Source organism: Cryphonectria parasitica, assembly GCF_011745365.1.
Source record: "Cryphonectria parasitica EP155 unplaced genomic scaffold M406scaffold_7, whole genome shotgun sequence".
Taxonomy (NCBI): domain Eukaryota; kingdom Fungi; phylum Ascomycota; class Sordariomycetes; order Diaporthales; family Cryphonectriaceae; genus Cryphonectria; species Cryphonectria parasitica.
The window spans coordinates 422,196-1,270,116 of NW_024468915.1; the positions used below are offsets into that span (position 1 = coordinate 422,196).

At 53.8% G+C, this 847,921-nt stretch overlaps 250 protein-coding genes and 5 non-coding genes across 255 annotated transcripts; 119 read left to right on the forward strand and 136 right to left on the reverse strand.

Annotated features, from left to right (window-relative positions):
• Positions 1–2,721: 2,721 nt before the first annotated feature.
• M406DRAFT_357360 (thioredoxin-like protein) lies at positions 2,722–3,930 on the reverse strand. Its single transcript, XM_040923660.1, has 3 exons — positions 3,796–3,930; positions 3,296–3,619; positions 2,722–3,162 (listed from the first exon to the last, which is right to left on the reverse strand). The coding sequence occupies exons 1-3, from the start codon at positions 3,816–3,818 to the stop codon at positions 2,820–2,822; spliced, it is 690 nt and encodes a 229-aa protein (XP_040773155.1). The 5' UTR covers positions 3,819–3,930; the 3' UTR covers positions 2,722–2,819.
• Positions 3,931–5,139: 1,209 nt separating this feature from the next.
• M406DRAFT_341449 (acetyl-CoA synthetase-like protein) lies at positions 5,140–7,310 on the reverse strand (the record flags this gene model as incomplete). Its single annotated transcript, XM_040921663.1, has 3 exons — positions 5,140–6,291; positions 6,434–7,188; positions 7,295–7,310. The coding sequence occupies 3 exons, from the start codon at positions 7,308–7,310 to the stop codon at positions 5,140–5,142; spliced, it is 1,923 nt and encodes a 640-aa protein (XP_040773156.1).
• A 2,184-nt stretch (positions 7,311–9,494) lies between these two features.
• On the forward strand, positions 9,495–11,288 carry M406DRAFT_293816 (uncharacterized protein; the record flags this gene model as incomplete). The annotated part of the gene is made up of 2 exons (XM_040919101.1): positions 9,495–9,761; positions 9,867–11,288. The coding sequence occupies 2 exons, from the start codon at positions 9,495–9,497 to the stop codon at positions 11,286–11,288; spliced, it is 1,689 nt and encodes a 562-aa protein (XP_040773157.1).
• A 225-nt stretch (positions 11,289–11,513) lies between these two features.
• M406DRAFT_332565 (uncharacterized protein) lies at positions 11,514–12,307 on the reverse strand (the record flags this gene model as incomplete). The annotated part of the gene is made up of 3 exons (XM_040920758.1): positions 11,514–11,682; positions 11,772–11,821; positions 11,993–12,307. 3 exons carry the CDS (start codon positions 12,305–12,307, stop codon positions 11,514–11,516), a joined length of 534 nt encoding a protein of 177 aa, XP_040773158.1.
• Positions 12,308–12,964: 657 nt separating this feature from the next.
• M406DRAFT_46298 (uncharacterized protein) lies at positions 12,965–13,875 on the forward strand (the record flags this gene model as incomplete). The annotated part of the gene is made up of 3 exons (XM_040924298.1): positions 12,965–13,207; positions 13,348–13,456; positions 13,559–13,875. The coding sequence occupies 3 exons, from the start codon at positions 12,965–12,967 to the stop codon at positions 13,873–13,875; spliced, it is 669 nt and encodes a 222-aa protein (XP_040773159.1).
• A 5,686-nt stretch (positions 13,876–19,561) lies between these two features.
• Positions 19,562–20,895, forward strand: M406DRAFT_332568 (uncharacterized protein; the record flags this gene model as incomplete). The annotated part of the gene is made up of 5 exons (XM_040920759.1): positions 19,562–19,709; positions 19,778–19,829; positions 19,967–20,583; positions 20,620–20,695; positions 20,856–20,895. The coding sequence occupies 5 exons, from the start codon at positions 19,562–19,564 to the stop codon at positions 20,893–20,895; spliced, it is 933 nt and encodes a 310-aa protein (XP_040773160.1).
• A 5,743-nt stretch (positions 20,896–26,638) lies between these two features.
• Positions 26,639–30,498, forward strand: M406DRAFT_293821 (26S proteasome regulatory complex, non-ATPase subcomplex, Rpn2/Psmd1 subunit; the record flags this gene model as incomplete). Its single annotated transcript, XM_040919102.1, has 3 exons — positions 26,639–26,778; positions 26,876–29,819; positions 29,896–30,498. The coding sequence occupies 3 exons, from the start codon at positions 26,639–26,641 to the stop codon at positions 30,337–30,339; spliced, it is 3,528 nt and encodes a 1,175-aa protein (XP_040773161.1). The 3' UTR covers positions 30,340–30,498.
• A 4,474-nt stretch (positions 30,499–34,972) lies between these two features.
• M406DRAFT_357363 (uncharacterized protein) lies at positions 34,973–35,802 on the forward strand. The gene has a single exon (XM_040923661.1). The coding sequence runs from the start codon at positions 35,084–35,086 to the stop codon at positions 35,405–35,407; it is 324 nt and encodes a 107-aa protein (XP_040773162.1). The 5' UTR covers positions 34,973–35,083; the 3' UTR covers positions 35,408–35,802.
• A 1,755-nt stretch (positions 35,803–37,557) lies between these two features.
• M406DRAFT_352638 (uncharacterized protein) lies at positions 37,558–39,474 on the forward strand (the record flags this gene model as incomplete). The annotated part of the gene is made up of 3 exons (XM_040922704.1): positions 37,558–37,562; positions 37,822–38,258; positions 38,325–39,474. The coding sequence occupies 3 exons, from the start codon at positions 37,558–37,560 to the stop codon at positions 39,287–39,289; spliced, it is 1,407 nt and encodes a 468-aa protein (XP_040773163.1). The 3' UTR covers positions 39,290–39,474.
• Positions 39,475–41,685: 2,211 nt separating this feature from the next.
• Positions 41,686–43,056, reverse strand: M406DRAFT_332573 (uncharacterized protein; the record flags this gene model as incomplete). Its single annotated transcript, XM_040920760.1, has 1 exon — positions 41,686–43,056. One exon carries the CDS (start codon positions 43,054–43,056, stop codon positions 41,686–41,688), a length of 1,371 nt encoding a protein of 456 aa, XP_040773164.1.
• A 2,001-nt stretch (positions 43,057–45,057) lies between these two features.
• M406DRAFT_347400 (general substrate transporter) lies at positions 45,058–47,498 on the reverse strand (the record flags this gene model as incomplete). Its single annotated transcript, XM_040922286.1, has 8 exons — positions 45,058–45,243; positions 45,409–45,559; positions 45,661–45,731; positions 45,805–45,948; positions 46,039–46,043; positions 46,119–46,195; positions 46,282–47,188; positions 47,294–47,498. 8 exons carry the CDS (start codon positions 47,496–47,498, stop codon positions 45,058–45,060), a joined length of 1,746 nt encoding a protein of 581 aa, XP_040773165.1.
• Positions 47,499–51,059: 3,561 nt separating this feature from the next.
• M406DRAFT_357364 (uncharacterized protein) lies at positions 51,060–51,758 on the reverse strand. Its single transcript, XM_040923662.1, has one exon. It carries the CDS (start codon positions 51,355–51,357, stop codon positions 51,076–51,078), a length of 282 nt encoding a protein of 93 aa, XP_040773166.1. The 5' UTR covers positions 51,358–51,758; the 3' UTR covers positions 51,060–51,075.
• Positions 51,759–54,007: 2,249 nt separating this feature from the next.
• On the forward strand, positions 54,008–54,792 carry M406DRAFT_103060 (uncharacterized protein). Its single transcript, XM_040915041.1, has one exon. The coding sequence runs from the start codon at positions 54,359–54,361 to the stop codon at positions 54,674–54,676; it is 318 nt and encodes a 105-aa protein (XP_040773167.1). The 5' UTR covers positions 54,008–54,358; the 3' UTR covers positions 54,677–54,792.
• Positions 54,793–55,086: 294 nt separating this feature from the next.
• Positions 55,087–57,009, forward strand: M406DRAFT_347402 (uncharacterized protein; the record flags this gene model as incomplete). Its single annotated transcript, XM_040922287.1, has 4 exons — positions 55,087–55,242; positions 55,387–55,671; positions 55,763–56,168; positions 57,002–57,009. The coding sequence occupies 4 exons, from the start codon at positions 55,087–55,089 to the stop codon at positions 57,007–57,009; spliced, it is 855 nt and encodes a 284-aa protein (XP_040773168.1).
• Positions 57,010–57,563: 554 nt separating this feature from the next.
• M406DRAFT_230440 (mitochondria protoheme IX farnesyltransferase) lies at positions 57,564–58,703 on the reverse strand (the record flags this gene model as incomplete). Its single annotated transcript, XM_040915839.1, has 1 exon — positions 57,564–58,703. A coding segment is annotated over one exon (1,140 nt), but the record flags the coding sequence as incomplete, so codon positions are not given.
• Positions 58,704–60,024: 1,321 nt separating this feature from the next.
• Positions 60,025–61,394, reverse strand: M406DRAFT_263318 (Aldo/keto reductase; the record flags this gene model as incomplete). Its single annotated transcript, XM_040917584.1, has 3 exons — positions 60,025–60,584; positions 60,653–61,093; positions 61,208–61,394. The coding sequence occupies 3 exons, from the start codon at positions 61,392–61,394 to the stop codon at positions 60,025–60,027; spliced, it is 1,188 nt and encodes a 395-aa protein (XP_040773170.1).
• A 710-nt stretch (positions 61,395–62,104) lies between these two features.
• M406DRAFT_341461 (alpha/beta-hydrolase) lies at positions 62,105–62,938 on the reverse strand (the record flags this gene model as incomplete). The annotated part of the gene is made up of 2 exons (XM_040921664.1): positions 62,105–62,388; positions 62,422–62,938. The coding sequence occupies 2 exons, from the start codon at positions 62,936–62,938 to the stop codon at positions 62,105–62,107; spliced, it is 801 nt and encodes a 266-aa protein (XP_040773171.1).
• A 3,043-nt stretch (positions 62,939–65,981) lies between these two features.
• Positions 65,982–66,703, forward strand: M406DRAFT_332579 (uncharacterized protein; the record flags this gene model as incomplete). The annotated part of the gene is made up of 2 exons (XM_040920761.1): positions 65,982–66,215; positions 66,419–66,703. The coding sequence occupies 2 exons, from the start codon at positions 65,982–65,984 to the stop codon at positions 66,701–66,703; spliced, it is 519 nt and encodes a 172-aa protein (XP_040773172.1).
• A 1,171-nt stretch (positions 66,704–67,874) lies between these two features.
• Positions 67,875–70,298, forward strand: M406DRAFT_341462 (uncharacterized protein; the record flags this gene model as incomplete). Its single annotated transcript, XM_040921665.1, has 8 exons — positions 67,875–67,925; positions 68,025–68,233; positions 68,314–68,386; positions 68,440–68,545; positions 68,663–68,847; positions 68,914–69,045; positions 69,162–70,058; positions 70,263–70,298. 8 exons carry the CDS (start codon positions 67,875–67,877, stop codon positions 70,296–70,298), a joined length of 1,689 nt encoding a protein of 562 aa, XP_040773173.1.
• A 2,372-nt stretch (positions 70,299–72,670) lies between these two features.
• M406DRAFT_72215 (uncharacterized protein) lies at positions 72,671–74,617 on the reverse strand (the record flags this gene model as incomplete). Its single annotated transcript, XM_040925530.1, has 8 exons — positions 72,671–72,956; positions 73,043–73,263; positions 73,336–73,415; positions 73,499–73,896; positions 73,969–74,082; positions 74,169–74,187; positions 74,278–74,499; positions 74,551–74,617. The coding sequence occupies 8 exons, from the start codon at positions 74,615–74,617 to the stop codon at positions 72,671–72,673; spliced, it is 1,407 nt and encodes a 468-aa protein (XP_040773174.1).
• Positions 74,618–75,596: 979 nt separating this feature from the next.
• M406DRAFT_332582 (FAD/NAD(P)-binding domain-containing protein) lies at positions 75,597–77,625 on the reverse strand (the record flags this gene model as incomplete). The annotated part of the gene is made up of 3 exons (XM_040920762.1): positions 75,597–77,098; positions 77,167–77,197; positions 77,275–77,625. 3 exons carry the CDS (start codon positions 77,623–77,625, stop codon positions 75,597–75,599), a joined length of 1,884 nt encoding a protein of 627 aa, XP_040773175.1.
• Positions 77,626–78,576: 951 nt separating this feature from the next.
• Positions 78,577–80,017, reverse strand: M406DRAFT_45552 (uncharacterized protein; the record flags this gene model as incomplete). The annotated part of the gene is made up of 4 exons (XM_040924278.1): positions 78,577–79,178; positions 79,243–79,573; positions 79,652–79,760; positions 79,848–80,017. The coding sequence occupies 4 exons, from the start codon at positions 80,015–80,017 to the stop codon at positions 78,577–78,579; spliced, it is 1,212 nt and encodes a 403-aa protein (XP_040773176.1).
• A 942-nt stretch (positions 80,018–80,959) lies between these two features.
• M406DRAFT_63189 (uncharacterized protein) lies at positions 80,960–82,944 on the forward strand (the record flags this gene model as incomplete). Its single annotated transcript, XM_040924819.1, has 8 exons — positions 80,960–81,023; positions 81,097–81,294; positions 81,369–81,516; positions 81,613–81,625; positions 81,685–82,011; positions 82,093–82,382; positions 82,475–82,652; positions 82,723–82,944. The coding sequence occupies 8 exons, from the start codon at positions 80,960–80,962 to the stop codon at positions 82,942–82,944; spliced, it is 1,440 nt and encodes a 479-aa protein (XP_040773177.1).
• Positions 82,945–84,913: 1,969 nt separating this feature from the next.
• On the reverse strand, positions 84,914–85,010 carry M406DRAFT_t105. The gene has a single exon. It is a non-coding gene; the product is annotated as a tRNA-Leu (tRNA).
• A 1,488-nt stretch (positions 85,011–86,498) lies between these two features.
• Positions 86,499–87,229, forward strand: M406DRAFT_341467 (uncharacterized protein; the record flags this gene model as incomplete). Its single annotated transcript, XM_040921666.1, has 3 exons — positions 86,499–86,576; positions 86,685–86,813; positions 86,891–87,229. 3 exons carry the CDS (start codon positions 86,499–86,501, stop codon positions 87,227–87,229), a joined length of 546 nt encoding a protein of 181 aa, XP_040773178.1.
• Positions 87,230–87,875: 646 nt separating this feature from the next.
• On the reverse strand, positions 87,876–88,461 carry M406DRAFT_242662 (uncharacterized protein; the record flags this gene model as incomplete). The annotated part of the gene is made up of 2 exons (XM_040916181.1): positions 87,876–88,285; positions 88,386–88,461. Coding segments are annotated over 2 exons (486 nt in total), but the record flags the coding sequence as incomplete, so codon positions are not given.
• Positions 88,462–89,496: 1,035 nt separating this feature from the next.
• M406DRAFT_107789 (uncharacterized protein) lies at positions 89,497–92,804 on the forward strand (the record flags this gene model as incomplete). Its single annotated transcript, XM_040915267.1, has 3 exons — positions 89,497–89,575; positions 89,724–92,344; positions 92,429–92,804. 3 exons carry the CDS (start codon positions 89,497–89,499, stop codon positions 92,612–92,614), a joined length of 2,886 nt encoding a protein of 961 aa, XP_040773180.1. The 3' UTR covers positions 92,615–92,804.
• Positions 92,805–92,823: 19 nt separating this feature from the next.
• M406DRAFT_347407 (DUF185-domain-containing protein) lies at positions 92,824–94,834 on the reverse strand. Its single transcript, XM_040922288.1, has 4 exons — positions 94,478–94,834; positions 93,598–94,372; positions 93,354–93,549; positions 92,824–93,258 (listed from the first exon to the last, which is right to left on the reverse strand). Exons 1-4 carry the CDS (start codon positions 94,806–94,808, stop codon positions 93,034–93,036), a joined length of 1,527 nt encoding a protein of 508 aa, XP_040773181.1. The 5' UTR covers positions 94,809–94,834; the 3' UTR covers positions 92,824–93,033.
• A 335-nt stretch (positions 94,835–95,169) lies between these two features.
• M406DRAFT_293843 (PALP-domain-containing protein) lies at positions 95,170–97,272 on the forward strand. The gene is made up of 2 exons (XM_040919103.1): positions 95,170–95,561; positions 95,595–97,272. The coding sequence occupies exons 1-2, from the start codon at positions 95,378–95,380 to the stop codon at positions 96,803–96,805; spliced, it is 1,395 nt and encodes a 464-aa protein (XP_040773182.1). The 5' UTR covers positions 95,170–95,377; the 3' UTR covers positions 96,806–97,272.
• A 5-nt stretch (positions 97,273–97,277) lies between these two features.
• Positions 97,278–98,470, reverse strand: M406DRAFT_332590 (transcription elongation factor; the record flags this gene model as incomplete). The annotated part of the gene is made up of 3 exons (XM_040920763.1): positions 97,278–97,286; positions 97,377–98,132; positions 98,336–98,470. 3 exons carry the CDS (start codon positions 98,468–98,470, stop codon positions 97,278–97,280), a joined length of 900 nt encoding a protein of 299 aa, XP_040773183.1.
• Positions 98,471–100,275: 1,805 nt separating this feature from the next.
• On the forward strand, positions 100,276–102,423 carry M406DRAFT_63194 (uncharacterized protein; the record flags this gene model as incomplete). The annotated part of the gene is made up of 5 exons (XM_040924820.1): positions 100,276–100,531; positions 100,597–100,664; positions 100,723–101,298; positions 101,374–102,235; positions 102,317–102,423. The coding sequence occupies 5 exons, from the start codon at positions 100,276–100,278 to the stop codon at positions 102,421–102,423; spliced, it is 1,869 nt and encodes a 622-aa protein (XP_040773184.1).
• A 488-nt stretch (positions 102,424–102,911) lies between these two features.
• On the reverse strand, positions 102,912–104,629 carry M406DRAFT_347409 (uncharacterized protein; the record flags this gene model as incomplete). Its single annotated transcript, XM_040922289.1, has 3 exons — positions 104,100–104,629; positions 103,029–103,689; positions 102,912–102,946 (listed from the first exon to the last, which is right to left on the reverse strand). The coding sequence occupies exons 1-3, from the start codon at positions 104,220–104,222 to the stop codon at positions 102,912–102,914; spliced, it is 819 nt and encodes a 272-aa protein (XP_040773185.1). The 5' UTR covers positions 104,223–104,629.
• Positions 104,630–111,472: 6,843 nt separating this feature from the next.
• Positions 111,473–113,874, forward strand: M406DRAFT_341474 (uncharacterized protein; the record flags this gene model as incomplete). The annotated part of the gene is made up of 2 exons (XM_040921667.1): positions 111,473–112,228; positions 112,345–113,874. 2 exons carry the CDS (start codon positions 111,473–111,475, stop codon positions 113,872–113,874), a joined length of 2,286 nt encoding a protein of 761 aa, XP_040773186.1.
• A 277-nt stretch (positions 113,875–114,151) lies between these two features.
• On the forward strand, positions 114,152–114,740 carry M406DRAFT_103065 (uncharacterized protein; the record flags this gene model as incomplete). Its single annotated transcript, XM_040915042.1, has 1 exon — positions 114,152–114,740. A coding segment is annotated over one exon (284 nt), but the record flags the coding sequence as incomplete, so codon positions are not given.
• A 377-nt stretch (positions 114,741–115,117) lies between these two features.
• M406DRAFT_341475 (uncharacterized protein) lies at positions 115,118–117,492 on the reverse strand (the record flags this gene model as incomplete). The annotated part of the gene is made up of 5 exons (XM_040921668.1): positions 115,118–116,092; positions 116,166–116,468; positions 116,568–117,289; positions 117,350–117,354; positions 117,473–117,492. The coding sequence occupies 5 exons, from the start codon at positions 117,490–117,492 to the stop codon at positions 115,118–115,120; spliced, it is 2,025 nt and encodes a 674-aa protein (XP_040773188.1).
• A 2,260-nt stretch (positions 117,493–119,752) lies between these two features.
• On the forward strand, positions 119,753–121,872 carry M406DRAFT_263361 (ANTH-domain-containing protein; the record flags this gene model as incomplete). The annotated part of the gene is made up of 5 exons (XM_040917586.1): positions 119,753–119,800; positions 119,870–120,107; positions 120,164–120,354; positions 120,419–120,530; positions 120,596–121,872. The coding sequence occupies 5 exons, from the start codon at positions 119,753–119,755 to the stop codon at positions 121,870–121,872; spliced, it is 1,866 nt and encodes a 621-aa protein (XP_040773189.1).
• Positions 121,873–123,127: 1,255 nt separating this feature from the next.
• On the reverse strand, positions 123,128–124,180 carry M406DRAFT_231344 (CDK-activating kinase assembly factor; the record flags this gene model as incomplete). Its single annotated transcript, XM_040915872.1, has 1 exon — positions 123,128–124,180. A coding segment is annotated over one exon (1,053 nt), but the record flags the coding sequence as incomplete, so codon positions are not given.
• A 631-nt stretch (positions 124,181–124,811) lies between these two features.
• On the forward strand, positions 124,812–125,639 carry M406DRAFT_63198 (uncharacterized protein; the record flags this gene model as incomplete). Its single annotated transcript, XM_040924821.1, has 3 exons — positions 124,812–124,824; positions 124,978–125,183; positions 125,289–125,639. The coding sequence occupies 3 exons, from the start codon at positions 124,812–124,814 to the stop codon at positions 125,637–125,639; spliced, it is 570 nt and encodes a 189-aa protein (XP_040773191.1).
• Positions 125,640–126,158: 519 nt separating this feature from the next.
• On the reverse strand, positions 126,159–128,065 carry M406DRAFT_347411 (uncharacterized protein; the record flags this gene model as incomplete). The annotated part of the gene is made up of 2 exons (XM_040922290.1): positions 126,159–127,414; positions 127,478–128,065. 2 exons carry the CDS (start codon positions 128,063–128,065, stop codon positions 126,209–126,211), a joined length of 1,794 nt encoding a protein of 597 aa, XP_040773192.1. The 3' UTR covers positions 126,159–126,208.
• Positions 128,066–132,411: 4,346 nt separating this feature from the next.
• Positions 132,412–134,513, reverse strand: M406DRAFT_293856 (uncharacterized protein; the record flags this gene model as incomplete). The annotated part of the gene is made up of 3 exons (XM_040919104.1): positions 132,412–133,986; positions 134,076–134,229; positions 134,301–134,513. The coding sequence occupies 3 exons, from the start codon at positions 134,511–134,513 to the stop codon at positions 133,193–133,195; spliced, it is 1,161 nt and encodes a 386-aa protein (XP_040773193.1). The 3' UTR covers positions 132,412–133,192.
• Positions 134,514–135,730: 1,217 nt separating this feature from the next.
• On the forward strand, positions 135,731–137,017 carry M406DRAFT_46087 (uncharacterized protein; the record flags this gene model as incomplete). Its single annotated transcript, XM_040924291.1, has 2 exons — positions 135,731–136,711; positions 136,769–137,017. The coding sequence occupies 2 exons, from the start codon at positions 135,731–135,733 to the stop codon at positions 137,015–137,017; spliced, it is 1,230 nt and encodes a 409-aa protein (XP_040773194.1).
• Positions 137,018–138,759: 1,742 nt separating this feature from the next.
• On the forward strand, positions 138,760–141,455 carry M406DRAFT_332601 (patatin-domain-containing protein; the record flags this gene model as incomplete). Its single annotated transcript, XM_040920764.1, has 2 exons — positions 138,760–139,032; positions 139,107–141,455. The coding sequence occupies 2 exons, from the start codon at positions 138,760–138,762 to the stop codon at positions 141,453–141,455; spliced, it is 2,622 nt and encodes an 873-aa protein (XP_040773195.1).
• A 1,196-nt stretch (positions 141,456–142,651) lies between these two features.
• M406DRAFT_72236 (uncharacterized protein) lies at positions 142,652–144,064 on the forward strand (the record flags this gene model as incomplete). Its single annotated transcript, XM_040925531.1, has 2 exons — positions 142,652–143,180; positions 143,358–144,064. The coding sequence occupies 2 exons, from the start codon at positions 142,652–142,654 to the stop codon at positions 144,062–144,064; spliced, it is 1,236 nt and encodes a 411-aa protein (XP_040773196.1).
• Positions 144,065–145,315: 1,251 nt separating this feature from the next.
• On the forward strand, positions 145,316–146,782 carry M406DRAFT_352652 (FMN-linked oxidoreductase; the record flags this gene model as incomplete). The annotated part of the gene is made up of 4 exons (XM_040922705.1): positions 145,316–145,713; positions 145,791–145,820; positions 145,901–146,372; positions 146,438–146,782. 4 exons carry the CDS (start codon positions 145,316–145,318, stop codon positions 146,573–146,575), a joined length of 1,038 nt encoding a protein of 345 aa, XP_040773197.1. The 3' UTR covers positions 146,576–146,782.
• Positions 146,783–147,442: 660 nt separating this feature from the next.
• M406DRAFT_264699 (Arylsulphatase) lies at positions 147,443–149,511 on the forward strand (the record flags this gene model as incomplete). Its single annotated transcript, XM_040917683.1, has 4 exons — positions 147,443–147,720; positions 147,832–147,896; positions 147,972–149,083; positions 149,155–149,511. 4 exons carry the CDS (start codon positions 147,443–147,445, stop codon positions 149,509–149,511), a joined length of 1,812 nt encoding a protein of 603 aa, XP_040773198.1.
• Positions 149,512–150,279: 768 nt separating this feature from the next.
• M406DRAFT_341483 (MFS general substrate transporter) lies at positions 150,280–152,589 on the forward strand (the record flags this gene model as incomplete). Its single annotated transcript, XM_040921669.1, has 8 exons — positions 150,280–150,540; positions 150,635–150,855; positions 150,999–151,217; positions 151,292–151,670; positions 151,730–151,860; positions 151,942–152,064; positions 152,132–152,354; positions 152,416–152,589. 8 exons carry the CDS (start codon positions 150,280–150,282, stop codon positions 152,587–152,589), a joined length of 1,731 nt encoding a protein of 576 aa, XP_040773199.1.
• A 382-nt stretch (positions 152,590–152,971) lies between these two features.
• M406DRAFT_332606 (uncharacterized protein) lies at positions 152,972–153,469 on the reverse strand (the record flags this gene model as incomplete). Its single annotated transcript, XM_040920765.1, has 3 exons — positions 152,972–153,096; positions 153,181–153,238; positions 153,305–153,469. The coding sequence occupies 3 exons, from the start codon at positions 153,467–153,469 to the stop codon at positions 152,972–152,974; spliced, it is 348 nt and encodes a 115-aa protein (XP_040773200.1).
• A 2,474-nt stretch (positions 153,470–155,943) lies between these two features.
• M406DRAFT_220062 (uncharacterized protein) lies at positions 155,944–157,038 on the reverse strand (the record flags this gene model as incomplete). Its single annotated transcript, XM_040915558.1, has 5 exons — positions 155,944–156,106; positions 156,232–156,605; positions 156,670–156,737; positions 156,800–156,832; positions 156,894–157,038. Coding segments are annotated over 5 exons (783 nt in total), but the record flags the coding sequence as incomplete, so codon positions are not given.
• A 4,030-nt stretch (positions 157,039–161,068) lies between these two features.
• Positions 161,069–161,485, forward strand: M406DRAFT_263605 (uncharacterized protein; the record flags this gene model as incomplete). Its single annotated transcript, XM_040917601.1, has 1 exon — positions 161,069–161,485. A coding segment is annotated over one exon (417 nt), but the record flags the coding sequence as incomplete, so codon positions are not given.
• Positions 161,486–161,820: 335 nt separating this feature from the next.
• On the reverse strand, positions 161,821–163,251 carry M406DRAFT_98965 (uncharacterized protein). The gene is made up of 3 exons (XM_040926434.1): positions 163,177–163,251; positions 162,264–162,731; positions 161,821–162,150 (listed from the first exon to the last, which is right to left on the reverse strand). Exons 1-3 carry the CDS (start codon positions 163,233–163,235, stop codon positions 161,853–161,855), a joined length of 825 nt encoding a protein of 274 aa, XP_040773203.1. The 5' UTR covers positions 163,236–163,251; the 3' UTR covers positions 161,821–161,852.
• Positions 163,252–164,623: 1,372 nt separating this feature from the next.
• M406DRAFT_263683 (family 43 glycoside hydrolase) lies at positions 164,624–167,008 on the reverse strand (the record flags this gene model as incomplete). Its single annotated transcript, XM_040917607.1, has 6 exons — positions 164,624–164,874; positions 165,038–165,379; positions 165,499–165,701; positions 165,807–166,279; positions 166,352–166,456; positions 166,667–167,008. 6 exons carry the CDS (start codon positions 167,006–167,008, stop codon positions 164,624–164,626), a joined length of 1,716 nt encoding a protein of 571 aa, XP_040773204.1.
• Positions 167,009–169,590: 2,582 nt separating this feature from the next.
• M406DRAFT_341487 (MFS general substrate transporter) lies at positions 169,591–171,047 on the reverse strand (the record flags this gene model as incomplete). The annotated part of the gene is made up of 4 exons (XM_040921670.1): positions 169,591–170,103; positions 170,192–170,395; positions 170,498–170,599; positions 170,694–171,047. 4 exons carry the CDS (start codon positions 171,045–171,047, stop codon positions 169,591–169,593), a joined length of 1,173 nt encoding a protein of 390 aa, XP_040773205.1.
• Positions 171,048–172,601: 1,554 nt separating this feature from the next.
• M406DRAFT_92610 (uncharacterized protein) lies at positions 172,602–173,484 on the forward strand (the record flags this gene model as incomplete). Its single annotated transcript, XM_040926230.1, has 2 exons — positions 172,602–172,742; positions 172,803–173,484. Exons 1-2 carry the CDS (start codon positions 172,660–172,662, stop codon positions 173,482–173,484), a joined length of 765 nt encoding a protein of 254 aa, XP_040773206.1. The 5' UTR covers positions 172,602–172,659.
• Positions 173,485–174,224: 740 nt separating this feature from the next.
• Positions 174,225–176,153, reverse strand: M406DRAFT_347415 (putative MFS allantoate transporter; the record flags this gene model as incomplete). The annotated part of the gene is made up of 3 exons (XM_040922291.1): positions 174,225–174,835; positions 174,924–175,894; positions 176,129–176,153. The coding sequence occupies 3 exons, from the start codon at positions 176,151–176,153 to the stop codon at positions 174,320–174,322; spliced, it is 1,512 nt and encodes a 503-aa protein (XP_040773207.1). The 3' UTR covers positions 174,225–174,319.
• Positions 176,154–176,886: 733 nt separating this feature from the next.
• Positions 176,887–180,914, reverse strand: M406DRAFT_332614 (uncharacterized protein; the record flags this gene model as incomplete). The annotated part of the gene is made up of 5 exons (XM_040920766.1): positions 176,887–176,910; positions 177,061–177,335; positions 177,453–180,312; positions 180,422–180,686; positions 180,748–180,914. The coding sequence occupies 5 exons, from the start codon at positions 180,912–180,914 to the stop codon at positions 176,887–176,889; spliced, it is 3,591 nt and encodes a 1,196-aa protein (XP_040773208.1).
• Positions 180,915–181,775: 861 nt separating this feature from the next.
• Positions 181,776–183,893, forward strand: M406DRAFT_72249 (uncharacterized protein; the record flags this gene model as incomplete). Its single annotated transcript, XM_040925532.1, has 1 exon — positions 181,776–183,893. The coding sequence occupies one exon, from the start codon at positions 181,776–181,778 to the stop codon at positions 183,891–183,893; it is 2,118 nt and encodes a 705-aa protein (XP_040773209.1).
• Positions 183,894–187,372: 3,479 nt separating this feature from the next.
• M406DRAFT_264412 (uncharacterized protein) lies at positions 187,373–188,688 on the reverse strand (the record flags this gene model as incomplete). The annotated part of the gene is made up of 2 exons (XM_040917661.1): positions 187,373–188,404; positions 188,494–188,688. 2 exons carry the CDS (start codon positions 188,686–188,688, stop codon positions 187,373–187,375), a joined length of 1,227 nt encoding a protein of 408 aa, XP_040773210.1.
• A 10,772-nt stretch (positions 188,689–199,460) lies between these two features.
• Positions 199,461–200,799, reverse strand: M406DRAFT_332617 (uncharacterized protein; the record flags this gene model as incomplete). The annotated part of the gene is made up of 5 exons (XM_040920767.1): positions 199,461–199,499; positions 199,695–199,776; positions 200,248–200,322; positions 200,355–200,556; positions 200,664–200,799. The coding sequence occupies 5 exons, from the start codon at positions 200,797–200,799 to the stop codon at positions 199,461–199,463; spliced, it is 534 nt and encodes a 177-aa protein (XP_040773211.1).
• A 7,078-nt stretch (positions 200,800–207,877) lies between these two features.
• On the reverse strand, positions 207,878–209,427 carry M406DRAFT_341491 (nicotinate phosphoribosyltransferase; the record flags this gene model as incomplete). The annotated part of the gene is made up of 3 exons (XM_040921671.1): positions 207,878–208,019; positions 208,090–209,152; positions 209,232–209,427. The coding sequence occupies 3 exons, from the start codon at positions 209,425–209,427 to the stop codon at positions 207,878–207,880; spliced, it is 1,401 nt and encodes a 466-aa protein (XP_040773212.1).
• Positions 209,428–210,239: 812 nt separating this feature from the next.
• M406DRAFT_46751 (uncharacterized protein) lies at positions 210,240–213,084 on the forward strand (the record flags this gene model as incomplete). The annotated part of the gene is made up of 4 exons (XM_040924313.1): positions 210,240–210,607; positions 210,680–211,251; positions 211,322–212,898; positions 212,989–213,084. The coding sequence occupies 4 exons, from the start codon at positions 210,240–210,242 to the stop codon at positions 213,082–213,084; spliced, it is 2,613 nt and encodes an 870-aa protein (XP_040773213.1).
• A 784-nt stretch (positions 213,085–213,868) lies between these two features.
• Positions 213,869–214,971, forward strand: M406DRAFT_72253 (uncharacterized protein; the record flags this gene model as incomplete). Its single annotated transcript, XM_040925533.1, has 5 exons — positions 213,869–213,960; positions 214,000–214,067; positions 214,468–214,613; positions 214,828–214,864; positions 214,904–214,971. The coding sequence occupies 5 exons, from the start codon at positions 213,869–213,871 to the stop codon at positions 214,969–214,971; spliced, it is 411 nt and encodes a 136-aa protein (XP_040773214.1).
• A 6,588-nt stretch (positions 214,972–221,559) lies between these two features.
• Positions 221,560–223,090, forward strand: M406DRAFT_332620 (uncharacterized protein; the record flags this gene model as incomplete). The annotated part of the gene is made up of 2 exons (XM_040920768.1): positions 221,560–222,083; positions 222,205–223,090. The coding sequence occupies 2 exons, from the start codon at positions 221,560–221,562 to the stop codon at positions 223,088–223,090; spliced, it is 1,410 nt and encodes a 469-aa protein (XP_040773215.1).
• Positions 223,091–226,028: 2,938 nt separating this feature from the next.
• M406DRAFT_263315 (amino acid transporter) lies at positions 226,029–228,266 on the reverse strand (the record flags this gene model as incomplete). Its single annotated transcript, XM_040917583.1, has 6 exons — positions 226,029–226,234; positions 226,351–226,587; positions 226,731–226,842; positions 226,984–227,766; positions 227,872–227,954; positions 228,041–228,266. The coding sequence occupies 6 exons, from the start codon at positions 228,264–228,266 to the stop codon at positions 226,029–226,031; spliced, it is 1,647 nt and encodes a 548-aa protein (XP_040773216.1).
• Positions 228,267–230,542: 2,276 nt separating this feature from the next.
• On the reverse strand, positions 230,543–231,111 carry M406DRAFT_264650 (uncharacterized protein; the record flags this gene model as incomplete). Its single annotated transcript, XM_040917675.1, has 2 exons — positions 230,543–230,826; positions 230,940–231,111. The coding sequence occupies 2 exons, from the start codon at positions 231,109–231,111 to the stop codon at positions 230,543–230,545; spliced, it is 456 nt and encodes a 151-aa protein (XP_040773217.1).
• A 1,495-nt stretch (positions 231,112–232,606) lies between these two features.
• M406DRAFT_352659 (uncharacterized protein) lies at positions 232,607–233,839 on the forward strand (the record flags this gene model as incomplete). Its single annotated transcript, XM_040922706.1, has 2 exons — positions 232,607–233,180; positions 233,232–233,839. The coding sequence occupies 2 exons, from the start codon at positions 232,607–232,609 to the stop codon at positions 233,759–233,761; spliced, it is 1,104 nt and encodes a 367-aa protein (XP_040773218.1). The 3' UTR covers positions 233,762–233,839.
• A 796-nt stretch (positions 233,840–234,635) lies between these two features.
• Positions 234,636–236,052, forward strand: M406DRAFT_341496 (NAD(P)-binding protein; the record flags this gene model as incomplete). The annotated part of the gene is made up of 5 exons (XM_040921672.1): positions 234,636–234,672; positions 234,751–234,942; positions 235,027–235,151; positions 235,263–235,716; positions 235,805–236,052. The coding sequence occupies 5 exons, from the start codon at positions 234,636–234,638 to the stop codon at positions 236,050–236,052; spliced, it is 1,056 nt and encodes a 351-aa protein (XP_040773219.1).
• Positions 236,053–236,268: 216 nt separating this feature from the next.
• On the reverse strand, positions 236,269–239,161 carry M406DRAFT_263413 (family 36 glycoside hydrolase; the record flags this gene model as incomplete). Its single annotated transcript, XM_040917589.1, has 4 exons — positions 236,269–237,726; positions 237,791–237,960; positions 238,037–238,449; positions 238,599–239,161. 4 exons carry the CDS (start codon positions 239,159–239,161, stop codon positions 236,269–236,271), a joined length of 2,604 nt encoding a protein of 867 aa, XP_040773220.1.
• An 823-nt stretch (positions 239,162–239,984) lies between these two features.
• M406DRAFT_293880 (mitochondrial processing peptidase subunit beta) lies at positions 239,985–242,098 on the forward strand. Its single transcript, XM_040919105.1, has 4 exons — positions 239,985–240,380; positions 240,470–240,547; positions 240,603–241,288; positions 241,396–242,098. The coding sequence occupies exons 1-4, from the start codon at positions 240,111–240,113 to the stop codon at positions 241,784–241,786; spliced, it is 1,425 nt and encodes a 474-aa protein (XP_040773221.1). The 5' UTR covers positions 239,985–240,110; the 3' UTR covers positions 241,787–242,098.
• A 400-nt stretch (positions 242,099–242,498) lies between these two features.
• Positions 242,499–245,132, reverse strand: M406DRAFT_46690 (uncharacterized protein; the record flags this gene model as incomplete). Its single annotated transcript, XM_040924309.1, has 2 exons — positions 242,499–242,824; positions 242,993–245,132. 2 exons carry the CDS (start codon positions 245,130–245,132, stop codon positions 242,499–242,501), a joined length of 2,466 nt encoding a protein of 821 aa, XP_040773222.1.
• Positions 245,133–249,343: 4,211 nt separating this feature from the next.
• M406DRAFT_63216 (uncharacterized protein) lies at positions 249,344–251,049 on the forward strand (the record flags this gene model as incomplete). The annotated part of the gene is made up of 5 exons (XM_040924822.1): positions 249,344–249,386; positions 249,496–250,193; positions 250,341–250,436; positions 250,514–250,663; positions 250,738–251,049. The coding sequence occupies 5 exons, from the start codon at positions 249,344–249,346 to the stop codon at positions 251,047–251,049; spliced, it is 1,299 nt and encodes a 432-aa protein (XP_040773223.1).
• A 2,123-nt stretch (positions 251,050–253,172) lies between these two features.
• Positions 253,173–254,507, forward strand: M406DRAFT_357373 (Pre protein translocase Sec Sec61-beta subunit). Its single transcript, XM_040923663.1, has 4 exons — positions 253,173–253,291; positions 253,533–253,740; positions 253,983–254,078; positions 254,146–254,507. The coding sequence occupies exons 1-4, from the start codon at positions 253,289–253,291 to the stop codon at positions 254,178–254,180; spliced, it is 342 nt and encodes a 113-aa protein (XP_040773224.1). The 5' UTR covers positions 253,173–253,288; the 3' UTR covers positions 254,181–254,507.
• An 892-nt stretch (positions 254,508–255,399) lies between these two features.
• On the forward strand, positions 255,400–259,436 carry M406DRAFT_10996 (family 1 glycosyltransferase; the record flags this gene model as incomplete). The annotated part of the gene is made up of 4 exons (XM_040915361.1): positions 255,400–255,478; positions 255,573–257,262; positions 257,359–258,107; positions 258,271–259,436. Coding segments are annotated over 4 exons (3,684 nt in total), but the record flags the coding sequence as incomplete, so codon positions are not given.
• Positions 259,437–259,887: 451 nt separating this feature from the next.
• Positions 259,888–260,705, reverse strand: M406DRAFT_72265 (uncharacterized protein; the record flags this gene model as incomplete). Its single annotated transcript, XM_040925534.1, has 5 exons — positions 259,888–259,895; positions 259,967–259,985; positions 260,072–260,201; positions 260,370–260,548; positions 260,634–260,705. 5 exons carry the CDS (start codon positions 260,703–260,705, stop codon positions 259,888–259,890), a joined length of 408 nt encoding a protein of 135 aa, XP_040773226.1.
• Positions 260,706–261,362: 657 nt separating this feature from the next.
• Positions 261,363–262,158, reverse strand: M406DRAFT_332632 (uncharacterized protein; the record flags this gene model as incomplete). The annotated part of the gene is made up of 2 exons (XM_040920769.1): positions 261,363–261,490; positions 261,564–262,158. 2 exons carry the CDS (start codon positions 262,156–262,158, stop codon positions 261,363–261,365), a joined length of 723 nt encoding a protein of 240 aa, XP_040773227.1.
• Positions 262,159–263,164: 1,006 nt separating this feature from the next.
• On the forward strand, positions 263,165–264,313 carry M406DRAFT_341503 (NAD(P)-binding protein; the record flags this gene model as incomplete). Its single annotated transcript, XM_040921673.1, has 4 exons — positions 263,165–263,174; positions 263,246–263,341; positions 263,447–264,217; positions 264,279–264,313. The coding sequence occupies 4 exons, from the start codon at positions 263,165–263,167 to the stop codon at positions 264,311–264,313; spliced, it is 912 nt and encodes a 303-aa protein (XP_040773228.1).
• A 593-nt stretch (positions 264,314–264,906) lies between these two features.
• On the forward strand, positions 264,907–266,410 carry M406DRAFT_263472 (uncharacterized protein; the record flags this gene model as incomplete). Its single annotated transcript, XM_040917593.1, has 3 exons — positions 264,907–265,192; positions 265,592–266,154; positions 266,225–266,410. The coding sequence occupies 3 exons, from the start codon at positions 264,907–264,909 to the stop codon at positions 266,408–266,410; spliced, it is 1,035 nt and encodes a 344-aa protein (XP_040773229.1).
• A 1,099-nt stretch (positions 266,411–267,509) lies between these two features.
• M406DRAFT_263261 (NAD(P)-binding protein) lies at positions 267,510–268,698 on the forward strand (the record flags this gene model as incomplete). Its single annotated transcript, XM_040917578.1, has 3 exons — positions 267,510–267,975; positions 268,151–268,351; positions 268,397–268,698. The coding sequence occupies 3 exons, from the start codon at positions 267,510–267,512 to the stop codon at positions 268,696–268,698; spliced, it is 969 nt and encodes a 322-aa protein (XP_040773230.1).
• A 1,679-nt stretch (positions 268,699–270,377) lies between these two features.
• M406DRAFT_293886 (MFS general substrate transporter) lies at positions 270,378–272,546 on the forward strand (the record flags this gene model as incomplete). Its single annotated transcript, XM_040919106.1, has 4 exons — positions 270,378–270,761; positions 270,842–271,114; positions 271,210–271,585; positions 271,698–272,546. 4 exons carry the CDS (start codon positions 270,378–270,380, stop codon positions 272,402–272,404), a joined length of 1,740 nt encoding a protein of 579 aa, XP_040773231.1. The 3' UTR covers positions 272,405–272,546.
• A 2,245-nt stretch (positions 272,547–274,791) lies between these two features.
• Positions 274,792–275,400, reverse strand: M406DRAFT_332637 (uncharacterized protein; the record flags this gene model as incomplete). The annotated part of the gene is made up of 1 exon (XM_040920770.1): positions 274,792–275,400. One exon carries the CDS (start codon positions 275,398–275,400, stop codon positions 274,792–274,794), a length of 609 nt encoding a protein of 202 aa, XP_040773232.1.
• A 13,885-nt stretch (positions 275,401–289,285) lies between these two features.
• Positions 289,286–290,932, reverse strand: M406DRAFT_217998 (uncharacterized protein; the record flags this gene model as incomplete). The annotated part of the gene is made up of 1 exon (XM_040915516.1): positions 289,286–290,932. A coding segment is annotated over one exon (1,647 nt), but the record flags the coding sequence as incomplete, so codon positions are not given.
• A 2,680-nt stretch (positions 290,933–293,612) lies between these two features.
• Positions 293,613–295,383, forward strand: M406DRAFT_323470 (Aldo/keto reductase). The gene is made up of 3 exons (XM_040919774.1): positions 293,613–293,795; positions 294,315–295,105; positions 295,186–295,383. Exons 1-3 carry the CDS (start codon positions 293,654–293,656, stop codon positions 295,219–295,221), a joined length of 969 nt encoding a protein of 322 aa, XP_040773234.1. The 5' UTR covers positions 293,613–293,653; the 3' UTR covers positions 295,222–295,383.
• Positions 295,384–295,642: 259 nt separating this feature from the next.
• M406DRAFT_332641 (L domain-like protein) lies at positions 295,643–296,956 on the reverse strand (the record flags this gene model as incomplete). The annotated part of the gene is made up of 3 exons (XM_040920771.1): positions 295,643–295,659; positions 295,722–296,600; positions 296,707–296,956. The coding sequence occupies 3 exons, from the start codon at positions 296,954–296,956 to the stop codon at positions 295,643–295,645; spliced, it is 1,146 nt and encodes a 381-aa protein (XP_040773235.1).
• Positions 296,957–297,929: 973 nt separating this feature from the next.
• M406DRAFT_239794 (uncharacterized protein) lies at positions 297,930–299,040 on the reverse strand (the record flags this gene model as incomplete). The annotated part of the gene is made up of 2 exons (XM_040916100.1): positions 297,930–298,657; positions 298,719–299,040. Coding segments are annotated over 2 exons (1,050 nt in total), but the record flags the coding sequence as incomplete, so codon positions are not given.
• A 787-nt stretch (positions 299,041–299,827) lies between these two features.
• On the reverse strand, positions 299,828–300,955 carry M406DRAFT_264255 (uncharacterized protein; the record flags this gene model as incomplete). The annotated part of the gene is made up of 1 exon (XM_040917648.1): positions 299,828–300,955. One exon carries the CDS (start codon positions 300,953–300,955, stop codon positions 299,828–299,830), a length of 1,128 nt encoding a protein of 375 aa, XP_040773237.1.
• A 576-nt stretch (positions 300,956–301,531) lies between these two features.
• Positions 301,532–303,019, forward strand: M406DRAFT_357376 (uncharacterized protein). The gene is made up of 4 exons (XM_040923664.1): positions 301,532–301,698; positions 301,767–301,965; positions 302,044–302,331; positions 302,411–303,019. The coding sequence occupies exons 1-4, from the start codon at positions 301,565–301,567 to the stop codon at positions 302,648–302,650; spliced, it is 861 nt and encodes a 286-aa protein (XP_040773238.1). The 5' UTR covers positions 301,532–301,564; the 3' UTR covers positions 302,651–303,019.
• On the reverse strand, positions 303,015–303,849 carry M406DRAFT_107810 (uncharacterized protein; the record flags this gene model as incomplete). Its single annotated transcript, XM_040915268.1, has 1 exon — positions 303,015–303,849. The coding sequence occupies one exon, from the start codon at positions 303,847–303,849 to the stop codon at positions 303,202–303,204; it is 648 nt and encodes a 215-aa protein (XP_040773239.1). The 3' UTR covers positions 303,015–303,201.
• Positions 303,850–305,127: 1,278 nt separating this feature from the next.
• On the forward strand, positions 305,128–306,816 carry M406DRAFT_332645 (uncharacterized protein; the record flags this gene model as incomplete). Its single annotated transcript, XM_040920772.1, has 2 exons — positions 305,128–305,328; positions 305,695–306,816. The coding sequence occupies 2 exons, from the start codon at positions 305,128–305,130 to the stop codon at positions 306,814–306,816; spliced, it is 1,323 nt and encodes a 440-aa protein (XP_040773240.1).
• A 545-nt stretch (positions 306,817–307,361) lies between these two features.
• On the reverse strand, positions 307,362–308,478 carry M406DRAFT_293898 (Creatinase/aminopeptidase). The gene is made up of 2 exons (XM_040919107.1): positions 307,957–308,478; positions 307,362–307,768 (listed from the first exon to the last, which is right to left on the reverse strand). Exons 1-2 carry the CDS (start codon positions 308,421–308,423, stop codon positions 307,528–307,530), a joined length of 708 nt encoding a protein of 235 aa, XP_040773241.1. The 5' UTR covers positions 308,424–308,478; the 3' UTR covers positions 307,362–307,527.
• Positions 308,479–309,114: 636 nt separating this feature from the next.
• On the reverse strand, positions 309,115–310,650 carry M406DRAFT_45677 (uncharacterized protein; the record flags this gene model as incomplete). The annotated part of the gene is made up of 3 exons (XM_040924283.1): positions 309,115–309,635; positions 309,678–309,891; positions 309,952–310,650. 3 exons carry the CDS (start codon positions 310,648–310,650, stop codon positions 309,115–309,117), a joined length of 1,434 nt encoding a protein of 477 aa, XP_040773242.1.
• Positions 310,651–313,857: 3,207 nt separating this feature from the next.
• Positions 313,858–314,070, forward strand: M406DRAFT_234704 (HAT dimerization; the record flags this gene model as incomplete). The annotated part of the gene is made up of 1 exon (XM_040915991.1): positions 313,858–314,070. A coding segment is annotated over one exon (213 nt), but the record flags the coding sequence as incomplete, so codon positions are not given.
• Positions 314,071–315,400: 1,330 nt separating this feature from the next.
• Positions 315,401–316,561, forward strand: M406DRAFT_72282 (uncharacterized protein; the record flags this gene model as incomplete). Its single annotated transcript, XM_040925535.1, has 2 exons — positions 315,401–315,665; positions 315,783–316,561. 2 exons carry the CDS (start codon positions 315,401–315,403, stop codon positions 316,559–316,561), a joined length of 1,044 nt encoding a protein of 347 aa, XP_040773244.1.
• A 2,793-nt stretch (positions 316,562–319,354) lies between these two features.
• On the reverse strand, positions 319,355–320,134 carry M406DRAFT_231805 (uncharacterized protein; the record flags this gene model as incomplete). The annotated part of the gene is made up of 1 exon (XM_040915886.1): positions 319,355–320,134. A coding segment is annotated over one exon (780 nt), but the record flags the coding sequence as incomplete, so codon positions are not given.
• Positions 320,135–323,927: 3,793 nt separating this feature from the next.
• On the reverse strand, positions 323,928–324,965 carry M406DRAFT_332650 (uncharacterized protein; the record flags this gene model as incomplete). The annotated part of the gene is made up of 7 exons (XM_040920773.1): positions 323,928–323,956; positions 324,000–324,015; positions 324,066–324,226; positions 324,314–324,360; positions 324,554–324,566; positions 324,674–324,688; positions 324,935–324,965. The coding sequence occupies 7 exons, from the start codon at positions 324,963–324,965 to the stop codon at positions 323,928–323,930; spliced, it is 312 nt and encodes a 103-aa protein (XP_040773246.1).
• Positions 324,966–325,330: 365 nt separating this feature from the next.
• M406DRAFT_347425 (uncharacterized protein) lies at positions 325,331–328,477 on the reverse strand (the record flags this gene model as incomplete). Its single annotated transcript, XM_040922292.1, has 5 exons — positions 325,331–326,523; positions 326,554–327,408; positions 327,511–327,598; positions 327,707–327,817; positions 328,463–328,477. 5 exons carry the CDS (start codon positions 328,475–328,477, stop codon positions 325,820–325,822), a joined length of 1,773 nt encoding a protein of 590 aa, XP_040773247.1. The 3' UTR covers positions 325,331–325,819.
• Positions 328,478–329,000: 523 nt separating this feature from the next.
• Positions 329,001–329,563, reverse strand: M406DRAFT_264070 (DUF1772-domain-containing protein; the record flags this gene model as incomplete). Its single annotated transcript, XM_040917634.1, has 2 exons — positions 329,001–329,440; positions 329,494–329,563. The coding sequence occupies 2 exons, from the start codon at positions 329,561–329,563 to the stop codon at positions 329,001–329,003; spliced, it is 510 nt and encodes a 169-aa protein (XP_040773248.1).
• Positions 329,564–330,166: 603 nt separating this feature from the next.
• On the reverse strand, positions 330,167–330,808 carry M406DRAFT_233859 (acyl-CoA N-acyltransferase; the record flags this gene model as incomplete). Its single annotated transcript, XM_040915953.1, has 2 exons — positions 330,167–330,451; positions 330,518–330,808. Coding segments are annotated over 2 exons (576 nt in total), but the record flags the coding sequence as incomplete, so codon positions are not given.
• Positions 330,809–331,358: 550 nt separating this feature from the next.
• M406DRAFT_280316 (uncharacterized protein) lies at positions 331,359–333,843 on the forward strand (the record flags this gene model as incomplete). Its single annotated transcript, XM_040918405.1, has 4 exons — positions 331,359–332,248; positions 332,294–332,705; positions 332,788–333,090; positions 333,184–333,843. Coding segments are annotated over exons 1-4 (1,968 nt in total), but the record flags the coding sequence as incomplete, so codon positions are not given.
• A 200-nt stretch (positions 333,844–334,043) lies between these two features.
• On the reverse strand, positions 334,044–336,663 carry M406DRAFT_347427 (uncharacterized protein; the record flags this gene model as incomplete). Its single annotated transcript, XM_040922293.1, has 4 exons — positions 334,044–335,228; positions 335,352–335,528; positions 335,678–335,862; positions 336,660–336,663. 4 exons carry the CDS (start codon positions 336,661–336,663, stop codon positions 335,070–335,072), a joined length of 525 nt encoding a protein of 174 aa, XP_040773251.1. The 3' UTR covers positions 334,044–335,069.
• A 194-nt stretch (positions 336,664–336,857) lies between these two features.
• M406DRAFT_293911 (protein CSN12) lies at positions 336,858–338,831 on the forward strand (the record flags this gene model as incomplete). The annotated part of the gene is made up of 4 exons (XM_040919108.1): positions 336,858–337,106; positions 337,166–337,782; positions 337,845–338,262; positions 338,397–338,831. The coding sequence occupies 4 exons, from the start codon at positions 336,858–336,860 to the stop codon at positions 338,478–338,480; spliced, it is 1,368 nt and encodes a 455-aa protein (XP_040773252.1). The 3' UTR covers positions 338,481–338,831.
• Positions 338,832–340,802: 1,971 nt separating this feature from the next.
• Positions 340,803–342,278, reverse strand: M406DRAFT_347429 (uncharacterized protein; the record flags this gene model as incomplete). The annotated part of the gene is made up of 3 exons (XM_040922294.1): positions 341,669–342,278; positions 341,189–341,592; positions 340,803–341,062 (listed from the first exon to the last, which is right to left on the reverse strand). Exons 1-3 carry the CDS (start codon positions 341,839–341,841, stop codon positions 340,803–340,805), a joined length of 837 nt encoding a protein of 278 aa, XP_040773253.1. The 5' UTR covers positions 341,842–342,278.
• A 1,165-nt stretch (positions 342,279–343,443) lies between these two features.
• M406DRAFT_263875 (Metallo-dependent phosphatase) lies at positions 343,444–344,433 on the forward strand (the record flags this gene model as incomplete). Its single annotated transcript, XM_040917620.1, has 1 exon — positions 343,444–344,433. The coding sequence occupies one exon, from the start codon at positions 343,444–343,446 to the stop codon at positions 344,431–344,433; it is 990 nt and encodes a 329-aa protein (XP_040773254.1).
• Positions 344,434–345,441: 1,008 nt separating this feature from the next.
• On the forward strand, positions 345,442–346,929 carry M406DRAFT_264737 (uncharacterized protein; the record flags this gene model as incomplete). The annotated part of the gene is made up of 1 exon (XM_040917687.1): positions 345,442–346,929. The coding sequence occupies one exon, from the start codon at positions 345,442–345,444 to the stop codon at positions 346,927–346,929; it is 1,488 nt and encodes a 495-aa protein (XP_040773255.1).
• Positions 346,930–347,035: 106 nt separating this feature from the next.
• M406DRAFT_347430 (uncharacterized protein) lies at positions 347,036–347,930 on the reverse strand (the record flags this gene model as incomplete). The annotated part of the gene is made up of 2 exons (XM_040922295.1): positions 347,285–347,930; positions 347,036–347,195 (listed from the first exon to the last, which is right to left on the reverse strand). The coding sequence occupies exons 1-2, from the start codon at positions 347,812–347,814 to the stop codon at positions 347,036–347,038; spliced, it is 690 nt and encodes a 229-aa protein (XP_040773256.1). The 5' UTR covers positions 347,815–347,930.
• Positions 347,931–348,796: 866 nt separating this feature from the next.
• On the forward strand, positions 348,797–349,918 carry M406DRAFT_264836 (Extradiol aromatic ring-opening dioxygenase; the record flags this gene model as incomplete). The annotated part of the gene is made up of 3 exons (XM_040917698.1): positions 348,797–349,214; positions 349,342–349,543; positions 349,672–349,918. 3 exons carry the CDS (start codon positions 348,797–348,799, stop codon positions 349,916–349,918), a joined length of 867 nt encoding a protein of 288 aa, XP_040773257.1.
• A 665-nt stretch (positions 349,919–350,583) lies between these two features.
• Positions 350,584–350,678, reverse strand: M406DRAFT_t104. The gene has a single exon. It is a non-coding gene; the product is annotated as a tRNA-Asp (tRNA).
• A 405-nt stretch (positions 350,679–351,083) lies between these two features.
• On the reverse strand, positions 351,084–352,436 carry M406DRAFT_46697 (uncharacterized protein; the record flags this gene model as incomplete). The annotated part of the gene is made up of 2 exons (XM_040924310.1): positions 351,084–351,570; positions 351,643–352,436. Coding segments are annotated over 2 exons (1,281 nt in total), but the record flags the coding sequence as incomplete, so codon positions are not given.
• A 2,925-nt stretch (positions 352,437–355,361) lies between these two features.
• Positions 355,362–357,614, forward strand: M406DRAFT_264894 (SET domain-containing protein; the record flags this gene model as incomplete). The annotated part of the gene is made up of 3 exons (XM_040917702.1): positions 355,362–355,544; positions 355,603–356,009; positions 356,129–357,614. The coding sequence occupies 3 exons, from the start codon at positions 355,362–355,364 to the stop codon at positions 357,612–357,614; spliced, it is 2,076 nt and encodes a 691-aa protein (XP_040773259.1).
• Positions 357,615–358,812: 1,198 nt separating this feature from the next.
• Positions 358,813–360,945, forward strand: M406DRAFT_72297 (uncharacterized protein; the record flags this gene model as incomplete). Its single annotated transcript, XM_040925536.1, has 3 exons — positions 358,813–359,291; positions 359,359–359,645; positions 359,711–360,945. The coding sequence occupies 3 exons, from the start codon at positions 358,813–358,815 to the stop codon at positions 360,943–360,945; spliced, it is 2,001 nt and encodes a 666-aa protein (XP_040773260.1).
• Positions 360,946–362,532: 1,587 nt separating this feature from the next.
• M406DRAFT_332664 (uncharacterized protein) lies at positions 362,533–363,304 on the forward strand (the record flags this gene model as incomplete). Its single annotated transcript, XM_040920775.1, has 3 exons — positions 362,533–362,943; positions 363,067–363,146; positions 363,226–363,304. 3 exons carry the CDS (start codon positions 362,533–362,535, stop codon positions 363,302–363,304), a joined length of 570 nt encoding a protein of 189 aa, XP_040773261.1.
• An 870-nt stretch (positions 363,305–364,174) lies between these two features.
• On the reverse strand, positions 364,175–366,823 carry M406DRAFT_46827 (uncharacterized protein; the record flags this gene model as incomplete). The annotated part of the gene is made up of 5 exons (XM_040924314.1): positions 364,175–364,339; positions 364,436–364,699; positions 364,982–366,139; positions 366,191–366,643; positions 366,677–366,823. Coding segments are annotated over 5 exons (2,187 nt in total), but the record flags the coding sequence as incomplete, so codon positions are not given.
• A 1,380-nt stretch (positions 366,824–368,203) lies between these two features.
• On the forward strand, positions 368,204–369,684 carry M406DRAFT_264336 (kinase-like protein; the record flags this gene model as incomplete). The annotated part of the gene is made up of 2 exons (XM_040917655.1): positions 368,204–369,046; positions 369,133–369,684. 2 exons carry the CDS (start codon positions 368,204–368,206, stop codon positions 369,682–369,684), a joined length of 1,395 nt encoding a protein of 464 aa, XP_040773263.1.
• A 2,786-nt stretch (positions 369,685–372,470) lies between these two features.
• On the reverse strand, positions 372,471–372,824 carry M406DRAFT_357382 (uncharacterized protein). The gene has a single exon (XM_040923665.1). It carries the CDS (start codon positions 372,744–372,746, stop codon positions 372,525–372,527), a length of 222 nt encoding a protein of 73 aa, XP_040773264.1. The 5' UTR covers positions 372,747–372,824; the 3' UTR covers positions 372,471–372,524.
• Positions 372,825–380,049: 7,225 nt separating this feature from the next.
• M406DRAFT_235664 (uncharacterized protein) lies at positions 380,050–384,087 on the forward strand (the record flags this gene model as incomplete). Its single annotated transcript, XM_040916023.1, has 6 exons — positions 380,050–380,212; positions 380,380–380,475; positions 380,577–381,232; positions 381,288–381,440; positions 381,523–383,599; positions 383,702–384,087. Coding segments are annotated over 6 exons (3,531 nt in total), but the record flags the coding sequence as incomplete, so codon positions are not given.
• A 2,119-nt stretch (positions 384,088–386,206) lies between these two features.
• On the reverse strand, positions 386,207–387,920 carry M406DRAFT_237963 (uncharacterized protein; the record flags this gene model as incomplete). The annotated part of the gene is made up of 2 exons (XM_040916071.1): positions 386,207–387,655; positions 387,747–387,920. Coding segments are annotated over 2 exons (1,623 nt in total), but the record flags the coding sequence as incomplete, so codon positions are not given.
• A 3,328-nt stretch (positions 387,921–391,248) lies between these two features.
• On the forward strand, positions 391,249–392,025 carry M406DRAFT_264732 (carbohydrate kinase; the record flags this gene model as incomplete). The annotated part of the gene is made up of 2 exons (XM_040917686.1): positions 391,249–391,527; positions 391,591–392,025. The coding sequence occupies 2 exons, from the start codon at positions 391,249–391,251 to the stop codon at positions 392,023–392,025; spliced, it is 714 nt and encodes a 237-aa protein (XP_040773267.1).
• Positions 392,026–393,406: 1,381 nt separating this feature from the next.
• On the forward strand, positions 393,407–394,506 carry M406DRAFT_103079 (uncharacterized protein). The gene has a single exon (XM_040915043.1). The coding sequence runs from the start codon at positions 393,428–393,430 to the stop codon at positions 394,133–394,135; it is 708 nt and encodes a 235-aa protein (XP_040773268.1). The 5' UTR covers positions 393,407–393,427; the 3' UTR covers positions 394,136–394,506.
• Positions 394,507–394,773: 267 nt separating this feature from the next.
• Positions 394,774–396,574, reverse strand: M406DRAFT_98980 (uncharacterized protein; the record flags this gene model as incomplete). Its single annotated transcript, XM_040926435.1, has 3 exons — positions 396,266–396,574; positions 395,842–396,167; positions 394,774–395,793 (listed from the first exon to the last, which is right to left on the reverse strand). The coding sequence occupies exons 1-3, from the start codon at positions 396,492–396,494 to the stop codon at positions 394,774–394,776; spliced, it is 1,575 nt and encodes a 524-aa protein (XP_040773269.1). The 5' UTR covers positions 396,495–396,574.
• Positions 396,575–397,128: 554 nt separating this feature from the next.
• On the forward strand, positions 397,129–398,313 carry M406DRAFT_264458 (uncharacterized protein; the record flags this gene model as incomplete). The annotated part of the gene is made up of 3 exons (XM_040917666.1): positions 397,129–397,240; positions 397,331–397,568; positions 397,677–398,313. 3 exons carry the CDS (start codon positions 397,129–397,131, stop codon positions 398,311–398,313), a joined length of 987 nt encoding a protein of 328 aa, XP_040773270.1.
• A 142-nt stretch (positions 398,314–398,455) lies between these two features.
• Positions 398,456–399,383, reverse strand: M406DRAFT_293929 (V-snare-domain-containing protein; the record flags this gene model as incomplete). Its single annotated transcript, XM_040919109.1, has 2 exons — positions 398,456–399,130; positions 399,201–399,383. 2 exons carry the CDS (start codon positions 399,381–399,383, stop codon positions 398,627–398,629), a joined length of 687 nt encoding a protein of 228 aa, XP_040773271.1. The 3' UTR covers positions 398,456–398,626.
• Positions 399,384–400,075: 692 nt separating this feature from the next.
• On the forward strand, positions 400,076–401,296 carry M406DRAFT_357387 (uncharacterized protein). Its single transcript, XM_040923666.1, has 4 exons — positions 400,076–400,125; positions 400,331–400,470; positions 400,649–400,874; positions 400,955–401,296. The coding sequence occupies exons 1-4, from the start codon at positions 400,123–400,125 to the stop codon at positions 400,964–400,966; spliced, it is 381 nt and encodes a 126-aa protein (XP_040773272.1). The 5' UTR covers positions 400,076–400,122; the 3' UTR covers positions 400,967–401,296.
• A 1,168-nt stretch (positions 401,297–402,464) lies between these two features.
• Positions 402,465–402,829, reverse strand: M406DRAFT_32061 (uncharacterized protein; the record flags this gene model as incomplete). Its single annotated transcript, XM_040919413.1, has 2 exons — positions 402,465–402,616; positions 402,697–402,829. Coding segments are annotated over 2 exons (285 nt in total), but the record flags the coding sequence as incomplete, so codon positions are not given.
• An 82-nt stretch (positions 402,830–402,911) lies between these two features.
• On the reverse strand, positions 402,912–405,053 carry M406DRAFT_107822 (uncharacterized protein; the record flags this gene model as incomplete). Its single annotated transcript, XM_040915269.1, has 3 exons — positions 404,316–405,053; positions 403,963–404,118; positions 402,912–403,900 (listed from the first exon to the last, which is right to left on the reverse strand). The coding sequence occupies exons 1-3, from the start codon at positions 404,890–404,892 to the stop codon at positions 402,912–402,914; spliced, it is 1,722 nt and encodes a 573-aa protein (XP_040773274.1). The 5' UTR covers positions 404,893–405,053.
• A 1,212-nt stretch (positions 405,054–406,265) lies between these two features.
• M406DRAFT_92664 (uncharacterized protein) lies at positions 406,266–408,181 on the reverse strand. Its single transcript, XM_040926231.1, has 3 exons — positions 407,716–408,181; positions 406,810–407,627; positions 406,266–406,750 (listed from the first exon to the last, which is right to left on the reverse strand). The coding sequence occupies exons 1-3, from the start codon at positions 407,931–407,933 to the stop codon at positions 406,584–406,586; spliced, it is 1,203 nt and encodes a 400-aa protein (XP_040773275.1). The 5' UTR covers positions 407,934–408,181; the 3' UTR covers positions 406,266–406,583.
• Positions 408,182–408,779: 598 nt separating this feature from the next.
• M406DRAFT_264881 (FMN-linked oxidoreductase) lies at positions 408,780–410,117 on the reverse strand (the record flags this gene model as incomplete). Its single annotated transcript, XM_040917700.1, has 2 exons — positions 408,780–409,885; positions 409,973–410,117. The coding sequence occupies 2 exons, from the start codon at positions 410,115–410,117 to the stop codon at positions 408,780–408,782; spliced, it is 1,251 nt and encodes a 416-aa protein (XP_040773276.1).
• Positions 410,118–410,406: 289 nt separating this feature from the next.
• M406DRAFT_t103 lies at positions 410,407–410,478 on the reverse strand. The gene has a single exon. It is a non-coding gene; the product is annotated as a tRNA-Ala (tRNA).
• Positions 410,479–410,792: 314 nt separating this feature from the next.
• Positions 410,793–412,240, reverse strand: M406DRAFT_352685 (uncharacterized protein; the record flags this gene model as incomplete). The annotated part of the gene is made up of 3 exons (XM_040922707.1): positions 410,793–411,491; positions 411,611–412,136; positions 412,192–412,240. 3 exons carry the CDS (start codon positions 412,238–412,240, stop codon positions 411,065–411,067), a joined length of 1,002 nt encoding a protein of 333 aa, XP_040773277.1. The 3' UTR covers positions 410,793–411,064.
• Positions 412,241–412,784: 544 nt separating this feature from the next.
• On the reverse strand, positions 412,785–413,989 carry M406DRAFT_293944 (regulated by circadian rhythms/ protein binding protein). Its single transcript, XM_040919110.1, has one exon. It carries the CDS (start codon positions 413,821–413,823, stop codon positions 413,056–413,058), a length of 768 nt encoding a protein of 255 aa, XP_040773959.1. The 5' UTR covers positions 413,824–413,989; the 3' UTR covers positions 412,785–413,055.
• A 2,138-nt stretch (positions 413,990–416,127) lies between these two features.
• M406DRAFT_352687 (uncharacterized protein) lies at positions 416,128–418,376 on the reverse strand (the record flags this gene model as incomplete). The annotated part of the gene is made up of 4 exons (XM_040922708.1): positions 416,128–417,051; positions 417,110–417,648; positions 417,702–417,761; positions 417,944–418,376. 4 exons carry the CDS (start codon positions 418,374–418,376, stop codon positions 416,434–416,436), a joined length of 1,650 nt encoding a protein of 549 aa, XP_040773278.1. The 3' UTR covers positions 416,128–416,433.
• A 1,815-nt stretch (positions 418,377–420,191) lies between these two features.
• M406DRAFT_332680 (uncharacterized protein) lies at positions 420,192–420,961 on the reverse strand (the record flags this gene model as incomplete). Its single annotated transcript, XM_040920776.1, has 3 exons — positions 420,192–420,437; positions 420,712–420,732; positions 420,881–420,961. 3 exons carry the CDS (start codon positions 420,959–420,961, stop codon positions 420,192–420,194), a joined length of 348 nt encoding a protein of 115 aa, XP_040773279.1.
• A 4,513-nt stretch (positions 420,962–425,474) lies between these two features.
• On the reverse strand, positions 425,475–426,539 carry M406DRAFT_323492 (proteasome component C5). Its single transcript, XM_040919775.1, has 2 exons — positions 426,356–426,539; positions 425,475–426,277 (listed from the first exon to the last, which is right to left on the reverse strand). The coding sequence occupies exons 1-2, from the start codon at positions 426,460–426,462 to the stop codon at positions 425,590–425,592; spliced, it is 795 nt and encodes a 264-aa protein (XP_040773280.1). The 5' UTR covers positions 426,463–426,539; the 3' UTR covers positions 425,475–425,589.
• Positions 426,540–427,080: 541 nt separating this feature from the next.
• Positions 427,081–433,173, forward strand: M406DRAFT_264654 (uncharacterized protein; the record flags this gene model as incomplete). Its single annotated transcript, XM_040917676.1, has 7 exons — positions 427,081–427,275; positions 427,329–428,930; positions 428,985–431,191; positions 431,282–431,321; positions 431,379–431,585; positions 431,636–431,923; positions 431,980–433,173. 7 exons carry the CDS (start codon positions 427,081–427,083, stop codon positions 433,171–433,173), a joined length of 5,733 nt encoding a protein of 1,910 aa, XP_040773281.1.
• A 514-nt stretch (positions 433,174–433,687) lies between these two features.
• On the reverse strand, positions 433,688–437,931 carry M406DRAFT_293954 (uncharacterized protein; the record flags this gene model as incomplete). The annotated part of the gene is made up of 3 exons (XM_040919111.1): positions 433,688–436,903; positions 437,015–437,098; positions 437,480–437,931. The coding sequence occupies 3 exons, from the start codon at positions 437,929–437,931 to the stop codon at positions 434,083–434,085; spliced, it is 3,357 nt and encodes a 1,118-aa protein (XP_040773282.1). The 3' UTR covers positions 433,688–434,082.
• A 21-nt stretch (positions 437,932–437,952) lies between these two features.
• On the forward strand, positions 437,953–438,348 carry M406DRAFT_357396 (uncharacterized protein). Its single transcript, XM_040923667.1, has one exon. It carries the CDS (start codon positions 438,074–438,076, stop codon positions 438,293–438,295), a length of 222 nt encoding a protein of 73 aa, XP_040773283.1. The 5' UTR covers positions 437,953–438,073; the 3' UTR covers positions 438,296–438,348.
• A 4,618-nt stretch (positions 438,349–442,966) lies between these two features.
• Positions 442,967–444,061, reverse strand: M406DRAFT_239737 (uncharacterized protein; the record flags this gene model as incomplete). The annotated part of the gene is made up of 1 exon (XM_040916098.1): positions 442,967–444,061. A coding segment is annotated over one exon (1,095 nt), but the record flags the coding sequence as incomplete, so codon positions are not given.
• A 597-nt stretch (positions 444,062–444,658) lies between these two features.
• Positions 444,659–446,540, reverse strand: M406DRAFT_293956 (uncharacterized protein; the record flags this gene model as incomplete). The annotated part of the gene is made up of 5 exons (XM_040919112.1): positions 444,659–444,770; positions 444,836–445,182; positions 445,287–445,868; positions 445,920–446,331; positions 446,368–446,540. The coding sequence occupies 5 exons, from the start codon at positions 446,538–446,540 to the stop codon at positions 444,659–444,661; spliced, it is 1,626 nt and encodes a 541-aa protein (XP_040773285.1).
• A 1,842-nt stretch (positions 446,541–448,382) lies between these two features.
• On the reverse strand, positions 448,383–449,146 carry AD-9 (phosphoribosylglycinamide formyltransferase activity protein; the record flags this gene model as incomplete). The annotated part of the gene is made up of 2 exons (XM_040924823.1): positions 448,383–448,651; positions 448,720–449,146. 2 exons carry the CDS (start codon positions 449,144–449,146, stop codon positions 448,383–448,385), a joined length of 696 nt encoding a protein of 231 aa, XP_040773286.1.
• A 6,349-nt stretch (positions 449,147–455,495) lies between these two features.
• On the forward strand, positions 455,496–458,456 carry M406DRAFT_341546 (uncharacterized protein; the record flags this gene model as incomplete). Its single annotated transcript, XM_040921676.1, has 3 exons — positions 455,496–455,725; positions 455,861–456,738; positions 456,784–458,456. 3 exons carry the CDS (start codon positions 455,496–455,498, stop codon positions 458,454–458,456), a joined length of 2,781 nt encoding a protein of 926 aa, XP_040773287.1.
• Positions 458,457–459,106: 650 nt separating this feature from the next.
• Positions 459,107–460,004, reverse strand: M406DRAFT_323494 (Lumazine synthase). The gene is made up of 2 exons (XM_040919776.1): positions 459,722–460,004; positions 459,107–459,526 (listed from the first exon to the last, which is right to left on the reverse strand). Exons 1-2 carry the CDS (start codon positions 459,916–459,918, stop codon positions 459,124–459,126), a joined length of 600 nt encoding a protein of 199 aa, XP_040773288.1. The 5' UTR covers positions 459,919–460,004; the 3' UTR covers positions 459,107–459,123.
• Positions 460,005–460,811: 807 nt separating this feature from the next.
• On the forward strand, positions 460,812–461,549 carry M406DRAFT_72322 (uncharacterized protein; the record flags this gene model as incomplete). The annotated part of the gene is made up of 1 exon (XM_040925537.1): positions 460,812–461,549. The coding sequence occupies one exon, from the start codon at positions 460,812–460,814 to the stop codon at positions 461,547–461,549; it is 738 nt and encodes a 245-aa protein (XP_040773289.1).
• Positions 461,550–462,370: 821 nt separating this feature from the next.
• M406DRAFT_263436 (uncharacterized protein) lies at positions 462,371–463,609 on the forward strand (the record flags this gene model as incomplete). Its single annotated transcript, XM_040917591.1, has 1 exon — positions 462,371–463,609. One exon carries the CDS (start codon positions 462,371–462,373, stop codon positions 463,607–463,609), a length of 1,239 nt encoding a protein of 412 aa, XP_040773290.1.
• Positions 463,610–464,011: 402 nt separating this feature from the next.
• Positions 464,012–466,441, reverse strand: M406DRAFT_63249 (uncharacterized protein; the record flags this gene model as incomplete). Its single annotated transcript, XM_040924824.1, has 4 exons — positions 464,012–465,277; positions 465,406–465,448; positions 465,522–465,950; positions 466,008–466,441. 4 exons carry the CDS (start codon positions 466,439–466,441, stop codon positions 464,012–464,014), a joined length of 2,172 nt encoding a protein of 723 aa, XP_040773291.1.
• A 547-nt stretch (positions 466,442–466,988) lies between these two features.
• M406DRAFT_t102 lies at positions 466,989–467,059 on the reverse strand. Its single transcript has one exon. It is a non-coding gene; the product is annotated as a tRNA-Asp (tRNA).
• A 289-nt stretch (positions 467,060–467,348) lies between these two features.
• On the reverse strand, positions 467,349–469,313 carry M406DRAFT_347447 (uncharacterized protein; the record flags this gene model as incomplete). Its single annotated transcript, XM_040922296.1, has 5 exons — positions 468,982–469,313; positions 468,534–468,913; positions 467,993–468,491; positions 467,627–467,815; positions 467,349–467,395 (listed from the first exon to the last, which is right to left on the reverse strand). Exons 2-5 carry the CDS (start codon positions 468,900–468,902, stop codon positions 467,349–467,351), a joined length of 1,104 nt encoding a protein of 367 aa, XP_040773292.1. The 5' UTR covers positions 468,903–468,913; positions 468,982–469,313.
• A 1,558-nt stretch (positions 469,314–470,871) lies between these two features.
• M406DRAFT_347448 (uncharacterized protein) lies at positions 470,872–473,296 on the reverse strand. Its single transcript, XM_040922297.1, has 6 exons — positions 473,158–473,296; positions 472,939–472,993; positions 472,785–472,864; positions 472,461–472,720; positions 472,086–472,374; positions 470,872–471,914 (listed from the first exon to the last, which is right to left on the reverse strand). Exons 2-6 carry the CDS (start codon positions 472,957–472,959, stop codon positions 471,665–471,667), a joined length of 900 nt encoding a protein of 299 aa, XP_040773293.1. The 5' UTR covers positions 472,960–472,993; positions 473,158–473,296; the 3' UTR covers positions 470,872–471,664.
• A 4,582-nt stretch (positions 473,297–477,878) lies between these two features.
• M406DRAFT_357398 (uncharacterized protein) lies at positions 477,879–478,807 on the reverse strand. The gene has a single exon (XM_040923668.1). It carries the CDS (start codon positions 478,338–478,340, stop codon positions 478,077–478,079), a length of 264 nt encoding a protein of 87 aa, XP_040773294.1. The 5' UTR covers positions 478,341–478,807; the 3' UTR covers positions 477,879–478,076.
• Positions 478,808–488,373: 9,566 nt separating this feature from the next.
• M406DRAFT_332695 (uncharacterized protein) lies at positions 488,374–490,064 on the forward strand (the record flags this gene model as incomplete). Its single annotated transcript, XM_040920777.1, has 6 exons — positions 488,374–488,892; positions 488,964–489,270; positions 489,389–489,511; positions 489,607–489,692; positions 489,734–489,979; positions 490,050–490,064. The coding sequence occupies 6 exons, from the start codon at positions 488,374–488,376 to the stop codon at positions 490,062–490,064; spliced, it is 1,296 nt and encodes a 431-aa protein (XP_040773295.1).
• A 2,894-nt stretch (positions 490,065–492,958) lies between these two features.
• M406DRAFT_263598 (uncharacterized protein) lies at positions 492,959–494,866 on the reverse strand (the record flags this gene model as incomplete). Its single annotated transcript, XM_040917599.1, has 3 exons — positions 492,959–494,022; positions 494,101–494,269; positions 494,408–494,866. 3 exons carry the CDS (start codon positions 494,864–494,866, stop codon positions 492,959–492,961), a joined length of 1,692 nt encoding a protein of 563 aa, XP_040773296.1.
• A 764-nt stretch (positions 494,867–495,630) lies between these two features.
• Positions 495,631–504,048, reverse strand: M406DRAFT_347451 (uncharacterized protein; the record flags this gene model as incomplete). The annotated part of the gene is made up of 5 exons (XM_040922298.1): positions 495,631–496,746; positions 496,822–502,170; positions 502,515–503,005; positions 503,204–503,342; positions 503,803–504,048. 5 exons carry the CDS (start codon positions 504,046–504,048, stop codon positions 496,540–496,542), a joined length of 6,432 nt encoding a protein of 2,143 aa, XP_040773297.1. The 3' UTR covers positions 495,631–496,539.
• A 4,325-nt stretch (positions 504,049–508,373) lies between these two features.
• M406DRAFT_72331 (uncharacterized protein) lies at positions 508,374–510,209 on the reverse strand (the record flags this gene model as incomplete). Its single annotated transcript, XM_040925538.1, has 1 exon — positions 508,374–510,209. The coding sequence occupies one exon, from the start codon at positions 510,207–510,209 to the stop codon at positions 508,374–508,376; it is 1,836 nt and encodes a 611-aa protein (XP_040773298.1).
• A 742-nt stretch (positions 510,210–510,951) lies between these two features.
• M406DRAFT_46523 (uncharacterized protein) lies at positions 510,952–512,398 on the reverse strand (the record flags this gene model as incomplete). The annotated part of the gene is made up of 3 exons (XM_040924304.1): positions 510,952–512,163; positions 512,240–512,299; positions 512,360–512,398. The coding sequence occupies 3 exons, from the start codon at positions 512,396–512,398 to the stop codon at positions 510,952–510,954; spliced, it is 1,311 nt and encodes a 436-aa protein (XP_040773299.1).
• A 537-nt stretch (positions 512,399–512,935) lies between these two features.
• On the forward strand, positions 512,936–513,238 carry M406DRAFT_264141 (uncharacterized protein; the record flags this gene model as incomplete). The annotated part of the gene is made up of 1 exon (XM_040917638.1): positions 512,936–513,238. The coding sequence occupies one exon, from the start codon at positions 512,936–512,938 to the stop codon at positions 513,236–513,238; it is 303 nt and encodes a 100-aa protein (XP_040773300.1).
• A 1,038-nt stretch (positions 513,239–514,276) lies between these two features.
• On the reverse strand, positions 514,277–517,115 carry M406DRAFT_347452 (COG4-domain-containing protein; the record flags this gene model as incomplete). Its single annotated transcript, XM_040922299.1, has 3 exons — positions 514,277–515,676; positions 515,748–516,896; positions 517,044–517,115. The coding sequence occupies 3 exons, from the start codon at positions 517,113–517,115 to the stop codon at positions 514,480–514,482; spliced, it is 2,418 nt and encodes an 805-aa protein (XP_040773301.1). The 3' UTR covers positions 514,277–514,479.
• A 1,177-nt stretch (positions 517,116–518,292) lies between these two features.
• On the reverse strand, positions 518,293–521,754 carry M406DRAFT_293980 (uncharacterized protein; the record flags this gene model as incomplete). The annotated part of the gene is made up of 3 exons (XM_040919113.1): positions 518,293–518,941; positions 519,004–521,542; positions 521,617–521,754. 3 exons carry the CDS (start codon positions 521,752–521,754, stop codon positions 518,403–518,405), a joined length of 3,216 nt encoding a protein of 1,071 aa, XP_040773302.1. The 3' UTR covers positions 518,293–518,402.
• Positions 521,755–522,780: 1,026 nt separating this feature from the next.
• On the reverse strand, positions 522,781–523,500 carry M406DRAFT_264227 (uncharacterized protein; the record flags this gene model as incomplete). Its single annotated transcript, XM_040917645.1, has 1 exon — positions 522,781–523,500. A coding segment is annotated over one exon (720 nt), but the record flags the coding sequence as incomplete, so codon positions are not given.
• A 1,654-nt stretch (positions 523,501–525,154) lies between these two features.
• On the forward strand, positions 525,155–527,849 carry M406DRAFT_352700 (uncharacterized protein). The gene is made up of 2 exons (XM_040922709.1): positions 525,155–525,662; positions 525,731–527,849. The coding sequence occupies exons 1-2, from the start codon at positions 525,399–525,401 to the stop codon at positions 527,381–527,383; spliced, it is 1,917 nt and encodes a 638-aa protein (XP_040773304.1). The 5' UTR covers positions 525,155–525,398; the 3' UTR covers positions 527,384–527,849.
• Positions 527,850–530,758: 2,909 nt separating this feature from the next.
• On the forward strand, positions 530,759–532,015 carry M406DRAFT_240082 (uncharacterized protein; the record flags this gene model as incomplete). Its single annotated transcript, XM_040916111.1, has 1 exon — positions 530,759–532,015. A coding segment is annotated over one exon (1,257 nt), but the record flags the coding sequence as incomplete, so codon positions are not given.
• A 1,343-nt stretch (positions 532,016–533,358) lies between these two features.
• Positions 533,359–533,967, reverse strand: M406DRAFT_242577 (uncharacterized protein; the record flags this gene model as incomplete). The annotated part of the gene is made up of 2 exons (XM_040916174.1): positions 533,359–533,444; positions 533,502–533,967. Coding segments are annotated over 2 exons (552 nt in total), but the record flags the coding sequence as incomplete, so codon positions are not given.
• Positions 533,968–534,608: 641 nt separating this feature from the next.
• On the forward strand, positions 534,609–537,142 carry M406DRAFT_352701 (GMP synthase; the record flags this gene model as incomplete). The annotated part of the gene is made up of 9 exons (XM_040922710.1): positions 534,609–534,676; positions 534,752–534,769; positions 534,929–535,407; positions 535,517–535,797; positions 535,881–536,012; positions 536,054–536,175; positions 536,241–536,310; positions 536,380–536,526; positions 536,619–537,142. 9 exons carry the CDS (start codon positions 534,609–534,611, stop codon positions 536,976–536,978), a joined length of 1,677 nt encoding a protein of 558 aa, XP_040773307.1. The 3' UTR covers positions 536,979–537,142.
• A 375-nt stretch (positions 537,143–537,517) lies between these two features.
• M406DRAFT_72338 (uncharacterized protein) lies at positions 537,518–539,305 on the forward strand (the record flags this gene model as incomplete). The annotated part of the gene is made up of 1 exon (XM_040925539.1): positions 537,518–539,305. One exon carries the CDS (start codon positions 537,518–537,520, stop codon positions 539,303–539,305), a length of 1,788 nt encoding a protein of 595 aa, XP_040773308.1.
• Positions 539,306–541,250: 1,945 nt separating this feature from the next.
• On the reverse strand, positions 541,251–542,774 carry M406DRAFT_341564 (uncharacterized protein; the record flags this gene model as incomplete). Its single annotated transcript, XM_040921677.1, has 2 exons — positions 541,251–542,536; positions 542,621–542,774. The coding sequence occupies 2 exons, from the start codon at positions 542,772–542,774 to the stop codon at positions 541,251–541,253; spliced, it is 1,440 nt and encodes a 479-aa protein (XP_040773309.1).
• Positions 542,775–547,579: 4,805 nt separating this feature from the next.
• Positions 547,580–548,284, forward strand: M406DRAFT_357407 (uncharacterized protein). Its single transcript, XM_040923669.1, has 2 exons — positions 547,580–547,897; positions 548,012–548,284. The coding sequence occupies exons 1-2, from the start codon at positions 547,672–547,674 to the stop codon at positions 548,092–548,094; spliced, it is 309 nt and encodes a 102-aa protein (XP_040773310.1). The 5' UTR covers positions 547,580–547,671; the 3' UTR covers positions 548,095–548,284.
• Positions 548,285–548,539: 255 nt separating this feature from the next.
• Positions 548,540–549,496, forward strand: M406DRAFT_323505 (uncharacterized protein). The gene is made up of 2 exons (XM_040919777.1): positions 548,540–548,926; positions 549,029–549,496. The coding sequence occupies exons 1-2, from the start codon at positions 548,587–548,589 to the stop codon at positions 549,283–549,285; spliced, it is 597 nt and encodes a 198-aa protein (XP_040773311.1). The 5' UTR covers positions 548,540–548,586; the 3' UTR covers positions 549,286–549,496.
• Positions 549,497–551,966: 2,470 nt separating this feature from the next.
• M406DRAFT_347461 (uncharacterized protein) lies at positions 551,967–553,660 on the forward strand. The gene is made up of 3 exons (XM_040922300.1): positions 551,967–552,553; positions 552,628–552,960; positions 553,110–553,660. The coding sequence occupies exons 1-2, from the start codon at positions 552,142–552,144 to the stop codon at positions 552,876–552,878; spliced, it is 663 nt and encodes a 220-aa protein (XP_040773312.1). The 5' UTR covers positions 551,967–552,141; the 3' UTR covers positions 552,879–552,960; positions 553,110–553,660.
• A 33-nt stretch (positions 553,661–553,693) lies between these two features.
• M406DRAFT_103102 (family 15 glycoside hydrolase) lies at positions 553,694–556,556 on the reverse strand (the record flags this gene model as incomplete). The annotated part of the gene is made up of 8 exons (XM_040915044.1): positions 553,694–553,945; positions 554,073–554,310; positions 554,395–554,607; positions 554,699–554,881; positions 554,950–554,973; positions 555,035–556,058; positions 556,143–556,332; positions 556,414–556,556. 8 exons carry the CDS (start codon positions 556,554–556,556, stop codon positions 553,918–553,920), a joined length of 2,043 nt encoding a protein of 680 aa, XP_040773960.1. The 3' UTR covers positions 553,694–553,917.
• A 4,110-nt stretch (positions 556,557–560,666) lies between these two features.
• M406DRAFT_12734 (uncharacterized protein) lies at positions 560,667–562,276 on the forward strand (the record flags this gene model as incomplete). The annotated part of the gene is made up of 3 exons (XM_040915378.1): positions 560,667–561,116; positions 561,208–561,517; positions 561,588–562,276. Coding segments are annotated over 3 exons (1,449 nt in total), but the record flags the coding sequence as incomplete, so codon positions are not given.
• A 1,415-nt stretch (positions 562,277–563,691) lies between these two features.
• Positions 563,692–564,822, reverse strand: M406DRAFT_323507 (uncharacterized protein). The gene is made up of 2 exons (XM_040919778.1): positions 564,672–564,822; positions 563,692–564,591 (listed from the first exon to the last, which is right to left on the reverse strand). Exons 1-2 carry the CDS (start codon positions 564,713–564,715, stop codon positions 564,102–564,104), a joined length of 534 nt encoding a protein of 177 aa, XP_040773314.1. The 5' UTR covers positions 564,716–564,822; the 3' UTR covers positions 563,692–564,101.
• A 1,168-nt stretch (positions 564,823–565,990) lies between these two features.
• M406DRAFT_72348 (uncharacterized protein) lies at positions 565,991–566,755 on the reverse strand (the record flags this gene model as incomplete). Its single annotated transcript, XM_040925540.1, has 2 exons — positions 565,991–566,533; positions 566,657–566,755. 2 exons carry the CDS (start codon positions 566,753–566,755, stop codon positions 565,991–565,993), a joined length of 642 nt encoding a protein of 213 aa, XP_040773315.1.
• Positions 566,756–567,848: 1,093 nt separating this feature from the next.
• On the reverse strand, positions 567,849–568,952 carry M406DRAFT_72349 (uncharacterized protein; the record flags this gene model as incomplete). Its single annotated transcript, XM_040925541.1, has 3 exons — positions 567,849–568,306; positions 568,393–568,492; positions 568,563–568,952. 3 exons carry the CDS (start codon positions 568,950–568,952, stop codon positions 567,849–567,851), a joined length of 948 nt encoding a protein of 315 aa, XP_040773316.1.
• Positions 568,953–573,891: 4,939 nt separating this feature from the next.
• M406DRAFT_280414 (uncharacterized protein) lies at positions 573,892–574,698 on the forward strand (the record flags this gene model as incomplete). Its single annotated transcript, XM_040918406.1, has 1 exon — positions 573,892–574,698. A coding segment is annotated over exon 1 (783 nt), but the record flags the coding sequence as incomplete, so codon positions are not given.
• A 1,004-nt stretch (positions 574,699–575,702) lies between these two features.
• On the reverse strand, positions 575,703–577,907 carry M406DRAFT_63267 (uncharacterized protein; the record flags this gene model as incomplete). The annotated part of the gene is made up of 2 exons (XM_040924825.1): positions 575,703–577,572; positions 577,609–577,907. 2 exons carry the CDS (start codon positions 577,905–577,907, stop codon positions 575,703–575,705), a joined length of 2,169 nt encoding a protein of 722 aa, XP_040773318.1.
• A 777-nt stretch (positions 577,908–578,684) lies between these two features.
• M406DRAFT_46168 (uncharacterized protein) lies at positions 578,685–580,313 on the reverse strand (the record flags this gene model as incomplete). The annotated part of the gene is made up of 2 exons (XM_040924294.1): positions 578,685–579,734; positions 579,804–580,313. 2 exons carry the CDS (start codon positions 580,311–580,313, stop codon positions 578,685–578,687), a joined length of 1,560 nt encoding a protein of 519 aa, XP_040773319.1.
• Positions 580,314–584,139: 3,826 nt separating this feature from the next.
• M406DRAFT_294009 (uncharacterized protein) lies at positions 584,140–587,433 on the forward strand (the record flags this gene model as incomplete). Its single annotated transcript, XM_040919114.1, has 1 exon — positions 584,140–587,433. The coding sequence occupies one exon, from the start codon at positions 584,140–584,142 to the stop codon at positions 586,753–586,755; it is 2,616 nt and encodes an 871-aa protein (XP_040773320.1). The 3' UTR covers positions 586,756–587,433.
• Positions 587,434–587,575: 142 nt separating this feature from the next.
• On the reverse strand, positions 587,576–588,787 carry M406DRAFT_357411 (RWD-domain-containing protein). Its single transcript, XM_040923670.1, has 2 exons — positions 588,613–588,787; positions 587,576–588,525 (listed from the first exon to the last, which is right to left on the reverse strand). The coding sequence occupies exons 1-2, from the start codon at positions 588,677–588,679 to the stop codon at positions 587,897–587,899; spliced, it is 696 nt and encodes a 231-aa protein (XP_040773321.1). The 5' UTR covers positions 588,680–588,787; the 3' UTR covers positions 587,576–587,896.
• A 266-nt stretch (positions 588,788–589,053) lies between these two features.
• On the forward strand, positions 589,054–591,228 carry M406DRAFT_63271 (uncharacterized protein; the record flags this gene model as incomplete). Its single annotated transcript, XM_040924826.1, has 3 exons — positions 589,054–589,274; positions 589,311–589,327; positions 589,409–591,228. 3 exons carry the CDS (start codon positions 589,054–589,056, stop codon positions 591,226–591,228), a joined length of 2,058 nt encoding a protein of 685 aa, XP_040773322.1.
• Positions 591,229–592,031: 803 nt separating this feature from the next.
• M406DRAFT_72357 (uncharacterized protein) lies at positions 592,032–593,628 on the forward strand (the record flags this gene model as incomplete). Its single annotated transcript, XM_040925542.1, has 2 exons — positions 592,032–592,062; positions 592,940–593,628. The coding sequence occupies 2 exons, from the start codon at positions 592,032–592,034 to the stop codon at positions 593,626–593,628; spliced, it is 720 nt and encodes a 239-aa protein (XP_040773323.1).
• A 1,037-nt stretch (positions 593,629–594,665) lies between these two features.
• Positions 594,666–595,480, reverse strand: M406DRAFT_323509 (uncharacterized protein). The gene is made up of 2 exons (XM_040919779.1): positions 594,969–595,480; positions 594,666–594,815 (listed from the first exon to the last, which is right to left on the reverse strand). The coding sequence occupies exons 1-2, from the start codon at positions 595,321–595,323 to the stop codon at positions 594,697–594,699; spliced, it is 474 nt and encodes a 157-aa protein (XP_040773324.1). The 5' UTR covers positions 595,324–595,480; the 3' UTR covers positions 594,666–594,696.
• Positions 595,481–596,118: 638 nt separating this feature from the next.
• On the forward strand, positions 596,119–596,659 carry M406DRAFT_341580 (Sybindin-like protein; the record flags this gene model as incomplete). Its single annotated transcript, XM_040921678.1, has 2 exons — positions 596,119–596,252; positions 596,323–596,659. 2 exons carry the CDS (start codon positions 596,119–596,121, stop codon positions 596,657–596,659), a joined length of 471 nt encoding a protein of 156 aa, XP_040773325.1.
• Positions 596,660–597,083: 424 nt separating this feature from the next.
• M406DRAFT_63274 (regulated by circadian rhythms/ cholesterol metabolic process) lies at positions 597,084–598,061 on the reverse strand (the record flags this gene model as incomplete). The annotated part of the gene is made up of 2 exons (XM_040924827.1): positions 597,084–597,670; positions 597,771–598,061. Coding segments are annotated over 2 exons (878 nt in total), but the record flags the coding sequence as incomplete, so codon positions are not given.
• A 610-nt stretch (positions 598,062–598,671) lies between these two features.
• On the forward strand, positions 598,672–599,601 carry M406DRAFT_242190 (uncharacterized protein; the record flags this gene model as incomplete). Its single annotated transcript, XM_040916168.1, has 3 exons — positions 598,672–598,867; positions 598,940–599,270; positions 599,322–599,601. Coding segments are annotated over 3 exons (807 nt in total), but the record flags the coding sequence as incomplete, so codon positions are not given.
• Positions 599,602–600,336: 735 nt separating this feature from the next.
• M406DRAFT_29485 (uncharacterized protein) lies at positions 600,337–601,165 on the reverse strand (the record flags this gene model as incomplete). Its single annotated transcript, XM_040919159.1, has 4 exons — positions 600,337–600,743; positions 600,841–600,928; positions 601,012–601,031; positions 601,102–601,165. Coding segments are annotated over 4 exons (579 nt in total), but the record flags the coding sequence as incomplete, so codon positions are not given.
• Positions 601,166–603,548: 2,383 nt separating this feature from the next.
• Positions 603,549–606,994, forward strand: M406DRAFT_280428 (uncharacterized protein). Its single transcript, XM_040918407.1, has one exon. It carries the CDS (start codon positions 603,651–603,653, stop codon positions 606,756–606,758), a length of 3,108 nt encoding a protein of 1,035 aa, XP_040773329.1. The 5' UTR covers positions 603,549–603,650; the 3' UTR covers positions 606,759–606,994.
• Positions 606,995–607,343: 349 nt separating this feature from the next.
• M406DRAFT_341585 (MED14-domain-containing protein) lies at positions 607,344–610,624 on the reverse strand (the record flags this gene model as incomplete). The annotated part of the gene is made up of 3 exons (XM_040921679.1): positions 607,344–608,736; positions 608,799–610,024; positions 610,082–610,624. The coding sequence occupies 3 exons, from the start codon at positions 610,622–610,624 to the stop codon at positions 607,344–607,346; spliced, it is 3,162 nt and encodes a 1,053-aa protein (XP_040773330.1).
• Positions 610,625–612,062: 1,438 nt separating this feature from the next.
• M406DRAFT_357414 (glucose-6-phosphate 1-dehydrogenase) lies at positions 612,063–614,345 on the reverse strand. The gene is made up of 7 exons (XM_040923671.1): positions 614,306–614,345; positions 614,023–614,095; positions 613,949–613,969; positions 613,542–613,886; positions 612,533–613,472; positions 612,360–612,474; positions 612,063–612,273 (listed from the first exon to the last, which is right to left on the reverse strand). The coding sequence occupies exons 1-7, from the start codon at positions 614,329–614,331 to the stop codon at positions 612,270–612,272; spliced, it is 1,524 nt and encodes a 507-aa protein (XP_040773331.1). The 5' UTR covers positions 614,332–614,345; the 3' UTR covers positions 612,063–612,269.
• Positions 614,346–615,922: 1,577 nt separating this feature from the next.
• Positions 615,923–617,173, forward strand: M406DRAFT_357416 (60S ribosomal protein L33). The gene is made up of 5 exons (XM_040923672.1): positions 615,923–616,044; positions 616,180–616,189; positions 616,427–616,522; positions 616,582–616,682; positions 616,749–617,173. Exons 1-5 carry the CDS (start codon positions 616,020–616,022, stop codon positions 616,844–616,846), a joined length of 330 nt encoding a protein of 109 aa, XP_040773332.1. The 5' UTR covers positions 615,923–616,019; the 3' UTR covers positions 616,847–617,173.
• A 6,574-nt stretch (positions 617,174–623,747) lies between these two features.
• Positions 623,748–624,977, forward strand: M406DRAFT_323518 (uncharacterized protein; the record flags this gene model as incomplete). The annotated part of the gene is made up of 1 exon (XM_040919780.1): positions 623,748–624,977. A coding segment is annotated over one exon (380 nt), but the record flags the coding sequence as incomplete, so codon positions are not given.
• Positions 624,978–625,932: 955 nt separating this feature from the next.
• M406DRAFT_263252 (uncharacterized protein) lies at positions 625,933–626,487 on the reverse strand (the record flags this gene model as incomplete). Its single annotated transcript, XM_040917576.1, has 3 exons — positions 625,933–626,057; positions 626,191–626,282; positions 626,375–626,487. The coding sequence occupies 3 exons, from the start codon at positions 626,485–626,487 to the stop codon at positions 625,933–625,935; spliced, it is 330 nt and encodes a 109-aa protein (XP_040773334.1).
• A 1,244-nt stretch (positions 626,488–627,731) lies between these two features.
• On the forward strand, positions 627,732–630,986 carry M406DRAFT_236094 (uncharacterized protein; the record flags this gene model as incomplete). Its single annotated transcript, XM_040916029.1, has 4 exons — positions 627,732–627,839; positions 628,023–628,223; positions 628,305–628,481; positions 628,575–630,986. Coding segments are annotated over 4 exons (2,898 nt in total), but the record flags the coding sequence as incomplete, so codon positions are not given.
• A 760-nt stretch (positions 630,987–631,746) lies between these two features.
• M406DRAFT_357423 (uncharacterized protein) lies at positions 631,747–633,367 on the forward strand. Its single transcript, XM_040923673.1, has 2 exons — positions 631,747–632,223; positions 632,604–633,367. The coding sequence occupies exons 1-2, from the start codon at positions 632,094–632,096 to the stop codon at positions 632,867–632,869; spliced, it is 396 nt and encodes a 131-aa protein (XP_040773336.1). The 5' UTR covers positions 631,747–632,093; the 3' UTR covers positions 632,870–633,367.
• Positions 633,368–633,591: 224 nt separating this feature from the next.
• M406DRAFT_341592 (MFS general substrate transporter) lies at positions 633,592–636,490 on the forward strand (the record flags this gene model as incomplete). The annotated part of the gene is made up of 5 exons (XM_040921680.1): positions 633,592–633,656; positions 634,195–634,445; positions 634,532–634,600; positions 634,755–636,348; positions 636,475–636,490. 5 exons carry the CDS (start codon positions 633,592–633,594, stop codon positions 636,488–636,490), a joined length of 1,995 nt encoding a protein of 664 aa, XP_040773337.1.
• A 1,378-nt stretch (positions 636,491–637,868) lies between these two features.
• M406DRAFT_294033 (uncharacterized protein) lies at positions 637,869–639,785 on the forward strand (the record flags this gene model as incomplete). The annotated part of the gene is made up of 4 exons (XM_040919115.1): positions 637,869–638,148; positions 638,224–638,517; positions 638,589–638,719; positions 638,794–639,785. The coding sequence occupies 4 exons, from the start codon at positions 637,869–637,871 to the stop codon at positions 639,394–639,396; spliced, it is 1,308 nt and encodes a 435-aa protein (XP_040773338.1). The 3' UTR covers positions 639,397–639,785.
• A 1,990-nt stretch (positions 639,786–641,775) lies between these two features.
• M406DRAFT_294036 (uncharacterized protein) lies at positions 641,776–643,451 on the reverse strand (the record flags this gene model as incomplete). Its single annotated transcript, XM_040919116.1, has 2 exons — positions 641,776–642,958; positions 643,054–643,451. 2 exons carry the CDS (start codon positions 643,449–643,451, stop codon positions 641,776–641,778), a joined length of 1,581 nt encoding a protein of 526 aa, XP_040773339.1.
• Positions 643,452–645,192: 1,741 nt separating this feature from the next.
• Positions 645,193–648,832, forward strand: M406DRAFT_103120 (family 20 glycoside hydrolase). Its single transcript, XM_040915045.1, has 3 exons — positions 645,193–646,631; positions 646,707–647,873; positions 648,005–648,832. The coding sequence occupies exons 1-3, from the start codon at positions 646,470–646,472 to the stop codon at positions 648,428–648,430; spliced, it is 1,755 nt and encodes a 584-aa protein (XP_040773961.1). The 5' UTR covers positions 645,193–646,469; the 3' UTR covers positions 648,431–648,832.
• On the reverse strand, positions 648,810–653,418 carry M406DRAFT_294043 (uncharacterized protein; the record flags this gene model as incomplete). The annotated part of the gene is made up of 8 exons (XM_040919117.1): positions 648,810–650,451; positions 650,515–650,659; positions 650,719–650,833; positions 650,946–650,965; positions 651,058–651,818; positions 652,156–652,455; positions 652,504–652,796; positions 652,906–653,418. The coding sequence occupies 8 exons, from the start codon at positions 653,416–653,418 to the stop codon at positions 649,335–649,337; spliced, it is 3,264 nt and encodes a 1,087-aa protein (XP_040773340.1). The 3' UTR covers positions 648,810–649,334.
• Positions 653,419–658,965: 5,547 nt separating this feature from the next.
• On the forward strand, positions 658,966–661,067 carry M406DRAFT_332746 (MFS general substrate transporter; the record flags this gene model as incomplete). Its single annotated transcript, XM_040920778.1, has 5 exons — positions 658,966–659,135; positions 659,233–660,506; positions 660,541–660,543; positions 660,591–660,695; positions 660,853–661,067. 5 exons carry the CDS (start codon positions 658,966–658,968, stop codon positions 661,065–661,067), a joined length of 1,767 nt encoding a protein of 588 aa, XP_040773341.1.
• A 1,027-nt stretch (positions 661,068–662,094) lies between these two features.
• M406DRAFT_341598 (NAD(P)-binding protein) lies at positions 662,095–663,258 on the reverse strand (the record flags this gene model as incomplete). The annotated part of the gene is made up of 3 exons (XM_040921681.1): positions 662,095–662,184; positions 662,524–662,878; positions 662,963–663,258. The coding sequence occupies 3 exons, from the start codon at positions 663,256–663,258 to the stop codon at positions 662,095–662,097; spliced, it is 741 nt and encodes a 246-aa protein (XP_040773342.1).
• Positions 663,259–665,099: 1,841 nt separating this feature from the next.
• M406DRAFT_46178 (uncharacterized protein) lies at positions 665,100–667,793 on the forward strand (the record flags this gene model as incomplete). Its single annotated transcript, XM_040924295.1, has 7 exons — positions 665,100–665,333; positions 665,450–665,851; positions 665,958–666,207; positions 666,282–666,476; positions 666,557–666,754; positions 666,820–667,580; positions 667,623–667,793. The coding sequence occupies 7 exons, from the start codon at positions 665,100–665,102 to the stop codon at positions 667,791–667,793; spliced, it is 2,211 nt and encodes a 736-aa protein (XP_040773343.1).
• A 1,298-nt stretch (positions 667,794–669,091) lies between these two features.
• On the forward strand, positions 669,092–669,670 carry M406DRAFT_263341 (cupin domain-containing protein; the record flags this gene model as incomplete). Its single annotated transcript, XM_040917585.1, has 1 exon — positions 669,092–669,670. One exon carries the CDS (start codon positions 669,092–669,094, stop codon positions 669,668–669,670), a length of 579 nt encoding a protein of 192 aa, XP_040773344.1.
• A 1,924-nt stretch (positions 669,671–671,594) lies between these two features.
• M406DRAFT_341601 (FYVE-domain-containing protein) lies at positions 671,595–673,742 on the forward strand (the record flags this gene model as incomplete). Its single annotated transcript, XM_040921682.1, has 3 exons — positions 671,595–672,511; positions 672,614–672,982; positions 673,190–673,742. The coding sequence occupies 3 exons, from the start codon at positions 671,595–671,597 to the stop codon at positions 673,740–673,742; spliced, it is 1,839 nt and encodes a 612-aa protein (XP_040773345.1).
• A 1,313-nt stretch (positions 673,743–675,055) lies between these two features.
• Positions 675,056–676,924, forward strand: M406DRAFT_46703 (uncharacterized protein; the record flags this gene model as incomplete). Its single annotated transcript, XM_040924311.1, has 4 exons — positions 675,056–675,169; positions 675,280–675,313; positions 675,387–676,579; positions 676,670–676,924. 4 exons carry the CDS (start codon positions 675,056–675,058, stop codon positions 676,922–676,924), a joined length of 1,596 nt encoding a protein of 531 aa, XP_040773346.1.
• A 1,597-nt stretch (positions 676,925–678,521) lies between these two features.
• M406DRAFT_294047 (P-loop containing nucleoside triphosphate hydrolase protein) lies at positions 678,522–683,560 on the forward strand (the record flags this gene model as incomplete). Its single annotated transcript, XM_040919118.1, has 9 exons — positions 678,522–678,700; positions 678,817–678,892; positions 679,037–679,114; positions 679,211–679,253; positions 679,322–680,793; positions 680,866–680,966; positions 681,108–682,504; positions 682,562–683,337; positions 683,458–683,560. The coding sequence occupies 9 exons, from the start codon at positions 678,522–678,524 to the stop codon at positions 683,482–683,484; spliced, it is 4,149 nt and encodes a 1,382-aa protein (XP_040773347.1). The 3' UTR covers positions 683,485–683,560.
• Positions 683,561–684,252: 692 nt separating this feature from the next.
• Positions 684,253–686,382, reverse strand: M406DRAFT_352725 (cytochrome P450; the record flags this gene model as incomplete). The annotated part of the gene is made up of 2 exons (XM_040922711.1): positions 685,274–686,382; positions 684,253–685,180 (listed from the first exon to the last, which is right to left on the reverse strand). The coding sequence occupies exons 1-2, from the start codon at positions 685,978–685,980 to the stop codon at positions 684,253–684,255; spliced, it is 1,635 nt and encodes a 544-aa protein (XP_040773348.1). The 5' UTR covers positions 685,981–686,382.
• Positions 686,383–688,961: 2,579 nt separating this feature from the next.
• M406DRAFT_263730 (tubulin binding cofactor A) lies at positions 688,962–689,429 on the forward strand (the record flags this gene model as incomplete). The annotated part of the gene is made up of 2 exons (XM_040917610.1): positions 688,962–689,147; positions 689,244–689,429. 2 exons carry the CDS (start codon positions 688,962–688,964, stop codon positions 689,427–689,429), a joined length of 372 nt encoding a protein of 123 aa, XP_040773349.1.
• A 494-nt stretch (positions 689,430–689,923) lies between these two features.
• On the reverse strand, positions 689,924–690,928 carry M406DRAFT_240368 (uncharacterized protein; the record flags this gene model as incomplete). Its single annotated transcript, XM_040916120.1, has 1 exon — positions 689,924–690,928. A coding segment is annotated over one exon (1,005 nt), but the record flags the coding sequence as incomplete, so codon positions are not given.
• A 2,858-nt stretch (positions 690,929–693,786) lies between these two features.
• On the reverse strand, positions 693,787–694,311 carry M406DRAFT_264908 (ubiquitin; the record flags this gene model as incomplete). Its single annotated transcript, XM_040917703.1, has 3 exons — positions 693,787–693,874; positions 694,027–694,109; positions 694,255–694,311. Coding segments are annotated over 3 exons (228 nt in total), but the record flags the coding sequence as incomplete, so codon positions are not given.
• A 685-nt stretch (positions 694,312–694,996) lies between these two features.
• M406DRAFT_63295 (uncharacterized protein) lies at positions 694,997–696,116 on the reverse strand (the record flags this gene model as incomplete). Its single annotated transcript, XM_040924828.1, has 4 exons — positions 694,997–695,323; positions 695,420–695,775; positions 695,873–696,026; positions 696,069–696,116. 4 exons carry the CDS (start codon positions 696,114–696,116, stop codon positions 694,997–694,999), a joined length of 885 nt encoding a protein of 294 aa, XP_040773352.1.
• A 2,583-nt stretch (positions 696,117–698,699) lies between these two features.
• On the reverse strand, positions 698,700–700,211 carry M406DRAFT_323524 (Mg2+ transporter protein). The gene is made up of 2 exons (XM_040919781.1): positions 699,388–700,211; positions 698,700–699,327 (listed from the first exon to the last, which is right to left on the reverse strand). Exons 1-2 carry the CDS (start codon positions 700,086–700,088, stop codon positions 699,051–699,053), a joined length of 978 nt encoding a protein of 325 aa, XP_040773353.1. The 5' UTR covers positions 700,089–700,211; the 3' UTR covers positions 698,700–699,050.
• A 2,697-nt stretch (positions 700,212–702,908) lies between these two features.
• Positions 702,909–704,846, reverse strand: M406DRAFT_45585 (uncharacterized protein; the record flags this gene model as incomplete). Its single annotated transcript, XM_040924280.1, has 3 exons — positions 702,909–703,631; positions 703,710–704,271; positions 704,425–704,846. 3 exons carry the CDS (start codon positions 704,844–704,846, stop codon positions 702,909–702,911), a joined length of 1,707 nt encoding a protein of 568 aa, XP_040773354.1.
• A 964-nt stretch (positions 704,847–705,810) lies between these two features.
• M406DRAFT_323525 (uncharacterized protein) lies at positions 705,811–706,065 on the reverse strand (the record flags this gene model as incomplete). The annotated part of the gene is made up of 1 exon (XM_040919782.1): positions 705,811–706,065. A coding segment is annotated over one exon (255 nt), but the record flags the coding sequence as incomplete, so codon positions are not given.
• A 1,643-nt stretch (positions 706,066–707,708) lies between these two features.
• On the forward strand, positions 707,709–709,468 carry M406DRAFT_341613 (Mob1/phocein; the record flags this gene model as incomplete). Its single annotated transcript, XM_040921683.1, has 5 exons — positions 707,709–707,728; positions 708,245–708,615; positions 708,673–708,784; positions 708,847–708,921; positions 708,997–709,468. 5 exons carry the CDS (start codon positions 707,709–707,711, stop codon positions 709,466–709,468), a joined length of 1,050 nt encoding a protein of 349 aa, XP_040773356.1.
• Positions 709,469–710,583: 1,115 nt separating this feature from the next.
• M406DRAFT_103124 (uncharacterized protein) lies at positions 710,584–711,220 on the reverse strand. Its single transcript, XM_040915046.1, has one exon. The coding sequence runs from the start codon at positions 711,168–711,170 to the stop codon at positions 710,859–710,861; it is 312 nt and encodes a 103-aa protein (XP_040773357.1). The 5' UTR covers positions 711,171–711,220; the 3' UTR covers positions 710,584–710,858.
• Positions 711,218–713,044, reverse strand: M406DRAFT_323526 (uncharacterized protein). The gene is made up of 4 exons (XM_040919783.1): positions 712,615–713,044; positions 712,212–712,322; positions 712,029–712,156; positions 711,218–711,945 (listed from the first exon to the last, which is right to left on the reverse strand). Exons 1-4 carry the CDS (start codon positions 712,772–712,774, stop codon positions 711,733–711,735), a joined length of 612 nt encoding a protein of 203 aa, XP_040773358.1. The 5' UTR covers positions 712,775–713,044; the 3' UTR covers positions 711,218–711,732.
• A 4,247-nt stretch (positions 713,045–717,291) lies between these two features.
• Positions 717,292–717,942, reverse strand: M406DRAFT_63302 (uncharacterized protein; the record flags this gene model as incomplete). Its single annotated transcript, XM_040924829.1, has 4 exons — positions 717,292–717,321; positions 717,403–717,595; positions 717,759–717,849; positions 717,906–717,942. The coding sequence occupies 4 exons, from the start codon at positions 717,940–717,942 to the stop codon at positions 717,292–717,294; spliced, it is 351 nt and encodes a 116-aa protein (XP_040773359.1).
• A 289-nt stretch (positions 717,943–718,231) lies between these two features.
• On the forward strand, positions 718,232–718,542 carry M406DRAFT_263254 (UPF0287-domain-containing protein; the record flags this gene model as incomplete). Its single annotated transcript, XM_040917577.1, has 2 exons — positions 718,232–718,265; positions 718,334–718,542. 2 exons carry the CDS (start codon positions 718,232–718,234, stop codon positions 718,540–718,542), a joined length of 243 nt encoding a protein of 80 aa, XP_040773360.1.
• On the reverse strand, positions 718,534–719,526 carry M406DRAFT_357430 (uncharacterized protein). The gene is made up of 4 exons (XM_040923674.1): positions 719,427–719,526; positions 719,333–719,371; positions 719,119–719,197; positions 718,534–719,056 (listed from the first exon to the last, which is right to left on the reverse strand). The coding sequence occupies exons 1-4, from the start codon at positions 719,427–719,429 to the stop codon at positions 718,860–718,862; spliced, it is 318 nt and encodes a 105-aa protein (XP_040773361.1). The 5' UTR covers positions 719,430–719,526; the 3' UTR covers positions 718,534–718,859.
• A 1,486-nt stretch (positions 719,527–721,012) lies between these two features.
• Positions 721,013–725,107, forward strand: M406DRAFT_294066 (uncharacterized protein; the record flags this gene model as incomplete). The annotated part of the gene is made up of 3 exons (XM_040919119.1): positions 721,013–724,045; positions 724,124–724,534; positions 724,961–725,107. Exons 1-3 carry the CDS (start codon positions 721,505–721,507, stop codon positions 725,105–725,107), a joined length of 3,099 nt encoding a protein of 1,032 aa, XP_040773362.1. The 5' UTR covers positions 721,013–721,504.
• Positions 725,108–729,678: 4,571 nt separating this feature from the next.
• On the forward strand, positions 729,679–732,009 carry Flc2 (putative Flc2 FAD transporter; the record flags this gene model as incomplete). Its single annotated transcript, XM_040926029.1, has 3 exons — positions 729,679–730,146; positions 730,215–731,783; positions 731,891–732,009. Coding segments are annotated over exons 1-3 (1,836 nt in total), but the record flags the coding sequence as incomplete, so codon positions are not given.
• A 1,311-nt stretch (positions 732,010–733,320) lies between these two features.
• M406DRAFT_107869 (uncharacterized protein) lies at positions 733,321–736,320 on the reverse strand (the record flags this gene model as incomplete). Its single annotated transcript, XM_040915270.1, has 2 exons — positions 733,321–735,992; positions 736,071–736,320. 2 exons carry the CDS (start codon positions 736,318–736,320, stop codon positions 733,321–733,323), a joined length of 2,922 nt encoding a protein of 973 aa, XP_040773364.1.
• A 1,394-nt stretch (positions 736,321–737,714) lies between these two features.
• Positions 737,715–739,491, forward strand: M406DRAFT_357433 (uncharacterized protein). The gene is made up of 2 exons (XM_040923675.1): positions 737,715–738,580; positions 738,658–739,491. The coding sequence occupies exons 1-2, from the start codon at positions 738,041–738,043 to the stop codon at positions 739,027–739,029; spliced, it is 912 nt and encodes a 303-aa protein (XP_040773365.1). The 5' UTR covers positions 737,715–738,040; the 3' UTR covers positions 739,030–739,491.
• M406DRAFT_352734 (uncharacterized protein) lies at positions 739,480–741,106 on the reverse strand. Its single transcript, XM_040922712.1, has one exon. It carries the CDS (start codon positions 741,042–741,044, stop codon positions 739,623–739,625), a length of 1,422 nt encoding a protein of 473 aa, XP_040773366.1. The 5' UTR covers positions 741,045–741,106; the 3' UTR covers positions 739,480–739,622.
• A 418-nt stretch (positions 741,107–741,524) lies between these two features.
• M406DRAFT_263398 (uncharacterized protein) lies at positions 741,525–742,749 on the forward strand (the record flags this gene model as incomplete). Its single annotated transcript, XM_040917588.1, has 2 exons — positions 741,525–742,010; positions 742,120–742,749. The coding sequence occupies 2 exons, from the start codon at positions 741,525–741,527 to the stop codon at positions 742,747–742,749; spliced, it is 1,116 nt and encodes a 371-aa protein (XP_040773367.1).
• A 430-nt stretch (positions 742,750–743,179) lies between these two features.
• Positions 743,180–743,960, reverse strand: M406DRAFT_103130 (uncharacterized protein). Its single transcript, XM_040915047.1, has one exon. It carries the CDS (start codon positions 743,766–743,768, stop codon positions 743,490–743,492), a length of 279 nt encoding a protein of 92 aa, XP_040773368.1. The 5' UTR covers positions 743,769–743,960; the 3' UTR covers positions 743,180–743,489.
• A 143-nt stretch (positions 743,961–744,103) lies between these two features.
• Positions 744,104–747,779, reverse strand: M406DRAFT_341624 (RhoGAP-domain-containing protein; the record flags this gene model as incomplete). Its single annotated transcript, XM_040921684.1, has 5 exons — positions 744,104–744,496; positions 744,562–746,573; positions 746,634–747,330; positions 747,399–747,558; positions 747,658–747,779. The coding sequence occupies 5 exons, from the start codon at positions 747,777–747,779 to the stop codon at positions 744,104–744,106; spliced, it is 3,384 nt and encodes a 1,127-aa protein (XP_040773369.1).
• A 1,888-nt stretch (positions 747,780–749,667) lies between these two features.
• Positions 749,668–751,647, reverse strand: M406DRAFT_294077 (uncharacterized protein; the record flags this gene model as incomplete). Its single annotated transcript, XM_040919120.1, has 2 exons — positions 749,668–750,647; positions 750,712–751,647. 2 exons carry the CDS (start codon positions 751,645–751,647, stop codon positions 750,006–750,008), a joined length of 1,578 nt encoding a protein of 525 aa, XP_040773370.1. The 3' UTR covers positions 749,668–750,005.
• Positions 751,648–752,704: 1,057 nt separating this feature from the next.
• On the reverse strand, positions 752,705–753,050 carry M406DRAFT_19936 (uncharacterized protein; the record flags this gene model as incomplete). Its single annotated transcript, XM_040915451.1, has 2 exons — positions 752,705–752,795; positions 752,890–753,050. Coding segments are annotated over 2 exons (252 nt in total), but the record flags the coding sequence as incomplete, so codon positions are not given.
• Positions 753,051–756,216: 3,166 nt separating this feature from the next.
• On the forward strand, positions 756,217–756,875 carry M406DRAFT_323533 (uncharacterized protein). The gene has a single exon (XM_040919784.1). The coding sequence runs from the start codon at positions 756,223–756,225 to the stop codon at positions 756,619–756,621; it is 399 nt and encodes a 132-aa protein (XP_040773372.1). The 5' UTR covers positions 756,217–756,222; the 3' UTR covers positions 756,622–756,875.
• A 481-nt stretch (positions 756,876–757,356) lies between these two features.
• M406DRAFT_341627 (UBC-like protein) lies at positions 757,357–759,166 on the reverse strand (the record flags this gene model as incomplete). The annotated part of the gene is made up of 7 exons (XM_040921685.1): positions 757,357–758,229; positions 758,291–758,459; positions 758,595–758,691; positions 758,750–758,771; positions 758,830–758,924; positions 758,986–759,019; positions 759,134–759,166. The coding sequence occupies 7 exons, from the start codon at positions 759,164–759,166 to the stop codon at positions 757,357–757,359; spliced, it is 1,323 nt and encodes a 440-aa protein (XP_040773373.1).
• Positions 759,167–760,040: 874 nt separating this feature from the next.
• Positions 760,041–761,345, forward strand: M406DRAFT_280489 (activator 1 41 kDa subunit; the record flags this gene model as incomplete). The annotated part of the gene is made up of 3 exons (XM_040918408.1): positions 760,041–760,153; positions 760,225–760,303; positions 760,375–761,345. The coding sequence occupies 3 exons, from the start codon at positions 760,041–760,043 to the stop codon at positions 761,320–761,322; spliced, it is 1,140 nt and encodes a 379-aa protein (XP_040773374.1). The 3' UTR covers positions 761,323–761,345.
• A 161-nt stretch (positions 761,346–761,506) lies between these two features.
• Positions 761,507–763,060, reverse strand: M406DRAFT_332778 (uncharacterized protein; the record flags this gene model as incomplete). The annotated part of the gene is made up of 1 exon (XM_040920779.1): positions 761,507–763,060. One exon carries the CDS (start codon positions 763,058–763,060, stop codon positions 761,507–761,509), a length of 1,554 nt encoding a protein of 517 aa, XP_040773375.1.
• A 594-nt stretch (positions 763,061–763,654) lies between these two features.
• On the forward strand, positions 763,655–770,272 carry M406DRAFT_63315 (uncharacterized protein; the record flags this gene model as incomplete). Its single annotated transcript, XM_040924830.1, has 2 exons — positions 763,655–764,369; positions 764,457–770,272. 2 exons carry the CDS (start codon positions 763,655–763,657, stop codon positions 770,270–770,272), a joined length of 6,531 nt encoding a protein of 2,176 aa, XP_040773376.1.
• Positions 770,273–771,849: 1,577 nt separating this feature from the next.
• M406DRAFT_264694 (uncharacterized protein) lies at positions 771,850–773,507 on the forward strand (the record flags this gene model as incomplete). Its single annotated transcript, XM_040917682.1, has 2 exons — positions 771,850–772,295; positions 772,403–773,507. The coding sequence occupies 2 exons, from the start codon at positions 771,850–771,852 to the stop codon at positions 773,505–773,507; spliced, it is 1,551 nt and encodes a 516-aa protein (XP_040773377.1).
• A 1,129-nt stretch (positions 773,508–774,636) lies between these two features.
• On the forward strand, positions 774,637–779,117 carry M406DRAFT_341632 (uncharacterized protein; the record flags this gene model as incomplete). Its single annotated transcript, XM_040921686.1, has 9 exons — positions 774,637–774,678; positions 774,735–774,965; positions 775,048–775,356; positions 775,472–775,611; positions 775,677–775,950; positions 776,008–777,182; positions 777,363–777,366; positions 778,587–778,886; positions 779,001–779,117. The coding sequence occupies 9 exons, from the start codon at positions 774,637–774,639 to the stop codon at positions 779,115–779,117; spliced, it is 2,592 nt and encodes an 863-aa protein (XP_040773378.1).
• A 577-nt stretch (positions 779,118–779,694) lies between these two features.
• On the reverse strand, positions 779,695–780,781 carry M406DRAFT_347494 (uncharacterized protein; the record flags this gene model as incomplete). Its single annotated transcript, XM_040922301.1, has 4 exons — positions 780,509–780,781; positions 780,122–780,423; positions 779,805–779,988; positions 779,695–779,765 (listed from the first exon to the last, which is right to left on the reverse strand). Exons 1-4 carry the CDS (start codon positions 780,612–780,614, stop codon positions 779,695–779,697), a joined length of 663 nt encoding a protein of 220 aa, XP_040773379.1. The 5' UTR covers positions 780,615–780,781.
• Positions 780,782–781,410: 629 nt separating this feature from the next.
• On the forward strand, positions 781,411–783,717 carry M406DRAFT_294090 (nuclear protein localization protein 4; the record flags this gene model as incomplete). Its single annotated transcript, XM_040919121.1, has 2 exons — positions 781,411–783,120; positions 783,181–783,717. 2 exons carry the CDS (start codon positions 781,411–781,413, stop codon positions 783,454–783,456), a joined length of 1,986 nt encoding a protein of 661 aa, XP_040773380.1. The 3' UTR covers positions 783,457–783,717.
• Positions 783,718–784,265: 548 nt separating this feature from the next.
• Positions 784,266–785,828, reverse strand: M406DRAFT_237071 (uncharacterized protein; the record flags this gene model as incomplete). Its single annotated transcript, XM_040916052.1, has 2 exons — positions 784,266–785,523; positions 785,698–785,828. Coding segments are annotated over 2 exons (1,389 nt in total), but the record flags the coding sequence as incomplete, so codon positions are not given.
• A 940-nt stretch (positions 785,829–786,768) lies between these two features.
• On the forward strand, positions 786,769–788,139 carry M406DRAFT_357437 (18S rRNA biogenesis protein). Its single transcript, XM_040923676.1, has one exon. The coding sequence runs from the start codon at positions 786,886–786,888 to the stop codon at positions 788,107–788,109; it is 1,224 nt and encodes a 407-aa protein (XP_040773382.1). The 5' UTR covers positions 786,769–786,885; the 3' UTR covers positions 788,110–788,139.
• Positions 788,123–789,470, reverse strand: M406DRAFT_357439 (DUF1746-domain-containing protein). The gene is made up of 2 exons (XM_040923677.1): positions 789,140–789,470; positions 788,123–789,035 (listed from the first exon to the last, which is right to left on the reverse strand). The coding sequence occupies exons 1-2, from the start codon at positions 789,427–789,429 to the stop codon at positions 788,153–788,155; spliced, it is 1,173 nt and encodes a 390-aa protein (XP_040773383.1). The 5' UTR covers positions 789,430–789,470; the 3' UTR covers positions 788,123–788,152.
• A 496-nt stretch (positions 789,471–789,966) lies between these two features.
• M406DRAFT_332787 (uncharacterized protein) lies at positions 789,967–791,567 on the forward strand (the record flags this gene model as incomplete). The annotated part of the gene is made up of 2 exons (XM_040920780.1): positions 789,967–790,347; positions 790,416–791,567. The coding sequence occupies 2 exons, from the start codon at positions 789,967–789,969 to the stop codon at positions 791,565–791,567; spliced, it is 1,533 nt and encodes a 510-aa protein (XP_040773384.1).
• A 500-nt stretch (positions 791,568–792,067) lies between these two features.
• On the reverse strand, positions 792,068–792,217 carry M406DRAFT_46866 (uncharacterized protein; the record flags this gene model as incomplete). The annotated part of the gene is made up of 1 exon (XM_040924316.1): positions 792,068–792,217. A coding segment is annotated over one exon (150 nt), but the record flags the coding sequence as incomplete, so codon positions are not given.
• A 1,061-nt stretch (positions 792,218–793,278) lies between these two features.
• On the forward strand, positions 793,279–797,320 carry M406DRAFT_63323 (uncharacterized protein; the record flags this gene model as incomplete). Its single annotated transcript, XM_040924831.1, has 6 exons — positions 793,279–793,612; positions 793,750–793,860; positions 794,016–795,586; positions 795,674–795,693; positions 795,763–797,119; positions 797,213–797,320. The coding sequence occupies 6 exons, from the start codon at positions 793,279–793,281 to the stop codon at positions 797,318–797,320; spliced, it is 3,501 nt and encodes a 1,166-aa protein (XP_040773386.1).
• Positions 797,321–798,076: 756 nt separating this feature from the next.
• M406DRAFT_107877 (family 38 glycoside hydrolase) lies at positions 798,077–802,245 on the reverse strand. The gene is made up of 3 exons (XM_040915271.1): positions 801,720–802,245; positions 799,907–801,638; positions 798,077–799,825 (listed from the first exon to the last, which is right to left on the reverse strand). Exons 1-3 carry the CDS (start codon positions 801,875–801,877, stop codon positions 798,458–798,460), a joined length of 3,258 nt encoding a protein of 1,085 aa, XP_040773387.1. The 5' UTR covers positions 801,878–802,245; the 3' UTR covers positions 798,077–798,457.
• Positions 802,246–802,853: 608 nt separating this feature from the next.
• Positions 802,854–803,384, reverse strand: M406DRAFT_103137 (uncharacterized protein; the record flags this gene model as incomplete). Its single annotated transcript, XM_040915048.1, has 1 exon — positions 802,854–803,384. A coding segment is annotated over one exon (435 nt), but the record flags the coding sequence as incomplete, so codon positions are not given.
• A 660-nt stretch (positions 803,385–804,044) lies between these two features.
• M406DRAFT_264793 (Nop14-like protein) lies at positions 804,045–806,822 on the reverse strand (the record flags this gene model as incomplete). Its single annotated transcript, XM_040917694.1, has 1 exon — positions 804,045–806,822. The coding sequence occupies one exon, from the start codon at positions 806,820–806,822 to the stop codon at positions 804,045–804,047; it is 2,778 nt and encodes a 925-aa protein (XP_040773389.1).
• Positions 806,823–807,189: 367 nt separating this feature from the next.
• M406DRAFT_263652 (uncharacterized protein) lies at positions 807,190–808,245 on the forward strand (the record flags this gene model as incomplete). Its single annotated transcript, XM_040917605.1, has 2 exons — positions 807,190–807,556; positions 807,644–808,245. 2 exons carry the CDS (start codon positions 807,190–807,192, stop codon positions 808,243–808,245), a joined length of 969 nt encoding a protein of 322 aa, XP_040773390.1.
• A 2,800-nt stretch (positions 808,246–811,045) lies between these two features.
• M406DRAFT_341643 (uncharacterized protein) lies at positions 811,046–813,636 on the forward strand (the record flags this gene model as incomplete). The annotated part of the gene is made up of 3 exons (XM_040921687.1): positions 811,046–811,581; positions 811,663–812,764; positions 812,845–813,636. The coding sequence occupies 3 exons, from the start codon at positions 811,046–811,048 to the stop codon at positions 813,634–813,636; spliced, it is 2,430 nt and encodes an 809-aa protein (XP_040773391.1).
• Positions 813,637–814,380: 744 nt separating this feature from the next.
• Positions 814,381–816,331, forward strand: M406DRAFT_92794 (uncharacterized protein; the record flags this gene model as incomplete). Its single annotated transcript, XM_040926232.1, has 4 exons — positions 814,381–814,737; positions 814,843–815,437; positions 815,657–816,158; positions 816,268–816,331. Exons 1-4 carry the CDS (start codon positions 814,618–814,620, stop codon positions 816,329–816,331), a joined length of 1,281 nt encoding a protein of 426 aa, XP_040773392.1. The 5' UTR covers positions 814,381–814,617.
• Positions 816,332–817,193: 862 nt separating this feature from the next.
• On the forward strand, positions 817,194–818,312 carry M406DRAFT_220993 (uncharacterized protein; the record flags this gene model as incomplete). The annotated part of the gene is made up of 2 exons (XM_040915581.1): positions 817,194–817,381; positions 817,457–818,312. Coding segments are annotated over 2 exons (1,044 nt in total), but the record flags the coding sequence as incomplete, so codon positions are not given.
• A 2,668-nt stretch (positions 818,313–820,980) lies between these two features.
• M406DRAFT_103138 (uncharacterized protein) lies at positions 820,981–821,702 on the reverse strand. The gene has a single exon (XM_040915049.1). The coding sequence runs from the start codon at positions 821,542–821,544 to the stop codon at positions 821,251–821,253; it is 294 nt and encodes a 97-aa protein (XP_040773394.1). The 5' UTR covers positions 821,545–821,702; the 3' UTR covers positions 820,981–821,250.
• A 1,639-nt stretch (positions 821,703–823,341) lies between these two features.
• On the reverse strand, positions 823,342–823,413 carry M406DRAFT_t101. Its single transcript has one exon. It is a non-coding gene; the product is annotated as a tRNA-Thr (tRNA).
• A 282-nt stretch (positions 823,414–823,695) lies between these two features.
• Positions 823,696–827,172, forward strand: M406DRAFT_294105 (uncharacterized protein; the record flags this gene model as incomplete). The annotated part of the gene is made up of 3 exons (XM_040919122.1): positions 823,696–824,181; positions 824,323–826,289; positions 826,341–827,172. 3 exons carry the CDS (start codon positions 823,696–823,698, stop codon positions 827,023–827,025), a joined length of 3,138 nt encoding a protein of 1,045 aa, XP_040773395.1. The 3' UTR covers positions 827,026–827,172.
• Positions 827,173–827,337: 165 nt separating this feature from the next.
• On the reverse strand, positions 827,338–828,794 carry M406DRAFT_357441 (60S acidic ribosomal protein P0). Its single transcript, XM_040923678.1, has 2 exons — positions 828,509–828,794; positions 827,338–828,392 (listed from the first exon to the last, which is right to left on the reverse strand). The coding sequence occupies exons 1-2, from the start codon at positions 828,680–828,682 to the stop codon at positions 827,625–827,627; spliced, it is 942 nt and encodes a 313-aa protein (XP_040773396.1). The 5' UTR covers positions 828,683–828,794; the 3' UTR covers positions 827,338–827,624.
• Positions 828,795–829,089: 295 nt separating this feature from the next.
• Positions 829,090–830,905, forward strand: M406DRAFT_265134 (uncharacterized protein; the record flags this gene model as incomplete). Its single annotated transcript, XM_040917713.1, has 3 exons — positions 829,090–829,601; positions 829,745–830,464; positions 830,542–830,905. 3 exons carry the CDS (start codon positions 829,090–829,092, stop codon positions 830,903–830,905), a joined length of 1,596 nt encoding a protein of 531 aa, XP_040773397.1.
• A 51-nt stretch (positions 830,906–830,956) lies between these two features.
• Positions 830,957–833,335, reverse strand: M406DRAFT_280519 (uncharacterized protein). The gene is made up of 6 exons (XM_040918409.1): positions 833,281–833,335; positions 833,067–833,187; positions 832,797–832,940; positions 832,656–832,725; positions 831,759–832,586; positions 830,957–831,687 (listed from the first exon to the last, which is right to left on the reverse strand). The coding sequence occupies exons 3-6, from the start codon at positions 832,830–832,832 to the stop codon at positions 831,368–831,370; spliced, it is 1,254 nt and encodes a 417-aa protein (XP_040773398.1). The 5' UTR covers positions 832,833–832,940; positions 833,067–833,187; positions 833,281–833,335; the 3' UTR covers positions 830,957–831,367.
• Positions 833,336–834,412: 1,077 nt separating this feature from the next.
• M406DRAFT_72427 (uncharacterized protein) lies at positions 834,413–836,098 on the reverse strand (the record flags this gene model as incomplete). The annotated part of the gene is made up of 1 exon (XM_040925543.1): positions 834,413–836,098. One exon carries the CDS (start codon positions 836,096–836,098, stop codon positions 834,413–834,415), a length of 1,686 nt encoding a protein of 561 aa, XP_040773399.1.
• A 1,590-nt stretch (positions 836,099–837,688) lies between these two features.
• On the forward strand, positions 837,689–838,355 carry M406DRAFT_357444 (uncharacterized protein). Its single transcript, XM_040923679.1, has one exon. It carries the CDS (start codon positions 837,787–837,789, stop codon positions 838,174–838,176), a length of 390 nt encoding a protein of 129 aa, XP_040773400.1. The 5' UTR covers positions 837,689–837,786; the 3' UTR covers positions 838,177–838,355.
• Positions 838,356–840,097: 1,742 nt separating this feature from the next.
• On the forward strand, positions 840,098–840,950 carry M406DRAFT_341651 (cytidine deaminase-like protein; the record flags this gene model as incomplete). The annotated part of the gene is made up of 4 exons (XM_040921688.1): positions 840,098–840,169; positions 840,325–840,505; positions 840,636–840,807; positions 840,887–840,950. 4 exons carry the CDS (start codon positions 840,098–840,100, stop codon positions 840,948–840,950), a joined length of 489 nt encoding a protein of 162 aa, XP_040773401.1.
• Positions 840,951–847,921: the final 6,971 nt, after the last annotated feature.

An 847,921-nucleotide genomic window follows, 5' to 3' on the forward strand; every position in this document is an offset into this window, starting at 1 on the left:
TTGGAACAGAGGCCGAGCCGTAGACCTTTCTTCTCAGCCAGGTGGGTTGGGAACAGGACTGATGTAGCAACAGAGACAGGCTATGCAAAAAGATAGAGATACACACAGACACAAGAGACAGAGAGGGAGGGTCGTGCTAAGACCAGGGGCCTGCTGCACATGTGCACGACTTTGCGGGCGCTGTGAGCAAGGTGCAGCGGTTGTGGGGAGGGGAAACCGAGCGAAGGAAGAGGATTGGGTGGTTGATATCGTCCAAGGGAGGAGCCTGTGCGGTGTTTTTTTTCCCGTGTCGTGCGCTTGCTTGGGGCTTGCGTTGCAGTTAGGTCTAAAGTCTATAGTGGCAGTCGCAAGTCGCGCGAGTTCCCAGTTGTAGCTGCAAGCTAGCTACATAGTGTGGTGGTACTACTTGATACGTGCTACTACTGCAGCAGGTGCAATTGCCCCTCGTGGAGACAGTCGAGAGGATCCTCTCTCCAAAGGACCCTGTCGACCCCTCCTTACGATATGCCCTCGCAGTTCGGGCGCGTAGGATCTGCCCAGTGAGAGATAGAGTGCCCGAGGCACCTGTTTTGAGAATAGGTGTACAGCTTATGGGATTGGCTCTTCAGGGTTTCTGCGACGGGACTGGCGCCCTTGGGAGAGGGAGGGAGGGGGTATGTTTGGTGCACTGCACGTGTGGTCTGGACAGCCAATGCTACCTGCTTAAGTACTTATGGACGTGGTACTACCAGTACTATGCATGGTGCTATAGTACATATACCACAGACAAGTATGTACTAGATGGCGTTTTTGTGAATCTGCCTATGCCAAGAGTACTGCGTAGTACTACCATGGGTATCATCATTGTAGCTCTAGCAGCTCTTTTTTTACCCCTCCAACCTCCAGGTCTGCTTCCCCACCCTCCCTGGCCCCCTTTCAGGCTTACGCTGTACTGTACCAAGCAAAGGCACTAAGTATCCTTAGCACTTTAGTTTACCCCTCCCCCCCTTCGGCCTCCCCCACTTGCGACCCAGGGGGTACCATCGAAACGGGGACGACTTTGACTATGTTTGTACTATGGAACGTACGACGTGCTGGTGGTACAAGATAGATGAACCTCGGGTGGGATCCACGGAAGAATCATGGGTTACTCTAAATACTCCGGTCTTTCTATAGGTACTTGATTTAAGGTCAGGTCAAAAGATGGTTGGATGAAGGGTAATGTACCCCCGTACACAAGCTCACAATCCATTATTCCCAAGAGGAAGAGAGGAAAGAAGCAGAGGGAAAAGGAAGAAAGAATGACACTGCAAACAGACAGATGGGCAGAGCGAGCACAGCATTCCTTCTGCGACCTGCACGTCCTTCCGTCGCGTCACTCTCAAACTGATGAATTTGGACGAAAGAGCCCATGTCCGTCCCTGCAGCTCCACGCAGCGCTCGGGCGCGGGTTTTGCCCGCCCTTACCCACAGTTCATAGTACATGGATGGAGGGGTTGGTAGGCATGGACTATGTAATAGTATGTATGTTCAGATCTGTCCTGTCCACATCATTTGCGACTCTGCAAGATGTTCAGGCCCCGGCCCCTTTCTTCCAAAATCACGATAGAGATATTATAAGCTTTGGGCATCGTTGTCGAGCCGTTTGTTCAAGTACCACGGGTTCTCGGGTGCCTATTCATGAAGGCCGGGAATTCTCCGAACCCTCTCCAAGGTCGCTGAGCGGGAGTGTCAGACGAGCGGCGTCAAACCGAAGGGGGAAAAAGGAGGGAAATGAAGAACTGGAACGTAGAGTGTACTTTTTATTTGTTTCTTGATTCAATAACCCGTTTCTCGAGAAGAAAAATTAGATGGACACGGCAAGAAAATTTTTGCACCAAGGAACGCCATACTTTTCCCTGTGGCTTACGGTGGTACATCGGAGTGATCCGATCTCATCACACTGGGAGGAATAAGGAGATATAAGCACGACACCAGATTGGGACATGCTCTCTCCCTCCCTCCCTTCATGCTAGGGGAGAGGGCAGAAGGAGAGACTGGCGAGCCACCCGTCCAACGAACCCCCCCTTTTCTCGTCCTACCTCAACTCGTATTTTGGGCTGGCTGACGGCCCGATCTGGATTTGGGCTTACTCGTCCTCTATCATGGCAGGAAAGCAATAGTCCAAAACTGGTGGGAGATCAGAGAGAAAGAGAAAGCTGTATGGGCTTTTGTCGGCCCTGGCTTACAGCCATCAGCAGACGTAATTCCCTCGTGGAGGTGCGGACGAATGATAGATGGGAATTAGTTATGGCTGGACAGTAACACGGACAAATTTGTCAATTTTGTCTCCCTGAGAACACACGCACACATACGCGTACACGGACACACACTACGCACATCGTCGATGCAGGCCGTAAATCATCGAATGAGGTCGACAGGTTTACAGCCTCGCCATGACGCAGGAAGAGGGATGGATGCACGGACGGCCTACTGGTTTGCTGTTTTATTCCTTCGACAACTTGGAAAAGGAGAAGGAGAGGGGGGGGGGGGGGGCCGGGGCCGACACCCCGGATGACTAATCATGACCCTGCAATGAACTGCGGTCGGGATATTCGGCATGTGCGCGATCAAAGAGAGCTTTTCCTGGGACCATTGACGACTTGAATCAGTGGTGACACCGCGCCCTGACGGAAAGGGTGCATCACAAGGCTGTCACGACGGTACTTTCTTTGTGCACGCACAGCCGAAATATCCTTTTATCCCTTTTGATTTTTATTTTATTTTATTCGATTAATTTTATGACTTTTTCAAGAGAACCCTCATCTCCACATCTTGTCTTTTACCGCAGCGCCCGTCATCTATTTGCCAGCAGTAGCCTTCTCCTTAGGCAGCGGGGTGAAACGCAGGTAAGGCTTGACGATGCGGAAGTCAGGGAACAGCTCCTTGGCCTGCTCGTTCTTGACGGACGGGTGGACGATGACATCGTCACCGGGAACCCAGTTGACGGGGGTGGTGATCTTGTTCTTGTCGCCGGTCTGCAGAGAGTCGACGATGCGCAGGATTTCAGCCGAGTTGCGGCCGGTGGAGGCAGGGTAGGACAGGATGGTGCGGATGGTCTTCTTAGGGTCGATGACGAAGACGGAGCGAATAGTGAAGGCGATGCCCTTCTCGTCGACGTTGGTGGTATCCTGGTAGTCGAGCCTGTCGTAATGGTGTTAATATAAAAACCAGGTCGGCGGCAGCAAGTACAAGCATGCAGATGCAGGCTCGAGACTAGCAGATCGGAAGGGCTGAGAGGTTCTTATCCCCTTCTTTCCCTCAAACGTATACGTACATGTCATAGAGGTAGGCGACCTTCCTTCCCTTGTCAGCCACAATGGGGAAGTTGAGGGTGTTGCCGCTGATCTCCTTGATGTCGCTGGCCCAGCCCTCGTGGCTGTCGACGGTGTTGGCGCTCAGGCCCAGCAGCTTGACGCCGCGCTTGTTGAACTCGGGCTCGAGGCGGGCCATCTCGCCGAGCTCGGTCGTGCACACGGGAGTGTAGTCCTCCGGGTGGGAGAAGAAGACGACCCAGTTGTCACCAATGTACTCGTGCAGGTCGATGGGACCCTTGGTGGTGTCGGCCTGGAAGTTGGGGGCGACGGTGCCCAGGCGGAGACTGTTATCATGGCAGGAGGAGATCTTGGTCAGCATTGCCTGCTCTTGTTCAAGGGATATGGAGGCTTGAGGTATGACTGGCTATCAAGAGACAGCAAGGCAAGGTGGAGGAGAGCCTGTGGAGGACAAGTGACATTGTGGGGTGACATGGTGTGTATGGTAGGATAGCACACTTACGGAGCAGCTCTTTGTTCAGCCATCGTGTCTTCGGAAAAAAAAGGATTGTATGTTATGGTAGCAAGAGTCTCAAGGCAATGTATGTGTTACCGTGCGTATATCGTGGCTGATTGTACGTAGGGAGAGAATTTGGAGGGGAAGGAGAAGTTGTCTTGGTATTATTGCAGATGGCGGGGGAGGGGCTATGACGAGCTAAATAAGTTCAAGGAGACGGCTCGGCGGCTTGCCCTTCTCCTCTCTATAGTCTTGCAACATGAGCTGTCAACCCTTCCCACCCACCCCTCCCCATCTTTTGATATGTCATTGACTGCTCAAACTTTTACAAGTCGCATTAGTCAAGTCAGGGTCAGGCACCATGCGAGACGGGTTTCCCAGCTGCCGAGCTCCTCCTCCCACGCTCGTCACATGCCTTCGACTGCAGATCATCCTCCTGTGTCGGTCATTGCCCTTTATTGCCTTCAGTTGTATTGGATACATATGGCTCTCGTTTCTTCTCCCTCTTTTCTTCTCGAGGCTCTCAGCAGGACAAATAGCAGAAGAGGACCCCCCCTCCACCCCTTCTATCTTCAGGCCAGGCAGACAAAGCTCTGTTGAGATCATCTTGGCGCAAAAGGCGCAAGCCCGTCTCCTGATGATGGAATTACATCCTCCCCAGCGATGCTTCGATTTCGTCAGCACAAGGAAAAGGTAGGGGACCCAAAAAGAGCAGGGGGAGCAAGGGTGGAGGGGTTGCCACGAGATGTCGCCATCACGGAGCTCAATGATTCGCTAGATTGTGCAACCTAGGGCTGTTTTGTGGGGGTAGGAAGCTTTCTGCTCTCCGCTTCCGGAGCTTTTTTATTTTATTTGGACATCGAACTAAACAGCAGTCGTGCGAATTGTAGTAGCGCAGTACTTGGGACTATGGTACAATGGTCACCCTCTCCTTTCTTCATCTGGCATTGTTCAAGGGTCCTTGAGTGCCAAGAACCTTGCGTGCCTTGATAAAGTGAGTGTGCGCCATCACACCAGGCCAATAGCTCATCAGCCCTTTCCTTGCTCCCGGCGATCTGTTACGGTGTGTGGCCTGGCGAGATTGCCACGTGCTGCGCTATTGATTGATTGATTTTAAGATTTCTTATGTAATCATTTCCTTTTAATAGTGGGGGGCACTTTGGGTTCGAGAGGTTTCGTGGTGAGAATTCCTTATGCAGCCGACATTTTAAGAGGAATGAGTGCATAGCTAATGTCTTTCTAGCCATCTATTTATATACTTATATACTTATATATATATGTGTATACATATATAAGAGAATGTCATAAACACATGGATATGTACTCTGGCACGCACATGTACACGTACTCTCACAGTTTCACCCTCCCGCCCTCCACGGCTTCCCACTCCCTCTTTGTGAAGGGCACATACTTTCCACCTTGAAGCCAGTACAACTCATCTCCATCCGCCTTGTCTGGGTCTACTCCTCCCGCCCGCAGGTCCTGCTTCTGCTGCTTGTTTGTCCCCGTGGTCTGCATCTTGCCCGGCTGTGTGATGCGCAGAAAGACGGGCGCCGCGTATTTGGGCAGTGCTTTTCGGATGTGCTCGCCCAGGCTCGACAGCACCTCGGGCATGGCATTTGCCGTCTTCGTCAACACCCCCTCGTTCAGGACGATCGCTGCACACCCAGCCCGCCCGTCGTGGTGCGGCACCTGCACGCCGTACACGTTGGCCTCGTGGATGGCCGGGTGGTGGCCCAGCGCCTGGCTGACCTCGGCCGTCGACACGTTCTCGCTCTTCCAGCGGAACGTGTCGCCGATGCGGTCGTGGAAGAAGATGCGGCCCTCGTCGTCCCAGCGCATGACGTCGCCCGTGCGGAACCACGCATCGCCCTTCTTGAAGACGTCCCGCAGGATCTTCTTGTTCGTCGCCGCCCTGTCGCCGTAGTAGCCCTGGAACCTCTTCTCGAGCTCCTTCTCGGGCAGCTTGAACAGGAACTCGCCCGGCTGTCCTGGTTTCGTCACCTTGCAGAAGCCCGTTTTGGGGTCCCGCCGCGGCAGGTCCGTTGTGAAGTCAACCTCGACCAGCACGGTACCGGACCCGACGAAAACCGAGTAGATCCAGCCCGACCGCCCGACCGCGCCCATGCTGAAGTCGTTCCTGCTCAGGTTCCACGTCGCGAAGCTGCCCTCGGTCGCCCCGTAGAACTCGGCAATGTACTCGACCCCGAACCGCTGCTTGAACTTGTTCCACACGTCGGGCCGCAGCCCGTTGCCCAGCGCCACTCGCACCCGGTGCCTCTTGTCTAGATTCTCGCCCGTCACCGGATCCTTGTCTACGGGCGCCGTGAGCAGGTACCGCAGCGTCTCCCCGACGTACTGGATCATGGTCGCGTCGTGGCGGCGGACCTCGCTCCAGAACGTGTGGGTCGAGAATTTGGAACCCAGCGCGACGGTGGCGCCGCTCAGGAGCACGTTGGCGATGCACAGGATCGCGCCCGAAGAGTGGTAGAGGGGCATGCACTGCAGATATGATGTCAGTTTCACATACATGGGCGCACACATACACGAGATCCTGTAGAAAGAAGGGAGAGGAGGAGGAGGAGGAGGAGAGGAATATCAAGGTTGTCATATGGGCTTGTTCATCCTTTCTCCCATCACTGACCGTGTAGAAGATCTCACCAGGCCGCGAGCCGATGAGCCTCGCAGAAAACCCTCCGGCGGCATGCATCTTGCCCCAGCTCACGACGGCCGCCTTGGGCAGCCCAGTGGTCCCGCTCGTGTAGATGAGGTTCGCCATACTGTAGACGCCCTCGTCCGCCCTCTGCTCGTCCGGCAGCCTGACGGGTGTGGTAGCCGCCACCTGCTGCCTGTGCTCGGCAGAGAAAACCTCCAGCCTCACGCCGGCCAGCTCCCTGCGCACAAAGTCATCCACGTTGTGCGCCACAGCCGGGTCGACCAGCATGATGGCCGCGCCTGCGGCCCTGGCGCAGTGGATGAGCGCAGGGCCGGCCAGGTTGTAGTTAATAAAGGCCGGCTTTGCGCCCACGGCCCAGAGGCCCAGCCAGACGAAGACAAAGGTGTCGCTGTTGGTGAAGTCCATGGCGACGATGTCGTCCTTCTTGATGCCGAATGTCTCCCGCAGCCAGGTGCCGTGCTTGAGCGCCTGCTCGAGGGCCTGGCGGTACGTCCATGAGCGGTCCTCGAACAGCAAGAACGGCGTGTCTGCCGTCTTGGAGTTGTGGGCCCAGTACTCCAGGTCGTAGAACAGGCTCAGCTTGCCGGTCCGCTCTCGCCACATCATCTGGATGGCCATGGGCGCCGCGCACTTGAGCATTTTGAGATCGTACCACACGTGCGCCTTGGCATTGATGTAAGCGGCGGCGGCTGTCGCTGCTGGGACAGCGACGGCGAGTGGGACTACGCGTTGGATAAGGAGTAGGTTGTTAGCAGCAGCCATCGAAGGGGTTCTGTGTTCTTTTTCTTCTTCTTTCCTCTTCCTGTCTTTTTCTGCTGGGATCGGTGCTGCTCAGACTGGTCATGAAGGAACGAGGCTGCGGATAAATGCTGCTGCAGCAGGGAGATGCGTGCGTCTTTGTGTTTGTATGTATTGTGGGAGAAAGAGAGGGGGGGGGGGGGGCACTCGAGGCGCGGAAGAGGCTTACCGGGCATCTTATTTTTATTTTACTTTATTTCTTTTCTTTTATGTAGACTTATACGTGTGCTGGTGTGACCTGGACGAAGTGCCAAGATACACATGAGAAGGGAGACACAAGCACAAAAGAAGAGAGGTACAGTGGGGGTGGAGAGCCGAGAGTTGAGTCGCAGGAATATAAGAGACGGGCAAATCTCGATTAGAGGGGAACACAAGAGCGGGAGATTATTGAGACACGGGAAAATATATATATGTATGCGGCGTGGTTGAATGTGGTTCAATGGGCCTGGCCTCGACTGAGAATGCCACGCAGAGACGAGCAATGGGGTTCGAGCAAGCCGGTAAGGTGTAAAAGGTAGCGCACGTGGTCCTCAAGAAGGGGGTTTGGTCCAGCACGGCGATATGTGTAGCGGAAGAGGGAGAAGGAGGAGGAAGAGGAGGAGAATAAGTGACTCTAAGAAACGTCTTTCCGTCTGTATATAATAATGCTTATGCAGAGATGGGTAGCGAAAATTGCTAACCAGAGGAGTATGAGGGGGAGAGAATCTATTCTCTCCTCAGCCGGGGGAAAATTATATAAAATAGTAGTGGGTGGGCCGATGTGAAGAGGCGACGAGAAGGTGAGGTGATGTGAGGTGATGTGGCGGACCAGCCTCTGGCCCAGGGCAGAAAGAAAAGAAAATTAAAGAATGGGGTTCACTGCGCAGGCGGCAAAGACGCAACAACATAAGCACGAGAGGGATTCAAGATGAGGACCAATGATAAGGATATTCCGAGGACCAGGAGGTTGTCTCTTATCCTCCAAACAACACTTGCAGTTCAGGCCCAACCCTCTCAAGGACAAAGACAGCGTGGTATCAAAAAGTGAAGGAAAGGGAGGCAGATGAGCAGAACTTCAGATGTTGCGGCTTGGGTTTGCGCCTCGGCTCACAAGCCTCGGCCGGGGCAAGAGATTCAAGCTTCTGGAACTTCCCGTTTGAAGAGCGTGGGGTTAGTGTCGCGCAGTTGTTGTTGTAAGTACTTTAAACAGCTAGGGGTTCATAACCAAGTACGGTACATGCTACGTGAAAAGTGGTGTTGGGGGTTCTGGGGTTGTACCAGAGTATACTCCTGTATGGGCACTATACAAGGGCAGCGGGGTTGACCCTGGGCCGTGGAACCCGAGACGGCCCAGCACGTTGGGGTGCGGACACCGCGCCCGCACAAACAACCCTGACCGCCTAAACATCATAGCACGCTGCGAGACAAATACTGTGTGTCGAGTGGAGGGCAAGCGAGGATGGCCTCAGCCAGGTCAGGTAGGAATCGATCCTGTTTCATTCTCTTCCATTTTCTCCCTTCCTCTCTCACACGCATTCTCACATCCTTCTTCCATGCCAGTGGCTCCTCTATTAGGCAAAACTACTGTCATCAGCCTGCATCTATTGTCTTTCACGAAGGTTTGTTGCGGAAATGATGAGCACGGATGTGGTAGTCTGTTCTACTACCACCGTAGTATGCTTGAGAAGTGTCATGTGAACTCTGCATGCCCGATTCGGCATGTCATGCGTGGTGGAGCCTTCCTCAAAAAGAGGAAAAGGGAGGATGAGGATATGAGAGGGCAAAGAGATTGCCCGCCAGTTATCTATACAGTACTATGGTACTTTGTCAGTGCTAGGCGCAATTGTTCGCATGTGAAGCCGACAGAAAGTCTTTGAGGGAGACACACTACCGTGATTAGGTGGTAACGATACCATAATGGCGGTATTATAGCGATGCTGACTGGTCACGCTAGAGTACCCCCTTATCTTATCGGCGTACTTACAGCCAGCTGTTCCTTACCACACCTGGTACAGCTAGGTTGGTAGCTTGTGCGCAGTAGGCTACTACGGGCCCGCTGAACTACGGGAGCTGGCTTATGGACAGGGGGCTGGCTCTACCTGGCTTGACCACTTATTTGCCTGCCCTTTGGACAGCACCATCAACACCACGACGCGATGTAGCAAGGGGGCCCCGATCTGCCATGTCTGCAATACCGGTCCATGATGTTGACATGGCCAATCTCGTTCCAACGGCTGCCTCCAGCAGGCTAATGGATCCTGCTCCTGGTCCTGGTCCCGAGGCTGAGCCCAACCACACCAGTGACGCCTTGCCCCGAGATGCCTCGAGTCGCGATGCCACCAGCCGCCGCAAGGAGCCTCCACCTGAGAAGCCCTCAGACATTCGAAGGCGGTCCCAGGTGATCTTCTCCTTCTGGCTCATCGTGTTATGTGTCGGCCTGCCTATATGGTGGAATACTACCGCAATTTCAAGGGCGAACTTGCCACTAGATGACATGATGGACTGGGCGGATGGTAAGGTAGGTCATCGCTCCACCCCTTCCCCCTTATGCCAACTCTCCCTCCGCAAGCATGAGACCTGGCCCCGAGCTATCAACCACTGACAGCAATGTTGGCTCCCCTAGGCCTGTCGCCCAGTCTTCCCTCTGCGCATCTCCATCCAGGCCAATCAGCTGCAGGAGCAAGAGGCCCAGAACCTCCTGCGCCTGACGCAGCACGCCCTCGACGACCTGAACGACTTTCCTGGTCACCATCTTCGGCTGCAGCTGGATCCTCGCGCCAGCACCGTAAATGGCACTGCCAGCCCTGACGAGGTCGCTCTCGTCATAAGGCTCCAGCCAGGAGAGTCGACGACAGCCTCGCTCCACCCATACGAGTCCATCCTTGACATCACCTACACCCCGAACTCGATCCCCTCGCCGAGTTCCTCTTCCTCCTCCCTGGCGACGTATGTCGCGAGCGAGCTGCGATCCACCTTTGCCGAAGAGCAGGCCGTCATATCCTACCTGCTCTCTACGTCTTCGGCCAAGCCAGAACACCGGCTGCAGGGCCTGGCGCCAGACACTGCCGACACCATCGCGAAGCGGCCGACACGTTCTCTCAAATATGCCCCGACCTATCACCTCACCTTCTCGCTCTTCACCGATGGGCCTACACCGAGCAGTTGGGATATCGAAAAGGCCATCGACGAATACATGCAGCCGGTGCTGGACGTCCTAAGACCCATCCACAACTTCACCATCGATACCCAGGTCCAGCTGTACGCGACTCCTGGCGTCCAGTCCCAAGCGTTGAGCAAGGACGACCTATCCTCTTTCATCAATGCCGCCGAGTGGCCTCTGTCACCGTCCATTGGCGGCGCGCCTACTGTCAACTTTATCGTCTTCGTGGGCAGGCAGACCATCCAGCTGTCGCCTACTCTGAACGATGTGCAGGCCAGCGAGGCAGCGGTCTCGGAGACCTCACACTCCTGGCTGATCCCCCAGTGGGGAACCGTGTATCTTCTCAACCTTGCAGGCGGTGACGACAAAGCAGCGCATGTGCAGTACGAAGATCTCAAGCAGCCCCTGCTCACCTTCACCACGCACCTGCTTTCGCTGCTTGGCACACCCACCTCGGGCTCGCTGCCACTCCGCCTCTCCACCCTCTCCCGGGTCCGCTCTGCCGACCTGCTGCTCCGTGCGTCGAGTACACTTGGCTCACTGGCTCGCCTCTCTCGGGCCCTCCCGTCCATCCCCATCCCCCAGTCCGTCGCTGACGGCGTGAGCACCTCGATCCGCCACCTTCGCCTGGCGTGCGAATCACTGGGCACACCAGACGGGCTCATTCACGCCCAGATTGCAGAGGCGGCCGCCGAGCGGGCCTTCTTTGAGAAGAGTATGGTCGGGCAGCTGTACTTCCCTGATGAGCACAAGATCGCAGTATACCTGCCTCTCCTGGGGCCTGTTGGAGTGCCGCTAGTCATGGGGCTACTGAACGAGTTCGCGGCATGGCGCGCTAGGAAAAGGAAGAAGGCTGAAGTTGGGAAGGTGAAGAAGGCTACATAAGACACGAGACCAAGGGACTTTTGTTTTGTATGAGCGGGCGTGGCAATGTTTAGATAGAAACATTCTAATAGAGGTCTTGAGCCTTGACTATATCCATTTCATTTCTTTCCATTGATTCTAGAATGAACTAGGATTGGGCCGCCTAAACAACCATAGCGAGACGGTTTGGCTCACTTGGACTTATACCAGTACTGTCTAGGTGCATGTCTGCCCACGAGGGTATGGCTACATCTTCCCACCCTGGCTCTCCCCCGTCGTAATGAATTCCTCAACCAGTTTCAACGCCAACGTCGCAAAGGCCACCATATTCCCGGCTCGCTCGCCTCCAAGACCCGTGTTCAGGTCTCTGCTCAGGGTCTTTTTCTCACTTACCACAGCCAGGGCAACATAGCCACTGCAATAGAGAGAGCATCAGCAACCCGCGCCCGCCAGATGGGGAAGAGGGAGAGATGTAGGGGTGATGATCCCAAGAGCTTCACTTACGGCTGTCCATTTGCGGCTTTTCTCGAGGCGGTCGGTCCAGCTGTGCCGCTCTGCAGGAGGGAAGCGCTGTGAGCCACTGGGACGTCACGTCTTTTCTCACTTGCCTTGGCCTCCCAAGTCACATGCATATATAATCATGGTTGGGATCCAGTATCATCATTCTCATCGTCACCATCGTCGTTATTGTCATCATCATCATCATCACTATCGTGGCAACGTACCTCACCCACAGTATACGTCGACCCTAGCGTGGCCCTCACATTCCTCGCAAGCCCAGCCACCAGATCCGGGTTGGGCCCGTCGTAGCTGTCGATATCAGCCTGCGTCCAGCCCGCAAACGCAATGCGTGACTCCAAGGTGTAGAGAGTCGCGCCGCCCTTGTAGATTCTGGATGCTCCCGGCGTGGTCAGCAGTGCCGCTGATATGAGCCCGCCGGCGGCGGTCTCGGCGACGGAGAGGGTCTCGCCGCGGTCACGGAGGAGCTTGGCCACGGATTCTGCGGCTTCTCTGAGGCCGTGTGGTGGGAATTCTGCCATGATCAGGAAAGGGGCGAAATCTTGTTGGGTGGTTGTGAGTTTTGACGGTTGTGACGCGCCTTGGCAGATCAAGTCAAATGCAAAGACAAAAGAAGAGGCTTAGAAACTATCCAGGGCAAGAAGAGGCTCTATAAACAGGTACTGTAAACCGTCCCAGCTTCCGTGGGTTAGATTAGGTAAGGAATTACTTCTGTACCCCGATTCTTCTTAGCTCCCGCTACTGTAATATAAATATTTCGCGATCTGATTGGGGCTACTTAAACGCCGCCTAAATCTTCAGACTAATTAGCACATATTACGACCTCTCCTCCTTCCTTGTTTTGTGTGCAAACATACGTTGTCACGGTCCTCCGAGAAGAAGGTGCTTGCTTGGCCCAGCAATAACGAGCGGCGTTTCCAAATAGAGTCAAAGAGCAATCTTGTTTCTTTTCTTTTCTTCTTTTCCTTATTCCTTTCTTCCGAGCCTACGAAACTGCGCTGGGCAAAATGCACCATCAGGATGAGGAAGAATCCGGCCGGACATCGCCTGGCAGCAAGTTGGGCTCGTTCTTGTAAGCTAACTCGCGATCCCCCCCCCCCCCTTCTCTACCTTTGATCGAGCTGAGTGGGACTGACTGACAGGCTTGCAGAAAGGATAATTTGCTCAAGGGCAAACTCATGGTCCAACATGAGCTCGGGCTCGGCAAGACGCCCAACGTCATCCCTCCAGGGGAGGTCAAAATCGACGGCGAGCCCCGCACCGTCGAGATCGGCTGGCATCCCGTCGCAGGACCTGCCGGGAAGTGGTTTGCCGAACAGACCAGGCTGGGCAAGTTGATCACCGAGGAGATTCACAAGTCACCGGACCCGACCCAGCACTGGGCTGTGCTTGTTGGTGATTACGTTCATGAGTTGTGGATGGTTCGTAATTGAAAGCAATTTGAAGCAGAATGAGATTGAATCGATTGGTCCATTCGCACGCGCGGGACCTCAAGGGAGGAAGAGGGCATGGACCGGGGCGTGGCGGTGATGATAGGGCTGACTGATGTGGATGAACACAGGACGAGCATCTCGATGTGGTGTATATCAACGAGAAAATCAACCGGGACGAGTGGCATACGTATGAAGTGGGCAAGACGAGGTTCAACGACGAGGCTCTCAGACAGGCTGGTAGGTCCCTCCCCTCCCTCTTCTGGCTGATCCTCCCACGGCCTAGCTGCTCGAGCGAGCAGATAGAGATGTGCATCGAAGTACTGACAGAGTCGGGTCAAGGCGAGATGGTTATCTTCAATATGAGGGAGAAGCGACCCGCCTACAATCTCATCAACAACAACTGCCAGAATTTCGCCCTCAACCTTCTCGACAAGATCCGCATCGGGCAGCACCGAGAATTTGCCACGAGCTTCGCTGTGTATCAGCGAGCCATTGGCGCAGGCACCATCAAGGACCTGTTCATTGAACAGCATCCTGACGAGCAAGGGGGCGAGACAAGACCCGAACTTCAGCACCATGATACCCTCCAGGTCGCACACCAGGTCATGGATGAGAACACTACCAAACTTGACAACCATCACTCGTTCTTCCAGTGATCCCACAGCTGCCATTATGACTACAACCATGTTCTGCAATCGTATCGACTCTGTTTTATCCTCTTGATACGAGGTGCTCATGGCCTCGGCCACCTCTCATCGGGCCTCTGACGTATAACGAGCGTCCAAACACTTTGCGATTTTTAGCAATCTAATGAACCTTCACTTAAATGTTATTGTTTTCTGACATAATACTACTTCGGTTTCAATTTTTCACTTTCACTTCTACTCGTCAGTCCTTGAATGAATAGAAAACAATCAGGTAGCCCCCCCCCCCCTTTTTTTCTTTCTCTTCTTGAATTCAAACAAAAAGATGATCATGGGAAAAGGATACAAAGTCTCTAACTGATCAGAACACTTAATGAATATTTAGATCAAACGGCCCAGAGTACAATCCCCTCAGCCTACCAGAAAGTGAAAAATCAAGGGATGCATTAGTGGCCAAGGGGCCGGCCATTACCTGTTCCTTGCCTATCGAGACAAACACCACGACGTCTCACTACGATTTTCTCATGATGAATGCTGTGGACCGTGGGTGATTAATTCCTTTCTTCTACATCTCCTGACATCACAGTACCCAAATGATTGCAAGAAAAGTCATTGAATAAGACCCAAGTACCCTAAAAAATTTGCAAAGAAAAGATGCTAGCAAGCAGGCCAAGTCTCGAAACCGACCGTGAGCCTCAACATTCTGAAGAAACCAGGCTTTCGCAACATATCCATCTCTCGATCCCAAATGCGACGTCGCACAGTCACACAAAACCATCATACAAGTCGCCACAAAAGAATAGAAGAAAAAAAGACCCCAAGTCTTCCGCCGCTACTGGCAAACCACGTGTCTTGAGAATGAACTCTTTGTTAGCTGAACACATCCTTCTTTTCCTAGGCAGCCGACCTGGCAGGACTGTTCGTACCTAGATATTGATTCCCAAGATAGCCAGAATCTCTTTGAAGAGTCCTGTGAGAACACCCTCGGCAGTCTCTGGAATGTTGGTCGGAGAAGGCTGGGCCGGCGAGGGCGCCGGGACAATAATGGTCGGGAGTGGAACGGTAGGGACGGCGACTGTCGAGAATGTCAGGATTTCAGGAATGGTTACTGGCAGCGGAACCCCGAGGCTAGGAACGCCAACGGTAGGGAGAGAGAGCGGTAGGCCGGTCAGTCCCGGAACGCGTGGGACCGTGAGGGTCCCAGGGAGCCCGATGGGAATGGTGGGAACAGGGACGGGCGGCAAGTTTGTGAGGCCTGGCACGCCCGGGACAGAGAGGCCAGTGGGGAGTCCGATGGGAACGGTGGGAAGAGTAGGGAGCGAGAGAGGCAGACCTGTCAGGCCAGGAACACCAGGGATAGAGAGGCCGGTGGGGAGTCCAACAGGGATAGTGGGAAGCGTGGGCAGCGAGAGAGGTAGGCCAGAGAGACCCGGAACACCGAGGCTGGTAGGAAGACCAAGGGGAATTGTGGGAAGAGTAGGAAGCGAGAGAGGCAGACCTGTCAGACCTGGCACGCCTGGGACCGAGACGCCGGTGGGGAGTCCAAGGGGAATGGAGGGAAGAGTAGGAAGCGAGAGCGGCAGACCTGTCAGGCCTGGGACGCCTACGATAGAGAGGCTCGGAAGGCCGGCGGGGATCGTAGGCACAGACAAAGGCAGGCCGGTCAAGCCCGGGACGCCTGGAAGCGACGTAGGAATAGGCAGTGCTGACAGTATCGAGACGACCGGGATTGACGGCAGTCCAATGGAGATAGGAAGCGGGGGTATAGGGAGAGGGATCGGGATCGGCAGGCCGGGTATGCCGATCTTTTCCTCGGGCGCTGCGCTTTCGAGGCTCGTGGGCAACGCCGGGATGACAGAGGTCAACAGTGTCGTCGGCACCCCCAGGGAGACATTCGCGGTGGGCACCCCCAGGGAGACATTCACGGGGGCGCCGGGGAGCGAAGGCTCTGGCGGAGCAGTGACCTTGAGACAAACAACGATGCGTCAGAAAGTAGCCCTATGATGAAGACCCGAGGAATCGTTCCCAGGTTTTTCTTTTCTTTTTCATGTTCTCTTCCTTTCTCCTTCTCTTCTTCTGTTCCCACTTGAAGTAGTCTAGAAACCTTCTCACGTTGCGGGAGGGACTCACTATAGTAGTAGGGAGAGGGATAGGGGGAAAATCCGAGAATGGAGGATCTAGAGAAAGCAAGAATGTTAGTAAAAATGAAAATAATACTTCACACTACCATGGTGTACTTGTCCATCAGAAAACTTACTATCATCTCCCGGAAGCAGTTGGCCTGATGCCACTGCAGCCAACACAGCCAGCGCGAGTTGAAGCTTCATGGTTGCGGTAGTGATTGTATCACGACGATGATGACCAGAGAGAGAAATCAGATGAGTTGAAAGATAGACATGCGCTCGAAAGCCAAAGTTAGATCTAAAGGAGTGTGTGTGTGTGTGAGGAGCTTGCAGCAACTTCAAAAGACATCAACTCATCTCCAAAGGAACAGAGGTATAATTTATATGAAAATCATTCTCTCCATGCGAAGGGAGGACAGCCGAAATCCTCACCGGCTGAGTGGACCTCGCCATTTGGGTCGCCGACTGGACGAGAAGGAGTTATTCGAGCCTGGTCTTCCCAGACAGTAAATTCCAGCGTGAAGGCCATATGTGATGATCCTTTTTTATTAACTGACTCAGCTGTTGGTCACTTGAGTTTAGGTGCCCCAAACGTCGAAAACAGCCTTCCCAGCAGACGACAGGCGCCCCCGGGAGGGGGGGGGGGTTGTCGACTTTTCATCCCTCGACGACCTCTTTTGTCTCACCGGAAAAGCGTCCGAGACCATAACCTTCCAACACTCCCTTCACCACAACGAATGTGTCGTATTTTTCAGGAATCAGATATGTGCAGTGTTCCGCCCCCGTGCCATATCAGGAATCGAGTTCTCCCCTATGATCGGCCTCCGTGGCCAGCCGCGTAAAGTTGCTTCTCTCCAAGTACGGGAATGTGTAGAACAAGGGCAGGCAGATCATGTTCACAAATTTCAGGACAGAAGTTTTGCCTGCCATGTTAATGCTTCAAATTTGCCACAAGCCCCCCTTGTTGCAGAGTCTTGACGGCGAGGCTCAGAGGGGTCTACAACATGACATGATCGAAGCCACAGTGGTGTAATTACCGTGGGCTCATCATGCTCAATGCCATTCCATTCTTTTCATTTTCCTGCCTGCCGGGCCCTTTTTCGGATCCCCTCTCCCTTTTTCTCGACTCTGCCCTCCTGACCCCCCCCCCCCTTCCCCTCCATTGCATCCATCTCTCAGCAAACTACGAGTCTCGCCAGAACCATCAGACTGCTCACCAGACCGAAATCCTCCTACGCTAAGCCAAGACTTGCGGCGTAACCCCCCGGAGCTTTTATTCTGCTGTGTGACAGTAGGGCTGATCTTGCAGCATGTGTGAGACAATGGCCAGGTGCCGCACAGTAAACTATGATTGTCCTGTCATGTGTTAGCCTGATGTGTTCAATATCGAGTTCGTTCTGAAGAGTTTCAGCTAGTGCATCCGAACAGCGATGGAAGAAGCCACCGCAAGTTTTCATGTGTTGGCAACGATGTAATGCATCTGGTGTGATTTCAGCCAGTGAGTACTGAGCTGCAGCTCAGCAGACCAAGTTCGATATTACTCCAGTACGTACGTAAGGATGGGGTCTCTTGTGCATTTGGATAGAAGTACTTTTGTAAGATGGGGTGCAGATGAACTGTGCAGACGAAATCTGAAATTGTGCAGAAGATTTTGCAAGCCAATTAGTAGGCATTGGGCACTGGCGTAGGTGAATTGCCGTATAGAGAAATCATCCATATCTTTCGCGATGTGATCGTATGGGACTTTTGAAGCGATCAATTCCAAGTACTAAATCGGATTGATTTCAATTTCGATTCTCCAATTCCAGATCATTGCTTACCATGACTGCCAGCCTCTTGGGTGTCCAGTTTGACAAATGACCCCGCCTGACAAATTAAGAGCTAGTAGCATAACAAAAGTTTCATTGCTGAAAGAAAAACAATAATATCGCGTGGGAATTTACCCAAATCACGGAAAATACTTTGTGGGACAAAGAAAGATACCTGAGCGGCCGGCAACACTTATACCGTAGCCTTCTCCCATCGGCGGGCGTCTCGAAAACACAGCATACTACATTCGGCCTCACTAAGACAACCACATCATCACTTTATACATCATGAAGCTGCCTTTGCTATCAATCATCCCAATCTCCTCGCACAGGCGCGAGTCAGCATCGTCGCCACGAACCCCAATGACCAGCTGGAGACGGCGGCGGCGGTCAAGCGCAGTCTCAGCTTCTTCCCCAGAGAGGCTATCTGGCCTCGACACCATGTCAAGACCCGAGGCTTCACTACAACTCCAGGAGTGCGTCTGCAGTGACATAATACACTCGTGCCTCTGCAGAGAGCTCACACAGACGAGACATGGGGTCTGCGATATGTGTCTCTATGGCATACATACTCAAGGGAGCCCTAGAGGAGAATGTGAGCCTGCGCTGTGATTTTCTTTTTCCTTCTTATCATCTCTCTCATGGCCTACACTCTTTTTCAACAACAGATTTTGAATGTTTGCTGATTTGTCAGCCTGATGTCAAGTATCTGGCGATGGTTATTGTGCAGACCTACTGCCGTGTCCCAGGATGACGAGGCCATATAGCCCACCTGCAGGCTCCTACATAAAGGATGAGGATACCGAGAGAAGAGGAAATCTCACCACAGTCCTGAGCCACGGCCAGAAGGACGAATACATGAGGAAATCATCAAGTCCACCGCCGAGGCCGCCACCAGCAAGAGAGATTTACATCGCACAGTCCACCAGGGTGATTCTGTCGCAAGGAGCACCTGGGGATTTTGATGAACACGGCATGATCTGAGCCTTCAAATCTGACTATTGCAAGGCAGGCGGACAGACCTTGGATGCAGGTGTCATGGGCAGGTTCCTCAGATATCATCTCCATCCGTTTCGTTTTTATGTTCCATCCAACTCATGGGCAGTCACATGAATATCGATTATTAGTAGTTAATTGTCGCATACTCGCACAATGTCATATCTTCTCCAGTCGTTTAAAATACTGATGCAAGCTTGGTATCCACAGCGGCACAACACGCAGATGATCTTGGCAATTATAATCTTTCTTTGACAACTTGTCTCTACTATGGCCAATAAGGGGAAGAATCCCCAAGGAGAAGAAAGAAAGAAAATCCAGACATTCTCGTGGGACATTTCCCAGCGTATTCTCATTAGTGGGAGGCCCAAGCATCAATACCCACAGCTTATCTCGACCCATGCTGCAGTGGTGGCTGGAGAGGCGGTAGTCTCTTTTGATAAAATGTCAATAGAACCGGCCTGTCCGATTCAACTCCAGCCAATCGCCTCATAATTATATGGCCCGCATTCGTCTTTTACGCAGCTGAATCGGTGCTGTATCGAGCATTATCAGCAAGTAGTCATTGATAATTAGCTTGCGTCTCTATTAGTGATCGACCGACATAGGCGAAGCCTCGGTCCGTTCGACGACTAATGAATTGCCGACCCTAATATTTATACTGTTTGAGTAAGCACTTGACGGGGGACGAGTGATAATATCTTATATGCTCCCTGACCCAAAGTGGTTCAAGAAGTACTACAAACGAGATCCTCAAGAAGATTAGCCACAATGCTCGCCCGACATCACTCACTATTCTCGATTCTGGCCTCGGCCGCAACGGGCGCTCTCGCGAAGCCATTTCATACGGGCCGGTCAACGGACAGCGGGTCCACCTTCTCCTCGATTGTTGTATTTGGGGATTCATTCAGTGATAATGGTGACCTATAATCTTTCTGAAGCTACGCACGATCACAATGAGATGCCATGGCTGACCTCAAGGCATAGGTAATGGCTCATACCGAATTTCCAACGGGACATGGCCGCTCGTACCTCCATAGTAAGTATTTCATATGCCAGCTGGTCCTATGGGAGACGTTCAGCATGCCATGATGAATCCACATAATTCCGTGAGCTCAAAATTAAAAGAAGAAGAGAACAAAGACATCTAACATGGGAACATAATCATCGCTCAAGCTACCAAGGGCACTTCTCCAACGGTCCAGTCTGGCCTCAATACCTAGCCTCCAACCTCTCCATCCCCCTCTACGACTACGCCACCGGCGGCGCCACGACATCCAACAGCCTCATTCAGGGCTACACAGGCCCCGAGTCCACCATCCCCGTGCCCGCCGTGACGGACCAGCTCTCCTCGTTCCTGTCCGGCGTGTCCCCCCAGGGCACCTCCCTCAACGCCTCCTCCTCGTCCTCCTCCTCGTCATCGTCACCCGGCGGCGACTTCACCACCCCTTTATTCGTAGTCTGGGCCGGCGCCAACGACATCTTCTTCAACCCCAACATCAGCGCCGCCCAGTCCTACCTAGAAATCGCCGCCGCGACAGCCAGCCTGCTCGCCGCCTACCCAGCCGGCCACGTCCTCACCGTCGCCTCGCCCGACCTGTCCCGCCTGCCGTACGGCTTCTACGCCGACGAGCTGACCAGGTCGCAGCTGACGTCCTTTACGGACCTCCTCGCCGCCCTGCTGGCCGACGGGGCGCGCCTGAGCGCCGGCGTGGACCACGTCGACCTCAGGGCCCTGTTTGCCTCGTTTGAGTACTATGGGCAGCCGCAGTCCTATGGGTTCGCCCCGCTGGGTAAGTATGGGAGCTGTCTGGTGGGCATCTATGGAGAGGGCGCCCCTGGGGCCAACGGGACGTACACGCAGTGTGATCATGTGCAGGATATGGTGTACTGGGACGAGTATCAGTAAGTGTTCCGAGAAGACTCCGAAATGTTGTGCGAATGCTGCCTTGTCGTGCATGTTTTGAGCTGACTCTTGGGGCACACCATCAAGCCCGACGACGCATACCCACTCCTGGATCGCAAAGGAAATCCTGGACGCTTTGAGCTAGACGCGAGGCTGCAGAAAGCAGGGAGACAGCTCCAAGCTCAAGTGCACAAAGTAGTGGACCTCCTGCATGCGATCGAGGACGTCGTTCGAATAACGTTATTGAATTCAGATAAGGATATTTGCATATCTTGGGTCCCATGTAATTATCCTATCCTGCGTGTCGTGCCGATGTCCTGAACACACCAGACTGGGCTCACACTATGCGGACCATCAGCCTTGCGGCAGGTCCTTTTCCTTCCGATTCCGCTTCCGCTCCATTTCTGAGCGCGAGCCTGCGTTCCCTGCGCCGTCTTCTACATGCCGAGGCAATCAAAAAACAAGCTTCAAGACTCCTGGTATCAACCCGATCCTGGATAGAGATGCCAAAGTGAGAGAACCCGTAGCAATTTTGAAGGTGAGGGAAGAAAAGTGAAAATGAAATCATTGATCGTTCTTGAGAAATAAAAAATATTCAGTGGGAAAAAAAAAAAAAGGTGCTGGTATTCTGTGTGATGATATTCCAGGCCAAATGTGGCGTCTCTGAGTTGTATCACTGACAGCCTGAGAATTATATCGTCCAATTTTCCTTTTCTTTTCACTGCGCAGGTTGGAAGTCTCGAGATTTCCTTGCAAGCAGGCGTATGTTGTTTACAAAGCCTTCGATCAGGAAGTCGTAGTTGTGTGGCTGCGATTGCATGGCCCGACGCCCTTGGTCGATGACAGCATCGGCATTCAATTCGATCTCCAGCTCGTGAATCTTCCTTGCAGTCGACTAGAGGACAGTGTCAGCAGTTTGAATGCAATGTGGGGGGAAGAGGGGGGGGGGGGGGGGTTGAGAGAAGAAGATGGCTTGACATACCTGACCGCCTGCATCTGGCTGGGTGACCTGCGTGAGATCAACCTTGTACAGGCCGTGAGTGTAGCTCAGCCGATCCTTGTGTCGGTCTACCCTGTCATTGGCACGATACCCTGGCCTCTCCTGTGCGGACTGTTCCAACGCCTCGAGAGAACCATCGTAGTCTGCCTCGACATTAACGCTGATGCGGCAGTCCAGCTCCACCTGCGGGAAATAGATGTGCAGATCCGCGACCTTGACCTTGATGATCTTGGCGACGACCGTTCCTCCATTTTTCATATCCGTAGTCACCCGCACCGAGGGAGCCCTGGACCCTCGGGCGTCGATCAGATTCTGTAATATGGGATGGAGAGCCTGTCTGGCGTCTCTAGGTGTGTAATGTCTGTCCATTTCTCGGATGTGGATATAATTGATCGGGACGCGTGGGTCGGGAGAGTTCTTGTTCTTGGGATTTTGCAGGCTAGTCTCGGTCGTCAAGTAGTTGAGATATTCGTTGTATTTCATGTGTTGCAACTGTTTTTTGGGAGAAAGAGGGGAGGAAAGATTTTGTCAGCCAATTGCTTTGTTACACTCCAGTCATGCTTCAAGCTTGGGGGAACAACAGCTACTCTTGAGCAGAAACTCACCTCGGTCATGCTGCTTGAAAAGTTGTAAGGAGGATTCGGCGTAACCACCAATGCTACCTCAGACTGGACGGGCAGGTGAAACCTCTCGCCTGCCGAGTCCCTCTCGATGAGGGTGCCCAGCTTGGCCTCGATCTCGAAGTTGATGCCAGGACGGCCATGCAGATCCCTCAGTTCGATCGGGTTGACCACGTTGAGGAACAGGAAATCTGCAACGGTCTTGCACAGCTCATCAAAGGGTTCCTGGTTGGCCAGTGTGGGCTCCCATGGTCCCAGCAGCCTCGGCTTGGAGGGGTTCGCGGTCGCGGGCGGTGCTGGAGACGCCCTGTTCACGGGCGGACCAGCGGCGCTGGCGCGAGATGCCTCTGGGGAGACATGGCGACTGTTGGGCCGGCCCGGGCGGGCGGCAGCACCATGCGAGGAAGGTTCAGCGGTGCCGTTCACGTGGGCGTTGTGGGCAGCTGGCTTCCGCAGGTGGTGATTGGGGTGCCTGAGCTGCTGTCTTTCCAGAGGCACCGCCCAGGGGGGAGGAGCGGCATGTCTCGGCCTGCGCCGTGCCAGCATTGGAGCGTCGGATTGGTGCGCGGCGGTCGTACGCGAGGAACTGCCAGGCCTATATCCGCCGTTGGCTTGGAACGGTGGTGGTCGTGGCTCTTGTCGGTCAAAATCCTCTGGCTTGAGACCCCTGTCATCCATCTTTCGCTTGGCAGGGGTCGTGGCGCGCTCGGGTTTGATAGCGGACGACAGAGGTGGAGCCTCGCGCTCGAGCTTCCCAGGCGCGTCCCTCATCGGCGCAGCAGCACCGGGAGGCAATTGGCGGGGATCGCGAGTTTCGAAATCCGCTGGCTGACCAGAGGAGGGCCCAGAACAAGAGGTTTGAGAGTGGCGCCCAGCGCTGGAAGGCAGACTGGGAACGCGGGTCTTGGGACTGACACTGACGCTCCGCTCGCGGTCGCTCTGAGACAGCGAGCTTCTCTGTGGGTCCACCGAATGACGATGGACCGGAGCTTGGTCGTATGCACTGGGCGGTCTCTGAACCGCAGGGTGGGGAGAAGGCTGCGGGCGAGAAGGCACGTTGGGCGAGAGCTGTTGCTGTTGCTGTTGCTGTTGCTGTTGCTGTTGCTGTTGCTGTTGCTGCTGCTGCTGCTGCTGCTGCTGCTGCTGAGGCGGCGGCGGCGGTGGTGGTGGCGGCGGTAGTTGCTGCTGCTGCTGCTGTTGTGGCGACTGCTGTAGATGCTGAGGATACTGTGCCCAGTGTCCTCCAGAGGAGGAAGAAGACATACGCTGCTGGTATGGACTTGGTGGTTGCGCAAAGGGTCCTGGGGGAACAGATTGTCTTGGTCCTGCCGACAAAGGCGGGCCGTGAGGCGTCGGCGGCTGTGACGGCTGGCGCATATGGTCGGGGTGGGGCTGAGGGTGGTTCGTGTTGATGGGACTCACAAAGGAATGAGGGGGGTATGGAGGGTGACTTTGCGCCGAGCCGGACCGTGAATGCTGTTGGGCTGCATATGGATGAGTGCCGCCTGGTGTGCTGGCCGGGGGTGTCTGTGGTATGGGGTGCTGTTGTTGCTGCTGCTGCTGCTGCGCTCCAAAATAGCCTTGAGGCGGAGGATGAGCTATCTGCCTTGGGCTGGCGACGGGACCATGCTGCTGTTGCTGCTGCTGCTGGTGGTGCTGGTGCTGGGAGAAGCCGTCCCTTGGCGGATGGGCGCCGGAGGGAGGGTATCGGTGCTGCTGGACAGGGCTAGCAGAGTCTGGATGCGGGTGACCTGGGCTAGGAAAGGGATAGCCGGCGCTGTCTGCTCTCATGGAGATAGCAGAGTAAGGGGACGGTATGGAGCCTGGGCCGACGCTGGGCGAACGCATGTCTACGCTACCAGACAGGTGCTGCAGAGGGGGTGGCTGCGGACGGGCAGGAGCTGCAAAAGACGTCGGACCGCCGTACGTCGGAGGTGGAGGCGGAGGAGAGGCGAATGTAGCCTGGGGGCCGGCGTGGTATTCGCGCGACGCGGTCCGTGGAGGAGGAGGCCCAGGCTGCCCCGGTTGTGGCTGGTCGTGGAACGAACGAGGCGGGACGGTCTGGACGGGTGTCGACGGCAGAGAATGCTGCTGCTGTGCTTGCGGATGAGGGTGCTGATGTTGTGAACCTGGTCGTTGTGGTGGATGAGGTGTGTGTTGCGACGGATGTGGTGGGAGTGGCGGAGGAGGAGGCTGCTGGGCTTTTCCGGGGGCGGAGCCCTCGTTCAACATCATTCTCAGATCCATGGTCGCAAGAATAATATAGACCGAACTTGTTCCAATTCCTCCCCCCTTGTACCTGCGCGCTGGCTTGGATCAGGCGAAGGCAAACGTTGCGCGTGGGTCGTGCAGACGCAGGGGCAACAAAGGGCGCGCAAGCTGTCGCGCGTCGCAGACTGCAGCAGCAGAGTATCTTTTCCCTCGAACCTCCAGTTGCGATCTCGAGTCAGGCCCCCTGTTTTGTCTCTTGGTTGAGATCCTCTATCATATATGTTCCATGCTTCAAATCTTATTGGATCGAGAGATGCGCGTGCGATGCTGGTGGGTGGAGTGGAAAAAGAGGGGAGGTTGGCCTTTGTCAGGTTGGCTGGTTGGGCAAGCGGCGGATGTACGAAAGGAAAGGTTAAGAGTCCCTCCCTCCCTCTCCCTCTTTCTCTTTACAGCTGCTGCGACGACTTCGACAGCGGAAGCGACAGTCGCATCGTCGGCCTCAATGTGCCTGCAGCTCCAGCAGTCCAGTGCGTATGTCTGACCTCGTGTGTGTCTCGACGTGCCGACGTGGACGGTTGACTCGCGTGTTTGGAGTTCACTTTATGAAGCTTCAGCTGGATACGCGAAACAAGAGGAGGAGGACGACCAGGACGAGTAAGAGGCTGGGACTGGATTGGGTGTTGCGACCTGGCCCGCGCGAGCGGGGAGACGAGGACCAGACGGCTGGATGCGAGGGAAAAGTAATGATTAAAAAGTAAAATAACAAAAAAGAAGAGTCAGAGCACTGATCTAATGCAGCGCAGTGGGGGGTTTGGATAGATTGGTCTGGTTACACATCCATCAGTTCTAGGATGTGAAAAATCCACTGGGTTGTGATGCAAGCTGAGGCCTGATGACGACAATGATGCTGCCAGAGCCAGAGCCAGAGCCAATGTAGAGAGGTCGAGACCGGCGTCAATGGCCAATTAATACCCTGAGACGAGACGGACACGAGGTTGGTCGTTCAAGGCGCGGGCGTTGGGCGTGGACGTGGACGTGAAGGGAGCCAAGTGTGGGCGTGTGTGGGTGCAGCAAGTACCATACTTTCTTGGTCTAAGGTGCATCTTTCTTCACTTGGCACACGCGACGCAAATTGAGTGACTACTCTCTCTGTGTGTGTGGTGCTCCCTTCTGAAAGCGCCAGGCGGCAGATGTTAAGCGAACTGCAGCGGCCATCATACAACTCACTAACATCAGCCAAAAGAACCCGCCTTCCAAAGACAAGAGAAAAAACGAAAAAGGCAAAAAGACGCCTCCTACTGCTGCGTGCAGCAGTTCAATATTACATGAGGGCTGGGCTAGGAATTTTACTTCTTCTGATCATAATGACCATTTACTAGAGACTCAAGTAAGAAGGGAGAGAGAGAGAGAGAGAAAAGAAGAGGTAAAAAACATAACGACATGTATACCATTAAATATGGTCAGTCAGAGTTACTTTGACATCTGCATTCAGCTGGCTGCATGTCAGTCGTCAGTCAAATAAGCTTCAATGGGTAGAGGAAGCAAAGTATCACAGTACCAAAATATGCATGGAGGCTACATACTTATTTTTGCCTCTGAACAGAGAGGGGGAAGGAGATACCAGAGTAGTACATGTAGTGGCCCAAGCTCCTTACCACACTCACTACCACGGGAGCATGCAACTGGTAAAGTATGTGTCATAGTACTACGGTACAGCTGAGCGCGTACTCTGGTACCATCATAGATTCATGGTAGGTGATGCTTACGTAACACACCGCACACCACAGAGAAGGCCAGGCAGAGGTACTGACGTGGTGCTTGGATGCCCAGTGCCTGCCATTGCCCCCCGGCCACCTCAAGGCAAAGACCTAAGCTCTCGGTTGAGACAGCATCGCCGCAGCTGGAAACGTCCCGTGTTCCCTCAGGTACATTCTCATAATCAACCACACACACGAGTCTCGATCGCCCCCAACTGCTTTCCCCATCAACATCGATTCGGGGCTTTCTCTTCTCTTTATTCTTCGTTGACACAACTTCTCTTCTCACCTCCTCTTCATCGACCTACCCTTCTCTCAAAGGATCAACTTCTGTTCTCCTCCAACACCCGAACGATGCCCGGCTTGGTCACGGCAACCGGAGTGCTGGGTTTCCTATCTGATGAGGAGCCTGAGCTCAAGGTCTTTGCTCTGCAGACCCTCAACGATGACATCGACACCGTTTGGACTGAGGTCGCTGGTGCATTGAGCCAGATGTACGTCTCTTTTGTTTGCTGTCTGCTACTTTTATAAACCCTCCTGTCCCTTTCTGCCCGAGTGACTGGCTGACGACCTGCCTTCCTAAATCAACAGTGAGGCTCTCTACGAGGAAGAATCCTTCCCCGAGCGCCAGCTGGCGGCTCTGGTTCTCGCCAAGGTCTACTACCACCTCCAGGCCTACAACGAGAGCATGACCTTTGCCCTGGCCGCCGGTGACCTGTTCAAGCTCGATGCGCCCGGCGAGTTCGAGGAGACCATCATCTCCAAGTGTATCGACCAGTACATTGCCATCTCCTCCTCTGCCCACACCCCGTCCAAGCATTCCAGGAACGACTCTCTTCCCGCCCTCGAGACCACTTTCGGCGCAGCCCTTCCCGACGGGCCATCCATCGTCTCCCCGACCACCCCCTTCTCCCAGTCGGTCCTGCCTTCCAAGTCTCTGCTCTCGCGCGATTCCATCGACAACACCATTCTCGACCCCACCTTCCAGCAGGCGGGCAAGGAGGCGAGGTCAAGCTCCATCGCGTCCCTGCCTGACAAGAGCTCCGAGTTGGCCCTCCAGCGCGTCATCGAGCGCCTGTTTGAGGCTTGTCTCAATGATGGTCGCTACCGACAGGTCGTGGGCATTGCCGTCGAGGCTAAGAACCTCTCCGTTCTGAGGAGGGTCATCAAGCGCGCCAGCGAAGATGAGAAGCGTTCCAAGGGCAAGTCACAGGACGCAGGTCAGGGGCCTGCCGAGGAGCTCATGGACTACGCCCTGAGCATCTGCATGGACATCGTTCAGGAGCGCAGCCTGCGCACCGAGATACTGGGTCTCATCCTCGAACTGCTCAACGACATACCAAATCCGGATTACTTTGCCATTGCCAAGTGCGCAGTCTATCTGGACTCGGACGAGGAGGTGTCCAAGATGCTGCGCCAGCTCGTGGACAAGGACGACTCGACATCCACCGCCAACGCGTACCAGATTGCGTTCGACCTCTACGACAACGGCACGCAGGAGTTTCTGGGCAAGGTCGTTGCCGCGCTGCCATCTGGCGAGCCTGTGAAGAAGACCGAGCAGCAGGGGGAGGGGGAACCGGCGGCCGCTGAGAGCGAGCCTCTCCTCAAGGAGGAGGAGCAGCCCCAGGAGGAGATACCCGAGAAACTGGCCAAGGTCTACAAGAATATTCGCTCTATTCTGGATGGCAGCAAGGGCATCCAGCTCAATTTGGAGTTTCTGTACCGAAACAACCATACCGATCTCAGCATATTGAACAAGGTCCGAGACAGCCTGGAGGCCCGCAACTCTATCTTCCATACCGCTGTCACGTTCTGTAATGCCTTCATGAACGCAGGAACAACACACGACAAGTTCTTCCGTGACAACCTGGAGTGGCTCGGCAAGGCTGTCAACTGGTCCAAGTTCACTGCCACCGCTGCGCTGGGCGTCATACATCGTGGCAACCTCACGCAGTCTCGGAAGCTTCTTGAGCCTTACCTCCCGCGTGGTAGCGGCATCAACAGTGGCTCCATCTACAGCCAAGGAGGAGCTCTCTATGCGTACGGTCTCATTCACGCCAACCACGGTGCGGATGCATTGGAATACCTCCGTCATCAGTTCACAGGCGCCGAGCAGGAGGTGATCCAGCACGGCGGTGCCCTTGGTCTCGGTATCGCGGGGATGGCGACCGGCTCCGAGCCCATCTTCGACAACCTCAAAGACGTCCTCTTTGCTGACTCTGCCCTCAACGGCGAGGCCGTCGGTCTGGCCATGGGTCTTATCATGCTGGGCACCGGCAACGCCAACGCCCTGCAGGTCATGTACACCTATGCCCACGACACGACGCACGAGAAGATTGTCCGCGGCTGTGCGCTCGGCATGGCCTTGATCATGTTCGGCCGCCAAGAAGGTGCCGACGTCATGATCGAGGGGCTTCTCCACGATCCTGATCCTGCCCTCCGCTACGGCGGTATCCTGACCATCGCCATGGCGTACTGCGGCACCGGCAGCAACAAGGCGATCCGCAAGCTGCTGCATACCGCCGTCAGTGACGTTAACGATGACGTCCGCCGTATTGCTGTCATGTCCCTCGGCTTCATCCTGTTCAGAAAGCCTGCCAGTGTGCCACGGATGGTTGAGCTGCTCTCCGAGTCGTACAACCCCCATGTTCGTTACGGCTCTGCCATGGCTCTTGGTATCTCTTGCGCTGGTACCGGGCTGGATGAGGCCATCGACCTCCTCGAGCCGATGATGAAGGACCCGACCGACTTTGTCCGCCAGGGTGCCCTCATCTCGCTCGCCATGATCCTGGTGCAGCAGAACGAGGTGATGAACCCTCAGGTGGGGGCCATCCGCAAGACGCTGAAGAAGGTAGTCGGCGATCGCCATGAGGATGCCATGACCAAGTTTGGCGCGTCTCTTGCCCTGGGTATCATTGACGCTGGTGGCCGCAACTGCACGATTGGTCTGCAGACGCAGACGGGCAACCTGAACATGCCAGCTATTGTGGGCATGGCTGTCTTCACGCAGTACTGGTACTGGTTCCCCTTCACCCACTTCTTGTCTCTGGCTTTTGTTCCCACCTCCGTCATCGGTTTGGATCATGAGCTGGAGATTCCTAGCTTCAAGTTCCACTGTGCGACGAGGCCGAGCCTCTTCGAATACCCCCCAGAACAAGAGGTCAAGGCCGAGGAGGGCCCAACTCTGGTCACTGCGGCGGTTCTGTCCACTACGGCCCAGGCCAAGAGGCGTGCCCAAAAGAAGGAAAAGGCAGCCAGGCGCGAGAGCATGGACATTGACACCCCCACAGCCACCAAGACCCTGGCTTCTTCAGACAAGATGGACATCGATGAGGACAAGAACAAGAAGACAGCCGAAGAGTCCCAGGAGAAGAAGGAAGGTGAAGGCGGAAAGGAGGCCTCGGCAACGCCCGACCCCAAGAAGAAGACCGAGAAGGAGAAGGTCGGCTTCGAGATTGAGAACATGTCGCGTGTCCTCCCTGGCCAGCTGAAGTACATCAGCTTCCCGGCAGGACGGTACAAGCCCGTCAAAAAGGTGCGTTGTAGCTTGCTGAAGTTGATGATGCAATGTGTCTTCAGTTGATTTGTACTGACTTTGATGTTGTTTACAGCCTACTGGTGGACCACTCTTGCTTCAGGACACTCAGCCGCAGGAGCCCAAGGCCTTGATCGAGGAGAAGTTGAAGAAGGTCACGACGGAGAAGGCACCCCTTGCCAACCAGGCGACTGGTGGTGCTGGCAGTGCCAGCCGGCTGGGTCTTCGCCAACCACTCACAGCGCCAGAGGTTGGCGATGACGCTCTTGCCGATGCCCTTCGCGCAGCCATGCGTGATGGTGCAGGCGGCGGGGTGGCGCTGAACGAGATGCTGCGGCAGTCTGTCCAAGCCCGTGGCATTGGCATTTTGCCTGGCGGCGGCGACAGCGGTATTGGTGCGCGAGCCGCGGCAGGCGTGCTGACGGCCCTGGATGAGGACGAGGAGGGTGCCGAGGAGGCGCAAGTTCCGGGTGAATTTGAATATTTCACCGATAATGATGAGGAGGAGGAGGAGCTGTAAGATCTGGTCTGCCGAGCCCTTGTACAATATTACTATAGAAGATGGTAGGGCGGGCGGCATCAACGTCAACATAGACCTTGAGCTGTATCAAAAGAGGGACTGTATTTATGCGCTCAGGAATCCGACACGTAAAACTAGTCTATTGATGCTTACTCAAGTAATGAGAGGCGCAAAATTCTCAACCCTCGAGAAATCCGCACTCAGCGGCCAAAACTGGCTCAGGTATAATTGCTTGGCTTGTCTGCTCGAATGCGCCTAACTGATTCATGCTTTATAGTTACATCTTTATGATCCAAAATATCCGCTTCATTCGACGAAAAGTTGCAGGCTAGCAAAATTATATACTTAAGTACTTATGCGTGTTTCGGGTCTTTTTTCTTCTTTTCTTCTGGCGTTGCATCATTCTTGTGATGTATGAACTGGCCTGTCAGGAATGAGGAACCTCTTAATGCAGTTGGGGATTACTAGGCCTTGATTCGTCATAGCATCGGATCAAGACACCCTTTATCTACTGAATTACACACACAAGCACCAGCAATACATAGTGGTATGTTACCGTACGATACCCAAGTCGACCATCAAGCTCTGTCATCCCTAGTCTTATGTAGGTCTTCCTCGGTTACCTTGAGGAGCTGGCAGTCATGTGAAGGTGGTCTTTTGGAGACAATGCATTCGCCCTTCTAATCACGGAGTCCGCTGTTTTGGAAAGTAATGATTGTGCAACGCTGTCCGGATGCGGGGACCTGTTGATAAAGTTCAGACTGAAGACGCATTTCTAACGCCTATTACTGTGTTCCATAAAGGATATTTTTTCTCATATAGAAAAAGAGTCGATCCGAGGTCTTTGTGGACAAAAGTTTCGGTCGGTCTGCCCGCTTCAGCCCATTGTCTCCCTGTTGGCCGGTCGGCTGCCGGAAATGGATAGCATTTTTATTGTAGCTTTTTTGCTTTTATCAAAGGGGACTTTTGTGTTCACCAGCTTCTTGTTTGTGATCGTTTTCGGGTGGAGGACTTTACCTCTGCGGACAAACTGGTTTGTCTTTTCAAAGCATGGCCCGGCTTCTCTTCCATCTGTTCGTTTCAGTTTGCTTCTTTACCTCCCTCCGCAGTTCTCCTACTGGCCTCCCCAACCTCAAAATTGCTACCATATCATACTTATAGCCGTCACGCATCACGTTGTCAGGATGAGTGGCCTATTCAGAGACGGTAATCCTGCTCGACAGGACGGTTCAATACCCGACATTGTCCAGGACAGCAATGGCCGCACCTCCAGACCCCCTCTAATTAAATCAAAGCCAAGGTCTTCGGAACCTGTCACCGACCGGCAGAAGTGGGAACGATCCATGAACCGCTGGAACCTCACCATCACGCCCACAGATCCAGACTTCAAGGCTCAGCTCCAGAGATTCCGAGACGAGCTGCACGCGCCGGGCAAGAGCCCCCACGACGTCCTGGCGGCCAACTTCTCCAAGTACGAGGTCGACAAGTTCGAGCTGGGCTATGTCGACAAGAAGACCAAGACGGCGCTCTATGAGATACAAAAAGCCCACGCGGCTGCTTTCGCGGCCAGGCTGGCCACGGAGCCTTGGCGCAGCAGCTTTGATGCGCATGTCAAGGCTTCGCTCGAGTTCAAGCTGGCTATGATGTACTTTGGTCTTCCCGTCGAGCCGGCGCGGTTCACGGACCTGCTGCTATCCGACGGGGGCGGGCTGAACGGCTTGAGCTTCATGTCGGCCTTCCGGGATGACGGCGATGATCAGGCGGGTGAAGAACTGACTCTCATTCCTGAGGAGCTGCGCCCGCTTCGGTTTCTCAACTACTACGAGAGGCGAGGGTATGGACAAGACAATGCTCACAGTGAGTAGTAGTATTTACTCCCGCTCTTGTTTTTCTTTCTTTTTTTCTTTTGCAACCTCAGACGACTGATGTAAACCATGTTAGTGAGCCCTGACCAGACCTATGAGCTATACTATGGTATTCCAATGGTTGTGCCTAGCGACCAAGTCGAGAGTAGGCTGGGTATCCGCGGTGGTGGCGAGGCCAATTCGTCGGATGAAGAAGACGACATACCCATGGCAGACATTGCTGGCGACAAGAACCTCTTTATGTCCACGGGTTTGAAATCGAGTCGTGTCACCGACCGTCTTGGGCTACGTGGAGGCAGCGGCTCTACCGACGAAGACGACGACGCGGTCTGCCTTTGGAGCCTTTCAGGCAGGGTTTTCTTTTCATACTCGGATCCCAAATCCTTCTTTACAGCCATCGATCGCGTTCTCGGCCTCTGCACACGCAGCACGGAGACAGCCTGTGTTGGCATCACAGTCTCCCTCCTCTCCCACCCCAAGGGTCAGCGCTCGCCGTGCACTCTCCTCGCGAGCGATCAGTGCTATCTGGGCCGCTCCGAGCATGAAGAGCTTAACTTCTACAAAACGTGGCTCGAGACCCTCGAGTACTACGACGACAAGCTCGACAGTGACCAGACGTTCGACATCTGCGTCAGCCAGATCTCCCAGGACGTGCGCTTCTCGGAAGTACAGGACGGCCTTAGCTACAGGCCGTCTTTGGAGAAGGAAACACAGCTGGTACAGTTTTCGTTGGCTGGGGAGGAGGACGGCAATCTCGCCTACTTGCTCATGCCGAAGTATGGCATGGACGCAAAGGCGGCGGTGACGGTATTTCGATATCAAGACAAGTTCAGATCTCTGTGGCGCACCCTTTCCCACCCTGACACCGACGAGCAGGAGAAGTGGTCTTTAGGATCCAGGGGTACTCTGCCCCCACCATCCTGCCTCCTATCGATCGCTCTTCCCGGAGACAACGCCAAGAAAAATGGAGTGGACTGGTTTCATTCAGACGTAGGACCCACGCCTGAGATCTGGCAATGGTTCGTTGATGCCTACCACAGACAAGGCCACAGGATGTTCGTGATGCACGCAGGTCCAGCAGCGGAACCTCTGGGGATTGGAGCGAGAGTTGAGGAGTCAGCTAGTACGAGTCCTCGTGCCTTGCCAGACGAGACGCAGGACCAGTTCTACTGGGGCCGTCACGATCTTGCTGAAGATGTGGTCGTCTTTATGGAGCAGGATATTGCTCCTGTAGCTGGTCTCTCGCATACGTCCAAACAGAGGCAGGAGGTGTATCGGTCCCTTGTCGAAGAAGACCCTATGGACTTCTCGGGTGGCGACACAGCGCAGCGACAACCTCTTGAATTCAACAGCCGCCGGCTACCAGACCGTGGAGAACGCCTCGACGACTTTGCCAAGGGCAAGGCGCTCCGCGAATGGTCTTACAGCCGACCTCTGTCCATCATCATGGAAGGGCAACACCCCTCGATTCCCATTAACGCGCCGCCTTTGGATCAGATCCTCAAGACACCCAACGCGGCCGGCCTTCCTGTCGATACCGTGCCCATCGTGAGCACATGTGTGATGACCCCCTCGGAGCAACGTCGCCTGCAGGAGGCGTTCTTTGAGATGCGTACCTTTGCACTGAACCGTGCCCAGCCATGTCCCTACGAGGGCTGCAGGGAATATTTCGAGGTGGACCAGGAGGGCATGCAGTCCTTCCGGCGCCATCTCAAGCACAGACACGTCGGGACCAACTGTCCGTTCTGCACCGAGACACTCTTCGCTCACTGGAGTGACCGCCAGAGGAAGGCTCACTTCCTTGACAATCATGCAGACCTCTTCAGCAGGCGGGGCGATGTCCTCCAGGACAACTCTGTTCACATCAAGAACAACGGCCTCACGCACAAGAGGGAGGAGGCGTGGAACTTCTGCGCCCGCTGCGGCCGCGATCACACCATCCTGATCAATAAGGCCGACCGTGCCCAGCACGACAACATCTGCTATCCCCAGGCAAGGTCCACCGCGATCGCCGATGAGTTCTGTATCAAGTGCGGCGAGAACATACGCGATCGGGGTAATACCAATCAGCTGTACCAACCGCCAGAGCACAAATGTACAGTCTCGAGCAATTTCGTGGAGGCTGATCAGAGGATCGTATACTGTATCTGCTGCGCGCTGCCCACGCACAAGTTCTCCAAGGTGTACGCGCAGAAGCACCTATTCCACTGCAAAGGTGTCAATGGTGGGGACAGGGTAAAGTGGTGTCCGTGGTGCGGCATCGATCTGCAGCTAAAATCCTATAGAAAGCGGCACACCCATCTCGAGGTGTGCGGTCAGAAGCCTCGCACCGGCGAGAACCCGACCGACATGTCGACTGGTGGTTCTATGGACAGTCCTCTTGATACCGAGGCAGTGCAGAACAAGCTCAGAGCCCGCGATGTAGATGATGAGGCGACATTGCATGAGCTCATAGAAGGCCTCAAGGCGCGGAATGAAAGCAAACAGGATCGGATCGTTTCCCTGAACCACACGGTCAACAAGCTCAACCAACAAGTCAAGGCCCTGCAGAGACGGTTGAGTACGTAGTTAGGAACACTTGAGCCGAGTTCATCAGCTGACGATTCACAGAGGCAGGAGGCAAAGGCAGTGTACTAGAAGCACAGGACACAGGCTCAACCAGCGTAGGTGGATCGACCCAACAGGAATCCGGTACCTCAGCCGCGTCGACGACGGAACCGTCAGCAACTAGGCCATTGTCAAAGTCCGTTAGGCACGAGACCAACAGCCCACAGCCAGAGGAAGATGAGAAAAAGGATGCTCTCAGTGACAATCAGTCTAAGGGCAAGCGCCGACAATCGCCCACTGGGGCCAGCCGCCATGTCAAGAGACCCAAGCAGATGACCTCGGCGGCCAGCTCGAGCAGTGCGGTTCGCCCTCGTCCCGCCACGGTGAAGAACGCGCCCGAGAGGAGCCCAGCAGATCAAAGCCTTCCAGGGGGTGAGATGACGGAGGTGCCCCTGTTTGAGATCGGCATGGCGCCTCGCAAAGGAGGGGAGAGGGCGCAGTCTGGCAGTCCGAGGCGGCGTGGTGGTGCAGGCGGTGGTGGTGGTCGTCAACAAGCCCACAGTAGTCCAATCATGCAGACGAGGTCGAGGGCCAGGGCTCGGAGGGGCCACTCGTCAGATGATAATGATGAAAACGACATTGACGTCGAGGTGTGAAGTGATAGCCCAAGGGAGTTGTCATGGAGGCGTCGTTCTGAAACGGACCTTGCAAAGGTCTTTTCTATGAGTTCCAATGGTGGCTGGTTTCTGGCTGCCTTCATGTTGGGGGCCGGGCAGGGACCGGCAATTTGCGTTGTCATGTCGCTTCCTTATTGATTTCTGATGTCTCCTTGGGGGCCATCCTCAGTTGATGCAAACGAGAAACATGTATGATTTTTGCCCTTCTCCATGTGTGTCAGTCATTGCATGTCATCGATATTAGCATCTATTTGGATGATCTAGCAAGGACGGGGCGATGAAGATTCATACATGATCAGACATCCCTTCCCTGGCATATTGATCATGCTGTCCATTAGTCTAGATCATATTTATCATATAGCCCGACTTTGCATAAATCTTTTCATGCTTTGGTGTGCATGGTCTAGCAAAGGAAACTGAGAATGTGACCTTGGGGTAAATCTTAGCAACGTGGATGAGAGGGCGCGAGTCTGACTGATTGTAAGTTTGATAGGTAAAAGTCAATGCCCCCCTCCCCCTCCGGGTGGTCACGAAAAGTATCGAGTAGTTGAGATTGTGGTTGCAAAGACACATTCGGACTTGTGAGGAGGAAGTGTACGTAAAGATGTCTGGCTGTCTGGTTGCATATTGGTGGGTCTCTCATATGCTGGCAAGGAAGCAAGGACACCGTGCACCCGGCTGTTGACGATATTTACTGACGGTTGGCCTGCCTGTCAGCCCTAAATCCCTCTTTCCTTCTTACCCTACGGTAGTGCGTTCTCGCACCATTGATCTTTGGCAGGAACGAAGGGTGAGAAAAGAAGAGGAATAAAAAGGATGGGGGAAAAAAGGGCAGGCGTCGAGAGAAGGGAAGGAGCCCAACCGGGAATAAAAGTACGGAATAGCAGGTACGAGGTGACTTCCTTCCTTCAAACACTTATACTACCGTAGTACAGCAAGAACGGTTCCTGCGTGGTTGCCAAGTCAAATCAGTGGAGCTCCCTCCGCGGATGGGTCCGAACTAACCACTTTGGTACTGAGGTACTTACTAGTAAGGCTCGCGAACCACACTCCACAGTTTAGCATCTGAGCTTTCTACGGAAACATATCCTCTTTCACTGTTTCACACAGACATCAGGGCAGAGAGAAGGCCCGAGAGATCTTGTTTATTGCCCGAGATCCACCTCTTACAAAACTACCCACCACCTCGCTACCACCAGAAGATGGTGTATCGGGGCATGCACGGGAACACCAAGCCAGGCAGGCAATTAATCAAATCAGTCAACCAGGCTACAGGCTGGACGAGCTGAGAGGGCAGTGCAAAATGCCAAACATCCAACGAGCTCGAAACGAACAACAAGCTCTACATCGTACTATGGTACGACCTCATCTGCGGCAAATGCAACCCACCCTTCTCCCTCATGTTTTGCACTTTCTCTCTCGCTCCCTCTCCCCTCTCCTCTGTATGCACTGCGAACGCAGCCGAGGAAGGGGATGTGAGTGAGTGAGTGAGTGAGAGTGTGTGTGTGTGTGTGTGTGTGTGTGTACGCGTCTTGTATGAGCGTTTCGATTGGCGCTCCTGATTCCTCCGCAGCGCAGAAGGCATGTATGCACATATGACAAAAGAATGAGCCACGAGAGACGGAAACAACACGGCTGGCTACTGCAGATAAGATGCAAGTGTGACGCATCGGAAATTCGCAGTCTCTTCCCGCCTTACCAATGGCTGCCTGGACCAGGCTAGCGCTGTGGCATGATATAGGATGCACATAGAATGGCGGTGGGTACTCGGTCAGAGCTTGTCTTTTCCGGGGCGGCAATGCGACCTCATGCAGGGGCAACCGTTATACCACCCCCCCCCCCCACCTCGTCCTCCTCGTCGCAATAGGGAACCAATCCGTCCAATGGCTCGTCGTTCATGGGCCCTTGTCTTCGAAAAACGTGATCCTTCATCCTGAAGCCCCGGGACTCAAACAGCCACAGCTAGTCTGGGATTGGATTCCCCCTCCACGCCTGTCTATCTCTCATTTCCCTTTTGTCTCTTGACTGTTTCTATCTGGGTGCTCACTCACGCTTTGATTATTGTCCCTCTGGCAATTATCCATCTATCTATCGAAGACATCGGAACCATAGAGGAACTAGTAACGAACATGTTGTGAGTGGGCTACGGCCTGAGAGAGTTCTGGAACTCAAAAGAATCCGCAGCTGGAGATACTTATGAGGTGTGGTGGAGCTGGCCAAGATGCATGGCATGCTCTACCACAAGGCACGCCTGGCGCTGAGGGGAAGCGGAGGACGGCCTGGCCAGCACGAAGGTAGAGATACAGATAATCATCACCGCGGACAAGGGGGCAATGGCGGTCATCACAATCACACTCCCACATCTTCAACCTCAGAAACGACAACGCCTGCAGAATCCTCAGAGACTACGGTGGCAGCAGCAACAACAACGACACCAACAACGACAGAAGTAGCAGCGACGACGGAAATAGAGACTTCAACAAATACCTCGGACACGGCCCAGACGACTTCGGCAGCCTCCTCGAACGACAACACCTCGTCAGCCCAAACTGCCGGCGATGGGGCCTCCTCGACAACGTCCAATGGATCGGCAGAGTCAGCAGGAGGGTCGACAGGCACGGCGGTCTCACCGTCGTCACAGACCACCGCAGTGGATCTCACAGGCACAGGCACAGCAAGTGCAACTACGGCGACAGCCTTGGCTTCAGAGACTACGTCCAGCGGCAGTTCTTCGTCGGCGACATCATCTGCATCTGCCTCCCTCTCTTCAAGCACCAGCGATGCGACCAAGTCCAGCTCACACTCCAACGCTGGAGTCATCGCTGGCGTTGTGGGTAAGCCAGACATTCCATCTATCTCCTAGCATCAACCTGACCTGCTAATGCCTGCATTCTAGTTGCCGTGGCCCTGCTGGCCATCATCGGCTTCCTTGTCTACAGATTCAGGAGGTCGCCTTTCATGCAACGCGCCCTCGCTCCCTTCAGAAAGGGCAGTAGGGACAGCAGCAGCCATATCGGGCCTTATTACCACATGGAGAAGGACGACGGTACCGCGCCCAACATGACAGGCGAGACGCTGATTGGTACCAGCAATATGCGCGCCATGGGACCGGTAGGAGCAGCAACCACGAGCGCAAATCCCAACAACCTTACCGTCGATACCAATCATCTCCAGGGCCGCTCGGTCTGGCCAGTCTCACCCATCTCACCTCAGAGTCGCAGCGCAGCGTCGGACGTGTCTCCCGTCTCGCCTGATCCGACGATGTTTCCCCTTCAACAGCCATCACCAATCTCGAATCCCGAGCCGGGAACGGCGATCAGCGTCGCCGGCTCGGAGGCCCGTATCGTCAGCATACCAGCTCGGCAGTCAAGGGTCTTAGGCGACGGTGGTAGTGGTGTGGGTGGTGACGCTGTCCCAGCGGCAGAGTGGCGGCCACCACCCATGCGAGGGCCTCCCTCTACCAGAGCGGCGGTAGTGCCTAGCAGTACGAGGGGTCCAAGCCGGCGGAACCCCGCGCGAAGGCCATCTAGATCATCGGCTGGCGGCAGAGGAGGAGGATCTTACCGGCATCCTGCTCAGTGGACTGACGGGTCAGAAGACCTCAGGCCGCCCCCTCTGTCGATCAACAAATATCCCACCATGATGGCTTCGCATGCGCCGGTCGCCGAGCTGAACGGAGGTTATAAGGCATATCGACCCATGCTGGGAAGTGGAAATGCGGCAGCCGCGCGCAGTTTGACGCAGAACAGAGTGAGCCATGCAAGCACAGGCGCTTCCAGCATCGCCAGCAGCGATGCTTTCTCTCCAGAGGCGTGGCCTATGCCGCCCGGCACGCCGAGGACGAGTCCTGGTCGCCACTAAAGTGGTGCATATTAATGACGAACCATGTCGAACGAAAGCTCCTGCTCATTGCACATGTACGTACAGGGGAGTGAGGGGGGATATTGCACGTGTATCGCATGAGATGATCATACGTGCTGCAAATAAATGTACAAAGACGAGCCAACGCTCCCTACTGTATGTAAATTTACATGTATTACATCAATTCTTCTGATGGAACAGTGACACCCTCTTTCTCTTTCTCTCACTCGCAGAAAGATGTCGCTTTCTCAACACTGAAGCATCGAGTTCACTTGATGTCCTGATCCCCGCGCAAGAACAGAGCTCTGCACCTTCATCTCGTCGTTTCGAATAGAAGACCTCGAGCTGAAAGCAGGGAGGGCTACGGGCCAACTGTTATATAACCCAGCGGGTAACTTATAAGCCATGTCTCACAACACACATGCAACTGCCCGTCCAATGCTCCTTTAAAAGGATAGCAACACCAAGTTGGTGGGTCTCCAACCAGCCACGTGTGTTGGGCAGTGTACCCAGTATATATGTATGTGTGTGTAACGTGTCTCACCGAGAGAAGATCTGCTGTTTTGCATTCTCTGCTTCCATCTATACAAGCATGGTGCCGCGGTACGTGTCAAAACCTCAGGCAGATGGTAGTCGCCGTGCAGGCAAGGAGTAATTATAAAAGTAGCCTCCAACATTATCTGTTTCTTCTTGTCCTTCTTTCTTCTTCACTTTTCAACAAGTTCACTCACTCGCTGCCTTTCGCTCACCCAGACCAACCACCGTACCAAGTCGCCAATAGCACAGGTGCATTCTCATGCATCAACTGTCAGCAGGGTTACCACGCCATCCCGCCTACAAAAGTACATGTGGCACCGGGACTACAAATGATGTATCCAGGCATGGGTCAAGTGGTGGGTCAGCCGCACATAGGAGGGTCGTACGATGGAGAAGGTCTGGTTGTGACCGGAATGTACAACCGCATGGCCAGGCTGTAGGATTTCTGAACTCTTTACAGTCTAGGCAGCCTATCGGATTTGTTGCATCTGAAAAGCCCCCAAGGCCTGTAGAGCTCCACGCTGCCCAGTATCAGCTGGTCCTTCTCAAGGCCATGGTCTTGGCCGAGATCTATTGCTGGGAGGTAATCACGTCCAAACCATCCTTCTTTTTCACCCCCACCAGCAGAGCGACAACATTAGTACTTCCATTTTATTTTGAATATTTAAACAAGACTTCTTCAACAAGGTCATGGACACGCCTTGGTCCAAGGCGAGGTGCTCCTCAACCGCGACGCCATACCCATCGAGATGATCGAGCTCGTGTTATGTACACCAAGTGCCCAGCCACCTCCCCGGTCCACAAGACCATTCTGGATATGATCGACCTCGAGTTCGTCGAGGGTGTGTCTGACGCCCACCGCCGTGCAGAGCTGGCCAACCTGTCCGAGGATCTCGTCGTCGAGTTCTTCCACCGCATGTGATAGGACCTCAGAGGCGTCCTATTTATCTTACATACTTAAGCAACCAGGGACTACTATTAGGGCCTTACACATATAGCCACCGCTAGCTAGCCTCCTCTCCTCTCCTCCACTCTCTCTCTCTCTCTCTCTTCTTCTCTCTTCATCTTTCCTCTTTCATATACCTCCCGAATAGACTGGCCTTCTATGCAGCTGTTGCGATTCGAGAGCTAGTGATTCGCAGACCTCCTTGTTCCCAATAGCATGACCCTGCTGCTTAACTACTCCAACCAGGCGCGGTAGCTCTGGCCCGGGACACTGGCCGAGCAGTTTCGCGACGACAAGCTGGGTGAATAACATCTTGCCCTCCTCCGAGGCGAGGAGAGGCGGGAGGAGCTCTATCTCGCAGCGCCAGGGTCAGGGCGATGTGCATGGCCTGGCCCCGGTTGCGCGTGACGGGGTGGGTGCATAGCATCCTGTGTAACGGGGAAGGTATGTTGGGGATTCGATCGAGGATGACATCAAGATAGACAGCGACGAGGAGGGCGAGCAGGCGGGGTTGGATGATGTGATAGATTTATCATGGTGCAGCCAGTGTTGGGACAAGCCATCATTGTAATAATTATTTTCTGGCTATTTCTCTGGTCTTTTGTTTTCTACAGGAGACAGGAGTACGTTCTCAAGGCACTGTGGTTAAGACCGAGGGGAGGAAGAAAACATTTCATACTTATGATTTGTTTGGAATGGAGATCGAATTTGCGAATACTAAACGTTCCAAGTCCTTATTATGGATAACGAATCATGGGCTTTGAGACCATTCTCATGTAAATAATGATATGGCCATGCTGTTACCATGTGTCTTGACAACTTGACCAAATCTCAACACACCTAGTCCTCTTCATTGCTCCCCCCTTCCCGTATATCTCTGCCACTCGTTATGTACTTGCTCGGTCACCTCTTCCTAACTCCAAGATAGAGCTCGGAACTGGACCTCCTCTGCCGCCTCCAGAGCCAACACCCCAGACTGACCTTCCCGCTCCGGCCTCTCGTTCACATACCACCAATGAAACGTATCCACCACCGTCGCCAGCCTGCGGGACACGGTCTCCTCTCTGGGCTCCCTGAGCACACCTCCAGGGCACCAGAATGTCCTCCTTCCCCTGCCCAGGTCCTTCTTGACGATCCGCCAGGAGGACTTGAGCTTGGGCCGAGGGACCGCCGGTGCCTCAGGCTGAGGGGCGACCTCGACCTGCGGCGGAGAGAATTGGCGCTCTCTCCACTCCGAGACAGTCCGCGCCACAGGCCCTTTGGCGCTGTAGAACTTCTTGTCGGCGCTCTTCTGGTGGTGGTGTCCCTCCGTCTGGCTCTGCTGCTCCTCGTCATCGTCGTTGTCAACGTCACCGGGGACCACGAGGAACACCTCCTTCAGGTTTGGGAAGGCGTGTAAGAAATTTGCGAAACGCTGGAGGTACCAGTCCTCGGAACCGTGCTCGACTGGAGACTCATCGCAAAATGCGCAGGTGTATCCCCGGCCAGATGCGAGAGAATCGTGCTCGAGGAAGGGCCGAGGGACGATGCACCGGCTTGCATTGCTGTGGTATCCACCAAAGGTATCGCAAATTTTAGAATGAACTTCCTCCGTGGTGGCGAAAAGAAAGTCCACCTCGACGGCGATCTTCGTGATGCGGTTAAAGCTGTGCTCGTTGGCACGTCGCTCTTTGTCCAGATCGAGCAGGAACGTGGGCAATTTGGACCACGAGTTCTCGTCGTCGCGGGCTGAGAACTTGAGGTAGACGACGTCGTTCGCCCCATCCATCGTGATGGTCTTGTTGTGCTTGTTGTACTTGTTGTTGTAGAGGTCGTCGCCGAGGTCGATGTCGGTTGGCTTCTTAAGAAGGCCACGCAGTTCTTTCACAGGTAAGCCCGACATCTTCGAGGCATTCTCAAAGGTGTAGAAGGAGGAAGAACAGCCGGCGGACGAGCTGGTGGAGGGAGGCTGGTAATCGATCAGACATAGGCGACTGGGCGTGTCCCATGTATGCATAGGAACCCAAGCCTTTTCGCGGAACTCGCTGCCTGGAGGATTCCAGTACCAAGATGGTTGACCGGGTCGACTCCTCATGACGCTCTCCCAATCGGCGGTGTATGCTCCTGGGTCTGAGCTGAGACCGCGAGGATCTTCCTTCCTGGGCCGCTTCAGTGTCACGCCGAGGAAGTGGATGCCGGGCTTGTCGATGGCATTTTTCCAGATCATGACCTGTATCTCGCGTGGGAGCAGAGGGAAGTATGGGAAGCCTTGAGGCTGGCTGACCGCATCCTGAGAGGCTATCATTGGCGGTTGTACGGTCTGTATGGGAGGGTGAGAGTGAGAGAGGAGAGGGAGATGAAAGAAAAGAGACGTTTCAAAGGGAGTGAAACTGATTCTTAGAAGTAGAATGTGTGTTACTTTGCGTGCTCAGCAAGCAAGAAACAGATTGCGTCAGTCTGACAGATATGGTTTGCCAAATGCCAAATGTTTCGAGGTCAGAAGCAGGAGAAATAATGGCAGGTGCAGGTGAGGGCAGACTTGTTATATAGAAAGTAGGGCAGACCACTACAGTTTCCATTCACGTCTTTAGCTTTCTGCCCAAACGGAAAAAAACTCCACTTATTGGATCAACAATAGAATCAAACAGCCATTGTTTAGTCAGTTCTAGAATATGAATTATTACGTTTGATGAATTTTAGTCCATAGCAAAGACTCGAAAAAATCGAGCAAAAAGGGATTTTTCAACCAACACTGATTCATCATTCCCTCTGCTAATGAATCTTTTTCATTATCATCATGTTTAAACATCTAACGACTGAAGGCTTTTCTTTGTCTGCTCATCTTGAGGCATTTCATGTGGATCTCACACAACATTTGAATATCAAGCATGCAATATGAATTATTGCCTGCCAGGCTGGTGCTTCCAGACAGACTTGATTAGTACTGATTATCACTACTGCTATCCCTTATGGTAGCACACATATAAGTAGCAGCATAGTGAAGTGTTTTGGAGCTTAGGGAATAGCTTGAGCTGGAAATAACTATAGGGCTTAGTTTGGAGCTCAGTAGAAGCTGATCTCATTTAGTCAGTCTTCGCTTTGGCTGAGAAAAATCTGAAATTTGCATGGGCAGAAAAGGCCCATAGTGCTGGGCACTGCGGAACGAAGAAGAAAGGAAAGACAAGCCATAGACCTGAAATATCTGAGGCTACCTACAAGTCTAGTTGTTAGTTGGCTGGCAAGTTCTGCACGGCCCTGAGCCAGTGACTCACTGACTATCTCACATATACTATACTAAATCATCTTGGGCTGTTTGATATGAAGGCATACTCGCATAAGCGTGCACCAGCTGGACCAATGATATTTAGATCAATCTAGTACCACACTATATTGCCAGAATGCACCAGAAGAGTGGTGTGGACAAGAATAGCCAGCTTCTATCGTACTAATCTTCCGTGCCTTTTCCCCAAGCAACTAGGGATATATGCTGAGCACTGAAGAGAATGCTGATTGCAGAGATGTTCAAGGAACAAACTTATGGTAAAATCATTGATAAATCTCAAGAACTATGAATACAATGTTGTCATAGCCCATAGATTACAAGTACTAGTGTAGGCCTACTTTGGCATGCAGAATTGCCATTGATTGCATGGATGGACATGCGCTTGATATGCCACTGTCAAAGTCATGAATGAGAATCTCCGCCCAAAAAAGCACCTACAGTGACAACGCTTTAAGACGTGCAAAGTGATGCAAGAATCCTTTGATGCTAATTCATAACAGAAAAAAGACTGGTCAGATATATACAGAGAGACATATGTGCTTGGCAGCGTCCAAGTCAATGGTTTCTTGAGGTGGCTTGGGGGACAGGGGGCGGTTGTCAAGGGTGTGGCCACAAGACCCTTGCGCCTTAGGCTGGCATGTGATCAAAGGAAGCTTGCAAGTATTTTATCCTCGCACATGATATGTGCAGATGCGTACTTGAGCAAAAAGAAATGCAATGAAGAATAATTAGTTTTGTTCACACTACCTTGACAAGCCCTATTACTTTAGTAGTTTCGGCTGATTACCCGACTATTTTACTTTGCATTCACCAGTTGCTGATCAAGCACAATGTTCAGGAGCTTCAGTGAAAACTTCAGCATTTATGTATTGACGTTTTCCTGAGCGAGAGAGAGGCAATGAATCCTATAATCTTCATGCTCCCAAATACACACAGCTTAAGCCACTACCATGACTTATCACAAACGGCCATCTCTCTTTGAGACCGCCCTTTTCACCCCAGCCAAGACGTCTTTGACGGTCCTTAGTTGAGCTTTTCCTCCGTATGCTCGCCAAGCTTGACCTTTTCGCCGTCCCCAAGATCGCTGCCGCTACCAGGCACACCGTGAGGCGACCCACGCAGCATCTGGTTGAGTCCGATCTCCTGGTTGATCTCCTCCATGCGCTCGTAGTCTGCCTGGGCCGTACCTTCTGATCCGAAGATGACGTCCTACAAGAATAGGGGTGGTTAGTAGACAGTTCTTTTTCTTTCCTTCTGGTGGTAGACAGCTTTCTTGGTGACCACACCAGACCCTTGTGAGGGGAAAGGGTTTGGGATGCCAAGTTGGAAGAAGAAAGAGGGAAAGAGGGCAATGATAGCTATATGACCACTCACCATCTCCTCAAGAGTCAATCTCTTGGTCTCAGGGACGAAGAACCAGATGAATCCAGCGCCGATGAAGGTGAGCACGCCGAACAGGATATACGTCCCATACGGCATCGCTTCGAGCATATCAGGCGTGACTTGGCCGACAATGAAATTGTTCCTGTTGTGACGATTAATAAGAGATCTCAAGTCTCTCAGACAGTCTCGAAATTGCCTTCAATGACGCGAGTACGCAGACGGAAATTAGAAGAAAACCCTTACATCCAGTTGCTGGAAGCACCCAGAGAGACACCATAAGGTCGCGTGCTGAGGGGCCAGATCTCGGCAACGAGCTATTGAATACAACACATCTGTCAGAATATTTCGACATAATTCGGAAAGGGGAAGAGGGATGGGTAGACTGACAATCCAAGCGCAGGGTCCGAAGGAGAACCCGAAGAACACGACGAAGAGCCAGACCATGGCAGCTGCAGCCCATCCAGCAGCTGGCTGGGAGGCCCATTGGTCCATGTTCTTTGCGACAATGATGGCGATGATGATATGGCAGGTCTGGCCGAGCAAGATCAGTCATATACGTAACAGAGTTTTTAATAGTTTTAACACAATGTGATCAAGGGTCTCCCTCTGGGACAGACTTACAGCCACTAAAGAGAAACAAGTTAGTTACTGGCATATATTCTCATAATAAGGATTAGTAGAGATAAGAGGGTCTAACTTACTGCCAATAGCACCAACAGTGAGGACGGGTCGTCGACCGACACGGTCAACCCAAAGAACAGCCGGAATCGTTGCGATGCTGTATTAAAAAGAAAGAAAGAAGAACCGAGTCAGCCCAGAACACACCAACAAAGCAGAAACATCCACTGCTTGGAATAAACTCACAACATCACAATGCCAACCACGCCGGTAGCCAACAAACTTGTCTCGGTGCTCCCCAGCCCCAGATCACTAAAGATAGTAGGGGCATAGTACAGCACGGCATTGATACCCGTCCACTGCTGGAAGAACATGGTGACAGTAGCCACAATGACCCTCCTGAACATGGGCCTCGTCTTGAAAAGCGCGCCGATGGCCACAAACTGCAGCTTGAACGTGTTCCACGCCGTCTGTTCGCGCAGGTGCGGAAAGTGCTCGGCGACAGTCCTCTTCTCGAACAGGCTCTGAGCCTTGATCTCGAGGAACTCGAGCTCCACCAGCTCGTGGTCCTGCGGCAGGCCGCGGAGGGTGGCGAGGACCTTGCGGGCCTCGGCCTCGCGGTCGTGGTGGACGAGCCATCTTGGAGAAAAGGGCATGAATAGCATGCCGAAGAAGAGGACCAGCGCGGGGGCAATTTGCAGACAGATGGGGACCAGCCACGCGGCGTCGCTCTGCGTGGCCAGCGAGGTGCCGCCAATGTAGTTTGTGCCGTAGTCGATCCAGAACGAGATCATGATGCCGAAGCAGATGGCAAGCTGCTGCAGCGCCACGAGCGCGCCACGGACTTCAGGCGGCGCGACCTCGGAGTTGTAGATGGGCACGATCATGGCCATAGAACCAACGCCCATACCGGTGATAAAGCGGCCCGCAAGGATCGAGTTGTGGCCTGCCGAGGTGATGGCGGTCGCCTGGATAATGACACCAACGACAAAGACCGTGACAGCGACGAGGATTCCGTACTTGCGAGAAATGGACTCGGCGAGGAAGCCGGACAGGAGGGTGCCCAGCCAAGCGCCCAGTTCGAGAATCGACGTCAGCCAGCCCTTGAGGGTTTGGGGAGCATTGTCGTCCAGTGGGTCATAGGCGCCCATATCTATCGAGTCCAAAAATATTGTGTCAGCAGGTCGTTGAATTGATCAAGCAGAACACACACGCTTGAAGAGGAAGGAAAAGGAAAAAAGGATAGTGAGTAACCCACGCTCTTTGAAGGAGGGCATGGCGAGAACACCCGAGAACATTCCCTGATTGTAACCGTAGAGAACACCTCCGATGCAAGCAAATGCAGTGATGGCAAAGACACGTCCATTCTTCACCAAAGCCCTGGGCCCAGAGGCGCCCATAAGGGCCTGACGCCGCGACAGAGCCGCATCGTAAACGGCGGCGGTGTCACCACCAGCTACCATCTTGATACACAAGGGATGTTCTATGGTAAGTGAGTGGTTGGAAGCCGTGTAGACTTGCTCGACTCAGAATCGCGGGGGACAAGACAGCGCGCACAATGATATGCGTTGACGAGAAGGGCCGACAAGAGGAGGAGCCAGCAGAGCAGCGATGATCTCTTTCTCCAAAAAAGAAAGGCCGTGTGTCTGATTTTATGTCACTCAGTAGCTGTGCCCTCGTCGTATATCCGGATCTTCTACCGAGGATGGTAGCATATACTCGACGCAATAATGATATCGGGGGTAATAATTAGACCGGCGTCACGACTGACTCCTCTACAGACAGAGCTTGAGTGCCACCCGCACAGGCCATGGAAGCTCTTGATGGAGAGGTGAGCCCCTCGCCATCCTCGGCGCCTTTCCACATCATCCCCTGCTATTCAGAGGCCAGACCGTCAAGTGCCATCCAGTCGTACGATCACACGCTGACGAGGCAGGCTTGTCTCGGTCCCTACAAGGGTGAGGGGTAAAGTGCGAAGCGTATCCGATGCTATTCTCCCGGACCCACTGACAGGAGTCCTGGCTGGCGTTTCTTGAGATCTGCATGCATGTTTCCCGCTTGGCCTGAATGCAACCCAAAGGCTTACTACACAACAGCACACGAGCCAAGAGATCAACACTTTTTGTTGAGGTTCGACTTCGAGAAGAAGAGAGAGACAGAGAGACAGAGAGGACAAATAGCAATCAGCTCTTCCTCGCTGCCCAGATAGGACTCTCATGTCCTCCCTCTCTAGGGATCACTGGTCCTCAGGAGTCCAGCAAGATATCGGTCAATGCCAACTGTCGAGTCTTCGCCAAAGAGCCTCCGCCAAGGACCTGTGGTGGGGCATACTGACTGGGTGCGGAGCATTTTCGTGGCACATGGAAGCTCTTAGCCGGGCTCAATATGTCTGGGGCAGCATTTAGCCTAAATTTCCCCAGGCTGACCCCATAATGATCTCGGCGCACACAGCGCGCTTGCGGTTAATCAACTCATTACATAGACGCGGGTCCTGAGAGTGTTGCCGTTGTCCTGGGTTCGGGTGCCTCGAGATAATGCGTTAGAACCCTACGGTGAGCTCGGAAGAGCACATAGCAAGTGGCGGGACGCGTGACACCATCTCTTTCGGCCCTTTTGTTCTGTATCGGCGCTAGGTGGATAATATCAAGTGATACTATCAAGGTGTTCCATTGGGAGATTGGCAGGTTGCTATGGCTGCGTCTGGCAGCTAAAGCCCTGGATCTCTTGATGGATCGCTTTGTTCTCCGGGTAGAACTGTCTGGTGGCTTGAGATGTCGACTGAGACCTCGGCCGGTGCTCAAGACATGTTTCTTTTTTAGCCGGTATCGCCGTCGTGCTGCGGCTTTCTGGGGCTGACTACTTACTAGCCTTGACCATCTATCAGTTTTTGATCATATTGAAACACCAGAGCAACGAGTATCTTATTTGTCGCAGCTATTTCTGGTCCAGCAAAATAAGCAGCAAACAGCGATGCGCTGCTGAGTAGCCGAGGTCATTCTCTCGTGACACTGTTACACACCTGCAGAGTGATTGGCCGTACAATCCAACTGGGGCTGAGCTCCCGTAGCGCGGTGATTACCCCCCCCCCCCCAAAGAACAGTCTCATGCAGAAGCTGAACAGACGCATCTGACCCCAATCTTCAGATTTCGATGGCGAGTTCTCTCGTATAAAAGGAACTGCGCTTCTGGGTATAAAAAGAAAACGCAATTTCGGTCGCTCTGTGCCCTTGGGCGTGACGTTCTCTACCAACCAAGCTTCTGCCCTGAAACCCTCGGGGCTTGGGTGCGGCTGGCGGCGCCAATGTCGGGGGCGTGAGACTCATACTTGCAGCAGGATTCTGGTGTTCTTGCATTGGGAATCATGTGGTCTAGCCTTTTGCTGAACGTTGCAGTGATACGACGTCGCAGTGACAGCGTTATTCAGCACCACTCGATCAATGCAGCAGCAAAAGGCGAATCCAGACTGGTTTCCTACCGTGTGGTTCATGCTTGGGCGACAGCCAGCTTTATATCGCAACCATGCTCGATCCAAGCTCCAAGGCGGGCCTACAAGCCATGGCCTCTGATGGTCGTTCGCGATGGACAACAAAGGCCTTGGGCAAGCCAGCTTTGACCAAAGTGATGACAACCGAGATAGGAGACTCCGGGACGATGTAGCCAGGCGGTCCGCACGGGTGCCCACGACCAAACCATCCAGCCTCGTCTGCCAGGACCAACTTGGGCCCATAGCTCTCCAGACGTACTCCAGCTCGCGGGACTGGCGACCAAGGGAGACCCATAACATCAAAGAAAGGCAGATGCGCTTGAAAGCTAGCCATTGTTGAGAATTGCATACAAAAGCAATGTGAAAGGGGGGGGGGAGGAAAGCGAGGGAAGAGAGGTGAGTGAGGTAGGATGAGATCACTTACTAGGCGGAGGATTACGCCAATTTCCGATGGACGCAGGCTGTCGCCCTTCTCCTGGCGCTCCAGCGTCGCCCGCCATCTAACACTCGACTCGAATGATGGCCTCCAGAGAGAGGAGGCTCACAAGTGGCCTTTACGATGTTGTGTGTGCGCCGCCTGCTGAGACCAAAAAAGCATCAGAGATTTGCACTTGTAGACAACCACTGTGGGTCTCTTTACCTGGGATTTTGACCAATCCTTGTTCAGCCCAGGCCATAGTAATAGGACGTTGTGGATGCTGGCGAAGCCTTGAATAGAAGTGGTCACCTAAAAGGTCGTTTCCAGGCGAATAGAATGCGGGATCAGACGAGACAGTCCCAGAGAGGCGGCCACCATGATTAGGTTGTTGAAGGGGTGGGTGGGCAGGCAGGATGCAGCCGATCATCATATTCTGGGTCCCGGCCGAAACCACAACCTGCCTTGCCGTGAAGTTGCAGAAACAGATGAAGGGAAAACAAACAAACAAACATTTGTGTCGTGTTTGTTGCTAAAGAAAGCCGGAGGATGAGCGGGTCTCCCGGCCGAGACAAAGAGGGTCGAGATCTGTAGGCCATGACCGTGCAGTGGGGCCTTTCCGAGCAAGATCTGCTGCCCACGTCATCCATGCGAACGTCCAGAACCTCTTCAGACAAATCCCACAACATCAGCCTCCGGAACAGGTTTCTGGATGCAGTCTGAGACGTCGCGCTTCTGTTGCCCAATTCGGTGACTAACCAGGACCGAGCGTTGGTGTGTAGGATGAGGAACACCAAGCAACAAGCATGAAGCCGTCATCAAAATTGTCCCGATGCAGATCGCAGATTGTAGGATGTCCCTAGGCCCAAGTAAACGGTCTAGAGTGTGGCACCTGAGATCTGGTGCGACAGCGGGAACGCTGATGAGCATGAAAGGATGAGCCATGGACATGGACATGCGTATGAGCGTGTCTATACGCAGTAGTGGGTGTCGTAGTGGAGGGAGACAGGGGTTTCATCAGCTCATGCAGCTTGTCATCCTCCCTCCAAAGAACCTTGTTTCCAGATCGGGTCCTAGTTGATCTGAGGTTACGATCCAGAGATGAGAGAACGGGTGCCTAGAAATGGAAATAGAGTCCAAATTACGCAATTGCACAGAACTGTCGTGAATAGACAGAGAGCCCGTCTAGCCCACTGGCCGGGCTCCATGGTGTGCTGTATAGAGTATACCTGTGGGGTGGAGAGGAGGGACATCGAGCCCATCGCTGTCGAGAAGACTCTCTCGGGGAACGGCTCTTGGTTGCCATGTTGCTAGACATCTGGCCAGGCCGAGCCACACGGTGCATGGGCCTGGACGAGAAAGATGGCGGGCCTTTCCGGCAGCCATTGCTTCCCACCTCGACGTTTTTCCCTTCTGTCTTCATAATCCGCCAAGATATCGTGTCACTCTATATGGCTTGTTTCTTTCTCGTGTTTGCATGGTGCAGCATGTAATCTGGGGTTTCTGACCAACATGCAGCCACCCGCATGAACTTTTCTGCTCCTGCTGTCAGTCGCGGTGACGATGATGTCTGTAGTGGTGAGGGTGTTGTTGGGCTAGGCATGGGTAAAGGGTTGTGTGGGCGGAGGAGGGATTGCAGACGATGGATTTCACCAGGCAAGCCACAGAAGCTAAGGAAAAGAGAAAGAAACAAAAGAGGTAATTAAAAAAAACAACAAATAAACAGTGTTGGTAAGCATGGATGAGAGGAAGGAGGAGATACCAGGTATCCTCGCCCCAATACTGGGTAAGATGGTGCTTGCCATACTTTTCGGGAGTTTTTTCTTAGTAATTCGGCCTGGAGAAGGCATAATAGAAGGAAGGCATTAATCTGATGTGGATTCATCTACCACTGCCCAACGCTGCTGCCGTCATAAAAATATGACTGCACTAAGCTGTGGCTAGCCTAGCGCAGACTGTACCGGCAATTTATAGACGCGCGCCTGCCATTTGTACAGCGATGCCTGTACCAAACAGACCCCTGCTGGAACCGGGGTAGCTTAGTAGCTTTCTAAGCTTGTTTTCCCCTGGAGCGATGGATGGGAAGGAGGTGAGATGATGTTACTGTCGTAAGCTCACACAGTTGCTGCCATCAACAAAATTGCACACCGTACAAGACCAAAAAATGGACACGAGGTCCAAAAGTGCAGATTGGTTTACCTAATCCAAGATCCATCATCCACGTTATTTGTTGTCTTTTTTTGTTGTTGTTTCAAAATTGAATCGAGGCTGTGTAGCTCCAGACCTGCTCTTCTCTCTGTGCACCGTTTTGCTACCGTTTTGCCAAGCCGACAACGAAAGGGACCTGTAGCATGGATCGACCGTCCCACATCTCACTACGACATAGCCTGTCCTGTTCAGCGGTTATTCGAACCACACAGCATGGCACTGGCTGCAGCAGACGCATACTTGCCCCACTCAGCAAGTTCCCCGAGGTCGTTCTCGGTACCACGGCGGCTCCAAGGTCCAGCTTCAGGTCCAGGTTCTTGACCCAGGTCCACTTGGCCCCAGGCAACTGTCTCCCCCCCCCCCATCCGTGCGCTGTGCGCGCATCCACCACAATGTCAAAGTTCGCGCTTCTCTAGAAGACGCGAAAGAGTGAGGCAGAGAAAGAGGAGGGTCGACAGAGGTTCGACTGATATGTCCTGAAGAGAGTTGGATCCGGCGCCTCCGCTCTGGCGCAGATCCTGAGATTCCTCGCCCGATCCATAGTGTCGAAAACACCACAGGCATGCAATTAAAGCTTTGATCCGCATCTCATCTCGCCATGCATCATTCTGGCACAGCTTCGCGATACGCCTCAGGGCGTCAGGGTCAACGGGTGTAACGGAGCTTAGAGCCCTGCCCACTCAAGCGCCGTTTTTGTCTCGACTCCCCTCGATCGGACCTCGCAGTCCATCCGATAGGTGCTGGTCCTGCCCCACCAGCTGAGCACCGTCTCACGCGATGTGATGGCATGCTACTGCTGCTACTGCTGCTGCTGCTGCGGTACGATACTACAGTGGGTACGATGGTACTCGTTCCGTGCATCCGTCCCACGGGTCGGTCTCATGGGTTCCTCCCATGAATGATGGGTCAAGGCCATCGACGCACACCTCGACCACCTTCGGACCATCAGTGAAACAATGTTTCCCAAGGGCGGCCACTCAGGAGGCCATGCATGTCGACTGACCCCTCCCCCCCATCTGCTGTTCACCCCTCGCTGCTGTTTAGCCGCGGGTCGATGCCGCCACAACACTGCAATATCTCGGGGCTCTCTTCACCCGCCTATCGCCTGCAATCTCAATAGACGCCCGGCGGCTGTTACACTTGACGCTCCGCCCCACGGTTTCTACAACGTCGTTGGGTCTTCGTCTTAAAGTTTCTTCTACTGCAACAGTGAGTGTGTGCACATTTTGTGTGCTATCCATGGAGGAGGGGGCCGTGGCGGGGCGGTTACAAAATGCTCATTTCCCTGCTCTCTCATACTCGGTGAGCTTATCTCTCTCTCTCAGATCAGATCTGTCTGCTATTTTTGATCCAATCCGGTTCCTCTCAAAGCCCCCAGCCTCGCCTGCCGCTGTCCTTTTGCAGTAGCAGCCTCACCTGATCTAAACCAAGTTGGGGCATGACAGGGCCCACCCAGACTAAGTCACCAAAAACAAAAGATCCTCCCAGTCATCTCAATCTCCCCGGACCCATCTTTGGCGAAGGATGCTTCCAGGAAGGTCTCTCTCTCTCTCTCTGTGTGTGTGCGTGTTTCTCTGTACTACGCACAGGCCGCAAGCTTACGGGCAGCGAGGGTGTGGAGTTACTGGGTACTGCACGCCATGGACTCCCCTTTGGGATGCTCAAAATGTCTATTCCCATCTCGGCTGTTCATGCTCAGTCATCGGTGTCGCATCCTACCGTTTCCTACTGCCCTGGGCTTGCCAGTGGCTCCAGGCTCGAGCTCCACAATGACACAATACAACAGGCGGCCGCGCAGAGAGTTGTGCACTTAATTTTTCTGTTCTTACCAAGTTGGGCCGACTTTGACTCTATTCCTGCCGTTTTGCCCTTTTTGTTACTTGTGTTGCTGTGGCATCCGATGACACCCAACACAAACATAGCACAACAGGGAAGTACAGCACGGACGGGGGACCCCCTGGACGACGCTGAACCTGGTGGGTGGGCAATGTAGCATCCACATTCTCGCGCCTCCGCCGTGTACCTGCATACGCTGAGCCTTTAGCCGCCCCCCTCCGCGGCTCGACAGCTCGTTCAACCGCGAGACATGCATACAGCACTTTGTACCGCCTCTTCATGCGAGGACCCTTGCGGTAGCAGTCTTGGCCCATTCTAGCCGCCCGATATCAGACAGACGCCGTATTCGAAACCTGCCAGCCAATGTTGGCGGCCCTCTGATGCTCCACAGCTGCCAGCAGATACACCATCACCGTTTCATGACCGCAGCCGCCGCCAACATCAACCCTGGTTTCATGTGGACTACAATGTACCAATTCCGTCGTGGACCGACAAGAGGCCCCCCTCCTTCTCGCCGCCTACACCTCGACCCATCCTCCTGTCTGCCGCTTGGTCCTTTGCAAGGGATTCCGTTGCTGGGCCCCCCAGTAACCTCTCTGTGCTCCACCACCAAGGGCCCCCCGTTCCCCAGATCAGGTCTTGTCATCTCACCTGGTCTCGACTCGATGCCAATTCTGGCCTGTCATCCTGTCAACTGATCCTATGTATATATTTTTATAAGTAAGGACAGCCATCCCGATATCTGTCTCGTGTCTTGGCTTCTCTTTTTCTTCTTTTCATTGAGTCCAAGCATCTCTGCCTTGAACAGCATCACACTATTTCGTATCTCTTTCCTTTTTTTTTCTTTTTTTTTCCTTTTTTTCCTTCTTCTCTTTCCTAGGTCTCTTTCCTTTTCCTACTATTTCTCTTTTCGTTCTCTTGGTCCGTCTGCTCAGAACAAATCGTGAATCTCCTCGGGTTTTTTTTCTTCCTTGCTGGCTCTTCCTTTCGTTACGATATCACGACAAGTCTCATCGTTTAATTTTTCGACACTCTCGATCGATTCTGGACAATCAGCGTTTGAGTGAGCCGAGTATCAACTACAAGAGATAATTCAAAGGAAAACGAAATGCCTCAGATGCCATCTATTCTCCCTACAGCCCCGCGCGTGGCCTACTACAGCCCCCGGCAGATGCCGACCACCAGCGACTACTATGGGAGTTTGACCACTACCGCAGGCCCCATGGCCACGTCCTTGGCAACAGCACCTTATGAGCCCTATGCCGTGGCTCCTCTCACCATGCAGCCACCCATCGGCTCGTCCTCTCATCACCCACACCACAGCCACCACAGTTCTATCTCGTCTGGCTACCACCACCTGACGCCCGACCCAACGACCCGTATCCCTGCCTCGGCCCTGCCGGCCCAGCACCGCGCGTCCTCGGGCGCATGGAACCCGACCGACGACCAGACCCTCCTGGGAGCCCGTGCCGGCGGCCAGAACTGGGCCCAGATCCAGCAGAACTACTTCCCGTCTAAGACGCCCAACGCATGCCGCAAGCGCCACGAGCGCCTGATGGAGCGTAAGGGGGCCGACGACTGGGACAACAGGAAGTTGGAGATCATGGCCAAGGAGTACATGGCTCTGCGCAAGGAGATTTGGGCCCCACTGGCCCAGAGGACCGGTGAGAAGTGGAACGTTGTTGAGCAGAAGGTAAGGAAGAAAAGAACAAAAACGGAATCACACACCCGTTGCTTCATTCAATGAAATAAATATTTGCTGACACGAGGTCTCACATTCATAGTGCATGGCAAATGGTCTGAAGAACCTTCAGGGCCACGCCCGCGCCGCCGCCCGCCGGGAGCGCATGGAACAGGGCCTCCCACCAACGGACCACTACAACGACGACAGCGGAATCAGCATGGACCTGACGCCCGTCGACGAGTTCGGCCCTGAGGATCCCTACGGCTCGCCCGACCGCCGATCCACCTCGGTCGGCTCTCAGTCCTACCCTACACACTCCTATGGTCTGCACCCTCAGGGATACCCTTCACACGGCGGCCACAGCTACTCGAGCAGCGTGAGCAGCTCCACGGCAGGGTACGGACATGACGGCCAGGCCCACAGCCAGTCCTCCAGCCCATACATGGAGCCTGTGCCGCGGATGGCCAATGTGGATATGGGGATCGACTCCATCATAAATCGCCCTGGTGCGCAGGGCGGTCCCGTGCAATGAGTTTGTTGGTCGATCGGTACGACGGGCATCGGACTGGTGTAATATCCTGCTTGATTATTGGCTTCTCTGCTCGGTTCGGGCGTCGTCCTGTTTTCTTTCTGCCTCCGCTCCCCTCCATTCCGCATCATCGTGCTTCTACCTTCTTTTCTTTCCTTCTTTCCCCCCCCCCCCCCACAATATAATAGCCAGCGCGCCTCCATAACATACGATCACGGTCATCCACCGTTGTTCCTATCGTTTTATCATTTTTCTTTTGTCGATCATCATTATCATCATCATCATCATCATTAAGCGATGTTCACATGATTGGAAGGCTTGCGGAGGCCCAAAGAACCAGCACTATCCCGACACACAAACGGCGTTCACGGCAAAGGGAAGGAGAGAAACAAGCCCACCCTTCAAGGGGCCGAGGCACAAAAGGCGTTCAAATTTTTAAATTTTTTTTTTTGGGGCGGAACGGGGGCTCAAGCATGGCATTTGTTTACGAAGGAGATTCTAGATGCGTTCTTGTTCCATGACGGGCAAAAAAAGAGGACCAACACGAAAAGAAGGAATGAGTATGGATGACCTCCCTGTCATTGGGGAGTGTATTGTTTCTTTCTTCAAACGATAATTGGGAGGGGGGAGGGTGGTTGTTTGGTTGGCTTGTGTTGGTACTTTTTTAAGGGGGTTGGTTTGGCTTGGCTTATTCTGTCTACTGAGTAAATGAAATGTTATCTGGCTTTCAACAAGACATTCTTTCCACACACAAACGGTACCCGTGTCGTCTGTGCTACTGTTTACTTGCGATTTGAGTATTCACATGAGGCGTCTAGCACAGTTGTGCGTTTTGTTTGTTTGTTTCTTCTAATATCACCTCAGCGCTACTCGTACTGATTCCGACCCCAGGTCGCCCCCACCAGCAAGAGTCTATATATATATGAAGCACCCAAAGATGAAGTAAATCTGGGTAGGAGGGCAACGTGGACGGACAGCCACACAGCACTGTTTTATGCGTCAAATTCTCATGACTACAGCAGAACGGAAAAGTAAATTGGGTAGTAACTGAGCCTTGGCGTTCAGAAGATGGACCGACTAGTAAACACGGTTGAATCTTCTACTAGTTGGAGTTAAAAGAGTCCTTAAGCAACATGTAGTAAGTAGTATACAAGATCTAGAAACGGCTTGCAATCCCAAGATGCTGCCGCCGCCGTCGTGGTGAAACTTTCTTTTTTGAGATATAAATGGCCTGGCATGGAGCCTCTGTCACGTCTTCGCCTTCTTAACGGAGCCCTTTTAATCACGGGCCCGACTGAGGCCTGACAGCTACTGGCATGGGGACTGACACAAGGTCAACATCGTCCTCAACATCCTCCCACTCGTCCTCATCCTCGGACGGTCCAAACAGACTCCTCCAGACCCTCTGCCACATACCCTTCTTCTGCAGCAGCGCCAGGCCCATGACGGCGGGCAGGTGCCACACGCTCGCCCAGAACAACACCCTCGCGGTGCCCTTGTGGCCCTGGTGCTTGTAGAACTTCCATGCCCCCCTAACCAGCCAGAGGTTCGCAGGCAGGCTTGTGACGGCGAAACTCCACTCGGTCACGCCCACGGCGCACAGCCCTATGCAGATCGGCACAAACACCAGGCTGTACCGGAGCGCGACCCTCGCGTTCCGCGCAGGGTCCACCCAGCTCAGCATCCGCAGGCCGGCTTGCTTGTATTCCTCGCGTATGGTCCAGCTCAGCGCCATGAAGTGCGGGAACTGCCAGGCGAACAACAGGGCCGCCATCAGCCAGCCGCCTACGCTCGAGCCATCGCTGGCAAACAGCAGCTCGCGGAACGTCCCGTCGCCCGTCGCAGACTCCCCAGCCGCGGCAGCCCAGCCCATCAGGGGTGGAATGGCGCCCACCAGCGCGCCGACCCAGGTGTTCAGCCAGTGGAGCCGCTTCATCGGCGTGTATACACCGGCGTAGAGCGCGATATTAGCGGCGCCTAAGAAGGCGACGGTAGGGTTGACACCCCAGTATAGCGCCGCAATGCCGATAGCCCCACAGCCGAGGGCGAAGAGGACGGCGGCGCGGGTCGACAGGAGGTTGCGGACCAGAGGTCTGTTGCGCGTCCGCGACATCTTTGCGTCTGTGGAGAGCTCGTAGAGCATGTTGAGGGCGTTGGCGGAGGCCGAGCACAGGGTCGTGCCCGTGGTGAGGAAGAGGAGGGTAAGGGGCGAGAGGGAGGGCGTCTCGACGAGCGGGGAGAGGAAGGCGGGGACCGGGTACGCGGCGTAGGGTACCATGGCTGTGAGGACGACGAGGACGGTCAGGCGCGGCTTGGCGAGAGAGAGGAAGGCGGAGAGGTGCCGGCGTAAGGAGTGGGCGGGCTGGGAGGCGGCGACGCTGGTGAGAATGTCGGAGGCATTCTGAGGGAGGGCGGCCGTTGGGTCGTTGGGTGGTGTGGCTGTTGTTGTTGTTGTTGAAGAGGTAGCGGAGGCGGCGGCGGCCCTCCGTGCTGCTTGTCGCCGACGATGCGGGAGGTGTGAGTGAGCAGCTGCTAGGCCGGATGAGGCTGTGGGTGTCGTCGAGGTATTGGAGGCTGCCGCCTCTGACACGGCAGCTCTTCTCTTGTGGGCGACATCGAGCTGGTCGGACAGGGTATTGGAGCTGAAGTAGCCAGCTTTGAGGGCAGGTGAAGATGTGATCGGGATGCTCGCACGCGGCAGAGACGTTCTAGAGAAGCATCGCCCGGATCGCACGAGCGGCTGCTGAGGTCGAAATAACGGAGGCCAAGGTCGGGAGGAGGGCTCGACGGCGGCGAGGCTGCCAAGACGACGACTGCACTGCCAACAAAGGTTCCCAGGTGTCGTCGAGAGGGAAGTAGGAAGCCCAATTGGTCGCATGGTCGATTCGCCAAAAAGGTCCCACCTACAACATCATTGCCGTTGTTCTCCTTCCTCTCTCTTCGTCGTCACCACCACCAAGAAGATAAGATGATATAAAGCTGTCCTATCCTGGTACGGAGAGGTCAGGTGGGCCGAACACGGCTTGCATCGAGGAGACGAGGAGGGGTGGGCTGATGTCCTGTATTTGAGTAGTTACTAATGTTACAGCAGTACTAGAGCATAAGCTACCCAGCTAATATTCTTGGAGTTTTTTTGGGGGGTGTTCCTTCCCCTCGGTTGGCGCGGAATGCACGGACCATCACGCGGTGCAGCACCCGACCCCACAACATCCCCAGTCAACCTGCACCCCCCAAGTATTATATAATCAGCTCTCAGTGCTGTCACAGGTAGTGATGGCGGGTACGATGGTACATAGTGCTGAGTACGTAACTTGACCCACCCACTCGCCTTTCAGCTCAGCTCATGCTCTTCAGGTCTTGGTCGATCCTTTCCTTGATGCAAGACGTTATTTCGGGCGGTCGGCTGAGTAATCCTCTCTACTTCATGATCCTTATACTCTCCCCCTCTGTGGGTTCTCTGGGGTCACTCTGGGGTCATATTTGGCTTTACTCATGGGGCCTTGGTTGCATGTTAGGTACTTTGGGAACGAGGATGCCTCTGGGATTTCTGGATCGGACTCCTCAAAGTCTTCTTCTGTTTTATAATCTCACAGACCCATATTTGACTTCTCTCCCTCTGTGATCTTGCCAACATAGCAAGAGAATCGAAATTTGACCAGCTCTACGCTCTCGTGTTCCACATGCACGCTCATCATAGTCAAGGCTTTGGTCAATCTCTGGCCAATAATCCCAATATCTTCTCAACAAGTGCGAACGGCGGGAAAGAAGAGCGAGTCGACCCTCGGAGTGATGAGAATTCCCAATCTCGGAATTTACTAGCAAGAAGTTCCCGCTCAGGCTGGCTTGATTGGTTTGGGCCTGTCGACAAAGTCAACATACCCACAGGTCATTTTGGTCAGCACCACTTGGTCTGATCCAAAAGCACCTTTGGCCGGCACATCGCTCCCCTGGAAAATGCCTCCGCTGAGGAAAGTATGCGGGAACCCGGCATTGAAAGGATATGCCGACTCGATCTCGTCTATGTCGGCTTCTGTGAGCGCGACCTGCAAACCTGGGATGCTCTTTTCGATATACTCCAGCTTCCTTGCCCCGAGCAGTGGGACCACGTAGGGAAACTTCTGCATCACATACGCTATAGCGACGTGGTGCAGCGTTGTCTTCTCGCCCTTTGCTCTAGCGATCTTCTCCAGCGCGGCAGACACGTTTCGGTCCTGTTGCGAGATGGGCATACCTATGGTCCTTCCTTCGCCCACCTCTTCGCGCTGCTTGTAAACGTCTGCCGATTGGAAACGCCCCTGTCCCAAGACGCCATACGGACAGATGCCCATCTTCTCATCAAGGCACATGGGGATGATATCTCTTTCCATGTCACGCAGTGCTGCGCTCCAGTGGCCTGATGATGTTGTCAGCTTGCACAATCTTCTCGGAGGGAGTTGCACGATAAAAGAGTGACAAACTCACCTTGATAAACGGAAAATTGTCTCAGCCCCGCCATACGAGCATACTGATTTGCCTTTGACACCACCCATGCCGGCGTGTCCGAGATGCCCAGATACAGGACTTTCCCCGCGACGACCAGATCATTCAGGCTGTGCATGAGCTCCTCGACTGTGGTCGTATAATCCCACCAGTGGACGTAGAACACGTCTATGTAGGTCGTCCTCAGCCTCTTCAGCGAGTACTCAAGCGACAATTTCATCGACTTGGTGGAATTTCCTCCCAGGTTGCTCTTGATGATGCCCTTCTTGTTGACCTGTGGGCCAACAAACGGGCCCGTGAATTTGGTGGCAATCACCATCTCATCGCGGTTGTCGCGCGCGGTCATCCACTCGCCGAGCCACTCTTCGGACTCCCCATCCTGGTACGCGTTGGCGGTGTCGATAAAATTGCCGCCCTGAGAGTCTGTGTCGTTCCGCATCGTTAATAACAGGTATGGGTAGGTCTGGCTCGTGACACTTCGAGCCAGTACTACATCATCCATCCCGGGAGATAGGTTGGGGATGGTGGAGAACATACAGAAATAGTCCAGGATGCTGAAAGCTGTTTCCTTTGTGCACTCCCCCATGGCCTCCTTGCTAACTTCGCCAAAGTTCATTGCTCCTAGGCAAATTGGTGATACCCGGATGGCCGCAGAGGGCGACAGCTGACGATGCCGACCGAGCGGCGAATCAGGTGCGACGGCGATAGGAGGTAGACGAGACATGGCCACGACCTAAGAAAGAGGAAGAACGAGCCACGAAGTCTCAGTCATAGGAGAGAGAAACACGCTGCTGGATATAACGATTGCCGATGTGCACAATAGCATAAGTTGATTTTCGTCCGTCTGCAGGTGGTAGCTGTCGATGTCAATGTCGTCCTTGTCGTTCGACACATAAAAATGAGCTGTAGGTCCACAAGGCTCTGCATCAATCCAGCGCCGGGCCATTGCGTCGGTTTATAAAATCCATGAAGCAAGGTGTGGGGTCTCCACTAAGTCCGCAGCCAAACGCCGGTGGTTCACATCAGCCATGGCTGATACGATATCTCGGTTGGATGTCCTTGTATCCATTATCCATGGGCTCCAAAGTTTGACGGCCAATCTTCCTTCCTTGGTAAGGACCCTGGATGGGTGTCCAGTTGGACCTATACCCGTCTTCCCTTCGCGTGTCTCCAAGCGACAATTGATCGTGGACCTGGAATAAGACAGGGGCAGGGTGCTCTGTTCGATCTCTCTGGGTACCAGTGATTTTGGCGAGGCAAAAAAGAAAGAGAAAATAAGTGAAATAAGTGAAATAAGAAGCATGTCTTTCTCGTCAACCGACAAAGGTGGGATCATTGGGCGAATAGACGTCAGAGAGATGGGTCTCTCACCATATGGACGGAGAGACGGTAGTGCGGTGGCTGTGGCTACTGCAAGCCTCAGCACAGGTCTTCTTAAATGGGTATCCTTTCGAACTCATCCGGCATTTGCTGGTATCGGAGCCATGCCTGGATACCGCCGGCAAAAGTTTTTGGCAGGGAGAGATTCCAGGCGTGGATGGCGTCACGAACCAGAAAGACGCGACATTCAGAACCGGGACCGCCCTTGCTGTGTGCCCTCAGCGTGTTGGCCGCCTGTATTGCCTCCCCCATATGATCATGGCCCTTCCCGCCCACAACGAGACATATTCGTTTATCGGCCCTGGCGACCTCGATCAGTCTCTGCTCGTCCCAGATACCTGTGTTGCAACCCTTGATGAGCCGTGAGCTGCCGTTCTTCTTGATCTCGGTCAACAACTCCTCGTTTTGGTACTCGCTCTTGAACCCAGAGGCCCTGAAGAAGAGGTATCCTGGTGAGTGCAGCAATGCCCATACGGCCGAGTACGTCAGGCGGGGCGTTTTTGCGACTGCGGCGCGAACGCCTGTGAAGGGCCATGCTCCGGATATGAAGACGGAATTGACGAGATCCGGATACTTCCTGATCAGTTCCAGCGACACGAATCCGCCCGTGGATAGCCCAACGAGGTGGGCCCGGCCATCGTGCGCTTTCTGCCGGATCATATTCGCCACGTGGTCCGCAGCAAGCTCCAGGGAAAAGTCATCCTTCCGGCAGGTGTCCTTGCTGGCCGAGTGGCAGGGCAGATCCGGGATGAGGAGGTGATACTCGGTCAGCTTGGGAGCCACCTGCTTCCACTCGAGCGAGCAGCTGAAGAGGACGTGGAGCAAGACAATCGTCTCGGGCGCGTAAGGATTGATCTCGTGGAAGAACATGGGCGGCCTGCCTCCCATGATTGTTGATTGGCTTGAACCGGCAGATGTCACGGCGGTTCTGACGCTGTCTGCGTCAGAGAAGCCGCACCCTACGGACCTAGAGACTGAAAGTGACCTCGTACTGGGCCTCCTCTGGTTTCCCGGATCCTGCATTTCGAGGTTTTTGGTTATCCTTTTGTTTCTGGACCGGCACGACCTAGTCCAGAGTGCCTGTATGAACCACACTCTCTTCTGCCACTCTCTGTGGGTGGGGTGATGGTGATGGCGATGTTGTCGTTGGTGTTCTTGTTTTTGTGTGAAGACTTGTGATGTCAGATATTTACATACCCAAACTTTACAAAGTAAGTAGCAGTAACCTTATGAGGAGCCAGCAGGGCAAGGCCAGGTCGGCCCTCGGGACGAATCTTCCGTGCAGAATGAATTCTTGACGCTCCAGCCTCCCTCCCGCTCCTCCTCCCAGTGAAAAGGAGCTTTTCATCTCGCTGATATTGTATCGAAACGTACTAGCTAGGTCATACCTGCCCGCACTTGTGGGTAACGAAATTTTGGGGTGGGGAAGGAGCATTCTTGCTATGGCATCCATCCCAGTCCAGATTGCCGGGGTCGCTAACATGTTTTGTTAATTCTCATCGCCAAAAAGGTTTTGGTCGTGCCCGGGTCTGCAGTTGACGTCTCCTTGGTTTCCACCAACTTTAGGTCTTGACAGCACAGAATATTTTCGAGGCGTGCTCCAGACCCTGTTCTGAGGGGGGCGCTTTAGTTCTTCGGGTCAAGTCTCCGGTGGTGGATGGATCCGTTCGGTTAGCCTAGATGATCAGATGATGCTGAAGAGGGGGCCAAAGCTAGTGACCACGCAGCATTCTATGGAACACGATAAGAACCAGGAACATGCCATGTAAAGTCAGATAAGAGGAAGAAATATATGCCTTAGTTTGTAGCTAAACACCGAGGTGCATTGAGTTCAGTAGTGATCACGATGTTTATTGGCTCAATAAGACGAGACTCGCGCACGGTGACATGAGCACTAATCAGGACAGACAACGATGCGTACTTGAGCAGTTGATCACTTGGCAGGCCTAGATACTATAGCTACTAGCTACTCTGTACAACTAATAATAACGTGTCAAGTACGTATCAGGGGCCAATGCATAAATCTGCTGCTGAATCTGTGACAAGGTGGGGATTTGTTGCCACTTGCCCTATGTAAGTACTTAGGTAATGTGAACACTGTAGAATCGCGTAGTATTGGGAAAGCTCACGCTGCACCTGCAAAACCGTGGCTCAAGTTTTGCCCCGCCGCTTTCCATCGTTTCGGGGGAGTTTTTCCGTTTGGAAAGTGTACTATGGCAGAGCTTCAGAAGAGAAAAACTCAAAAACAAGTCACTAACTATACTGTATATCGCCAAGTTGTTTTTCGGCCAATGGTTTGCTTCGTCCATAATGCATGTAATCTACCCAGAAAGGACACCCGAAGTTGGCTTAATAAGACCGTCCTACGGAGTTTTCCGCGTTCACTATGTGAAAGTCATCAATGAAATAACTAATCAGCTCATAGGCGGGTGTCCCATTCGAGCTTGTTTCATCAGAAATTGACTATGCCCCTGGCAATGATAGCCTGTCATCTTATTTGGACTTTATTTAACCCCTGCTGGGTAATTGATGTGATCACGACAATGTTGTTCTCCTCAAGATTTTGGCCAAAGAAGCTTTTTACGAGGGCTAGTTGCACGGCCCTGCCCGCTAGCCAACGGCTAGGGCCTTAGATGGTCTCACCAAGTTCGTCTACCTGGCTGGTCGTTCTTTCTTTCTCTCTTCTTTATTGGGGCTCTTGCAATATGCGCCCTTTCTGCCTCGCTTCCTTATTGGCTGGCTGGCTGGCTGGCTTATTTTCTGTCCTTCCTTTTTTTGCTGTAGCGTACGCTTCAATAGAATCAATTCCATATCGTTGATCCCTTTGAATTAGAAGATCGTCTCTTCCGTGGCATGACCGTCGCCCACGGTGGGTCTGTTCTTGGATGATCTTGACCGGCCGACAGTCAGGCTGCTCGAAAGGGGCCGCCTCGAACAGCTGCCATTGGGTCTGTACTTGAATGGCCGCCAGCTCGCGGAGGCGTGGCGCAATATGTAGGCGAGCACGATCAACCTCATCTTCTCCGGTCTTCTCCCTCCCGCTGGCTCAGGGCCACCATGTCATTGGTGAATTCCTGGTTCTTGACGGCTCCTCTGATGAGGACGCTCAGCCCCCAGTTCAGATCCAGGTCGCCTGTCTCCTCTGCTGGAACCGTCATGCGGACTCTGGCGAGTTCAATTGTCAACAGGGCCGCAGCGAGTCCTGCCTGCGCTGCCATCAGTCTCACTCTCGCTGTGAGTAGCTATCACACGAATTTACCAGTTCCAAAGTCCCGCGCCGTGCTGGAGCCGCCCTGCGCCCAAAGTATCGAAAGTCATGCCGCTGGCCTTGATCTTCTCGTAAAAGGCAATCCACGTGACCTCACCCTCCTCTTCCTTGTTGAACGCCTAGAAAAGATAGTGCTTGTACACAGTCCCGTGGTCATGGTGTGCAAATTTCAAAAGTTTCTAACCAGCTCATGACCGGCCGGTGTTGTCCAAGCCGATAGCCTTGCCCTTGCTAGTCCTGTGAAATCTGGTGTTGATTAGCCCCAGACGAACAACTGCTTTTGGGATGAGTTGTTCTAGGTGCTTCATCTATCTTGATGAAGTGTTTGTCCTTTTGGGCCTGGGATTTTGTTGGTGTTAGTTGCAGAGTATATCAAAACGCGAAACTTTTGTGTTTGTAGAAGAGGGCATCTGAGTTGCAAATGCGAGGCAGAATGATGCGGTGGGGCTGGATAACTCATTCCCCAATCACAGGAAAAGTTTTGGGTCCGTAATACTTTCACGGCCTCCTTTGGTGGGGCGTGATTACACAGGGCTGTCACCTTCTCAACTAAACAGCGATCTACTAATACCCCACCGTGTGTAAGTTAAAGCGAGCCAACTAAACGAATGCACGTCACCATTGACAAATACCCATCTCTTACATCTCACGAAACTATCCAAGATGTCATCCCACCAAGCCTCCGGCCAAGTCACGCTCGCCGCCAGCGGTGTGTGGCTACACAAGGTGCCATCTGCGATGAGGAGGTCACCTACATTCACCACGACGTACTTCACAATGCGCAGTAGCAAGATCTTCATGACATACTGTACCGACGGCAGTCTTCGCGAGGGGCTCAAAAGCGACCGCGATCTGGAGAACTTTCGCTATACATCTTTCCGTTGTACAGTGCTGTATGTCAGGATCAAGAGAAGCAAGCACTGTCCCTCCAAGTGGCCCAGACCGGGTGTCGGTGCATTGTTTCGGCCACCGTTGCAAAGGCGTCCGTGATAGTTGACGGAATTGTCTGCGAGGTTGGTACATAATTGGCATTTTTGCAAAACTCACGTCCTGTTCTCGTGATCTTTGTTAACGTGGGCTGCCTCTAACACTTATTCTAGGATTCGGGACTCGCCAAAGTGAAGTCTTGCAACCCTCGCCTTCGGGCACACAGGCTCGAAACGGTTCCTACCACCAAGGCCAACGCCACTCAAAGGGCTGCGCGTGCGGGACGCACGAAACCTGGTCTCTACGTTCGACTGTATACAGAGGACTCATTCGAGATTCTGAAAGAGATGCCGCCGCTCCAGGTGTCTCCCGGAGACGCGACGCGGACTATTGTGGACCTGTTGGTGCTGGGACAGCACGTTCGCAAGTTCGATATCATCGACCCTCCCGGCGATTAGATCATGTTTGTAGTTACTCTCGTCGCTCGAGCCGCACATACACTAGTTAACAATTCGTCAGGTTGTGCCCTTAAGTGGGGTTCGATGATCTCGAGTGCACGTGGCCGTGCTTCAGCCACAACGACATTTCCTTGACTGGGCCAAGAATGTTCTTTTCCACAAGCAGATGTTCAGGTGTGGTGAGCAGGTTACTTTCCCCTTGCGAGTCCATGAGCGCATTTCTTACTTCTCATTAGATCTCAATCCTCACTGGATTAGGAAGGTGACCATGCAGGATATCAGCTGGCTGCATGAAATTATTACGCTGCACGAAAGGATGCGTGGCTGCTTCAGGCCAAGCCAACCAAGGCAGTAGACCAGTAGAGGAATGAGAAAGGTTCATGAGGAGTTGTCATCGGCAGTTTTCCTGGGACGAGATTTCTGGGCTCTGACATGCCTGCAGTCTTGTCGTATGGGTCACGTATGACAATCATTGGGCCGGTCCACCCACTACTATCTGTGCTGGCTATTCCAATTGTTATCACTACTCGCTTGGAATTAGAGATGTCAGCAAGTCGGCGCAAAGATGAAAACCGATCTGCCCAAAGGGTCCAAGTGAAAAAGAGAACGAAAAAGAAAGAGGCGCTGGTCCGAACAAGGGGTGGTAATTATGCCAAGCTTGAGAGATGATTATGGTCATAGTACTACATAGTATATATATACTGTAAGTCTTAACAGGCGATGGGTAACTGGATGGTTCGTCGTGATAAGCAGATAACCATGAAAGACATCATTGGTAAGGCATAGAGCATGGGGTGAACGTAAATTTAGGTGAACGCAGCCACAGACCCACAATCTGACATGCAAGCAGACAGGCTCACTATCTGTCTATCACGCCGCAGAAGATAGGAGGACAACAGAGTTCGGAGAGCATGTATTGAAGGCTTATCTCAGTTCATATTAACCGGCGGTTTTATCTTATCGTTGGAGACGGCTGACCATTTCCTCGCCTCATATTTGGTCAGGTCCCTTCGTCGCGACTGCTTGTCAGCTTTTGTCAAATTTCGACTTCGACTGCGGTTGACAGCTCGGGATCATTATTACGAGACGCTTTGTTAATTACTCACGATCTGGCATCCCAAACAAGTAGTCAGGCTTTGCACATTCCTCGCAGGAGAGGATATCTAGCATGATGGCCGTGAAGAAGGAGGCGGTGAAGGGAAAACTGACCACGTTGCATGCCGTAAGTGATGGGGGCGTTCGGGTTTTTTCATTCTATTGTTTAGGTCTCTCAGCGGTTAAGGCTCAACTTATTTCGATGTACGCTGACTTGGAACTGCAGTGGGAGCTGCCGAGGGAGGGCTCAGCAATCGCACCTAGCTATGTCTGGGTTAACCGCGATATGCAGCCTACGCCGGATGTTGATCAGACATGGTCAATCTATACAATCGCGGCGATGTGGGGGAGTGACATGATAAACCTCGGAACGTTTGAGACGGCATCTTCGATCCTAGCTGTCGGATTGTCCTGGAGAGAGGCTATTCCGTGCATGTACGTGAGCTGTGCGGGCCCCTGTATGCTGTTCAGATGACGCTCCTTGGCTGACCAATACCCCTCTCTTGCAATCACAGGGTTGTTGGGACGCTCTGTGTCTCAATCGCCATGGTACTGAATGGCGCGGCTGGAGCGAAACTGCACGTGCCGGTATAGTGATCCCATTCCACAGCCTTTCGAGCCGAGTTTAACAACGACAACAGTTCAGCGTCATCGCCACATCGAGTTTCGGATATTATTTCCGCTATTTCTGCATTGTTTCACGATGCATACTGGCAATGTTCTGGCTTGGAATTCAAGGCGCAAATGGTATGTGCCTTTTCATGTAGAACGTCCAAGATATGGCCAACATCATACCTCATATTTTAAGACCCGGGATAATTTCGGGAGGGCAAGGGCAAGTATTGACTCTATCATGTGGAACAGGCGCTCAGTGTATCACTGTCATGCTACGTGCATTGGCTCCAAGCTATAACAACATTCCAAATCGACTGCCCGCAAATGCCGGTATCACAACGCAGGGGATGTGCTCATATTTTCTCTTCTGGATTATTCAGCTTCCTATCCTACTGATCCACCCTACAAAACTGCGGTGGATGTTTATTGTCAAGGTTTGCTATGATATCCACGCTTTTCGAAAGAAGAGAGGAAAGAAAGTGGTGCTAATACAAAATCAGCTTACTCTTGCGCCTGCCACTGCCATTGCTACTATGGCATGGTGTTTACACAAGGCTCATGGCGGCGGCGAGATTTGGAGTCTCAGAGCTGAAGTTTCTGGAAGCCAGTACGCTTGGCTTTGGTTGAGCTGCGTAAGTCAAAGAATGGCCACTACAATCAGTATATGCATTGTAGTAGCCGTGGAGCGCTCGCCTGACGACGACTGTCCTCGCCTTCTTGAATTGCTTACTAATCTCTCGCGGAATAGATGACATCGGTCACAGGATCGTGGGCGACTTTGGCCTGTAACATCCCAGACTTCACCAGATACGCAAAATCAGCCAAAGGTCAATATGTCCAGGTCGCGATCATTCCAATCTTCTTCACTGCATGTGGGGTCTTGGGAATAGTCACCACTTCTTGCACCAAGACGATCTATGGGACTTACATCTGGAACCCGCTGGATATCATCTCCATCTGGCTAGACTACGGTTCTGGAGGAAGATGCGCTGCCTTCTTCGCCGCTTTTGGGTGGCTGGCAGCTCAGATTGGTACAAACGTAACCGCGAACTCGATCTCTGCGGCGAACGACCTGACGGTGCTCTTCCCACGATGGATCAATATCAAGCGAGGCTGTATGGTTGCAGCCGTTATTGCGGGCTGGGTCTTGGTTCCCTGGAAGATCCTGGCTAGCGCGTCCACGTTCCTTTCCTTCATGTCCGGCTACTCGGTCTTCCTCGCACCAATTGCAGGAATACTCGCGGCGGACTACTGGCTGGTCAAGAAATCTCACTACGACATTCCGGCCCTCTACGACCCTCACGGCCGTTACCGTTACTCCGGAGCACTACCGGGGTTCAACTGGCGCGCCTTTATCGCCTTTATCACCCCTGTCACGCCATTACTTCCGGGTCTTGCCCTTTCTATCGTCAGCGGTGGCTCAACTGCCGCCCCCTCGCCCAAGGCCATGACCGACGCTGGGATCAGGAACTTGTACAGCTTCAACTGGCTGTTCGGCTTCGTAACGTCCATCTTTCTGTATACAGCTCTAAGCTGGGCATTTCCTGACAAGCAGACGTTGCTGACGGAGACGATCTGGACTCTCGACGGTGTGGAGCAGCCCATCGAAGGGCAGACGAGCGACGAGGAACAGGCCCGTGGGCAGGTAGGGCTCGGGGGCAGCGAGAAAGCGCAAATGATGGGAAGCAGTGATACTAAAGTTTTGTAATTCGCATATTGCAAACGGTAAGGCGTTGTCAAGAGATGGCCGGCCAAGTTGGCAATGGGATGGCTGTTATGAAACCCCAAGGCCGCTTTCCAGATGAATTCCCACTGAATGCCAAAATATGTACATGTATATATCAACTAGCTACAGTCATTCTCCCTTCTAAAGAAACGGAATTGAAGTTAAGCCATGCTTCTTATCTTTCCATATGTTACAAATTGGCTTTCGTTTTTAAACTTTGGAACTCCATAACTCTTCCTGCATCCTTGGTCTACTTGGACACTGGTCACATCAAACCCCAGAGAAATGCTTTGTAAGCAACATATCCGGGTTTATCATGATCATCTGTGAAAGCTAATATACCATGTATATATAAATAGTATGAGCCATGATATTGTAGCTTGTGAAGAGTATGGGAAACAGACGCTCTTGCAATGGCGTTGAAGAGGGGCAAGAAAGAAAGAAGAAGAACAAGCAAGCAGGGCAGGAGGGAAGGAGGAAAAGAAAGGGGAAAGGACTGGAGGCAGTCTGGAGCACTGCCTGGGTCAGCAATTCTGCACCCTGGGCTAGTAACTCATTGGCTTTTGCTTAAAGGGTGACTCTCAGCCAAATATCTCAATAAGGCTGCCAAAGAAAAAAATTGCAATGCCTTAGTTCCCCTTATCCCTTCGCAAAAGTACTTGACCACCGCAACTCCGTAGAGCATTTTAAGAGCTTCACAGAACTTCCACCTTAGGCCTAGGCTTGAAAAAAAAAAATTTGACATGTCTGATCATTCTTTGTTCTTCTTAAACTATTTCAGATGTTTGATGAAAGCACATGGCTGATAGCTGGTTATTGTGATATTCGTGACACCGCTCTTACAATTTCCTTACATTTTCCGTATATTGCGACTAGGGACATAACAGGCTGAACATGATGCTGACAAACTTGGCATTAATATCCATTTGAATTGACGGATAGTCATAGCACTCGACTTTTCGCCCTTTTATCAATACGAGGTACCATTTATTGAGCGTAAAAGTGAGAGTACTCATTCAGGTCTGTGTGTCCCGTTGATTGGCATTTGGATTCTTAAGAGTCTTCATATTAGGCTATGTAAATTGCTCCTGGGTTTTAGATACGTTGAGGAAGAAAAGAACAAGAACAAGAACAAGGGAAAGAGAACGAGGGAACGAGGGAAAGAGGGAAAGAGGGAGAAAAAAAAAATTGATAAATTAAAACTTTTCTTTATTGTCTCAAGTACAACATGAAACATTTTCCCTTGGAAACGGAAACTTTTGCTTCCAACTTCTTACCAAAGCAAGAGTCAAAGAAGGAGGGAACTACAAAAGATTGACAGCGATGGTCTTATTCAAAGCTACTTTGGTATTCGGGTAATTTTTGTATTAGGAAGTTTTCGCAGTCCAAAAGTTTCTTCTTTCTTTCCAAGACTGAGGGCTCCATCTCGTCTGCCTTATCTATGTCATCAGCTAAAACCTCGTCCTCCCGACCCACAACATTACAGTCGTCCTCGCTGTCTGGCACGGTGCTGGCTCTAGATCCACGAGGTTAAGAGGCCGAGGCTACTGGACTTGGGCCATCTTGAGAGGAGGAAGGGTTCCAGTCATCTTCACTGTCGGATACATGGCGAATTCAGTCTAGGATTGTCAGAGGACGGTTCAGCACGAACGTGAAAGTACAGACACACAAGGTCACATGAAAGTGAGACGCTTTGTGAAGCTTGAGATATCTGATCAAAGCGGGATGGAATGAATGCACTTGAGTGATCATTTGCCCAGAGATGCATGCGAAGAGTGGACATTTCCATACCAGAGACAGCCTGGTATGGGGACTGATTGCTCGCCATGACGATATTCTTGTAGATTGAAGGAGATGAAGCTGTGCAGGATGTCTGGATTAGCGAGGATGACCATGCATTCTGAATGAGATTAGTTGTTTTACTGACAGTAGGAACAGAGAATAGTGTTTAAGTTCTCGTAGATGCCGAGTAGATGGTCGAGTAGGTGTGCTTTCTTCGTGCGAAATTACCTGCAGTCACATTTGTAAGATGAAAGAATTTAATTATGACAGAGCTCCAGCCTCTCTCGAATCTTTTATCTAGCTTCAGACAAATCTTCATATTGTAGGAAGGAGCGTTGTTGTCGAGGGAAGGCACGATGGGTATAGGACCGGGGGGGGGGGTGCACTAGTCCTCCAGAAAATCGGTATTCTGGAATCTCGAGCGCAAAGCATCTCGGAATCGAAATTGAAATACTCAGTTGGAGATCGTCAACGCCCTAAAATTCCTGTGTTTCAATACGTCGATACGGAAGCACCTGAGGAGAGATCTCTTCAAGGCTAATATAACCTGTGAGGAGGGGGTGAGGATAGCCAACGCTGGCTGATATCTCTAGTACTAAACATATCTATTTGATTCAGTAGTCTATGAGCAGGAAAATTCAAGAACTTGTCTATGGGAGATAGAGCCTCTACTAATCAGAGTCGGCTCAAAGTAGGTTTCTGAATCCTTTATCCGCCTTCACCTTGGCCTACGCGACGATACCACCATCTCAGTTGCTCTTCTCCGAGTCTTCCGATACAGGCTCAGCGGGGGGCAACGCAGTGCTCGTCGATGCCTCATCGACTCCAAAGTGTCGGATCACGAGCCACGCTGGAGCAATAGCAATAGCCCACAAGCCGAAGTTCATGTACACGCCTCCCGTCTCGCTGAAGACCGTGAGGGCCTCCAGACCATAACTCAGGGCCTGCCAAGCACTTTCTGTACCACGCAGCAATGCCGCATAGCGGATCACCAGGGCCTCGTCGTGGCCGGCGAGATTCTGAATCACAAAGTAACTGAAGAGAAATAGACGTTAGAATCCATGTGGGTCACTCTCTTCACGGCAAAAGTTCCCCGTCTGCAGAGACGGCGGTTGACTTACAGGTAGAGATAGTTCAACTGAAATCCTAGTGAGAGGAAGACAAAAACAGCAAAGCCCTTGCCGAAACCTGCATCCGACCAATCGTAGGTCGGTTGGGTCCTCTTGAAGATCGTGACGATGATCGTGGCCCAAAGCCAGAATGCGCCCTGTAGAGTGAGGATGACTGCAAAAGTGAGACGTGCTCGCCGCTTCAGGGGCACATTGACTCTATCCAGCCAGTACTGTGAGTGGAGATAAATTAGATTGTTGGTCAAAGATACAAAGTCTACAAGATGGGGGTTGTTTGAACTCACTCCAAGGATATTTCCTCCCGTCACTGCTGCTATTCCACCCAGGAAAGAGCCCAGGGCACGAGCTCTTACACTAAACCAGACTGTGGGGAAGAAAGAAGAAAGTTGTCAGCCGGGCGACTGCACTCGAAATCCATCAAACTCGAGGATCTGGGGAGATACGTACGGGACAGATAAGTGAAGAATACGGCTTCTGCGAAGACTGCCTGCCCAATCAGGGGTATGATGAGGAGGAATTTCTTGGTGCAAAACAGTCTTGCAGTCTTCTTCATCTCGTACCAGGGATGTTGAAGAATCTCCAGGACGACTTTCTTTCCGTCCTTCCGTTGGACCTTGCTCGGCCGGTTCAGCAGGAGTGCCACGAAGGGCCCAGCTGCCTGCAGGGCGATGAAGAGAATGTAGACGTTGTATGAGACCGAGCCTGCCTCGTTCCTGTTTGAGTTGAGGCCGATGTTGACGGCACCGCCGATGATCTGGCCTGAAAGCCTGTACGTAAGCCAATAACCCAAGGCTTTTCCCTTATTCCAAGGCTCGGGATAAGCGATGCAGAGTGCTGCTTCAGCCCTAGATTTTAGAAAAGAGTCAGATGAGTTCAAAGAGACACCATCGAATGTGACACTCCGAAGGGTTTCTTACATCCAGAAGACACCAGCCGAGATTCCGCAAAGTGCTGCTCCAAAAAGCTCGAGCCATTCGAGGCCGTATCTGCTGTTCGTGTATAGACCCGCTGCATACGGCGCATATCCAATACTAGAGAAGTCCAAACAATATCACGTCAGCCCCTGAAACATGCGGCTCTGGTGCGGGATCGAGGGGAACGAGGCAACAATACTCACGTTCCGAAAATCAGAGCTCCTATGTTGTAATAATGATTTAGTACTCTGAACTAAACAAAGAACAAGCCAACACCATCCCCACGGCCTTCTTCTGGAGATCCCAACATACCTTTGATACCAATATAATGGACAAGCGCGCTCGAGAAGAAGCACGAAAGGACCATGAGACAGAAAGTCAGGGCATTGGCCGTATTGGTCAGTGTCGGACTCGCAGTGCCTCCGGCGCCCAAAGAATTCATGGCCGTCCAAATTCCGGGGGCGGCGAAATTGCAGAGACCAAGAATGGTGATGTTGTAAAAGGTCGATCTGTACCACTTTACTTCTGGCACAACTGCTTCTTCGTTAGTATCCGGACCCGGTTATGCCTGCGAACGATGCGTACCTGGACGTTCGCCATTGTCGTCGACGCTGGAAACCTGTGGTTCCGCATCCTTGGATGTAGTAGTCATCCTGGCAGGGACGTAATACTGAACAAAGATGGGAAGCTTGCGTTGTCTTGTCAGTCCTCTGATGCTCAGCTAGCGCTTTGAAATAGTCTACGCGAGAGCGAAGAGCAGCCTTGACTGTTTCGACAACAAGAGTCAGAAGACAAGAGGCACCGATTCAATTGAACCAGGGCGACGGCGAAGGCGTGTAGGATGCAGATTATAGATGTTATAAACTCCTGACCAGCATTTGAAGGCGGTCAGGTAATAGCCAGAAATTGAAAATGGATCCATATAGCCCTATCTCGACGCCCGAGGTTACACCAGATACCCAGAATTTTTTGCGGCCTAGCCCAAAGTCAAGACTTTGATCCGTACCGGCATGCAGTCAAATCAGCTCGCGCAGCCACTGATGAGGCAATCTTCAAGCATATGACAACACTGCCGTAATGTGAGCACGCCATCCGCAGGGGCGAGCAGGGGATAGAGTTGATCAGTGGTCGCAAACTCTAGCACGCACGACCTGGTACCCACAATATAACGAGTTCCAGGGGTGCAGATTTACGTGTATAGGAGAAACGATCAGCCATCAAAAGCTGGGCCGAGTAATGCAGCAGGGCGTTTGAGACTCGTCGGGAGCACTGCTAACGGCTGAGGCCAAGAGCCGAGGATCTGATCTGTTCAAATATGCACAGCATCTACGCCAGGGTACATAAACCTTGTCGACTTGAGTATCCAGGTGTCTAGCCTTTTGGGTACGCATGTTTCCCATGGTTCTAGACCCAGGCAACCTGCCACAGCATTACTATATCACGTGCCATCCACGTGCGATCCTTGGTGATTTGAGACATCCAAGTACTAATCACTAGCTACCCAAGATATGACAGGAACGGCGGTTTCGAAATCCATGCTTTGACTACCTCCCTGTCAGACATACAGGAACTACTGCCACGGGCCGTCTACCCAGTCGAGGATCCCGAATTTTTAGAGAAATGACGGATTTCTATGGCACAAGCCACCACGATTCATGAACGTCTCGCAGGTCGATCCGCTCTGGTAAGTCGAGATAGCTCGTCATGTCCGACTTTTCATCTTGTTCCTTCTTCGTGCCACCATTACCAAAGTAAAAGGCAAACCTGTTTCCCTTGGCAACGTCTAAATGCTCGTAGTCCCAGTCCTCCCATCTGGGCTCCCGTCTCACTATCGCGCAGTGTAGCGCACTGCCAGGCCATATGCCATGAATTCTGCCCCCAGGAACGGACCCATTATACCAGCTAGAGCAGTTGGTCAGGACGGTTGTGGAAAAGAAAGCATCGCAGTACTCGACAAAGTCGTCCGCGGCAGCTTTCTTGGGGGTCATGGACTTGATGCCCTCGCGGGAGACCTTGCGGAGGACCTTGGCATAGTGGGTCAGTTGTGCCTCGACGCTATGCGGCACCGTACCGCTGGGACCTGTTCCGTGAGGGCCATGGACGAAGAGCAGGTTGGGAAAGCCCGGGGTGGCTGCTCCGAGGTATGTGTAGGGGAAACCGTATTCTCCGTCTTGGGCCCAGACGTTGGACAGCTCTTTGCCAAGCGCACGTATAGGGAAAGGCGGGATCATGTCGCCATTGGCGCCAGTCGCACAAAATATCGCATCAACCTCCCGATGCGTCCCGTCCACAGTCTCGATGCCCGTCTGGGTGAACCGCTTGATTCCTTGGCGGATGAAGTCGACATTGTCTTCCTGCAGCGCCTCCAGATATCCAGGACCAGGTGTCAGGCGGCGACAGTTTGGGGAGAAGTCTGGCACCAGGTCATCCAGAAGCTCTGGCTTTTTGGACAGGCGTGCCTTCATGGTGTCGGCAAAGAACTGTCGAATTTTGTCGTTGGCCTCGCCCTTCAGGAAAGTGTTGAATTTCCTCCAGTACTTGTCCTCCATGCCTTTTCTGAAGGCCAGATAGGTTTCTGGGTCCTTGAAAGAGTCCTTCTGCTCCTCTGGAATGGGTTGAGGACCGAGCGTCCTTTCGTCCCCCGCCCAGGAGGCTGCGATCCAGGTCTTGTTCCTGGCATAATGATCCAGCCTTGCCACGCTGCGCTGCAAATTAGACACGAGCTGAATGCCACTGGCACCGTTGCCAATGACTGCTACTTTCTTCCCACTGGGATCAAAGTCGGCATTCCAGTGAGAAGCGTGGCGCAAGATCCCCTTGTACTCCGACATGCCGGGATAACTCGGCAGTTTCCAGGCGTTGAATCGCCCAATACACGTGAGCACGAAATCTGCCTTGTCGTGAACGACCTCTCCAGTCTCAAGGTTGGTGACTGCCAGGCGCCAGTTTTCGCCGTCCCAGCTGGCCTCGTCGACCCGGTGCTGGAATTTGGCGTACTGGTAGACATTATACTTCTTGGCCACGGACTGCCAATAGTCGCGAATTTCGGCTCCAGGCGCAAATTCATCGCTCCAGTCAGTTTTCGGAGAGAATGTAGACTGGTAGACGTGTGACGGAATATCACAGCGTACGCCTGGAGAATCGTCAGCGACTGTTCCGCAAGAAACACACTTGACACCCCAAAGATATAATTGGGCTCACCTGGATATATGTTCTCAAACCACGTCCCGCCCTGCATCGTGAATATTTACTCAGCAAGCGTTCACCAACAATAAGTGTCAGCCTTCTCTCTGCTTCATTGTTACTCACAAAATCCGGATTCTTCTCGTAGATAACAAGCTCAATGCCCGGTACCTTGGCGGGTAGCAGACAGCCGCTCAGAATTCCTGCGAGACCTCCACCGACAATGACGACGCGTAGTTTTCGAGGCTCGTCCACGAACCGGTTGATGAGATCGAACCGAGCTTTGGGGTATGGGACTGGCTTTGTCGAACCGCTCGTCAATAGTGTGGCATCATCAGAGCTGGCGAGGGATCTGGCTTTTTTGACGTGGTTGGTCACCTCGTAGGCCAAGATGCTCTCCTCCCCATTGCCTAAAACGGGAGCATCGCCTGTGGTGGCAGGCTGTGCTGCTTCATGGCCATTCACTTTCGCCGCCATAATTGTGAAGCAACAGGGATGGTAAAAGATAATCTAGAATAGACAAAAGCCAAATAGCCGTTGTTCTTTTCTCTTTCTTCCAAAAATTGGTGAGTAATGCGGCCGGTCTCAATCGTCACGGCCCAAATTTTGATTAATCTGTATCATTACTACGACGCCACTTATTCATATTATCCCCATGTTTATACAGAAATTCCACCCATCCAAGCATGAGGTTCACATTACCGAGCACGACACATCTAGCCTATGAAGTGGCACATCTTTCAGAGAGGTCGGAACACTTGTGCAGACGACCCCACGTGCGGCTTCCGAGCACGTCAGAGCACGTCGAAAACGCTTATCGTGACACCATCTCCCGAGCCGCTCATCGGAGACTTCCTATCTGATGCGGTTCTTTACGTTTAGCCAAAATGTGCATGATCTACTTTTTACAATTTGCTGCCGATCACTTGAATTCTGCGCCAACAAAATGTTATCTTCCATGTAGTGAGAGGTTTTGATTTCAATTCAATATATGTATGTATGTAGAAAAGTAGGAGACAGGTCTTCCGATCGACTTGAGACAGACACCTTTTACCTAGATACCAGTTTATGTGAACAGAAAGTCGATCTATTGTCTATCTTTTTCCCTTCTCTGCTCTTTCGTTCTTACAAAAAATGTATGAAAATCAACAGCATGGGATGAAAAAAAAAATGAAAAAAATAAACATGCTGTCCGCTTTGGCATGATCCTGACAGCAAGAACTTGTCCACAGCCCATCGTAAGGATATTTCCCTTCTTTTGATAGAAATTTTGTAATCTTGGTTCCCCCCATCTCCTAAAAATTATCTCGCTATGATATGTTCTCAGAGGAATCTAGTATGAAATCATCTACACATACTGGGCGGGCGTAACTTCTATCTCTTTTGTATGCGCTGCCCTGAGGTCTCGCTCTTCACAAGAAACGCCCATCACTCCTCGCTTATCCTGACAACCAGCTTCCCGCCGCTAATCTCTCCTTTTCGCATCCTATCCAGTCCAGTGTTCACATTCTCGAGGCCTTCCTCGATATCTATAATCTCCGGCGGGGACACAAGCCCTTGCTCAAGCAGCCGCTCCAGCCATGTGACCATAGCGTGGCCCACGGCCGGCACCTCATGGAACAATTTGATGGGCACTGCGTGCAGCGCAATCCCGTCGGCTGCGACTCCCTTGGGCAGCCCAGTCAGCCCGATGAGGTGGGCCGAGAACGAGGGGCTGGTGCGCGGCGTAGCTGGAGGAGAAGGCGGCTCCGCGTTGATGGTTCCCGACCGACTCTTGGTCAGGCCCTCGAGGAGCATGGCGGCGGTGTCCTTGCCTCTTGTGTCGATGCCGAACCGGATCTCATCCCCAACGTTGCGCTGGAGGACCTGGATGGCCCGCTGAGGATCATGGCTGTCAATGAGCAGGTCAGGCCGGATGAACTTGTGGTTAGATATACGCAGGCCGTGCTTGGCACTGTCCACGATCGTGGCGACTTTGAGCCCTGCTAGCCGTGCAAGCTGGACCGTCAGGTTTGCCGACGTGGCAGAACCTTTTATTGCGTTCGTCAGCAGCGTTCATAATCACCCGTTCAAGAATTGGTCCACGCCACTCACCTCCCCAGACCGCAAGCCAGTCCCCAGGTCTTGCGCGCTCGTGCTCAGGGATACCGTTCAGAGACTCGGCTCGAATATCCTCAGGGATTGATTCAGGGGCAACTTCCTTGACGATCTTCAACAGGTCCGGCCCGTCCGCGATCTCGCTGAAATCGACGCCCATACATATCCCTAGTGCGAGTGCAGCGGCCACAAAGGCGACACCCAGTGTCGAGCCCTCTTCATAAGATAGTTGAGGAGGTAGGCGGACTGCGTTGAAGTCGAAAGTAACTACATATTCCTGATATGCTGCCTTGCGAGGGTCCCGGTAGTCGGTGGAAATAGCAATGACCTAATCGGATGATGAGAACTCGGGCCTTTCAAAAGGAAGAATGAATACGATTCAGGTAAGAGGTGGGAGGAAACGCACTCTGTCTCCCACTTTGAACCTCGACGAGTCACTGGAAAGTTGACATACGTCGCCAGAGAGTTCCCTTCCAGAAAGATAGGGAAGCTCTGGTATGGCAAAATTGAAGTCGCTTTATTCCCAGGAAAAGTGAATGATCAGCATGGCTCCAGAAACTAATGCACTCAAGGCTTCCATCAATGCAAGGACGACAACTCACGGTGCTTTCCAATCTATAGGGTTGAGGCCGATGGTATTTGTTTTCACTAGGATCTCGGCATCTCCTTGGAGTCTTGGAACCGGATAATCTTGGACAACTTTGTAGGGCTGTCTCGGACCGTAAAGCAGCAGAACACGTTGTGTCTCGGGGACGGTAGCTGGTGATGACATTGTGGCTGACGGCGGCGGCGTGATGGCATCAATCACGCCTGGGTTGGTGGTGGTGGCGGCGCCGGCGACGGGGTCCTTGGTAAATTGTTTGCTTCTGACTTTACTTGACAGCTTGCGAAGTAACGTCCATTTGCGCATGATAGAAATGTCGTTGTCCACAAAAAGTATTTTTGACTTTACAGGTCGTGATCGCTTGTATTGCTACTGGGATGACGTGCCGCTTGTTTAAGTTGTAGCCTTAAGAAGTTCCCTTGGCCTTGCGCCACGACTCAGACCCTGAATAATGAACGCACGCAGGAAGTGCTAAGTAATACGGGTGGACTGTATGTTTCTTTTACAAATCAGCAGCATCCTAGATAACGACATTGCACCGACGGGGTGGGCGGGGTGTCGCAGATAGGAAAGAGGGCGACACCCGATGCCCAGCAGCGAGGTATGGCGCAAGCAGCTCTGCATACTTCATCATCTCAGCAAGGTTTCCAAGGCCCCACGCCTCGCCGCAAACCCACCCGGACCTGCTAAACATACGCGCTCCTCTGATTGAACTTGGCGAGGATTCCCGAAACAAATGGCAGCCAGGTGGAGAAGTTCTGACAGCAATTTTCGTCGTTCACTCTGTGTAGGTCTGCAGTATACGGCGTGTCGGTGGCACACCATCGACGCTCGTATGGCGCAATATCGATCCCCCCGCTAGGAAGCACGCCTTCCAAGACGTCCCAAACGGTAGCTACCCTTGGCGACTTGCCGGAGACACGGAGAATGATGATCATCGGGCCGGTAGGATATTCGATTTTCGGGTGTGCTAAAATATAGTTAGGAGGAGTTGTTTGATGCTTTCGAGTCTTTGTGAAAGGTTGAACACAAATCTCAACCTACAGCCCTGGTAGGAAAACACACACACACAACGCGTGCGGCAAGGCTACCTGAATCCTTTCCAGCAAGATGGCTACCCAGAATGGCGAGAAAAAGCAAAAGCGTCTCATCGTGAACGCTTTTGTGGAGATGTGTAAGTACCTATCGACATGCTTACCTGTCGTCTTCCGAGTGGAGGTAATCCGCCATACTGACAAGGGCTTCAGGCAGTGGACATCAGTCTCCAGGCCTCTGGAGACATCCAGAGGACCAGTCCTGGAAGTTCACAGACGTCGATCACTGGGTCGAATTGGCCAAGCTGCTCGAGCAGGCCAAGTTCCATGGCATCTTCATAGCCGACGTCTTGGGAGGATACGATGTGTATAAGGGATCCCTTGATCCAGCAGTTATCACCGGCGCTCAGTGTAAGTTTTATGTCCCATTCAAGAGGTCTAGAAGGTGTCTAGCGATCGAGAGAGGCTGAATTATGAGGATGCAGGGCCTGTCAATGAGCCGCTGTCCGTTGTGTCGGCAATGGCTGCTGCAACAAGCAACATCGGCTTCGGCGTGACTGTTTCCACAACTTATGAGCAGCCTTATCATCTTGCTCGGCGACTGAGCACGGTGGACCACTTGACAAAGGGCCGGTGAGTATGATCGGGAATTCCCCCCGTGTTTCCTTTCTTCTTCCTATCCTCCTCATTTTGAGAATCATGTAGGACTGAAATATTTCTTTAACCCAGACTCGGCTGGAATGTAAGCTGATCTATTTGAGATAACCACTTGGGGAATTATTGGCTGATTGATGAGAAAAGATTGTCACGAGCTATCTGGACTCGGCTGCTCGGAACATGGGCCGCGCAGAGCAGCCACAGCACGATGATCGATATGCGCAGGCCGAGGAGTACATGACCGTGATGTACAAGCTATTCCAGTCCTCCTGGCGGGATGATGCCGTGGTCCTTGACCGTGAGAAGGGTGTTTACACCTCACCAGACCGCGTACGGCCCATCGATCACAATGGCAAGTTCTTCACTGTGCCTGGCCCGCATATCGTCCAGCCGAGCCCTCAACGCACCCCCCTCCTACTCCAGGCAGGGACTTCGAAGCAAGGCAAGATTTTTGCCGCGCAACATGCCGAGGTCAGTCCCCTCACACCGAGATGCTCATTTGCCAGTACGATGAAGCCTTGATGCTAAAATAGAAAACGAAAATGACCGCAGGCCATTTTTACTTCCGCACACAGCCCTCAAGTGTGCGCAAAGAGCATCGCCGAGGTGCGAAAGATGGCGCAGGAGGAATATGGCCGGAACCCGGACAACATTAAAGTCCTCGCTCTTGTGACGCCCATTCTTGGGAGGACGGAAGAAGAGGCTCAGGCCAAGCTGAAGGACTACAGGCAATACGCATCCACTGAAGGTGCCCTGGCTCTCTTCGCTGGCTGGACTGGGATCGATTTGAGCAAGTACGGTGACGATGAGGAACTTCGGCAGGTGGAAAGCAACGCCGTTCGGTAAGTGATACAACAACTTGCAACTCATCACACATCGCAACCACTCGATAGCGATGCGGAACTCGCACACTGACAGACAAAACCCTTCTCAGGTCCACCGTCGAGGGATACGCCAAGTTTGCTCCCGAAAACTCCAAATGGACCAAGCACACGGTAGCGGAGCATGTCGCCTTAGGAGGAAACGGCCCGATCATGGTCGGAACCCCTGCCCAGGTGGCCGACAATCTGCAGAAATGGGTCGACGAGGCAGATGTTGATGGATTCAACTTTGTGAGTGAAACATTTCCGGCCAGACTCATGGCGACTGTTGCTCGAGGCAGTTTTATTAACAGATGTCAAGGCCTATGCGCTGTTTCCTGGCTCGTTCAAGGACATCATCGAGCTCTTGCTGCCGGAGCTTAAGGCTAGGGGACTGTTCTGGGACGGGTATGTCGAGGGTGGGACATACCGGGAGAACTTTTATGGTATCAAGGGCCAGAAGGTGCCTCTGGACGAGCACGTGGCATCAAAGTACCATTGGAAGGCTGGAGTCCCTGCTAGCGAGGCAGTGATCCCTGAGTGAAGCAGATGGAAGCATGGTCTCAAAGAGGATAAGGCCGTGCCGTTTTCCTCACCTGTAGTGATAGGATAGGATAAAATTACGAGACTCAGCTACTCAAGGATGCTAGCACACAACTGGTGAATTACACACTCTCGAGTGCTTACTTTTTTCACTGCTATTGCTCCCCATGGTCCTCGATGAATTATACTGACCGTATAGGCCTAGATTTGCGTAGCCCAGTTCGATTTGATTTCATGGAGATGCTTAAATTGCTTACTTGCTCGACACGAGGGCCGTCTCGAGCTTTCGAAAGACGTTGACGATTTTAAAGAGTGAGAGATTTGCCAAATGAGACCTTTGTTGGGTCGGACCACGCTCATCCGTGCTGTATCTGTATAAACGAAGCAGTAGATGTGCTATTTTGACCGAGCTGCTGGGGAGCCATTGTCATCATCGCCATTTCGTAGCATAATTATAGCCACGAGGCAGTTCGAGTACTCATCGGCAACTGGTCGTATGACTACGCACAAGACATTGTTCTAGAAGATTGATTCGATTCAAAGTGAGAGAAAGCATGAGATCGGGTTAGCGCCTCTGAACCATTTGGCCGTGCCCTTGCTCAGGGATTGGACGAAGATGGCCGTTTATCTCTTCCTGTGTCATCACAATGCTCGCGTCAGAGGTCTTGATCCGTTTCAGTCCTACCATGGCAGCGCCAATAACGTGGCGGCGAGGTGGGAGTGTGCGGAAACGGTGGCGGTCAGAACAAGAAGGGAAGAAAAGAAAAGAAAATAAAAAATACAAGGTGACATTTTCACTGGCGAGCCATGAGACTCACCTTGAAGCATGACAATTAGTAATCGGAATCACAACCAATAAGCCGTTGGAAGGCGAGAATCTGACCACGCATGCATCATCATGGCCCCCAACCCGCTTCCGTTGTTCCGTAACAGCAGCTTATTATTGACTTGGATATGCAGAGTGTCGGAAACCTGGGGCGGTGAATCAAGGAGCAACAGTTCCAGGACAACTAGGTAGCTGAAGGATTCAACTATTACTACTACTGTGCGAGGATTCCCAGAAGACATTTGTCACAGGTCTGCGAATTCATCCGGCTTATTGGCCTTGCAAGTCGTGACCTGATTCCCTGGCGAGTAAATTGCAATAATCTACTTTGGCCTTTTTCCTTCATATGGGATCGTTAGTGCAGAATGAATGAGAGGTGACGTTTACGCTCATTACAAATAAACTAGAGAGGATGTGGGTTGAGGCATCCTGCATAGAATTGAAGAACACCCACTGAGTGAATCTGTCAGCAGTCTAGACCTATAATAATCATCTCGTCAATGAGAAACTGGCCCTTGCTTCATACAATGAGTTCGAACTACTAATGACCACTACTGCAGTGCCGAGCATTAGGTCCTGCATGGGTTCGAGGATGGAAATTGCTCCCAGGTCTTGTTCCTTTGATCAATCGTCCTGAGCCGTAAGGAATGGCTGCTGATTAGTATATTTTCCGGTTGTAACGGATATGCCGACACGGGTACTGCTCACTAAGATGTACGTATGCGTTTAACGATACTACAATCAGCGCAGATTACGCTATGCAGAGGGTCGGAGGTGCTGGCCGCTGTGCATGAAATTCCTTAGCAATTTAGGCTGGCTCAGACATTGAAATACTCAGACTGTTATCTGCCCAAATAGTCGATGGCATCCATCTTCAGTACAGGCAGCGAGTATCCTGCAGAAACCTTAACATTACTAAATCCCGGAATTTGAATTTTATTTGCCACCACATGCAGCGTCCGGTGCCGATTTTGTACCGGCGTAATTGAAGATAGGTTGGGAATGACGGAACGTCCCTGGATTATGATTTGCAGTAATAATAAAGTAGTTCTTTAAATAAAAAGGGTCGATAAGAGAAAACAATGCCCTTGTCAAATAAACAAAATAAAAATAAACTTTCGCAAATTAACAAAAGAAAATGTTTTGATCAGACTGGGACTCGAACCCAGGAGGATTGCTCCATCAGGAAGTTGTGTTAAGCTGACCTTAACCTGACGCCATAACCGCTCGGCCATCTGACCATGCTTCGATTTGCAAAAATGTCATTCATGTAGTTCGTGCCTTTGGTGTGGGGCATCTGGACCTGTGTGGTCGGCCGGATGAGAGCAGAGAAGCGGGATGTGTGCCCAGATGGCAGCGTGGTTTCACCTACACGTCGGAGATTGCGCGAACGGACTCACTTGATCGGCCATGACAAAGATTTAATTTCTCTATGAGAATCAAATGCAAGTCTTGCTCCTGGCACCTTTTGTACGGAAACGCGCATGGAAATTTACATGCCGAAATTTAATTAATGGCCGCGTGGCTGAATGTTATGATCTTGGCATGGGGTCCCAAGCCCAGGGTTAGGAGCTTGTATAAGTCTAGGTGTACCAAATGATCATGCTGGGAGAGTTTTGACCAATTTCAGGCCGAATTGATGTCAGCAGACTATCGCAAGTGATACATGGTGCGCTGCTGTATTGAGGACTCATTAACAACGGTAGACAGGGCTACTGGCAGAATGTCTTACTTAAGGTACATCTGAAGGGATGTGAGTTGAAACACCTGTACGGGCGAGACAACCCTGAAGGCGTCGCGATAGGATGACCGTAAGCCTGTAATTGTCCACTGCTCGATACAGCTGCGCTCACGTAACCTATCTCACATGCCGAATCATCTTCGAGGTGATTTATACTCGTGCCAGTGGAATGCTGGGAGGCTAGACAAGGCCACAAAGCCAGTCTTTCCTCCCGTCAGCCACAAGAACACGGCTGGCGACTGGCACGAACAATCTGAAGACTGGCACGAAAAACCCGTAACAAAAGCGTCAATCAAAAATCTCAGGTGGAGAGATCATTGAGGCTGAGCAGTAAGAAAATAGTCAAAGAAGAAGGGGATATCCAACACGACAGAGAATACCGAGACAGAGCGCTTGTTCAGTGACCGGCGGTGCAGCAAGCCGTTGTGGGTGTTACCGGATCACTGTCGCAGCACGGTTTCATATCCGTTCGAGACATGAACGATTGGGCAAGGTTCCGTCATTGGGGGTCGTCCAAATGGGTGACGAGTCGCCCGGTGCACAGCCCAGCCAGCACCCGCTCCCCCCCTGTGTTGGCCTCCCAATTATCGTATTATTCGCTGGTGAACACGGCGTTAGACAGCCACCCTGTCCCTTCGTCGCCTGGGCTGGTCGAAGAAGGGACGACATCGTAAATTGTGGCCGTCCGTCTCATGCTTTCCCAATAAAGTGGACGGCTTGGCATTTTGCTTCCCTTTCCTCCTTTTTCTGCTTCAATTTTTCTTGACGGTTGAATCAACGAACTGCCTGTTGTCTCTCTTTTACATCTTCTTTTCATTCGTGTCGACCACGAACATATCCATCGTTGCTTTGCAAACCTTTGACCCTGGAACCCGCTTGTGGCCCTTGAGCTGAACGCCACACACGCACACACACACACGTAATCCACCAGAGTCGTGTGCACTGGACACATTCATTATTCAAAATGGACGCACCAACTTTGGTACAGATGCAGGTCAGAGCGACAGATGTTCCTGAAGGCTTTGTGGAGGAGAATGGACGTTTAGTTCCCTTTTGGTATTCGAGGGCAAGTGACCCAGCCCTTTTTATTTGTGAAGAGCGCACTCTCAACGAGGCTTGGCTCGGACTACCGAGAGCAAAAAAAGAAATGAAAAGCTGACCATGTCATACACAGACGGGCCTCATCATCAAATGGTCAGTCTTTCTTGGCCTCATCGTCATCCTAGCGGTGTACTCGACGGTCGGCTATATGCACGCCAAGAGGAGGATAAGAAAGGGCCTCCCACCATTGGCATACCATAGGGTACGTGGCTCCGAAGCCTCACCAACGCCTCTCTCTCTCCTCCTCTGTCTGCCTCGTCGTATTGACCATTCCTCTAGTGGCTCATCTCTCGCGCCGAACTGGCACGCGTCGATCCGCGCTACGCCTACCCGCAGTCCTCCTACACAACCTACCGGCCTGATTACCAGGGGCAGTATTACAACATGCAGCCTAACATGCCGCCGCCACCGCCCATGTACGATCCTGCCGGCCGTCCGCCCATCTATGATGGTCCTGTAGGAGGCACTAAGACGGCCCCCTCGCAGTGGACGCAAGGACCGACGCCCCGCCCCGCGGACGAGGAGTACGGCTCTCCCGAGGGGCCCCCGCCTGCGCATACCGCAGCCTCGCCTGTTGCGCCGCAGGGCACAGGGTCTTCGAATCCTTACCGGCTGTAAAAGGGGAGGGGCGGGAGGAGTTGGTGGCTGACAAAGAGCATCTAGATGCATGCACCTATGTGGCCCCAAGATGGATGAGGCTTACTGAGCTGGCCGTGACGAGCATAAGGCTGAGGGGGTCTGACAAATAGACCCAAAGTATTGCACACTGATTTTGAGCGGATCGAAAGTCGATCAATCACCAAGCACAAGCTTCTTTTTTCCCTGGAGGAATTGTAGAGCAGTCTGTACTATTAGCCAGACAACATAACTTGAATTAATGCTCGAAGAAAAAGAAAAGAAAAAAAGAAGAAAAAAACTGATCATATCTCTCGCTTCTGCGCCTTTGCCTCCTAAGTATGTATTTCAGAAAATCATCGCTTATACGTTGCTAGTCATGTAAGTCCTGTAAGCTTTCAATCGGGTATCATAAACATCTAGAGAATCGCCTCGCGTCCTTTGATCAATCAATGTCCATCGCGTCCGCATCATAGTCGGGAAGCATTGCATCCTGTGCAGGACCCGCCTCCGTGCTCGGCTGGGCCATTGGCTGGACCATCGCCTGGGCCGAAGGCCTGACTACCACAGGCGTCGCGAATGACTTCTTGGTGGGCAACGTCGTCGTGGTTGTCGTTGTGGTTGTCGGGCTCTGTCCCCGCTGCTCGGCCTGCTTCTGCCTCACCCTTGCACGTGCCTCGAGAACCGCCTTGCGAACGCTGTCCTGGTCCTCTGGCACGGTGATGGAGCTGGGGCCGTCCGAGTACAGGACCAGCTGCATGCCGGCTAGCTCCCCGTCCTTGTTCGGAAGGATGGGCCTGGGCACGGGGATGCGGTTTGCGCGCAGGTGCTTCTCGATATCGGGCAGGAAGACGAGGCGACCCTGTTCGGGCTCGGACTCGTTGTCAGAGGAGATCTCGTCATCCAGGTTATAAATGTAGACCTTGTGTTTCGTGTCGTCGAGCTGCATGTGCTCCTCCTCTAGAGAGGGAAGACCAGCGGCTGCGGCATCGCTGGCAGCCAGAGAGGGTCCTGGCGGTGGCTGCTCGACGGGAACATAGAGTCTGGAGCCATTTTGTTCTGCGATGATGTCAGAGAGCCGACAAGAACGAGACGCGACTAGGATTCGCAAGGATGAAGGAAAGGGAGAAAGGATCAAAAGGGAAAAAGGAGGCCATACCTATGTTCAACAAACTCATGCGCTTGGTCAGCCTCTCGTTGTTGGCATCCTGACTGTCTGCCTTTCTTTTTCGGCGCATACGTGGTGGCGGATGCTGCTGCGGCTGCAAGTGCTGATGCTGTTGTTGGTTTTCTAACGAGCTGCCGGTAGTGGGTGCAGTCGCTAGGGTTGGATAATACCCCTCCATGTTCTGGTATGGGGTGGAGATGTAGGTGGCAGGCATGTGTGTTTGGGGCTGACCAAGCATCATCTTCCCACAGTGATCCCTTCAACAAATCTGATTTGCTTTTTTCCCCTTTCCTTTCTTCTTCTCCCTTCCTCTCTTACTGCATATGCAGTCAGCGGGTTACGGTTACCCCTTCCAATCGGACAGACCATCAATTAGTCGAGGGGAGAAAAAAAGGGGGGGTCAGCAGAAACCTTTGAGTCAAGCAAGACACACAAGGTTCTGCCTCCTCTTCGGCGTGGGATTCTGTTCGGATTGGTGGTCAAGCGTGTCTGTTCCGTGCTCCGTGGCCAGGGCTTCTGTGGATCGAGACTGAGGGACCTGCGTTTATTTGTGGTTTTTTTTTTTTTGTTTCAAGGGTCTCTGGAGGAGGGATCGATGCAATTGATGCAGAAGCGAATTCGTGGTCTGAGGCTCAGTGGTGGAGGTGCTCCTGCTGCTACTGTTTCCTGGCCAGGGTCGAATTTGGGGAGTGCCGAGCTGAGGCTGACGGAGAGGAACTGGGTGCCTTTTGTAGGGTCCTTGACTCATCCCAGCAGCAATTCCAGAAAGCTCTACAGGGCTATAGAATCCGCCCCAGGGACCGATCTCGACACCCCGCGTCCACCCTCGAGCTACCCTTTGTCACTGCCCAGCCGAGCAATCTGCCCCACCAACAACATCTCTATCAGCAGCCATAATACTCCTCGTCCTTCTCCTCCTGCCGGCACTACTAATACCACCATCGCCGCCACCACTACTATCAGCGCCAGCAAAGTCGCACCATTGCTGCTACCATCGTCGAGAATTGGATTGCTGGCCAGATCGAGAGCGATCTTGCCAACTAGATACTCCATTCGAAACTTCTCGCAACGACGGTCAACCCCGCCAACCCCTCTGCCCAACATGTACGAGGGCAAGTGGACCGCCCTCACGGTCCGCAAGACCTTTCTTGAGTACTTTGCCGAGAGAGGACACACAATAGGTACGATAACATCCAGAACATGATTGCAAATTTCTCTCTCGTCAGGGAATTCTTTGCAAACACAGAGTGCTTCAATGGAGTGCCATGTGTATGTGTGTGCGCGTGTGTAGAACTGAGTCATCGAGTTGACGGCTTGTCCATCTTACAGTGCCCTCCTCCTCCGTCGTCCCTCACAATGACCCGACCCTCCTCTTCACAAATGCCGGGATGAACCAGTTCAAGCCCATTTTCCTCGGCACGGTCAACAAGTCCGACGACATGGCCTCTCTCAAGCGCGCTACCGATACGCAGAAGTGTATCCGCGCGGGCGGGAAGCATAACGACCTCGACGATGTCGGCAAGGACTCCTACCACCACACTTTTTTCGAGATGCTGGGCAATTGGTCCTTTGGAGACTACTTCAAGAAGGAGGCCATCAGCATGTCGTGGGAGCTGCTGACAAAGGTCTACGGACTGGATCCCTCCAGACTCTATGTCACATATTTCGAGGGCAACCCCGCCATGGGTCTGGACCCCGATCTGGAGGCCAAGGAGCTGTGGCAGTCTGTGGGCGTGGCGGACGACCACATCCTGCCAGGCAACATGAAGGACAACTTCTGGGAGATGGGCGACCAGGGCCCATGCGGTCCTTGTAGTGAGGTGCACTACGATAAGGTCGGCGGCCGCAATGCCGCGCACCTTGTCAACCAGGACGATCCCTTGGTGGTGGAGATCTGGAACAACGTGTTCATCCAGTTCGACAGGCAAAAGGACAAGTCCCTGAAGTCGCTCCCTGCCAAGCACATCGATACCGGCATGGGCTACGAGCGTCTCGTCTCCGCGCTGCAGGACAAGGAATCCAACTACGCCACCGACGTGTTCACCCCGCTGTTCAACAAGATACAAGAGGTCACCAATGCTCGTCCATACACCGACAAGTATGGTAAAGACGATGCTGACGGTGTAGACACGGCGTACCGTGTGGTGGCCGATCACATCAGGCTGCTTACCTTTTCCATGGCAGACGGGGCGGTCCCGAACAATGAAGGAAGAGGCTACGTGGTGCGCAGAGTGCTCCGGAGAGGTTCGCGGTATGCTCGCAAGTACTTCAACGTGGAGATCGGGTCCTTCTTCTCCAAGATCCTGCCTGCGCTCGTCGAGCAGATGGGCGAGCAGTTCCCCGAGATCGTCAAGAAGCAGAAGGATATCGCTGAGATTCTTGACGAGGAGGAGGAGGCCTTCGCGAAGACCCTCGATCGCGGCGAGAAGCAGTTCGAAAAGTTCGTTGCGGATGTGCAAAAGAAGGGCGAGAAGAAGTTGTCTGGCCTGCAGGTCTGGAGATTATACGACACGTATGGTTTCCCTGAGGACTTGACCAAGCTGATGAGCGAGGAGCGCGGCATGGAACCTACGGATGAGGATGATATTTCCAAGGCGAGGGAAGAGGCGCGCGAGGCTAGTAAGAAGGTCAAGGATAAGGCTCAGGAGTTCCCCAAGTTGAACGTGCACCAGATTGCGGAGCTGGAGAACCAACACAAGATACCAAGACCAGACTCGGAGCCAAAATACGGAAAGGGCGATATCACCGCGAACATTCAGCTGATCTTCACGGGCGAGAAGTTTGTCGAATCGTCTAAGGATATACCGGTGGAGACCCCTCTCGGCCTCATACTCGACAAGACCAACTTCTACGCTGAGTCTGGTGGCCAGATCGCGGACAAGGGTCGGATCCTTGTGGACGACGACGTTGCCGAGTTCAAGGTCGAGGACGTGCAGGAGTATGGAGGCTACGTCGTGCATATTGGTTACTTTGCCCATGGCTCGTTGAGCTCGGGCGATAAGGTGATCTGCGAATACGACGAGCTGCGACGGCAGCCCATTCGCAACAACCACACCGGCACGCACATCCTCAACCACTCTCTGCGCGAGGTGCTGGGTGACGACGTCAACCAGAAGGGCTCGCTCGTCGATGAAGACAAGCTGCGCTTCGACTTCTCGCACAAGACAGGCGTGACGAACGAGGAGCTGAAGAAGATCGAGGACCTGTCCAACGCGTACATCAAGCAGAATGCCCAGGTCTATTACAAGGACGTGGAGCTCGACGCCGCCCGAGAGATTGAGGGTGTGCGTGCCGTGTTCGGTGAGACATATCCCAACCCTGTGCGTGTGGTCTCGGTCGGCATCGACGTGGACATGCTCCTCGAGAACCCCAAGAACCCCGAATGGCGCAAGGTGAGCGTCGAGTTTTGCGGCGGTACTCACGTCGACCAGACTGGCATCATCAAGGACATGGTGGTCGTGGAGGAGAGCGGTATTGCCAAGGGCATCAGGCGAATGGTCGCATACACGGGCGACGCCGCACATGAGGTACAGCGGCTCGCCAAGGAGTTTGCCAACAGGCTGCAGGAGCTCGAGAAGCTGCCCTTTGGCCCCGAGAAGGAAGAGCAGGTCAAGCGGACGGGCGTCGAGCTGGGCCAGCTGACGCTCTCGGTGCTGGAGAAGGAAGACCTGAGGCAGACGTTCGCCAAGATCCAAAAGACAGTCGTGGACGAGCAGAAGAAGCGCCAGAAGGCGGAGAGCAAGACGGCGCTGGACACGGTGACGAGCCACTTCTCCAAGCCGGAGAACAAGAACAGCAAGTGGTTTGTCGGCCAGCTGCCCATCAGCGCCAACATGAAGGCCATCTCGGATGTCATGGCGCACTTCAAGAGCAAGGACAAGACCAAGAGCGTCTATGTCTTTGGAGGCAGCAAGGAGGGCGGTGTTGTGCATGGCGTTTATGTCGGCACTGTAAGTCATTTTCGTCACTGTTTTTTCAAATACACACAAACAAAGAGAAAGACCCCATCCGTACTAATCGACCTGTGATGACAGGACCTCGCCTCCAAGGGCATCACCGCCGAGAAGTGGTCCACCACCGTCTCGGAGGTCATCGGCGGCAAGGCGGGCGGTAAGGAGCCGACGCGCCAGGGCTCGGGCACCCAGCCCGAGAGGATCGAGGAGGCGGTCGCGACGGCGGAGAAGTGGCTGACCGAGGAGATGGAGAAGCTGAAGATCTGATTTTTTTTTTCTTTCTCTTCGGTTATTCCATAAAAAAAAAGGAAGGGAAAAAAAGGGGGAGGGGGGGGGGGTTGCAATTGAAACCAGGAGAGAAAAGAATGAAAGGAGGACACATCAAATGTATGGCATGGTGGGAAATTGGTGGTATCATAGGGAGCTCTATAGATGTTGCGCTTATCGGTTCACAACGTATCATATATGAATATCTTGGATGTGTAATTTTGTGAAATTTTTCTAGGCCATGCGTGGTATGCATCACCTGGTCTATCCAAACAGCGTCTACGATGCGAGGCAAAGAAAAAAAAGCGTCATAAGGGGTATCATGTTCCTCTCTTTCCCTGTCTCTTTTACCATGAGTTCCGAAAGAAAACCAGCGTTGCACACGTCTCCCTCCTATCCACACGTCTTGTGGTTTTTATTTACATCTTCCTATAATTCCACGTCATCATGACGCTGGCATTCTTGTACCAGCTGAGCAGCGGGTTCTCGCCGTTCCGGGTCTCGCAGTCCTCGACAAAGGCCCAGCTGCGCATAAAATCCTCGTGCGACCAGACGCGACTCAGTTTGCCCGTGATGGAGCGGTACACGGCTTCCATGGTGGTGAAGTCGGTAGGAAACATGATGTCGAAGTAGCCTTGATGGACCTAATCCCGCCACCACGCTCCAGTTAGTTTCTTTCGTTGTAGGGCCATCAAGCCTCAGGGGGGACAGAAGGGGAAGAAAGGAAAACAAGACTTACCAGAGGTGTGCTGACCGGCACAGGGGTCCGCTGGTACCTGGTCTGCACAATGGGAGCATTCAGCCCCTTGATGGCATCCGGCAGGGAGTGAAAGTCGCTGGTGACCAGCTGGTGGTTTGGGAAGTACTGGTCCAGCACCTCGAAGAATGCCATCAGACGGGTGGGAATGTACTCGGGTTCCGACAGGTCGTCGCCACTCCTGCGCCTCAGGCCCTCTCGCGCCCTCCGCAGGCCACTCGCCCACAACGGCTCCTGTTTGGGAATGCCGCGGCCGGAGCGGCTGTGATAAGGGAGGGGATAGATGCCCTCTGTGGCGATGTGACGGAGGCGCAGGAAGCGTGCGATGGTGGGGTCGGTCACGGGCGAGAAGAACTCGTAAAAGTCGCCCTCTTCGTCGATGAGTACTGTGCCCTGCAGAGGCTCCTCGGTAGCAAGGTCATAGCGAAGCACGTCGTGAGCAAAGTTGTCGAAGACCTCAAAGGCCAGGAAGAAGCAGGGCTCGGGCACACGATCGCGCCAGTCGAAGATGGACCTGTTGATGATGTCGACCTTGCCCCTGTGGCCTCTGGACTCGGCGGTAGCAGCCAGGGAGGCCTGCTGGACGCCGGCGAGGTTGCTCGAGATCTCGATAATCCTGTACCGCGTTCGCTCGTAGACCTCGGGCTCGACATCGCGGATGTAGTCCAAGATGTTCAGCATCAACGTGCCCCTGCCCGCGCCCATCTCGTATATGATCAGATCGTGGTAGGGGAAGCTGGTGTGCTTATAGTTCTCGCAGAGGTAGCGGGCGATGGCCTCGCCATAGTAAGGGCGGAACAGCTCGGTGGGCGTGTACCAGAGCTGGCGGGTTTCGGAGGGGTTGTCGACGTCAAGGGCGTCCTCGAACTCAGTGTAGCGCCGCGAGAGGAGGGAGTGGAACTCGAGCTCGTCACGTATGAGGGGGAAGTCGAAAGGCTCGCCTGGTGTAAAGATGACGACCTGTTTGGAGAAGTAGCCGTAGTGGGGGTTGTAGAGGCTGTCTGTTGACGTCTCTCTCCTGTCAGCAAAGAGACACTGGCATGTATCGAGCCACACGAGGACGTGATGGGTGACTGGGCGAGTAAGTAACTGAGTGACTGACTAACCTTCGATGAAATCTCGCATCAACATCTTGACCCTCCTCGGCCTTTCAGTGGACCTTCTCAGCTCCCTCGAGGTGACGAGGGGATACCGCTGCGCCTCCTCTGACCTGTCCTTGGGGAGCACATGGTTCCTCTGCTGCCACCCGCGCTCCTTCTCTGCCGTCGAGATGGGGGGACCTCTGCCACTCCCAGAAGACAAGGCACGCGACTGTTGGAGCTGGCGGCCGTGATGAAGGGCGGCTGCGAGATTGGAGAGGTTTCGACGGGCGTGGCAGGCAGGGTGACGGTGACGAAAGAGCTGTCTGAACAGCTGGGTCACTATGGGCGAGTCCATATGTGGCGGTGAGGGTGAGGGTGGTGAGGGGAAGGTGAGAAGGAGAAGAAGGGAGAGGAGGAGGACAGTATATGAGAGGTCGGTTGGTGGTTGTAGTACTTTGGTTCTAAAGCAGTTGGAGCTCTCCCACAAGAACGGTACAGTAGAGGGTCCACTGAGACAAAAGATGGTGGGGAGGGGCACATCATTGGTCAGAGCTCTGAGACCCGACCCCTCCAACCGGGATCAGCATGTACCACTGAGTGACTCGTACTACACTACGTAGTTAGTAGCTGCACAAGTATTTCAGACTCGAGGCTTGAAGCTTTTTCCTGTGCATGACATCAATGCTCAGTAGATGAGATCTTACAAGGTCAATACAATTATTTTCTCCATCGCTTCTTTTTGAATTTTCCCAAATTGTGTACTTATTTTCTTTAAGACGGATTCTGGAAATAAAAAGAATAAAGTCTGGCTGATATAGAAAGAAGAACAGCGAGGAGAAGGAAAAGAGGAAAAGAAAGGAAGAAAAGCACAACACCACCACGATGTTATGAAGAGATTGTTGAAGGCATATTAGCAAACCTACCATGACTCTCAGCAGCCACCTAAGCGACCACTCCAGGGTCTATGGCACCGCCGCCCTCACCATCACCTTTCTCGCTGGCATCCTCGTCACCCTCGGCTTCAAGGACCTGTACCCAGACCTTGAGAGGCGGTACAGATCCTCCACCAAGAAAGGCAGCGCAGCTCACACCAGGGCCAGCACCAACCGTCGTTACTCCGTCGGGTCGATACTCACCTCAGACCCGCGTCGCAGCAGCCTCTTCTTTGGCCCACCGCTCCAGCTCGAAGACCACGAGTCCGACGATGGCCTCGTAGGCGATCCCGCCAGCGCAGGCGCCCCCGTCGTCTCAGAAGGCATCGAGTCCACCATCGGCCACACGCCCCTCATCCGCCTCAAAGCCCTATCCCGGCTCACAGGACGCACGATCCTCGCCAAGGCCGAGTTCCTCAATGGCTGCGGCGGCTCCCCCAAGGACCGCGTCGCCCTGTCCATGATCCTCGCCGCCGAGAAACAAGGCCTGCTGGTCCCAGGCCGCGGCGACACCATCTACGAGGGCACCGTCGGCAGCACGGGCATCTCGCTGGCCACCCTGGCCCGTGCCCGCGGCTACCGCTGCCACATCTGCATGCCCGCCGATGTGGCCATCGAGAAGTCTGACTTGCTGCGCCAGCTCGGCGCCGAGGTCGAGCGTGTCGAGCTCGCACCCATCACCAGCCCGGCTCACTTTGTCAACCTGGCGCGGAGGCGCGCGCGCGAGCACGCCACCCTGCACCGCGACGACGGCAGCGTCGGCTTCTTTGCTGATCAGTTCGAGAGCCCTGCGAACTGGGGCGCCCACCTGCACTCCACGGGACCTGAGATCTTCGCCCAGACCGGTGGGGACATTGCTGCCTTCGTTGCCGGCGCCGGCACGGGGGGTACCATCTCCGGCATCGCGCGGTATCTCAAGGAGGTCGCAGGGCTTGGTGATGATGTCAAGGTGGTCCTCGCCGACCCTCAGGGCAGCGGGTTATATAACAAGGTCAAGTACGGCGTCATGTACTCGCCCACAGAGAAGGAGGGCACGAGGCGGCGGCAGCAGGTCGACACCATCGTCGAGGGGATCGGCATCACGCGCATCACGGAGAACTTCGAGGCGGGCCGGGAGCTGATCGACGATGCGGTCAAGGTGACGGATGACCAGGCGTGCAGGATGGCGCGGTGGTTGGTGGAGAACGAGGGTGTGTTTGCTGGGAGCAGCAGTGCTGTCAACCTGGTGGCCGCCGTGGTCACGGCCATGAAGCTGCCCGAGGGCAGCCAGGTGGTCACCATCCTGTGCGATTCCGGCCAGAGGCACCTGAGCAAGTTCTACAAGCGGATCGCGGACATGGGACTGGAGGAACAGCACGAGTCTCTAGATTTGTTTGCCCTGCTCGGTATCGAGAAGACGGGTACGTCCATGACCAAATAGGACCTCCTCGTCGAGGGGTCTAACTCTCTCCCTCAATCGCATAACCTCTCTTCAGAAATGAAGATCGCAGAAAGTTGAAATAAAAAAATCTATGAAGAGAAAAGTGCATAAGTGCATAACCCTCCAGGCTCATGACAAACCTCGTGGCTACCCTCCCGAGTGGACGTGAGAGGACGACGTTACATGGTCGCGCAATCACAGAAAAAGTGAACAATTTCACTCGTGCAGAAGTCAAATACCCCCCCCCCCCCCCTGCTGGATGTCCCAGCTATCCTGCTCCCTCCCTTTGTCCATTACGCCGCCAACACCTTCTTTTTGATTGAATTTTCTCGACGAGGCGAATATCAGAAATGTCCGACAGAGAGATGTGGGGGAGAGCTGAATCAGGGCCAGGGCCCAGAACAATGTTCTCGCAACCACAACCAGCTCTGTGGAAGCAGCAATTTCGCACACAAAAGCTTGCCTGCGCTTCTCAGGAGAACTGAATCCGGGTGGGAAAGAAAAAAGAAAACCCAAATAGTTAGCACGATAAGCATTCAACGGACGCTCCAAGTTCGGTTAGATGACATACCTTCCAGCGGTTACCGCAATTCAGACACTCGCAGAACGTGGTCATGGGCTCATCAGCGCTGCGGGTCTGGGCCTGCGTGTAGCTGACCTTCTTCTGGCCGCACTTGCCGCACGTGAGGGCATCGCTGATACTCTTCTCGGGCTGGGCCACCTGCGCATTGTTAAGATTCTCCTTCTCCAAGGCCTTGTCGCGCTCCTTGTGCTCCTGGCTCTTGAGCTCGTCCTGGGTCATCTTGATGAAGTCGGTAGCGGCAATCTCGCCCAGCCGCACCTTGCGGCGCAGCTCCGTATTGCTCTTGACCTTGAGGTTCTGGAACAGAGACCTCATCTTGGCCCGGTACTCGGCGTTCTCGCCGCCAAAGTGCTTGAAGGCGGCGGCCTCGACTTCGACCGCCTTGGCCAACACCGTCTCGACAGAGTCAGGATTCTGATAGCAGATGCCATTGTACATGACGATGATGCAGTTGTTGCGGACAAGGGAATCGGTCACGTCGGTCTTGGGGTTGTCGACCCTGTGGTTGCGCTTCTCGGCATCACCCTGGTATGGTTTGCTCGCAGAGGGAGTGGGAGGAGGAGCGGGCGAGGCGGTAGTAGACGGGGTGCTGGTGCGAGTAGGAACCGAGGGTATGCCCTTGTGCTTCTTGCTCTGAACGGCCTGCTTCCACTTGTCGACAACCCGCTTGGCGGCGCCCCGGATCTCCTCGGCCACGCTCGGATCATGGCGGAGCTTCCCGATGTGCTGACCTGCCTTGGTAGACTGTTGTCGTCAAGAGAGACGCACAGAGAGAGAAAGTCAGCAGCTGCATCCAAGTACAGTGCAGGGATTCGGGGTGGGCAATGCGAGGTGAGGGCGATGTGAGGGCCTGGAAGAAAATGGGATGCGCCGCGATTTTGAGGGGGATTGGTTGGCGATCCTCTCTGGGGATTCGCTCTCGAGGTTCATAAGTAGCCCAGGCTTACCCGGAGGACATCCTCGCTAGGGGAATCTGCCTTCTCGAGGCCCTTAAGGATCGCGACGATGGTGGAGGGAGGCTCTTTCTTCTGGAGGGCTAGCTTCAGATTGTCGATCTGATCCTTGAGCTTCTTCTGATCCATCTTGACGGCTTCTCGAGAGTGACGTGGTGGTATTGGGATTATGGATGCGACAGCTGCGCGGCGCAAGAGATAGCTGAAGCGGGGTGTGGTGACGAATTGGGGACCGCTCGGCGCAGATCGAGATGGGCCTCAAGGAGGGGACAGTTGCGGGGTGAGCTGGTTCGCGAGTGGAGCCGGCGAAACGCAAAGGAACGTCTCTAGAGGAGACTGTCGACGCTACTGTGCGATGTAGAGACGTCGAGAGGAGGGCGTCGAGGCGTGGTGGTAGGGTGAATTGGTGAGGAGGGGGAGGGAACAAACAGATCTGGAGAAAGTTGGATGGCTTGGCTCTAGAAGCCCGATCAGATATGATGCGGATCTATAAGAAAGGGAGACAGGGATGTATCGCAGCTGGCACGTGCGTTGGACAAGGAACATACATGGACAGGGAACGATGCACCCCAGAAAGAGTGCTAGCGCGCCTTGCCCACCTATTGTAGATCTCTCCTTAGGGTATCAGTACATTGCAGAAAGAAGAAACAACAAAAATCAGGCCAAAACTATTGTTTCTATTTGTCTTCTTTTTTTCTTTCCCAATTCTGTTCTTTCGTTCTTAGAATAAAATTTTCCCCCTCTTTCCTTCTCCTTCTCACTTTCTCTACTTACCTTTCCTGCTATTTCTTGCCTCGATTGACCATGAATAGGGTTTTACACGTAGCAAACATGCAGAGGCCATCATTTTCAATTTTGAACAAGCTTACTCAATTCATTTTGCATACAGACGCAACACAAACTCGAGTGTGATGTCATTCTGATGAATGGTGTAGTTTATGTTGAGATATACCATCGCACCAGCAAACTGCTGTCCTCTCCGACATCAAAGCAGAAGTTCAACCTCCTACTGATTCGAAGAGGATCCACAAACAGAGAGACTCATTCCATTTTATAGGAAACACTCAAATAACCCGTTCTGGGGAGAACGAATTACCTCATACATATTCCCTACTCGAAGATATGCACGACATGACCTGCACATGGATGGCATTAAAATACTTGGTAGGGGAGCTAAGATCCTTGAGAGATCGGGCCACCTTGAGGCTCGGACGCTGCTAGGAGACATGCAACCCAGTAGCGAAAGTCTTTCTAGAAGAGCAGCTCAACCCGTCAGCCTACCCTCAACACGGCACCGAGACTAAACCCGCCCAGAAACAGAACTCCAGGAGGTGTCCAAAAGTAGGTGACTGGCCACGGAGTAGAGAGGCGCATGAGGATGTCGTCATTACCAGCTCGGGACTCAAAATGGTTTGCGAGATGCGGATGCCACATCCTATGGGCACACTGATGGGCTCAAGGTAGACTGCCATACTATTGTGTAGTGACAGGTACCAATTGCTATGGTGTTGATGTGGTTCAAAGCTGCAAGGCCTAAAGTTTCATTAGTGGGTCAGGCGTAGGACCCTGACAAACCTTCCAATCAGGATAGGCCAATTCCAGACCTGGCGTGTTCTGGAAATAGGGGCAGCCACTGTACTAGTAGCTGCATACCGTGGTAGTACTGGCAGCTGACGCCTAACCACCCCTGTGGCCCCTGGACCTGCCGCCAAGCCGCATACAGCCGCATTTCGCTACTGCTGCCAGGGACTGTTGTACTGCTAAACTTCGTATCCTGTCTTCACTTACGACGACCATGATCCACACCTCCCTCACTATGGCACAGGTATAAGAACTACACCTAGATCTCTCAGGACCTTCACGATCGCCACGATCGCCAGCCATGACCTGAGTTATCTGTGCTTGTGTCTTCCCAAATCCGCCGCCACTCCGCCATGAGCCCACTCTCCTTTCTCCGGAGTGTCTACACTCTCGACACCCTCGACACCCGGTTCACCACGTCCTCCACCTCCTCGTATCGGACCGTCATAGACTCACGCGGCGACTCAGGAGCGAGGGGTGCACAAAAGGAGAAGGTTTCCAGCAGGGCGTCTCCAGCAAGATGGAAAACGCCAGAGTTCTACCTCTATTACCTCGTCTTCGCCATTTGCGTGCCCTTGATGATCTGGATTCCATATACCGTGTCAAGACGTATGCGATCCCACCTCAGCTTGGACTTTCTTTTTTCTTCGGGACCGCTAACAGGCTGGCGAAAGCTTCCGACCCGAGATACCATAAATATGAACCTTGGCTGACTCAGGGATGGATACTTGGCCGGAAGATTGTAAGCTGCTGTTCTTCTTTACACCCTCGAGGCTAGGGCTGACAGTCTGTCACATCAGGACAATACCGATGCGCAGTATTATAACTTTCGAAAGAACATCCCGTACATGACGCTCCTCCTCATTTTCCATCCTCTCTGCAGAAAAGCATGGAACAAGTTCTACCGCCCCCTGCCTCCGGGCAAGACGCCGCTCGACACAGCAGAAGCCAGGCTCGAGCAGCGCGCTTCCTTCGACTACGCCTTTGCTTTGGTCTTCCTGGCCGCTCTCCATGGATTCTCCATGTTCAAGGTGCTGGCGATTCTATATCTCAATTATAACATGGCGACGAACCTACCGAGGAGCTGGGTCCCCACCGCGACGTGGGTGTTCAATATTGGTGTATTGTTCGCCAACGAGTTGTGCGACGGCTACAGCTATAGAGACGCTGCGGCCCTGCTGTCGGGCACCTCGCCATATCTAGTGAGGACATCGCCCGTGGAGGGCACGCTGATGGCCTGGGGCGCCTGGATGGACAGCTGGGGCGGCATCATGTCGCGGTGGGAGATCTTGTTCAACATCACGGTTCTCCGGCTGATCAGCTTCAATATGGATTACTATTGGAGTCTGAATTACCGGAGCGCAAGCCCCATCGAGGTACGTGCCCTCCCAAACAACGCCTTTTCGGCGGCTGCCGAGAATACTGAGACACAAAAAACTGACAAGCCTAAGAAGAAACAACTCGACCCCACGGCCCTCTCGGAGCGTGACCGGGTCAACATACCGGCGGCTGCTCGCGATTTCACGTTTCGAAACTACCTCGCCTACGCCGTATACGCACCGCTCTACCTTACAGGGCCCATTCTCACCTTCAACGACTACATCTCTCAGCTGCGGTTCCGGCCGCTCAGTATCGAAACACCACGCACGGCACGGTATGCTGTGCGCTTCCTCCTCTGTCTGCTCTGCATGGAAGCTCTACTGCACACCGTCTACGTCGGGGCCATCACCAAGGCCGGCCCAGACTGGGCGTCGTACACCCCTGCGCAGCTGAGCCTGCTTAGCTATCACAACCTCATCATCATCTGGCTGAAGCTGCTCATCCCGTGGCGGCTCTTCCGGCTGTGGTCGCTCCTGGACGGGATCGACCCGCCCGAGAACATGGTGCGCTGCGTGAGCGACAACTTCAGTGTCCTGTCCTTCTGGCGAGGGTGGCACCGCAGTTACAACAAGTGGCTGGTGCGATACCTCTGGATCCCGCTGGGCGGCGCCGACTTCCGAACGGCCGCCTCGGCTGTGAAGTCCGCGATCAAGTATCTCATGATCTTCACATTTGTCGCACTATGGCACGATATCAAGCTCAGGCTGCTGCTGTGGGCGTGGCTGATCGTGCTGTTCATCCTCCCCGAGGTCCTCGCGAACCTGGCGTTCCCCAGGCGGAATTTTGAGGGGAGGGAGACGCAGTACCGGATGCTATGCTGTGTGGGCGCCGTGGGGAACATCCTCATGCTGATGGCTGGTAACCTTGTGGGCTTCGCGTTTGGGCTCGATGGGTTACAAAGCATTGTGAGGGGGATCTTCCAAGACTTTTCCGGTATGCAAACCTATCCAATCCCACCACTCCTTGCCCTGCTCCTACATGGGTCGTATGTATGGTCGGCTAACTCGCCTCTAGGTGTCATGTTCTTCATCACGGCATGTGCAACGCTTTTTGTAGGTGTTCAGGTCATGTTTGAGATTAGAGAATCGGAGCGGAGGAAGGGTGTGAACCTGAAATGTTGAAGACGGCACCCATCTATAGGCAGCAGTCACCGGCGATATGATATGGTTATTTTAAAAGAAAAAATAAGAAGAGGGGAAAAAAAACAAAAAGCTAACTTGGTCGTACGTCTTTGTGATTATCGTTCTACATATCGAGAGAACCCTATTCGCCATACCATGCTATGCCATGCCTGATGCAAACTTTCATGATGATATAGCCGTTGTGACATGAACCCGGGGTATATAATCAAGAACGGGTTTGAGAGAAAGGGAACAGATGCGCAAGAATTAAGACACGCGCGAGCCACTCCAAGATCGGCCCAAGATACCACATACTACATCATGCATCCATCATCCACTCTTTCCGTGCTCTCTCCATCTTCCCAGAGATGAAAATTATAAAATAAAAGAAATAAAAGAAATTCCTCTCGTCTTCCTCTAACTTTCTCTCTCCCTCTCTCCCTCCCTCATTCTTTTATTTTATCATAAATGATGCGGGCTCACACCGCTCACAGGGCTCTCGCTCTTCTGAGACACCTGTACCCTGGCCATCTCCACATCCGTATCACCATCCGCCTGCACAACCCTTCCCGTGCCGTCGTGACCGCGGCTGCCGAGGGGCTCACCAGCGAAGCGACCGTCCATACCAGCTTTATGCTCGGTAAGCCACAGCCTGAGGTGAATCAGGCCCTTGACGATGGCGAAGAGGACGACAGCGCCGACGGCGATGCAGATGATGTAGACGGCAGTGCGGGCGCTGCCCTGTGTCTGGATGTCGAGGAAGCTGTAGGTGTAGAAGTGCTTGGTGTAGTAGGTGACGTAGGCGAGGGAGAGGTACAGGGCGAGGACGAAGACGAGCCACCAGGCGTGGATCCAGGGCGGGGCCGGGGTGCGCGGCACGACGATCTCGAACAGGGCAAAGACGGAGTTGAGGGCGTGCTGGCTCAGGTTGCTGAAGGCGTCGAACTCGCGGGGGAACCAGTAGCCCGGGTAGATGATGGCCCAGTAGACGGCGGTGACGATGAACGGGTAGACGGTGATGGTGGTGTAGTAGAAGGCGTGGAGGGCCTGCAGGGGGCGGGGGAAACGGTCGAGGAGGGGACGTCCCGTGCGCGCGTAGGTGAGGGTGTGCACGGCGGCCGTGAGGTTGTAGAAGGCGAGACCCCAGTAGGTCAGGACGGTGAAGTAGGAGAACTCGTCGCCTGACACGGCGCACCCGCCCCAGGTGGCCTTGTGGGTGCAGTACCAGCCGACCTGGATGAGGTTGACGAGGATACCGTAGAAGCCCTGTGTGTTGTGCGTGAGAACAGAGTCAGCCCAATTCTGCCCCTCCTTAAGGCGCGTCGCGACGACGTCTCTTGACGACTCCTATCTGTCCATCATTATGCTCATGTGCCATCCATTGCCCCTGCTTCCCTGCCTCCCCGAGGCCATGCGCGGCTGGAGCGTGGAATGGAGAAGTAAGACTCCAAAGCGTTCGTGGCAAGCGGCCTGGAACGAAGTGCGGGATGGGTACTGTTTTCTTTTCTTTTTTCTTTTTTTCTGTCTTTGCCCACGGGCCACTTGTCGTTGGTGATGATCGACGTGATCCTCGTCGGGTCTGGTCTGGCCGGGCAAGACAACTCCATTCCTCCATCTGGGCAGAGACGCGGCAAGACATAGAAAAGAGACAAGGAATAGATGTAGTTCAAACTTACGAGAGTGGCGCGTATTGCGCACAGAGCATAAGGCGGCAGAAGCCAAGATGTCTCATAACGATGCGAAGGATCCCAAAGGTCCTTGCCGAACTTGAGGGGATTTTCTAATCGAAACTGCACCATCTTGAAACTTGCTTTTCCTTCTTCTGTTCTTGATCCTTCCTTTACTTGCTTTCTTTTTCTTTTTCTTCAAACACACCCCCTCAGACGCGCCGTTGGTGATTTAGGTGTGTCGTCGACCCTCCAAAAAATTCGTCCGCCCGTCGGACGCGGAGAGAGTGAGGCCAAAAGGCGGGCGCGGGAGTGGGGGGGGGGGGGCGAAAGGTTTGCGTCAACTGGGTGTTCTCAATTTCGTCCCAGATGCAGGTAGCCAAATGAGCGACTAGAAAAAAAAAATGTTGGATTAAAGAGAGAATTCTGGGGAAAGGTGCTTGAAGGGAAGGACGACGATCGAGATAAGTTGCCGTTCTACCCCTTGATGAGATGGACGATAAACTTTGGTAAATGATCCAAGGGTCCCTCTCACGAAGACTTGAGACGAAAATGCCAAGCCCCTGAGACGGTGCCTGGTTACGGCTGAGGGTGGGTGGGTGGAGGTGTTTTTGTGTGCAGAGCCGCTGCACGTAGGAGAGAGATAAAGAGAGCAAAGTGAGAAAAGAGAGAGAATGACGGCGTAAAGCCGAAGCAGGGGGACGAGTCAAGGCAGGAAAAGCGAAGGGGAAAACTGGGAAGAGAGGCAGAAAGAGGAAAAATTATGGATTTGGGTGACATGCAATATGCAGAGCGCTGGAGAAGAGTCGCAACATAAGAACAAGAACCCATGGGCATAATGACCAACGGAGATGGAGAATACGAAAACATGGCCTATTTTTCTTCTTCGGCGTTTTTCTTCTCTTTCCATCCCCTCTTAATTGAGTTTTCTTCTTCTTCAGCCTGTCGTGACCTAAACACCAAAGTTATCGCCCACTTTCCGAGACCTTGACTGATGAGGATAATGGCATCCACCTGGCGTCTGCTACATCCTAGTGTAAATGTAGTGTAGCGCACTAGATATCTACATGGATGCCACGCATTCGAGTGGTCGCGTGTGCGTGGCTACCAGAGCGGCAAGATCATCGAACCACGAGGGCAGCCAGACCAGATCAGGTCAGGCTCAGTTCCAACAGGACGGGACACGGGCCCTAAGAATGGGCCATTAAAAAGAAAATGAGGCAAGAGAAGTAAGAGGAACAAAGAAACAAGAGGGGAGAAGGGAAAAGGGACGGGACAGGGATCAAGACACGCGGCATGCCTTATCCGCCGATGTGCAGCATCTGCAGCAGCGGAACCACGCAACCAACGTAGGTCGGAGGGTGGGACAGGGCCACCAAGAAGCCTAAAGGGGCCCACACAAAACGGACAAGGCCGTCTTGACTATGCCGTGCCCTGCGCCTGCCATGTTCATGGCCCATGACCCATGCCCAACTCTTTGGAGAAGGTGCCAGTGGGAACAGACGAGCTCCTCTCCGCTCGGGGGTTTTTCTTTCTCCCCCCCTTCCTTCTGCCACGCGACGATGAGCCTGGGGCTAGCACCAAAACGAACAAGGCGTACAGAAGGGAACTGCAGGTCAGCAACAGGGCGGGGGCAGATGCACACACACAAACACACAGACATCCACCACCACCACCATCACCAACACCATCATCGCCTATCTTCCACTATGTATGTCATATACAGTATGTCGGCTTACACCCAGGTCCACACACCCACGCCTCTCTCTTGTGCCCCGCCCCATTCGCGTGGCACGAGCAGGGAGGGGGCGTCCCTTGACTGCAACCTCACCACGCCTTTCTTACTGGCGATCGAGGAAGGGCAGGTCGTGCGTACTTAAACATGGTGCAGATGAGGTCGAGAATGGCGCGACATGTTGGTGGTCATCAATGACCCCGCCAAAACGAGTCCACTCACCCCTCTTGCGACTTGCGACTTGCGGTGCAAAGCCGTCAGAGGGTCTTACGGGTCTGCCTTTCTTCTGGGCACTGTTCTGCTGCTGTCCTTGGCACTCGAGAACGAGAACAGCGTCGGTGGGAGTTAGTGCCGACCCCGTCCATGCGAGGGATTTGCGTATACATGGCGTATATCATACATGACACATATGTACGTGATGAGGAAATGATGAAGCGGCTGCTTACATATATGCCATGATAGTGTTGTTGTATCTCGGCTAGTAAGCAATCATCGGTACCGGAGCCGTGCTTTGCATCTCGTCAGGACGGCAGTCTGCTGGTCTGGACTAGCTAAGGCTGGGTGGGCAATGGCGGCACGGCTAGGGCGCACGAGAAGTCAACCCTCCTGACTTAGACAGGATGCCAGCCACTCCAAGCCTTGCCCAAGGGACGTGGGACGTCCAGTGTTGATGGCGGTCCTTGGCAGAAAGAGGAAGGCCAGTGCACATAGCCTGGGACCTGGCTGCACGCCCCGTTCTCCTCTGGCCATTCTCGGCTTCATCCTCTTTCCTGTCCTGCCAACAAGAGGTGAATATGTATTGCATTCAATCATTTGTTCATCTGCCTCTTTTTTCTAGGAGATATACAAGAAAACTGTGCGGGTCGTGTGTCTCGGAGGATTGACCAAGACATGCTCTATCTATGTCTCTCTACTGCATTGGCGGCAGCTCGGTGAGAGGGGTATAGAGAAAGAGAGAGCGCTGTCAAGGTCCTGCAGGCAGCGAGGCCTATAGGAAGATGGGATGGAGGGGTAAGAATGAGTATGATCCCTTTCGTAAGAGGACCCGCACACGATCAGAGACCATTACGAATTTTGGGTTGCCACCTTCATGCAGTCAGCCTTCAGGAGAGTTAGAGGCGCTGGGTGACTGAGCCTCCCCTTCCCCGTCCATTCCTCTCGAGGGATCTTGGCGAACTTTGCCAGGCGAGCCCTTTGGGCGATGCGAAGCACACGAGAGATCTGACTTGAACTGAACTGCACCCTTTTACCTGACGAGGCTGTGTGTGTGAGTGTGTGTGTGTGTGTGGCTTAATGATGACCGCCCAATATTGTTCAGCACTGCACGAGCCCGAATCATCTATTGACATGCTTACATACATACTTAGTACAGCAATTACATACCCCGGCCCAGCGTTCCCGCTTGGTGTGAACCGGCCTCGAGGAAGGGAGAGAAAAGAGAGGGAGAGAAGGAGGGGAAAACACAACCGCTATTGTCGTCGCCGGGCAGGGTGGCGCCGTCTAGCCTCGGCCGAATCGCACCTTTTCCGTCAAGCGCTGGTGTGCGTGCGTGGCCCACCTGGTTCAGTCATCATCATCATCATCATCCGAGGAGGACGACCGGACCTGAGATGGATGGGATGGAATGCGATGGATCATGCGATGGGCCAACCAGTGCGCAAGTCCGAGGCTGGCTGAGATCAGTACTCCCTCCAACCAATATTTTAGGGTGGACCAATTTGAAGAGCACGTTATGCAGAACAGGCAGACCAGACAGACAGCAATTCTCCACGCCGATATCCGGGCCTTGATGGAGCTCCGGAGCTCATGTCTCGGTCCCGTCGAAAAGGGCCCAGGCCAGAGCAAGGGGGATGTTCATTATGATGCGCAACATCACAGCAGAGAGAGAAAAAATTACTACATATATAGTACTACGGCCCCAGTTCCTGGGCAAGGGTCTTGGGATACGCTCGAGACCCGCCAATGCTTGTCTGGGTCTCTTGATTTTCTATTTTCTTCTTTTTCTATAAGCTCAACCTGCCGAGGTCGAATCGAAAAAGGGTCCTACTCTTTGAGGCGCTGCGAGGATGAACCCGGGTTGACTACCCAAGAGGCCTCTGGGTGGAAGGGTTGAATCTGTTTTTTTCCTTCGCTTTTCTTCTTCTTCCTCACAACGAGGCGTCGCACTTATCAGCCCGACAAGCTTAGCTGGTCTCATGAGTAAGCTGGCTTGGAACCGTCGCTCTTTCACCCTTTAAACCCCTCCCAACACGAGGAGGGTGAAACCTGTATCTAATCTGCATGATATCAACGTCGTAATGTTGAAGGTTTTTTCCACCAAAAAGCGTTTTGTGCTTTTCTTCTTCCCCCTTCCCCTCCAGTTTCTGCCAGCGCCCCCTCCCCCCTTGCCCTGAGGGCCTGGATGAAAGGATCGACAGGCCCGCGAGATCTCCACTTAGGGATCCAACGGGTCCCCTTTTGCTCCCCTGGTTCCAGCCTCAATCCCATGTCCTACCGGGCGGAGATTCTGTGGGGGAAAAAAGTCACAGGGAATTCCAAGTACGGAAGACCTTTAGCGAGATCGATGGATTCGAACGCTTACTACTGCTATGTATTATAGTACTACGGTACAATTTTTGAGGTGGTTAGGGGGGGGGGAGGGAGAAGGTAGAAGTGGGTTTTTAGAATGAAGAGTGTGCAGGCGAGTTGTCGTGCATCTCAGATTTGGTTATTTTTCCTTATTCATTCATTCATTTCTTCCAAGTTCCTCGGGTCGTCGTCAAGAAATCAAATTCTGGCCTGTTTCCTGGCCCAGCGTTTACGCAATCCTGCTGTGGCTGCTGCCCTTTTAGAGGAGCTACCTTTGGAGCTGCCCTTCTTGGGTACACGTGGGAAAGGGGGGGGGGGGAGCCCGAAGGGGAAGCGCCTTTTGAGAAACTTGTCCTCTTCTAGGTCCCTGGGGTAATTACTGTCAGAACCATCTCAACGGCTTGGATGAGATTTTTACCTTGAACGGTAGCCAAGACCCAGGCCGCGGCCGCCCTGTGCAACCCAGCTCTGTGCAGTGTGTTTGCAGACAGAGAGCAAACGTGTGTGTGGTGGAGTATGTGCTGCATTGCCAAAAGACGGGGCAGTGTAGAGCAAGTGGGCAGGATCAGGGCACGAGGATTATGGAATCTAAGTCTCCCTGGCCTCTTGTCTCCTTGTACTTTTTAGGTAGGGATTGACACGGCAGTCACCCAAAGATGTGTTTCTCTGGTTCCAGCGCTAGAACACTCTAGACATGGCAGAGGCCTAGGCCAGGCACCGGGCGAGTTATCAGACAGTTCACCCTGCAGAGACTGCGAAAGAAGGCGGAAAAGGAAAAAAGAAAAAGAGAAGGAAAAAAGAGAGAGAGAAAATAGAGGCTATAGTAGCAGAATGTAACCGAGAAAGCACACAGACACCAAACCCATGCACGCCCTTCAACTTCAGCCCTCCACATCCTTGATTCGATCTGGCTCGGGCTCCATACTCTATCACTCACCACAATGGTTACACTACATCGTAATTTGATACACAGGCTGGCAGGCAGTCTGTCTTTTTACTGAATTACCAAGCCAACTCGCACTCCATAGAGTGTAGGATCTTGTATGCGCACATTTACTTGAATCTTGCTCGTATCATATCGGTGAAAAAGGGGGAAAGGAAGGAAAAAAGAGAGGGAGGAAGAGAGAAATGGCGAGGCACACAGAAAACGGCGTTGCGTCCGTGTGCAGCTTGCATCCGGGCTATTGAATTATCTGCATCTGCAGGATAAGACCATCCATCCACCCATCCATCCACCCATTGTGTTCATCCGCCCAAGCAAACTATGGTACACGTCCCATGACACTGCAACTATACGGCGCGGACCAGCCCCCCCTCCATGTCCCTCTCTCCCTCTCTATGGCCTTGTTTCCCGTCAGGCGACCTCCTATCTCCCATACTACTATACTACTACTATTACTACTACTCTGCGGAGTGGATGAATTGATTTATTGCCTGATTGATTGATCACTTTACCCTTTACTTGCTGGTCTTTCTCTCCTGTCTCCCCTCATTCTCTGTCCCACCCCCTTCTTTCACCACCGCCTACTATTCTTTCCAATACCGGACCTGTCCCCTTCTGAGCTCTCCTCCACCTCATCCTCCGCCGTCATCAATTACCGTCGTTATATCATTCTTCTCGCTTCGCGCTCTTCAGTGCCGTCCACGGAAGCAAAGACCGGGCACTTCAATTTGGTTCCTCGTTCTCCCCTCTTAGCGGCCCCGGTCCAATACAAACTTTAATCTCCTCAGCCTCCCCTTAGCCTCCTCGCCGCCGCACTATCGGTTCTGAACCCACCTCTGGTCATCAAACCCTCACTCACACCCCCGTCGTCGTCCCTGTCACATTCTCTTATTCTCTGACTGCTCGAAGAAAAAAAAACTGCCAATTCAATTGTTGTTGTTGTTTTTTGGTTTCCTTTTTTTTTTTTCTTCCCCTCCTCCTTCGTCAGGAGAAAATCAGACAGAGTGAGAGAGCTGTGGATACCGAGAAGCCGTCCACGTGTGCTTAGGCAATCAGGAGGTCGGCTTCCCGTTGTCCATGTTGACGACGACAAACTTAATTCACCATCGACGAACTTTCTTCCATCTTCATCGGAGCTATAGTCAGACACAGAGAATGTCTCCCGTGGTCTTTTTGGACGCCAACGCTTGACCCGTTCCTCATACCACTCTCTCTACTCCTCAATCTCTCTCGGCCCCCAGCCCAGCCCAGCCCAGCCCGACGCAGTGCGATTCACATGCTCATGCGCCGTTGGTGCCGCAAGGGAGGACAAGCCCGGATCAGTACAGCGCACAGCTGAGCCTGGACACTCTCGATTTGTGCGACAAACCTTCCGACTTGTCACTGGTCTTGTCTTACTGCCACCATACCCAGGCCGACCATCGCTACTGCTGTTTCCTAACACTACTACTGCCACCACCACTTGCTCCTTCCTCCTAGTCATTGTCCTCCTCCTCCAACCTTTTCGTCCTCGACGGGACCCTGTACCGGCGGCTGGCTGCGTGGGCTCTTGTCTTTTTTTTCCCTCCTCCTCTTTCCCCGCCTCTTCTCGTTTCTTTGGCTTGAGCCCTGGGGCTGCTGCTGTGCTGCTGTGCCCACTCCAAGACACGACAACCAACCTACCAAGCCCGGCTACCACCTTATACGACCCCGACGATCACCGCCTGCCGATCACTTCTCAACCCCCCCCCCTTCCTCCCGAAAAAAAAGTACCAAGTCAAAGGGCCCAGCGCCTCTTTTCTTTTTTTGCCGATGGTCACAGACACAAGCTGGTCTAGGCTGCCATAGAAGCGAGTCATCCTTCCCTGCTGTGCAACCATGGCCATGGCCACGACCGGCGCCGTCCTGCGCCCCATGGACCCCGAGGAACGACTCGCGATTCACCTGTCTCCGGGGACCGCCCGAGAGCTGGCCGACAGGAGAGGGGCACGAACCACCCTCAGCCACTTTGACGACTCTGACGAGGGCGACGAGGATGAAGAAGATGACGACAGCTACAGCACCATTCTGTTCGACGACGAGCGGGAGCTGCAGACCCCGACCACCACCTCGGGGGCTGGTGGCCACTCGCACATCCCCCTGCACCCCATCTCGTCCATGCAGGAGGCCTTTGCCGAGTCTCTCGAAGAGGCCACCAGGGCAGGCTTGAGCCAGAAGCCAAAGCTGAGGGAGCAGGACGCCAAAGCAAGGCGGGAGAAGCTGCTCGACGAGGACAAGTCCAGAGGCCCCCCCAACCGGCTATGGCGGTTTCGGTCCGGGCAGAAATGTCACGAGCTGCGGAAGCTGATCGCCCAGATCTCGTTTGGCATTGAGCTGCTCATCAAGGGCATGGCCAACAACAACGCCCAGGTCCTTACCATCCTGCAGGGCCACATCGACGAGGTGGACGAGTTTCTCGAGACGGCCATGGAGGATGTCAGGATGGCGACCACGGACCTGAAAGACCGCCTGGACTTTCTAAAGGTGCCTATGACGAACATGGAAGTCTTTGAACAGATGCTGGAGAACAGGAAGTTCCGGCTGCAGATCGTTGAGGGCAACATCAAGATCGAACATATCCTTTCGCGCACCTCGACCGCCCACACCCAGACGATTCGCGACGTAGCCGAGGGCCTGCGGGCCGTCAAACAATTCTCCGAGTACCTGAGGGACAATGACAGGGGAACATGGCGGCAGAACCGGCCTGACGTGGTGGACGTCTTCGACGCGATGAAGGGCAACACAGAGGGCTGGATGAAGGAGTTTACCACTCTCGAGTCCAGCAGCACCATGCTCAGCGGGCTCCTCGTCCAGCTCAGTTCTGTGGTTGTCGATATAGACAAAAAGGCGGGCGAAGTGAGCCGTCGGACAAGGGTAAGTCATAAGTACAGTCCAGCCCAACCTGAAGTCTCGGGAAACGCCAGTCTTGTAAAATGGAGATTTGTCTTTGTCTGTCCATATTGACGTGCGAGGGGTGGGGGAAATCATAGTTCACGCTCGAACCGTACTCTGAACCAGATAGTCGTTCAGGACCTCGTTCCGAAGACAGCACCTCGCACGCCACGCCGCCGCCATCACCGCCCACATCGGTTTCATCCGCCACACCTCGCATCCGGACTCTGGACTTTGGCCATTCCTTGGGTTCGTTCCTCGCTGCGCCTGAAAGTCCCGGCCTCGACATCCCAGACATCCCTGTGAGAGCCAGACAACGCATTACAAAAGACTCGGATACCCTGCGGAACACCATGCTCCCCAACCACACATACACCCCTCCCGAGAGCTCGAAAAAGATACCCGAGGTCGTTGTTGATGACGGTTCTCAGACAGACGGGGAAGCCGAAGAATCTGGATCGGTCGCCGAGTCCCAGACAAGCGAGTCGACAGCATCGTCCAAGGAAGAAGAAGAGGATGACGACGACGATATCGTCAATGAGCAGAACGAGGACGAGAACGTTCTATTCCTCCTCCAGCCGAGAACATACACGCCTGTTCCTCCAGCACCAATACCATCCCCCAGGGCCTCCCCGAAAGTAGAGCAGCCTCCAAAGACATTAGCTGAGCCGCCGAGATTGAGGGTCGAACCACGCGGGGCGAACAGGGGCACGCCGGATGAGCTCAGCATTCACATCGAGGCCGAGGAGGACATGCCACAATCACCAGACGACGACGTGTGCGAGACCGTCCTGACCATCCCACACCAAGCTGAGAGGAGACGGACAGCCGTACCCACCAGCATGCGCGCACAGCCCAAGATCCTGCAGATACAACCCGTGCATAGACAGTCACGGTCGTCTGACAAGGAGGTGGTCCTCGGGCACAAGACGTCCCTGAGGGAACGGGTCTCCCTCAAGGGCGAGCTCCCCACGGCCATCCACGTCCCGCCGGTCCATGCGTACGAGATCCAGCGACCTCGGTATCCAACACCGCAGCAGTCACCACGGGCGGCCCAGCGCGCGCCGTCCTCCTCCCACGGCACCGAATCGGACCGCTCCCGGAATTACACCACCAGCAACAACCACACACACCATAGCCAACATCACCACCACCACAACACCAACAACATGGCCAAGCACCACACCACAAACCTCGAATTCTCCCGCCCGCAGTTTCCCAACCTCATCTCGTCCCCAGCCTCGGAGCGCCAGCACTTCCGCCCCGTTCAAGCCAGCCCGCACTCGCCACTGCAGCAGCGCCCACATACAGCAGGCACCGTGGTCGGTGGCAGCAGCAGCAATAACCACCGTCCTGGCCATCGCGGCGCCCCTTCGCAGATGGCTATGAGCATGCTGAGCAACGTGACGACGATGCAGGAGGGCGCGAGCACCAAGGCGGGAAGTACGCGCACTGTCAAGAAGAAGCGCAGCGCGTTCGGCTGGCTTAAGAAGGCCTTCTCGCTCGACGAGGAGGAGCGCGCTGCCTTTGAGGCCAGGCGGCGTGCGCAGCCAGCTAATTATTACCAGTATCAGATGCCCGGGCAAGGGCATAGCCCGAGGTATCTGGATGGCAAGCGAATTGCTTGACAGGAAATAATCAGATGGCAGGGGGGAGATGAAACGTCAAAAAAACGGATCTGGGGCAGCCGATGGACGGCCTTCCTGATGACCGTTGAACGTCACGCCTTTACACACACACACACACACACACACATGTCACCTCGCATATGCCTTGTCTGCTTACACCTGTCTCACGACGAAATACGACCTCTCAGCATATATATCACTATATATCAATTCTTTTTAAAGACGCAAATCGAGCAGACGGCCGGGTTGTTAGGCTGATTACCACCAAGCCAGCGTGGTGCGAACAACGTCGAGGTTTTTATCAGTCCCTTTTTGGAAGTTTGGAGGAAGACATTAAGTGCAGTATCATCCAGCGAGGCATCATATATTGTTACCTGCACTATATTATTTTTCAGGTCCCCCCCCCCCCCCATTTCTTGCTCAGGGAGAGACAAATGGATCTGTTGGCTTCTATTCTGTGGTTTGGGGGAAATTTGCTTTCTGATTCTTGTATTTTTGTTGGATCATTTATTTGTTGGTCATTTCAGCACAGAAAAACAGCGAAGGGCGTTTGGGAGTTAGCTGGCAAGTCAATCCCGCTTGGCAAGGTGGACGGACGAATTTCGAGAGACCTTGGTCTATTAGGCAGAAAGGGAGGGCCAAATGGCTAGATTTGTCCGATGAGTGGAAACCGAAGCTGGCTTAAGTCTAGTAGTGCATAACGTGTCATTCTACACGATCATGTCTTTTTATGTGTAGTGTAATTGGAGGTTGCCTACGGGGAAGATTGGAGGAAGTAGATAAAGGGAAGAGAGGGGCTGATGGAGAGAATACAGCTTTCACGTTTCCTCCCTCGGGGAAGAAAAGAAGCTTCTTTCGTTCTGGCGTACTGTGTTGTGTGTCTTGATGCTGCTTTTGTGTGCTAGTGACTATGTATACACCTCACGGGCAGTGCAATAACACATGGCTGGGCTCATCATGCTATATATATATATATATATATATTTGAACCGCTCGAAGCTGTGCACCAGCTGGCTTGGAGATGATGAGTGGAAGTTGTCTCCTTCAACCAACTTCTATTCTATCGCCTACAGTACAATTTTAGAAAGTCGCTAAAAGCCACTGGATGGGACACGGATCGTCTAGTCTAATACATTTTGAAGTCACCCTGTTGAGTGGAGATGTATGAGCGTGTCGCACACACACACACACACACCTACACACACACACAAGCATAAGCACAACCTCTCTTTTGCTTTTTTTTTCATCCTTCCACATCCTTCTTCTCCCTAGGCTGCAGATGATACACCTCCCACTCCTCCCTGCCCACCTTCCCAGGACACCTAGCAACAGGCTCGTCGCCCTGCTTACTCTTGGGGAAAGCAATGACATCCCGTACACTCCCCGTATAGCTCAGCGTAGCCACCAGCCTGTCCCAGCCGATGGCAAACCCGGCGTGCGGCGGACACCCGGCCCGCAGGGCCTCGAGCAGGTGGCTAAAGTGCTCGATCCCGGCGCCGTCCATCTGGAGCACCTCGCGGAACACGTACTCCTGCACGGCGGCGACGTGGATCCGCCTGCTGCCGCCGCCGAGCTCGACGCCGTTGACGACGAGGTCGTAGTGGTCGGCTCTGGCCCGCAGCGGGTTGGTGTGGAGGAGGTCGAAGTCTTCGGGGTGGAGGGGCGCGGTGAAGGGGTGATGGGTGGAGGAGAAGCCGGCGGCGCCGCCCTGGCCTGGGTCCGAGGTGGTCGCCGGGTCTGTGGGCGTGAAGAGGGGGAAGTCGGTGACCCAGAGGAATTGGAAGGTAGGGTCGAAGGGGAGGAGGTGTTTTTGGACGGCGAGCTGGTAGATGTGGTTGCGCAGCGTGCCGAGGGCGGTCGAGCCGCCGGAGAAGGGCTTGTTGGGCCGGGCTTGGATGACGAGGACGTCGCCTTCTTGGAGGGGCCCTCCGAGAGGGGGCGGGAGGTCTGACGCGAGGAGCTCTGCTGCTGCTTCGTGGCCGAGGGAGGAGAGTCCTGAGAGGGGCCTGCGCGAGTCGATGATGATGGGCACGGGTTGGCCGTCTGGGTTCTTGCCTAGGGGTTTGGGCAACTTGTCCCACACGGATGTGACGAAGTCGGGGATCGTCACGTCGGGAGTGTCTTGGAAGCGGAAGACGCAGGCTTCCACTATGGGGTCCTCTAGATCTGAGATCATGGAGACGAAGGCGGGCGAGAGGAGGTGATCGACTCGTTGAATCTGTGACTTATTAGTCTTTTTCTGTTCTTTGCGTCTGGTCTATATCAAGCTATGTTTAACAGAGTCGACCTACCTTGTTGGGTATCCTGAGATCCGGCTTGTCGGAGCCGTAAAGGGACATGGCCTCATGATATGTAATTCGAGGGAAGGGTTTTCCCCCTTCATACCCGTCCTCTGAGCTCAGGGACGGGAACTGGCCTATAATAATGTCTGAGGAGCTGTCAACAGCATCGGGCATCCTCGAGGTGACCCCCATCTGTCCGTTGACCTCAAATGTGCGCCAGTTGCGCCTTATGAATGCATATAAGCTTTTGACTAGGCTCTCTATGAGCTGCATCACATCTTTGCCAGTCGCAAATGACATTTCCAAATCCAACTGGCATTTTTTCGTTAGTTGCGGATTATATAAGGGGGTGGTAGTAACAGGGACAAAGGTGCTTCTGAGAGGAAGGAAGAAGAGCTGAGCTGAGCTGACCTGTGTGAACTCGGGTTGTCGATCGGCGCGAAGATCCTCGTCGCGAAAGCATCTTGCAAGCTGGAAATACCTGCGGACACCTGACGCCATAAGCATCTGCTTGTACTGTTGTGGGCTTTGTGGTAGCGCATATGCATAGCCCGGTCTTCGAGTAGGCACCAGGAATTCTCTGGCGCCCTCGGGGGTGGATTTGAAGAGGATCGGAGTCTCTACGTGGAGGAAGCCAGCTTGTCTGAGAAAGTCCTGGGCTTCCGACACCAATTGATCACGAAACTTGAGCCGATCCTGCAGGACCTTGTCGAATCTCAGCTGAAGATGTCGAGACTGTGGCGGGAAGAGAGCACCCTCGGATATGATGATGTTCTGAGGGAAGTGGTTGAGAAGGCGGGGTTGGCCTTGGAGAGTGAGCTCATATTTGTCGCGGCCTGCCGGGAAGTCTGGACTGAACATGCCCGAGGAAACTGTCCTGTACTTGTCTATCCTCCCGGTCAAAGCGACAGGACTCCAGGCAGAGAAGGACCTGAGGGTCTTGTGTGCCTCGTGCTCAGGAGATTCCTTCTCCTCCCATGCTGATTTGAACTGGAACGACGGGCCTGCATCCACGAGCAGATCCACAAAGGTCATCTTTTTAGAGAGATCCCTCCGTTTGGACAAGAAGCCATGAACAGTGATAAGCTGTCCTTCTTCGAAATCCTTGGCGGGTGACTGAGGCGGGAAGTCGACTGCGCAACAGGATCAATACATAGTCCAAATAGAAACACCTGAATGGCGTGTGTACGTACAGAAGCTTTTGAGTCCATTCACTTTTGCCGAGAGCTCGTTGCTAATAGTTTGGTTTGGTGAAAGCTGCCTTTGGTTTCCCGCATCGTCGTTGTGCAGGAATCGCCTCTGGCATAAAATGAGACCTGACGTTGGTCGAGTCCATGGTTGTTGAGTGACAAGACCAGCAAGAGCGGGCTCACCAGACCTGCCTCGTCTAGATGACACTGCATTCATGACATATTGCCTCTTCAGAGACCTGCCAGACAGCAGCAGGCCTCTATTCAAAGGCAATATCATGACAGAGAGTGTGGCATCGATCGCACTAGAGAGCGGCGATGGAGCAGCTCGAAACAAAATATGTCATGAGACTCTACACAACTGACGGGTGAGTTTGATAGAGAGAAAGGTACATCGCCCTTGTACCTTGAGGCTGCTGGGCGGCCGGGCCTAAGGTGGTGCCGATCCGCCTAAGCGAGAGATTTTGATTGGGCCTGTCACGCTTTGGAGTGGGTCCGCCGCGATCTGCAGGAACCATCAATATCTTTTCAGTGCGCGTTCGAGGGGCGCCTTTTCGAATTTTCTCTTTTTTTCCTCTCCATCCTTCCATTCAAAACAATGTATGTCACCACACTCTGCAAAACCCTATCCAACTTGAGATTACAGTTTCTCTAACAATGTCCAACAGATGATGAAAGCCAGCGTGTTCCTATGATTAATTCCCCTCCTCCGTCGTAGCCAGGCTCTCCCCTCGTGGGCTCAAGCGGCGTTGGTTATGACGAGGAGATCCGGAATTATGAAATAAGCGTTCGACACAACTCGACCTTGTTTACTATCGGACGCTGTACGGCATCTCTGACCCACTTTTGAAGTTCGGAAGGAATTCCCCCTCTGTTTTTTTCTTCTTTCTTTTTTCGTGTGTGCGTGTGCAGCCGTCTCCGTCATTCCGCCACAGCGCTTTTGGCAGTCCTGTGCGTGTGTTTGTTGCTTGGTATGGTTGCACTGGCTTGCTGGCTTGGTACCAGAAGCAGTTGTCAGTCCTTTGTGGTTTCACCAACAGCTGCAGCAGAACATAGGGCGAAACCTCGGTTCAGCAGGGCCCCTAATACGACCTCCTCCGTAGTTCTGAGAGTCGGTACTATTGTCTGTCTGTGTGGGGTTCCAGGTTCTCCAGGAGGAGGCATATGGCCTTGGTCTCTTGCTATGCAATTTTCCTGCCAAAGCAGATGGTTCATCATCTGGAATGGATTATCCCTCCCTCTTTGCGGTACAAGGGTACAGAAGAACTCCTGTTTCGTTTCAAGAAACATTGCCTAGGGAAGCTCTGCTTGATCCATTAGTTTGTAGCATAGTCACAATGACATGATGAATCACAAAAAGATGTTTCAAAAATACTTTGGTGACAAAAAGGTGACGAGAAAGTGCCCCCTTTGCAACTTTGCTTTGATCTGGCCTCTTGGGTGATGACAGTACTCTGAAGTTGTCGTGCAGTCCACTGTAGCAGTACCACAGTCCTCTCTATAGTGTAGTGCTTAGGCTGTATGTCTGCCGGGGGCTCCTTCTGTAACAGCGGTGCTTGCCTCACCTGAAGTCAAGCAAGTGGCCCCTCACCGGAGCGGGAGGAGCTAAGCTAGTGTGCTGCTCGGTGCTTACTTGCACCACAGAAGCTGGTTACCCAAGAGAGAGGATCTGAAGGCCCCCACCCCCCAAACCCCCAGCCCCCAGGCTCTACTCACCCTGCTGCAATCTCAAGCACCATCACACACCGTCTCGATCGTCGTCCTTCTTGCTACCCACCAAAGGATACCCGTGCAACAATAGGTCAACGCAGGTTTGTTTGCCTCGTCTGCCCGTCTGGTGCGCATACGAACGAGGCGTAGGACAAGCCTCAGATATCATTATCCCATTTGAGAAATTATTACCCATCTCCCGTTCAATTACCGCGCAGCGCCAGGGCCAACATTTGCCCTCAGCCACTTACCCAACGTCGATCCCTGGACACCCGAACCCCCCAGGAAGCCCGTTCGACTCGTCGTCATTGTGATGGCTGCCCGATGAACCTGCCGCTTGATTCCCCCTGCCCCTCGCCAGACAATTGATCAATTTGTCCTGGGACCACCCGTATCCTCTATTTGCGCCTGGTGATTTCCCCTCAGAACCCTACCGGACTTCCCGGGTCGACCGCCAGCCCGCCTCGTCATCGCCGACTGGGCGAGTCGCTGAAAAAGAGGTCCTTGCAGACCCGCAGCCAGGGCCGCGCACCCGCGACGAGCCCAAGCCCCATTAATCTCCGCCGAGAAACTCACCAGCACGGCCGTGTGTCTCGTCGCATCGAGGCTCGCAAACCCGTCGCACGCGAAATATCTTGATTTACAAATCAACCCGTCGACTCCTTCGCGGCCCTTGGGACCAACAGGCTTATTACGATGGCCAGCTCCTTCGAGAAGTCCGTCAAGGGCGCCACCAAGATCAAGGTCCGTCTCGGCCGAGGCGTGTCGCTATCGAGGTTGGGCAGCACTGCTAACATGACCACTCGCTGCTAGGCCGCGCCTCCCAAGACGAAGTACATCGAACACATCCTCATCGCGACACACTCTGGAGAGGCGGGAGTAGGAGAGGTCTTCAGGGCGCTGCAGCACCGGCTCAGGGACTCAACATGGACCGTCGTCTTCAAGAGCTTGATCACCGTCCACCTGATGATCAGGGAGGGCTCCCCTGATGTCACGCTGGGGTATCTGGCAAAACACCGAAACATGCTTGCCGTGAGCATGTTCTCTGACGGTCAGTCCAGTCCTCGTCCTGGCGGGGTGGAAAGATGCTGACTCCCAACGAAACAGCCCAGACACAGGGACGGAACATACGACATTACGCCAACTACCTCTCCGAGCGAGCACGAGCGTATCGCGATACAAAGATCGACTGGGTGCGCGGTAGAGACAACAGGCTGGAGAAACTGACTGTGGAAAAGGGGCTGCTAAGGGAGACGGAGTCTGTACAGCACCAACTGACAGCCCTCCTGAAATGTGACGTCCGTGCCCCCTCCCCCGGTACTGCCTCATGAAGACAAGTTGCTGAGCTGACGGGAATACTAGGTCATGGACAATGAACCGGAGAATGAGATCACCATCACCGTCTTCCGGTTACTGGTTCTGGACCTGTTGGCGCTGTTCCAGGTGCTCAACCATGCATTGATCAACATCCTGGGTACGTACTATTGATCGCCAAGGCCGGATATCCTCTGCTGGTGCTTTGTTAACAGTGGTGAACAGGTCATTTCTTCGAGATGTCCAAGGTCGACGCGGAGAGAGCTATGGAGGTCTATCGCGGGTTCATCAGGCAGACAGACATGGTGGTTCAGTATCTGAGCATGGCCCGCCAGTACGAACACCACACGAGAGTTGAGGTCCCAAAGTTGAAGCACGCTCCTGTCAACCTTGGAAGGCAGCTGGAGGACTACCTCAACGACCCGGACTTTGAGATTCACAGGCGACAATATCTGGCCGAGCTGGAGGCCAAGAAGAGCAAGGGCGGCTCGGGAGCCAACCCGCTACCACCAGTCTTCAAGAGCGAGGCGGCGAGCAAGTCGGCGGCGGCGGCGAGCAGCTCGTTTCCCAATGTTAATGGCGCTGCGAGCTCGTCCGCATCGGAGTCCAAGCCGGCCAAGGGCCCGGATGCGGATCTGATCGACTTCTTCGATTCGATAGAGCAGAACCAGACCACGCTGGGCGCACCCCCGTCCGCACAGCCGCAAGTGGGAGCATCGCCCTGGGGAAACCCAGGCTTCCAGGCTCAACCTACCGAGCAGTTCCAGAACGGGTTCGTGCCGCAGCAGACTGGGTTCCAGGGAACGAACCCCTTCCAGCAACAGATGACAGGTTTCCCACAACAGCAGCAGCAGCAGCAGCAGCAGCAGCAGCAGGTTCCTCAACAGCAGCTCCAGCCGCCCTACGCAGGCGCAGGATTTGGTGGATTCATGTCGCAGGCCGGCTTCCAGAGCTCGTTGGCTCCGATACCGCAGGACTCAGTCGCATCGTTCCAGCAGGGCAACGTATCCATGCCCAACCTCCAAGCGCAACAGCAGACTACCAACCCATTCCGAGTGTCCATGATGGCGACGGGTCAGAACCCCATGCCCACCGGCATGACAACGCACTCGGCCCCAACGAGCCCGCCTACGGCCCTACAACCGCAGCAGACATCTACGAATCCCTTCGCCCGGCCGGCGTCGCAGTCTAATCCACCCACGTTCCAGCCAACACCACCACAACAGGCAGGGCCACTGCAGCCCATGCAGACTGGGACGAACCCATTTGCCAAGAACTTTGGTACTCCTCAACCGCAGCAGCAGCAGCGGCCAGCCACAAGCGCCGGTCTGCTTCCTCAGCCTACGGGGACGACAAATCCCTTCCGCCAGTCGCAGTTTGTCAACCATAATACGGGCATGGGCTGGCAACATAACCAGCAGCCTATGGGCGGCGGGCTTGACTCCCTGCAGACGGTCTCTGTCTTCCCTCGACCGGCACAACAAAGCCCTTGGCAGCAATAAAATTATTTTTTTATTGATAACGCACCAACAAGTCATCAAGAAGAGAGAACACAAAAACAAGACGAAAAAGAAATCCAGGAAAAAAAGCATCGCCGCCCTCTCATTGATACTTGGCTTGTTGTGTGTGCAAACATGCTTTTTTATCATTTAGTCTTTAATCCCTGGTTCTGTGTTTTACAGAGCGTGGCGTTGGGTACCGGCGTGCGTTATCACATATTGGACGGGCATTTTTTCTACTTGCGTGTGGATGAGAAACGGAGTGCGGTGGATCTGGTGGGCGGAGGGAACCTTAGATGAGTAGGACCAGACGGCGCCCTTGGTCTCTTGCCCATGTATCGCACATGAAAGTTGAGCTTGACGATGCTTTATCAGGCAAGGGTGAAGAAAGGGGGGCTGAGAAGGAGTGAAGGAAAAGGCCGGCACAATTGAAGTCTGTAGCTGTAGGCGGTAGGCTTAATGGACCAAAGTGGCAAATGCAAGACTGAACGTGTGAAAAGTAATTGAGTAGAATTATTATTGATCCCGTAATGATCATGCTGGTCTGTCTGCCTTGGCCTGGGGCAGATCAACACGCCTCTTGTCCGGGTGCAAAACGACGCGACGGGTGGGCTCTGAATCTCTTTTTCCCTGCGTCCGCAGTTCGGTTTTCATATGACCCGTTTCTGTAATACCTGTAACGCCTCAGAAAGATCAATCGTGATCATTAAAAACGCACCCTTCCCCGCGCCCGGCCCTTCTTTACCCAAGTGAGTCTAACAGAGTGAGCCACTCTCAGCGCCATAATTTAGTCCATGAAACAAAACGCCTTGCTATGCATGCATGCAGTCCCATCCACATCGTCCGAACCCCCCCCCCCCCCCCTTACCTCTCATCAGTCCAGATCCATGTAGAAGCGCCGTTTGAGACACGCCTCACACCGTCCACACCCGCTACATTTCAACCATCGCGCGCCTGCCAGCCGGTGAGGTGAATCCTTCCGCTAGAAGTTGTCCACCTCCATCTTAACCACGGGGGGCGACGGCTCGGGCTTTACGTAGTCGCGCATCTGCACATCTCCGTCCTCGCTCGTGACTCCGGCGGGTAGTGGCGGGGTGCCATCGAACCCACCCAGACCACCAGAAACAGCTCGCCTCGTGGCGTCCGCGCCGCGTCTCTGGCTGCTGCTGTTGCTGCTGCTCTTCTTGATTACGTCGCCAGAGTTGTTCTGCTGCCGCCGAGACCCGGCAAAGGAGGCGATGGTCCCGGGTTCGCTGTTGGCAGCCATGCTGGCCCCCTGCGTGGCCACACCGCGATGGTCCATCCCTACGCCGCCCGTCTCCTTCTCGTCGCTCACAAACACCGCCAAGCCGGCAAAGGCCTCAAACAGGGCGCGGGAGTAGTACTCCTGCACATTGTAGCCGCCCGCCTGGAGCTTGGGGTCCTGCAGCAGGGTGTCGAGAAACTCGTTCTTGTACGTCGGCTGGAGCACGTAGCGCGAGGGCCGCAGGTCCAGCTTGCCAAGGGGATCGTAGGGCCCCGTGTCCTCGGCGGCGGCAGACGCGGCCGCGTTGGGCTTCCTCTTCAGGCCCTTGATCGCAAGACCCCCGTTGGCAGCGGCGTGCTGGGCCGCCCGCATGGCCGCGGCCTCGCTCTCCGCCACGGCCTCCCTGCGGTTCTGCCCGCGCTTCTTGAGCATGATCTTGCTCGCGGCGCCGGTGGGCGCGCTGGCGAGCATGTCCAGGTCCTCCTCGCGCTGGCGGGCCTTGCGCAGGCGCTCCTCCTCCTCCTGGCGCGCGGCGTCGGCTCGGCGCTGGGCGGCGGCCTTTTGCTCGGCGGCGAACTGCTTGCGGGTCTGCTCGCGGAGCCTTTCGCCGTGCTTGCGGTTCTTCTCGATCTCGAGGCGGTGCTCGTACTCCCACGCCAGGAGCCGCTGGCTGGCAGCGTCTTGCTCCTTCTCGGAACCGTAGACCAGGTCCATGGTCAGCGTCTCGACCATGTCGAGGTAGTCGTTGTAGGCCTTGAGGTCTTCAAAGTCCTCCTCGCCCTTGTTGAAGATGGCGGCGACGCGCTTGCGGATGTCGACCTCGCGCTCGACGTTGAGGTCGCCAAACTTGGGCTCGCGGAAGCCCTTCTTCCGTAGCGTCTTGTGGCAGCCAATGTAGGGGCACTGGTTGGGCCCGTTCTCGAAGAGGCGGTCGACGCAGTTGTTGCAGAGCGGGTGGTAGCACTCGGGGTTGATGAGGAAGATGAGGTTGCGGTTCATGTATCGTAGGGTCTTGCAGATCGGGCACTGCTCCTCTCCGTCGGCGTTGGTCATCGTCGTCACGGGCGCTGCCGTGGGACCGCCACCTCCGCTGCGGGAGGTTGAGGGTCTCGACATGGTGGAGCGGGGGGTAAACTCTCAAAGCTGTTCCCACGGGAAATGGAAGTCTAGGGCTTTCCCACACAGGGGAGAAGGCTGGGTTGCTGAGAAGTTACCGTAAAGAGCGTCGCATCGAAGACGTGGGGGTTGAAGATGATTTCGAGGGAGGCATGAGTGGTGTGTTTTTTCTTCGTTTCCTTTCGTATTCTTCTTTCTTGCTCTCAAAGAATTTTGGCGGTTGAGAGTGTACACAAAGCCAGGCCGGCAGGCACCCAAACTGTTGGCTTTGGAGAGTTGATGAAGTGGACAAGGCTGACAAAAAGGGAGGACCTCGAACTCTGGCCCGAAGTGACGTGGGGGTGTCGGTTTTACAAAGCACAGGCACCCTGAACCACTACCACAAAGCCACTAGAACACGATTGGTTGGTACTAGGGCGGGCCTAGATTAGTACTCGAGCTGCTGTGGGGTAGCAGTAAGCTCCACTGAGACGATGCCCCGCCATGGCACTATGGATTTCTATTCAGCCTTCCTCGCCTTCCATGACCTTCTGCAAGTACTTGTACACTGTCTGGCAAGCTTCACAAACACCAGAGGAAAATGACTGACAAAGGTATGTCTGATCCAGCCCTTTCATTTCAGTACTCAAAAGCACTTTCAAAGCAAAAGGCCTCCATGGAACAGGGCTTTCTTTTCAACTTTACACAATCGCATTATCAATAAAATATCTTACCAGTGACTAACAAAACGTTCCCCCTCCTGTTAGAACCCACCGCAGCTGAAGAGGCGGCCGCCCGCCAAAAGGAGAAGGCCGAGCAGGATGCCCTCCCATACGGCTGGACGCAGACAATTGGAGATGTGGACATCACCATCACTGGCATACCGGGCAACTTCAAGGGCAGAGACCTGGTCGTGGACATCAAGAAGCAGAAGCTGGCGGCCGGCGTGAAGGGCAAGGACCCTGTGATCCAGGTGAGGACCCTACGACGCCACACCTTTGCTCTTCCCGCAAAGAGATCGAAAGGTTTCCCAGGCTTCTTTAGAACACAGGGCTGACTTGCTTGCTGCTTGCTACAGGGCGACCTCCCCCACCCCATCCACGTCGACGATTCCACCTGGACGCTGGTCACCGCGCCCGACGGCACCAAGACCATCGAGATCCACCTGGACAAGGTGAACAAGATGGAATGGTGGCCCCACGTGGTCACGGACGCGCCCAAGATCGACGTGACCAAGATCACGCCCGAGAACAGCAAGCTGTCCGACCTGGATGGGGAAACGCGCGGCATGGTCGAGAAGATGATGTACGACCAGCGCCAGAAGGAGGCAGGGCTGCCCTCCAGCGACGAGCAGAAGAAGTTGGATATCCTCAAGAAGTTCCAGGAGCAGCACCCCGAGATGGACTTTAGCAATGCCAAGATGAATTGAAGAGAGAGAAGGAGAGAGCGTTTGTGGCTAGGTGGAGTATTTGTTGAGAGAGAGGGCAAAAAATTACTTTAGATTGGAGTTTACAGGCGTACAATCATGATATCGCTTTGCGAAGCATCACTTCCGCAAGACAGAGGAGATAACTGCTCGTAGATATGTAATGGGTGAAACGAAACGCCTAGACCACAAGGCAGAGTGTATGTGCATACATGTATACACACTCCGCAGGTCAGGGGTCAGATAAGCCCAACAAAGTGATTGATCTTGGAATTGCCCTTGAAAAGTAAGCAGGTAGAGGTCTCTGTTACTTTACATTGTCCGAAGACGATGAGGGTTCCGTAACATGTCACAGATACCACCAGATAATTATTCCCAGAAAGGTTGGTGTGGTGGAACCCACCGTTGTATGTCGTAGGAAGTGGTTTTGTTGACCAGAAATTCGAAGCAATTCGCTAGAGCTCCTTGACGACCATGGACACGGCAACATATCACAGCAAGGACGCAATCAGAATCTTTCGTGCCGTGAATATGGCCTCGTCTTCCTTCCAGATCAATTTTGCTGCAAGGAATCACTGCCTCGCCAGTCTGGCGGCTTTGAACCGGCTGACACGCTTCCCGCTCTCTTCCTCTTCTGGGTATTCGATCGGCGCTTCCTTGTCCTTCATGAAGCCGCCGTCTTTCAGAATCATGCGATTCCGCATGCGGTGGTACTCGGTCGCAGCCTCCTGGTGCAGCAATGCAGCATCGAACTCGTCTGGCTCTCTCACCTCGGCCGGAGTATCTCGCTCTAGGACGGTTCCAGCAAGTGTCTTACCCTCCGGTCCGGTGGGGGCTGTCCGCACATCTTCCTGGCCGAGAAACCATGTTGGTGCCTCCGCTGGGCCCTTGGGAGCGATGGGGGCTTGTCTGATGGGCAGTGCGTTGGTACCGCGGGCGGTCTTGGCTTTCTTGAATCGAGAGAGCTTCTTGGGCTCAGTTGACACTGGGGCGGCCGGCTGCGGTGCTGGGCTCCGCTCCACAATCATGGCCTTCATAGGGTCAACAAAAGGCTGCTCGGGTTCTGGAACAGTCGCGGGAGGGTCATTCATCGAGTCAGACTCGGCGACATCCAGGGCGCTGGCGAATCTGACCTCCTTCTTGGCGGGTTTGGCGTCCGCAGCCTGGTTCTCCGATTTCATAGCAGATTGAGCTTGAGGCGGTGGTTGGACTGCAATCCGGGCGATGCCCTCGTCGGGTACTCTGCCCTCGGCTCTCTCCTCCTCCTCATTATGCTGTAGTTCATCCCCAGTTTCAAGCTCTCGGGTCGTCTTGAAACCCAGCTTCTTCTGGAGCTCCTCCATCCTGGCCCGATAATCGTCTCCAACAACACGGTACTTGTATCGCCCGTGTTCATCCTCGTCCTCTTCATCATAATCGTCGTCGTCGTCCTCGTCCTCGTATGCGTCGTCAAAGTCCGACTCCCCTTCCTCGTCGATTTCAAGCTCGGCGACAATCGGCGCAATTTCCTCCATGCCATATCTCAACATCTCCCGGCGTAGCGCCGCGTCTTCTGCCGACTCGTTCTGGGGTATCACTGGATTGTCTAAAGGCGCTGCTTGCTGTTGAGCCTGTTCCATAATCTCCTCCAAGCGCTGCGCGGTTCTCGTTTTGGGCTGCTCCTCGCTTGTGGCGGGGTCATGACCCGCTTTCGTGTCTTCCGTAAAGGAGACGCCTTTTTTAACGGCCGGTGACGGGGGCGACTGATGAAGTACCTCAGATTCTGGTTGCGACTTCCCCTCGTCCTCTGCACGCTGTTTGCCCTTTATTTTGGAGATTTCATGTTCATCGCCTTCAATAGCGTCCACAGGCGCATTCTCCTCATCTCTCGACTCGGTTTTTTCGCCTCCTTCGGGTAATTCCTTGATCCCAGCCTTGGCAAGGGCTTCTTGTATCTGCGGTTGCAGATCTCCAGGCCGTTGAAGTCGGTACGTTGTAACATTATCGTCATCATCAAGCTGCTCAATGATATCCGTAATCGGCAGGCCTTCTTCATCCCGCACGTCAGGGTTGACGACAATGGTTGCGGCCGCGAGTTTCTCCTCCGCAGCCTCGACCTGCTTCTCCAATGTTTCTATATTTTTCGAGACGTAGTCGATTCTCCTCGAGAGAAGATTGATGATCTGTGCCGGTGGCTTCTCGTTTGACTTGCCAAACAGTTCCTCAACCTCCTTGTCCGTTACGACCTCGCCATCAAATTCCTCCCTGATCCTCTCCAGATCATCACGACTTGCAGGTTCAGGTATCGCTTCGACCTCATCCTTGAGCTGTTCATACTCTGCATCGCTCATCCGCCAGTGCTGTAGGGCTGTCTGTAGCTTTGTGACATTGTCTTCTAGCTGGCGGCGATGACGTTCCAGGTCTATGAAGTGGTCCTTGATGGCTGTCATATTGCTGGTGTGTCGTGTTGGGTAGAATACTGAGAGAAGGTGATGCGGTTGGTGGCGACTACGCTATTTGGGCACAATCATTTCAGGATCGAAGAATAGGAAAAAGAAAAGAAAGAAAAATCGAAAGTCAGAGAGGCAAATTCACAACAGCTTTGATGCAGCAGTGTTAAAGAGTGGAAAGATCAATTTTGAGGCTGAGATGACTAAGGACTTTTTAGCTTTTAGGAACCCTAGTCGACAGATTCTGCGTCCCCATCCCTGACCCCTGCACATGCTTCGGCTTCACCAACAACACCAAAGAAAAGCCTTCAGACAATTCTCCCAACATGATTCAACATAGAATCCATTGCAATCCAGTTCCTCAAACCCCCAACCGAGATCCACATCGCACTGTTGTCATTTGCTTCCCCTTTACCAGTACTGAGCACTCAACAAGTATGAGCACCTCATCATTGCTGGTCAACAGCAAGCTTACCAAGTCCAAACAGGAACACAGGGCCATCGTGTAAGTTCCACGCTTTCTGACAAAAAGCCTTCACCACCACTCAACAGCACAATCGGTATGGGGGTTTCCGTTGTAATCTATTGTCCCCGAATTCCCATGCCGAAGCCAAGTGTCACCCACGGCATCGTCATTAGCGAACTGGGGAAAAGAGTATGTCGCGCCTTCGCCGCTTGAGGCTGGCTCATGGCCTGTGAAACTCGACAGGCCTTCAGCCCGAGCTATCGACTGTGGGGAAATGCCAGGAGTGCCAAATGTAGTTGCTACACTTTCCACGGTATCGTATGTGTTGACTTCAAAAGCATCTTCATCGCGGCTAGAAAGCGTCCCGTTCGCTGCCTGTCTCCGAGACTCTGGGGATGTGTCGGACTCGGCGGCTTGATCTTGCTGGTCGGTGGAGGTCGTCATAATACCTTGGACTGGACTTAAGGCTGAGGCTGGCATTGAGGAGCCAACATTGCCCGACATCATCCATTCGCGACAAAGCCTCTCCTGGGCCGTTTGAAAGGCTGATAGCAGAGCTTGGACATCTTGTTGCGGTACTGTGCCATTTCGCATTATGATCACAGAGAGTTCTTGGAGGCTTTGCGTTTCCATAAAACTCCAGAACTCAGGGACATTCTCTAGAAGAGCCACATCGTTATACGGTGACAAGGGCCGTGGCTGGTCTGGACACACGATGGCGAACATTGTGTACCATTGTTCCTCACTGGTGCCTGGTGATCTCTTGTTCAGCTGCGCTCTCATTGTAGAGGTAATTCCGTCAGGCTCGACGCGTGGAATACGTGGTGTACAGTGGAAGTCAGACAGAGTATGATCATCAAAGGCCTCCCGGTTGCGGAATATACCACTACATCGTGGACAGAAGTATTCCGCAGGCTCATGTCTGCGATAGAGATGCTGTTTGACGTCGCGGATTCTGGAGAGCTCACGAGTGTGGCATTTCCATCTAGGACCAGTGTACTTGACGGGGTCCTTTTTCAGGTATGGGCAGGCAAATTGTAGCGAATCGCTCTCGGTGCGTCGATGCTTCTTAGAGGGGCCCTCGTCATTATCGGACTGCTCATCATCGCTGTCCTCACCCGGTGGCTTGGAGGCTTTAGAGCTGCGAAGTCGCTTCTTGGAGCCGGTACTCTTTTGTGTCCGCTTGTCCTGCCTTTGCGGGGCAGAATTGGATCGAGTGTCGCTGCTTCCGTTGCATCCGATATACTGGCCAACGATGCCGTGTCGTATGAAATCCAGGATGGGAAACAGAGCCATCAAAGTGAGATCTTTGATGCGCAGCCTTGACCATCTCTGCAGCCGTCTTTCACCTTGTTCTGGAAACCCCGCCGGGTCTTGGACACGATTGGAAAGCAAGCAATTGCCGTGGAGGTTGTCAGACGAGTGCTCCTCAACGTCCGCCGGGTCTCCAAGCGAAAGAGACTTAGTGCATATTGACAATCGGCTTTGGTCAGGGTCATGTGGCTCGACAGGGCGGACATTGCCCGGCGTCGTTGAAATTGCAGGTTCTTGCTTGTTCTGTCGTCTTGCGTTCTCATGAATGCCGTTCGAAAAGGTCTTGTATTCGACAGCCACGGGTGATAGCGAGGGTTTGCGATTATCCAGAAGGGTACTGTCACCGGCCATATAGGCGGGAGCCTGGCGCTGTCGTGATTGATCTGTTCGAGATTGGATAGTATCGATGGCCTCGGAGGGTCCAGTTTGGCCATATTCTTTTGTGCGCTCAACACGAGGCTTAGATTCAGGAATAAAGGATGTTGATTGATCCATATTGATGTTCTCCGCCACTGAGTGACAGCTTTTGAGGGCCTCGGATTGTCGCGTCATCGCAGCGTCATGGTCAGCAAGTGCTTTTGAGGTCAAGTGGAGAAATTCCTTCCCGGAAGAGAGCCGTATCTGTAGCTCTCTTATTTCTCTCTGGCGATCCGTATTGTGGTGCTGCTGCTGCTCTGTTGCTGTGGAGAAGGTCAGAGAGCAGGACGTCAACGAGGGATGTTGGAATCTTCATACATAGATCTGGTAATACAAAACTGCTTTGGAAACTATTATATCCAGAGTCTTGAGTGTTTTCAAGTTTCGCATTACCCTGAACCAGCTTTCCCACTGATGGCGAAGGCGCTGCTGATGACGCAGCCTGCATTGTTGTACCATGAGGATGACTGAAAGCCATCCTCGTTTCCAATTGTGTTGTTGGTCCACGATTCCGGCTCTCAAAGCGGCCCTTTTCTAGTTGAGAGTGTTGTGGATGGTTCATCATACTTTGAATGAACAGTTGATAATTCTCAGATAGTCTCTGATAGAGTGCTGCAGTATATAGGGAGGAGGAGGATGAGAGAAACAAAAAAGACAAACAAAAAGGAAGAGAGAGTGTGTGTGTAAAGTTCGAGTAAATAATATAGTAGAGGAGAGCTTTGCAACAGAGTTATTGGACTCTTATAATCAGGAGGTTGAAGTATCAATTGGTAGTCGAAAATCTTCGTGAAGCACCGTACAAGCCTACGAATGCCTGCATATACCTAGGTAATCCAGTCTGAGTGGGTGCCCTCTTCAGCCTCTTAAATAAGAAGTCATCATATACTATAATGCCACTGCAGTGAGAATAAAATGAGCATCCACCCATTGTAGTAATCGGCACCTGGTAGTGATGTCTACAGCTGCGTTCATTATCAAAGCGCACCTGTGCTCTCCAGATAGCGCAACGGCCCGGGGAATGACATGCAGAAGCGATGGGATATGGACAGCCTGTAAAAAACAGCACTTTTGGTCTCAGCCCGGGTTTCTTGCAGGATACATATGCATGCTGTAGGTCTGAAAGAGAGAAAGACCCGAAATGTCTAAGCCAAGTATCGTCAGGCAACCAGATTTTCGGCTACGTGGTGAGCTGTAAATGCCTGATGCGATCAAGGGCCTCTCCAATTCATGCACGGCATATGCAGGAGCAGTTTCACTTTGCATACAGATCCCCAAAATCACACCATACATCAGGACAACCATGCACATATCATGAGCTTCTCCGAAGCTTCTTCATCAATAGTAGTTATCATGCGTTGCATGTCTGAGGGAATGAACAGTAATTCATGGAAGATTTTGAATACAGTCTAGAGTTTACCCAAACGCCAGGAAATTACACCCGATTCTGTAATTCCTATGTCTTGAGAAACTGGTATTAATTAAATCACTTATCTTTCCCGTCATACTTGAGAACATCAACGAGCGGTGAAAGAATACTTGGTACTTGTCAGGGGCCCCCGGTCAGCCGATGCTCCCCGGGCCGCTGGTGCTCCGCCCCCACCATTGTCCCTCTCACATACCAACTCTTTTATATCTTTACTTTTACTTTTCATTTCATTAGCCGCCCTTGAGATGGAACCCCGTATTGAGTTTCCTCGATGTGTCTGGGAGAACGCGTCACAACCTCCTAAGCGCTACTTCTGTCTCCACAGAGATCCTTTTTGCTCATTCAGGCAACAGCCGAACACAGGACGCCCCAGAGACTCAGAAATGCGTACTCTGCTTGCGGCGGCTGTGTTGTAACAGCTCGAGCGACGAGATCTCTACCTCAGGTCCTTGTCCTCTATCCGGACTTCCATAGTCTTTTGAGGTTCTTCATCTGTGCTGTCTAATACGACAAGTGAGGAATCAATTGAATAGAAGCTGAGCCTGTATTAAGATTGTCCGGAATACCAGATTTCTTTAGAATGAAGCCCATTTCCTGTTTTGTATGTCCAGCCACGCAATACATTTATGCAATTCCAACGCACTTGTCGAGATATCCAAGGTAAGGATTCCTTGCGAATCATACAACACAAGGACAGGCAATTAATCACCTAGTGGCGGCCGCTGCTCGATTCAACCCGTGCGTCAACTACATGAGGCCGTATTGTATTGTCAGATGCCTTCCTCATTCGCCGATTGGTCCCTACACATGGTAGCCATGAGGTTTCAGTCCCTTATAAAAATCCTCACATGTTACCCAATAGCCACTATACAGAGGCAGAAACTCAACAAACATTGCTCCACTGAAGACAGTCTGTATGCCTAACGCTATACTGCCCGGTTGACCATAAGTCCGTTATATTCAGTAAATTCAGTCTCCCCGCTAGCCTCGGCCAGGGCGATGTCAACTTGGCTGCATGTAAAAACCAGTGAACCAACCAAGACACCCGCCATACTGGCGAGGACGCATATCGTGTCGCAGGAAATCAGCGGGAACGAAGGTCTCCGCAGCACGAAATCCGAACGTTGTTCTGGTAGTACCGTCACCCCGACGCCCGAGACTTGTGACTTCCGGCGCGACATACTTTAATGCTTTGGCTTCAAGGCCCGTAGCAAAACACATGGCATGAGGCGTTTGGGAGGACCGTCAAAGTGGCGGTAAGCGGATGGTCGAGGGTAGGATGAAAGAATCAGAAGCTGCAAGTGTAGGAGGAAAGCCAGGTTGGGCAGACTTGCACGTTTGTTGTGGTTGAAATATTGGAGTGTAAATGCCATTGTGTCACAGGAGGAAACCCTGAGGACTGGGAAATTGCTCCCCCTTTCTGGCGGCGGTAGTCGACTTTCTGAGATACTGGAAATTATCTCAAAATCCTTGGCACAACTTTGCAGTTGTCCGATACTTACTACTACGTGGTCGTAGGACTGCTGTCCTCCCCATCCGTCCCGGGCCTATGTGCCCCAAGCAACGCCGTCTCCTCGTCCACCACCGCCTTCCTCGCCGCCTCTCTGGGCGACACAGGTGGCGTCTTCTGCAGCGCAGACCACAGCGTGCTAGCCACGACGATCGCCCCGCCGACCCAGCTCCAGCCGCTCGGCAGCACACCCCAGATGGCCCAGTCGAAGACGAGAGCAAAGAGGATCTGTGTGTACAGCATCGACGTCGCCTTGGGGCTCCTGTCCAGCTGCAAGCCCGTCGTCAGGAGGAACTGCAGCGCGAAGCCCAGCAGGCCCATGGCGCCGAGCAGGAGCCACTCCTTGGCAGAGCGCGGCATGATGAAGCCGACGCCGGGCAGGGCGAGGAGGGCGGCGGCAGAGCCTACGGTGGAGATGAAGGCGAAGTAGTTGACTGATACGAGGGCGTGTGCGCGGTTGCCGATGACGCGGATCACGGTGTAGGCACCTGAGCCTCCGAAGATGCCGATGAGGGACACGCCGATGGCGAGGAGGCGCTGGGAGGAGGTGACGGTGTCGAGGTCACCGGAGGCGGTGGCGGTGGTGTTCTCGACGATGTCGTCGACCTTGCCGAACAGGGCTTCTGGGTGTGCGATGATCACCACGCCGACCAGGGCGATGAGGCCGGCGGTGAGCTGATTGCTGGTGAAGGACTGGCCGAGGAAGATGTGGCAGGCCCAGGCGGTGACGAGAGGGATGAGGAAGCGCAGGACAGTGGCCTCAGCGAGGGGGAGATAGTGAAGGGAATCTTAGAGGGTGTGTGAGTACGTGCGTCTTCTTCTCTTTTCATCTTCTTTCTTTTCTTCTTCTTATTGCAGAGGAGGGTCGTCGACGTACAATAGAGTGTGAATAGACCCACAAATCCAAAGAGGGCCCGGAGGACAAGCCAGCCTCTCACCTCAGGATCTCCTAGTGGAAAATGAGGGACTCGAGTCCACCACATATACGTTGAGCTCAGTATGCATGTTATGCCCATGCGGAAGACGACGATCTGGAGGGAGAGACCGATTAATTAAAAGCAAACTTCAGAGTCAACAGGTGACTTGATGGCTGGAAATATACCTGGAGAAGGTGAAAACCCGGTCCGCCTTGTTGTTGCTGTAGGTACCGTACGGTGGCGTCCATGGATGATCCAAAGACTTCGGCTAGTAAAATGAGGAGGGCGCCCTTATTGTCCTCCCATATCGCTCGCCAGACACTTCGCTCATGATATTCGAGATCGGTATCGTCCTCAGCTCGAGGTGAGCCAGTCCGGTTTTCCTGACTAGATGCCATATTCCAAGGTGGCTTGGGACGAGAGACAGACCGACTTTTGGTGGGGCTGGAGATACACAAAAAGGTATAATAGCAATCAGGGAAAGTCGCAGTCAAATTTGAGACAACAGTGACAACTTCACGCCCAACACAAGCGAAAAAGAGTATGAGCACGAAGGAGACGATTAAAAATCAAAGCAAGACTGACGAATCAAGACCTGCGCAATAAAAAGCAGAAGAAAATAAAATAAAATAAAAATAGGCAGAGGGGTCATCAGACCCCCTCTTCGCGGGCGATGACTCTTCCTCGTGACAAAATCTGACGGGCAAAGGCTTGCAACGCCCACTTGTAGCCTGCTCCACTTGTTCTGCATAAACGAGCGCCGACGGGACACAGCGCCATGAAAATTGCGCCATAGAATGAGGAATGGGGAAAAATTATTTCGTTGACAGGTCGGAAAGGAGCACAATGAAAACAAATATATTTTCCCAAAATCAATATACTTGCACAGCAAAACGGGCACTTTATACGGTGCATAATTCCCATTCGATCAGAATGGCTCGCTTTCAGCCCTCACGTCTCTCTGCTTGGATGTTGACTGATTCATTGTTTTTCCCTATGAAAGGATCAATTCTGAAAAGTTGCATGTTGTCAAGTTCTTGGCCTCAACTGACTTACACTTACTTCTAAAGGGGCATTTGAATTCACAAATGAGGATTTGGAACTCAAAAACGAAGACACTGTCGAGGTTAGTTAAGTTCTTAAGTAGATTAGATTCTGTTCAGGGATGCAAGGACTAAGTGAGGGTTGCTATACACCACTATCAATTAGTGTTGTATACTGCATGTTAGTGTACTCGATCCAGGGTCCAGACCTTGACGTCAAGGGCGAATTGCTAGAGAGCTTTGAGACCCTCTCTCTCTCTCTCTCCCTTTTCGACAACAAATCCTTCTCATGCTCTACCACCTTCTTACTCCTCGTGATTCCCATCTTTTCCTTCCCATCACAACCTTTTCTTCTTTTTTTGTTACTGTTTGGGGTGCCCCATAAACCCTCTCATGCATGCATCCTAGCCTCATCATGTGCCAGCCCTGACCGAATTCCAACCACCGCAATCCAGCCCCGCGCTGACGATGAGGGGCAGTGAACCTCCACCCGCCATCTCCTCCCAATGCCTCGCCAGAACCCCAAATCCAGCTTCCACCACCACGTCTCCTCTTCTTCTTCAGGTGGAACAATGCTTCCTGAGCCAGCCTTATCCTTCACGATTCCTAGCATTCATGACGGTTCGACAACGCTCGAATGCCGCATCTACCATCCCCACTCCCTGACGCCCAACCCCCGCGCCCCGCCGTGGCGCAAGCACGCCGCCGTCGTCGCACATCCTTATGCGCCTCTAGGTGGGTGCTATGACGATGCGGTCGTCGAGACGGTGGCAGCAGTCCTGTTGAGACAGGGATTCGTAGTGGGCACATTCAACTTCCGCGGGGCGGGGAAGTCCACTGGCAGGACCTCGTGGACTTCCAAGGCCGAGAGGAGCGATTACATGTCTTTTGCCGCATTTGTGTACTACTATGTGCATTACTTGGACCCGTTCAAGCCACAGGGTGAGCTCACAGACGTCCCGGTCTTTCTCTTGTGTGGGTATTCCTACGGCGCCATGATCACCAAGCTCCTCCCAACTCTCGATGCCACCCTCGAGCCCTTTATCGCCCCAAAAGTAGCCTCCGCGGCAGCAGACATACGGCTGCGGGCCCAGCACCTTGCAGAGAAACAGAACCTCATTCTGGGCAGTGCGCGTGTAGTGCTCACAGAGGGCCCCATGTCGCCCAGAAAGGCAGCGTTTGGGATGCGGGTGGGCGGGGACGAGGACCAGCGCCGGAGCCAGGAGCACAGTCGCCGTAGCTTTTCCGCCGACACCGAAGAAAAGATACGCAAGGGCGTGGCGGACCTTATGCAGAAGGCAAAGAGTCACCAGCTCCATCATCACAAAAAGAAGAATGCGGAGCAAAAGAGTGACGGCACGCCAGCGGCTTCCAAGGATGCAGGAGCCGAGGAGCACAAGGTAGCAGACAGTCTGCCACCAGTCAATGGGTTGATCACGCCGCGGGTGGCCTACCTGTTGGTGTCTCCGCCTGTCGGGTGGGCTACCAGCCTGATGACTATGAACCTTGGTGGCCTCTTTGGGAAGCACACGAAGCCATCCAAGACTAAAGATGTGACGACGGCAGACGTGGGCGACCTAGACACTGGGGACTCGACTGCTCGCCCGGAGCAACAGAAGCTGATAGAAAACCCCACTCTCGCTGTGTACGGCGACGCTGACGTCTTCGTCGCCGTAAAGAAGTTTCGAGAGTGGACATCAAAGCTGCAGTCTGCCCCTGGATCCATGTTCAGAGCACACGAGGTGTCGACGGCAGGTCACTTTTATATCGAAGAGGGCACGATGCAGAGGCTTGCAGATGCGGTGAGAGAATTTTCGGGGGAGTTACTAGGCAGCGCCACCCAACGGCTTGATGGATGATTCTTTAGACTTGATACCCTACTTGTGCGGATAACTACGCAAATACCACTTTCTTGTTTCGCAACTATACACTGCTGATCTGCCAAGTTATTAACTGACAAGAACATATCTTCGCGGCGTCAGAAAAACCCTGGAAGCGAACATGTCCTGCTTCCCATTTGCTATCGATAAAACAAGGAGCAACTGATGTTCGAACCCAAAGTAAGAACAGCAGGTGGCCACGAAAGTAGATCTTAAACGGCCGGGGTTTTGGCCGACCTTCACATGTCAGGATCGAACAGCGATTTACCTACACAGTAATCAGCCAAGGTCCCTAGCCATCCCATCCCGCTGGAGAGGGGGGAGGCAGCCTCTAGAGCGTGGTTCCTTGCTTGTGACCCTGGCAGGCTAGGTCACTGGGCCCACCAACGGCGAGTCCACGACGGTTGAGAATGCAAAGTCTAGTCGAACGGGTTGTTCTGAGGTTGGGTAATACAGGTGGTCCTGTGAGGCATAACAAAAAAAATAAAAAATAAAAGCTGAGCTCAATTTTTTGTCCCAGGTCGTGTAGGATTCATAGAGGAACGAGCCTTGGAAGTGCATTGTGGTGATGGATGAACACGGTGGAGTACGCGAAACGAACATAGAGACGCCTTGCTGAAAAGATAACAGCTGAGCCATGTCCTAACCTTAAAAGCTCCCTCCCTCCCTCCTTCTGTCGATGGATCAGATTCAAGGCGTACTTAGTACATAGTCATGAGACCCCACAAGAAGCTGTTCGAAGACATGATACCGCGATTATTGGTTGACAGCCCGATGTCAGAGGGCCACTCGTTGGGGACGTGACTGACGCCCTCTCGGACGGAATTGCTTTCGCTTACCGTTACCGACAGACGCGTCTGACTCGCCTGTTGTGCTGAGAGTGGTGGTTGGTGGTGCAATGCATAGTTTCGGGGATCGCCTTGTACACATCTCCAGCTGACCTCGAAAGGGTCACAATGCTCAGATCGATGCGGGAATAGGTACCTGCTGTGTCCTGGAGAAGCAGGTAGAAAGTAAAAGTACGGGGTAGCATGCTATTTAGAGCGCTGTAGCAGTAGATCTTGAGGGGATGGGGAATATGGGGTATTCTTTTCCGCGACTTCCGTTTACAGGGGCCACGCTGCAGGTGACGTTGTACACCCCACACAGCAGTGCTTCTCCCCTGGCAGGGCCCCCTCCCTCCCTGCCCCAGCGGCCAATGACAGTCATGGGGTTGGGCTTTTTAAGCATATGTACCCCAGAGATGTCATGTCAATACCGACTTCTTGTCTGGTCCCTCCGCCGAAGTTATTCGCTACGAAACCTCACGCCATACGTTCTTACTCTTTTCCCTTGCGAGGTATCAAGTCGTTTTCCATGTTGCTGGTTTTTATATGATTCCCACTCCTATTTAATAAATATTTTCCTACCGCCTACACCTTCTCCTCTTGCCTAAAGAATACCTACCTTGAAACCTACGGACTGCCCTCGATCCTTGCGAACCATCCGCCTCACGAGCAACAAAACGACCGCCCCTTGACACTCCAAGTCTTAACGCTAGATCTATACATCGAGTCCCTGATTGATCGAGAACACGAGAAGCAGAGAAAGGAACCTCCTTCAGACCCCTTCAGAGAGACCCTGTTCAGAGCTCTCGAGAACCTCACAACCACACACACCGCTCAAGCCTGTGTCAATGTCGTGTCCATGCCTATTTCTCTCCTGAAACGCACCCCGTCGCCATGACCGATTGTTTACAAATCTTACCATCTCTCAATCTCGGCCAAACAACTCCAGCTGCGCCTCCTTCCGCCGAGTTGAACGACGATCCTAAGAAGACTGCTTCTAAAGAGAGCCGCGCGACAGGCTCACTGCCTGTGCAGACACTGTCAAGGCTCGTCCGAGAGGCCAATAGACTTCTCTCGCCGCGCAAGAATGGCCAGGCCGGGTCGAAACATGAGGAGGCGCGTGGGCTTGAGGAGCGCAAGCAGATCCTAGGCCTGCGCATGAAAAATGTAGGTCCGCACTGGAAGAAGATAGACTCCCTATGCGATCGTGTGGGACAATTCCTGATTGAATTCACTCACAGGCTACCTCGGCGTCACAATGGTCCGCGGCTGCCCAAGAACTCGATCTTCTCGAGGGTAACAACATCTGGAAGTCGGAGCTGGGGGGCGTCGATGGCATCTACCGGCCGGACTTCATTCGCGCCCGCATGCGTGACCTCGACGACGCTCGAACGAGCTGCGACATCCACCGCATGTTACATCTGGTCAGGACTGCTCTCTCGCGTGATCTGGGCGGCATGGGCAACATCGATTTGTACAGGCATTCATACGTTGGGACAAAAGACCTGATTGAGCAGTATGTCCAATCTGCAGTGAAGACGATCGAGGATCTGGTAGAAAAGAGCGGATACCCTGGCGTACTACCAGACGATTTGGACCACAAGGATATCCTCGGGGCATTGGTCCAGGCCCGGCAGAGTTTCGGCCGGTCCGCCCTGCTGCTCAGTGGGGGAGGTACTTTCGGGATGATGCACGCAGGGGTCTTGAAGGCTATGTTCGAGGCGGATGTGCTTCCTCGCATCATCTCTGGGGCCTCGGCTGGCTCCATCGTCTGTGCCGTCTTCTGTACCAGGACACGCGATGAGGTCCCCGGTGTCATCGAAGCCTTTCCATATGGCGACCTGGCGGTGTTTGGCGAAGAGGGCAAGCAGGAGTCTGTCCTTGACCACGTGAAGAGACTCTTCACCGAGGGCTCCTGGTCAGATATCAAGCATCTCAAGCGGGTGATGCGTGGTATGCTCGGCGACATGACCTTTCAGGAAGCCTACAATCGGACGAGGAAGATCTGCAACATCTCCGTCTCCACCGAGTCCATCTACGAGCTACCGCGGCTGTTGAACTACATCACTGCGCCCAACGTTATGATCTGGTCGGCGGTGGCTGCATCATGCTCTGTACCCTTCATCTTTAGCGGTGCACACCTGCTTGTCAAGGACCCACAGACGGGCGAGCACATGCCCTGGAATCCAACCCCTCAGAAATGGGTCGACGGGTCCGTGGACAATGACCTGCCCATGACGCGGCTGGCCGAGATGTTCAACGTCAACCACTTCATCGTCTCACAGGTCAATCCTCATGTTGTCCCGTTCCTGGCCAAGGACGACAGGCTCTTCTCGGAACATGACGGCTCTCGAGCCGAGTTCTTTGGCACATCACACAATGCAAGCTTTACGGCCACACTCACCAGGCTGGCCAAGGATGAAGCTCTGCACCGGCTTCACTTCCTAGCTGAGTTGGGCATCATACCGACAGCTGTCACCAAGCTGCGCAGCGTGCTGAGCCAAAAGTACTCTGGAGACATTACCATCCTTCCCGAGCACAACGTGAACGATTTACCTCGGATCCTCAAAAATCCCACTGTTGATTTCATGGAACGGGCGACGCTTTCCGGCGAGCGAGCTACCTGGCCAAAACTCAGCCGGATAAGAGATAGATGTGCAGTGGAGCTGGCGATCGATCGGTCCATCCAGACTCTGCGGGCCAGATGTCTCTTCAGCCAGAGCCAAGTCAACCTGCGCCGGCTCGTTACAGACGCAAAGAACCTTGGACCTAGGACGACTTTTGCTCACGGCCTGTACATGCATGGTCTCCCTCAATCTGCTCATGCCCAGACACAGTCCCTTGCAGACCATGCTAGGCTGCAGAAGCGGTCTCGCAGAGCATCCGGAAGCAGCCTTCAACTGCTCTCCAAGCATCCAAAGCAGCTGCTTGACATGGAGGACGACATCACAGACGATGATACCGAAGTAGAGGAACGTCTTGAGCTGGGCCTGCGGAGAAGTGGCACCAATACATCGCTGCCCAGCCGAAGCAGCTTGTCCAACAGGCCAAGATTTAGGAAAGGCTCTCTCAAGGGGTTACAGCCAGTCGTGCTGAGTAACATCGGTCCTCTGACAAATCCATTTCCGGCGGGTACCAGCGGCGACGACCACAGCGAGTTTGATTTTTCAAAGCCCTTGAAACCGCCGTCTAAACCGACTATTCACTCGGCTACAGCTGCAGCCCGGGCGTCGACCGAGGAGTTTCATTTAAAGGAGTCGCCAGTCGTCTTCTCTCGATCTTCCCCGCAGCCGAATTCAACGCCTCCATCACGGCTTGAGTTTACCTCGCCGACGACAGGCGATCTAGACACATCGGACCTTCATACCAGCGACTCCCACACCGACGATAGCATCTCTGACCTGGACCCGTACTCGCAACTATCTCTCGTGGATGAGGGTGCCGCACCTTCCAAGGCGAATCAGTCAGACGGGCTCCCTTATGATGTTGCCGTGGCGGACGGCCGCAGTCGGGCCAATTCACCATCCGCGGCCGCGCTTGCAGATGATGAGCAAGATACCACGGATCCAGGGGAGGGCATGTCGGATTAATCCGTGTGCTAGGAGGATGAGCTTCGAGGGATGATGACATGGCCACCACAATAGAATTGCGCAACAGTCCGCCACCACTGGCTCTTAACTCTTGACTGTATCACAAGGTGACACTCAGTCAGACCGGTGGATACTTCATGGCGGATCAACTATCAAAGAACTCAAATTATACCCTGAGCACGAACAGTTGTTATCTCAGTCAAAGCACAGGCCTTTAGAACTGGAATGGATGTGAGAAAGGAAGATTCTCATACATAGATCAGGGACGTGAAGATTTGACAACAAGATCTGGGCGCAAGTCCTGACATCCGCATGTATACGGAGAAATCGGCTGAACATGCTTCATGTGGCAAGCATGGGTTCACTACAGCATACTTACTGTACTACATGGAGAAACACCACGGGCACATATCCATTGCGGCAGAGTGGATGGAGGGATCATTCATTTTAAAACCTGGTAAGGTGCTCAAGCTGGGAAACACGTGGCTCGAATGGGCAGAAATTATTAATACAGATAAATATATAAGCATATCTACGCTGGAATTTCCACCAATAAATGGAGATACAGGTTTCTGGCATGGCAGTGGTTTTGATTATGGCCCGCGCCATTATTTATTTCGGCGGTCCGCCGTCTGCACCAACTTGCGCTCAAAGGGCCGTGTATGATCAACAGACTCTTTGACATCATTATATGACCTCTTTGTTGCCAACTGTCACGGCGGCCCTTAATGACCTCTCCCTACTGTTAAGAAGAACAACGGTTCCGAATATGGAAGACTCAAAAGAACGAAGCAAACCGCCGGACGGGGCTTAGTTCCCGCGACGGACTTCCCTATTGTCTTTATTTCCTACTCATAAACAATACAATTTGGTGGTTGAATGGCTCGACGGCCTTGTGATCAAGAGTTGTTTCTCGCACCGCTTTCGAATTTCCCTGCATTGTGCTGTCTACTGACCAGGTCTACGTTGACGACCTTTCCAGACCCAGGGTCCTCAAGGGCTCACTGGTAATTATTCTCTCTTTTTGTTTTGGCACCGAATGTAGCAACTCTTCCGTATTCGTTTCTAGATTCTCTCTTTTTCTATATTCACAAGGGAGAGGCTTAGAGTTGGCTGTCTCTGTCGTCCTATCATCACAAATCTTATCACCATTCTTTTTCTTTTCTACCAACACGACAAATTACACAATTGGATAGATGGTTGTCGATCTTTCACGCACCATCGACCAGCAGCTCTACCTCACCACCCAGCAGTGCCTGATCCAGATACAAAACGGGCACGGTGAGAGCACAGCCGGGAGCCGGGGGAGAAGCCTTCTTCTCTCGGCCTTGAGCGCGCCGTCGATACCTGCTGCCGAGGAGTCGGTGCTGGTCGATGTGTTTGACGCTCTGGACGTGCGAGATGACGGGGCCGGGAGAACTGACAGACGCCGTGGGCCTGGGGGATCGTCTGGACTGGAGAGAGAGGCGCGAAGCCCGGTGGCTCGTGAGCAATGGGAGGAAGAGGCAAGGTACTTTGAGGATGTGGAGGGACGCAACTACTTGCAGTTGGGCAAATCAGGTCGGCCTCTGCACTGGGCTAGGGCTACGGTCGAAGATGGGAAGGAGACAGGGCTGAGGAGTGGAGGTTCAGGCCTGGGCACCGCAAGCGATTCCTCGAGTGAGGAGAGTATCATCGCGACTCCGATGGGACCGGTAGCAACGAGAAGCGAGAGAGAAGCGCGGAGTGAGCAAAGAACAGTCTGCCCCAGTACACCGCCCACTGCGATGCCTGGACTTGAAAAAGTAACCTCGATATCAACGTTGTCTCCTTCTGCTTCTCTGAAAGCGTCGGTGTTGGGTCTGACAAGGTGGTTTCTGGCCCCCAAAGCAGAGTCTTCTAAAAGTGCCTTTCATCCTCCAGGCACAGAAGACGCTGCTGCGTCAGGACCACAATCTAAAGCGGATATTACCCATGGGCCCAAACCACCATCAGCACTCCAAGACCACCCGCGCCCACCACCAGTGATAGTTGCACCAGTAGAGATGATCAACATACCACCCATCTCACCACCCCCAGCAGCCACCAGCCCCAACCAAGCTCGCCCCCTCCTCCCATCTGCCCTCCTACCACGGTCCCTCCGCCACCGCCGCGGCCCTGACAACGACGACGACAACCCCTTGCCCCAGATCACCACCATCACCCTCCTCACCGAGGACCTCCACGGCACAATCGAGTTCTACGACCAAGTCTTCACGATGTCCGCGCTCGTGCACGAGGATGCCGTGTCAGCCACGTACGAGTTCAACGGCGGGCAGCTGCTGGTTGTACTCCTCGACGGCCACGAGGCGCGCGAGAAGAGTGCGTTTGGGCCTGGCGTGGACGTGGGTCGCGGAAAGGTAGAAGGCCTAGCAGGCACGGGCACGAGTAGGAGTAATGGCAAGAGGGTTATGCTGAGCGTGCTGGTGGGCAGTGTGGATGACGTGTGGCGACGGCTTCAGGCCAAAGGGGCAATCAGGGGGATGGAGGGGCTTAGTAGGCCGACGAAGACGGGGCTGGGGAGAAGGGCGGTTACGTTTATTGATCCGGGAGGGCATACTTGGGAGGTGTGGGAGAAGATTGGGAGGTGAAGGTTTTCTGGACGTAGAGCTGCTGCTGTGGGAAAGAGTATCTGAATCAGTTAGGTGGCGAGGAAGAACATATCTATAGGGTCTGTGACCAAAGATTACAGGAGCAGGATGTACAGTACAGTCTTGATTGCTTTCGGTATTCGGAATGGACAGGATGAAAGCTTATAAGTACTTGGACAACAGTTTCGAGAAGCCATCTACTCCAGTCGCACTTTTGTTTCTACCAGCTTAAGACGAATACAACAGACCAACCTTGCCGTTCGAGTGAATGTTTAGTGTAGCTAATATTCTAGAAGATAGACTACTTAAGTAGAGAAACAAAGTAGGAAGACCTTAAATAATGGGTATTACCGCTCAAAGAAAAAAAAAGAAAGAGAAAGAAATCCATCTTCTTTTCGATGCGAATGAAAGTATACCGGTTGGGAAACTTGTGAGTCTTGTGTCCTTAAGTGATTAATTGATTAACACGGTATAATATTGTCACAAGGTAGTCGAAAGTTATTTTGGGGAAATTAGTCATTCTTCCAATCAACATAGTCCCGAAGACATGGAGCAAGCCACATGAAGGATGGCATTGAATTCCAACTTGGCTTGCATATGTGGGCCTGTTATTCCTGCAAAATGTGCATCTTTCTCCGGCAATGTCCCGGCGTCTTCCACGAGGCCGAATCTCTCCGGCATCAAGGAAGGGGTCAGGACCTCATGCAGATTGCCAATATCCAGACCCATGGTCCTGATTTATCAGGGGCGGTCTGACATTGCTCCGAGGTCCTCGACCGCATGAGGCTGGCAGTCAGGCTACCCACCAGACCTGAATTGAAAAGCAGTGTATTCAACAAGTAGGACTGTCTCGGCACGCGGACCAAACTCAAAGCAGTGCCACTCTTTTGACCTGTGGTTGATGATCAATTCGCAATGAAACACCTCTCTTGTCCGAGACTTTCAAGATAGATCGTGACTATGAGCCTGCAAAATTCTAGGAGTCATTAGCAATGCACTCACATGTACGGCACCGGATGTCCTCTGGTCCACCCAAGTTGCTTGCGAGAATGCACAAAATAAATAGAGACTTTGTTGTCCGTTGTGAGATTCCGGCCGGTCTCATGGTCATGTAGATGCACTGCAATCAACTGATACACAATCAAACGCTCATTCACCAACCACTTTTACCACCACCCAGTAAAAATGGAAAAATTACTTCTTGAACCCATCAAGATCGGAGACGATCTTCAGCTTCGCAACCGAGTCGTGATGGCTTCAATGACGCGATGTCGCTGCGTGGAAGACGGTAAACCTGGTGCAGCCGTCATCGAACACTACGCCATGCGCGCCAGAGACGGCGTCGGCCTGATCATCGCAGAGGGGACCTTTCTAGGGCCCAACACGACCGCCTTCACACATGCCCCTGTCATGTTCCGCGAGGATCACGCGGAAGCGTGGCGGAAGGTAACGGATGCCGTGCACCGCGAGGGGGGCAAGATCTTCTTCCAGCCGTGGCATGTCGGCCCCTCCGGCAGCCCTGGAAACGCGCCTAGCACTGGGAATGTGGCTGAGTTCGAGCGGCTTGACGACATTATCGGAGAGTACACAAATGCGGTGAGCTTGGCTAAGCGGGCAGGCTTTGATGGTGTAGAGCTGCTGGCAGGCGGGTAAGTGACCAAGAGCCTAGTTTTCTGGGGTGACCAATGAAGACAAAATAAATATTCAACTGACATTACGTGACCAGAGCATATTTGATCCATCAGTTCATGATCAAGTGAGTATTATACAACAACAAAAGGCTGAAACTAGTATGTGATAGTGCTTTACTAATTGTTCGACCTTGCCGGGCAACAGCTTTTACAACAGCCGCAGTGACAACTACTCCTACCACCCTGTCCAGAACCGTTGTCGTCTCGGACTTGAGGTCATAGATGCCATTATCAAAGCCTGGGGAACCTCGCGACGTGTTGGGATCAAATTCAGCCCGAGTGACGACTGGGCCAACGCAACACAGTCTTATACCGAGTTGTCCGAGACCTACGAGTACTTCATCCATGAGCTGATGGCTCGGGACCTCGCTTACATCCACGTCAACCGCCGCGGAAGTGACAAGGAGATACTCAGGCCCCGGGACCCTCGTCCAGCAAACATGTTGCTCCCACCAGATTGGGAGCCACTGCATCAGTTCGGCCCCATGATCAAGAAACCTGAGAGCCGCACCGCGCTCACGGTATCGTGCGAGTACGAGATCGAGGAGGCCGCTGGACTGGTGCGGGATGGGAAACTCGATCTTGTGCAGCTTGGCCGGCCTTTCATCTTTAACCCGGTGAGAGACATTACACGCCAAGAACTTAACAATAAAGGGGTTGTTGCTAATACGTGATTTGTCAGGATCTCATCACTCGTATTCGACACGGTCTACCGTTCGCCACCAACAATCGCGGTCCCGCAGTCTACTACACTCCGAATCTGGAGAACATTGATGAAGGGTATAATGACTGGCCGTTCGCGGAGGATTTGAAGAATTGATGATGCTATAACTTCGTCTCCCGGAGGATTGTACTTAGGGATATTTGCTTTCGTAAATACCAAGTAAGACGGGTCGATGGAGCTGGTCTGAACTCTGCACTTCCTCTCTTCTTTTTCTTCTTTTTTCTTCTTCTGTCGCAGCTTCTATGGTAGTAATAATAAAGAATCGATATAGCCTCTTTACGATATAGAACTTCTATTGATCTCATGATTGTTTGAAGCAGTATAGAAATTCTGAGTTGCGGGTGTTATACTGCAAAGTATAATTATATGCAGAGGCTGGCTGTAATAGTGATGACCGGTGAATGACAAATGTCCGGTATTTGATTCGTCTCAGCTTATTGTACAATTAGACTTGCCTATTGACGGTTAAGTTCTTCAACCGCCTCAACATGAAGAGAGGAAAAGGGTGGTTCTTCTTTTCGTCGTTATTGGGAAGGGTACGGGCGGATAATCATTACTTTTCCCCATACGATCGTAGGGGCCTTGTCATTCAAGTCTTTCAAGATTCCGAAGGTGGATAATACTGTAGACTCATGCCTTTGTATGCGATATTCTGTTCATTGTGGAGTCCAAAGCAGGGTCACCGTCTGTCTTCAACTTGGGTTGAGCCTCCGCAGGTGTTGCCACGATCCCATAGATGGCGCCATCGCCGCCACCGGCTATCGCTGGGCTACCGAATGGGGATCTCATCACTATGACTATTATAGATCGATGCTATGATCTGAATTATTTTTTCCATATCTCGCATTTTCGAGGGGAATACTAGCAAGAACACGTCGAAGCATGTTTTGCCATTGACCGTTCAACTTGATGGACGTAAAGTTCTTGGAATACACCCTTTTATATCAACATCAGCACGGCAAAATGTACTCTCGAGCTGGGATCGTTGCCTCTCTGCTTTTTGGTTCATTTGCTGCCGCCGATTACGATGCGGACTCGCACGGTCAACATGTTCTCATAGGGCCATCTGCCGAACCGACGGGCAGCAGTACGCAGCCCAACATCATATTCATTCTCACCGACGACCAGGATCTTCACATGGACTCGCTCAATTATATGCCGTATCTCCAAGAGCACCTCATCCACAAAGGCACGTCCTTCAAAAGACACTTTTGTACTACGGCAATCTGCTGCCCCTCTCGGTACGTCTTCGTAGATATTTCTCCTCATTGTTCCAAACCAATTGTCTTTGTTGGCCCGGGGGAGGGTGATCCAAATGAAGCGCCGGCATGTTGACGACAGGGTCATATCAGTGTATCACTCTGGACCGGAATGCTTGCTCACAATACGAATGTCACCGATGTCAACCCTCCGTACGGTACGTGATTCCTCGTTCGTACTACATCGGACAATCATTTATATATATTGATCCCATAAACATTTGGTCGAACAGGGGGGTACCCGAAATTCCTCTCTCAAGGCTTGAATGAGAATTACCTGCCGCTCTGGCTACAGGAAGCTGGATACAACACTTACTATACCGGCAAGCTCTTCAATGCACACAACGTAGAGAACTACAACAGCCCCTACGCAGCTGGCTGGAACCAGTCTGACTTCTTACTGGACCCACACACGTACGACTACCTCAATGCCACCTACCAGCGGAACCGAGATGCGCCAGTCAGCCATGAAGGGCAACACACCATCGACGTATTGACGGCCAAGTCGTACGGACTGTTGGATGACGCCGTGAAACAAGACAAGCCGTTCTTCCTTGGTATCGCTCCGGTGGCTCCCCACAGCAACCTCCATCTGAAAGATGGCAAAGGCGATCTGAACAACAATACAGACGTGGGCCTGCTCGAGATCACGCCTCCTATCCCAGCAGAGCGTCACAGACATCTTTTCAAGGATGCTCAAGTCCCTCGCACCCCCAATTTCAACCCTGACCAGCCCTCCGGTGCCAACTGGATCAGGCAGCGAGAGCAGCTGACACAAGAGAATGTGGATTTCATTGATCACTTCTACCGCGAGCGTCTTCGAGCCCTGCAGTCTGTGGACGAGCTCGTCGATGGTCTCTTCCAGAAACTGGCGGCGTACGACCTCTTGGACAACACTTATATCTTCTATACCACGGACAACGGGTTTCATCTTAGCCAACACCGTCTTCAGCCTGGGAAGGAGTGCAGTTTCGAAGAGGATATCAACGTTCCGCTCATCGTTCGGGGTCCAAACGTCCCACAGGGCGAGGTCAGCGAAATCGTCACCACACACATTGATCTAGCCCCTACCATTCTGGGCCTTGCCGGCGCTCCACTGAGGAGCACTTTCGACGGAGAAGCTGTCCCGCTGACCTCGGAGGGCCTGAAAGACGCCGAGACCACCCGCCACGAGCACGTCACTGTCGAGTTCTGGGGCATCGCCGTGTTCGAAGGCGTCAAAAATTTCACGGATGATATTTTGATTGTCAACAATACTTATAAAGCCGTTCGCATCATTAGCGATTCGTACAACTTGCTTTACACCGTTTGGTGCACAAACGAGCACGAGCTCTACGACCTCACGGTAAGTTGGCGGCCTTGGTCCTCTCAATTCATGATGACAATATCTGACGCTAAAGCGTGCCACCTGGGCAGACTGATCCATATCAAATGCATAACCTCCTACATGAGGACGAGCAGGCGTTCGCACCCACGCAACTTCTCGGCGTGCCAATGGGGAAGGTTGTTGACAGGCTCGACTCGCTCTTGTTTGTGCTCAAATCATGCAAGGGACAGACCTGTGTGAAGCCGTGGCACGCTCTTCACCCCCAAGGCAATGTTGGGAATCTCAAGGATGCGCTCTCGTCCAAATTCGACCAGTTCTACATCCAGCAGCGACGGATCGAGTATGACCACTGTGCTATGGGGTACATTGTGGGCTCTGAAGGGCCGCAATTTGAGAAGGACGGCTATGTGTACCGACAGGGCATACCGTGGCACGAGTGGGTGTAGAATGCGGTTGTCAAAGTTCCTGCCAGTTCTCAGCTTCTTTTTGCGCAAGTCTTTGGGCCGTATAGAAACAGCAGCACCGGCGTTGTGGAAACAAAAAGGAACCATGCATGTGGAGCATGAATCTTGTACGGTAGTAGCTTGTGCGTTTTTTCCTTCTCCATTTTCCACCGAGGTGTAGATGCATTTCCATGATGGGAAAGGCTGGGGCTAACACCAAGCAGTATTCCAATTCAATGTAAATCGATCTATTGATCCAATCATGCATAAATCTTATCAAATTTTCTGCATGATCAGACGAACTGCGCCGGATGTAACGCTTTCAAGTTCTAGTTCGCCTCCGAACGCCAAGCTGAAGTACAGCTCTTTTTTGACTGACTGGCCCATATCTTTCGCTGTGGGTGATTCCCGTCCGGTATGGCGCAATCGTCGCCTCAGCGATAACCGGCCACCGGCCAAGCCAGCGGTGTATGTGGGATGGATGGTATTCAGCCAGACACTTGAGAGGCCGAGCGTTACGAGGATTAGACAAACAAGACTTGCCCCACAGAGCTAGAATAGAGATGCAGAGGCGCATTGATCCTGGGTCTTGACTTTTAAAGCCGCCGCAGAAGGATTTGCGGAAAATTCTCCAAACCTAGAACTAGTACCCGATTCTACGTTTTGAACATAATTATCAAAAATCTGACAAGACCATCGTCATTTTTCTTTTCCAAAATTGATCACATGTAACGCAAAGTCTTGTCTTGTTATTCCAGCGTATCCTCCAGCATGACGGATCCAACAATCGAGAGAAGGACAAGTGCTGATCCCGAGCGCGATCCGGATGTCTCGGAGCGGTCTGCACTGACGAAGCATTCCGACTCCGTTGTCTCATACGGAGTCAAGTCCCCTTCTCCAAGCACAAGTGACGAAGCCAGCGATGATGGATCTTCGAGTTCAAGAGCCCAGGATGAAGAGGCGCTCATCGCCTCGCCTACTTCTACGGACCCTGCCAGGCCGACCTTGAGTAACAAGACCATACTATGGATTGTCTTGCCGTTGCTTTTAGGTTGGTCTTTTTCCTTTCGTTCTTTTTTTGAGCTTACTCAGCAAGTTTTCATTGCAAAACGACTCGTCTAACAAGTTGCACTCAGCGGTGTTTATCAGCAATGCTGATGCCACAATTGTGATGGCAACTCATGCAATCATCTCTTCTGAGTTCATGGCACTCGAGTCTTCGAGCTGGCTGTTTACTGGCTTCATGCTCGCATCTACTGTGACTCAAACATCCTTTGGCCAGCTTAGTGAGATATATGGACGCAAGCCGTTGATCATGGTAGCTTACTTGGTTTTTGCTCTGGGTTGGTAAGTGGCTACTGAGCTCGCCCTTCAAAAGGTCTGACCGAACATCAACTTGCTAATATGAATATGTTATGACAGCCTCATTGTGTGAGTTCGCCTCAAGACGACTCAAACATATGCGGTCTTCTGACGAAAGTGAACTCTAGTGGCGTCGCTGGCTCGATGACGACGGCAATCCTTGGAAGGGTCCTCTCGGGCTCTGTCAGTGCTGGGACCAGCGTTCTGGTCTCTCTGGTCATCACAGACATCCTCCCAATGCGAGAGGTTGCGACCTGGAGGTCATATGTCAGTGTCATAGGAGTATTGGGGCGATGCGTCGGTGGGCCTCTAGGAGGCTGGCTCGCCGATGTGATCGGCTGGCGTTTGTGAGCTCTCACAGTTTCCTCGTCTCCAACTCACACATCGCACCTGTGAGCGTTGCAGTCCTAACTGTCTCCAGGTCTTTCATTGGGCAAGCACCGTTGTTCCTGATCGCAATCGTTCTCGCCTGGATGTCCTTGCCGAATACTCATCCGAACCAGCGACTCGGCGAGTCCAAGTCCAGCAACCTTCGGAGAGTAGACTTTCTGGGTTCTTTCCTCCTCGCAGCCTTCCTGCTTCTCTTGCTCCTTCCCTTGGAGCTCGGAGGAAGCAAGCTTGAGTGGACAGATCCGATGATATTTATCTCTCTCGCTGGAGCTGCGGTTTCACTCGGCCTCTTCATTCTGGCCGAGAAGTCTTGGGTTGTCAACCCGCTTGTGCCTCTCGATATGTTCTACAACAGGCACACAGTCGCGTCGTTCATCATAATGGCCCTGCAGTGCGCAGCTCAGCTTGGAGTAAGGTTTACAGGAGCGTCCGCTGTCATTACTGTATTGACTGACCGTCTTGTGATCAGATGATGTTCTCTGTCCCGCTTTACTTTCAAGTCACTCAGATGATGAGCAATACTGCAGCTGGTACTCGCCTGCTTCCAGCAGTCATTGGCAATGCTATTGGCGGCATCATTACCGGATACTTGATACGGAAGTGAGTCATATCAATTGTCCACCCACCTTAAAGGTAGAGACTCGCACTAACAGAGCCTCCACCTCATTTTGTTTTATTTAGCACTGGCAAATATCGGTGGTTGATTTCCCTGGCCTCTTTATTGTCAGCTTGTTCCTATACGCTACTCCTACTAAGATGGCACGGCAACACAAGCTGGTGGGAGACCCTGTACATTGCCCCAGGGTAAGTCTTTGCATGATTGGACATCTTAAGGATGAGACGACTTGTTCTAACCCCTCAATTCATACAGTGGCTTCTCGATTGGGATGGCCTACAGCGCTGTGTTCATTGCCGTGCAAGTCTCTGTGGATAAAGCGCATGTTGCGCCAGCCGTCTCAACTCTTTACCTGTTCAATGGATTGGGTTGCGTCCTGGGCCTGGCTGCTGCTAGTGCTGCAACCCAAGCTGGCCTGAGGGCCACCTTGGAAAGCCGTTTGTTGCAGATGCATCTTGATGCTGACCTGCGGAGCGAGGTAAGTCTCTCACCAGTAGCGGGTATAAAAAGGGCTTTTCTCCTCTGACCTGTTTCCCCAGATCATCGAAAAAGCTGTTGCGAATATCGAGTATGTCTACAAGGCCAAGGGAGATATCGCGAATGCCATCGTCGCGTCGTATGTCGATGGGCTGTGGTACAGCCACGTTGTGTCATTGGTAGCATCCTTGACAGCTTTCATATTGTCAGGCTTGCTGCGGGATTACAAGATGTAGAGACTCAAATTCCGAGGTTTTTCCCGCATCAGATGGTCTTTGTGCAATGCTTGTATGAGATCATATAATCGTTTTGATCTGCTTCAGGCAAGACGTTTCCTCGATATCAGACGGAAAAATGTTTGCCTGTGTTTCGAGATAGAAGAATGTAGAATCTGTGTTCAAAGGCTATTGAATTAAAAAAAAAACCCCCCCCCAAAAGAAAAACCCACTGCTATCTCCCTGAGGAAAATTGCATCTACACGTGGAATCACACTCAAAATGCAGGTAAGCCACATGGTCTCACGCAACAGCAATGCACAGCGGAGAAAGGTGTCACCCAGTCCATTATCACTTCATCTAATCATTGACTTCCTATCCTGATTAAAAATGGAATACTAGTTTAGTTTCCCGCGGCGTTGACATCAATACCAGCACCTGTCAAAACATCGATCTCATCCTGGTTACCAGAGTTCTTGATTGCCTGCACAGCAGCATCAAATGCCGCACCTGACGATGCAGCACCGGCTAGAGGAATCTGATGTTAGCATGATATAGAGTCATGGAATTGTATGAGCAATCTACGTTGTGACTGAGGGAACGTAGACATACCATCACCGTTGTCATTGAGGAGGATAGCAGCCTCAGCCGTATCAGCAGCCTTGACACCCTATGACACAGCATGTCAGTCACAATTTCTAAGGCCTCTAGCAGGATGACACGGTGTGAACCATACGGTTGAGCCGTCGTTGGCAGCAACATTCACGTTGCTGTTGGCCTTGTTGCCGGCCGCAGTGGTGGCGTCAGAAGCATCCTGAGAGGAGCTCAGCTGGCCATTGCCCGCCGGCGCGCCAACAGCAAGGCCGACCAAAAGGACGATAGTAGCGAGGGTGAACTTCATTTTGATTATTGGTATCAGAGTCGTCTCCGGGACAAGAATTGTAGATGAAGTGAATGTGATGAGCACAGCTGCATGATGGCTTGAATTAGTATGAGCACTTGACGAATGAGAAAGTGGAAACAGAGTAGCCAAGTGTGTAGCTCTCACCTCGGAACAGTAAAGAACGAATTTAGTTTGGTTGAAGGTGAAGGATAGAATGCCAAGACTGACAGGACGATCGTGTCTCCTTTTAAATAATTTCATGTGGCTGCGCTTGAGTTGAGGTCTCATTGCGTGTCTTCGTATGTGATTAACACGGATAGTCTTGCCGCCCTTGTATGATGGACCCTGCGCAGATCAATCAGCCCCGTGAAGTTGTGCAAGCGTGTCCGGCCGGTAGGAACAGCTAGATCGTAAGGCGCCATCGGTCATGCTTGAGTTTAAACCCCGGTTTGAAAGTGAGAAGGGGGTTCGGCTCAGGCAATGCTGCTGCGATGCCTGGCCTCGATTATATTCATTCATCCACGATGTCTGTTCGTAGCATGATTGAATGCTGCCAAGCACCAAAGCAACGCCAAGGCAAACATTACCATTAGAAGCCTGCAATCCTGGTGTTCATCCTAAGTTGCCTATCACTCCATTGATGTTCATGTCCCCTCTCAAAATCCCCACACAAATTGGATGAATGCCCCTATGAGGGTTGAGGACGTTGTGAATTCCAGATGAAGACACTGGGGGGTTTTTCGGGTTTCGGCTAATGTCACTTCAGCGCTGCCACGTTTGATCTGCGGCGCCAGGATGACTGAGCCAGTTATGCGGCGACAATAAGTGACGTCTCGAACACAACAGGGGCGCGCTAAAGTTACAGGGCTTCTTTATGAGCCGCCAACGGGATCGCTGCGCTAAGCCTGACGAAGCATCTCATCCTGTAACCCTGGTCCGAGGGGCTCATATGGCATCAGACTGGTGCCCTGAGGTTGGCAAGTTGCATGTTTTGGGGGGGCAAAGCAGCGAGTGTTCTGGGGCATTCAATTGTTTCAGTCCCCAGAGGAGCACTCCAGGTAAAATTTTCCAAGTCCCCTTCCCACACCATGGCCTCAACCACGCAAGATGGAGTAAGACACAATTTCCTACAACAAAATTCAAGTAGGGAGGCTACTCTGCCTCTGAATATACCCTGTACGGAGAACCCTGAAGATAATCCGTCCGGCATGCCTGGACACTGTGAGATATACGGGATAGACAACCTCGAATGCTTTCGTTGTGATTTCCAACCATGCACTGATAATGACCCTCTCCACAACTTAGCGACGTTACATGCTTTACAAATCTCAACCTACAAAGAGTGCTCATTTCTGTTACGTTCGCTCCTCGTTATCTCATCATGTGGTCGAGGCTCCGAGGTTGAGTGTTTTCGTCTCCCTAAATCATTCTCACATCGACTGCCTTCGTTAAGATCAATGAATTAATTTTCAGAATTACATTCAGAATTGTAAAATCTTCAGGTCGGTACGCAGAAGAGAAGCAGAGTATTACTCAGCTATTTCTCATGCCCTTCAACTTCTCTGTCTTGGGTATTTTCTAGAGATCGATATCCGCAAGTATTCTCATGAATGAGTTACTGAGTATAGCATCTACTTACTATCCAGAAGGGCAATCGGCCGTGGCCGTATATATAACGAGCGCACATATGTTGATGGCAGCTCATTCGCTAGTACTTGGTCAGCATATACTTACCAGTATTTATTCACAAACCTAATCAAAGCATTGAAACCGCAAAAGTGATTTACATAATATCCATGCCAGTGGATCTTTGTATTACATATTGAAGTATCTAAAAGACGCATTACACGTCGCCGGGGTATCTTGTGGCGCAAACAAGGAAAAGAAAACCAAAAAAACCAGTACCTCACTGCGCCAAGGCAATATCTCTGTAACCAACCCAACCCAAACCGTGTCCCTTATAATCGCGATGCTAGTGGCTCCCCCGAACCCCCTAGCTACCCTTCAGTCGTTGTGACAATCACTTGACGCTTCACCTCGATACCCGATAGCGATTCGTTCAGCTTATGTGTTGCCGAGTAGGACGTCCGACTCCCGCCAACAACATGCGCAGTCACGCCCATCCCAGTCATGCCCAACCCCAGAACCTCTTGCGCCTTTGCATTCTGCCTGGCCTTTGATGAGAGGTTCTGCAGCTGGAGGCCGTCATCCCCAGAGCCGTTCATAAACGTCTCCGCTGCGTTGTTAGACGAGGTTGTGTCGCCTCGCTTCCCACCGGACCCATATGCCTGGCTCAGGGGAGCCGGTTCCCCCATGGCTATCTCGATCTCTTCATCCGTCAGTCTGCTGTAGTTCTTGTTCAGCGTCGAGAGGGTGTGAATATTGTTGCTGTGCGTGCCGCGTGCACCTTTGGTGTCGATCGCATTGCCAGATGTGCCGTTCCCATAGCCTCCTTGTCGCGCACGTCGGTTCGTGGAGCCTGTCATCCATGACGGCTTGATCTTTGACATCAACGGTCGGAGTGTCGGTAGGCATGCGCACGTGATACCGCAGGCCAGCTCGGCCATGGACCAACATGACGTAGGGATGTTGTCGAAGGTGAAGTCGGAACCCTGCTTGAGGTATGCTAGACGGATAAGAGACATGGCGCAGGTGCTAAAGTCAGAGAGACAGTGTCAGCAGCATCCAATATTATTGCATGGTTGGATTCCAGCGGTAGAAGAGTGAGGCTCATGAGGCCCTGAGCCGCAGCAGGATTCGGGTTTGTCTCTGATACGTACAAGAATCCAAGGCTGAAAATGCCCAATAAAAAGTACTTTTGCTTCTTGTGTAGGTGCAAATTGTGTAGCACCGGTAGTGGCAATATGAAGATCGCAACATCTGTAATTATGTTGCCGGCCGCGTTGATGTACCAGAACGGCAGGTCAGGCATACAACGGCCTGGCAGATCTGTCTCCCAGAACTTCTGCAACGGAAAGCAGGTGAAGATCGAGACAAGTAGCTGTGACAGCGCCCACAACATGATCACAGTTCCGAGTGCCCAAATGATCATCTTCATCTTGTGAACTGATAGCACTCGATAGTATTGAATCATAAAAGTGAGTTTGATGAGGCTCAGGGTGAGGTTATAGAGGACGATAGAAAAATAGAAATTCTGCCAGGGAATTAGCTGGCTTTGAACAAAGTAAGGCCGTCTTCCACAAAAGAGAGAAGCTCACTCTTAGGTACGATGGGAGCAAAGACTGGTCGAGTGTTGCCGTATGCCTCCCAAGGCCGTAGGGAACAGCTAGGTTCTGTCAGTTCTCTTTGTCCAACAAATGTCTTGATAATGGCGTCTGATGAACATACTTGACGAGATGGTCGCACCGTCTGCTAAAGCAACTATCTGTGTTCAATGTCAGCGGATTATTGAGACAGGCCGCCCAGTGACATTGAGGTCAACCTACCCATGTTAGGATCACGCAGTAATCATCCCAACCGAGCTTCTTGATTATAGCAAGTCTTGTATATATCCGAAGACCAACGACGATAGACGTCAATGACATGAGGAGGATAACGACGAGGAGAGCGATCCAGGCATCGTTTTCGGTTGAAGTCGAAGCCATGATGAAGTGAGTAAGACCGACCTGCTCTTGCAGGACCGAGCAGAAAGGAGACTTCCTCGAGACAATAAGAGTGGTGATGGAAGTTGAACTTATTTAAAAAAGGACAAAAGGTGAGTGCACAATGTCGACGAGATGGGAACTTTGTAGATTGAAGGAGGTGGTCTGATCTGGAGACCTGCGCGTGAAACTCTACTGTAAGTCGCTATATGACCGAACCCTGGTTCTTCTTGGTATCAGGTACTGTGGAGTAACTCGTGTGCATGACATGTGTATCGAGAAAAGAGGGATTTTTTCTGGTAGAAGCAAGACGCTTATGAATTGCTAGCCATATCAAGTCTGTAGAAAAGGGGTTAGCTGAGCTTCTCGCATGGCCATGCGCAATGGTTTGATCTTGTCAACAATTGGCAAGCAACATGGCCATTCTTGTCCGTCTCATTCAATTTTTGAAAGGCAATTACATCGTCGACCGTGACTAACATATACAAGATATGGTTCGCATCGAACGAATAATAGCATGTGATTATATGGTTGTCTATATGCAAGACACAGGACATGGAAAAGTGGGAGATGTTGGCTGATCAGAGCCAGTTTCGAGTCCATGTCTCCAGTGCTATATCTAAATATAGGCTCTTTCACCGACAGCAACAGGGCAGATTGCAATGAAGTTTGATCAGGTGTTCTGGGTATGCGCGTCTCATAGTCAAGGGGCATGTCAATAGGGGAATATCCATGGATCAAGTCCGTAAGGGGCCTGTGCGAACAAGTTTGGGGTCTAGGCATGCCCTGTCATCAACTTCAAACCAGGGACCAGGACGCAGGGGTTCATGAATCAGCCAGTCTCATTTCTACGATTTACTTAGTCCACAGCTCTGCTCTGTTCTGGGGAGTGACTATCAAAAGAATAGTTTCAGTCCTGTATGTTAGCTCCGAGCTGTGTAATATTGACCGCAGAGCTGCTTGATCAGCAAGCAATACGGAGGCTGGCGAAGAAGGAAAAGAAATTTTCGAAGGGGATAGTCATGTGTTGCTCATAATACGAAAACGAATGCCATGCCGTCAGTCTCCAGACTTGAACGCAACAGTGCAACAAGGCAAAAGATCCGGTCTCACATCTCTGTGCGCCGGGCTGATGGGTTCCACATGAGATGGCACCAGTACCGGGGCACCTTCTAGAAAGCAGAAGGATCTCCATCATCGGACGGTGGTTTCCATGCACGAGTAATCATGAATTGAACCATTCCAAACTGAACAGCCCATGGCGCTGAGAAAGGACTAAGTAGCGAAGCTCAGGTGCCGAGTGTTTCGCGGCATCATATCGGCATGCTTCAGCCAAGACGAGACCGGATGTTATTCGACTGATGCACCGCCTTAGACGCAGAGAAGCATGGACGGTTTAATAGATCGCATCCGCTTGTCCAAGTACTGGGTGTGGAGAAGATGGTGTGCTCATCTCTCCGGGATTCAAACTCTAATTTGTGGTTCGGAGATCTCTCAAGATTCACTTTCTTCCGACCTCTTCGGCCGCAACAATGTCTGGGGGGAAGGGGGGGAGGGGGGGAGGGGGGGAGGGTTTCCATGATTCTGCCTCGTAACCTTTGCTTCCCGGCTCGCCGTTTGGTCTCATACCAGGCATGTACACAGCATATTAGAGCCGGTCGGTCTGGCCCTGGGTATTGGATAACTAACTTTGACTCGCCGACAGGAGTCATAAGATTGCTGTGTAGAAACTTGTTCTTACTATTGTAGTCTAGGTAAATCGCAACTCGTCTCGAAGCTGGCAGGAAACCTCGTCACGTCGAGATTATTTTGCTGCCCCACAAACCCCCTGTAAGGTCATGTCGTTCATGTGGCGTTGACCTTTTCTTCCCATTCTTGGCTACCAATTTTCTTTTGACCAACTTTCTGAAGGTTGGAACAGAAAACAAAAACAAGTCTCTTCCAAACGTATCCAAGATTACAACGGTAGCTCGTGGCAAGGGCCAGCACGTCTGTGTTAGATCCGATGATGGCTGGCGATAACCGAGTGAGTGGGCCACGGGGATCACGGAACCATCGCAATGACTCGCGATGCAACTACACATGTTACAACTTTAGTCGGACAAGCCGAGCTATCCAATCGTGAGGCTCAATTCATCGAGACCACATTCTCCCGCGGGCGAAAAATTCCGGGCAGGACAGCCCAAGGTCGTGGTCTGTCTTCTCCTGCTCGCCCAAGCACATGAGTTGTTGCAACAAGCCAGTGGGCGCTCTGAAGATATGTCTGGCTCTGGTAAATGGTGGCTTATGTCCACATCACTTCAGCTTGTCAATAGCTGCACCGAGCTGTATCATAGTATACGCGTTAATTCCCTCTCCAGATACCATCATTTCCCTGCGTTGGCCCACAGATCCAGGCTTCAAGGAGGCGCATGCCTCGTAAACCCAAACATGCAACTCTGTGAAAACATTGTCCCCCTCCCCCTCCCCCAATCACAACATAACCAGTAGTAAGAGTCGCAACCTATGCCCGATCCGATGATTACATACAGTGGCAACCGGTGTTCACGTCGGACACATCGCCGAAGTAGGGTTGTCAAGGAAATGCTACAGCCTCTCTCTATAGCTCATCATGCGAAGTCCCAAACCGTCCCAGAAGGATGAGCGAAACGAGCTCATTTGTGTAACCAGTTGATCGGATTTTCCAATGGTATATCGTCGTCTTGCAGTAAAGCATTTCGGGATGGGTGAGCAATGACAATCCCAGTACCACGATTTCAAGATATGCAATATTCAGTATTAGGCTGACACAAGGAAGACTCTTTGTGAATGAAGTTGGCACGACCTATATTGTGCTCTATATATCATAGTCTCAGATGATCATCACCTGGGTTTGCTAAGTAAGCTTTCGATTGTGTTGATCACTGGCTGGGATCCGAGATAGAGTTATGGCCCCGGCTCACGATCTGGAACTTGTTGATCATCACGCAACCGATCTCTGATAGATAATAATAGTGTGAAGGCGAGTGGATCTACAGAGGATGAAATATTGATATATAAACAGATTCATAATGATTGCTTCCCAATTTGGTGCTTTGTAGACTCTGACACATCTCTTGGATTTTAGAAAGACGCAGAATGCCACTGAGAGTCTCACTCATTTGAGCACACCCTGTCCCCATATACTGGAGTCTTTTTCACACAGGCCTATGTTGTGAGTCTCGCAAATACAAGGAATTCATCATATGTATAATATTGCACTTATTCTTGGTCAAGATAAGAATAATAACAAAGACTTCTAAGTTGATAAACAATCCGACCACAAAAACTTTATTCAAAGTGATATCTTCCAGGACCTGTGGCACCTAGCAATACGCCCAGGGTTAGGGCTACGGACAATGCAGCAGGGATGGTAGCTCGAGCTCGAGGTAAATGTTCGTCATCACACAGCCGTTCATTCGCTACAAGAAATTCTTCCCCAGATCGATGATGCACTGCTCACAGACGCCGAACGCTGTGGTCTTCCCAGACGTTTTCAACTTATAATAAACTTCCCTTCCATTCGCCGTGCTTCAACAGTCTTTCCTCAGACAATCCACACTCGCAATGGGATCCGGCGCATCCAAAACAGCTGCGCAAAGCAGCGTCCGCAAGTTCCCCAGTCGAGCTACCGGATCAGCCTTGCCACCACAAGCACCTGCACCTGGCGCCCCTGCCAGAGCGGCAGCGCAAAAGATGGCTGCAGAGAAGACGGCTGCAGAGAAGCTGGCTGCAGAGAGAGCGGCAAATCAGAGGGCGGCTGCAATTTCGGAACAGCTCTCGTGGAGCGAGAGAGGCGCGCCCGCGGCGAGTTTCTCCAAGAGCGACTGTGTGTTACTCCGAAGCCCTCCGCCCCCCCCCCCCTTTTTTTTCTTCTTTTTCTTTCTCCTTCTTCTCCCCAACAAATAGTCTGGGGCAGATTGCGCGGAAAAGGTGGACTGACTCTGATTTCCCGACCCCAGCAATACGCGAAGACGGTTCCGATCCACAGACGGCCCCTCCAGACGCCACGATTCAACCGGATCTCGCGGAGCGCCTCCGAGAGATAGGCGTAGTCCAGCCAAACCCCACCTACTCCCCTTCCTCCAAAGCATCACTAGTGTCCTCGCCTCTGCAAGAGACGCGACATAGCGGCCCTATATTCCCTGCGGCATCCAACAATGCTGTACTGTCCGCCTTGGAGGCCAGGAGACGACTGGCGGAGGAAGCCGAGGAAGAATTCGAGAACCTGGGCATAGCAGGCGGGCAGGGCAGGCGGTTCCTCTATGCTGGCATGATCCGCGATGTCCTCGTCATGAAGGAGAGGGGCGCCAGCGATGAGCAGATCGAGCACAGACTCAACCTGAAGAAAGGGGTGGTCAGTCGGCTGGGGCCGAAGGGGCTTTACCGGCCAGCTGGAGGCGCCGTCCCCTGAACGTGTTTGAGAAAGATTGCCCAACCACGGTTCGATGTCTACATTTTATTCCAGGGGAAATTCGACGAGACTTCCCAAGGGACTCGCCTAAAGGGGGTGTTATGCCTGAGATCGGACCTGGACGTAGTCAGGGGTTACCTACCACGGGCTATCGCGAAACACACATGGCAGAAAAATGGTCGACCGTCGGGAAACTGATCTCGACTGCCGTTATCGACATTTTACATGAACCACAATATCTCTTTCTCCAAGTCGTTGATGTTCAGAAGCCGAACTAGATTTGATTCTACCTACGAGTCTTATCAAAAGCTGAGCCATCCTACGCCTATCCAAAAGAACGAGCAAAACAGGAATATAGCAACACAAATCACCAGGCGCAGTGCCCTCCATCCATCCGCAAGTCAGATCCCGTCATAAAGCTCGAGGCATCGCTCAAGAGAAAAACAGCTGCACCCCGGTACTCTTCAGGGTAACTCAGCCTTCCCAGCATGTTCTGCTTGGGCCAATTCTCTTTCCGGTCAGGATATTGCTTAAAGAGAGGGGCTGTCATTGCAGTGACAATATAACCTGGCGATATGGTATTCACGCGAATACCGTGCAATCCCCATTCTGCAGCTAGGTTTCTTCCCAGCTGGAGCACACCGGCCTTGGATGCATTGTATGCACTGTCTCGAGTCAGTCCGATGCACAAAAAACAAAAACAAAAAAAAAAAAAAAAAAAAAAAAGGCAGAGGAAGCACGGCGTAGCCAGAGATGATAGGAGGAGGTTTCAACTTACGGGCAGATGAGCCCTTTGTTCGCAACATGGCCGCTCATACTCGCAATGAGCACCATACTGCCGGGCCGGTCCAGCCTTCGCATCTGCCTAGCCACAGCTTGTGCAGTCATGAAGACACCGGTGATGTTAACACCAAACATCTTATCAGCATCCTCCATCGTGTACTCCAGGGCGGACGTCTCCTGCTGGATACCCGCGCATGCCAGCAGCCCGTCGATGCGGCCATTGTCGTCAGCAATCTTCTGGACCGTGGCGTTGAGCGATATGTTGTCCCGGACGTCGAGACGCTGGAACGTAAGGCTCGTGCCAAGCTCCTCGGCGCGCGCCTGCACCCTGGCGAAGTCCGGGTCCGGCTTCTCGAGGCGGTCGATGGCATAGACCTTGGCACCGGCTTCCAGGAGGGCCTCGCTTTGTACGAGGCCGAGACCTCTCCCTGCGCCGGATACGATGATGACTTTGTCCTTGAGGCTGAACTCAGGAAGGCGGCCGGTATTGTCCTTGAGGGTGAAGCCATCAAGCCGTGCAGGTGTACTGTGGAATTTCCTAGCCTGGGGGGCCAGTGTGCTCCGAGTAGCCCGGCCAATACTGGGTGCCATGAAGCGACCCATCAATGGAATCCTTGTGAGGAGCCGCGAGGAGTTGGTGGTGGTGGTGGCGGTGGTGATGATCCTCAGGGTTGAGGTGCTAGCTGCCACTCGTGCCATTGTAACGGTGTTCTGGCCTGGACTTTTCTGTTTCTACGTGTGTAAAACACGATGAGAGCAAAGGCAAGTTTTGGGATTGGAAGATATTCTGCTCTCGAGTCAGATTTTTGGCAACTACGAGGAGGAAGGGGACAGGACAGACGCGAGCGACGGAAATAACAAGAAAATGTCAGACTCTGACGTATAAAACAAAAGCTAGCTAGCTACACGATCGCTCCTTCTGGGCGGGAACAAGTCTTTGTAGCGCTTGCCCTGAATGAACGGGCATTTCCCCTTTCACGAAGATCCGTCGTCACTGCCGGAGCAATCTCGCCCTGGCTCGTTCCTGCTAGCTCACATTCTCCTCTTTCTCCTTGTCCTTTTCCTTCTTCTGCTCCTTATCCTTGGCCCAGAATGGTGAGGTCCTTGCGATGGTCCCCCTCCCCTCCACCCCGCCGCCACCTCATAGCCAGTAGTAGACCGAAGATATCGGTGTCGACTCCGAGACTCTAGGTCAGCGTTCTGGGCGCCGTTGGGGCGGATGTTCCAATGCACTGCAACATCGGCGAGAACCATAAGCTGTGGGTGTGGTGGCGCTCGCTTGACCTGTCATATCTAGCCCTTTCTTGTCATTGGCCTTCCCTCTGGTGCAGGGTCCATGACCTCCGGTTTCCTTTGCCTTTTCCAAGGTTCGCTTGACAAACTTCACTCAGATGCCGGTCATGCATCATCCACACGAGACCATGGGCACCCACCACACCAACCCATTCCCGGGTGGCCGTCACCTTTTCTTGGACCCTTTTCGAAGGTGGTGTTGTAAGTATGTGGGGAAAGGCGAACGCATGCGTGCAGAATCCGGGGGCGGGGCAGTGGGTCCCTCGGGATGCTCAAAAGGGCAATCCGAGTGTTGGCCTGGATGGAATAGGGAATGAGACAAACAAGACGGATTGCTATGAATGGATGGGTGTGCATACAAAGAACAAAAAAGGGTACTACAACAATGTAGATCTTTGAGGGGAGAGTCTGGATAATCCACAATCGGAAAGGTCTCGACCTTTTCTTTTTGTTGCTGATTATCCGTATGAGATAGTACAAGACGCCACCGCTGGACAGCCGAGATCTTATACCAGATCCCAATCTGTTCGTTCTGTTTACGACAGATGACTATAATAATACTACGGTATCATTTTACTGCTCCTACTATAATTTCAATATTCACCACAGTTGCAATGCATGCCGCTGCAAGCCTCATGCGAGTCGGATAAGAGAAGTGGGCAAGGGGCCTTCTCACCCTGCAGAGTTGGGGTCCGGGGAAATCAAGTCATCTGTATGGTCTGGCCTCTTGGGTGATACCCGTTTCTCGCCAATGTTCCAATTCGTGTCTGCTCAGAAGCCTGTGAGTAGCAGATGGGCTCATCATCTGAATTATCTATTCATAGGTGAAAGTCGCATTTGTCAGAGTGGTAGTTTAGCAAACAAAGTCCATGATACAGTGTACACTTGGTTGTTTGTCTCTTCTTCTTTGCTTTTCTTTCAGATCGGAACCACCTACATATGTAGTACAGTCAGACTCAAAACACGACAGGGCGAGATGCATCCGTCCGTCATCGTCCTCCTGTTCCACGTTATCAAAAATACCGACCCACCACTACTGCCAACACACAATCCTTTCCAAGACTACTCTCTCGCGTGCTCCGAGACACGGATTTCAGCAAAGTCAGCAGGATCCAGAACAGGTTCCCCCCTCCCAAACGAATAGAGGCCAAACAGGACCCCCGTAAAAGCGCCGCCGACAGGCGGCATGACGGTCAGCGCATCAGCCCGACAAGTACCATAATCCTCTTCTGGGCCCTGGCGGATCCCTAGCGTGTACTTTTCATGCTCACAGCACACGCTGAGCGTAAAGGTCTCTTGGGAGAGCAGTTTTTCTACCCGCTTCGGTACATTTTGTGGTGATAAAAATGGGTACGAGACCTGCGTTTTGGGTTCTCTCACGTAAGTAAGCTTGAAAGAATGATTGTGCTTTTTCTCCCCATTGTTCCCTCTTCTTTTTTTTTTTTTTTTTTTTTTTTTTGCCCTGTTTCTCCCCACTTCCGCTCTCATCAGACACGAGACTACTCACATGAATCACACCTGCTCGCCCCCCTGGGCTCCGCCGCACAATCGTCTGCACCTTTTCGCCATCAGGCAGCTCGACCAGCGTCACACCGACGGTGGCGTACGAGAACTGGCTCCACCAGAGCACGACGCCGGCCTCATAGCCAAGTTTGGAAGGGCTGAAGCCCATCGTCGCCTGAAAGGTCTGAGTGTAGGCAGTTTGTTTTCGCAGGAGCATCGTAGGGGCCTCGGGGCTGGAGAGGTCGTGGCAGTTTCCGTGGAGGCGGAGGTGGCCTGGCCGGTCGTTGAGGGAGTAGGATTGTTTGAGGGGTGTGTCTGTGGGTGGACGAATATGTTCAGCGTGTTTGTGGTGAGATTAAAAGACCAAAAATGAATAAATAAAACGAAAATATAAACGAAAACAAAAAGGGTCATGAACTGGACATTCAACTCACTCTTCTGGTACCAGCCAAGTTCCAGCTCTGGCTTGCTCAGATCAGCTGTCCACACCGGGTTCTCTTCCTTCTGCTCGGACAAGACTTCATCGATCTTGGGCTTGGCGACATTCTCTCGTCCCCGTGTCAGGAGCGTGATGTTCTTGCCCTCATTGAAGACAGGCCAGTCATCGACCCAATCAACCTTGACTAAGAATGTCTCCCTTCCTATCCTCCTCCAGATCAGCAAATGCTTTTTTTTTTATCTTTTTCTCTATCTCCCACAGGAAAAAAAAGAGACATGCACACACACATCAAAGGTTCGAGACTTACCAAGCTGCGGCTCCAACCACCTCCCCCCTCCCTCATCATCCTCCACCCGGAGCGGCCTCACTCCAAGCAAAACAGCCCACCACCTCCCCTCCCCATCCTCAAACACATCCGCATGTCCGGTCCTCTGCACTACCTCATCCGGCCCATTATACCACAGCGGCCTTCCTTGCTCCTCCCAGGGGCCATACACCCCATCTTTGCTCCGAAACACCCACTCCTGATGCCCAGCTTCCGTGCCGCCCTCGGCTGTGAAAAGATAGTACCACCCGCCGCGCCTGATGATGTGCGAGCCCTCCGCTATGCCGTGCGGGGAGCTGCGGATCACGGCGGGAGCGGTGAGGGTGCGGCCTGTGGGGAGATGGATTTCGGAAATATGGATTGCGAAGTCCTTTTGGGTAGAGTTGGGGGGACGGCGGGCTAGGCGCATGGTGGTGGAGAGGTAGACCTTGCCGTCGTCATCCCAGAAGAGCTGGGAAGAAAAGACATCATGAGAGTTTATTATAAAGCCGAGTGAGTAGTGTGATGGGGGAAGTTCACATACGTCTTGGTCAAAGCCTGGGTTGTCGAAATATACTGGATCCGACCAGGCTTTCTCATCCCAGATGTTGTCTGTGTAGACGTAGAAGCCGCGAGGAAATATGCGTTCCTGGAAAAGAGAAAAGAAGAAAAGAAAATGGTAAGATTATATGGAATGTATAACATTGTAATTTTCTTACACGCTCTCCAAAGCCTTGCTCAGCATGGCCGCACAGTAGCAGCAGCACCAGCTGATACTCAAGTGCCACCTCCATCTGTCATTTCACCCTCATGTTCCGATGAGAAAGAAAGGAGAAGGAAAACAAAGTAATGTACTCACATCACTACCAGGCCGATACCTCTGAAACAAACAATTCGCCAGATACCACCGCCCCTCCTCAGCCCGATACCTCAGCGTGCTCGCCCAGCTCCCCGCCCCAGGCTCGACCGTCCGCATCTCGACCTGGCTCCGCCTGGTCAGGGCATGGCCGATGAGCCGCCAGCGCAGCAGGTCTGTGGACGTGTAGATGGCGCAGCCTGGGAAGTACTCAAAGGTCGAGGTGCTGAGGAAATAGGTGGTCGGGTGGCGGCCGTCGGGTGTGGCGGGCACGACGCAGATGGTTGGGTCTGGGTTGAAGCCTTTTAGGATGGGGTTATGGAAGACGAGTGGGTCGGCGGACATTTTGAGGGTTCAATGCGTTTGGGGAGGGAGAGTCGAAGGTGTTTGGTCCTCGAAGGGAAAGGAAAGGAAAGGAAAGGAAAAAGAGAAGGATGAGTGAAGATACAGTCTCACAGGGCTCTTTCTGTGCAAGGCTGACATGTACGCGTGAAGTAATAAAAGTCATTCGAATCTTATGTTGTGCTTAAACTGAGTGCGGATGAATCAGAAGCCTCTCATGCCTCTATCCCAGTGGCTCCATCTCGGCCTAATTTGTCCCCCAATCATGCGTGCTAGATGTAGCGACGGCGGGGGTGAACTCTGAAAATCGACAGGATGGCCAGTCTTTGACACGTGAACAAGTTTGCAGAGGTCCATAGCAGAGGGGTCATTTATTAATTGAATATCTAAAGGCTGATTTATATTGTTGGGTCTGATATTTATGGTAGTGTCTGTGAAATATAGCTCAGCTGTCACAGTGACTGTGTTTTGTACAAAAAGCTTCCGTGACTTGACTGATGCCAAGAGAAGACGGCGCCGAATCATAGAAACAACACGGCCTCATATGTTTGTCCAAGAAAAGGGTCGTCGTCCCCTTTTTCATGTCAACAACGCTTGCCACACGTTGTCTCGGTTTGTCTATTTTTTTTTCTTTCTTTTTTCATTTCACTTTTACAACGCAGCCAGCAGCCCCTCGGAGCTCTGCCCAACCTCCCAGAACGCAATGCCGGCACCCCCAAACGAGCCAATGAGATCATCCTCCGTCACATCCTTGATGGTGTCCAGCACATGGCCTATGCTCTCCTTGGTCGGCAAAAAGACCCGAAAGAACCCTGCGCCGACCTTCTCCTCATAGTCAAAATAATACTCCCCTTCGGGCTCCAGCCTGACTGCCTCAGGCTTGTTATCCCTGATGATGTTGACAATCTCCTGCGCGGTGATGGCCTCGCCTCCACGGCTGAGAATCGCCATCGCGCCCTCTGGGACCTTCTTGCGGACTTTTGGCGCGGCCGCACCCGTGATGAGGGGCCTGTCCGGCATGGGATCGACGGGGGTGGGCTCGACAAACCGGCCCGAGGTCCTGTCGGCATACATGACGGGGTATCTGTACCCGTAGAGGGGCGCGCCCATGAGGAACTTGCGAGACGCCTGCTGGGCCTCGAGACTAGCCTGGAACCCCTGCTGGCTGTTGACGTCTGCGCCGCTGGCGGCATGCGCGGCGGTGACCTCGATGAACGTGATCAGGTTCTCGCGCACCCACTGAGCGCTCGTGTTCGGGCCAGGCTCGCGCACGTTCCCCTTGGCAGCCGCCTGCGCCAGCTTGCCCTCCCCACCGATGGCGTCCCTGCTGATCTCGCGCCCGCCCGGCCCTGTCATGTCGTAGGTCATGATGCTGAAGTAGTCGGCCACGAGCGCCAGCTGCGGCAGGTTCTCGAGGATCATGCTGTTGGTGGCCTCGATCAGCTCGGCCCTTTTGCCCGAGAGCTCGTCAGACCTGTCCCCGAGCGGGCGGAGAGGCTGCATGACCACGACGAGGATCTTGCCGTCGGCGCGCAGGGCCTCGGAGAGCCTGGTGAGCGACTGTGGCAAGGCGTGCGTGGCGCCTGACTCGAACACCACGCCGTCAAAGGCCATCTCGCGCACCACGGTCATGACCGTGTCCGCCAGCATCTGCCACCGCGTCTCGTTGAAGATGAACTGCCGGTAGTCGCCGTCGCCCCAGCCGTCCACGATGAACCTCGGTGCGACCTGCAGCGGCTTTGCGTCTGTCCCGTCTGACGTGGCGGCGGGTTTTTGCAGCCTTCTGTACCACTCGTCATCTTCAGGGCCTGGCGGGGCGCCCTGGATCTCGTAGCCATCTCCGACCGCGTGGATGGTGTACCAGACAGGGCTGACTATGTCGAATTTCTGGCGGTGGTCTTCCACCAGCTGCTTCCCACGCGGGTTCCACGGCGTTACGTATCCCAGCACCGGCAGCGAGGGAAACTGGCGGGTGGCTGTGGCTGCTGCTGCTGCTGCTGCTGCTGCTGCGTCGTCATTGTCTTGATCAGATACGATGGGTTTTTGTCCATTATCGCCAGCACTATCCAGCTCAGCCTGTGCGATGACAGCCAGGAAGGCGAGCACAAGGACAAGAACTGAGGAGAGACTCGACAGGCCGCCAAGGCCTCCTCGAGGCCGCCAAGTGACAGCCATACAAAAATTGATACTGTAATGAAAGAAAAGAAGGAAGAAGAAAGGGAGGCTGTGTGCGTCCAACGAATTTTGGTGAGTCAACGTGCGACTACCTGCCCATGTCTCGCCTGCATTGGATGAGAATGGGCTTATGGTAGGCTCTCCTGGTTCAGGAGGTTTTGAAGATGTTGGGTGACGTCCAGGGGGGGTTACGTGGTCTCGTTCCCACTTTACACTCAAAACCCTAACCCTGCTGTTGTTGTAGTGCAGTAAAAATACTTAAGTTCTAGAAGGTCATGGACCAGAATTTTGATCAACATCAAGTCGGCACAATATTGCCAGTCATCAAGTGTTATGTCCATCGTCGACGTCGTTGCAATTATGTTCACCCGCCCTCAAATCCACAAGCCCTCGATGTAAAAACAGACCAATCAACACTTGAATTTAGGATCAAACCCTCCAGCCCTATACCATCGAGCAACAAAACACAAAAAACACCCAACTAGTGTCACACTCGCCGCCCAGGCCTGCGCCCCGGTATAACCACCTCCATCCGCCGTCTGCAGTGCGCCCCCGACTGGGGGGCCTGTCATTGAAGAGAACGCAACGAGAAAGAATGCAATCCCCATCCTCGTGCCCACCTTGTCCAGCCGAGGTGTGATGCTCGCCACCGTGGTGGGGAGAAGGCACTGGAAGGAAGCGGAGACGGCGCCGTAAAAAGCGGTCCAGACGTAATAGCCCGGTACGCTGGATACAGCCAGCCAGCAAAAGGCAATAATGGCCCAGATGGAGGTGACGGGGAGTAAGACATTGAGAGGACCGAAGCGGTCGGAGAACAAGGGCACAAGAACCCGGAAGGGGAGGCCTGCGCCGTTCACAACGATAATGAGGATGGAGGCCGAAGAGTAGGATAGGCCGAGGACATCAGCCCCATAGGAGGCGATCTAAGTTTGTAAGTACCCACCACGCCCCTTTTCAAGAATGCACGGATCGCCCTTCTGGTCTAACAAAGGGGAAGAAGAGCAGACGTACGTAGTAGAATGTGTAGTAGTTTGCCCACATGATCAGCCACCAGCCCGCGATAAACGTGTTCCAAACCGGGTCTCGGAAAGCCGACCAGTCGATCATGGGGCCTGATTTTCTGGGTGGCAGACGTGGGCGCATGAGAGCCACACAGACTGTGAGGGCGCCGAGGTTGATGAATCCGAGCACTCTTGTCGTCCAGGCGAATCCGAGCTTTGATTGAAGAGGTAGTCAGGTCAGCTTTCATGACGTGGACGCGCGGAGTTCTCTCGAATCAAGAGCAAGTCAAGACAAATGGATGGCAAATAGACTTACTTTGGGAAGCAGCTGTCTGACAACGATAGGATAGATCATGCCACCAGCCGAGTTTCCAGTAGTGACGAGTCCCATGGCGAGTCCGCGTCTCTTTTCAAAGTACTGTGTTTGGGGGAGGTTGTTTTCCATCAGCCAACCACTCAGTCCCGTCCCCCAACTAATCAGAGAGCAACTGCGTTGTTGTATGATTACTTACAGTTGCCACCAGTGCCAAGGCCGGTGTGAAGAAAATGCCGCCTCCCACGCCGGTGAGGATGCCCTGCGTCAGCATAAGCTGCCAGTATTTCGTGCAGATGCTTATGAGGAATAAGCCCAGCACCTGAAGGACCGCACCGACAAAAAAGGTAGGAACAAAATACCCAGCGTCCAGCAGACGTCCTGTGAAGATGCCGCCGACCATGGTGAACCAGATCTGCAGGGAGCCAATCCAGGAGATGGTAGATGGGGCCAAGTCGGGCATCGAAGTTTCGTAATAAGTTTGAAAGCTGCCAAATGAGTTTAAATATCCCCAAGTCGATGCTATAGCCAACCTGAAAGAAATCAAGTACATCGTGTGTCAGTAGAACGATCAAAGAGATCAGCGTAGAGAGCATGTGCTGCGAAAATGTTGCACGAGATGGTGGTTGTATCAAGGCCGAGGCCACATTTAGAAGAGAGGCAATCATCGTCATCTTGTGAAAAGGACAGGAAGGCACGGGCTGGGGGAAGGGAAGGGCTCTTTTTGATGGGTGGGATTTCCTCACCATCCCTATTTATAACATTAGCATGAGATGAACTTCTCGAATAGATCAATTGGCATCTATATTGTGTCTAACAACGAAGTATACGCACACAAGCTACCTGTGTCCAAGCCTTTAATCCACCATCGGGGGGAGGAGGAGGCTCCGGCCACCCTCGGGTTGTTACACGAGAGACAACAGCAGTCAGAACATTGCTTGCAGACCTTCTAGAAGCTCTTGTTCCCTGGTGGGTGATTGGCTGCGTCAGGCGTATAGGATCCTCAATGTTGTCATCATGATGGTCTTCCCTTGCGTGCGAAGAGCCATCGTCGTGGTCGGAGTGCTCCTCAGCAGAAGACTCGTCGTGATCTAAGCCAGAAGTGTCATGATGTTGATTCTTTTCTAGATCACCAGTTTCAAGCGAATGATGGGAGATCTGGCGCCCAGCCATGGTCAGTGAATTGGGACCAGAATAAAGGGAAACAAAAAGGGGGAAGTTAGTTTTGGTATGAGAGAGTTCAATGTTGGTTGAAATCGAAAAAGGGATTCTAGTACCACTGCAGCAGTGTCTTCTTCTGACCGCTATTACGGAACGGGGGAGATGAAGAAGGAGAAAGAAAAAGGAGACAGAAAGAAGAAACGAGTCAGGATCCAGGAATTTCGCATCATCCAACGCTCGAGCAGGTGCCCATTGTTTTATTTCCGGCTCCAAAAAACTTTGACGAGACCTTCAGTGGCACACATTGGCATGACTTGGCTCCGTCTTCGGCCCCTCTGGGATCCACAATACCGTCACCGCCAGGCGCGACCACCGGCCCGGAGCGGGTTGTCTCCACTCTTCCGCCTTTACAAAACCCCGCCCCGGACGACCCGGTGCCGGGCCTTAGGGGTCACTGGGCGTTAAGGGGTAATATTCGCGTGAATAGTCCGGTTGCGATCTTGCCACGAGTGTGCCTTTGGGCCAAGTCCGACCGGAGGCTTTCTAGGTTCTGCGCAGCCTCGAACGTTGATAAAACGGCCAAGCAGCCCACGCAGACGACATACCCGAACTGACCTCGACGTGCAGTGAAATATTTTGAATGCAAATCGACAACATTGTTCAGAGCCTCACTGCGATGTCTTGGAAATCTTTTGCTCAGTTATTTGAGGCTGAGAATACCAGAATCATTACACGAAATATGGTCTGACTATGGACGGAGAGACAAAAGCTCATCATGAGTCATTCTGAGTGAAACCAGAGCAACTATGATCTACTAGTAGTACATTCATTCTACTGTAGAGGCGTGTATGCGTGTAGTTTATCTTCGTCCAGCTCTATTTAAGACACGCACCCGAACAGACATTCTCAAACATATCAATCTCCCACTACATCTCCAACTCCGTGACTATCAACACTGGAAGGAACGAAACATTCATACACATATATAGATTTTAAAAAACAAAATGTCGACACCTTCGCTCACCTTTTACGATATCGCGTCAGGCCCGCCTACGCGCACCTATGCCCCAAACCCATGGAAAACAAGGTACACCCTAGCCGAGCATCCAAGGCAAAATGAACAATTAGCTCAATAATCACTCGCCAGATACGCCTTGAACTTCAAGCACCGTCACAATGGCGTCGAGTACAAGACGGAATGGGTCGACCTCCCCGAGGTGACCGAGGTCCGCAAGAGCCTGGGCGCCGCTCCCGTGCGCAAGCACTGGATCGACGACGGCGACTTCTACACACTGCCCGTGGTCGTGGACCACGCCACTGACAAGACGGTGGGGGACTCGTTTGACATTGCCGTCTACCTCGACAGACAATACCCCAGCAGGGACGGCGAGCCCGTCCTCTTCCCGCCGTCCACCGTCGCCCTCCAACGGGCCTTCAACACATACATCGACAAGGTCTTTACAGACCACGTGGTGCTCGGCTCGCAGAGCATGCCGTTCAACCCTGAGACGGCTGCGATATCCAAGGCAGAGTTCTGCAGGCGCGCTGGGAGGACGAGCTGGGACGAGCTGTGCGTCGAGGGCGAGGCCCGAGCGGCGGTCCTCAAGAGCTTCGAGACCACCATGCGCGAGGTGGCTAAGCTGTACGTCAGGCGGGACGAAGGGCCGTTTCTCGAGGGCGCGGTGCCCATGTATGCGGATTTCATCGTGGGCGGGTGGCTTGCGATGTTTAAGGAGGTGTTGCCGGAGTGGCAGGAGCTGAAAGGTTGGCATGATGGGCTCTGGGGAGCGGTCCACGATGCATTGAATGAGTATGCGGAGATACATTGAGGACAGTTGCGTTCACGGGACTATCAAAGTGAATCTTGGAAGAGAATGGGACCAAATAACTCAAGAAGAATGTATTCTGTGTTATTTTGTAATACTTCTATTTGATGACCAGGTAATAGAGGCGAGGCAGGCCGCAAGCCTGTTCTAGCGAGCCAACTCTATAATCAGTGTCGAAACACCGATTAAAATGCAGCCGCTCACACAGCTGCCCTGTATGCAAAGATTGGTCGCAGTAAGTAAATGAATGACCTCTAGGAAGAAACCTTAAACGTTTCGGGCTCTCCTTACTGGCGTCGAAAACACCACAGAAATGATAGGCCCAAAGCTTATTGCGGCAGAACAACCGAACGGAAGCTTGACTATTCAGGATAATCAAATTGAAAGAAAGAAAGAAAGGAGGAGAAGGAGGAGAAGGTAAAAGAGAAAGAAACAAAGAAAGAGAGAGAATAAAAAAGAGGAGAAAGCACTACTGAGGCTATTCACAAAGACTGGGGGCATGTGTAGCGCTGTGGGGGGGGGGGGCTCAAGGAGGGGGAAGAGCAGGTCATTGTGAGCTAGATACAGACTTTGGGAAACCTTTTAACCTGCTTTGCCTAGCTAAATTTTCATTCATTGCTTTGCTAAGCAAATCTTTTGTTCGTTGCTTTGCTTAGCAGAACTTTTATTTATTACTTTGCTTAGCCAAACTTTTATTTATTGCTTCGCCTAGCAAAACTTCACAGCTTCGCAGAGATATGCTTCACAAGGGGAAGAGAAGTGAATAGTACTGCAAGTTCCGATTTTGCCTGGTTACATCGCAGCCCATCTGCATTAATATATGTTTGCATCCCCCAGCCTACAGGCTATAGATGAACTCAGGGTTCTCCTTATCCGTCAGATCAAAGAACTCCTGCCCCTCCAGCTTCACATAGCCAGGCTGCGCCCGAGCCTCGGCCTTCTTCTTGTTCTGGCGCCGGCACCAAAAGTAGATGAACAGGATATCCAGCAGGGCAAGCACCCAGCACACCACAATGGTGATCTCGGCCGGCCTGTACTCGGGCGCATCCTTGGCCTGGAAGACCTGGGGCCCGATGATGTTGCCCACGCAGTAGCCGATGAGGTACATGGCGGCCACTGTGGTCTTCTTGGTCCAGCCTGCGACGTTGGTCGAGATGAGAGAGAGCAGGGCCACAAAGGGTGTCGCTGAGGCCTGCGTCAGGTAGTAGCCGATGAGCTTGCCGACGCTGTGGTTGTCGTCGAGGCAGGCAATCAGGAGCATGCCGATGATGGCTAGTATCAGACCTCCCGAAGAGACCAGGAGGCGGTTGCCCCATCTGTCGCCAATGATACCCGCTGCAACCAGCGTGATGACCTTTTTTCGAGGACAAATGTCAGCACATGCATTGAAGCATCGTAGTAAACTTTTTATCGCCGGAAGAAGAAAGAGAAGCAAAGCATACCTCAACAGCCCCGCCGGGGGTTCCCAACAGCAGAGATTGTTCGTTGGAGAAGCCAAAAGACACAATCAACTGGCTAAAGAAGTTGGAGATGCCGCCGTTGGGAATATCAGCGACAAAGCTGTAAAAGACAAAGGCCCAGATCATAGGGTCGGTGAGGGCCTCCTTGAACTGATAGGATTTGAAGTGCTTGTTTCCGACGCCCTGCTGGTTGATCCGGATGCGTTCCACGGCGAGGATCCTCTCCCTCGGCGTCAGAAACCGAGCGTTCATCTGGTTATCGGGCATGACGAAGAAGAAAATGCAGCCGATGAAAGAGGTGAACAGACCGATGACCAGAAATAGGAGCTGCCAGGACTCGATGGCGACGGGGTGCTTGGTCGTGCCTACGGCGATGCCATAAGCCACGAATCCGCCGAGAATCTGGCCCCAGCCGTTGAAGCTAAACCATATACCCGTCCTGGCGCCCTGCTCCTTGATGGTGTACCACTGAGAGGTGAAGAGGGCAAACCCAGGTGTGACGGCGGACTCAAATACGCCCAAGAAGAAGCGCACCGTCATGGCTCCAGCAAAGTTTTTGGTGGCAGCCATGCATGCGAGGATTAAGCCCCAGGCAATAACGTTCAGGCTCGAATATTTGCCCAGGGGAAGCCGCTGCAGGAGGCGGTTGGTTGGATATTCCCAGAAGAGGTAACCAAAGTAGAACATGCTGCCGATCCAGCTGTACTGTTGACCCACGAGTCCAATGTCCGTTTTAAATCCCATAATACTGCTGTACGATACAGTCGTTTTGTCCAGGTAGTTGAGGCCGTAGACCAGACACAGGAGTGGCATGAGGTGGAGGTCGATCTTGCGGAGGAGCTTGCGCTCCTCCTCGGGCGTCAGCTCGATGACCTCGCCGTTTTCTGCCTCCAGCACCTTAAGCGCCTCGTCTGCATCGTTGCGATCAGCGTGTTTAAGGACCACATGGCCGACTTTTTCGTCAGTGGCGCCGGCCGAGGTGCTGGCCTTCTCGGGGTCGCTGGCGGGGGGAGGCGGTGCCTCGACGGACTTTTCAATATCAGACATGACGGATGAATGATTGGTTGATGACGGCGATGATATTAATGAACAGCCACGCACGACGAGTTTCTGAGAGCTGACGACACCATTGCAGTACTGACGCGAAAGGACAAAAAGTGTCGAAGGTAGGAGGGGTGTGGTTGAACGTAACGTTGGAGAAGGTCGATACATTGGGTTAACCCCCACCCAGACTTTAAGCCGATTTGATCCTCCGTTGGGGAATCTTATCTGCTGCCCATTGCATGCAGATCACATCATTTCCTCTTTTTGATTGATGCATGGCATGATGGCGACTCGCTCCCTAAGACCAGGTTGTGGATTAGGGGACCCCCCCCCCCCTTTCCGGCACCAAGTGATATCGCCGATCCGGCGTTTGGCTGGTTATCTATCTTCTATAGCATAAGATAATAGTACTACTGTGGATTTCTTCTACTGTGACAGAAACCTTGTGACACAGATATTATAATCCCAGTTTATCATCCATCCGTATTATCCGTCCATAGAAGTTTTTGATGACCCCGCACAATTTACTACATTTACAATGTAATATCGTATGAGCGTGCCATGGCAATCAATCCCCGTCCATTCTTTCCCCTGTGGGCTATCAAATGGTAAATCACCATCTACTGCATCATCGCTGCGGAAACGTGTCGGCAGTGTTACTTTGAGAGTGAGATCAATATAGATAGATTTCAGTTACTTCCCAGTATGATCAACCGAACTCAAGATACAGTCTAATGAGAATTCGACTAATCTACAGATGTGAACAAATTCACACATGCTGGCCATAGTTCATGCCTCCTAGGAAGCCACACAATATCCTCACAATACATACTCTAATCAACTCAGCAGGCTTCAACGAAGCCAGAGATATAATGGAGTTTTCTTAGACTATACTGGATTATCATTGACCATTAGCGCAGACCATCTACCGTATGTAATTAACGTAACAACAAAGGCAATTAGCAAATCACGCCACAAGCACACTAGCTTCTCTACTCTCCGACTCAAACAACGAAACCCCTCCCAGTCCCCCCGACTGCGCCCTCCATGATGGATTTTCCGTGGCCTCACCCACGTTTGCGTCGGGCGAGACTGCCTCATCTTGACCAACCGGATCACCATAACTCTTGGGGACCAAAGCCCGGTCCACGCGCGGCAGCTTGGGCACGGGGGCAATGTCCTCTTCCTCATCCTCGTCAGACCTTCGTCGCTTGAGGCCGAGGAAGCTGGTGAGCCTGGAGAACAGACTCGGCCGAGGAGGGCGTGCATCATCGTCATCTTGATCATCATTGTCTCCACCATCCTCGCCATCTTCACCAGGTATAGTACCGTCAGGCTGCATGCCCATGGCTGTTGGTCAAAACGTCAGTATCCAGAGTATTCCTCATTAATGATCGATAACATCATGCGAAGGAGTGAGAATGGAAAGAAGAAGAAGAAAAATGAAGAGAAGATCCCATGATTTACCTTGCGCCATCACGCCCATAATATGATTCTTCACCACCTCCCTCTGCCTAGCCGTATCACCAATAGGAAAGATCCTATGGCCCGACCTCACCTTGACCCTCTCCTCCCCAAACGGCCTCGCCTTGGGCCGATAATACGTCCAGGGCGTAGGATCCTCCAATATCGGATCCCAGATCTGCTGCGGGTCGACATCCACATCACGCCGGATCCGGGCCTGCCTCTCTGCGCTCTGCAGCTGCACAGGCCAGCGGTCCAGACCAAAGAACCTCTTGACCTTGCCGCGCACCGCAGGCCTGGCCCAGTCCCAGAGCGGCTCGCGCGTCCTGGGGGCTCGGGGGTTGGTGTAGTCTGTCGTGCGGCCTGGGTACAGCATGCTGTTGTTCTGGACGCACTCGTCGATGATGCCCCTGCGGATGGCATCGAGGGCGGCGGTCTGGGTGATGGCTACCTCGTCGCCCTTGTTCAGGGTGCTTCGCCAGAGGTCGTTGAGGGGGCTGTCGCTCTCGACAAAGTCGTCCCCTGTCTGGCTGCGGAATTCCTCGCCAAACTCGGTCAGGGTGAGCTGCATGTCGGCCATGGTGGGCTCCGCTTGGTTGCTGTTGTTGTTGTTGGAGGGCCAGCCGTTGTCCTCTTCTGCCTGTAGGGTGCGGACGGCACAGCCCCATCTGTAGGCGAGGCAGTGGAAGTAGTTGGCGACGTTGCGATCGAGCAGCATACCGGCGTCGTCCTCTTGTTGTTGCCGGATGAGATCTTGCCATGTGCGACGGTCCGTGAAGCGAGGTGCCAACGCCACGTCCTCGGGAAACTGCTCAAAGTCCAGCTCGTCTTCGCTCCGCTGCCTCCAGATGATGAGCTGCTCTGGAAAATACTCCAGTCTCGGTCGAGAGACTCTCCCATACGTGCGCCAGTCCTCGATATAGGTGCACCGGCCCTGCGCAGCGAGCCGTTCCAGCCACATCTTGACGTCGTATGGATAGAACTTGGTCTTGTTCACGGGCCCGTCCATCTTAGCCATGTGGTCGATGAGCGCCTCAATGCTGACAGATGTTGCCCTGTCTGGAAACAGAGGGTCAGCCGGGTCCTCGAAGATCCGGTTCAGCCTCTCGGCAAAGACAACAAACAGAGCCGTGCGAGGCTGCAGGTCGTGCAGCATCTCAGCATTCATGGACTGGTTGAGGAGGAAACGGATCCATTCCATCTCGACCTGATCCAGACAGCGCTCTGTCCGCTCCTCCAAATTTTGACCAGTAGAAACCACAGCGCTGTTTCTTTCCAGGTCTCTGTGCCGGTGCAGACGAGGACGGTTCTGGGTGTCTCGAAGACCCTGCTGGTACCAATTCTCCATCTCTGCAAGCAACCTTCGAGGCGCAATGTGCTGCTCGCGGTCAAAGAGTGCCTTCAATCCCTTCATCTGCCTCAATGTGTCCTGCTGGATCTGTTTGTTGGCCTCGACCCCTCTCCAGACATATGGACCCCAGAGAGAATGAGGAGGCAGCACGAATGGTGTCGTCCCTGGCTGTCGTCTTCTTCTTGTCTGTTGCTGTTGTTGAATCCCCCCAGTATCAGCAAAAGACCCTCTTCTCATGTGTCTGGCGATGACAGCAGCACGTGCCGACTCCATGTGGCCTCGATACCACGCCCAGAACTGGTTCATGTTGGCAATAAACCCCTGCGGATCCGCCTTGCCATCCGTCCTTCCCATCTGTCCAGCCTGCAACTGGGCCAGTTTCAGAGGACGTCCTCTGCCGATGCCCGCCTTTTTCCTAACCTCTTCCAGGTCCAGAGGCTCAGGTGGCAGCGTGACCATCCTGTCCTCGTCTTGCTCGGCAACTCGCTGGTTCTCATCACTAGAAAATTGTCTCAACGCAGCCTGGAGGCCAGCACGACGAGATCCTCTCTCCGCAGCAAACCGAGCCGGGTCGTCCAGAGGTATGTCCCCATTCCAGAGAACCCTGCGCTCCTCGTCGTCTTCGCCATTCTGGTCATCATCATTATTCTTCCAGTGCACCCAACCCTGAAACCCGACACCATCCTGCGCGATGCATTGTTCGTAGTACCAATTCTCCATCATGGAGGCGTTGTTGAGCCTGGTCTGCTGCTCTTCTCCTGACGACGTCAACGCAGCATCCCACCAGGCGTCCTCGGCGGCTGCGAGGGATCTGATGGCATCGTGGCGCGCATCAGGCAGGGCCGGATCAAAGGGCAGCGCAGCCTCGCGGTCCGTCCGCCACATCTCGTTGACCGGTCTGGCTGGAAATTCTCTATCGGTGACAACGACGCGAGGAAGCAACCTCGAGGCTCTAGTCGCAGGCGTCGAGTAGCCCAGCTGCAGAGGATGATCATACGAGTACCGAAGCCTCTCCTTATACTTGGGCAAACTCCCCACGTCCAAACCACGTCGAAAGAAAAAACTTCCCTCATGAAACCGCTGGAAGAGTCTATGGACCAAGATCGCCTCCTTGGCCCTCCTCAACAAAGCAACCGTGTTCGCGCCCAGATTCCGCTCCCCTCTCCTCCGCAGCTGCTCGTCCACCCACGCCTCGCCCTCGTCCAGCTCGCGCTGGAAATCACGACGGCGGTCGATGTCCTCGTCGCGCGCCCAGTTGAGGAGCTGCAGGGCACGCGTGGCGATGGGAGGTTGGCGCTGGGTCCGGAAGCTGTGAGAATTTCGCATGTCTTGTGTGTCTGGGCCGGGAGGAGGGCGGGTAGAGCCTTGTGAGGAGGGTGGAAATGGTGGGAGGGCAGATTCCACCTGGGTGTCGCTTAGGTCCTCGTCCGTGTCTGGTCTTTCGTCGTAGCGGGTTGTTCCTGGGGTGGTTCCGGGCGTGGGAAGATCGGGAGGGCTGGTGCTTTCCACGTGCTGCAATAGTTAATCACATTAGTGTTGATTCTTTTGTTACAAGAGCTAAATAAACAAATATGAAGTGTGATCAACCGTACTAGACCATGTGTCGGTGTCTGCGGGCTACTAATAGGAGGTGACCGGCCACGTCGACGAAGAGTCTCAGGAGTAGGAAGACCAGTGTCCCCCTCCTCTTGGTCCTCATCTTCTGATTCTTGTCGACCCTGTGCAGCTGTTGAAGGCCCAGCCTCACCAAGGATCTCCTCCTCTTCTTCTTCTTCTTCTTCTTCTTCTTCTTCTTCTTCTTCATCATCACCACGACGAGAAGATCTAATCCGAGGTGTGCGCGGAGGCACGTCCACACTCCTCGTCCGATCATACCCTTCAAAAACCTCCCGAATTACCGGGTCAGTCACCTGCCACGTCTCATCATCCCACACGCCGGTGGCGAACCTGTTCGCGAGCGCTGCGGCTCGTTCTTCCGGGGTGAGGCCTGGAGTAGCTGCGAAGAAATCTTCCCAGTAGATCCTGGCGCGGTTCGAGGCCCGCGGGTAGGATTCTCTCAGATGCTGGATGAACGCCGCGTCCAGCGGTCTGAGGTCTTGTTCTTGCTGGGACATGGTGGTTGCAGAGTATTGCGCACGGCGAATTGCCGCGCCTGGAGCAAGTGAGAATGCTTCCAGTTGTCGGCGTCTAATCACTCCGAGAGAGAACTCAATATTATAGTGAGGAGACTTGCCAAATCTAGATCGTGAGGAAGAAGCAGAGTGTGGGAGCTAAAAGGAGGCGAGAAGAATTCATGAGCAAAAACAGAAGGGTGCAAAGAAGAATAAGGGGGGGTGGTCCTCAAAATACAAGGTCAATCATTTGTTGTCTAAGTCTATCAGGACAATGGCCCTGTCTTTCTGTCTCACATGCGTCAAATAGAAAGGAAAAAGCGAAAAGGAAAATCAAGTCAACCAGCCAGGTGCATTTCTTGACTAGGTTCTGTAAACATCTTTACCCAGCAAAAAGTACATCCATTTTCGGAGAAATCATATTAATCCTATCTGCATTGCTGTGATCAATAACAAAGAACGAGTCAACAATGAAGAGGATTGGAACAAAGTGCGCGCCGGTTTGACGCTTCCGGGAAAGGCGCTGAACAAACCACAAAGGACTTCGGAATACACGCGGGCCTTCAACGCCTGCACCGACCAGCAAGAAACCTGAAAGAAAAAGAGCGTCATCTCGGGCGAGAAGAGGGAGAAAGCTATCGTTGCCTTTGTCTTGAAAGGGGGGGCAGGGATGTTCGCTCACGAGATTTTGTGCAATCATGATGAATGCAGTTTAGATGGGATCCCACGGGAAACCTAGTCGGTCAGTCGCGATCTCTGTCGATTTTTGTTTTCCTATACGTGCCTCTACTACACGACACCTGCTTGATGTAAGTCCTGCCGTAATCAAACCTCTTCTTTGCCTGGTCTAGGTGACAGTCAATCATGTCAAGCCCTCAAGACCAACCCCGTGATGGTGCACACGGAATAAGACCGTTGGCCTCAAGCCTTCAGTCAAGTACGCCTGCAGGACTTGGACAGCGCAACACGGAACCGCCAGGTAGTGATATTTGGCAGGAAGAAGCAGACGGCATTCTTCCTTCTTCTTCTTCTTCTTCTTCAGCGGCAGCAGCAGCAGGTGTTGGGCAAGGTGCACGATCCGATCAATTTCCCGCCCTGACAGATGCCAATCAACAGCAAGAGGCAGCGCGAGCTGCCTTTTCAGCAAATTCCGAGGTGATGGCCACGACACCGCGCAGAAGCGCATGGACGAGAAGTGTACATCCTTTGTCTGGACCGGCCGAGGAAGAAGACTCGCCATCACTGGCCACAAACTCACCCGACGGATCACCAACACCAGAAGGAGCAGCAGGGCCCTCGTCTCTTGAAACAGCACAAGCACAAGAACCAGAACAACCAGAAGACCCCGAATGGAGACCGTCCCTGGCTATAGGATCCATCGACGCAAGCAATCTAAGCCCCAAGGAAGCAGCCCGGCGCCACATGCTACAATGGCAACACATCCACGAGTACCACCGCCTCCACAGCCCGCACGCCTTGCCCACGGTTGAGAGGAGCCTGGCAGAGGCCAGGAGGGCCTACGAGGAGCTGTGCATGCGTGATCGCCAGGAGGACATGGTTCCGCGGGGCCAACTGGCGTCATACCAGAGGGAGTGTATCGAGGCCCGCACTGCACTGCTGCGCACGACGTTGGCTGAGGTAGAAGCAGGAGCTAGAGTAGGAGGAGGGCGCGAACCTATGCGGGTTAATATCATGGCTGCCTTGTCTGGGTATGGTACGGGAGAGATTGGGTTCTCAGAAAGGTACACTCTCATATACGCTGGGCGGATTGTGGACACAACGTGCAGAAGCTATGCCGAGTTTACAGCGGATAGGCAGGAGAGATTGGATATGTATTTGGCGCATTACGGTCCAGGATATCTGTGGTGGGAGCCACCGCTTGCCAGAGGGGCCGGGCAGGTGTTGGCCAAGAGGGGCACGATTCTCAAGCTGGATAGAGGCGAGAGCAGCTTCAGAAGTGTGGAAGACAGTAGTGTCAAGTATCGTGACGATGCCTGCCACTACAAGATCCCCATGGGCTTTCGAAGGGATGATCGACTCAGATGTCGGTTGCGGAAGGCACAGGTGGAAGCACCTGTTGGTACAGGAGTAAAGAGGAAGCGAGAGCACATGGACGAAAACCATGTGGTGGTTGAAGAATCGGACAGGCGAGACAACCAGACGTCAACTTCTCCTTCAACCAAAGCCGACGACAATCAAAGCAACAGCAACAGCAACAGCAACAGCAACACGGAGGAGCAGGACGCAGGTCACCACGCCGAAGGCGACCATCCCATCATCGTGTTCGACACATTACTAGACAGCGGTGCCGAGCTGCCCGTCCTGCTCCACGACGACTTCAAACTCCTCGGCTTCAACGAGGACGAAATGATCGCCGCCACCGTTGTCGACATCTGCTCCGTGGCAGCCAAGACCAGCACAGGATACTGCTTCGAGCTCCTCGGCGGCCTGGATCTCCACGCCTCATCCCCTTCTTCCTTCACCACCACCACGAAGCCTCCTGCGCCTTGGTCCGCGGCCGCCCACTTCCATCCCACGCGCGTCCTCAAGCTCCCCTCGGACATCAAGCCCCCTCCCTACGGCGCCTTCACCTCGGAGAGGTTGTCTGGCATGCTTCCCTTCCTGGCATACTACCTCGCCTCCGCCCCCGGGACCGGCCAGATGGCGCTGGGCCAGGAGAGACATGACGTGCTGGGCAGTCGGAACATGCCTGGGGCCATGCGGTACGACCCAGTCGATCACCCTCTGACGATGGAGCAAAAGCTCAGACGGAAGCAGAGAAGGACAATCTCCAAGTTCGGCGGGGCGGTCTTGGGCCTGCGGAGGGTGACGTTTGAGTCAGAGATGGAGGAAGGCAGGATGTTGATTGATGAGGATATCGTGAGCAGGGACGGGCGGGATATCAAAACGAATCTGATATTGGCTGAGGAAGACGGCAGCGTGATTGGAGAGTTTCCCTCACGGAAGGAATATAGAGATTGACATTCGCTTGGGCGAGGATTGTTTGATAGATTTTGTCATTAAAGTAGTATCAAAGTGATATGTAGACAATTTTCCTGGCTATTCTGTCAAGTCACACAAATGTGTATATTGCATGACATGATCCTGATTCTGAGACATCAGTGATTTGTAGTTGGATCATCGCGAGCAAGCATCTCAACTAAGGAATGAGACGACTTTTGAAGTTGAAAGGGCTACTAGGCAATGAAGGAAGGGAGGAATGACAAAGAAAAAGCCAGCAAAGTATACAAAGGATGATATGAGACAATGTTGAACAACCCGTGAATCATTCCAGACCAGGCACTGGACATTGACATACCTCAGACCTTTAAACTTATGCCATAACTCACCAAGCAGCCATCGTCTCTCTGCCGAGGTAGCTGAAGAAACTTTCCAATCGGACCCATCAAGCTATCCTCTGCATAAATACATACATGCATATATGTATGGTTATACACACATATAGGTAAGCGGGCACAGAAAGAACATACACAGAGTCACAATCCACGCATAGTCCAAACCCCATCAAAACGACACCTGAACGCCACCAGCTGCCGCACCTCCGCTGATGAGGCATCCTCACCCTGTTCCGCAGTTTCTCCTGAATAGCATCAAATTCAGATCCAGACTCAGTCTCCAAAGAAGGGGGAGGGGGGGGGGGGCGAAGGAAGGTCTCGGAGAGCTGGAGGCGAGGGGGTAAGGGGTTCCAATGTGGCCCCCTTCCGCCGCATCATCTCGCCAGAATATAGAAAACAAGAAGAGAGAATTGCCGAGTTACAGCAATATCGTCTAAGCTATTCTCGTCTGCGACAACAACCCTCGCTAGCCAGCCCCTTACGGAGAAAACAAGAAAGACAAGAAAGAAAAGGAAAAAGAAGAAGAGAGAAAAACCTCACGATGGTTGCAAGAGGGCGACAACACCTCCATGCTACCTACAATACACACAAAACGCAAGAACCTTCCGCCGACGATCTAAGCCAAGGGGGGGGGGGGGGGAAAGCTCCCAACGGCCGATTCTGTGTGTCAACGGTTCCGGAATGAAAGGGCTGCACTGGAGAGGGAGCCACCCGCCAAACCATGGCGCGTCTCCAGAAAAATCTCTCCGGGAGGGCCGCCCAGCCACCGTTTGTTCAGTTCAGGGGGGGCCCGAAACCCCGTGCGGTCTCCAAGCCTCATCTCATCTCTCTTGATCAACTTTCTCCGCCTTTTCCTTCTGTGCTCTTTCCACCTCTGTCTTCGTTTTCAACGGTGGCGACGAAGGGGGTCGGCACAGGAAAGTTCTCGGTTGAAGTGAACCTTGCCATGGGAGAGACAGTGAATGGGTTTGTGAATTCGAGGGGAAGAGACAAAACATAAAGCATGAACTGACTAGCCTGTACTGTACAGTAAAAAAAAAATTGACAATCATGAAATTGATTTATTAAACTAAAATTCCCAACCAGCTGGGCCATAACGCTACTATGCATGGCCCACCCCCCGCTCATCCCTCCAAGGCAACCAATCAAACGGCCAAAAACCAACCAGGTCTGTCCCGATCGGGAAGGTAAAGGATCTCGGGGAAGGCGGAATCCCCAAAAGCAAAAAAGAAGACGAACCCAGCAACTCGGGAATGAGAAATGGATGATAACCCACCCACCCACCCTTAGCCCCTTTCAGCCCTGGCCTGCTACCTTACCTCCCCCTGACTCTCACTTCTCTCTCTCTCTCTCTCTCTCTCTCTCTCCCCCTCCCTTCCCTTCCAGAACAAAACAAGGAGGGCAAGGGGTGGGGAGACAGAATGATGACAAGGGCTTCTTTTCTGTTTCCTTGCATATTCATCTGCAGCTCAAACCCACGTGCTTGATCCCTGCAAAAAGAAGAGAGAAGGGGGGGGGGGGGGAGAGAGAGAGGGAAAACAGAGAAGAGAAATGCAGAATTGTATGGCATGGTCAAAGACTTGCACGCAATCCACCGCCGTCCCAGCCCAGACGTCGCGAGCGGGTCCAGTCAATCAATCGCACTCGGGAAGTACAGACAAGGCAGGGAAAGCTATAATTGGGATGTGCTACGCCATCTCGACTCCATGAGATCCGTGCCAAATCTCCGTATCCCAGGACACCAAGATTGAGCAAACACAGAAGGAGAAAGGACCGGGGGGAGAGAGAAATCACCCGGCAGTCGAGTGAAACCTGATGAGAAGAGTACAGACCGAGGCAGTAAGGCAAGCACGAGCACCCTCGGTTTCTTCACACACGCACGCACACACAACCTCTCTCTGGTTACGCAGACACACAGACACAATGATAAATGTACACAAAGAAACACAATTCTGTCGATCCACTTTTGTTCAATTTTTTTTTTCTTTTCTATTTAGTGGTTGAATATGGCGATCACAGGCAATCCTTCCGCTGTTCATACGAGGGAAGAATCCCCATCATCCAGCCATATTTGCGATGGTGGACCCGTTTCGAAGGGTCCGGGGAGCTCTGGTACGGTGTTTTGGTTTTAATGGCTGCCAAGTGATCCAAGAACATCGCGCCTTTGTTTCGATGTCCCCCTTCCAAAATGTTCCTTCTCGCGCCCCTTTTTACACAGGAAATAAGATAGAAAAAATAAAAGGAAAAAGGAAAAATATTTGCTTCTCCAGGACCAGTTGCAGCAATCTGTTCCTGTGTCCGCACTGGGCCATCCGACCCACCAGGGCCCAAGACACCGAAGACGTGTTCAGAGCCATGTTTGTGTGTGGCTTCTCTGATCCTCGCGTGACTCGTCGTGCCGGGTCGGAACAAACGGAGCAAAATCTGGATATGAAGAATATGATTGTTGACCGCCGCGCCGACCAAGCTGCCCCTGTTCTCTCTCCTGATAAATGCCACCCGTAATATTAACTTCCACATTTGCAATCCGATCTGCGCGCAGCGTGTGCTGGGTTGGAGAGGTCCTCGTACCCTCTTCGAGGTCCCTCAAAAAAGTTGTCCTCCACAAAGATAATCATGTGACATTTCGTCCACAATGTTCAGAAGTCTCGTTCTTTTTGTACGGGTAACAAGGCCATTTTTTTTTTTTTTTGGGTTGACGATTTGATCTTTTTTGTGTGAAATGGTTCGGGGGGTTTGGGTATAACAGCCTGCCTGACAAGAACCCCGAGTGTGAGGCAGGCCGAGTGTAGTGTCAAAATATTTCTGGACATGCCGAATCGAAGCGAAATTCTTTTAAACACGGAAAAGTAGAAATGTGCAAGGAGGCCAAACCAAAACTCGCTAAATGCCATGATCGCTGATAACCAGATGCAATCTTTTTTGTGTGGGTCCGTCTCCGATAGAATGATACACTCGAAATGTCTCGTCGTTGTTTGAAGTTGGTTGGTTGTGGGAAAGAAGATGCAACAACACCCGTTGTCCGTCGGTCGACGTGGGACGAGGGGAAATGGTACAATGAAGAGAAGAAAATCCATCCTGAAGCCGGTGCCGCCGGCGAGTCTATTATGGGTGACTTGCCACGGCGCTGCTGTGCTGGCCCTCGAAGTAGCTCACAAACTGTGATACGCCTTGTTGGGGTCTGGAGAAGCCGGCTTGCGGGGGTGTGGGCGTCACTGGACATCTAGACGGCAGCTGAGCGTACGAGTCGCCGCTCTGGCCGTTGACGCCGAAGGAGGCACCGTCGGGTGTGATAGGTGGTGTCATGTATCCATCGGCAGCACCTGGGGCGGAGCCGTGGCCCTTGTGAGGGGTGCTGTAGATGTTCGCAGTCGGGTTCGAGGGGCTGTACTCGGCAGGAGGCGTGGCTGGGCCCTTGACCTGAGGCTTGGCGATGCTGGCCTGCTTGGCCAGGAACTCGGCGAGCTTGGTGGAGACGCGCGAGAAGTGGTTCGACGAGTACTTGCGCGACAGCGTAACTGATGGCTGGTGCAGATGTTGCGACAGCGTCAGCAGCGTGTCCCGAGCATCACGGTCCCACTCGCCATCATTGACCTCGGGCCGGGACAGGATCGCCCGTGCCAGGGCGTGGGAGGCCCGAGCCATGGTCGAGGGCTTGGTGGACACGAAGTCACGGTGGTACAGGGCAATCTCGCAGATGTAGGCCGTCATGTCGCGAACCTCGCGGTCGTCCTGCTCGTCAGCCCAGATGATGGACTGAAAGAAGTCGACCGTAGGGTGGCCGATGTTCCACTCGAGGGTGTTGAGAACGTGCATCTCCATCTGAGTGAACATGCCGGCGTCGTAGAGACCACAGCACATATTGTTCAGCTCGTTGATCTGAGGCACCCGGTCCTTCTTGTCGCCATACTTGGCAGCGATCAACAGCGCTGCACAGCCGACCAGCTGGTAGTGCTGCTTGTAGACGACACGCTTTGAGCAGTATCGGTCGAGCAGGTTGATGGTCAGGAACAGCGTCTCCCGCAGGAGCGAAAAGGCGGCATGTGCCTCGATCAGGAAGTCGATCAGGTAGGGCCGCATGAACCACTGGATCTCGCGCTGCATGTCGATGAGGTTGGCATCGGGTAATGTCTCATCCTGCCAAGGCCATTGTTCATCAGTCATGTTTCTCGATATACGAGAAGAAGGGCGATCTGGGGAAGGGGGGTTGGAAGGTGGAGACTCACCTCCATGGCACGGGCGTGCTGCATGATATCTTCAAGATACTCATCGCTGACTAGCCTCGAAAGCTCATTGGCGATTGTGATCTGCCTGTCGACCTTTGCATCCCATCTCCTGGCGTGGACAGCGTTTCTGGCGCTCTCGGCCGAGAACGGGTTAGGCCTCTGGTAGTCGGACTCGAAGACCTCCTCAACCTGCATTGATTGGGATGCCATTTTGTCGTTCGTTTTGTGAGGGAATCGAGAGGTCGGGAAAAAGATGTTGACGAGAGATGTCCGTGTGCAAGTTTCCCCAGGAAGCTTCGCTCTGGTTGTTGTTATCGTCGGCTAGAGAGTGTGAAATTAAGTACGGCGGAACCGCAAGGTGAAGAAACAATAGGCAGTAAAAGTGAGTGGTGTCTTGTTGAGCCGGACAATCTAAACGAAGGTCGACTGTTATTAGTATTAATTAAAGAAAGTGTTGGTGATCAACAAATAATGTTGCTGTATAACAAGAGAGAATGAACGTCTTGAGTTGGATTGGGGGGGTTTAATGAGTGACGATGGCGGATGCCAAAAAAAAAGAGTGTGATGGAAAAGATGAGAAAACGGGATGAAGGAGTTGGAGAGAGGAGCCACGGTGAACAGTGGTTGAGACGGGTAAATGAATGGGAATTGAATGGGTGGCCGGGAGCACAGGCCGCTTTTAAAAGTGGATAATTGTCTGTCGCTTGGCAAAGGTGGACTGTGCCTGCAAGCTGCAAACTGCAACGGCTCTAATTGAACCGACATGGGTCTGATCAGCCTCGAGTTCTCTCAAGTTCTCATCTTTCAGGGGTGAATCAAGACAAGATCTCTCAATCAAGAATCGCTCAAGACGGCTCAAGCATGCCTCCCACGATTGTTCGAAGGGAAGCAGAGCAAAGGGAAGGGAGCGTGTTCTTTTCTCATTTCTCGGCCTCGGCCAAATCTTTTTTTCATGATTCGTTCGCTCTTCGAGGCGTGCCAGTGTGCCAGGTGTAGTCAGTGGCCAGGCTGCCAACACGCGGGGAACGAAGTTCCCACACATAATTTGAACAGTAATGCCTCCATCGAAAGACACACATACACAATGTTGGCATTGGGGGGCTGCTGTAGAAGCTTTCCTGGTCTGGGCAATTGGTGACTTGACTGAACGGGAGGGGCCCGGGGCCTCACTCAAGGCGCCCTGGAGCAGGCTACTTTCGATGCTCTTCCCCCTATCTGTCTCTGTAACCAGAGCCAGGCCCGGCGACGCGGTCACAACGAGATGTAATTTGTTCCCTCTTCCCTTTCAGGAAGTGGAATTCGAACTGTGACGAGGGGATGAGAGTGGGGAGGAGAGGAGATTCCTTACCGCCACAGGGGATTGTCTTGGCACGGCAGACAAGATTGTACAATTCCTGAGGATCGAGGCGGGAGCGACGAGTTAACGTTTCCCACTAGACGCGAAGCCTCAAGTCGAAGATGGAATGGGCTTGATCAGGTCGATGATGATAAGGTAGCCCTCAGGCATGTACCTGTAAATTGAATTACGCCACCAGTCAGAATAAGGGTTCTAGATGAATGATTGTCATCAAGCGCCCGTAGCGCCCTGCGCGTCTGGCATGAGCTGGAAGCTCCTCTGGAGAAGGGAGGTGCACGAGCATGTAGACCATCATCGTGTCTGATGAGCCTACAAGTCATGCAATTGAACAATGCCAGGGCTAGGGACAGACGGCAAGGCACGTTGCCTCTGACTTGGCCATGTGGGTCGTTCAGACATCCAACGGATGACGTGGTGACATACCTTCTTCCTCTCTCAACACCTGGAAAAGCTCCAATGCCTCACCACGATCGTAATCATGTGAAGCATCAAAATCCTTTACGTCCTCAAGCTGATCGTGTGTGGTGACCTTCTCGTTCTGTTGGTCCTGCCTCCTGGTATAGGACGAGTGTACAGACACAGGAGGGTTGGTCGGTAGGGAAGCTTCGATGTCGTCGAGGCGGCACGAAGGGATCGGAAAGGGGGGAGGGGGCGGTTGGAAGAGATTAAGGAGATTCCTCGTCGTCGAGCCGAAGAATTCCAGTGTGGGAAATGGTTGGTGTGGAATCGAGGTCGCCAAGTTTGCACTTAAGCAGAGTTTGGAATGTGGAAAAGATGGAGTCACGGAATTGAAATCTCGGGAAGGGGTTTATAAGAGAGGGGGGTTCAATTCCTCTTTTATGCCACTTGTGGTTTCCCAAGATTGCCAACTATGTGGGCTCGATCGATCCGCTTTCTGCAATGCAAGGACTCTTGGACCTTGTTCGCTGTGGCTGTCCTGGTCCTGTGATGTGGACGTGGAACTGCAGCAGCTGCTGGGGGTCTGGGTCGTGTGTGGGGGGGGGGGGGGAGGACTGTCGACGTTGCCCAGCTGGGGTGTGGTATGTTCCTCTTTTCCTTCCCTTCTATTCTCCTTGGTAAGAAGAAAAAGAAGATGGCGGGTTAGAAGGAATTAAGTGTGTGAGAGAGAGGAGTGGAGGGGATGGAATGAATGGCGGATGACGAAGGGGAAAGGAGAGAGGGGAGGAGAGAGAGTAGTGGAGGACGGGGTGAGAGAGAAGATATTTGCAGCTGCAACCTGCACAGTAGACAGAAGGTGTAGGTGTAGGAGGTGGGACGTCGACCGGCAGAGGGATTGGACAGGAGGTCCAATCTTGCACCTCTCACTGCAGGGAATGTCCCCATACAGCTCGAGTCGCCGCTGGGCTGCTCTGCCCAGACGGTGCGGTGTCCCTTGCCCTGGCGGCGCATGGCACAGTGCCCAGCAGGCGGGACTGGCGTGCCCATTTTACCACAGTACAGTGGTAACTATAGCACTATGGGTACGTAGTGGACAGGGGGGGGAAGGGTGGTTAGGTTCAGGAGCGGGTTGAGGTGCCAGGGACCAGGGACCAGGATGGTTTCTGGGCTTGCAGGTGAGGGGGGGGACGGGGACGGGGGGGAAGGAGGTACCCTCCCCGTGGCGGCATCAGCCAAGAGATACCTTCAAACGCGAAAAAGCAGCGTCGCGCACGAACAGGGCGTGCAGGCCACTACTGCTACATAGTACAGTACTACTGTAGTATGTATGTACGAGAAGCTTGCCCAGCCAAGCAGAAGACAGGATAATTACCCCTGTAGACTGAGGCAACCCCAGTCTCTTTCTCTCTTTGCTTCCCTCTCTCACCTCTCTTACTACCATTTAGTACCATAGTACCTTCCTTGTACCCCGGCGACACGGGATGGGAGGGAAAGGGAAAGGGGACGCGTTCTACGAAGATAGAGTAAGGTACTATGGTACATGCACAAGGACCAGTCATCTATCGAGACCCAGCAGGAAAAAGATTCAATTTTGATGCTCGTGCACGCGGCAGAGCGGGACATGAGAAGGGAAGGGAGAGAAAGAAGGAAAAAGGGTGCCTGAGAATGTGTTGCATGCATGCACGTCTTTGACCTCGTCCCAACTTTCTATCTGCTCCGCCTTGAACGCTCAGGACGGAGAGCCGTCGTAGCGTGAAGGGAAAAAAGGAACACAAGGATGTGGTGGTGGAGGAGGAAGAGGAGGAAACCAGGAACATACAAATCGCATACAGAATACAGGAACAGTGTCAGGAGACTGGTTAGTCTGCAAGGGAACACCATTGACGTGCGTACTGACCGCATCGTGTACCCTGCCCGTCCCTTTTCCTCTTCTATTTTTGATCCTTTTTTTTTTTTTACTTGTCTTCTTCGTGTTACTCTTTGCGGTCAAGACGCGATGGATGGATCAATTGGCGGTAAAACCGTGTGCATGCAGATTTGCTGCACTGCACTGGCTCGTTCAGCCCACACAGTCTCCATACCAAGGGTCAGGTCCGAACCACTTACGTCTTCCGTGGTTTGTATGGTAACCTATGTTACCCACTGTGTACAGCGACCATGGTGGTTTCCCCCTCCTGCTACAGGCGAGAGCGAGAGTAGGACAGTAGTACTATTAGAGTACAGTAAATCTTATGGCATGTCGCCCACACCCAGGCCCACGCCCAGGTTGCGCGTTGCCCGTGGAGTATGCTGAGCATACAAAAAAAAATTAAAAAAAAATACAAGACCATATTTTCCCTCTCTTTTTTCCTCTTCAGCCAAAAGAAGGTGGTTGGGTATCATGTCCTATACAAGCAGATACGGAGCGCCATGATGGGCCGACCAGAAGCGGTGGCCAGTTCTGAACCTCGCTTGACCAGATTCTTGGGGCCCTTTGGCTCCGCAACACAGGCCACCCCTTTAACTGTTAGGGAAGGCTTGATCGAGTGAGCCAGCCAGAGAGGAGCTTCCAAACGGTGAGGCTCGCGCGCCTGGCCGGCCCGCCGAGACCCGGCCCGCTAAAGCAGAACGAGCCCAGGGCCAGGAAGGGGGGGAAGGAGCATGGCAGCCTGGGAAGCATCAGGTCTGCGCACTTCGAGTGGACCAGAAGAGACCGCATTTCGCGCCCAGCCTCCACGATATATTTTATCTTACTAGTAAACCGAAAAAAAGTCACGAGATGGACCGACATGGCGAGAGAACAACACCCAAAAAATATGCCGATGTATGCGATGTTTTTCTTCGGGGCCATTCCTCTCCCCTCTTTCTCGCATCGTCACCACTTCAGACTTTTCACAGTGAGTCAAGAGACGAGAGACAGGAGATGCAAGAGACAACTCAGACCAGGATCTTTCTTCCGGTCCATGTCCAGGACAGCCCTCGTTGCAGGTGTGATTGCGTCAGCGACAAATAAAGCTTAGCACCACGTTGGTTGGACCTTGGAAGCAATCGAAAAAGCCCAATAGCACATATTCAGCCATGCCAGCGAGGATTGTATGTGTGCGTGTTGTGTGTGTGTTACACTTTTTCTGGGTAGTGGAGCGAGGTGGCGCCAAACTTTCCTTAAGGTCGGCAGATTCACATCATTTCCCATTCTCGCCATGCCTTCCCTCCTCCCTGCTGGAAAAAAAGGGTGCATCCCGAAACCCACGGCTCATGGACGCCGTTGTGTCCGACCACCAGAGATGTTTGCGGTTCGTGTCGCGGTGATCATTTTAGACCACCCAAACTTAAGAGAACCAGAGACAGACACGGGGGAGAGAACCCCTTCTCCCTCCCCACATTATCTGATTCCGTTTAGCTGTGCTGGGAGGATCAACTGCGACGGTGCCAGGACCACTGGTCCGCCACAAGTCAGGTTTGACGGTGGTGGGTGACAAGCCACAGGCTGACGCCTTACGTGGAGACCTGCCCCCTCTCCCATCGCAAGAGAAGAGGGGAAGAAGAGAAAGAGAGATCTTATTTCCGCTGTGTTACGTATTTTCTATTCCAGGAGAGTTTCGGTGAATATACACGACAATGAAAATTATGATATTCTCCTTACCCCTTCTCCCTGGTGACCGGTCGGCCTGTTCCTAGACATGGTAGGTTGGCCCCGAGTCTATGGTTTCGAACATGATACGTATAGGTGCCCAGTTGGGCAAACACGTCCTACCCATTTTGTCTCCCGTTATTTGCCGTCTCATACGATCTTCAGACCTCGGTCTGCGCTGCTGAACGGAGCGCCGCTGGAGCATTCTCTGTCACAGCTGAAGAAGGAAGCGTGAACCCCCATATGCACTGGCAAATCTCGTCTTCGTCCATTGGTATCTCTCTCTCTGCGGCATGCTGCAGTCCTGTAAAGCCAACAGCGAGTTGAGTACAACCTGCTGCTGCATCGCCTATTGGCACACAATTTGTCATGCGCGCCGAGGCACGGCAGTGTGCTGCACCCGTCATCCCGTCCAATACGCGAGATAGTACGTGGTTGGTGGATCAGCTCACTTGACTAAACTGCAGGGCGGTGATGACCGACTCTAGAGGGCAAAAAACCCGGTTGGAAGGACCGGGGGGAAGGGGCAGTGGTGGAGGGGGTGATGGCCGCCAGCAGTAGTGATGAGCTTGCTAAGACAGACAGACACACACTAATCAAAAGTCCAGCTTCTCAGCTAATCAAAAACGTTTCGTGGTAGCCAACTGCATGCAATACAGGGCAACCCGTGCCAGCCCAGCCTGCTGGTGTGGAAGCTGTGAATGAAATGAGAAGAATTACCGCCGTCTTCACTCTCTGTTTGAGATTGATCCCGAAATTCCAAGTTGCAACGACGGACAGACGCCCCATGAGCTTTCTTCGCCGTTGAGGAGCCCACGCGCCGGGTCAGGCATATACCCAGCTTACAGCGTTGGGGGCTTGCATCAATCTCGAGGAAATTGGACAATGACTTGTCAAGTCAGGACAGCCCCGTCGTTGGAAAGGCCCCCTCCCCCTCCTGCTATAGTAGGATGATTTATAACTGAGAATTGATAGAGCCTGTTTTGTTCGTATCCTCCTCTACCTCCTCTATTACTATCAGCCTTGTACTACCCACGTGCACCATCGGCATATGGGACAGGAAATGGGCAAATGTACTTTCCCGTGGCTCGAAAAATTGGATCTTTGTGCCCTGAGCTCAACCGCCCCAAATTTGACATGCACTTTTCCGAGGACTACTCCACCACTAATGCGCGCCTCATTACGCCTGTCAGCGACTCCTACTCGTGTACCCAAAGGAAAGAAGATGAACTGAGGTAAGCAATATTACCACATCACCATGCACGGGGATGAAGTTTGTTTCATTTGCATCTGGCCGGAAAGCTACCTCCAGATCCGTGGGACAGTTCCAAGTAATTAGTTAGTAATAGTGCTTGTTATTATAATTATCGTTGTTGTCGCTGTGTCCTCTAAAGCCAAGAACTATTACTGTACGGTAAATATAGCACCAGGGCTCCGTGTCCCCGATACCCGCGCTCTCTCTTGATCTCTCACCCGCGCCGCCACGCGTAAAGTGGCGTTCTGAACTTCCAAGCTTTCTCCCACTCACTCACGACCGCGACCTGTCTAGGCCAAGCTTGGTCTAAAAAGCTGTAGCCTCTCCCTATACCCAAGACATTCCCAACAGTGGGGCCCCCCCACACGCCCGCCTTAGGTAGCGTGCTGCCAGTTCCAGAGAGCTGAGGAGTGAGTAAGTAGATGCAGGTTTGGATCAGGCTCTAAGTAGAGAGACGAGGCCTTGTTCAGCATTCAGCCCCCATGGCAAGGAACACACTCGTACTTTAAGTCGGGATGACGCTGCACGCTGCGAGCCCAATCAACGCCTCCAGACGCGAGACTGCGCGAGATCAGGTCTTCGGCTACCCACTCCACCTTTTGAATTTTGATGCGTGTCATTCTCCAGGTTTAGACATTTCATGTGAGAGAAAGAGAGCAGACCAAAGAAGGAAGAAAACACACAACAAGCAGGTTTTGACGGTTCGCGATCTAACATACATACAAAACAACTATTGTGGCAACACACAAACCATTGCACCGGTCGCTTCTCATTTCTTTTCTTTCTCTGTGGTTCAACTCATATCCCAGCGAGACATTTTGGTCCCCGAACAGGATATTGGCCTACGTACGTGCATGTGTACATACTATAGTACATACTTAAACTACCTGGAAGGGGCCAAAGTGATTGCATGTAAGGGCTTGCAGATGGCCCGTTCATGGAGGCCCGCGCTGCATTACGATTCGATCATCCTTTTCGGAGATCAATGAAACCCTCCTTTTTTCTTTCTCTTTCCAGGGGTCAATACTCATAGGGCCAAGACGATGGCGATGATACCATAGTACATACAAATACGACCTTTCCCATCCCGCGCGTCCCTCTTCGTTCTAAGTTTAATGTGAGCCCTTGCCATGCCGCGCGCCGGGGGGTCAGACCAACCAGGCGGCCTTGCGCGTTGTGGTAACGGGTTCCCTGCCAGGCGGGACGAGCTCCTATCTCTGCAGGCTCATCTCCCTATGCGAGGAAGAAGAGGTGCCAATTTGACCATTTAAGGATATATTGGCAAAACCAAAAAAAAAAAAAAAAAATTCAATCAATAACGCATTTCATTCATCCATCCATCCATCCATCTATCTATCGAATTCCCCCCCCCCCCCCCCAAGGTTGGGTTGGCTCGGTTGGCCTTGAGCATTCCCCCGGCCCATGCGTTGATTGATTTGCCGCCCGCCAAAATGCCGTTGAGGCTGTTGTTTGGACATGTTGCTCATCTCGCGTGAGACGACGACATACATACGGCACGAAGTAAACAGGGCATAGGTTGCTGGAGTGTGGCAAGACGCCCGAAATAACATCATTGTTGACTCATCCCCCCCTTTTCTTGTTTCTCTTTTATTCCTTCTTCTCCTCTTTGCCGAATTTGTAGATATCCTCCGGAAGGGGTTCCTGTCTTGAACCTGCAGGTCTCACAATAGAAAAAAAGAAAGAAATAGAAGAAAAAGAATGATGGGGGGCCGGGATGATCGGTGTCCAATAGGAAACGATTGACAGGATGATCGAATCTTACTTACTACTGTAGGTACAATGTATTGTGCCTTGTGTCACCAGTGGCCGCGCAAGCGAGGCGTGTGTCGCACAGATCCCTGGGGTTGCAGTGGCTGCCGCAGAGCCCCGGGGGGGGGGGGGGGGGGCAAGGTGGGTAAACGGCGTCTTCAGCCTCACAAGTTGTCGTAGTTATAGTATTGTCTGATTGTGTTGTCTTTAATGGAATGCAGTAATGCGATATCACGAAGGCTTTTCCAGATGGATGATCTAGGCTACAATCTGGTCTATAAGTTTCACAACATCCCACACAGGAAGGTTTAACAACAATATACCACCCACCGGAACAGGAAAAGGAAGAGTCTTGGAAAGAATTCCATGTTCCGCTCTGGTTTGGCCTTGCATCACGCACACACAACCTTATCAAACTCAGCAAACAAACCATGACAGGTAGGCTCTGCTCTTTAAGCGTCATCGCACATGGAAATAATAGGCGACCGGCGGCGCAGGTCGACCTTTTTTTTTTGTCTCCCCCGCGGATGGAACCTTGTAAGCTGTCGCGCGGCTCGATGATCTACACACTACTGCCACGACTACTGCTACTATTCCTAAAGGTGACACTACATAGTATTGTCCGCCCTCTAACAATTTGGGCCTTAATTCAGCCCTTGCATCCAGAGCACCCATCCCAACCCCCATTGCCGTTGTCGAAACACGTACCAGATATTGATAGCCACGGAACCAGAGAGAAAAAGCTGAGATATCAGCTTGAGATCTGTCACACCAACAACCGCGTCGATCGCTCGGTGATTCCCCAGGGTCGCCGAGGCTACTGAGACGGTGAAAGCGAAAAAGCAAAGGCCAGGCGACCCTGCTGAAACCAGCCCAGCTTGCCCTACCTTACCTACTTGACACTACAGCCACCTTACCACTCGCGTCTGCCAGCGCGTCTTCACAGTTCCGTAGGGAGCCACGGAGGGCGGAGGAAGGACCAGCGGCTGGGAGACGGACGGGCTGTGAGATCCTGATGCCGATCTAGGAAGCGCGCTACTCAAAGGTAACTTACAGTACATAGCATGTGAGCATGTACAGGATGTACCTTAATGCTTGGTTCCTCCAACCCCCAAAGAGAATCGACACGGTGTCGTAGAGCAACAAGCAAGTACCTCACAGTGCAATTGAATGCCCTAATTCTTTCCCCCCCCCCAATCCTTGGACCGACGATGATGGTGCCATGTGCCATCCCATCCGGCCATGTGGCGGGAGTTTGATGGCTGGTGGAACCCTTGTTGCTGTCAATAGTTTTCTCCTCTCCCCCAGTTCTTTTGGCCCTTCAGCCCCAAACCAGGTTTGAGCATCTCCCAGTGGCTCGAGCGGAACTTTTCAACAACCCACCAAAGGGGGGGTGGCAAAGCCCGCATCCTCTGTCCTCCTGTCAGGAGTGCGGAATCCACAATCCTGTCCCGCTTCGTCGGTGTTGTCTTTTGTCTCTTCCAAGTTTTCTCCCACATTCAGCAAGAAGCGGTGACGATCGGTTGGCGGGCGATGCATCTGCTGGGGAAGGGGCACGACAGAGAAAGCGGGCAGAATGGATGGATACCAACTAGCTACTGTACACCAGCACGGACTGGCTTCGCCTTGGAGAGATCTGGTTCTCGTGCAGCAGCTGCTAAAAAAAAAAAAAAAGACTCTATTCTTGGAAAACAAAAAGATACTCCATCGTGTACTACGTGGTCCATGCCCCCCCTTCTCAGGTGCCTGCCCCAAAACCGAAATCGACATTGTGCAGACCGATCACGGCTTTTTCCCCAAGTCCAGCCCAGTACCCCGTCGCGGAAGGGTGTGGCTGCAGAGAATCCACTGGCGACCGTTGTCCCAGTCAGTTCTTGGAAAAAGGGCCTTTTGCCAGCACATCTTTTGTTCCCTCTCTTGGAGCGGTTGGCCGCTTTACCTTTACTATTACAACTTACCAAGTGCATACTATGTCTGCTATGAAACCCCCCCCCCCCCCAAACAAAGGCCTGTGTGGGGTTTTTGCGCTAGTCCCCTTCCACGCCATGCCCGGGGGACGCCTGTCCCGGTGCCTCGGGAACCACGAACCGTTTTCTGCTTGTGCAAGGTCGCAAGGAAAGGCAGGGGAGAGAAGAAAAGAGAAAGAAAGAAAATGGAAAAAAAAAAAAGGCTTGTGGGTCCCCCTTTTCGGGAGATTTGTTTACTGGATGGTTCATGCAGGTGGAAATCCGGGTGGCTGGGAGAGAAGAACAACGACGGAAACAATGCGTTTTTGTCAACAGCTAGCCGCGTGTGGGTCACATTCTGGCGCGATGCATGGCATTGTTATTGATGTTGGTTGGTTGGTTGGTTGAGACGAAGGGACGGAAGAAGAGCAGGAGTCGAGAGGATAGAAGGGTTCCAGGGTAACCGCGGTAGTGAGCTGGCGCGGTTGCCGGCGGTGAGGGAACCAGGGTCAGTCAGCCAGGCGAGCCAAGATCAAGAAGTAGTTTGTTATCAGCCCTGGAATAAAAAAGACAGTGCAGAAACAGAAGGACAGTGAGAGACAAAGAGGATGCGATGTCAACCTGTCAGATCTACATCTTGTTTTTGGAGTTCATGCCTGATCCGGTACCCTAGAAGGAAGGAAAAGTAATCATGTGTTGTGCTGAGGTTCTTTTGTGAGGTCTGCGTACGTCGACTAGCATAGCAGTGATGTAGCAATATCAATTGGGTCTTATTCTTCCATCCCTTGTGCCCAGCATATTCCTCGGTACCGCCGTACAATAGTGAGGTGAGATATAGCATTCAGGTTTCGATATCGTACTAACGACCTCGACCTTGGTCATTGGCTCTCTCTGCTTCATACGGCCAACGCCAGGACCCATGGGAAACAAGTCGCGTCCTTGCATCCTGTTTTTGTTTGTTCCAAGGTTTCCTTGTCAGCCACCTCAACCGTGGGTCAAACCAGGGACTTTTCCCTCTCATCACCAATCCCACCCACTTCCAAGACGATGAAGATCGAGATCAACAGAGATCCGACAGGACCAGTCGGCACATTTCACTGACTAGATTGGGCCAAAACCACATCAACTTGAGGCCGACGATCAATAGTTTAAAATTATCCATATGACTCAGACATGGGAAAGTGACCTTGGTACATGGATTTGAAACTGCTTTTTCATCGTTCTATTTCCTCAGCCTCATTGTGGCGCTTTTTCAGCCTCTCTCTCACTCTCTCTGTGCCTGCTGACAAAGCATTCCTTCATTTGATAACACCTCACAGAGTACATACACCTTGGTTCGAGGGCTCGTTCTTTCCTTTCCTGTCACGCACAGGCCATTCATTATACAGCAAAGAATCACGATGACGACGATGCATACTTTTCCACTTCATGCTCGTCGACGTCAGAGGAAGCATCGACGTGTCTCACCTTTCCGACGTGTTCGTGGGGACACCTGCTTGACTACTCACTAAAACGACAGCTCACGATGGAGATAGCGCCCCGTCCGTTCCTGCAAGGCATTGGCGTGCGTTCTGCGTCTGCCCCGTTTTCGTCGACGTGGGTTTTTTTTGGCTCTTTTTCCCATTCGGAGTCTTGTCTTTCCTGGCTGGCCTAACCACGACGACGACGCCAGTTTGCAAGAACAGCAACCAGTTCCTGTCGATCTCCTCCACCCTCTTGGCCCTCACTGGACGGGACGGTAGGACGTGGGAACTACGACTCGAACTACCCGAAAGGCCCAGCTGCTGCATGGGCGAGATGGGCCTCGCACGAACCGCGGGATGCTGCACGCACGCCGGCATTGCCCTGCAAGATATCGACGGGCCTTGCGGGTACGCAGCGAACCCAAGCAAGCATCAAGCAACCAAGCAGTGGCCAGCGACCAGCCAGAGTCCAGCGTGGAAAGCTCGCTGAGACCGAACGGACCCATCTTTTTGGCTTGTTTGGTGTGCTAGCTATCAACCCGGGGCCGGCATCTGGGGCCCACGCGCTGATTGCCCAATCGAGCTCTCCGGGGGAGGAGAAAAGCTCTTCCACCTTTGAGGCATGAAGCAGACAAGAAACGTACTGTAGTACTATCGTTACCTCTTTGACCTCGACTGGCATCAGAAGAAAATTCCACGATCCTTGACTCAAAAGGTCGTTATTGAGTGGAGTCTCGTCAGACGCTCAAGTACATGCTCATCACAGTTCACACCGCCCCCATACAAACCCCCCCCCCCATGTCCTTCATGAGATTCTAACCAACCCCTCGGCTCTTGTCCTGGAGTCGACAGCCTCACCAAGCGCTGTGGATCCTCCATACGCGTACAGTGCCTACGAAATAAAAAAGATACCGCCCAATTCATCCCATCAGATCGTCCAATCCCTGGAGAGCCCCTCCCTGCTGCATATTCTCAACGTGTTCTGGGGCACACTGTGAATCTTGTGGTCTACTGTGTAGCGCCATAGTGTGAAAGCGGTGGGTCCTTCTTTCTTTCTTTCTTTCGAAGATTTCTCGAAACAAGCGAAATCGAACCACGCCGGCCGTTTTGGAGTTTTGGTTGCCCGTATATCCGCCGGCACCACCATTTTTCGGCCGCTTAGCACACCCAACCAGCCAAATACCAAATCGTGATGGAGTGATTCCAAGGGTTGTACTGCTCACTTTGGAATCTGTTGCAGGAAATGAAACTGAAAAGAACAAACAGAAGAGAGAAGAAAAGAATGCCCAAATGATTCCTCCTAAGTTGTTTTATTCGCGGTGTAGATGCATATGCTTACCGCCTCTTCCTCTTCTCGCCCATTGGATCGCCACGGTCAGGTACAGAGCAATAAAGCGCAGCTTCCGTACGCTGATGATTGGGGTGCAATGTGCCTCATGCGAAACATCGGCCACCGACCAGAACGAGGCGGGTAATTCCGAACTTTTTTTCCTTCTTACTTTTTTCTTTTGTCGGCCAACTTCCTTTGAAAGCATCGTCATCGTCATCGACCTCGGCTCGCCTCTGTGGCTTGCCAAAGCTTTCGTGTAAAGAAAAGAAAGAAAAAAAAACATCGTCCCCACCTGGTAGAAGTTTTTGGGACCCAAAGACGTTGCAATGCAAATGCACTGTCAAGTCGGCACCGTCCAATTACACAATACCCCGCGTCCTTGTCCTCGTCGATGACTACAACTCACCCCGCTCGCAGAGAGAAGAGAATTCTCTGGTTATTCCCTCGTTTTTGAGGCTCGCATGGCGCGCTTCTTTTTGCTGTGGGCTGTTGTCTGTCCCAGCCTGTATGACTAGTATTATTCAGATGCATCGTCATTCCTTGGGGCCTTAATGCACTCTCGTCTGCACTGTAACAATGTAATAGCAAGGGCAAGAGGAGGCAAAAAGAAGAGAGTTAGAAGAGGGGGGCGGATTGGCAACCGATCATCACACACTGCAGCTTTTACTGGTGCCGAGATGTGCGGGCGGCGTTGCACTGCCGTCAGACGCAGGCGCGGGCACCAGGGACGACACGTCTCCTCCTTACGTCGCCGGCCCGCTCTCCCTAGCATTTCATAGTACACGGTACTCACTGTATTGTACAGTATGATGTTCACCATGCATTGCACCGTCAACCAGCTCGGCGATATGCAGAGGGGCACGAGGGGATCTGCCACAGACGAACGGGGACCCCTTCGTCATTTTGGGCCCGTGCGGTGGTGCTACAGTTGCAAGAAATATTGGCTGATGATCATCATTGAGACAAAGCAGAGGGAAGGGAGCCGTCTCCCAAATAAAACTTGGCGCCACCTCATCCGTGCTTCATTCTCGACTGATTGCTTGTAGGGGAAGGAGGAAGATCTGTGCCTGCTGGGGAAACCGGAACGCAACGGCGCGTCATGCCCCCATCGGCGTCCCTAGCGAAGGAGTTTTCCCGGCTTCAGACTATCCGGTGCTGCTCCTCCGATGCACCCCTTCCTCCGCCTTGAAACTGGGCTCTCGGCGTTGTTTCTCTTAAAAAAGTGAACGCATCCCCTTGAGGATCTATCTCTATTCATCCACCGCCTGTGGGGGGGGGGGGGGGATTCTGTTGATCATCTTATGTTGGATCAGTCAATCAATTCCTTGCAAACAAGGTCACGCAGTGCTGCATCATCCTATATAACAAGGGGGGGGAAAGAGGGTACGTCTTTTTTGCCACAATCCTCCTTCCGCAAATCAATACGTCAAACGAGGGTAACACCACTTTTTCTGGGGGGTCGGTGGGATCAGGCGAAGCATCCGTGCTTGCGTTTCCCAAGGGCATTTTCCCCCCAAAACCGAAACGGTGTCGCAGGTTTTTTTTCTTCTTTCTTCCTTCGTGCATCCGGACCAGAGCATTTCTAGTCTTGGCGAGTCGTGCAGTGGGACTAGAGATGGCAACTTCTCTTACTGAGGAAAGAAAGTCCCTGGGTACCGGGATGACGCGTTGAGGCGCGTAAAATGGTAAGAAGCTCTTTAAAAAGGGAGGAGCTCCTTCTCCCTTTGCACGAAACGCGTCCCCCGCGCGTGCGACCCTACCTTACCCTTTCGGCCTTACACACGCCCACTCACACCCACACAATCTTTGTTCCTTTCTTCCTCAAAAGTGCTCTAGCGCTGCAGCAGATCTGGCGCAAGGCCAAGGATTGCTACAGTAGAGTTGCAACCTTGGCCTGCAACAACCTCTGCAAGGACAGGAAGAAAAATTCCTGGCATGACACAGCGCCACGCCCGGGTTGGAGCTGATTTGCCCCCTCCCCCCGGAGCCCTAGGAATGCGGACGCCGGATGCTTTTTTCTTTCTTCCCCCTTCTTCAAAAGGCTTCCACGGACTGGGTCGCGTTGGGAATAAAGGGGAGGCTCCGGAGCTTTGGACCGTGGCGTGCTTTTGAGCGTGCCCGACAACGCGACATCATCACGAACGAGGCGCGAACTTCACCCCACTCCGCCGCCGCCCCCTTGGCTCGTCATCATGGTTTCGCAATCTCACTACGGAACTTCTCTCTCGGGGCTTTTCTTGCAAACTTGTCTGATGGTTGGATACCCCTGCGTCCTCCAACTCAGCTGAGGCACCATTGAGCAAAAGTCTCCTATCTATCCCTTGTTGCCGTCCTTCCGAAGAGGCCGATGACAGTCCATTTTCTTCCCCTCTTGGCTGGTTTCGGAAAGACCATCTTTGTATGGCAAGATGCACTCAGCCCTGGATGGATGTCGATCGGGCCCGACATGTGACCTCATGGAGGAATAAGGGCAACCATGGGCCTGCCCTTTATGGACACATGCAGGCCCAACGGGCTCTGCCTGGCCATGGTTGTGACAAAGTTGTCATGCGTCGCGCATCAGGTGTGCTCAGAGACGACGGCCTCGTGCATTGTGAATTTATTGGACGCCCGTTGGTCATAATCTATTTTCAACCTCGTCCGAAAAATGGTCTATTATGTGTACTTTTCTTCAAGGTGAAGAGAAGACAATGGAGAGGTCGACCATAGAAAGAGGCTTGGTGGGCGGTCCTGGGTACAGGGAACAAGTTGGACTGACAAGTCACACTCGTCACCTTGGAGTCACAATTACGATTTTGCCAGTTAAATCTTTTTGGGAGAGGCGGAGGAGGAAGAGGAGAGCAACTCTGGGACCACCATTGGTCGACCTAACCGCTGCTCAGATACGCCTGTATGCTTGAATCCCTCAAGGTGAGGTACGTCAAGCTCCTCAAACGTCATCCTCCGTGTTGGAAACCACGGGAAGAAGATCATTGGGGGCGACGAATCCAATGGCTCGACGAGATCCTTTCCACACTCCGACTGTTCTGTAATGATGATGTCGACTGCCTCCTCCTCTCTCTCCCTCCCCCCTCAATGTACACAATTTACATCATCAACTTCATCAAAGAGCACCACGCAGCCCTGTGAACCCATCCCCCTGCCGATGTAACCCTAGCTGTCCTCCCGGGCCCTGGTTGCGGCGGCCGCCTCGGCTTCCCAATACGAGAGTCTGGCGGACGAGTTTTCTTGCCCAACCTTCCCAAGGGTGGAAAATGCGAGGGCCTGTGAACCGGTTCCTCGGGACCCAGGAAGCTTGCGAAGTGGCTTGTGTGTGGGGGGGGGGGAGGGAGGGACAAGGAGATGCAAAAGACGCCAATATTGCTTGTGTGCCACGAGCTCAAGAAGTTTGGATCAGAGGAGTTTTGTTCCTTTCGCGCCAAACTTGCTGCACTGCTATATACGCGCATGAGGATAAGGAAACAGGAAAGGAGGGAAATATGAACGAATAAAGAGAAGGGAAAAAGAAAGGATGAAACACGCGTACATGCGCGAATGCACGTCCGATCAGCTGCATGTGATCTGCACATTGAATAAATAGCAGGTTGCCATGCAGGCTGCCATGCAGGCTGCAGCCTCGGCAGGAAATGTGTGGGTGACAAGGCTGGCCGACAGCACGTGTTTCTCTCGGGAGTTTAGTGAGTGAGAGAGAGCAGTACTCGGGCTGGTGTCTTGCTTTTGTTTTTTCCCTTTTCTTGATGCCGCCGCCACACGTCTCTTCTCGCACCCTTGGTCTTGCAAGTGATTAACACCTAACACCAATTTATGCCCCTGACGACAGATGCATGTCCTCGGCCATCCTCGGCGTTGCAGTAGAAGGAGCTGGAGGAGGCGCACCCAACCCACACGAGGTTTTAACTCGTCCTCTCTCTCCAGGGACAAACCATCCATCCATGAGCATCCATGTTAATTGGCTGGGCGTTCCCATTTACCGCCCGGGCTTACGGCCAACAAGCCCTTCAGCTCCTTCACAAAACACGATTAATTGGTTCCTTGGCTTGCAAGTTTTTTACCTTGTCTGGGCCGGACATAATACGACATGAAAAGACCAGTTTTTAGGCTCTGGGCTATGTCTGCCCTGTCCGATCTCGTTTTTTAAGGTCTTGGACTGTATGAGAAGGTTGGTAGTACCTCTTCGAGTTGGGCAGCGATGCCTCGCCCCCCCCCCCCCCCCCAAAAAAAAACCCACTGGAGCTTGAGTCTAGTTCCCGCCTGAGAATTACAAGTTGGCCAGCCCCCCCAATCCCAAAGACCTTTTTATCACATCAGAAGCGGTGCAAATAAAAAAACTAAAACGTTGTGCAGGGGAGGGGAAACCCAAGCACCTGGAACCTGGCAGCCACATATAAGTACAGTAAACCCCCCCCCCCCCGGGTGCGTCGGCCCTTCTTTTTGCTGATCTTGGCCGTGCCAGGTAAAGGGAGCAAAGAGCCCCTCTGCGGCATGGCTAATCTTTAAACGAAAGGCACACACATCCTCTAGAGAAAGTTGCGTAACGGGAGATCCACCACGCCTCCTCCTCTTTTTACCACATCCTGGCCATGGATTGTCGCAGGGTGGGGTGGGTATGTGTGTGGCAGGGCTGATGGCATGTTGCGTCGTCTCATTGCGCACAGCTAGCCCTAGGGCCAAATCTCCTCGCCTGGCTGTCAGTGGTTGGGCTCCTGGGGACGAGTAATCTCCTCAGACCTCCCACACACACACACACACACACACGATCGTGAGCTGGAGGCGGAGCAAAGATGTGCAAGTGCATAGCCTATTGGGACCTGACCTGTAGCCACTATAATCCGGGACCCCCCTTCTTTGATCAGAGCCAGGCTGTGCTAATTGAGTCGAAGGGCCTGCACCAGCGCACCGGGAACAAGGACCCTTCACCGAGGCCTTCTTTCTTGGAAGCATCGATCTCTTCGTTGAGGTCGTCGGTCGGTTGATTTGGTGAGGGAGCTGCTCGTGTGGATGCTATCTGTATTGAGAGGACATCTTGCTGGCTCGAATGATCGTGGATGGTCCCAGGGGGTTGATATTGTTTGTGCTGTGCTGCGAGCCAACGTGGGCTCGAGAATCTGCTGTAGCTTTTGGGATGGCTGGCTGAAGGATGTTGAGATTCGGGCCTTTATACAGGCAATGGGAGGTCACATTGCCGCTGGCATCACTGGCATGAAGGAATTGTCCTTTCTTGGCCAGGAAGTCTACATCATTTCTTGTGGACAGCGGTCAGTGGGCGAGCCCTCTAGTAATGGTCTCCTCCCTAGATTGGAAATCTCATCAGATGAGCTGCTGTCCAACCTGTCCTCATGACCAAAGTTCACGAGTCGGGACACTTGAGTGAAAGGGTCCCAGAAGACAAGCAGCCCCAGCTTGACGATATCAAGTCAGTAAGCAGGCAGGCAGATAGGCAGGCAGGCAGGCATCTCTCGTGATCCAGCATGCCATTGCCTACCATCACCGCTCTGAGCTGGGTCTCACTTGTCCGTCCTCCCCATGCCATGATGATCTGACGCAGGGCTGAAAGGCTTATCATCGCCTGTCACTCATTGTCTCAAGTTGATGCGAGATCTACAAGTGCATCTGCGGAAGTGCTGTGCCTTGATGATGAAGGAGGAGAGGGTCGAGGGTCAATGGGACCTATCCAAATAGCGCAGACATGTTCTTTGCTTGCCAGCCAGGTAGAAGAAGAAAGGGGGGAAACTAAGGAAGAGCCGACCTGCCCTCTGCTCAGCATTGTGGATGACTATGTGAAAGGACATTCAGAAGCCTCATGAGGAAGTTCGGACATCACCACAAACCCATGGCCTCCCCACCAGCATTCTCCTCCTCTTGGTGACACTGTGAACGTTGTCATAACAACCAGACAGCTGCCGAGACAAATGTGACTCATCATATGCATACATGTAAGTAACAACACAGGGAGACAAGACTGGCTGAGACAGAGAAGCAGACAGACCAACCTCATGCGAAGATAGAAGAAAAGAAGCAAGACAAGACTGCCAGACTTGGAGGTACATGATGCTTGTAGAGAAAAGTGACACAAGCACCGCTTTGAATTGGTAAATGGTGTCATGATCAGACGCCTCTAGCATCTCCGTGTTATTCGGTTGCCGTCTAATCCAATCTATCAAGTGGTATCCCCGGAATGAAATTCATCAATTGTGCTCTCGCCGCCGCATGTAAGCCCACCCGATCCTCAAACCAGACTCCAATAGTACAAGGCCTCAGTTCGCCTTTGCTTGGTTGCCGTCAACGCCCCATCTCTTGCTCTCGTCACCCTCCTTCCAATCCTTCTCAACGTACCCAAGCTCGCGCTTGACCCTCTCCACCGTTTCCTTGTCGCCTGTGTTCTTGCCAATATTGTCACTAGACAGGATGCTCGATTAGTTCAAAGACCCGATCCTTCGTACTGCGGTTGCGGTCATGGAGGGCATACCTGATCTTGACGGCCGCATTATTGCCTGCTGAGCTTAGTTTGATGACGATATTCATCGGCGTAGAGTTGCTGCCATCAGAGAGACGAGTAAAGTCGTTTGTCAGGAATGTGCCAACGCCAAAGGTAGGCTGGAAGCCGGCCTCTTCTGCAATCTTCTTGTACTCGAGGCACTTTTCGATGTTCAACGAGTCCGAGAACACAATGACCTTCTTGTCCTTGATGCCAACGCTGCCATAGAACTTTTGCATGGTCTTGACAAACTCCGCCGGGTCGCCCGAGTCCTGTCTGACGCCAGTGAACACCTCCGCATATGTCTTGGACTGCTGGACGTTGTCGGTGCCAGTGGTAGCCGGTGCGTCCGGGAGCTTCTCGACGGGTTGGTTGAAGGCCTTCAGGAACTCGGGCGTACCGAACGTATCCGTGAGCGCAATACCCAACACGCCCTCGCCGAAGCAGCTGACCCAGTGCCGCAGTGCCTCTGCTGTCGCACGCGCGTAATCGTTCTTGATCGCCGCAATGCCCATGAACCACTCGTGGGCGACGGTGCCGACGGGAGGGATGCCAAAGCGCATAGCAAGGTGGACATTCGAGGTTCCGGACAGCTTGCCGGGCAGGCCACGCTGGCTGCCTTGCTCGCTAGCCTGGACGAGGCCTCTGAAGACGAGCGCCTGGGTATGGTAGTCTCTGCGCCGGCGGGTGCCGAACTCGGAGAAGATGCAGCCTGCCTCGAGGAGCTTCAAGCCCTTATCAAATGCCTTCTCCTGTTGGCCATCGTAGTTCCAATCCTTGTCCATGAACTTGAAGTAGGCCTCTGAGGTGAGGGCCAAGATGGGGATCTCATAGAGGATTGTGTCGACCCATCTTCCCTTGATGGCCATGTAGACATCGCCCAGATCTGTGGCGGCGCCCGTGTCTTCTCCAAACGGCACAAACTTGATGACGACCTGGTCGCGCGGGTGTAGACGAAACTCCTGTAGGAATTCGAGGTACTCGGCGTTGAGGTACTTGCAGTGTTCTTTGAGGAAATCCAGCTCTTCAGGGAGGAGGGAGATGTTACCGAGCTCTAAAGACACAGAAAACAAGCTGACGTCAGCAAACTTTGTGAAGGTCATGTAGACAGGAAGACAAAAACAGTAACGAACTGGTAATCTGCTCCTCCAGCCACTTGTAGGCTTCTCTCGACAGCCTCTTGTCCGGGGTACGATTGGTGAAAGCGTAGGTAACAGGGACATCTCTGAAGTACTTGTAGACAGCGCATTGCATAGTCAGTTTGTACAGATCAGTATCCAGAAAGGATATGACGCCCTCTGGGTAGGGCGAAGAGCTATTGAAGTCCATGGTGCTGGCGAATATCAACCCAGGGGATTGTACCAAGAGGGGTTTGGCAGAGATTCGTAAGCTCTTTACGATTGTCAAGCCTGGGCAAGCAGCGGCGCAAGAAAGAGAGAGCCGGTTTCGTATGATCCGGAAGGCACGGCAGCGCAACTACTAAGGACCTTGACAGCTCGTGTTGTCGTTTGGACTGAACAGAAAGGAGGACCTGACTGCTGAGGAGGAACAAAAGTCAGCTACAAAAAGCCAGTGCCATGTTTAGATCGAGCCTCTCGACAACATCCAAGAAGAGGGAAGGGACATCGAGACCTGCTCTTAACCAGTTTCAAACGACTTGCGTAAGTATTGCCCCTCCTTTCTGCACCAGCATCCCACCTTCTGGAACTCCAAAGCGCGACTGCGGACTTACTGCTGGGTTATCAAGAAACGTCAGTGGGGCTAGGGAGCATGGTGGGGTTGGTGGGACCCCTAAAGCTGTTGCTGCTGGCTGCTGTGGTGGTGGTGGTACGTACTCAGTCACTGGTAGTGTGCCTAGCCAGGTAATGCTCTTCCCTGTCCCCACTAAATTTTTAAGCCTTGCCTGCCGCAGCAATCACTGCAACAAAAAAGTTTTTGGGATAGTATTTTCAATGAAGGCGCCTATGCAGCCTGTGCCAGTGACATCTCCAGACTGCACCACACTGCAACAATTTCTTGTCGCGTGTGCTCTCTCTCACAGCCCCCCCCCCTGGGTCCACGCTGACCTCAAGAACAAAGCAGGGGAAGAGGAGTAAGAGACAAGTCACAGTTCACAGTCACGACAGCTGAATTTCTTCACCATGGACATCCACCGCTGCCGCTTCGTTCCGTTCCCTGCCTCGCCAATCAACACCATCGCCTTTTCCCACCCTTTCCTGTCCTCCAAGAGGCCTGCCCGACTTGCGATTGGAAGAGCGAATGGCGATATTGAGATATGGAACCCCCTGAATGGCAATTGGTTTCAAGAAACCATAATACATGGCGGAAGTGATAGGAGTGTGGACTCTCTTGTCTGGGTGACCGGCGAAGACGAACATCTGCCAGGAGGAAACGTCATTGCAGGGAGGTCAAGGCTGTTCAGCATCGGCTACACCACGACCGTGACAGAATGGGACCTTGAACAGGGCAGGGCAAAAAGGCATGCGAGTGGGCAACACGGAGATATCTGGTGCCTTGGCGCACAGCCTGCGCCGCCGCAGGGACAGGCGAACGGAGCTGCGGCTGCAAGTCAACCACAGAGGCTTGTCGCGGGCACGATCGACGGTAGTATTGTTCTCTACTCTATCGACGATGACGATCTTCAGTTCCAGAGAGTGCTGGTCAAAACCGCAAAGCGCAACATCAAGATGGTTAGCATCGCCTTCCAGTCACGGCAAGTCGCTGTTGTCGGGTGCTCGGATAGCTCGATAAGAGTTTACGATCTGAGGAGAGGAGAGCTCCTGCGCAAGATGACATTGGGAAAAGATCTCATTGGCGGATCGAAGGACATCATTGTCTGGTCCGTCAAGTGTCTCAAGAATGGCGACATTGTGTCTGGCGACTCTACCGGCCAGGTGGTAATCTGGGATGGCAAGACCTATACGCAGGCGCAGCGGATACAAGGGCACAAGTCAGATGTATTGAGTCTTGCGACGAGTGCAGATGGCTCCTCAATCATTAGCGGAGGCATGGACCGCCGGACAGCACTGTACCGCCCTATGGCGCGTGATCCTTCTCGTTGGCAGAGAGTCTGGCACAGGAAATACCACGACCACGACGTGAAAGCCATGGCATCTTTTGAAGGCCAAGGCATGAGTGTCGTCGTGACCGGAGGTGAGACTACCCAGCTCTATCATGTGGCGCCGTATGCGACTTCTTTACTAATTGTGATTCTCGTTTCTAGGACCTGATGCCACACCCGTCGTCACCCCTCTGCGCCAAGCTGGTGTCGAAAATCACCGCACCCTCTCTCATCTTCCACACACCATCCCGCTTCAAAGTGCCCCCCAGGGGCGTCTGATCGTTAGTTGGTGGGACAGAGAGATACATATCTGGACACTACGTCGGCCGATGAAAGACCTTCTCGAGAGCGATGATGTGGAACAAAGTATTGAAACGAATCGCAAGTTGCTGGGGCGGATACTCATCAAGGGCGAATCAAACATCACCTCGGCTTCGATCAGCAGAGATGGCTCAGTCCTAGTCGTCTCGACTGTCTCTGCCATCAAGGCGTTCCACCTGACGCCGAGCGCTGATGCCAGGGAAGAAGTGCGCATTCGCAAGATCGAGGTCCCTGCTGCAATCGAAAGCTCCGGCTCCACGCTGGTGCAAATCTCTCCTGACGGCCAGTGGCTCTGCTGGATTCAGGAGGGCACTAAGGTCCTCACGACAAGAATAATACGGGACGATTCCTCGGACGAATCTTTGGTATCCATATCTCCGCGGCCTGCAAAGCTGACCCGACTGAGACGAGACATTCCCAAGCACGTACGCCTTGGCGGTCTGGGCAGCTACGATAGGCGTGTCACACATGTTGCTTTCTCCCCCGATAGTGGCATGCTCGCTACCGCGGACTTGGCCGGCTACATTGACACATGGATCATGCAGGACGGCGGCCTACAGAATGGCGCCAGTCCTAGAAGCGAAGACGATGACGCGGCATCAGCATCAGGCGACTCGACTGATTCTGACAGCGATGAGGGCCAAGGCCCTGGGCAGGCCTCTGGGCCAAGGTGGATTCGGAACCCCAAGGCACCACTGTTTCCCAAGCTGTCGCAGTCGCCCGTGGTGCTATCCTTTTCGGAGGAGGCGCTCGGCTCGTCCCTCTATGGCGAAGGTGACCATGGTTCGGATGACTACGTCTTACTGGCCATCACTACCGCCTCGCGCATCTACACATTCCACGCGCTTGAGGGATCGTTGACAAAATGGTCCCGGCGCAACGCCGCGTGGAAGCTCCCCGACGAGGTCCGTGCTACGCGCGACCTGATCAAGGGCGCTCTGTGGCAGGGATCCCGCATCTGGATGTACGGGACAAGCTTCCTCTTTATGCTTGATATCTCACTCGACTTTGGCGAGGACGGAGATGAGTCTGCCAAGCAGAAGAGGAGCAGGAAGCGCAAGAGGGGCACGGACACCGGCGCGGGTAGCAAGATGGAGAGCTCTCAAGCCTTGGCTCCGCAGCATGTTCGTGTTGCGCTTGCCGAGAATGGGAAGAGCGGCGAGTGGGTGGATGTCGAGATGGGAGATGCTGATGCCGATAGCTCACAGGTCAGCAAGGGTGATTTGGAGGGCAATCACGACGATGACGACGACAGTGAGGAGGAGGAGGAAGAAGAAGGCGGTGAGCTGCAGAGGCTGCGGGACCGCGAGCAGTCACAGCAGAAGGAGGTGGGAGGCAGCGGCGCCGCGGAGGACGACGGTGTTGCCAAGCGCAGGAACTGGTGGCACACGTACAAGTACCGGCCGATATTGGGCATCGTGCCGCTGTCGTCCGAGTCTATTGGGGAGCCACAGGTCAATGGGTCTGATGTCAACGGCAGCAAGGGCAAGGGCAAGGGCAAGAAGAAGGCGGCGACAGCTGGCGCTCACCCACCGCTGGAGATCGCGCTGATGGAAAGGCCGAAGTGGGATCTCGACGCGCCAGCGAGATACGTGGAGGACTAGACCAGTAGGAAGTGCTCAGATGTCCTGGATGGACACGCAACGGAGTGTAAGACGCGGTCTAATGGGGGCCCGACCTGTTTGGAACTCTGATGGGCCCGTTCAAGCAGGCAGGTTACCGGAGAGGTTGGGGAAATCTCGTCTTCCCTCATGATGGTTGAATGTCAGTGTGTCAGCCGCGGAAGGGTGTTATCTGTACCCTCCAACGTCCTGTATACCCTCACCTAGAAAGTACAACAGGCCTTTACAATACCAGACTAGAGTCTTCAAAAACATGTAGACTTTGCAGTTCTTCTCAAGATCATGATCACTTTACTCGAGGATCACTCCTTGCTTCTTTGGTCTTTCAGGTTATCATAACATACGGTCTCGCTGTGTCTTGGCAGTAGTCAGGATATACGCAGCCTCGACAAACACCTTCCAAGTCGAATCTTTGGCAGTGACTATATGGTATATTTTACTATAGTATATCCATATACGTAGATAGATATATGTATATAAAAATATATCTTCCAACTCCACAGCTTCGTCACGCCGTCGCCCTGGCAAGCCTGCCCAATACAACAGACACCCCTGTCCTTACTGGTTCCTGTTTGTCGTGTCCTCACCTTACTCTCCAAGGCATGTCCATTGCCTAGGCGGACTAAGTAGACACGTCACGGTATGGCTCACGATAAACAGATGACAAGAAAGATTCTTCTCCTAAAAAGGAAGCATACTTAACAAAGAGAGAAACACAAAAGAGAAACAAGACGACAGAAAAAAGACTGACAAACCAAGTTACGCAATGCTCTCTAGCTCTCACCCCCCCCCCCGGCTCGTCTCCATCTCGTCCCATCTTTTCTGCTTCTCACCAACCCATGAATGGAAGAAGATAAGGTAAGAATAAGGTAGAGGCCTACGCAAGCACCACTACAGGACCCTCCCCTCCCCCTGGTCCGGTCGGATCAGTTCGGTCCCAGGTCACGAGGAGGGGTGTGTGATTAGTAGGTTACGGCAGCGAGAGACGGATCGTGTCCGCCACATACCGGGTGGGCAAGGCAAAGGCAGGGTGACGAGGCCTGACTTGGCTTGACTTTTGTGGTTCTTGAATTTCTTTTTAAGGTTACCAGGGGTATGTTAGCATCAAGTAAGCATGCTAATCATGTGAGGAGAAAAAGAATAAAGAAGGAAGGAAAAAAAGAAAACCATGAATAAGAGAGATGTTTTAGTTCAGGAGACGGGGGGGATCATCTTACCCAGCCATCCACTACCGCACCTAAGCTACCTATACGAGCAGTGCCAAGTGGTGGTAACCAAACAAAACAAGGGCGACGACGACAACAACGGGCCTGCGGAAGTGAGCTTCCCGCGTCCGTGGCCGAAGCTATTGCCAATAACTACCAGCACCCGTACCCAAAATTCTCCCCCACCGGGCCGTGATATTTGGAATCAAGTCGTACCCGTATAGACGGGCGGGGCGCGCGCGGCTACTATCACCAACTACTGACTTTCTATGGGTTACAACCAGCTTACTTGCAGAAGCAAACATCGTACGTGATGGGGCAAGAGGGTCAAAGGATCGGACCCGGCCGGGCTCGTACGAGGAGGTTGGCTACGGAGAGATTCCGATACAGTCTCTTGCCCGGCTCGTCTAGCAACCCAAACCACGGCTGCAGAAAAGTAGGGAACAAAAGGAATGGTTGGAGTGAGGTTTGACCAACACCCTGTTCAGAAAGGAGTAACAATACTACTATGTTTCAATAGAGTTGTTCCGTGTTTGAGGACATTTTGCCTATTAGATGTATGTATTGAATTCGGTACCGCTCCGTGAGGAGCACAGACGCTGAGGCCGGCTCCGGCTCGTACGAGATGCGAGTGGGAATATCATACCCTGACCCCATGGATTGAAGAATAATAATCAACTCACGACGACAACAACGTCGACGATGACGCCTCTCGGGTACTCTATCTCCAGCTCGATATGACAACAAAGTCGGTGCTTACCGGCCCCTCCCCCCCCCCCCTCCCCCTCTTCCCTCCTTTATGCTCTTGCAGAGCCTCATCGAGCGGAGCTCGGCTCGGAGGTTCGGTAAGGTCTACCTGGGTGTTCGTCCCAATATCCATTCCTGCCCCTTCCCAATTAAACCACGCCAAAAGCAAGGGCCTGCAACTCTGGTAATACTCACAGTAATATATATCAAATGGGCCAGATTCGAACCCTTGGCCCAGTCCAAGTGAGAAAAGGGCTCACATGGTCAATACAAGAATTTCACCCTTCCTCTCCCCAGGATTGCCCCCCCGCACACAAAAGGGTCAAAGCGCCTTGTTGCTTTTTCGTACATACTTTTTGCATAATAGCTGTAATACGGAAAAGAGGAGATCTGTGTCTTGGCGTATGGGGTAGGAAACTACTTTTTCGTTGCTCACATCAGAACGGAGCTTATTTGCCAAACTCGTAGTTGTCAATCGACGTTACAACTAGACGCGCGTCTAGAGCAGTCCAGGGATCGAGGACTGGTGGGCTACGTTTTCTTGGTGTCATGTGAATCTGACTGACTCTTTCCATTTAAATTTTGCCCACGACATGTGGCCATGGGGGCCGCGCCAGCTTGGACCCTCCCTAAGGACGTGGCTTGATTGTACGAATATGCTGTGGCGTCTCGTATTACGGATCGAGAATAAATGAATTGCCGACCACAGAGCTTGGAATTGCCGGAGCACCACACTCGTGCTTTATCGGAACTGGGAAAGGGGAGGTCGCGCAGCAGCATGAACAATTTAAAGAGGATGTTTGACAGTGTCAAGCGCTTGGACCTTGAAAAGATGAGAGGGGCAAAGGCTATGGTTGGTCCAAGCCACACATGGGAGAACGAAAGATCATGGGTAAAAAGCAAGGGCGGGGCGGACGATCTCGGACCCGGAGAATACCCAAATAGATCTTATCTCGGCCGGGGTATAAATCATTGGCTTATCAAGGCTTTTCTACTACGAACGGAGTTTCCTTTGCTCGGTAGCCGGCAAGCAATGCATGGGGGGGGGGAAGGGTACGGTGAGACTGGCTATGATGATGTATGCTCTGAATTTCCCACGTTGGACTTGCTTTGTTTGGCTGCGATCGTCTCAAAGCATATTGGATCAATGTGAAATCACCCTTTTTAAAGAGAAAAGTAGAGAGAGAGAGAGAGAGAGAGAGAGAGAGAGAGAGAGAGAGAGAGAAGAAATAATGGGGAGGGGAAGACCTCTCTCCCGAGCGGCTTGATCCGAGTAGACGAGGTTCGTGGATCCGCCAGAAGGCCACGAGGAAAGAAAGCAATCATTCTCGAACAACGAGCAGGGGTTGCGTTCCAGTCGGAAGATGGTCAAACGAGATCTCGCCGACCTCGTGGCAAGTTTCTGTGCTGCTGCTTCAAGCGATGCCCTTTTCTTTCAATACCGTGAGTCGTCCGTCCAGTTGGGAAGGTCCCCTCGCCCTCGCGAATGGTACTGCGGCACGTTACCAGCTGTCCATCCCGACCCGGTTCCCCCCCCCCCTTCCTTTCTTCTCCCTCCTCCTTCAGAGGAATAAGTTAATGGTCACGCAACACATAATTTTTTTTCTTTTATTTTCCTCCTACATGGAGATATTCCCCATACCCGTTGTGGAAGCTGGCCGCGGCGTAACCCAGCATTGAATAGCCGCGATGTCCAGCTAGATGGAGTCCTCCCTCGAGACAACCTGCCGACGTAACCCATGTGGACTGGGAGCCACAGTGGCTTTGCTTCTGGCGTTACAAACCTGTCGACGACGATGCGGATGCCAGTGACCTGCTCGTTGAGGAGAATTTCATACATCTTCCATCTCCCTAGGGAATCTGCGCTGTGCCGCTCGGGGTGGATATTCCAGGCCTCTTGTGGGCAGGAGAAGACTATCGACATCTGGACCTATCCTCAGCTATTTGTGTTTCTTTCCAGTCACCCTGGACTTATTCTGCAAACAGAATAGTCAATGATTTTTTTGTCATGCAAAGATGAACATCATTAGTCGACGGTTACTTGGGGTTCCGGCGCAGATCCGAAGCCGCGCCTCCGATGTCACTATGGCGTACCATAGTTGAATACAAGAACCGAAAGCATATGAGAGAAGAACATATGGGACCCTTTGAACAACAAACAGGTGCACGGGCCAATGATCCCTTCGACAAGCCTGGTGTTGGTTGTGGGGCCCGTACTGGAACAGCCAAGCCTGGGGACGCGCAAGCCTCTCTCCCCCCCGGCGGGTGTCAACTTTCCAGAGAGACACTGTGCCGCCCGGTTCCTCCATGGCCCGTTGTGTGTGTGTGTGTGTGTGTGTGTCCACAGTACTGCTCCATACTAGCCAATACACTAGCAGAGACCGTCTCTTTGGTCGTTGAGGCTGAACGCCAGGAGCGCCACCAGGTCTGTGAGGAGGCGGATTTCCTTTGTTTTGCATTCCACGTAGAGCAGCAAAACCAACCTCGCATAGTACAGTAGTACTTAGTTCCACCCTCGTGTGTACTGTATCAGCAGTCTGCCCAGATTGTTTGCCGAAGTACCGAGATCTGGACTATGCCCATGATGGCTGGCTGTTTCTCTGCACTGTATCATCTATCCCACACCTTCTTTGGTATCCGGCAGCAGCTGCCGACGGGGGATGGTTCGTAGGCACGCCAAGCATGCGTGTCGACTTGGCCACCTCCCCTTTCAACGGGGTTTGCGGAGCCGTCTTACTGGGCACTCACGCCGACAATGAAAATGAGCCGCAAGGTGGTGCAGAGGAGGTGGGTAACTTCAGATGTTGGGGTCCAGAGGACAAGGCCTGGAGTCGTCACCCTTCTTCTCCTTTGGCCTGCGAATAGACTGTTTTGGCAGAGAGTGTCACTGCTCAAAGCTTAAAAGGGGACACACATGACAAGAGGGGACTCGTGCAAGGTCGGTCAAAGACCGCTTCGCTCCTCCGGTGTTCCCATCAAGCCGGCCTGTCCGACTATCAAGTAGCCCACGTCAACTGCTGACGGAGGCGGGGATCGAGAGGAGATGTGAGTGAGCTGGAAGAGGAAATGCATGCATGCATGCGAGTCCTGCATCTATTGAGATCTTCGACGACCAGCCGAAAATGTCTGACGACGGATGGCGAGCTGGCGCAATGTTGTCTGTTTCGGATGGTACCAAGTAAGAGATCTTCATAAATATGAGGCCAACCAAAAAAGCGATCACCTCCCCCCATGTCCGTTCCATCTTCAATGCAGTCTGATTGGCAGCGACGGACAACGAAGAGGGGACGAAAGATACTTGGGTACATATGTGAGCTTGTTGAGGACAGTGCTCAACGACTGTGAATTTAAGCATCTTTTCAGACCTGAAGCAGATGGAAGCCGGTCGCGCGGTGAGCCGAACAAAAACACGCACCCAGAAACAGCAAGGTTTAATCATCTCATCATCGCACACAGTCCGGATTCGAACTTAAAAACCCCAAGCAGCACTGTGGTGGATCCTCCCTGAACAAGTTCATGTTTTGGATTCCAGGGGGTGGAGAGAAGAGGGAGAGAAAAGAAGGCTGAGTCGACTATGCTTACTTAATGCAGGGCCTCTGCGTTTCAACCATCGGATCTTCTCAGATTTTCATGGTCGTTGGTTCTGCAGAACAGATTGGTTCGGCGTGGTACGCAGTGGTGTTACGGCGAATCAGAAAAGGAGGGAGAGACAGGAAAGAAAGAGAAAAGGGCGTGGTGATACTTTGCTACCAAATTTTGGGCTTACGAGTACAAAAAGTATGGTACGTGGTTAAAGTAGTGCCCGACATCCTAAGCCATGAGGCCTGCGTTGGGAAGGTGTGAGCCAGAACTGAGGCTTATCACAAAAACGAAGGCCCACTTCTGGCTGTGGTGGTTTGTGAGTGGTGGAATTGGTGTGTGTCAAACAGTAGAATGAGGAATGCAGGGCAGGGTACTATAGTATACCGGGGGGAGGGGCCCAAGCTACGTACTATGACCGCACCGGGTTGTCATCATCAGCCACGATCCAGGTTGAAAAAGGAAAAGGGAAAAGGGAAGAAAGAAAGAAAAAAGAAAAACAAAGCCACATTGCAAATGACAGGTTGATAGACCACCAGGGGGGAAGGGGCACTGGGCATTTTTGGGCCTGCAGGCAGTGCCAAGACTAAGCCTCGTCATTCTATGGGGAATTTCAAAAACCAGAAAGGAAGGGAAAAGGAAGAAAGAAAAAAAAGAGGCCATGGAGAAGACGAGGCCACCATTTTCCCTTCATAGAAGTCATCTCGGAGATTAAAAGGTGCCTCTTTCTGCTGGAATGAGGTCTAGGCAGGATGGATTGATGATTAGTTGCAGTATGGAACCTCTCCTTTCTTTCTCCCCTCCCTTCTCTTTCAATTTTCTCTTCGTGTCACAGTCAGCTTCTTTCGTGTTACACATGTATGTAATCTTTGCGACCCTCATCAGGACAAAGAAAGAAAGCTTATGAGGCCCATACGAGTGCGGGGAGAGTGACAAAGCAGAAAGGAAAAAACAGAAAGAGAGACAGGAAAGGTACGTACTCTACTATGGTAGCACACAGAAAAGTAATATCGGCGTTAAATATAGACCGTGTCAGGGTAACCTGGTCTGAAATTACTATAGTATGATACTGCACTGCGTAGACCCCTGCCCCTTGTTTGCCCTTCCTGGGCTCATGGCTTGCCATATACCGACCCGCCCCACCCCAAGCTTGCAATTGATAGGTCATGATTGGCAGGGACGCCTCAGAGTACGCGCGTCACTCCCCTACCGAGGAAATCTTCAAGCTGGACAAGGGGGGAGGGAACCTGGCGACTGGCACCACGCCAACAAAACACACCCGCCAAGCACAGCAAAGAAGACACAGCTAGAAGTCGGGGCCAACTCACTGCGGCGCCCATGATCGACCCGCGGGAGCCCACTAAACAGACAATCCCATGGGTCTCATGGCGTCTCATGGAGGGCCCATCCCCACGTGTATTACGTGCACCTGGCGTCCTGGCGGGCGAGGGTCTTTTCTGAAGTTGTAGAAGCGCAACGCAGGACACGCAATTACGAGACTAGTCTGCTCTCGGTCCGGGGTCATACGTACGACTTTTTGCCATGGCCCTACCATGTACAGTGCAGCAGCAGCACAATCTCTTTTTTTCCTCTCTTGTGACAGAGAGATGGTGGTTGTTGGGGTTTGGTGCTGGGAGGGGAGGCCGGGGGGGGGGGAGGTGGTTAAGGTGTGTGGCTACACCATTACTGTGTGTGCCGGTGTACGCAAGCATCTGGGCAGCCAAGCCGTCAGGCCCTCGCAAGGGCCTAGCAGCGAGGCCTACGACCCTGCCACCCTGCCACGCAACGCTTCATTCTTCCCACACACCACACCCACAGCACCCACACACCCAGACCAAGCCTCCTCCTCCTCCCCCCCTCCCCTGCTCCATCTCTGCTCTGGACTGTCCGCCTGTGTACCAAAGTAGCTTCTCCCGCCTTCCGCCGTTTTACCCTCCTCTCCCCACTGTCTGTCCTCGAACCCCAGTGCCACTAGACAAGACATTGTACTGTCCTTTCTGGTCTGGCACCTGGAACCCACTCCCAGGCACACACAGGGGTCCGCTTGCCTTGGTGGCTTGTCCCCATCTTTGCTCGACTCGTCGGTTGCCTTCCGTCTTCCATCATCACTTTACTCTCCCTCCCACCTGCGCCGCACCGTACTGCGCTGCACACACTATTCAACAACTAATACCACTTTCCTATCCTCTTTTCTTCTCTCTCTCTCTCTCTCCTTGTCTCTCGCCTTGCGTCGCCTCGCCTGGCCTCTTGACAATTTCTCCACAACCCACCCTGTTGTCCATCCATCTTTTCTTACCCTCTCCCATTTCAACAGGCCCTGCGCGCGCTTTCTCTTCCGTTTCGCCGCATCCATTTCTTCCCCCTCCCCCCCGTTCCCGCCTCCCCCATATACGTTCTTTTCCTCTACACACGCTACTACTGCTGTGTGGGTGTGCGTGTGTGCGCAGTTAATTCGACTGCAGTCCTACCTAGACTTCTCATCGATTTGTCTTCGTCATACAACGATCGATGGTTGTGATATAGTCATAGAGAAGGGAAAAGGCGATCGTCCTCGTCACTCACGACCAAAGCCGAGACGACCAGGCAACAATTGTCTATCCGACAACACACACACACACACACACACACACACAGACACGACGCCTTCGTGCCATTGAGAGAACAGCGACGGCCTCGAGGCATAAACCGACCATCGTGGCCCTGATCCACCTGCCTACGAATTAAGGGTGGCGACTCGTCGGCCGAGACCCGTTGCGTAGACGCTTACGCTTACGACAACACCTCAAGGAACCTATTTAGTATCCTCATCGCCGGCCTGCTCTTCAGCGGCAGCACCACCACCACCCTCCTCCTCCTCCTCCTTCCCCTCCCGTCGTCTGCCTCTCGCTTCCCAAGCAGGGCAGTCGGCTCTCCCATCGACGCCAGGATGGACCCAAGCAGAGGCAACGTGCCTCAGGAGGGCCAATACGATGAGGCTTGGGCACATGATCTGAGAATACAATTCGAGCAGCTGCTGAGGGACAGGAGGCTCACCGAGCTCACCAACCGATCACGGCAGGGCACACCACAGCCCCGTGAGACTGCCTCGTCTGCCGACCTCCGCGCTGCCGCCGCATCTCCAACACGGCCCTCGACCTCTCACGCCAGCAGCGTTCACACTCCGCCTACCTATGCATCACTGCGCAATCTCCCTTTGATACCGACGCCGCCCGCACAAAACGACCGCGATTCACAAAAGTTCAGGAACCTCATGGTTACGCTCTCACAAACACCTACCAAGTACGAAAACCCCGGCCTTCTCGACGAGGCCCTCCAGGTGATTCCTCTGGATCGGATCTATGGAGAGGCTGAGGAGGAGTGCCAGGTGCTCCAGGCACAGGCCGAAAGCATGGGTGATGGCCGCAAGCCTGAATGGGGCTACCAAGATTGTGTCGTCCGGGCACTGCTCAGGTTCGTTTCTTTTAGCTCATTTTCCGTCAGCCAGCCAGCCACTCATCCTACCCCACCCCCATCCTGCAAATTGTCTTTTGGGACGGGCCGTTTCCTGACTTGTTTCGACTACTCTCTGCAGGTGGTTCAAGCGTACATTCTTCACATGGGTGAACAACCCACCATGTCCCGCATGCATGTCCCCGACGATAGCACAGGGCAAGACAGCACCCACGCCCGACGAGAATGCCCGTGGCGCTCTCCTCGTTGAGCTCTACCGATGCTCAAACTCCGCGTGCGGCGCCTACGAGCGATTTCCCCGATATAGTGACGTCTGGCAACTCTTACAAACCCGGAGAGGCCGGGTTGGAGAGTGGGCAAACTGCTTCAGCATGCTCTGCCGTGCTGTCGGGGCCCGTGTGCGGTGGGTGTGGAACGCCGAGGACCACGTCTGGACCGAAATCTATTCGGAACACCAGAAGCGATGGGTTCATGTCGACGCCTGCGAGGAGGCATGGGACAATCCACGTCTCTACTCGGAAGGATGGGGCAAGAAGATGTCTTACTGCGTAGCATTCTCCATCGATGGTGCCACCGACGTGACCCGAAGGTACGTGCGCAAGAGCGACTATGCGCTGGAGCGCACCCGGTGCCCGGAAGAGGTCATGTTGTATATCATGCAGGAGATCAGGAACATCCGGCGGGCCAACATGAACAAGGACTCGCGTTTCCGCCTCGAGAAGGAGGATGCGCGAGAGGATCGCGAGCTCCGCTCCTTTGTCATCTCGTCCATCACACAGGCCGTCACCGAGCTTGTCCCTGGCTCGGTACACACCACCTCCGCCATCGTTCCTCAGCCGCCTCGACGGACCCCAGCGCCATCATCCTCCGACGACACCAAGCACCCCGCCGAGCTTCCTGGTCGACAGAGCGGAAATGCCGAGTGGGTAGCCGCACGTGGCGAGAACGGAAGGAGGATGCAACAGCAGCCGCCTCAGGACCCCTCTGGCCGACCTCCATTTCCTTGAATGAAAACTCGACACTCTTACGACAATACAAATCATACCAACCGCAATCTCAACCTAGCCTCCTGGCTTCATCTCTAACATCGTCCTTGGGGCCCAAGGGAAGAGCCATCCCAAAGACTACATTCTCTCGGACCCAGACGAATGATGAGGCTACGCCGCAAGGAGAGAGCTCGTCGACCTTTTCGACCTAATGCCACCCGCGCGCCGCCCTTTAGTGGACGATCTACGCACTCGAGCGAAACTCAACATACAACTATACAACGCCACCTACCTACCCATTCTCTTCTAATACTTTTTTGCTCCTTCATTCGACCACCCGCGATGGGCATATTTGACACGGTCAATCTTGGCTCACATAGCCAATTCTTTTCGCCCGCTTTTCCATCTGTATCTACTATTACTACCGACCGACATACTACTGCTCCACTTTCTTTTGTAACAAATCAATCGTCAAACGAGGGTTGGCGCAATGGGATCATATCCATGCTTTGGTGTACTGGGGTTTTCAAAGGACGCTGGCAAGCTACGACTACCGTGTCCAGGCGTTCAGGAAGGAAAGATTCTTGATTTTAGCCCGATTTTTATTTATTTATATTGTGTTGGAAGGGGGCGATAGTGGCTGCATGAGCGTCAGGCATTTTTTCTTTTCTTTGGCCGAGGTACTCTGGTCGTTGGAGAGAAAGACACAAAGAAAGCATTCCATGTATAAAATAAACAACACAGAGATCGCACGCGGTTTTAACGACGACTCCCTTGGGGTACCTGGGGGCTTCAGTCGAGATTGGGGCAACATGGTTGCGGAGGCATTTCATTTTCTGGAAATCATTTTCTAGACGGGCGCACCAAGCCCCGCATCTAGAAAACATGTGTCGCCTTGCGGAGGCATGGATTGTCCTATTTTTTTTTATTTATTTTTTTTTTTTTTTTATATGGAGCTAGAGGCTTCAAAAGTCTGATACCACATTCAAATTGACACGGAATCCCTTTGAGGGGGTTTCTTCCGAAAGCATGCATTCAATCTGTTCCAATCATCTTCAACTTAAGTCTGTTGTGTCTTTTGCAAACAGTTTCACGGTGATCTTTCAATCTATCACCCCCCCTTTCCCCCTTCACCCCTCCCAACTCATATCAACTAGTCTGCCTCGGAGTTTTTCTTTCACGATCTCAGTTATAGCCAAGGGGTTGCTATCAATCAAAACCCTCAAAGTGGGTGTATAGCCGGGGCCAGATGCAGAAAGCCGAAGCCCACCTCACTCTAGTCCAAGTGGTCTAGTGAAGAAGACGAAAAACCCTGCATGAGGTTCAATCCATGCAGCATCCAAACCGGATACATGGGTGAGACCGACCAGACTACTGTCTCGGTAACGTCTGGTTTATTGAAATGCTATTGATTTTTTTTCTTTTTCAGACCTCTTCTTTCGTTCCTTCTTTTGTGTCATTACTTTTCCGATCTAATTACGGCTCAGTAACAGTCAGTGTGTCAGGCGTGGTGGTTTTTTGGTTTTTTTTTTTCTTTCTTTTTCTTTTTACGAATATGAAAAAGAGAGGAACAGCCTCAAACTATCAATTCAGACCTGCATAGTGAATGTGAGGAAGAAGGAGGAGAGAGAGGGATAGACCAAAACAACACGGATGTCCCCGTCTCTCCTTGTCGTCGTCGTTCGCTCACAGTCTTCTTTCTGGGAGAAGAAAGGAAGTCTGGGGAGAGGGAGAGGGGGGGGGGGGGGAAGAGACAAGGAAGAATATCAGAAGGGGGCCGAAAGGCCGGTGAGGTGGCCGGGCGAACGGACAGGGATGGGAGGTAGGTATGTATATACGACATACTATACACATACACATATGTAACATGTGCATGTACACACGAAGATGAAGGGGGGCCAGAGTTGGGGTCTGCACGAGGTTGGAAGGGGGGGGGGGGGAGCATTGTCTTGCCTTGTGATCCGACGTTGCGGGACTATTATGCGGTGGAATGGTCAAGATCCGAGGCTTTCGAGCGAGGGAGAGGGTGGGTAGCAGTAGACAGTAAGTAGTTCTGTTGTGTGGCTTTTCCTTTTCTGTTGTGTTACCTCGCCAAAGGAAGGAGGGGACATGAAGGAGGGTTGGTGCAGGTGGCGGTCTGTGCAGACAGACCAGACCCGGGCCCTGGAGTGCCACCTCCACGGAAGAAGAGAAGTGAGTTACTTCACTTGATGTTATGGCTGTGCAGGAGGGAATACGGGCCGGGCTGGGGGGGGGGAGGGGAGAGGGGGTGTTGCTGGAAGGATACAGATGGACAGGCTATCATCTTCCCGGGTAAGAAGATACTTGGGAAACAACCAGTGGGGGAAATCAGACAGGGAAAAGGCGAGATTGTTCTCCAGCTCGGAGATAGAAGAGGTCGGCGACAGCGATGATTTTGACTTTGAAGTTCCCTCCTGCTGGGTGGATGAACGGATGGTCAATGCTTTTTGTTTGGCAGGGGAAGGGAGAGGCGTGTTTTTGTGGAGTCATCTTGTACTTGATGAGGAAAAGAGAGGAGAAGGGGATAGTATGAATGGGTCCATGCCATCCCTGGAGCACAAAGCTGGAAGGTTCATTTACGTGTGTGTCTTCTGTCTAGAAGTCTGATGGACCTGGTTCAGAAGACAATTATTCGATTGTGGGTGGTCACATGTTCACTCCATGTGGGAAGGATTTTATACTTGATCAATTTATTGAGAACACTGAAGAAGGGGGGGTATCTTTGTTATTGCAGCACGTCTAATAACTGCAGTCTGTCTACTCTCTATATCATTTTTTTCATGTTCCTCCTTTCCTATGCACATTACATAAAGGAGAACAACAACAACAACAACCAGAAGCAACACTCTTCTCCATCATCATTTTTTTCTTTTCTCTTCTTCTTTTCCCCCCTTCTCAAACAGGACCAAGAGCTCTCAAAAGTCACAGTCCATCCTAACTACTTCTCCTTCGCCGTGTTGAGACCGCCAGCCTCCAGCGGCGTTTCTACAACCTGTCCCTCATGAATATACATGGTCATGACCTTGGGGCCGGGGTAGTTTGTCCTCGCGTGGATGAACCACCACGCAGCTGTGATGAACATCACGCCGACGAGGATGACGGAGTTATAGTTCATAGACTCTGCTGTCGTGGGGAGGGCGTATGCTGATAATAGTAGATGACACAAGACTCGGTCAGCCACTATCAAATTCCTCTTTCTTTGCATCTCTCCGGCAGTAAAATGAAATCCTCGCAGGAGGGGAATGCAAATGGGAACTTACGGAAACAATAGAAAATGTTAAAGAACATAATCAGCACTACGGCGATGATGTTGACGGCATCTCCCCACTTCCCGAGGTGGAAGGGCCCTGGAGGGAAGTTTTGCCGTCTCGTCATGACGTTGCCGATGAAAGGAATCGCGTACGAGACGGTCGTGAGGATGATGAAGGATCCAGTAAGATCGAGAAAGGCGGTCGAGGAGCCGATGGGGATGGCGCCCAGGCCCGTTGCGATCACGGCTGTGTTTGGAAGCATTGTTAATTTTGAGTTACGTGCAGCCTTCTCCTCTTTTTCATGGTTGAAGTATTGTGGGGGAGAAGTCAAAGCAAAGAAATAGGAGAAGATGAACGAGCTCGACACGGTTTTGCGCGTGAGGACTTACCAACGAAAAGGGTCGCTGGGACAGGACATGACAGCCTCTCGCTGACCTTGGAAAAGAACCCTGAGAAGGGCACGGCGTTGTCGCGCGCGAGAGCCCAGTAGATGCGAGAGTTCTAAAAGTGTTTCAAGCAAGAATTGTCAGTGTCAAGTTTTCAGACCTCTCGACAACCACCTCTGCTTTTTTTTCTTCTTCTCTATCACTTCGCCCTCTTCTCTTTTCTCTACCTCCCAACGGGAGGAGGGGCCTCACGTACCGTGACAGTCGTGCCGATGCAGCACAGCATGCTCGAGCACCAGATGATGAACAGCAGACCAAACTGCGCACCAAGGTTCTGGGTGCCGTCGCTCCTCGTGGCGGCCTGCTGGTAGATATTGGCCAGAGGATACGTGTTGACGCCGGCCGTCAGCGCGCTCAGGTCGGTCACGGCATACATGATGGCAATGGCAAAGACGAAAGCGTACAGGAACCCGAGGCCGATCTGCAGGGCGATGGCGCGCGGCAAGTCGCGCTTGGGGTGAGGCAGCTCCTCGGCCATGTGGGTGATGGCATCAGGGGTGCCGATGGTGAAGGCGCCGTTCAGCACGCCGCACAGGAACGCCACGCCGCCGGGCCAGCCCGTCACGTTATTCTCGACGAAGCTACCCCAGACGAACTCGTTGCTGGCGTGCTTGGACGGCAGGGCGGCGACGACGATGATGGAGACGAGGCCGCCCGCGATGACGAAGAACATGCCCAGGGTCTGCGTGTGGGGGACCACGCGGTTGGCGAAGACGACGATGAGCACGCAGATCCAGGTGATGAGGATGTAGGCGACGTAGACCTGCCAGGCGGCGTAGACGTAGGTCGACTGGTGGTAGACGACGTAGAGGTTGACGCTGATGTTGGCGGTGATCTGGATGAGCGAGGCGAGGTCGAACATCCAGCCGTAGAAGTTGATCCAGCCTGTGAAGAAGCCCAGCATCCGTCCCCATCTTGGTCCGGCGGCTATGGTTGCCCAGTGGTAGACGCCTCCGGCTGTGGGCACCGAAGATGAGAACTGGAGCAGTATGCACATCAGCTTTCTTGATGCTAAGGAAGATCCCAGTCACAGGACGGTAAAATTATGTCAATGACTACATAAGCCAGCACTTTTAAAACGTACCTCGGCCAGGCCCAGGCCAATAAAGGAGTAATAGAACGCGGCGACAATCAGGCCAAAGATGACACCTGGTGGACCACCGTTGGCTATAATTGAAGAAAGTAGATATCAGTATACGTGCTCTCTCTATCGTTATTGAAGAAGACCCGTGGACAGCATGAGACATGCGTACCTATCGAAACAGATATCGACGACCCCAGAGCAATCCAGGCATTATCGACCGTCAAGGCTATTCCGGCCAAGCCAACCAGACCGTACTGTCTCTTCAGCTGGTCCTTGTAACCAGAGGCATTGACGACCATCCCGTCCTGGGTCGCGGCCACTGTCTCATCTTCAGTCTGACCGCCTGATTCCGGACTCCTCCTCCCCAGCTTCTGTCCTTCGTTGCCTTCGCCCATGCTGTCGAGGGTTTGCCTCCAGGCTGTCCAAACGATAGGGTAGTTGTATGGGCAGTGGAGCGAGTACCGCAGAGATGACTGTAAAACATGCAAGTTCCAGCAAATGGGGAACTCAGTCACAGCGGTAACACAAGGAACGAGAGATTGGCAAACGAGCGAGAGGATGATGATGATGGAAGTAAGAAAAATTACAACGGTACTGCTATCCACGTGGTAGGCACTATGTAATACCTCAGCCCACTGACATGCATATCAGCTTTAAAAAGGGGAGGGGGGTGGGTTGCATCAATTAGCGATTCGCATCTTTGCCTGGGTGTATCGCTACGGCAATCTCTCCGCGATCGATCCCCATTAGCGAATACAGTAGTAATACATTTTCTATGACCTGGGCATGCCAGGGCAAGGGAGGACCAAGCCATAGCTGCTGATAAGCATAAAGATTGGCATTGGTACCCTGGGCCAGAAGAGGCGTCGCAACGGGGCTTCTCTTGGTTCCTGGTTAGTAGACGCGCCGTTTCGTTTTGGAGCTAATGAACATATTACCATGGCAGTATTAGTAGATGCACATACGCCGAGCCAGCGTATCAAGATCTAAAGGGCTGACAAGGGAAGTCCGAAGCGATGGGCTTGGGGGGGGGGGGGGGGGTGGCTTCCCGCTGCCTATAATGCTTGCTTATCTTGGGGCTGGGATAGTGGCAGAGAGAGTAAGAGACTGGAGATCTCGGCAGTTTGGGTAGGGGGTTCTTCTCTTCCGGCCTTCAGCTACTCGATGTAGATGATGCGGTTCGATTGCCCACTGCAACGTCAGGCAGGAAATCTATCTCAAAGAAGAAAAGCGAGTTCAGACAATTACTTGAAGATAAAATAGATGTTGAGCAATTACATGTACACGTATGAAGTACAAGGGAGAGAAGGTGTTTCCGTCTATCCTCAATTGGGTTCCTGGTGGCGCATCTCATCCGGTGGAAGAAAAGAAATCCTCCATGAGGAATACTTAATTTTTGTACATAGTAGTAAGCAGGCAAGCGTGATGGTCCATGGAATCATTATCTCCCCAGGCTGGAGAGCGGCAAAATGTATGACGCACTGACGTGGAGACAATGCTGGAAAAGAGCCGGGCATTGCTTATCAGTTGGATGTTTCGTCGATGAGTGAGGTTAAAGTTTTAGCAAACAATTCTTGGGACCCATGCGCACGAGTTTTTAATTTCAGCCTCTCCTACATACAGTAAACTTTCCCCTGTTCTTGAAAACCACTTGTTTCCCTTGGGCTTAGTACTTCAGTTTTGGATAGGCTAAACCTGAGGCCGAATAAGTAGCACAGTTCACATCGTCAGGTTTTGGCCACGCATCTGGTCTAAGTATCCATCTAAACTGATAACCATCACCCAGGATCTCAACATTACATTTCCTTTGACTGTCATTATTACTTTAATATTCACTCCCCACCCCCCTCCAAGAGAAAAAAAAAAGAAGAAAAAAAAAAAGCAAAAAAGGGGGAACCCCAGCAATTGCAGATACGCTGAAAGTGACGTATAAGTGCTCATACTTATAAGCCCGTATTAATTTGTTTCGAAGACCGCCCTTTCCATTGATATTAAAAGGGGTGGACACAGATCGAAATCAAAAGTCCTTGTCCTGTTCATGAAGAGAAACCTCATCGTACAACCTCACTAAGATTATCATGATATTCTCTTTTGCGTAATGGGTTTGGTCCGGACAAAACGATGAACTCTCCCAGGGTACGAAGACTCTGCTTCGTGAGAGGTTTCAAACAATGACGATACGACTTCCAGTCCACGATCCTTTGTTTCGATTCACTGTCCATATGTTGGAAGCAAGTGATTTTATGCAGTAATCACTGGCGTTTTATATTCGGGATCAGTTGCATTGAAATTGCCCGTCGACTTGACAAGATTCTTTATGGAATATTTGAAGTGACAAGGCCGCATCAAGGTGTAATTACATCTCACATGTAAGACCATGCTGTTAGGATAAGAAAAGTGAACAATGAAGAAATAGACCACGAGGAAAACGGATTCGACATCTACCTGCGCATCGACATCTACCTGCGCATATGGGATTTTGTTCGCAGGCCGCATATGCAGAGCGAATACAATTTGACAACCTTTCGATGCGGCATCTCAAGATCACATTCATTCTACGCGTGTTCGAGCTATGACTCCGTCAAGCAAAGCCACTTGGAACTCTATCAAGTTACCCAGTGCATTCCTGTTTCTTTCTTCTTTCTTTCTCCCCCGTCCCCCTCGCAACACCCTACGCTATAGGGCTCTCAAGCTGCCACCCATCAATGCTCACCCAGCCATCCCTAGCAGTTAAGATGCCGACTGACACTATATTGTTCAGCCAGTAGTAATCAGGGTGACCAGTCTCGAAGATCTGGCGGAGGTGCAAATGCCCGTCTGGTTGCTGCGGCCCGGACGTCTGGACGTAGATGTTGGCCCCGTCGTTGGTGACCAAGTTGTATCTTGTGTCAGCCGAGAAGACACCGGTCTTGTTGTCTGTGGTGCCCCAGTCTGCGCCCAGATCCGATATATTCCCTGGAGAAGTAAGAGGGAGAATAAGCAACCATGCTTCCAGAGGCCGCTAAATCTCTCTCTCTCTCTCTCTCTCTCTCTCTCTCTCTCTCTCTCGCATATATGAATCTACATACCCGACATCCTCGGGCCATTGAAATAGCCTCCCGTGATGGGTATGGCCACGCGATGTCCCTTGGGGCCATAGCCGATGTCTATCGTCGTACCGAGGGTGCAGTTCAGCGAGTACAGGAACGTGAGGCCAGGGGCACTAGGTGTTGTTGCATTCTGGGCGAATGTGCTGGGCATGATAGCTGACGACAACAACGCCAAGTGGGAGAGAGTACGTGAAGTCATGATGTGTGATGGTCAAGCCTGGCATCATCCGAGTGTGCTTGACCAGCAGAACAGGGCCTCCTTGCTGGATTCATGGCCGAGGCTTTTTATATATGAAGCAAGGTACTACTTGATCAGGGGACATAATACCTCATGACCAGGCACCGAGGTCCTCATGCCGTCTACAGTACCGGTCGTGGTGTACGCGGGGAAGCGCCCAGGGATGTTGAAGCAGTGTTGTTGAGTTCCAGCCACAATGCCACCATCTGAGTATTTAGTTCGTGAGGGGAACCGGAAAGTCCGAGATGGATCTAGCTGTTCTTTCACTAATCAACATAATACACATCATATATGGCTAGAAATTTCTCCATCATTGTCCTCAGTCGTGGAATGATTGGAGAAGAGAGCCGAGCATGTTTGTGCTACAGTAATCCTTTCTGACAGTTGCCGTCACTGGTGCCAAAAGGCAGGATAGGCTAAACCAAGCGTTAAAAGGTGGGCTGGGCCGTTGAATAGCAGCAGTGAAGGGTGCAATAGTGGCCATGCACAGCGCCTAACAGATACTAACAAATGTGCTGTAGATTGGAGTGGAGTCATGTTAGGGCGGGGTCCAGGATCATTCACTTTGAGTGATCATTCACTTCAGCAGGTCCGTGCACCACCCAGGGGCTTTACTACATTGTACATAATTGGGTCTGGCACCCAAGGCCAACGAGTTCGTTTGTCAGACCTCACTCACCACCTCATCCCGTCATGCTTTCCTGCTGGCCCCCCGTCCTCGAGCCACACCCCATTCTTCTCTCTCTCTCTCTCTCACACTCACTCACATCCTCATGCGATCTGTCGCATCTCGCTCCTTTTCTCCTCCTCGACCTCCTCGCTGCTTTTAGCCACAACACCGAAATACTGCACTGCACCCCCGCAGTACGCTGCCAGGGCGATCCGGTTAGCCACACCCATCTTTGACCAAGCTACAGGTCCGTCGCTCTCCTTGTCGAGAGCCTCCGATTCTGGGTGGTGGGGGTCAGGTGGTTGTTTTCTTCGACCACCTCGCCTTGTGGAAACCCGCGCCTCTTGCAGCACTGGTGATTGGGCTCTAGAGCAGCGAGGAGGCAGGAATTCTCCTCGTCGTCGTCGACGTCGTCATCGCCATCACGCTTCGCTGGCGAAGTTCGGCTGTCTGCACTTCAGTGCTGTTCATAGTCTGGGAGTCAAGGCTGCTCCTCTTGCTACATTATCAAAGCCTGGGTGGGTGGGCATTCTGTGTGTCAATTCTCACGCAGGGGACAGCTTTTTCTCCATCTCCGTTCCAGCCCTTGTCGTTCTTGCTCTGCCCTGGGGAAGGAAGTTTTCCGCTGACCTGTTGTAGACGTGTGCATCACCACCAGCAGAGCTAGCCTATGCAGCAGCAGCAGCAGCAGCAGCAGCAGCACCACCCCCAGGAATTATCACTAGGGACCCCGACGCCATGGTTTCTGCATCCTCGACCTCACCGCGCAATGCTGTTGACCTCCGTGCCACCCGGGTCGTGGTGGAGGGTCCTACGACCGAGGAATCGCCCCGCGTCGTGACGTACATATCTTGCCATCTCTACCTCTACTTCGACACTGCGTCAAAGGCCGCCTTCTTCAAGCTGCGTCTCCCGCTCGCTCCTGAAGACAATCTACTCGTATATATCTTTATCGATCCCGATCAGGTCGACTCTCTGTCACTCGATCGGGCGACCAGCAAGAACGCCGATCTTGCCAGGCTGTGTGGGAGCTCTGCTCCAGGCACTGTCTGCTTGCGGTTCTCCTTGCGCAGGCCCGCGTCGATCGTTGGGCCTACACAATGTCGTCCACAAGCCGGCCACGTGGATGCCTCTGTGTTGGGCCACATACAATTTCTTGCGGCGCAGACAACTATAGCCGTCCACATTCCCCAGGGCGATGTCTCTACAGCACAGCTGCAGGCCTTGTCCAGTGCCGCATCTGTTGGATTGTTGACCTCGAGCGCCCCGCATGCTAGCCTCAGCCGCATGTACGGCGGGCGAAGCGGAGGTGGTATGTTCATTGAAGACTTGGATGCATTCACACGTGATGACGGCGAGCCAGCTCTTCCGTCTTACGACGAGGTTGCCGGGCCGTCGAAGCCATCATCAGAAGGCTCAAGACAGGGTCATTCTCCCATCCCTTCTAAGAAACGTCGGCTGGAAAGCCCGACTCCAGAGCCAGGGGCGGAGGCGGGCGCAGACGAGAAGGCCGCGTTGGCGCAGCAGAGAAGTGAGCAGCTCCGTGGACAGATGCGAGACCTGATCCGTGATGTCTTCAGAGAAGACATGGTAGAGGATGTGCGCAAAGTAGTCTGCGCAGAGCTCGAGAAGACGGAGGCTCGCATCATGTCCCACGTGGCCGAGCAGATCGACCAGCTTAGAGACGAGGTAACAGAGCGGATTGATGAAGCCATGGCCGAAGCGGTGAGTAGAAATGACCTGGAAGATGTCGTCGACGACCGCGCAGCGGGCATGAAGATCGAGATGGAGGATTTTGTCAAAGACGAGATGCGTGGAGTGGAAGACAAGATATTAGATCATTTTGAGAACGGCACATGGTACGGGTCATTTCGGCGGCCGGAGGATCTCTAGGCCGGGCAGTTCGGTCGCCAGCAGGTGTCCTCAAGTGCTACATTGTGTAGAAATAATAGACTCTAGTCCATCATCCGCAATACTGACACAGACGATTGAAGAAGTCGGGGGGGGGGGGGGTTTGTGCATGACCATGCCGGTAGATCGTATCTTCTGGAAAGATTTGGAACAATCGCCTGAGGATGAGCCAACAACATCAATCATCCTCTCTTTACCTTCACTTCCCTTCACCTTCCCATCTCAGCAAGATCACTCATCACTTGTGGATGCGCTCACTAATGTGACTGTCCGACTAGACCATAGCAATTGGCCTTCTTGAATGTAGATAGATCATTGATGCAGCATGTCATGTTCGTGTTTCTCTCCCCCCCGGTCCCAGCATTAGGGCGCTGGGTAGTGTGTGGCTGCTATTCGCTGCGACTGTAATAGTGCTTATGAATCCTCCATGGCGGTTAAACTGTCTTGCCGCTACCACAAACCAGGCCGATGATGTGACGGTGCTTACTACTTCGCAAAAGGATACTTCTGATTCCTAAGCTAACTTAGTAAGTCGTTGTATCTTGCCTTGGGCCGGACACCGATTCGGTCGAATTGTATGGCATCATATATTTTGATGAAGTATATATATTGTGTATATAATGATGAGATTCGGTAATTTGATTTTGTCTTGAGCATTGCATCTTCATTAATTCTTAGTGAAAACAACGAACCTCTATAACTCACCAATTCGAGAACTCACACGGACAAGAATACAATACATTTTCACACCCCATCTATCCAACATGCCTACCAAGATCTTCCTGTAAGTCAAAACATCCCCTCCTCCCTACCACCACTTCACTAACGCAAGAACAGAACTGGCGTTACTGGTGAGATGAACCCCACCCCCTTCTCTCAGAAACTCGACAATAGTTTCTTCTGTATCACAATAAAATCATTATAATAGTAACATGTAACATATACTGACCGTAAACCTGTTGCATCAAAAGGCTACGTCGGCGGCGATATCGCTCACGCTCTCCAGCAGAAACATCCCGACTACGACTACACCTACCTCGTCCGCAGCGAAGAGCGGGCGAAGCTGGTCAAGTCCAAATATCCCGAGGCCAAGATCGTCTACGGGAGTTTGGATGACTCGGCTGTCATTGAGAAGGCGGCCTCAGAGGCGGATATTGTGATTCGTAAGTTTTCTGCGTGGTCACCTAGACCTGTGTAAATCAACTGGCTCTGAAGAAGAAAAGAAAACTAACCATCCGCACTGACAGACACGGCCAATTCAGCAGACGATGCCCCTTCGGTCCAAGCCATCACCAAGGGCCTTGAGGCAGGCCACACGGCCGAGAAGCCTGGCTATTGGCTTCACACCAGCGGCACAGGCGAGCTGCTCTTTGTATGCCAAACCTCTCTCACCATCTCTTTTTTTTTTTTTTTTTTGTCTTTCTTTCTTCCCCCTTCCTCTCTTTCCTTCCAAGGACTAACACCGCCTCACCACTCCTCACAGCGCGACATCGCCGAGAACCGCTACGGCCAACCCCCCTACCCAGACGAGAAATACGACGACCTAGCCGACATCCAAAAGATCCTCAACCTCTCCGACGAAGCCTTTCACCGCACCATCGACAAGGCCGTCCAGGCCGCCAACAGCTCGCCCGCCATCCGCACCGCCATCGTCTGCCCGCCCACCATCTACGGCACGGGCAGGGGCACGGGCAACACGCGGTCGATCCAGGTGCCGGACCTGATCAAGTTCGCGCTGCAGAACGGCCTCGTGCCTGTAGTGGGCACCGGGCTGACGGAGTGGGACCATGTGCACGTGCATGACCTGGCGGATCTGTTTGTGAGGCTTGTCGAGGCGGCGCAGGATCCCGCCACCGCGGGGGATGCCGAGGTGTTTGGCGAGCAGGCGTATTACTTTGCTGAGGCGGGCGTGCATAAGTGGGGGGATGTGGCCAAGTGTGAGTCGTCCTTCTTTTCCCTTCTTTTGGGGAGCTTTTTTCTATATTACATATATGGTAGCAAAATTTGCTGACGTGCAGAGATCAGGGGTCGCCGACGAGCTTGTCAAGCAGGGCTTCATGGCCGAGCCCAAGGTCGAGACCACCACCATTGAGTTCTTGAACGACCAGGTCGGCTTTGTCGCCGCGACCTGGGCCCTGAACTCCAAGAGCTTTGCAAGCAGGGCGCGGAAGCACCTTGGCTGGAAGCCGACCCGGGAGCACCTGAAGGACTCCATCGCCGAGGCCATATCGGTCGAGGCCAAGAAGCTGGGCATCGAGCCGCAGGCTGCTTGATTTGATTCTACCGGTAGGGTGATTGTTTCACACCAAGAGATATTTCAGGATTGGCGGAGTAATAATGTCTAGTAGCAGTGGTAGAAACGGTAGAACAACCCGAATGAGCACATGGCCTTTTGTGACCGATTGGGAGCATGTCGATGTCCATTACTAGCGGGAAGGACTTGGAGCTGAGCCTACCCTCATATCATCATCCAGACAACCAAGGTCTGGTTACGATGTCTCTTTGTCAATGCTGAAGTACACCTTGACCTCAACCTCGTTGCCCCAGCCTGACTTGAGCCCCATCTCATTCCAGGCCTTCTCGATATCAATCTCCAAGACTTCCTTCGAGACCTTGCTCACAGAGACTGTGTGCGGAGGGATGACTTGCCCCTGGATAGTCGCCATGAAGTCACCGTCGATGCTCAGCTGGGGTAGTTTCGAGATGTAGATTCCAAGAACGCCCAAGGCCTTGATGCTCGTGTCGACGAGGACCTTTCCGTTCTCCAGCCAATCAAATTCATTGCTGACAATGGCAGCCGCGCCCGTCATCTTCCCCAGCAGGCCTAGGTTGGCAACGAATACGCGACCAAGGCTCTCGCTGTCGAAAGGAGAGAGCGGGTAGGCCGTGAAGATCTCGTAGCCTCGCACGTCGAGCGAGACAGTGAACTTGGAGCCAGGGCTATCTATCCGGACCGGCGGGGTGATTAACCCTGTGTTGTGCGCGCGGATTATGTAGTGCAGGGAGTCCAGGATACCCGAGAAGCGTCCGAGCGGGATGATATCTGTCAACGCGCGGGCAGAGACATTAAAGACGCCCATGATGGGTGTTCCTGTCACAGCTCTCCCGTTATAGCAGCCGATCTTGAGCAGCGCTTCGTCATGATAGTCAACATACTGGTCAATGCTGCGGCCCAAGACGCTCGGCCGGAAGATGACTGTCTTTCCACGGGTCGTGATGCCGGTCATCTGGTTGATGAGATCCATATTATGAGATCCAGGGGCATCCGTGATGTAGATGGGTCCTCCGCTGACGCAACGGGCAGCCGCGTGAAAGCCCGAGTAGTCATGAACGGTCTGGAACATGTCCCAGTCGGGCAAGATGTTCAGGTGCTGTGTAAACAGGCTGTTGTGAGCATTGGCCCAGATGTGCCAGGGATGCGACGAGGGGACCTCTGGGAAGAAGTCGTCCGAGTTCCTGCACAGGATGGTGGGCCTATTGCGCGGCAGCTGCGAGTAGAAGAGGATAGTCGGGGTTTGCGACATACAGCTGATGGCCTTGATGCTGAAATGACGAAGTGATGAGATCGTCCAAGCGTCCAGGTACTCTGTGATGAGCTCCCGTCGTGCTTTGGCGGATACCCAAGTGTCTGTCATGAATTGGGCATCCGTCTTCACCCCGTCGATGCCACACGACGACAGGAAGCGGTAGAAGTCGTCGTAGAATTTCTGCACGTCCTCCTTTGCCACAACGGTCATCTTGCCACCCAATGGAAGCCAACGGCGATTCTGGTCCTCTCGCACCACCACTTCGGTCTTATACTTCTTGGCCAGACTGCCATCGGGAGACAATCCTGCCCAATATCCCAACAGAGCATGCCACACAGCAACATGTTGAATGTGGGGGTGTCGATCCCTAATCTTTGTAACGACGTCCTTGAGGCCATTTGGAAAAGCTTTCGGTTCAGCCTGGGAATTCCTCGTCAGTGATATTTTCTGCAAACGCTGCCTGGGAGAAGGGAGATCCGTATACCTCAAAATCGTTCCACCCGTACTGAAACTGACCCTCACCCCGGTAGTCAATATTTTGCCAGTTGTCATCGATAATCAGACTGGTGACTTTGATGTTGTGTTTAGCCAGCTCGTCAACAGCGGTGAGAACTTTCTCATCTGTGAGCCTCTGGCCAAGAGCATTCCATGTGCCTTTTGCCGTGTCAGTAGTGTTACATGATGGCCAGATGCCCTTAGCCGAGACCGAGGCGATGGGATCGATACTCACAAAAGCCCAAGCCGTCATACCAATTCTCCATCCACTCCGGCTTCACGCCTTCCCGGAGAGCCTTGATTTCCTCGTCGAATTCGCCCGTCGACTTCTTGCTCGAGAGTACCAACGCGCGAGCTTGATACATGACGGCCGCATTTGCGCTCTCGAAGCTATGGCCGACGGCAGCCAGCACAGCACCAGGCTCTGAACTCTCACTGTCGTTTCTCAGGTGGAGCTGCACATTGCCAGAGTCGTCACTGCGAAAGGTCGCCATCACGTCATTGACACCACTGATAGCGAGAAGAACAAGATGTTGACCTTTCGAGTTGATGAATGCAGAGAGAACAGCCTCCTTGTCCAGCGAGAAGTGGGTTTTGCCATGTCTCGGTGCAATCCAAGGGGCCCAGATGCGAATCAGAGAGAACCACCTGGAGAAATGTCAGCCAAGACCTTCCAGACCCTTGTAGAACAGCGACTGATGCAGGTTTAGACATAGCGTTGCCCAACCGTTTGACAAAGAACGCGAGAATGGAGGTCAGAGAGTCTAGATGACATCTGAAGTGGAAGGCAAGCTTACCCGAGAAAGCCTCCCCAAGGCAGACCCAGGTTCACATCCGTGAATGTAGAGTCCTCGCCTTTCGCAGCATCTGCAGTGGCCGTCAACTCCCAGAGGCGTGTCCCTGGACACTGAGACGAGCGGGACTCGACGTTGATCCTGCCATCGTAGCCCTTGAGAATGCTAGTAAAGTCATCCGGCAGGGCACCGACTGTCAAGTCGCTGGTGACGATGATAGTTCCATCAGCCACGCCCTGTTCATCCCGAATCCATTTCCAGGGCTGGTCCGACCCGTGTCGAAATTTGACTGTGAAGTTCAGTCGTGGCTGCACGGAAATCTTGCCCTCGAACCAGAGACGGGCCACAGAGTCGTCGATGCTCTGCAAGGTGGATGGCGTCTTGTCAGTTGGGGACAATGCGGTCTCTACCCAGACATCGTCACCGGCTGCGTGCCACACAGCCACCTCCCAGGGCTGCTTGGCCTGGTCCGAGGGGACCTCGAGGAGAGCTGTGACCTGGACATCTTCCTTTTGCACCTGTGTTACCTGACCCAGAGGCGGGTAAACTGAGAGAGAAGCCCCCATGTCCTTGATGATGCGCTTCCTCTGTTTTGGGATGTGGTAGATGGACTCGTCATAATCTTCCTCAGGGGCAGTCATGATGGAGGATGAAAGTCTGAATAGTGGGATCTTATTCGAACTATGAAGAAGAAGGAAGAACAGAATGGGGAGCAGAGGAGTGTTGATTGTCCCTCTTGCCAGGTCGAGAAAGAGGGAGGAGAATCAGACTTTTGTAAGAACATGAACCATGCAGGCTATCCTGCAGCTGTTTGGATGCAGCACGTCTCCTCATGACATCGTGTTCAATGTTAGGTAAGAGAGCAGCAGTGTGACCTACTACGATCTTAGTATGTAGTACTTGCCTCCTCCTGCAGGCTACAACGGCACTGCGGGCAGTCTTCCGTCAAGAGAGAGAGGGGTTCAATTGTGCTAGCTTGCCTATCCCATCCAAGTACTACATGTACATAGTGCCACAGAGCGTGCAACCCGTAGCCACTCACATCGCTGAACCTCATATTACCTAATCGCTCTCCGTTCTTCAGGTACTCCCGTATCCCCTACCGTAAGGTCTAAGCTGGCAAACCTGACTAAGCATACGGCCGCCACGACCAATCAACAGCTTCATGATTCGGGTGTAATCGGGGCAGGGGTCAGGCTCTGCCTCAGGCCAGAGGCGACCCATTTCTTGCTGTGGCAGATTTTGGAGGAGCTCAGCCGACAAGTGTGGCCAGCAACCAGCCAACCAGACCAAGCTCAAGTGGGCGCGGCTTGCCGGAAGAGTAAACGTCGAGTTCGATTTTCTTGACGACGATTAAACGCCTCAATTCCCGACCTCCACACTCACCCAACCAACCCTCCCCTCCCACCACCACCATCAAGCCCGGTCTCCAGGTGTTCCCCGACCGCAGCCAGGTCAAGGACAAAGAACTCGACCTGAACCTTTTCACCTGATCCCCATCGACTCCCCTCCAAGATGGCATCCCGGAGACTCGCTCTCAACCTTTCCAAGGGCCTCACCCGGAGGGCATACCCTTCAGCCCCATTGAGGCGCACCTTTGCGACCCCCGTCTCTGCGCCCATCAGGACCCAGACGACCACACTCAAGAATGGCCTCACCGTCGCTACCCAACATTCACCGTACGCCCAGACCTCTACCGTGGGCATGTGGATCGATGCGGGCTCGCGAGCCGAGACAGCGGAGAACAATGGCACTGCGCACTTCCTCGAGCACCTGGCCTTCAAGGTATGGATCAATTGAGCCTGCTGGGCGCGTCTGAAAGAATGTGAAGGAAGGACTGCTTGCTGATTTTTTGCTTGTTTGACAAAAAAAAGGGTACCTCCAACCGGACACAACAGCAGCTCGAGCTCGAGATTGAGAACATGGGCGCCCACCTCAACGCCTACACCTCGGTATGTCGTCACATCATACGATACCTTCATGTAGTAGTCTCTGACAGCAGCGCAGCGCGAGAACACCGTCTACTTCGCCAAGGCCCTCAACGAGGACGTGCCACAATGCGTCGACATCCTCGCCGATATCCTCCAGAACTCCAAGCTCGAGGAGGCTGCCATTGAGCGCGAGCGTGATGTGATCCTGCGTGAGTCGGAGGAGGTCGAGAAGCAGATTGAGGAGGTCGTCTTTGACCACCTGCACGCCACCGCCTTCCAGCACCAGCCTCTCGGCCGCACCATCCTGGGCCCCAAGGAGAACATCCGCGACATCACCAGGACCGAGCTCTCCAACTACATCAAGCACAACTACACTGCCGACCGCATGGTCCTCGTTGGTGCTGGTGGCATCCCCCACGAGAAGCTTGTCGAGATGGCCGACAAGTACTTTACCAAGCTGCCCTCCAAGTCCCCCGAGACCCACGCCTACCTGCAGTCCAAGAAGAAGCCCGATTTCATTGGCTCTGACGTCCGGATACGTGACGACACCATCCCCACTGCCAACATTGCCATTGCTGTCGAGGGTGTCAGCTGGAACGACGATGACTACTTCACTGCTCTGGTCGCCCAGGCGATCGTTGGAAACTACGACAAGGCCATGGGCAACGCTTCTCACCAGGGAAGCAAGCTGAGCGGTTTTGTCCACAAGAACGACCTGGCCAACAGCTTCATGAGCTTCTCCACCAGCTACAGCGATACCGGGTAAGCCCCTTCCCATCTCTCCGCTTTTAGCATTATACACAACTCAAGACCAAAAGAAAAAGAAAATTGCTGACTCGTGTGGTTGTGTGTGTGTGTGTGTGTGACAGTCTCTGGGGCATCTACCTCGTCACCGACAAGAAGGAGCGTATCGACGACCTCGTCCACTTCGCCCTCCGGGAGTGGACCCGCCTGTGCCAGTCCGTGACTGAGGCCGAGACCGAGCGTGCCAAGGCTCAGCTCAAGGCCTCCATCCTCCTGTCTCTGGATGGCACTACTGCCCTGGCCGAGGACATTGGCCGCCAGATCGTCACCACCGGCCGACGGACGAGCCCCGGCGAGATCGAGCGGATCATCGATGCCGTGACCGCCGAGGATGTCATGGCCTTTGCGCAGAAGAAGATCTGGGACCAGGATATCGCCATCTCCGCCGTCGGCAGCATCGAGGATTTGTTTGACTACCAGAGAATCAGGGGCAGCATGAGCAGGATGTTCTCTTGAAACAACAGAAACAGAGAATCGGAAGCCGGTTGGCAGAACAGGCAAGCAAGCATGATAAATGAAAGAGAGCGAGAGAGCGGGCGAGAAGTAGCAGGCCGGGGGTGGGAGAACGAAGGGAGGAAGCTGGTCACGTTGCTTGTATAATATCTTTGTGAAAGACTACGGGTCGGGTTGTACTGTAGTATGGAGGGGGTAGACATAGAATCGAAGGGGTTTGGTCTTCGTACCAAAGAACGAAAAGGAGACCGCCGAAGAAGAAGAAGAAGAAGAAGAAGAAGAAAAAATAAGCAAGATCCTCTATTCTCTTTGTCCAAACCAAAACAATTGCAAGGTTCAAGATATGGCTTGTATTTATTCATCTATGACTGGTTTGGAGGAGGAGGAGAAGGATGATGGGATGTAGTAGCCTGAAAGAGAGGAAGAGGAGGTTACAAAGGGCAATGGAACATATACTCTCATGTCATGACCATTCATGTCCACAAAAATGCCCCTCAAGTGGGAAGGTGAAGAGGAAGACGAGATGGTTTCCCCTGTGGGAGCTGACTGCGTGATATCTCCTGTATGCATTGTACAATAGTACAGAGGGAAAGCACACATACGAAGAGATGAAACAACTCGGTCTCTGAAATTACATGGCAAAATATACATACAGCCTCCGCTAGACATATTCCAACAACACCAACACCACCAGACACACAGACACACACACACCTTATGCCTCCTGAGCCACCTCCCCTCCCCCCTTTACCTCACCCCCCTTTTCCTCCGCCTCTGTATACGCAGGCGGAGGCAACCCTTCCCCCCCTTCCACCCAGACCTGCGCCAGCTCCTTCTCAATCTCATCCCGCCGCCTCTTCCACTCCTCGACCTTGGCCAGCCTCTCGCGCAGCTCCTGCAGCTCTCTCTCGACGTGCATCTTCTCGCGCTCCGTGCCGATTCTCTCAAACTCCCACTGGTCGCCGGCCTCGCCCAGGCCGAGCACGAGGTTGAAGGTGTGGTATTTCTTAAGAGAGGCGCGGGTGGAGATGGTGATGAGTGCTGTTTTGTTTTTTTTTGGTTTGCGTGGTTAGCCAGAGAGAAAACGTTGTGCTTCAACCACTACTATCTTGGTGTATTCATCAACAGACAGGGCAGGCAAAAACAAATCTCCAAAAAAAAAAAAAAAAAAAAAAAAAAAAAAAAAAAAAAAAAACTTAAAAAACTTACTTATTCCCTTCTCCTTGCATGTCTCATAAAGCAAGCCCTCCACATCAGAACTGACGGCGCTCGTGCCCTCGTCGATAAAGGCGTACTGCGGCTCATGATACAGCAGGCGCGCGATGGCCATGCGCTGCTTCTCGCCGCCGCTCAGCACGTCCTTCCACTCCTTCTTGGTGTCCCAGCCGCCCTCGCGGTCGGGCAGGTAGCCGAGGCGCGCGGCCTCGAGGATGTTCTTGAGCTCGTACTCGTTCCTCCGCTTGGCGCGCATGTCGGCCTCGCCGTCTGGGTAGATGACCTGGTCGCGCAGCGTGCCGACGCTGAGGTAGGGCCGCTGGGGGAGGAACATGATGCCGTCCTCGCCGTTGGCCTTGGGGCGGGACACCAGGCCGCGGTAGACGGGCCACAGGCCGGCCAGGATGCGGGCGACGGCGCTCTTGCCGACGCCGTTGGAGCCCGAGATGAGCAGGTGCTCGCCGCGGCGGACAATGAGGCTGAGCGAGTCCACGAGCTCGTCGCCGCCCTGGGGCCACAGCGCGGGCGCGACGACGGGCACATGCTCGAGGCGCACGCCGTCGAACCCGCGCTGAATGGTACCCTGCACGTCGGACAGGGCGTACAGCTCGCCGCCCGAGGCGCGGGCCGGGTAGGCGCCGGCGTGAACGCGGTGCAGGGTGGCGATGAGGGTGTAGACGCGCGAGGTGTAGCCCGCCAGCTCGGACAGGTCCTTGATGCTGTACATCATGCGCCCGCCCGCGTCGGCGAGCGAGAGCATCAGGCGCTTGTTGGTGATGAAGTTGCCCATGCGCGAGCGCTCGCGGCCGCCCTTCTCGGACGGCTCCAGCAGCTCCGAGGCGCCGCCCAGGCCGCCCCAGGCGGGCAGGAAGACGGGCAGGGACGCCAGCAGGTAGCCGTAGGCGGACCAGCTGTACTTGAGGATGAAGTCCTCGAGGATGTTGTAGCGGATCTTGAGCATGTAGATGCCCTCCATCCAGGTCTTGAGCGACCGGAACTCGCGGTTCAAAAAGTGCTTCTCCATGTCGGCGCCGCCGTAGAAGGCCACCTCCTCGGCATTGGCTATCAGCCTCGCGTGCAGAGAGCGGAAGTCCCCTTCCTTGGCGCCCTCGACCGCCTTGAGCTTGCCGAATGGAGGGGAGAGCCGGCGCAGGATGGAGGCTGTGAAGAAGTAGTTGCTCAGGAGACCGGTCAGGGCGAGGGGCCCGAGGGACCGGTAGAGCTGGTAGTTGAAGACGCAGATGTCCACGAACGGCTTGCCTAGGGACGAGTAGAGGTTGGCCGCCGAGGCGCAGAAGAGGGTCAGGTCTTGGGTGATGTACTGGTCGGCGCCCTGGCCCACGCCGCCGTCCAGGTTGGAGAGCTTGTAGTAGTTGAGGTTGTCGTTCAGGTACAGGTCGTGGATGTACCGGGTGAGCCTGGTGCGGAAGGCGATGGACACCTTGGACTCGAGGAACTTGATCATGGCGTTCACATACGAGGCAAAGCCGCCCAGGCCGCACCACTTCACGATGCCCCAGAGAAACAGCCTGCCGTTGCCAGCGACGAGGTCGCGCACAATCTCGCCGTCCAGCCGCGCGACCACGAGGGACAGGTACGTCCGCAGCATGAGGAACACGCCGTGGCTCACCAGAAGCCCTGCCTCCTTGCTGGTCCACCTGGGGAGCATGATGCTCATCAGGCTCAGGAACTGGTGCAGGAAGGCCAGGTTCAAACCTGGCTTCGTCTGGGCACCGGGAACCGTGCCGTCGGCGAGGCCAGACACCCTGGGCGGATTCAGGAACAGGCGGCGGTGGGCCTCAAAGGTCAAGGGCTTGGTGGTGTTGATGATGACCTTGGAGGTGCCGTCTCTGTAGGGCACGTAGATGGTGCGCGAGCCGTCCTTGTTGTGCACCCACGAGTTGGTGCGCACCAGCTTGACGCCCTGCTCCCTCTCGAAACGCCGCCTCCTCCATCGCCTGCGCGAGCCCTCAGCGCCGAGCACGATGGACGACAGGAGCGCGAGAGTTGCGAGGAGCCTCGTCGTGCGCGATGTCTGGCGCAGGCGCGTGCGGAGCAGGGTGGTATATTTGTCGACGAACCCGAGGATGGCCGCCTCGGCGGCGGAATGCCGCAGTGTTGACTGCGTGGCCATTGGTACGGGGCGCAGGAAGCGAGTCAAAACAACAGAAAACAGCGAGCGCTATCGTGCCATCGGAGGGGGTTGGAGGAGTTGGAGCACCTTGCGACAGGATCCGTTCACGAGCCTCGGTGGTCACAGTGTCGCGACGAGGATCGGGTCACAGCCGAAGGAGGCCGGACCGAGTGCGTAATTTGGGGACGATGTACTGGTATGGCACAAGCTCTCAGGTGTAACTGTGTTGGGTGATGTATCCAACCATGAAGCTGATGAGGGAATTGGAATCTCGAGCTCGAGAAAGGACGACTTGTTGTGTTGTCGACGGCAATGAAGAATTTCCGAAGTCACGAACCATCATTATCCGGTAGAGGTTCTAGAGTTGACGAGGTTTCTGGCATGTGATTCATCCCACTAGCTAACCAAACCAACCACCCCCACCCCTCTCTCCCGCCTTCCTTCCCTTCTGAAAGCTACCTACCATACATGCTAAAATACCACTATAGGGCAGCGCTATAGTGGCCGTGGCCTTTCCCCAGAAAACGCTTCGCCTCACCTCGGGTATGCAAAGTCCGGGGAAGACCAGGGTGTCTTTATGTCTTGTAATCTTTTGGTTACAAGGAAGAAAGTAAAAAGAGTCTTCCGAGGTTCAACGCACGACGGATAGAACATATCCCCAGCAAAGTTTCAGAGTGAAGTTTTGCTTATTTTGCTTTGATTTCTTTCTTGTTTCTCCTGATTTGAGAGACATTCATTCGTAATCCCAGGGCCCTGCTCATCATACCTCCTCTGGCACACCTAAGTTAGGCTGTGGCCGTCAGGAATAAGCAAAAGATCAGGACAGAGAAAGTTCAAGCTTGAAACAACCTTGTCTCCTATTTTCCTGTGTGTCTTGTTTCTGTTTGTCTCCATGAGAGACCAAAGTTTGAGATGCCACAGTACAGCAAACAGACAGACAGAACAAGTAGATGGACGGAGAAGAGAAGAGACGGGCGTTATATTCCTGATGTGGCCTTGTTCCCCGTTGGCAGGGCGAGAGCTGTCTTGACTCGTGGGCACATACACACCGGTTGGGACACCCTGCCTAGGCTGCCCTATTTGGTTCGACCGCCACTGTCACTTGTCCATGTCGCAGTCACACAGCGATTACTCGAGTATGTCCTCATCCTGGTTGAGAACTTGGGAACACACATCTGAACACACACTTGGGGGAACTGGCGAGGATATGTGCAAGGAGGGCTCCATTGATCGACCACCTGGGGCTGTTCCCGCCCATGCGTGTGAACGAGAGATGGATCGGGGGGTGTTGCCCGGATTGCCACTCTTTTCCCGGGCGCCAACAGGGCCAATCAATCCCACCCATCCATACTTGTTGGTGTGTGTCTGCTGCGGGAACGGGACGGCCATGTCCCATCCACCCTGCCACCCAAGTCGTTGCACGCGGGCTTGGGGCAGCTTGTCAGGATGTGTACCGGAATCCTGGTTGGAATTCACGCGAGTGGCTGCATCGTCTGACGGCATTACCTAGTTAAGAGCTCAGAACCAGGACCTCCCTCCCCTGCCTGGACCCAAAAAAGAGGGACGAGGCAACTGGTCAGCCTGGGGTGGGAGTGGCTGCAGAGCCTCCTCTCCCTCTTTTCCCTCCCTCATCCACTTTTCCCACACACCTCCTCTCGAGACTACCAGGGAGGGCACCCAATGAAACCTACGTTACTATACCACGGTAGTATGTACTAGGTCCCACTGGAAGAGGACGAGGTAGAAGAGGAAGAGAACAAGAAGAAGAGCAGATCACGGTTGTGTAGCTCCAAGCCTTGGTGTGTGTGTGTGTGTGTGTGTGTGTGTGTGTGTGTGTGTGTCTCTCTCTCTCTCTCCCCGGCTGTGCCGTCGTCTCCGCTGTGCGTGGAACCTCGTGTGTGGAATCGTGCATACGCCGTCCCGGGCTCTCTCTCTCTCTCTCTCTGACGAAGCTGACAAGCCGCCTGTCTGCTGATTGCCATCTACCGCCATCGTGCTACGGTACCACTCCTGCCCCTTTCTCTCTGTCCTCCAGGCTTGTGTTTATGTCTGTAGAACATTCAAATGAGTCAACCATACCACGGTGAATTCTGTTGTTTTAGAATCTACATAAAAGAGATGACCGATCCTGACCTCGTCCTTGGGTCGCGTCCCGTTCCAAGGAAGAGGAAGAAGAAGAAAGAGAGGAAGGGGGTGAGGACATCATCTCACAGAAAGAATGGCCGGCTTTCCTTTCCCAGGACAGGAATTAAATCACTCTCGAAGCTAATCAGCGATCTGGTATAGCGTGGTCTGTCGATGAAGCGGACAATACTTTTGTTGACAGGGACTAACAGCTTGTGCGCGGAAATATCGTGGTAGCACTGGGCCGTCGTCATTTCCCAACACCCATCCGAGCTGTTCCTTCACGCCTGGGCGCTGTACCTTTTCCACTCCTCTCTTTCTCTCTTTTTCCTTCCCCATCGCGCAGGGACTCTGTCAAATCTCCTTTGCTGGGTACCGTTACTGTGCTGATGATATTATATCATATCTTTTTGGGTCTGTGGTTTTGTGGCGTGGCTCCCTTGTCATTGTCAGATCTCGTCTCTTGACCCGGCATACTTGATTCGCTCAATCTCTTCTTGCCTGTCCTCTCCTATTTCTTTTCTGCGTTGCCTTTTCCAAGGTTTCTTCTTCCCTATTCTAGTTCGTTTTGACTTCATTCTTTTCTCATGTGAAATTTGTCCCGAATACGGATCGGTCAGACCAGTGGATCGAGGGATCAACAGCGCTGAAGGAGAAAACCAATCCACATCCTTAGAAGCTACTTATCGCACTATGGTCCTATGGCACAGCACCAGAAGCCCCTCGGGCCAGGGTAGAGTATCATCGAACCTGAAATAACCCAATCTGAAGGAGTTCATTAGCGGCCCCACTAAATGTAGAAGCGCCAATCCTCATTGGGCAGCCCAGGACCATGGACCTCCCAAGGGCCTTACAGGGGGGGTCCTTCGATCAGTTGGGGGGGGGTGAGGAGAATACGCTGGCGGCGCGACCTTGGGAAGCGAAATTGCAGACGCCCGCTCTTCAGCCTCCAGTGCCCCATTCTGGCACTCCATTGCACACGCCCTGATCCGGCCCTGCTGTAGACGCTGCCCTGTACCGCACCGTACCCATACTGCCACTGCTCTCTCTGCCTGTACACGCTGCACGACACACAGCACGGCATATCACTACACCGCACTGCGCTGCAGCAGAAGCCCTGCACTTCCCAGCACTGCACTGCTCGGCATCGCACTGCACCCTACCCACACCTATACCCTGCCTTGCCTTGCCTCACCCCTTCTTGACCCGACCGACCTACGATCTACTACCCTCTACCCTTCCTCCCCCCCCCCAAAAAGCTCCTTTCTCTTCCTGCAACCCAACCCAAACCCAACCCAAATTACAACCTTTCTTCCCACCCCTCCGGCCTCGATCCTGGCAGACCAAGCCGGCGCCGTGCGATTTATTCCTTTCTTGCCCAAGGTCAATTCTGCGGCCAGCCTTGCCCTGCCCTTGAACCGACCTGCGCTGCGATCGGCCGTTCACTCATTCCTCGTCCCGTCGAGAATTGCTTTCTGGTATCTTACGATACGATATAACGACAACTTCACCGACGACCTTTGAGGGTTTTCCGCCTCTCACCTCCTATTTTCTGGGCGCTCGATCGCCGTGGCTGGCCTTTCCGACCGAGAACGTCTCCTGATCAGTCCAGCGACCTCCTCAAGTGTGCTCTCAACCATCTACGTTGGCTCTTGTCCGCTGAGTTGCCATCCTGCTCTGCATACGGCCGTCACGAACGCCCACGACGTCGCCGATACGCCGATTGGCCTGTACGGGCCATTTGCCGCCGGAACCACTCAGGAGGATCTTATAGAGGAGGGCAAGAGGCTTCAGCTGAATCTGACTTCAAGCAGACGTGCGTCACACACTCTCTCTTCCTTCTAGTCATCCCCCATCCAACACCTGCTGGCGAAAGACGGGCCCTCCGTTTGTCGGCTTGCTGGCTCGCCTCCCCATGCGAACTCCAGTTCACCGCGAATGTCCGTGATCTGCGCCACTGCCGACCGACTGTCCTCGTGAAGCTGACAACTTGGGGCGGTCGGGGCCATATTTCCCCCATCCTCCTTGTCGCGCGGAACTACGTTCTCTCTTGTCTCTCTCTTACATTGTCCCTCTCATTCCCCTGGATGCTGACCAACCCGAACCCCAGGCCGAATCCCACCTGCCCGCGTCGATCCTACCCACCCGCAGAGCCCAAAACTCAGCGACATGTCCCGAGACCTGCTCGAGAAAACCCAGAACCAGGAAAACTCGAGAGATATCGACACTTCGTCCGCAGAGGAGGGTCCAACCGCCACCAAGAGGAGTAGGGGTCTGTTGCACGTGCCGTCGAGGTCCTCGTCCCAGAAGAACCAGCCGTCGCCCACTGCGAGCGGGCTGAGCGGCGTTACTGCGAGCGAGTCCAGGGAGAGCTTCGGCGACCGCTCCAAGGGGTCCAAGGCGAGCATCATGGGTCGCCATAGGAATGGGAGCGCCTCCAGCAATCGGTCGGCTGTCGAGACCGCTCAGACCGCCACCTCGGCTACCGCGAACGCGCCTGTACAACAGAAGAAGAAGAAGGGGGGTCTGCTCTCGCTATTTTGCTGCGGTGTCCCCGACGATGCGAACGCCCTTGACAACGAACCCGCTGATGTCCCTGGCCACAAGGTCGACAAGCTGCCGCACCGGCCGCGGACGGCCAGCCGGAGACAAACGCCGTCAGAGCACGGCGGTAGCAAGGCGCAGCTGACAGAGAAGGATGCGCTGGCGGCTCAGACCGGTGCCGACTCCTCCAAAGCGAATCGGGCGTCGTTGGGTCCCACCGTTCAGGACCCGCCAGCGCCGGCTGAGGAGCCAACGCAGGTAGCGCCCACATCTCCGGCGGGCCCAACCGTGACCGTCCAACCCCCTCCACAGGAGGCCGTCGTGCCCGGTCCAGCGGGGCGCCAGGTCCACGATAAGGATGACGACGGCGATATCCCGATGGCGGACGCGGCAGTGATCTCGCCGACAGAGCCTGTGGTCCAGCCTATGGACGTGGACGACTCGCAAGGCCTGCCCCCCGCACCACCCATGCCAGCGGCGCCCAGCCCGCCTCAGGATGCCGATGAGAGCCTCGTCGCTGTAGCGCCCGACCTGCCCCAGCAGGAATGGCTGCTGCCTCCAATACAATCCCACCTGAAAGGCAGGAAGTGTCTGGTTCTCGATCTGGATGAGACCTTAGTGCACAGCTCGTTTAAGGTAAAGAATCCTCAACCGCCCCCTGGGTTTCCTTCTTGGCACTTGCTGGACCCGTCTTGAGACTGACTTGCTCGCAGATACTTCACCAGGCCGACTTCACCATACCAGTAGAGATTGAGGGCAACTACCACAATGTCTACGTCATCAAGCGGCCGGGAGTCGATCAGTTCATGAAGAGGGTTGGAGAATTGTATGAGGTCGTCGTCTTCACGGCGTCAGTGTCGAAAGTACGTCTGCTTCGGTCGTGATAACTAGTCCCCCCCCCATACTAGAAGGGCTACGCTAATGTTGAACCTCACAGTACGGTGACCCCCTACTGGACCAGCTTGACATTCACGGCGTCGTCCACCACCGACTGTTCCGGGAAAGCTGTCATAACCACGGCGGCAACTACGTCAAAGACCTTTCCAAGGTTGGCCGGGATCTGAAAGACACCATCATCATCGACAACTCACCCACATCCTACATTTTCCATCCTCAGCATGCTGTGCCCATCAGCAGCTGGTTCTCGGATGCGCATGACAACGAGCTTCTAGATTTGATACCCGTCCTCGAAGATCTTGCCGGAGCGAATGTCCAAGATGTGAGCCTTGTCCTCGACGTGACTCTTTGAGAGAGTCTACCTCAAGCCTTCTTTTTTACAATTTTCTTTTTTTATGTCTATAATACCGCCACCAACACCTACCTGCACAACGTTCAAAACAAAACAAACACGAAATGCACACCTCTCTTCCATCAGTTCGACAGCAGTGCACAGCGCAAACTCATTACGCCAAATGTCAGACTTTTTTTTCGGCTTGGCTCAATCATAGCGGACGGCGTTGGGAGACTGCATCACCGGCCGAGGTCGGTGTAGACCTACTGTTTAATACTCATAAATAGTAAGGCTCTCGCAGTGAAGATCTGCCAGCCTGAAGCAACAACGGAGAGAGGTGGGTGGGCGGCGGGTTGGTTCGCGATGGGAGCGGGAGCGAAAGCCAATGCGCCTGAGGTCGACGCTTCTGGGGATGAAAGGAAGAGCTTGAAGCGAGCGAAGAGAAGGGACTTTCGGGAGATAGACGTCATGGATGACTCGAGAGACCCGAGAAAGGGAAGGAGGGAGGAGAGTAAGAGACACTGACCACGGCTGGTCATGATCTTATTCGAGCGAAATTCTTCTCAAATGGCGATTCAGGATGACGAAAATCTGAAGGGAATCCGGCCAGGCTCTGCCCGCTCTTCACCTCGCCAGCAGTGGAAGCACTCTATTATTTCGAGGAAAAGGAGGAGTCAGCAACCAGGCGGCTTATGGCTTTCGTTGTTTCTGTTGCGACTTTTAGGGGCTTTTCTTATCTTTTTCTTCTTATTTTTCTTCTTTCTTCTTGCAAGCCGAAGAAACCACCCCAGCCACCCATCACCACCACTACTACTACTACCACCACCACCAACACTTTTCTGATTCTGTTTCATTTGTCGCACCACCTCTTCTACCTAAACACATTGTCCGGGCACCACCAGAACCATAGCTGCTGTTTTGATTTTCCAGCTTTTTACATATATATCGGAGCATGAGGAAAGAAAGGGGAGGAAATTAAGAGATTGGGGAGGAGAGAGGAAAGAGGAGGTACAAAATAGCTGTCTGCGAGCAGACAGCTAGGCAGACAGACAAATATGGAGTTGGAGAAATTGATAGCGTTTCTGCTGAATTGCTTCTTGATGCCATGTGCTACATTTCTGTTCTTCCTTTGTTGTTAATATTCATTCTTATATTACTTTCTATCTTCTGAAAAGAGAAACAATAAGGGTGTATGAATGTTGTCGTTGGTGGGCTGGGCTGTTAACTCATAAACAGGGATACAAGCATCACGAATGAGGCCATGATTGTAAGGCTAAGGAGGATCGTGTGCGTGGAGAGATAGGAATCACAATCAGTCCTCCTCTGGAGAAGGTCTGCCTTTGATGAATTCTATCATTGATCATGGCAGTACGTGGGGTGGATTCCAGGACATGCGAAACCGGACTTGAGGTCCTGACTACTTCACATCTATGAAGAGGAAGCAGCATCAGCAGCACCTCCCTACAAGCCTTAATGTCTCATGACTGGATCTCAACCAAGAGACACAGGCCGCCCCCCTCCCCCCCCCCCACCCTTTCTCCTAGGTAGTAAAAAAAAAAGATTCCAGTCTGATTTCCCTTATGTCAAATTGGAAAAAAGGGACCCATTCATCCAGGTACTAACTCACTTTATGAGTGTCTCCATACTGGAACTCAGATTTAGGACTTGCAGGGGGGACCTGGGGAGGAGGAGAAGTTGTAGTTTATTAGACGCGGCCAGATCGGACGAACGAAGCTCGGCTGAGGAAAGGACAATCAATGTACGATTGATTTGATTACCTGCATTTGCTTGGGTGTGTCTTGCAGCAGCTAGGTTTAGTAGTACATGGGTAGGCCTGTGCAGCTGGGTACAGTAGGTGGTCCCAGCGCTCTCTTTTTGTCCTGTTTCCCTTGAGGCTTCCCTTCCCCTGTAGCGTCTACACTCAAGCTGGCGTGGCCTGCCTGCCGCCGGCAAAGCACCTTACCCCAGTCCCTGTGGGTGGTGGTATTAGCAGTGTATTAGCTAGCTACAACCAGACAGGCCGGGGCTCCAATTGAACACCTGTTTTCAGGGACTGCCACTGGATTTCAATTGAGGTTTCGTGAGAGAGGAGAGCCATCAACTATCCACACGACACACACACTCAGCACAACATCCTATCCTAGGATTATTTTCTCTCTCTCTGCGCCACTCCTTCTTTCTTCTGTATCTAACGGATTGATTGACATACTACTTCTTTTTACGTCCTTTTTTAATTCTCACATTACCGCTGGTCAAAATGGTATGCTTGCGCGCCTCTGATTTCCTTGCCCCGAGAGGGAGAGAGAGAGAGAGAGAGAGAGAACAACTTGGATCGCCGCACAGCATCTCAAGCTCGAGAAGTCATCATCGACGGTTCTCTCTCCTCTCCTCATCTTCCTCAACCTCCCATCACCCGTTCCCCTCGCCCTAGAGCATCCCTTCCCCAACTCAGAGCTCCAAAACCTCGTCAAATCGCTAACGCGTCCATCGAAACATAACAGTCTTCTCCCCGCCCAACCTCCCCACTGAACTCCCCACCCGCATCGGGTGCCGCCACGGGAGCTCGCCCAGAATCGCCTCCCCCGCCGGGTGGTGCGCGCGCCGTGATCCGCCGCCGGGCTGCGGCCGACCAGAAGGAGAAGGTGGCGAGCGCGAGACCGAACAGCACGCGGGCGGCGGGAGCTGGTGGGAGCAGCAGCACTATGTTGAGTATGTCCTGTCATCTTTGGGCCCCTGGAGCAGAGAGGAGGAGGAGGAGACAAGGGAGGGGACGAGAGGCGTTGTGAAGAGAGAATGCTGTGCTGCGGAGAGGCTCCTTGGGAGGACACACAGCCTTGTCTTGGCGGACTGGAGTGAGCTCTGATCGCCAACTTGCGCTGGAGGCGAGACGGGGGTGTTGTTGATATCTACGATGTGTGAGCTCGGTTGGCTAACATTGCTGCGTGCTATAGGACTCTACACCGACGAGTCTCCCGGTCTGAAGGTCGATCCCGTGGTCGTCCTCGTTCTGTCCCTGGTCTTCATCTTCAGCGTGGTCGCTCTGCACAGTATGTCGATAGAGGCCTCCTTTCGAGACGATTTAGTATAGGGGCTCAGCTAACGGTCTTGAAACAGTCATTGCCAAGATCACCCGCAAGTTCTCCAGCTAGACGAAAAGCCGATCGATATGGAAATGGGAACGCCGAGGATGGGGATATTGCTATGGAGAATCGAGAAGAGAGAAAATATGATGCTACTGTTGTCAAGGTAGTGGGGCTGCTTGGGAAAACGCGGCCGGCCTGGACGGTACGATACGATTCGGGACAAGGCGAGAATCGCTTGTAATGTCGCTCTGCAGCAGCGATTATACGGCGAGACTGTCTATTTTTGGCCCTGGCTTGCTATCCTACGAAGAAAGAAAAACCATCTTGCTCCTTTGCGGCGTCGGGGCTACTTAAGGGGGGTGATTGATCAATCGGACTTGCATTCGGATTATCAAATGCTGTGTGTTTGTCCGCTGATTCTCCTGCATCATGCAAAACTAATATTGTATGCGATGCCTGACGTTCAAACTGTCCACCCACTGACCACTGCCACATAATAGCCGCTATGCGGTGCGCGCCTTTTGCCTCGTGTAAGTTTTATGCTCGAATGTCTTTGCCGCCACCAGGGGCTGTGAACCCCCAAGATCCGCTTTATCGAGGAGTTGGGTGGGTTGCTTGATTGGCTTGGCTCGTCTTGCGGCAGCGGCCAAGGATACAGGGACTGGTACTTCCCCCCCGCGCCACCAGAAACGTCGTCATCGGGTGTGCCCTTTAAGTCTAGAGCTCGGATTGTAGCAGCAGCAACTGACTGTTTGAACTTCAAGATACTCATCTGAGAAATTCAATCAAATTATTACAAACAGATATTTTTAAACTTGTTTATTCTCTCTTGACTGGGTGAATGTCTCCTTTGTGGACTTGACTCGTACAGTTGTTACAGTATTGAACCTCGTTCACGCATCTTAACCTCATCTTTTCTTCCTTCCCTCTCCTCACTTCCCGGGCAATCGACACTATTGAAGCTTCTTTTTATTTTTATTTTCTCTTATCGACATCACAACCTGGGTAGCCTTGCTTATTCTTCTTTCACACATGGAGACGGCACCAGTCTAATACAGACAACCTGTCTATTACCATCAATCGTCCCAGTCTCTCTCGCTCAAGTCTCTCATCACCTTTGACTTGACGTGACCTACCAACGACGACCTCGATCACCACCGCCACCATGGATAAGAGAACAGCACCTACATCTGGCTCGTCTGCCGTAAAAACATCGACCACTGATGGCCCAAACCTGGCTGAACTTGCTGGCAGCAGCCCTCTGGACCTTGGAGCCAACGAAGATGCGCCTCCAGCATACGGCGAGCTTCATAACCAGTTGAACCTCTCACAGGCGGGGTTCAATGCCAACGCCTCCATTACAGGTATGTTTCTTTTCTTGGGCAATCACTTGGCGAAGAGAGGTAACCGACATCAGAGACGGTGTCTTGCTAACAATGTCTCTCTGCACTCACACAGACGATGGCCGTATTCGCATCAATATCAACCAGACCGATGGCACGCTGGCTGATCTCCTGGCTCCGGCCCTTATACGAAGCCAGGCTCTTCCCTCTGAGAAGTCTTCAGAGCCGCTCCCGCCAGCATACATCCCGCCCAGCCTCGGTGGCCGGCCTGGACAGGAGCCCCCTCCGAAGCTGAACGTGGTGATTCAGATCGTTGGCTCGCGCGGTGATGTCCAACCCTTTGTGGCCTTGGGCAAGGTGTTGAAGGACACATATGGCCACCGCGTTCGCGTCGCCACCCATCCTGTGTTCCGGACCTTTGTGGAGGAGAACGGCCTCGAGTTCTTCTCCATCGGCGGGGACCCGGCCGAGCTCATGGCCTTCATGGTGAAGCACCCAGGGCTCATGCCGGGCTTTGACGCGGTCAAGAGCGGCGAGATCGCCAAGCGGCGGAGGGGCATAGAGCAGATCGTGCTGGGCTGCTGGCGGAGCTGCGTTGAGGCGGGCGACGGCCTGGGTCCGCCACCAGAGCCGCACCAGAGCGGCGAGCCCCTGAGCTCCTTCACGAATGGCGACTATACCTTGCCTGGCGACACTGGCAGCAAGCCCTTTGTGGCCGACGCCATCATCGCGAATCCGCCCAGCTTCGCACACATCCACATCGCCGAGAAGATGGGCATTCCCCTTCACATGATGTTCACCATGCCTTGGACGGCTACCAAGGCGTTCCCTCACCCGCTGGCCAACATCGAGAGCTCCAACGCCGAGGTAGTCATGACCAACTGCGTCTCGTACGCCATGGTTGAGATGATGACCTGGCAGGGGCTGGGCGATGTCATCAACCGCTTCAGGACCAAAGTGCTGGACCTGGAGCCGCTGAGCCTGATCTGGGCGCCGGGCCTGCTGACCAGGCTTCAGATTCCCACCACGTACTGCTGGAGCCCGGCCCTGATCCCCAAGCCCACCGACTGGGGCCGGGAGATCAGCATCTCGGGCTTTTACTTCCTCGATCTGGCCACCTCGTACACGCCCGCCCCAGACCTGGCTGCCTTCCTTGATGCCGGCCCGCCCCCCATCTACATCGGCTTTGGATCCATCGTCGTCGACGACCCCAACAAGCTCACGCGCATGATCTTCGATGCCGTCACCATCGCGGGTGTGCGCGCCCTCGTGTCCCAAGGGTGGGGCGGGCTGGGCGCCGACTCGGTGGGCATCCCAGACGGCGTCTTCATGCTCGGTAACTGCCCTCACGACTGGCTCTTCAAGAAGGTCTCGTGCGTGGTGCACCACGGAGGCGCAGGCACCACAGCTGCGGGAATCAAAACGGGCACACCCACCGTCGTTGTGCCATTCTTTGGTGACCAGCCCTTCTGGGGCAGCATGATCGCCCAGGCTGGCGCAGGGCCCAAGCCCGTCCGGTACAAAGACCTGACCGCCGAGATCCTGGCCGAGATGATCACCTCTGCACTGCAGCCCGAGACGCAGGCGCGAGCCAAAGAGCTGGGTGAGAGGATCAGGGCCGAAAAGGGAGCCGACGTCGGGGCCAAGAGTTTCCACGACTTTCTGGACTATGACAAGCTGCGGTGTTCTGTCGCCCCGAGCCGCATCGCCGTGTGGAGGGTCAGGAGGACACAGGTGCGGCTGAGCGGGCTGGCCGCTGCAGTGCTGGTGAAGGAGGGGTTGTTGCAATATACGGACCTCAAATTGTAAGTCTGTTTGCCTAAACCCTCTCCTTCTTACTTTGAAACCCCCATACATATGTGTGTGTATACTAACATGTAGAATGTGCTTTACTTTTAAAGGTATCGCCCTAATGAGTACAGCACGGAACAACAGCCCTGGGACCCCATCACGGCCGTCACAAGCGCCCTCGTCGGTGATGTGGGCACCATGGCGCTGGCTATCCAGGACATACCGGGGCCTTGGATGAAGATGGCCAAGAAATCACAGTCTGGGACGCCACCGCCTACCACCACCAGCGGCGGCGGCAAGAGCGAAGAGGCGGCGACCTCGAGTACGTCACACGACGGCGCGTCGACCACCACCCTGACGCAGACAACCGACGTTTCTAGCCAGCTGCTGACCCCCTCCACCTCAGGCCGAGACGGTAGCAGCACGCCAGAAATCCTCCAGCCCAGCACGTCGGCGACGGGCTCCTCCAACTCTCGCTCCGGATCCAAACCGCTCCCTCGTCAAAAGTCCAACTTCGATGTCGAGGGCGCGCTGGACGCCTCGATCGAGACGGGCAAGGGCGTGCAGCGCCTTGTGGAGACGGGCATGAAGACGCCCATGAACTTTTGCCTGGGGTTGGCCAAGGGTTTCCGGAATGCGCCCCGGCTTTACAACGACGATACCGTGCGGAAGCAAGAGAAGGTGACGGGCCTGGCCAGCGGGGTCATGGTCGCTGGGAAAGAGTTTGGGCTGGGCCTGTTTGACGGCATCACGGGGCTGGTGACGCAGCCTCTACGCGGGGCGGAGAAGGATGGGGCGAAAGGTCTGATCTCAGGCTTTGGGAAGGGGATTGGGGGAATTGTCTTTAAGCCGGCTGCTGGTAAGTGTTTGAATCATCTACAATTTCTTCTTCCTCTCGTCACCATTATTGTCATCATCATCATCATCATCATCATCTGCTTGTTCTTCTTATTCTTTCTTCCTTCCCTCCCCTCCCCAAATTGATGACCAACATCAACTGACCACTCACTTACCACCTACAGGCGTCTGGGCCGTTCCCGCCTACTTGATGAAGGGTGTGCACGCCGAATTCCGCGCCAAATTCCACAAGAGCGTCGAGAACTACATCATTGTCTCGCGCATCCTGCAGGGACAGGACGACCAACGCCACGCCAATCCACAGGAGCAAAACGACATCGTGCTGCGATTCAACAGCCTCAAGGACGAGATGAAGGGCTTTCAATTGCTCAAGTCCAAGGGAAAGCAGGCCGCATCATCGTCAGCACCAACACAAGCACAAGACAGGGACAGCCACAGGGAAGACAACGACAGCACTGTCCCGGACGCTCCACCTAAGACGGGCTTCCTGGCCACACGACACCTACCCATCGAGGAGCGGAGGAGGCTTCACGCGCTCAAGGATGCCTGGAAAAAGAATAAGGACAAGGCCGACGCCTCTTCCTCCTCCTCCGTTGCGCCTCCACCAGCAGGCAGCCCCGAATCCGAAGACGAGGAAATAGAGCGCGCCATTCGCGAGTCCATCGCCCAGACGTCCCGTGGCGACCATGCCGAGGACTTGGCTGTCGAGTCGCAAATGCGTGCGAGTCTCAGGGAGATGAAGCGCATCGCAGGAGGAAAGCAGGGGCAGGGTGGTCAGGAGAAGGGGGCGGCGACGGGGCAGCAGCCGCCCGCCTTCCCGGAGAGGGTGGCGCAGAAGGCGGCGGAGGCAGGGATGAATGAGGACATTTCGGAGGAGGAGTTTCAGGCGCTCATTGCTGAGGCTGTGCGGCAGAGCGTCACGGCTGAACAGCAGCGTGGGACTGCTGGTGATAACGGCGATGTCGAGGACGAAGAGGACGAGGAATTCCGTAGAGCGCTAGAGGAGTCACGACGGGGCAACAGCGCGGGTGTGGGACATGGAGGCGGCGACGACGACGAAGAGCTAAAGAGGGCGGTGGAGGAGTCGGAGCGGGCGCATAGGGAGCACCTCGCGCGCAATTCGACGGAGCGGAGCGAGGAGGAGATTGTTATGGAGTATGTCAAGAAGCAGAGCCTCGCCGAGGAGGCGCTCCGCCAGAAGGCGGCCAGGGGCAAGGACAATGCCGCGGCCACATCTCGTGGTGGAGAGGATGAAGACGATGATGAGGATTTAAAGAGGGCTATGGAGGAGAGCTTGCGCATGAGTGGTAGGACGGGTGGTCCCTCTGGCTCAGCATCGTAGGAGGTGTTTTTCTCTCTTTATTTTCCTGCATTCGAAACCAACAAACGCAGGACGCGTTGGTCTTCTTTTGCTTTCATGGATCTTTCCGATTGCATTGGTTTTGTTCAATTGGGTGGATGTGAGACAATATACCCTGGATAGAGAGAAGATAAACGAGAAATGCATGTACAGCAAATTATTCTCCTTTTTTCACTTTCACACAAAGCAATTGAGCCAGATGAGCATCAATCCTCACCTCTCACCTCTGTTCGACCTAGAGATGCAACCCTCCCTCCAGCTTTTTTCAAGACTGCATCCCATCCATCACACCCTGATTCCCACTCCGCCACGCTGGAATCACCGTCATCGCACTGATTCGCCATGGGTTGACGACGCCGCCGTCGAGGTGGGGGAGGCGGGTGACCTCGATGATGGAGCGGCCCTAGATTGTTGATTCCCCTCACCATTCTGTTTAGTTCATTGACAGAGCATATGATTTGGAATGAAAGTTTGCTGCAGCGCAAAACTCTGCTGCTTACTGAGGGCGGAGAGGCAACACTGGAAAGGGGAAAGAGAGAGGGAAAGAAAGAAAGAAAAAAAAAAAAAAAAAAAAAAAAAGGAGGGGGGGGGGGGGCTGGACTTACTCCGTTTTGAAGAAGTGGTCCCCCTTCTGCAGCGGCGCGGACCATGGACGCTCCGGCTTGGGATACCAGGACTTTGGCTTTGTCGGGGTGGTTTGGGGTGTTGGGCTGGGGGAGCTCGATGATGAGGTTTCTGGGCAGGTGGGCACGTGTTGTCAGTTTTTCTTCTTCTTTTTATTATTATCATCATTCTTTTCAAACCCTCCTCGTTTTCCCCCTTTTCTTCTCCTCCCCTCCTCCTCTGCCCTATGATGTAGGTATCTTCATTTTTTAAAGATTCATGTGAGTCTCGTCTACATACCCATATATATGCTGCGAAGAGTCAAAGTGCTCACACATCCTGACGACCTGTGGCGCCCACTCGGTCGCGGCGACGGTGGAAGGCTCGCTGCCTAGGATCCTGGTGTAGTCTATGTGGACCTCTGGGGCGAAGACTTCGCTCAGGAGGCCGGCTTCCGAGCGGGTGTCGTAGTACCAGGGCTGTGGGGAGAATGTTAATCATGATGGAAATGTGTCTTGAGTAGGGAAGGAGGTGGAAGGAGAGCGGGGAGGGGTTGTGGCTTACCAGCTTAGTTACGGTGTCGTGGATGTTGGCCCTGTCGAGAAGGTAGTCTGTGACGGTATAGGTGGAAGACATGTTGGATTCTTGGTGTATTCAATTGGTATCACAAAAATCTACTTATTGGGTAGTCTGAGTATTGGGTCTCGCTGTCGTTGTGCTGGATTCTCACGGACCTTGAGTTCACTTAGATATATTCATATGCGCCTAGTGCTTATATGTAATGAAACTACTTCAAGTACCACAGCAGGTATAGCCTCAAGTTCCTGATCCTAGATCCCCACATCTCACGGATGAGACTGGAACAAAACCCGTAAACCCCGACAACACGGCTCCATGGATGTTCCGTGGATGCATAATCAGGACATCAGCAGCTCACATGCCAGCCTCGAATGGCTGTATTTTCATTTTATTGAGTGTCTGCATTGATGGAGCGAAATCCGTTTCCCGGGACTGAAGCTGGATCTGAGTCTGTTTGGGTAAGACCAGAAAGGGGCAAACTGTGACTCCTTTCCCGGATGCGTCTTTGTTATCCATGAAAGAAAGGGTTACAAATTTTGAATAATATATTGGTTTCTGGCTGTAGTTGTCAATGGGGTTTTGGCTGGGCATGATTAGGTTGAAGATGAGAGGAAACGAGTTATCCGTCAAGGGGACCTTGATAGAGAAGGAAAACACTGGAATAGCAAGACTCCGTGAGGAAAAAATGGTCAGGTCAGATAACGAGGCAGACGATCAATTTCTTATCGACATTAGAGTCCGGATCTTGCCTTTCTTCAACAAGTCCTTGAATTTCTGCTTCCTTCGAGGCTTGAGACCCTCGTCACTCTCTTCTCCCCCCTCATAATCCAAGTAGATCTCATCTATGGCACTCGGCCCATCATTCTCTCGCTCTTTCCCATTCCCTCTCCAACCTCACTCGCTCAACCCTCTCACACTCGTCCTTCTCCTTGTCCCTCTCCAGCATCTCCCTCCTCACCCTCTCCCTCCTTTCCTCCTCCTCCCTCTCCTCCTTCACTTCCAGCCCCCTCTCAATCCTCCACGCCTCCTGCTCATCAAATCCAATCAGCTGATCAAGATTCTCCCACTCCTTCTTCAACCTCCTCAACCGTCCCCGGACCTCTTCCCTCTTCCTCTTCAGCTCCCGCCGCGTGGTCGTCGCCCGCTCGTCCACCAACACCTGGCATCCACCGCACATGTCGTGCACGCGATACAGCCGGAACCCCTTCTCGGAGATGCCGCACGACGGGTCGATGCATCGGAAGCTGTTCATCACATCGGCGGCCTCGGCGCGGTACTGCTGGCGTTTGGTGCACTGGCAGCAGGTCCACTGGAGAGGGCGGAGGTGGTTTTGGCGGATGTGGGTGGCGATGGTCGTGAGCTGGAGCTCGATGGAGGCGCGGCAGCGTTCTCTTGAGGACGAGGAGGAGGAGGAAGTGTGTTGCTCCTGGTGATTATCGTGGTTGATGGAGGCTGAGACTGTATGGGAGACAGAGCCTGCCCCGTGATTCTCGGTTTCGTAATGTGTCATGGCTGTGGTCTGGCCGTTCAGAATCAGGCATAAGATTTAGAATGGATCTTTTCGGCCCATGAGTGAGGTTTCTTTCCAAAGGTAAACACTATACTAAAGAGGCCAACTTGTAGTCCAGTGGCTGGCGGAGATTGGGAAGCGAAACGACAACGTGCTGTCCGTTGTTCAATGAGAATGGGAGACGATACTGTAATTATGATGAGGTTCTACAGTATGCTCCGAAAGTACTCTTAAAGTAATCGTGTCTTTAGAAACACGCTGATTACCGATTCAGCGAATAGGGTCCTACAGAGTCACCGACCACTATGACTTGAGTGATCAAGCCTTGTCATAGACTAGGAGATTAATTACTCACTCGCTTTCCGGCCACTTCAAGCCGTTAAGATTAAAGGCTACATTTACCGTGGTCTTGTGAAGACTGATGCATTAATTTCAGCAAACCACAAGACCTCTGAAGGTATCTGTGATAGACGTGACTTGCTTGAGGCCCTCATCCATACTTGGGTATCGATTTAGTTGGATTCTCAACCTCCGTTCTCCATGCTCTTATTTTTCACATGAATAATACATTGATGTATTGCTAGGAGGGGAAATTACGCGTAACGTATCATGAAACCCCCCTATTCCCAAGAGGAGGGCGAAAATAATGATCATATCAAGTGAATGTGAAGGTGAGGGTGTGATTAACCAGTCCATCACCGTTCTCGGTGGCCATTTAGCGGCGGGGATTGCCTCTAGCGGCCGGTCAATTACGTCGTGGTTGAACTTGGGTGCAGCCGTTTTCCTGTCGTCATTGAATATGCATGTCCTCCCCCTCAATCTGCAGCTGGCTACATGATCCAAAGCATGATGACACGACATAAAATGTGAGTCGATTCTTTCATCACCAATATACCGATCCTTTAGCACCATGTTTCATCGTCTACCAACATCCACAGCATCGACTTTATTTCGCAGTTCATTCAGACCGACTCATACAAGCTGGACAACAGTATCTCGAGCGACCATGGCTACCGGTAGGTTTTCATACCATCTTATCCAGATATCATTTGGCATTCCCGATATACAACTGATCACCAAGCTACAGGCAAGTCTGAGAATTACGAGTTGCAAGCAAATGCGTTGTTCGATGTATCCCACATCACAGCGGTCGTGACTGGAGGCGGTACAGGCATTGGTCTAAGTGAGTGATCAAGCACTAAATCATTGGCCTATCTGCCCTTCCAACCTGCCTCAATATAAATACATAAGGTCATCACACTAAACAACATCAAAACCACCATAAAAGTGATCATCCAAGCCTTGCAGTCCAACGGGGCCAAAGTCTACATCACGGGTCGGCGCGAGGATGTCCTCCAGCAGACGGCCAAGACTTACAGCACCGGCCCTGGCAGCGTCCACCCGCTGGCCGGAGACATCAGCTCCAAGGATGAGACCATCCGCCTCGCAAGGGAGATGGAGGACCGGGAGCCCGGTGGGATCAACCTGCTGGTCAACAACGCCGGGATCGCACGCGACGACGAGACCAAGTTTTCAAAGAATGGCGAGCCGGACATGAAGGATGCGAAGGCCATCTCGGAGCACTTTCTCCAAACCAAAGAGCAGCAGTGGACCGACACGATGCGGACGAACGTGGCTGCGCAGTATTACATGTCCATGGCCTTCCTGCCTCTGCTGGCCAAGAGGAATGGCAGCGGCTCCGACAAGGGCTCCTCGTCGCAGATCGTCAACGTGTCGTCCATCTCTGGGGCGATGAAGGGGTCCAGCGGCGGGCAGCCCATCTATGCAAGCTCCAAGGCAGCGTACACGCACCTGAGCCGCATGCTGGCGACCCTGTTCAAGGACGTGCACGTGCGTGTAAATGTCATTGGGCCTGGGCTTTTCCCCAGTGAGATGACCGCTGGGTCGTCGGGCGAGGATAATAAGAGTACGCTCGACCACAAGTCAACTAACCCAGCAGGTCGGACTGGGCATGATTCAGATATGGCGGCGACGATTCTTTTCCTTGCCGGGAAGGGTGGATCGTTCTATAACGGACAGATTTTGTATCCTGATGGTGGTGAGTACTTGGTTAGATTCTTCTTATGGTTGAGATTGGTCACTGATTTCTGGAATCACAGGCTCGACTTTGACCAATCCGGCTGTGAACAACTGAATGATATGGATAATTTAATGTCACGTATACACCCCAGTCATAGCTACTATCCATTAATTTCACGACTCTTCACCAGTGGATTTGTCATTAAGTATTGTACTTTAGTGTCTCATGACGCAGCGTTTGACAAGACTTTTCAGTTTGCATGGCAGTAACACCCGTCAAACATAGGTAGATGAATAATCAGGACTAATACCATGCGATGACTTGTGTAAGTAATGGTGAGGCAGGTCTTATGGCTTTGTCGTAAGTTGTTTTGCGTCCATCTTGTTGTCTATACCTGAGGTGGTCAATGAATCGCTCCAAGGCCTGCAAGTCATCCACACTGAGTTCTGTGCCCAATTTTCTTTCCACCAAGTCACTTTGCAACGATGAGTCTCAACTTCAACAACGTCACTCGTTAAACATAGTCACACATTGGTTGTACAATCACGGGAAAGCGCTCATCACTTTGTTTGCGCCAACAATCAGATGTGCTGCACACAAAAAATCTGTTCTTATTCCAACAACCCCCTCGTTTCAGATAGCCTGATCTTTATCAATGAACTTGGACAGAATCAGCTATCCCCACAATGCACATCTCCTCCACCCCCATGCTCCAGACAGCTTCACGCCACTCCGGCAGCTGCAATCCTGAGGTCTCTATAGAACCCAGCTGGCCCAGATCTCCAGATGGCTCAGGATGGGACGGCAAGAATTTGCTCCCGATGGTCCTCAGAGGCGCCAGCCCGTTCCGCAAAACCTGGGATGTCAACGTGCTCCTAAAGGAAGTCGAAAGCATCCTCGGCGCCCAGGTGGTCGATATCCCTCAAGCATCAGCCGGCGCACACAACTACGGCCTCGCCATGGAACTCTCAGACGGCCGCCAAATTTTGGCACGTCTGGCAAAGACCGACGTCAACAGGTGGACTTCCTGCAGTGCTTCATCTCTGGAGTCGAGGTGCAGGGAGCTCAACTTTGAGGTGGCCACATATCGGATTCTGGAGTTCAGCATGGACATTCCCACTTCTCGTCTTCTTTACCACCGTCCGTGCCGTCGCCGCTGTCTAGGCCCTGGTCACCAGGTGGCGAATGATACGAATGACATCAGTGGTCGAAGCCTTGTGATATTCGAGCTGACCAAGGGGAAAAACTTTATGTGGGATGAGCTGAACGAAGGCCAAAAGGTAAGTTGGTTTAAAACATTGAGCCCCTCTTGTACAGGTTCCCACCTACTCATACGCAAGACTCTATGCTCTTAGATTCAATTAATCAACAAAGCCGCTGCTGTTCGTGCAGAATTGTTACATTTCCAACTGCCACCCAGCTTTTCTGAAGACTGGCTGCTGCCGAGGATCATGTTTGTACCCGCGGCATTGGACTTCCCACACACAGTCACACCAACACGAGACTTCTGCATAGCGCTTCTCCAAAGTGCGGTCGAGGCAGTGTTCAAGAACAAAGTCATCTGCAAAACACCGGGGAAAGATACTATCGACCCAAAGCTGCTCGCAGCCAAGCAGTCCATCCTGCGGTTTATCCCATCGATCCTGCCTGCGCAGAGGCACGACGAGGAGAATCTTGATTATTACCGTTTTGTCCTCCAGCACGACGATTACGGTATCCACAACATGTCCATCTGGTTGGACGAAGAGGGTCGCGTCGGCATCACTTCGGTGTACGACTGGGAGACGGGATGTATCGTCCCGCTTATCTTGTCCGAGATTGACTTCTTGATCTTTGGTCGCTACCTGACTGTCGACGGGAATGGCGAGCCATCCTGGCGCCTGTGGGATCCGGCGACTAAGGTGGAGCCAGAATGGCCTGCTATGTTCCAGACACATGCTCGTCACTACGTCCAGGTATGTCTTGTTGTGAGCGACTCCATCTATATGTGAAAAAGGATATCGGGTCTAAGTCAAATGAACCTAGGCACTCAAGCAACGCGCACCTGTTTTGGACAGTGCGATCCGTGAGGGAAAGGATGCGCGCCACTTGTGGCTTGCATTGAAGCGGTGGCGAGGAGATGATCCGCTCCAGTTCTTTTGCGAGCTCGGCACCTGGGCTGAGGCCAGAATGAGAGAGAAAGAGGGAGGTTGGATGGAATATAGAGCTTGACGGGAGGGGGAATCGATGCCAGAGGCAAGGAGGTCATCGTATGTGTAGTCAATTACGAGATAATCACAGTGAATCATCTGGGGCAGATTCAGGCATAGGATGCGGAAAGGACTTGATACGAGTAGTTTCAGAAAGTTTCCGCTGTATCGGGGTTCCCAAGTTGGGATCCATCCGAGACCCGTGGGCATCAGTGGTTATGATTTTGTGCAGGAGCTGTGAGTATAGGGCTCATCTATGCTACTATGGGGTTGAACTAGGAGCAACGTTGACATTGACAGTACATCAACAGTGACTATGATGAGTATTTACCTCCATGTACCGGGACCAGATTGGCTATTAACGAACACCTGCATGGCAAGGTTCTGAACATCTCGAAAGAGCAGATATTTTTCCTCAGCCGCACTGCTATTGTAAGTAGCGACGCCATGCCACCGCACTGTCTTCAGGCTCAGCAACCCTGGATCCGCGCGTGTCGTGCGCCCATACCAGCCGCCCGCCAAGTACGTTCCCACATCCGTGGCACTTCGGTGTTTGTGGCGCTACTCCCACCCTTACCGCCGGACCCGTTTTCTGGGGCAATGATTTCCAAGAATGCTTGAAAATTGTACCTTGATGGAGAGAATTGGATCGTAAGATTGTCTCTCTACTACTATACGCGGAGACTTTCCAACCGATACTTACTGGGTGGAGGGGCCTGTTTTTCGTTTCGCAAAAACCAAGACAGATCCTAAATAAAGCGGGTTTCGGATGTATGCGCCCTCCAAACCCCGGTATACATGTCCTAATTTGGAAGACTGCCCCCTTGTGATTGGCTCGAGTGCGTGCCTTATAGGTGTTCGCGGGCAGAAGTTGTGCCGCCGAGGTTTAATTCTCCTTGTTTGGGGTGTGAGGAGAAGGCTTGTGTGATGTCGAGGGGCGTCTATAAATGTTGAGATATGCTGTCAATTCCCAAAACCGACACACTTCATTCGAAACTAAGATTCCCTCTCTCTTTGTCAAGACTCACAAAGGACTCTTCTGGCCCTGTTTTTCTGCGACTTGGCAGATCATTATAACGACCTTCTCTTCCATCAAAACATCACGCAACATTGTTCCGACAATGGCTTCTTCCAAGCAAAGCACCATCATCGTCACAGGAGGCACCGGGAAAACCGGTTCCTGCGTCACCGACCTCCTCGTCGCCAGTGGCGTCCCCCACATCGTCGCGACCCGGTCCAGCGGCTCGGCAGACCAACTCAACAGCGCAGAGTTCGACTGGATGGACGAGACGACGTGGGACAATCCGTTCGCCGCCGCCGCCGCCGCCGCCGGCACAGACACGAGCAGCCCGCCACCCGCAACGACGGTGTTCCTGGTGGCGCCGCCTGTGTTTCACAGCAGCCTCATCATGAACGCCTTCATCGACCGGGTGCGCAGCAGGCATGGCGTCAAGAGGTTTGTGCTGCTGGCGTCGACGGCTGTGGAGGCGGGCGGTCCTGCGTTTGGGGGCACGATGGCGCGTCTTGCTGAGCTGGGCGGCAAGGGGGAGATTGAGTTTGCTGTGCTGCGGCCTTCTTGGTTTCAGGGTAGGTCACCATTCTTTTTCCTCTATTCCACATCGAAAAGTGAAGAGAGAAAAGGAACACTTGTGAGAAAGGGAAGAAAGAAAAAGAGGAAGAAGAAAGGAGACAAGCGTCGAAAGATAATATCCCTTCCTCATACCAAGTGAGACTGACATTTGGCATCTGACCTCTCGAAAAGACAACTGGTCTGAGCAGAATAACCTGCGCAAGCCCATCAAAGAAGAGGGAAAATCATACTCCGCCACCGGCGACGGCAAGATCCCTTGGGTGTCCAAGTATGACATCGCAGGGTGCGCATTCCATGCACTGACGGATGAGAAGCCTGTCAATGGAGATGTGATCATCCTGGGGCCCGAGTTGCTATCATATGCGGACGTGAGTTTTCCTGTCAAGTCCCCTTGACTCTACACTCTGGTATAGTGAGTCACGGTGGAGATGAATGTGGCTTTGCTGATCAATAGCCCTGATGGACAGTGCGCCAACATCATTGCCGATGTCACGGGCAAGAAGGTCGTCCATGTCGACCTGACGGGTGACGAGCTTGTGGCGCGACACGTGCAGAACCTCGGACTGCCAGAGGAATACGCCAGGATCATGGCCGGGATGGATGAGGCCATCAAGCATGGCTCCGAGGAGAAGCTGAATGATGTCGTGCAGAGCATGACGGGGAAGAAGCCAAGGACTTTTAGGGAATTCGCCGAGGCCAACAAGGCTGTCTGGCTGTGAGGCAGAGGAGAAGGCATTTGACCAACGAACAATGGTATTCCTCGGATGGGGATACTGTCTGGTCGTGGTCTATGCCACGAGACTGAACGTGTAGGGATTTTAGTAAGCCTCGAGGTGAAGAATGAAACAGAAAGGGGGGCTTTTCACGCATGTTTGTATCTACTTTAGCTATTTATCGACAAGTAAATACCAAGTGGTTTGTTGATCTGAAAGGATTGAGAGAGGACTTTGAGGGAAGAAAGATGGTTGACTTAATTAGTGATTGCATCAGCTTGGAGGAAGATGTCGGGGAGGTGGACATCTGATCTTCTTTACCCACTCGTAGCAGTGTGCAGACAGCCAGTGATGCGGTCCTTTGGGTCGACTCAGTTGCTCTCCTTATTATTCAAGACTGAAATCCTTGCCATTGTCTGAAAGAGGTAATAATTCCTTCACTTCAGACCCTATTTCACTCCCGAGCACGACTCGTGTTTACTCTGTTGGTGATTTTTGATCAATAATCAGCCCGATCAGCGATACCTGCTTTGCTGCTGAAAGAATGTGTATAGTCTGAGAAATCCCTCTTCTACATTAAATAGCTTCTATTACTGAAGAGCAATGACAAAGTTGCCGAGTTCTTGATTATGAAGGCCAGCGCTGACATAAGCTGGACCTCAACTCAAGGACAGCTGCGGTCTTCTAATCCGCCAACGGAGACGGAGAACAAGAGTCGACTGATTGCTTCTTTGACACGTTTCCCACTACACAAACTGGCACACAAACTTTAAAGCAGAGAATTCCTCCGCGTACTGTTACATGACTTCCAACATGTTCGCCCAGAGAAAGTAATTGACCATAATCAAGCCGTCCACGTGCTGAATTCAGGTTGGTCCACCCCAAATAGCAGGATACGGATTGCTCTTGGATAAAAGAACAGAAGATAAAAGAAACAAGAGGAAAACAAGAGACAGAAAAAAAAGAAGAAGAGGAAAAGGATGATGCTTCTAGATTCTCGGGTGGTCTTCGGAACGGGTAGTCTTCGGAATTTTTTCGCTTCTGACGAAATCGGTAGGATCGTCAGCTCTGCAAAACCAGACTTTGGGGGCTCCAGCGGAGGTGGTTGGGCTGAGGCGTGTTCGACCACCAATCAATAGCCTATTGGCCCCGTTTGACTACTTCGGATCCTTTACAGGTGCTAGACCATCATGTCGAAGGGCCGAGACTGCACAGGGTCCGTGGTGCCTGAAGATCTTACAGTAGACCTTTGAAAAGAGTGCTGTCCGAATGCGAGAGTACTCAAGGCATCGACCAAGTACATGTAAGCCAGAGATTCTATTAGTAACCCTTAATCCGAGCCTTCCTGTCGTGTCATTCGTGGTTCGAGTCATAACTACAGGACTGGGCCACGAATCCTTTGGAAAAGTTTTGGATCTCTTCAACAATTTTGACATGATCAAAGGAGCGGAGTCGGCTTGAACAGTGGGCCCGGCCTGCTTTCGGATATCTTGCTGCTTATTGAATCTGTTTGTATGGAAGAAAGTTCATGATATTAATTACCAAATGTCCCAATTACTTGATATGAAGCTTCAAAATGTTGGTGATGTTCTCTCATCGCTACACACCACCGAATACGTAGCCTTTGCCTTGAACCTCTATTTCTTACAATGTCACTTAACAATGCAGAGGGCAAGCCACCGCCCATGTCGACAACCATCGACCAAGACACAGGACCATCTACAACCTCAGAGCCCGAAGAAGACAATCAAAACAACCACCCAGCCCCAGACAATGTAATATTAGAAAAAGTTCCCACTGCCTACAGCACAGCAAAGGTCGAGGTGGTTGGCGACAAGATTGTGTTCCGGCCGACATGGCAGTTCCGGCTCGCCTTTCTGGCGCTCAGCACGCTCTGCCTGGCCGTTGCCTTCGACGCGACCACACTGCCTGTGGCCCTTCCGACGGTCAGTACAGACCTGGGCGGTACGGCGCTGCAGGCATTCTGGTCGGGAACGAGCTTTTTGCTTGCCTCGACCTCGCTGCAGCCGACGGTGGCATCTCTCAGTAATATCTTTGGTCGGAAATATGTAAGTCTGTCTTTTGTCCCTTCTCGCAAGGAAAAATAATTATGGCGCTGGTTGACTCACCTTTTACACTCTTTCAAAAGCTCATCTACATCTCCTCCGTGTTCTTCCTCGCCGGCTGCATCATCGGCGGTCTGGCGGGAAACTTCACCGTCCTCATCGTGGGCCGAACCATCCAGGGCATCGGCGGAGGCGGCATCATGAGCCTCACCGAGATGGTCATCGCGGACCTTGTTCCACTGCAGTTCAGAGGAGAGTGGATGGCCCTGGTTTCTATGTCATGGGCCGTGGGGACTGTGTTTGGTCCCCTGATAGGCGCCGGCTTCACGCAGAACGTAACGTGGCGCTGGATCTTTGTAAGTCTATTCGTGGAAGTACTATTTCCTCCATTCATTCATCACTGCATCATGCTGACGCATAACTTTGTTCTCATCATTGCAACTTTTTAAAGTACGTCAATATACCCATCATAGCCATCGGCATGGCCCTCATCTACTTCTTCCTCAACCAGAGCCCCATCCCGGGAGGCGTGCCCCAGAAACTAAAGCGCTTCGACTGGATCGGAAGCCTCTGGTTCATGACCAGCTCGACGCTGTTCCTCTTCGGCCTCACGGCGGGCGGCACAATGTACGCCTGGAAGTCGGCAGCCGTGCTGGTGCCTCTTCTCGTGGGGCCCCTTTCACTAGTCGGCTTTGCCTGGTACGAGGCGCGCATCGCCGGGGTGCCCATCATCAAGAAGGCCATTTTCAGTAACTGGGACATGATCGTCTCGTATATCATGACCATAGTGCACGGCATGATTACCTGGTCGCTCGTCTACTTTATAAGTGCGCACAAGATTCCATCCCCCTCCCAAGCCAAAGGGAATAAGACAACGTTACAAGAAATGATCCCACTAATAGGAAAAAACTGATCTAATGATTCTTTCCCCCCAATTAGTTCTCTACTACCAAGGCGTAAAGCTCTACACCCCGCTCATCTCCGGCGTGGCAGGCCTCCCCGAATCCCTCTGCGTAGCCCCCGGTGCCGGCGTCGTCGGCGTCGTCGTCGCCCGAACAGGCCACTACCGCTGGTCCCTCTGGTCCGGCTGGGCCCTGACGACCCTCGGCGCAGGCCTCCTCGTCCTTCTCGGCCCCGACACCACCATCCCCCAGTGGATCTTCCTCAACATCCCCATCAGCCTCGGGATAGGCATGCTGTTCCCGTCCATGGGCCTGTCGATGCAGGCCGCGTGTGCGCCGGCGCACAACGCCGATGCCATGGCCTTCTTCAGCTTCTCGCGGAACCTGGGGCAGGCGATCGGTGTGGCTGCCAGCGGGGTTCTCTTTCAGAATGCCTTTCGGACCCAACTGCTGGGGTTGCCTGACTGGCGTGCTGAGGCGGACGTGCTGAGCCGGGATGCCACGGCTGTGGTTGACATGGTGAAGGCGATGGCGCCGGGGGCGGCGAGGAGGGACTTGATTGGGGCGTATAGTGGTGGGTTGCGGGATGTCTGGATCTTTTTGACGGCGCTGGCTGCGGTTTGTTTTCTTTTGAGTTTCACTGTGAAGGGGTTTAGTCTTAAGCAGGAGCATGTCACGGAGCAGGGCTATCAGGTGAGGGAGAAGGAGGGAAAGGAGAAGGGGATGGAGGATGTTGAGAGGTGAGATTGTATGGAAAGGAAGAAATGGCTGCGTTTTCTCCCCTCCCCCGTCTTTTCTGTTTCCGAAGCCTGCTTTGTTTACTTTTAGATCAAACAATCACATAGATTTGATAGACAGACACGAATAATGATACCAGCGTATAGACAGTCGCCATCTAGCAGGTTGTAGAACACACTTGAACCGGTCAATCAATCACAAGCCTCACTCAGATCATCAGAGGAACATCTCAGCTGACTCCAAATCAGAAGAGGTCCCTCCCTCCATCCCCTTCCTCCTCTTCTTCCTCCCTCTCCCACCACTTCTGTACTCATATCACTAAAAGGGGCCACGAGGCCCGAGGGCAGTGTGACATCAGTCAGGCCACAGCATCCGCGAGGATCGGCCCTCCGAAGAGTTGCAAAAACTAGTGAAACCCTCGTATGCTCGTATGCCCGCTCGTCAGCATGGGAAGTCCGAAAGTACCATGTACTATTCTTCCTCCTTCTCCTCCTTCTCTTCTTGATCTCCTTCCTCGTCTCCCGATTGGACCCTTCGATATCCAATAAACCCAAACAGCGCGCGCGCACACACACACACTCTCCCAAAACAATCACCCGCTCCGCGTCTATTATAAAAACGAGAAGAAGACCAACCAAAATAGGACCCCCTGCCGCCAACACGGCATACATACACTCACGTGTTTTTATCCTTTCCATTTACGTGTCAAGAAAAGACATGAAATGCGCCACAATGAGCACAATGAAAGAGAAGGTAAGGGGGGCGGGGGGAAGAGAAGAGAGAAGAGAAACAAGTGAGACATGAAAAGCGGCACGAGGGAAAGCTGGACATGGAGTCGAAGTTCCCAGGGTTACACCGCAGCTTACTACTGTATGCAAGCCCCAGTAGTAGCGGCGCCGAGAGAGCGAAAAACAAAAGCAAGGAACCAGTAAAAGGCTCTCTCTCTCTCTCTCTCTCTCTCTCTCTCTCTCTCTCTCTCTCTTTTACCTGGGAGAGGGGGCGTTCATTAGGTTGCTTCCGTGGCTTCATCCTTGGGAAACGCCACGTTTTCTCCTTTCCTTCCTTTTTCCTTCACCGCGGGCGGGAAAAAAAGCGGCGCTTGTCTTGTCTCGGAAAGGTAGGTATGAAAATGTAAGATGTTGTGCAGATGATGATGCTTGCTTGCTGCCGCTGCCGCTGCCGCTGATGATGATGTGCATGCATATATCCAAATGAAAGTGTAAATGTATAGTGAAACCCTCCTCGTGGGTTTGGGGGAAGAAAAAAAAAAAACCAATGCAGGTTTAGGCGTCCTTGTTTTTCTGTTTCTATTGTTTCAGTCGGTCGTGTTACTTCTTCTCTTGCATGAGTTCCCACCTGGAGAGTAACAGTAACATGCATTGCGTGCATGCATGCATGTGATTTAAGGTAATCACGGTCCTTTCCCCCCCCCCCCCCCCCAAATTCTCAAAACCTCGTGCTGTTCGACCTCTTCCGACTGGGCCACGCAGTTACCCACCCACCCTCCTACTTTTGGCCGTTTACATACGGCGAAGAGCGTAGACCGTGACAAGTACCTCCCCTCCCCCTGCCCCCACCTACACGATGGAGGTCCCCGACTTTCAGCTCCAGCACAACTCAGCCCTGGATCTACACAAGTGTTGATTACACAGTAAGGCTGTCTGCTGGTGCTTATTTTTATTTTCTTCCTTTCCCCCTTGTATCCCTCCTTTGATTGGACTTCTTTCCATCTTCAGGACTTCCGACCCGGCTTTCCTGTTTATCCGCCTTCTTTTTCTTATTTAGGAGCAGGGGCAAAGCCGGCAACCAAAACGTCTTCGTAATGGTGGCTGTGGCTGTGGTAAGTCTTCTTTTCTCGCCTTGGTCCTGTGGCGGCGCCTGGTCTCAGTATAGTCATGTAAATCAATGTTCAACCTCGCAACATCTTCACCGCTGTTGTGTACACGCACACACATATGCCATGAAAATTGCCACTCTTGAAGCAAGATCTCGGAGTGGGTTTGTGGCTGTTATCGTATGCATGAGTCGTCCGGTTGTGGTGAAGAGTTGTTGATCGCTTGCATCAGTGGGAAACGGTAGCAAAGAGCAATTATGTTCTTTTGTAGATGGATATTCATATGTGTTTGTATGTGTATGTACACAATAATTGCGAGGCACTGGTTCTATCGAAGGCATGAAGCTCTCGCGAACCAAGACCCTGAGAATATATAATTCTAGGCTGCTGTAATTAATGATAACTTTTCCAAGGCCTTTGGAAGCAGAGTAGGCCATCAAAACACCGTGACTATGTTTGTTTTTTTAGCAGTGTGAAAACAAGAGACAGAGGGAAAGAGAGAAAAGAAAGATGTCGTAAAATCGTCGTCGTCCAAACCAACCACCAAGCCCTCCTCTTCTCATGATTGCAACCCAAAGGCCAAACCAACAGCAAAGCCAGTAACAATCAAGATAACAAGCACCACCAGAATCACCCGCCTCCATCGCTTCCACCAAGACTTATTGTTCCTCCTCCTTCTATCGTCAAGCCCCTTCTCAACATCGCCCCAGCCCACGCTCCCCTTCTCGTTGTCTGTCGGCGCCCCACTACTACTGCTCCCGCTCCCGCCACCGCCATATCCCGCACTCTCCCGCGCCGTGTTGCCCGCTGCGCTGCCTGCCCCACTTCTACTCCCTTCTCCCAAGCCTCCATCCTCGCCTTCCTCGTCTCCTTCTTCCAACCCAGAGCAGCAAACGGGAACCGTCGAAGGCCCAGAGCAGCACAGAGACGACCGCGCCGACCGCGCACTCCGCACACTATGCATGCTCGTCCTGCTGTTGGGCCTCATTGGGCCGGGCGGCGCCACCAACCCGACCCTGTCGTAGGCAGTGATGTAGTCCTCGCCGTACTGGTAGAAGCTGTTGGTGCCGGCGATGGAGCGAGGCCGCTGCTGCTGGCGGAGGGAGCCTGCGGTGGCGCGGGAGAGGTCGGTAAAGATGCTATCGGCGTCTTCGCGGATGGGGGGCATGCGGGAGATGGTGCTTTGGAAGGAGGTGTGGCGGCTGTGGATGGTTGCTGCCGAGGGGCGAGTTGGTGTTGGTGTTGGTGTTGGTTGGGGAGAGAGAGACCTGGCTGTGGAGGGGAATGTGGCCGAGCGTGGTGAGGCTCGAGGGGAGGAGGACGGTGATGAGTTTTGTTGTTGTTGTTGTTGTTGTTGTTGTTGTGAGGGTATGGCCAGGGAGGCTGTTGACTTGAGAGTCTCTGTTGGCTCGCATGCTGAGGACGACGAGCCTGGCCTCGAACGTGGTGAAGAAGGTGGTATCGGTGATGAAGGCCGCACCGACGATGACGATGACGACGACGTTCCTGGGCGTAGTGGCATCTCGCCCACAGCTGATGTCTCCCCTTGTTCGTCCATCTGCAGTATATATATATATCTATATATATATATATATATATATATATATATGTGTGTGTGTGTGTGTGTGTGTGTGTGTGTGTACGTGTGGGTGTGGGTGTGGGTGTATGTGTGTGTGTAAACTCGTTCGTCTCAACAACAACAAATACTGTCGTGAACGTCGAAGAAGAAATATGTCAAGGTTGCTCTCACACAATGACGAACCCAAGAAGCTTCCTCAGAAGCAGTAAAACAGAAACGGAGAAAAAAGAGAGAGAGAGAGACAAAGAGACACTATGCCCAGTAACCCAATGTTCCGAGGCAAACACTTCCCCAAGACAAGGCTGGAACAATAATGGGGGCCACCAAGCCGTCGACGAATGACAAACTAGCCTCTCGACGAGTTTGTCCCGGATGCGGACTCTCGGGGTCGTCGATCTTGTCGTCGAGCCCCAACTAGCTTGGATTTTTTCTTCCTCTCTCCTTCTCCCCCTCTCGGTCTCTGTCCCGTAGATCTGCCTAGAAATTCCTACTAAAATATTAATTCCCACATGCCTTTGCCACTAAGAGAGAACCAAAAGAAGAAGCCCAAAGGAAAAAGAAAAAAAATCTGGGAGGCGGGGGGAGGGGGGAAGAAGAAACTCACTCGCTAAATACCGACGATCTCTTGCCAAGGTACCAAGGACGCGAGCACGAGGGTGGAGAACCCATATATATGGCCCCTCTCGTAAAGCTGAAGTTTCGAGAATAGTGGTCCTCTTTTGCTGACTGACTGAGTGACGTGCTCAGTCGGCTTTTGGTCCAAGAATGGGGTAAAGTGTGACGATTGGAAAGAAATGAAGAGGGAGAAACAACCCTGAGAATGTGGGGAGCGAGTAAAGTTGTAACAGTAATAGTAGAAAAGAACAAGACCCCTCTCTTGTTCTTATTACTCCTCCTTCTCCTTCTCCTCCTCCTCTTCTTCCCCCTCCGCGGTTAGGTTCCCTGCTTGTTCCCGGCGATCCTCGAGGAGAACCCGCCCAGTTCGAACAAAGAAAAGATAAAACCAAGGTAGGATAGGGCAATGTCTCAGCCTCGACGGTCCGAGCAGTGGAACTTCCCAACGGCTTGTGGTGTGAATGTTGTGTATGTCTCTCTCTTGTGCGCGTGTCGTTTCGTCTTCAGCACAAGAAGACGCGGGATGGGAGTGGCTAGCCCTGCCGTGCACACCATCACAACTACCCCCTTCGCGTGGACGGGCTGGGGAGGAGAAGATAACACAAGATGTCTCACACAAACACATGTACATACACAGAGTGGGAAAACGAGGAGCGGGGGGAAATGTTTTCGGGAGGCAAAAGTAAATTATTGGGTGGTGGGTTCACCCATGCCATGTGGCAGTCGTCGTCGCTCTCGCCCGGTCTCCTACCCATCGGACGCCCCACGAGGAGAGAGGAGCGGCGGCGGAAACGAGCCGCATCATTGTGTGCAGCTTGCATGTTTGGGAAGTATAGCCCCGAGCTGAGAATAGATGACGGGCCCCTTAACCTGCGGGGGAGACGAGTAAGAGAAAGATAGAGAGGGAGCACTGACAGGCAGCTAGCCAGGCACCCAGGCAGACAGACGGTACAAACAGGACAGGCTGAAAAGACAAAAAAAAAAAGGCGTGATCCCCAGAACAGGATAGTAAGATGATCCGCTTCATGGGTCTAGACAATGGGGCCCAACCTCTCGGGCAGCAGATCCAAGGCGAGAGGGCACACTGCATATGAGGATTTACATGAGTGGCTGAGGGGAAGAACCGGCCGGGACGGAGATGAGAGTAAGAGTAAGAGGGGGGAGAGGTACAAGAGAGACACAGAAATAGTAAGAGGGGAGACAAATACGACGAGGGAACAACAACAAACCGCAATAGCCAGCTAATATGCATCATGTGCAGTGCAGCAGATAGTCAGCAGGTAAGTGTGTTGACTAGCATCATGGGGAAAGTACTATGTAGTACAGCAGAGTACTACAGTATTTCCTGATGCACAACATGAAGAGAAGGTCCACACGGCCGTGACAGCATCATCTCGGTATGTAGCAGCAGCAGCAGAGAATGAAGAGAAGAGAAAAAAAGTCCCCACTTGGGATTGGTGATCGTCGACATACGAAAGCTGACGTGTTCACGCGTGTGAGGTGAAGTCAGTAGCAGCAGCTGTCGTAGTAGCTAGCCTAGTCGTAAGCTTAGTGCAGAGAGTGCTGAGGATTGAGGGGAAGACAAAATCAAACAAAGCAAGGGATCCGAGTCCAAAATGCCAGCGCTCCTGACGATCTCCCGTTTGCGTCCTTCCCACAATCTGCTAGAGTAGTTAGTACTTAGCTAGGTTGTTAGTGCATCAGACCAAAGGCCTCGGGTGACCTCATTTTTCTTTCTTTCGCTCTTTCCCCTCTGGCTCTCCTGCTCTTTTCCCTCCTATTCACCGCTGAAGGTACCATTGTATTTCTCCACCATAAAAAAAAAATTACCCAGAGTCCCCTCATCTGACCCAGTAAGGTTTGGCGTCTGCCCCTTCCGGCCGTGTTCCCAGCTGAAAACGCCTCAGTTGCTGCCGCAGCTAGAGAAGAAATAGGCAGAGGAGGAGCAGACATGAACCCATATTAATCTACATACTACAGTTGGAACGGAGCTGAAGGGCCTGCGGCAGTGGCTTGCCGGCGCCCCGGCACTCGTCCGTAGTAGCATTCAGAAGGAGGAAGGAAAGGAGAAGGGGAAAAAATAGGTGCCGGCTGGCGGCTCGTTCGTGGGGCGGTTTGACACTATCGAAAATTCTCCTTCCACGCCCTCCGCTGTGGGGGGCCAAGGTACTTGGGTCTTCGGCGTGGTTTGTATCCGGGACGGGAAGAGAAAGAGAGCTGCGTCTGGGGGGCCCCTTCTAGAATGTAAGGCTCCACCCACCCGGCCCTTTTACTCCCCTTCCTACTTCCCACTCAGTTTGAATCCTTTCCTATGTCAAGGCTCCAATCCAACAACGAATGACAGGACCGTGTTGATGGTCGTGGGCACGAACAACGCATATGCAAGTCTCGGGGAAAAAAAAAGGCCCGCGTCCGAAGGAGGGGAGAGGAAGAAAAACATACCTAAAAGCCTTGGCCATGCTGACATGACCTGACCACCTCTCCCCCTCCTCTCATCCCGTCCCGTTCTGCCGCCAGCGCGCGCCCTCCCCTTCTCGGCCTTGACGCAAGGGGAACCAAAGGAAAGACTACCGCCAAGGGAAAGAAAAGAAGAAGAGGAACAAGATTTCCCTGCATTGCCCAGTGTGCCTGTCCCCTTTGCCTCCATCGTCATATTCATCATCAACATCAATATCAATATCATCATCATGTGAGTAGCGGCCCGGGAGAGCAAGAAAAAGAGAAAATGAGAGGAAATTCGACCGGGTCAGCCGCAGCTCGCCAAAGGACGAATGAAACTTTGTTTTACCCCCTGGGATGTCTACCCAGTACTTCACCTTCAGCTCCTCCCCTCCCTGCAGGAACACTTGCAGGCAGCAATTCTTTTCTTGTTTTGTGTGGTTGCGTGTATTCTGATGCGTTGGCAAAACATAGAAAGGGACGAGACTAGACCCTTCCAGCTGGCTGCGGATTCCGGGCGTCTGGCCGGGCCTCTTCTTGATTAGGCCGAGGCTCTGCTTTGCCACGTTCCAGAGAAACTGCTGCTGCCAAGAAGAGGATGAGGATGAGGAGAATGATGATGATGATGATGATGATGATGATGCCAAACTAGTCTGGTATGGCTTGAGGGTTTGGAAAGCGGTCAATGCGAAACCTTGCGGGTCCGTCGTTCGTCCGTCCCTGCAATGGTAAACCTCGTGGCATTCTAGACTAAGCCAGGTCTGTCTTCGTACCAGACTTTGGGAATATCCACTCCAGCCATTTTGCTCAGGTACAAGAAGACAAGAGAAAAAGAGAGAGAAAAAAGTGGAAGATAAAATATTCATTCATGCTCCGAGTATCATCATGTACAGTACTATGATATTCATTCATCCATCCGTGGAATCACCTATTAAAGAGGTAGGTAGCTTTCCGGACCTACATCTCATTCATCCACCGAACCTACTCAGTAGACATGATGAATGTCGTATTTTGTTTTTTTTTATAATCCCCAACCCATGCATGCATTTAGAGATAGAGAAATGAAAGAAAAAGCCACCCTTTGCCCAGGTGGATGCCAGATATGCTGCTTGATGATGCGCAATTAAAAGAGAGGAGGAAAATGGAAGAAGGAAAAGAAGCTTTCACCTCTGTCCACCCTAGGACCATCCCCTCCTTTGCCTCTGCCCCCTAGATTAAACACCGTGTTCTCCAATTACCCAAATGCCATGCATGCGTACGTACCATCGTAAAAGAAAATACCAAGAGCTCTCTAGATGCTTTCGTCGTGGAGAATCAAAGAAAGAAAAGTTAAAAAGAAAAGAAAAAAAATCCCCTTTGGGGGGGGGGGGGGGGCGGGCGATGAAAGAATTAGCGGAGCATCTAGGCCGATCTCCCCCAACCTTGGGCGAGCCCTCGTTCTATCCACTTTTTTCCCCTTGCCATACTTGTACAAAAAAGTTCCGCACCCTTCAGCTGGCCTTCGAGTTCATAAGAGGAGGACGAAGTCCAAGGCCGATCGTATCATTTCAATCTCTGAATGCCGATTCGCACTCGGTCCGAGGAAGGGAGGCAAAACCATACCACCCCGTAATCCGTGCGCCTACCTCTTTTCTCCTTGTTTTCTTTCTCTTCTCTTGCATATCTCCTGTTACCCAGGCCACGTGCAAAGGCCCTCTCATCCATAACCACCCAACCAATCATTCTCTCTCACTCAAGGCCCGTGCAGCTTTTCCCGCAGATAAACCACAGCCGCATACCCGGCACAACAAACCGTGCTCATGTTGTGACTACACCAAGGACACTTGACGCACGTGGTCACCTGCCCGGACACGCCAAGTTTCTTATCCTTGACGATGTCGTCGGGTCGCGCCATGGCCTCATACACCCGCGACGGCATGTCCTGGTAGAACTTGCAGTGGCAGCACTCGACCAGCATCTTGGCGATGGGTCTGTTGAGGAGGTTGCTGTCCTTGGTTTGATTGTTGTTATTGTTGTTGCTGCTGACCATGGCTGCCGCCGCCTCGTCGTGGTGGTGGTGGTGCTGGTGCTGGAGCGGCGAGGAGGAGGGCACCATGGGTACGCTGGGCGGCGCCACAGCAGTAGCAGCCGCAGCCGCCGCCGCCGCCGCCGTCATCTTGGGCCCAGAGAGTGCAAATGCCCGCGAGCCCGAGAGGAGAGAGGACGCAGAAGCGGTGGTTGTGGCGGGAGGAAGCGAGAGGTTACTGCTGCCGCTGCCTGCCTTGGATGACGGCGCCCGTGGCGATGAGGGTGCAGCCCTGCGCGCTTCCTTAAGGTAGGCGGACGAGGTCTTGGCGGACGGCTGCTGCGCGAAAGAGTCTGGGCTGTCAGTCCGCGTGTGCAATGATGAGAAGGACCGCTTGTCGAGATCGTCGTTCAGAATCAGCCGCTGGCCTGTGTGGTGTTGGTGGTGGACAGGCCGCACGGCAGGCATGGACTGGTGGTGAGGCATGCTCGACAGCAAGGACGAGTTGGACACCCTGGACGCGAAGTCCTGACCCTGGCGAGTAGAGTTTCTGAAGCCTGTCGTCGGTGTCGTCGGTGGGACCTGTTTCACCTCAATCTCTACCTTTTGCACAGTGATTTTCGATCCGCCCATGAGATCATTCTGCTGTTGATACTGCTGTTCATCTCGGTCAAGTGACAGCGGCGTCACATCTCCGTTGGGCGACCGCAGGGATGACGGGTTGATGATGATGGCTGCATTTAGGTCTTTGAAGGACCTTTTGACGTCGATACTCGTGAGCGCACTGGTGAAGGAGAGTTGGTCTGGGTCCAGCTGCCTCTTGCTCCGCATCCACAGATCTTCCGTCAGGAGCTGCTGCTGCTGCTGCTGCTGGCTGGGCGGCTTCTCTTCCAGGAGAAAGTCGTTCTGCTGGCTGACGTTGGGTATGTCAACATTGATCCAGGGCGATCCCATGCCCTTGGAGGACGATGCTGCAGCTGCGGCTGCAGCAAAATACCCAGATGGTGGCTCCCCTGAGGCGACGCCAATGTTTCGCACGAGGGCATTGCTCCCCTGCAGCGACGTCTTTCGCTGATCCTCCAAGCGGGTGGTCTGGTTGTCCTTGGAGGAACTCTGCGGCCTCGAGGTATCGGGGGTCGTTACAGGCGAGGGCGGCTGAGACTCCGAGTCGGGATGTGAAGATGAAGAAGAAGCACCTGAACCCTTCGGATCCGCTTGCGACTGGTGATGGCGAGACTCCTGGCCCTCCTTGGCCACTGTCCGGCCACCAGCTGTGCCCTGGCTGCTCTGTGCAGCGCCAGGCAGAGGAATCTCCACCTCAGCGCTGCCACCCACAAGCGTGTCCAGCGTGGCAGACCGAGCGCGCTGCACAGGTGTGAGATCAGGCATTGTAACTGACGACCTGAAGCCCGTCTTGATTGCATCTTTCAGCTTCTTCTTCCCAGCCTTGCGAGGAGGAGCAGTAGGAGAAGCCGTGGTCGCAGCCAACTGCGGGCTCATCTTGGCCTTCATGGACGCCGAGAGGCTCGCAGGCGGTGACAGTGGGCTGTCGACAGGCGGCGAAAAGGGCCGCTCGAGAAAGCCAAAGTTGTCCTCGGCGAGTGCGGGGCTGCGATTGGGCGAGAAAGATCCATCGCGGGCGGAATCTGGCGGCACGGCGATCATGGATGTCGTGCGGTTCTTCTTCTGGTTTTTCCACGACACGGGCGGGAGGCTAAGCTTCCCCCTCCTACCTTCCTTTCGCGACGTAAACCGCTCGTGGCTATCGTAGCTCGACCCTCTGGCATGTGTAGGGGCCTCACCGTCCACCTGCCGGCCCCTGTCCTGCGAGAAGAACAAGGTCTGCACCGTCTGGACCGACTCCTGTGACTCATTCCTCTTGGCGGCGAAACCGAGCTCGTTCTTGGAGTCCTTGTCCTTGGAGCCGAACAGTTTCCCAGCCGCCGAGATGATGCCACTGCTAAAAGACCCACGCCGCGACCTGGAGCCGCTACTGCTGTCCGACGGTTGTTGCTGATGCTGCGGTTGTTGCTGCTTCTGCTGTTGTTTCAAGAAGGGGGTCTTGGTGGATGTGGGAGGGTACGACACGGCGGGTGCCGTCTCTCGCTTCTTGGACACGTCTGTCATGGTCGTCGTGGTGGTACTGGATGTGGGCGTTGTTGGGCTCGGCAGCACTTCGGACGCAGGTCGTTCTGCTGAGGGAGCCCTGGCATTTAGCAGCCTCTTCATGGCAGCCTCCCGCTCCCGCTCCAGCCGCACGCCACCAATGAAAGCTGGACTTCTCGCGACCGTCTCGACAGACTCGACGCCGCTCGGCTGGGATGAGTGCGCCCGCGGCAGCGGGGGCGGCGCAGGGGTGGGGTTGTTATTATTCTTGTCGACCTGTGCGCCATTCAGCTGGCCTGGCTGCTGCTGCTGCTGCTGCTGCTGCTGTGTGCTGCTTTCTAAGCTCTGTCGGAGGGGGTGGGTGCTCAGCACGGTGTCAGACATGGTCCGCGAGCTGAGTGGCGGTGGCATCACGGGTTTGTTGTTGAGGCTATTCTCCATGGTTGCAGGGGGTGGCTGTTTCGATAACCTCTTCCTCTTCTCCTCGGCGGGCTTCCTCTTCTTCTTGCTAAACTCGTCCCAGGTCGGCGAGTGACATATCGACGAGCCGTCCGACTGGTTTCCGTCATCTGTCGCGAACGAAACCACCTTCAGGTGCGAGGGCTCGTGGGTGGCCGTCGTCGTCGTCGCTGCCGCCCTCACTACAGAGGGCAGTCCGTCTCGGTCAGGTCTTTTGGGCCCCTTGGGTGTCAAGTCCTTGTTCTTTTCCTTCTCCCTGCCCTTATCCTTGTCCTTCTTCTCCTTGGCCTCGGCTGCGGGCTTGTTGGGCCTCCTCTCTTGCGAGGTGGTACTGTTGATACTGCTGGTGCTGCTGCGCGGGCCGGGCGAATGCTGTGTGTCGATGATGAGCGGCGGTAGGGCGAAGGTATTGGACGTCGGGGTCATGCGACCGTCCTGTTGTCGCGGTACGGAGGACTCTCGGCGACGGTGCAGCAGGCCTGGCCTGGAGTTGGAGGAGGAGGACGAGTTGGATGCAGGCGACACGCCTCGGCGGCCGGGCACATTCGCACCTGCAGCAGCAGAAGGGGATTGTTGCTGCAGTCTTTCCATCTGCACAAGCCCATTCTATACATCAGATACTCGCATTCTCTGGCGGCACACACAGAAGGCTTGAATACAACCAGAAAAAGAGTAAAACTTACCTTCTGCTTCCTCTCCATCTCTAGCATGCGCTGGAGACTTGCTGCCCGTGGAGGCAGTTTGCGCTCCTTGGTTTTTTCTGGTGGGTTCGCCATTGTGGTTGCCATCTTGAGGGGGATGTGGACGTTGCGCCACCCCAAAGAAAGGGCTGACTAGCTCACGGGTATAAACGAATGATTACTTGTAGTGGTTGTGGGGTGACGATGGCGAGAATGATCATGGAGGATGAGGGCAGCCAAGGGTGGAGTCAGGTCAAGTAAAGTCAAGAATACTTGGCAGACAAACCCTGCGAAAGAGAAACCGTCCGTCTACCAAAAAGAGAGAGAGGAGGGAGAATGGCAGACACGGCGGAAAGGGACAGATGGAAATGGATGGATTATCGAGGGTTAATAGTCGAGGGTATATGTGACGGAGGGTGATAGTTCAATTTGTGGTCGACGACCGACCGGGGGTGGGGGCGTTCGGCGGGCGGTGCGGTGGATGGGCAGTTACTCTGGGGCGGCTGACCGTGGCGATCCCAAGCAAGGGACCAACCAAGATATGTGGGTGTCGGAGAAGTTGGTCGACTAGGAAGAATGGCAAAGAGGGGAGAAGGGAAGGGGGTTTGGATCTGTTTTTTTCCTCTTTCTCTCTTTCTCTTTTCTCTTGGTAAGATGACTGATGACGATGTAACGCGATTTGGGAGGCCCCGCGTGCCAAAAAGTCGCCAACGGTATTAAGGTTTCTGGTGTGCCAGTTTCCCCCAATGAAAAGAATGTATGTCTCAAACCAAGTTATTCAGTGGGACAGGTAGGATCCCGAAGGGTAAGGGAGAGGGGCGAGAAAAAAAAAGATGAAAAAAAGTTGGCAGCGAAAGAACAGTAAGAGGATTGGCCAGGTGCCGTGGTCTGGTGTTTGGTCTCCGATCTGATGTTTGTGCTTGTGTGTATGTGCGTGTGATTCGTAAGTCGGTCGGCACTATGAGCGAACTGCTGCTGTGTGTTGGATCGAAACAAGCTGACTGTGATTTGATGGTCGTGATTGATGTGTCATGTGGTGTAAACCTCTCGTGCTGGCTGAATGGCAAAATACAATAAAAATTAAGCTGTACGTGGTAGAACGGCGGCCGATGGCTCTCTCTTGCAAAGCAATAGCGGCAGGTAGAAAATAATTCAAACTCCAACAGAAGATACGAGAGGACAGTAGGCTCTTTCCGAATAAAAAAAAAAGAATAAAAAGAAGAAGACAATGGTAGCGACTGATGAAATATAGCTGCAGGTAGAGTGATGACTGCGTTCCAGAGGAGACTGTGACGGCGGGGGAAAACCAACGAGTGAATATGGGAGGGTAAGAGAGGAACGAGAAACAAGAGAGAGAAAAAGGCCCAAGCTTAATAATGACTACAAAGACACAGATTTAATGCAACACTGGGGAGTGGGTGGTAGTAAGTAAGGCAGGCCGCGTGAGGCTGAAAGTCGGATCAACGCAGGACAAGCGGTCAGTCATCAGTACGAATGTGTCGAATGAATATGCCCAAGTGACAAAGCAAAGCGGCATATGGAATGGAGAGAAGGGGGGCAGAAAGAAGCTAGTTTCCAATAAAATTGTCTCTGTGAGACCAACATGAAGAGCGGAGCAAGAAAAGACAGAGAGTGTGTGTAGGAAGTAGGAGAGGGATATGATCTTCAGGCAGGTCTCAGCCTGTTTAGCTTGTGCATGGTTGGATGCCGCCGTTAGACAACAGCGAAGAGAGGAGGAGGTGCGTGAGCTGGCAAGACAAAATCCACACGATACTGTAAGGTAGGGGGTGGGGTTTTGTTTCTAAACATGACCCCCCTGTAGTGATGTACACTGTAGCACCAAGAGTACTGCTCTACTTGTCTAAGGTACAGATATCAGTGCGCACATACTATAAAGGTACATGCAGTACATGCAGTATAGCACCACCACCAGTGAGGTCCGGGCGTACTACCTCGAACCACCCACCAGCCCGCAGCACATGCTTGCCTTGGACGGCAATACTTCGTCACACCTTCTTTTTTTGTTTCCCTCGCCTTTCTCGCTGCAGGACTCGGCAATAGTTGCTCTACAGAAACACGCAAGGTATTCTATTCTCCCTGATCAAAACCTGAGAGAGAAAAAGAAAAAGTAAAGAAGAAGGGAAAAAGAAAGAGCTGAGAGAGAGATGATGATGATGATAGTAGTAATAATAATAATAATAAGAAAAATCAGAAAACAGCCCCTAGTACCAGGTACTTTGACCTACGAGACAAAACCCGTTCAAGAAACGGCCCCGTATCCAAAGCAAAGCCCCGTTGCCTGTTGTGGTTACTCCTTCTCTCCCTCCTTCGCCCTAGGTATCCGATCGACGTCCAACTGAGAATGGGGAATGGCGGCGTTACGAGTCTAAGCCAGAAAGAAGACAAAAAAAAAAAAAAAAAAGGTCAAGCTGTTTTCCCCCTTTTCTTCTCATTTTTTGCTCTTTCCTTCCCCTTCTCAGCTGACTCGGGGTGCAATAATTTGGTTTTGTTGGCCACATCAACAACAAAAAGGTTGGTTTTGCAAGAAGCGACCTTGCGTCGTCAGCGGTTAATTGAGGAGACGCCGCTAGAATTCGAAACCCGGAAAGACCCAGAGTGAACCAGCTTCAGGTATGTCTGGGTGGAGTCAAAAGAAAGAGAGAAGGAAAGAAAGAAAAAAAGAATGAGGTCCACTCCTCTCTCGCTCTCTAACGAGGATTGCGCTGTTGGTACACGAGGCAGACACACATGTCCATCCTTTTTTCTCTTTTCTCCATTTTCTGCTCCCCTTTTTTCTTCTTCATATCACATCCAAACCTCTCGAGAACCACTAGAAAAACAACGTACCCGTTAGTTGGGGTCGGCGATCTCCAGGGCCGGGGATTGCTGGCGGTCGAGAAAAAAAAGAATGGTCCCGAGCTGAGCCACCCTCGGCGGAAGACAAGTTGCTTGGCCCTGACTAAACCTCTACAACAAGGTTTGACGCCTGAGATGGAGGCGTGGAGCCCTGAGCACCGTTGGGGTCTTGTCGATCTCCTCTTCTCGTCCCGACATGACGGAATGTTCACCTTTCCTTGCCCCTGCAAAAAAAATGGACCGGGGGGAGGGGAGAAGCAAAGCACCCCCAGGAAAAGAGGAGGAGGAATACGAAAGTCACTGTTCGTCCACACCTTTGACCCATCCTACTACTTCATGCTACCTACCTGTTACATAGTATGGGTGGGTTTTGGATGTACCTGCATGAACCAAGATCGCATGACATTGCTTCTTTCACTGGATTTTTATTTTATTTTAAGATTCCTCCGTTGTAGACGAACCCTTTTTCAGGCAAAAGTCCTATGGTATTTTGATTCTAGTTGGTCCTTTTATTGAGAAGGAGAAGGGGGGGGGGGGTTAGGTTAAAATTCCCAAAGGAGGATTTCTCGTGGCCCTTCGGAAGGAAGCCCAAAAAAGTGCGGGACCAATTTTATTCTGTTTCTCTTTTCAACTGACCCGGGATTATTTGTTCCAAGAGAGAGGAGTGAGAGCCTGCTGCAGCGGCACTAGAGATTTCTTGATTTTTTGTATCGATACGCATACAGACACACACACGCACACAAACAAGCACGCACACCTGTCTCAGAAATCACCGGCCAAGTATTGTCGGTCAAGATGAGATGGTCGGTGAAGGCAAGACAAGACAAAGACATTTTGGGAGCCCCCTTCTCTTCCTTTGCCCAGACCAGTCTGAACGAGAGTCAACAATGCCCCCTCACAGAAACGCCCACATACAACAGGACGCCACCGGCACTGGAGTAGGAAAAGAGAGGAAAAGAGAAGGAAAACAGGAAGAAGAAAAGGGTTTTCCAAGCTACACAACAACGAAAGTTCCACAACAGCCACGCTACCGTTTCCTCAGACCACCAAACCCAGCCGGCCCCACGAGCTTGCTGCGCTGACTGTCGGGAGCTACCGTCTCAAGATACGAACATCTCCTCGGTCGCTCGGCACGGACTCACCCCATCCATCCCAAGCATACTACCATCCATCTCCCATCACCCCCCAGCGCACCCCCTCCGCCAGCTTGCTTCTTTTTCTTTTTCTCTACTCTCCAACGTCCTTGTCTCAAATTGATTATGATTATTACTATACCAAACAATACCCCATCCTCTTTGCGCTTGTGGACACGTGCCTGGTTCTTCGCAACATAGTATAGAATACAATATCCACGACCCACTCTCTCCCTCCTCTCCCCTCCTTCCCCCTCCTTTTATGGTATAGAAGCTTTTCCCGCTCGAAAGATGAAAAAAAAGAAGAAAAAAGAAAGATATATGAAAAAAAGTGGCGTCCTAACCAATAGGCGGGGCCGTCTACCATTCTAAAACCTACGGCCCGCGTCGCTCTGGGTGGGGTGAGGGCACAGGGCACAAGGGCACATGGATGCCACGAGCACCTAGATCCGCAGATTCAGCCCAGATGTGCCCGAGATAAACAATGAGAAGAAACGAAGGGGGTGGTTTGTGCGTGTGTGTGTAAGAGAGAGGGGGGGGGGGTGGGGAGATGTGCACCCACCCAATGATGGTCTGACCTCCGTGCTGAATCATGTTTGGGGATTCGAGTAATCCTTTTCCTACCACGATTCCCAAAGCGTCCAGCTTTGTGCATTGGTCAACCAACACCGCGAGGTAGATGGATGGGTGCTCAATAGTAGCAGAGTGTGTCTCATTGAAATGTGTGTGTGCCGATCAAAGAGGAATATCTATCTGCTTTGTAACTTGTAAGGTATAGGTTTCTACATGCCTCTATGTGTTTGTTACCTCTCTTCTTAAAGTGAACCGGCTCGATTGCAAATCTACTCTATGCGAGGGTATCGGGCGCTTGTCATAATACACAATGCAGAGCCCATCGAAAAATGCCATTATCTTCGATGCCCAACTGAATCCCGTCGTCACGAGGATGTCGAAAGCCTCATGATCCTTGACGGCCTCATGGTTCCTCCCATCACCACCACCACCTCCTCCTCCTCCTCCCCATCCCTCGAAACCCTCTCGATATTCACCTTGGATGGACGCTGGTGCACCCAGATCTCCTCCCCCATCTCCCACGTCTTGAGCCCAAACAGCGGCCTCCCCTCTTTATCCCTCGGCACGCCCTCCGGGACCTTGGCAGCAGCATGTCCCTTTGCCCTGCCCCGCCACTTCATGTTCCACCACCTCTGCAGCCGCAGCCTGAACTCGTGCCGGACCTTAAGCCGTGCAGCGATCCACCTCTCGTCGGGCTTGTGCTCCAGCGAGATCTCGTCCACGGGCCGTGTCCCATGCAGCAGGCCGCCGACATCATTGTCGTTGTCGTCGTCGTCGTCGTCATACGTGCTAGTCTGCTCCGGCGGGAGAACGATCTTGAGGAACTCGAGGGACGGTGCGACGGTGAGGTAGATGCCGCGGAGTGGGTTGATCAGCGTCTTCATCAGGAAAGATACCCACCGTGGGTACAGCACAGAAAAGTCTGTCTGCGAGAGGTGTGTCGATCCTCGCACGGTCAGCATCCAGCACAGGGCGCCGCCCGACCGCGCCTCGGTGCAGATCTCGGTGACCTTGTCGTAGTTGTCCTTCCAGTGCATGAAGGCCTCCGAGCCGATGGACAGGAGCGGCTTCGTGATGGTCTGCTCTGACCCTGGCTCCGCCTCTGGGGTCGCGGGCCCCCACGCGTCCAGGAGGATGCCCTGCCCGATCCAGGGAAAGCGGTCGTTGAGGCGGAGGATCTGTACCGTCGTAGCACCGCCAAAGGAATGCCCCATGGCCGTGACATTCTGAAGCGACAGGCGGCCCTTCCAGTCTGTCCAGTCGATGCCATCGAGTCCCTTGGAGCTGGAGCCGCGGTTGGGCTTCTTCCGCAGGTTGGCTCTCTTAATTCTATCATCGGGGTCACCCTCACTGATGACCTCCAGCGCCTTGAAAGCCTCTTCCAACTCAGCCAGGCGCATCTCGATCTGTGCACCGCGCAACTCGCGATCCACCCCTTTGGCATTGTGGGGAGCCGTGTCCTGCGCGTTGTCCTTGGGAAAGATATAGTCCACGACGTAGTTTCTCGCCCGCCTCGGCTCCTCACCTGCTTGCGATGCTGCCGACTTGCCCGGCTCAGCCTTGTCGACACTACGACTCCTCTCCTCCTGACTAAGCTCGGGCGAGTCCCGGTCCGGAGGCACATTGACATACGACCTCGCCCCCGACCCATCACGGTGTTCCACAGCCACAACAACAAGGCCGTACGAGGCGAGATCCCCGCAGACCGTCGAGTACATGGTTCTCGATCCTCCCAGCCCGTGGCTGAACATGACGACAGGGAATGTCGGCCTCCCGTCTCCTTCTCCATCTGACCCTTCCGCTCCCACCATTCTGTCTGCCTCCTCCTTTTTCGGTAGGCTCGAGCCTGACGGTTGGGCCTGCGCCAGTCTCGCGTTCCTCATCGCTGGCAGTTTCGTGAACATGCACGTGGCAGCCATGTATGCCGTTACTGGAAGGTTAGGAATACTGAGAAACTTTGCATATCCATGACAGGTTGGCACCCGTGGTCGGGGAAGCCACAGGACTCTGGCGCCCGAGCTCGGGTCTACATTGGTAGGGTAGTAGATGCTGAACAGAACCGTGTCCAGCTGCAAGGCATGACGACTGTCACGCTTGATGCGCGAGAACGTCCTTGGTCGCTCGGCTGGGAGCTCGAGTTCCAAGTAGCCCACGCTATAGGGACCCGTGTAATAGGGCAGGCTGTGAAATATACGCTCCCTCCATGTCACTGGTGGCCGTGAGGACAGATCGAGCGGTTGTGCGTCCGTCGATGGGGCCTGTCTTTCCTCTTCCTCCATTCTTATGCCTGTGCTAGGTTGATAGTGACGGTGATGATTTCATGTGCGACAATATCAAAAGAGATCCGTGTTCCCCACCATTCAAGACCAAGTGTGACCGAGAAGAAAAGAAAAGCAGAAGGAAGAAAGAATTGCCTGAGAAAACAAATGTTTGTCAAAAATTATCTGGTCAGTAGCATCTTCGCCGTGAAACCTCCTATTAGGCCCAGACCCTGTCGAGTGATAGGGCGTTCCTGAGCAACTGACGTCACCTATTTCAGGGGTGACTACACACCCGGTTAGCGCCCGCCGGAGCAGAAGCCCCTGATGGCGTCGTGAGTCGGTGACAATGAGTGACCCGTCACTACGTAGTAGCTTTTATTGCGTTTTCTTTTGGTCAAAACATACAAGTCACCAGAATGGCCAAGTACTCTTGTCCATGTCTTCTTTTTTTTCTTTTTTTTCTGACACCGCATGGAGGGAATGCGCATATGCAGATCGGGAAGATGCTCCGTCAGGCATTTCGGCTGCGCACCTATCGCCCATGCCCTCATCAGCGCCGACACTTGCTTCGGCCCGCGGCTGCTTGCATATGAGTCCTTGTCTCTCGCGTGTGTGACGTCCGGCGCAGACAACGACATGTGCGGTCCTGGAACCTCAATAGTTGAGTCATCCTTCATGTCCTGTGAGACGATGATGGTAATCTCTCTTGCTGCTTGTCCGGAATTTTTCTCGTATCCTGGATGGCAACACAGCTGACCTTGTCGCTGGGCATCTGAGAAATACGGCTGCTGTAGAACTCGAGTTGTAGGAATAACGAGGTTAGGGAGGACAAATTGGTGATCGTCCGCCCAGGCGTCCACTTGGACTCGAACATCGCGCAGCAGCCACCAGTCTCCGCGGTTGGGCGGACACTTGTGAGGAAAGCCCCAATATCATCCCGGACATGCCTAGATTTCAAGTCCATCATCGAGGCTGGCGTATTGTCAAAGATGGATCGGGGTGTGCATTCAGCATGCATTACCCAGTGATTCGACGAAAGAGTGGCCGTCAAAGAAGCGTGTCTTAAAGCCAAGGGGGTTGGAAGAAGAGTGCCGTCTCCGTCCAGGACTTTGTCGTGCTGTGTTGTGCTAGTTAAGGCACTGTATGGTTGCTTTCCGACCTTCCGCCACTCCGATCCAGTCGCCATATTGGAAAGACCGCCTCGTTTTAATTCGTGACTTTGTCTCACAGTCACTGGCGTTGAGCATATCGACGATCGTACTGGTGTGAGGAGGGCCGGAGGGCTATGGCAACTGCCACAAAATCCCTTCAAGCATATCGGGGTTTCCCGACCAAGATCATCTATGTGGTCGCCATTGTCAGCCCTGCAAGGTGATATGGATAATGAGATCGATGGCCTGTAGATCAACAAAATCAATAAAGTGTAGTCCGCGTGACTATCAGCACTTGGAGCGGACAAAAGACAGTATCGAGCTACAACGGCGGAGGAGTATAATGTGGACGGCACTGATATACCCATCTGATCCTCCTCCCAGCCACAAGGCGAGTGACTTCTTCGACACGAGGCAACAAGACCATCTTGTCTGGTCTTCGGGATTTAGCTGGGGTGATTACACTACCGGCAGGCCGCTCGTGGGGCACCGTTTGAAGTGGTCTCGTTGAGGCTCAAATCCGCCGTGTGTCCAAAGATATCCTGAGCCTAGCCGTAGCTAGCAAGGTACACACACGGCTGGACCCCACGCCTACAGGGAGATCAAGTCATGGTCTGCTCCCTCTTGAGCCGCATCATTGATCCTCTGATGTTCCTGGTTGAGGTGTTTTCGATTTTAGCCGCACGGCAGGTTGATGCAGCGGGTACAGTGGCAGAGTGGGTTGTCTTCTAAATAGGCTAAATACAGCGTCCCACTGTTCAGCCGACGGATCGTTCGAATGTGGATCCTGTCGCCGAGGAAGCTCCTTTGGGTCTTCACATGAGAGACTGTCGAGAGTTGCCAGATCTGGAGGCCACATATCTGTGTCGTTGATTTTGCTTTGAGGTTGCTTCTCGGTTTTTGTCCGAAGTTGAGCCAGATCACGCTGTATATGAGGTGTTTTGCCACGCGGGGTAGCATCACGGACCAGAACAATCCTGTGCTTCTTGTCAGCACCGTTTCACCCCTCTGTTGATCCCACGAAAAAAAACATCCAGAGAATTCGAGTAATCTATAGATAAGTCCTTAAGAAAGGCAGTCAGAAATGGTGCCGACGTCTAGGTCGGAGGCAAGCAAGCCTTATAGGCACTGCCAAGAGAATAACGCATGGCGTGTGCCTGGCATAAAAGAGCCACACTATAGACGCAGTGCCAGCGAGCAGGTGTGTGATGTCCTGGCCGCGCAAAGCCAAGGATCGCCTGGTTGTGAGGTGCCCACATCGTGCTGCCAGAAGCCTCGTGGACCTTCGGGTAAATGATGGCGCGTAGCATCTCGTCCGTCCGTTTGCAAGTGATAGTCACCAGACAGGTCCACCAGGAGGGGTAGGAAAACAATGGAATGCGGATTGTCTTTCATCTGAGCGGTACGTGGTATGGTATAAGTAGCAGTCTATGGCCCTCCCTGCTCGTGCAAGTTGTCTGTCTTCGATCTGGTCCCCGAAAAGTTCTTCTGTCGAAACCGCCTCCTTTCCTCTCCGAAACAACCACATCGCGAACGCACTTTTGTCGAGATTTGACCACACAAGATGGCGCCCACAGTCAAGCTGAACTCGGGCCACGAGATGCCCCTCGTTGGTTTCGGCCTGTGGAAGGTCGACAACGCGACGTGTGCTGACACCGTCTACAACGCCATTAAAGTCGGATACCGGCTGTTTGATGGTGCTTGCGGTAAGTGAGAGTCCTGCGAATTACCTCTGTCTATCATCGTACGCACTGGATCCGTTGAAGCGTGTGTGTAAGCTGTCTTCATGACGAGCACACGATGTCATGGTGGGGGTGGGGCAAGCTGAGGTCTGGAGCTGGAGCTCTGCCCCACGCTCTTGTTAATTAAGTGAGCGCAGGGTCCTTCCACCCCACCATGATGACACTGCCAGCAGGGACCTCAACCACTTCGAGGCTCCAAGCAATGGACGAGGAATTCGGGGAAAAGAGAAAGAAGAAAGAAAGAAAAACAAGAGAGGAAGAGAAAATAGAGGACAGAAAAAAGACAAGACAAGAATTAAGAGAGAAACAAAGAGAACATGAGAAAGAAGGCGTGAAAATCCTGAGAAACCGTGCGGTAGCGAGGTTGCAGCCCGTCCTCATTTCCACACACGCGCCTCGGGAGAACCTTCATCCACCTACAACTCGTCTTTCTAGAATTCAAGCATATCCAACATGCTAACGACTAAATCTCCCCCACCACAGACTACGGCAACGAGGTCGAGTGCGGGCAGGGCGTAGCCCGCGCCATCAAGGACGGCCTCGTCAAGCGCGAGGACCTCTTCATCGTCTCCAAGCTCTGGAACACCTTCCACGACAAGGAGCGCGTCGAGCCCATCTGCAAGAAGCAGCTGGCCGACTGGGGCCTCGACTACTTCGACCTGTACCTGATCCACTTCCCCGTCGCCCTCGAGTACGTCGACCCGTCGGTGCGGTACCCTCCCGGCTGGTTCTACGACGGCGAGAAGGACATCCGCCCCAGCAAGGCGACCATCCAGGACACCTGGACCGCCATGGAGGGTCTCGTGGACGCAGGGCTGGCGCGGTCCATCGGCGTGTCCAACTTCCAGAACCAGCTCGTCTACGACCTGCTGCGGTACGCCCGCATCCGGCCCGCCACCCTGCAGATCGAGCACCACCCGTACCTCGTGCAGGAGCAGCTGCTCAAGGCCGCCGAGGCCGAGGGCATCACCATCACCGCCTACTCGTCCTTCGGCCCCGCCGGCTTCGTGGAGCTCGACATGGCCCGCGCCAAGAACGTCACCCCGCTGATGGAGGAGCCCACCGTGAAGAAGATCGCAGACAAGCTGGGCAAGACGCCTGCGCAGGTGTTACTGCGGTGGGCGACACAGCGGGGTGTGGCCGTGATTCCCAAGAGCAGCTCCGAGGGCAGGATGAAGCAGAACCTGGAGAGCAGTGACTTCAAGATCGACGAGGCCGATATTGAGGCTATCAGCGGGTTGGATCAGGGCTTGCGGTTTAACCAGCCAACAAACGTAAGTACTATCATCAGCCATCGTCCTTCTCTCAGCCAACCCATCCCTCAGAATAAAATAGCTGACACGGCTTGTCGCAGTACTTCCCAACCGAGAAGCTTTGGATTTTCAGCTAAACTCCAAATCATGGACAAACCGACCCCGGTAGCTTGCTTATGATGATCGACCGGGCATGTTATGAAATGAATTATCTGGTACGCTGATAGAGTGAATGGGAGGAATTATGGATCAAGTTCTGCTTCCACAGCTTTCTCTGGGTATAAACATACAAACCCGATAAAAAGTCCTCAGTCTCTCTCAAGCTGGATACCCCACGGTATCATGCCACTTAAAATAGTAGCCTACCATCGTAAAAGTATACAGCCATCCGGTCGTAGGGTGGTTTCGTCGCGAAAGCCCAGTTCGTCCATTCATTCATTGCCGCTTGAAAGTATACGGCCTGACTATGCGCATTACCAAGGTGGCAGTCCTCGCCTTCTGTCAAAAAAGACTCTATTCCTACTGTCTCTCCTTCCATCTTTTGAGTGTGTTCTCTCTCTAAGTTCTCACGAAGGCTGTTGAAGCAGTCAGAGTCAGTGACCATTCGTCTTTTACAATATCGGAATCAAGAACTTACTGGCGTCGATCTGGCGAATCTCGGGTAGCGCCAGCCGGACCTTGTTCCTATACAACGCCTCAGCCCGTGTCTGAAGCGGATTGCCCTCAAAATAGACCGTCTCGAGCTTCTTCTTGTCCCCCAGGGCCTTCTCGATGTCGTTGAAATCCGCAAGCTTGTTGTAGCTCGCCCAGACCTCTTCCAGCTCCTTCAACGGTTCAAGACCCACCAAGCTGGCGATCTGGTTGTTGGATATCTCGAGGATCCGCAGGTTTGTGTTGTCCTCGAGTCCAGTGACATTTTCGAGGAGGTTGTGCGATATGTAAAGCTCCTCTAGTGTCGGCACCTCCTTGAGGGGTGAGAGGTCGCTGATGCGGTTCGACTGGATGCTGAGCAGCTTCAGCTTGGGTAGCTCGCTCAGCCCCTGGAGCGTGGTGATCTTGTTCTTGGCTAGCCAGAGTTCTTCTAAGTTCTTCAGCGTGTCCAGGTTCTGTATCTCGCGGATCCTGTTGGAGCCAAGCTCCAACATACGGAGCTTGTCCAGTCCCTCCAGGTTCTCGATAGTGCTGATCTTATTGGCAACGAAGAAGATGTCCGTCAACTCCGTCAGGTGGTTCACGTGCTTGATGTGCTTGATCTTGTTGAAGCTCAGGTCGAGGTTCGTCAGCTTAGTCAGATGATCGAGGCCGCGGACGTGGCCGATGAGGTTGTCGTAGAGGTCAAGGTCTACTAATGTCTCTGCCAGAGGCTCCAGGCCCTCGATACGTGTGATGCCGTTCTGTCTCAGGCATAGCCGCGCGACCTGCTTGAAGCGCTCGATTCGTAGGCTGGGAATGGACTGTATGCGGGAGTTTATGGAGATGAGCTCGTCTGTATCTGAATCCTCGTCATCGAAAAGGTCTGTGGGTTGTCACATGTCAGCGATTAATGTCGTTTCCCCGCCGCTGGTGAGAAGGCTAGACAGGACAGAATCATGAGAGATCCCGATGAGCACCGGAGCTCGTACCTTCATCGGCCTGTATCTCCTCTCCCTCGACGACATGCTCTTCGTCAGAGTACTCGGGATCTGACAGGGCCTCTGGGTTGGCAAGGCTGGCTCTACCCGGGACGCGCAGCTTGCCGTCCCAGCCCTTGCCATTCGTCAAGACGGGACTGCCGCCATCCTCAGCATCTTTGAGTCGCTCTGTTGTGGCTTCAGCGGCAAGCTCAATGTGGCGAGGCTTAGGAGCGTCGTTGTTCCCGTTTTCTCCGCTCATGATAGCAGCAGTCGCTGTGTCACGCCCAAGGGCTCAGGGCTGAGAGGGGAGCGATCGTGCCACTTTTTTTTAGGATCGGAGCTGATCGATTCTCTGTTGAAGATCAGATGATCCAATTGAAGAAGCTCTCAAAATCGCAATCAGAAGATAAAGGTTGATCGGTGCAAGACTCGCGAGGTAGCGTGGCTCGACAGATATGTGTTGTGGTGAGAGAATGTTTGTCAGTTGGTAATCCTCCGTCGTTAAATCGGAGCAGTATGTCATCTGTAGTGGGTCCCGCGAGCCCTGTCTGTGCCTGACAGCAAAGCCTAGGCTGTCAATTATAAGGGGAACATGGCCATGTCATAGGCGAGGCAGATCCGGCAGCGGGGTCCAGGGTTGAAGGGGAGGGGAGGGGCAGGTTCCGGGGCCCTGGGACTAGTGTTTGAGTGCCCTAGCGTTCGCAAGGAAAACGAATCGAAAGCTGCCACACTTCCTGCAACGAACCTCTTCTACCTTTTTCAAGGAGATGCACATTGCTGCCTGACGAAGTGGCTGCAGGCGATCATCAGTTCACCATGCCGGTCGACGGCCCGGATCGAGATGTTTGCCGACGACTGGTATAGTAGTCTCCTTGTCCGCCGGAACGGAAATTGATATTTTGCCTGCCCAACAAGTCTGCCACGTCTATCTCGACCCCATCTTCGTCAGGCCGTCACCAAGTCCTTATTTGCCAGGAACAGAGGGGGCCAATCTTTAAAGACCGTACGAGAACCGACCCGGAGACCTTCTTTCTTTGTGTGTGTGTGGGGGGGGGGGGGGGAGACATGGACCAACATTGTGCACCATAGAAGTCGTTTTTTTCCCGCGGGGGAGGCACAGCTGGCCTGTCCTATGTTATAAGCATATGGCGGAGACTTCCATTGGGCAATAGAGCTTCCGCAGCCAGCCTGAGCTTTCACATTAAATTTTTTGCAATTCAGCTCTCTACCTTCATGGCCTTAGCCGTTTCCTCTATGATAAACTCAGCTACGTGTGCTCTCCCGCCTGTCATCATCACGTCGTTGTGAAACGCCCGTGGAACGACCTTGGTCTCTTGTGGTATCCCCAACTCGGCACACCGTCTTCGCAGCTCTTCCGGATGACGCTCGGGTACAATCTCGTCTCTTCCTGCCTGTAGGATCAGCACCTGAGGAAGTCCAAGATTTCTCTCCTTTCGATTTTCTGCGATGATCGCCAGGTTGCGGTAGCTGTCAAGGTGGTTGCGCAAAAATGGGTAAAGGTACTTGTAGGGCAGCCATTTCTCAGGGTATAGGACCTCGAGCATCTCTTTGATGGAGAGGAAAGGTGTCTCTAAGATTAAAGCGGTCGGTTCAAGGTGCGCTGGGATGGCTCCAGATGCAACGAGGTTCGTGGCGAATCCAGACCCGATACTCTGTCCCCAGACGAACAAGATTGGCTTTGTCTTGTGGTTCCCGGTCTGAGCTCTCTCGTACGTGTTGTCGTGCAGTTGGGAGATCCACTCGACGGCAGCTCTCGTATCATAGTTGATCCCAGGCTCGGAGGGGCGGCCAGCAGATGTCCAGTATCCTCGGTAGCTCAGGCCAACCTCTGTGAAGCGCACCTTCCCAAGCTGAGGGTATCTCTCCCCGAAGCTCATCTTGATCTTCTTCAAGATCCATGAGTGGTCCGGAAGCCGTGGCGGCAAGGACGAAGCGTTCCCTGAATCCCTACTTTGAGTCAAAGTATTTTAGGAATGGCAAATAGTGTTGAGACGACGTACCTTGACAGTAGAGTATGTAAACATGATAGGCAACGCCATCGTCCCGGGGCGAGTGACCATGTGACGACACACTGGCAACAGCCAATGCCAAGTCGGTCCTATCGATTGACCTCATCCGGAGCTCTTTCCACTCGATCCCGTAGAGATATTTCTGAAAGTCCGAGATTTTGTCATGCCGAGCACTGGGAGGCAGATACGGATTGTAGATGATCTTGTTCTGTAGGGAGACCATGACGAAACTCTTCCAGGTGTATAGGGCCAGGACCAAACCAGCGAAGATCACAGGCGGCAGAAGGAGGGCAGGAATATGTATCTGTCTACGCAGACCAGCGTCTGCTTTCAGAAGCCCATAGCTGAGTCTATTCACAGCCCTGCGATACCCTGTCCGACCTGATGAACTGTGGAAGGTCGACCCAGTCAAAGTGAAGGTTGTTGCCACGGCTATTGTCGCCGGGCGAGGGCGGAGTAGCATACTGCTACCGGTACGTCATCTGAGGTAGAAAGGGAAAAAATTAATAGGAGAAAGAATGTATCGCATTAAGTGATGTAGCCAACAAGTGATTTTTGGAGACAGTGTGAAATGATCTAACTACTTCGCATACGAGTAGCAAAGTCGTCACCCCCAAGTTGAGGAATACCAGGAAAGCACGACCACGAACCAGAAGGCAAGTCAGGACCCCACCCTAACCCTGATGCCCCCTTAGTGGAAGAGACCTACTTAGTACTTTATGTAAAGTGTGCACATAAATCCTTCGATAGCATTATACTAACAATATGAGAATAACGTTGTTCTAGAAATCATGTGTTTAGGCTGTTACCAAGTCTGAAGTGGGCATTAAGTAGAAGAGTTTACTTTCGATTCCTTCCGCATGGGAAAAGAACGGCGACTTACACTTTCACCGCCCTTAGATTCTTTATTAGGTAAGAATGGAATCCCCCTAATGTTTTGACCTTTTCAAGAGGATTGCTGCTCTCACTTAATATGGAAGTCAAGGCTTTGCCCGTCGCTTGACTTTGCAATAGACTCATGGTCCAGTGTGGAAGGGTGTGTAAGAGTATGACTCTGCTTGCGAATCTATGGTCTATTGCAAAGCAAGATGCACCGCTATCTATAGCTCTGTCTTCTCATAGGGGTCTGATGCTGCCTTATCTTGAAGCTTTGGTATGTGTCCCTCGAGATCCATCCACTCAGCCACGAAGGCCGTGATGAGCTTTGACCAGTCCTGCATCGTAGGCCCGTCAAGATGCGCAGCATCATCCTCCATCTTGTGCCAGAACCAAGGGAACGGGGTCGGTATGATATGGAGGACATCAACGCCTCGCTGCATGAACGGGACGTGATCGTCAGAGATAAACCCTGGATGGAACTGAGAGGCGTGTTTATCCGTCTCCGGGAGGAAGTGGCCCTGCGGGTTCGATTCGAAGAGCTTCAGCTTGCGCATCCGTTCCTCGATCTTGGCCAGGTTCTGGTATGCCCAGTGGGTCGTCTGAAAATACGACGGAATCCTGGGATTCTCGGCGCCCAAAAGATCGAGCAACAGAAACAGGCTGATGGCGTCGATGTGGTTCTTAAACGTCGACGGCGCCGGGTGCGCCTCGGCCTCCCATGCCTCCGCGAGCGCCCTGGACCCGTACGTGCTGTCCGTGTCTGTCCACGACACCCATGCCTCCTCGCCGTCCAGTAGCAGGATCTGCACGCCCTTCTCCTCGCCCAGCCCGTCTGCCTCGCCCGCAGCCTCCATGGCAGCCCAATGCCTCGTCAGCGCCTCGTCCACGCTGCGCGCGACATGCAGCAACATCGCGCACGGCGCCGCCGAGTCAGTGGCCCCGATGAAGTTCTCGGGTCGGTACAGAGTGTCATAATGCGCGGCGAGTGTGAGACGCGAGACGTCGCCCGCGCTCGCCCATGGCGGGTCGCGTCGCAGGATGACGTTGCGGAAGGTCACCAGCTTGTCTCCCGTCGCGGGCGTCTTGGAGGTCGTGTTGTGTAGCGAGATGGTCCACGCCGGCAAGTGTGTCGCGAAGAAGCTGACAAAGTGCTCGAACACCTTTTCGGAGCCGGGCGTGTCAGGCACGCGAGGGATCAGGATGGGCGCGAGGAGGCCCGCGGCATTGTGAATGTCGAAGTCGGTGCCTGCGGAGGGGATTTGGCGGAGGCTACCGTCGGACAGGCTGGTGTAGGCCGAGGCTGGGGCAAGAAGACATGTCACAAGCAGGACGATGGCCAATCGTTTCATGTTGTGCACTCGTGAAGAAGGGTATCGTGTCCTACATCAAACCCTGGTTCAGCCACAGTTCGAAGAATAATTCCATATGGTTGGTCTTGGACGAATTGGGCTACTTACATCTTTGACCAGATCTGATAACTCTTGGCCTGATTCGAGTCATCATCGCCAACTATGGATGACCTTGCACCCATTGTGACCCACAGCATGGCATTGGAGCACAGTACTACACCTTGAGAGCATATCGAGAGAAGAAGGAACAACAGCTACACCTGTAAAAGAAGGAGCAAAATGACAGGCTGACAACTGCTGAGCTCGTTGCCTTGATGTACCGCGGCTCAGCTCAGCTCAGGGGTCTTCACAGGGTATTAAGGGATCAAACCCTAACCCGACCAGCTGGTGGTCCTGTCACCAGAGCACAAGGGGTGATGTCAGGGGTGGCCTGTGCCCTTGTACACCTGTGCCTGTGCCTGCTTCACGCCACGTAATGAGCTTGCTCTCAGTGAGCTGGGGTCCAACTGCAACAGCTCTTGGCAACAAGTGTCCATTGGGAATTTTGGATCTTCAGCCTCGTCCACTTGCCAACCTCACCAAACACCCCTCCTCAACCAGCCAGACAACATGCACGTTGCTGGTATCTCCTCCCTTCTGCTCCTGGCAGCTGGTGCTGTCCAGGCTGCCAGCTCCTGGAGCTTTGACGATGCCAGCATCTCCATCAGCAACAAGAAGACTGCTGGCGAAGCTGCCAAAGAATCGTGAGTTCTGGATGGTGGTGCTGCATGCACCCTTCTGATTTCTCTTCCAGCTGACAATGTGCATGTAGTTTTGGTGTCCAGTCCCCCCTCAAGACCCCAGTGTCCCTCAGCGCACAAGATACCCTCACCGTTAGCCTGACGGCCAAGGACAATGGCAAGGCGAAGCGACCACACCAGGCATTTCTCCTCCTGACCGATCAGTCGACGGGCCTGGAGGCGCCTTTCCCTCTGAGTGTCCGGGACAACGGCAAGGGCAAGGTGCAAATTGTACGTCACAATGATTGCGGCCGTATCGCCGTCGCCTGATAGTGTGTATCGGATTCTAACGAGTTTCCTACGGCGCAGACCCAGAAAGACATCCCCGCCCAGTTCTTCGTGTCGTCCGAGCCTCTCCACGCGAGCGTGGTCATCGGCTCCTTTGGCTCTTCTCAGGGTGTCATCTCTGACGCCTTTAACATTGAGATCAAGCCAGATTCCACTACTCCTCCTGCCGCCGCGTCACCTCCCCTTCGCTACGGCAAGCAGCCTCAGATCCACCACATCTTCCGAGAGCCTACCAAGTATGGGTACAAGATCATCTCTATCGCCGTCTCACTGGTTATTGCGGCTACACTGCCGGTCGTCGTGGGTGTTGTAAGTTATTTTCACACTTGGTCCTAGCTCAAGATTGTGGTTGCGCCGGCATAGGCTCTAACATCGTGGTGTCTCATAGTGGCTCTTGCACGGCGCCAACGTTAGTCAACTCCCCAAGGCCGTGGGCGCGGCTCCGGTATCCTACGCTACCTTCTTGGGCTCGATCGTGGCCATGGAATTTGTTTACTTCCTCTACCACCGCGGATTATCCCTGGGCCACATTCTCGTTCCCGTGGCTGTTCTGAGCACCACCACTGTTCTCTCCGGTATGAGGGCCCTTGGTGAGGTGCAAAGCCGGCGACTGGCTGGAGAGCGATAGGTTGTTGTCTAGCGGAAGATTTGGAGCGGCGGCCATTTCCTCAAGAGAGGTCCGCATCCAAGAGGCCGGCCTGGTCACGATTCATCATACCATATGGCTGATTGTTCCTGGAGGGCATTCTATATCCACATCCTGGTCAGCCTCTCTCTCTGCTCCCATGCGAGAGCATGACCAGTTCGTCCTGGAGGGTCACAATCCATATCTGAGGGCGGATAGCCGGAAGTTTCACAGGTAGTGGAAATGTACATTAGAGCTGAAAGCATATCGGCCCGAGAACGGCTCAGGAAAAGGAATGGAAAAGCATCATGACATGAGACTCACGAGCATGATGTGCGCAAGTTGAGCACGAAGACACCTCTTGTGACAGAGAAAACAAAAAATCATAATCATTGCGCCCATGTGGGTGTACAGATCGAAGACGAAAGGTTTGTCTACCAATTCTCCCCAACGCCGTTGCTGGTCTATCGGATATCCGAACTCGTAACAAAACAAAAAGGGCAGGAAATTGCCCGGCCACAACTCCACTCGTCCTTTGCACTACAGCATTCTTTCTACTTCCCCTCCGTTGTCAAGACCTCGGCGGACCTCCTCATCTGGGGCTGCCAATTCCCACGCTCATACTGCGGAGGGAGATCCTCCTCGTCCTTGTCCTCCTCTAAATCAGAGCGCCGCAAGTGGCCCGCGTCAAAGCTAGCCCTCCGGCCCCGCTGCTCCGGCCCCGGCCTCACCGCCCGCAACGACGGTCCCGCCATGGCCTCCTCACCATCATATCGCCGATCCCTAGCATAGCCAAACCCGTTTCCGCCTACAGGCGCCCCAGCAGCACCTGCGTAGCCGCCAGCCCCGACCGGCACCGTAACAGGATACCCATACCCCCTCCTCGCCGCCTTTCGCGTGGCCTTCAAGGCGCGTCGCTCCTGGCGGTACTCGCGGCGGACGTCGCGGCGGGACAGGTACGGGTGATGGTAGTCGCCGTAGCCGTAGTCATCAGCATAAGGATAGTTGTACGCGACGGCGGGTTCGTAGGCGCACTGGGCGCAGGAGCGGCGGCCGCGGCAGGTGCAGTAGGGGGCGGCGGCCGTGGTGGGCTGGGTGCGTTGGGGGTTGTTTGCTTGGGCGAGGGCGAAGCGGTTCTGGTCGCGCTGGGACTGGCCGGTTACTTCGTTGACGATGCGTCCTACCAGACCGAGGATGAACATTTTTGAAGTGTGCGGGTGTTGGTATAGCTGGGAATGGAGATTTTGGTTTGGGATGGATGGGGAGTTCTTGATTCTCTTTTGCAGGTGAGTTGGAGGATCAAAACTGAGGCTCTTGCTGAAGAGGGTGGATATAAATGCGGTGTATGTATTGCTGTTGCTTTGAATAGCCTCAGCTTTCTTTTGTGAAGATGTGTTGGTGATGCGAGTCTAGACAAGAGTAAAAGGGTCAAGATGGGGATCCTGCCTGCCTTCTTATAATTCGATATAATTTCATTGTCATCTACCATCTTATTATCATGAAGTCACTAGGAGGGGCTGAGTTTTGCGAACCCGAGATCAACAATCGGCAGCCGACGAGGAGGTCTGCTCAGCCGCCACAATGCTCGACGCGATTTACTGTCCCTTGAGACTAAGTTGGAGGCGCAGCCTTCATTACATTCCCATTCGTTTGTCGATGCGAGAGGATTGGGGGGTTGGATAGGGGTGGGGGCGTCGCTCTCTACCGAGAGGAGGGCTCGCTTTGTTGCCGATTGGTCGACTGTACGATACCGAGCAATGCTGACCAGCTACAGGACTTCAACGTCTGTATGGCCCGTCTCAGGCGGTGGTTAGCACTTGCACTGCACCTTCTAAGCCACTGTTAGGCGTGCAACGGCGCCAGTCGCACTTAGTGAGGCCTGTAAGGTTCTGGGATCGAACGGCTTGCCCAGGCCTGCCTGGCCCCTGTCACGTTCCGACACGACGCCTATAAGTGTATTGTTCACCAACCACTTTCGAGACACTACTCTGAACATCGTCAAGCGCATCATCGCCTAAGTTCTGTCCGGCCCTCTTTGGCCTCGGGCATTAACCTGAAAACACTTTATGATCTTCGTGTCGCGCTGGGTAAGATAATAGAACGCGTGCGCCGCGTGATTCTTTGCTAAGGAAGATGGGAAAACTTGCTCGCTATCGCGGCTCTGTTGGCACTCCCACCCGCTTTTTCTTTGCTTCTCATCAATGCGAAAGCAATCAACCGCCATAGCCAGGATTCACAATCTTCATATCTCTGTTTTGTTCCTTTTCTTTATCTTTTGACACATCTCACGTTTGCAATTCTTGGCTGCCCTCGACTTAGCACGTTAAACGAGAGTCGAAAGCTGGAAGAAAAACACCCAACCGCTTGATAAATCACTTTCCGGTTCAAATTATGGTGCTATACTATAGCTTCAGCTTCTCTTTGACTTACGTTCAAATATCATTCTCACATCGATCTCCTCTGCACAACTCTTGATAAGAATGTCTCAATTCACAGTCCAGCGTGAGAACAGCCGTCGTGGCTATTCGCCTCCTGCTGGCGCTCGACCTAGCGTCATGGCCTCTCTTGACGAACCACCAGAGTTCGCCTTTGACTATCTCGACAAGAACAATAGGTTGCTCTATGAGAAACAAGCATGCGCTATCTCATGGCTGGCAGACATCACCAACCACGAGAACAAGGTCGTCTCTGAGAAGAAGAAAACCTACCCGTCGAAAAGAAGCCAAGGACCCTTGGCTGTCGACGATATCACCTAGCAGAGTGTGTCCGTTGATGAAACAGTCCAAGAGGGCTTCGAGACTCCTAGCTTTTCCTTTCGCCCTCCTTTGGATGAGCAGGTCCGGACCCTTATTTCGCAGAAGAAAGGGCGCGTTCAGCCTAGCAGCCCTGCTTCCAACCTCGTCTCGAGCCACACTCACGCAACCACCCGACCGAAGAGGCAGGCTGTTGACCAGCCTGGCACACCTACCAAGACTCACTCTTCCCGTCGTTGTTGGACAGCAGTTCAGCCAGATGGACCGCTTATACGATCAACTACGCCTACCCAGACTATCGCCAGCTCCTTGTGTCCGCCAAAATACGACCATTCGCCTGCTTCGTCTCACCAGCCACCATCGCCCATCATCCTCAAGGCCACTCAGAGACGCCGTCTTCAGGAGCGCTTCCAGGCCCGCGTGGACTCTCCCAGCTGTTCATCCTCCGAAGAGACCCTGCAGCGTCTTCTCCGGGGCTACTCGGATTCGTCTTCAGCACATGATATCGAGGAGATCTACGTGACGCCTCGTCCTCTTTCCAAGACGCCTACCACCGTCACTTCTCACGAGGATCCTGTGCAGATCAGTCGTCCACGGGCTCCTGAGCCCATATCGTTCTCTAGTTATCTCCCTCACCATCACGACCAGGAGATCAAACAGAGCTTCGTCACGCCCTCGTCTCATCCTCGTCCTTCTCCACAACATTCTAAGGCTCTTGCCACCTCAACCCCTTGCAAAACGAACCCTGCTGAGAGTCACCGTCCTGCATCAGCCTCAGGACCTGCTCCTCCACCTCTCCCTCGTCTCCGCCATCTGCGGGACTTCATCTCCGGCGTCCTCAGGTTCACCAAGCTGGACCACAACGGCGACCTGCTCTTCACCTCCAAGCAAGACAAGTGCGGCGCCGTGGTCACGAGCGACACCCTCCGTCGCGAGGCACAGGAGCTAGTAGAACACGACGCCCACCTGGAGCGAGAGAACGACCGACTACACGCCGAGGTCTCGACTCTACAGCTCCAGCTAGACGCTGCGCGGAGACTCGCCTCTCTCTCCTCCCCATCCACGACCAGCACCACCGACCCGTCCTCGGACCCACCCCCATTCTCTCAGGAGAATGCAGATCTAGACAGGCGCGCCCAGGATGCCCGCATCACCAGGATGCAGTGGCGTCTCGACCGCGCTGACCAGTTCGTCAACAGGTGCGAGATGGCCGTGTACCGCCTCCGCCTCGAGCGGGACGCTGCCGTGCGGGACGTCGAGGCCGCGCGGCGGGAGGCGGAGGTGTTGCGGGCGCAGAACGATGTGGTTCGGCTGGCGCGGAATCGGTATGCGGATCGGGTGGAGGATCTGTATGCTGCCTTGGAGGATGTCTATGCGCGGGTGCGAGGAGGTTCGCAGTCGGAGAGGGGCTTCTGAGAGTGGGCTGAAGAGTTAAGAGGGGTATGGAGAGTTGGGTAGCAGTCTTGTACAAGATTGATGGGTCATGGCAGATCATTAACTATACTTTCTTGGTCCCTGGGCATCGTTTATTGATTAGTTTGGTTTGTTCGAGACGTATTGTTCGCGTAGAATGAGGGTTTATAGGTTTATTCTCTTCTTCTTTTCCACTTTCTTTCACGGACAGGATTAAGTCACACTTGGTGTAGCAGCAGGTCGTGGAATGACAGTCCAACAGAAAAAATGATTTAATAACTATTAGTTATGAGCTCAAGTCAGTCGTGTTTAGTTGTGATAATTTGTTGTGACTGAAATAGTTTATAATGGTTGCTTCAAGCATATTGGGAACTGCAGCGGAATCCGGGATTTGTGTTGGTTAGCAATAGTGACTGAAGTAGAATAGGGATTCCCTCATTACTTTGTCTACAGCCAGGGACTTTCCTCAGAAGGATTGAGTTTTATCACTGGACTTCTTTCAAGTCACTCGTCAACCATAATGACTGCACGTATGCATGTATGAACAGGGCTGTTTCCCAGAGAAGCCAAGGTTTTTAGCAAGGCCTGTGATGAAGTAAACTGGCCAATGGAAACACCATAATAAGTACATTTACATTCAAAAGCTCCCAGCACCAAGAGACATGATACATTTTGATGTTGGTGTTCCCACCACAAGCGTCAACAAGGGGAGCTTCAACCCACAGTGAGCAGCTGCTCAAAGAAGCCACCAATCTGCCTCTCCCGGTCGACAAGGTGCATCTCGAGGATCCAGTGATACTTCCTGCCGTTGGCATCGAGCCTGCTCATGGGCTGATCGCTGCCGTCGGTGATGTAGAGCGTCACCTTGTCCCTGGGGATCCGCTGGTGGGGGAAATGGCCGACCAGGTGACCGGCAATGGGGCCGCCGAATTCATAACCAGCCTTTTGCGCCTCTCTTTTAATATGAGTGTTGGTTGTCAGTTTTATATACTCAATGTATTATATTGGGACTCTCTCTCTCTCTCTCTGACTGTGTCTCATTCTCCTCTATCCAGAGTGTCTACTCTGACCCATACTCTCTTTTGAACACAATCACATGGTAAGGGGAGTAATGAAGGAGAAAGGGCAGTGATCAAAACTTACTCCTTGGCAATATCAAACAGTTGATTTCCCGTCATATCCGGATCCGCCAGATACCGGGCCTTGGTCTTCTCCCAAGCCGGCTCCAGCGTATCCCTCAGCTTACACTTGAACTCATCCGCCCCCTCCAAGCAATAGGTGCGGCCGAAATCGGCCTCCCAGGCCTCAAACACAGGGCCCAGGTCGACAAAGAGGATGTCACCGGCCTCCAGGGTACGGTCGGGCGGGTTCTCGTCGTAAGGGTGGAGGGTGTGGGGCCCGCTGCGGACGACCCGCTTGTGCCAGTGCGTCTTGACGCCGTAGCGCTCGGCGGCGAGGCTGAAGATCTCCTTGCTGAGACCGGCCTCGGTGGCGCCCGGCCGGAGGAGGGTGCGCTGGATCTCGTCGAAGAGGGCGAGGGCTTTGTCCTGGGCGTCGAGGAGGTAGGCGGCGCGCTGCTGCTCCGTGAGGTCGGAGGGTTCGGCTGGCATTTTGTTCTCTTCTTCTTTTTCTTCTTGAATCCTTTTTGCCGAAAGTTCTTTCAAATATACAATAAGTTGCGAGTGAATGAAGTATGCTTTTGTATGTAATTTCAGGTGAGAAATGGTAACAATACTAATAACAATGATAATGATAATGCGATGCAACTCAATTGCATACAAACGAGGAGGTGGGTGGGAATCCAGCTAGTATAGTACACCACCCTCTCTCTCCCTCTCTCTTCTTTATGTAAAGCAGTAACTTATCACTGAAGAGGGGAAAGGCGCCCTTGGAGGGGTGATCCGAGTACCGAAAACCGGCACCCAATGAACTAGCTTGCATTGGTCAAACCATCTCGTACTGTATACTCCATACTTTTGTTTTCAGGGCTCCGGCTAAACTTGTACTTTATCTTTTTGTACATCACACAGTGTGCTGCCGGTCGTTGATCGCAAAATCCTGCAACATCATCAATCTATCAATCCTTCGTCCTGCCTCGCAACGGCGCAGGCACATGTGACTCAAACCTTTCTGGGGGGGAGTACGCCGTTGAAGTGTCAATCCTGTCTTGTGTGTATTTCTTGTACTTGCGACTTACGTACTTGATTCGCGATTCCTATTTCCTTATCATGACTGTCGTCACCAGATGGACACAGCTACGAGTCTCTATCTGCCTTGCTATAAGCTATCTATCGCTCTCACTCAGTCAATCCACCTTGCAAAACTCGCAATCCTCGCACTCCCCTTCAGCCTTTCCATATCCTCTTCCCTCAGACAAACCCCCACCACCATCTCCCCATCCATGCCTCTCGGCATAAAGTAAACCAGACCCTCCCTAGCACCCCTCTCGAACCTTGGCCTGCGCACCGCCCCTGGTTTTCCGAGAAACACCCCAAAGTCCACCTCATACAGCCTCTCCTTGGCCCACGAGCTCAGCCTGACATCCAGATCCGGGCGGGCCCGCTGTGCTGTAGCCTTTCTGGCCGCCGCCTCGGGGTCCTGCACGATGGAGGCTGCTTGGTCTCGTAGGTTCTGCCGCAGGCTCTCGGTGTCCAGTGCGGCGCGGAGCTCTAGGGCGACTGAGCTCAGCGACCGCGAGTGCACCAGTTCGCTGATGGGCGCGGTGTGGGATGTAAACGTGACAAAGAGGCCTGGGTAGGTCGGCGGTAGGCCAAAGTGCTTTCTCACGTCGACGTTGCGGGTGAGTGTTGTTGTTGTTGTTGCTGTCGTCGTCGTCGCCATCCTCGCCTCGGCATCATTGCCACCGCCGCCTTCTTCTTGTTGTTGTTGATGTTGTCGCTGCAGCCGCGGCTCGCGGGCCCTGCTGATGGCCTGCCAGAAGAAAGCAGTAAGTGCATCATCTTTAGACACAAACGTCGTCCAGGTCGTCTCCTTCAAGGCGGGTCTCTTCACCCGTTCCAAGAGTTCGCTCTTCTCGAAGGCGATGTATGCCCACGTCAGCGGTGGCGTCTGTTGCGTCTTGTCCTCGGCACTTCCATCACCACTGCTGCGCTTCTGTGCCGTCCGATCCTCGTGCACTTCGCCTCCTGTGTCTGGCCCAGTTGTGTACTCATCCTCTTCCTCCTTCTCTTCAGGAAGCGGGATGTGTCCTCTCCTGATCATATTGCCATCCTGTATCTCCTGCCGGCTGAACACCTCCCCCCGCATCGCCTTGGCTAGCAACGCAATCACCTGCGCCTGGCCCGCAACGTCCATCGCTCCATGCTGCCCGCAGACCGTCAGGAGCAGCCCGCCCCTGATGAAGTTGGCCTGAAGGCGCAGGACCGGCCTTTCTACCGCCCCGTCGTCGTCCTCCACCATCGTCTTGCACGGCGCAATCACGTCCTCGTCCAGCATGCTGAAGGGGAACCCGGCCTGCTGCAGCTCATCCCACGAGGGCAGCACCGAAGCGACATTGTTGTCATCGTCGTCATTGTTGTCACCGCTGAAGTCCTTGATTACCAAAGGTGGGACAGTCCAAGGCGAGGACCTGGCCCTGATCTTGAACTTGCCAGACTCACATGCGACCACCTCGCCTGCCGTCCATGGGAATGCTCGCGCCAGACGGGAGAGGCCGTCTTCCAGCGTCTCGATGATTTCGGCGCGTGTGCTCTCTGTTTCGTCGGGGAGCGGGAAGCAGAAGGTGATGGGAGTGTAGAGACGATTGATGCGCTCTTGTTGGCCGAGGAGGTCGAGGGGGAAATCGTCTAGTAGCTGGGATGCTGAAGTATTCGACATTATTTGGGGAGGAGATGGGGAGGGATGAGATTGGCTGGAGTTTTGACAATCGTCTGTATATTCTCTAAATGGCTTTTGTGCCAAAAGAATTGAGTGGCAGAAGAATGATTGTCAGTAGAATAAGAAGAGGAGGAAGAGGAAACCTTTGACTTGAAGGGCTGTCACTCAATATGTAATATCAAGCAAGGTAAGCCCGCCGAGACTGGCCCTCTACAATGTACTACAGCGTTCCACACAAGTCAAGCGGAATCAAGCGGCTTGACAAGCGAAGTTGACGGTTTGGCGATGGTCTTCAAGACAAGTAAGCGGCCTTTTTGACCAAGCGGCTTGCAAGCGAACAAGCGAATTGCCTCAGTCCTATTGTGGGTCCTTATAGGCTCAGTTGAAGCTATCGCGGCCCACTCTGGATGCAACCTTGCTGGGGTTTTTGGTGTTTTGGCCTAGGCTTTTGCCCTGGCCCTTGGCTATTCGGCCTATATATCCGTATTAAGTCTTTTCCTCCGCTGGCAGGCAAGCTCTTCTGTACCTCTTCTACCCTTGTACTTGGCATCCTCGCGTTTACTTCCTCGCGTCTCGCACCTGGGTGTCCTCGCGTTTATCTATCATCGCTTTCCTTTCACTATCATGGCTAATAGCAATGCTTTCAACCAGCTTAGCCACGCGAGATATACCTCTATCCAGAAGCAGATCGATGCCCACGATGCCACAGCACAGTTCTCTCTTGGTACCCTCAAAGACCTCCCACGCATTAAGGTTCCAGGACGATCCCATGCCTTTGTCCCAGCTCGCTGGATGCCAACATCATCGGCCAAGAGGAAGCGCCACGGGTCTGATATCTGGCATTTCGGCGAGAAGCTCTTCGAGGTCATCGTACAGGCTGACGGCACATGCAAAGTTGCAGCGGATTGGTGGTTCTGTCGCCTCTGCGATCAAAATAATCGACAGACCTTATATACCACGCGTAACAGTATCTCGACAAGCACATCAGCAGCTCTAAAGCATCTCGAAGGTCGCGATAACGAGGGCCATAACCTTGGCAAGCTGAAAGAGCTTGTTGCAGAGGCAGAGAAAGAGGAGGTTAGCCCAGAGGAGCTTGGCCGGCGAAAGCGGCGAAGAATAAACCATCGTGGCCTTTTCAACAACAGCAGTCTATATACAGCGCCTGATGCCTTGAAAGACGCTGCCAACGCTCCAACTCGTGCAGTTGTTAGTCTCGCGAAGAAGGCTATAACAGAGCTGGTTGCTTGTTGCGATATACCTCTTTCAACTCTCGAGGCGCCTCAGTTCCGCCAGCTGTTGATGGTCTGGAATAGCACCCTGACGGAGCACTTTTTCCCTCGAAGTGATGGCACAGTGATGAGATGGCTGTTTGAGGCGTTTCACGAGAACCTAGCTGGTCTTCAGCTCCAGCTCCAGCGCGAGGCTATCTCGAAGATTCATCTATCTGCTGATCTCTGGACCTCGCCTAACCACAAAGGCATTCTAGCAGTGGTTGCGCATTTTGTTGATAGCGATGCAAAGCTGCGAAATCGCCTTATAGCAGTGAGGATGATCAACGGCCAGCATACTGGCGAGAACCTCCAGTGGCATCTCCATCAGGTTATTATGGCTTTTCAGCTTGAGGAGCGGCTCGGCTGGCTTACTTTTGATAACGACAGCACGAACGACAAGGCAACAAGGCTTCTTTTTCGCAAGATGTACGGCTTCAATCATCGTGAAGCTGAGAAGCTGCGGATTGAACGGCGATGCCGCTGCTGGGGCCATATTATTAACCTTATTGTCAAAGGCTTCCTCTCTGGTAACGCTAAACAGATACTCGAGGCTGAAGACAGCGATGCTGATGAGGTAAGTCGAGCTGTTTTGTATCTTCCTGGCTTATTGCTAATATTTAAGCAGGGACTCGAGCAACAGAGGAATCAGTGGGATCAGTGGCAGCGAGAAGGACCTATACGCCGCGCTCATCTTATTGTAGTCTTCCTCAAGGCAAGTGTACAGCGGGTCCAGGACTTCGAGAAGATTGTTCAGAACTCTTTGTTTTCTCCAGAGGACCAAGATCTCGAGGACACTACAGCCTTTTTGGCAGAGGCCCTTCCTCAGCCAACAGCACAAGACCTCACGATGCCACCACCACCGCTTCCTACAGACCCTACAGATGAGCAAACTGGCGATATATCTACCTTGCGGCCAGTGGTAGCTCAGGAGACGCGATGGAACTCAACAGAGGCTGAGATATCGCGGCTGCTGAGGCTGAAAAGACCTATTGATTTCTGGGTTAAAGAGCAAGTTCGAAGCGGTGCTAAAATACAACCTTTGAGTGAGCAGGACTGGCGAGTGCTTGAGGCAACTCGAGATCTTTTGCAGCCATTCCTATGGCATACAAAACACCACGAGGGGAACGCTGTAGCTGTTCATGATGTCCTCAGTTCTTTGTGGGATCTCGAGAAGCATTTGCGGTCCTTTCAGGAGAGATTTGGAGGCAGAAAAACGTATGCTGAAGAAGAAATCCTTGAGGAGATTATTGTCTCGCCAAATGCAGAGAAACCAGCCCTCCAGCGGCCCTCATCGCGATATCAGGCCCCTTCAAGACCTTCCTCTCGGCCCTCGCCTCGACCCTCCCCTCGACCCTCCTCTCGACTTTACTCTCGGCCCTCCTCTCAGCGTTCCTCTCGGCCCTCCCCTCGACCCTCCCCTCGATCCTCCCCTCGCCGTCGAGCTTCACAGTCTTCAGATATATTTCCCAGCACTCCAGTACGGGAATGGCCAGATGTTGGTTCTCAACAAGAGGCTGAGATATACCCCGAGGAATGTGGGCTTGAAGGTGCTGAGTTTCTGAGAGAATCAGTAGCCCACGCGTTGGCAATTCTCAAGCGATATAAGAGCAAGCTTCGCGAATGCCCTATATATTTTGCTGCTGCTGTTTTGCATCCGAAATATCGCCTGGTTGGTATTCGTACAGCAGCGCCAGCTATTGCTGACGATGTTGAACAAGAGTTTAAGGCTTTTTACGAGAAATATTGGGCATATAAAGATCCAGCCTTATCATCAGCATCAACACCCAGCTTGCAGGAAGATCAAGAACATAACAAGCCAAAGAAGCAGTGGAGGACCGCCTTCAGGGCACAACCAAGGCCAAAGCATCAACGGCCACAGTCAGAGCTGGAGAAATATCTCCAGCTAGAAGAGGACGACGAGGACGACGATGGTTTTGAGCCCCTCGTCTGGTGGGCAGCGCGTAAGGCCGAGTTTCCAGCCCTCTCACAGATGGCCTTCGACGTCCTATCTATCCCCGCGATGTCGTCCGAATGCGAGAGAGTCTTCAGCCAAGGGAAGCTTACGATGTCCTCGCAGAGGAGGAGAATGAAGAGCAGCACTCTCGAGCTCCTTTTGTGCCTCAAGGACTGGCTGAAAAATGGAACGCTGGCAGGACCAGCAGCAGAGATGAGGAGGAAAGGCATTGCCTAGCAGCTTTTTGCCAAAAAAAGGCATTCGAGGGGGTCAGAAATGTTTCTTTCAGCACTTGAGCGAGGGACCTCGCGCGGATCAGAGCGTAACAAGGAAAACTATCATCATATGCCTCTGTACCGGTTGAACCACGTGCGTAGCTCATTTGTTACTCTCACCACCTTTCGTTTCGTATATCTATCGTACATTCCTAATCCGGTATAGTGACCAAGTCACCAAGCGAATCAAGCGGCCAGGTACTAGAAGACAAGCAAGCGGCCAAAATAGTTAGCAAGTCAAGTGGAGGGCTACCGCTTGCCTTGACTTGACTTGTGTGGAACGCTGATGTACTATCGGTACCGACACCGGCACAGATGCACCTATGCATCCATTGCCACCCCCACCAAGAGAATTATTGGTCAATGAGGGCGGGAGGAGCACACGTGTGGCTTAGAACATCATCTAAACAAATAGGGACTAAATGAATCACCACCAAGCTTCATTATAAGCGTAGTAGTAATTACTATACTTTGCAAGAATGTTGTAGAGTCCATCTTGCTCCGCCTCCAGGTCCGCAGGCCAGCAGTGCCCTGCATTCACCTTGTGATGTGTCCCAATCTTGCTCAGCTTGAGAATGGATCGTGCTGGCATTGATCCAAAACCGAACTATACGCATATAAAGACAGGAACTCAATCCTGTGGCCTGGTTACTTCAGAACTAAACATCCCATTTCCGCCACTGCTTTAGAAGATACATGATTCATTTCGATCTCTCAGATGTACACAAACTTGGCAGTGCCATTCATTCATCTATGCATAGCAAATTGAAGGAGGAAAAGGAGGCGAAAAGAAGAGAGGAGAAAAGACGACAGTAGACGGGCAGACAACCCACCCCAATGATTCAGGGCTTCCGATGAAAACATCAATAAGTGTGAGCGAGATGAGATATCTGACGATTGCCTGCATCCTGATTTCAACCTGTTGTCACTGTGGTTTGCGAAGATAGTACCATCAGCAATCACAGAAGACAATAGAATGGCAATGAAGTATAGGATCATTATCGACTCTCCCTCGTGCACATAGCCATTCACACAATCATGTCTGTCACTGTCCATGGTCGCAATATATATAACCCCATATCCTTGCTTCCATCGAGTTTATTTCTCCCCCATCAATCTTCTCTCAACATTCTTCCTCAACTGACTACAGCGCACGTACAAGACTAATCCAGAAAAACGTCTCCCACACTCTCTCCCGTCTTGCCTCAAAACCATTTAACATTGAACAAACCAAAACTTCTTAGGTCAAAATGACTTCCATCATAACAGGGACAGGCACTTCAAACTCTTCTGCTGCCACCAAATCTCAAACCTGCGTGTCCTGGGGCACTATCATTCCAGACCCCTCTAATTTCACATCCGCCAGGCTCATCACCATCACCGCCCGGGCCGACGTCAATTGCAGCAACCCCAAGAACGCAGAGTATCAGTTTGCCATCTTGCTGTGCGAGTCTAATGTCCCTGGCAGCACCATGGCCGACCCTGGTAATCATTCCAGCTTTGATTTTGGGACAGGTAAGTCTACAATATATATCTCCCTTTTCCCCGTCCGTTCCCCTGGTAATCGTACTATACACTTCCACACGATAAGAAGAAAGGAAGAGAGAAAAAGGCTAACAATACCAAATCCAGTAACCATGAACCTAACCACCCCAGGCAAAGTTGAGTTGACCGAGAATCTATCCCTCCCACCAGCTAACTCCCAACTCCTGAACCTGAGCTACACCTACCAAGTCCTCTTCACAGACCCAGCCGCCCACACCAACACCTCCTCCTCCTCCTCCTCCTCCTCCTCCTCCACCCTTCTCGCAGAGTCCCCAGCCTTCTTCTTAACCCAACAACAACCGCCACCACCACCACCACCTCTACCACCCACCCCTTCAAACTCTACCTGGACCACAGTCACAGTAAGCTCAACCCACTGGACCACAGCCACCTCCCTCAAATCCACACTCAACCTAACCATCACCCCAATCCCAACCAAGCCCCCCTCCTCCTCCCTCCCGCAGACAACAGCCTCCAGCCAGCAAGACCAACACCAACACCCACCAGCCCTCAGCACAGGCGCCATAGCCGGAATAACAGTAGGCTCTCTAACTCTCCTCACCCTCCTCCTCCTCCTCCTCCTCGTCTCGTGCCTCTGGTGTCTGCGCCGCCGCCATTACCTGACGAGTCGCAGAGCGGCCCGGGGCAAGAGGCTGGAGGAACAGCAACAGCAACAGCAGCAGCAGCACAACCATGGGGACGAGACAGGCTGCACCAGCACAGATGAGGATGCGGAGAGTGGATTCGAGTTGCAGGACCTTGGTCGTGCTGCTGGTGCTCCTGGGGGCGAGGTGGCCGTGGGACCGGTTTCTGGCCCGGAGGTGCCAGCACCGCAGTCGAGGACTGTGAAGACGGACCCAAGCTGAGTAGAGTTCTTGGATTTTTTTTATTTTTTTTTTGGGCGTAGCTGATTAACTTGGTATAACGGCGACAGGTTCGTAAGATGTGGGATCTGGTCTGTAGAATACTTTGGCCAGGGAGGAAGGTTAGGAAGGGGGAAGAGAGAGAAAAAAAAAAAGAGGAAGAGGGGGGGGGGGAGGGGGAGGAGAAAGAAAGAAAGAAAGAGGAGATCGGGCTGTAATCAGTTGGCTGGTTTCGTCTGACAATGAATACATTAATCACATAATATTTGAAGCTCCTGTTTTCATTCCTTCTTTGTGAACTACATACTATTCAGTTTATACAAGAAACGTTCTCCATCTTTCCACCTTCTCTATGTTCCACCACTTCAGTCCACATCGACCACGCTCAACCTTCTTAAAAAGGGGGATAGGGGACTGCGTTTGGACGCTGGGTACACCAGTCTCTTCAGCCTCCGAGAGACCGACTAGAAGCCAAGTCGAAACATTAGAAATCTACTGTACCAAAGAGCAGTCCGCATTCTGCCTCGAGAATTCCCCTTGGGCTTCTCTAGACTGCATACTTGGGAGTTGACAAGCAAAACGGAGCCCGGCCGAATCCACATGCATTAAGGCTAAGAACAACTTCACAAGCACAAATAAGAGCAGAGATAACATCACGGTAGGTTCTCAGGAGTACGAGGTAAATCTCATTCACGCTATCAGTCCAACTCGCTGCAACTACTTCCAAGGAAGATACGAACACGTGGAGGAGCTGGCTCGTCCAGGCTTTCAGAGAATTTGTCGAAGAGAGAAGAACCCCAACCGAGACTTCCCTCATCCTGCTCAGATGATCCTCCTACTTTCCATGTGGTAAGACCAAGAGAAATAAAGTTCCAGCAGAAGCAATCTCCGCAGGAAAAAAAAATAAAAAAAATAAATAGTAATATTGGGCCTCGCTGAGGTGATAAAGCTGGTGTGCAAGAAATGCACCTGAAAAGATTATGCTGCCTCCTACCTTTGGCCGCTCTCATCCATCCCATGCCATGCTTTGAAGGCCCCTAAGGCCACGCCCTGGGTTCAAGACTGTCCGTCCCGAGTTCATACAGAAGATCCACGTTGCTGAACTTTCGCATAGGGCTCAGGATCAGAATGAGCCTTCCGCCTTACACTAGAAATGGGCCAGAAGAGCTTGCTTGTTGGGGTGGTCGAAGTGGAACGGTCCTCACAAGGAGGCTTTTCGAGGTCATCCTCGTCGGCGACAAGACTAGAGCCCTTGCTATCGAGTTGTGGATGGCCACCCGCTCCAATGACCTCGGGATCAGGACTTGATCGACGTGGACTCTGTTGAAACGGATGAGTCTCCTGTTCCGATGGCTCGTTGGCCATCCATCGGGAGACAGAGGTTGAAACCTCTTCTTGGGCAACAGAGGGAGACTCGTTGTCTTCGTCTTCTTCCATGATAGTGCTGAGACTGCTGTCGTCAGACTGCTGTCCCTCTCCAGCCGGCTCGCGCCCAAAACTATGTTGACCACCCCCTCCTCGAAAGCCTCGGCATCTTGACGAAGCCTCCCAGGAGCCCTCCACCCCCCTCTGCGTCCCCATGTCTTGTTCGGGGGTATTGGGCCTCGGCCAAGAACCCCAGCGGCCCTGCATTTGCATCTGCATATAGAATGCGTTCACCTCTTGCCTGATGCGACCGAATCTCAACCAAGCCTCCTAGCGACCGAGCATCTCCATCTGCGTATCAAACTCTTGGGTATCTTGTGCAGGACCATCGTCCTCGTCAGGTTCCTCCGCCTCGGGCAAAACCCGTTTCGCCCTGGGATCCTCGCCCTCTTCACGCTCGGCATCCATTGCAACATTAGACACCCCAGGGGCATCGTACACAACCATAACTGCCGAGCGAGACAGCTTTTGATCTCTGCATCTCTGCCGGTCATCGGTGGCGTCCCCATCGGCCGTCTCTAGTGTCCCCACAGTCTGTGCTACGGTGCCCGTATGCCTTGAATCGACTGTCTGCAAGCAGAATTGACAGGGTACACGTGCAAGCCGCGTTGCGTCGTAGCCAGACGACTGCCAGTCAGGGACAGTCTTCGCGACCGGTAATTGTTTGCATTCTGAGAAGTCCTCGACGTCGAAGTTTTCATCGACCTCCAGGGTCATGCTCCGCCAGTTCTGCGGCATCGAGCGCCACACTCGATATTGCGGCCGCTTCCTGTCGAATGATTCATCGACCTCGAAGCGCGGATACGTGCAATTCTTGAGATCCGGGCGTCTCAAACGCGGGGCCGTAATTATGACAGGTTTGTCCTGACCCTCACCGATCTTTCCAGCTGCATCTTCACCTTCTTCATCTCCTCCTCCTCCGCCGCCCCTTAGCTGCGGTTCCTCATCGTCGCTCGAAAACGTCACATTCGCAGGAGAAGGAGGCGACGAAGGACAATCAGGCTGCACGCTCTCAGAATTAGTGACTTCCAATGGGTGTAGTGAGGTCCGCCGTGAGAGCACATGCGCAGGCCGAGGAGCCAAGATCAGGACGGCCGGCGTATCCGGGCGTGTCCACTAGGCATCTGTGCGCTGCGGACGCGAGCTGCTGCCGCCGTCATCCATAGGCTCGAACGCATCTGGTAATCCGAGGCCAGTGAACGAGCTTCGAGGGGGCGGCACACGGGTGCCGTGAGAAACAGCAGGCAGAGGGGCAGCTAGGACAGCCACCTGTGTAGGGGATGCTGGGGAGGCTGGCGAGGAGGAAGAGGAGGCGGCGGCGGCGGCGGCGCGACCCCTCATTCCTCTCTCCCTTTGCTCGAGGACGAGGGCTCTCTGGTCAGCCATGATCATGGCACGGAGCATGGGCCGCAGGGACTCGGGAACGCTGTCCCAGTTCCCAGCGCGTACGCTGTCGACCATGCGCTGCCTCTCGCGCAGGGCAGAGATCTCGCCCGACTCAACGGCGTTCTTAAACCACTGCTCCCAGGCCTCATCCAGGGGCACGGAGAAGTCACCACCACTCCTGGCGGCCACGCGTTCCCGCAGCTGCTGGTTGAGGGCCACGCCCACGCTCTCCAGCTCGCCTTCGCTGTCCTCGCCTTCAGCCCCGGCCATGGAGTTGTCATCGTCGTCATCGTTATGGTCGTTGGCGGCGGAGGCCAGGGAACGGTCGCGAGTGACGGCAGAGCTGCTCTGGTGGGCACGCCTGGGCTGGGGCTCGCCGGTCCAGACGGGCAAGCCATCCATAGCGGTGTCGCGGATGTTGCAGTTTTGTTCGCGCTCGTACCTCTCCTTTGCCCACCTAGTTCCCTCCCACTTGGTCAGGCCCGAGATCTCGTTGGGGGTCAGGCGCAGGGCGTCGAAGGCCCTAAAGAGGCGGCGGTGCCATTGCCATCTGCTGAGTCGGGTGCGGTGTGTAGGGTTGTTGTAGTCAAGCCCTGGGTACTTGGCTTCGTGGGTATCGAGGTGGCCATAGAAGGCGTGGACCTCCTGGCGAACCTCGAGGATCAGGTATCGCTGCAGGAGGGCGTGGAAGTTCTGAGGGTCCTGCGAGCGTGCCTTGGGAAACATTTGCTCGAAGACGAGCGCGTCTACCGGACGGCCCTTCATGGTGGGATGTGGATGTGTGTGTGTAGAGGTGTGTCGTATGTGTCCAGATGTGATTTGTGTGGTGTAAGAACAAAAATATGCTTTGTTGTATCTGTGGTGTGTTTTGTAGGTTGTCTTTGGGATGCGAGGAGGATCGTGAACGTTGCCGATCTCGCTCGAGTCCTGGTAAGACGAGTAATTGATAGTGTAAATTTCTTGTAGTGGAGATTCAAACGGTTGCCGTCAGGGGGAGAAATTGAGAGAGAGAGAGAGAGGGAGGGAGTGAGGAGAGAGACGAGAGGAGTCGACAGGAGGCGGTTTGGATGTAAGTGGTGTTTGTTTCGGGTGAGAGGAAGAGAGACGAGGAATGTTGCCTAGGCGTGAGACGGTCACGATATGTGGTCAGCAGTGGCTACGGAAGCTGTTGTCCAAGGAGGGATTCAGTAGTCACGAGGACGGGAGAGAGGAGGAGAAGGAGGAAGAAGGGAAAGGGCCGTCAACAGTAGAAGAAGGAGGAGGACAGACGGGGCGGGCAAAGGGGAGGAGGAGCGGTCGGGCCAAGATGAGGACCGTTGCGACGCTCAACTGGGGCTGGCACGAGGCGAGCCAGGACCAAAAGCACAAGGGCCCTTAACTAGTAAAAGGTCCAGTGTAGGCCCAGGGCCAAGACCAAGGCCCAGGCCCTGCGAACCAGTCCCAGACAGCATGTGCAACTGCACCTGCACTGCATGGTGCAGGTCACGCCCCTGTGTGGAGCCCAGATGTCTAGGTGTTAGTGTTAGTGTTAGTGTGTGGGTGCTATGGTACATAGTACAGCAGGTACAGTAAAGGTGGCCCCCGGTCCGGGTGTGGACACCCTTAGACACCACCCCCTAGACTTCCGAAGGGGGGGGGGGGGTGGGGGCAAGGGACACCTGCAGCCGCCAGTATTCAAAGTGCCTGCAGGGACCAGGCCAGGTATCGCATCACCAAGTCCACTGACCACAGACAAACTCTCAATGCACCTGAACATCTGATGTGATTTTGATCACTGTACCTGCACACCTGCACTGCAGGTCATGAACCCTTAGATCCAATGCAAGGACTATCTTTTCCTGGTTGTGTTAAAAGCATAAAGTGACAAGAAAAGCATGGTCAGGCTATAAGGATGGAACTATAACTTTGATCCATACTGACAAGTTATTACATGTACATGATATGCTTCTATTGACTTCTCTTGACATGACATAACATGACATTCTCATGACAAGCCATGAACCTCTCCTCATTTTATTCCAGGGCTAGAGTCAGGAAGGTCCAGGTCCCCTCCCACCCCTCTCTCGTGTTCAGGCATGCCTTTCAAAGCCCTAACCCCCTGGATCAGATCCCATCATCAGAAAAATGGACCCCTTTTCCTTTTTCCTTCTTCTTTTTCTTTATTGATCACCCCAGTGTTTCGTCATCCTTTTGGTGGCTGCCGACATAGACCATGGCCAGGTCAGGGCTCTGACAAGCCAGCCCGACACGGCGTTACAGCCTCAAATCCTCCAAGCAGCCCTCCTGACCTCCTCGTTCTCGCTTTATTCAATTCCCTTGCCTTACAAATAATTTACCCTGACATTAAGATCATCACAAAAAGACTGATCCATCCAGATACCCATATTCATTTTACTTTGTATTTTTCCCCCCTCCTGTTGTGCTTGTCTCTCGCCTCTTTCTTTCTTCTTTTTTTTTCTTCTTTTTTTCGTGTCCCTCCCCATTCAGAACAAGGGGGCTTTACTTGTGCATACAAGTACAACGTTTGCCATGTCACCCTTGCTTTGAATATTTCATCTGCACAACCCACCATCCCCCCCACCTGCCTTTGTAATAATCTTACTTTTGAGACAGTCGTGTGTGCTTGTTGTTCATGCAAACTTCCTTTCTCTCCCCACAGCACCCAAGTACGAGATAGATGGACACACCCACACCCGCAGCATAACACAAAGACCAAGAAAGAGGAGAAAAGATTCTAGACCACATGCCACGACATGGGATGGTGGGATGAGGCAAGAGACGGTGGACTGTTCTAAGCCAACCAACGACTCCTTCGGTGGCCGGCCGGCCTTTGCCTTGACATGGCCGCTTCTCCAGGCCGCCCACACACGCCATCTGCTTCTTGTTATTCGCCTGGCTGGTCTGCCTGATCGATGCTCGCCCCGGTGGACAACTAACCAAGCCGACTATGGCTATTATGCGCTGGACAAGGCATCGTCGCGCGCCCGGCCTGTCCATTCCCAACCAAGCCTCGACTCTAGTATCTACCGCAACCGCTCGCCCGCCCTGTTTGTTTTGTTGCTTTAGACTTTGTCTCGCTCGTCGGCGTCTGAACCAGGGTATCATCGTTAATTCTGGTTTTTTTTCTTTTGTTCTCTCCTCTTCTCTCTTGTCTTGTAAGAAGGTCTCGGAAGAAGAGTGGTTCTGGTTTCAAATCCTCATTCTCGTGGCCTATTCTTTGGTCTGGGCTTGTCAGGCAAAAGAGGATGCAGATACCATCGTTTCCCCGCCCACCGCCTTTTCTTTTTCCTTCGTCTATTGCTTCCCTTCTGACTCCTCCTCCTCCACATGGTCACTTGGGACCTGTCCAATCACAGCACGCCACAGGCCTATCTGGCTTTGCTGGCGTGCACCTTCGCTCCCCACGGCCGCCGCTCCCACGGCCGCCCTCCCCTCCAAGTGCTTCCCGGAGCGCCGAATGGGAGCTCAGCGCCGGGGTTATTCCTGCCAGAGCATCCTCCCGGCCAGACCGGCAGACCCGTTCGCCTCCTTGCTTTGCTTGTGTGCTCCTCTTGCTGCTTCTTTCCCCCTCTTTTTTCTCCTTCCTCCTCCACACGCTCTCTTACGCACACACACGCACACGAACGACATCATATTGGTCGCCCCCCCTTTTGTGAATCCTCCGGCCTGTTCACAAGACCACCCACCACCCAACCAACCTCCTTTCCTCTTTGTCGTTGTCATTCTCTTGACGCTGATTAGTTATTACCTTGCAGCGCCCGTCCGATGTGTACGTATGTAGTCATCACCACCTGCAGCAACAACCTGATTTTTTCCCTTTCTTTCCTTTTTGAACACCGTTGTAGATGACGCCAATAGTGCATCTTTGATCTGCATGTCACCCACCGCCCCCGGAAGGGAAGAAAATTAAGAAGAAAAGCCAAAGAAAAAGGTGGTGTAGGCGGCCCGTTTCGGGGACCTTTTCTTCCTTTTTCTTCCTCCTTTTGTTCGTCCGGGCTTCCGCTCTCTTCCTGGCAGAGCTGGACCAAAACCAAAAGACGACATGCACCACCGCACCAGCCGGGTTACAATCTCACACCTCGCCCCTCCTTGAATACGCCGTCTAACCGATAACGCCATTGCATGTCCTGAGTGCATACGCCTCCTCTTTTTTTTCTTTTTCTTTCTTCTTCTTGGTCATTCTCCCTCATTTGAAACCTGCTCGTGCTTTTTTGGCCAAAATGAGACTGATCATCAGCAAGCCGCGAAGAAGAAGAAAAAAAAAAGGCAGGGATGAGACTTTTAGAGACATGAGACAAGGTAAAACGGCAGGCAGGAAGGCGGAAGAGGGCCCGTCCCGCAGGCCAAAGTAAGCCTGTTGTAGCTAAAGCTGAGTTACCGGCGTTGTGGGATGCTGCACGAACACACACCCAGACACACAGTACACACCAAGCCATGCCCACAATGGAAGCAATAATCTGGCCCTGTTTTCCACCTCTTCCACACAATTTACTTTCTCTCCCCCTCTCTTTCCACGAACGAAAGCCGAGCATGTGGCGCTGGGTTGCAGCGAGATCGTTCAGCAGCCGTCTTTTGTCCAGCAGCAGCCTTCATGTGATCGATCAGTAACATGTCCCAGCCATGCACATACCCACATCATAGCCAGCCTAGTTAGTCTTACATCACTCCATTCATCATACATGACTGCCTTACCAACCTCCTGCTCCTCCCCCCCGGCCCGGCCGCCGGAACCGGCCAGCGCGTGGCGAGAATGGGTGGATCCTTCCGAGGAGACGGGCGTCGAGTTGAGTTGCTTTTGCTTGCCACCCTTCCCCGGCCACTCTTTGTCACCCGGCCGTCCAAGGACTGGGAGAGGGGCTGGAAGGTCATCATATCATCATCGTTGTCATCATCATCATCATCATCACTTCGCTGCCTGTATGCTGATGGCATGACTCTTCTCACTTCTGTTTGGTTCGACTTTGGTCGCCTTGGTCGGGACTTGGGGAGGGCTTTTTGTAGGTAGCTGCAGTGTGTGGCTGGATAGATTTGACCATCAGAGTGTAAAACAAATAAACCAAGAAGCAAAGAGAGAGAGAGAGAGAGAGAGAGAGAGAGAGAGAGAGAGAGAGAGAAGAAAGGGTTGTACCGCCAGCAACTCGCTGGATTTTGTCATAGAACGCACATAGCCGTCACTATACTCACGCCAAAATGCTATCTACCGTGTCCAATCACCTATGCTAATCCTCATAAAACGCCCAAGACAAAGAACCCTCGTACAAGAACTTTCATCCTCCAGCTGCCCTTCCCTGCCTCCATACTTACAAACACCGTACTGCACTGGACAAAAAAACCATCATCCTCAAGCCCAGTCCACCACACCCAACATCACACAACGACCAAGCAAACCCCCCCCCCCCCCCTTCCCCCTTTCTACCCTCATCCTCAACACCACCAAACCCCCGCCCCCAGCCCCAGCCAACATACAAGGACCGTCCATCAACTCAAGTCTTCTCGGGATCAAAATTTTTTTCAGTTTATCTGTCGGGCAATCGGCTTTACACCCCACCACAGCCGTGCCCTCACCCGGCCCGGAGCCGAAGCCCCATTTCCCCATCTCTGTTTAGAAATCTTTCTGGCGGCCTGCTTGCCTGCCTGTTCATATCTTTCTTTGTTTCTTTCTTTCTTTCTTTCTTTCTGGCTGGCTGGCTGGGAGAGCATGCAGCATAAGCGATGCATGGTGATTGACATCTTGTGGCTGTTACATGCTTCTCGATTCAGTGGATAGACTGGAAAATAGTGTTGACAGCGTAGAATAACCATTTTCTTTTATTGTCCCTGCACAGGTCACGGCTTCATCGCTCATGAGAAGAGGCGAAAGGTAAACATGTGTCGAATCCTCTAGTATTGATCGCACCTCTTTGACATGAATGTTATGACAACAATTATCATCAGTGGACACAAGAGACAGCAAGTTCAAGTCTTGAAGCAGCCTCATGCAGGCGCCCGTTCATTTATGCAATAGTAGACCAGAAATCAATATCAGCAGCAGTAAGCTAGCCCGTTTGTCCTCCATATCCCAAAGACATCTCTACAAAGGTATCGTTTCTCGTAAGAAGGTAACAACAACAAAAAGTCATGACCCATTCCATCAAGCCATCGCAAACATTTTCCATCCCAGACGCTATATCGAATCGCTCCGCTAAATCGCTCCGCTACTAGGGAAAGGAAGAAATAAAAAAGAAAAAGAACAAATAGAACCCCAGTTGCAGTGCGATTTCATGTTCAGTTCCTTGCGTCGTGGTCGTCCTGCATCTCATATGTCTATCTCGTCATGCTTCCCGTAAGCATATAAAAATCACCTAACCTCTTCCCGCTTGTTTCTCCAGAGTAGAGATGTAAAAGACCAGGACAAGAAGTAGGATCGAAAATGTGAAGAAGGGGGAGAAAAAATAGATCGTAATAGCATCATCACAACGGCGGGCTGTCCTGCGTCCAGGGTGTTTCGGCAGGATATCTCCTTCCCCCAACGCCCTTGATGCCGGGACTCGCCGTCCTGTCTGACGGCCTCTCATCCAGCGGCCCGCCGCGTCGCCTCCTCTCATCAGGATACCGGTCTCGCGGGTCCATCTCGTACCGCTGCCTATCCCTGTCGAGCCTGTCCACATCGGCGTGGCTGCTCGTCCGCCGCGGGTTGATGTCCGGCCGGTGCGGGTACCTGGCCTCCTGCTTGCCGTCCCGCCTGCTTCGTGGTCTGTCTCGGACCGCGTCCTCCCAGTCCGGCAGGTCATCCCTTCCCCGCCGCGCCGCACGTGGTTGTTGGTGTTGTTGCTCCCTGTCTCGGTCCCGATCCCGCTCGTACTCCCGCTCGCGCCGCCTTCGGTCCCTCGCTCGGCGGTGGCGCTGCTCTCGCTCCTGTCCCGAGTCCGTCTCGCCCTCATCTTCGTCGTGCGACCTACGGCCCAGGCGTAGACTGTCCCGTGAGCTCGCCCCGCCGGCCGCCACATTGCCGCTGCTGGAGCCGGGGCTCTTGCGCGACGGCCGCTCCATGGGCGAGGCGAGGGGAAAGATCCCAGAGAGCTTCTCGCTCGCCCAGTCTTTGGCCCTGTCGAAGCCCGCGCTCTTTCTGCGTGCCCCAAGATTGTAGTCCCCGGTTCGTAGCTTGGCGCCGCCGTCTGCGTTCGGCACAGCCAGAGGCGTGCCACCCGGCGGGCCTGTGGCGGGCACAGCGACGTATCGAGGGATGATCTTGGGGCTGCGGTGAGGTAGCGTCCTGTGCTGCTCAGAGCTCCGCCTGCCAGTGCGCGGGCTGATGTCGTCGTCCAGGTCGGAGTCGTCGGTGCTCGGCCTGCGCGGGTGGGAGTGCCACCGGGCTGCTGAGGGTCTCGGAGGGTTCAGGTGCGCTGAGGAATGTGGTTCGTGGGGAGAGGGATAGTCAGAGAAGGAACGTCGGCGGGCCCTCTCATCCGGCGACAGGCCGCCATGCCGCATCCGCTCCGGTATGTCGGGGTCAATACGCACCCGGGCGCCGCCGCCGCCTCTGGGATATCGTCCAGTGTCGCCTGGGCTTACATGACTGAAGGGGACACTGCGGTGGCTGAAGTAGTCCGTCGCGCCTCTCGAGCCGGCGGGGACGTGTGAGAAGCCGGCGTTGACCCGATCGGCCGCAGGTGCGAAGGCAGGTCTGGGTGACGACGTCGACGACTGCTCCTCCTTGGGCGTGGCCATCTCCCTCAGCTTTTCGCCGCAAGCCGCATGCCAGGCAGTGATGTCCGGGTCGGGCTCGGAGGGGAAGGACAAGGCGGAGAGGTCCTTGGGGAAGGGCTCGCCGGTGTCGGGGTTCTTGAGATCCCACTTCCTCACGGCGGCGAGGATCAAGGGCACATCCTCGTCGGGGGTGAGCAGAATCTGGATCGACTCCCAGCGCACGAAGCCCTTGAGGGTCAGGGCAGGGACGGAGGGCTGTTCGTAGTCATTCTCGGTGGGCTCGAGGGTGTGACGGCAGCCAAAGACCTGCCATATGTACGAGATAGATTCGTGGGGGGCGTTGAGAAAGAGTTCTGTTTGTGCGACAAGGCAGTCGACTGTGTCAGCAGGCCTCTTTCTTGCGGTGTGTATATGGACATAATTCATGCAAAGCTTCTGTCGACCATCTCACTCACTGTCGTAGTCTCCTCCCACGGCCTTGTAGAAGGCGGCGAGCTTGCTAGGCTTCAGCACACGGTCGTTCTCCTCGCCAACATGATCGATCTAGAGGTGCGAAAGGGACGAGAGCCATGATGTCAGCCTACGTTGACCCAGCACCAGTTGGTAAAGGGGAGGAGGGGTAGTGGGGCTAAGGAGTGAGGGCGCGCTCACGATATACTGTCCGATGGCCCGCAGCAGGGCGTCGAGAACCTTGGTTGGCGTCTTGTTGGGCTCGAAGAGGTAGCCATAGTAGTTGCTGCTGCTGCTGCTGCCACCGCCGCCCTGCGGAGTGGGAATGTCGGATGGTGCTGGTGGCTGCTGCTGGGGCGGTGATTGAGCTGACGCTGCTGCCGCTGCCGCCGCCGCCGCTGCTGGTGGTGGTGGTGGTGCAGGGGGTTTCTTGGGAATGGACTCGGCGGCGGTAGTGGCCATTGTGATGCGCTCCTCGGCGACGGGTTGATCATGAGGGCGGGCGTGCTCGAGCTCGGGCGGTCAGCGACAACAGCGGCGGCGGGGCTCCACTGGGGACTGGCAGCGTCATCGGGCAGCTTCGACCAACTGACGGTGGATTCGAGATGCAGTTAATAATGAGTTATCGATTTCGAGAAAGTGGGAAAATTGGGGACTGGGCCAAAAGCTGTGTACGGTATGGCAAGAGAGCAGAGAGTGCTGCCTGTGCTTGTGCGCGATGAGTATCGAAGGTGCAGCAGAATGAGAAGAAGAGGAGGAGGAAGAATAAGAAAAAAGAAGAAGAAGAAGAAGAAGAAGAGAGCAGTAAGAATAGGCAAAAGAGGGAAGAAGAGTGTTTTGTTGTCTTACTGCTGAACCTCAGCTGCAGCAGCAGGCGTTTCTAAACTGGGACATTGGGCTCCAGGTGAGAGAGCAGGTGCTTGCTGCCTTGCGGCTTGTGACTTGCGGCGTGCAGGCGCGAGGCGGAGGCATGGCATGCCCCACTGCTGTGGGTGTAAGCGGTTGCAGGCGGTTAGCAGTTGTGCAGGTGCTGCTGGACCCTAGGCTGTTAGTACTGTGCAACACTGACTGAACGGTCCAGGTCAGTATCACCCACTAACAACGGCCTTGATCAGGGTATGGTATTTCGATCACCAGCTGCACATGTCAATTTGGACTTTACTTAGGCAACACCCTGGTTCTCCCCGATTACTCAAGTCCGTCAGGTGTCTCGACAGGCAGCAAATCGGGCCATGATGAATAGATGAATTGCATTTTTATGTATTTGTGTGGGCGTGTGCCAATTCCTGGAGGGTCACTGTTTGGCCACTCATCCATCTACAAGGCGAGTAGTTTTTCTTTCTCTTGCTCGACGACACGATTATGCAAGAGCAAAGTTATACACGATTTACTTCCTTTCCCCACGTGTTCTTACACTTTGCAATCTATTTCACATGCTCTCTCACCTCATGTTCCACTACATAGAGCCACAATGTCCCCCAAATCACACACAGCCTCACCCCAACAAGCCCCAGAGTCCAACCACTGCACCAGCCAGCGGGAAGAACGACCTCACCAAGTTCAGGTCCTTCCACCGCAACAATAACCCCTCAAGTGCCTCACTTCCCACCGTGGCCGCACCACTGGCGACCTCAAGCAGCACCTGGTTCGTCGCATCCATAAAGACCAAGGTGAACGGCACGATACCCACGGTGAGCGCCGCCGCGCCCACGAACAGCTGCCAGCCGCTGCCGCGTGACCTGTGCTGCGCGTAGGCGAGGTAGCCGTAGCCTAGCAGCGAGAGCGCGGCGGCTTGGGGGCCGAGGACTTTGCCTCTGTTGTAGATGCCTGCCCACTGCTGTGCAAGGGCCTGTGTGCTGATGGGGCTGGTGGTAGAGGAGGTGGAGAACGATAGGAGGCCAGGGACGGCGAGGATAGAGAGCATGGCTTGGCCGCCTGGGAAGAGGAGATCAGCTGGTGCAAGGCTGTGTGTAAGAGTGTGAGCGTACCTGAGTTCCATGCTGCTCCTAGAATGCCCACCGTGGCAGCGATGGTGGTTGCTGTAGGGAGGCCAGACATTTTCGATGGCGAGACGTGAGTTTTGTTTGAGGACAATGTGTCGGTTTAAAGGAAGAACAATATATATAAATATGTATATATAACAGATATAGATATATATGTGTGTATGATGAATAAAACAATGATGGGCACGACCACACTACTTGACAGCAAGTAATAGATTGCGAGGACTTGGCAAATTCCTGCTCTTTTATATTCCAAAGGTTCTCCACATGGGTTTTCTTCACACAAGTCTAAGATCATCCTATTCTTGGAGGTATCCGCCGGTCCCCCCCCCCCGGATAGTATGGCGGCGCCCCAAACGTCAATATTACGGATCGGTGCAATGCGGCCTCAACGGCCCTCCAAATGTCCGAAAGGGGGCACCTCCGTGCACACCGATGCCACAAGGCTCAGATTACTCATTCGGGCCAAATCGGGCCCAGCTTGGTAGTATTGTCGGGTCTCTCTCTCTCTCTTTCTTTTTATTTGGTGTCTATCCTACCCACGTCATATCTGCTCCTTTTTCTGCTCTGCCCCTCGGGTCTTAGGGAAATACCGAAATGCAGCCAACTCGATTACCTTTTCTGGATCCTCTTTATGTTTCTCTTTCAGCACAGCAAATTTCTCAAAACCAAGCTTCTCTACTATGCGATAGCTCGCCGCGTTGCTCGAGTCGACGATGGCAACCAGCTGTTCCCGGCTCACCATGCCGGACCCGTCCTCGTCCACCACCTCGCCTGCTAGGGTCTTCGCATTCACAGACAACTCGATGGGCATCCTGTCGAGATCCTCCCACATTGACAGGAACGCACGCACAAACTCCGTCGCCAGGCCTGTACCCCAGTACTCTTTCCTGAGCAGGTACCCGAGCTCCGGCCACCCGTACGAACCCTCCTCGTTCTTCACCTCCGAACACACATCACCGTTGGCAGCAGTAGTGTTGGTGGTGTTGATAGTGTTCATCTTGTGCACGCCGCCAATGCCAATGAGTGTGCCGCCGCCATCCTCGTCCCCCGCCAGGCAGATGGCGCAGTTGAAGGTCTCGATGTCGTGCGGTGGCAGGAACTGTGCCAGCTTGGCCGCCGTCTCGTCCTTGTGGGCGACTGGGCGTCCGGCTGCGGTCCACCTCATGACCTCGGGCTGAAGCTGCAGCTCGTAGAGGGCATCGAGGTCGGAGGGGGCGAGCGGTCGCAGGTAGAGGCGAGACGTGGAGACGGGGTGGCGGGCTGCGGAAGAGGGCAGGCGAGGGAGGGTGGTGCGGACGTTGGTCCAGGAAGAGGCAGTATTGGATGCCATTTTGGTGAGTTTGAATATTTGGCTGAAATGAGTGGTGTGCAAGTCTTTTTGTAAGTAAGCGAGTGAGTGACTTGGAGTGCAAAGGCTCAAGAAAAAGAAAGGTGAGCAAATCATGTACGGTAAGTATTTTCTTTTTTTTTTATTCTGACCCAACTACAACAAAGGCACACCATTTATGATTATCTACTGACTCTCTCTTTCTTTTTGTAATCTTGTCCTCACCAATTCTCAGTGGAATGAGTCAAACTTTCGCTCATTTTCCCCCTCCATTTTGCGTTTCTTTTATCCAACACTTCAAATCCACTATAAACCAGGATTACACTTCGAGGGTGGACTTATCGTCGTTGATATCTTAGCGTGAAATCCTCCCATTGTGCCCACCTTTTTTAGTCCCTCCTTCCCTCCATCGCTACTGCCTACACCCGGAGCGGTGGTAGTGGGCCCGCTGGACGGGATCTCGGACCCGAGAAGGAACTATCATCATCATCATCAACGGCCGCCTTGGGTGAACACAGAACTCACTTTGCTTTTGCACACAAGGCTCGATGCAAACGCACTGACGCCCTGCACTCTCTCAAGCCAACGCACACACAAGACAAGGTGTAGAGACCTCAAGAAGAGTCATCACATGTTGACTTTGACACATACACGACCTCCTTGACCTAATCGATCCTCTTCTTTTTTGTTATAATTTCCTTGCCCATCACCACTCTCATCGTCACCATTCTCTCTCACACCATCCTCCTCCTTCTCATGCTCACTTCTTTCATCCACCCCCATCGGTGACAAGGCTGCTGCCCCTTGTCCCTTCGAGATGACCCCTACCGCCAGCAGCAGCACCGTCCCTCCTGAATCCAGCGCGGGCCAGCAGGAAGCCCACGCCCTCTCCTGCATCAACTGCCGCCAACGCAAGGTGAAATGTGCAAAGGTCTACCCGTGCCCCCACTGCGTGCGCGGTGGCCTCGAGTGTATCTTCCCCTCCCGCAAGAAGGACCGCGCCCCACGCCGCAACAGGAACCATGAGCTGCTCAACCGCCTGGCCAAGCTCGAGGCCATTGTCGGGCAGGCCGACTCCTCTTCAACCGCCTCCTTAGGCCAGCAGCAGCAGTCCGACGGGGCTGGGCCAGCAGTGGCAACGATGACGACCGCCGCCACGACTGCCAACTCGACAGGTCTTACGGCGGCACGCCTCAGGGAGATGGAGCTCAGGAACCCGCAGAAGCGCTGTCCCATTGTTGAGCCCGCCTCTAGGGACGACCCAGCTGCCAAGTATGTGAGCGGTGAATTCTGGGCCAACCTGTCCACGGAGGTGGAGGGTATCAAGGCCGCGCTGGAGATGCCCAGCGACACTGACGAGGAGGACAACGATGAGGGCGGTGGTGAGGGGGACGACTCGCTCTCGCCAGAGTCTGGCACCGCTGCGCAGAATCCTCAGCAATCGCAGCAGCACAGCACCCATGCCGACTTCGCCGTCTCGGCCGCCATGTTTGGCAACCCGCACGCCGCCAGCAACCGGCCGCGGCACCCACCACCTGAGAGGATCAAGAAGCTGCGTGAGCACTACTTTCACACCGTGGACCCGCTGCTCAAGATCTTGCACAGGCCGACGGTCGAGAGGCAGCTCGACGTGTTCATCGTCAACCCGGAGGACAACCCGCCATCCCCGCAGGTCGAGGCCCTGTGGTTTGCCATCTACTTCGCTGCCGTCACGAGCCTATCGCCGGCGCGATGCGTGGAGACGCTGGGCGAGGAACGTGCCTTGCTGGTGGCCGAATACAGGCAGGGTGTCGAGGTGGCCTTGGCGAGGGCCGACTTTCTGAATAGTACATCACTTGAGACCCTGCAGGCGCTGACAATATACGATGTGAGTCTTTTTATTTCATCTGTTCTCTCTCAGACAAGTGAGATTCTTTCTTCTTGCTGACTGGTTTCCCCCCTCTCCAAAGGCGTGCCTCCGCAGCCACACCAGGTCCCGCGCCTCCTGGGCTCTCCTCGCTCTCGTCTGCCGCCTCTCACAGGCGAGTGGTCTCCAGCGCGACGGAAACGGCTCCGCTTTCCCCCCCTACGAGGCCGAGATGCGCCGCCGCCTCTGGGCCCAAGTCATCGTCCTCGACGTTCGCGCCTCCCAGGACCGCGGTACCGAGCCTATGATTCTGGAGGAGACCTTTAACACCATTCCGCCCTCTAACATTGACGACGCCGACTTTGGCCCTGACACCACCGTGCCAGTCCCTCAGCTCGCCCGCGGCGTTGCCGCCACCGATATCACCTTCAGCTTGTGCACCTACCACTGCTCGTGCCTCTACCTGCACATCCACGGCCCGCGGAGCAAATTCTTCAAGCCTGCTGCCGGTGCCGACGATCCCTCCTCCTCTGCAGGTGCCACTGCTGCTGGTGGCCATGGCGCACAAACAAACCTCACCTCTTTCCCCCCGCAGCAGGGCTACATCGCCGCCCAGGCCTCCGAGGAGGACGTACTTGAGCGCATCAAGGCGCTAGAGGCCCAGTTTGTGGCGCCGGCCCTCTCGCGGCCCGACCACTTTCCCGCAGTCATGGCCGCCGCCGTCGTCCGCCTGACAACGCTCATCATCTGGCTGACCATCCAGTACCCCTTCAGCATGCGACAGCCCACCATCAAACCCCGCGTCTCCCGCGAGCACATGCTCCAAACCGCCGTCTCTATCCTCGACCTCGCTGCCAGCGGACCCGCAACCGCTGGCACCGGTATTAGCGAGGCTGAGTGGCGCGACCGCTTCGCTTGGTGGCAGGACGGCTACGTTCAGTGGCACGCCATCGCCGTCGCCCTCGCCGAGCTCTGCGTTCAGACCGCCGGGCCCCTCGTCGACCGCTCCTGGATCACCGTCGAGAAGGCTCTGGCCGTGTGGAGCGAGAAGGTCGCCGACAGCAAGCGCGGCGCCTTATGGCGGCCTATCCGCAAGCTGCTGCGCAAGGCGAGGGAGAAGAGGGCCGAGGCTCAGCTGAGGAGACTGCGGCTCCACGGCGGTGGGGCGGCAGCAACAGCAGCGGCGACAAGACCACCACCGGCAGCAGCATCAGAACCGCCAAAAGCAAGGGAAAAGCAGCGGGTGCAGACAGGTTACTATAGAGATCCAGAGCAGTCGCATATTCCCATCCCGAGGTCACCCAGGGAGGTACTGGCAAAGATACGATCGCGAGTGTCCACAGAGGGGCACGGCTCTCCAATGTATGCAGATTGGGAGACGCCAGCGCCCGTCGAGGGGACGCAAGCACAGCCGCAACAGGCGACGGCAGCCGTTCCTCCTAGGGCATCGCCAGCGCGCATCGCAGCGACAGAGGTAGGTCCCACAGGAATACCCTTCACCGTAGATTTTGGCAATACCGATACGTCCATGGCGGACAGCGCCACGATCCCGACCACGACAGCGACCCTCGGATCCAGTTCTGGTCCCCGCACGCAAGACTCTCAGTTTGCCGCCACCCCTTCTGCCATGATTCTGGAGAACGCACACAACACACAATGGACTATCGACTTTAGCGGTATGGACGACGCCGCCGCCGCCGCCGCCATGACCAACATCGACCCTGCGCTACAGATGCAGCAGCACGAACAGAACCAGCAGCTGCAGCTGGACATGATGGACTGGTCGGCCTGGAATGATTTTGTCGTGGATGCGAATGTGAGTTTGGAGGATGGGACAAGTCCTAGCAGCGAGGGTAGGGCGTTGTGATGCAACTGTGAGGTGAATATTTTGGATAACGTACAAGAGATACCACTGCATTTCGGCAGAGGGAGGGAAGAACTTGTCAGGAGGCACAGCACATAGAAAGGTATTGCACGCAATTGGCCTTTTTAGGGGAAAAGATACCACACAGCTCAGCTCGAATCGAATAGACCGCTCTCTAGATCCACATGATCTTTGTGCACACTCACGCCATCTGGAGGGATGCTCTCGTTCGTTCTCTAGTCTTTGGATTTTGTTCCATTCCTTTTTTGCTCATAAAACTCTTTGTTTTTTTTATCTCTTTTGAGAGCAAATGCAATGACACGCCGTGATCCCTAATGAACACCAGAGGAAACCATCATCCGGACCAACGATTCCTTATTTTGCTGCTCCTTTTTCTTTTGTGGTGTTCAAAAAAAAGAAGCGCCCAAGGCCGTCGCCAACCCCCCAGAAGCCTCCCCGAAAATCCCTAGCGCATCAAACCAACCACCTTCCACACCAATACCAGCAGACGAGCCACAGACTTAGGCAAAAGTCGAAGGACGGGTGGCGGAGAAGACCTTCTTGTTGCTGATCTTGGGGACGCGGTGGGGCAGAGGGAAGGTCAGGTTCTTGGAGAGCAGCTGCTTGATGTAAGGACGCTTGACATCGTCGGACTTCTCGAGCTCGACAACGCGGAGGATCTAAGATGATAAAAATTCTTTCGTTAGCACCGCCTGGTTCTATCTCCTCTCTCTCTCCCCGCTACTCCTTGTGTTCTTTTCTTTCACGAGGGGCGATTCATGGGTCTTCGGTTGTGAACGTACGTGGATGGACCTGAAGCGAGCACGGTGGCGGGCAGCCATGTCCTGGTAAAGAGCCTCGACGGCCTCAGTGCGGGACATCTCGCGGTACTCCTTGTACATGTTGTGGGTACCGGAGCGGGAGTCGTAGCGGATCCAGATGCCGAAGTTCTTGACCTTCAGGGGGTGCTTCTCGTGGATCTGTCACAGGCGTTCTCTTGTCAGCTTCCATCGTCATCACCTTGATTGTCCGCAGCACGCCTCCATTTTCCAACTTCCGTCATTGATTCCTCCTTCTTGTCATTCTCTTCCTCCTGCTTCTCATCGCTCGGGTGTAGGATGCCACGTACCACGTTCAGGCTGACGATCTCACCAGTGGCCTTCTTGACCTTCTTCAGACCCCGCATGAAGTACCAGTACCGGGACTTGGCAACAACGGAGTTGGGAGCGAAGATACGCATGCGGTACAGGGCCGGGGTGGGGTTGGCCTCTGTAGGCAGATGTCTGCCAATGACCTGGTACTCCTGAAGACGACCTGTCCGCAACTATGTTAGCCGGCTGTACCACGATCCTGGGCCATGTATCTGTGGGGTAATCCTAGGAGCGACAATCGAAGGCGTGAAGGGTTCGTTCCGGGGGGATCGGTCGCGCAAGAGAAGATTTTGCTCTGCATCGTCGGCGGTGCGGCAGTGCATGTGGTACGTGATTGTGGCTGCAAGAATTTTCGTATCCATTCTGCATCACGCGCGTGCTCTTTCTTGATCGTCAATCCGTTCCAAATGTGCGGTTCAAGTGAGAAGTGTCTCCGTTCTTCCGACCATCGCCTCAATTGATACTGCTTGTGTCGTAGTCGATACCGTCCGGCGTCTTCCTCTTTTTTCTAGCATCTCGGGTTCCGATAAAAATCGCGGATCGTCGTGGTTCTCGCCGTCGATGTCGATGTCGCTCCCAGCTCTCGATGCAAGAATGAGGAAATACTGCTTACCCATCTGGAAGAATAATGTCAGTAGGTTAACAAGTATAGTTGTTCTCGGTTGTTGAGGCTCACTTTGACTGTGTTTGCCGTCTTGTCGAGGGTTGATGGTTGACTGCAAGTTAGTGGTTGTTGCAACAACTCGGCCAAGTCGAGAGGGTCGGTTGGATTTTTTGCGTTGGCGGTGGATTGTGTGCTCGCGGTGGCGCTGGCGGCTGATTGGTGGTCCAAGACCCACCTTCTGACGGCCTTTGGAGCGGGAAGCGCAAAACTTTCTCCGCTTCCTGATTGAGCTTGCAGCTGGCCACAGCTGCGACTCAGCTGTCAAATTGGATGCCCCGTGCTAGCCAACAGCTGACTCATCTCATCTGGGTGACAGGGGGCGCAGGGTAGGCGCCTCTTCAATAGTACTGCCCAGACATACAGTCCTTTGATGTAGCAGATTATGTCACCTTCGATTCAAAAGTATCTTTGTGTTTGACATATTCTCGAACCTCGCATTTCTGAGCAGCTTCTTTACCATCCTCTGATGCAAGGTATCCTCGAATCAGCTCACTATGGACTTCATCTTCCAGGACTTTGGTTCTGCTTTTGGAACGGGCAACGGGTACGAGCTGTCCCGCGCTCTCACACCAGAGCAGGGCACAGATCTGCTCAAGATCATATGGAAAGCCACCAACCATCACCAGGCCAAGGACTACTTGCGACGTAACCTTAAGAGGGAGACCAACATCTCGAAGCAGGAGCTTGACGCGTGGACTGATGTTTTCTACCAATACTGGCTGACCGCTGGCGCCATCCTTGCAGTGCAGGGCGACATCATTGCGCCTGGAACGGTGAGCCCCCACCCCCCTTTGCCACACAGCCAGCCATACATATCTCAGAATACGCTAACAGTCCTGGGCAGCCATCATGGAGCAAAGTCTATGAAGCGTGGCGGGATTTCACTCTGGCACTCACGAGGGGCTACCGGAGTGCAGGGTTTGGAGCTTGGACGATACCGTGCCTCTACATTGCCGGAAAATACCTGAGGGTCTTTGCCCTCAATGCAGACAAGGAACGCAGTTCGAAACCTACCGATGAGGGAGCCATGACTCTTCAGGATGATTTCGACCCGGAGGCAGAGGCACACCAGAGCCTCGAGGACTGTGCACGACAGCTTAATGCCATATTCGGTCTCTGCCTGATGGATAGGAATCCTCTCGAGGAGTCCAAGAAATGGGCCATCTATTACATCATCAACCTCCTCTTCAAGACGTATTTCAAGCTCAACCAGGCAAGCTTGTCTCGGAACATCCTGAAAAATCTACGTGCCAACGAACGCGACATGCCATCCCTCGATCAGTTTCCAAAATCCCAGCAGGTCACTTTCAAATACTACGAGGGCGTCCTCTTCTTCCTTGAGGAGAATTACGTGGAGGCTGAACGTTGTCTGGGAGAGGCTCTGGGTCTCTGTCACAAGGATGCCATAAAAAACAAGGAGTCAGTTAAATTCAAACCTCCTTAGACACGCTACGGTTACAGGTACACTGACATTCGCACAGACTCATTCTTACCTATCTCATCCCCTGCCATCTTCTCACCAGCCACACCCTCCCAACGCCAGCCCTCTTGGAGCCGTACCCACACCTCCAGGAGCTGTTTCTACCGCTAGCACAGTGCATCAAGAAGGGCGACCTCAATGCCTTCGAGCAAGCTCTAAAGGATGGCGAGGACGAATTCGTGAAACGACGTATTTATCTACCCCTCGAACGAGCCCACGATACTTGTTTGCGTAATCTACTGCGCAAGGTCTTTCTCGCAGGCGGTTTCGAGGAGCCCAAGCCTGACACACCGGGTGCCTCACCAGTCCGTCGTACAAGAATTCCCGTTGCTGACTTCACGGCCGCCATCAGCCTCGGCAGCAAGCAGCAGGTTGATTCGGATGAAGTGGAGTGTCAGCTGGCCAATATGATCTACAAGGTAAGTCCTACCATCGATTAGCTTCTGCAACCATCTGGCAAGGCCCAGACTTGTATCTGGACAAAGCCCGTACCTACACTCTCCCGGGGGTGCCTCATAAGTAGCCCGGTAGACTGACCATGCGACTCAAACAGGGCCTCATGAAGGGCTACATAGCACGTGAGAGGCAGATCGTGGTGCTGAGCAAATCTGGAGCTTTCCCAGGCACCGGTGTTTGACAGGGCGGTGCCAAATCTCACCACCGACATATTTAAGTGCCTGAAGCTTGTGTCTTCACATACTTCCAAACAGCGGCAAGCTGCTGCAGAGGTAGGATGATTCGCCCCTGGCTGTATCAGGTACGACCGCCTTACATTAGAAAGGCAGAGAGGAGACCATGAGAGCATCTCGGCTAGGACGTGGCCTCTGAAGGATGGCTTACGTACTTCGTAATATGGTGACTTAGCATAAGGGAAACCAACGGCTGTGGCTTATTTGGTTGGGTTTTTCAAGGCAGATAGATACCCTGGGGACGCATTGGACTCACGAACGCCTTCTTTACCTCATAATAGATACCCTATCACAATGTCAACCTTGAGCTATTATAGAACCGAGCATTTGCAATCTGTTGCTCTAGCCAACTCTTACTTAAGTCAGAGCAAGGAAATAGAAAACTCAAAAACACCGTCAAAGCACGAGAACACTCATCCCTATCTTGCATGACGGCCTTGGTCCTATGTGTCAATGAAAAGGGCAAGGACAAGGGGGGGGGGGGGCCTCAACACAGCCGGCCCGGGGTTCCATGTTTCTATAGCAATGAATAGATACTAAAGGGCAGCATGTATGAAAGTTTGGCATGCGGATTCCCATTAGAAAAGTAAATCGGCAAGGATACACTCGCATACCAGCGGCAACGGCAAAAAGTGGTATGCAGAGAAATTAGTAAGAAAGAAAACACAAAATGATGCTGGCCGCAGCACCGCAACTGAGGACGGCGGGAATGAACTCTGTTTCGAAGTGACTCCAGAGGCTCAATTATGCCACAGAGTCTAGGCAGATTTTGAATAGAACAATCAATTTATCCCCCTTGTTCCTCGTCAGAAATCGGATGTTGACAGCACCTGAGACAAAATGCCGAACCTCCTAATCCTAACAGAAAAATCATTCACGCTCGCAAACCTCTTCATCCAGACCATTTATCCCCTTCTGGAAAGTCACGCAACAAGCCCAAACTTTCTTTTCTCTCAATCATCCTATAATCCATGTCTCAACCCCCCCCCCCTCCTTCCTCCCAACACCCTTTTCCTCGGCCCCTGCTTTTCCTCTTCGCCCCCACGTCTCACAACAGCCTTCCTCCGTCCTTCACGGCTCGCGTCCACCCATTCACGCCAACCGTGAACGGCTGTGAATGGAGCGCCCAAGAAAAACGAGTCGACAAGGCGTTTTGAGTTAATTACTTATTGATGCATCCCAACATAAAATTCTTTTGATTCCTTTTTCTACTTTTTCTTCTTCTTCGCGCTGCTCTGCCTCATTTGGACGAGGTGAGTTACATTGCAGCCAATAGTCAGGTCGCAGAAGAGGCGTGTGGTGAGATAGATAGGATGCGTGATGGAGATGTGTGCATTGCACATATTAGTGAATCAATGATAGTTTCTGGGATGCTACCTGGTAGGTTGACGGATCTCTCTCCAATTCGTATCAGGTTAAAGGGCCATAATTGAGCCACCCAAGGGGAAAGGGGGGGGGGGTTGGATTTCTGCGTGCACCCCATTTCACATCTTCGTTCGGCACCTCATCTCGGAACTGTGAAGGCCAGATGAAAATTGAGAATCAAAGTCAATTCGTAGAACCCCGACTGCCCTTGCTCTAAAGGATACTTAGATTGTTGATTGATGGCAGCACTTCAGGGAGCAAATCGTTCTAAAGGAAAGACAAGAAATGTAATAGCACAAGTGTTTTTCAGGCTGGCTGGCTGGCTGCCATCCATGTTATCATTCTTCTGCCCGAGAAAACCCAGTTCTGGTTCAACCGAAGACCCCACCGTTGACCGTTGTCATGAGATTGCTGGTGCTTGAGATGGCTAACGGCCGGGTATAAAAGCGTCCTCCAAGAATTTTAAAAGGGAAAATGACCTCATATCCCAATCTTTTGCCCATCGTGAAACTTTCTGTCGTAAGAGGTGATGATAATAATACAGTGAAGGGATGAAATGAAAACCTAGAAGATCATGATGTATCAGAAGAATCTTTGATACGGTGTGAGCGACACGCCTTCGTACACCCGTCAACTTCGGGTCTTGCCCACAAAATTTTCAAGAAAAATCAAGCTGGAGCGGCTAACTGACATAGAACAAGATCAGGAAAGAAGAAATCATTAATCATTAAATTCAAGAACAAAAACAGCAAAAGGATGAGGGGTATTCTTTTTGTAAATTTCCAGGCTGAGAAGGGTGGTGTGAAAATCATGTAGGACAGAGAGAGAGAAGGAAAGAGAAAGGAAAAATAAGGAGAGAAAGAAGAAAAGAAGAAAATTAAAGTGCATGAAAAGTGCAGACATGTTCACATGTAACGGTTGGTGCGAGGCGAAGTCTGGGCGCCAACATCGTCGACGTGGTTACAGAGCGCGACGAACAAATCAAAGAATAGCTGAGTGCCGCCATTAAACATCTCAAGCTGCATCGTGCCGCTGCGCTTGAAGGTGGAGCGACTACGAATGATGAGGGCGAGAAAGTGAGCACGGAGCTTGGAGTCGGTCTCGGGTGTGTGAGCGTAAGCATAGCGGGCGGAGGATAAAATGGTGCTACATTGGACACCACATTCTGTGGAGAGAATGGTCAGTCATGTGCCATGGGATGGAGACGGAGGATGATGGGAAAAGAAGAGCATGGAGAAAGAAGATAGGAAAATCAGACATGAGAGCACAGAAGAATGCAGATCCTACTTACGAAGACCCTGTTTCCGGAGGGCAAGGCGCTTCAACTCCTCCAGTCCATACTTTTCCGCGGCACAGTAGATGACCGTGTCCTTCAGCAGCGGTCCCTCGGAACTGTGGTGATAGATGGTAGACTCGCTCTTAGACCCACGCACATCCTCGGATGGCTCCATCTCCCAAGTATTTCGCTTCTTGTTGTGCACAAGGCGCGGAAAGTAGTCACCCTTGTAGAGATATTCAAGGACGGACGAGAAGATCTCGGGGGACTCTTCAGGCAGTGCAATGCGCTTGGTAGATGACTCGGCGCTGTACTTCAAGACGTTGACGAAGTAGGGAGCACGGGTGAGGACATCATCGTGTGCAGCGAAGATGCGTTGCTCGGGGCCGATGACAAGCGTGACGATGGGGCTGATGCCGCTGCAAATATTAGAATGTGCGCGGTATGTTTGGGCAGTACACTGCAGATGGAAAAATTGATGCGGGGATGGCTTACCTTGCTGCTGTTGGCGACGACGCAGTTGACACGTTCGTCACGCTCTGCGTCCTACGTCGATGCTCGTGACGGCGTTTCGAAACGCCTGACTCTTTGGTGAATGACGAGCTCGACTTGCCGTGCTTTGAGCCCTTGGAGAAGCTCTGCTTGGTCGAAGTCGACTTGGTGAACATTTTGACCCGCCTCCCCTTCCAGCCTCATTTGAAAATCAAAGTGCAGAGGCTGTTTCTGGATTGATGTGGGATGACGCAAATGCTGCGTGGATGAGACCTTTTCTGCTGCAGCCTGATCTCGAGTGTGACAGGGTAAAAAGATGGGAATAGACAGGGAGAAGACAGGGCGAGAGAGAGGAAATAAAATCATGGAAAGACGAAAAAGCGACGAAAAGAGGACGGGATTATATGCCGGAGCGGAAGAATCTACCTCAGGCAGAAACCTGACGCTGGCCAGTCGAAAGGAGGAGAGGCGAAATCTTGGGAAAGAGTAGGGCGGACAGACGGGAACTCACCTGCCATTTATATGCAGATTGGGATGACCGAGCCGGCCAAGACACCCGCTTGGATGCATCAAAGCGTTGATCATTGCAGCAAAAGGACCGGTTGCCTCAGGGTCAGCCCAGCACGGGTGAACCAGGCGAAGAGATAACGCGTGGACGTTGGACCAACCGCGTCGCAGGCTCCCGCCAGGTAGATTGGTACACGGCAGGAAATCGCCTGTTCACGTGATTTTAATATGGGTCTTGATGGTATCTGTAGGGTCTGATTCGCCACGTTCTCGGTCAAGCAAGACTCATCTGTCCAAGTGTGTGACACAGCTGAGATTTGAGGTTGAGCAACAGGGGGGGCGTAAGCAAGGGAGGCAAGGCCATAGCTGGAGGAGGGAGTCAGTCAACCTGCAGGGGGCAGGCCGTGCTAGCGGGCAAAACAGCCCTGTACGGAGGCCCCGGACTTGGCTGGCTGCTTTGGTTCAGTGTACTATGGTACAGAGCATCCTAACTCATCATTAGCACGCCATTTGACAATTTTCTTATGACAACGCTCGTAAAGGAGCCACATCCTGCTTGATCCTTGTGTAAGATCTTTTCAGAACAATTGAAAATTGCAAAACAACGACGTTGCTGATGTCACGACGTGGAATTGAAAAGAAAAAAGGAAAAAGCAAGGGCGAAAAAGAAAGGGAAAAAAAGAGCATCATTGGGAGTGAGTTTTGCGGGTTCAAAACATTTGATCTTGAAAAACAATTTGATTTATTACAGTGAAGAACATGACAAAACTGAATAATAGATGTCTTGAACATCCACGAGCGGCTGAAGGTCTTTGACAAATATAGTGCAGCACAGTCTCTAGTATACCCCAATATGGACAATAGTGTTTATAGTTTCAGGCTTCCTATGCTAGAGCCTCCCCAAAGGGAATGACTGGGTTTGCCAAACGAGTATGTTCTAGTCACCATCAGAACTGGTCATTTGGACAACATGATTTTGATTTCGAGCCACTGACGTCTTCTTACCGCGATATATTATCTATAAATTTGTCTATCCTTGCACTTGAAATAGGAAAACATGCCCTCCCCATCACTACTAATGTCTTGCAGATTTTTGCGTCTTGAAATCTTCTCGCAACACTGACTGTTTCCCAACACACCTGCTGAAGCCCATGCTCAAACGCCAAGCAGGCAAGCAAACTTGACTTCAAACTTTCTCAAGCTCCCCCCGTCTTTGTGGCCTTTCATTTTCACCCAACATCTTAGCTTTGCTAGGAGTCAGTATGGAGTCCATGATCAAGACTAGAATTCTCATCCTGTCTGACACGCGTGGGATGACCATGGATGGGAAGTTACCTCATCAGTCTGCAGATGTCGCCATCCACTGCGGCGACCTCACGACAGAATCCAAGTTGGACGAGTTTCGCGCTACTCTCCAGCTCTTACGAAAGATCAAAGCCCCCTTAAAGCTCGTCATCGCCGGCAACCACGACTTCACCCTTGATGAGCCCATCTTTCGATCGAAAGCCGAAGAAGCCATTGCCCACTCCGATCGAAAGCTCATAGTAAGGACATATGGAGATTATGGTCAAGCCAGACAGCTTTTTACAGACGCTCGGGAAAACGGAATACACTTCCTCGATGAAGGCATTCACCATATCTCGCTCGCAAACGGATCAAAACTGACTGTTTATGCGAGCCCGTACACCCCCTCTCTGGGCGACTGGGAGTTTCAGTACCACCCAGACCAGGGACACCATTTCGATATCCCGGATGGCGTAGACATCGCCATCACGCATGGGCCACCTCGAGGCATCCTAGATAGGACAGACGGCCGTGAGAGGGCAGGATGTCCGGATTTATCCGCCTCTGTTGCCCGCTCGAAGCCACGCATACACTGCTTCGGACACATCCACGAGGGTTGGGGCGCCAAGGTGGTTGCTTGGAGAGAGAAGCTGAGCGAGAACCCTTCGCATCTGACCGACATAGACAACGACAAGTCTCATGTGGTGGAGCTTCTCAGCACGCTGAAACGAGGCAGGTTCGATGACGATGAGACTGCCCGGGAGAAGGGAGAGAAGGCCCGGTTGTATGCCAGGCAAAATTATTGTGGTGTAAGTCTGGGCCATGATGGCGAAGGCCAACAAACACTGTTTGTGAACGCGGCTATTGAGGGCAGAGACATGGAAGGTTCCCTTCAGTTACCATGGCTGGTCGATTTGGGTTTGAGCAAGGACCCGGGCGCCGAAGAACTAATGTCGAATAATGAAATGGACAATTAAATAATTATTTTGTCAGCTGTAACAGTCGTAAGTGTAAAGATATCCGGATATACTTACGTACCAGGGCTTATCTAAATACATGAAGCAACATGTCCATCGTGTACGGTGCCCTTACTTAAGTAACCACGGAGGGACCCCCCACCTAGTATTGCATTTCATCCCAATTGGAAGTATAAGCCAAGAGCACCTTCCTTTATCAGAACTTATCCGAATTGCTTCGTGATTTTGGGGTTGGTGGCCGTGACCAAGGCCCTGGAAGGGTGGCCTTGGGTGTTGTGGGCGCCGAAAGAAGCAATAACCAGGGTCTTCAGTGCTCACAACAGATTTCCCCCGAGTCAGGTTGCATTAGAGGACTTTCCCTCATCAACATCACTATCAACGGCAGCTATCCCATACTTTGCTTAGGGTGGTAATTCCATCTTCACTATCGAACACCACAGCAAATATTTACGGATAGGACGGCGGATGGTCCAACTGCAGGTTTGCTGATAAATCAACGCTGCGCGCGCGCGCTGTATAACTACGGGCAGGGACCCCGCGCGCGCCTTCCGTGCAGACCACTTCGCTTTGGGCTAGTTTGTTTTTCAGGCGCGCGCGGGTTATTCTTTCCCTCCCAAACCTCCCAACCCAACTTGACAGCAGCCACAGGTTACGTCTTCGACCTGTCATCCCGCTCAGATGGATCTGGACCATGAACCACCTCGTCAGACGGTACCCAGAAGGTCCAATGGCTGCTGGACCTGCCGCCTCCGGCGTAAAAAATGTGATGAGAAGCACCCTGCGTGTGACGCCTGCGCTGCGCTGCAGATCACCTGCTACTATGGCCAGGAGAAGCCGGATTGGATGGATGGCGGCGCGAGACAAGAGGAGATGGCCGAGCAGCTCAAGCGCGACATCAAAGAACTTCGTCGCCGCGGCGGGGAACACGTGTCGATAAGCAGAGCCACTGCTGCTGACGCTGAGGAGCCGGCCCTCGTCACTCGGATAATTAATCCTCCCTCCCAGGCGATGCCGGATCGTCCACATGGCGAGACGGCGCCGTCACCGTGCCCCGAGGCATCCGTACCTCCTCCTACTCACCAGCTCCAGCGTGGTGCGGCCTGCACGCTGCTTGCTGGCAGGCAAGCTGGCCACAGCATAGGCTTCGAACGCTCGAACACAATCCTCCTCATGTTCTACCTGGAATACCTGCTCACCTTCCTGTTCCCGTTCTACCGCCCTTCTATCCTCCAGGGCGGACGGGCATGGGTTCTGGAAATGATGATCAGCAGCCCGGTTGTGCGGCAAGCTACCCTATGCCAGAGCTCCTACTTCTTTTCTCTTGCGCAAAAAACAGGACATGGCGATGAGATATGGGATACAGTCATGACAAAGACCGGGGACGCTTTTCGAGTATTAGAGCGGTCGCTACAGGTGATCACAGACTCCAGCATCACGGAGCATCTGCACGGTGCCGTACGGATTCTGGCGAGCATCATGCAGCTCCAGCGCTTCGAGATCGCAGTGCTGAGCTTTCATAACTGCCAGTCACACTTCCACGCCGCCCTGGCCCTTTTCAAACAGCTCCTTGACAGCTCCACCGCTGCCGAGCCACCGGCCGGGCCTGCTGCTGGCTTTGACTCCCTCCTATGCCGTCTGGGGCCGCCGTCGTGGATGGAGCACGGGCAACTGCCCATCCCGAGCGCGGAACAAGCTGCCTTCCGCTTCTCGTCCACCCTCTTGATATTAGATGACATAATCGCCAGTACGGTGCTCCAGGAACAGCCTCAACTTTACGAGTACCATCATGACCTTTTGTGCAGCATCGATGATGGTGTTGCCAAACCCCGGATCGACCTGGAGGCCGTCGTGGGTTGTCAAAACTGGGTGTTGCTCCACATCGGCGAGATTGCTAAGCTGGACGCCTGGAAGCAGCAATGTAAGCAGGCTCGGGACTTTGACGTCCTAGAGTTTGTGCGCCGCGCCACGGCGATCAAGGACTCGCTCGAGGCTTGCCTCACACGGCTCGATGCTGACCAGGTCATGCTTCCGATTGAGAACGGCGAAAGCCTGCTGGACGTCCTCAACCCGGGCTACTGCCAGCAGCAGCCAAATACACCGACGACCAGCGAGAAATCATCCCTAGCTACCCGCGTCTGGGCCCACGCGGCACATATTTACCTCCTTGTTGTCATGTCAGGGTGGCAACCCGCTAGCAGTGCCGTGCGCTATCATGTCGGGCGGATCATCGAGCTGTTGACGCACCAGGTCTCGCCGCCCGCGCTGCTGCGCACAATGGTGTGGCCTTTCTGCGTGGCGGGCTGCCTCGCGGAGCCGGCCCAAGAAGTCCACCTGCGCGGGATAGCAGAAGCGCTACAGCCCCCAAGCGTATTTGGTACAGTCCGCAAGGCACTCGAAATTATGGAAGGCGTGTGGCGCAATAGGGATGGAGACGTCGCGAACCGCGACCTCGCCACGTGCTTCAGAAGCCAAGGCGATCTGGTGTTACTTGTCTAAGAGGAACAAATCATGTTGAATAAGTAACTCATACCAGCCTCGGATATGGCCATCTGAAAGCCCAGACGTATCCTTCCCGGGTTACACATGCTGGCCAAAGACACCCCTAGATCTTAACATAGCCCTTGCCCTTGACGAAGGTGGCCTGCCATGGCACATTCTCCTGGTGGTTCGCCAACTGAATATAGAACTCGCCATGTGCGGGCCCGTCCAGTTGCTGACCCTTGATCTTGCCGTCGGCAGTGCGCTCGTCTGCATAGAAGAATCTGGTCGATCCGGGAACATCAGCAAAAAGGACTTTTTCAGGAGCGATGCCTCGAACAATCTTCCCCCACTCCCTTTGCGAGATACATACCGGTACCCCTTGGCTGCAGACGTCGCGTCGGCAACACCGAGCCAGTACGCCGACGCGGACTTGCCCACGCCCAGGTCCACCAGTAAAGGCACAGGCAAGATGGCGACGTTCTGTATGTTACCGGTATAGATGAATGTCTTCTTGATATCCTTGGATAGTGTCTCCCAGCCGATCACAGCCTGCTGCGCCGCGACGTAAGCGCTGACGGTGTTTACCTTCAGGTCCGACTCGAATCTCGCGGCCGGGATCGAGAAGATGGAGTTGCTGTCAGGAGGGGGCGTGAGCGCGGGCGCGTTGTAGACGACGACACTGGGGGCCGCAGAGAATGCAGCCTTGACGGTGTCGAACACGGCCGGAATGGACTCTGGGTTCGTGAAGTCGGCCTGGATGGAGAGGTAGCCCTCGGCTGTCTTGGCGCCGGTCCCCTTTCTGGATGCGATGGCGACCTTGTAGCCGTTGCTGGCGAAGGTCTCAGCGACGGAGGCACCAATTCTGGGCCCGGCTCCGAGGATGAGCACTACTAGAGACATGGTGTTAAGATGATCGTTCTTGGTGGTGGTGGTGGTGGTGGCAGCAGAGTTGGGTCTCGAACGTCTCGGGATACAGCTCGTAAAGTAATTTATGATAATCCAGAGAATGACTAGATAAAAGTTGCTGTGGAGGGTTGCAATGCCTTTCTACTTATACCACAGCCAAAGTCTGCGTTTGTCCCCAAGACCTTCTTTGTAAGAGGCTTATAATATGAATCCAAGGCCAGCCCCTAAGAGGCTGCCCTCGCTAGTATCCGAACAAGACAGATGTAGGGAGATCGATTCTTTGCCGTGTCCAATCCAATTTGCCCACAATGGTATCATCATGCAGTCATATTAGGGCCCAACAGGCCGCGCGCGATCAAACAAAACGCAGCTTCGCGCACCCGCACTCCTCCTGAGCCCAGAAAACCTCAGACCCGAGTAGGGACCACCTCAACACGCCCGCGCGCGGCCCAGCTTGTAGCTTCCATAAACCCACTCCTCCTTGAATTTCCTGTCTCTTTTCTTCCTCTTTCTTCTTCGTTTTAGCGCGCGCGGGGCTTGTCGGCGAGGTGCTGCGAGGTGGTGTGGTGTGTGGTGGCACGTCGCGCGCGGGTGGGGTCTAGCCTAGAGCTAAAGACGGCCCGAAAACTTCATACAAAGTGCTTAGAATTTATGGTCATCCACTGCTCGCGCGCGGGAAAGGGAATACTCGCATCACTTTGTAGGAAATAGAAAGCCAAGGCTGGAATGGGATGCAGCCATTAATAATGCTGGCGAGTCGTTTGGCTCTCTTTTCCGGCCAGGTATCGGAGGATGTATTCAAGCAAAAACCCTGGGCATGGCGCCATCAAGACCATTTTTTATTCCAGCTCTTCTGGTCGGCGTGTTGTGCCTGTCTGTCCCCTTCTTCCTCCTGCGCACTACCCAGCTGCACACCAGCGATTTGAATTTTTGGCAAGCGGCCTTGGGAGAAAACAATCCAACAGACGCGCTGACCATGACTGCTTCTACCTACTCGGACCATAGTCCCTCCCGGCGGATGCCCGTCTATTTCCTAGGCATTGGCGGGCCGAACTTCATGGAAAACAAAAACCACCCTGCCTTCAAGCAACTGGGCATCGTCGGGCGCGAGATCACGACAAAGGTCAGGCCCAGAGCAGTGGTCGTCTTTTCTGCTCACTGGCAGGACGGCGGCGCAAGCAACAGGATCAGTATCAACACCGCTGAGACGACGGATCTGATTTATGATTTTTACGGGTTTCCGCAGCATTACTACGAGTACCAGTATCCGAACAAGGGAAGCCCAGAGATTGCCGAGAAGGTGATTGCGAAGCTGGAGGAGAGTAATTCCGGCATCGAGGTAGAGAGAGTGACACGGGGCCTTGACCATGGCGTCTGGGTAGGATTTCTCGCAGGTACGTCCATTAACTAACGTCATTTATGCCGAAAGCTTCTTCTGTTTTCTTTTATATGTCGCCAGTGCTTCGCTGCCTTTTTCAATATGACAGCTAATTGAAATATCTTTTTTCTCTGTATCGGCAGCGTTCGACCCGGAAAAGAATCCATTAAACGTGCCCATCGTGCAAGTCTCACTCATGGGCAACAACGACGCGATGCAACATTACCAGCTCGGCCAAGCCTTGGAGAGCCTGCGAGATGAAGGGATCTTGATCGTCGGCGCAGGCATGGCTGTCCATAATTTGCACGACTTTCGAGCTTCAAGAGGGACCGGGGCGACTATGCCGTAAGTACAAATCATCTTCCACGCAGCCTACGTACTGGCCCGAAGAAAAAAAGAAAGAAAGAACGTCCTCGAGCTCAATTCAATTGCATTCGTCTTGGGCTCATTAATGACCAAACACGCGTTTCCAGTTACTCCTACAGCTTTGACGAGGCGCTCAAGGAAGCCGTCGGCTCGAGGCCAGAGGAACGCCAGGCGGCCATGTCGGCTCTGCTGCAGCGCAGTGACGCCAGAAATGCCCATCCGACTGTTGAGCACATTCTTCCGATCTATGTTGCTGCAGGTGCAGCAGGCTCGGAGGTCGGCGAGCAGCTGTGGACTCTGCCCGAGGGAAGTTTGAGTTGGGCGCAGTATCGATTTGGTGGAGTTGCAGAGTGAGGTTGGGTCAATGAATAGCTGGAGCCGCCAACTGTCTGCCGGGGCTGGGCCATCGGGCCTTGTCGCCGGTTCAAGCTACTCGGATTATATTGTTGCTTTGCATTCTACCAAGAAGGTCAATGAACATGTGTAGTTTGCAGATTCGAATTGTAAATGACAAGATCTCGTCATCCAGGGTCGGGACTCACTTTTCAAATATAGGATCTAGTCACGATACATAAGAGGGTTGCGCTTGTTTTCAGTTGTACAGTAGTACAACAGTGGGTATTCCGTCTCGTCAACATAATCTACCATAGTACAATGGTGTATAAAAGGCATGGGAGATTTGAACGCATTGATTGGATTGGAGGTTTCAAATGTTTACTACTAAGATCACTGCTATCTTAGTTATACTGCCCTCAACTCATTTACAAAGTTGTTCATCAATCCATATACTACCAGAGATGAAAATTGACAAGCTTGTATGTCAAATGCTATATACTACGGTAGACCATCACAGGGGTTCCGAGTAGCCACCTCTGCTGAGTCATCCCGCCAAATTTGCTTACGTACATGGCCAAAACACCCCTGAACACACCAAAAAAAACCAATCCAAAGCAGGACCAAAGTTTCGAAGCAATCATCAAAATTCTCGATGGCTTCAGCTAACACAACGCAAAAAGGATCTCTCTCGCCGGGAATTGAACCCGGGTCTCAAGCGAGTGCTGTTCTATGTTTAGAACGTGACAAGCTTGCATACTGACCACTATACTACGAAAGACGTGTTTTGATGAATTCCTTGTTGAGGAAACGCTCGACGTTGTGCGCCGAGTGTAGTGGGTCTGCTCCATTGTTGAAATTTTCTGTTTTCTCGGTCTTGATATAGCAATTTGGCTAAATCAATTCCGAAATGGACTTGGTATAATGCAATGGGAGACGCTATGTATAGTAGAGGCCCATTTTTAAGCGCCATTTACCGTCCAACCCTACTACGGGGGGCGGTCTTGGTGCTGGTATGTTTTCAAGGCCCTAGGCTCCCACGGTTGCATCGGGCATGTAAGTACTTGTAGCTCAGAATCAAGCATACGTTTCAAATGACTCTTCTTTATTCTTCACCTGAGTACTCTCATATTGTTGTCTACGCTCATGTACCGCCTGCCTTTGCTCCTTACACCATGCTACCCAGTCATGACTCCTGCTTCAATAACTTCTCATAAACCCACCTGCCAAGACGCACACAGTTCTCATCCACAAACCGAGCAGTAAGATCCGCCGCATAGATCGCAATCGGCCACCACAAACACGCAGCCAGAAAAATACCAAAGCCATACTGCCAGTCGCCCTCTTTCCCCGTGAGGTCGAGCGTCGTGTGCGCAAAGCTCAGCCCCAGCGACCACAGCAGAGGGCCGTGGACCAGGTAGAGCGCGTACGAGATGCGCCCCATGTACTGCGCAAAGGAATTGGTAAAGAGGATCTGGAGGAAGGGGAACTGGTCCACGACGAGCACGAGCAGAGCTGCGCCTGTCGGCACCAGCGCCTGGTCCCGTAGCGTCTCCGGCACCCACGACACGAGCGTGACGAAGCCCCAGGACTGTTTGGACCCGAGGAACGCATCCGGTGTGCTGAGGAGCCAGAGGCTTCCGAGGAACGCGGCCAGGCCGAACACCACCCCGCTGACGCCAGCACAGGCCCGTGCCGTCTTGGTGACAAACTGTGCTGCGAAGCCCTGCCGGACCCGGGCCCACATGGGCAGGACAGACGTGTCGGCAGAGTCGGGCCCTGCGGCGTATTTCGCCCTGATCTCGTCCATCTCGAAGTGGATGTCGCAGATGAGCATGCCGCACAGAAAAGGGTAGAGGGCCCAGTAGCCAAAGTTGTACTGGAAGTAGACGATAACCCCGAGCGCGAAAAACATCCTGACCCGGTTGCGTATCCTGGCAAATGCCGTCAGGAACAAAAAGACGACAAAGGAGCTGCTGAACTCCATGGGCAGCGTCCACAGGTTTGGGTCGTATGGGTTCAGGTACACCCTGGACTCGCCTCCCTGCGCAAGGCCCTGGGAGATGGGATTTGTCGCTTGTATCTCGGCATCCTTGAAATGCCACAGCTGGTCGAGGAGGTTGTTGGCGTGCGGCACTGTTCTGGTCGGTACGGCAACGCCTTCCAGGCCTTCTGAACCGAACCAGCCCGGGTCCAGTTGTATTATGAGGGCGCTAAGCAGCGTGATGCAGGCCGCTGGTAGGAAGAGTCGCGAGTGTCGGCGGAAGACGGACGAGGACAGCGTCGCGCCGATCTCAGCGTAGCGGCCTTGACGGGCCAGCTTGATCGGCTTGTGGGAAATCGCATAGCCCGATACGACAAAAAATATTCGCACCTGGGGGGCCCCCGAGATGAAGAATCGGATGATGGGTAGTCGCACGAACCATGCTGTCTGGTCCGAGTTTGGGTTCCAGCCCCCGTGGATCTTCCAGGAGAACCAGACCAGGCTGGAGTGGTGGAGAACCACAAAGAAAGCAGCAAGACCGCGAAGACCGTCTAAATCATGATGAATGAGAATGGTTTCAGGTTAGCCACCGCATCTGTCAAACAAAAGTTCACGGCTCGCCCCGAGTGGGTTTGAATTCATAATAACACAACACAAATACATACCTAGCCAGGCTGTCGGATGTACTTTTCTCGGTCGGTGGGGTGTTTGATCCAGGAAACTCGGCAGCAGGCAATGCAACGGCCCAATATGTAAATGTCTCCCCACACTGCTTTTCAAGCGATGCAACAAGCCTCTCGCAAGGATCTTGCAATCTGTCGGTTCTGCGTAGATTTCCACATCCTCGAGATTAATATCATTCACCTCCTTTCCTTCCACGCTCTCGAGAGGGACATATGGAGTGTTGTCAGAAATATCACTGGACCCCTCTGCGTGCTTTGATGCCCAGGAAGGTAACATGTTGGCGGCACGATCCGCTTGGACAGGACCATTGAATGGCGGGAAAGCTGCTCTGAGAAAGAGTCATAAAGCACCAAAGAAAAGTTCGGGAAATTCCGTCCAAGGGGCAAGTAGGAAAAGGAAAGATAGATAAGTTGGTGAGAAAGTGCTTTTCAGTTACTTGGCCCATTCATTCGCGTACTGTCAAAAACCCCCTTGGCAACACCCCTTGGGGCACTTGTTTCCGGGCTCACTCTGTTTTCAGCCAGAAGCCATAGCGCCCATTCCTCAGGGACGAACCAGAGCACATCTCCCTTTGGGCAAGGCATCTCTCCACGCAAGCGCGGCAGTTTGCGCTGACGATCTCATTTACTGCACATTCCATGTCTCAGATTTAGACGTTCTGACGGTGTACTAGTAACCTGGCCTTGACAGGGGTGGGGGTTCGCCTCCCTACCACCTCGAGATCCCGTTTGCGGTTCGTTTATGGGAAGTGGTTTATCGAAAGCAGCTTTAGGGTATGACACACCAAGTTGTCTGTGACAGCCTCGATGGCGTATCATGACATGGCTTATGAACAACATAGATAGTCTCATTGAAACATGATCTCGGATGCTAAGTAAGAACACATAGGAGAATATGGCTGGATTCCCTCATGTGAAGTAAGGAGAAAGCATGCGACATGGAATTCGGTAGGATCAAAGACCTTTCCTTGTATCGCAAGACGTCAGAAGGCAAGTTCTGGAACCAGTATAACAAGGTCAACGACAATGACTGTCACAACATGGTGTTAGGAACCTATGTTAAGCGACCGGCCCAGACTCGTCCGTAATCTTCTTGGTCCGCTTTTGCCTTCGCTTAGGTTGAAAACATGACGCAGTCTATGCTTCCCCACGCGCTGTTTCCACGACCTTGGGAGTCAGAGACATACGCGTGAACTCGAGCCTTCGCGTGTGACACTCCGAACAACGTGGAGCGGCCAGGTCATCCCAGTGTCCTTGATTTGTCTCAGTAGCTGAAGCTTCTTTTTAGGGAGGGGTGTGCACGCCAAGCACGTGCCAGGTGATTGTGTAAAATGACTTGGAATTCCAGACAGGGAAAGGGATGTACAAAGTATGGCACCACCCTTTTTTCTTCTCTCTCTTTCTTTGGGAAAATGCATTGCATGAATTCATGCGTCTGAGATGGATTATGGGTATCTTGCTCGAGACCAAAACTAAGTACTTAGATCAGAATCATTGACTTGTATTGTTGTTTTTCCTCTCCAACCTTCATGTTGTGAGACAGGCATGATGGTTGTAATACAGCCCTATAGTGATGATGAGGGTGTGAGAGGTCGAAAAGTCGACCCTATCGGGCTGTACACAACGGCCCGTGCTACAGGCTACAGTAGAACGAAGAGCAGAAAATATAATAAGACATTACACTACTTTTTATTTACTTTGTCTGAATTGATAAGACCACCCCTACTTTGGAGGATAAACTTGCATAGCTCATACAATAACAGCAAGGCGAGGTTTTGCCACAACCGGTTTCGGCTGTTTTTTATTTCTTTCTTTCGACGATTTCCTGACGCACGACAAGGCAATGTTCGAGTCGACTTCAAGAGGGAAGACTTCAGAGCTTAGTAACAACAAAAGCAATGTCGAGATTAAGAAATGTCAGGGTAATAAAAGGAAGATTTTCTGAGTTGCTATGATCTCAGGCTCATGTATGATCTGTATGGCAGGAAAATGTGAGTGTTGAAGCAATTAGTAATTGACCCGCCTTCCCACTGAGCTGCTCTTTGTAAGAGGTGACTGAAGAAGGGCAACGCAAGACAGAGACAGCGACATGTGTCTACGACGTCGTATGTGTGCCTAAGAGGAGACAATCGTGAAAGCGGATTCCATAAACAAAGGAAAGCTCGTTTCAGGGTTAAACTTCTTTGTGTTTGAGGACAGATATGGAATGAAACCATTCCACAAGCACTCAACATGCTGCACTTCTTGTTATAAGCATGTAGCTTTCCGATATCTCCGAAGGTCGGTCAAGCATGACTGATGAGAGACTGAAATAAATGCTGGTGACGCCTGGCAAAGTGCCACAATATTGAAGCAAAAAGCAGGAGACTAAGCAGTACTAAATCGTTTATGCTGTTGAGAGGGGCTGTCATTTTTTGCATCTTGCTAGTGGACGATTAAGCAACAACGGAATGGAAAGGGGAAGAAACACGGCGAAATAAGAAGAAGAAGACGAAGAAGAAGGAGTGTGACCGAATTTACACGATACTTTGTATGAAACGAGAGCGAGATGGCATGGCGGGCCCGAAGTGGATTGCATGTGGCTAATATGCGCCCACAGCATGTCCTCAAAAGTAAGCTGCAGGCTAATTCCACCCAATTTAGATGCGGTTCGATATGCTCCGAGTAGCCAGCCATATGGATACAGGCCAGCCTGGCCACTCAATGTCGATGTTGTAAATAATAATGTGACCAACATGTATCATCTTCTTCGTGGCTAGAATAGTTGCTACATCAAAATCTATCGCGCACACACGAAATGGACGAGACTTTGAAGGGCCAACTGCCGACGCGGCGAAAGGACAGAGCACAGCTCATTGAAACACACAACGCATATCTGAAAAAGCAGGATCAGAACCGCGGCGCAGTACGAGCTGTCAAGCAGCCCGTCGCCTCTGAAGCATACCCGCCCTGCATTAAAGCCCTCAACGAACTTAAGATTGTACGTCTTCGTGAGCTGATGTCTCTACATGGGGAAGACTTTATTAAAGGGCCTCTAGATCGCATTGAGTGAGCTTCGTATTGAGTCTCACCACCGTGAAGAAGCGGTGATCATCAAGACAATCAGCAATGCATATCGCGGGGCGGCCTCGGTGTCGCTCGTGGAGGACGAGCATGGAACTGTCGAAAAGCTGGCAATGTACAACCAGAGCGACGCGTCTATACTATCTGCCCTACCGGAAGGCTGTGTGCTCGCTGTCAAGGAGCCGTACTACCAAATCGACGGCATCGAAAAGGACCAGTATATAATCTGCGTGGACCATCCATCTGATGTCGTGCTGCTGAGGCTCAGTGACCCGATCATTCCTCGCTCCTTGAGGGTCGGATTGGACAGGACGGCCGAGGATTGGAAGAAAGCGGGAGACGACGCCTTTCTGGTGAAAGACTTTCCATTCGCGGTATTTTGGTAAGGATTTCAATTTTCCCCCTTTCTTTCTTAAGCTCGCGACCGTTCCTCGGTATTTATGTCATTGCCTAGCCAGTCGGGTTTAGCAAACCCACATGCTAATGAAAGTTGGTCATCAGCTACACCCAAGGCATTGATATCAGCAGTAATGAATCATCTTTACAGCAAAACCTCATGGCTAAAAGAGCCGGTATCAATCTTGCCCTCGCAAGATATGATCATGCCAAGCACGACGCGCTTGCATCTCTAACCGGCGCTTCCAGTGACTGGAAAGCTTACCTCATCGCCGGTCGCGCAGCGTACGGTCTTCGAGATTATCAGACCAGTCATGAGAATCTCAAGCGAGCCCTGGAGCTCAACCCAGACGGTGTCGGGGTGAAACGTGAGGTCGACCGGTGTCTATCGCGTCTTTCAGAGCAAAGCCGCGGTTCTTTCGATTTCAGACAGATGTCCGAGTCAATTCATGCCCAGAGTGTCCATCTGGACAGCGCCACTTTCACTGCTCGCACCAAGATTGCGGCTTCGTCGTTGCACGGCCAGGGCATCTTTGCCAAGGAAGACATCAAAGCTGGCGAGGTGGTGTTTGTCGAAAAAGCCATGACCATGCCTCATCAGTACGAGACGTCCCTGGCAGCTGCTGCGCTTTACGCCATCATGGTCCGGCAGCTGTGTGACAACCCCCCGCTAGCCAAGGACTTCTTCAGCTTGTACGGAGGCGACTATACACGATCAGGGCTCGAGGGCAAGATCATCGACGGTACGCCTGTTATAGATGTCTGGTTGGTGGAGGCTATCCGACGGAACAACTGCTTCAGCGCGCCGCGGTCGACTCGCGACGAGACCAGGCCCGATGTGAAGGGCGTATCTCAGACGAAAGGGTTCTGGGCATACGCAGCTCATATGAACCATTCCTGCGTGCCAAACACGGCCCGCAGCTTCATCGGGGACATGCTCATCTCGCGCGCCAAACGGGACATCGCAGCGGGCGAGGAGCTGCTGCAGAACTACACTAATATCAAGGCCCATTACGGACGGAGGCAAGGCGACTTTGGAATCTGGGGGTTCCAGTGCACATGTGAACTATGCCAGGACGAGTCACGGTCGACGGACGAAAATAGTGCGAGAAGGGAACGGCTACTTGCACAGATTGAGAAGTTGGCCAACAAAAAGCCTCCCAGGGGGGTTGTCCCGGACGCTACCATCCGCTCGATGGAGCGCTTGACGAGGGAGCTCGAAGAGGCGCATGAAGCGGATGTGTATGATGAGCTGCCGCGGCTGATGCTGATCTACCCGACACAGTGGCTATTGGAGGCGTACAAGGGGCGTAAGAACCGTGCAAAATGCGTTGCATCAGCACTCCGAGTGCTGCGAAATTTCGGGTTCCCAGTCAGTGACGGCGAGGATCCCATGACACTGTTCCAAGAGCACGGGAATAGGCCATCTGTCCTGACGATTCATGTGGTCACCGCTTTGAGGGACGCTGCGAGGGATCTCAGTTCCATTGGAAGAAAGGATGCAGGAAAGCAGTTCGAAAAGGCTGCAAAATTTGCCTATATGTTACTGACAGGCTTCGAGGAGGACTTGGATTTGCTGAATGAGCCTTAGGTATGTCATGCAGGTGGTCAAACTTGGCCGCAACGCATCGATCAGCTGGACTTGTACTCACTCAAGGCAGATAGATGGGAGGAGAAATGATATAAAATGATCCATAGGACTTGATAAGACTTGACACAGAATCCTCAGAATCAAAAGAGCAAAGTCAGGCAATGGAACATGCAAGATTAGAATTAACTTGCGAGATGATATTTGACTTAGTTATGGATCAAAGGGTATTCGGGTAAGCGGCATGAACCGCTTATGTAAGAGGGTCAGGCTGTTCCATAGCGCCGTAAGCCAGGCTCAGGCTGCCGTATTTATATACGGCGGAGATTTCGGCCATCCCATTAAACTCCGCTTATCCCTTCTATGACTGTCAAACCTCCCCATCGTCACCCACCTTGAGAGTCTCTGAAAGTCCGGCCCAAGTTCGTCCTGCCAGCAAGTTTCCCACAGAACTGATCTAATGGATATAAGCACTCAAAATGGACCAAAGGCGTTGAGATATGAGCAGGGCAAGTGGGGAAGCGCCTGCGCCGTCTGCTCGTCGGCCAAAGTGCGTGCCAAAACTTGACCCTCCTCCGTCCTACCTGAACACTTCATGAACACATCACACACTCACACTCAGTAGGCTAAATGCATCAGAAGCGATAACTCAGCCGGTGCCCCTTGTGATAGGTAAAAATCAGCTGCACTGAATGCCTAATCTGAAGAACCAAATGTCTAACTCTTTTAGGTGCAAGCGGCTGTCTAAGGAATGCACAGATCAGGTCCATCTCCCGAGAAAAAAGCGGACGACGAAGAATACGTGAGTCTGCGTCCCTTGAAGCTTATAGATATCCATCACTTTAACGTGTCTACCCTACTTGCTGACCTGCACTGGCCTGACTATAGACGGACAGCCCAGTTGGAGGAGCGTCTCAACGGCCTCGTCGACCTCATCAGAGCGTCAGGGGAGTTTGCGACGACCGCGCCCGCGAGACAAACCCCCTCCCAATCCGAGGATATCCGAAGTGCGTCAAGATTTGTGAGAGATTGACCACGATTGCTTCACAAAAGGCTAACTTTGAAGAATATAGGCACACCAACAGACCCATCACCAAGCAATTCCGGCGGGGGTAGCCATGATATCATTCACGTCCCGCCGGCCTGGAATTCTTCTTGTCCGCCGCGATGTGTCTGCTGCTCTGTACATGGCGAGGTCAACATGCCCAAGGTCTCAGACGAAGATCTCCTTGCCTTTTACCAGATGCGACTCACGCCGCAGTTCCCATTCGTCATCATACCGCGGGGAACCAAGGCTGATCAACTGAAAGCTGATCGACCATTCTTGTTTGCAGCCATCAAAATGGCAGCGTCACTTTACGACGTCAGGTCGATTCGTGGCCAGATGTATCAGCTCGTGGACCGGGTTACTAAAGAGCTGCTCATCTCGTCGACAAGATCTTTGGACCTACTTCAGGCCATACTGGTCATGCTCGCCTGGTTTCATAACCACTGTGTCATGCACGGCCAGCTTTCCAGTCTGATTCATCTGGCCCAGGCGCTCGTGGCAGACATGTGCTTAAACCAGGAACCTGTGGTTCAGGAGCGGACGAGTGTCATGGTCCTGGCTCCGCTCGTGCCACCGCCAAGAAACGCCGATGATAAACGAGCAGTGTTGGGTGTCTGGTTTCTCACCTCATAGTAAGTCGTCACTTTCCAAGAATCAGACTATACAAATTACGATGAATATTAATTCAAGGGCTTAAAGCCTACACACTTCACTACAGAAACTCCTTCCGATGAAGTTCTCCAAATACCTGAAAAAGTGTCTGAGGGAGTTGGAGGAAGCGCCAGAGGCTGCTTTCGATCAACTTCTTGTTCATCTCGTCAAGATCCAACACCTCACGGAGCAGGTTCACAACTTTCTCTCCAATGAGGACGAAGATGAAGATGTCCTTAGCGCGTATCGCACACCAACCTTGGCAGGTCAGAGCGCCTTTGAACAGGAGCTACGAAGACTGCAGCAGTCCCTGCCTTCGACCTTGAAAGATAATAGTGAGTTTTCTTCGAAGGAGGTCTTACATCCTGTACTATTAGTACTAACGCATCATCTCCCGCAGAATTACTGAAAGTGCATTACGCATCAGCAGTCCTCCGCATCTATCAACCACCGCCGGTCGAGCTTCCACTTCTTCAGAATCTGGCCGACTCATTCGCCACTATAAGTAATGGCAGATTCTCTACCCTTGATGTGTTTTATCGTGCTCGAGCCGCCCTCCAAGGATTTTTTGACACATTTCTTTCTCTGCCCACAGAGTTCTACACCTTGATGCCGATTTACACCATGCTTCACATACTCTCGGGTGTTACGATGCTTGCTAGATGGGCCAAGGTGATGGGGCCCGGACGGACTCGTTCCTCCAGAGCTCCACCCGACATCCTCACTCCGCAGAAGGTAATATGGGACCCCTCGGCGCGGAGACCAAATCCTGCTACTCTCTTTGGGGCTGGCTTCCCTGCCCCGCCCTCCTTCGAGGAAAGAAGCACCACTTGTGCTACTTCGAAATCACCTGCAGGAGAGAGAACGGCAGCTCCAACATGCACAGACTCACCCTCGGCCAGCAGCGGCCTGCCCTCCCCAGCCGCTCCCGCCAATGCCACGAATCCTGTGGCAGTCAGGTGCCGCCAAGTACCACCACTCATCACAGACCCGGCACAGATCCCCGCCTGTCACATACGCGAGACCTCGGACCCGAATATCCCACGCGCCGTGGCGACACTGAAAGCCAAACTCCACTCGCAGCCTGGGCTGAATCTCGACATTGTGGGCCTCTTGACAACCTTGGCCCAACGCTGTGAAGAGGCACACAATGAGCTTGAACGGTATAACGGCGGCGTGTGGCAAAACGACATCTGGTGTGTTTGTGCCAAAAAGGTCTTGATTGCCCGTGCCAAGCTGGAGAAATTCTCCGAAATCATGGCTGCCGGCGGTGTCTCTGAGATGCTGCAGAAGTGCAGCAACAACGAGAGCGGCCACGATGTGCAGGCAGGTGATGGTGCAGCTCCTCCTCCTCCTCCTCCTCCTCCTCCTACTACTACTACTACCACAAATGCAAGCAGAGGCCCCAAGGCGCCGGTGGTGGACACTTGTGGTGCTCCTGAGCCGGTGGTTGAGGAGGCTGCCCAGAGCGCCGTGGAACATCAGGCCATGTATGATGAAGCTATGATGAACGATTTTTGGATGGACAATGCCTTTGACTCGCTGGATCCAAACCTGTGGCCTATCGACGACGGTGACTGGGGACTATCGCTGCCCCCTGAAGCCACTCAGGACCCAGGCTATCTTTTCTCGTGATGAATGCACTAGTGGAGGAGGCAAGGAGTTGGTGGTGACTTGCTGTGTATGGATAGCCCTGGCCCTGTACGGCCCGCAATATGGATTACATATCAACGTCCGAAGTTGGGCAGCCCTGGGCTCATGATTTTCATTCTTCACAGCGGGGCTCGATACTATTCACCCTCGGCGCTCCGGGTTGTCGGGTATCTGGAACTCGTCCATATCTTGCCCAACCATCAAGCTTGTGCTTGATCTCGGCCCTTTTGTCCAGACTCAGTTGACTGACGTACGGTGAGTGATGTGTCTGGTCGCTCGCTTAGATGCACGTTAAAATGCTGCCTGATTTCGGAGACAATATTATCCTAAACCTGTTGTTCTTTTCTCTCGCCTTATCTGATTGAATTATGCTGCAGATGAATTGATAACTTCTGAATTGGTCTCGGACTTGTTTGGACCTATCTACAAGTTGTTTGTTCCGAAGAGACCAATGACCTCGTGTCCATTCTTCCACAACCTTCACTCCACCTTGAGGTTGTCAACTTTTAAAAGGCTGCCTAATGGATGAGTTGATAACTTGTTCCGCATTGGGACGTTGCAGAATACACTAGCCCGTCCGTTCAAAGCACCGACTTTGCTGAGCCGCTGCTATGCTCATTTTGGTACAGCCGGTGCGGTAATAACGGATAGATGTCTCCCCCAGAGGACCGGCCTGGGGTCTCACTGCAAGTGACGTTCGGCACCCTATATCCACACAAAGCTTGATTCTAATAAGCTTACGGGGCGGCTGCGGCGTTCTTGGCACGTCACTTGTAACGACAAACGTACCATTGCTATGTACTTTAAGTCTCACTATATAGTTCAATAGCAGAACACCAACTCAAGGAAGGATGAATGAAAGAAAAATTAATTAAAAAAAAACCCCCCGGGCACTTTGCAGATGGAATATGTATTTGGACGAGGCACAGCAACCAACATGTAAAACACAAACCCATGTGTCCATCGCGTCTCACTCACTTCCATCCAACGAAGGTAGTTTAGTGGACGCCACGGCGGGATATTCTTACATTCCTGATTGGGGATGATGCACACCGCATTGTTTAGTTTCTAAACTGCTGCCTGCTGGTCGGTATCTTATCCGGGGAGGAGCTGACCAATTTGTCGTATGCAGGCCGTTGGGGGAGGGAGGGGCAAGCAGAGGAGAAGGAGAAAGAGGAGGGTGACAGCACTTGAGGCTGTTGGGACAAGGGGGGTTCGTTCAACCCAGCCTTTCTGCGACACCCATATCGTCATGGGTGCCGAATTTGCCACGAGACCAATGGAACGATCGATGATGATCAGGTGTTCTAGAAAATTCCCAGGTCCTTTGTGGAGGTTGGTTGAGTGAGGTGATTTTTCTTCTTTGTCTCCCTTATCTAAAACCTAAAGTTTTCGTCAATCAATTGATCTCAACTTATATAAACACTCAAGCTTCCTTCAATGCATTCATACGCCGTGCCAATTCTTTTGTGAGTCAAGACTGTTCAGGTCAAAGGAGTCGAAGAGCAACCTCTCAAAGTTTAGTTGCCCGAGAATCCAGGATCGCATTAGTCTGGAATCGCTGTGACCATGAACGAAAAGCACAGCAGCGATGATACAGCCAACCACGGCTCGATGGAGCTGCACGATCGTGCGGCTGGCATCAAGCCGCAGATGCGCAGGCTCCACGACCCGGCCGTGACATTCGAGGAGTACATGTTCTACGCCGAGCGGGCGCGCCTCGAGGAAGACGCGGGCGCGCTCCACAACACCCCCGGCGTCACCTTCAAGTCCATCTTCCTCCCCTCGGCGAACAACAAGAGAAGCATCGGCGCAGGGGCCGACGGGGCCTGGTCAGCAGCTACGGAGCTGAATCTGTCGGACCCCAAGGTGCGGGCTGCCATTAGCGACCAGGAGTGGGCGAATGCCAGCCGGGCGCTGCGGACGGCGTCGGCTGCGGCGTGCTTTTACTTGATCACGACGGATATCCTGGGACCTTTTGTGAGTCAAGACTATTCCCGTTTGACGATAGAAGAAAAGAGAAGGGGGGAACAAAGCGACAATGATAATGTTGTCGTCTGATACCAATCCTTTACTAATCATAAATCTTGAAAATGGTAACAGGGCGTCGGATTCGCCTTGGGAACCATGGGGTGGGGAGAAGGGTTTGGCTTTTATACTCTCTTTGGCATCATGACCGGATTGTAAGTGCAGACGCAAGACATTCATTTATTGCGATTCACCGAGTCGCAGCCCGCTGATTGCATTCATATACTACCACAGCTCCGGTTATCTCCTTTGGAAAGTCTTCATGAACCGTGCCAGTTTCGATGAGGAGGACGAGTTCATGGAGATGTCTTGAGCCTCTCTCCTCTTTGGCCCTGGCAGCAGGCCTTGCCGCGTCCCATCTTTCGCATTTCACCCAACGCCTCGTCATCGGGCTCGGAGTTAATGGATCGGTATAGACTCCGTTGTCTGATCCTGAGCAAGTTTTTTTTCGTCCTACCCTTTTTTTTGGGGGGGGGGGGGATTAATCGTCATGCATGGTGGTTTTTTGCTGGTTGTCACATTATTATTGTCGACTTTGACCACCTTTACTTGCATACTTCGGTAGGCGGGTCTTAAGGGCTGTGTGCGAGGTAACACAGCGGCGTTCTGTACCTTTCCTCTCCCCTTTTGTTCGACTTCGCGAGAGATACCTCGTCTCCTCTGCTCGAGGGGGCCTATGATCTTACAATACACGATTAGGAGTCGGCTTCTGGAGTCGCAGGTTTTGATTTTGATTTTTATTACACCCGAGCTTTCGTCTCTGTTCTTTTTTTCTCTTCGTCCTTCTTTTCCTTTATAGTACTATATTCGGGCCGGAGGTTATTCTGTTATTTGTTTTACTTCCTCCCCCCCCCCCCCAACACAGCATTAGTTAGGTCTCTTATCGTTTCCCCTGCTTTATTTGTTTCCTGGTCTTGCACAATGATACCTGAGTGGATTTCGAGATCGGAGGATAGGTTTCCCTGTTCCTTTCCACAGGATGCGCGCCCAGTTCCTGGGGTGTCGAGAGTTGGAATCAGTCGCATTCGTTACATCTGTTTATCAAATATATACCACTACTACCACCATCAATCATTGTTCCCCAAATAGTCTTTCTTGCCTCTGCCGTCCGTCTATTCCGTAGACTCCGACTAACCTGGCATTCTGATCTATCTGTCCAGAGGAGACTACTATTCCTTTATATTCACCAATGTCTCACGCAGAGAAGGTACTCGCTCATAGCCGTCAGCAGATTCCACACCTCCTTCCTCTTCATCTCCTCCTGCAGCGCGATGCGCTCCAGCGCCGACCGCCCGTTGAAGTACTTCCAGAACACAGGCCAGTGGTTTGCCACCTTCTCGTCCCAGTCCTCCCCCCTCGCGGCGGCAGTAGCGGCGGTACCGCCGGCCTTTCCCTCCTTGCCACCCGCGCCGGCCTTCTTGCCAGCGTCCTTTCTCGACCCTACAGACGGCTCTGTCCGCCTCTCCCTGAGCCGGCGGCCGATCGCACTCAGGTACAGGCTCTCTTTGCCTGTTGTCTTCTTGGCATCGAGGATGATGTACGGGCTCAGGCCAGCAAGGTGGGCGGCGCCGTTGACGCTGGGGTGTTCCGTGGCACGGGGAGAGGCCTTGCGTGCGTGCGCTGTGGCCTTCTCAGCGAGTTCCCGCGCCGCCTTGTCAGCGATGCGCTCGAGGCGGGCCTTCTCGGCGACCTGCTCGGCGAGTGTGGGCTGTGAGTGTGGGCGCGACGCACTGGGGGAGCTGGGCGTGGGCGTGGGCGGCTCTGGGGTGTCGGTGCCACGAGGATCGACCTCGCGGAGCAAAAAGGCTGGCGGGGATGACGGCGGGGAGAGGTCGGGCTGCGGGGAGTCGGCGGCACCCGCTCCCAGGCCGCGTGCCGACATGTCGGCGATGGAGAGCGCAGAGAGGTCCGAAATGCTCCGGTCGAGGCCGCCCGCGTAGCTCGCCGTCCTCTGCAGAGTCGAGGTCGAGCTTGCCAGGTCGGTGCCGACCGCGCTTCCCGCCATGCCCGAGTTGGTGCTCCCGCGCCTCTTGCGCTCCCCGGGCGCGTGAGCCAGCTCGTCGGTGGCGGCAGCCTGGGCCTTCTTGGCGCGGGCGACCTCTTCGGCCTCGAGCGCATAGTCCACCTCGTAGATGATCTCGGGCCAGACAATGACGTATGTAAACGTGCAGAGCTGCATCACCCAGCCGCCACGCATAAGCCAGGCCAGCATGTGGAGATAGTTTGGGCGGAAGGACTTGGACGGGCAGAACCACTTGTAGGGCTTGGGCGCGGCGGAGAGGTCGGAAAGGAAGTTGGGAAGAGCAGGCGCAAAAGGGAACTGACGTGCCCATGCGGCGGACGCGCGTGGGAGTGTCTTCATGTCTGCGTTGGGCGACAGGACATAGACGTCCCGTGCGTGCAGGGGCGGGATGGCAATGGCGCGCCGCCAGAAGATAAAGTGCTGGGCATATTTGCGGACTTGACCGAGAGTGAGGATGTTGTTGGTCTGTTGGGAGACCTGATGGAAGGAGATGATGGGCTTGGAGTGTCGGACGAACTCGATCATGGAGAGGGTCGTCTCATCAGGGTCGGCCGAGAGCTCAGAGATGATCTTCTTGTCATCGCCCATGAGAAGCAACGCAAAATTCCTATCTAGGTACTGAGACTCGTCGAGGGCGTCATTATTATGGTCGCCTACAAAAGAATTGGCTGTTGTGATCCACAGGCCGCGGCTATCCTCCTCACGGTCGACGGGTGGGAGATCAGCGATGTGGAAGGGCACCGGGATCTGTACCGAATGTGTGATGGTCCCCTCGCCCGTCTCGAGCTGGAGAGCGGCGATCTTGTTGTGCGAGATGGCCTCGTACAGGTCCTGCATCGATGCGGCCAGCGAGGAGCTCTGCAGGATCTCCTCCCACAGCTGGCTCATCTTCCTCCTCTCCTCGCGAGCCTTGTCCTTGAGCAGCAGGATCTTTTTGGATTCCTTCCAGACGAAGTCGCTACGCTGCTGGACGTATTTGTAGGCCTTGTTGACCTTGCGGATGATGTTGGTGTACATGGTGTCGATCAGGTCCCTGGCCTCATGCTTCTTTGGGTTGAGGATGAAGACCAGGTTGAACATGGTCATGTTGCTGATCTTGTCTTCTGTCTCTTCACCGGCGGTCGTCTTCTCTGTCATGTCCCTGGTCGTATCGATAGTCTCGGTCACGGAAGCCACATCATGGGCGGCGTCGCCTTCTTCTTTGTCATTGGCCTCGCCGCCGCCGCCGCCGCCCTCGCCCTCATCGTTTGGCGAGATCTGCTCGTCATCCTTGCGGGGGTTGGCATCCGCATCCTCGTGCTTGGACTTCTCCTGTTTCTTCTTACTCTTCTTCTTCTTCCATATGCCATTCTCGGGCTTGTGTATAGGATATGACACAAAATACAGCGGGTCGAGCGATATCTGGAAGAGCGTCTTGTGGTAGGCTCTTGCCGGGGTCAATATGCTCTCGAGGTCCTTGGTGGGGAATCCAGCAACATGCTCCCAGGGAACGATCTGGGTGCCACCATCGGTGATGATATGGTCATCCTGGTTCCATGATATGAGATCGGAGATATTCAGATTGTAGGGCGTCAGGCCATCGGTGGCTGCTGCGACCTTGTCGAGCAGGATGTCATCCTCATCGGCGCCCTCGTCATGGCCATCCTCGTCCTCGTCCTCTACCTCCTCACTGCGTCGCTCCGCAACAGGTACAATGTGAGGAGGGTAGTGAAACACGAACCTGGGGCCGTCACGGTTCCTGTTTATGACGAGGGCCACGCCCAGGAAGTTTGAAGAGTTTGGGAGGACCGGAAGAGCCATGGTCGATGTGATGAATCACAGCCGCGTGTTGATGGTCAGCCAGCTGTCCTGGTCCCCTTGGAAACAAAGAGACACAGTCTTTGGTCGATCACATACAAGGCTGCTAGGCCTCAGATGGATGGTTCGTATGCCTGTTGACCTGTTGAGAGAGCTTGGCTTTCCATGTTGCGACACATGATGACGACGACCCTGAGCTTGAATGCTTGGTGAAAGCGGCTCGTGGCAAGGCCGTCGCGCCTCAAGCAGGGGCAGAAGAGAGGGCGCAATAATGAGAAACAATTTCTCGAATATCAAATTGACGCCATCCTTTAGTTGAGTCTGTGGCTCAACTTTCCCGATGTGATCTTCTACCAGGGAAGGGGCGGGGCGGGGCGGGACCCTCTCTTTCCTACTATTACTCCTCTGCTCCTCTCCTTCTGTTGTTGAGCTGCTAAGCTACCAAGGTACCTAAATCGATTACGAGAAACCAATCACATGCCTGCCAGAAACAACCCCCACAAACGGCCCTAGCATTTCTGAATAGCGGACCCGTCTTGCTGGGAAACCCCTTATTTACCTACAATTTAGTACGGTACGACATGCTGTACTAATACTACAAGTACACCAACGGCCACGACACATCTGAAAAGTACCGCAGTACGTAGCGTCGTACCTTTACGCAAAAGTATCTCCTCATTTTTTTTTTTTGTTCTCTCTCTTTTTTTTCTTCCTGCCTTTTTCTGGGAATCCGTCGCGTGCCTCGCCTGTGCAATTTCGAGAAGAAGGGAAAAAAAGCATACGCAGTTTTCCGATGTGAAGAGGACAAGGTAATTACTTTTTCTTCTTCCCCTCCTCCCTGCTTTTTTTCTTCTTTCTTTTTCCCTTCTTCTTCTTCTCTTCACTGTTTACTTGTTGGCTTCTCCCAATATAAACGGTACGAGGTCTCTACCTCTTCAGATGTCACGAAGGATTGTTCCCCCATGCTCATACTTTACTACTGATCCAGGCTCGGGAGTGACCCCTCTTCAACGTATTGCGTATGTACCCCATCAGAACCCCCCTCCGTCACAGGTACCTTATGACGTGCCTCTCGTTTGTGACCGCCGTTCCAGCCTAGAATTTTTGTGGTTTTCTGGGCCGTCTGTGGTTGTAGACAAATCGAACGAAATGAATCTTTTTTATTCTAACAATGACCTTTCTTGCACTCAAGAGACACATAAACTGAATCGCAACGACCACGACGACGACCACGACGACCACGACAAACTGTGTACATATTCCCCAGGTACCTGTCAACAATCCTCGTGCTCCTCGCCCTCCTTGTCCTCGCGGCAACCAGCCACGCCGGCTCCTTCACCCCTCCTTTTCTCCAAACTTGGTCCCCCTTCTACCGACCCGACCCGGCCGACCATGATACATCAAGACCAACCAAACGGCGCCGTCGCAGCCGCAACCACTACCAATGGCACCAGCGCGACGGCTCCTAGCACTACCGCTACTACGACAACCCCTTCCTCCTCACACCATCCTGTCCCCTTCATTCCCCAGACCTTCACGAACAACGACTCGGACGCGTCGGCAAGAAGCCTCATCCTCGCCCTCCGTCCCGACTGGTCCTCCCCCGACTCGTCGATCGAATTCGTCCGCTTCACCGACGGCATCACCAACACCCTCCTCAAGGCCGTCCACCGGCGCCCAGGCCTATCCAAGGACGATGTCGACCGCGAGGCCATCCTGCTCCGGGCCTACGGCAACGGCACCGACCTGATCATCGACCGTGCCCGCGAGACCCAGAACCACGAGCTCCTGATGCAGCACGGCCTGGCCCCCGAGCTGCTGGCCCGCTTCGAGAACGGCATGATGTACAGGTTTATCCGCGGCACCGTCACCCACCCCGAGGGCCTGCGCCGGAGGGACGTCTATCTTGCCGTGGCCAGGCGCCTGGCCCAGTGGCACGCCACCGTGCCCTGCCTGCCCGGCAAGACCCACCTGAGCGAGAAGATGAACGGCCACGCCGCCGACGTCCTCAAGTGTGTTGACGCCGGCTCCAGAACTTTTGAGACCCTGCAGGAGGCTGTCGACGGCGCCTGCCCTGGGAAACGGGCTCCCAACATCTGGACCGTCATGCAGAAGTGGATCTTTGCGTTGCCCACCGATACCCAGGCCCAGAAGGAGAGGCAGGCCCTGCTGCAGCGCGAACTGGCCAGGCTGGTGGCCGAGCTGAGCCCTCGTCCGGGCTTGGGCAGTGACGGTGTGAGTACAACCTTTTCCCCTTTTTTTTCAGGTGGCTAAGACGCAGCTGAGGACCGACCTATAACTAAATAATCTGGCCATAACAGCTCGTATTTGCCCATTGCGATCTCCTGTGCGGGAACGTCATCGTCCTCCCCAAAGGTGAGGCCACCTCACTGCCCGACATACCGGCACCAGTTTCCACCACCAGCAATGCCGACGACGAGTCAGTATCAGTCACCTTCATCGACTACGAGTATGCAGTGCCCTCGCCTGCCGCCTTCGACCTGGCCAACCACTTCGCCGAGTGGGGCGGCTTCGACTGCGACTTCAGCGTGCTCCCCACAAGATCCCAGAGGCGCGAGTTCGTCGCCGAGTACGTGCGGTCCTACTTTGCCCTGGCTGGGGGCGCGTACGACCACGACGCCGAGGTCCAGAGGCTCACGGCCGAGGTCGACGTCTACCGCGGCGTGCCGGGCTTCTACTGGGGCATCTGGTCCCTGATCCAGGCCACCATCTCCCAGATCGACTTCGACTACGCCTCATACGCTGAGGTCCGGCTCGGCGAGTACTGGGCCTGGCGGGCCGAGGTCGACGGGACCAGGCTGGCCAAGGGCGAGAACATGCCGCTGAGGGAGATGCGGTGGGCCGAGGAGTAGAAAAGAAAGAAGGAGAAAAAGAGAAAGAAAGAAAACAGAGAAAGAGGGGGCTATAGTTGGCACGTCTTGATTTACAACGTCTGCGAAGCGTGATTGTTGGTTCTATTGTGTCTTTGCATGGCGTGTGCTCTTATTTTGTGTGTGTATGAGAGAGAAAGAGAGAGTAAGAAAAGGAGACAGTAAAACGCAAAATGTTTCAGGTGCGGAAATACCCAACCTGTCCTCCTCACCAGAGAGACGGGTAGAAAGAGAGAAAGTCTCAAGGTATTCAACATGCTCTTCTTCTTTTCTTTCTTTTTGGTTTTTTCTTCTTCTTGAGATAGCGAGAAAGAGGCAAAAGAAACCCCTTGAGGGATGCAGCATATTTTGGCGCTGGGTTATTATATAGGTGATAATATCTATTTTCGGAAACAAAACTTACTCCCTATGAATTTGCTGTATTTTGAGTGTCGCACACTTTGTGAGTACAACGCTATGCCAAAGTCTAAATGTGAACTAGAAAAGAGAGATAGAAGAAAAGAAAGAAACTGAGAGCATTGGGGTTCCCTTGTGTGATCATAGTCTTACATTCGTCCTATGTACACTGAGGACCAGTCAGTGAATGAGATGATATATCGAGGAAGGTGGTCTAGCCAAAGTGATTGCACCATGCTTGATGGAAGCAATACCAATTACACTTCATAAACTTCAAGAAGCACCACTGTCCATCGTATAAGCTGTGTGCCACAAAACTCTGAGTCTGACAAGAATCGTTGTGTAGATCCTCCTCACTGCATCAACGTATACACAAAAAGTTTAAAGCAGATAACCACATCCCCCCCCCCCCCTCTTCTCCTTCTTTCACCTCCTGGTAGAAGGCTTACTTACCCCTCAGCACGCAACCAACAACTCTCTCGCTCACCATGGCGTATACGGCTGAGTGATGCAGTGACGCACATGAGACACAAGATACAACTCGCAGATCGACACCGTCACCCGCTTGCTGCCGAGACTCTCAAGTCTGGGCGTCAAGCCTAACATGGCCCCGGGCATCACTACATCCTCCGACCCAAGTTTGCTGATCATAGCCTCCCATTGGTGATTGCCACCCAAAGCAAAGAGTAGCGGAAAAAAGAAGAGAAAGGGCGGAAAGGAGGGAGGGGGGGGGGGAGCCAGAGCAGTCGAGAGCCCACTTGGACCAAGTGTAGCGCCGCCATCAACCAGTCACACTGATGCTATATGATATGCACGTTGTCACCGCGCATGAGGAGGGGGGAGGGGGTCAGCCCTCCCTGCATCAAGCTCGGCCTTGTCGCATCGGCCCAGACGCACATCATAAGCCTGATCCCCTTCCAACAAGCCCCCCTCCTTTCCTCCCCTGCGAAGGTGCTTGACACAATCCAATGAGGAGTTGAGATGAGGCCTGGACCTGGTCTTTAGCAGGTGGCTGGTATGCCGAAGGGCAGGTTCCTCTCCTCCCCCCTTCCCATCTCTCTCCCCTCCTCTCTTTTGCGATGCTTAATGCCTCCCTGCTCGAAACGAATGTGGCAACTTGCCGCGGGATATCACGCACCACACTGAACCTAGGGTCCCTTCGCACATTCCATCGGGAAGAGGAGCAGCCGATGGCCAGAACTCGGGTCGAGTGCCAGCCTCCGTGGGCGCCCAAGGAAGCGCCGGAGAGTAGAAATGCTTTTCTGCCGATTGTGCACGAAATATTTTCGTGGGCCAGACGGGCGAGATACCGCCGAGAGGAATCGTTATCTTTCGACCGCGCTCATAGGCTCATCCCTCCCTCACCTCCAGGAATGCGGAATAGATGCTACCCCTCTCGGAGACAGGACCGTGGTAGCTCGTGTGGCCCACTAGTCACAGCAAAGGGTTGAGCTCCCCTCCCCTCCCCACCCTCCCATGTCGTGCATATGTCCAGCACGATCAACAGGTACTCCTCCTCGGCCTCATGCCGGCATCATAGCTGGATGGCAAGGCGATCGGTGCAAGTAGCAGAACACAGCTGAGCCAGCCAACCAGAGCTATGCCGTCATCCCACGCCGGTAATCGCCGTTGTCAATGAAGATCTGTAACACGAGTCAAGAATTCTGTATCTCATGCGAGGGCACCATGGCCAGACGGAAACGTTCCATTGTGACGCAAGGGCTTTTCCGTACCTGTGGTTGACCTGTGGTAGACCTTTGACAGGTTATGAGCGCACTGCAGGAAGAGCGCACGACAGCCGGCTGTGGAGTCGATGGCAGGTCACGCGGTGTTGCCGTCCCCCAAATCCTAACCGCTCGAGCTGTCACAAAGGAGGGGGGAGGAAGGGGAGGGGGTGTTCAGATGGTGAGGCTAGCTGCGACGGCAGGTTCGGCAGCTCACGGGAGTAACTCCCCCCTCCCTCCCTCCCTCATTGCGAGAAGACCAACAGAGAGCAAAAGAAGAGACAAAGGCTCCAAGATGCCGTCGAAAGGCACAGGCAAGGAGCTAGAAAGAGGACAGTCTCCTCATAATTACGCGTCGTCGGGAATGGGGTGTGCTGCCCGTTGTGACGAAACCCTTGGGTGCGTACATCTTTGGCCTCGTTCTGTGCCTACGTCAAGTAGTCCTTGGCGTCTGTCCGAACAGCTGAGGAGACATCGTGATCCAGAGGCCCCACGTTGCATGCATCAGCAACCGTCAAGCGGCTCCGACGAGACTCGTACGAGAGATAAGCTTGAAATGGAGGGCCAATGTACCATGATAGGTTACTTCCGACGATGTGTGAGGCTTCTTGAACTACCATACCGCAAACAACAAAGCTGTAGGTTGGGTTGATCGTGTCTGAATATCACCTTCCCCCTAGGTATAGCACCAGGGTGCTCAGGTCATCCCGTGTTCGTCACGGAGCTCGAGCAGCTGCGATGGCAAAGCAGACTGCGTAGCTTGAACCTGTCCAAGCTCTCTGTAATGCTTCCAGCAACGGCCACCACCATCACCTCCTCCTCCTCCTCCTCCTCCTCCTCCTCCTCCTCCTCCCTCCCCTTCCTACCATCCTGCGTGGGCCCCATCATAGTGGCTAGTGGAAGTGGAAACTGAAGAGAGATCATGCTTTGTAGTCTCTTAACGGCTCTTCAATAAGCTCCTCAGAGACATGGAACCTCCATGGCGGGGGGGAGGGGAGGGTCTGGACTCCCCTTACCCAAGCTCCCTTGCCCAAGCTCTGACGACAGCAAGTGCAGTGTAGCATTGGCCGGATTCGAGCCGAGTCTTTCAACCCAGGCCCTCAAATGCTATGGAAGTCAAGTTAGCTAGAGAAAAGACTGGGGTCCGCCCCGACTGTGCCGAGCTGTCACAAGGGCTGGCAGCATCCTCGGCGAGAGTTTGTCTGTTCCGCGTCGGGATGCGATTTGTGTCTTGAGAAAGTGACTGATGCAAGGTGACGGTTCTCATTGCGTACGCAGGGACCTTGGGCTTCCGAGGTGAGCATAGATGATGACGCCTCTTTTCTCTCCCCTCCGCGTGTAGCTTCCCCGTCCGTGATCCCGTGAACGTTCGGGCGAGCATCGCAAGCGTGAGCTCAGAGCTCCTTTCCGAGACTAGCCGCATGGCGAGGTAGGGCATATTCCCTCCCCTTGGCGACAGTTCCCATGCCTCGGGACCGACCCCAGAAACTTGAGTATGTTCTCTTCACAAAATAATCAGCAGCAGGGCTGGACATCATCGGCGGTCGTTCGTGGAAGTGCCGGTCTCCACTGACTGACGCGCGTTTAGAGGCTCCTCAAAACTTTGTCGGCAATGTAACGATGGTTCCCCCTGCTCGGGAGATAGGACCCAGACACAAGCGACGTTCAGTGTTTCCTGTCCCGCCGGGACGGGACATGTTGCGAAGAGACGATGACGACCGGTATCCTCGAAGAAGAAGGTCAATATGCCAGCTGAGGAGTTGAGGCGGGCGAAAAGGGTAAGGCAAAATGTACGCTAAGCCAGAAATGCATGCGCCCTCGCTGAATAAAGCCTTGGCCAAAACCCCAGAGCTGACAAACTTGGAAACAAGCTTGAGATAATGCATGCAGACAAAGCGGGGCTCAAGTCGTCGGCGGTCGGCATCGGACATTGGTCTGTATACGGGTACCACGACAAGAACACACGGACGAGTGATTAAACGACTATTCCCTCGATCTTTGTCTTTGGAGAAGGAGGGGGAGAAGAAGAAGGGAAAGAGAGAGAGAGGAGGGGGGGGGGGCGTTCACCTCTCGCATGGACATAACACTATGCGTACTGTTGTTTGTTGTAGTTGCTGTCGTTTGTTGGTTCAAACTGCAAAACTCCAACTAGCCACAGCATCTTCGGGACGGGCCTCGGTAATCATCAAACGAAGACAGCAGCAGGCTCTGCCGGGGACGAGCATTTGGGCTGCACAAGAGGTTTGCGCTGAAAATCTTAGGAGACCCTGCATTGCAGGCCAGCACTCTGTTCCCCACGGCGATACGACTGATTATGCCGATCTCTCGTCGCTCTAGGAAAGCTTATATTCAAGCCTTGCACACACACACACTGAGACCTAGGGTTACAGTCTGCGTTATCGCCTGTCGCTCCAACCAGTGGAATGTGCAGCTCCGTCAGGCTGGGCGAGCTGGTTGACAAGCATGACAGGGTCGTCGTCGACTAATCCCAAGTCCCACTGCATTGGGCTCTGGGATCACTCTCGGCTCGCAGGTCGCTAGGACATGATCTTTTCCCGTGGCGAGGTAAATTGCCATGGTGACATAGAAGAATACCAGCTGTAAGGCAATTTGGCACAATTCCGGATGTATTTCGGTTGTGTGGGAGACCTGTCCATAGCTGCGGTCGTGGACATTGCTCCGTTGGGATTGTTTCAGCTTTGAAAATACTCCCCGACCATCGAGATGATGATACTCTCTGCTGTGCTGGTGATTCAATGTTAATTCTCCTCACAGGTGCATCTAGAGCCTTGCCAGGTTGATTTTTCTCTGGAATCATACCTAGTTGGTCATAATGACACGAACTGCATTATTGCAAATTGACATTGTAGCGACGCTGTACCAGATCCAGATCCGTATGTGCAGATGACGACCTGAATCCTGTTTGATGAGACACAAATCTCTGCGCCATGACGAGCGAGCAGGTGTGTGGATACCCTTGCTCCAAAACAATGAGCGTCTTGTGTCATTGTACAGTGAGGCAACAGGTAGAATGGCCTGAACGACGCTTTCTTTCTTTCTCGGCGTCGTTATTTGAGTCGCATGAGACTACGCGTCGCTCGGAGGTCAAGCCTTGTTGAGACTGGTGCCCTCTCTATTCTTGATGTACTTTTAGGACTTGGGAAGTTAACCCATTGTGGTAACCATTGAGTCGCACCATACCATCGGGTGAGGACCAAAGCTGATGTGGTACACAAAGTAGTTATCATCAGCACTGCTCTTACCGGCTAGATTCTGAAGATTGACAGCCGTTGTGGGATCGAACTCCGGCAGATCGAAACGGCGATATCATCCTGGCACTGCACCATGTATAAGCTGTGAGCTCTTCTCCACCTGACACAGCAGTGCAAGAACAAGAAAGGAAGACTGTGGTGGGGGCGGGGGCAAGAAATGCAAGAATGGGCAGATAATAATAGGTGACGTCGTCTTGGTGCGCTGCGCCAACGGGCCCTGGAAAGGTCTGGATTCTGGAGACTGGACCCCCAAAGCCCAGGTGGCATCTTGCGGAGCCCCCCACCACTGAAGCGGCGTGCCTTGTTCGGCCTACCTATCTGAAGCAAGAGAACCACACGGACACCGCATCGGGTACCCTGAAAAAGTAGCGCTGGCCGGTCCAGTCCAGGGTTCAGACACGGCTGTGGTATTCTATTCGCGGGAAGACGTGGCCCGTGTTCCGACATGGAACTGCGTATACGCGCGCGCACTGCTCTCTTTCTTTCCCTCTCTCTGCTACCGAAACTGTCCTCGTAGATTACCATAGTGATAGTACATGGATTATCGGCGATCTCAGGGATGAGAGCTCGGCCGTACGCAAAAAAACCGAGGCAAGACTTGGACCCGAGACCAGTTGTGTTTTGGCCTGACCTGATCGGAAGTCGGGGAAGAGGGTAACATTCTCTGCCAGAAAAAGACCAGCAAGCTCACGAGCTGCGATGGCTCACTGCCCTTAAGTCTGTTCAAGCACCCAGACGAGACTTCGGGGCTGGCGCAGATAACAAGGCACAGGAGCCGGCCGGTAGCTCTGTGTTATTGAGGTTCCCAGGCGGGAAGGATATGGTTGTTGGGGAGTGACTTGGTGATCAAGTTGGCGCACAGAAAGGCGGTGGGTTTAGTAAGAGTCAAGAGGGGCGTTGCGTGGGATCGCTGCGTGCTACATACTGTAGTACTTTCACACCAGCAGCTGCGCTACAAATGCCGGCAGAAGTGTCCGAGTTGTAGCATTTAGCGGGCCCTACCCACAACAGCAGGATTAAGCAGCAGGATTAAGCATCACGCTGCATGGGTTGGTGGCCCAGGATAAGGTGGCATTCCGCAGTGTTATGTGTCCCTGCCGCCAGACTGTCCTTTTCCGCCTGCCTAATGTCCTCGTCAGGTTCGGTCTGTGTGTGTATTTGCATACGTCAGCGCTGTTCTGCCATCATCGTAATGCAGCATAAACCTGTCGTTGCTTTAAGGTTGATTGCAGTTGGTGAACTCAGAGGGAAACGTTGGGATCGACACCGAGGATAGGCCACAGTCGCATTCGGGCCATCATCCTATCCAGGGTTTGTGATAAAGGCGTCGGAAGGCGGATGGAGCGGAAACCGGCAGATAGACTGAAGAGAAGGACACAAAGCCAGCCGGGATGAGTGAAGCCACCAGACACTAAGGGTCTCACAGGTCCCAATGGCACCATTAGCCAGCGTAACCAAACACATTGGTATCATGATTGGTACCGATTGACGTGCACGAGCGGCGATATAGGTCCGCACTGCCTCGATATAGTGTGGCAAGACCCTTGGCGGCGCCCTGTCTTGACGAGGATATACTGTAGCAGGTAATCAGGAGGAGCATTGGCCATGCGTGCAACCAGGACCCATATCGAAAAGAAGGGATATGCCCTGCCAGCCTGTACCGAGGGATATATGGATGGACTCGAGATGTTGGAGTCTCGTCCCCTTGGCAATTAGGCGGTCGTGTACACCATGGGTTCCGTGCCGGTTATTGTTGAGGAGGCTGGGGGGTTCAGTTCATGTATGAAGCGAGATCCGGGGGGTACAAGGTCCGAGTCCCAGCAGTGTGAGATGGCCAGCTTGTGATCAATCATATCTTCTTGTTGGTTATAGTCTCCTGTGTCTGGCAGGTCAATACGACAACAACCTTCTCTAGACAATAGACAATCAGTCTGGTCGTTTGAAGAAGGGGTGGGGAGAGAGGGGCAGCGAGAGGAAAGATCAGGTCAGGTCGGGGAGCTTGAGACAGGCGAGGAGCTCCACTGGGTACAGGGCTCATGCTCAGCCCTCCTCAGCTGTGATGGGCGATTTATCCGGAAACTGAGATGAGAGGGTGTTGTGATGATGGATGGTGGTGTGGCGCCCTCTTCACTTCAGGTCATGTGTTTGGGTGAGCGCCGTCTCGCAACCCATCTTCTCATCATCACCGTCACCACCATCAGCAAGCATCATGCAGGCAGATGATTGACGGCAGTGAACGAGAGACGGTGCGAGTGCACTACACCCACAATGCCAGGAGGTGGAGGTGGAGAGAAAGAGAATGCATGGTGGCTGAGGAGTCGTACTGCAGGAGGGAGGAGGAAGGGCAAGGAAGAGGAGGGGGAAAGCAGGGGGTTTGTGTGCCACATACTGACTGAGTAGTAGCTGCTAGTCACTCGCTCTTGCCCCTTCGCCCGGCAGGAAGGACAACCCCTTTCGAGCGTTTTTAGGGTACCTGGGTACTTACCTAGTGCCTAGGTGCCTAGGCACGCTAGGTACGTACTTGGTCAATCTGATGTTGCTAGCCCTCCCGCTCTAAACCTTAAGTGACTGTCACACTATCCGCACTACCAAAGGTGTACTATGGGTAGTGCCATACAACGTAGTAAGAAGGAGCAACCTTCTTCAACTGTTCCCCACTGCTCTCGACTATTTTATTTGGTTCTTGCAATCATGAGGCCTCATACTACTACCACCATGTACTTTCCCCCCCCGCCCCTCCCCTCTCCCCTGCTTCCACCGCAAGAACCGGTTTTAGTTGGTGTTTTTTTTTCTTTTCTTTTCTTTTCATCTCTCTCTTTCTTCTTTACTTTTCTGAATCTGCACTTCTTTCTCGTACAATTGATTCCTTTCCTCTGTTACCAGAGCAGCGCAATACGGGTACGGTATCAGATTACAGGCAGTAGGTATGGGCCCGAAGGTGCTACTTGATACAGAGGAAAGCTGTACTACAGGGAGGACAGTACTCACTACTCAGTAGTACCATGTATGTCAACCTGTGTGATCCTGGAAAGGAAAAGCAAAGGAAAAAGCTGAGATAATGATGCAGAATCAACTCATCTGCTCAACGTCGCCCCACCTGCAGCAGAAATCCTTGCAGCTCTTCAAGGGTGGTGGAAACGAACTGCAGTCTCGGTCCCAGCTTGCTGCAGCTCAACAGCACCACACAGGCTAGTCACTCCGTACTGGATGTGGGATCACTCCCTGACATGGCTGCTGCACCTGCATCGCTGCAGGTAGGCGTACTACTAGCATGGTACAAGAGTACCCTGACAGGCTGCGGATGCCCAGCCTGGGTGCTGTACAGATGGACGCCCCCCTGTCGCGAACGATTCCTCCTCCTCCTCCACCTCCTCCTCCTCCTCCTCCTCCTCCTCCTCCTCTTACCAGTCTCCCTCCTCATTGCTTGGCTTTTCTTGCCTTGCCTTACCCTATCCTGCCCTGCCTTGCCCTGCCTGCTCGCCTTGCCTGTCCCTTGCCGACCAACCATCCCCTCTTCCTCCTCCTCCTACTCTGCTTGCGCTCGTTTGTTTCCCTGCCCAGGGTGACCAGCAAACCCTTCTTCTCCCTTCTAAGTTCTCCGCCATCAACCAGCCTACAGTTTAAGCATTTATCCAGTCACGGCGTACGTAGGTAGGTACGTAGTTATGTCGTTCGAGACCGTTGAAGGAAGCCCTCACCTCCTCTTTCTGGGTCACACCCCCCCCCCCCTCCTCCTATCAGCTACACCTCCGAAAGCCCACGAGCACGTTTTCGGTACTGTGGGATACAGTCTCTCTCACCTTGAGGCTTGGGAGGCTTTTTGAACCTTGAGGTTCTTTTTTTCTCTCTCTTTCATTTCCTCTTCTTGGCTTCTTAGGTGCTCTGCTTGCCTCTTGTTCTCTGCTCTCCACTACCCACTACTATTACCACCGTATTATGGATCCCGCCTTAGCTGTCAACCCTTGTCTATAGCTGCTGTGTCTGCGTTGCGTTGATTTTCTCCCATTCCACATCTGGTACAGCTTCGTCGCGCGTGCATCTCTCCTCCTGTGCCATCTCGTCTCATCTTATCTGTGTCCATTATTTATCTCGACCCTGTCTCGCTCTACATCATCTGTTCTGACGATTGCGCACTTCACGCCAATAGAGGAATTGTAACTCCAGCCTCGAACGGACCTTGGCGCCGCTGTTTTGTGCTTCCTCCTCTTGTTCGGGCTACCCTCTTGCTTTATCTTCTTCTCTCCTCCCGCCGTGGCCTGTGGTGTACTTGGTCTCGTATGTACAGCATGCAGCTCCCGCACGCACAGTGACCATTCTCTCTCATTAACCCTGATGGAATTGATCCGGATGACGCCATACAGTTCTCTGTGAAGACTATGGAGATAGACTATACGCATTGTCCTCTTGAGATGGAGAGTTGATGAACCCCCAGACAACGCCTTGAACATAGCCGCACTGCTCGTACGACGACAGAAATAAAAAGTGTGGCTACGACACCACCACCCCAAGGGACGGAAAGTGGGAGCTGCGAAGTGGCAGACGGGGCGCGTTGGCTGTCAACTGTGTGTCTCTGTGCCTGAAATTGCTTGAGCCAAGGCATGTGGTGGGAGCAGGTTGTCAAGGCGCAACTTCACCCCCCATATATCCTCGCCTGCACTGGTGCATCGCCCACACCTGTCACCCTGCCGGCTTTACCACCAGGACAGACGTCTCCTCTGGAGAGAGGGGACACAACGGCGGTCTCGAAGCGCAGCGCCCCGTCTCGGAGCGCCGACCCTTTCTGGGTCCCCATGGCGGCCGAAAATCCCGGCTCGATCTTCGCAAATCCAACGCATCCCGTCTACACCGGCGCAGCGACGTCGGGCCTCGAACCCGAATCTCGGCGCACTGCTTCATCAGCTACCTACCATGATCCTGCAACTGGTCACAGCCACAGTACTAGTCTTGCCTCCGCTCCTACTCTCGACTCCGCTATCCGAGCCCTGCTCGACCAGCAGGCCGAGATCGAGGCCAGGCTTGCAGTCTTGCTACCTCAGAAGTATGGTCCCAATGTCAAGGTCGAGTTTGACATGTTGCGTCACAAGCTCAGGACACTACGCGCCTTTGCTGAGGACAATCGTAAGTGACTTGACCACACATTTTTGTTTCGGTTGCGGGGTTCCCTTGCTCTTCATATTGCTGTCGGTCATGCTGGAATCTTTGGGCAGATTGTCTGGGTTGTTGAGATTCTCATGACATGCTACCTGGGTACCTCGTCACTTGATCTGATTTCCGTCACTACACAGATATATCCGACAAGATTCACGTCCTCTCAGAGATCGAGGATGCTAGGGCACTCCAGTATCAGTGCGAATGTATTGAGATGGCCTGTCTAGATCAAGGTACGTCTCAGCCCTGATGAAGCATGGACAACTTTTTTTTTGGGGGGGGGGGGGTTGGCGGAAACTCGGAGCCGTGGGCTCACCTTTTTCTGTACCATCAGGTCTGGATATCAACGACCCAAGACACAATGAGAATCTCAAGCTATATTTCCGGGAGGGCGCACCAGACGGATACGACGCGTGGCTGGATCGAAACCTATCGCAACATGACCCGGTCGCCCGAGCTTGGAGGTCGAGAGACAGCCTCCGGTCGAATTACAGAAACTCGCACTTCTTCAAGTGCTGGGATGACCAGTGCCTACACTATATTTATGGCTTCTCGAGCCAGGAGGAGCGGGACAACCATGTGAAGGAGCACGCCGTATTGCTGAAAAGAGACTCTGGCTTGTCGATCAGCGACACGCCGACGCTGGTCACTCAAGAGCAACCCCCCCACCGTCGCGATTACAGCAATGATTATTCGAAACGATCGCCTCCGTTGTACTTGCCGCGGCCCACTGGCAGTGCGCAACTGACCAATTCTCATGCGCAAGGCTTGTCTCGCGACCACAGGGATTCCCTCAAGTCCTACTCTCTGGCTGCTGAGCCTTCGCCTCCCAAGAGGAACCTTCGAGGCTCAGTGGACTCAGAGGTCGATCCTCTCTTGCCACCACTCAAGCGCAGCCGTGTGGGACAGTCAAGATTGGAGTCCATCGGCGAACTTCGATTGCTACGTGAAGCTGGCTCGTGCCTCCGATGCAGGATATCGAAGCAAGTGGTAGGCAATATGTTCCCGAAACGTTTGAGGCAAGGCACATACTGATATTCTGCAGTGTGACTCAAACGATCCGTGTTCTTCCTGCTGTGACGCAAATCCTCCTGCTCCGGATGATTTCTGGAATCATCTTGGCTGCTACAGAGGCCCACTTGCTTCTCTCGCCGAGGCATTGTTGCTCCCAGGTCCGTCCACCCCGGGTCACACATGCGTCTTTTACGCCTTCCCTTCTTCCCTTCCTCTCTTCCCCCAGCTGACATGAGATAGCTTCACACACAACGCGACAAGTCCAGACGCCACTTGCCTCCCCTCTCGCCCCACGAAGGAACATGAACGAGTATCTCGAGCATAATTACCGATTGAACTTGGAAACCTCGCGAATGGTGAAGAGACAACTTGATTTCGACGATGGTTTCTGGGTGACCGAAGACCTCCCCAGCTTCCCGCCGTATAGTTCGTCCATGTCCTCGTTCCAACGAGAACCTGTCGAGTGGGGTCCGCCGCTGCTATCGGTATTGGCTGGGAGCTGGAACATGAGTGGGACGGCGTATGATTTCTGGCAGCTCCTTCGGCTGAGTGGATTCATCTCACCGCACCGGCATGCCGAGACAGCAACGTATCCTGTCCTGCATCATGCAAAGGTCCTGCTGAGGGAAGTTCTATTCTACGACTTGCAACAACCCGAGCCGTCGATACATGCGCAGAGAAGTGCATCTCAGCCACAGCTCCCCCCAGACGAGTCAATGAGCTACGGACGCTATCGACTATTGTACAGCTGCATGACGGAATTCTTGGGGTCATTCGAGAATGCCACACTAAGAGATGATCAACTGAGCCCACGAAGCTGGCTTGCCGTCTTCATTGCGCTCTGCATCTTCAGCGTCGTCAAGACAGTCCTGGTCGACCTCGCACACTCCAGCCCAGGAGCAAGCCCGCCGAGCATCTCTCAGGTGAACTCAGCCGTAACGACCATGTCGAGTGTCTACAGCGCCTTAGTTGATGCGCTCGCCGCCTCTTCGCCCATGATCCTGGATGATCCTCGCCTCGAGTTACAGGAAGATGAAAGAGATCTCTTCCGTTCCTTGGCGGTCCTCACTAGAAGGGATTCTTGGGCAGAGCAAGGCATCACCTCTACGAGAGACTATCTCATGCTTCTCGGACGAGGAAACATGACTGGGCCTTTTGCCAATGGTTTCATCCGGCAGAGGACTGCGAACGATCGGCACGGCTTGGTGGCGGCATCCTCCTCATCCAGACCAGCGGAGGAGAGTAGAAAACCCCTAACCGACAGGAAGCCCATAAGCGACGCATGGGCTCTAGCGGGGCTGTCTGAAAGAGACCCGTTCGCCGCCAGGCTTGCAGCCACAGACCGGCTGGTCCTATCTCCACAAGACATGAGCCCAGGCCGTAGGCATACCGTTGCTGAGACCCCGTTCTTCCGAGCGATAGGACGAGGTCCGACATCTCCCATCCCGGCACCGAGGATTCGACTGGCTTACCAACGACCGCCTATGCGCCGAGTACACTGCGGAAAGTGCAACGAATACCCTGAAGGCTTCAGGGGCGAGCACGAGCTCAGGCGACATCATGATGCCAAACACGCAACTCTCGTAAAGAGATGGGTATGCTGCGAGCCGCAAAGCCATAGCCCTACCTCACCTCACCCCGTTGTCCCGCTCTCGAAATGCAAGGCTTGTATCACTCAGAAGCGATATGGCGCCTATTACAATGCGGCAGCTCATCTGCGGAGGGCTCATTTTAATCCTCATAGGAGTGGCAAGGCCAGCGGTGACTGGCCACCTATGACAATCCTGAAGGACTGGATGAGGGAAGTGAGGCAGTCTGTGGACCTCCAAGATCAGGATTCAGACAGCGGCGAGGACGAAGCAGACTTCAGACCGCCATCCGATCTTGTCTCTCCGCAGAGCAGCCGCCGTTCACCACCACCACCACTTTTCGACGTACCAAGACTTGCGCCTGCCCCACCACCGCTTTCTCGTGGCCTCCACCCACATCCGCTGGCTACACAAGTATCTCCCTCCGTCCACAGTGCGGCGCCTCCCGAGGTCCATCCCCTCTCGACGCCGACCCAAATCACCTTTCAGACTAGCCCTGGTCCTCACTTGGTATCAGCCTACGCCAGCGTGGCGAGCAGCACCAGGTCAGATGAGTCGCCTGCTGCGTCCAATCGAAATCGATGCCCACACCCACAATGTGGCCGCGTCTTCAAAGACCTTGCCGCACACATGCTTACGCACATGGAGGAGAGGCCTGAGAAATGCCCGATCGAGACGTGCGAGTACCACACCAAAGGGTTCGCGAGGAAGTATGACAAGAACCGTCATGCTCTGACCCATTACAAGGGAACCAGTGAGTATTTTCCTTTTTCTCGTCTCTCCTCTTCGAGAAGTTGCCGCAATGCTACAATTGCAGACTTGGCGATATGGATTTTTCTAACAAGCTCTATGCCAGTGGTCTGCCCCTTTTGCCCTGGATCAGGGACGGCCTTTGAGAAAGCCTTCAATCGTGCCGACGTGTTCAAGCGGCACCTCACCGCAGTGCACAACGTCGAGCAGACGCCGCCGAATAGTCGCAAGCAGACCAGCATGAGCAGCTCTGCACCTTCGTCGGCAAGGGAAGGCGGTGGTGTCGCCTCCCACGGCGCAGCAAACGCGAGGTGCTCCATCTGCCAAAGTCAATTCTCGACTGCGCAGGAGTTCTACGAGCATCTGGACGACTGCGTCTTGAACGTCATCGTCCCTTCTACGACGCCCCGGTCGGCCGTGTCTGCATCCGGAGGTGGAGGGACTGCTACGACTAGTGGTGGCTCCGGAGGGACCAACACGACAACCAGCAGTACCTCTACCAGTATCGGCATGGACTCGGGGGGTCTGCTGGCCTCTCCACTCACGTCCGGCTCTGATAGACAGTCTGGAGGCTCCTCCTTTCGGGAACCCGATGTACACTTTACCGCCCATCTCAAACAACAAGTGGATCACGTAACCTTCCCTAGGGATAGTACAGCGACTCACGATAGGACTCCGTCAGGAGCAGCAGAAGCCGGAGCCGGATCCGGCGATGCGTCGATACGCCAACCTTCCACAACACCACAAGCAGCCCCTGAGAAAACGCAGGAATTCCCCAACCACAACAGCAGCAGCAACAGCAGCAGCACCAGTACCAGACCTGAGAAAATAGAGGAATCGCACACTCCACCTGCAGAGACACCCCAGCCCCGCACGCGCGAGGGAAGCAGATCTTTGAGACCTCTGCTGGAGCCAAACCACAGTGGTCCTGTTGTCGAGGTCAAGCTCGGCTCCCCCTTCGAGCAAGGGGTCCCAGGAAAGGAAGCGTACTAAACACAAGAGTATCTCTTTTTCATTTCTATCGTTTTTTCGCTATCATTTCTCATATACCCATCTATACATATTTCCAGTCATCATCCAGTTTGGGTCTTTTCTTCTTCTTTCCCCCCTTGACCAGCTTTCTGGGATCGCTGTCCCCAGCCTGCAGGCTACGCAGGCGCAGAGTTTTGGTACAGATCATTGTCATATATCCCATGACGTTCGCCCCTCTTGGCCCGTCAGTTCTTGTTCTTTCTACTATGTAGATATCTGGAGAAGAAAAGGGGAAATGAAGAAAAAATAAAGGGGGAGAGGCTGAACAAAAGCGTCACCTGCGACTGTATTAGACGTAGTGAAGTAAATACCACAGGACTCCAAGCCTTTTTTTTCTTCTTCCTTCTCTCTTTCTTTCCAACGTGCTTCCTCAATGAAAGGAAAAAGGTGTCCAGTGACTTTCACTATTTCTAAAGCGAGACACCGTATCTCAGCCCCGCGTGGCCGTGCTCCTCCTGAACCCCTCCCCCCCTCACAAACCAGCCTGTGATTGGGCACAAACCGCCCACAGGTTCCTAATCAGGAAGTTGACGGACCCCCCCCCTCTCCTCCCCCACCAATACCACCGCACCTGGAGGATCGAGCAGGATAGTCTAATGCTCCCAAGCACAGTCTCTTCAGGTGGATAGGGGCAACTATGTACCGGCAAGATGAAACTCTTTGCAATGGGACCAGAATTTGGTGGGCTGGAAGAGATTGTCCATTGCGCATTCTTCTTGATATTGCTGGCCCCTCGAGGAAAATGAGTCACGTTGCCATCACCCGAGAATGGTGTTGATTCGCGTCAGCCGTCGGCCCATGGAGTGAAGTTTTGCTGAACTACCCTGCATCGAGCAATGTCGGAGCATTCGCGACGGCAAGTCCCGCCGCTGATCACGATGAGGGCACATCAAAGTCTTTGGGCACTATTCCCTGCCCCGTCCGTCTACAATATAATGATGTTGTGCAGGAGCCTCGCTTTGGCAGACACTTTGAAGTGGTAGAGGCAGGTCGCGTCACTATTTGCAGGGACGAAGAGCAGATAGGTTTCAGGCCTTCGGCAACCCACTATGATCCCTTGCAAACATAGTGTCCATTGGACGCTGTCTCTGTACTGCCCAAGGGACCCACTCATTCTGATATAGACGGACGTCAGAGAATTTCAGGAGCTATGCTTAGGAGGCATTGCACAGGCCGTTGCGAAGAGTGGGCCTAATCCTTTTCTGCGTACACGTCATAACAATCCCTGACACTCGAGTCGGTTTGTCGCGCAAGCGAGTACGGGTTCTGCGCCCGTCCATCCCGTAGCAACGAGTCGGCTCCCTCACGTACCTCGCATGGCCATGCAAATAGCAAGGCATTTTGGACCAGGGTGCCCACGTCTCCTTTCCTCATGTGGTGGTCCCAGGGGAGAGTTGGGACCTCACGTGCGGGAATTTTGGAGCACATGTGTGGACTCCAGTGGCAGTGCTAGTAGGCGCAAGCTGGCCATTATTACTGTGTTGTCCTATATCTTCATGTTGAACAACCTCTTGGAACTCCCATCCCTGAACGGGAGCATCTGGTGAGGCAGGAGCCGGAACGTCTCATTCTTGCCGTGGAAGCGACCCAGCCCCGTCTCGCCAACGTGTGTCATGTAGGACTCCATACCTCTCTCTCCGGTCTTGTATCCTTGACCCGCGACCTTGAGCGCCATGTCCCGCGCCGCCTTGAGGTTGGGCAGCACACCCGGCGACGTGTACGAGCTACCTACCACGGCTAGGGTGCCACGGAAGGACTCGTACAGCTCGGTGTGTGCCTGAGCCATGCGCGCCCGGTGGCCCACGAGGTGCTGGGGAATACATTCGCGGCAGGCCTTGGTGTTTACATATGCAGGCTCAGAAGGTGAGATACCAAGTTGATGGCTGACGGTGTGGATGGCCATGTTAGCGGCCTCCTGTGCGTCGGGCCAGGACTCTGGTGGTAGATAGTCCCAGTAATGACCGCCGAGCATGACAGTCAGCTTAGTGCCGCCCACGGATGCGTACTCGGGGGTACTAGCTGCTGATTCGCGGTCCGAGTCAAAGATGACGCCGAGCGCTCCGTGCGGATTGTCCTGTACAGGGACAGATTGCGGGATGAGATAGCCAAACCCTCGGTGAGGGCTGTTGAGGAGCGACCTGGGATACCAGAGGTTGACGACCTGTATGGTGACGGCAGTGCTCTTCTTCAGGGCAGGGAGAGTATCCCCTGACAGACTGGCAAGAGTGCCGCTGTACAGACTCGATATGACCTTGTCGTACTTGTGCTCCTCGGTCGGTGATAAGCCTACCACTGCCTTTCCCTCATCCTTCTCGTATTGGATTTTTGTGACAGGAGTGCCCGTCTTGATGGTGACATTTTCATTGTGGCGCAGGACGTCGGCTATCGCGTTGGTCAAGGTGCTGAACCCGCCGTGAAAGCCAAGGAAACCAGCTGGAGAACCAAAGGAGCGCCAGACCTCTGGGATCTTGGGGTTTCTTGCAAGGAGGTCTCTTCCGGAGTCGTAGTCATGATCCTTGACAACGCTCACGCCTAAGCCGGAATGTTGGAGCTGAAAAAATAAGTTCTGCATGGTCGTCTCAGCGGCACTCAGCTTCCATATATCTCCGCCCCAGATACCATGGTACAATGCTGACAGCATATTGTTGACAACATCTGGACGACCAAAAGCCTTCTCAAGAAACGCCCCGGTGGACATGTCCTGATGGTCGGCGATTGCGATCCGTGGGGGTAGGCCTTTCGGCCTGTCCTGTTGCCATTTCCATTTCGCCTCCGCATCCTGACGATAGAGGCTCTTGGCCGAGGACAAGGCGCCTTCGAAGAGGGGTTCCGTCAGGACCTGCTTTAAGGTCCCGAAGAACCAAGACAACCCCGAGAGTAAATTTTTGGCCTCTGGAGCTCCTGGAAGCTGTACCAGGTGATCTGGATAATACATGTAGCGCTGGCTGAGAATTGAACCACGTCTCGTGGTCTTGGAAGGGGCGTCGGGATGGTCGTCAGGCAGCTCGTAAAGACCTAATTGCTCCATCTATGAACAAAGAAAAAAGAAGAAGAAACCATAAAGAGTCAGCTGTGCATCTGGGGTCTTCCTGCCGATACAGATAACGCAATCATCATACCATATCAAACAGCACGAAATCCTCCCATCTGCCCAAGCCATGCTGGGGCGAGACAGCACGAGCGCCACGCTCGAAGGTGACAGTGGCCTCGTTGCCCTCTTCAGTCATGACCTGAGTGCGGTGTGTGTCTATCCAACCTCCCAGCCTATCAGATGCCTCGTAAATGGTGATCTTGGCGTCGGGATGGAAGCGTGTCAGGTAGTATGCGGTGGTGAGGCCAGTCAGGCCACCGCCAAGGACGGCGATATCCTTGGGCACCGATGATGCGGCAGCATAGCTCCGTGTGCCTGGCCTGCACCTTGACCGACTGAGATTCCCCGACCATGGCCTATGACGGATCGATTGGGAGACAGCACAGCTGGAATAGGGACTGCTCTGCTGGCGGGTCCATGTTGAGCGCAGGCGAAGGTCGAGTTGACGGAGGCGTCGTCTGCAGCAACGTGAGGATGAGGACGATGATGATGACAACGACGAGGCAGAGATGATATGGGCTCGTGAAGTCAATGAAGCTCGCAGAGCCGCATTGGCCAAGTGCGAGACCATATCGCCTGCAAGGGGTCGTTCTGCAGGGGATGTTCAGGTCGAAAGTCGAAAGAGGTGATGACTTAAAAGGTGTCATAGCACAATGTGGTGCAACTGGGACTGACGTCGCCGATGAGAGCTCGCCCACCGCGGCAGGGATTAGCTCGACTCAGGCCAGTGCAGCGCCTGCCAGGCACACACGCAGCACGCAGCACGCACGTACTATGTATGTACTACGGCACTCGCAGCGGGCAGGCGCTATAGGGCTGATCAATCGGGTACTTCCCCTGTAGCGGGGCACCCAACCCAAAAGCACAAACCCTCCTCAACTCTCCTTGCAACCACCGCATTTTTGGACGACACGATTGTATCAATTTCCACACACCACGTCTATTTGATCTCTGAAACATAACTTGATCAGCGAGCAAGGCAGACTTTCTAGTATGGGGGCCGTGGCAGACCTCGCAACAATCGAGTGTGAGGGCACAAAAACCAACAGATATACTCTGATATGCACAGTGGCTGGCTCGGCGAGCTGACAGTAGCTCTGCCTGGAATCGACGATCGATCGTAGAGTTCCTTGGACCCCACGTCCGTCCTCTTCCGCGTCGAAGGATGGACGGTTGAGGATCGCCAATGCCCGCATATGTGGACACACTTGCTTCAGACTGCTCGAGCTCACAAACCTGTCAGGACTCAATCTATGGAAGCTTGGTCGGCATGCGAACCGCTTTCAGACTCGACTCGGGTTTCGAATTCGGATCACACCAGCCTCTGGCCTTCCACCTTCGCCGAATTTCACCATATTCAGAGTCAGCGCTCAGGGCCCTGGTCCCGCTTTTACTAGCCAACGCCGGGTCCGAGGTCACTGCCATGATTGACCCTGCCTGCTACCTTGCCCGCCTGCCCGCCTGCAGATTGTCTCATCTTGGCACCTCTTATGTGGGGGTGGGGTTGAACACGAGTAATCCTCCTCCGTATCCGCCGGAGTCGGCGCACCTATAGGATCAACCACATATCACCCCGTGAGCCCCAGACCACTGCAGCATCATTTGGTCAGGTAGCCATCAACCAAGACCTATTCTGGCATCACTCTCGTGCAGCCAGCAGCACCGTCACAGCATAAGGCTCGCTCTCTCGTATTGATCTACAAAGCCTGAGAGCGAGGAGTGGAAACCTTGGTCTCTGACATTGTACAGGCAGCCCTGCTGACCTGCTGACCTTGACACAGGCGCGGCCCCGCCTTCCGGAGACCATACCGAGCCGAACGCTGCCGTCCCGCTTGGCCTTGCAATCCGGCAGCCAGTCAACCTGCTGTTTACCCCCTTGGCTGTCATGCACCTCTTCTCTTGTGTTCTCCATGCCAGTCCAGGGGAAGGAGATCGTCTTGCTGCCGACGATGCGTGACCAGGAATCTATGTCTCTTGAATTGTGGGCGTTGGCGGGTTACTTGTCATGCGACTGCCTTGGAGAGCTTTCAGATGAACAAAGGAGCTCTTTTGGGTCGGGATTCTCGCAGGTTCTCCTCCCCCCCCCCCCGGTCCTTTCAATTACTCGTCTCGCTGTCACCGAGAATTTGGATCTGCTGTTGGCCCGCGCTGGGAGGCTGCGCCGCCCCTAAATTTCAGCCTAAGAAGGACTATAGAAGCTTTGGAACCCAAGTGTGGCCGGCCGAACCGGCGGACCCCCACGCGACTGAAGGCCCACCAGCAAATTCCCGCAGTCGCCCTGATCCCAGCATCGAAAAATTTCGTCGGCTTGGGGGTGAGGAGAGGGGGTTTTCTGACACAGAATCATTGTGTGCGCATACTAGGATCTCTTGAGGACGTCTCGAGCGACAGTATGGTCACGGCAGCCGTGTGCGACCAGTAGAATGGTACCGCACTTTCGATGCTACCAGGACTGATGTCGCCTTGGGCAAGATGAGACCCGGCACGGCAATGGTACTTGGGGGTCACGCTTTGGGGCCTTGGAAGGAAACGCGGCCCACACTACACCTCTCATCCCACGCTTCTCCAGATCCAAAATTGCGTCAGGGCAGCCTTAGCGGCTCCTCGCCGGAACATGTACTGTGGTACCTGAACTCGGGGGCAACCCTGGACCAAGGCTGAGAGCGAATACAGTCGGAGAGCCACCTGACCAAGAGATTTCAACAATGGGTAAACAAACATCCTGATCGACGACTTGCCTCTTCTCTGGGCTTCTGTTTGCATATGAAGGAAATCACAGTGCTCTCGTCGTGTGACTGGCCAGCCGACTTGTTTCCAGATTCCCTACCTAAAACTGCTGGGACTGACGGATTCTGCAAGTTCCTGGTCGGTTCTTCCTCTCGAAATTGACTATGCACTACTGGATTCGCCAGCGCTTCCTTGACCGGTCGATGGTACATGCGGGAACCTCTACCATTCCCCGACCCCTGCTGGTGCACCCCGAACTCACCCAGGAACGAGCCGGGGTCTTACATCAAAAGTAATGGGCCCGCTGACGGCAGTGACCAAGCGGTCGAACAGGGACGGGCTCGTCTCTTGGACCTGATGTCGTGGATTATAATAACCCCCAGGCAGCCCGTTTAGCCACACCTTGTGATGTCCATCTTCAAGTCTGATCTTCTCCAGATCCAGTTTTTACCCTACCAGCCGCCAACCCATACTCTCTCTGGTCACCAAACGCCCTCCCACCCAAATCCCCAACCAAGTTCTCCCTTGACTTGTTACGGCATATAACCATATACCTCGTTTGCGTGTGCCCTTTCTGTGCCATTGTTGCCTTGTTCTACCCCTAATACGAATTCCCCCAAAGGACTCACCACCGGAGAATGCTACAACAACGTCACTCTGAGTCAACAATATTCTTGTGATCCCACCAATCGCCACACAAAACGTCTGGCGATCCTAGTTTTGGCACACGCCTGCTTGTGTCCCATACACACAAGAAAGAAAGAAAAGAAGAGGAAGAAAGGAAGGAAAGAATATCAGCAACTATGCTCTCCTACGATACCCCCGTGTCCATGAACGGACAGTCTCCAACGTCAACAACCAATATCACGGCAACTCGACAGGCCATGGCCCCCAATACTCCTCTGAAGGTGTCCATGCCTGCGGATAAGAACATGAACAGCAACACCACGGCCTTTGGTCTTGATGTCCACCCTGCACACCATCATATCTGGCTTGTCACTGGACCGGCTGGCTGTGGCAAGACCACGGTGGCAACCCATCTGGCCAAGGCGCTGGGCATACCTTATGTAGAGGGGGATGAGGTATGGCTTCTGAACAATCTTTTCTTGATGCCGCGTGGGGCACGTTCACTGACGGACCTCTAGTTCCACACTGCAGAGAGCATCACCAAGATGAGCCTGGGCCAGCCACTCACTGACGAGGACCGGTGGGACTGGCTCACCCGCCTTCGGGAGGAGGCACTGAAGCAGCTTGCTCTGGGCCATGATGGTGTGGTTGTCACCTGCTCAGCCCTTAAGCGCAAGTACAGGGATGTCATCCGTGTGGCGCCCTACTTCTCGCCAGGACTCCAAGTACACTTTATCTACCTCGACGCCCCGGAGGAGGTACTACAGCAGAGGGTTGCAAAGCGTCAGGGCCACTATATGGGTGCTGGGATGGTGCACAGCCAGATTGCCATCTTACAGCCACCCATGCGAGATGAGGTTGACTGTGTCACTATCGATGTCAGCAGGTCTGGAGACGAGGTCTGTATGGATGCGCTCAACCAGGTCGTCACGAAGCTGGCAGAGGATCAATGACATTGAAGCCCAGTTCAGTCATCATACCCTCTTTCATTCTTCTTTCATCCTTTCTTTTTGGTTATCTTCAATTGCTGTTTTATTTCTTTTTCTTTTGGTCTACTCGGGTCATGAGCAGCCTACAGGATGGCTCAGGGATTATCATGTCTGCATTTGATTTTGGTCTACACCCACATACATAAACACGGCGTAACGTCTGGACCGGCGAATTTCGACAGGGAAACATGAGTCTCGTTTTCTTTTTTTCCTTTTCAGATACCAAAGAAGAGAGAGAGCATTCAAGGAACTACTGGTGTGGCTGCAAAGCCTTGACACCTCGCGAGATCAAAGGCGTTCATCAAGATTAGGTGCGTGCGACCATGGGCGCAACGTATCACTGGGGGGAAAAAAAGGGGGGGGGAGGAAGAAGCAGAAACAGACACTGCATGGACATGGATTTATTCAGCCTATAGGAAGGCTCTGGATGCACAGCCGTCAGAGGCCGGGGGGGGGGGGAAGTTACGGCTTTGGGCAGCAGGGAGGAGCAGCGCTAAGACTCGAAAAAGCAAAGGGGATCACGAGCCTACTTGCCTGCTCATCTAGAAGAAAAGCCATCAGCCCCAATACAACATGATGATTTAGGCAATTGCTTGTTACGTGGCACCCCTCCTGCGCCCTTGTTCTTTCCTGGCCGAGTACGAGATGCCCACACCCAGCGTATAATAAGTAAGCCGTGGTATTATAACCGGAAGCAACCAAGCTGGTAAATACAGTAGTTGTTTAGCTGCGGGCCGCCAAGCCTAGCATAAAGTGATTTGTCTCACTCTCACGCTCTTTCTTGTTTTGGTGAAGAATTCCCCCATCGATACCGCGATGCAACCATCAACCACTTGGAAAGGCGCTGATCTGCAACGAACCTCTGTACTGCATGTTGACTGGGTTGGTGTTTGCTGGTTTCCCAAAGGAAAAGGAGAAGGAGAAGAAGAAAGAAAAAAGAAAAGTCCAAGCAAAACAAAACTCCGCACAGAATCTTCTATGCAGGTAAACGATTGATATGTGTCACAACAGCAGCAGGATTTCTCCTCTTGCCCAATCAAGGTAAATAAAATACAACCAGATTGTTAGGCGCCCCCCCCCCCCCTTCCCAATGGGGCTCTGCTAAGTCGTTGCTTCCTTCCCCCTCCTCGCGTGCGCGCCTTCTTCCACACCCCACCAAGACAAGAGAGCTTTCTTGACCGGTCAGCGCAACTCGCATGACTAGCTCCATGACCGACGTTGTCGAGCGGGTCACCTGAGTGGCATGGCACTAGCCATATGCTACTTCTTCCCTACTCTTTCCTTTTCCTTTTTTGTCTCTTTTTCTCTCTCTCCCTCTCCCTCTTTCTTGTTTTCCTCAGCACATCCCGAGATGATGAGATGAGAAATGACGCACCCATGCAGGGCAAGCCGCAGCAATTCAGAACCCCCCCCCCAGACCATTGATGTTACCCAGAGAATTCTGATTCGACCACGTATGTTTGCTGACGACCCCCTTGGCATCCTACCACGAATGATGAGATGTGATCGAAATCACGACGAGTACAAGCCATCTTCAGAGAATCGGAGAGAGAAGAGGAAGATGGGAAAGGAATCGGGGGAAAATGTAATTCTCCCATTGGCAGCCCTACTTTTTACCTTAACCTTACCTTTTCACCGGGAATTCTTTCCCATGCCCATCTCGTTTTGCTGCAACGCTCCCCCCCCCCTCCATCTCTGGTTAAGCAAGAATGTTCTATTGACGTCGCTTTTGTTATTCTTGCCCCTCCTTCGTGAAACCACCTGCAGTCAGGTACGTACAGGAACCGGGATGTTTCCCAAAAAGATGGGGAAAAAGGAATGGGAAGAAGAGGAAGGTAATGGAGGGAGGGGAAAAGAACCCACCCCCCCCCCCTTTCTCTCTCCGAGTTTTTCCCTTGCACCCAAACTCCTCTCTTTTTTCGGTCCTTTCTTCCCTGATGCTACCTGCTGCGCCGTGGTGCTACTATGGTGGGGTGTTGTCTGTCCCTCAGCACGGGGGAACACACGCAAGACGACTAGAGCCAGATGGATCAGGCCACGCCAGCCCAGATCAAACCCCTCAAACTTGTCGTAAAGTCCCGCATTTCTACACTGCCATCCCATTGTTCCGGATCCCCGGAACGTGGAAAGTTTCCCTGCGCTGGGAGGGCATGTGAAGGCGGGGGAGGGGGGTCAAAGAAAGAGAGAGAAGAGGAAGCTGATTCAGGCACATACGTATGGATAGCAGGAGAATACTGACGGGATGCCCATGCTGCGCAGAACGAAGTAAAAGAGGGACAAGCTCATGGAATATCAATCTGGAGGGGGAGAGTACGGGGAGGGAAGACAGCTCGCTCTGTGCGTTCTCCGCTGAGGAATGTCTGAGAGACCCGAATCGCCGTCCACGGGAAGCCTCTTCAAGTGTTCCAAGGACGATGGAGATGGATGAATAGAATTGAACTGATCAAAAGTCAACAGCCAGTCCTACCCTGTGAGATAAAGCATGCATGCCTTATTGCTGTCTGTAGCAGAGACAGTATTGCCTCTAGCTGTCGTTTGTTTACATCCACATGCCTTGTCAATAGATAAATACAGCCGTCAGTTGATTACATGTACGACTTGTTGCAGCGCCATGGAGTATACTTTTAGGGATCGATATAGATTGGTGTCAATTTTCTATCTTCCTTTTCTCTTCAGTTCTAACCATAAAGTCCCCTCCACATATCTATTTTCTCATCTCAAATGCATAACCATAGCATCCGGCTCCTCCACCAACGCCCTCACCACCCCCGCCGCCCTTGCCATGGTCGCCCCGTCCACGACCCTGTGATCCGCCGACCAGCTAAAGTTACACACCTTGCGCACACCCTTGACCCTCCACCCACCGCCCACGGCACCCGCGTCTTCTTCGACGTCCGGCACGTCGCGCATGCGGCCGACGCCGAGGATGGCGAGCTGCCCTTCCACGATGACAGGGCTGCAGTAGGTCCCGCCGATGCTGCCGATGTTGCTGACGGAGATGGTCCCGCCGGCCATGTCCTGGGGCCCGAGGCGCCCTGCCACGGCGAGCCCCTGCAGCCTTGCGAGCTCGGCGGCGAGGGTGAGGATGCTGTGCGATGCGACATCCCTGACGACCGGCACGAGCAGGCCCGAGGGGGTATCCATCGCCACGCCTATGTTGTGCTGCGCCCGGTAGACGAGGGAGGGTTTTGGGGTGGACGCGTCGGGGCCCCCGCCGGCGGTGGTGTCGACGCGCGCGTTGAGGATGGGGTATTGCTGCAGGGCGATGGAGACGGCTTTGATGATGAAGGGCAGGTAGGAGAGCTTCGACACGCCCTCCGCGTTGGGTACGACGTGGATTGCCGAGGAAGAGGGCTTTGTCGCGAGGACCTTGTTCAGCCGGCTGCGCAGGGCTGTCAGCTCGGTGAAGTCGATCTCGTCGGCATACAGGAAGTGGGGGATGTTGAGTGAGCGGGTCATGGCCTTGAACATGCCCTCCTGCGTCTTTGTCAGGGCCTGCCTGGATTCTACCTGTGCACCGGGCGATGATGGTGGTGACGACGATGATAATGGAGACGGGGTTCCTGCTGCGGGGCTACCTCCGCCGTCTCTCGACTCGATGAACCGGTATATGTCCTCTTTGAGCACACGCCCGTCCCTACCCGTCCCGTCAATCTCGAGGAGATCCAATTTAAGCTCCTTGCAGAGATGCCTCACAGCCGGCGTCGCAAGCGCAGCATGCTTGCCCTTTGGCTTTGGCGACGGCGGAGGTGGTGTCGCCGCCGTCGACTGAGCCGTCACCTGTCCCTGTGAGGGCTCCGAGAAGGTCTGTTGCGGGCCGGATGCAGAAGACGCCTCCCCAGCCGCCGTATTATCTGCTGTCCCGGAGGACGTCAGCTCGTCCAGCGCCTCCTGGCTCACATCGCCCTGGATGTCAATGTCGACAAAAGGCTTGCCGACCTTGGCCATCTCGCCGGCATCGTAGTAGAGCTTCTTGACAACACCCTCGAAGCGGGAGGTGATCTCGACCGAGGCCTTGTCACTCTGGACCTCACAGAGCTTCGAGAACTCCTCGACGCGGGCGCCGGGCTCAACAAACCACTGGATGATCTCGCACTCGACGATGCCTGTGTCGGAAGAAGAAAAGAGGTTAGCTTGCGCTCTCCCAGTGAGGAGATAAGGGGAAGGTTTGGCGAAAGGAAGAGAGAGATCTGATGGATAGTACCTTCGCCTATATCTGCCAGCAGGACGGGTTTCACTGCCTCCAGCCTCGGGCTCGAGTGGAAGCTTCTTACGAGCTGAAACGGAGCACATGTCCTCCTCGGTTCAGACGGGAGTGTTCTCGAGGTTGGGCCGGTGGCTATTGTCCCGTATGCTGCTGGGGAGAGTCGACTTATACGCCGAGCCAGCTGCCATTGTAACCGCACCGCACGAGGCGTCCGTCGCACCAACATATTTGTGTATGCGTATGTGAAGGTATTGGGGAAGACAGGGCAAAAGAAAGGCAAAGAGAGGAAGAGAGGCCAGTCACTGCGAGACTACATCGTGAAGGACGAAAACAGAGACAGAGGGCGCGCGCAGAGCAGCAGAGAGGGTTTATCGGTCTGCTTTCTTTTCTCCGCAAAGCCGCACTCCCGCGGCATTGTGAATCCAACGATTACGGGCGAACGTGGTTGTCGACGGCTCTTTGGACAGGACATGACGTTCAGGTCCTTCCCCAAAAACACCCGTCGATAGCCGAGCGTTGGCATCTCCCATGTCTTGCTAGGCAGGCCAGGGCTTCCCCACAAACCCAACCCTGGAAGAGAGGATCGGAGAAGTTGGGGTTGGCGTTGGGAAAGTCGGGCACGGGTGGATTGGGTCGTCCAACAGGGGGCCCTTTGGGGGTGGCAGCACTTGGCATTCCCCGTAGCGGCGGCTCTGAGACCCCTTGCAGTTCTTGTGAAGCTCAGTGCCAAAATATTTCCCCCCAGACACAAGACTCGGCGAAGAACCAGAATAGTCACTGGACTTTTGAGTGTTCTAGCAACAACCAACCCTGGCTTGACGCCATTCATTCCGAGGGCAATGGAGTCGGCAAGCACTGCAATGCTCGGCAGAACAATAGCAAGGTCCCTTTGGACATCGTCAAGCCGACAGCAGCCAGCAGCGACAACATGTCTCCTGTGTCAGTGGAGGAGCTTCAGCACGACGTACCCTCGTCTGGCCGACCCTCCCAAGCCCAGAGATAGGTTCAAGGCCCCGTCAGGCGGCCCCAGACCGGTCGAGGTGTCCCAGGCTGAACCCGCAGCTTCTACAGAGAGACCAGCAGCAGCAGCTCTTGGGCCGGGTCCCGGTCCGCTGTCCCACGCGCCGCGGTCCTACGGGAGGCGTGTCGAAAACTTCACTCCGACCGTCCTGCCCCGGCCGATAGGCATGATACGGCCACCGAAACCCGGCGAGAACACTGGTCTGGATACACGGTCCATCAAGGAGCGGCGGGATGACTTTGTCAACTGGGAGAAGCACCTCAAGAGGCGCGAGGAGCTGTGAGTCTATTTCTTCTTCTTTCGTCTTTCCTCCCCTACCTTACACCTTCTGCCAACGACGCCGTGTGCTGGACTGATGTTCGTGGCCTTTTCTCTTGCATCTTTCAGGAAATCCCAGATGGCTCGTCCCTACTTCCGCGACTGGTCGAACCTCGGTCTCCACAAGGGCAAGACCTTCATTGCGCCACCGCGGCTCTTCAAGCACGACCGCTCCCTCTATTTCCCCAACCTTTTTGGCCACACCCTCCTCAAGAGCACCTCTCTCCCGCGCAACACCACCCCGGTCCTCCAGGGCAAGGCCTCCGTCATCGCCGTCTTCAGCACTGGCTGGGCCGAGAGGCAGACCCTCTCGTTCACGTCGGAGACGAGCAACCCGGAACTGCACAAGATCTTGAAGGAGTACAAGGGCCGTGCCCAGCTGGTGCGGGTCAACATCGAGGACCAGTCGCGGCTGCGGTACTGGATCTTGAGGGCCATGGCGCCGTTTGTGCGGCGGAATTTTAGGGAGGAAAATTGGGACAAGTACTTCATGGTGAGGAACGGCATCTCGGATGACATCAGAGAGTCGATTGGGTATCTAAATAGCAAGGTCGGGTATGTGTACCTGGTCGATGGGGACTGCAAGCTGCGCTGGGCTGGAAGCGGACCTGCCCAGCCGGACGAGGTGCAGAGCTTGACAAAGGGCCTGGCGAAGCTCCTGGATGAGATGAAGAAGGGCGTCTGGTCTGGAGCGAACCTCAGGTGAAGAGCCTCCCGCGAGCCAGGCATTGCAATCCAAAAAGAAGAGAGAGGAGAGAGAAAGAAGAAGAAAAAAGAGAGAGAAAAAGCGAGCAGGCAAGGCACATAGATTATCACCACTTCAAGATACCCAAACAGTTGTACGAATTCCATGCCAACCAACCAGTGGGGTTCCTACAAAACCTAAACGCCGTGCCGTGAGATATCAGATGCTCTGTAGAAGTCGTCATTCAAAAAGAAAGCAAGAAAAAAGCCCACTCCAATATGCTCTCTTCACTCGACGCTGCTTCCGGTCAAAAAAAGAGCCACTTCTTCATTGCTCACAGGAAAAACCAGAACAGCAAGAAGCACACCGCCACAAAGCTCCCCATAATGATGCCATCCCTCTGCTTCCTCGCCGATATCCTGCCGATCAGCGTGTTGATCCCAGGCACCTGACTCGCGGCCAGCGTGATCCTGCGGTTGATGTTGGCGAGCGTCTCCCGCTGCAGCACGAAGCTCTCTTGCACCGCGTACGCCTGCGACAGCACCGAGTCCGCCACGCTGTTGCTGTTGTCAATGTGCCGCCGCTCGTCCAACATGTACTCGGCCTCGGCACGCTCCGGGTTCTGCTGGCGAAACGACTGGATGTCCTCCCGCACATTGGACAGCAAGTTCGCCCGGCCGCGCGCGTCCGCCAGGTTCGACCGGAGCCGGACCAGATCCCTCTTGTGCGAGGCCAGCTTCTCGCGGAGGAGGGCAAGGTTGTTCTGCTTGAGCGCGGAGGAGGTCAAGGAGGCGTCGGAGTCGAGGAGGCGGGCGAGCTGGTTGATGACGTTCTCGCGCTAGACGTGTGCGCGTGAGCATCTCGAGTCTGAACTGGGGCTTTTCTTGTTACACGCGAAGGAACCCTACCTTTTCCAGTATCTCTTGTAGCTTGGCCTCCGTGTTTATCTCCTCCTCTGAGGGCTTCGGTGGTATGGCCGCTGCCGTTGAGAATTGGGAGTATGTGTGGAATAAGGCCTCCGTCTGCGACTCCAATGTGCGAGCCTGCTGCCGCATTTGCGCCCACCCGCCATTGCCGGTGGATGAGGCCATGATCGTTGTGTGGCACCGGGAGGTAGGCTCAGTTCGGACAGACTCTAAATGATGAAGTCTTGAAGGCTGGGAGTCGAATATTCTCTGGTTTACTCGCCCAACGCAGTGATGCGACGTCACGAAAGACTAGTCTCCTTCGATGCAAATAGGCTTAGGTGAATTCGTGATATGACGGTTGTCGTTCGTGAAGAATCGCCTTGGAACTGAGGGCGAAGGGTAGCTTTAGGTCGTGAATTTTTCAAAGAAGAGCCAGGACACTTCTCTTCTGAACTCAAAATGCAGAATTGGTCGACGTCGTAATGTGCAGGATCTGGGACCTCTCTCTACCTGGTTGAAACTGTCAGAGGTTGTGGTAGGACGAGGTCGAGGAAAGCTGGCGTCACACCAGGCCTGACCATCCATTGCCTGCGACCTGCGGGACCGGGGGCCATCTCAGGTCCGTCACACAGTGGCTGGTACTAGGGTTAGGGTCGTGTAGGAGCTGACTCAGCCAAAATTTCTTCCCAGTCTAAATGCAAGAAACAGCAATTGCAACCAGACGCAGTCTGCCGCCCATTGCCCCTTCCCTTCCGATCTTTAGCCTCTGAGTCCACGTGATCAAAATTTTTACAGCCCACACCCTCTCTCTGGCTCTGCAAACTCCACCACCTCCGAAAAGAGAGCTCGCTGCTGTCTCGCGAACTAACCACCACGAACCTTCGACCCAGCAGACAATTTCGATCGACACATTCTCGCGACCATGGTGCGTTACGAATTCCCTACCGATTGATTTCCTTTCGAATTCCCCGGGGAGGAGGTTCGGACCTGTCGAGGTGCACAACACTTCACGGCCCAAAACCCTGCCTTCCCCTCGGCCGCCACAGCCAGACGAGAAACTCTGATGATCTGCCAACACACACGACTTGCCAAGTCAATTCGGAGGAACGTTATCGCTGACAATGTTACAGTCTACCAGCAAGATCAAGGCCGGCCAGCTGTGGTCGAAGAACCGCGAGGATCTCACCAAGACCCTCGGCGAGCTCAAGACGGAGCTGGGCCAGCTGCGCATCCAGAAGATCGCCTCCTCTGGCACCAAGCTGAACAAGATGTAAGCAACAGTACAAAAATTACGCGTGCACTATACCGTCGTCGAAACAGATCCTTTTCGAAAAAGAATTCACGCCTACAGCGTCACACATAAAGTCTTTTGGACGGCAGGAGTGGGGTGCAAACCGGGAATGATGGAGTGCATGAAGCTAATTTGGGAAATTTTCTTCTACCAACAGCCACGACCTCCGCAAGTCTATCGCTCGCGTCCTGACCATCATCAACGCCAAGCAACGACACCACATGCGCCTGTTCTACAAGAACAAGAAGTACCTGCCCCTCGACCTCCGCCCCAAGCAGACCCGTGCCATCCGCCGCCGCCTGTCCGCTGAGGACGCCTCGAGAAAGCTGGAGAAGACCAAGAAGCGCAGCCAGCACTTCCCTCAGCGCAAATACGCCATCAAGGTGAGTGCACAATAAGGCCAGGGGAGGCTCCTATGAGTGAATTACGAGAAAGAGACATGCTGACAGGGTTGTGTTCTTAGGCCTCCGCATAAAGTGGACAACGGTGTTGGCGCGGTTGAAGATTTCTGGTAATTCTTGAAGCAAGGCAAAAGGCAAAACGGGCTACAGGATCGTTGGCGTTGTTTTTTCCCGAGAATCCCAACAACAAAAAAGAAGAAGAGAAAGAGCATCGAGAGATCCTTCCCATCACGCGAGTCTCGAATTGGCATCCACGTTCCATCCATCATAGGGGCAATTCTGTTTTCCGCTACTTCGGGTCATCGGTGTTATGAGGATTAAACGACAGCAGAGCCCGGGGGAATACTCTAGTCAGCAGATAGCTCCAGAAAGAGAGCTCAAGTTGACAAACTACAACATTCTCGAAACCCTTGCCTCCTGTGCTGAACGATCGTTCTCGAACTTGGAAAGTAGATCTGGGAGAAACTGTGTCTAGGACGATGATATATCTGAGCGCCGGCGATGTTACACGAGGATGGCCGGGTGCACGATCAGGATGAGAGTGGAGGTGTACCAATGACCACCCCTACCTTGGGCACTAAACATGAGAAACTCTGCGACGTCGACGCTCATGGGAGGGTGCATTGCACTTCTAGAATCTGCTCTGCTGAACCCGCTACAAGCCACAGTCACCCCGTCCTTCTCCGCGGATGCCCGGCACTGCCTTCACAAGTAGGGTTTGTAGTTACTCTTTGGTGCGCATGCCGCACCTGGCTTCCTCGGGCTTCTCGAACAAGCCTAGACCTTTTGCCAGGAGTAACACTCGTACATTTGTAGCCTCCGTGTAACAGGCCAGCCACCCTAAGCCTTCTACTCTCGACATGTAGTTGACGTTTCTCACCGGTCAACGATACTGGGGCTGCAGTCACCTTGGCTAATTTCAGTCCAAGAAGGTCGTTCTTGCCTTGATTGAATTGAGCATGTGGTCACATTAGATGGTTCGCAGGCCTTCGAACTCGCTGCTTAGAGACCTTGACTTGCCGCTCCAAAAGAACACCCTGCATCATTGCCTTCAACATAATTGAAAGGGAGTTCCAATTCACTTGGGTATATAGTCCCTAGTCCCTGCTGATCCGTCATGTCTCAACGCTTTCCCAGAACGCCAGGCTGCACACTTCCATCACGAGCCTTTTTTCCCCTTTCCATACCCGGCCGGCGCCTAGGAGGATAACACCAAAGAAACCAAAAAACCAAAAAAAAAAAAACGGTAAAGAACAAAGTGCAAATAGAGATAGAAAGGAAAAATACACTTTTGATATCACAATGGTCATTTGAAGGTGCCAAAAATGGGGCCGAGTGGGGGGGGGGGGGCGCAAAATAAAGATGATCCAAAAAGTACTGTAGAAATTAAAAACTTCCGGCTTGAGCTCGACTGCCTCGGGTACCAGGAGGGTCTATGGCTTGTCAGCAGCTGGAAACTTGGCTCTCCGCGAGTGAATATCAATGTATTGTTCACTCACATAGTTTCTCCAATGCATCCTTGGACAATGCATGGTTGCTCATGGCGTGCCGAATCAATCCATCACGGCGACAAAAGGGTTTATCACAGGTCCGGCATACCCAGCGCTTCCGCTTCTCGTGGGTCCGCTTGTGCTTGCTAAAATTCGAAGAGTCCTTGAATTTTCGATGGCAGATGGGACATTCGAAAGGCTTTTCTTCGCTATGCGCGCTGCGCATGTGCATGGCTTGGAGTAATAGTGTTAGTAGCTACAACCACATGAGAGTAGACTGGAGAAAACAGGACAGGCGGCGGGCCTATACTTACTGATATCGTACGCCCTTTTAAAGGAATCACCGCATATTTCGCATTTATACGGTCTCTCGTCACTGTGCGTCCGCAGATGCATTTTCAATGCATGTTTGTTGGGAAATGCCTTGCCACATTCTTCGCATTTGTGCGCTTCGACTGGACATATGGTCAGCTTTGCAATAATCATAGCAGAGACAACCTGAGTGCAACAAAGGAAAACACAAAAGATCTCAAAACGTACTGGGCCCAGTGTGGGTTTCAATGTGTCGACGAAGCTTCGACTTTGTGTCAAACCCTCGTTTGTCGGCATACTTGTCATTGGTAAGACGATCGCAGCCATCCCACAAGCACACGAGACCGTGTTCACTGGTAGGCTTCAGGGCGTGGAAATGCGTGTCGTCGACGTGATCATGGAGCAGGCTGTGGGAGCTGAACTGCTGCCCACAGATTCGGTTGTCAGCGAGTCGCCACTGACACACGTGAGCCTCAATCTCCCGGGACATGCTCTCGGAGCCGACCGAAATACCCTTCATAGAGTAATCTGAAACGGGTGATATCGTGCGTGCCACGCTTCCGAGACTCTTGGATGGCGAAGATTGGTCGCGGCTTGTGGGTGAGAAGTCGTCACTCATGGTAGTAACACTCTCCTGTGTGCCGGTCGGGAGGTTACTTGACGAGCCCTGTTCTTGGCTTATTCCAAGCAAGTTTTCATCCAGGGGTTCGCTGAATTGAAAATTCTGCGTCGAGCCTGGAAGCCATTGAGAATGGTTTGTGTCTGAAAGGCCTGGATCAAGGGCCGTGGAGGTATTCTCCCGCAATGCCTGCTGGTCATAGACTTGCTCAACAGCATTGACGAAGGCGCCTTGAGTGTCGTAAAGAGGAGCCCAACTGAAAACATTGGTATTGGAATCCAATTGCTGCGCCAGGCTCATGGTCTGCGAATTGTCAAGTGCATTGGCGTACTGAACCTGGGAACTGGCTAGAGACGGGGGCAGCTCGTGAAATTGGTGGAAATTCTGGGGGAAGTTTCCAGAAAACTCTTGACCGCCAACGACATTGCCCTCACTATGTCTAGCAGTGTTACCTTGGAGAGTGTGTGAAGAAGCAGCGGGAAACCCGGCCTGGAAATGAAATGGGAATTGATACGACTGCCCGAAGGACTGAGACTGAGCAGTGTGGATGTGATTCGTCGTCGAATCCACCATCGTTTGTTGGAATGCTTATCATCAAATCATGTCAGAAAGGGTAGGGTATGTATGATCTTCATATGTCAATGCTTACTGTTGCGATTGAGTTGCGGGTTCTCTGCTTGTTGTTGCATTGCTCCGCTGATCCCTTGCAGGATGAAAGCGCTATGGGCAACATCGGGTTCAACGATAGGCTTCTGGCAGTTCTCATCTCTACATGCAGTTTCCTCGTCTTCAAAGAGTATGTCAGCTTTTGAACCAACATGGAAAAGTAGCAGATAAATACACGAAAAACAATAGCCATAGGGATATAGAACAGTTTTGATCTCCCGAATAGAAAAGAGAAAGAAAGGAGAAGAAAAATATATGCATATGGAGGTACAACATCGATTTCAAGAACGTCTTCTAATCAAGTGACAAAGATGGAGGAAGAGTGCAATAGCTTACCACAGGTACCTGCACTGCATGCGCCTCCGCTTCCAAGGCAGTGGCTATCACAAGAGCCCAGACTGTCCGCATCGGAGTCTGCATCCTCCTCGGAAATGTGATGCAGATGATCTTCCGGTGATCTCGAAACCTGTGATAGAGGTGATATCGAAGCCGCGCCCAACAGCGTCGGATCTGGCGTGTGGACCCGAGGAGGCAAGGTAGTGTTGAAGTCACCTAGCGAGGCGGAGAAAGCCTGGTAGGGCATCGAGGATTGCGCCAAAACGTCGAAGCTAGGCGGCGGCGGCTGCTGCTGTGGCATGACAGCAGCGAGGTCTTCTTTGTCGTTCACGCCTGGGTCGAGTCCAAGTCTCGGACAGCCACTGCCGTCAAGACAGCTGGTATCGTGGCTGGCATACTCGCCGTGGTAATGGGCCATGGGCGCCGCGCCGGTGCCGTAGAACTGGCCAAAATCCAGATCCAGCCATTCCGGCTGGACGTTCTTAGCCGGGACACAACCTTCATCGTGGGCATAGCCTTTGTGTCCGTGGTCCACAGGCTGGCCTGCCACGGGGTACGAAAGCCACAGTTCGTCCATATGGATGGGCCAGACCCTTGCTAATGGCCTGCAAGCGAGGAGGGGGTTTTTGCTCGCGAGTGGGTGGAAGAGGTGGTTACCGGCAAGGTGCGAGAGGTGAAGCTCGAAACATGATGGAAAGAAAGCACCAAGACTATGTTGTCCAGAAGACGAACTTTGGAAAAAGAGAGAAGTGTGCGTCTAGAGTCCGGAATTCGCCTTGAGCGCGGGGTCGAGAAATCTTGTTCACGTTTTGGTAATGAGAGCGGGTGGATGGTGATGGGTGAGGACCTTGATGGTCGCGCGATGTCGTCGAAGGGAGCTTTTTGCCTGCAGGGGTATGAAGTACTCAGTTGTACAGTACTCTGCTCCATAGACTGCCTAAAGATTACTCATTTGCACACTACAATCGTTATCCGCAGCCTACCAAAGTCACTTACTTAAGCAGCCAGGGGGATAAGCACCCTGACCACTCAGGCCCACTCTGAACTATGACAGTCGCAGATTCCAGTGCATTCATTCATCTTTGATCGTGTACATCGTGACTTTCCTCATCTATTAGCAAAAAGAGTGAGAAAAGTGATTTGAGACGGCCACAACCTTTTAATCAGATCTGATCCCGAACCTACCCACACACACACAGCAGAGAGAAATCTCCTCCATATACGGTTTGGTCCTGCCGCCCTGAAAGCGGGGCCGGTCATCAACAGCCACTCTGGGGGAAGACGCCGAGGACGCCCTTGAGGATCTGGCACCGACGCAGTGACACACGCAAGGACAACAGCCCTCAAACCAGCATCACACGGACCACTTTTGCGGCTGATCGCATATGATTGCCTAGTGTACACCTTAATTGGACGTCAAGTCGCAAGAAAAAGCCTCCTTCGTCTTATCAGTGGGATACCAAAAGAAAAAGTGAAATAGAACAAACCCCGCCCCCCTTTTCGTGGCACCCGCTCAGACCGTATATCTTCCGATCATGGGCGCCCTCTGCGGCAAAGAGTCCAAGACAGACGCCTTTGCTGGCCAGGGCAGGACCCTCGGCGCCACGCCTGAGCAGAGAACTTCAGCACCGCTTCCTGCCAACAAGCGCGTGGTCGGTGGGCCGCCGCGGACGCTCGGGGGAGGCCAGACTGGCGACGGAGGCTCGTCCAGTGCAGTGAGCCCGGCGGAAGCAGCGCGCCGGGCTGCTGAGGTAAGGGACAAGCCCCCCAGACAGGTCTAAAGATAGGGAGCTGTGACTGACACTGAGCGAGCAGGCGAGAGAACAGGCTGCCAAAGACAAGTCTGGAAAGCTGGGGCAGCAACTGCGGCAGCAGAAGGGCATGACAGATAATGAAGTTAACAAGCAGGCCAACGCGGATAACGAGAGGGACAGGCTGATAAGGGAGAATCAGGAGCATATGAGTTATAATTAAGTTTCTACATTTGGAGGTCTAAATCCCAGTATTTCCTGCCGCACTGCTTGAGTTTCAAGATGGACGCAGTGTATTGGAATGGGCTTCATGCATCATTGGTGTACTGAATGTGTTTCTTCTGAGAGTCCCAATGTGTGTGCGCGTGTGTGCATGTATCACACTCCTCCTCTTATCTACCAAATTGAGGACCTCTTAAAACCTCTCTCGACGTAGCCCCTCTGGGTCATTATACACACACACACACACACACACACACTCTCTCTCTCTCTCTCTCTCTCTCTTTGTATGAGTGCATCAGACTCTCTTCCCCTGCGCCAGCAACTCGGACACTTTTGGTGGTAGCACTAGTGCGCTTCTGTCATTGCGCCTATAGAAGTCGACGAGCACCACGGCTGTGTCCTCAGGTCTATCCTCATGGAGGAAATGGCCTGCCTCTGGGAAGATGTGTAACGAGTATTTGCCTATCACCCTTGTCAGCTGTCAAGTTTCCCAAATGGCATTGGGTATAGAAAATCGTTACCCTGCATCTGTCCAATAGTAAGGGCTGTATCCAGCCTGTCTGTTCCAGCAAGGACGAGCATCTTCCCGCCCTTGGCCTCGAGGAACTTCTTGCTCAGTCCAACGAACCAGTCCGCCCAGAACGGCTCCGTGGCAGCGAGGTCGGTCCTCCACTTCCAAGGCCTGCTACCGCCTGGAACCTCACACAACAGTCCGGGCACGCTGGTTCGTGCGGATATGGGGCTTCGGATGGTTCTTGAGCGCATGTGCCAGTCGATCCCGGCCTGGATAGATGCAAAGCCTGTCGGACGCGTCGATAGATACGTAGTCATGCTCTGAAGCGCGTCCATGGCCGATCCCTCGACGACGTCCAACACCGTGTAGCCAAGCAGGGAGTTGCCCAGTGCATATGATTTGGCGAGATCAGTGACGACCGCCCCGCCAAGTGAGTGGCCCACGAGCACGATGGCCGGCAGTTCTTTCCAGCCCATCTGTAGCTGCGTCTGCTGGATGACGGACAGCAGATCGGTCCTCAGCGTCTCCAGGCTGTAGTCAAGGGGAGCCGAGGCGACAGTCGAGCCATGGCCGCGCGCATCGAGTGACAGGATGCCTGCGTTGGGCAGTTTCTTCCTGATTTCTGCTCCCACGACCGCGAACGAGAGGCCTGACGACCCACCTCCGTGATGCATCACAAAGAGTGGGCCTTTGTCAACGGGTGACGTCAGGTAGGCATGGTGGGTGATGCGCGGGTTGCCGGCTTCGTCTGGCTGGCTGGGCAGGAAAAGCTCCCTCTCGAAATACGTCGTCCATGGGATCGGGTCAAGAGTCCTGCCGCCACCTCTTGGAGGGCTGCTTCCGTCTGGTTAACTCCCAGTCCCTCTTGTGGCTAACGACGCAGAACCCCTGATCTTGAGTGGTTTTCACATACCCTAGAGGCCTTGCAAATAGGTTCCTGCTGGGTGTTGGGACAATGGTGCCCGTCGACGATGCTGATGAGGCGGACGAGGAGGAATCGTCATCAACGACCTCGGGAAGCTCAGGGAGGTAATCTGACTCCTCCTCTTCTTCCTCGTCGAGCTCGTTAAACGCCTCCGCACCATTCAGCTCCATCTTCTTCCTCGCCCAAGCTTTCTGCAGGTCACTCATGTTGAGCGAGATGATGTGGTCAACTTCAGGGTCATCTGGTGCGCGCTCTGCCGACAAGCTAGAGCCTATTATTAACCAGAGGGGCGAGACTTCCAACTGGGCAACGGGTGGGATTCGCTTGAACACGGCAGATGTGACCGAGGCTCTTGAGCACAAGGGAAAAAAGAAGAAGGAATAGGCGGAGTGCTGAAAAATCAATCAAATAAAAAATGGCTGTTTTGGACTTCTGCAGTCCCAGCCGAACCTCAAGTGCAGATTGTGTGTAAAGACAGGAACATCAAAAGCCTCGGCCCATTGCTTTGAAAGTCAGTGACATCCAACAGGACAGTATTCAAAGAACTTGGTATACTGTACAGTATCTCCCCGCGCGGTAGCCATCAGGCTGCTGACTCATTGGTTGTGAGCAACAGTAGACCACAGTGCGAATACATCTCGAATTATCAAGCAGCTTCAGCGCCTTTCATCCAGAAATTTGCCAATATTGAGGGTATCTGGGTGAAAACCAGACCTCGATTCGAGCTGGGTCTTCTCATGGGCATCTCACAGCCAAGTTCGGCGCAGAGAAAGTCATCAATGTCAATGACGGGCGGGATCTTCCCATTTCTCACATACTTGGAATGTTCTTCGTAAGGTGACTTCAACCACGAGACATGACTGAGTTAACATGAAACTCCCCCTCCCCCACCTTTATAAAGGTCAAGAACCGCCTGCGCCTTCAGCAGGATTGTTCATGGATATCTGTCTAGAGCCGAAAACGCCAGCAATGCAAATGCTCCGGGCAGGTGATCCTCTGCCCGCTCCTGTGCCGCCCCCCTTATTTTCTTCTCCGTAGGACATACACATCTTTTACGCCGACAGCGCAACTGCAGTAGCAGGTTGAGATGATTCTGACATTGCTTTCTCCGTCGTCGACGCATCCGTTGTCCTCTGACGCTTAGCAGAGCTGTCCTCGTCCTTTGAATCATCGGTCCTGCGCTTCTCACTGCCATGAGCAGCAATCTTTGGTATGGCCTTGGGATCCTTCGTAAGTTCAACTGCCACATCGACCGCCTTGGCTCTCTCGACAAGGTGCGTCAGCCCCAGCGCCTCACAAAGGGCGGTATAAGTCTTGCAGGACTGCACCAGCCTGTACGCAGGCTGCTTCCCCGGTATAATCTGGTTGAGCAGGTATTTTGTGTTCCCAAACCTGTTCTCCACGTCCAGCGCAAACTCCACGTACTTTGCTGTGACCTCGTCCCATGGTGCCATGCCGCCCTCGTCTTTAGCCCTGAAGCAGCTCGAGTTCTTCTCAGCCGCCGTCGCGATCATGGCGCCATCGACGCCGTACTCGTCAATCAGCTTCGCCGCAGACTCCCGGTCCTCGACGTCTCCATTCATCAGGCACGCCACGCCCGCTTCGTGACAGATCTCCCGGACCATCCGCAGCTGGCCCCGAATCGCCCTCTCGCGTGGCCTCATCGGCGTCGTCCGGCAGTGCACCGTCAGTGCTGTGATGCCCGTGGCAACGAGCTTCCTCACCAGCGCCTCCGTCTCGGCCGGCGTCTCCAGAATGCGTATCTTTACACTGACGCCGATCTGGAACTCGGGAACGATGGCCTTCACCAGTGCTCTTAATATACCAGCCAGCTTGTCCGGGGTCCGCAGCAGTGCCGCGCCCATGCCGTCGTGTGTGCTGAAGGGTTTCGGGCACCCGGCATTCACGTCGATGCCCGCGACATCGGGTGCGACCAGCCGGGCGGCGGCCACCGCGCGGTCTGGGTCTGAAGTGCCGATCTGGAAGATGTGCTTGCTGCCCTCGCGCTCGGGGTGTAGACGGTAGATGATAGATTCTCTGGCATGGGGCGGCGGCTGCTTCTGCCCGTAGGAGGGGACGCGAACGAAGTCGATGGTCTTGAGGGTCGGATTTGGCCGTCGTACTGCGCCTATCATGGAGTAGTCAACGGTCTCGGGGCCTACAAATACAGAGAGAAGAACGTGTCAGTTCACGGGTATGTTTCCTCCCCAAAAGCGAGGTGACGAGCGACCATAGAGAGACTGACCCCATACCAAGTCGGCGCCATAGTGCAGCGCAAGGAGCCGCGACGGTAACTCGCCCGACCGCACCATGGGCGCTAGGACAAGCTTGCCCCGGTAATCTACGCCCCTTGGAGGAATGGGCACCTTCTTGGGAGTCGCCTCAGACATGATAAGAGATCTGAGGAAACGGAGAAGCATCACTGCACCCTGGGTGTTGATGTTGAAAAGGGCCAGGATACAAAATCGAAGGAAGAAAAAAAGTCCATTAGCGGATAGTGGCGGTTCTGCCTCACATTGGAGAACCGTCTATCCTAGTGCCCTTCTGCTCTTTCTTTGGTTGCCAACTACAGTCTAGACTGATTCTAACCCGTGCCTATTCTTGGCAAGGAATGCCACACTGAAAAAGAAAAAAAGAACAAAAGAGCAAAAGGAAACGTCCTCTGAATGAGGACTTTTCTGGAGGCAACAAGGTTCGAACTCGTGACCTTTCGCATGCAAAGCGAACGCGCTACCGCTGCGCCATGCCCCCGACGATGTATCGCCGAATTCAGTTATTTTAGGCGAGAATGTTGTGAACTATATTGTTACGCTTTTAATTGGCTCAGGACGAAGGAAAATTTTCATTGCAAATATCAATTTGATGAATGTTGAATATCCAAAGTGTCACTTATTATAATTTTACTAATGAAACATGTGAGAAATCTTTTCTTTGCGACCACAAATGTCATAAATATTCGAAAGACTTTCCATGTACACGAGGCAAATTAACAGGCTGAGATGCCTGCATAGTAAATTCGGTGCCCAAGATCTTCACAGTCAGGAAAATGTGAAAGATCTTCTATGCGAGGGCAAAAAAGCTCGTATTGCAGTGCGCTAAAGAGAAGAGAAAAGAAGAGAAAAGCCACGAGGGCAACTAACTGAGGCTATCAACAGGTCTGGCTGTTGGCTGGCTGGCTGGGCCGTGCACGGCCTAGGGCCAGTGACTCACTGGCCCTCGCACATCTTCTGTAGTCTATAAGGCCTTGAAAGAAAGAGAATTAAATCAAGTAAGATCCGATTGAACATGATGTGGTGATGTGGTGGTTTCTTTTGAGAAGAGACGCCTTCAACCACCATCACCCTGGCCTTTTCGCCTCGTCCCTCTGCTTCACCAGATCCGTTTCAAAATCTAGCCCAGCCTGTCTTCGCAATACGCCATACATGGAAGATGAGTCCATCGCCCTGCCCTTCTCATCTGAGAACGCCTTGGCCTCCTGCAGATGCGCAAGTGCCAGCTCCCCCACGGGTAGCCTCGCCCCGGCGTCCTTCGCACAACCGATCCCGTGCCCGACATCCTTCAGCGCAAGGTTCAGGTCCGACCAGGGCCTCTCGTCCTTGGCCGGCATGTATGCGCCGGTAGTGAGCCTCTTGGACATGGATAGTGCCAGCGGGCCATATTGCTGCTCGATGAGGGACTCCATTGCCTCGCTTCCCACACCGGTCTTCTCGGCGAAAACGTGGGCCTCGGCGACGACTTCCATCATAGCTGCCGTCATGAAGTTCCTGAGGTTTTCAAACATTAGCCAATGTCACTCCAACTTTATTCCTCCCGTGACACTTTTAAAGAAAGGGGGAAAAAAAGGAAGAATGACAGCTACGAAGCTGAGAGGGGAAACACGCACCCTGCCGTCTTGAGCATGCTCGACTGACTCACATCCTCACCGAGCCGAATCACGCCTCTCCCCATGACACCCACCAGGTACGGACTGATGGCCTGCACCGCCTCATCCGGCCCGGCCAGGATAAACAGCAGTTTTCCCTGCGCAGCGACAGGGCTGGCCCCAAAGACGGGCGCCGCAACCATCTTGACTCCTTCCTGTGCCAGCCGAGCCTGCGCTCTCGTGGACGATGTAGGGTGGACCGTCGACGTGTCCACGATGAGCTTGCCCGAGAGCCCGCTGCTGGCCTTTGCCGCCTCGATAATGGCATCCAGCGTCGAGGACAGCGCCGCGTCGTCGCTGAGAGACAGGAAGATGACGTCTGACCTAGAGACGAGGTCTCCCACGTGGACACAGGGCACACCGCCGATGGCCTTGAGCGGCTCGCCCCTGGCCATCGTCCGGTTGTAGTAGTGCAGGTTTGTATTGCGGGAGGCCGACAGGTGTTTTTGTAAATTCACGGCCATGCCGATGCCCATGGACCCGAGTCCTTGCACTGCAGTCAGTACTCTTGCAGCATTGCTGCCGGACTGGCCTTGACCTACCTATCCATCCTAGCCGGGCAGTGGGCGTTGTTGTCGCCGCGTCTTCCATTTCTTCGTGCGATGGTGAATCGGCCAAGGAAAATTGGTGGTCTCGAGCCAGACCCCAGGTGCCTCATAAAAAAAGATGATGTTCATTTTCTCTAACTCACCTGCCATAAGCCGTGGACCGGAGGAGTTTGGAATACAGTGGAAGGAGAAAGGAGGGGTGAGGGGTGAGGGGTGGGGGCATCTGGACGCGGGCGCCGGCCTAGTACAGGATTGGCCTTGGTCAATTCCAGACACATAAACAGTATAAGTTTTACAACACCATGGGCTACGAGCAACGGATAAATGAGACAAGAGACTTCACAGAATGACGCCTCAATATCGTTTTCTTGATTCCTATAGATTCTAGATTTAGTAGCGAAACTACATTGAACTGCTTTATCTGTTGAATGTAACAGCAATTTCGATTCACTGCTAGTAATTATTACCTGGGAGGATGGTAGTAATGACCTCGGATAGGCTTGATAAAGCAGATGGTGTTCGGTCTTCACAGTCAATGCATGGCAATCATGTTTATACTAGTGAACAGGTAATGCTTGATGTTTTAGAAGACTTTTGAAATTATATTTGTGTTTTAAGCTGAGATTAGACACAATCGTTCCGCAGCAGTCTGGCCAAGCTCATGATCCCAATGCTACCACAAACACCATGCGATGCCATGTTCCAAAGAGAGACAAAAAGCACAAGAGAAGGAAAGAAAGGGAAAAATAGCAGAACTTGATGCGAAGCCTGTCGTGAAAGTCATACTAATCCAATTTTCCAACATTTTATTTCGATGTTTCTCTCAAAAAAATCGGCCGTGATGGCTGCAATTGAGGTTTAGTTGACAGCGATGCGCCGGCTCTCGTGCTTCTTGGCCTTGGGAACCACGACGCTCAAGATGCCATTGTTGAGGTTCGCGGCAACGGCCTCCTGGTCCACCGGGGTGGGGAAGCTGAACGTCCTGGAGAACTCGCCGACGGACCTTTCCGACACCCAGAATTTTTCCTTGGGCTTCTGTTGCTGCGGCTCAGCCTTGGTGATCTGGGTGCCTTGCTGTTCCTTGGCTGTCTCGGCCGCCTCGTCTTCCACTGTGGCCTTGTGGGAGACGCTGGCAGTGTCCTTGTCGCTGCCCTCGGTGATGGCGCCGCTCATAGCATCGCTGCCACCGCTCTCGACGAGCCCGGCTGGCGGCGTGCCAGAGGTGTAGGTGCGCTCGCTGCGGCCAGAGATGACTAGCGTCTGAGGCTCCGAGAACTCAATGGAAACGTTCTCCTTGTCGACGCCAGGGAGTTCACCGTGAAGCTCGTAGCCCGCCTCGGTTTCCTTGACATCGAAACGCGGGGAGAAGGTCGGAAGGGCGCGGCGCGAGCCAGCCTTGGTGTTGCCCTGGGCGGAGACCTCGCGGGAGTAGTTGTCAAAGTCGTCAAGGAGGCGGAACAGAGGCGTGAAGGAGGCCTCGGGAGCAAAGTAGGAGCGTGGGAAGAAAGACATTTTGTTTGTGGTGGTTGTGAGTGGTCGCGTTGTGGTCTTGACAGTTGTTTTGTGGCGTGGGCAAGTGCGAAGCGTTCGAGGGACTCGTTTGTAAATTGGGTGCGTTCGTTGCATAAGATGTTTTTGTGAACTTTTTGCTCTTTGGTGTTTTCGCTGTTGTTGAGGATGAAGACGAAATGGGATCGTCGAGGAGCAGGAGAGTCACGACATTTTTATACCTGAGAAATCTTTGACGAAGATATCACCAAGAGACTTCGCGAACCTCGTCGAAACGACGAGGCTGCAAAACTACGTAATCATCGCGAGATGTCTAGAAGCTCGTCGTCGCGCGTAGAGAGTTCCACGGCTGACGAGAATGTGGCGACTGGTCCTGCGTTTGGGTGTGGGAGGCTGTTCCCGTACCGGGTGGTACGTACTGATTGATTCCATCACGCAATGGGCGGCCCGTCTAGAAGCTTCCAGCACCTTCACCGGCTGCAATCTTCACTTTCACTTTCATTTACTCTTACTGACTGCGGCTGCCAGCGTACGCGAGAGAAAAAAAAAGAAGAAAAAAAGATGGGAGAAGATAAGACTCCTAAATATTCGCCATGGCATCTGGACCATTGAAAACGGTACTGAACAACCATCAGGCATTACATTTTGTCGGTTTGTTATGATGGTCCTCAGCCTTGGGGGAATGGGCTCGTCCGTTTGACAGCGTGACGTAGTGGCGAAACCCCGACCAGGCTGCCAGGGTTGCCAAGTTGCACAGCAAGCCGCAAGGACAAAAAGTGCAGTGGCACCCCCTAGGGTTGGGGTTCACCCAGAGAAGGGTGTGTCCCCCCCCAGCGCACACACCTCAAACCGACGCACTACGTCAACCTAAGAGGGTGGTCTCCAAATTAGTCGTCCCAGGCCACATGCAACTTACACTAGTGCAAGAAACGACGGCATCTTTCAATGCGCAGGTTCTTCTGCTTTCCAGGAAGTGATCGACTATTCAGCCACGGCATTCCCAGTCTCAAGCCACAAGGGATACGTTGGCTCACCATCTTCTCTCTTTTCTTTTTCTCCATGGTCGGGTACTACCACATATTCGCCACCAGAGCTTGCAAGGGGAAGGGAAAAGTCCCGAGTTCACCAGAATCATGTTTGGTACCGCTGTTTGTATTGCCTTTTTTCTTCTACTTTTTTTTTTGTTTTCTAAACGGACCTTGGGGGGTGTCTATATTTTTCTTGCTGTTGCTGTGTCTATTTTCCGCCGTAGATACGACCATTTGACGTAGCTGCATATGCGGACTTCAGCTCTCTCTGCCTGACCTGCAGATCGATCCGGCCCAATGTCTCTCCCTTCAAGTAGATAACAAGGCTGCCACCCCCTGGTGACATTATTGCCACAATAGATCTCCCATATGGTTGCCGGATGAGGGTACTTATTGCCCATGTTCAAATTTCTAACAATACTGAAGAGTGACGATGAGTAAAAGTACCAGAAGAGTACACTTGAACCTCACACCCTGCAGACTTCGTAAGGTAGACAACATTCCGAACAAGTGGATACCACAATTGCTCCTTCTTTTTCTTTTGCAAACAACTCACATTAATGATATAATGAAACAAGAAGCAGAGGAGATGTCTCAGCAATTTAAGAATAGACTCGTCGAGACCTCTCGAGAACTACGCTGGCCTATCTCTCTGTCTCACCCTTTTCATTGGGGAACAAAAAACATATACTGGGAGACACCTGTCGATACGCGAGGGCGGAAGATGTCATTTACTCCGGAAGGCCAGGATCTCCTCGTATAGTAGATCTGGATGGTGGTGTACATTGGTGACTTCTCCCCACCTTCCAAGCCAGCCCCCTGGCGATCGACGAGGTCATAGAGCATACAATAAGTATTGTCTCCCGCCTTGGAGGCGGCTACTACGGCAGGCCCCCGGCCCTCCTGCGCTGAGATCGGTGCCAACACAGGGATCTGCTAGAGCTTGGCTCCTGGAGTATATTGCCTGTACTGTACATGGAATGTGAGATGCGCCCTCCAGTAGTTGCTTCTACGCATTATGTACTGCAGTATAATTGTCCTTACATGATTACTTTCCAATGACATACTGACTCCCTTCCAGCTTCCCCATGTCATCTCGATGCAACCCAGATGAAGAGCAAGATGGGGAACGGATTAAAGTTCAAGCTATGTTTTGCCTCGGGGCCCAGCAAAGACGGATAAGCTTCGCCAGCGTATGACGGCGATAATTGACAGCCGCAAACTTGGCATTTAGTATGACTCCGATGGCATTGGAATTGTTGTGTACGAAGGCGAGGGGCGAAATCTGGTGGGTGTCCTTTGGTATGTTCCATAGCAGCAGTTCCATTAGCATTGGAACTCGTTCATGTGAATCACTGTCACTTGCATGACTTGGTTGGAACCCTTCGCAAGTGTAGTAGATCCAGGTAAAAAGAACTTTTGAATTTATCGGGAAGAGAACCCTGGCCGTCGCACTCAATACTCCGTCGAGATAGGTACTCAATTAACCATCCACAATCATTCCATAGCTCTTTTGTGATTCTCGATAGCTCCGGCCAGATTAGAATATGTAACGCTTGAAGCCCCAGGCTGTCCCAGCTTTTCAAGGAGATAACTGTATAGACAATTAGGACTAAAAAGCTTCCTCGTCCTCCCAAACCGCATAATCCAGAACTTTGAAATCAAATATCGTCTTCCGAATTGACCACGTATTACTGTCCTAGGAATATGGAGGAGGATATCCCATCGGCATCTGCTGCTGCGATGGGGACATCATCTGGCCCATGCCCATCATCGGTCCCCTTGGTCCCGGGCTGTTGTGGCTGCGGTTGAATAACCCAATAAGTCGGCGGCCGACGGATGGCTCCAATTCAGTGCCATCACGAGCAATCTTGACCTCTCTGTTCGAGTTCCACGGGTTGCGCAAACCTCTACATCTGTAGAAAGGCAGTCTGGTCGTGCTCAACCACTCTAACTTGAATGGTTTGCCCCATGTCTTATTCTCGGAGTTGCCATCAAGCCCACCAGTCGTATCATCTTGCTCCGCGACGGCTGGTGCGGGTTCTTCCTGTGTTACTCCTTCGCTGGAGTCCTCTCGGGCAATCTCCCAGAAAATCGTGCCCCTTGCAGAGTCATCGATGATCCGTCCTTTGGGTGTGAATTTGGTCGGCTCCGTTGGTATTTCTCTCGGCAGGTCGACTTCATTGACGGATTGGGCTTTGGGAGCGAACTCGATAGCAGCAGCTGGATCCTCGTTGATAGTAGAAACCATTCGTGCATAGCCGAAATACTCTCCAGATTTGTTGGCCGAAAACACAAGGTAGACATTCTCTGCATTCTGTAGTTGCGTCAGCAAAGTGAAAATAGGCATATCTCTTCAATCAGTGGGTAGTCACCTTGAAGGCACTGTTTAGTGCCTCCTCATTGTGTGACTGAGTTGCCCAGATCCCAGTTCGAACACTAAGATCCAGGTCCTCAACCGTCAGACTCTTGAGAACAAAGAACCTGTCCTTCTGCGCTGCATCGACTACCGCAGGGCCCTTCGCATCCGGAGTGCCCACAGCGGTAGGGGTATCGGTATCGGCGTTGTCTGACTGAGTTTCAGTCGAGTCTATCTGCTCTATTTCCTTGACCTCCGGCGCTACGGCCTGCTGCGGAGTGGTTGCGGACGGGCCGGTTGGCGCTGTAATTCCCGATGCTCCCTCGACTGTATTTTTCCTCAAGCGACTGACAAGTCTGACAGACTGAAACTTGGATTCGTGTAGCTTCTGTTGGGCAGTGAGACAGCTGGCCTCGTCTCTGAAATTGGCAAACGCGCAATTTGATTTGGAGATTAAGAACAGGGACTCAAGGCCCTGAGCCTCCCTGCAAACATGGTGAACCAAGCTCATCAAGTCTGTCTGGGACGGCAAGTTTCCGATCCAAATTGCATGACCTGATCACATATCAACAATTGGACCGATGTATAAAGGGAGTTTCAATGCTCACCGCTTTGTCGAGGCTTTCTCGGCGGACCACGGACAACGTTGGATTGGCTATCAACTGGGGCTGCACAATCATTAGTAAATATCCTCGAAATACTCTTTGGGCTGGCATACATTGCCTCAGTTCTTGCTGAACAGGGGAAAAGGGGACGACGTTTTCCCCTGTGTCGCCTGATTGAGTTGATCCGAGCCTTGGATCTGGCTGGACTCCCACTCCAGCAAGCATGTTATAAGACCCTGGCACACCTTGATGGGGAGGATGTCCCTGTAGCGCATACGCGGGCACCTGAGCGTAGTAATACCCCATAGACGGATGGGCTTGATGATTTGACATGACTTGATTGCCGTAAAATGGGACATTGGGTCTGGAAGACATATTCGGCTGGGGTTGCGAGGGAGACATTGGGCCCCCGTAATATTGTGGCATCTGCTGCTGCTGCTGCTGCTGCTGCGGCATGTAGTAACCTTGGTTGGGCATGGAACCCATTCCAGGCTGTCCGTTGTACTGAGGCGAGGATTGCGTCTGGCCAACGACGTTTGGTGAAGCACCTGCCGGATTGTATCGCATCTGTGAACCGTTGTTCCAGGGAGCCTGTCGGTAGTTGGCCTGCGGGAGCGCATTTGCCAAGGCTGTCATGTTATAGTGGCCTGCTCGAGAAGGGACCTGTGATTGCGACATGTCGAATTGCGGAATGAACATCTGTTGCTGTGGGTTGTTGTACACCTGTTGCGGATATGTCGTTAAGCTGTCGCCCCCTCTAGCTTGAGCCGAGCTCTCACCGGCGTCTGGACCTGCCTCCGGATAGGAACTTGAAGCGGTTGACAAGTCACACCCAGACGCTGTTGGGTCCTCTCCCATTGGGACCTGCACTGAATCTTCCGTGCCCTGTAATTCAGTCAGCCCAAAACGCGTGCCGGGGACGAACACTGCCGAGATCCAAGGAATCTCAACGATAGAAAGAAGAAAAGAACGAAAGATATATCAATATACCTGCAGCGATGCGGGACGGAAGGGAAGTGAGGAGCGGAGGATGAAGCTCACTGAAATGAGCTTTGAGAAGCAAGCAGAGCAGGAGGGAAAAAAAAACTAAAACTTGAGAGAGGACTCACAGTAGTGGAGACGAGCACGTATTAGAAGGGGGAGGGAGATCCAATGTCTCGAACTAGGCAGACTTCGGTAAGAAACAGCCCGGGGGGAGGGGGGAGGCAAAAATAACGGTCGTTATTGCTTCGGCTGCCCGCGCTGTGGTTATGGTGTCCTCTAGCTCCGTCGTAGCACAGAGATTCGGTGAGCTGGTTGTCTCTCTGCAGTGGTAAGGCTTAGGCGCAAGCTCGTACCCCAGTGGCAGCTCGACGCAAGCTGTAAAAGAAGAATGTCCAGCTGCAGGGATGGGTAGCGCCCAGGGGAGGGCAGAGATGGGTCGCGAGGGGCCTGTCTACAGGGAAGGAAGCCAAGAGATGGGCTCGAGGACCACGAAAGGGGAGTCCCTGGAGTCGAAATCTTCGCCACAGCTTCCAGTCGCCTTCTGTGTGGGGAGTTTGTGGGCCGTCTGATATGCTTGTCCCGGTAGATGGGGACGGTCACGTCTGTACCTGGACCAGAATGGTGCTGAGATGAGAATGCCCCCTAGCTTTGGCTCCTCACTGGGCCGTTTCGAAGAGACTATGGACAGTTAAGGTCAAGGGGACCAAGGCTGCCCGAGTGACCAGAGGCGAGGTGGGGGGACGATAGTGGTGTAGGAGCTGGTCTGGTGGGAAGAATATGCCCTGCGAACACCCGTAGCTTTGTGTTAGAGTGAGTGTCCTGGGGGAACACCTGTTCAGTGAGGAAGTGACCAAGGACTAGGTCAGTCCTGCAGGCTGGAACAAGGCTAGTCCCAAAAGCTGGTAGACTGGTAGGAGGGAACGCACAAATGATGATCAAGTGACGATGACCATTCCTGCCGATGAAAAGCGATGGTGTAGCAGACGTTGTCTGGGATCATCCTATAACAGTGGAGTAAAATGTTTATATTGGGAACAGAGATAGTTGAAAACCTTCAAGCTCGGTGGCCAAAAAAATAGAACCTCCGGGCGAGGTTGCTGTCACTGAAGGATCCCGAGTGCCAGCGTAAGTCATGACATGGAACGAGGGTTGTGGAGATGGGGCAAGTGGACAAGAAGGGAAAGGGAAGGAAGAAGAAACCAAATAGAATACAAATAAAATTTCCTTTAAGTAACAAAGAAGGAAAAAAAAACCCCCCCGAACAAGGACGAGAGGATGTTCGAAGTGCTAGCGGTAGCACCCTGGAAGAGTGGCCAAAAGTATACGCCATGGGGATGGGTGGATAAGAATGCAGGTGTTGGTAAAGAATGGGAGGAGGGGTGTTGCTATAGAGAGATGGCGTACGTCGAAGAGGGCCCGCAGGGACGACGGCGATTGGCATATGAGCAGATGGGAAATGAGGGGCTATGGATGGGTAATTTCCATTCCTGGATGATTTTTCGATCGGTATCAGTTCCCATGCAGACGGGATGGTCCCTCCAAGGTCCGGGTTGGCTTGGGTACTTGGATGGGGATCCCCTGACCAACGCTTTCGCCACCCGCTCCGCCGTACTGCTGTACCATCCTCGAAGTCGAGGACTTGAGCCACATTTGTTCTAGGCTCTTCTCCAAGCCCCTAGTAGCCCCTTGTTGGAAGGCATTTTGTTCGCTGTTCATAGGCGTGATAAGGCGGTCACTGCAAAAGCAGATGCTGTGCTATAGCACAGTACAGTAGTACGGCCACACCATGCCTCTGATTTTGGGCTCTGTCAGAAGAACCCTGGTGATCAGTCTTTTGTTTCTCCCCCTACAGCACCCATCTTGGCTCGTCCGCCTCCTGAGGCCATTCTCCAGGTGAGGACCCACGGTATCATTATGTACCGGATGGATCCTGTCTCATGGCGTTTTTTGGTACTATTTAGCTTCTTTAGCCCCGGTGATGAGAGCGTGGCCCTGAAAAGCAAGGAATATGCATTGAAAATGAACTTACCGGCCGTCTGGGGCCTAGAATCTTGCCGGTTACAGCAATGCCGTGGTGCTCTGTTCACAAGGACTCCGTGTATAGCGCAACCTTTCTCTTCTTCTCTTTTTCCTCCTTCCTTTTTTCTTCTTTCCTTTTCGTCGTGTTTTTACTAGACTTCCAGTTGTCACCCCCCTACCTCGTGGGGAAGTATCGTCTCGGCAGTGGACTCCAGCGTACTGCTACTGTCTGACATCGGCGCGTGCCATGGTGGCACCATTTCTTCCCGCTCATCACTACGACCCCTGACAAACGTCAACCTTGGGTTTTTCATGACATCACGACGAGATAAACCGAAAAGGAAGAAAAAACGAAGAGAAAGAAGAAGAACAAGTACTCCGCCGTGTGCTTCTCTGTATCAGCCTAATCAGGTGCGAATGACGGAATAAAAGTGTATCTTGCCTTGGCTACACGAGCTGGGTACATATGTACATATTAGGAGGGGCGAACGGGGTCACTGGTGACGGAAACATGAATCCACCGGATCATGAGGACCCCTTGGGTCCATCAGGATGGGCAAGCACTGCGGGAAGACTGCTGTAGGGCGCTGATCGCCCTGGGCAAGGAGGGTCCCGGGATTATCTCTATACGTCGTGTTTGTCTCCTGGCCAAAGCAGCCGACTAAAAAGACCAATCGAACCCTCCCCCCCCCCCCCCAAAAAAAAAAACCACGTTGAGCCCTTGCATTGCAAGATGCCAGTGCATACCTCGAGGCGAGGCAGTATGTTGTGAAACGGTAACAGCAGGCTTGAGGTGGGAGCTGAAGAGTGGTTGCTCCAAGTAGGTACTTCACAGGAGCCAGCCAGGGATAAAAATTTTCATACTACCACAGTACCACTACGTACAAAAATACGATATTGTCGGCAGGAGCCGCACCAACGGGGTCGCACCCCACTGCCCGATGGGAGAGGCTGAGACTTCATGAGTCGTGTTAAAGTTACTACAGTGTAGAAGTTTTGCGGGAGCGGCGTGGGGACGATGACGACAGAAGCGTCCAAGAAGCGTGAGAGTGACGAGAGGGATGATCTGCCTGACTCTCTCAAAAACATTAGCTCAGCTCGTCAGGATGTTTAAAGCTGTCCTCGTTGTACATTCCACAACAAAGGTCCATACCCAGACTTTTCCAAGGTGCTATGAGATCGAGGTCTTCGTCATCCTGGGCCGGGGTGAGGCACGCCCGGCTGGTACTACCAAAGAGCAGTGGGTAGGATTCTGATCGTACTGTGCTCAGCAGAAACGGTGCCCCAACTCGGACTCTGCTTGGAAGGGTATCGTGCATGAGAATTCTGCTCATTTAGAGGTCGTCTCTGGCCCCAAGGGTGTGCCCCAAGGGTGTGCCCCAAGGGTGTGCTGCATTGCTACACTGACAGTCTGCTGTGTTAGGCGTCCTGTCAAGTTGGGCTTCGGTTGGAATGGACGCAGCCACATCAGATCTCGATAGCTTTTCATTAATTCGCTGTATCCCTAATTCGGGTTTCAGATCATGCTAAAGTGATAATATTCCATCAGGTCCCCGCCCGATAAGTTTTGCCTTTCCCTCTTCAGCCTGCCACTGGTGGACCGAGATATCCCTCTGGACTGGACTCGACCTGGACTACTACTGGGGTGTGTCTCACCTGTTTTCTTCTTCTTCTTCTTCTTCTTTCCTCTTTCCTGTCTCTCATATGCCTTGGCAAGGGTCCAGAAGTCTCACAACAGCAAGCATCGAAGATCCCCATTGCCCCCACATGCGATGCAGCATGCAGAAGGAAAGGAGGAGGGGGGGCATCATCAAGAACTGGAGATATTGCGTCATGGTTCCTGCCGTCGTCCGCAGGGGTGGTTTGTGATTGATCGCCGGATGAGCATTATCCCTGAACACACCTGTGGCTGGAGCGTGGGGAAGCGGCCAGGGTCCTTATTCAGGGTCCTTCTCCACCTGCCCGTCTTTCTAGACCAATCGACAGGCGCAATTGAAACCTGTCAACTTATGACGTCATTTCTACGACGGAGCGCCTCTTCCGATGCTCAACATTTTCCAAGATCCCAAAGGCACGATAGCGGGACGCAGCAAGACGCAACAAAAGACGCCTCGCAGACCACCTAGTCATCATTCTGCTTGGGAGAGACAATTTGTAGCAGTGGGCCTGGAAGGCAAGACGTCTTTTGGTCAGCGCTGATAGCGCCGACTTGCAGCAGGACCGCCTGCACGGTCGCGACAATCCCCGGAAGTTTATTTCGGGAGAAATGGGGTCATCATCAACGTCGGCCGCCGTCGACAACCCCCCTAATGAGGCAATGATAGACTCCAGGAGGCTGACCCTGTTCTTGCGCCCGCAACAGAATACTCAGATCGTTACCTATGACACTATTCCATACTTGGGCACCACGGCATAAGGGCCTCAGATTGCAGGGCACCCATGCCTCCCATGAACACTATCAGGCGCTGATGCTTCGATAGCATCATACATACTCGGTTCCTGGCGTGCCCTGTTCCTATCAAATAAGGTGCAGACGCCGTCACCTCACTGCGAGGCCTCCTCAAGGGATCCAGGCCAGGCCTTTTGCTGTTCCCCCCAGGTGCCGGCTCCCGGTTGGTCCGCTACCGAGGACACTCAACCTGCCGATCCGCTTCACAAAAGCCAAGAGACTGTGCTACATGGATACCGTACCAGTCAGTTTCTAGAAACGCCCCTAAGGTGCTGTACAGAGTGGCAAATACGTGGGTGGAAACCGCTTTATCATGGTATGCCAGCCGCATAGACCTGCCCAAAAGACCACAAGGCCTTGTGCTGCGGGGCCCATGTCTTGTCATGCTGTCTTCCCCGATACAACTGTGGACCGACTTGTTGGTGACAAGCCCACTTCTACATCCAACATCTTATGGTATTCCCTGTCTAGGTGCGGACAGACGAAAGCCCGAGAGGCAGCCTAGGCGGTACTCCAATGAGGTGGGTTGAGGCCATTCTTGACCCTTGACGGCCCGTGTTGAGAGTGTAACTCTTCTCCGCCAAATTTTTTTTCTTACTATAGTAGATTGGGTAGCCGACTAAGCCTCGCCGTTGCCACTCTCTTAAGTTGTTATTGACTATGTGCTTCATCTCACCTTTTTTTCTCTCTTTGTTGAACATGCCACCTATGATATGATACCAAGTGTGGCCGTACCCTTCGAGTCTATTCGATGACTTCCGAATCCTCGTATTCAGTGGCAGAGACCCGGCATGCCAACATCCCTGGGTGAGCTGAAGGGAGCTATCACTACTATAAATACCTCGTTGTGGCATGATTTGCGCTCTACGCTGAAGCTCCTCGCGTGGTCAAACCACCCTACCGGCAAGGGACCATCCCCGTACCATGACTACTTATGACAGTTTCTCCATCTGGGGATTGAAACAATCGATCTATAACCCCTGTAGTAATTATCTAATGTCATCTTTTTGATCTCATTTGTCATACGGCCCATGCAGGCTGATACTCAGGGGTATCTGTAAACGACCCTCTGGATCATAGAGGGCCTGATGTTCATAGGCTGGTCCAAGTATAGACAATCTCCCATGATGGTGGGTATAGTACAATTTTTCCGATGTTGTATTAGATCTCTTGTTTTCGTTGGTATGTGAGGAAGCCGTGTAATTTCAGCTGCAGACAAGACATTTCAGATTGTTGGTCGACGCCGTGATACGCTGTTCCTTCTGCAATGATTTGTCCAGTCAAGATCTCGATACACATTCATCTGTTGACACTACTGTATAGCAAGCGCTGTGTGTGAGGTCTCGACTTGTTCCTAAACCTCGTGCAGAATCTAGCGCCTCCAATCTCAACCGTAGAAAGTGTGCCAGCTTTTCTTCATAGAGACACCGACAGGCTGCTCTCGAATATCTATCCCCACACACACAGACAGCACAAAGCTTTCGTAGACTATCCACAGGCAGAAGTGAGTTGATGGTCGATATAGCCTAAACAAAAATCTTTCCTCGATCTCCTGCATAAAGTAGCCTTTGGTTGAGTGTCATTCTCAAATACTACCCTACACCTGAGCGCCTACTTTCCGAGACAATTGACGGGTCAGAACGTAGCGCGAGGGCCATCTCTTTCGTCAAGGCCCCTGCTCAGCAGGATATCTTGACCAGCCCGTTCGCGTGATCCAAAGATGTGAAGAGAAGGCTTCCAGACCGCTTTCATGACGTTGACATGCAGGGTCAGGAAGGGGATTGAGAAAAGAAGAAAGAAATACTGCAGCCCGAGAGGGGCCCGTTGTACGAATGGGTATAAGCACAATCCATTGAATTGAACTTCATAGAATGACTTGTGACTTTCACCAAGTAGGCCTGGGAAGCCAAAGTAGCAGTGCGTCGGGCAGAAATGCATGCATATTGCACTGCAAACTCGGCAAAGGAAGGCGAATTGTATCTATTATTGTCCGTTGGCAAACAGCATTTGTGGACACTTCACGCCCAAAGAGTGGGGTTGAGGGGGGCTATCGATCACTGATCGTTGACTGCAACACCCCGATAGAAGATAAAGATTGCTTCTGATGATATTGTTCTCAGACCACAGCCTATGCACCGAGGCCAGGGTGGCAACCTTCAGGCCAACGTCATGCTGCATATGATCTTGCAGTTGATTCTCCGACATAGCCGGGCGACGCAGTTTAGGCGGTGGACAGGTCCGGCATTCAACATGGCAGAGCACAATGTGCGATGTCACAGTGAAAGGTCAGTGCGAGCTGCAGCGAATGAGACCATGCACGCTTTGGTTCAGACTGATATTCTAATTACGTAGCCTCATAGTCGAATGACCCTCATGTCGTATCGTACAAGCCAAGTGATTGACCTTGCTAGAGGAAACTCTTGTTCCCAACTTGCTGGTTTAATCTTTCTTCAGAGGCAGAAGGACCTCCTCAATACCATTTGCAGTGATGATCATCATCTGCAGACCATCACCAACCTCAATGTGTCTCTCCACTGCACCGTCAAACGCATCCTTCACCAAGATCTCCACCTCTCTCCTGGGGAGTGGGTTCTTTGGGCGCTCCTGCAGCGCATGTCCCTCGCCGCTGCCCGGTACATACTGGTTCTTGAAGTTGACCTGGTTATCTAGGAAGGGCATGATCAGACTGGCAGCGGCGCCGCCCGCGCGGCACATCTCGCGTTCGTAGCTGCCAACCGGGTCGTAACTGTAGACGGCTCCCTTGCCGTCCTCGTCCAGGCCTCCGAGGATGGCGTAGGCGTAGTATGGGAAAAAGCGCTTCTGGTAGAGGATGGTCGACAGCCGCTTGGCGCAGGCGTTGACGCTCATCGGCTTGCCATGACGATACCGGTACATCTTGCAGATGGTGTCGAGGCGCTCCTTTAGGGCCTCGCCGTCCGCCGCGAACCCACACACCGACAGCACCAGCGTCGCGTCGTGCTGGTCTGCGGTGCTGCCGCCCACCTTGAACACCTTTGGATAGTGCCGCGTGTTGATGCTGTAGCCTGCCGTGTGCCGCGTGTCGCCGGCCATGATGGTGAAGTCGGCGCCTGCGATAGCCAGGATCGAGCCGCCGTTGTCGGTGTAGCTGAGGTATTGATGATGAGCCGGGGAGCAATCATAGATATGGAATCATGGGGACGTAGAGACCTGGGGAGTTACTTACGGGTCAAAGCGGTGCTGTCGGAAGCCATCGTTATGGGCTGTGGGTGCGTCGTTGAGGGCGTAGTTGGGCCCGTTCATGAGGGGATTCTGGCTGAACATGGCAGCCATTTTTGCGGTGTGAACGTGCGCGAGAGGCTGAATGATTTCTCAATGTGGCAAAAGGTTGGTTTGGTGATGCTAGAGCGTGTTTGTTTGTTTGTGGTAGCAGGAGTTGGGCTGTTGGTAATAAGATCAAGGCTGGAAGCGCTGTTGAAGCCCACCGAGTGAGGTCCGTCGTCGCGTCAGCCTTGCCTGCCTGGCTGACAGGGGTAGCTCCTGACTAAGCAGGCCTGGGCGGGCTGGAGGTCTGTTTTTTTCGGTGGAGCGCTGCAATCTGTTCTCGAAGCTCTGTCTGTGGCGGGCCCTGGGCAATCTCCGGGGGTATGGCAACAACAGGGAACGGCACAGCCGCCAGGGGGAGGATTTAGGCCGTCACCGCGCTGCTTATTTGGGGACCGCGACATCAACTACAACTGCACTCACTCTGGCTGGGCGAGCCAATGTATTTTTGTTTGGTTTTTTGTTTTTGAAGAGTCACTCATTCACCTGGCAGGCTGTTGGCGCTGATGATAGCTTGGTCTGTTTGTTGCCGTTCCCTACCGCTGTCTGCCGCGCTGCTTCAGCTTTCAATCGCCATCCCACGTACACGGCCTAACCCGCGGAGCCCCTCCCCCCTTTCCCACGATCATGGCTCGCGACATTCGCTCCAAGGCTTTGGAGAAGATCGCTGCGCTCTCAGCCTCGAAATCAACAGCCCTCTTCGAGAAGTCTGACCTCGATCGTCTATGCAGAGCTTGTGCTAGCCATGCGCACGTCAAAAGCAAGAGTATCTCCAATGGCTCTGCCTCCGTCAAGTCACAGTCCCTGGGGCGGGTGCCCATGGTGAGCTCAGCTTGCATCACTGGCATACGGCGCGCGCATGCTGACTTCTACAGACCATCCGTGAATACGAGGTCCTGCTGGCTCTCTGCAAGGCTGCTCCGTTGGTTCAGAATGGCCAGAATGCCCAGAGGCTTACCCGCCAGCTGACTCCTTACTTACTCGATGCCCACGCACAGGAGTTCGCATCCTCGCCCTTTTTTCGCAAAATCGAGCCGTCGCCCACTGAGGCCCTTACGTTCCATGTCACGTCTGCGCTACTCTGCCTGGGGAACCATGATGAAGATGTTTACGAGACTGTCGCGGCTACAATCTCGGCGTTCTTGAGCTCCTGTGCCCACGCGACCGAAGATGCCGCACAGGGTAGGATGGAAGAGGACGACGAAGGAGATATTGAGGAGGCGATCCACGTTGCGACCATTTCCGTGTCCCTGTTGGGATTCCTCGAGGCTGCAGCCGCCCAAGCCGACTTCTGGAGAGCAGGCAGCCGCCTGTCTCTTGTCCAACGACTCCAGAGACTGCTAGGTGAGAATACTCTGGTAACCGTGGAACAGGCCTTTTCGACCATTCGGAACTCGCACTCCCAGGATCGTGCCGTGAAAGACTGGAAGAGACATGTGCGTCGCTACGCCGACAACGGCCGCCCTCTAGGATCAATATCACTTCAACAGGGGTTCATGACGTTTGTGGCATCTTCGACCTCGTTGCTGGTCGCTGAAACAAGCGCCCTGAAAAAGAGCCATGTTCTCGACCTGTTGATTTCCGGCGAAGGCCTCCTCAGGCCTGTGACTGCTAGGAGCGGAGATGGAGACACTGGCTCCGTGACCACCTACGCGAGGATCGTTGGAGAACAGTTGAGCTACCTGGATGCCGATGCGGACTTCATCCAGATGGGTTCGAGGTCGCAACAGAAGATTGCTTGCGCGATCAAATCTGCAGGCATCATCAGTTATCTCAATTGCGCCAGGCTCAACGAAGCTGCGGCGGAGCTCGAAACCCTGATGGGCTGGCTAGAGGACACAATTACCGACTTTGACCAGATGGCTGATGAGGATCTCGCATCGGTTGTTCTCCGCTCCATGGCGCTTGTCTGCAGAATGTCTCCCACGTACAGCGCTCTGGCCAGTCGACTCATGTCCCGATTCATCGTGAAAGGAGGTGCACAGAGCCACATCATCGTGACGGCTTCTCAGTGTTTGGCCTTTGTCCTTGGTATGCTATCGACCGATGCTGTCATCACCACTCTCTACACGCTGGGCAATGTGCTCAGCTCGACTACCGAGCAGAATGGTGCTGCCAAACATGATTTTGGCATCGAGAGCGACTCAGAGATATACCAGGGAAGACAGTCTACCGGAAGCTCTATATCGTTGCAGCTCAATGGCGAGGAAGAGAAGAACAAAGTTTACATGAATGTCATCGACGCGATTTGCGGAATAGCAACATTCTGCAAAGATGAGAAGATCTCTGCTCTGGCCCAGTCCATCTTGCTGCAGAAGTACGATAGGATCAACCCCTTGGTCGATGCCAAAATTATCACTGGAGCAGCGGTACTGTCGTTGAGCATCGGTCAACTCGAATTCCGTTCCCTTCTCAGAAGCTTTGCGCGCATGAGTCAATTCTCCGTCACTGAGAACAGGACCCAGATTCTTGATGCGGTATGTGCCTTCTCTAATCATTATTGTCCACTTCTCTTACTGACAGCCCTCAAGTTGATTACAGCTAGAAACCACATCTCAGCCAATCTTCGTCCAGATTCTCAGCTGTATGATATATACTGGGATCATATGCTGGACAGCATTGTGTCAAAAGGGGATGTTACCCAAACCGGTCATACGAAGGATTCCGATATCGAACTTGCAGCCAAGGAGATCGAGCAATTGCTCCAACCTCTGGCTGTCTTCATGTCTGCAAATGACCTTGCATCCAACGACTGGTCCGATGACGACTCGCACGCCATGCTTCGCGATGCCTGGTTTAACATCGTAGTCCACGGTTTCACTCCGACCACGGACCGTGGTAAGAAGTATGCAGACGACCTGCGTGTCATCGCCATACATTCACCTCCTTTGGTCGCAGAGCAACGTGGCGAACAGGTGGAGAGCGATGTGGAGCTGAACACAGTTCTTCGCCGCGGCATGAGCTCTGACAGAGAATCACTGCAGAAGAAGCACCTGGCCGAGCTGGTGCCTTCCAAGGCGTCAGAAATCAAGGGCCTTAGCTACCGCAGGGTCATCTTTCTGAGCGCTGCATATCTTGTGGAGAGCTTACGAGCCGAGTCTGGTGACTGTACCAAGGTTCTTTCGTACTTCCTCGAGCCGAGTATGCGGAGAAACGATGTGAATAATGTCATGGAGGGCATCACGGCTGTTGTGGTGGAAAAGTATCTGACCAAGACTTTGCGAGGCGTCAGCAACACGTTCTCCTCACAGTATGCGGCATCACAGCTGGCGACCATTTTTTGCACTTGCTGCCACCGGATAGAGCGCGTTCAACAGGCTGCTTATGCCTGTGCTGATCGCATAGTCCGCGAAGTACCCTCGGCATTGTGCCGCCGCTCTTCCCTATTCGCGTTGCTGGAGTTGCTATCTCTGATGTGGGCAAGTTGTCTTGAGGCAGAAACCGACTTGTACGATCCAAGGTCCACGTTTACTTCGAAGCGTGTCAACATCACGGTCGAACTATCAGACGACTATCACTTCAGGAAGTACACCCTGAATCGTCTGTATAAAGCCGCAAGAAGCTGGGTCGTGTCCGCGATGAACATTGCCCCAGCCGATGTGAAGGGCTTGTTGCAGACGCACTTGTCTGAGTTTGATGATGAGGGCGCGTATGGCCACATTTCCCTCGGACGGTCCTTTGCCATGGAAATGGGCTCCTCGATTCCAGGCACAGACCAGAGACTGATCTCGATCGATCCCGTCGGAGAATGCAGCATCAATACAGCCTCGGATTTCGTAGCGCAATACACCACGCGACAAGAATATCGCTACGCAGAGGCCTTGCCGGATCATAGCTTAGAATGGCTCACATTCATGCGCATCGACAGGAGGGCCTCTTACCTGCCTGGCTCAGAGACCGAAAGCGCCGACGCTGTAACAGCTCTTGCTCACATCGAAGGTCGCATCCTTTCGAAGAAGACCACGCCAATGGGCGATATCCGAGACATCCTGCGTCGAGCCGCCGCTATGCTCTGCCGCAGTGAGATGGGTAACGAGTGCTCTGTGGCACATTATCTCGTCAGCATCCCATTTGCCTTGTTCACGAAGCAGTCTATCAAGCTTGGCGTCTCGTTGTGGCTGGGAGTTATGAACGAGAATCCAATCTGGGAGCCCCGAATCCTCAACGAGATAGCTCAGCAGTGGGAGCTCAGCATCCATAAGAAACAGGGGCTGTTTAATACGGCCATCACATCTCCCAATCCATTCTTCTTGAAAGAGGAGTTTGCACCCAGTGATCAAGAGGGTCTCACCAAGCGCAGGCAATTGGTCCATAACCTCCTGGCTCCCCACACCCGCCTGCTACAATTCCTCAGCAGTCACTACAATGCAACTCGCTTGGGTAGTCCCGATACGCAGACGGTCTTTGTAAGACTGCTTGACATCACATTAGAGGAGTTGAAGAAATCTACGCCTCACCCGATGGCGAGAGAGCTCAGGCTGCAGATTGTCTTGTTTGGTCTCAAGGTCTTGCGGACTTCTACAACGATCGGTCCCGTGTCTCAATGGCGTCTGAAGGATAAGTTGCTGTCCGCAGCACTGAGCTGGTTTCACAACGCGCCGAAGTGGTCCTTTGGCAGCAATATGCTCCAAATCAAGACGGAAATACGCCTCATCACAGATGTCATTGCCGCGATCAAGGCCGTGGCATACATTGGAGCTCACTCTGTCGGCACTTTCCGCTCCCTACAGGCTCTTCAGTCCAAAGAGCAACTGTTGCTGTTGCTTCTTGAGAGCGAGCAGTCGAGGTTGACTGTCTGGGTCTATCCGCTCAGCGAACCACCACAGAGACCATCTACCCTCGTGCATACCGGGAGAGGCTCACTTGAGGTACTTCGTTCCAAGATACTGGTGAGGAAAGGGAAAAAATATACTGACCAGTCTCAGGCTGCAATACTTCCATTGATTCATACGGCTTGGAGCGAAGGACCTTCGCTCGCCATAGAGCTTTGTGCGAGAATTCAGTCTGTACGGATACATAAGGAAGTCCGGTCTTTGCTCCTGGCCCATCCCGAACAAGCCGTCAATGAGCCAGAGGCTCTGCCTATCCTTATAGGAAGCTCACTGCCTGCTGACCTTCCATTCCAGTTGAAGGTATGCTATATCCAATGACGCAAGAGTGTTCCTTGGGCTGACAAGTGTAGTATCTCTTGTTTTGGGCCCCGGCCAATCCAATTACTGCCGTTACATACTTCTTGCCGGCATATCGCAATCATCCGTTCCTCATTCAATACGCGATGAGGGCACTAGAAAGTCATTCTGTGGATGTGACATTCTTTTACGTGCCTCAGATCGTACAGACCCTCAGATACGATGCTCTAGGCTATGTTGAGCGATATATCATCGAGACGGCACAGTTCTCACAACTGTTCGCTCATCAGATCATCTGGAATATGAAGGCCAACTCGTACAAAGATGACGACGCTCAAATCGTAGGTTGCCAACCCATTGTTGTTGACGCTTGTTACGCAATGCTGACCCTTAGTAGCCTGACGAGATCAAACCTACGTTGGACAAAGTCATGGAACGCATGATCAACGCTTTCGACCCTGTGGATCGGGAATTCTACGAGCGGGAATTTACATTCTTCGACGAGGTGACTGGCATTTCAGGCAAACTCAAGCCGCTGATCAAGAAGTCGAAGCCTGAGAAAGCTCAGAAGATCGAAGAGGAGCTTCGCAATATCAAGGTCGAAGTCGGCGTCTACTTGCCCAGTAACCCTGACGGTGTCGTCATCGGTATTGATCGGAAGTCCGGCAAGCCTCTGCAGAGTCATGCCAAGGCACCTTTCATGGCGACGTTCCGAATCAAGAAGGAGAAGGGAGGCGTCGAACAGACGGGCGACCTAATCGAGGAGACGGTGGAGACTGGTGCACCCCCCAAAGACAACAGCTACGAGGTCTGGCAATCTGCCATCTTCAAGGTCGGCGACGACTGTCGACAAGACGTGCTGGCCCTGCAGATGATTGCGGCCTTCCGTGGCATCTTTCACAGCGTTGGTCTGGACGTATACGTCTTTCCTTACCGCGTGACAGCCACCGCTCCTGGCTGTGGTGTCATCGACGTCCTGCCCAATTCCGTCTCCCGAGATATGCTGGGACGTGAGGCAGTCAACGGTCTTTACGACTACTTCATCTCAAAGTACGGCAACGAGGACTCGCTTCGCTTCCAACAGGCCCGCAACAACTTTGTCAAGTCCATGGCTGCATACTCGCTCGTCTCCTTCCTCCTGCAGTTCAAGGATCGTCACAACGGCAACATCATGATCGACGACGCTGGTCACATCCTGCACATCGACTTCGGCTTCTGCTTTGATATCGCGCCTGGCGGCATCAAGTTCGAGCGCGCGCCGTTCAAGCTCACGTCCGAGATGGTCGCCGTCATGGGCGGCAACACGAACCACCAGAGCTTCAAGTGGTTCGAGGAGCTGAGCGTCAAGGCGTTCCTGGCCAGCCGCATGCACGTCGACAAGCTCTCTCAAATCGTCCTGCTCATGATGGACAGCGGGCTCCCGTGCTTCAAGCCCGAATCCGTCGAGCACTTTCGCCAGCGCTTCGTGCTCGACAAGAGTGAGAGGGAGGCCGCGGACTTTATGAAGGAGTTGATCAGGAAGAGCTACTCGAGTTACTCGACGGGTATCTATGATCAGTTCCAGCTGATGACAAACGGTATTCCCTACTAGGGGGGAGGGTGTATATATCAGGTGCGGCTTGTAGCACAACCAAGTCCCTTTCCGTTCTGTCCGGGTAAACCACAAGATATCTGTAGCTTGCTTGGTTTGGTACCCAAGAGTCAGTCTATTTTGCGATGTAGCTTGTCTTTAATAACATAACCAACTAGAGTCTTCTGTGGGACCTCAAGTACCAATTCACGTGTCACGTCTGTCTGTCGACTAGGCGGTTCAAGCAACCTGTGCCAAATTCATATGCCTCTACTAGTACCAGAACATGCAGGTTTCCAACCACCTCAAGACTGCTGGATTGGACAGAACAAAGTACGAGGAAGAGGAGAGGTGTGTATGTGTTGGGGGGGGGGGGGGAACGGCATCACGGGCTTACATCTGTCAAGGCTCAAGGCCCAAGAGCACTAGGGAAAGGTGAACGCGGATGCGCGGCGGTAAGCGAGTGGCTCGTACTTACAGGTGAAAGCTGAAAAAGAGGAAAGGTCGTGCACTCTTGGGAGGTCATGGACCATAACGCATTCATATGTGTATCATTTCATTTAGTTGATTACTAGTACACAACAATATGATATACGATCGCCAGGGTACAGGAAAGAAAGCCTGCTCATGCCCGAGAGACACAAGAGAGAGAAAGAACCCCGATCCACCTGAATAGACTCGCTTGCCCACACAAAGTATTTTATGCGCCATCGCTAGCAAAACACCAATAGAAGAATAACCGAGAGAAAGGTAATCTATACTGCCATATATTATGAACGACGGCCAACGCCCCCCCCCCCCCCCCACCGGCTAGTCCGTTGCTCCATGTTAATTCATTCCTGAAACCTTGGTGATGATTATGAGAGCAATGCGTCTCTTTGTAATTGTTGATATTGTTGTTCTTTTTTGGTGTGTCCGTACTCATCCTCGTCACTCGTCCACGAATTCCGCCTCTCTCCCCTGAACTTTTCCCCTGTGATCAGAGGGAAAACGACTGATGTTCCCATGGTGCACATGCACGGTCCCTATACTCGTCGGGCGGTGTTCACTCGACACGCGATGTATATCCATACCGCTTGACTCCTCTGTGTCGCCCATTGACGAGACTGATGGCGTATGATTTGATAAGGATCTGCGACGCTCAAATGGAAGGCGAGATGATCCGGATGCGGACTGCTGTTGCTCGTCCATCCTTGGGCTTGGCTGGTGATTAGGCCGATTGCCCACCGGGGTGTCAAGGTCTAGCGTCAAGCCCGGTATCAGATCCGACTTGCGCTTCGAGCTTTTTCTGGGCACTTCGGGAATTTCCTCGTTGCGGATTGTCGCCACGCGGCTGGCCTTCGACACCTTCCTGCTAGGGACGTGGAAGCTGCTGCCCGTGTCCACGTCCGGTAGGGTCGGTGCAAGACCGCGCTGGCCAGCACGGGGCACGACAGCCTCATCGCCAGAATCGTCTAGGCTGACTCTGTCGCCGTCCAAGAGTGGCTCGGTGGGAGCAGGAGCTTCGGGGCCCACCGTCGTCGGGTTGGGTTTGCCGCGGCCGTCATCCGAGTCCGAATCGATCGGCCCACTCCTCAGCACACCCATAGCGACGGGTGTTCCTTCTGGCGGGTCGGTGTCGTCGTAGTCGCCTCCTCCTGCTCGCATTGCTGGGGGCATTCTGGCGCTCCTCACGACTTCGAAACCCTTGCCCTTTTCTTTCCTCTTGCCACCAAATACATTCCTGAACCAGCCCGTAGCCGTCGCTACAGGTCCCGTCGGATCTGCAGGGCCTGTACCCAGCCTTCTCTGCGGGGCGCCTGAGTTTAACTTGGAGCCACGCTGCACGCCATAGTAAAAGTCCACCTCTCGCGTTGCGTAATCGTTCCTTGTGGGGAAGTTCAGGGAAGAGTACGCGGCAGGCGCCGTGACGCCGCGGTCGTTGGCTTCGACATCCACCGGCTCTAGAGGGGGTCCAACCTGACTTCGCCGCCTCTCAGAGAAGTCACCACTCGTTGCCCATGACGCGCGAGCTCTTGAGTTTGTTGACTGGTTTTCTAGTGTCGGCCTTCGTCTCCTGGGCGGCCTGTAGAAAGTATCACCAGGCGCATCCGCCATCAGAGCAGAGGCAGGCATCGCATGGCGGTTTTGTCCCACAGCAGGAGATGGCAGGAAGGAGTAGGTGCTGGCCTCGCCAGGGGTCGTCGGTGTAAAGGCACTCCCGTTGTCGAGCCGTGATGGGGGCGCATCAAAGCTCATGCCGTCGAAAGCAGACGAACTTCTTTGATGCCGTTGGTTCATCATGACACGCACGCTACCGGCGGACTCGCTTCTGACACGCCCAGAAGGTGCAATGTATCCGCCTTTCCCAGCCTCACCAGCAGCGAGCATTGCCGTGCTCGACAGCTGGCTCTGCCTCGACTGTGCTCCACGCCGCGATGTCCGTCTGGAAAGCTGTCGTGCGCCAAAGATCCTCGACAGCGGGCCCTGAGACAAGCCCTTGTTGTCTTCTCCGCCGGCCCCCATCAACCTCGCGATGACCTCGATGACAGTCTGCAAGGCATTCAGCATGAAGCACAGAACCAACACGCCGCCATGTATCAACAAGATGACGTATCCCACCCAGCCCTTTGGCCCATCGCCGACTTCCAGCTGTGGCACGAAAGCGGTCATGAGGATGATGGTGGCGAAACGCAGGACTGAGAAGAGCGTGTGGTATGCATTCATCGAAGTCGGGGACGAGAAAGGCTTGAACGCATGCAGAGTGATGACCTGTACGACCTCGCAAATCGCCAAGATGATGATTTGCGCGATACCGGCAGGCTGCACCGCACCGATGCCAATGCCGCGGATAAAAGTCAGGAGGACGGGAATCAGAGCAAAGGCAGCAGCTTCGTCCGAGTACGTGTTATACAGCGGACCATAGAGCAGAACCGTCCACAAATCGTCGAAAAGTACCGACCGTGGCTTTGTCGTCGTGATCAGGCGCAGAAGCCATCCGGCGAAGACGAGAAGTAGCAAGATGGTGACTGCGGCCAAGCCGACCGTGTAAGCGGGAGAGCTGGTGAACACCACCAGTTGGAACATCGACAGCGCCACCAATGGCAGGAGGAAGTAATTGAACACGATCCGGATCACGTTCCCCACAGTAAACGGCAGGTTTTTGTTGCGCAAATCCTCCTCCTGAACATTTCTCACATACCGATAGACCCACTGGATCGCAACAACCACTTGGGTGATGACGGTGATGCTGGCTATGAGCACCATGAGCCAGACCATCATCCCGGCCCAGATGTCTTCGACTTTGCCCATTCCAACCAGCTGCGCATACTCTTGCAGTCCATAGGTTCCATTCGTGTGGTATATGCCATCCACCAGACCCTGCCATCCAGGATCCTTGCTGACGAAGCTCTCGTTGAACATGAGCGCGGACCACGACACCCGACTGACGACAGGCTGGTAAAATCCGGGATAGTTCAGTGTGAGGCCGCCAGTCAAGGCAATAAACTGGATGTACTGAAGACAGTCGCTGAATCCAGGTGTCACCAAGCGAAGCAAGTCGTTGTGCCGCCCGAAGTTCGAACTCCAGTGATAAATGTCTGTCGTGCCCCAAGGGCTATAGATGCTGGCAAAAATGGTGGCTACCCCGACAAAGACGAGAATGGCCATGGGTAAGAGACTCAACATCCAAGCCAGGTCCCCGAGATCAGGGGTGACTGTGACCGAGACACACCCAATCTTGGACTTTTGGGCGTCACCATAGATGATTTCACTGCGGGTGGACGTCAGTTTCTCGCATGCATCCTCGTGATGAGACAGAGCAAGGCTGCGGAAAATCTGGGGATCAAGCGAAACTTGCTTGGAAAATATGTTTTTGACTCACAAAGTTGGCGAAAACGAAGTAAATGCATAGCTGGTGTAGAAGGTCTTATCCATGGTCATTGCTGGTAGACCATACGGGATTTCTCTGTTTAAGAAGAAGAAGAAAATGTCAGTCCTGCTTCAAGCCTCCACAATTACATGCCACTTTGGCGTGAGTAATGGCCAGCCTTGATTGAGAAAGGAGAGCGTCATCGCGGCAGATCAGACGAATACACAACGTCCTGGATGTAAGCCTCCCAGCATCGCAACCTCGAGAATTCCAGCAAGGCCTTTTCGGGAACGCCAGCATCTTTAAAACTCTCAACAGCAATGCTAGAAGGCTGACAACGCCTTCATGCTGTCCTGCCACGAGCGCAGACGAGGCGAATGTCTCTCTTCTCCTGTCTCATCCAGAAGCCGGCCGTTCTCCATCTGTCGTCGAGGATATGCACGCAGCGCGCATGCGAAAAGAAGGATGGATACATACATGTTCGTCGTGTCGAACACGGGTCCCAGCGGGCAGACCCCGTTGAACAGAGCAGAGGCGCAGAAGTCGAAGTCAGCCGCGTATGGCTCGTAGGTCAAGACGTCTATCGTATCGTGCAGCGTCGTGATCTTGGCGGCAGTTGTGGGAAACGGGTTGCGCAGAATCTTGCCGTCGGTGAAGTTGGGATTGTTCCAATCATCGCTGGTCGAGGGAGGAAGTGACACGCCGCCGTAGGATCCGGTTACATTTCCGTAGACGGTGACCTTGAGGTTGTGGCTCGAGTCGTTGTGTTCAAATCCAGCTTCGACGTAGAGAGGTACCCATTGTAGCTGTAGGGGTTCGCTCTGCGTGACGGAGGCACCAAGACAATTTGTCCATTGCTGGATGAGGACGGCGACCGTTGGTTGAACAAGGAGGCTCAAGATCGTGAGAAGTCCTGTGATGTGATGCATCGAGAGGTCGGTCTTTCGACTGCCTCGATACCTCACTGTGGTGGTGAAGGCTTGGTCATGGTCCAAGGCGCTGGTATCGTATTGTCTCGCAGACTCGGCATGGCCTCCTAAGCCCACGGCTCTTGTTGCTTGTTTCCAGGCCATGTTGTCCCAGCTGGGGTGGCGTTCGACAGCCTCTGTCGGCCTCGAGATCATCGTCCTGGCATCATCTTCGAGGCGAGCCCAAGCGGTAGCAAACTTTGTCTCGGGAGGGATCGCACCGACCAGGCGCATGGTCGAACGAACAAGGGGCGATTGGCAGAAGCGAGAAAGACGGATCTTCCGTGATCGACGAAGGAAGTGGGCAGGTCCTCCTGTCAGATGATGGGCATCTTGTGGGAGTTCGCTCGGCTGAGGCTGCAATTGCGATGATTAGAGGTTGCAGGCTTGGTTTGGGAACCGGTGGAGGATGATGCCTCTGTCGTCGAAAACGGCGGTTGCTAACGACCTAGTCGCCAGCGAGCGTCCTACCGCCTGTGGTCGAAGTTCTTGGAGGGCGGGAGGGGCGACAGCCCAGGAGCAGCGTCGCGACTGCTTTGGCCGACTGTTATCAAGAGGGGTCGAAAGTGCTACCCACGGAATGTGAGACGGCACACTTGATTGGACAGGGTCTCAAGTTTCTATACGCTGGTGTAGGTAGGTACACCGTGGTGCTGTGCTGTGCTATGCTAGCCAGATCTCCTTTGGGTTTTGGGGGGGGGGGGAAGAATAGAATGACGTGACTCTCGGTTTCGCGATCGAGCGTGGTGTGTGGTGCAGTATGGTGTAGTGTGTGCGTCCTTGCGTATGTGTGTGTGTGCGTGCGTGTGCGTGTCTGTGTTATTTGGGAGGGATTGGTTTGGTAAGGGATGAATCAAGAAGGTTGGGATGGGCATTCAATTTCGAGAATAACTTCCATGTTCCCGGGATCAGCGGCCAGGCAGTGGAGCTGCAGGCCCTGTGTTGCCCAGCGCAGCGGGTTCAAAACTGCTCGTTTCTATGCTATGTACACTCCTTTCTGCCAGGGCAGGATGGGGTGCCTGTTTGCTTTGGGCGCGCCGCAACAGGGGGGGCCACAGTGTGCTGCAGCGTCTCCACCTACCCGCCATGCCCCGCTGTGACCCTGTAAGGTGGGGACTTGGGTTACTGAAACAAGAGAGTTGGCGGGACGCTGCCAACACACCCTTTCCCAACGCGACAAGCGCTGACAGGGCTCACAGACCCAATCCGTCGTCGACACAATAGGCGATGCTAAAGCTGAGGGATGCCCCCAAGATGAAACAAAACAGACAACACAACACCAAAAACAAATACGAGATGTGATCAGAACCTCTCAGCCACCTACCCATACCAGGCCAGGCACGGACAAGAGGTTCAAGCAAGCAGGCCTGGTGTTCGGATCCCATCAAAGGGCCAGCCACATGGCAGAACACTCGCACCGGTACGACAGCAGCCAGTCTGGTCTGGTCTGGATAAGTTCTGTCGACTCTTTTTCTCTCTTCTTGCCTTTCTTCCCCTCCCTGGGAACGACACGAATCCTCGTTCGACCATCTTCCCAATCTTAAGGCGAAACTTGTTCTCTTGCACAAAGCCTGGTCCTTATCGTTAACGAAACCCATTACACGTCACACATCACGAGAGGATTCTGGTTCGACCATCATCAACCAAAAACACCGTTTAACCTAAAGTACAACAATGCCGTCCCATCCATCCAACGGACGAGTAATGTTTCTGGTGGATGGCTCCCTACTCACTGCATCCACCGCATTACATCACATCAAACTGGTGACGAGGATGAGAACCAGCACCCCCCCCCCCCCAAAAAAAAAGTACGTGCATGTCACGGGAGGGATCAACTCGGTAAAATACTCTGCAGGACCTCCCACGACCGAGCAATAGTCATGAGGCTGTGCTTGTGAGCACGGTGCTCTAGAGTATCATCCCACACGGCTCTGGTGGTCCTCGACAAATAATCACCATGTGGTAAGAAAGAATCGCACTATCGGCCAACGCAAGATGCTGGTCAAACACACCTGCTGCCGTGCTACGACATCAGCATGACATCTCCCGTCCCTGTCCCCTCCACCTGCACAATTTCGAACTCACTGATGATCTCTCGATTGTCTGTACGACCTCGCAGGCCAAGGCACGACAAGGAGCCAGGACAAATCACAGAGGCCCAGTTTACAAGTTTTCGGGACGTTCCACTACATCGCCTGCAGATCTCTTTCTTCCCATGTCCATTGGGAACGTTCAAGCGGCTTTATTGATGGCCCGGACTCCCTTGCAGTTGCATTTCTATTTTCAGAAGAACCTCTTTATTATCATCCTTTTTATCCCTTTTGGCCCGCAGTCCACGCTTTGCCAAGACAACTTGTTCATTCACTAGGGCAACCTGCGATCATCACACTGCCACAAGAGACCGTCTAAAGAAAAGAAAACCAACACACATGCTCAAAAAACTGAGGTCAATTGATAGTCATAGTAGTCGTGATATGCGGATCGCATAACGGTTATAAACTGGACACGAGTGGCAAATGTAACGTCGATGGACCGTTATCCGGGACTGTCGTCACCTGGTCCCGGACCGAGTCACCACCTTCCCATGGCCTATCAATGAAGGAACGGAAAGGAAGAAAGAGAAGCAAAGGAGGGATTAAGGGGGAGAAAAAAAAGGAGGGGCGCAAAAAAAATATCGTCTGCCGATCTCCGAGTCCCCCAAACCATCAAGCTCCGGAGCTCCTTGTTTTCTGGTCGAGGGATGCGGTGGCCTCTTACTGGTCTGTTAAAAGGCCTTCTTCTCCTCGCTACCGTCCTTGCAGGGACAATACGAGATTTCTGTCGCTCCCATTAGCTGGTCGCCATCTGGGCCTGACGCCGCGTCTCCTATGCCCAATGTGGGAGTAGGACGGATTCAGCGCTTACGGTGAGCTCGTCATGGTGCCTTGTCTGCTTCACGGTGTGTACACCAACGATATCTTTAAAATCGCCCAGGTATCATTTTCGATCCTGCAGATCCCCGTCAAAGACACTCGCTCATGTCTGAATCTAGTTAGATGCCCGATGATCCGACCGTTAAGTGCAGAAGAAAGCCACCCAAAAAAGAGCCCATTGCAGAAATCAGCAAGTATTTCCTCAAATTCCCACAAGGCCTTTACATGCAGGTAGGCGAGTGCACCGCCGTGGTGGCGTTCCCTGCATAAGCACATGCATTCTCCGGAGGTCAACTCCTGTGAAGCTCGCTGGGCTTCGATAGTTTGTACCGTCAACGGGCAACGGATTTGCCTTTCACCCAGCTGCGAAGACAAAGCTCTATTTCCGTCTCCTTCCCCATGACCTTCTTGGTCCAGCCAGAGAGAATCCTTTTGAGCCTCGTCTCAATATCGTTCACGTCTTCTGAATTCATATTATCACCCAATCTGGTCTGCATGCGGCTGCCCGTGTCGAACCTGTCGTCTGCGGCCGTACGGCTGAAAGCTCCTTTGGTTAAATCTTTCAAGTCTGGTTTGATCGTCAGCACAAGGTGTTGTATCTCCTGTTTTCTGGGAACTGTTTCAAATGGAAGCGTATCGGTCTTGATTCTCTTGCGTGGTTGGTCGCCTGCTCTTCCGTGGTCCGCCTCTGAGCGCTGCCTCCTCATCAGATGCGTGCGCGTATCTCCGTCGGACCAATTCTTGTTTTCCTGGGACGGACCTGGTTGTGACGTGGCTGCCCGCTCCGCTATATGAGTTTGCACCATGTTAAGGACATGGCCGGGCGAGTGGGGGGTCTGCCGTAGACTTTGCCTTTCCCCCAACCCATCCCCGGTGAGATCGTCGTTGTCGACCTGGCTCACCACATATTTATCGATTTTCTCGCGGTCCATGGCTGTCAAGTTTCCCTTCTCGGCGTTTGCCCTTCTTGGTTCCCGGTATGGTGGGTTAGACCTGGTGAAAATGTCATCGGTCTTCAGCTGCTTTTGGTTCTTGCGCTTCTGTGAAGCTCTTGGCGCCCCTGGGGCCAATCGTTTGGGCAAAGGTTTATCTCGGTCCATTCCCTTGACGGCGTCGTTGCTATTGGATCTTAGATCGGGCAATGTGCCGGCATGAAGATATGCGGGGAACGTTTGTGGCGTGTCATCGAACGGGAGTCTCGAATTAGCAGCAGGCCCAACTGGACTGGGATGCGAGAATCCGGACAGCGGGTGTTCTAGGTGATCTTTGGGCCTGACGCCCAGGAGTGCAGTGCGATGGTGATCTAAATCTCCCGGTAACCCGCCATATGGTCGCAAGATGGGGAGGTCGCCTTCCAGTATCTCTCGAGACATACAGGTGGTCTTCGTCTGCTGGACCGGATCTGAGGCCTGGGAAGCGCCCACCGCGAGCGCGCTTTGATCTACCGGCTGCCGAACCGAAGCTGTCATCTGGGCAATGGTCCACGGATTCAGTCCCTCATTTGAATCTAAGCCCCCTTCGCCTGTCAGCAAGCTCCCTCCTTGCTGTTCCCGGAGTCGAGCGGCTATGATCTCGGCTTCATCATCAGATGAGATGTCATTAGGGTCTGCCAACATGTTAACGATACTCCGTCGCTCTTGTGTTTGAGGCCTTGCGGCCGGCCGGTGTCGTAGAACTAGTGCGTATGCTTGCGCACGCATTGCATCCTGAGGCGTAGCTAGTAAGTCTTCTTGTTTGTCACCAAATTCGGAGATTTTGTAGCCTGTGACCTTCTTTTGTCCCGACATTGGTATCACTGGTGACTGACTTGAATGATCGTATCGTATTGGAATTGCGTGTGCTCGTGGGAGTGATGTGTCATCAGGTGCATTTGATGAAGGCAGATTTCCTTTCGTCTGCTGGCGCATAGGGCTATAGCTGCTCTGCAGAGGCATCTGTCCTGGTCCTGAAGCCTCACTCTGACGCTCTCCAATACGTGGTAGGGAAATATATTCGGGTTCCTCAGGTCTGTCGCTGCTTGGTGGTGGCGTGCGAGTCTGTGTTCGACAGAGTTCTCTCTTGCCGATAGTCATCAGTGGATCCAACGACACTTCTTCCTGATACACATCAGAGCAGAGGCATCCAAACAAGTCTATCAACTCAGACTCATTTGCGAACAGGGCTTCATTCTTCGATGGTTCAATGTTGGCATCATAGCTTCCAGAAGAGCACTTGATGTTGACACAGATGAACGGGTTTCTCAGCGGCTTGTGGACGTGGGCCCTGTCCATGGAATTCGAGAAATGGCTTGTGAACACTGCAAGCAGCTTCTTCATGGTGCCTCGCTCAGTCGACAAGGGGCGAGAGTCGACAGAAAAAAAAGACCCTTTCGAGATCTTGGAATAATCTGAGCCTAGCCTCGGCAATACAGCCTCGATCGCCAACTTGTCCTTCCCGTGTCCAGGCGTATCGTCTTTGCCATCTGGGTTACTGCAGGCTGTGTGGATAAGGCACCGAGACATGAGTTCCGCGCCGAATATCTGAATGACGGCTTCTTTGACCGTGGCCTGCGGGCGTGGAGAGTAGGTCCATGACTGCCGATTTTCCTCCCCCAGGATCTTGAAAGATAAACGAAGCTGCGGTCTGGCTAGTGCATATGTGAAGAGCAGCTGCTTAATCCTCGCGATGTTCTTCGAAGCTTCCTTGATGGTTATCTGCTCACGAACAGGAAGGCAGTTGAAGAGGCCCCTGACGCTCACAGTTGTGCCCACTGGAGCAGAAGCACACTGCTGGCTCTCCACGCCACCTGTACCGAAGAAAAGCTTCAACAACATCGCGGTCGAGTCCTCAGCGGTCCTCGTGATGACATTGACCTTCCCGAGCATATTTGCACTTGCCAGAGCCTGACCCCGGAAGCCGAGTGTGTTGCCTCCGAGGTTCCGAAGGTCCTCGAGTGAGGCAATCTTGCTGGTATGGGCCGGACGTCCGAGGGAATTCCAGTCGTCCTGGCAAATACCGGTGCCGTTATCTCGTACGTCAATCCTGTCGACGGTGTTTGGCGAAACACGAATCTCGACCGACGTGGCATCGGCATCGATTGCATTCTCTAGGAGCTCCTTGACCAGGTCTACAGCTGTGGTGATGGCTGTCGGAGAACCCAGTTGGCGAACCGTCTCGTCTGCCAACGCGGATATGGTCATCTCTGGGTAGCGAGATATAGACTAAAGAGAAGGGTGTTGGAATAAGGAAGGCAGGTAGATTGGGAAGGTATGAAAAGACACAGTGAACTTGCTCCGAGGAGCGTAAATGAAGTGTCTTTCGGAATAAGAAGTGTAGCGCTATGGAGGAGACCATAAACGCAAAATTGGCAGGACAGATTGTAGCAGTATGTGAAAGACCTCGATTCATGCCATCAGGGAACTTGCGGCGGCGCTGCCTAGAGCCAGGTGTGTAGGATCTGATCTGAGGGCAAGGAAGGAAGGCACGACATATGCCGCCCACCTAATCACGAAACAGCGCCTGCCGTGATGGAGATGGAATATGGATAGCCAGGCACCTTCCCTAGATGCACATTTCACACTCTTCACCAGCAGGTGTTGGCAAGAGGCAGAACTTGACAAGAGCCATACTGTCCAGCGCCTGGGTGAAAAACATCGATGCAGTTGAGAATAGAACCTTTTCAAGAGGTGGCCCTTATCTTCTGGACCCTTAGATCCTCATGGTGACTCGCTTGTTTGGTGCCGTCACGGACTCCTCTAGTCTACAGGCGGCTGTTATTCGCGCGCGGTGATCCCTGATTAGCGGGACTGCTGTTCCATGTGTGTCGGGAGATTGTAACTGGCGTAGTCAACATGGACGAATGCCCTGTCCACGACAGGCACAGACTCGAGGACATATTGCAGACTCTCGCTGTTACGTATAGTCAGCATCAGCTAGATGTAGAGAAAGACAGTGTGACCGTCATCCAAGCTCACCTAAGGTCATGGCTGTCTTTGAGAGAAGTGCTCGCATCCAGCACAATATCCACCTCAACGTTCAGCTTGTCACCAGCATGATACGCCTGCAGCCCCTGGATCTGCCTGATGGTCTTGGCGAAGCGCATAGTCAGGTACAGCAAAATATTCCTCTGGTCGGCGCTCGCACTAAAGCCACACAAGTTCTTGATGTGTTCGCTCGCACTGCGCGACCAGTTGAAGATGACGACCATCGACAGCAGCAGACCACCTAATGGGTCCAGCCACCATATTCGCGCGTAGAAGCCGACAATGGGAAATGCTATTGAGCCGGCATTGAAGATCATATCCGTCATAGCATCGTCGGCCTAGGTGATCTGTTAGATAGGCACCTTACTTCCAACAAAGGAGGGTAACCTAGGGAGGAGAGGGCCCTAGGTGTATATATACATCGAGAGATAGTAAGACTCACCAGTGCCTGCACGCTAGAGTTCTTGATCAGCCGGCACCAAAACCAGCACAGACCCTTGATAACAATAGTTGACAGCATGATGCCTATCGCGGACGCTGTAAGCTGAATCACATCGTGATCGCTAGATGCGAGCTTTGAGATGGCCTCAATGGCCACCTGGACAAAGGAGGTAATCATGATGGTCGAGAAGACAAGCACACCGACGGGCTCCAGCCGTCTCCGGCCCACGGGATAGCGGTACTGATCCTGGCGCGCGATGAGCGTGGTTGTTGTCCAGACGATGACCGTCGAGAGAAAGTCTAGCGCGGCATCCACCAAGCTCGCCAGCACCGAGACGCTGGGAACCGAGATGATCACGGCGATCTTTCCCAGCAGGAGGATCGCATTGGCCACGAAGTTGACGTAGATGGCTACCGTGACGACCTTGGCACCACTATCAACATCGTCGTCTTCGAACAGGGGGATCTCGGGTTTTGCCTCCTCGTCGTCCTCATCGACTTCTCCATCCTGTGAGGTTTCGGCAGAGATGAGAGGGGACGAGTGAGTTGGTCGGTAGATGTCCTTGGGCGTCCGTTTCACCTTCTTGGCCATAGTTCCGTAGCCAGAAGCAGAGTTTGAGCCGGAACCAGGGACAGAGCCACTGGCAGAGCTCGAAATGGGTTGGCCTTTGGACGACGGCCTCGAGGGCTCCTCTGAGATGGTCTGGGGGACCTCCACGCCGCGGCGAAACGCAGAGGCAGGCATGTTGTTGTACTCATTGAGGAGATCGTGGGGGAGAGATGAGTCCAGGAGCTTGTCGATGAAGACATACTGCTGGATGAGGTAGTTTGTCCTCTCGTAGTACTCGCGGAGGCCTTTCGGCTTGATAGCCTTGAGCTGCTCGTCCGTCTTCCAGTATCTCGCCCACTGATAGCGGTTGTTGGGATATCCGATCAGGCGCATAGACCGCATATGAGGCTCGTGAAGAAGCTCGACGAGGCGACGCTCCTCGGCGGCGGACCGTCGCTCCGTGTAGTCACCATCTTCGAGGGCCCCCTGCTGCAGGCTGTTCCTCCGTCGGAAGGCGGTCCAGTCGTGGTACGAGGGAGACCCCAACGCGTCCTCCTCGTCAGAGGGGTGCCTCCAAGACAGGCTATTCACGGATGCATTGGACCGCGTCCTGATCAAGTTCGACAGCGCGCCATGGCCTTTGGATGTTATGAGGTTGGGCTCTTGGTCCAGCAGAAGCGGCCGCGAGTGTGATGGCGATGTCATTTTCAACGAGCGGGCTGCTAGCGCGTCGTCTGTGTGACCCACTCGACAGATTGGAGACAGGCGTGGTGAGCAGTGATAAAGGTTTTGAGAGTTGATGAGTCGTGAAGAAAAGTTGATGTTTTTTTCTTGTCTCTTCCCAGGGGGAGTTTCAGGGAACGGCGGATTGTTCTGTGAACGGCCCCACCAAGGAAGGTGTTGTTGTTAACATATAGTCGGGTGTTTGCCCAGATCTCCTTTGCGTCCCGGTCTCACGGGGAGAGGAGATCAATTGGTGCCGAGCCAAGGCCAAGCTCGTAGTGTCGTTTGTCTGGGCGTGAGTATTTTACGTACTACTTCTCATAGAGTTCAGTAATGTAGTGGAGGATTCTGCCACCACAATACAACGCACCTGGACAGCCTCGCCAACAACGCACTAGTGTTCCGCAAGAGGGACTAGACAAGGGCTAGTTAGTGTTCATAATAAAAGTAAATGTTGGGTTGGTTGACGGGTCTCTTATACCTTCAATTTTCATTCTTGTTTTAAATTTGTTCAAACTTCTTTTCCTTCTGCCAAGACCTATTCAGCGGTTTGCAAATTGTCAAGTCATCTGAAGTTCGACCAAATACAAGATTCCCAGAGCTCCTCAGATCTAAGGGGTCATCCAATGTTCCCGCGGCAGTATGAGGATGCCTTGCTTGGCAACAGACCAGTAGCCGCCAAGGCCACAACAGGAGAGGTTAGGAGAGGTGACGTGCAGTTGAACCCTGAAGCGAACAGGTCGCTCCACAGAACCTCGGCAGGTGAGACTCTTATACAGGAGCAAATGTGCCCTGTCGCACATGAGATGATGCCCTTTATGCTTCACTGCAACTTGACTGTGCGTTCGGCACCAGCCTCCCAAAGGAACCGTGCGGCAGCAGAGCGCAGAGCGGTGAAGTGATGAGAAGGGCTTGCCAGCGCCTGAGGTAGTGAGAGATATGTCGATCTGCCTGAATCGTCCAGCTCCCAGTTCCTTACACAGGATGCATGCTCTGGCTAGCAAGAAGCCGGAAATTAATTCCCTCGACCAGATCTGCGCTCTAAAACGGACCCGCCCTGTGGGCTTGGGCCTTCGTGTGTCGAGCATTCCTGCGTTCTGTATGATGTCGACTCGGCTCCGACTCACAGCTGGGGAAGAGTCTTACCGTCCGCGAATGAGGCTACGGTGCTACTATAGTTGAGATCTCTCCTGCGAGCACGAGACGTGTTGACACTGTCAATGCGGCAATGGAACAAAGAGACCTACGTGGATGCTCCTGGTCTATAAGAGCATTTCCCGATTGCGAGCAACTCTGTTCGGCTGAGAGGCAGGGCTGAGCATATTTGAAATTGTATCTCTGCTGCCAGAATCCAGATTCAAGTTGACTTTGACAATACCGAGGGAGCCTCTGCTGTCTGAAATGTCGTTCTTTGTGCAGATGATGATGAACGAACGGCTAGATGACCTTCAGAGCCTTTGACCCGTGCTCAACCCTGCTGCGGCAGTAGCTTGACGGCTGTTGGGAGCGTCATCCAGCTCGACCAGATGGGGATCATCCTCGCCCCACTGATAGCAAGATCGCCCGCAGTCCAAGCCTCCTGCCCCTCGAGGACCACTGTCTGTGAGCGAGATTCGCCAAGCCTGAAGTGCGAGTGCGCATGCATCAAAGGCGATACATACAGCGAGAGTGGTCCCATTGCGATCGAATGTCTATCCTCGGCTCATCCTGGTCCCGAGCGCCGCCAGCTGTGTTTCAACAGACATCACGGGGAAGGTGGCTGCCATAGGAGAGGCGGTTTGGAGGGGCTGTATGCGATACTGTGCCTAAGGGGGCACCACAGGTTCACCTCGCCGTCCTCTCCGCCAATATCCCACCCACAACCTTGGCGGTCGCTGCCACGATGAGCTCGTGCTCGCGAGAATGTATTCTCTGCTCGAGGTCCTGCAGCGTCTCGCCCTCCCTGCACTCGATCTCTCTTGTCATTATGGGCTCGCCCCTATCGACCTCGGCGATCACGTAATGAATCATGATTCCGGTCTTGTTGTTCTCGAGGGTGCCGGCCTGGAAGTCCTGGTATGCGCGCTCGATGGCGCCGGCCCCGTCATATCTGCCTGCAGCGCGAGTAGGCATGTTAGTGACACATCATGGCCGGGGAGGGGAGGGGGAGGGATGGACTCACCTGGCAGAGCAGGGTGCAGGTTGATGACCCGTACGCCTTTGTCGGCGACAGGCTTCAGGAACCCCTCGGTAAAGACATGCATCCAGCCTGCGAGCACCACCAGGTCGGGCTGTTCGGCCAGTACCTTTTCAGCCAGCGCGGCGTCGTACTTCGTCCGAGCCTCTCTAAGCCTCTCGGGGTCTTTCTCCCCCTTGGCCTGGAACCCGCCCGCGACCATGTTGAAGTATTCCGACGGCACGCCAGCCTTTTCGGCGCGGGTGACGGCGTAGGCTGTCTTTCGGTTGACAAAGAGGCGGACGATCTGCGCGTCGCGGATGGTCCGTGATGACAGACCGTCGAGAAGCGCCTGGAAGTTGCTCCCGCTCCCACTGGCCATGACAACGATGCGGCAAGGGGCCGCGGGGGAGGACGAGGAGGAGGACGCCATGGCGAGGATTGGGTGGACGTGGCTGGAAATTATCAACGAGCCCGACGGTGTACTGGGGGAAGCTCGAGAAAGCTCTTTCAAAACAAAAGATGAAAAGGTCAAGAACGTGTAGTCGGCGACAAGAACAGAAACGCGGGTGGTAAGCACGTCTTGGAATGTGCCCCTCCAAGAACTGAAGGCAGAAAGTTTTAGCTGCCCCGCGCGGGTTCACCACTGAAAGCGGGGTCCACCACCACGACACAGAAAACAAAAGAAATACGTCTTGAATTGCCGGCAGTAGAGGCGGATATTCATAGATTTCCATCCATCATTGGTTCCACGTGTTAGTCCCTCAAGAATATTCTCTTGCGGCATGTGGTGTTTTACTCTTTCAAAGCACTTCTCTGCACTCACATTTTCAACACAAGCACGTATGAGCATTTGCTGAGCTCATTTGCGACCGAGTTACTTTCAGACTTCCTTGCCCCTCATTGATCGCCCAGAGAGACTGACCACGCTTTCCTCGGGATGGCTCCGACTACAAGCGAGCAAAAGGAACTACTCAACCGGCCGAGCAGCTGATATGGCCCTCCAAGGGTTGCCATATGATTATGTGGCAGGTTTGTGGAAGAGGAGCTGGAATTAGCATCACCCCTCAGCAGCCAGCGTTTCCAGCATCCAATCACCCTCGATACCGTTTGCAAATACTATAGGTGAACGCAACATGCATGCTTAAGACGGTAAAGTGTTGTATAATTCAGTAGGGATAATGAAATTGGAGTCTCGACTACTTGATGTAGAATATGCAGTATGGGGTTCCTAAGCAAGCAAGAGTCAGCTAATGATGCGAAGGGAAATCTGTCTCCAATATTGTCACACTGCTGTCAAGGCGCACTATGAGACCCCGCAGCTAACAAGCTCAAGCAGCTCAGGTTGTATCATACGTAGTGACAATAACACAATAATGTTAGCTCTAGGGAACAAGACAACCAGGATCATGTAATTAGTTACCAGTAGACCGGAAACTGAGTCAGTTATTACATACCATCTCTAAAGTGCACAGTAATATGGGCACGCATGTGATTCTCGGGTGTCAAGACGCCCGCCCCGTCACGAGCTTAAATTTCTTTAGGGCCTGTCTCAGGTGGAGCCGCCAAAATTTTTGCCATATTGAGCCCAACTTCGGGAAGAGGTTAATTGTTTCGAGAAGAATTTTGGCGAGAGCGAAAAGAAGAAGACAAGTAAAGAAAGAAAGAAAAAAAATGGATATTGATCATCCTGTTGGTCGCCACCCACTGCAGACCAACAACCCGGAGCTGCCGAGTCGGAATCTTATTGGGAAGAGAAAGAAAAAAACACCTTTTTTCTTTTTCGTGCCTTCCAGTACACGCCTTACGCGCCCCCCAGCAAATATACCGTGACCCACACAAAGACCTGCTGTTCAAGTCGGACCTCGTATTCCCGGAATGGCGACGGTCAGCGCCGGCGGGTACGAGGCCAGATCCAGATTTGGGCACCGGGTACTCCTTTTGCACGCGTCTTCATGTCAGCACCCACCCCGTAACGAAATATCGTCTCTTGCTGTGTACAGGAGCAAAATGCTTCTTCTTCAATCAAACCCCGCTAGAGGGGGACCTGTTGATGAAAAGACAAAGTTGCAAACTTTTTTCCAACTATCGTGGTATATCTCTCCTCTGGACATGAAACGCAGAAACAGCTTGTCGTCCTCCGCTGCAGTACTATTTTGTAGCCTAGCTTCAATATTTGGTTGGGATTTACCTCGTGAGACTGCAATTGGTACGTTGGGGAAGGGTCGGACATGGCAAGCACCCCGAGATTTGACATCTCTTCGTAGGAACTTCCTCTAGGAGAGGAGGAATGTTACTTTTGTGTGTGTGCTTCCCTGTTTCAAGCACTTAATAAGGAACCTGGGATACAGCTCAATTTGCGGTACAGCAGAAATGGGTGGTAATTTTGGAAATTGCATCCCGATCCTGTTTGTGCCAGAATTAGGGATAAGAGAAAAACAGGCCGGCCGTCGATGCACGAGCAGGGGTCAGACATGCACATCGATGATGCATCAGATCGCCCTCCGCACTCCGTATTCCGAAGGGGATAATGCCTGGCTCGGTCTCTGCGCTTTTTCGTCAGCTGCTGGTGGTATATTGATCGTCACACAGCGTCGACCTTTTTCCTGCGGTGAACCCAGCGAGGCTGCTCGGCGGTGTCCAAAAATGATCACGGACACGGTCAGCCCCCCAATTTACGGCCTGCCGGGAACTCGGCTTATGTACAATTCAACCTCGTTTACACATCACAAGGGCAACAAAAGAGCAGAGGCAAATCGATTTGCAAAGCGTTGTGCGTAGCAGAGACATGCGACGTGTGTGTGTGTGTGTGTGTGTGTGTGTGTGTGTGTGTGTGTTTGTGTGTGTGTTTGTGTGTGTGTGTGGCTCTAGGCGCCGAGCAGATGTTTCTGTCCCAAGGCCCACACTATATTATATTTTTGGCCCCTAACTCGAAACACGCCCACGCGTCTGCAGCTTCCGACTGCGTTATTTCTGGCGAGACAGGTCGACTGTGTCATAACCTTTCTCATCCCCCAAAGTTGATCGATTTTGGTTGATAACACGGGCCAAAGGTTGGGGGGGAGGGTTATTGTCAGGGGGAGACTGGGGAAGCGTGATGATCTGCCTGCCATCATGTCATACCCAACTCAAACTCCTCCATCTGGGGGGGCTGCGGCGGCATGCTCCACAGGGGGCGACGATCTTTAGGGCTGGTGTGTCCAGGTCGGCAGGACCTGCGGTATGACGACCTACGTGGATCCTAGGCGCGTCGACTTTCCTTCACCGTAGTGTGTCTCGCGGCATAAGCAACTACGGGCTTTGGGGCTGAACGCGGCCACATCATGTAATGTATCTGGGTGTGGTATGCTGTACTTCGAACTTCGGGAGGGCATGATGAAAGAGAAAGTCGAGTCCTTTTACCCAGCCTGGCCCAACGTTGCGGATCTCGACGGCATCTGCCAGGGAGGGTGGGCGGTGGGTCGAAAACAACGCGGGGGGTTCTTTCAACTCGGCATACATCCTAGTACATCGTACATATCTTTTCGCCATCTTGCAAGAAGACAGCCTCGTCCTGTGCGATGGCTGCTCTTAGGACATGGCTGAGACCTGGTGGCTGTTAAAAAGCCCGGAGAGGGGGGGGGGGACGTCCTCCCAACATGCAGGTTACTATCATCCTTTATGTACTTAGTTAAAACCCAAGACAACGTTAGGTGGGAACGGTCTGCCGATTGATTTATCTCGAGGCTGGTTGGTTGGTGATGCATGTCGGCAATGATATCTGGGGGCGCGCACTCGGTCTTGCATGCAATAGAGACCTGCCATGACGACTCTCTTGCCACTGCATGCCCGGAGCTGTGTTCGTTTTGAGACAGACAGCGGTGAGGGTGTTCTTGGGTTTTCGGACGGCCCCACAAGCGAATGCATAACAGCTGTGCTGATATTGCCCATGATTCTTGGGTGATGTTTATGATTACCTTGCTTGGTTAACGTCCCCGTGCAATCTGAGCGGCCGGGGGCTGGGATATCCTCCCGTTTTTAAATCGCAGCTTGCGAAGAAGGGAAAAGAAAAACCTGTCCCGATCCTCCTACACAAGCACTAAAAAAGAAAAACTAAAACAACCCTTGGAAACGACTACCAGGGGTTGGCCAGGTTGGCCAGAGTAAATGGGCGATGGGTGCATGAACCCACGAAAAAGACTAGCAGAATGTGGCTGTAGGTAAGACCCGGATGTGGTGGCTGTAGGGGGTAGTGGCTAGCATCGACGCCGACGAGCTGCCGCATCCTTTCGGAGAAAAAGTCAGAAGAAGAAAGAAAAAGCCCAGCCCGCTCTTTTCATTCGGCTGGAGGCGAGCCTCAGCAGCAGTAGGCGTCTTCTAGGAAAGAGGGGAGAGGATTCGATGATCTTGTTCTCCAATGCAAGACTCGTCGTGTGCTGAAGAAACAAGAAATCGACCAATCCCCTTTTTTCCTTCGTCTGTCTTCATGTTTCTCCCCTCCTCCCTTCTTTTCTTTCGATGGCTTGCGTTCTGTAGGGGGTAGCTGCTAATTTTAAATCTTTAAGCTTAGGCCAGAGTGTGTTATAGCAAGACATGGAGGACCCTCCAGGCTACTACGGGGTACGGGAACAGTGGGCAGACGCGGCTAGCAGTACGTACTATGTGCTGGTAGTGCCCTAGACCCAGGTACTATGCAGTAGTCACTAATACAAACAGCACCAAATACCTGAGGTTGCACCAGGGCGGCTGGGCAGGGCCACCACTTTTTCTGCCAAGCTGCCCACCACTCGCCACTGCACGTTGCCTTCGTTTCGCCTTTCTGACGAGCACTGCAACACATAGCTCGGGTTTCCCTCTCTGCTACCCAATCTCGAGAGGAGGGTAGGCTTATATGGCCGGGTTGGTTCAGTGGCATTTCTTCGCCACGGGCTGTCGGCTCTTATTACCACGTAGCTCTCAGAACATGTGCCTCTTGCAGGCGGCCGGGCCAAAAGGATTGCCATGCGGATGCAATGGAAGCCAGGGCTACCGCAACGGGCCTAGGGTGTTGAATACGGGACGGGTAAAAGGCACCAGGCCAGGAGGAGCCCAGTAACCGACTAGGGGTTCAGCAGGCCACAGCAGGACATTTTTTGCGGACCGAGCAGGTTGGCGTCACCCTCCATCCCAATCAGAGCTTGCATGCGTCCCCAAGCAGATCCCTGAGATCCCTTGGCCCCGCCCATCCTCTTCTGCCAGAACCCTACAACAGCGAACCGCCTGTGCACGCGGCCACAGGCTCTCCCCATCCATATTTCCAAGCTGCTGTGGCCTGTTTTTGGCTCTCGCTCTGCCTTCTCCTCCTGCGCCCAGTACCTCCTTTTACCGTTGCCGACCCAACCGTACCCTCACTCCCCATCCTCCTCCTCTTTCGTTCACACAGCACGTCCTTTTTCTTCCTCTTCGTTCTTTTCTTCTTTCCTCCTATTCAGTACGTCAAGCAACAAGCAGACGACTGTTTTGTTCCACCCCCCCTCCCCTCCTCCTCCAATCCCCTTTCTTAATTAATCCATCTTGTAGGGAGGTTGTCTTTACCAACGGACTCGCCCAGAGTCCCGCCCCATCGTTTCGATATTTCTCTTGTACTTGTATTGTGCTACGCTTCCCCACGCGCGAACCACCGTGCGCCGCGACCTGTCCCGAGCATATTGGATTCTAGTCCTTCATTTGAAAAGGGTCAGCACTGCACAAGGGCGTGGCCTTCTTAGTCTCTACGCCATTCGGGCGCCCGACCAAGGCCAGGCTACGACACCAAAAGGAGCTGTTGCTGCACAGCTGTCACCAAACTGTATTCACCACTTCGATCGTTAGGACTTAGATCCCTTCTCTCTTAGCCTCTACCCTCTGGCACTCGCCTTGTCTCAGCATCGTCTCTCGGTCCCTGGGTCTCGTTCGTCACCCGCCCTCGCTTTGAATCAATCAATCGAGCCTGCATTCCGGAGTCGTCATTGGATCCCATCCCCGTCGCCTAGCAATTTGTGAACAGTCTAGACTATCTGTTTACGTTGCTCCGCCTCGCACCCGATATTCAGCGTGTAAGTTGGAATGTCTCTTTACATGGCTGGGCCCAACCTGAGGTGGCCATTCCTCTCCATCTGTTTCTTTTCTCCCGCCGAGATGCCTTGCTGCTGTCGTGGCCCGTTGGTGCACCCCTCTTGTCTGTCCTTGTGTGTCGAGGAGTGTGCTCTGGCGGCAGTCCCAAAATCACAGTGCACATCGCAGAACCACAGCAGATGATGTCCTCCGGCCGTCCCCGGCTTCAGGTTCATCAGAGCTGCGGGGGCAGAAACGACAGTTTTCAGCACTCGATCGGATTCGTGGCCCGTTGCGTTCGTCTCGGCGGAATTCTATTTTGCTACCAACCAGACCTGACGCAGACGTACGATCGTCTTTGTACAAAAGAAACTTCGTCAAAGGCGGGCGGGCGGCGGCATATTAAAGTTGATTTGAGGATACAGCTGACTTTGGATTTTCCTCATCATGCAGTTGGCCGACTACGACGTTCTTCACCCCCTGCGAAGTCTGGCTGTCACCTATACGCCACTCCGCCTCTTCACCTCGCCTTGTCTCGTATTTTCTGAGCCTGCCCTGGCCAGTCTACACCGCTCAACAGGATCAAGGCCCTCCCCAGAACTTTCCTCTCCAAGCAGCATCACCGACTTGCTGTGCTCCCGACAAGTCGATCCGCTGTCTGCGTTTCCAGCATCTCTGGGCCGTGGTTGATCCTGCCGGAATCAACTACGCCAGTCTCTTGTTGAGTACACATGCCTAGATTCGCATTTGGGAAGCGAAGATCAACCGCAGAAGGCGACAATGAGGTCCCACCTCCCTCCTTTCGCGTACTAGACCGTTCAGAGGTGGCCGAAGGGAACGGCAAGTCTTTTGACGGCGGTGTGAGGCTCTCGGCCAAGACGCACGTCCTGCCCAGGACGACGGTTTCGGACATTTCGTATGAGGACAATATCTTTGCCGATTTGAAGCCCAATACAAACCGGTAAGTTCAAATTTCAGTGGGTCGACGAGGCTGTGGTGCTAGGGGGGCTGTCCCAATTTCCCACAGGGGTGGCCAATTTTAGTCACCCTGGCATCTCGTGTCTCGAACTGAGTTCCATGGCGCACCAAATACCAGGGGAGATAAAGCAACGTGTGGATATCGGGCTGACTCGTCCGCTAGCGGCAGTGGATCGACCAACACCACAAAGACCAACTCGACCGACAACTCCTCCCGTCACAGCAATGCTTCGACCACTCCCTCTTCAGCAGATCTGAGCGGGCAGGAGGACTGGAGACTGGCCAACAACAAAAAGTCCCTCACAGAGAACCTCATCCAGTCGACACCCAAACCGACGTCGTTTCTGAAATCAGGCCGGTCGTGGTCATTTGGCGGCTCCAAAAAACACCTGCCTCCTTTGCCTGCTGAGGAGGCGCAGGTTCCGGACACCCCTCCGGTGCCTGAGCAATACAAGACGACGGGCAGAGCGAGGGCAACGACATCATCCACCGACGCCACTATCACGCCGCAGCTGAACCAGGACATTGGGCTTGACCTTGGCGGTAGTTTCAGCAAGATGTTTTCGGGGTTCGACAAGCGAGCCAGCACCATGACATTGCGCGACGAAAACGGGCGACAAGTCTTACAGCCCTCCGCTATGACAGGGGGGCGAGTTAATGCCCCTTCGCCTATTCAGGTCGACAGATCTTCCAAGATCGAAGCGCCGCAGCATTCGTGGGCCAGTCATCGATCCAACGACAACCTGCTGTCTGCAAACGAGAATGCACCGCCCCCGGTGCCGAAACATGGTGAGACCATGCCGAGCCGTCCCGAGCAGTTGACTCAGTCATCATCAGACAATCTTCTCAAGAGGACGAGTGCCATCTTCAGCGGACGAAGAAAGCCCACTTCGCCAGAGACCAGCGAGAGCGACGATCTGGACAGCTCCCTCTTGGCAGTCAACCGGTTCATGTCCGACGGCAACAGCCGGAGCCCGACGCCGATCGAGGCGATCGGTGGGCGACAAAGGACAAATGATGGTGCGGGGCCAGGCTACACAGTTGTACCCCCGAAATCACCGGCGGCTAAATTCGACCTGGTTGATGAGGACGACAATCTGTTCGATAACGTCCCCCTCACCACCTCGAGGCTCAACACGCCGCGTCAGCCACCGCGGAAGCCGGAGGCTGAGGCACCATCTACACAGACCAAGGTCATGACTCCATCCGAGTTTGAGAGGTACCGCAAGGACAAAGAGGTGGAATCCCGACGAGTAGAGTTTGAAAAAGCTCGTGAGAACATCCCAGCTGATGACGATGACGAGGATCACTACGAGGACGAAGAGGATGAGATCGAGAAGTCGCGGCAGGTGGCGAAACAACGGAGGAAGCAGGAGGCGCACATGTCTGTCTACCGACAGCAGATGATGAAAGTCACGGGCGAGTCGGCGGATGCGGCCCCCTCGCGCCCCAGCATGTCCATATCCTTCAGCACGCCCAACCTCACCGTTCCCGAGTTCTCCTCGAGAAACCCGTCCGATGCTTCCGAGGAGGATGAGGAGGTACCCTTGGCGATTTTGGCAGCCCACGGATTCCCGAACAAGAACAGGCCCCCGGCCCGGCTCAGCACCATGATGTCGAACCCCAATCTGCGACAAGCTTCTCAGCCCAGCTACCAGAGGCCTGGGTCCGCAGCGGGTCATGGCGCGCCGGGTGGTGCGCCACTGCCGCCTTTCGCTCGGGGCTTGCCTCAGGATCCATACGGTCTGGTCAACCCTACAGTTCGCGAGAGCTTCGCTCTTGGAGGTGGCGTGCCTGCCGGACAGAATCCGTCTGTGCCACCTGGCGGGCTCGTAGGTGTGATTGCCAGTGAGGAGCGGGCACGGTCTATGCGGCGCGGAAGCCCTCAGGTCCCTCCGATGGAGGGTTACCACGGCTCGCCAGCAATGGGTCCAGGTGGATTTGACCCTGTCCAGGGCATTCCTCCTCAGATGATGTACCCGGGGACGATGCCGATGATGATGACGCCTGGAGAGCAGGCCCAGGTGCAGCTGAGCCAGCAGATGTCACAATTCATGCAGATGCAGATGCAGTTCATGCAGATGATGGCCAGCAACAACTCGTCGGCTATGGAGCCGCCCCGGTCCGCGGGCCACGTGAACAGTCAGTCGCTCAACCAAGTTCCGACGATGAGCGGAGGGGGGCTGACTGGATTAGGCATGGGGATGGACATGAACCCCGGAGTTCGTGGGTCTTACTTGGAAACGCCGATGTTGGACGCAGGGAGGCCGGACATGCATGGGCGTACTATGAGCATGGTCCAGCCCAGCTCTGCATCATGGCTTCAGCCCGTCCCTACGCCAGGGGCAGGCTATGCAGGCTCAATCCGAGGTCAAGGATACGCCCCATCTATTGCTCCTTCGGAGCGCAGCAACATTGGGCTCCCTGGCCGTTACCGGCCAGTGTCACACATGCCGGCCGCCTCCACGACGACGCCCGACCTGAACCGCAAGTCTTATATGTCTGGGGCGATGAATTCTCTGGGCGAGAACAAGATGCCAAACACAGATGACAAGAGGTCCAGCAAGAGGTCACTCAAGAAGGAAGAGGCGGATGATGACGACGATGAAGGCTGGGCGGCCATGCAGGCCAAGAGGGATCAGAAGAAGTCCACATGGAGGTTGAGAAAGACACTGGCTCCTGGCGACCTCGACATTGGCTCGCTCATCACGTGAGAGAAGACTGCAATACAACAAATTCAGCGCACTGTGGCTCGGCAAGAGGGCCCTTTTTGAAAGGTTGGAAATTCAGCGACACATACAGCAGCATTATGGGCAGCATTTCTTACCATGGCATGGAGAATCTCACAGCAGCAGCAGCGGCAGCATTTCACGGTCATTTGATGGCGGAACAGGCAGATAAGCGGAGGTAAATTGTTTCTTGTGTACATTGTGCAATATAAGGGGTCTTGTTATATATGTTTCGAAAAAAAGGCGTTGCGAAATCACGGGTTCAGAGATGTCGAGCATTTGGGAACATTTTTAGTTTTTCTCTTTTTTCCTTCAGGTATGAGGCTTTATGATAGACTTCCCCTCCACGGGGAGTAATGTTAATTCTCGGCATAACCTGAAAGGAATTGTGCCCTTGATCATAACCTGCCACATGGGTTTTATCCTATCTGGCCAAATGTCCATTCCTGGATTTTTTTTTTTTGGGGGGGGGGGTGTGTTTTCTTTCTTTATTCATATCCTCTTTGGCACTCCATATCCCTGACCATACAATCTCCCACGGACTCTGGTTAAAGATCCCTTGGGGGGGAAATCAGGCACTACTCTGTCCGGTTGGAACTCGGCCCAGTTCCCAACGTTTATAAGCTCATCATGCCATGGCAACGCAAACTGGCTAGGACGAAGCCACCTTCCCCGAGGCCCAGCCCTTCCTCTTCTGGCCCATCTCGACGGCAGCAAGGCCCCAGTCCTCGCCGTGGTTGTGGCTCCCGCTGGTGACGCCGGCACGGGCCTTGGCCTGCGCCTCGTCCAGCACGGTCAGCACGCCAAAGACGACGGGCACGCCCGTGTCGAGCTGCACACGCATCAGGCCGTGCGAGACGGAGTCGGCGATGTACTCAAAGTGCATGGTCTCGCCCTTGATGAGGACGCCGATGGCGATCAGGGCGTCAAAGGCCGCGGTCGAGGTCTGCGACTTGGCGGGGAGGGAGGTCAGGTCTGTGGTCGAGCCGCCGAGGAGGTCGCCGGCCGAGGAGGTCGACGAGGTCGAGGACTGGATCTGGGAGGCGGCGAAGAGGCTGGATGGGGGAAGGGAGGGGGGAGGGAGACTTTTGTCAGCACACAAGAAGGAAGAAGAAGAAGAAGAAGAAGAAGAAGAGGAAAAAATAGACTTTGGGGGTGGCCTGAGGTGCATCGTAGGCCGAATGGCCTAAGGATGGTTCCCAAGCAGAAAGGGAGAAGAGGGACAAGGGAAGGAGGGGGGGTAAACATACCGTTGAACACCAATGGGCAGCTCCCACGAGCCGGGCACCGACTCGACGACGATGTTGCCCTCCTTGACACCACATGCCAGCAACTTGGCCTTGACGCCTTCCAGCAGCGGGTCGATGATCTCAGCGTTCCACCGCGCGTGGACGATGCCAATGCGCAGGCTGGTGCCGTCGTGCTGCTCGGGGGTAGGGCCCTTCATGTTGAACGATTGTGTATATGTGTTTTGTGTATAAAGGTCAGGTAGGTTGGGGCCCTGGCGGTGTTTACTTTTCTTTTTCCTTGCTCTCTCTCTCTAGTGAGGTTTCGATGTGCCAGGAAAGGGAGCTAGATCTGGTAGCTTGGGTGTTTGGGGAGAAGAGTGTGACGGTAGGAGCTGAGGTCAGGTCTAGGGGGTCCAGAACTGGTGGCTCTTGGAGGGGCAGCACCTGTCATCTGCCGTCTTTGGAGTTATGGGTGGGCGGGCACCTGCGGGGTATCACTGTAGCTAGGAGTAGAGTGAGATTATGTAATACTAGGCAACACTGGGCTGTAAACCTCCAACCACCCTTAGGTTTTGCACATGCAAGTTTGGGTACTTTGTGTATACTATTTGGCATGTGAATAATTCACAGCTACTCTGACAATTCAGATTCAATCTTATCCTGAGAATTTTCAAACTCTCTTTCTCTCACACAGACACAATCTGATCCAGCTGTGAGCCCAAATTGAGCAAAGTGATGATGGGTCTGGTCTTCCTCTGTTCAACACCCAGATGTGTTGAGAGTCTTCCACCCCCCTCCCGTCTTCTCTCCTTTGGCAGTTGCTTGTTCCTTGACGATATTGGACTAGAACTAACCCCTCTTTGAAAGCTTCAAGTTAGTCTTGGGTAGTGGCAGAAACGGTGCAACAGGTGACAAGGTTCCAAGTGGATGATCCGTCCAGACAAAATTGACACAGCAAGGTATAAAAGGCATTAGAGAACTCCCCTGTGATGCCGCTGAGTATTCTTCTCTTCTCTTCTTCTTCTTTCATGCGTCAGGAATTCTCCTTGTATCTATACACTTGCTCTTTATACAAGAAATTCCCCACTTCTCTAGTCTACACCTCTTCAAGATGGCCCCTTACCAACATGGTGGAGATGGCTCCTCGGAGACGCTCAACAATGGCGCACAGGATGAGAAGATCACCAATGGCACCATTTTCACTTCCATCCTTGACAAGAAGAGAGACAGCAAGACTGTGGCCTCTTCCACCTCAGAGAAGGAAGGCAGCATCGTTGAGGTTCCCTCCCCAGAGCGCAGCTTCCGGGGCATTTCTCTGCTGCCCCCCTGCTTGAAACGCTGGCTCCTCGCCCGCCCGGCTGCCCGAGCTCAGCAGATTGAGGAGTTGCGCTCCAAGGTCGTCAAACGCCGCGAGAACTATGCGGATTTACTCTCGGAGTGGAAGAGGGCGGCCCGCGAGGCCCGCCACCGACGCAAGGCATGGCTCGAGGACAAGGAGGTCGAAGGGTGGCAGAAGTACAAATACTTCAGTTTCAACACGAAGGTCCGGTACGCGGTTGAGGGCGAAGAGGCCAGGGCCGTGACCCGGGCGCCGTTGGCCTTGGACTTCCGCACGCTGGAGGGCAAGCGTCAGGCGGCCTTTTTGTTTGAGAACTACTATAAACAACAGAAGGAATCGTGGACGAAGCTCATAGCCCAGTGTGATGGATGGGAGCAGAATTATCAAAAGTGGGTGCACAGCTCGGCTTGCCGGTCTGTGCGGGAGAGGCAGGCCAAGGTACTGCTCGAGTGTGTCGAGATACCAGACTGCAAGAGGTGCAAGATTTGGTTCGTCGTCCTGCCCGACTGACCGAACTGTTGACGACACAACGGCTACACTGGTCCATTTCAAAAGGATTTGAAGAATAAATAGGATAAGAAAAGAAAAGGATTGTGGCAGCAAGGTAGCAAGACTGGCAGTGGTCATTTGTACGCATCATCAGAGCTGCTCATCCATCAACTTTCATTTTCCTTCACATGATGAGATGGATTTCACATGCAATACATAATGAGCCCCAGCACTTGGTTTTGCTGCCTTGATGCAACCGCTCATATAATCCAGCAGCTAGTTTGGAGCTACTGAACACCAGTCTTTCAGCCTGCGCACTTGAGGCTATGTCTTGGTCCATTAAGCGCGATACTTTACTGGCAAGCTGAAGGGACCAGCTGTAGGACGTAATTACGTAGGAGCAAAGGTTCCAAAAAAAAAAAAAAAAAAAAAAAAAAAAAAGAAAAAAGAAAGAAAAAGAAAAAAAAAAAGGCTTCACAGGCATAGCATTCTGATGAAGTTCATCAAAATATAAACATTCCTTCACAAACAAGTCCAATAACAGGTTTTTCGAGGAGAATCATCGAACTTGATGAGAATTTCCTGAACAAAGTAATTAATTACACACTCTGAGCATTCGCCTTGTATAGAAAGCAGGGGCTTAGTAATCACATGCAACGTCTTTAACTTAAGTCTTCTGCAGTGGTTGCTATCGCGATAAGAAATTTCATGGTCACTCCCAAAAAAATGCAATAACCACTGCAGCACCCGACCTATCGACTTCCTCCTCGCCAAACCCAACTCAGCTCCTATTCTCGTTGCCAATTCCACATATCCCCACCACCCCTCTTCAACCTCAGAAAATGGCGCCCACACGACCCTCCAGAAAGGCAAAAGCCAAAGCCCGCTCACAAGCAAAGAAATCCTCCGCCCCCTCCAGACCACCCAAACAGCTCCTCGCCGAGGCGACCGCGCACCTCGAACAAGGCGACGCACCCGGCGCCGTCACCCTCGCGCGCCAGGCCCTCGACAGCGCCCTCGAGTCCGACGACGCCCGCGCATGCGCCGCGTACAACCTGCTCGGCGAGATCCACATCGAGCTGGGCGAGATCGACGACGCGCGGGCCCTGTTCCTCAAGGCGGCGGGGCTGGACGCCGAGGGCGCGCTGGCCGAGGACCTCGGCGGCGGGCCGGACAAGTTCAACTGGCTCGCGCAGCTGTCCGAGGAGGGCGGCGCCGACTCGGTGCGGTGGTACGAGAAGGCGGCGGCGTGCCTCCGCACCCAGATCCAGGCGCTCACCGAGGCCGCGGGCGAGGCGCGGGGAAAGGGCAGCGCGCACGGTGCGCTAGAGGAGGAGCTGGAGGCCAGGGCGGACGAGAAGAAGCGGAAGCTGGCCGAGACGCTGTGCGCGGTCGCCGAGGTGTACATGACGGACCTGTCGTGGGAGGAGGACGCCGAGGCGCGGTGCGAGACCCTGGTCACGGAGGCGACCATGCTCGCGCCCGAGCTGCCGGATGCGTGGCAGACGGTGGCCAACGTGCGGGTCAGCCAGAGCAGGCGGGATGACGCCGTCGCCGCGCTCGAGAGGAGCCTGTCGCTGTGGTCGGACCTGGATCCGGAGGACCCCAGGGTGCCGCCCTTCCCCAGCAGGGTGGCCCTTGCGAGGCTGTTGATGGAGTGCGAGCTGGAGGGCAAGGCCGTGGACGTGTGTGAGAGGTTGGTCCTGGAAGACGACACGAGTGTTGAGGCCTGGTACCTGGGCGGGCTTGCGCATTTCACACTGGGCGAGAAGATAAAAAATCCCCCAAAGGACGAGAAGAACAAAAAGGCAAGGGATGATGATGATGATGATGATGATGATGATGGCTGGAAGAAGCACTGGGTGCGGGCCAGGCAGTGGTTATCACAGTGCCAGCTGCTATTCGAGGCGCAAGAATACGAGGATGAGAGGCTGGGCGAGCATGCAGCCGAGCTGCTGGCCACCATCACCGCTGAGGCCGGCGATTTACCTGACGAGGAGGAAGAAGATGGTGATGGCTGGGAGGACGTCCAAGACAACGGCGCAAATGGCGCGAATGACCAAGAGATGGATGATTCATGAGCGAGTGACACCAACGTCCAACCCTCCTCGATTCAGCTTCGCCCCTCGCCCCTCGACCATGACGAGAATACATGCATATGACTTCTGCAGTCTCGAAGGCAACAAATTTTCCTTTTCTTTCTTCAAAAAATAATGTCCATGGTTGCATTGGATGGAGTTTCTGGCCTCAAAAAACATGATTGCTGGAAGAGGAGAGGCATTTGCAGGTGGAGGCCGCGTCAAATGCCTCCAGTATCCAGGACAGAGCGTTATAAGAGGATGTGTAGATAGCATGATACCAATACCAACGCAGTATTATTTAAACTGCATATGAAAAGGGAAGACATGCAATTTTGGAAGCCAAAAAGGGTATCAATGTCCGTCTCGCCTCTATGCAATTGTCCTATATGCAATCCAAGCCTCTCAACACCATCTCTCATGCGGCTCCCGCCACTTTACGCCGAGAAGCTGGAAGATTCTTTTCTCGTCCCGTCCCTCGAGCAGGTCCCCATCGGAGATCTTCTGCCTGTTCTGGTCCCTCAGCACATCCTTATACAGCCCACGCTGGTTCAGTCTCATCTTCTTTTTCGACGCCAACAACCGGATACTGCGATTGAAGATGTCGTTGCCCGTGAAGTAGATCAGCGCCGCGCCGTACTCCGTCTCTGGCACGAGAAGCAGATCGATTCTCCGCCACACAGGACGATAATTGTCATTATCCTTGTCGTCAGTGGCTCGTGGCAATACACAGCAGCCGTGCCATTTGCTGCCACTGCCCTCTCTGGTGGAGCTGTGGGCAGCAAGCTCTGCTGTCAGAAAACCCCGTCTGCTCAGGTTGCCGACGAGCTTGTCGAGGAACGGGGTCAAGTCCCTGCTGGAGGTCGTGCCCTTCTTGGTGATGATAAAATCAATATCACCACTGCTGGTCGCGCCCCGACGATAGCTGCCTCCGATGAGAAGTTCCACCTCCTTGTCGATGTTAACTGCCTCGGCCTTCACATACTCACCAAGCTTCGTAACTTCAGCACGCGGTATGCGGGAGTTGATATCTTCATAATGCTCAATGCCAATTCTTTGGCTGTACGAGAGATCGGCGCTCCGTAGTAAATCATCGAGTGTTCGGAAGCCCTGCGCGATCCATTTGTCGGCGGTCGTCGGACCCGCGCCGTAAACCCCTAGGAACAACGCCTTGACTTGACTTATGGGATCGTTCAGCGCAAATTGTAACCGCTGGAGGGTTTGGGTCTTGACAATCTCCTCAAGCTTGGCGGACAGCCTCTCTCCAAAGAACGGCAGCTTTTTGGCCTCCTCAGCCGTAGTGATGGTGCGGTCTTTGACCATTGAAAGAGTGGTGATGATTCTGCGGTACGCGAGTACCCGCCAATGGTCATTTGTGTTGGTGTAATAATCGAGCATTTTTCGGAAAACGCTAATGGTAAAGGCGTTTGGATTGTCCTTATTCTCGGCCTGCTCCTTGGTGCCTCCCCGATTGCAGGCGTAATACTCGTCGTACTTCTTCGGGATGCTTTTGCCTCCCCCCTTCTTCTTGAACCTCTTCCTTTCTCGCTCTTTCTCTGCTCCCGAGTCGTCTTCCCCACCATCTTCACTTGGATTGAGGTTCGCGTCCTCATCCCCGATGCGTGGGACATCCTTAAACTCCTCACGAGCCTCATTAATGATTTGTGAGAGCTCGTCACAGAATTCAGAGTTTTCTCTATGGACATCGACAGGCCCATTCAACTCCTCTGCATCTTTAGAAACCCCTCCGTCGGTATCTTCCAATGTCGGGATAGCTTGATGATTGTCAGCCGCCTCACGACTCGAAGGCCGAGTTGTGCCTGCTGCGTCGGTATTCCCAAGCTGTCTCAGGTCCAAAAACGGGAGCGGAGATGCCGTGCTCTGCGAAGGGGTCACGTCAGGGACATAGTCCCACCTCTTCGGATTCTTGTGAGGTGTTTTCAATTCTAAAGAACTGTCGGGTCTTCGAGTGGCGTCTCGTTGCTCTGTCTCTTTTCCTGTAGACCCTGACTGCCCAGAGGGAGTCCCTTTGACCCGATACTTCAGGTAGGGTGGGAGGACGCGTCCTTGCTGTATACAATCCAAAGGCCACTCTTCCGTAACAAGTGTGCTGCCGACACTCCCAGAGACGGTCGAAACAGTGGCCTTGATATCTTCGTATCCAAGGTTTTTGTCAACGACAATATGCGTAGCGTCAGCAAGCTGGTCGGTTACCGTCGCGCCGTATTTTTCTGCATGTTCGATTCGATGTTTGCGAAGAGAAATGCGATCTGGAGGGATGTAGAACAGTCTGAGATTCTTCAATATCCGTTTCGCCTCTGGCACGTCGTTCTTGCCCTTGTCTCTGGTAGGCCGTTTTCGACGACCGCCGCGGCTACTTGCCACGACTGAATTTGGCGACCTTTGGGTTTCCTTAGACACGGTGCCTGCAGACGTATGTTTCGTCATGCGGCAGTCTAGTCCAGGCTCTTGAAGGGGTGTGTCTTGCACAATTGATGTGCTGCTAGGAATCTGTTGTCGACTTGCTGGGGGGTGAGAATCAGGGACAAAAGGCGTGGCCTGTATGGTGGTATTTGGTGTGGCAGCAGTCATTGAGACGCTTTTGGTAGGCTTGGGATCTGGTATCGACACTCTGCCCGCAGCAGATGCAGTGGCCACCTTGCCCTGACTTGGCTTTGTGTGTTGTCTGCCTGGCTTCGCTTTCTCCAAGAAGGCCCGACTCCTTTGCCGGTGATCATCTTGAAGATTTTCATGTTCATCATCAAAAGAAGTATCCAAGGCATCCAGCTGCTTGTAGAAGGCTTCTTTGGTTTTGAGAGGCATCTCCAGAGACATGATGCTGACAATGCATTTGGTTGTGAATTAGAAGGATTGGATGGCTGTGGTTTTCTAGTATCTAGAAAGAAAGGAGAAAAGAAAGAAGAGGAAAGAAACCCTGAAGGAAAAAGGAAATGAAATGAGTTGGAAGAGTAAGCAGTGGGTAAGTCACAAAGGAAAAGAATGAAATCCAAGCAGTCGATGGACAGAGCTATTAATCATTGTGAAAAAGTATTGAGAACTCACAGGCCGATTGCAGTCAATGTTAACATTCACAGCCTTGTGAATGTACATAGTAGACAGGAGTGGCAGCCTGCACCCACTGAAATACTACCGAGGAGACGGTACTGTAGGTGCATATGACCCCTGTAAATACCTGTATTACGTGCATAAGCCTCTGAAGATGGTTAGTGTACTGGAGAGTGGGTACCGGGCCCCCCCTGTCTCTTAGCAGCTGCCTGCTCTCCAAACATTGCGCCGGCGCAGGAGTCACAAACGGCAGGAACACACAACAACAACATGTCGACACACCAAAAAAAACAGCAGTAACAGCCAAAAAGTAAGTCTCCTGCGCTGGGAGTTGAACCCAGGATCCCGGCGTGACAAGCCGATGTGTTACCGTTACACCACGCAGGATGTTTGGTTTGTGTTGTTGTTGAAAACGACTGCACCTCGTTTGCTTATATTGACAACCACTTCGGACTCAGGTTTAAGTGAGCCTCCCTTCTTCCCCTTCTGCCATGCCACCTCCCGTTCTGTTTCATTTCGCACACAGCTGAAATTGCGACAGCAGATCTACAAGGGGAAAATTGAATCATCTCATGTTTCTGTAAGGGCAACTTTGAGCCTCAAGCCAAACTTCAAACAGGTTAGATACTCTAGCTTGCAGTCTTGCCACTATTGATCAATCACACAGCAGATTATCCTAGAGTCTGTGATACTCGTACCACACCATGCCCATCACAAGAGGTCCTGCAGATGTCCCCAAGGCAGACTAGCTCCCCAGAGTATAGCAGTCCATATACGATATCTTCTGCGGGTCGTGGCCATGCTCTCTCTATCTCTCTACACTCAAAGCTCGCAGCCTCGCGCCCAGCCAAGCCTCATACCCAGCCCACGCGCCGACTTGCTTCCACCTCGCACAGAACCTCATCATGGCCTCACACGCCCCCTTTTCATATCTCTGCCCGTCAAAACCCGAACCGTGGGCCTCCCCGGCGGCCACGGAGAGTTTCTCCGCGCAGACAGGACACAGGTACGGCGGCTGCCTGCAGTCCTCAGCCACCCCCGCCGTGCTCTGCATGACGCACGCATAGTACATGCAGTGGGCCATGCCGAAGCAGTGACCCAGCTCGTGGGAGGCCGTACGCGCCAGGCAGAAGAGCCACAGGCCTTGTGTGAGATCGCGTCTGGTAGCTGCGGTCGTGCTCCCACCGCTGGAAGTAGTAGTGCCAGTAGCCCTGAAGGCTGTCACGGCCTGGTGGAGAGCGCTGTCGGGCTCACCGTTGTCTTCTTTTCCTCCTCCTCCTTCTTGGTCATATCTTGGTGGTGAAAGATTAGATAATTCACACTGGGATGCCACGTACGCCGCGCAGTGCGACGCGGGCCAGATGTGTGATGTGTCCACACCCTCGTGGGCGTGGCAGAGGGGGCTATAGCGTGCCGAGGAGACTACAGCCACACGGCTGCCGCCGTAGGCCCTGCCGCAGCAGAAATCGTCGTCCTCGTCCTCATAAAGGTCGTGGTCCACGAGGAGGAGGAGGGCGTACGCATCTCGAGGGAGGATCCTGATGGCACAGTCCAGCATGTCATTGAGGTTGAGCTGGTGGGAAAAGACACCGTCCAGGCTGGGTCTCGCTCGGATGCGCGTGAGGCTATCGGCCGGTCCTTCTTTCAGAGCCACAAAGGATGTTGGGTTGCCCTTGCTCGCATTGTCTTCCCAGGGCTCGAACCGGAGTGTAGGATTGTACTCCCTCACTTCGAAGCCGTGGTAGAAAGCGCCGAGATACGCCAGGATATCATCCGCTTTGGGTGGCTGCACTGCTGCTGCTGCTGCTGCTGCTGCTGCCTGGGCGGCTCCTTTTTTCTTCCCCTTCTTCCCCAGCCCTACTGCTGGTTCGATCCACTTGCTCATGACCGACAATGACTCTGGAATAGCTGGCGGCCTCGCCACGTACACTGTCTTTCTGTTGCAGGTGGCATGATTCCTCTCGGGCATGTTGTGCCACGACCGCAGGCTCTGCGGGGGTTGGCCGGGGTCCTGCGCGAGGTCATCGTCAGGGAGGACGAGTGGCGCTGGGAATGTGAAGAGGTGAGAAGCAGGCTCTTCTTTGGGGCCGTCCCATGGAAAGCGGCCGGAAGAAGTTGTAGCTGCGGCCCTGCGCTTCCAGTCTGGCCGCTTGTATCCTGCCTCGGCACCATGGGGGGATACGTCCACCGTCAGCGACGGATGAATGCACTTCTTCTGTCTTGGGGCCATTGTATCGAGGACTTGCGAAGTGGAGGAACAAAGTCAGCATGATATTTCAGAAATCTCATGGCTGATGGGGGGTTGCTACATGTATACTTGTTGATATCTGATCCCAAGGCGGCATAGCTTCTTCTGGTGTTTAGGCAGCAACACCTTCCTATCTGCTTAGTTTAAACGAATTGAATATTGCCCGACCAGAGTGCAAAAAAGTCCTACACTATCGTGATGAGGTTCTTTTGAAAGTATCTTTTGCAAGGGTGATTTATACTGCAGTCATGTGCCACAATCATAGCACATCATACTGGGCCGTGCAGCCATCCTGATATCTCGAGTTGAGTCTGGCCACCAAAGAAATATCGAATGCAAATTAACACACCAGATATTGATTTACACCAAGAGCAGGTGATTGATCACTGAAACTAGGACAACAAAAATAGCCAGGTTGTGAGAATAGTGATGAGCCGAATTGACTCTATGACGTGGTGTATATGTCGAAACGAGCTTGAGGCTGAGATTTGGAAGTGACCAACCCAACACCCCCCCCCCCCTCTTCCCTGACTAATACAAATCTTTACCCAAAGACTAACTGGCAGGGTCATATTCTCCTCCTCCCAGCGTCAGACGCAACTCAAACAAGTCATCCGCACAGCGCATCGAGTTTCTCTGGACGATGGCAACCTCCCTCTATTTCTCTCTTTTCCATCTCCTCAAAGTCTCTTGTCTCAGATCTCTGAGATCGGCAATGGGCCCGTCCATGTTCGCCAATCTTATCACATGTACAGTACTCTCATTATCTACTAAAAAGATACCCTTCACAGGGGGTGGGAGGATCCGAATAATCGGTAACGGCATCTGGTCCCGTCCTGTAGCTAACAATTCCTCCTAGCTTGCACGTCCGTGCAGGAAGGGGGAACCACGAAATTCTCCGATGAGATGGGTGAGACAGGTCGAGTGGGGTCAGGACTGAAAATATGGAAGGGGGGGGGGGGGCGGAAGGTGGAGAGTTTTCCCGTCCAATGCCCTTCTAAGTTTTTGTTTCCATGGCGGTGTGAGATGTCTCAGAGACGCGGGCAGGGGAGGCAAGGACGAGAAGTAGCTACTATAGTACACCCAGGGGGGGGGGGGGCAATTCATGATGATTGACGATATGGAATGAAGAGAAGTACGGTACACTACATCAATAGTGAGATGCAGAGACTTGATCTGGATCAAATCTTGCTTCTCTTTCTCTAGCTCTTGCATCGACCACCCCGGGACAATACATAGTATTCATTTGTATGCAAGGGTTGTTACTTTTTCCTTTTTTTTTCCTCTTCTTTTCACCCCAATCTTTTGATCACCAGCATGTCCAATCACGCACTTTCCTTTATCTCCCCGGTAAACTCTGCCCACCGATCTACTATTTAGTCATGAATATGCATGCATGTCTCGCCCATCCCATACCCTATCCTTCCCCCTTGGCCGGGATGTCCTCTATAACATGACATGCCTGTACAAACCATCCCTAGAATGGGCATGTTCTACGTTATGCGCATAATATACATGTACATATATGTATGTAAAGTGCCTACATGTCTCTCCCGGCTCCGACACCTCGGATCCATCCAAGCAAAGAAAGAAGGGGTGGGGGGGGGGGCGACGAACGAAAATAATTGACCAGGTAAAATGACTGTCTCGTTTCACTTCCGGTCTTACTTTTTTTTCGGCCCCCTCCCTGAAGCCGCTCCCTCGGGTTGCTTCCCGATTTGGTTCCGTATCCAGACTGTCGGGAACGCCACTCACTCACTCACTTACTGCCTGCCTGCGTCTGTCCACCTGAGAGATTTGACTTCCCTTTTTGACTGCCATGTAAACTTTTACTTTGTCCTGTCATCTGTTGGAGTGGGGTGTACTACTTTGCTGCGGCTCGCTCGGTCATGGTCTCTCGTCCGGACTGCACAGTCCTACCAGGGTGCCATTGGCTTCCGAGAGAAAGAATAATTTCATGCTCACTGCATTGATTACCTCAGAACGCTAGGTTGCTTGCCGTGGGGTAATAGGACAGGCCGACCATGTCTCCCCAACCGTCGCTGATATTTTTTCTGAGCACACCGACCTCTCCAGACATATGAATGGGGAGTTTCTCTTACTCCTTCGCCTGTTTTGCTGCTCGCTATTTCGTCGGCGCCGGCGAGCCACACCTGACGACACCCAGCTTTACTGGTGCCAACCCTTCTTGCAATATCAGAACAAAAGAACCACTCGGTGCTGTCCCATCACAGTACACGCACAATCGAATTTCAGAATATCAGAACCCAAACAGGGAGGAAAAGCAGAAGGGCAAGAAAAATCAAACGAAAAAGAAGAGAAAAACCACACCATGTGAACAGACCATATCTATCTAATAGCCAAACCAAGCCCCCCGAGCCGATGTAGTAGCCAATGCATGTCCTAGCAGACCTTCTTGTATCCTCTTAAACCGAGACGCAGATGAGTGATGGATCTTTCTCCAAGGCGGACAAGGAAGATCCAATCAAGTCGAACAACGTGCAGAAGCCGAGTCTGGACGTTGAAGGCGGAGATCACAGAGCCGACAAGCACTTTGAATCTTTGCAATAGTTCTTGCCTTCTTGTTGGAGTCTAGAGCTGCAACTGCTCCCTCGCTGACAAAAGTCATTCCGGGCATGTCTGCATGGTTTGGTCTGTCGGTGACTGTGAAGACGCCCGGACACTGTCTTGGGTTGTTGCTTGTGTCCCGCCCCATGCCGCTGCAACGTGATGGACGAAATTTTCTAGTCATCGTCATCGTCGTCATCCCCGCCACCCTTACCACCTTCCTTCCTGATCGGAATCTTGATGCCCTGGGTCGCAAAGCATTTGCTGAGCTCGGTGCTGTCACAGACGCCAGGGAACTTCTTGGCCGAGTAGACCTGGAATTTGTCGCTGAACACAGATGCGAGGATCGGGGATTTGCCAATCTTGACAGGCGCATCACCCTTCTGGTCCGCGGTGGGCTTGACGTCGACGAAGGAAAATCGGAGTCTACAAGGTTGTTCGATATTGAGTCAGTATGCCTCTGTCTTTCCTTCTGTTCCCCTCCCTCCCTCCCGCCCTTCTTCTAGACACTGGGCGGCTTTTTTTTGGGGGGGGGGGGGGGCGGGGGAGGGGCGAACAGGATCTCGTGCCCTCGGGGCATCACATCTTTCGACTTACCTAAAGTTTCCTTCTGTCCTTACACTGAGATCCTGCATGACAAACCAGATACCGATCTTGTCCTTGGTATCCTGCAGCCGAAAAGCACTCCCAGCGCAATTCCCGATAAGATTCCTGGTGAACATGCCTTGGACGCCGGCACCGGAAGGCCCAGACATGGAAATCCTCTGCGGCCCGTTCATAGAACCTGCCTCATATACCTGTGGTGGCCTGTACAGAGGCGCAAAGTCATTGGGATACCCGTATGCCGTCTGACCGTACCCGTTGGGGGCTGGTGGGTAGCTCGGAACTTTAGATCGTCAGTTCAAACCTTGCAAGTTGACGTGAGAGCATTGGAAGAAGAGAGGTGACAAGATAGACAAAGAGGCTACTGACCTTGACCGTACTGACCACCGCCGTATGGGGCGACGGGAGGCTGAGGCTGGCCATACAGCGACACTTGGCCAGAATGGGATGATGGGTAGGGTGCGATGTTCGTAGCACGATACGGCATCGACTCGAGATTGTTGAAAGACTCGTGGATGGTTGAAGATATCGCCGGCGTGGCCGTGGTGCTGCGCACGACATTTACTTCCTTGGAACCAAGGTCGTCCCAGAGATCTACCGTCACAACGTACTGCGCGAAGTCGATGGTGCTGTCGCCCAAGGTCAGTTTTACCGCGACCTGCGCTGCCCGAGACGAATCGATTCGATACTCACTTTACGTCAACTTCTTCGCCGGTGTGGACGTCTGTCACGAGAAGCCTGATTGCCGGTGGTGGAGTAAGCGGTCTGCGGTCCTGCTCTCGCCGTTAGATGATTGTTGTTTGCTGGCAGGGGAGGGTTGCCACAAGCACTAGGACGGAAGACCTACTTTGTCACCGAAGCCGCACATTCTGGCACGGATTGGTTGCTGCTCAACGATCAAACTGGTTTGAGAAAATCAGGAGCAAAGGTCAGCATCTCCTCATCGAACGAAGCAAGAAGGTCCACAACAGTCTCTGCACAGGTCCTGTCCAATAGTCCAGGACTGGAATCAAGGCTAGCAAGTGACGAAGAAGAAGGCGAGGGAAAAGGAGCGGTCATGACATACGCATATCGGCGGCCGTTGAGGACAGTAGACACGGCCTCCAGCTTGGTGACAGCCTCGTCGCCTCCTGGTGGAGATGACTGCTGGGGCGGCACGCTCGCATTTGGGCTTGCCTGGGAGTGCGGCGGACCGAGTGATGATGTTTGGTGGTAAAGGGACTGTCCTGGCTGTTGGGGATGGCCCTGCTGGCCCGGAAACGATGGCTGATGGTGCTGGTACGTCTGTGACTGGGCATAGCCCGTCGTGCTGCTGTAGGCATTGCCGTTCGGTGGGGACGCCATGGAGGGCAGTGTCTGCGAAGATGCATAGCTGCTGTGCGCCAGTGGAGGAGGCGGCAATTGGTGGGGGTAGACGGAAGGCATCGTGCCGTTGGGCCCTCGCGGGCTCGAGTACGAGGTCATTGAATGTTCCCCTCGTGGTGATCTTTTTTCCTGGTTGTCGTGCTATCAAAGACCCAAGCTTTTGTCTCTTCTTTTCTCTTCAAAGCAAACGTGAGTAAGAACCTCGCGATATCGATATTGACTCGATGGTGCGCGATGATAAGCGACGCTCCAGAGAAATTGGTGTGTATGTCGTCCCTGCTGCTGGCCTGAGGGGGGATTGGACAGCGGGATTGCTTATATCGTCCGCCTCTGAGTCCACAACCACACTCTCGAGTTTGTCTGGTCGGGTTGGCACCAGTGGCTCTCCAGTGCAAAAGAGTGTCGTGAGGCCCTTTCGCTAGGCACCACTAAAGGCAGAGGACCACGTTGACGAGATGAAAGTGTTGCACCACCTGGACGGAACGACACTCGAGCAGTGGGGACTTTTTTGATCTGCGCATGCCAGGGGGGTTCGATGGCTATGGGCCGGACCGTGTTGCCGTCGTGAGAGAGACTGAATGCATGGGCTGGCTGAATGTAAACGGCGGGCTGATTGAAATTGGAGGCAATGCGAAGCCGAGGCACACACCAAACGCTCTCACACACACACCAACAGAACAGAACAGCACAATAGCCTGGTGAGAATAAGGTGGGGCCCTAGACCATGACGCAAAAAGGCTATGCAGGAGGCCGTCTGTACTCTCTCTGCTTAGAATGTCTGCTTCTTATGTGTGTGATTGTGTGAAAGGGAATAAAATGGTTGTGAACGAGAAGAAAAGATACGATGGGGGATGGAAGGAAAAAGGGTCGGACAGGAACAGGTTCAAGGCCAAATGGTGGCAGCAGCAGTACTGTGGTAGAGCATGCAAGGTTTAGAGAGGTTCAGGTTGGGGGGGCAAGGTGGTGGCAGCATTTGACAGGCGCCCCAGTTGCAGCAGCACGTCGTCGACCCAGAACCACCCATGCTGACCTAGCCCAGCACTACGGGCCAGACAGTTGTGGTTATCCAATGGTAGTGATGGTGACCCTGGTCCACCAGGGGGGTGGGAAGGGGGGGGGGGGGAATAGTACTGCGGTACGTGCAGCGGCGCGCGTTGACAGCGGGGTAATCAGGTACCCAAGTACCATAGTACCATAGCATTATTGTATGGGCCGGGAAGTAGTGTTCCACACTATTACTGCTGTGTTAATGCATACCCTACACTATAGTAGGTGACTGACTATAGTATGGTACGGCGGCGGATACTATAGCACCACCAGACGGGAGCACACTTGCGTTATGCACGTAGCCTTGTGTGTTTTTCTTTCTTTCTTTTTTGGTTTGGAAAGAGGGGTATGATAAAGGGGGTTGGAGGAGAGAGAACCCACGCACTGCTGCATACTACCTGTCACCTTTAAGGTTGCCTTTCTCTCTCTCTTTTTTTCTTCTCTTTCGTGCTGAATGTAAGAGAAGAGGGAAGGGGGCAAGAGGGATGGATTGAGAAGGGAGGGGGAAAACGACTGATGGCCTGGGTGCTAGGTGGAGGTGCTGCTGCTGCTGCTGCCGCCGCCGCCGCTGCTGGGACCAGTAATTACTGCGTACTATGGTACACTGGCTGACAGGCCTTGCCAGATGCAGGGTTTGATCTGGCCAAATAACCTCAGACAGGCTAGGTTAGGCCCATTTCAAGTAAGTCTAGCACTCTCAATCCAGTAAGTCAGTGCATACCAAGATTAATACATTGACCCCCAGTAAAGCACCGTACCATACCACGTAGACCGTAGCACCATAGTGTACCACAGTTAAGGGTGTGTCCAGTCCAACTTGATAGAACTTATCACAGTCGTAACTGCCAGACTTGATAGTCAGTGAATGCTCAGGTAGGCTCACCTCATGACTCCTTTAGCCCCCCTCCCCCCTTTCCTTCCTCTCCAGTTTTTTTTTTTTTCCCTTCCCTTTTCCCCTCCCTCTGCCCTCTCTTTTCTTTCCTCAGAAGTCGCACAATGATTATCTTCTTCCTCACTCCCCCTTCACCCCTTCATATTTCTGCCGGATCCTTCCCGCAGGTGCCCACCCTCTCTGGTCTCCCCTCTATTTAACCCACCCCCCCTCCCTTTCTCTCCTCTTTCTTTCCCTTCTGATGTGTGTGTGCCCCTGTGGGTACCCCTCCTGTGAACAGCCCCACCGTCCCGCCGCGGCCCCACCATACCAGGGAATGGGCAGACGGGAATTGCTTCCTTGCTTTCCTTGCTGCCTTGTACATACTGAAAACTGGCACTGGAACCCTGAAAATGCTTGGGTGCTTGGATGGTCTGGGCAGGAAGCCAGATCAGTGGGCCCCCTCTGAGTGCGATAATTTCCATGCTTGCGTCCATGCACAACTGCCATCCGGACCCGATGCTTCACCGGGCAGTAGTAATCTCGGGGACGACCAGCCGGCCTAAAAAGCCGATGCTATGTGTGGAATTTATATGCACAATAGGGCCGTTACATGCTATCTGTCATTTACTGATGGTTCATATTAATAAGCCTATATACGCTTGTATGTTTGGAGCTTAATCGCTCGCGTGATGACAATCAGACGGCGCTGACACAGCCCCAGCACAGGCATAGACGCGGCTGCAGAGATCAGCATATCGTATTGCGCGCTCTCTTTTCTCGCATTTTCTACTGTGCCCATGCGTCGACCAGCAGCCAAGGCTTAGAGACGGAACTGTGGCTACTCGGAATACACTCATGGTGGACTCGTTCGAAAAGAGGCAGAGACAAGGAGGCCCGAGCATCACCATCCCATCTGATGTCGCACGCTCAGAGACGCCACCATTGCTGCCAGGCCAAGCCGTTCCTTTCACACCGGTCGAGCCTCGAGTAACGCAGAGAGGCTCGACTGCAGTCAGGTGCCACTGCGCCGGAACCAGGTGGGTCTATCTGGATACCTGTCCCTGGCCCAACCTGCTCTGTGGCGCCCGCGCCAATGGTACGAGGATGCCACGAACTGGCAGTTTCGACCATCACAGGCAGCAATGTCGTACGACCTAAGGCAACCTTTTCTTTTCCTATTCCCTCCCTTCGTACTTCCCTCTCTGGATGAATGAGTCCTCGTCATTTGTCGCATTTACTTTTTGCGGTTATGCCGATCTCCAAGCCACCTGTTCCTGACGTCGCACCATGCTGGTCAAGCTGCACGCGAGCCCACCCAGGTGGACTGAACTTGTCTCCGGTCTTGGCCACTCGGAGCCCAGTCCGCGACTGCACACAGGGCTTTTGAGACTGCTTGCTATACTCTGTGTAGCCTCGGAGGTCCCAACTCTGCTACGGCTGCAATCGGTTCGGGCAGTAGGTTGAGACTGAAAAGCCAGCGGCCTCTCGTGCGCCACAACCCCTATAGACACACGCCTTTTCATGGCTGACAATGGGGCATGTGGGTGTCACCGCCACCACCACTAGGCACGCACGATTTCTTCCGCCTCTCATCTGCAGAGACGTGCCGCAACAAGCCGCGAACAGCTTACTCAGCTGTGGCACATATACACACACTGCTTTGGTATCCAAGCAGGTCTGACGTAGCCTTGCCGAGCGACGTGTCTCAATGCTCCAGCCTTGTGGTCTCGACCATGGATACTACTGACGTCTCTTGCTGCCGATCTGAACTGAACACGCCCCCTCCCTCTCTATCCTCTACACATACAAGTCAAACTAGCGGACTGTCTAATAGGGTGTTATCATTGCCTCGTTCAACATGTAGAAGCGGCACAACCCCCCAGTAGATGAATAGGCTGGCTATTACAGAGATAACCACGCTGGTGATGGCTCACAAAGAAGCTTTTGGGTTGATTATGACTATGCGATCTGCCTAGCCCGCCAGGCAGAACAGATCCAAATAAGTCTATCATGGGACTACTACCGAGACAAGAGTAGATCGAGGTTTTCATTCCCGCCGATGTATCTCCTGTGTATGGTTAACATATATGTATTGTATACACACCCTCTACCTTCCCCACCAGAACGCCCTGCCATACCCGCCAACCAGAAGCCGGTTTGCAACTTGGATGATTGATAATAATCATGGAAAGGCTCAGTCGATCTGTAGACTGGATGGAGTACAAAACCCCTCAGCACGGTATTTGAAGGTGGAAGAGGGCTAAGAGACATATCTCTTCAAAGTAGTTGGCCAGGTGCCCTCCCGTGCTCACCTACAGACTACAGCATACCCCTACGCTGTTTTGTGGCTTTTCATTACACGCCCATCTCTGTTGAAGCATTTGTTCAGGAAGACAAGCAGGTCATTTTTGTATTTATTGCTGCCTACAGAAGCACACGTTAGAAGGACCGAGGGAGAGGAGAGAAAGAAAAAAAAATAGACTACAATATTGCATCGCATTGAATATTGAATATTGATCCATTTGCCTATGCTCTTGCCTAGTAGTAGTAGTACTCTTTTTATCTGGACAGCTCCTCGAGACTGCTACAAAAGGGGCCTGTCCATCCAACACATGGTGTTGATGAAATACCCCGAAAGCCAACACTCAAACTCACTCCCGTACCTCCCACCCCCAGTCCGCCACCATCTCTTGTCCATATCAAAAGTAGCAATGGTAGGCGTCCTCCCTTCCTCCGAAGCTCCTGACTCCGGGTTCTGGACAGCCTCGACAATAAGAGGATTTCTTTGGAGAGATAAAGAAAAGAAGAGAACTAGGCTTGATGCTGAAGATTAAAGGCAAGGCACTGCCTGACCCAAAGCCAGCAAAAGCTAGCAGAGATTTTGGTGTTTTTTGTTCTTTTGGTATGATCCCCTTGCAGTTCCGTTTCACCCTGCTGTGAAATAAATTGGTCCTCATTTCCATGGTGAGAAGGCCAAACAAATGAAAACAAGTCGTGATGGTAGCTGCGCCAGGATCCCCTCCTCTCTTCACAACCGACACACTTTCTCTTTTTTTTTCTTGTTCGTGCTGTGTGTGTGTGTGCGGCACAGGCTTATACGAATTGAAATGATGTGAACGCCCGCCCGCGGATTTCTGGTATCTTCTAACAGGCCGATTTCCCCTTGATGAACTCCTCCTGAAGGAAAATTAAAGATCAAAAAATATGCATGCTTGCTCCCTCCTTGCTTGTCGTAATGTGTAATACACATGAGATTCTCATGAAGTTGAGTTGATAGACAATCCCCACGTTCAGCTCGCGAAGAATAGAAAGTCCGTCATCGAGGACGCCACACACCGAGCGGCCACGCTGTGCTGGCATGTCCGCCAAGTCAGTTGTCATCCATGTCGTTCGCATTCATTACGAATCGGCTAGTTTGGCGAAATGTTTGGACCAGATCCAGCCGACAAGATTGTTTGGGTCGTCTTGGTTTTTGGCGAGCCACAGTTCACCCTTTTCAGCGACGACATCGAAGATCTGCCGATAGACATGGTTAGTAAGATGGCTAATTGTACAAAAGATCTCAACGATCAAGAAGATACGAACCTCTCCGGCTGTGTATGTCAGATAAGGATAGCCAGCCTCGTGCTTCGTTGTCTCAATATTAAACTCGAAGAGGGATGCAGCAAGCCACAACACGTTGTAGCCATTGTTGATTTGACGCTCGCGCGATGATGCACGAGATGATGAGCCGGGCTGAGACTCCTCGGGGGTTTCGGCCAACGGCAAGGCAGACTGAAAGAGCCCAGAATTGCGGTGCCCGTCGCCACCAGAGAGTGGAGGGCTAGTGGCAGAGTTAGACTCTCGCCGCAGGTGGCTCGAGGACAACGACTCGATACTAGGCCTCGGCATGCCCGCAGAGTCATAGCTTCGTCCCGTGCCAGGTCGTGTCGTGATGGGCGGGACGTTGCGCGGGGTACCGGAGATGTCAGAGGAGACCGGCGAGGCAGGACCACGTGAGGTAAGGCCTGCATAGTAGTCCCTGTAGAAGTAACCGGGACCGCCGCCGTTGTTGGGCGGTGGTGATGTCGGGAACGGTGGGTTGTGTTGCTTGGCGAAGTCTGGCGTGGGCAGCACTGGAACATGATCGCTTGTTATAGACAAGCCTCGGAGCCGCGGGGTCCCAAGATCAGAAGGTCGTGACCTGATCCTGGAGACGGTCTCGTCTGTTGTGGATTGAGACGTTCGGGTCCTCATGGTGTGGTTGAGGATGCCGAGAGCCATGATCTGCTCCTCCATCTCCTTGAAGTCTCGCTGGAACGTCGTCACGACCTCGGATAGGTCGCGGGAATCTGGGGCTGCCCCAACAGCCCGGATCTTCTCCTTCCATATGAACCACCACTTGGCCTGGATGTTGATCATGTTGCCAAGACAGATGTTGCCCACTTTTTCGGTAAGCGCAGAGAGCTGCGGCAGCTCCTTCTTCAGGGTGTCGTTCAGGGCCTCGTAGTGCTCCACCAGCTCCGAGAGCTGTTTGTCTATCTTCTTGCCGCTCTTCTTCAGCTGGACGGACTTCTCATAGTCGAGGCGCCGCTTGTTCCGCTTCTTCATGGCGAGCAGAGGGTTTTGATAGCTCCGGATGACCAACTCGAACGGTTCTATCACATGTTTGCGGATCGCAAAGAGCTGTTGTTCTCTTGTTAGCTATAGTGTGGTTTCGGCTGTTAGTCGACGTGCTTACATGTTGATCGAGGGCCACCGTCTTGATGTCTCTCATAGAGACGTTGAACTGGACCCATTTGGCTTCGAGCTCCGGGTGCGGACCAGGTTGGAGCCTCATCACCAGCTCCATTGCTGACAAGTAATCCAGGAACGTCTGTACATAGGCGGCAACCTGCCTGGTGTAGAATTCCACATCCCGGAGAACGACCTGCAAGCGCAGGTAGTCGTCGCTGAACTTCTCGTTGAGCTTGAGATACTCGGGATCCTCGGGTGTCCGGTTGCTGGAGGCCTGCAGCTTGTCGACCCTCTTGCCAAAGGCTCTGGCGAAGCCAGCCTTGACATCCGTGTCCTTTCCCTTCCTGCCCACGATCTGTCCGACCAGCTCGAAATTCTTCTTGGTCTTGTTGATGTCCAGGATGGCAGTCTCGACGGACATCCGGGCGGCAACCAGATCCTCCCGGTCGGGATGATCCTCAGGCGTGTACTGTAGCAACTGAGCAATGAGATTGGGATACTTGGTGATCCTCTGCATGGGTTTAATGAGAAGCGAGTCCAGGTTCCACGCAGCTGTGAGGTCTCTGGCCACCTCGTTGCACTCGTTCAACCACACCTGTACGGTCGGGTCTTGCTGGATTTCGATCAAACGCTTGTTGGCAACGTCGCTCGTCCGGAGGAATCCCTCGTGTGCCGCTCTCATCTGCTCAATATTCCGTATAAAAGCCGGTCCGATGATGGTGTGACGATCCTTGACATCGTCTGTCTCGTCGCTTGCTGCAAGAATACTGGGCGGCGACACCAGCGTCGTGGAAGAGGGTGTTGTCGAGGGAACAGTTGATGCTGTCGTCGAGGCGACCGAGCGAATCGTATTCGCATCCGAAAACGTCGCGTCCTCCTTCAACATCGGGGACCGCTTCCCTCGAGGCACATACACGCTCGTGACGCCGTCCTTGAGTTCGCTCAGGAATGTCGTGTGAAAAGCGACAATCTCGTGCGTGTTGCGGAAGATCAGCTTGATGGTCTTGTCATCAAGCTTGGGGCACGCTTCCGCCGTTCCCTTGTAGATCTCCTCGACAACATTCATGTCCCTGACAAAGACTGCCTCTGTGTCCACTATCTCCCTGATGCACAATTGGCGTTGGCGCAGACGGTTCTTTTCTTTCCTGGCTGCGACAGACTCCTCATCCACGTCCTCGGACACCTTGCGCTCGCCCTCGATAGGCGTCTGGGCGGGCATGCCGCTGTCGAGTGACTGAGGAGACGATGCATCGTGATAGTCATCGCTCTCCCTGCGTGCTAAAGGAAAGCTAATGTTCCCATTCTCGTCCCTCGGGACAGAGCTAGTGGACCTGTGATCGTCATAATAGCCACTGGTTGGGCGTGAGCCGGCGTCGGGAGGTGGCGGCGGCGAGTGATCTGGGAGCCTTGGGATCCGCAGACCACGATCAAGCCCGGGGGCGTAGGATCCGAAGAAGATGCCTCGCGTGTCAGACTCGGCCGCACGATGGTGCTCGGTGCCCTCATCGTCTCCGCCGCCGTCTGTGTAGTAGCGGCGTCTGAACGAGGAGTCATCGTCTCGCAGTGACTGGGGCCGGGAGGCATCAGCCTCGCTCGTGTCGGCATAGTCCAGACGCCGCGAGTCCCTGCTGCTGTATGACAAATCTGTCCACATGGACTGCTGGCTCGATCGGTTGGCCGGAGTCGTCATCGAGGGGACATTGAGGCTGTTGGAGGTGTCAGGGGTGCGCTGCGCCTCGCCTGCAGCCGAAGGACCATCCGAGATGTCGACATCAGAAGCTGTGTATGTTGAATCTCGGAGGCTGGCGATGTTGTCCTTCAGCCGCGGCCCGGTGTAGAAGTCCTCTAGTGAGTCCATCTGTGGCTCATCCCGTGGCTGCATGTACTCTGGCTCTTCTTGCTCGGCGTACGGCGGAGAGCCGAAACCGGCATCTCGGCTTATGATAGTGACAGTGGTTGTATGGTACGGCTGCGCGACGTACGGCTGTGGCTCATACTCATCCTTGACTGTAGCTTGTGGTTCAAGGGCAGGCTCGACTGGCTGCTGCTCAGCCTGCACCTCTGGCTCCTGTTGCAGCTCGGGGTGGTGGTGGTGGTGGTGGTGGTGGTGGTGGTGTTGGTGGTGATACTCGTCGATGTGATGGGACTCGACCTCGGAGACCGATGCTGTGTCGTAATCGTCCGTGAAGGCCCCAGGGATCGGAAGTTCAGCGCCAGGTGCGGTCCACGACGATGAGCCCTGAGGGCCACGCCCGGGAGAGGACGGCTCGAGAGAGATGGTGATTGGAATGCTCTCTTCGTCAGCGAGGTCTTCGAAGGGATCCCGGTAGGTTGCCCTCTTGTAGGAAGACGAGGATCGCGGGGCGGCCGGAGCTTCAGTCTGGGCGTTGTTGTCGACAGGTGCCGGCTGTTCAGGCAGCCCCTCCTCGTGTGTCGAGCGCTCAGGCACCGGCGGCTCTGTCTGAGCTTCATGGTCAAACTCAGTGATGACGCTAGTCTCCGAAACAGCTGATGGAGGTGCCTCATCCCGGTCGAAGGGTGGTGACCCTACGCTTGGGAAAGTCCCAGGGAGCCCTAGAGTTGGAGAATCGATACTCAGCACAGGAGGCGGCGCCGGACGGACTGTACTCGGTGCGGCGCTGTTCCCGATTGATACAGCTCCATCGCCGCCGGCTGCCTCGGCGCTGTTCTCCTCTCGTGACTCCTCCACATCATGGGACGCTTCAGATGTCCTGGTCGGCTCCCTCGCCGCCTCGAGCGCTGCAGCTTCGGCAGCCGCAATTTGTGCCTCTGCTCGGGCTTGTGCGCGAGCCTTTGCCTTCGCAGCTGCCTCGAGCTCCTTCTTCCGCCTCTGTGCAGCAGCCTCCCTGGCTTCTCTCGCTTCCGTATCTCGTATCGTCTTGCTGTATTTGAGTTTTATAGTCTCTCGTCGCTGCGCAAAGTCAACTGGTCCGCCCAGCGACAGCTTCCTTCTCCGTCCTGGTGGTGCCTCCTGTCTCGAGTCGGACCTTGCCGAGGGCCGGAGAGGTGGATTGTGAGTGGCCTTGGAGTGGTCGATGGTCTTCAGCCTGGAGCTGGCTGTCGTTGCCTGCGATACGGGCTGTCTCGGCCGGGAGCTTCGGAGCGGGGGTGATAGCTTCGGCGGCGGGGAGATGACAGCCGCGAGACGGGCGTTGGTGGAGTTCGGGGCAGGCGTTGTCTTTCGGGCAGTCGATGGGCCGGTGGGCGTCTTTGATCGGTTGACCGGCGTCTTTGCACGTGTCACGGGCGTGCTTTGTTGTCTCGACGTCCTGCCGCTGGGTGGCAACCGCCGCACACCTGCTGGCGAGTTAGAGCGGGTCGACGCTGGACTTGTAGGATCTGGTGGTGTGGTGAATTTTTTGTTCATGACGGGGAGCCGAGAGGACGAGGGCGAGTGAGGCGAGTACGACTGTTCCAATTGTCGCCGCAACTGCGTGTTGTTGGTGTTGATCGGGGGCGCCTTAGGGCCGAGCTGGTCACTCTGCGACCTGGTATGTGACCTTGTCGGGCTCTCGTCAGTGTGGTGGTGGCGGTGGTGGTGTGGTGTGCCATTCCTCTGGGGCGAACGAGCCCCGCGATACCAGTCGGTAGGTGAGGCAGGCTCGGCGGGGGCTTCTGATTGACTGCGCTGATGCTGCTGCTGCTGGACCGAAGGGTCCTGTCCTGAGGACTCTGTCTCTCTCCGCAGTGAGTCACCCTCTATACCGAACCCGGGCGTCTCTGCATTGACGTCCTCTTGCCGTATCTCCCCAAAGAGGAGAGGCTCACCTGGAGCAGATGGCGGTTGGGATGATAATGACGACTGGTTCGTGCCATGTGTAGGGTGCGTGTTGTTGGAGGGGCCGGTCGCTTTCGGTCGGCTGATGCGGCTCGCAAATGACTGTGAATTGGTCGAGACATGGTCCTCTGGCATGAACCGAGACCGCTGGGTGCCACCAGAGGCGCTGCCCTTGGGAGAGTCGCCTGCGGGCGCACGCAGCGATGAGTACGACTGGGCGTCACTCATGGTCGCAGAGCGGCCGTTGACGGGTCTCACGGTGCCGCCCCTGGCGACATTTCGTGATGGCACCCGGCGGGCGTCGGCTGGGGACGGGGTCCCATTCTGCTCGAATCGCTTCTTCATGTCCTTGACGCTGGCCCTCGCAGCAGGAGGCACCGCACTTCCAGTGGCAGAGCGAAGCCTGGTTCCTTCGATGGGCACAAATCGGTCGTCGACGGGGTTGGATGCTGAGCGGTAGAAAGGCCTCGTGCCAGCGCGGCCGCCTTGTAGGCCTGGCAGCTTGGAGGAAGCAGCAGTGCCGTTGCTGTTGCTGGTGGTGTTGGACCGTGCGGGTGGGGCGCGGCGGTTCGTCGAGGCGGCAGAGGCCATGGGGTCGTGGGTCGAGGAGGATGCCGGGTCGTGTTTCGCGGCCTCGAAGTTCCTGTAGCCTCGGTAGAAGTCGTCAGGGCTCCCTCCAGGGGCGGCAAGCGCTGCAGCATCTGAGGCTGCAGCATGGAAGTTATCATAGGATGTGGGCGGCGGGTCGAAGGGCGAGGAAGCGTCCTCGTCAGGAGGAGTCAGGACACGATGTCTCTCGTCTGGAGCAGAGTACGGGTCGAGGGCAGTGATGGCGTCGTAGAGAGGCTGATCGTCGTATCTTGCAAAGTGCTGCTGCTGCTGCTGCTGCTGCTGCTGCTGTCGTTGTCTGGACGGGGAGGAGAGGTGGGTGGGGAGGTCGTGGTGGGCTTGGGGATGATGATGGGATGAGGGCGAGGTAGCTACCGCCAGGCCAGGGTCCTGGCGAAGATCCTCGTCTTCTCGATTGCTTCCGTCCATGGTGGCCTGTACATCACTCCTGCTACCTGTCTGCACCTACTACTGTGGACGCAGGCCAACGAGCTCTGGGGAGCGCCCCAACCCCCTGCAGCTGGGTCGTGCTGTACGTGCAGAGAGATAGACAGAGCGAGCGTACAGATAGAGAGAGAGTGGGTGGGTGGGTTTTGCTGCTGGAAGCGTGTCGCGAGAAGCACTCGGGCAGCCTGCTGGAAGGGGGGGGGGGGGCACTTCGCACTCTCGCACTGACACACAACTAGCTTTCCCACGCTGCCCACGCTGCCAGTGCCAGTGGGCCTGAATGAATCGAAACGTGACTTGGGCGGAGAGGATTGGGCGAGGGAGAGAAACTCATGCAGTAACCAGCGCCAGCAGGAGGAGGTGTTTGCCAGGGTTAGAGGCGACGAGCATTGAGGTGCGGATGGGCAATGTGAGTGGAGGACGAAGTTGGGAGGGTTTCGGTTGGCCAGAAAGAGATGCCAGGAACTCCCTGCGACGGCGGCAACAAGGGAGAGCGCCGTGGGCCAAGAGGCAAGGAGCGAACTGCGGGATGCGGACGATCAGGCGCGTGGTGTGTGGTGACTGGCGACGGGTGGACGCCCAGTGTTCGATGTTAATTATCTCTGGCCGCCTGCAAGTGGCCTGAAAACGAATGATATCTCAGTGCAGTCATGAAGGATTCTCAAGAAAGAACCCGGTAAGCCTTTATTTCCCCTCTGGGTAGGCTTGGCAAGGTGAGATGAAGGTGGTGGTAGTACGAAGGTAAATTAAGTCTCAAGGGCAGTCACAACTTTTGAATCGCACCTACTGCTGTGGGGGGGAATGACACCAGTAAGACTTTTGGGCCTCGGAAGGGCAATAAATCAATCAAATCCACTGTGAGGACGGGGAGAGGGGAGGGGTTGTGGTGGAGGTGTGGAGTGGAGAGAAGGGGGGGGGGGGGCGCGTTTGCAAAGTGAGGGAGGGTAAGGGGAAAAAGTTCATAAGGTGGATTATGCAAAGTAATTAGGTAGCAATTCCTCACTTGCAAGATTGAATTTTGCAAAGTTGAATGAATTGTAAGCGTTTGCTGCGTGTTGCGAGTGTCAGTCACTGCAGTTTCAATCCAGACTTGCGACTCCGTAATCAGGACGTGCAGCTCTGCGACAGGGATCAGCCAGCACTGCTGGTATGCAGTCAGTGTACTTACTGTCTGCAGGCTGCAACTGGCCACGTCTGGATTGCAGCCCAACACCAGGGCCTGATTTCCCCCTCCACGAATTGAAGATGAGGAGGAGTTGTCAGGAGAGGTAAGGAGAGTATGGCTTCAATTTTCTTCAATCCGATCTCTCAGGCTCCCCCTTGGCATAGTAGAATGGGACAGAAAACAGTCGTGGGATGGCATATCAGCTGACAATATGATGAATATCAATATCAACAACAAAAACAATAACAGTCAGGATAATAATAATAACAAAAAAAAAAAAAGTACTATGGTACTAATGACGATGGCCAGGCGACACGAGATGGCCGTGCACGTCAAGGTACATGCCTCCAAGTACCGGCCAGAACGTGGAGTCCCACTTTTACACGCGAACACTACTGTATCCATTGGGCTCCGATACACGGGGAACATGTATGGGCAACCGCCTGGATGTATCTGTACACCGGCAGTATCTGACCAACCATCTGGATACACGAACTCTCTCCAACCCCTACCCCCTCCAAAACCCCAAAAAGAAGGGGAAAAAAGAAGCAACATCTAGTGGATAGGGAACTGGGGCTGCCCTCCGTTTTCTGATGAGAAAAGCAAGAGCTCCTTACGACGTTTAACGAAGCTCCTGAGGAGTGTTTCGAAATCCCATTTATCAGTGTTTGTTTGCCTTCTAGGATGATGCCTCCTCTCCTGTTCTTGGTTGGGTATTGGAGCCGGCCCAGGTAAGCAAGGGAGCAGTCATCATAGTGCTAACAGTACCAGCTAAAGCCTGGGCCTAGTATGTCACCTTGGGAAACCATCCAACCAAAAGTCTTGTGGCCAAAACGCATAGCCACCGGGTGTATCCGTCGCGGAAGCCAGTACCAGTACCATAGTAGCGAAATCCAAGACAAAGATGAGAGAGGAAAAGGGAACCAAGGCTAACAGCCCTTTGGAAGCGGCCGAAAAGAACGACCTCGTGCTATAGACAAGGCCTTGTCCTCTATGGATTGTTCTTTTACTGATCGCCACGGATTCTTGCTGGCCTGGGAAGGGGCCCCCGAAATGAAGCGACCCTATTGAGCCGTTCTTTTTGTTCTTTTTGATAAGATGGCACCATATCGGGGTTACAATGCAGCTCTTGTGTCCTCGTCATTATGTGAGCATCTGCACCACATTAAGCGATCTGAATCTTGGATACGACGGATTGGATCGACAACAACTAGTGGCAGAGAGATCCGAGGGAGAGTAATCTCCTAGAGTACCTAGTTGTAGTCCGTGGTTAGCAGATCAGATATGGACCTCCAAATCGAGAGAAAAAGAAGGGCTCCACAGTCACATGGCGGGGGGATCTTGACACTCTGTTTGGGAAAAAGCCTTTGAAGCTGATCCCCTAAACTAGCCAGCAGCACGTACAAGTACTACAGCACCAAACGTTGGTGATGAACACTTTTAGGCAGCCAACGTTTTCCCCGGGGGGGGGGGGGGTTGATCGTCGAAGAAAACAGCCAGCTGCAGACACCTGACAAATTTACTCATGGACGCCTGCGTGGCGGTTCCGGCCAAGTGGGAGAAGAGAGAAATACGAGACTGGAAGGGGAGGTTGTGCTTTAGTACGTTGTACTTGGTGTCATAGCGCATGGGATCAGGGTCACGGTCGCTAAACCCATCAATAAAAAAACTGATACACAGTGGTACCACCATGGCCCTAGTTGCGCTAAACACAACGGCCCGCAAGCCGGTGGTACGCCCAAAATGTTCCACTGCCCCACGCCCCTTGTCTCTGGCTGGCCCAGCAGTAGTAGCAGTCGCAAGTAGCAACAGCAGCAACAAAAACAGCAACAGCACCCAGACGCGTCACAATTCCGGTAGCGAAGAACCGCAGCAGAGGATTGAACAAAAGCCAGCCTACATCGAGCTCAGTACAGCATAATCTGCCAGATGCCGCGGTGTGAAACCATTTTTTGGCCCTTTCTCTCTCTCACGTTTCATCTCTATGACGCTATTAATTTCATCTCAGTTCCCCCATTCCACCAAAGGACCAGTCGCTGATCCGAGCGCTCTTGGTGGGAATCCTGAATGACACGCATTGCCCCGCGTGTCTGTGGATCACACTCATTAAATCGTGAGATGTAGGTCCTCAAGCCTGCCACTAAACATCGAGCACCATTAGTAACCCTCAAAAAGGAAATATCAAGAACTCGAGCCATCAGAATCACAGGCCAATTACAAATGACACGCCTCGCCAGGAGACAACGAACCCCCACAAGATATGGCTGCGGAATCGCGACCGCAGCGCCCTGACCCTGCGGTGCGGTCGAGGCCATCAGTCTCGAAGAAGAGGAAGAGGAGGACGAGTTCTTCAGGCCCGGGTCCTACTGACGACCAGAGACCACCACCGGCAAAGCAGCGCAGGACGACGGGGACCAACGTGAGGACCTTGCAGTCCGCCGACGCTGTGAAGCATGCTCTGCTGGCCCAGTACTACCCAACCACGCTGACTCTGCGGCAATACGTCCTCAGTCACCTGCCGGCCTCATCCAGGATCCGGCGGAGGAAGGTTGCCGCAGTCGGGACAGCCGATGGCTCTGAAGACGACCCCAGCGGCGTTCGGGCACAGCTCGCTACGCTCCTGGACACAACGCTGGTTGGACTTGCTGAGGTGCCAAGGGAGACTGCCAAGGAGCAGTCTGAAGACCGCCTGCAGCAGTGGATTGAATACTCGCAAAGAGATGATTCTCACGTAACGTTATCCGGCGGTGATGCAAGTGCAACTCACCTCCAGTCCGAGGTAAGGTCTGGTGAGAGAAATGAAGAAGGTTCTATAGGTCTGGCCAGGAATTGACTGACCAGTGACGGTAGATTATTGACTTCATCATCTGGTTGCTCTTTTCCAGGGAGAAGAATCCGAGCAGGACACCTCATCACCTACTTTGTGATGGCCTACGAAGGCGCAGTGGTCCGAGGCAGCAGGGAGTCCCATCCTCGATTCAAGGACTCCACCGCGTCTTCTTCAATGAGAGGGTCGCCGCCATAAAGCAGGTCCCATGGCCGCAGCTGCTTCAGATCCTGGGCAAGTCTGGCGAAAGCATGATGATCAATCTGCTGCTCGACTGCTCCGTATTCTTGCCCGTTGAAGCCGGCCGGGGTAACTACTATCAGTTGAGCGGTAAGTTTGCTCAGGTCATCCATCTTGATCTACACGCTAAGCACGTTTGCACATCGAACAGGAGCTCCCATATTCGAGTGTGACCCTCTATCATCTCCTCTCACTTCTCCTGGTCCAGTCAAGGACCCGAGTACTTTCGAGAGAAAACCGACAGACGTCATCTTTGTGAGGAGTCGTATATTTTACGCAAGAGCCGCGCTTAATGCTCGCGGGCTAGTGCACTTTGGCTTCAAACATATACGTAGGCTTATTATTTTATTTGTTTTTTGCCCCGCGATTCTACTAGTGCAAGCATGGTGTGCTCAATGTGCTTACTTTTCTAGACGCATTAAACAGATTCCCTCTCCACTGTGGCGACCGTGGCGGAAGTACACAGCCTGCTGAAGACGGAGACGGCAACAATGTGGAATCACTGCAAAACGGTGCTACCCTTCGTATCATGATATACATGTTTCCCCGCCAGTTTGGCCTTCATAATGCTTTCACGTCTCATGTGGATCACCTGAAGTCGGCCCAGAAATTTCAGGACTACACCCTGCGCGAGGCGGAAATCTTTGCAAAGTTTGGCAAAACCGACGGAAATGGCAGTCGACAGCTCGACGTGCGGGTACCAAAGCGATTAAGAGGAAGGCTTGAGCATATGATTCAGAGGCTGCAGACCCGGCATGCCCGTTGCTCTTATTCCAAGTTATTAGAGCACTATTGTCCGGTACGAAGCCCCCTTCTCTGGACTGATTCTTTGGGCGCTCTGTCGTTCATCCGCGATGGAACTCTCACAGTGCAAATGGAACTGATTAGCCATAGAGTGACTCTTCAGTGCCAGGAGATGGCCGCAGCCATTATCATCATGAAAAGAATAGTGCTACAGCTGCTTCCTTGTCGAGCGGAAAGAAACCCTGTGGGCGACATTCTAAGACGCGGAAGAGGCTTGGACCGGCACCTCTTCACACCCCGAACCCACCAAAGAGGAGCTATTCATCATTGATAGAGCTTGCGGTGCCAGTATCTAAGATCTCTGGATTCTGTCAAGCGGTCTTGTCGAAAATCATTCCAGATGAGTTTTGGGGCTGCGGTGAAGTACAAAGTCACAATCAACGAATCTTTCTGAGAAATGTTGATCGTTTCATCAAGCTTCGAAGGTTTGAGTCCATCTCTCTGCATGAAGTTATGCAGGGTCTGAAGGTGAGGGTGTCTTTTCTCTGGTTCAATGCAAGGATATCTTTGACGGTTGGATGAACCATGTTGCTGACTTTGCTAGGTTACTGAGATCCAATGGCTTGAACCTCCTGGCCTCCAGGGGCAGAAGTGCAGCCAAACCGACTTTCGGAAGCGACGCGAGATCTTTGCCGAGTTTGTTTACTATGTCTTCGATTCCCTTCTGATCCCTCTGGTTCGCGGCAACTTCTACGTCACGGAGTCGAATGTTCACCGTTATCGCCTCTTCTTCTTCCGGCACGACGTCTGGCGGTCCATCGCAGAGCCCGCAATGGCGCAGCTCCGGGCCAAAATGTTTGAGGAGGTGAAGGCGAAGGAGGCTTCGGCGATACTCGATTCGAGGCGGCTGGGCTACAGCCAGATCAGGCTGCTGCCGAAAAACACGTCTGTCCGACCTATCGTGAATCTGCGCCGGAGAATGATCACAAGCAAGGACAGACAGGTCCTTGGCCAGAGTATCAATTCAATCCTCGGGCCCGTGTACAGCATGTTGAAGCTTGAAAAGGTGAGCCAGCGATCTGATGATTGTGGTTAACTTCAATGTTTCTTTCTTTCTTTCTTCCTCTTCCACATTGTGGCTGACTGAAACGTGGTCGACCAGAGCCACCATGGCAGTCGCCTGGGATCCACCATGTTCTCGGTGGGCGACCTCTACGAACGCCTCAGCTCCTTCAAGCAGCGCCTTGGTCTGCGTCACGGGCCACTCTACTTTGCCAAAGTCGATGTGCAGTCCGCCTTCGACACGATCCCTCAGGATGCCGTCGTCGCTCTTATGAATTCCGTACCCTCCCAGGACGTGTACGAAATGATCAAGCATGTCGAGGTCGCCCTCAACAGCAGTGACCTCGGCGGCTCCAAGGTTATCAGGCGGTGGTACTCGACCGCCAAAGCCGCAGGGGACAGAACCACCTTCCTAGAAATGCTCACCCAGCAAAGAATCCCGAGCAAGAAAAACACTGTCCATGTGGACACCATCTTCCGCAAGATACATGGCACGCGCGACCTCCTCGCGCTGCTGGCCTCCCATGTTCAGCAGAATCTAGTCAAGATGGGCAAGAAGTACTACAGGCAGAAGAACGGCATCCCGCAGGGCAGCGTTCTCTCTTCTGTGCTCTGTAACTACTTCTACGCCGACCTGGAGCGGACGCACCTGGGATTTGTGCGCGCAGACAACGGCAGCTTACTACTTCGCCTGATTGACGACTTCCTCCTCATCACCACAGATCAGGCCAAGGCTTCACGCTTCGTCACGGTCATGCAGGCCGGCATCCCAGAGTACGGTGTGACCATCAGCCCGCCCAAGACCCTGGTCAACTTCGCTCTATCCGTCAACGGGCTCGCCGTGCCTGCCATCCAACCTGGCAGCGAAGCTGTCTTTCCCTACTGCGGCACACAGATCAACACCCACACCCTGGAGCTCACCAGAGACAGAGGCCTCGCCCCCATCCACGTCTCGGCCGTCAAGGACCCGGCCGTCACCAACGCCCTCACGGTTGAGTTCACCCGCCACCCGGGCGCCAACTTCAAGCGCAAGACCCTCAGCGCCTTCAAGCTCCAGTCGCACCTCATGTTCTACGACGCCCGCCACAACACCACCCATACCGTGCTGCGTAACCTCTCGGACGCGCTGGTCGAGACGGCTGCTAAAGCTTGGGCATATGTGCGGTGTCTCCCTCTGGCCAGGCAGCCTGGCGTCGCGGTGTGGGTCGACACTATTAATGAATTAGTGGATGTGGTGTATCACCTGCTGACCAGCGGGTCACGGCGGGTCAAATACCCGTGGTATGAGTGTCGGATCGGCAAAGGACAGGTTAGGGCGTTGACTCTCAGGGCGTTTCGGTGGGTGTTGAGGAGAAAACAGGCGCGGTTTCTGGCGGTGTTGACTTGGTTGGATGAGGAGATGGCGAGCATGGAGGAGAGGAAGGGAAAGAAGGAGAAGAAGAAGAAGAAAGAGCAAAGTGGTGGAGAGGGAGGAGGAGGTGGTGGAGGTGGAGGTGGTCCTGACACTCTTGGAGAGAAGTGAAAAGAAGGAGGTAAAAGAAAAACAACAAGTTTTGTGTGTGCGACTGCGGGTCCACAATGATAGTCGACATGACATGATACCCAATTTCGAAAAGTCGCAAGAGAAACAGCATACAGCAAACGGACTCAGTTCTCAGAAACATCCCATGATACCATTGCTGGCACACTGTATGTAGACTCTGATCATCCAGAGATTATCTATCTAGATCATCCAACGCAGCAACATGACAAGCTCGCTATGCACCCTCTCATACAACGCCATTCATGTATGCTTTATATGCTAATGCGATCTAACCATCTATACACATGTCTTTTCTTAGATGAATGAGAAAAAGAAAGAACAAGGAAAAGAGAAAATAAATAGAGAGAGAGAAAAAAGAAGAAAAGAGAACAAGAAAGCAAGGCGTACATCATGATCAGCCCATACTTTCTCCCCCATCACACCTCTCCCTCACACGGCAATTCCACTCTCCCACCACTTCTCCCCAACCACCCATCTCGGCCGATACGTCGAGTCCCACCGCCACCAGCTATCCCCAGGCCGGCCCAGACCAAGAGCCCGCAAGGGACTGGCCGCCACCGGCTCCAGCATCCACACGCCCGCGCGCGCCAGGTCATCGCAGAAGAGAAACTGGGCACAACCAAGCCAGGCCAGCACGAACATGAAGTGACCCGCCCGTCGTACCCAGCGCGGCCGTGTCGTCGTCGTTGTCATCCAGTTCCCCAGCGCGGCGGAGGCGGCGGCCTGGACCAGGGTGCCGGCCCAGCACAGCAGGAAGAACAGCGGGGGCGCCCAGGGCTGGCTGGGCGGGAGACAGGTGATGCTGCCCAGGGCGTGCAGGAAGCCGCTCTGGGCAAAGGCGAGGAGGCCGGCGAGGGCCCTCCCCGTGGCGTCGGAGCGGGGGTCGCCGATGTAGCCGTGGCGGCTCAGCCAGAGGCCCGGGGCGCTGAAGGCGGCGCGGAAGGTCTGGTGCCACCAGCCGCCCCAGAAGCCGGCCATGCCTTTGTCGAGGACGCAGGGGGTGAAGCTGCCGTAGACGCAGGGGTAGTGCCACAGCTCGGCGCGGGTGCCGAGGAGCGGGGCGAGGACGAAGTGCGAGAGGAGCTGGTAGGAAGTCATGATAAGGTCGATGGTGATGAGGATGGCGGGTAAGCAGAGGAGGGCACGGTAGAGGAAGAGGATGGGGGAGGGCAGCGCGGCGAGGATGGGTGGCAGGGTGAGGCGGTGGTGGAGGGAGGAAGACGAGGTGGTGCTGGTGGTGATGGTTATGGCTTCAAAATCTGGGCCAAAGATGAAGTAAGGGTCCTTCATCATGAGAACGCTCAGGGCATCGAGGGCCAGGTAGGAAAGGATCATCGGTATGAGTCGGAGGCGGAGCCACTCTCTGCTGCTGGTATATCGGCGGTAACCCTGGCGAGTACGGAGGGGGAGCGATGTGAGGTCGACAAGGGAGCCGCAGAGAGGCTTCTCGGGTTTTGCGAAGCGTGGGAGGATGGGTATGCACCAATTCCATCCTTGTGTAGGCTGTCAGTTGAACAAGTAGGTTTCTCTTGGTTAAAAAAGGACAAAGGAGCCCAAGGAGTGAGACTTACCGGTCCCACGAAACGACGTGACGAGGTCCCATGACCATTCGAAGCGCGTCAAAAAGGACCCATCCGCTGGATAGGCCTGCCAGTAGTACTCGTACCCTTCAGCAAGGCTCCTCGCGATATCCTCATCAGGGGCGTCCATGGCCTGCCTATTCTCTTTGTTGCTCTTCTTCTTCTTGAGGTCCTGGTCAGCATAGTCGACGGCGCCATCAACACTCCTGAGACCATCGGCATCACCACTACCATCTGGCCAAGAAACGCCATTCTGCCGTTGCATCCCATAAGCATAGCCATTCCCAGAATGCGCCACAGTCATGGCAGACTCCTGCCTCACCACCAACTCCTCAACACCCTCTTCCCCCCTCCTCCTCTTCCTCCTCCTCTTCTCCACCCTCTCCGCCTCAAACTGCGGACGCATCCATATGAGCAGCGTAGCGCTCCAGAGGATCCCCCAGGCCTGCAGGAGCCCAACCAAATACCCCACCGCAAAGTTGGCGCTCGAGCGGCCCGCCGTCTCGGAGAGGTTGAAGGCCACGATGAAGAGCATGACGAGCCATCGCGCCCGGAACAGCCACGGCCTGTTCACATGGGGCACCGAAAAGTACAGCACGGGCAGGATGAAGGCGCCGAGGACTGAGTAGGGGATAACCAGCGGCCTGACGGTGCCTGCGGCGAGCTCGTGTGCAAAGTGTTGCTTGTAGAGGTCGCGGACGTGAGCGCCGAGGTTGACGAGAGAGGCGGGCGGTATTGTGGTGATGGGCACAGTCATCTGGCCGGTGCTGGCATGGCCTTCTCTCATTATTCCCCCCCCCCCCTTTCTTCTTCTTCTTCTTCTTTTTCTTCTTTCTTCTTTTTGTTTTTTTCTTACTTGGCCCTCTCTCCTAAAAAAAACATACAGAGGAGGTCACGCGGTGATCGACCGTCTGACCGCCACAACCCACCCTCCAAGCTGAAGGTATTCGTCGTCAGCCCACCCGCCTTCCAAAGTTTGACTGCTGAACAAGCCGTCACTGCGAGACTTGCTGTTGCCTCATGCCTCGTTCTCCTGGAGTTCTCGAAATCCTGTCTTCATGTAAGCCTCAATATTATCCAAGTCCATGCAGAATAAAATTAGGCGAGATGTGGAAATCATACTTGCTCTTGCTGCTGCTGCTGTTGTTGCTACTGCGTTTACAGAGCAAGCAGCGGGTTTTCCCACTGATGGATTTTGGTTGACGTCAGTATGTACTACGTGGGAAGACCTGGAGAACCAACTGATGCTCTGGGTCGGACACCTGGACTCGGGCCAATTTACAGGGATCTTCGGTTACAGCCGCCCCTATCACCTCACTGCATAATGCACTGTATTTCTTTGGCCATAGTGTCAGTCGGCTGGTTGGTTTGCTACTTCAATATCCCCCCCTTCATACATGTGTGGTACATTTTCATTGTCTTCTTCTTTTTTCTCTTTTTCTTTTCTTTCCTTGGTGGCCGTACACTACATTATATAATTTATTTTCCCGCACGAGAGCTCTTGGAAGGGCAGAATCTAACTGGGTATGCAATGCTTTCATTGGGATGATTGCTGTGATAATAATAATAGTAGTGCTAGTACTGAATAGTAATGCTTCTTTGTTACCCGGTCTTCTCTTAAAGCCAAAAATGCCTCTCCAGTGTCCCTTATATAACAGGTTTGAGCGACCGAACGAACACCCCGCTTCCTACCAAAGAAAAGGCTGGGATTTCCTGTCCTCCGTGCCCTCACCCCCCCCCCCCTTTCCAAAAAATAAAATAAAAAAATACAAGCAAACTGCCTTTCACTTGAAACAAAAAACAAGATGGAAAGGAATCCCTTGACGCTCAACAGAATTTGACTGTCCAGAGGTGTAAGTAAAAGGCGGGGTTCGGCCGTAACAAATGAGGTTGGTAGGAATCTCGACGCCCCTGGTTGTCTTTCTAACACAAGCCAGCCCGGTGGTATATGTCCCTTGTGCCCAAGTATCCAAAGGCAAAACTAGCTTTGCCTCTTTGTGTGTGTGTTGTGTGTGTGTGTGTGTGTGTGTGTGAGACCATGTCCAGATAATTCGACGGGGAAAAGGCAGAAAAGAAAAGGCTAGTATTGCCGGCCAAGCATGTGTGTGAACTGGGGCATCCGTAGAGGTGCGGTGCTTGTTAAAGTATCGTCAATCGTACAGGAAATATATGCTTGGTTGCTAGGGAACACAGATGAACGACGAGGTAAATAGACGCTTGCAGCCCACCCGATGCCAGGAAAGTAAGAGAAAGCCAGTAAATTCACACAAGCGATGCTGAGATAACCCATCAGCACGACCTTGGAAACGCAAAGGGGGTTTGGTTGCATTACAGCGTGCGTCAGAGAAGAGAGGGCATGGCGAGCCTCCTCCAAAAACAGACAAGACACGAGATGAAGCTTTCGGGATCTAGAACACAGGAGTATCTCTTCTACTCGGTCTCACTGTCGGTTAGGTCTTCTTCGACAATGTGATGGTCCTCGAGCTCGCCGAATCTCGCCTTGTAGCGTTGTAGCTCGAGCAGTTGTTCAGCCAGGCCCGAGAGCACATCAGTCATCGGTGCTCTGAGGTCCTCAAGCTTGGCGATCGGGCCGTTGCCCGCGGCAAGATGACGCATCGTCAGGGTAGAGACACAGGTCTAGAGGTGTTTTTGTTCTTGGTTAGCTTCGTCACTCCCTTTTCCAGTGGGCAAATCCCATTCGTTTTGGCTCACCTCTATACGGCTCACTTGATGTTCCATGAAGTTAACAAGGAACCGCTCCGTGACTTCGCCGCCCTTTTGTTTCATCCGTTCCAGCAGCTCCGTCTCAGGTGGCTGGAGGCCACGACCCGAATTCTCCTCTAGGGTGCTGCAGAGCATCTCGAGCCGGAGACTGACCCGCCACAGGGCCCAGATCACCTCTGGATCGAAGGCAAGCTCTCCGGCGTGGGCGAGCGCGGCTGGCTTGCCCGCCTCGCCCGAGACCTGCCTCTCGTGGAAGAGATGCTGCTCGATGCGACCGGCCAGGGAGTGCGGGTACAGTGAATAGATCACCTCAGGGTTCTCGAGTCCCTTGAGCTTCTTCTCGCCCATCTCCTTGACCTCGAATCCCTGCGAGCTCAGGTTCCGCAGCTCCTTGCGCACGGCCTGGGCAAAGGGTTCCTCCTCCAGGCCGTCGTCGAGATTGGAAGAAGAATCTTGGTATGTCTCCAGGCACCGCTGGATCTCCGAGATGAAATCAGACGAGACAGTGATCTGACCACCGTCAGCACAGGCCGACACACGTGAGGCCTTGTTAACAATCGGTCCGTAGTAATCCATGCGGTGGGTGATGGGGTCAACCTCGCAGAGAGGTTCGCCCCAATGCGTGCCCATGCGAACGGAAAGGCCCCTGAAGATGAGATTATTGTCCTTGTCGTAGAGCGGCTGGCAGTTGACCGAGTTGAGCATCTCCTGGGGCCAGTCACCATAGAGCAGTGCCGTCTGGACTGCGAAGCACCACAGCAGGGCGGATGTCGCGGTGGGGAAAGACACCATGAAGGCGTCGCCTTCCGTCTTCACTTCGTACCCACCTATACGGCGCAGTTGTCGTCTCATGATGTCGTTGTGTGCTTTGATCGCGGATCTCATCGCGGCCGGATATGTTTCCCACAGGTTCGTCGAGTTCTTGATATCAGTAAAGACGATGGCGATCATGCCCGTGGGCGCCGGCACCTCGGTGCCTACCTTGCGCAGGTTGGAATCCAGGGCGTCGTTCTTTGCCGCTCGTTTGTTCTTGCGCATCTCGCGGGGCAGCAGATCACTGTCCAGGCCAGAGGGGACCAGAGACATGCTCTGTCCACGGTGCATTCTTGACCTCTCGCTTCTCTTCTTCATATCGGCGACGCTGATCATCATCACCATGATTTTCCCGGACGCGCCGTAAGCCATGGCAAGATCTCGAACTTTCTGGGAGGCTCGCATGAGATCGGGGCGCTCGTTCTTGACCACATCAGTGACAAGAGTCGGCGTGAGGTATTCCCACAGTTCTCTTGTGGCCATTACGATGACTTCATGTTGTTCTTTGATCGTGATGTGAGCCACATGGGGCGCAGCTTGGACGGCAGGCATGAGATCTGCATACCCAAAGGCACGAGAGACCTCGAGCAGGTCGTTCAGCCTTCCGTTGCGCGATACCCATCCACCGGCATCTCGGATACGGGATCGCTCGTTGGGCTCAGCCGGGTCGTGCTTGTGCGTCAGGATCTTTTGCGTGCTGTCGGACTCGATGAGCAGCGCCTGCACATCGCCCACGTTCGCGATGTACAGCTCCTGCCCATGCAGATAGGCCACGGTAGCTACAGCGCCCGAGTTGAGATCTTCCTTGCTGAGTACGACCGAGGCAGAAGACCCTCGATGGGACACAATAGGACGCTCCTCGGCATGCTGAATTGCGATCGTCACGAGGTCTTTGTTGAGAGCGAGGAAGGCACGGCGCATGGCGTCGACAGGCGTGTCGTTCGGCTTTGACTTTATTGCTTCCAGCTCCATGCTGAAAATATGGCCAAAATTCTCGTGCAGGTATTTGGCGATCTTAGAGCCGCCACTCGAGAGGGCCTGGCCATCGAACAGACCCAACAAGGTCTCCGTGTCGGACGCGTTGAATCGAGGGACTACCAGATCGATGGTCGAGAGATGCTCATTTCTACCCAGTGTGTCTGCCATGCCGTACGGCAAGAATCCGGCCAAAGAGCCTGAGGTCCGGACTCGACGATCCTCACTCTGGTCTGGGATGCTTGGTACAATCAACGTGACGTCCATCAATCCAAGCACTCGGAGATTCAACAGACTGCTGAAGTCAGTGTAGTTTTCGCGGTTGGCGTTGGCGGGGCCATTCTGTGTCTGCTTGATTTCCAGACGCCTGTTGCCTGAGAGATTGAGAAATCTCAGGTTGGGGTTGAGGTTCCAGTTCCAGTCGTATGGCACGTTGGAGATGTTGTATTTGAGATAGTTGCTTCCGCAGTCCAGCACGGCCAGCTTCTTGGCCTTGGAGATGTCGGCAGGAAGATTGGTAAATTTGTTGCTGTTGATGTGGATCACCTGGAGGGAGTTGTACTCCTCAAGATCATCCGCCGGCAGGCTGGTCAGCTCGTTACCGGATAGATACAGCTCGACGAGCTGCGGCCAGCTCTTGATCGACCTCTGAGGCATGTCGCTCAGCTCATTGTACGATAAGTTGAGGACGCGCAGCTCTCCGAGCAGGGTGATGTGGTCAAAAACCTCGTCGTCGAGCTGATTGTCAGCAAGATATAGATTCCTCAGCGATCCGGCAAATGTGTTGGTCAATCGAGACGACAGGCCGGAATCTTTCCTCGGTCCAGGCATCGGAGGTGGCAACGAGCTGCTGCTCTGGCTTGTGGTGGTCCTCGACATGACGGATGTTTTGCGCCCTCCCTTGCCGTAGACCGAAACGACCGAGCTCTTGCGATCTGGACCTGCCGGGACCGGGGATGGGCCGACACTCAGCAACGTGCTCGAGGCTTGACTCGGCCTTCTCGATCCATCCGGCATCAGGTCATCGGTACTTGGAGACGGACTCAGGCCACCATTGGAGCTTGGCTTGAGCCCTGTAGACGATTGTGACGCCGTGAGATCCGGAGGCGGTTGAGGCGGACGGGAAGCCGGCTTGGGAAAGGAGTCCAGGATGTTGGTGGATGCGTTCAGTGTTTCCAGCTTGTGTGCCCACCAGATGTCCATGGGCAGTTTCCTGAGATTGTTGCTTCGGACATCGAGGACTCTGAGCTCTGTGAGGCAGCCTATCTCAGCAGGCAGCTCACCAAGCGAGTTGTTTGCAATGCTGAAATGCTCCAGACGTCGTAAGCTGCCGATCTGTGCTGGTAAGGAAGCAAAGTAGTTCTTGTCCAGGACCAGTCGCTCGAGGTTCAAGATATTGTGAAAAGTGTCGTCAATGCTTGCCAACTGTGCATGGGAAAGGTTGAGGTGTTTCAGTGTCGGAACGGGAGCGGTGATTCCAAACTTGGTGATGGGGTTTGCGTTGAGCTTAAGAGACCGTAACCTCTCGAAGCTACCAAGAAATTGTGAGATGGCGTTGTGGTCCGCTGTCATGATCTCCAGCTTGGGGAGCTCAGATATCACATCCATGGCCGAAATCGCATTGTACTTGACATCAAGCTCACGCAAGCTCTGCAGATTCTTGAACGAGTCTGGCAGGGCCCCCGATAGCCTGTTGTTGGTGACAACCAGCCTTTCCAATGACTTCAGGTTGCCAATGTTGTCTGGGAAGCTCATGATGAGGTTGAAGGACACATCAAGATCTACCAAGCTCTCCAGCTCGCACAGGAAGCTGGGGAAATTTTCGAGGAAGTTCGAAGAGAGGTTCAAGGTGCGCAGTGATCGATATGCTCCGAAGTAGGGTGGTAGATGCTTGAGCCTGTTGTTGGCTAGGTTGAGCTTCAGCAGGCCGGTGAGGCTTCCGAGCTCAGCATGCTCCAGCTGCTCCAGCCGGTTATTGGAGACATCAAGGTAGGTGAGCTTGTTGGCGCGGCTGAAGCTCAGAGGTAGCTTGCGGGCCTCGTTGTTGTTGTACTTGATGTCACGCAGGTTGACACAGGAGTGGATGAAATCTCGAGGCAGATCTAGAGACAGATTTCGTGACAGGTTCAGCGATATGATTTCACTAGCCTTGGAGTATAGAGAGATAGGAATGGTGACAAGATTTCGGCCTGACAAGTCGATGTGGTTGAACTTTTGCATCCGGCCGAAGCCCAGATCATGAGTACTGGCATGAAAGTCGCTTTCCTTGGCCGACAGGAAAAGGAATCGACAGATGTAGCTGTTGTCCTCGCGGCCGAGGTCTTCGATCCTGTCCCGTTCCTCATACCCGACCTGCTGGAGCAGGCGCTTCTGTATGTAGAGAGGGCGTTCGGCGTGGTTGAGTAGACGGACCAGGTCGTGCTTCTTCAGGACGATGTGGTAATTATCTAGGCTCTCTGTAACATAGGACTTCTTGATGATCTGGCCAATGAGATCTTGGACAGATGAATCAAGAGCCATCTGCAGCGTCGCAAACGTGCCGTCGGACCGGAAAACGCGGATGCAATAGGGTGCAAGCTTCTCGTCCGGCCGTGGTGGACTGCCGATCTCCTCGAGCTCCAGGGCCTGGGTGGTGGCCTCCAGGTCTGTCTTCCGAACCGCCCAGCTGTCCGGGGCGTTCCAGACACCGTTGACGCCGTTGTTTCTCGGTGGCACTGGGGGTTTCTCGGTTTCGGGAGCAGTCGAGGTGCCCGGAATGATCGGTGTAAGGGGCGCATGTCTGGTCACGATGCCCGACATGTCATCGAGGTCGGTGTCGAGTTTGAAGTATGTGCCCTTGTCGTTGGAGCGCTCCGTCGGTCCGATCAGCTCGTCTGGATCGTCATAGCCCTTGTGGGAGCGGCCCTTCTTAGAGAAGGGGAACTTGTTGTTGAACGTTGCCTGTCGCGCGGTTTCGGGCCGTCGCGGGGGCTCGGCCGTCGGGTCTCTACCAGCGGAACCCAACGTCTGCCCGTACACCACTGGCCCGTCATCTTTTGTAAACTCCTGGCGCGATGGCCTGGCCACCAAGGTGGATGCGAGGGACTGTGTCGAGGTCGAGAGCTTCTTGTTGAGCGGGGGTCCAATCTCCTCCTTTTCTTTCCTCCCCCGGAACCGGTTGAAGATCCCCTTCTTGTGATGGTGGTTGTAGCTGGGCGAGGCAGGGCCGTCGAGCCCTCCATTCTTCATTCCGAGACTGCTGTGCCCACTGGGCGTGGGACTTTGTGCACGAGATCGCGAGCCAAACACGTTATTCTGGGCCGTCTTGGACGTGTGCAGCATGCTAGCTTGAGAATCTTCTCGACTTATCGATGGCCGCAGGATCCGGGAATCGTCATTGCTCTTGTTGTGTCGATGGGAGTGGCCTTGTCCATGGGTGATCGATTGACCAGATCGGTTGGAAGATGAAGTCTTTGGAGGATTCTGCGACCCGTTTTCGCTCGCGTAACGCTCTCTGTCCGGGCCGGCGAGCACACCTCGGACAGGGGCCTCACCGTAAATCGCGATATCCTACAGGACAAGAGACAGGATCGTCAGTCAGAGTAGATGGGGAAGACGTCAGTGGCGATTGAGGGGCGGCAGGGAAAGACAGGGCAAAAAAGTTGCAGCAAAACCATCCATGAAGTGTGATAAAGAGTTCTAGATGAGATGGAGCAGATTTCCTGCAATGCATCGGGCCCGCAAGGTGCATGCGCGGATATAACACAAAAGAGAGATTGGGGGAAATAAGGTTTGCAGGGAGGAGGCACAGGGTTCTCCCATGGGAGGAGATGCGGGTCAAGTTGGTGGTGGGTGGTGTGAAGGGGGCTTCGGAAGAGGGTTGTGTGTTGGTTGTCTCTGATTTTTGGACGCACCTGGGCTTCTTGGTAGAGAAAGGGCACGACCTCTGGGGCTGGTACTGGTGTTCTGGGCCTGGAGGAAGACGGTGAAGCATCTCGGGTATGGTCTGTGGCGTTGGAGTAGTTGCGGTCACGATGGGGACGGGGAGTGTGGCTGTACGAATGAGATCGGGACTCCTTCCCGCCAAAGGAAGGTGGTAGGGAGGTTTCCGACGAGTCTCGACCAGGATATTCTTCACCAAAGAAACCCTGAAGTTTCCTGATGCCTCCCCTCTGGCCGCTGGACTTGGAGGCCTGGCTGCTTGCGGTGGTCGTGACGCTGGCTATGGAGGGCCTCCTTTCATCGTTGTAATATGCAGCGTCGGGAGAGTCACTGCCGGGAGGATTTGGTGTGGGGCGTCCCAGCGCACTGACCGAGGCGGATCTGAACCCCGGCGACATCTGCGAGGGCGAGGCGGAAGAGAGGTTGTCGCTGGAATCGTTGTAGAAAGTTGTAGCCATTGCACCTCCGTTGGCAGAAGTCGGCGTAGGCAGGTTATTGTGATGATTGTTATTGCTGCTGCCATTACTGCCTCCTCCTCCTTCTTCTAGTCCTGTTGTTGTTGTTGTTGCCGCTGCCGCTGCTGTTGTTGAGGGTGTTGTTCCTCCTCCTCCTCCTCCTCCTCCTCCTCCTCCTCCTCCTACGCCAACTCCTGCGCCGCCACCGACCATCCAAGGCGCAACCTGTTGCATAAAAGAGGCAGCAGTCGAGGGTGGTTGGTGCACGATCTGCGGAGCGCGACTGCCAGCAGGCTCCAGGACGGCCAGATCGCGACGGTAGTTGGCGAAGTCGCTCAGGCGATGCTCGCGGGGAGCAGGAAAGACAGGAGCAGCGGCGGCGGCGGCGGCATTTGAATTCGAGTTCGAGTTTGAGGAGAAATGAGGGGACAAAGCGCGCAGGGAATTGGAGGTCTTCGCATGGGGAGGCTGAGACTCTTGGGTTTTGTTTTCTTTCACGGGCCTGTGGGTGGAGCGCAGAGGCGGTTTGACCTGTCAGTATTTCTGTGTGCGCCTTGTCAGGTAGGGGGGAAAATCTTCTTCCAACAGATGGAAGTCGACAAAGATTGTCTCGAGGCATGCAATGTGCGCACACGCTGCGGTATGCTGGGCGTGCAGCGACATGTCTCGGTCGAGCCGGGGCGAGGAGTTGCGGCGGCGGCGGCGGTGGCGGCAGCACGATGATAGACACAACTCAAACTCAACCCAGCCCAACCCAAACCCAGCAAGTACATGCTGATGACGAGAACGGAACTACTCACTTGACGGGACGCCCATGGTCGTCGGTCTTGATCCGGCTCGGCGCAGCAGCCCTGCGCGAGCCCCTAGACGAGGAGCGCTGGCGGATGGAACCGTCATCGCCGCCATTGTCTTTGTCCTTTAGCCTGTCCTTGTCCTTGTCTTTGGCCCTAGGCAGAGCTGGGAGCGGCTTGACGGTGATGTCGGAGGCGTTGCTTTCGGTACTCGCGCTCGTCACAGAGCTGAACCGTGAGGTCTGCTCATCTCTCGTCATTGTCACCTTGCCCTGTTGGTCCCAGGACGCAACAGAGCCATGTCCTCCTCAAAACGCGACGGGGGGTTATTCAAAGCCCATCGAGGTCGCTGGCGGCGCGGGTCGTGAGGGGCGGCCGGATCACCACAGCAGCTATGCGCATATATGCCTGAATCACGTACTATATCTGCTGTGCTTGTGGTCGCGGGTTTCTGTAGCCGATGTTTAAGTAGTAGTAACTGGCTGTAGTGTATGGAGAATCTCTCTCTCTTTCTTCCTCTCTCTCTCTTCCAGTAAACCTCAGGTCCAATTTGAATCAGGCGCGGCGAGCTATAGTATAAGGTCCAGACCGGTGTGCAGCTCCCCTGGTCGTAGCGAAGACAGGTGGGAGGGGAAAAGGGGGAGACAGAGTACCAAGTACAGAGTATGTATGTGCTTAGAGAGAACTCCTACTCATAAAAATAAAATAAAAATACAACACAACAAGGCGATATGGGAGGGATCGAATGCAGAACGAGATGCGAGGTGAGGTGGAGCAGATGCGAAGCGTTGGCCACCCAAGCCTGCTGTAATGCAGTGCCAACAAGAGCAGAGTTGCAACACAAGTAAACGCACACCCCTAACCAGCTGGGACGAAATCGGGATCGGGCCCTGTGTGCGAATGTGGATTGATCGATGTGGGATTGGGTGAGGGGGGGGGTGGGCGGTCATCTGTTCGAGGTGGCAGCAGTGGTCGAGCAACTGCAGGGTGTGGGTGCGGGCAGATCTTTGAGAATGAGACACAAGCTGCATCCCAGGTTTAGGTCCGGCGCGACTTGTGTGGCAGGCGGCTGGAGAGGTACCGACCAGGGGGTGGTCAGGTCACGATACCTAGCCTCAATTTCCCCTCACCGCCTTTTTCTGTGATCAGGATGAGGGGCTTCATGTAGCGGTACATGACTCTGGGGCTTTTCAGTGCTGTCGGTACCTGAACCGCCCATCACCCCACACCCTCCCGCATTTATCTTGATGAACCCCCAAAGCTTCTAAGTTAACGTACATAACTACGACGTACTTCCACAACAGCAATAAAGCACTCGTGAGAGACGAAGCTGCCTGTGTACGTGTGCGCGCGTCGATTTGTCTGTACTATGGCATGTGCGGCCAAGGACGTCCCAAACACCACCCCATTTTTGGGGCGAGGGAGGGTTTCGAAACAGTGCAGTCCGCACGCACGTACAATGCTCGTATTGGGGCTTTAGACTTGAGCTGCTATAGTCATAGTACAGAGTGTCACCCACCGTAAAATGTCAAAGCCACATCACTCTGGTCGATTGACAGCTGTGGGAGCAATGGTGGCGGGGGAGAACCGAGGTGGGAAGAAGTAGGAGAAAAGAAGAAGAGCAAAGACCAAGCAGAAGTTGTATCCCAACCCCGCGCCTTCACCCCATCAGGGACAAGGAGTGGAGGGGGGGCAAGCTAGAAAAGGGCTTGGCTGCTGGCCAAACGTAGACTCGACGCGATGCAACATAGAATGGCGGTCTTTTCTTTCTTTTCTTGACATTGCTGTCTCCCGCCTTTTTACATTTCCCATTCTTTTTTTTCACTTGTATTTTTTGTCTTTACCGATGACTGCGTCAAGATCCTTGCGGCGATCACGAAAGCGCCATCCAGCGAGGTAACCCGTGTGGGCAGGTTTCCACAAATGCAACATAGTACGCGAGTCCTGCTAATGATCTATTTTAATTATTTATTTTTCTTGCTATTATTCGAGTGCTGCTTGGACTACTCCGTGTCGTGAGCTGAGACTTGAGGGGAGGGGGGGTGGCCTCTCCAAACCCGCAAGCGCAATACACGGTCCCAAACACACCAGCGGGCGTTATTCCTCCAAAACATCCCCTGCCCTTGGCTCTTTCCCCGGGGCTCGGCTGTCTGGAACCTGCAACGGCCAAAACGGCTCCAAGTGAGGTGACTTTGGGCGAGGAGCTTTTTTGCGGAGCTGTGATCCTTTTGTTTTAGCGCCCGTCAATCTCGCTTGTCGCTTGAGAGATCCCTGAGCCGGCATCTGTACTGTTGTTGCTGCAGTAGTAACGATGGTAGCAGCAGGAGATATGCTTTCCTCCCCACCAGAAACACATCTCCTCTCCAAGCCGTTACCCGTGGACCCCTTCTACCTCTCTCTCTCTCTCTCTCTCTCTCTCTCTCTCTCTCTCTCCCCCGTCAGCACCGTTTCCCCCCCTCGATTCAGTTCGTATAGTCATACAATGTATGCATGCATGCAAACCGACATATCTCCTGGCAGTTAGGTCGACGACTACTAAGTGGCTAACTAAACAAGCCTCGAACCTTACCACGACAAACCTCGGCTGCAGAGAGAGCCGCAGCATGTCTGCGATGCTGACCTCTGGGCGATTCCCAGATCTTGGCTCGATGAGCATACCCACCTTCTACTTGCGAAGAGGGTGTCGTCCCTAGTACACTAGAAGTGCAGTAGTTGTTGTAGTAGTAGTAGTAGTAGTAGTAGTAGTAGTAGTAGTAGTAGTAGTAGGCTGGAGAAAAGTCAAGTTTAATTATAGCCCTGCCCCAAAAGGCCAGTCGGAATCACCACCTCGAGAGTCACTGGTGGGAATCACATACAGAGACAGCAAATCATCCGAATTCGGGCCTACTTACCAGAGCATGACGGGTGTCGTAGTCACCTCAGCAGCAGCAGCGAATGAGGTGTCTTATCAAAGACATATGACTGTGTATGCATGTCAGAGTTCTGGGGGCACCTTTCGAGCCATCGCCAACATTGGGTGGGAAAAATACGTGTACCCAGGATAGGTACGTGACATGCTATGCTATATTCGTTCAGCTCTCGGGTAGTCCAATACATGCTGTGGACGTTATCGCCCCGTTGCCTTCCTAGCTACGGGACATGCGTTGTATACAAACTGACGGGAACCCTTTGAGTACTTTGACTGCAGTCATCGAAACAGGGTTTCAAAGCTGCACACCACACCATGCTGCAAAGCCCAAAACTTTGCGAGTTCCGCACCATCCAACGCTCCACCAACAAGGACGGCGGGCGCGAAACAATAACAAGACAATCGAAAAACTAAATGAAGAACTCAGATAATTCACACGTGGCCGACGCCCTTACCAAGGCAAAAAGGGGTCTATGTTTATCCTTTTTTTTCTTTTTCCCGCCCGCTGTCTAGCTAGAATCCAGAGTCATACACACGCATATGGGCAATTCCACTTCATACTTCCCTCCTCCGCGCTCACCGCGTAAGTACGTACATGGTAGTTTACCAACCTGATCCCTTCATCCGTCCCCCGTTTGCCCCGTCGGCTGAACGGCACCTGTAGGGAGGGGGCGAGTGAGCTCGGACTCGCCCAGTTACTTCCCCCCATCCAGCTCTACTCTACCAAGATTACATACCGCCCTTGAGCAAATAATGTCTTGGGGGCGGACGCCGCAGATGAGACAGAGTCCAGAACATACACATAAGGTCACTCACTCAGTCACTCTGCTTTTTGGCCCGTTGCTTTCCCTCCTGCTCTAGACATTTTGTCGGAGTCAGCGCTATAAGCCCAGTAGTGTGGACCCCTCACCCCTTCTTCTTCTCCTTCTGTCCAGCTTGCCGAGGCAGCCCCTATCCATGATATATGTCTCATTGCATCTGCTTGTGACTTGTAGGCTCGCGCCTCTAGAGCTGGGCAGGCTAAGAAAAAGAAAAGAAAAGAAAACAGAAAGAGGGGGGGGGGGGTTGCATGGGGAGCTGTGGCTTTGGCGGTTCCAGGATCATTTGTCTCGATCCCTCCTTGTGGTGGCGAGTGCAGGAGGTGTGTGTGTGTGTGTGTGTGTGTGTGTGTGTGTGTGTGTGTGTGTGTGTGTGTGCGTGTGTGTATGTATATGTATGTACAACCCAGAACCGACGGTCTGGCCACCCATATCCCAGACCAGACGGGAGCTGGCATTGAGGGGATAAACGTTCAGGACGGAGTTGCCGTGCGACATGTGCAGCTCGACCCTTTGTTGTTCACGCAACCCACGGTCACAGCATGGCTATCCGGAGTCCGCCCAACGCCCAGTATAGTAACTGAACATTGCAGGCAAACGGCTGCTCCGAACTTTTTGGGTCCCAATTGCACTGATCACTCATGTAGCACAAACCCTCCTGTGGGCCAAAGACTTTGAATCTCCAAGTGCCTGCTCTGTATGTTTGGCTATCAACACTGCGTAACGTATAATCACTATAGAACACATGTCTATTTACACCAGTATGCCCAACCGCCCTTGCTCGGCAGGCTAAAGTGCAGACACGGCAGGCAGGCGTGTCTAGCTAAGCCCTCTCTTTCAATGATACACAAAGGCTCCCTCAACACAACTCGTCCAACGATGTCAGGTCTGAATCACTATCTGCAGTCTTCTGCAGCTGGGTCGTGGTGTCCACGTTGTTTTTGATATCCACCTCATCGCCCATGGAGGCGATACTTGACAGGTCCGACTCATCATCACTATCAAGGACCTCCTGAATCTTAAGTTGCGTGGAGACCTCGTCAGGAGTCTCCTCAACCTTCCCTTCCTGCGATTCTCCAGCGCATCCATCCCCATCCCCATCATCATCATCACCACTATTCACTTCTTCTTCTTCTGCTTGTTGTTGTTGTACAGGGGAGTAGGTCTGTGAGTCCTCTTTGTCGTCACAAAGAGTGTCGCCCACGACACGACTTTCCAGCATTACATCTTGGGCTTCCTGTAGGGATAGGGACATGTCCTCCTGGATGAGTCTGACAGCAAGTTCTGGGACCAACACCGACTGGACGAAGCCAGTGTAGCCTCTCGCAGAGATGAGCTTGTCTTGCGGCGCCCTCTTTCTGAGCAAAGATGAGAACATTTCCACTATGGTTTCCGTCATCAAACTCATGCCTCGCAGGCCATAGTATCCTGGGGAGAGAAATTCTTCCGTCCTGAGCAGCGTCCTGTTCTTGCCCATCTTGATGTTCTCGCGAAGCAGTGATCCGAAATATGAATCGGAGGCCTTTCCCTCTATCAGGGACTTGATATGATCACGGTGGCTCTTGATACGTTGTTTGAGGCCCTTCCAGTCGATCTCTGGGTAACCCTTCTCTTTCCATTGTTTCTGCGCGGCCTTCTTCTTGTGGAGCCGGCAGAACCTTGCCTGTCGGATAACATCCATCCTCTCTCCCCTCGAGAATGCCTTGAGCAAACCCTCGTCAACCACCTCTTCGCATATTGGGCACAGTGTCTGGCCCTTTTCTAGCGCCGTGTCAGTCTCATCTGGTGTATCGTCGAGTGGCGTGTCGAAGTCAGCTGGCTCCGGATTTGGGGCGTATTCATCATAGCTCGTTGGCATCCTGAACTCTGGTCTTCTTGATACATCATCCTGGATTACGTTCCGGGATTTCTTTCCTCTTGCACGTTGGCGCCGCGACGATATCTGCTTCTTGGTGCGGACCTCCAGTGGTTTTGGCGTATGAGCAGCCGGTGAAGAGAGTTGTGAAGATTTGGAATCGGGTGAAGGTGTCGAGTCATATGATACGGCAGCTGGCTTCTTGAAGACATTCTTCTTCTCCGGCGTGTCCGGGGCTTTGCGTGTCTTGAAAGTCCTGACGGGTGTCGAGTTCTGGGATCCTCGTCCTCTCTTGCTGCCATAGGCTGCTTCGTTCTTGCGCTTGCCCACCATCCATCCATCAACCATATGATCTCCTATGCCAGAACTCGACTTGTGTGCATTCCTTCTTGCCTTTTTATTGGAAGCATCCGCAGCACTTTCATCTGCCCCGTCGTCCTCAACCGCATGCATTGGCCTCTTCTTCAAATGGGGTGTCTCAACTTGGCGGGCTGAGCGCCGGATCCCCGACTGTCCCCGAGTGCCAGTGGACAACTTCTCATTTCTAGCATAACCGGTCAAGTTGCTAGCAGTCTGATTTGTGGGGCCGGTCTTTTCCCCAAAGTTGGTGGGTTGTATATCAGCACTTCCGAAGAGGTCGTCATCATCGTCAGATGAGTCAATATATCTGTTGTCAGGTGGGTACCCTGGTGGCTCTTTCACCTCTTCCTCATCACTACTCTCGATGGGAAGAGCGGTGACATCTGCAGGCTCTGGTATTGGTTTGGGTATGCCGGGGCGAGGCTTTCCATTGATCATCTTATGGAGTGGTGGGACATCGTGTCTCGAGAGTGGAGGCATCGTGCGATCTCTCTGTCCTTTGTTCTCAGGTTGAAGTAAGGACAATCATGAGCAAGCAGCCCACAAAAATCAAAGGAAGGCTGATATAGTAGAGAAGATTGGGCTGTCCAACAACAGAGGGACAAATAAGAGCTGAGCTTGAGGAGGTTTGTGTTCTGTATGTGCATTCACCATCTGGGTTGGGGAACACGTCAACCTTGATTTATGATTTGATGGTGGAAAATGGAGTCCTCACCAAAGAAGAAATGTGGACCTTTATGCAATTGACAACATGTGTTAGGTTTCGTGCACAAATAGACTGAAGCACATTGCTGGCAGCATCTTGGAACTGTTGTTGCCTTTGATACAGCGACTCAAATCTGAAAATAAACCCAGGCAATTGAGTGAAACTCGGCAGGAGCACTACACTTGCTAAGTACGCGCTATCAGACGCGTTCAGGTTCAATTACAGCAACCGTGTCTTAGTGCTAAAGGAACTGTGCACTGACCCCTGCTAGCTGCTCATTTCTACCATTCAACCCCCCGGAAGGTCACCTGCTACCAAGTTGAATAGACTGAACCATGGTCTGTCTGCCTGGAATTTCTTATCCTTTCACTGAAGGATCAAAGGTCTGTCAGCTGATGAGATGTGAACAAGAAGAGATTCCAGACATATCGATAGGCAACTTTATCTAGCTTACTTGCTGCATAGGAAACTCACGGGTATCATACATGAATGACATGAATTCTGAAAAGGACACAATCATGACAACTTGGCCATCTTCTCTTCAAGTTCCTTCACCCAACCCTCCACTACCTTCATGTTGTTGCCCATGGACGATTCGCCCTCCTTCATTGCTGCCTCCACCTTCTCCAGGCCTTCCCTCCACTGCTTGATATCTGACGCCATGTCTGTCTGACGCCTCTCAATCCTGTCCAGTGTCTCACCGGCTGTGGCTGCATCTGCGTGAATCGCCCTTAGTGACCGCAGCCTGTCCAGTAAGGGTGGGAGGAGTGGTGTGAGATTCTCGATCGTGGGCAGGGTGCTGTAGAGAGCATTGATCTTTGTGATCTGCTCGGCCTCTTCTGAATCAGGGTCGGCAGGCAAGGCTGCCCCTGCTCCTGTAGAAGCCAGGGCGTCCTTGGCCTGCTTCGCCTGTCTCCGAGACTTCTCCAGTTGCTCGGCCTCTTGTGTCAACTGTCGGACCTTCCGGCTGATGGTATCGAGCGAGGACGAGGATGCGTCCGACAGGGTCGATACCTGCTTCTGTATCTTCTCCAGCGTTGGCACGATTGCACGCGGCAGGCCGCTCGAGTCAAGCCCCGGCAGGGCAGACGATCCAATGCCGATGGCCTTCTCCAGAAGCGCCAGGCGTTGGTCGAAATCGGCAGCCTTGGCCAGTGCGTGCGTCTGCTCGTACGTGGGCGCATACGTGACGGTGTAAGTAGCCGACGTGCTCTCAGCTGCCTCACCCTGCGAGTGATTGCCCGTGGCTCCCGTCTCAGGCGGGGACGCAAACCTCGTAGGACGGAAACCAAGGCCCTGTGCCAAGTCCTCTGGGTGTTTGGAAATCTCATCCAGCACCTGGCTCAGTGAAGCCAGCTCGATCTCCTGCTCCTGCTCCTCGCCTGAGGCATCTGGCTGCTTCTCCTCCGCAGCCTTCTGCTTGCCCACTTCCTCTTTCGCCTCCTCGATCTCTCGCTTTAGCCGGGCAATCTTGCGGGCGAGGCTCTCGCCCTCATCTTCGTCGCTCAGGTCTCCCAGCTCCTCGGTGCCGTCCTGTAGGATTCTCTGTCTTCGAGAAGAAGCTTTGTATGATTTGCGCTTCCCATTGACACGGTCTGAGAAGTCAACGTCTTTGGCGTCTACCTGAGAGGGCATGAACCGCGACCGTGCCTGGTCTATCCGCAGCTTGGACCGCGAGATGCCGGCTGCGTCCGTCTCGTCATCTTCGAATTCGTGGTCGGATGGTGACTGAAAGGTAGTCTGCCCCCAAGTATGGTCAGTTTACGAAGCAGATTTGATCTAGTACGCCACAGGTCACACGTACAGGCACGGTCGATGTGTCATCTGTGAGCTCCGGAGTCTCGTAGATGTCGGGCGCCGAGTCCTGGATTGTTTACTGATTAGCTTTCGATTGCAAAGAACACGGCGCGGTAATGTAGCTCACCAAGTCTGGTAGCGCAGCATATTTCCTATTCAGAGCCATTGTGACGAGAGTAGAGGGATCCTCCGCGGTCCGGGTGTTTGGTGCCTACAAATGACCTCACTTCTGTAATGTACACCGCGTCGAGCGCTTTGGAGGTTGGAGTGCGCCGTGTTTAGGAACTGGACCCTGGCAGCCCGTCGCGCCTAGTGCTAAGGACCCAGTGCCGAACACGCGCCGCGCCGGTGGGAAAAGTACTGTAGGCCCCACTTCAAAAAAAAAAAAAAAAAAAAAAGACCTACAAAAACCTCGCCCTCAGAAATTTGCGAGCTCTGCATTTTACATCTTCTCTTGCAAACCACAACGCCACGACAAACGCACACGTAAGTCCCTTCATCCTTCATCCTCCCTACTTCCTCTACTGTATTGCATGATGTTTAATAGCATGTATTACCTGACTTCTCAATATGATGTCTCATTTTATCACCAAGATCTCTGACAAGCAATACACAATTCACCCAATTTTTACACCTCTTTTCCTTTCCTCACGGTCTGTTCACTGGCTAACACGGCCGTGCGATTTCAGGTAGATAATCTAGTATGCCCTCAGCGATACCCAAGCCCCCAAGCGGGCACTTTAACCTTCTCTATTTCGCCGGCGCGAACACGTTCACCGGTAAAGAGTTCGAGCCGCTGCCCGCGCCGCTGCCCTTGAAGCAGCTCTTCGCGACGCTCGAGGAGCGATACGCAGGTATCAAGTCAAAGGTGCTCGAATCCTGCTTGGTCACTATCAATCTGAACTACGTCGACGTCCCTGAGGATTCCAATGAGGGTGGCGCCGACGAGCCTGTTATTAAAGAGGGTGATGAAGTGGCCATCATCCCACCTGTGAGCTCTGGATGATGGACATCCTCGTGGCCAAAAGGAAAAGAAGGAGAAGAATCCTTGAATGCATTTTTTTCTGCTTGTTGGCCTAAGGCCGAGCTATCTTTCAGTCATAACCTTCACCTTGCGAGGAGAGCTTGCTGCTCCTCAGACGTCGACCTCTGATCGAGGGGCTTTGGTGTTCGGCGTTTCGCCCATGACATCCAGTCCCACCTCCACACCATCCACCACCCTGCCTCTTGCTGCTTGTGGTACCTGGTCAATCTTCTCATAGCGAGGACCAGAAGGAAGATGATTGTCGCAAAGATGATTGTCAATGTGATGGAGATGATCGAGGTCAGACTGGTCGTGGTCGAGACCTGGCATCCCAACGGCCGGGTCCGGATCTCCCACCTCTCCGCCCAGTGCGGACAGATGTCTTGGTCATACGCGGGTGCGAGCGCTGGAATAGTGTAATTATTCGGCACGCATGACCAAGTCTGGAAAGAATTTTAGGAAAAAACACCAAGTCAGTATGCAAAATACTGAGTGATTTCATCAAGGCTGACTTGGACCTACAAATGGGCACCAGCTACATTGTTCCTCATCCAAGCAGCCACGGCAGTCCTGATGTCTCCAGCAGCGACGCAGATGCGCATCACCTGGCTCTGAAGTTACCATCGTAAATAGCCAAAGATTATTATAAATACATCAATGTCTGCATTATTTGATAGTGCCAGTTAAGTTTTTTCCCTTCCTGGCCTGGGGCACGAGTTACAGCAATCCGTGTGTGTTTTCGTGTGAAAGTTGGTTCAATTCGATGAATATATGTCTCCTAAGCAATGCTGGGTCAGGCATTAAAGTTCGAGCGGGGGAGGAGATTATAAAACTGGCGACCCGGCTGTTATGACCGGCGCAAGAGAAGATCGCGCCATTCCCCCCCCCCCCCCCCCCACCCTTTTTCGGGCGGTTGGCGGTGCTGGATAGTAGCCAAGCACATGATCAGCCCAGGGTTATGAGATTGTATGATCAGACTCGACATATCCATGGGCTCTTTAGCTCCAAGACTTTTGTGCATCGAACCAGGAGAGCATTCATATCGTATTCTATCGTAATGATAAATGTGAATTGTTCATGAGGCGACAGAGTCGGATATTTCAATATTTTGTACCCCACCCAACAACTCTAAACCCAGATGCAACGCCGGATGGGACCTTTTCCACTGACTTAAAAGTGTTGGGCTCGGAGAAAGTTTGCCTGGGAAGTCTCGAGGTTTTTCTCTAAGCCTTCACCAGGCTCCTGGCCTTCCTCCTCTCCTCCTCACTCAGCACCCACTGCATCCCCTCGTCGTCCCCACCCGCAACGATCTCCTCCCACTCGTCGTCCTCCATGTTTGCCACCATGAGCACCTGCGCGACCTTGGAAAACAGCTCCCGGACGCCATAGTTTCCGCCCTTGGACACCACGTTGATGATCGCACTAAAGTCCCTCTCCATACGGATCACACCAAAGGCATTCGCCCGCCCGAGGTACTTCCACGCGCGGTCGAGCAGTACGCGAGCGAGATACCGAGCGGTGGTCTCCAGCAGGATGGCATAGGTCTTGGGCGTCATGAGCCGCGCGATCGGCTTCATGAGCGCGTCCCACCCGTGCTCGAAGCGCCGGCCTACTTCGTCCAGCAGCTCGTCCTCGTCGATGTCCTCTGCGGCTGCGAAGTCGGCCATCTCATCTTCAGTCAGGGTATAGTCCACATCGCGGAAGGTCTCTGCGAGAACGGGGCGTAGGCGGAGTCTGACGACTTGGTTGGCGAGAACCTGCAGGCCTTCGCCGAGGAGCTCCGTCGTCTTGGAGGTGAAGGTCGAGAGGAGGGTGGTAAGGGCACTGCTGACATTGGCGACATCATGCTCGAAGGGGAATGTGTCCTGGAGTGCTGGCTGAGGACCGGCGCCGTTGGTCCGTTCGAGCGAGGTTCCGAGGAACGTGTTTATAATTCGCTCGAGGTATTCGTTTGATGTCTCAAGGCTGTTGATCAAGACAATAAAAGCTATGATCTTGTCCTCGGGAGGAAAGCCGCCTTGGACGACTGGTTTCGGATATGATTCATCACGCATCTTTCTCTGGACCATACCAACAAAGTCGGAGCCCAAGACCCTGCCAACGGTCTGTAAGACAGATGCGACGGCATCTCTTTGTGATGTAGAGAGCGTCTTCTGTATCACGGTATTGACAATGTACATAACATCGTCAACCGCAGATATTATAAAGGGGGGTTCGCTGTTCAAGGGCTTGTGTGGGTTGAGTGAGAGCCCACTGGGCATCTCATCCAGCTGGAATGCTTTCTCGACTGATCTCCGGAAGAAGAATGTGCTCATGACGTTGTAGGGATTAGTTAGCCTGCCTGAGACCTTGCGGTTCAGGTTGGACTTGGTGAGAACATCAGGAGTGACGAGAGGGGTGTCTTTGGGAGATTCGGGATCCTGGTAGCCAACAGCAATCAGTATGAGCGCCTTTACTCAAGCCTAGACAAGAAAGGTTGTGTGAGACTTACCTTGCATTTCCCTGCGATGAAACGAGAGTAGGCCGACCACCTCCCAAGCATGACAGCAATTTCGTTGAGCAGCGCATCCACCTCCTTCATATTGACGCCCTCATCCTCGCTCTTCCTGGGATCGTTGTTTCCGGCTCCAGGAGCTGGAGATCCCATTCTCGGTATGCCGGCCATGCCCTTCTGTTGGGACAAGAAGCTCTGGACGAGGAAGGAGAAGGGATAGCTCTTGACGTCTGTCAGCTTCCTGTCGACCCCCCTGTCGTCGCTCCATGAATCAAGGATGATGCCGCCCTGGACGTCGGCCTCCATCTGCAGCCTCTCAATGACCTTGACCATCTTTCCAGATCCGTAGTGACGCTCCACCAGGCCACCATGGCTCTCGATGATCTGGGCGATATGCTCGAACAGCTTGGTCAAGGCGTTGGCGTAGAAGAACCCATCTTTCCTGCCAGGGACCACAGTGCCCTCCTTGAGCGTCTGCCTTGCGGTACCCGCAACGCCCTGGCATACATATCTGCCGTATACATCGAGACCAACATCCCCTCTCCCTACCAGGGGGAACAGCTTGAAGAACCTCGTGACCTTGGTCCCGTCGCCCTCCTTGGCCGCCTTTTCAAACTCCCTCAGGAACAGCCCGCAGAGGCTCTCCCTGGCGTTCTCCAGCGTGACCCATGGTGCGTCAGGAATCTCCACCGTGGGCACCATGGCCGCCGCGAAGCCACCTCGTATAATCTCCTCAGGCACCCTGCTCGCGCGCGCAATGTACCCGGCGGCAGCCTCCCAGTCCTGCGGCGCGCCCATGCTCCAGACGACACCGCCGACGCAGGCCTTCAGCTCCGCGACCTGCTCGACGACCCTGAGCGTCTCCTCGACCCTCTGCTTCTCGAGGTCGAGCTCGCGCACCTTGCCAGAGAGCCTGCCGGCCGTGTGCGCCGCGTTGGCGAGCATGTTGTTGCTTATGGACCGGGTGGCGATCACCTGCGAGCCCAGGCCCGCACGCAGGTTGTCGAGCCGGCCGAGATCACGGCCAAGATCTGCCTGGGCGGCAAGGCTGGCCTGGAGCCGGCGCACGAGGTCGGCCTCGCGATTGTGGAGAGAGGTGAGGGCGGCGCGGACCTGAGCCGGGTTGGATGCTTCGAGGATGGGGCTCTGGTCTTGCGAGGCGATGGCGGCGTCGTTGTTGTTGCTTCTTCTGAAGCCGCCGCTGCTGTTCAGCGCAGAGGTCGGATTAGGCGTCATGCTGGCGGGGCGTGGCGAAGGTGATGGGAGGGCGTTGTTGGTGTTGATGGTGAGGACATTGGTGTTGGTGGCCGATCGAGCTCGGCTCGTCTTTGAGGTCGTGGACACGCCATTTGCGAAGGCAGACATCGAGGCAGCCTTGTCGTATGGCGTCGCATGCCTGCTCGTGTGGGAGGACGGAGGAGGAGGAGCAGGTTCAGGGTCTAGGAGTGACTGCCATCAGTTGTGATGCCAGTTGGTCTTCGTTCTGCTGAGGGTTCTGGGCGGTTTCCGCTACCTGTCTCTAAGTACACGCAAGGGACCTGCTGTAGTGCGGTGCACTGCAGTAAGCGCCAGCAGAGAGGTACAGCGGAGTACGTACCGAGGTGTCGTTGTGCTATGGTACTACGGTAGGTCCCTAGCCACTTACTTACCTAGGCCCAAGCTTGGCAGTCCCTGCGGCCCCCTCCAGGTTCTGGGCTTTGAAATATAGTGGCTGCTGAAGCACTGTAAACTACGCTGCTCTCCATACGTAACAAAGCCACACTTCTTGCACGGCTCTGGATCAGCAGGAGACCTCAAGGGCACCTCGCCTCTAATTCTACGTGCTCTTGAGCTTTTGCTGTTAAAAAGTAAACCAATGCCCAATCTGGATCTTGATCCCGCCCTTTGTATAACGCTTGTTTTGCCTTAAGCTGGAATAATTGATATTTTGGACACGTAAAGATCATAGAAAACACACACCGCGGCAAGGACATTCATAACCGCAATATAGGCAATTCCTAATTACTGGCCCTCTCTCCTCCCACAGTTTACAGCAAGCAAAGCCGTTCCCGCGCTCTCGATGAGACCGAGTCATCTCGCCATTCTGAAGCCAAGGAACACTCGCTGTAAGGCTAGACTATATCACAAGGCTACACAAAGCGCCAAAAAGCCAAGACCACCCGCCTAAACGCAAGGCTACAGCCTCGTCCCAGCGTTCCGAAACTCGTCATCGCCATTTCTCATCCACGAGACGTTTCAAGGTGCCGAAAAAGTAAGAATCTTGGTCTTTGCGAAGAGGCCGAACGACGGAATTCTGTCTTCTTAATTCCTTTGGCCCCCAATTATCCTCTAGATTCGCGCCTTGGTCTCTATGCTGACTTGGAAATTATGTGCTGTGGGAGCTTGTGTAACTGTCATGAGAAACCCTCAGCCTTGTACTACCGCCAGAATGTGTGTCTGAAATCTGGCCTTGCCGTTGTCTCTTCACGACCACCGTCGTCATTGGGGCATGTGTAGTTGCGTTTCACTTCGGTGGCGAACTCCACGACACAAAAAGCAAGATGTTGGTCATGTTGTCTATTTACATATTTGTTGCTACAAATATTTACACAGGCGCCTTGCTATCCCCTCACTGGACGACTAAAACCAACAAGGGGTGCTCATTCGTCTCATCTATACAGCCTGGCTGTACCCGCCACCAAGCCTCTTCTTTCCGTAGAACCACCATTTCCTTGCCTCGTCTGCCCAGAACACGGTGCTGCACAACATGATCAGGCCCAACAGGTCATAAAACCCGATAGCCTCTGTCTGGAACACCTCCTGCAGCCAGGGAAAATAAATGACCAGTAATTGGCCCATGAGGCTGAGCGACACGGCCCAGTTGAACAAGGTGTTGGTGAACAGCCCGACCTCGCCGCGGAGTATGGACTTGGACTCGGACCGGCAGCTCAGCGCGTTGAACATATCGAAGAGGACGAAGCACGTAAAGGTCATGGTGGTGTCGCGGCGTGAGACCTTGCCGTCCTCAAGCATCTCATGGGTGTAGACGAGCATGGTGCCGAGCATGATAATGAAGGCAGACTGCAGGACACGCTGAATGACTGCGCGGGTGAGAACAGGGGCACCACGGCGGCGAGGCGGGCGCTTCATTACATCGACATCGACGCGTTCTACGCCCAGGGATTGTGCAGGTGGGCCATCCATGATGATATCTACAATTGATGGTTAGCAATGAGAGGGATCGAGGAAGCAATGCTGGTGCAATGGTACTCACTAATCCAGAGAATCTGCATCGGATTCAGGGGAGACTTGAACCCCAGAACCGTGCAGATCAGAACGAGAGACAGACCAGCTGCGCTTGTGCTCAACTGGAATCTGAGGAAGTTCTGGATGTTGTTGAAGATGCCCTTGCCCTCCTCAATCGCATGCAAGATGGTCGAGAAGTCGTCGTCAGTCAAGATCATGTCGGCAGCCTCCTTGGCCACGTCCGTTCCACTTCTGCCCATGGCGATCCCGATATCCGCCTTCTTCAGCGCCGGAGCGTCATTGACTCCATCTCCTGTCATTGCCACGATATCTCCGCGCGACTGTAATGCGCTGATGATCTTCATCTTGTGGTCGGGGTTTGTGCGGGCGAAGATGGTTGTGTGCTGCATCGCCTGGGCAAGGTCCTCCTCGGATAAATCTTCGACGTCTCTGCCGCTGAGGACTGGTCTTACTGAGACCTGGCCTGGACCGTGCTCGCGAGCGGTGGCAATGTCCATGCCAAGTTGTTTGCCTATTGCCACGGCCGTGGTCTCCGCATCACCTGTGATCATGATCACCTTCACTCCGCCGCGCATCAGTCTCCTGATCGAACGCCCGACAGAGGGCCTCGGGGGATCACTCATGCCAACAAGACCGGCGAACGTGAGACCCTTGTACACGTCTTCCGAGTCCTGAATGCGTGGGCTTTCGCTTCCGTCATGGCCAGGGGTGCCACTTCGTTGGTTTGGCCCGCTGGATTTGCTTCTTCCCCCGGACTTGTTGACGGGGCCACTGGCAAATGCAATGACCCGCAGGCCAGTGGCCGCCATTTTCTCCGCTGCCTGGTTGATCTCTTCTCTCTGCGCTGCATCGAGCACAAATTCTCGACCATGTTTGGAGATGTAGCTGTCGCAGGCGTCCAGAACACGGTCCAGAGCACCCTTCATGTAGGCAAACTCCTTCTCGTTCTTGTCGGATCCGATCGCCACTCCCATCCACTTTCTCTCAGAGCTAAAAGGAACCTCGGATGTTCGAGGTCCTATAGACTCGCGAACATCGTGTTCACGAAACCTGTCCAAAAGGTCCAGCATGGCAACGTCTGTTGGCTGACCAACCCAGCGCGTGTAGGTAGAGGCCTCGTCCCGCGCCACGGTGGACGAGAGCACCGCCTTCGCAGCAGCCCCGTTCTCTGTGTAGCGCCTAGCCAGGCGAGCATCATTGGCGATGTTGCCAATGCGCAGGATGCGCAATGTGGCTGGGTCGGGAGCAGCCTCGGTTGCGTCGTCGTCGGAGTCGACATCAAATGCCTCCTCCGCGCCGAAATACCACATCTTTGAGGTTGTCATGTGATTCATTGTCAGTGTTCCCGTCTTGTCTGAACAGACTACATTGACGGAGCCCAGAGTCTCGACCTTTGGCATCTTTCGAACGATGGCGTTGTGCTTGGCCATCCGATGGACACCCAGTGCCAGAGTCACGGTGACGATGATGGGCAGTCCTTCTGGGATGGCGGCGACAGCGAGAGATATCGATTCCGTGAAGATTTCTAGGTAACCCTTGCCCTGGAACCAGCCTGCCACAGAGATGAGTCCAATAACGACAAAGGAGAACTTGCTCAGCTGGGAGCCCAGCTGGTCCATGGAGAGCTGCAGGGGAGAACGGGGGCTCTCGGTGTCTGTGACACTTGTAGCAATGGCCCCAAACTGTGTGTTCCCACCCGTCGCGAAGACGATGCCCTGGCCATGTCCGGACTTGACCAGCGTGCCCATGTAGGCGATGTTCCTCCCTTCATGGGACTCGTGGTCCCGATTCGCGGCGCCATTCTCAGCGGAATCCCCAAAGGTGGGCACTGGTAGCTGCAGGTTCGCACCATCACTGCGCGTCTTAGCTGCCGACCTGCGAGGGCGCGGCGCAGCTGTAACTCGCACAGGGTCGGTTTCTCCGGTAAGATTCGACAAATCTATTGTCAGATCCGATGCCTTGGTGATGCGTATATCTGCAGGAATGCGATCGCCCGTCGTGAACAAGACGAGGTCCCCCGGGACCAATGATGCAGCCATCACCTTGGAGGACGAGGCTTCCAGTGTCTCTTCCTCTGGTGTGACAGCGCCAGACGACTCGGCGCCCTCCCGTCCGTCTTCTGCTGTTGGTTGCCAGCCTGGTGTTCGTGGAGCTGCAGCGCCTCTCGCAGGCATGCTCCTGATCAGATGGGCATGGTTTGGGACAAGATTGTTGAGAGCCTCAATCGACTTCTCGGAACGGTACTCTTGCACAAATCCAACGGTCACAACGATAGTCACCGCGACGGTGATACTGATAGCGTCGTCTAAGTTTCCTAGAAGAATAGAGGCGGCTGAAGAAGCAAGAAGCAGTAATATCAGAGGCTCTTTGAATTGTCCCAAAAATCTCAGCCAGAGCGGCTCTGGGTCTTCGTGAGGTATCTCATTGGGCCCATAGTCGCGCAGGCGCGACAGAGCCTCAGGAGGTGTAAGGCCATGCGTGAGCGAGGTTCGTGCGCGGGCGGCGACTTCGGCGGTGGTTAGGTAGGAGAACTCGTCGGCGACGCTCTGTGCAAGAAGCAGGTTAGCTCAAGGTGGCCTCTTCCCGGCAACCCCTTTGGCGAGGAGATGGAATTTCTTACTCTCGACTGAGCCGAGGTCGTGCGCGTAGGAGACCTCGACTGCGCCCGATCATTTCCGGCCCAGGGGGACAGTTCAATGGATTTCGTCGGCTCGTTAAAGATGGGCAGGCTTGGGGAATCGCCTGTGAACCTGTCCATCCTCTCGTGCTAGTAGTGGAGGTGGTGGTGGCGTGGGAAGAAGCTCCGAGGTGGAAGAGAGCCCGACTTGCCCAGAGGCTTGCGCCAAAATCGAGACTGTAAAGCTCGACCTTTATGTATGAGACCGCCTAAGGTGGTTGACCACTGGGTGTGCGCAAGCCAGACGCAGAGGAAAAGACGTATTCGAGGTGCTGTCAGTCGCACTTAGATCCGGGGAAGCGCACACGGACCAGCATCATTGTTTGACAACGTTGCCGGGTGGGTATCTGATTATAGGAATAACCTTGGGATCTCGAGGTTGTGGACTGTGGCTGTCCTAATTTTATGCTTATAACCTGGGAGGAAAAGGAGCGGACTGAGCAAAAAAGATGTCGAACGTTGAGCGTCGAGGGTAGGCGCTGACGTGTAACGAACCAAGGTTACGGGAGTAAAGGCGCTGCCAGAACTTATGGTGGTGTTCTACTACCGGCTCGGGTCGGCGTGCAAATGTCACGTCAAAGCGCAGCCGCCCCCTGTAGAACAGGTACGGGGGGGCTCTGGTCCAGATTTTGTTCCCAACTAGGCGAAGGTGAGAGGAGAGGCTGGTGTGATCCGAATTTTTCAAACCCGAGCCCTGACAGGTTTGAGAAAAGCTTGACTATCAAAAACTTCCCACATTCCCATATATCTGCAGCATCCTCCCTTGATCTCCTCGGCCTTCTTGGTGAACCAGAACTAGGGCGCCGTCGCACAGAAAGAACGGACGTCCCAGCAATGGGCAAGGGCTCGTGCAACCCAAGCGTGCCTGTGTAAACAACGGCAGGAAACAAAGGCCACACGGGCACAAGAGCAGGGTGAAAAACCTGCCTTAGACCTGTCCAGAGGGTTCAAAATAGAGGAAAGGAGGGAAGATGTCTTATTGTTGCTATCTGTCCGAAAAGAATCAAAGGGGGTGGTATCCTTATAGCTGCATGAGGACCCAAAACCCACTTCACTCTCTGACCCGAGGAGGACCACCGCACTGGCCACCACAACATTGGCTAGGCATCAGCCCATAGACCTCCATACTGCTCTTGCATACCCCTCCAGCTCTTGGACACTGAGAACAAAATCACTCTCTCCAGGGCCTGGATTTCGTAAGAAAAGAAGTCTAAAGGGCAACACCAGCGCGCTACTAACGATGCTGAATGTTGGTGGGACTGTCGGATTCTTGGTGATGGTGATAATCTGCCGCAGCACTAGTGCTAGTATTCCTGTGGATCGGGTATTTGTTGCTCCAGGTCGTTGGACTGGTATATCCTCTTCCCATCTCTCAATACTGATTTCCGATCGTCTTCGGTCCCATTTGATCAGAAGCACAATTTTCACATCATGGTCCGATGCAGCGAGCCACCATCTCATATCTTGGCGTAAGTATTGCTGGGATTCGGAATATCCAGCCTCGATAACGAGTGTTGGCCAGGCATTTGGTCCATCGCGCTCTGGAGATGGGCCTCCTGAAGAATCGCCCTCTCCGCTTCCATCACCAGCCCCAGAATTTGGTTTTGTGTAACATGTAGTGGCCGCCATAGTACTCCATCTGTCCTCCAGGCCTCTGCCGAAAATCTGAAAAGAGATTTTCTGGTATATATGGCTATGCATAGCTTCGTGTAGTCTGGATGGGATCGTGATAAAGAGTATCCGCGATTTAGCATCATATCGGCGCAAGCGGACCTTAGGTCGTCGAGTTTCGCAATTAATGAGATCGAAATCCATAGGATCAACATCTAATCAGATAGTTAGTATAAGATTAGATCAGATCAGGAAATAATAAAGAAGAAAGAAAAAAAACATACTTGTGATTATAATCAACTCTTTGGGACCAATACAGGCCATCTCGTGGTTGAATCGCTCGACAGTCGTGAATTGTATCTTCGGTATATCATCATCATCGTCTGCTAGCACAGAAGTCGTGGGGGTAGATATGGACATGGATCTGGACAGAGGCGATGCAGCCATCGTGGATATGGAAGAGTTGAGACTTTAGAAATTGAAATTGTGTTATGCCCAAGGTGTTTGTTGGTGGCAGAAGGAAGAAAGGAAAGGGATCTTTGTTTGTCCAGGTCTGATTGTCGATTCGCGCGTATTCATTGAGGTGTGTGCTAAGTAGCCAAAACGGGCAGCCACTATACGCAGTTTTGGCCTGCTGTAATGCGCTAGTTCGGACTTCCGAAAGCCGTTCCTTTTGTGTTTTTCATCGGTCCTGAGGATAGTTGCCCATGGGCTCAATCAACTTTTACGCGCTTTTGCTACCCATTAACATCACTCACCCCTTAGGCTCCTTTCCATCGCTATATTTACCCTCATTTTGGTGTGGGACGCAAACCACTGTTTGACTGCCGCGGGAGCTACCAAAATGAGTTCCGAAAGCTACCCTTGAAAGCCCCCATGGCGCAGCGCTTGATAGCGGTACCAATTGTTGCATACTTTACCAGTAGATCTCTGGTAGCCACACAGCTGGGTACCTTGGCACCTCTCAATAGGTGTTTTCTTGACCACGGGGAATTTTCGCAATTGCATGCAGGAGCTGTTCGCCATGTCTCAGGTTTTCTTTGACCGGAAACAATACTTTGTATTGCCTCAGACCTCGACACAGTACCAAGTCCCTGGTATCAGCATTGAAGCACTCCAACTTTCTGCAACAATAAATTGTACTGAGTTATGGGAGGAATATTTGAATGCGGAAGGACTTTTTGGTGGCATAAGAATGCTGGGCAAGGTGTGAAGACCCTGCCATGTGCTGCTAACAGCCAAAGAAACCAACATTGACAATAGGGGAGTACATTGTAGTACATATCACATGGAACACATGTCTGTCTACTATTGATCATGATCCTTTTCTTTCTTTTATTGTCTTTTTTTTGGGGGGGGCGGGGGGGCGGAGGGCCTTTGTTTCTTATTCTCTTAACTTGTTCAAGACAAAACAGTTGTTGATGTCTGTTGTGTCGATACTACTTATGTACTTCATTCTATGTACTGACAATACAAACTGGATTGCGCAGTTCTGACCCTGTACTACCAAGGTACGTAAGACTAAATGCTGTGCTACAGCGTTACGCTACGTACTTACCTAACAGGGACCCTAACCCCAGCCACAACCTCCCGCCACCGGAATTCAGTCCAAGCTGATGTGGGCCCGTTGCCATGCTGAGACCAGGGCCCTGCTTGCGTGGGTCTGCTCTCTTCTCATACTTACCCAGCTACCACCACGCCAGAGAGAGCCAAAACACCGTCCCCTCTCTCCCTCCCTCCTCTTTTCCGTCGCAAGTACCACCAATCCCTCCAAACCCCGCGACCCGCTCAGAGGCGCCGCCCATCGCCTCAGCAGAACATAAAATAATTGCTTGCGATCTTGTTCCTTTGCTTCTCCGCGGTTTTCTACCACAGCTTCATTGACGCCTTGCGCGGTTTTTTGCTAGCTGCCGTTGTGGTCTCATCCCACGCGACGAATCTACCGCTCTAACACGCGACGGCTTCGTGTTTACAGCCCTCGAGCCACCATCCCCCCTCGCGTCGGCGCGTCCACAGTTCATCGCCCCTAGGGTGATCTTCTTCTCAGAGGCGCCCCTCGCACTGCTGTCTCCATTTGTTACTCGTCATAGCCTCCCCGCGACACCGTCACGACCATGTTCTACTCGGAAGAACTCTTCCAGAAGACCGGGCCTCTGGCCCGGATCTGGCTCTCGGCCAATCTGGAGCGCAAGCTGTCCAAGCAGTCCATCCTCCAGTCCAACCTCTCCGAGAGCGTCGAGCAGATTATCACGCCAAATCAGGCCCCGATGGCGCTGCGGATGACTGGCCAGCTGCTCCTCGGTGTCGTCAGGATATACAGCCGCAAGGCCCGATACTTGTTAGATGACTGCAATGAGGCCCTGTTGAAGATCAAGATGGTAGAGTCCCCCCAACCCATTCAACATACACATAAGTCTGCGTCGCAACTCTGCTGACAACCTATCAGGCTTTCCGATCCTCGGGCAACAATGACATGCCCGCAAACCTGCAGCTCCCGAATCGGGAGTCTCTCCTCTTGCCCGATCGGATCACCCCTTACGATAACCTCGATCTGCTTCCTGCGCCTGATGTCGACCTGCTCTTGAGTCAGGACGCAGATTTGAATTCTCAGCCTCTGGGTCGCAAGGGACGCGTTAGTCACCGGGACATCAACCTGCAAGAAGATTTCAACAATAGCCAGTTCCTGATGGACGGACTGGACAAGGACGACGGCTTAGACTTGGCTAATGTGGACGATTTGGATCTTCAACTCGACTTTGGCATGGATCTTGATGACCAGCCCACCAGACTGACTGTCGAAATGGGTCGTGAGGCTCCCGCTGCCAGGGGAGTCGAGGAAGATATGTTTAGCGAGTTTGATCTCCCGCAGCCCGCTAAGGGAAGGGGTCATGATGAGTCTACGGCGCTCGGGTTTGGTGACGGCGGAATCCGCATCCATGATGATGACGGGGACATCATGATGGGAGATGACGACTTCCAGCTCAACCTCGGAGACCAGACCGCTTTGGCTGCGGGCGCGGCCAGACCAGACATGGCAAGAGCTCGCATTTCCGAGTCTCCCCTGTCAGACATCGATGAGGCGTTTGCCAAGGAGATCGAGCTCGAATACACACGGACCACGGATGTGTACGAGCCTAACGAGGACGACGAGACGATGGTGAACCGCAAGGCGCCACAGCGGTCCAAGAAGCGGAAGATTATTGCCCCCGACGAGCAGACCATGCTTAGCGGTGCTGTTTTCAAGGAGCAGCAGCGGAAGCACGACAACATTCTTAAGCCCCAGGTCTTCCTCCCCAGAGACCCTTATCTCTTGGCCCTGATGGAAATGCAAAAGAACGGCGGGTTCCTGGCCAGCATCACGATGGACGGACAGAGCGCCATGTGGGCGCCAGAACTGAAAGGCCTTTTGTCCCTGGACGCTGTCCGGGCGCCGAGCGATCTCAAACGCAAGCGGGATAGTGGAATTGCGGACATGGGCTCGGAAGGCGAACTGGGCGCTTCCAAGTCACCACGCCTCGAGATCGACAACGACGAGGACCCCTTCGCTGTAGGCGGGACGGACCTCGGCAACCAGTCCGTGGCACCAGACGGGACGATCCTCGAGATTGCCGGAGACGATGGAATGGTCATTCATGACGATGACGACAACACGGCCATGCCGAACTTTGATGACACGACAGCCCCTCTTGTGCATCCTGCCGACAGCGGCCCAGTGTCCATCGGTACCAAGCACGCCGTGCACATCTTGCGCGACCTGTTTGGTGACGAGGCTGCAACCAACGCCGACAAGCGCAAGAAGACCTCTGTGGTGTTCCAGGACCTCCTGCCCGAGAAGAGGACGACCAAGGCCGACGCGACGAAGATGTTCTTCGAGTGCCTGGTGCTTGCTACCAAGGACGCCATCAAGGTTGAACAGCCTGAGGGTGCCCTGGACGGCCCCATCCGCGTGAGAGGCAAGCGTGGCCTCTGGGGTGCTTGGGCCGAGCGTGAGGCTGGCGGCGAGATCGACCAACAGGAAGAAACGGAGGACCACCCCACAAACCAGCCCCAGTATGCCATCTCTAGCAGCCCTGCGGCGGCTGTTGCCGTCACGGCCTAGAAGGCTTGAGCCCGCCCTGCCTGCGGCTGCTCCTGCAGCCTGCACGCGGCTGGGTAGCTATCAAGTTTCTGTACATATGTAGACTTGTCTGATTTTCTGGAACCTGGCGTCAGCGTGTTGTCGTTATTTTTTCAGCCACGCGGCCAAGTGGCGTTTCGGCGTGGCCGGAGGACATAGCTCATTCTCTGCGGTGGGTTGGGTTTTTTCTCTCTTTCTCTTTAGGATCTGTCCCGGTTGGACTAAAGCCTCGAGGAGGACGGTGCCAAAATGATTGGGTCTGTTTTCCATTCTTTCATACGGCTTCTTGACTTTTCTGGACCACTGCGGTCCCTTCTGGATAGGTTGCAGAGCGTAGCACGCATGCATCATGTACGTAGATACAATACACCAACCAAGGACGCTATTTAGCATCACTTGTCAGCAGTCGCATATGCGGCCCGTAGCATGAAGAGAGCAAGAAAGTTCCATTAGTGACTACTCCAGTACTGAACAATGCATCATCTAAACGAGTCTCTGCAACGTGATGTCGCACCTCCACCATTGATTACCCGCAGACACGGTCCTACTTCCAACTCTCCTCACCTAGGCGTATCATATGTGCTACGCATCACGTGCCACGTCTTCAATTCCTTCTTCTGTACCATAAGAGACAAAAGAGTAAGGATGTGGGCGGCGGGGAGAATATCCTAGCTTCTTACCGGCGTGCTCTGCTATGACATCTAGGCTGGGCAGGTGGAAACAGGTCTCCGGGCCAACAAGCCGGCAGCAGACTGAATCTCCGAAGGTTGAAGAGTCTGGCCAGTCTTTGTTATCTACGTTTCGATTATGAAGCGGACATTGTACATTTTATTATCATTATTCTAGTAACCTTCTTTATTTCTTTTTGGTTGCTGATAAGAATCAAGATCTTTTCGAAGAGTAATTTGGCCGTGCACATATTTTTGAGACGGTGATCTTGAGTTTTTTTCTTCTTTCTTTCTTTCTGCCTCTTAGCACTCCAAGGCTTGGTCGGTAACGAAGCAATGCGGTTGCAACTGTGTAAATAGTGTGCACACATCACCTACTACTATGTACTTACTACTATGTCTATATGCCTGGTCTTGCAGCAGATTGATTACCTTTTGGTATCATATCAGAATGCAGGACCCAGTCGTCTGGGAATTCGGCCGAGGAGCGCGGGATCCGTTTCCCTTTTGGATCTTGGTATGATTGACCAAACCTCGGTTGGCCCCTCTGCTTTCGCCTTAGCGGAGTGATCGGTCGTTTTGTTCCCCCTTGCTGTTTTCCCCCTGTTGTTAGCAAGAGGCTTGAATCTTCCCCTCGTCTAATAGTAGTAGGCCCCGTGAACCATGCCACACAAGCCACAGCCACATAGTCATAGCGCCAGCTCCAGTACACTACCCAGCAGCTCCAGCTCCAGCAACAGGCATCAGCAGCAGCAGCAGCAGCAGCAGTTAGTAGGCCCGGTTGCCCCAGCACCCCAGCACCAGGTAGTTGGTTAGTTAGTGTACAGTAGGGGCAAGGTAGGCATGTAGGGTAGCACTGCATAGGCGTGATGGGCTGCAGGGACGATTGTCAGGGTGTCCCGTATCATGGGGTCGACATGTCTTGTCTCTCTACTCTCGTGTCTCGCTTTCGTGTGCTCTCGTGGGTCAAAATTCTAATCAAATCAAAGCAGATTGGGGGCAATCCCAACCCGAATCCGCATCTCTGCGGCCCCGCTCCCTCCCCCCCCCCCGGCTCCCCTCAAGCCCACATTCCATCATCGCCTCTTCAGGGACCCCCCTCTTTCCGTAGCCCATCATCGTTCTTGCCCGTCAGGGTTCCCTCCGAGGTGGCCATGCCATGCCAGGCCATGCCTCTCTCTCACTACTACTACTACTACTACTACTACTCTCCCCTGGCAACCTCGTCATATTGCGTACTTGGTTAGTCTATCATCTGCAGGCACAACTTCCTCCAGACTGCAGGAACAGGCAAAGTCCCAACAACCTACCTGCTTGCATTACCCAGTGCATTTGTCTTTCACAGCTACTACGTACGTCCACGTTTGCCTTTCTGGTCTGCATCCCTTCCTTCGTTCCTTCGCTCCCTCCACGCATCTCTCCCTCCTCCTCCTCCTCCTGCCCCCCCCCCCTCCTACCCTCCTCTCGATTCGTCCTACGACCCTGCACATTCAATTGCATACGGGTCAGAGGCTGGGGCTGCAATCTGTTATTGACGGGGTGTTCCTACTGCCCGTCCTCTTCCTCTTTCTGTCGACTCTGGATCCTATTTTTGTTCTTCCCTTATGCACCCCGCCTCCGATTGACCTCGTTCTATGCTATCCCACCCTTGCGCGATCTTGTTTCATATCATCTTTATTTGACTGCCCCTGAGCGCCATATTGCGCCGCGCCAAGAAAGAAGCCCATTCTTTCATTCAATTCAATCAATCCGTTTGGGCAATTCACCCAACAACAAGACGCGCACACCTTTGAGACTTGAACTTACACATACTCTCTCACACACACCAAACAGGCTTGCAACTCCCGGTCAGAATACCCCCAGAGCAGCATCATCGAGGTCGAGAGTACCAACAAGACCAATAACTGTCTCCTCGTGTCTAAGGCTTGCCACCACAGAAAGCGTCTGTATTCTCTCGCACAGCTGGACTCAGCATTGGACTCAAGTCTCTCTTCCGCTAGCGACGGACCGGGCGCAGATCTGACGCCTATCACCATCTCGCCAGACCCAGCGAGCAGTGGACACAAGTTCTTTCCACCTCACCTCACCTTACCTCACCCACAGAGCACTCCAACACAAGTCAAACGCAATATCTTTCCTCTACGCCTGAACCCAACCGACCGAAACAGTTTCGTACCAATCTGGTTGTTTCAGTCACATTTTCTCTGCCATCTCCGATGTTGATTTGAGACCGCTGTCTCCTGCTCACGCCGTTTGTCGCCTGTCTCTTAAGTTTATATTACCGCATACTCCGGCGTTCCGCGGCATGCCATTACTACAGGGGACCCGCAGCATCCTTTCCTCCACCACTTCTCTCAACAGACAATCAATGCTTGCTGGCTTACAACATTGTTCATATCGCTACTGAGTGGTCCATTTCTTTCGTGGAGGAACCACCCCAGCGGGGGCCGGTGAGCACCTATCCTTAGGGGCAGCACCGGAGCCACCACCTGTGAGGAAGAGAAGCAGGAGGAACTGTTGTGTTGTGTAGTTGCCGTCTAGTTGTCCAGTTGTCGTTATTCGTACCGAGCACGCGACCTCCCTTCTCCGACCGACCAACGCTCCCCGCACACGTACGCACTCTCTCACTACACCCCCTCCCCCCCAAAAGATGTCCGATCACGATGACCACAATGGCGGCCTCGTTGCCGCTCTGCGGTCCGTCTGGTTTTACTACATCGCCTGCACACCGTGTCGAAAGATCGGACACCGCCGCGAGACGAGGAAGGAGGCCGAGCGGGAACGGACCATCAAGGCCCGACTCGAGATGGAACAGCCCGGCCTGTACCGACACCCAAACCCCGAGAACACGAATCAGTACTGGATGGAGGACATCAACATGGGGCCCAGGCTACCGAAGCGCGGCGCCAGCCAGACCACGAGCCAGAGGAAGCTGAAGAGCTCAGGTACGGAGGCGACAGACAGGACGGCGGGCGCCTCTTCGCCCAGGGACCGCCAGACGAGCATCGGCAGCAGCACCCAATTCCACAGCGCCGAGACCGCCAGCAGCCCTACCATGGTCGCCGAGGACTTTGAGAGACGCACCACCCTGTCCATGTCCGTCACGGACTCGCAGGACCTGGACTGGAACCGCAAGAGGTACGAGAGGGAGGACGAGGAGCTGTGGGGCCACCAGATGGCCAATAAAGCTGGCCAGAGGCTCCGCGAGGTCATCACGAAAGGGCGAGACACTGCCGGCAGGCTGTTCGAGACAGGCCGCCCGCAGCGTGAGCGGGGGATCACCGAGGAGGAGCGCACCGGCTTCTACTCCGCGCCGCGAAACCCGCCCGTGAACGACTACCACCCACCTGTGGTCAGCAGCCGGCCCGCCAGCAAGCACGAGTACCGCTGGATGCTACAGCCCCCGCCACCGGCCAAGGTCATGGAGGGGAAGGTACCTGTGAGCAGGAGCGGGTCCCTCACCAGCGTTGCCAGCCGTCGGACAGCCGCCGCGTCCCTCGCCAGCAAGGAGGAGCTCGGACTCGGGCGCCTCGTCGGGGAGAAGATCGTCAAGGATAAGATCCGCAAGGGCGAGATGCCCAACGAGGCCGAGGGATCCATCCGCACCGCCCGCCCCAACACGCGGAGGTCGAGAACTGCCTCGACCCTGAGCAGCCTCCCGAGCCAACGATCTCAGCGCTCTCACATGTCGCAGCGGTCGGCCAGGAGCCGGAGCAACACCACCGGGTCCGAGTCCTCGGACACAATCTACGAGCGGAGGAGGAAGAGGAGAATGGCCAAGCAGAGGGCGGCGGACGCGGCTGCCGGCTCGGAGGCCGATGACGAGACCGACGACGACGAGCACACCCACTCGCCGGAGCGACACGCCGTACAGAGGCCCAAGCTGCAGACCATCGCCAGCTCGGACCTCTCGAGCAGAAAGTCGGAGGCCGGCGCGAACCTGCACCCCGCCCTTGTGGCCACCCTGTCCGAGCCCGCCCCGTCGTCGCCCAGCACTGTTGTCGATAGCTCCCCGAAGGGATCGTCACCACCCCTAGACGATGTCACCAACCAGGCGAACGCCACTGCCATTGTCGCCGATGATGCCGCCAAGAGACGGCCGGCCGGTGCATCTGTCGACAGCGGTCTCGCCCTGGCCTAGGTGTTGTCATAAGGCATCGTCCCCCGTCTGAGCCGCAACATAAGATGATTACTACACACCCACACACACAACACACGAACCTGCATTGGAAACGGAGTCCCGAGGCAAATGCGTGTACCATTGTTGTTACTGATTCTTTTGTTTCTTTCTCTTCTTATTGTGCATATTTACACATTGGTTTGTTATCGTTCAGCCCTTGGTCTTTTGGTGGCTGCTCTTTTTTTGTGTTTTTTTTTTCTTTTGTTAGGGGGATGGGGCAGGAGGCCGCATTGCATCCTCATCGCATCAATACGAGTGCATGGTTGGTTTTTGCATTGGGCTAGGCACGTCAAGACTGCGAGGCGTTTTTGGTGGGAGTTCATTTTGAGGGCAGGGAGGGCGTTGTGTAGGTGCAGAGAGGCGGGCAGTGTGAAAGTGAGAGGAAGGGAGAGAGAGAGAGAGAAGTTGTCATACATATATACGTTGAAGAAGCATCATTATTAAGCAGAGGATAGTTAGCAGTAGAAGCGGCTGTTGGCACCTCACAAGGGAGACTGGCCGGTGAGCTGGAGAGAGAGAGAGAGAGAGGACAGAAAACTTCCGAGACAGATGAGTGTATCAAAAAGAAGATCTCTCACACCAAGTACTTGTCCTGACAGAGTGAAGTTTTCCTTTATAAATGTATCGTGATCTCGTGATTGGGTATAGATGATGGTAACCTTGTCATCCCCTTCCAAGTGCGTACTCCGTTGACCAGTCCTGATGTGTTTCCCTAGCCCGTGTTTGTTTCTCAATTGCACTCATGCAATGCAGCCTTCCCATAATAGCAACCATGACCCAGGTAGAAGAAGGAACCCCATTGCCCCGGCCATCGAAAGTTCTTGGAATGCGAAACAGTATCACAAGTACACACCTTCTCCCTCCTCCTCCTCCTCCTCGTTCTCGTCCTCCTTAACATCCGAAACCTGGTCTGGCACTCGGCCATCATCGACGGTGCTGGCGGTGTCTCTAGAGATAGGCTCCAAGACCCGCCGGAGCTCACCCACCTGAAAACCATCTACACCAGCTCCTTCCTGCCCTTCGCCCATCGGCCGCGATGTAGACGATGCCGCTGTCGCCGCCGCCGGCACCACAGGCGCACCGTCGGCCGCACCGGTGCCCTGGCTGTGCACCTCGTCCATGTGCAGCTGGCCATTCCGGATCGAGCCCGTCTGGAAGGTCCCGTCCGTCCAGGGGTTCCTCTCCTCCGTCACAGCTGGGCCTCCGGCCGCCGCCCCAGCCCCAGCCCCAGCCCCAGCTTCCACCCGAAGACCCTCATTGCCATTCACAACCAGTGCGCCGCCCACCACCACCTCGTCCTCGTCGTCGTCGTCGTCGTACCCTCCTCCAGACAGCCCGCTCTCCCTGTCGCGCGTTCTGAGGAGGGCCCTCAGGTCCTCATTGCCTGCGCCGTCCGCACCATTGAGCTCGAAGCCTGACCAGCTGACGCCTCTGCGCTCGACCTCGGCCTTAAGCAGCTCGATGCGGGCCATCATCCTCTCGATGACGAGGTTGTTTTCGCGGATGGCGTCGATGCAGTCCTGGTCCGGGACGCCGGGCGCCTGGCTGCCGATGGCGGTGCGGCGGCCGTCGGCGTAGGGCTGAAGGTCCTCGTTGCTGTGGGCCAGGTGGAGGATAGAGTTGCGCAGCTCGAGACACTTGAGGCGGAGGCTGACTAGGGGGAGGGAGGTGAGGGCTGCGGCGAAGCGGGCGGGGGTGATGGGGATGGCCTCTGAAGACATGGCTGCCCTCTTGTTTTCTTTTTTCTTCGTCTTTTTTTTTTTTTAATTTTATTTTTTTGGTGGTTGAAATGAGCTTATGGAGGATTGTCTTTTGGAAAGAGATTTTTTCTTCTTTCTGTGTGAGTGCGATCTTGAATTTGGTTTGTTGTTCGTGATCGGAACTGTAGGTTGTTTTCTTTACTGGTGAGTTGGGTTTTGCGCCTATGTGCTGGTTCTACGGAATATCTCGAGACTACCAGAGCGAGCGAGCAGAAGCACAGGCACAAAAGCTCTAGAAGCTAGACCCCTGCCACATACTAGTGCAGTAGTGCTACCATTGGATAGTGTACTGTACAAGAGTGACAAGTAAACGTTTACGTATCACCGCTACCTACCAAGTATCGAGGGGTTACGGTCGGAGCCGCCCTATCTTATCTCTCACCCAGGTCCCTGCATTTTACGGCAGCGCCTTCTGCGCGTGCCCCGCGGGGTGTATGGAGGGGTTCTCATAAAATTTATATCAATCCAGTGACTACGCGCTTCTCAAACCCGCCTGCCATAACCGCAAACGACCCCCTCCCCCCCCCTTTTTCCCCCTTCTTCGTTCTCCCTCTCACACACGACAACCATCTCCATTCATTCACCCATTTTCAAACAAGATGGCTAGGCTTGAGGATGGCGCTGAGCCCCATGAGGTCTACCCGACCATTCTGGTCTTGGACTTTGGGTGAGAACTCGACTGATTGATTCCCTTTGCAACGGAAGAAAAATATGAGTTTTTGGGACTGACTTGAATTAATAGGAGCCAATATACTCACCTGTGAGTCACATCTACTCACACTTCACTCTTCTCCTCCCTCGTGCCTCATGTGCGCCGAATGAGGCCATAACTCAATGCTGTACTTGGGCAATCCTGCCTTTCATCACCACCTATTCGTGGCTATGACTAACCTCGACGGCTTGATCACCACGACGACAGCATCATCCGCCGGCTGCGTGAGCTCAATGTCTATTCCGAGATGCTCCCCTGCACCACCAAGCTGTCAGAGCTCAAGTTCAAGCCGGTAGGTCTCATCCTCGGCGGCGGCCCCTACTCGGTCTACGACGAGGGCGCCCCCCACGTGGACCCGGCCTACTTTGACCTCCAGATCCCCATCCTGGGCATCTGCTACGGCCAGCAGGAGCTCGCCCACCGCCTGGACAAGGACAATGTCGTCGCCGGCGTGCACCGCGAGTACGGGTCCGCCGACCTGACGGCCAAGAGCATCAACGCCCACGCCGACCGCCTGTTTCAGGGGCTCGAGGACACCATGAAGGTGTGGATGTCCCACGGCGACAAGCTGGCCAAGCTGCCCGAGGGTTTCCACACCATCGCCACCACCAAAAACTCGGAGCATGCCGCCATTGCTCATGACTCACTGCCCATCTACGGCATCCAGTTCCACCCCGAGGTTACTCGTGCGTCACCACCACCCCCTCAAAAAAATTTCACATCTTCCATTTTATCGATTGTTGGTCTGGGCTGGGTGCAATGGGATCAGGAAAGCTGACGTGCGAGGAACAACAGACACGCCCAACGGTACACAGCTGCTGAAGAACTTTGCCGTGGGTATTTGTGGTGCCTCTCAGAACTGGACCATGGGCAACTTTTTCGAGCAGGAGATCGCCCGGATACGGAAGCTTGTCGGCCCCAGGGGCCAGGTCCTCGGAGCCGTCAGTGGCGGTGTGGACTCGACCGTGGCTGCGAAGCTGATGCACGAGGCCATCGGCGAGAGGTTCACGGCTGTTCTGGTGGACCACGGCTATCTGAGATACCAGGAGAGGGAGCAGGTCGAGAAGGATCTCAATGTGAGTGATGCATCCAAGGCAGAACAGCAAGACTGTGTGTGTAAGTGTGGAGATTGGGGTGGCTGACGATGGAACGTACACAGGAACATCTCGGCATCAACCTGAGAGTCGTCGACGCGTCCAAGGAGTTCTATGCTGGTCTTGAGGGAATCACTGATCCGGAGGCCAAGCGAAAATTCATCGGAGGTGCTTTCATTGATGCTTTTGAGGCTGAGGTGAGTAGAACCCCCTTCTACATACATGATACATACATGAGCTCGAGTCGAACCTCAGGATACTGACAACATGTTCCTTCCCTCAGGCCGAGAAGCTGGAGAAGGAGGCTGCCTCAAACCCAAACAGGGCTGAGAAGATTGGGTGGTTCCTTCAAGGCACATTGTACGTGAAATGCTTGCTGAATAATGTCTGCTGTAACAAATGCTAACATTACCGCCACATCACAGATATCCGGATGTCATAGAATCTCTATCCTTCAAGGGACCTAGTCAGACGATCAAGACACACCACAATGTGGTAAGTACATGCTCACAAGTACTGTTTCAACTCTCCTTATGGCTGTCGGCTTACAAACAATGTCTGTAGGGTGGTCTGCCCAAGAGGATGACAGAGGGACACGGCTTGAAGCTGCTGGAGCCTCTTCGGGAGCTCTTCAAGGACGAAGTGCGAGAGATGGGACGGCAGCTCGGCATTGCCGAGACCCTCGTGATGCGTCACCCCTTCCCAGGACCGGTAAGTCAGCGAGCAGCAGCATCTCTGAGTTCAGCGCGTACACACAAGCGCTCACACACATATGGTGCAAAAACCGGCTGACAAAACTCTAGGGTATCGCCATCCGCATCCTGGGCGAGGCCACACCCGAGCGCGTTGAGATGGTGCGCCAGGCAGATCACATCTTCATCAGCATGATCCGGGAGGCCGGCCTGTACAACAAGATCGGACAGGCCTTTGCCGCGCTGGACCCCAGCCGGGCCGTGGGCGTCATGGGTGACAAGCGCGTGTACGAGAACATTGTGCTCCTGCGGGCTGTCGAGACGACCGACTTCATGACGGCCGTGGCGTACCCGTTCAGCTCTGAGTTCCTGACCGAGTGCTCGACGCGCATCGTCAACTCGGTCCACGGTGTTTGCCGGGTCTGTTATGACTACACCAGCAAGCCGCCTGGAACCATTGAATTTGAGTAGAGAAACCGAAGAAGGAAAAGGAAGGAGAAGAAAAGGAACTATTATAAAAGCAGATACCTTTTGACCTAAGGATGGAGAGCTGTGTGTTATAGATTTATAGAGATCGCAAGAATGATTTTTATCTCCTAAAAAGCACATACAAAATACAAGAAATCTTTCGACCAGGTCTGTGTCCAGCCAAGGTTTTCTGTCAGTTGCTCTCTCTCTCTCTCTCAGGGTCCCGTCCATTCAGGCCTTATCAGGCACGTCAGGGTGCGCTGATGGTGGGGCCCAGCGGTTCGGCTCGCTACCCTCCCACGTCTGTTCTGTTCTGCAGGGGTCATTCGGCCGGCAAATTTTCTCTTCACTGGACTCCTACACACTGGAACTCTCTCACTTCACTCCAAACGATTCTCTTCTCAGCCCTCGAGAAAAGCTCAACAGCCTACTTACTTTCCCCTCAGGCAGCAGCATTGGGATCTGCTATGCCCTCGTGTGTCTCTCTGTGTGTTTGTGATTAAATGAGATGATGCGGTAACATAGCTTATTTCAATGGCGAAATGAGTGCTTTTCTAGGGTTCAGCTGCCTTCGGTCGGGCCTCACCCTCGAACGAGCCCTGCGAGTGGAGGCCGCTGCTGCTGCTGCTGCTCGAATCAGGTCGTCACCCTCGACGTGTCTCGCGCCGCTCTCGGGCTCAGCTCGCTTTCATTCACAATGGACCGTCTCAAGCTGTCATCAACCCAGGAACCCACTCCTCCTGCAGGTGATACAACCACAATGGCGGCCCGACCAGACGAGAAGACAAGTCCGCCATGAGCCACAAAAGCGAACCCTCTTCGGCCTGAACAACCGGACAGTCCTCACCCACTATGTTCACCTCCCGCCAGACTACAAAGACGAAGAAGGACTACCGTTTCAGAGGGAAGGCGACCTCGATCTGCCGGCTACAGTGCGTATCTTTCCGGGGTTCGCAGATATGACGCCCGCCCGTGCCACCAGGCTGCTCAGAATCCTGCACGGGCGCCGGGTCGCGGGGACGGTGGAAGACCCGTCTCTGCAGGTGAACACCGCTATGTACAGCGCTCGCGAGATCAGCAGGGCACTGGAGTATCTGCGGAGGGAAGTGCCTGTGGACGAGGTGCTGAACGCCGGCCTCAGGGCAGAGGATGAGCTGCGAGAGCTGGAAGCGAACATGGTGCCCAGGGAAGCCGGTGACGAGGAGGTCTCTGCCGAGGGAGGGAGGACAAGGAAGAGCAACGAAGCCGCAGAGAAGGACGGCAACGACGACAATCCCCGCTCCGTCTACGGCGAGAGCATCCTCGACAAGATCCGCGCAAGAAACATCGCACGCCGCGAAGCCGAGGAGCGCGCCGAGGCCGAGAGGCAGCGCAAGGAAGACGAGGCCGCTGCGCAGAACTGGGGCGGCCTGGCGGCGTACGACCCCTCGCTGCACCGCGGCCTGCACCCGAAACAGCTCGAGCACTACGAGGCCGCCACGTCGGACCTAGAAGCGCCGCCCGAGGTCCCGCGGTGGCGCATCCTGCTGCCCATGACGGCGTTCGCCGGGGCGGTGTTGGCCGCGCTCTACATGCTTGCTTCCCTGGCCGAACTGCCGCAGCAGCAACAACCCGGCCAGCGCGAGGTCTTGGGCGGGTCGCTCACGCAGGCACAGGCTGTCGCGGCCGCCATCACGCTGCTCAACGCTGCCGTGTTCATAGCCTGGCGCCGCGTCCGCCTGTGGAAGTATCTCAACCGTCACTTCGTGCTCGACTTTGTCTCCCCGCGCCCCTACCAGCTCCTGACTGCCATGATCACGCACCAGGACCCGCGCCACCTCACAAAGGCCATGCTCCTCGCCTGGGCCGGCGCGCTCCTCCTCGTGCCCGAGCTGGGCCCCGGCGCCTTCCTCGCCACGTATGCCGCCTCAGGCGTGTGCGGGTTCCTGGCCACCCTGTGGACGCACGTCGTGCGCGGCCAGCTGATCTACATGTTTGGTGCCTCGTCGGCCGGGTTCGGGGCCATCTGTGCGTACTTTTGGCTGTACCGCTTTGACGGGTTCAAGATCCTGGGCCTGCCGCCTGATCCTTATGAGGGCCTGCAGGGCCTTGGGATTATCGGTTTGATTATGGCGTTCTTTGCGCTGGTGCCGCTGGTGAGGGGGCAGGGGGGTGGGGTGGATTGGATGTCTCATTTGGCCGGTATGGTGACGGGCATAGGGTGTGCTTCGCTTATGGAGGGGCGGTGGAGGGTTGCTAAGGAGGAGGAGGAGCAGCAGCAGAAGCAGAAGCCTGTGGAAGAGGGCCAGCGGGCGCAGGAGACGCTGGGCGGTGCGAGTGGCAAGAAGTGATACTTGGCTACTCGGTGGATCGAAGAAGTCCATACGTAATAGTCGCCTTTATGTAGTGTTTATAAAAACACTAGCAACACACACACACACACATATATATATATGACGTTAGATGTCCTCCCTCTCCAAATCCATGACAATATCACTTCATATTGAAGTCAGTCAGTCAGTCTACCGGCGGTGTTCTCATGCTTAGTCCATATACGTGTATACTATCTGTGATTCTCCCCAGAGCAGTCAAGTAGCCTATCACAGCATCTACCTAGTCTACCTACGACAAAGTCCAGAAATAAAACAAGGGACTATGTAAATCAGGCACTCCTTGGTGGCTCTCGACTAGGCGCAAAGCTAGGGTTCATAGCCAGGACGACACAAAGCCACGGGCGCACTTTTCTTTTCTCTTTTCTTTTTAGAAGAGAAACTCGCTTTCTCTACTTGTCATAATGGATGAGGCAGCGTATTAATGCAAGACCAGAGAAAGTAAAGAAAAAATAGACGGAGCTAGAGCAAAAAGTCCAGTCGAATGTTAGTGTAGTTTCTTTTGCTTTGGATGATATATATATAATATGTATACATATATATACGCACCAACCCAACCAAAATCGAGAGGGAACAAATGGTTCAAGTCATTAATGTTCACCTGCGCTGTATGCACAGTAATACGATAAAACTCGAAGAGAAAAAGAAAGAAATCCACCACTGATTTACACTACAAGATGACCCTCCGAATCCCCTGCATTTCCTGTTCCTCCTCCTCCTCAACAGGAGCCACCTCTCACACGTCCCCAACACTCCCAACCAGCCCAGCCCAAAGCCAAAGAACAACACGCCCTCCCCCTCATCAGACACCAGCCACCCTGACGACCACCACAAGGACCACACGCCACCAGCAGATCCTCGCCACACAAGAAGGGCGCATCCGAATCGAGACCAGAACCATATCTGTGAGAGAGAACAAGTTGCCAACGTCATCCTTGTCGTCGTCGTCGTCGTCGGGTTGGTTCTGGGCAGAGCAAGAGAAAAGTAACCGCGGCCCACGCCCGTCGTCGTCATCATCATCCGAAATAGCGGCGCAGAACCTCCTCCAGAGGGAAGTCATCATCGCAGCGGCTTTGTCGAAGCAGAGAAAGGCTAGCGTTGATGGTCGGAGGAGGCCTGTGGACAAACACCACGACAAGACAGATGAAGCCGACCAGACGGCGCAAGAAGACGGGAGTAGAAAACCGTGGGCCTTTGCAGACCAGGAACACAGAGCCTGGATGTTTTGTCCTGCTTTCCATTGAATTTCATATTACCAAGGTGGATGCATCACACACACACACACACACACATGATTCTCATCTTGTTTAAGAGAGACGAATTGCTATGTGCGTATGTCGATGTTAGACAGCCGTACTGAGAAACACAAACGGGTCAGCTGGAAGAGATTGACAGAGAACCTCGCACAGAAAACACAACCAGCGATAGAGGATATTTGAAAATGAATGTTTGTCGTATTAAAAATCATAGGGAACTTTAACCCGGTCTGCTGTTGTCCCACCTTTCCCGTATTGCTTGTTGTCGTCTGTGTGTGTGCGCCCACAATCATCCTGCTAATATCAGCCGGCCCCTTGAAGACATCACCGTCTTGTGCTTAACAGATGATGTCGTGGTATCTCTCGCCCCTGAACAATCACTCTTTCAAGCGCGCAATAAAGCAAAGAAGAAAAACATTAAAATACACCGTTGACGCCCCAACAATGGAAACAAAGGAAAAAGGCCGTGTCCGATCTCAAGATGATTATGCGCCGTTGTGCCTAGCAGCAACATGAGTCTGTCCCATCACCACCACATCCGCCTGCTTGCTTGCCTATAACCTCGAGTACCAGCCCCTCTCGACTTGGCAGCCGAGATTCGGTCAGATAAAACGCCACCTGTCTGCCGGTCCCAAAGTGAGTTCTGCCCCCTAGGCAATCACGCTCCGGGCCACACCTGTACCCCACCGCCATCTCCGTAACGTGCCCGTGCCTGTGCTGCGTATGACCTCGCCGCCGCAGGACGACGAGTTCATTCCTGCGCTCATGCTGCTCCCAGTTCCGCTCGCAGAGCTGAGGATATCTTGTCGGCCGACCTCGCGGCCAACAACAAAGCCGGCGCCAAAGCCCACGACGGAGACTAGCAGCACGACGCCAGTGCCGAGCACCCAGGTCAGAGTCGTAGGGCTGATCCAGGTCACAGTACTTTCGTCCACGGCCGACACAGACGTCCTCTTCTTTTTGGCCGCTCTCTGTGACCTGGGCTGTCCTGTAGTAGACGCAACTCTTTTCCCCTTCTCCTGCTTGGAGGAGACGGACAATGGTTGGCTCTGCGCGCTCGAGTTGGACGAGGTCCGGGTCGTGGGCTGCCGTGAACCTGGGGCTACCTTTTGGGCCGCGGGACCCATAAGCGGTGAGGAGGTCTCGTTATTTCCCAGCTCCGACTCCGGGACCAGCCTCAGCTCCATCGGCTGCGTGCTCGGACCGACCCCTGCACCCATTATCGGCTCTCCCGAAGAGGAGGGGCCGTTGGCAGCATGGCCCCTCCGGCCCGGCAGGTTCTTAGCGGCCGCCGCACAGGAGAGGAGGGTGGTGAGAGATGCGCGCAGCGCCTCATCCCGATCTGCCTGGTAGGATGGGTTCCTGAAATCTGGGCGGGCCCGGTTGTGCGACCTGTGAGACGCCGGTGAAGGCCTTCCATGCAGGTAGTGTGGTGGTGGTGGTATGGCTGCGTTTGTGGAGTAGCTGCGCTGGCTCAGGTGGGCAGGCGGGTGTGAGAATGCATTAGGCTGCGGCCGGAAACTTTGCGACGGCGACGGGCGGCCCAAAGCGGTGCCATCGTCGTCCTCCTCGGAGTCGGACAGGTCGGCGCTGGCACCAGGCCCAATCGCGGTCTGAGATCGCTGGAGGCCCGCAAGACCGAGCCCCGGTCTTGTGTCCATATTCTCGGTGGACGAGGTCATCAGGCGATCTTCCTCGCTCTCGGTCTCATCATACTCCTCTTGGCTGCTCGTGCCCGACCGTGCTGTGGCATGGTCCACAACGTAGGACTGCGGCGCCTGCTGTTGCACCACGGACTGGTGGTAGTGGTGTTGCAGTCGTCTCCGCCGGGGTGGGTAGGACTGATTTCCGACCCGCAGACCCGTGGTGACGATGTCGTCGCTGATGGAAGAGAGGGAGGAGGAGGACGGCTGGGAGGCGATCTCGACCCACGATTCTGTATTTCCTGCTGTTAGCTGCGGCTGGACCATATACACCACGCACCCACGGTCTCGAGACTCGTCTCTCGCCGGCGACTTACCATCATTGCGCCGGGCTTGCGACGTTGCGGCTCCTGTAGGGCCCCTCGAGGAGGTGCTTTCTGGAAGCGAGGTAGGATCGGAGATAGAGGCGCGGGTCAAGCGGCTGTTGCCGACACCGCCGAGATGGCTCTGTTGCTGCTGAGGGGCAGCCATGTCGGCGGTGAAGTCGTCGGGAGAGAGATGGATGGATAAGAGAGCAGAGGCGAGGCGGATAGAAGTTGAGGAGTCTGTAAAATCCTGAAGAGGAGGGAGAAAGAGGACGATAGGATCAAGAAACAAGAAATAGAAAAGGAGGAGGAGGAGGAGGAGGAGGAGGGGAGGGAGAGATGGTGTTCTCCGTGATGTTCTGGTCGCAGTCGTAGTAGAGATAAAACCCCCCGGTCACCTGCGGTGTAAGTGCCCAGGCTGGGGCCCACAGAAGGCTGGAAGGAAGGTAGCAGGACTACTAGGACCCCCGCCTCGTGCGCAGTGCAGTGCAGTAGTTACTGTACTGGATTGTACGGCCCTGTACTACAAACTGACTGACTTGTTTATGCACTACTACAATGTAGATTCTCGAGATTGACAGGAAGCCCCTCTCCCTCTGTCTCAAAAGCCCACACAGTACCACGAGTACTTTGTAGTTGGGGCGGGTCCCCTCCACCGCCAGATGCTACCCTCTTCGTCGTTCTTCTATCGGTAATCGACACGGGCCTTGTCAGATAGACCCAATGCAGGTAAGAGGCGCCGACAAGAGGATCGGTGAGATTCGCCAAGTTTGTCAGAAATGACAAAACTGAACAGAGTGGAGGAAGACTGAGGACAAGAAAGAAAACGAGAAGTCGTGTACCGGAGAGGAGAGGAGGAAAGGAGGCAGACACGAGCTGAACAGAGAGGGAGAAAGAGCGAGAGGGAGAGACAGGAAATGATCCCAAGCGGCCCGAACCAAAGAAGCCCGGCTGCAGTTGGTGGGGGGGGGGGGGGAGTTGAGTGGACGCTGCCCGCTCCGATCACGCCTTTCGTGCTTAGGTACTTTGTGCGTGTGTCGCCAGTATTGAAGAGAGGTACGAGGGCCTGACTGGGCAGCAGGTGCGCGTGCATATGCGTAACGTGCCAAGGAAGAAGAGATGTTCTTTTGTGTGGATGGCCTTTGTCTCTCGCGCCCGAAAACTACCATGCATGTATTGTTTTGGGGGCGACGACGAGGAGGGAGACAAGAGAGAGAAAAAAGGACCACGAGCCCCGTATGGAAACAGCCCCTCCTCGAGACTAGTAAAAAGAATCAGAGGTCACTAGGTACGATGGTAAAACATGCGCCGGAAACCAGCACAGAAGCGTAGGGCGGGCGCAAGACACAAGAGAGGCCTGGGTCTTCCTTGTCAAGTGGCCTAGGGATCAGGCTGATCTGCAGTTGCTCTCCCAGGGGGGGACCCCTCCCCCCTCCGCCTTTTGCCCTTGCCCCGCCCACGCCCGCCCCTCTCAAGCCTAACCTTCTGATCGAGACGATAGTGCCACTAGCCCAGGCATGGCCAGTCCACCTGAACAGTCCCGCGCCCCAGCCTCAGGACCTGGTCTTCTGACTGGTCAGTGACACCGTCACAAGAAGGAAGGTGGTCCTTACCCATGAGGGGCGGCACAGCATAATGACGCTATGCGGCCCCCTCCTGATCCTCTAGGGACGTCAATGATGGCGACGACATCGGCCGATTATATGCTATTGTGGTTCAACCATTTGATCTTGCCATATATTATGTATAAACCCCCCCCCCCCCCTCACGGCATTCGGCGTACCAGAGGAAACAGAACATACGTTCCTTGTTTCAGAGTATATTACCCACCCAATTGAGGTGGCCCATTCGGGTGGGCTCAGTCCCGGTATCTAACATGGAGACAATTGGGCGGGCGACAACTTCTATCTGGTAACATACTCTCATTACGATTAAATTGGTCGGGCACAAATCGTATTCACAGGTTCAGCATCAAAGGTTACGTGGGGATGGGCTCGGACTCGTAAATATGGAGAATGAATTCATCTATGCTCGATCGTATCCTACAGCTATGAAAGAAGAAGGGGGCCTCGGTTAATGGGGTTTGTATACTTACGGCTCAACAATCGACCAGAGTGCTCTCGAAGATTTGCATCGCCAGCTAGCGAACGTTCCAAAACCAGACATTGATGTTGCCCTCAGACGCTCTCGATGTTTTGTGTGCGTACTGTGCGTCCGATGAGTGTGTATGAAAATCGCAGAAAGAAATATTCAAGTGAAGAAGATAACTTTTGTAAACCCCCCGACGCCGTCAAAACCCACGGAATGATGGAACCAGTCAGGATATCCGAGGACATCCAGACGGACCATCAAGTCAAAATGTCCCACAGGAACCCACAGGAAAGGCGTGAACCCATCATCTGAGTGATGCCCACAAGAGCGAAGAGCAGGCAGACACTCGCGGTGTCTTCCAGTAGTGTATGCGAGACACACAAGCCCACAGATCAGGAACAAGCCCACAGGTATCGTAACATGGCTTTTTTTTTTTTTTTTTTTTTGTAAATGCCACTTCGCAAAGCCCACAGACCCCGTAAGGGATCATGAAGGTCCAACGCCGACAACCCACAAAGCCCACTGAAATGCCCACAGAGCCCTCAGAAACTCATCAATGTGCGGCTGATCGCCTTACAAGGCGGTCTTCTGCTTCTGCTTACGCTTCTTGTCTGTCGTTCCTCCCTCATTATGAGTAGCAGGAATCATATCCTGCATCTCGTTGTTGACATCTTCCATCTTGACACCAGCGCGACCCCTCTGGATGCTGGTCCCCACATCGAAGAAGAAGGGATCATCCTTCGTCTGACGGACAGGCCTGTCCTGGGACTGAGAAGATACGCCTCTCCTTTAGAAGGTAATCTTCTTGCCCTGGAAGCCGCCTCCACGGGGGCCACCACGTCCACCGCGGTCACCGAACCCACCACGCGAGGAGCCACCACGACCGCCTCTGCCGCCGCCACCACCACGGCCACCGAAGCCACCACGGCCGCCAAAGTCACCACGGCCACCACGACCACCACCGCGGCCACCGAAGCCGCCACGTCCGCCGCCGTTGTCAGGCCTGCCGCTAGCAAAGTCCAGGCGGATGCCGCGGCCCATCAGGTCGGCGCCCTGAAGCTGCTCGACAACGGACTTGGCATCCTCGACAGAGTGGAAGCTGACGTAACCGAAACCCTTGAAGCGGCCGGTTTCCCTACGGATAGTTAGTACGAGCTATAATGCGATTGCGATGCTGGAATAAAGAACTTACTGCTCAGTAGGCAGGCGGAGGCTCTTGACGCTGGCAACCTCGTTGAAGAAGGCAGACACGGACTCCTCGTCAACCTGGAAAGAAAGGTTGCCGACGAAGAGGGTGTCGCTCTCAGGGCTCATCTCGTCGTTGTACTTCTTGGCGCGGTCGTTGGCGCGAGCAGTGGGATCCTGCTGCTTGGGCTTGCCGGTAGAGAGGTCGATTCTCATGTCACGGCCGTCGAGGAAGGCACCTTGCTTCTCCTCGAGGGCAGCCTTGGCGTTCTCAGCAGTGTCGAAGTCGACGTAACCGAAGCCACGAGGACGGCCTTCTTGGTTGCTGATGATGCGAGCGCCAGTGATGCCGGCGTTGTTCTGGAACTCCTCGTAGAGCATGTTGTCGTCAACCTTCCAGCTCAGGTTGCCAACGAAGAGCGTGGAGCTCTCGCCGGAAGCATCGTCAGTCTTGGTCTTCTTGGCAAAAGTCTCCTCTTCGTCATCGGCCTTGCGCTTCTTGGAAGGAGCCTCGGTCTTCTCCTCAGCAGACTCAGACTCGGACTCGTCAGAGTCGTCGGAGTCGCTGTCGGAAGAGTCACTGTCTTCCTCATCGGACTAATCATAGGCAATAGATTAGCTTTGTGCACGAGCAGCCATGAATCCGCTACGACAGTCGACTTACGCTATCTTTCTTGGCCTCCTTCTTTGTCTCCTTCTTGGCAGCAGCAGGCTTAGGCTTCTTCTCCTCCTCGTCGGAAGAGTCGTCGCTGTCGCTGCTCTCGGAATCGTCGCTGTCCTCCTCGTCGGACTGCGTGCGCATAAAAAATTAGCCAGAGTTATTTGTAGTGCTGCGAGTGACTAAACTTACGCTCTCCTTGGCAGCCTTAGCAGCCTTGACAGCCTTCTTAGCAGGAGTGGGCTTGGCCTCCTCCTCGCTATCGCTGTCGCTGTCATCCTCATCATCATCCTCTGAATCAGACGAGTCGGAAGTCTCAGCATCAGCCTTGACACCGTTCACCTTGCCATTGACCTTGCCATTGACCTTGGGCGCGGCCTTGGTAGTCTCCTCCTCAGACTCGGACTCGGACGTCGAGCTGTCAGCTTCAGAGTCAGAGGAAGCAGAGGAATCAGAGTCCTCATCAGACTCAGAGTCGGAGGACTCCTCCTTCTTGGACTTCTTGCTGGGAGTGGCCTTCTTGGCGATCTCCTTGGCCGTGGCCTTCGCCTTGGACTTGGGGGTCGCAACAGACTTGGTGACAGCGGCATTCTTGACGGGCGCGGCGGCCTTGGCCTTGCTGCCCTTGGACTCCTTGACTTTACCCATAATGAATAGATGGAAAAAATGGAATGTGTCAATGGAAAATTGATAAAAGGGCGAGGGGGGATGGGACTGGGAGTGCACGCAACAATAGAAATGAAAGAGGAAGAGAAAGGTAGGAAGAAATCGAAAATTTCTAGAGGCGCAGATGGTGGGAGGGGCAAAAGAAAAGGATTGGAAAAACTGCGCCTGCAGATTTATCTTAACCGAGAGAAACTTTTAAGCGGGTCTGCGGAGTCATGTCCGTCGGCAGGCAAAAAGCCGTACTATGTGATGCACGGACCACCACCTGCATAACGAAGTTGACGGGTTTGGGGTCGCGGAAGCTCGAGATCCAGTGAGCAGGCTCACATATCAAAGCAACCAACCATCCAAGAAAACTGAATCGACGGCCGGCGACCCTCTCTCCTCCCACCGTCATAGATCGACAGACGTATCTCGATACGACCTTGCATCCGTCGCCCGGCCAGCAAAAGCACGCAACAAAATGCCGACCCCCGAGTCCGCGGCTTTCCTGGCCAAGAAGCCGACCGTTGCCCCGACCTTTGACGGCGTGGACTACGATGACAACAAGGCGCTGAAGCAGGCCCAAGACGCCGTCATCAGGGAGCAGTGGGTGCAGGTCATGATGGGCCGGCTAGTCAGGGAGGAGCTGAGCAAGTGTTACTACCGGGAGGGCGTCAACCATCTGGAGAAGTGCGGTCCGCTGCGAGGTTAGTGATGTCCAGGCATATGGAAGAGGGACTCAGGCCCTTTAATTCTTCCTAGATGGCCCGAGCCCCGGAGTTACTTGATTTCATGAGGCAATGGCTGACTGGACTGAACAGAGAAATATCTACAACTGCTCGAGAAGGCCAAGGTCAGGGGCTACCTCTTCGAGCAACAAAACTTCATCGGGAAGAAGCAATGAGTTTTCCAAGTGTTTGGAACATATGGAGAGTTGCACCACTGAATTCGTGCCATGTTCGGCGGCGCGAGTGTCTGGGTAGAGAGGGATAAAACTCAGGGAGACAATAGGCCGATAGCATTATGACGGGTATCGACAGAATCACGTCTCCGAATCCGTATACCAACAAGATGAATTAACAAAACCACAGTGATCAATTTTTCTGGCCACAGTCTTATTTTCTTTAATTCTTTGTTTATTTGTTTTCTCTCCCCGAAAACTGTCTTTTGAACGAGAAGCGTAGACGTAGCAAGTCCTGGACGTGACCCTCCTAAGCAAGTACGTAGTACCAACTAGATGCCGCCTGTAGTACTAAAACTACAGTGCCGGCGGCTCGGTGCCGGCCCAGAAATTTCGGAACTCTGCAGCGACCTTCAACTTCAGCGATTATATCCACCCACGAATTGAACCTGCATCCAAACCCCCAACACCCATGCACGGGAAAACCACACCACCATGATCTGCAGGACATGTATACAAAGGGCCACGGCCCTAGGCCGTCGCTCAATCCTACCAAAAGCACCCATACGAAGAGCTTTCTCCACCACATTAGCACCCAGACAGGCTGCGCCCGCAGACGCAACAGTGGCCGACGCGACAGCAGCAGCAGCAGATGAATCGGCGGCGCGGTCTACGTGCCCGCCAGGGACAGTGCTGAACGGTCTCAACTACTTCAAGGGCAAGACGGACCCCGTTGCGCTGCGCGACGACGAGTACCCAGAGTGGCTGTGGTCGTGTCTGGACGTGCAGAAGAGGATGGACGCCGAGGCAGACGAGGGCGCAGGCGATGAGTTCTGTATGTACTAAATTCCCTATAAGCGCCTCACCCCCCCCCCCCGGCGGGGGGGACCCTTTAACCTAGCCATCTACTAACACAAGTGACCACCTCCTCTTCTAGCCAAATCCAAGAAACAGCGTCGAATCGCCGCCAAGCGTCAGCGGTCCCTTGAGGCGCAGGTCCTGGCCACAGGCAACCTCGAGGCGCTGGCACCCAAGATACCGCTGCAGCAGCAGTCCATCAACCTCCCTGGGTCGCCGGATGGTGGTGTGGAGGGTGCGCTGGAGGCGGCGGGCTCGCGCGAGGAGTTGAGGAAAGCGATGCGCAAGGAGAGAAAGGCCAAGATCAAGGAGGCCAACTACCTCAAGTCTATGTAAAGAGGTCAGTTTGTGGTCCGGGCTATGACGGCGTGGGCTTGAAGGCAATGCATATCAGCAGCCCACACATGATGGGCCAGAGGGTAGTTGTACATTATGGATACGCGCGTGACCTTCGATGGTCCACTAAGACGCCCTGACATGAAGCTGCCAAATGTAAGCAAGCTGCATGCTCAGGTTAACACAATTATATATGATGTTTTAACAATGCAATCACCATAATGAATGAACTGGCGACGCTCCCCTGCTTAACCATGGTGTATAACTCAAAAGACTGAGTATCAGTTGCCTCCAGGCATGTAGCAACAGGTTCCCCCGCGGCTAGCATCTAAAAATTTGTCTTCGCTGAGAAGAACGCACACATTATCTCGAGCACCCCCCGAGCCTTGCAAACATGCAGATTTCTAGCTCGTCGATCAATACTAATCGTCCTCTTCGTCCTCGGGTGGCTCCTCTCCGATCGAGGCCAGTTTGAGACGCATGTCCTCGTGAAGACCCTTGAGGCGTGACTGTAGTTTGTTTTTGATGAGAGGATTCTGCGCAGGGGGGAGCTGCAATTGGCGCTTGAGTTCCGCAATCTGCCGGCCGATGTCCCTGACCTCGTCCCGGACGCCTCTGACATGCTCGCGCCGTTCTCTCTCTGCAGGATCCAGGTCCTCGTCGGACTCCTCGTCGTCATCATCGTAATCCTCTCCGCTCTCGCCGTCCCCAAAGAGCTCGTCATCGTCATCTTGGTTCTCCCCAGCCTGGGCCGCCGCAGCCGGCGTCTCGGCAGAGGCGACCGGTGTAGCACCCTCTTCAGCCGGCGTATCCATGGTGAACACGTCTTCCATACTCGCGTCGAGCTCCCGTTGCAGTTCAGCTTCGAGGTCACCATGCTCGAAGCCATTCTCGAGTCCTTCCACCTCCTCGAGCTCGCCTTCCGCATCCTCCTCGCCCTCTGCATCGAGTGTGTCAGCACCCGGTGTGTCGATCTGCATGGTGCCACGCCGCTCGCCGATATATTCGAACCGGGTCCTGACAGCGGCCTTGTCGAGTTTGAGAAGCCTCTCGACTTCTTTCTCCTTATTATCAATCTCGCTCTTGTGCAAGCGCTTGCGGAATCTGCGGTGAACCGCGTCATGCATGGGAGGTGTCAGCCCATGCGGCCATCTGTATCCATCAAAGAGGACACTGGGAAGTTCGGCGCTCTTTGCTTCTTCTTCCCTGGTTATCCTCTTGAACACGAGGAGCATCTGACAGATGTCGGCTGATTTAATCACGAGCTTCTTGTCCCAGGTTTTCGTGGCCTCCGTGATAGTTGGCAGATCGACCAGGACCGCTGCGAACATTTGCGTCTGCACAGTGACAGCCGCCCTGCGTTCGTCCACCCACTTGAGCTTGAACTCCATGTTTCCCCCGGACGGAAACTTCTTGTGCTTGGCATTCAGACACTCGTTGATGTAGTCGCACTCGGGCCCTTCCAACATGCGGAACACAATTTCTTCCTCTGTGATGGGGTCGGACTCGGCGTCCTCCATCTCGGAGTCGAAGCCCGAACCAGGCTGTCGGACAACATTGCTTGACGTGAGCTTGTCTTTCAGGGAAATCTTCCTAACTTGGCTCCCCTGGATTGGGATCCTCGTCTTGAGGACCGGGCGCTTCTTGGTCGGTGGCTGTTGGCTACGTTCTGCCTCGTTCTCGGAATCAGAGGCAGCGTCGTTCTTAGCGCGCTTCTTTGCGGTGGGCTTGGACGTCCGCCCTGCCTTTGTTGTCGTCGTCGTCGTAGGCGCCGCTGAAGGCTCTGTAGGCGTCGCTTTGGCTGGGAGAGGGGTTCGAGCCGGCAATGGGGTTCGTGATGGAGCAAGTTCGGTAATGGGTGTCGCTGGCTGGCTTCGGTTCATTTTGAGCTTAATCTTCGGTCTGCCGTCGGTGGGCGTAGGAGGTATTGCTGGCGGCGGCATGGTCGCAGAGTCTGGCGCTGGTGCAGAGGGTGTAGCTGCAGACCCAGCAGACGTTGACATGGCTGCCGAAAAAGTCGGAAAGTACGAGGAGGGGGGAGACATGGCGTCTGGCGTTGCGACAGGTTGGCCGAAGAGCGAAGGGGGGTGATTCTGGGAAGCAGATGGCGTCTTGGTGGAAGACATAGAAGGGGTTCTGCTGATTTTCAGCTTGAGCGTCTTCTTAGGTCCCTCCATGATGAATGTCGTCTAAGTTGGCTAGATGAGTCTGTAGAAATGCAATTGAGATGATGTAGGAGGTCACGCGGATGGACACGCCGTCCAGAGGTCAATCGACCAGAGCACAATGCTCTGCAGGTGGTCTAAAGTCCGACGGCTTCCCATGTGCTCCTTGGGCTCCAAAAGTTGACCATGAGTATACTCTGGGCCAGAAAGATCGATGGTTCAAAGCGATAGGAGCGGAGCTTCCTGAGACGCGCGTCTTGATGCAGAGTTGAAGTTGGAACTGGGTGCACATGGGAAGGCCGGAGAGGAGTTGGGAGTTCAAAGTTGAAGTCGCGAAGGAGAGTTGGCTCCAGGGTGATTTCTAGGCAGGCCCTGGACCTTATCCTGGGGTAGGTGGGGTTTAACTGAGCGACCCTAGTCCCTGCACTTGAGCCGCAACAAGCAACAAACAGCACGCCCGAGCTTCTGACAATCCGGTCAGTGTAGCTTTCATTTCACAACCCTGGGACAGCGTCACCCAGCTCACAGGCTCACAACGTCACACCAGTGATCCCCCTTTCGAAGGATCTGGTCGGTGCGTAAGAGCGCAGCGTGTCCCGACCATGATCCAGAGCTTCGAGATCGGGACCCTCATCACGATACGACACTAGGCACTCGCGGTCGCGCAAAGCACCCAGTTCCTGTTGCGAACATGCCCCCTCCGCCAGCCGTCTTCCACGCGCTCCTGCGGCCCGCGATCATCCAGATCCTGCGCGCGACGGGCTTTCACTCCGCCAAGCCCGTCGTGATCGACAGCCTGACGGACCTCGCCGCCCGCTACCTCGAGGTGCTGTGCCAGGAGACGGCGCGACATGCTGGCAACAACGCGCACGTGCCTGACTACGCCGGCATGGTAGAGCCATCGCTCGTGGACGTCCGTCTGGCACTGCAGGACGTCGGCGCGTTTCTGCCCGAGCGCGACTGGGAGGAGCAGGACTACCTTGAGCAGGAGGATACCAGGGGCGTGGATGACTTTGTCGCATGGGCGACGGGCCCTAAGACGGAGCAGATCAAGAGGGTTGCACTTGATGGCGTCGAGGATGGTGTTACAGACTATTTGACCGGTACGCGCCGTTTTCTAAGCTCGAAGCAGATGACACTGGTGTGGGGATGCCTGCTGACAATCATTCCACGACAGCGCTCAAGAAGAGGCATAGCAAGACCGCCGATGATACCAAGTATACGGGCTCGTTACTATCTCGGGCTCATGATCAGGGTCTAGTTGTGGTCGAGGGAGGTGGTGAGATTGACAGCATCCAAGCTTGGGTAGCGAAACGACGTGAGGCGGTGACGAAGTCACCTGAACCCGAAATCGAGTCCAGACCCGCATCAAGCGGACTCAGTTCTGTTGGGACCATGGCGGATGAGATGGACTTGTCAGGATTATGATTAGACTCGACAATTTGGAGATTCTTCAAGGCATTGGTGAGGGAGCATACACATACCACAATTTGATGGGTCAATCAAAGAGGTAAGTCATTCATAATACGCATCCTCTTGTTCACTCTTTACTGTTTGTCGCATGCAGTATATGTTCCAGCGATAAAATTCTCTTGTCAAACTGCAATCTGAACATACAAAAAGTGTTGGTCTTGCTAACATAACTCAATCCAAATACAGCCTCGTCTGAGAAATTCAGAGATACGCAGACTTGACGTGACAGAACGTTAACTCAAGGCAGTTGCACTGCACGACAAGATCGACTGATGACCACATTGGACTAGTGGCGCTGGACCCATTATCCCGCACAACATTAAGACTGGATTGGGGCAGCACCCACAGGATGAGAGACTCGGGTGGTCACCCCGAGCCGACATGTCGCTGTCAGGGACAGTCCAGAAGGGCAGAGACAGCGCATTGCACACATGCAAGATTACTGCAGGGTGTGCTCTGATAACTAAGGGATGAGAGTTTCGCCAGGCCAAGGCATTGTGACTTGCTCTGCTATACTCATCTCACTACTATCATGCAGAGGATGATGCTAGCAGAGCATAAGTCAAGAAAGCTTGAGTCAAATTGAGTAATGGCAGGGAGTTGCCTGAGGTCATACTTTTGCTGGGAGACAAGCCATAGCATACGGAACTTTAACCGTATCTCTTGTGGACAGGATTATGAATATTCAATCTGCCCAGCCTAGGCATTCTCAATTCATTCTTCTGATTGTAAGCCAGAAAAGAAAAGGAAAAGGTGCTCAAGTAATGATTCGTCCGCCAGATGATTATATTTATGGATTGGATGCCAGTATAGCAGAATTTTTGTCAGCTTTGAATACAGTTGACCGCCTTCCCTGCCACTTTATCACCTAGCTTGTCCTCATCACCAAGTCCGAAAACCAGCGCCAGTGTACATGATTCGCAAAAGTTTGATACTATTCCTACTGCAGTACACACATATCTATGCTCCTAAAGAGATCGTCCTCAGTATCCCATCACCGGCGCACAGACACACGGTCCAGGCTGATACTTTCATTAACAATTAAGTTCATGGATACAAGCTGAGCAGGCGGCAGTTCCGCATCAAAAAGACAGGATGCGCGATTACACGAGACAAGGAGTGTTGGAGGGAGGGGGGGGGGGGACTCACTTGAAAGCAGCGCTGATGAGCGCCAGATGACTAAAGGCCTGAGGGGTGTTCCCAAGCTGCTCACCGCTGCGAGAGATCTCTTCCGAGAACATATTCAGATGGTTCGAGAATGTGAGCATATTCTCAAATAGGCTGATGGCGCGAGGGAGGTACTTGGCGTCGTAGACGCTAGCTCTCGTTAGAGCCTCGACGAGCCAGAACGTGCACATGGAGAAGGCGCCCTCTCGTCCCCCCACACCTGTAGTCATGCATCATCAGCACTGGTAACAGGCTGGAGCGGGATAGATCTTGTCAAGGAGATATTCTTGGAGGGTAACTTTACCGTCATCTGAGAGCTCGGTATCATAGCGGTACACCAGCCCTGTGGAGGTCAAGCCGCCCTTCTCGGGGGGCAGGAGGATTCGGTCCATGGTGTTGAGGAAGCGAGGGTCATTTGGGGTGATGAAAAAGACAAGAGGGGCTATCAATATGGATGAATCCAGCATTGTGTGGTTCTCGTAGCTCTGTACGAAACATTTCATCTCGGTATTGTATCCTAGGCACTTCTTGTCAGACCGGTCTGTCGGTGGGAGATTGGGATTCTCGTTCAGAAATGTGATACTAAGTAGTATCGGAATTTCTCTCACCCTTCTCCATGATCTCTTCATAGAGATTATCTCTGGCTTCAAGCCACTTGCCTCGGTTGGGGCACGGCAGGGTTCTCTTCTCTGCCAGACGGAGGCCGCGGTCGAAGGCCACCCAGAGCATAACTTTCGAGTAGACAAAGTTCTGCTTCTTGTTCCGAACCTCCCATATAGACATATCGGGTTCTGTAAGGCCCTCAGTAATCTGCCTCGCCAAGTCAAATGATGCATGGTCTTCATATTATCTGGCTTACCGTTCATGATAGTCAAGACATAATCTGCACACGAGGGGGTCAGCAGCTGCAGAGGCCCACAGGAATTGCGAGGGGTTAACTTTACCGAGCAGCTTCCGCACAGACACCCAAGTATCCCAAGTCAGGGGGTTGCCATATTTGTTGCTCAGGTAGATGGCGTCCATCAGCTCCCCGTAGATATCGAACTGCTGATGGAATGCGGCACCGTTCCCGATACGCACTGGCTTTGAGCCCCTGTAACCCTCCAGGTGGTCCAGCTGCAGTTCTGGGATCTCGGTCTCGCCCCGAATCGTGAACATAATCGGCAGGCCTCCGTCCGGGGTGCGGGACTTGAGAATACGCTGGTTGATGAACTCCATGTACGCATCTGCCTCCTCGATGAAGCCCAGGCGGAGCAGAATGTAGATTGTGAAGCTCGAGTCTCTTACCCAGGAATACCTGTAGTCCCAGTTCCTCGGCCCCCCAATCTCCTCGGGAACAGAGAATGTTGGAGCAGCGACTATTGCGCCGGTCGGTTCATACGTCAACAGCTTCAGTATCATCAGGCTCCGCGTGACAACCTCCCTCCATCTGCCCCTGTATTGACACTTGGAGATCCAGTTGTACCAAAACGTCTGTGTGTCGCTCTGCTGTTTGTCAAGATCAGCAGTCGTGATGTTGGCCGTGACATGGCTCTCGAGATCGTCGCGGAGCGTGAAGGAGATGGCCTGTCCCTCCCGCAGCGTGATGTGCGTGACAACACCCTCGCTGACCATGCCCTCCCTCATCGTCTTCTGGAACTTCACCACAGGACAGGTTTCGGCGTCATCTTCGCCCTTGTCGATGGTGACATCCAGCTGCAGCTTCAGGCCGTCCCTCTCGACACTGTGGAATGTGACGGCCTTGGACGCCATTCCCGGCTCGTGCGTCTCCTGTAGCACCCTTGTGACATGCTTCTCCTTCGCATACCCCATCGCAGGGAAAATCTCCACGTCCAGCGAGATCTCACCTCTGATGCACTCGACTCGTCTGATGAGCCACTTCTTCAGCTCCTCCTGAACTACTTGCGCCTCGCGAAAGGCCGACTGCCGACCTGCTGCATGCGAAACAGGCACGATCGAGGTCCGTGGCTAGGGAAAGTTACCAACTCTGCTTCCCAAAAGAGAGAGAGAGAGAGAGAGAGAGAGAGAGAGAGAGAGAGAGGAGCTGCTCACCCGCGGGAAGAAGTCGACCAGGTCTGCGACGCCATCCTCGTTGATATAGCGTGTCTGTAGTATATTAGAAGAGGGCAGGTAGCTCTGCTTGGTGGTGCAGGTGATGTTTGGCGGCGGCGAGATGCTAAAGTGGCCGCCCTTGGTCTTGTCTAGGAGGCGGCAGAAGATGCTGGGCGAGTCGAAGTCGGGCCTGGTCGAGCAGTCAGCCTTTTGAGAACATAACTAAGCAGTGATGCTCGGTATATAGCTTCATGTGTCGTGTTGTCCGCACCAGCACATAAAATCACAGCTGCCGTCCCTACCGACCAGGGCGGCTGTTCTGAGGTTTCCTATAAGGCCATAGTCCTCGATGGGCAAGTAGCCGTCGAACCGGCCTCTGAGAGAGGTTGCGGGGGTTGAGCCGGAGCTGGCCATCTTTTGGACTGTCTTGGAAAGGATGTTCCCAGTTATGTTTCACCAGCTGCCTTCTGCTTATTCGTGGTGGGTGAGCTCGGGGTTCCACGTGAGCCGCTACCAAAGTCCTTTTTGATGATGACGATCGCAGTCGCTTTAGACGCTCTAACTGACGATAGCGTATAGTAGATGCGAACAGCGTTGGCTGTGACCCTGCTCAGGATCGTGGAAACGCTTTGCGGCTGAGAAGGGAAGTAGGCTACAATAGGGAAGTGGCGGTCATAAGCCCGCCAGTTCCGGTAATGCAAATAAGAGAGACATGAAGTCATCGATCCCTTCAAGACCGAGCACTGAAGAATACAAGCACGCACAACGCACAACTGATATGATTTGAAGGTCCTGAAAACATCCTTTATTATTATTCTTAATTTTTGGAATGTAGATGAGGCCGTAGTGCAGCTCTTAATTATGATGATGTTGTGGACCAATGATAGCCATTTACATGTAGCATCTAGGTGGCGAGAACATATTCGCTCTTCCAACAACAGACACCACTTACAACCTGCCGATGGACCACGATGACCAATTGAAAAGCTCGTTCGGCGCCTGGCGAGAACATAATTCTGAAGCAGTAGGCTTGAAGTGTCGAGTCTGGCGTGCCCTTCCTAAACACATTACTAATAGGCCCTGTTGAGTGCCTAAAGACACGATGTCTTCGTGGAGCACGTCTAATGAAGTTCGACCGTTGGAAGCTACAGCTGACGACTCTTGACTGCTTCGGCAAGTAATATCGTTAAGACGTTCCAATCGTGTGTGCTTAGCCAGGTCCATAGCTCAAAGAGGCAGCGCTTCTTGAGAAATCATGGGAGTTGCCCCCTGAAGTGGCTCCATATGTGTCTCATATGATATTGGGCTTGGATCACATAGGTGACCGTTTTTCGATAAGGAGACCTACCTATGGTCAAGTTGAGGCCGTGTCCCTTCCTTTGAGCTAGAGACAAGGCACGTTTGACGATAGAAGTTGGGACGACACCGCTTCTTAGTGGAGGGAGGGGCAGCGTCCCCTGGCCTGCTACTACCACCTACCACCTAATCTAAGGTTATCGTGAGGCACCCTCGCTCGCACTGGCCCGCCTCGACCGGGTAACTCCTTGGGTAGTCTCACCGACTCCCGACTGGCGTTACAGCAGAGTAGTGAAGTGACCTGTCAGCTACTCGTCGGACAGCCGGCCGTTGCTTGGAGGAGTATCGATCGAGTCTTAAGAACCCAACGCGATGCGCGTGACCTTCTAAGAAGACACGCAACAAGTCTTGTGGTTCTTACATGACTTGCCTGATCGACAATTCCCCTACTACAACGTCAAGGGGCCATCCATACTGGGTGGCCTTTGCCTTTAGGTGGGAATTCTCCAGGACTCGAACGTGGCAGTAGACATAAGACAGTAAACACCGACACTGTAGGTGCGTAGGCAGCATCATTCAAAGCCATGGTCGATGTCAATAGAAGAATCATAAATGAGGATCAACACTGTGTTGCGCATCAGTCCGGGGAGGGGGGAGGAAAACAGCGGGGGATCTAACAGGATTTTAGGCGGCACCCGCCCGGGGGGGAGTTGCGCTCAGGGCTCATGTCGATTCTGGCTGACATCACATCGACAACTTCCCCAGATTTCAGGTCGATCATTGACTCGCACCATTACCTTGTGTCGGTCTAGCCTCTGGGTCCGTCCGCGCGGGAATGCTCTAGGTTGCACAGGTCGCCTAGGGGACAGATGGGTTGTGCTGTCCAGCTGAGCAAAAGCATGAAGGCGTGATGGTCTCTGTGTCTGGCAGGTTGTTGTGCTGTGTGTGTGTGTGTGTGTGTGTTGGGAGGTCAGTGTGTCGAGCTACAGTGGCCGCATGACTATTATTTCAGACGGGTGAGCATGATCCCGAAGCATCTCATCATCATTCGGAACTCCAAATTACGAACTAGGAGCTTGGCTAGCTCCGAGGAATTAAGACCAGGCCTTGCCAGCCTACACAAGCTTACTATAGTACTAGAGCCCCATCCAAGTTTAAATCGTGATGCCATGTCCAGCTGATCCGAGAAGCTCAGTGCCTCTTGCTAGGGAGGTCCCAGCTGCACTTATATTCAGCATAGAACGGTTTTTGTGTGCTGTAAGAAGATCAGCTATGGGGGACCAGAGTTTAGGTCCTCGGGTCCTACGCTTGCTGCAGATCAAGTGTGCAGCACGAATTTCAGGGTCTCTGTTTTCGAGAAAATCGGGGGCCCACCAGGGGGCCTGTGGGGAATTTCTTACGGAGGTAGACGAAAAGAGAGGAAGGAAGGAGATCTCCAAGGGGAGATGAGCAAAGAAAGAAATAGGAAGAGGAGGAGGAGGAGAAGAGAAAATAGGGAAAGTAAAAAAAGAAAAGATATAGAAAAAATGGAAGAACCGCCGGCCAACTACCGAGAGCGAGCATTGAGGAAGGGAAAATTCAATCATTACAGGCAGGGCCCTCTTGGCCTCCCCAAAGTTACATTGCCAGCCAGGCCCTGGAAGGACAGACCACAAAGTACTGTGTGTTTTGTGCTGACAACAACAAGGAGGAAGCGGGAAGTGGTCTGGGTTGGCCGAGCTAAGAAAAGACTGGTGAAGGATCCCCTGGCCTCTCCAGGCACTGCCGCCTAGCGAGAGCGACAAAACCAGCCATTCGAGGCCCTTCTTCCCTGGGATGGGGAGGATCCACCCGTCATCTTGTGAGCAGAGCCATTGACGTCTAAGAAGTGCTGAAGGATGATGGATGGGTTGCTATATACCCTGCCTTCCTGGTGGTTGTTTTTTGCGCCTTGCTGCCCACGGCATGGTGCCCAGGGGGGGGAATCCCCGGTTTGCTGCCCATTGGGCCTGTCATCCACTAACCAGCGTCACCGTCAGCAGCAGAACCCATGTGATCAAGGCTCGTAGTAGCTTGGCACGGCCTGGGCAAGACATGGTCAGCCAGACATGGTCACAGTATGTACAAAGCCTAGCGGAACCTTGATTTGTTTGCCCTCTCTCTTTCGATCTATGTACCGTATGGGGGCTACTTACCACAGTGGTACGGCTACGATAGCTGCAATTCTGACAGTACGCTGAAACGCCGGGAACGAGCGCGGGTATCGAGGCGGTAAACGTTCGCGGTGGGGATTAACCTCCCCTCTCTACTCTAGACTCATCTCCTCAAGCGCTAGAGAAACCATTACCTTCCTCCACACAACACGCCAAGAAGAACCACAGTCCCTCCACTTCCCGCCATACCATCCCCTGGGACCCCTCGACCCTAGACCGCCCAGTTGGCGAATTCTCAACGTTGTGGGTATCGGGTTGCGAACCAAAGAAAAGAAGAGGGGGGCAAAATAGAGAAGGGAAAGAGAAAGAGGAAGAAGGAAGAAGAAAAAAAGGGTTCACCCCTGGTGCGGGCAGGGCGGGAGCTGCAGGTCGCATGCAGTGCCAGCTGTGAGGTCCAGTCATCCCCATCCAGTCACACAGTGACCCTACCCAACAGGATCCATCAGCACGTTTAGGGGGGTCCCAAGGCGAAAAAGAGTGTAGAGAGAGGAGAGAGCCCACACTGAGCCAAGCTCTGTGCCAGGGGGTTTTTGGTGGCCCATGATCCACAAGTCTGCACGGTTCAGTCTGACGAAGAGGCCCGGCCATGACGACCCCCAATTTCCTTCACTGAATAAAAGTATTGCACCCAGCACACTATCGTGTGTGTACAATGCCGTCCTCGTCTCCTCCCCCCTCTCTGCCTCATCCCGTCTCTGTGTCGCCCCTCTCCTCGACGACAAAGAAGAACAACAATAACTCCCCTCGTCCCGAGTCCGTCGCCGCCTTCCCCCGACTTTCGATTAATCTCGGCCAATACACGACCTCGTCAGCCGAGTCCTCCGCTCCAGGGTCGCCAGCGAAGCCCTTTGCACCCGCGCACGCGACCAACAACAACATATTTGCCGGGGTCCACAACGGCCCGTCGTCGTCGTCGTCGTCGTCGTTGCTGTCATCCAACCTGACCTCCGATCGTACCACCATAGCAACCGCTCGTGCGAGGAGAGCTACTGTTTCTGATGCCGCTGCCGCCTCCAGCACTGGCTCCTTTGCAGACAACATCGAGATGGACCCCATCAATCCGGCCGGCCACCGCCGCCGCCGCAGCAGTCTAATGTCGCCCTCGAGCAGCTCAACACCGCAGCCAGGGAGGAACGGGCACGTCAGGGGCCCCTCCGTCAGCGGGCAGTTTGTTATGGACGAGCCAAAGATATCAGAAGAGAGCGAGTCCACAGTCAAAGGGAAAGATAGTTACATAAAGCCTGGCCCGAACCCAGACTTCTCGGACGAGGACCTGCACGACGACGAGGAAACCGGTCTCACAGCCAAAGACAGAAAAAGGAAACAGAGGAAACGGAGACGAAATACGTTGCTCGATCAGCGCATAGCACGCGACAAGATCACAGAGGAAGAACGCAAGGAGGCAGACCAGACTGTGGTCAGGAAACTGGCTATCAATGGGACTTTGATCGGCCTCTGGTATCTCTTCTCACTAAGCATTTCACTTGTAAGTTGGCAACTGATTCAACACCACGAACATGGAATTACGGAAATATGGATTGTGTGACTTAGTACTGACAAGGAGGGGGAAAATTCAGTACAACAAGTGGATGTTCGACAGCAACCGATTGAACTTTCCTTTCCCGTTATTTACGACCTCTGTACACATGCTTGTACAGTTCTTTCTCTCCTGTGTTGTCCTTTACTTTATACCATCATTAAGACCTCAGCATGCGCCGCAGCGAAGATCAGACCTGGGCCACTCTTCGAGGGACGAGAACGATCCAGACAGCCCCATCATGACCAAGATGTTCTACCTCACTAGGATTGGGCCCTGTGGTGCAGCCACGGGTCTTGACATCGGCCTGGGCAACACTTCTCTCAAGTTTATTACTTTGACTTTTTACAGTAAGAGCTTCCCAGCTTCGCGTCACCCCGCTTTCTATACACACGCAAAGATGCTGACCATCCATCACAGCAATGTGCAAATCGTCCTCGCTAGCATTCGTTCTTATTTTTGCATTCCTCTTCCGATTGGAGGCACCCACATGGAGGCTGGTGGCCATCATCGCAACCATGACCATCGGAGTCATCATGATGGTAGCCGGCGAGATCGAATTCGACGTTCTCGGCTTCATCCTGGTCATCTCCGCCGCCTTCTTCTCGGGCTTCCGTTGGGGTCTCACCCAGATCCTTCTGCTGCGCAATCCGGCTACCTCGAATCCTTTCTCCAGCATCTTCTTCCTCGCGCCCGTCATGTTCCTCACCCTCCTCGTCATCGCCGTTCCTGTCGAGGGATTCCCCGCCCTCATCGAATCCTTACAAGGGCTCGTGAACGAATGGGGCATCGCGGCCCCGCTGCTCCTCCTGTTCCCAGGAACCATCGCGTTCCTCATGACGGCTTCCGAATTTGCTCTGCTGCAGCGAACATCCGTCGTCACCCTCTCGATCGCCGGCATCTTCAAGGAGGTCGTGACGATCTCGACTGCCACCCTGGTCTTTGATGACAAGCTGACGCCCATCAACATCTCGGGGCTCTGTGTCACCATCGGTGCGATCTGCGCGTACAACTGGATCAAGATCACCAAGATGCGACAGGATGCGCAGAAGACTGTTCATAGCCTCCACATTGAACCGGACCTATCGAGCCCGAGCTCGAGCGAGACAGACCCCGAGGATGAAGGCGGTGAGGAGACAGGGCGGCTCGCGGCGCGGCAGAGCGTGGAGGTACCCATGGAGCAGGGTGATCTAGTGACGGTTGATGGCGACATTATCATTCCACCACCTCCGCAAAATCCGCCATACAACCTCACCCATGTTTCTGGAGAGGAGCGAGACAAGGCAGACCGGCAAGACTAGAAGAAAAAAACAGGAGGAAGGGCTCTGTGTCCCCATTTTTTGGATATTCCATTCTCACAAGGGGGCAGCGAGGACAAGTCAGTCAGTCGCCTGGAAGCATGCTCAAAATGATACCCCAACAACCATTTCAGAAAGAAAGAGAACAGAGTCAATTAGCTACATATTCAGAGCGAGCATAACCGCATTTGCATGACCATTCAAGGAGTTCTCACTCAGAAGATAGAGAAATTGATGGCTTTTTTTTCACTTTCCTGTTTTTCGGAGGAGAAAGAAGAGCCCAGGTCAAACTGTGTGTTGCAGGGAAGAGCATTAAGCATATTTGGATTCTGAGGAACCGGCACAATGGACCGGGTTGAGCAGATCAATTTGGTCAGTCCAAAAGGAGACTGGCTATACAAATAACAAAGAATCTTATTAATAACAGAGAGCTACAATAATTCTGAAGAAAGGGCGTATGCCATCCTGCTCATGTTATTGTTCTGCGTGCAATATGTAGATCGTCCTGGAGAGTGGTCTGCGCCAACACCCAGGAACCACGACTCATTTTCAATCCAATCCAGCTATAGAAAAGAAGGGAGAGAAAAAACACACACACAATACCATTAGCCAAATTCTTCCAGAAGGCTGATCATCGGGCTCAATCTAATTAATCAGAAACTTGACTGTCAAACGAAGAGAGAACGTGACTGTAACTGACTGTGACCCTTACAGATAGTAAAGTAGTTTTCCTTCCTGGTGGAGAGGGCCAGCACACAGTGACTGCTTTATTGTGACCTTGTCGCTGGGTCTGTCAGCCTTGTGTAAGCCGGGGATGGAGGGGGAACACAAGCCACACAAGGCTGAAAGTGTGGTTTCCTTTTGAGTTCTCTGACTTATGAGGGATGTTGCGCATTTCACATGGAGTCTTGGTCTTTTTTTCCTTTCTTTCTACCTCTCGAAAAAGAAAAAAAAAGGGGCAATTGACCAGAATTGGTGTGCTGCTACGAAAAACTACTTCTCCCGAGCATGGTCTGACAGGATCGTGGAGTCTCACAGGTCAGAGCGAGACAGAGGCCTCCCAGGATCGCCACTTGGCGCCTCGGCAGTGTGGAGCCAGAGTGGATGAATGAGCACGTACCACACACAGTACATGGACAAATCGCTGATTACTACCAACTGTGAGAATGGGAAAGTGAATGTCAAAGAACAACATCACCGCCGGATTGCCGGGAAATACTAGTGTTGGTAATGATAATATATTACTAATGAGGAAAACGTTCCAGCTGGGCATTGAATGAGTTTTTAAAAGCCCATGGCACCGAGGGTATTTCTTTTCGTATCAGCCATCCATCCATCCACACTCTTTCATTACCCATGTTTGAGCCCCGTTCCAGTAAGAGAATAGCATGTACGTGATGTCGAAACCCTGCCCATTTGTGATGAGCCATAACGCCAGGCCGGACCAAACGCCATTCATTGGTCTCTCATTGATCCCGCGGTCCTGTATGAAGAGGGAAAAAAAGGAATGTCGTCGATTCAGGTATCACATCTTTTTGACTGCCCAATCGCAAATCATCTTTAATCCCATAGTGAAAAAGAAAAAAGAGAAAAGATTTGTTTCCCGCCCTTTGCGTCATCCAACAACCATAGACGCTCAGTGCTTGGCAGGCGGTGGGCTGGTGGGAGGCTCGTACACGGTTTCGCCACCACGCGGGTAATAGCTGCCAGAGGGCTGCTGCAGGGGGACGTCATTAGGCTGCTGGCCGTAGTAGCCATCGTTGGTGTTGTGCGTGTTGCCGGTGTACTGGTTCGGGACGTCGTTGGGCGTGTACTGGGGGGGAGGCGGGTTGGAGTTGTACTTGTTGCTTCCAAACCAGCCGCCATTCTGGTTGCCATACTGCGGCGCGGGTTGCTGCTGCTGGCCACCGTACCCACCGCCGAAGGGACCGCCACCCACCCAGCCGGTGCCATAGCGAGGCCGCAAGCCCATTCGGCGGCGGCGGCGGTTGTTGATGCAGCTCCAGAAGACGAGAAGCGCGATGACGAAGACGATGATGATGGCGGCGAGGACCCAGCGGCCCCAGTAGGAGAAGTTGGAGCGGTAGCAGAGACCATCATTGCCGAGATACCAACCACTGGAGCAACTAGACAAGAGGAAAAGGAAATGTTAGACAAACAAGTGAATATATGGTGGAAGGGGGGGGGTGTGACGAGCCAGACTTACGCTCTGCGGTTGAGACTACTCGAGGTAGATTGTGGGATGAACATCTTGACGTATGCGCACAATTACTTCAAGATGTGGTAATTGGGGGTGTTGATGGTGGATGAAGGGGATGGGATCGAGAGGACAAGATGAATGGATGATGGATGGGTAGGTGGGGTTTAAAGTAGGTTTGTACGGAGAAAGTAGAAGGCCAAGCTCGAGAATGGCTTGGGGAAGGGAGGAAGTGATACGGATGTTTTATCTGGGGCGTCGTCAGTAGTGATGAAATCGTATTGGCGTATTCGTAGTGCGGAAGAGGTGCCGTGTGGCAGTAAAAAGCTGGGTGGCGGGATTTGGGCCTCGGGTGCCGTGACTTTGCAGGCAACAAAGACCCAGGCTGCTGAGAGCGTGATTCCTGGGCAAATGGATGACGTTGTTTGATGGCTCGCTCTTGTTAACTGGTTCTGGGTGGTTCTGGAGCCGGGGTCCAACCAGAGCCGTTCTGTCACTGCCCCTCAGCCCCCCGCTCCCGGGGGCCAGCACAACCTTATTCAGCGCACTTGTGTGTGAGACAGGTTGGGATTTTGTCCAGTCACCTCACCCGTTGGGGTCTTTGGACGTCTGATGACTGGACAATTGTGAGTGAGTGGCTTGTAGGAACGCGTCACTCCTTTCAATCCTTCACTCGTACCCTTGTGAAGACTGGAACAGCGACAAAACGTGTGTGACGATATATGGAATCTGACCAGTGCCGCACACTATTGATCACTTTTGCGCCAATGTGGTACTTGATTTCTACCGGAAAACGAATGAATCCCGGCTATAGCGGCCAGATAGTGGATTGCTACTGTGGCACAATGTGTGTATGTGGTGTATGTACCCAGCAGGTTAGCAGCCAGGCCGGTTAGCAGGTCTTGGGACGTGGCTGTGCTGGGGATGATCGCCTGACCATCACCCAACAACAACTCTTCTGCTACTTCCCGCCTGTTCCCACCTGCCACCTTCCCGCCCAGCGGTAACCCATGGCTGCCATGCTGTACGTGTTGTCCAACAAGAGCTTAGTTCGGTGGTGATGAACAAACCTGTTTCCCTTTTCAAGCATTTCAGATTATCCATCTCCCCCGAATGCTCCATTTGGATTTTCTATATTCCAAAACCCTCAGTATCAATTAAAGCTATTTTTTCCCCTATACTATTTTACAGATTTTGGCCAGCTGAAACCTCGGAGTCCCGCTCCTCAACCCCATCTTCTCGGTCAAAGTCAAGTAACTCGATTCCATCCGCCACGGCCTTTGCTGCTGAACCAGCGCTGAGCTATCCACACCTCTGAAAATCTTTTACTAAGCCTGCCGCCCTGCCTGCCTGACCGTCAGGTGTATCTGTGCAGACCTGATGTGCCGAGGAGAGCGAGGAGATCGTGGGGACGAAGGCCTGAGGAGGCGGTGCCTTTTCCATGCCGGCGACTTGGGCGACAGGAAGCGCGCCCCCGACAATGAGATGGGTGGGACCTGGAATGCGTCGCGCCTCGACGCGACGGTACTGGCCTGGATGCTCTGCGTCCTGATCCGGGCCTGGTCTCGAGAGGTGCGGGTTGCCACTGGTGCGGGCTCGTCCAGCATGATGTTCAGTGTTCCCAGGCTCTTCCTGCCGAGCGTCTTCTCCGTCTCGATCAGGAGGTCGTCCAGGCCCCGGCAGAATGTCTCCAGGCGCCGAGTAGTATCGCCTCGCTTCGCGTTCGGGTCGATGGTCGCGAAGGAGCGTTTAAGCTTCACCAGCCTCGTGGCGTAGTCCTCATACTGTGCTGGGTCGCAGTCCAGGATCAGCTCGATGTTGGTCTCAACCGGCCGCTTGAGCACATTGATCCTGGCCAGGAGATCCTCGTCCTAGTAAAGGATGCCAAGTTTAATTTTTCTTCTTCCCTCTTTTTTGTTTTTTTTTTGTTCTGAGCAAGTGCTCAAGCACTCCATCATGCTTCTTTGCCCTAGAGGAGAAGGATAATTACACACCTGCTTGTCTTGCGTGCTGTCGAGGAAACTTTTGACGTTGTTTGCAAGTTCGACGGTGCCCATGGCGCCGCCGATGCTAACAGAGCTTGAGCTGTTCATGTTGGTGGGCCTTTCCTGGCTGGACAGGACACTGTGTAGTCGCAGGAAGGGGGTTTCAGCGAGAAAGACGTTGGTGTCTCGACTGTCCAAGAGTGTCCGTTTAGATAGAGAGGCCTGGACAGCTGCCCCTTATGTCTTTTTTCTGGTGCACTTCGCCAACTCTTCTTGGCCTTTACGTGATAACAAATTCCGGGCCCAACCTTTTCTTCTTACGGGCCGGTGCTCGGGTTCCAACGTGTCTCTCGGACCTCGTCCAGAAATCTCACCTACCTCCCCTAACGTGAGGGAGAAGAGACCCGGTCGTCATCTTTAGGTGCGATGCTATTGAGCTTCCCCTCTGTTCGGCTGCAAATTACACTGCCAAGGGAGCCCGCAGGCCATTGGTCGCAAACTTGATGGTCAGCTCGTTTCATCAACAAAAACAGGGGACATTTTCCGTGAGCCCAACTTGTGTCTTGCGAGGCGGGTGCGTGCTCAGCGGCCGCGGCTGATTTTGCCCAAAATGAAAAGGCGAGGAAGAGCTGATCCTGAGGGGGATGTGGCGTCTATGTCAGCACCAACCTGTTCGCCATGACAAGGAGCCTGTCCTCCCCCCGCCCACCTTCTCTTTTCTTTTTCCGAGGAACGCTTACGCAGAATGGGTCTCTCTTTGGGCCATGCATGGTATTTTATAGACTACGGTCGGTTCCATGATGAGGTCAGCTCGCCAGGGCACATCAGGCCTTGAAAGTCTTGGAATGAGAGCAGCCTCAATTTGGCAGGCTGACTTGTCACAATTCCCTTTTCTGAAAAGCTCATCTCGCCTCGACACCTGCCAAAAATTGGGGGGGGGGGGGGCTCTTGGTGGACCAGTGCTGTTTTCGCAGAGAAGCCAATCCTGACAAGTCCTCACCAATGAAACCGCTGTAAAAGGCCTTGGAGCCGCTAACCTGATTGGGTAATTTACACTTGAGCATCACGTCTGAGGTCGCGCTGGTGTGGCATTTTATCAGTTCCAGGACTTCTTTAGCCCTTATCTAATTTGCCTCATAGCTGCTATCATCAAATCAAGAAATATATACTTACTGTCTGCCCTTTGGTGTGCTCCCTGTATCTAGTCGGGACCCCGTCTGAACAGCAACAGAGCTGTCGCACTGCCCAGCTTCAGCCTGATATCAGCCTGGTCCTTTCCCACCACCTCCGCTATGCGACGAACAGTCACTCTCACACAATCTTCTTCTGTCCCTACACAGTCAGGATGAGCCTGCCGCCAACGCGTCACCATAGACGCCGTATCGAGGCCCTGCGCGAGCTCGTCGAGCGACTGCTCCCTACCGCCGGCGAAGAAGTCGACAGCCCCGTCCTCGAGCTTCCCGCCGCGGTTCCACTCCTTGCGCACAAAATTGCCCGCCGAAAACGCTGCGACCGGCGGCTCGATGGACCATGGCAACGGAAGCGTGTCGTACATGGTGCGTGACAGATGCAGGGCCGGACCCTCAAAGGGCCCCAGGATACTGTCTTCTAGGTGGCTGAGAGCCTCCTGCACGGCTGCGGCGTTGGGCGTGGAAGGGTCTTATCTCAGTGTCAGGCTTCCTGTTGGTATCGTAAACGAGGCCTTGCACGTTCTTGAGCAATTAGAAGAACGGGGCTGGACTAACGGCAAAATAGCGACGCGTGGGTCCATAAGGCCACAGTGCCACCCGGCTTCACCATGCGCGCTGCTTGTCTCCAGAACTCATCCATGCGAAACCAGTGAGCCTATCGTCCAGTTCGTCATCCTTGTCAGTGGTAATAAATCAGGACGGGCAGGACACAGATCTTCACATACCGCCATGGCCGACGTGAGCAGGTCCACCGACCCAGGCTGCACGATCCTCGAGCTCGCCAGCTCCTCGGCAGCCAGCACTTCGAACTCGACGGGCTCGCCGCTCCTCGTCTCGCCGGCAGCCTGCCGTGCCTGCTCGACCATCTGCGCGCCGGGGTCGACGCCGACCACGCGCGAAAAGTGTGGTGCTAGCACACGCGCTGCCTGGCCCGTGCCGCAGCCCACGTCCAAGGCCATCTCGAGGCTGCCTCCGCCGGCCAGGTGGAAGGCTAGGGTCTCCTGGATAACATCGGTAGCGGATTCACCGCGGCCACGGGCGTAGGCAGCGGCTTGTTCGGGGGTGTAGTTGCGGAACGTAGGGTCTAAGGGGGCTGAGACAGTAGTGGAGGACATGATGGGCGAAGAGAAGAGATTGGTTGATGAAGTAGTGACAATGGTGGTAAGTGGGAGTAGTGATGGCGGTGGTCTGGGGCTGCCTTGAGGCTTGCGCTGTAAAGGAGAGCCTTCTTCTTGTCTCGCAGAGGCAATAGAACTGACCGCTGCTCGAGATATGACGCAGAATAGTGGTGACTCATATCGAGGGGATTTAAGCAAAAATGAGTTCCGCGTATATCCGTGGTGGGAATCAATCCTCGAATCTGCGCCGTACACTTGCGTTCGGATCGGTCATAGATAGCAATCACGGCTTGGAAATAATTATGGTGTCTTTTCCTAATAACAATGTTTGAGAAAATGCCATCCGGTTGGCCAGCATACTCATGTTGGAGCGTGATTTTATATTGCAACCCAACTGTAGGTGGTAAGTTGACGTTCCTAAGCTCTAGTTGAGGCACAAGCAAGTTTTGGCATTAGTACTGAGATTCAATTAACATTTCTCCAATGAGATGTCATGTTCAAATTCGTTTGTAAGCTGTATAATTAATTGGGTCAAGTTCTGGCCTCAAACTCTCACTTCACAACTCTGAACCCTCGGTACACTAAAAAAGGTCTCTCTCAGTCCAGGTAAGTGGGTGACGGTCCAGGCCCAGCAGCACCACGATGTTCATCACGATCAGCCCACATCCTCTGGTCCAAAAGCCGGCAATTAGCTATCTGAGAAGGGAATTGATCATCCGAGTCAGCCTGTGAACATTGACAGGACAAGCGAGCAAGCCTAGCTGAACTACTAAAACCCACCCTCGTGGCAATGACGAGGACGAAAAGATGGCAAACTTAGTTTACCTTTAGGCTGCGTGTTCTCAAGTTTTAGTGATAGTTACGTGTAAATCGTGTCTCTCTTTGATACTTTCAATGAATGTGCATGTGTCTCTTCATATCTTTATCCTTCTTTCCCTAATATCCTTTCCATCATCCCTTTCAATCTTTTCTTGTGTAGGAAGCTTGAACGACTGTCAGTCGAGGAAACGGTCTTGTATCTTGTCTGCGTAGGTGTGAGAGTCCAGTATAACGTGGAGATCAGGTCGAGTTGATCTGTTTTGGCGTGCAAACGAGGCGGTCAAACTTTATCTCACACAACAGACCTGCAGTCCCCGCCACGCCCTGCAACAGAACGCGCCAATACCTCCCCAAGGCTTGAAAGACTTGGGGTTTCCAGACACACAATTCGTCCGAGTACTCGTTTACTCATGGTAGAAACGCAGATGAGCTTTGGTCACCAGTTGAAATATGATCCTTTACCTTCAAACCTCCTTCAAGCCTTGATAATCGGGTCGAATTCGCCCAGTTCAGCTTGTATCGCGCCTAGTGGGCGTGGACTAGCCCAGCTTATTGACTTGTTGGCCTAATTTTTTTGGTTGGGGGGGGGGGGGGCAATGTTTTATGTAGGATGTATTGACATAGGTAATATCTGCATGTACGTGCAGGCAGCAGGTGCATCAAGGCAAAGCTGATGTACATCAATCCATTATGGCTCGCCTGATCGGCAGGAACGACAGTGGGCGATGACGAGCTCTCCACGAGTCTTTCCTATAATCCCACATGATGTCAGTGAAAGAAAATACACGCGACAACCAATTCTCCATCCTAAGCTACCCGATCAACATCCGTGATTCAGGACGTAAGCAGCATCATCAACTGCGCCACTGAAACAGACAAAACTACTCAAAAAACGAAACACAAATAGGGGCGTAACGATGCTACACATGGCTCGATGACGATCGGATGATGAACATTCCGCCTCGCCTCGTCTCAACTCAGCAGAGGCCAGACCTTCTCGCTCTCTTGGCCTAGCCCTCGCAGGCTTGTACATTCTGTTCCCCACGTGGCTTGCCGCAGGAACACACATCCCCCCCTTCCCCCCTCCCCCCGGCTCAAACACGAAACGGTCTGAAGATTACGAGGAATTCGGGAGATTCTCATGCCGACTATTCACCAGAGCAGGGCGGGAGGAGCCGCGTTTCGTGAAAGCTCTCTCTCTGTGTGTGTTTCTGTCGCATGCACGCATGCACGCATAAAAGGACCAGACGAAAAGGGGGACCGGACGAGTGGGTGCGCTGCATGCATTCATAATGACACATCGGATGAATTAAGTTACTAATCAAACCTGCATCGTCACGTGCGATAGCAGCAGCTTTTGTAGGACCATGGCGCGGCAAACAAGAAAAGAAGCTTCACTTTTTCCTTCCCTTTCTTTGGTGCGTTCATCTGTCTGATTGACCAAAGTTGGCGAGACAAGATAGAAACTAGCTAGGCGACGCGCAAGCACCCAACGGGGGTGGACATTATGAGACCCATGAGTCTGAGTAGGAGGAGATTACCTATATGATTTGGTTATCTCGGGATCAACATCGGATTGGGCCACAGTCTCCATATCTACCAGTATCTGCAAAAAAGGTGGCATCCCAGATCTTGATAGAAACGAGCAAGGCTACAATCTACCAATCAGATGGGAAGGAGATGGAAAGGAGGAGGGGAAGGAAGATGTTCGTTTCAGTCCGGGCTTTGGTCTCAGCTCACGGAGAGAAGTCTTACAATCACAGGTTCTCTTATGGAGTAGGAAACAGAAAAGAAGCAGAAGGGTATGGTAACGAGAATGCGCCACGCCGACAAGGGGGCCTGATGGCCCACCCGAACAAAGACCGCTCCAAGGCTCCAATGATTCAAGTCTTGCTTCGCGGCAGAAGACCCCAGTGGGACCGGTGAGAGGGCGTTTTGTTCTGTGCACATTGCACATGACATTGCATATGCTTGCATCCTCGGAGATGAGAACTCAAGGAAGAGGGTCACGAGAAATTTTGGTGGAGGATGCTTTACAAAGGTAAAAGAAGAGAGAGACTTATAATGACCACATGGTCAAAATTGAATCTCGGAAGCGAAGGACGGTATCGGGTCACAATATTGGGGGGGGGGGAGGAGGGGGAGGAGAAGGAGGAGGGGGTTCAGTAGTCTAGGATGGATGGTCATGGTGACCTTGGCAACACGCAGTAATTCTCCAAGTGAGATAGACAATCAAGTCACTGACAGTGATGATCAGCCAGCTTCTTTTTCTTTCTTGTCTCCTTCGGAGGAAAGATGGCGTGATATCACCAACCCTCAACCATGGACATGCTGGCTATGGGCAGGCAAGCATCAAGTCCGGTACAGACATGGTTGGAGTATGTGTAGCATCTATATTGAGGGACCGTCAGTGTGGGCTCGACCCGGATTGATCGTCGTCCATGGCTAGCTGCCACGTTGTGTGGCTTGTCTTCCAAACAAAAGAATGAAAGAAGAAAGGGGGAAAACCACACAGACCTGAATAGAGGCCCCATTCTAACTCATCTAAATGGATAGGCACGTACACACACACACACACACACACACACACACACACACACACACACACACACACACACACAGCAGCTCGTGTTTATAAGAGAGCCCTAGTGGTATTTGCCCCGTTCGTCCCAAGTCTGCGGTTTCGACTGTTGAAAAGTAGGCGTGTTGGTCCGAAGCCAACGTAAGATGGCTTGTTTGCACTTGGTATAGCGGACGAAGGAAAGGGGAATAGAATGGAGAAGCTATGATTCGAAACTTGGTACCGAGCGGACACCCCTCATCGTGTTTGGAAAAAGACGAGTGGCCGGCATGTCGGCATCGAGGCAGGAAGAGGAGCAGGCTGAGGCAGCTTCTGTGCTGGTGCCGCAGCAGGCACAGGCAAAAAGAAAAGAGCGGGCGCCACAGCAGGTTCAAAGCGGGTCTAGAATATCTTCTTAAAACGGCACTAAGGAAGCTCCTCGCTGCTCGCTTCAATGCAGCCGCTAACATCGCGACAAAGCTTGGCATAGTAAGGTTATATTGTAACGACCCATGTTGTGTCATAGTACATGGTAGGAGAGCACCATACCATAGAAGTTATTGCTCCAGGAAAAAGAGGGGAGGGGGGGAAACCTCCCCGGTCAGGCTAAAGGTGCTGGCATACAGTTGGCTGGGGTCAGGACTCGGATCCGATGAGGGAGAGAGAGTGAGGGGTTGTTTCGTAGGCGATCAAACATTGTACTGCAGATGCAAGTGTAGGTCAGAGCCAGGGCCTAGTGCTCCGGGGGCCTCAGGGTCTACAGGGGAGGGGGGGGGAGTAAATATGGTACTAGTCCAGCTATGGAACTACGGGTACTGCTATAGTGCTAAACAGCAGCTTATTTTCCCCACGGGTGACCCACACTAGACATGCCCTCTGACACCTTCCAGGTTCCAAAACCCTCCTCAAAAACTCCAGGGCATCCATCACCGACCCCCCTCCCGTGTTACCCCTTCAGCCTCGTCTATTCCCCCTGTCAGAGCTGTCGCACGGTCCTTTAAACGAATCCATCGACGCCCCCGTCCCAATGCTACTCTAGGATTGGCCTGGATTGTGTATACATTGAAGAAAACACGAGGGGGGGCTTGCTTGCTTTGTTTCTTTTTCGCTGTTCGAGCAGGCGTTCATCCAAGATGATGTCCCGTTTTCCCCTCCCCTCTTCCTCCTCCTCCTCGTCGTCCCCCCCTGGACTGGTGCTTCAGGAACGACATGGATGAGGGGGAACAGACGCGATTAATTCATTGATTGATTGACTCGACTTCTCTTTCGGCAGTTTCCTCCTTTTGCCCCACCCACTCGTGCCGTAGATATGGGCTCATGTTGGCATACATATGGGCTCACCCTCCCCCTCGTGGCCTCTCGTGATGGAAGGAGATGATGGGGCCAGATCTGGGATCTCGCTACTTTGATTGATCGATTAAGGGTGTCATTTGACAGCGGCAAGGTTTTTTTTTTTCTCCTCCCGAAATAATCAGACAATATGACATCGTTGGGATCGTGAGTGCTTTTACGACTCCTACTACAACATTTTTCACAACAATATGCTAACGCCTATTTCCCTCTAGTCTGCCTGGTGCCGAGATGGTTCGTCTGCTGGTCGGCCCGAACAGGACCGAGTTTATCATTCACAAGAAGCTGCTGTGCGGCTCAAGCTCCTTCTTCCGCTACAGCCTGGAGTCTGTGTCCACGCCCAGCTCGCCTGCCTCAGCCAAGGATGGCGATGGCGGCGCCGTCGTCAAGCCCGAGAAGGTCCTGTGGCTCTCGGAGGAGAGCCCCGAGATGGTGGACTTGTTCCTCCTCTGGCTGTACCAGCGCAGCTCGTTCCGCAACATGCTCGAGAACATGGTCGCCGCCGTGACCGCCCCGGCCAAGGGGTCCAGCCAGGTCAGGCTCCTCAGCAGCAGGCGGGCGCTGCACTGGAACCTGGTCAAGCTGCACCTCTTCGCCGCCGTCATCCGCCTGCCCGTGCTGCAGGACATCGCCATGGACGCCATCCAGGACCTGTACCTGCGCTGCGACTGGGACGTCAGCGTCAACTTTGTGCGCTTCCTGTACGAGGAGTGCACCTGCGAGCAGGCCTTCCGGATCCGCAAGTGGACCGTGGCCATGCTGGCCTGGACCCTGAGCAACGGGAGCGCTGACCCCTTGGCCTTCAACGATCTGTTTGCCGAGTTCCCGGACCTGTGCGACGACTACACCCAGCACATGCAGAAGATGATCGACAGCCGCGCCGACGTGCGCGTCAAGAACCCCCAGCTCAGGCTGCCCAGGAATAGGCTCAAGAACGAAGAGCGTCACTTTGGCTATCGCCAGTGCTCCTTCCACAGCCACCGCTCGTCTGTCGGCGAGGGGAGGTGTCCCTACTCGGAGCAGCCAGACATCCTGAGCCCTACCTCCCCGACGCCATCCTCGTACTACCACCAAGTCAAGTCTGCGGCCCCCAAGCCTGTAGCCACCCGCCGCCAGACGCGGCTGAAGGGTAGTATCTCGGAAATCTGGACCGTTCCTGAGAGCACCGAAGAGACTTGAAGAAGAGAAAATGTGAGAATAGAGGTGAGTGCAATACTTTGAAATAAAAGCCTTTCACCCCCCAGGAGATATCGCAACAAACTCGCTGACTCTCCTACAGTCTCTCCATCATAGTCAGACTCGTCCACATCTCTCTCTACACCATGTCACCCGACCGTCTACAAGACCGGCCATCTGAGGCGTCGCCCATCAAGTCAAAGGCGCACCAAGCCAGAAAGAGGGCTTGAATGGGCATTATCAGTTATCGACGCGGGACTTTTGTTCGAAATCGCCTCGAGCTGATACTTTCACAGCCTCAAAAAAAAAAAAAAAAAAAAAAAAATCGGAGCAAAGCAAGAGAGACTCGCAATAGGAGGCGGGAACCTGGACTTTCCTGCCACCTCAGGATGATCTCGTTTTTGTTCTTGGTTTTTCTTCTTCTTCATCTTATCTCCTTCAACAACATGCCCTCTCAAAAGGGGAAGTTTACCAAAGATTTCACATCCGTATCGTCCATGTGGGCCATCTCGGATCTCAGCGCCTTCTTCTTAGGCTGCTGTAACATCTTGTCATCATCACAGGCTCACACAGTCACATGCCAAAGCTTACGGCTTGCCTCCTGGCGGTCACGCACAGAGACACGCAGCCTGTCGTGCAGCGACATGATGAAGCCCTTATTGGGCTTCTGGCCGTCCTGTTCCCATTCCCCTCCTTTTCTTTCCTTCCAACACATGTCTGAGATAAGCTGTGTCTGGAATGTAAATATACAATATATATATATGTATATATAGAGGGGGAGGTGAGGAGGAATTTGGCCCTCTTAATTTTTGTGGACATAATACTTCATCCATAGGCTCCTCTTACAGGAGATGCTCCTTCACAAATCCAACCACCCTTTGGATCAAATCCTCCAAGTGCTTTGTCTCCTGAATGAAATGCCCCTCCCGCGGATACGTGACAAACCGGAAAGCCAGGCCAGCCTCCTCCATGGCCCTCCTGAATCCCCAGGCCTGCGTAACCGGCACTCTGGGGTCCTGTTCCCCATGCACCATCAACACAGGCGGAATGTTGTTGTTCTCCACCGCCTCCTTGAACGCCCACAGCGCACTCCCCTGCCTCGTCCTGACATCCGCCCTGTCCAGCCGCCAAAGACACCCGGCCGGCTCCGCCTGCGTATACCCAATATCCGACGTCAAGACCATACTATCCCACTCCGAGACCCCGGCCCCAGGCACCGCACACCGCCACCGCCACCCCAGCCCGTGATACACGCCGCCGCCGCGCACAGCGGATAGGTACGACAGGTAGCCGCCCTGCGACCAGCCGCCGACGGCAAGCCTGTCTGGATCGGCCAGGCCCAGGGTGATGGCGTGCTGGGTGAGGGCTGCTATGTCGGGCTCGTCGGTGGTGCCGTAGTAGGCGCCTGGCCCTGCTGCTGCATAGCTTGCGTAGCGCTGGCCTCGGCCAGAGCTGCCGCGGTAGTCTGGGATGAGGACGGCAATGCCGGCGGAGAGGAGGAAGGGGGCATAGAAGGTGACAGGGTCGTGGGAGTCGGCGGTGTTGGTTATGCGGTAGTAGGGTCCTCCGTGGATGGAGACGTAGGTTGGGAAGGGGGCTTGACCGTTTGGGGGTGTGTTGTTGGTGGTGGTGGCCGTGGCTGTGGCCGTGTTTGCTGGGGTGAGGAAGAGGGCTGAGACGGTCTCTTTACCATCGAGGGTTGGGCAGGTAATGAAGGTAGCATCTTGGGCGAGGGTACGGGTGGTGAAGGAGGCGCCGTGGTCAGAGAGCTGAGTGAGGGACGGGGTAGTTATTTTTGGGTTCATCACGGTAAAGACCTCGGTGGGATTGTTGATGTCGCCTGTTGCTACCACCATGAGAATCTCTTTCCTCTCCTCCTCATTGTTATTATTGTTGTTGCCGCTGCCATTTGAAGGGATGGCGACGGCGTCATAGCTGAAGATACTCTTCTCCTGGCTAAAGAGGATCGTGCCATCCAGAAGCCTCACCTGGTCCGCCATGCCGTGGTGGACGTACACAAGCACTTGACCCCCAGCCTTCCGAAGACCAGGCTGGGCACAGTTCTCCTCGCCGTAGGCCACCTTCCTGTACTTTAGCTTGTCTCCTTCTTCTGTCTGGCCCTCTGGAGAAAGGTCGACTGCGTACACTGCCAGCCCCGTCGATGAGGCCTCAGGCACGTTGTAGGCGAGGAAATACAGCGTCTGCCCGCACCAGATGGGATCGTACAGCTTTCGAGGTAGGTGGACGGACCTCTCCCCTCTTCTTCTTCCTCCTCGTTCCAGCTTCAGCCCTTTTGCGCCACCAAGCCTGAACGTAGTAATGTCGCAGCCGTGCAAGAACTCGCTCTCGATGTGTGCCGACTTTTCCGTCACGACAGCCACCTCAGTGCCGTCGTCTCCCAGTGCAAAGTTGACAACCTCGACCTTGCTGTCCCACACAGCCTCCACAGCGCCCGTCTCGACGTCGACGCGGTACAGGTGTGCGAACCGCCGCTGCTCCCTCTCCTCTTCTTCGCCCCAGACCTGCGCGTCGTCCCCTGCCTCCTCGCGCGCCTGGGCCGCGGCGGTCTTGGCGGGCCTTGCGATGAAGAAGATGTGCTTCCCGTCTGGGCTGAAGCGGTACTTGGAGATGTCCTGCTCGCTGTCGCCTGGTGTGATGGCCTTGGGGCGTTGTTCCTCCTTGCCCTCATCATCACCGCCGCCACCACCGTTGCTGCCAGACGACGACGACGACGACGACGACGATGACAAAGCCCTAACCAGATAGATGGCGCAGCTCTTACCACGTATCCCCCTGTCCGAGAGAAATGCGATGGTCTGGCCGTCTGGTGCCCACTGCGGGTCACGGTCGTTGAAGTCGCCATTCGTCAGCCTGCGCGAGGACTTTTCCGACCTGGTGTCTGCGAGCCAGATGGATCTGTTGTGGTGGGTGTCCTTGGGCTTGTGGTCGTGTTTGGTCTTGGCTGTGTAGGTGACTTGTTGGCCATTGGGGGAGAGGCTTAGTTGGTCTGGGACCTTGAGGGCCAGAAGTTGTTTAATCAGGTCCATGGTGTTGTTGTTGTTGTTGTTGTTGTTGGGGTAATAATGATGGAGGTTGTGCCAGTAGGCTAGGGTGAATGTGTTTTTTTGCCTTCTTAAAGTATGTGATGAGTTGGATCAAGTGTAATAAAGAAGGGTCGACTTGGAGGCTCTCTACTTATACTGTGTCCTTCCAAACTCGGTCAGCTCGTTGCAAACCAGTCGCGGCAGCGTCGTCATCCTTGTCGTCGATACATATTGCCACTGGTTGATTGGACTCTGCTATTAACTGTACAAACCATATGCGCTAACTAATGCATCTCATCCTGCTTGGGTGGGTGATGACGTTCACTATGTAGAGAGAGCGGCGGAAATATGATGCGTCTGACAGGCAAGATCTCGTAGCCTTCTTTTTTTGGCCTTTCCTCTCTTTATGATATGATTGTGCTTACCTACTTTTGTTATCGAATATTATTGCTGTGGCTCGAGAGGTTGATGACTTACACCGCGTAGAATAAGTATATCTCATCATGTATTTTGTTTATACCGTCTCCTGCCACTGCTAAGCAACTATATCCGGGACCAATGTATTGATCCCAACATAGCATTGCGTGTTTCTATAATGGAATGTTCATGGTGGCTATCTTGAAAGATTCTGGGAACGGAAACAAGGAAGAGAGTATGAATGTCTTCTGGCCGCTTGCTTCCCTCTCTGACGTTCTCTACTGGGTAGCACTGTAAAGAGAATGTCAAGGACGCTGTGCCAGCGAGGTAGATATGAGAACAAATCAGAGCACGGTAAACAATTCATGCTCGCCCTCTTCTCCTGAGTAGAAACCCAGGCTTCCCGCCCAGCCAGACAAGACACAATAGAGCCGTGCCCAAACTTATGCCCGCGAGCACGACATTCATATTCCCATACCCCATCTTCTGCTTCAGCTCCCCCGCCAGCGCCGGACCAACTGTCAGCCCCAGGCTAAACACCATCGAGTTGAGCCCATACAGCTGCGCATAGGGAGCCTGGTCCCCAAAGAACTCTGGGTTGGCATCGTAATACTTCTGGACCACGGACCCGCTCTCCACGATGGAGGGCGCGCCGATGACCGCCAGTCCCACCCCGCAGAGCGCGAGCAGGCCGCCGTATAGCAGGACTTGCTGCTGCTGCTGCTGCTGGCTGCCACCACCACCCTCTTCGACACTGTGAGGGAGGCGCAGCAGTACAAGCACGGGAACCAGAAAAGTATATCCAAGCACAGCGCCGGGCTTGGTACCGTATCGATCGACGAACCACCCCGCCAGGGGTCCAACGACGAGATCACACGCGCCGAGAGGCAGGAAGAGCAGGCCAGCGCGGAGGGAGTCGAGGCCGAAGAGCTCCTGGGCGGTGGCGGGCACGGTGGCGTCGAAGCTGCCGAGGAGGGCGGCCTGGATGAGAGCGACGAGGAGGGCGGTAAGGAGGCGGGGGGAGCGCAGACAGGGGAGGATGGTGAGCTTGCGGGCGAGGCGGGGCTGGTCTCTGGCGAGCTTGAAGTCCTCTTGTTCCTTCTTCCTTTCATGGGCGAGGTGTGGAAGCAGCGGCTGCTCCTCGTCGGCCTCGTCTGCTGGCTGGTCGTCTGCTTGACGCTGATGCTCGGCCTCGCCCCGGTTCTCGTCCTCATCCTCCTGTGTCCCGTGCAAGGCGGCGGAGTCGTAGTACCGCCTCGCCACCTTCTTCTCGATGACAATGGCTCGCATGATCAAGTCGACTATCAATATGGCAATGCCCAGGCCGAGGACGCCGTTGATGCCCGCCTTGGCATACAGAACCCCGCCGAGAAGTGGCGCCATGAAGCTTCCGACCGAGATGAAGCTGAAGATCTGTCGCTCAATGGGTCAGCTTTGCGCCCTTTTTCTCCCTGATTTTTTCTCTACAGAGAGCTCACCCACCGAACCGATAGTCTTGCCCAAATTCTCAGGCCCAACAGTCTCCAGACACATCGCCAGCCCGATCGTCCACACGAACCCCGCGCTGATGCCCTGCAAGATCCTAGCTACAACAAGTGTAGGAACATTAGTACCCACAAACAGCAACAGGGTTGCCAAGACTAGCGTGAGCAGCCCAGCCAGGAACGGAGCCTGGCGCGTGGACGTCTGGTCGGCGATGTAGCCTGCGGCGGGGCTGAAGAGCACCGAGGCGCCGGCATAGGCGACGAGGAGGCCATCGACGTGGGACTGAATCTGGTCTGCTGGGATGCCGAGGCGGTCTTGCAGCATGTAGGGGAGGATGGGGATGACGAGGCCGTAGAGGAAGAGGTCGGTGAAGAGGCCGACAGCTACGGTGGATAGTATGAAGAGGGTGTTGCTTCTCCAGCGGAGACCGGCTGGGGCGATGGTGTAGTCGTCATTGCTGCTGATTTGCAGTGTGGTCTTGATCTTGCGGAGAACTCTGGAAGCCATCATGGTTCGTGAGCAAGTCATCCATCAATGACAATTTTTTTGAGAGACACAATCCAGGGACTGTCGTCTTCATCACGTCGTTGTGCACTTGGAAGGTCTGAGGCCATGGTTGGTGCATCGTCACCCAAGGCTGGATTAGCTAAGACTGACGAAAACCCGCTGACGTCGTTGATCTTGAATCGTCTCTACAACAAATTGCTAGCTTTGCGTAACCAACGACTCCAACTCTATCCAGAACAATAAAGACTGCGCCGGCAGAGAATGAATCTTGATAAACTTGTTGCATGCTGAGGTATAATGATGAGCGATCTCGTTTGCCCCTCGTACACCTTTGGGTGTGTCTTTTGCTACTCCTGCAGCAGCCAGCAAGTGCAGTAGATTTTCCCCACCGTGCCCATTTCCTAAACCCCTACAGGTGCTGAAGAACTTTGATGTTATCCTTCCGTGGACTGTGATGGCCGTTCACCATACAGATTTTTAGACCACGGTACTGCATTGTATATGCCGTGGACGATATTTATGTGAGAGGGCAGGGAATACTGGCCCGGTCTCTGGTTGGAGACAGGCTTTCGCATAATTAACTTTTCAGTGACAGCTTCTCTCTACTATGTCATCATGGTTCCGACACTGAACGTCGATCAAGGGTCCGAGTTTGTCTCAGCCTTTTGCTTTTTGTCTACCGTAGTACCAAGTACATAGTCGCACCACAGAATATACTTTCTCCACGGTATGCCTTGATTAATACCACTTTGGATACACGTACAAACGAGAGAGGCATTTTCAATCTTTGGACTTGGACAATTCCACGATGCCATGCAGGGGAACGAGAGATCTGCACCCTGGTGGCGATCGCTTCTGCCAGAACGGTATGGGCGAGTCGATGTCGGGAAATGAGAGATACTACGCTGTACAATTCATTATCACGAATTGGGAAGCGTGGGAAGATGAGGGCTAGAGGGGAGAGGGCGGAAGGGGGTGGGGGCCATTGCGCTGTTCCTGACGCTAGACCATTCTGGGAGAGGGACAGGGGAACAGATCTCTGGCTTGGCGCTAAGGGTCCTTTGCCCATTCAGAGAGTCTAGCCCCATGGGACGGCCTGGATCTCTTTTTCTTTCTCGTCTGAACTTGGGGGACTCAACCCAGCCCAGCAGGCAACCTCCTCAGGACGACCATCAGCAGTACCCTTGAACACATTCACATCCCTTTGACGTGCCGAAAACGAAACAGGTTCCTGCTCCTCGGTTCTGACGGCCAGTCATTCGCTCATCTCGACAGTCTAGAAGAAACGCGTCCAGGACTCGTGGCCTACCAGTATCATTCATCATCATCACGGAGGGGATCTTCGTATCTTTGGTGAGAGAGCAACCATTTTGGGCCAATTTCCGATCCAGCTGGGGAAGTGGGGCAACTGGATCCGGTTTAATCTCTCCGGCCAAATCCCTACAGAGGACCGACGTTTTTAACCCTCCAGGATGGCGGCTCTGTTCTGTATTGGACAAATCCTGGCATCTTATCTTAGTAGGAAGACGAGGAACAACAACGGCGAACTATATCACGCGTCGTTTAAGGGGGTACTCATCTCGGGAAACGAGAATCGACAGGCTGTCGGTAGCCCTCCACCATCCAGCAAACAATTTTTAATTAACTACCAAATAACCTACCAGATTCTAGGTGCATAGCTAGCTGCTCAGAGAAGGAATCTGCAAGGCACGCGCTGGCGATTGGCTCGAAGAATCGTCCCCTTGCGAGCACACAATGAGACCTCGGCACCAATCACGACATGGTTCCTGAGGACGATAGCGCGCGCGGAGGGTGGATGGCACACACCATCCCGTTTTTGCAAAAGAAAAGGGAACCACTGGAATCTTTGAGACGATTTTCCAGCCGCCAAGATCTTCTGAAGGTGGTGGTGCACCACCCTTTTCCCCCACACAGCCATTAGACGTTGGAAGCCTTTTCCATCGTCTACTGCTGCTGCTACGGTGCTACGGTGTTGTGGTGCATCCACCTTTCTCGATCTGGGCCAGGAGCGATTCGCTTTATGGACGCACCCCTGAAGGACAACAGAAAGATCCAATCATCTCCGCGGTAGCCCCTGAACCAGGGGGGAGAGGGTGGGCTCCTCCCCTTGGCCACAAGGGATTTGGAAGTAACCGGCGCAAGAGCGGCCTAGTGGGAAGGACTTCTGTAAGGATTACCTACCTGCCCTACCCACACACACACCACGCTACCATGGTTAGAGGACCCCACCAAGCCCACCAACAATGGCCCATGCCGCCCCTTTCAATTGCTGGCCGCTTACAGGGCCCCCTGTGGCTCCAGTCAGTCCAAAGTCCTTTTTGCTCGACTCCCGATTCTCTTTTGTCTATAGTCCCTCTCACTGTTGCATTTCCCTCAAGTCGTGTGTGTGTGTGTTTTGGCTCGGCCGTATTTCTGCTTTTTGATATATCGACTCCGCTCTCTCTCTCACTCCCTTCCTCTCTCTCATCTATCTGCTTGGTTATACGAGGTTTCTGCTTTTCTGGAGCCTCTTTATCGCAAAGGATCGACAAGAGACGGACCATGTCTGGTTGAGGTGTGGTTGAGTGTCGCCAACTGGCCAATCGAACCGAGACAAAGTAGTTCCCTCCCTCCCTTTTTCACGACCAGAACCAGGCACACACACACACACAAACATGTCACAGCCTCTGGTGGCCAGGCCTGTTCCATCGGAACTGGACCTGCACCAGGACTATGCTGATGAGGATGTTCTGGACGCATACGACCACTACGGATTGGACCAGGTCTCCGAGGGCTCCCCAGCAGCCGCCCAGACACCTGATACACTAGGTGCTTCATCTGTCGGCCCCTCCTCATCTGGCCTTGCTGCTGCTGCTGCTGTTGCTCCTCCTGCGCCTGCACCAGCCGATGCTGAACACCACCACTACGACCACGACCACCACGAAGACCACCAAGACGACTACCACCGCCAGTCCCAGTTTCCATCTGATCTCATCCTCGCTCACGACGCCCACCAGGACATCCAGGGACAAGGGCACGGCCAGCCACCGCAACAGCAGCCGCCCCCCTCCTCCCGTCCCGACGCGGTCTCAGCCCATAGTGTCTTGCCGCGCCGTCCTCTGCCAGAATCTCTGCATAGCCCGAGGAGCACCAGATCCCATAGCCTGGCGGCTTCTCTTGCTTCGTTGGGCAGCCAGTCTCCGATCCGGAGAAAGCCACTCAGCCCAACCGCCTCGCCGTTGGCTATCCGCTTCTCGTCTGCTGCTGCTGGGTCTGCTTCCCGTATGCTGCATGACCTGGATCCGCCTGACTCTGGCTATTATTCTCTCAACAGTCCTGACTTGTACGCGCTGGCTCCCAAGCACCAGGCCCAAGGTCCGATTGCTGAAGCCACACTGCCCACCCCACTTGAGGAGGAGCAGTCCGACTACGACGACGACGAGTATGTTTCAAACCTGTCTACTCCCAGATTACTACTACCAACAAGGAAGGAGTAGGAAGAATGAAAAAATTTAAACTTTTGGTCTTCTTTTTCTTTTTCGTCATGCTAACTCAAATTTTCGCGTTTTAAAACAACAGCCTTGATTACAATTGGCCGTCCCCTCCAAGCGGGCCTGCTAGGGCTTCTCAGCTGGAGACACGAAACAACATTCCTGACGCCGACCCTGCTTATCCTCAAACAGGCGTCGATCTGGGACCACACAGGCCTTCTTTGACAGCAGCAGCAGCTCACGTCACTGACCAGGCCTATCCGGACTCCGGCCACGTTGTTGCGGAAGCATCCGAGCCAGTCGCTGCCAATAGTCCTCGTACTAGTAGCAGTAACATGTCTTTGACTGGTCGAAAATCTATCCCTCAACAGCTAGTTTTCGATCATCCAAACTCGGACGTCCAACAAGCTGCCTCTACCCTCAGCCGCCCTCCAGACAGTTCTTCCAGTCTCAACAAACCTCTACCGAGATCACCACCCATTTCACCAGTAGTAAAATCCCCCGTCGGCTCATCCAAGATCAGCAACTTCTTTGGCTGGGGACAACCATCTCCCGCCATCACCGATCAGCCTCGCAACAGCAGCAGCAGCAGCAGCAGCAGCAAGGAGGACTACTCCCCTATCCCGTCGCCTACGTCACCGAGGAGGAAGGAATCTCTCCCCGATGAATCTCCAGAGGCTCAAGGAAAACCCATCCCAATACAGTCATACACACAACAGGGCAGTGCCCTTGTGCATATCGAGAAATATTTCCCCACCCCGCCGAATTCCTATTCAGCAGCCGCCATCGTCGAGATCGAGGAGATGGAGGACGAGCTGAAGGCCATCAGCGCCGAATTGGCCTCGTCCATTCGGCGCGAGATGGATCTAGAAGACCTCGTGGAGAGGTTACAGGCCGAAGTTGCCCAGGCACCTGGGAAGAGGACCAGTGATTACTTCTCAGACTCGGGCTACAGCAAATCCAGCGACAGCGAACAGACGTCCAAGGAGGAGATCGCGCAGATCCAGCGCAGGGCCGAGCAGGACAGGGCACAGCTGCGGTTAGAGCTGACCAACAAGCTCCAGGAGGAGCGCGGCCGCCGGAGCGTGCTCGACCTGCAGATCAAGGAGCTGGCCGAGAAGGCTTCTCAGGCCGACACGGCTCAGATGACCAGCAAGGACGCCGACGCTAGGGTCAAGGAACTGGAGAAGACCTGCGAGGATCTCCGCCGCCGGTTGTCTGAGGAGAAGCAGGTCAAGGACAACTTCGAGGATCTGTTCTCTGCGCTCAAGGGCGAGCTGGAGAGCGCCTCTCTGGAGCGCGACAACCTCAGGGATGAGGTGGTCCCCCAGCTCAAGGCCCGCGTCGAAGGCCTCGAGGCGCAGCAGGCCGACAGCGAGAAGCTGGCATACGAGACGACCAAGATGCAGCAGGAGCTTCAGGCGCTCCGCGACACCAAGACGAAGCACGACTCTCTCGCGCGGCTCAGGTCGAGCTCCATCACTGGACAGTCTTTCAAGCTCGGACGCCCACCGTCTGGGATCCACACCGCCGGCCTGAGCAGGTCAAACACCGTCAAGAGCGGCCACGTCGAGTCTAGAGAGGCCCTTTCCGAGCGGCTCAAGGACGTGGAGGCCCAGCGTGATGCTCTGCACACTGCGCTGAAGAACCTCCTCGACCGACAGGACTTCCAGAACCGGGAGAACGAGAAGAAGATCAAGACTCTGGAGGTCGAGCGCGACCGCCTCCTCTCTGCTTCGCCACGGAAGGCTGGCTTCGAGAGGGAGGTCTCAACCCTGCGCGAAGAAGTCAGTGTGTTGCGCCGGCGGGCCGAAGAGGCCATCGAGCAGAAGTGGCAGGTCGAGAAGGGCCTCATAGGCCTGAAGAGCGACCTGGACCGTGCCGAGGAAGAAATCACCTCGCTGAGGGCCCTCCTCAACGAGAAGGACATCCTCATCCCGGATGCATTCTCGCGCTACAGCAGCACCTCGGCCACAGGCAAACCTGGCGTGGCTGTTACCTCGTCGTCCCTCGAGAAGGCCTACAAGGATCTGCAAAAGTCCTATATGGAGGCACTTGATGGGATCAAGGACCTGGATATCGGCGGCACCAGCGCGTCGCAGGACGAGAGGACCAGGCTTGCCATGAAACGACTTGAGCGTTCGCTGTCCGCGGCCCTTCTTGAGCGCGACGATGCCCGTCTCGAAGCAGCTGCTATGCAGGATCAGGTCGACAGCCTCCAGGAAGCTGAGAAGGCACACCTCGAGAGTGAGGGCGATCTGGCAGACCAGCTCCGGGACTCGGCGAACCGGGTCGAGGAGCTCACGCAACAGGTCCGCTCTCAGCTGGCCATCAACGCATCCCTGCGCACCCGCCTCGCCGACACCCTCGCCAGAGGTGAGGCCACCCAGAAGGCGAACAAGGACCGCCTCGCTAGCATGCAGAACCGCATGAGGGTGCTTGAAGAGGAAGTTGTGGCGGCGCAGACAGCCGCCGAAGAGCGCGTCAACCGCCATGAGGAGGAGCTGGCCTCGCTGCGAGAGGCAAACAACGGCAGCCTGAAGCGCCGGAGTGAGTCCAGCGGTGGACTGAGGTCCCCGCGGCTGTTCCCCCCGAAGTCGCCTATGTCGCCGCTCCTGTCGCCCAACTCGGGCGGAAGATTCCCCCGTATGCTCAGCTCGCACTCGAGGAAGAGCTCCCGGGCCCGCCCGGCCAATTCGGAGCAGCAGGAGGAGGACGACAAGCAGGTCGACGCGCTGAAGGAGCGCATCGCTGAGCTCGAGAAGGCTCTCGTCACGGCTGATTTCGAGATGCAGGAGGTCGTGAGTAGGATGAACACGGCCCAGATCGATGTCATGACCCTCCAGGAGGAGCGTGAGACCGCCGCGCGCGAGACCAAGAAGCTCCAGAAACAGCTCGAGGACGAGAGGGTCAGGGCTTTCCAGGAACGATTCAACACCATCACGAACTAATACCGAGAAAGAGAGAGAGTTGGCATGAGTTGATGGCTGTACCAACACTAAAGCATCGTCACATTTTTTGGATCGTTTGCATGATGCATTTACACCGGTTGAGCATATCAGCACGCGATACCCCCCGATCCCACATCGGGACTTGCACTTTTTACTGGACCACCAGCGTCCGACACGAGGAGGCTTGCGTCCCTGTCCTGGAAATCAGACCAGCATCGGCGTTTTATTATTATTATTATTATTATTGGCATTGGACATGTTTGAGCTTCTCGGGAAGCATTGTGCGGCTCGCCCACCCTACCGCCGAATACATGCATCTCTCTCTCTCTCTCTCTCTATATATACCGACGGCCACGCTTTCGAAGCACCTTCCTATCTAATGTTTCCTGGACACATACAAGTCTCGGCATATCCGCCTCTGGGCTGCTGTTGTCTACATGCATTCATAGAGCACGACCTCCACCTTTTATTTTTGGGTCTAATACTCGCTTCTTCAAGACTATATTGGGGGGCTTTTAAAAGTGGGATGGAGGGACGAATGGGTGGAAGGACAAGCCAAAGGGGCTGGTTGGATTATTAAGACTGCTGGGCTCCATAGATTACAGCCAACCATAACTTTAGTTATCTTGGAATAATGACCATGGCGGGCCAGTCATTTGGCACCGCTTTGGATAGACCAAACGTCTTTTTTCCCTTCTCGCTCACTGCCAGTGCTTCTCCTCGACTGCTGTTGGCTGGGCTGTCTGTACTGGCTGACGGAGGTCATAGCCAAGACACCGACGCCCTCGTTTCCAATGATTAAAACATGATAATTGACAGTCGCATGGCAACGAGAGGTTAAAATTTTGACTGACAAAAGATGCGATGCTGAGCATTTTAGTACATGAGATATGCTCCTTGACTTTTGAAGTTCCTAGATGCCAAGCATTTCTTCTGAGCTTGCGATGCTCTCGACTTCTCATACATACACACGCACACCCATACAATGTTCCTCCTTGGAGGAGAATTATAATCACTGTGGTCCCAAGATAACAAATTGATGGCTACAACTCATAAAGATGTTGGGGATGAGGAGTAATGGTTTGACTACTCGGAAATCCAGTTCCAACAGCCCCTCCCCTCCCCCCATATCGATTATTTCTCACGACGCCGAGACCTTGAGCTTCTCAATGTCCTCCACAGGCGCCGCATCATCCTCAGCCTCCTCAGCCTCCTCGCCCTTGGCCAGACCCGACTCCCAGAGCTGCCGCCCCGTCAGCCTCGTGGGGTCTTTTATCCGGGCCTTCTTCATCTCCGCAGCCCTCTCCTCCTCGTCGCGCACCCTCTGCTCCTCCATCTCGCGGATGAAGCCGTCGCGCCACTGCAGGAACGTGTCGCGCGTGACGGGGGTGCCGTGGAACTTCTTGTTTTCCTCGCGCTCGGCGGCGAGGAGGACCTCCTCGTGGGCGCGGGCGGCGTCCTCGCGGCGGCGGAGCACGAGCTGCTCGGCCTCCTCCTTGAGCGTCGTCACGAGGGTGAAGACCATCGCCATGCCCATGTTCTCCTCGATCACGGGCCCGAGGGCTGTGAGGAGGGCGGTCTTGTCGTCGGCTACGCTGAAGAGCGGGTGCTTCTCGCTGCCGTCGTCGGTGGAGAGGTCGAGGTGGGGGGCCTTGTCTGGGTAGTCTGCTGGGTAGCGCACCGTGAGGACCATGACGGGTTGGGGATTTTCGGGCTCGTCATCCTCTATGTCGAGGGTGATGGATATTCTGAACTCGGTTTCATTTATGTCTGCCTGTGTGTTAACAAGGATTCAATGCTGCTGGGTTCACCATCTTCATGCATGGGGTTGCAAAGGAGTTTCCTTGTTGAACGCACCTGTGATTTCGTCTGGGAAGATGGAGTCGAGCACTTCTCGCTCTTCTATTTGTTCTTCGCGACCCATTTTTGGATATTCTGCGGTTTACACACACACATACACGAAGTCCTGTCTAGTTTGAGTTGACTGACAGGAATATGTGCCGTGTCAAGAACGTACAGAAACGGTGATGTTTTGGAGGGGTAAAGTGAACTAGCCTATAGTCATGACTATTGAGGAGGAGGAATAGTCAAGCTAGAACTGGGGAGTCGTCGTGGGGCTTATCAGCGATAAGATCTGGACCCCTGTCGAATATTTTCCGAGTCCTGAAATTTTCCCAGCGCGCGCATGCAGGTGCAACCCGCCTCATCCTCTTTCCTCTCTTTCCCACCCTCACCCTTTTCTTTCTACCAGCACGTTCCACTTTTGTATACCGTTCCCAATTCAATTGGGTCAAAACGATGGCAACAAAGAGCGCAAAGATCGGTGAGAAGCGAAAGGCCTCTGCCACCACCGAAGGCAAGCCCGCCAAGAAGTTCTCAGGCAAGAAGGAGGGCCCCGAGTCGACGAGGAAGCTATGGCGAAACGAGGACGCCTCGGATGACAGCAGCGATGACATTTCTGTCGACGGAGAAGAAGATGTCGAGGATGTCTCACCACCTGCAAAGAAGTCCAAGCCAGCCTCCTCGGAGCACGATGGCTATAGCGCCCAGCCAGCCAAGAAGTTTGAGAAGGGTGTGTACTAAGACATTGCCCCCCTTCATGCCGTACACAATTCTCTGGGTGGAAAAATGTAGAAACGCTGACAAGAAGTAGGCGAGACCTCAAGAGAATCCCACATCAAGCAGAAGCAGCTGGCCAAAGATCGAAAAGCCGCCAGGCCCCTCGCCGAGGAGCTGCAGAGGACCAAGAAGATCTGGGAGCGCCTGCGCCGCAAGTCCCACGTCCCCAAGGAGGAGCGTCAGAAGCTGGTCGACGAGCTGTTCGACATCATCACCGGCCGCGTCAAGGACTTTGTACTGAAGCACGACGCCGTGCGCGCCGTGCAGACCGCCCTGAAATACGCCAAGCCCGAGCAGCGCAAGACGATCACCAAGGAGCTGCGGGGTACATACGCGCAGCTGGCTGAGAGCAAATATGCCAAGTTCCTGATCGGCAAGATGTTGATCCAGAACGACCCCGAGATCCGGGACATGATCATTCCTGAGTTCTACGGCAAGGTCAGAAAGCTCATCAACCACCCCGAGGCCTCGTGGATCCTCGACGATATCTACCGTGGCGTCGCGACAAAGGAGCAGAAGGCCGTCATCCTGCGTGAATGGTACGGGCCGGAGTTCTCGCTTTTCAGGTCCGAGGGAGACGATAGCACGGCCGAGCTGTCGCAAATCCTGGAGGAGCACCCAGAAAAGCGAGGCCCGATCATCAAGTACCTGATGAGCATGATCGACCAACTCGTGCAAAAGAAGATGAACGGCTTCACCATGCTGCACGACGCCATGCTTCAGTGTTTCCTGAACCTGAAGGCGGGCACTGAGGAACATACCGAGTTCTTACAGAAGGTCAAGGATGATGAGACTGGTGACCTGCTCAAGAACCTGGCGTTTACCAAGTCCGGTTCGAGGCTAGCCTGTCTTCTGCTGGCTCACGGAGGCGCAAAGGACAGGAGACAGTATCTGAAGCTCTACAAGGAGACATTTGAGGCCATGTGCGGCGATCAATATGGCCACCTGGTTATCCTTACGGCATACGATGTGATAGATGACACCGTCATGACCGCCAAGGCCATCTTCCCTGAAATATTAGGGAAGAATGAAGAAAAGCAGAACATTATTTTTTGCGCCAACGATATCAACGCGCGGACAACCATCCTGTATCCATTCGAGGGCATGTCGCGGGCGTTGTTCCCCCTGAGCCAGAGCGCGGACTTGGAGATCCTCAAGGAGGTCCATGAGGTTCGCAAGACAACTAGCAAGAAGGACCCAGAGATACGGCGCAAAGAGCTTGTGGCTGCCATGTCCCCGGCTCTGCTCGAGGCGATCGCCACATCTGCCCGCGATCTTGTCTCGACCTCTTTCGGCTGCCAGTTCGTGACAGATGTCCTCCTCGACGCAGACGGAGACAAAAGCCAAGCCCTACAAGCAGTGGCGGAGGCTGCCGCGGGCGACCCAGCGGCGGCCTCAGAGAACAGTGAGGAGCTGTACACGGGAGAGTACCCGCATCCTTCCCAAACAGCCTGGGCGGAGAGGATGTTCAAGACTCTCATCCAAGGCGGCCGTTTTGACAAGGCATCCAAGAAGATCAAGGTCGTCGAGCCTCCGCTGGACTTTGCAAACATCCTCTACCCCATCATCAAGGACCACATGACGGCCTGGGCGACCAGCCGCAGCTCCTTCGTCGTGGTGGCTCTCTTGGAGTCGGACAGCTTCTCGCAGAAGGAGAAGATCAAGAAGGTGCTGAAGAAACACAAGGCCGAGCTGCAGAAGGCCGCCACGGAGCCGGTGAAGAAGCCAGAGGCCGAGCAGGAAGGCGGGGAGAAGGGCGGTGCAAACGGCAAGCAGAAGAAGGGCGGCGCCTCCAAGAAGGACCGGCGGCCGGTCGGCAATGCGGGTGCCAAATTGCTGCTGGAGAAGCTATGAGTTTAGCTTGGTGGATTATGGGAGTTTGGGCGCGCGCACACACACTGACCGCATCAGGATTATTATCGCCAGTGGTAAACTTAAGATATACATGTATATTCACATGAGAGAGAAGGCTTGGCCAGAACAGCACTTTTGTCCAGCCCATTTACAAAATATTACCTTGTGGACCGCTGTCAATCAGATGTCTTGGGATCTCACTTGAACGTTTCCACCTCTTGATGTCATTGTTTTCATCCCATGTACCTATCCTATCCATGAGACGTTGCACGAGAAGGAATTCGCCCAACCTGCGCACGGTCGCATGGCGCAGGCATCCAAGTACCTGGAACGCTTGCTTGTTCTTGACAGGATGGGACTGAACTATGATTTGTAAAAGTGATACCCTTTTTGTCCTTTCTTCCCGTCTCTTCTTTTCCCCTTCTTCTTCTTTCTTTCCTTCATTTTTTTATGAGACAATATGGATCACAGTACAGACCAAAAAAAATGTCTTTCTACACTACCTCTCTCGGAAAACCTGCGAGATGCTATTTTGCGAGCCTCTTTAAGGAAAAGACGCTATACGCCACACACCGCTGTCCATGCGAATTGCTCCCAAGTGAAGAACAGAACAAAGGCCCATTCATCCCTGGAATGGTGGATTTCGCGATCAGCATACGTTTGTTGGAAAGCGTTACGAGTGATAGGTTCTAACAGTCTGGAGTGAGCAGGTCTATCTATGATTGAACAGAGAGTGAATGGTGAGTGTGGAGTAGGATGGTTCATGGTGGTCGAAAGCTCAGTTGTATGTCACTTCAGAAAGAATGTGTTTACTGCTCTGGGTATCCGTTGAACGTGAGTGTCGATTGGGAAACCAGAATGAGAGCTGTCCAGAGTGATCGACCATGAGTGACATATCTCGTTGAGCAGATCGAAAGCCTCCAGGTCGACACTGCATTGCGCGTAAAGCTGGTTGTCCTCTGCCCATCAATGGCATCTTGATCCAACCCTGAAACTATTCAGTGTTGCTGTCCAGTCTAGAGAGCTTTTCCAGCCCACTCCATCTCACAGCTTCACTTTTGCCTAGGTGTCGGGTCCTTGATCGAAATATGTTCCGTGATGTCTCGCTGATTACTATCCCCCCCCCCCCCCGGTCTCTCTCCCTCTCCCTCTATGAGAATCGTTTGTACCATTTCTCCCAATTTTCCTTGAATGGGTACTGCCGAATAGCTCTCTTTCTGTCAACCACTTATGCTGCTGCTATCATGTGAACCTTGAACAGTGGCCTTCCCTTCACAGCCCCCCCCCCCCCTTCCCTCCCCTTGCGCCAATAGAAAGAACCACAGCCGCGTTCGTTCTCCTTTCATCTCTCAGAATGCACGACCAGAACAACAACGTCCAATCATGCGCGACGAAACAACATATGGTCGTCACCGCGACCTTGTGGCCGAGAGTTGCCCAGCGGGCTTCCTTTGGTACGAGTGCGCGGACACTGGCTTCGTGGGCTGCTGCTCGGTTGATCCGTGTGGCCTGGGAGGATTTTGTGCGTTGAACGACGAGCCTGTGGTCTCAGGAACAACATCGACAACATTGGCGAGGACATTGACGCTGGAGAAGACATCTTTGACCCTGGCACCGACTGGGTCGACAGCGCCAGGGACTCCTCCTCCTCCCGTGTCAACATCCTCTCCTCTTCCAAAAACCATAGCTAAAACGTTCTCGACACCTCTAGTCACAACTGTAACCACAACGATCACACCAACAACCTCAAGTACACCTCAGACTGCACCTCTGAGCAGCACCGTTACCACCACCGCTAACCTCGCCCTCTCGACGACGCCAACCACCCTGACAACCATCCCCTCGACTACCAGCAGCGCCAACCCCTCATCATACATATCCTCCTCCTCAGCAGCGGCAGGAGCACCAACACCCACGGTCACGCCTGGTAACAACGACAACAACACCTCAGTCTTCCCCACCACCCTAGTCGCAGTTAGCTTAACTGGCTCTGCCATCCTAAACCTGTTCGTGGCCCTCGCGCTTTACATACTATGGCGCAACGGCAAGATCAGCATGGTCGGCGACGAGGAGGCGACGCGCACGCGAAAGAACAGGCTCGTGGCCACCATGCCGAACGGATATCTGCCACAGCAGAAGCAGCAGCAGCAGGGCTCACGGCGCCAGCTGAACGTCAACAAGCCCTGCCCTCCCCTCCCGTCGCAGCCCAACGGTCGCTCCGTCGCGGACCGTCATTCTGACCGCTACCACTCCTACCAGTATCATCTCTTGGACCACAGTTCAGAATGCTCCTCACTCCGCTCTTCGTCTCTCTCTCTCTCTCGGCAAAAGCCTTGCACGGAAACAAGAAAGAACTGCCCCTCCCCCTCCTCCCAGGCCGATATCGAGAGTGGGCGGTAGCGGGCAAATCCGGCGCGGCGTAGCGAGGAGCACGACTTCCATGTGCTGAGTGCTGCGCCGAGGGGGAATGTCCATGGCGACGGGACGGGACAGCCCAATGCAAATTCGGGCGTGCGGATCTCGTGCGTGAGCCAGACTTTCGCCATCATCGAATTACGGCCAAGGCGGTGTGAGACCAAAATCCAACTGTTTGGTTGTCGTGTCGGGCCCAACCACAAGTTTGCTTGAGAGGGAGCCTTCCGAAGCGATATGCTGGGAGGCGGAACTGCGACGTCCGAACTGTGGAAAGAGGTGCGACTGTGCGTGATAGGCCGCATGTGTCAACGAGAGAAAAGAGGCATGGAGCTTCGTATCGGGCCTGGTGAGCATCATATCAACCAGAGGAATGGCGTTATGAGAGGAGGGTTTTCCAATGAAGGCTGCAGAGAGCACTGCAACATGGCATGTGCAGAGAAGAGCCTAGAGGCATGATATGCAATTCCTTCTATATCTTTGAGATCACTTGAATCCTGCCTAGTTTTCCTCCCTTTTTATTTTTCTTCAACTCCTCAAATGAACACACTTAGGGTGGGAGGGGGTATACAACGCATGAACAGAAGAGCAAGGAGAAAGAGAAAATGAAAAGTCAGACCCTCCTTCGAAAGCAGATTCGTGCAGCTCCCCAACGCCGGATCCATGCTTGAAGTCTCCATGACCGTATGAAAGTGGAAAGGAGAACTTGCTTCAGTCTAGCTTCCCTTTTTTTTGGTGTCCCCTTACCGTGATGCCGTGACCGTTGCCGTAATAGTTTTTTCCTTCTTTCTCTGTCCATCCTCTATGACTCGTTCTCGTCGTCGTCATCGTCGTGGCAGTAGGAGTGGTAATACCTCGTCCCAGGCGAACATCACGCAGTGTTTTTTGCTCAACCAAAATCGTTTCAGCAAATTCATGAAGTCCCATGAGGAGAGCACTCCCGCTGCAGCAGCATTCCACTTCCTCGAATAACCCAGACGGTGTTCCCCATCGGCCCTGGAGAGAGGGAGGGGGAGGGAGGGGGGGTCGCGTGCGTGTCGCTTGAAGCAGGTCGCTCTAGCCTTGGAGCTTAGCCATCTGGTCTAGAAGCTCCTGTAGGACATCGTCGTCGATCTTGTCGGCGATAGAAGGAATGAGGGTCTTGGCCTCCTCAGCGCTGTCGCAGCAAAGCGAGCCTATACACAACAAACAACGGACCCGCGTTAGCCAAAAAAGGATTCAGGTCCCTCTCTCTATTTCTCTACACCTCTCTCAACACACACACAACCCCCTCCCCCTACAGCAAACTGAACTACGAGCCACTTCCAGGGGATATGGCGAGCGCATACCGATCTGGGCGCGCTCGAACTTGTTGAGCTGCTTGTGCGAGCTGAGGAGGCGCTCGACGGCCTCGACATTCTCCTTTTGCTTGAAGCGCGCAAACGCATCGAGGTAGTCGATGGTCTTGGACAGGATTTCGGACTCCTGGAAGTTCTTGCGGTCGTTGCGGCGCTTGGAAATCAGCGCGTTGATGACGAGCGACGCCTCGGACAGGGTGAGCGTGTCCACGTTCTCGAACTCGCCCAGCTTCAGCTCGGCGCCCGCCTGCTCGTCGCCGCGGGCCACCGGCTTGGGTCGCGAGGTGGGCGGGCGCCGGGGGCGCGACTGCTGACCGTTGCTGATGTTGTTGACCTGCTCTGCCATCTTGACTGGTGTGAACAGGAGCTGAGCGACAGCAGGGGGGCCAGTTCGGAGTGGTTGTCGCGAAGGGGATAAGAGAGCGTCGAGGAGGTGGGAGCGCAACCGGAAGGATGTGAGAGAGAGGTGGGTGCGACGACCCTTTTTTCCTTTTTCCTTTTCTTTGTGCAGCACGTCTCCCTCTCTTGTGTGAGTGCAGCTACTTGCCACAGAGAGTGGTGGTTATTAATAGCTGCAAAGCTGGCCCGTGGGTAATCCTGCGCTGTGGTGGCGTAGTTGAAGGTTGAAGTGATGGCAGAGAAGTTGAGAGCAAAGCCTCAGCAAGGTAGCCTCTAGAGCCTCCAATGTTGAAAGGACCTTGCAGCGCTCAGCGTCCGTGCACTCCATACCCCTGCACAGGCCCCTGACACCTACCCAGTTAACCCCTGGTGCAAAACGATCTCCCCCAGTGCACTTTTGCCAGTGTCCTTTAGAAGGTATTATTCAACCTCAACTTGTGATCTCAGGGGACGATGATTGATGCCTCCTCACTCTTCCTTCAGCAACCATATTCATTCCTTGACTCATTCCTTCACAAAATGTATTGACCCGACTTCCTTCTGTTTCAGAGCAATAACAACCTGATACTGGATGAGATTTTTTATCCTATTCAGACTCTTCCCTGTTCACAAGTTTCCTCCTGCATAGCGAGAAAAAGAGAGAGAGCCAGGGAGCCGTCTGGGCTAACCAGGAGTTTCTTCACCCAACATGTAAGAACAACACTACTTCATACATGAATCACTGGCTGATGTCATCTAAATAATGCATAGGACTGTCTTTGCACTCATGATCATCAACAAGGCAGGAGGCCTAATATACAACCGCACATTCCAGGAGGGTGGCCTCAACCAGCTCAGCTCAAATGACTATCTGGTGATAGCAGGCACATTTCACGGGTACATGAACCCCTCACACTCAACTCCCCTCCGCATCCATGTACACATGCTCAAATGAAAATAAACACAGTGTCCATGCCATCACAACACGTCTCAACCCAGTCAAGCAACCTCACATAATAACAGCACCCGGCGCCATTCCTAACCGGCCCGAGCCATCTTCCGGCCTCGAGGTCATGGAGACGGAGAATTTCCGCCTGCAGTGCTTCAACACCATGACAGGGACTAAGTTCCTGGTGTTTACTGATACCACGCAGGCCAACGTGGATGTCACTACCCGCAAGATTTACGAGCTGTACTCGGACTATGTCATGAAGAATCCGTTTTACCAGTTGGAGATGCCTATTCGGTGTGAGATGTTCGACCGCAAGCTGAGCAGTTACATACGGGAGATCAACAACAGATGATTCTGATCTTCTTGAGGGGAGGAAGGGGTGGGATAAAGCAGAGCCCCAGTGTGAAGGCGCTCTCTAGGCGGAGAAGGGGCAAGGGAAAGGGAGCAGACGGCTGGTAGGCGTTACGGCGTTCTTGACGAACAGTCTCTCATCTTGGTCACATATACTTGAAGCAAAGCCGGAATGAAGAGTAGCACTGGAAGTCATCGTTCCTCGTTTGGTGTCTTAAAAGTATGGTACAGCTCGTGACCCCTCGCAACTCGAGAATCTAAACCTCAAACCTGTAGATACCAAAAACACCTCTTTCCCATAATATGTCCCATGCATTTAATCTTAGGGGAGGGAAGACTCTTTCTCTTTCTCGGCTTACGCCCTGTCGGCAGAACGAACCCTTAAAAAAGAGATCTTGGCAGATCAAGAAATGTCCATCTTATCGTCACTCTTGTCGCCATCCTTCTTGTCTTCTTTCGAGGCACCACTGCCGCTTGGCTCGCCGTTCTGATCCAACAACGGCTTCGACGACTCATCCTCTTCCTTGACCGACTCCAACGATGCCTTCTGCGCCGCTTCTGCCTCCTCACGGGCCTGCTTGTCCCGGCGGGCCTGCTCCTCCTCCATACTCATGCGCAGGGCGAGTGCCAGCTCCGGATCGTTATTGGGGTCGAAGCCAAACTCGCCAAAGTCGTTGCCGGTATCTGCACCGGCCCCGGCAACGCCGGCGCCGCCCTCGCCTTGCATTATTGGAGAGCTGACCAGCTGATCCGACAGAAGGCCCACGCCTGCGGGGATCGCCACCAGATGAGAGCCCTCACCGGACTTGACAATTTCGTTGAATTTAGTCAGCTTCCCGTACGTCTCGCTGCCCTCCGTCTCGCCGAACAGCACGAAGTCGACCGATGTGTTGACCTTCTTGAGCTTCTTGGCCAGGCTGACCAGGGTCTTCTCGGTGTCTTGGACGGGCGAGCACACAAAGGCGACGATGCGTTGCCGCTGTGTCTTGTTCTGTCGGTGCTTGAGGGCGAGCTAATCGTTATGGACGCCTGGCGTCAGCTTGCTGCTCCATACCAAAACTAGATCTCCCGGCCAGACAAGGAGAGGAAGAATAGGACAGGGTTACACATACACTTGCCACCTGGATACCCGTAGCTAGGTTCACCTCACCACCAATCTTCTTCTGCGTCCGGTGCAGGCCCTCGAGGATACGACCTTGCTCTGTCGTCAACGTGCTGAGGACCTCTGGTGCGTTGCCACCCATGCTCATGAGACCAACGGAAGACTCTGGGTTGCTTGTCGTGATCGACTGGAAGAGGATATTGACAGCGTCCCTCTGCGCTCCGAAACGAGTAGGCGCGTAGTCTCCATTGCGACTGTGTTCGCTGTTGTCGACAACGATCATGACCGCTTCGAGGACCATCTTGGCTGTGTTTGTTCGGCGTGGGAGCGACGCCGGGCTGGAGGGGGTGGGGGGGGGGTCGCAAGCCGGTCAAAACCTTAGACCGTAAAAAGAGAGGGCCTAGATGTTAAGTTAAAGGAGAAAAGATGGACAAGACACAGCGCACAAGAGAAGGTGTCGAGGGAGGAAAGGTGGTTGTGGCTCGGACGTTGGCAGACAAGAAGTGAAGTGCTGAGTTAAGCTGCCGGGGAGGTTGACGTTGAGGGAGGTACGGCAAGCTCCCACAAGCCATTCGTAAGGCGGGTTCAGCCTGGGCTTGTCTGGGGGCGTCACACCCTGGACGGCAGGGGCTCTCAAGCAAAGACCCACAGAGAGTTTAGCGCGCCCAAATCCCTGCAGACATCTCATCTTTCTCCTCTTAGCCTGAGCCACTCGCCTTTTGTTTACCTTTGCCAGCCCAGCCAGCCACTTATGCATATTAGTTATTCGCTGGTTCATCTGACAATTTCAAAGGCGCGCAAAGCTGAACACAACACGACCACCACCATTTCACTTTCAGCATCGTTTCCCATCGCTGCTAAGTCATCACATCACTATTCAGAGGAGTCGATCTTCAATGATGGCGCCTCGTGGTATGAAGAGAAAGTCGGACGAAGGCGTGTCGTCAACAACAGACGGCCACGTCGATAACGTGCAAAACCCGCAGTCGCAGAGGACTGCGACCAGACCTGGCACGCCTCCAAACGCAGATGGACCTTCCAAGAAGCAGAAGACAGGCATATCGATGAACCAGAAGCAGGTTCTCATCGATAACCTCCAGCTCGAAAGTAGGCGGCCATACGCGACCAGTACTGCATTCAGGGGGTGAAAGTGAACCATGTTCTGACGCGTCTTAATAGTCACGGAGCGCGCACGCAAGCTGCGAGCGCAGTACAGTCTGCAGGCACAGGGTCTGAGGACACGCATAGAAATACGCGTGAATCGGATTCCCATGGCTCTGCGGAAAGCCAAGATGGGAGAGCTTGCGGACAGGTACAAGAACGGCCAGCCTCCCCAGCAGTTCAAGCCTGCACCTTCAACGGCGCTCTCAGCGTCACGCCCTACACTCCCACCACCAGTGCCCGAGAAGGATAGACCTCCTCTGGTGCAACCCGATTCTACGCGCTCAGCGGCATCTCACATGACAGCGCCATCACATGCCAGGCCGGGTAGTCCGGCTAAGAAGACCAGGTTCGTCACCGCTCACCCGTCTCAGACTTCTTTCCGTGCTCATACATTCAGTGATGAGATCTGGGGCACCGGGAAGAACAATGGTGGCGAGGCGACAAATTTGGAACCCCCCAAGACGAAGAATCGCGCTGAGGTAGTTGCCGACAAGGCCTCCAAGGTCCTCTCCCCAGCATCACCCAATGTCAGGCCCCTCCCACGACCCGCGCCCGGCGACAAACCCGCCCCTATCCGGCCCACACCTCTCTCTGAGATCGCGCCCTGTCCGGCAAAATCGCCTGTGAAACAGAGCAGCGCCTCCAATCTCTTCAGCACTTTGGCCGAGAAGGCTCGAGGCACGCGGAAGGATACTGGGGCCAAGCGCGGCGACGCGTCGGCATCGACCACTGCAAACTCAGCTGCCGGCACAGGGCGAGGGAGGAAGCCAGGCGCCAAGTCGGCCAAGGAAACCACCAAAGGTGGCCTGACAGCAAAGACTCAGCGGAGAGTTAGTGGCATCAGCGAGTCGAGCGAGAGCAGCACAGGAACCGTCGTCAAGAAGAGCACGGCGAAGAAGGTCGCGTCCGCCAAGGGAACTGGTGTCTTGGGAACTATTAGAAGAGGGGTTACCGGCGCCGGCGTGACCAAGAAGACAGCTGCCACGAGGGCAACCTCAGCTTCCACTGCTACTGGCAGGGTCCTGAGGAAGAGAAACTAATGACTGTTTTGCTGGTGTTCCGGAGGATCTATCTGGGGGCCGAGCGACTGCCGAGGCGGGACTGATTTGGACATGTACAGAGATGAGGAGGCCAAAGGTTGCAAAAGGGGTTGGTTCGTTCTGGAGGTCTGGGTCGGGTTTCACGGGTGGAGGCGCACGGCGTTCGGGTCTGCTATCAGCTGGGAGAGATCGTCACATGGTTGTGCCGAGAGCGCTATGCGAAATGTATTCGTTCCATCTCTGACTTGCCAGAATTGTATATGACTCGTTCAATCCATGGTATCCCATACAGACACAAACACACACACAATGCCTATAACCCAAAAGCCTTGCCCCGTCATGCCTTCATCCCATCTAGCCGGCACTCGCGGCGCTCGCTCCCTTCTTCTTCTTATCGTCCACGAACTCGATGTTATCCTCGGGTATCTGCTTGTATTTCTCGAGCAAAAACTCCTCGATCTCGTCGCTCACATCGCCCTGCACGACAATCTCCTCGCCGCCGGATGGAGTCTTTGTGACGCTGGAGCCTGTGGCGAACTTCTTGCCAAACTCCTTGGCGACCTTCTTCAGCTCGAGGTCGAAGGCCTCGAGCCCCGAGACGGCGGTGACGAACTTGCGCTTGTTCCTCTCGATGCGCTTGATGACCACCGTGCTGGATGCACGTTTGTCGGCCTGCTTCTGCTCGGCGGCCTCGGCCTTGGCCGTCTTCTTCTGGGCATCCTTTTCGGCGCGCTTCTGGGCTTCGATGGAGAGGTCGGCTGTGGAGGCTGCTAGGGCTTCTGTGGGGGTGGGAAAGAAGGGTGGGAAAGGGTATTAGCAAGCATGTAAAAGTAAAAGGAGCAATGGGGAGGGGAAGGGAGAGGCTGAATGGCGTACCAGGTGACCATATCCTGTGGTAGAGGTCTGGATGAGTCTTCTGGAGCCATTCCTGGCATTTCTTCACGGTGCCTCCATATTCACAATACTGGCCCCAAACAGGTGGTCAGTTGATCCGCTTCTTGAGTGGTGGGTATACGAAGGAGGACAGAGGAGTTTTTTGTAAATTACCTCTGGTGGTAGAGTGCAGACTGTACCACAGTTAGTTCGAGCACAAGGGAAACCATGGTATTGACGACAAGATGGAACAAGAAAACATACCAGCACAATAGAGCACCTTCTGAGCCTGCAGCTCACCTGGTACAGAGGACTCAACATCAGCCATAGCAGTGAAGAGCAAATATTTATAAAGAGAAGAGCAGGAGGGGATGCTTCTTCTTTCTATGTGTTGGGCTGGTGTGTGTGCTTTGCTGTTGCTGCTACTGTTGCTGAAAGTGTACTATTCATGATCAATTGTTGGCCCAGGTTCAGAGACGCGGGGTTCCTTTCCAGTGCCCCGCCATTGTCGTTGCTGCTATGGTGGTAGCCTGGTTGGCCAGGGCCTAGGGACGTCACTGAGCTAGGGGGGACGGGGGCGGGCTGGTGGGCTCCAGCTTACATAAGTCTTCCAGGCAATAATACTAGCAAGCCTGAAGTAGGTTTGCACGAATTGGCGTGCTAAGTGGAGTGTCAGTACATCTCTTGAACCCCAATGAGTGGGCAAACATGTCTGGAGCAGTTTTCAATGTCAACGCTGTCCATGTCGCCCCCATCTTTGCATTGCTGAGCCAGCATGCATAAGTTAATGAAGCAGGCAGATCATCAAGGTTCCCTCACAGCAGCAGCAAGGGAGGCCCCATCCAACCTCCAGCTTACCTCATCTCCTTCCTTGTCCATGCATACTTTACTATTTTACCACTCCTCCTCGATTCCATGGTTCAGAATGAACAAGCGCTGTTCTTTTCGTCATACCCATGGTTCACGATACATTTGAAGATCAACCATCAGGTCTGCGCCTCAGTGACCATCAGCGACTGACCAGGGCTCTCCAGCCAATCCTCGCATTCGCTCCCCTGCCCATCCCCCATGCCCATCCCCCATGCCGACCATTGCTCTATAGTGCACCTTGGAACCGCCCAAGATTGTACTCATCAGGCAATACGCCGAGCGGCTGCAATAATTGTTTGGAAACATTTCACGTATCGACAGACATTGTCACCAGATGAGTCGATGTTTGCTGATCATGGGCGCTTGTCTGATCTTGGTTGTTTCTTTCTTTTCTGTGGGGTAAACGTCCTTTCAGCCACTGTTGTTCTTACCAGCACTCCTTTCAGGCAAGCGATCGAGAAAGAGCAACGGGAGCTGCAACGAGACCTGCAGTCACGAGACCAGAAGCAGACTGGCAGACCGCAGAAAGAGGCTGGGATGATTGAGTTCTCGTCCTACCTGCTGATCTTGGATGGAACGAAAAGCCCGTACGAATATACTGGTGGTGGGTGGACCGCCTTCAACATTTCGTTCCTGCATGAGCCCCTCTCAGCCAAGTATCTGGGCATCATGAAGGATTACCGGGCGTCCTGAGATCTCTCGATCGATCGAGAACCATTGCCCCTTGCCAGGCCTCTTTGTCTTTTGATCCACCGACTCAGTCGATGACCGCCTTCGACCATCTCTTCTAAGCGTCCCGTCTGGGGTGACATTGGCAACGCAATTTAAGCGCCCAGGTCGAAGCGCCACATCCATCGTGTCACACCATTGGTCAATCTCTATTTGACTATTTCCTTCGTCCTCCTCCCAAGAAGGACGGTATTGGCCCCCAAGTTACCGCGCGCGAGCCACTAGAGACCCTCGACATCTAAATCAAGAAACCCCAGAAAACGCGGGCCTCGAGCTGATTGGTGGTCCTGCACAAGCAGTGCAACCCTACTGCCTCTTCTGCGCGATGTCGTGGACACCTGTGGACACCTCGCCGACCACCTTGTCGACAGCCGGGACGGGATTATCACCGAGCAGTACACCGCAACGGCCTGCCCCCTCTCTGCATATGCTTCTGCATGTCATCTTGGAGAGCGTCAGCACAAGGGAGGGACTTTTCGGGTGTGATGTGCCGCCTGGCTCCAATGCTGTCCAATGTCAGCCTTCGCCCTTGCCGACCCACGCAGATCGAGTCACACTTCCTTGTCCAAATCCAGGGTCTGGCCGCGGGCCGGCCAGTGGTGCTCTCCTCCTCGTCCTTTTCACGCTGCTAGCCGCTCGACGGACGGGAACGGGTTTCTGCATGCCATCAAGCGAGGGCGCTCCAGCACATGGTGGGAGGGGAGACTTGTTGGTCTCTTTTCATAAAACCATCTTCATGACCCACGTTCCTTTGGAACAGCTTCTCTTTTTCGCACTTCTCTTCTTTACATTTTCACTCCAGCGAGTTTGCAGGAATAGAGAGAGAGAGCTTCGCAGGGCGAGGCATTCCTGTCGTTTAGGTTTTAATATTTCATCTCTTTTTTTTTTCTCCCTCCCCCATTATTTCCTTGCTTCGGCGCAGAGCGTCGTAGCCGTCTGACCTCCCACACCTTACCCGACTTCTTTTTTTATCTTGGGGATGACAATAGTTGTTATTCGTGCCATTATACCTGCACGATAAGGGGATTGATTATTTTTCTTATTTTTCTTTTTCTTTTGGTTTATCCAGGGAAAAAAAAATGGCCGATCTACTTGTCCTACCTCAGGCTACATATCAGGCGCCCTCACCGCAGGAACGGAGACGACGTCGTGAGCTTAATACAATAATCGAAGATGACCAAGAGGACGACGTGTCGCCGATTCGTTCACCATTCATGAGGAAGCAGATTGCCAGGAACAGAACACAGGAAGACAGGAACAAGATCCAGGCGTGGCTGGCACCCCTCGAGCCCACACTGAGGGAGGACGTCCTCACGCCCAAGGGTTTTCCCACCCCAAGAGGCCGCCACTTCATGACCGCCCCAACACTGCCGTCCTCTCCATCGTCAGCCTCATTTTCGGGCGAGGAAGACAGTTCTCGAGGGGGGTCATCGTGCAAGTCAGACGCGTGGCAGCGGTCGAGCGTCATGACCGATGTGACCGAGTTTGACGACCTATATGGCGTCTCAGATGAGGAAAGGGGAGAGCTCAAGCGCAACTCGGCAAGATCCTCTCGAGGTCCCAAGAACTACGGACACAGGCTTTCCCCCAAGACAACATCCGACGAGGCCAGGAAATCACTGCCACAGCTCTCCATCCCTGACCACCCTGAATCAGAGAATGTGGCGTGGTCGCCAGAACGCCGAGGAGGGTTGAAGAAGACACATGCATCGCCAGTTCCTCCGACACCACCCTCGGCTGTGGCCATGTCCCCAGCCATGCTGTCTTTCATGAAGGCCCAACATGCACACGCCATACCAACAATCTCGGCACCGCCATCTCTGGACGGATCTCTTGATGGCAGCCTTACATCTGAGCAGCTGGCGGCTATGACTGCGCCGGCAACGCCCGTCATGGCCGGCGAGGATCCCTCAGACAGTGAAAACTGGGCCGGTGTCCAGCTGCAGCCTGGCGCGATGGAGACTCTTCAGGCGCTCTCTGGACCAGATTCGGAGGACGAGATGGAGGAACACCGCCAGAACCACGCCATTGAGGTTTCTGAGACGCCCATGGTGGAGACACACCGCCCATCACGCCCTCGCCTCATCACCAGTAACATCTCGAGGGCGCCCTTTGTGCTCTCCCCCGCCCAGCAGAGGTCTTCCCTGCAGGATCTCACTAAGCTGGATATCCCATCACCAGGCGGGTTCTTCTCTGGACTCTCACCACGGTCTCGGACGACTTGGCACTACGGCACTTCGCCCGCTGAAGATATCGCTCCTCCCACGTCAACGACAGCTGAGCAATTCTATCGAGTGCCCTGGAGCAGTGAAGAGGCTCCGCCCATGGCTGCAGCTCCTGCCCAGCGGCCCCTTCGCATGACAGCTGGCGACTACTCGACCGAGCCCGTGGAGCAGATTATCGAGGCGCTCGAGTCCATCAAAGAGGAGGAAGATGTCCTGACCGCAATGCGCATCAGGTCTCCGATCACTGCCATCCGAGTGCCACAAAACCAAACACCTGCGAACCCGGGCGTCGACGCCGAACAGATTCTGTCGCCCCTCTCACCAAGAGATGAGAATGCGGTGACGGAGATCGTCGTCGACTTCGATCCCGAATACGCTCAAAAGCAGCGTGCGATTGCGACCTCGCACATCGACCGTACCGAGCTGTGGCTCAGGGCACAGTTTGCCTACTTGAGAGGCGTGGGCTTCGAGCCAGCGGAGCCCGGCGCAGATGTCGATCCTGAGAAAGTCGTTCTCAAGACGACGGAGGGATCCGATGCAGGCGAAGAAGAGGCCGAACGGGCTCCCACACCACCTCCCAAGGATGGTGAGCAGCCCAGGCCCACCACGGCCCTTGTGCGCAAGAAGACGGTCCGCTTCTCGAGCCAAGTCACCACTACTGGTCCCTCCTTGGAGCTCAAGATGCCGTGTAGCCTCCCGTCCAGGCTTCTGAAGCAAGAATCCACCTACTACCGCGCCTTCCAGTCCATGATCGTCAAGTCCAGCCACGCAGACTCTTTCGTCTCCCGTGTGCCCCGCTTTGAGGCCCTCCAGGCCCAGCGCATCTCCCTCCGCGAGCAGCACCGTGCCCAGCTCCTCGGCAAGTACCAGCTCAGCGTCATCCCTCAATCCGCCAAGAAGCGCATGAGCGCCAACGTGGCCCGCGGGGACGACGAGATCTTCGAGGACCCAGAGAAGATGCGCGCCGATAAGGAGGCCGAAGCCCTGCGGCAGATGGCTACCGCCAACTGGCACGTCGCGGCAACCAAGATGCTCAACGGCGGCCGTCTCGTCTGCGCACCCGTGCACAAGCGACTGGCCCGCCTCTCCCTCGCGCCCGGCGCTGCCGTTGGGCCCAAGCGCCTGCGCATTCTCGACCTGGGCGGCCAGTCCACGTGCGACTGGGCATGGTACGCCGCCCACCAGTACCCCAACTCCAAGGTCTACACCGTCACGACCAAGTCGATCCGCCAGCTGTCCAACGCCAACGTGCGTGGGCCGCCCAACCACAGGCAGGTGGCTGTGACGAGCCTATCGAGGCTGCCCTTTGCCGACGGCCAGTTCGACCTCGTGTCGGCGCGCGAGCTGCACAGCATCCTCAAGAACTCAGACGTCGCCGACGCCGAGGACGAGTGGGACGTCTGTCTCCGCGAGGTCATGCGCGTGCTGAAGCCCGGCGGCTATGTCGACTTCAGCGTCATGGACTCGGACATTGTCAACGCCGGCCCACTGGGCCTGGCCAAGAGCGTCGAGTTCGGCTTCACCCTGCAGACCCTCGGCTACGACCCCAGCCCAACCAAGACCTTCCTCTCCCGCCTCTACCGCGCTGGCTTTGACGATGTCCGTCGCGGCTGGGTCGTGCTCCCCCTCGGCCCCAAGCCGGCAGAGAAGCCCGGTCCCATCCGCTACGGACCCAACGGTCCCATCGACGCCAAGACCGCCGCGTCTCAGCAGCAGCAGCAGCAGCCCCCTCGCGGCGGGAAGACGCTGTGCCTGAATGCCATGGTGACCCAGGAGGCCCCGTCAGGCAGCACCGACGGCGCTGCGGCCATCGCCGGCGTCGCGGGCACCTGGAGCTGGGAGAAGTGGATCCTGCGGTGCGAGATGGAGAAGGCCGCGGGCGAGATGCACAGCGGCTTCAAGCTGGCCGACACGGTGTCGACGGACGGCGGGGTCATGAAGGAGGCTGGGAAGAGCCTCGACGGCGTCGCTGCCGTGGTCGAGGAAGGCCGCGCTCGTGGTGCCGGCCTGCGCCTGCTGAAGGGGTATGCGCGCAAGCCTGAGAGGCGGGAGCTGGATGAGATCATGGGGACGATTGATATGATGCTGGACTTTTGAGGTTCGATTGATGAATGGATGCATGGATGCATGAATGGGGTTATGGTATATACAAACACGATTGACGATGCGCTCTTTTATTTTTCTATGTCTATCTCTTGGGATTCTTCTTCTTTGGGTGGGTGCAGGATCAGTAAAAACTAGAAATCTCCTTTTTTTGTAATAACGTGTCCTCTGTCCGGTTTGGATTCCGAGGACTTATGTATAAACAAGGAATACACACACTGCATCTGCCTGACATCAGTTCCCCAATAGGCGAAACATCATCTCTATAAACACGCGGCTAGCTTTGCACACGAAAATGTTTCTCGCCATATCGGTGTTTACGCCAAATAACCTGTACACCGTGTACACCGTGTGCATGAGGGGCAAGATAAGATCATTTCTGTGGTCAGATAGACACTTCCAAGAAGCAGACAAAGCAAGCAATGGTATTTCAATACCTAGGTATCATTCGCTGGCCGTAGAGGCGTCTCATGGTATCAAGCTACGAACGCCAGCCCCCATGTCCTGTACGTTCTTTTTTTTTCTTCCTTTCTTTTTTCTTTCTTTGCTGTCTCTCGCGCGCGTTCTTGTTGGTGTCTTCTAATCCAACACAATCGGTGCTGCTTGGGACGAAGCCATGTTGAGCTGTATAGCAGCAGCAGTTGCCGGAACACCAGTCGCCAATGCCTTGACAGCAGCGCTGATCTTGCTCAAGAGGGCCTCGATGCCGCCGCCTCCGACCTTCACGACAACGGCAGTATCGAGGCCTTGCCATCCCTCAGGCGTGATGCGGCTGGTGAATATAGGCTGTAGCACCTCGTCCAGCTCATCGCGCTGTCCTCCCTCCCGGCCGTACCGCTGCACTTCCCACCAGGCCTCGCCGTTTCGCGTCCTGACTCTGACGCTAAGCCGCAGTCTGCGCGGAGATTTGTTGTTCGCCACAGCTGCGAGCTCGAAGTGAACCGTTATCCAGTCCAGGGCATGTGGTACAACCTCGAAGAAGCCCTGGCCATTTTCAGACAGGACAGCCCAGGTAGCCTCCAGAGAATCGAGCACTCGGTGGAGGGGGAGCGTGGCCTGCAGACAGCGAGGTAGCGCCTTCATGCCGATCTGCGAGTTAATGAGCTTGTTGAGCATGTCCAGGATGCGTGTATGAGGACTGCCCGCCTCGAGATGGATCTTGATTTCCTGGTGCTTGGCCAGGTCCAGCGTCACCTTCCATCGTTTGTCTCGTGTCGACGCGTCGCTGCCGGCCTCACCATAGGTGAAGACGAACTTGCGCAGTGTGACACTCTCACACTTCACGCCGCCGGCGCGGTCGCCCATCGAGCTCACGAACTCGACAAGGCGATCTATAGCTTTCAGACGGGTGGCGATAAGGGGGATGCAAGAACTGTCCATCGTACGTTGTATCTGCATCACGAATTGGCCGGCCTGCGCATCGTAGCGGACGTCGCGGTCGACGTGCTTCTTCTTGATCAGTGAGAACATGGACTTGTCTTTGACCTTCACCTTGACGTCTTGGATGATCTCGGGCCGCCCTTGGGCGCCTTCGACTTCCTCTCGGTACGTCATCGTGACATAGTCGCCGGCCCACGACGTCTTGAGCGGTCTGGTCGTCCGCTCACCATCTCGAGATGGTAATTGCCTCATGACCGCCGCAGTCTTGTAGAACATCCCTGGCATCTTTCGGCCAGGAGGTAGATAAGGGTTGTCCACCGGCTTGAACCCAAACTCAGGCTTACCAACGCCATGGTAGTCTGGTGGAGAATCCTTGAATCCACACATAGCAACGTTGACCATCTTTGTAAGTCTCGAGAAGAAATCGGTCGACAGTTTAGGGTTCACTGGCATTGTGAGAGGCTTGTACGTCTTGATGCGGGCATTTGGCTGGTTGTGCATCTTGTTGTTCCTGCCATCTGGCAGTTGGCTCGCCACTCTGTTGGGAGCAGTTGACGGGGCTGCTTTGGCCGGGTTGGCGCCGTCGTCCACACTAAGGCAAGGATCAGTCTGCTGTACAGAGTCAAGGGAAGATCTCTCGGGACCAATACTTACACTTCAACGAGCCACCAGTTGTCGCCGGCCAAGCTCACACAAACCACCACGTACCAAGGGGAGGGCCAGGTATCTCGCCTGAGCCAGAGGAGTTGGTAGAACTCTCTGGAGGGGTGCAGCTTCTTGGCCTCGTCTGGGAGGACTGGTCGCTTGCACATGACCCATCCCATAGCCCTGCCGAGCCGAACAAGTTCTTCAAACAGACTCTCGCACCTAATGTGCTCAATCTGGCCAAAGCTGTCCTCTACAGCATCCCTACCCCGAAGATTGAGGATGGCCTCTCTCCGACTGATCAGGGGTTTGGTAGGCTCCAGATAGAAATTGCCGGTGACGCCGTTGATCTTCACACTCAGTGTCTCCGAATGCGTCAGTTGTATCACCAGAATCGACTCTGATGGCTCGCTCTTGTGGAGCTTCATTGAGACGGAGACCTGACGGCTCGCATAGCGTGGCTTTGACATCAACTTGTCGCTGATAGACTTCAGAATATAGCTGACGTGCTTGCAGATGATTCGATTCAGAAGATCCTCGGCAGAGATCGTCTCTGTTCCAAACGATGACAGATCTGCGTCACCTGTGACCTCCTTGCCGTCTCTGAACCATCGAATTGTGAGGTAGCTCGTCGGATGAAGACTAGGCAGCGAATCCGCAGATGGCGTCTTACCACTATTGACGCCAATGATGATCCAGCTTTTGGGTCCAGCATTGGCCTCTGGTTTGGGTCCAGTGCCGAGGTAGCGCTGCGCCCAGTACTGTATGCAGAGCGCCCTGTTCAAGGGCTCTACCTTGATGTGGTTGATCCAATGCTGCTGACTGAGCAGGACAGCCTGTCGCTGCAGCTCGCGGATCTTGTGTGTCAAGACATATCCATGGAGAAAGTCGTAACATCCCTTCAGACCCTGACGGCCGAGGACGTCATTCACGTTCATCGTCATGAAGTGGCGGACCTTGTCGGTAAGCTCTTGAGGCGCTGGAGAAAAGTCAAAACGAAAGTCGATGAACCACCATTGACTTTCCGGGTCGTCATTCCCGATGGTGAGGTCAACCTCGAACTCTCCCTGCACCTTGAACGTGACACGGCCGTCCTTGACGGTGAAGTCTCTGAATTCGTAAGGTATCTTGTCATAGTCATGAAGGGTCAAGCGAAAGGACAATAACGTATTCAGCTCGCCGAACCATTTCTGGATCTCCTCAGCTTTCAGAGCAGGTGGAGGGATGAACCTATTCTGTTAAGAGTCAATATAAGTCTTAATTCATGGGGCAGATGGAGGAATCAATCTTACACCAGGCATCCAGTCAGCTCGTCCTGTGGACAATACCTGCAATGCTGTCTTGATGTCGGGGTTTGGTAGTCGAATGTCATAGATGCCCCTTTTGACGTGACCCATGCGATCGAGGACTATGTTGTACTTTGCCAGTTGCTCTAGAATGTGGGAGTGGAGGTCAACGAGCTTGCTGACTTGACCTGACTTCCTGCTCCATTCTGACATGACAAGTGCTTTGGTCCATTTGGCGTGCAGTTCATTGAGGAAGTTCAGGAGGAAGGCCTTCTTATTCTGATTCTCCTCTGAGCTGTCCTCGCCAGATCCAGATGGGTTGCCATTGGCTGCTGCGCCCTGGCCAGGTGGCATCCTCGCCAGCTCCTCTACCCTTAACTGCAGTTCATTGTGTGACTTCTGCGCCAGACGCTGGAGAATGAAAGGTAGAGGGTAGTAGTTGGCAGTGATGTGTGCAATTTCGGGTGGTAGCGAGCTCATGATGGTCTGTCCTGTGGCATTTGAGTCCGCCTGGCCTTGCTGGATGCTGTCTATGTTGCCGTTGACCATAGCAGTGCCGCCAACGGCCTGTCTGGTTTTGCTCGGGGAAGGCTCCTCCTTTTCCACGACTCCGTTGAGGACGCCGTTGATGACTTTGGGATTTCTGTCATGGTTGCTGCGGGCGACCGCCCCGTTCTGTGTGGCACCATTTTCCATCTTGACCTGAGCCCCCAGCAACCTTAAGTCGACCCGAGGGCGAGAATCTCATTCGCGAGATCTCACCCTGCCTCTTGGCCCCTCCTTCGCTTTGCGCCCCCGTCGGTGAACAGGTTGGCAACGACGCGACGATCTTGAAACTCAAAAGAGGAACCGAGACACAAGTCAAGCGGTCGCAGCGATGAGCGCTGGTGACGGGTAGCCGAGTCGGGGGTTGTGAATCGTAGGCAGGTCGCGGAGCCCAGTCGCAGCCTCGTGCGTCCCTTTCAACGACGTCGCTGTTGCTTTTCACGGCAACAGAGGAGGGCCGTCTGGAAATACGAAGTGCAGTCGCGGCGGTACAGTGGCCTTACACGCGTCTGTCGGGTCAGGCAAGCGCGTCTAGGTCAGAAGATTGGGTAGCTCGCCAGTCTGTCGTCAGTCGCGTTCGGCAGTAGAGGTGGAGGAGGTTGGTAACTCTTGGGAGTCGTCGCCGCGAAAGCTGTCACGAAGGTTTCTGTCTGTAGACAATGCGACTGTTCCCAAAATGGCTCTTTTTCGCAATGCGCGTTGTCGGGCGCTCCCTTGTGTTGACGTTAAGGTGAGGCGGGGACAGCCAGGTTGGAGGGTAAGGTATGTGAGAAAGTTGATGAGGGTAACAAGTTCGAAAGGTCCAAGGTTGGCAGGTTGCTGATTGACGTGAAGGGTCAGGTCGAAGCCGGGGTGGGACGCAGGCACTAACTTTAGCGCCAGTGCCCAGGTCTCGTCTCGACGCGGCGCCAAACCTATAAGCCTACTATGTAAGTAAGTACCCTGTGGTTACAAGTACAGGCCCAAGCCTACTGGCCGCTTGCCAGGCCGCTTTACCTAGCCACGACAGTTCTACTAAACTCCCCCCATGCCTATGATAGCCGTGCTATCCCCTTTGTCTCCCTTTCACCTTACTACCACGTGACTACGGTGCCGACTGCCACTCGGCGCATCTCTTCTGACGGCTGCAGCCTTTATAATTGCAGCTGTAGCGCATAAATGAACATCCTCCAGGAGCGCAATTGAAGTCAGGCCAGAAAAATTTCACAACAAGGTCTTCCATTTTCCTCTGGCACTCCGGGTGCCAGCAAGGGGCGCTGGATGCACGATCGCGGAACGATGCACCATCTCACCGAGGCAATTCTGTATATGCAAGAACGTTATAATTCAATCGATATATTGCACACAGAAATCACCAGCAAGCACCTTCGTAATTCAAATCAATCTACAGTACAAGGGGATGGGTAAACTTCATCACGTTGTGAATCGCTTTCCAAGACATGGGGGAACCGATTGTATTACAGAACTTGATCAGTGGCCTTCTGTTCTATAAGTATCCTCTCTGGCAACCGGAACTTGCGTCATCCGTATATCCTAATCTCTCGAGAATCCATCATTTGAGGTTGAGAATCTTATTCCAGGTTGAGGGTTGGGTTTGGGGGGGGGGGGGCCAAGAGTTTCGCGCTGATAGGGTTCTTAGATACCTCCTCTAGCTATTGCTGATTGTTATTTACAATTCCTCAAAGTGCTGACTATAGTGACCTTCGATTTGGAGCGCATTGCAGTTCACAGGACTTACAACTTGTTCGTTGGCTGCGTGGCTGAGGTCGTCGGCCATTGGTAGCCCGCGGCATCAGAGAACCTGTATCCATACGATGCAGTGAAGTCGTCAAGCACGCCTGGACCGCGAGAACCTGTTCGATGAATTAGAGTCTGAGGTTGTCACCGTGGATACTTTGAATAAAAACTCACCATAAGGATACTCCATTGGGATAATCTCCTTGTTGTCGTCGAGGTAGTGGAGAAGTGGGGTGAAGATCCTCCAGCTTGCATCCAACTCATCGTCTCGGACAAAGTTGGAGTGGTCACCCTTCAAGCAGTCGAGGATCAGTGACTCGTAGGCCTCCGGGATTTTGAGGTCAGAGAACCGTCTCCGGTAGGTCAGGTCCAGTTCTGTGACGACGGTCTGCATGCTCAGACCTGGCAGCTTCGAGTTCATCTTGATGTATACACTCTCGTTGGGCTGGATGCGCATGACCAGCTCATTGCGGGGAATGTCCTTGAAGATACCAGAGGTCACGTCCTTGAATTGCACGCGGATCTCCGTCTTCTGCTCGTTCAAAGCCTTGCCCGCCTTCATGATGAATGGGACGCCATCCCACCGCTCGTTCTTGATGTACGCAACCAGCGCGCAGAAGGTAGGGCATCGGGAGTCCTTCGGGACGGTGTCGTCTTCCTTGTAAGAGGGTTTGCTGCCATCAAGGGAGCGGCCGTATTGGCCGATGATGACGTTCTTCGGCTCGATGGCCGGGATGGCTCGGAGAACCCGCACTTTCTCGTCTCGGATATCCTCGGAGGAGAAAGAAATAGGTCGTTCCATGGCGAGAAGGGTCAGGACTTGCAGCAAATGGTTCTGCATGACATCTCGAACGATGCCGAATTCGTCAAAGTATCCACCACGACCTTCGGTACCGAAGGGCTCCTTGAATGTGATCTGGACGTTGTCGATGTGGTGACGGTTCCAAGTAGCCCCAAGGAACGAGTTGCCGAAGCGCAGGATCAGGATGTTCTTCACCATCTCCTTGCCGAGATAGTGATCGATGCGGAACAGCTCGTCCTCCTTCCAGTCGGGCTCCAGGGACTTCTGCAGCTCACGAGAGCTGGCAAGATCTTTGCCGAATGGCTTCTCGACCTGTTTCAGACAAAGAGTATGGGTAAGCCAGCTGAGGACACATAGCAAGGGAGGGTACAGGCGACTCACAATAACACGAGCGATGCCCTTTGTCGGGTAGCAGCATCTCTTCAGATGTTGGGAGACGATTGTGAAGACGCTAGGTGGCAGTGCCATGTAGAAGAGACGGTGTGCCTCCTTGCGGTCCTTCTCGATCTCCTCGAGGTGCTTGTTGAGGGCCAGGAAAGAGTCGTCGCGGTCGTATTGGCCGGAAACGTATGTGCAGAGGCTGCAAAAGTCCTCAAGCATCTTCTCCATGTCCTTCGTAGGTGTCTTGATGTATGATTTGACCCTGCGCAGGTACTCCTCATGGTCCATCTTAGTCCTGGCATAGCCGACGATCTTGATGTCCTTAGGCAGGAATTGGTTTCGGTACTTGGTGAGGGCTCGTTAGTGTACATGTCGGGAATCGTCCTCGAGTCGTTGGTTGGACTTACAAGACCAAACAGGGCCGGGAACTAGAAACAATTAGCGACGACACTTATGACGCTGGGAATGTTATGATTCTCACAGTCTTCTTTTTGGCCAAATCGCCGGAGGCTCCGAGGACCACAATGACGGTGTTGTCCTTGAGGTCCATGGCGCTGCGTTTTGAAAGCTTGTCAGCTGCGATACAATATAGGAATGGCCTCCAAACATATGCGATGGCCTCATTCTTGGTAGTGTCTACGAGGAAATGGGTAGTGTTCCAGGTGGACGGGCTGTCTCTCGTCGCACCTTTGCCGCTCCCAGCACTGGTCGATACACTGCATACACACTTGGTCTCTCTGGCGGGGCTCGCGGGGCTCACTTACGCGGCGGCGGAGTGCAAGTCTGCCATCTTGGTCTTGCTCGAGGGAGGAGGAGGGCAATGCAGGATTGTAGAGAGGAACAGGAGAGCGGGTCGAGAGGAATATGCTGTTCACGGTGAGGAAGGGCGAGACGGGGGCACAGGGTGGTTTAAAAGGCAGGAAAATCGGAGGGAGCGCTCGGGGTTGTCGCAGTACTGGCGGGCAGGAGCTAGGAAAGGCGAGTCCCAAGCTTACTCATGCCGCAGATTCCGCTGGGTCGATGTCACCGTCGCGGGGTACTTGCTCTGGGTCTGATAGGGTCACTAACAGCCTCTGCATGCCGATGCAGGCGCACTTACGCTATCGGTTGGTACACTGATACCCATATCTCCGTATCTCTTTGCTGCAACTTGAACGTAAAATGATCGCTACGTGGATTCAATCAATCTCAAGGTGATAATGTCATTTCACAGCTAAATTCTCCAGGCATTTTTAAGTCATCACAGAAGCAAACTAGACGGTTAATCACAGTAGGCATTTGCGACCGACAGCTTGATGATACATCCAAGTCTCGGGGTGCATGATGACGACGTAAACAAATTTTTGGCCCGGCGTCAGAACTAGTGACTTGGGAGCTAGACTGGAGCTCTCAACAATTGTTTCTCATCCTCCAAACAGGCATATAGTATACATACGTGGTTATGATGAAATGGCAACTTGAGGACGGTTTCCAAATCTTCATCTACATCAGATTTTATCAACTCGCCGTTACTCATGCCGATAGCTCTCTCCATTATCAAGCTTTTCTAGCCTATTGGACAGATTTAAATTTTTTTTCTTCACTGAAACATGGTATTGACGTATGAAAATCGCTCACGACCAATGTAGATATTTTTTTTCTTCCTTTTTTTTTCTAGGAGTGTTTTCCAGGACCTCTGACATTGTAATGGCTCTAAGGTAGTGGACACTGACGATCATGTAGCAAGGGTTCTTCATGAGCATGTCTGCCTTCCACGGGTACCTCCCGGTTTTTCAATTTTCTCTTTTGTTCTCCTTCCATTCCTCCAGTCTACGGACATTTTTGTAAGCTCCACATGGGTTACTGGGTGTTGTTCCAGCTGCCAAATCTCGTTCTACAACTCGGACAAGTATGAGCCGGCCGGAGATCTCGGGGACTGGGCAATTTGCAGTCCTCCCGGCGGAGACCTGCTGCTACCGGTCAGTCTAATCAGCATTTGACAGGCCCAGGACGAAATGTATGGGCAATGCGCTGGATTCCATCTTGAATGTCATGTTCACAGTAAAGCCGCATCGCGATATTCCAACTATCATATCAATCCATCACTGCTCCGGTTTAGGAAACCAGCCTGAACACCTTCGGGCAGCGAGGAATCAGAGCATGGAATCGCTTGTGCATTGCATCATATGTGGGTCTAGGGTGAGTGGTTGAAGCGCCGAGTCGCGACACCATTTGCCAGCCGCGCTTCTTAAGTCCCAGAGCAGAACTCGGCGCTTTTACAGGGATGTCAACCACTGGGCTTATGTCAGCAAAACCACGTGATCGCAATAATTTTCCAAAGTGTGCCCTGCCTCTGGACGCCCCATAGTTTGGAGACGCCCTCGTACTGACAGCGACTTTCAAGACGATCAACCACCAAGTCAATCGCAGCCAACTCCAATTTCCTTTTTTCCCTTCTTTCCCTTCCAAGTGGCACGGAGAGAATTCGAAAAAGTCAAGATGCCTACCGACGCCGGTCACAGACGTGAGTTCTTCATCCCCGTCCTTACATGTCACCGTCGCCATTGAGGGGATTTCGGTGGACATCGTCGTGGCCCACAAACCCTTGGTGCCGCGGTCTCTGTTGTATCTGCTGTTTACTGACTCTGCCTATTTCTAGTTTACGTTAAGTAAGTTGCATCGATTTACGATCCCTCGAGCAGAAAGGAGTGCATGGTGGGGCTTGGGTCAAGTCTGGAGGCAGCACAACTGGGTGCGAGGGGTAGCAAGAGGAAGAGGTGGAGGAGGAAGAGGCAATGCGATGGGACCCGAAGCCAGTGACGATGCGATTTTTCATCAAACGAGGCTGCCACAAATACACACACACACGCACACACGAACAGCAAGACTGACGAGTATAATCACAGGGGTCGCCACCTGTCCTACCAGCGTAGCCGACATGTCACCCACCCCAGCACCAGCCTGATCAAGATCGAGGGTGTCGACAACACCGAGGCTGCCAAGTACGTCCTCAAAACATCATCTGGGATATTCGTCGCGTCAGGTTCTGACAAGAAAACAGCTTCTACCTCGGCAAGAAGGTCGCATATGTCTACAAGGCTCAGAAGGAGGTCCGCGGCTCCAAGATCCGTGTCATCTGGGGCAAGGTCACTCGCCCTCATGGTACATACATATCCACCCGTGCAATTGGACCATGGAAAGGCAGATCACTGACAATTCATGCTACAGGCAACTCCGGTGTTGTCCGCGCCAAGTTCTCCAACCCTCTCCCCTCTCGTTCTTTCGGTGCCTCCGTCCGCATCATGCTCTACCCTTCTGCGATATAAGGGATCGGTCTTTCATGGATGGAGTTGAGGGAAAATTGGAATCGATTAGCTGCATCTCGGTTTGGCGGGGGTTTACTCGAGGTCTGCTTTCTGGCATGCAAATCAACTGATGAGAGTTGCCTGGCCACTATAAAAGACGATGAACGATCCGTGGTTTCTCGCGTGCTTGGTCCGACACGAGGAAGGCTCCCTCCGGGGCTATAGACGACAGGCTCTGGAAACGGGGCCAGTTGTTGCATACACAGGGAATAACCAGATCCCTAGGACTCAATAAAGCATCTTGAATTTGAAGAGCCGATCGTGCTACCTCAACAACTCATGCTCAACACTGTCGTCCTTGCGTTTCTTGTTTCGCGTCCCTTTGATGGCTATCAACAATATTCAACATCGTGCAAGTGGAGCTGCCACGGAGTGGCCACTCTGGTCGTCATGTTCGTACTAATGACGGGCCCTGGTATGAACCAGTGTCTTTGGTTCTTCTTTGGTTCTTTTTCACAATCATGATGTGCTTGCCCGTCCCGCCGCTTACCAATATGGCAGTCCTGACATGTGTCGACTCGAATCAATCTAGACGGTACCATGTTCTTCTGATAGCAGATAGTAGTGCTTGAGCATATTAGGCCGTTCCAATGGTTGCATGCTACGGCATGAGAGGTCATCGTGGACCAGAGCGCGATCCAGCCTCCACCTCCCCGACAGAGCGCTGAACGACCTACTTGGCCGTTCGGAATGCTAGGCAGCTCAAGGAAGGTCCTGACTATCGAATCTATGTGGTGGGCTTATTGAAAGCATTTGGCGCCGAGAGCACAACACTGAGCAGGGTTAACGCCACGTTTCTAGAGAATCATGTGCCCCTGACAATAGTCGGAGTGCCTCGTAACCGCCTAGTTTGAGAGGGTCAGCGAGAGATAGAACTACCCTATAGTAAGTCCTCGATCTCGGTGCATTTAGCTATAGGAACTGGCGTAGGAAACCTTCTGCCAGTCAATTGACGGGTTTAGGCAGACGGTGACGTGGCTGCCACCATAGCATGTGGTGAGTTCGAAATCCTGTCCCGGACGTGCACTGGATGGCATAGTCCCAACGACCCTGCTTGACCTGGAATTTATATTGTTCCCTATTTTCGTTTTTTTGTTGTTCTTCATACAGGAGTCACGTTCGTCTTTTGCTTAAACAGGTGTGTCCAATCTTTCGTGGTTCCTATATCCGGCCGGTGAAGTACGACGAAGCTGAAGAGTTGATTCGAGAACGTGGTTTTCGACATGGAACAGGATGTCACCATGCTTCAGTGGAGACTCATTATTCGACAAGGCTCAATTGATTTGGTGTTGATGGATCCTTTCCACCCTCGAAACAAGAAAGTACAGGATTTTCCATGATGAGCTCAGTGGTAGCCGATCCCCAGAAGGCGATGCCAACCACCTGATCAGCCCTGCATACGTTGCGGTGACGACTTGTCATGTCGACGGAACGCAAGCTGAAGTCTATCGGCCCCAAAGATAAACTCGCCAGGTGGGAAGAGGCGGAGCATCGCAGAGATTTTCCTGGAGAGTTCCAAGGTGAGGGATGTGTGAACAGCGATTATCCAGCGAAGCGGACTCTGGCAGGCCCCAGGCAACACTCGCTCAAGTTTTTGCGCTCGACTTCAATAGTCAGTATGTAAAAGCGAACCGATTGGAAATCTTGTGTGACGGCTATCATACAATTTAAATCGCTCCCTGCGACAATACTTGACCGGCCCTCGTGCTTCGCGATATGTGCTGGGAGTACCTTATAATCTCCATGGTCAATGAAACGCAGGATCAGTGAATATTTTTTTTACATGTTTTATCCTTTTTCTTTTTATTTCATCTGGGGTCGTTGATATCAGCATCCACAGGAGGCCAGGCATTCTCTATACGACTGCGCTTGTGCTTCCAGACTACGTGCGACCCGCTACAACGAACATGTGCCAATTTGCAAGCAAATATCTATTTCAGCAAGTGTCGTACAACACCGACACTGGGGCCATAAGAAGTTGCAAGGCAGATCGATGATCACATGGATGCCCCTTCAGCGTGTAACTCGATTTTATTTTACCCCTTTTCTTTATAGATAATTTTACGCGTTCCCATGTTTTTTTGTGGCTTTCGCATGGGCATTGGCAGCGACTGATGAGAATATACCCAATATATTGATGCAAACCTGCGACTCAAGTCTCAGAATTGATACAACCCACTCTCTCACTTACAGTAAGAGTCAGGTTGACTGTGGGCGACGTTTAGGTTGCCTACAAGGCTTCTCATCTACTCCTTTCTTTTCTCCGGGGGGGGGTGGGTGGGGGTCAATTTATGTAAAACATGACATCGACAAAGCTTCGAGCTGACGGAAAGATGAGAGAGCGAAAATCATCACCGTCCCAGACGTGATTTACGCTATGCAGCGATGTCAATGACGAAGCAGTTTTCTGACCTGGAGTTAGTAGCGTCGCAAATCCTAATGGCGTTCCATAACCCTGGACGTCAATGGCGCCGAGCCTTGCAAATACCGAACTTGATGCCCTGCAGGACTCCTCAGCAAGTAGGCTTGGGAGGCACTGGAGGGTCCACTTGCAGCTGCATTGCCGAGACTGCAGACTACTATGAAGTACACAATAATTGTTATGAAGCCTTTTTTTCTCTCTCTTCCCAGGGTGCTCCACAAGGTGAATCAATATCAAGCGCCCCCCGGAATCCTTGCCAGCAGCCAGGCACGTGCCAGGGCCTTGGGCGATCGCCCAACCCCTCGGGCCGGGTGGAGCTTAGGCGTTGGGGGGCTCCACGTTGCAGTGACGATGGGAAGGAGGCTTAGCAGTCAGTGATGGGCGAGAGGGGCAAAATAGGAAAGAAAAGAAAAAAGAAAAAGAGAGCTAAGAAAAATTCCAATTGATATCAGGGCTGTACTGTAGAGTAGCATACGTGCACTCGACGTGTCTGTGAGGCGAAGCATTGGGATGCAGTTGGGCCGCGCATAAGGGTGTGGACTGCAGCGCGCTGGAATTCTCAAGTATCATGGAACGGCAAAACAAAGCCGAAACGATGTGCGCATTCTCATTCCTGCGGCCCGCCCATCTAAGCGTGGCCTCGTGCCTCAGTATGCATGCGGCGGGGGGTTGGGAGCTGTCTGTGTTTCCCACCTCGGAAGGCCTGTCTGTTACGTCAAAGCTGACATGTCGCCACAGATACCAACCAGATAAAAGCATTGGCTGGCAGGTCTGGAAGGGTTGTGCTATGGTATGCTTGCTGGTTACAATGCACGCATGTAGGCAGTCAGTGTGGTATGGTGCATTAGGTTGCCATAGGGAAATACCCCAGGTCCTCGTATCCTCCAGGGATGAATGCCTTCTAGTTTGCCGTGGGGGGGGGGGGATTTACTGCACGTACTATACGGATTTCTCAACACGAGGGTGGGATGCAGTAACGTGCCTGACTGCTTGATCTGCGATACGCCATCTGGATGCACCATTGGCCAAGCGCCGGTCAGGGTGTGAAGCTAATATCTAAATAGGCTGGCTGGGTGAACCATACCCGTCTTACTTGCAGAACGGAAACAGGCGGGGGAATTCGATGAAAACCTGAATTTGGGGTCTCAGAGGTTGTCAAGTCCACGAAAGTACTACCAGCTGCTGCCCGCGTCAACTACAGGACTGTTTTCATACATTTGACCCATTCATTTTCAAGAAGATGAACACAAGCCTCGTCATTAATGATTGAGAGGCGAGTTTAAAATTATCAGGTTCTCTGGTAACCGCCCCCTCCCCCTCCCCCCCCCAAAATGCTGCTGAGCTGTGCCCCCGTCGTCCCCCAAGGCTTCATCTCCTTCCAACCCCAACCAACCAAAAAAAAAAAAGAAACACAAGCCATGTCGTTAGCTGCCTACTTAACATCTTTGGTTTGTTAGAAGTTTGCCAGTCACCACTGCATTTGACTTTTGCCATCCTATTCTTGTCTATTTGTTTCATCATCTACACCATCTTGCAACATCTGTCACCAACCTCGACCCCAGTCAGCTTTTTGATCGAAACTATCGCGCACTGCCCTGGTGGCTCCACTTGCCACACTCTATCACCTTACCACCCCCACCATCCACTGTTGATGTGTGGTCCACTGTTGCGCGTGGGTCCTTTCCCGGTGTCAGTGGTTGTCCCAGGGCCCATGTTGCCTGGCACACTACGAATACCTTAGCAGCCGCTGCAGCACTGGACACCACAACCACTATCTTTGTCGTTTTGATTGTTTGGTTGGATGTGCATCTCTAGAAGTTAACACATTCCCATCAACAATCGCATTCCACCAAGATCTTCAAAATCTCTTGCGGCCACAAGATTCTACAACAGGCGCGACGACGACTTGTGCCCGTTTCACTCTCGAACCCTTCTTCCTCGAGCTCGGCTCCACATCCGCCACTGCTAGACCCTTCAGTTCCAGGTTGACGTCAGCTCGTACCGCAAGCATCTGACCAGACCGTTCTCCTGCCGAAACGCGCTTCTCTAGCACGTTGAGGCTTCTAGGCGCCTCCCTGCTGCCCGGCCAATCTTGCACCTAATCTGAAATCCGATTCCAGGGTCATCATAGAGAGACGCTTTGGCGCTTAACGGTTGGCAGATAGATTGCACTGTTCGGTCCGACCAGACGTACGTGGAAGCCACTAGGGAAGGGTTGTACTGACTACTCTCATAACTCGAGGCTTTAGTGGAAAGCCAAAGTCAGCCCAAGCAAACACCCTGCAGTACCAGCCTCCGGCACCTACGGATGCACAAGATCGACTAGGGTTAGCCAATGCTACAAGGAGCCTGGGCAGACGACAAGCAACCACCACCTACGGCAATTCACCTCCGCGCGTTGGGAACTTGTCGGAACGATTGACAGGCGATCCTTCATCCTAGACTTTCGCTCGCAAGAACAGGGCCGCGTCACGCCCCTCCACACGCACACTCAATCACGAATCGCACTGTCCTGGTGGAAAGAGAGAGCCACGGCGGCGGCCACGAAAAACTGAGCTAGCCTATACAGCCAGCATCACACCATCACCATCATTCGTAGTACATAAGCAGGAACCTCCCGGCAAGACACCTCGGACCCGCTAGGGAAGGGAAGAAAAAAGATAAAAAAGAAAGAACTCGTAAACGGCCCCGTGCTGGACTCCGCGTGTCCGCAGCTTCCCCGACTCACCGGTTGTTCGACCAAAAAAAGCAAGCACCTACAAATTAGCGTTGCCAGCTCACCCCTTCGGGTCCTTTCAAGTGGTCACTGGCTCTTCTCGACCGCCACCGTAACAAGACGAACTGTATCTCCAGGCGGACAAAGGGCGCCAAGACCATCGGCGGACATCTCCAGAGTGGTCGCAGAGGATCCCGTCCTGTGCAAAAGACACACTCATTTGGCCCCTGTCGCAGTGGTCCGGTGCTCATCGACTTCTCCCCAACCGCTACATCCAACCCAGCCACACGAGACAGGCCTGTTTCCTGGCGCGCTACCACTTCTGCGACATCGAGCTCCCCCAAGACATCAACCAATATCCGCCATTCCTGCTGGGCACGTCTTCTTTCTCCTCTCTACCTTATATTTTGTTTTTAATCTGCGTCCTCTTTTCAGCTTTCAGCTACCCGCTTCCCGATCCTGTATCCGCTTTGCGATAAAACCTTCGAGGCGCATACTTGATTTCCGATCAACCATCATCGAATTGTCGTTGGGTCCCATCTACATCAGCGGACCCCGTCTCCACTGAAACCCCCCCATTGAGCCCCTGCGAGACCCATTGAAGCGCCAAACCTCCGGTCAATTAAGACGTACGATAGAGGATCGTGCCCGAGCACAGACAGACAAGATGGAGTCGCAACAGAACAGGCATCCACTGCCGACGCCCCCAGGCCAGCAACAAAACCCTGAGTATCAGCAGCCGCAGGTTTCTTATCAATCTACGCAGCCCTCCCACGCCAGACCGTCCAGGGCCAACAAGACTCGATCCAGGGGATTCAGTTTTCGTTCCCAAGGCAGTTCAGACAAAGGCCACAGCGACGCTATCGAAACACACTTCGAGAAGGAAGCAAAGCGACTGCACAGCAAGGCCGATCCGACTATGGCTATGAACGAGGCGGAGCCTGGTACGTTTCGCACTGAGGCTTGCATGGCGCGACATGTCGCAATTGGCTGACTTCTTCACGTAGCTTTGATCGCGGCGCAAGCCAGACACACGATGGGAAGCCTGCGCATGATGGAGCACACAGACAAAGCCGGAAACGTTATCAGTAAGTTTCTCTCTCACGCGTATATAAATCGAAATGCTAATCTCTCCATTGCAGCCGATCCGGATCAATCCAATCCAACGCGCTGGAGACTAGAGAGACCTCTTGATACAATAAGAGGGTTCGAGAGTGCCATCAGACGCAACGAGAGATCTTCTATGATCAACACAGGAGGAGGTAAATATTATCATCCAACCCCCCCCCCCCCAAGGGGTCCTCTGCAACCCGATCCAAAAAACCAAAAGGAATAAGCACAAGACCCGACCTTTGTGGAAAGCCCGAGCGCGTTCTCCATCCTACCGGCATTTTATTGACTGATTATTTTTCCGCCTCAGACAACGAATCCGTGGTGAGCGGCTGGAACCCACGGAATAGCTATCATGGGAACGGCAGTAAGCCAGCTATTTTTATTTGTTCTCCATTGCGTTTTGCTCAATCGTAGGTAAATCGGTATGGCTAATGTATTTTCCTTCTTATCTCCAGGCCGCTACCAGCAGCAGAGCTACTACGGGGGTGAGGCCAGTCGTCCCCAGTCGGGCGCCTTCCGAGCCGACAGCTACTACGAGCAGCAACAGCCACAACAGCAGGGTCGCTGGGGTCCACCACAAGACCGACGACGCGCCCCCCGAATGAATTCGGAGATGCAGTCCAACCAGCGAGCTGCCGGCGGCAATCCGTATTACGACAACCGGTCATACGACGCGGTGGCTTCAGGCTCTGGAACACCAGGAGATCCTGCAACTTCAGACAACAGCTCTGTCGAGCGCCGTCAGTCGCCACCCAAGCGGCAACCAGAACCTGTGAACGACTACGGCATTGGGTTCAGTCAAGCCCCTGAGTATACCTCGTCGACATTCTCAGTGGGTGGCTCGCAGCACGGAAACCAGTCCGGCGGGGGTGCGCCGCCTCCGCCTAGGAAGGATGGTCCCATGCTTAGGAAGCCCGTACAGGATACTCAGTCCACACAGGATAAACAAAAGAAACGCAGGAGCTTCTTCGGCATTGGGAAGGGGAACTAGGAAGCCCCAGAAGATGGTGACGGCATGTTGCGTGGGGAGGATGTGGGTGGCGTACAACCCGGAAACCAGCCGCAGCGGAGCATGGGAGGCCAAAGTCATTATGTGACAGATTCGGACCGAACGGTGAAGCCAGATGGCCGATCTCTGCACAAAAGATTCCCGTAAAAGAAACATGATATCAAAGGCGTCGAAACCACTGCGGGCTCGATAGGCCGTGCGAAGATCGAATCTCCAAAACTCCTCCAACCAGAACGAGAGGGAATGGTCTTCCGCCTTGTACTTGCGTTGTCTGCAGTGCATTTCATAACCAACCTCATTTTCTCGATCTTAATTTTTATTTTCTTTGTTTCCGGGTCCGGCCTACTCAGGTCACGGTTGTTACGGTATCAATTCTCCAACTTGTCGGGTTTTTACGAACGGGATGAGGGAATGAGTACATATAGTTGAAAGAGGCAGAGCTGTATCTCAACAAGAACTGCGTGGAGTCGATAATTTTTGGCACCAGAAGAGCTGGTGTCTAGGCTCCTCATCATGGAGACGGAACTGTGGAAGGGGCTCTTTCTGTAAGAATCTTTACGGGCCGGCATCATTTGCACGACAGGCCGTTTGCAGTGGCATATCTAGGTCACTTTCAGGAACACTCATCATGATTCTTTATGTCCAGCAGGAGGACAAGGTGGCTGCCTCCTATGTGCATGGAACTCAGGCGGCAATGATGTGGTGGAAATTAGCTACGCACAGGACGGAATATTCGATCAATATCGATAGAATACGTCGGTGGTCTCATGCAGACGAAACTGAACAGAGCGGCATGGTTCATCATAGAAGGAAAGAACTTGTTTGAGCTCACAACGTTGTCCCCTCGTCCTTACGAATCAGTGCAATGGTAGTAGATGGTGACCAGTGGGAGAAACTTGCTTCTGCACGGCCTGTTCCTGGAAGGGTGAGCGCCGGAGCTGAGATATGTAGGAGAGCAGGGTTAACGAAAGTTCCTGTCCCAGTTATATTGCAGGCTTGATCTATCCACAGCAGGCTGGATGTCATTTGAGATGAAAAGAAAGATGAAAGCAACCTAGCGAAGCCTCCAGAAGTCATGGTCGATGACGCTGAGCATCTAGTACAGCACTTAGCAGGCTCTGGGTCTATAGTCCACTTATAAGCAGTGCCGAGGAAGTTAGTGGCAATTGACAACACAGAGGAAGTGCTTTGGGTCTGCAGGCAAGTAAATATCCTCAGATTGGGGGTCTGAATCCAGTGGGAGCATACTGGGAGGGGCGCGAGGCGGATTAGGTAATGACGAAGGCATCAAGACATTCAGAGAACACTTCGCGGGATGGGCTAGGACCTGGAACATATTCCAGCAGGTTCCTTGGGTATTTGTCGGAGAACAGCCTCATGAGCTGTAATATGCACATTCATTCGACTGTTCGAAGTCGAGATAGATACCTTGTCAAGATGTGGCTACATATAAGATATTTCATCAGAAGAGACACTTTTTTTTATATACCTGATTACCCTCAAAGATACACCTGATCCATGCGCTGATATAGATACATACTATCCTCGTCACAAGGCAACGTCTCGTGATGTCCTTATGTGTCTCCGCAAGACGACTTGCTCCGCCCGCCACCTCAGAAAATGTCTTCCTTTGGGCAGGGGCAAAACCATCCACAAGCAGCTGCTTTCCCAAACCAGGCCAATGCTCAACCCCCTCACCCCCTTCAACAATCCCTTTTTGATCTAACAAGAACATCCGCTGGGCCTGACTGAGCCTATACTGCCGCCAATGCTGCACAGTCACATCATCAGCGATCCTTCTTTGTTTCTTGCTGCTGCTCCGACTGATCCTCTCTCATCGCAACAACCACATAAGCGATGAGCACGACATTGGCCATGATGGCAGCCAGAGCGCCTGCAAAGGTAGAATTGCCTAGAGAAAAGTTGCTCGTCAGCCACACACATCGTGTATAACAACCAGCCCAGCTCCCACCCCCTCCCGTTCTCTTGCGGGGCCGAGGACCGCGTGCCTAGCTTTCCCAGCCGCTGGACCCGACCTGACCTACCTTTGAAGACGGTGTTGACCGTCGCATAGTACGATCCGATGGGCAAGACGATCATGGCCAGCGTGAAGCCGAGGAGCTTTAGTATTACATCCCTGCCGAGCGAGTGTTAGAAGGCGGAAGAGATATCTTCTTTTCTTTTTGTTGTTGGGGGGGGGGGGGCGGGAACTGGAGCGAGCTCACTCACGTGGGCACGGCTGGCTTGATGTCGGACTTCTGGTCGGCTGCTGGGCTGGCGCCTACGGTGTCATCTTTGTCGAGAATGGTCTTCTCTGTCGAAATGATCCTGCGGGTGGCCATCTTTGAGAACGTGGTTTGGGTAAGAGGGTTTGTGAAGGGATGTTGGTGTGGTTTCTGAAAGATGGTAGCAATATGACGATGGAAGTGAGTTGAGGCGACGTGGGTAAGTCGGTACCTACTACGGTACTACTCTAGGTACTTGGGTACTGGATGAGGGAGCCCTGGAAGCGACTTAGCTTGGTGCTGGTGCTCAACTAATGCACCCAAGCTACTTAGTACTTAGTACTTACAAAAGTCCTCTGACTGATATTTTTCTCTCTTTCTGTTCTATGATTCTTTTATTTGTATTCTTTCTTTTCTAGGAATATGGGAGTCATCCTACTCCAGTTGGATAAACTTTGTTGGCTGAATATGACTTGGTCGAAGCTCTCTGTACCTTTAAGGTAGAATGAATAGTACATAGGTTTCGCGATACAGGCAAACATTTGATTCCTGACCATGAAAGGCAGCTTAACATGAGCCAAATTTGACCACATATGGATTTACTGGTGCGAGAATAAGAAACGACCAAATCTTTGGAATAGTTTCATGAGCTCTATGGGGGAAAACAAATATAACAAGAGGTGAATGCTGGAACGGTGGTCGTTTTTCCTGTCTCCTTTTTTCTTGCATTGCTGCATTTTACATCGAAGCTGGCACGTGGCAGCGCGTTAAAAAGGAGGGTGACGGTGGTTCCCTAGCGGCTGGCCAAGCGTGTTTTACTCGCGACTTCTATTGTTCTTTTTTCTCAATATTTCTGGCTGTCTCCACAATAGGCCGGGGTCCTGCAGGGACAAGAACGCTAGGGGTGGGTTTTCGATTTCACACCTTCGACTGTCATTATTTGAGTACTTCTCTCTCGAACCTCTTGTCTCTCTATTGTCCAAACTCGAGTTCCTTCAACCCTATTGCGCGCATTCGTCCCAGTCTGTAACGCGTCACGCATCGAGAGAGAGACAAATTCGACCTCGAGTTCATCCGACGCACATCATCCACCTCCTCCTAATCTTCACTTCCTCCTCACTTTCCCCTTCTCACTTGTTCACTTACTGTACCTACTCACCGGCTTCGTGCTGCTCCTTGCGCAATGCGCAATCATTAGTTCAGCCTTCCGCTTGTACCTATCATATCCATCCTGGGATAGCGTCATCATGGCCTTCTCTTCATCACCACTCACTTCGCCAGCTCGGCTCGGGGACGGCGGCAGGGCGGTGCCCTCCGGCGGCCGAGGCTCCCAGCGTAACCCTATCAATCTGAGTGACGCCGACGAGGACGATGATGATGGTATTGAACCTGAGTTCTCGTCGCCTTACTTCACCCAGCCTACCCAGGTCGTCGGCCGAAAGACACTCGGTGGAAACAAGGTCAACGACGTGAAGGGCACTCAGCCCACTCAGATCCTTAAACGCTCTACTCTTGGCGGTTCAGAGTACACCTCTTTGGCCGGTACTCAGCCCACTCAGATCACTGATCGACCAACTATGGGCTTGAGCACCAAGGCTCGAATCACTGGCCCCTCGTCCCCCGCTGGAAGCACGTCGTCCTACAGCGATAAGTCCTCCCCACCAAGCAAGATCGAGGTTCCCCGTTCTTCGCCTTTCAAGTCGTCTCCAGTCCAGCAGCAGAGAGCTCGCCCTTCTATCTTGGGCATGTTCCCCTCTGGTACTCTCTATCGACCACCCCAGAACGCCTTCACCAAGACTGTCACAAAGAAGCCGGATGGTACCACGATCGAGATCAGATCGGACGGGATCAGAGTTGAGATCAAGGCAGACGGAACAAGAATGACCAGTCGCATCCCCAACCGCAAGCCGAGCCCCACGGAGTCTAGTGATGAGCTTCATAGCAGTCCCAAGCACCGTGCTCGTTCAGACAGCTCGGCCAGTGACCAATCCGACGGTGCCGACATTAAACCTACCTCATTCCAGCGAGAGGTACTCACGAGTCCGTCTAAGAACGACTCTCGCATCACCAAGGCTGCTCAGCAGGCTGCCGATTTTGAGAAGAACTACGATGTTCGCACACAGATGAAGGCCAGGAAGCTTCGCGAGAAGACACACCGGAAGCACTCTTTGCACCTCTGCGCCGCCGTGCTCACGCGGATGAAGGGTGATATGGCCGCTGCTGAGAAGACGTTGCTCGGCGGCGGAGGCCTCGAACGGCCGTCACCCTCCCCGAAGCGCTCCAGTGCATCTCTCAGTGCATCTCCTGTCCCTGGACCAAAGCGCAGACGCCTCGTCCGAGGACGTAACCCCGCCAACGCGACCAACTCCTCGCAGCCTTCAGCTGCCCCTCTCATCAGTCTTGTTGATTCCGAATCCGATAATGACAATGCATCCATCTCCAGCATTAAAGATGACGGAGATAACTACCAGTCTGGATCGGACGAGGAGTCTGAGGAGGACGAGGACCATGGCCAACAGAAGGCACAGTCTACTAAGCAGCAGGATATCGAACAGCCTCGAGTCGGAATGAAGCGTGCCGCCAAGATCATGCAGTACCTGGAATCCTGCACTGTGGATCAACTTGCCGCAGACGCAAAGATCTCCAAGGACAACGCGAAGTTCTTCATCTCCAAGCGCCCATTCCACAGCATCAACCAAGTCAGAACCGTCTACCACTTCAAGACAGTACGCAAGAGGAAGGAGAAGGTCGAACTTGGGGAGGATGTGTTTCACGAGCTCAATCAGCACATCAAGCGTCTGAATGCGATCGACAGAGTCGTCGAGCAGTGCGAGACCCAAGGCACTATCATCAGATCGAAGATCGAAGGCTGGAAGATGGACAGATTCGGCAAACTCGATGATTCGGTCAAGAGCCCTACCGAACCCGGCGTGCTGCCATTCCCCAAAGAGCCCATGCTGGTCACCGGCAAGCTATTCCCTCACCAGCTGTACGGGATGAACTGGATGTGGCAGCTGTATTCCCGTGGCTTCGGAGGCATTCTGGCAGATGATATGGGCACAGGAAAGACTTTCCAGGTCATATCCTTCCTAGCGCTTCTTCACGATGTGCACGAATCCGGTCTCCTTCAGAACAAGCCTGGACCTAACCTGGTCGTCGTCCCCCCCACACTGGTCGATAACTGGCAGCAGGAGTTTGCCAAGTTCGCCCCGGAGCTGTCTGTGATTGTGTACTCCGGTCCTCCAGAAGAACGAGATGAGCTAGCGAGAGACATATTAGAGTCGTCTGAGGACTGCCACGTCATCCTCACCTCGTTCTCGCAGATGAGCCGTACGAGGGATGCGATCTGGATGGACAAGATCGGCATCAACGCAGCCTTTTTTGACGAGGGCCACCGACTGAAGAATGCAAAAACCAAGACGTACTCGGACCTCATTCGGATCAGGGCAAACTGGAAGATTCTAATCACAGGCACCCCCATTCAGAACAACATCATGGAGATGATGACCCTTCTGAATTTCATTTCGCCGCAGCTTTTCCACCGCGACCGCGAGTGTATCGAGGAGCTGTTCATGCAGAAGGCATCCCTAAAGGAGGTCAGCGAGGGCGCTACACTCCTGAGCGACCGCATCCAACGCGCTCGGAGCATTTTGGAGCCATTCATTCTGGTACGCAAGAAGGACAAGGTGTCAGCACTCCCCCCCAAGACGCGCAGAGTTATCTATTGCGACATGCCAGATGTTCAGAAGAAAGTATACGACGACCTTGTGAACGACTTCCGCCTAGCAAAGGATCAGAAGAGCACGGCAGACAAGCGCAAGAACGATGAGAACAACCCTTGGATTCAGCTGCGAAAGGCTGCCACACATCCTCAGCTATTCAGGCGTTTCTTTAGTGATAAGAAGTGCGAGAAGATGGCGAAAATTCTGATGGAAAAGGCTCCTTCCAGGGTGGACCAACAAAACCTCTTGCACATGGAGAACGAGCTGAAGTCGTACTCGGATTTCGAGCTTCACCTGTGGTGCCGAGACTTCAAGTGCGTGCAAGACTTTGACTGTCCACAGGGCTCGTGGTACGAGAGCGGCAAGCTACGGAAACTTCTCGAGCTCGTCAATGAATTCCAGCAGAATGGAGACCGTGTGCTGGTCTTCTCGCCCTTCACAAAGAGCCTTGGCATCATTGAGGAATGCCTCAGCGAGTCGGGGATCGCATACCGCCTGCTGGTCGGCTCAACAACAGTTGCGGATCGTCAAGACCTGGTCGACGAGTTCCAGGGGGACGAGACAATTCCCGTGTTCCTCCTCACGACGATGGCAGGCGGTGTGGGCCTCAATCTGACGGGCGCGAACAAGATCATCATTTTTGATCAGTCAGACAACCCCCAGCTAGACATCCAGGCCGAGAACCGAGTCCACCGACTGGGACAGAAGAGAGACGTTGAGGTGATCCGGCTGATTACAAAGGGTACGATAGACGAGCTGATCTACAAGGCCTGTAAGGTGAAGCTGGAGCTCGCCAACCAGATCACAGGCGATGGCGAGGACATGGAAAAGTCCAATGACATGGAAGCCGGCGAGAACATTGTCGCAAATGTCACGGAGGCGATTATGAAGGGAGCGGGCGGTGGATCAACAACCACTGACGACTGTTACCTGACGCCCCCGAAGAGCGACGAATAGAAAGGATAACGGATGGATGAAAAAAATTACCAAGAATACTTGATGGATGGATTGTAGTAGATATTGTTAGACTTTGTGTATGCGGACCATCCAAGATATACGATTAAAATGGTACTATACCTTTTCATTTTGATTTCGTTGGTTGAACGTGATAATGTCTACTGCCTTATATCCTGCCTAATATTTACTACATTACGGTGTATCCCCCACCCCCCGCCCCTCAAAGCAGTGGCTTCCTGATGCTCCACATGGGCTGACTTGCCTTAGCATGCAGCAGCATCTCGGAAAAAATGAACTAAACCCTTTATGATCTGCCATGTGGTCCGTTCGGGTCTTGCAGCCGGGACAGTCCAGTACATGACCGAGAGCGGCTGTTCCTTGTTGTCATAAGATTTGATCATCACCGATATGTACTCTCTGATCTGTGGCTCTTGTCCATCCCGTCCAGGCGGAAATTTGTCAAATAGGCTCTATTTTATCTTATCTCTGCGCAGGGCTTCTGGGTGACGTCACGACGCCAACCTCTCGGAGGAAAAGGGCCCTTCACTTACAGGGTTACTCAGTAGCAGCGCCCATTACTTTTACAGCAGGGGCAAAGGCGACGGCTTGGCGGGAGCAAGCGCTGATGAAGGGGCCTTCTCTTTCGCATCCGGCGTTCTTCCTTGTTGATAATCGCAAACAAATTTGTACTATCTATGTATTTTGGCGCCACTGTGTTGGGGCAGGAACCTGGCAACATGGGCTAGACCGACTTCGCACCTGCTAATTAACGGTGCTCCAGGCGCGTGCAGAGCTCTCTCTTGGCTCCTGGTCCTTATAAGGCCTTGTCTTTTTCCGTGACTTCTTGCCTTTTTAAAATATCACGCCACCTGGGAACTGAGAAACAAGAAGACGAAGACGAAGAAGAGAGATCTGAAAGAAGAAGAAACGATCTGTTGCCGTTGAGAGACTTGCGCTCTTTATCTCATTTCCTCTTTCCCCTCTGAAGTCAAATCAACAAATCAGACTTCCTTGAACATTACCACCTACAGAGACACCCTCAAGATGACCGGACCAGAAGTTTCCCACGGCCGTGGAGGCGCCGGCAATATCACACCGGATGATACCAAGTACGCTGATGCTGAGATCGTGAGGACTGCCGACGAGGGCACGGGCGTCAGCACTGGGCGAGGAGGTATGCAACACACCCTCTATCATTCCCTCTCTCTGTGAAAATTTGAAAGATAAGACCTTTCCTCTTCCTATGCGGATGGCTGTGCGGAAGATGAATGCCTTGAGGGGGAAAGTAGGAAACCAGCATTCTTGAGAGCGCGGATTGTTTTACTGCTTTTTTCCCTTCATTTTCACTCCGTGGTCTTATCATCATCGCGTGGCTGGTTTTCCCTTTCGGTGCCATCGCTCCGAGGCCCGCCGGCAGAAGCCAGCCGCTGCCGATAAGGATCATGGCCTGAGCTAGGATCTGGCTCTATTGTTGCGTCCCTTCACTTTTCTCTTCTGGGGGAAACAAGGATTCAATTTTGGCGTGAGAGAACTAATCTAATATCGGATGTGCAGGCGCGGCAAACATCATCGGGAAGAATGCAGCCGAGCCCAGGCAGGACAAGGAGGTGGTACCGGAGGAGGCCATCAAGCCCTCGATGGAGAATCAGGACTATCACGTGGGCCGCGGCGGCGCCGGGAACGAGCACCACGCCCCGGGTCACGACCACAAGGACAAGCAGGTGGCGGCCGGAGAGGAGGGCGCCACTACTGCTTCTGCAGGGCGCAAGGGGTTGGCGGACAAGCTGAAGGCGAAGATCACGGGCATCTTCAAGAAGTGAAGGGTGTTGCGCTGCGCTGCGTTACGTTGCGAGGAATAGAGGCGTTTCTTACTTGGTATTGAATGATATCCGATACCCCCTTCCCTTTTTTCTTTCTTTCTTTCTTTTTCGATTCTCTCATTCAAAAGGTGGTTCACCTGACCACATAGCGTGGTCTTGTCGGTTGTTTCTGAATCATGGGTATGGTTGCTACCGAAAGCTACACTCGCTTGATGCATGTGTGCTGCTTTGAGATCAGAAGGGGTGGGATCAGGAGACTTATAAGACGTCAGGGGGCTGGATTGGAGAATCCTAGGTTTATAAGGATGTAATAGAGTCTTGACCGTCCTGAACCTCACGATAGTGACTAAACACCAGTAAGGTCGCTCAGATCGGACTAATATGGACGTGGTGTCGTGCTTCTCTTTCCCTTTCACAGTGGTCATGACTCGTTGGGAGAGAAGTGGTTGGCATATATAATCAACCGAGTAATATAGTCAGATTTTAGCAAGGGGGAAGAAAAGAAAAACAGAAGACAAAAAGGTTCGTCAGCATAAGACTAGACAAAGGAGAGATGCACGTGGGGACAGAGGACAGAACCCTTCGAGGAAGGACCGATCCCCAAATTTTGGAGTCACGAGCAGGGGTCGGTGGGCTCATGTCTTACCGCTCCTTGCGCGTCCATCATGAGCCCAACTGGGACTTGCCTTCTGCTAAGCCTTCTTCTCTATTCTGCTTTTCCCATGGCCCTGCTCCCGCCCCTCTTCTCTTCCTCTCTCTCCGTGTCCCTCTCTCCTTCCCCTCGTTCGTCATCGTCATCGTCATCTTTACCTCTCCTTCTCAAACAACGACACCCACAAAGGTCGTGAAAAATGCCGTGCTATATGCCCGCTCTGAGGGCCAGCGCGCTTCAGAAACTGAGTTGAAACCATACCGTTGTGGATTACTGTGTACAGGGCCTTTTACAGGCAGGCCTCATGGCCCGCTGACCGGTTTCACCGAGACAGCCAGCTGTGCCAGCCAGCCACCAAGATCTGGTCCACTGAACAGCACACAGAAGAGGCAACAGCACCCGCCATGAGGGCAGTTGGCCAGGCCCCTAAAGAAGCCCATACTTACTAGTAGCACCTTGTCGCTAAGCTTATGTTGCACGGCTCACTAGGAGGCCGGACCACGCTAAAGATAGCCCTCCCGCGACCTGTCAGACAGCGGGCAGCCCAGCCAGCAAAGCAAGTGCAGTGCAGTGCAGTGCAGAGCAGTGCAGCAGTGCTCCCTTCTGAAGGGATGGCTCCACACAACGAACCCCATCCTATTACTACTACTCTTATTCCAACCGCCGCCTCCAGCTCGCAGTTCCGTCAGCACCAGCAGCAGTCGCAACAACAACAAAGACGACAGCAACAACCTCCCTTGCTGCGCTTCCAGTCCAGCCAGTCATACGCCTCTAAAAAGTCCTTCCTCTCTCAGGGCTCGGGCATCGAGGCGGACGACGAACTCTCCCGGGACTCGGACGACGACACCGACTCGGACACCATGTCACCACGCATAGGGAGCAGCGCCGGCACGCCGGTGCGGTATCCAGGGGAGGACACAAGGCGTAAGTACAGGCAGGCCATGCTTTTGTGTAAATCACAGGTTTTGACCTGTTTTCGATTGATGGAAGTTCTGACGGTCTCATACCAGCGACGAGCTCCAGGGAGCTGAGAGGATGGTACATGTACGCCTTTGCGGCCGAGACTTATGTTATTTGTGGTGAGTGAACCTTTTCGCCAGAGACTTGTTCAAAAATTATCATTTCTGACTAGATCACAGCAATCGGTATGCAATTTAACTCATGTGGCGGCTCTGGACGCAAAGTTGTGCCGGAAGGGATCAATCGAATTTGTTACTAATTTACAATCCTCAGGCTCGTTCATCCCGATTCTCCTGGAGAGCCTTGCCAGAGAGAATGGCACCTTGCTCAAGAATGGCAAGCCATGCGGTCCAAGCAATGACAAGATGAATGATGACGGCAAGCAGTGTGTCGTGCATGTCCTCGGTGTCGAAATCAATACTGCGAGTTTCGCCATGTACACTTTCAGCATCAGCGTTCTGCTGCAGGCGCTTCTCGTGGTGAGTATAAGTTCCGCAGCGGACCACGGCCAGTACCGCAAGAAGCTCCTCCTGAGCTTCGCCTGGATCGGCAGCGCCAGCGTGATGCTGTACATCTTCATATCCAAAAACCTCTACATACTTGGCTCCGTATTGGCTATCATCTCGAATGTGGCTTTCGGCGCTTCCTTTGTGCTGCTGAACTCCTTCCTGCCACTCCTCGTCAGGCACCACCCGAGGATGCTGTGGGCCGGCGAGCGTGCAGGATCTCTGGCGTCGGATGAGGCTTCAGACACGGAGGAGACGCAGATTATGGAGGACAACAATTCCACAACCGGCCTCTTGCGCGATGAAGCTCGCAACGGGCTTGTCAAGACCATGACTCACGAGGACCAGACTTCTTTAGAGCTAAAGCTCTCGACAGAGATCTCCGCCAAGGGCATTGGCATCGGCTATGCGGCCGGACTTTTCGTCCAGTGCGTTGCCATTTTGATTCTGGTTAAGATGAACAGCACCACCTGGTCACTCCGGGTTGTGTTGTTCATCATCGGAGCTTGGTGGGCGATGTTTACGGTGCCAGCAGCGTTCTGGCTTCGGCCACGACCTGGACCACCTCTTCCGGCAGGAGAAAATCGCAAAGGGCTCAGCGCGCTCGTTTCCTATACGGCGTTTGCGTGGAAGTCATTATACAAGACGGTCAAGCTGGCACGACAGCTGGTGGATATAGTTCTCTTCCTCGGGGCCTGGTTCCTGTTGTCGGACGCCATCGCCACATCGTCATCCACGGCGATCCTGTTCGCAAAGACGTCCCTGCAGATGGAGTCGTGGGCGCTCGGGCTCATCAGCGTCATCTCCACCACCACGGGTATCGCCGGCGCGCTCTCGTGGTCCTACATATCACGACGGTTCAATCTCAAGCCGCACCAGACACTCCTGGCGTGTATCGGCCTGTTTGAGCTCATCCCGCTCTACGGTCTTCTCGGCTACCTGCCCTTCGTCCAGGCATGGGGGGTCGGCGGTCTGCAGCAGCCCTGGGAGATGTTTCCGCTCGCCGCCGTTTACGGATTTGTCATGGGTGGTCTCAGCAGCTACTGCCGGGCAGTATACGGCGAGCTGATTCCCCCCGGGTCCGAGGCGGCTTTCTACGCCTTGTACGCCATCACGGACAAGGGCTCGAGCGTATTCGGCCCGTTTATCGTGGCGAGCATTATCGAGGCGACAGGCGAGATCCGGCCAGCGTTCTGGTTCCTGGCCGTCCTGGTGGGCCTGCCCGCGCCGCTGATCTACTTTGTCGATGCGGAGCGCGGGAAGCTGGAGGCGGAGCGGTTGGCCGATGTGATTGACGACATGAGGACTCAACAGGGAGATAGGGGCGAGAGTCCTCGTGAGCCCTGGGAAAACCAGGCCATGTTTGGCGGGCGGGAGCGGGAGGATGATGATCAGGATAGAGATGTGGAGGGGCGATGATGGAGAAACGGTGGGAAGAGGAGGCGGTGGAATGGGGTGGGGGCCATTGAAGACAAATTAGTTGGCAGCTACATTGAGGCATAGCGACGGTGTTGATGGCGCTTGACGAATTGATTTTATTCTACTTGATATCTGGGGACTTGTCTTTTCTTTCCTTTCTTATTTTTGGGGGCGGGGGGTGAAGTATAGCGAGTATTATATGGTTTGGGTGGTCCTGGCGGCACACCCTGATTCATGATCTCTTCTGGTTACAGTAATTGTCCGCCCCAGATGCCTCGGTCAGGCAGGTACACACGAGACAGGTTCGTGTCAGATCAATTACTTGTATGAATCCTTCGGCATGATTATTGCGCCCAAGATGACTGGTTGTTGTGAAAGCCGGTCATCCGTTATAGCCTGTGGCCACCCCTATAGCATGTTGGTCCGGTCCAGTACTCAATACTGCGTTGCACTGCTCTGCTGTGCCGGCTGTGCCAGGCTGCACGAGCTCCCCTGCTCTTTACAGTAAACTGCCCCCGCCCCAACCTCCTTTCGGCTAAGCACAGAACATCCTGGCTGGCCCGTGCAAAGGCTCCTTCTGCGCCCCGCCTACGCTTGTGAGCTAGTCGAGCTCCAAAGCCAACCTGGGGCCACTACATAGTACCACACCCCCAAAATGCTACCACTAACTCCTACCACTGCCACTACCACTTGAGCTAGCCGAGCTCCACCAGCCACCCGCCCACAGGCGGCACGGGGGCAGCTCTAGAGGGGGAAGGCCGGGGCTTGTCATCCTCTGCTGTAGCTCCAGTGGCTGAAGGCTGCCCTCCTCCCTTTGCCGCTTCCCCCGCACAGGGCGTGCCCAGACTCCGGAACCCAGCTCCTAAGGACCTGACCCTACCTGAAGGTTGTCCAGTGCCCGTTGCGACGCGCTCCCGAGAAATTTGATCTCGCATCACATCGTGGCAACTCCCCAACGGTGGTCCATTCGCGACAACGTTCGTCATCGAACAACCTCCCCTTTTCCATCACCAATTGGCGCTCGCGCATCTCGCACACGGGCCAGCCCATCATCTGAAGCTGCTGCAGGGCCCTGCCACGAGCCGTGCGCGATCTGATCTCCCGAGCAGCCCTGCCTGACAGGACAGGCCCTGATTAGTGATTTGATCTGATTCCGACCGATTGGCAAACGCAGCTGTTGTTTCCCCTCCCTTCCCACACACACTACATTAATACACACGCAAGAAACCCACCTATCCACCCACCCCCCCTCCTCCCCCTCCTCTTTTTCTCTTTCCAGCCACACTACCGCTGCTGCTGCACACTGCAGCTCGCAACAGCGAGATCCAACAACCACCACCACCCATCCTGCCCAACCTTAAATCTTGGCTCAGCAACGGTCGAGAGAACGGTCGCATACTCTCATACCACCTCCACCCCGCTTGCCCACCCGCGCGCGATCCACGAAACACCCTTTACAAAGATGGCTGCTGCTCGCAAGCGACCTCGCGACAACATTGACGAGGCAAGCCGCGCCGAGTGCCCTTTCTCCATACGCCATGTCGACCCGAGGGAGCGCGAGCTCAAGAAGAAGCGCAGGCGCAGGGACGACGAGCCCGACGGCGACAATCCCAAGATCCCCGTCCAGATGTCTCCCTTTGCGCCCACGGGCAAGTTCAAGACCCATGAGACCATGGACATCCACTACGCCGTTGAGCCATCCAAGAGATGGTCCGAGATGACCCGGTACAATAGCTTCGTGTGTATGTTGAATCCCCCCTCCCCTTTCTTCCACCGGGAGGCGCATTACTGACTTACTGGCTTGTGCTTCTGTGCAGTGAATGGTTCCAAGTACTTTAGCGACAACTACATTTTCGTCGCAAACGAGAGCACGATCGAGCGCCAGAAGTCTGCGCCCTCGGGTGGTCAGGCCGGGCCTAGGACGCACTCTGACGACGACTGGGTGGCGCGCATCCTCGAGATTCGCGCTAGCGATGAACACCACGTCTACGCCCGTGTGTACTGGATGTACTGGCCTGACGAGTTGCCCCCTAATACACTCGACGGCAAGAAGTACGTCTCTGGCCGGCAGCCGTATCACGGGCAGAACGAGCTGATCGCGTCCAACCATAGTAAGTCTGCGCGCAGGAACTTCCGAGATGCTTGTAACGGCCGGCTGACTTGAGGGGGTACAATAATAAAGTGGACATCATCAACGTCGTATCTGTTACTCAGCAGGCCACCGTCAACCAAGTGACCGACGAGAACGATGACCAAATCCAGAGCGCCCTGTACTGGCGCCAAGCCCTCGACGTGCGCACCTTCGAGCTATCAGTAAGCCTTTCAGAACCAGAATAGTACAGTCCAGACAATCAGCGACAGCCGCGCTAACAAAAGTTTCAACACAGGTTGTGGATCGCGTGTGTAGATGCAACGAACCCGGCAATCCGGATAAGGTCCTTATCGGGTGTCCCAACGAGAGTTGCAAGAAGTGGCTGCACGAGGAGTGCCTGAAGCACGAGATACTGATGAGGGTATGGGAGCAGCTCGGCACCGACAGGCCTCACAAAGCGTCAGGCGTCAAGACCGAGAAGGAAGAGGAAGAGGCAAAGCGCCCACTAAGCCCCGTCGAGCCCGGCAGCGCCACCGTCGCCACCGAGCTACCTATCCAGGTCAAGACAGACGGTGAGGGCGACACAGTGAAGGCGAGCGACACGGTCGACGTCAAGGAGGAGCGCGAAATCGCCGCAGAGGGCTCAGCTCAAACACAGAATGGCCGGGCCTCGACGACGCAGACCCCGACAGCGGAACCAATCCGCAAAGGCGTCAGCCGCGGGCGCAAGAAGCCTGACGACATGAGCTACAAGCCGTACGAAGGCTCTTTCGAGGCCACCTTCAAGCCCGATAATGACATGTTCGAGATCAAGGACCTGAGGACTGGCGTCGAGGGTGGACAGAAGACCTGGCTGGAGGAGGTGAACTGCCTCGTCTGCGGCTCACGCATCCACTAAAAAGGCCTGGTATCTCCCTCTGCGTGAGCGCCTTGGCTGGCCGTTCGCATTTTCCAGCTTGAAACCCCACGGTGAGCGTCGAGACTGCGAGTGTCACAGATTGTGTGTCCCTGCCTATCGAGCCACACGAGCCACAGCCATTCCTCCAACAGATCAGCGTCAGCAGCAATTTGTCCGACTGGATGTCCCTTCTTCGACCATATGGGCGCAGACCCGAGGCCCCTTGATCAGTAAGGAAGGAGGATACCAGCTCATAGATCGAGGAATGGGCAGCAGGCAGTCATGATGGTTCGAGGGGCTGGCAAGTAAACTGTATGTGGCTGAGGCGTGGTGGAGGCGAGAATGTACAAAAACTCTCCAACCCATATTCCACACGCGATTCGGGCCCGAAGGTTCAATGTTCTGGGGTGGATGCCTCTCTGGCGCAAGCCATGCTTTGTCTGTCTGCGCTTGACTGAGACGGCTCTTGCCTGTTAGGCCCGTTGGTTCAGCTGGGAGACATGAGTTGTCATGTGTTGGAGTGTCTGGCTTTTGTTTTATACTTCTTTGTTTCGTTTTGGTTTCTTTCTCTTGTTCATCGACGGAAGAAAAAGAATGTGGTTGGTTGTCTTCTCCCGATTATTGTCTTTTGCAAGATCAAATATGGTGGACGGGCGTTGACAGTGGCCGTTACGCGGTATTGGTTTTGGTGTTTTTTTCGTTTTTTTTTTCGTCAGTGGTTGGTTCATCGTTTTCATGTCCTTACAACTTACTTCTACCCTCTTCACACCAGCGAGAGAGCGTCATTGCATCGCAATTTCGGTCTTGCAATGGCCAGCCAGCCAGCCAGTCTGTCTTGTCTATTTCGACTGACTGATTTGATCTTGCTTGCTCAATAGTTCAAGTACATAGCTTTTTGTGTGTATTTCGTGTTGTGTTATTTGGGCATAATGATGACACTGTTTTACCAAAACCTGCAATTTTCTTCTCTTTTTCCTTAAAAGTACGCAAGTGAAGAGGACAGCGAGATGTGAGGAGACAGAGAGAGAAAAATAAGAGAGAGACAGACAGACACAGAGAGAGAAAAATAAGAGAGAGACAGACAGACACACAGAGAGAAAGACACAGACAGAGAGGAAGAGAGGCGTGAAGGAAAAGGAATAAAGGGAAAAGAAGATGATCTGACGATCTTCTACAAACCTCCCCCCTCCCCCCTCTACCTGTTTTTTTTCTTCCCTTCTTGTAACGCACTGCGGCCACGGCCGGTCTTGTATGACGGGGCGTTTTCTTCCTAGTGCATTCCTCCGTGTCACCCCTTACCACTAGCTCATGAAAGCCTGCGAAGGCATGAAGCAGAGAGAGAGAAAAAAAAAAAAAAAAGAGGGAGAAAAGGAAAAGAGAAAAGAAGGAAAAAAAGGCGCAAAAGTGTTGTCTCCCGCGCTGGCTTGCTCTCTTCTTCCCAGGCCAGTCAGTGATGGGAACACCTTCCGCCTTTATATATCCCGCTTCCCGGGCGTCTTTCTTTTCTTTCTCTCTCATTCTCTCCCCCTCCCTTTCTTACATAATGTGGCATTTATTGCTTCAGATCTGTCCTTGCTGTAGGAAGAAAGGGAGGGGAGGAGGGGGGGGGGGGGAACGAGACGGGGACGGTGACGATTCCTTGGTTATGGCTTGGACGAGGTGGAAGAGAGGGAGAATCAGAGGACATCACATACACACGAGAAACTTGTCAGGGTCGAGTATTGCCAGTAGAAGGAAGAAGCGTTGTCTCGTTCGAAGCACCTGTTTGGTGTTCTTGTTCCTCCTTTTCTTCTTGATTTTTCTTTTCTTCTTCTCTTTCTCTTATTTCTTCTTTCTTCCCATCAAATCTGTACACGCTAGGACCGCCAATATAAAGCAGAGAAAGAAATACAGATAGATCATCACAACAACCACATATCACACATATCACGCAGAAGAAGCAGGACAAACAAATCATGCATACAACAAGACCATAAACATTTGGTCTTGAGACAAGTATTATTCCCTTGGGATTCCTTTCATCTCAAATCTTGTCAAGCGAGAGAGCCCTGGCTGTCCCTACTTGCCGTGCACATAAATTGGTCCTTTCAATTTTTCCACCCCCCTTCCACTCTCCCAGGTCGGTGCTAACTCTTGAAAAACCCTCCCCAAACGCCTGCCCTTTCGAAATCCCAGAAAGCAGGACCGTGTCTCGGTCGCCTCACACGTCTTCAAGAGCCGCTCCGCCCCCCACGATTGATTGTATTGTACATGGCAAGACAGTTTGAATCTTTGTCCGCCTCCCAATGCCAGCCACTCGAACCAAATTCCTCTTCTCCATACTCATAGGATCACGCCATCGGACTCGATATCCGATGTTATATCAAACACGTGCGGCTCCTAACCAGCCACGGTTGTCTGGTGATCGGTGCCGCCCATTGCATCGTCGCCCGCACCAGGGATGACTTCCTCCTCCACGACATTGCCGTCTGCAAACTTGCGCTCGCTGACATGCTGGCCCGCGCCACCTTCGGCGGTCCAGACCTTGTCGGGGAAGGCGCCGCGCTGGCCCTCCTCGTGCTTGAATGTGCAGTACCGGTTTGTGCAGGGCTTGTACTTGCACATGACGGTGGTATGGTAGAATTCACAGCCAGGTGTCTTGCAGTCACCGCCGTTGCGGCACGGCGGCTTTGACGGGTGCTTGAAGGGACAGCGCGCGTTCTGGCAGTTGGGCCAGAACTTGCAGTCCTGCTCACTCTGGTGCGCGGTTCTAGCTGCCGGCGAGGGATGCCGGGCGACGCACTTGAAGTTTTTGCATGCGGCGCCGAAGCTGCACACGTCTTTGACGTCAACGGTCGCGCCGGGTGGTGCGGCTGGTGACTGGTGGGCAAACTTGCAGTCCTTGTTGGTGCACCTGAGGTTGAAGCGACAGATGCTGTCTTCTGGGTTTGCTGGCTCTCGCGCGGTGGTGCCGCCCATCTCAGCATCTTCGCCTTGTGGACCAGCAGCAGCGTCCTTCTGCTCTGCTGACTGCGCGTGGTTCCCATTCTGGTGGTGCCCACCGCGACCTCGAGAGTTGCCTCCTCGCTGGGTTCGCTCCATCAGAGACCTGCCGCGGCCGCCCCTGCCATTATTGAATCCGCCGTTGGGCTGTCCGGACTGTGCCATCAGCTGCTGTTGCATTTGTTGCTGCATCTGGTTCAGCAAATGTTGTTGCTGTTGTAACACAGACATGACGTCGGGCGCCTGTTGATGGCCGGGCATCATCCCCCCCCAGGCCTGCATGGTCCCCATGCCTGCCCCGTTCATACCGGGCGACGGCATGTTATTCATGTTGGCGAGACCGTGCTGGATGCTGGCGGTTCGCGAGTTAGCCCCTCTCGGCTGCCTGCCAGCACCCATCCGCGGACCTGTGGGTGGCGTGCGGCTGTGCGTGTTGATCCTCTCGGTTCCGCTGGCGCCGCGCACTCGATGCAAGACAGATTCGTGCGTCCTGTCCATCGCCCGATTTATTTGGCCCATGATTCGTTTACCTCGGCCTCGCGTGTCGGTACCGTTGCGCATGGCTTTAGGACCTGTGGGTCTGATAGAAGGGGAGAAGAAGTTAGTATCACATGGTCTGTCAAGTCGTGTGTGGTGGGTAAGAGAAGGCAGTTTAGGGCGACTGTGGAGACGTACGCATTGAGCTCTGCTGGTCCGTCTGTAGGTGTCATGTCCATATCCTGATCGCCATCCGCTGCGGCGGGGTCTGCCTGTGCGCCCTCAGCTGTGGCGCCGCTGCCGCCCTGCACAGTCGAGACGCCGTACTGGGCCGAGAGCGTGTCGATGGTGGTAAAGAGCCAGTTACAAAAGTCGCGCAGGCCAGCGTCGTTGGGATCTAGGCCAAGCAGATCGGCAGAGAGTTCTTGGGCGACCTCATCTTGCGTCTTGCCGTTGACCAGCATGAGGATAATGTATTCGGTAAGGGCGGCATCATCAGCGCCACCGGTAGCCCAGCCGCACTCCTCAAGCTTTGGCTGGATGGCTGCATTGAGGGCATCAGCCAGGGGCGTGTTGAGCTCGATCACAACAGTCATCTTGTTGATAGTCTGTGGTGAAGAACTGTGATACGGAGGTGGACGCAGGTTGTAGTTGGTCGAGGCGGAGGGAGGCTCGATAGAGGGAGAGAGAAGGTGTGGCGAAGGATCGAGGAGGGGGAAGAATTATTGTTCTAGAGACAGCTGCCACAGATGAGGGAGAGCCAACAGGAGGGGCCACGTCGAGCTGATTTGCCAATGACAATAGATGCACGACTTGGAGGTTCGATGCGACAATGACTGGGGTGGAGGAGTGGTGGCGCAAAGGCAATGAAAGTTGCGCCCTGTCAAAGCAGCAAGCGGGTGTATGACCTCGAAACAAAGACCCAATGAAGGGGTCAGCGTCTGAATGGACCCTTTCTCCCTGTCACAAAGGGGGAGGCAGGAAATCGAATAGAGACACTGTGGGATGGTATCTGCAGGTAGTAGTGATATGGTGGAAGAGAGAGGGTTATGGAAGTGGTTGGCTGGAAGAAAGATTGGTGGTCTTGGGGCGAGGAATGGGAAAAAGTGACGACAGGGTGAAGTTTGCATAGTCAGCCAGCCGCGCCATGACCAAGCCAGGCCATACCCAAAATGCTCACCTCGACCTCGACTCGCGCTTGTCTGCAGCGGCGCTTCCCTGCCCGCCTGCCGGTCCTTTCTAAGCCGCAGCCACCAGCCACCAGTCATTGTGACGGGGCTCAATTAGTCATCCAGTTCTTTCCCCTTAGTTCATACTATTTGTCAGTTTGTGGCTGTCCACATGACATTGTATCTCATCACCCGGCACTCGCCCAGTTTGTTTTGGGATCAAAATGGAGGTGATACATGTCGAGCTGAGCCAAGACTTGACATCTTTTGGCATGTGCACAGAACACAATACATTATGATTACAACTCAATGGAAACCCCGTCCTCGACAGCAAATCTCTCGGGCCAACGAAAGTCATTTCTCCTGGAAGGAGGACGAGGAGAACGAGGAAGAAGAAGAAGAAGAAGAAGAAGAAGAGTCAGTCTAACGAAAGGCATTGTGTTTGTTCAACCTGCAGAGCCAGTCTATCCCGTGACAGCAGTCGACTGCGATCTCGAGGACTCGATCTATCAGAGGCGACGATGCCTGCCCTTCTGCTTGGAGCGATCGCAGATGGGCTCGCAAGCTAATGTAGCATACTGATCACATTTTCGAGGGTGTCCTAACAGGGTCACTTGGACGAATTGGCGTTGTCGCCGGATGGAGAAGGGGGGGGGGGTGGCTTTGGGTTCTCCATAGCACGCAACAAGTGCGCGCGTACCATTGGCAGCTCTCTGCCCGTTCATCCGATCGATTATGAGCTCTTCCTGCAGGCCCTGGTATCGACGCCATGCCGACCTGGCTATGGCGTTGGAGACAGCCTTCCCTTGGCAGTGGTGCAAGTTATCGGAGAGAGAGAGGCACTGGCGAGAAGACAAGACACCTGCGGAGGATTATTTCCTTTGAAACATTTCTCTTCTTCCTCTTCCTCTTCCTCGTCCGTTTCTTCCTCCTAGGGAATGGTCTGTCTTAATACATGCCAGCCAAATCCCGGACCTAGTGCATGGGAGAAACGGCTGGAAGCTGACTGTCCCCGCCTCGTCCGAGAATTAAGGTTGAAGAAACATCCTGGGTTCAATCTTATCTTTGTACCCTGGTCGCTGTCAAGGAGGAGGAAGAATCATTTATTCCATCATCATCATCATCATCATCATCATCATCATCATCATCATCATCATCATGGGACAATGGAGAGAGAAAAGGATCTGTCGCATGGAATCTTGGCTTGTTGATGCCTAGGCTACATCGGAAAACCCCACAACATCGTCTCCTCTGTGCTGGTTGCACTGCTGAATCAAAGACATGCAGGAATGTTGTGGTCCACATCCTCCTGAACAGCAGAGATGACAGGTGGGTCCCGTGCAATGCCCATACGAACCTTTTCCCCATCCCCTTTGCGGATCGCCATCCCTCCGGCAAACACACATTGTGGCTTGCATCTTGCCAACCTATCCCGTCACCGTTCGTCTACACCCTTTCTCGGGAGGCGGCGTTGTTCCCGCATAACAAGTCTGCAGAAAAGGCGGCAGGGCCTAATTAAAGTAACGTTGCGCTACAACTCCGACATCAACAACAACAACCACAACAACTCCTCACACACATACATCATATTCTACGATCGATCTTGTTGTTCGTTCTGTTCGGTGCACACCCACCACCACCAACCCCTCCTCGACTCCAAAGGCACATTCAGTCTGCGAGGCATATTTTTAGGAAGACCCAACTACAAAACACAAGTGATTTCTCACGACAGCTGATGTTCTCTTCCTCTGCGTTGGCTAAGCTGCCGCCACCCCCTTTCAGACGGCCAACAACTGCCACTGCCTACAGCAGCCTAAACAAAGGTTGAGGGCCAAAAAAAAGGGCTTGTTCGGTCCTTCTCAGCCAATCAGTCCAGCCTGACCGGTGCCCTGGGGATAAGATTCTCAACCTTGCTTTATACATCGTTACAAGGCCTACCTGAACGCCGCCCCGCCCAAAAAGAAACATCAAAGCACTTATAATTAAAATTGCGCCTCCTTCAACTTTAGAACCTTTGGTGCTTACCCCTCTCCGCCAAGGTTCCCACAGCCTGCGCCCATCTACCTTTTCTTATTTTCTTTGCTTCTTCTTTCTTTTTTTTTTCTCTTGCTCGTCACGAGAGCCGTCCCAATCCTTATAGGATTCGGCGGGCTGCATTGCATTGCTGCAAGTAATCTCAGCCGTCGATAGATATAAAGTATCGACCGTTTTGGCCGTCCCTATTTTCCACCCACCACAACCTTTCCTTCGCACTCTCGAGAGGTTGGGCCAGACTACGACATATTCCTCGAGTTCGCATTCAGGTCTAAGGTCGAATCAATTCATTGAGGGTCTGAAATTTCAAAACAATACCAGAAGACCAATCCCCCCTGACATTTCTCATTTTCTTTTTTTCTTTCTCCAGGTGTAGAGTATAGGCCCTCATCATCATCATCATCATTAAAGATGGGCTTACGGCTGCTCTTACCTGTCGTCCTAGCCGCTGTTGACTCGGTCACGGCGCAAGGACTTGGGGGCTTATGGCCTGTTCCTCAGCCCACCTTCTCGTCTGGAAACACGTCCTTGTTTATCAACGAGGACATCCAGGTCACTCTCAACGGAGCAAGCGTACGATGGTCTACTCATGAAACTCTCCTGCCCTCTTATGAGGATGTGTATACTAAAACCAATCTCCAAGCACAGCTGACCTACACGGCCGACTATGAGCCCAGCTCGCTATCCAGCGCGCAGCTGGTCCAGGCCGGTGTCTCGAGGACCCTGGACAGCATCTTCTCAGCCAACTTTGTCCCCTGGATGCTGGTGCCCCGGTACAAGCTGTCCAGCTACGAGCCCGCGCTCAACGCCTCCGCGGCGAGCGTCACGTCTCTGGCCATCACCCTCACCAGCAGCAATGCGACCTTCCAGCCCTCAACAGCCGAGGTGGACGAGTCGTACAACCTGACCATCAGCGAGACCGGCTCGGCCAGCCTCTCTGCCGTGTCGACCAGCGGTGTCCTGCACGGCCTCGAGACCTTCTCCCAGCTCTTTTACGAGCACTCGAGCGGGACGGCCTGGTACATGGTCAACGCGCCCATCGAGATCCAGGACAAGCCCGTCTATGCATGGCGCGGCGTGATGCTGGACACGGCCCGCAACTTCTTCCCCGTCGACGACATCAAGCGCACCATCGACGGCCTGTCGTACAGTAAGCTGAACAAGCTGCACGTGCACGTCACCGACTCGCAGTCCTGGCCCCTCGAGGTCCCCAGCCTGCCCGACCTGTCCGGCAAGGGCGCCTACAGCCAGGCCCAGGTCTACTCGGCCGACGACATCCAGTCGCTCCAGGAGTACGGCATCGCCCGCGGCGTCGACGTCTACTTTGAGATCGACATGCCAGGCCACATCGGCGTCGTCGGCGAGGCCTACCCGGACCTGGTCGTCGCCTACGACGCCCAGCCCTACACCACCTACTGCGCCGAGCCTCCCTGCGGCGCGCTGAGGCTGAACAACTCGGGCGTCGAGGACCTCCTGGGCACGCTGTTCGACGACGTCCTGCCGCGCGTCGCCCCTTACACGGCCTACTGGCACACGGGCGGCGACGAGCTGAACGCGCAGGACTACCTGCTGGACCCGGACGTCAACACCAACGACACCGCCGTGCTGCAGCCCCTGCTCCAGGATTTCATCGATACCCAACACACCCGTGTCCGCGATGCAGGCCTGAACCCCATGGTCTGGGAGGAGATTGTCACCACCTGGAATGTTACCCTTGGGTCCGATGTCGTGGTCCAGTCGTGGCTCGGCGGGACTGCCGTGCCAGACCTGGCTGCGAATGGCTACAAGGTCATTGATTCCAACTATGAGTTTTACGTGAGTTGTTCTTTTACCTTTTTTTTTCTTTCTTTCTTCTTCTTCCCTTTGTATATAATATATACACAATCATCATGATGAGATTCCCCTATACTAAATCACGGTCTAATCTCTTTTCCCAAAAAAAAAAGTATCTCGACTGCGGTCGCGGCCAGTGGGTCACCTGGAGCAACGACCTCTGGTCCACCGGCTACCCCTTCAACGACTGGTGCAGCCCCACCAAGAGCTGGGAGCTCATCTACTCCCACGACCCGGCCGCCGGCGTCTCCGCCAACGCCACCTCCAACGTCCTGGGCGGCGAGCTCGCCCTCTGGTCCGAGACCATCGACCCCCAGAACCTCGACTCCCTCGCCTGGCCCCGCGCCGCCGCCGCCGCAGAGGTCCTCTGGTCCGGCCGAACGGACGCCGCCGGCCAGAACCGCAGCCAGGTCGATGCCGCGCCGCGCCTCAACTCGCTTCGGCAGCGCCTCGTGGCCAGGGGGCTCGGCGCGAGCCCCATCCAGATGGAGTGGTGCACCATGTATCCCAACGCCACCGGCTGTGCCCAGCCTGCTTAGGGGCAGGTGGTGGTGGCGGTAGATGAGGACACACCCGCGCTCGTTGTGGTGGTGGTTCTTGTCGAGGTCGAGGTCCTAGTGGTGGAGCAGGTTGTCGTCGTCGTCGTCGTCGTCATCGTCGTCATCGTTACTGAGGAGGTCGTCACATCCATAGACGCCTCCTCCTTCTCCCTCAGAGAGGACGTCCTCCTCCTTGAGGACCTTGCCTTACCCGAGGCACAGAATCCATTGGCAACATAGTCAGCCGACCTGGGCGGGCTCGTGCAGCGGCGCTTTCTTCTTGTACATAAATATCTTTATACTCGATGCAGTCTCTCTAATGGCGTAACGTATCAATGTCGTATAATGATGTTGACTTCTCTCAAATGTGGCAGAAAGTGAAAAAGACAAGTCGTAACCTGGATTTCTGAGCAGTACCAAAGTAACGCTGTGTTCTTTTGTGGCAATTTGCCTCCACTCTCTTCTTGCTCGAGTGTCAACAAGTGCTACCATCCATTACTCTCTCCTCCCTTGCGTGCATTCCGACAAGACAAGGCAAACGGGTGTGGTGGTATCATATCTCTCGTCTCCTCTCAATAATCTTACACAGTCTATACAGAGAAAAGAAAAGAGAATGGAAAACAGAAGTGCTATCGCGACGGACTGCAAAAGCAAGTCTATAATGAAACCAACCTATCTCGACTGGAGACAATGGAAAAAAATAACCCCTTCCCGAATTTTCTTGGTCGGCTTTTTCACCCACCCGTTTGGCCCCAACGCCTTGCGACCTGTGGCCTAGCATGGCCTGGAAATACATAATGATTGACCCCCGGTTCAACACATCAAAAAAAAAAAAAGGAATTCAAGAGTGCTCTTCTTCGTCATCGATTCCTTCGCGCTTCAGGTCTTGCCGGCAGGCCAGGGCCTACCCCAGCCCGACAGCGCCGGCCGCCTTGCCCAGCTGTTGGATGAGATGGCATAAGTTCTCCACAATGGGAGCAGCCTGGCCGCCGGGAAAGTTGGCGCGGAGAATGTCCTCTACCATTGCCATGCAGCTTGTCGGCTCGTCGATGAAGCACTGAGTCACGGTCCCCATGCCGCCACTGCCACTGCTGCTCTCGCCGACAGGCCCGTAGCCGCCGGAGGAACCGGCCGCGGCTGCTCTTTTCGTCGGACCCCGGATGGCAGGTCTGGCCGAGCCGAACACGACGAATTGACGCATCGGGGCAGAGTCGGGCATGTCAAGGTGGATCACCGGCTCTGTCTGGCTGTCGAACCCGCCATTGCCCCTCCGCATGGCACGTGTCACGACGCCCCACGTCCACAGCGCCAGCGCGGCGTGATGGACTGCGATCGCTGAGAAGTCCTTGAGGTGGCCCACTGGAAACTCTTTGGCCCACTGCAGGATCTGGCCGGCGTGCCAGATGGCCCGGCGGGACTCGCTGTCCTGCACCCAGCGCTTCAGTGCGGGTAGGATGCGCCTGGCCTGGTCGTCGCCCTCCTTGCCCGAGAACAGCTGCAGGTCCTCAAAGGAGACGTGCAGGTTCATCAGTAGCAGGTTGAGCACGAGGTTCTCCTGGGCGATCAGCATGTGCGGCCATTTCTGTGCTGCGCTGAGCTGGAACTGTTCCAGGGCCTTGACGTGTTCCTGCTGACGAGACTGCAACAGTATGTTCGGGTTGCCGGCCACGTTGGGCGAGAAATTGGACCAGCGGTAAATGGAGTTCATCTGGCAGTACTCGCGGATGAAGGTCCAAAAGCCATGCAGGAAGATGGAGATGCAGTACCGCACGTCGAGCCGGTGCGCATCGGTCGCGAGCAGGTCGAAGTCGCGGAGGAGATCGCCTAGTGAAGGAAGCTTGGTGGTTTGCGGCCCTGCGTGTATTCGCAGGTAATGCATCTTCCATTCCTGGGCCGTCTTGGCAAACCAGAGCTCTCGGGCCTCAGGAAGCGGTAGGGTCAGCTCTGCGTACGATATATGTGGATTAATCATGGACGTCATGGATGTTTGGGCGTCGCGGATGAAGAGATGGAAGATAAGCCTGCGGTATGTTAATAAGTACTGCTGTATGCAGCTAAGAGGACAACGAGGAGAGGAAACATACCTCTTCCACGATTCGTGCTGATACCAGAGCTTCCACTTCGCGTCCAAGTCGGAACCCTCGTCTGCCACATCTACGTGGATGTACTCATAATGTGATTGCTGGAACAAGCCTCTGCCCCTGGTCATCGCAACGGGGATGTTCAAGTCTACATCCATCTTGGTTAGGTCCTCCTTCGTAGTCTGACATCAACAAGGATATACATACGGCACTCAGCTATCTCCATGCGCCTTCGATTTCCACTCCACAGGCCAATATCGTGATTCAGCACGAGAGCCTGGACCAGACTTATATCCTGAATCTTGGTATTGTTATCTTCGAACTAAGGTAAGGACACATTAGTAAAGCTAAACGTGTCAAGCAATCGGAGAGAAATAGGCATCCATAGCATAGCTAGTGGTGGTTGGGGGGCCAAGGGCGGCTGTTGTACGTACTCGCATGGGTATTGTGATTCCTATATGCATGCCTGGTCAGCAAAGATGCCTAGCGAAGAGAAAGGGAGGGGGTGGGGGGGGGGGGGGGCTCAGATGAAGAGACCAGACTTACGAACTGCCTCCTGCACAGCGAAGCCAAATTTCCAGAGCGACCTGACAGGTGTCAGGATGGCTCCTGCTGCGGCGGTCACGCCTAGCCACTCGGGGCTCTGCCCATTCATCGAAAATGAACCAAAGTGTATGAACTCGGATACCTGACACAGGTGCCAGGCCAGGAAGACGTGGACCAAGGAGTCCATCACCTCGGTGGAGGGAAAAGACGACGCTACCCTTCCCATGATAGAATTATTCTGACATGTGCTCAGGATGATGGCCAATACCTTGTCCCGCCCGGAAGCCTCCATTTTGTCGTTGACGACCTTGTCCGGCTGCAGCTGAGAGTTCTTTATGTCGATCAGTGGCAGGTTGCTCTTCTGAGTCTCCATGTTATCCTTATTGGCGTCAGGCATCCAACGCCATGGCGAGTCTACCCAGATCGAGACCAGACGCTGGCGCATGTGAGACAGGGACAGCTCTGCGGAATCCTGTGCCTGGGTGAAGATGTAGCTGGCCAGGTTGGGATCGGTCGCCAGCATGCCGTTGATGTTACCAAGGTTCCAGTCATCGATTAGGCCGAAGTCGAGCTCGTCCATGTCCAGGTTGGCATCGTCGCAAAAATCTAACACGGCCAGGCCTTGGGCTGGATTCATCCTCGAGGACGCCAACTGCTGCTGCTGCTGTGGATCGTAGAGAACATTCTGCAGAAAATCTCCAAACTGTGGTCTTGACATGTCGACCACAGCAGCGTGGTTCTGGGCGAGCTGGGCAGCATGACTATCCGTGTGGTCTTCATCCTCCATGGTTAGCACAGTCTCGGCTACGGACAAGTATTCAGAGGCGACGGCGGCAAGGGCCAGTGTAGTGTGCAGCAGGTTGCCGGTAGGGCCGTATGATAGGTGAGTGGTGAATCAAAGAAATTGGGGACAGGATAGGGCGAGGCCAACAACAGCAAATGCATGGGGTGGTTTGTGTTTGCCATGGAAGACGAGAGGGTGATGGTGAGGTTGAGGTTGTGGAATATAGTCTTAATATAGCGTTGACAAGTATAAGACAAAGAAAGGAAGAGAGAGGAACCTGGAAATACAAATATCGTTCTACACAGTGGTCGAACACGAAAGAAGAAGGAAGGTGTGGCTCACTGTGGTCTATCATGGTCTCAGGTGTGGGTAGCTGTACTGCTTCGTTACTGCCCTGCGTGTGGGTAGCAACGATAGGAGGACTTCGGCTGGTGGACTGGGCATAAGAAGGAGGATTCGTCATGGCCAGGGCGGCTGGGGTGTGGACCCTCTGTATAGGCCCAGACTGCCCTGTCTGCGAGGACAAGGGCTCGGGGCCCAAATTACGGGAGGGCGGGCCCGAAGGGGTTGTAGTAGGAGGAGCATGCATCGGAGGAGGGTGAGTGTGGGAGTGGCTCTGGGCGTGGGCGTGGGACTTGGAGGGGGGGGAGGAGGGGGAGGACGAGGACGAGTCCGAGTGGGCGCTGGCCGAGAAGTGCAGTAGATGCATAGCGGCGGCAGACCCGGCCTCAGAAGACGCATACTCGCAGGTCAAGTTGCGATGGCGGCATCTGGTGCACGGTTTGGTGTCCTCGCACTTGACGCGAGCCTTGGCACATGCCTGACACGCGTGGGCCACGCGGCCGGCGCCAGGCGACGAGTTGATGCGGCGTCTCTTGTTGCCGTTGCCATCGTCGTTGTGGTTGGCACGGTGTCTCTTAAGGAGGTCGGCACGGCCAAATGCCTTCCCACAGACCTACACCGTGGCATCATCAACATGTGCGCCCGGCAGAAAGCCATATACCAATCACACAGTCACAAGAAGAGAAAGGAAGGAAAGAAGAAGAAGAAAGGGGAAAACATACATCACAGACAAAGCGCTTGCCTAGCGTGTGGGTGGCAACATGCCGCTGAAGATGCTCGGGGCGGGAGTATCTTTTGAGACAGTCTGCACACTGGTAGAGGCTCGAGTTTGGGGCGTGATTCCTAGACAGGCCTGGACCAGCCGCCGAGGCTGAGGATGTGTGTGCAGTGGGTGAAGTCACCGGGGATGCTACGGAGTGCGCACTACCAGAGGCGGCCGGCGATACTGTGGAAGGGGGAGCGGCAGGATAGTTGTAGGCAGACGTGGCCACGGAGATGAAGTCCAAGGAAGGCGAGGGGTTTCCATCGTTAGAGGGCCGTTGCGGCGGGAGCAGTGAGCGAGCAGGCTGGGGCAGTGATCGAGGTGATGACGACGACGGTGGAGGCTGGTGAGCAGTCTGTGCATGGGCAGAAGGTTGAGGCTGAAATTGAGAATGAGGGTGAGACCGAGGCGGGGGCTGAGACGGAACGGCTGGCTCCGGGTGGAGTAGGTGAGAGAAGGACGGGCTGGCCATGATATATTTGTCGATCCAGAGAGGCGGAGACAAGAGAGACACAGGAGACGGGCTCAGGCTGAGTATGACCCTGTTGTTGATGATGCTGCTGCTGCTGCTGAGCTGAGCTTGGCTGGGCCAGAGCTGGAGCTGGAGCTGTGCCTGGCCGGTGCAGAGCACGTTGTGTGTCCAATCCAATCCCCACTGCTTGGTACTGTACGCGGCTGGGCTGCCGGTATTCCGGGCTTCCCGTTACGTCGGATTCCGGGAAGGGGGGGGGGGGCACAGGTCGGGATCGCGACCGTAGCGATGTTTCTCTCACTCACTCTCGCTCTCTGCCCGTGCTGCTAGATTCTAGAACTGGGCTTGGGCCTGGACCTGGACCGGGGCCTGGATCCCGTACGAGGCTTGCACGTCTGAGACAGACTCAGACACAAACAGAGGCCAATTGGCCCGCAAGGGGCTGATCAGCATCTGGCCAAGCCCTCTGAAGGAGAGAGGGAGTGAAGGAAGGAAACCGAAGAAGAAAAGTAAAATCAAAAAAGATAAGGCCGGTGCGTCGTCCTCTCTCTTGCTGATGAAGATGCCGTGTGTGCCGACCCCAAGGTTCAGAAACAAAAAGGCGAAAGGGAGAAAGAGGGGGGGGGGTTGTTTCGTCGAGAAGGAAGGAAAGGTCGAGAGGATAGCAGCACCAGCAACCAGCAGTGTTCCATGCATTCAGACATCATCCAGTTTAAGCATACTCGCAAAGGTGCTCTTTTCGTTAAGGGAAAGAAACAGGGGTGCCTCGGAGCTATACTGGCGTCTCAGGCGGTTGGTCGAGACCCGATTTGGTCAGAACCAAGCCAATAGAGACAAAAAGTTATATATACTGTTTATGTACTTTACTATACTGTATAGTATACGTCTTAAAGCCTCGAAAAAGAAAAACTTGCTTGCATATACTACGTAGTATGTATGTTTTACAGTATGCAGGACGACAATGAACGGTGAGATGCGAATATCGGGCTTTTTGGGCAATCAAGTCGACACGTAGACTATACCATCAAACAGCCCAAGGAGAAGGGAAGGGGGGGGGGGGGGGGGAAAAAACAAAAAAAAAACAAAAAGTTATGGACGCATGACGGAAACAGTACCGCCCCCCCCGTCTATTCCTCCTCGACCACAGCGCCGCCATCGCTCTTTGTGTTTTCCCCGATCTGATCTGGTGTTGTAGGGGAGGGGTTGGTTTTGCGCTAGCATCGAGGTACGTATGCCCAGTACGACAATGTATTCATAATACCACAGTAGCAGTACAGGGTACCTCCCTAGGCCTATTACGTAGTGGTCAGTGGTCCGAGCGGCGGCGATGGTAATAGTGGTAGTAGCATAGGTTGTAAACAGCATGAACTACCGTAGAACTGCATACTGTCCTATGAAGTTCTTTGTTAGAGTTACATTGTGAATACATCTTCCTCATGGAGACTCATCGTGGTTGGCCGCAGTGTGGCGTGGGCGACGGGACACTACCAGAGACGCTGCGCATGTGGATACGTGGACACCGTAAAGTGAACCAAGCAACCAGAAGCGGATCCAGGGATACCTTGTCGCTCGCGTGAAATAGATGGGTGTACGTAGTACGTAGTCGTGGTGTTTAATTCCCCGGGCTAGGGATCCGCCCCCCCTGTCCTCAGCGCCCCGTGCGAAGATCTTGCTTTGTTTTTAATCCCCAGGCTTGCGTCCAGAAGCCCAGATCAAATCTCTTGTTCTCGCCGAGGTTGGGTTTTACGACGATAACACGACGGGGCAGGGCAACTGTGTCAAATGAGCGGAGGCTAAAGTGGAAAAGATTAAATAAAAATAAATTCAAACCCCAAAAGAGGATAGCGCGCGGACGTGGAAGAAAAATGCCAAGGGTGACAGGAGTTAAAAAGGAAAGAACGATGACCAAAGAGGGAGAGAGAACACGAAGGGAAGTGGAGGAGGATAGACGAAAAAGGGAAGGAAGGCAACACCTGGGCAATCGTCAAAGGGTTAGATCGTTTCTCCCTTCACTCACGCCATCACAACAGCATCACATCACTGCTACAGAGACTCTGCAATAGGACATGGCATTGCGCAAAAAGATCTGAGAGTGCTATAGTACAATACAACATAGCAAGAAAAAACTCACACAGCCAGGAAAGACATAGGTACCATAGTAACTTCAAATGGTTATATCTTCCAGTGACGCGTCCTCAGTCTCCATTCTGCAATCAGCTCCTGCCCCCCCTCACCAAATCAGTGCCGTCGTCCACTCGGGACGCGCGCCTTGCAGGCGGCTGAACATCCATCTTCCAACGGCGAGGCTCGGTATGGTCTCTGTAAAGGGAATGCCACGCCGGCTTGGCGTGCCTTGTCCTGCATGGCCATTTAGAGTCGCAGCTCTCCCGCGACGACGGTCCCGCCGACCTTGTGGTGGGAAGTGCCGGGACCATAGTACAACAAGCAAGGGCTCCCGCCTTACAGGACTGTACTGTACTTAGTGCGCATAACAAGCATATGTATGTCGCCAGCTACGAGCGGCGGGGTCTCTTCGTCGCTGGTGAGACAGGAACAACGACCTCTTTCGTTAGTCCAAATCTTGGCGATGCGGTGTGTTCTTTTTGGCATCGGACATCCTCCTACGAACATCAGCTAGCCTGCGGCCGCTCGCTAGCACCTGGGCAGGCAGAGGCGCTTGCTGCTGGACGGTCACGCCCTACCCTACCCTACCAAGCCCGTACCATCTCGAATCAGCCTCGGAAGGTCCGTCCAACAACACCTGTTACAGGTGGCATCTCGTACAGTAAGCCACGATGAGAATGGACAAAACTTGTCGAGCCTCTCGCCTTGGGCAGGCAAGGCAAATGTACCAAGACACTCTCCGCGCAAGGGCCCAGATTGTGGTCTCTCCCGTCATGGTATAGTACAGGCCTGCTGCCATAAAGGGGCGTGTCTCGGCCTCCTGCTGCTGCTTCTACCACAGACCTGTTACCACCAAAACCGTATCGGCATGTGCGCCGCCCGAGAAGGCACTTCTTAGCAAGCAACTACACCCGCGGTACCAGGCGCGAGTCTTCATTGGAGCGTTCTCATTCAGCGGTGCCTCGGGCGGCTGTCATCTGATTAAGCCTTCCTACTAGCAACCACCGGCTGAGACTGGCCTCGATGATGCCTGTTACTCTTGAGGGCCACACTGAGCTGTGCCGTGTCGAGCTAACGACCAGAGCTATACCACAGACGAAGTCTCGGCTGGACGGAAACATACATGGCCAGCCTTTATACCATCAGTTTTGGTGTGACGCGAACAAGAAGAAGAATTAAACCAACCTTTTCGACCCAAGGGGGACGCTGCATCTCGAGTGCCATCAAGGCTGGCTTTCGTTGGCCCCCCCCCCCCCCAAAAAAAACCCACTAAGGAAGACTAACCCTCCTCCTCTTTCTCCTCCTCTTTCTCCTCCTCTTTCTCCTCCTCTTTCTCCTCCTCTTTCTCCTCCTCTTTCTCCTCCTCCTCTTTCTCCTGCTCCTCTTTCTCCTGCTCCTCTCCTCTCCTTCTCAGGCTGTACACGTGCGGTCCAGTCAGACATGGGGCAATGTACACAAGGAAGGTATGAGATTCGAAATGGACAATATCGTGTGCCCTCCTTTTGTTCCTGTCACTTTGCCCTCGCGGTCATGTAGAGAGTGGTAGCAGGGCTGAAGAGCCTGTGAACAGGATTCCCATCCTGCGGTACGCACTCCATAATTATGATACTACATAGTAGTACAAAATACGGAGCTTCCCTGGAAACGTGGGGCATGCGAGATCCGCTTCAGCAGAGTGGATATAAAGCTTGGTGCTAATTATTATGTACTATGGCAGGATAAGAAAGCTTCGTTGCTTTTCTTTTCTTTGTTTTGTTTTTTAGTCCCATACGCGGCCAACTACCGGCAGGGACGGTTCGAGCAAGCACAGGCTGAGCGGGAAATTTGACCACACACCCTCTTTTCATCATCATCACTCATCATCTCCTTTTTTAAGTATTTAATTGACCAATTGGCAGTAATAGATGCTTTCCATTTATTATGCACTCTATATTTCAACATCATTTCCCCAGGAAGCCGCCTCTATCTACCTGTCCCCCCTTCCCCCCCTGCGTACTATAATTGTTTCCTCGTCGTTTTTTTTTTTTTTTCATAATTTTCCACAGCTGAAAAGCCACACACTCTTCCCAGCCTGGGCTTGGGGGCATTACGTGTCATTTGTCTCCTTGTCTTCCTCCCTTCTCCAAATAAACCCTGCCTTGTTCTTATGCATAATACATACTATGGTGCACATACATGCACCCACCCACCCACACATGCATGGCGGACGAGAAAAACAAAGCTCTTTCCTTCTCCACTCGCAAACCCCGTCGACCCCTAGCCTCTCACATGGCTCAGGATTGTAATAACCAACCACCTTCGGCATCTTGAACAGCCTACATCGCTTCGGGATCTGCAGGATCACATATGCATCTTTTTGGGGAAGGGGGAAACTTGGGGGATACCCTATACCGCTCTTGCAACGTCGATGATCTATCTCTCCTTGCCCTTCTCCTCCACCTCTTCCTCCTTTCCTCCTTCGAGAACACACATCGCATTGTTCGCTTCGGGAAGTGGGGGGGAAACCGTCACGTCCTCCTGCTTTGGTTGCCACCATCAATCACACACAAACACACACACAACACACAGCCCGGCAGTAAGAGTCTGGGGTAAACCGCCTCATGCGGCTACCCTAGATTTGAGGGCCCTTCAGCCGTAGACATATACAAAACAATACTCGAGGATACGGGTCACAGTCACGGCTACGGGTACGGGTATCATATTGACGAGAAAGTAAGCAAAAAAGTACATCTGCAAGGCTTGTTTCCTGTTAGCTTTGCAGGGCCTCGACATTCTGAATCGACAACTGATTCGGTGTTCAGATTCATGCGCCGGCGCCTTCTTTCTGGACTTGTTTAACTTTCTTCTCATTCTTCCTCCCCTTCAGGATGTGACAGTGCCGCATCATCACTTATTCATCGGCAGACCAAACATTGTGGCCGGTCTTCCCGTAGGCAGCTCGCCGAGGTGTCACAACCCCCATTGCACCCTACTGCTCGCCGTTTAGTATAAAACCCTCTGTACATGTCGCACTCATCGTGGCCAGCCATCGAACTTGAAGTGGCTTGTTGAGACAGCAGGGTGAGACATTCGAGAAAGATCCCCCGCGGAAATCGTTGCCCTCCCTCCTCTGTTCCCCACACCGGCTTCAACGTCTTTGGTCTTTTACATGTTCAACTATAGTGTCAGGTCGAAGAAAACAGAAAGGCAGAAAAAAAAACGAGTTATTCCCAAGTAGATTGGGTGTAGCAAAACCTCGACTCGCCTGTCTCCTTCCCGACACCCTTCTCAGAAGGTGGCTGGCTGTTCCTTCCTGTTCTATAGGAAGCCACATTCCTGCACAGTTCTAGTCCTCGCGTGTGTGGCTGTCTGTACAGGTTTCGCCCGATTCCTCTTCTTCTTCTCCTCTTCTTCTTCTTCCACAACCCACTTCAGCCAGACAGGATGGCCTCAGACACCATTGCAACCGCCTTGCAAGCTGAGGACCACGAGCTGGGCAAGGTGGAAAGGCTTAGGCAGAGGACACTTGGAAATGTCCGACTCCGTCACCATGAGACTAACGAAATCATTCTCGTCCCCACACCTTCCAGTGACCCCAACGACCCCCTGAACTGGTATGTTCTCTCTTTGTTTCGATTGTCTCGGCCACTCCGTTTGTGTCTTTCTTGCTCTTGGTTACCACACACTCTAACACAGAGGGAAATACAACAGGCCACAGTGGTACAAGAAGTGCATCGCTGTGCTCATATGTCTCGCCATGCTCTGGTGCAACTTCCTGGCGGCCGGTCCCACGGTCGCCATCGTCGAGACCACGCTGAGCTTCTTCCCCGACGCGACGCCCACGAGCGACCCCGCGCAGTTCAACAAGAACATATCCAAGGTCTCGTACTTTTTCACCACGACGGCGCTCCTTCAGGGCTTGGGCAACTTCTTCTGGGTCCCCTTCGCCAACAAGTATGGCCGTCGGCCCGCCTACGTCTTCAGCTACACCCTCTACCTCGGCTGCGCGATATGGGCCATCTTCGACCGGTCGTTTGGCGGGTTCCTGGCAGCACGCATCCTCATGGGCCTGGGCGCCGGCGCGGCAGAGACGATTGCGCCCGTCACCATCTCGGACGTCTTTTTCCTGCACGAGCGCGGTGCCATCATGGCCCTCTACACGTCTTTCCTCTCGGTCGGCGTCGCATTCGGCATCGTCATCTCCGGCTTGATCACCATCAACCACAGCTGGGGCGTCATCTATGAGGTCGCCGCCGCCTTCATAGGCCTGATGCTCGTCCTGGCCTTCTTCGCCTTCCCCGAGACAGCCTACAGGCGCGAGGAGAGGCTCATCGAGGAGGCCCAGGCCCGCGAACAACAACACCACACAACAGCAGCAGCAGAAGCAGCAGCAACAGAGACGCACTCTCAACACGCCCACGATCCAACCGCCAGCTCATCCGAGAAGACACCCACAGAAGAGAACGCCTTCGACACAGACGTGGAGCAGCCCTCTACACGCGTCGTCTCTCCCTCTTCCCTTCCCCACCACCGCACCCCTTACCTGCAGCGCCTGCGCCTCTTCAGCGGCACCTACACCTCAGAGCCCCTCTACAAGATCTTCCTCCGGCCCCTGGGCCTCATCTGCCTCCCGCCCGTGCTGTGGTCCGCCCTCGTGCAGTCCGTCACCGTTGGCTTCGTAGTCGCCGTCACCTCCAATGTGGATACCGCCTTCGAGGCCACCTACGGCTTTGCCTCATGGCAGGTCGGCCTATGTTTCATCTCTGCCGTCATCGGGTCCATCATCGGTGTGCCTGCCGGCGGGATTTTGGGGGACCGCGTTGCCGACTATTTCACAAGGCGCAACGGCGGCATTCGCGAGCCCGAGATGAGGTTGCCTGCTATGATCCCCAGCCTGCTCTCAACGCCGCTGGCCCTGGTCTTGTATGGTGTTGGGGTGCAGAAGAAGCTGCACTGGATCTGTCCTACGATTGGACTGGGTCTTTGTAAGTCGAGGTTCCTATCTAAAGTGGTGTGGAGTAAGTAAGTGGGTTTTCCACGGAAGAGCTAACAAATGTGCTTCTCTCTAGTGAACTTCTCCATCGTCCAAGGGACCAACATTTGTCTGGTCTACGTGATTGATGCGTATCGGCCTGTAGCAGGAGAAATTACACTGGCAGTGATGGGATTCAAATGTGGGTTTTGCTGTTTTCTTCAACTCCCCACTTCCTTTGTTTCCTTTTTCCTTTCCCACCCCTTTTCCATTTCCCCAAATATAAAACATGACTCGACAAAGTGAGTGAGACTCAAAAGTTGCTGACAACAACCCCCTCCCTCTCTTCCACCACCCAGCCCTGTTCGGTTTCCTCCTCTCCTTCTACACCAACCCCTGGGTCGACGAGGCAGGCTACGCAGATGCCTACGGCGCCATGGCTGGTATAGCGGCCGCCATCATCATTCTCTGGGTGCCGCTCTATATCTGGGGTAGGGGGATTCGTCATGTTACGTGGAAGTGGCCTATCATCTCGTCCATTCACTGGGATGATGACCGGGAGGTAGGCGAGTAGAACCTTTTAGGTTCTGGTATCGACTTGTCATTTCCTGTGTGTGCACGCGTGTGTCCTCCCCCCCCCCCTTTTTTTTTCTTCTTCTTCGGAGTGACAAGGTTTGATGATGATAATTACGCCAAGCAAGCAGGGCGGGTTGGTTCTCGTTTATTTGAGGGTCAAAGCTAAAAGAAGTGAAAATAGGCTTGCGTGGCTGTGGTGTGTCTATAAGTGTGTAGGGGCGTTTTGTTTCTTTCTCGCTCGACAGGGAGCTGCTTGTGTGCTTTTTCTTCTATTGATGGATATTCAAGATACCAAGAGGATGTGCCGACCTAGGCCTCTTTTGCACTTATGTTTGCTTTCTTTCTTGAAACTTTGACTATTCGTTATTGTCATCTTCGTGGTCTTCGTTTGGAGAAATTGTATCGCGGGCTCGTTTGGCTCTTCATTTGTGCGAGGGCCAGTGAGTCACTGGCCCAGGGCCGTGCACGGCCCCAGCCAGCCAACAGCCAGACCTGTTGATAGCCTCAGATAGCTGGCCTCGTGGCGTTTCTCTTCCTTTCTCTTTCTTCTTCAGCGCACAGCAATGCAATCTTTTTGCCCTTACACATCATTTGCCCCCGCCCCGAAATATATGTGTGCTCTATGAGGGCGAGTCTTGGAATTCGGAATATTTAGCTGTTATATGGGTAATTTCTCATCAAAAATCTTTGTTGGTTTTTGTCACTAATGTCACTATACCTACTTAAATGATTACCGCTGACAGCAATGAGTAAAAAAAGTCACTGGGACTGTTTTACTTTTTTGTTTAGTGTTGTTCTCTCTGATATTCTATACCGTCTAGCTTGTCAACTAAAAGCGAGCTCCTATTCATTCGGTGGATGTAGAAGTTCTTGCAGATTTACATAAGTAATACTTATCCATCAAGGTACTTGAGATCCAGCTGACCAGAGTATTCAAGAAAATCTTGCAAGACACCTTGTTCAGAATCCGGATGCCGTTGTGTTCCTCTCCCCATCCTCCGGTCTACTCCTCGAGTCTACTCCGATCAAAAACTCAAGTAGCCACCGTCCATGACCACATTCTGACCAGACACGCTCTTCATCTTGACGAGGGCGAGGACCTGCTCGGCAACGTCCTGAAGGGAAAAAGAAAGTAAGAAAGAGAGGTAAGCCGCCAGCAGAGCAAAGATCTGATTACAATATCATGTATGAAAGAAACAGCAAAGGGGAACAATGCTATTAGCTTACTTGTACTGTGGCGAGCCTCTGGAGCTTAGTGGCATTCTGCATGGCCTGAATCCTCTCTTGTGGGAAGATCTTCTCAGCCCATTCCTATAGAGAAAGAGAGAGCAAAGATAACCATCACTATCGTCAGCTATCGAACCTCCCCTTTGCCACAGCAGAGAGAGAGAGAGAGAGAGAGAGAGAGAGAGAGAGAAAGGAAGAGAAGAAAGAAATATAAAAACAGAACTCACCGTCATCATCAGCCCAGGACTAACACTATTCACCTTAATCTTGGGCGCCCCAATCTTGGCCAGTCCGCGCACCAGATGCAGCTGCGCCGCCTTGGTGACGGAATAGGCCAACGAGCTCCCCGAAACGTGCACGCCCGCCAGACTCGCCGTGGTGATGAACGAGGCAGGGCCACCACCACTTGCCGCAGGCTGGTACGCGGCCTCGAGGTGCGGTTTCGCTGCGTGCATCAGCCACAGGTGGCTCTTGACGTTCATGGTAAAACACCTGTCCCAGTCGTCCTCGACCATGTTGTCGTCCAGGTTGGTGATATCGCGCAGCCTCGTCCAGCCTCCGTTGCTGAAGACGACGTCCAGCCTTGGGGGCCGTGCTGCCGTGTCCGCAGCAGCAGCACCAGCACCAGCACCAGCACCAGCAGCAATAGCAATAGCAGCAGCAGGCGGGCACATGACAGAGATGGTCTCGGTGACGAGGCGCTCCACGTCGGCCTGGACGGCCAGGTCCGCGCGGATGGCGTAAAAGTCTGTCCTGCCGGGCTGTGGGGTGAGGGTGCTGACGGCCTGGAGGGTGGTGAGGAGGGACTGGGCGCGCTGGTCGTCGCTGTGGTAGTTGATGACGACGCGCATGCCGTTGCGGGCGAACAGAGTGGCTACTTCGGCGCCGAGGCCTGCGGAGCCGGCTGTGATGAGGGCGATGGGAGGCTCGGGCGGGAAGGTGGTGGTGGTGGTGGCGGCCATGGTGTGGAGCGAGAGAGTTGTATTATTGACTGGGAATGCCTGCTCTGAGGTAATAAAATAACAAATACAAATGATATCTTCCAGGCTGGAAGAGTTTCATCCGTTCTAGCCAAGCTGAGTTATTTTGGCTATATGTTGTCCTTCTTGTTGTGTACAAGCATCGGTCCGGCGGTTCTAAGTTTGGGTTACTCGGTCGGATGAGGTTTATTCCCTCGTGATGATGCAGGTGGTGGTACGAACTGTATACGAACGTTGTACCATAATCGTAAGTAGTAAGTCGAGAAACGGGGTCCCAGTTTTCCCCCCGAGAATGGAGTGGGCCAGGGGTTATACAGAGTTGTTGTATAGCCCACTTATTTCCCCACGATGGACTTGTCTTTTCAAGAGTTACTCCTGCTTGATCCCAGCGTAAAGTTTTCCATGTAGCTCATAGTACACACACTTCCCCAGACTCCACATGTGCCTGCTCCACTTCATCCGAGTACAGTTGCCGACCTGATCAAGTGTGTTCCCACTTTCGAGGAGGAAAGAGGAGGGAAAGGAGGAGGAGGAGGGGCCAACGGGGATAAGGATGTTCTACTATAGTAGTACCTCCACAGCATGCTTTGTACTATGGTACTACGTAAGAAAGGATAAATATGTATATTTTATATCGTCCCTCGTCCCTCGTTCCCCTTTTCCCCCCCACTTCCCGTAGCCACAGAAAATCCCGGTTGGGTCTCCGCTTCTCGACTACATCACTTGTCTTTGAATATCCAACTATAGTTACAGTCAAGCACTATGGGTATCCTCTTGTTCCCGATAGAGAGGGAACAGGGGTGGACATAACGTCGTAAACCGAACATGACGAAATAGGCTCGGCGAAACCTCAACTTGTGGCCAGCTCATACACATCCAATTGTCCCCCCAATGGAGCACCAATGTCCGCGGTTTCTGTTGTGTGTCTACTGTGTGTGTGTGTGTGTGTGTAAGTAAAGTGGTATTGCTTTGAGATCTCGTTTTCTTTTCTTCTTTCGTTTCCCTCAAATTGTACACAGAGAGGAAAGGGGGGAGCTCCTGCTACTGTACATGCCAGTGGGTGGGCACATGATGAGGTTGTCTCCCGACATGATCATCCGAGGCTCTGGGAAACATGATAAACTATGTCACCGTGTGTGTGTGCAACATGTGTGCTGTATCCGTCCATCCCTTGGAAATGCTATTATATCCGACTCCGGGTGGGCGGAATCCTGTCGGGTTCTCTTGCTGATTATGTAGCTGGACACCATCCACCGAGGTACCTACTTGGTAGGATAAATGTTTTTTTTTGCTTCTTTTGTTGCTTGCTGAGTCTGCCTGTCTGTCTGTCAGGTCACGTTCGCTTCGTCTCCTGCATGCGACCCTGAATGAGAGGAAATATCGTCTCAATAGTTCCTGTCTCAGCCCTCTTGCGTTGTGACGCCTGCCAGCCTGGGACGGCCTGTGGTACTTTGGGGCCTGTAAACTCACACCACACCCCTCCCGTCCCGTATACGAGACCTCTTTTATTCTTTCTTTTTCTTCCTCCTGCAGGGCTACGTGGAAATAAGTATGGGGAAAGGAAATTCAAAAACAAGGGGGAGGGGGAGAGGGAGGGCACAGAGGCCTAAGTTTGGGTTTCTCTATTAACCACTCATCCTTTGCTTATCGTCCTTGTTCCTCGTCTCCTTTTAATCCCAATACTCCACAGCCCATTTTACCTATTTGTTGGTTGTCTTCTTCTTCTTCTTCTTCCCTCTTCCCCTTCGATTTTCTTCTTTTCTTTCCCTTACCTCTCTTTCCTTCCTCACTTCCCCACCAATGTCTCATTCTAGCCTGTGAAAATGGAGAATATCAAAGACCACACTGCCACCAACGGTACCATCCCAAATGGCGCCGGGCACACCGCTGCCAACAGTGACCACCACCGCCTTCCCCCCACCTACACCAGCCCGAACAAAGTCGGCCTAACCAGCCCCCTTGTGGACGAACACCCAACGCCACTCAAGATCATCATCGTCGGTGCAGGAATAGGCGGTCTCTCCGCAGCCTTGAGCCTACGTCGCAACGGACATCATGTCGAGGTATGTTTGAAACACCCATAATACTTTGATATCATTCCCCTTCTCCTCCTTTTCCTCACAATCCATCATCCTGGAAAGCCAACTTGCGGTTCACTCACACACCCTCCCAGCTCTACGAACAATCCCGCTTCGCCAACGAGACTGGCGCGGCCGTCCACCTCTCCCCCAATAGCAACGCCGTCCTCCGGCGCTGGGGCATCCTAGCCGAGTCCTTCGGCGCCGTCCCCAATGCCCGTGTCCAGGAGCGCAGCCACCTGGGCAAGATCATCAAGGATGTCGACTGCGCTGGCCCCACCAGCAGGCAGTGGGCGCACCCTTGGCTGCTCTGTCACCGCGTCAGCCTGCACGAGAAGCTCAAGGCGCTGGTGACGGAGGAGGAAGGCGAGGGGCCGCCGGCGGTCCTGCATACCTCTTGCAAGGTGGCTGCTGTGGATCCTCGGAAGGCTGAGGTGACGCTGGTCGATGGGAGGACGATTACTGGCGATGTTGTGTTGGGGGCGGATGGGGTTTACGTGAGTTACTTTACTGTCCCTCTTGATGGTACCTATGTGTGCTATTCTGCCTCTTATTTGCGAGAGAGACTGACCGAAGAGTGAAAAAATAAAATTAAAAAAATAGTCCAAGACGAGGGCATGTATCAAAGATGTGAAGCTGTTTGGCTCGGGCAAGGCTGCTTTCCGGTTCCTGGTACCGCGAAAGGCGTGTCTTGATGATCCTCTCTGCAAGCCCCTTGCAGAGATGCTCGACACCCTCATTATATGGTTTGGCTCGGACAGGAGGGTTGTTATGTATCCCTGCAATGACAATGAGCTGCTTAATTTCGTGTGCATTCACCCCGATACCGAGTCTCATGCCACTGGCAGCGATGGTGAGATGTCACCCTGAACTCTTGTACTGAAGATTGAGATGATTGCTGACTTTCATCACCGCCACCAATAACAGAGTGGGACAAGAAGGGCGACCTCGAACAGATCCTGAAAGTCTACAACGGCTTCGACCCGGCGTGCCTGGCCTTCATCACAAAAGTCTACCCCCCACAAATCAGCGTATGGAAGCTCATGGACATGGAGCAGCTGCCGACCTGGACCATAGAGAAACTCGCCCTTCTCGGCGACGCCGCGCATCCTTTTACACCTCGTATGACTTCTATTTTCCTTGTGTAAAATAAGCAGCATTGTACACCATCCCCCACTGACAAACGAAACCAACAACAACAGACCAGGGACAGGGAGCAGGTCAGGCCATCGAGGATGCTGCCTCGCTCTCCATTGTGCTGCCTCGAGGTACGCCTCCAGACGAGATTCCTCAGAGGCTGAAATTGTACGAGGAGATCAGGTACACACGCGCACACACCATTCAGCAGTACTCGCGCGATGCCGGCACGGACTGGGTAGATGGGAAGCCGCAGACCGACAGTGAGTCTTCTTTTCTGTCTTTTCTTTGCTTTTGACTGAAATATGTGCTAACACTGGCGGCACAGTGATGGCATACACAGCATACAACTTTGGCCACGACGAGATAGACCACTCAAAAAACATCTACAAGCGCTGGAAGTGGTCGCAAAAGCCCAACATGTACTGGCGCATGCCCATAGGCTTTGGTCCCTTTCCCGGACCCCGCCAGGATGCATACGGCCGCGCTCTCCAGGATGGCCTGCAGAGGACGTTTTCAACTGTTTCAGTCAAGTTCAAGACGTCTAGAACCTACCTGCAGACGCTGTTCCCGACGGCCCAGTTTCGCTTCAAAGACCCAGCCACGGTGTGCCAGGCTTCTATTTCTGTTACCGAGCTGGACAACATGCAGTGGCTGGGTGGCAAGGGATATCGGCATCTGGGTTTGTACATTCATGGCGTCGAGTATGTGAAGAAGGACGGCAGCTCGCTCGCTGGTACACACATGGCGGTGCTGTTCGAATCGCTTACGGATCCCATCGTTTCTGGGAGGGAGGAGCTCGGTATGCCCAAGCTGTTCTGCGACATTGACATAGAGCGCGGGGATGCGTCGGTTCGCGTAGCTGCGAGCTGGCGAGGGGCCAAGTTCCTGGAGATGAACCTCGGAGGCCTGCAGGAGGACGATGTCTCGAGTGAGGCTGGCACTATTGGAGGCGAGGATGACTATGGTATCCTGGTGTATCGGTACATCCCTGCCGTAGGGGAGCCTGGCAAGGCGGATGCCGAGTATGCGATTGTGGTGCCGCATGAGGAGGAGCAGCCCAAGGGGACGGTGAAGAGGGTGATGAGGGTTCCTGCGTCGTCATCAAAGGATGATGCGACCCACACCCAGACGAGTGTGGGTGCGGACATCAAGATTCAGGGGCTGGATTGGACACAGTTGCCCACGCTTCATCATGTCGCGAGCGCGCTGGCTGAAATTCCCATCTATGAGGTGGTGAGCGCCAAGGTGGTGGAAGGGTCGGGTGTGCCTGATGTGAGCGCTGCCAGGAGGATCGAGTAGCAGTATGGCCCTTGGCGTGTTACCTGGGACAGTAGCATGACAAAATGATTTGGTGGTTGAGTTTTATTCTGTTCCAAATCTTCTATATGAGAGAGAGAGTGCGAGGGCCCGTGGATGCGTTGACGGGCACGTGCACTGTCTTTCCCAGAGAGCTTCAGCCGGCCAGCGGCCTTGGATGTCTTTCCTTCCCTTCTTTTCTTCCTTCATTCTTTCCTTCTGCAACGCAGCCCTCAAAACAGCTGTTTCTCATGGAGAGACTTTATGACGTATAAGTCCAGTGATGACGCTGCCAAGTCATCGATAATGTGAGACTGCATAACTTGTGTACCTCGACGAGCCTAACACTGCTTTGAGGCCTTGTCTCTCATTCAAGCTCATCTTTTTCTCTTCTTTCCCTCCTACGAAAAATAATGACTTCCAAAAATCTAAGACCAGACGTGATAGACATGCGCCCGCCACGGCATTCACCCCCCCACAGAGCCGAGACAAAGACGAACCGCTCAGCGCCGCCCACGTCACGGTCCCAGATGACAAATGTACTATTGGAAATTAAAATAAAACATGTGAGGCTTATAATAATTATCTCGTTACTGAAAGCAATGTTATAAGCAGTGTACACAAGCAGAAAAAAGAGAGCAATCATCAGCTGGACCCTACTTTCCCTCTCTTTATGCTACCCCAGCCATCCCCCGCCGCCCAACCTCCTCCTCGGCCGAGAGAACATGCTGAGTTCCGAGGGTTCGCTGGAGTACTACTTCAATGCAGAAAACCCCCCCCTCCCCCACCACCTTCTTTTCCCCTCCCTCCACTATGGTCGTCCCGAGATGGTTCCCACGTTCGTCTATGCACGTCCTCCACATCCCGTAAAGTTTAATCTTCCCCCTCCTCATCTTTCTCATCCTAGCAATCCCGAGTCAACGGTACAGACGGGGTACCAATACGGTATGCATTGGGATGTGGGTGGGAGAACTATCTCTCTGACATGGTCAGAGGTTTGTCACATGTAGAGACTAAATCGGAACGTGCCCAAGGATATGGTAATTGAGGTTTGTACTATACAGTATTGACAGGTTAGGGATCTCATCGGGAGAATAAATATTCCTGTATTGGCTAAGAAGAATATTAGGTCATTCCACCTAACGTGACCTTCAGAGTAAATACCATAGCTTGTGATTCTGGAAATTGAAAGGGCAGCACAGTAAACATACTTACTCATGTCAACGTGTCTTCCTCTCACATAACTTCATCCATCACAGGGCCTCACCAACAACATCCTCCTGAGCACAACAGATCCAAACATGGCAGACCAAAAGAACCATGCCCAAGGCCAAACATCACCCCTCCGAACCCCCCACCGCTTCATAACAGACCACAACCCCCAAGGCCTTGCCGTCTTCAACACCACTCTTGCCCCAGCCCTCCCCGCCCAGGCCATGCAGAACGGCGACAAGTTCTACCTAGGCTACACAACCACCGCCTTCCCGCCCAGTTTCACCAACAACGCCGACATAACCTCCTACGCCCGCGACCTGTCCGACCCCCCAGGTGTCGTACGTCCAGGCGGCACCGTCCTGCGCCTCGTGGATATCCGGCCGGGAGGCGAGTCGCCCATGCACCGCACCGTCAGCCTGGACTACGGGGTCGTGCTCGAGGGGGAGGTCGAGGCCGTGCTGGACTCGGGGCAGACGAGGTTGCTGAGGAGGGGGGATGTGGTCGTGCAGCGCGGGACGAACCATCTCTGGCGCAATGCGAGCGGCACGGAGTGGGCGAGGATGTTGTATGTTTTGCAGGAGGCGCAGCCGGTGGAGGTTGCGGGGAGAGCGCTGCGGGAGGATTATGGGGTGGGTATGGAGGATGTGAGGCCGAGTGGGAATTGAGGAGTGCACGAGGGAAGAGTTCGTGGTCATTTGGGGGTGGTGAACCGTTTGGGACATTGTGGTGAGCGCTGATGAGATTCATTCTGGAGTGGACCACTGATGTACGGCACGACATCTCGTCGCCTATCTTTCTTGCCTTGCATCATCTCTTGCAGTCCCCGCCCCCTCCTCCGCCAAGAAGTAGTCTGGTCCACTTGGTCATAGATGAAAGCAGCAAGATCCAAAATCCTGGGCGACACAGTTGGGTGGCGATGTGGCGGGATCCCTTCCCAGAGAGTTGTACGACGGTACAAGGTTTACTTCTTTATGGCAAATGTCTCTTCCTATAGAGATAGACATTGTGATTTATGTTCGCATCGTGTATAATATCATGTATTCGCATATGAGAGTATGAGTACCAGGATAGACTGAGAGGGTGAATGCTGTAAATACACCCCTGTACCATTGCAGTATATCATATGGCCCAATTTTGGATACTCCATGCAGTATAGACTCATGTGTAAGTGAATAGTCTTCCTTCAAGGCATAGCAGATCACCCACCTACACACTGAACATTTTGTCCGTCACACTCAATTTTGCTCAGGCTAGGGGAAGCTTTATGGGAACTACATGGTTTAACAATAATACTTGGCTACATATTATCTCCACAGATCGCCTTTCATTACAGTGAACCGCCGGCTGCCTGAGGGCCAACGACAGAAACAGGTCAATCTAGATGATCCGTGATCGGTTCATCGAGGCCGGTCAGGTGCTTCCTGACGTCCTCGATACGTGTACTATCAGCACGATCACATGTTACATACTCACACCGGGTTAATGTCGCCCTATTATAGGCTAAGGGAGGACCTCACGGCGGCTGCTGGCCTTCTTCAGTCCATACCTAGGTTCAGCGGTACGCCAGGCTCCCGCTTCCAGCTGTGGTCCGCGAGGGAAATGAGCCTGAGCCCCTCGGCCACAGTGGTTCTGAATGAATATGGCCCTGAGCTGCCTAATGACGTGGCTTTAGGTGGCTGGAGGCTTTGAACAGTATTTTCTTCTTCAAAAGCTCTGAGGCGTCAAAAATAAAACAATGCTGATGATGAGACACTTGAGAGACGCAGATACTGCAATCGTCAGGCTGAGCTGGAGTAGGATATGTTGCCTGCGGTTGATTGAATGAAACTTTGTCATACGTCAAGGTTCGAACCCGGTGTAGAGAAAGAGAGAAACAGCATCGACTTAGCCGTTGTGATCTCGTCTTACGAGACAGTAAGAGATGTTGGTGATATTTTTTGTTGGCTCTTAATTCTAGCAGGGCAGGTCGATAAGTTGAGCGGCAGTGCTGCTCTATACTTATACACTACACTTCATAGTACAGAATGTAACCAACCAATCGTTTGTAGTGGGCCGTGTCATGGACTTGGTTTGCGGGACTACCCACCTCTTAGTGCTACAGTACACCCCCCCCCCCCCCCCACTTGTCCACTAGGACACTGAGATGTGTTGACATTGTGCATGGATACGTGCTGGGCAGGGGTTTATCTAGGCGCCACTGACCCCTGTAGAGTCAACAAAGTAGGGGACAGTAGCGCTTTTGAGTCGCGTGGGCCCTATCTGACTGATTGTATCAGCCCAGACAGACGGTTGGCGGCACAGGTTGGGTGCCCTTGATAGCGGTTAGCCCTTCCACATGAAGTAGCAACAGCACCACCACCATCACCGCCACCATCACTACTGGCCAGCAGTAGCAGGCAGCCTCGTCGGTCTTGTCCACGCCTCGCCGTCGATAAACAGCAACACATGAAGCATATCATCCACCATCCCGCTCTGCTCTTTCTGGAGACACGCCGATCTTGCGCCCGCGTCCCTTGAGACCTCAGCAAGCCCCCCCCCCTCCTCCCCCTGGACTACTCTCTCGTCTCCGCGGTTCGAGGAGCCCCCTCAATGTCGTCGCTCGATCTTCCCTCCGACGCCTCTCCCTCGCCTTCCTCCCTCCAACGGGTCTGTCCCTACCGAACACCTCGTTTTCACGACCACGAGTGCGAGAATTACCTGGACTGCCCGACCCACTCAATAGCGAGGGTGTACCACGAGCTGCCTTCTGATGGGGACCCGTCTCCTGAGGGGTTCGAGTACGAGGGGGCCAGCAGGGAAGAGGATGCTCAAGATGACGAGGAGAATATCTTCGCGGACCTGTACGGAAACTCGGAGGAGGAGGACATGGCCAGCGGTGGCCAGCAGGCGCAGAGCCCGGAGGTCATTGATCTGACGAGCTCGCCGCCTGCAGAACAGCAACATTCGAGCAGCCCAGACGTGGTCGATCTGACTGGCGATTCCCATGAAGAACCACAAGGACTGCCGCCGCCGCCGCGGCCGCGACAGCAGCAGCAGCAGCAGCAGCAGCAACCGTATCCTCCCTTCTCATTTACTGCCGGCGCAATTGGGCCCCAGGGCAGGATGGGGCCGCAGCTGAGCAGACCATTTCCTACTCCTGCTACTCCGGGTGTTGGTGGTGCTGCTGCTGCTCCTACTGCTATCGCCGGCGCCTCAGCCCCGAGTCTGCCGTCGTTGAGGGATGGTGCTGTGTCCCCTTCGGCGCAGAGACGGCCCGCTACACCGCCATCGCCACCTCCACCCACCCGGCGCCGGACATCTTCGAATCAGTTTGGAGCAGCGCCTCCTCCAAGCAGGCACCTGCAGCAGCAGCAACAGCAACAACATCTGCTGCAGCCGCACAGACCTTCAGTATCCAGGAGACCTTCAGACATCGTCCTACCACGGTGGCAACCCGATGTCGAGGTCACATTCTGCCCAATTTGCCGGACACAATTTAGCTTTCTGGTCAGAAAACATCACTGCAGGTACGTTTCACCCCGAGCTGCCCTTTTCTTTCTTTCCTTTTTTCTCCTTCTGTTGTCTTGTCAGGTCTAACAGCCGCTGATATGACATCTTTCGACCTCTAGGAAGTGCGGAAGGGTTGTTTGTAGCAGCTGCTCGCCTCACCGCATTACTATCCCCTATCAGTACATAGTTGTACCTCCCGGAGCACCGCGCCCTGGTCTCCAGAGGTATCCATCTTCCCTGATTAGTGGTGAGGGCGGATATGCCGACTTCAGCAGCCTCGGGGGCGGAGAGAGGGTCAGATTGTGCAATCCATGTGTGCCAGACCCCAACACGAACCCTCCACAGTCGCAGCAGTCACCTGGCATGGGCAGAACCCATGGCAGGTCACAGAGCACCGTCGATGTATCCGCATCGGCATACGGCCCGACTGCGGACACAGCTATCAACGCTTATGTTAGAAATAGAAGCGCCACTATGGTAAGCCCCGTGTCTCCCCTTGTCGCTTTTTCTTTATTTCTGGGGGGGGGGGGGGGGTGGAGATACAGGAAGGACAAGACGACGAGGTTGCTGATCTACTCTGTAAAGCAGCTTCCAAGGGTCTTTGGTGGCCAGTCTACAGACAACCACTCGTTTCAACCTACAGAAAATAGAATATTGAGCGGGACACCACCCAACAACTATTCCTATACCAACAGGATGCCACCCACTTACAGCCCATATGCCTCGATATCAGGAGGCCCGCACCATCCTCAAAGGGCACACAGGCTCCGATCGTCGCTAAGAGCGAGTGGCCAAGAATCCGGTTCACCATCATCCTCCACGGCGGCGGCTGCCGCGGCCGCGGCGCAGAGGAGACCGCTACCACCAGATCCGCCTCAGCTCGCAGAGGAAGATGAGTGCCCAGTGTGTCACCGTGAGCTGCCGCCCCGAAACCTGTCGAACTTTGAGGCTCTCAGGGAGGCACACATCAGCGTCTGCATCACGTCACACAGCACCTACGGAGGAACACCTGGGGCGGAGGGCTCCAGCTCGCAGCCCAGGCGGACGGGCATGTTCCCATATCTGGCGACGGAGAAGGACTGCGTCGACAGCGCAGAGTGCACCATCTGTCTAGAGGAGTTTGAAGTCGGGGTCGCGATGGCACGGCTGGAGTGTCTCTGCCGTTTTCACAGGGACTGCATCGCGAGATGGTTTGCCAAGAACCCTGGACGATGCCCTGTGCATTCGCATGACGGCCATGGGTTCTGATGTTGATGGTGACGAATCATGCCGTAAGAAAGAGAGGAGAGGGAGGGGTGTGTGTGTGTGTGTGTGTGTGTGTGTGTGTGTGTGTGCGCGCGCGCGTGTGCATGTGTGTTGTGTGTTGTGTGTTGAAGGGAGATGTTTCTCATAAGCGATTCCTTCATTGGCATGGCGTTCCGGCGTGTCTTTTCTTCTCTCCCCTTTCTGTTTCCTTCTTTTCCATCATTTGATTAAGATCATCATTATTGGCAGGTTTCTTGATATCCTCTCAACACCGCCCCCTCTTGCATACGTGCATTGGTTTATCACGACTCATTATTCACCTGTCCCCCCCCCCTTCGTTTCCACTTTCTCTGTCTTTCTCTCTCTATCTCTCTCTCTCGTCTTTTCTGAGAGGAAGCGTTGGTATGTTTTTGAGAGCGCTGCTTAGATTTAGAATGCAGGTGCATGTGTGCGTGCATATGTATTATGGCACATGTATGCAATCTGCTACGAAAACAGAGCAGAAAGCCAACAGTGATGCATAAGGCGGCTCCTTTTTTCCTCTTCTTTTCACCCTTTAGTCATCAAGCGTCTTTCATTACGTATTATGAATAACAGCAAATGTGGTCAGGTGGCCAGCATTCGTCACACGGGGTCTCAAGAGGCGTTGGTAAGTAAGCAGCGACCGCTGAGAAAGTTAGTGGTCTCCAACACACCGAGCCTCGCCAGTGCGGGTTTGGGTTGTTATCTGCTATTGCTGCTACTGACTGCTACTTGCCGCTATGAGTACTACTGCAGGCCGGGGGGTGCCCCGTGCTGTGTGAGAGCGGCTATCAGCGGCAGTGGACAGTGGCCCTGGGTACCCTTGCTTATCGCTGGCTCGCGGGCTGGCTGCGGGCTACACTGCATTGCATAGGCGGTGACTGACTATCTATCAACTGGACCTTTCCCTCCCTGGACAAAGACCAACAACGCATACTCACGACTTAAACTTCCATCCCAAACTCACTCATCGTGACTTTCCTTTCTTTGTCCACACCTTCTTTTTTATTTGATTTCCTTCTTGAATCTGTTCTCTCTGTGTGTGTATCTCTCCCTCTAGGACAATCTTTCATCTCGAAAGAAAAAGAAGAAGAAGAGAAGGAAACAAGAAGGATTCCAGTGAGATGGCCAGACGAATCGCCCTCCGAGCCGCCAGGGCGCTGGCTCCGAGGTCGGCTGTTCCTATTACCCACCACGGCGGAGGGGGACAACGTTCATTACACAGGTCCGCCGTGAGGCCACAGGAGATATTGGCGACTGCTGCAAAACTGCCTGATGCGAACCCCATACCCAAGATGAGTCCTAGAGAGTCTGTAACCATCAATGACATACTAGAGAGGAGGGCAAAGGCCGGCAAGCTGGTGGCTGGCACGGCTGCGTCTTCTGATAGTGATATGTTTAAGGCGCCTGTGGGTTTTTGAATTTCTCCCCATTTCTTTAAATTGATCGAGGGAGAAAGGGGGGAAAAAGGTATAAAAGCAAGTCGTAATACGGGTTGGCTGACTGAGAATGTGTACAGTCGGTTGGAAAACCCAAGGCAAAGAGATGGGATCGTGAGTTTCTTCCATGGATTTCCTGCTGCGTGCAGGACGATAGTGGCTGACACATACATCTTCTTGTTCCAAGACCACCTCACTGCAGAGTCCCTCTCTCGACAGCCATGCATGCTTAAGCTGGCAGCAAGGCACCTCAAGAAACCAGGTCTCATCTCCCTCGGCGGCGGTCTCCCCTGTCCAGAGTATTTTCCCTTTGACAGCCTCAGCATGAAGGTGCCCGTGGCCCCCAACTTCAGCGAGGCGTCGACCAAAACAACGGGCAAAACCGTCACCATCGGCAAGCACGACGTCGCCGAGAACCCAGACGCCGTGTATGACCTTGCCATCGGGCTCAACTACGGCCAGGCCACGGGGTCCGCCCAGATGCTGCGCTGGGTCACCGAGCACACCGAGATGGTCTGCAACCCGCCCTACGCCGACTGGCGGTCTTGCCTGACCGTGGGTAGCACGGGAGCCCTCGAGCAGGCCCTGCGCATGTTCTGCGACCGCCAGAGGGGCGATTCCGTGCTGATGGACGAGTTTGCCTTCTCTACGGCGCTGGAGACGGCCGAGCCGCTGGGCATCAAGGTGGTCGGCGTCGCCATCGACCAGGAGGGCCTGCTTCCCGCGTCTATGGATGACATCTTGTCTCACTGGGACCCGAAGGAACACAATGGCGTGCGCAAGCCGCATGTGCTCTATACGGTCCCCTCTGGGCAGAACCCGACGGGGGCGACCATGGGCACGCAGAGGAGGCGGGACATCTACGCCGTGTGCCAGAAGCACGACGTCTTCATCATCGAGGACGAACCCTACTACTTTTTGCAGATGGACCCGTACGTGCCAGCAGGCACAGGTTCGTCGCAGCAGGCTATCTCACCTTCCTATTCCTCTTCGTCCTCCGCCCCAGAGTCCGTTGACGAGTTCCTCGACTCCCTGATCCCCTCGCTCCTGAGCATGGACGTCGACGGACGCGTCCTGCGCATGGACTCCTTCTCCAAGGTTGTCATCCCTGGTTCACGCATGGGCTGGGTGACGGGGTCCGCACAGATCATCGAGCGGTACACGCGCCATGCCGAGGTGGCCAGCCAGGGGCCGGCGGGCCTCTCGCAGGTGGTGCTGTACAAGCTTCTGGACGAGCACTGGGGCCACGAGGGCTACTTTCAGTGGCTGATGAACCTGCGAGCCGAGTATACCAAGAGGAGGAATATTTTGCTGGGGGCTTGTGAGGAGTTTGTGCCGCGGGAGGTGGTGAGCTGGGATCCACCGGCGGCGGGAATGTTTGTGAGTTTGTTCTTCTTTTTTCCTCTTCTTTTGCCCTCGTCAAAACCGATAACTAACCTATTCACTAAATTTCCCTCCCGTCCTAAAAAGCAATGGTTCAGGGTTAACTACAGCCTTCACCCCGACGCGGGCAGGCGCAGCATCCTCGAGATAGAAGAAGAAATCTTTGATCTATGCATCGAAAAGGGGGCCCTGGTGGCACGGGGGTCATGGTTTGCGGCTGACCATGGCAAGCCCCTGGAGGACCTGTTCTTCCGGGCGACGTTCGCAGCGGCAGCACCGGGGCCGATGCGGGAGGCTATTCGGAGGTTTGGCGAGGCTGTCAAGACGAGCTTTCGCATTTGAGTGAGAGAGAACGAGAGAGGAGAGGGGGGGGGGGGGCAGAAGCCACACAAGTCTAGACACCGGATTGGTGTTCAGGTGGCGGGCGGCTGAAATGGTGGGGGGAGGGGGGTGGACAGTTTGCTGATATCTCGCACAGGACTTACTGTATATCTGAAGACTGATGTATTCCACCAATCTCCCTTTGCTTCAGGATGCCATTCGGGAACCTCTTATGCGGGGCTTTCGCTGCTGTAACCTACCAACCCAAAACATACCCCCTCCCAAAAACCGAGCTATTGTCCTCGTGTAAAGAACCACACGAGACGAAGAGGAAGGGAAAATTCGGATGAGTCACATACTTGCAGACGAACTTGCCCGAAGGGGATGCTGAAGGAAAATTGACTATCAGAGTAAGTATGCAGGGCTGGTGCCATGACAGTAAGACGGCATATTGTTCCGTCCGGTAGTGCAAAGAAAGACAGCAGAAGAGAGACGGGTAGGACCACAGTGACACCACCCCCCCCCCCCCCCGGTACGTTGCCACATGGTACTTCAGTGTACTGGGAAAGGGCTAGCTGACCATCTGATGACTCCTCACTGGCCCAGCCGCTCGTACTGAGCCTTGAGGGCGTGGCTCAATCTTGTCTCAGAATATGGTCAGGGTAGGTAAGTACATGAGTATAGCAAAAAAGAGAAAGAGAAGCAGAGTAATTGGGGGCTTCTTGACCACACACGTCAATGGGGAATCGGACTTCGGATCACTTAGGTCGCCCGGCTGACATTCCGTTTGGCAGAATACAAAAGCAGACTTCAGCCAATTATGCACCGCTAAAGGGCTCATGATTCAGACTCATTGATTGATGTATGTCGAAAATTAGGTACTGAATTGGACGAAGAGAGAAGGGGGAACGCCTGGGGTGGGGAGTTCCTCCCCCCGCGGCAAGGGTAAGGTATGTCTGCCTAGAGGATTCACTAGCTGGCCCTGTGTGACTCTTGCTTTAATTTCCCTCTTCCTTCTTTTCTTCTTCTCTCACCCCCCCCCCCTCCCTGCTTCTCTCCCTTTATTGACGTTGTATTACTATTACTGTAACTCTGAGTCGTATAAGCCCTGCAGACCTCCTAACTTCGCCTCGCCACACCGCTGCAGCCCTAGAAGAAAGAAGAGCACAGAGAAGAACGATGAGCGGCCGAGGGTGATACCAGCATTTATGCTTGCCCCAACTCTTTCTACAGCTGCCCTTTACGCCACATGGCTTGATTCTCTTTTTGTTAGTACTGCGTAGAGCCAGCTGTTTTCATATACACCGAGGTCATCTGGTGTATTTATCTTTTCTCTTTTCTTCTTGTTTACATAAGATAAATTTCTTCCTCCTCCCTCTTTTTATTTTACCCTATATACTTATATTCAGTCCTGCTTTCTTTGCTTGATGATAGTACCCTTATAAAGAAAAGAAAGAAGAAGAAAAACATTTCAAAAAAAATAATTTTTAAGGTCGTTCTCTTCGATTTGATATTCCTCCACAGGGCAGCGACTTTCCTTTCTACACGTTCACAGATACAGCCAATATCTGGTATGCACCAGACATAGGATCACCAAAGGCCCCCGACCTGAACAGTCATGCAGCCTCCCGGTAATGAGGCAGTCGGAGAGATTACAGAGACGGTAGAGCCTTCTATCGGGTCCGAGACGTCAGAGCCAAACCGACAGAAGCATGGTGATGACAACGGCCAGGATGGGAAGACGCCTGCGAAGGTGGTGACCAAGGAGAGGGAGGCTGGTTGGGGAGATTACTTCAGGTGAGAGAGAAGAGACATGCTGTGCACCGAAAACTCCAACTGAATTCGTGATGTTTTCTTTTTACTTTGACCAAAGAGTGAAGGATTTCCTGATTAATTTGTGTACGTGCCTACAGATGTTTTACGTATGCGAGAAAATGGGACTTCTTGCTGATGGCAGCCGCTGCGTTGGCGTCAATGGGCGCGGGTGTTGTAAGTTTTTGTTCCCTCCCAGAGAGGAAGAAAGAGCGGGCGAGAAGGAGGAAGAGGACTTTGAACTTTTACCATGGACAGCCAACTTTTCTCCTTTGCCCTCGAAACTTGTGTTGTTTTCCGGTTACTGATCATCTCCTACAGACCACGCCTCTGATGAACGTCGTGTTTGGGAGACTCGTGGGAGGCATCGCGAGTTTTGGCGGCGGAGGTTCCAGTCAGGTGAGTTCCGAAAACCAGGACAGGACAAACAAACCCCTTCATCCACGATGAAGGAAGAAGAGGCAACATCTTGACAAAACCTAACATATAAAATAGAAATCACTCGATGATAGTATCAACAGACAGTGTCTCTATATCTGTACAAGTCGACCCTCACTCGATCTTCTTCCCCTGACGTTTATCACTAACCTTTTCTCCCATCAAAAGTTATCCTCTTCCTCGCCAGATTCTCCCTCAACTACCTCTCCAAGTTCTCTCTCCGCCTGATCGGCATCCGCATCTCCGCCGCCATCCGCATGCACTACCTCTCGTCGCTCCTCGCGCAGACGGTACACGTCCTGGACACGATGCCGCCGGGCGCCGCAGCCGGAACCATCACGTCCACAGCCAACACGCTCCAGATCGGCATCTCGGAGAAGCTAGGCACGGCCATCGAGTTCACGGCCTCCATCATCGCAGCCATCGTGATCGCCTTTGTCTACTCGTGGCGCGTCTGCCTCGTCACCATGAGCTGCATCCTCTTCATCAGCCTCGCCGTGTCCGGGGCCCTGCCCTTTGTCATCCGCCGCACCGAGCGCCACACCAAGGCCGAGACCAAGGCCGGCGCCGTGGCTACCGAGGCCTTTTCGGCGGTGCGCATGATCTATGCCTGCGGTGCGCAGAAGCGCATGCAAGACCGCTACGCGCGGTTTGTGATCGAGGCGAAACAGCACGGCATGTCCCTCTCGCCCATCATCGCTGTGCAGTTTGGCTGCATCTTCCTGGGCCTGTGGAGCGCTTTTGCCCTGGCCTTTTGGTACGGCACGCGTGCCTATGCAGAGGGCTATCTGGGCGGCGGCATCGGCACCATCGTCGTGGTGCTCAACAATATACTACTCATGGCCATCTCGCTCGAGCGCATCTCTGCGCCTCTTGTCGCCGCCAGCAAGGCAACCGTTGCTGCCGCCACCTTCTTTGCCGTGATTGACGCGCCGCGGCCCGACAGTGGGCGGCTGAAAGACCCCGATGTCACCGCAGACGGCGATATCCTTCTCTCTGGGGTGACCTTTGCGTACCCTGGACGGCCGCACACCAAGGTCCTCGACGGGCTGGATCTGAAGATTGGTGCGTCCAAGGTGACGGCCCTGGTGGGCGCTTCCGGCAGCGGCAAATCTACCATTGTCGGGCTGGTTGAGAAGTGGTACTCGCTGCACGACCAGGTTGTGATCGAGAAGGCTATTGCAAAGGAAGATAAGAAGAAGAGAGAGGCCAAGGAGAAGAAGAAGAAGGCAGCCAGGGAAGATGGAGAGGAAGGGCTGCAGGAAGAGAAGAAGAAATCCTTCTGGGCCAGGCTGATGACGCCCAGCAAGGCAGCACCTGCAACTGATGACGAGGATGAAGAGGATAATGAGGAAGAGGAGAGGAAAAGGGAAGAAAATGCAGGCCCACCTGTGCAGCTCAGTGGAAAGATCACCACGTCGGGCCACAGCCTGGACGAGATCGACACCAAGTTCTGGCGTACGCAAATCGGCCTCGTGCAGCAAGAACCTTTTCTCTTCAACGACAGCATCTATGCCAATGTCTGCCATGGTCTGGTCGGTACGCAGTGGGAACACGAGCCGCTCGAGGTTAAGCAGAAACTCGCAGAGGAGGCGTGCAAGGAGGCGTTTGCTGATGAATTCATCGACAAGCTGCCCGAGGTAAGGTCTCATGACATTTTCAATACCGGAAGATATATATGAGGCTAACAAGTATGTGTGTTATTCTGTTAGGGTTATAATACCGTTGTGGGCGACGCAGGCTTGAAACTTTCTGGTGGGCAGAGGCAACGTCTCGCCATTGCAAGGAGTATCGTCAAGAAGCCAAAGATCCTGTAAGAGCACAAAGCACAAGAGCGCACCTCTGACATTTTTTCTTTTCTTTTCTTCTTCTTTCTTTTCTTTCCTTTTTTTTTTTTTTTCTTTTTTTTTTTTTTTTTTTCCCTTCCTTTCAATTTCTGACACTCCTTATTTAGCATCCTGGACGAAGCCACATCTGCCATTGACGTGCGCAGCGAAAAGATCATCCAGGCGGCCCTGGACCGAGTCTCCAGGGGCAGGACAACCATCATGATCGCCCATAGACTTTCCACGATTGCCAAGGCTGATAACATCGCGGTCCTCTCTAAGGGAAAACTGATGGAACAGGGAACGCACGAGGAGCTGCTCAGAAATGAAGATGGGGTCTACTCTGGCCTTGTTCGGGCCCAGCGACTTACACTGGGCGAAGAAGACACGGAAGGACCACATGGAAAGAAGACAGAACATAACGAAGAAGAGGAGGAGAAGGAGGAAGAACAAGTCATTGTACAACCAGTCATGAGTCGACACAAGTCCGCTGCCCTCTCCATCGAGGCCACTCTCGACCAGACAGCTGTCGAATCCTCCTGGAAAGAAAGAGGCCTCATGGGCAGCTTTGGTCGGCTCCTCTGGGAACAAAAGACCAGAATCCCCAACTACACCATCATCTTCTTTTCTTCGGCCGTCATCGGCGCCTGTATGCCCATGCAGGCGTACCTCTTCGCGCAGGTCGTTAACGTCTTCACCATTCCCCTCGACGGCTCCGGCTTGTTCCTCCAGCGCGCCTCGTTCTGGTCCCTCATGTGGTTCGTGCTCGCCCTCTGCAACAGCTTCTCCTATTCCATCATGGCCTACGTCGCCACCAGCCTCCAGTTTTTCATCTCCGCCACCTATAGGCAGCAATACTTCAACGCCCTGGTACGGCAGCCCATCCGCTTCTTCGACGCAGAGGCGAACAGCGTGGGCTCCCTGACGGCGCGCGTGCAGAGCGATCCAAAGCAGCTCGAGGAGCTCCTGGGCATCAACATGGGCATGGTGCTCGCCTCGATGCTGCAGATGACGGGCGCGCTGGCGATTGCCTTTGCCTACAACTGGAAGCTGGCCATCGTCGCCATCTGCGTCACCCTGCCCATCGGCCTCGTCTGTGCCTGGTACCGCTTCCGCTACGAGCTCGCCTTCGAGAAGCTGTCGGCCACCGTGTTTGCCGAGTCCAGCAAGTGGGCGGCCGAGGCTATCGGGGCGTTCCGCTGCGTGTCGTCTCTGACCCTTGAGGACGAGATCAACAGGCGGTACCAGGAACTCCTCCGCCAGCACGTTGTCGCCGCCTACCGCAAGGCACGCTGGTCGACTGTCATCTTTGCCCTATCGGACTCGCTCACCCTGGCCTGCAGCGCGCTGATCTTTTGGTATGGCGGGCATCTGCTCGCCAGAGGGCAGATCGGCGTGCTCAGCTTCTTTGTGTGCTATATGGCTGCCATCCAGGGCGGTGAGGCTGCGGGTATGGGCTTCTCGTTTGGCCCGAATGCTGCGCAGGCCACAGCAGCGGCGAATAGGATCTTGAGTATTCGCGAGAGTAATGGGGAGCAAAAGAAGAAAGCGACGACGACAGAAGCACATGATCAAGGAAAAGAGAAAGAGAACACAACAGCTGGTGAGGAAGGGATGATTCCAGATACGGAAAATGGTGTGCGCATCGAGTTGAGGGACGTCAGCTTCAAGTACCCCACCCGCGACGGCTTCATCTTCAAACACCTCAACATCACGGCCGAAAAGGGCCAGTTCATTGCCCTCGTCGGCGCCAGCGGTGTCGGCAAATCAAGCATCGTCAGCCTCCTGGAGCGCTTCTACGACGTCCAGTCCGGACGTATCCTCTGCAACGGCCAAGACATCAAGGACGTCGACGTCTATGAGTACCGCAAGCTCCTCTCCCTCGTGGCCCAGGAGCCCACCCTCTTCCAGGGCACCATCAAGGAGAACATCCTCCTCGGCGTCGACTCCACCTCCTCCTCCCCCGTCACCGACGCCCAGCTCCACCAGGCCTGCCGCGACGCCGCTATCCACGACTTCATCGTCTCCCTCCCCGAAGGCTACAACACCAACGTCGGGTCCCGCGGCGTGGCCCTGTCCGGCGGACAGAAGCAGCGCATCGCCATCGCCCGCGCCATCATCCGCGACCCGCGCGTCCTGCTCCTGGATGAGGCCACCTCCTCGCTCGACTCGGAGAGCGAGAAGCAGATCTCGGCTGCCTTGCGCAAGGTTGCAAAAGGCCGCACCACCGTTGCTGTCGCTCATCGCCTCTCTACCATTCAGCACGCCGATGTCATTTATGTCCTGGGCGAGGGCCGGGTCCTCGAGGTCGGGAGTCATGCCGAGCTGCTGAAGAAGAGGGGCATGTATTTTAATATGGTAGGTTTATTTTCTTTTTCTTTCTTCTCTTGTTTCGTTTCTCTATCTGTCTGCCTTTCTGCTGTCGTTGACTTGGGATCTTATCTGAATCTATTTACTAACTTCTTTTTCCTTCTATAGTGTCAAAGCCAGGCTCTGGATCAATAAAACCCATACACTGAAGTATCCAGGGATGTAATGATTATAAGGCATTAATCATACCAACCACTCTTCTTGACTTGGAACAAAATAATTGCATTGGAAAGGCGTATAATTTTGGGAAAATTGATCTGGTTTCTGTAAATGAGATCGCACAGTACTCCATTCAGCAGGTGATGATACCTTGTATATGAAACTCCCATCTAGCATAGATATTTTACAGTCCAAGACTATACAATACAACATAATCTCTCCTCTTTCGATTTTGCATCTAGTTGTGTACTTTCTCCCTCCGTGTCCTCTCTCTCTCTCTCCCCCCCCCCCCCTAGGTCAGCTGTCTCTGAATAGCACTTTCGTAGAATACTAATGCTTAGCTAATGTTCATGTATTGCATGTAGCAACTAATTATCTCGGTACAAGCACGTCAGAAGCAATATGATTACGCCTAAAAAAAAGAGGCAGGCGAATATTGCATCTTATGCAATCATCCAAGTATAACCAGAGAGCCAGGTCTAACATGATGATTAGCAGATCAACTTCGTGCTTCATTGGCAAGTATCAATGGTAATCACATTACATGGCTCTTCAAGAACAAGTTGACATTTTCCACTTAGAATTTATTTACGAGAAATAGAAATTTGCCGCCCACAAGTTTCAAGACCGGCTCATGTTATCATAATATTCATTGCCGTATAGAAAGAATATACAGTTCAGGATTTCTTCCCTCCCCTTCTTCTTTTACTTCTTCTCTCCTTTGTTATCCCACCGCGTTCCCACTCACCCCTCCTTCGCCTCCCAGAAAGCAACACGCACCCCATCTCCCGGCTGCAAGACGATCTCGGCCTTGAGTGTAGGCTTGCCGCCGTCCACCTCCTGCATGAAGCTCTTCACCCGATCAAAGCGCTGAAACATGCGCGTGAGCACATAAGCCATCTCGGTCAGCGCAAACTGCTGCCCGATACAGATGCGCGGCCCCCCGTTGAAGGGCACGTACAGCCAGGGGCGAGGCTGCCAGGTGGCCCAGCGGTCTGGGCTGAAGAGGTCGGCAGGTGGGGAGCTGTCAGAGGGAACTGGATACAGGTCGGCGCGGCGCTGCATGACGAGGGTCGAGTAGGCGACGGGGGTATCCTTGGGCACGGCCACGGGGAGGGAGCCATCGGGCCCACCGCCGCGAGGAAGCGTGGTGTCGTGCAGGGAGAAGCGCACGTTGAAGGGGACGGAGGGGTACAGACGGAGGGTTTCATTCAGAGTGTTTTGGAGGTACTTCATCCCCTTGAGGTCCTCATACGTCGGGGTCCTGTCCGGGCCTACGGTGTCCAATATCTCGGCGCGGAGCTTGCGAACGACCTGCGGATGGCGGCCTAGCTCATACAAGGCCCACGAGAGGGTGGCAGCTGTGGTGTCGCGCCCCGCGAGGAGGACGGCGACGAGCTGGTCGCGCAGGACTTTGGGGTCACGCGTGTACGAGGCCAGCTCGTGCAGAAAAGTGTACGAGGCGTCTGACTTGGCTTTGGTCTCAAGCTCCTCGGGCGAGAGACGCAGGGCCTGCTCGACGTATTGGTACACAAAGGCGTTCATGGTCGCCAGGCACCGCCGGAAGTGCGCCTTAGGAACGAGTGTTCCGAAGACGGGCCCGCAGCGTGTGATGATGTTTTGGATGCGCTGGACCTCGTTGAAGGCGTGGGCGAACTCTTGATCGGGGTCGCTATCATCCTCACATTAGTCTCTATGGGTCGATCCTTTCCCTGTTTCCTCTGTTTGCCTCCCCTTCCCCCTCTCTTCCTTATTCCTTACTCACCTCAGAGACTTGACGTCCTTGCCCAAAAGGAAATCAGTGGCCACATCCAGCGTATACCGGAAGAACAGGTCGCTGATATCCATCACCTTCCCGTTCACGGCAGCCATGTCGACATGCTGGTCCTCGCCCCTCAGAGCACCTCCGTTGGCCATGGCCTTGAAAAGCGTCTGGAGATGCGACTCGAAGCAGTGCAGGTCGCTGATCCTGTCCCTGACGAACTGCGGGCGCAGCAGTTGCCGGCTCGTGTGCCACATCTGTCCGTCCGTCACGAAGATGCTGTCACCCAGAAACGCCTCCCACTCCCTGTGGAAGATGTCACCCTTGCCAAAGTCCCCAAACTGCGTCGCCAGAATCGCCTTGATGTTCTCCGGGTTCGCTGTGAATATACAACGGCGACTCACGGCGCGCACCTCGGCTGTGTACGAGCCGTTCCCACCACCACTGGCGGCGTCGGTGCCGCTCGACGCGAAGAATATAGTCCACTTCTCGAGGTTTGTGTGGTGTATGGTGGCCTGCACGACGCTGTAGATCACGTCCAAGGCCCAGGGGAGCCTACTGTGCACCTTGGCCGCGCGGTGGCCGATGGCTTTTATTTGGCGGTCCTCCTGGATGGTGGTTACGAGGGACGAGACAACAACGGCGACGGCGAGGAGCGCGATGGTACCCCGTAGGGAGACCTGCTCCCAGAGAACTTCTAGCAAGCCCATGGCTAAGCTAGTTTGTTTTCTCTCAAGTATATTTTGTGTCTCTCTCCTTTTCCCTTTCTCTTGTCTCTTCTTCTTCTCTTTTCCTTCTCTTTTTGGCTTGTCTCTGCCCTTTTCCTCTCGAGATCACTGACGGCCGTCGAGTTTCGAGACAATGGTTTCAGACATACACATATGTAGAGTGTATCAGCGTATCCAACTCGAGGCACCAAGAGAGACAGGTAATGAGCCCGAGGTCCTCATGAACTGGATGCCTGGCGGGTAGTAAATAGAACTCTCCTCGACCACTGTTGCTGCAGCAGCAATACCAGCTCGACGCCGGGGGGTTCTTTTTGAGTTAGGAGCTAGTCAAAACATAGGTGACGTGACCAATAAAGTTTTTTTTAACTTTTTATTTGTATTACCGGACGAAAAAGGATGAAGGGCTCACTTGTCAAAGATGAGGAGAGAAAAGAACCACCTCGTACGATGATAAAGAGAAGAGAGGGAGGGAGAGGGAGACACACTGAATGTCCGTTTCCAGATTTTGGAACATTAGTCGCACCTACATAGGAACAGGTCTACCTCCACAGCAATACGACTCAGGGACCAGATTGCCATTTAGTTGGTATCCGTCTCCACGGGGCTCCGGATCGGGTAGGAGAAGCTGTCCGAGAGCCCTGCAGCAAGTAACGGACAACGAGGAGGGCCATAATTCTCGGCCGAGGGAACAAAAGCATGCGAGAACTCTAGAGATGATGTGCAGTTCTGTTTGCAACCTCGCTTCCCCAGGGGTACCTGCGAACCATGTGACCACGGCGGCATAATTCGGGCAGGTGATTCGCAAAGGGGGGGGGGGGGCGGCTCCGTTCTGCGGTTGGACCTTCGGAACCACCACGGTGTTTTTCTTCTTTCTTTACTTGTTGGAGAGTGGGTGTGGTTTGGATTGAGTAGTGTGGGCATTGGTGTGGATGGTGGATGTGGAGGGTTGATGGTGGTGGAGGAGAAGGGAGAGGAGGAGGAGGAGGAGGAGTAGGAGGAAGACGGCTGCATGACTTCATCCAGAACTGTGCAACGAAAGCCTAATTTGATATCCCGCTGTGCGCTGGGGCGTGGATCGCGCCTACCCGACAACCGAGAGAGACAAGGTGAGAGGGAGGAAGTAACAACCAACAAGTCCAAGCCTAGTAGAACATGGCCGAGATGGAAAGACAAAAGAGTTTACCGTGGCGCTTGGACGTGTCGGGAAAGCAGCTCGCCATCCCCTTAGCGCAAGAGGAGACGGGGACAACCAGGACCCTATGGAAAGATGCCGATGGCGGGTCCCCTTGTTCTGTTTTGAAACTGTGCACAAATAAGTCACTTACGTAGCCCAAGGTCAAATCTGTACATGTACATTGGCTGTCGATCATTGTTAACGGGTCTGTTGTGTGTGTGTGTGTGTGTGTGTGTGTGTGTGTACGTGACGAGAAGGGGCTCATGAGAGGGAGAGGAGTTGTTTTGGGGGGCCACCACAATTGCTGCCCGTACTAAGACTGGCCCGAAGACGAGGGGCAGGAGGGGGAAGAAACCTTGGAAGAGAAACCACCACGCCCTCGAGTTTGTCACTCAACGCATCATTGAACGATGGACGCCAACAGGGCGCTTTTGCATGTGGGGGGGGGGGGGGAAGAGAAAGACATACCCTCCCACTGTGACGTTGGTATGTCTATTAGGCATGGTACTGTACTGACTGTAAAAGGATTGTTATATAGAGGTTCTTATATGACTGTGCAGGGGATCTTTCCAGGTGTAAGCACCGTGAGCGAATCAGGAAGTCTCTAGATGCAATACATTCTACCGATGGGTAACCTCCAGCTCTTCATTTTGATCTTCAGCAGGGGACGGAGACAACGGCCCAAGCCAGAGAGCGTGACCGACGTGGCTCCAACGGAGACGGCGCATAGTATGATGTACTGCAATGTTATATACAAGCACTGTACTCAGTTGTGTATACTGTAATGCAAAGTATTTATCGTACCATTCGAGGTATGAAATATCGATCCGGTTCCGCGGGGTCCCGACTTTGGCCCCAGGCCCCCCACAAATCATATGTGCACAGCATTTGATTTCGAACCTGGCAGCGCAGATGACATGGTAGTATTGGGCATCACACGTATTTCCTGCCATGCATGCATGCTTGGTAAGACTGCTTCGTAAGACTACAAGTACTGATATTTATACATATATGCAGACATGGTAGTTTTCGTACCTGGGTACTCTTTCCAGAGTACGAAGTACTGTGATTGCACCATAGGGAAATTGTTTTTTCTTTTGGGAAGAGTTGTCGAGAAGAATTGTATCCAACTTGGATAATATGATGTAGAACAGAGATGTTCTGACGCAGCAACTCTGTGTTCCTTTTTTCTTTTTTTCTAAAAAAAAAGAAGGGTGAAGGGGGGGGGGTTCGTTTGAGGCCGAAGAAAGCGGGCATGTGGTTAGAACTGGGAACATTATCGCTTTGTATGTTGTGCAGAATCCCCCCCCCCCCAAAAAAAAAAAAAAGAAAAGAAGAAGTTGCTCACACATAAAACAGTTACACATTTTCTGTTGTACTATTTTAACGACAGTTCAGCTTCCTTAAGCACTGCCATACCAATCAAATTCTTTTTCCCTCGCTTTTACCATCACCCCCAAAGCCATCCTGTTGTATGAAGTCATGCACAGCAGTACAAGCATTAAACGCGTCGCTGCTGTGACAACGCGAGGCAACCACTTTAAGCCCATCCATTCACACAGCAGAGCCCCACCATAACTATTCGTGCACCATACAACTAATCAAGAAAGCCCATACTTCAGGCAACAATCAACAGGTCAACTTGAATCTCAAAACCCCATCAGACAAACAAACCTCGTCCTTACACTATAAAAGTCTCTCTCTTCCCTTTTCCCCACCCTTTTCCCGAGCTCGTCCGATTGGAAAAAAGCAAGCCAAAAAAAAAATCCAATAACAAAATCACTTCATCATGCCCGCCCCAAGCCCCCTCTCCATCGCCACCTCCTCCGTCCAGCGCCTCGTCAAGGAGGAGACTTACTACCACAAGGACCTCGCCAGCCAGCAGGCCCGCGTTGAAAAACTCGAGAAGGATGCCCAGGAGCCCGGTGCCGCCCAGCAGCAGGACGAGAACGCAGGGTACATGCTGAACCAGGAGGTCAGTCGTCTCCCTTTTCTCCTTTCTCCTCCCACCTCCATAGACACCTGGCTGATTGATCCCTCCCTCTCTTCCCTTTCCGGTGGGGGTAAATAGAAAAAAGCACTGGAGGAGACCAAGGCCGTCTTTGGGCCCCTGCGCGGCCGCATTGCCGATGCTGTGTCCAAACTGGAGGAGCAGATCGCCATAGGCGAGAGCGAGAACAGCTCGGCGGAGGAGCTAGCACGGGCGAGGGAGGCCCTCAAGCAAGGGGAGGATTCCCTCAAGAAGTCGGAGTCGTAGGGGAGGCAATTTATTTACTCTATTTCTGCGGCTGAGGGAGGGTTGACCACGCGGTGTGGAATGGGTTGAAATCGGGGCAGAAGACTTGGGCTAACTGCTGCTCTCATCGCCACGACCACGAGCCTCGGGTTGAGAGCAGAGCACTAGTCAAATGGCACAACAAATGCATATGGGCGTGTTAGTACCATGAACTACTGAGAACTGCAAAACAACCAATGTTGACAACGTCAGTGCTTTGGAGCGAGTTGGCAATTTGTTACTGTGCTATGGGGTATCTTGTCCAAATGCTAGAATCTCTCTCTCTCTGTCTCATCAATATGCTCGTCTTGGTTTTGATGTTTCTGCGGTCATAAGATGTCCATCTTATCTTCCGAAACCTGAGCCTCAGCCACGACCGGCGGTGTCGGCGCAGCCTCAGGTCGGGACTCTCCCATCTCGACGTCCTCTCCGCTCTGAGGCCGCGCCTCAGGCTCCATGCTCCTGGCAGGCGATGGGTCCCGGCTGCCGGCCTCTGAGAGGCGACCTGACGCCTCTGGTGGTTTCAGCCCACCTTCGTTCGCACCAGCAGGCGCGGGACTGTCACGCATCGGTGTCCTCCCGCCTACAGACGCCGGGCGCGGCGTGCCAGCTCCCTCCTCTCCGAGTCCCTTGGGCACCGCAGACGCAACGCCGACCGCGCCGTCAGGCCTGGGTGTCGCGTTGCCGCTGGCGCTGCCCGGCCGCGGCGTGTGTGCTTCTGCCCCAGCATCCCCCTCCCCGGCGCCTTCGCCGTCCTCGTCCATGCCCTCGCGCCTCTCGACCTCCTCCTTCTCGTCGCGGATCAGCCGCCGCAGCCGCATGCTCTCGTCCATGATACGGCTGAATTGCTCCCGCCGCTCCCTCCACGTGGCTGCATATGTCTCGCTCTCCGCCTCAAGCTGGCGGCACTCCTCCTCCAGCTTGTCGATCCCCGCCGCTGCCTTGGGCCGCTCCTGCAACGCTTTGTTCTCCAGGATCGCACGCGCCAACCCGTCCCATGCCTGTCGTCGTGCCCTTGTTTCCTGCGCCGCCGCCAGCTGCAGCCTGAGCTGCGTCGTGCTGTCGCGTACCCTGGCGCACGTGTCTAAGATCTGGCCCCGCTCTGCCGCGTACCGCTCGCGCTGGCCCGCGTTCGCTGACTGTAGGAACTGCAGCCGACCGATGGTGTAGTCGAACGCTGCGAAGTCGAGGGTGATATCCTCCTTGAGTTGTGCAAAATCAGTCGTGGGCTCGGCATCCTCGTCGCCATCGTCGTCGTCGTTGTTGTCGTGGTCGTGTCTGGACGCTTTGGTGCCGTTACTTTGTTGTTGTGAGGTTGCTTCGGGCGGTGGTGTCAGGGTCTGGCGTATTTTGCTGTTGGCCAGCTGGTGGATGGTCGCAAGGCGCTTGGTGATGCGCTTGAAGGGTTTCTCCTCGATGCTGAAGAGACGAGACTTGTGGAGTTGGTTTTCCTCCTCTGGATCGAGGAGGTTCCAGGAGGATGCCATGGCTTGCAACTTATTTCGTGGGTGAATGGTTGTTTTTTCCAGTGATGGAGGGTGGGGAGTGAGAGAGTGGATGGCGATTGTGGTGGAAAGAGAAGAGAGAGAGAGAGAGAGAGAGAGAGCGAGAGCGAAAGAGAGGAAGGATGGGATTTCAGTGTCGAGGTCAAACAAAGGTTGCAGCTTGCTCTTGCCGTAGTACCTTTGTACAGTACCAGTTAGGTTAGCGCTGTTATTTAACCTCTTCCAGGCCCGAACTCTTAGCGTGCGCGCGCCCTGTGAGGCTGTAGCTGTGCAGTCAACACAGCGCAAGGCTGCCTCTGATGACATCTTTTCTCCCTCCTCCTGCTCCTCCTCCTCCTTTACTTTGTGATGGGCTGCAACCCCTCTGTCACAGCACACAACAGCATCTAATCATGTGCTCTGGATTTCAATGTGAGGGTTGCAGCTGCATTCAAATTACCTGGAATATTCTAGGTAGAATGGGACAATCTCTTCTACTCTCTCATCTGCTTAACTGCTACTCCTTGTTCCTTATTTAGACCAAAGACCCAGTGTCCTCTATTATCCAGATTCCACCCCTTCTTCTCGACGTCGACGAGGAACCCCCATCTGATACACACTTTCTCTTATGGCTCACTTGAGCATGGCTGGTGCCCTACCTGGACAAAGCGACACTACCCAAACCTCGGCAAAATCGAAGAACTCATCCAAGGCCGTCCCCAGGATGGGTGTCCCCACCCTCGGCAGCCTGTCTCGAAGGGTAGTCAGAGCCAACATCGATCAGGTGCAGTACATGCCCAGGGATTTGGTATGGTGGAAAGCCAAAGAGTTCCTGGTTCTTGTCAAAAAACCCGAGCAGCTGGCCTTCATCGAGGAAACATCCCCTCACATCATCGAATATTCTGATTGTCTATGGGAGCCATTCCTCAGAAAGAATTTTACCAAGAGATTCAACAAATTCATAAAGGATCTCAAAAAAGAGCAGGGCACAGACGATCCTGTCCTTTCTTCGTCATGGCGCGAGTTGTATTATCAGTGGTGGGAGGAGGACAGTAAGTTCACCTCTCAAACGGCCTCTGTTTTGTCCGCATCGACCGCAACCTCACACATCATACTGACCAACCTCGCACCACCAAGAAATCAAAGAGGCTCAAGACATAGCCATGATGGAGCAGTCCGCAGAGCAGCGCGCCCAGGCCCAAGTGGCCAAACTAGCCAGGGTCGTGTCACCATTGGCCTTCAGGTCCATCCAGAAAGGGGTCCGGATGACAGGCAGCAGTTTCGACCGCGCCTACGCCCCTCGTGCCAAGAATGCCGTCCAGGCGGCCAAAAGGGCTGCCAAGGAAGAGAGCCGGCGCAGGTCGTTGGCTCAGACGTGGGTGCGAACCGGAGCCAAGGGCCCTGCGAGCATCAGGAGGGTTCCCAGGGGCCTGGCGGAGGAGGTTCGCATCAGCAAGCAGCCCAAGTTCATTCCCCGCGCCGCGAAGCCTCAGCTTGCACCTTCGCCTGCGGATCAGGAGCGTGCGAGACGCGAGGCCCGACTACTGGCTGCTAAACAGACACCCGCGTCCGCTGCCCACGAGTTTCACGTTTCACAGTCCCAGACTGTGCCTGTGCGTGGTGGGCCCAGGTCATCCATCACGGGGCCTTCGACGACGACGCCCAAGAACACAAGGACCCCTGCCTTCCAGACGACGACGGATCTGTTATTTCCTGGGACTAGTCTCGCCAGGAACCAGCAGAAGGTCATCACCAAGCAGCCCACGACGGCCTCCGGCGCGGGTTCCAAATCAACAACATCCACGCCCTCAAACGCGCCCACGGCCCCGCTGTCAACATCTGCTTCACGTCTTAGCCAGAGATATATGCGGGCCAGCCCGCCAAGAGACCGCCCTCCACCCCGCCCAGCATCTCCTACGAAGTCGCGTGCGGATCCATTGACGCCTGCGAAGCGACCGGCACCTGCCCTAGATACCACGGCTGCTGGAGCGAGCAGCTCAGCGGGTTCACCACCCACCGGCAATGGTCCTGGAAGCCCACCAGGCGCTGGAGTGCCCCGAAAGAGGAAGAAGGTTGATGTGTTTATGCCGAAGAAGCGCATATGAGAACCCGTCACCATGGATTCCCTCTCTAGTCACGGACTTTTTCTTTTGTTCTTTCAGTTGTCGGAGGCCTAGATAGAAAAGCATTCGAACTGGCGAAGAGCGCAGAAACTGGCGCCTAAGAGCACGGCTGGTGTTTTGGTTCGTTTAGAGTTGGACAGGCGTCTCAGGACAGGACTGGATTACTCTTTTTTTGTTTGTTATCGTGATGGAGTCAAGGGCATACCCATTTCTTTCACCCAGGCAGGGCTTTTCCTTTTTCTTCTTCTTTTTGTCTCTTCGTCACCTGCTATTTCGACTGTTTTAGTTGCAACCTGCAAATGGTGTGGTGTTCCTGTAAAAAAGCATAGTACTATTGCATCGCTAGAGCATGCATCAGTGTAGTGTATCTATGCTGAAGATTCTTCAAAAAATCGAAACGCTTCATTGCCTGCTACCCTGATCATATGGTCTAAAAGGCAAGGTTTATGTGGGCACCTTTGAGATCTCTTCTTCTCGACGAATGTCTCGAGCCTACCACCGAGTACGAGGGGCGGCCCCTCCACGTCCACTACCCCTCAGCCGTCGCATTGGGACGCTGGCCATGACTACTTCCAGCAGCCTTGTATCAAAGTTTATCCTCTTCCTCTCGTACCTTCCAACCTCCCCCCCCCCCCCAAAATAAAGGTCTGTTGGTCTATCCATTGGGTCAACGGGGTGTGATGCTCCTTTCTGAACGGTCGCGTTTCATCTCGGGAGACTTTTTCGGGTGGCTTATTGGGAGCCGCCTCTCAGGGCGAGCACCAGATGCAGGACATTTCCTCCCTCCAGCGAGTAGTCTGAGGCTTTCTTCTCGTCGGCCCTGGAATAGTAGAGTCAGTTAGTCAGGCTTGTCTGCTCTCTCGTTCGTATGTATATGTATGAATACATATGCTGCATATTCCAACCCTCCTTAGGGGGAGGAGGAAGCAAATGGAGGGGGGGGGGGCAGAGTGAAGGCGGACGGCAACTCACATCTGTTTCCCCTGGTAGATCAGACGCTGCTGCACGGGCGGGATGCCCTCCTTCTCTTCCACCTGCTCCTTGATCTGCGAGATCTATATCATCATATCCGCCACTAAGTCAGCCATCAGATGCTTGTGAGTTTGGCCTCGGGCCCGTTGCGACGGGGGGCCCGGAGTGTTCGGGGCGGGCCGTTTTCAATGGGAAGAACGGGAGTGGTTTGGTTTGGCGGGGTCGTACCAGGTAGTTCTCCTCAATATCGAGCTCGATCTCCTTGCCGGTGAGTGTCCGCACCCTGTGCACCCGCAGATAGCATGTCAGCCTCTTTCTGTCTGCGCATTCGGAGGTACAGAGAGGGGGCCGTTTTAGGGGAGAAGAGGAGGGGGGGCATACTTGATCTGCATCTTGGCTGTGAATGTCGCTTGGGCTGTTGGGGAGAAATTATGTAGGTGATTTTTTTAGGGATTGAATGAAAGGCTTGAGGTGTTGTACTGGATAGTATTTCTTTCTGTTTGTCTCCTGTTTCTTATTTCTTTTTTGCCAGAGAAACAAGGTTGGTTATTTCTTGTGCCTGTTGTTGCCCGAGCTGTCCAGCTTAGTAGAGCAAATGACGGACCGATGACTGATTGCCCGCCTGTGGGCCTAGGTTTATTAAGTCACTGAGGGGCACTGAACCGGCATTCTTTTGGGGGCAGGCAGCCGGGTTGCGGGGAACCCTTGGAGGTGAGTGACAGTCACTACTTCAGTACATCATCACCAAGTTGCCTTCAGATAAGCATTGTCTAGAGGTGAAATTGAAACCAAATATGGAGCTTCCTTTTTGGTTCCATTTTTCTTTAGAAGAATGAAATTCATCAGCCCACAGCTGGGCAAAAAGTTGAGTCATATTAATTTTACACAAGAGACTTTCCTCCAGAATTGGTAGGTTGCTTCAAAAAGGATAGGGAGATGAGAGATTGCATCTGATTCCAAACCAGCCCTTTTATTTGTTTTCACCCTCCTTCTTCTCAAACACGTTCAGGCCCAGACCCTCCGCATCCAGCAGCAGCCTGTTCTTGCCGCCGTTCTCCTGCATGATCTGCGCGATGGCTCTCGCGTTCTCCAGCTTCTTCAGCTCGACGTACGCCTTGTTCTTCCTGATGGCGTCACCGATCAGCTCTGCAGAGCGTGCCTCACCCTGCGCCTTGACCACCATTGCCTGCTTCTCCTGGCGGGCCTTGTCGACGACAAAAGCTGCGCGCTGCGCCTCCTGCTGTGCGACCTGCTTTGCTTCCACTGCTGCCGTGAACTCGGGAGAAAATGCGAGGTGCTAGGTAGACACGAGGGTTCCGATCAGTAACGGACAAGACGAAGAAAAGGTGCTCCAAGGTCACATAGAGTGTGAAGTAAAGAAGTAGGCACAAACCGTCAGAGAAACGTCGTCCAACAGGATGTTAAAGCGCAACGCTCTCCGGGAGAGATTCTCCCGCACTAGCCTGGCCACCATCTCTCTCTGGGTGATCAGCTGGCTGGCATTGAACTGGGCCACCACGCTCTTGAGCACCTCGTTCACAATGGAGGGCAGCACCCTCTCGTCGTAGTCCTGGCCGAGGGTTCGGTAAATCTGGGGCAGGGCCTGGATCTCTGGTCTGGATAGGACACGGCAGGTGATGTTGACCATCTGCAGGTCCTTGGTGCCAGTAAGGGAGGACACGTTCCGGGGCTTCGCTCGTACGTCGTAAATGACCTCTTGCTCGAACCAGGGTAGTTTGAAATGCGTTCCTGTGTGCAATCGCCATGTCAGTCCCAGATCACGCTCCCTCTCCTCCCTTCTCTCTCTCCCTCTCGCAACCAAAACAGCCGGGACTTCCGGGCTTACCTTCGTTGTAGATCTCCTTGCCCACACCACTTATTCTCTTATACTTGATCGCCCTGTGACCACCATCGACGTTGAAGAGCGCGTTGCTCAGGGCCATACCGCCTCCGAGAAGGAGGACTAGGCCGCCGATGGCGCCGAAAGCAAACTGTGGTGGCTTGCCACCACCAGGGAAGCCGCCTCGACCCTGTCGCGCGACAGCTTGCAACCGCTGCATATACTCCTCCATCGGATTCCGGTTCGACATCTTGAGAGATGGGTCGAGCAGCTGTTTGCTGCTTTTGGTCGAAGGTGTGGAGGGTGGAGGGGGAGGGGCAGTTGTGGTGTTGTTGGGAGGTGGAACGTTTCTTGTTTGGTCGGCTGGCAAACCAGAAGCTTTTGCAAAGCTGAGAGAGAGCTTGGGTGATCAAATCATCGACTTCTGCAAGGGACAGGGATCAAGCGTCTTGAAAACAGTAAGGCCCTGCTAAATGGTACGTACTACGGTACCAAAAAAAGTCTGGGGTCGGCAGCGGAAAAGGCCCAAGCTCCGCAGTGCATTGGGGATGTTCTGGGCTGGACCTGCTTGGGTGCAGTGCAGGGGTGCGTTCTGAACCTCATCCAACCTTCTCTCACTTTGTACAGCAACAAGCACCGACTCGACCTCTTTTTCTTCTCCTTGAAACAGTACAGGGCAAGGCATCATCCAGAAAGACTGGACAGCAGACAAGAATCTGTTGCTGCTGGATTGAAGAGGAAACAAAACAAGAAGAAAAGGCTTTTTCTGTTCTAGTCCAACTAAAATATCACGCCTTACCTTGCGTTGCGTTGCGTTCCAGAGTCTATCTTTTCCCACCTGTGCTGCCACTGGTCACTCCTTTCCCAAGGTTTCTGGCATTCACACAGTACAGACAATATCGATTTGAAATATAACGACACAAGTGATAGACTAGCTGCACTGGTGGCCTTGCTGTGGCCCTTGTTTTTGGCCTGGAGAATATTCCATCTCTCTCCTTGTCAAAACAACAACCACAGACTCTCTCCCGGCTTCCTGTCCTATCACTACAACATTTAAGCTGCTCAGCACCCATCAACTGCTGTCCTCATCAGTATCCCTGCTTCCTCCTCACACAAATACACACAAAACTACATTCATCATGTCTTCCAAACCACCTTCACGTGTTGTGTTTGTGGGCAACATACCTTATGGTTTGTCAACTCTCCCCCCTCCCTCTCAATCATGAACCACTTGTTGACCTTCAATCTCTCTCCCACAGGATTATCTGAGGAGCAGATCACCGATCTCTTCAGCAGTGCAGGCCAGGTGCTAAACTTTCGTCTGGTCTATGACAGAGAGACTGGCCGCCCTAAGGGATTTGGTTTTGCAGAATACCCTGACGCAGGTAAGTGATGGTGATGGCGGTGATGTTCTCGCCACAAACATAGAAAGCCTCTCCGTTCCTCTAGTTTGACACAGCATCTAACCTACTACTTCTTCCTAGACTCGGCTGCCTCAGCAGTTCGAAACCTGAACGACCACGAGATCATGGGTCGCAAGCTGCGCGTCGACTTTAGCAACGAGGGCGGCACAGGAGGCAACGATGACTCGGCCGGTCAAGACCGCAACCAGACCTCCAGCCTCAACGCCTACAACCCCGCAGGTGCTTCGAACGGCGGCGGCGATGCCGCCTCCGGTGGTTCCCTCCCCCCTCTGCCAGCTGGCGTCCCTCTACCCCAGGGCGTGACCGTGACCGACCACATCTCGCGCACCCTCAACACCCTGCCCGCCACCCAGCTCCTCGACATCCTCTCCTCCTTCAAGCAGCTCTGCGCCACCGACCCCGCCCGCGCCACCGAGCTGCTCACCCAGGCACCCCAGCTCTCCTACGCCATGTTCCAGGCCCTCCTCCTCATGGGCCTCGTGAGCCCCGAGGCCATCAACTCCGTGCTCGAGCCTGGCTCCGTGGGCCCTCCCCCTGCAGCCCCTGGCTACCCACCCGCCCCGGGCGGCTACCCTGGCGCTGCTGGCACTCCACCTGTCGCACCAGGCGGCTACGCACCTCCTCCTCCTCCTGCCGCCGTTGCGCCAACCCCCATCGCCCAGCCCGCAGCAGCTCCTGCGCCGGCCGGTGCCGCCCCTGGCCAGACTCCCGACGAGCTGATCCAGCAGGTCCTGTCGCTGCCCGAGGAGATCATCCAGCAGCTGCCCGAGTCGGAGAGGGCCGATATCATGCGCCTGCGCGCCCAGTATGGTGTTTCGCGGCCGTAAAAAGTAGAGACTTATCTGCCTGAGCGTGGCATTGTTGGAAACGACCATCTCGAGAAAGAAAAAAAAAAACGTTTTCTTGCGTTGAGTCAGCGCCTGTGGCATAGTTCTGTCATCGGCCCTTGGTGGACCGGGGCGCTGGTGCGATGAACATCTTGCGGAGTTCTGCTTGCCTACTATTCGTCAATCGCCCCCTTCTATAAGGCTCGATGGGCCTAGATTACTACGCCTTGATATACCGCGTCTTTAGCCATCGCCGGGGCTCTGTCAGGACTGGGAACTGGTTGCTCGCATGTGGTTATACTGCTTGGCGACTTGTGGAAAGTGAACAATGCATGGTAACCAGGTGCCATCGGCACATGACAAGAGCTGGCTTTTCAAAAATTAATAAGAGACCTGAAATTTGAACATGACTATTGAAGAGTCGTGTTATGAGAACCATGGAAATGTCGAAATGACGAGTCTCGGGTCAAGACGCCACCTGAGTTCGCCTTGAAGTACTTATATGTCACACATTCTCTATCACCAGATGATACGTTGACCCAATGTGAATTGTTGCAGCCCCTTCTTCGCAATTGTATGATACCTTGATGAAGATGTTCTCACCACCTCTCTTTCAATAATGTTATGTTACAATTTCTGTATAACCAGTTCCCGACAAACCCCAAACTGTTGCCTCCAAGATAGATTTATGTTTTAAGAGAAGAACAATCTAGGTTATCCAGCCTTGCAATCCGCTTATGCCAAAGCCCAAAACCAAAATTCAAAAGCCAGTGAAGCAAGCAGGTGTGTTCAGATATGGGTACCGTCTTCACCCCAATCATGACGCTATCTGTGCGGTATGTTCTGTCCTCTTCAAGAATCACATAATGAAGGAATGTACTTCGCTCAAGGGACCGCTTGGCTACCGTAAGATCCAATCGTCTACGCTAGGGATCACACAATCCTGTACACCCTCTTCGCGATGAGGAAACACGCCATTCCGAACATGAGCAGTCCGGCGGTGATCCAGAAGAACCAGGTCAGGTCGCCCTCGTAATCCTGACCTGGCACCCAGACGTTCATGCCCCAGAGTCCTGTAATGATGTTCATGGGCAGCACGATCGTGCCAAGGACCGTAAGCTTGCCCAGGACGTCGTTCGTCTGCTCCGCGCGCTCGTTCATGCGGATATTGATCTGTGCAAGGTAGTTCTGGTGGGATCTGGCGAGTATCCTATTTGATGATGTTAGCACTGGCGAAAAGCCCTCCACAGAGAAATAAACCGGAACTCACATCTCATAGTGACTCAAGTTTCCAGTCATGGTCACAATATGATCCTGAATATCGCCAAGATAGATCCCGATATCCGAGCGCGGCGCAACCTCCCACTGTTCATTGCATCGCTTTGCGAAGCCTTTGATGACGTCGGCCTTGCTGCCTAACAGACGGTAAAGGCCCATGACTTTCTTTCGGCACTCCCCAACTCGGCGAAGCATATCAGCACCGGTCTCGACTACCGTGGAGCCCGAGTCCGATTTGGCGTCGCTCTTTGAGGCCTTCTCAGATTTGGACTTCTCCTTTCTCGTTGGATCCTCTTCAGCATGGAGCCTGACGATGTCGGCATCAATCTCGTCCACTTCCTCCTCAACGCTCTGGATAAGAGGTAGGTAGACGTCTGTGATATCGTCGATAATTGCGTACGCAATCCAGTCGGGCGTAAGAATCATGTAGTCACGCAGCATCCGCACCCGCCGTCGTACATTTGCTGGATGTGGGGTGGGGGAGAAATGAAAGCTGATAATGCCGTCCTTGAGCACGACTAGGTACAAATTGATGGGCTCGAGGTGATTTGCGCTCAGTGGGTCCTGATTGAACGTTCTGTAGTGCACAAAATAATAGTGCTGAAAGAGCTCGACCTTCTCACGCGCTTCCTGCATCATGATGTCTTCGCTCGTTAAGCCATGGATTCCGAATGTTCTGGCGAGGACCCTCATTTCGGCGTCAGTCGGACTCATGACATCCAACCACCAGATCGGCCTGTCTCCCAACCTAGGGGGTTTCTCGGCCTTCTCTGGCGGCGGGGATGCCACCGACCTTGGGTGCGCCGGTGTTGCCTCGCCAGAGCCCTGCCGCGAAGTATGCGAGCCTCCTGGAACTGCCCTCGGCGAGAGCGTACCAGAGTCATGCGATTGGTCTGGTCCACCCTGGACTGAGTCCACGACTGAAGGCTGGCGCGTAGGTAGCTTGGAGCTGCCATTTTGACCGCCCAGGGATCGCCGCAGCAGGTCGGGATGCTGATAATCCTCATCATCACTCTCCGACTCGGAAGAATCCGACAGGATGGGTCTGTCTGGTATGAACAGTTGACGAAAGCTGCTGCCCTGGCCCTCTTGCTGCACAAGTTCGGAAATCGTGGGGCTGTGGATGGTGCTGACGAACTCCTCGTTGAAATAGGTAAAGCGGTAGGGTGCATCCTCTTCTGGCTGATACCAGCCTTTGTGAATAGGCCGCAGCCTCCCGTTGATCAATTGAGGTTCTGTGATCCTCTTGGTCCTTCTTTCCTCGCTGCGTCCTTCTTTCTCAACCTGGGCCCAGTCCTCGAGAAACGACAGCTGAGGACCCCTGATTCTGCGCCGTCGAGATCGCGCATGGTGGCTGTGCTTCGGTCGAAGGTCGTCGTCCGCCATCTCGGACATACCTTCCTGCGGGAAGCAAACATCTTCCTGGGCTGAAAAGTCGAATGTGCGTCGTCGCTCAAAAGGTGTAGGTGGTGCCTTGGGACTGGAAGGTGCGTGAGAGCCATGATCAGTAAAGTCGTCATCGTGATGGTCCGAGTTAAAGACATCCAGTTCATCGATCAGCATGGCATCCTCCAGTCTCCAGTCCGGATCAGCGGCCCTGGTTCTCGGAGTTCCGGGCACTGATGGAGGATAGTTGACGTCGTAGCTTGCATTGAAGGGGTTCGTGAAATCCTTTCTCCCGCTAGTTCTGCTCGATTCTCTCTTGCTCGAAGACTGAATTCTTCCGGCGTCGGTCGAGCCAAGCGCCTTGGGGACCGTAACTGGTTCGGACCGGAAGCGACCTGTCGTAGAGAGAAGAGGTGCTCGTTCGTCTAGAGCGGAGTCCTCATTTTCTTCCTGCCCACTACCTGCGTCATGTATACTCTTCAATTTTGTCACGCTTTGGGACGCTAGGTGGGGAGCCGGCGACTGGACTGCATTGGATGGCCGTCGAGGGCGCATGAAGTATGGCTGATCTCTGTGGTTTGAAAGTCAGCTCAGCCATCGAGATACACATTCGCAGAGGGGGCGAAGGGAGGAAGTACCTATGGTCCAACAGAGTCTCACTGTCGATACTCGTCCCACTGAGATTGTGTCGTTGGCCATAGAAGCTCTGGCTGGGGGCGGCCATGCTGGAGCTGATACCGTCGTCGTGGTCTATGTCATCGTTGGTAATCGCAAAGGACTTGCGCCTGTCTCGCCTCCTCTTCGCCCTGGTGCCACGCTTCTTCTTCTTTTGTGCATTCTTTGACGAGGAATCTGCAGCAGGCACACCAGAGCTGGAGCCGGGCAGATTCAGACCTGGGTTCGGCGCGGCCATGGTGGGAGTGGGCCCAGAGACGTTATCTCAGATGAGGGTCGGTGGGAGTGTGTCTCGTTGATCGCCGCCCCTTTCCGCAACACCTTGACTGCGTGTGGGGTAATTTATCTCATGAATGACTGACTATGCCAGCGTCGCAAAAGTAATTGCTTGTATTGCGTAGGTAACACTGCTCAGAAATCAGGTCGAAATAGCTGATCGAAGGAGTAAGTCTGCGGCTGCTCGGCTATCTCAACTTCGGATGCGAATTACTGATCTTGGTCGACTTAGGAGTGTAAGGTGGGGTTCGCAAACTTGACCGGAGGCGACAAAGACAAATGGATGATTGCCAACAGCGAAGGTTCCGTGTGCAAATTACATAGCAAAACTGTACTACTTTGGGAGAAAGAACTCTAAGTATGTTTTGGAAAACCAGGCAGGGGATTGGATGGGTGCCCAGCCTTTCAACATATCTCTGAGAAAGGGAGATCGAGGTTAAGAATACATGGGGTTAGAAGAACAGGCCCACGTTCTCACGAGGTGACATCAGCACTCAGTGTCGAGCATCTTTCAAGGCTGCCGTGGGTGGGTGGGGACTGGAGCGCCCCTCCCCCTGGCTAGCGCATTTCGAACGATCCAGGGCCAGCCACCAATGCCACCAGAGCGGCGGAACGCCTGGCATGTGCTGCTGACTGTGGTGGAACCACCTCAGTTGTTCGACATGCCTTCCTTTCTGTTGGATCCTCGTATCTTGTCCCCATGAGAACTCCAAGATTCACTCGCTGGAGCCACGCTTCTCTTTCTCCAACTTTGCTCCATAGTCTCGACATGACACAATGTAACACTTGTTTCGTGGAGAAGCGCCACATACTATAGTACAACAACATGCACGGTCTAATGCAGCAGCGGCAAAAAGCTTACACGAATCTGACTACGATCAACCTGGAATCGTGTAGTGCCTGCGGAGCGACCAACTATGGGGTCTATGCGGTCCGACCGAAGGAGGTCACGCGAGCAACTGCCCTAAGTGACTCTGCTATGCATAAAGCGAGGAGTTTGTTTGGTCCTTTTAGCTCAACGGGCTCTCTCCGCAATATGCTATAATGGCAGCTTCAATTACACCATGACGGGGTTGAGAAGATAGAGGGTGGGAATCATAATGGTAGAAATGTATGCTGTACGGCATATTTGTGCAGAACGTCCGGCTTGCCATCATGTTACTTGTCCTCCCCATTTCAATACTTCGCACCAACGCTGTTGGCCCGGGGTCTCCCATCCCGTCCTTTACCTAGCATATTCACAGACGTACTCGACTTCCTCTTCAGCCCTCCCGGCTTCAACCGCCGGGCTATCTGATACGCCCGATCCAGCTCCGTCTCGATCGCGCAACGGATCCTCAGCGCCGAGACCGCAGGCCAGACGCTTCTCTCTCCTCGCAGGATCCAGTAGTCGAGCGTCTCTCTGGTCGGCGTCTCTAGCAGCCTGATAAAGTCGCCAGCAGTCACTTCCGGCACAAGCATGACGCTCGCGCCCGGGATGTCCTCGTCGACCAGGAACCGCCTTATGCTCGTGGGTAGGAGGCCCAGTGTGTCGAGCTGCCGGAGTCGGTGTCTAGCCTCCAGGCCGACCATTCTGACCAGGAAAGCGGTGACAGAAGTGGTGGTGCTGCGGGTCTCGAATCGTGAGGGCCCATGCATGTCGGACTGAAGGAATGGGATGAGATAGGGTCGGGCCTGGGAGACGATGAAGTGATTCACGTTGAACAATTCTGCGATGCGCATGAGTGGTGAGTCGCGCTCTGTGTAGGACACGCGTGTCCAGTGTTGAAGATCGATCTCGTTCGCAGGCGCCCAGGGAACAATATTGCCGTCCTGGTCCTTGCAGAGGATTGCATTCTCACGGTGACCGTAGAATGTCGGGGTGGAGGCATTGGAGGCCACGGCGGCCGTCCAAATCAACTAAGGCGTGTGTAAGTTTAGACCATGACAGAAATCACCACTGTATGTGTTGCAGAGGTTTTTAAGATAACAACATACCACATTCGGCGCTGTCAAGTAGTTCAACAGCGTCGGAACACCTGCCTGACCGGCTGCGGCAACAGTGATGTTCAACACTCTCTTGCTCCGCACGAATGCCTCCTCAAATGTCAAATCACCGACATTGGCGCGCACACACTCCTCAAGCACCTTGACGTCGAGAAAGTACCCCTCGCGGTAGAATCGCATCACCCTACGAAGCAGTGTCTGCCACCTGCTCGAATTCGTCTGCTCAGCATCTGCATCATCCTGGGTGTTCTTGGCATTGGTCCTGGCCCTGGCAGAGAACGCAGTCAGGTCGATCGCATCGCCCTTCAGAACAGCAGGCAGTTCCTCTTCCTTGTGGATAGCGACCAAAGCAGCAATCAATGCCCCCGTTGCAGTACCTGTAATGATCCGTGGGAGAAGGCCTCGGAGGAAAAGTGCCTTCACAACGCCCAGGTGGCAGAGGCCAAAGATGGCACCGCCCTGCAGGACAAGTGTACTTCGTCCAAATGCCTGGCGCGTGTCGTGGACAAAATCGAGCTTCATCTGGTTCGACATCGTCATGGGCGCTTTGGCACTCGCGACAACAGCACCGCCGCTGCCCGTACTCGCGTTACTGCTGCCGGGTGTCGAGTTGTCGCTGAAGTGCACAGCCGGCGCCTGCGACTGTGCCGACGACAGCACAGGCGCAATAACATTGCTGCTGGAGGGCTTGGTGGTTGTGAGGGACCCCACACCACTCGGTGGGACAGCAGGGAGTCCACTGATGTCCTCGATCGCCTCGGCCACCTGTGTGATATACTCCTCGATAAGAAATTTGGTCCCTGCAAAGCTTCGGTTGTACAGCTTCGTGGCGGTAATGTTGCCTAAATTACGCACGAGCCCGGACCGCAGCAGGTTCACCAGGCCGTGTATATCCTGCTCCTCTCGTGCGACCATGAGGTTGTCCAACCGCTCGTTGATGAGCCTATAGTCATAGTATCGCGAAACTTGATTGTAGCGCCAGAGGTCGAATCCCAGTAGATTGTCCAGTCGCAGCGCAGCCTCCTCCCATTCTTCATACGACTCGGCGTGTCGGAGGATGTCGAGCCAGAGCTCGGCCGGGGCCTTGCGGCGCCACCAATCGAGGATCCTCTGTTGCGGCACAAGCATGGACCTGGTCAGTTTCGTGGCGATTGATGTGCCATTGGATTGCGCTGGGCTCTTGAAGATTGCTTACCCGACGCCAGAAGTCGAAGATCTCGAGGATAACGGCCCAGACACCCATGATCACCGCTGTCACCGACCCCATGGCTTCTTGTCACTAGTGAGACCGATGCGCATGTGAGCGCCGTGGACGTGTTCATCGCAATGCCATCAGAGGGGAGAGATGATGTTGGATGGGCGCCATTGCGACGAGGGTATGGATAAAGGTTGTCGGAACTGCGCAGCCTGATTCCAAAGCCAGTGTTGCGAGGTTACTAAATACTTAGGTCATAACCGCCAGCCTACGCGCAAGGGCAGCAGCTCCTAGTTGACATGTGAAATCGACCGTGGGGAAATTGAACCACTCCACAGGGCCGCTCTCGGCTGGCCTGCGTAGGCACAAGGTAGGGCGGGGCGGCCAATCTACTGTATGTCATATGCACGCAACCCCTGTAAATAATGTTCGTAGCTCGCTCAGCCGGCTTCACTACACATCAAGGGTCTGTCGTGTACCAGATGCAGTGCAATGCAATACTTTACGCTTTCAGTAGCGATTGGACATTCGTATTGTTTGATGGCCTTCGCCTTCGTCAATTTTATGTGGTCACTGAAGGTGCTGCCACCTGAAACCTTTATCCTGGCCCTGATGTTGTGGCATATAGTTTCTTGGGCCGGAGGGTTTGTGTGTTTTTTTCTTCTTCAGAACCTCGAGCTTCCTCCTGCAGCAATGAACCGGATTCTCGTGCAGACCGCCTTGGTAAATTATGTGACAATCCTTGGGAAAAGACACCTGTCTCAGCCGAGTAGAATCAATGGGGGGAAAAAATAGGCTTCGACCCGGAAGAATAGTCAATTCTCATCAGATTGGAACGGCCGAGGCAATGTCCATCCTATTCCTAATCTTCGCTCGCCCTCGTGGCTGGGAGGCGCTTCACTCATCGTCGTCATCGTCAGAGACAACACGACGCACACGCCGACGGTTGTGATCACCAGAAGCCGCAGGAGCATCGTCATCAGGCTCACCCTCGGCGTCATCATCATCGTCAGGCGTTCTCTTGCGCTTGGGACGCGGACGCTCAAAGTCGACATCGCCGTCGTCTAGCAGGTCGTCCTGGTCGTCATCGTTATCCTCCTCTATGCTTTCATCGTCGTCTGACGCGGCGATGAATCCGTCTTCCATGTCATACTGATTGCTGCGGTGCACGCCATCGTCGTCCGAGTCATAGTCGTCGTTTTGTGGTCGTGACCGCTTTGATGATCCTCCGGGGCCTCGCTTACGTCCCGATGTCGAGCGCCGAGCACCCTCCAGGTCACCAATGGAGAGGCCACCTTTCCGATAGCCACCTGCTCCGCCCTCCATACGTATCTGTGCATTCTCACGCCGCCGCTGCGCGCGCGCACGTTCCTTCTCTGCCATCTCAGCCTGTTTTTTCTGAAGCTCGGGATCCTGGGTGGCGGTGATGATCATATCGCCTTCCCGCAGCGCCCCCTTTGCCAAACCCATCTGCTCCCTGAGGCGCTCCGTGTCTTCCTCCACACGTTTCTTGTCAGGACGGATAGACCACTCCTCGGTGACGTGTCCGACAGTGAGGAGCTGCGCATGAGCCGAATGTGCAGCAGCGACATACCGATTGGCGTCGCGATCGGGAATGTACTCCTTTTTGGGTGGTGGAACCTGTGCCTTAACTTGTATTTCGTAGTGCTCCTCACCAACCTGCATAGTCAACGAGCCGTCGCTCCACCTGTAGATGTTCGCGTTGCTTTCCAGCGCGCCCGTCGCAGGATTCCGCCGGTAGCGCACGAGGTTTATAGGAATCCGGCGTCTGGCATTCTCAAGATCCCACTCAGAGGCCTGCCATTCGTCTGTATCGTATGGCTCGGGTACGAAGCGCAGGAAGTTAGGCACCTTGGCAAGTTGCATCTGGAGGAGGAGGGTTTAGAAACGGTTGCCTCGACGATGCATGAGAATAGAAGCAACTCACGTTCCCATCTTGGGTCTTGGGTAAGCCATGGCGATACACAACGTCTTGTATGACCGTCAACTCGTTGGTTGGGGGACTCTCGTCCCTCTGGCTACGGTCGTCACGGTCGGATGCACTGTCGTGCATGGGGCTACGCCTGCGGCCATCATCCGAAGCCACTTCATCGTCGCTAGCGATGAGTGGGTTGTCCTCGATCTGAGATACGTCGCTACCGGCATCATCGCCAAAGAGGTCGTCACCTCCGCCGTCAGAGACGTCGTCAATGCGCTCCTCATCCGACATGGTGGAGAATTCTGAACAGCTTCGAGGTTCGGGTGGCAGGTCTGGCAGGTGTCGATTGGTGTAATGATTCAGCTGTCCATGAGATTACGATCTCAGGTAGAGTGTTGGCAAGAAAGAGAAAGCGATTCTGGGCTGGGCGCGATGGCTCGTACCAAAAACGAAAACGAAGGGGGGGAAAGCTCTGCGTTGGTCTTTGTGATTTGGAGCTCAGGTCGGCTTGCGCCTGCGAGGGTATTACTTAGAAAGCTGAATGGCAAGGCTGCTGGGCTGCCGGCAAGACCCAGCGGCAGATTCCCGAAACAGTTAGGGCGGGCTCTAGCGCACCTTGTTTGTTACAACCGCTTGACAGGTTCCCAGGCTGTTGAACCCCTTATTTTTCAACCAACGTGCAACTTATACGGCACACGACCACACGACGACCTCAGTTTTCTCTCTCATCCACATTCAAGCGGCGGGAGGTGACTGCCAGAACCACGGCCCCAAGATCATCTCACTTCCTCGCAGCCAAGTCTTGCGCCTAGCTTATACGTTTCCACCCCTCGACTCCTTGCTACGTCACTAAGCCATGTCTCTATTCTCTGGGATGTGAGTACTCTTGCTTGATATCTCCTCCCCTCCCCCTACCTTCCCCCTCATCTCATATTCTATGGGCATGGGCAAGCAACATTCAGGACCACCTCCATCTTGATTCGCCTCTTGTCTCTCTCTCTCTCTCTGCCCTTCTCAGATCTTGGACGAAGTGATGTGCTTTCGATTCATTTCACCAAGCTAGCCACGGTTGTGCCTTCTAGCAGTGGCGCCGTCGGCCCCTAAGGGACATCACCCATTGTGGTGGTGGTGGATAAGATGAGGAAATTGCCATCTTTCCATTGGGCAAAGCTGGGCCTGCACATGCCTGACAGTCCATTGTCTCTGACAGACTGTCATGTCTTCACATATCCATCCCCTCCTGGCGATCGGCCCTCGAACATAAAGATCCCTCGAGTTCCACTTTTCCCCTCAGGCCGACAGTGAGCCTCAACTCACCGCCTCAGATTATTATCTACGCGTCTCCTGCGACACTGCACAGTTCGACAGCCTACTGACCATTTGTCTTGACAGCAACGCCCGCTTTCGAGGCTCAAACAGCAAGTCTCCTGGGCCGGGAAAGAGTGGCAGCGGCTCCAGCCAGCCGCCCGTCTCTCCCTTAAGCCTGGACAGATCTCAGAACAGTCAGTCACCTGCGTCAGCGGGTCTGTCTGCCAACCTCCCCCCTCTGCCAAAGTCTCCGTCTCTTGCTCAGACAATAGGCATGGACGAGCAGAGCGGCATCATGACTAGCGGTCATGATGTCCTCGAGTCATACCATCTTCCTCGTCCTCTGCCTCTATGGCTCAACCCCAACTACGCCAAGCATATTGTGAAGGGCAACTTCATGACCTTGAGTGCCAGGCCAAAGACAGTCGAGCAAGGAGAGTGGATTGCCCATCAAGGTTTGTGCAAATCCAACCGTACTTAGCTCGTCGTGGCTGCTGACTGTCTGCCCAAAGTTGTTGAGCACTACCGAAACTTGTGGAATTTTGTCCGCGTCATCCACGAGAAGGAGGAGGATGGGTTGTCCATCTGTAACCCGGCAACATGTCCACGCATGTCAGCAGGACAGTGAGTGAAAAATGTCATCCTCACCCGCCCATCAGACGGCTAATTTTTTTGCATCACTATAGGAACCACTCCTTCACATGGTTGAACAGCCGAAGGGAACCTGTGGAGCTCCCAGCTTACGAGTACATCACGCTTATGTACGTCCTTCATGCATAGGAGAGGTCCCCGAGATGACTGCTTTGTTGCATCTGCTGACAAGAGATGGTTGATAGGCAGCGATGGATATCCGGCAAAATTGATGATACGAAGATCTTTCCCACCGAAGCTTCTGGTGTTTCGTACGCACACAACGCCAATATCACCACCACGCCCCTGTCTCATCTGACGAATCCTGGCGAGCCTGATTGGATCGGGAAGCGGTCCGGCTTCCCGCAGAACTTTGTCGAGGTCTGCCAGACTATCTTCCGTCAGATGTTCCGGGTCTACTCGCACCTCTACTGGGCTCATTATGTCGAGCCTTTCTACCACTTGAACCTCGAGAAACAGCTCAACAGTTGCTTCAGCCATTTCATTCTCACCGCCACCGCACTCGATATGCTCCGACCACACGAGCTCGAGCCGATGCAACCTCTTATCGATCTCTGGGCTGCCAACGGCACTTTTCCTCCAGAGTCCAAGGCTTATGAATACGCTCACCTCAACGCCGGCCAGAAGCTTCTTCAGCTGGCCGGCACTTCTACGTAAACAACCGTTCATCTACGGCTTGTGGATTCGAGCCGCGATTCCAGTCTGCCGGTTCGGGCTTGGCGGGCTAAGCCAGAGGTACTCGAGAATTACTCGGTACGTGGTTATATGGGTGCATGACATGGCACATGTGGCTACATTATGCAAGCGGCATCTTGCTACCTCGGACTGGCATTGCTGAGCATGTGCTGTCAGTGGAAGTAGACTTGCATGAGCAGGTTGGATGGCGGGTCATTGCAGGCGTTGTGGAGGTCAATGGGGTCAAGCACATGAAAAGTGTTTGGGCGGCAGAAGGCGGGGCCAAGTACCAAGCGTTCCCCCCCCCCCCCTTCCGAGTCTTGGGTGAGCTGATAGAAGATACAATATGCTGGTTTTTAGAGTATATACTGAACCATGGCATCTCGCGCCCTAGGATGCGCAGCAAAACCAATATCTACAAGCTATTTCCAAGTTCAGGGGTTTTTCTTGACTGCATGCAACTAACACAAACATAGTCTCCCCTCTCTAGCCTCCAAAACACTGGCAACATCATCATTCTGTACTCACCGGTTGCAATCTTGGCCCCTCACGCCGCAGCTTCCCTCCTAAGCATACCCCTCCTCATCACGTAGGTGGGTAACACCTCAGCGTCTCATTCTCAATGAAGCAGCCGAGGTCAACAAGTCGAACCAATCAGTCTTTCCCTCATTCCTCCTTCTCCTAAATCATAGCCTCCCAAAAAGAATTTTTTTAAAAAAAATAACCCTCCCCCCCCCCCGATCCCACCTGCTACCCAACAATCAGTCACACCCACCATCACCACCACCACCAAAAGAAAGCACTACCTAGCCAAATGTCCCCCCCCCCCTTTCTCTCTAGGGTGGACGGAATGTCTCGGTCCTACTTGTCAGCATCGGCTGTTTCGTCATTGGACGAGAAAGAGAGAGAGGGCGAGGGAGAAAGCCCCACCTCCCCGTCATCTCGAAGGAGGGGGTGTTTTCTCGGCAAAGGGTGTTCGATTCTTTCATAACTGTCAGATTTTAATGGGGGGGCCTTGTTTTGCCGAGGGTTGGGAGTGGGATGTTTGGTAGGGTGTAGTAAATATAGTTCACGGTGGGTGTGTGGGAAGGGGCAAAAGAGTGAAAGCGGGGTGTAATTGAAAACTTATAGATGTTTTTCTTCTTTTCTTTCTCCGCAACGGGGCCAGCTGCTTGGAGTTTCTTAGCAAGAGAGTACCTTTACCCCATAGTTAGCTCACCCCAGCCATGATGGTGCTCGACACTGTAATACATCCGAGAAACCAAACAAAAAATCATGCCACTCTCGCATCCCCTTCTCACCTCGTTCGTCCCCTAGTCAAAATTGATCCAACCACGAGCCCCCTCCCTCACCGCCCGGGGTTTTCCTTGTCCTATCGGAGAAGCCCAGGATACACAGCGCTGATGGCACGACATCGTCTTCCGTAGGACAAGAACAGAAGCCTTCGTGAGAAGATTGTATGGCAAAGGTCGTACAAATTATGCAACAGTGTCTCAACGGCTCTTCTTTTTCTTGTCACTTTCTTTCCCTTCTCCTTTGTATTGTGGTAGGCAAACAACGGTCCTTTCCCTCCCCATTGCGATATGGGAGATCCAGAAACTCCCTCCACAGGGAAGCCGTGTAAGTGGGTATGTGGAGACGGGCGGACGTCTTGTCGACCTGAGCGGGTATGAACTTGTCCCATGAATACAACATCGATCAGTCAAAGAGCGAGCATAATGAGCGCGTTTTGAGAAAAGAAAAAGAAGAAAAAAGCATCAGAGTTTTAAGGTTATCAACTCGTCCTTGACTCCAGTTGGATAGAGACCAGCACCATCGCAGGATGGCTCCTGGGCTGACGCTGCCGAGAAAAAGACGAGTGCTTTCGGGGAATCTATAAAAAAACACACGCACTATCAGAGAGTACGACACCTCATTTCTAAATAAAAAAAACAACACGCAGTCCAGTTTTTCTCCTGCCCACCCTCAGCCGTGGCTCCTTTTGACCGCCCTATACATGTTTATAGCTCACCCCCGTAGTCCAAGTTGCCAGCCTTCGGGAGCAATGGCAGCCACCTCATGCTGTAGTCCGATACCTAGGTTTCAGATAGATATGGGTGCCTTTTGTCGGGTAAAGGTCCATCCATGATTGGTCTCAGGTTTTTATCCTTCCCCTCTGGAAGATCCAGAAGGTTGTCCATATCCGGCCCGTTGTCTCGGGCAGGACCGAAAACAGGAGACGATGAGCGAGCATTGGGGCATCCCCCCTAATAGCCATCTCCGGCAGCAGCGCCGTTCCCTGGCTGTCCATACATGTAGTTGCTTTCTGAGGCCTCAGCGCCCTGGCTGGTCAGCTCGCCGGCTGGGAAACCCGAGGAGCCAGAGTTCGAAGGTCCACCTGCGCCTCCTTGACCACTGTAGCCTCCCTGACTACCGGGACGATTCTGCTGGTTGTCGTTCCTGTTGGAATTCGATTGCTGCTGCATTCAATTAGCGGGCCTGCATTTTCCTACATGCACGCGGACCAGGCATGATCCCATGCAAGATAAAAGACAAAACATACTTCGCGGTATTTGGACAGATAGATCTTCAAGGCCTCGGAGTAGTTCTCGAACCCCAGAGAGGTCATCGCAAACAGGATGTCCTCGCCGTTGACCGTCTTCCTCTTCTCCTGGTGGCACTTCTCAGAGGCTGTGCAATCATGTTAGCTTCACCGCGTGCGCTTTTTGAACGAGACAAGACTCACCCTCGCTGGTTATGAAAGAGATGAACTCGCTAACGCACTCCTGCATACACTCCTTGGCCTCTTTGGCGATCTTTGCGTTCTCCGGCAGAGCATTCTTCATGATGCGGGCGACTGGCGCAAAGTTGCGTATGTTAGCATCGTACTGGTCATATTTGGCAGCCTTGGAGGGAGGGTAAGCCGCGTCTGGCGACTTTGGAGGCGAGTCGTGGGACATGGACGAATAGATAGGCGCGCTCTGCTCTTCTTCTTTTGTCTTTCTTTGCTCTAGAGAGACAAGGAGAGAAGTATGCCATTCATCCGGTTCGGTCGCAGCCTATCGCCATGCAGCGCAGACCAGAGACGGACGAAGCAGCACACACGCTCACGAAGCACGATGAAGCCAGAGAAAGGAGATTAAACGCACCATTTGCTATCGGCAGCCACCGATCCTGCTCCTTGACTTCAAACTCATAGGCGAGGCCGGCGGCCTGTGGGTCTTGAGGGTCGTTCATTTGTGCTTCGTCGTCTGGTGACTGTACACCTTGTTCAACCTCCTTGGGAGGGGATTGGGGGGAATCCGACATATTTGGCTACCTGCAGCGGGTGCGGACTTCTTGGAAATTCCTTGGTCTGGGTGCCCTCGTACAAGATGCCGGGGCGAAGATGATGTGTTCCTGATACCCTGGACACGTTGCAGGGTAGTGAGGCTTGCGACTTTTTTCCCTTCCTTTCTTCCTCTCCTGTCTGATTTTTTCTGGGGCCTTGCTTTCAAGCTGCAGGAGTGCGCCAAACGTGTCTCAAGGCGTGCTAGAGCTATTCTCTACAACAGTACCTTCCCCAAAAAGATGACGGATGAAGCTGTGACAACGTCGTCGGGACTAGAGACTGCTGAGCAGCAACGCGTAGCGAGGTGTGGGGAGGACCAATGCGAGCCCCACTGCTCAATGGTCGCCTAGTGCTCGAATAGCTTCGTGGCTGTTAGTGCCGGACAGCCCTGCTGCAGGTCGTTGTCTTAGCCCCGTCCTTGATGGGTGGATGGATGGGGATGGATGATACAGACCCTGGAGGGAGAAAAAAAGTCTGTACTGCGTCCCGGGGGGAGGGGTGGACGTCACTGCAAAAAAAAAAAAAAAAGAAGAAAAAAAAAAAAAAAGAGAAAGATCCCGTCCCGATGCGCGAGCCGTGTCTGTTGACAGGCTCGTTGTCTCGTCTTCCCGGCGGTTACACTGACGTAGAGGATTGATTGAAGATGGTTGGCCCAATGCCGCTTTGCTATAGGTTGGTAGGTCAGAAACGAAAGTGTACTTTTCCCAGATGGCATGCGAGGTACGGGGCAGGTGATGGCCGGGTGGGCAGGCCGGGATAGGAAAAGATTGGCTGAGGTTGAACCGGACCTGGGTGCCTCGTGGGAACAAGCTGCAGAGTCGCGTCAGAGAAGAATCCGTCTGCCGGCATCAGCTGTGTTTTTGCAAGGTCGGCGCGGCGACGAACAGGAAGCGCTGGACGGAGAGCCGCAGGCCAAGGTGAGGGAGTCAGGCTCGTGACGCACCAACCAGAAGCCGTTTCTCGAGCCTTACAGGAGGCGGCGAGGCGGTCCAGCGCAGTATTTTCCTGTTGGCTCGTGCAGCAGAGCGCAGTACTCGTGCTCGTATAGGCACAGAGCTGGGGGAAAGGGCCTGGTACGTATCATACCCTGAGTGGGTATCCGTGGTCCAACACGTCGCAGACAACCTTGGTTGGGCAGATACAGGTGGGCAGTGACAACGGGAGGAGACATACATACAGTTACCCTTTGAGTATACACAAGAGACAGGGTCAGGCCTTCTTGCCTTGCGTTGCCCTTGCGGTTGAAGAGGGGGGGTTCTTGCAGAAGCGCGTGCGTGTGAGTTGTCCTCCTCTTGCGTGACTATGCCTATGCCCGCGCGCCTTGTCAACGACTGGCTGTTGGTTTTTTCTCTTTTTTCCAGTCCAATCAGCCCACTGCAGCCTCAGTCAGACACACGCCGGCTGCTGGTTGCGGTCGGGGAGTCAGGTTCAGGGTAATAGCAGCCTTTCGAAGGATGAGTCCTGGATAGGTATGCTCAAAAAATAAATGCACGCTATCTGGGAGGAGCTGAGCTGTAGTAGTGTGGGGTTTGTTGCAGGAAGAAAAGACCTGGGTTGATCGATGGAGAGGACGAGTGGGATGCGTGTGAGCGGGTCAAGCAAGAGACTCAGAGGTAAGGCCTGGAAAGCTCTGGGCCGAGAAGTGCAACACACCACTATGGGGCTTTAACCCCTGGCCTCTCCTTCCCCCTCCTCTTCTCATTCTCAGGTTGCTAGGCAAGCCAGGCACGACCCGGCGCAACCCTGAGCCTGGCAGCGCAATACTTGCTGCTGTAATAAGCTGCTGCTGTTGCTATGCGTGCTATGCTGGCCCGACTTAGCAAGCTCAATACGTACCATGGTACCATAGTACACCTGAAGGCTGCCTGCTGCAAGTTGCCCAAGTACAGCACTGACATCCTACAACGCCGGTACTGCTGTACTGTTACAAAGTTTAATCACATATACTTACAGTCTAATTCTTCTCGTTTTATCCCACATCACAGCACTTTTCAAAATTTATGGTCTGACTATAAAGCAGCATCACCCGGAGGATTTCACATGCATACGAGTATATTAGTTGTACATGAGACATATGCAGTAGTTGGAGTTAGATCTCTACTTAGTGCTCAGTGTAAGCCCGAGGTGTAGATGCACGCAATGGCTGACATGGCAGGAGGGAGGGGTGAGTTGGCGATAGGGGGGTGGGGGAGTTGGTGTTCGTGCTGCTGAAGCTATTTACAGCACCACAAGTGACTCTTGGCTACTTACCACGGAGGATCGTCCAGCGACCAGGCATCATACCCTTCTGAACTGTCAGGCCTGAATGTTGGTATACCGCCATTTCGATACCCACAATGACATCGACAAGTTGCCTCTAGGGTTGTGGTGATCATTTTCAGTCACCTTGATCCTACTTGGCAAATCTCACCGCTCAAGCTGTCTCAAACCTTGATTCCGAGCATGAAGAGAATGCCAGGTCCTCTACTCCTTGCTGCCCAAGCAGCCATGGCACCCAACCACGTCCATCCGTCAAGCGTAAACACGATCTCAGCACATCCTTCCCCTCCTACTCCATGCAGCAAGCTGAAGCTGATATCGCTCTTGACGACAGCCGGATGACGAAAGCAGAAATGCGTTTTCAACAAACATCTCGAACATTACTTGCTTCATCCTGCGGGGAACTTGATGGGGCTTCTTTCGTTATAGGTTCAGCTTCGATGTGCCTTTAGGCGGAACAACTGCGCCTATCTGAAGGCGTGAGACTGGCTGCCCAATTTTTTGTTTATTTGAATAAGAAAAACCATGGGATGAGGTTGGCAAGGCTTTTTTAGTTTCTGATGCGGCGCTGGCGTTTCCTGGTTCAAGAGCGGGTGGCTTGGGTGGTGGTCAAGCCTTTTTCTGATTTGACGTTTCGATTTTCTTCACTTTTTTTGGGGGGAGGGGGGTGCCTGCTACCGGCCTAGTTAATGGTTGATTCGTGACAATGTTATTAAGTTCGCCCTATGAAAGGAAAGGAATCACAGAGCGCGAGGCTGGGCCTGATCCTATCTTAGGCCTGCTGGGTAGCAGCCAATCAAATAATCCAGGCGACTGAAACTCATCTCATTGGAAGAGGCCATAGATTAATTAATCCTGGCGTGGACAGGACTGGCGGTCAATCTTCCAGGCCTACGCGGTAGGGTTGTCTTGTAATTCGGACGATATGGATGTCGGAATGGTTGCATCCTGTTTCTGTCCCTTTTCTCGATAAACGAGCAGCAGTTCGTCATTGCGTGACTGCATCTTTTACGCATAATAGATGGTTACTAGTTACCCCCGCCCCCACATGCATGCACGCACCAGTCGTAGTGCACTGCCTTGTGACCACTACTGTACTGTCTCACTGACAGCTCAGATGCATCCATCAAAGATTGGCAGTGCTGCACGATCATTTGCCTCATGATGACGGCCATCATAAGTCCGGCAATCGGGAGAATACTCTGGCAGCACCGGGATCAGCATCTTAAGAAAACTCCCTGTGGTCGTCAAAGGGCTGAAACTCGATGCGTGGAGGCGGGCTAGATACGATGATAATGAGAAGAGCTGACATTGCTTGAAGAGCACTTCAACTAGAAAAAGAGAAAAGAAAAAAACGGGGCTACTGCACTCTATTATAGTGTTCTGCAGTAGTAGGCCAAGCATGCACGCACAGGGGTCTCTGCACGGCAGCTCGCTTGTTGACCTCAACAGAAGGCTGGCAGTCGCTATTCTGAGCCTGACGCCGGCCTCTATGAAGCCTAGGCGAAAAAGTACACTGGGTCCATCTCGCTCTAGACCTTCACGCCATGCGGATGCAGGTATGATGCTGTGTGGCAGGGCCGGCCGCTCAGCGCTTGCAGCCCTAGCATAAGGTTGCTTCGAAAGACCTGCAGGGTAATGCTCTCAAAAATTTTGTTTATTCACACACTACGTGCAGGTCTCCTCGGCGATTCCTATAAAGGCACCTTGGACATCTGCGGCCGCATAATCCGGCCCATGGTGGTTTTCAAACGGAGTTCCGGTAACCTATCAGATCTCAACAGCCTCAAAATCAGTCGCGGATGCCGGTTGGGCAGGAAGACGCCGTTACCGCCCGCCTCTCCAAGCGATGGGGTCATTGGGACAACGCACCACCACCACACCACCTCTTCCACCGACCGATCTCTTGATCACCTGCGTATGCAGGCCTGTGACTTGTCCGTACATTCTCATCTAGATCGGGATCTCCATCGCTCGTCTGCGGATATCTGCAGCGCATAACCACCTCCTGCATCCGGGAGCCTCATTATTTTTGGGCTCCAATGCTGAACCGGGAAATGGCGAAGACGGCACCCGGTTGGCACACGTCATTCTCCTGCCTGTATCTCATCATGCTTTTGCGATACTGCCCCTGCAAAAGTCCACCGCTGTTGGATGCCGTCATTCCTCACTCCAAGGGCCGGATATACCTAAGCCTCGCGGGATCTTTTCCGACACGAGTCTCGGCGTGGGAGAACTATTGAACAATCTGTACATTGTTCTTCTTCTGTAGTTCATAGATGCTCAGTCAGTCAACAAGGTTGCATGCCACAAGATGTGGCAACTCCAGCAGCGGAGCTTGACGCACCTTCCAGTCATCCAGTTCCTTCTGCTTGGCTAGTAATTGCTCTTTGAGGTCCTTCTCCACCTTCTTCAGGCCCTCGGTGTTCGTCTTTAGCGATGGGAGCACGTCCTTGATTGTCATCTCGACGAGGACACCGTTAATCATGCGGAAGCACTTGCGATCCTCGGCCAATGGCTCTAGTGTCGTTAGGACGGCTCTAATGGCGATTATGTTAGCCGATGACCAAGGACATGTCTGGCGAGCGTGAAGCTCTGTGTGCCGCTGCAGGTCGCCTGTCCGGGCATCATGAGAAGAAAAAGTGAGGTGCCATCTCAAGTGGTTGCATATAGAGAATCGATAGAGACGCTGCTGGGACATACGTATGTTCGTCTTTCTCCTGTTCAACATCGCCAACTTTTTGGGCAAGTTGTTGAATGGTATTTTTAAAAGTGGTGTATTGGGTCTGAAGATCTGTGGTCTCGTGTCAATGACAGATGATGGCCTGCGAACAATGAGATGAGTCTCACCTTGCGACTTCTTTGCAGCTGCTGGTTGTGTTGCCATGGCTGGATGTCCGTACCTATCGAAAGAGAATGGGGGGGGGGGGGGGATAAGAGCGTTGCGAAATTGAAATGTTGCAAGGTTGACGATGGTGTTGACCTTTGGTGTTGAGTTTGGCCAGTGAGCTGGGGAAGGAGGGTGGTCATAGCTCCTCCCCCGTTCGCCGTTGCCGCTGCCCCTAGAAAACTTGCCGCCACTGGTGATTGGAAACTTTTCAGCACCCACAACTTGTTCGACCAAAGCAAATCCAGTCTACGTCAACATCCGAGTCCGCAACTAATTATTCGCGAAGATGCATCCTCATCTGCACACCAAGGACAACACCGGTATAATCTCTTCAAGCCTCTTCGTTAGTTTTGCGCGCTCGTCTTTTGCTAACCATCACGCCACCCAGCCTGCGAGGACCTCATGACTGCCCTCGAGGAGTGTCATGATCGCGGATTTCTTTGGAAATCAATGGGCATGTGCAATGGGGCGAAGGAGGCTTTGAGTGCCTGCCTGCGTGCAGAGAGAAGGAAACGCCAGGATAACAACCGCAGCAAGTCGCAAGAGAAGAAGGATGCCATCAGACAGAAGTGGAAGGAAATTGACGAGAACTCTTAATGTGACGCCGCCCCAAGCCCACGAATCACTACCTACGACTTCAAACCCACGATATGCGAAACCGGAACATTCTTTGACACATTGCAAGAGGGGGTGCAGTGCTGGCAACCCTACTACGGGCAAGCGGCTCCCTTAGGACAGGAGTGTTCCTGATCCTAGGTTGCGAGAGCTTCATGAACGGTTCCAAAGCCTCAAGGATGATAGCACATGGTATGATCTCTTGGAAAGAGCGTGAATTGGTATCGACGGAAATCTCTACTTCATGATCTGGCGTGCGGCCCTGGTTTATACGGAACCCGGTCGACAGACTGATGACTTCAGAGGCTACGTTGATACACGCCGTTCCCGAAAAGCACCATTCCAAAGGTCGCCAAGACGGACAAGATCATGGGTACCGTCTTCCGGAGTCTAATGGCCCGTGGAATGGATGACCCTCCCAGCATAACGGAGGCCAGCAGGCTCAACTCGACGCCATAAGGCTCGCTGTTCTGCATGCGATACCCGCCCAGCGCATCTGTGTCTGTCAGACCAACGTGTGCTCCGGAGTCGCCACGCAAGGAAAGGTTCGGAACTCACAGAGCAGTCCAACGGAACATCCCGCAATGATCGAGGGCAGCGATCGAGTTCGCGCATATCCAAATATGCCTCCTGAGGCCTTGTAAGAAGAATCACGATCAATCCGTGCTCTGCCAGGTGGGCCATCTTCTTGGAAATCTGGGTATCGACACATGTCGAGCTTGTCTCGCGTTTTTTGGGGTCACTTGACTTTGCGACCACCAGCTTCACTCACCGTCAAAGCCGCCAGGACATATGAAGGAGTTTCGAGACCCTAGGCCAGATCATTAGCTCGAATGCTCTCAGCAACTGCGCTGTCAGTCTCTCACCATTGTGATCGTGTTCCAAATCTTTGTGTTAAATCCAGTCCACGGTTTGGGGAGCTGCAAGCTTGCCGACAACTTTTACGATGATGTAGTGTGGATGATCGTCAAAGCTTCTTAGGCCTCGGGAACACGACCAGTGGGCCTCAATGTCCTTGATGATGGACATGATTGGAGATGACTCAGCAGTTGGTAGTGTCTGGACGGCATCTCACCCGAGGGTCGAGGGCCTGTCTAGGCGGCCCGTTCCCGCCGTTTGGGCCAAGCAGGAACTCCTCAGCCCAGCTTGCCCCCCCCCCCTTTACTATAGGCAGACCGGCCCTGGGATCTGTCAGCAATAATTGCGAGCATGCTGCCTACAGGCGGTGCATGATGGCCGTGGCTGCCTACCTGCGCGTCTGCCACACTGTCTCTGGGGCTGTGCAAAAGATACGAAGCACGGCGTCGCTACCAAGCCTGGCTTCAAGGGACCTCTAGCGGGTAATGCTGCCAGATTGAGCAGAGCTGTTTTCATACCAGATTAGATTTTTGTCCATGCCATGTTAAATCGACATGACCATCCATTAGACTCATTAGCCATAATTCAAGCCTTCCAGCAAGCATTCTCATATATACGCACACTGCGATCATATTTTATAGCATTCGAGCTCTCCCGCTACTAATTGGGATAGCACTGCTTGGACGACTGGTGGAAATCCTCGGAGGTCTCCGCCAGAGAGCCGGCCGTCTACGCCTATATCCAGCAATACTTATTCATCTGTCGCGGCCCAGTGCGACCGAACCATCACAAAGGAAACGCCTGGGGGTTCGAATGCTGATGGTTCAAGATACATTCATGATGCCATTATTTTTGGCAGAATCATTTCAAGGCCCCTGACAGGTGCTGCTGCGCTGACTTTTGAGGTGAAACTTGTGTGGATTACGCCTCGCAAAAAGCCTCATCCACTTTCAAATCATCAAATCGACGGAGCCACAAGCCTGTCCGCGCCACTGCATGGGGAACTGTAACCCGCAGCTTTGTCCACATGCACACACCTTTTCCACGCGGGGCTACAGACTTTTGTCAATGCTGCCAAGAGTCTAATGCAGCCTAGCAATGCTCGTCCCCAGACAGCAGGGACGAACGAGGGGTTTTTCTTGTTCTTTCTTCTTTTTTCTCTGGTGACCGATTAGCAAGAGCACCCCATAGTTCCCATATTAGTGCATGGCTTATTGCGGACTGTTATGTACATAGTATATACATGATCAGCAAATCACCTGCAGCTGTGTCCACAGCAAGCCTCAGCTGCAGTCGGGCGGATTTTGCCTCCGGTTTGCCCTTTCCTCCACTTCGTTCTCGAACAGAGAAAGAGGGCCAATCTTTGGTTCCTCACCCTCACCCCAGGACTGCAACCCTCCAAACACCCCCAAGCCCCGTTCGTCAGATCGCCAAGAAGCACTTCAGAATATCTGGACGTCACGACGCTTGTCATCGACTGGACAAAGAACTCGAAAATTTGTCTCGAAGGCTTAGTCTGATCCTCCTCCTCCTGCAGCTCAGCCCCCCCCCCCCGCCCCTGTTGGGTGTAGGCGTACCCATACCAATTGTTCACCAATGATTGGCAACTCGGTACACCAACGCCTCTGAATAAGCGCTGTCGCCGGTCTGTCATACTGACATAGGGGAACGCCTCGAGGGCCGCCCCCAAAAAAGATCCTGCCCTTGTCCTATCTCACCTCCCCGGTTCTCTTAGAATCTCAGACTGTTCAACTTGGATGCGGCTTATGATCCCACACTCAGACTTGAGTTGAACTCGACACTACCAGTCCCTTATTGCAAAGCGCACTGTCAGCCGATCTTTTCCCCCCTTCTTTGTCCTTTGGATTCCCCAATGAGAAGTTCTACAGCCACTGTGACTGGCATCTTCAAGCAACCGACGCCGCCAACTACGTACATTTGGGTGCCGGGCTATTATGAGCAGGGTGCCTATCCATCCTGTCCCAGGGTGACTGACTGACACATCCACATGCCCTCCTGGGTAACATCATTCTTCCTTACTTTCAAATAAGTACGCCTGCGCCCCAGAGGAGCCGGCTACTCTCACATGAAGACAATGTCGTCTTCGACCTTTGGCATTCATCCCTCTCTGCTTGACAAGAACAGCAGTGGGGATAGGACGTGGGCGGCTGCAGACCACGGAGTCGCTGATCACCCCTACTCAGGCCCTCAGCCAACGACGACGACGACCTCGTTGGCGACGACGTCTTTCACATCGTCCAACAACCTATCGCCCTACTCCCATGTTCATAGTAACTCAGCATCTCCCTCCCTCAACAACGCCAGCACGCCAGCAGACTCTTTGTCTGTTCTCAGCGAGCACTATTCCAGTGAACTCAGCGAGGACGCAGATCCGTTCTTGGGTGTCGACTTCAACGACGAGGACGGCAGCACACCCACTTTCCTTGGAGGCTCGGTAGGGGACTCGAGCGGTCACAGCGAGCCCTCCTACCCACAGACCGTGTCGTCGGGGCCAGACCATAATGCGCCCGACCCTCTCAGCTACCCTCTAAGCACAGGTCCCACCACGCCGTCCTTTCAAACGACATCTCCGACCTTTGGGCATGAAACCTCGCTGGCCTTGGGCCAGATCTCGCCCAGGTCCTTCTCACAAGCGCCCTCGAACCCGTCGGGGCTCGCCTCATCCGACTACTCTCTCGACCTGTCTGCGCCTCACCTGGGTTCCGAATCCAAAACGACGCTTTCTAGTGAAGACGGCATGGTGTTCACCACGGCCCCGAGTCCGAGCCCTCGGGTCCTCGTCTCCATGTGGGGACGGGACCAGTCTCAGGCCGACGAGCCCTTGCCTCCGGAAGACACGGAAAGCCCCTCGACTGTACGAGCCGGCATCGTGAGTACCGATGACAACTTCGTCTCGGCATCGTATCAGCGTTCAGATGCGGCTAGAGACGACTATGGGATATGGTCTGCTGGTCCCTCGACAGGGCCTCGTGGCTGGGGTCCAGAGATTCGCCCGTCCGCCGAGGGTCCTACCATGAACGAGATGGACACGCGCCGCAAGATTGCAGAGCGCAACAAAGACGTGGGTAGGTGGATCACCACGGCCACCGATGGCGGACAGCCTTCTGAGGTGGCTAGCCCGCCAGCCTTCGATTCTTCGACAATCGACGACGATGGTATCGCCCCGGGAGAGATTCCATTGGGCAGTAAGACTGAGAACAAACCCCTGCCTGATCAGGTTTATTATATGGAGGGAGGAGGCGCTCTCACGGAAGATCTGAAGCTAATGGGACAGCACCGTCTCTGGTCGGATGCGCCCACGGTATATCGCATCACCAAGGATGGTGCGGATCGTCAACAACCTGAGAGCTCAGACGCTGCAATGAAGCGCTTCGACCAGATGTGCCAGGAGACGGGCTCGGTCCTGTCGAGAGCTGCCACCTGGGGTACGCGCCGTCGAAGCCTGCCCAGCATCGCAGATATGGAGGGCATTACCAGCGGCAGCTTCTTGAAGAAGCTTTCTATCAGCCGAGACAGGAAGCCTAGTATACTGTTCAGGGAGCTCCGCGGATTGGTCAGGAAACCTAGCAACCCGCTACTCAAGCGCCATCGCACCGTTCCGGAGGAGGAGCTTGCAGCCGAGAAGGACGCTCAGGCCCGGCGCGAGGGTCGTGACACCCTCGCGCCGCCGCTGCCACGCGCCTCGAGTTGGACCAAGAAGCAGCAGCCGCCTTCTCTCAATACAGCCCTCATGTCTATGGCTACAGGCGCCGCCGCCATCGGTACGACGCATGCACGGAGCGGGTCGATCAGCAATATGACCTCGCCCAAGAGCCCCTTCAACTTGCAGGTGAGGGGTACTGTGCTGAAGCGGCCAAGGAGCAAATCCGATCTTCCCAATCGCGCCTTAGTGAAGGAAGAGTCCCACCCCAACCTGGTTGGGATGTGGAAGAAGAGCGGTGGCCCGCCTGTCGCACACTTGGCGAGAGGCACCGGCATTCCTGACCTGGACGATGACGATGAGGAGGAAGATGACCTGTACGATGAAGGTGACGTGAGGGCGGCGAACAGCAACATCATTGATGAGATCCCTCCCACCCTGGCCGGCTTCAGGCAACAGATCCTGAAGATGAATCCAAGACTGGCGGAACAGAACACGTTCCTCGTCGACCGGATCGCACATCAACAAGTCATACGCTACAAGACGCTACTGAACAGCAAGGTCAGACACCTTCAGCGGACTGCGGCTCACAACTGTCCCTCTGGACAGATGTGTCTTGAGCTTGGGGGCTCAGCAATTCCGTTCGACGTCAGGGGAGATTCCCGGGGCCTAGACCCCCTGAGCACAGCATACGACGTCGAGGACGCAGACGCCATCGCACCGGAAGGTGGAATCACGGCAGAGAGCTTCCCTGCAGATATCCCTATGCCACCCACCAACTCACTACCGGCAGAATTTGAATGCCAGCTCTGCTACTCGACCAAGAAGTTTACCAAGCCATCTGACTGGACCAAACATGTGCACGAAGACGTGCAGCCCTTCACCTGTACCTGGGACCGGTGCCGGGAGCCCAAGATCTTCAAGCGCAAAGCTGACTGGGTGCGGCATGAGAATGAGGGCCACAGGGTGTGTATTTCTCTTTTCACCGGTCATACATACATCGTTCTTGCACACAAGACCCATACTGACAACAGTCTGTGTTAGCACCTTGAATGGTGGACGTGCGATGTCGAGGACTGCCGGCACATCTGCTACCGTAGAGACAACTTCCTGCAACACCTTGTCCGGGAGCACAAGTTCATAGAGCCCAAGGTGAAAACAAAAGCTGCCGTGAAGCGGGCAGGCGCCCACGATCCCACGTGGCAAAAGGTTGAGAAGTGCCACACAGAGACACGGAGCAGGCCGCAAGAGGAGCCATGCCGCTTCTGCGGGAAGACGCTGCAGACGTGGAAGAAGCTGACGGTCCACCTGGCAAAGCACATGGAGACCATGAGCCTACCAATCCTGCGGCTCGTGGCCAGAGCGGAGCTGCACGCCGACACCATCATCAGTCCCGTATCCGATCCACCTCCCAGGACGTTCCCACCGGTCCAGTCAGAGCAGCAGCCCTTCAGCGTATCGCCGAATCCTGGCCACTCTCCCGCCATGACACAACAGTCCGGTGGCCTGGCCTACCCGAGCACACAACACCACTCGTACACCTATACCCCGTCAGCTGGCTTCCCGCCCTTTTACAGCACCTCGATGCAAGAGCTGCAGCAGCCCAGCGGTCTGGGTCTTGGTCTCGGTCTCCACAGCCAAGGACTGCCGACTGCTTATCAGACACAGACGGGATACCAGCAGCCTCTTACTGTAACGACAGCCTCGTACATGCCCACCTCCCCATATATCACCACATGCATGGCCCAACAGATAGAACCCTTCCCGGCCTATATGAACGCTCTGGGACTGCAGGATGCTTCTGGCACGCAGATGTACGACACCACGGCGCTGACCCCTTCCAGTGTCGGAGGGCAGCAGCAGCAGCAGCAGCAGCAGCAGCAGCAGCAGCAACGGCAGCAACAACAACAGCAACAACAACAGCAACAACAACAACAACAAGCAGCGCAGTACAGCCATCATGGCTCCGCATCGCCGTACTCACGGTCGCCTCACCAAGGCCAAGGTGCCTTCTTCCACCAGCACTGATGGTAATGCCTGTGAATCTGAACCTGATTTCCTTGGTCTCCTTTTACATATATTCCTATGTTTAGATACCCAATGTCTATCTTGGCGCTGCTATTCTCACCGCTGGCGACGCTTGTCGCCAAGGACCCTTTTAAGAGAGGGGGGCGAATTTTTCTTTCCTTTTTCCAGTTTACTGTACAGCGTGAATGTTTTCGTTCTATTTTGGCAATTTTTGTGGGGTCTTCTTTTTTTCCTTTCTTTCCTTCTTGAATACTGTTCCGGCGTACCAATCACCTGGCGTTTTGTCCTCCATGGGATTTAGATTTGGTCTTGGAAGGGACAAGACCTCGCATTGCGCGGCGTGTTCATGATTGGTGTATTCGACGCGGGATACGTGAGCGAAGAGGTGGCAAAGATGACTTGGACAGCGATTTTAAGCGAGTATAGTGCCCAATAGACAAATGAATTCACGACCACACACCCATTCTCTCTCAACAAGATTGTGCAGTGTGGTTTTCATGAGCCTTCCCCCCGGCCTTGTACCTGCATGCAGGATTACGTGATCATCATGCAAGTCAGCAAGGGGCAGGTAGAAAAAAAAGGGGACCTCTACTGCTTGCGGATTGGGATCGATACGAGGATGCAGGTCCCGAAAGCATGGGACAGTACTACATAGTACATACATAATAGTATGTAAGGCTGTCTCTGACCCTCCCCCGGAGAGTTTTCGTATCGGGCTATATGTAGGATGATGCAGAAGACATTCCGGGTGTCCGCTTCTCCCCTCCCCCCTGTGGACGTGATGTACGTGTAATACAGTAAGCATCCCGAGAAGTAGGTGATTGATTGATGGATCCATGCCACAGCGCTGATCATGGCCTGTGAGCGAGCGAGGTCCGACGCCTGACAGACGAGAAGCGGAAGGGAAGAAAGCATCGGTGGACAAGTGGCACACTGCTGCCCCGGGAAACCTTCTCTCTTCTCTCTCCCTCCCTCCTACGTGGTCCTTCTCCACTGGCCCTTTCAATTTTTATATTTTTTCCTTTCCTTTTTTGCTTCCTCGTTACCCATCTTTTCATCAGTGCAGATCCTTCGGCAGGATGGAGAACTCTTGACGAACTATCGGTTCTGTTTACTCCCCACTCGCGGGGCCAGTGCGAGGAGAGAGAGGAGAGAGACAAACAGAGCGAGAGATCTGCGCAACAGGTTTTTTTTCTCTCCTGGGTCGAGACTCGAGATGGTTACTTAAAATAACAAACGGTTGACTCGGCATTATCGATCTTCGAGAGACCTGGGCGGTATCGTTCACTTCTTGCGTTATCTACGGGCATAAATTACTCTTTTGTATGGTACCTAGCATGGCACACACATACTATAATTACTCCTCTGTGGTACGTAGTATTTGCATGGACTGGGGGAAGAGGGGGGGGGGGCGAGGCAGGGAATGGATAGATTGAAGCGGATATTAAATAGTGCCCTGGAATTATGCTCATGACTGAACTTAAATTTCGAGAGCTCCACGTCATATCCCAGCAGCAGCAACAACAAAACTCGAGGAACGTGCAAAAAAAGGAACAAGAAATATAAGCAGAGAAGAAGGTGGCTTTGTCGTCTCGAAAAGAGGCAGGCATGGCGCCCGTGGGGTCAGGCAATGAGGCTGTGGAGGGAAAGGGGGGGGGGGAGGAGAATGTGCCATGGTTGCTCCTCGGGATTCTTGATCAGGTTTTTGTCTGCCCCTCTCGTGTTGTACCAGTAGGCGGAACCACCCTTCGCATTAAGAGAAGCCACTGATCTTCATAAGCTCTCGTCGGTTTGGGAAATGCAGGCGTGAGCCGCGCCACAGGGGAGCGACTGGATCATCAACCTGTCAGTTCATGCGTCCGACATGCTTTCTTTCATGCTCGTCTGTGCTGATCCGATCAACCGGGAGATCTGCTTTTCACGAGAGTTTAAAAAAAAAAAGGAAGAAGAGGGAGGCGAAGAGAAAAGAGAGAAAGAAAGAGAAGAGAAGGAGCTGGGGGCGGGGGCTATGGTTCGTGTGGTGTTCTAGAGAAGGGACGTTGGTCAAGATTCCCGGGAATAGAGACGCCTTCCTTACTGGCTTACCGGGCCCTTATCTTGAAAATTCAACGGAGGCACAAGAAGAGCCGTGGATGGCTCTTTCTTTTTGCGACTACTTTCCCTCCCAAGGTGGACCTGTGCCGGTGTCGCGTCGTGAGACGTTGTACTTAGTATACTCACCCATTGTACTGTGTAGTACTGACGTGGTGGAATGAGAACATCAACACGGCTCTAGACCTGCATGGCCCAACAACCAGCAATAAGATCTACACGCACACAATTTCTCTCTCCCCCTCTTCTTTTTCTTGTTTCTCGTTTCTTTTCTTCTTTTTCTTTCACCTTCCCCTTCTTCTCTTCCTACCTCTTTTCCCATCTGCCTTTATCACTTTCTATCTACTATAACATCTCTCAAATGACTGGCCAGGTTTGCCCCAGGACATATTGAAAGAAAACAAAAAAGCCCCCCCTCCTCCCCCCTTCTCACGGCGGTTTCAAAATTAGCGGTCCAGTGAACTTCCAATGGCGCCGGTACTAAATTCTCGGCTTGAGATGGGACGTCGTCCCTGCTAGCCAATGGCACAGCCTCAAGGGCCGTGGATCCGTTTTCTCACGCATGGGGGCAATACTGCCCCTGAAAGCCGCGGTCTTCAGCGGGTGTGTTTCGTGTGGGGGCAGCTTAGGGTACCCCTGGTCAATGGAGTGTAATTGGGAAATCAGGGGTCTGGACCTTGTGGGGCACAATTCGTCTAGCCTCTCGTCCGTCTTACCTTCTCTCTTGCTCACTATCTCTCTCTGCTCTCGTGTTTTTGTTGCTTGTTCTCCACTTGGGTTTTCCGGGAAGAGGAGAGAAAGAAGAGGGGGGAAGAAGGGAAAGAGACCAAAGAGAGAGATAGAGAGAGACGCACAGAGAAAAAGCATTCGAGATACCGTCTCGTATCTCGGGGTGGCACAGCGCACAGCCACACAAGGGGCCTTGCGTCCAGCAATGCAGCCCTTTTCAGCATCTACCCCAGTGGTCTCTCGGACTCTCTGTTTTGTCTGTTTCGTCTGTCTCGCTGTTCTCAAGAAACGCTGCTGCTATCATACCACATCAGCCTAGTACTGTACTATGGTGCATGGCCCCCCCCCCCCCCCCGGCTCACCCTCGACGCCCCTACCCCTACCCTACCCTTCTGGTGGGGAGAGAACGGGGCGCCGACGGGCAGACGAGTGGGTCGTTCATCTGGAAGCGCTGCCCAGTTCCAAGTGATGGTTTCCATGACGGGCTTGTCTGGTTGGTTGGGCACACCACGGCCGTCCCACTGCGATTGCGACTACGACTTGCGACATGCGTGGGCAGAACAGGGCAAGGCAATCAGGCACAAGCAAACAAAGGGCCCTTGCTGGCGCGATTGGCTGGCTGCTTGGCTGGCTGGGCGGCCCTGGCTGGCTGGCTGGCTGCTGCTGCTGCTGCTGATGCTGCCACTACTGCTACGCTGCCCACACCCCCCCCCCCAAGGTGGGCGCATATTATCGTTGCTGCTACTACGGTACGCCAGGTACGAGGCGAGGCGATTCGTGCTCGAGCCACCGGGGGGCTCAAGGGGCACCCACGACCATGCAGGAGCTCTGCCCATCTCGCCAATGGGAGCTCAATTTCATGTCCCAAGGGGCCTCCGCCAGGACCGTTCGAACCTCAATCCTCTTGTCCCTTTTCCTCCTTTCTGCCTTTCTCCGACACTCTCTAACGACCGCTGATCCATTCATTCTGTCTTGTTCAAGTCCAAGTCACATCGTGGTTCTCCTTCCACTCGTTGTTGTCAAACCATCTGACATCAAGCCACCTGGGACACCACACCCCCTCTTCCCTCTTCCCTCTCTTTTGGAGTCTGCGTTTGGTCTGGAAAGACAGACTCTCCTCACAGCCACATTCTAGTCTGTTGTTGAGAATTGTCGCCTCACCTCCTTACTCCGTACGCTCGTTTCACCTTGCCACTTGGGCTTCTTGTCTCTCTCCAAGTTTTCTCGCCTTGTCCCCTTCCTGACGTTAGCTCATGACTTCTCTGCTCGACCCGTCTTCCTCCTATAGCTCTCGACAAAGGTAGAAGACACGCCTGTGGTCTACCCCCTTCTTCCTCCCGACATCACCATCCATCGACATACAGCCCGGTCCTCGTCACCGCCAACATTCTTTGTCATACGGCAGGATACCTGCATCGTTTACCTTCTTCCCCAGGTTGACCCTCGGCCCTTCCATTGAAAGAAAAAGAAGAAAAAAAAAAAACCCCCCACAGGATATAACTTGATTTTGTATTGTTCACACACCGATCTGCTCTTCTTTCTTCCCGACTGGTATCGAGTGCTTCTTTCAACACGTATCCACCTTTTTAATCACGCTCCAAAAAATCGGACAGAACAGTCATACCGAACGCATTTTCTAGACTCGACAGCGCTATCTGGATCCTTGATACCCATAGAGGGAGGAAACCCGAATCGACTCGAGAGTAGGGCATTTAGGAGGATTTGAAAGAGTACGCGTACCCCTGGTCTACAAAGTGGAACCGTGGGATACAAAGAACGAGCGAAGCAGCAACAGCATCACTATCATCAGCAGTGTTGGCCGAGGAAGAGGCGACTCAGCCAGAAGTCGTCGACACCATTCCTCTTTGTTTTCTCTCTATTTTCTTTGGGGCGGACCCAACGAACCACACCAATGGCGCGGACAACAATATGGGCCGCGGCCGTGGCGGCCGTGGCGTTCACAAGGGGGGCTCTGGCAGCGGACGTCCTGTCAACCTCAGGTTTCACAAATTGCGAGACGGGCTCATCAATCGAGGTGAACAAGGTCGACATCTCGTACGACAAGACCGCCATGACCGTCACCTTTGACCTGTCGGGAACGAGCACCGTGGAGCAAAACGTTACGGCACAGCTCAACGTGACCGCATATGGCTACAGTGTCTACTCAAGCTCCTTCAACCCATGCGAGGCGACCACATACGTCGAGCAGCTATGTCCTGGTGAGTGCTTGTCACGTCTGATTTGAGAAAGCATTTGGATTTTCGAGTACTGACAGCGTATGAAAAAGTCCCTGCCGGCACATTCTCAGCAAGCGGCACGCAAAGTATCTCTTCGCAATATGCTAGCCAGATTCCAGCTATAGCGTTCACTATTCCTGATATCGCGGCCTCGGCCACACTGGAGCTCAAGTCTCTGGATACTGGCGATGATGTCGGCTGTATCAGCTCTCAGATCTCCAACGGCAAGACCACTGCCATCTCCGCCGTCTCCTATACCGCTGCCGCCGTTGCGGGTGTGGCGCTGGTCATGAGCGGCTTCACGGCAGCTAGTTCGGCACTGGCCGGTGGAGGTGCGTCGACCGGCGCAGGCCCCAGTCCCAGCTTCATCGAGGTCATGACCTGGTTCCAGGGCATGGCCATGAACGGCATGTCCTCCGTCGGCCTGCCCTCGGTCTACCGCCAGTTTTCCAAGAACTTCGCTTTCTCTGTCGGCCTCATCAACTTCGAGAAGATGCAGCTCGCCATCGACGACTTTCGCCAGGCCACCGGCGGGAACACCACCGACGATAGTGTGCAGTACTTGCAGAACGCGACCCTCGTCTTCTCGGATGGTTCCATGGAGACCCTCGGCAGCGACTCCAAGGTCAAGCGCGCCATGGCCGAGTTCTACAACTTTGTTGCCAGGGAAATCACAACCAGCGTCGACACCAACGACACCACCACCACCAACACCACCACCAGCTCGAACAGCACCAGCTCCGTTACGGAGACCGTAAACGGCATCAAGGCCTACGTCGAGGACCTGAGCATCCCTAACGCCAACACCTTCATGACGGTGCTCCTCATTGTGGCATGTGTGATGGCAGCCATCATCCTCGTCATCCTGCTGATCAAGGTCGTCCTCGAGGCCTGGGCCCTCTTCGGAAAGCTGCCCAAGGGCCTGACCGGTTTCCGCGAGCACTACTGGGTGACCATGGGCCGCCTCCTCACCCAGCTCATCATGCTGCTCTACAGCACCTGGGTGCTCTACTGCATGTACCAGTTCATCCAGGGCGACTCGTGGGCTGCCAAGCTCCTGGCCGGTCTGACCCTGGCCCTTTTCACGGGCGTGCTCGCCTTCTTCGCCTACAAGGTCACCAGCACGGCCAAGAAGCTCCAGCAGGCCGACGGCGACGCCAGCGGCCTGTACGAGAAAAAGGACCTGTGGATCAAGTACAAGGTCTTCTACGACAGCTACAAGAAGTCCTACTGGTGGCTCTTCATCCCCGTCATCTGCTACATGTTCGCCAAGGGCGTCGTCATGGCCGCCGGCGACAACCACCCCATGGGCCAGAGCATTGCTCAGTTCATCGTCGAGGCCTTCATGCTTATCGTCCTTGTCTGGAACAGGCCCTTTGAGCGCAAGTCTGGCAACGTCCTCAACATCAGCATCCAGGTCGTCCGCATCCTGTCCGTCATCTGCATCTTTGTCTTTGTCGACGAGCTCGGCATCCAGGAGACCACCAAGAGCGTCGTGGGCATCGTCCTCCTCGTCATCCAGGCCGTTCTGACCGGTATCCTCGCCATCATGATCATCTGGAACGCCTTCATCTCCATCTTCAAAGAGAACCCTCACCGCAAGCGCAGAAAGGAGATGGGTAAGTTTGAACTCCCACTAACATGATGGAATCCCCGACCCCTTCCGGGGAGGCCATCAAATCGTGACCAAGTTGCTGACGAGATGATTTTTTTTTTTTTCCTACAGAGAAAATGCGTGACCTGGACAATCTCACACCCCTCGACGCCCGCAACTCCCTACTCCTCGATCGCAAGACCTCGCACCAGGACTCCGATACCTTCTCCTTGGCCAAGACGAACCTCGACGTCAAGGAGACCAGCTACCAACCCCTCGTGCACCACGCTGCGCCACCGGCCTTGGGCGGCGACGACAACCTCGGCCGCTCATCGCCTGGTCCGTACGATAGCAGCTACGGCAACTACTCCTCTGTGCGCGGTGGCTACGACAACCGGTTAGGCGGAGCCCGAAACAACTATTACTAGAATGTAATAGCTGCTACGGGGGAAAGGCGGCCAAAGTGAAAAAGGGGGAGCAGCGCGTCACCTTTTTTTCCTTTTTCCACCCCTTTGTTTCTTTTAACTTATTCCTTCACCATCATTTGGTTGAGCATGTTTGGGGTCGATATCGCATTGTTTGGGATCTAGACCAAGGTTTTTTTTCTTCTTTTTGGAATACTCCGGCCCAGGCCTCAAACCAACATCTGCTTGATCTGTCCTTCCTTTGTTCTTATATCAAATTCCTTCGTCACATATATAACCCACCCCCAACGATTGCGATGAATATGTGTGTTACTTTGTTCTGTTTTTTTTTCCTTGCGGGAGGATGGGGCTCGACCATTTAACCTATATTAAACAACCCCCCCTTCCTTTTCCATCTCCCCATCCCCGGGGGCATCTCTTCAGCCCCATATACCACGGGGGTGGGGGAGAAAAAAAGATGCTGGGTCGAGAGAGGAGAGAAGAGTTGCATGGGTTGGGCTTGCTAGAGAAAGTGGACAGGATTGTTGTTGGCGGTGATGTTGTAAAGGTAGAGAGGAGTGATACAGCGAGCGTGTGTGATATGACACGGACCTTGCACATATAATCTTGGGCTAGAATTGCAATACACTTTCTCCAAAAGTTCCCAATACATAATTATTACCTATGTCATATGTCCCTTGGCAAATGAAAAAAAAAAAAAAAAAGCAGTAAAAACAAGATACATTCTTCGGGGTGTTTGAAGTTTAGTTTCGGGTATGGGAAGAGTTCATCCGAAGTCAAGATCTTCGAGCAACCAACGTTCCGTACGTTTGTTCGTGTTTCGGACTTGCTCATGGCCTTGTCACAAGATTCAGCGCTAGGAATGTTGGTTCATGGTTGATTAAATTGATGCCGAGATGCCTCATGTTCTTTTTTGAATTAATACACTACTATGTTCGCCAAGCATGCATCCCCTTGGCCGCAGGGGATTTTCTATACGAAGCAGGCCAACAAGATCACGTTATCTGTTACGCGTTCCTCAAGAGTCTGTGGGGGGGGGGGGGGGGCCTGTCTGTTGCGCACCATCTGTGTACTGTCTCGGCGTCTGAGAGAGGGAAAACTTTGAACAAAAACAGCTGGCGTTGACCCAACCCCATCTTAAGTAATCGTGTATCTTCCACTCGCCGGCGCACGACTCTCTGCGTCCGCCGCAGCGATTGTGCCCTCCTTGAGTAGCCGTGTAAGCTCCGTAAGCGCGTTGCTGACGACCACCTCTGTGTCGCCCTCGATGAGGATGTAGAGCTTCGGCTCTTGGCCCTGAGCAGGCTCCTTGCCCGCTGCGTAGAAGTTGCCCTTGGTGGTGATGGATGTGCCAGTCGCCTCCAGGATCTTGGCCACGTTGGTCCTGTTCGTGACCGCCCACCTGGCCTTTTGCGGGAAATCGTTGATCTCAAGCGTGGCGTGGAATGCGCCGGCATCTGGACCCTTGTTGTCGATCGGCTGGCCAGGTCGCAGCTGGCCGGCGCGTGCAAGACGTGCGTTGATGTCGTTGACGGCCTGCGCCGCTTTGTCAAGGGCACCGCCCTTCGCAGCCCCTGCCTTGATGACGTCGGGGGCAGGAGCCTTGCCATCTTCGGCCTTGGCCGCGTCGCGGGACACGATGGCCGAGACTGCTGACTGGATCGCATTCGCCGCCTTGTTCTTCTTCTCATCGTTCGCAGGCGCTTCCTCCTTCTCGTCGTCTTCCTCACCTTCGGCCTTGTGCGTCTTGCGCTCGCGCACACGTGCCGCCTCACGCTCCTTGTCCAGACGCTCCAGACCTTTGCCGCCAAAGCCAGATTGATCCTTCGCTTTGCCGGCTTTGACCTTTTCTCTCCAGGCCTTGCGCATCTGGTCAAGCCGCTCAGGGACAGGCTGACCACTCTGCTCCAATGCCTTTGCAATGCCCGGCGCGCAGTTCTCTTGCTCCTCCGTGACAAAGGTCACGGCGGTACCTGTATTACCGGCCCGACCAGTGCGACCAGCACGGTGGACATAGTCTTCCAGATGATTCGGCGCATCGTAGTTGACCACAAGCTTGAGCTGTTTGACGTCAAGACCACGGGCTGCTACCGAGGTGGCGATCATGACAGGGCAGACTCCGCTCTTGAAGTCTGAAATTGTCGAGTCTCGATCGACCTGGTCTTTGCCGCCGTGTATGGACATGCAGCCATAACCTTTGCGCAGAAGCTCACGGAGTAGGTCGTCTGCCTTTTCTTGTCGCTCAACAAAGATCAAGGCGCGTACATCATCGTCGTCCTTGTATAGTTCTCCAAGAAGCTCCAATAGGCGCAGGAACTTGTCCTTCTCATCTCGAACCTCCACAATCTGAGTGATCTCAGGAGCTACGACACTCTTGCCGCCAACGGTGATCTCCACAGGGTTCTTCAGGACCTTTTTTACCAAAGCGTCAATAATGCGCGGCATGGTCGCAGAGAAGAGAACAGTCTGGCGATCAGGTCGCACGTTGGCAAAGATCTTCATCACCTGAGGTTCAAAGCCCATGTCGAACATACGGTCAGCCTCGTCCAGAACAATGTACGTTGTGCGCTTGAGGTTCACGACTCGGCCTTGGTTGGCTGCCAAAAGGTCGATGAACCGACCAGTCGTCGCAACGACGATGTCGGCTCCCGCTTTGAGCAGGGCTATCTGGTCCTTGATTGGAGGTCCGCCATACGCACAAACAGCACGCAGATTCAGCGCCGAGAGGAATGGTTTGCAGTCTCGGAAAATCTGTGTCGCAAGCTCCCGAGTCGGCGTGAGAATCAGACCAATCGGCCCATCATCTTTGACCGGGTCTTGGTCTTTGATGTGGCGGAACATGGGGAGCAGGAAAGCCATAGTCTTGCCAGATCCTGTCTTGGCGACGCCGATGACATCCCGACCAGACATGATGACTGGCAGAGCCTGCATCTGAATGGGGGTTGGCTTTTCGTACCCCAGATTATCAACGACATTCAGGAGAGGCTGGGTCAAGCCGCAGTGGGACCACTTCTGAACCGGCTTTGGCACGTCCTTGCCCGAAACCTTGATGCCATCTAAGTCTAGACGGAGTTCCTGGACCTCGGCATCCGTCATCTGACTGAGCTCGTAGGGCTCGAACCAAAAGTTCTTCCTGATGGTGTTGAGCTCAATCTTGCTGTAGTCAATGGCGGGGATATCCTTTTTCTTCTTCTTTGCGGCAATAGCGAGAATCGAGCCAGGGTTATCGTCCCCCTTGTCCATGTAGTCAAATTCGTCGTCCGAGAAGTAGACCTCTGGTTCCTTTGTCTGGGCATCCATGATCTTCTTGCGACCACTCGCCTTGGTGGCGGGCTGGTCTTCAAGCCCTCCCATGAAGGCATCCAAGGGGTCAACGTCTTCTTCATCAACATCCATGGGTTCAACATCCGCTCCGACCTCAGCTGCGGCCGGCAGGTCAGGCTCGGGCGCCTGCCCGTTTGTATCGGGGGCGGCGGGCTTCTCCTCCTCTGCCTCGTCAACCTGCATGGCCATGCTCTGCTGCAATATCCTCTCTTCGCGTCGCTCATGAGCTGCTCGAGCAGCAGCCGCCGCCTCCTCCTCCGTGCCGGCAAAGTTGTCACCGTCCAAATCGGATTCGTCCTCTTCGTTAGCAAAGGGTGCAGCATCCGCCTCTTCCAAAGATAAGTCAGGAAGTTTTGCTAACTTGCGCTTCGACGTTTCCTCATCGTCCAACACCAACTTCCGCTTGGCCGCTGGTTTGTCGCCGTCGAGACCTGTCTTCTGAAACCCGAACCTGCTGATTGCACTGCCGGTGCGTAGCGTAGATGCTACATGTCCTCTGTCAGTATGTGATTTCACGTATGCCAAAGATGGGCGCTGAGCGGCCAGCTGGAGAGGGTACTCACCTGCTGAGGCGGTGCTCTTGACTGGTTTCTCAGAAGATGGTGTTGGGGCACCTGGGATAGCGCCTAGAGCCGCGGGAGAATGGTGGCGAGCCGCCGACTTCTTCGCAATGGCCTTGGGGTCGAATTTGCCCGTATAAGACACAGTCGGAGACGCCTCCTGGCTCTCTTGCGGCGTGCTTGGAGAGGCAACAGCAGGGGTGGCCAGAGGCGAGGGTATGGCAGTCGGAGTACCGCTGGCCCTGCCGTCCATCTCGGCGAGAAGTTTGCGTGTGCTGCTAGCATCTGTATCCTTGGTGGCCTGCTTTGATGTGAGGGTCTTCTTTTTCCAAGCCTCAAGTTTAGCAAGTCGTTCGGCTTGTTTGTCACTCTGTGCTTGAGCTTGGGTTTGTGCGGACTTAGCGGCCTGTCGAAGATGGTCAGCACGGCGAGTACGACAGAGAGGACACTCGAGAGGGGGAGGGGAGAGACCAACTTCAGCTTCTTTGGTGGGAGCAGCTTTGCCAGTGGAGGTCGTGCCCCTCTGCCGAGCATCATCATTCCTGCTCCGCGATGTCACCGAGTCCACAGTGTCTTCTCGACGGCTGCGGCCCGGAGACTCATCCCTCCTGGGGCGAGCATCGCGGCTCCTCTCACGGCGACGGGGCGGGGATCTGTCCCGGGAGCGGCGCCTGTCCCTGTCCCTGAACGAGCCTCCATCTCTCCGCCCGCCCCTACTGTAACTGTCGTCTCGATCCCGCCTGTCTATTGAGCGTTCCTGGCGACGGTAAGAATCTCGGTCCCTGTCGTACGAGTCTCGATATCGACCTGGGCTGCGGCTGCGACGACGATCTCGGGCCATGTCCCTCCTGCCCCTGTCGCGGTCGCGATCACGATCCCGTCTATCGTCATGGCGGCTTCCTCGGCTTCCTGCAGGAGATGGTGAGCGCGATGTTCTGTGGCGAGCCATCTTCGTATTTTTGGCTGGCTCAGCACGGTGAGTATCAGTACTTTTTTTTCTTCTTGCTTTGCTTTTTCTGCCTTGGCGGGCAGAACCTAAACGAGTCAGAAGAGCTCGACACAGGAATGTCTCGGTCAGGTCTGTGTCTCCGCAGGTCGACTTTTGCCCTGAGCCGACGTCAGACCTAGAAAACGTTTGATGTGAAACAACGTCCACCAGAGAGGATATGGACACTGCGCAGAAAGGCTAATGGTCGACAGAAGGACGTTGTTGCGATAGACAGATTTATTGAAAGTGGGACGTCAATGGCGGACAAGGCACCATGGCGGGATGGGGTCCCGCGTGCTGCTTTCTTGCATGGCACAAGGGGGTGGAGCCAGCCACTGTCGAACGTTTTGGCAGAGACGGTAAGGACCCGTTTTGGATTCACCGTCTTGCCCCTAGGAAGTTTTGCCGAAACGGTCATCGCCCATTGCGACAGAGGTGGGTCCGCTAAGGGCTGAAGAGCAGCCAATCATGAAGCTGTCCAGGAAGGAGCTTCATGCGTCACATCACCAAAAGCAGCCAAGCAGAGGAAGAAGCAACACTGCTAGCAAGAACCAGCCCTTGCTTCCCCCCCCTCCCCCCCAAGGGACAAAGAGTTGGCAGTAGTCACCCCCCAAAGCAAAGTCTCAGGCTAACAAACAGTAGGCCGCAATAACACAACCACGCAATAAAACCAGGGGCTGGGTCAGGAGCCCCAATAGCATAGCATAGCATAGCAAAGCAAAGCACCCTCGACCCTCCCCCCGGCCCACTCCCATTCACAGTCCGCATTACAGGGCAGGGCAGGAAGGAAAGAGAGAAGGTCTCGCAACACCCCAACCCAATCATCAGCTCCACTCTTCCATTTCATTCATCAATCAACTTCACACCTCGTGCCCCTCCCTCTCCACATCACAGCAGCAGTGCAATCGATCGATTCTTCGCTCGCCCACCCTCAAACATCGTACACCCACGCCACCCACCAGCAATCGCCTGCTCCCTTACCATCATGCTGATGACTACCATGCAATCTGCGGTGGCCCAGGCCCTGCGCGGCTGTGGTCTCACCATCACCTCGCGTGCCATCGTCGCCCGCCGGAGCTTCCTGGTTGCGCCCAGCTACAGCAGGGCTCGTCTCGCCGTCCGAGGGTACGCCACGGCGACCGCGACCCAGAAAGCCACAACTACGCGTGCCGCTAAGAAGCCCGCGGCCAAGAAGACCACCACCACCACCACCCGCAAAGCTGCAGCTGGCACCACCAAGAAGGTGGCCGCGTCCAAGAAACCCAAGGCAAAGGCCAAGGCCAAGGCGCCTGCCCCGAAGAAGAAGAAGGTGGTGGACCCAGAGAAGAAGAAGGCTGAGCTCAAGAAAGAGCTCAAGAAGATAGCCCTTCTCCACAAAGAGCCCAAGAAAGAAGCCCTCAACAGCTGGCAGGTCTACCTCTTCGACCACATCAAGGGCGACAAGACCCTCGGCAAGGAAAACTTTGGTCCCAAGCTCAAGGAGCTTTCCGCTGCCTACAAGGACCTCCCCGCGGCTGAGCTTCAGGTAAGCCGTCCTGCGCTCCACGTGCTCGTCATGCATCATTCGCGTTTGTCCCTCTTCCATACTGACCCCCTCGATAGCGCCTCGACCAGCGTTCTCAGCAGAACAGGATCAAGAACGCCGCCAACTACAAGCAGTGGGTGGAGAGCCACTCGGTCGCTGATATACACGCTGCGAACAATGCCCGCCGGCGCCTTATCTATAGCTTTGGCATGAAGCTCACCCCCAGCAAGATCGTTGACGAGCGTAAGCCCAAGCAGCCCGCGACCGCCTTCAGCCAGTATATCAAGTCCAGAAACGGCGTCTTCGCCACCGGCAACGCTCGCGACAACATGAAGCAGCTGAGCGCCGAGTGGAGGGCACTCTCGCTCTCCGATAGGAAGCCGTACTCGGACCTCTACGCTGCAGAGGCGGTCAAGTACCGGCGCGAGCAGGAGAGAGTCGGTCTGTGAGACGAGCGGAGGTAATCATGCGGGAAACCAGTATACCTTAGGTGGTTTGAAGAAGAAAAGGAAAAAAGAGAAGAGTAAACTCTCGGGACAAGCTCGCTTGCTCTCAAAAAAAATCAAAAAAATCAAAAAAATCAAGGGGTCATCGTCCGTCTTGAGCGATCCGACTGCACGTATTGTGGCTGGTTTTGAGTAGCTTTTGGAAGGTTCTTGCGGTATCCATGTACGAATAGTATTCATCGATTTCTTTCTACGACAGTTGGTTCATCTGGACTAGAGGTGTTTCCTTTCTTTATCTCCTTTTCTTTTTCTCTTCTTCTTTTCGTTATGCGGCTACGGTAGATGAGTGTCGGCGACTTTATGAGCTTAGGACCATCAACAAGTGTGAAACCTCATTTGTCAAGACCAAACAGTAAATTTCGGATGACGATGCTGTCGCATGATCAATACAATATCATGGAAGGGAATGCATTGATTCAAACGCCTATGCCATATGCTAATTCGGATTTTGCACCAAACAATGCTGAGCCGCCACACCATTATTCATGCAACGTCCAAAAGACGTCAGCAAGTGGTGTCCAGTTCGTTGCCAACAATCAATCCAAGATGCTCTTATTGCCCCTTGGCCCCATGATGACCAGTACCTCCCCAGCACCATCATACCAAGAGACCTCCATGAGCTTCAGGCGGCGGTAGCTCGCCACGTACAGGAGGATATACAGCTCCCCCGCGATGTGCTCCCACCCGTAGAGCCGGATCCAGCGCCAGCCCCCGTCTCGACACGCCCTCGTGCCCCAGCCCGCCCCGTTGTCGCGACGGATGAAATTGCCCAGAAACCCCCACGTCTCGACCTTGGCCTCGTGGGGCCACCCGTCCATGTCCAGCGCCCAGTAGCCCCGCTCAAACGGCTGCATCTCACGGGCCTGGAAGTGAGGCCTGTAGCGGTTCTTCATGCTGAACTTCTCGCAAAAGTCCTGCAGGTAGACTGGGGCACGGGGCTCGAGCCTGTGGTTGGCTGCGGGCGGCTCCGCCGAGACCAGCTCGACAGTGTCGCTCCAGTCTGTGTTCTGGAGCCCGGCGCCGGCGGCCATGTTGTCCGGCTGGCCGTGCCGGGAGAGCATGAGCTGCTTAGCTCCCCGTGGCAACACGTCACTGATGCTCCGGCTCAGGGCCTGGCCCACTGCTATGGGAGGGTTCGGTTTATGTCGCTTGGACAATGGCGGTGCAGAGTCTGCTCGCTCGAGAGGCTGGGTAGAGGGTATGATGACATCGTCAACCACAGACCTCAACTCTTGGCTCGACTGCGCGGGATATGGTGACCTGACTCTCGACTCTTTGGAGAATGAGAGTTGAGGCGGTGGAGCACCTTTCAACTGCAGCGGGCTTGACGGCACTTGCGTCACACGGACCTCATCAGGACCGCCATCTGAAGTCAAGATGGACTCTTGTTCCACAGCAGGTGCTGGCGGATTGCTGCCATCTTCATTGCCATCCTCAGCTACAACACCATCATGGGCAAGCGCCATAGTCACATCACCTATCCCTTCATCAAAAGTGCTTTCTCTTGTCCCCACAACTTCTTGTGATGATTCTGACAAAGGTTGGTGCATCGTCTGCAGATAGTAGTTCAACACTCTGGTCGGAGTAGTAAAGGCAGCCATGCTGATGTCGTTGTCAGGCATCGAGTCCTCGACCTCGCTGGGCGGCTGAACCCATGAGTCTTGGGACTCGGATCCATGCTGCTGTGAAGCACTCTGTCCATACTCTTGCGAATGCGATCCTGCTGCCGAAGGCCTAATGTTTCCCCAGACACTTCTGAAAGAGGCTTGTGGGGATTCTAGCTCAGCAGCAGGCGGTGCAGCATGGATGTGTGATAATGCCTCAGGTGCAGCAGCCAGTTCCGTCTTTCTGTCTGGCACAAAGTCTAGGTAGGCTGATGCCAGTGCTCTGTAGGCTGCATCATCTTTGGAGGTGCTGGGTGCAGTGATGTGCACCAGTATCTCGACTTCCTTGGCCATCTTGGTTGTCTGCCAGAAAAGTGAATGTCATCGCTCATATTGTATGGTGGTGAGAGCCTTGTGAGCTGTGCATGGATGGGAGCAGATTAGTCGAGTGGGAATGATGAGCCAGCATCTGCTTGTATAATGTGTAGTCGTGTGTGGTCATCAAGGTGAGGAGTCAAGAGTTACAGTGGTACTTCAAGTATTTTGTTACCTAAGTACATACGAGTACAACTATTACTACTGCATGTTGCTGCCGAGAACACAGAAGTGTTAGTTGGTGGTGGGGGGCGCTAGAAGTGACAGAGGGGGACCTCGCCAGCTTTCGTCATGCCCCTGAAGGTGACCTGCATGGGCCCAAAACCCAATTGCAGCTGCTAAGTACCACCAACCGACCAGCCCATACAGAATTGTCTGCACATACATACCACCTCTCCTTTCCCTTCTCCTCCTCCTCGTCCCCTTGAAGAAAAAGAAGAAAAAAAGGGCATCAACACAATGACCTCAAAGGGGAAGCATGGTCTGGGCAGCGTCCTAGTTACCGGTGGCTGCGGCTTCCTAGGCCACCACATCGTACGGGTTCTCCTGCGCGACTGGGACACCACCGCCGTCACCGTGGTCGATCTGCGGTGCGAGCGCAACCGGCGGCCCGAGTCGGACGGCGTGCGGTACATTGAGGCCGACATCACGGACGCCGCCAAGGTTGCCGCCGTGTTCAAGGACGTGAAGCCCGAGGCTGTCATCCACACCGCGTCGCCACCCTCGCAGGGCGCTTCCGCAGCCTCCAATGAGCTGTTCCGGAACGTCAACATTCACGGCACCCAGAATATTGTCGACGCATGCCAGGAGGCTGGTGTAAAGGCCCTCGTGTACACGAGCTCCGCAAGCGTGGCGAGCGACAATGTCTCTGACCTGATCAATGCCGACGAGAGGTGGCCGGTGCCGAGGGGAAAGGACCAGACCGAGTACTACTCCGAGACCAAGGTGAATAAAACCTCCAAAACAGAAGAAGATAGACACCCTGCTCCGCGCTTGGGAAATATATCCCTTCAGCAAGACTATGAATCCTGACACCACATGTGTATGTGCGTAGGCTGCCGCAGAAGAGATCGTCCTCAAGGCCAACCGCGCCGATAACTCCAAATTCCTGACCACCTCGATCCGCCCCGCCGGCATCGTCGGAGAGGGCGACGTCCAGGCGCAGTACCACATCATCAACATCTACCTCTCGGGCCGCAGCGGCTACCAGATCGGCAACAACGACAACCTCTTCGACTTTACCTACGTCGAGAACGTCGCGCACGGCCACCTGCTCGCGGCGCACGCCCTCCTGCTCACGCACAAGGCCGGGACCCAGCCCCTCGAGCACGAAAAGGTCGACGGCGAGGTCTTCATCATCACCAACGACAGCCCCGTCTACTTTTGGGACTTTTGCCGCCTCATCTGGAACGCGGCCGGCAGCCCGCACGGGCTGGAGCATGTCTGGACTATCTCCAAGGAACTGGGCATGCTGCTTGGCCTGTGTAGCGAGGTCGCGTGCAAGTTACTGGGGAAGAATCCTACGTTCAACAGGCAGAGGATTATCTATTCGACCATGACGAGGTATTTCTGCATTGACAAGGCCAAGAGGAGGCTGGGCTATCGGCCCCTCATCAGTCTGGAGGATGGCATGAGAAGGTCCGTCAAGTGGACAATGGAGCAGCAAGCTGCCAGCGAAAAGTAGCAAAGAGGCGATAGTAAATTTATGGATGAAAAGAGAGAGAAAGGGAAAGGGGGAGGGGGGCGGTTCCAGCATCGTCAGTAAGATCTGGCATATGAGCTTTAATCGACGACTTCATGTATATAGCAGACGAATATTGCAGCATCAACACGATACAAATGTCAAATAAAAAGTCTACGTCTTACGAAGTGAAAAGCGCAAACGGCACTCAACGTCTGAAATTCAATCGGTGCTAGCCAGCGGGCAGACAGGTTCTCGTCCCGATATGGACAAAACATACATCAGGCCGGGTGCTGCAGTATATAGTCGACAACACTACAACTACTATGGTTTTTCTCAACATCATGAACACTTCCTATCCATCCACCCTTAAACATCATCCGCCTGCCTCTGATACTCGATCTTTGGTCCGTGCTTGACCACACAGCCTGTTAGAGATGGATCATGTCATATTTTCGACTGACTAGATGTCTCAAGAGTATCTTCTTGCCTGAGCGTGACATAAGACACACACACACACACACACACATGCAAACACAGCCACACACAGCCACCCGCCGACGACCCAAAATTGTGCATTCCCCTCTTCTGTCCCCCTAAGCTGACTCAGGACCCTAGGATAGGAACCCTCCTCAAGACGAGGACTACTGTGTCCCAAGAGCAGAGTCGAGACACAAGACATCAAAACGCTAGAAACCCATCCCTTCCCCTCCACCGCCGGGGAAAAGACGTAGAACAAAACTTCATGGGACCTCCTCCCCTACACTGCCCTTGCTGAAAGAGAAGAGGAGGAAAAAGCACGTCGAACCCCTTGCTCTCAAGTCAAAAGAGATATAAAACAAAAAGTTGTTGGCTCTCAAAAGAGAAAAGAAAATAGGATAAAAATGGGAATCGAAGATGGGAGGGTGGACGCAACTGACTTTGTTCTTTTTGTTCTTTTTTCTTCGGGGAGTAAACGACGACAGGCAACACCATGCGCACATGAAACACATAACTTCATTCAGGCCGGCCATTTCTGCCATCTCACCCCCCCGGGGGGGGGGGAGAAACTATGTTGATGGGGAGACATAGGAGGCAGCCAAGGTGGTATAAGGAAAAGAAAAGTTTTTTTTCAAGAGGGAAGGGGGCGGGGGAATAAGTACCAAGACCCAAAGGACAAAGTCAACGAAACGCCGCCAGCGATGCTTTGAATAATGCCCGCCCAACCCCGTTCCACCATAAGCCAAGCGGTGGCTATTCTAGATCGTCGGATTATAAACACGAAGGGGGTCTGAAGGATTGGTTTGTTGTGGATAGTTGCCCGAGGCAATAAGAAGAGGAGAATCCCCTTTTCGCCAGAGAGAGATGAGATCTTATCTTAACCCGTTCCTCCTACGCCGACCGAGTTCCCTGAAGGCCGCCCTGGCGTCGAGTTCCTCCATTCCCGCCGTTGGTCCTGATCTTCAAAGGAACGCGTAACGAAAGGTGATGTTTGAGGATCATCTGGATTGCGCCACTTTTGCGGGGGAGTAGACGGGTTCGGCGTCTGGGCAAACGATGCATTGGGTTCCTGCCAACCTGGTACGCGTGCCTCTGGGTCGGTCTCTACCCTCCTAGCAAGAGGCCTGGTCGGGTTGTCGATGCTAGCATCATGAAGGATGCCATGGCCGCCGTTCACCCTTCCGCCGAAGCGCTTTAGAATCTCCTTGGTAGTGATGTCATCCTTGCTGCATGTAGGGTCGGTCAGGACGTCGACAAAGTTATCAGGCACCTATAAAAGAGAGAGAGGGAGAGAGAGAGAGAGGTTAGCAGAGCTTAGGAGACTCAAGTTCGAGCTCGCGTATGGATGATGCTCACAAGGCACATTGATTCCACATCGTTGATCAGAGTCTCAATGACCATGATGGCCAACATCGGCTCGCTATCGAGAGCAGGTCCTTTCAAGGGGTTGTAGAGAATGTTGGGCGCAATGACGGTCGCGAGATTCTTGCTGTCCATCTTGGATCCAGACTCGTCGTCTACCTGGTGGAAGTTGCTTGCCCATTTGAGGAAGGCTAGAAGAATCTCCAGACAGTCTCGATGGCACTTGGGAAGTAGGCAGCACACAAGATGTATGAACTGCCGCCTCCTGTCCTCATCTTGTATCTTTGCTCCTGTCAACCACAACCGGTAGAGCTTGTTTGTCATCAGGGGATCCGGTAGTTCGCGGAGATACTTTTTCAACAGTGCCGCGACCTGAACAACGGGCTGAGAACTCAGATTGATATTCTCACAACCTTCACGGTCAATCTTCTCAACGGTCTCGGAGAGCTTCTTGATGTTGCCGTTCTTGCGGAAAACACCCTCGACAGAGAGGTCCATCTTCTTCATGGTTGCCACCAGATCGTCAACGATGGCGGGTATACGGAGGGTTCCTGGGCCGATACCATCAGTGGAGTCGGCGCCATCCCGTTCAATGACGATTTCTAGTGGCACGCCAAAGATGCCCTTCTTCTTGACAGCTTTCTTGTTGTCATTTTTGAAGGCCTTGCCGAACTTGTTCCAGAAGGTTGCAGGCTTCTTGGACTCGATGAGGTTAATGAGCTCGTCAATCGTGAACTCATCCTGTATCATTGGGTGCATCGTGAGGACCGCAAGATGACGGACGATGAAGTATTCCACTGGTGACAGCTCAGAGAAGTATTTCACCCCGCCTCGTTGCGGTGATGGGTCCCCGAAGCCAGGCTCGCCAGCACGTCCTGCTGAGCGTGACCTGCCCTGCCCCGCTCCGATGAACGGCTCTGTTGCTGGAGACCTGAATAGTTCTTGTCGCCCAGGTTTGTAGGCAGGCCGCTGCTCTCTGGCCTGTTCAGCAGCGACGATGCGGGGTATGTCATCCAAGGTCAAGGCGTCTTGGTGGCCAAACATGAGATCTGATCCTCCCTCCTCACCAGGAACCTGGTCTTCCTCGATGGGCTGGCTTTGCATATTACCATGGCCACCTTCTGCTCCGTCGTCCATCAAGCGCGATGCCCGTGCTTTCCTGAAGCTGGCCGACAAGTGCTTATCAAGACGAGTGCTCCTCAGGCGCCTTACATCATTGAGTGTGTTCTCGTATGAGGATTCCCGACGGTGGTCATCCCTGTCTCCAGCGTAGGATTTGGACCGCAGCTCCGACTGAAGACGGGGCGCCTCCAGCGCATGGCCGTTGGCGGCATCAAATCCGTTCACCATTGGCTCATCCACTGCGGTCAAGGCGCCTGTACTTTTCAGAATATCCAGCAGCCTTGCCAGTGCTACTTGCAGCAAGAACACATACTGCTGCAGCTTCGTGACGTGCTCGAAGGCGGGTGTGGGCTCGGTGCTGTACGATTCACAGCTGCTGCACAGTATGGTCTGGTCGTAGGTATTGAGCCTCGCCTCCTGTAGACTCCGGCCCATCTCCTTGCCGCATCTGGTGCAGGTCACACACGGAATGTGCCACCTCTTGTCGCCATTCTTGGCGCATTCGTCTTCGACGGGCTTCCGACAGTGAACGCATTGGTCTGACTCGTTCGCTGCAAGCCGTGACATGGCAGTAGTTAATTGGAGGGAGCCATCCTCGGCCTTCAGGTTGTTGAGGTTGCCAAGGTCATCGAGAAACATGTACAAGCCCTCCGAGTGCACCTGCTCCTTTTCTATCCGGAGGGCACCTTGCAGACAGATTCGGATTAGGAGTTTGAGATAGTGGGCGAGGCCTGTCACGAGTGACAGCAGCTCCTGCGTGACCCCAAGCTTGTGGGCGTTCTTGTCTTGTGTCTTGGACAAGAGAGAAAAGAACTGAACAATCTTCTTGCACAAGAGTTTTGCTTCTCGCGAGTACGAGAGGGCTGCCGGATCGTTAGCACAAGCAGATCCTGTCAACAACATTTCAAGGGGTGCAAACATACGCTTCATGTCGAGTTTCTGCATCGCGTCGTCTAGCCTGTCCGCGGATCTGAAGAGAACATCAACGTGCCAGATGAACCTCTTGGCCACAACGACCCCATCCACATAGGCGCCATTGCTAACGTGCAGTAGCATATCGGATATGCAGGCGGCAGATGATTCCTCAAATGTCGAAAGAACGCTCCATATGCGGTAGACCTTCTCCTCCATCTTCTCTTCCTGCTCCTTGACCAGCTCCCTGGTCTTTTCGTCATCCACCGGCGGCGCTTCGTCCGAGGCATCGCTCGGGGAGGCAAGTCGCACATTCCAGAATTTGTGTATCATGTAACACTCCGGGTGCCAATGTTGGTTCTGGCCGTTACGGAAGATCTCGACAAACTGCTTAAGAATTGCCGTCTGACATCCGTTACATTTCTGAGCAAATTGGGTGGAGTAGTGGTAATGGCAGTAGACCTGGCCATCGTGTTCATAGTAGCTGTCCTGTGCGCCGAAGACGGTCGAGCACAGAGAGCAAGTAAAGTGGTCGACATGGTATTTCCTCTCCAACGCGGTGATATAGGAGCCCCGTAGAGCGCCACCGCATTGGTAGCAGAGCAGACCGAGCCGTCGGAAGTAGTCCGTTTCGCAGAGGGGGTATTGGCCCTGGCCGTCATCGTCCTCCGCAGGGAAGAATTTCGATGCCACGATTTGTCCACAGTCCTGAGATTTTGGTGGTCCATTAGGGAAGGGTTCCTCTGCCATGACAACAAACAGCTGCTCAAACTTACCCGACATTTAAAACAGTCCAAATGGAATGTGCCATCAAGGGCGCGCACAAACTGCCCCGTCAAGGGCTCGCCGCACTTTTTGCACGTCCGCTGTCCCCCGCTCGGCGCTCGTCCGTTACGACCCCTAGATCTGTTTCTCTCCTGGCTCTGGGTTCTCGACCTGTCCTGGTCCCAACTCTTATCGCCAGCCCCGGTGGAGGGGGAGAGAGATGGCCTCCTGCCGTCGCGGGAGCCTGGGTTCGAACGTGGCGGTCTGTACGGGGAGTAGTTTCTCGCGTCGTCGGTCGTGAAGCTCCGTTCTGGTGTTCGCCGCCTCGGGCTGCGCTCCCCAGGCAGCCCTGGGGGACCCGGGGGCCCAGCATCATAGTCAGGCCCCAACATGATGGGCCGCGCTGCGAGGGTTCTCGATCCGTCTCTTTCACCTTATGCCTTGCCTGTGCCCAAAAACACGATGCGGGGAGATTGTTGGAATATGAGGTTGTCGAGGGGAGAGGGATGGGCGCCAGCTCACAACAACAGGAGCCAGTCCGAGCCGGTCAGCAGCGTCCGTGTCTGTGGCATGAATAATGGTATGCAAGTCGCCAGCCGTTGTCGCAGACCGTTGAAGGGCCGGGTGGTCTTGTCGACTAGGGCCGGGCCTCGGATGGCGGTCGTCTCGCGTGGGTAGAGTTGTGAGAAGTGCTCCTTCGCTCGATGATTACTGGAGATTGGGGGCGGCAGCTGGCATCACCGAATGGCTGTGAACAAGGGGCCCATCAACCAGGGCAGTTCGAGTGGGTAAAGGCTTGGCGCCGCCGGGTCGTCGTCACAGGTCGTCGGGCGCAGGAGGCGAGGGCGAGGGCAAGGCAATGGAGACCCTGTATGGTCGAATTCGAGGCTGAGGCACGGACGCGAATAGTAACGATCCGGATCGTCTTGGTGGTATTGATGAGGCGAGGTTGGGAGTGCGATTGGCACTGGGCGTGGCGGAGAGGGAGGGAGGGAGAAAAAGAGAGAGAAATAAAGAAAGAGAGAGAGAGAGAAAGTAGAGGATAAACGGGGGCTCGAGTGGGAGAAGCGATCGACAAGTCCCCGCCTCTGGGAGGGAAGGGCAATTTCCAGGCGGGAAGAGAAGGCGGCGTACGGTAAGCTGAATAGGAGGGGAGGGGAACAGTGAGAGTGAGAGACAAGAGGCATGAGAATCAAATTCGATAAAACAAGGTCCCCATTTCCCGCTCGACCAGTGCCAAGGGCAGTCAGTCCCAATTCCCAGATCGATCAATGACCGTCGGGGAGCGTGGTGAGGTGATCTGTACTCGGTAGGGGTTCTCAAACCAATTCCAACGCCAGATGGCGGCCCTACGAGCAGGTGAATGGTGATGGGGACGGAACCGGGCTTCGAAAGAATGGACACCAATGAAAAGACAGGAAGACTCGTCCAGCGTCCGTCAGGGCTTAGCGTTGACAGTCAGGTACGCTGTGTCGCCCTGCACACTAAGAGTGGTAGTAGGAGTAGTTGTAGTAGTACTGTACATAGGCACTCCTAGCCCACGACTTATGCTACATAGCCTGTTACAGTCATGGCGGGTAAGCAAGTATGTAGGTAGGTGGCAGCATGGTCAACGCCCTGAGGCTCAGGGTCAAGAAGATAGAGAACAAGAGGTCAGCGCCCTTCCCTCTCCCTCCCCCTCTTTTCACCCATCTCCTTCTCTATGCATTCTGCGTCGAACACTCGCAGAGAGGGCGCACCCTCAACCAATTTTTGAATCTCATCTACAGGGTTACCTGGCGCTTGCTGGGTAATTTCAGGGGACCACCTGGACAAGCACCCGCACGACGGACAACGAGACGGCCTAAACGCTAAGCCGAAGGGAGGGATTACTGGTCTGTGCATGGGGAGTGACCCCCCCTGTGCCCCCCTGGTGCCCTTGCTTTGGGCCCCTCTGTCCACACCGAGAAGACAGAACCTGGGACCGTTTTTGGGGGGGTTTTTTTTTGTGCTTCTTTCTTAGGGGGTGAAGTAAGCATGGACGATCGCGGTAGTGGGAACACTGACAATCATTTAGGCCGACTAACCACCGACGAAAAGTCAGCGCCATTCCGATTCGTGACGGGGTTCCTTCTATTTATGCTTAAAACGGAGCTTACTGCCCCGTCTGCTTAACCCTCGCTATGGCAGGTGGACGCGTCGCAAAAATGGCCAGCGGTGAGCCTGACAAGAGTTCTATTTGCTTTTTTGACTTAAACATACACAAGACTCGTGGGAAAAGGGAAAAATTAGTTGATTTTTGCCTGTTGCCAATTTCATGCAGTATCTGGGTAGACCGATCTGAGGTATGTCCAATATTTATGTATCCAACACAAAAGGGAAAGGGGAAAAAAGAACAAAAGTCAAGAGCAATTGAAGAGGAAAGAGAACAGGGGGTGAAAAGAAAAGTCGAGAAAGAAGGAAAGAAGGAAAGAGGAAAGAAGAAGAAAACAGCAAAAATTGAAGGACTATAGGAAAAATTGCCGACTCTAGATCAAGTGCTAGGACTACTAACCTCCCGCCCATCCATTCCCTTCCCTTCATAAAACTCGTCAACCCAGATCAACAGTTCCTGCCACGATTGTGCTGCAAGCTCAGACTTATCTCCCATGCACCAACTGCTTAATCCTCTTCTCAATAACCTCGCGCCCATCCAGCGTCTTCCAGACTTGGTGTGGTGCCTTTTTGACGACATCCCAATCGTGCAGATGGTCCGTCAATTGTGTAAGGTCCCTCTGTTTGTCCTCCCACTGGCTGTCCCTCTTGATCTCAACTCCAGAGCTGACGACAGAGATGGGAATATCGCGGATCTGGATCGCCCGGCTCGAGACGACATCCCGCTTGGTGAGCGAGCCGGCGACGAGACTCTCCTGGAGCTTAGAAAAGATCTGCTTTCCACCCTGGTACGACACGATACCCCAGATCCTGTCGAGGCTGTCGCGGCCTCGGAAGAGAGCGCCCGAGAGTCGGTCGATGCCCAGCGGCGAGATGATGCCCCGCAGCCAGAGCATGAAGCCGCGGCCTGGTTCACCAATCCGATCCAGGAGATCCTCGTGGAGAGGGTCGATCAGCACCATGCCCTTGATCGCTACGCCGTGGCGGGAGCTGAAAACTCGTGAGTAGATCGAGCCTATGCCTGCGCTCGCGAGAACCCAGGGCCCTTCCTCTCCGGCGCGCGCAAGTGCTTCGCTGAGAGCATCGGCGGCCTGGCTTGCTGAGAATGGCGATGGTGCTGTGTCGCTCTGTCCGCTTGTCAGCCTCATCTCTGTTCTTAAAAGGGCCACAGGAAGAAGAAAGAAAACTCACCCATGCCATTCCGGGCCGGTCTGCGAAGCAATATCTGCTGAAAGATCCATTGGCGACAGCATTGTCCGCGAAGTGCCACAGGCCATATTCTACTGGATCCTCGCCTCCCTCAAACAACACTGTCGGCAGCTTGTTCCCGTGCGTATCCGTTGTATTGCCGTGACAGTACAGATGAATCTGGTACTTGTCCCCATCCACCCAATACAGCACGCCTGGTGGTGTGACCCGGGCGTCGATCGACCGTTGGATCAGCGTGCAGGTCAGCAGGAAGGCGATGACGGCCAGGACGACCAGGAAAATTGTCGACAGCAGCACCTCCACCCACTCGAACAAGGACCGTCGCGATTCCTCCCTACCAGTGAGGCGCTGCTCCTCCTCTGCTTTGCCCCATTGCACAGTCCGGTCCGCTATCAACGTCCAGACGGCCATCAGGAGCGCCCAAATCACACTGACCACACCTACCCAGGCTTCTTCGTGCCTGAGCTTGGGAACGGCGAGGATGATGATCATATCGGCCAGTAAGAGTACGGCCATGACCACGGCGAGGATCCGTGCCGCCTTCGACGGTGCCGAGAAGAACAGCAGTAGCACGATAAGCGTGGTCAGGGCCACGCTCGCAAAGCTGAAACCGTAGAAGCCCGATCCTCTCGTTGACAGGCCAGGTGGCGTGATGAAGATGGAGATGAGCAGGAGAACCCACCACAGGAATGTGATGAAGGTAAGAAAGATGGTGAGATATCTCGTAAAGCGGACCGTAAAGAGATTGTACGGCGTCACGGCCGGATCGTCCGGGCTCAGGTAGGTGGCATCGCCGTCAACTCGGTTTGGCAGCAGGCGAGTGCGCTCGTTCGCTGCGGCTTCATCGTCGTAAGAGGAAGACGGCCGTCCCGAGGGCTCGTCATTTTGGTCTCCTCTGCCTCCGAAGATGCGCTTCATCTTTCGATCGATTCAGCTTCCCCGCCCAGAGATACGATTTCTCGAGATGTCTGCGTGCCAGGATAGGAAAGAAGGCTTGGACGCGGAGAGCCCAAAGAATAAATTATTGCTTGACAACGGTCTTTGTTTCCTAGAATTTCTCAATACTCGTCATGATCTCACAGCTAGAGCTTTTGTATCCAGCTGGGTGTTACTCCATATTTAAAACACAAACCCGTCGTCGAAGCTGGGTTCGATCGCATCATGACGTATGTGGTTGCGCACCATCGCTATCTACCCGTGGTGGGTTTGTCTGGCTGCCAATCGTTGGCGGGCGAGGCGCTAGCTAAGCCAACAAGCTAAGAAGTGGCCAAGAACTGGCAAGGTCGTGGCTTTGATCGTGATGATTGTGGTTCTTCGCATGCTTTGGGAAGAAAGGTCTGGACCAGTCTGAGCGCAGAGAAGGAAGAATAGAGGGGGTTAAAAATATATAGGTTCTTGCCACGGGTGCAGAAACCACATCCCGCTGCAGATGGCCACTTGATTACACAGCATGTTCGCGGTAAGATGCGCAGAAGCATATCTGCTGGGTTTACTGCGTTCAGTGGGCATGCACATGCAGGTGCTGATGTCGGCTTCGGGAAACACAGATCAACCTTGGGAATTCAGAAATCTTTATCCGCCGAGTGACAAGACCTGATGATTGTAAGAGTATGACTAGTCGCCTCAGCAACTCCGAACTTCCTGCTAATCATAACACAAAATATCCCGTCCTCAAACATTGAACGTCAACGCTATGATGTGTACCAATTCCACAAACGCCCTGAAAGACAACCAAAGAAAACTACAGCTGAAAAGTTTCTGCAGTTGTGTAATAGGCAGCCACCGCCATGGCTCTGTTTTGTCTCTCCTTTTTTCCTTTCTTCCCTTTCCTTTCTTTGTCCTCTCTTCTTTACAGAGGATAAGAAGGTCGTTGTGATTGGGATGAACTCGGAACTGACGAGCTCACGGAGGGCGACTTGGTACGCGGTGAACTCGAAGAGTGCAGCAGGGCATTCCGCGGTATTCGCTTGAGGCTCCTTTCTTTGGCTCTCTTCCTTGCCAAACTGTCTGGATCTGGCCCTGATGCCGGCCTGATGGCATCGTCAGGTATGGTGGTTGCATACACACTAGAGGGGCGGCCATGTCAGTCAGTATTACAGCTCATTACTCGCAACAGCTGGAGCCTCCCCCCAAGGACAAGGAGTGGACGAATATACATACTCAAGCTTGGCGCTAGCATCTGGATCTCTGGGCGAGATACCCGCCTTTTCATAAACCACCTTCTTCTGCTGCTTCAACGCTTGGGCAGATGGTTCGCTCGTTAAAATCCAGCCCTTCAGCTTTGACAGCCACTGGCCTTTGACACCCTTGAGCGGCTTTGTACTTTCTTCCATCTCGCCTCTCGTTTCCGCCATGCCTCTTCTCGGAAAAAGAATAGATTCCTCGAAAGTGACGAATTATGTCCCCAGGTCGTGGTCTTATACGGTGTCGGCGCCGGACGTCTAGCAACGCACGCGCCTCCTCGTTGTGCTGCCCGTCGGAAGCCGATTTCAAACAAGCGTCACAAGAGCGAGTCCACCATGTCTCGGCAGTGTATTTGTTAAGCAGGATTGGTCTTGTGTTGACTTTTCTCGTCGCCCGCAGCTTCTCAGTCACGGTCGCGTCCTGTGGACTGTCTCAGCTCGGGACACATGTCGGCAGTCCGCGCCTTTAACGTATTGACGACGTCCTACACCTGCTGCGGCGGCCGCTGCACCTTTGCATGAATTACGAAAATTAAGGAAGGGGCAGTCGATAACGTAGTGCTGCAAACGCTAGAGACCAAGAAGGCAACCTTGGCCGAGGGAGGGGCTAAGCGACATGGCCGGATTTTTAACATTCCACCCGGGGGCAGGAAGAACTGAGGACGCTTATGTAACCTCCTTCGAAGGGGGGGGGGAGGAGACGCGGAAAGTCTTGCCAGGAATGGCTTGACGATATGGGTAGTTCCATTCCAACGTCTCAACGCCCACCAGCAAGGCGATTTGAAGAGGGATGTGAAAGTGGACAACATGGGGGCACAAAGTATCGCTCATGCGTTGCATGCCCATATGCTGACGCTTGTTGTAGTATGCTGGACCATGCGACGATCAGCACCAAAATGATGCGCATCAGGGTTACAAGGGGCAGCGAATCTGTGCATCTGTTATGCGCGCTACTGACTGACACTTTTTCCAGCAAATTTCCAGAAGCACCAGCGTTCAGGGTTTGAGCTTGTATGCTGTGAAAGCATGCCTTTGCAGGGCTTTGGCCGCTGGACTTGAAAGTCAAATTTGGAGACACTAAGTCTGCAATCATGGGGTTGTTCTTCAAAAGTTGATGATGTAGTTACAGAGAGAAACCACAGAAGGCCAGAGACATGATACAAATGTCACCTCTAGTAGGAGAAGTACTTTTAGTATTCAACCGAATGGCTGATCACACCGCTTGGTATAATGGCGCTTCAATCAATTTTTCGGCAAGAATTACACTAGTATTGAAGAAAATTTTGAGCGTCTGAGACACCTGAGCCACATAGTAGGTAATTATGAGGTTCGGCTTGAGGATCTGGTGCCAGTATCCTCGCACAATCGAAATTGCTTACCTTTTTGTCGTACACCGTCTGAGCTAGGAGATTCATAGTACATACCTGGTAGAGGCTACCAAGATGTGCACTGTTGGCCAGGGCACCCTGGGGCTCGATACTCTATTTGTTCATGATAGAACCAGGGCATCATTATATTGGGTGACCGTCTCACAAATTCTTTGTATTATCGAAAGCCTCAACTTACAGCCACTTGGATTGACACCCAGGCACTGGATCGTGCAAGGTCGCACTCCTTTCATGCTGTGCCGAGGTCGCCAGATACGATCTCTTGTGTCTACAGGGACATTCAGGCTTTTCTTCGTCTTAAAAGGAAGGAAAAAAGAGATAGTATATACACACGAAGCCAAAGAGTTGCTGGAACGGTTCACATCGTATACCTTGTGCAGCGCAGTAGTGACGGATGCCTAAAACCCTTACGAACGATATTGCCGCCTGGAACACCATGGGTCAAGATTTCGTCGAGTCTAATTCCTCGTCATTGTGAGCCTGTGCCAGTCTTGGCTGCAGTCAACCGAGACGTATGAAGGCTGAAAAATATTGACAGCTCACCAGGCGTAACAATCGTCCGTACAAGTATACTGGAGTGCTCTCGACCACACAGCCAGCGCAACAAAGAGGTCCAGTTTGAGCGCCTCCCATCAGGCTTGCACGCTGTGGAGAACGCGCTCCTTGGACAGTTCACTGCAAAGGAAACGTAGTTTTTGGGGCAAGAGATGGGACGTAATCTGCCTGATGATTGTGAGGTGGTAATCAACTGACCACTGTTCAGGTAAATCAATCTGTAGCCAATCCTCGAGACGCTAATCATATACCTGCAGGATTTGTCGTTATCCTTCTCGCTCAAGATATTTGCAAGCCCCTCTGGCCTGACTGCAAGAAAGTTATCTCGAGATATTCTGCAACTGTAATAATCCTTGTCCAGAAGAAAGTGGGGCGGGGAGACCCTTCGACCTGCATGAGCAAGGGTCCCCTGAGCACGTTGGACGTCACTCCTCAGTCCCCCAACTTAATCTAATCACAGCGCCTGTTGCGACGACTTCCCCCGCGACAACTTCACCCATATAATCATAACCTCCCGCAGTTCCACTCGTTCCACCCGTGGCGCAGACAACATGCCTGGGCTGAAGGTGAACACAAATACAGGTCCACAAGGCGCTGGCTCGCCCCCCAGGCCAGCTTCATCTGGTGTCAGGACTGCTGTTCCTCCACCAGCAGGCCTCAGTTCCGCCGGCGCGCCCGCTACTGCGCAGGCATCTGTGAAAACCATCCCTTCAACAGTTCAGTCCCAACCACTACCACCGCGACCGCCGCTCCCAACAGTACCATCCCAACCCTCTTCTTCTTCTTCCTTCTCACAAAAACCAAGACCTCAACCTGCGCCCCAACCACCGCCCCCAGCGCCAGCAGCAGCAGCCGAGCCCGACCGACCACCTGTCAGCCCCATAACACCACCCCTACAGCCGCTCAAGTCGACGACCCCAATCCCGCCGCCGACTATCCCTCCAAACTTCGCCTCTCTAGGTGGTCGCGCGCCCCTAACCCATGCATCGCACCCGCCAACGGTTCCCAGTGCACCCCCGCCTCCGGTTCCCCTGGACCCGGTCGACTTCCAGGACAACCCTGATGTGATCGCGCTGCAGACTACGATTAATATTCTCCTGCGGCAGAAGAGACAGGCAGAAGAGGACATCCGTAAATTACGAGATGCAAAGGATGCGGCGACCCAGAAGCCGTTGGAGTTTGCAAGAGACCTTGCGGGTGGGCAGGTGCGGCAAGGCGGCGCCGCTGGCGAGAACCAAGCAGACCTTGCGCAGGAAGATGATAGTTCGGGCTCAGACTCGGACTCAGACTCGGACTCGGATGTCGAGATGAAACAAGAGGCGGATGGCGAGGATTCTCTCGCAGGTAACGGCCTCAAACCCTCTGCGATGGAAGCCTCTTCAGCCAAGAAAGGCAAGGCCGCAGCTTCGGGTCATAGTAGCAGCAGCAACTACAACAACAACGGCGCCGGCGCAAGTAGCAGCAAGTCAGCCTCTGCAGCACCGCCGTGGGCCAACCTGCCCAAGGCACAGGACATTGTCCGCTGCCCGCAGATCAACTGGGCCCAATATGCCATCGAGGGCGAGGCGCTCAACAAGCTGCACAACGAGCAGCTTTCGCGCCCTACGCTTGGGACGCCTGCCTTGATGGCTGCCAACGGGACGTTTGAGTTTACAGGGGCGGCAAACCCAGATGACGGGAAGAGGGTCGAGGGGATCTCTGCGCCCTTTAACCCGCTGCGGGATAGGAAGCCCTCAAAGGGCAAGGGCCCCCGGCGAGGCGCATAAACAGCTCGCTGGTAGTCACAGGGGGGAGAAAGAAGGTCAGTTGAAGAGAGAATGAAGATATGGAAATATCGAGGGGTCACCACACGGGATATACGGTTGAGCCCGGATGGTGATTCGAAGACTCTCGAGTCGGTGACATGTTTTTGTGACTTGTGCTTTTCAACAGCGAGAGGCGAGCAGATTGATTTGGCAAGGCGTTGGGGCTCCATGCTTCATTTCAAATTCAGGTCCAGCAACAGATCAAGAAATACCACATTCGAGCAGGTGGAAGACGAAGAGGGATTGGAAAATCATCCTCTCACGTGGGAATTTTATGAGTGCACTGTCCCCACACGCAACCCGTCCCCCTGCTTCCGACCTTCCCATGGCCAAGTAGAGGGTATCGTCACCCTGAATGAACCGTAACGCCGCTGCAGTCAAAAACCTTTTAACTCCACGAAACCGAGAGGCAGATGACCTGCCAGAGACCATTGAGAAGAGCAAAAGATCACCGGTCAATACATAAACCGTGTTGCAGTGCCCTTGATCCATTTGCCCACTTTCGTCCGCCGATCATGCCTGGTTACCACCGACCAAACCGAAACGCCTAGCAGAGTAAAAAGACTGAGAAATGAAGACATTTTCAGAAGGACAGCGTACCAGCTACCATGGCATCTGGTGGCTTCCATGTGTTTCCTATGTGTTTCCTATGCTCCAAATCCCTATTCGCAGAGACTAGCATGTTAGGAATCTGTCTCACTCAACAGAGGCCTGAACACTGCGGCGGAGACGTTGGCGGTATTGCTTCTTCTCCTTCTCGTTGCCCCAGAAGAGTTTGAAGGCCTCCGGATGAACCAGAGTTCTCGGGTCATACGGAGGATGTTCCTCCTCCAACATCTCGATGATGGCATCCAGGTGCGCCTGCATGTTCTCTCTCTTGGATGGTGGCGGCCAACAGCATGGTGTCCCATCAGGGGCGATGCGTTGGTGGAATAGCTTCGTCTCGAATCTAATCCGGGGTTGCTCCTCGGGAAACTTGGGACTCAGATGGATCCTGATGCGGAACAGGCCTCCGTCCATGTTGGTCATGGGTCGACCAAAGTACGTGAAGATCCAGACGAAGGGGTTGCCATCCTCCGCCTCGACATTGTGAGGGATGCCGTGTTGCTTATAGTTCTCGCTCACCTGGGCCAGCTGGCGCTTAAGATTCACGGCGACAGTCTCCTCCTGCTGCTCGACTTCCTTGCCCTGGGCAGCCCAAATGAGGGGCTCCTCGTCGAGGACCCTTTTGATGTTCCTCAGTCGCTTCTCAAGCTCGCCGTAATGGAATTTGCCGTCCATCTGGTTGCCACCGCCCTCGAAAGGCATTCTGGCGAACGCCTGACCTTCCTTGACATCCTTGGAAGCTTTGTGGATAGCTGCTAGGTACGACTCGTAGTACCAGAGGAATCGACGCTTGAACAAGTCTTTGAAAGGCTCAAAGGTAGTCATACCTTCGTCGGCACCGTCAAAGTCGGGGTCGTATTCATCCTGGGCGGCTACGGGAGGGGTTACGTTGCCGTCAGCACCGATTCCCAGATATCCTTCGAGGCGCTGAATGACGGAGATACGAAGAGATTCATGTTGGATCTAGCAGAATGAATGAATTAGCCAGCATATCTTCATTACACCACATGTGACAAGATGGCACCTTTTGGACATAGTCCTTCTGATTCTTTTTATCTTGAGTCTCACGTGCGTCCTCGAAACCAGGCTCGTTCTCGTATGGGTTCGACGACATCAGGCTCTGGATAGACAGGAGGATAGACTCAAGGCCCTGTGCAGCAGACCACTCCTCGCCAGGCTCACCCCGCCATGTCCTAGGCGTATTTTTAGTGGTTGGCACGGAGCATCGTTTCGCAGTGTATAACATACCCTAGGATTGAACTGGATGATGTCGCAATTAGCAAAGGGAAAGAGGGGGAAATGTTTAGCTAGGACCCATTGGCACTTACAGACAAACTCGGCCTCCAGCGTAGATGTTAGGATTGAATCGACAACGGCCTCCATTGGTGGTAATTGCAGTCACAGAAGGTGCTTTTCGAGGATATTCTGCATGGTGATGTTATTAGTGTGTGCCGACATGATAGGTATTCCTGTCAATGCTGACCTTTGCCAAACCTAAAGGTGAACTGTTGCTTGTCAGCCTCTCTCCCTTTTCTGGGTAGATTGAATCCTGTCAACACCAACCTCGAAAAAGCCGAATTCGTATGGCGTCTCATGGGGACCGATGATGACAGCCCTGATGTTGCGAACATCGGCATCACGGCAGGCGACAGCCAGAGCTAAGCACATATCAGCATTTCCAGCTTTGAGCAGCAGCATGCAGGTGGTAGTTGAGCATACAGAGGTCAGCATTCTTTTGGAGGTCGCCAAGCTCCTACAGACATCGTCGAAAGTTAGCATCGCGAGGTGGAGGGCAGATCAGGCGAGTCCAGCACAGCTCAGCCCAAGCGTTGAGCTTGATGCTGCCCCGCAGTATGGCAGAACATGCCTTAGTGATTCTGATGATGGACTGATCAGCCATGGCGGCCACTTATCAGTACAAGGTAGGCGTGATAAATTTCATAAGTATGGTCGAAATGATCTGCTCAATGTCGAGAATCTCTGGATTGAATGTTGGGAGTGCAGAAGAGGAGGAGGAAAGTGGGGGTGGACGCTGTGGTACCACAGGCTGAGAACTAGCAGTTTAAGGCTTCTTGGCTCCGTGTTTAGTCACAGGGATTAGGCAAGCGGGCCACTCAGGAACCCTGCATGGTCTGTAGAAGGCAAATTCAAGGCTGTCATGCTTAAGATCAAGGACGGGAAGGCAACTCAAGTATTCTGCATACTTCTATGTATTAAGACACCTGTCTCCTGACTATTGGAACCTATTGTGAAGAGAGATACCTGCCATGATTCAAGACCATTCTGTTATCTTGGTCATGAGGTTCATGACTTAGTGAGAAGATGCTTTCTCTGGTTTAAAGACCTACTCAGCTAGGAGTTTGAGTGCTGGAAGAACACAATCAGTGTTTCAAGGCCCTAATAGTATAGAAGGCAGGTGCTTGGGAAGTCATGTTCTCAGAGTGATATCATCAATACCCTACAGTAGTAATAATGAATGGACGCAAGAATAGTTTTTCGTAGAGATAATAGATCAACCTGAAGTCAATCCCGTTGAGGCTGGAGCTGGTTAAGGGGGACCCCTGCACGCCTTCCCCCAGAACAGCCAGGGTGGGTGTCTCTACAGCGGCGGGGCTTCCTCCAGACGCGTTTGCAACGCGTAAATTGACTTCTTTCATTTGCACACACCAGTACCGAAACCAGACAAAACCACTTCTATTTATCCCATTCATACAGCCACCTCCCACTGGATCGTCACAGCTGGATCAAAATAATCCGATTTGCAACTGCCAAAAATGGCTAGTTTTTTCGACATCAAGGCCAGGAAAGCTGCTGCTGCCAACGGCTCGAGCAAGCTCGAGAAGAAGGGCCCAGAGACACCAAGAGCTCAGCCTTGGGTGGAGAAATAGTATGTCACCCTGCACCTGCAGGCTGATGATAATTGCTGGAGTAGCAGGTATTAATGATAACATATCTCAGTCGTCCAAAGAACCTCAACGATGTTACTGCGCAAGACCACACGATCACTGTCCTGCAACGGACCCTCCAGGCATCAAATGTACGCCGCCATCTTGTTTCCACGAAGTACCGTGTCTTCTCCTGCCTACGATCCTGGTTGACGCATTTTAGCTACCACACATGCTCTTTTACGGCCCGCCCGGGACTGGCAAGACCTCTACGATCCTTGCCCTCGCCAAGGAACTCTACGGACCTGAATTCATGAAGCAGCGTGTCCTCGAGCTCAATGCCTCCGACGAGCGCGGCATCTCTATCGTCCGAGAGAAAGTCAAAGACTTTGCGCGCATGCAGCTGACGAACCCTCCGCCCGGCTACAAGGAGCGCTATCCCTGCCCGCCCTTCAAGATCATCATCCTCGACGAGGCAGATAGCATGACGCAGGATGCGCAGAGCGCGCTGCGCCGTACGATGGAGACATACAGCAAGATCACGCGGTTCTGCCTGATCTGCAACTACGTCACGCGCATCATCGACCCGCTGGCGAGTAGGTGCAGCAAGTTTCGCTTCAAGAGCTTGGATCAAGGAAATGCGAAAAAGAGGCTGGAGCAGATTGCCGAGAATGAAGGCGTGACGCTGGAGGAGGGTGCGGTGGATGCGCTGATTCAGTGCAGCGAGGGTGACTTGCGAAAGGCTATTACCTTCCTGCAGAGTGCGGCGCGACTTGTCGGTGCTGGTGCGGCTGTGAGCAGTCAGGGCGACCAGATGGATGTAGACTCCAAAGCGGTCACGATTAGAATCGTGGAGGATATTGCAGGTGTGATTCCCAGCGCCACCATCGACCGGCTGGTAAAGGCGATCCGACCAGCCTCGGCTGGCGAGACGTATTCAGCTGTTTCTAAGGTCGTGGAGGACATGGTCGCCGATGGTTGGAGTGCGGGCCAGGTGGTCAACCAACTATACCAAGCAATCGTCTACGACGAAACGATTCCAGACGTGCAAAAGAACCAGATTGTCATGGTCTTTTCTGAGGTTGATAAACGTTTGGTGGACGGCGCGGACGAGCATCTCACAATCCTGGACCTGTCACTCCGCACATCAAGCATCTTGGCTGGGCGATAGGGCGGACGGCAAATGATGCGACTCTGAAGAAAGAAAAAAAAAAGAATCAAAGGTGTCTGATGATACCCTGCTACAAAGATGATAGGCAAAACAACGGCAGAGGACATATTCGGCGTTCTTGAGGATGGTGGGTCGGCTTTTTATTATTATTCTTGTTTTCACAGGCTGTTAGATAATTCCGCAGCTACTTCCGAGGGGAGTCACCGGCATTAATGAGACCCAAAACTCCATTCAAACTTGACCAGACGTCTCCGCGTTCCTGAGAAGTACCACCTCTACTGCTCAGAGGCGCCTTCGATCCTTTCTTCGGACTTGCCGTCTCGGCCAGCCAAATATCGTCCATCGTACTATCTTCGTCCACAGCCTCGTCTCTGTGGGTCGCACCCCGTCCTAGCAGCTGGTCGATCTCGAACAGATGTTTCGTCGACCCCTCCAGTGCCACCTGTCCTTTCTCGATCTTCTCCGCTACAGCCTCCAGCGTCGAGAGCTTGGCCGAATCAGCAGCCACCACCCAAGGCTGGACGTAAACGCTGATTTTGTCACCACACTTCTCAGGAAGACTGCCACCTGAGCGCCCTTGGTGTCTCCGAGTCGGGTGCTCCGGCAGCAACTGACTCTCCTCGGCGAGACGACTCAACGCCCGACCAGTGACTTCGGTCTGTTTTGCGAGAACGTCATTCAGATGGGCCTTCTGGGCAATTGATGCCTTCTGCTCATGTGCGACGGACAGGAGACTCCGGATGTAGGGTGTGATGAGGTAGTCCGACGGCGGGTGTGGTCCCTCTCCTAGTTGAGCGGTCTGTTTTGTCTCTTCAGGTGGCTTTATTGTGAGCCGAGGACTTTGCGCAGCTAGCTGGATCAGGGCCTTGCGTTCAGCAACATAAGTGGCATATTTGTCTTTAATCAATGCAAGCTGTGCATCCATATGCGCCTTGTCCATTTTAGTTGGACTTCTGCCGTGTCCGTCTGGTCCATCCTCTTGACCATCATCCGCCCCGGATGTCTTGCCAAGCTCCGTCTCCATCCAGGTGATGAGCTCGTTGCGCGTCGCACTGAGAGCCGCGGACTTATCTCCGAGGCTGATCTTGCCAGGTGTTGCTGTGAAGCGGGACTTCACCTCTTCGAGCAGCTGTTCTTCCTTCTTGAGTAACAACTTGGAGCGCAGCACCGCCTTCTCCAGTCGGTCGACGAGGGTTTTGAGATCTGTCTTTGTGGCGCCCTTATCCACTGTGAAGCCGCTAATGACAGCTTTGGGGACCTCGGGCAGGCGTCGAGTGTCTTTGAAAACCTCCTCAGATTGTAGGAACTTGGGATCGGCCGCCGGTTTTTGGCTGAGGAGGTCAATGTACTTCTCAACTGTTTGCAATCTTTCCTGCTTCCGCCTAAGCTCGATACCGGCGACGTGCTCCTCCAGCCTGCTAGCGTTATTCAGACTCCTTTCATTACCAGATTTGACCTCCTTCGCCACCCGACTTTGGTTGACGGCTTCATCGTACGCCCTCTGTGCCTTGATGTTCGCGTGCAGCGCCTTTAGATAGTCCCTCTGAAGCCCGCGCGCATCTGTTGTTTTGATGACGCAGTCTGGCTCTGCCAACGCCAAGGGGCCGTTCATTGGGCCATTTTCATGGCACGATTGCAAATTCAAGGCCAAGACCCTGCGAATATGCTCTGCTTCCTCGCGAGGCCGCACATACTGCTCAAGCGACGTTTGGATGGCCTTGGTTATCTCATTTGCCATTCTTGCTGCGGCGTGTGCCGTGAGAATCACTCAGCACCAGTGTCAAGGCGGGAAACACAAGTACACAGACATGCAGCCAGTAGTCTGAGAACGTAGGTGTGAAATATATAATTTCACAAGAGAATAATTTCTTTCCAAAAGAGCTTTATTCATGCCCATAGTGACCCATATGCGGTAAAGACGCAGTACAGTAGTAGTTGTTGGAGGTACAGGGAGTGGGTCCTGCTGATTCAGCGGTGCCATAGTGGTTGCATCCCTGCAACTTTGAACTTCATTTTCGCGACGACTGTTTCCAACTGACATCTTCTTCTCAATCTCGGCAACAGCCTTAGCAATTCTTGTGATACACCTTTCTCCTTCTGAGCACAGCTTTCCTTTACTTTGTTTAGAGCTGTAATGACCTGATCGGATTTCTGACCTTCGGCGCGCCAGGTCAACGGGACACTCGCCACCATCTAGTGGCGACCGACGCCTCTGCCTATAGCTACAAAACCAAACCTGTCGCGCCTCGAGAGGGGAAGAAAAAAAGAAGGAAAAAAAGACCTTCCTCCCCCCCCCCCCCACGGCAACCTGATACTCAACGCCGCCGTCAAGATGTCTGGCGAAAATTATCAGCGCGATGTGTCGCAGTACAAGTACTCGGCGATGTCCAACCTGGTCCTCCAGGCGGACCGCCGTTTCGTGACGCGACGGACAGACGAAGCAACTGGCGACCCAGAATCGTTGGCGGGACGTCTTTCGATCACAGACATGGGCGCACGTGTCGCTCGCGACGCTGTTCCCAGACAAAAGAAGTTGAACCTGCCGGCTGTGGAGAGGGGCAACGTCCGCGAGGGCGAGGACATCCTGCGGCAGCAGCAGAAGAAGAAGGGGGCGGATCTGTCGAGAGGAGGAAGCATCCTGTCAGGGGCTGACGCCCTGGTAGAAGGCCTCCGGTACAGACCGCGGACCCAGGCGACAAGAGCGACGTTTGACCTGATCTTGACCATCGTGGCCAACAATCTTGGCGATGTGCCGCAAGAAGTGGTGCGCAGTGCTGCTGATGCAACACTGGAGTACCTCAAGGATGAGGATCTGAAAGATTTCGACAAAAAGAAGGAGGTTGACGATCTGCTCGGTGTCACTCTGAGCCCAAAGGAATTTAACGAGCTCATGAATCTGGGAAAGAAAATCACAGATTTCGACGCAGAAGACGACGACGAGGAGATGGCAGCTGCCGAGGACGAGGGAGAAATCGACGACCGTCAAGGTGTCGCTGTTGCATTCGAAGATGAGGATGAAGACGGCGATGGCATTGTCGACGAAGTCCGTGAGGACTCCTCGGAAGACGAAGACGAAGAAGATCGCCCAGGCCTCGAGGAGGAAGCAGCAGGCGGCAGCGCTGGCGAGGATAGAGACGAAGAAGAGGCAGGCTTAGCTGATGGGGATGCCATGATAATTGACTCGGCTCCAGCCCGCGGCAAGACACAGAAGAAGACCAGCGACGCCAACTCCATACCCGCCTTCCAGATCGATGCCTTCTGGCTCCAGCGACAGATAGGACGACTCTATCCCGATGCCCACATACAACACGACAAGACCATACAAGCCCTGCACATTCTGTCTGGAGAGCCAGACGAGGAGGGTGGTGACGAAAAGCAACTCCGAGAGATCGAAAACGACCTCATGGAGTTGTTCGACTATGAGCATCATGAGGTCGTTCAGGAGCTCATCGCAAACAGAGAGAAGGTTGTGTGGCTTACCAGATTGGCTCGCGCCGAGAATGCACAAGCACGTGAGATCATCGAGCGCGAAATGGCTTCCGAGGGTCTGCAGTGGATCCTTGATGAACTTCGTGGCAAGACTGGCGACGAGAAGAAGGGCAAGCTGGAGATCAAGATGGACATCGATAAGGCCGAGTTCAAGGAAGAGGCGAAGCCGGAGCGCCCAGAAGCTCACTTAATCGGCGGGCTGCAACCGAAGAAGCTGCTCAACCTGGATAACCTCGTCTTTGACCAAGGAAATCACCTGATGACGAACCCCAAAGTCAGACTGCCAGAGGGCTCTACGAAACGAGCAGGCAAAGGCTATGAAGAGATTCACGTCCCGCCTCCCAAGAAGCGCAACGACCCCAGCGATAACCTGATCCCCGTTTCCGAGATGCCAGAGTGGGCTCGGGAGCCTTTCAGTACCGTCAAGTCTCTCAACAAGATTCAGTCCAGATGCTATCCATCAGCTTTCGAAGACGATGGCAACATGCTTGTGTGTGCTCCGACAGGGTCTGGAAAGACGAACGTGGCGTTTTTAGCCATGCTGCGGGAGATCGGCAAGCACAGAGATCCAGAGACGGGAGAGATTGACTTGGATGCATTCAAGATTGTCAGCATCGCTCCCCTCAAGGCCCTGGTGCAAGAGCAAGTAGGCAATTTTGGCAAACGACTGGAGCCCTACGGAATCAAGGTATCGGAGTTGACGGGCGATCGTCAACTTACCAAGCAGCAGATCGCGGAAACCCAAGTCATTGTCACCACGCCCGAAAAGTGGGATGTCATCACCCGCAAGGCAACCGATACCTCTTACACCAATCTCGTGCGCCTGATTTGCATTGACGAGATTCATCTCCTTCACGACGATCGTGGGCCTGTTCTTGAGAGCATCGTCAGTCGAACCATCCGAAAGACGGAACAGACAGGCGAGCCGGTGAGAATCATCGGCCTGTCGGCTACCCTGCCCAACTATCGAGATGTTGGTAGTTTTCTTCGGGTTGATCCTGAGAAAGGCATGTTCCACTTCGATGGCACATATAGGCCTTGCCCCTTGCGACAGGAGTTCATTGGTGTCACGGAGAGGAAAGCCATCAAGCAGCTTAAGGTCATGAACGACGTCACATACAACAAAGTTCTGGAGCACGTGGGCAAGAACAGGAACCAGATGCTGATCTTCGTTCATTCGCGGAAAGAAACGGCAAAGACCGCCAAATACATCCGTGACAAGGCAATGGAGATGGATACTATTAACCAGATCTTGAAGAGCGACGTCGGCAGTCGCGAGATCCTACAGGAGGCTTCAGACCAAGCTACTGACAAAGATCTGAAGGACCTTCTTCCTTACGGTCTTGGTATCCATCATGCCGGTATGGGCCGCGCAGACAGGACTGATGTGGAAGACCTCTTCGCGGATGGACATATACAAGTTCTTGTCTGTACAGCAACACTCGCTTGGGGAGTCAATCTACCCGCACACACCGTCATCATCAAAGGCACGCAAGTCTACTCTCCCGAGAAGGGTAGCTGGGTGGAACTCAGCCCCCAAGATGTACTGCAAATGTTGGGCCGTGCTGGACGGCCTCAGTATGATACCTTCGGCGAAGGCATCATAATCACCAGCCAAGGAGAGATGCAGTACTACCTTTCTCTTATGAATCAGCAGCTTCCCATTGAGAGTCAGCTCGTCAGCCGCTTGGTGGATAACCTCAATGCAGAGGTCGTGCTGGGTAATGTACGGACCCGCGATGAAGGTGTCGACTGGCTGGGCTACACGTATTTGTTTGTGAGGATGCTCAGGTCACCTGGCCTCTACAGTGTCGGCGTTGAGTACGAGGATGACGAGGGCCTAGAGCAAAAGCGGGTGGACCTCGTTCATTCCGCGGCACATGTCCTACGGAAGGCGAACTTGATCAAGTATGACGAGAAGACCGGCAAGATGCAGGCTACCGAACTCGGGCGGATCGCGTCGCACTACTACATCACCCACGGGTCCATGGAGACGTACAACAACCTCATCCAGCCGTCCATCACCAACATCGAACTTTTCCGAGTCTTTGCACTGAGTGCCGAGTTCAAGTATATCCCCGTCCGGCAAGAGGAGAAGCTCGAGATCGCAAAATTGTTGACCAGAGTGCCGATACCCGTGAAGGAGAGTATCGAAGAGGCGCACTGCAAGATCAATGTGCTTCTCCAAGCGTATATCTCCCGCCTAAGGCTTGACGGCCTGGCCTTGATGGCTGACATGGTCTACGTTACGCAATCTGCAGGGCGTATATTGCGGGCCATCTTTGAGATTGCCCTGAAAAAGGGCTGGGCTTCTGTCGCCAAAACGGCTCTGAATCTCTGCAAAATGGCAGAGAAGCGAATGTGGCCCACGATGACACCCTTGCGGCAGTTCCACAACTGCCCAAGAGACATTGTTCAGAAGGCAGAGCGGACGGAAGTTCCATGGAGTAGTTTTTTCGATCTCGACCCTCCGCGCATGGGGGAGCTTCTGGGAATGCCCAAGGCAGGCCGAACAGTCGTTGGCTTTGTCAACAAGTTCCCAAGAGTCGAGGTTCAAGCACAAATCCAACCCTTGACGAGGTCCATGTTACGTGTCGAGTTGACGATCACGCCTAACTTTGAGTGGGACGAGGAGATACACGGACTTGCGGAGAGCTTTTGGATTCTCGTGGAGGACTGCGACGGCGAGGAGATGTTGTTTCACGATACTTTCCTCCTACGCAAAGATTACGCTGAGGCGGAGTCGAATGAGCATGTCGTCGACTTCACTGTCCCCATCGTAGATCCTATGCCCCCTAATTATTTCATTTCAGTCGTCTCTGACCGATGGATGCATTCTGAGACCAGGATCGCTGTCTCGTTCCAGAAACTCATCCTCCCAGAGAAGTTCCCTCCTCACACGGAACTTCTCGACCTTCAGCCTCTTCCGGCATCCGCTCTGAAGGTGAAAGAGTATGTTGCACTGTATCCCCAGTGGGATCGCTTCAACAAGATACAAACGCAGACCTTCAACTCTCTTTATTCCACAGACAACAATGTCTTTGTGGGTGCGCCGACAGGAAGCGGCAAGACTGTCTGTGCAGAGTTTGCACTTCTCCGCCACTGGTCTCAATCTGATGCTGGACGTGCTGTCTATGTTGCACCTTTCCAAGAGCTTGTAAATATCAGGTTCCAGGACTGGCAGAAGCGCCTTTCTGGTCTAAGAGGCGGCAAGGACATCGTCAAGTTGACTGGCGAGACTGCAGCCGATCTCAAGCTGCTCGAGCAGGGTGATTTGATCCTGGCGACGCCAATCCAGTGGGATGTCTTATCAAGGCAGTGGAAGAGGAGAAAGAATGTGCAGGCCGTCGAGCTCTTCATTGCTGATGAGCTGCAACTCTTGGGCGGCTCTACGGGCTACGTCTACGAGACCATAGTGTCCAGGATGCACTACATCCGCACGCAGACGGAAAAGTCAATGAGGATTGTTGGCCTCGGCGTCTCGCTCGCCAATGCCAGGGATGTGGGCGAATGGATTGACGCCAAGAAGCACGACATCTACAACTTCAGTCCGCATGTTCGCCCTATCCCGTTGGAGCTCCACATACAATCATACACCATTCCTCATTTCCCATCTCTCATGCTCGCGATGGCCAAACCGACATACCTCGCCATCACTCAGATGTCTCCAGACAGGCCTGCTTTGGTCTTTGTTCCCAACCGGAAACAAACACGAGCTACGACGAGGGACATTCTCACGGCGTGCCTGGCAGAGGACGACGAGGACCGGTTCCTTCACGTCGACACCCAGCAGATCCGACCCCTCCTCGATCGTGTACACGAGGAAGCCTTGGCTGAGGCCCTGTCCCATGGTGTCGGCTACTACCACGAGGCCCTCAGCAACGATGACAAGCGGATCGTCAAGTATTTGTACGACAATGGCGCCATACAGGTGCTAGTAGCATCTCGCGAAGTCTGCTGGGAGCTCGACTGCACCGCCCACCTCGTCATTGTGATGGGCACACAATACTTCGAGGGTCGTGAGCACCGATACGTGGATTACCCCATGACCGACGTCCTGCAGATGTTCGGCAAGGCTCTGCGCCCATCGGCGGACGGTCGGGGACGCGGTGTCCTCATGGTTCCCGGAGTGAAGAGAGAGTACTACAAAAAGTTCCTCAACGAAGCGCTGCCCGTCGAGTCACACCTCCACTCATACTTACATGACGCTTTCGTTACAGAGATCAGCACCCGCATGATCGAATCTGGTGACGATGCTATCAACTGGATGACGTTTACGTACTTCTACCGCCGCCTGCTGGCCAACCCGAGCTTCTACAGTCTGCTCGATACCACGCAGGACGCGCTTAGCCAATACCTGTCAGACCTTGTAGAGACGACCCTCAAGGAACTTGACGAATCCAAGATCATCGAGTTCGACGAAGAGGACGGTTCTGTGACGCCTCAAAACGCGGCCATGATCGGTGCTTACTACAACATCTCATACATCACCATGCAGACCTTCCTGCTCTCGCTCAGCGCGCGCACGAAGCTCAAGGGCATACTTGAAATTGTGACGTCGGCGACCGAATTCGAGGCCATCCAGATCCGCAGGCACGAGGATAGTCTTCTGCGACGCATCTACGATCGCGTGCCGGTCAAGATGTCCCAGCCCGACTTTGACTCGCCACACTTCAAGGCGTTCGTACTGCTGCAAGCGCACTTCTCCAGGATGCAGCTGCCAATTGACTTGGCCAAGGATCAAGAAGTCATCCTGACCAAGGTCATCAGTCTTCTCAGCGCGACTGTTGATATTCTTTCCTCGGATGGCCACCTTAATGCCATGAACGCTATGGAGATGTCACAGATGGTGGTCCAGGGCATGTGGGATCGCGACAGCCCGCTCAAGCAGATTCCTCACTTCACTTCGGAGGTGGTCAAGGTGGCCAACAAATTCGGCATCAAGGATATCTACGACTTCATGGAGGCGATGAACCCCGAGGAAAATCCTCAGTACAGCGAGCTCATCAAGGCCATGGCTCTGTCCCAAAAGCAACTGTCCGAGGCTGCCATGTTCACCAACAGCAAATACCCCGATATCTCCCTTGAGTTTGAGGTCGAGGATCCCGAGAACCTGCACGCAGGCGAACCGTCGTTCCTCAACATTCAAATCGAGCGCGAGGTGGAGGAAGATGACGAGGTCGACCTCGTGGTTCATGCGCCGTTTTACCCAGCCAAGAAGGCGGAGAACTGGTGGCTGGTGGTGGGTGATGAGAGCTCCAAGACGCTCCTGGCTATCAAGCGTGTCACGGTGGGGCGCCAGCTGAAGGTCAAGCTGGAGTTCACGGTGCCTACGCCTGGAAAACACGAGTTGAAACTCTTCTTGATGAGCGACAGCTACGTTGGGGTGGATCAGGAGCCTGGGTTCGAGGTCACAGTGTCTGAAGGGATGGAGGTTGATGAGGAGAGCGATGACGAATAGACGGGACCTGAGCCAGGGTCGAGCATCGAGCCGAGCGAACGATCGGGCACCGATGGTTCCGACCGTCCCACAAGATATTTTCTCTTCGCTCAAGGATATTTATCATCGAGATCAATGGCTAGGAAGAAATAGTGGAAAAGTGATGGCGTTACAAGGGGGCCTACAATGGTGTGGTCTATATGTTACAAGAATTGAGTTTGCTTGAATCAACATTTTCTAATCGATTGTGGGTAGGTCTGTGTGGTATTTATGATGAGATTTGGGGATGACAGGCCCAACGGCAACGGGTCCAACATGCATTCCCACCAGTGACGCGGGCGGGCAAGACAATGAAGAGGCGTGCCTTGTCTGGATGGATTTAGCGCCTTGGGCAATGGGCATGATGATGCTCAGCTTGCTGGATCAGAGGAGGTTTCTGCACGAGCAGCCAATGAGATGAGCAGACAGAGGAGGAGGAGGGGGTCTAAAGGGGGGGGGGGGGGTGGACTGAGCTGAGGAGGAAGCCCTTGGATGAGACTGGTCTTGCCAATTATTGTGTGCGCATGTCAGAGTGCCTAATGAGTGTGAGAGCGTGCGCCAGCGCATTGTACCTGATCTGGGGAAGAAGGGGGGAGGCTCAGGGCGCCAAGGTGGTTGGGATCCTGGAGGGCCAAGTATCCACCGCCCAATGTGGAAGAGCAACGAACAGACAGAAGAAGAAGAAAAAATAACACACGAGAGATCGACGCGAACGGCCTGCACTTGTAAAAGCAGTAGCTCCAGCCTCCCTGACCTCCATCTGTCTCCGCCCTCTCTGCCTCTGCAATCACCACCAGCCCACTACCAACTATTTTCCTAAGCAACTTTTGCCCTTTTTTCTTCTTCTTGCGCACACCACTCACCCTAACCCTTACGTGCCTAGCACTACCTTGCCTTTTTTTTTTCTTTCGGTTTGGTTTTTTTTTCGTTACTGCTTCCTTGGCCCCAACCAGGCATCTAGAACAATCCCAGTCATTCCCGCCGATAAGCAGAGGTCCAACTGGAGCTCTGCAAGAGAACTTTCGGCCGCCTCTCCAACTTTCTCTGCTCAACCCAGTACACTGTCGTCACAACGTTTTCTTTTGGCTTCCTCTTCTCTCATCCAAACCTCACCCATCATCCATCGGCGCATCACCACCCATCAATTCCCATCTTCAATCTCTACAAACTCCCATCGACGACGCGATTGACGCGTTCATACACGTCGGTCTCTAGCCAAACCTTGCTTTTTGTATCCCTCACGCGCCGCTCGCGCAGCACGTTGCCGCCAACCATCACCATGTCTGACGAAGCCAGCGCGACTGCTGCGCAGCCCATGGAGGTTGACAGCAGCACTGCGCCCGCCAAGACAGACGATACTGCAGCAGCTCCTGCCGCCGCTCAGGACGAGTCTGCTGAGCCTGCCAAGGAGGAGGAGCAGCCCACCAAAGCTGCTAATGGTCGGTCATCTCTCCTTTCCTGCCCTACACTCCAACTTTGGTCTTGCGATTCCAGCTCAGCAGCGTTCACTGACTATCGCATCATAACAAACAGAGCCTGCCGAGGAGCCTGACGTCGACATGAAGGACGCCTCTGATGCCGCCGACGCCGCAGAGAGCGCAGCGAAGGAGAACGAAGACAAGCCCGAGAACGCGGATGCTGCGCCATCTACTGCCAGTGGTGATGCTGCCGCCGCGACTGCCACACCCAAGAATAAAGCCCCCGCCCGACGGAAGTCGACCGCCGGCGAGAGCGCCAAGGGCAAGAAGCTGAACAAGAAGGCGAGCAAGGCTGCTATACTGCACACAGATGCCAAGCCTGGCGAGCACTACTTCATAAAGCTGAAGGGCTTTCCGCAGTGGCCATGCATCATCTGCGACGAGGACATGCTGCCGCACGCTCTACTGAAGTCTCGCCCTGTCAGCGCCGCGCGTCCCGATGGTCAATACCGTGAGGACTTCGCCGACGGCGGCAAGCGCGCGGCTGACCGGACTTTTCCGATCATGTACCTCGCCACCAATGAGTTGTGAGTGTTGCCCCTACACCGTCGCGGCCACCGCCAAGGCGCTCTCTCTTTCTCTCCACCTACACCTACATTACACAAGCTGACTATTTGTTCTTCTCTCAAACAAGTGGCTGGGTTTCCAACAAGGATCTGATTGATCTCGACCCCGAGAAGGTCATGGAGCAGGTTAATGCCAAGATGCGCAAGGACCTGATCGTCGCCCACCAGCTTGCCGAGGAGCACCACGACCTCGCCTACTACAAGGGTGTCCTGAATCAGTTCCAGGAGGAGCTGCTCGAGAAGCAGAAGGCTGCCGAGGCCAAGGCTGCAGCGGCTGCAACTCCCAAGGCCAGCAAGAAGAAGACCAAGGCGGCTGCTGCTGCTGCTGACGAGGATGTCGACATGGAGGACATCGACGATGAGCCCAGCGCCAAGAAGGAAAAGAAGCGCAAGAACCCCGAGGATGCAGAGACCCCCCAGCGCTCTGACTCGGTCAAGAAACCCAAGATCAAGCTCACGAACAACACGCCCAAGTCTAACGGCACAGGCGCAAAGGCCACCAAGGGTGGTAGCGAGGCGAAGAGCTCCAAGAAGGCCAAGAAGCTCAAGGAAGACTCAGAAGAGCGGTTGCAGACACCCAAGGAACCTGAAATGAGCGCTGAGGACCGATTCGAGCGCAAGAAGAAGGAGGTCCTCTTCCTCCGCCACAAGCTCCAGAAGGGACTCCTCACCAGGGATCAGCAGCCCAAGGAGGAGGAGATGAAAATGATGTCGGACTACCTGACTAAGCTCGAGAGCTTTCCCGATCTGGAGACTGAGATCATCCGGGTCACCAAGATCAATAAGGTTCTGAAGGCCATGCTCAAGCTAGACAACATTCCCAAAGAGTCAGACTTCGAGTTCAAGCCTCGCTCACAGGTCCTGCTCGACAAGTGGAACAAGCTCCTCGCGACGGAGGATGGCTCCGCCCCTGCCGCATCTGAAGAGGCCAACGGGGTCAATGGCCACAAGACTGAAAAGCCATCCGGCAAGGAGACGAAGTCTGCTGTCAATGGTGCTGAGAAGACTGACACCGAGGAGCCCGAGGCTCCCAAGAAGGATGCTAAGGCTGGCGTGAAGGAGGCAGAGGAGGACACACAGGTGGACACTCCTGCTCCTGAGGTGGACCAAGAAACAAAGGAGGGAACCTCTACCGAAGAGAAACCTCAGGTTGAAGGGGTACGTCATGCTTGAGATTTGCACTACCAGCCCCTTAGATGCTATGCGAACCAGGAACTAACAAGTGTCAGGACACCAAGGCTTCCGAGGCCGTCGACACCGCAGCTTAGGGCGAGCCATGATGAATCCCGACCGTTTGCAAGACCAGATTCATTTGAAGATGATGACATTGATCGTCTAAAGATCGAGACTTGGAGGCGTCAAGTGTATATTACGAAACTCCCGTTGTGCTTTTCAGGCACGTGGAAGGATAAACGGGCTAACGGCCATGCGACTTTGCTTCGGCTTTTCTGACCGAGTCCCTCATAGGATCAACGACGGGCGACCACGCCAATGTTTGTATTCAGGCAGGAAAAACAACGGAGGCACCAGGTTTGTTTGTTAATTGGGGCTGTCAAAATTGAAAATGAATTCGAAAGGAGGTCCAACAACCTAAGGCAGATTTTGCAAAGGGTTATCCGAATAGGGCGGCTTTTGCATGAATTTTACCCAGTATGGACCTATCATGGGCTCCAGGCTGAACCACTGTGACAATGAAAGGGGTTGCAGGTTCTTAGAGGTGTTACGGCATCGTGCTTTCACACTTTCGGCAGGGGCAAGAGGAAAATCAGAAGAAAAGAAAAAAACAAAAACAAAACACAAAAAGAGAGAGAGAGAGAGAGCGTCAGAGGACTTCACTGGGATAATGCAAATAGCTCGTATCTCATACGACGAATTCAATGACAGACCTATTTCAAAAAGAGAAAAGTGATGAAGAATAAAGAGGGGGGGCCAGCTTGCGTAAGAACCATGAAGAAGATGTGGGCAGCCTGCAACATGTACAATGGAGCATAGAGATTTTTTGAATTGCCGTGTGTACTTGCTCGCTATTCAGGATGTGTCTATTGAATATGTGGGAATCATGTGTTTCTATGTGTGCGCTACGCTACGCTGGTGTAATTGTAACTGTAAGTGTGCTTGCTGCGCTGTTGTGCTGTGGGTAGGCGGTAACTTAAGCTGATCAGGCCCAAGCAAGGGGCTGCAGCTGCCGCCACTCACAGCCTCGATCTGAGACGCGTTTTCCAATATGGCAAATCTTCTCTCAAAACACACGCCCACACAGATTCACACAGTAAATGGCCCTAGCTACACAATCCTCGCACAGATGGATCGTGACGAGACGGAATTCGTACATGATGACCATAGAGTAAGTCCGTTAATCGTCAAAAAACTCAAGTCGAACCTTGCTCACAGGATTCCTAGGTCGCGTTCGTCTTCGGGCAAGACGAGGAGACGGCCGAGCGAACATCCCGCCCCACGAAGCGGAGGAAAGTCTCCAAGAAGAGTGCCGCGGTAGAACCCAAGCAGCGCCACCATTCTGACTCGACCGTGGACTTTTTTCCACTCTTCAATGGCGCCGAGAAGCCTACGCTCGTGGCCTTGAGGCAGAAGCAGTTCGCGGCGAGCTGGGCTGCTATCAACGCCCGCATCCAGGTAAGGATCATGCACCCCCCTTTCCCCATCACTGATGTCGCGAAATACAAGACGATATTGATACTGAACTTCATCTTTTCAGAATGTGCTGAGAGACTCCAACCGCACCACCCTTGTTGCCGTTTCCTCTTTTGTGCAGGAGGCGCCCGCAGAGGAGCCAGGCAAGATCCCCACGGCGCTCATCGTCACAGGACCCAATGTCGCGTCACAGGATCTACTGTTTGCGCAACTGGCCGAGAGCCTTGGCCAGGACGCCGAGGGACGGCGGTTTGTGCGGCTGCGGTCGGCGGAGGCGCCGAATTTAAAGGCGACGCTGAAGAAGATTATTCGGGACGGGACGAGGACAGCTGCTGATGAATGGGAGGACGCCGAGATAGATTCAGGCAAGGATGTGAGTGCGGTCGATAGAGGGAGAGGTAGTAAGAGAGAGAGAGAGAGAGAGAGAGAGAGAGAGAGAGAGAGAGAAGGGGTCATTTTTGCTGACTACGCTGATCACTGCGGAGCAGGGCCGAAAGTATCTCGACTATGACTTGGAGGCTTTGTACGCACACATTGGACACCACGAGTGCAAACAGGTTATCGTCGCGTTCCAGGACAGTGAGGCCTTTGACACGGCTCTCTTGACTGACTTGATTACGCTGTTCAAGTACGCCCTCTGGTCATTTCATCTCTCTGCCCCCGTCCACGTACTTTACTAATGCGCATCGCCAGCTCTTGGAGGGATCGTATCCCTTTCACCCTGATCTTTGGCATTGCGACATCGGTTGAGCTTTTCGAGGCCCGACTGCTCAAGTCGACTAGCCAATGTCTATATGGCGCGCAGTTCGATGTCGTCCAGATGTCTTCAATCCTGGAGAGTGTCTTCAAGTGCGCAGTCGCCCATCAAGGCTGCAGTCTGAAGCTCGGCCCTGTATTTCTCAGTAGCCTCGTGGAGCGTCAGCACATCCAAGTGGCTGGTATCCAGATATTCATCAGCTCGTTGAAGGTAAGTCTGGTTGGTGCCCTCTTGAGCCGAGACGATTCCATTGTTAACACTATCCAGTACGCATACATGTGCCATTTCTATGCCAATCCCCTCTCCATTCTTCTGTCTAGAGCAGCTTCCCCGCAAGCAGAGCATAACGAGGCACTCCGAAACCTCCCATCCTTCCGCACCCATGTCGAGGATGCTGTGGAAGCAGGCAGGCTGAAGTACGCGAGACATCTCCTCGAGAACGACGAGTACCTCGACCAGCAACGGACAGCAGCTCTGAAATCTACGCTGAACTGGGAGGATCGTTTTCTCAGATCGTTGGCGCTGCTTGAGGCCAGTGAGGCTTCACAGGACGACTTCATCACCATGTACATCAACGCACTTGCTGAAGGCATCGACCTTCATTCTCAGGAATCGCCGATCTTAGGCTCAGTTAGGCGCATGTCAGCAACTGACATCTCGTCATTGCTCGGACGGCTTATTAGCGTGATCCATTCCGGCAGATCAGAGCTTGGCCTCAAGGGCTGGGCTGACGAGGACCCAGACACCATCCGAAGCCTATCCGGTATGGCAGAGCGAACTGCTTTGCTCCAAGTGCAGGCCCAACGCAAAGGCAAACCACTACGAAGTCAATACAGCGCGCAGAGCAGGGTCCTTCGGACGACCGTCATCGCCCAGAAAGTTCAGCTGAGCCAAGATGAGTCAAACTTGACAAAAGAGGACAAGGCCTTCACTGAGTTGGTCGACAGTGTCTCTGCGCTGCTGGCCACGACCATCTCATGCCAGGCAGCAGACACGGTGTTTTTACACGAGCTGTGGATGTACGAATCCAAGTCACCGTACAAAGACGTGTTTACCCCGCGGCTAGGCTCTCTGTTGGAGCGAGCCCTGTCGAGGCCGCATGACTACCTGGCGTGCGCTTGTTGCAGCCACGTGGTGGATGGAGGCAACGGCGCAAGTCTCCCGACGACGAGCATACTATATCATCTGTACCAGGAAACCGGGGCGCTTATTAATGTTGCCGACCTGTGGTCAGCGTTCTATGGGCTCATTGGCATGGATGAGGATGCCGAGAGACGGCTCGAATCGACCTCGTCAGAATCGAAATCACGCAGCAATGATGGCTATGATGAACGTAGCGCTCTGGTGCTCTTCTACCGCGGTCTAGCTGACCTAAAGGCGATGGGCTTCGTCAAGGCGACTCGGCGCCGGGCAGACCATATTTCCAAGAACAAATGGCTCTTGTGAAACGTGTGTGAAGGGGCGGGACGGCGCTCCCGAGCTCGACGCTTGCTTTTTGACTAGAAGACTCAAAGACTCGTTGCGAATACGCGTGCGAGAGAAATGGGAAGAGAGACGGGTAAAATCTCGTGTTTCCCGACGAAAGGAAACTGACTAGATTTGAGTCTAGGCTGGCCCGACAGGACGGTAATACCCTTTTCCATAAATGCCCTTTTCCATTTGCGGTCAACCATGACTCTGAGGAACATGCGTGGAATCCCCAACTTGAGGCAGTGATCGTCCCAGCGTCTGAGACACGCTCCGTCATGAATATTAAGTCTTCTCTTTGCATCTGCCCCTTTGCGGCGAAACCACGGCAAGACGAACTTCCCCGGCCTTTCCAGCCAAGCAATGCACCCGGCCCCCAAAGTTTTACTTGGTTGACAAAATGTGAAAGTCTTTGAGCTATGAAGAGACACGTGGACAAAAACGACAAAGAACTCCGAGGCTCAAGGCTCCTTTCTAGTCCTTTCTCCACCAACCTATTTTCTGGGCATGCGAGCGGGCCGAGCATTCGACAAAGGCAAAGTGTTTTATTATAGTCAGGGCAATCAAGAACATGTACAAAACCCACTTGGCCAGACCCCAGCGTGAGGGCAAAGCAGAACGGATATTTATGCTAGCCACAACTCTTGCAAAACTTTATTACCTGTTCACCACTCACTCACAACTACGACTGGAGAAGACTTGGGACGTATAAAGGTGCCTTAACAAGAAACATCTTTGTGACAGATCACTAGTACTGGCTATTAATACTTACCAGTCACCAACGTCTAGAGGTCATCAGGCACACAGCCTAGAAGGGATTCTTTCTTTTTTTCTTTCTTTCTCTCCCCTTTTCTTTCCTTCTCGTTATCACTATCTTGTCACCGTCTCAACATCGTCTTTCATTCGTCCCAAATTCGTCTGAATCACTGGAAATCTATTATTCAATTATTTGCTCCCACAACCAGGCCTGACTGTGAAGGCAAGCCTTTAAGACTCACTCACTTCACGCTCTGGGTTCATACTTCTGTAAACTATATAAGCCCATATATTCTCATACATGATATAATTACGCCACACTATTCTAACTCCCTCCATCTTTTTTTCTTTATTCTCTACTCTGCAGCATAATATCTTGCTCTCTTTACCTGCCGCAGGTAATAACCACACACAAACGCACATAAACAAATCATACACACAAATCAAGCCACACATACGTACAGGCCAGAAGAAAGCAAAGAGAAGGAAAGAAAAGAAAAAAAAACATGACCAACTTCAGTATGAACCAAGGCAGCAGCCACAACACCCCCCCACCGCCCTCGCCACACCTACCCCGTGATCCGAACAACAGCAACAACCACCACGGCACCAACACGCCGCAGGGCCTGGGCCAGCGCCGGACGAGGACCAACGAGGCCCTGGACAAGAAGCTCGAGCAGATGGCCCTCCCGCTCGCGCCGCTCGTCCAGCTCACCTCGGGCCACGTCCACCCTGCCTTTCCCTCGACGCTGCTCAACTTCTGGCTCCTGACGGACGCCCAGCTCGACGAGATTGCGCACTTTTATCACCAGCGCACGCCGTCCCCGTGGACGCGCCACTATCCTTGTCCCATCACTTGGGTGGAGGGACTGAGTCTCGAGGAGAAAAGACGCAAAATTGGAAAATTTATTGGCTTGAGAGGGGTGAGTTTTTCTTCCCTTTTTTCCTCTGGCTTTTTTTTCCTTCACTTTTTATGAATAACTCGTCGAGAGAAGAAGAAGAAAAAAAGTCGTACGCTAACAAGGTGATATGTATAGTGCGAGACACCAATAATCATCAAGACCGAGGAGCAGATCATGGACGAGGCCCGCCAGGCACGGATAAAGAAGGACGGGGACGAGGCCCTCAGGAACAAGATGTCGTGGTATTACTAGGAGTATGACCACCGCTGTTGAATTCGCCTGACGACTTGGAGTCGCGGATTCCAACGACATACATCTGGAAACCTTGGCGACAACATCCCCACGGATAGAGAACAAGGCCATCCCCCCCCCCCCCTCCGGTAACAACAAAACAGCATCAGCGTTGATTTTTGCATAGCTGTCTCGGCATCAGATACCATGATAGACAACCTTCAAGAGCAGCAAGGAGTTCGCGTCTAGTTGGATGCCAAAGCAACTTCCTTCTTTCTTTTTCTCTCTTCTATTAGCAAGAGCATTTGTAACAACAATACCAGTTTCTCCCTATTGGGTACTCAGATCGGTCCATGTCTTCCTGTCTTACCCGCCCGAGTGCCTCAGACGAAGAAAATGTGTGAAGCCAAACCTCAAAAAACGCCGCGCAGCCGTGATCATGCCGTATGAATGTGCCCGACACCCAGTGTTTCCTCGTCTTGAGCAGCAACCGAGTAGTTTATTTATACAACCCCGAGGGGGCCCGAAGCGTTCTGTAGTGTTCTGCCCCATCGGGCAGGAGAGTTGTCCATATATCTGCAATCTGGGAGGAGCAGGTCTATTTCTTCCCCTTCTTCTTCTTGCCCCCGCCGCTTGATGATGTTGGCCTCTCGGCTGGCGTACCGGCATCTACGAGGATTCCGTCGTCGCTGGGTATCTTCTTCTCACCCTCCTGCTCGAGCTCCTTCATGAAATCCGAGGAGATGGCTGCGCGGCGCTTCTCCCACCACTCGGTCTCGGCTTGCGTCTTGGACTGGATCTCGTCAATCTTGTCGTGGAACATGGTGTTGGCGGCGATCTCGTTGGCGGTTTGGAAGATGGTTTGTCCCCAGTTAGGTGCAAGGCCGTTAGCCTACGTGTGATGGTCAGTTAGTGTTTTTTACTATCTCTCGTGCGAAGAAGAAGGGGAAGGGGGGAAGCAGTCCCCGCCTTTCTCTTCCTCCTCTCCCGAGATCGACAGTCTTAGTAGAATTATGATCGCATACCTCCATCACAACATCACGCAGCTCAGCCTCCATCTCGCTCTCGGCGCGCGTGAAGCGCTGCCACAGGTCGTCACCGACGCTACCCTTTGCCAGCAGGTTCGAGCAAGCCTGCTTCGCTGTGCGGATCTGTATGATGCGGTGGATGTCCTCGACGGCGCGGCGGATCAGAGCGGCGCGGAGTATGCTCTCGGGAACTTTGGGGGCCTTCTCCTGGCCGTCCTCAGGCTCCATATGGAGGAGCGATAGATAGATGTTTCGCTGTAGGTGTGGGCCGAACCATGGCTCGAGGTTTGCCTTTTGCGCTGTTGTGTGTGTCAGCCCGGCTTCGCCCTCCCAGTCTCCATGTAGAATAGTGAATAAAAAAGAATTGATCGCATGGTTACTTACAAGCTTTGCGCTTCCTGTAAACGCTGGAGAAGGTAACGAAGGTGCCGCCTAGGACTAGCACGTAGGCGATGGGGAGGATGAGGCCCCTCCAATCTAATGAGAACATGATGGTTGCACGCGCAGTGTCTAGAAGTTGTATTAAGAAAGAAGGAGGGGGAAAAAATAACTTTGGCCGGACAAGGTGGTAAGAAAGGAGGGTGAGAAGGAAGAATGAGTCCAGAGAGGGTCACAGACACGGTTGTTGTTGGTCAAGGACCGTCCGGAATTGGCATCTGAAAGGAAAAAGCCAGGTTGAGGTTGTGTGTGTACCTTCGGTAAGAGAGGCCACACTTCAACATTGCGACTCAGCTGTCACTTTCCATTCACTCTTCTGCCGCTAGCTCAAGTACCATAGTAGAACCCTGCATGGTGGTGGCGGCCGGCAGTCTCTGCCTGCCCTGTACGCTACAGTATAAGCTTCCTGGTCTCCGTTTATTCTGCTGGTCTATGCACAACGAGGTACGTACCTGATTGCAGCACATAAAGCTGGTATCTAAGCTTTCGTCATTGCCGTCCTGCCTGCTGGTTCACTAACAGTGGCCATAGCTTGAGCACATCCTCCCACCTTCTGACTTTACTGTCCTCTGCATAATTTGTCCTACACACTTTATAATCCATTGGTCACCCTCTATTGACATTGTCGATTTCTTCTTGGGAAGAAGCTTTCAGGGTCAACAAACCCTTTGCACAAACCAGCAGACAGAGACGCAGTCGCGACAGACCCCTCCTTGTACTTGCCACCACAGAAGCCCGGGTACACGAGTCGACCCCTCCATTAATCACCACAGGCTTGACCCTCACTACCTCCTCTCCACCACCAAATTGGAAGCCTTGTAAACAACCATCATCCGAATATTGTCAAGATGTTGTTGAGAGTTCGTGGGCCAGATGGCATGCTACGCATTACCATCGAGAAGGACGAGACATTCGCCGACCTGACCCAGAAATTCCTACCGCAACTCCCTCCGACTGTCGACCCTAGTACCATCTCCTTCTCAAACCACCCCGGCGGCAATGATCCCAAGACCTTTCACGAGATAGCGCACCTTGCTATTGGCCAGGTCGGCCTTAGCCATGGAGATATGATCTTCATCAAGTACGGCCACGCACAAGTCATAGGCAACGGCGTCACGAACGGGGACCTGGACATCAAGGGCAAGGGTAAGGCGGCGCCCTTGGACTCGTCAACCAACCGGCTCAACGGACAGCCTGTCCTGCCTACCGAAGATGTCCTCATCGACCCGCCGCCCCTGTCCTCACCAACAAGAGAGAGAATCAAGAACCCTTGGGAGGTCGTTGTCCAGTCCAAGCTCGACGACGCCCTGGACAAGAAGGAGGGAAAGATCAAGCGGAAGATGGACAAGATGTGCCGACATGGCCCCAAGGGCATGTGCGACTACTGCCAACCTCTCGATCCCTTCGACGCCAAGTACCTCGACGAAAAGAAGATCAAGTACATGTCCTTCCACTCGTACCTTAAGAAGATCAACGCCGACAAGAACAAACCCGAGACAGGCAGCTCGTACATACCACCTCTTGTCGAGCCATACTACAGAGTCAAACGAGACTGTCCGTCGGGTCACCCCCAGTGGCCCGAAGGCATCTGCACAAAGTGCCAGCCGAGCGCCATCACGCTGCAGCCCCAACAGTTCCGTATGGTGGACCACGTTGAGTTCGCGGAACCCGCTATTATCGACACCTTTCTCGACGCCTGGCGTAAGACTGGAGCACAGCGCATAGGTTTTATGTATGGTCGGTATGAGGAATATGATGTGGTCCCTCTGGGTATCAAGGTGGTTGTCGAGGCCATATATGAGCCGCCCCAGGTGGATGAAGTCGACGGCGTCACCCTGAATCCTTGGGAGAACGAGAAGGAGGTCACCGAGACCGCTCGGCTGTGCGGACTGCAGCAGGTCGGTGTGATATGGACCGATCTCCTGGATACTGGCGCCGGTGATGGCTCAGTGGTGTGCAGACGACATGTGGACTCTTATTTCATCGCATCGCAGGAAATCTGCTTCGCGTCACGCTTGCAGGCACAACACCCAAAGTCCTCCAAGTGGAGTGACACTGGTCGTTTTGGCTCCGACTTTGTCACATGCATCATATCAGGCAACGGAGAGGGCGGTATCGAGGTCAGTGCATACCAGATGTCGAACGATGCGATCGAGATGGTCAGGGCCAATATCATTGAGCCCTCGGCAGACCCTCAGCGGATGTTAGTCCAAGAGGAAGAAGAGGACGACGGCTCGACCAGCAGGACGCGGTATATTCCCGAGGTGTTTTACCGTCAGATCAACGAGTACGGTGCGAATGTACAAGAGAATGCGAAACCGGACTTCCCAGTCGAGTATCTCTTTGTCACCTTGACACATGGTTTCCCCGACAAGGCACAGCCGGTGTTTAAAGATCACGGTTTTCCCATTGAAAACCGGGAGCTCATGGGCGAGGTGCAAGAGCTCAGCTCGGTGGCACGGAAGCTCAAAACCAGCTCGCAGTCCGGCAACGGACAGATTGTTGTGTCAGACTTTCACTTCCTCTGTTTCCTGCGCCTCATGGATGTGCTGACCAAGGTGGGTTGGAGATGCTGTGACATAAAGTTGCAGCCCATTTACTGACCGATGTACTCACAGGATGAGGAGGCACTACTGTGCCGTGTGGCCGTCGGCCATGATCTCGCGGATGCATTTCAACTCAAATCGACCACCGGGTGGCAGACATTGTTGGCAATCTTGCAGTCGACTGGTGAGAGATTCCCTTCCAAACGCCGCCGTGAAGAGTCCAAAAATACGGACGCCGGCCCCGCCTCCAACTCCCCCTTTCGTGTAGACCATTCCGACTCTGAGGCCGAACATCTTGCTAAGCGCGTTGCTGCGGTTAGGCTAAACCGACTCGCGAGCGACAACTGATTCCGCTGTCGTCTTTACCTTGGGAGGATAGAGAACTGGTGGCGGGCTCTATTCTGCTCGTAGCCCAGGTCGCATCCGAGAGATCTTTTATAGACAATTCATGATCGGGAAGGAGTCTGGCCATTCGGGAACTTGGGCGTTGATGGAATATTGGGAGGAAGTAAATGCATTAGAGAGACAGGTCGAATGCATAGCATGAGATGAGATGATGATAGGACCTTCTCCGTCCCTTCAAAGAAGGGGAACAAAAGTTCCAAGTCTTACAAATCGCCGCTGCTTTCCCGCCACCGTGATGTATGCGATCACATATGACATGCACTGAACAAGAGCAGCAGTTGGGACTGGAACATGACCGATTTTTGAAGAGTCGTGTGTTGTCAAATTGCCAGTCCCGGTGGTATTTTTGAGAGTGAGCAATTGGTTTCATAATAATACAAGTTGACTGGCCGACTTCCATTACATTCAACTCCCTCTCTTTATACACTACTTGACTACTCTCCCGCTTGCCCCTCATTGGCGCGCCGCCACGCTGCCTTCTTGGCGCTGTTGCTCACCCCCATCTCCTTCTTTGCCGTCGCGAGGAGCTCATTGACCACGGCCACGTCATTGGGATATATCTGCTGCAGCTTGGCATAGTAGTGCTCGACCAGGATGTGGTGCATGATGCGCGGGTCCTTGACCGCCTCCAGCGGCTCGTCGGCAGGGAGGAAGCCGTGCTGTTGCAGGCCCTGCAAGCGCTCCTGCAGGCGCATGGTGGCGCGGAGGACCAGCTTGGCCATGCGCGGGCTGGGGCGGTCGATGCGCTCCTGCTCGGCGAGCATCTCGAGGGCCAGAGCGCGCGAGATGTCGAAGCGCAGGACGTCGCGTAGGCCCTGGAGGGCAGCCAGCAGGCCCGGCCAGTCGTTGGCCTTGCGGAAGCTGTGCAGGATCAGCTTGACCTGGTTCTCGGACAGGCTGCCGCGGCGGGCGCGGTAGTGGCCCGAAAACACCCAGCTGCTGGCGAGCATGTCGCGGAAGACGTCCCTCGCCTGGCGGGCGGCCTGCTCGCGCACCGCGGGCTGAAGCGAAGGGCCCGGGAGCTGGTTGACGGGAAGCGAGCGGAACAGGATCGCAAAGGTGTCGGCGTTGGGCAGGATGTCGTGTTCGTGCACCATAAGGCTGTACAGCTCGCGCGCCTTATCACCCCTGCCCTGCGCGACGGCGGATGCGATCAGCTCGTTCATCATCATCGCATCGCCGCCCATCGCGCACTCCTGGTATGCGACGAATAGCTCCTCTAGGCGGCCAAACAGCGAGCGCTCGCGGTAGTTCTCGGCGAGGATGACAAAGGTCTCGACGGTCGCGCGGGGGACCATGGTGTAGTCGAGCTCAGGGCCCTCGTGGTCCGAGCGGCTGGGCCGGCCGTCGACGAGCTTCGTGGGCCACTCCAGCATGGCATGTCGCTTCCGCAGGTCCACAAAGTTCTTGCGGCTGCGGACCATTGACCAGGCGAGGCGCTCGGCTTTTTGGCGGTTGGCAGCGTCGCCGGTGCGCAGCAGAGCGCCGATGAATCCGTTGACCTGGACCGAGGCAGCCATGACGCCGTTCTTCTGCATATAGGTCAGAACTTCGTAGGCACCGGCGAGATCGCCAGCGCCTATAAGCCGCTTGAGCCACTTCCCGAAGAAGAAGCTATTCCTCAGCTCATTTGGCAGCTTGGACTTGCCGTACAGGTTGACGGTGCCGGCGAACATCATGTCGGTAAAGGCATACATGGCAAAGTCGGTATGCCCATTACTGAGGAAAAGCGCGATCACCTCGTCGTAGTCTTCGATGTCCATCGGCTTCTCGAGCTTGGCGGCCAGGTCGCGCATGCGACGGTACAGCAAGAACCCCCTCTCCGCCGTAGCAGGCTTCGCACAGTATGCACGGATGAGGTGCAGCAGCACACGCGAGTCCGCAGGGGTTGCAGGGCTCGACCGCTGGAGCAAGGCCCTGCTTGTCCGTTCGGCGCGTTCAATGTCGCCCGTGGCAGACCACATGCGCACGCCCAGCTCGAAGTAGGGAATGCCAACGGCCGAGTCCTTACTTCCTAATTCCGGGGCGAGCCTCCTCCACGTGCTGAGAGCCTCGTCAGGAAAGCCAGCCTCAAAAGTGGCCTCGATGGCCAGCAGCTGCTGCTTGGAGGTCATGGGCACACCAGCCTTCGTCATAACCTGGGCCAGCATACGGACGTGAGGCATTCTGTAGAAGTTCTCTGACCCTTCGGAGGAGAAGACAGCCCATAAGGCATCCCAGACCTCCTTGGCCACAATCGTCTGCGGCCAGGCGAGGACCGCTAAGAGGGGGTGGAAGGCTTTCCACGCAGAGGCGATGTGCTTCCTCTGCAGCTTGCTGTGTTTCAGGGCCAATACTGCCGCCCTCAGATGCTGGAGGAGCAGGGAGGCTTGATTGTCTCGTAGCTGAAGCTGTTTCTTGCCATGGTCGGCCTCGGAGAAGCGGATGGCCGGAAGATCCGTGCTGATGTCGCTCCCAGGCCCGTCGTACGTCTTGAGCACCTCCTGGAGGGCCTCGATCGATCCTGGCGGGCCATGCTTTTCCAGGATCCTCTCCAGTACGCCTGTCATGCGCTCAAGCTTTGGCAGGGCCTCCTCGAGCCTGGTCATCTTGGCCGTGATGCTGGCCTGCAGCTCCTCGAGGTCCTCGAAATCGGGCTCATCCTCACCGTCGTCGTCCTCGAGCCGCGTGACCTGGCCTGTTCTTGGGTCCTTTTCGAAATATTTGACGACCACACCTTTGTGTGTATCTTGTTTGGGCGTTTTGCGGGAAGAGCTTGGTTCTGCCGCCTTCACCTTGTAACCATCTTGACTCCTGTGGCTGTTGGCGTAGCCTCTCGCAAAGCTTTGCGCCGGCGGACAAGAACTGCCGAGTGATGCCAGACGACAGGAGCGACAGATGTAGGAATTCCTGCGGGTGGCCAGTTCAAGAAGAGCAGATCTTGGAGGCATGGATGTTCAGAGCTGGTGCGAAGTAGGCCATGTGTGTGTTGCGATGCTGAATTTTGTTGGTCGATTGATCCAGCCAGTCTAAGTCAAGTCAAGCCTACCTGAAGTAGCGATTTGAAAACCAGTTAGATGTTGGTTCATCCGTTGTCGCCGTCGCCGCCGCCTAAAAAATTCTTATCAGCGCGACCGAGACGCGATAAGCAGGGTCCTATTTCCTAAAACGGTAGGCGGTCTAAATTATTTTTTGGGGACTTTGGAGCGCAAATGGAAGGAAGCAGAGAAGTTGTACTATCCATCCGATATCTTCTCTAAACTTCGTTTTCTTTTTCCTTCACTCGTTGAAAACCACCACCTGATTTGAAGACAGCAATCAACAAGACCACAATCAAGAATATGCCTCAGAAAAACCTCTTGACATAACAAACAACTACCCCAAAGCCAAGCCATGTCAACACCAAATCCAGACTTCCTCCGCTTCACCGGCCACAAGTCCTTCACCCACCGCCTCCTCCTCTCGACCCTCACCGGTCGTCCCGTCCATATTTCGGGCATCCGAAGCTCCTCGCCGACCGCACCAGGCCTCGCCACTCATGAGGTCTCTTTCCTCCGCCTGCTCGAGGCCGTGACCAACGGCTCCTCGATGCAGATCTCCTACACCGGCACAACAATCACCTACCACCCAGGCCTCATCACCGGCACCATCGCCGGGTCGGGCGCCTCCGCCGACGACGTCATCGAGCACTCGCTGCCGGCCAACTGCACACGCGGCGTCACCTACTTCCTGCTCCCCCTGGCCGTCCTTGCCCCCTTCTCCAAGGCCCACATGAACGTGCGCTTCTCCGGCCCCGGCGTCATCACCTCCGCCACAGCCACAGGCGACATGTCTGTCGACAGCTTCCGCACCGCCATCCTCCCGCTGTACGGCCTCTTCGGCATCCCTCCCGCCCGCATCGAGCTCAGAGTCCTGCAGAGGTCCTGCCCCGGCCCCCGCGGCGGCGGCGGCGGCGGACTCGTCGAGCTGCGCTTCGCCAGCCAGGTGCGCCTGCCCAAGACCCTCCACCTCAACCGCTCCCCAGGCCGCATACGCCGAATCCGTGGCGTCGCCTACTGCACCGGTGTGTCGGCGAGCAACAACGCCCGCATGATCCACGAGGCGAGGCGCGTGTTGAACCCGCTCGTGTCGGATATCCACATCGCCGCCCAGTATGATCCCGCGCCGCTGGTCCCGGACAAGAACACCCCTGGCGGCAAGGGGAAGAAGAAGCTGGGAATTGGGTTTGGGCTGAGCCTGGTCGCTGAGTCGAGCGTGCCTGGGGTGTTGTACTCGGCCGATGTGGTGGCGCCGCCCGAGGGTGGTGTGGTTCCTGAGGAGATCGGGACAAGGTGTGCCTATCAACTGGCCGAAGTGATACGGCAGGGTGGGTGTGTGAGCTGGTCGGGAGCGAGGACGGTGCTTACATTAATGGCAATGGGATCAGAAGATGTCGGACGGTTGAGGATAAGTAAGGAGGCGCTGGGCACAGAGGAGATATTGGGACTGGCAAGAGATCTGAGAAAGTTTGGCGCTGCAAGTTGGGGCTTAAGACCTGTGGATGATGATGACCCAGAAGACATCATAGTCTCGGTCAAGGGCACTGGAGTTGGAAACGTCGGCAGGAAAATGGCATAATTGCCAAGAATTTGAGACGACATCATCATCATTATCATCATGTCTATGTTGTTCCGCCACCCTGCTGTCTCCTGACCCGCCGCTGACCATCGGCGGCCATCGCTGCCAGTCTGCTGGTATATCCTGTCAACTGTAGAGAATAGGCTGCCGTACTGGAACCGCTGGTGCTATCCACGACCAATGTGCGAAGCGCGTGCACGACATGGAAATTGGCCAACAGACCGTTTCCAGACATCAGCACGTCCACCAAGCTCGGCCTGTCCGGTCCGTCGTCCTCAGAATGTGAGCCAGCCATTGTTCTCAATATTCGCTGGTATCGAGCCTCTAAAATACCAGATGCTCCGCCGTTGTCGTCTGTTGTAGCTGAAGGGTTTCGACTATTTGTTAATGGTCGCATCTCGATGTTGTTTGTGTCGTCCGCGCCGAGCGGATCGTCCCTCATGATACCTCGCTCCTCCGAGTCTAGATCCTGTCTCGATGCCTGTGCCCCTGTTACGAGGTCGACGGCCGCCGTGGGCACACCAAGTGGTGTGGTAGTGTTCGCGCTCTTGGGAAACCCACCGGCAGACACTCTCCGCAGCGTGATTTCGATCTGCTTGAGGCGGTCCTTCTCCACCGAGACTGCGCACATTATGCACTGCAGCAAAAGTATCAAGCAGTCGAGGAGTAAGAGGCCAAGCCTGGATGTGGGAGCCTTCTGCCCAATGAAGTCGATGATGACGCCCCCGTGCAGGTAGCCACGCATGGTCTCACTTCCTTGAGGGAGTGAAAATATGAGATGGGAGAGAATGCACAGTATGTTGGAGGCGAGTATGGTGTATATCTGCGGTCGGGGCGCAGGCACGAGTTTGAGAAAGTCCTCGGGTTTTGGTGTCAGGTACAAGTACTGGATGGATGAGCGCAGGACTAGGCGCGCGAAGGAACAACTTTTGTGAGCGAAACAACGTCAGAACGGACATATACACATACACACACACAGAGAGGCACATCGCCAGGGGAGACAACTTCGTGGAAAGGTCTCACGACATACTCCATATAGTACAGTGCACATAGCTCGGCGAAGACGACGACATCCAGGCTGCTCATGAGGTGCGTCATGAACTCGAGCTTCTTAGCGATGCCAGCCTTGGCCCGTCGCACCCGGGAGGACGTCCGCCGCCGACCATCACGGCGCGCGGCTCCTCTTGATCTCTCGACGAATGCCTGTTGACTTGATCCCTCACCGGCGTTATCGTCGTCCTGGGAGCCGGCATCGCTGTCGTTCTCGTCGCGTGCTGGCAAGCGGGCCGTGTCGCTCGCTGCTGTGGGATCATCGTTCATAGCTCCGCCGCATCTGATGAAGGAGGCTTTCTCGGATTAGATGGGATGATGTAGGCTTTACATGTTATGATGTGGCGTCTAGAGGATGGGAGAGCTAGCCGTCGATAGGTAGGCGGAGGTGAGCAAAGGTTGGGTGGTGGCTCGCGCAGATGTGTCCGTGTACGCACGCAGCGTTGAGTTGGAAAGGATAGAGTTGGACTGACGCTGCCGGAAGGAAGACGTCAATGTCGCTTGGCTAAGAGCAACAATTATGGGCTACGGCCGGGCGCTAAGGGCTTTGGGCCGCTGCACAAACAGAAGCATGCGGTGGACGGTAGTGGGCTGCTCCAGCGGGGGTTGTTCAGGCTAGAGCCCTTGGTGGGGCATTGGGCTCTGCAGGGTTCAGCGGGCTGCTGCTGCAAAGCGAATTGTTTGACTGCCCCTCCTCGTTTGTTGCTGTGACTCAAATTCCCGTTCGGAGCCCCTCGCAACCATACCAACACTTCCACCGTGCCCTCGTCACAGAAATCGATTCTGCGCTCGACGATAAATCTCAACATGGCGACTTCAGGGGACCTGACAATGGAGGTTCTCCAGGCTCTGTCCAAGACATCCCCGATCCAGTCCCAGGAGGCTTTCCCCCAGTCGTCCTTCGGCGAGCTCAAGGCAGCCCTCGACCGTCTCGCCTCGAGATCTATGGTCACATACGAACAGATTGAGAAGGATGATGCTGTACTTGAGCCAGAGGCAGAGCAGATCGTCGCCAATGGCAGTCACGAGGCCCGGGTGTTTGAGGCCCTGCGCCAGGCCGTGGAGGGGCTCAGCGTGCAGGACCTAGAAAAGACGATTGGTGACAAAAATGTGACCAAGGTCGGCCAGGGCAAGGCCTTCAAGGAGAAGTGGATATCCAAGACGAGCGATGGCAAGCTTAAGGCTTCTGTGAGTATCTTCCCCCTATAAGGCCGGGCTGGGCAGGCTTAGGGGCGCGAGGCTGATTGTATACACAGGTGGACTCTATTCAGGATGTCACTCGGGAACAGCTGCAGACGATCAAGGACACGCGTGCCCACCCCAACGCCAAGGTCGTCACCGACCTCAAGAAGCGTAAGCTCGTCAGGCTACAGAAGGTCATCCATTTTAAAATACAAAAGGGCGACAAGTTCGCACTCGAGATAACGAAGGAGGAGACGGACCTGACGGCCGACATGCTGCAGTCCGGAGCGTGGAAGTCAGCAACCTTCAAGCCCTACAATTTCAAAGCCCTGGGCGCAGACCAGCACGCAGGAGCACTCCACCCCCTCAACAAGGTGCGGTCCGAGTTCCGTCAGATTTTCTTCGAGATGGGTTTCGAGGAGATGCCTACCAACAAGTTCGTCGAGTCGGGCTTCTGGAACTTCGACGCCCTCTTCGTCCCACAACAACATCCCGCCCGTGACCTGCAAGATACCTTCTACATCTCAGACCCAAAGCGCGCCGACCCGCCGAGGGCCACGTCGCCGGATGACAAGGCCGACTATAAGACGTATTGGGAGAACGTCAGGGCGGTGCACGAGAACGGCAAGTTTGGCTCGATTGGTTACAGATACCCTTGGTCGGAGGAGGAGTCGTTGAGGCTGGTGCTGCGCACACACACGACGGCCATCTCGACGGCCATGCTGCACAAGCTGGCGCAGCAGAAGGGCCCTGACGGCCGGCCACCACCCGCCCGGTACTTCTCAATTGACAGAGTGTTCCGCAATGAGACGGTGGACGCAACACATCTTGCCGAGTTTCACCAGGTTGAGGGTGTGATTGCGGACTATGGCCTGACGCTGGGTGGGCTGATGGAGTTCATGGAGATCTTCTTCAACAAGATGGGCATCACAGATCTCAAGTTCAAGCCCGCCTACAACCCGTACACTGAGCCGAGTATGGAGATCTTCAGCTACCACAAGGGCCTGAATAAGCTGGTCGAGATTGGCAACAGCGGCATGTTCCGACCCGAGATGCTGGAGGCCATGGGCCTGCCCAAGGACCTAAGGGTCTACGGTTGGGGCCTGAGTCTGGAGAGACCGACCATGATCAAGTACGGCATCTCTAATATCCGTGAGCTGTTGGGCCACAAGGTGGACCTCAACTTCATCGAGCGGAATCCTGCTGTTCGTCTAGATAAAAATTAGAAGGCAACAATGTATAGATGATCAGTACAAAAGCGGCAGTCAAAAGTTTTCCTCCAAAAGAAAAGAGATGGGATTCGGCGCGAGCATACGAATAAGGTTCTTGCTAGACTCGGTGTTCTTCCTTCCGGAGTAGCAGCACTTTATTTTGAGCAGTATCTTGAGAGCTATCAAGGTTGTGTCTGTGAAGAGGAGTTTCTAAGAAGAAGAGAGAAAGATAAAGCAGCAGTGACCAGATCCAGTACCCCCCCCCCCCCCGGGTTTCTTCAAGGACCTCGGCAGGGAGCTCAACATATTCATTGTTCTAATTCATGAACACAGCCTCCAAAGGGAACTTGCTTGAAGTTTGTGAATGGATTTTTCCGTTTCAGGTGTTGCCCAAATGTAAAATATGCATGGACAGCCTTTGGTCCGCATGGGCCAAAAGGGTTAAGAGATTATACAGGTGCGTGCAACTGATCCTAGCTGATTCTTTGCTAACATAGCAATATAAGCTGGTATTTTCAACTCATAAGCACATACGACCATAGGTAGTGGAGAACTTGGGATCCCGTCTGCTCTCCCCTAAATAAGCCACTAACCGCCGGATTAGTAGTTAAGTGGGTGACCATTAGCGAATACCCGGTGTTGTATGTTTTTGCAATTTTGTGTTTTCGTTACTGTCTTCGATCTCACCAGTCATTGGCTTTTTTGTTTTATTTTATCTTTGTTGTTTCTTTATTCCTACTTTTCTCCTTTCTCTCTCGTCTTCTTTTCATTCATTTTTTTTTGTCTGGGGGAGGGGGGTTGCCTTTGCTCTTATCAAATTTTGCGCTACAGCTCTTTGGGTTCCTGTCGATTGGCAATGGCTCTGGAGCCATCAGTTGAGAATGTTGCTGGGCTTGCCTGGGCAACAGTGAAATGCTCAATGCTTAGCAAGGATTTCATTCTTGTGTTGCAGTGTCTTGGGCACGAGTACAACTGTTTCCCTTTTATTCAACCGCCATGCTTACATCGACTTTCATTTGCGGGTTGCGGCACGTAGCGAGCAGAATTCCGTCATTGCCCCAGTTCTCAATCTCGATTACCGAATTCAGATAGCTGCAGCTACTGTGTACTTCAGTGCTCCGGACATCGGCCTTACCTCGCAAGCGCTATGCAGCTTGAAGGTCAAAATTTTTAATATCCTAAATTTTTTATTACCTCTGTCGTCCTACCTAAGCACCAAAGGAGCAGAGGCTCACAGACTCCCCCATGACTCTTCGACCTGAGGTATGGGCTGTCTAACGGGAAAAGGCTAGTGACCAGCGAAAAAAAAAATGAAGATCAACAACTTGAGAGGAGAGAAAGTGGATGGGGACGATGGAGTAGTAAAAAAGAAAAAGAGTCATGAATGGTTCTTGGATCGACGGCGCCGTATACACAGTTCCAAGCTGAGCCAGCAAGGAAAGCAGATCGGAGCTTTTCGTTATCTTATCATTGCGACCAGGGTCCTTTATTTCCTTTCTGATCGTAAAATCTTAGCGGGCACTGGCGGGGTCTCGTATGAATCACAGCCTTTTGACTACTTTAAATTCAGCCTCGACAACTCGTCAATTGGGCGTAAAGAGAGGGCGGAAACGGTGACCTGAGCTTCCACCGGTACATTATTGCGGTCCTTCGCCGTTGCGCGCCGTCTCCCACCTCCCTCCTCCTCAACAGCTCAGCTCCCCTCCTTCCAACCATGGCGCCGACCATGTCCTTGGGAGGTCCATTGCGAGCTCCCGCCCTCCTCCGACATGGTCGCCGGCTCCCAGTTCCTGCCACGCAGTCGATCAGGGCCTTCACAGCGGCGAGTACCAATGCTGTCAACAGAATACCTGCCCAGACCAGGCAATCTCTCCAGAAGAGGAATTTCATGACCACCGCCCGATGTCTTGCGACCGCGGCTGCCCAGTCCGCGCCCAACCCGCAGGCCTACATCCAGAGCGGTGTGGTCAAGCCCAAGGAGATTGTTGATGTGAAGAAAGTGCTGGTCATTGGCTCTGGTGGTCTGGCCATTGGTCAGGCTGGAGAGTTTGACTACTCCGGTTCGTTTGCTGGCACCCTTCTCAAGTAGCTGTGATCACCAAGCTATCAGGAGCTGTTGGAGCGGTGACGGATGAGTCACGCACTGCCTAGTACGACGAGAAACTTGAGTGCTGACTATGATGGATAAACTATACAGGCTCACAAGCTCTGAAGGCACTGAAGGAGGCAGGCGTCAAGTCTGTTCTGATCAACCCGAACATCGCCACCATCCAGACCAACCACTTCATCGCCGACGAGATCTACTACCGTATGTGCGCCCCTTGTTGGCCTTGGCGCCATAACTCCGCCTATTTGCCCCCTCCAATGGACTTGCTTGATACAATGCGACGCTCTGAAGCGCTTTGTGGCCCTGCGCAAAGGCTGGCAGAAGGCCAAATGCTGACATTGAACCATCCCCAACAGTCCCCGTCACCCCCGAATACGTCACCTACGTGATCGAGCGTGAAAAGCCTGATGGCATCTTCCTCTCCTTTGGTGGGCAGACCGCCCTGAACCTCGGTGTCCAGATGCAGCGTCAGGGACTGTTTGAGAAGTACGGCGTCAAGGTGCTGGGAACCAGTGTCCGGACACTTGAGCTTAGCGAGGACCGTGACCTCTTCGCCAAGGCTTTGGAGGAGATCAACATCCCCATCGCAAAGTCTATTGCTGTCAACACCGTCGAAGAGGCGCTTGATGCCGCCAAGAACATCGGATATCCCATCATCGTCCGTGCCGCGTATGCTCTTGGTGGTCTCGGTTCCGGTTTCGCCAACAATGAGGAGGAGCTCCGTAACATGGCCGCTCGATCATTGACGCTCTCGCCTCAGATCCTGGTTGAGAAGTCCCTCAAGGGCTGGAAGGAAGTGGAATATGAAGTCGTCCGGGACGCCAACAACAATTGCATCACCGTGTGCAATATGGAAAACTTCGATCCTCTCGGCATTCACACGGGTGACTCCATCGTCGTTGCGCCCAGTCAGACCCTGAGTGATGAGGAGTATCATATGCTCCGTTCGGCTGCCATCAAGATTGTTCGTCACCTGGGCGTCGTTGGCGAGTGCAATGTTCAATATTGCCTGCAGCCCGACGGCCTGGACTACAGGGTCATTGAAGTCAACGCCCGTCTCTCACGGTCCTCTGCTCTCGCCTCTAAGGCCACTGGATATCCTCTTGCGTACACTGCAGCGAAAATCGGCCTTGGACACAGTCTGCCTGAGCTCCCCAACGCCGTGACCAAGACCACTACTGCGAACTTCGAGCCGTCGCTGGATTACATAGTCACCAAGATTCCTCGATGGGATCTCTCCAAGTTCCAACACGTCAAGCGCGACATCGGCAGCGCTATGAAGTCAGTTGGCGAGGTGATGGCTATCGGCCGTACCTTTGAGGAGTCCTTCCAGAAGGCCATTCGCCAGGTCGACCCCAAGTTTGTTGGTTTCCAGGGTGACAAGTTCGCCGACCTGGACTACGAGCTGCAGAACCCGACCGATCGTCGCTGGCTGGCCGTCGGCCAAGCCATGCTGCACGAGAACTACACCGTTGACAGGGTCCACGACCTGACCAAGATCGACAAGTGGTTCTTGCACAAGCTGCAAAACATTGTGGACTGCACCAGGGAGCTCCAGTCAGTGGGCAGCCTTGAGGGCCTCAAGAAGGACCTGGTGATGAAGTCCAAGAAGATGGGTTTCTCGGACAAGCAGATCGCCCACACCGTGAACAGCACAGAGGACAAGGTCCGCGCCCTTCGTTTGCAGTACGGCATCAGGCCATGGGTCAAGAAGATTGACACTCTTGCTGCTGAGTTCCCTGCCGACACGAACTACCTGTATACCACATACAATGCCTCAACTCACGACGTGACCTTTGAGGATAAGGGTACTATCATCCTGGGCAGTGGAGTGTACCGCATCGGTAGCTCTGTTGAGTTTGACTGGTGTGCTGTGAGTGCTACTCAGGCTCTGCGAAAGATGGGTCACAAGACCGTCATGATCAACGTAAGTTATTGGATCCCTTCTTTTCTACATGACCGACAGCACACAGGTCCATAATGGCTAACTCGTATTTTACTCGAACCCAAAAAGTATAACCCCGAGACCTACAGGTAAGCATCAAGCCCTACTATACCAGCGGCCCATATTTGTGTGTACATATTGTATTGACAGGGTTATAGTACCGACTTCGATACCGCTGATAAGCTGTACTTTGAAGAGTTAAGCTATGAGCGCGTTATGGATATCTACGAACTCGAATCTGCTAGCGGCGTTGTTGTCTCCGTCGGAGGCCAGCTGCCTCAGAACATTGCTCTCCGTCTCCAGGAGGCTGGAGGTGCTAACGTTCTCGGCACTGACCCCAAGGACATCGACAAGGCCGAGGACCGTCAAAAGTTCTCTGCCATCCTGGATAGCATTGGTCTCGACCAGCCTGCATGGAAAGAGTTGACCTCGGTCAAGGAGGCTGAGAACTTTGCTGAGCAGGTTGGCTACCCTGTGCTCGTCCGCCCCAGCTATGTCCTGTCCGGTGCTGCCATGACGGTCATCCGAAGCAAGGATGAGCTCAAGGATAAGCTGGAGGCCGCCAGCAATGTTTCGCCCGACCACCCCGTCGTCATCAGCAAGTTCATCGAGGGCGCTCAAGAAATTGACGTCGACGGTGTCGCATCCGAAGGCAAGCTGATCGTGCACGCCGTCAGCGAGCACGTCGAGCAGGCCGGTGTTCACTCTGGTGACGCTACCCTGGTGCTCCCTCCCACTACGCTAGATGAGACCACCATGGGACGTGTCAAGGAGATTGCTGAAAAGGTCGCGAAGGCCTGGAACATCACTGGGCCTTTCAACATGCAGATCATCAAGGCCGAGGACCCTGAGGGTGGCGAGCCACAGCTCAAGATTATCGAGTGCAACCTTCGTGCCTCTCGATCCTTCCCCTTTGTCAGCAAGGTTCTTGGCACCAACTTCATTGACGTGGCCACCAAGGCCCTTGTCGGTGAGGATGTCCCTGCTCCCACCGACCTGATGGCTGTCAAGCGCGATTACCTTGCGACCAAGGTTCCGCAATTCTCATGGACCCGCCTGGCCGGTGCTGACCCCTTCCTCGGTGTGGAAATGGCTTCCACGGGTGAGATGGCCTGCTTCGGCAAGGACCTGGTCGAGGCATACTGGACATCTCTGCAGTCTGCCATGAACTTCCGTGTGCCCGAGCCCGGCGAGGGTCTGCTGTTTGGCGGTGAACTCAAGAAGGAGTGGTTGACCAAGATCATCGACTACGTGTCTCCTCTTGGCTATAAGCTGTACGCTGCGGACAAGGAGGTCAAGCAGTTCCTCGAGTCGACGGCCAAGAACAAGGTGAACGTCGAGGTGATCGAGTTCCCCAAGGAGGACAAGAGAGCCCTCCGTGAGGTGTTCAAGAAGTATGACATCCGTGGTGTCTTCAACCTTGCCCGTGCCAGGGGCAAGACGGTCATGGATGTGGACTATGTGATGCGTCGGAATGCGGTCGACTTTGGTGTCCCGCTGTTCATGGAGCCTCAGGTACGTCTTTTTTCTATCCCTCTCTGGCCTTTTTCCCCCTTCTCGTGCCCAAACCCACCATTATGGAATACGAGCTGATATTGATCTCTTCAGACTGCTATCCTCTTTGCTCAATGCATGAGCGAGAAGCTTCCCCGGCCCGAGGGTATCCCGCCCGAGGTTCGCCGGTGGTCCGAGTTCCTCCAAGGAAAGCCTCTATAGATTTGAATCAAAAACCAAATATGGCTTTCTGATGTGTAAGGTTATCAAATGTGGGGAGGCCCAGCCACCTTGGTCTGTTTCAACTGGCGTTGATGGGCTTTTGTTGTCATTGCGTTCATGTATGTGTATTTAAGGCGGGTTAACTGAGGAAAGGAGGGGAGGAAAAGAGGAGAGAAAAAAAAATCAAAACAAACAAGGAAAATGCCACGCAAGGGTCATCCTCCTGCCTTGTTAGAGGCATCTTGAAGGACGTGTGGATTTTGGGGGACAGAGGGAGGACCTTTTCAAAGGATTTGGGCTTTAGTCCTGGTTTTGTGATGGAAGGAAAAAAAGATAGATCTGGTGTTTGAGGCTATCAAAAGTCAAAGCGTTTTTTCCCTTCTTTTTAATTTACACTTCCTTCCCGCAAGCAGGATTGTAATAAGACAGAAGACATTTCAATGGCCTTTCTCTTTGTACCTATGTCTTGAAAGATGCCGTTTGAAGGTGCGTTGTGTTAATCCATTTCCCTTCACATCTCTCTCATCGGGCAAAAGGAAGAGATTGCCATATACATGTAAAAACAATACAAGTACTGCGGACAAGCGGCGTCGAGAAAGTGCAGCTTCCATAAGTGAGGCCATAGCAAAGTGACCTCCGGCTTCGCCTTGAGTTGTGGACGTTGGCGGCAGTGCCTCTCATTGCCACATTGCCATGCGCCATAATTGCCCCCGATCTTGCCTCACTGAAAAGGTAAGAGACAAAGTTTATGTAGAAGTCATAATTCACACTCTGATTTGCTATGCCGAAATTCTCCGAGCCTTGGGACTCGTAGTGCCGCTGCAGCGGTATGGCAACTAAAAAGTACACGCTCTATCACGTCGATAGGGTTTTTGTTTTGTCTGATTGCCGCCCATTTCCCCCTGCCCCTCCACCCATCAAACACTCAGCGCATCCATCCATCAGTTCATTTGAGCAACGAACAGAGACCAAAGAAGAGCCCTGCCCCAACATCATCAAGCCTGATGAAGCTTGAGCTGGTTTGATTCGCTTCTTCCCAAAGTCACAGCTGCTCAATCTGATAAACTCGAAAACCAACTGTTGCCTTACTCGGTGAAATGATCAATGTCGGGAGACTGGGAGGGTTGGATCTGAAATCTACAGCTGCAGACGGAAGGTGGCGACCTCGAAAGGCCGCAGGGTGACGGGGTAGTTACCCTCGTCATTCTTCTGCAGCTCAGCCTCGTCAGGAACCTCGTCCTCGAGGATGTTGACCTTGGTGACCTTCTTGACATTCCACTTGGTGCCGATGGCGGTACGGGCGCGGCCGCCGAGGGACTCGTACATGCGCACAATGACGCACTTGCCCTTGCGAACGGGGAGGTCGCCAACGGAGACGTCCTCGTCGTCCTCACCGCGCTTGACACAGTCCAGGATCACGGCGTGGTCACCGACAAGCTTGACAGGGCTGTCATGAGACAGGGCCGCAGTCGCCGGCTGATAGTGATGAGGCTTGCGGACGAGCTTGATGGGTGAGTTGAACTCGTAGCCTGCACGGACAGTGGCAGGGCCCAGTGGACCATCGTGAGGCAGGATTGCGTAGCGGATCTTGTGGGGACCCATATCGGCATGCGCGTCAGGCGCCTTGGGGGCGCGTAGCAGAGACAGACGCATGAGGTTGCCGACGGTGGCGAAACCATACTTGCTATCGTTGAGGATGGAGACACCATAGTTGCGCTCGGAAAGGTCGGCGAACTTGTGATGACAGACCTCAAACTTGGCCATGTCCCAGTCAGTGTTGTAGTGAGTGGGGCGCTTGACGATACCATATTGAATCTCGTAGTTGGCCTCGGTGTTGCGAACGTCAACCGGGAACTCGACCTTGAGGAACTTGAGGTCCTCGTGCCACTCAACCTCGGTCTCGATCTCAACATAGGAAGGCTGTCCCTTGAGGGAAGCGCTGAGTGAGACTGTAGAGACCAGGTGGCTCTTCTCGCTGATCTGGACACGGCTGGACACGGCAACACGGTGGGGTTTGTTCTCGCTGATCTTGCTGTCGTGGACAGAGAGCTCCTTGCGACTGTCGAGATGGTACCACTCCACGTCCCAGGCCTGCCAGTAGAGGGGTTTGTCGTCGAAAATGACGAATTGGTTAGCCTTGCCGCCCTTTGCGAGGACCTCACGGTCGGCCTTGCGGTCATATACAGAGGTGATGACACCATTCTCGACCTTGACCTTGAGCTGGTCGTTCTGCAGGGCGAAGACGCCATCGGACAGCTCCTCGATCGAGACGGCAGCACTCTCTGCAGACAGTGACTCGAGAGGCTTCAGCTCCAGCAGCGGGCCATCGCCACAGGCAACAGCAACCTTGTCGTCAGAGATTTGAACAAGCTGCTGGCGAGGCCAGAACAGGGCGTTGAGAGCAGCGCCCTCCTCCACCGTCGTAGCCTCAACGCGAGAGAGATCCATTGCGGAGGAGGCCTCTGCGATCAGTTTGTGACCAATCTCAAATACCTCAGCATAGAGCTGTTGAATGTTTAGTGTCGTGTCGGCTGGAATAGAAGACTGAGAGAGAAGGTTAAAGAAATCCCTGATTGCCTCACTCACCTTGTCGGAATCGTCGTAGCACATCTCAATGCAGCTGCCGGGCAGGCAATCGTGAAACTGGCACAGAAGGACAGCCTCCCACATCTTGTCGATGCTGGCCTTGGGGTATTGGTAACCCTCGTTGTTGAGGGAGGCTATGGTGGCATAAAGCTCCACGGCTCTCAAAAGGAACTCGGACGCACGGTTGTTATGCTTGTTGTTAGCCTGAGTGGTGTAAGTGCCACGGTGCAGCTCGAAGTAGAGCTCGCCAAACCAGGTGACGAGCTTGTCAGACTTGGGCAGCAGCTGGTCAAAAAAGTCATCGACAGTCTTGCCCATGTGGATGCGAGGCACGGCGCCGGTCCCTGTGGTGTCAGCCATACCACGACAGCGCCGAAGCTTCTCAATGTGCTCAACCAGAGGGCCGCCACCACCGTCGCCCTTGCCAAAGACGAGGAGAGACGTGTGATCCTGATCCATCGACTTGTGCTTTGAGATACTCCGCTTCACGTCGCCGTAGTGTGCATTAGCCGTGTAGGTCTCCGAGGGAGGCATGTGGCACATGACCTGGGATCCGTCTATGGCAACCCAGTTGAAGGTGGTGTGGGGGAAATTGTTGATGTTGTTCCAGCTCAGCTTCTGCGTCAGGAACCGGTCCATGCCGGCAAGTCTGCAGAGCTGTGGAAGCTGGGCGGAATAGCCGAAGGTATCGGGAAGCCAGAAGGTCTTGGAGCGATCACCGAAATTGGCCTCGAAGAAGCGCTGGCCGTACACGAACTGGCGCACAAGAGACTCGCCGCTAGGCATGTTGGTGTCGTGCTCGACCCAGCTGCCTCCGATGGGCTGGAACTGTCCGGCCTTTACCTTCTCCTTTACGCGGTCAAAGGCGTATGGGTAGTACTGCTTGAGCCACTTGAACTGCTGGGCTTGTGAGCATGCAAAGTTCAGCTCCGGGTACAGCTCCATCAGGTTGCACTGGTTAGTCCAAGACCGAGCGACCTTGCGCTTGGTCTCGGCCCAAGGCCACAGCCAGCATGTGTCGATGTGGCAGTGACCAACGCCATAGACCATGGGCTCTTTGCCGCTTTCGTAGACCTCGGCAGAATCAACGTTTCCGATGTACCCCCTGGCGATCTCTCGAGCCTTCAAAACGGAGTCCTTGTCCTCGACATTCAGGACCTCGATCATGCGGGTGATGGTCTTCAGAGCCTCATGCTGCTCCCAGGACTCCTTGGGAAGCTCCCTCGCAGCGTCGCCGATGATCCACATGTCGACGTAGAGTTGGCGCGCCTGCAGGTTAACGGCAACAATGCTGGCCTTTCTCAGTGTGTATGTCTTGTTCGGATCTGGAGGTGAAATACCAGCGCCGTTGCCGAACATCTCATTACAAGCGACCTCGATGTAGAACGTGTGTTCCTTTCCATCACGGTACTCCTCGGGCAGGATCCACTCGGGACGGTCGCTCGCGCTGAAGCCCTGGATAGGGTTTCCGTCTTCCGTCCAGACCATGCCTTCGTTTCCAGCATCCCAATGGAACTCGAGGTGCTCCTTGTCTCGAAGCTCCTCAGGAACGGTAAGCCGGACCTTAACCCAGTGGGTCGACCAAGCCGGTCCGAATTGCGAGCCGACCTTGATGTGGCGGTCGAACTCCTGGGAGACGGCGTCCTCGAAGGTAGGGCGTTCCAGGTCCGGGGCAGCCCACGAATCGAGGTACACGTGAGGCTCACCTGCGGCCTCACCCTCGTTCAGTAGTCTGTCATGGAAAAATTTAGCACATCATGAATGCAGGAGACGACAGGAGCAGGTGCTTCCAGGCGAGAGAGGGAGTGCTTACGCTTGAAGGTTCCACTTCTCATAAGCGCCAGTCTTGTACGTGCCCTCGATGCGATCAAGATATAGCTTCTGAAAGAGCTTGGCGACTGGCTTCTGAACCATGACCGGGTAGTCGGCCTTTGGCTTCAGAAGCCGGGCCATGTCACGCTCACCGCCCATGTTGTCGTTGCTCTCGGAAGAAGCAGCGGGAGCGAGAAGAGAGACTGGCAGAGCTGTCTGCAGGGTGGGGGTATGCGAAACTCCCTTGTGCTCCGAGGCAGGAGCTTTCTCGGTAGTGGTGAGTTTGTCTTTGTCGAAAGTGGGATACTCGTTGTCGTTCACAGCAGCAGCAGCAGAAGCTGGGGCTACACCGTCAATGTGGTCGGCCGCGTCACCGACGCCGCCGGGGGCTTCAGTTAGAGAGCTAATACAGAAGAAAAGAGTGGAGAGTTAGTGGTATGCGCTCTGTAGAGTAAATATCCAACAATTGCAATAGCAATATCTATAGCCCCCAGAGGACTATCGTGCAATGCAAATAATGATTGGTGGGTATATGTGGTGATGGTGATGATGTTGATGATGAAAACAAAGATGAAGGTGAAGCTGAGCTGCAGCAGATGCAGTTGTTGTTGTCTGGGCGGACTGAGGCGAGGATGAGGAGCTGCTGCAGCAGACGACGTAACAAGTAACCCCGGGAGCTACTGCGTAGTGAGGCAATGCGGGCGGAGGGCGTGCCCCACAGGAGCTTCGCCCTCCAATCGAGTCCTCCTCCACCAGGTCGCCATACAACCCAGCCACGTGCCGACGCAACGGATTCCTCGGATTGACCAACCATGGCCGTGCAAGCCGGCCTGCGGTGCGGGGTTCTGTGCTGAGGGGAACTAACAGGGGGGCCGAGCGCTGCTGGCTAGAGGCCTGCCATGCCGGCGGGAATAGGCGGGAAATGCAAGGATGTCAGGGGGTTTGGACGTTTTGGAGGACGCGTTAGGCAGGTGAGAACATGCTAAAGACTCCGCAGAGTAACGTAGCATTGGTATGGGAATTGAGATGGGGATAAGGACGTCGAAATCATGTCAATCGTCAGGGAGCACTTGTTCCAGCGACGAAAGCACAAACATTGTGACAGCGTGCGAGACCAGACAGACCCGTTCTCAATGTACAACGTACCTCATCTTCCTAAATGGTCATGCTTGATTCTCGTGTGGCTTTGTAGATGTTGTGCATAGGCCTTCCCGTCTACAGAAAGCCGAACTCAAACGTGACGAGGAGTATTGGGTACGCGAAAGAGGATGGGCGAAAAGGTACGAAGAAAGGTCAATCGATCGAGCGTTGAGAGAAGATACGAGGGGAAAAGACTGTTATCGAGAAATGGAGTTGAAACAATGCTGCTTAAGTATTGTGTTGAAGGAGAGGTAGGTAGGTGAAGGAATGGTCCGGAACAGATGAGGGAGGGAGATGGTGTCCCAGGAGAAGATGCCGGAAGCTGGTGGAGGAGGCAAATAGCTCTGCCAGTAGACTCCAGTCCAAGTTGGCAATTGAATGAAGAGGATGGAGGTGGAGTAGGATCTGAAGATTGAAGGATGGTGGGGAGAAAGAAAAGGACGGGGCACTGAGGGAAGGGTTGGGCTGAGGATAAAAACTGCCCATAAGCTCCGCAGCAAACGACATAAGGGTTGATTGGTCCACCTCCTTGTGATGACATCGTGATCGTGAGGATGGGGGAGCTTGCATGGGGACTTCAACATCGTCCATCATCGCAGCTTCCGTCCCTCCCTAGCAGCAGGTAGTCCAGGGTCGCAAGCAGGAGGGAGCCATTTCGACGCCTGACCACCTCATCGAGGATAGGCATCATATGCCCCTCAACAGGACCAGGTGCCTGACAAAGGCAACATTGCAATCTGGGAATCTGGATACGGGAGGTGTTCCCGTCTGATTTCCTAGTCCAGTCTGTCAACTTATATCATGCATGCAGACTTCTGCTGCAGAGATATGCTAAAGAATGTCAACAGGGAAATAGTAAGATGTGAATGTGTTGTTGGAGCAAGTGTACTTACTGATCCTCTAGACGGCTGGTCGCCCTTGTTGTGTCTTCAGGGCCAGACCCTCAATGCTCATCCTGCTGTGCGCAATGTAACAGTGATCCATGATCATCATGCAACCAACTTCACAATCATATACAGTGTCTGGGAATTAGTAGAGAAAAAGAAGACCATGCACAGATGAGCTCTCCAGCATGTGTGGACACAAAACTATCACCAGCATCATTTTGTGGTGCAACATAAACAAACTTGATGGTATTTGTACAGAGAACAATGGCCAATGCCAGTATAGTGCTTGTTCCTGTTCTTTACCGGTTCTTGGCCCTCTTCCTGGCTGACTTTTCCTTGTCGTACAGGTTGGCCTGGTGTCCCTCCTCGCCTTGGATCTCCGCAACAAGTCGTTTGTATTTCTTCTCGTATGCCGCATCCTTCTCCTTCTTGAGGCGAAGCTTTTCGCGGGCCAGAAAGTTGGCGTCCTTGCGCAGCTCGCGCATCGCCCCCTTGCGCTCCTTCTTATGCTCTGCCTTGAGTTTGGCCAGCTCCGCCCGCTCCCGGTCCGGATCGTAGTGCTTGTCGGGATCGAAGTCATCCTCGAACTTGGGTATGTACGTCTTGATGGCCAGGGGTCGGTGATTATGCAGCTCTAGTGGCCGTCGTGATAGCGTGGCAACCTTCATAGCGCGCGACAAGTGCGTGGCCGTCCGCTCGGCCTCCTGGAGCAGAGCATCTGGTAGGTGTGTCCGATTGACTTTGGAGGTGAGATGCTTCAGAGTCTTGGCGGCAGGCTCGAAAGTCTCGTGGAAAGACGCCTTTCCCGTCCAAGTTTCGGACGCTGCTTGCAGCAGGGAGATGTTGGCACTCAGAAGCGCGACCTTTAACGATTTTGCCGTCTCGCTGGAGTCGTCTTCCTTCGCCGCTGAGCAGTCATAGCTCTTAAGTTTACGAACTGAGACCCCCTTCGCATTCGTTGTCCGTATGGCGGCTGCTGGTTCGTGAACGGGGAAAGCCCCAAGCTGCGCCCGAGCCTGCGCAGGTGCCAGCGCACAGATCGTGTTCAGAGTGAAGTTCATGACTTCGGGCACATAGCGCTTCGCAAGCTTCTGATACTGTACAGCCAATGTGGACAGATATGTTCCAGTGGCATAATCTGCCAGACTGCCTGGAATCTTCTGGCCTAAGAAGCGTCCCATGGATAGCATAGCCGGCGTGACGACTTGGTGAAAGTGGTCCGACGTTGGGAAGATAGACCCGATAGCTGTCAGAATGTACAGATCTCCGAGGCTCGGATGTAAGGGTCGGTCGTTCTCCATCTCCTCCAGGTATGATCGGAATTCCTTGGCAATTTCGATAGGAAACATTTTCGCTAGAGAATGCACATGTCGTATCAGCAGCTCGAGAACGGCGTAGAGGTCCTCGCCGGAGACGTCCTGCATGTGAGCAATATGCTGTACCAGGACTCTGGAGAAGTTTCCAAGCTTCTCCTTGTTTGTACTCAGAAGCTTGGGGTGGTACAAGGCCCGTATGCGCTGGATGACGGTCGGAACCTTGGAGAGCGGGATGTCCTGTATGACCGCCAGGAATTCAGGGTGAGTCTGCGGGCACGGGAACGTGTAAGGCAGTCCGTCCTCAGCGCGTCCGCCATCTTGGCCATGTTTGGCTTCGCTGAAGACAGCATCCTTACTCTCACTCTCGGTGAGTAGCCCCTTCGTGAACTCGTCATCCTCATCGTCTTCGAATTCTTCTGCTCCCTCAACGTCGCTCTCATCGAATGCATCGTCGTCGTCAACGTCTTCAATGTCGGAGCCACTCGCAACCAGATCATCGTCGATTATGAAGTCGTCCTCATCATCGAATCCGAGCTCCGTAGCTGTCGGCCGCATCTTGATGCCCTTTCCGAGTCCAAAATCTTCGCTGCTGCCGCCGTTGTCTCTAATGATCTCCACGGCTGGTCTTTTGTTGGCCTTGTTGTTGTCGGAATCGTCGTCATCTTCCTCTTCCTCGGAGTCGCGCACTTCCTCGCCTCTCATACGCTTGAGTCTCTTCTCTTCAAGCTCACGGAGGCGATTGGATTGCTCCTCAGCAACCTGTTCCTCAGTCTTCGTTCTCATGGTTGGTTTCGCCCGCTTGTCTGCCACCATCTTCTTGACAGCAAGGTCGTAGTCCTTCTCGAATGCGTCTTTGTCGACGCCAGGGATGGCGATCGCTTTCAAATCGTCCTGCTTTTCGCCGTTCCGTGTTCTTTCTACGTCCTTCCGGTTCTGTCCGAGCAACAGCCTCCGTATGTCCGCCGTCTCCTTGTCTAGCTCCAGCCTCAGATCCTCGTCGTCCTCCTTGGCTGCTTGCCGCTCGTACTTGTGAAGTTTGGATTTGGCAATGACCTCCTCCATGACTTCTTTCTTCGTTTTCTTTCTCTCGGGCTCCTCCTGGTCACCTCCCTCGTGGAGAGCGACCTGGTCCCGCAACCGCTTCAGGCGTTTCCTGTTGTGCTCCTCGAGGTCTGACATATCGGATCCGTCCTCCGAGAACTCCTCGTCGAAGTCATCCAAGAGCTCTCCGTCGTCGCCAAAAGTAAGAGACTTTCCCGCGTGCGTCAGACTGATGCCCTGCGACAGGTCATCGTCCTCTTCCAGGTCGAACATAGAGGTCTTCTTGTGTGCCCTCTGTTTCTCCATTGCAAAACGGTGAGCGGCGGCTGTCTCAGGCGTCATGTTAGGGTCGCCCTCTCCAAACCGTCTGTCGAAGATGCCACCAGTCCTGTTGCGCCGCTGCATCTCGACCAAAAGTGTCTCTTTCCGTCTCTCCTCGCCCAACGCCTTGGCCATTCCTGGACGACCGAGTATCCCCTTTTTCTTCTCGGGCTTGTTGGTAGTGACTTCGAATTTTGGGCCTCGTGCATTTGTCTTGAACTGGAACGGGTTAAACTGCTCGCGGATGTTCTCGAGAGCGGCACCGCGCTGGAGACGTCTGTCGTTCCGGCCGCGCTCATCTTGGGCATTCTTCTTTTTTTGCTTCTTAGATTGTTGCGGTCCGACAATGCCTTGATCTCGGAGAGAGGCCTTGAGCCTCTTGAGCTGTGATGCAGGCATCTTGGAGGAATGTGGGAGGGTGGGGAGTGAGGCAGTCCCTCAGTCCTGGAGGCGTATGGTGTTGGCAATTCGGGGTGTAAGTTGAAAGGCTGCGAAGCTGAGTTTTCAGAAACTCGCATATTCGTTACTTATCGATAGCAGTAAAACTTTTGGCGGTCAGGCGCAGCCGGGGGGCGGGGTCGGCAGAATTCAGCGGATAAGACCCTGGCGGGCCTAGCAACGTCACAGCTCTGATCCCTAGCTTAGCCCGTTCACACCACTACTTACAACTTCAATGTACTTGGTGAAAGGGCTCCGGTCTTGCATACGATTCGACTCCTAACCTTGCGACCAGCTTCACAGCTGGCGCAAAGCACGAGCGCACAATATGTCGCTTCTCAGTCTGGTGCGCGATGATCGCGCGATCCTCTTGGGCTTGACAGCTGCGGCGATCGGTGCGCTTGCTATGATTGACATGGTCCTGGAGCGAGTGCGCGACGATGCGGAGGTCAAACAGCAGCAGCCAACAACGCAGTATATCACGCAGGAGACAGAGGACTCTCTCAGGTCGAACACTCTAGACACGCTTCTCAGTCACTACAACTATGCCATCCGGGATATATCGAGCAAGATCGTCACCGATAGGGCGGTCAACGACGGCGAAACGATAGACTATCTCCTCTGGGGCATCACGCGGCCAGACTACGACGAGCGCCTGAAGTGCCTCCGCACTTTGGCTTATATTACAGATCCCCGTACGATATCCCTTTCTTCTGACACACGAATGTATTCGTTGCGACTTGCCTGAGCCGACGTTCTGGTGATGGCCACTGCTGACAGAGACACAGAAACTGTGCCGAAGTTTAATACCCCGCGCGCGTATGCTGCCTTCGTGCGCTCCCTGGAGTTTTGCCTCACTGACCGGGCGCCCCTCGAGAAGCTGGACGACAAGTACTTTGACGAGTACGGATTGCGCGACATGGCCGAGAAGCTCCCCCTCATGTTCCTCAGCCAGCTCATGCAGAAATACGGATCACAGCAAGCCGTCAAGGCTGGCATCGTGGAGAAGTGGCTGGCGAGGCAGAACTGGGGGGACACACCGGACGAGAGGGAACACAATTTCTTCCAGTATCTATACAAACAGAACCGGATCGTTGAGATCATCCATGGAATCCAACGGTGTCCCATAGGCCGGGAAGCCCTTGCCGAGGCTGGCTTGATGCCGAAAAACGTTTCGGAGACTTTTGGGGTTTTCGCCTCGATCCACATCGAGTCCGAGATCATTGACAACGACCAAGCTGAGCCTACGCCAAGACATATGGAGCAAAGCCCCGAGGAACAAAGGCTGAGGCATCGCCATCGCGAGGCCATGGTGTTGAACGATGGAACGCGCCCACTGGGTCGATCTGACATCATCGAGGTCGAAGACAACGCGCCGCCCTGAAAGCACCTCGGGCGAGATCAGATTTTAAATTCAGGCCGTTGTGGAAATACGGGCGTGGCATTATGTTGTGCATGACTACGGCTTTTATGACAAACATTCAGAACCGTGCTTTGTCAACCAGCCACCACATCCCACCAGATACTGGTTAGCTTCAGGGTTGATTCTCGCGAAGCAATGGCTTCTTTATGCCATGTACATACATCACTCTTCGAAGGGAAGTCTCGATGGCGAGCGTGTATGTCTTACGGAGTTCTCCGGAGATCGACCAAAGTCTATATTCCTCTCGAATTAACACTGAGAAAGAGGGAGATACCATTAACGAAATGGGGTGGAGCACTGTTTCCACCGACTTTGCAGCATTGTTTGGTCTCTCTCGACTGCAGTTAGGGTTGGAGGGCATGATAAACAACATCAATCTCAAAGTACAATCTGTTAGCTGCATGGGATCAACAACTACCCACACCAGGGGAATTTTATCGACAAGACGTTGTCCTCGCTCTCCTTAATCCCAAAATCAGCAACAGAATATTAACTGCAAACAAGACGCTCAAGACTATTCGAGACACAAATCCGTTTACGTAACTGCTGCAAATACGCGTTCGCGTGATACTCGATGTTGTCACTACTCGACGTCGTGCAGTGGCTTTCAGCTCGTCCCTGGCTTGAGTGGCCAGAGCAGTGCTTGACTGCCGTGTGAGTGACACTCATGTCACGGTTGTCAATCTTATTGAATTAAGCTCATCATAACCCAAATTATTTGCGTCCTTCCATAAAGTCTTCATCTTAGTGATTAGAAATCATGTCCCTGTATTCTTAAGAAGAACAAATAGAGTCACCCAGCATTCGACTTGGCTATTCATTGAATTGCTACCACTGTTCGTTTTGTACAACATGACATTCCCAGAGGCCTGAAGCGCATCAATTCCTTGCCTTACCTTCTCGTATTCCAGTGTACGTTTTATCCAAGGAGGTTAGAAGAGCATGAACGCCCCCGGGGGTTAATAAGTGTTTTTGGGTAACATTGCCAATATCCGTGGGCGATAGTCTCAGGAGAGCCCCTCCAAGCCGGCCTGGACCCATACATTATGGTACACAGTACAAAGTAGTTTGTACCATGATGGCCCCAGAGTTTTGCGGGTCCATCCCCATCACTCACTCGGGCCAGCCGGTCTTGTTCCTGTTCCTGCATAAGGGCCCCGTTGGAGATGTTAGCCATCCATCGATTTTCCATTTTCCTGAGGTCGCAGCCCGACGCAACCGAGTCCAGGTCGAATCTTGAACCCCCCCCCCCCCAAAAAAAAGAGGATGTCCCGGGAAAGACCCCGCTTCCCGGTCTCTAATGTAGCCGCAATAAAATCGAGGGCAAAATCTTCTGTTTATCGCGAATCGCAGAAGACGAGCCGTGTGGTTGCACTGTCTCACAAGGGAACGACAACGTGTGCCAATGAGAAAGGAGCTGTAGTATTTTGATATGATTACCGTAGTGCTGCTAGTAATGGTTCGTGTTCATCTCGTGTCCTGCCGTCTTGGCTCTCCCGATTTCCGTTTACTCAAAACACTTTAAAGGAGGTTGTGCAGTGCTTGGTCGTATTAATCTAGTCCTCCCCTGGTCACTCTCTCTCTCTCTCTCTCTCATTCTCCCACGTCTTTGCAGAACTCGACGACAAAATTGCGATCACGTGTCATCCTGGTAGGGTAGCTGAGTCCAGTAGCTGAACATACTGTACTGCGTGCAGATTGTTTGTTGTGCCGTGAGCGTCTGTCTCTGCTGTCATCAAGCACCTGCAGCGCGCATCGGTTGGCGAGGTGACTAGACGAAGGAACTGTGGACTCGAGCTTGGACAGCCAAACAACACAACAGCCTTGTTCTTAGTTGCATATCGCCTGCATCATCATGCCCTTCCACGTTGCTTTTGCTTCGTCCCCAACATAACAAATTCAACCATTAGCGAGGGGCAACTGGCAGTTGGGCGGGATTAGCTGGCCTGTCAACTGTGGACACTGTATTAACATTGGGACTAGCCCGTGATGTCGTCCACGAGAGAAGAGGAGACCCTTGCCCACAATTTGTTCTGCCTGTCAGAATACCTTGACGTCGTTGCTGTCCCTGGTTAAATGATCTTTCTGATCTTCTCTAATAAGACCAATTACCCCCTCTCCATTCCTCATCAACGCGTTGTCATTCCCCTCCTCCCCCCAAGCATTCTTATTACCTCTTCTCCTCGTATACTCAGGCTCTAATTGCTACTAAACCTGACCAAATCTCCGACTTGCCCCTACGGACGACGCCGTTGACGATTTCTCTGCGCCATCGCCAATTTAGATCTGGACACACAGACTCTCGATACGGACCGCGTCGCGCGCCGAAAGCTTCTCTCTGAAGCCCACTAGGCTAGTTCAGTTTGTCGCTCCCGCCGAGCCTCAGGACAAAGGTTCTTGTGTGGTGGTCATCCCAGTGGGGGGGTCGACAGAGAAGAGAGAGAGGCGCAGAGAAGAAAGAGCCTTGAGACAGGGACGATCGTTGGGGAGAGAGCTGTCTCCAAACCCTTAGCTCGACCGCTGGCTTGTGTGTTTGGGGGGCCACGGGCACCCAAAGTCTGGCTGAGAAAAGGGTGGTGATTCACTAGGGTCTCTACCGCTGAAGGGGTGCCAGGGTTCACAGCAGCCAGGGGCCTTCTGAGACCCGCGGTAGAGCGACGGGTAGGATCTCGTTCGGCACCTGCAAGTCGCTGTAAACAGTGGAACCACACACACAGGCGGCGACAGGGGCCCTACATCTTTCCACCCGCCGCTATTCGTCATGTCTTCATCTCAGGTAGCCGCCCCCCCCATTCAGAACAACAACACCACCACCACCACCATCACCACTCCCACCACCCCTACGACGCCACGAAGCCTCCGCAGACCAAACACTCGCAAACTTCCAGGGCCAGGGAGAATCCTCACAGCCTCGACACCCAACCTCAGAAGTGCATACGTCGATTCCTCGTCCACATCCACCCCACCCGTCCCCTTGCTGCAGCGCAAGGGCTCGCAGGCTGCCCTGACGTCGAACTCCCTCGCTACGATTCCTGATGCCTCCGAGATTTACGCCCTTGCCACCTTGAACGGTTCCTCCTCGCCCAACAACAAGATGGCGCCCTCGCCTTTGACACCAAGGGCGGGCGCCGCGTTTGGTGGTGATGTCACGGTGGGCGACACGGTGGACGTCCCTGGTGACATGCAAGGAATGGTGCGCTTTGTTGGCACGATCCCGGGCAAGAAGGGTGTTTTTGCTGGTGTCGAGTTGCGACCCGACTTTGCGCCTCGCGGCAAGAATAATGGTGATGTGGATGGGTCCGTCTGCTCCTTTCAGAAGACTTTACCTGTATTCCCTCCTCCCTATGACCATGTTTACTGATGCACGTTTTGCTCCAGTGTATCCTACTTTACCACAAGCATACCAGGTGCAGGCATCTTCCTCCCGCTGAACAAGGCCGTCAAGCGCGAACCTCCGCCGAATTCCTCTTACTTTCCAATGAGTTCCGTCCCTGCAAACGGTCTGAAGGCCGGCACCCAAAACTCAACAAACTACACCCCACCTACCGCATCTGTGGCTCAGTTCAGCAAGTCGGTCGGACCGGGCCGCGCGTCGAGTCCTTTGGGAAAGAAGTCGAGACCCTCACTCTCCGGGACGGAATCGCCAACACGCAAGCTTCAGGTCAATCCAGGCGCACGGCCGAGCCTGGGCACTCCTGCCAAGAACATGCCACGATACGGAAGTCCAACACAGAACAAGTTCTCCCACAGCGCCCGAGGGCCACCGACCCCAGGCGACCCAGCCAAGAGGGGCATGTTACAGCCAAATCGCAACTTCAGCACGGGGCCGCGCAGCACCTCGGCTCTCTCGGCACAAAGCACAGGGCTCTCTATAGACGAAGAGCACGTGCCTGTGGGCAACGGTATAACGGGGCCCAGAGAACCAGGCAGGCCCTCGTCGGGGCAGACGCAGCACGGTTTATCACGGCAGGCGGCACCCCAGGACGAGGAGATCGAGAGGTTACGCGCCGAGGTGGCAGACCGGGACAGGCAGCTAAAGGAACAGGCAGCGACGCTGGTGGAAATGGAGAGCAGCCTTACGGAGGTGCAAAGCCTCATGGAGCAGGTCGAGCTGCCCGCGCCGGCCCGAAAAGACAGCCTGGATGATAAGGACACGGCACACCTGCGGGCACTTATCAAGGAGAAGAACGAGAAGATCGCGATGCTCACGGCAGAGTTCGACACGCACAGAGCCGACTTCCGGAGTACTATCGATACGTTGGAGCTGGCGAGCTCAGAGACGGAGAGGGTTTACGAGAAGCGCATAGAGGAGCTCATGCAGGACATACAACATATTTCGGAGCGGGAGAGCGATGTGGATGCGGTTGCGACGCAGTTGAAGCAGCTAGAGGAGCTGGTGCAGGAGCTGGAAGAGGGCCTGGAAGATGCGAGGAGGGGCGAGGCCGAGGCGAGGGGGGAGGTGGAATTCTTGAGAGGCGAGGTCGAGAGGACACGCGCCGAGCTCAGGCGGGAGCGGGAGAAGGCAGCCGCCGGCGCGCACGGGACGAATGGATCGGCAAGGAAGACCAACCCGCACTCTTCAAGGAACTTGAGCAGAAGGAGGATGAGATCAGAGGCCTGAAGGCCATCATCCACTCCCTGAGCAGAGACTCGGTGCCTGGCGATGTCGAGCGGCCATCCACGGGCACAGACGACACTGCAGCGAGAGAGAAGCTGGAGCGCGAGGTCGCTGAGCTCCGCGCCCTCCTCGACACTAAGAACAACCACGAGGAGGAGATGGAGCATGAGCTGGAAGCACTCCGCCGAGGCAGCATGGCCACCTTGCGCGGTAACGATCGCTCCTCGGTCCGCGACTCGCGTGACACGGTGGTCCTGGCCCAGGACTCGGATATACGACCGTCCGAGCCGCAGGCGCAGCGCAAGGCACACAATCGCGTGCGGACGCTGGACACAATGCCGTCGAGCGATGGGCTCTCGTCCATCACGGAGCACAGCACCCTCTGGTGTGAGCTGTGCGAGACCTCTGGGCACGACATTCTGGGTTGCACCAACATGTTTGGCAACCAAGGAGGCAAAGACGAGCCGGCTCTGGGCGATGGCGGCGGACTGGCACCACCCACCGACACCGACCATTATAAGATCGCGCCGCTCTCGCCACGACTGCCACTACCACCTGTGCCTCAGCCTGCAAGTAATATTCCAGAGAAGATCAAGGGACCGCCACCGAGCATGATGGATCCGGGCCCGGTGGCTGGCAAGGAGAGCGGTATCATCGACCCGGATGCGTGGTGTGCGCTCTGCGAAAAGGACGGGCACAACAGCGTGGACTGTCCGTTCGAGGATGCATTTTAGAAGACCAAAACATCACCGCTTCCCCCAAAAGGAGACAATCATTCCCTTTCAGCTCTGGATCTAGTCATGGTTTGCTGCGCAACACCAAACACATGACTGGACCGATCGAACACGCTGAGCAAGCAAGCAAGCAAGTATGATGCTATGGGTATTGTGTGTGGAAATAGACGGAAAGTCTCTTGTTTCTTGTCTATTTTCTTTTCTCTGCACTGTCGTGTATTTTATATCCTTTAAATACCCCTTCCGCATGCGATTTCGAGTTCGTACGTGTTTTGTTTGTTCTGTTCGGAATGGAAGAAGAAGAGAGGGTGATTAATTCTCGCTTACTTGATCATCACGATACCAGAATACATCTCTTGTTTATGATTCGGCAGCAGAAAGAAAGAAGTATTCATTATACATTCAACGCATTGGAAAAGCAATTCTCGCCTTTTGTTGTCTCCTTTTGTGTCCGCCAGTGTCTTGGAAAGTTGTATCTTGCCAGCCTCAGTCCAACTCCAGTGGGCAGTTACAGTGATTAGCCTCTAGAGTCAAGCCGCTGCCAAGAGGACCCCTGAAGAAACAGGGCGCAGCAAGCGAACGGCCGCCCATAGCTGCCGCAGCGAGGATCCTTGTACGCTGTCGCGTCATCGCAATTGGCCCGACCTTGTTGTCTTACGAGACACTTCAGCTTTCCTTGCGCAGCGTCGCATCATCCTCATAATCACCTCTTGCTCTCTCTCTCTCTGTGTGTGTATGCGTGTATCCCTCCTTCTCAGCAACCAGAACCCCAATTGGTACAAGAAATATCACCTCGGCGTGGTAATTTATTCGAGAGGGAGCACGAGACGACGGAACCCAGTCAGAATCATCAAGCAGAGAGGTTCCGCTTTGTCCGGGGCGGGCAGCATCATCATTCCTGAAAGGCAGCTGCGCTGGTGGGCGCAGAGTTAAATCACCGACCACGGCACAGACAGGACACGAGCAAGGCCATCAGTCACAATGGCGCAGGTATTCCTCGACCTCGTCACGTCCTTGGGCAACTGCCTGAACTGCTTCCCGGGCTCGCCGACGCTCAAGATCAACAGCCGGAGCTTCAAGATCTTAAGGTTACTAGGCGAGGTATGTTGCCCTCCTCCTCTTCCCTTATTGACCTCTTTCCCCCCAGCTACTCTTTATATCGCCCCATATCCTCTGTCCCCAGCTTACTGACGACCTTGGCTGCAGGGCGGTTTCTCCTACGTCTACCTTGTCCAAGACACCTCGACCTCGGAGCTCCTCGCGCTCAAGAAGATTCGCTGTCCCTTCGGCGCCGAGTCCGTCGCCCAGGCCATGAAGGAGGTCGACGCCTACAAGCTCTTTGCCAACACCCCCGGGATCATTCACAGTGTTGACTATGCCATCGCCGAGGAGCGCGGCGGCGGCGAGGCCTCCAAGACGGTCTACGTGCTGCTGCCCTACTACCGCCGCGGGAACCTGCAAGATCTCATCAACGCCAACCTTGTCAACCACACCAAGTTTCCTGAGAAGAGGCTCATGCAGCTGTTTCTGGGCATGTGCAGGGCGCTACGGGAGATGCACGTGTACAAGGGTGCGGGAGGTGGAGGTGGCGGCGGTGGTGCTGGAGGAGGTGAGCGGATGGAGATGCGCGTCAACGGGGTGGATGAGAATGTTGCTGCGTTGAAAGATAGACCGCAGAGGGGGAGGGCGGCGGCTGGGGCCGATGAGGATGATGAGGCGGAGCAACAAAGGCCGTTGATGGGCGAGGAAGGTGTCCCTGCGGGTGAAGTCAAGAGCTACTCGCACAGGGACATCAAGCCAGGTAAGAAGGACCTTTCTCTTTCTCTCTCTCTCTCTCTCTCTCTCTCTCTCTCTCTCTCTCTCTCTCTCTCTCTCTCTCTCTCTCTCTCTCTCTCTCTCTCTCTCTCTCTCTCTCTCTCTCTCTCTCTCTCTCTCTCTCTCTCTCTTCTTTCACTGCAGGTAAAACCACGCATGGCCGCCGCCGGATCCCAAAAGCTGACATGATTGGGGATCTTCAAAGGAAACATCATGATCGACGACACAGGGGCTGCGCCGATCCTCATGGACCTTGGGTCCATCGCCGTGTCGCCCATACCCATAACATCACGGTCGCTCGCCATCGCCACCCAGGACACCGCTGCGGAGCACAGCACGATGCCTTACCGTGCGCCGGAGCTCTTCGACGTCAAGACGGGCGCGGTGATCGACACCAAAGTCGACATCTGGTCACTGGGCTGCACGCTGTACGCGTGTCTGGTTGGCAAGTCGCCCTTCGAGATGCGCAGCGACGAGACGGGCGGGTCGCTGAGCATCTGCGTGCTGAGCGGCGACTGGCGGTTCCCGGACGAAGGGCCTGGGGGTACTAAGAAGAAGGCCGCCCCAAGGAGGCAGGGGACGAACCTGAGCCAATCTGGGGCTGCTGGTGGTGGTGCTGCGGCCGCCGAGGAGCTGGTCATCAGTGACCCTATCAAGGAGGTGGTGAGGAGATGTTTGAAGGTCGAGCCTAGCGAAAGGCCGGATATGTAAGTCCTGACCTCATGTTTTCTTGTTCTTTTCTTTTCTTCTTTCGGTACTTTTCTTCTTCGATCGAGTCTGTGGACAGGACACATGCTGACCTACATTGGCACACAGAGATGAGCTGATCCAAATGGTGGATAAGGTGGTTGAGGAGCTGCCAGAGGACGACTCAGCGTGAGAGAGATAAGAGAGGATGAGAAATAGGTCTCGAGGCTGGACCCGACTTGTGTTGTAAATATCCCATGTCAGGCTTTTTCTGTCATTGTGTATTTTGGCGTTTACATGCGATGGGCGAGAGATGGGAAAGGGCCGAGATTAGAAAAAGTGACCCTTGAGATGGATGAACCATGAGAGCACAATGACAATCTATCCCACTTGATCATCTCTGGAGTATAGTTTTGCACAGCTTGCGCAAGGTGAGACACTGCGATGTTTGCTGTTGATTTGCGTTTCCTCGCCGATCACCCAATTTGGTATCTGAAAGACAAAAAACACAAAGGAATATGAGTATTTGTACCTTTTAAACGAAGGCAGTTGCAAATGCGAGCATCTCTGATTTATTCTTACTTGCTTTGCGTTGGTTGCGATATGATAAGTGTATTATTTGTCGCCGTCCCCCATCTCGTCCCGAGGAAACGTCATGCCTGATTCTCGCGACTCAACCCAAGCAACCTCTCTCTGTCTCTACTTTCTAGACCCTCTCAACTTTTTCTCTCCCACCAGACCACATCCACAACGCTTACCTTCACTTTATCTTGATGATGCATTTTCATTCATAAGTGAAACCTCATATTTCCATCATCTCAAGAATACATGTTTCATGCCCTGTTCCCACTTTCTCCACGCGCCCTGAGGAGCTGTCCTCATCCCACTCAGCAATGCGCCACTTCAGCCAAGCAAGAAGACCTCCACCACGAGGCTTCGACAACGAGGAAAGTGACCACACCTCCAGATCCCCTTCGCCACTAGGAGGAGCCAAACACCCCACAAACAACCCCTCCAGAGGCACAAGTCAAGAGAGAAGAAAAAGCGAGGAGGCGGAGGAAGAGGAAGAAGACGACTACCTCACAATGGCCCTCCCCACCGAAACCCAGACCCTGCCCGAGACCTCCCTCCAGCGCCGCCAGCGCCTCGCCAAGGAAGGCCTCCGCCGCGGCCGCGTGCCCTCCAAAGCCGAGCTCGCGGCACAGGAGCGAGAGCGCCGCGAGGAAGGGCTCTCGAGGTCCCTGTTCGACGCGCCTGACTCAGCTACCGGCAGCAGCAGCATCACCGTCAACAGCAGTAGTACCACCACTGGGCTCAGCATCGCCAAGAAGTCCAAGGGCCTGGCGATGATGGCCAAGATGGGGTTCCGGCCTGGGACGGGGCTGGGGGCGGGCGGGACAGTGGCGAGGGTCGAGCCGTTGCGGATTGAGGTGCGGGAGGACCGGGGCGGGATTGGGCTGGAAGGGGAGAGGAGGCGGAAGCTGGAGGAAGCGGGGGCGGCGGCGGCGGCGGCGGTCAAGAGGCCGCGGCTGGATGATGGGGGGGACTATAGGGTGCGCATGGCCAAGGAGAGGGACGCGGCGAGGAAGGAGAAGCTTGTGCTGGCGGCGCAGAAGATCGCAGAGCGGATGGATGAGGACGAGGAGGGGGACGAGGAGGCTGCGGGTCCTGACAAGGAGAAACGAAGTGACAAGGACGATGATGAACGACAAGAAGGGGAACAGAAAAAGAAGAAAGGCTCCACAAAGCCCTCCTCCTCCTCTAAACCCCTCCAGTCCATCCCCGTCCTCTACCGCGGTCTCGTCCGCAACCGCGAGCAGGCCGAGCGCGACAGGCGCATGCGCCACGACCTCGAGACCAGCATGGGCACGCTCTCGTCCAAGCTGCCCACCTACGACGACGACACCCTCGACAGCGATGACAAGCTCGCCCTCGGCAAGGACATTACTACGACGACTACGACGACGACGACGACGACGTATATGCCCGCGGACGATCTGGACGAGGAGGACGCGGAGCTAGATGGGTTCGAGGCGCTGGACGTGGATGAGAGGCTGGGTAGGCTGGTTGGGTATCTCCGAGAGAGGTACTTGTATTGCTTTTGGTGCAAGTTTAGGTATCCTGACGAGGGGATGGAAGGGTGTCCTGGGTTGGAGGAGGAAGATCATGATTAGAGAGAGGGGACGATGAAAAAGGATTCAATGGATGGGATCACTATGATATTACTTTGTCTACAGAAAAAGAAAATCAAGTCAAGCCCCCAGAATTCAAGACAAAACTACAATTCATCGTTATTGGCTTGGGGATATCATCTCACTTGGAAAAGCAGCCTCTCATGTATGTGTAAGTAGGAGTTCTTGTCAATTCCGCAAGGCCGTGTATCTTCTTGCTATCAAGCAGCCTTCCCAACTCCGTACAACCTAGAATGACAGACAGGTATTGCTGTTAAGCCATGGTATGCAAAATCCATCCCAGTCCCATGCCCCCACCCCAACAAAAAAAAAAATTCAAGGTAATCGTCGCTGTACATGAAAACCTCGTCGTAGACCACCTTGTTCACACACAAAGTCTTGAAAATATCTCTCTCTCAAAAGTGTTGCCTCGGCTCGCGGTTAGCGAGAAGAGCAGGGTTAGAATGGTAAGAAGAAGAAGAAAAAGAGTAGAAAGGAGAAGAGCCAGGCCGCCAGCCGTCTCTCTCTCTCTCTCTCTTTAATGCCTGTCATATTTCTTTTCAAAGCATTGCTCTTATGCCTATTTGGTGTCACTCGTGCTCTCACTGCGCTTTCTCTTCAGGCTGCCCTTGCCCGTACCGTGCACGGCCTCCTTGGAGTCGACGTCCTCGACATAATCTTCCAGCTCTTCCTCATAATCCAGGTCATCGTCATCGTACTCCTCATCCCCTTCCTCGTCCTCCTCCTCGTCGTCATCGTTGTTGTCCTCGTCCATGTCGTAGTCCTCTGGCCCATAGCAGCCGAACCTGTCCTCGGCCTCGCTGTCGCTCTCGCCGTCGCTGTCGTCCAGGTTCAGGGCGCCCAGGAGCGGCACGTCAATCTTGGCCAGCTGGCTCTTGATCATCTGGTCGGCCACCAGGAACAGCTGGTGGTCCTTGTCCGGCACCACCTCCTTCTCGACGTCAAACTCCCTCTCCTCCCGGTCCAGCAGCGCATCGTCGCGCATCCCGTTGTTGGGCGACAGTGCCGCCTCGGGGATGTCCATGACCCACTTGCGCACCACCTCGCCCTTGGTCGGCACATTCCCGCCTCTGCCGCCACGACCGCGCCGGGCTGCTGCCGCCGAGTTCTTCTCGCGCAGGCCCCTCCGGAAGGACCGCTTGTTGCGCTTCCGCCGGCGCCCAATGCGGTCCCGGATGTACCAGGCCACGACGAGCATGGCGGCCTGCATCATCTCCTGGCACTTCTGGCGGTGGGAGGTGGCCCAGGTCTGGCAGCGCTGCTGCTGGTAGTTGAGGATGGCCTGGCAACGCTGCTGGTAGTAGGCTGCCATGCGCGATACCATCTGGATATACTTGGGGTCACCGGCCAAGGAGTTGTCAAGGAGGTTGGGGTGGTTGAGGAAGGGATTCTCTGGTGGTGATGAGTGCTGTTGCTGGGTCTTTTGTTGTTGTTGTTGTTGTTGTTGTTGTTGTTGTTGGTGTGGTAGTGGTGGGGAAGACAGTGGTGCTGGTGTTGGTGCCGTCACCGCTGTTGTTGTTTTTGGGTGGTGCAGCTGTGAGTCCTCGACCTTGGTCGCCGAGCTGTCTGTGGTGTTTGTCGACGAGGTCCGGGTAGAGGAGGATGAGTTGCAGCACGGCTGCTGTGGTGGTGATGATGGTGAGGAGGAGGATGATGATGAAGAGATGCCCTGCTTGTTGCTGCTCGTCTGAGCCTGAGCCTGCGCTTGAGCCTGAGCCTGAGCCTGAGCCTCTGCCTCTAGAGCCTTTGCCTTCTCCGCCTTCTCGCGCAACAGCTGCTGCTGCTGAAAGTGTTTCTCGAGCAGGGTCGGGGCCTTCTTAACCACAGGCGCCTCCATTTCTTTGGCAAACGATCTGAATAACAAGGGGTTCGTGATGCCTGCTGCAGGGGCTTGATTCGAGGTGTGTTTGAAGAGAATCTTGTGGTCTGGGGGTGAAACGGAGAGATGAGGAGAAGAAAAGCCCAACATGATGGGAAAAGTAGCAGCGTCCATTGTGCACACACAAGGCCAGCTTAGGCCGAGTGTCGAAGAAAAGAGAGGGTGGGGGAGGTGGGTTGGTAGGAGGGTGTCGTTGTGCGGGAAGCTGGGTTGCAGAAATGCGTGTAAGTGCCCGCTGTTCCCGAAATAGGAGAAACAAGGCTCTGAAGTGGTCTGATAATCGCCGTTTCTGGGGCCACTCAGCCGGTCGGTTTCGGTGTGTTTGTTGGTTTCTCTTTCCCTTCAACTTTTGTTCTTTTGCCTGCAATAAGCGACTTCTTTCACTGGTCCGCAGATAATTTGAATGAGGGACACAGGAAAAAGTATTTTCAGGAGGATGGAAGACAAAGGTAATAAAAGATAATAAAGGGAAATGAGTCTGTGCGAAGCTGTGTGAAACTTTTCAAGACAGTCAAGGGAGTAGTCTCATGAATGGTACAGCCTTTTCAAAAGGAAACACATGGAAGCGGGGAAAGGAAGAGGGGGGAAAAAAAGAAAAGAGACTCTCTTCCAGGTGGGATACTTGAGATTCAGTATATATTAAGGGAGATCAGGGTAGAACAACAAACAGCAACAGAGAGACACAGAGAGCCAGAGAAAGAGAGGAGAGAATACTGCACCCCGGAGTGGTAAGTGGAGCCACGAGGGCGTCAGCTCGAATACCCAGGGAATGGAATGGCACAACATCAGATAGGATCCAGAAGGGTGATATGATTACCTACCGAATCGGATGAGGCATGAAGAAGTAAGGTTCGTACCTAACCCCGGAGCTGGCCCTCGACTGGGCCCCAGCCAGGATGGGTCAGATGTAAGTGGTATGGGAAGCGAAATGGGCAGGTTGACCAGACTAAAGCAGCAGACGGGACGCCCTAAACCCCAGAATAACCCATCTACTATGGTAGAAAGGGCCTGACACGGCACCACTGAGGTGGCGACAGGGCACTACCGCATGAGAGAGAGCGAGCCCATCGCGATCCTCCATCCCAACCCTGCACTTTCCCCTCTCCCCTCCCTCTCCCTCTTTCGTATGTTTCGTATTTTCTTAATCTCCTCCAGGCTCGATTTCTCGCTCCTTTTCACGACAGCCGGACCAGGCGAGAGGACCAGGAGGGGGCGACAAGATGGAGGGGGGGGGGGAGTAGATGGGATGGAGTTCCTGTGGAGGAGGCCAAGGAGGAGAGCGACAAGGGAGGAGACGGCCCCAGAGAGACGGTGTTCGCGCTGGATCCTCCCCATTTAGACCCCGGCACCCGTGGTCAAAGATCATCGAACAGCTGGCGGGTCCCGCAGCAGAAACAGCAGAGCCGCGAGGAGGAAACTTTCGACATGTGGTCAGGATGTCGTGAGGGCGGGCGATACAGGGAAGTTCGGCTGGGGAGGGGGGGAGAGGGGGAGGAAAGCTTGTCAGGGTCGAGGTGTGGTCCAGCAGGCGGAGCTTGGGTTAAAGAAAAAGAAAGAAAAAAATAGTGGTACGACGGGTGATGGCAAAAATGCGGGAATCGGTCGATACCGGCCCCCAAGCCCTTGCACATCCGCCCACAACAGCCTGTCAGCGGCGTGGCAGCGAGGCTACTGGGCCGCCATTGGCCTACCGAGCGCGAAAGAGGGCCACAGGGCCTGTCAGACAGCACCTGGACCCCAATCAGAGCACTAGCTAGGCCCCCTCCCCCAACTAGGCCTTGCCGTTAGACCCTTATTGTTAATCCTCCTCTCCCTGGCCCCCTGTCCACTCCCTGGCCCCGAAATCTTTCGATCAAATATCCAAGACACCCCAGAATGACCTCAACGATGGCCCCGAAATCTGCCTTGGTCATGCTTACCAAAACTTTGCCCACAAAACCTCCCCCCTCCTTCCCTCCCCTGGTCCTTGACCTTTTTGTTCTTTTCGTCCGTTTCCGTGGGTTCCCGGTCTGCCAGTGTAAGATGCGGAGCCGTGCGGGTGCCGTCCGCATGAAGCCTCTATGGCCGAACGCATGCGCTGGAAACCTGAGCAACGTGGTGTGGTTGCACCTCAATGATCACCGCATTGCGCGGCGATCCGTGATGATCTTCCCGTTCCTTTCCGTGGCTGCTGCTGTTGCCTTGAAGCTGCAGTGTAATGCGAGATTCCCCTGGGGCCAGGCACCCAGAAGGCAGATCTTATGTCAGGACCGTTTTGTAGTAGTAGTAGTAGTAGTAGTAGTAGTAGTAGTACAAGGCGTAAGGCGTGCGTTCCTGGACGTGTGGCTTTAGGGTTCATGCACGCCGAGGAAGAGAAGGCCCAGGTGGCATGGTGGAACTGCATCGTCGTTTGAGTCGCGTCACTTGCACTAGGTTATGTAATCAGCCGCGCCTATCGTGACGTTTTGTCAGAAAAGAAGACTGGGCAGGGGATGGAATGCTCCGAGTTCTTCCTGATCCATACCTAGTCTGGTGGAAATTGGGATGACAATTCGCTACCGGTCTAGAGGGACAAAATGGACAGATCGAAGCCTGGGGTACTTTGAGATTCAAGATGGGGTTTGGGGTTCTAGTAAGAGTAGATCGAGATTTGGAGGGAAGAGAAGTGTCAAACTATAGCTTGGCTAGTGCCAGTGCGGCAAAGGGACTGGGCCCTCACAGAACACACGGCCTTCCAGGCCAATTTGTGGCCTCATACTGGATCGAGAAGGTGCTTGGACGACTCCGGACCTCTCAGCATTCTGCATGGCCCAAGATATGTGTGCCCTGGACCGCGCCGCCTTCCAGCACCTCTGTTTGGGACGGAGTAAATCGAGATGGGGCCCACAAGCAAGCCAATACCTGCCGACTATTTTATGATTCAAATACAACCAGGTCGATATATGCTTTAGCTAAGCCTGCAAGGGGTTGGGAGTGTTCAAGCATCGTGAGAAGTATGCTAAATGAAACGGGACGCTAACGAGAACCAACAAAAGATAAAAGAGGGGGAAGTAAGCAGAGGAAACGAACAAATGCAGTAGCCAGGTACAGTCCAACCGAAAGATATTAATAAAATAATAAAAAAGAGACAAAAACACATGCATCTCTTGTTGATGCCCACTATCAGAATCGAACTGATGACCTTATCATTACTAGTGATACGCTCTACCACTGAGCCAAGCGGGCTACTTGTTCATGACTAACTTGTATCAAGCAATACCTATATTCCTTATGGAATCTCTCGCTGTAACCCTGTAACTTTCAACCCTGGTGTGCTGTCAAGCTTGACCTCATTTGGAGATGGAAACGTGAGGTGACCTTTCCTCGAGATCTCCCCACAACATTCATTCTTTCCAGTTCAGAAATTCCTTTGACTTTTTTTTTCGTGTTGTTTTACGAAGCGGTGGTGTGGGGATGCATTGCGTCTAGCAAATCACGACATCTGCATTTTTCATCCATCTCTTCTTGATGCTACCCTCACGCGTGGGGCCGTCGCGCATCCTGAACGGCTCAACGCGATGCTCTGCACGCCAGTGCACTTGGGGAAGATTATCCAGGAGCTTGCCCAGCACCAGCACCAGTCGACAGATAACTAGCTGCAACAGATATGGCGGCACACTGTCTCTGGGTCAAAGACCGTCCTGTGAGCTTCCCCAGATCCAACGCCAGGTCCGGGGTAAGAAGACCAAGACGGTGGTGAGCCTGGATGACCTTCCCCAGGGCGTGATTCGCTCAGATGCACTGCCAGCTCTGGAGGACGAACCACCAGTCGTGCCGTCCTATCCTACGGTCGTTCTGCAGGCGCGTCGGAACATGCAAAAGTTTGACAATTGCGTCTTGTTGACACGGGTGGGCGGTTTCTATGAGCTCTACTTTGAGCATGCGGAGGAATATGGCCCGCTGCTGAATCTCAAGGTTGCTAAGAAGAAGACGGCCGCTGGGTCAGTATCAATGGTAACAGGAAATCTCCCCCCTGCTAAACCTAAGATCCGCTTGTTGTGTTTTGTTTTCTTGGACGGGTATCGTATGTTGTGCCCTGGTGGGTAGCGCCATGTCCCAGAGTCTTCTGACCCAATTCTCTATATTCGATCACAGGCCGGGTTCCCTTTCTTCCAATTAGATCGATTCCTCAAGATCTTGGTTCAGGACCTGAATCGATACGTCGCCGTTGCGGAGGAGTTCCCTAACAATGCGCCCGAGAAAGTCAAGTCTGGTGGCCTAATGCACGATCGAAAGGTCGCGCGCATAATCACCCCAGGCACGCTCATCGACGAGCAGTTCATGGATCCATACGCCAACAACTATGTCATGGCTATACATCTGCCGAGAGACCAGACGGCCGCTGAAGAGGGGCCGGATCCTTCTCCTGCTGGTGCTGCTGCTCTTGGGTCTGTCTCGGATGCCGTGTCTCCTGATGCGGCTGCGGATGTCTCCGCGCCCATCGGCCTCGCGTGGTTGGACCTATCGACAGGTCACTTCTTCACACACGCCACGAAATTGAGCTCTTTAGGCTCGATGCTCTCCCGTATCTCCCCGAGGGAGGTCGTATTGGACGAGGACTTGCAATCCGACACCGGTCACGAGATATTCTCCATCCTTGCCGAGGAGGGGCATCTCATCACGTACGCGCCCCAGGGTGAGCTGACGGCTATCTCCGACTGGGCACCCATGCTCGAGTCCGAGATCCCACCGCAGAGTGTAGAAACGTTCACCCAAGATGAGGTCAGGGCGGGGAGCCTTCTGCTGCACTACGTCAAGGACCGGCTGCAGGGGATCAGTATGAAGCTGCAGCCTCCACTGCGTCACGAGACCATGCAGGTGATGAATATTGACAAGAATGGCATGCGCTCTCTCGAGATCAAGCAGACCATCCGAGACGGCGGGTTCCGTGGCAGCCTGCTGCACGCCATCAGGAGGACAGTGACAAAGAGCGGCGCCCGCCTGCTCAACGAATGGCTCAGCGCGCCTTCTTCTTCTTTAGATGTCATCCGTTTCCGCCAGGACCTTGTAGCCTGCTTCATTGCCGACGAATCACTACGAGAAGGTATCACACTGCTATTACGACGAAGCCATGACTCCCAGAGGCTGGTACAGAAATTTGCGCTGGGCAGGGGAGATCCGGACGATCTCGTGGATCTGGCCAGCACCATCAAGGCTACAGAAGACATTGTCCTTCTGCTCCTGGGAGCTGTTCCTGCTCATGATGCTGAACCGCCCGCAGAGAAGGACTGTCTCCGAAAAATGACCGAGCGCATCGTCCTCGACAGCCCGCGCAAGCTCGCCCGCCGGATCCGCGAAGCTATCGATGAGGAGGGTATCGTTCAGCAGCACCAGATGGACGATGACGAAGCCAGCAGTATGACTGCGCTGGCCCAGGCGGTGGTCGACACCGAGGGCGCAGCCGAGGACTCCTCCCTCCTCCCCAAATCCGCCAAGAAGCGCAAGCCCGTCTCCATCCGCGACTACTATGGCGAAGACAACGAAGTATGGATAATGAAGCCAGACGCCAGCCCCCACCTGAAGCGTCTGCACGCCGAGCTCGAATCCCTCCTGGCCGAGCGCGACGCGCTCGCCGAGAACCTGCGCACACGGCTCGAGGCGCCCTCGCTCACACTCAAGTGGACGCCCGGGCTCGGCCACATCGCGCACATCAAGGGCCGGCGCGACCTCAGGAACGCCAGCCTGTCAGACATCCCGAACCTGACGGGCCGCTCGACGGCGTCCTCGCGCTCGTTTCACCTGCCCGAGTGGACAGAGCTGGGCCGCCGGCTGGACCAGGCCCGCCTGCAGATCCGTGCCGAGGAGCAGCGCGTCTTCGCCGAGCTCAGGCAGCAGACCGTGCTCAATATCGTCAAGCTGCGCCGGAACGCGGGCGTGCTGGACGAGCTGGACATTGCGACCTCGTTCGCGCGACTGGCTGTCGAGGGTAACCTCGTCCGGCCGGTCCTGAACAACGGCACGGCGCATGTCATTGTGGGCGGCCGACACCCGACCGTCGAAGGCGGGCTGAGGGAGGCTGGCAGGACGTTTACGAGCAATGATTGTTTCGTGGGCGCCGGCTCGTCTCCCACCTCCAAGACAAGTCCCATCTCCAAGAAAAGAACCACCTCCAGATCAGCATCAGCATCATCATCATCATCATCATCACAACAACACGGTCGGGTCTGGCTCATCACAGGCCCCAACATGGCCGGCAAATCGACCTTCCTCCGACAAAACGCCCTCATCACAATCCTCGCGCAGATCGGCTGCTACGTGCCAGCCTCGTACGCGGAGATGGGCATCGTAGACGCCATGTTCAGCCGCGTGGGCTCCGCCGACAATCTGTACCGCGACCAGAGCACCTTCATGGTCGAGATGCTCGAGACGGCCACCATCCTGCGGCAGGCCACGCCCCGCTCGTTTGTCATCATGGACGAGATCGGGCGGGGCACGACCCCGGAGGACGGGTGCGCCGTGGCGTTTGCGTGCCTGCATCACCTGGTCACGTTGAATCGGTGCCGGACGCTGTTTGCAACGCACTTTCACGGGGTCGCTGATCTGGTGGCAGAGCACGGGATGCGGGTAGAGGACGGAGGGGACAAGGGGACCGTGGAGATGTATTGTACGGATGTGGCCGAGGACGAGCAAGGAGGGTTTGCCTATGTGCACAAGCTACGGAGGGGCATCAACCGACAGAGCCATGCGCTCAAGGTCGCGAGGCTGGCAGGACTGCCTGAGGCGGCGATGCGTACAGCGAGGGAGGTCTTGGTCCCTCAGCAGGAGAAGACGACGACAGTGAACAAGCTGGGGGGGTAGAGCGCCACATGTCAAAATTACAAGTCCGAGCGGCTGGGTGAGAGTCACTATACATGTCCATGGGGCAAAGAGACCCGTGGGTCATGCGAGAGAGAAATCTGTACAACTTTTCCGTGCGTTAGCAAATATACCCCCCACTATGCAACGATCTGAACAATGTCCTGGAAGGGTGATAAGTGTCTCATAGGGTGGTGATGGGTTGTCATCAGGTAGTTCAGGGTTAAAAAGCTCTTGTGTTGTTTTTTTATAATCTTCGACACGTTCCTTGGGCCAAGAAGAGAGAAAAAAGAATGAGAGAAAAAAAGTGCTCACCATTTACAATTCAGGCTCTCCGCATCTTGATCTGTCACGAATGCAGCAAGATATGGCCCAGGGTATGGGAGTAAATGATCCGTAGTTGTTGAACTACCTCAAAAGGGGCACTTTCCTCCCCCAGTAAACTCCCCAATCTGACGAACCACGTCAACCCTTTTTTTCTTCTGTTTAATTCTCCGCTTTCTGAAAGACTTTCGTGCTGGATTGTGCTTGTCTTTGGAACACGCCTGTTTGCTGTCGTTCGATCGTCAGCAGGTTTTGTCATCGAGAGAGAGACATGACATTTAGTCGAAGAGACCGAAGCCCATGTCGTCATCCTCCTCCTCTTCCTCCTCCTCCTTCTTCTCCTCAGCGGCAGGGGCATCGGCAGAGTCGCCACCAGCAGCAGCCACAGGGGCGGCAGCGGCGTAGGCATCCGGGTTGGCGATGCGGTCCTTGAGCTCCTCAATCTCGGGCCAGCTGATCTCGGTCTCGATGGCGACAGCCAGGACCTTCTTGTAGCCGTTGACCAGGGAGTGCATGATGGACGGCAGGGTGGGGTAGTTGAGGGCCAGGGAGATGGTGGCGATGGTGGTCACGGCGCTGGAGAAGGACTTGAGCAGCTGGTCCTCGCTGATGTCCAGGACGGAGGGGGGGAAGCAGTTGCCCTGGTCGTAGACCTGCTCAACAGCCAGACCGTAGGTGAAGGGCGAGATGTTGAGCATGTTGAGCAGGGTAGCCTCGGAGGGGCCGACCTTGCTGCCGGCCTCAACGAGCTTGAGGTCGGTGGTGATTTCGATGGTACCACGAGCGATCTTGGTGGGGACACCGAGGGCCTGGAAGAAGGAGGTCTTGCCAGGCTCCATACCGGTGTTGCCAGCGGGGACCCAGACATCATCGGGGGCGACGGCACCAGCACGGGCGGGAGCGGCGACCTTGTTGTCGAGGATCTTGTCACGGATGGCCTTGAGGTCACCGTTGGTGAAGACGAAGCCGACGTTGCCCTTGACGTAAGGCAGGAGGCGCTCGTACTCGGGGGTGTCGGCGATGAAGGTCTTGAGGGCACGGCGAACCTGTATTGAGAGGAAAATTGAGTATTAGTACTGATGCGCGACCGCCTTTTTTTTTCCCCCTCTTCCCTTCATTTCTTGTTCCTTGTTTTTCTTCAAGAATCACTACCAAGACATACCATGGTGTTCTTGCCCATCAGGACGACGGCCTCGCCACGGAGGGCCTGACGAATCTCGTGCATCTGCTGAGACGAGACATTGTCGACGCCGACGATGAAGACGGACTGGTACTCCTCGAGCAAGCCCTTGAGCTTGTCGAAGTAGCCGGCCTTGTTAGCGGATTTGCCCCCCATGTCTTCTTTTAGCTGTCGAAGCTGAAGAAAGGATGTTTAAGGGCAAATGAAGTTGAGGTATTGAGAATAAAAGGTTGGGTCTGGTTGTCGAGATTGACTTGACGTTGACGATAGTGGTGGGGGGATGGGAAAGTTTGCGCGAGGCTCCATTTGCACGTTTGATTTTATTCTTGTGGGTGCCAGTGGCTGACTCGTCCGTGCCTCACACTAGCCACGGTTGTGGCTTGAACGTGACTTTTCTTTTCTCCCCTGGTCCTTTTCTCAGTCTTATCGATAAGACCCATTTCTGGAACTTTTTCTAAGATCGTCTGGGGGGACAAATCCCACTTTGGGGGGTGTTGACTTCCTAACGCCGGAAAAGTATAACCAAGACCATCTCAACCAGTGAGGAGACGAGAGCTCTGAAGATGGTCAAGTTCCCCTTCCATGGGGTTCAGGTCGGCGATGGTGTCCTTTTCGCCACGAGGGCTGGGAACATCCACTCGTTCAATATCGCAGATGGCTCTCACATCTCATGCTGGAAATATCCAGTAGACCCCAAAGAACAGAAGTCGAAATTGGTCATTGATGTGTCCGAGACGTCAACGCCCACGCTGTCGCAGGACGACCAGGGCCCTCCAGCCAAGCGCGTCAAGCTTGACGGTGGCGATGCCGTGGCTGAGGTGACGGGGGGAAATGGATCATCAGCAGGTGTGCCGCCTTCTTCTGAGGCTCTTGGCGAGGACACGCCAAAGAAGGGCAAGAAGAACAAGAAGAACCTGGCCCGACCTGGCCCATTGACACAGCCCTCTGACCGTCCCATGGTCATTCTTATGACCTCTGCCAAGGATGGCAGTTATCTGGTCGCCGTCACCTCAGACAAGTCTGTTTGGGTTTTTGAGCATGACGGTCAGGGCGAGCTCAAGCAGCTCAGTCGTAGGTACGTAGATTCCCTCTCATGGTCACAAAACGTCTTTGTGTGAAAAGAGACCCTGTGTGGACCCTAGGCGGTGGCCTCACTGCCAAACTTAAGAGTGATCGATCACATGAAAAACAAAGACAGTATACTCACGAAATCGACAGACGCATGCCTAAGCGCCCCTGCTCGATAGTCCTCACTCCAGACAACAAGGACATTCTCGCAGCCGACAAGTTCGGCGACGTCTACTCCGTCCCTCTGATTCCCTCCGAGCAGCCGCCGCAGCCAACAACAGAGGGAGCCTCCCCCGCCGCCTCCTCCCCTCCCCCACCAACCCGAAATGCCTACACGCCCCAGGCCAGCGAGCTCACCGTGCACACCAAACGCAACCGCCAGGCCCTGCTCGACCAGGTCATCTCCAAGACCAACCCCAAGGCTCATCGCGGCACCCCGCGCCGTGTCGACGAGTCCTTCGAGCGGCACCTGCTGCTCGGCCACGTATCTCTCCTCACCGCCGTGACGCTTGGGTTCGACGCCCAGGGCCGGCGGTACATCATCACCGCGGACCGTGACGAGCACATCCGCGTGTCGAGGGGCACGAGGGAGCAGGCGCACGTCATCGAGGCGTTCTGCCTGGGCCACGAGGAGTTTGTCAATCGGCTCTGCGTCCCGGAGGGCATGGGGGATCTGCTTGTGAGCGGTGGTGGAGATCCGGACCTGTTTGTCTGGAGGTGGAGGGACGGAGCGGCGCTGGCTAGGGCGGACTTGTTGGGCGCGGTGAAGAACACGACGCCGGAGGCGACCAAGGTTGCTGTCACGGCGTTGTGCAGCTGGCGGCCTAGTCCAACGGAGGCATGGACGAGGGTTGTGGTAATTTGTGAACGGTGAGTCTTTGATTTGATTATTCCATCACAGAACAGTGTTTGTCCGTGGAGCTCGCTGGCTAATTGCACACGCACAGCGTTCCTGTTCTCTTCATCTATACCCTACAGAGCTCTGCCTCTCTAGAGTTCTCTGCAGCCGTCAGGCTCCCTGGTAATCCACTGGACGTTGGTGTAGTCAGCGGTAAAGAGCTGGTCGTCACCGTCGATCGGGACCAGAAGGATGCTAACCAGGACGCATTAGAGAAGTCCATTCTGGGTGTGAAATACACAGATGGCGAGTATGTGGTCTCGGATGACCTCATCAAGGAGCTCCCTGATCTAGGCGCAGAGGATCAAGACATATCATCCGAAGAGCTGCAGAGCCTGCTGTACAGTGCGGAGACACTGCGCAAATTGGAAACTGGAGATGCGGAAAAGGAGGCTGGAGGGTACGGAGAGTAGACAGGCACAGCATCGGCATGAGATACCAAGATCAACAACAAACAAATCAACCTAAAAAAGCAAAATTAATTCATGTTCTTGAAAAGCGTTCTTAAGCAGATAACTTCCTGCACCTGATCTCAGATGTCATTTCTATGCCTCTGAACGCCAGCCACAATCGTCCTATCATGATAAAGAAACCCAAGGAAAACCCGACTGGTTGCCGCTTTATGCTCTAGTCATCATAGTTGGGCTGACCCGTCATTTCCTCCGACACTGGCCCAGGACGAGTCTTGACTGCCTCTTCTGCGATGGAGCTGTGCCAGAAAGGTGTTCCAAGTCTCCAACCAGAGACACACCTCATCAAACTATTCCATCACCCACGTTTTCCATTCCACGGCCGCGGGTCTAACAATAACAGGTACACAGAATCATGGCGCATTTGTATGGGGGTATGGTTAGATCATTGTTGCTGTAGAGCATCTACTGCGAGGCGCACTGGACGCGCTCGGCATGCGGGTGGCCATCCTCATCGTCCTCGTCCATGGCACCTTCGCCGCCGAACGCGCGAGCGCCAGCGGTGGAGTCTGGGTCCTCCAGATCCACGGGTTCGGTCATAGCATCGGCAGGTGGTACGTTCTGGAGAGCTGGCGAGGGCAGAATGTTGCGGAGGGCCTCGAAGGCTGCTGGGTCAGCGGTCCAGCCCTTCTCGGGGAACTTGACGGTGAACTGGATGTAGAGATTGCCGCAGTCGTGGTGGCGGTACGATGGCATACCCTGGCCGCGGATCATCTTGACGGCACCTGCAGAACCTGTCAGCATGGAATACTCGAGGTAGAACAGGTCGTGGGACTTGTGTATATATCAAACTCACCTGGTGCGATCGCCTCGCCAGGCAGGATGTCAATGCTCAACCACCGGTCGTCCAGATGCTCGACATAGATAGTACCTCCGGCAAGGGCTGTCACCAGCTCAACCTCGCAGTTGTAGAGAAGATCATCGTCCTTTCGGGTGAATCGTGGATGGGGCTTCTGCTCAATCTCGAAAACGACATCGCCGGCCAGGATACCAGGAGCCTGGTCACCCTCACCGCGAAACTCGACGCGGGCGCCGCTCTTAACACCCCGGTCGACATTGACGTGGAGGACCTTTCTGTCGACAACTGTCTTCTTTCCGCTGCACTGCTTGCAGCGGTCCTTGTCCTTGATGATCTCTCCCTCGCCGTTGCAGTCGGGGCAGGCGGTCTGGAAACGCTGAATCATGGGACCCATCTGGCGCATCATCGTCTTCATACCGTGGCCATCACAACCGGCGCAGCGCTTGACGGCGCCCTCCTTGCCTCCGCGACCCTCGCACTTAGGGCAGATGATGGAGCGCTGGAGCGCCAGCTTGGAAACCTTGCCGCGGTAGATATCTTCAAGGGAAACCTTGTGGGTGTGGTGAATTGTACGAGCCTTGGGTGGGCCGCCGCGAGACGGGCCGCCGCCGCCGAACATGCCTCCGAAGCCACCCAGGCCGCCGCCGCCAAAGAACTGAGCGAACAGGTCCTCAGCGGCCATGCCACCACCGCCGGCAGCACCTTCCAGGCCAGCCTCACCCATCTGATCATAGGCGCTTCGCTTCTGAGGGTCGGAAAGGACCTCGTAGGCCTGAGAGATCTCCTTGAACTTGTGCTCGGCCTCCTCATTGCCGGGGTTCTTGTCTGCAGGAATGTCAGCTCACTGGCCGAGGTAGAAAGTCGCCACGTGGTACTGCGCTGCGGGAGACATACCAGGGTGGTACCTCAGCGCATTCTTCTTGTAGGCCTTCTTTAGATCTGCTTCGGTAGCATTGGGTTGGACCTGAATGACAAATGTCAGCACGCGTGTTTTGAATGTGCTTCTCGATAAGGTATCAAAGTAGGACCACGTACGCCCAAAAGGTCGTAGAACTTTGTCTCCCGAACCATCTTGACGGTTTGGCGCAGGGGTTGTTGGTGAGGAACTTTGGCGGTCGGGAATCACAAGGCTCGGTCGCTCGGTGGTTTTAGGATCCAAAAGGCCCGGATAGTTCTAGGCTGAGATTTGGTTAGCATATAAAATTCTTCCTCGTAAAACAAGATGAATGCAAGAAGAAGTGACGATCCTCTGTTCCGGTGTTGAGGATGCGACGAGCACGAAGGGAGGCGGCGTTGGGAACTGACTAGAAAATTTGAGGATTGAACAGCGCAGGGGAAAAGTACTCTGCCAGAGTAGACGGCGGCGAATGTGAGGGGAAGTTGCAGGCGGGTCGGGATGGGGAAAAGGAGGCTTATTGAGGTAATTCTGAAATGGACAAGTCAGAGGACGAGAGAAGGTTGGATGTGAGGTCGTAGAAGTCCTGGAAGTGAACAACAAACACAGGATGGTTGTACTTGCGCTGAGGTGAAGGAGTCGCCTGGGGGGTTTGGTGGTGATAATGGGCTTCAGAGGATGGACTTTTTAGTCTAAGCAAGGACCGCAGGCAGGGAGTGGATGGGGGTCCAGAGGCAGATGTCGGCGGCTTACAGTTGTAAGAGGCTGAAGTGGATGGAATCGCATAGAAGATGCTGGATCTGTTAGGAATAGTACCTCGTTAGTCTTCCGTAGCCTTCTTTCCATCACCAAAAATGGCCTTGGCCAAGGAAAAACTGTGATGAGTCAAGGGTAAGTAACAAGTCACGTCTAAACAGGAGCAGGGGTGCCCCGCAGTCATGGGCGAGAAACCTGGTGCGCTGGGCGCCCACAAGGCCTAATCAGTCCTAATCAGTCCCGCTGTGGCTGGAGGGGGCGATGCTTATTATACAGGATACATCGATACCAGCTGCAGGGCCTATTTCATGCTAGTGGAGGTCACTGCAGGCGCTTAGGCACTGGCTGCTTTTTCTCTGCCACTTTTGCCTCAGGCGTTTCTCAGCCTGCTCAAGGGACCAACAACGAGAACTACTGCACAAGTTGCAGGAGCTAAAATGTCTTTTCTTTTTGTCTTCCATAAATAATCATGATCAATGACCATTATCCGTTCTTGGGTATCTGATGTATTTTTTATTTTTTTTCCTTTCCTTTCGATTCTTCTTTTCCTTCCTTCTTCCTTTTTTCCTTTTGCTCCCTCTCCTGTTCTTCGTTCCTGGGGTAGGAGGCGGGGGTGGCTTCCCAGGCGTGCTAGGACTGCCGGCTGCTGGAGCCATCAGACCAAGCCCCAAGCTTAGCTCCATAAGAGTCTGTCAAGACCGACGAACCCTGTACTTACTATATAGTACTGAGATACCATGGTTCACCTAGTTCCATCTACCTGACCATCACATCTGAGAGGTATTGACTTCTTTTTTCTCTTCTTCTGTCTTTTCTTGATATTCTGAGCACGACTCTACGGTACACAACGTAGAATGAAGCTCCATCGGCCGACACGTATTGTACTCGGTGACACAGATCTCTATTTGAGACGGCCTCGAGACCCAAATCAGGCACACTGTGAAAAAGGACCAATTCTCAACGGTCACCGCTCAAAATTTCTTGACGGTTGGTTCAGTGCTCAGATTTCAGTCAATATAGCGTCTGCCTCCCTCCAACCGCTCAACAGCGCGCCGTGCACCGTAGCAAAGTGATTGCGACTTGTGTGCTCCCCTGCAAACCTTAACACGCCTCCCTTGTCATTGACGAGGGGCTGTTGGAACTCTTGACGGTGCTCTGTGCCAGACACGCCCGTAATCATGTGGCTGTAGCTGCCCCTCGAGAACTCGTCCGCAGCCCACCTGCTGACGTGGGTAGTCTCGGGCTTCGGCGGCTCTCTGCCCAGCCAGCTCGTCATTGCGCGATGTACGATCCCGCCGGCCTGCTCGTTAGACATGGCCTCGATCTGGACAGCGTTTGCGCAGGAGACGAAAGCCGACAGGACGGGAAACCCGGTCAGGTTGTGCAGGTTGATGATGGATAGAACACCAAGCCCGGTAGCTGTTGTGCCATCCTCGAGGATCTCGATACCGGGGAGCTCGGTGGTGAAGCCCATGAGAGAGTCCGGTGATGCCTTGTCATGACTGTTGTCTGGGCTATCTTCTGTACCACTGGACATTGGCTGTCGGACGAGACCTTTACGAAAAATCGAGGTATAGGGTTCTTGAGTCCACCATGGGGTTCTGTACACAAGCATGATCTTGTCCAGCGTGCCGAACCCGAGGTTGTCAATCGCCGCAAGCTTGCCCGAGGGGAGCGGCGGTACGAACAGCCGTATTGGCGCTGTGCCGGAGGCAGGTGCTTGTGTGTGGTGCTGAAGCACGCCCAGAGGCAATGTGCAGACGACCTTGCTGGCGGTATAACTGCCGTGAGTCGTCTCAAGCTTGATAGGGTTCTGACTCCAGTCGATATTTCTGACCTGGACGCCTAACCGTATCAGTCCGGCTTGCGTCAGCTCCCTGGCCACCTCTTCAACCACAGCGACGTAGCCATCCTGCAGAAATACTTGGTCGCCATCGAAGTCGTCGATGCCGAACTCGAGCAGACTCATACCTCGTCGGTCCCGGGCGCTCTCTGCCGACTGTGCAGCCAGCGGGGCGGCCTCCATACTCTCCACAAATTGTGGCATGGTGCCGATTGAGTGGTGGTATTCCGTCGGGACGGTTTGGTACGCCTCGCGGAGTTCCTCTGACGCTGTGATGGCTTGGAGCATCGTGGTGTCCTTTGCCTTGCCTAGATCTTCAGCGGCTGCCTCATGCAAGGACTCCATCATCGACCAGAGTGCTCCCACCATCTTCCCTGCCACGTCCTTTGGAATGATCCTGTCACCTTTCCCTCCCCCTTGGCCCAGAGTGTGCTGGGCCGATCTGACCGACTCGACCTTGATCCAGGGCTGCCCATCAAGAGACTGCTCATTCGGCCTCTCAATCTCGTCTTGTGTCTTCTTCTCAGGTGGTTTGAAGACCACAGATCCAGAAACCTGTCTATACCTCTTATGAGGCAGCACCCCCATCAATGGATTGGGCTTCTCGTCCGTGCCGATACCATGGATCCAGTTGGCCCCCGTGTCCAAGCGGCACCCATTCACATGGACAGCTTCTATGCGCCCGCCTATCCTGTCTCTACCTTCCAAGACGAGCAGATGGTTTTTCTCTCTAAAGTATTGGTGTTGGTAGAGCCTCGAGGCGCAGGCCAGTCCGGACATGCCGGCCCCAAGGACGATGGTGTCATAGTGCGTGGTTCGGTGCGCTGTTGCTGCTGCCGCCATGCTGACGAAATGTCTTCTTTTCATGCCCTCCGATTAAGAGACCACCGCAGTCGAAGGAGAGCTCCAGAAAATAAATGATCTAGTTTCGTAATTCAAGGGAGAATCATTTGTCTTCATTGTCGCTGATGTCAAGATTGCGGTTCTATCGGACTTAAGGGTAAACACCCTCCCTCAGCACAGATCCCGGCCTCGACTTAGACCTTGCTGCTATGGACGGGTCAGAATCTCTCTTCCCAAAGTCAACTCGATTGCCTTGCTATTTGAAGATGTCATAATGACCTGGGCGTGTATACCACATTGTCTCTTGTGTAGACTTAGGCCCGTGTATTGTGATTGTCAGGAGCGTTCCTGCAGCTGGATGGATCACGATGGGTTGTTGTTCCTTCCGACTCGGACTCTAAACCAAATCCTTCATGTCAGCCCACGAAAAGGTTCAACGCAACTCGCGAATCACAACAGAGGTAGCTGCTTTGTGTTCGGACTTAAGGCAGATTTACTTAGCCGAAACAAGGATTCTGCTGACCACATATTTACTTGACACAACACTCACAGACATCGACCTCGACCCCCTGATCAATACATACTTACCCGAATCCGTCGTGTCGCTGTTGGGCTTGTAAGTTCAGAACAGTCTGGTTTAAATTCGAGAGCTCAGGATGGTGACTACTCGTGCAACAACATCGGGCCAGAGTGCAAAATCCCAAGGCAAGCAGCCCGCCACTTCTTCTTCTTCTTCTTCTTCTTCTTCTTCCCTCTCCATCACCGCCGCCACCAAATCGAAGAGGAGGATCACCGCTGTCCGCAAGGAACAGAACAGGAACGCCTCTCGGGCGTATCGTACGTGGATATCAGTTGTTTCTTTCCGCCACGTTGAGGTATCTCTTGTGCTGACCAAACCGTTCCCAGGTGAGAGGAGGAAGCAGAAACTTGCTCTCTTGGAGCAACTGCTCGATAAGGACAAAGCCCGGACGACAGTTGCTGGTGGTAGTTCCAATGCTGAGCTCGGGGCTAGCTCAGAAGCTGTGCAGCATAGAGAGTCACAAAATGTCTCTGGTGGCAGCATGTCGCCGGGTGGTGTAGCATCTCACAGTCAGAGTGTCCCATTCTCCCATTCATTAAGATTCAATACCACGGACGACGCTACCTCGTTGATGTCTGGGAATATGACATTCGATTCCTCCTGGATGCCATTGAGCAACGACCCCGTTCCCAACCTCGCTCCTACCGGGTCGGACACACTGCCCGTCAATGACGCCCGCACGTCGGGTCCAAGCAGTGGAAGCAAGCAGGCGGCTGCTTTACCCTGCAGCGGACCGAGCCCAGAACTTGAACTGATAACTGCCTTGGTTCAGTCTGGGTATCATCGCCACTGGGTCTCCAGTGATGAAAATTCTCAGTCATCGCAGCAGGAAGCTCGACGGGACGAGAGTCTCTTGAGCTTTTTCGCGGGCGTTGCAGCCCTCTCCAAACCAGCCATCAACCGGGTCATCTACGTCCAGCAGAACGGGCTTTTTGGCGCTGTTATCGAGAACACGCTTGCCCTGGGGATCCTAAAGGGAGCACAGCTGCTGTTCGATGAGGAGGGCACGAGCCCTTTCTTCAGGAAGGACTGGGCCGCCGAGAGCCGGGCCTCGTCCTCCTGCAGCACCACTCAGCAGCTCTCGGACATCCGGTCCAAGTTCAGATTCATGCCCAAGGACCTGCAGCCCTTGGACATTCAGATCACCTTCGACCACCACGTCTACCTCGACGTCATCCCCTTCCCCACTTTCCGCGACGCCGCCCTCAAGGCGCTCACCTGCGACCCGCCGTTGTTTGACGAGGACCAGATGTGCGCAGATATGACCTCCAACGGCGGCCTGGTCGTCTGGGGCTCGCAGAACAACGATCAGGGCATGCAAGCATGCCGGTCCTGGGATATGCGGAGCTGGGAGCCCAAACCTTGGTTTTTGCGAAAGTATTGGTACCTCGTCGGAGGGTGGGACGGGGAGATGTGGCGGGCGACGAGATGGTGGCACGCCATGAGGAACGAGAGGATCGAGATCAGGCCGCCGAGCTCTTCTGAGGTTCTCTGTTGATGAAGCGACCGTGAAGGTAAAAAGGGTTGGCTTAGATACTGGGACAACTGGTCGTCGTCATCCACCTGCAGGTCTTGCCACATGCAGCAGCAGAGGCACCAGAGCAGTCTGTGTAGTGATGGTACTGTGTGTCATTGTACTCATGAGAAAGAAACAGGAACTAATTATTTATCAAGTTCTCTCACCAGTGTCTCTCTCAAAGAGACAAAAAATATTATTAATCTTGAATATTCCAAAGCATAATTTACCTCCTGGATGAGCTATCCCTGGTCTCTTGGTTTATTATTTACACTGACCTTGGTATCGGGGAGGTGCTCGAGAGCTCAGAAGCAGAGGGATAATCATACCCAACTCTTTTACGGCCAGCTGTGTCTCCTCACTTCTCCTGACGGCTGTCTGTGGTAGCGGCTAAACCTCAATGAGACCGTATTTCCTGAAGGCTGTTTGTCCTGGTGAGTGGTCTTCCTGGCAACGCCCTCCCCGGGTGACTGCTGTTCCTCGCCAACGTTATTCTTGCCGACAGTCTCCTTTTGCGAGTGTTTCTTCTTCTCGTGATCGCCTTTCCCAGTAATGATTCTTCTACACGCGCTAGGGACATAAAACACCACTCTATAACTGAGAAGAATTCCCCAAACAACCTTGTATAAGCTCCCAAAGAAGAGGCTCACAAGCCTATAAACAAGACGCCAGAAGAAATCGGCAGTCCTCAGCCAGAGAACAAGCAGTCCTTCACCGAGAAGCATGGCAATCCATATGTTGAGCCAGTCGCTTAGAGACTGCGGACGGAACACCGCTCCGAGGGCTCGGCCTCGTCTTTCGAAGTACTGCCAGGAAGGCAAGATGCGGACTGCGAGGTAGGATGTGATGCGGAGGAGACCCGCCATGACGAGAAGGGCAAGCAGAACCATTATTATAAATATGTAAGGAAAGGAATGGGGATGTTTAGGCCACAGATTGTGTTGGCATGGAAGGAGAGTGCAATTGTGTGCGTTGGTCAATGTTGGGGTAGAGTTGATTTTATGCTCTCTAATCCTATGGACTGTATTATATATAATAATTTCACAGGTCGAGAGACTCTGTATGCACTCAACATGGTAAGCTACAATGTAACAAAGCGTCTTGTATCCTTGTCCCATCACTGGTTGAATGAGAATGCTTTCATCGGACTACTACAAAGACTGCGCCGTGGTAGCTGTGCTTTACGCGACAGCAGCCGCCTGCTCTTGTTCCTCGAGCCTCATCTTGGGACTAGAGAAGAAATTTTAAATAACACAAAGAGGTCTATTGTTCTCGGCACGAGTATAGCCATTCTTTGACTTTCTATTGCGTTTAAGCTGCAGGTGCTCAGCCTGTCGACCCTGAGCGTATTGTACCTGGGAGCCGTCTGACCTGGGCAAATGATTGGCAGCTAGAACACTGAGTTGATGTTGGCGGCGACAGAAACCGTGATATTGATCTTCGAGCTGGTTTAAGTAACCATTTTATTGTACTGGGGTCGAATCAGGTTCATGAAAACCACAAGGTCGCCATCAGGTCAAAGTAAGGGTAGCAACATTGAATACCCTCTCCTTGAAAATCCGATCGACACCAACCTCAAGTAGGACCGAGAAATCCTGACAGCACTTTAACTCTCTTTCTTTTCTTCTTCTTGTCGCGAGAAGCTGTTGAACGACACGAGATAATTTTTTGGTCATATCAACATGTCGCAGCCATCTGAAGTTTTGCCGGCGAGTGCGGCCTTATCAGTGCCGTCGACAATGATCTCAGGCCGGTGGTAGTGTATCTATACTTACTTGTACCGCTGCGTAGCTAAATGACTATCACTCAAACCCTTCGTCAACGACTCAAAACACCACCCGCTCGACAGCCAAGAAAGACAAATCATCCTCCTAAAGACAAAAAAAGAAGAAGAAAAAAAGAGATGGACGATTCCAAGGGTCTAGCCATTGCCTTCGAGGAGGCCAAGCTCTCCTACTCGCAGGGTGGCATTCCGGCAAGTCTTCCAATCCATTTATCCTCTCATTTTTCCTTCCACGCACTCAACTCTCCTCAAGGAGCCAAAAAAATAAAAAATAAAAATAAAAATAAAAAAATAAAAAAAAATAAAACGAAATCCACTCCACTGACGTCTTACTCCCCCATCATCAGATCGGCGCCGCCCTCATCGCCCCAGACGGCACCGTCATCGGCCGCGGCCACAACGAGCGCGTCCAGCGCGGCAGCGCCATCCACCACGGCGAGACCTCGGCCCTGTACAACTCAGGCCGCCTCCCAGCGCGTGCGTATCGCGGTGCCACCATGTACACAACCCTCTCTCCTTGTGACATGTGTAAGTTTTTCCCAAACAATCGCCTTTCAGAGCTTTTCCAATACTTTTTTTCTTTTTTCTTTTTCTTTCATGTAGCTAGGGCCATGCTTTGTGGAAAAAGTCTGACCAGAAAACAACAAACCCAAAATAGGCACGGGCGCCTGTCTCCTCTACGGCATCAGCAGGGTTGTCATAGCCGAGAACAAGAACTTCCTGGGCGGCGAGTCGTATCTGCGGTCGCGGGGCGTCGAGGTCGTCGTTGTGGATGACGCCGAGTGCAAAGCGCTGATGGACAAGTTTATTGCCGAGAAGCCTGAGCTGTGGTATGTTGGCTTGTGCCGCTGGCTTCCTTTCATCTAATCTCTCCCTCCCCTTCTCTACAGTTCCTAACTTGAGCTCTAGGAACGAAGATATCGGCGTGGAAGAGAGGGTCTACTCCAAAGAGGGCAAGACGTCCGCACCTTGAGAGGGCAATCTACACACCACTCATGCACGCAAGCATGTGTAGTTCGACACCAAAGTGGTGCTTCAATACAATTCTCAGATTCAGTCAAATAACTGCCTCCACGCACACACGCCAAACAGTATGCCTTCTGCCGTCTGGGCCCTTTTCACCTCATTTTTCTTGTAATATCTATGCGACACAGTTCCAGACGCCGTGTTTCTTGCTTTGAACCCTTCCCTTTCTGGAGAATGATGTACAGGCAATGTTTATGTCCGCCCTCTCCTGACTGCACCTTGATGAAGAAACCCGTCTGTGGTCAGCCCGTAGGCAGGATTTAATATTAATCCAGATGAAACCCAACATGTAAGAACTGTACAGGTGACTCTAGAAGCCGTCTCAGCAACACCAACAATGTAGACCTATTCACAATGAATACCGAGACTCCGTCAAACTAGGGACAAGGCAAAAAAAAAAGGACAGAAAAAAAAAAATCAAAACCTGAAACGAAGAAGAAAAACAAATTGGCGTTACGGCTGCTCGCACTTCCAGGTATCTCGAGGGCCAATGCTTGATACAGAACCAGCAGTATTGGCGAACCGTGTTCCAAAGTAATCGTATCGGCAAACTATACACGTGTCGGTGTGCGAGTCTGGAACCCTCTTCCCTCACAAGCGACTTCTAGTGCAGAAGGTTCCGCAAGGACGGACTAGCTGACGCACCGCTCGGCTGACGGTTCTCTGGGGGCCGGGGAGGTAGAGGACCGAGATCCCTCGACGAGGTTGCGTTTTCCCTCGGCATGGGCGGACTTGCGTGGGGAGTTGAGAAGGGTGAGCGGTGAGGGTTGAGGACCTGAGCAAACAAATGCTCAGGAGGCCGTGGCGGGTGCGCACTACTATGGGGAGGGTGGGGAGGAACAGGAGGTGGATTAGAGGTCGAATGTGGTGAGTGGTGAGGCTGATGATGATAGGTCGGATGCATGTAAGAAGACCCGCCATTTGACAGTGGTGGTGGAGGTGGCCCACCTCCGTGACTTCTTGGAGACGGCGGCATGCCGTTGACCATGGGCGGAGAGCCGTGGTGGCCATGGCCGTGAACATGGCCAATACCATTTGGTAGAGATGGTTGTATGGAAGGAGGCATGTTGGACAGAGGGGGCGGCCGTAGATGATTTGGCGCTGCGAGGGATGGCATGGAGCTGGGCGGCAAGTGCGGGTGAACTCCATTCATATGATGAGGAGGGGGAGGAGGAGGAGGATGAGGAGCAGTGGTAGGTGGGCCGTGTTGCGACGATGGTCGACGCCAATCGTTATACGGTGGGGCCTGCGGTGGTGGTTGTTGTTGTGGTGTCGCTGATGGTGGCGGGGGTGGAGGCGGCGCCGCCGTCGTAAATGGAGGCAATGGAGGCGGACCTCGCGATATGCCAGACGGAATCGAAGGAGTAGCAATAGGTTGCGAGAGAGGTGCTGGGGGAGGCGCCGCTGCCGGCGGAACCGGTGCCGACGGAGGCTGTACCATTGGAGCAGAAATGGGAGGTGGTGCTATAGGGGCCGCAGGTGGTCCAGACGGTGGACCAGGTGGTGGTGGCGGCGGCGGCGGTGGTCCCAAGGTTGGCGGTGCAATCGCAAGGGGTTGTGAGCTTGTGACTTCCGAGGAACGTCGAGGTGGAGGGTTGTCCCAATTTTGTGGGGCGATCCGTCCGACACTCATCAGATTCTGCGGGCTGCTGGCAGCCTGAACTGCCTGCACGGCCTGGGCAGAAGACTGGGAGACCTCCTTTGGCGGTAGAGGTGGCGGAGGTGTCTCCTTCCTGGCCACAGGTCGAGGCTGCCGGTTGGCCTTCTTGCACTTGTGGCATTGGTGGTCCCGCTGTGCCACAAACAACTGAGCCTCTGTACCGAGCGTCCCGTGATAGCCATTCACCAGCAGTCGTTCCTGAGACTCATCGATAGGATACCACTTGAGACTCACGTCAGTGCCACAGGTGATGCAGACCTTGCCTGCCGGTTGTAAGATCACCGGGAGGTCTTCTTTGACAGTGCCGTTGACTTGAGCTGGTGGTGCTGCTGGTGCTGCCACAGCCTTTTCCATGGTTGTTGTCGATGCGCGCCGGTTCACCGGTGACACAACAACAGCTGCAGTGGATGCCCTCGTCATGGCAGGGATCAGGTTGGCCTTGCGAGCACATCCGGTCAGGGTCAGATCGGCCTGCTTGAAGTTCCGCACATACAGCTGGAGTGCGTTCAAGCCGGACTCGTCCACCACATCTTGCATCCGATGCACTGTGGTCTTGGGCGGGTGCTCTTTGCACCAGATGGCTGCTGTCATGGTACCACTCTCACCACCAATGGTGACAATGTTGTGTTGATCCCGTCGTGAGCCCTTGACAGGTGTGATGTCGAAGCCGAGAGTGTAGCCAGCCTGGTGTGCACATTCGACATGGACTGGCGCACGGCAGTGGGCACAAGAAACGCAGGCACCTCTCTGTGACTTGCATACCTTGCAGACCTCCTGATACCGGGCCCGGGGAATGGAAGGGATACCTTCACTAGGCTCAAGTGCCTTTGCATTGCCAAACTTGACCTCTGGGGTAAAGACAGCACAGGTGACGTGGACCCAGTTGGTATCTGCCGTCTTCTTGAGCGGCTCCCTTGGGTTGATAGGCCGACCAAGATCCACCTGTCGCTTGCGGTAGAACTCGGCTGCCTTGACGGCCTTTTCCTTCTCCAGCTTCTCACGCTCGCGTTCCTTCTCCGTCTTCTTCTTGTGGGAGATCTTCGGAGGCTCCACAAAGTCGTGTTCCGTATTCTCGACCGGACAGAGGACGCATTTGATGAACTGTAAACCTTTAGTTAGCTCATGCATGCACTCTATGACAAGGCTGCTGTTTATTGAAAATAACTTGCCAGTGATGCCTGGGGATTTTTGTCGTTGGCGCACGTGTCGCAGCTCCATTTTCCAGAGTGACGGTTGTCAACTACTCCGTAGCAATTCCGATGCACGCTCAACCGGCATTCTCTGCATTGAAGGTGTTGGTCCGCAAGGGGCTCGAGTTGACGGCAGATATCGCATGGCATCGTCCTGGCTTTGGGCATTGGAGGGGGAGGTGGCGGCGCTGGTTTCTCCGCTGGCTTCTCCTTTTCTTTCTCCTGCACCTTTTCTCTCTCCTTGTCCTTGTCTTTCTCCTTCTTCTCCTTCTTGCTCGTAGCGTTGCCAGCGGTAGCACCTGCAGCCTCTGATGCCAAGGCAGCCTCTGAGTCTCGATCAGACTTTAATTTCTTGCGAGGCGGCTCCTGCGTCGTGGTCTGGGCAGATCCGCCCACAGGACTTGGACTGCTGGTGGCAGGCTCCGGCGTGTTGTAATTCGTCGCTGCAATCATCTCGTTGTTGGCCTGCAGCTCTTTCAGGAGCTCCTCGTCGACCTTCTTCTTCCACGCACGACCACCGGCAGCGGCAACCTTCTTGGCCACCTCCTCTACATCCTCCCACTGGATGGCATACCGACGCCAGAGCTCGGCACATCTCCTGCATAGCGCAACCACATACTGATTGCCCTTATCCTTGGCTTTACTCCCATTTTCTGTGACCACGGCCGCTGTGACATTGGGAGCGCGGCGCCACTGTCTCGACGTTTTGGTGTTGCAGAATTTGCACATGAAGCCCTTCTTCTTGACCTTGGCCTTGTCGGTGTCGAATGCCGAGTCGTCGTGGTCGTCTGCGACCTCGTCGGCAGCCTTGCTTGCCTCTGCCTGTGCCCTCTTGATCTCCTTCTTGCCTTTGCGTGCAGAGTAGTTGCCCCAGATTTGCTTGCCTTTGGCAGTCTTTTTCCACTTGTACCAGTGTCGAACGATCATACCATGCGGCACCGTCTTCACAAATCTCTTGACGAGCTGCATTTCTGAGCCAAACTTGGTCACAGCCTCCTCAAACTTCTTCTGCTCCGTGGGGGTCAGTTCGGGCTCCTTGAAAGCAGACTTGTCGATCGTGGGAAGCACTCTGAGTGCCTTTTCGGCATCGTAATTGTTCTTGTAGAGCAGGTCTCGCGCGATGTCTTCCATGTTCGTACTCTTTTCGGGGACATCAAGCGCCTTCCACATGGTCCTAGCCCTGTCCATGTAGTCATCGATACCGGCCTCGGAGATGACGATGTCGCCGTCAGCATCTTTCAGGATCTCCCCATGCTTGTCCTCTATCGGTTTCCAGAGACACTGAGAAGTACTGTTTGGATCGTCGTCAGGCAGATCCAGTCCTCGGGGGATGAAGCCCGGGAAGGGCTCATCTTGAATGTGCTTGGGGCGAGATTCTCGCTCGCGCTTGTCTTTCTCGATGAGGGCCTGGGTCTCCTTTGAGTGCCGACCATCTTTGCGACCGCTCTTCTTAATCTCCAGCGGCTTCACAAACTTGACCGGTCGCCCTGGCCAGGGACCAACGGTGGCTTGGTGTCGAGGTCCAAGCCTTGAGCTCGCACGAGGATAGATGCGGTCATCATAATCAAGTGCATCTTCTATCTTGCAGTGCATGCCCAGATATCGATAGGGCCAGAGACTAGCCTGGTGCAGCTGCTCTGCTGTCGGGGGAGGATGTTCCTCCTCGTCGCCGTAGCTGGTCCCGTTCGTGTCGGCATGACCAGGATCCTCTTCCTCCTCCTCTGGAACCTCTTCATCCTCGGCCCCAAGATGAGAAGCGTGGAGGTGAGGTGCATTGAGCGCCTCGAGTTTCCTCTCCTGGGCGAGATTGCAAGGAGCACAGGCCCAGCCAAACCCACGGGCGGGTTTCTTCTGCAAGGGCGGACGCACGCATGTCATATGGTAGGTGTTCCCGCAAAACCCGCAGTCGACTGAATCAGCACTACATAGTTCCCAGTCAGGTTAGCGCATGCGGGGCGGATGAGCTTATCCCAAAGGAGTACCAGCGCGGATTGGGTGTCCCTGCACTCGCGAGCTTGGCAGCGGTGGCACCTCCGACAAACTGAGAGGCGGGACTCATTTTTTTCTTTCTGGTGGGGGGGGGGGGGGTGGTGCAGCAGCAGGAGAGAAGGAGGCGAGGATTGGGAACTTCTTTCTTTCTTTCTCTCTCTCTCTCTCTGGTTTCGCCAGGCTAGAAATTTGGGTCGGGCCAAAGCCAGCAGCGCGGATTAGGCCCAGGGCTGACATGCTGCATAGAAGCGAGGAAAAAAAGGAAAAGAAAGGAAAATGACAAAGGGAACAGGGACGGGGTAGGACAGGGTATGCGACAAATTGAGAAGCGAAAAATGGGGGCGGTGGATGAGGATTACTGGGTGCTGGCGACCGTGATTGGATACGTACTTGGCGCAATAGCCGTTGCATCGCTTGCAGGACTTCACAGCACTTGTGAGCTCTTTGCCACGGCCCTGCTCGACTAGGACGAACTTCCATCGCTCATCCAGAACTTTCTTGACGCGTTCCGGGACATTGATGATTTGTGATGTCGGGATGGCGTCGTAATTTTTTGAGATGTAGCGGTCGTACAACTTGTCCCACCAGAAGCAGTCTGGGATTTTGCGGTAGTCGTCCAGTTTGGGGATGTCAGCTTTGTGTTTGACGGTGCATTTGCCGCGCAGCGTGTTCAGAGGGCTGATGTCGGAATGCATCGTCGCGTACAGCTGCCGCGTGTCCTGGGTCTTGCGAGCAATGTCCTTGGGTCGGTAGAACCAGTTGACTCGTATTGAGTCCACTGGGTTAGATGAATTATTATTCTTGTGCAAAAACTCCATGATCCGGCCAATGTAGTACGGCTCCCCAGGTGGTTCACAGACCAGGTAGACGTGATCTGTGAGATGCATCAGCGAAAACGGATGTATTCAAAGGGCGCAGAAATGACTTCGGTGGCATTCAGCGCGAAGGGAAAAGAGGGGACGAAGAAGAGAGGAAGGAAAAAGACGGAGAAGAAAAGGAGGGAGGAACTGACCGTTCACGGCCAAGACAGTGCCATCGTCGGCTGTCAGTGTGTTGTTTTTGGGGCGAGCCTTGGTGTCGTCAAAGCTCATCATGTTGGTTTCTCCATAGCCAGTGGCGCGGCCCACGGTCTTCCGCATGGTGCTGTTTGACGATGCAGATTTGTGCGCAGCCGAGCCGCCCTGGTGTTGGTTTGCGTTGGCAGAGTTAGAATGCGTGCCGGCCTTGCGCTTCTTGGAGGCTGGCTGCGTGGTAGTGGCAGATTGCGCAGTAGATGAAGAGGGGGGTGCCGCTGCAGCGGTAGCATCATGGTCGTTGTTGTGGTTTTGCTGCTGGGGCTGCTGGGGCTGCTGCTGGGGCTCCTTGGCGGAGGGGGCAGATTTTACATTCTCGGTGGTGGGAAGGGGTTTGCGAGTTGACGATGCAGTCGGGCGCGGCGCTGCGTCATTCGACCCACTGGACGAATTTGGCTGCCGTTGCACCTTCTTGGGGTCGCCGTCGTCCTTACGCTCAGGATACATTTCGAAATCCATCGTCTCGAGATCCTTGTCCTCGGCGTAGTTGGGCCGAGCTCTGCCATTCCTGTTGCGTGAACGGGTGCCATACGGCGACGGACCAGTACCAACGCCGTCCTTGCCTTCTGGCGGGTTCGAGAGCGATGAGGACGACAACGACTTGGCCATAGGCTGCGACGTGGCAGCACCTTTGCCAGGCGCCATCGTGTCGACGTCGGCCTGATGAGCTGGCAGGCCGTTGGTGGAGGATGGGGATGAATTCCTGGAATGCAGGTCTGGGTTGGGTGTCTGAGATACGTCCTTGGAGGAAGTAGCAGTAGTGAGTGGAGGAAGAGATGGGCTGTCGGTGCTGCTAGCAGCGGCTGGTTGAGATTTAGGAGCCATGGCGTGTGTGTGACTGCGGATTGCGGACGGCGGACGCCGTAGCCCTTGGGGGGTAGGGGGGTAAGAGAGAGGAGGAAGTAGGGGGGAGGGGAGGACAGAGTGAATGAAGAAAACGAAAGCGAGGCGCCGACCCTGTGCAGTGTAGTCGGCGCCGCGAAAACCGACGGATGGCACGGAGGAG

Excerpts from the sequence above, each read along its gene's own strand:
- M406DRAFT_357411 (XM_040923670.1), bottom strand. The coding sequence starts at position 588,679 with ATGGGTCGCGAAGAACAAATAGAAGAGCGAGAAGTGCTCGACTCCATC. Across the intron at positions 588,526-588,612 it reads CTTCCCAGACGAAATCACAG|ACATAAATGAAACCGAGTTC; the intron begins GTGCGTTCAACA and ends ACACACAGGCAG.
- M406DRAFT_323492 (XM_040919775.1), bottom strand. The coding sequence starts at position 426,462 with ATGGCTGCCATGTTCAGCCAGAATCCCCTCATGAACGGGCCCAACTAC. Across the intron at positions 426,278-426,355 it reads CGACAGCACCGCTTTGACCC|CTACACCGACAACGGCGGCT; the intron begins GTAAGTAACTCC and ends TCAATACCTCAG.
- M406DRAFT_293944 (XM_040919110.1), bottom strand. The coding sequence starts at position 413,823 with ATGCAACGAACGCACCCAATTTACAAACGAGTCCCTCGAACGCTTCGC.
- M406DRAFT_293843 (XM_040919103.1), top strand. The coding sequence starts at position 95,378 with ATGACTCTCAGCAGCCACCTAAGCGACCACTCCAGGGTCTATGGCACC. Across the intron at positions 95,562-95,594 it reads CACCAGGGCCAGCACCAACC|ACCCGCGTCGCAGCAGCCTC; the intron begins GTCGTTACTCCG and ends TACTCACCTCAG.
- M406DRAFT_280519 (XM_040918409.1), bottom strand. The coding sequence starts at position 832,832 with ATGGTTCGGGAGACAAAGTTCTACGACCTTTTGGGC. Across the intron at positions 832,726-832,796 it reads AGTTCTACGACCTTTTGGGC|GTCCAACCCAATGCTACCGA; the intron begins GTACGTGGTCCT and ends TTTGTCATTCAG. Across the intron at positions 831,688-831,758 it reads TGGCGAGGCGATCGCACCAG|GTGCCGTCAAGATGATCCGC; the intron begins GTGAGTTTGATA and ends CAGGTTCTGCAG.
- M406DRAFT_347448 (XM_040922297.1), bottom strand. The coding sequence starts at position 472,959 with ATGTGCGGCTTCGGTGACAAA. Across the intron at positions 472,375-472,460 it reads CGGTGGTCAGTACGGTCAAG|TTCCGAGCTACCCACCAGCC; the intron begins GTCAGTAGCCTC and ends GACGATCTAAAG. Across the intron at positions 471,915-472,085 it reads AGGACAGAAGGAAACTTTAG|ACTCCGATTTTCCTTCGTCG; the intron begins GTAAGTCGAAAG and ends ACAACCTTGTAG.
- M406DRAFT_357376 (XM_040923664.1), top strand. The coding sequence starts at position 301,565 with ATGCACGTTGCTGGTATCTCCTCCCTTCTGCTCCTGGCAGCTGGTGCT. Across the intron at positions 301,966-302,043 it reads GCAAGGGCAAGGTGCAAATT|ACCCAGAAAGACATCCCCGC; the intron begins GTACGTCACAAT and ends CCTACGGCGCAG. Across the intron at positions 302,332-302,410 it reads TGCCGGTCGTCGTGGGTGTT|TGGCTCTTGCACGGCGCCAA; the intron begins GTAAGTTATTTT and ends GGTGTCTCATAG.
- M406DRAFT_323526 (XM_040919783.1), bottom strand. The coding sequence starts at position 712,774 with ATGTCGGATTCCCCCCAATCCCCTCCCAAGGAGGTTGAACAAGGTGTA. Across the intron at positions 712,157-712,211 it reads CTCTTTCATAACCAGCGAGG|CCTCTGAGAAGTGCCACCAG; the intron begins GTGAGTCTTGTC and ends ATGATTGCACAG. Across the intron at positions 711,946-712,028 it reads ATCTGTCCAAATACCGCGAA|CAGCAATCGAATTCCAACAG; the intron begins GTATGTTTTGTC and ends AATTGAATGCAG.
- M406DRAFT_103060 (XM_040915041.1), top strand. The coding sequence starts at position 54,359 with ATGCTCCACAGCTGCCAGCAGATACACCATCACCGTTTCATGACCGCA.
- M406DRAFT_347407 (XM_040922288.1), bottom strand. The coding sequence starts at position 94,808 with ATGGACTCGCCCATAGTGACCCAGCTGTTCAGACAGCTCTTTCGTCAC. Across the intron at positions 93,550-93,597 it reads ATTCCCAAACAGGAGCCGTT|TGGCGACGACCTGTCGGAAC; the intron begins GTGGGCGAGTGG and ends GAGGCGCAGGAG. Across the intron at positions 93,259-93,353 it reads TGCCGGTCAGCACACCTCTG|GTCCATCAAGGCTACTTCGA; the intron begins GTAAGTCTTGTT and ends TGGCGGGATTAG.
- M406DRAFT_357423 (XM_040923673.1), top strand. The coding sequence starts at position 632,094 with ATGACCGGACCAGAAGTTTCCCACGGCCGTGGAGGCGCCGGCAATATC. Across the intron at positions 632,224-632,603 it reads CGTCAGCACTGGGCGAGGAG|GCGCGGCAAACATCATCGGG; the intron begins GTATGCAACACA and ends TCGGATGTGCAG.
- M406DRAFT_347461 (XM_040922300.1), top strand. The coding sequence starts at position 552,142 with ATGCCCCCTCCGCCAGCCGTCTTCCACGCGCTCCTGCGGCCCGCGATC. Across the intron at positions 552,554-552,627 it reads TGTTACAGACTATTTGACCG|CGCTCAAGAAGAGGCATAGC; the intron begins GTACGCGCCGTT and ends ATTCCACGACAG.
- M406DRAFT_323470 (XM_040919774.1), top strand. The coding sequence starts at position 293,654 with ATGGCGCCCACAGTCAAGCTGAACTCGGGCCACGAGATGCCCCTCGTT. Across the intron at positions 293,796-294,314 it reads GCTGTTTGATGGTGCTTGCG|ACTACGGCAACGAGGTCGAG; the intron begins GTAAGTGAGAGT and ends CCCCCACCACAG. Across the intron at positions 295,106-295,185 it reads GGTTTAACCAGCCAACAAAC|TACTTCCCAACCGAGAAGCT; the intron begins GTAAGTACTATC and ends GGCTTGTCGCAG.
- M406DRAFT_103130 (XM_040915047.1), bottom strand. The coding sequence starts at position 743,768 with ATGGCAGAAATGGCCGGCCTGAATGAAGTTATGTGTTTCATGTGCGCA.
- M406DRAFT_323505 (XM_040919777.1), top strand. The coding sequence starts at position 548,587 with ATGATCTGCAGGACATGTATACAAAGGGCCACGGCCCTAGGCCGTCGC. Across the intron at positions 548,927-549,028 it reads GGGCGCAGGCGATGAGTTCT|CCAAATCCAAGAAACAGCGT; the intron begins GTATGTACTAAA and ends CTCCTCTTCTAG.
- M406DRAFT_323507 (XM_040919778.1), bottom strand. The coding sequence starts at position 564,715 with ATGTTCATCCCACAATCTACCTCGAGTAGTCTCAACCGCAGAGC. Across the intron at positions 564,592-564,671 it reads AGTAGTCTCAACCGCAGAGC|TTGCTCCAGTGGTTGGTATC; the intron begins GTAAGTCTGGCT and ends CCTCTTGTCTAG.
- M406DRAFT_357360 (XM_040923660.1), bottom strand. The coding sequence starts at position 3,818 with ATGGCTGAACAAAGAGCTGCTCC. Across the intron at positions 3,620-3,795 it reads GCTGAACAAAGAGCTGCTCC|TCTCCGCCTGGGCACCGTCG; the intron begins GTAAGTGTGCTA and ends CCATGATAACAG. Across the intron at positions 3,163-3,295 it reads GTCGCCTACCTCTATGACAT|GCTCGACTACCAGGATACCA; the intron begins GTACGTATACGT and ends CCATTACGACAG.
- M406DRAFT_98965 (XM_040926434.1), bottom strand. The coding sequence starts at position 163,235 with ATGCCCGTTCATTCAGGGCAAGCGCTACAAAGACTTGTTCCCGCCCAG. Across the intron at positions 162,732-163,176 it reads CCCGCCCAGAAGGAGCGATC|CCTCAAGGACAAAGTCATCA; the intron begins GTGTAGCTAGCT and ends TCCTGAGTTCAG. Across the intron at positions 162,151-162,263 it reads AACAAAGGGCTCATCTGCCC|TGCATACAATGCATCCAAGG; the intron begins GTAAGTTGAAAC and ends GACTCGAGACAG.
- M406DRAFT_323533 (XM_040919784.1), top strand. The coding sequence starts at position 756,223 with ATGGAAGCCTCTTCAGCCAAGAAAGGCAAGGCCGCAGCTTCGGGTCAT.
- M406DRAFT_357444 (XM_040923679.1), top strand. The coding sequence starts at position 837,787 with ATGCCCAAGGACCTGCAGCCCTTGGACATTCAGATCACCTTCGACCAC.
- M406DRAFT_323524 (XM_040919781.1), bottom strand. The coding sequence starts at position 700,088 with ATGAGGGTCCTCGCCAGAACATTCGGAATCCATGGCTTAACGAGCGAA. Across the intron at positions 699,328-699,387 it reads AACTTGAGTCACTATGAGAT|GATACTCGCCAGATCCCACC; the intron begins GTGAGTTCCGGT and ends ATCATCAAATAG.
- M406DRAFT_357364 (XM_040923662.1), bottom strand. The coding sequence starts at position 51,357 with ATGAAGACAGAAGGGAAAAACGTCGAGGTGGGAAGCAATGGCTGCCGG.
- M406DRAFT_357407 (XM_040923669.1), top strand. The coding sequence starts at position 547,672 with ATGCCGACCCCCGAGTCCGCGGCTTTCCTGGCCAAGAAGCCGACCGTT. Across the intron at positions 547,898-548,011 it reads GAAGTGCGGTCCGCTGCGAG|AGAAATATCTACAACTGCTC; the intron begins GTTAGTGATGTC and ends TGGACTGAACAG.
- M406DRAFT_280428 (XM_040918407.1), top strand. The coding sequence starts at position 603,651 with ATGAGGAAGCAGATTGCCAGGAACAGAACACAGGAAGACAGGAACAAG.
- M406DRAFT_103120 (XM_040915045.1), top strand. The coding sequence starts at position 646,470 with ATGGGCTTACGGCTGCTCTTACCTGTCGTCCTAGCCGCTGTTGACTCG. Across the intron at positions 646,632-646,706 it reads TCACTCTCAACGGAGCAAGC|CTGACCTACACGGCCGACTA; the intron begins GTACGATGGTCT and ends CTCCAAGCACAG. Across the intron at positions 647,874-648,004 it reads ATTCCAACTATGAGTTTTAC|TATCTCGACTGCGGTCGCGG; the intron begins GTGAGTTGTTCT and ends CAAAAAAAAAAG.
- M406DRAFT_357430 (XM_040923674.1), bottom strand. Across the intron at positions 719,198-719,332 it reads ATGTCCTGGCGGCTTTGACG|GCCTCAGGAGGCATATTTGG; the intron begins GTGAGTGAAGCT and ends TCTTCTTACAAG. Across the intron at positions 719,057-719,118 it reads ATGTTCCGTTGGACTGCTCT|ATGCGCTGGGCGGGTATCGC; the intron begins GTGAGTTCCGAA and ends TGACAGACACAG.
- M406DRAFT_357373 (XM_040923663.1), top strand. Across the intron at positions 253,741-253,982 it reads GAGCAGCAGCACTATGTTGA|GACTCTACACCGACGAGTCT; the intron begins GTATGTCCTGTC and ends TGCGTGCTATAG. Across the intron at positions 254,079-254,145 it reads CAGCGTGGTCGCTCTGCACA|TCATTGCCAAGATCACCCGC; the intron begins GTATGTCGATAG and ends GTCTTGAAACAG.
- M406DRAFT_357437 (XM_040923676.1), top strand. The coding sequence starts at position 786,886 with ATGTCAACACCAAATCCAGACTTCCTCCGCTTCACCGGCCACAAGTCC.
- M406DRAFT_103124 (XM_040915046.1), bottom strand. The coding sequence starts at position 711,170 with ATGGGACAAGTTCATACCCGCTCAGGTCGACAAGACGTCCGCCCGTCT.
- M406DRAFT_293898 (XM_040919107.1), bottom strand. The coding sequence starts at position 308,423 with ATGCCAGCCGAACCCTCCGACCTCACGGAGCAGCAGCGCGCCGCCTAC. Across the intron at positions 307,769-307,956 it reads CTGTTTGATATTGCCAAGGA|AGAGGCGCAAAAGGCTGGTT; the intron begins GTAAGTTTTGAT and ends TCATATTAAAAG.
- M406DRAFT_357416 (XM_040923672.1), top strand. The coding sequence starts at position 616,020 with ATGCCTACCGACGCCGGTCACAGAC. Across the intron at positions 616,523-616,581 it reads GACAACACCGAGGCTGCCAA|CTTCTACCTCGGCAAGAAGG; the intron begins GTACGTCCTCAA and ends ACAAGAAAACAG. Across the intron at positions 616,683-616,748 it reads CAAGGTCACTCGCCCTCATG|GCAACTCCGGTGTTGTCCGC; the intron begins GTACATACATAT and ends TTCATGCTACAG.
- M406DRAFT_323494 (XM_040919776.1), bottom strand. The coding sequence starts at position 459,918 with ATGAAGGGCCCTACCCCCGAGCAGCACGACGGCACCAGCCTGCGCATT. Across the intron at positions 459,527-459,721 it reads CTGCCCATTGGTGTTCAACG|CCTCTTCGCCGCCTCCCAGA; the intron begins GTATGTTTACCC and ends TCCCCCATCCAG.
- M406DRAFT_357441 (XM_040923678.1), bottom strand. The coding sequence starts at position 828,682 with ATGGGGGGCAAATCCGCTAACAAGGCCGGCTACTTCGACAAGCTCAAG. Across the intron at positions 828,393-828,508 it reads TGATGGGCAAGAACACCATG|GTTCGCCGTGCCCTCAAGAC; the intron begins GTATGTCTTGGT and ends CTCTCAATACAG.
- M406DRAFT_357363 (XM_040923661.1), top strand. The coding sequence starts at position 35,084 with ATGACCTCGGCGGCCAGCTCGAGCAGTGCGGTTCGCCCTCGTCCCGCC.
- M406DRAFT_92664 (XM_040926231.1), bottom strand. The coding sequence starts at position 407,933 with ATGAGTGACCTGCAGAAAGCTTGGGCGAGGAAGAAGATGGAGCTGAAT. Across the intron at positions 407,628-407,715 it reads CTATTTGCAAGGCCTCTAGG|AGGTGGCGGCAGGACTCTTG; the intron begins GTATGTGAAAAC and ends CAGCCCTCCAAG. Across the intron at positions 406,751-406,809 it reads TACTATTGGACAGATGCAGG|GCAAATACTCGTTACACATC; the intron begins GTAACGATTTTC and ends CAAGGGTGATAG.
- M406DRAFT_103079 (XM_040915043.1), top strand. The coding sequence starts at position 393,428 with ATGACGCACCCATGCAGGGCAAGCCGCAGCAATTCAGAACCCCCCCCC.
- M406DRAFT_357439 (XM_040923677.1), bottom strand. The coding sequence starts at position 789,429 with ATGAACGATGATCCCACAGCAGCGAGCGACACGGCCCGCTTGCCAGCA. Across the intron at positions 789,036-789,139 it reads TGTGCACTGTACTATATGGA|TTGTTCCTTCGCGCGCCTAG; the intron begins GTATGTCGTGAG and ends CGCTCACAAAAG.
- M406DRAFT_352734 (XM_040922712.1), bottom strand. The coding sequence starts at position 741,044 with ATGGCCAAGGAAGTCGAGATACTGGTGCACATCACTGCACCCAGCACC.
- M406DRAFT_293880 (XM_040919105.1), top strand. The coding sequence starts at position 240,111 with ATGGCATCCCGGAGACTCGCTCTCAACCTTTCCAAGGGCCTCACCCGG. Across the intron at positions 240,548-240,602 it reads ACCTCAACGCCTACACCTCG|CGCGAGAACACCGTCTACTT; the intron begins GTATGTCGTCAC and ends ACAGCAGCGCAG. Across the intron at positions 241,289-241,395 it reads ACCAGCTACAGCGATACCGG|TCTCTGGGGCATCTACCTCG; the intron begins GTAAGCCCCTTC and ends TGTGTGTGACAG.
- M406DRAFT_352700 (XM_040922709.1), top strand. The coding sequence starts at position 525,399 with ATGTTCTACTCGGAAGAACTCTTCCAGAAGACCGGGCCTCTGGCCCGG. Across the intron at positions 525,663-525,730 it reads CCCTGTTGAAGATCAAGATG|GCTTTCCGATCCTCGGGCAA; the intron begins GTAGAGTCCCCC and ends ACAACCTATCAG.
- M406DRAFT_357382 (XM_040923665.1), bottom strand. The coding sequence starts at position 372,746 with ATGATCTCTCTTCAGTTTCCACTTCCACTAGCCACTATGATGGGGCCC.
- M406DRAFT_357387 (XM_040923666.1), top strand. Across the intron at positions 400,471-400,648 it reads GGCACCAAGCTGAACAAGAT|CCACGACCTCCGCAAGTCTA; the intron begins GTAAGCAACAGT and ends TTCTACCAACAG.
- M406DRAFT_107877 (XM_040915271.1), bottom strand. The coding sequence starts at position 801,877 with ATGGGCGGTGAGCGTGACATGGCCCGGCTTCTGAAGCCAAAGGCCGAC. Across the intron at positions 801,639-801,719 it reads GAGAAGTGGAACCTTCAAGC|ACTACTGAACGAGGGTGAGG; the intron begins GTAAGCACTCCC and ends TTTCCATGACAG. Across the intron at positions 799,826-799,906 it reads GCTACGACGATTCCGACAAG|CTCTATGCTGAGGTATTTGA; the intron begins GTGAGTGAGGCA and ends AACATTCAACAG.
- M406DRAFT_357414 (XM_040923671.1), bottom strand. The coding sequence starts at position 614,331 with ATGGCAGACTTGCACTCCGCCGCCGC. Across the intron at positions 614,096-614,305 it reads GACTTGCACTCCGCCGCCGC|CGCCATGGACCTCAAGGACA; the intron begins GTAAGTGAGCCC and ends TTCAAAACGCAG. Across the intron at positions 613,887-613,948 it reads TCCCGGCCCTGTTTGGTCTT|TACCGAAACCAATTCCTGCC; the intron begins GTAAGTCCAACC and ends GCCCTCACCAAG.
- M406DRAFT_357396 (XM_040923667.1), top strand. The coding sequence starts at position 438,074 with ATGTTGTCCCAGCTGGGGTGGCGTTCGACAGCCTCTGTCGGCCTCGAG.
- M406DRAFT_323509 (XM_040919779.1), bottom strand. The coding sequence starts at position 595,323 with ATGGCAGAGCAGGTCAACAACATCAGCAACGGTCAGCAGTCGCGCCCC. Across the intron at positions 594,816-594,968 it reads GTTCGAGCGCGCCCAGATCG|GCTCGCTTTGCTGCGACAGC; the intron begins GTATGCGCTCGC and ends TGTTGTGTATAG.
- M406DRAFT_357433 (XM_040923675.1), top strand. The coding sequence starts at position 738,041 with ATGCTGATGACTACCATGCAATCTGCGGTGGCCCAGGCCCTGCGCGGC. Across the intron at positions 738,581-738,657 it reads TCCCCGCGGCTGAGCTTCAG|CGCCTCGACCAGCGTTCTCA; the intron begins GTAAGCCGTCCT and ends CCCCCTCGATAG.
- M406DRAFT_357398 (XM_040923668.1), bottom strand. The coding sequence starts at position 478,340 with ATGGAAATGAGGACCAATTTATTTCACAGCAGGGTGAAACGGAACTGC.
- M406DRAFT_103138 (XM_040915049.1), bottom strand. The coding sequence starts at position 821,544 with ATGGGGAGGATCCAGCGCGAACACCGTCTCTCTGGGGCCGTCTCCTCC.